The following is a 1,153,433-nucleotide window of genomic DNA, read 5'->3' on the forward strand; positions in this document are numbered from 1 at the left end:
AAATGAACAAGACAAAAAGGAATTAAGGAAATTATCTGCCAGTGGTTATTGATTTATATCAATGGGGCAAGTTGAAGATTTGGACTCGATCGTGATTTGAACTCTGGTGTCCTGTTTACTAGGCAGATGCACTGATCACTTCGCCATAGGAACACGGTGGTCACCACAATCGCACGAACCATCTTAGCGCGCCTCCTGTCAGATCCAAATTCTCAACTTAAACCTCGCGCTACTTATCTAGTGCCCCTGCCCATTATCCTCATTAATCGTGGCCTTTCACCGATTCCTGTAAGAGCTCAAGCGTGGTCTGCATCTGCACTGAAGTTCAAATCAAATGGCACTAAGCACTATGGGACTTAACATCTGAGGCCATCAGTCCCTTAGACTTAGAAATACACTCCTGGAAATGGAAAAAAGAACACATTGACACCGGTGTGTCAGACCCACCATACTTGCTCCGGACACTGCGAGAGGGCTGTACAAGCAATGATCACACGCACGGCACAGCGGACACACCAGGAACCGCGGTGTTGGCCGTCGAATGGCGCTAGCTGCGCAGCATTTGTGCACCGCCGCCGTCAGTGTCAGCCAGTTTGCCGTGGCATACGGAGCTCCATCGCAGTCTTTAACACTGGTAGCATGCCGCGACAGCGTGGACGTGAACCGTATGTGCAGTTGACGGACTTTGAGCGAGGGCGTATAGTGGGCATGCGGGAGGCCGGGTGGACGTACCGCCGAATCGCTCAACATGTGGGGCGTGAGGTCTCCACAGTACATCGATGTTGTCGCCAGTGGTCGGCGGAAGGTGCACGTGCCCGTCGACCTGGGACCGGACCGCAGCGACGCACGGATGCACGCCAAGACCGTAGGATCCTACACAGTGCCGTAGGGGACCGCACCGCCACTTCCCAGCAAATTAGGGACACTGTTGCTCCTGGGGTATCGGCGAGGACCATTCGCAACCGTCTCCATGAAGCTGGGCTACGGTCCCGCACACCGTTAGGCCGTCTTCCGCTCACGCCCCAACATCGTGCAGCCCGCCTCCAGTGGTGTCGCGACAGGCGTGAATGGAGGGACGAATGGAGACGTGTCGTCTTCAGCGATGAGAGTCGCTTCTGCCTTGGCGCCAATGATGGTCGTATGCGTGTTTGGCGCCGTGCAGGTGAGCGCCACAATCAGGACTGCATACGACCGAGGCACACAGGGCCAACACCCGGCATCATGGTGTGGGGAGCGATCTCCTACACTGGCCGTACACCACTGGTGATCGTCGAGGGGACACTGAATAGTGCACGGTACATCCAAACCGTCATCGAACCCATCGTTCTACCATTCCTAGACCGGCAAGGGAACTTGCTGTTCCAACAGGACAATGCACGTCCGCATGTATCCCGTGCCACCCAACGTGCTCTAGAAGGTGTAAGTCAACTACCCTGGCCAGCAAGATCTCCGTATCTGTCCCCCATTGAGCATGTTTGGGACTGGATGAAGCGTCGTCTCACGCGATCTGCACGTCCAGCACGAACGCTGGTCCAACTGAGGCGCCAGGTGGAAATGGCATGGCAAGCCGTTCCACAGGACTACATCCAGCATCTCTACGATCGTCTCCATGGGAGAATAGCAGCCTGCATTGCTGCGAAAGGTGGATATACACTGTACTAGTGCCGACATTGTGCATGCTCTGTTGCCTGTGTCTATGTGCCTGTGGTTCTGTCAGTGTGATCATGTGATGTATCTGACCCCAGGAATGTGTCAATAAAGTTTCCCCTTCCTGGGACAATGAATTCACGGTGTTCTTATTTCAATTTCCAGGAGTGTAGTTAAACCTAACTAACCTAAAGACATCACACACATTCATGCCCGAGGCAGAATTCGAACCTGTGACCGCAGTAGCAGCGCGGTTCCGGACTGAAGCGCCTAGAACCGCTCGGCCACAGCGGCCGGCTGCCCTGAAGTGATCATGTCCCAAGAACACATACCACGTATATAACAGGTGATGACGGACAATAATCCCTTCAGTACACATGCTTGCCAACCTCGAACTCTTACGGGAATCGGTAGATGCGGCGAGTAATGAGGCAACGAGTACGGAAACTGCATCAGTTGAGTATGGTGCAAGCTGAGAATTTGGCGTTGACAGGAGGCGTGCTAGGGCACTTGGCGTAGTGTTCAGCGCATCTGCCAAATAATCAGAACACCGGAGTACAAATCTTGGTCCAGCACAAATTATCATCGTGCCCCATTGATATACGTCAAATGCCCAATGGCAGATAATGTCTCTCATTCTTTTGTGTCTTGATTATACAGGGTATCCCATTTATCTTGACCACCCTAAGTAACTGTTTATCCAGATGTAAATTACAGAACGTTTCAAGCAAATGTTCTTTAGCCGTCAGGGGGACATCAATGAGCATGAGTGCCTTCGTTGTAGCTTTGTTTTTCACGAAGATATGAATAGCAGCATGACGTTTTATTCGGTAATTCATATCCTCTCCTAAAGACCTATTCAAAATGTATCACAGTGTAACATTCACTGAAATACAACGTTATTAATTACATAACACAACATTGACGTTGACGCGCCCAGAGCTTAGTACAAGTACTCGGGGTAATGGAACATATCCACGCGCTGACGTTGACAGAAGACAAATGTAAACATAAGTGGAATGCACACCCGTCATTCCGTCAACCATCGTTAGTTGAAGAGATGTGTGAGTAGAATGTACACCAACGAAGAGAGGGAAGAAGGGAGAAGGTACGTTAGCAGAACAGTAATTGCAATACTGTTTTCTTGTATACAGGCACATTTAGTACAGTAGTTTAGTACTTTTAAATACTGTTGGGTAGAGTAGGCATATGCCTACTCTACAGTAAAGGGTGTCCTTCCTACAAACTGCATCGACATAACGTTTCTTTTATTGTTGTTGTTGTTAAAGGTAGGCGAAATATTACGCAGGTAGCGGAACTGAACAGAGAGCGATCTCCTGACAACAACCCACCTTCCCGACGGATGTTTTCTCGTCTTGTTGCGACGCTTCAGGAAACGGGAAGTTTCAACAAATGACAATACAATCGTCGTAGCACTCGCCCAGACGAAGCTGCCGAAGTTACTGTTCTCGCTTCCGTTGCTATGAATCCACATGTGAGCACACGACATCTTGAACACGAGATTGGCATTCCTAAAACCAGTCTACATCGTATTCTTACACTTCGCCGGTTCCATTCTTAGCATGTACACCTACATCAAGAACTGCATGGCAATGATTTTCAGAATCGTGTACAGTTCTGTCAGTGGGCACAGCAGAAAATCCTCACCAACCCGAACTTCTTCTCCAATGTACTATTTCCCGATGAACGTTCCTTCTGAAGCAAAGGGCAGGTAATTATTTATTTCAAGTTTCTGCTACCAGTCACTTTTTATTTTATGCTTAATCTAACATAATACTACGAGTTTCGAACATGTTCTGTTCATATTCAGGCGTTTATACATACATGCATATAGAGAAACGTTACTTACAAATAAACAGTCTTAAACTACAATACTGGCCATCAAAATTGCTACACCACGAAGATGACGTGCTACAGACGCGAAATTTTAGGGAGGAGAAATGCGTACCATCACGTTTCCGACTTTGATAAAGGTCGGATTGTAGCCTATCGCGATTGCGGTTTATCGTATCGCGACATTGCTGCTCGCCTTGGTCGAGATCCAATGGCTGTTAGCAGAATATGAAATCGGTGGGTTCAGGAGAGTAATACGGAACGCCGTGCTGGATCCCAACGGCCTCGTATCACTAGCAGTCGAGAGGACAGGCATCTTATCCGCATGGCTGTAACGATCGTACAGCCACGTCTCGATCCCTGACTCAACAGATGGGGACGTTTGCAAGACGACAACCATCTGCACGAACAGTTCGACGAAGTTTGCAGCAGCATGGACTATCAGCTCAGAGACCATGGCTGCGGTTACCCTTGACGCTGCATCACAGACAGGAGCGCCTGCGATGGTGTACTGAACGACAAACCTGGGTGCACGAATGGCAAAACGTCTTTTTTTCTGATGAATGCAGGTTGTGTTTACAGCATCATGATGGTCGCATCCGTGTTTGGCGACCTCGCGGTGAACGCACATTGGAAGCGTGTATTCGTCATCGCCATACTGGCATATCACCCGGCGTGATGGTATGGGTGCCATTGGTTACACGTCTCGGTAACTTCTTGTTCGCATTGACGGCACTTTGAACAGTGGACGTTACATTTCAGATGTGTTACGACCTGTGGCTCCACCCTTCATTCGATCCCGGCGAAACCCTACATTTCAGCAGGATAATACACGATCGCATGTTGCAGGTCCTGCACGGGCCTTTCTGGATACAGAAAATGTTCGACTGCTGCCCTGACCGGCACATTCTCCAGATCTCTCACCAATTGGAAACGTCTGGTCAATGGTGGCCGAGCAACTGGTTCGTCACAATACGCCACTCACTACTCTTGATGAACTGTGGTATCGTGTTGAAACTGCATGGGCAGCTGTACCTGTACACGCCATCCAAGCTCTGATTGACTCAATGCCCAGGCGTATCAAGGTCGTTATTACGGGCAGAGGTGGTTGTTCTGGGTACTGATTTCTCAGAATCTATGCACCCAAACTGCGTGAAAATGTAATCACATGTCAGTTCTAGTATAATATATTTTTCCAAAGAATACCCGTTTATCATTTGCATTTCTTCTTGGTATAGCAATTTTAATGGGCAGTAGTGTAGATTAATCTAGAACTCTGTGTCCATTGTTTTTTACTGTAGCTGCTGGTGTGGCATTTGGAAGGAAGGAGGGGGGCAGTTTATGGCTAGAAATCGATATCAGTGGTTTCTTCTTCTGGTTTTCTTCCTTGTGGTTGACTATGTATATCACAGCCTGTATGGGATGCAGATAGATTTGCATCAGTTATGTATTACGAAAATAGTGTGAAAGGCTTTTATATGACTGTTGATCACTTATAATTTCATCATCTTGCTGCTTCACTTGCATCACTGGTGTAATGGCGGAGCTGTTGATTTACGTTACACTACTGCACAGGATATTTTCTCACTTAGTGACAAAATATAATGTGCGATAGTGTAATGTCAATCAACAGCTCCGTCATCACACCAGTGATGCAAGTGAAGCAGCAAGATGATGAAATTATAAGTGATCAACTGTCATATAAAAGCATTTCACACTATTTTCGTAACACATAACTGATGCAAATCTATCTGCATATACAGGCTGTGATATACATAGTCAACCACAAGGAAGAAAACCAGCAGAAGACATCACTGATTTCGATTTCTAGCCATACACTGCCCCCCTCCTTCCTCCCAAATGCCACACCAGCAGCTACAGTAAAAAACAATGGACAAAGAGGTCTAGATTAACCTAGTTTAAGACTGTTTATTTTTAAGTGACATTTTTCTATATGTATGTATGTATGTACGTATAAACGCCTGACGATGAACAGAACATGTTCGAAACGCGTTGTATTATGTTAGATTAAGCATAAAATAGAAAGTGACTGGTAGCAGACACTTGAAATAAATAATTGTCCCACACAGTGACGGTGCACAAACATAGCCATTATGGCTGAAAATAATTACAAAAGGACAGGTAAATACAAGTAACGTGCATTATTGGTCCAGTGACTACCCACGATGGCTTAGACAGGTAGAACATCAGCGTCAATGGAGAGTTAACGTCTGGTGTGGGATGCTTGGTCTACAATTATTGGCCCTTATTTCATCAATGGTAGTCTAAAGGGCACAGAGTATGCCAACTTCCTCAGACGAATTCTTCCTCCTCTTCTGGACGAAGTGCCGCTAAGCACCAGAATGCTTATGTGGTATCAACACGATGGGTGTCCAGCACATAATGCCTTGCATACACGTCGTGTTCTGAACCGAAGGTATCCTGTCAGATGGATTTGTCGAGGAGGAACAGTTACTTGGCCTGCTAGGTCTCCTGATTTAAATCCTCTGGACTTTTTTTCTTTGGGGATGCATTAAAGACGTTGTCTATCGCGATATTCTATCAACTTTCAAATGGTTCAAATGCCTCTGAGCACTATGGGACTTGATTTCTGAGGTCTTCAGTCCCCTAGAACTTAGAACTACTTAAACCTAACTAACCTAAGGACATCACACACACCCATGCCCGAGGCAGGATTCGAACCTGCGACCGTAGCTGTCGCGCGGTTCCAGACTGTAGCGCCTAGAACCGCTCGGCCACCCCGGCCGGCCCCAAAAACTCCAGACGACATACAGGAACATATCGTGCTTGCTTGTAATTCTCTTCAGCGGGCAACAATGGAAGCAGTAAATAATTCTTTCATTCAACGAGTGCACCAGTGTATCGGCGTCCAGGGTCACCACTTTGAGCACCTTTGATTATTCTACTCTTGGGCAGCGGTACAGGAGAGTCAAAGTCAGTTGTGCGTAATGTTTTTACTTGGTTTTCATTTGTTTTCTGACAACTCCAGCAAGTGGACGAGTTTATGATCCCGGGCTCGAAGTCAATGTTGTGTTATGTAATTAATAAAGTTGTGTTTCAGTGAATGGTACACTGTGATGCATTTTTAATAGGTCTTTAGGAGAGGAAATGAATTGCCGAATAAAAAATACAGGGTGCTATTTAAAAAAGTCATACTGCTGTTCATACCTTTGTAAAAAACAGAGCTACAACGAAGGCAATCATGCTACTGATGTCCCCCTGACGGCTAAAGAACCTTTTCATGAAACATTTTGTAATTTGCATCTGGACAAACAGTTATTTAGGGTGGTCAAGATAAATGGGACACCTGTATAGTGGCTACAAGATGAAATTAGTGACTGTTGCTTCGGACATGTCTGCAAGAACAAACTCAACAAAAAGAAATGATCACTTACATGATTCCGTATGAGCTCTGATTTCTTTTATTTTATTAGTATGGTCATTTCGCCCTGTGTTGGTTAGCGACAGTAAAATATTTTCACATTCAGAGGTGAAAGTAGGTGATGTAAATTTGGTCGAAAGATTTCGCAGCAACGAAAAATTCCTTTGTTTTAATGATTGGCATCTCAACTCGCTTTCACATCCGTGACACAACGTGTGTCATGTTGTCTATTATATTTACACAAATATGTGTCATCTTAATTGCTGACTAGCGTATTACTATACGAGTTGACCAGCTTACTAACTGTTATTTTACTGCAATTATTCCATTTTTATGGATTTCTTGGAGCTAAATGTGTTTTTTGTGTGAAAGAGTTCAATAAATGAAAAGCACCAGTTTGCTTTTGTTCTACAATATTGTAAAACAAAAGCAAACTGGTTCTTTTCATTTATTATAATGTTTTTCTACCAAGAACCGACGGAAGATTCTGTTATTATCAAAGAGTATATTTTATTTCTTTATTGTCCGGCATATCGATCACTTTTATGCAAAAGCGAGTCCAATGTGTTATTTTTGGTTTTATGTTTTTATTATTCAGAAAAGATTCCCAACACTTATATCCGTATTTGATGCCAAAAAATTTCTCTTCTTCAGAAACAGTTTTCTTGCCATTGCCAATCTACATTTTATATCCTCTATACTTCGGCCGTCATCAGTTATTTTGCTGCCCAAATAACAAAACTCGTCTACTGCTTTAAGTGTCTCGTTCCCTAATCTAATTTCCTCAACATCACCTGATTTAATTCGACTGCATTCCATTGTCCTTGTTTTGCTTTTGCTGATGTTCAACTTATAACCTCCTTTGTACATACTGCCCATTACAGTCAACCGATCTTTCAAATCTTTTGCTGTCTCCGACAGAATTACAGTTTCATGGTCAAACCTCAAAATTTTATTTTTTCTCCTTGGACTTAAATTCCTCCCACCAATTTTTCTTTGGTTTCTTTTACCGCTTGCTCAGGTATAGTTTGTATAAGTCAGTAATAATTTAAAAACTGCGAAACGCAGTTTCCCAACTCGCGTATAATAAGTTGGCAAGAATCTTGACTTATTAAAATGGTGAACTACGAGGGGACTTAAAAAAAAGTTACACATTATTATGCCAACCCAAGCTTCTTTTGTTGAACGCTGCACTGTACCTCAAAGCGACACAGATACATGACAACATTTTTCAACATTGTCACCGAGTCTCAATTAACGACTGTCAGCACGTTCTACAAATCGTTCATTTCGTCGACGAAGCCTTCAGAGATCCGCTGTGTGAACGTCGTCAACGTTGGAAAATCTCTTTCTCCCCAGACGTTCTTTCAGCTTGTCGAAAGGATGGAAATCGCGTGGTGCAAGATGTGGACTTCCCGAGCAGCATCATCCACGTCTGTGCCACCTTGGTCAAATCGTTGGCTTTGTTTCACTACGGCTGGACACGACATTGGTTTTGGTCCATCTACCGCCAGGATTTCACACTAATTGTGTGTGCATTTTAGATGATTTTTCCACAAAATTCTTACTGTCCCTCGTACTTCAACTTTGGCGTTCGTTTCCAGTTGCAGCGCCATTTCAGTCGTACACTGTAATGCACCTGTTATCAGTGCTGCAGCAGAACTACGCATCATGAAGGAATTATTCGAATGGGACGGAAGTCGGTAGATGTGACGTACACGTACCGACTAGCAAATGATTGTAGTTTCAGAAAAACGGTATGATTTATGCAAAAACTGGGCAAGTCAATAACTCAATAACGCTTTGCTCCACCTCTGGCCCTTACCCAAGCAGTTACTCAGCCTGGCATTGACTGAGAGTTGCTGGATGTCAACTAAGGGATTTGTGCCAAATTCTTTCCAGTTTGCGCATCAGATCGTCAAAATCCTGCCCTCGTTGAAGGGCCCTGTTTGTAGTGCCCAAACATTCTCGATTGGGGAGAGATTCGACGACCTTTCTGGCCAAGGCAGGGTTTGACAAGCACGGAGACAAGCCGTAGAAACTCTCACCATGTGTGGGCAGACATTATCTTGTTGAAATTTAAGCCATAGGATAGTTTGCCATTAAGGGAAACAAAACGGGGCGTCGAATATCGTAGACGTACCACTGTGCTCTCGGGGTTCCGCGGATGACAACCAAATGGATCCTGCTATGAAATGAAATGGCACCTCAGACCATCACTCCTTGTGATCAGACCTTATGGCAGGTGACTGGTTGGTATTCCACCGCTCTCCAGGGCGCCTCCAGACACATGTTTGCTGATAATCGGGGCCTGAAATCCCATTGACCGGAGCTGAATAGTCTTCATTGATGAATCTCGCTTCGAAGCGAGCCACAGAGGACAGCGAAGACGTGTCTGGAAACGCCCCACACAGCAGTGAAATACCAGCTTGACTGTCGCCCGCCATACGGGCTGACAACCAGGAGTGATGGACTTGGGTGCCATTTCATTTAATAGGAGGACCCCTTTGGTTGTCATCCGTGGCACCCTTACAGCACAGCGGTATGTCGACGATATTCTACGCCTCGTTTTGTTGCCCTTCATGGCAAGTCATCCTGGGCTTACATTTCAGTAAGACAACACCAGCATGTACGCGGCGAGAGTTACTACTGCTTAGCTTCGTGCTTGCCAGCAAAGTCACCGAATCTCTCCCCAATTGAGCATGTTTGCAGCATCCAACCAGCTCGGTATTTTGACTATCTAACGATCCAGAATTTGGTGCGATATCGCTCAGGAAGACATCGAACAACTGTATCAATCAATACCAAGCCGAATAACTGCTTGCATAAGGGGCAGGGGTGGACAAACGTGTTACTGACGTACTCAGTTTATGAAGGTCTTTCTCTTGAAAAAAACATCCATTTTTTTCTGAAATTGTAATCATTTCTTTGTCTGCACATGTACGACTTTCTTCCCATCCCGATAATTCCTTCGTGGTGCATCGTTTCTTAGTATATATTTGTCTTATGGTTGTCGCAAATACATCTGATGATAAACGAAGTGTTGCAGCCAAGAACGAATATCAATAGCAATATACCCATTAACATTCTGTTTCATTGTGTTACCCCAAAGCTTCAATTGGTGGACTTCTTTCAACTTAGTCGCTGTTGGATCTCTCTCCAGATGTATAAAGTGAACTAATGTTACATCTTGAATGGTCTTATTGTCGATAAGAGAAAAATGCAGGAATAGGATGTTAAACTTTAACTTTACGGCCGGCCGGAGTGGCCGAGCGGTTCTAGGCGCTACAGTCTGGAACCGCGCGACCGATGCGGTAGCAGGTTCGAATCCTGTCTCGGGAATGGATGTGTGTGATGTCCTTACGTTAGTCAGGTTTAAGTAGTTCTAAGTTCTAGGGGACTGATGACCTCAGCAGTTACGTCCCGTAGTGCTCAGAGCCATATTTTACCTTTCCGTCGAAGACATGGTCATTAGAGTCGCAGCTCAAATTCTAAATAGGGAAATAAATCGGTCGTGTCCTCTCCAGAGAAACCATCCTAACATTTACCTTAAGTGATTTTTATATATGCTGAGAATTTTTCCGTGTTGTAAGGCCGTGGTCCATGGAACTCTTCAATCCCTGACGTTTTGTCCAAGACTACGTTGGACATCTTCGGAGGTGCTCCTGGTTGTGCTGAGTCTTGCAGACAGCTGAAACATCCGGTCGTGAAAGCCTTCATTGTATGATTTTGATAAATGACGAAAACCCCAAATCAGGTTAGCTGGACTTGGATTTGAACAGCCATAATCTATAACGGGAGACTAGTATCTTACTGCTGCGCCACCAGCCTCGGTGATAAAAATGGAAATATTGACGCTCTCAGGTACCTTTACAAAACATCCATCTTGAACGAGCCTAGGAAAATTCAGCATCAGAACACACTGCTGATAGAGTGAACAAAAAGATGTGCTGCATTGGTTACATATTTCGCCTCGACGTTGAATGGTTTGTCACGGTTGGGGGAATGTGAATATCAGCGTATTTGTTAGTACCGTAGAAACTGAATTTCATAACAGTCGTCTGATTACTATCTACTAATCATATTGATTTCTGGTGCCTACGGTCTACATTTCCAGAAGGTAATACCTAGTACAATAGTAAACTGGATCAGCAATCAGCTTCACAGATCGGATATGGTTTAAATTCCTCTACAACTTTAGGATACGTACAATATTCTTCGCGTTAGTTCGATAACTACAGATACGAATTATTCACGAAGACTAGAAAGAAAAAGGACACTGTATGGTAACAGAGATTCTGTGGTATTGGAATGCCATCGAAATAACTCAGAACCTTCGTGCGATCTGTTAATACGAAAACCGGCGGGACATGGTATGGAAGCGATCCATACGCTGCCGGTTTAGATCAATTACACTAATTGTGGTTTTCGGTTCCTGTTTCAGACTCCGGACGAGTTTCAGAGGTGGTTTTGTTTTGTTTCTGCGGTAATGGACACGAAGCGTAAAATTCTTGTGGACAGTCTCCGGTTTCAGCCAACCACACAGCGGCAGTGCAGATTTCTCTGTACATGCCATCTTTTTGGAAGCCAGTTGTAGCTGTGAGGTCAATCAATGCTTTGTCAGTGGTCGGTCTAAACATGTTAAAGCAACTTAACAGTAGTTTTACAGTCACTTATGGCTAATAACATATTAATACTTCGTTGTCAAGTTTTAGTAGGGACACACACCTCTTTAACAGAAGTCTTAAAGCTTTTTTTTTTTAAGGAAAGAATGTTTTAAAGAATTGAACTGCAATCTGCACGAAGACACTGTGATTTTACTTAGACTTCAAAAGTTATCGTGGGTTTTAGATCATTTCCCACGCTCGTTTCAGCAAATGCTGATCTGGTATCCAAGGAGACTGTAGCGAAGGAAGATTATCTGGTCACACAGTTAAAATAAAAGAAATTTGCTAAATGATGATGCTAAATGATGGACTTCGTAGGGTGAATTGGACATTAAGTAAGAGAGAGTAATGTTTTGTCCCAAGAAATACAGCATGTGGTAGTGACCAAAACACGAAATTAAAAAATTGTCTAGCACATTATATATATTTTTAAAGAAAAAAAACTCTTCCACTAGTAGAAAACAACTAATATGGGCTTATACTCAACTGAGACCCATGCGTGATGGGGACATACCAAGCTCTCCACAGGTTTATGTAGAAGCTGTATCGGCAGTCGAAGTCTAGAAACTACCTCAGACTGTAATTTGTCTCCCATATGCATCACAGGCACGATCTATAACAGCCAATTTCGGAGACATCCCTGGCCAACCATTCAGCGGATATCTTCACCAATGAGAAATTACTCCATCTCAGTAGTTCGATGTGGATGTATCTTCCAGAAAAGGAACCGCGCACGGGTTGCTCCTGTGAGAAGTAGTGCCTCAGCTTCCAGCGAATCATTTCTCTACCTCTGGTCTTTAAAACTTTTCCTCCGACTTCCACCGGAAACTGCGTCACCACTGTGTTCCTCTGGCTGCACTGCACATCACATTCTCTGGATGAGAATGTGCGACTGGAATCATTCTTTAAGCGAAGCGTTATTCATCAGTGATAAAGATGCCCCTCCATGGACTAATCTCGATGTTCCAAAACTTCAGGACAAATGGCCCGATCTGTGCACTGCTTTAAGCAGGGCAAATGCTGTCGGACGTCTTGCATAAACGCCAACGCCACTGACCCTCCAATAGAAAGTTTAACGCTATATTACTTTTTCTGAGTAGATGTAAGAACGCTATATTACTTTTTCTGAGTAGATGTAAGCTGTGCTGTTTTCTTGCAGACATCTTAGGAATTTTTTGTGAAGTTAAGGCTACAGGTTGGCTCTGTTGGTGAGTCGCCATTCTTAGTAGACACGGTGCTGACTTATGAAGAACATTTCTTGTGTTCCGGAATCCTGACCAAATTCTTCAAATAATGATTTCTGGCGCTTTCATTGCTGTTCTGCACCGATCGTTCTACCCTGTAAGACTCGCTGCTCACAATGAACATACATACACGACAGAGACGTTATGGTCTTTTATTCACAAATATCTTGATCGCCTTTGGTAGATATACAGGGTGTCTGTTGTAGGTACAAATAAAAGGGGCGGGTAGAAGACAGTGAAGTAGGCAGATAATCCTAATCTACATACGTCCGGAAACCAGTGGTATCCCAAACACGATGTATGTACAAACTCTGTTGATATCAGAGCTACAACGCTGTAAATGTCTAAAGCTACATTAATGTTGCAGGTTACAGGGAAGTCATGCGTTTGTAATACATGCATCATGGTGCGTCGGCACGCTTTGATATGGCTCTTTGGGAAGACTTATCACGATTCTTCGTCAGGAAGTGTGTCGGTCGTGGCTCGCCAATGCTCGATCTTCCAGATCCCGACCTGAATCCCTTGGAATTATTTGTGTGAGGGTATTTCAAAGCTTTGGTGTATTACAGCCCTTTTAACAGTTTCTATGAACTCCGGGAATGCATTGTGGATGATTTTCAGCGCATACGGAAAACGCCTGAGGTTTTTGAACCTGTGCATGTGACGTGATGAAGCCTGTCTTCACATGAACGGTGGCCCTATGGAGCGCTTGTTGTAACATGTTTATGTTCAATGGCATGTCTGCAGTTCGGATTCTCGGGGACTCCGTTATAGAATTCTTATGTACTAGGTCGTAGCACGTCGTGCAAGGGAAACAGTTGGTTTCCGATCCTACATCTACCAAGGGGAAAACGCTCCTATCGGAGAACAAGAAATGCGGATATGTCCTTGTTTATTTCAAAGTAATAGCTGCCTCATTCTACCTTCATCAGAACCTTTAAAATTTTTCCAAAAAAATTTGGCATGCGAACTTATTGGTGTTTTTTTTTCTTTTTTTAATATGCAGCTCACCTCAAACTCCCACGAGCTCCCCTAACAGCAACTCACACCCACAAGTCCATCGCTGTAAGTCGTTCATTCCCATCCACTCCCAGTTGCCCTTTCTCACTCACTCATTCAGCGCAACTCACAGCCATCATCTCTTTGTGTCTCTCTGTCATTGTCTTCTGTGTCGCAGCCACAGTCCCCTTCGTTCTGTCCTACTACTACAGTCTGCTCTCACTGTCACTGTCTCCCTCCTGCTCCCTTTTGTTGCTAGTATCTCATTCCTACCTTCCTATTGCTGTTGTTTCTTCTCACTGTCTCTATTTCTCCCTTCCTCTTTGTCATTGTCATATACTCTGTGTCTCATTATCAATGGCCTTTGCCCACTTCCTCTTTCTCTTTATCTCTTCCCCTTCCCCTTCAAGCTCTGTCTCCTTCACTCTTTTCCTAACATTGTTCTGTCACTGTCAACTATTTTCCACTGCCACTGTGTCCCTCGCCTTCTCTCACACTGCCATTTTCACCTTCGCTCTTTCTATAACGTAACCACTTCACCAACTTCCAGTATTTATCACTTTTCCATCTCATTGCCACTGCAACTGTCTTCTCTCTCAGCATAAAAAAGCTCGAGTATGTTCGTACACCCATTTTCTGGGAAAATTTCTAAAGGAGCTGAGGAAGGTAGAATTAGGCAGCTAGTACCCCACTTTTCAGTCAGAGACTTTTAAATAAACAGTAGTATATTCGCATTTTTTGTGCTCCGATAAGAACATTTTTCCGACAGTTCTATTCTCTTCCCTGCTGGAGCATGGCGTGTAACTCATACCAGACGAAATATATTGGTCAGTAAAATTTAGAGAGTTTTCTTCTGTAAAACTAAGATAATTAAAATCTAATTTTACACTTCAGACTGCATTACAGTGAAAAAAATGCATTTGCTTTAGTGCTACAACAAGGAATTCCCAGATTATAACGGAGATACTTTACACAATATTTCTCTTTGCCGTGTCGCTTTATAAACTACGTTTTCACCTCACAGCTGATTTTACATGTACAATATGGGAAAATTTGAATCTCTGTTCCTCGAAAACGGTAAATATATTAAGAATATCTGAAGTTTGTTCGAGATCGGGATCTGAGGAATATGTCGTAAAACTTTCAACCATTTGCTGTGCATAGTCGTCTTGGAGTACTCGGTTGGGTTTTGGTCCGCTGGAGACGGCGAAAATATAGCATAAAAACATTTTTTGTTTGGTTTTCCGAGGAACCGCCCATGAACTAATGATGCTTCCTTAAGTCTCTTCAAGCCCTACGTGGATCACATCAAATGCAGAAAGAATCAACCGATTTACTCCATTTGCTTAAGCAAAAGCGAGCGTTTAGCTTTAAATTTGACCCTTTGCTGTAAGATACTGTCACTAAAACTATCCTTATGTTGGGTATACAAATGGCCCCTAGCACAAGGACTATCCAAAATACTTGGTACTATCTTTTTATTACCAATTGAACCGGAGGTATGAGAACCGGAAAATCTCGTTCTTATGCGCTTTGTTTTGGAACATACTGTCGCATGCATAGCGATTAGGATTATTTGCTTGTTTCGTTGTCCTCTACTCGCCCATTTCGTTTGCATCTATAAAATCAAACATCCAGCAGTACAGATGAATAGTGCACATAAAAGAACACTTCTGAGCGTATTGAAGGAACTAGATACTATCAACAGTGAAGAAAAAGACATCCAGGACGGCTGTTACATGAACAAAGCGAAAGCCGGCCGGTGTGGCCGTGCGGTTCTAGGCGCTTCAGTCTGAAACCGTGTGACCGCTACGGTCGCAGGTTCGAATCCTGCCTCGGGCATGGATGTGTGTAATGTCCTTAGGTTAGTTATGTTTAAGTAGTTCTAAGTTCTAGGGGACTGATGACCACAGAAGTTAAGTCCCATAGTGCTCAGAGCCATTTGAACAAAGCGAATTTAAGCGAAACTTTTATTTCAGTATTTTGGAATAGTTGATTTCCAGACGATGTCTCGAGCGCAATGTGTTCGCCGTATCATCTGTTGTAGCGCATCGTAAGACGATGGTTGCTGATATGTGCTTTCCATGGCGCACAGGAGGTGACTGTCCAGTTCCGCTCCGCTTGACCCATCGGCAAGTTGTAGTCCCAAAAGTAGGAATAACAAGGAAACAGGAGCCCACCTGCTGATCGCAAACTCTGGCAGTTACATCGAAAATTTGTCTTTCGACACAAAATTATCTTTCTGTTATCATTTACTGGGAAAATTCCGTTTCTTTAACAATTATGTTTTTACTTATGCTTGATACTTTTACATTTGTAAAAGTTTATATGGTCCCTCATTGCTGTAATTAAATAATATGTTCGACTCGAGTTCCCGGGCATGTGGGTCCCGTTTACCTACGTTTCTATCAGTACTCTTAATTTTGGTTGATTATACTGCGAAAAATTAAAAATTATTATTACGTTATAGTATTTTAAATATAAATATTTTTTACATTGTATTTCTCGCACATGCAACCCAGGCACATTTACGTGCTCTCTACGAATGTAACTGTTCTGTTCAAAAAGTAAGGCGCATGAGCAGGCATAGCAGGTGATATCAAGTGACCAGAATTCGTACTTGATGACGACATGACGTGTTACTTTTGTAACAAGGTACCGTATACAGCTTTATTTTTCCTCTTTGTTGTATATTTTATTATTTTCATGGCTGCTTATATTTAAGAATAATTTTGCATTTTTGTTTTTCTAGATTTTTAGTTCTGATAGTGACTCAATAGAAACCTAACCGCTTAACTGTGATGTACACTATGTGATCAAAGGTATACGCACACTCCTGTGTAATGTCGAATTGACCACTAGATGTCATCAGGGGCGGACCCACCAGTAGAAAAGGAGGCGATGAGTTTCTGCTGTCAGTAGATGTCATCTGAGTAACAAATCCATCAGGTACATTTGAACCCTTCTAAAGCTGTCCTAGAGGACTGTTGGTGATATTAAGGTGGAGCGGAAACACGTAGCAACAACCGCAGCTAAACCAAGACCAAATGCTGTCCGACAGATACCGCAGAGCGATGCGGAGCGTGGTTGTAAAAATTTGCATGAAATCAGCGGAAGAAATCACTTGCAAGTTCCAAAGCACTACCAGCAGTCTAACTAACACATTGACAGTGCGTAGAGAGTTAAAAATAATGAGACGAGCTGCTCCTCGTAAGCCACACATTTCAGAATTCATTGGTAAACGACGCTTGAGTTAGGGTAAAGAGCGACGTCACTTGACATTGGATCACTATACCGTGCGGAAATCAGATGGAAGGGTTTGGGTTTAGCGACTGCCCGGATAATATTATCTGACAGAATGTGTAGTGCCAACAGTGAGGTCTGGGACACCTTGCCACGGCTCGCGCGGATTCCCCAACGGAGTTTCCAGTCCTCCCTCGGTGTGTGTGTTGTCCTTAGTGTAAGTTACTTTTCGTTGGATTAAGTAGTGTGTAAGCCTAGGAACAGATGACCTCAGCACTTTGGAAATTTCCAAAATTTCCAACTGTGAGGTACGGAGGAGGTGGTGTTACGGTATAGAGGTGCTTTTTGTCGTTAGGGTCTTGCCCCCTTATTGGCCTTACTGCACCTCAGAAAATACTACATGCTGAAAAATCTGAACAGATTTTACAGCATTATGTACTGCGGACAGTAGTTCGGAGACGAGCACTGTGTCAGCATGACATTGCATCCTGTCATAAAGCAGCATCTGTGAGGAAATGATTTATGGACAATAAAATTTCTGAAATAGAATGATCTGCCCAGAGTTCCGTACTGAACTCAGTGGAATATTTTGGGATGAATTATAGCGTCGATTTGGCGCCGGACACCGAAGTACAACATCAGTCTTCTCTAGTTTCGGTTCTTGAGGAAGAATGGGCCACCAATTCTCCAGACACTTAAACATCTCACTGGAAGTGTCCCCAGCAGAGTTTAAGCTGCAAGAAGGCGACTGTAGGACACAACCAATTTTACTGTCCGCTAGTAAGTGTCCACACAATTTTGATCAGATAGTGTATCTACCAAATGCGCTCAAAGATAAATGACTATATTTCAGATAGAACGCGTGCTCCAGTTTGACGATGATAGTTCTCATTTGACACATTATGGGTGTAGCGCGATTATCATAAAGAGAGATAGAAGGTAGCGTCTCGAATGGCCAAAAATCATCAGAGCAATTGCAAATGCAATACACCAACATTGCGCTTACAGAAACACTGTTACCATGTGATAAAGTATGAGGAAGATAAACGTTAATCCACTATCGTGCAGCATATTTGTCATGTCTTTCTAGTATTGTTTTTGTGTATGTAATGTAGATGTAAAGAAACGGAAGCTGCCACTGTATAACGCCGGTCTCGAGAGGAGAAAGCATTTTCCAAGAAGTAACAGTCCGTTAAATATATTCCACTGACAAAGCGCTTGCTCCGCGTCTCTGTTAGAAGGTGAGGCTGTAAATCGGTCACATCCTTACTGTGGTACTCTGTAACAAAACAGTGATTATCTCGGTTACGACGCCAGAGCCACTCCTTAAGATTGCTATTAAGTATTAAACTTGCTAGAACATCAGGAGCATTCACATCTCAGATTGTTTTGGTATTAAAGCTCTGGAGCTAATGAAATATTTGAAATTTTGCGAAGAAAGGCTGAATGCTGAATATGCCACCGTACATGTAAACGGGCATTGAGTTTCTCCACCACAAGAGACGCTCCCACACAGAGCAGATGATGTGGCGTGTCAGGTGACGCAGCTGGCAGAGATACAAGTATATAAGCTACCGGAGAATAGGGGAAAGCGAACAAAATGTGGTTTCCACGGTGTCTGTTTGTAAGGCATTGTGGCGGCGCCCTGCGCCGGAAGGCGGGGGCGGAACGCGCTGTTTTCTGACTGTTAAAGGCCAAAGAAAATTCAGCAGGCAGCTGCGGGCGTTTCCGGCTGCAAACCGAGAGTTCGGAACGCCTCTCCCCTCACCCCAATCTTCATTTGCATCTTATTCTGTACTGTTATTTACTGGTGATACGTCATTGCTTGAAGACTAATAAATTCTTAGTTGAGTACAATTTAATTATATAGTGTTATTTTTCCGTTATCCGTCCCTTCTGCAAAGTACAAATATACGCAGTGTTCCAATAAACGTGTTTTGGTTTCATTGAGATACTCCATGCTGAAATACATGTAAAGAAGGACATTATTCCGCCACGCTGTGTTTTAAATTACTTTATTTGCACTACTAATTTCGGACACTGCCCATTCTCAGGTGCGTCTATGTTAACAGATGTGGATATATCGTCCTCGGTTCATCAAGGTCGTCAACGGCCCTCATTTAAAACATGTCGTGCATGACACGATAGTGCATATTGAACAATAGCATTACTACGTTATAAAAATGCCACATCCGGTTAGAAACACCAGGAAAATAAACCTAGTAACGTTTACTGCAAACCATTTTAGTAAACCAGAATGAGATTTTCACTCTGCAGCGGAGTGTGCGCTGATATGAAACTTCCTGGCAGATTAAAACTGTGTGCCGGGCCGAGACTCGAACTCGGGCCCTTTGCCTTTCGCGGGCAAGTGCTCTATCACTTGCCCACTTGCCCGCGAAAGTCAAAGGTCCCGAGTTCGAGTCTCGGTCCGGCACACAGTTTTAATCTGCCAGGAAGTTTCATTTTAGTAAACATTAGAAGGTTGTTAACCTGCTGTTACTTCACCCCTAACTACGAATTATCACCATGTAAAGAAATATCGCAGCTAAAGAGAAAAACAGAGCAAAGCAGAGCATTGTAGTAGGCCGGCCGACGTGGCCGTGCGGTTAAAGGCGCTGCAGTCTGGAACCGCAAGACCGCTACGGTCGCAGGTTCGAATCCTGCCTCGGGCATGGATGTTTGTGATGTCCTTAGGTTAGTTAGGTTTAACTAGTTCTAAGTTCTAGGGGACTAATGACCTCAGCAGTTGAGTCCCATAGTGCTCAGAGCCATCATCAGCATTGTAGTAAACATTAAAAGTTCTGTTTTCCTTGTGTTTCTGGCTGGATGTGGCACTTTTACAATGTAGTAATGCTGTTGTTCTCGTAAGCAGTATCGTGTCATGCACATTATATTTTGGATGAAAACAGTTGACATTGTGCTGTGCGCAAATACGCATAGCACTTTATTTTTTGATGAAACAAGAACGGTGTATCCACATTTGTTTCTATAGACACACTTGAAAATTAAGTAGAATAATATCGTTCGTCAAAGTTACTGAGGCTGTCGAGTCCACCCAGAAGAAATTGATTGAGGAGGACGAGGAGGAGGAGATTAGCATTTGACAAGTCGTTGACAATGAGATCATTAGACACGGAGCACAAGCTCGGATTAGGGAATGATGGAGAAGAAAAGCAGCCGTGCCCTTTCTAAGGAACCATGCCGGTATTTGGCTTAAGCGATTAAGGATAATCACTGGAAACCTAAATCAGGACAGCAGGACGCGGATTTCAACCGTCGTCCTCCCGAATGCGAGTCAGTTTGCTAACTACTGCGCTATCCCACTCGTTAGAATGTGCTATTAACGAGAAACTTAATTGGGAACTAATTGTATTTTCAGATAACCTGAAAAATTAACTTATAACTGTTAATGTATTTTCTCTTAGTTTACAAACGAATTGCATCATTATAGATTTAATTTCTAACCACACCACAATTCAGTCACAATTGTTGCTAAAAACGTATTTAGGAATTTAGGAATAAACGTACACAAACAAAAGATACCTTTTGTTTGTTTACCTGTCAACGACGAAACTTTTCTGCCTTTCGGTGAGTCGTCTCCTTTATTCCTAAATAATTTGTTGATATATATCTGTGTGTGTGTGCGTGTGTGTGTGTGTGTGTGTGTGATACGCTTTCGCAAACAGCAAAACAAATTCACACAGTGAAACGCAACACTTCTTAGCAAACAAAAAATACACAAACCCAGTGTCTCACGAAGATCTTAACGTATGTATAAATCAGTCACAGCAACAGAACAATAAAAGAAATCGTTAAGTTAGGTAGCATTTTTTTCGTAGACTCCAGCGCAGCAATAATCAGCTAACTGTTGTTAGATTAAAATATTTTTTTTATTTTAAAGATGAATACTGCATTAATAATGAAAGTTTAAGCAGGAGCCCGCATGTTTTAGGAACATAACCCAATGTATTATTACGCAACATTAAAACTTTAGTATCTGAAAAGACAGTCAACAAATGAGATACGAAACTTTTTGCTGACGGACATATGTAAATGATCAATATCTACCTGACAGGTGAAAATCAACACGTTGTAGACAAATTTCAGACAGAAATAGACACTAGAGGCAGTACTATACAACTCACAGTAGAAAAGGAGAAGCAGAATTAGCCAGATATTGTGGATGCACAATAACCACCCTGAAACCATTTTCCAACGAGAATGAAGTTTGCTTCTTGTGCACTATGCTTCGTATACTCACTGGATTATACACCTGTGAACAGATTACCTTGAGGGCAACTATGTCAGTTTCTGAGGTAGTCTCGTTTAGCTACGCCGAAGTTCAGCAGTAGTGAGATGATTGTAGATGAAACTTCCTGGCAGATTAAAACTGTGTGCCGGACCGAGACTCGAACTCGGCACCTTTGCCTTTCGCGGGCAAGGGCTCTACCAACTGAACTACCCGAGCACGACTCACGCCCCGTCCTCACAGCTTTACTTCCGCCAGTACCTCGTCTCCTACCTTCCACACTTTACAGAAGCTCTCCTGCGAAACTAGCACTCCTGAATAAAGGATACTGCGGAGACATGGCTTAGCCACAGCCTGGGGGATGTTTCCAGAGTAAGATTTTCACTCTGCAGCGGAGTGTGCGCCGATATGAAACTTCCTGGCAGATTAAAACTGTGTGCCGGACCTAGACTCGAACTCGGGACCTTTGCCTTTCGCAGGCAAGTGTTCTACCAACTGAGCTGCCCAAGCACGACTCACGCCCCGTCCTCACAGCTTTACTTCCGCCAGTACCTCGTCCCCTACCTTCCAAGATTTACAGAATCTCTCCTGCAAACCTTGCAGAACTAGCACTCCTGAAAGAAAGGATATTGCGGAGAGCTCCTGTAAAGGATTTGGAAGGTGGGAGACGCGGTACTGGCGGAAGTAAAGCTGTGAGGACGGGGCGTTAGTCGTGCTCGGGTAGCTCAGTTGGTAGAGCACTTGCCCGCGAAAGGCAAAGGTCCCGAGTTCGAGTCTCGGTCCGGCACAGTTTTAATCTGCCAGGAAGTTTCATATCAGCGCACACTCCGCTGCAGAGTGAAAATCTTATTCATGATTGTAGATGTTTGAAGATATCGTCTGGGAAAACATTGCTAGGCGTAACATTCAGCTTTTATGATAGGATGCTGCCAGCAGTATAAAAAAACAGTCGTGGTCGGCACAGTATTCTGTGTAGTTGTGAGTGCATTATGCCGTAGCTAAGTCAATTCGGATGTGGGGAAATGGTTGGTGCTTATATGGTTCGTATTTCGTAACCATGGTAGCCGAAGTGTTTGGTGTTTCAAGAGGCGCCAAATCGAAGATTTATACCTGATACGGGGAAGGCGGGAAAATATCATCGCTAAATCACAAAACGGACGGAAGTGTGTGACAGACAGTCATTAAAAAGGATTGTGACGAAAAATAAGAGGACAACAGCTGAAAGAGTCACTGCAGAACTAAATGTCCCTCTCACGAACCTTGTCAGCACAAAAATAATACGAAGGTCGCTTTATTAGCAGGGAATTGCAGGGCAAGCTGGAATTCCAAAACTACTGATCAGGTATTCAAATGCCCGTAACAGTAAAACGTGGTGCCCAAGGCATGAAACCCGAATTACGGAGCAATTGACGAAACTCATTTGGTCAGATGAGTCTTGTTTGCTACTGTTTCCAACTTCTGGCAGAGTTTACGTCCCGAGACTGCAACATGGCGGGGAATCGGTGATGATTTGGGCAGCCATATCGTGGTAATCTACGTGCGCCATGGTTGCTCTGCAAGTTCGCATTACAGCCAAGGACAATGTGACAATTTTGGCTGTTCAGGTCCATCCCATGGTACGATGTTTGTTCCCCAGTGGTGATACTATGTTCTAAGACGTAAAGGACGCTGTTCGCACAGCTCGCATCGTCCAGAACTGATTTCGTGAGTAGCAGGATAAATTGCCGCACGTCTCCTGCCCACCACAGTCAAAAGATCTCAATTTTATAGAGCCTTTATTGTTTACTTTGGAGAGAAGAGTGCATGATCGCTATCCTCCTCCGTCGTCGTTATCAGAACTTACAACTATTTTGCGCCGGCCTGGGTGGCCGAGCGGTTCTAGGCGCTTCAGTCTGGACCCGCGCGACCGCTACGGTCGCAGGTTCCAATTCTGCCTGGGGCATGGATGTGTGTGATGTCCTTAGGTTAGTTAGGTTTAAGTAGTTCTAAGTTCTAGGGCACTGATGACCTCAGAAGTTAAGTCCCATAGTGCTCAGAGCCATTTGAACCATTTTTGAACTATTTTGCAGGAATAATGATGTAAGATTCCATTAAAAATCATGCAGCATCCGTAATTTAGCACTTCGAGACAAGTGGAAGTTGTTTTGAAAGCCAACGGGTTTCCTAGACCGTACTAGGCAGTGTAATGTTCTGTGCTTTCGGTGTTTCCATATTTTTGTCCACCCCTCTACATCCTCCACACACTGTAGGTAAAACGCGTCATTTGGCTATCTGTGCGCCCAACGCTTTGCATCATTTGAAAAGAGGCACACTGCTGACAAGTCCGACGACACTGCATATCTCCAGTCAGCTACTTCCCCCTTCTGCCTTCTGCAGACTTGCAGCTTCATGTGCTTTTATGACCTATTGTGAGGTACACGACTCAAAATGTCCATTGTACGCAGTTTCCATCATAATGTTTGTTCGGAAAGTAGTTAAGATAGGCCTGCATTCACTGACAGCAGCAATTCCTGTCGGATTTAAAACTGAGTGTCTCTGACGAGCCGTGATCCTAACCGCTGGTCCTCGTCGCTTAGAATCTTTTTACGACCACTATTCTAACTTCGAGTCTGGCTGACAGTGGCACGCCATTCCTAGTAAACTCGTTGGACAGCCCGCGTTAATGCATCAACAAATCGATCCAACTTCATTCATGAATATAGTCATGGGCATGTACATACCCCATAGCTCCTTTCTCTTTTCCTGTCACGATTCCACGTAGACCCACGTTACTGAGCTAATTCCATACATCCGACTAGCACGTACACACCACATCAATGCGCCGGCCGAAGTGGCCGTGCGGTTAAAGGCGCTGCAGTCTGGAACCGCGAGACCGCTGCGGTCGCAGGTTCGAATCCTGCCTCGGGCATGGATGTTTGTGATGTCCTTAGGTTAGTTAGGTTTAACTAGTTCTAAGTTCTAGGGGACTAATGACCTCAGCAGTTGAGTCTCATAGTGCTCAGAGCCATTTGAACCATTTGAACCACATCAATGCCACAACTTCCATATGTGTTAAAGCGCTACATGATCACCTGATATCAGTTCTATACCATCTCCAGCTCTCCAAAGCGACCAATGTTCTCCTTTCATGGGGTGACCAATACTTTGCAGCCGGCCGTGTGACCGAGCGGTTCTAGGCGCTTCAGTCTGGAACCGCGCTGCTGCTACGGTCGCAGGTTCGAATACTGCCTCGGGCATGGTTGTGTGTGATGTCCGTAGGTTAGTTAGGTTTAAGTAGTTCTAAGTCTTAGGGGACTGATGACCTCAGATGTTAAGTCCCATAGTGCTTAGAGCCAATACTTTGTTCGGTTAGATTATTTTGAGGTTATACTATGAAGCTATGTGGAATAGGAATATAGTAGATAAGGCGTGGAAAACTTACACTTGTTGGAAAGGTCTACATCTACATTTATACTCCACAAGCCAACCAACGGTGTGTGGCCGAGAGCACTTTACGTGCCACTGCATTACCTCCCTTTCCTGTTCCAGTCACGTATGGTTCGCGGGAAGAAAGCCTCCGTGCGCGTTCGCTTCTCTCTAATTTTGCATTCCCTTCGTCAGGAAGGGAAATGTAAATGTCGTCTTCTTTGTTTTTTGGCCTCTTTCTTCCGCAGATGCAGTGAGTAACGATAAGTATTAACTGTTTACTTACTACTATAAAGCATGTGAACTGTTCATGACCCTAGCAAACAAAATTGTAAGTGAAATACCCAACTTTTACACTGACGACTGAAGATGCTTTAGAATAAAGCCAAACGCGTCTGGTCTTATTAAGACGTTCATTATAGTTGCAAAAGACGGCAATTCACCTATCAAAATTGTAGGGTAATGTAAATGAAAACATGTACAAGGTTCTAGTGAAATCAGTACTAGAGCCTTGCCGCGCAGCATTTGAAGTCATTATTAAGTACGCATGAGAATAGGGAACGAAGGAATTAAGAAGCGCGATGCTAGGATCGTAAGGGGCTGGTATAATCCTCACGAAACTGAAAGAGAAACGCTCTCGAGTCTTCAAAGAGAGGAGTCACAGTTCCTGCGGATTCCCGTTAGGTAAATTTTGGTAACCAGTATTCGAGGAAGAGTCTTGTGTAGGAACCGCGAGTACAAGATAACAGTGTGCGCCTACGGAGGCATACACATAGTCTTTTCCCTCACTCAATATGCGAATGGAAAAGAACAGAGAATCACTAGTATTGGCACAAAAAACCGTACGCTACGTATACAGGTGCTTGCCAAGCACACACGTAAACGTGGATTTCGAGCTGCGGTTTTGATGCGCCGTCGGAGGGGAATTACACTGCGAGGTGACATAAGAGGAAGACTGGTGACCGTCACGCTCGTTTCTCGGCCAACAACATGCAAACGCTTCTTGATGGTTCCAGCTCACGCTATATGGATGACATTGCTCCTACTTTGTGCTACACTCGTAACACGAAAAGCAACGGTTGCCCGTTTGATGTTACGAGTCAGCTACAAATTTGTACATCACTGCAGCTGGAAACACAACGAGGCTGTGCATCCTCCTCAAGCCGTCGGTACTAATAGTGATAATCAGCTGCCTCCAAATGTCAAAAAAATTGGGGAAATCTTCGAAAGGGCTCCAGGCTCCCTCTGGCGCACAATATGAAGCCGCTGAAATTCAGTCAGTTGCCCTAACTATGCCCATCCATTCTTTTCTGGAATGTTCACAAAGTTTACCCATTTAGTGTAATGCTCTAAACAACAGATTAGTCTCTCTAAAAGTGAAGGAAAGAGGAAGTAAGATAGGCGTTCCGCGTCTCGTCGACAAATGGGTTATTTAGATACGATACAACAGCTCAAATTGAATAGGGATGTTTCGGGTGTCGGCAGCATATTTCTCAAATTTATTATCTCTATATTTACCTCGAGCGTTTTAGGGAAACAATGGAAGGGCTAAATCTCAATGCCCGGACGGGACTTCGATCTCCAATGCTCCCAGATGTGTGCCGATGGCCTTCACAGATGCACATTTCGCTCGTACCTGCAAACCAGATGCAATTATGTTTTCTTCCTTAGAACGTGTTTCCTATTCCGGCCATAGCACAGTTTTGTGAAAAACTTCCTTCTCTGCCTCCTCTATCAGTGCTTCTCGTCTTTATGGGAATTCATTTTAATAACAAATGGAAAGAAACGAAAATTATGTCAAGATAAATAGCTTACCTAGAATCACTGTTTTTGGAGGATTTTATAGTGTCAGTCATCTCCGCAACCAAAACTTAGGCACTAAGGTGCTTGTTAAATTTATTCAAAAAACTGATGTCATGGTCGTATACAACACAAGTGGAAATAAGGAGCTGATTGTGTAGCTTAGTGTGCTAGCTCACAAGATAAAGAGATGAGCTTGACCTGAACACAATTCAAGACCATTGGGCTACAGAGCTGGCCAGTCTGAACGTGGCCCGCATCTCGTGGTCGTGCGGTAGCGTTCTCGCTTCCCACGCCCGGGTTCCCGTGTTCGATTCCCGGCGGGGTCAGGGATTTTCTCTGCCTCGTGATGGCTGGGTGTTGTGTGATGTCCTTAGGTTAGTTAGGTTTAAGTAGTTCTAAGTTCTAGGGGACTGATGACCATAGATTTTAAGTCCCATAGTGCTCAGAGCCATTTGAACCATTTGAGCCTGAACGTGGTTTTCGGAAGTTTTCTATTAGTGTCTAGCAAAATACCGTGCTGGCGTCCAAAACAACGAAGACATAAAACACAGAACCTCGTGGAGTAATTCAAATGTTTCACAGACAGGAAATATACGCCACTTTTTCTTCGATTTCAGGTTAAGTGAAAATATGTTTACGAAAACCCACTAAAAATGAATTCTGCACCAGCGCTTAAGAAAAATACACTTAAGCCAAAACATGTAAGCTGAAAAATAAGGCCTACACTTATTCCTTATAATGAAATACGCTCAGTGTTTTTCTAGAACATCTGTTGCTCAAAATATTGTAGCTACCCTACATTACGAGAGGACATTGCTACCAACATTTCACTTCTTATTTTCGTACTTATGTAATGTTTGTTTGGAATTAATTATACCGTAAAGTGAAGTATTCAAGAAACTAGAACTTATTACCGGAGGAAGAGAATTGATTTAACCACTGGAGAACATTTCATTTTTCGTGGGAATTTCTGTAAAAAATTCTCCCACTCACTCCATTAAGAAGCATATTTGCTGGCGTGTGTTATTATTAATCTGAGGACTGCTCAGTAAACCGAAGAGCACTATAAAAACAGTATAGGGAAAAATGAAAACTTGAAAATAAATATTGCGATGGCTTTCAGAACAAATATTTTCAGAGCAAGAAAGAAAACGAATTTATTACGCCACAGCACTGACGAAACATGCATTGGTGAGCATTAATAATCATACGTTCATACGTTTTGCATAAGACGGCTGCACGTCCAACATAATGTTATATGCAAATACGGATCACACTGTGGGTACAAGTACAGCTGCTCAGAATTGCCAATTAAAGTTGTTTAAATATCTGTCCTGGCAATCGGCCAATTAGTCACATTTATCACGGAAGCGACATACGCTTCGTGGTTGAAGACATTACAATATTTATCACTGAATATCTTCGTCCACTGGAAATTATCATCCAAACAAGTAACATTTCATAGTCCGCAGAGAGTTTCTCATTGTGAATGTGTTACTCAAGGCCTGAACAATTTGTTGGATCTGATTCCACTTCAAGGACTTGCATATTAGTTAATTAATTTTCTGTTCGAGCACCTTCCCTGTTTTCCTCCCAGGGACACCAAGCATAAGGCGTTGTAGTAACAAACGTAGAAGCAAATACGCTTCCACTAGACCACTGAGACGGTTTGTGCAATGAACAAATGATCAAACTGAACATTAAATTTAGTATTTCAGTACAGTTCCCTCAACATGCTATGCACACTGCCGAAAAAAAAAAAAAAATAAAACGCAACATACTCTAGAACTCTGTTCAACGGCACCATAGTATAATATGTGTATACTGATGGGTTGTTGTGTTAGTGATTCACGTGTCACGGTCATCGGTGATCAGAGGCTGTTCAGGAGAGCTGCCTGTGCACACTCTGTTTTGACTCTGTATGCAGTAACTGTGCTTAGTCTAGAGATGAACCGTGTTTGCAACATTTATTCTAGGGCACGGCCATGCCTCACCGACGATTATGTACTGCTGTTGAACAGTTGAAGCCGTTTGCGCTAGGTTACACTGTAGGTCTGCGGGAACATGGATAGATGTACAGACGCATTGCTGCACTTGTTGGACAGAGTGTGTCGGTGGTGGGTTGCTGTTTTCAACAGTGGTCTGTGGATCATTCACACACCTATAGGCCACGTTCTGGACGTCCGTGTAGCACAGACACCCGTAAAGATCGACGCATAGTGCGACCAGAGGTGGCCGACCGAACGTCAAGATCATTAGCATTAATTGAATGAAAATGAGATTGAAATTCTGCCACAAACTTTCTCTTTTTCTAAATTAATTGAGATGTGAAGCAGCTCAAATTGTTAGTGAAAATTTTTCCACGAGCATATTACCTGATGATTTCCTGATATTATGATGAAGAAGAGTATTCTACATTTACATGTACATCATACTCCGCGAGCCACCTAACGCTGTGTGGCGAAGGCTACATCTGGTATGACTAACCGAACGCCCCTTCGCCGGTCGGAGTGGCTGAGCGGTTCTAGGCGCTTCAGTCTGGAACCGCGCGACCGCTACGGACGCAGGTTCGAATCCTACCTCGAGCATGGATGTGTGTGATGTCCTTAGGTTGGTTAGGTTTAAATAGTTCTAAGTTCTAGGGGACTGATAACCTCAGATGTTAAGTCCCATAGTGCTCAGAGCCATTTGAACCATTTGAACGCACCTTCCCTGTTCCAGTAGAAAATGGCGTGTGGGAAAAATTTTTGTCGCTAAGCGTCTCTACTAGCTCTAATTTTTCGAATTTCCTCATCATGGTCATTTCGCGAAATGTATGTGGGAGGAAGTAAAATGTCGCGCGACTCTTCCCGGAAAGCGTTCTCTCGAAATTTCAGTAGTAAACTTCTCTGTGACGCACAACGCCTCTCCTGTAACGTCTCTCACTGGAGTTTGTTGAGCATCTCTGTAACGCTATCACACCGACTAAACGATCCCGTGAAGAAACGCTCCGCTCTTCGTTGGATATTCCCTATCTCTTCTATCAAACCTTCCTGGTAAGAGTCCCATATTGATGAACAACACTCAACAATCGGACGAACAAGCGCCTTATAAGTCGCTTCCTTCGTGGATGAGTTACCGCAGTCTGGCATCTGCTTTTCCTACTATTTGTGTTATGTGGTCATTCCACTTAAGGTCGCACTGTTATTTACTCCTCAATACTTTGCAGTGTGTACTGATTCCAGCAGCTTTTCATCAACTGCGTAGTTCTGTAGTAGTGGATTTCTTTTCCTATGTATGCGCAGTATGTTACATTTATTTACTTTCAGGCTCAACTGCCAGAGCCTGCACCATTCATCAATCCTTTGCAGATCGTTCTGCAAATCGATACTGTGTTCTGGCATTGCTGCTTTCCTATAGGCAACCACAGCATCTGTGAACAGTCTTAAAGATTTTCAGACGCTTTCAACTAAATCATTTATATACATTGTAAACAGTGTAGGCCCCACCACATTTCCTTGGGGTACCCCTGAAATTACCTTTAAATCTGTCGATTTTCTTCCGTTAAGGGTGACGTGTTGAGGTCTATCCACAACGGAGTCTTGAATCCAGTAACAAATCTGGTCCGATACTCGATAAGCTCGTATTGTTTTTCACTAACAGTCAGTGCAGTACGGTGGCAAATGCCTTCTCTGAGGCAAGGTACACGGCATCAATCATCGTCGTTGACTGCAGCCCTATGGATCTCATGGAGGAAAAGAGCGAGCTGAGTTTCGCAAGATCATTATCTGCGGGATCCATGTTGACTTTTATAGAGCAGATTTTTGTTCTGCAAAAATGTTGTAATTCTTGAACATAAAACATGTTCCATATTTCTAAAATAGACTGACGTCAACGATACAGGCCAGTAATCTGTCCTACGACCCTTCTTGAAATCGGGAATGACCTGTACTTTTTTCCAACAGCTAGGTACCCTTCGTTGCTCCAGCTGCCTACGATAAACTGCTGCTAGAAGGAAGGATTCTGATGTATTTTCACTACAAAGCGATTGTAGTGGCTTTTCTATTCCGCGATCTCAATATCTGCTACTTCGACTGTCCCTCGAAACGAGGGACTGTGTTACCATGTTCTGCAGTGAAATAGATTCGGAAGACCCAATTTTTCGGTCTCCTCTCTATTATCTGCTGTTTCGGTGCCAGTATGTGTTAAATACTGCCCATTCGTCGAATATGAGGTGTCTAGGAAACCTGCTTTCTTCGATCGCTAAACAACATTCAGACAAATCGTATTAATGAGTTTTATTACGAAAACGTAAATGACAATACTTAACTTTGAATATTACACAGATGTGTCGCAAGCAAAGAGCGACAGATAAAATAAACAAACTTCTTCAGTATAAACTATCCTAAGTCGCAGCTATACAAGTCACTAACCTTGATGCTACTCTTATGTCCTCTTCACATAGAGGTCGTTGCTGTTGCGTTGTCGTCCTGGAGAGCGGTCGGTCAGCGTGCAATTGGCTGACGTCGTCTCCCAGCCCTCTCGGCTCTATCGTTTCCGACTAACGTGCCGGCGCTTGACTTTGCGTCGTAACAGTATGGTCAATGAGTGAATGAACAGAGGGTTCCGAACTGCTTGCTGATTTTACGTAAGACCAAAATCTCTTAGGGTTTTTAGTCAGAATGTTTGAGTGAATTTTACTTTCAAAGTCATTTTTGTTTCGTGCTGATTTCGTTTGTCAGCTGGGTTTTGACTTCTCTTAAAGTTGTGATGAAGCTTTCTTTGTTTGCACAGCAGTTCTATGATATTGCTGGGACATGAATATATATATATATATATATATATATATATATATATATATATATATATTCCACGTCTTTGTCCCCAGCACCGATTATTTGATACTGATTACTCAGAAACTCCGTTGTTTGTAGAATGTCACTCTTGCTAAGCAAAAATATCTTTCTACCTTTCTTAACATTCCTTGTAAAACCTGTAGTCACAGTTACTATCACAGCCTTGTGATCACTGATACGTTCCTCTGCGTTAACTGATTCGATAAGATCAGGGCTCTTCATTGCTAGGAGGTCTAAGACGTTACATTCACGAGTTGGTTCTCTATCTGCTCGAAGTAATTTTCGGACAAGCCATTTATAGTAGTGTTACTCGAATCCCTAACTCGGGCACCAGTTTTGATTGCATGACTCTCCCAATCTATACCTGGAAGTCACCAACATTTCAACAGCATGATCAGTAACTTCTCTGTGATCCTGATCAGTGTAAAAGAGACAATCCCCATACTTCTATTCAGTATCCTCTCATTGCACAAGCACATCAGATTTCTGTTGCCTGATGCACAAAGTATGCATTTTGGTACCTAGAACGCTATCATTTTGTTTCAGTCCCAAAAATGCAGGTGACTAATGGTCTAACAGTGGGAAATAATGGCCATAGCTGTAATGGAACAAAGGCAGATACTTCGCGCGTCATTTCACGGAACTTCGAAATTTTAATATCATTTGGAAAACAAAAGGAATAAAATTGATTGTTAAAGATCTATTTAACTATTGGTACTGCTTGATTTTATTCAGCTTGATGATCATACATCACGAATTCGGCTTGTAAATCTAGTTGCTTTCATTAAAAGTCCTAACCTTGTCTGTTTATCTCCTCTCCCACCGAAGTAAAAACATCTAACATTATTTTCCGCAGAGTAGAAAGGTTTCCAGTGCCAGTTTTTGAGTCTGCTGATAGGAACTGGTTCTACACCGACCAACTGCGAACACTTTCTTTGTGCTGATATCCGCGATAATGCATATCTTCCTAATTGACCCTCGAAACACTCGACGGGCCAGAGTACAACTCGGTGACACATCCATTAGTAATCCCATACAAACTCGTTCCTGACGACACCCTACGCACTTTACTCGTATTTTAGTGACATCTGTATCTCGTCTTTAGTTCGGAAGTTAGAAAAGTCTTCTACTTTTTTTTCGATTTCTGTCTGTGTTAAACTTTTATTTACATTTTGTTTCTCTCACGTTTTTTATACTTTTCTCGCTTCATCGGCCGATGGCTACGCTGGACTTCTGTTCTGGATAATCCTGGTTCCAGCCGCAGTGGTTCGTTTTGTTCAACCTCTATTCTCTTAAATTAGTACAGGTGAATTCTGGAAGAATCCTGAAGCGATGTTACAAAGGACTTGCGCCGGATCTCACCATGCACTCTTACATCTAACATCTTCGACGTCGACGAGATGTTTAAATCCAGCAAAGAAAAAATGAATTTGGTGCAAACCGATTCCATCCTTAATTATGCTCTTCTCGACGAACGTTTCGCTGAGTTTGTACATTAAAGGTGTTGAGTTTTAGACAGCTTGAATTCTATACCGAATTATATTGTGCCACGACTTTACCCACATGGCACAATGATGCGTTGTTTGACTAAACTATTGCTGAAAAATCATCAGTCACAGCAGTCATACATTTAGGGGTTACAATACGGGGCTACTGAATGTTAACGGTTATATAAATTCCTGTTGTTAACTAGTGGTTAATTTGTGCTTTACTGTGGGAATTATTTGAAATTGTAATTACCTTATAATGGGGATGGTTTGCAAAATTCTCATTACCTTTTAACGGTCTCGAGTCCTTATCAACACAAGTTCAATGAAAGAGCAGACAAACCTCAAACAGGTTTAGTTCGTGATGCATGAATCATCCCTCCTCCGTTACTCCAGCTCCTCAAGGATCACAAACTGAACAATAATACTGAATTATCTGTTGTACTTGTGTTTTGTAAGCAATTTCGTTCGCGGATAAACAATGAGTGGAGGTCCATTGTCTTGCTAAATTGTCTCTTGCTTTTTAGTTCTCAAGCATGTTTTGCCACTGATATACTATGTTCCCTCCATCCTGAAAATGATATATGTCGTTCAAACCTATGACCTGAGACTCGTATAGAATAAACAATCTTCGCAGCCTATATTTATAACGTTCACATTATTATGAAAAATCTCAAACTTTGTTATACCATCTGTTTTATAATTGATTCGTACACTTAGTTTCTGTGGCAAATACAGGTCTGCAAAACAATAATGGTTTTTTTTGTTAGCTTGCTGGATTTAGGCAATAAATGCGCGTCAGGACAAGAAAGTTAACTCCTTTGTCATAGATCTTGTATTCTTTCTCTGAATTTAAACTGCCTTTCAGCCTGCGTCATGCAGAAAGTAACTGTTTGTATAGGTAGACACTTCGTTTAGCCGGCCGGAGAGGTCGAGCGGTTCTAGGCGCTACAGTCTGGAACCGCGCGACCGCCACGGTCGCAGGTTCGAATCCTGCCCCGGGCATGGATGTGCGTGATGTCCTTAGGTTAGTTAGGTTTAAGTAGTTCTAAGTTCTAGGGGACTGATGACATCAGAGGTTAAGTCCATAGTGCTCAGACCCAGCCACACTTCGTTTATTTTTACACAAACAGTCTAAGGAATGAAGATAAGAAGTTTTTTTGACATGAAAACGTCTATACACTCATTACAGTGGTGGTCGGTCAAACTTTCTAGTGTGGCAAAATACCGTCTAATTTGAATCACTAATAACTGAGAGACTAATAATACGTAAACACTGGTAGGCCTCGCAACGGATTGATCATATCCGTACATGGTTTATGGGCAGAACTTTTTTGCCTGTGACGTCATCATGCGCGGAATTTGTCGTTGCGAGTTAGCTTGATGAAAAGTTACAACTGATATAATGTGGACACGCGTTTAGCTAGGACATTGATATATGTATCATTGTGAAGAGCTTGGGGAACATTACTTGGACCCAAACTAAGGCAATAAAAATATTTGCCAGAATTTAATGAAAATCGGTATTAAAGTGAGTATTACAAATTAATGAAAGATGTCGCCTCATATGACTCGTAAGTGAGTTTGAAATTACAGAAACCTCAAATAAAAGGAAATCTAGCTTCGAAAGGAATACAAAAAGGCTAGAAAGTCCAGCGCCGAGTGAAAGCGAGAGCTACGGCAGCTTCGAAAAGGAAGTGAGAAACAGTGCAAAGAGTTTGTGTAGTTGACCCATCGGGTATACGGGGGCCAGCGATGGTCCAAACGTCTACGGATCACATGCAGGTGTCGTTGGAAGGCAATAGAGAAAACAGTGATAATCCGCGCATACAGGCTGGTCTATTGATCGTGACCGGGCCAAATATCTCACGAAATATGCGTCAAACGAAAAAACTACAAAGAACGAAACTTGTCTAGCTTGAAGGGGGAAACAAGATGGGCTGTGGTTGGCCCGCTAGATGGCGCTGCCATAGGTCAAACGGACATCAACTGCGTTTTTTTAAAGAGGAACCCCCAGTTTGTATTACATATTCGTGTAGTAAGTACAGAAATATGAATGTTTTAGTTGGACCACTTTTTTCGCTTTGTGATAGTCACAAAAATATGGCTCATAATTTTAGACGAGCAGTTGGTAAAAGGTAGGTTTTTTAAATTAAAATACAGAGAATAGGTACGTTTGAACATTTTATTTCGGTTGTTCCAATGTGATATATGTACCTTTGTGAACTTATCATTTCTGAGAACGCATGCTGTTACAGCGTGATTACCTATAAATACCACATTAATGCAATAAATGCTTAAAATAATTTCCGTCAACCTCAATGCGTTTGGCAATTCGTGTAACGACATTCCTCTCAACAGCGAATAGTTAGCCTTCCGTAATGTTCGCACATGCATTGACAATGCGCTGACGCATGTTGTCAGGCGTTGTCGGTGGATCACGATAGCAAATATCCTTCAACTTTCCCCACAGAAAGAAATCCGGGGACGTCAGATCCGGTGAACGTGCGGGCCATGGTATGGTGCTTCGACGACCAATCCACTTGTCATGAAATATGCTATTCAATACCGCTTCAACCGCACGCGAGCTATGTGCCGGACATCCATCATGTTGTTGGAAGTACATCGCCATTCTGTCATGCAGTGAAACATCTTGTAATAACATCGGTAAAACATTACGATCCCCCTCGATAAAATGGGGGCCAATAATTCTTCCTCCCATAATGCCGCACCATACATTAACCCACCAAGGTCACTGATGTTCCACTTGACGCAGCCATAGTGGATTTTCCGTTGCCCAGTAGGGCATATTATGCCGGTTTACGTTACCGCTGTTAGTGAATTACGCTTCGTCGCTAAATAGAACGCATGCAAAACATCTGTCATCGTCCAGTAATTTCTCTTGTGCCCAGTGGCAGAACTGTACACGACGTTCAAAGTCGTCGCCATGCAATTCCTGGTGCATAGAAATATGGTACGAGTGCAATCGATGTTGATGTAGCATTCTCATTACCGACGTTTTTGAGATTCCCGATTCTCGCGCAATTTGTCTGCTACTGATGTGCGGATTAGCCGCGACAGCAGCTAAAACACGTACTTGGGCATCATCATTTGTTGCAGATCGTGGTTGACGTTTCACATGTGTCTGAACACTTCCTGTTTCCTTAAATAACGTAATATCTAGCGAACGGTCCGGACATTTGGATGATGTCGTCCAGGATACCGAGCAGCCCGTTGGGCATTTTGAAGACAATAGCCGTACATCAACACGATTCCGCAATAGGTAAACGGTCTATTTTAACACGGGTAATGTATCACGAAGCAAATACTGTCCGCACTGGCGGAATGTTACGTGATACCACGTACTTATACGTTTGTGACTATTACAGCGCCATCTATCACAAAGCGAAAAAAGTGGTCCAACTAAAACATTCATATTTCTTTGCGTACTACACGAATATGTAATAAAAATGGGGGTTCCTATTTTTAAAAAAGGCAGTTGATATCCGTTTCACCTATGGCAGCGCTATCTAGCGGGCCAACCATAGCACCATCTGGCTTCCCCCTTCAAGCTAGAGGAGTTTCGTTCTTTGTAGTTTTTTCGTTTGATGCTTATTTCGTGAGATATTTCAAATGGTTCAAATGGCTCTGAGCACTATGGGACTTAACAGCCGTGGTCATCAGTCCCCTAGAACTTAGAACTACTTAAACCTAACTAACCTAAGGACATCACACACATCCATGCCCGAGGCAGGATTCGAACCTGCGACCGTAGCAGTCGCGCGGTTCCGGACTGCGCACCTAGAACCGCGAGACCACCGCGGCCGGCTCGTGAGATATTTGCCCCGGTCACTATCAAGGGACCACCCTGTATATGGCTGCGTGATACCGTTGTGTTGTCAACCGGTGCTATATTAGAGAAAATTATGGTTTATACAGGGTGAATATTAATAAAAAGTGACAAGCTGCAAGGACGGTTTCCAGACTGGAAGTGGAAGAAAAAAGGTCCCATGAGCATGTGTCCGGAAATGGACGGCGTGCGTGCAACAACAAATCGTTCTGGAACACAAGACAGAACTGCAGCCGGAAGGTGTGGCCGAGCGGTTCTAGGCGCTTCAGTCTGGAACCGCGCGACCGCTACGGTCGCAGGTTCAAATCCTGTCTCGGGCAAGGACGTGTGTGATGTCCTTAGGTTAGTTAGGTTTAAGTAGTTCTAAGTTCTAGGGAACTGATGACCTCAGATGTTAAGTCCCATAGTGCTCAGAGCCATTCTTGAGCAGAACTGCATCACATCCACGTCACAACAGATGTTCAAAGTGACCTCCTTGGGACTGCAGGTGACAGGAATAGTAGTGTTTGTCACACAGGACACACATTATCGTACTTTGGCTAATTAATTAAATCGACCAGTCAAATAAATCAACCCACAGGGAAAACCCCCCAGCCCCCCCTTCCCTCGCCCTTACGGAAATTGGCGGGAAAAAGACTCAGTTGATGGGTCATTTGGAGACAATTCGATTGCAATGTATGGAATATTGTTTAAACAATTTAGACAGTGTGAAGAATATTATTTACTTTAAGGATTTCCACGATTCAAGGCAGTGTTTGGAATATAGTTTAATTATTTAGTTAAAGAATTTGTTGGGAAATTAAATGCAGTGTACGAAATACTTTATATTAAACAATTTACAGGGTACAGGTATGGAATATAATTTATTTAAAGAATTCGTCACGAAATCGGTCGCAGCATTGAATATTTAAACAATTGCGTTGCTTTTTTATTCTGATAGCGCTTGGAAACGTCGAGTAGGCTTAGTTTATATCTGTTGCTGCAGTCAGTGATGTTAATGCTCTAATTTTCCTCACTTTTCGAAGCACACTGGTGACGAAGCACAGACAGCAAAATCGATACAATTACATATCTAAAAGTACATGACATATTTCGAAACCCATCGTCACATTCAGCAAACGGGCAAATTACTAGAATGTCAGCGGCAATCTATGTTGTGCAGATCGAGAAACATACAGCAGTCATATTGCACTGACAGTTAAACCCTTCACATGAGGCCTACAGATCATGAATGGACTGAAGTGCGGTATAGTAGCTGCCGTTGGGGTCTCCCGTGCGGGTCTCTATCGTCAAGGTACCGCAACGAAGGTCAAAACCACCCAATGTCCTAATTACAGATCACGTTACTAAATACCAGCGACCACGGACCACATATCGGCCTCCTCTGATTTTGCGGCTCCCAAAGAAAGCATCAAGTATAGCATTCCTGTTGATGGGGAAAGTCCAGACTCGCTTCCGGTCTCTGTCTTTCTCCAGAGGCCATTCCCTCATTGTCTGTGTGAACCACCGTCCCGAATCATGCAGACAGAGGTTTGCATTTCTCCTCAGAATACAGTGTTTCTATTACCTAATGCTAGAGGCCAAGGGATAGCTGATACAATTTCGATGTCAAAAATAGAGTGAAATAAGCCAATTGCACTACCCATTGTTTAAAAATTTACAGCTGTCATACAGAGCGCTCAAAACGCTCACCTCCACCTTACGATGATCTTTCTTCTTGATAAAACATGTTTTCAACTTTTGAGTATCACACACGCCAATTATGCAAATCAAGTAATGAAATTGCCTTCACAATTAGATCGTAGTGATAAATATATCCAAAGTCTCGTCTGAGCCCGCCTCCACCACACGTTTCACTAAGCATAACTGGTGAAAAAAAAGAATTCTACCGATCTCACAAACCAGCGATCGAGTGGCGCGAGCCGTTGCTGTCTATAGCATAGCTTCCATCCGCACCCACCAGGAGAGAGATCAATACGTGAACGCATGCGTGCACCGAATACAACTACCGGAAACGTGATGGGGTTTTGGAAAGTACTATAGGATTCCAAAATTGGTCCGTTGCGATATATTGTGACACACTAAACAAGACACACTTAAACCATGATCCAGTCCGTAGCTATAAGCTGTCAGGGCTAGATGTCGGAGACAGCTGGAAACACTCGCACTTCCCACGAACTCACCTTCCGGAAGTCTAAACGCCGCGCCCCCAGTCCCCATGTAGTCCGCCAGCGCCGCATAAAGAGGTCAGTGGAAATTACCGGCGCGCCCGCAGCCGCAGTCGTGGACTCGCGTGTATGCCAGAGTGCACCACCCCCGGCGATGGAGGGCATTCAGGGATGTTTGGGCTGGTAGGAATTCGGATGTTATCAATACCTCCAGCTAAAAACGTCCATCATTTTGAATATACTCTGATGTAACACACACACGTACGCTTCTGTGGCGCTCACCCAGCACACTGGTCACTTCGCCAGCCCTCGCTGCCGCGATCAAGATCAGACAGGTAGGCGCATTCTTTGTAATCGTCATAGGTTGACCTAATCTGTTAGTTTCGGTTGCCAACTCCTTGTGACCGTGCTTGCAGGCAGGCGCGGCGCACTGCGAAACAAGCAGCTGCAGTTTGAACGTACACAGCAGTTGTAAACAATTCCTCACCGACATAGAGCACCCAGTTTAAATAATCTACTTTACCAAATCTGAGGCAGTGATGTTGTTGATCATGCACCTCAAATTTATCATGTGAAGTGTAGATTCCTCCCGTTTATAGGAGCTATTTTCGATAATAGAAGAAATCGGATAATACTCTCCTGGAAATGGAAAAAAGAACACATTGACACCGGTGTGTCAGACCCACCATACTTGCTCCGGACACTGCGAGAGGGCTGTACAAGCAATGATCACACGCACGGCACAGCGGACACACCAGGAACCGCGGTGTTGGCCGTCGAATGGCGCTAGCTGCGCAGCATTTGTGCACCGCCGCCGTCAGTGTCAGCCAGTTTGCCGTGGCATACGGAGCTCCGTCGCAGTCTTTAACACTGGTAGCATGCCGCGACAGCGTGGACGTGAACCGTATGTGCAGTTGACGGACTTTGAGCGAGGGCGTATAGTGGGCATGCGGGAGGCCGGGTGGACGTACCGCCGAATTGCTCAACACGTGGGGCGTGAGGTCTCCACAGTACATCGATGTTGTCGCCAGTGGTCGGCGGAAGGTGCACGTGCCCGTCGACCTGGGACCGGACCGCAGCGACGCACGGATGCACGCCAAGACCGTAGGATCCTACGCAGTGCCGTAGGGGACCGCACCGCCACTTCCCAGCAAATTAGGGACACTGTTGCTCCTGGGGTATCGGCGAGGACCATTCGCAACCGTCTCCATGAAGCTGGGCTACGGTCCCGCACACCGTTAGGCCGTCTTCCGCTCACGCCCCAACATCGTGCAGCCCGCCTCCAGTGGTGTCGCGACAGGCGTGAATGGAGGGACGAATGGAGACGTGTCGTCTTCAGCGATGAGTGTCGCTTCTGCCTTGGTGCCAATGATGGTCGTATGCGTGTTTGGCGCCGTGCAGGTGAGCGCCACAATCAGGACTGCATACGACCGAGGCACACAGGGCCAACACCCGGCATCATGGTGTGGGGAGCGATCTCCTACACTGGCCGTACACCACTGGTGATCGTCGAGGGGACACTGAATAGTGCACGGTACATCCAAACCGTCATCGAACCCATCGTTCTACCATTCCTAGACCGGCAAGGGAACTTGCTGTTCCAACAGGACAATGCACGTCCGCATGTATCCCGTGCCACCCAACGTGCTCTAGAAGGTGTAAGTCAACTACCCTGGCCAGCAGGTTCTCCGGATCTGTCCCCCATTGAGCATGTTTGGGACTGGATGAAGCATCGTCTCACGCGGTCTGCACGTCCAGCACGAACGCTGGTCCAACTGAGGCGCCAGGTGGAAATGGCATGGCAAGCCGTTCCACAGGACTACATCCAGCATCTCTACGATCGTCTCCATGGGAGAATAGCAGCCTGCATTGCTGCGAAAGATGGATATACACTGTACTAGTGCCGACATTGTGCATGCTCTGTTGCCTGTGTCTATGTGCCTGTGGTTCTGTCAGTGTGATCATGTGATGTATCTGACCCCAGGAATGTGTCAATAAAGTTTCCCCTTCCTGGGACAATGAATTCACGGTGTTCTTATTTCCATTTCCAGGAGTGTACTTGCGCTTTCACGTCGCTGACGTATCGTAACGTGTGAAAATCATGCACAGGACGATGGCATAGGCATAGGCATAAGTATTCCTTCATCAAGTAGGAAAATATCTTTTCTTATCTGTCACGTCACAGGACTAGAATGTTAAACTTATTTTTGGCTTTTGATGGAGTGCTAAGAGCTACCAAAGCAATTTCTCTCGGCTTGGTGGACGAATTATACGACCTGAGACCGTCCCTCGCGTTCAAATCAGCGTCTGTAAATAAACTGTCATGCACATGGGGATTACAAACATTTCACACACGTGAAAATACATTAGAGAATACAATATTCACGCCATTGGCTCACATGTCATAAAAGAACAATCATTTTAGGTTCGACAACAACAAGCTATAATTCAAGAGGACGTAGCTGTTTTGTACAAAAAAATGGCTCTGAGTACTATGGGACTTAACATCTATGGTCATCAGTCCCATAGAACTTAGAACTACTTAAACCCAACTAACCTAAGGACATCACACACATCCGTGCCCGAGGCAAGATTCCAACCTGCGACCGCAGCGGTCACGCGGTTCCAGACTGAAGCGCCTAGAACCGCACGGCCACACCGGCCGGCTGTTTTGTACATTATGGCAGCTCTCGTTTTACCATTGTGGTGCTCTATCATACTGGCGTTTACGAAACAAATCGTGGGGGTCTGCCTTGTAACAGAAGCCCTATAAGATTTTACCACGTATCTATCTTCTGTTATATCTGGACAGTTACCATCTGCGTGCTTACATTTAACATTTTTGATGCATAACTCACCTCTACCAACATGTCTGTAAGGTTTCTGTCATACAGCAGCAGATTCTCGAGTTCTAGTTTTGTAAGCAGTTCGTCCATAACAACCTGTTTCGCGCAATCTACTCACATGTCGGAAAAAAACACTATGATTTCTAGATTCCTCAACGAGCCATTATTAAAGTGGTGTCTACTTTATAATCAGAGGTTATGAAGTATGAAATAACACAGGATGTGCGGTAACACCTAGTTTTTATACAACACACTCGTGACGATAATGATAAAAATAGTCATGATTCCACGAGAATAGATACAGTCGATTCCCATTAGTTTTATGAGCAAAATCGGTGTAGTTTTGAGAGAACTATCTGCATCCAAACTTTAAACAGTTATAGCACTCCTTGTAACAGAACATCCTTTAAGATTTTACAGCGTCTCTCTCTTCCGGTATATCGAAAAACAATTGCCGTCTGTGTGTTGTCATCGAGCATATTACATATACACGTATCGCTCCATTGGAGCTAGAGGCCAGTGTTCGAAGTCGTTTGCACATATCTGCACAAGTTTTTGTTGTCTGTACTGGACGAAGACCATATCCAACAGACTATCAATCACAGGAGAGGGTTCCTGTATTGTTCCTTTATAAGCAGTTCAATACATTGTTTTTTCGGTTGTAACACATTCAATCAGTGTACACCGCCATACACTTTATTTTTTCCACCATGACTTAGAGCTTCGTATCAGCTGCTGCCAAACTGACACTAGCACGTTTCAATCATTTGGCTGTCATTGAAAGTTGAACATCGCATGTTGTAAATTATACAGCTCCCACAACACAGAGGTTGATAGAAAGAAAACACAGGGGCGATGTTTCTCACTTACAAAAATGTGGAAGACATCGCAGCATACGGAAACTCAAAAAGTTTGCGGTATTATAGAGTGCTTCCAGCAGCTATCCGAAGGTAATGACCTGTTCGGATAATCTCATCTCCCCCAGCGACAGGATAAGCGGGTGTCTCGGTGTTCCATTTCGAAGAGCATTGCTCCTTCATTTTGCAGCCACGTACATGTTTACTGTTCCGTTGTTGACCATCGCCGGTAGGTGCTGTTCACAACACGCGCGAGGTAGTACAAATAAAAAGAGGTATTGTTATCTTATTCGTGAAAAAAAAATAGAAACATATGGAGGACATCGCAGCATATGGAAATAGGATGAGTCTGCAGCGTTGAGGAAAGCTTCCAAACAACTGTCTGAAGATGATGACCTTTACATTTAATCCCATGCTCCACAGCGACAAGTAGCAGATATCCAGTGTTCCACCAAGGCTCCGTCCATCTCAACCGAGTGGTGTCAATCAATCACTATGCTGCAATCAACACCGTACCCATTGGATGGACGGGTTGGGAAAGACAGCGCTGATGTGGGACTACGTACTGTAAAACACACCGCAGTTGATAGTGAGATCAATTTTAGCAATTTTACCTGTTGTTCCGTAATTTCAACGCCAGTCAGTGACACAGTGGAATGCTTCCCAATTTCTGCGTCATCACTAAAAGCAGCGTCCTATACCTATGCAGAGAGTTTATCTACTTATTTCCAGCGCATCAAACATAATGCAGAATTTACGATTACGATTTGCCATCTTTCCGTGTGTGGATGGGTGCCACACATTATTGTTGCATTAGTAGGACAAAGTGGGAGACTGACAGATCCCTTTCACATTGTCCTCGACCAATACTTCCTGTTACACTAATCTTACCCACGGCACTCATCCGAAAGGACAAGATCTCGCCAGATGCGTGCGTGTCGAGGAGGGTCTCACCTCTTGTCAGTGTACAGTACACATGAGCATGTTGCGGTGATGTGGTTTATACATAATGGAGGTCCAGACGTGTGCAGTTTGAAACATTTCTCGTAAATCAACCGTGCAATCAATTCCGAAGCATTATTCCACTGTCCGGTGTCAGTACCAGAAAGGTACCGGCATGAGAGAAATAACTGTAGAGCATAAACTAACGCTCTGATATTACACGTTTCTGCTCCTAAAAATGCTATATTGTTAAAGCCATACAGTTTCCGAAGTATTAGTCGTGCGGAATGCAACGCTCTTAATTAATGAAGGATATATTTATCCAACATCAGACATACAACCACTCCGTAAGTATATTACTCCAATCACTACGATGACAAATTTTAAAATGATAAAACTACTTGCTTCTACGCTATTCCGGTATCATAGGAAGGCATCGTCAGTGTGAATCCACCGCTCGAGCTGCTTATAAACCAACTAGCACGAAGTCTGGAGACTGTTGTTCTGTCTCTTAGGAAATTAATGGATTTTATACGTCTTTTTAAATCGGAAACGTACGTATTCTGAATCACACTTGTCATGTCAGCTGTGCATGTCATTAGTAATAGTAGTTGTATCAATTTGATGGATGCGGCTATGTCTGACTAGGAAACAGAGCGAAGAAAAACCGATTTGAATGTTTTCGATAGCTGACACATTGAGGTACCACACACACACACACACACACACACACACACACACACACACACTTCTTCAGGAAAGTGCCCACAAAGAAACAGCAACTTCTTACGAGGGAGTAAGCGCCACGATCAGTAGCCAAAGGAGATGTAAAAATGTTATTGCTGTTTACTGTAGCATTACCGCGGCTCTGGTAGTTACCTCTTGCTCAAAGAGGTCCTGGTCTCATGTTAGATAATTTCGATCATATGCAAGATAATATAGCAATTTCATCCTAACACCACATCTCTCGAATACACCCCCACTCCCCACACATTATTAAAGGTGCTATAAATGACATCGGTCCACTCTCCTACAGAACAATCTAGGAAATGGCTTAAGTCTTATGAACGAAAAGATTATCCTCTTTAGTACTTAAGGAATAACATTATTTGTGAGAACTAGCTGTAATATATATATATATATATATATATATATATATATATATATATATATATATATATACATAAAGAACACATTGACACCGGTGTGTCAGACCCACCATACTTGCTCCGGACACTGCGAGAGGGCTGTACAAGCAATGATCACACGCACGGCACAGCGGACACACCAGGAACCGCGGTGTTGGCCGTCGAATGGCGCTAGCTGCGCAGCATTTGTGCACCGCCGCCGTCAGTGTCAGCCAGTTTGCCGTGGCATACGGAGCTCCATCGCAGTCTTTAACACTGGTAGCATGCCGCGACAGCGTGGACGTGAACCGTATGTGCAGTTGACGGACTTTGAGCGAGGGCGTATAGTGGGCATGCGGGAGGCCGGGTGGACGTACCGCCGAATTGCTCAACACGTGGGGCGTGAGGTCTCCACAGTACATCGATGTTGTCGCCAGTGGTCGGCGGAAGGTGCACGTGCCCGTCGACCTGGGACCGGACCGCAGCGACGCACGGATGCACGCCAAGACCGTAGGATCCTACGCAGTGCCGTAGGGGACCGCACCGCCACTTCCCAGCAAATTAGGGACACTGTTGCTCCTGGGGTATCGGCGAGGACCATTCGCAACCGTCTCCATGAAGCTGGGCTACGGTCCCGCACACCGTTAGGCCGTCTTCCGCTCACGCCCCAACATCGTGCAGCCCGCCTCCAGTGGTGTCGCGACAGGCGTGAATGGAGGGACGAATGGAGACGTGTCGTCTTCAGCGATGAGTGTCGCTTCTGCCTTGGTGCCAATGATGGTCGTATGCGTGTTTGGCGCCGTGCAGGTGAGCGCCACAATCAGGACTGCATACGACCGAGGCACACAGGGCCAACACCCGGCATCATGGTGTGGGGAGCGATCTCCTACACTGGCCGTACACCACTGGTGATCGTCGAGGGGACACTGAATAGTGCACGGTACATCCAAACCGTCATCGAACCCATCGTTCTACCATTCCTAGACCGGCAAGGGAACTTGCTGTTCCAACAGGACAATGCACGTCCGCATGTATCCCGTGCCACCCAACGTGCTCTAGAAGGTGTAAGTCAACTACCCCGGCCAGCAAGATTTCCGGATCTGTCCCCCATTGAGCATGTTTGGGACTGGATGAAGCGTCGTCTCACGCGGTCTGCACGTCCAGCACGAACGCTGGTCCAACTGAGGCGCCAGGTGGAAATGGCATGGCAAGCCGTTCCACAGGACTACATCCAGCATCTCTACGATCGTCTCCATGGAAGAATAGCAGCCTGCATTGCTGCGAAAGGTGGATATACACTGTACTAGTGCCGACATTGTGCATGCTCTGTTGCCTGTGTCTATGTGCCTGTGGTTCTGTCAGTGTGATCGTGTGATGTATCTGACCCCAGGAATGTGTCAATAAAGTTTCCCCTTCCTGGGACAATGAATTCACGGTGTTCTTATTTCAATTTCCAGGAATATACCGCCAGACACCACACTTGCTAGGTGGTAGCCTTTAAATCGGCCGCGGTCCGCTAGTATACGTCGCCACTATCAGTGATTGCAGACCGAGCGCCGCCACACGGCAGGTCTAGAGAGACTTCCTAGCACTCGTCCCAGTTGTACAGCCGACTTTGCTAGAGATGGTTCACTGACAAGTTACGCTCTCATTTGCCGAGACGATAGTTAGCATACCTTCAGCTACGTCATTTGCTACGACCTAGCAAGGCGCCATTATTATTTGCTGTTTATCTTGTGATGCATGTACCGTCAGACCGATGTTTACCAATTATGGATTAAAGTTAAGTATTCCAGAAGCTACGTACTTTTTTTACTGGACTCAACTCCTTTAACTGTTCTAGACCTCACGCCAGCCTGCGTGAGCTTAAACGCGTGCCTTTCGGCTATCTCCTAGCGGCTTGGCTGTCTTGCCAAGTCACAATATATATATATATATATATATATATATATATATATATATATATATATATATATATATACTCCTGGAAATGGAAAAAAGAACACATTGACACCGGTGTGTCAGACCCACCATACTTGCTCCGGACACTGCGAGAGGGCTGTACAAGCAATGATCACACGCACGGCACAGCGGACACACCAGGAACCGCGGTGTTGGCCGTCGAATGGCGCTAGCTGCGCAGCATTTGTGCACCGCCGCCGTCAGTGTCAGCCAGTTTGCCGTGGCATACGGAGCTCCATCGCAGTCTTTAACACTGGTAGCATGCCGCGACAGCGTGGACGTGAACCGTATGTGCAGTTGACGGACTTTGAGCGAGGGCGTATAGTGGGCATGCGGGAGGCCGGGTGGACGTACCGCCGAATTGCTCAACACGTGGGGCGTGAGGTCTCCACAGTACATGGATGTTGTCGCCAGTGGTCGGCGGAAGGTGCACGTGCCCGTCGACCTGGGACCGGACCGCAGCGACGCACGGATGCACGCCAAGACCGTAGGATCCTACGCAGTGCCGTAGGGGACCGCACCGCCACTTCCCAGCAAATTAGGGACACTGTTGCTCCTGGGGTATCGGCGAGGACCATTCGCAACCGTCTCCATGAAGCTGGGCTACGGTCCCGCACACCGTTAGGCCGTCTTCCGCTCACGCCCCAACATCGTGCAGCCCGCCTCCAGTGGTGTCGCGACAGGCGTGAATGGAGGGACGAATGGAGACGTGTCGTCTTCAGCGATGAGTGTCGCTTCTGCCTTGGTGCCAATGATGGTCGTATGCGTGTTTGGCGCCGTGCAGGTGAGCGCCACAATCAGGACTGCATACGACCGAGGCACACAGGGCCAACACCCGGCATCATGGTGTGGGGAGCGATCTCCTACACTGGCCGTACACCACTGGTGATCGTCGAGGGGACACTGAATAGTGCACGGTACATCCAAACCGTCATCGAACCCATCGTTCTACCATTCCTAGACCGGCAAGGGAACTTGCTGTTCCAACAGGACAATGCACGTCCGCATGTATCCCGTGCCACCCAACGTGCTCTAGAAGGTGTAAGTCAACTACCCTGGCCAGCAAGATTTCCGGATCTGTCCCCCATTGAGCATGTTTGGGACTGGATGAAGCGTCGTCTCACGCGGTCTGCACGTCCAGCACGAACGCTGGTCCAACTGAGGCGCCAGGTGGAAATGGCATGGCAAGCCGTTCCACAGGACTACATCCAGCATCTCTACGATCGTCTCCATGGAAGAATAGCAGCCTGCATTGCTGCGAAAGGTGGATATACACTGTACTAGTGCCGACATTGTGCATGCTCTGTTGCCTGTGTCTATGTGCCTGTGGTTCTGTCAGTGTGATCATGTGATGTATCTGACCCCAGGAATGTGTCAATAAAGTTTCCCCTTCCTGGGACAATGAATTCACGGTGTTCTTATTTCAATTTCCAGGAATATATATATATATATATATATATATATATATATATATATATATATATATATATATTTTGTGGTGTCACCGCCAGACACCACACTTGCTAGGTGGTAGCCTTTAAATCGGCCGCGGTCCGCTAGTATACGTCGCCACTATCAGTGATTGCAGACCGAGCGCCGCCACACGGCAGGTCTAGAGAGACTTCCTAGCACTCGTCCCAGTTGTACAGCCGACTTTGCTAGAGATGGTTCACTGACAAGTTACGCTCTCATTTGCCGAGACGATAGTTAGCATACCTTCAGCTACGTCATTTGCTACGACCTAGCAAGGCGCCATTATTATTTGCTGTTTATCTTGTGATGCATGTACCGTCAGACCGATGTTTACCAATTATGGATTAAAGTTAAGTATTCCAGAAGCTACGTACTTTTTTTACTGGACTCAACTCCTTTAACTGTTCTAGACCTCACGCCAGCCTGCGTGAGCTTAAACGCGTGCCTTTCGGCTATCTCCTAGCGGCTTGGCTGTCTTGCCAAGTCACAATATATATATATATATATATATATATATATATATATATACTCCTGGAAATGGAAAAAAGAACACATTGACACCGGTGTGTCAGACCCACCATACTTGCTCCGGACACTGCGAGAGGGCTGTACAAGCAATGATCACACGCACGGCACAGCGGACACACCAGGAACCGCGGTGTTGGCCGTCGAATGGCGCTAGCTGCGCAGCATTTGTGCACCGCCGCCGTCAGTGTCAGCCAGTTTGCCGTGGCATACGGAGCTCCATCGCAGTCTTTAACACTGGTAGCATGCCGCGACAGCGTGGACGTGAACCGTATGTGCAGTTGACGGACTTTGAGCGAGGGCGTATAGTGGGCATGCGGGAGGCCGGGTGGACGTACCACCGAATTGCTCAACACGTGGGGCGTGAGGTCTCCACAGTACATCGATGTTGTCGCCAGTGGTCGGCGGAAGGTGCACGTGCCCGTCGACCTGGGACCGGACCGCAGCGACGCACGGATGCACGCCAAGACCGTAGGATCCTACGCAGTGCCGTAGGGGACCGCACCGCCACTTCCCAGCAAATTAGGGACACTGTTGCTCCTGGGGTATCGGCGAGGACCATTCGCAACCGTCTCCATGAAGCTGGGCTACGGTCCCGCACACCGTTAGGCCGTCTTCCGCTCACGCCCCAACATCGTGCAGCCCGCCTCCAGTGGTGCCGCGACAGGCGTGAATGGAGGGACGAATGGAGACGTGTCGTCTTCAGCGATGAGAGTCGCTTCTGCCTTGGTGCCAATGATGGTCGTATGCGTGTTTGGCGCCGTGCAGGTGAGCGCCACAATCAGGACTGCATACGACCGAGGCGCACAGGGCCAACACCCGGCATCATGGTGTGGGGAGCGATCTCCTACACTGGCCGTACACCACTGGTGATCGTCGAGGGGACACTGAATAGTGCACGGTACATCCAAACCGTCATCGAACCCATCGTTCTACCATTCCTAGACCGGCAAGGGAACTTGCTGTTCCAACAGGACAATGCACGTCCGCATGTATCCCGTGCCACCCAACGTGCTCTAGAAGGTGTAAGTCAACTACCCTGGCCAGCAAGATCTCCGGATCTGTCCCCCATTGAGCATGTTTGGGACTGGATGAAGCGTCGTCTCACGCGGTCTGCACGTCCAGCACGAACGCTGGTCCAACTGAGGCGCCAGGTGGAAATGGCATGGCAAGCCGTTCCACAGGACTACATCCAGCATCTCTACGATCGTCTCCATGGGAGAATAGCAGCCTGCATTGCTGCGAAAGGTGGATATACACTGTACTAGTGCCGACATTGTGCATGCTCTGTTGCCTGTGTCTATGTGCCTGTAGTTCTGTCAGTGTGATCATGTGATGTATCTGACCCCAGGAATGTGTCAATAAAGTTTCCCCTTCCTGGGACAATGAATTCACGGTGTTCTTATTTCAATTTCCAGGAGTGTATATATATTCGACTGCATGTGTGGGACTACAGTAATGGCTCGGGATGCAAATGTTTTGCCCGGTTTAATATGGTATCTCTGTGTAATACATTAATACATATATCGCCTTTGTTGGAGTGTGTGTTACGAAAAATCACGTACTTTACAGGGGGAGGGGGAGGGTTAACATTGAATGCAGCCAGAGCATAATTTTTAAGCTTTTCTCGGTCTTGAGTCACCGGGTACCCCCCAAACCCTCCTCAATCCACGAATTGTGTGATACCTTGTCTCTAATTTTATTTAGTCTCAGTCTATTTAAGCCATTTTGCCAGTTTTTTCTCATTTTTACATATTTCGTCGCGTTTTCCCCAATTTTACCTATTTCCCATCAGTTTTTCGTAATTATACCAGGTTTTCGTCGATTTTTATGGATTTTATGTCTTTTTTCATGTTTATTTGATATTTTACCGTAGGTATATGGTCATGCTGCAGCATTCCAATCCGCTGTTTGATCTTATAACAGGATATTTGCGTGTCCTATACACCTGCCTTTTAAAAAACCCTAATAATTCCCCTCTTCCTGATGATTTACATGCACGCCTTTTGGATAGAACGGTCATGAAAAGTATAGTAACACTCGCCTCATACCTAGATGAGACTCATCGAGTGGTGCATATTGGAAACTCGTAGTCTGCAAACAAATCCGTGTACTGCTACGGTACATCAGAGAGCCTGTCTGCAGACTCACGTAGTGACGCACTTGATGGAAACTCAAAGTCTGACACAGTTCTGCACGTTCGTCTGGCTTCCAGTCTACCGTGTAGAGATATGCAACATGCAGATGACATATGTACAGAGGTGATTTGTGCGCTGCTCTGAGAGTCTTTTTCCCCTGCGTATATGCTCTTATTGCTTACCATATGAGTTCGCTAATTTTGTTTACATCGACCAAGTCTGATACTCCTCCACAGTCACATCAGGACATGTGCAAACTTTAGATTTCGGGTATTTTTTTTATTCTAGTAATAAGTCATTCGTTAGTTGACAGTGTGTCGACTGCACATAGCATCCTGGACGGTGGGAGTTTCCCCTCCCCGTACCTACAGAGTGCGTAACCTCGGCAGCGTAATTTATAGATGAACAGTTAACATGTTATGCATTCGAGCCGCAACCGTCCACCGCTGTCAGCCCGACACACACACATGTAGAGACAATGCGTATTACCAATTGCAAACTCTCGACTTCAACCGCTTTTACGTTATTTTCGACAGTGCCAGAGCGCCGCAAATAGCGAAAAACTCTTCGCAAAGCGGTCCTGTGGGGGGATGTAAGCACTTTTGAACATCCTGCTAAAGAGCATAACATCTTTGACGCGTGGTATGCTACCGATATTTCGTAACAATATTGACGAGATATAACGACTAACCACTGCTTCCTCCTGTACCTATCACACCTACTTTTATACTCTTGGTCATATATGTCTTTTTCCTTCAGAAACTTGATGAACTGCATATTTCCGTAATTAATATCACACTTTCCCGACCTACACATCGAAAGAAGCATGCATTGCTAATGAAGTCCGAAATAACCATGCATTGCTAATAAAGTCCGTAATAACATTGACCGCGGCAGACTACATGTGTGTCTTCCGACACTGCCGAACCAGTTCTGATTAACACACTACGCATTGCTAACTAAGTCTTAACTGATACCGCGATGGACAACATGTCCGTTCTCCGAGACCACCGAACGAGCTCTGATCTTACAACCGAACCACTTCGCCTGCCATCCAAGAAAGGCGCGATCCGAATATCTCAGAAGTGCTTCGTCTGCCTTTTCGTTTCGCATTTGTTTATTATTCTGCTGGTTACTAATACTTGTGAAATCATGGAATGATAGCACGCTATTGAGAGATGCTCTAAATATGACATGAAAGTATATGCGCTGTGTAGTTTGTCTAATATTTATAATAGAGGATTATCATTTACGCTCGCTACTACCGATCGCAGCAGACAACCGCGGAGAAGCGCCGCAACTTAGGTGGTCTGTCTCACGATACCCGTACCAAACAAACCAGCTGTAATCAGTACCTCACACCACATTATGTCATCTTCCACCTTCTGCCTGCTCAACTGCTCGAAGAAGAGCTTCTAGTACCTGAAATGATGGCTGCAGAGCCAGAAACATTATAGTACGTCCAAGCTGCAGCTGCTTGTTTCACAGTGCACCGCGGCTGCCTGCAAGGGCGGTCGCGAGGAGTCGGCAAGTGAAACTAACGGATTAGTTAAAACTTTGACGGGTGCAAAGTATGTGCCTACTTGTCTGATCTTGCCCGCAGTAGCGAGGGCTGCTGAAGTGGCCAGTGTGATGGGTGAGCGCCACAGAAGCGTACGTGTCTGTGTTACATCAGAGAATATTCAAAATGATGGACGTTTGCGGTGGAGGTATTGATAACATCCGAATTCCTACCAGCCCAATCATCCCAGAATGCCCTCCATCGCTGGGGGTGGTGTACTCTGGCATACACGCGAGTCCACGACTGCGGCTGCAGCCGCGCCCGTGATTTCCACTGACCTCTTTACGCGGCGCTGGCGGAGTACATGGGGACTGGGGGCGCGGCGTTTAGACGTCCGGAAGGTGAGTATGTGGGATGTGCGAGTGTTCCCAGCTGTCTCCGACATCTAGTCCAGACAGCTTATTTCTACGGACTGGATCATGGTTAAGTGTGTCTTGTTTAGTGCCTCTCAATACATCGCAACGGACTCTGTGTTGCAGTCGTACTTGCTGTTGTCTCTATTCTATCACGCGGTAGAACCTTCCTCCCTCCTTCCGAATGCTGCGGAGAGAACCAGCTTAGGAATCCTATAGTACTTTCCAAAATCCCATCTCGCTTCCGATAGTTGTATTCCGCGCACGTATGCGTTCGCCTATTGGTCTCTCTCCTAATCGGTGCGGATGAAAGCTATGCCCATATGGTTAACGTCGATATGCAGCAGGATTTTAGAAGATATATTGTGTTCGAACATTATGAATTACCTCGAAGAAAACGGTCTATTGACACACAGTCAACATGGGTTTAGAAAACATCGTTCCTGTGAAACACGACTATCTCTTTATTCACATGAAGTGCTGAGTGCTATTGACAAGGGATTTCAGATCGATTCCGTATTTCTGGATTTCCGGAACGCTATTGACACTGTACCACACAAATGGCTCGTAGTGAAATTGCGTGCTTATAAAATATCGTCTCAGTTATGTGACTGGATTTGTGATTTCCTGTCAGAGAGGTCACATTTCGTAGTAATTGACGGCAAGTCATCGAGTGAAACAGAAGTGATTTCTGGCGTTCCCCAAGGTAGTGTTATAGGCCATTTGCTGTTCCTTATCTACACTCCTGGAAATGGAAAAAAGAACACATTGACACCGGTGTGTCAGACCCACCATACTTGCTCCGGACACTGCGAGAGGGCTGTACAAGCAATGATCACACGCACGGCACAGCGGACACACCAGGAACCGCGGTGTTGGCCGTCGAATGGCGCTAGCTGCGCAGCATTTGTGCACCGCCGCCGTCAGTGTCAGCCAGTTTGCCGTGGCATACGGAGCTCCGTCGCAGTCTTTAACACTGGTAGCATGCCGCGACAGCGTGGACGTGAACCGTATGTGCAGTTGACGGACTTTGAGCGAGGGCGTATAGTGGGCATGCGGGAGGCCGGGTGGACGTACCGCCGAATTGCTCAACACGTGGGGCGTGAGGTCTCCACAGTACATCGATGTTGTCGCCAGTGGTCGGCGGAAGGTGCACGTGCCCGTCGACCTGGGACCGGACCGCAGCGACGCACGGATGCACGCCAAGACCGTAGGATCCTACGCAGTGCCGTAGGGGACCGCACCGCCACTTCCCAGCAAATTAGGGACACTGTTGCTCCTGGGGTATCGGCGAGGACCATTCGCAACCGTCTCCATGAAGCTGGGCTACGGTCCCGCACACCGTTAGGCCGTCTTCCGCTCACGCCCCAACATCGTGCAGCCCGCCTCCAGTGGTGTCGCGACAGGCGTGAATGGAGGGACGAATGGAGACGTGTCGTCTTCAGCGATGAGAGTCGCTTCTGCCTTGGTGCCAATGATGGTCGTATGCGTGTTTGGCGCCGTGCAGGTGAGCGCCACAATCAGGACTGCATACGACCGAGGCACACAGGGCCAACACCCGGCATCATGGTGTGGGGAGCGATCTCCTACACTGGCCGTACACCACTGGTGATCGTCGAGGGGACACTGAATAGTGCACGGTACATCCAAACCGTCATCGAACCCATCGTTCTACCATTCCTAGACCGGCAAGGGAACTTGCTGTTCCAACAGGACAATGCACGTCCGCATGTATCCCGTGCCACCCAACGTGCTCTAGAAGGTGTAAGTCAACTACCCTGGCCAGCAAGATTTCCGGATCTGTCCCCCATTGAGCATGTTTGGGACTGGATGAAGCGTCGTCTCACGCGGTCTGCACGTCCAGCACGAACGCTGGTCCAACTGAGGCACCAGGTGGAAATGGCATGGCAAGCCGTTCCACAGGACTACATCCAGCATCTCTACGATCGTCTCCATGGGAGAATAGCAGCCTGCATTGCTGCGAAAGGTGGATATACACTGTACTAGTGCCGAAATTGTGCATGCTCTGTTGCCTGTGTCTATGTGCCTGTGGTTCTGTCAGTGTGATCATGTGATGTATCTGACCCCAGGAATGTGTCAATAAAGTTTCCCCTTCCTGGGACAATGAATTCACGGTGTTCTTATTTCAATTTCCAGGAGTGTATATTAACTATTTTGGAGAAAATCTAAGCAGCCGTCTTCGGTTGTTTGCAGATGACGCTGTCGTTTATCGACTAATAAAGTTATCAGACTGCAAAACGATTTAGAAAAGATATCTGAATGGTGCGAAAAGTGGCAGTTGACCCTAAATAACGAAAAGTGTGAAGTCAACAACATGAGTGCTAAAAGGAACTCGTTAAACTTCGGTTACACGGCAAATCAGTCTAATCTAAAAGCCGTAAATTCAACTAAATACCCAGGTATTACAATGACGAACAACTTAAATTGAAAGGAACACATAGAAAATGTTGTGGGAAGGCTAACCAAGACTGCGTTTTATTGGCAGGACACTTAGAAAATGTAATAGATCTACTAAGGAGAGTGCCTGCGCTACGCTTGTCCGTCCTCTTTTAGAATATTGCTGCGCGGTGTGGGATCCTTACCAGATAGGACTGACGGAGTACATCGCAAGAGTTCAAAGAAAGGCAGCACGTTTTGTATTATCGCGAAATAAGAGAGAGAGTGTCACAGAAATGATACAGGATTTGACCTGGACATCATTAAAAGAAAGGCGTTTTTCGTTGCGACGGAATGTTCTCACGAAATTCCAATCACCAACTTTCTCCTCCGAATGCGAAAATATTTTGTTGACACCGACCTACATAGGGAGGAACGATCAGCAAGATAAAATAAGGGAAATCAGAGCTCGTACGGAAAGATATAGGTGTTCATTCTTCCCGCGCGCTTTACGAGATTTTTTTTTTTTTTTCCCCTATCAGATATGTTTAGTGAAACGTTGTGGTGGAGGAGGGCGCGGACAAGACTTGGTATACATTTAGGGCTACGATCTAATTGTGGAGGCAATTTCATTACTTGATTTGCATAAAGTGTGTGTGTGTGTGTGCTACTCAAAAGATGAAAACATTTTTTATTACGAAGAAAGATCATCGTCAGGTGGAGGTGAGCGTTCTGAGCGATCTATTTGCTGTAAATTATTAAACAATGGGTAGTGCAAATGGCTCATTTCACTATTTTTGACATCGAAATTTTATCAGCTATCCTTTGGCCTCCAGCATTAGGCACTGTATTCTGAGTAGAGATGAAAAGCTCTGTCTGCATGTTTCGGAACATTGGTTCACACAGACAATGAGGGAATGGCCTCTGGAGAAAGACAGAGACCGGAAGCGAGTCTGGTATTTTCCGATCAACAGAATGCTGTACTTGATGCTTTGTTTGCGAGCCGCAAGATCGGAGGAGGCCGATATGTGGCCGGTGGTCAGTGGTATTTAGTAACGTGATCCGTAATTATCACATAGGGCGGTTTTGACCTTCGTTGCGATAGAGGCACTCACGGGAGACCCCAACAGCGACTACTATACCGCACTTCATTCCATTCATGATCTGTAGACCTAATCTGCAGGGTTTAACTGTCAGTGAAATATGACTGCGGTATGTTTCTCGATCTGTACAACATAGTTTGCCGCTGAGATTCTAGTAATTTGCCCGTCTGCAGAAAGTGAAGGTAGGTTTCGAAATATCTCATGAACTTTTAGATATGTAATTGTTCCGATTTTCCTGTCTGTGCTTCGACACCAGTGTGATTCGAAAAGTGAGGAAAATAAGAGCATTAACATCACTGATTGAAGCAGCATATATAAACTAATCCTACTCGGCGTTTCCAAGAGCGATCAGAATAAAAAAAAGCGCCGCAATTGTTTAAATATTCAATGCTGCGATCGATTTCGTGACGACTTCTTTAAGTAAACTATATTCCATACACCATCCTGCACCCTGTAAATTGTTTAATAAACAGTATTTCATACACTGCAGTTAATTTCCCAACAATTTCTTTAACTAAATAAATAAACTATGTTCCAAACAGTGCCTTGAATCGCGTAAATTGTTTAAATAAATAATATTCTGCACATTATCTAAATTGTTTAAACAATATTCCATACACTTCAATCGATTTCGTGACAAATTCTTTAACTAAATAGATAAACTATATTCCATACATTGCCATAAATGAATCAACATTATTCCACACATAGTCTAAATAGTTTAAATAATATTCCATACACTGCAATCAAACTGTCTCCAAATGACCGATCAACTGAGTCTTTTTTCCGCCAGTTTCCTGGAGGGGGTGGGAAGGGGGGACTGGGGGGTTTTAGTATGATTTATTTGACTGATCGAGTAAATTAATTAGTCAATCAGATTGGTATCAAAAGTGTGCTTGTATCGGCGAGGGGGAGTTTGGGAGGGTTGAAGATTTCCTGAGGGTTTGGGTGGAGGAGGGGGAGGAGGAAGAGAGAGGGGTGGAGGAACAATAGGTTAAGGACATGTCAGTCAAAAGGATGGATGACCCCCGGGAGTCCTAATCGTCTTAGCAGAACAATAGGTTAAGTAACTGTGAATCAAATGAGAAAAATAGGTTTGCCCCTGAGTGCATACTTTTCCCTGAATGTAGGCAACCTGCACTACCAAATAGACTGAAACGAAGTTTGTCCCCCTACTTAAGTATTCAAGATTGTTGAAATGTATTTAAGAGACAAAACATTATACATTATTATGGAGAAGAAAGTAGAATTTTATGATTCTGGTGCAGTGAGAGAGAGAGAGAGATGATAGAACAGATGAGATTAGAGAAAATTTGAGTTAATCGTTCTCTACCCTTGTAATACACGTCATTGCTTGCTGCTTTAGTCTACTTTCTGTAAATTAGTGTTCCCCTTCGAAACATCAGGTTTAGTTATTAACTTCAAGGTACTGGAAATAGGACTACCATTGCAGGTCCTTTGTTACACACTCCCTAATTTAGTATAAGCTTGATGTACATATCTTTTCTAATATCAATAAACAGATATATGTTTCACTGGCAATGAATATAAAAAAAAATAATTACAAAAATGTATTAGTCTATTCAGCACAGAGTTTGTACTGTACATCCATTATTCTGCATGATTTTCTGTATGTTAGTGAGAAGCTGCTGATGTGTCACTATTCTCCCTGTTTTCACTTCTTTCACTTTCTATATCAGTCAGATCATTCAAACATCTACCACAACTAGCGTTGTGGTAATCCATAAATAACCTGAGGCTGGATATTTCATGGTATCAGAAATGAAGAAGGGTTCATAGCTCTTAGCGTATGGATTGTAGAGCCCCAGTTTACTGGAGTTTTTTGCTTCGAATGATTTTTCCTGTCACATCACTGAATAATGGCCATCCTCATGGGACACACTGTATAATATACAATACATGGTGTCTTTTACGTTAAATTGAAGACCAAAGAAGGAGCTATACGGTTTCGAGATATACCTAATCTAAAGGCTATGGACCTTTACATTAATGAATCAATTACAATAAAAAGTATAAGTTTATTAATAGTTGTAGGCTCGAAAAAAGATTATTTTGGCAAATATGTCTTACATGAATGCATCTACACGGTCCAGTCACCTTAATGTGGCCGGCCGTGGTGGTCTAGCGGTTCTAGGCGCGCAGTCCGGAACCGTGCGGCTGCTACGGTCGCAGGTTCGAATCCTGCCTCGGGCATGGATGTGTGTGATGTCCTTAGGTTAGTTAGGTTTAAGTAGTTCTAAGTTCTAGGGGACTGATGACCACAGATGTTAAGTCCCATAGTGCTCAGAGCCATTTGAACCATTTGAACCTTAATGTGACCACCACCTGTGTCCTATGTCATCGTGCAATAATCACTCATAGATGGTAATTTGCAACACTAGCAGTGGGCGATATACAATGCTTGTCGGAGGGACGCGTAAAACAGTGCAGTCGTTGTTGTAATGGCATCTACCATTAGGACAATATAACGTGTCACACAGCTCACACTGTACGTACGTTGTTCGAAGAGCAGAGGGCTGAGTCTACAGTACTCCCACGGCCACCAAGCTTCACGAATATAGACCTAGTCGAGAATCTGCGGGATCTGTTTGATCGTACTGTTCGCACCATGGATCCTCAACCGAGAAACCTAGCGCAGCTGGCCACAGCACTGGAGTCGTCATAGCTCCACATCCATGCCAGTACCTTCCAGAATCTCACTGACTCTCTTCCCGCATGTATCGCAAGCGGTCCGCGCTGCATAAAATGGTTTTTCAGGCTTTGACAAATGATCACAATAATGTCACCAGGTAGTTCAGAATCTTATTTGCTGAGACTTACACAATTAATGCAGTTCTGGAACAGTCAGGATGGAACGTCAACAGTAATAAAACTTGGGGGAATTTCGACACGCAAAAAGCTGAATAAATTGAAAGCATTTGTAAGTCTGTGATACTAGAGATATGAATGTTGATAAGTTGAATGGGAAATCACGTATTATAAATTTTCTTTCAAGGGTAAGTTTAATAAGTTTTGTGTGTGTGTGTGTGTGTGTGTGTGTGTGTAAGCTGAGCAGTTTAAATACAGATTTGACGAATTGTAAATGTATATACAATATAATTCAGTGATCATGAAAATTATTAGCTAACTATGACCAAGTTTAAAATGCAGTTTGTTGACTTCATTGCAACAATGTCCACAGCTCTTAATGAAGACATCGTAACAGGAAGCCAACGCGGCAAAACAGTCTATGCAGAATGCCACTGAACTCACAGAACAGAACGTGGTACGGTTCGAAGAAGAGCCACCCAGTTAGTTACGCGAGTCAGCTGTGCGCTAGTAGCTGCTGCTGCTCCAAATTGAGTGCAAGTAAACAGTTTGCTGACGAGATTGGAGCGAGGAAGACTTCAAAGCAGGCTCTGGAGGGCGGGGGAGGGGGCGGCAGGGAGGTGCGAAGCGGTCGCTGTCGCCAAGTCGTTTCCGCCCTCACCCCAACCCCTCACCCCTTTCAGTGCGGCTGCCTTCTGCCGTCTCCCGGCTTGTTTTGCCGCTGCTCACAAAACACACTTCAAGTTGTCCTCGCCGCGCTCTAACTCCCCCCTTCTACAAAAAGGGCTCACAATACGTTTCTCGAACCGTGCCACCCTTCGGCCTCGAGGGCGGCGCACTTATAAAGGAATAAAACCCGAAAATATCCGAATCGAACGGCCAGTGATAAAAAGGACTCCTCGCAGATTCCGTGCGCGTATGCCACATAAAAACATGTTATCGTGAACACAGCACAGGAGAACTGGGGGAATTCGTCTAAGGTCTAATAAAGCAATCGAATGCCAGCCGTCTACGTATTGTATAGGAGGAGGAACTTTATGTTTTATGTGCCAACTCCCCCACCGCCAGGCGGATCGTGCTGCCAGATACGGCACAAATAACAGACGCACCCATATGGGCCGTAAACAAAGACCCATGTCCAGGCACAACGCACTTCTCCTTCACTTCTGAGAATGGAACACGGCCTGGACCTAAAACGCAGCGAACACATTAAGACAAATTATTATGTGTCTTCCAATACTGATAAAAATAAATATCCGATGGAAAGTGGTATAGCGTATGTGGAGCAAGTTATACTTTGTGACAGAAGGTGTTTGATTCACTGCCTATATTTACCTTAGCTATCGGTTTTTTTAAACATACATGAGCATTAAATCGTGTCTCTAGCTAAGGCGAAACCTATGTTTTTGAAATAAGTAATACTGTGGTAATAGGGAAGATTTCAGTTGTACGGCCGTGAACTGACACGTTAGACGTCTGTGATACGATACTCAGTCGTACATTCGTGAGATATTATACTAAACATTTTATCCTAATATTACGTTGAGTAGTTATACAGAGAATCAGCTGCTGGGCAGGTTAAGAGTTTAAGGAGACCAAACAACGGAGGTCATCAGCCCCCTAATCACCCTCGAGGAGAGAAGCGGTCTACCCAGTCCGTCTGATAAAGAGGAAATTCTGATAGCAAGTGTGAGGAAGTGTTCTAAATATTTGGGTAGCATGTATCTGAGTGGGGTAAGAGCGAGTGCACACACCAACTTTACGGGTAATATAGGAAAAAAAAATTTCCGTGGAAAATCGGCGGAAGTGTTTATTGAAATATAATTTAGTGAACAATGTTTAAAATGGCTCTGAGCACTATGGGACTTAACATCTGAGGTCATCAGTGCCCTATACTTAGAACTACTGAAACCTAACTAACCTAAGGACGTCACACACATCCATGCCCGAGGCAGGATTCGAACCTGCGACCGTATCAGTCGCGCGGTTCCGGACTGAAGCGCCTAGAACCGCTCGGCCACCTCGGCCGGCTTTATTGAACAATATTATTCAGAAAATTCACATGTAAAGTAACAATCATTGTCATCTGCCCCACTGCAACTTTCGTGGGCCCAGCAAAAGATATTTTCCGCATTGAATCCAATTTTCTCCTTCTTCTGAGTTTGAAAATACTGTGAGGTGACAAAAGTCATGGGATACCTCCTAATATCGTATCGAACCTCCGTTTTATAAGCGTAGAGCGGTAACTCGACGCGGCATTAACTCAACAAGTTCCCTGTAGAAATAATGAGCCATGATGCCTCTATAGCTGTCCATAACTGCGAAAGCGTTTCCGGTGCTAAATTATGCGCATGAACTGACCTCTCGATTATGTCCCATAGATGTTCTATGGCATTCATGTCAGGTGTTCTGAGTGGCCAAAACATTCGCTCGAATTGTCCAGAACGTTCTTCAAACCAACTGCGAACAGTTGTAGCCCGGTGCGATGACATCGTTGTTTGGGAACATGAAGTCCATCAATGGCTGCAAATTGTCTGAAAGCAGCCAACATAACCTTTTCCAATCGGTAAAATGGAAATAAGCGTGTGGCCTTGCTGGCCGGGAGGCCCCGTCCGGGGAAGTTCGGCCGCCGAGTGCAAGTCTTATTTCAGTCGACGCAACATTGGGCAACTTGCGTACCGGTGATAAGGATGAAATGATGATGAGGACAACACAACACCCAGTCCACGAGGAGAGAAAATCTCCAACCTGGCCGGGAATCGAACCCGTGCCCACTGCATGGGAGGCAAGCACGTAACCACCCAGCTAAGCAGGCGAACATTTCCAATCGGTCATCGCTTCGGTTGGACAAGAGGATCCAGTACATTCCGTATAAAGATAGCCCATACTATTAAAGAGACACCTAAAGCGTGCACAGTGCTTGTTGACAAATTAGGACCACGGTTTCGTGGGGTCTGCGCCACACTCGAGCCCTACCATCAGCTGTTATCAACTGAAATCGGGACTCATCTGACCAGGCCTCGGTTTTCCCGTCGTCTAGGATCCAACCAGTATGGTCACGAGCCCAGGAGAGGCTCTGCAGGCGATTTCGTGTCGTTAGCAAATGTATTCTTGTCGGTCGTCTGCTGCCATAGCCCATTAACGCCAGATTTCGTCGCACTGTCCTAACGGATATGTTTGTCACACGTCCAGTGTCGATTTTTGCGGTTATTTCATACAGTGTTACTTGTCTGTTAGTACTGACAACTGTACTCAAATGGTACTGCTCTCGGTCGTTAAGTGAAGGTCGTCGGGCATTGCGTTGCCCGTAGTGAGAGGTAATGCCTGAAATTTGGTATTCTGGACACACTCTTGACACTGTAGATCTCTGAATATTGAATTTCGTAACGATTTCGAAATGGAATGTCCCATGCTTCTAGCTCCAACTACCATTCCGCGTCCAAAGTCTGTTACCTCGCATCGTGTGGCCCTATCACGTCGGAGAAACCTTTTCACATGAACCAACTGAGTGTAAGTGACAGCTCCTCCAATGCACTGCCTTTTATATCTTGTATAAAATGACACTGCCGTCATATCTATATATGCATATCGCTCGCTATCCCATGACTTTTGTCACATCAGCATAAGTCGTCAAAATACAAGCAATTGACATTATTTTTTATGTTGGTTCATCATATGCGTTCATTTTTGGTTGATTTGCTTTGATGTCTTTTTTTTCTGCTTCTACAGAACAACTTTCTCTTCCTGTATACAATTATCTCGCATATTTTTTTATTTTCTTTTACTGGCATTCCATTTCATTTTTATATGGTGAGGATGTTAAAACGAGTTTCCTCTTCTTTTACCATTTGTTCTGCTTTCTTGTTTGCAATTTGAGGTGGTGGCATTATATCGTTGGGTGATATAGCAAACATAGACGACATAGTCAAGGTGTCAAGCACAAAAGATTGCGGTTCCAAACTTCTAGAGCAGCGGAGGTCATTCGTAAAGGATTCAATGTTCTTAATTTCTAAAAGAGACCGAGGCTTTGCAATTTCAGATTTATCCTTTGTTTGTTGTGTAGGTGAAAGCTATTTTCTCTGATTCGATCATTCGTTAGTTCATGAGCATAAAATGTTTTCCCGATTTTTACTCAAAACTGAATCTACTGTCACCTGTTTTAAAAAAGTTGAATTACTATTGCAAACAGCGCATCTCAGTTACATAAAGACAAAACTAATTGGCATTCACTGTGTAGGAAATTAAATCAAAACTGTTAGTATAAAAACCAGTACCACTACAAATCTGGAAACTGCCTAAAAAACTGGAACACTGAAATTACGAAGAAACACTATGAAACACACACTGTTCACTGGTCCATTAAAATCTGAATTACAAAGAAAATGCTTAGGATATGCGCAGTTGACTCGTGATATAACAAACGAAAGAACCAACAACATTTGAAAAGTATCTCACCTGAAAAATTACAGCATTATCAACGGCAACAGTACTCCTTTTTTTGTTATTACAAAAGTCTGAGAAGGCAGTGCTTTTACGATTATGCAAATTGAAATGAATTAAACTGAAATCACCTAAACCGAGGTGAGAAGGCGGACTGTTCTGTTGCAAGAACCACTAACATTATCAGAACGCACCAGCAAAAATTATTACCTTAAAAACATATCCATAACACAAATCCATTTTCTCTGTTCCATAAATGTTGCAACTGTAAGTCTTTTCATCAGGTTAATAATTCCAAACAATTTTCTTCAGCAAAATCCTCCTGCATTCTGCACTACGCTAAAAGTTCTGTCAGCTTACTCCATGTCCAACACTCGACTCTTCATGGCTATACAACTGAGACAAAGATATTCAAGTTCAGAGATACTACTGTCACTGCCGTAAGTCGACTATTCCACAGATGTCACAAGCGACTGCTTCGCTCTCGTAACATGAAATTTCCACTTATTCTGAAACTATCCGCAAGTAAATGTCCAGTCCACCTATATATGTTCACCATTTACAGGATTTTCTGTTGCAGTATGGTCCTCTTCAGAAACGATATTTGCCAGTGGACGAGAGTTCTCTTCTAGATCAGGTTTTCTTCTACACACAGGCTCTCTTCTGGAATGGTAGCTACCTTTAGAGGACCAGGTCTATCTCTGGTCACTGAAGGGGCAAACAAGTGGCCTGGAAAAATTTCTGTTGAGTGGATAATTTCCTTTTCTTGTACCCATTTACTGCAGTTTACATCTCTGCAACTTCTACAAAAGCAGCACCATACAGTTTTGTTACCTGATGAATGGCCACAGCCCTTCCGGGATGTGTTTCAAGGTATTAAAGAACTTCTTGTCGGAATAGATGCTCAAAGGAGCCCTAAAGGTCACGTCCAGGGGCTACATTCAGTGGAAACAATGTGGTGGCAAGCACAGCAAAATGACATTGTTTCCTCGAGCCAAGTTGATCAGATACAGACTCTTCCTACGTGTGCTATGCCCATCCAAAGTCAAGAGAATTCGTTACTCAGAACATGGCTTGCTTGTAGTGCAATACTCAACTTACCCAGTCTTCCCCGAGAGCAGAAGTTATAAAAAACGAAACATAAGCACCTTATTGTGGAACCAAATCCCCTAGTGTATAAATACTTACAAATCATCTAATATTTCTAAATAGAGTTTTCGTAAATGTAATAATTATGAAATGACCACAGTTTAAAAACAGAAGAATATTTATTAGCCAGTTCATACCGTGAAAAAAAAAAAAAAACTTATTATCTCAGACACAGTGAGCCGTACAGCAACAACACGTCAATATAGTCACTCTTTCTTCTTCATTAGTGGAGCAATTCTCTATCTCTCCACCAGCACCAGAGGAAATAAAAAGTGACATCAGAAACACGGTACCCGGATTCATCCCACTACCCGGTCTTACCCCACTTTTCTCTACTCCCGTAACCCACATCTTTCCACATAGATTCTTCTGGACGATTCTCTTAAACATTTGTCTGCTCTTCATCACTACTAAACTGCTACCAGAGATTATGTCTTTTCCTGGTCCGTCTTAAATTTCACTATCTGAATTCAGAATCTCTGTCTAACCACGAAGTAATTCAACTGGAATCGAAATCTACCCGTGTCTCTTGTGATTTTTGAACAGTGTGTTGGTTATTACTAATTTAAATTTACTGCATATCCCAGTCAGCCTTTCTCCTCTCTCATCCCTACTACGAAAACCATATTGTCACGTAAGTCTGTCTTCTGCCCTTCCCTAACACCGTTTTCCAGAATCCCGTGACCTCTAGACAAACATATTCCTATACGTACTGAATTACCCTTTCAATATTGACATTTTTTTCTATCTCTTCATCTTCTGCTTGTGACATCGGTATGCATACCTGAACAACTGTTGTTGTTACTGTCGATTCTGATGGGAACAATCCTGTATCTGAAATGTTCACAGAAAGTCATTCTCTGCCAAACATTTCTATTGATAAAGAACCCAAAGAACCCTGTAACTGAAATGCTCACAGGAAGTCATTCTGTGCCATGCCTTTCTATTGATAAAGAACCCAACTCCTGTAAGCCCATTTTCTGCTGCTGTTGATATTAACGTGTATTCATCTTACCAGAAATCCTTATATCCTGCCCATTTCATTTCATTGACACCAACAATACCTAGAGTGACTCTTAACGCATCAAGATGTAACGTCTGCTGCCCAAATTACCGGCAATGGGAACATGAGATGTTCGGATTGTCTACCCAATGGCACGCCATGCCATCACGCCAGGTGTTATGCTCGCATGAGCCTGATAAATGTAACAAATGGTTCAAATGGCTCTGAGCACTATGGGACTTCTGAGGTCATCAGTCCCCTAGAACTTAGAAAAACCTAACTAACCTAAGGGCATCACATACATCCATGCCCGAGGCAGGATTCGGGCCTGCTACCGTAGCGGTCACGCGTTTCCAGACTGTAGCGCCTAGAACCGCTCGGCCACCACGACCGGTCAAATGTAACATGACAACGTTTGTTCTCATCGGAGATGCACATACGGATACGTCTACTGCGATGCTGTAGGGAGAACCGGGACTCGCCTGAAAAGACGACGTGGAACCACTCCTGTGTTCATTGTTGTTGGGCGCACCACTGTATGCGCGGCTTTCAGTGGCACCATGTCAAAGAAAGCGGCAACAATGATAGCCGTGCTGACAGTACGTGGCACTCTAGACAGCCACGCAGTCGGGATGGATAATTGTCATACTGTTAACAAACTCACTTCCTGATGTAAGATATGTGACTTGGCTGTAAGATCCTGCATGGTTTAGTGAACATGTCTGTCCTCTCGACCGCTAGTCGCTTGGTATCGTTGAGATCCTGCACGGCACGTAGTATGGCGCTCTTGAACCCATCGAGCGCTAGTCGCTCGGTGTTGTTGAGATACTGCATGACACTGACTATTGGACTCCTGAGTCCACCGAACACTAGTTGCTTTGTGTTGCTGAGATCCTGCATGGCATACAGTATGGCACTCCTGAACCCAACGAGTGATAGCCGCTTGGTGTCATTGAAATCCTGTGTAGCACTCCTGAATCCATGAAGCGTTAGTCACTTGGTGTTGTTGAGATCCTGCATGTCACTTAGTATAACAGTCCTGAACCCATCAAGCGCTGTTCCTTGGTTTCACTGAGATCCTGCATGGCAATGAATATGGAACTCCTAAACGCATCGAGTGCTAGTGGCTTGGTGTTGTTGAATTCCTGCATGGCACTGTACGTGGCACTCCTGAACCCATCGAGCACTAGTCACTTGGTGTTGTTGAATTCCTGCATGGCACTGTACGTGGCACTCCTGAACCCATCGAGCACTAGTCACTTGGTGTTGTTGAATTCCTGCATGGCACTGTACGTGGCACTCCTGAACCCATCGAGCACTAGTCACTTGGTGTTGTTGAATTCCTGCATGGCACTGTACGTGGCACTCCTGAACCCATCGAGCACTAGTCACTTGGTGTTGTTGAATTCCTGCATGGCACTGTACGTGGCACTCCTGAACCCATCGAGCACTACTCACTTGGTGTTGTTGAATTCCTGCATGGCACTGTACGTGGCACTCCTGAACCCATCGAGCACTAGTCGCTTGGTGTTGTTTAATTCCTGCATGGCACTGTACGTGGCACTCCTGAACCCATCGAGCACTAGTCACTTGGTGTTGTTGAATTCCTGCATGGCACTGTACGTGGCACTCCTGAACCCATCGAGCACTAGTCACTTGGTGTTGTTGAATTCCTGCATGACACTGTACGTGGCACTCCTGAACCCATCGAGCACTAGTCACTTGGTGTTGTTGAATTCCTGCATGGCACTGTACGTGGCACTCCTGAACCCATCGAGCACTAGTTACTTGGTGTTGTTGAATTCCTGCATGGCACTGTACGTGGCACTCCTGAACCCATCGAGCACTAGTCACTTGGTGTTGTTGAATTCCTGCATGGCACTGTACGTGGCACTCCTGAACCCATCGAGCACTAGTCACTTGGTGTCGCTGAGATCCTGCGTGGCACTGAGTATGGCAGTGCTGAACCCATCAGTTCCAAGACAGTTTGCGAGACAGTTGTGAGATCGCTACCAACGCGAGCAGCAATATAGAAGAACCATGAACCGTAGTCTCGATTGACTACGATCCTCCTACTGTCGAATTCCAATATGTGAAGGTAGACGCTTCTTTTTCTTATATGAACCGTGATTTCTGAATGAGAAAACCGTTGCATAATCTTTCCTTGTATATACAGTGTAGATAGCTTTACTCCCACTTACTCCGAGAGGTTGCTCTCAAATATTAATGAGTTCCATGTGTAAGTATACACTTGAATTCGTGCTAATTCTGTCAGCTTAGTGGGAAGTAGAACTCGTATGCTTCTCGCACTGATATATTTTACAAGCGCCAAAATTAGTACATACTTTTGCCTGTCGACGTTTCCCCGTTGTTTCGTGAATCTAGAGTGCAACATTTTATCCAGATTCGCGTTTTCTGTGATTTTCCTAAATGGCTTAAAGCAAATACGGGGATGTTACTTCTCAAAGGGCATGGCCGTATTTTCTTCCCTATCTCGTCGTCAACGGGACATTGAACACTTATTTTCGTTCCTCTTCGACCACATCTCGGTTGCCTGGTGACAAAAAAAAAAAAAACAAAAAAAAAAATAGAAACACCAACAAGGAAATGTGCTAGACAAACGAAAGTTGGTAGGTGAGTTTCTAGAACTGAAAGATTATGTCTATTCAAATTTCGCACCTGACGCGTAAGACTGGTGCTGGTAGCGTCAATATGAGGATGCAAATCAGGTTTGCTTTAAATACTCGCTGTAACGGTCATGAGCGTTAGTTACCTTTGAGATTTGACGTTGCAAGTTGACGTTAGTCAAGAATGCCGGTTGATGGTGTCAGGGCATTAGACTGTTTGCCGATGATGCTGTAGTCTACAGGAAAATGGTACCACACGAAAGTTGTGAACGAATCAATGAGGATTTGCAGAAAATAAATGCGTGGTGTAATGGCTGGCAGTTATCTCTCAATATTAGTAACCTACTGCGTATAACAAGACGAAAATCCCCATTATTGTACAAGTACAAAATAAATGCCCAGTATCTAGGTGTGACTATTCCAAATAATCTCAAGTGGAATGATCAGATTACACAAGTAACGGGCAAGGCGAACTGTAGATTGTGGTTTATTGGTAGAATCCTGAAGCGATGCAATCCTTCAGCAAAGGAAATTGCTTACAATACGTTAGTTCGTCCAGTATTAGAGTATTGTTTGTCTGTTTGGGACCCTTACCAGTTGGGTCTGATTCAAGAGATTGAGAAGGTCCAAAGAAGAGCGACAAGATTCGTGACTGGTACATTTAGCCATCGCGATAGTGTTACAGATCTCATAGAAAGTTTGAAGTGGGACACACTTGCAGATAGATGACGCCCTACACGGAAGGGGCTGCTCACTAAATTCCGAAATCCGATCTCTGCCGAGGATGTAGAGCATATATTATTACCACAAACTTTCAGATCGCGCAATGCTCACCATTCAAACATAAGGGAAATTAGAGCTCGTACTGAGGCGTTCACACAATCGTTTTTCCCTCGCGCGATCAGCGAGTGGAACAGAGAGGGGGGGGGGGGGGGGGGGAGGGGGGAATTATGACTTTGGCGCGAATTGTGCCCTCCGCCACACAGCACTTGGTGGCTAGCGGAGTATGTATGTAGTTGAAGAATGCCTTTAAAGGCGGCAAAGACGCCATTATCAACAGCTCACTGAGTTTGAACGAGGTAGTGTAATATTGCTAATAGAAGCTGGATGGTCCTTTTGCATATTGCAGAAATATTGTGTAGGAATGTAGCCACTGTACATAACTGCTGGCAGCATATGTCACGGGTAGGTACGGTTGCAAGACCAGGAGCTCTCATTTCTTACTCAGAGCTACCACGCAAAGTTCCACTCGCAACTGCGCCCTGAATCCGCACGGTCTAGCTATGTGTGGGCACGCGGGACAAATTACCCGATGTATTATTTCACAGATTTGCTCGGAAAGACTTATTGAAGGACTCGTATCAGGTCAGTGAATCAAAAAGAGTCGCTAGCCTCGCTTCGAATTACTCCATGTTGTCCTCGTGATCTTCAGTCCGAAGACTGGTTTGATTCAACAGTACACGCTAGTCTATGCTGTGCAAGCCTCTTCATCTCCAAATAAGCACTGCAGCCTACATCTATTTGAATCTGCTTAATATATTCGAGAGTTGGTCTCCCTCTACAATTTTTACGTCACTCCATAACGATAGACCTCCATACATCTAAAACTTTTAGTGTCTCCTTTCCTGATCTAATTCCCTCAGCCTCGCCTGATTTAATGCGACTACGTTCCAACACCGTTGTTTTGGATTTAGTTATGTTCATCTTATGCCTCCGTTTCAAGGCACTGTCCATTCCGTTCGAATGTTCTTTCTATTTCATTGCTATCTCTGACAGAGTTACAATGTCATCGGCAGACCTTAAGACTTTTATTTCTTCTGTCTGAACTTTGATTAACTTTCCATTTTTTTCTTTGGTTTCCCTTACTGTTTGTACAATAGAAAGATTGAATAACATCTGGGATAGGGTATAATCCTGTTTCACTCTCTTCTCAACTACTGTTTCCCCTTCATGGCCTTATAACTGCCGTCTGACTTCTGAACGAGTTGTAAATAATATTTCCCGACCTTTATTTTACTCCTGACACCCTCAGAATTTTAAAGACTATACCCCAGTCAACACTTTCAAAGCTTTCTCTAAACCTGTGAATGCTATAATCGTAGGTTTCCTTTCCTTTAACCTATCTTCTACGCCAAGTCGCAGACTAAATATTGCTTCATGTGCTCCTACATTTTTTCAGAACCAAAAATGATCTTTCTCGAGGTCGGCCTGTACCAGTTTTCTAATCATTTTTAAATAATTCGTGTTATTATTTTGCAACCATGACTTATTAAACTGATAGTTCGGTAATATTCACACCTATCAGCACATTCTTTCTTTAGATTTGGAATCTTTTTTAAATTGTATTATTCTTGGAGTCTGAAGGAATTACCCTGTCCCGCACATCTTGTACACCTGGTGGAATAGTGTTGTCATTACTGGGTCTCCCAAGGACATCAGTAGTTCTGAGGGTATGTTGCCTACTCGACAGGTCTTCGTTCGATTCACGTGTCTCAGTGTTCTGTCAAATTCTTTTCGCAGTATCATATCTCCCATCTCATCTTCATGTACTTCATCGGCTCCCTTGTATTAGCCCCTCTATATATTCCTTCCACCTATCAACCTTCCATTCTTTCCTCGTTACTGACTTTCCATCTGAGCTCTTGAAATTTATACAGCTGTTTCTCTTTCGTCCTAAGGTCGCTTTAATTTTTCTATAAGCGGTATGTATCTTTCCTCTAGTTATACATGTTTCTATAGTCTTGCATTTGTTCTCTAGCCATTCCTGCTTAGCCGTTTTTCAATTTTTATCAATCTAATTTTTAGACATCTATATTTCCTTTAACTTGTTTCATTTCCTACATTTTGTATATTCTGCTTCTATCAGCTAAATTCAATATCTCCTGTGACATCCAAAGCATTCTAAAAAGTCTTCTCCTTTTACTTATTTGGTTCACTACTGACTATTTGACTCACTACAATGGGTTAAAACTCTCACTCCTCGAATGTCACTACTGAATGCTCTTCCAGTAATCCAATGACTTTCAGAAAATTCTCAAATCTGAACACTAATTTGGAACACGTATCCCTCGTACAGTTACTACACCGTCTCTAACTGGTTTCCAGCAACCACTGCCGACAATGTCCTCTGGAAACACAATAGGGTAACACCTGAAAGGTAAAAGGGGCTAAGTCAAACAAAAACACTAAACTTCGAGTTTCTGCGAAAGCAAATTTAAGTTATTGGTTCAGTTAGACCTCGGTAACTCCGTCACTTTTATGAACCATGACGTCCAGCTAGCCAATGGCAACATGTTCTGACGTGAGGACTCCGCCTAAGAAGAACGTATTCGCTGACCAAATCGCAACACTCAGCCGTAACACTGGAAAATGACTAACAGAAATTCCACGTCCACGGACGGAAACGCACTTTCAAGCTCCTGTAGACTTCCGTATCAGCAGAATAACGTTGCCAGTAACTGAGGATCAATCACTACTGAATTCATACGAGCAAAACTTAAAATATCTCCTCCACTCCACAGGGCCTACGACTACACTCCTGGAAATTGAAATAAGAACACCGTGAATTCATTGTCCCAGGAAGGGGAAACTTTATTGACACATTCCTGGGGTCAGATACAGCACATGATCACACTGACAGAACCACAGGCACATAGACACAGGCAACAGAGCATGCACAATGTCGGCACTAGTACAGTGTATATCCACCTTTCGCAGCAATGCAGGCTGCTATTCTCCCATGGAGACGATCGTAGAGATGCTGGATGTAGTCCTGTGGAACGGCTTGCCATGCCATTTCCACCTGGCGCCTCAGTTGGACCAGCGTTCGTGCTGGACGTGCAGACCGCGTGAGACGACGCTTCATCCAGTCCCAAACATGCTCAATGGGGGACAGATCCGGAGATCTTGCTGGCCAGGGTAGTTGACTTACACCTTCTAGAGCACGTTGGGTGGCACGGGATACATGCGGACGTGCATTGTCCTGTTGGAACAGCAAGTTCCCTTGCCGGTCTAGGAATGGTAGAACGATGGGTTCGATGACGGTTTGGATGTACCGTGCACTATTCAGTGTCCCCTCGACGATCACCAGTGGTGTACGGCCAGTGTAGGAGATCGCTCCCCACACCATGATGCCGCGTGTTGGCCCTGTGTGCCTCGGTCGTATGCAGTCCTGATTGTGGCGCTCACCTGCACGGCTCCAAACACGCATACGACCATCATTGGCACCAAGGCAGAAGCGACTCTCATCGCTGAAGACGACACGTCTCCATTCGTCCCTCCATTCACGCCTGTCGCGACACCACTGGAGGCGGGCTGCACGATGTTGGGGCGTGAGCGGAAGACGGCCTAACGGTGTGCGGGACCGTAGCCCAGCTTCATGGAGACGGTTGCGAATGGTCCTCGCCGATACCCCAGGAGCAACAGTGTCCCTAATTTGCTGGGAAGTGGCGGTGCGGTCCCCTACGGCACTGCGTAGGATCCTACGGTCTTGGCGTGCATCCGTGCGTCGCTGCGGTCCGGTCCCAGGTCGACGGGCACGTGCACCTTCCGCCGACCACTGGCGACAACATCCATGTACTGTGGAGACCTCACGCCCCACGTGTTGAGCAATTCGGCGGTACGTCCACCCGGCCTCCCGCATGCCCACTATACGCCCTCGCTCAAAGTCCGTCAACTGCACATACGGTTCACGTCCACGCTGTCGCGGCATGCTACCAGTGTTAAAGACTGCGATGGAGCTCCGTATGCCACGGCAAACTGGCTGACACTGACGGCGGCGGTGCACAAATGCTGCGCAGCTAGCGCCATTCGACGGCCAACACCGCGGTTCCTGGTGTGTCCGCTGTGCCGTGCGTGTGATCATTGCTTGTACAGCCCTCTCGCAGAGTCCGGAGCAAGTATGGTGGGTCTGACACACCGGTGTCAATGTGTTCTTTTTCCATTTCCAGGAGTGTATATTCCTTCCCCCCCACCCCCCCCCCCACCCCACCCCTCCTCCCTGCCAACCGACTTCAGAATTTTGCGAGCCCCTAGCAGTTGCACTAAATTGTTTTACCTCCAGGCTTTTTAACCAGTCAGATTCAAGAACTGCATGCACGTAATTTCATTGGCCATTTGCCACTACTCGCGCTAATAACACTCCGCGTCAAAATGCTGCTTCCTGCTATGGCTTTTCAACAGTTTATTTCTAACATGTGCTTGAAAACACTTGCTGACATGGGAACGTCACAAGCCCTTAAGCTAGCATAGTAGGCACCGAGCCCAACATAAAGACTACCTGATCAAAAGTATCCGAACACCTGTTAATGGGTGTGTCCTCCTTCGCCTTTATGACGGCTTGCACACTGCTGGGGACACTTTCAACGATATGTTTGAACGTTTATGGAGGAATATCAGCCGATTCTTCGACAAGAGCCGAAACCAGAGACGATAGTGATGCTGGAACGCTGGTGTCTGAAGCGAAGTCGACGTTCTGACTCATCCCAAAGGTGCACCACTAGGTTCAGGTTGGAACTTTTGGCAGGCTAGACCATTTCAAAAATGTTATTGTCTAAGAGCCATTACCTGACAGATGCTGCTTTGCGTTGGGGTCATACAGATACAAAAATCATCGTCCATTCCTCCATTGTACGCAGCACACGGTGCTGTCATCCGCTCCCGAGTGACGCCGGCACGGTAGCGTGTTTGATCAGAGAGCTGGCTGCTCTCTCTAATAAAAAGAACTGAGTAAAAGGATCAACAACAAACTTCAACGAATGTCATGTGACGTCCGCTACGAGCAAATGCAACGAACCATAACGAACAAAATGAAAAAAAAATGGTGAGCGAGACAGAGTGGCAGTCCTAAGGGCCCGGGTTCGATTCCCGGCTGGGTAGGAGATTTTCTCCGCTCAGGGACTGGGTGTTGTTTTGTCCTAATCATCATCATCATTTCATCCCCGTCGACGCGCAAGTCACCGAAGTGGCATCAGATCGAAACACTTGCACCCTGCGAACGGTCTACACGACAGGAGGCCCTAGTCCCACGACATTTATTTGCGGTGCTGTCATATTTGTTCATATCCTTCCACATTTGGCATTTTTAAGCGCAATAAGCAAACCACCCCCTAACAACGAAAAACATCCACAAACCGTAACACCACTTCCTCCGTACATCACAGTTGGCACTACACATGACAGCAGGTAACGTTCTCCATGCATTCACAACGCTCCACTGTTCAGTGGCGTCTTTCCTTACACCACCTTAAGCGGCGCTTAGCATTGATTACAGAAATATGTGCTTTGTGAGGAGCAGCTCGACTGTTGTATAATATTCTTTTTATCTCCCTAACCACAGTAATTGTGGTAGCTGGACTGCTAGTACCACTTCGGAACTCACGAATGGTTCCTTCCGTTGATTTCATGCGATATTTTACAGCTGCTCTCTGCAGTGCTCACAAGTCCCTGTCTGTCGGTATATGAGGTCTGTCTGGTCTCGATTTAGCTGTGGTTATTCCTTCCCGTTTCCACCTCACAATCACATCACCAACAGCTGACTTGAGCACCTTTAGACGGGTTGAAACGTCTGCAACTTTAGAAGAGTTGAAATGTTCCTGATGGATTTGTTACTCAGGTGATATTCGATGACGAGTCCACGTTTTTGAAGTCACTGGCCTCTCCTGACAGACGCATTCTACTATTACTGCTTATTAACTGACAAATATAGCTTACGCAGATGTAAACCACCTGTCGTTCTTGCGAAAATCATTCGAAATATTTGGAATATTGTAGAAAGACCAGACCAGTATCTACAGGCTGTCGAGCGCCCCCTTCCGCCAGAATAGCACGAACCTGCTCTGGCGTCCCTCACCGCCCAAAAGGACAACCCGACGTTTGCGGTCGGAAATCACATATTACAAGCTCTATCTCGGGGCCCCCTTTTCTCCGGCCGAGCCTCAAAAGCCATTCAACGATATTTATTCTTGCAATTCAATGAGACGACGTAGCGGATGAGGTACTAGATACGTATTTGGGAATACTGGGGCTCAGAACCCGTCTATCCATTCGAGTATAGTTGCCTCCTTACATACTTTAGGCAAATTCCCAGAGAAATCATTGCCCCGTCCTCCCCCAGCTGAACTGGTTCTCCGTTCATAATGATCTCAACGTCGACGTTTCTGGCTGTTCTGGACTCTATGAATATGTATTCCCAGTATTTCACAGTGTTAGGCGTATTTGAGTAATGGGAATTAAAATCATACTTTTACTGCCGTAGCTATCATCACATTAACATGTGCAGCCTGAAAATCTGATACCACACTACTGGAAGCATAAATATCAACTCAGTGAGCCACTTGTGTATTATCTAAGCTCACGGTAACTTTCTAGCAAAGCCGATATATTAATCAATTGTATTTTTTCCTTTAATTGCTAAGTTTTTGTTTCCTAGTTTCACCTATCAAACACAAAACAGTCTTTATGTCAATAAAATGGGAAAGTGAATTGTACCTTGACACTACGTGTGAAGATCACACGTCAAATGTCACATAGACAACTATGGTAAGAAACTGAACAGCCCTTGCTACACAAAATTATCCGATTATTCTGTGTCTTCTTTCTCTGTCTTGACTCAGCTATAATTCATGTGTAACACCAGTTCTCCGTAACGATGAGATTTCGTGCCGTGACTTCCACAGGATTTGAACTTTTGCCACCAGCTCATATTCTCAGGCATAGCGTGGGGCCCTTTAGTGCCAAGATGGGAAACAAGTTTCTGATCCACGAAAATCACAAACTAAGAGATGCCTTTCATTAATACTTTCGTGTCAGATTCTTCAGCAACGTGGGTGGATGGCTTTGTCTCGCTGCCTAGTCAGATACAAAGAAACGTAAACAAAAGAAATGACTTGATGCTGATGTAACAAGCTTTTACGAGGTCGCTAAATGTTTACGCAGTGCAAGTTACGTGCCTGTAGCTTGGCCAAGTAGGTCAAACTGTGCGGAATAAATGTTTTGTCAGGCTGTCGCTGCAGGCTACCGTGCCGCGGTTCACTGCTGTGTATTGGGTTGCCGGAGTATCAGGCGAATGCCTGTGACTTCCACGGACGCTCGTAGATACAGCAGAGCACATCCGCGGTGCACCCGTACTCCGCCCGCACACATTCGCTAAATCACAGCTGAATGCAGAGCTAAGGTCCAGCAGAGCACCATATGAGATGCTGCAATAACAACAAGTGGTTAGGTACCTAAAGAAGTACTCCCACTTCTCTAATATGACATACTTTTCGTTACTCGATGTCTTCTAATTTCAAATAATTAGCTGCTGCTTTAAAAACCACAGATCCTACGGCATAATTGCCAAAACGTATGGTATGCATTTCGGCTCTTTTGAACGGCTCTTAGAGTATTTCTGTTTGCTTTTTGACTACAGGTATGGCGTGCCTCGGTACCTATATTCATTAACGCGGTAACATAACTTCATACTATGCTACAATCATAAGGCAACACAGGCATATCTCAGAAATATCTCATAATGTAAACCAAGAAACGCTTTCGTACATGCAGCATTTACAGCTATACACGTGACTGAATACTTCTTCAGTATAAAATGAATTTATTGTAAAGTAAAGTATGGAATTCTTGGGCCTACGGCCAAGTTCAGCCGCATGTCTGGAAGAATGTTGTTCCACCACGTACATTGTCTCTTGTGTTTTCGGATATGTGAGAGGTGGTATGTGTATCTTTAGGCCGGCCGTGTGGCTGTGCGGTTCTAGGCGCTACAGTCTGGAACCGCGTGATTGCTGCCTCGGGCATGGATGTGTGTGATGTCCTTAGGTTAGTTAGGTTTAAGTAGTTCTAAGTTCTAGGGGACTGATGACCACAGATGTTAAGTCCCATAGTGCTCAGAGCCATTTGAACCTTTTTTTTTTTTTTTTTTTGAGAATGTATGTGCGTAGTGTAGTGTTGTATTTGTATTGAAACTGCGCTGATGTTTGGAATTTAATTCATCCCATTGGTGCAAACACTGGTGATTAGGAACTTTACGTCATCACCTCTCCTCTCCTTGACGGCCAAATACTGGCAATGAAAATTTCATCCACCACGAGGGTTCGAACCAGCTTATCTCCGAGTCGAACACCATCGCACAGGCGGGCTTTAGCGACGTCGGCCGCGGAGGCGGGTTTTTATAAAGTTGTTCTCTCCGATGAAATGAGATAACGGAGGGCGACGACACGTGCCTCTTGATGTTATCAGCGAGTATCAACTGCCCAGATATTTTTGTAGATTACTTCGTACGTGTGATACAGTAAGTACTACTGACAGAAAACTTCTGATAGTTCGATAAATTCTTTTACTTTACAATGCATCTCATTTATAAGCAGAGACATAAGTGCTGTTATACTGATTTGCTCCTTACAATATAATATCGAGGAAACATAACAACAAAGACTTGATGACAATCACAAGTCATTTGGTGAGTTAGCTGTGCACCGCAAACAGAACCGCAGCAGCTTAGTTCTGCCATACTAAAAATTATAACAGTGCATTAAACATTTCCTTCTCTGCAGCTGCTTGTGTTCCCATTAGCTAGTGGGATGCTGTTCGTTCTTAGAAGACTAATTAAAGTAACGGGCTATGCATAGAATAAGAATCAATATTTGTTGATCGAATTCTTTTACTTATCATTAGCATTCACTTTATTTTTAAGCATTAACTTGCTCTTTCAGTAACATCATACTATTTTCTTCTTATTGTGGTAGTTAGTTCAACGGTTATTTGAAAAGCTCCGCCGGCCGCGGTGGCTGCGGGGTTCTAGGCGCTTCCGTCCAGAACCGCGCGACTGCTACGGTCGCAGGCTCGAATCCTGCCTCGGGCATGGATGTGTGTGATGTCTTAGGTTAGTTAGGTTTAAGTAGTTCTAAGTTCTAGGGGACAGATGACCTCAGATGTTAAGTCCCATAGTGCTCAGAGCCATTTAAAAAGCTCCATAACAAACGGCTCTGGGTATCGATTACTGATCGTGTGTTTATAAGCTACTATTGTATCCAGTATGCCACAGTACGTCCCACTATAGAAAACCAGACGCTGGATCAAAACAAAATATAGCAATAAAATGAAAAATATAGAGTACAGTACTCGTCACTTTGTCAGCCTGCAACTTGGATCGTAAAGCAACAGCCTCAGCATAGTCTCAGTCATCATTTTATGGATGGAGACGATTAGGCCTACACGTAGTACGTCTACTGCGGAGTAAATTTTAACGTGATACTTAGTCATAAACGGAACACATCGCTCCTTATTTCATGTAATACCCGGATTTATACTTTCATAACGTTTGTCTAGGGCACCCTGATCTTGATAAATTACGTATGTCCTCTCAGATTGGAAGTGGATCACACTTGTGAAAACAAAAACACCTGAATACTCACTGACGAGTTACAATTTCCGTCTCTTCTACAGTGGCAAGTGGAAAGCTTCTTATCTACAGTTTTCTACAAGTAATTCAGACATTAAGCTATTAAATGTGCAATGACATATTATATCTTCAGTCTGTTCCCATTTTCCCTTTGAACGCATAATAAATGTATTTTGTCTAATATTCGTAAGCATCAGTAACATTTCGCTCATTAATCTGCACGCCGCCAACCGACAAGGAAGTTATATGTTGTCCTCTGCGAGTATGTCAACGCCACTCCATAATCGAAGTTGCTAACGAACTCCTGTGCGGTGGCGTACGAATTAGAAGTGCGCCGGAACGAATCCTGGTGGTGGAAAATCTTCACTACAAGTGTTTACTTGGCAAGGGCGGACAGATGGTGGCGTAAAAAGATTGCGACCTTGCCTAGATCGGCGATCATGGATTCCTACATCTGCACATCTACGCTCATTCCCTTAGTACGGGAGTAGTTTGATGAGTACACAGAACGAAGTCAGTGGTAGACTTCTTCTGACAGTCAGTGATGATAGATACAATAAACGCTATGTTCATGTGGGATGACTCGCATTCGGAAGGACGACGGTTCAATCCCGCGTCCGGCCATCCTGATTTAGGTTTTCCGTGATTTCCCTAAATCGCTCCAGGCAAATGTCAGGATGGTTCCTTTCAAAGGGCTCGGCCGAATTCCTTCCCCGTCCTTCCCTAATCCGATGAGACGGATGACCTCGCTGTCTGGTCTCCTTCCCCAAAACAACCAACCAACCATGTGGGATGACAAATTTTTATCCTTACTCCGAGGATACGTTTCACAGGTAATGTGTATCGTAATTGTATTCTGTGAGTTTAGGTAGCACATTTCAAATGCAATCATTACAACCCAGACTGGATCATAGATAATTCGACAAAAACTTGCAGCGGCCGTTGTGGCCGAGCGGTTCTAGGCGCTTCAGTCTGGAACCGCGCTGCTGCTACGGTCACAGGTCCGAATCCTGCCTCGGGCATGGATGTGTGTGATGTCCTTAAATTAGTTAGGTTTAAGTAGTTCTAAGTCTAGGGGACTGATGACTTCAGATGTCAAGTCCCATAGTGCTTGGGGCCATTTGATTTTTTTGAAAAACATGCAATGACTGTCAAAGCATACATACTAAACCAACTGTTTTCACAATTGTTGTGAGATCTCTCCCAACTAGAGCGTATGACTCTTCTTTCTCCGCTTTGTGAGGACAATCACTATAGGATGGTAGGGCTAATGAAACTGAAGTTGTTCTAAATGTGCATTCTACACAGCTTGCAGTGCGATGCTGGCAGTTTAGAACGCCAATGTAGGACTGGCTACCTGCGCCCCAAAGTTTCGTTAATGCCGCCTCCAAGCCACAGGACCATAATAAGTTTGATCCAAAGTGCGTACTGCTAAGTAATTCCACTGTTTTATTCAGGGGCTTAGCGATGCTAGGAGCCACCCTAACTCATGAGTTGGCTATCTCACTGTGGCATTGCTCATGCAGTATTCGTATGACTTACAATTATGTAATACTGTAAAAAAATTACAAACAATAAACTGTAAGCAGCCACTGCTTGACAAATCAGATTCCTACAGCGTGTCTCGAGGCTCAGTGCCGTATCATTAACAACTTTATTTGCTCAAGTGTCCACGGCACCGATATATTAATTTATACAGCACATAGCAGACAATGTTTTCTTTTGAAAAACCTTATTATATCGCGCAATAACATTTTATTACGATTACTATTTGTATCGGCCGGCCGCTGTGGACGAGTGGTTCTAGGCGCTTCAGTCCGGAACCGCGCTGCTGCTTCGGTCGCAGGTTCGACTCCTGCCTCGGGCATGGACGTGTGTGATGTCCTTAGGTTAGTTCGGTTTAAGTAGCTCTAAGTCTAGGGTGCTTAGATCCATTTGAACTATTTGCATCTTCTGGTATGACGTTCGCCTGAGCCAAGATTAAATGTCAGCAGCGATGTCTATGTGTATGCCTTCGGCTGCCAATGGAGATCAGTGTTGGGTCTCTAAATACCACAGATCGCGAGACGTGGAAGACATGCACCTTCTGATAAACTACAAGTATCATAACGTGTTGAATGAAGAGATTTTAACCCGCGAATTGTCACGGAGTACAGTTTGTGGCTTCTACGCTACAGTGTACCACAGTTAAGGTAGGCCAAAAATGAAAAGCTCTAGTTTCAACATCATTTTGTAAATCGTATCTAGAACGTTGGAACTACTTCTTAGCTAGTAACCCAATTTTCCGCTACGGAAGTGCCTTCCTGAAAGTTAGCAAAAGCTTTGTTTCGATAAACTTATTTTTGTCGGTGTGTTTCAAATGCCACATAACTGCAGCAAGTGCTTTCCTCTTCGGCGGTTCGCCATCATGGCAGTCACGACACTGACGGAGCAAAGACGATATGGCTTTAACGTCTCATTAATATAGAGGTCATTAGAAACGGTGCTCAAGATCGAGCTGTCTCAAGAATCGAGAGGGGAATCTGTCGTGCTCTTTCAAAGGAACCCTTACGGTAATTTGCGTGGAGCAATTTATAAAAACCACGGAAAACATAAATCTGGATGCCGGACGCGTATTTGAAGCGTCGTCCTCCCGAATGCGAGTCCAGTGTGCTAACTACTGGTACACCTCGCTCGGTCACGACAGTGGAAGCTACACACTGCAGAAAGTACAACTAACAGGAATTAGCCAAGCTTCTGCCAAGTAAAACCAAAAGCCAACGTCATAAAATGAAGCTAAACTGACCATTCTTCTCGTATGACTTCGAATATGAAAGACGTAATTGATATCGTGCACCGTTCCTGAGACCTAATTAACTGGATATGGACGCGAAAGCCAGCCTAAAGACGTCTTGAAAATGCTTTCCACATTCGTACATGCCAATTTGTTCCTGGTATACACTTTTCACGTCACCTTATGAAGCTCTTAGGATAACGGCTATGAAAATGCAAGCGGATGAATGCAGTCTTGTGATGGCAGCGCTTTGTATGTGGAAGTGGATGGTTGAAAGGTAACTTGATAAGATGAAGAATCCCCAGATATATCATGTGTGGGTGAGTGTCTACGGAGGAAGTTTTTAAACATTTTTGTCACTGCCAAATTCAAACGTTGCTTGAGCCACACACGAGGCACTGGCAGTTTGTATCGGCAGACTATTGTTCTTGAGTCGACATATCGCATTTGTATCACAGGATGATACGGTAACAAATCAAGAGCAAATATGTCAATTGTTGCAAGTGCCAAAACTCACATTTGTCAGGAGAACCGAAAAACAATGTATCGCTCTTTGTATATAGTTTATCTGTATCCAAAAAATTGAGAAGCTACTCTGATAGCACAGAATTAAGCTGCTCACCTCGTCACTGCAAAAAATAATAAGACAAATCAGAAATTAAATAATTTATTAAGAATGTTACCTGTCCATACAAGGGAATACTAATAAACTGGTTGGTTCTCAGTGGGAATAAGAAAGTTTTTGCTTCCATTGCCATTAATACTGAGGCAGCATTTTCTACTTGTGATAATAGGCTATAAATACTCAGCTCTATCCAAACAGGCCTCGGAAGGTCCAACGGTACAGACGGACTGCTGTGTGCTCCTCAGCTGATGGGATGATGCGCATACGGAGGAGCATATTGTCAGCACACCGCTCTCCTGGCCGTTGTCAGTTTCCGTGACCGGAGCCGCATCTTCTCAATCAAGTAGCTCCTCAGCTGGGGTCACAAGGGCTGAGTACGTCCTGCTTGCCAACAGCGCCCGGCGGACCCAGACGGTCACCCATCCAAGTCTTAACGAAGCCCGACACCGGTTAACTTCGGTGATCTGACGTGAACCAGTGTTGCAACTGCGGCAAGATCGTCAGCTCATTTGTGAAAATACAGCTACAGAAATACTGTAGTAATGTTTCAACTAGTAGAACTCTGGTCAACAACAACCAATTCCCATATATTTTATGTTTTTAGAAGAAAATAACAAAATGAAATTCAAGAAACATCTTTCGATTTGACTTCTGTTTCTTACACAACCCCATTCTTGGGATCAGATGTTAGAACGTTCACGGTAGAACTTCATGTGCTGTTGAGGAAGACATGGCACCATAGGCAAGAGGTCTTCCTGTTTTGTAGCCGGTAAACACGGCTGCTTTTTCAGATGACGTATGGCATAGCACGCTCAGTGTTTCCCCTTTTGAATACATTGACATTTTTCCATTCTTCTGTTTCAGAGTAAGAATTTTTAATAGATGTTTGAGGGGAATGAGTATAAGACACTTTGATCATAGACCTACTGTATTTGGAGCTCTTACACGCTTACAGTGACAACATTTCGGCAGTATCTTTAAAAGCGAAGAAGTCAGTTGCATGCATTAGAATTGCGTGATTCAAATGGCTCTGAGCACTATGAGACTCAACATCTGAGGTCATCAGACCCCTAGAACTTAGAACTACTTAAACCTAACTAACCTAAGGACATCACACACATCCATCCGAGGCAGGATTCGAACCTGCGACAGTAGCGGTCGCGCGGTTCCAGACTGCAGCGCCTAGAACCGATCGGCCACTTCGGCCGGCAGAGTTGCGTGGAATGGGTTCATAGATTCTAACTCAAGGATCTTACTCTTCTTTCCATGCACCCACTAGTGATAAACGTTTGAAACAATTTCTCGGAGATTTGGCTCTTGGTAAAAGTCTAGGGACACGCAACAGAGTACCGAGAACACAATAGTTTTGTGTTAGCAGAAGAGCCAACACCGTGTTACGGGTGGAGGTCGAAATGCACGCGTTTTAGCTCACGCAGGCTAGCGTGAGGAGGGAAGAACTACACTGACGTGAGGTCTGGAACATGACAAGGAGTGAGAATTCAGAAAGCGGACGTAATTAGTTTGATACTTAACTTTAATCCATTAATGATGAACGTCGCTCTTGACGGTACATAACTGACAGTATTATCTGTTCAGAATACATTCTGGAAGATAGTACTTATAGTAACTGAATATGTCGCCTTGCTAGGTCGTAGCAAATGACGTAGCTGAAGGTTTTAGTAAACTGTCGTCTCTGCAAATGAGAGCGTATGTAGACAGTGAACCATCGCTAGCAAAGTCGGCTGTACAACTGGGGCGAGTGCTAGGGAGTCTCTCTAGATTAGACCTGCCGTGTGGCGGCGCTCGGTCTGCAGTCACTGATAGTGGTGACACGCGGGTCCGACGTATACTAACGGACCGCGGCCGATTTAAAGGATACCACCTAGCAAGTGTGGTGTCAGGCGGTGACACCACAAATATCTCGCTTCCCACGCCCAGGTTCCCGGGTTCGATTCCCGGCGGGGTCAGGGATTTTCTCTGCCTCGTGATGGCTGGGTGTTGTGTGATGTCCTTAGGTTAGTTAGGTTTAAGTAGTTCTAAGTTCTAGGGGACTGATGACCATAGATGTTAAGTCCCATAGTGCTCAGAGCCATTTGAACACCACAAATAGCACTGAACTTGATGAAAAAATGACGCGTAGAGCGTTTGACATTTACACTCATAAATATAACTACGTCGGTTACACTTATCTGCTGCTGGGTGTGACTGTGCTCGGTAGATGTCTTCTTTTAACCCACATTATGCTCCGAGTAAGCTAAGAATGGTGTGAAACGATCTGTACGTGATCTGGACGAGCGAGTGTGTCCTTATCGGTTGCTAACTAGAGTCGGCTGTGGCGCCCGATAGCGCGAACAGTGGCGCTGCTAGCGAAGGCGCCGGCTGAGTGGCGCGTTATCTGCGAGGCGTGGGCCGAGGCGTCACAGCGTGCAGCCGTCATAGACGGCGAGGCATCCGCCGCTTTTCGCCAGCCGGCGAGTAAATGGGCCATGTGACCGAGGGTGGATTGTTGCGGCGGCGGTGGCGGCGGTGGCGGCTGCGCCGGCGGCGTGGAGGGGGCAGCCCGCGGCGGGGAGGCCGCAGGGGAGGGGGCGGGCGCCGCAGCCGGCGGCCGGCGGCCGGCGGCTGGCGTGTCAGTGCGCGCGCGACCGCCGTCGCATGCTGTAGTCGGTGGTGCGGCCGCCATGTGGTCCGGTGCGTGCGACCACACGTGAGCCATGGGCAGCGACTTCACCCGCTAAGCCGCCACCCAGTCATGGTTAGGGTGTTCCACCTGGGGCTGGTTGCTGCTGTTCTGAGTGCCCTGTCGTTGGCCAGACCCCTACAGCCGGATAGACTGGAGGCGCACGAGCTGATGGTGGCGCCCGAGCTGGCCGTGCGCAGTGAGCGCAGCGCCAACCTGTCGCACATCACGGGACCCGCGCGCAAGATTCAGATGTACATCAAGAACAGACACTTGCAGATCCTGCCTGACGGCACCGTCAACGGCACGAGTGACGATGTCAGCGACTACAGTGAGTAGGAACCGGTCCTAAGCCCTGACACTTCCGCCGGAAGTGTTCTGCGTCTTGTCTAGGCTAGTCTTCCAGAACGCTGTGTCTTGCTTTGTCCACTTGTCTCCCTGCCTCTGTGACGAAACGTGAAAGTAGATTCTCAGTATCCAGCAATTTCCTGGAAATATCGACGTGACCACCTCTACTGGTGACTCCTACAATTTCTAAAAAAAAGGAAAAATAAAAAAAAAAAATCGCAGACTTTACTTATATTTCCGAATTCGGGAGATGGACGAGGCTGATATTAAACTAGCTGAGTGAGAAAATTCGAGACGTGAAGAACGTGTTTTGACTCCGTTGTGAACACCTCAATATACAACAGAAAATGTTGCATCACTCCTGAAATGTTCATGTCTTGCTTAAAAACCGAAAAAATGTGTAAAAGTGCCTATTTCAAACTACTTCGTCTCGAAGTATCGTAGTCATCCTGTTACATCTTCCTTCGAGCTCGCCGGAAGCAGTTCCCCGCCGAAACTGCTAGTAAGTCCAAAATTTAGACAACAACAGAGGTCCTTCCGTTCCGCTGTCATCTTATGAGCAGTATCTTTGTTTTTAATTTTTTGTTAAATGCCCAGTGACGGGGGGAAGATACTTTCGTCGACCGTTCCATTTTTCGGGAGCGGCCGAGGTAATTTACTACGAGGCCGAGGCCCGGCCGCGTATTGTCAGCCGCTACTCTAGAACATGATTTACGGCCAAGTAAATCCTTCCTTTCGATTTAAGAGGCGGACGCATCTGTAGCGCAGCGGAGTCCCGCGGAAGCGGCCCTCGGGCCGTCTTCCGGGAGCGGACTGCAGGCTCCCACCACCGTTTGCCTTCGAATTAACGCGGATCTACTAACGGTAACGTGTTTGTGCAGCGGAACGTGTACGCTTCCAGTTGTCTCGTCCTTTCTTTCTTTGGCTCGAGTTTCCTCATTTGTCCACAGACTGCACGTAGTAACCGGTCGCTGTGAAATATTCCCTTCCTCAGAGGTCTTGCTTAAAACTGTCATTTTTCGCCTCAGCACACACACGTTTAGTGGTGATGCGCTTCCCCTGATGCAATTTAGCTGCAATGTAGTTGAGCAATCCGTGGTAACTGCTTTTATATTGCGCGTTTCTATTCGTATCGTTCTGTTACGTTTACTAAGACTAGAGAAACTTATTGTGTGATATCTCGTTTGCTTAGTCCTCTTCTCGAGCTCCACAGCTGTATTTCGCATTAACCTTGTACCCTGCAACAATTCCGATACATCCGTATGGTGTAATCGATTTGTAACTGTTTGATAATAGCTATCCATAGTGGAACCACCTATTACGTGCCTATCTCACTCACATTTAGCTTCTTTGATAATTAAACTTCCGACCCACTGCAGTGACCACAGATTTCATTTTAATAAAAATAAGAAACTGTTAAAGAACGCAGACATTACAATATACGATATACAGATCACACTTTCATGAATACAGTCAGTGAGACCACGGAAGAAAACTGAACACACGCTGGCTGCAGTCTTACTAACACGTTTTTGTGTCACCATATCGGGGTTCTTCAGTTTGTGCAAGCCGACGCGTAGTACGCAGCGACACCGTATTACGTATTTCATCGGTAATCTGGTGAAAACTAATGTTAGGGCAGTGTTTGAGTGCCGCTGCTCCGAGAGCGAGAGCCATTGGTCTCCAATTCCGGGTACTGGCGGCTTTTGGGTAGCCATCTGACAGCATCGTAGGAAGGCCCGAGGAACGTGCGGAAGGTGGAGGCGGCGTTGTTTGTGCGGGCAGTCGAGCCGAAAATTATAGGCGCAGGCGGGGGCGGGTCGGGGGTCGCGGCGCTCCACTTGTCGCGGGTATCGGCGTCGGCGTCTTCGTCGGCAGCGCGGGTACCCTTCCAAGGCCAGAGTGCTGCGCCAAAACCGGTTCGGTGCGCTGGCCGCGCCAAATCGCGATCCGCTTCCACCTGTGCCCGAGCCGGCACCACGAGCACCCACCTCCGCTGCTACTTACCCCGTCTAATCTCTCCTCTCGACACTTCCTTTTACTTCGCGCATTTCGGCTGAATAGGGCGGCCGGAGGCCGCATTAGTTCCTACAGAACACCACAGCAAACACTGAATCATATGAAGTCTAGTAGTATACTATTGATTGCTAGTAGAGCTCCCAATAACACGTAGCTGTAACTTACAAGTTCTACGTCTGTGTTCCGCAAGACACCGTGCAACCGATGGCACAGTCCGTCTGGACCTCCATCGTACTATCCCATCTTGAAGCTGACGCACTCAAGAATGTTAAAAGCAGGCGCACAGGTGACTCAGATCTGTCTTGTAGCGTATTGCACTGGAGATTACGTGCTATTTTGTGACGCCGCCAGTGTGTCAAAACAAAGTGCACATTTCCTCCTTGAATCTCCTCTGTTTAGATTATTTACTATTATGTGTCACAGTCGTCTAGAATCCTCTAAATGTTAATACTTTCACCATTTGACAGTTATTTTATTTCCTTCTGGATACACTATTACAACAATCTAAATAAATCTCTCATTTTTTACTGTAACATCCCATAATAAGTGGCTTTTACATTATGATACTACAGTAGTATGATCAAATAATTAATATTACCTTCTTGACATGTAGCACGACATGCAGTACAACTAATTTCGAAATGACAACAATGAATTACTTAAAATGACTGTAAAGCCGAAATTGCAATATCTGCTGCAGAAGTAAATAAACTAAGTCAAATGACGAAACCACTGTCATTTTAGATACTGCTCTCTTTCCTTCATTAACCAAAATCTCTAAGAAGGCCCATACTGACGGACATCACTTAAGATTCGATCGGATCTCTCTCGTACATGATATACATTTTCTTATCATTTTTCAAACGTTGTTGCTTCTACATTTATGTAATTCTTTCACCTCCAGACCGGTATTCCTAGATATTTTACTGCAGCATGAAACAATACTTGACTCGTTCCAGAGAGTAAATGGCGACGGGAAAAACAAGCGGTTTTCATTTGTTTCTACATTTTATTACAAAATTTTAATCTACTGTTTACTACCAAGTTCTCACTTTCCTTACCTTATATAGCTGGGAAGGCTTGCAGAATGTGCAGTAAAGTAATACTTGGCAACTATCCAAGTTGCCACCGGCCCTACACCAACAGCACATGTTGACCGTGGTCGAAACTACCACTGACTTCATCTCTATTGGAATGCCGTCTTCTCTTCAATATGTAAATCGTGTTCTCTGAACTTTCGTGTCAAATTATTGGCATAGCGAGAATCTGAGGCGCATATGAAGAAGCAACTTAACATTCTTCCTGCCGGTGTCTTGAAAATCACATGAAATTCCTGTGTGATAGTACAGCCCTGCTAATATTTATGTAGATTGCCGATTCTTCGTTTGTCTAGCCCATCAAGCTGCTGTTAACACCACCATTGTGCTTGATACTTAACACAAAAACCAAATAACTGTCGTTTAACGAAATCCCATTTTTCACATTTGCTATTAGTTCTGCTCATCTTAGTGTACATTGGAAGTGATCGAATTGTAGATAAGCTAATTAACGTTAACCACGCAAACTAGTTGGCTATCTCATACGATACCATTTGATTCGTGGAAAGTGAAAGACAACTGATAGTAATGAGATGATGTGTTCAATTATATCCTCGTCTTTCGCGTTTGAATTACATAACGTATAGAACTTATGTACAGTAATTAAAAGTAAATTTGAATGTTGCAAACTAAAGCGAGTTTGTCATATGGTAACGCTGTTTTCATATCGGCGGTAGATGGATAAATCGTTTTATTGGAAACCAATAATATTTATCCATTCTGTGGCAGAACTAGAGGTGCAATGGACGTACCTGCTGGCAGAAAGGAAGCCACACGGTGCCCGCCGGAAGTGCCTCAAGAAAACTTGTCACAGTTGCCCGAGGCTCGGCTCGCATCAGACAGTTTCTTTCCGGATGCAACCCGCAACTCAGGCGCCTTTGTGTAGGTCTCCGCTCAGTTCCTTTTCTTATTTTGCTGGAAGAGTAAACAGTATGTTATGGCTGGAATATCCGTGCGTGTACTCCAAGCTGTATGAAACTGGAAGAATAAAAGCTTTCTCCAACGCACATCCTCACTGTCAAAGTAAGATGTTCAGTAGTCGTGCAATGCAGATAGTAGAGAATTCAGCAACAATCACCCACCATCACTTGACATAGGTCAAACAGCGCATAACATACAGTTGGCGTACTTTCAGTTACAGTGTCATAGGAACATAGTACAAGAAAGAAACTGTTGAACGCTTTTAGACTCGTGCATCATGGATCTACTAAGACGTTGCTCCAATGTACCTCCGACACATGTAAAAAATATCGTTATTTTGAAAAGTAAAGGATGTTTCCGAGTGAGTTATCTAAAAAAATGTTAAACAAAAATGCTCACAGGTTTTCTGTTTGATCTCTCAGCGAAACTTGAAATTGGGAGAGGTTGTGGTAGGTCTCGAACCCACAACTCTCTTAAAACAGTCCATTCGTTTCGGAGAATACGAATAAGGGACACAACAGTGTTCAATAATATTACCAACAATGCAAAGAACGTTTTATCATAGGCACAGGTATGCACATTCATGGTGGTACTGCAATGCAGGCCAACATCTTTAAAATCTCACGACCGTTCACTACAGAATTTCTGGATTCACCCAGAATCGATGAAAAAAAATTATAGCGTATTTTTAATTTGGTGTCATTTAATTCTAGCTTATTTTGTTTCTAAAGAGAATGAAAAAATTCATTATCTCTAGCATACCGTATATATTTTTAAATTACTCCGCAAGAAGGTAAAGAGAGTGTAGATACAGTTGTGGGATCTACTGCCTTTACGGAGTAGACAGATCTGCGCTGGAGGTAAAAAGCATGTCAGTAGATTTCAATAGATGAAAATAAACCAAAAGTCCCTTAGTCCTACAGGTTAACGGTATTACTGAAATTTTTATTGTTTTTTCTGCACTGCAATATGTGAGAGGGGTTACAATATTCGGTTCGTAGGGACCGCAGAAATACCGATAAGGGAAAAATAGGCTGAATATGGTATATATCATCTACAAAATTCACTTTAACGGTTAAGTGCAGAATTTTTTTTTTTTCTGACTGTGGCGTTCATGATCCTTATCTTACCAAGGAGACGAGAAATGACTCAAGAGTGTTATTTTCTCTCGCATGAACTGAACACTGAAGTGGAAATGTATGTGTTAGGATGTTTGAGGGCCCTTCCTGTTGTGTATTTCGGCTACACACCGCTGTACCATGCTGAATTTGAGAGTTAACATGGATAACGAAAATGAAGGTTGAATTACGTGAACTGTCGGCGAAATCTTTAATGTCACTTGGTTCAAATGGTTCTGAGCACAATGGGACTTAACATCTATGGTTATTAGTCCCCTAGAACTTAGAACTACTTAAACCTAACTAACCTATGGACATCACACAACACCCAGTCATCACGAGGCAGAGAAAATCCCTGACCCCTCCGGGAATCGAACCCGGGAAGCCGGGCGCGGGAAGCGAGAACGCTACCGCACGACCACGAGCTGCGGACTTTTAATGTCACTATCAAATGCCGTAAGACAACTAATGTTCGTTAGCAAATTTACTACAGCCTGCACCTGTGTTCAGAACGAGGTGACGTAATGTTTCCTACTGTGGACTCGTATTCGGGAGTGACAGGTTTCAAATCCCTGTCCGAGATTCCTATTTTGATTTTACCGTGGTTTCCGCTACTTCGGCGTCAACGGGATCTAAAACTCTTTCTTCGCTTCTCAACAGCGACGCTTGTGGCTATATAGCAAGGTTTATTGTATATGTCGGCCACTTTTACAGTCTCATTCACGCCACAATGATGTGCTTCTGTGTTCACGCTCATATTCTATTGTGGCTCATCAGTGAAACGTTAATCTCTCTTCATAGGTATGCCGTTCTGATCCCGGAATGATATATTCCGTCTGTCAGTTTCCTGTTTCGCTAATCGCATGGGATGAATGCAAGATTTGTTTCTTGCTACTTGTCCAAGGCCTCAACCGGTTCCTTGCCCGGTGGCTATAAAATCGATGTCGTCTGTCAGCCACGACCTCGCTGTCGACGAGACGAGAAACCCCAGTCCCAGCCTCTTCCTATCTTCAGGAGCCAAAGTTCGTTGAAAAAGTTTAATGTGCAAGGAATTTTCATAATAGCGTACACTCTGCTGCAGAGTGAAAAATTCATTCTATTTAGCTGTTACCTAAATTAAGTGAATAAAAATACAATATGTACAGTCGAGTACTGTGAGTGATTGCAGATTGGTCCCAGGTATTATCACGGTGAGTTGTTGATTATCGTGTTCTTCATTTACGTACATTTTTGAGGTCGGTATAACGCAAAGTTTGTTCTTACACTTTCTATGTAATGCGGTTACAATTTGTTTAGTTATATGATCACATGTTCAGATGTTTATAGTAAGAGGAAAGGTAATAAGTTCAGAGGCGCACCAGCAGCCGTTCTAACCTCCCCCCCCCACCCGCCCCCCTAGGTGTTTGTGTTTGGTACCCTCCAGAACGCACCAGACAATGTGTCGTGTATTACAGACTCAGACTTGGATGTGCTTCGGGCTTGTGGCGACGAAGCTGCGCGCCAGGCTTCCCTTTCAGAATGCAACACCTTTCGACAAACAGAAATAGACGAGACAGAGGCCAGCTTGCCAAGAAAATGGACTAGCATGAGGTGTGTCATCTCCGGCCGTACGGCAAATATTGCTGCCAGCTGTGTGCAGCAGGCCTTTCACCCGCTCTTTGGACGCTCATTACGGTATAATGCGCGCCACCCGTGTGATCAACTTTTTTATTACTCGATTTTGTGGCCATTGCGAAAATGTGAAATTATTCATTAATTATGTATTTTCTTAGCGAACAAATAGATGTGCGACATTTGTAATGTCATTTCGTCGCGTTCACGTGCTTTTCAGTTGATCCTTAACTCGATATCAAGCTAGGTGGCGTAATGTTTGAGATATTGGATTCGTTCCCTAAAGGTGTTGTAATAAATTCCAGCGTGCCAGTTTATTTGGGCGCCAAACACATTACCGAAACAACTGCAAGCCGTGTTAATTTAATTAGCTACTCTATTGCCAGCACTGATCAATCGAAGTTAAACCTGAAAATCTTTGTTTCACAAGAGAAATCTGTATATTTATGCGTTTGGTATTTCTGAGACATCGGATGGGGTACTATTTAGTCAACACAGTCATGGTTCACATCCCGCTGCCACCCTACTGCGTCAAGTTTCTCGCAGTTTCTCTAAATCGCGAATTTCTTCTTAAGGCTTGGCTAAGGATAAGAGTACTTTCTTCCCTATATTATGTCCGACGAAACGTTTCGTTCTGCCTTCACAATCGAAACTGCCAGTTGTATTTCATTTGTTACATTATATTATACAGTGTGTCGAGGTGGCGAGGTTTGAAAAGTGTGCGGACTTGATTCTGCTGTGTCTTTAGTGATGAAACAAAAGACATAATGGCCGGAAAATGATCTGCAACCAGTTCCTCGGTAGCACGCGCTCAGTAATTTCGTCATTGTCTTACATTCCTCAATGCTTTCAAGTGAATCGCTGGTTTGTTTCTTACGCATGTGTGTCTTCTGTAGACCTTGTGAATTGTAACGTATCATTTCCTTCAGTGATATCGCTCGCAGTATGAAATTTAATTCGAAAAGAAAAAGTGATGGAAACACCTTCGAAACGTATTTACCTTGCTAAGTGGAACATCACAACGCATTTCGTCAACAGCAGATCAGTTGTGTTCTTTGTTTTCCCCTTTCCACAGCAATGAAACCAATGCATGGCCAGAAATGAAAAAATACTTTTTGTATCCAGTACTTCATATTCTTTTTGTGTGTGTATCCTATTAGTCAACTATGTGAGTGTCAGACTTTGCTCGGTTTATTTTGTGCTTTCTCGTGTTTTACTGTAGAAACTTAGAACGAACAAGCGACTGAGTAAACAGGTTCGCAAAACAGCTAAAAATCTCATTCAAATTTGTTGGCGAATTAGATACTTTGAAAAAAATATTTCCTCCTCGAAAAGAGAAATATAAGTCATTCTTCCTTTCTAGAATATGTCAAGCCATTTTTGCTGTCAATTTACAAGATTTTCATCTAGATTGTAATTGGAAGCTCGTAGTAGATATATATTGTAACGTTTGTTTCCAGGAGATAGGTTAATTGTACGATTGCATATCACAAATGTTGCTGAGTGAGATAGCGAAACGGTTAAGGTCACGGATTCGCGTTTTACGGAAGAGGCATTCAGATTCCTTTGTATCACCTTTGACTAATACACGCATGGTTCCTTTCTAACAGACCGGACGATTTTCTTCACCACTCTGAGCCTCTTCCATGTCTGTAACGACCTTATCGTCGAAGGGCCCTTACACACTTCGTTTTTCGTAAATATTATGGCGTTTAGTTGTTTTTACGGACTGATTTTTACGGAAACATTCCGAGACAGAACGTGTTTGTTCGGAAACCGCCGAGGGAGACTGCTGTGTGACAGTACGGTGCGGCGCCGTTGCTTGTAATTAACGCACTGCGCGCCAGCGCGGCCCAGCGCACTATCGTAACCGCCGGCTATCCGCCTATCGTGCATTGGCTCGACCTGCTGGGAAACGCTTATCGCTGGCGCCTTCGATAAAAGCGATGCTGTTTGTACAATGCCGAATATTGTTGTTGTGCAACTGCGTGTCTGGAATCTATTTCGTCCGCTTGGTTTCTCCGCCTACCGGCGCCTACCTATCCGCGTACCTCCGGCTGGTACACTGTTACCGCTATGTACGTGGTACTATAAATCCTAATCTGTCGTCTTCGTTGTTAAAACAATGATCTAAGTGAATTCCTTTCTTACAAATATTTTTTCCCGTTTCCTTCTCTCGCGTTCATTAAATCAAAAATGCAATTGTGCTGGAGGTAGGTTCAAATGGTTCAAATGGCTCTGAGCACTATGGGACTTAACATCTGTGGTCATTAGTCCCCTAGAACTTAGAACTACTTAAACCTAACTGATCTAAGGACATCACACACATCCATGCCCGAGGCAGGATTCGAACCTGCGACCGTAGCGGTCACGCGGTTCCAGACTGAAGCGCCTAGAACCGCACGGCCACACCGGCCGGCGTGCTGGAGGTAGCATGAAGATTTAGTGGTACTGAAGAAATATTGATCGCAGTAACTTTTTGATCTCCTTTAATAGAAAATAATGTCGTTTATCAAAGCTTGTACTGGACATTATTTAATATCTGACTTCCGTTAGAAGACTGGCATGGCACTTCGTTTACGAATATCACGGCTAGCCTTTCATTTCGCAATACCTGCCAACGTAGTTTTCTGACTGGCAAGCGAATGTCGTTTCTAGTGAACGATGTATTTTGGAGTTATGCTTAATTTTCCCAAAATTCTGTGCATTAATTTTGATGTACGATAAAACTGTAAACGGTGTGCGCCTTTGTTGGTTTGGAGTCAGCTGTTTGATTCGGGACAGCTTCCTTACTAGCACCCATAAGGCAGCCTTCCATTTCGAAGTATGCTGTATCTTGAAAAAATTTACTGCGTGTAATTCATTGTGACGAATGTTTGTCGAGTGAATGGTCACGTTTCTGCTGATGATGACGACGAGAAGTGACAATGAAGAGAGTGAGAGTGAAATCTCTACGCTTCCCAACCTTCGCCTAGGGACCGCCAACCGATGAATCGTCATCAGTAGCAGCATATACCAGAATGCCACGAGAAAGTACGGAGAGATTTCAGATTTGTTCTGGAACAAAGGCACATAGTGTAATGTTTTGCAACTTTGGCAAACACTTCCTCCCTCTCCCCCTAATAGCCAAATACTGGCGATGATAATTTCTTCCACCACTACGACATTAGGATCCTAGCTAACCGGATTTGGAACACGTGTCACAACAGAATTCATGGTGAGTGATCTCGAATATGAACACGTGATACGACCTGACCTAACCTAAGACAGCTATTTTTGACTGAAGAAAAGATGGTTTCGTCATTTATTTTTCATGGCTCTTAGTTCTTCCACGTATCAGTAGCTTCGTTAAATGTAAAGACGAGAAATCTTTCATAATTAGGGGTAAAACCATATAACTGTGCATCTTTTATAGTAAGTTGTTTAACTTCTTAGTCCTCGTTTAGTTTACATAACTACTGTCGGGCCGAAACTGACTATGGTCAAAACTGATAACTCTAGAGGTAAAATGAAATCAAATACTCTTGCACAAAAACATTATAATATTCCTCTTCCGATTGTTTATTTTAATTCCTTTTCGACATGGATGAAGTTAAATAACTTCGGTTTTAGTTAGTATTCGTAGGCTTCTACGTCCGTAGTTATATTCCGTGAATACATCATCACCCTAATGGAATCCACGTGCAGCAGGAGAACATTGCAACATAGCAATGTCAAACATACACAGCATTTTATAGAAGAAAGATTTCTTTCTGATTTAAAACTTGTCTTAGGTAAAACTTTCCAGTGTTTTTTGAATGTTTGTATTGTTTCAGTCTTCATTAGGTGACTTTGAATAGAAAACTGTGGCTTGCTCGAGCTCATCTTAGTTCATTGACTAATCGGAAATCGATGAATTTCAAATAGGTGACTCCGTGTATCGTAAATCCAAAACAAGACACGACTAGAGTACTGCCAGCTTAGATGACTCTTTCCTGGTAGAGATTTTCACTTAGAGTTAATTATTTACGAAGATCCTTCTATTACAGCCCTTCAGTTTTAAAGGCAATATCCGACGGTAAATTTCAAATAAAAACCAAGTGATTACATGATTTTATTCTTATTTATAATAGACGTTGTATTGTTTACACAATAATTTAATTCTGTCTAGTGAATCATTGGAGAAAAAATACATTTTACAGTAGAATAAAACCACTTATATAGTCTTAAGTCTAGTATATGCAGCATTTTGTAAGATTTAAAGGTAATAACGTTTTTATTTTAGTTCTAGATGTTTGGGCTATTATAGGGAATTTCGACGGCATGCTGTTAGTTATAATGTCAATACACGAAGGTTACCAGAGGATAGGAAAAAGATCTCTAAAACTTAAAACGAATTTTCCAGCAAAAAGGCTAAGATATTTTACGTTCTGAACATTCCGCGCACCTCGAAACTTTGCACTAAACGTTACATATCTCCTCTTTGTCCCAGAATGGATATCGAATTGTAGTGGGTTTGGTTTTTCACAGTAACCGTATCTGTTACAGGCCATTTTTATTCATTTCCGATCTACATGTTCGTTTTCCGAGAAAACTGCGGGCTTACAAGATATTGCTGCCAGATACCGACGGCTGGTTCTCGTTTAATGCAAAACGCCGAATTTAACGTGGCGTTTGCCGATAGCGCCCTCGGATTTTCGATAACTCGAAGGCAATTCGTGACCCAGTTACAGGAGGCGTGACCGCCGCGAAAGGTTTTCGTGAGCTTCGTTGCATTCCGCGTCATTCCCCGCCAAATGCGAGACAGGAAAAAGTGCCGACCGCTCTGCGCAACCGGGCTTAGACGGCACTCACCGCTGATCGCACTATGCAGTTGCCGTACCCGTTTGACGCTAGCAAAACCGAAGACGCTGCTTCAATTAAAATGTACCAATTGCAAGAACTAACTGGCTGGGGTGACAGCTTCAGAAAGCCGATCCGATTACCTCAGATACGCGAGTTCAATTAAGTAGGGAGCGCAGCGCGCGGAGAGCGTTGAATGTGGAGCGCAACATCCGGTGGCATCCATTCATAATGCAGCGAGAGCGAGTGTAGTATCGCGCTGCAGTCGCAGCCGGTTCTGTCGCTGCAGCGCTACGGCCGTGTGCATCACGTGTGTGCGCGAGCCGACCCGCGCAGAAAAACCATCCGACGGGGTTCGCTGGCACTATTCCGTAGAGTCGTTCGCTTGCTAACAGCTTGTGCGGCGAGACACGTAATAACAATGTGCATTGGCTCTCGGTGTCTTTTACGATCGCGCATGTCTTGAACCAGCGGGAAGATTCCGAACTGCGTTCTAGGCTCTCGCATTTACTCAGCGACAGATAGCGGTCCTTTCAAATTGACTTTCGTGAGGGCATATGACACTGCTGATAGTAATTCGTCCGTCGAATGGGAACGTTAATCTTGGCGGCCCACATGGTGCTATTCCAGAGGAGTAGGCTGTGTGCCGTCACTCTTAATCATCATCAAATGGCTCTGAGCAGTATGCGACTTAACTTCTGAGGTCATCAGTCGCCTAGAACTTAGAACTAATTAAACCTAACCAACCTAAGGACATCACACACATCCATGCCCGAGGCAGGATTCGAACCTGCGACCGTAGCGGTCGCTCGGCTCCAGACTGCAGCGCCTAGAACCGCTCGGCCACTCCGGCCGGCCATCATCATCACCGCCATACAATATAAACATAACAGTATACTATACATGTATCCATTACTCTCACCTACACTCCACAAATACACACACAGACACACACACACACACACACACACACACGACACAATTCTCACACATCCGCATGGAAAGGGGCCGATGTGCACGGAGGAAGACAGCCTTCCCGCAAGCTGCTGAACCCCACAACGTGGGATATCCCACCCCATAATGCCATAAGACGTATAATTTAATTAAAATTGTCGTTTCCATTCAGTTACCTTATTTCAGTAACGAATGGTACGCCACAGCAATTTTCAATCAGATTAAACTTACCCATTACGGATGATTTTCAGTATTCTGTCTTATGGTACTACAATATATTTGAACGAGTTTCTTGGTTTACATGAGGATTTTCTATGACGATAATTTTCCTGCAGGGAAGGAGACCAAGGAATGAATATAATAAGTGGGTTAAAGTGGACGTAGGTTATAGTACTTATTCCGGACATGAAGAGGCTTGCACAGGATGGAGTAGCGAGGAGAGCTGCATCACGGGATTAGCCGCGCGGTCTTAGGCGCTGCAGTCATGGTCTGTGCGGCTGGTCCCGGCGGAGGTTCGAGTCCTCCCTCGGGCATGGGTGTGTGTGTTTGTCCTTAGGACAATTTAGGTTAAGTAGTGTGTAAGCTTAGGGACTGATGACCTTAGCAGTTAAGTCCCATCAGATTTCACACATATTTGAACATTTTTGAGCTGCATCAAACCGGTCTTCGAACTAAGAACTACAGAAGCCAAAGACGAGTTGACCTGTTATAAGGTTCTCAGAATTCCGCAATTACGATACATGTTGCATTCTACCGTACCTAAAAGACAATTAACGTTTCTAATAATACAGTTTATACGAATTTTTTTCCTTTGTCACTCTCTTTCCCAGCGTTTATCCCGTTGTACTTCGTCCGCTCTTTTCCATAATTTGACAGATTTCTTTCATTAGTTTTGACTTTATGGCTGGATGCCTTTCGTGTCGCCAGTCTTCAATTAACGTAAGTGATGGAATTCGTGTGCGCCGTCTCTGTGAATAGCGCAGCTTCCTTTCCACGAGTGTTATCGTACTCCAGCAGTTTGTGTATCATGTTTTCTGAGGCGGGAATAGGAGTTCCGCCCATTATTTGCCTAAACGAGCGTGGAAAGTCGACCGAATGCCACTCTCGAATCCACCGCGCTGATTATATCTGAGGCTGGCTCACTTCCCTGCGTCCAAAGTACCGCGCTTCATCTTCAGCTACACGAGGAGGTTGAATTTTTTTCTTTTCACTCAAGATACAAAAATTCTATTTTGGTCGATATTACAGTTCTCACGTCGTAACCGGCGCTTTTGAGATGTTCCAGAACAGTCAGGTATCCACGACAATGAGAATAATTTTTCGTAATGCCTTATTTATTATTGCAATAATAATTATAATCGCAACAGAAGTTGTCCATACGAAGTCAATGAATGCACAGTCGGAATCCACCAACTATGATACTGTAATAGGCGGAATGTTAGATTCTATTTCAATTATTCTGGGTGATGCATTCACTTCTGAAAGTTACTAAGACACGTTACCATTCCGGCGGATGGTCTTCAGATGAATATTTTGATTAACCTGTAAGTTACTTCATTAGCAGACGTAAACTGACGAATCGTTTATTATACAGTATAACTTACAGCGGAGAAATAATCGATACTATGTTGAAATGGCAAAATGGTTCAAATGGCTCTGAGCACTATGGGACTTAACTTCTGAGGTCATCAGTCCCCTAGAACTTAGAACTACTTAAACCGAACTAACCTAAGGACATCACACACATCCATGCCCGAGGCAGGATTTGAACCTGCGACCGTAGCGGTAGCGCGGTTCCAGACTGTAGCGCCTAGAACCGCTGGGCCACCCGGGCCGGCCTTGAAATGGCAGTTCTTGTAAACATCCGAACACGAAAGCATTTGTTACCAAATAACAAACATTCGGTATATCATAATGCATAACAACAATCAGAGTTGACTCATTGTGTCCTTAAACTATTACCGGTTTTACCCCTATGTTTTTCATCTTCAATCCACAGACGTATCATTACAGGTAGTTAAATGTCTCTTCACTGAGCGAAGGTACACTCATTTCTTATTATGAAGCGTAGGAGCTCCTTGGGGTATTTTTGAAGGAATCGTTATTTCTTTCGCTATCAGTACTATCATAAAACCACGGAAAAAATAAATTAAGATGCTTCGAGATATCAAGGTTTTTCTAGCCAGCACAGTGCCTGCGTTCGCTCTGTGCCAGCTCGTTTGCTGGTCTCTGATTTTCTGAAGTTATGTTCACGGAAAGGTTAATGCGCTAAGGAAACCACTGATACATCAGAAGGTTACGGTTGCCTCCCTTTTTCTAACACTACAGAAGACACCATAAGAATTTAGTAAATTCGTCTGAACGCAGCACAGTAAGAGGCATATCACATAACAATCGCAAGCCGGAGCGGCCAAGCGGTTCTAGGCGCTACAGTGTGGAACCACGCGACCGCTACGGTCGCAGATTCGAATCCTGCCTCGGGCATGGATGTGTGTGATGTCCTTAGGTTAGTTAGGTTTAAGTAGTTCTAAGTTCTAGGGGACTGGTGACCTCAGAAGTTAAGTCCCATAGTGTTCAGGACCATTTGAATCATTTTTTGACCTTAACAATCAACTAAATGAACTCTTTAACAGGTAATTTTACAACGCGGCGGACAGGCTATTGTTTGATAAGATTTTTGTAAGTTATCTTTAATAAGTTTATACTGGGTGGTTATAGTTAAAGTACAGCTACTCACAGAGGTCCAGTGTGGATCTGTAATTATATTATCGTATGGTAGTGAAACTTGGTAGATATTCTAATGCGCTAATGCGGAACCGGAATACGCTGAAAAAAATAGAAAGGAAGAGAAACAAAAACTGTTCCAGTTTCGCCACCAGAGGCAGATCTGACGCTGCGAATGCTAGACATATGTAGATAAATGTTTCCATATGTAATGGATTAGGAAGGGGTGTTTGGCAAAAAAAGTCAAAGAACTGAGAAAGGAAACTTCCTGGCAGATTAAAACTGTGTGCCGGACCGAGACTCGAACTCGGGACCTTTGCCTTTCGCGGGCAAGTGCTCTACCAAAGGTCCCGAGTTCGAGTCTCGGTCCGGCACACAGTTTCAACCTGCCAGGAAGTTTCATATCAGCGCGCACACTCCGCTGTAGAGTGAAAATTTCATTCTTGAAACATCCCCTAGGCTGTGGCTAAGCCATGTCTCCGCAATATCCTTTCTTCCAGGAGTGCTAGTTCTGCAAGGTTCGCAGGAGAGCTTCTGTGAAATTTGGAAGGTGGGAGACGAGGTACTGGCGGAATTAAAGCTGTGAGGACGGGGCGTGAGTCGTGTTTGGGTAGCTCAGTTGGTAGAGCACTTGCCCGCGAAAGGCAAAGGTCCCGAGTTCGAGTCTCGGTCCGGCACATAGTTTTAATCTGCCAGGAAGTTTCATACCAGCGCACACTCCGCTGTAGAGTGAAAATTTCATTCTAGGAACTGAGAAAGTCATAATGTTGATTTTATCATTACCCGCCGGTTACCAGTTTGTTCGGTATGAGCACCGGAAACGTCGACGAGATGTTGTACAGCGACAGATTTGCACCTGGTGGCCAAAATAAACTATTTTTTTTCCAGCATAAATCGGTTCCACATTAACGCATTAGCGTATCTACCAAGTTTCGCTGCCATACGTTAATTGCAGTCGACACTGGACCTCCGTGGCTAGCTGCGCTTTAATTATAGCCACCCGGTACAAATAACTGAACTTATCGTATATAAAGAAGACTCCTCCCTTCGTATTTACTTCCAGAGCAGAAATGTTGTACCCTGATGGCAAGTAATATGAGGAAATGCAAAATGCGCTAAGTTACACCGCTGCTCTTCAGCTTACACGTTTACAAGATCCTGAGCCCACACTGAAAATAGCGAACTTCTCTACTTCTAAGATCTATGGCGCGATTGAGTGAAGACAGCTGCCTCGACAGCTGAGATAAGACTGGCCGCGGCACGGTAAGATCTGAGCAGACCGACCGATGCTGGAACATCGTGCACAGCTGCGCAGCGGAAGGATGCCGGCTCCTCACGCCTACACGCTCCTTAATTTACTACTTGGGCGTTTTCTCCGTGAATATTAATTACCGGAGATAAGCGGTCTTATATAAATATTTAGGTCGCTATTTTAAGCTCCTCTTATGTTTAAACAAGAAAAAGGAACAGGACTTTCCCGAGCGAATGGTGTCGTGGAGCTGCTTTAGAGTCCTTATGCGACAGATACACTTGTTTGGAAGGGCGAGTCGTTGTTACAAAATGATGGATTGGTTCGTTAGGAGGCTGTAGCTTCCCGTGGCTAGGTGGACAGGTTCGGGAGACGTGAAAGCCACGGCGGGACAGCTTCCGAGCGCGGGCCTCGACGCAGAGACCGTGCCCGCCTTCAGCCTTCGGCCGCAGGAGCGCGGCTGCGGTCGTTAACCACCCTCGTTCAGAGAAATGCGTTAAAATGGGAGCAGGCGAGGGACGCACACCCTTGTCATCCTCACCCTGGCGTTCCTCCTGAAACTCTGCTCTCACAGTGATAAGTTTTCCCAAGACTTTCCTACAGTAACCCCGAACGGACTGCTTAATTTAAGATTGTGTGCTCATCAGTTATTTTTAATTTATCTTAGAGATTGAAAACCCATGAAGTCAATGTCGCACATTCAATCTTCTTAATTTCGATGGATTACTAATTTCGGCTAACAATCTAGCCGTCCTCAGATCTAAGATATAAAACAGATTTTTTTCCTCATGCAACAGCTTAAAGAACTGCACATAATATTGTAGCAGGGTTTAAGAGTATATACACAAATTAATTACAGTATACATACGATAAAACGTTTTTAGTTAGTTTTGGGGTCATTACGGCTTCATAGATCGTTAAAATCTTTCTTACGATGAAAACATCTACACATAATATAATTAAAAACAGCTTTTCATCGTTCGTGACCAGTGTAATTGAACGGTGGTCATAAATATACATTATCGTAGAAACGAGGCAGTGAAAGTAAAACAATATTTGCATAAGGAACTACCCACTAAAGTGATTAAATGTTAAATATATCGCCTTACCAAAGGCGATATGCCATTACAACTTAGTAACTGACGCAATCAGAATTTACATCCTTTCGTAACAGAGATTACGTCTGACAATGGCTAGATTGTTAGCCGAAACTTGACTACATGGGTTTTCAGTACCTAAACTATATAAAAAAATTTACAACAGAGCTTGTGTCTCCTGATTAACAATGTTAACAAACTTGATCCCTCAGTTACGCTGTGACAGATCGTAAGCTCCTGTATCGTTTTCCGAAATTTCAGTTCTACGAGGGCGTGCAGAAAAGTAATGCCTCGGATTTTTTTATGTGAAGAAACTTAAGGCTTTTCAAGTAAAATAAACTTTATTAACATTCTACATCTGTATTCTTCATGTCTACGTATTTGTTTCTCAACACAGACTCGCTGGCGACCAGCACATTCCTCACAATGAGATAACAGTTCGTTGATACAGCCACATTAGAAAGTTTGACTTCGTTGACGGAGCTCCAACTTTAGCTCTGGTTGCACCACTTTATTACTATCAAAATGAAATGCTCGAAGGTGTTCTTCAACTTTTGGAAACACTCCGAGCTCTGTCACACGCGTTAGGGTTAGCATCGCCGTAGCCTTCATTACAAGCACCAACAAGCCAACGACGCACATTACTGATATCGATTCAATCGTCACCGTACACAGCTTTTATTCTTCTTTGGATTTTAATTAGAGGCACATTTTCTGTGGTTATAAACTTGACTGTCACACCCTGTTTCTCACGCATCGGCATAGTTACGTTACAGAACGCCATACTGAACGCTACAATTAGGGGGCCCTCTGGCGGCAGAGGGCTGCAACTTGAGTCAGCGAAGCGTGAAAGTCGACCGAGTAATATGCATGACTTTTAATACCTCTACCGATATTGACAACAGAATAAAAAATTCAGAGGCATTACTTTTCAGCAGGCCCTTGTATATTACATACAAATGTACAGGGTGTTTCAAAAATGACCGGTATATTTGAAACGGCAATAAAAACTAAACGAGCAGCGATAGAAATACACGGTTTGTTGCAATATGCTTGGGACAACAGTACATTTTCAGGCGGACAAACTTTCGAAATTACAGTAGTTACAATTTTCAACAACAGATGGCGCTGCAAGTGATGTGAAAGGTATAGAAGACAACGCAGTCTGTGGGTGCGCCATTCTGTACGTCGTCTTTCTGCTGTAAGCGTGTGCTGTTCATTCGTGCAAGTGTGCTGTAGACAACATGGTTTATTCCTTAGAACAGAGGATTTTTCTGGTGTTGGAATTCCACTGCCTCGAACACAGTGTTGTTGCAACAAGACGAAGTTTTCAACGGAGGTTTAATGTAACCAAAGGACCGAAAAGCGATACAATAAAGGATCTGTTTGAAAAATTTCAACGGACTGGGAACGTGACGGATGAACGTGCTGGAAAGGTAGGGCGACCGCGTACGGCAACCACAGAGGGCAACGCGCAGCTAGTGCAGCAGGTGATCCAACAGCGGCCTCGGGTTTCCGTTCGCCGTGTTGCAGCTGCGGTCCAAATGACGCCAACGTCCACGTATCGTCTCATGCGCCAGAGTTTACACCTCTATCCATACAAAATTCAAACGCGGCAACCCCTCAGCGCCGCTACCATTGCTGCACGAGAGACATTCGCTAACGATATAGTGCACAGGATTGATGACGGCGATATGCATGTGGGCAGCATTTGGTTTACTGACGAAGCTTATTTTTACCTGGACGGCTTCGTCAATAAACAGAACTGGCGCATATGGGGAACCGAAAAGCCCCATGTTGCAGTCCCATCGTCCCTGCATCCTCAAAAAGTACTGGTCTGGGCCGCCATTTCTTCCAAAGGAATCATTGGCCCATTTTTCAGATCCGAAACGATTACTGCATCACGCTATCTGGACATTCTTCGTGAATTTGTGGCGGTACAAACTGCCTTAGACGACACTGCGAACACCTCGTGGTTTATGCAAGATGGTGCCCGGCCACATCGCACGGCCGACGTCTTTAATTTCCTGAATGAATATTTCGATGATCGTGTGATTGCTTTGGGCTATCCGAAACATACAGGAGGCGGCGTGGATTGGCCTCCCTATTCGCCAGACATGACCCCTGTGACTTCTTTCTGAGGGGACACGTGAAAGACCAGGTGTACCGCCAGAATCCAGAAACAATTGAACAGCTGAAGCAGTACATCTCATCTGCATGTGAAGCCATTCCGCCAGACACGTTGTCAAAGGTTTCGGGTAATTTCATTCAGAGACTACGCCATATTATTGCTACGCATGGTGGATATGTGGAAAATATCGTACTATAGAGTTTCCCAGACCGCAGCGCCATCTGTTGTTGAAAATTGTAACTACTGTAATTTCGAAAGTTTGTCTGCCTGAAAATGTACTGTTGTCCCAAGCATATTGCAACAAACGGTGTATTTCTATCGCTGCTCGTTTAGTTTTTATTGTCGTTTCAAATATACCGGTCATTTTTGAAACACCCTGTATATCTACAGTTAGATACCATTATAATGTGCGTGGCAGACAGTATAGTTTAGTTCTTGATATGCCAAGGTTTCTTCCCGTTCCAATTACCCGCTGTAGTCGGAGGATGACTGCTTATATATCTCTGTGCATGCTCTGTTTTTCTACATGTGTATACCATTTCACAGATTCCTTGATTTATGTTGCGCTTTACAGTGATGTAAATAGCTATTTACGTGCTTAGCTTTACCTGCAGCTGAACCTAAGTAATCGTTCCACCTCATATCCCCACGAAATGGTAATACCCAGGTATCTGAATGACCTGTCTGGGTAACTGATAATCAACGCTACTACATGTTCGCCGGCCGCGGTGGTCTCGCGGTTCTAGGCGCGCAGTCCGGAACCGTGCGACTGCTACGGTCGCAGGTTCGAATCCTGCCTCGGGCATGGATGTGTGTGATGTCCTTAGGTTGGTTAGGTTTAAGTAGTTCTAAGTTCTAGGGGACTGATGACCACAGCAGTTGAGTCCCATAGTGCTCAGAGCCATTTAACTACACGTTCATGTTTTCTGAACGACGTTACATTTTTCCTCTACATTAAGGAAAATTTGTGAATTTTGTCAACACACTGATTTTTGCCAATATCTGACTGGCTATTAGCCTACACCAGGTTGTCTCTTTCATGTACAGGTATACTATTTCGTAAACAAGGTCGTTATCTGCGGAAAGGACGAGATCGCTTTCACCTGCTCTTCATTAATGCATAATACGAGCGGTAGCACTTCCTCGTGGCGCACCTGAAATTAGTATCACACCGCGTGTGCATGCTAAAATATTTGAGACATGTAAAGAGTCCAGAAATTCGATTTAGTTTGTAATAGAATTCCACGTTCTCACTGTGATCATGGGTCATTGCATGGAGCTATCCTACATTTTGACTTCATGTTACTGACACTTTACTTGCAGGGAGTTAATTGCGCATAGCGCACAGGTTACGAAAGCGGTTGAAACAGACGACCCTCGTGTGCAAGCTTTGCACAATCGACGTGACAACTGCTCCTGGTACATAACCAACTGTTTTTCTTATTTACGTTAAAACACACGATTTTGAAATGCGCACGTTTCTGAAGTAATTAAGGAGAAATTTCAGGGCGAATGTGTAAATGAAATTCAAATCTGCGTGCTGTAGTGTTTTAGACACTAAAGACAATGAAAATTACAAAACTGAAGGAATCGGTCATTTGTTTTGGAGGTGGCTTGATGTCAGGTTGGCGCGTAATTGATACTGGCTGCAGATTAGTTCGATGAATCACCCATCTCCCCCCCCCCTCCACCTCTCTATCACTCTCTCTCTCTCTCTCTCTCTCTCTCTCTCTCGCACACACGCACACACACACACACACACACACACACACGCAGGCCGACACAGTTCGACGCGAATAATCCTCCTGAATTTTAGAAAGCCTTGTACATGCTTGACATGGTGTTGGGAGCCAGGCCGACGAACGATAGAACATCATTTTCATATGTGAATCGCATTTCAGTCTTGGCCACAGTGTTAACAGCAGGGGATATGAGCCGAGTCGATTTTACAGTCAAAAAGCACATAGGGCCTGCCTCAGGCACTACGGTGTGTGGATCTATTGGCTTTGATGTGAAGTTGTCCTTAATGATGTATAAGGACTCGTAATTGCGTGAAAATTACTAGATTCTCAGTCAAGTCGCCGTCACACTGATGGCGAACGATGAAATATCCGAGACCGCTACGGTCGCAGGTTCGAATCCTGCCTCGGGCATGGATGTGTGTGATGTCCTTAGGTTAGTTAGGTTTAACTAGTTCTAAGTTCTAGGGGACTAATGACCTGAGAAGTTGAGTCCCATAGTGCTCAGAGCCATTTTTTTGATGAAATATCAACGAGAAAATACCAGAGTTCACAGTGTAGACATTTCCAGAGAACTCATCAAGACATTTGAAGAACGAGAAGGTTTATTGTTTAAGAAGCAGGACTCGCGTTTGGCAATAATGGTGTTCAAATCTCCGTCCAGACATTCTGATTTAGTTTCCCGTGGTTTCTGTGAATCGATTAAGACGTATACTGAGATAGTTTCATTGAATAGGACACGGCTGGTTTCCGTTCACATCATTGAGCTATCCGATCTGGTACTCCGTCTCTAATGACCTAGTCATCGAGGTGACGTTGAATCCTAATTTTATTCCCCACCCCCCACCCCCACCCCAACCCCCCCGCCCGACTCTTTTTGAATATACGGCAGGACTTCACCTCTATTGAAAATATGTGTGAAGTAATAGGTAAGTTAATAGGTAGATAACTGCACCACACCACTTCGGGGACTCATTCACTTAACACTTCTCGGAACAGAGAAATGTATTGCATCCCTTGATGCCGATACCTTGTACTGAAGTGGGTCCAAGTGTGCACGCTGAGAGGCTTGGAAATACTGCCATCTCTTCACTGATTTACACACATCCTCCAAGAGCACTTGGAGCCTTGCAACTTTCATAGTGCTGCGATTACCGTTCTGTTTAATAGTATTTGAAATATATTCTAGATTGAACTGCTTAAACAAAAATCTTTGGAGGAAAGTCGTGCAACGGTGACAGGTGGCGCTAGAGGGGAGGCGTGGGCCGACCCTCGGCATGCAGATCACGTCGCGGTAAACAGCGCGACAAATAGCCGACCGCCACAACGCAGATAAGCTTCCGACCGCTCCCGGCTTCTTGTCATGAAGCCAACTCTCGCTGCAGGAAGCTCTTCGTTTAACATTTAGGCGTACTGTGCATTTTGATTTACAAATATCCATCTGCTACCCTACTGCATACCAGCACAGACGTCTTAGTGCTATGAATCTACACATCAACAAAATGTTACACTTACGTGTGACGCCATGTAGACTACTTTTTGTTTAAAAATAACTATATCCTAAATAATTTTTCGATTCATCGGTATATGTAAAATAACAATTTTAAATCTGGAGAACATTGGTGAGTATGGCGATTGAGATACTTGGTTTGTAAATTACTTGGGAACCGATACCTAGAATAGTGTACGCAGTAAACTGTACGTTGGCAGTGCTATAAAAATGCTAAAAAAATGAAATCTCGTCTAGTAAATTACAGTAGTATTTCATATCACGTTCGAGTTGACAGTATACTTAAAATGGTGAATGTTTTTCAGTGTTGTTATTTCATCTAGTGTCAGCAGGGGAAAGCGAACTGCCCGAGTCGAAGGTGTCAGAGCCACAGTACTGTTAACAGGGTTGCAAATGGTGACTCTACTGACAAGGGAGGCGCAAGCCATTAATTAGATCTTAGGGTGGGTTACGAGAACCGATCACGTTACATCCTAACGTTGAGTCCAAACGCACATGCCATGTAGCTGTTAGTACGCATAGGGTAACAACTTTGGCAGACAACTTTACGGTAAACAAATAGGTGTGGGTTGCTCACCAACTGGCACTGCAGACTGCGTGATGAGGTCCGCAGTCCTCTAAAATTAAATGTATTGCGAGTGACTGACTGACTGATAAATGATGGCACATATTTGAATCTCCTTCCTTTTGCTGATGACACTGTACTGTATGCCTTTAATGTAAATGAACTGCAACAAAGAGCGGAAGCAATTAATACAGAAAGCTTGAAAGCAGGGCTGAAAATAAATTCTAACAAGACTAAAATAACGTATAATCAACGGATAAACATTAAAATAGAAGGGATTAACATAGAAGGCATAGAACTAGTTGTGAGTTTATTTATTTACGGCAGATGAAATTAAACAGTGGATTAAAAATAGTCTGGGGTGCTTTTGGTAAGTTAAACAGCATTTTCAAAACAAAGTTTCCGAGACATCTGAGAAAGAAATTTTACAATCAGTATGTATTACCTGTTTTGACCTACGGCAATGTAACGTCAACTTTTAATGGGAAAATCAATCAAAAATTGGAGGCTGCTCAATGAGCAGTGGAGAGAGACATGTAGACAATGCCTCGGATAGAGAGGCAAACAAGGAAAGGGATCAGACAACAGATTGTAGAGTAAGACGTTTTTATGGCTTTAATGAGGATGAAATGGAGGTGGGCGGGATAAGTAGTGGACAGTAGATGTACCTAGCAGCTACTTTTCCGGAGCCTAAGAGAGAATAAAAGGCTGAGACGACGGCCTGATGGAAGGTATGTAGATGAAAGAAAAAATGCAGGGGTACAATAGACCGTAATGCTTGGGAAAGCACTAGACCTTTATCTAACAGTTAATGTCAAGTGACTAAACTTGATGGGCATGTTGATACCTGTTTTGTTAGTCTTATTCAGCGCCTTATTATAAACGATTCTCTGTCCAAATATGTCATTATTCTGTTGATCATTCTCATAGCACCTACAGATCGTTTTTTCGATGTCTAATTAAGAACAGCAGGGGAGTGTCCCAATAGCGAACGCAACTACTTGGCCGTCAAAATCCCTTCCCTCTGATCATTTGAATTACTCATTTAGTGTCTCCAAAGGATAAAGAAATTGTTCCGAACATATAATGTTCAGCTGGAAGAATGTGTCGAGGTTTTGCTGAATAACGTGCCGCTACAACTTAGTAAACTTAACTGGCAGGAATATTAGTTTTGCGACGGACAAGTCCCAATTATAGATTTACTAGCGCTTTCTGTATCCTTTCTTGCATTTTCTTTACGATGTAATTGCTAACTGTTAGGTTCATACACTAGGATCAGAAGTAGTTTAAAGAAATGGGTCATCGGACTTTAGGAGAGTTCGGCTAACGCCTTTTTGATTGTGCAACTTTTTATTCTAGGTTGTTCCCAGCAAAACATCATATTAGGAAGCCAAATATAACAGACTGTCTTGTCTTGACGACTATGGGAATTGCAGCTTTTTTATCCATCAGTCCGGAGGGTGCAAGCGGCCTGTGCCACAAACTCATATTTCTCTTAAGTCAAGGACGTTGTTCATGGAGCACTGTGGAGCAGAGTGCGAAAAGGCGGCGATAGTCAATGTGATTTCTGGACTGCCCTTCACATTCACTAAACGAGAGGGGAAGTGGTCCTCAGGTTCCGCATCGCAGGTTCAGTTCGGGAACGCAGACAATGTGAACAAATCTTTCATGAGTCTTGAAACATGCCGCCACATTAAAGATAAGATAATATAATAAGATTAAGTTAGCTTTATGAATCTCCGATGACCTCAATGTCTACGGACATTGATCCCTGACAAAGCATCGTTAAGAAAGAGTCTAGAATTTACATGAAACAGTTTCAGAACACAAAAAATTGAAAAAAGGGGATGACTCTCTGAAGTTGAAAGTTATTAGCAAACTTTCGACTATTACTTCATGAGATTTCGAGTATCCAGTACATTCTAGTTATAAACTTGCCCTGGTACTTCGGCTGCGTGTCTTCTGAACATCTTCTGAGAGAATCTAAGGCTATTGCTGTTGAAGACTCTGCGACCACACAGAGTAGAACTCACATATGTTAATAAGGATCAGCGCAGATGTTGAAACTGCGACATACCATTACGGCCGGCCGGTGTGGCTGAGCTGTTCTAGGCGCTTCAGTCGGGAACCACGCGACCGCTACGGTCGCGGTTTCGAATCCTGCCTCGGGCATGGACGTGTGTGATGTCGTTAGGTTAGTTAGCTTTAAGTAGTTCTAAGTCTAGGGGACTGATGACCTCAGATGTTAAGTCCCATAGTGCTCAGAGCCATTTTAACCATTTTTACCATTACGAACGATATGGTGCCTTGAAACCAAATAATCTGTGTATTTGACGTCATACAATCGTGATAACCCTCGAAACACTCATAAGTGGATGCAGGCGAAACAGCAATATAAAAAATAATTACAATTGATTACATACATGAAATCGACAAGGAAACTTGAAAGTTACGTCCTAAGACTGTTCATTTATTCACTATTTACATGGAAATTTTGAAATATGAGCACTCACAGAGCCTGCACAATCCAAGTGCTAATACAAGAATGTGTTAACATATCTGCACGCAGACTGAATTTAGTCGGCGTGAGTATGATGCAGTTCATCGTCTTGTCTATTCTGAACGTACCATATTCTAATATTCTCGTCTAATAATGTACACCTTGGTAACTATGTTCTCAGATATGTCAGCAGACTTCTATTTATTTTTTATTCATTGCAACTTTTGTTTTAATGTCAATGTTCGATGTCCTTAAATAAATAAAAGTATTTTCGATTTCACGTGAGCAAAATTGATTAAGATAAAGAAGGAAAATGAGAAATAAGAGTTGCAGGCAACACATATGTCGAAACATCGACGTTATTTTAAGTTAAGATATTGTTTAACCGTTTCTCAATGATCGCTCTGTTGCAAAAGAAAAGGAGAGAGATTGTGGTTTAGTAGGCCATTACTGACGATGTCATTAGAGGAGGGCGTTCTACTGCAAGTAAACATTTTTCAGTGAATTCAACTAATGTCTGAAGCAGTGTTGCAGGGAACTGACACCATGAACCCTGCAGGGCTTTCCATAAATCCGTAAGAGTACGAGGGGATGGCATCTCTTCTGAACAGTACGTTGCAAGGCATACCAGATGTGCTCAATGATGTTCATGTCTGGGGAGTTCGGTGGCCAGCGGAAGTGTTTAAACTCATAAGAATGTTTCTGGAGCCCGCTCTGTAGCAATTCTGGAAGTGTGGGGTGCCGCATTGTCCTGCTGGAATTGCCCAAGTCCGTCGGAATACACACTGGACTCGAATAGAGGCAGAAAATGGTTCAAATGGCTCTGAGCACTATGGGACTCAACTGCTGAGGTCATTAGTCCCCTAGAACTTAGAACTAGTTAAACCTAACTAACCTAAAGACATCACAAACATCCATGCCCGAGGCAGGATTCGAACCTGCGACCGTAGCGGTCTTGCGGTTCCAGACTGCAGCGCCTTTAACCGCACGGCCACTTCGGCCGGCTGAATAGAGGCAGAATCAGACAGGATTCTTACGTACGTGTAACCTGTCACAGTCGTATCTAGACGTATCAGGGATCCCATATCACTCCAACTGGACACGGCCCACACCATTACAGAGGCTCCACCAGCTTAAACAGTCCCCTGCTGACATGCAGAGTTCATGGGTTCATGAGGTTGTCTCCATACACGTACACGTCCATCCGCTCGATACAATTTGAAACGAGGCTCGTCCGACCAGGGAACATGTTTCCAGTCATCAACAGCAATGTCGGTGTTTACGGGCTCAGGCGAGGCGTAAAGCTACGAGTCGTGCAGTCCTCAAGGGTAGACGAGTGGCCCTTCGGCTCCAAAAGCCCATATCGTTGAATGGTTCGCCCGCTGACACTTGTTGATGACCCAGCACTGTAATCTGCAGCAATTTGCGGAAGGGTTGCACTTCAGTCAAGCTGAATGATTCTCTTCAGTCGTCGTTGGTCCCGGATTTTTTTCAGGCCGCAGCAATGTCGGAGATTTGATGTTTTACCAGATTCTTGATATTCACGGTAAACTTGTGAAATTGTCCTACGGGAAAATCCCCACTTCATCGCCAACTCGGAGATGCTCTGTCCCATCGCTCGTGCGCCGACTATAACACCACGTTCAAATTCACTTAAATCTTGATAACCTCCCATTGTAGCAGCAGCAACCAATGTAACAAATGCGCTAGACATTTGTTGTCTTATACATGCGTTGCCGACCGCAGCGCCGTATTCTGCCTGCTTACATATTTCTGTACTTGAATAAGCATGCCCGTATCAGTTTCGTTGGCGCTTCAGTGCACGTGCAACTGTAACGTGAAAAGAACAAATTTTGTTTATTTTCTATTTGGTTGTGCCTGCGCATCTACACATTAAGATTCTAGGAATCCTGGAAAGGTAGCAAGCTTTAGGCAACACATCCAGGCACCTGAACTTTCCAAAAAAGTTCCAGCTCTAGGGAAGAACTGTGTAGTTACTGTTACTGCGAATAGGAGCATATGCAACGAACGCCAGAACATTACCATCGCATGCTTCGGAAGTCTATAGCTTTGGCAGTGTCAGGTTTCCTCGTGGGCCAGAGTGGTGAGAACAGAAGTGTGCCAGGCGTGTTTTGGCGGCTCGGCCCTCTGACCCTGTGACGTCGGCCTTGCTGCTGTCGCGCGCTCCGTGTCAATGAATCCTTCGTCATTACAATGTAAGCCACTATTGCCTTCTGGTGGCGCTTATCTGCCGGCCCAAAACAAGAGCGAGCCTTGTAATTAGCGCGTATCCCCAGAAGCCGTGACGTAACTATTTGTGTTACCGCGATAAGTAATCTGCGACAGCTGGCTGGAGTTTGGGGAGCAGGGACACGTGGTCCGGACGCCCACGCCTCCGGCTCCGCCTGCGCCGTCTGTCTCAGGACTGTCGCCTCGCTTCGGCCGCCTCAACTCAGACTGACGTCCATAAATCGCCACTATCGCGCAACAGATATTAGCGGGTAATTTACGCGTCCTAAACGAGCAATTGACAGCGCTGGCGAGCGGCGATGCATTTTGCAACATTGTCGTTCAAATTAATGACGGTAGCTGGAGTTTATCTTCCGGACTTAAGTCTTTGAATAGTGTAAACATGTGGTAGGCGTCGTGTATTTTACGGTCGTGACAACTAACAGCTCTGTATGTTGGCCGTGGACGTCAGGGTACTAGCAGTACCAGGACCGTTGGCTGCAATGCGAAATATGCCGATGACGAGGTAAAGGCTAAGTGTGTGATACCATATACGAAATTTAACTTGTTCAATGAACGTTTCATTATTCTCTCGGCTTTCTTCTCTTTCTCTAACAGATGCCTGTGTTAATAATAGAAATTTACTCTCATGCCGTCTTTTCTTCTTCTAAATATGTCTTGCCTTCGACTATTTTTCAAGAGTGCTCTCAACAAGTTACTGTGAAAGACTGACTCAGAGGTCAACTCATATATCGAGATCATTATAAGTGAAAAATCATAAAAACTCGAAGTCAGAAGTGACTTATTTAACTTCCGTGTTCTTGTAAATCAGTGGAAGTCAACCTGCTCCCCATCGCTCACTAGAGTACGTTACAGCTTTCACAGTCGGCATCAGATGGCGGGAGTTCTAAAAGCATTTTAAGGAGGCTATCTTAAAATTTTGATGTAAACTATTTGATAAGTAATTATTATTATATGATTTACCTTGCTGTAAATCTATAAATTTAATAAATTAAAGTTACTTTCCTACTTTATGCATTACCATTTCTGTGGAAATGGTGGGCGGTTAGAAAATCTTACTGCTAACAGGGATAGAAAAGTGAGTTGTGGGCGAAAAAGATTGACTACCGCTTTTGTAAACTATTATCGAGAATCATACGAAAAGCGTATGCTCTGACTGCTGTTTAAGTTGTGCTTCAAGCGCGATGTAGCGCTATACGTACGGCAAGCACCACAAGTCTTACTTATATAATATGATTGGAAGAAGGAATGAGTGGCTCCGACCTTAAGGATCACTCAGCTCGCCTGATAATTAAGCAACACTGCATCGCAATAATGGTATCAGTGTTATTATTTCTCGAAGTAAAATACCCCTGCAACTCCCGAAAATCTATGTATCTGAAGAATATGCAGACCTATACTGAAAGCGGAACACTCTAGATACCCGTCAATAGACTGATGACTCAAAATTATGAACTCTTATTTTAGAAAACACAACACCGAAAACACAGCTAGATTTTGTTATCTGTGGTGGAACTAAGTCATAAATCATGAAAGAAATTCACAGCATCGATGAATAAATGGAAACTTAAGGGTAGTGAAAACGTTACCGATTACACCGGAACTCGACCTATGAACTTAACAGTACAATGGTCATCAGTGACAAATTAAGACTATGTACCAGATTAGGACTCAGTCTAGGCACCTGAGTGCTCTTGATACTGAGACACCTAAGACTACTCACGTGCAGACTATAAGCCCGAACTTGCTCTTTGACATTGCGGCGTAGTTTTATTCCGCCACAATTGATCAACAGGTCGTGTTCTCGAACAACTATAAAGAAACACGTTTCCTGTTTAATTCATGTGCAACACAGCAGCTACCAGTGCATTCTGCTCTGAATGAGACTGAAGTACGTCACAAGATGTGACGGTCTCGGCTAGTAAGGACGGGAGTGTAGGAGTAACAAATAGAGAACGCTGATTATGTAGCGCCGTGTGTAACGAGCCATCCGTAGGAAAACTTGGAGTGGTGGGCAACAGCTCCCACAGCTTCAAACAGCTGCAAGGCGGGCTCCTAACCTCCACGTTGATGAATATCGGTCTCCAGCACACGGTCCATAATCTTTGTAAACTCATTAGCCATCAGTTATTAAACTACACAGATGGGCTCTGTCCCCACAGGAGCGGCGTAGAGTGCCGTTCCCAATCCGCTAGAGAAATGTCAAAAAATAGATCGTCGCGTTCCACTTATTAAAGTCCTTGTAACGTGGAGAAAAGCTGTCCTTGTTCCTTGCGTAATAATCTGAGCCCGGAATTAAAACGAGGACCACCCAAAGGTTCCGGCGGCACACGCGACCAACTCAATGACATGGCTCGCGTTGTAAAGCTAGTGAAACGTATTAAGGGAATCATAAAACAGTCTCGAGCTAAATTCCCGGTAACAGACCAGCGCCACCCAAGAGCTCTGTTTGTCTCCCTTTCTTATGGGCGATGCAGCGTTTCCTTTTCTTTGACGAGGATTCAATGTTCTACTATGGCACAACTCTAAATATTTCTCGGGTCAGGCTAGTAACATGAATTCAGCGATGAAACGAAGTACGGTGACTATGTACAATGTCGACAACGCCCCTCACAATATTTAAAATTTTCATAACCTGTTGTGCCTTAATTTTTTGCTTAACAACATGTTTCGCAAGGAGCTCAGTAGACACGCGTTAGGCTCTAGAGACGCTATTCATAACGGGGCATGTATTTACTGTATGGTGGTAGTTTTGTCCCACAAATTATTCACAAGTGGCTTTTACAAAACGCTTTGTGATGTAAAAGGAATGGGTTGTCAAAGTGAGAACGAACAGTGTTTATATTTTCATAAACATTTATTACTATCCTGTCCAATCGAGACTTACGGGGGACGCAATGTGTCAAGATGTAGGAAATGAATTACGACAACCGAAGATAAATTCTTTACGTGTTGTTATGGAGTTAGTTGATGCAGCAACTACATTATCTTTCCCAGAATACGTGCAAATATATCCTGTATAAAATACTGAAAAAGCCAAAGACACTGGAATATTTAGTAGCATGACTTCTTATTGTCCTCATAAGCAATTGTGTTTTAGAGACCATAGCGATTACCACAAAGAACTCAGAGACAACATTTATATTTTCAAACACGTTTATGAAGACACTGAAGTACATGACTGTACATTCAAATAAATTACGTAGTTTTACTATGTCTGAAAAAGTATTATAACTAAAACAACAACCACAACAACATTTTCATTCATCAGCAATAAACCTTCCTACTGAAGCCTAGAAATTGACATAAATTGTGGTTTGCCACCTAACGCCTTAACATGGACCGTAAAGTATCTTCTCGTTTAAAACCGTTTTAACAAGAACCGTCGTGGCATTTCTAAATCTTGTCAAGCCCGATTTGGTTGGTGGATCCGAAGTGCTAAACTTGTAAATGACCGTTTATATATCGCTGAAAATGTCAAAATATTGGCTTTATTAGCAGTTTATCTGTCCGAAAACGGACACAGTCCTTCATTTACAGCGAACTGTTTGGCCTATACTGACGATAAGAATATCTTAATGACCTATGACAGATAATTACGGGTCGAAGATACCACCACATCGGCCACTAGACGTGCATTTCGAATAATATTGGACACTTATTTTCGTTTTTTATGCCTAGATTATTCAAAACTCACCTGATAATTATATTCACAGCACCGTCAGTGTGTAAAGTCCAGTTTGGCAGAGCACTACAAAAACCAGAGATAATCTTAATGACAAATACGTTATAATCGAGCTCGTAAATGAATTTTTTACGTCTTTACATTGAAATACGTTAGCACTAATATCGTTCTAGCACATCATATTTTAGGCAGGGATTAGCTGGGTACTCGTCATTGCCCAGCCATGTATTTATTCCCCCTCTCTCTGTCCATTCCCTCATCTCCCCTCTCTCTGTCCAACTGCTCCTCTCCCCTTTCTCTTTCCACTTGCTCCTCCTCTCTCTGTCGATTTGCTCATTCCCCCTCTGCCCATTTCATTCCCTAGTGTTATCTCCGCATCCCTCTCAATCTCTTCCTCACCTGCTCTAAGTAATTCTCCTCCTTCCCCATCTCTCTATCCATCTGCTCCTTCCTCCTCACCCTGTCCATCTCTTCCTCCCCCTCTCCCTGCACATCTCCTCCTCCGCCTCTTCCGGTACATCTTCTCTCCGCCCTTCTCTCTGTCCATCTCCTCCTACCAATTCGCTGTCTGTCCATTTCCTCCTTCCCCTTCTATCTCCACATTATTACCCCCACCCCAACAGGAGGCTGCTCATTCTTACCCCCACAATATTTCTTCCCAGATAGTAAGTAATACGTGTACCAAGTTTGGCTGAAATAAATCCATGAGTTTAGGAGGAACTTTTAACTGAGACTTAGCTCGCGTACGCGTTTCCCACATATATTTAACATATTTCACTCATATCTGTACACATATTTCATCTGTATCCCTAGCAAAGTTCACCCTGCAGTTTCATTTCCACGCAGCTCTATGTTTAAGACGACATATCTCCTGGACTATGTCTCGAACGTTGATATAATACGGCAGGCTCATTCAGCGGTACCTGCGAAATGTGTTGCGAATAGAGTTAGTAACAAAGAGCAGCAATCTTAATTTTCAATATGACTTTTATTAGTCTTTATGAACTCGTGATCTAGACAAATAAAAGTCATATCATGAAGTATTAAATTTAAACGTCATGCATGGTGTGGCACTTTTTCACACATCTCAGTGTTTATGACGTCTTATGTCCTGAGATATTCCTCGTATAATGATATAATTTTACACGTATATTCAGTAGTATTTGTCTCCAAAATGTGTCATCAATACAACAATCAGTAAAGAAGTAATAAATTAAAACGTCATGCCCAACGCGGCAGTTTTACTGCATGAATAGCCAAAATGTAGTAAGGGTAAAGTTTCTTCCTTTCATCATTTTTTGCGGGTTTTCCGCGTGAAAGATTTTCCTAAGGGTTTAAAATTATGTGTAAAGTTTGTTGCAAGTCACTAAGAATGTGAAAATAAAAGTACACATGTTTCATCTGTATCCCTAGCAAATTTTATCCTGCAGTTTCATTTCCACGCAGCTCTATGTTTAAGACTGAGTACAGACTGAATTCTCAAATACTGGATGAATGAAATCTCAGTATTTGCGTTTCGTGGGCTACACTTCTTCTTCACCCCCAACTCAACCCCTTTAAAGATGGGTGGTTCTTACCCCCACAGCAATTCTTTACAGACAGTAAGTGATATGTTGAAATCGGTCCAGTGGTTTAGGAGGAGATGTGCAGGATACATACTTACATATGTACGTATAACCATTTTTAAAATATGAATCATACACACATCTATTTTTAAAATATGCATGGATTATTCACAACTGTTTTTGGATTAGAAAAAGAATCTGGAAGATTTGTACCTTCTTAGCATCGGCAGTCAATGTTCAGGGCCCATGTGCATATACAGTGCATGGCGAAGAATCTGTTTAGGCTAGTCGAGATTTAGTATCAAATGGTTCAAATGGCTCTGAGCACTATGGGACTTAACATCTATGGTCATCAGTCCCCTAGAACTTAGAACTACTTAAACCTAACTAACCTAAGGACATCACACAACACCCAGCCATCACGAGGCAGAGAAAACCCTGACCCCGCCGGGAATCGAACCCGGGAACCCGGGCGCGGGAAGCGAGAACGCTACCGCACGACGATTTAGTATCATTAGGGTAGTACTGATCTATGGTATTTGGTCGAATAATAAGGGGAAATATTCAGCAATCTATTTCGAGTTCAAATGATTCTTGTGGTCATAATGTGGCAGTTTTACTGCATGAACAGCTAAAATGTGGTCAGAGATAACATTTCTTCCTTTCATCATTTTTTGCGGGTTGTCCGCAAGAAAGAGTTTCGTAAGGGTGTGAAATCATGTGTAAAGTTTGTTGCAAGTAACTAAGTGTTCTCATTCTCAAATACTGGATAAATAAAATCTGGGTATTTGCGCGTCTTGGACAGAACGATCCTTTGACAGGACTAACCACTTGGCCTTTATTAGAGTTGCTAATCTATTTGTTCGATTTAGTGCTAAAGAGACCAAATGATCATGAGAGTCGTCGCAGTCAGTCTAAAGGAATGTTGATGGGTGTCTATTTCAGCAACCTGCCTCTGCTCGACTTTTTATTCGGTGTTTGCTCTTTTACTGGAAAAATTAATAATTTGTTTCAAATATCTGCCCCCATTACTTCGCCAGTTTTCACCCGACCAGAAATTGCAATTAGCGGTAGTTCCGTTTCGTCGGCTGGACGCCATTGGCAATCTTCACTACTCACTGGTTGCAGCCAAGCAACCTCAGCAATGAAAGCCAGATCAGTCACTATCGACATTCACAGAGCTTAAATGGATTGCCCATACTTCCCCCAGACATAGATGACACAATATTTAGCGTTTTTAAAAATCGACCATCCGGCACAGCATATCAGTGTACGTAATATACGTTGACTGACATCAATAATCTACAAGACAGCCATGCATACACCAGGGCATAAATGCTTCACGACTTTCTCACTTTCAGTACCATTAAGCGTTTTAAATTCTTAATATCAACGCTAAACTCACATTCAGTCTCCAGCCGTGACATGTCTTTATTGCTGTTCGTCCACACCAATCAAATCTGAATGAAGCAAGAGCCGACTAGCGTCCGCTTGAGCCAGAGTTCTTTTCGGCTAATCGGTGTGCTCCGCTGTAGACTAGGTTACTGCGTGTAGTTGTGTACAGCAGAGCGTCATCTACAGCTGGGTTCATCGCCCCATCCCTGTGGAGCCGTCACCAGCCGCAAGAATTGCGCGAATACAGATAAGAGACTGTGGAGACAACACGTGCTTCCTAGGCGCCGCTTGCCGCGTAACGCGCAGCCTGAAACAAGCTTAGGAAGTAAAACTACAGAAGTTTTGTACGTTCATTGAGGCTGGTTCGAAAGGTATTTATCGCCCATCATTGTTTAATTTTGAAATTTTGTTGAAGATTAAAACTGTGTGCTGGTCTGGAACTCAAGTCCAGGCTCTTGCCTGAGCTGGAGTTCCGGTCCGATTCACGGGTTTAACCAGTTCGAAAGTTTCCAAACCACACACACTCCGGTGTAGAGTGAATCATTCAGACTGTTTTGTTTTGTTTATCTGTACACCTACAAGCTGTAATTAATTATAACGTGCAATAGCTAACACTGATACTTTGATGATGATGATGATGATGATGATGATGATGATGATCGGAATGTGGGGCGCTCAACTGCGCGGTCATTAGCACCCTAGGAAGTCCCAATTTGTACACATCCAATCTAGCGACTGTCACGAATGATGATGATGATGATGAAATGATGAGGACAACATAAACACCCAGTCTCCGGGAATCGAACCCGGGACCCCGTGGTTCAGAGGTAGCCACTAGACTACGACCTGCGGACTGATACTTCGATGCCTTTACTGGTTTCACAATATCAACATCCATCGCGTGTACTAGTCTAGTGTGTGGAATCAGTACTAGCTATTATTTACACATAAATTGACTAAAGTCAAGGAGAAATAATTCAGTGCAGTTGGCAGACGAAGCAGTAAACTCATTGGTTTAGAAGTGCGCCACCCTTGTAATAAGTACTGTGACCTGTGCGATGGATATATTCGTCACATATGAATTTATCTCATGCCATGGAAGTGTCACTCTAGCGAAAAATCTACTAACTGTAATGGGATAAACGCCGAATATGATACAATAAGAAGAAGAACGATATTTGAAGTCTACGTAGTGTCACAAAAAAAGAAACTATTGACTGGTTTAACACTGTCAGATGTTGATCTGGTAATCGGCTAGAAACCTGTGCAGCTGCATGTTTACAGCACCCCATCTTATGGCAGCCAATCTGAACAAAGATTAGAGTATGAAAAAGAAAAGCAATATATCTGAAATGGCATTCACCCGGAATAATGAACACCACACTCATCCTGGCTGATGCAATGATGATTGCTCACGTACAAAGAATATACCATCAGAATCTCATTCACATGTACCAAAACCTGTAAGAAATTTTCACGCGGTCAACAGAGCATCTAGTGCTCAACTCGCAGCTTACAGACCTCGGTGGGTTTCTTATATTCTGTTCAGTGGTAGGCGTTTTTTACGCTGACTAGTAATTTTTGGGTTGAATGCCCTGAGTTAGTTATCATTATGATAAAATATCTCTTCCGAGATTTGATAAGATTAGGAGAAAGAAATCTGCGAAAGGATTAGGCAGAGCAGCAGACCTGTGACTTTCTTGAAATGAGTTGAGAAAGCAGGTAGTACAGTAATTCGCCAGAAAAATCGAAGACACATGTTCTTGGAACGAGGTATACATTATCGTTGTACGGTGTCTGCGAATTGGATCCGCAAGCAAGCACTTGCATGGTACGCAATATATCACTAGTGCTGGACACCTCATCGTAACGATTCCACGTCCGTTGTTAACGTGTCGTATTATTTGAATTACATTTTACTCTGGTAAAGAAACATAACTTTCAGTCTTAGTCGCAGTTGGTATCGTAAGATTATTTCTCTTGAAGTGCGCAGAGTTTTTCATTGATGCCTAGATCTCTGAACTAACATGCCTCCGAAGTGCTCCATGCTGCGACCTTGAAATACCAGCCAGTACGGTCTCGTGTGTGGGCAAAACGCACAAAAAACATTCTCCGTAGCGTAAGGCCTCTATAGTTGCAAACGGAAGATAAATGCGTAACACGACACATATACTATTGATTCTTACCTAAGTTGCAGCGAAATCTCCTTTATCTTTCGCGCACGATTTGTAAATAAAGAAGAGATGGGACTACGCCTACTCTTCATTCTTATCAGAAACTTGGATAGAAACATCAACTTTGCACACTATTTTAACACTTATTAAATAAAAATCGATAATTGTGGCAATGCGCATGGTAACCCACATCCGATATCGTTGCTCTCAAGTTGCCTCATGAAAAATTGTACTAAGTGGCATCATTCTCTCCGAATCTCATTAGATCATAGATCTTCTTCGATGACATAAAGTGACTTTTTATTCCTCTTATTCCTGCACCTCATCGCTTAGCGCTTCATGCTCGTCATTTCGTTTGAGATGTATACTGAGTTCTGGATCAGGATTCGAAACCTTCGTTTGCAAAACAGAGATACTGACATATTAGGCCTTTGGAGGAAGGAAGAGCAGAGGTTTCCGATCCGTCGACTTCCATGTTATGAGCTACGGAACGCAGTCTTACATTGTACAAGAATGATTATTGTTCATAAGAAATAGTCCTCGTATTAACCAAGGAGAATATAAGATGAACATCAACAAAAGCAAAACGAGGATAATGGAATGTAGTCGAATTAAGTCGGATGATGCTGAGGGAATTAGATTAGGAAATGAGACACTTAAAGTAGTAAAGGAGTTTTGCTATTTGGGGAGCAAAATAACTGATGATAGTCGAAGTAGAGAGGATATAAAATGTAGACTGGCAATTGCAAGGAAAGCCTTTCTGAAGAAGAGAAATTTGTTAACATCGAGTATAGATTTAAGTGTCAGGAAGTCGTTTCTGAAAGTATTTGTATGGAGCGTAGCTATGTATGGAAGTGAAACATGGACGATAACTAGTTTGGAGAAGAAGAGAATAGAAGCTTTCGAAATGTGGTGCTACAGAAGAATGCTGAAGATTAGATGGGTAGATCATATAACTAATGAGGAGGTATTGAATAGCACTGGGGAGAAGAGAAGTTTGTGGCACAACTTGACTAGAAGAAGGGATCGGTTGGTAGTACTGAGGCATCGAGGGATCACCAATTTAGTATTGGAGGGCAGCGTGGAGGGTAAAAATCGTAGAGGGAGACCAAGAGATGAATACACAAACAGATTCACAAGGATGTAGGTTGCAGTAGGTACTGGGAGATTAAGAAGCTTGCACAGGATAGAGTAGCATGGAGAGCTGCATCAAGCCAGTCTCAGGACTGAAGACCACAACAACAACAAAGTTAACCTCAAGTATACTAAGGAAACTATAAGAAACCTAAATTATGGTGGTCATATGGTTTTTCCAATTCCACATGCCTCTTTATAGGATGCGTCGATCTGCGTAGTTGAATGCTCAGTGTGGTGGACTGCCATGTGGAGGATTCGGGTTCGATGCCCAGTACTGCCAGGGATTTTTCCTTTGTGGGACGACTGGAACAGGGTGCACAGTTATCGTGATGCCAGTGGAGGATGTACTGGTTCGAGTGGTAACGGTACCAGGTCTGCTAACCTGACAACAGCCGGGAGTGAGGTGTGCTGACGCCCACCCTTCCCTAAGGCGTCTACATTATGCCCTCGGCTGATGGTTGATACGGCGGTCGGTCGGAACCGCTTGGCCCGTCTGTGCCTATAAAGGCGGTGCTCGTCTTGCTCGTCTTTTAGGACGTAAATGCTCAGTCATTGCGACTCCTCTGTCGCTCTGAAACTATGAGTCTGGCCTGGGTGTCTTCGGACTCCTCAGTTGGAACAGCAAAATGCGAAAAAGGCAAAAATTTGGTCATTAATATTTTCACTTGTATCAAATTGCCTGGAATAAGAGAAACGAAGCGAAGCGTAGCGCAATTCTCCACAGGGCGGCTCCCAGTGCGACCTGGACTCCTGCGCCGCGATCTGACCCGAGCGCAGAAATTGGGCAGGGGAGCCGCACCACGACATTCCGACGTGCATTTCTGGAGAGAGCCGCCAGAGAAAAAGCAGGATTCGCAGAAGGCGGCCGGCGTCACTCGTCAGCGCTGCGGGGGGTGGGGGCGGGGGAGGGGGGAGGTGGATTGGGGGGGGGGCAAAGTGGAGTATCGTGGTGCGCTGTGGTGCCGGTGGTGCTGGTGGATGCCGTTAGGCGCGCTGTGCTCGCCATCGGCATCGGCATCGGCAGCGGCACCGGCGGCGCTGGTGCGATGATGTAATACAAGTCTCGGCGCGGGCGCTGAAGGACGCAGGTGCATTGCCTCCTGCCAGCTGAGCGCAGCCAGCAAGGCCTCGCGTAGCGGGAAGCTGCCAGCCGCCGCCTCACGCCCTACCGACTGCACTTTATTGCAACGGGCTCGGCCATCGATCCTCTCGACTTCTGTCCACACCATACTTCCGCTCTGGAACGCTTCTTGCAGATTTTTGTCAAGTTTTCCACATTTTCTTTGCTGGATGTCAAGCTGTTCCTCTGCCTGCGGCTACGCTCTATGAAATAATTTAGTTTGGTTAAATTCCCTATTATTGCTAATTCTTTCTCGATCTCATCTTCTTCTAGCTGAAAACTTATTAATCTCCGTATCATTGACTGAAAATATGCTTTTTACACGTTTCTGGGTGGCATGATTTATTGTTGATTAATATGTCTGTAGTGGTTTTCGAAAAATTCCAGATGTATGCTCTGAATTTTCTTTCTTTAATGTGATATCTAGGAAGCTAATACAGTTGTTTATTTCAGTTTCATAGGTGAATTGGATTTTATCATGCATACTATTCAGTTGTGAATGCATGGTGGCTGTATCTTCTCTGCCATTTAATCGGATGAACGCTTGTAATAAACGGCTTTCTCTGCTGTTTCTTTAAATTCCTCAAAAAAATTTAATTCAATATTGTTAACGAATATGTTGGCTAAGGTTCCTGCCATGCTATTACCCATGACTAAACTGTCTAGTTGGGAATATGTATCATCTTGAAAGCAGAAGTACTAATATGAAAGAGTGAGTTGTAATAATTGAATGAAATAGTAGATTTCAGCTGGAATTAGTTCTTTGTATTTAATTAAATAATTTTCAGCTATATTCGCAGTTTCTTAATGGAGCTACTTTTGTAAACATTATTAATATCAAAAGAAATCTGTTATCTGCTATCAAAAATACATGTATTTTTGATTTGGTTAATTAATTCACGTGTATTTTTATCATGTATTTATTTTCATATGTGGAGAGCTTGTTGAGTAAACAATTAAGTTTACTGTATAAAAAATAAGTGGGACTGTCAATACTGTAAAAATCTGGCAGATAGGTACATTCGTTTTATGAATTTTTGGTTCTGTTCGAAATGTTGAGATTCTGGAGTTTGTAACTACACATTCTATTACTTCTTCATCAGTGAAGAGATAATTGCCATTTTATGGGCTTCTCTTATTCGTGTATGAAATTTTTTGCAAGGTCGTGTTTTAAATTAATTACACTGTTCTTTTCAAAAAATTGTGACAAAGTATACATCGGGCAAAATGGTGGACACTTTTGGATACATTTTAAAGAGCACGTAAAATATAATTATCACAGCACAAGACGCTTTGCACATCTCCTAAACAACAAACATACATCCAGAAACATTGACGAAAAGCCCCAAATACTGCATTATGCTAAGAAAGTGAAGCAAATTAATATCTTAGAAGAAATCGAAATTTTCATCAGTCATTTAAAAAGTCAACCTGACACACTTCCTAATCAGCAAAGAGTTTTTCAGAAAAAAATTCATCGATAACTTCAGTCACATTCTGCTAGTGTCCAATTAAAAATCATGTATGTAATAAAATGTAATTTAAAATTTAATCTCACCTCTACATTCTTTTCTAATATTTGACTTTATTTGACTTCATTTTATTTTACATACTATTTTATTTCTTAGTATATTTTAACTTTCCCTAACTTCACGCATAAATATACAGTCATAGTATTTGAAATTGTTATTCCACTTATCCCGTAGTTAACGTTAATCTTTGATCAATGTATTACGTCTGTTAATGTCAAACTTTTAACTAATAAGACAACCTTTGTGAACGAAAATGAACATAAAACAAAAATTTAAATACGTTGCCATTTCATTAAGTAATGCATAGTTTTCTATTGCAGGTAGATGTATTTAAAATACGTTTACATTCACATTACTCTATTTCTATTCGTGGAGGTAACATAGTGTATTCTATTTTGTACAAAACCACAAAATCACTTGAGAATCCCCTAGATGGCTGAAAATAATCGTGAACAAATGAAATTATTACAGCAAAACTGAAAAGTGCTACCTTCTTTTAAAAAATACAGTGCTGCGTTACTCGCTGTGAAAATATACTAGTGACAATCCTTACTTTGATGAGTATTTTAGTTTCCAAGTAGCCTACGTGCAAGTTAGTTTTGTTTGTTATTCAGTTTCGTACTAACCAAATATCCCGTTTCCCTTTTTTCTATAGATGATCGCTTCTCAACTTCCATAGTTTCCTATCTGTCCAGTCTTCTTCGTGAAGGCCCATTGAATTCATCGCATCATTAACATTTGCCTCTATCTTCTAGGTGGTCTTCCAGGTTTCCTTCGCTCAGTGGGTGTCCATTAATAAATTCCTTTTGGCCAGCGGTTACCATACATTCGTGGGAGGTGGCCATACCAAGTTAATATTTAGGTAACTGTAGCTTCGAGAATAGTATCTTTTCTCCTATAATTTCCCATATTCTTACGTTTTGATGTATTCCATCCTGGAGACGTAACAACTTCTTTTTGGTTGCCCCCCGTCTTTCAGTGTCACATGTGGTAATACTCTATACGATTGATTTGTACAGCAAGATCTTTGTCTTCTTCATAATTTTGTCACAACATAGCAAGGAGTTACGTTGGTCAATTACTTTTCTTGCCTTGCTCAGTTTTATTTGTGTCTTTTGCGCTTCTTCTATTTGTTGCAAAAACGACGTCCATGTATTGAAACGTGCAGACAGTTTTGATTTTACAGAATCCTACATTCAAGTCTTCTCTTTCATCTTCACCCACTACCATGTATTCCGTCTTTTTTGTGTTTATTATCAGACACCCTTCTGGGGTATTGTTCGTGCAGTGTCCTGAACATGCAACTGGAGTCATCTTTGTCTCCCGCTATCAGGACTTGGTTATCGGAAAAGAGTAAAGTTGTAGTATCCGACAGGATCCGGGTTCCCCGCACAGCCCGAGTATCAATATGGCAGACAGGTCAGAGATACTCGGGCTTCACACTCTGGCCGCAAATTGCTCCCGCGAGGGCACCACCACAGCCCAGCTCACTGGAGAGTGTGTGCCGGGAGATACCGTCGCACCACACTTGCCAGTCAGCCTCGCTATTTCCTCGAAGCCTTTGCTACTTGCTGTCTGTTAGTATAATAATTGACCTTGCCTGTATTACGTTTTGATTCGTATTGCTCCCTAGACCGTTTGTGTACGCTTACAACTACTTCGCTACTCTCTGGATATTGTTTTCGGCTAGCCGTCCACTTCGTTAGCTTTACCGTCGTCAACCTCAGGAGCTGCCTGTTAGTTTCAACGCTCTCTGCGTTGATTCCAGTGCGAGTGATTGTAAACTGTGTTCTACCTATGTGTTCTACCTACGCAGAGTAGTATCGAAAAAAATATTCGTAATTTCTTGCCCTACAGGAACAGTGTAAGTTCCTAAAAATATTTCGCTGATCATGTTTACGTGGATGTAGTCAGCGGTGCCAATAAGAGCGGCTTTGACAATATTCCTCTGGTGGGTACACAGAACTAGGGCTGCACTTTTGCCTGGGTGTGACACTATCAGCAGGTGGGCTCGGCTGGTGGCAGAGCGTAACCGCTAACGAGTGGCAACTGTGCCAGCGGGTCTTCGACCTTCGCGGCCGCACGCCGCACGCATCCCGCGTGTCGTCGCCGCCCCGCTCCTCCGCACTCGGCCACGCACCGCTTCCGCCCATTCTTTTCCGTACTACGCCTGCCGTGTGTTGCCTTTCGCGAGTACGCAGGCGAAACACTTGGGCACTGGCTCCAAACGAATGCAGTTGTATCTATTTTTCCAGGCCATTACTACTTCAGATCTTTAAAGCCGCAGTTTCTCACACGAAAGATACGTGTCGCCTGATTCTTAACTCTGGTCGGGAACCCTCATGGAACAACCACGGTCTGTTGTTTAGACAGTTTTCTGTAACATTTTACTCGAACGCTGACTTTGAACCTGAGACGTCTGTATGAGAAAACCACTATATCTACACTACTGGCCATTAAAATTGCTACACCAAGAAGAAATGCAGATGATAAACGGGTATTCATTGGACAAATATATTATACTAGAACTGACATGTGAACACATTTTCATTCAATTTGGGTGCATAGATCCTGAGAAATCAGTACCCAGAACAACCACCTCTGGGCGTAATAACGGCCTTGATACGCCTGGGCATTGAGTCAAACAGAGCTTGGATGACGTGTACAGGTACAGCTGACCATGCAGCTTCAACACGATACCACAGTTCATCAAGAGTAGTGACTGGCATATTGTGACGAGCCAGTTGCTCGGCCACCATTGACCAGACGTTGTCAATTGGTGAGAGATCTGGAGAATCTGCTAGCCAGGGCAGCAGTCGAACATTTCCTGTATCAACAAAGGCCCGTGCAGGACCTGCAACATGCGGTCGTGCATTATCCTGCTGAAATGTAAGGTTTCGCAGGGATCGGATGAAGGGTAGAGCCACGGGTCGTAACACATCTGAAATGTAACGTCCACTGTTTAAAGTGCCGTCAATGCGAACAAGAGGTGACCGACACTTGTAACCAATGGCATCCCATACCATCACGCCGGGTGATACGCCAGTATGGTGATGACGAATACACGCTTCCAATGTGCGTTCACCGCGAGTCGCCAAACACGGATGCGACCATCATGATGCTGTAAACAGAACCTGGATTCATCCGAAAAAATGACGTTTTGCCATTCGTGCACCCAGGTTCGTCGTTGAGTACACCATCGCCGGCGCTCCTGTCTGTGATGCAGCGTCAAGGGTAACCGCAGCCATGGTCTCCGAGCTGATAGTCCATGCTGCTGCAAACGTCGTCGAACTGTTCGTGCAGATGGTTGTTGTCTTGCAAACGTCCCCATCTGTTGACTCAGGGATCGAGACGTGGCTGCACGATCCGTTGCAGCCATGCGGATAAGATGACTGTCTTCTCGACTGCTAGTGATACGAGGCCATTGGGATCCAGCACGGCGTTCCGTATTACCCTCCTGAACCCACCGATTCCATACTCTGCTAACAGTCATTGGATCTCGACCAACCCGAGCAGCAATGTCGCATACGATAAACTGCAATCGCGGTAGGCTACAATCCGACGTATATCAAAGTCGGAAACGTGATGATACGCATTTCTCCTCCTTACTTGAGGCATCACAACAACGTTTCACCAAGCAACTCCGGTCAACTGCTGTTTGTGCATGAGAAATCGGTTGGAAACTTGGCTCATGTCAGCACGTTGCAGGTGTCGCCACCGGCGCCAACCTTGTGTGAATGCTCTGAAAAGCTAATAATTTGCATATCACAGCATCTTCTTCCTGTCGGTTAAATTTCGCGTCTGTAGCACGTCATCTTCGTGGTGTAGCAATTTTAATGGCCAGTAGTGTACATCTGTACTCTCGAAGCCATTGTGTAGTGCATGACGGAGGCTTCGCATTGTACCACTCACTACAGCTTCTTCCCATTCCAATCGAGGAAAGAGCGCGCGGATTTTGATTGCTTGAATTTCTCTGTGTGCACAGCAGTTAACCCAATCTTGCTTCGCGGTCTCTATCGGATCTATACGTAAGGAGTTGTAATAACCCGTCAGTCCAAAATGTTTCGAAACTAGTCTGCCCCACTTGACTACAACACACGGAGCGTTCACACGACCAATGAAACTGTCAGGAAAGTTCTTCTTCTGGTTGTTGGTCAACCCGTGCGTCACACTGGCTTGAATTTCAGTTCATCGTCAAAACATTGCCCCTTCGTGTTAATTTCTGCACTTTATCTTCTTGTGGGATCCCCGTATTGATAAAATAAAGTCTCGTCACCCGTGATGATTTTTCCGGACACAAACTGTTGGTCTTTTACATTTCAGTCATGTCCCGGCAGGTATGCACGCGTCGTTGTTTTTCTTCGGGAGTCAAGTTGTACGGGACAATCTTTGTACACATTTTTCTCTTCTTCTTTTCTGCAGGCGGTGGATATTATTACGAGGGCGCAAGGGAAAATAATTGAGACTCCCTGATATTGTAGACATTGTATACAATGTGTTCTTTTTTGAGGATTACACATGTTTTATCAATATCTGACTGAATATTTTAGAAATTTTTAAGCAGTACTTCATTATAGACAGCTGCATTATTTGCGAAAGCAACCATTGACGGTATCTAAGAAATGAGCACATCCGATGGGGTCAAGTCGGGACAGCTTGGAGGACGATCGATGACAGTAAATACAAGACCTCAGACTGCTGCAGACGTCGCAGCGCTTGCGTGCGGTCTGCCAGTGTCATGTTTAAGGAGATGGTGCTCTATGAGTGGACGAACTCTTCGCATTCGAAACTCGATTACAGCACGCTGTTCCTCACGCACCGACATAGTTACGTTACACACCGCCATGTCACAAGCTACAATTCAGAGACCTCTAGCGGCAGATGCAGGTATGAAGAAAGAAGATGTAGAATGTTAATCACGTTTGTTTTAATAAAAAGCTCCAAGAGATTTCACATAAAAAGATTCAGGGTAAACTGAAGAAGTAGCACATACATGAGACATCATTGACGCTATATCCAACAGAATCATTCTCTGTTTAGTCCGTTGAAGCCTTTAGGCCTACTCATTTTGTCTCGTCTGTTTTACATACAGAAAATATTCAACCTCAGCTTCACTTGAATGGCTTACTCGTTTCAGTAATGAATGGCACGAAATGCTCTCTACCCATACGACGTGAACCTAGGGAAAACCATCGTTAAGTCTCGCTATCGATATGACTTTTGATTTCGTACAAGAAGATAAAGGAATGTCATTTATCCGGGAAACGTGACTCATCAAGGTTTCGCCGAAGGAGGGGCAATGGCGGTTATCCAAGGTCTAACTGTGAATTATCTTGCATTATCCGAAATGTTTACCCCAATAACAAGAACGTTGGGTCATTTCTGTACCTAGTGTCTGAATAATTTTGTCACCAACCTATGAAGTTGACATGACGATTAGAATTGTTCTGTAACGAAGGGTCACAAGTCCTGAGACTGAAGTGGCTGTCTTCGTCTCACAACGAGTTCATCTGATGTGTTTTGCAGGTGGCTACATGGTTGGCTCTGAGCACTATGCGACTTAACTTCTGAGGTCATCAGTCGCCTAGAACTTAGAACTAATTAAACCTAACTGACCTAAGGACATCACACACATCCATGCCCAAGGCAGGATTCGAACCTGCGACCGTAGCTGTCGCTCAGTTCCAGACTGCAGCGCCTAGAACCGCACGGCCACTCCGGCCGGCCGTGGCTACATGCTCAGGTCCGTCACAGTAGTTGAAATACAGTTCGATTAAATTAAAGAAATGTAGTACTGAAGTTACCTTCTTTATACAAATAACTACACATCCATACAGTAATGTCATACTGATATCGAAACATTAGAATACAAAATGCTTCCCCCAAAGCTAGAAAGAATGTTTCTTGTCGAGCTGCCGACTTTCATACAAGACAATGAACTCTCTTCCAGGTACACGCGGTTTTGATTATCAGTCCGACGGTGCAGTTCTGCTTAACCTTGGTGTCCCTTCAAAATTCCAGCCAAATTATATTATGGTCCTTTGATCAGTTCCAAAGCTCACACTTTCTCTGTCGTACAATTAGGACAGCAAGTCTTGTTTGCGGCCAAGTGGAGATAACTGACGACTATTCGTTAAATAGACTGCTATTTTTCAAAACTGACTCAAATTGTTGGAGAATGAAACACACAAAATGACAGGTCACACAAGATGGTGCTATGGTTAAGATGCGCGACTCTAATCTTCGTTAGGATAGTGTATTTCCTGGATTCTCACAAAATCCGTTAGGTAGAATTTTACTTTCAGTGTCTCTTTGTACAAAGGTGCTACACTTTCATTTATAACAAGCTTTACTTCAATGAAACTATATCTCTTAACAAATACGAAACTTAAGATAATGAATACTCTGTCCTAATACGTGCACTTAGTTCAACGGCTCTGGAAAAGTGATAAGTGTTGCCGCAGCAGAACGCGGATGAACTAACAGCGTAAAAATATACACTGCATTTTTTTCATATACACACATCAAAAATGTTTTGCATCCCCTCGGTTCAGAGAGTTCCGGAACCTGTACAGAAAATTGGAATAGAGATCAATATAAACATCGTTTCCGACCTTTTTATTGCTCATGAAAACCAAACATTGCATGTTGTACCACCATACAGCGAGACCTTTAGACGTGGTGGTCCAGGTTGCTGTACACACCGGTACCTCTGATACGCAGTAACACCCCCTCATGCGTTGATGCATATCTGTATTTGTCGTGGCATACTATCCACAAATTCATCAAGGCACTGTTGGTCCAGATTGTCCCACTCCTCAACGGCGATTCCGCGTAGATCCCTCAGAGTGGTTGATGGGTCACGTCGTCCATAAACAGCCCTTTTCAATCTATCCCAGGCATGTTCGAAGGGTTCATGTCTGGAGAACGTGCTGGCCTCTCTAGACGAGCGATGTCGTTATCCTGAAAGAAGTCATTCGCAAGGCGTGCACGATGGGGGCGCGAACTGGCGTCCATCAAGATGAATATATGCTGCCGATATGGTTGCTCTATCAGTCGGAAGATGGATTCACGTATCGTACAGCCGTTACGGCGCCTTTCATGACCACCACCGGTGTAAGTCGGCCTCACATAATGCCATCCAAAAACAGCAGGGAATCTCCACCTTGCTGCACTCGCTGGACAGTGTGTCTAAGGCGTTCACCCTGACCGGGTTGCCTCCATACACGTTCTGACAATTGTCTGGTTGAAGGCATATGCGACACTCATCAGTGAAGAGAACGTGATGCCAATTCTGAGCGGTCCATTCGGCATGTTGTTGGGCTCATCTGTACCGCGCAGATATGGTGTCGTGGTTGCAAAGATCGACTTCGCTATGAACGTCGGTAGTGAAGTTGCGCATCATGCAGCCTATTGTGCACAGTTTTGAGTCATAACACGACGTCCTGTGGCTGCACGAAAAGCATTATTCAACATGGTGGCAATGCTGTCAGTGTTCCTCCAAGCCATAAGCTGTAGGTAGCGGTCATCCACTGCAGTAGTAGCCCTTGGGCGGCCTGAGCGAGGCATGTAGTCGACAGTTCCTGTCTCTCTGTATATCCACCATGTCCGGACAACATCGCTTTGATTCACTCCGAGACGCCTGGACACTTCCCTTGTTGAGAGCCCTACAATGCGGACGCGATCAAACCGCGGTATTGACCGTCTGGGCATGGTTGAACTATAAACAACAAGTGCTGTGTACCTCCTTCCTGGTGGATTGACTGAAACTGATCGGCTGTCAGACCCCTCCTTCTAACAGGCGCCGCTCGTGCATGGTTGCTTACATCTTTTAGCGGGTTTAGTGACATCTCTGAAGAGTCAACTTTTTTTGATGCGTTTATTTTGCGCGAAGAAGCATTTCACTGTACAACATTCAGAGCTTCGTTTTGCCTGTGCATTGTCATCGAAGCATCAGAATTAACATAAGCCTAGTCGGACAATCTTTCGCAAATGGTTACGTGTGACACATGTAGTTAGTTAGTTGTACCTTAATATCTGTCAGTAGCCAGTCGACTTGTAACAGAAGGGATGGCTCAGGGCAGTGGGAATCGTAATGGCGCAAACGACGTGTCACTTAGTTGTAGCTTTTTGTTTGCAAAATGTGTGTTAGTTTCCATGAAAAACGTAATTTAGTTACAAATTAATCATTATGCTTGAGCTGAAAAACAGCGAGGAATGATTTGCGAAGGTAATCGAGTGGATCAGCTCAGTTGCCTTTTTTGGTGATAAGTATGACCTGTCCTTTTTACAGTCCCATGAGATAGTTCTCTACTGGAGGTATCTGAAGTAAATTATGATGGAGAAAGACAATTCGTTCGCAAATTCTGTAAATAACCTGACAGAGATACCGTCGTTCCTAGAGATGCGAGTTCTACTAATTTTATCTGCTGCACAACAGAACTACAACCTTTGCCGCGGTATCTCGACTTAATAGAAGTAAATTTACTTGAGGGACCTTTGAAAAGAAACATTCCTTCAGTTCTCGGATATCTTGATTTGTTTACTAAATATTAGTTGTGTCCAAGTTATGTAAACCAAACTGAGAGTGGATTTACATGTGGCCAGCAGCAGTCTACATCTGTGATGTTAGCACAGGCTAGCTAACCTCTCACGATGTTTCAGACACTGACACGACGAAAGCCATGGGATACCTCCTAATGTCGTGTCGGACCTCCTTTTGCCCGGCTTAGTGCAGCTAATTCGACATGGCGTGGACTCAACAAGTCACTGAAAGTCCCCTGTAGAAATACTGAGCCATGCCTTTGTAGCCGACCATAATTGCGGAAGTGTTGCCAGTGCAGGATTTTGAGAACATGCTGACCTTTCGGTTATGTTCCATAAATGTTTGATTGGATTCCCGGCGGGTGATCTGGGTTGCCAAATCATTCGCTAGAAGTGTCCAGAATGTTCTTCATACCAATCGTATTGTGCCCCAGTGACGTGGCACATTGTCACGCATGAAAATTCCGTCGTCGTTTGGGAACATGAAGTCCGTGAATGGCTGGAAATTGTTTACAAGTAACCGAACATAGCCTTTTCCAGTCAATTACGGGTTCAGTTGTACCAGAGGACCCAGTCATTGTGTAAACAAATCCCAAACGATTATGGAGCTAGCACAGTGTCATGTTGACAACTTGGGTCAATTGCTTCGTGGTGTCTGTGCCACACTCTATCCCTACCATCAGCTCTTACCAACTGAAATGAGGTCTCATCTGTCCAGGTCACGCTTTTCCAGTCGTCTATGCTCCAAGCGATATGTGCATGAGCCCGGAAGAGGTACTGCAGGCGATATCATGCCGTTAGCAACGGCACTCACATTGGCCGTCTGCTGCGATAGTCCATTAACGCCAAATTTCGCCACACTGTCCTAAAGGATACGTTCGTCGTGCTTCCCACATTGATTTTTGCGGTAATTTCACGCAGTGTTGGTGGTCTGTTAGCACTGAGAACTGTACGCAAACGTCGCTGCTCTAGGTCATTACGTGAAGGCGGTCGGCCTCAGCGTTGTCCGTGGTCAGAGGTAATGCCTGACATTTGGTATTCTCGGCACAGTCTTGTCACTGTGGGTCACGGAATTTGGAATTCCGTAACGATTTTCGAAATGGATGTCCCACGTGTCTAGCTCCAACTACTAGACCGCGTTCAAAATCTGTTAACTCCCGTCTTGCGGCCATAATCACATTGGAAGCCTTTTCACATGAACTACCTGACTACTAGTGACAGCTCCGTCAACACACTGTCCTTTTATACCTTATGTATCTGCATATCGCTATCCCATGACTTTTGTCACATCAGTGTAAACGCATATTCGGGAAACAGAGAAAAATTGTCCCTAGTCTTTAATTTAAAGCGTGGCAATTTTTGATAGATTTTCAACTTCCCGTGCTCAGAGAGTATTTTCGGCAATCGCGGACATTTGAAGTGCCTATAAGATGACTTATCTCATCTAGAGGAAAAGACAGCCTGTGATCAGATCGCTAATTTCGCTTTTACAGTCCTTTACCCCATCACCAGACTTGTGACTGGATTGAAGGGTTTTAGCAAAGAAAACACAAGATGTCGTTTTTAACGAAGAGAAATTTTCAGAAATAAAAGCAACTTTGGGTATATCCCAAGGGACTATCTCATGGCCATTGGTGTTCACGACATGCATAATGCCGGCCGAAGTGGCCGTGCGGTTAAAGGCGCTGCAGTCTGGAACCGCAAGACCGCTACGGTCGCAGGTTCGAATCCTGCCTCGGGCATGGATGTTTGTGATGTCCTTAGGTTAGTTAGGTTTAACTAGTTCTAAGTTCTAGGGGACTAATGACCTCAGCAGTTGAGTCCCATAGTGCTCAGAGCCATTTGAACCATTTTTGACATGCATAATGTCGGATGCACCGTGATTCTGCTGTATATATGGGAGTCGGAGACTTAGAACACACTAGAGAAATGACCTACAGAGATAAAATGCTTGGAGCAGAGACTGGCAGTTGTCCATCAACATAAACAAATGTAGCGTATTGTGCTTACATAGGCAGATAGACCCGCTATTGTTCGATTATATGATTGCGGAACAATCATCGGAAATAGTCGCATGTATTAAAAATATTACGGAATATTTTAAGCAAGAACGAACTCACAAAACTGGGGTCCGCAGCTCGTGGTCGTGCGGTAGCGTTCTCGCTTCCCACGCCCGGGTTCCCGGGTTCGATTCCCGGCGGGGTCAGGGATTTTCTCTGCCTCGAGATGACTGGGTGTTGTGTCATGTCCTTAGGTTAGTTAGGTTTAAGTAGTTCTAAGTTCTAGGGGACTAATGACCATAGATGTTAAGTCCCATGGTGCTCAGGGCCATTTGAATAAAAGTGGTTAGAGGGAAAGCATATACCAGATAGTTTCATTGGAAGAATACCCTCTACCAAGCGGTTCTAGGCGCTACAGTCTAGAACTGCGCGACTGCTACGGTCGCAGGTTCGAATCCTGCCTCGGGCATGGAAGTGTGTGATGTCTTAGGTTAGTTAGGTTTAAGTAGTTCTAAGTTCTAGGGGACTGATGACCTCAGAAGTTAAGTCCCTTAGTGCTCAGAGACAACTGAGCCAATACCCTCTAAGGCTGACCGAACTCTCGTTCGATGAATACTCGAATACCGATTCTAGGTTTGGGGCCCTTACCGGTTATGTTTGATAGGGGAAACTGCCCTTTTACTAAGGGCGAAAGCGTCACGAATAAGCTCATCCAATTCCAGTGGCCGGCCGCGGTGGTCTAGCGGTTCTAGGCGCTCCGTCCGGAACCGCGCGACTGCTACGGTCGCAGGTTCGAATCCTGCCTTGGGCATGGATGTATGTGATGTCCTTAGGTTAGTTAGGTTTAACTAGTTCTAAGTTCTAGGAGACTAATGACCTCAGAAGTTGAGTCCCATAGTGCTCAGAGCCAGCCAATTCCAGTGGCAGACGCTACAAAGTAGGATCTGTGCTTCGCGGTGCTGTTTACTTTAAAAAAAAAAAAAAGTCCGAAAAAGTAGGATTCAAGGACAATCAACCAAAATATTGCCTCATCCCGCATACATCTCGCGAACAGGTAAAAACTGAGAGTTTCGATCTCGTATGCTGGCTTAACCATCAGTCGTTTTACCGTGGTGCATTAGCGACTGCAGCTAGATGGGGACGAAAGTGGCGGTGGTTCACACACCACTAAGTAGTCTGCCAAGTGTATATGGAGATCGTGAGTACCGTTTCCGTAGTGCCGTCCGTGCGCCGCTCCTGGAATTGGTGAAATGTTTTCAAAAGGGAGGTGTAACAATAGGAGCGCGCCGACCCCACGGACACCTGTTGGCGCGCAGTAAATTTGGTGCACACGCGTCCATTTATAGATTGGCGGCTCGCTACGCAGCCGCGGACGGCGGCGTCGTTAACGCCGTCGCTGCTAGATGGCGGAGGAAGGCTTGCGTCACGCGCCGGCAGACAACTTCATCTCCGAGCGGGCAACGAAGAAATAAACACAGGCTTACCGGCCAAGTCCGCAGCTGCTGCGCGGCGCGGCGCGGTCCCGGAGTCGAAACCGGCCCCGGGCCGAATGAGGCGCGGCCTGTCGGCCGGTTCTTTGTGGGGTGCGCCGAATACTGATGGACTGCCGCCCGGGACCTACCGACTCGGAATGCAACTGCAACTGCAACTGGCCGCTTTCGGTTTTTCACCGGCAGCCGCGCCAGCCGCAGCAGCCAGCCGTCTACCGCCTGCGGCCGCCGTCCCACAACGGTTTCGCATTGGCCGTGTTTTCCTTTTTCCTGCGTCTCGTCTGAACAGCCCAGAGCTCAGAACAAGGTGGCGCAGTGATAAGACACGACCCATATTCGGGAAGAAGGCAGCTCAAATCCGCGTCTAGCCATCCTGATTTATATTCTCCTAGTTTCTCTAAATCGCTTAAGGAAAATGCCGCGTTTATTCCTTTCAGAAGAACGCGGTCGATATCTGGTCCAATCCTTCCAGGAAGCAAGCTGATATTCCGTCTTCACTGACTTCGTAGTCGACGGAACGTTAAACACCAACAGAAAAACCAGTCAAATACCAAGAAGTTGGTCTTGGAATGTCAAAACTGCAAATCAGCGTATCTGGGAATGACAGGCAGAAATTTCAAAACTATGTACAGCGAAATATAAAGAAACACATAAGAAGCTGGAAATATGAAAATAGCGATTATATCTTTACTGAAAATCAAATAAAGTATCTAACATGGGACAGATTTTGAAAATTTAGAATGAACAATCGCAACAGAAAACTCCTATCATTGCAGGAAAACTTTCACATACAAAAGCACCCTTGCAATGAACAGGAAAGCAGTAAATGACCAAATCAATATAAGTATCAGGTCATTGATCATTTTGCCTACTGAAACAATAATAAAAAGAGATGTAGAACGTAACAGCACCAAATAATAACTTTATCTCCCCAAATAAACACACACACACACACACACACACACACATGCATGCATGCACGCACACACAAAACAAACAAAAAGCATTAAACTACGTACAGACACCACAGTACAAACGAAAGACGAACTCATAGCGACATTTGGCAACACTACATACAGTAAATTCACCAAACCAAAACGCAGTGATAGGTGAATCTGAGATGTTCAGTTAAAATGTGTCCAAAAACGCCAAAAATCGGATATCCTGTAGTACGTATACCAATTAAGCAACGAAGTACAGCTCCAGAACGGCACGTATAGTCTAATAACATAACAAAACGTAAGCAGAACCAAATAGTATTTTAACCTAACGAAACTTGTGCTACAAAAAGTTGTTTCCAACCTAATAACAAGAGAATAACAAAAACTGTTATGGAGTAACATATCTGTAATTATTATAGCAATTGTTACATACATAAAACAAACATGTATTACATGCCACTGAATATGCTTCACAAATAAAACGAAGCGAAATGCGTATGGCATAATACAAACAGTCTTTCAGTTAGCTGCACTAGATGAACCACATCTCCAAGGGGACTAATCTTCCTTCTAGCTCTCTTTGCCTTAACAGTATTTTTCGGTTAATGTCGAATGCCAGTTCAAACTTGTTGTGTCAGCAGAATTCTCTTATAACGAATAACTGTAAATCTAAGTAACATTGTAACACTTGTTTCAGCTGATGCAGTTATCTACAGTGAAGTATTATCTGAAAAAGGCTACATAAATATTCAGACAGATCTTGATAAGATTTAAAAGTGGTGCAAAGATTAGCAACTAGCTTTAAATGATCAAAATGAAACTACAAAATTGTTAAGGCTTTCGTGACCACTTGTTGATAAACTGCGTGTTATCTTCTGTCTCGGATTCTTCAGCCAACGTTTGTTTGATGATGTTTCTGACGTTCCACCAGCACAAATGGCTGGTATTGTCAAAGCTTCACCTCCATTCCACTAGCAATGGAGGGTGAAGCTTTGACGATGCCAGCAACTCGTGCTGGCGATACGTCAAAAAGATCATCAAACAAACGTCGGCCCAATAACCTGAGACACAAGCCAACAGGCAGTTCGTCAAAGTAGTCCCAAGCTCAGGATACGATAGCAGGGGAGCGGGTGCAGAAATCCTGCATTTCCGATATAGGCACGGTTCTGGTGGAGGTGGCTTGCCATTGCCTTCCTCCGACCCGTTCTGAACTGTCAAGAATCTGTATCATGAGGATGCCTCTGATATGTGCTTGTAACAGTGTAGCGTTGAGTTTGTGTTTTTATGGTGGAGGGAAGACAGAGGCTGAAACCCAACGCCGTTACATAGCCTACTCCTCTCAAATAGCTCGAAGTAGGCCGCCGCGCGGAGCTTAACGTCCTCTTCCGACGGACGGATATCCATCAGTAATGTTAAGTGCCATAATTCCATGAGACACTGCGGAGAAGTTTGGAATTTCATCCAGGATATTCGCGCAAAGACTAGGTATCAGGAAATTTGTGCCACCACCTCTCCTACCCTCCCAGGCCAAATACAAGTAGTGAAAATTTTCCGCTGTTTACTTCCTAGCCGACCGCCACCAACCAGGTGAGCGTTAGCGTCCTCTGTTACAGAGGTGGTATTTTAAATCGCCAGAAGTGTAGAATTGTGCACTTCATAAAACTGAAAAAGGCTTTATCCTATGACTACAACACAATGAGACACACTTGGAAACAGTCAAATCGCACAAGTGCCTGGGTTAGCATAGCCTCCTCTTCTCGAATATTAGCAATAGGGCAACTGACAATATCACCATCAACAATACGAAACATCCTCACTCTAAGAGACGCTGCTTAGATACATGGAGCCTAACATTTTCCATTCCAATATTATCGATGAGAGCCGGCCGGATGGAGGAGCGGTACTAGGCGCTACAAGCTGGAACCGTGCGACCGCTACGGTCGCAGGTTCGAATCCTGCCTCGGGCATGGATGTGTGTGATGTCCTTAGGTTGGTTAGGTTTAAGTAGTTCTAAGTTCTAGGGGACTGATGACCTTAGAAGTTAAGTCCCATAGTGCTCAGAGCCATTTGAGCCATTATCGATGACAGTTTCTGCCACTGCCATTACCATCCGCACAGATGGTCCTTCGTTGCTCTTTATGGACATTTGTTGGGGGGAGGGAGTGGGGGGGGGGGAGGGAAACCACTGGGCACACGCTTTTAAGTACCACAAATGGTGGACGAGTGTATCAGCACTACCAACAGAGACGTGTAGTTGTGCAGCGAGGTGTTTCATTGTGACCTGATGACCACCTCGACAGAGTGTCCGCATGTTCCAACAATGCAGTAGTCACAGGTGTGTGTGGCCAGCCAGCACGCGGGAGATCGGATACGTTTGCGCGACATTATTGCGGTGACGATAGACGCCTCGCTCATCGGCTCACCGTGCTTTTGTTCACTTCCAGGTCTTCGTAGACATTCTGCAGGCGTTTATGAATATATCTGATGCTCTGGTTTTCCACCAAAAGATATTCAGTGACAGCTCTCTGCTTGGAACGCACGTTCGTTACTGACTTCATTTTGAAGGCTAAGCATAGTGACGCCACATATCAGAACTTCATAAAGCTATATTAACTGAAGCCAGAATGTTCCACGATGCACCACAACAAACCGCGCACTTTTTCAGTCGAAACCGGCCAAGAAAAAAACGTGTTGCGTTACTTATTGAGTGCCTCTCGTACTAACAGGAAAGCGTATCATGAACGACAGACGAAAAGATTTCGGTTTGTTGACGCCTCACATAACCTCCGACAGTGAATTCAGTCTCCATCAGTTACCAGCCAAAGTGATGATAATGGACTGGGACAGGGGACTACTCTTGTTGGATAAACTAGAAGGCACCGGTAAATGAACTCCACAGGTATCTCATTAACCGAGTGACATAAGCCTTCCGCTGCGTCTTTAAATGTTTCGTACCTATGCGTACGTTCACCGTTTACCAGCCGTCCATTGCGCTAGTCATTATTCAACGAAAGATACGTGGGATTAAATTTCGTAACAAATGGGACAAACACTCGTTTCCTTTCCTTAGTCAGCCAGCGCAAACTCTGATGGTAATCTGGGTGTTGTAACGTTGTAATAGCTAGCCACTGCAGTCTCGCCCCGGCAAGAAATGTCTTAACCTGTTTACGAGACTCGGTGATCTCTAGTGGACACAACGCGGAATGATTCTGGAAAATCAAGTCCACCCACCTATACTGAACTGTACAAGGATACAGCAGCGCACAGTAATTTCGGCGTAAACAGGCATAAACGAGATGGGAGTGCGTGGCTGGCGGCTCCTACGCGCTACGCGCCGTGGGCGGCTGCGGCCGGGCAGCTGGCGCGATCAGCTGGCGCGTGGGCGACGCAGGCGCCACGCCGTCACCGTTAGGCGCCTTCGCCTTCGCTTTCGTTCAGTCAGCCCACTGCCGGCCGAGAGATGCGTCCGCTGCCTCGTGCCGATGGCGCGGAAATGCCCGTATCGCTTTCTCTCTACCCAGTCCACCTATTGAATAACGCAACTGCAACGCTAAGGTTACCTCAATTCCATATGATCCTCTCCGCTTTCTGTAACTTACGGTGTGCCTCGTGGACGTGTGATAAGACCAGAATCTCGGCTGTCAGCTGATTATGTGCCTATGTGATTGTAGTAACCGTTTGTTCCACGTATATTTAATTGTGGGCACTTCTTGGCCTCTGTGAGGGAAATGTACATCACGTCTTATATTCTTTTTTGCACCCGTATGTGATGAGACGAGATTGTCGATGAGGACATAGAGTTCTCGCGCCTTATCAGTCCTTTCGACGAGACAAAACCTGACGGACTGACGAACTTTTTATCTTTTTGGTAAGTAGCTGAGTCCTTCAGTTGGCGGATAAACTTGTCTAATTCTCGTGGTTCTTTGCCCCTCAGTGGCTCTTTAGCAGGAAGGAAGGAAAGAAGGAAGGATTCTGTTTGACGTTGTCTCAACGACAAGGTCCGTGATACCAATCACGAGCTTGAATTGGGCGACGATCTACATCTACATCAATATTTCACTAGCCACTTGACTATGTGTGGCGGAGGATACTTCTGATGGCCCTAACGGAGCCCTTCTTCCACGTTCCACTCGCGAATGGCGCGTGGGAAGAACGATTGTCGATAAGCCTCCTTACTACCTCTAATTTCTCGAATTTTCTTGTTGTGGTTATTTCGTGATTCACATCGACTCTCATGTAACGTCTGGCACAGGAGTTTGCTGAGGATCTCAATAACGCTCTCGCGCCGACTAAACGATCCCTTATCGATTCTCGCCGCTCTTCCTTGTATCTTCTCTCTCCCTCTTCTATTAATCCTGTGTGGTAAGGGTCCCCTAACATTAAGAAATACTCAAAAACCAGTCTTAAAAGACTTTTGTATGACACTTCCGTTCTCCTCATGAAACTCCGCCTGCATCAACTTTACTTACAATTTATTTCATGTGGTCCTCCACTTTGTCTCTCCGAATGGTTTTTCCTAGGCATTTTTCGGCAGTTACTGTTTACAGTAATTTGTCATCAATATTATAATCGCAGTAGTGTGTGACACGTTGTTATCATTAACTAACATGAGAATAACATTATAGTTCTTGTTGAAACTATTAAACCTTCAGTTCCTTTTTCGTAACATGTGTCTTAGTGTCTTTCACACTCAAAGATATTTCTCTCAACGCTTCGGTTCTCAATAACAGCTTCCTTTAAATTAGATATTCCACGGTGTCAACGAAAAATAACATTTTCGGTAACACTAGACCAAACTCTTGCTTCTTGCCCATTAAGTCTAAAGGGAAGATACAGAGCAGTGTTCCGCTTAGAAATGGCACTTTACTCCAGTTGGCAGAAGTTGTTTCATTGTCTGCAGTTGTTTTTCGTGCTTTTCAGAGCTCAACCTTGACCCTGAGGGAGACCGTTTCTCTCTCACTCCTCTTTCTCTGTGTTTGCGTCCCTCTTTAACGCTCTCTCTCCCTCCTTCCCTCCCATTCTTCCTCCCTCCCCCCCTCCCTCCCTCCCTCTATGTACTTACCGATATCCGCCTCCTTCAGAGTAATTTTAACGTCACTGTTATGCATTACAAAATTAGACTTTAGCAGATCGAAAAGTATCTGTAGTAAATTGGCAGACAAGAATAAACAAAGGATACCCATTCAAGATATTACGCTTGCTTCAACGCATAGTCATTGATAAAGATTCTGCTTTTAGTGTTTAGAAAACCGATATTTTGTTTCATGTATAAATGTCCTTCATTAGAGAACACAATTTTGGCAGTATCAAGCAAGGAGTTGAAATACGAAAACAGATTTTACCACGCACTGTTCGTGAAAGTTATGAGACGACATCTTACTCCGAAAAGTCTGATAGTCATCGTACTGTAATTGGTGTTAAAACTGTGGCTTTTGCGCGCATAATAGTATCCCCGTACAGCTATATATTTCTTTATCGATTTAAAACAGTTCGATCACATGAATTGGTAAGGTGCTCATCAGTTTGGAACCAAACACATACGTTAGCAACCAAATAAGCCTGTAGATTCATCGTAGACAGAACACCAGGTGTTCATTCGGCCTATGAGCACGCTCTGAAGCTAAATTACTGACGTTCGTCGTTGGAGCTGCATTCAGTGCACAGTGTTTCCTAAGGACTTAATAGCAGTTATTTAAGGAAATGGAGCTCCAGTCGCAGTTTTTTGCTGTATATTTTTGAAAGCCCGAACAGTGTTAACTCTAACTGCAGGTATTAATTTTGTACAAGACCTTAGGTGATGTTAATTTTTGGCTTTGCTTTATTTTCACCCAGACAAATCTTGATGACGCTAGATGATTTTCGTATTCAGCCCTCAATTCTCAAGACGTCAGGATACTTGTAGACTGGAAGACTCTCAATTTTAGGAAAGTTAGTGTTACGTCAAGACTGTACTGAGCCGCTGGACTGAGCTACATCTTGTCGACTGTGGAATAAGCCTTACAGCTCTTTTGAAGGAAAGCAAGGAAGGATATCTACAATTATTGTCCCGTTAAGATTACAATGATGAGAGACGTAGAAATATGGGAGAAAGAATCATTAGTGGTCTCTTGAAGGGAACGGTCTGGGATTTTATGGCGTAAAGTGATTTAGTAAAAAAAGCAACTAATCTGCCAAAAGGAAAGACCGTTAAATATCGGTCCAGATTATCCCGAGGTACCCAAGTCTTTGCGCTGCTATTTACCTGTCTTCCACAGAAGACTAACTGATGCAAAGTGTAACCTATTTAAAGAAATATCTAAAATCATACTTGCGTCACATGTAGTAGAAAGACCACGTGAAAAAGGAGAAAGTGAAAATCGCCTCGATCTGACAATTAATTACATTTGTATAATGACGCAGATTCGATTTTATTTTCTTTTGCAAAATTTGTGAAAGTGTTCGATGAGGATGATGGAACCTAGACTCGTAGATATTCTGTAGGACACAAGCAAAGTGATCTTGTTCTTTGAGAGGTTCCATCGAGTCACTATAGACTTTACGTAAGGGAATGACCGATTTAAAAAAAGCATTGTTCTTAAAAAAGTCAGGTAAACAATGATCTGGGTATATGACAAATAAATAAAAATAACAGACCCAAAAAGTGAGCTACCTGTCATAGCAGAACAATAACGGTATTAGTGTTAGAAAACGCAGCAGGAACATCATATTCAACCTAACGGATTTACAGTATATGAATATGACCTATCCAAACTGAGTTGTGGGCTGCTGTTGGCAAGCACGTCCACGAGTGATTGAAGTTGCCAGTAATTTTGGAAACAAAACCCCCGAGAAATCTGGCAGACGATGATCGCTGGAGTTCCGATACATACATTTAATACGAGTGATTTATTGCCACAGGAGGTCTGGAGAGAATGCCACGTGGTGCGACCACATCCGCGCGCTAACGCGCTCCATTACTGCAACAGGATAATAGGCGCCAGCGAGACGTCGAGTGGGGTTAGTGTGCCAACATGATAGCTCGCGGGCTCCTTGACCTTGACGCATTTAAATCTGGACGTAGAGGCTCCAGCGCGACCTTCCTGCGAACCATGCCATTTCGCACGTAGCTTATCTAACTGCCATTAGTCTCAGTTATGCCGATGTACGGTATATGAGGGATGCTCACGTTCTTTGTTACATGTTAACCTTCGGATCGCCTATTCCAGATCAGAAGCAGACAAGTAGTCATGAGTGAATAGATGAACTGGTTTCAGGCCCTTGTCTCTAAGCGGAGAGTGACTTGAATAATTGGCTTGGAGCAGATTTTGGCGTGATGCTGAACAATGGGATATTGCGTGGGATTTTAGACTTTCTCGACACTAGGCTTTAATATTTCTCCATAAATTACCTTTTTATTGTTATAACTGTCTGCAGAAGCAAAAAAAAAGTAAGAATGTTCATCATCACGTTGATTGTATATATCAGATGGTTTTTTAGATTGTAAAGTAACAGCTAAAAAAAATTACAACCTGCACATAGTCTGGATCATTTTCTTTCTTTTTTCTCGCTGCGTATTTTTTAAAATGGATTCCTATCATATTCATTGACGGATGACCGGTATAATAAAAGACTAAAAAAGATTTTTTCCAATTAAGGCACTCTTTAAATCAACAATTGTATTTCACGGATATGGTTACACGCTTCATTCGAAATAAGTGTATACAGTTGGTCTAATCAGAAGAAAATGATTTTAATTAACTTATCAGTAAAAGCACTTGGTGCTCAAGTAGGTTAAACAGTGTACAAGGTCTTATGGAACCAGACTGCTGAGGTCATCGATCCCTAAGTTTACGCACTACTTAACCTGACTTAAACTAACTTACGCTAGGGACAGCACACACACACACACACACACACACACACACACACGCACACACATGTCCGAGGGAGGACTCGAACCTCCGACGGAGGAAGCCGCGCGGACCGTGACAAGACCCCAGAGACCACGTGGCTACCCCGCGCGGCAGTTTCCAGAATAGTCTAATATTTTAGCGAAATGGTTGTTAAATCATTCATGTGACTTTTAATTACTACTAAATCATATAGCATCTGTTGAATAAAATTTTCTCATTGCTCTCTCACCAAAATGTATTTTGATTTAAAGGAACTGCACTTTGTAATTATATGCGTTTTCTCTGTACAGGTCCACTCAAACATATTGATATGAGTAAAACGCTTCGGCACATAGGCCTTCAAAAATGGTTCAAATGGCTCTGAGCACTATGGGACTCAACTGCTGAGGTCATTAGTCCACTAGAACTTAGAACTAGTTAAACCTAACTAACCTAAGGACATCACAAACGTCCATGCCCGAGGCAGGATTCGAACCTGCGACCGTAGCGGTCTTGCGGTTCCAGACTGCAGCGCCTTTAACCGCACGGCCACTTCGGCCGGCTACATAGGCCTTCCTCATCCCTATTTTAGAAATAAATCCACAGCAAAGAAAGATCTGCCAGCACAAGAAACAGCCGTGGGTAATATAACGGAGCTGGAAGCAACGTCTGTTAGCCTGTGACAGGTGAATTATCTACATTCAAGTAACGGGCTTATCGGAACCACTCTTTCAGAAACAACTTACAGCGAATGTCCTTCTTATTGACTAGTCTAGTAAATACGAGATATTCAGTGCTGTACACTGTTTAACCTACTTGAGCACCAAGTGCTTTTACTGATAAGTTAATTAAAATCATTTTCTTCTGATTAGACCAACTGTATACACTTATTTCGAATGAAGCGTGTAACCATATCCGTGAAATACAATTGTTGATTTAAAGAGTGCCTTAATTGGAAAAAATCTTTTTTAGTCTTTTATTATACCGGTCATCCGTCAATGAATATGATAGGAATCCATTTTAAAAAATACGCAGCGAGAAAAAAGAAAGAAAATGATCCAGACTATGTGCAGGTTGTAATTTTTTTTAGCTGTTACTTTACAATCTAAAAAACTAAAACTAAACTCCTCCCGAACAGGCCATGAAGGCCCAACGGTACCGACCGGCCGCCGTGTCATCCTGAGCTCAAAGGCGTCACTGGATGCGGATATATAGGGGCATGTGGTCAGCACACCGCTCTCCCGGCCGTATGCCAGTTTCTGAGACGGGAACTTTACGATCTACGCATCGTAAAAGCAAGAGATATCAGTAACGCATGCAATTGCAGTCAAGACCAACTGCGAAGTAAGAGACGAAATTCCGGCATTAGCCGCAATCGAACATCGAAATAAATTCACTGGCGACAAGTGAAAATTTGCGCCGGACCAGGACTCGAAGCCTGACTTCCTGCTTTACGCGAGCGGTCGCATTAATCGATCCGGTTACCCTAGCACGCGTCTCGACCAGCCTTCCGACCCAAATTCCCAACTTGTTGCACACTACATACGTGGCGTCCCCGTCCATTACCGTCATTGCTCGCAGCCTAACGTGGATTCCCGCAAGAGGTCGAGCAGAGAGTGCCGAAGAGTGTATGTGTACTGAATGATCATTAATTGCCGTCAAGGCACATACATTTATATGTGTAGTGTCTGTTCTTTCTTTCTGTCCAAAAAAGAAAAAAACAACAGACACTGTTCATATAAATATGTGAGACCTGACGACAATAATGATCAGTCAGTGCAGATGCACGCTTCGTCGTCCGACCTCTTGTGGGAATTTGCGTGAGGCTGCGAGCAAAGAGGGTAATGGGCAGGGACGCTACGTATGCAATGTGCGAAAAGTTGGAAATATGGGTTGGACGGGAAGCGTGCCAGGATAGCGGAAGCAGTTAAGGCGGGAAACACAGCTTCGAGTCCCGGTCCGGCACAAATTTGCACTTGTCGCCATTGAATTTATTTTAATGCCTGATTGTGGCTACTGTCGGACTTTCAGTTTATTCACCTATATATAAGGCTGCGCGATCAAAAACAAACTGTTTCTGTCCTTTCGGATATGTCCGAATAAATAGGGGACAGACGAAATTCGCATCCGTAGATTTGACCAACAAGGGAAGAAGGGTCCGACAGTCAGATTGTACCCTTACCTTGTTGGTTAACTGGTCGGTCTCAATTGTTGAAGGTATGTAGTGTTGCTGATGCTGAACCATTCGTCGGATGAATATGTTAAGCTTGGCTTGTTCACTAGTGTTGTTCTGAAGGTGTAAGTTATGTGTTGGTACAGATTTCCTTCCTCTCTCACTATTCCATTCCCTTAATCGTGAGGTCCACGATTGTTAAATCGTTGGATTGTTATCGGGAGAAGTGAATGCAGTTTCATATCGTACACCCGATTAAAATTTTCTGTTGTTTTCATGTATCATTTGGGGCGAAAATCTGAATGGCTGCTTCAGAAAGGCCACGGCTTATTTTTGGCTGCCCCTGCTCACCGTTCTTTCTTTCTTTCTTTTTATTTCTAGTCCGAACTAATGCAGCGGATCTGAGACGGAACATTAAAACGTAAGCTGCGCTCCTCACTGCGTAGCAAACAAATCTATGGCTCCTCCTCCTCTTCCTTCTTCTTCTTCTTCCTCTTCTTCTCCTTCCTTCTTACCTTTTACCGTTTTCTCTGCAGGGTCAACATTGTTATCTGTGTTATATGTGTTAGTGACATTGGTGGCCGGATGCCCTTCATAACGTTACAAAGCTCCCCAAACAGTATCTAGGTACCCCACCTGCCGGCGACTAAAGTTAATCTGATGTTTAAGTGTGAGAGGATTATGTGAATATTTGGGTAGCGTGTGTATGAGACGGGACGTGGATATCAGCCCGTATTCATCTAGTTGGATGTGGAAAGCCTCCTAGAAGCAATTTCCAGGAGAGAAGAGGGAAGCTGTGTAGCCACAAAAATTCATTATAGACTGGAAGTTAAAAAAAAAAATTGGACAAGGTACAACGAATGGACATCGTCGTTTGTATGGCAAATATGTTGCTGTCAAAAGGAACACGAAAATGAGCGTATCGCCTTATGATGGAAGCTGTCGACAAATATTTTGATGGTTTTCCAGTCGACTTTGTATTGTTAACTTACGATCAGCCAAATTCGGTATTCCTGAAGGAAATTACATTTCTTTAATTTCAGTTTGTTTTCTTTCGCTCGACCGAGTAGGCAGATCACTTTCTATGATACACATCAACGTGTAATTTTCGATAGTGACTTTTTGCTGAAGTTCAGATAATATATTTTTGGGACAGCAACGATGCTTTAGTGCAAGAATACCATAATTAAATCTGTACAACTAACGTACCGCTTCTTCATCCAACTGTTTTATTATTGTAATCTTCACCGCATGCATAACTTATAAAAGGGGTAGTATTACTTAAAGCCATTTCATAGACCGTAATGAGCAAAGTTTAGGACCGGGGGATGAGGGGTGGGGGGTGACGGGTGGAAAGTGAGGGTGAGGAACGAGCGCGATACGCTAAGTGACTAACTTTAAACACCATGTCAACCACACAACTACGTATTACTTACATTTGTCCTCCTTGTTATGAGCTAGTCACCTCTGTTAAGATTATGTAGGCCTTCGTTATGCAAGAAAACTTGCACCAGTGGAAAATGGACAGTGAAATTATCATTCGTTTGAGAGCGAACATTGTTCACATATTTTAGAAATAGGCTATTGCTTACAAGCCTCAGAACAATGTCTTTGATGAAGAGAAATATCACAGTCAGCAGCAGGCGGATCGGTGAATCCTTTGTGGAGTGCAACGCACTGTTACCGACTACTTTACGGAAGTGTTTATAAATAACTCGGCCGCAATGCAGCTGATTCTATAACTATCTGAGTAGTCACTGAACTGCCTAATAATATCACGTAAGGCTCCGGGCCAGGAATAGACTCTACAGTAGAAGAAACTGCCAAGACGCATTCGAAAACATAAAGGTTCACCTGTGACGTGAGGACTCTCTTCCCCTCCTCTCTCTTCCTCTCTCTCTCTATCTCTCTCTCTCTCTCTCTCTTTCTCACTCTCACTCTCTCTCTCTCTCACACACACACATACACACACACACACACACACACACACACACACACACATATATATATATATATATATATATATATATATATATATATATATATATATATATGTTCGAACAGTACAAGTGTGCATATATTTCTCAGAATGCGTTTTTATTAAGTGTTATTGACATGTGAGATATTTGGGTGAGATAAAGTAGAATACAAGAAGACATGAATATGGAATTTCACAATCAGTGAGTATTTGGGTTTCGTCGGAATAATGTTCACAATCTAGTGACAGACGAAACGTAGCGGTTGACTTTAGGATAAACGCCTCAAATCAGTAAAAAAACGGGCTGGAGCTGACATTCGTAAGACAAACATCCGCAAGGAAAGATTGCTAAGAATCCACCAGTTCCTCATTTCCACACATTACTCCTTCCTTTCGTCGCTCTTTGGCGTCCTCTTAGACGAATAACATCTGCTTGTAAAGAAAACTGACTGAAAGAAAGCTGACTGACAGTGTATATTTCACTGGCGTCTTAAAAGTAGCATCCTTAAGAAAGATTGTTTTCACAGGGTGTTATGCACTCAAAGGAATGGTCGGAAACAGAACGCAACTGGTAGTTTCATGGCTCGCAGTTCGAGTTGAGATTCTGACCATCTGGGAATTCCTTTACACATAAAGGAAACTGTACTCGAATATATTTTACAATCGCACACTTGTTACAAGGGTCCTTTAAAGAATCACAGAAACTAGACCCTTACAAGTATTTATTTGTATTCTGTGTGGAGAGTTACTGGAAATCTCATCACAATTCAAATTTCACTTTCCTAGACACCACTATAATTTTCTTCCTCTGGTTTTCGGCAACAGGTGACACGCGCGTTACCATAACAGTTACAAAGGTGACATCATACCTGACGTCTTGCATGCCAGAAGCTATCCTTTTTGCAGATATTCTTCTAGCTACATATTATGTGTACATACATGTAGACTAATCAAATACAACGCCATGTTCACCACTTTGCTGGTTCGTGTCTAGATCACGTGAATCGTACGAGTATTACAAAACCGGTCAGCATTATCATAAGCTACCTCCTTTAGCATCTGCTGAAGCAGAATGAATAGTGACGGCGTGACTTGTAGATGAAAAGGTTTTAGATATCCGTTCCTCAGTCAAATAGACAGTCACCGGTGTCATCGACCGTTCTGAAAAACAGAATAGATGACAGAATGTGGTGCATCTTACAGAATGCTGAGGAAGGCACAAGTTCTTCGTACCACAATTTACATCGCACATTGTTGCAGAGAACTTCCACGTGGGCAACTATTGTAGCATCGCTATCATCAGTTACTACTTTACAAGCCACAGGAACATCTTTACTTGATAATGAAAAGACGGAGAAGGACTTTCTCACGTCATTCGAAATAGAGTACATCCCATACACACTACATCGGTTTCACTACTAGCTCCAGGAGGAAATTTATTCAACAGTAATAACAATGGGTGAACGAGTTGCTTTATTTACCCGTATCTGTCAATAAAGAAGAGGAAGAAACGAATATGAGACCATTTGGGTGAATAGTGGTGTGTTGTGTGTTATTTTCAGATTGTATTCGTGCAAAAGTCATTTAATATTCTCAAACAAAGAAGTGTGTAATCAAAAACACCGCGACGGGTGGTATGGCATGTGGTCAGCACAATGGACTCCCATTCCAGTGGATGATGTGGAAATCTCTTGTCTGGCTGTTCAGATTTGTGTCTTCCCGCAATATTCTTAAATCGCTTAAGGCAGATGCTGGAATGGTTCCTGTGAAGGACGCGGCCCACTTCTCTCGCTGTCCTTCCGCAATCCACGCTAGAGTTGTGTTTTAAATGACTTTGCCGGTGAAGGAACGTTGAAACCTAATCTTCCTTTAAAAACATTACGTTTGTCCATATATAAACTACCGATAAAAATTTTTATAGTTTGGGCTGGTAGCCATTTTAGAGTAATGGAACACAAAGCTTATCTGATGTTACAGCCTTTCAAATCCCCGATGCAGCAATGGTTAACAATGTGAACATAAAACACTGAAGAAAGAAATAAGAGGGTAAATATTGATATTCACATAGAAGTAATAGTTACCCAGCATCCTCAGATTCGTACAATACGCAGCGTACTTGAACGGTTTTCTAACAAACGTGCGAGTGAAAAAGGGGGGGGGGGGGGAGTGGATGAGTCCTTGGATCCAGCTGTTGTGGAGACAACCATGTAACTCATCACACAGTGTGAAGCAAATGTGTCTCAGCCAGTTACAAACAGCCTTCTCGTATACCACAGCCCCGCAAGGACCACGACTAATGAACTGTGTGACGGGGTGGTGGTGGTGGTGGTTAGTGTTTAACATCCCGTCGACAACGAGGTCATTAGAGACGGAGCGCAAGCTCGGTTTTAGGGAAGGATTGGGAAGGAAATCGGCCGTGCCCTTTCAAAGGAACCATCCCGGCATTTGCCTGAAACGATTTAGGGAAATCACGGAAAACCTAAATCAGGATGGCTGGAGACGGGATTGAACCGTCGTCCTCCCGAATACGAGTCCAGTGTGCTAACCACTGCGCCACCTCGCTCGGTGTGTGTGACGGGGCCAGAAGTCGAATTGCACGTGAAATATGGTGCGGTATTCAAACTAAGAACAAGGTGAAAATGGCTAAACTGGTTCAAATGGCTCTGAGCACTATGGGACTCAACTGCTGAGGTCATAAGTCCCCTAGAACTTAGAACTACTTAAACCTAACTAACCTAAGGACAACACACACATCCATGCCCGAGGCAGGATTCGAACCTGCGACCGTAGCGGTCGCGCGGTTCCAGACTGTAGCGCCAGAACCGCTCGGCCACCAGCGGCCGGCTAAGAACAAGGTGACTTGTTGCTCATGTATGTTTGTGCAAATGTTAATGGAGATGAAGCAGAACATCAGTTTCGCCCCAGACAGTAATCATCGCAAAGGTCGAGCAACCTGTCACCTCATTTGTGCAACTATTCCAGTAAACCGTGGATAGTGAGATCCTCCATGGATCAGTATCTATCGTGGAGGCACGTGAATCGCAACTTACGAACAATAATCCAGGCGTGAGTATACAAGTGAATTGCCACATAGCCACATGTGACATGTTTTACGAAACTGTATCTGCAAAGTGTTTCGATTCAAGGAGAAAATTCTGCGGGTTGTTGTTTCGCATGGCCAACTAAAATACTGATGTCTGCACCGCGTATTTTAATCATCGACGAGGCCACACTTTGACAATATGGCATTATAAAATTATATAAAACTCACATGTGACCAATTGTCACGGCACGTTTGTCGCTCAGCGTCAATACCGGTTTCGATTCAATATATATTCTGGTTTTGCCCACGACCACTCTATGAGCCTGTGCATACTATTCCCACTTTGAACAATACATTTCCAATACCGTGGCTCGGGAATCGAGATCCAGTGCATTAGCCTTTCAGGTTTACTCGCCTAGTAAACAGCACCCTTGGTTGTGGAACATACGAAAATTGTGGTTTGCGCTACCTGGAACAGCGTATCCATATCGTCTCCGCAGCTGTACGGCAGAGCGCCGAGTATTACACTCCTCGAAATGGAAAAAAGAACACATTGACACCGGTGTGTCAGACCCACCATACTTGCTCCGGACACTGCGAGAGGGCTGTACAAGCAATGATCACACGCACGGCACAGCGGACACACCAGGAACCGCGGTGTCGGCCGTCGAATGGCGCTAGCTGCGCAGCATTTGTGCACCGCCGCCGTCAGTGTCAGCCAGTTTGCCGTGGCATACGGAGCTCCATCGCAGTCTTTAACACTGGTAGCATGCCACGACAGCGTGGACGTGAACCGTATGTGCAGTTGACGGACTTTGAGCGAGGGCGTATAGTGGGCATGCGGGAGGCCGGGTGGACGTACCGCCGAATTGCTCAACACGTGGGGCGTGAGGTCTCCACAGTACATCGATGTTGTCGCCAGTGGTCGGCGGAAGGTGCACGTGCCCGTCGACCTGGGACCGGACCGCAGCGACGCACGGATGCACGCCAAGACCGTAGGATCCTACGCAGTGCCGTAGGGGACCGCACCGCCACTTCCCAGCAAATTAGGGACACTGTTGCTCCTGGGGTATCGGCGAGGACCATTCGCAACCGTCTCCATGAAGCTGGGCTACGGTCCCGCACACCGTTAGGCCGTCTTCCGCTCACGCCCCAACATCGTGCAGCCCGCCTCCAGTGGTGTCGCGACAGGCGTGAATGGAGGGACGAATGGAGACGTGTCGTCTTCAGCGATGAGAGTCGCTTCTGCCTTGGTGCCAATGATGGTCGTATGCGTGTTTGGCGCCGTGCAGGTGAGCGCCACAATCAGGACTGCATACGACCGAGGCACACAGGGCCAACACCCGGCATCATGGTGTGGGGAGCGATCTCCTACACTGGCCGTACACCACTGGTGATCGTCGAGGGGACACTGAATAGTGCACGGTACATCCAAACCGTCATCGAACCCATCATTCTACCATTCCTAGACCGGCAAGGGAACTTGCTGTTCCAACAGGACAATGCACGTCCGCATGTATCCCGTGCCACCCAACGTGCTCTAGAAGGTGTAAGTCAACTACCCAGGCCAGCAAGATCTCCGGATTTGTCCCCCATTGAGCATGTTTGGGACTGGATGAAGCGTCGTCTCACGCGGTCTGCACGTCCAGCACGAACGCTGGTCCAACTGAGGCGCCAGGTGGAAATGGCATGGCAAGCCGTTCCACAGGACTACATCCAGCATCTCTACGATCGTCTCCATGGGAGAATAGCAGCCTGCATTGCTGCGAAAGGTGGATATACACTGTACTAGTGCCGACATTGTGCATGCTCTGTTGCCTGTGTCTATGTGCCTGTGGTTCTGTCAGTGTGATCATGTGATGTATCTGACCCCAGGAATGTGTCAACAAAGTTTCCCCTTCCTGGGACAATGAATTCACGGTGTTCTTATTTCAATTTCCAGGAGTGTATCTAGCGACAACAGTGAGGCGTTGCCACGCATGTCTCGTTGCTCATACCGGACTCGTCGAGCATCGTTATATTTCCTGTAACGTCTTAAGTGTAACTCAGCAACAACGTTTCCTGTGACATATGTTCATCAGACACTTTTTCTTATTTTATTCCTATGAATCGCCTCCAATTTTTGTTAAAATCGTTTATAATTACCCTGTAGCATTTCAGTCATATCAAAAAGTACCCTATGGTCTATAATCGTACATTCAGGAGTTATAAGCTCTACAGAGTGCCTTATAAACGAATTGTGGATAATGAAGCAAATATATGATCGTAGATTTGCAAATAAACATACGAATAGCTAGCGAGCTTTAGGCAGTTTAAATATAAAGTTTGCAACAATACCTAGAGTATCCCAGATTTTTTTTAAGTTGAGTATCCATGCACCGCAGCACGTTAAGAGCTCCCATAAACGTGTCCAGCGTTAATTGCCCGCGCATCGGATAATTTCTGCGTTCTCTTCTGTCTACTGGCCACCAGTTTGACAGTTAATATCGCTTCCAGAGCAAAAAATGACCACCGAAGTTTTCACAGAAAACGTAGAGTGTTTACTTTTTAAATGGCAGTCTCCTAGCCGAGCACGAACCTACTAGCTCCCTGACAAGACGGATCTGAAGGCAGCCGCCGCTACCACCCAAGTGAAAGCCGTACATCACAGCTCGCGGCGCAGCGTTATAAAATATACCGTTTGTTTAGGGACGACGCGGCCGTAATGAAGGCTGCCCTCCCACTGCGACTACTTGGGAAACCGCTGCGTTTCCACAACTCCTAATATATACGTAACCATTGATTACGGGGTAGCAACGAAATCGATGGGACAGGTATAGCTGAGGACTTGCTTCTTCCAGAGCTCCGGCTCCGCTTTTAGGATATTTCAGGGCTTTCCTCTCTACTCACTCCTTCTTTCGTCTTCTCCTACTTTTTACCCCTACTTCGTTTTCCCCGAGCTGACCTTTAGTTTATTATTCATGACGAAAGTCGGCTAACAAAAGACCCCCGAAGTTATACAGCCGAATTCGGACTATCGATTAACGCAAAAAGATACTTCGCCGAGGAATTTCCCGTCGGAGGGCTCCAGCGGCAGTCCGTAGCGCGGTGTCCCTGGAATTAAAATTCCGTGGCAGGAGTTAGCGCTGGCGCGTGCGCTTCCATCAAATCGCCAGGCCCGGGACTGCGTGATTGCGTGAGAAAGCTGCGGCAGCAGCTAAGCTCCTTCGCTGCATCTAGAGCTAGATAATACTCTAATATCGGACTATTTGGCACCATCACACGAGGAAGATTACTCCGCCGCGCCGCGCGGGCTGACCGTCAAAGTAAAGTGAAAATATTACCCGAGATTAGGCCCTCAAGCCGATTACCAGTTGACGTGGAACGTGCGGCTCTTCACGACGCCAGTTTTCACTTTCGAATTTCAAGGGGAAGGCACGGTTTGCCCGTAAAAATAGGCCGTGTCCCGCGGACACAAAGGGCGACCACTGGTCAGCTGGCCTGTGAATCGCCACCCGGCCACGCATTCACATACCGCTCCCGCTCGGGCCGTGATATATCGCTCCCTGCTAACGAATTTACACACAATCCGTTCCGAAGAGTAACATAAATCTGTTGACGTAGTGCGTTTCCAATACGAAATCACAGCTACAAAAGAATTTTTTTCCCCTTTACTCGCATTTTGCTCTTTTCGTTAGTGCCTGAGAAAGATGAAAGCAGTAGACCTTCAATAATTTGGAGTCCCGTCCATTGGTTGTTCGTCGAGAAAAACTAGACCACTACAACAGTTTCCAATAAACCAATCTCCATCAATGTATTCGAAGCTATCCATCTTTTATTAAAGAAATAGGTGTCTCTTTCTACCAGATTATTTGGACGTACCGTTCAAAACCAGGGTCTGTTTGAGATAAAGGATGCAACGTATTTTCCTGTATTACCTGGATTCTTACAATTCTAAGCAGTAATGAAGATGATGTCACTAGGGAGATACTAAACATTTTTCAGAGCAATTGTCAATACAAGGTAATCGTGGCGATGGATGGAGATTGAAGTTATTTACTTGTCTAAATATACAGGTTCTTTTCTCATTTGGACCGACATTTAATCTATCTAAATCTATTCTTCCTCTGCCTTACGTAATCCTGAGTTACTGGGTCAGAATCGATGACTCTTACTTCTTTCGCTGGATTCCTGAGAAAGGTGTTGTAGCATTAAGGTGCTGGACTCCTATCCGAGATGAGCTGGGTTCAAATTTTTGTTATTCCTGTACCTCAGCAGTTCTCTATCCTAATTACTGTTTTGCCGGCCGAAGTGGCCGTGCGGTTAAAGGCGCTGCAGTCTGGAACCGCAAGACCGCTACGGTCGCAGGTTCGAATCCTGCCTCGGGCATGGATGTTTGTGATGTCCTTAGGTTAGTTAGGTTTAACTAGTTCTAAGTTCTAGGGGACTAATGACCTCAGCAGTTGAGTCCCATAGTGCTCAGAGCCATTTTTGAGCCATAATTACTGTTTTTCCCGTTTTGAATTAATTGTCTTATCCATTCTCTCTACGTATTGCATGCAATCATCTCCTTCGTCAGTTGGTGCACTGATGACATTAGGTCGGAATTTTTCTCGTAATTTCCACTTACAAGTGGATATGATGGTCAACAACCCCATAATTCTTTTTGAGTGCTTCAGTTTCTCCAAATCCTTCACGAAGGAAGTTCTCGTACTATTGTTTCTAGGCCTGTATGATACATCATTTAAGCATACAGTCTGAATCTTTCACTAATGCATGTCTTCTCGGTATCTGTAGGAAAATCGATTTTCTAATTATTTCTCAAGATAAAACCTTGTTAACTAAAGACCATTTTGAAACAGTTGTTTTATGCCGTTACTAAGGCCAACAACATTACCTTTACAGTTCAACGGTAGATCTTCTATTACAGTTCTAAAATATATTTACTCATTACTATTGAAGCGTTTCTAAAATCATTATTAATAAATCAAGGACATATAGATATAACGCTAAATATTGTACTCTGCTCAGCATAGAATATTTTAGTCTCCATACTATTAATTTTCTGTGTGACTGTGCTCTCTACTGTGGCTGTATTACTTGTTAATGTGTTAATTTCTATGAAGTAGTCTCCACAGTACAAATATTTTTAACTATTTGAACTTGACAACTTGAATATATGAGGATTTTCAGTAAGTTCCCTAACTTCATTCCTGAATTTAAGATACTACCTAACAATATTTGCAGTTACTGAACCTAGCTTGATATCTACTTCACTCAGTTTCTCATAAAAACTTCTCCACATACTGAGTATTTTTCCCGGAAACATTCATTAGTTTACCTTTTTTGTTTACTTGATATTTTTTGTCATGTTAGTGTCCTGTTTAAGTTAGACTGTATTACCTTGTATTTCCCGCAATATCTGCATAATTAGACTTTCTTGAATATTCCCCATTACTGTCTACCCTGTTTTCACACACAGTCATAATTTTCTATCGTGAAATTATTTTAATTATCTACTCCTTCAACTTATCAAATTCAGAGTTTCACATAACGCTTACAATACTCTGTTTTTAAACTTACTATGGCTTTTTCGTCTCTCTTCTTACTGTCCGCATTGGATGAAGTCGCCAATTATTCCACATGAGACTAATACTTGTGATCAGCCACTTGCCATGGAAACATCAAAGTTCTCGTGGACTCATGTTGTTTCAGTCAGGTCACCCGACGTTTCTGCACACCTTCGCCACAAATTTGGTTCTGCTTATTGTTAGTGCAGCCCCCTATACAAAAGCCATGATACAAATAGCTGGTTGTATACATTACCTATAAATTATTGACTAACTCTCGTAACATACGGAAAAATAAAGGTTGCATTGATAGCCAACATAATTTATTAGAATCACACCTTGAGTTCCAATACATAAGGCCGTCACTCCGACCAAATAAGAATAGACCTCCCCTCTCACTGCTGGAAACTATATAGAGCAACGTAGGTATCTAATTTCAGGTCGAGTTCACGTGGAACTCACAATCACTCCCAAAGCTTCCCTTTTCTTGGTACTGAGCTAAACGTCACAATGTTGCTTCACATCGTTTTCAGTTGGAGCGTACTCATACACGCGGTTCCTTGGTACACAATGACTGGTGCATATACTCTTCCATCTGGTAATAAGTGTGAGGACAGAGAACTGATGTAAGATTTAACGTTAAAATAATTCTGTGGTTTTGCATTGGAGAAACCACTTTCTTCTATCCACTGTTGCTGTTGTTTTTGTTGTGGTCTTCAGTCCAGATACTGTTTTGGTGCAGCCCTCCACGGTAGTCCATCCTGTGGACGCCTCTGCATAACTACTGAAACCTATAGACCTGCTAAGCTTTAGTCACCATCTACAATTGTTACACTCACGTCTCCCTCCATTACCAAATCAACCATTTCTCGATGCCTCAGAATGTGTCCTATCAATAGATCACTGCTTTTAGTCATAAATTAATTTTCTCCACAATTTGATTCTGTACCTAATCATTAGTTATCTGATCTACCCACCTAATCATTAGTGTTCTTCTCTAGCATCACAAGGTCTATTCCCTTCCAGTCTGAAAAGCTTATCGTCCACGTTTCATATTCGTTTGGGGATATACTACAGACAAATAGCTTAAGAAAATACTTACTAATACTTAATTTATATTTGATGTTAAAAATTTTCTCTTTTTTGGGCGTTCTTTTCTCGCTATTGCTAGACTTCACTTCATGTCCTCTCTGCTTCGGCTATGGTCAGATATGTTGCAAAACTCATCTACATCTTTTAGTGTCCCTTTCCAAATGCAATTCCCTCAGCATCATCTGATTTTCCTAAGCTTCTCTGCATTCTGCACTTCCTTTCACTTTTGTTGCTATTCATCTTATAACGTCTTTTCAAGACATTAACCATTCTGTTCAATTTACCTTGCAAGTCCTTCGCCGTCATCGGCAACTCTCAAAGTTTACATTGCTCCTCCCTAATTTTCTACTGTATATCGAAGCAAGCCTAGGTTTACAGCAGGAAGTGGTCGAGCGGATTCTAAAACACACACAAAATATTAGTAACTTGAGCAAAACGCTTTGATCTATAATACTTAACTTACAGGCTATCCATGTCCACTTGAATCGTAGTATATGTTTATTACTGTCTCCGAGTACAAGCGTACTGTATATACTTGAAAATTACTACAGCATAGTCACATCTTAATGAATCTTTAATTTCAGTACACAGTTCTGACTAATAATATTCGCTCTGCCGGAGCTATGTTGATGCTGTTATCTTAATCGACGATCACAGCGTGGGGCGAGCGGCGCTGCGCTCTGACGTATGTAGTCTTCCGACAGTGGCGGCGTATGGAATCTACTGTGGGAGCTTCTTCGCCGACGATTCTCATTCGTTGCTGGGGCTGGCAGTGACTGCCGCTAGCTTGTGCTGCCGTTGTGAGGTACTGACTGTAGCCTGGGAACTCACTCTTCGGACGACACCACTTTCTTTTTGTCTAATACTACTAAAAATGGGATCCATCATTTCCGAACTGAGAAAACATGCAGATTAACTTTTGCTGTTCAAATAAGCGCATAGATCACGGGGATACCCGGCAGCCTCAGGCTGAGGAACCCAAGTACAAGTTGTACGTGTAGCTAGTGGGCTGGGAGGGTACGCCGCAGATGGAAAGGTCAACACTCGGAAGTGGGGGCGGAGGATCGCTGCGCGGACATTAACACGGACGCGGCACCTGGAGGCACATTGTCTGCGCCCGCCCTCACAGTGGGCGGCCGTGATTGCGTCAAACTAACGAGCCGCTTCCTGTCTCGCCGCTCTCCAATAATTAATTCCATTACGGACACCGAGTTCAAGGGAGGTGGTCCGTAGCTGAGTTACTCTGGCGGGCCCCGGGCTCACGTCCTCTTAAGCATCGGATCAGACAGAAAAGTCTACCGCCGTAGAAAACAAGCATTGTCCTGTTCGTCGGTACCTCACAGGGCTACGAAGCGCACTGTACGGCTTGGAAGTTACGTCTGATTAAGCTTTATAGCTGAATAACCGGACAATACTCAAATTCCACCAACCTGTTAACATTTGGTTTATGAGCTAGTGCCTCTGCTCGGAAAAGCTTTCAGCAGTCTTCGGGTTTCCGAACGAACTGTAGCGTTAGTTACTCGATTACTGTCTCGAGATCTATGTTCACACAGCTATAGTGCAGCTATAGTGCACCCGTAGCAATATTGTCAGTAGGATGTTAATGTACAGTCGATATATTCTCTGCCTCGTGATGACTGGGTGTTGTGTGATGTCCTTAGGTTAGTTAGGTTTAAGTAGTTCTAATTTCTAAGGGACTGATGACCATAGATGTTAAGTCCCATAGTGCTCAGAGCCATTTGAACCATTTGTACAGTCGATGTAACTCCTCACACAGACATATTTACTAAAAACCAAGCAATATGACTTCTAATTATGATGCTCAGTCTGCAAAACAATCGGGTGAGTTATCATACCCAAATGCACGAAAAATAATAACATTGTCACTCAGTTTAAGAACTGTCGGACTTGGTGGGCTAGTGGTAAAGCACGTGCCCGCAAATAGAGAGATCGCAGGATCCAACCCCGGTCGGCCCACGAAAATTTTCAGTCTCCCGTTAATCACTCCCTCATTTCTCAACGATGTGAACAGTCGTCAGGAATAACTCGTTGTTACGATTCCACGTTAAACTGTAGGTCCCCTTTCCCCCGATTGGATAACTGGGGTACATTAGGGACACCCAAGTCTCCGAAATGGTGTCCAATTGAAAGACTTGCACACGGTCGTCGAGCAACACGAAATTATTATTGTTAATTAAGGAAAAAGAGCTTAAGTATAAAGGCACCAAAAGCCGGATCTATTAATTTATTTCCGCGTAAGGCTTATTTTTCGTAATTTTTATGGAATTAAAAAAATTGTTATTCCTATAAAGTGAATGGCGACAGTGCGACAGTATAAGAGGCCATAAAACCTGGATCCTCGTTCAGAAACTGCTAACAATATCATTGTTGCCCTGAAGCTAAAGCAATATTTAGAATACTGCACTCGCAGAAAAGTAAAATCGGCATTAGGAATATGGGGCGGAAGTAAATTATGGAATTCCATACCGACGACACCCTGCTTACCGAAAATGTGATATATGAGGTTTATCGTATGATATCTGTAGCCCTATTCTATCATTAATGTCATCCAGGGCAAAGTACTGTTGTTTCCTGTCCGTTCTACGGCCAGGAATGTGTTGTAGAGTGGTTAGTGTTTGAGGAAAAGCATTTCTGGTAGACTAGAATAATAGTTTAGTTTCTCGTGCTTGGTGCTACCTTAACTCTCTTGTTTCCGTAATATTTTGCTCTAAATAATGCGCAGCGCTGTTTATCCCAAGGTAACACACGAGTAATGTTGGTGAAACATTTTCTTCATGGTCCTGCGGTGTTGTCGACGTCATGTCATACACACAGCGAAGTGGCTCAGTAATTAAAACAGAATTCTCATTAACGGTAACAGATTTTCTAATCCCGGTTCGGCCGTCCATATTTTTTCTTGTCTTTCCTAAATTATAAAAAAAGTATCTGCGGCGATGGTTCCTTTGAAACCCACGCGACCAATTTCCTTTCCCGTTTTTCTCATCCGTGGTCGACGGATTGTCAAACTTCAAGTAATAAGGCTGCGAATCTGTTTTGCCTCGCATAAATAAGTCTGATAGAAATTGTGCCTTCCATACCGGCACGATTAAGAGCTGTACTGGTTAATCCTTAGTTCCCTGTGTAGATTTTACAATACTATCGTTGTAAGACTTTCTGATAGCTCAAGGTCAGCACAGGGATTACTTATACTTTTTGATTATGACTCATTTGACACAACTATAAACTTGTCCTACTGTATGCGATGCTGGAATTCTTAATGAGCGCATATGTCATTAATGAGTAGGATCAAAGGGCATGACCCCCATAGCCTCGTAAGTACACGCGCTCGAGCACTTGTAACAGGAATGCGACTTAAGAAGCCCCGAGAAAGCTACACTGAACACGGGCTTGTACGTTTATCAGAACACCTGGCACGAACAAACGCAGCCATTCCAAGTCACATTTCTTGATTACGAAGAATGAAAGCAAAATATGCCCTTTGTTTATTTACCACCAGAATAATTCGTCGGCCATTAGCATAAGGAAGCCAGCCAGTTAGGAAAGTCACAGCTAGTTGTACTCTCGCGTCGTTAACGTCCGCTACTGCCGCATTATCCTTTCTGGGCGGGACGCGGATGTCTGTCTTTAATCACCCTAGAAAAGTAGGACTGTCGTACACCAAGACGCGAATCAGACTACTTCATTCCGTGTTCTGATTACAAAACTTTTGTATTATCAAACGACGTAGAAATTTTGTCCGTAGATTGACATTCTAGTAATTATAAAACTCGATTTAGGCGAATAGTTGAGAGGTTAAAATTAACGTCGCTGATTACCATCTGAAACTCACAATCAGTTACCCTCATTATTGGATTCAGTGTGATCTACCTGCTTTTTGTCTCGAATAAAAATTATTTGCGTAACATGGCATTCGTATTCATTATTTTATCGTAAAAATCTTATACTCTTGGCTCAACAGAGCACTTCTAGATTTCTGAAGTGAAATTCATTTCACTCAATACAATAAAAGCTTTCCTGCTTCACATGGTCAGCTACGTAGATTTCTTTCCTGAAATTAAAGTTTTGTAGAACGTTTAAAAATATGGTAGAGACGTGGAACCTGTTCGCACCAATCTTCTATGCACGTCTTTCCGTCGTATTGGAAAATGAACGCCGGCCGAAGTGGCCGTGCGGTTAAAGGCGCTGCAGTCTGGAACCGCAAGACCGCTACGGTTTCAGGTTCGAATCCTGCCTCGGGCATGGATGTTTGTGATGTCCTTAGGTTAGTTAGGTTTAACTAGTTCTAAGTTCTAGGGGACTAATGACCTCAGCAGTTGAGTCCCATAGTGCTCAGAGCCATTTGAACCATTTTTTGGAAAATGAACGATAAAGGAAAGGAAAAAAAAGAAAAATAGAACTTGTATGAAATGTACACTGTTGTAATAATAATCCACCAGAGCTGTTTTTATTTATTTATTTTTTTACCGCCAACAGTTTCGAGCGATCGTGGAAAATAAAGTATAAAAATACAGCTTTTATGGGTTATACTGTAACACTGTGTTTTTCACCCAATTTCTTAGAGCTACAGAACATCATACACAAGAAATATTTAAAAAATGGAACTTCGGCTTTTTACGCCGCCATTTAATTTTAGTCACCCTTTACTGCGGTTATTACTAAATTATGTCAGAATATACCACCAATATATTTATTGCTGTGTATCTGTGCGTGTATTATCATAAATAAAACGCAGTCCCGGCGGAGGTTCGAGTCCTCCCTCGGGCATGGGTGTGTGTGTTTGTCCTCAGAATAATTTAGGTTAAGTAGTGTGTAAGCTTAGGGACTGATGACCTTAGCAGTTAAGTCCCATAAGATTTCACACACATTTGAACATTTTTGAAAACGCAATGCCTCTGTGTTAATAGCACTTGAGACAAAAACTTTCTTATTGGCACTTATAACCAGTCAGCTTCCTATCATGGCACTTGGAACGTTCTTTACAAATTATTTATTTTTTTGTACTCGTATGTCTCATTATTTTTCGTAGTAATGAGATGGACAGCATAATTCTGTGGTGTCAGAATATCTTCTCAATTCCTTGGATACAAGTAATTTATGTACAAAAAGACATACACTGTTCTTGGATTCTCTTGACAGTATGAGATTTGAACGTTAGAACTTTTCCCAGTTCGACTCTTCAGACGTCGTCAGTGCTTCTCAAACTATCTGGCCATCTATCTTGCCATCATAATTTTACTGGGATACTTTCTTCAGGTAGTAAAGCCATATGATATTGTTGGGTGGAAGACGCGTAGAGGTGGTTCGGTAGACCAAACTATGTGAGTTGTTCGAGTAGTTACGGTGCTGGAACTTCATTCGGTAAGTCAAAGTTCCGACTGGCCATCCAAACGTAGGTTCTCCATGGTTCCCATCTATCGATAGGAGAATTCTAAGGTGGATCCTTCGAAAAGAACGCGTCCGATTTCCTTATCGTTCTATGTCTATTCAAATTCTGTAGTCGGTCTCTAATGACGTCGTCGTCGCCGGGACATTAAAATTTAATTTTCCGTTCCATTTCCTTCAGGCTCTCAATTGCCAAGCCGTTTTTATGATTACAGCTCACTACATGTTTCCTTCGCGAGGTGCGAATATTTTTCCAACTTTTCACCATTCCTAAGCGCACAAGAGTCGATTGTAAGACGAGAATTTGCGCCCGTTAGCATTGCTGCCTCAACACATACATGCTCCATCTGCAATACTTGTCTTACTTTGTTTAACCTTTAGCATAAGATTATACCTCTTAATGAATAGACTATGACAGCATTTCAATACTTTTTAATTCTGTCAATAATTATATGAAGTATGACAAATAAAATTATTGTTGCCATTGGAAGCTGTTAGATAAGCAGCCTGCAACTGGTGTTGTGCACCGTGCACCGGGTTAGCCGATTAGCGACATGGATTTGGAAGGGAAGCCTATTTACTAACCATTCGGGCAGTTTTTTGAAGTGGTTTGAGAAAACCTTACAGAGTCTAAACCAATGTTCTGAACAAGGATTTGAAATGTGCATCTCGGAAAAACGAGTTCGACGATTTGACTGTTCTCCCAAGTCACCACTTGCCTGACTGTCCTTGCGCTGAGACGCCGTTCCAGCGTAGCAGGTGCTACTGTGCGCAGGCGACAAGATCTCGGTGACTGCAGCGTTACTCGCGTGCGGGCCGGCCGAGCGCGGAAAGTAGTGGGCGTGTGTCCGCGTCCCGCAGTTGACGCCGGCCAGACGTAGAATAACAGGACAGGCATACCTGACGAGCGGCCGGCCGTCGTGTAACTCATTAGAATTTATTACGGAGCTGATGCCGGGATGGGGGCGCCTAACACGCAATTACGGGCCACGAGCTGACGGAACAATGCGCTCCCCGGTAATGAGCCGGCATTTGCCTAAAGAGCGCGTAGCCAGGCCACCTCTTCCGGAAATCTGAGAGGCAACGCAACCGGAAGACCACACTGCCCATAGAGATTTGGTTGTCGCTCTTTAGACTCTCCTGTTTTAGTCGTTACTTACGCTGAAATCATTTCCCGATGACCGAAAAAGTGTTCCATCTTTAATCACTTTCACTGGATGGTACTTTAAACCACAACAGTAAGAAGACCTCGCGTCATACGACATTAGAATCGTTATTTCAGAAACCTGCCAAGAGCACTTTGTGAAGATTTCGGGAAACCAAAGAAAACATTCTATTGTTGATAACAACACATTGTTTGGCTTCAAAACATCTGGAGTAGTAGTTAACATACTTCCGAAGTAGGTATGGCCTATAACTAAATCATAACAATTACGCCTTAATTTTTAAAAAAAATATGTATAATTATCTCAGTTAACCGTTTTCTGCAGTAAAAAATTGTTTTTCTGAAAAAAAAAATATTTTGAAAGCTGAATGACTTATTTAGTTATTGCATTCTGTTTTGATAAGAGAAACAAAATGTTATGAACAAACCTTAGAGGTTCTTTCATTTGAGAGTGAAGATTCAGCTGCAACGGCATCAAAGTGACCTTGGCCTTTGTATGTATTAACTCTACAATGTACTTCCTTTACTTCTATTAATGTTTGCAAATACGTATCTTGAGTGTTTTTGGTATCTAATCCATAAAAATAATCCCAAGCCTCATTTTTTGCTTCATAATTAATTGATAAACTGCATTTACGTGGGCAGTGGCAAGTAACAAATTTCATATAGGAACGAATTTCGTTGGCACCATTTTACCGTAACACTTCGTTTGTAATTGTCTTCATTAATAACACCATGTTTTCTTCTTAACTGAGGTTCGTCCACACAGTTACTGCTAGGCACTTTAACGAAAATTGTGAAACAGTATAAAATTAGAAGTTATTATAACAGAACTAGTGTAACATGCAGACAACAACTCCATGATGACTGCTGAGAAATGACGACAAAAGACATTGAGTGCAACTGGGAAAACAGTAACAACCAACGCTGCAGTGTTGACAACAGACGTGCAACTTTACTGCAGAAATGCGCTATGTGATATCTATCGCTTGAAGGGTTACTGTACTAAACTCAGTCTTTGGTTTATATAATAACCCAGAAGACGCAATGACAGCTGATGGGTGTGTGCAGTAAAATTTGTGTTTACAGAATGAAGTATCGATTCTGTAAAAATGCCATTTTGTGAAATAAATTCAGTTGACGGGTTCCTGAAATAAACGATTCACTTATCGTGAATACATGGTACCAATAAACTTAGAGGTCTTTGGTTATCCGTGATACGATGCAAAAGAACTCATTTGATTTGTTCCGGCAGTTCCCTCTGTGGCTGTATTGCAGAGAGAATACTTGCTGACCAGACCGTATACGTCTAGTAAGGAATGTGTGTCGTCTTCTACAGAGAAGTGTTCATTGATTTACTGTGCTCGCTCCTTTTTTATTGGCTTTCGGGACGCACGCATACAGCCATTCAACAATGGAGTGTCAATTAGAGCGATAGGAACATAACGACAACACCCAGTCCCCGAACAGAGAAATACTTCCAACCTGGCCTGAAATCAAATCCAGGCCTCTTCGCTTATCAATCCGTCACGGTGAGCACGCAGCTAGCGCGGCGGACACCCTCGGACTTCAGTGGTGTTGCTCTTCCAGCACATACCGTCACTTCACACACGAGGTACATATCGACCCACACTGCGTATGTAAATCCATCCGTACTCTGTCACTGCTTTCATTACAACTAGCATTGTTGGGAAAAACTTTGTGACAGGAGAGAAAAGCTCTCAGAAGAAGCCATACTGGAAAGTCGGCATTTCACTTTGTTGTTAAAAGGGAGTGTCGTGAGCCATTTAAATCATGTTTTTTTTATTTTTCTTTAATGGCGCCACAAGATATATATCTATTTAATCAGTTTAATAACTAATTTCAGCCTCACTTAACGTAAAACAGAACATCTTCCATTTACACAGATTTTCAGTTCCAGGAATTTCCACATGCCTGACACGACACATCTACATTAACAGTGTCAATATATTTGTTTGTTAACGCACACACACGAGAAATCGAAGTTTACTTTTGTACATGTTAGTAACGGGTAGAAGCTATTCTGTAGGAAGTGCTAAACATATTCGTCCATCATAAATTTCCCATATGGTTTTCAGATTGTCAAGAAACTACTATTCAAAGTATATAATCTTGAAGACCAGAACAATTTTAAAACTCGGATATATGCAGATACGAAACAGCGTTCCTAAGTGAAACATGTGCGTTTGTTGTCAAATTGTCAAGAAGACAGTAATTATTTCGTTTCCAGCCCATCACGGAAAAAGGTGATGAGAAGAATCTAGGCATGTGTTTGGGCCCAGCATATACCTAGTTACAGACCACCTGACAAGAGATTTGGAGAGCAGCAGACTATGCCTAGACCAGAGATCAACACATTATGTTAATGTATTGTCAAAGAGCTGACGTCAGTGCTACGCCAACTCACGTCCTACAATTACCGCGTTCCAAATGAACTCGTCAAATGCCGAATTTGTGACTTTATAGCAAGGCGTCGCATCGGTTCATTAGCGAGTGAAATCCGGACAGATTGTATCGCCCGTGTGCTATGCAGCATTCGGGCATCTGACATATATTGTCGACTACGGTTTCACGTAGCCAAAAGGTTATATCGCCTGTCTGCTGTGCTGCAATATGGTATCTGACATATACTATTGCCTACGATCGCACGTGGCCAAAAGGACTCTGTAGATGCAGTCATCATTTGTATCTTCGTTTCGTTCAGTTAAGCATATTTACGACTGGCTTATTTGTAAATAACATACGAGTATGCATAACTTAACTGACGATGAAATAGTAAAACGTAAACTGTATCTGAAAAATCACCCCCCCCCCTTTCCGAGCTGATTATTGTGCTATACATTACAACTGTTTTTCTAACATTTCTGCAGACAAATTATGATGTCATTCGCGAATTGGAAACTTCAGCTTTCTATAAAATCTGAGCACAAGTACTCAATCTACAATGACTAGCATTTCAATAAAAGTGACGTATAAATAAAGTAATAAACAATTTGCGGTGTTTACCAATTTCACTAATAGTTAAGGTATCATACTTGTACATCCATCTTCGTTCGGTCGCTATGGAGGCAAAGACCGGCGCTACATAATTGTATCTGAAATAAACCAGTTGCTGAAATGTCCTCACTCATCAGTTATCTTTATTCACACAGCTATAATCTGTCGTCACATTGTTCTAAAAATATGAAATTAATTGGTACTGAATGAGTCAAGTTCGAATCCACATCTTCTACATTAAACTTCCTGCGACTTTCCTAAGTCATCGTAAGTAATTTTGAGAGTACTTCCTTTAACAAGATGCGATAGAGCCCTTCACTCTATCCTCATTCAACAACAGAACAGCATTTTGTCTAGCGATCGCATTGTTATCGGATCAAACCAAATGTGTGCAGTAATCCTGTTTTTTATTGTTAGTTTTTTGGCAATGATTGACCAACACAGTTTCAAACGTACAGCAATGGTAATGAGAACTCTTAGTGTGAATACATAGTTGAAAACAATCAAAAATCGGGAGACCATTCGACGATGTCAAGTGTAGCAAGATAATAACCGAAAACCATTCTTTTGTTTTACTGTAGAAACGTATTTTTTAGAGGAAAAACTATACGTGAATAGACATTCAGTTGTTGCATCTACCTCTTACGAAAGCGTCGACTATAATTTTAAACCATCATCGACGGATAAGTAATACTCAGTCGATGGAAACTTGTCTAGTTGCCATGCTACATTTTCTTGCATGAAGAAGGGTGTTTAACCCAACTGCCCACCAATGAGTTAATTTCTTAATTGAATTTTAAAATAAGTCAGCAATAATAATCGCGAAAACGGTTGTGCGTGCACAAATTCCGTGTATTGATTGCAAAACTTTGTACGAGGTTTATTTATTCTGTTGTTAATTCTATACTCATAGTTGGGCAACATACAGTTTCATTGATATTTGTAAATTAGTTATGGCATTGTTTATGAACATCAGAAAGAAAGCCCGCATCTCGTGGTCGTGCGGTAGCGTTCTCGCTTCCCACGCCCGGGTTCCCGGGTTCGATTCCCGGCGGGGTCAGGGATTTTCTCTGCCTCGTGATGGCTGGGTGTTGTGTGCTGTCCTTAGGTTAGTTCGGTTTAAGTAGTTCTAAGTTCTAGGAGACTGATGACCATAGATGTTAAGTCTCATAGTGCTCAGAGCCATTTGAACCATTTTCAGAAAGAAAGTAGAATGTTAATATTCTTGTTTACAAAGTTTGACGCTGCAGCCAGGTGTTCCAGAAGTACCGTTGCTGTTCGAAACATATGCTTAATTTCTTATGTCATCTGGCCTTTGATAAAAGCACCGGGCCCTCTTTGTCACGAGTGGGATTCAGATACTATCCTGACGTGAGTTTTATTGCTGTTACTGTAAAATAAGACGAAGACTTGGAAGGTCCCATTTTCACGACCTTGTCCTATTGTTTTGGCTCTGAGCACTATGGGACTTAACATCTATGGTCATCAGTCTCCTAGAACTTAGAACTACTTAAACCTAACTAACCTAAGGACATCACACAACACCCAGCCATCACGAGGCAGAGAAAATCCCTGACCCCGCCGGGAATCGAACCCGTCCTATTGTTTCTTCCATTCACATCGAACCAGGAGACAGTTAAGTTAAGCTTAATGAAAGTGAATGAGAAGTAGTGTGGCGATCGTGAGAACTTGATGAAACATAAAGAGGTGCCAAAAATTTGATAACACATGTCCTACTGTTATGTTGTCGAATGAAAATGCTGCTGGGTGTACCAAGATTGCACTGCCGTCGCCACGTTTACTGTTACCAGATCAGTCTTTTGGGATGGATACAAGAGAACAGCTGCTAAGTTTATGGTTGGTTTGTGGGAGTAAAGGGACCAGACTGCTGCTAAGTTTATGGTTCATGTTAGTAGTCGAGAGGGAAACTTCAGACTAACCTTTTAGGCACGAATAATTATCATTCGCATCGGAATGTTTACATAAATCTGCATATAAATTTGGATTTTGCAATAAATATTCTGTTCACTTTCGAATGAAGAACTACTCTTAGAAGTAAGTTGGTAAGTTATTGCAATTCCTCTTATTCCGTATATTAAAAGAAGGAAAGCGGAACTGCTGCAATGACAGCACGCGCCTTTAACTGATTTTACAATTCAGCAATTCACGAACACCTTCCCAGACGGCTGTGCACGTTTCGGGACTAGTGGACAAAGTCCGACGTTATCTTCTCCCCTTTTAACCCGTATCTGCTCCCAGCCGCATACTTCTCTTTTTGTTATTATTGCAGCTTGCGCGACGCCACGGTTTATATCTCGACACGTACATTAAAGCAGGCCTAATTATTCAAATTAATTGCTAGAAAAAGTTGTATGAAAGATTCTTCCTCTTTTTGTTTGCGCGTTCGGTACTCGATGACCGGCGCTGCCATGTACCGCTGATAAACTAATGAAGACGCTTCTGATTTGGGACATATTTTGTCTTAACAATACAAACATATTAAACGGAAATGCCTTTCAGAAAGGGGAACGCGACTGTCAGGCCTCTTTTATCGGACATCTAATTGAAATCTTAATGGATTCTTTAACTCGGTTGATGTTCGAGGTCGCTGCCCACTCTCGCAGGGACAATTACCATAAATTCTAATGGGATGCATCTACGATGTTCACTGGAGCTTTGGCCGACATTGCCAATCATTGCTAGCCGTTGTACTTAGGCTCGTGCTGAAGATGTTCACTGAAGGATTTACTACGATCAGCTAGTATTAAATTTTACCGACGCCTGCTTGTCATGGAAACAGATCAAAAAAATACCATTTTTTTAAAAAGTAGTAAATTTGAAAACAAAAGATGTTTATAGGTAAGTTTTTGTGTAGAGCTTAATGTTTGGTTTACAGCGAGGTCATTAGGATTAAAAGAATAATTGAAACTTGCAAGAAAAGACAACTGAGCATTGGTCTTCCCTAAGGTGCCATTCAGTATTGCTGTATTTAATTTTCAAAGCCGGCCGCTGTGGCCGAGCGGTTCTAGGCGCTTCGGTCCGGAACCACGCTGCTGCTGCGGTCGCAGGTTCGAATCCTGCCTTGGGCATGGATGTGTGTGATGTCCTTCGGTTAGTTAGGTTTAAGTAGTTCTAAGTCTAGGGGACTGATGATGACCTCAGATATTAAGTCTCATAGTGCTTACAGCCATTTGAACCATCTGAATTTTCAGCAGTATCTAATATACAAAAACGATAAATAAAACTAAATTATCTAACCGATGATCGCGCCACCTTCTCATCAGTTCGCCTCTTCTACTTGAGCGAATGGTTATATCACTTCGTATTAAGCAATCGTTGCATCAGCCCTATGACACAACGTGAGCTCGATTGTGTATTCATGGTGAACATTAATAAAACCGACAAACTGAACTGACGGATTCCACATTGCAAATGGAGGAAAAAGGTCCTATGAACGTACGTCAGGAAATGGACGGTGTGTGTGCGACGACAAGAAATGGTCCTGGAACATAGTACTGAGCTACATCGCATCCACGTCACGACAGATGCTCAAAGTGGTCTCCATGGGTGATAGGGATAGTATCGGTGGTCATGTAGGACACATATAATCTACTTTGGCTTACACCAGGTTGGCGGGTCACTTGTCTGGAGCTTGTACTAGGGTTCGTCTCAATATCCTGTACAGCCCGGTCATCCAGTTCTGGTGTACGGACAGTCCGCCGCCTCCCTGCACGATCGTCTGTCTGAAACGACCCGTGATCACACAAACACCGAAAAAGAACCAGAAATGTCATGTGACGTGGTCAGTGTCTGTGAGGATGCATATTTTGGTATAGCCGTGCTGCCTCTCGAACATTTCCACCTGCTTGGCCGTAAACAATCACCAGCTCGGCTTGTTCCCGACGGGAATACCTGACCATCCTGCTGCTTACAGTACGCTGCGTCTATCACCCCGCCTGCAACACACAAGGAACACACGGCACGCGGTCAGAGGAACAGTCAATCGTCAGCGCGATCTACCGTGGCAACGGTACATTTCTGGACACATATTCGTAGAAATCCCTTCCTGCGGTTTGCGGTTTCATTAATGTTCACCCTGTATAGGCTTAGGCTTGCATACTCGTTGTAAGTTCCAATAAAGGTCTCGTGGGCCTAGAGGATGGATGACTGCTCCATAATGTAAACTGTTCCCACATTGCGCTCACTATTACGGAAAACGGTTATCAGAGTGGCTATGCACATTACTAGTGCAGTGGCATTATAGTTCTTCTATAGGGGCAGGGAGCCAATCAACTGGAAATAAAGACAGGGTAAAACGTCCCTTCGACGACGAAGTCATTGGAAAGGTGGAAGGACGATTAGGGTTTAACATTTTTTGCTGACAATAAAGTCATTACAGACGGAGCACAATATCGGATTGGGGAAGGGTGGGGAAGGAAACTGGCCGTGTGCTTTCAAAGAAACGGTCCCATCATTCACCTAAAGCGATTTACACGAATAAGGGAAAACCTAAACCTGGATGGTCGGAGGCGGATTTGAACGGTCGTCCTCCCAAATGTTTGAAAGGCCGCCCTCCCGAATGCGAGTCTAATGCGTAAACCACTGCTCCATCTCGTTCGATGACCTCGCCAGAGACTGAGCACAAGTTCGGACTGGATCTGGAAGGGGGGAAATATGGTAATGGCCATTAAAATGAACCACCTTGCTATTTATTATCTACGGAGAAAACGAACCATGAAACGCATAGTGAAAAAAAGCGAGAAACTGACAGAGTAAATTGTTGATAATTTAAATAAAACACTTCACTGCATTGCACGTAAAAGAGTAATGGAACGAATGAGGGAAATTTCCAGGTATAAACTTAAGTCACAGGAGATTTATTTGTATTCTAACACTTCATAAATAGCTCATGTAAACCTTTAAACAGCGAAAAGTTGTTTGTCTTTTGACAAGAATTTTTCATTTCTTAGTATGCGCATTTTCATAAATACATAAGTTCTTGCACAAGATGGATGAGACATAAGTGACGAAAACTGTATGGGGCACTAAATCAAAGAAAAAAATGTTTTGTGTTTTCTAAAAGCGGATACGATCACCTTAGTGAAACACTGTTTCGTGCCACCTTACGACGAATCAAAATTTCAGAAATTATCCTAGTATTAATTTAGCTGCGGCGGTTTGGTTACGTACAGGCGGCAGATACCGTCATTCCTGGTGTACGAATACGTGTTACAGGTGCAGATGGAGTAATTTTGTAGTTTGTAGCACATTTTATTTAATGAAAATCTAATCTCTGCTGTGACCATAAGAACGAAATATGATGTTTTATTCAGAGAGAATCATCGTGTTGATTATTACTCTTAGCTCATACAGTCTGTGTAGCGGATTCTTATTTATCTCATTATTAATGTATATATAATCCGTAACAGGGAAATAAATCCTATAGCGTTCGTGTTCGTTAAAAACGATTTTTAATAGACAGCAGACCACACGGCTCTAGAGAACGCGGAGAAGCAAGACGTAAAGTCGTCCACGGGGAACACGGAAGATTATTGCAGGGGCATAAAAGGCACCTGGCATGTAACGAGACAACACAGAGCTCGTTAAATTTTGCGTCACGCCCGCGGCGGGGGTCGACCACCTCGGCGTGTTTACGGAGCGGACGTCTCGTGTCTCGGCCCCGCTGGTGTGTATCGGCCTTGTTGTGTACACGTCGCCGTGCGCCCGCCAGATCCGCGCTTGCTTCAACAGATAGGACACTCATTGAGAAGGCACCCTGCGCTAAACAAACATCGCGCCGCAGTGAGAGCCGAATACCTCACTGCCCGCCGCTTCTAACAGTTGCGGCCGCGCCAGCTCCTTCTGTGTTCCCGCAGGCTTACTAAATTTCGTGTTTAGTTTGCTACGTTCTTTCAAGTTAATGCGTAAATATATGTCGAAGTTCTTTACACCTCACAGAATGGAACATCTGCTCAATATAGGTCAAAACCATAAAAAATTGAAAAGAAACGTGCAGATGCCAGTGCAACCACACACACACACACATATATATATATATATATATATATATATATATATATATATATATATATATATATATACTCCTGGAAATTGAAATAAGAACACCGTGAATTCATTGTCCCAGGAAGGGGAAACTTTATTGACACGACACATTCCTGGGGTCAGATACATCACACGATCACACTGACAGAACCACAGGCACATAGACACAGGCAACAGAGCATGCACAATGTCGGCACTAGTACAGTGTATATCCACCTTTCGCAGCAATGCAGGCTGCTATTCTCCCATGGAGACGATCGTAGAGATGCTGGATGTAGTCCTGTGGAACGGCTTGCCATGCCATTTCCACCTGGCGCCTCAGTTGGACCAGCGTTCGTGCTGGACGTGCAGACCGCGTGAGACGACGCTTCATCCAGTCCCAAACATGCTCAATGGGGGACAGATCCGGAGATCTTGCTGGCCAGGGTAGTTGACTTACACCTTCTAGAGCACGTTGGGTGGCACGGGATACATGCGGACGTGCATTGTCCTGTTGGAACAGCAAGTTCCCTTGCCGGTCTAGGAATGGTAGAACGATGGGTTCGATGACGGTTTGGATGTACCGTGCACTATTCAGTGTCCCCTCGACGATCACCAGTGGTGTACGGCCAGTGTAGGAGATCACTCCCCACACCATGAGGCCGGGTGTTGGCCCTGTGTGCCTCGGTCGTATGCAGTCCTGATTGTGGCGCTCACCTGCACGGCGCCAAACACGCATACGACCATCATTGGCACCAAGGCAGAAGCGACTCTCATCGCTGAAGACGACACGTCTCCATTCGTCCCTCCATTCACGCCTGTCGCGACACCACTGGAGGCGGGCTGCACGATGTTGGGGCGTGAGCGGAAGACGGCCTAACGGTGTGCGGGACCGTAGCCCAGCTTCATGGAGACGGTTGCGAATGGTCCTCGCCGATACCCCAGGAGCAACAGTGTCCCTAATTTGCTGGGAAGTGGCGGTGCGGTCCCCTACGGCACTGCGTAGGATCCTACGGTCTTGGCGTGCATCCGTGCGTCGCTGCGGTCCGGTCCCAGGTCGACGGGCACGCGCACCTTCCGCCGACCACTGGCGACAACATCGATGTACTGTGGAGACCTCACGCCCCACGTGTTGAGCAATTCGGCGGTACGTCCACCCGGCCTCCCGCATGCCCACTATACGCCCTCGCTCAGAGTCCGTCAACTGCACATACGGTTCACGTCCACGCTGTCGCGGCATGCTACCAGTGTTAAAGACTGCGATGGAGCTCCGTATGCCACGGCAAACTGGCTGACACTGACGGCGGCGGTGCACAAATGCTGCGCAGCTAGCGCCATTCGACGGCCAACACCGCGGTTCCTGGTGTGTCCGCTGTGCCGTGCGTGTGATCATTGCTTGTACAGCCCTCTCGCAGTGTCCGGAGCAAGTATGGTGGGTCTGACACACCGGTGTCAATGTTTTCTTTTTTCCATTTCCAGGAGTGTATATATATATCAGGCGGAATTTTTCGCGCCCAGTCGATAGAGCGGCCCCAAATTAATGTAGGACGATACCTATTCGTTATTCGTTTTATCGACATGAATTAATAGGGAGAGTAAACAACTCTATATGAATTAACAGGGAGGGTAAAACACGAAGAACAGCAAGTACTCCAGAGTCGACTTGATAGCGCTCTGTTGCATATCGGTAGCACTCAGTATGGGCCACGGCGTTAATTTTACTGATGGGTACTGGTTATTCTTCGCGTTTTATTGTCAATGTTAATTCATATCGATAAAACGAGCATCACACTACTCTAATTTGAGGCTACCCTGCCGAATGGAAATCTGCAGAAACACCAGTGAAAAATTGTCTGATGACTCTTGGGAGAGACGTATCAGTTAATACCATAATTTACAATTATAATTAATATATTAGTTACTGTTAACCGGTTATCTGAATAATATAACAAAAATAAATGCCCCTCTAGCTGTTGGGACCACTATGCTTACTGGTACACGTATGTTTGATATTAAATCCAAATGACTCAAAATTCAAATGGCTTTAAACACTATGGGACTTAACATCTGAGGTCATCAGTCCCCTAGACTTAGAACTACTTAAACCTAACTAACCTAAGGACATCACACACATCCATGCCCGAGGCATGATTCGAACCTGCGTCCGTAGCAGTAGCGCGGTTCCGTACTGAAGCACCTAGAACCGCTCGGCCACTCCAAATGACTGGCTATGCGTTGTGGATCACCTATGTCTTCTCCTATTGTAGACGAAGACTTTATAGCTCTGAACTTAAAAAGTTCTCGTGTTAAAGACTTAGAATGTTCGGCTCAACGCAATCTACTACTTCACCTGCTCCATTCATCAAAATGTAAAATTCGTTTTACAGTCATAACATGCTTAACGCATTTCTCAAATCTGATAAATGTGACCTTAGCGCTGGATTTGTCATTCAAGACTTGAAAGGATAGTTCTTTAGAGGAGAGTCTTTTAGATGTGTCAGAACACAGCTGCTGGGTTTGAGGGTAGCGGATACTTGATTGATCCGTGTTAGATATATGTGTCTGCAATATTAAATATGATAATATTTTCGGAGTGGATCACAGTTCATTGTTCTAAATTAGCCACTTGAATGTAGCAGGAATAAAAGTTAGTTATCAGTGCAGTCTAATTTTATTACTTGTGTATGCTGATGTTAAGGAAAAACTTACCGAACTGTTTTAGTCAGTTCCGTGTCTCGTGTGGGATGCACTTTACTGCACAACCCGTCTGTCTGACTGTACCACTGTTAACCGACATAAAGCAGTCAGGAAACAGACTTATAGCGTTCGAACATTTGCTACAGGTTGCTTCTCTGCGGCTGCTGTGCACTGTAACGTTGTCTTAAACACATAAAAGAACAGTTACACCACCCACGTAGAGAACAGCAGGGTTAATGCAAGACGGGAGCGTGACATTAGGTGAGGCAGCAGAAATGGAACTCCAGTCTGCACGAACGTGAAAGTAATACCAGCCAGAACCCTAACATAAATGCCACTCCTGTTTCCAGTGTACCCTCGGCGAGTAATGTGTGTTACTATACGTATGTGGCGGGAGAAACGTACTTCACGTATGTCATTGAGAGCATGTTCTAGTGTGGGTTGAAGAGTTTGTTAACTAATTAGAGCCACGCTTTTACATACCAAGCGACGTGCAGTACAGCAACAAGGTCGTGGACCAAATTTTCGCTAGTCGTTGTGGCATTGTGCTATGCTCTGTTGCGACATTTCGCTCTAAAGGATCAGACAAATATTTTGTGTCGTACTTTGTTTCATAAACTATTCCTTCGACTATTTTCGTTTTCCCCTTCCTTTTCAATCGGTGGACAATACCTGGACATATTATTGTGGTGTTATTATTAATACGCAGATATTGTAATGTCTCCTTGACAAAGCGGTGGTTATAGACAGACATAACTCAGCCTGACTTAAAGGAGAATCGTATCCACCATTCCCTTCGAAAATTCATAAATTTCGCGTACATGCCGATTGTGCTTTCTTTTGTTGGTGGTGGTGGTTAGTGTTTAACGTCCCGTCGACAACGAGGTCATTAGAGACGGAGCACAAGCTCGGGTTAGGGAAGGATTGGGAAGGAAATCGGCCGTGCCCTTTCAAAGGAACCATCCCGGCATTTGCCTGAAACGATTTAGGGAAATCACGGAAAACCTAAATCAGGATGGCTGGAGACGGGATTGAACCGTCGTCCTCCCGAATGCGAGTCCAGTGTGCTAACCACTGCGCCACCTCGCTCGGTTTTCTTTTGTTGTTTGGTAGGAGGATGTGTACTTCGAGAGCTTGCATACTATTTCCCTCGATGGAAAACAGCTAAAAAGTTGTCAGCATCCGGTATGCCTTTATTATTTGATCATCTCCCAGATGAGGTCGCTGTCTCACCCTGATACAGAAATACTCAAACGTAATGCGTGCAGCATAAGTTTTCCGGGTTAGATATTTCTAAAGATAAACGCGCACTCTAACTTACAACGCGTCTATGGCGCTGGAAGAATTACAGTAAGTTTATGCTTTCCAACTGACTACATACATTATCGGACCCCGCTGTTGTGGTGCAGCGCTGTTCTCGAAAGCTGCCGGCAGACTTGTCTGGTGAAAGCAGTGATTGGCCTGGAGGCGGGGAAAGTCTATGTCTGCTCTTGTTTGATTCGCATCGCGATTTTCGATAAAAACCCATAATTACTGATGGCCAACTCAGAGCACTTAACAGTTATTTTATTTTGACTGAGGGCGTTATTATTGTTTTTATTGATATGTGTCAATAAGCAATACCAGTCTACTGATATAAATCAGAACGTAGCGCACGAATCGGTGTACGTGCGTACAGTGAAAGAAATTGGCGAGTAGAAATTCTTAACCAGGCATGATGCTTAGTAGTTACTATTCTGTGATTGATTTTCGTCTTCGTTACATAGTTCAACTGTAGACAACGTGTTCTTTAGACACGGAATTTCTTTCTTGCTCGGTGGGTTTATCACAGGCGTGCTTGGTCTGTTAGTTGATTTGGGGGAGGTTCCAAACAGCGATGTCATCGGTATCGTATTAGAGAATGATGGGGAAGGAATTCGGCTGTGCCCTTTCAAAGGAACCATACCGGCATTTATCTAAAGCGATTTACGGAAATCATGGAAAATCTAAATGAGGATGGGCGGACGAGGGTTTGAACCTTCGCCCTCCCGAATGCGAGTGCAGTGTGTTAATCCTTGCTTCACCGGTGAGGAGTGCTTGTACGAAAAGAACGGTGTCATGACACCAACTGTGAAATCCTACTAGACTGTGATGCGATATGAAGGATTCTATAAGACAAAAAGAACTGGAAACTTTACAATGTAGCCTAATGAACTGAACACCGAGTTTTAAAATGAGTAATATTTTTGCAGAAAAAAATACGAAAATTTTGCTATCCTAAAGAGAAAAGATAAAATGAAGAAAATATGAGTGTATGTCAGACAGGGAGAGGCAAGTTTTAAGAGGAGGCATCACGAGATAGGCTCCCCTTGAGGACGCAGCTATTGTGCAGAATGGGAAGTTGTTTACGACAAACAGCGATCTCGCAACTAATTCTAAACCCTATATACATTATCTGCGCTGTCCAAAATGTCGTCCAGTGCCAGGAGGCGCTGCCATCTGAGAATGCTTTCATTTGTGGACGGTAAATGTATTCCCAGGCATTCTTAGGCGATTCTCGAGGCTCATAAAGACAGCCGTATAGGGTCGTGATGCCTCCTGCAGTAATATTCTGACGACGGCAACCACAGACGTTAAAAGCGCTCCCAAAGAGCTCGATACGCATTTTTATTAATCTGTACGGATCTCGAGAAGCGTTTTACGAGGAGAAACTGGACTGAATAGTCTCGCAATGCACATCCGTGTTTAATATACGACGTGTGGTGCCACGTGAAGCAGGCGCTAGACCTTCGTGTCGAAGAGCTTTTGTCCGCCGCAGTGTGTCAAAAACGCGTAGCTACATGTACTCACACTGAGCGAAGAGGCAATGTAGTTGTGGCACTGAACTCGCATTTGGGAGCACGTAAAATCCGTGTCCGACCAACCAGATTTAGGTTTTCCGTCATTCCTGTAATTCACTTGAGGCGAATGCTGGGATGGTTCCTTATAAATGGTACGGCCGGTTTCCCTCACCATCCTTTAAAAAAATCGGTATTTGTACTCTGTCTCTAATGACCTCGTTGTCGATGGGACGTAACTACTAATCTTCCTTCCTTCCTTCCTAAAATGTCCTTCACAGTTTTCTAGAATTTCGCTGCAAATCCTCTGCTAGGTCTTACAATCTACTAAATACCGTTTCCATCAATAAACTGTTAATCTGCCGTTATTTTGCATCATGTATCAATAATTAACCACGCCCTGCTGTAGTTATGCCATTATGGATAATACTCTGGCTTTTCAATCTATGACGAAACGAGCAGGTGAATAATTTCATGAACCGACAGAGGGGGTGGTGCAGTATTAAGACACTGTACTCGTATTCGGGAGAACGACAGTTCGAATCCCCGTCCACTCTTCCTTTCCCAGATATCACTAAATCGCTTAAGGTAAATGCTGGGAAAAAAATGGTTCAAATGGCTCTGAGCACTATGGGACTCAACATCTGTGGTCATAAGTCCCCTAGAACTTAGAACTACTTAAACCTAACTAACCTAAGGACATCACACACATCCATGCCCGAGGCAGGATTCGAACCTGCGACCGTAGCAGTCGCGCGGTTCCTGACTGAGCGCCTAGAACCGCTAGACCACCGCGGCCGGCTAAATGCTGGGAAAGTTCATTTGAAGAGGACACGGCCGATTTAGCTCCTCATTCTTCCCCACTCCGAGCTTATGCTTCGTCTCCAGTGATCTAGTGATCTTCCTTTTTCCTTTTGAGGGAAGGATGTGCAGCACTTAACGTGCCGACGATACAGAGGTCATCGAAGGAATCTTCTTCTTTTTCTTGTCCTTTATCCCGCATCGGCGCAGGGTCGGCGTGGTTACTGACGGAGATAGCAACGTTAATGCCAACTGTCTGCTTATAGTTTTATTTATGTGGAAGTGAGTGAAAGTTTTCTAAGTGTTGGAGGATCATGAAACTGAAGCGGGACTTGACTACCAGCTCGGTATTCACCTTGTGGTATGTAGGAAAATGCCTAAAACCCAAACCCAGGCTGTCCGACACACTGACTTTCATCGTTCATCCTACGGGGGGATTCAATGCGGGACCGGTGCACCTCCCCGTCTCGGACGGACGCAGTAGCACGCTCGGGTATCTGGGTGGGTAGATCATCGAAGAAATAGTGTGGTTGAACGTCCCTGCGCCGCCAAGATCATTAGAGACGGAGCTCAAGCTTGGAATGGACGAGCATGGAGACAACAATCGGCCGTGTCCAGGAAACCATCATGAAATTTTCCTTCAGTGGTTTAGGGTAACCGCAGATATTCTGAATCTGGATGACTCGACGGAGAGAGATCATTGAGTAGATGTGCTATCTGTAGCTCACCAGACCAGGTACAAGCAAGAAAATCGATTGCGATCTTTTCATAGATGTCGTAATGTCAATTGATTGAAGTGGTTTAGGATCTTCAGGAGAAAACCCAATTTTGGGTCGCATGACGGGGTTAGATATGGTAAAACAAATACGCATTTTTATTTGTTTCAAAGGTGGATTTGCCATACCGCTAGCAATTGTAAAGCAACTACGGACAATATGAACTCTAAATTTGTTGCACATTTGAGGCCTTTTACCCAATGGCGCCATGATTTGCTTCTTCCTCAGCGCTATTCTCATTCTCTCCGCCCTCTCTACAGATAATAGTTCCATGTTGTGGACCTAGACGGACAGATCGTTTCTGATAGATCGCCGTGTCATAATCCGCCAATGGCTTCACTGCATTTGGTATGGAGATCAATGTGGTCAGCAAAGCGCCCTCCCGGTCGTTATCGCGTTTTTTGAATTTGAAAGCGCTACTATTCGGTCAAGTAGCTCTTCAATTGGCCTGTCGAGGCTGAGTTCATTTCGTTCGAGTCGTCTCATCAAGGAAAAATTCCTAGCAATAGTGGAAATCGAACCCGGGTCCGCAGCGTGGCACTCAGCCGCGATTACCACTCAGCTCCGGAGGCGGACTCTACATGACGAGTTGTCAGAAATATTCTGGAAAGCTTATAATGGTGTTCCAGGGTAGGTTGTGCCGACAAGTAATTGTTAAAAAATTTGATACGTTGAATTGTTTTCGAGTTAATTAGTATTTAAGTTAGCCAGTCAGGCCGGTCCGCGTGCAAATTCAAGCGGCCAGCCAGAGACGGTGTCGCCAAACGTGTGCTTCGTTTGGTTTTCTAAAACCGAACAAGAGAGCGATACAAAAATTGGACATCGGTATTAAGGATCTAACCCGAGCAGTTTCGTCCGCTTCATTTACGGTGTGAGAACAACTGACACTAATTGTATCTCACGGGCTGCTTGGATTTGCGCGCGCCACGGCCTGATTGACTAACTTCAGTGCTAATTACCTCGGTAATGGCGCAACGCATGGAATTTTAACTTAACAATTATTTCTCAGCACAGCCTACCCTGAAACACCATTACAAGCACTTCAGACTGTTTCTAACCACACTGTACAAAACAGCTCTGTACTTGTTGCTACCGCTTGGTGGTATCCCTCGTAACCTTATTTGCAAACTGATGACCCTAAGAGCTCCAAAAATGTTCAAATTTGTGTGAAATCTTATGGGACTTAACTGCTAAGGTCATCAGTCCCTAAGCTTACACACTACTTAACCTAAATTATCCTAAGGACAAACACACACACAGGGAGGACTCGAACCTCCGCCGGGATAAGCCGAACAGTCCATGACTGCAGCGCCTTAGACCGTAAGAGTTCCAACGAGGTTATGTAAATGGCACTCGTCCCTATTCAGACCTAGACCTAGCTACGTCCAAAACTCAAGCAAAGTGATCACTATAAAATGAAAGATTTCCTGAGTGCCACACTGTACTCAAATTAGAGAAAAAAAAATGCCCCCTTCGCAATATGGTGCCGGAGAGAGGGATATATCACTTCCACTGAGGTTTGGAACACCTGAAAATTTGCAGATTCTCGCGCTCGTCTCGCTGGACACAGCAGCAGTCTCTCGCACTGCAATTAACGCACGTAAAATTCTTCTCCCGTTTCAAATCCGGATCGAATAGTGGTTCAAGTGGCTCTGAGCACTATGGGACTTAACATCTATGGTCATCAGTCCCCTAGAACTTAGAACTACTTAAACCTAACTAATCTAAGGACATCACACAACACCCAGTCATCACGAGGCAGAGAAAATCCCTGACCCCGCCGGGAATCGAACCCGGGAACCCGGGCGTGGGAAGCGAGAACGGTACCGCACGACCACGATCGAATAGTGAGTGCTGCGACAAACCACACCTGCCGGCTTGGGAAATGAACAGGATGGTTATAATTAAATTTTTGCTACTTGAGAGGGTCCCCGTAAATATGAGTAATCATAGGAGAATAAACTTTGTGGAAAAATTTGTAAGGACATGCGGAAGAGAAATAAGGTATAAACCATTGGAAGAAATGTATATTTTAGTTTCGTGATGAGAGGGTAACATTTATTAATTTCGTGCCATGTTTACGTTCGAGGCTCCAAGCGCTGCACAGTGTGACCACCATCTGCATCCTCGACAACGTAGAACCGCACTAGAGGTACGTTTTCACAACTGTTAGCAGCTCTTTTCGAACGGTGGATCATGGAACGTTCAGCTGTCATGACACAGCTTGTGCACCGCTTTAAAATCGAATATTGCATCCAGCATTCCCAGTCATGGCAACAACAATTTCTTTAACAATCTGTGGCGCAATTGGCTTTCGGTCTCTTCCAGGAACAATTCCCCAAATAGCCAGTTAACTCGAACTTCCGAATTATGTTCTTCAACCCCGGCACGGGAAGAGGACCTCTCCGTATTCCTTTAATGCGAACCGCATCAGCACTGTTGCTGTTGTTTTGATAAAACTGCTTTACGCGTAAAGCTGTGTTCACCTTGTCCAGACCCATGCTGACTGTCTACAGCTGTAATGGGTTTCAACTCTACGTCACCACGCCCGTACCGGGGCCAACGAGATAAGCGGGCCCTACAACGAACTTGTGACATTACGCTAGTCAGCTTGTCCGCCTCATTTCGCGAATGCTCGGCTCCTTGCAAGGTTCACGGGAAATCAATATTTAATTGAAAAGGTGCCCACTATAGGTTTAATTTTGTCGTGTGCTGTCGAGAACTTGCATGCGTTTAAACACACAATCAGGAATTATTAAACTCGTCTGAAATAGATACTCGATCCCCGTCAGAGACGGCTGCTTGCACTCGTAAGACCGTTAGTGTCACGTGCTGTGACGTACGCACCAGGGCGCCTCTTGCTCGTGGGCCTTTGCCAGTACCGATGCCTAACGGCAAGGCATGACACTAACACTACTAACAACGCAAATTCTACAGTGCACAGTTTGAACACCATTCGTTTGAATTTGGGTACCCATTCGCTAAACAGTTTCCGTCTATGCTGGCTCAAGTACCGAAAATTTAATTATAACCACCCTGAATGTTACAGCCACTAAACCATCTCGCTTGGCTCGTTATGGCTTCCGCCAAGACGAATGCGACAAAGCTCTCACCCGAGGAGTTATAATTCCGTTTTATTGTGGTAATAAGTACCTAGAGAAAAAAAAAAGAAAAATTAGGTTTTGTCGTCTGAGTGGCATTTTCGTAAAAGACACACTTGCGTTGAACAATTTAGGGAGCCACGGAAACCTTAAATCTAAATGCCCGGGTAGGAATTTGGTTTCTCAATGTGTAGTACGGAGATTCAAATCATAATTGAGTCCCTTTGCGCACTGAGAAGCGCCGAGCGACCATTAAGGATACCGTTTTTTGGAGTCCGTTGTAGTGATTCTTGTCACTGATGTAGCATTCTATAAAAAGAAGATTTAAGTTTTGTTTCACTATGTGAAATACAAAGAGCAACTTTGGGGAAGGACAATGTTTGAAAGTTAGAGTTCCTTTATTTGAAATGCGCCATATTAAACGCTACATCGTTTGGTAGTTCATCATGCTCTTGGGAGAGATTCTCAGCTTCATCCTCATACATGTACATACAATAGGGGAATCTTAAATGTTAAGAGTGTTATTTTAAAAAACTGCTAACTGTAGTATCATTTACAGGATTACGGTGATTTATACATCTTTTAAGCCATCTCGCTGTAGTATGCTGTGTTAATGACACCTTTAATTTTTTTTCAGTTTGAGATGAACGAAATCGATGACGATAGCTCAATATTTCTTACTGCTATGATAGCAGACCGGGGGATCCTTAGCGGCCAGGTTAGATAAATGAATGCAAAAAACGGATGGGAAGGTATATACTTTGAACGGCATAGGTGACTGAAACTAATTCTGTATTTAAGTATTAGGCTGTTGTGTTGTGCACACATGTCCTCAAAGAGTCTGTAATTTTTTCCGAATTCCCCAAACTTTTCGTAAGTCGAGGTAAAATTCGGCGAGAAGGCGAGAGTAAGCGTAGTTCGTTCATCAGCTGATTCACTTTATAACGAAAATTAGATACGAGCATCGTCTAACAATAAAGAAGTATATTAGCTTGTGAGAAGAGGAGGTCCCCCATTAACCCCAAATGAATAGAGCTCAGATGATTAGTGAGCTGGAGGCGTAGTGGTGGCCAGCGGACTAATGTGGCGATTAAAATTCAGCCCTCGTCGATAACAACGCCAGATGGTGTGTTCCGCGTTTCGTAACACAAAGAGTGCACAGCCGTGACTCTTTCGAAACATGAGCTTTTATCGAACTCAGCCAACTATTGCTGCACCAAGATACTGGGCCACGATTGTTGTAGTAGATTAATTATTTCGCTAAATTTATAATGCTCCGAGCAAGTGGAACCTGTAGGGAGCGGAACTGGCAGTCTATATTTACGAGGTTGCCGGCAGACCGCAGGCTCGCAGAATCGGATTAGAAGTTCGCGTGGGAGTGCTTCGGCAGTGGACGCTGAAGCACGCAGCACGCCTGGCCTCGCCCGGGGCTCGAACCGAGACTGGCTGTGTCAATGACCTCTACTGGCCCACGCCGCCAGATCACTCCACGCGTCTGCAGCACTCCGCCTGCGTCCCGTCGGGAAGCACAGACATGGGGAAAGCTTACAGCTCCAGATTTATGAAGTTGGCGAGGCTGAGCCACACATGCTGCCTTGCAGGAAGAAACTGTTAATAATCAGGGTTGCTCCCGAATGAATATTCAACTCTGTAACTCAGTGCTCGCCCCTTAGATGTTTCCTAAACGATGAATATTGTGCACTGAACCAAGACTGGAACCGAGACTTGTATAGCATATAGTATAATGAGTCAATAAGCTTCAAAGCACAGAAAGTGACCACGAATCTCCATATCAAATGTGAATTACCTGTTTAAGTGCTATTGTACACTGGCTTACTTACGTTTCTCATGACGGGACTTCAGAAAGTACGTTACAGATTATTACGGCAGATCAAGTAACTTTTATTGAATGCTGCATCAAACTTCAAAGTGACGCAGATATGTGACGCTATTTTTCAACATAGTCACCAAGTATCTGTAAACAACGGTCAGAACTTTCTATCAATCGTTCAATTCCTCGACGATAGAAATCCACTTCTTGGTCACGGTGCCATTCGAGAACCGCTTTATGAACGTCCTCATCGCCGGAAAAGCAGGGATTGCAGATAATCACTTCCTCGATTGGCTGGACATTGTCGGCTGTGGTCAATGTCGATGGCTATTTCCCGATCAACATCAGTCACGTCTATGAGGGCTTGGTCAAACTGTTGGCATCATTTCACTTTGGCTACAAGCGACATTGCGTTTGGTTCACATATCGTCAAAATTTCACGGTAAATATATATATATATGTAATTTAGGCGTTTCCCACAAGATTCGTATCGCCCCGTGTACTTCAGCTTTGAAGTACGTTTCAAGTTGCAGCGTCATTTCACTTCCACTCTTTGGTGCGGGTGTTACTTGTACGACAGCAGCTCTACGTCTGCGAGAAATCCAGAACATGTGCTCTCTTCTCACAATGCCCTACTCTTTTTGAGGAACGATCTTGGCGTGGGACGACATGTGTAACTTGATTTCTGAAGTCTCCACGTACTAAACATTCTAGCACATATTTAGAACGCGTCAGATTGAAATAGTGCAAAATAAAACGGTCATTTAATGAACCTCTGAAGAGCTATTCTAGTTATTACTAAAGTGGAGTTCCTATTATTAAGGCATCTTAAATGAGGAAAAACAAATCAAATCAGTTCTAACAATAAAACTGTAAAACCTTCGTATTTGTTCATCGAAAATATTTGCCAAGAACTGATTGCTGGTGGTTTAGGGGATGTAACAGAATACAATAAGACCATTTTCAAAAATTTTGTCTTTCTCTCTGTTTGTACACGCTAATTTCCAAAATTATTAGGCAAATTGTCATCGGGTTTTTGTAGGTACCTTGTGTGTAGCTTGGTGCAACTTTTAGGCTTCATTTAATTAACAATGGATTATGGAAAAAATATCTTTTAGGAGTCTGCTCGTCTTACAAGGGAATCTCATTTAATTAACAATGGATTATGGAAAAAAAATATGTTTTAGGAGTCTGCTCGTCTTACAAGGGAGTCTCCACGTCGCACCCCGTTCACATTTAGTGGTTCGGTGACCCGGTGGATAGCCCGTCAAAAACTGAATGCTGTTCAAGCGTGAAAACAGGAGGAAGATATACTAAACTATGAAAAAAAGCAAAATAGAAACAGTGAACGGTCCAAGCTTAACAACTGCAACATTGAGAAAAGCTTAAGAGTCATGGCGTCGTGGTTCAGTGGTCGCAGTGTTGGACTGCAAAGCGGACGAGCCTGTTTGTAAACCACCTTGAGGTAGCAGCGTACCCTCTGATGTTGATTTCAGTTTCATCAGTGCTTTTATATACCTTAAGGGTGATGCAAAATATTGTCGTCGCTTTGGTGCAATTCCGTCACTGAGACGAACGGGGTTATATACTGGATTATGAAAAGACGCATCCATATTGTATCTAGGTGCTATGCTCCCTTTACCAACAATACCTACTTTATGTGCTGCCCTTCCCTGAGTTGACCATTATACGATTCCGACAGTTTCTCAGTATTCTGAGAGTCCTCTTGCAAGAAATTCTGGGTTGGCCAAGCGTGCATGATAATTACGTACGAAAATTAAATAAGTGACATGGGAGAGCAGAAATGAATGGCAGCAACGTTGAAGCGATACTCTGTATTAACTTCACTGTGACCAAACAAGAACATAAGCCACGTGATAATCGCAGTACACTCGAACATCAATAGAATGTATAGTAATCACAGAGATATAATTTTTCTTATAATGGTTCTCCAGTAAGACATAGAATAATTCAAAGTGTAGAAAAGAATTTAAAAAAATTTGTGCATAGCGCAGCGGATTAAGTAATTACGGCTCTATCCTCTAATCAGCTTCCAACTTATTAAAAGCAAAGTGTCATTAAGTTGTCTGTAACACCTCGGGCCTAAATAACAGATAACTTTTGCAATTCATCACCGGTTCAGCAAGCGAAATGTAGCAAAGTGTACGAATACGAATACCACATGCCTAAAATGTCTTAATTACTGTCTGAAAATAAATAAAAATCTCCAGAACTGTGACCGTTACCACCGAACTGCTCCAACTACCTGTCCTCGACGTCCAGAACAGACTGTGAATTCAATCTCTCTCTGCAGCATGACCCTACTTGACCGCGGCTGCTCTGATTGGCTGGAAGCGTGAAGAATTCGCCAAAGGTGAAAACAAGCTGTGACAGCATTCCCATGGTCCACTTCCTGACTCGACATGGCTGTTACCCAATGCATTTACACCACATGCATCTTGGTGAAAGGTAAGAATGCGCTTGTGGGAAGAGAACTTTCCCAGAGAACGTCATAATACGCTGCACACGTCTGACGCAGGCTACACAAAGCGATTAGAGACGAAACAGCATGGAAAGAAGTCGACAGTACGGCAGACTGCACTTTCAGTATACAGGTTGTTACAAAAAGGTACGGCCAAACTTTCAGGAAACATTCCTCACACACAAATAAACAAAAGATGTTATGTGGACATGTGTCCGGAAACGCTTAATTTCCATGTTAGAGCTCATTTTAGTTTCGTCAGTATGTACTGTACTTCCTCGATTCACCGCCAGTTGGCCCAATTGAAGGAAGGTAATGTTGACTTCGGTGCTTGTGTTGACATGCGACTCATTGCTCTACACTACTAGCATCAAGCACATCAGTATGTAGCATCAACAGGTTAGTGTTCATCACGAACGTGATTTGCAGTCAGTGCAATGTTTACAAATGCGGAGTTGGCATATGCCCATTTGATGTATGGATTAGCACGGGGCAATAGCCGTGGCGCGGTACGTTTTTATCGAGACAGATTTCCAGAACGAAGGTGTCCCGACAGAAGACGTTCGAAGCAATTGATCGGCGTCTTAGGGAGCATGGAACATTCCAGCCTATGACTCGCGATTGGGGAACACCTAGAACGACGAGGACACCTGCAATGGACGAGGCAATTCTTCGTGCAGAATGTCAGCGTCAGAGAAGTTGCTGATGTACAAGGTAACGTTGACCACGTCACTGTATGGAGAGTGCTACGGGAGAACCAGTTGTTTCCGTACCATGTACAGCGTGTGCAGGCACTATCAGCAGCTGATTGCCCTCCACGGGTACACTTCTGCGAATGGTTCATCCAACAATGTGTCAATCCTCATTTCAGTGCAAATGTTCTCTTTACGGATGAGGCTTCATTCCAACGTGATCAAATTGTAGATTTTTCACAATCAACATGTGTAAGCTGACGATAATCCGCACCCAATTGTGCAATCACGTCATCAACACAGATTTTCTGTGAACGTTTGAGCAGGCATTTTTGGTGATGTCTTGATTGGGCCCCATGTTCTTCCACCTACGCTCAATGGAGCACGTTATCATGATTTCATACAGGATACTCTACCTGTGCTGCTAGAACATGTGCCTTTACAAGTACGACACAACATATGGTTCATGCACGATGGAGCTCCTGCACATTTCAGTGGAAGTGTTCGTACGCTTCTCAACAACAGATTCGGTGATCGATGGATTGGTAGAGGCGGACCAATTCCATGGCCTCCACGCTCTCCTGACCTCAACCCTCTTGACTTTCATTTATGGGGGCATTTGAAAGCTCTTGTCTACGCAACGCCGGTACCAAATGTAGAGACTCTTCGTGCTCGTATTGTGGACGGCTGTGATACAATACGCCATTCTCCAGGGCTGCATCAGCGCATCAGGGATTCCATGCGACGGAGGTTGGATGCATGTATCCTCGCTAACGGAGGACATTTTGAACATTTCCTGTAACAAAGTGTTTGAAGTGACGCTGGTACGTTCTGTTGCTGTGTGTTTCCATTCCATGATTAATCTGATTTGAAGAGAAGTATTAAAATGAGCTCTAACATGGAAAGTAAGCGTTTCCGGACACATGTCCACATAACATATTTTCTTTCTTTGTGTGTGAGGAATGTTTCCTGAAAGTTTGGCCGTACCTTTTTGTAACACCCTGTATAACAGAACGACAAAGTAAATTTCACACATGCCGGCCGTGGTGGCCAAGCGGTTAAAGGCGCTACAGTCTGGAACCGCGCGGCCGCTACGGTCGCAGGTTCGAATCCTGCCTCGGGCACCTCAAAAGAAGATGGCGAAACTGGCCTAAGCAATAACATAGACGATGATGAAAACTAGTACACAAGCCGTGACAGGTTACTGTACCCACGTAAAATCTGTACAGTAGATGCAGGCTCCTTGCTTAGTAACACGGATCAGCGGTGGGCGCATGGCTCACTATCTTTCCCTACAACTCATACTCCATATTTTCTGTCATTTTCAAACTTTCTTCAGTTTCAACAAATTACTAACGTTCTTACTTAACACCTTCTGGTTTCGTTAATCACTTTATTTTTCTTTGTAATCTGTTGTTGTTACTTCGATTTTTTGTTGCTGAAAACAGTGCAGGTATTTGCTTGGAATAAAGGACAATTTATGAAATCATATGAAAAATTGTAAAATGTACGACCTGTTTTAAAACACTGGACAAGAGGTATCTAAATCTGCAATCAATGAAATGAAATGGGAACGACCCACAAAGAGGGAATTCCGAGAGTCTACATCACCAGTCGATGCCGATTACAGGATATCTCTGCGAAAATTTTGCATAGACTATTTGGCAATTTAAAGAAACCAAATTGTAGCAGAAATGATAGTGCAATTAAATACGCATGTTCCATGATTTTTGTTTATAATTTATAATTACAGTAATGATGAGTGTGTCGTTATGTATTGTTATCTGTTCCATATTTCAATGGCGTTTGGAGAGACATCTCTTGACAATGATGGGGCGTACGAGATGATCAGCTACAAAAGAGGCGATGTATGGCAGGAAAAGCAATAAAGTACACAGCCACCGCAACTCCAGAGAGTAGCGAAGCTTTATCAGCGTTTTTCTGTCTCTGTGTGAAGACTAATGTACGAACTAGTGTAGGGATTTTGAAACGCTATTCACCAATAGCGAGACTGACTCCGAGGAAAGTTTGTACATATAATTTATTAACGCTACACCAGACAAGTAGTCCGGCCTTAGACACTTACCGCTCCCACTGCGAAGCTGGGTCAGGTTGTGCGTCGTACACTAAAGATATGCACTTCCTGATTTCATCGTGTAGTTGCCAAGCTCTTTTTTTAGTCATATATGCAAAACAAACTTGTTCGTGTAGAGAAGCGTGTGCGCTGGACGGCGTCTATGACTCGGAGAATATCGTTCCCTCCTAGATAACTGCGTAAAGGGGGCAGAGCGCGATAAGTGTGGGAGCGGCGGCGCTCGCGGGCCTAACTGTTCTCGTATCTGCTGCTAATGGTTCCAGCTCACCGTGGGCACACAAACCGCGCTTTGAGAAAGCCGAAACAGGTTGCGGGCCCGCTGCCGTTCCGCGGGGCGCATACCTCGCCCTCGCCACATGCCGGCCCGGCCTGATTAAACACGCCTCAACCTGGAACTGGAGGCAGTAGCCGCACTTCTATATTTACACGCTCCGCCATTCACTACCACCGTCAGAGGCCTCCTCCACACACATTTCTCTTACCATATTCCTATATTCTATTTCGCGCAAAAAAGGAAAACCGTTTCACAGTGTCTCGCCACTTTCTAACTTACCTGATAGACTTAAGAACCAAAAGTAGTTCTTCTCAGCAGGAGTGAATCCAGTGTAAGGGGGAAGAGGGTGAGTGTGGCAAGGGATAGTGTAGAGGGGTCGTGAGTTCTATTACTCCATCATCCCCCTCCACCCAGGTCACACACAAATGTTAGTAAAAGCTTAAACTTTTAAAGGTACCCATTTCCACATTTCGCAAGTTACTTTCAGAGAATAAGGTAGCATTAAACTAAACTTAAATAAACTAAATCCGAACAGTCCTCGGGAGACCCAGTAGTACCGACTAACCACCGTGTCATCCACAGCGCATAGGTGTCACTAGATGCGGATATGGAGGGCATGTAGTCAGCACACCGTTCTCCCGGCCGTCGTCACTTTTCGTGACCAGAGCCGCCACGTCTCAATGAAGTAACTCCTCAACTGGTCTCGCAAGGGCTGAGAGCACCCCACTTGCGAACAGCGCTTGGCAGACCCGGACGGTTAGCCATCCAACTGCTAGTCAATAACGACAGCCCTTAACTTCGGCGATGCGACGGGAACCGGTGTTACCACTGCGACAAGGCCGTTGGCTGCATTAAAACTAAGAGTCCCTAAAATGGCAAAGAGTTCTCGGAATTGCAAGCTATGTTTAACAGCGGATATTTTTCATTTGGTTGCGTAAGTAGTTCAAATGGTTCAAATGGCTCTGAGCACTATGGGATTTAACATCTGAGGTCATCAGTTCCCTAAAACTTAGAACTACTTAAACCTAACTAACATAAGGACATCACACACATCCATGCCCGAGGCAGGATTCGAACCTGCGATCGTAGCGGTCGCGCGTTTCCAGACTGAAGCGCCTAGAACCGAACGGCCACACCGGCCGGCTGCGTAAGAAGTACTGCCCTGGTTACCACACTGGACTCGCGCTGTGTATTTTCTGTGGAGGGGGGGGGGGGGAAGACAGCAAAAAATGTTCTCCGCCCCCCCCCCACCCTCCCAATTCCACCAGCAATGAACACTGCATCCTCTCCTGCCGCTCAGAATCTTTCTTTGAAGTTATTTTGCTTAAATAATAGAAGAGTGGAAATGTCAAACGTTCTAGGAGGAATTGTTCCACACAACGCGTTTTCATTACTGTTGTGTTCTCGGTACTCTGTTGCATGTCTCTTGACTTGTTCCAAGCATCAAACCACGGAGAAAATGTTTCAAATATTCATTACTAGATAGCGCATAATCCTTGTGCCAAGCAGTGTTTCCGCCTAGAGTTCCCTGCGTCATGCTCTACGTCTCCTCCAATTATCCTTGGATGGTTTAAAAAAATCCGTAAGTTTTTGGTCAGCGGACACAGTTTTTGAGCTACGACAGTGATTTTGCTAATATAAAGAAATGTAGGAACGTAAGCAAGGCCCTTGTTCCTCAAGATTTATTTAGTATTATTTACTCAGCTAAAGCTCTGAATCCCTTCCGTCCACTTCCAACGCATACAACTGACTTCTTTCATTCTAAATACGCTACTGAAACAGTGTTGTCAACGCACGCCTGTAAGGCCTCCAAATGCAGCATGATCAAAGTGTCTCACAGTCATCCATCTCAAAGAGTTATTAAAAATTATTGTTCTGAAAGAGAAGATTGGAAAAATGTTTGTGTCTTCGAAAGGCGAAAGGCCATGAGTGACGTATGCTACGCCGTACCTCATATGAAAGATCTGTCATGTTTATCAGTTGCAAAACAGAAACACCTGTTAACGATGTTGCCGTTTCTTCCTCAGTAGCGCAGAGAGTCCTGCAGTAAACTTTGCAACATCTGATCCCAAGAAGTCAAAGAAAAGGAAGTCAATGCTGAGATATTTCCTTCTTGAATTTAATTTTGTTATTCTCTTATACAGAAATTTAAAAGAGATGAGAAATGATTTTTGTTGCCTCCAGTTCTACTAGTAAAAACATTAAATCTATATTTATGAATTCGTATTATCACTAATACGACATAATACCTCAGTGTTAACGACACTTGAAATAAAAACTTTCTTATTGACTCTTAGAACCAGTCATTTCCCTAGTATAGCACTTATAAATTACTTATTTTCTAATTTGTTTCATTATTTTTTGCAGTAATGAGGGAAATAATATATTTATGTTTTATCAGAATACCTTCTCAGTCTTTTCGATAACAATAAGTTATGTACGAAAAGAGGTACGTTTTTTATTTTCCTGACAAATGTGAGGTTTGACGTTTAGAACGTTTGACATTTCCATTCTTCTGCTACGTATCCATTCAAGAATAAGTCAATTAATCTATAGCCTCTCAGTATTATCTGTTTTACCGATTACGTACTCAGAACAGTAATACGTGTGTCCTCTAGAACGTGAGATCGTTGGAGATGCGTAACGTTTACTTAATGAAGAAAGACTATCTGGCTGCCCTCCTGACAAATACCCGACTTATTTCTGAAACTTGTAGGTGAAGCGTAACTTGGCTGTTCGATGGTCTTTTTCAGATGTGAATACGGAAGATTTCTCCGAAACACTCACTGGTTGGCCAACACTGGATTTTGTTTTGTGTGTTTGCAGCAAATCTGTATTTACAAACTACAGAAACTGTTCCATATTTCTCCTCCCACCTATTTTGCATGACTGACATGACCCGATGTTAGGTGCCCACGAGATTTCCAGTTATCACTCGCACCTGGTTCGTACTGTTCTTTTATGGGAAAGTGGGGAAAGTATGTGCCACTAGACACGAGAAGACGCGCGCGCTTCATGCTGGCATCAGACCTGGTTAACTGTGTGTTAATAAATATGCTTGGTTTTCGTTTTTGTAGAGCGCGAAGCGGCGAGCGTTTTTCCAATCAGCTCGCTAATAGCGTGAAGCCTGAGCCGCGGGCCAATCAAGCGGCGTTTTCCTTTTTTATCTTATCCGCGGTGGTGTCAATCCGCCTGAGCCGACGCGTGTTACGGGAGCTGAGGTGTCCATATACAAAGCGGGCCTCCTTTGTCCAGAGGATCGCGATATCGCTACGCCTCGCTACGCACCTGGCTGCCTTTCACCAGCACAGGATGCGTAGCCGCGTGGTCCTTCCTCTTCAGGCCCGAAGAATCAGTTCGTGTGCGCGCCCAAGTCAGTACATACAGTCGAGGGTCTGTTTGAAACACCGATACCCGTTGGCTGAAGCAGAAGTGTGTTCAGGGTAAGCGTAACCCTCTGCCAGGCATATATGTGTGATGTGCAGAGTAGTCATGTAGATGTAGATAAATTATTTCCCCGATTACAAATATTTATTTCCAAAGGACTGTGCTAGATACAGCTATGCGGTTTGTTGCAAATAGTAGCTTGCCTCTTTTTTTTTGTGCTCCGTTTGTTACCCGTAAATAGCAAAGGCGGTATCCGATTTCTCTCCACGTCTTAACTAACATCTTCCATCACCGCCTGTGCAGTAGCTCGTATTCGTATCGTAAGAGTTTGCACTTCAGTAACTGATGAACTAAACACTTTATCCTTAGCGTAACCCCACAAAAAAGTCACGAGGGGTGACGGCCATGGTATTAGACCGTTCCTACGGATCGATCCGTCTCAAACAAATAAATCTCCCATCGCCCCTCCCCCCCCCCCCCCCCGCCACCCTTGGAACACTATCTTGTTCAAACACTAGCAGTGATTGAAATTCCAGTAACTGAGGTGCAACGTAAAATTCAAGCATTTGAAGGTAAACTGTTGCCGTAATGGTAGGCTCAGTGAAAAAGAATGGTCCGATAATTATGTAGTGCATTAGGTCATGCTATACATTCATTTTATGGCTGTCCCTTATCTGATACACCATGATGTGTGGGTTTTCCCACCCCAGAACCGTACGTTATACCTGTTAACTTTCCCGGTGATGTGAAAAGTCGCTTCATGGAAAAAAAGAAATCTTTATTAAGAAACACTTTGTTTGCGTAGATTCGTCTCAGCGATTTCCTAAAAACTTCAGCACGTTTGGGCCTATCGCCTGGCTGCAAAGATTGCAGGAATTGCACTTTGTATGCTTCGATATGCAGCCTTAAAAAAAAAAAGAAAAATCTTCACCTCTGTGCTCCGAGGTATGCCTGTTTTTCTGGAAACACGATGCATTGATTTGTGCGGACAGCGTTGAAATCCTATGCGCACGGTATCAATGATGCCGTCACTCACCGCTTTTTTACTTGTCTCCAACATTTGCCAACCTCTTTAAACTTCTCACACCATCCGTTGATGCTCTTCACACCCGGTGGGTCTCGACAGTAGGCATTTCGGAACTGTGGCTGAAGTGTAATGGGCGACCGTGTTTCATGAAGCCACACAACATTGTTCTTTCTCCTACATAGACGCCATCGTGACAGCAGTATACCTAAACTACGTTACCTGTAGCAAGAGGGAGAGAGGAAAAGAAAATCAGATGCTGCTTGAACTCACGTAGAAGTATATCCATAAAAACTTAATGAGTTAAGCTACCATATGCTACAAACCTCATAGCTGTATCCAGCATAGTGCCTTAGAAAGAAATTTTTGTAATAAGGAAAATAGTTTATGTTCACCCCGTACACTGTATCTGCTACTGAGATAACAATGTTCGTTCTCTTTTAGAGCCAACAGACGTGAATCGCATTACTGGAGAAAATGGTACTCTTGTAGACACAAAAGACGGCACCAGTATCTCTCGTAGTGGACTATTACTGAAGAACGATAAAACACTTGTTTCTTTACGTACTGACTTGATGATAAACATTGTGAGAATGTATGGAATGCAAAGCAAACGATCAACGCTTAACGCTCCTCAGTTGAGCGCTCTTACTAACTGGTGGCAGTAGTGATGGATAGAAAGTTCAATACTTATCGCTAGATAGTCACTAGATCACTGATTAGAGAACGTAGCAGTTACCCACACTTGTATTTTGGTATGCGTAATTTGTAAACCGTTTCCTACGCCTATCTAAACAAGGTTTGAGCCGTTTTCTACACCTACCTAAACAATGTTTAACCATAAATTCCATGCTAACATGTTTATTCGTAAGGGGGAGTAGAAATTATGAGTTCAAAGCCAGTGTTTCACGACAGAAAACAAACATAGTTATGTGTATATTACAGAAAGATAGCTACAGCACTAGATGTGTACAGCTATTAGAAAAGAGCAGCCGCTGTATTTGCTCGTCTACCTCATTGTAGTACGAGCCGGATAATGTAAGACTAATGTTAATTTAAATGACAGCTTCATGGGCCTTTTTATATTGGTGAAGTGGGTAACCATTGAGTTTTTCCATAAGTATACCAAATAAGTGAAAATAACACTGCCAGAATCAGAATTATGTGGAATATAACTTACGGTTCCGTGGGGTAACTTCGTAACGTTTACCATCGCCACATTAGTTTTATGGAATCTATCGCTTTCTGCAACTAGATTGCTACATTTAGTAACGATTCACTTTGCTGATTCTTGGCGGATTAATTGAAAAACGTGCCTTGTATAATATATCATATGATTACAGCAATCTGAGGTACACATGCGTATCTTCCGAAGTGATGTAAACCTCACGAAATCTTACATTCCAACGTGCGTGGAAATTTAAAATTGAATCGTAAGTTCGTCGAGCAGGGTGTAGTTGCTCGGTTGTGTGCAAAAATTTTCAACAAGACTTAATTGATGACAACAAATATTTAAGTATATATATAGTGTGTGTGTTAACAGGATAATGAATGATGAGTAGGAGTACGATATTCTCAAGAGTTTATTATTCGTAATCGTGTAACCAATCATAGATTTATACTAGCACATTTGGCACATTTGGAAGCAATGGACAGAGCGAAGAAAGGAAAATAACATCCGAAATCAGTAAGAAAGGAAGTAATTAGAAAGTTATTATTCTATTCAGGAATGGGAAATTTAAAGCAAAGATGTGGCCGTGCGTTAAAAAAAATAGCAGGAATTTTAGGCACGTATAAAGCCAAAAAGTCAAATGAGTTGGGCGTAAACATATAACAGGAGTGCATCGGAAGTAAATCAGAGCTAGTAACAGGTGTTCGTGGAAACTAAGTGATGAGGAATGAATCGCATGCTCAGTCACAGTAAATGCTACCCTGGCAGCGGTTCAGGTAACTGCAAGTGATCTCAAGGATTGCTTCTCAATGGAGGTCACTGCAAGGCAGCTCGTTAATTAATAGCTGCTGTAGCGACGAAAATGAACACGATACTTTTTCGGCTTTATCCTTATTTATTTATCAAAGTGAAATAAGAAACCTCCGTCTGTGAAGACTCGTTTTATCCCAGCTTGCCGGCCGGAGTGGCCGAGCGGATCTAGGCGCTACAGTCTGGAACTGCGCGACCGCTACGGTCGCAGGTTCGAATCCTGCCTAGGGCATGGATGTGTGTGATGTCCTTAGGTTAGTTAGGTTTAAGTAGTTCTAAGTTCTAGGGGACTAATGACCTAAGAAGTTAAGTCCCATAGTGCTCAGAGTCATTTGAACCATTTTTATCCCAGCTTGCTCGTTTGTGGATCAAACATAGCTTTTGCGTTATTTTGTCAATGATCTACTTAAGGAAGTGTTCCGATCACTACTCATCTGGTCTAACTACGAGTCATATATTAGAAAGTCTGGATTGGAAACCAGGCTTTTTTCCCCTGAAACAAGCAACAGCCTAAATATATTTTATCTTTTTCATGCCTGACAGATACCAAGGTTAATTCTAAAGTAAACTGAAAAAGTTCTTTCTCGAAAATCTCCTGCTGTTCCCTAGGAAAAAGTTTGTAGCTTATTAGGTGCGCCGGCCGAAGTGGCCGTGCGGTTAAAGGCGCTGCAGTCTGGAACCGCAAGACCGCTACGGTCGCAGGTTCGAATCCTGCCTCGGGCATGGATGTTTGTGATGTCCTTAGGTTAGTTAGGTTTAACTAGTTCTAAGTTCTAGGGGACTAATAACCTCAGCAGTTGAGTCCCATAGTGCTCAGAGCCATTTGAACCATTATTAGGTGCAAAAGAATTATATACTTATATGTATTACTGAATTATACATTCTTTATTTTTTGCAAACTCGTCTGTAAATGTCCAGCATGTAGCTGTATTTAAATACAAATAAGTTCATAGCGTGTAAATTGATTCTTTCCACCTTTAAGAAACAGCTTTCAAGTGATATGTGGAACACTAAATAAATAAGTTAAAGAGAAGCTGAACACACAGTAACCACTGAAATGTTCTTTAGTCTCGTCCCACGAGTCGCCGAGGCGTCTCGCATTCTGACGCGCGTCGCTGTAGGAATCTACGCTCTGGTCTCGATTTGTGACGCACCAGTTAATTATGCTATGTATTGCACTACTAAGTACCACGGAAACGTTTATCGGAAGGATTATTTCAATTCTTAATAAGGGTCGTAAGATTCACTAAGACCCGTGAGGCTAGGTTGAAATAATCATTAATACCAATGATAAATGCCGTGTTGCAATCTGACTGTTTCCAAACAGATTCCATACCCCGAGCACTGTGCTGAACACGTCCACCACCAACAATTAATACACCATTTCAGACCAGTTCCTTCCAAGTTCCGCAGAAATCTCCGCAACAAGGTGACAGTTCAAGGCTACGCTGACCGAGAGACACACCATAGTCAAAATACATCAAGTTTCCAAGGAGACAATTGCAGTTTAATAGCGTTAACTGAGTCTTAGCAAGTCCATTTCCTTCATCAAACAATACTTCCAGCTAGCTGCAAGTTTCGTGATCTAATACGAGGTCTTTGCCTAAAACCACGTGCGCACGCCCTAGCCACACACAACACGCGCCTACAAACACAAGAAAAATAGATGTGAAATCAACGTCCGCGATCGGAGAGCATTTAAAAATCCTTGCATGTTTTCTGTACTGCAAGAATAATTATGTTGATCACAAACATCCTACATCAGACGCTAGTAACATAATCAAACAGTACCTCCACTCCAGACGACTTCTGCGATACCCAGAAGGGCTGTAGACCGACTGCTAGAATTCTGACAGCTTCAAGCAACAATTCTCGAAATGTTTAAACGCGCACGCCTTTCAGAAAATCAGGCCTCATGACTAGAAAGTCACGAACTTCATTGATAACCCCAACTCCTCCCCCACCCCCTTTTTTCTGCAAGTAAGCCTCCATGGAAAGTTCTCCTTCCTGTCAGGGCTTCTCACGAAGTTGTTTCCAACTCATGTGTTACTGGGAAAATACACAACATCATGGGAAAGTTTCTGTTAAGCAAGCCTAACAGACGCTGTCTCTAGCACTCAGTCGCTGATGGTTTCCGGTTCAGGTCGCTTGAGGTGAGCTAGAGTCTTCCGTCGCTTCCAGATGGCAAACGAAGCCAAACTAGTAGACCAAGGAACTCGCGGAAACTCTGCTGGACAATAGTTCTTACGTCGCCCACACCCAAGATTATGGTCCCAACTCGATGTATGACAGTTAAGCCTGAAAACAGATAAAGTTCCTGCACCAATTAAAATCCGACTCGGGTAGTTGTACCTCCGATACATTGCCTCAACAGTTGCAGTTTTGTTATTGTTGCACCACGACATTCTCCATTTGCACCTTATCGTCGAGTGATAAAACGTTTATCTTCATAACAACTACATCTGAGGGTTCTGGAAAATTCGCTTCAAATAACGCTTCCTATAACAGCGTTCGGGTTCATCGAGTATTTCAGGAGAACTGCTCTGCAGGAAGATTTCAAAAAACGAAGACATTCACCAGATGCAACGCATACTTAAACATTTCTCATGACAACTGGTGTTAAGGATTGAGATTTTATGCCACAGGTTTCGCAAGGCCAGACACAAGTACGCCGCAGTATTTGTTAAGTAGCTTGCTTTATAGACGTGGAAGTATTTCCTGCACTCCTTGTTGCCACTGCCTTTTATTGTCCAACTGTTGCTCCGGCAAGAGGCAAAGTAAAGGAACAAGTCTTGAACACTAACTAATCAGAATAATTTTCACCAACCCGTCATGTTTAATCACATCACAGGCTACTCTTTATCGTGAGAGGCAAGAGAAGTTTCTCAAAAGCAGATTTAAACTACACTATTGAGGTTAATAAATTTTTAACAGCCTTCTGTTGTTCTTACAGAAATTGTGCTCTTTTTACTGATAGACGAGGTATATTTTACGTAGCGTCTGGTACAGTTTTTAGACTCTATGTAAACGCACACGGTCTTTTGTCAAACATGTGCACCGAAATGCAAAAACTGCACTGAAACTGCGATATTCCAGGCATCAGGTGAAATATAACTTTCAGTCAACGAGAAGACCTTTCGGTCCTCATTCTATTGCATCGGGAAGAAATGGGAGTCAGCGTTGTTGAACAGAAGAAAACCTTAATTACACCTTCTTATTCAAATAAATTAAGTTTAAGCGATGATTTTAATGAACAAAAGGAAATGTTATTCGAAAACAGCTATTGAATACACAGAAATATGTCGGTGTACACAGTCGAGCTCCAATAACCATTTACACGAAAGGCATGATACTTATATCGTTTAGTTCTCATCTGTGTCCCTTGCAATATGTTCGACACTTTTTTTAAACAACCCTTGTAACTAATTTCGTTACCCAATTACAACAATTGCAGAAAAATTAGGAGCGCAAAGTGGACAGTTGTTGTGAATCATCAGTGATTGCGTCTGTAGACGCATCAATTACAAAGAACCCCTTCAGAACTTCCTCTACGTTCGAAGTCACATCACAGATGCAGCCGTTGAGGACTCATTGGTAAATGCTGGTTTACATGAAAGTGGTTTCTTGAATCATACAGTTAAATGCAATTTTATTAGCTGAAATGTTCACTGCTTTGTTACTGGTCGTTTCTAGAATTTCATGTTTGGTGGTGCTTTAGATACGTAAATGGTAGACTCATAAAGTTAGATTACATACCATCAGTTAAGACGATAACCCATATACACTGAAGAGCCAAAGATACTGGTACACCTGCCTAATATCGTGTAGGGCCATCACGAGCACGCAGAAGTGCCGCAACACCATATGGCATGGATTCGACTAATGTCTGAAGTAGTGCTAGAGGGAACTGACACCATGAATCCTGCAGGGCTGTCCATAAATCTGTAAGGTTACGAGGGGGTGGAAATCTCTTCTGAACAGCACGTTGCCAGGCATCCCAGATTTACTCAATAATGTTCATGTCTGAGAAGTTTGGCGGCAAGCGGAAGTGTTCCAACTCAGAAGAATGTTCCTGGAGCCAATCTGTGGAAATTCTGGATGTGTGGGATGTCACATTGTCCTGCTGAAATTTCCCAAGTCTGTCGGAATGCACAATGGACATGAATGGATGCAGGTGATCAGACAGGATGCTTAAGTACATATCACCTGTCAGAGTCATATCTAGAACTATCAGGGGTCCCACATCACTCCAACTGCACACGCCCTGCACCATTAAAGAGTCTCCAGCAGCTTGAACAGTCCCCTGCTGACATGCAGGGTCCATGGATTCATGAGGCTGTCTCCATACCCATACACTTCCATCCGCTCGATACAATTTGAAACTATACTCGTCAAACCATGCAACATATTTTCCAGTCATTTATAGACCAATGTCGGGCCCAGGCGAGGCGTAAAGCTTTGTGTCGCGCAGTCATCAAGGGTACACGAGTGGGCCTTCGGCTCCGAAAGCCCAAATCGATGACGTTTCGTTGAATGGTTTGAACGCTGACCCTTGTTGATGGCCCAGCATTGAAACCTGCAGCAGTTTGCGGAAGGATTGCTCTTCTGTCACGCTAAACGATTCTCTTCAGTCGTCGTTGGTCCTATCCTTGCTGGATCTTTTTCCGGCCGTAGCGATGTCGGAGATTTGATGTTTTACTGGATTCCTGATACGTTACACTCGTGAAATGGTCGTACGGGTAAATCCCCACTTCATCGCTACCTCGGAGATGCTGTGTCCCATCGCTCGTGCGCCGACTGTAACACCACGTTCAAACTCACTTAAATCTAGATAACCTGCCATTGTAGCAGCAATAACCGCTCTAACAACTGCGCCAGACACTTGTCTTATATAGGCGTTGCCGACCGCAGCGCCGTATTCCACCTGTTCACATATCTCTGTATTTGAATACGCATACCTATACCAGTTTCTTTGGCGCTTCAGTGTAATATTGCTTTATTTATATCAGCTTCCTGGTGACTGAATGTTTACTTATTTTACTTACAAGTTTTTAACCTATGGTACCTTATAATATCAGTCCATCGCCGTAGCGAGTAGCCAGCGCGCCTGACTGCAACCTGGAAGTCGCGGGTTCAATTCCCGATACTGCCAGGAATATTTTCTTGGTGGAAAGATTGGAACGGGGTGCACTCAGCCTCGTAATGCCAGCTGAGGAGCTACCTGACCGACTATTAGCGGCGCCAGGTCACGAAAACTGACAACGGCGGGGAGTGCTCCCTCCCCCCCCCCCCTATACTCCACGCCCCTCCATACCCTACGCCCCTCCATAGCACATCCAAAGACACCATCTGAAAAATGGTAATTAAAACCAACAGCTGTATTATAACCCAACGTCGTTTATTCATAACGTGCTACCAGCTTCGACCCGAAAATCATCATCTTCAGTGTGTCAAGCGTAATCTGCCAGCACCGTACTAACCACAGTTACAAAGACCAATGGAGTCTTCAAATAGAAACAATAGAACGTATTCAGCATATTATTCGAGTACGTGCTACCAACGAAGTCGAGCTCAGCAGGACCAAAATCAACTGAATTCCGTAACTTCCAGTAACAAGATCACTAATGGTCAGGTGTCGTCTGTCTGCTGGTGGGCTTGTTACTGGAAGTTACGGAATCCAGTTGATTTTGGTCCTGCTACGCTCGACTTTGTTGGTTGCTCATGGTGGCATAACATGCTGAATATGTTGTACCGTTGACATTTGAAGACTCCTTTTGTCTTTGTCACTGTGGTTCGTACTTTGATAGCAGATTACGCTTGGGGCCTGAAGATGATGCTTTTCGGCATCGAAAGTGGTAGCACGTTCTGAATAAACGACGTTGGATTACAATACAGCTCTTGGTTTTAATTATCATTATTCATGTACTTCAATCCCGGATGTTATCCTACTGTCCTCGATGGATTATCAGAGAAAGACTCCATTGGGAGAGGATGACACGGCGGTCGGTCGGTACCCATTGACCAACCAGAATCTGTAGACGGAGTTTATGTTAACATTATAGTACGAAACAATCAGATCACATCGATTCTCGTGCAATAGCAATTTTCTTGATTTGTACATGAAGCCTTCCACATTCCCTGGAACTGGACTTGTATTTGAGGAGGGACGTTCCAACTGTGGTACTACCATTCAGATTTAGGTTGTGAAGTGAATTCCGTGATGGTTTCCCTTAAGAAAACGCGATGAATTTACTTCTCTCTGCTTTCGAAATAAGCTTTGCTGAGATTTCTTTAATGGCCTTGTTGTTAATAGGGGCCGGCCGCGATGGCCGTGCTGTTCTGGCGCTGCAGTCCGGAACCGCGGGACTGCTACGGTCGCAGTTTCGAATCCAGCCTCGGGCATGGCTCTCTGAGCACTATGGGACTTAACATCTATGGTCATAAGTCCTCTAGAACTTAGAACTACTTAAACCTAACTAACCTAAGGACATCACACAACACCCAGCCATCACGAGGTAGAGAAAATCCCTGACCCCGCCGGGAATCGAACCCGGGAACCCGGGCGTGGGAAGCGAGAACGCTACCGCACGACCACGAGCTGCGGACCCTCGGGCATGGGTGTGTGTGATGTCCTTAGGTTAGTTAGGTTTAAGTAGTTCTTAGGGGACTTATGACCAAAGAGTTGAGTCCCATAGTGCTCATAGCCATTTTTGTTAATAGGGCGTCAAACCTTCTTTTACACTGGATAGACTTTCGTGGAAACATTAAACCTGAGTCTCGAGTGGGTCACGAATGCCTAGAGCATACGGCACTCAAGATGATGATGATTAGTGGTTTACGACTCTCAGATAGGAGGTGAATTTAGAATATAACGAGATCAGTTGACACCGAGCACTAGCACATTTGAACAAGGCCTGGGGTGGAAATCGGCCAAGAACTTGCGTATTGAAGGAACCATCCCATTATTCAACTGAAATTATTTAGAGCGATCGCCGGGAAATTCAAATGATGATGACCAGAAGGGGATTGGAAACTCATTCATCCCCGACAGAAGTCTTTAGCACTGCACTAGCTCATTCAGTGACTAGTATGAAGCGCACTGCGAACCAGAGATGCGAAAGCGGGGTTGTGTTTGTGAAGTTGGTATAATCGGTGGCCACAGCTTCCCCGCCGTCCTTAGCGTAATAAACGTGTCGGCGTCGGTGTCGGCGTCGGCGTCGGCGTCGGCGTCGGCGGGGTGCGCGTGTGAGGTCCTGAAATGTCAACGAAGGTGACTCGGCTCCACAGTTGGCACGCCGACCGGCCCGCCTGCCAACATCCACAGCGGCACGGCGGCACAAATACCCCGGTTCTTCGCTTCCGCCGCTCGCCGATTCGTTTCCTCCCTCGACGCAGCGTGTAATCTGACTGCTTATTAGAACGTCCTCCCGCTCCCGACCAGCCGATCTCCGTTCTGATGAGAACCTCCGGGACAGGTGATTAACTCCAGAGCACGTGTCCGCTACAGCAATCCTCTGCTTGATGACAGAGCACATTCGACACAATCGCCTCACCTCTCACGATTTCTGCATCTGCGGCCGTGGGGCCGTGTCCTAATACTACCTTTGATTCACCAATCACAGTTTCTGTAACCCACGTCGGGGTCCAGTTAAAAGATTATTTCCTGTGTCGCGAAGAACATCGAGTTCGGTATTAATTGTCGGGCTGCAGTAGTGACTCTGTGTGAATAGTATTTTGTGCGTATGTATGTGCTCGTATCCATATATGCTGTATTACAAAAATGTATTTAATTACTTATGAGTGTATGTACGTATGTAAGCATGTATTTTCCAGATCTCCTCCTAAACCAATCGACAGACTTCAATCAGTCTTGATACACATATCACTTATAGTCTGGAAAGAATCGTTGAGGAGTAAGAACCACCTGCCTATCAAGGGGGCGAGGACGGCGTTGAAACATATGTGTTGGCCACGACGCTCCAATACCCAGACTTTATTCGTCCAGTATTTGAGAATGAGAGCCCTTAGTGATTTGCAACAAACTTTAGAAATAATATCAAACCTTTACGAAACGTTTTCTCGCTGACACTCCCCACAAATTGATGAAAGGGGAAATGTTTATGGCTTACTACATTTTCGCTGTCCGTGCAGTAAAACTAGCGCATCAGGCATGAAGTTTTAATGTATTACTTCTTTACTGCTAACTTTATTCGTGATACACTCAGCAGACAGCATTCACAAATATCACTGAACGGACCTGCAAAATCATAACATTGTACGACACATTGTTTAGGAGATATGACGTCATAAACTCTGATATTATGAAAAGGATAGATTGCTACTCACCATATAGAGGAGACGCTGAGTCACAGACAGGCACAACGAAAAGAATGCTCTACATTTTACCTTTCAGCCAGAAGGCCTCCTTGTGAAGTAGAAAACACACACACACACACACACACACACACACACACACGACGCTGTCTCTAGCCGCTGTGGTATCCCACTTAACGTGTCAAAGGCGGTCATGCTCTCAGAGATAGATTTCCCAGTACACAATATATCATTGTAGGATGTCTGAAATTTAAAATACGCAAAAGAAAGTCATCTCTGGAAGCCGTGATTGTGACAGACAACTTTCAAGCTCATACTTCTGAAGCAGTAGTGATTCCCGTATTGGTATTTTTTTTCTAAGATATATTTCGAAGCGATTATTGGATTAACAGCTCAACTCCCGCTGGAACATTTCCTAAGTATGATAATGTGTTTTAACGCTATTTTATTGAGACCTTTAATACACACTGAAGATTTTAAGTGCAGACCACACCAGTTCACGTATTCTGTTTGATGTGACCGCAATATGCTGTCACATTGATCTCTAAAGCAGTCAAGACATACCTCAGTAACTTAATATACTGCACGTTTGTCCGGAGCTATTATTTCCTCAATTACTAGTGATGGAAGAAAGGGGACTTTAGGCAGCCGTAGAATGTTCAGCTCTCAGTGCGTTGTATCTCTTTGATATATTTTCAGACAAGTTAAAACCTTTGCAGCCTTGAATAACGGGAATAACGACTTGCAAATGATTAGTGTGGTGGCACATGAATCAAATGAGCAGACAGGTCGAATTGTACCTAAAACAAATAATTTGGTCACAGGGTAACGGGAAAGGCATTTGCTTTATGAACGGAGCAATCAGCGACCATAGGGTATTGGGAAAATGCATTTGGTTTACGAACGGAACAATCAGTGACACAATTCAGATGTGCGCGATACATATCAGGTAGGGCTAACGGGGAACCCTGACCATATACAAAGAAGGACAGCTTGAATGGCTTCAACAAGTAGACACACAAAGAATGACGTCAAATACTTCGTGGAAACCTACCTAGAAAACTGCAAGGGCCGATTTTCGGAGTGTAATTTACGGATATACATAAAGTTTGTACGTGTCGTTTCCTTGGAGACTGTGAGGTAAAAGAAATAAAATGGTAACTGTACACACAGAATCAAATAAACAAACTTTTTAATATGCTCCGTCCATGAATGGGACGGAAAAATGAGCTCAGAATATTGTACAGTAAAAAGTTCTCTCTGCAATGCAAGTTTAGACTGATGTGACTATGCCTGGAAATTCAAACAAGCTGTTTGTGGGATTACGGAAGGATTAAGCGATGGAAAAATGTTTCTTAACCACTAGTTCCAATTGCGTAAAAAGAAAAAGAAAACAGCACGTCGTATAGTCTCCGCCGAGGAAGTCCGTTGTCTACGTAATATCCCACTCAGGATATAATTCGTGAATAATTTTGCAGCCGGCCGCGGTGGTCTAGCGGTTCTGGCGCTGCAGTCCGGAACCGCGGGACTGCTACGGTCGCAGGTTCGAATCCTGCCTCGGGCATGGGTGTGTGTGATGTCCTTAGGTTAGTTAGGTTTAAGTAGTTCTAAGTTCTATGGGACTTATGACCTAAGATGTTGAGTCCCATAGTGTAAAAAAAAGAAAAAAAATAATTTTGCAAGCGACAATAATTCCTAAACTCCAAGCAGAACAGATCGTACAAGGCGAACGACCTGTCAGTATCATAAATAAAGCACAACGCGTCAGTACTATTGGATGTACCTCTGCATGAATATAATTTCTGTTTGTGCTGTTCTGCACGTCAGTGTAATTGCCTTTCATACGCACAATTTAATGGGGAAAGATTGTTCAACTTTTCATACAGTGAGAGAGATTGTTCATGTGAGAGAAGTCCATACATAGGAAAGAAAGGATCGACCATACACACCTAAATACCCCACTGAGTAAATATATTCGAAGGTTCAAGATCGACACCCGTTACAGATACCTTTTCCTGTGAATGGTTATCTGCTGTTCTCGTATTACTTTACACACAGTACTGTGTCCGACACGTTTTTACGAGCAAATGATGAAGGACTGGTTTGAGCAAGCATTGCTTCTTCCAAGTCAGAAGTTCGTACAGTTTTTTGCTCTCCTTGACGGTTGTATTATGGTACTGCTTTGCTTCCCTTACCACGGGAAACATGGTGTGTGACAGATATCATACGTGGATAATTAGCTCCATACAAGCTGTCATCTTCCCTGAGTTATCAATATGCTTGTTGAAAATCATGGCCGGCCATTGTGGCCGAGCGTTTCTAGGCACTTCAGTCTGGAACCGCGCGACCGCTACGGTCGCAGGTTCGAGTCGTACCTCGGGCATGGATGTGTGTGATGTCGTTAGGTTTAAGTAGTTCTAAGTTCTAGGGGACTGATGACCTCGCGTGTTAAGTCTCATTGTGCTCAGAGCCATTTGAACCATTTTTAAAATCATGACTGCAAATTCCTTGATTGGTTTTAATGCCTGTTAACTAGGGCTGATATACCGAATATTTCAACCTGTGAACACAGATGTCAGTGTTCCAGTTTAACTTCAGAATTGACCATGTCACATCATTTGCAGCGCATTAGTGGAGTCTACTGTCCATACGCTTCACGATGTTGACCGTCAATGTTCGTTGCGTTTGCCTAACCTACAATGTTAGCAATTGTGTACATAATAAATCAGTTTATTACATCGTAAAAACAACGACTCGTTGATTGGGATATCTACATCAACATATATACTCAGCTAGCGGAGGGCACAATTCGCACCAAAGTCATATTTCTCCTCCTCTGTTCCACTCGCTGATCGCGAGAGGATAAAACGACTGTCTGAACGCCTCAGTACGAGCTCTAATTTCCCTTATCTTTGAATGATGATCATTGCGCGATTTCAAAGTTGGTGGTAATAATATATGCTCTACATCCTTGGCGAAGATCGGATTTCGGAATTTAGTGAGCAGCCTCTTCCGTTTAGCACGTCGTCTATCTGCAAGTGTGTCCCACTTCAAACTTTCTATGAGATTTGTAACGATCTCGCGATGGCTAAATGTACCAGTCACGAATCTTGCCGCTCTTCTTTGGACCTTCTCAATCTCTTCAATCAGACCCAATTGGTAAGGGTCCCAAACAGACGAACAATGCTATAAAACTAGACGAACTAACGTATTGTAAGCAATTTCCTTTGTTGTTTCTACCAATAAACCACAGTCTAGAGTTCACCTTGCCGTTACTTGAGACCATTTCGAATAGTCACACCCAGATACTTGACGAATGTTGCCGCTTTCAAAGACTGGGCATTTATTTTGTACTCGTACATTAATGGGGATTCTCGCCTTGTTATACGCAGTAGGTTGTACTTACTAATATTGAGAGATAACTACCAGTCATTACACCACGCATTTATTTTCTGCAAATCCTCATTGACTTGTTCTCAACTTTCGTGTGATACTACTTTCCTATAGACTACAGCATCATCGGCGAACAGTGTAATGCCGCTGTCAATACTATCAACCAGATCATTTATGTAAATCGTAAAAAGCAGCCGACCTATTACGCTGCCCTGGGGCACATCTGAAGCTACGCTGGTTTCTGTTGAAGTCACCACATTCAGGACGACATACTGCTCTCTGTCTGTTAGAAAACTTTCTATCCAACCGCATATGTCATCGGATAGACCGTAAGCGCGCATTTTTTGGAGCAAGCGACAGTGCGGGACTGAGTCGAACGCATTTCGAAAGTCGATAAATACGGCGTCAACCTGGGAGCCGGTATCTAGAGCCTGTTGTATATCATTCACGCATGACCGCTGTTTCCTAAAACCGTGCTGGTTTCTGCTGATGAGCTTCTCAGACTCTAGAAAGGTCATTATGTCTGAACACTAGTGGAGGCATCCTACATCACATTCTGCGTCGTAACATTCGATTCAGTCACCTACAGACCAGATTTCATTTCTTCATTCTGATATATTTTTCTCTTTCCCGCAATTCAAAAAATGGTTAAAATGGCTCCAAGCACTGTGGGACTTAACATCTGAGGTCATCAGTCCCCTAGACTTAGAACTACTTAAACCTAACTAACCTAAGGACTTCACACACATCCATGCCCGAGGCAGGATTCGAACCTGCAACCGTAGCAGCAGCGCGGTTCCGGACTGGAGCGCCTAAAGCCACTGGGCCACAGCGCCTGGCCTTCCGCAATTCCTTGAAGTTTATTTCATTGTTACATAAGCACCCTGTGTACTGGGCACGAATCTAAAAAGTTAAGTTTGGAAAGGTGCTTTGTAGGATGGGGTTCTAATTCCATTTCCTACGCTGTTTACAATTAATACATGCCTTAAAAGAAATTATGCCACTTTATGATGTGCGGTAACGGTACGTCTTAGGAGTGTAACTTAGCACTACGTGTCGGAAAGACGGAGAGAAATTGTGAGGAGAGCTTCCCGCGGTCCTCGCAGCAGCTCCTGTCGGGTCGATGCTAACCGAAGCCAAGGCCTACTCTGCACTAATCTCCGCTCGGCTCTAGGGTTCACTGCAACGGGCCGCGCAGCTCGAACAATGAGACGGTCGGTTTGCAGTTTTACGAGACCGTTTCCCTCTGACCTCAAACAGGCCGCCCGTTTTGTGAGATGAACGATGACATGGTACAAGTCATTCTACCGTCGGGGCGTCGTTGCTGTACTGCAGAAAACTGCGAAACCAAGTACCGTAAAACAAACGCATTGTGGAATGAGATGAGTGATCTTCAGACGGAACTAACACGAGTTTAATGCATTCTAATGAAGCGATGAATTGTTCTTGGCATCCTTATTTAGATAGGGGTTGTCTTTGGTTATCTGTAAACTTACTTTCGTCGTTCGAAATGACGTTTGGGGATGGGGGCCGGGGGTTGAGGAGATTTCAAAAAAATGGTTCAAATGGCTCTGAGCACTATGGGACTCAACTTCTGAGGTCATTAGTCCCCTAGAACATAGAACTAGTTAAACCTAACTAACCTAAGGACATCACAAACATCCATGCCCGAGGCAGGATTCGAACCTGCGACCGTAGCGGTCTTGCGATTCCAGACCGCAGCGCCTTTAACCGCACGGCCACTTCGGCCGGCTAGAGGAGATTTCAAAGTTCGCGTATGGACAGGGCAGGTAATCATCATATTAGACGAAATTCTCGTTTATTTGTACATGGTAAATTTTCAGCTATTCATAGAGTGTCATCACTGAACCTTTCAAAATGTAATAAACAATTCACGACTGACGTCAAGGCTAGATTACATTATTGGACTTTTTATTTACATATCGTTATGTTATTAGTACTTGCAGGAGACGATGCGGGTGCTGAAGTGTAGTTATGTCAAATAAACGACTGTCTCCCGTATACTTTTTATGCTTCGATAGTAAATTGGAAATTTGGAAATTTGTGGTAAGTTTCTATGGGACCAAACTGCTGAGGTCATCGGTCCCTAGGCTTACACATTACTTAAACTAACTTACGCTAACGACAACACACACACCCATGTCCGAGGGCGAACTCGAACCTGCAACTGAGGAAGCCGCGTGAATCGTAGCAAGGCGACCTAGACCGCGCGGCTACGCAGCGCGGCGACAGTAAATATATTGGTTTTTAATAAATGGGTGATAATCTCTTGTCGGGGGTGAGGTGATCTACGAATCACCACATCTGTCAAACCTTTCATCTATTTCCACCAATTTTTTCATCATGTAAACAGAGTGAGAGATTGAAGACATCGTTAAATTTAAAAACAAAATAAAAATGAGTCCACTCACATAAATTTTTATAATAAATTACAAAGAAATACGTTTTGTAAAGAAGGATTTTCAGCTAATATTGCGTGAGAGATGTGAGAAATTCAAGATACGCAGCAATTATAGTCGGGAGAACAATTTCCGAAGGCGTTGTGGCCTTCAGGTCAAAAGCCGAAAATTTAAAAAATAAAAAAGCTCTTTCTATGTTCCAAGTATTTTTATTTTTCTGGAATCACTTAAACGGTTCTTTACATCCAGTTAACAGAACAGGAATGTTCTATTTTAAACTAATTCTGCAGATTCGTGCGTTAATAACTACTGTTACTCATTTACACACCAGAAATTTGTTATTGGTGCACATACTTCAAGTAAAATTACATCATCTTATATTATATACAGGTGAAAGTATGTTCATTTTTAGGAAACGTTGCCGTGTGCAGTTGTACTTGGAGTTTCGATTGCTTCAGAAAGATGTGCGATATTTAGCACTTTTAGTTATTCGAGACTGTCATCTACTTCCTCTTTCATTTTAATTACATAAAAAGCTGTACTCACACCGCAAAAACACTACGAAACATGTAACAAATTCTAGCTTCGCGGCGTTTGAAAGAAGCCTCGCCTTTCCTATTGAATTTTAGCAGACTTAAACTTCAGCGTGTAGCACTTCAGACCACTGTCAAATTTTTCTTTAGCTGAAGATAGTTTAACTGATTGACTTATGTGTGTAACAAGCGGGCGTAGACCTTAGTGACTACACTGTAGACAGATCGCGACGCGCTCCCTTTCCGGCGGCCTATCGCCTCCGCGCGGCGGCTCTGTTGGCAAACAGCTTATCACACTAATCTCGGTCACATATATCTACAATAGCTTTGTTTGCTTTGTTTGCAGGTTTACTCGAAATGTGACCCGCAGCCACAAACACTGACGACAAAAAGCGCCATAGCACTGTTTACGCTCCTCTCGCTGCTCGCCACATTATGTAAGGACATCATCACTTTTTACGAAATTCGTGTAATGGTAATGCACTCTGCTTCATCTGGTGATGTAACCTGCGCTGCTCGAACAATTCGCATTAAGCCATAGAAAGCTGACACGGTGGTAATACGAAAGCCGATTTAAAAAAATGTTAAAAGACGAGAATGACGCAGGTTACTATTATCAGTTCATACATTATTTCATATGGAACAAACGGGTAGATGACGAATCTGCGAGAATTGACAGCAACCCAGTTTACACTACATGATCTGTCAGCTGCTGACATGTGTAGGCGCGTAACAAACGAACTACTCTTTTATTACGGAACTAGAGTCACAGCAGGGATCATAAATAAATACTGCCATGAATTCAGTCAAAATTGTTCACTTGATTGTTAGCATGTTGCGGAATTGTTTCCGCCTGTGACAGAGAATCCATGTTATAAAATGCCTTCTTGGTGTTTCTGACGCATCTGCAGTTCCCACAAGATCAGTTTAACGGGTTTAATTAATCAGAGGCAAAGAATTGGTATATCTGATTTCATGCGGGCTAGAGAGCAACAGAAACACTTTCTCAAAAATACAGATCTCATGACAGTTAATCATACACTGAAACGGTGTGGGTGAAACAGGAATTGCTACACATGGAAGAAGGGTGCGACAGTCACTGGCAGTGATACATTGATTGAGCGACTGAGATCTGAAAGAGTTCATAAGTTAGAAAACACTGGAGGAAGACTGCGAAAAAGCTACAGAAAAGCGACAAGTGAGGTTCAAAGCAGAGTAAATACACTAATATGGAAAATTAACTTTCCGTCTTGTGTTCTTAAGAGAAAGTATCCTTTGGCCTACAGCTCTAATGACGGGAAGTGAAGTCGCTTGTAAGATCTAATAACACCAATGCGTGTGTTTGTCTTTCTTCTCTAAATAAATATCTAGTAATATCTAGTAAAAGGGACTGAGTTCTCTTCCTGTTTAAATAGATGTATCTATCGCTCCATGTACAATTGTTTGGTGGTGGTTAATCTCCCATCCACATGAATTTATTGATAGATATGGCCAATTTAAACCATGTAATGTAGTAGTTAAGTGTGAGTAGCTATCTCGGTTGAAACTCCATTGTTGAATTCAACAGTTTCGTTAATTTACTATGACGATCATGATGTTCAAAACCATATGCTGGTACTTTTCTTTGTGATCAGTATGGAGGGTCTTGTTAACTGAGTTAGATTTCCATAAATGATTGACACTTTCACGGTAGTGGTTGATGTGTGGAGATTTGTAAGGTGAAATCCTTATCGTGAACTGGCCGGCTTGTGCATTTAAGGAGAATGCTGCCACTTGGTGATTTTAGTACCGTATGTGCATGTTTAAAGTGTATGTATTATTTTAAATGTATTGCATATTTATGATGTTGCACAGTGTAATTATAACAGTTTTTAGCTATGACGTGAGTGTCAGGAAATGAACCTTTATTTGGCAGTTAGATTGTTCTCATGCCCAGACACGTCTACACTTCGTCGCATTTGTCTGGAACACCGGAAAACCACAATGCCAACCAGTGACACTGTGACCTTTCGATTCACGAGATCTGTTGAAACTATAGGTTTTTGGGAACGCTTGCGTCGCGCTTAAGGGCTAACGCCGAACATCGCGTGCGGTTAATGATCGCAGTCGCTCTCATACGTTCTCGTATGCGAAAGTCCCGCTGCTTAACTACCAGTCTGGATTAAGGAGTCGTAAACATGCGTATCAGCTGAAGAGCCACGAGGAGTGGCCTCCTGTTCTTTTCTGCGAATGATGTTTGGCAGAGTGCTTAACCTTCGCGAGACTAGGAGACATAACAATGATGCATGTACTACAGTTAATTTTAACAGATAGCCATGTCAGTTACCACTTCAACAGTAAAATAAATAATATGTGTTCTACCAGAAATATGCTGCTATTAAACTACCAGTTATCTGAGACTTAGTAATTCTCCCTCACTGGGTGTTTGACCAGTGTTTCAGTTTCATCTGATGGATGTCTCTAGCAGTAGCCACCGAGCACCGTCAAAGTAGCAGCACGGAGGACTACTACAGGCCCCCCTTGCAATAGTGTATAACGTCCCGTCAGCGACGATTTCATTAATGACTGAGTGAAAGCTCGAATGCGAAAGAAAATCAGTCGTGTCCGTTTCAAACGAATCATACCAGCATTTGCCGGAATTGATACAGGGAATCCACGGAAAACTCAAACCTTGATGACCGAACAAGAAATAGAAGCAGATTTCTCCCAAATTCATGTCTTAAACATTGTTTCACCTTGCTCATTCCATGCAATAGGGAGGTTTGTCTGATGAAGAACGAAACACAAGAGCAGAGGCGGTCGCTTGTAAGTGCAGCCCGCTATTACGATTAGCACGCGCTGGATAGAGGTTGATGGCCAGTGTGAAAGTCCTGCTCGCTCACGGATTATCTGCCTTGAATCGGTGTCATATTGATAACTTTCCTATTCTTTGTGAGAAAGCCAGTCAGTAAGAAGAATGCGACTGCTGTTTGTCTGGATTCGGTATGCAAGGCCTTATCTTCGGGCTTCTTATCACATCCCGCGCCAGACGAGAACTTCGTAGCTGATCCGAATACAGAAAAATTAAGCGACCTGATTAAAGTCTAGAAATTTAACTCGCTTTATTCCTAAACGATTAGGAGTTAGGTGTTAGTTGACAGTTAGGCTTCATGACAAACTAACTGTAAGCACATGTTGCGCAATGCCTGTAAATGGTAGGTGTAAAATCTGTTTTTCTTACGCAAAAAAATTACAGAAAGAAGGAATACAGATTTCTACGGAAAAAATAGGTGTCTCCACGGTTTTTATTTAAGTGTCTTCTCTACGGCAATGGATGAACAGAAATTCCGAAAAGCTTCTCTAACTACCATAAAGTTGTCATTCAGCCGATGGTGGATGCAGAGGCCGAATTGAAGCACAGTGATTGGAACTTTCTGAGAAGTACGTGAGCCTAACAAATCCTTCACCTAACATTGTCAACGGTATTTCATAGTTCTACCTTCTGTAATCAGCTACGCTCATTACGCTAGCAGCCGAAATACTCATACATACTTCTTCTTGATTTCAGTCTCGAGTAATGGCTTCTCCTCTTTATTTCAAAGCAAAGACTTTCCTACACAGAAAAGCTGATAATTCTGCCGAGAAATAGGTTCGTAAGCTTGACACCGAACGCATATTGCTGTACTGTGTATTCTTAGAATGCGTTTTACATGTGATACACGGAAATTTCTCTCACTAGGTCCAGTGATGTCTAGTTAGTACGTCCCTCGTTCACGTTCACAACCAACACTTTGTATAACGCCTTATGGCTGAAGTTCGAGTATTACTGTTTCCCGAGGTTTATGTTTCAGTGAGTTTCTGTTTAGCCGCACGTCTGAAGTCAGTATAAATCCATAGTCATATCAAATGGTTGAAATGGCTCTGAGCACTATGGGACTCAACTGCTGTGGTCATCAGTCCCCTAGAACTTAGAACTACTTAAACCTAACTAACCTAAGGACATCACACACATCCATGCCCGAGGCAGGATTCGAACCTGCGACCGTAGCAGTCGCACATAGTCATATCATCAATTGGCATCCTTCCCATGGTGACTTTTGTTAAATGACATCATCACTATATAAAATGCGACACTTACAGTTAAAATATGCCTCTTTGTGCTCCATTCTTGAACCCGACGATACTTTTACACTCAGATTTCCTGTCCTTGTCAGCATCTAACAACTTTTGCCGAGGCAACGAACCGCTTATCCAGTCGGAAACTCTTTGAGTGTTCTTCCAGGAATGCTGTTCCATTATCGGACGGAGTTTTGTACTACGCCAGGACCTTTTAAACACGTATCTGAGACTCAGGCTGTCAGAATTCGTTCATCAGTATGCAAAAAATACAGCTGAAGGACAACTATCTTTTTTCGGGTTTAAAGCAATCTAGATTGATTGGTACACGCTAATTAAGCAAATGATAAAGGTGGTGTCATCGATCAACAGAGTTCTCCAAGGATTTACGTTACCCACAAATACACACACACACACACACACACACACACACACACACACACACACGCACACACGTGCGCGCGCGCGCGCACACAAATACTGAGAGGAAGAGATAGAGAAAACACAAAAACATCTAATGAGTTCATAATTTCTAACACTTGTTCTACCTCTTCCATACTACATTAACTATTACTTTTTTTTATCTTACGACTGCTCGAAAAAATTAAAATAATGACATTAACACAGGATGGACAAAAGGAACTAGTGTGGAAAATATTTATAAAACTGGCGCGAAACTGACCGTCGCTAATCAACAAGAGGATTGCCCACCACAAAAAAATGCTGGAAAACATCATTTAGATTCACCAATCGGTTGCTGCCACATGTTTGCACGTGTACATCGCCCGCGTGCTCTGTTCCGAGAACTTAGCTGTATGTTATTACGTTTGAGTGAGTGACAGGAGCGGACATGCTTAGTGACCAGTTCAGTGCAATACAGAATACATGTATTTATTGTCGAGTGTTGTGCGAAACACATTTCGTGGAAAAGTTGTGCGAAACAGTGTGCGCACGAATTTAAGACTGGACGTGTCTTTGTAGAACATCCAGCAAAGTCTGCAATCCAGAACATAGTGGCTAAACGGTCCAAAAGTGGTTCTAGGGCAAATAAAAACCGTAACTATCCGAAAAGAGATCGAACACCAGAAAATATTGCTCGAATGAAGGAAAGCCTGGATCAAAATCCGACGAAATCTCAACCTCGTTTATTTGTGCACGTGGGTGTTAAGAAATCGTCGTGTCGAAAAGTTATCAAAAAAGGCCTGTATCTGTATCCTGACGAATTTACTGTTGTGCGTGAGGTACAGCGTCCAGCGTGTGTTCGGACATGTCCGAAAGAACAGACACTATTTTTTATTCAGTGGATATATATATATATATATATATATATATATATATATATATATATACGACGTAAGAGAGACTCAGAACTCAGCCACACTCGGGATTTGTAACAAAACCGATGGCGACAAGTGAAAATTTTTGCCAGACCGGGACTCGGACCCGGATTTCCCGCTGTAAGCGAGCGCTCACCTTAAGGGTTTCGGCTATCCGAGCACACTTTCCGTCTAACGCAGATGCTCATCTTGTCGTGCGCTGTACATGCATCGTTCCACTGTCCATTATCCTCAATGCTCGCGGTTCCGTCTGATTCCTGTCGGACATAAGGTACACAGAAAGGTATCATTATTTGCCGCCAGATGCACACACACAAACACACAATATATACACAGGGTGGTCCATTGATAGTGACCGGGCCAAATATCTCATGAAATAAGCATCAAACGAAGAAACTACAAAGAACTAAGCTCCTCTAGCTTGTAGGGGGAAACCAGATGGCGCTATGGTTGGCCCGCTAGATGGCGCTGCCATAGGTCAAACGGATATCAACAGCATTTTTTAAAATATGAACCCCCATTTTTATTACATATTCGTGTAGAACGTAAAGAAATATGAATTTTGTAGTTTGACCACTTTTTTCGCTTTGTGATAGATGGCGCTGTAATAGTCACAAGCGTATAAGTACATGGTATCACGTAACATGCCGCCAGTGCGAACGGTATTTGCTTTGTGACACACATTACTCGTGTTAAAATGGACCGTTTACCAATTGCGGAAAAGGTCAATATCGTGTTGATGTATGCCTGTTGTGATCTAAATGCCTAATGGGCGTGTGCTATGTATGCTGTTCGGTATCCTGGACGACATCATCCAAGTGTCCGGACCGTTCGCCGGATAGTTACGTTATTTAAGGAAACAGGAAGTGTTCAGCCACATATGAAACGTCAACCACGACCTGCAACAAATGATGATGCCCAAGTAGGTGTTTTAGCTGCTGTCGCGGCTAATGCGCACATCAGTAGCAGACAAATTGAGCGAGAATCGGGAACCTCAAAAACGTCGGTGTTGAGAATGCTACATCAACATCGATTGCACCCGTACCATATTTCTATGCACCAGGAATTGCATGGCGACGAGTTTGAACGTCGTGTACTGTTCTGCCACTGGGCACAAGAGAAATTACGGGACGATGACATGTTTTACACGCGTTCTATTTAGCGTCGAAGGGTCATTCACCAACAGCGGTAACGTAAACTGGCATAATATGCACTATTGGGCAACGGAAAATCCACGATGGCTGCACAAGTGGAACATCAGTGACCTTGGCGAGTTAATGTATGGTGCGGCATTATGGCAGGAAGGATAATTGGCCCCCATTTTATCGATGGCAATCTAAATGGTGCAAGGTATGCTGATTTCCTACGTAATGTTATACCGATGTTACTACAAGATGTTTCATTGCATGACAGAATGGCGATGTACTTCCAACATGATGGATGTCCGGCACACAACTCGCGTGCGGTTGAAGCGGTATTGAATTGCATATTTCATGACAGATGGTTTGGTCGTCGAAGCACCATACCATGGCCCGCACGTTCACCGGATCTGTCGTCCCCGGATTTCTTTCTGTGGGGAAAGTTGAAGGATATTTGCTATCGTGACCCACCGACAATGCCTGACAACATGCGTCAACGCATTGTCAATGCATGTGCGAACATTACGGAAGGCGAACTACTCGCTGTTGAGAGGAATGTCGTTACACGTATTGCCAAATGCATTGAGGTTGACGGACATCATTTTGAGCATTTATTGCATTAATGTGGTATTTACAGGTAATTCTCAGAAATGATAAGTTCACAAAGGTACATGTATGACATTGGAACAACCGAAATAAAATGTTCAACCGTACCTACGTTCTATATTTTAATTTAAAAAACGTACCTGTTACTAACAGTTCGTCTAAAATTGTGAGCTATATATTTGTGACTATTACAGCGCCATCTATCACAAAGCGAAAAAAGTGGTCCAACTAAAACATTCATATTTCTTTACGTACTGCACGAATATGTAATAAAAAGTGTGGGTTCCTATTTAAAAAAACGCTGTTGATATCCGTTTGGGGGACTGATGACCACAGCAGTTACGTCCCATAGTGCTCAGAGCCATTTGAGCCATATCCGTTTGACCTATGGCAGTGCCATCTAGCGGGCCAAACATAGCGCCATCTTGTTTCCCCCTTCAAGCTGGACATGTTTCGTTCTTTGTAGTTTTTTCGTTTGACGCTTATTTCGTGAGATATTTGGCCCGATGACGATCAATGGACCACCTTGTATATATGTTTGTGTCCTTTCTTTCTGACATGTTCTGAACCTTTAGGGACAGAAAGCGGAGCTTGGCTTTTATAATCTTTTAGGATTTGTCTCAGCTGACGATGACTGTAGACTGGACCTGGTGATCACCAACTGTTGTTGGTGGTGAACAGGCCGAATATAGCTGTGAATCCACATATATCCGCGCCCGCATCTCGTGGTCGTGCGGTAGCGTTCTCGCTTCCCACGCCCGGGTTCCCGGGTTCGATTCCCGGCGGGGTCAGGGATTTTCTCTGCCTCGTGATGGCTGGGTGTTGTGTGCTGTCCTTAGGTTAGTTAGGTTTAAGTTCTAGGGGACTTATGACCACAGCAGTTGAGTCCCATAGTGCTCAGAGCCGTTTGAACCATTTTTTGAACCACATATATCCGCGAAGACGGAAGAATGTCCATCTGTGATCTATTTGGCCGAGTAAGAAAGTAGTTCCTCGTTTTAGCGCCCTCTTTGGCGAATGACATAACTGTTGGCGGATGTAGAAGGCTCACTGTGGTTTTTGTTGCGAAAGCGTGTCGAAAAGTTATCTTGTATAAGCACCATCTGTGTGGCGACTGTTCGAAACTTTGTGGCGCCACGGCTGGAGACAGCATGGCTGGTGACAGCCTCTGCAGTTATCGGTGTGCGGCACACACAGCAAAATAGAACACCAAACCAACCACACGTTTGCTACAGTTACTAATTTAAGATAAGAAATTAGATGTTAAGGAATTATATTTTCAGCCTACTAGGAAACGTGCCTGATTAGTTTTCCAGACGCTCCACCCCAGTCGTCAACAAACTGTACAATCTTGTCTTGCACGGGGGAGCGGAATTTCTTGACTTGTAATCAGCTCGACATCAACGGGTCGTTTAACAACAAAACGTTCTCCGGGACTCGGGTGGTCGCCGAGGAGGCCAGACAGCGCCGATGAATAGAGCGACGCAGTTTAAAGTTTCGGGGCGACAATCCATTTAGGGCGGCGTGACAAACCGATGTAGGCGGGGCCACGTGGGCGCCCAGCTACAGATTGCGTCCGGCGATGCGACGCACTTGTTGCCGTGTAAATACCGCGCCTGGCAGTCGACAAAGGCCCGGGACCGCGCTGCACTCTAGGAAAGAACAGGTTCTGCACGCCCTGAAATATTGTTCGTGACGATGGAGCAGAATCTGTTGTCAGCACGCGACGAGGCGCCGCCTGCTATCTGCCGGCCCCATCGCACCGCTGCGTAATGACCTGACAGCCACGAAATGTTTGCATTTCTTATAATCTGACGGCAGGACGCCGCCACCTACGCTCCACGAGAGCGGTGTGGGAGCCTGGCTCAAATGGCCCACCTTACGATGTTAAATCCTCCACCACCAGACCTGTATTCAGAAAATGCACCCGGAAAGGCAGGATTACTGCCACGACTGGGGGTGACAAGACTGATGTTTTTCGTTATGTTCACTTGTGTGTCACTGAAGAGAGAAAAGTCTTTAAGTGACAAAGATTACGCCTTCGCAATCAGCAGTTACTTCCCTTGGAAAGAAAAATAATAACTGAGAATAGCTGAAAAACTGGTTGCATGGTAGATATGTTTTTTTTTTTTTTTTTTTTTCAAATTAGTCTCTACATGACTGAGCAGCACTTTCTGTGGTGTCTCCCGCAGGTAACTGTTTATTGTCACACAGAAAATAAAAACGGTAGTGAACGACTGTTCACTTACAGCTTGCCAGAGTATTCGACATATCATCCTTAATTTTTGCTTATCAGATGGGAAGTGCACTGTTTCGGCGAGCTATAAGCACTAAAAACGTGTAGTTGAAAACTAGTGAAGGAGAACGCACATTTTCCTGTCTGCACATTTTCGTGCCTTTCTAGTACAATATTTCGACTCTGAATCGCTCGTGTACCTGCTATTCCAGCATTTCCGACTACACATGATACCGACAGGGCCGGTAAAACGTGGCGATCTCGATCGGGTTCCAAGGCTTGCTATTTTTCTTTTCAACTGGGCGTTTCAGTCTCTATGATGGTATTACGATAATATTCAGTCATCTTACAATGAAATATATGGGAATATTATCTTTTTCACGAAATGATGTTAAAGGAGTTTATTCATCGATTATTCGAAACAGATTGTACAAAGATTCTGCTGTTTGTATCGTATGTAGTACGTGGTGGCCGTGAGAAATCGATAAGGCTGATTAAGTCACATTCGGGGGCGTGAAGATATTCATTTTTCTCCAGTTCTATAGCACAAAATAATACCAGTCAAAGATGATATATTTACATTAAATTCAGATGCTTCAAATGGCTCTGAGCACTATGGGACTTAACATCTATGGTCATCGGTCCCGTAGAACTTAGAACTACTTAAACCTGACTAACCTAAGGTCATCACACAACACCCAGTCATCACGAGGCAGAGAAAATCCCTGACCCCACATTAAATTCTCCTTGCTATAAAGTAACAAAATACATATAGTATTCAGAAGATCTGTGGTAGTTCTTTTGCGCAATTAGAAGGAATTATAACAAAATGTATTTAAATCTAAATTAATTATTTCCTCCTGCAAAACCCTATCTTTCCACTAAAAATCTTACACGGACCCGCTTAAACTTGTGTTGCAGTGTGCAGAACTAAAACGAATAGTTGTAAAACACTGCCATACGGAGTTGATTTTACGACTTGTTACTCAGGTTTCTAAGAACAAGGCGCGGTATTTTCGGCGGCCCATAAATATTAATGTTCGAACAACCATATTTCAAAGAATACTGTTTGAGTGAATGTTAGGGAGAAACGATTTCGACGAAAATCTTGTCAAAAGGACTGTTCCGATCTCGGTAAACGTCTGTTCCGCAAAAGCAGCAAAAGCTCTATCGACGTTTGCCACAGAAATAAAAATTTTGTTTGTCGCTTGTATGATTTGCGCCGGCAGCTAACGGCAGTGGCTGTGCTGTTGGTCCCGCAGGGTCGTGGTTGGCTGCCACGTCGTTACTCACGGGGAGCCACGGGATTTTTATGAGACACAGCCCAGTATGAGCTCTACGCTCATTATCTCGCGCCAAGCACCGTTCGAGCAGCGGTCGGCTTTTGCGCACGTGGCGGTGGTCTCCGGGGTCAGGTTTTCCCCATACTCTCCGATTATTCGCTTGTCATTACAAGCGTGACACGGATAATCGGAGAATTATTGAAGAAAGAGCTTAGAGTTAGAACGACAGTCAAGATATTTCATAAAGATGTAATCTTCCTGGTGTGTGTGTGTGTAACCTTAATAAGCTGGTGACGCTGTTGGGGGGATGGTAAATGATTCATTACTATTATAAAAACAACTGAAAAATTAACGTTATTGTGATCCGAACAAGTAATCTGACCACTTCAGTGATAATCTCACACAAACTGAAAATATTCTGCAGTGGTTAAGATAATGAATAAGTATTCACCAAGAGCAAACCACCCTCTAGCACCGTGATTTACGTTTCCCGTAGTTTCTTTCAATCAGTAAAAGCGAGAGCCAACGTCAGTCCTTCACCGAGACCGATGTCGAACTCATTTTCCATTCATGTCCACAAGAGCCTGGTGCTCCATTTTTAATGACCTCAGTATCAACGGGAGTTAACTATATAGATTTGGCGCTCTGTTCATAGCAGAGGTGGTACATCCTATCGTATGTTTCATTGAACATATTTGATTTAAATAAATACTACAGTCCAGTTGTTGCATAATTATCCAAACATACCGTAATTTTTCGCTCCTCTGTAATACAGATTCTTTTCGATCTTAATTTGGCAAGTAATTAAAGTTTTCGACTAAATTCAGTAGAAGCATTAAAAAATTTGTAATTATAAGGGAAACATGAGTCCGAAAATTGAAACTTCTGTATACGGTTTGAAGAAGACATTTTTATTTTCCTTCATGCGCTATTAAATATAATGATTACACTTAGATTTTCTGGAGTTTCCCTAAATTGACCAAGGCGAATGCCGGAACGGTTCCTTTGAGACTGATACGGCTGGTTTCCTCTCTCCATACTTGTCCTACCCGGATTTGTGCCCCGTTTGTTGTATTAAATCGTCGTCGAAGAGGTGTTAAACCATGACCTTCCCTCCTCCTTCTACAACCCACAGTCACTCAGTTAGCTGGCATCCGATTAACTTTCATTAAGCAAAATGAGATGCGGTACTGCAATAACAGCTTTTTAACTTTTCCCAGTTGGGACCTAAGATTGCGCCAAATTCTATGACATAAAAATATTTTATTTTTCAGTAAAAATTTGTCCCTTAGAGTCATCTAGGCATTTTAAATGTTACCATTCTACGAAATCTAGACTCTCTAACACGCTAAAGAAGGTCGTTTGTATGTAAGGAAAAGAAAAAAAAGTACGTCTGTGGCACATCGACGCCATACTATTCTACTCAGGATACCACAGGACGCTCCGAAGCGCGGCAAATAAACATCCCATTAAGAAGTCGGAAATGGACCTCTTTACAAAGAAATACGCAACACGACTGTCTGCTTTTGGACGGCGAGTTTGGGAGGAAACAGGCCGTTGCCGAATTTCGTCTGAGTTTTTGGGAAGAACGTAAGCAGAAGCTGCGCGTCTCACCTAAGCAAACGGCTGAGAGCGCCAGCCTATACAAACGAGGCCCGGCTATAGTTAGTAGTCGCTGGAATTCCAAACAACGCCGGCTATTGTAGTGCGGACCGCTTCCAGGGCACTCATTCATGCATTGCCGTGGGCTCCGCGACCATACGTGGCTGGCAACAATAATGAAGGCACTCGCCGTGCGTAATGCAGCCACGAGAACAGATGCAGTCTTCACTTCTACCCACAAGGCTACTTCTGCCGAAAAATAAGATCAGCACTAAGAGTTCCAACTACACACTGTCGTCACTTGGTCACACTGTAAACTCTAGATCTGACGACAAAGACCAGTATCAGATTTTTCTGTCTATTATTTCCCAGGTATTCGGTTAATACTACTATTTTCGGTCGTTATATACGATTAGTAAGGTAAGACCTGTGTAACACGATTATTATATCTGTGGAATATTAAGTTGTCAATGTAAATATCTATATTCAGTTCCGATCGATTGGAGGCTTTATGTGGCATTCAGTGCAACACTTAATTCCGAATATGTGGAAAATATTAAGTCGGATTTCGCATCAGACTGAAGAGACCTCTAAATGTCAAGTTGAGCTGTTTCAACGATAACAGGCACAGACTAACTTCAGCAGAACAAGGTTCTGAAATCGACTCTTATAATATCTTCGCTTTCAACTAAGAAATCTAGAACTTTGAACACAAATGGCTTAAGTGAAAGGGAAACAATAATTTAGTGTTTTGTTGATGTCGAGGCTACTAGGGACGAATCAGTGACGAACTGATCAGTCAGATAAGTGCTATTGAAAGAACGCGCCAGTCATTTACCTTTAGTAATTTAAGGAGGTCACAGGAAACCTAACTGAATTTTTCCAGATTATATTTGGGTCCTACTCTTGCCAAATGCAGTTTTTGTCTCTTAACTGCCTCGACACTCCTATCGGTGCTTAAAAATTTAGAAATGTTGCTGTTCATATGAGTTTGGGCATGGTTCACTGAATCTCCCGATTTATAAATCGAAGATTAGAGCATGACATACCGTCAACAACGAGGTTACTGGAGACTGAGCAAAACTCAAATTTGACTAGGATGGGGAAAGAAATCAGCCTTGTTCTTTCCAAATCAACTATCCCAGCATTCGCCATAACCGTTTTAGGGAAACTGTGTAAGACTTAAATCAGTATGTCTGGACGGTGATTTGAAACTCGGGTCTGGAGTCTTAATCACTGCGTCACCTCGTTCGGTGGATATCCCAAAGTAGAATCGCTGTTCAAGAGAAAAAAATTTGACTTACATCGTAGTTTGTAGTACGTTATCGAGTAAACATTATGCCTTGTCGTAATAGTATTCGTGTCATTCAGAGAGATTAAAACGTTGCGTGGGTTATGAAGAAAGAATTGAAACTTCTGAACTTAGAACAAGATGTGTCAGAATAACCTAAGACCTGTTCGAGACAAAAATAGCTATAGAGCTTTGCTGAATCATCAGCCGTTGAGTTGACGATCCAACCCAATATAGCGCAAAAACGAAGGCGCGAAGACTGCGATGAATAGGTCTTACTGGTCTTAAGTAGCAACAAGGAAAGCTTTCGACCACACGTCATATAGTGACTCCAGTGAAATGTTGGAAGAATCATGTGCTGCAACTACGACGCATGTCGATACGTGAGGGCTAAATCCAAGCGCTGCAGCTGCAGATTCTAAAGGGCGGAACTCCATCTTCAGGCTTTCTGTTAGCTAGTGAGCACATTACTTAATATATTTTAAAACAGCAGCTGACCGGTCTAGTAAGTTGCTAGCGGTGGATTAAAATGTCTCCATAGTTGTAACAAAAGCCGCCATTTTTTTAGAATACTATTAATACAAAGTTCGTCTCAGGAAGTGGCTAATTTTCGACCGTGTAGACCCCTGGTGATTTTTGTAGCTGCTGCAGCCTTAACAATAATCGCTATGGACGCTCAGTATTTTCAAACGAATGTTCAAGATGGATGTGATTGAAACACGGAAATAATAATGACCAATAAACTTGATTTACAAAAGCGATGTATATCGATGCTTTCTGTGGCATATTTTCATTAAATTATTTGCTGTGGCTTCGTTTACTGCAATCCATTGCTTTTAATGCGAACTATGAAATAAATTCTGTTGATGTTCATCCACGGTTTGACAAAAACAGTGTAAGACAACCCCATGAATCCTAAATCTGGACTCTAGAGCGTTATCGAACTCGGTCCATCGATAATAGAAGTAAAGTGTTTTACTCCTGCATCTTTTTCTGTGCTAGTGTGCGATGAAGCCAGAAAGAGAACAAAATATTCCCGCATCGGTCAATTTACCACTTCAGTATTATAATAGCTTCATTAACTGAAATCTACAGTGAATTAAGAGCGCAGGAAACAAACACTGAGGCTGCAACGTGAGAAGCTTACCAGTAACGCCCACCAGAAGTTGTGCCGGCAGATACAATGGCTATCGTTGTCCGTTTCTTCTCATTTCCTTTGCTTCTGAGTGGCAAACTGAAAAGCGAAGAGGACGGCTGGCAGAACAAACAGAAAGCGACTAACGGCTGCTGGAAATAGCCCACGGATTTCCATTCTGCTATTTTAAGGGTGTTTGTTGTCGTTAGCCACAGGGCACTGTCTTAAGGGACCAAATGAAGACCAACCTGCCTTATGCCCCGCCTTATTGGCTACATTGCTCACTTGTGGACCAGTCATAGTGTATTTATTACGCATGTAGTACTTCGAATAATTCTGAACATTTTCATCATATCCATAGTACATAACGCAAAGTCCGGGCTCTTTCATTTACAACTTCACGTGACTTACAGAAAGTTCATATTTTAAGAAGAGTGAGGACAAATGCAAACAGGGAAAGTGATTTGCATAGCTTAAATTTCACTCCCGAAGGCACTGTCACGTAGTCGTTAAACTCTGGAATGCTGTAGACTGTGCACCTCACACAGATTACACGTGACATTTCCAATAAATATACTACTTTCGAAACAACTCTTTTTTATAAATCATGATCGATAAATTTAGACAGCTATTAATTCAAAGTCTTTATACGGTTATCGCCAATAAATTAATTGTCTTTAAGCTGAAGATCGTCATCTTCATTTCTATGACTTCTACAGCAGGATAAATATATTTTCAAAACTTATCCTTGAATTATAGTCTCATCTTGTCTACACATCAGTGTTGTTCATGCATGTTTTCTAATAACTACCACTAATGTTACATTACGTCATTACGATATTTTTATTTTTCTGGGAACTCAAAAGCTTTCTTGGTCCATCCACCACCTATTTTCTCTTGTCACCTGCTTCCATTTCCATTACTGTCGTAATCACATCTTCCATTACCGTCTGTTCTCCAATCCTAGTAATTTTCCCAACATGGCTCTCTCTATTGCTAATTCATAGTACAATTACATGTGTTTGGGACGAAGTTTTGTTATGAGTTTAAAGCAAGTTCAGTATTACACTATTCGCAAAAGAAATGAACACACGTTTTCTCATACTTTTTTTTTTTTTAACAAAAGGAGAATGACGCTACAAGTTACCGAAGTAGATGAAACCGAGATACGTTCAAAGTGTGTAATGAAATTCGAAAATATAAAGAGAATACCACTTACTGACGTAATTAAATGATTAGAACAATTGTCATAACCTGTAGTTTATAGTACTGGAGTTACAAGTTGAAACAACGAAATCGCTGCAAAAAGCTACAGATTATGCAATGAATATTTTACTGGTTATTGTAGTATTTCCAATTTTCTCAGACAAATTAGCGAATGATGAGACTATCTCTAATGCCTCCACTACAAACAAATCATGAAAGCACGCAGTAGTCTCTAACAAACGTGCAGATTCTAAGCAGTGAATGAAATAAGGCAGGATTATTAACAAGAGGCAAATTATACCTGGCGACATTTCTCTTTTCCTTTTGCAAAATTGTTTTACACGCCCATCATCATGTTAGTGCCCATTTGTTAGTTAAATTTGCATTCTTTAGTTTTGTCTTCTTGCTTCCTGCTTAGCCTCTAACGATCTGGTTCTAATTACTCCAACAGCAATGGGCAAAATATGAGTTTGTGTGTTTCTGGGAAGTTAAAGAGCGCAGAAGCCCACTGATGACGAAAAACCTCTTTAGGATACATACGGCAGCTATAAGATATACTATCCAGGCCGTACTAAGTGTGGGAACCATGTAGATAGCAATCTTAGCTGTGTTATTGTCTTGCATGAGCTCTACACGTGGCGCCAAGCAAATAAGAAATGGGTAAACTACAAATATAGAACGCAGGGAAATCAGCTTCTGAAGAGAAAGAAAAGCTACAAGAATCATGTGGTAGCAGTGGCAAAGTCGACAGAGTATATATACGATGCACTGCTTGAGCTTTCGGATTGAGAGAGTTCTTTGTCAGTAAGGAATGATAAATCGTATGACATAAGGAGAAATCAGGTAAGCAGCCTTCAAAGCTATAGCTATGAGTGGGGAGATATATATCCTAGGTTTATTTCTACCCCTGAATTTAATGTAGAATTACTCCGCCAACATTATTCATTTGAGTGTCCGTAATGTACGCAGCTACTTTAAGATTATCAAAGGTATTTAAAAGCCATTTATGCAACTACAAAAAAATGCGTATTTGTATCATCATACACTTTCGTTTTATCCGACGTTACTGACGCAGCTGATGACGAAGTAACCTGTGACTCTGGGACAGTTGACTGCAGTTTCTTATCTTGCTTCATTTCTTCATACAGTTGCCGTGATCCCTCTCGACGCCATTTCAGTCTAACGGTCAGCGTTACTTTTCTTCTCATTTGTGTTGAGACGGGCTAGCGGCAGTGGGTTGCAGAGCGGTGCTGTCCGGCGGCGCCACTCTGTGACGGACCTACTCGTAGCCGCTGGTAGCCGAGGTGAGAGTTAACGCACTCGTATTTCAGCAGCGGCGTGATTTAGGCGATAAGCGCGCGTTTTGTCACAGAGGGCCAGTAACAATGAGACGTGCTGCCTAATTGCAGCGGCATAACGAACGAGGCGAGCGTGTCGCCCTGCGCCTGCCCGCAACCATAATTTGTTGCCATGTGCGCTTCAAAACCCTATCTCCCATATATAGAACTTTCTTATTGTCTTCCTAATGAGACTTGAGCTGGAAACACTAATAAATCCGGTCGTGGCGCGCTTCCTAGCGGTACGGCCGTCTCTACTTGTTCCTTTTTTCTCTCTGTCCCATAAATTGATTAACACGTTGACAGGTGATTATTCCTGACGTCTTGTGATCTTGGATAAGTTTCAATTTCACCGAGCACGGATTAAATAAATAACGCAAGGAAGAAGTTGTCCCTCTGCCTTATCTTAGTTAAGAGAACGCCGGGAACAAACGTCTCGTCCGATGTCCAGTCATGCTTTAGTGCGATGTGTGGTTTATTTGACATCAATTTTCTGCGTGGGAATCGAGCCTCTCGAACCGGCATTAACTGATGTGAGATGTGTATCCCGCAAAAGGGTAGACGCCAGCTTAATAGCTTGTTTGTCCGTCTTTGGAATGACATATGTCACTGATTCTGGGATCAGGAATCCGACAGTTTGTTGGTAGGTTTTTGGAGATGTGGCATTAGATGCCTACGCACAGGTCACGTAATTCGCGCAAATAACGGGCCACTGATTTGCGTACGCAGTAATGGCGCTCGATAGCGTCCCAGATGGATTCCATAGGATTTACATCAGGCGAATTTGGCCGCCGAGACATCAACGAGAGTTCACTACAATGCTGCTGAAACCACTGTGGCACGGTTCTGGCTCCGAGACACGGACCATTATACTGCTGAAAGATGACATCGCTGTCGCGGGAGACATCAAGCATGAAGGGATGCGCTACGGTCGCAGGTTCGAATCCTGCCTCGGGCCTGGGTGTGTGTGATGTCCTTGGGTTAGTTAGGTTTAAGTAGTTCTAAGTTCTAGGGGACTGATGACCTCAGCAGTTGAGTCCCATAGTGCTCAGAGCCATTTGAACCATTTGAACCATGAAGGGATGCAGGTAGTTCGCAGCTGTCAGCGTGTCTTCGATTACTACCTGAGGTGCCACGCAAGTGCAGGAGAATGTCTTCCGTAGCATAATAATGCTCCTACCAGCCTGCGACCGTGGCGTTGCACGTTTCTAGCCGCCGTTCAGCTCGATCACTACGTTTGTGGATACGACCATCGACCTACTGTAGCAAATATGTGATTCACTCGAAGAGCCGACACGTTTCTATTGATCGACGGTCGAATCCGGATAAACCCGTGCCTAATGTAGTTGTAATTGATGAATTCGTTGGGTCAACATGTGAACACGCAGGGGTAGTATGCTGCGGAGCTCCACATTCAATAATGTACAATGAACGGTGAGCTCCGAAATACTTGTGTGTGCACCAGCATTGTACTCTTTTGGCAGAGATGCCTCATATCACCATTTATCCTACTTAACAGAGCAGACAAGCATCCGAACCCCACGTTCTCTGAAGAGTCCTGGACGTCCAACCACTTGGCGCCTAATGGTAGTTTCAGTGTCCTCCTACCTCTTCCATTGTGTATCAGTGTAAGTGACAGCTGGATGGCATTATAGTTCTCAGTGCTCAAGAAGAATATGCCGTACTCTCAGAGCGATGCAGGGAAAGCCACTGGCACATCAACGTGCTTCTCTTTTTGCTCAAACATTTCCTCGAAAAAATCTGTAGAGATTCCTGAATAATAACTAAACAGTTTTGTTTATCAGATTCTTAGTATTTATGGACTGGTAAAATTCATTTTTGCACTGAAGTATAAGATTCCCACTTATTTTAATTATTTTAATTTTCGCCCTTCTTCCGTTTCATCTGTGTTAATAAATACACATTTGTTTTGCTGCAATAGTACATGAGAACTATGTCCAAAAAACAGGTGGCAGTATTTTAGTATTCGAAAAAACTGTTGCTCTTAGACTAAATATCCAAAATCTATAAAGAGTGTCAAAACAGTTCAACGACACTTCTACTGATTATTAGCGCAAACGCTTCTTCTGTAACATTCCAGGTGGAAAGTCTTACTAACTCAGTTGTATCAGAACTCTCAAATTTTAACTCCTAAAATAAAGCGTCCTGTGTTAGTAAGAGCCTCTTATTCATAAAATGTAAAAATCGTCTTTTGCACATTTGCATCTAGTGACAAAAGGATACATTATAAAAAGCGTAGGCTGTATTCCTTATTAGTAGTTGCTCATGTTTATTTAATCGCTAAAGGTTATTTCATCTTAACTATTTAGACTACCTGACAAAGAAGTGAAGCCCCCAGAAGACAAGTTCGGATGTCAGTGTAACTTCGTATACGCACCTACCATCGGCGGGTATGTAGCTGTTTCACTGTGACAAGTAAAACGATCAGAAGACTGCATTAGTATGATTCGTATTTTGTGTTGTTACGAGGCCTCGTAGGGTATATAAAGGGTGTGTACAATGTCAGATGTTGAGTGATCCCTGTGAAGCACACGGAGATGCTGCGTACTCGTATAAGACAGCGTCATCAGCGCCTCACAGAGTTTGGAAACGGCTGTGTTGAGGGTCTCTAAAGACTCGCTGGTCGAATCCTGCCATATCCAGATTTGTGGGACATTCGGGTGTCGGGTGTGACAGTCACCCGACGTTGGACTGCGTGGAAACGTGAGGGCAGACATATTCGTTGTCAGTTTTCCGTTTGACCACGTCTGACCAACACAATGGAGGATCGCCTATTGTGCACCAGACACGTCATAACCGCTTCACATCTGCACTCACCGTCCGAGAAAAAGTAGCGAACTCTCAGCAACGTTGTGCATCATCCTACGCCATTGGTCGGAGACGCAGCAGCCGGGCTGAGATACGCAAGCTGTCGTTAACGCCACAACACAAACAGCTGCGTTTGGTATGGTGCCGTGACGGGGAACCATGGACTGCTGAGGAAGGGCGTCGCTTTGCGCTTAGCGATCAATTACCTTTCTGCAGTACCGCTGATGACCATAATCGCCGAGTGTGCAAACGACCTTTGAAGAGGTCCCATTCTTCCAATGTTCTGGAGAGACACAGCGATGTTACTGCTGGCGTCACGGTCTGGAGAGTCATCGGATATGACTTTAGGTCACCGTTGATAGTGACTGCGAGAGCTCTCGAGCCACAACGGAATGTCACGGACATCCCGCATCCTCATGTATTGCGTCTGCCATCACCAGGGCAATTTGTCCACATATGACACATGTCTTGATGAAGCGTCTGCCCGATTCTGAGGAACTGTACTCCCTTGACCAGCAAAATGCCCAGATCTGTTCCCGATGGAACATGTGTGGGTTCGCCGGCCAGAGTGGCCGAGCGGTTTTAGGCGCTACGGTCTGGAGCCGCGCGACCGCTACGGTCTCAGGTTCGAATACTGCCTCGGGCATGGATGTGTGTGATGTCCTTAGGTTAGTTAGGTTTAAGTAGTTCTCTAAGTTCTAGGAGACTGATGACCTCAGCAGTTAAGTCCCATAGTGCTCAGAGCCATGTGTGGGTTCAGCTCCCACGGTAGCTTCGTCCCAGAGCCCGTATCCAGAAAATCAAGGCCAGTTACCACAGTTGTGTGCCAGCTTTCTTCAGGAAACGATACAACGGTCTTACGACACCCTAACCAACCGAATCAGTGCATGCATCCAGGACAGAAGAAGCGCAACGTCGTTTTGATAGGTGAGCTCATATTGCCTTGTTCTTTGTAAATTTGACTCGATTCTCTGATCACTGTAATAACAGCACAACCTGTGCAATTTCACTTCGTTTCTTCCTCCCCTTCTGGTTGCTTCACTTTTTAGTCGGCATAAGCCGTTTCTTTATTATTTTCGTCAGTTTTTGCTTGATAATGACTTCTGAAATCGAAATTGGCTAACTGCAATTGGAATTATATTGAAATCCACAAATGTAATGCCGATTAAATTCAGCCCTTGCAGGAAACACGTTCCCTTTTCCAAAATAATTTAAAAACCGTTATATGTTATAGATGCACCTGTAACGCTATCTTCTGCTTCACGGTACATCTTCCTTCAATTGGCTTATAAAGATGCAAGAAATCTCCTATTTATACACTGAAGGTAGAATTTAAAGTATATGATTCTCCATACTCTTATTGAAGGCGATCGTATTTTGCAAGTCACGAACTACCATGTTTAATGTATTTCTTTACTGTCAGTTCTTCCTGTTCGTAGGTAAAGACTTACTTCAGCTACTTACATCGGTCTATATGTACGCAAAAATGATAAAAATTATAAGCAGTTATTGACTGTCTGATGTCGACATTTTTCTGATCTAAAATGTCCCTTAGGATTTGCGAGGCCAGTATTCAGTGTTGCTGTATCCCCATCGTCATTTTTACCTTTGCAACACAACTGAGCATCAGTTCAAATGGTTCAAATGGCTCTGAGCACTATGGGACTTAACAGCTCAGGTCATCAGTCCCCTAGAACTTAGAACTACTTAAACCTAACAAACCCAAGGAAATCACACACATCCATGCCCGAGGCAGGATTCTAACCTGCGACCGTAGCGGTCGCGCGGTTTCAAACTGAAGCGCCTAGAACCACTCGGCCACAAAGGCCGGCTGAGCATCAGTACTAACATGTTGTCTTTCATGGCATTGTTAAAGAAAGACATACGCAATGCCTGTACAGCATGCTCTGTTGGATGGTTTGGAAGAGGACTGTTACCTCTCTCCCTTTTTGTTTAGAGAGTAGTATTTGGGCACTGGTTCCAGTGATAAGTGACTCGTGAGTTCTTGTGCTTATACAACGTAACATAACCGAACTCTCCAGACAGAACGGCGTAGTCTGGTAACAGAAGGAGCGACCGCCCACAGGCGTAAATAATGACGTGTGGGCTCTGCTAGCAGCTCGCCGGGTTGAGAGCTGCATCAGCTGGCAGGCGTGAAACGGCGCCTGTCACCCAGACTAATTGGACACTGAGGTTGACACTGTGTTACCTGTTGGGCAATAAACATCTCATAGGCGTTCGAGGCTGGCAGATGGAGGGCGGCTATGCAGCGGGCAGCGGCGGCCGTTGGACATCCCTATGTTTGCTGGCGCTAACAACCCGCTCACGAGAGCGGCCGGTAGGAGGTGGAAGGTGGCGGGACTCCTCGCTAACACGCGCACAATGAGGGCAGCCGGGAATTCTCTCGCCTCCGTCAATCCAGGGGCATCATCCCTGCCTGGCTGCACTTCAGTAACGTGCATTGTGGCTCTTCCAGGCCTCGCGTGCAGTGCCAGCAATCGAGCTGAAATTAGTTCGGAGCCACAAATGTCACCGTCTATTGGCTTGCCCCCAGGAGATGATATTGCAGATGAGATAATACGACGATGTCAGTATTTCAACGAGAGGTTGCACATTCTGCTATAGTGCCTCTGACGAATTCAACAGGGCAAAAAATCTAGAGATTTAAAAGTAATTTCAGGAGTGCACTGAGGAGGTCCGATATGGCGGTTACTGTTTACAACATACAGGATGTAACATGTATAAGTTATATGTGGTACACAGATCAGTGTGTTGACTGCTTTTTCTCTGCATTAAACAGTCTTCCCGCAAAGACGCCACATGATTTACTACCTGATGTTCTCTGCATTGTCACAACTGCACCAGTAAGTAGGCTAACCCTGTCGGTATAGACTAACCATTTTGCGTCCATACAGTCACATTTCAACACCTGACCCACTGCCCAGGGGAAAATAAGCATTAATGGATTGCTCTTGCCACGTTTACTTGGAGGTACCAAACCCCTAAAAACATAGAACTTGAAATAGCTACAATTATTTATATGCAAATGACGTAAATACTGGTATAATGTTCATCTTGCGAATGTTGCGGGTTTTTTATGTCCGTACTTCCTAAGAAAAATGAAGAGGAATTACGCCTTAAGCAAGACACCTTTTTAATTTTGTTTTCACCCAGATATGTTTTAGCACTTTTGTGCTATCTCCAATGGGTTTATTTGTTTATTTTATTTCTGCAAATTCGTTTTTACATGTTAACCTTATAGAAACATTTAACTACTAACTAACTCCGTCTACAGGCCGCAAGCGACCCATCGGGACCATCCGACCGCCGTATCATCCTCAGGTGAGGATGCGGATAGGAGGGGCATGGGGTCAGCACACCGCTCTCCCGGTCGTTATGACGGTTTTCTTTGACCGGAGCCGCTACTATTCGGTCGAGTAGCTCCTCAATTGGCATCACGAGGCTGAGTGCACCCCGAAAAATGGCAACAGCACGTGGCGGCGGGATGGTGACCCATCCAAGCGCCGGCCACGCCCGACAGCGCTTAACTTCGGTGATCTCACGGGAACCGGTGGATCCACTGTGGCAAGGCCGTTGCCTTTATAGAAACATTTGGTAAAAAATATTTAAATTTATAAAATGAACGATTATTATCAAATGTTTTACATTGTTTTGCATACAGTAGAGAGCTGAGACATGTATCACTGTATTGAGGTATTCTGTTTTGGCTATTTTCGATGTGTGTGAAGATTCTAGTTTTGAAGTACTTTTGGAAATAAAGAGGATGTATGCATTTGCATACATACCTCACATGAAGCTATGGGATGTTTATGCTAGTAGCTATAGATTGCATAGCAGACCCAAAGCTATTAGCATAAACATCCAGTAGCTTCATGTGAGCTATGTGAACTTAAAAAGATGTGGTGCAGATGTTGATACTAAGTTAATGTTTAAGGAGTCCATATAGCTGAGGTTATCAGTCTCTTTTTCACCACCCAGGATAGAAGAGTGTAGCCAATCTGTCTGCGTGTAGAGGAAATTATGTGTGCAAATGTGAGAAAGTGTTTGCGCAGCATGTATCTGAAGCGGAACTTGGGAACCAGCCGGATATTCACCTAGTGGGATGTGAGAAACAGCCTGAAAACCACATCCAGACTGACCAGCACAGCGCCCCGTCCTTGTTAATCTGCCGGGCGGATTCGATCCAGTAGCACCAAACCTCCCAGTGCCGGCAGCGGTCGCGTTAACACACGCGGCTATCCGACAGGGTAAGGGGTACCACTTTCTAAAGTAAGGAGGAACGGCCACACATAGAATTCATGCGCATCACCTGTCATCGTACGTGAGGTGTTTTCATCAATGGTTTTGACACAATATCAGTCCTATTTAGGTGCCCAGATCCAACGCTCGTTTCAGAAACAAATTTTAAATATTGCGCCATTATTAAGAAACTGTTTTGTGCTATTAAAATTCCAAACCAGATAATGACAGTCGACAGATGTACACATGCTTAGCTTTGTCCTTTTTGAAAACTGTCCACTTCAATTAAATATAAGGGAGCAATATCCAGACTGAAGTTTTTCATCGCAACAAGAGTTTAAATCTACATGACTTTGAGGGTGTTTGCGAGAAAGGGCACAATTTAACTTCCATCCGACACCAAGGTCATTAGAGCCGGAGCACTAGCGCAAATGGACATGGATGGGTAATACAATCGGCCGTGGCTTTATTGAATGATTGAAGTTGATGTTTCCCAGACGTGATTTAGGGTAACGACAATGTTAGCGGCCAGACGATAATCTCAAACCGTTCTTTTCGCATACGACGTCAGTGCTTTAAATATTGCTTCACCTTGTTCTCTGCAGATTTTGCCTCTCATTTCCAGTGTCAGTTACATTCCTAGACTGATCTCTCAGTTTAATTCTATGATCAATAATTTAAAACACTTCTGACGGTAATAGAAACCTCCTCGATGATAGAAATCCACCTCTAGTCACGGATCCGTTCGAGAACGTCTGCGTTAACGTCCTCTTCATTGAAAATCTCTTTCCCGCAGATGTTGTTTCAGCTTGCCGAAAAGATGGAAATTACATGTTTCAAGAGCTGGACTTCCATTTCAGTATCATCCACGTCCGTGCGGTCTTGGTCAAATTGTTGGCACCATTTCACTTAGGCTGGACGCAACGTTATATCTGGTGCATATACAGCTAGAATTTCAAGGTAAATCTGTGTGCAATCCAGAGTTTTGCCCACAATGATCGTACTGTCCCGCGTATTTCAGCTTTGGAGAATATTTCCAGTTGTCGCGCCATTTCACCCCAACTCTTTGAAGCACCTGTTACCCGTGCAGAGATAGCGAAGATCCAAAGAAGAGCGGCGCGTTTCGTCACAGGGTTATTTGGTAAGCGTGATAACGTTACGGAGATGTTTAGCAAACTCAAGTGGCAGACTCTTCAAGAGAGGCGCTCTGCATCACGGTGTAGCGTGCTGTCCAGTTTTCGAGAGGGTGCGTTTCTGGATGAGATAACGAATATATTGCTTCCCCCTACTTATACCTCCCGAGGAGATCACGAATGTAAAAGTAGAGAGATTCGGGCGCGCACGGAGGCTTTTCGGCAGTCGTTCTTCCTGCGAACCATACGCGAGTGGAACAGGAAAGGGAGGTAATGACAGTGGCACGTAAAGTGCCCTCCGCCACACACCGTTGGGTGGCTTGCGGAGTATAAATGTAGATGTAGATGTACAGCAGCAGAATTATGTCTGCAGGAAACCTACAACACGTAATCTCTTCTCGTAACTCGTTGCTCCTGTTGCACAATGGTCTTTAGCGTGATGCGACATGTGTAAATAACTTCTGAAGACCCTACCCAATATTTGTGTAGCAAAGTAAATTCTTTCTATGAAATAAAAAGCCAAAGAGTGTATCAAAAGGACTTGGAACTAAATACAAAGAGTCCGTAGTATTGTCAGTGAACAGCCATTTCTTTCCCCTCACCGTTGAGATCCAAAAGAAAAGTTATCGTTGCACGAGCTTGCATTCAGGAGTTGGCCAGCAAAGCGAGATGCCCACAGTGCCGATAAATATCTGTGGCATTTTAATGACTGCGGCAGGGCGATGGCGATGGCAGTGCTCCTGGCACGCTTTAGGAATTAATGGGCCACCAGGGGTTGTCAGCACCGCCGAGAACACAGGACGTGACCCGTAACGCAAAGTTTTCGAACCACACAGAGTTCTCAGATAGACAATAGATTCTTACGGTCCTTTAGAATCTGTTGCTCCGTTTGTGTGTTGATGTGGGGCACACTGTCAATTAGTGATCTCCTTGTTAAAACAAAACAGAAAATGGAGCTGCAACCTATGTTCCTTCGTTTTCCTATTTTTTGTAGCCAGTTACGCCATCGTCAGCTACACGGGAAGGAAAGCATATTTATGTACTTATGCAGTGCACTGAACACTAAGTCGAGTGTAGTCTCACAGACGTGGCTGAGGATACCTACCACATGTAATTCACGACCTAGCGAGGTGGCGCAGTGGTTAGCACACTGGACTCGCATTCGAGAGGACGACGGTTCAATCCCGCGTCCGGCCATCCTGATTTAGGTTTTCCGTGATTTCCCTAAATCGCTCCAGGCAAATGCCGGGATGGTTCCTCTGAAGGGGCACGGCCGACTTCCTTCCCTAATCCGATGAGACCGATGACCTCGCTGTTTGGTCTCTTCCCCCAAAAAACCAACAACCAACCACATGTAATTCACGTATATTGCTGGCATTCGGGACTTGTGAAGGTATCGAAGCGCACGCAAAGGTGGAGAGGGTTCCTTGCAGATCAAACACAAAGTATTTATTTGTTTTTGATGATCCTCCATTGGCCACTACGCATTTCGCATTCACGTACTTAACAGCGAGCGTTCTGTTTATTTAATGTGCGTTCATTTTATGTAAGAGTGTATTTTGTGTCTGATAATTTGAGGGAAAACGTGCGACATTAGGCAGTAGCTACCAAATACATCAACCTTACCTGTATTAACACATTTCCTTGAGAACCGTAAACATTTAACGAAAAAAATTCCTTTCAGTAAAATGAAGGCGAAATACTCGGATTTTTATATCAATGTACAGATATGGATGTGCCATCCACCTGAAGTCACAATACCAAAAACTGGGGTCGGTGTCGTATCTAGACATTAAAAGTGTATCAAATCACTTACTCGTATGAAATAAGTTGTGAAGTAAGTAAACTGTCACAAAATTATTCACGCTATTGAAGTTTTTATCATAAAATCGTTTCAGAGAATTCTAACTTTAGTGAAACTGATAAAAATCAAAATGTATTTAATTTATCAGAAATTGCAAAGAATAGACCACGTAAAGTCTAGTTATTATAAATTATATGAATGATAAAGATGTTTATAAGTCCCATAGTGCTTAGAGCCATTTGAGCCATAAAGACGTTTAAAAAAGCCAATTTTCGGACTATACGGTTGGGAATTAATACATTGCATACAGAAATATTGTCATTTTTCAAAAAAATGGTTCAAATGGCTCTGGGCACAATGGGACTTAACTTCTGAGGTCATCAGTCCCCTAGAACTTAGAGCTACTTAAACCTAACTAACCTAAGGACATCACACACATCCATGCCCGAGGCAGGATTCGAACCTGCGACAGTAGCGGTCGCGCGGTTTCCAGACTGTAGCGCCTAGAACCGCTCGGCCACCCCGGCCGGCCTATTGATATTTTTGTTCCAGATAATTTACCTAAGCCTAGTCGTTCTTACAAAGATTGTCATGTTCCGTGCATACGGCTTTAAGTTTCGCAACTAAATATTTATAGTAATTGAGTGTGTCGAATGGAACATATGCTTTAAAGGCTAGTGATGAACCTACAGTTACGTACATAATGTGGCAAATAAAAAGCTTTACTTTTATAAATGTAAAATTTTTTTAACGAAACCTTTTAATAGTAAAAATCCCAATTATGTAAGTTTAACTGACTACTAGTTTCAGATGATTATCCAGCCATCTTGATATCTGAAGTGACAACAGAAAACTGCAGTAAGAAAGGGCACTGAAGGATTTAATTAAAACTTCGAAACAATAAACAAAGGTCAATTAGTTACCGCGCTTGTGTGCCGGCCGCGGTGGTCTCGCGGTTCTAGGCGCGCAGTCCGGAACCGTGCGACTGCTACGGTCGCAGGTTCGAATCCTGCCTCGGGCATGGATGTTTGTGATGTCCTTAGGTTAGTTAGGTTTAAGTAGTTCTCAGTTCTAGGGGACTTATGACCACAGCAGTTGAGTCCCATAGTGCTCAGAGCCATTTGAACCGCGCTTGTGTAGTGTCTGTTCGTAAAGTAAGACACACCAAAAAGTCTGATTAACAGTAATAACTCATACAACAGACGGAATACGGAATACAATAAAATAATGCCATATACCATGAAGTTAAGACATTAGGTGTGAAAGACCTAAAACGTATGAACAACGATGTGAATACAAGATAGAGTACATAATGGAATAACCCAGGCACGAATAAGTAAAGTACAAACTTTTCTTACAAGGCCACATTGATATACAATATTATGTACACAACCTCGTTACAAAAGTAACATGCAACAACATAAAGTATGCGGCCCTGTGTAAGGTAGCTCACAAGGAAAGGCAAACTGCCGATTGGTGACGCTCGAGTACACGTAGAAAGAAAAATACACTCATATAACGTAAGGAGTAACATACAATAAGAGAAGAAAATACAAGATATTTAATTAACTAATATATACCTAACATCATAAAATCATAAAATAGTTAAGAACAATATACACGAGAATGTATTTGATGAATGCGTAGAAAGTATGCAAGTTCTCCATGTGACACAAGTATATAAAAATAAGAAGGAAGAAAAAGGCGATTACATAACAGCCACGTGAAAAGAATGCAACTATGGCGTGGAAATAAAAGGAATACAAACGCTATATTCCGTAGGTGGCCAAGGTCGATGTACACCGTAGACCTGAAGAAGGCTGAATAATCAGCTGAATCTAGTAATCGCTTGAACTTGTGATTTCCATCATGACTATTAAAATATTTTGTTAATAAAATTCCTAGATAACTTGACTCCTCCTTGGCAATGTCGGGAATTAACAAAAAGTTTTACTTTAGTAGTTACTCACTGTGTTTGTTTTTTAATTTGAAAGATTCTGTTTATTCAGAAAGTTTAATCGTGTGCTAATTACATACAGTACCACTATATTCAGCCCAATGTTATTATTTTTCACTCATTTTATTTGCAAGAAATAAGTTATATTCTTTTGAAGAATAACAGCATCTTGCAGAGGCTGAGTTAACGCAAATTCTTCCATTATCGTCTCGATTATGACAAATTGATTTTTTTCATTAGTGTACTTACTGTTAGACGAACAAACATCCGAACTTTTTTCTGTGTTTTCAGTGACACACAAACGTGGACTGCTCTGATTATAACTGTGCTCATAAGACAGCTATGTCAGACATATGCTGTCTTTAGAATTTGTACAATAACTGAATGTTTCGTTCAATCTAAATCGGTAATTGTCACTAAAATGTGATTTAGCAAACTTCTGCAACAGTTCATTCGCTTTGGAAATTTTATGCAGGGATTTCTGAGCGCAAATAGATATTTGTCAAACGACGATTTGTTAAGAGTTACAGAACCGCACATTTCAATTGTTTAAATTACAATAGTGTATGTAAGCAAAAGTAATAAAGGTCAATAAAAGCAGCAAGGTAATGCTAGTCGATTAGACTTCTGAAAAACGGGTGTAACGTTAATTTTGTTTCTTATGTACAAATACACATGGCAAAAACTTCGGCTCATCTGTCTACTACGTACAGCTTCATTCATGCACTACGAAAATAAGTGTCTCATCCATATTTCGTCTAACAAGGCAAATATTGGGTGATTAACTTCGTCTCATTAATTAATAAAGATCTTGGTCGGTCTCTAGGTCTCCGAAAAGAGGTCTAAGTCCTTTTCAGCAAGTTGGGAATGAAGACAGATCAAAATATGTTACACTGAGAGAGCATATTATTCCTGGAGGAAGTATGAGAAAGGTAAGACATTGTCGATTTTGTTGAGGTCTTCCGTTACGAAGACAACGTGGGATGGGAAGGTATTCATGAATCACTGCGAACAACGGCTCTTCCTCTTTTACGGTCCTCAGTGATATTTCCTCCCTGGAGAAGCGTTTCACACTCACTTGTTTCAATTACTTGCCTGTCGGATGTTTCTCGAAAAAGCCGTAGCAAATCTCTGCTTTCTCTCCAGATGAGGGAGCACGTTACAGAAATTGAAACGAGCGACCGTTACAATGCGACTCGCATTCCACAGTCACATAAACATTACCACCGCAATGCCGCACGCTTTGAGAAAACATTTCGAACATCCAGGGACCTCTAAATAACGCCAGCCAACGCAACGCCGTATTTATGGACCCTGTGAGAGGAGAGCTTCTAGTTCGGCGAGAATATATAATTAACCAGGCACTAGCTTGCGAGCCTGGTACGGCCCGCTCACCTCGAATCCAAGCAAGCACTCCTTCGAAATTGCTCATAATGTACTCCGGCGCATCAAGAATCTGTGCGAAGCTCGGTACGCCTCGCGCTGGTTTCCAAAGCGGGAGCCTGGCGTAAGTGCAGAAGAAAACTTTTTACGTCCACGCCTGTTATCTTAAAGAGAGAAAGAAGAAGCAGTTCGCCTTGTAAAAATGTTGCGTGCTAATGTGATGGTTGAAACATTCCTTGATTGCGTGCATCGGGACCGTCCATAAGGAAGAGCGGCGTTTCGTGTGACTGGGAAAATGATAATTTCCAACAGAAATTTAATGTGAAATTGTATTGCGTGGTGGCAAAGTGTTCTGAAATCCACGAATTCATATGTGGAGATAAATGGTTTTCACTGTTTAGCAAAAAATTCCGGTCTATCCCCAGAAACTACTCCAAGCGGTATATTTTGTAAAATGGCGCCCGAAAGAATATTGTGATCCCGAGCGTCTTGCTGATGTGCCTATTGAACACTCACCCGACTTTCTCAGTCGAATTCTTATGTTGCAACGTCTAGATCTACATCTACATCCATACTCCGAAAACCACTATGAAGTACGTGGCAGTGGCACTTCACATTGTATCACATAAAAGGGTTTCTTTCTGTTCCATTCGTGTATGGAGTGTGAGAAGAAAGACTGCTGAAATATACACCTACATCCACACTGTACAAACCACTGTGAGGAGTTGCATGGATAGACGTAAACTGTAATATGTAAGTTTCTTTTCATTTTCAACGATATAACAACAAGTCCTGTTTTTGTTCCAGATGAGCCCACCTCATGTCATTTTGAAACAGGGCGAACTAAACACCGAATGTCAGGAAGCAAAAATTCATTCCAAAGTATAACAATAAGAGCCGCCGGATGGGCCCTTCACCGGGAAGATAATCCCATAAGCCATACCGCGCTGTACTTAAGGTTTAATAATCTTAGCAGCTCGTAACTAGGTTGACCTTCCAAATGGATACTGATATCACTTATTTATGAGTGATATGCTCCAGGCTAATGAGTGAACAGTGTCAAGACAAGCGGAAAACGTAAAGATGTTATATTCTCGACTTTTCCACCAGCCACTGCCCGGAGGTATACAACGGTAGAAGTAATGCCGCGCTCTACACATGATTCTCGAGGGCCGCGCGGTTTGAGGCGTCGTGTCACAGACTGCGTGGACCCTCCCGCCGGAGGTTCGAGTCCTCCCTCGGGCATGGGTGTCTGTGTTGTTCTTAGCATAAGTTACTTTAAGTAGTGTGTAAGTCTAGGGACCGATGACCTATGCAGTTTGGTCCCTTAGGAATTCACACACATTTGAACATTTTGAACATTCTCCAGGGATTCACCAGATCCAAACCAATTCATCGAATTGCCACAGGTCGCAGAGTAACTCGTCACTGCAAATCACTCGTTTGCCGTCATTCGTTGTCCATTGACGTCGCTCTTTGCACCCCCGCAAGCATCGTTCAGCATTCACTACAGAAATGTGTAGTTTATGAGGAGCCGCTTGACTTCCTCTGATTCATGCGATTTTTTACAACCACAATGCTCGACCGTCCCTGTCCATCAGTACAGAGGATTGCTCCGTCTTGATTTAGCTGAGAGTGTTCCTTCGAGACAGTTTTAGAAGGGATATAGTGTCCCTAATGGATTTGTTACTCAGGTGACAGCCACTGAGCTGCCCAGACTGACCAATCCTGTTGTTGCTGCTTGTATACTGAATACAATATTCCGCGCCTCCTTTTGTACCGGCCTCTCGTGACGTCTAGTGCTGAGTTCCTCATTACATAGGGATGTCCGGATACTTTTGATGAGATAGTGTACATCGCAGCTGTAAGTTGCGCTAGTCTGCAATTTATCCTACGCGTCCCCCGTTTACAAGCATAAAGCATACTCGCATACGCTTAGAGATAAGTAAGGGTGGCAACGTCATATGTAGCGAAAAACGCAAAAACCGTCGTATCATGCCAATGGAAGAAACACAGTTAATACTCTTATAATTTGTTAACTGTCGACGGTACAAAAATGTCTGAAATGGCTCTGATCACTATGGGACTAAACATCTGAGGTCATCAGTCCCCTATAACTTAGAACTACTTAAACCTAACTAACCTAAGGACATCACACACATCCATGCCCGAGGCAGGATTTGAACCTGCGACAGTAGCGGTAGCCCGGTTCCAGACTAAGTGCCTAGAACCGCCCGGCCACAACGGCCGGCTCGACGGCACATATTCTGGAGGATGACGGTACAAACACACGTCCGGCCATCTGGATTTAGGTTTTCCATGATTTCCATAAATCACTCCAGGCAAATTCTGTGCAAATGAAAGGGCACGGTCGATTTCCTTCCCCAACCTACACACAATTCGAGCTTCTGCTCCGTCTGTAACAACCTCGATGTCGACGGGATGTTAAATTAAATCTTTCTTTCTTCCTTCCTTCTTTCGACATACATAGAGATGTTAAATTAAATCTTTCTTTCTTCCTTCCTTCTTTCGACAGCACTTTTAAGAGCCGTCTCACATAAAAGCGCAATTTCAGTGTCTACTTCCTTACAACAGTTTCTTAGTTTCTCTGTTTCACCTACGTCAACATTTGTACTCCACAATCCCCATACGCCGGGATAAATGAGTGTATCAGAATTATTTTCCCTCCTTCCTATTCCACTCATAAGTTACGCGGGAAGACTGGTTGTCGATATTCTTGTGTATGAGCTCGAATTTCTCTAATTTTACCACCGTATTCAGTGCCCAAGCCGTATTTTGTAGGACGCAGTATGTTTCTTCACTTTATTTGGAACGTGAGGTTTCGGAATTTTGTGTAAAGGGCTCTGTGGGTTACACAATACCTTTCTTTAGTGTCTCGCAAAGCAGTTATTTGAGCAACTCTGATAATAAATAAGAAAAGACGTTATGAGTCGTGCTGCTCTACTTTGAATGTTTCCCGTGTCTCCCTTAAATTCAGTAGATACGAGTACCAGACAAACAGAACTAAAGAACTGATACAACTAAGTTATTGTAAGGCATCCCTTCTATGCATGATAAATATTTCTTCCAGTGCATCTGAGTCTGGCGTTTCCCTCCCTCGTTTCTCTTCATAGGGCTCGCGGTTTCTTGGTCCCCACAAGTCTTCAAGTTACTGGCTGCAGAGCGTCTTTCGCTCATCATTAAATTGTAAATTGCGTAGTTATTCCCATGGCTTCCATTGTTCCAATTTTTTAAATGACGATGGCCGAATTTATATAAAACGCACCAGTCTCAGTAGTCAGTATTATGATGTCACTCATGGCCGGTTCGAACCTTTGCGCGGAAAAAAAAAATATTAATCACCTGTATTTAAGTGGTGGACCGACTACAGATGATGTGGGTAGTGTTTCGCGGAGACATTCTTGAATAAATTCTTACGTTGCAACGTCTAGATCTACATCTACATCCATACTCCGAAAACTACTATGAAGTACGTGGCAGTGGCACTTCACATTGTATCACATAAAAGGGTTTCTTTCTGTTCCATTCGTGTACTGAGTGTATGGAGTAATTCGCACGAAGTTCTTGCCGCGTCAGCTTTTCCAGTCTCCAGCTTTCGACGATTTCCTCCTTCGTCATCTCAAGAGATATTTCAGTAGGCCATTAGGTGCTACAGTTGTCCTAATTGTCATGGCGACGTCACGGTGATTCCATCACAACCAATGTTCCTCAGTCATAGACTTCGACATTATCTCTAGTAGCATATGGAGGTTCATGATTTTGCAACGTCTGTATGATGTAATTCGGCCAACAGAAGTACCTAACGGCCTACTAGAATATCTCCTACCTATGACGACCGAGGAAGCGTCGAAACTGACAAATCTGACATGGAATGAAATCTGTGAAGTATTTATTCACGAGAGGCGGTGTCTTGTAGTTCATGATCGTCAGATGCTGCGCCAGTGTCTTGAGATAAATTTCACAATATCTCATGTCCTGCGGCCATGTGACACTGTTCGTTAGTCTTGCCTCCTTGGTGTCACCGAGCGAGGTGGCACACTGGACTCCCATTCGGGAGCACGACGGTTCAAAACCGCATCCGGGCATCTAGATTTAGGTTCAAATAGTTCAGAACACTATGGGACTTAACATCTGAGGTCATCAGTCCCCTAGAACTTAGAACTACTTAAACCTAACTAATCTAAGGACATCACACACATCCATGCCCCAGGCAGGCTTCGAACCTGCGACCGTAGCAGTCTCGCAGTTCCGGACTGAAGCGCCTAGATTTAGGCTTTCCGTAATTTCGTGAAGTCGTTCGAGACAAATCCAAGAATGGTTCCTTTTCAAGGACACGAGCGATACCCTTCTTCACGCTTGGCACAATCCGAGCTTGTGCTCCGTCTGCAACGAACTAGATATCGATGACACGTTAAACCCTAAACTTACTTCCCTTTTTTTTACTTTTTTGTGTAATTTGATCCGTGCAGGGCATTTTACAGCACAGGATTTTATCCGTTTCATTTCTTTCATATACATAATCATCGACAACAATAAAACTGCTAACATTTACGCCACAGTCCTCCAAATGACGCAGATACACACTAGATACGTGATGCTGTGAAAACAAGAGGGATCATGCCTCGTGATTTCTCTATATCGCAAGAGCACCACTGAAAACGGATCACAGAATGAGTCGGCACTGTGACAGAGAACGTGTACAGGTCCCTTTCGGAAAAATCGTCCTTTTACATTTCTGTCCTTTTCTGAAATGGTGTACATTAAGGTGACAAAAGTCATACAATAGCGCTGTGCACATACACAGATGGTGGAATTATCGTGTACACAAGGTGTAAAAGGGCAGTCCATTGGCGGAGCTGTCATTTGTACTAAGGTGATTCATGTGAGAAGGTTTCCGAGGTGATTAACGCCGCACGAAGGGAAGTAACAGACTTTAAACACGCATTGATAGTTGTATGTGAAATTCCATTTCGTAAATCGTTAGGGAATTCAATATTTCGAGGTCCACAGTGTCAAGAGTGTGCCGAGAATACCAAATTTGGGGATTTTTCCTCTCACCGCATACAACGCAGCGGCCGACGCCCTTCACTTAACGACCGAGAGCAGCGGCGTATGTGTACAATTGTCAGTGCTAAGAGATAGGCAAAACTGCGTGAAATAACCGTAGAAATCTATGTGGGACGTACAATGAACGTATCCGTTAGGACAGTGCGGCGAAATTTGGCGTCAATGGGCTATGGCAGCAAACGAGCGAAGAGAGTGGCTTTGCTAACAGCACGACATTGCCTGCACCACCTCTCCAGGGCTCGTGACCATATCGGTTGAACCCTAGACAACCGGGAACCGTGTATTTGTCAGATAAGTCCCGATTCTAGTTGGTAAGAGCTGATGATAGAATTTGAATGTGGTGCACACCCCACGAAGCCGTAGAACCAAGTTGTCAACAAGGCACTGTGCAAGCTGATGGTGGCTTCATAAGGGTGTGGTCTGTGTAGCGATTATTGACAGGAAAAGGTTATGTTCGGATACTTGGAGACCATTTGCAGCCATTCATGGACTTCATGTTTCCAAACAACGTCATGTCACCGGGCCGCAGTTGTTCGCGGTTGTTTTGAAGAACATTCTGGACAATTCGAGTGAATGATTTGGCCACCCAGATCGCCCGCAATGAATCACATTGAACATTTATGGGACATAGTCTAGAGGCCAGTTCGTGCACAAAAATCCTTCACCGACATTATTGCCGCGATTACGGCGGGCTGTAGGGGCAGCATTTCTCAGTTTTTCTGTAGGAGAATTTCAACGGCTTGTTGAGTCCAGTCCACGTCGAACTGCTGCACTACACCGGACAAAAGGAGACCCGACACGATATTGGGAGATATCCAATGACTTTTGTCACATCGGTGTATGAGAGCGTCGCTCGTAAATTTGCTTCTTCTTCAACAGAGGGTATTACTTAAAAATAGAACCTAGGTGGACGTTCTCTTGAGTCTTCTGCGGCCAAATTGCGGAAAGAGGCAGCTCTTGTGAAGCACGCCGTCAGAGACGCGCGCACATTCGCAGATTTGGCGAGCAGCAGGTGGGTCTGGCGGCGCGTATGATAGGCCAGAGACTTTATGTGAGCCACCCGCGTCCGCCGACGTGGACGTCGCGGTCCTGTGACCGATGTACAGATTGTATGGAAATGAAGCGGGCAGGCCGCGCGTGGCGCATTTTGGCGGACATTCCATCGCGGGGCAGACGGACAGCCGCCTCCGCCATATACGGAGCGCTGACACGCAGCCCTTGCCGCTCCTTTAGCGAAATGCCGCCCTCTCTCCGCCACTCCCGTACTTGTAGCATACGTACTGCAGCAGTGTAAGTCAGTAACTAGCATACGAAATGCATAACGATAATTCGTACGTACCCAGTCCAGTCACACTGTTGTATCTAAGTGCTAGTACACAGGGTAACCGTCGACTGCAGCATACACTTGCTGGTAGGTAGGACTCCTCCGGTATAAAGAGCAGTACTTCCCGTAGTTGTCTAAGGGCCCGGACTGGAATATTCACGACAATAGAGATGGTAGCACAGGTGTAAGATTGTATAAGATAAGAGGAATATGAGAGCCTACAAAATATTTTAGCCGGCCGCTGTGGCCGAGCGGTTCTAGGCGCTTCAGTCCGGAGCCGCGCTGCTGCTACGGTCGCAGGTTCGAATCGTGCCTAGGGCTTGGATGTGTGTGATGTCCTTAGGTTAGTTAGGTTTAAGTAGTTATAAGTCTAGGGGACTGATGACCTCAAATGTTAAGTCCCATAGTGCTAAGACCCATTTGAAACATTTTTTTAACAAAATATTTTGAAGTCTAAATCTTACTCTCTCACCTGGAAATTTCTAGTGCATTACCGTTCTCAAATATTCCGTCAACCTAAGGAGAGATATTCACTATGTAGGGTAAAAACCTCCGATTCAGGAGGAGCGGACCACAAATCCCCAAATGGATAGCGAGATTTAGTTCTCCACAAATTATTCAAGGCAATTGCGTTTGAAAAAGACACAGTTTAGTTCCTTTCCCCTTCATTGTTGAACTCGAGCGTCTGGTCAGTCCCTAAAAACGAGAGGTAAACGTCTTTGCTCTCCGATAACAGAATCGCAACCTCATCCTTCAAAACTCCTTTTTATTATAATTAAATGGTCATAAGTACAGGATGTTTCAAATTTGAAGAACACACAAACTAATCGCGAAACGAAGTTGGACATTTTACACAAGGTACAACATTTATTCAAATTTACTTATGAAATACTACATCGGATAATTGAGAACCTTATGCAGTTACGCCGTACTTGAGGCGTTTCACCCAGTTTTTGAACACATATTTCGTAACTGCTGGAGGAATTCATGAAAATTCGTCATGAACTCGATCTTTAAACTGTTACAAGTTTCTCGGCTGGGAGGGGTACACTCTCGCCTTCAAATAACCCCGTTGTTAAAAATCTGGCACGGTTAAATCAGGCGAACGAGAAGGCCATTCGAGACATAATTTGTACGGATGATAATGCAGATCACACCGGACTATGCGATGAGTGGATGCCAGCGAAATGTTCAGCGTTTGGGCACATTTTCATAACGAATGAGGAGGGCTTGCCGGTAAACTTCTACGTACACGTTCGATGTTCTCGAGGGTTCGGGCGGTTTTCTGAGGGCCGGTTGACCTCCGATTCGATGCACTGGCAGCTGCAAGGAAGTTTCTTACACAGTTCAATATTGTTGCGCGAGCAGGACTTGGATATCGCAGTTGAATCTTGAAATGCTTACGAAGAGCACGTTTCACGCTCACGACAGATTCGCGGTAGCGAATATAGCACTCTCCCGCGAACGCACTATGTCGCTTTGACCAGTACGACATTATTAGTGACCTGTATGTTTGATAACACTTGACACTCAGCGTTACTAATAGACGGCGAGACCGTCACTGTATCTTGTTTTTAGCGCGCGTTATTCAAATTCGAAATCGTCAAAACACTGCGAAACATCCTGTACATTACTGAAACATTCAAACTATCTCAACGTCTTGTGTTGACAATCGCAGAATATTTGCTCTGAGAAGTTTCTTTGTGCAGAGAAGCAGAAAACGTTTCAGTAACTGTTCATTTTCAGTACAGCCGAAGCGAATATTTTCCGTCGATGCACTTGTAGCGATGTGACGTAGTGTTTAAGACACTGGAGCGGTTCGGAAGAAACGGAGTTTAAGCAAAAAGAAGGAACAGACAGACTTCAGAAAGCAAGCTATACAAATCGTCCCACGGTAAGACAAGAGTGGCGCATTATCAGAAGAGAGTTTATGTTCTGAGTTTCCTGCAGACCCAGTTCTGCTGTGGCACGGGCAACAGGTGCATCATGGAGTGCGACTAAAGTGGCGCGGCAGCTGGAAACGTACTCGAAAGTTGAAGCACGGGGAACAGCAGGATTCTTGCGGGCAAAATGTCTACATTGCACGCAGATTCACGGCGAAGTTCTGGCTGTATATGAACCAAATGCAATGTCATGTCCAGCCCTAGTAAAATAGTATCAACATTTTTACCGATGCCCAGACGTAGGTGATGCTGATTGGGAAGACTATATTTTGAAGCGTACGACTTACGTCTTTCCGGCAAGCTGGAAGAACATCTGGGGAAAAAGTGATTTTTCAACGATGAGCAGATTTGGACAGACGTTCTCGAATGTCTCCATGGCCTTGGAGTGGATTTCTATTGTCGAGGAACTGAACGATTGTTACAACATTCCGACCGTTTGTTACAGAGACTTGATCACAATGGACGAGAACGGGGTCAGGTTAAAAATTAAAAAAAAAAAAAAGTTCAAATGGCTCTGAGCACTATGGGACTTAACATCTGAGGACATCAGTCCCCTAGAACTTAGAACTTACTTCAACCTAACTAACCTAAGGACATCACACACATCCATGCCCCAGGCAGGATTCGAACCTGGCGCGGTTCCGGACTGAAGTGTCTAGAACCTCTCGGCCACAACGGCCGCCACAGTGTCAGGTATGTGTGTCTCTGTGAAGTGTAGTACAGCATTCAATAAAAGTTATGTGGCCTGCCATAATAATGTGTAACTTATTTTTTGAATTCCTCTGGTACCTTTGGAAAGGATACAGCCCAACCCGAGTTCGCACTCACTCTCAAATGACGTCATCACAGGCCGGACGATAATTCCTCATCTTCTATCTTCCCGTTTATATACTGTCGTTGGCATGGGATATTAATCATTAGTCCCCTTAGAAATCGTATACTCAGCATAGGTAACTGAACTGTTGTGGTAAACAGGAGTCTGGTTGCACCGTAGTTTATCTGGCTGTAGTATGTCATTTTAACTGAACGCGCCTAATCGGCACTTACTTCGGACAGCAGTGCCACTCCCAATACACTTTCACCACGAAAGCATGATAACTCATCATCGTTTCAGAAAGTCTGCTCTCTCTTTCCTTGAACAGGAATCCTATGACAATCCCTTACTACCATTCACGTAAATCGCTTCCTTCACGCGTGTTTGCAAAGAGAAAATTGCGCATGGACTGCTTGTGAGTCGTCTTAGACACCTACATCGGCGCTGCGCTTCCCCTGAAATACATTGTGAGCTGCAAAAAAATGGTTCAAATGGCTCTGAGCACTATGGGACTTAACATCTATGGTCATCAGTCCCCTAGAACTTAGAACTACTTAAACCTAACTAACCTAAGGACATCACACAACACCCAGTCGTCACGAGGCAGAGAAAATCCCTGACCCCGCCAGGAATCGAACCCGGGAACCCGGGCGTGGGAAGCGAGAACGCTACCGCACGACTGTGAGCTGCAGACAGCACATGTAGGACAAGTTCGTAATAGTGCAACTTGACGCTGTGAACGAATGTTGCAGAATGCTCCCAAGGAGCACATCATTCTGGTACATGGCACTGATTGACATGGGAAAAACATTGACAAAAACAACATAGTTATACTGAATATTCATAAAAGACAGATCTACGTGGTCACATCGGCATACTGGCACTTGTTTACTAGCAACTTTCTTGCCGAGGTCGCCGTCATAGTAATGCGACATCAGCACAGAACTACACAAGAAAAATGATGAAGCATGAGACAGGGAAGAAAAGGTCGCTAACGCATGTCTGTGTGCTTCAGTCGACTCGGAAGAGGCCGGTTCGACTCCTGATATTACACGAAAATTTCGCCTTCGGCATTTGGCCATCAGGTGGAGTGGTGGTAACACAAAGATAATCCAGGGCGTAATTCTTTCCGTTTCCTGTTGTTTCGTAGTTGCTTCAAAATTCATGGAGGTATGTTCTGTCTTTTCAGCTAAATGAAAGGCAATTTCTTTTTTGCCTATACATTTCGCTTCTTTTATTTATGAAGCACATTCAGTGGCCTGCAATATATATATATATATATATATATATATATATATATATATATATATATATATATAAAACAAATGCATTATGTGGTAGTTACAAGTACGTTACTGTGTTAAGTTTTCTCATGTTTTTCTCTTACAAACAACTTGCGGAGGTTAAAAAATCGTTTGCTGTTAATTACGATTTACAACAAGCTGTTTCCAACCTAGTTCATGGACTAGCAACATGCAACACATTATTCTTGCACTTCATGAGAGAATGGTGACATAGTGCAGTAAGGAATAAACCTTTATCAATCTTTTTTGTACTGCATATGCTATTCCTTTAGCCAAAGTAAAGGGAAATTGTTTCACATGGGAACTGTACTAGCTTAATATATAATCCTAGTTCTTTCTTTAGAAGAGTGGAATAATTATTCACTGTCAGTGAGCTAATGTCTTTGGATGCACCATCCGTTTATTTATTTATATATATTTTTTTCCGAGCATTGTGGTCGAGGCGAATTCGAATCTCTAACCGACTTAAGAAGCGCAGTAGTTAAAGGCATTAGACTCGCATTCAGCATAAACGGGATTCCCTGTCCATTCATCCAGATTTAGGTTTCATTTGATTGCCCTGAATCGCATACGCGACTGCCTCAATTATTCCATTGGAAAAGACACAGCCATTTGACTTTCACATCCTTTCGCAATCTGAGCTGGTGTGCCGTCTCTAATGATCTCGCTGTCAACAAGACGTTAAATCTTTCTTTCTTTTTTCTTCCTAGTCTCAGTCCGAGAATGCTATTTAGATTTTCCTTGGACAAAAAAGAAAACAGTGGTCTTAATCAGTAAGGACGTCGGGTCCTTGCATTCTTCTTCAACTCATTAGGTATCTACCTCTAATGACTTCACTGTCGAAGGAGCCCTGAAGTCAAATAAAACTAGTATTAATGTCTTCCATGTAAGGCAATTTGAACGTACACTAGTATAGGCTTCAAGGTAATACAGTTTCGCCTGTAACTCTCTGAACTCTTCTTAACGTCCGCAAGTGCGTTGCCTTCGTCTTGTTTTGAGTTCCGTACGTACCGCAGTTTCACGGTGAACTCGGGAACAATGAGACTGTCCAGCCATTCCAGGGGACTCATATTGCCGGTAAGACGATATCGCCGCACAGAAGCTGAAACGAAGCGGTTTTCCGTGTTGGCAGCCGGCAAACTGGCAGCAAGCATGCACACAAAACTCACTTTCAGAACGCCGTACTATTCGTCGTCAGCAGAGCTACATCTATTTGACGACGCTTAGGTATAAGTGTCATCGTGATCGATAACACAGGCATCGTGGGTTCAAAAATGGTTCAAATGGCTCTGAGCACTATGGGACTCAACTGCTGTGGTCATCAGTCCCCTAGAACTTAGAACTACTTAAACCTAACTAACCTAAGGACATCACACACATCCATGCCCGAGGCAGGATTCGAACCTGCGACCGTAGCAGTCGCACGGTTCCGGACTGCGCGCCTAGAACCGCGAGACCACCGCGGCCGGCGGCATCGTGGGTTATCAGTTCTTCTTTCCTTTGCAGACCACCTTTATTTCTTAAATCTGATATTAGATGAAGCGTTAAAATCCACCTTAAAGTTGTAAAACTATTCTGTTTAACAACAAATGCAAAATCCACCCCCATTCAAACCGCACCAAACCTCATATCGATTCTGTTCATTAGAAGCTGCGGGTAAGATTATTGTACAATTTCGATGCGTTACTAAACGTTCCAGTAGTTAAAGTAATTTTTGCATGCCAATCAACTGACAGATAAAAATGAGAATGAAAGGCAAAAGTTTTATTTTATAGGTTTTCTTGATGGGTGGCACCTATGGTCCTTTTAATATTTTTCTCTGTGATTGCTATTAGTGCTGGATTCTTTCTGAACGTGAACGTTGCATCATGGTTCAGATTCCATATTTAACTGTGTCTTCACACAACTGGGTATGTTAGCAGTTCTACACTCTAGAGCAAGGCAGTAACTTTCCACTTGCAGTAGTATCACTCATAGCAAAGTTTAGTGGAGTTCGAACCATCCTTCGGACAGTCAAACATTTTTTTCTATGTCTGTTACTGAAAGTTAAAGCATGCTGTATTATTCTTCGAGTAAGAGGTACTACTCTTGCAGCATTCAAATCAAGATGTATGATGTGAGGTGGTGTCATGACCAGATGTTTGATTTGTCACGTCATGTGCCAGTACACAGTCACGTGATTGATGATTAAGTCATAGCAGCATTTTGTTTTGAAGCCTGTCTGTCACCGATACTTTTCTTCGTTCTATTTCGTTTAATTTAATGGCCTTAAAATTGTGAATGAGGTAATCTGGGACGGAATGCAAAATGGTCTTGTTGTGGTTTGTACCAACGTCTGAGAGCCTCATACGCTTTACGTGTTTCGTTGTTATCTTATGCTTCGATAACGACCTCTTGACTAAAAAGATTTTACTACACACTATTTCTTTGTTCTTTGTAGAGTTTTTACTTCGTACGACATTTGCGTGGACCAGCGAGTACAAATAAGTATAATGCGCACGTTTCCACGAGTTTATTGCCGAGCGACGGTCTCTGCTAGGCAGAATTATCTGCGTCTGCTGACGCTTGCTGCAAGCGCGAACGTTCTTTTAATTACTCAGTCTTAACGGTTTAAGAGATTTCCCTTACAAAAGCTTATTACTCGAATGGCACACAGCGTGGGAAGCACATGGACTCACGAACCGTAACTGTTTCCAGGATTTTCCGTACTGCTGTAATTAACACAGAGATTGTTCGTCTTACAGAGTCATAATTCGTTAGTTTATGTATCAGTTTCTTATGTCTACTCCACGATAAACAACAGCGTGAACTAAATTGGACACGAAAGTTGTAGTTCGTTTAGTATCTACTAAACCTCTCGAACATGGCAGTTCCACCTATAATCAAAAATTATAGTTTCTGAACAGTCATGAGTACTGTCAATAGTTAAATCATCGGAAGTGAATGAGAGAAAAATGGATTCAACATCCGCATCCGGACGTTCTGATTTAAATTTTTTATGGTGTCCTTAAATCATTTGCCCCGCGGGGTAGCCGATCGGTCTAGGGCGTTTTGTCACGGTCCGCGCGGCTTCCCCCGTCGGAGGTTCGAGTCCTCCGTCGGGCATGGGTGTGTGTGTCGTCCTTAGCGTAAATTAGTTTAAGATACGGTAGGTAGTGTGTCAGCTTAGGGACTGATGACCTCAGCAATTTGGTCCCATAAGACCTTACCACAACTTTCCAAAATGTTCCATAAATCATTTGATTTGAGTGGGAGACATTTTCTTCTACGTGCGACGACCTATTATTTCCTCCATTACTGTACAATTTGAACAAATGCTCCACCTATAATGACCTGGTTGTCGACGTAATGATATACTCTGACCACCCCTCCTTCCTTCGGCCCAGCCCTCATAATCTATGGTTAATTTCGCAGCCTTGTAAATCACATGTCACGGTTTGAAGTCCTACCTCAGACATGAGAGTGGGTGTTATACGTATTTGTACCCAACGCATCCCACACGTGCTTGACGGGATTTAAGTCGAGGGAAGTTGCTCGGCAGTTCATCTGTCGAATATCCTCTCGTTCCACTGTTCGAAGCGGTTGCGCATTGTCATCCATAAAAATCAAGTCGTGACCGAATGTAGCCCTGAAAAGACAAGCAAGGGGAAGAAGTACAGTATCTCAATAAACTCGACCAATGGGTGTACCGCATTCAAGTGGTCGGAGGTCAGTACGTCCATCCAACAATATTCCTCCCCACACCACAACACCTGCACCACCAAAACGACCATGTTCGACAATGTTCTTGGGTGCATTACGTGGTCCAGCCTGTCGCCTTGTGAAGGTACGTCTAGAAGTAACATTACATGTTAACAATTGGGTGGGAATGAATGAAAGTACAGGAGCATGTTGCCAGGGTCTCCCAGTCGTGCTCAGACTGAATCAGCTCTTATCCGAGAACACGCGACTCCACTCTTCGTTAGTCCGGTCCCTATGCTCTTGGCACCATCGTAAACGGTGCCACCGATATGCGGGTGTCAATGGTGCACAGTTCAAAAAATGGTTCAAATGGCTCTGAGCACTATGGGACTTAACTTCTAAGGTCATCAGTCCCCTAGAACTCAGAACTACTTAAACCTAACTAACATAAGGACATCACACACATCCATTCCCGATGCAGGATTCGAACCTGCGACCGTAGCAGTCGCGCGGTTCCAGACTGTAGCGCCTAGAACCGCTTGGCCACTCCGGCCGGCCAACGCTGCACAGTCTACTGGTCACCGGGCAGTAGCCGTGCCACTGTGGACTATGTAATTGCGCACTTCGCAGTCCTGTTAAATATGATTGCAACTGCACCCACTATTGGATCCTTTTTGCCTGTTGCACAATGTAGCGATCGTCTGCTGCTGTAGCTGGCCGTGGCCGATCACCTCTTCTCCTTCGGGCTGCAGTGACTGTGGCTCGAAACTCTCCCTAAGTATGTGAAATAATGCTGTGAGCAATAATAAATTCCTGGGCTACACTAGTCACAGTTCGTCCTTCTACCAGTTTCCCAATGATTCTTCTCCGTGTGAAATCATCCAGATGTTGTGTTCGAGCCATGTTGTAATGATGAACACCACTTCAGTGCACTCTAACTGCTCGCAAACTGACACACACCGTATTTTCCCGTTCCATCAACTGCCACGTGCTGCGGGGCCAACCCAGTTTGGCACTGTAGTCATGCTGAAGCCATGTCATTTCCAGCTTTCTTTACACGACTGGGAGACCCTGGCAACATGCTCCTGTACTTTCATTCATTCCCACCCAATTGTTAACATGTAATGTTACTTCATCAATCTCGTACTTAAATTTTGCGGAGCAGTGTATAATTTTTCAGTAACACCGTTACACAGCGTCTCTAATGACCTCGAGGACGACACATCTTTAGACAGTAACTTTTTCTTTTACTTCCTTCTTGGGACTGGGGTCACAGCTACAAATGAAAGGCATCGCTGACAGATACATTGAAGATGTGCGGTACTCCGAGCGAAATCTTTTGTCCTCTTCAGTTATACGAAGAAATGAATTGTTGTGAAACAGTGTGACACGTTCAGTTCACTGACTTACGTCTTCCCTTACCGGCGACTGTGACAAATATGTCTGTCGGAACACGCTCAAAGATATGTGCACGGACAGTTGGCAATAACATCTGCCTCTGTACCGTGTCTCAGTCATTCTTGTCCAAAATTTATTGCTCCGCTTTGTAGTCGCAGTGCATCATAATGTATAAAGGTAGCGGCGATGTATGATCCATGTGCTACAAGCGACTTTTTGCAATGCGCGGACACGTTTCCTTTTGCAGGTGCAGGCATGCCAAGCGGACATTTCAAATACTTTCCAAAACTCCCCGTCTCTGCTAACAAATTCAGTATGACCAAATTCAGCGACCTTCTTTTCTCGGCCAGTACCTCCACCGTTGTCAAGTGCCACAAAAAATGACGACTGTTACTCTACATGTACATTTAGACTCTGCAAACCATCACGGCGTGTGGTGGACGGAAGTAGGGTAAGGGTATGACCCTGCCCTTCCTATTGTATTCACGGAAGCTTCGCGTGAAGTACGAATGTTGACAGAGCGCTGCATGGTCGTAGTGTCTCCAATTTTACGCTTATAATATTACACGTCACCTTTGAGAGACTCGGCTTCGAAAGGGTGTCCTGGGAATTTTACGAGAAATCTTTTCAGTGACAAACGGCGCCATTTCCTTATCTGCTACTGGAGACATTTTTTTGTAGCACTGTAATGAAGTAAATCCACTTGTATGCGAATGTTTCATTTCCCTCGTGTTATCCAAATCTGTTACGGTTCGCGCTTGACAAAGTATGGTAAAGAATCGAAGGACGACAGTGCCTTAACCAAACTCTTTCGTGGATCAGTTTTACTCGTATATTTCTACGCGGACCTTCCAATGAATCTCAGTCTGGTAATTGCTTTCCTTACAATTAGATGTAGTAGCTGTTCCACCTATAAAGGCGCTGCAGTCTGGAACCGCAAGACCGCTACGGTCGCAGGTTCGAATCCTGCCTCGGGCATGGATGTTTGTGATGTCCTTAGGTTAGTTAGGTTTAACTAGTTCTAAGTTCTAGGGGACTAATGACCTCAGCAGTTGAGTCCCATAGTGCTCAGAGCCATTTTTTGTTCCACCTATAAGCGTTCCGCATAAACAGTGCTAGATGTTTGACGATTGTGAACGTTTCCAAGAAAATTTCATTGTTGATCTACGCTATTATTACCGCGTCTTTTCGTCTATTTACGTGCAGTACGTTACATTTATTAATACTGAGGTTCAGCTGCCAGTCTTTGCACCAAGGATCCAACGTCCACATTTTGCCTGAATAGTACTGCTTCACCCACGAACAACCTCAGAGAGCTACCGACGGTGTCTGTCATTCCACGAGTGCACATCATGGCTAGTGATTGTGCTATCACCCTTCCCTTGGACACTCTAGAGCAGGGCTACCCAACCTTTTCAGCGGGCGGACCCCTTCTTCAGTCCATGGCGGACCCCTAGTCAGTCAAGAGCGCAGTAACTTTAAATTTCAGAGCGAAACCCATGGGAACTGAAAGCTTCTTAATGCAAGTGCCATGTTCCCAATGAACCCCCCTCCCTCCTCCCCCCCCCCCCCCCCCCGACGTATCGATAGTCTTTGGGTTAGAGATGAATTTTCATGAAGGTCCAAAATCGACTTATGAAATAGGTAGTGCACTGACAAAGCAAGTTTAACATTTAATGATGCCTGGGGCCGCATACGTGCCAGCGAGCACTGTGATTGGTCGACAGAGCGTAAAAGGTTTCAGCGCATCTAGCGCCGTGAGCCGGCGCACAAACGACCCCCGTATTGTTGCGAAACAGTCGACCAGAGAAGCAGCATTCTCCGGCACTAAACTGTATATGCGTTCTCACTTAGGAACCGCAAAGGCTGCATGGGAATACGACCTGAAGTAAAAGTACACATGTTTTTCACACGAAAAAAAAATAGTGATGAATTTGATTTTCAAATTTTTACTCAATGTTCAATAATTTTACACATGATTTTACACGATTTGGTGAAAGGTGGCCGCGGACCCCCTAGAAACAGCCGGCGGACCCCTAAGGGGTCCGCGGACCACACGTTGGGAATCCCTGCTCTAGAGTCTTAGACACTACTTTCACTTCTGACTATATCTTGTCGGTGAGAACAATTTGTGGAAACATTTTTTATTATTTAACTGTGTGAATTGACAGGATCGTAGCTAACACGACTATTGGTGTACCATGTAAAAACTTTCTTGGTAATATCGAATGTGACTTTCGCTACGCGTGCATTATGCCGTAGTTTAATATTGGAGACATCCTGAGGGGCTATAAAGACGCACCTACTATCTTCAGAGTCAATTAATGTGTAAGAACCAAATAGTTCTGGGCCTAATGTCTACAGAACAGAAATCACCTATGATGTACAAGGGCTGTTCGGAAAGTAAGATCCGATCGGTCACGAAATGAAAACCACAGTGAATATCAATTTTTTTTTTATTCGCAACAGTTAGCCACACCTTCCAACTACCTCACTGAATAGTCGCTGAGCCGACTTAGACATTTGTCGTGACGTTGAAAACTTTCCAATACCGTCGTCACAGAAAGTAGTCGCCTATGGTTCCTGCTAATTCCTTACGCTGGTCTACCTTTCGTTGTCTGCGCCAAAATGTTGTCTTCGTAGCCATGTAAGCAGAGATGAACAATGGAGGGAGCCAGATAAGGGCTGTATTGTGAGTGATCAAACAATTCCCATCGAAAATTCTGCGGGAGCGTCTTCATTGCCCCTGCAGAATGCGGCTGAAAATTGTTCTGGAGAAAGAAACGCATGACGTTTATGTTATGTGGGCTGCGTAGTCTCAGGAGAAATCTCTCACCAGATCCACATACTTCGCGGGAGACACTGTTGTTTTAGGCACTTCTACGTGATCACTTTGTGCTCTGAACTGAAAAGAGTGACTTGAAGCGATCGACAGGCACACTAAAGACACTGCTCAAAACATATGTGCAAAGTTCGATCGAATTTTCACAGTGGTTTCCATTTCGTGCCTAACCGGACCTTGCTTTCGGAATACGCCTCGTAAATACCGGCTGTGGAAGCTTACATTCGTTGATAACGTCGACGCATCAAATATAGTGGCGAAAAAAAAAATGGCAACACCAAGATGGAGTTGTGCGACATAAACGAAAGTTGTAAGGCGTGTTTCTACATCTGAAAGATGGTGTCTGTTCGAATTACACAACAGTCGCATAAGAGTGGCGTAGTAGCAGCACTATGAGGGTGCAAATCAGGTTTACTTTAAGTATACGCTGTAACGGTCGTGAGCATTAGTTACCCTTGAGAATGGACGTGATGATTTGATAATACTCAAGAACGCCTTTAAGGCTACAAAGTCGCCATTATCAACACCTCACTGATTTTGAACGAGGTCGTGTTATAGGGCTACGAGACGCTGGATGTTCTTTTTGCGATATTGCAGAAAGACTTGGCAGGAATTTGGCCACTGTACACTGAGTACACTACAGTCACGAGAATGTTCACGTGGGACTACCGAGGGGGAAGACCATCGTGTTCGGCGTATGGTGTTAGCGCAGCGTACTGCATCTGCAGCAGCAATTCAAGCAGTAGATGGCACCACAGTGACACAATCAATGGTACAAAGCGGTTGCTTCAAGGTTAGCTCCGAGACAGACCTCCCTTGTAGCGTGCATTCCACCGACCACAAACCACAGCCATTTGCAACCTCAGTGATGTCAAGCGAGAGCCCATTGCAGGGCAGGTTGGAGGTCTGTTGTGTTCTCTGATGGAAGCTAGTCCTAACTTGGTGCCAGTGATGGCCTTGTGTTGGTTAGAAGAAAGCCAGTTGAGCGACTGCAACCAAGCTGCCTGCGTGCTAGACACATTGTTACTACACCTGGAGATTTGGTCAGGGGAGCGATTGCGTACGATAGCAGGAGCACTCTAGTGGTTATCCCACGCGCCCTGACTGCAAAACAGTACGACAGTCTGATGATTATACTTGTCGTGCTGCCATTCACGAGCAGCATTCCAGGGGGTGTTTACCAACAGGGCAACGCTCGCCCATATACCGCTGTTGTAACGCAACATGCTCTACACAGTGTCGACATGTTCCCTTGGTCAGCACCGGCCGCTGTGGCCGAGCGGTTCTAGGCGCTTCAGTCCGGAACCGCGCTGCTGCTACGGTTGCAGGTTCGAATCCTGCCTCGGGCATGGATGTGTGTGATGTTCTTAGGTCAGTTAGGTTTAAGTAGTTCTAAGTATAGGGGACTGATGACCTCAGACGTTAAGTCCCGTAGTGCTCAGAGTCATTTGAACCATCTCTGTATTGACCGACCAAATGCAACAGGCATGGACCTTCATCTCACAAACTGACATCCGACAGCTGTACAACACAGTGCATACACGTTTGCATGCCAACAATCTGGCGGTTACACCGGTTAATAATGTACAAGCATTTCACATTTGCAACAACTTATATCGTGCTTGTATAACCTGTGATCTTGCAGTGTTAATCACTTAAATCACAAGTCAACCTAGGCAAATGTATTCCCGAAATTGTTTAGTGGTGCAATCTTTTTCCGTCAGTGTACTGGTGCGTTTATTGCTGGGACTTAACCAAAATCAGTACATCTTGAGCTAAGATCGTTGTTTTTTAATACCACAAGCAAACTCGCCGTTTATGAGAGGTAGCTTCGTAGGGCTGTACAGTTTCCTACCTCACAGTGTTTTCGTCATAGCTTTTAACGCCATTTCTAGAAAGATTCCTATATTGTATGATAAATGAATACTGACAACACGTTCTATACTTTATAAACCAGAAGAAACTCATAGAATACTTCACCTGACGGCCCTATTCGTGCATAGTTTTAGGCAATATTATTCCTTTTTGTATGGCTGGCAAATAATGTTAATGCGTCATAGTGTACTGTTAAACTGCTAAATTTTGGTTTCCCTGTCTTACTAGTTCATTATTAAGTCGTTTGGTTGTATCACTCTCCTGTAAACAGGAGGTTGCGATGTATATTGTTCTTCTGTACCATGAATAACATAATTCATGGGGCATTTCCATTATTACAGGCCCAATAATTAAATCCCTGTTTATTTTAATAGATTTAATCACTGGATAATGCGAATAGCCGCGTGCGTTAGTATTCCACTGCCGGTATTCGGGGAGGCGTATTAACGATAACGTCCAGTGAGACAGCCAGCCTCGATGATATTATTTGGCGGTTTCCCACATCCGAGTAGGTGAATACCATCGTGGGGTAGGGGCAGGGGGGAGGGGGGGGGGCGGTAGGGGCATGGAGGTCATTCGGCCACCCACTACCACTGCCAAATCTACACTCCTGGAAATGGAAAAAAGAACACATTGACACCGGTGTGTCAGACCCACCATACTTGCTCCGGACATTGCGAGAGGGCTGTACAAGCAATGATCACACGCACGGCACAGCGGACACACCAGGAACCGCGGTGTTGGCCGTCGAATGGCGCTAGCTGCGCAGCATTTGTGCACCGCCGCCGTCAGTGTCAGCCAGTTTGCCGTGGCATACGGAGCTCCATCGCAGTCTTTAACACTGGTAGCATGCCGCGACAGCGTGGACGTGAACCGTATGTGCAGTTGACGGACTTTGAGCGAGAGCGTACAGTGGGCATGAGGGAGGCCGGGTGGACGTACCGCCGAATTGCTCAACACGTGGGGCGTGAGGTCTCCACAGTACATCGATGTTGTCGCCAGTGGTCGGCGGAAGGTGCACGTGCCCCTCGACCTGGGACCGGACCGCAGCGACGCACGGATGCACGCCAAGACCGTAGGATCCTACGCAGTGCCGTAGGGGACCGCACCGCCACTTCCCAGCAAATTAGGGACACTGTTGCTCCTGGGGTATCGGCGAGGACCATTCGCAACCGTCTCCATGAAGCTGGGCTACGGTCCCGCACACCGTTAGGCCGTCTTCCGCTCACGCCCCAACATCGTGCCGCCCACCTCCAGTGGTGCCGCGACAGGCGTGAATGGAGGGACGAATGGAGACGTGTCGTCTTCAGCGATGAGAGTCGCTTCTACCTTGGTGCCAATGATGGTCGTATGCGTGTTTGGCGCCGTGCAGGTGAGCGCCACAATCAGGACTGCATACGACCGAGGCACACAGGGCCAACACCCGGCATCATGGTGTGGGGAGCGATCTCCTACACTGGCCGTACACCACTGGTGATCGTCGAGGGGACACTGAATAGTGCACGGTACATCCAAACCGTCATCGAACCCATCGTTCTACCATTCCTAGACCGGCAAGGGAACTTGCTGTTCCAACAGGACAATGCACGTCCGCATGTATCCCGTGCCACCCAACGTGCTCTAGAAGGTGTAAGTCAACTACCCTGGCCAGCAAGATCTCCGGATCTGTCCCCCATTGAGCATGCTTGGGACTGGATGAAGCGTCGTCTCACGCGGTCTGCACGTCCAGCACGAACGCTGGTCCAACTGAGGCGCCAGGTGGAAATGGCATGGCAAGCCGTTCCACAGGACTACATCCAGCATCTCTACGATCGTCTCCATGGGAGAATAGCAGCCTGCATTGCTGCGAAAGGTGGATATACACTGTACTAGTGCCGACATTGTGCATGCTCTGTTGCCTGTGTCTATGTGCCTGTGGTTCTGTCAGTGTGATCATGTGATGTATCTGACCCCAGGAATGTGTCAATAAAGTTTCCCCTTCCTGGGACAATGAATTCACGGTGTTCTTATTTCAATTTCCAGGAGTGTAGATTGACACGCCGACCCCATGAAGATGTGGCATGGGGGCAGGAAAAAGAGGAAGAACCGTTGTAGTTTTGTTCCTGTCATCCCACGTGTCGTCTGCGGCTTTAATTGGTAAATCATATTTCTCATGCAGTCTGTTACTGGTTTCTCTCGGATGAAACTATTGATTTTGGAAGTATTTGTATTCGATACTTTTGTATCCAGTTGGTGCGTTAAGGATCACTGTCACAAGGAGCTGCACTTCATTGTATTTTTACCATTCCTCCCTGAAAAAAGGAGCACACAATTGTGGAAGGAATGAAGCTGCATGGATTTAGAGGAAATCAGAGAGTATGCGAAGGCCGCTGGATATAAAGTAGTCATTGCACGAACGAGAAAATGAGCACCCTGATTTACTGACTTCGGCGACACACATGAAAATGCTGTTTAAGAAGCTTTAAGTTATGTTGGCGGTTCCGATACGCGATAAGGGGACTTATCGCAGTGTACGAGGAGGAAAAACAATAAAAATACTGGTGTTGAATGCTTCTCGTGTGTAGGAAATAAAAGTATAATGAATTATATCAATGGAAGCAACATTAAATCAGCTGAAGGACTAGAGAAATTAAAATAATATCGAAATCAGTCTCCTCGGAGTTACGTGATCATGACGAGCTTTATTCTCCACATCATCATATACGATTGTATTATTTTTACTTCAGGTAGTTAGATTCCGTAAAATGGCATTGGTTTGCTTCGCTGTAGTATGTGACTTATAAAGTAGTGCAACCATCTTGATAGATCAGGGACGAATTTAATTGTTTTCTCGACTTTTCACATATTTTGCACAAATTTAATGTTGTGGAACTATTTGAAGGTCTGCCCCAAATCAATGTGTGCCTCACTGAACAAATTATGACAACTTTAGCCTTGTATCAACTTGTCGGATTTAGCAATATCGCAGTGTAATCAGCTGTAATCGGCTTGTGAAGATGTCGCAGCGGAAAGCGGTGGCGGTGCCTGTGAGGCGGAGTGATACCGTGTCTGCCGCTCGACTGCACTTCAGGGTTTTTGTCCAGCCAGGACCGAATACCGCGTGGTCGTCTGCTGCGACAGTCCATCTGGCCAGACCTCTTTGAATACACTGCTGTGTGGACTTTTTCTGTGCAGTAATGTTACACTGCTGTGTTACATGCTCCTTCGTATAAGGTGCTCTCCTTTGGGCACCGTTCCAGCGATTTGTGATGTTTTAAGAACACTAAACGCATTTCTTTGGCCCCAGACGTTGGCAAAAAGTGCAGCAGATGGCCGCACTGCCCATTTCCCCTAGTGGAAGTAACGTCACGTCACACTATAAGATCTATAGCGGAAGAATGTGCGGAGGCTTCATCCAATGTGCACGGGCTGTGAAGTGTGTTGGCGAATTCCTGTCATCATGCGTAGCGCCAACAGTGAAGTACGGAGATGGTTCAAATGGCTCTGAGCACTATGTGACTTAACATCTGAGGTCATCAATCCCCTAGAACATAGAACTACTTATACCTAACTAACCTAAGGACATCACACACACCCATGCCCGAGGCACGATTCGAACCTGCGACCGTACCAGCAGCGCGGTTCCAGACTGAAGCGCCTAGAACCGCTCGACCAAAACGGCCGGCGCAGTAGGTGTCTGAGTGCCTGTGGAGTGTGGAGCGCCGGCCGAAGTGGCCGTGCGGTTAAAGGCGCTGCAGTCTGGAACCGCAAGACCGCTACGGTCGCAGGTTCGAATCCTGCCTCGGGCATGGATGTTTGTGATGTCCTTAGGTTAGTTAGGTTTAGCTAGTTCTAAGTTCTAGGGGACTAATAACCTCAGCAGTTGAGTCCCATAGTGCTCAGAGCCTTTTTTGAGTGTGGAGCAATGGCAGCCCAGTCATCCTCCACAGCTGAAACCAGGAAGATAGTGATGTTGGGCGCTAGGGGCTGGAGCTAAGACTACGTTCTAACTCATCTAAAAGGTGTTCCAGCCCGCATCTCGTGGTCGTGCGGTAGCGTTCTCGCTTACCACGCCCGGGTTCCCGTGTTCGATTCCCGGCGGGGTCAGGGATTTTCTCTGCCTCGTGATGGCTGGGTGTTGTGTGCAGTCCTTAGGTTAGTTAGGTTTAAGTAGTTCTAAGTTCTAGGGGACTTATGACCACAGCAGTTGAGTCCCATAGTGCTCAGAGCCATTTGAACCATTTGAAAAGGTGTTCCATTGGGTTTAAGTTCGGGATTCTGGGCAGGCCAGTCCATCTGAGGAATGTTACTGTCCCCAAACCAAAATCTCACAGATGCTGTTTCATGAGAGGCTACATTGTCATGCTGATAAAAAACAATCATCGTCTCTGAACTGTTCCTCTACCGTACGCAGTATACAATGCTGTAAAATGTTGCATTTAACTTTTTCTTAAACGCAATAAGGGGACCTCACCGTAACCACGAAAACACCACCTTCGGTAGCACCAACTTCTCCGTACTTCGCCGGCCGGTGTGACCGAGCTGTTCTAGGGGCTGCAGTCTGGAACCGCGCGACCGCTACGGTCGGAGGTTCGAATCCTGCCTCGGGCATGCATGTCTGCGATGTCCTTAGGTTAGTTAGGTATAAGTAGTTCTAAGTTATAGCGGATTGATGACCTCAGATGTTAAGTCCCGTAGTGCTCAGAGCCATTTGAACCATCTCCGTACTTCACTGTTGGCGCTACGCATGATGACAGGAATTCGCCAAGCTCAAACCCTTGCATCGTACTACCCGTGGTATAATTTAATTCATTTCACCAAATCCCTCCATTCCACTGATCCACTGTCCGGTGGTGTCACTCTGTACATCACCTCAGCATTGACAACAGAAATTTGTGGCATATAAGGAGCTGCCTGGCCATTTACCCCACTGTTTTCAACTATCTACGCACAAGTTGTTACGCTAGCTGTACGGCTGGTAGCACTGTGGAACGCACTAGTGACTCCTTCTGCTGATTTCATGCAGTTTTTCACCATCACCCTCCGCAATGCTCTGTGGTCCCTGTCCATCAATACATGAGGTCCGCCTGGTCCTTGTTCAGCTGTTTTCGTTTCCACTTCACAGTCACATTACCAACGGTCGAATTGGTCAGCTTTAGAAGGTTGAAATATCCATGATGTGTTTGTTACTCAGGTGACATCCAGTGACAAGTCCACGTTCGAAGACAATGAGCTCTTATGACCACCCCATTCTGCTATTACTGCTTCTCTACTGACAACAGAATACATCTAGTGACAGATTCCTCTTTACGTGGGGGTGTCCGGATACTTTTGATCAAATAGTGAATATACAACATAGAAACGGTTAAAAAACGAAAATATCCACAAAATATTTGAACTATTTACAGGAGAAGTGGCGTACAAGACTGTCCCTCCGTTGTCAAGTGTGAATAACGAAGTAGATACACCATAGGATAGGCGTCTAGCAACAGAATAAAAATCTGTGTGAAATCATCGTTAAAAAGTTGGCAGTGTACCATCACTGTCTAGCTTTTGAAGAGGAGGAGGAAGAGAAAGAAGAAAAATCTATTTGCGTGTTGGAGCTCAACTTGTAACTTCGCAGTCAATAATCAGTTGCCCGAACGAATTGAGTTCCTTCGAAAGCTAAGGGAGGTTGTGTTTCTTCACGCTCCAGTTGCGCGATGGATGCGGCCCTAGCCGGGATCTCCTAGAGGCGAACTAAACAGTCGCTTTGCGGAGCTCCAGTGTGAACGTAATTGCCGCCGCTGGCTGGACGCGGTGTTTTGGCAGGCGGGGAGCTGCGGTAATTGGCTGCCGCCGTGGCGGCTGCCGCTCTTCTTGTTCTCTTTCCTCCTTTTCGTGGCCGCCTGGAAAGTCTTTTGTATTACCTTCCGCATTCTGGCTGCACTTCGCCCGCGACTAGCGCGCCGCTTCTCTGTCCTCGCCGTCTTCCTGTCTCCCCCTTCCTCTCGGCAGACTACCTTCCCTACTCTCTCGCTAGGAGAGGAACGCTTTTGTCGGAAGTTAATCGGACTGTTGTGAATTATTATTTCTAGCGTATAGTCCAAGGCGACAACACATGCCGGAAGTTAAATTCGAGCTAAACAGTATATAGGACATAGTGGCCTCGCCCAAGAGACGCGAATAATTTTTGTAATGATCTGCCGAAATGTGATAAGACTTCGAATACTTTCGACAAGCTGGAGCACGAAAACTCTAATATGTGCAAAGACTGTACACCATTCAAAGTCGTGCGGCCGTTAGATGCTGCTAACCGTGCGAAGCCTGAGCACCTTGCTAGTATTCTACTGGAAGAACTAGCAGAGGTATAAACTGAGAGTTTTGCAGTAAACTGACAAAGTACAAAAATGGAAGGAAAAGAAGGAAGAACAAAAAGGTACACACTTTACTGCAGTAAGTTAATAATACGAGTAAATATGTTATCTGACAGTTTTCTCTCTCTCACTCGCCCGCTCGTGTGTGTAAGAATCACACACATCTTCGGATACCTACGAAGAACGGTATACAGGGTGTTACAAAAAGGTACGGCCAAACTTTCAGGAAACATTCCTCACACACAAATAGAGAAAAGATGTTATGTGGACATGTGTCCGGAACCGCTTAATTTCCATGTTAGAGCTCATTTTAGATTCGTCAGTATGTACTGTACTTCCTCGATTCACCGCCAGTTGCCGGCCGGGGTGGCCAAGCGGGTAAAGGCGCTACAGTCTGGAACCGCGGGTCGAATCCTGCCTCGGGCATGGATGTGTGTGATGTCCTTAGGTTAGTTAGGTTTAAGTAGTTCTAAGTTCTAGGGGACTGATAACCTCAGAAGTTAAGTCCCATAGTGCTCAGAGCCATTTGAACCATCACCGCCAGTTGGCCCAATTGAAGGAAGGTAATGTTGACTTCGGTGCTTGTGTTGACATGCGACTCATTGCTCTATAGTACTAGCATCAAGCACATTAGTACGTAGCATCAACAGGTTAGTGTTCATCACGAACGTGGTTTTGCACTCAGCGCAATGTTTACAAATGCGGAGTTGGCAGATGCCCATTTGATGTATGGATTAGCACGGGGCAATAGCCGTGGCGCGGTACGTTTGTATCGAGACAGATTTCTAGAACGAAGGTGTCCCGACAGGAAGACGTTCGAAGCAACTGATCGGCGTCTTAGGGAGCACGGAACATTCCAGCCTATGACTCGCGACTGGGGAAACCTAGAACGACGAGGACACCTGCAATGGACGAGGCAATTCTTCGTGCAGTTGACGATAACCCTAATGTCAACGTCAGAGAAGTTGCTGCTGTGCAAGGTAACGTTGACCACGTCACTGTTTGGAGAGTGCTACGGGAGAACCAGTTGTTTCCGTACCATGTACAGCGTGTGCAGGCACTATCAGCAGCTGATTGGCCTCCACGGGTACACTTCAGCGAATGGTTCATCCAACAATGTGTCAATCCTCATTTCAGTGCAAATGTTCTCTTTACGGATGAGGCTTCATTCCAACATGATCAAATTGTAAATTTTCACAGTCAACATGTGTGGGCTGACGAGAATCCGCACGCAATTATGCAATCACGTCATCAACACAGATTTTCTGTGAATGTTTGGGCAGGCATTGTTGGTGATTTCTTGATTGGGCCCCATGTTCTTCCACCTACGCTCAATGGAGCACGTTATCATGATTTCATACGGGATACTCTACCTGTGCTGCTAGAACATGTGCCTTTACAAGTGCGACACAACATGTGGCTCAAGCACGATGGAGCTCCTGCACATTTCAGTCGAAGTGTTCGTACGCTTCTCAACAACAGATTCGGTGCCCGATGGATTGGTAGAGGCGGACCAATCCCATGGCCTCCACGCTCTCCTGACCTCAACCCTCTTGACTTTCATTTATGGGGGCATTTGAAAGCTCTTGTCTACGCAACCCCGGTGCCAAATGTATAGACTCTTCGTGCTCGTATTGTGAACGGCTGTGATACAATACGCCATTCTCCAGGGCTGCATCAGCGCATCAGGGATTCCATGCGACGGAGGGTGGATGCATGTATCCTCGCTAACGGAGGACATTTTGAACATTTCCGGTAACAACGTGTTTGAAGTCACGCTGGTATGTTCTGTTGCTGTGTGTTTCCATTCCATGATAAATGTGATTTGAAGAGAAGTAATAAAATGAGCTCTAACATGGAAAGTAAGCGTTTCCGGACACATGTCCACATAACACATTTTCTTTCTTTGTGTGTGAGGAATGTTTCCTGAAATTTTGGCCGTACCTTTTTGTAACACCCTGTATAGGATGGTCAGAAGCGGTCTGGAAAGCTTGTAAAGGTGTTGTAAGGTACGTTGTGCTGTGAAATAATCATTAAAAAAATCAATACCTTGCACCGTTTCCTAGTAAATTAGCTTCGAAGTTGGCTAATCAGGCCGTTGGAAGCGCAAATTGAAGCGGCCCGCCAGGGACTTGTATCTGGCGGGCCGATTGAATTTGCTCGCGCAACGGCCTGATTGACTAACTTCAGTGCTGATTAACTGCGAAACGATGCAACATATGGAATTTTTTACTTAACAATTATTTCTTAACACACTTGCCCTTGAACTCCCTTACAGGCTTTAGAGGCTGTTTCTGATCACCCTGTATAGTTTCTGTTGATAATTGGTATGATTTCTACACATGCAACTGAATAATCCAAAGGTGACACCTAGTCATGGTATTTTGCAAGGTCCTCTTGGAGGTGGCATGACTCTATCTTCCTCAGACCTCTTCAGACTGCCTCTCCCAGCCAGCTAGGTAAAGTGTTGCCTTTAAGTTAATGTTGACTCCGAATGACGTAGGAACCTGACAGTTTTCATATTAACAAATCATTACTGGAGGTGATAACTGACGGATAAAAGAATCTTACGATTGATTGAGGATAGAACCTCTAATCTTTGAATTTATCTATTTTCACTTTCATACTTAGCCACTAAATTATAAAATTACGTCGAACATTTTAACCCCTTTTTTGCGCTGCAATGAGCATGATAAAATTATGAAATGACGTGATATTCCTTACGTGCTAATTTACGCAGAAGTTGTAAATTTATTGCTTACCGATCACAGCAAAACAATTAACACAGATTTTGATACAAAAGAGAATGTCTGACATGGTCTGCATCATGATTCCACAACATCATCGAGCATTTCACACTAGGGGCACTGTGACAAGGTATGGGAGTTAAAGACGCTTGTCCGTCCTTTTTGGAGTACTGCTGCGCGGTGTGGGATCCTACCAGATAGGATTAATGGAGTACATCGAGTAAGTTGAAAGACGGGCAGCTCGTTCTGTATTATCGAGAAAGACAGTGTCGCGGACACGACACAGGATTTGGTGTGGACATCATTAAAACAAAGGCGTGTCTCGTTTTGGCGGGATCTTCTCACGAAATTTCAAACACCGACTTTCTCCTCCGAATGCGAAAATAATTTGTTGACGCCGAGCTACATAGGGAGAAACGATCATAACAATAAAATAAAGGAATCAGAGCGCGCATGGATTTTTCAACAACTGCTACATAGTGTGCGATTGTTCCGTACTATTTGTCGAACGGTGTACTATGTCGCATGAGAAAAACAATTTTTGGTATTTCATTTGTGAATATTGCACGTACGGTGGCCTCCAGGAAGATTTGTGAATATTGCACGTACGGTGGCCTCCAGGAAGGGCGCCTCATTCTAAGAGGGACGCTGGACCAGTAGCGGCCACCATGTCAGCAAGAAGCGGCCAGGCGCCTTTTCCGGTTACGACCGCATTCAAAACCCCTAGCAGGGTGAACGGCCGCAGGGCGGCGCGTGCTTCTACAAAGAAAATCAAAAAGTAATTGCACTCGCCGTTAATTGTGGATGTCGCGCAGGGCACGGACTCAGTAAATCACTTGCAGCTGATTGAGGATGACAGCTTCATGCGTCTGACGCTTTTATCAGTTTGCCGGGCCATCTCGCAAAAGGCGCCGTCACAAGGACTGGGTCAGCGCAAGTATCAAATTCATGGAACTCCACCTAGATAGTCTTTGCTGGTAGCTAGGTTGTTCGCTTCGTTTTGACTTCGAATTTGGGGACAAACCTTTGTATTTTATCTAAAGTCAATAAAATTGCAACATTTTTGAACTATCTGAAATTCTTGCGTACTAAAGGTGGTTGCGCTTGCTCCGCTTTCAACATACGCTACCCACGATGAAAACTTAAATAAATAGTCGAATTAAAAAATTGTTACCTGGGCTCGACGTAAGTTAACAAAATTGGTGAAACCTATGTCGCAACGTTACTGTATTTTGCCGGCCGAAGTGGCCGTGCGGTTAAAGGCGCTGCAGTCTGGAACCGCAAGACCGCTACGGTCGCAGGTTCGAATCCTGCCTCGGGCATGGATGTTTGTGATGTCCTTAGGTTAGTTAGGTTTAACTAGTTCTAAGTTCTAGGGGACTAATGACCTCAGCAGTTGAGTCCCATAGTGCTCAGAGCCATTTGAACCATTTTTTTGAACGTTACTGTATTTGTTTCCCAATTTTCACCTTATGCAAGTTCACTAACGGTTTTGTTTGCGTTCTGTTTCAAGTTGATGATGATCTCAATTACCACATTTATACGTACTGTCTGAAAGACGTTAACTTTGGAATCAAATTTGTTAATCAATATCGAGAGCACTGTTCTTCAAAAAAACAGAATATACCACTTTTCCTGTCAGAATGGCTGCAGTTTTCATTACACGTAGAATACTAGCAAAACTACATCAATTCATTCGAAGAAATTCGAAGTATGACATATCGGAGGTGGAAAGCTTCAATGCACAGAGTTTTACAGAAGAAAACAACGGGCAGATTGGTTCTCAGTTACGGTAAAATAGTTACGTCAGAAGAACCACAGAAGAACCCATATACTATGAAAAGAGTGAATAACAGAAAACGTTTTCTAACTCTCCGGTAGTATTCCGCAGTATTCAGCATTTATGAGACCATTTCTGTCTGCTAAATTTTCTCTGATCCTTTGTTGGAGTGTGGCAGTATAATAGATTCAGCTGCGTGTCACTTAGCTTTGTACCGAGCAATTGCCGCCCCATAAAGTCAGCGCGTCGCTTTGATCTAGCAGCGTTGTCGAGATGGGTCTCCGGTGGCAGCGCTGAGAGAACCTCGATGTCGGCTGCCACGTTTTTTTTTTCCGTCTGTAGCTTTGCTACGTGACTGCTACTTGTCTTTGCTATTACGAGGAATTCCGCAGGTTCATTCTCGATTACACTGTGATTCAAAGCCACGTATCAGATGCAAATCTTCGTTACTATTTTCACCTCTAATGTACAGAGGATTACAGTTTCGGTGAAGTAGTTACGTCACGAGAGGAGCGGCAGGGCTTATAGTCCGCTCAAACTTTGAAGAAGACACAGGGTGAGGTAAACACTTCATGCTTCTGCTCACATGTATATTCCGTTAACGTGAGAAAAACGACACAAACAAAGGAAAAAGCTATGTGACTGTCAGTTATATGCTAACTCCGACACCCCGTCGGTCTTGTTGCATTTAGCGTAACTTGTGACTGACTTGGCTGAAGGAAGTAAACAACTGCCAGACAAGTGACGGTTGGCAAATGTAGATGTCACAGTAATACAAGTGCTTTGCTGTGCCGACAAGTAACGCCACTGTTCCTCAGAAAATTCGAAATATTCAGACCGCCTAGGAATCTGTATGTGTAATGCATCTCAGGAGGGCGAAAGTAACATTTACCGCTTGTTCAGACGATATTTTTTCAATTGTTTCCTCGTACTACGAACCCAACTGGGCGCACACTGACTGCCTTAGACTTTTATGACCCACCACCCCTTGCACCATAAGCACCAAGTAAGAAATATACTACCGTATTACACTGCAAAACATTTAAGACTAAACTGATAATAAAAATAACAACTATAATAGCTGCTACGGCAAATATCCAACCAAATAAATTGAATGGCATGTGCTACTGCTCCTGTCTATGTTATTAGCACACAGTCACAACACTTTGCAGAAACAATGTGTTATTTGTTAAGAGTATCTTGAAGTTCTTGCCTGTCATACAGTCCTTTGCGTCACAAGACGAACATATGTACTGTCTACTGATCGAAGAACACCTGTAGGTCATACTTAAGGTCTCCAGATCCCGCGGGGTCTTGCATTTCACCGGAAAACGAAAATGAGATGACGGAATGCGGTGGTGTTCAAAAGATGGTGCGACAGTATTCTGGCTTAACTAAAACTTGTTGACTGAATTAGTAGCTGGCGATGTAGATGACAGTGTACTATTAACGGACGCAGATGCTAACCTACCGTCTTTGTTGATGCTTGTAAAGAGACATACGCTATGCACCAGCGACAAATTGCTCCTTCTCTTTTCCTTCATTTTCCATATTCATCTACAATTATAGAAAAATTAGCGATACTTACACGCACTCCTATCAGCTGCGCACGCTGAAAATCTGTCACATGGTGCAGTAACGTCGGAGACTGGCAATGACATTTTTTTATGCGTTAAGAATTCCCTCAGAAGGCAATGAGATTTCTGTATTGTCTTCTGGCTCGATATAGGTATCGAAAAATCAGGTTTAAGTGTATTCTTTATTTGGTTCCAATAAATGTGCTTAGGACAATAATTATTCCTATATGCTACTATTCGATTTCTTTTAATGGCCGTTAGATGGTAAAAAAGAGAGGTTATTCTATATGGTAGATGCATGTCCATACAGTCATTATAAGGTGTCTGAGAAAAGCCGAAACCATGCTCTCGATTTTGATCGCAATTTGTAGCAGAACTTTTGTCCTTGGTCTATATGTAATCTGAATTGCCGATACTGACTGATGGAGTAGTTACTTACATGAGACGCATGAAAACATCGTAACGTTATGTGAGTCCAGCAGAAACTGCCTCTTTTAGGAGCTCAAGAACCTACCTGGACTGTGGAAGTCAGGCCTTATTATACTCTTTAAATGCAGTTTTAGTTTGATGACTCTATCAGTAAACTAGAGATATCTGTTGACTTTTATAATAGCAGACAGGAAAGGCGTGAGATTAAACGATTAATCTTAATGTTCTTTAACGTCATTCTTATTTGAGCCCTTCCAATTAGCTAGTGAGTTGCCATGTGCTCCAGCTTATAGCTCCGATATTTCTTTTCTTGCCGACAACGTGCTCACTGGACACCGTGCGTGTCTGCTCCATCTGGGTAATAAGACATTCTAATAACGGATTAGATAATAAGCCATTCCAGTACTCACCTGTAATCTCGCGTACATCTCAGCTACTCGCCTCGTCCACCAAAACGAGAGAGCAGTGTCTCTGACGCTCGCTGGCGGCGCTCGCTTAGCGTTATCGTAAGATGAAATAAAATGAGCAGCGTCTGAATGGTACTGTCAATGAATAAAACATGGTTCATAGCTGAGGCAGGCGAGAGGCAGTCTCAATGAGCGGTAACACCCACGCCATTACGTAAGGCGCACTTTCTCTGGCGAATGCACGCAGCCCCGCAGCGCCGGCGCGGCTGCTGTGCGCCGCACCCCACGCCGTCTCTGTCGGACGCACATACTCATACGTTTTGTTTACCATACGCCATCCATGCATCACAAACCTACGAATAAGTTACGCAATTTCAGTATAAACAGTGCCATGTCAACGTCAAAAAGCGAATATAATTACGTATTGTAGTAATTTAGGCTGATTGTAACTAAGGCCTCATTTCACGTTAACAAACAAATATCTTTGAGGCGTTATACAATGTATAACTGGTGACTGAAGACTGTGTACTGAAAGAAATTACATCAGTTTGTACTTCATTTCCCGACTAATATACACTATGTGATCAAAAGTTTTTCATATTAGGTGCATTGTGCTGCCGCCTACTGTCAGGCACTCCATATCAGAGACCTCAGTAGTCATTAGACATCGTGAGAGAGCAGAATGGGGCGCTCCACGGAACTCGCGGATTTAGAACGTGGTCAGGTGACTGGGGGTCAATTGTGTCATACGTCTGTACGTGAGATTTCATCACTCCTAAACATCCCTAGGTCCACTGTTTCCGATGTGATAATGAAGTGGAAACATGAAGGGACACGTACAGCACAAAAGCATACAGGCCGACCTCGTCTGTTGACTGATAGAGACCGCCTACCGTTGAAGAGGGTCGTAATCTGTAATAGGCAGACATCTATCCAGACTAAAACACAGGAATTTCAAACTGCAAGTACTACAACAGGCGGGAGGTGAGAAAACTTGGATTTCATGGTCGAGCGGCTGCTAATAAGCCACACATCACGCAGGTAAATGTCAGACGACGCCTCGCTTAGTGTAAGGAGTGTAAACATTGGACGAATGAACAGTGGAAAAACATTGTGTGGAATGACGAATCACGGTACACAATGTGGCGATCCGAAATTAGGGTGTGGGTATGGCGAATGACCGTTGAACGTTATCTGCCAGCGTGTGTAGTGCCAACAGTAAAATTCAGAGGCGGTGGTAGCCTGGGATTCCCCGACGCGTAACCACGATTTTTGGCTGAAGTAACAGAAAAGCAGGGTTTCCTTCTGTTTTTGAAAGCAGTCATAAGACCCCACATTGACTTAGGTGTTGTTCATTTATCTTTAGCTTTAGACTGTAGAGCCGTACCCGCGCGGGATTAGCCGAGCAGTCTTAGGCGTTGCAGTCATGGACTGTGCGGTTGGTCCCGGCGGAGGTTCGAGTCCTCCCTCGGGCATGGGTGTGTGTGTTTGTCCTTAGGACAGTTTAGGTTAAGTAGTGTGTAAGCTTAGGGACTGATGACCTTAGCAGTTAAGTCCCAAAGATTTCACACACACATTTGAAAATTCGAACATTTGTAGAGCCGTAAGTGACTGCAGTCATTGTGTTCAACTTCTTCTGCTGTCGATCTGACGCTCCAAAAATGTTTTGGTTGTTAGCTAGGAGACGCTAAAGCAAACAAGAAGAAAAACACAGTTTCTGAACCTACAAGAAGTAAAACACTCTTCTTTCTCGCGACAGAAATAAGAAAGAATAAACTGACACAATACCTACCACAATTGCTCTAAGCGCTTGCCTGTTTGAATAACTCTGCAAGCTGTCCAATTTCTAATATGAAGTTACGTAAGAGACAGGGAATGATAGAAATATATTTCATAACGGGTGCGATTTCGGGTGTTAAGCAAAGTGGTCTGAGTCCAGGCAATGAGTATGCATAACAGTGCGGATTGCAGGACTTGTAGAAGGCGATTGGGTCGGACGTGGAAATACTGTGTATAATAATTGAATGAACACCCAAAACCACACCATTAAATAATGATGCTGGGAAAATCAGAGAGATCTCAAGTCGGTTTTACTGTCAGTCAATCACGTTTTCCTTCTGCCTGTATGGTTTACACTTTACAGCCTACCGGAGAAGATCGCTTGAGGCTACACGGCTTTACAAGCCATGTTCAATGCATCACACGATTAGTTCGTTAGCATATGTGTTGACGCACAATTTCTCGGCGTCGTTATTGGGATGTCAGAAGTTAATTAAAGCGAAAGAAATGACCTTCAGTAGTAATTTATCTGTTGGTATGGTATGAGAATGATCACTTTTATGCTTATGTATATGCTATATCAAAGACTTACACACAGAAACAATGTTTTTTGCCTAGTTACTTGTTAGTAAAATATATTCAGCTTATCGAATATCTTCAAGATAATAATTTTTCTAGTATCTGAAATAACTGTCTGTTTCGGTTCCATATCTGTCTGTTTCGGTTTAAGAACATGTGAGCTTCATTGCAGCTCGTAGTGGAATAAGATTGTGATAATTGAATAACTCCCTGTTGATGAAACCTGTATTCCAGTCTGAGATTCGAGGCTGTATCTTTTGGATTTCGCTGGCGTTGATACACAAACTAAGTTACCCGAACTCGTGTCTTGCTACGAAGTCAGTTTAAATGCTGCAGGGATTTTTCTGATGTCTAAAACATCCTCCATTTTTTTGCAAATGAATTATTCCTTTTCTGTACGAGCACATCTTCCACTTTTTTCGTAAAGGAACTGTTCTTTTCTGTTCGGGATGCTGTAGAATCGCAACAGACCATCAATTGTTATTCCACTACTGATTACAACGGCTAGATTATATCCAACTTTTTGGAAAATAAGCCGGGATAATGCGCATTATTTCATAACTAATGCCCATAAAATCGCTCCTGATCTTTGGCCTTCGGGTGATTGCAAGACCTATCTTTTTTAAATATGCAGACACCTGCTGGGAACAATTCTAGTGCTGCTGAATGAATATGATCACCAAAAATGGTTTCATAGAATTTACTAGTTACCTTTCCCTTCAGTGGTTTCACAGGGCGACCAAAACCCACAATATTACTACCCAAACTACTACGGAATATCCATCATGCTGTTCAGTTTCGAGAACATACTAAGGTAGTCTGCGTTTATGCTTCCCTTGTGTTATGAATACGTAAATAAGAAAATTAGACTCTTTTGACGTCACGACATATTTCCATTGTCCGTAATTTAGGTTTTGTACTCATTACTCTACGTAGTCTGTGCCGTACACACTCCTCTCCTTCTCAGTGATTTAAGAGGTGTTTGGAAATAGCAGCGTTACCGTGAATGTTTTGTTTATAAACTACAACTCTCTACGTTGCAATTACCGAGCGAGGTAGCGCAGTGGTTAACACACTGGACTCGCATTCAGGAGGACGACGGTTCAAACCCGCGTCCGACCATTCTGATTTAGGTTTCCCGAGATTTCCATAAATTACTTAATGCAAATACTGGGATCGTTCCCTTGACAAAGGCACGGCCGATTTCCTTCCCCATCCTTCCCTAATCCGAGCTTGTGTTCCATCTCTAACGACCTCGTTGTCGACGGAACTTTAAACACTGATCTCCTCCTCCTCCGTAGACATTGTTTTATCTAGTCATATATTAAACTTTCTGACCGTGAACATCTCATTAGAGGCACAAACCCTGCCTCGTCTTCCTATCTCTGTCAGTAGCTTAATTTTTCTTCCACTGCTGTATTCCGCAGATGGAAGTTCTTCACAGTCCGTTTACTGTCATCATACTAGATAAAGTACAAGGGGTGATCAAAAAAGTGCCATACATGTCTTTCTGGTGCGCGTGCGGTAAATGCGGAAACGGGAACTATGGCGACGTTACTACCAAATGCGTCCAAACAGGATCAACATGCTGTTATTCTTGTCTTGGGTGGGGAGGGATAGAAGCAGGTAGACATCCATCGGAAAATGAGGAATGTGTAGAGGGCAGTGTGTCTGTTGAAAACTACCGTTATGGAAAGGTGCGCCAAATTCCGTGATGGTCGCGATTCGATGTTAGACTCTGGTCGATCTGGGAGGCCAGTCTCATCCATTACCGACAACAACAAGTGGGCGTTGATGATACGATGGAGGGATGGTTTGGGGGAGGGGGCCAAACAGCAAGGTCATCGGCCCCATCGGATTAAGGAAGGATGGGGAAGGAAGTCAGCCGTGCCCTTTCAAAGGAACCATCCCGGCATTTGCCTGAAGCCATTTAGGGAAATCACAGAAAACCTAAATCAGGATGGCCGGACGCGGGTTTGAGTCGTCGTCCTCCAGAATGCGAGTCCAGTGTGCTAACCACTGCGCCATGTCGCTCGGTGATTATTCGATTAGGGTGGACTGCTGCACCACCGTTCGTGCGCTAACGAAAAAGTCACGAGATCAGCTTCGATAACATGCAACACATTATCCGACAGGAGTTGGGCTACCTAAGGTTTGCAGCCAGTGGATACCCCAAGTGTTGAATGCCGAACACAAATTGGATGGCTGTTTGCCTGACGCACCTACTATGTTTCAGCGTTGAAGGCATACGCTCCTTGAGTACATTGTCGCAGGCGACGAAAGCTGGTGCCGACGCTGGGAACCGGAATCGAAAGCGTCGACGATGCAGTGGTTCGTCCATCGTCCCCCTCCTCCCAAGAAGTTCAAGAGCCAGCCATCTGTTGGAAAGGTGATGCTCACGCTGTTATTTGATTACTAAGGCCTAAAGTCTGGGAAAACTGCAACAAAGGGTGCTGCTACTTCGTGATAACGACGTTCCCATATCGAAAATGTCGTAATGCAGAAGCATTTTGTGATTAGCATGAGTGGGAGACACTTTAGCACCCACCCTATAATGGTTTCCCGCCATGCTGTTGTCACGCTTTTGGGCCCTTAAAAAAAGCGTTGAATTGACGACGATTCCTTTCGGACGAGGGTGTGCAGCAGGTAGTTAAGGACTTATTCACGCAGCAGGACATCTTGTTTTAACAAACGGGTTTTTTCAAACTGGTGCGAAGGTGGGTTGATTGCCTCAATCCTCACGACGATTTTGCATATTGGCATACCGATTTTGGACTGCACAACCTTCGGACGGAAACTTTTTTATCGCCCCTTATTGTTTTGGATGACTCTAATACACATGTCCTCTTTAAATTTCTGTAAGATTCGATAAGTCGATAGACCAAAGCACTGAAACTGTCACAAACGTACTCACGGCTCAGAGTAGTGTTCAGAGACATTATAGTTGAATGAGGAAACAAAAGACCTCAATACGTTATAAACAAATTAGAGTACGAGTTTCGGAAGGATGTTCATATTTATCCCTCCAACCCTCGTGCATGAGGCGAACGGGAACGTTAACGGAACACAGTCTGGCCAGCGAAGAGCCTACCGAGGCCAATCCCGAAACACAAAAGCTGCCGGGACATCACTCTTTGTTAGACTGTAATTAAGATGTCGAGGGCCCTGAGGTCAGGCAACTGTGACAGTGATTGTGACCTTTTAATAGACGCGATTAGATCTCGACTTTTGGGCGTTAATAACTGAGCCGTCGCACGATCTGAGATTGAAGTGTCCCAACTGGAAATAGACGCAACTGTCAGAGTGAAAACTGTCTGCTTAGGCTCCCGGACGTGAGAGAGGCCCACGGGAGCGGTAAGGCGGACAAAGGCCGTAGCCGTCCGGAGACACGCGAGGTGGAAATCGAGCGTCCGTGTTGACACGGGCGGGGCGGCGCCTCATTACAGACAATAGACAGCGCAGCCAAATATCGAGAGCGGCGCATGTCCTGCGATCGCCGCGCCGATACGGCTGACGGACGCTCGTGTAATTGCCCTGCCCAGCCCGGGTGTCCTTATCCCCCAACACGGGAAACAGGTCGACAATGGCATACATTAGCATAAAAACTGCTGTTCAGTGTCCCCAGGCTACGCAGTTCTTGGCGTCGCACGTCAGCTTCCGGCCTCTGTCACCTGGTAGCGCGCAACCTCTAACACCTTTAATTTCTCTTAGAACAACCAGTGATGGGAATTCCTTTTCCCTCCAGTTATAGGTTACCTTAGGGCTGTGCTTGGAGCGACACCACACTGCTGTCTGAATCCGCGGAGGGTTAACATCGGGAATGGAGTAGTCAGTGTGGGCCTCAAAGATTAGGGAGGGTGGATCAAGCTTTCACGTCCCATCGATGACGAGATCATTACAGACGCTGCATAAGCTCCAATTGCACAGAGATGGGAAAGGAATTAGCCCGTGTTCCTTTAAAAGAAATCCCCCAGCATTTATTTTAAGCCCTGAACGGTAACGACAGAATTAGGGAAGCCACATAACTGAACCCAGGTCCTTAAGTTCTTAAGTTCATTTTATTGTTCATCTCGGCTGATTTTGAAGTATTATAACTTCACTCGCATCGGACTGGACATTTTATATTTTACACCGTAGAAATACGTACTTTTAAGTAATGACCTCTGAAAAAAGTGCAATACCAGACAGAGCGTGAATCAGTTCAGGAGAACTGCATTGCTGTCCTGAGCAAATTGGTGATTTACTGTTACCTTCCTCGGATCTCTTGTGCTATTTCAAGTGTGTATCAGTGTAGTGTGCATGACTGTGATGAGTGATTGTGCAGTGTGATGTTATGTATGTGTTGTCGTGGGTGAGTAAGCAGGAAGAACATAAAATCCAGTGGCAGCACGGAGTGTACTCCCCTCGAAGTACCCAGTGTCTCGGTACGTCAGACGGCTTAACGCTGTTTGAGGGCCCTTACAACAAGATTGTATTTTCAGCCACGACATTGCCACAGACTGGGGATGAGTTCCCCATGCCACCACCTCTGTCTTCTACTTGCCAACCACAGGATGCGCGTCAAAAGTCCTCTACAGCGTCCGCGTGCGTTTGCAACCTCGACAAATCGTTACCTCAACAACAGCAAATCAGAGTATCTTGGCGATTCACATTATAATGAACGCAATGAAAAATTAAACTTACGGCAAAAATCTTGTAAAAGAAAGGAAAGAGGGAAAACGAGAGACAGGGAGAGAAAGGAGGAGATAGTTTATACATGTCTACGATTTTTTAAAACGATGTATGCGAGGCGGTAGTTAACAGTATACAGGAAGTCAATGAGAAGAAACAATTAGTTTATTTTATAGTAAGATGAGATGTGCCTTTCTGTTGTCGATTTACAGACGACATACCTCCGTCAGTCCAATAAGTTTCGAGGTTGGGTTAAGAAAAATGGAGAAAATTTAAGACGGTAGTCTCAATGCTTCAGGTGTTCTACACTGTCTCTCCCTACTTCAGTACAACGCACAAAATGTTCATACAGTACGTGAAAGTTTCAGAAAATCCATCTTTGGGATGTTCAACTCGCACGCCACATGGGCTTGAATGTCGGTTATGTCATTAAAGTGTTGACTCTTCGTGTGAATTTCTGCATTTTGTTGTTTGTGGCAGATTCGTATCGATAATATCAAGTACCGTTAACCGTCATGATTTTTTTTCCAGAAAAGAACTGTCCTCGTTTTGCATCCATGCGATTTAAGGTGTGTGGGACAGACTTTTCACACAATTTTATCTTCTTCAAAACTTTCTGGAAAATGTCTTGTGAATATGCTTTAGACACGTTACTCCATTCTGATATGTGATATAACAACGTTGACACACTATGGTCGCACGCCCACTACCTAACACAACCTGCTCACAGCTGACTGTTCGAACGCATATCTGTTGTTAACAGTTGTTAGTTCAACATGCCACCGTACTTACTGCGCTAACGTTGCTTGTACGCCATGACATAAGTCAGTCCAGGACATTTTTGGACGGATGGCGTATTTAAGGACAGATTTGTGGTGTTTTTTCTTTAACTGGCTTTTGGCTATTTAGGCCAACCACTACCACATCTGTGCTGTATTCTCCGCTTTTTACTGGTTACTAACCATGCATATTCTATTTACACACATTGGATATATGTATCACAAACGATTTTGCTATTATTCCTCTGGTATTGTACATTTGCAGGATACTTACACAGCAACGACACATTTAAGACCCTCAGTCACGCCCGAAGCGGAGGAAGAATATGCCACCCTCGGTTTACGAGACAGTGACAGCAGCCTAGGATTACGTATCAAACAGCTGAGCAAACGTAGAGTGTGGTAATCACAATTTCCGCTATCGATTTTCCTGTCGGCTACAGTTTCCACAAGTGTATGTATCACGATTTAAACTTCCTAAATTGTACTCTGTATGTCTAACCAAAATGACATCTACAAATCTGACTGTCATTCACTGTGAGCCACTAGGTTGCTCAAGGTTTAGCCACTAACATGACTGACGATGCAGGGAATTCCTTCACAGATCACACAACGAGGTGTCACACACTGAACTCGTATTCATCACGAGCGTGGATCAGACGTACGTTGGGCCACCCTGATTCAAGTTCTTTGTTGTTTCCCTAAATTGCTTGAGACGAATTCTGGCAGAGCTCCACAACCTATTGTCGTTAGCATCCTTGCCTGTCTGAGCTACAGCTACGCACCTGATGACCTCGATGTTGACGGGAAATTAAACACTATCCTTTCTGTGAATCTTCAGGTTTTGGCGGCGCAAAGACTGTTCCATTAAGTTTCGGGTGTGCAGCCGCAACAATTCTCCTTCTTCTTCTAATATTTCGGCCGTATAACGTTTAGCCATCTTCAGAGTGAGCCGCAAGACTGCTGCTCCAGTGCTCGCTTCGTCCCTTTCCTTTTGCACTAGTATAAAGGGCACTGTCTGGAACAGATAGTTATACAAACTACTCGCTATGGAAATATTTTAGACCTGACTTATTGACGATTGTCAGTATAGAGACAGGTATTAGTGATTATGATGTCATCATAACGAAGATGGTTACTAAAGTTAATAAATCCATCAAGAAGGTTAGGAAAGCATTTTTGCTAAAAACAGCAGATCAGCAATTGTTAGCATCCAGCTTAGACATTGACATCATTCAGCTTCAGTATGACGGACGGAGAGGAATAATGGGCAAAGTTTAAACGGGTCATAAGTCGCGGCCGGCCGAAGTGGCCGCGCGGTTCTGGCGCTGCAGTCTGGAACCGCGAGACCGCTACGGTCGCAGGTTCGAATCCTGCCTCGGGCATGGATGTGTGTGATGTCCTTAGGTTAGTTAGGTTTAACTAGTTCTAAGTTCTAGGGGACTAATGACCTCAGCAGTTGAGTCCCATAGTGCTCAGAGCCATTTGAACCATTTTTTTCATAAGTCGCGCTCAGGTGAATTATGTGCCTAGTAAGTGGATTAAGGACGGGAAAGGCCCAGCGTTGGTTAATAACAAAAATCGGATAATCCTGAAGAAGCAGAGACTTGTTTCACTCCCGATTCAGAAGAGACTACCCCAATGACTATAGGCAGAAGTTAGCAGAAACTCGTACGTATGTAAAAAGATCGATCTGCAAAGCATACAGCAACTGTCATCGTCATACCTTATCAAAACATCTTGCTAAGAACACGAGAGAATTCTGGTCCTGCGTAAAATCGCTAAGCGGGTCGAAGGCTTCTCTCCAGTCACTCGTTGACCAGTCTAGTGTGGCAATAGTAGACAGGAAAACGAAAGCCCAACTTTAAGAAATCGTTCACGTAGGATGATCGTACAAACTCAGCTTGTTCTTTTCCCGCATGATATCGTGGAACCATGTATGAAGTGCAACGGGCAGATTCCATATTCCTAGATTTCCGAAAAGCGTTTGACATTGTGCCCCACTGCGGACTGCTAACGGTTATACGAGCATAGGGCGTAGGTTCCTAGATACGTGAGTGGCTCGACGACTTCTTAAGTAACTGAACCCAGTAGATGTCATCTATGGCGGGTATTGAACAGCGACAAGGGTGTCGTCAAGAGTGCCCCACTAAAGTTTGATAGGGTTGCTGTTATTCTTGGTACACATTAATGATCTGACGGACAGGATGAGCAGCAAAATGTGGCTGTTCGCTGATGGTGCTGTGATGTACAGGAAAGTGTCATCATTGAGTGACTGACGGAGGATACAAGATGACTTAGAGAACATTTCTAGTCATTGTGATAGTGGCAGCTAGCTCTAATTGTAGAGAAATGCAAGTCGTTGTAGATGAGTATGAGAAACCATCCCAAAACGTTCGAATACAGTATTATTAATATGCTGCTTGACACGGTCACCCACGCCCGGGTTCCCGGGTTCGATTCCCGGCGGGGTCAGGGATTTTCTCTGCCTCGTGATGACTGGGTGTTGTGTGATGTCCTTAGGTTAGTTAGGTTTAAGTACTTCTAAGTTCTAGGGGACTGATGACCATAGATGTTAAGTCCCATAGTGCTCAGAGCCTTTTTTTTTTTTTAACACGGTCACGTCGATTAAATATCTAGTTCTAACGTTGTAAAGCGATTTAAATGGAACGAGCAAGTAAGGATTGTAGTACAGAAGGCGAATGACCGACTTCGGTTTATTGGAAGAATTTTAGCAAACTGTGGGCCATCTGTAAATGAGATCGCGTATACGACACTAGAGTGACCCATTCATGAGTTGTATTCGATTATTTGGGATCCCTATCAGCCGGCCGGAGTGGCCGTGCGGTTCTAGGCGCTACAGTCTGGAACCGAGCGACCGCTACGGTCGCAGGTTCGAATCCTGCCTCGGGCATGGATGTGTGTGATGTCCTTAGGTTAGTTAGGTTTAATTAGTTCTAAGTTCTAGGCGACTCATGACCTCATAAGTTAAGTCGCATAGTGCTCAGAGCCAAGCCTTTTGATCCCTATCAGGTCGGATTCAAGGAAAAGGGGACATCAAATTAATTCAGAGGCGGACTGCTAAACGTGTTACCTGTAGGTTCGAGCAGCACGCAGATATTAAGGAGATGCTACAGGAACTCGAATGGGAAAACCTGGAGGGATTCTTTTTGAGGAACGCTGTTGGGAAAATTTAGAGAACCGGAATATGAAGGTGACTACCGCCAACGTCCATTTCGTGTAAGGACCACAAAGATACGGTAAGCGAAATTAGAGTACGGGGGCGTATAGACAGTTGGTTTTCCTTTGCACCATTTGTGAGTGGAACAGCAAAGGAAATGGCTAGTAGTGGTAAAAGGTAATCTCTGGGATGCACCATACTGTGGCTTGCGGAGTATGTATGTTGATATAGTTGTAGGTACGACCTTGCAGGTCTTAGCGAGGGTCGGAGTCGAGTGATTGGCAGTGAAGGACAGCCGACGGCGCAGGGTATCGAACCCGCAGCCGCTACGGCTGCTGGCTTGTGAATCCCACGGTACAAGTACTAATGAAACGCCGCCGACAGACAAGCGTAGGACGCTCAACAAACAATCATCTACTTTAGCAATTAGTTCTCGTGCTACGGGACACGGAAAGCCATATCAACAATTACTGATAAAGCCGCGATAATTGTCGATAAGATTATTTGGGCCTGATAATTACAAGCAGAAGTGAGGCGGAGCGAACGGAGTTATCTCGATTTTTCATCGAACGTGTTCTTGCTATGGTGCTGTTAAGACATTTATACCCGTGGAGTACGGCGTTGGAAGGTATTTGTGCTTTCTCCCTATCTGTTGATACGTGTTCCAAGCGCAGGAAAATGACGCTTCGACATCTAATCTACGCAAAAAGTGTCTCGAGAGTTCTTCAAATGGTTCTGAGCACTATGCTACTTAACTTCTGAGGTCATCAGTCGCCGAGAACTTAGAACTAATTAAACCTGACTCACCTAAGGACATCACACACATCCATGCCCGATGCAGGATTCTAACCTGCGACCGAATCGGTCGCTCGGCTCCAGACTGCAGCGCCTAGAACCGCACGGCCACTCCGGCCGGCCGAGAGTTCTTCCTTTCTGCTGTTCTAATGCTTATCCTTTATTATATCGTGCTGAGTAATTCTCTGCAACGAATAATATCTTTCAAAATACCGCGTATGACTCCAAGTCACTGCGACGAATTTGTTCTGCTATTGTCTGCGTCTACTCGTCGTCACCGACTTCGACCAAATTTATGGTATATGCAGGGCTTGGCCAAAAATGGAAGTGACAGTAGCGGGAGCCCCAGATGACCGAGTATTTAGAAAAAAATAGCATTTTTGGTGTTGGTCGGGCGAGTTTCCGCATAGGGACTCGACCACTCGACCCTCAGGTTACCGTTCTGTACTCTTTCCGCTAGACCAACAGCTGCCAGGAAATTGCCCTCACAGAAATGTCTCAGGCAGTATTTAGTAATTGCTTAGCCATCTGGAACTCACACTTCTGTTACTTTCATTTCTGGCCAGGCGCCAAGCCCTGTATATACCAGAAATTTGGACGAAATTGGCGACCACAGTGATTTTGTAGGCATGGTGCTATTGGATGCGGTTTGCCTTTGCCTTCCTCTGACCTTTAAACTGTCTTACTCGGCTAATTATTAGATGACGTAGACTTTAAGGTGGACTCTGGACAACCGTATAGCTTTTAATGTTTTATATAAACAGATCGTTTCCAGAGGTGAAAAGACGATAAACGACGGAAAAAAATCCTACGACCGACTGATGACAAAATCCCGAGTCTATCGACTTGATATCCGACGCCAACCTACTTAGCCACCGAGGCATATACTGCGCTGTCATGTGGTAGCAAATATATTTGAAAGCGAGAGTTTAAAACTAGAAAGATACCTCGTCCGCCAAAAAATTCTCATAAATAGGCACAGCAATGTTGTAAATTTGCGAAACTTTTACTCGCACGCAGTCCCATTCGTTCTCTGTGTCAGCCGCGTAGGGTTTGTGCTTTTACATGATTTCTCTAAAAAAACGAAAAAGCTTTCCACAAATACTGATGACACCTACAAGTTTATGTACATTACAAGTACAGAACTTGGTGTCCATGTGAACATAAAACCAAAATAATAGTCGTGGAGCTCGTCCGGGTACAGGTAAGGTAACACGCCATCAGGAAACGGCCCCGTCACGCAAACATGGGGCTATCCTTATGGTTTATTCATGGATGTAGAAAGTTATGAGGCCTAAGTCAATGCCCTCAGCCAATAATGGTGTCAGTACCTATACGACACTGATAAAGAAACAAATTTGGGAGCACATTACGTGGGCAGCTGTAGGTTAGATATAAGAAGCCTCTTCGACGAATACGTGATGAAATAATACAAGCTTTACCGAAATTTCCAAATAGGCTCTTATTTCGGCTGTCTTGTAGGAGCGTGTAACAGTTGATCGACTTAATAAGTGCACGCATTTGTTCGAGCTGGATTGCGCTTTTTTGCAGTTCCTACGACTGACGAACTGAGTAGCCATGTGAGTGCCCAGGTTTCCTATAGATATCCTATCCACAAACTTGTAATACTTACTGCTTTTGAGCTAAACTCACTAGTTTAATAATTATGAAAGAAACTGCTTTTGAGCTAGATTCACTAGTTTAATAATTACAGACGATGCTGAATGAACTCTTCATTAGAGGAAACAAAGGCAAAACTAATTCAGGAATCCTGCGACTCACTTCAGTCCCAATACTCCAGAATACTCGCCTGGTGCATTTATCACTTATTGTTAGATCCATAGCTGGCTCATATCGCTTCATATGACACTTGCCACCCTACGGTCTGGTAATCGGGGTTCTAGATAAGAAAAGACATAAGAAAACGAAAAGTACCTATCGTTCAACGCTATCTGTGTTGTTACCACGAGGTAAAAAAGCAAAGCTCCACCGTTTTGGCCACAGAAGAACCAATCGGGACGTACCGATCGCCGTGCCGTGCTAGCTAATGGCGTCATTGCGGTGTTAAGAGGCGTGGGTTGAGCACACCGCTCTCCCGGTCGTTGTCAGTTTTACACACCTGGAAGCCACTACTTCTCTTTCGAGTAGCTCCCACCAAGGAATAATCCTTGGTAATACCAAGAATTGAACCCCCGTCCTCGCACATGGCCGCCGGCCACGTTGACCGCTTAGCTGTGGAGGCGGACAAACCGCGAGGTAAATACTGACAATATGAGTAAAGTAATGCGTATACTGCTGTTGTCTTTCGTGTTAATTTCAATACTTTGGTAATTGTCACGAGGAAAACTGTTGAAGACTATTTCCAGGGGAAAACACAGAGCACGAGAAATGTAAACAATAACATTTCGTCAATGGTCCCACAGGATTATAACGCAAAGAAATGCAGCGCAACAATAAAAAGAATGAACCTGTGTACACCGTCAGATGGTACAGACGTTACTACTGCCACAGAGATTGTAAAGATTGGTTCAAAAATGGTTCAAATGGCTCTGAGCACTATGGGACTCAACTGCTGAGGTCATAAGTCCCCTAGAACCTAGAACTACTTAAACCTAACTAACCTAAGGACATCACACACATCCATGCCCGAGGCAGGATTCGAACCTGCGACCGTAGCGGTCGCGCGGTTCCGGACTGTAGCGCCTAGAACCGCTCGGCCACTCCGGCCGGCTTGTAAAGATTGTAGCGCCCAAGTAAATATAGTTATAATGAAAACAAACGTAAGAAATGGTTCACGCAGGAGAATCGTACAAACATACCGTCGTTTGACCATCGCACAGACTCCTGCATGGAGGACATAGTAACAGGCGTCCCTAGAGTAGAGAAACAACTGAAAGAATTGAAAACAAATAAGTCGTCAGTTCTGGATGGAATCTCATATCTATTTTACAAGGAATACTCTATGGTATTGGCCCCTTAACTAGGTTGCATTTATCGCGAATCTCTCGGACAGCGCAAAGTCCCAAGCGACTGGAAGAAACGCGCAGGCGACTCCTGTATTTATGAATGGTAAAAGAACGGACATGCAAAATTACAGACCAATATCCTTAACATCGGTTTGCTGCAGAATTCTTCAACATATTCTGAGATCGAAAAACTTATGTCCACGAATCATCACGGTTTTAGAAAGCATCGCTTGTGCAAAAGTGCGCTTGCCCTTTCCCCACAAGATATACTGCGAACTATGGATTAAGTGCAATAGGCAGATTCAATATTTCTAGATATCAGAAAAGTTTTTGACACGGTGCCCCGTTGTAGACAGTTAATGAAGGTACGAGCGTACGGAATAGGTTGTCAGATATTTGAGTGGCTCGAAGACTTCTTAAGTAACAGAACCCAGTACGTCGTCCTCGATGACGAGTGTTCATTATAGACAAGGATATCATCAGGAGTGCTCTTGGCTCTGAGCACTATGGGACTCAACTGCTGAGGTTATTAGTCCCCTAGGACTTAGAACTAGTTAAACCTAACTAACCTAAGGACATCACAAACATCCATGCCCGAGGCAGGATTCGAACCTGCGACCGTAGCGGTCTTGCGGTTCCAGACTGCAGCGCCTTTAACCGCACGGCCACTTCGGCCGGCTCAGGAGTGCTCCAGGAAAGTGTGATAGCATCGCTATTATTTTCTATACACATGGTGAGCAGCAATCTTCGGTTGTTTGCTGATGGAGCTGTGGTGTAAGAGAAAGTGTCATCGTTGTGTGACTGCAGGAGGATGCAAGATACTTAGACAAAATTTCTAGTTGGTGTAATGAATGACATCTAGCTTTAAATGTACACAAATGTACGCCTGCTTAGCTCGGTGGTTAAGTGCTCGCCTCCCATGCACTGGGCACGGGTTCGATTCCCGACCATGTTGGATATTTTCCCCGCTCGTGGACTAGCTGTTGTATTATCCTTATCATCGGCCGCAAGTCGCCAAATGTCGATCCGACTAACACAAAACTTACACTTGGCGGCCGCACCCGAACAGAATCTCCCGACCAACAATGTCATACGATCATTTTTTTGTGGAAAAATGCAAGTTAATGCGGATGAGTAGGCAAAACAAACCCATTATGTTCGGCTACAGCATGAGTGGTGTCCTGCTTGATACATTCACGTCCATTAAATATCTGGCCTTAATGTTGCAAAGCGATACGAAACGGAACGAGGATGTGACGATTATGGTAGGGAAATCGAATGGTCGACTTCGGTTTATTGGTAGAATTTTGGGAATGTGTGTCTCATCTGTGAAGCAGACCGCATATAGGACTCTAGTGCGACCTATTCTTGAGAATCGCTCGATTGTTTGGGATGCCTACCAGGTTGGATTAAAGGAAGACATCTAAGAAATTTAGAGGCGGGTTTCTAGCTTTGTTACCTTTAGGTTCGAACCACATGTAGCTATTACGGAGATGCTTCGGGAACTCCAGTAGCCGGCCAAGGTTCTAGGCGCTACAGTCTGGAACCGCGCGACCGCTACGGTCGCAGGTTCGAATCCTGCCTCGGGAATGGATGTGTGTGCTGTCCTTAGGTTAGTTAGGTTTAAGTAGTTCTAAGTTCTAGGGGACTGATGACCTCAGAAGTTAAGTCCCATAGTGCTCAGAGCCATTTGAACCATTTTTGAACTCCAGTGGGAATCCCCGGTGGAAAGGCAACGATCCTTTGAAGGTACGCTATTGAGAAAATTTAGAGAATCTGTATCTGAAGCTGATTGTAGAACGTTTCTACTACCACCAACATACAAATCGCCTAAGGACCACGAAGATAAGATTCGGGGAATTAGGGCTCGTACGGGGGCATATAGCAGTCGTTTTCCCCTCCCTCTATTTGCGAGTGATTCAGGAAAGGAAATGACCAGTAGTGGTACAGCGAATGTGGGCAGTAAGGACTCAGAGAAGTATTGATGAGGTAAAGATGACAAAGGATTGGAGAAAAGAAAAGAAGATTAAATTTGATGCAATAAGACAAAATTGAAGATTTCAGCAGACTACAGAAAAACTGCCTCAGAAACCTTTATATGTTTGAGGATCGTGTTCACAAATTATAATACATAATCCAATCACCATAATTTAGTTTCTTCACTTTTATGAATATTTTCTTAAACAGTACTGAAAGTACAAAGAGGAAACATTGCTAAAAGTTGAAATAGTATAGTTATATTCACCGTATCATTTTGGGTGGTGATTTGGATAAAGATAATATTTTAGAATTTTTAAAATTATTCGTGAGAAAACTACGAAGAGACAGCTAAGAAAACGTATTTAGATATTCTTCAATCAAATCTTAAAAGAAAGAGCAACTGTACCGTAAACCGCCATATTTTTATTTAAAATAAGTCTGGCACAGACATTCCTCATATTTTTTTGTATTGGCATGTGCAAAATAGTTCGTCTATTTCCCTTTGGGACCCTAACAATTTAGTCTACAAGCGAAGTTATTCCTTCGTAAAGACTTGGCTACCATCAATGTAACGTTACGTACTACACAAGACAGAAGAAATCAGTGGTTAGTAAAACTATAACTGATCCGGCTACTGCCTACTGAAACGGTAATTGGCAACATGTGGTTGCTAATCCCGCAGTTACACGTTACGTTCACTCTTATGAACATTTTAGCTGCGCGGGTGATTTTTTTCTTGTGCTTGCGGCTAGTGCGTTACAGCTTCTCCTCCTTGTAACACAACCTGACGTTGAGGCAACATGTTTTGCGCTTTACCACGTGACATATCATCCCCTCATGTATCGTGACAGCACAATGATGTTACTTAAAAGGCTTATAACGTCGTCCCCGGACATTGTAAGGGTTCATTTGTAAGAAAATAAGTATGTAACATCGTCGAAAAAACCGTTTATTAGTGTTCCCCTGGTGAACAGCTTGTTAAACATATTCTGGTGTGCTTACCTTTTGTTCTCAGCCGTAACCCACACAAATTTCTAACTGCTTCATCTTGCCGCTTTACGGAGTCTGACCGTCGCTGTTTCAGAGTACCGTCCGTAAACATAGTTTAGAGACGTCATTTGGGAGTGGCCGCTCTTGCGGTAGGTCCCTGCGTGGGGTGATTGGCCTGTTGGCGTCTCCCTCGCTCTTCCACCCACATATATTCCTGTCTGCCCCTCAGCTCTTCCAGCACTCCCGTTCCCATCGGTACCCGCGCATATCCTTACTCTGTTGACTCGCGGCGTTAACCCGGCTGTTTGTCTTCTCAATAGGACTGATGGCCGTGACGCAGAGCGAAGGATTCAGATTCGTATTCAGCGGCATCTGCATCTGATTCACAGTTTCATCTTCTCACTTATGTTTCTTAGCAGCTCCAAATTTCCTCTGCAGTTGTTCTTTTCCAATGTAAAATATATGAAACTTACCAACATGAGGGACAACAAGGTACATTAAGCGCTAATTCACAATTCCACCCTCTCTTTTTTCGAGTCTTTATCGTAGAACTCTTATTACATTGCATTATTATGTCTCTTACTGTGTAAATAATACATTGACAAGCCTGTTACTAGCAGCAGAAAACACACCGGCATTTTTATCATCAGAGGCATACATTTAGTTTAATTTATCGATGGTGCATCATAGTTTTCCAAACAACTTACCCGTATTTCCTACGATATAGCAAAAATGAAATTGTTCTAAACTGTTCCAGACACCCTACCGAGAAATACTCATTTGTACACTTATGTTCAAGATAACGTCGCAGGTATTTAGGTCTGCCTGTGTACATCAGATTGTAGAATGTTTACCTGGCGCCTGTGCCCAGTATCGGCTAGGAATAGTGAATAGCCGTTTCCTTAAACTTTCTTTAATAGACTGATTCTGTTGTCGCGGCTTATGATTGCATATCGTGGTAAGCGAATTATTACCCCAAGTTTCTCTTTTCGTTCATACGGAAGACACACTCTTGTGAAATTGGATGAAACACCACTTATATGCAAGAACTGCGTAGCGCTTCGTATAGTCCTTTGAATTAAATACAATTTTCCCTCCAATAGATCCATAGTGAGGGGATCCTCCAGGCTGTAGAAAATGTTACACAACAAGAATACACAATAAAAATTTAAAAAGAAAAAAAATGTGCTAATGTACCTACCACAGATACCAAATTTAATGGACCTCGTGGATGCGAAGCAAGTCAAAAAATTTAAACAGATTTTCATCTAAAAGGCAATAACAAACTTGTCACAAATCATGTAAATGTTCAATTGACAGAGGTGCATATGATCATTCTTACGCCACTGTAACCACTCGTCATCAAGTAGAAAAAATCGTTTTTCAATACTTATTAGTCACGTTACCGCACTGAATTTTTACAGTAATCAGACTGTACTATTTGATAGTAATAATAATATACACACAGCAGTCAGTTCCGCTAAGAAAATCACCAGTGGAGCAGAAGGTGTTGGCCACAAATAAATCGTTTAGGTCCTCTTAAAATGAACTTTATTGATCAGTTTCTTCTGGGTGGATCCCACAGTCACAATAAATTTGAAAAAGGATATTATTCCACCAGGCTGTGTTTTAAATTATTTTCTTTGCATTGCTAGTTTCGAGCACTGCTCATTCTCAAGTGCAACTATAGTAACATAGTAACAGATGTGGATACATCATCCTCGTTTCATCAAAAAAGTCACTTGTCATGCATATTGTGCACAGGACGGTCGTCGACAGTCCTCATCTTGTAATGTTTGCTACAGATCGCATTATACACACTTGTTCATGTACCTGACACAAGTGCATGTGAACTTTGTTACTAGTTAAACTTTCTATAGCTGCTGGCAACTTACTGAAAATGTGTTTCCCTGAATGATGGATACGTTTCTGGATCAAAGCTATCTTTGCAAAGATAATCTTATTTCTATTACCAGTTACATGTGGCGAGTTGTCGGTTTGAAAAAGAGATATTATAATGACAAATTTCATCAAGGAATAAATATATTGGGGAGCAATATTTATATTTCTGGTATTCATGACATACGTGTGATGGAAACTGCTTGTAACATACTTCTACTAGAATACTGCTCAAATGAGTGCACTTCTTGTCACATTGAAGTATGACAGAATATCGTGCGTAGTGAAATAATGGCACCGTTAATGCAAATAAATATTTTTATTCGCGGGGGAGTGACACAGAAATGTTGACGATTATGAACTGAGAGACATTGAAGGAATTAACCTAATAGATTTCCTGTGTAAAAATGTTTACAAAATTCCAGGGGTTTGTAATAAGACGAGAATTTAAGAACATTCTTCAGCCCTTAACATACTGCTTCAACATGGTCCATGAATATACGAGGTGAACCAGAACACCACCAACAGGCTTTATGAGGTGGTACTATGGACCAAAGCAATCAAAAATGTCTAATAAACATGGGTTCTTTAATGCATAGCTTAAGGGCTATGAGCACTTGTTCATCTTCGATTATGACACATATCTCTTTTACTGCACGATTTTTGCTTTCCATATTTTGGGAGGAGGTAGAATGGACAAAAATAAAAAAAAGGACCAGTAAAGATGAGCTCTAGAATGCGTACCGAAAGAGCTATGTGGATGTGTTCACTAGGAGAGATGTGTTTCAAAATAGTGAAGATACCATAAGTATGCAGTTTAGGACCCATGTTTACTGGACATTTTTTTCTGGTTTTGGTCCATACAACCACCTTTGAAAGTTTGTCGATGGAGTTGTGGCTCACCTTGTATAACGAGACTAATGCCATCTCATGTACAATCGTTGATGCGCTCCATACCCCTTCTATGGATGACAGAAACCTTCAAATATGGTGCGCTAAAGGGTGCTCCCTGCTACGTACAATAAAATGATATTTGTGAATAATTACTTGAAACTGTCCTCAGATTATCCTATGGTGACTGATGCGTTCACATCAGACAAAAACATTATTAGCGTGCTTGATTCTCATGCAGTGTGTCATCTTTCATTTTATCTGAACGGGGCTAGAAACAGTGAAAGTCGTTTCACGGAAGCACAACTGCTCTCCGGTAACTAATAATAAGTAGCATAGCATTATTTGACGCCCTGCACGCCAGACAAGTTACATTTATTAGAAAGTAGACTTCTCATTTGATTGCCAAGCTGCCTTTAGAGCTCTCTCCGCCAAAAGTGCCATTCTCAATTACACTGGAGAACGCGAGCGGAATACTGCCTAGTAGATGCACGCGAAAAGTTCATTATCACCTAACCCAACAAAAAGTCGCCATCGTCAAGAAGTTAGCAGTAACCGGTTACCAGATCTTTTCGCTCTTATTTTATTTATGGCTGTTTCTGAATGTATGTCACTTCAGAAAAATAAAAAGTGCTTCAGTATCTGCAAGTGAATTATTTCATTATGTAATCAACGGGATATATTTCATTTTTAGTTCACCGCTGAACAATGACGAAGATGCGGATATCGACGCTTAATTTCGTTCACACTTCATCCACATGCATAGATTCTTCTTATTATTCAAGTAGCTGCTTGGACAACTTCTCGTTTTATTTCTGACAAGTTACAAAATACATTCCATTTAAAAGGGGAATGACAACTTGGAATTAACATGTCAGTGAGTCTTGCAAGCCCTTCTAGTCTCGATAGAAAATATGGCGTACACTGCTGTTAACAAGTTGTAACAACTTACGACAGTCGTAGATCAGTTTAATTTTTAATTGTGGAATCAAAAATGGTTCAAATGGCTCTGAGCACTATGGGACTCAACTTCTGAGGTCATTAGTCCCCTAGAACTTAGAACTACTTAAACCTAACTAACCTAAGGACATCACAAACATCCATGCCCGAGGCAGGATTCGAACTTGCGACCGTAGCGGTCTTGTGGTTCCAGACTGCAGAGCCTTTAACCGCACGGCCACTTCGGCCGGCCATTGTGGAATCGTCGCACAGATATACAGACCTATATTTTTCGTGGTTTCTCTAAATCACATACGACAAATGTTGGGATGGTTCCTTTGATCGATTAGTTCCCAAATCATTGTAAGAGAGAGTTGCTCCATTCCTAATGATGCCGCTGTTGATAATACATTGAATTCCAACCTTCCTTCATTCTTTCTGAATTGTAGCATATATCGATGAAGCAATAGGGCTTCTGCTTCTCAAGACACGTTTCCTTTATCACTTTACAGTAGCTGTGTCAGTTCTCAGCACTTTTACACTGAGTCTCGCTGCGTTCCTTCTTCCGCAATGCTTCACTAAAAATACAGTCTACATTATAGCGATGTGTCTAGAGACCTTCAAACAATGAAACGCAGCTAATTACGCTGAAATGGTCTGAAAGGACATGGTACCTTGGGTCACGTGTTCTGATACACGTTTATTGATAATAGGTTTCTATCATTTAACATGTAAGCTCTTCATTTATATTTACAATGATTAATGGTTTGTGGCCTAGATCACTGCGACTAATGCGAGATCAGTTTTGGAAATGGAGCAGACGCAGCAAACGTATTTTATCGGAAACGGAGTTGCTTCTCCAAGCAAAAACATTCATTACATTACTTCATTTGTGTGTTCCTTTCTATCGTTAATCCGTAAGTGCTGAAGTATACTGGAGTCAGCCTACTCAACGCATGTCTGTCCTCATCTGGAGAGTTGGTGTTCGGTATGAAATCCTTACCAGATCTGACTGACGCAGAACATCGAAAAAGTTGAAAGAAGGGCAGCTCGTTTTGTGTTACCCCGAAATAGGGGAGTGAGTGTCACGGATTTGATAGGCAAGCTATGGTGGCAAACATTACAACAAAGGCGTATTTCGTTGCGGTGAGATCGTTTCGCGAAATTTCAGTCACCAACTTTCTCCTCTGAAAGCGAAAATGTTTTATTGACGACAGCCTACATACGAAGAAATGATTATTGTAATAAAATAAGAAATATCAGAGTTCGCACGGAAACATTTAAGTTTTCGTTTTTTTCATGCGCTGTTAGAGTAGAACGATAGCGAAATGGTGTGAAGGTGGCTCGATGAACCCTCTGCCAGGCGCCGAAATGTGAATTGCAGAGTATTCAAGTAGACGTGGGTGTAAGGGAACCACGGAACTATGGAAAATCTTTCTGTGTGCCATGAAAGGAACACGAGTATCAGATTCCTGGTTTTCACGAATGCGAATTCAACACTTCAATCACAAAAAAGGGATACACGTAACTTCTTTGTATTCTCTAAGACAGTCTCGTATGCTCAAGATACTAACCACTAGGGATGCGCTTTAACAGTCGGATCATCACAAATTGAAAATTTTAAGCACGCCGATTGAGAATGAATAGACATTTGTATCTACGTCTACATACTTACGCTGTGAACCACTGTTAAGTATTCAGCAAAGGGTACTTACAAGGGAAACTACTCAACGCGTCCCCGTCAGATTTAGTGGTAAGATGGCCCAATGGATATCCCGTCAAAAACTGAACACAGATCAAGCATGAAAACAGGAAGAAGGTGAAGTGAACTGTGAAAAAAGAAGCAAAATAGAAAAAATGTCCAAGCTTAAGGTGTCCAACATCGAGCGAACCTGACGAGCCACGGCGTCGTGGTTATGCGATCACGGTCTTGGACTGTTCCAATCTCCCTCGTGTTCCCTTTTTTTTAATCACAGAATTGTGAACTGTCCGTCTGGTCACTGACGTGTCTGTTCGCTGTCTTCAAATTTGTGTCTGTACCGCAGTGCAACGTCCTTTTGCAACAGCGACGTGCAACGAAAGGACCTCCCATTTGTTCTACACAAGTACCAAATGTTATGGCTCTTGTGTTACGTTTTGGAAGTATTGACCTTCGAATTCCTTTGTTGTAACGTGGTTCACAACCGTTTAGTTGTCGGTTTCATTTCCATGAGGGGTCTATACGGCATCTCGGCTCAAATGGCTCTGAGCACTATGCGACTTAACGTCTGAGGTCATCAGTCGCCTAGAACTTAGAACTAATTAAACCTAACTAACCTAAGGACATCACACACATCCATGCCCGAGGCAGGATTCGAACCTGCGACCGTAACGGTCGCTCGGCTCCAGACTGCAGCGCCTAGAACCGAACGGCCACTCCGGCCGGCTATAAGGCATCTCACCTGCTCTCACTATTCATCACATTTACTTGCGACGGTAATATATTCTTATCACATGACTCGTAATCTATAACCAATATATAGTATGACAACCGCCAAGTCTACAGAAGGAGAAAAGACGCGTCAACGACCGGACGGAAAGTTCATAATTTTGTGAAAAAAAAAAATGAGGCACGAGGGAGATTTGAAGACGGACCTTCCGTTTTGCAGTCCAACACCGTGACCACATAACCACTACTCCGCGATTCCAGCAGTACGCTCGATGTTGCACATCTTGAGCTTGGACCGTTCATTGGCAGCCTTCCACGATTCCAATGAAGAATATGTTACTTGACACAACAGTTCATGGTAATGAAAACTTCATCACTGTAAAATTACTGAAATGTACGTTGTTACCACGAAAATCACTTCTGGTTTAGTAGTGAGGTTGGTAACAAACTTAATGACTCTGAAATCCTCAGCGTCCATTTTACAGACTGGAATGCTGAAACTATGGAACGAGAGTTTATGGTGGAACATTCCTTCCACAGCTTCCAGATATTATGAAGACATGGGCGTCAGTGTAGGCAGTGATCGTTCCTACAGCAATGAAAATTTGTGCTTTGGGCCCTCGTTGAAGAGAATATCAGACAAATCGGTGCGAAATGTTTTCGCAAATATTCATATATACAACTTTGGGGTATAGCATTGAAGAAGCTGGTTCACCGTAAGATCAACAGGTCAGGAAGCATGCATACATGCTAACTGAAGTAAACTCCTTCTGAACAGGTCTTGGAAGGATCAAACTGTACTGACCGACTACCGTGTGATCCTCAGCCCAGGATATGGAGGGGGGTGGGGAGTGTGTGCAGTACACCGCTCTCCCGGCCATTGTTGTTAATTTTCGTGACCGGAGCCGCTACTTCTCAGTCAGGTAGCTCCCCAATTTGTCTCCCAGGGGCTGAGTGCACCACGCTTGCCAACAGCGCTCGGCAGACCGGACGGTCACCATCAAAAATGTTAGCCAAGTCTGTCAGCTGATCTGAGGGGAACTGATGTCACTACTGAAGCAAGGCCGTTAGCATGCGTACATGTGACAGCCTCAGGATCGATTACGGTGTATTTTAGGCCCTTATGGTTCTCGGGGCCTCATTTATAACTACAGCACGTAACATTTTGGTTGCAATCTTAGGTTCTCAGAGCTATCATCACACTGTGTCGGAGTACTGCGGTCGTTATTATGACATTTTGATCTCCAGAAGAGTGATCTTTCTTAAGGGTGGTACGATGAAAGCATTTAATGTGGATATTACGTAACGTCGTCATTGCTCAGGAGATTTGCGCTTCTTCCTGCAGCACCAAATGAACTCTCAGAAGTACAGCTGTGTTATACATTTCCTGTATAGAAAAAAGCAACGATACATCTGGAGCGAAATAGCGTAGAATAGTACCTTTCTGTAGTTCCAAATGTGTCGTAAACATGCCTTAGAAACTCATTGTTGAATCGGATGGCAACATGAGTCACACATGTAGTACACATATCTAGGTAGTTACGTATAAAGAGGGCAATAATACAGTTGGGTTTTTGGCCAAATGCACACATCAGTGCAACACTCATTTGTCAATATAAGATCATACTTTTGAAATTAAGCAAGATGAAATAACAGTAACACGGGAGTTGTACACAGATCAGCCAGAACATTATGAACACCTACCTAATAGCCGGTATGTCCACCTTTGGCACGGATAACGACAGCGACGCGTCGTGGCGTGGCAGCAGTGAGGCGTTGGTAGGTCGCTGGAGGGAGTTAGCACCAAATCACCGCACTCGATTCACCTAATTGCCATAAATTCCGGGGAGGGGGCAATGAGTTCTGACACAACGTTCAATCATATCCCAGATGTGTTCGATCGGGCCAGATCTAGAGAGTTGGGGAGGGGGGCAGCATATCAATTGTAACTCGCTACTGTGTCCCGCGAGCCGTTCCATTACACTCCTGGCCATGTGACATGGTGCATTATATTTTTGAATAATGTCACTGCTGTCGGAAAACAAGATCGTCATGAAAGGGTTACCTTGTCTGCAACCAGTGTTCGATACTCCTTGGCCACCATGGTGCCTTGCACAAGCCCCACTGGACCCATGAATGCCCCCGCGAATGTACCCCAGAGCACAATGGAGCCGCCGCCAGCTTCTCTCCGTCCCGCAGTACAGCTGTCAAGGAGCTGTTCGCCTGGAAGACGACGGATTCGTGCCCTTCCATCTGCATAATGAAGATGGTATCGGGATTCATCAGACCATGCAACGCTCTGCCACTGCGCCAACGTCTAGTGCCGATGGTCTCGTGCCCATTTCAGTCGCAGTTGTCGATGTCGTGGTTTTAACATTGGCACATACATGGGTCGTCGGCTGCGGAAGCCCATCGCTAGGAGTCTTCAGCGCACTGTTTGTTCAGACACACTACTATCTACCCAGCATTAAAGAATGATGTTAGTTCCGCCACAGTTCGCCGCCTGTCCTGTTTTACCAATGTACCCAGCCTACGACGTCCGACATGTGTAATGTGGGGTGTCCGCTCAACCCCACGACGTCTGGACGTGGTTTCACCTTGGTTTCGCCATGTGTTGAAAACATTCGCGACAGCAGTCCTCGAACACCCGACAAGTCGTGCAGTTTCCGTATGCTGGTGCTGAGCTTCCGGGCCATCGCAACCTGCCCTCGGTCAGAGTCAGATAATTTGCACGCCTAAACCATTCTACACATAGACAGCACGCTCACTGATACTACATGCAGCGGTGGCCGAGCTGTTCTAGGAGCTTCAGTCCGGAACCGCGCGACCGCTACGGTCGCAGGTTCGAATCCTGCCTCGGGCGTGGATGTGTGGGATGTCCTTAGGTTAGTTAAGTTTAAGTAGTTCTAAGTTCTAGGCGACTGATGACCTTCGATGTTAAGTCCCATAGTGCTCAGAGCCATTTGAGCCATACTACATGCAGCGTGCGTGTGTCTGACTAGCAGTCATTCCTTTCCAGGCGACGCTACTATCGCCTGGACTGGTTTATCTCGATAGTAAGTCGGTGGTCACAATGTTTTGGCTGATCAGTGTATATCAAGACGTTCACTATTTGGTCAACCTTAATTATCCCTGACAGTTCGAAAATTTCTCCAGGCTGTGTCATGAAGTTATCGAGTGGTGTTAGAGCACACCCGAAAATGTTGTCGTACGGTGTATCAGCTGGAAAGACCGAATGAACATTCTGACAAGTCTGCAGAATGAATTTGCCATGGAGTCATTGAAGGTCACCGTAGCAATCCTCCAGACGGGGCAGGGAACCTGGAGAAACCAGAATGAAGAAGGCCACACTGGGATTTAAATTGCGCAATTACGTTGTATCGTTTCTTGTCGCGTTCGCCATAAGTGAATGATACTGCAAGTCGAGTACTGGGAAAGGCAAGGCCGTAGTTGGTGGCGTGCCATCGCCTGCACTTGCACTTCCGATGGCGAGGCACGTTTGTCACCGGGAGCTGGCGCAGCGCCAGCCGATGCCGCCATATGGCGCAGCCTCTTTCTATTTCAGTGACCTTCACCCCACGCGAGGCGCCCTGGGCCGCAGGATGTGGTCTCTGCTGATCGGAAAACTTTACGATGCCACAGCCGTGTTGTTGTCGTTAACGCGCTCTCTTATTGCCCCCCAGTTGAGTTCCAGCCCAACGAACGGCTTAGGGTGTTAAAGCTACAAAATTAAACACGTCTGTAGTCCCGATGACTCAACAGCTGTTTCCAGTTTTGTAACTTGCGTGTAACCAGACAGTATACACAGGGTGAGTCACCTAAGCTGCAGACACCAAATACTTTCGGGGCTGTTAAAGATACCGAGACGAGATTCTCAATGGGTGATAGTATACTGAGAGAAGTGTGCCTTTCTCTATGGTTAATTATGTCTATTGGCATACTGAAATAACTATTCCTTTTTTAACTGAACTACTTGTTTATGCCACACGAGAGACATTGGAAAGAAAAGATTGATGACTGTTACTCGTTACGGTTTGCATTTAAATTTTCCTTAGAAAAGGATGGGGTATGCATTATATATGAAATCCAGAGTTCTGGCACAACACAGTTTCCCCCTTGTCTCATGTTAACATCTTGTGCCGGAATTCTTGACATTTATAAAAGGTGTTCGAAAATTCCCGTTACAAAGCTAGAGGGGAGTGAGTAAGCAATATTTTGAATAGTAACCCATGTCCGGAAACGTTATCCAACGACGCTACAGAGCGCCTGTAAATGTATGTATATGGAGAGTGATTCCATGACGATGTCACAGACTTTCAAGGATGATGGTGACGGATACAGGTATGAATTTGAAGTAGTAGTCCTCGATTCGAAAAAGGAACGAGTCGAAAGTTACAAGCGAAAATTATTCTGATACATTTGACACTGGAATACATATACCGGTGCTGTTGTTGCTTGTAGGGTATGCAGCTTTCAGAGGTGGTAGTACAGACCAAAACAAGAAAAAGTCTAGTAAAATGGACTCTAAAATGCACACCTGAGGAGCTATGAGCACTCACTCGTCCATCTTCGCTGGTATGAAAGCCACCTCCTCTCTTGACCAAGTGCTCATATGTATTCAAGTACGCATTTTAGAGGCCATGTTTACTAGACATTTTTTCTTGTTTTGGTCCACACTCCCACCTCTGCAAGTTGCCTACCCTACTATCTTAGCAGCAACAGTACGGGTATACGTATTCCACTGTCACAGGTATCAGAACAGGTTTCGTCTATAACTTTCTATTCTTTCGTTTCCGGCACAGGGAAACTTACCTCAAATTGATACTTTTACCCTTTTCCATCATCCTTGATAGTTTGTAATATCATGATGGTATCACCCTGTATAGATGTACATTTACAGAAGCCAGCACCTATCTGTAGCGTCACTGGATGACTTTTCCAGACATCGGTTTCCATTCAAAATATTATGTATTCACTCTTTCCTACAAGTTTAGAAATTTCTAACGGGAATTTTCGAGCACCCTGTATGTAGTTCATTACTCATCTCGATTTGTGGAAAGTTTCATTGGATACCAGGCAAGCAGCATACCATTATACTCTCCCTCTCGAGGCCTGGAATACTGATGATGATGGTTGGTTTGTGGGGCGCTCAACTGCGCGGTCATCAGCGTCCGTACGAAGTCCCAATTTTTTCACAGTCCAATTTTGTACACAGTCCAATCTATTCATTGTCACGAATGATGATAATGATGATGAAATGATGAGGACAACACAAACACCCAGTCCCCAGGCAGAGAAAATCCCCAACCCAGTCTGGAATCGAACCCGGGCCCCAGTGATTGAGAGCCTGGAATACTGTTAAAAAATTTGAAGTTTCATTTAAAGAGCAGCTGAGATTATTGAATACGTGGTAAAATACTCCTCCTGTTGTGTAATGTAATTTGCAGCTGAGGGAGGTGCTGCGATGCTTAAGGCAATGGTCTCGCGTTCGGGAAGAGCGGGGTTCGAATACCGGACATCCATATTTATGTTTAGCGCAATTCTCCAAAAAAGTGCCTGGTTGGTTTCTTTGAATAGGACTCATTCGATTTCCTTACCGGCCTTGCGCTAGCCGAACTTGTGGATCGCCTCTAACGTTCCCATCGTCGACATAACGTTAACTTCAAATGCCACTTTTTTACTTTGAAAATAATTATAACTGTCTAAATCGCAAGGCACATTTATTCAAAGGTGACCTGTTTCGATAATTACATGATCATCTTCAGACCTAGCCATTTTTCTGGACATCAAAATGGCTAGGTCTAAACATAATCATGTAATTATCGAAACCTGTCACCTTTGAATAAATTTGCCTTGCGGTCTAGATTGTCATAATTATTTTCAAAGATTATGACTGGATGGTTGGTATCTCCAATAATGTTTTCAAAAATAACTCTTTTATTTACCACTGTAGCTATCTGAGACTGTTCATGCACGGCACGTATTTATTGTGAAATGCGGTATCGCCAGAAAGCCAATGAAGCATTTGAGGAGTCTTGCGGACGACTAGTATTATGTGCAAAGATTGGTAGCTGACTGAAAATGTCAGTGTAGTAGCCGCAAATACCGTTTATTGGTTAAGAACGCCGTACGCAGTACACCGCTGTTGTCAGTCAACAGTGAAATACTTATGGATTATTTTTACTTCAGAAAACAGCCACAGGAACCTTGTTTTAGAAAAGCAGAGGCAAAGTTGAAAGTCGTTGGAGCAGTTCATAGACAATGTAACTCACTAAGAAGCAAGTTCCGTGCAAAACTCTTGCCCGACTCGTATTTTAATCGCTAACGGCAGGAACGAAACATGTCCAAAATTTTCAAAATTCGCTTTATTGCATCAGATACGTCCAACGCTGTAGGCACATCATTTACTGCAGATACATTTGTCCAAAGTCAATAAAGCGTCTCTGGCAATAGGTACAATTGATCATTTCCTGCAAAAACGGAGCATGTCCTGTACGTGTTCCGTTTCTGCTGTGAACAATATTTCCCATAGACATCATCAGGAGGAAAAAAAACACGAACGACATTACACTGTTAGTGAGATGATTGAACTCATATTGGAGTCTTAACAAGAGAGGCAAATTTACTGTTGTACTCATGAAAACAGAAGATTTTACAGATTACAGTACTTGGTGGTCAAAATTCTATAAAAACTAGCCTTAATAATGATTTTTGTGGAAAAGGTGATCCAAAAGACAAAAAGGTTTCTTTTGCCCTACCAAAGTATCATTTCAGCAAGGACACACCACACGTAGTAAAAGTAAAATAAACATCAGTGATCATCGAGCTTATAGTTATTATCTTAATACTCAGATAAGTGTAGAACTTTTCAGGGGACCTGCCTACAGAGCCAAACTATCCATAAACACGTTAAAACTGGATGATATTTTTAAAAAAAGTTTAATTTACATTCGGGAAGAAGAGATATAATTTTTGAGTGAAATTTTGACGTATCCGTCAGCAAATAGAAATGAAACTGAAGATAACGTGAACTCCGTGAACTTATTCTGATGTATTTAGTTTGAGGAAAATGTGTAAAACATATTTGTATACTCTAAAGGTAGGGCTTCTCCTTCATATTACATATTATTTGCTGCAAAAAGAGAACATGTTCAGTGGCAATAAAAAAAAAGCTATCGGTAACAGAAAGTTGGATAAAAATTACATACTCTAAGGCAGCGCACAACCAAATTTTCAGAGCTTTTGTGTAAAGCAGATTTTTGTCTCATCTGCAAAATGTGTAAAACTGGATTTGTTACTTCTCTGCGGTTAGCAGTTAATTTAATGACACTAACTCTGAAAAATTTGATTAACAGGAAACGGAGAATGTTACATGAAGAACTGTTAGTCATAGTTAGAGTGCCACAGAAGCGCACAACAAACTTCGATGCGATTAACTAACACAATTTACTTTTCTAGAGGAGATAAGCAACATGTTTTTACTATCCAGAAACGAATTATCCGGCTGACAAAATGAAACAAAAGTGTAATCGTCAAGCGGCTTGCAGTCAGTCGTCTCACCATGCAGCAGCTGCGGAAGCAATGAGGGGACTAGTGATGCAGATTAGAGATCAGAAATGGGTCAGTACGAGTCTAATGTTCGGGATTCATACTTCACATATCAAAGCGCCGTTGTTATATCAATGTTAAAGGGAGTTCTTCGTTCCTGGTGTATTTCTGTGAGTATGATGAGTCTGGGAACTGTGGGGCGTTCTCTCTGACTGAAGAATGCAGGAGTGTAAGGCTAGTCGTGACTTTCTCTTAGTACGGAAGATGAGTACACGATCTTGCTGCTGTAATGTAGCACTCACAAGGGGAAATGGCCGACTGGCGGGATCAGATGGTCTTTAACGAAGCATATGTGAAACTGTGGAAGGTGTAAGAGGAAAATTAATTGATGGAAAGCATACAACTGCAAAAGCGTCCATTAGAGGAGGAGTGATATCTGGCTTATGTTTCAAGCAGTAGTCCACGCTTCAGACGAAAAATATACAAATTTCGTCCATTGGAAACAAAATGATTGTATTCTTGTCTATTCCACCACCACCGTGAGAAAAGTTACGTGTTACGAAAACTGGGCACAGAGAAACATCACTGTTATATTCCCGCAATAAAAATGAGCACTATTTTTGTATTCATTTGTTCAGGTTTACTTGAGTTTATGAGCTAACAATGAGCTCTGAAGTTTGTCATTCATTTCTGTAATTTGTTTCAATAACTAATCACCATGTAGTGGTTGCACTTCATCATACTGTTATATTTTCTGGTACTGTCGGTACAGACTCGGTAACGCCTCGAAAATTTGTACATGTCAACGTATCCAGAATGAGATTTTCACTCTGCAGCGGAGTGTGCGCTGATATGAAACTTCAAGACAGATTAGAACTGTGTGCAGAACCGAGACTCGAACGCGGGACCTTTGCCTTTTGCGGGCAAGTGCTCTACCAATTGAGATACCCAGCACGACTCACGCCCCGTTTTCAAAGCTTTACTTCTGTCAATACCTCGTCTCCTACCTTCCAAACTTTACAGAAGGTAGGCCCGCATCTCGTGGTCGTGCGGTAGCGTTCTCGCTTCCCATACCCGGGTTCCCGGGTTCGCTTCCCGGCGGGGTCAGGGATTTTCTCTGCCTCGTGATGGCTGGGTGTTGTGTGATGTCCTTAGGTTAGTTAGGCTTAAATAGTTCTAAGTTCTAGGGGACTGATGACCATAGATGATCAGTCCCATAGTGCTCAGAGCCATTTGAACCATTTTGAACAGAAGATAGGAGACGAGGTTCTAGCAGAGGTAAAGCTGTGAGAACGGGGCGTCAGTCGTGCTTGGGTAGCTCAGTTGGTAATAGAGCACTTGCCCGCGAAATGCAAAGATCACGAGTTCGAGTCTCGGTCTGGAACACAGTTTTAATCTGCCAGGAAGTTGCATGTGAACGTAATTGCTAGACATTCTCTGAATAGGTATTAAATGTTAAAGTAAATTTACAAGTGTCTTCGAAAATGTTTTAGCTATATAAATGCATAAACAGACCAATATTCGGTTAGATAGAGCAGCAAAAATTGGCTCTGAGCACTATGGGACTTAATTTCTGAGGTTATCAGTCCCCTAGAATTTAGAACTACTTAAGCCTCACTAACCTAAGGACATCACACACATCCATGCCCGAGGCAGGATTCGAACCTGCGACCGTAGCGGTCACGCGGTTCCAAACTGAAGCGCTTAGAGCCGCACGGCCACACCGGTCGGCGATAGAGCAGCAATCAGTCATAGAATTAAGTTGCTTTAATATGACATTTATAGTCACAACACAGATCAGATTTCGACCTTTGTCAGGTCCTGACACAGGTCGAAATCTGATCTGCGTTGTGACTGTAAATGTCATATTAAAGCAACTTAATTCTACGGCTGATTGCTGCTCTATCTAACCCAATACAACCACAGTCGTTGCGTGCACCCGCCCCATGGAGGGCAACCTGAGAACAATATTCACTGCTAACTAATTATGATACATAACCCGCTTGTGTCATTTAGGGGTGGCCGAGTGGTTCTAGGCGCTACAGTCTGGAACCGCGCGACCGCTACGGTCGCAGGTTCGAATCCTGCCTCGGGCATGGATGTGTGTGATGTCCTTAGGTTAGTTAGGTTTAACTAGTTCTAAGTTCTAGGGGACTGATGACCTCAGAAGTCCCATAGTGCTCAGAGCCATTTGAACCATTTTTTCGTCATTTAGGCAGGTCGGACATTTTGTGACATTTCAAGCGGTTGCGTACGTAGCGGGAATGCCGCTTGTCCACCATTATACTCGCAACCTCGTGTAGTCGCTCTCCTTTATGAGTGAGTCTGTTCCTCTTGTACCCGACAACAGACTCACGTGAGGGGTGGGCTGCGGCGGAGATTCAGGGGTCGAGTCTACTAGGACACGGAGACGGCGAGGTCGGAGATGACGTCACAGATCTCGCTGGCGAGTTTAAAGCGAGTATACGGAGCCCATCTGTGATCTCTAATGCAGACAAGTCTCGTAGCCCCGGCACGCAGGGTACAAGTGTAGGCACGCAGCTGGGAGCAAGTCTAGGTGTGATAGGGGGCGCGCGCCCCGGATGACCACGGCGGCCAGCCCCAAAATAAACTTGACCCAGAGAGAACGCAGGCGCTGCGGAACAGCGACCGCGCCGGCACGCGGCGCCGTGTCACTGGCCCGACAAGTCGCCCAGCTCTGCCGCTAGTTTCGCTCTCGTTCATACGGTAAGCTCCGTGTAGCTCACAATATCTCCCCACACTCTAAGATTTAATTTCGCCATTTACACTGAGGTGACAATAATCGTGGGATAGGGATATGTACAGCGGTAATATCCCATACACAAGGTATAATCTGGCAGTGCATTGACGAGGCTGTCATTTGTACTCGGGTGATTCATGTGAGAAGGTTTCCGACGTGATTATGGCAGCACCACTGGAATTAACAGACTCTGGACGCGGAATGGTAGTTGGAGTAGACGCATGTGACATTCCAATTCGGAAATCGTTAGGGAATTCAATGTTCCGAGACTCACAGTGTCAGGATCGTGCCGAGGATACCAAATGTCGGACACACCTCTCACCACGCACAACACAGCAGCTGGCGGCCTTCACTTAACGACTGGGAGCAGCGGCGTTTGCGTAGCTTTGTCAGTACTAACAGACAAACAACACTGGACGATGTGGTGAAATTTTGCGTTTATGCGTTATGCCAACAGACGACCTACGCAAGTATCTTTGCTAATTGCCCGACATCAACTGCAGCTCGTCTCCTGGGCTCGTGATCAATCGATTGGACCCTAGAGGACTAAAAAACCGTTGCCTGGTCAGATGAGCTCCAATTTCAGTTGGTAACAGCTGATTGTAGGATTCGAGTGTAGCGCAGACCCCACGAAGCCACGGACCCAAGTTGTCGACTAGGCACTGGGCAAGCAGGTGGTGGCTCCATAATGACGTCGGCTGTGTTTACATGGGATGGACTGGGTCCTTTAGTCCAAGTGAACCGATCATTGACCATCTACAGCCATTAATGGACTTCATGATTCCAAACAACGATGGAATTCTTATGGATGACAATGCGCCATGACACTGGCCCACAATTGTTTACGATTGGTTAGAAGAACATCCTGCACAGTTCGAGCGAATGATTTGGTCATCCAGATCGCCCAACATAAATCCCATGGAATATTTATGAGACATCATCGAGAGGTCAGTCCTTGCACAATTTCCTGCACCGGCAATACTTACGCAGTTATGGACGGCTATAGAGACAGCATGGCTCAATATTTCTCCAAGGGACTTCCAACGACTTGTTGCGTCCATGTCACGCCTAGTTGCTGCACTACGTCGGGCAAAAGAATGTCTTACAAGATATTTGGAGATATCCCATGACTTATGCTACCCCAATGCATTTTTTCGAGCACTTTCTAATTTAGTCTTCTGAGGTCGCGTGGTACAGGAGGAGTTAGACTACAGGGGTTTAACGTTCCGTCGACGACATGGTCATTACTGATGGACTGTTTGTTCGCCATTCCGTATCTCTCCAATACTGAAAATCTGAGGTAGGTACTGGGAATTGAACTCGGGCCACTGTGTCAGTAGCAAGCTTACTATCTACTAGATCATAGACGTTGTCGGCTTTATTAGATCTGAATCTCGTACTGCAGGGGCTTCAGTCATTTTAAAATATGTAGCAAAGATGGGCATTCAGGTAACAGGCTAAAATTCTTTTCATTCTTTTCTTTGCGAGACCATTAAGGTGATATGTATCTGAAATAGAAAAGCGATAATTAACCGTTCAGACATGTTAATAAAAGTCACTAAAACTGTACTTTAGGCACGTTTACTATGCCTCGACCGGTTTCATTCTAAATCAACGTCTTCAAGTGATACCGAAAAATCACCAGCAGTCGTCGTAATTATTTCTCACAAAGTGGCAGAAATTTGTTGGTAATGGGGTAATGCACATTTCTACCTCAATGTGAGAATTACACAGCCAGACGAAAAAGGAGAGGACAGAAATGAAAGGAAGGAACGAAATGAAATTTCGCTTGTTGACAGGGTACGTGATATTATCTCAATGACTACAAAGTCTAGTCAAAGTTACAAAGAAGTTTTCAAATGAGCCTGCTTACCAGTATGACGTTGTGCCTCCTCTTGCCTAGATGCATGCACTGATTCGGTTGGAAAGAGTGTCATAAAGGCGATATATCCTCTCCTGAGGCAAGCTGGCCCACAGCTGTGTTGCGTCCAAGCCGGTCCAACACATAATTTATCGGGGACAGATATGGGTGTTTTTCCGGCCATAGTTGTACATCAGCATCATGTTGACAGTTCATAATGACGCGCTTCTTGAATGGACTTGCTGTATCCTGTTGGAAAATGGCGCCACAACACTGTCAAAATGGTTCAAATGGCTCTGAGCACTATGGGACTTAACTTCTAAGGTCATCAGTCCCCTAGAACTTAGAACTAATTAAACCTAACTAACCTAAGGACATCACACACATCCATGCCCGAGGCAGGATTCGAACCTGCGACCGTATCGGTCGCGCGGTTCCAGACTGTAGTGCCTAGAACCGCTCGGCCACCCCGGCCGGCCAACACTGTCATGCGAGAGGTAACACACGAGGACGCAGGACGTCCGTGGAGTACTGTTGTGCCTTCGTAGTTCCCTCAGTCTCTACCAGCTGTGTCCTGAAGCCATACCCACTGACTCCCCACACCACGTCGGCGGGAGTAACACATCGGTGCCTCTAAAAATATTGGAAGAATGGGACATCTCCCAAGGTCACTGCCATACACTCTGACAATGATCATCTGGAGTAGTGTACAACCCGCTTCATCGCCGAACCCAATGGGACGCCATTTCTCAGAATTCCATGCATCCGGGTGACGGCACCACTCCAAACGCAGCCGTCTGTGTAGTGGTGTTAAAGGCTGCTTAAGCGTGGGACGGTAATTCCCTATCCCGGCTGGTGGTGGTCACCGACACAGAATGTTGCAAGGAGGCCATTACTTGTTCTCTGATGGCAAGCGCAGATGTGAAGAGATTGCAACGTGCTTGGTGCACAGAAGGGGATCCTCCATTGTCGTGGTCAGAGAGGTCGACCGGTACCTTGACGACGCATATGCCTCATTTCACGTTCCCATATAGTCCAACATCGGGCCATTGTCATATCCGAATGCCTCAAAAATATTGACATTGCACAGTTCGATCAGTTGGATACCAAATGGAGACCATCAATTATGCCCCTTTCAAATTCAGTGAGGAGCTTTTAACGCTGTCTCATACGAGTACGCGGCATGTCCGTGTCCTTCACAGTGATCACTCAGAATCTGATGCTATTCACGCACTTCATAAACTCTACCAGGCCTGGTAACAACATTAAACACGAACAGCACTAATGCACTATGGCGGTCGTTCTACCTGTCACAGAGAATTGCAGCTTTAATCATTTTCCACCGATGGTATGTATGTGTAAGAAGTTACAATGGCGGCCTACGGAGGCGGGTGGGAAGATAATGCAGTATGAAACGAACGAATCGGTGCCCGCTGTACTACATGAGTAAGATCCATAAATTTTAGTCCGATGATACACGTTATCCTCACTGTGTTTAATATTTCCTATTTCCCAGCTCTCCTATTTTGTCAAACAGTAGGTTTGTACCGACGTGTCAACACGTACTTAGGTCCCTCGGCAGATCTGCTGATGAGCAAGTAGCACGGAATTTAGAAAGGAAAGAAAGAACGATCGGAGATAAATGTTGCATCGGTTCGAGTTCACGTCATTCTTCCCACGCGCCGTTCAGGAATGGAACAGGGAGGGAGGGGGGGGGGCGATCAGTTAGCGGTAGCAGAAGTACCTTCCGCCACACATTGTAAAGTGGCTTGCGGAGTATTGGTGTAGATGAAGATATGGGCCGGACAGAATTTAGATTCGAGGCAGTGAAAGAAAACGGAAATTTTCAAATATATGTCTTGGATATCGGAGAGAATGCTCAATCAAAGTTGCCACCCTTTGAGGCCGAGACCACTCTATACGAACGTAGGTATATAAGAAGATCATCGCCGGCCGGAGTGGCCGTGCGGTTCTGGGCGCTACAGTCTGGAGCCGAGCGACCGCTACGGTCGCAGGTTCGAATCCTGCCTCGGGCATGGATGTGTGTGATGTCCTTAGGTTAGTTGGGTTTGATTAGTTCTAAGTTCTAGGCGACTGATGACTCAGAAGTTAAGTCGCATAGTGCTCAAAGCCATTTGAACCATTTGAAAGAAGATCATCTTCACTTTTCACCTTTCACTCTAAGTCATCAATTGTGTTTTCATATTTAAAAGACACTTTGTTTTTCGACAATTGGTGTAACAACATCAGTAACTCTATCTCTGGTAAATGGATAACTCTTCCCTGTGATAAATCCTCCTGACATTCAGCAATATTTCTTCAGAAATAACACTGCCACTATGAGCATGGCAGACCTTATCCACCGCCTGTCAATTTTCATCTCTTGTCTTCAGATTACTGTAGAGTAGAATTTTTCAGTGTATTTTGCGTTCTAATGAGCGCGAAAAACGCTGAGAAACAGTTGAGGTAAGTTTTTGGCGTGATAAACCTCGGCAACAGATTCTTTTCTAACGCCATAACATGTCAGTGTATGGATTATAGCTTAAATACGGCAAGCGGCCACAAGTATGGTGTATTTGGGTATTGAGTATTTGTTAAATGTGAATAAACTTTTTATATCTTACTTATTGCTGGGCCGGCCGCGGTGGTCTCGCGGTTCTAGGCGCGCAGTCCGGAACCGCGCGGCTGCTACGGTCGCAGGTTCGAATCCTGCCTCGGGCATGGGTGTGTGTGATGTCCTTAGGTTAGTTAGGTTTAAGTAGTTCTAAGTTCTAGGGGACTGATGACCACAGATGTTAAGTAACATAGTGTTCAGAGCCATTTGAACCATTTGAACTTATTGCTGGTTGCTGCATTTCAATTATAATCCTTACAATACTACTACAGACACGTTTCTCATAATATCATTTCGACAAAATAGCATTGACATTGTACGTCCTTCGAAGCCTAAACATTTTGCGAATTAATGAAATCAGTTATTGAGCGAATATTGTTGCAATAATCACTATCAAAAACAGTTAACTCATCATCACTGTCCGATTCTAAACACCTTTTTCAGACGCGAAGCTAGTATCAGTCGGTCACATTTGATAAAAGACAAAGCTGATCAAGAACCTTTTCGTTTAATTACTCCTCCACCTCGTTTCTTTAGTCAGATTTAAATGTAAATTTCTACAAAAATCCTATGAAACATACATTTGTATTTTGTCTTATTTTAAGGTGCACGATATATTTGCTGTTTCATCATTCATTATCCTGACTCCAGCATACTAGTCCAAAGTAACACAATCAATACTCACAACACCATTCTACACCTGAAGAATGATTCGTCTGAAGAAAAAAAAAAGCAGTCGACGTTTTCTAATCGCAGTCGAACATCAGATTACAGTTGCTAGAGACGTTGTTTCAAAGCAACTACTAAAATTGAGGTACAAATTCATTTGCAAACGGTTTATCAGACAATGGACTAAAAGAGAACTGTCCAGCACGAATTCAAATTAGGAAGTAAAAACGTATTTCGTAACTGGCTTGTTATTGGATTCTACGAACTTTTTTTTAGGTAGGAACAAGATTTTAATTAGGAGTTGGGCTCGTGAATTAACAGGAGTGTATAACGAGCTTTCGGCTGTTGTGAAGATTTCGCCCGTCGCAGCTGCCCGTGGGAGATTTTCTTCTTATTATTCTTTTGTTTTCTTGTTTTTTAATCGATTATTTCTTTTTTCCAGCTTCGGCTAGTAGAATAGATTCCCTGCGATAGCTTCATTTACGCTGATGGTAGTGAGCTCCTTCACGCTAGTGCTGCGAAGCTGTTAAAGGCCCGTGAGCAGCTATTAGGATGCTTAATCTGGGTGAACCGACGCGTGCATCTGGGCCTAACGCATGCTGCCCAAGGCTGCCGCTTTTCTGGGTCACTGGGAAAGCTGCTTCTGCTTTCTGCCACAGCGGACATTTAGATGCAGTGCGGGTGCAGTATTCTTGGTTTTCTTATAATAGTGATTAACTGATTGAAAAGTAAAGTTATAAGACACATATTTCACGCGAAGAAAACCCATATCACTGCAATTCCTTATGTGGCTCCCTTCAAGATGCAGCAACGAACCAACGTTAGTGCTGAAACGAAGAAAAATTTTAGTTACTAATTTCGTGACACAATACCGATTTTTCTCTCTCCTGTGCACTGTTCTTAATACACCGAAACCATCTCCATCCGTACTGGATCCATTTTTCTACCATTCTTCTGACTTTTTTTGGGAAAATAACATGCTTCACAGTTTTACCAAGAATCGCTACGTTGAGAAAACTATAATTATGAATGTAATTAAAGTAGAAAACAGCTCTTCCCATATAAACTCGTTCCATTCATTGCGTGAAGGATATGAAGTTTGTCAATGAGAAATAATATATTAAATGTAGGGCTATACACTTGTACTTTTGTTTGTTAGTACACGTATTTAATCTTTTGCGATCTCTGAAATAAAATTAATCAAATGTATTAAATATCTAGTACATAAGCAATGTAGGTGCAACTGATCCGTTTACGTGGCTACAGGGCAGTAACCAAGGGACGCTCGGAATGGAAGCAGCCGGTTCGAATCTTGCAAGTGGGAAACAAAATTTTTTATATATTTACTACCAAGAACATGGGAATCACATCACCACATTTCTCATATTGTTAAACATGATAATTATTGCAGCAAATAACAATTATGGCAGGCATAGGAGGCAATGATCATGTTTAACAATACCTGACGACTGGATTTGTCACTCATCAAACTAATCTTCTCATAGCGAAAGGAAGGGCGAGTCATAAAGCTGACATAAAATTGACTTTATTTAAGCTTAGTTGGTGATATTTTTATTTAATTGTTGCAGTGACTAGACATGAATTACAGTATCTTAAGTGAATTTCTAACAAAATTTGCTAATAACTCTTCTTAGTTTACCACAGGCGCACAGAAACATAGTCTTGTGGAGGCGTACAGCATATCTGTCACACCGGTGAACTACTCCGCAAGGGTAGCAATAGCAGCAAAGTCTCAACCCCACGCACTTTATTTTCACTATAGGATGTCTTTAAAATGTAAAGGATTAAGAATTAAAGGAAAAAAATGAATCTTATTAATGGTTTACTGTTCGAACAACGGCAACTCTCTCTTTAGAATACGATCGCCGAAGTTATCGTTCTAGTCCCAAATGGCACTGGGACTACTTATGAAGAAAATACGCGACTGTTCAGTCGTTTTTGGTATTCTTTAGAATAGGTTTGGGTATTAAGGTATCACCCATATCCTGTGTGATTTTCGTGAGGCCAACATGAGATGCAGCATGGGACGTTAACATGCTGTCGAAGAGTCTGTGTCGATACATTTTACTCTAACAGCCTCTTTCTGATTCTTGAGAAAGACGTCAGTTCTTTTTCTCTTAAGGAGGACTGCCAGTCACATCTATACTGGATCTGCAGTTAATAGCTCTGAAAGCCACCGAACAAAGTAAAATGTGTGTAAATACGAAGTGCCGTTAAACATATTTATGTACTGTGTGTTTATCGCACCACATAACATTCACAGTTGTGTTTGGTCATTTCAAGAAGTCAAGCGATTGGTCAACGCACTGAGTTGTTGCTATCTACTCTGCACATTTCCCTTCTCTGTGGAAATTGTAACACTGAGCGGAAGGGAAGAGCACAAGATGTAGCACATTTATCCTACCAACTAGTACCATTGTAGCTCACATACTGTGGCATATTGGAGAAACTTCAAAGTTTCGGCATCCAGGAGTATGGTACAGGTAGGTAATTGTAAGCCACGAAATAAGAAAGAGTGCTAACAAGGAACACCTCCATTTCTCATCATCTGTTGTTTATTATCGGAGTTAATTACTCGCATTACAGCTCAATGGTAATATATCTGGCTGAGAATCGATAGTTGCTGTATTTGGGCCCATTATAGTAGGACTGGCGGTTTAGCGTCGAGGTCAGCAGAAAAGAGACACAAGCTGGAACGGACTACAGTGGGAAAGGATTTTGGATTCAAGAAACCACCGAGATCTTCACCTGACATGATTTAGTAAAACACAAAAAACCTAATTCAGGATGCCTGCAATGAGATTTGGAACTAACGCCCACCGAACACGAGTTGCGTGTCCGAAGAAAGTGGCTAGTTTGTTCGAAATCTTCCGCAGAGTAAAAGTTCAAGGACTATGTTACGTATTTGGCGAACGTTTTCTGGAGAAGTTGAGGGGTAAAGCACTAAAGAAGATTTGGTCATTTTAGTTGGAGCGCGTGTATCAATACGTGGGGAGTACCTATAATTTCATAAACGAGTTATAAGGGATCTCAAAATGTTTACCCTGATTTCAAGTGGCTTCAACTCCGCAATTAACATAGAAACAGGTAAAATATTTGGCACTTACATACATACAGTCCTAACGTTTTCAATGATATATAGTTTTATTTGATGTATTCAATGGAAGCACTGCTGGTGACACGCTAAATGCATAAACTGTACCCTACCACGCGCCATTTTGTGTAGCATTTGAGGGGTAACACTTTCAACAGGTTGAGTGTTGTGTTCACGCAGTGTGCGCATATCTGACACAGTTGTGGCTTACGCCCGGTCTTAACATATCCAAAAAAGGAAGAACACCCAGTGGGGTAACGTCTGGTGATACAGGTGGCCACGAGATTGGCCCTGTCTTCCAGTCCATCAGTACGGATATTCTTCATCCAAACACTGAAGTATACGTGTTACCCAACGAGGTGATGCTCCACCTAGTTGAAACACTGCATGTGTCTGCGTCTCCTGTGATTCTAAAACATATACCAGCAGCAGCTGTTTCATGGTAGAAGAATGAGCCAATAACTTCATCGTGTGTTAGTGAGCAGCACACATTGTTTTTCGGGTTATCCCTTATGTGCTCCGTCACAGGTCTTGGTTTTTGGTTTTCCCAACTAAGCACGTTATGTCTATTTACAACGCCACTTAAATGGAACGGAATCAATTGAAAATATTATTTGCTGTAATTGTTACTCTCGTCAACATGGAATAATATTTTCTTGGAAATTTTTCTCATTATTCATAGTCACGTGGTTTCAATTCGAGCAAAATATTTTGCGTAACACTGTATTCAGTGTGGTCATTGGTACCTGGAGCTGACGTGAAGCTCGTCTTACCATTATGGATGGTGATCGTGTAAACACTGACAGGACATTTTCGACAGTCTCTGCAAACGTCGAAGGTCGCCCACTGCTCCTGTTCTATTCAACTGTATCCGGTCTCAAAATTTCACATCCTTCCTTTAATCAACTCGACATCTGGTGGTGGTTTTCCGTAATCTATTCTCAACCTTCAGTTAGTTGGACAATTCCTCCACCGCGCGGGATTAGCCGCGCAGATTAGCCGAGCGGTCTAAGGCGCTGCAGGGTGTGTGTGTTCGTCCTTAGGATAAATTAGGTCAAGTCGTGTGTAAGCTTAGGGACTGATGACCTTAACAGTTAAGTCCCATAAGATTTCACACATATTTTGAACAATAATTCCTCTCAGCCAGCCACACAACACATTGTGGTTTTTCCTGCAATGATGCTGCCGATTTACGCTTTAATCGATAGTAGCGCTTCCAGTGACAGATTCATTAATTGAAACACATCGTCGTGGAAACTTAATGAGTGTGTCAACACACTAAAGCAGTATACCAAACGAATGCTAGGAAAAGCCAGCAAAGCCAGTTTAATTTGGGCTGCGGGACACTGGGAACCACGATCACTTGGCTGAGAAGGCGTGACCCGCACCCCTCATCTCGAGGCAATGCGCTTCCTCTTATTCCCGCAGGAAACAAAGGTGGGAAATGAATTTGTTGAGCCTACTCTTCACCACGCGATACTGGAAGAGAAATACTACTTCGAATACGATGTTATCTTGGGAGAAATACTACTGCAAAGCGTATTTTATTGAAGGGCTAGGGCAATCTCCTCAGCATCCATCGACACACTGTGGTGAGAATTTACTACAGTTATTTCTCCTGGAACTAATTTCATCAGCGTAAATGAAGCACAGTTATGACACTTAAATATGCTACTGCCATTACCGAAGTTTTTGAAATGCAGCCAGGGAGCTTCTTAGAGAGACGAAACGAGACTATCAACGTGGGTGCATTGCATAAGCGCCGACTCCACACATCCAACTGGGTATGTCGGAAGGTGTAGGCCCGCCGTAAGTAATGGTGGTCATTACGCAGTGATTGACGTTAAGTGTGGCGCGTAAGAGGGCCAGATAAATGGCGCGATGCGCCGCTACGTTCACGCCCTTCCATTTACGCACCCGGTGTATACTACGCACCGCTTACGAGAGCGTCAACAGGCCCGTTGGAAGAGCGATTCGCTAATTATAGTTTCACAGCGTGTTCTCCGGAACCAGCTGCTGCTTTTTCATCTACGGCCGTGATATCGGGACGAGTCCGTGTTACGGAGCCACGCTCGGAACAGACAAATGAATCTCGTTTATGTGTGCTTCAAAGGGCACTTCGTTCTCGGCTCAACACGGAGAACACCAGTTTGAGATTGATATGTCGCGTTACTGGATGCTCTGACGTTTCTTTCTGTTCCCTATACCAAATCCGGTCTCGAAGTGCAGCGTTTTAGGCGCAGAGTGGTCTGTGACTTCATTAAAATTGTCGTTAGCCAAGCAGTCTCGCTTGGCAGCCGTGGTAGCCGTCTCACGGCTTGGCGCAGTTAGCGCTCGACGCGGGCCTTTGTGCGCGTGTGCGCGTATTTTTACGCGGCGACGAGTTCGTGAATAGTTAACGGCGGCTCTCACGAGACTACTATTTTTAAGTTGGCGCTAAACCGGGGGTAATGCGCTGCAGTGGCCTTCGTCGTCCGATCGGTGCACCGCCAGGCGACGACACGGCGACGCTGTCTCTGCCTGCGCCCACGCGTTGCCAATTACGCCCCACAATTGCCCATTAACACTACAGGTACTACGTTCAGGGAGACACGTGTAGAAGTATGCAGTAGTTGCATCAATCTCGGGATGCCGTAGCTCTTCTCGAAGTGGCGCAGCTTGGGCGCTACTTCTCATGCGCCAGTAGAGACTAACAACGAAACTGTGGCCAAAATCTGGCGTTCCAGCCCCAATATAGAATTTTACAGCCACTATTTTTACATGAAACACGGAATGGAGAAAAACAGAACATAAATGAAATCTATAAATCGCACAATCAAATTATTTAGTAATATTTATTTAGCGTATGGAGGAACACATAATATAATTATATAGATACAAAACAACGGTACTAATGAAAAATAGATAAAACACTGTGTAAATGTGTCCTATATATACTGCACAGTAGTTTATAATGTTACATTTAGGCCGGCCGGTGTGGCCGAGCGGCTCTAGGCGCTTCAGTCTGGCACCACGCGACCGCTACGGTTGCAGGTTCGAATCCTGCCTCGGGCATGGATGTGTGTGACGTCCTTAGGTTAGTTAGGTTTAAGTAGTTCTACGTTCTAGGGGACTGATGACCTCAGTTGTTAAGTCCCATAGTGCTCAGAGCCATTTGAACCGTTTGTTACATTTAATTTCTCAGTCCAGTCAATAGCATCGAGGATCAGTGTCAGAAAAATCATTTGCATTTTCTGACTGTGGTACCAAATAACATTAGTGTTAGATGGTTCAGGGTATCTCTTCGCAACTGCAAAAGATGAGGGGCACTATTTTCCTCTTGAAACAATGTTCTTGGATACTCCATGAGTTTACTCGGATTCTTTTTGTTGATTTTTCCACGAACGCCAGGGAAAATCGAAGTCTACCGGTTTGATGAGGGTCTTTTATAATTCGAGTATGTTGGTGTGGATATCAAAACTGGTGCACTCTGTGGTGCAATTGGAAGGGATAAGATTATGATATAGCAGAGAGTTTCGGTCTCTACTTAATATTTTTGTATTCCTGCACAGCGAGATAAAAATGCTATTCTAGCTCTCTACGCTTCGCTCATTACAGTGATCAGCTCTATTTCATACAGTCACATATACCTCGTACAACGCATCAGACTCACCTTGGTGGAAGGGAATGGGTGATCCCATGTACGACGATTTATAACATAGATTTCAAAGACTCTTTCAATAGGAAAATGCCATGTGTTCATACCATGATCCAAAGGATTTCTACTGAACCCTGTTCAGCGACTTGCGACTCAATTTTCGCTGCCTGTTTGGTTCAACAGATTCTCGTTTCAGTACCCAACAAATACCGTCCCCGCCCCTTCCACCCCACCTTCCTCCCAAAAAATGAGTCGCGCCACGAAATGTCCGCTGTCAAAAGGGCGAGGGGCTCTGAAAGAGAGTAAAGTGTCCTGTGTGCAAGAGCAACACGGGTAGTGAAGTCCTTGCGGCAAACGTAAGCGTCTCATAGCTAAGTGGTAAATGGACCAATGTTGGCAGTTCACGCTATAGCATCGGCGCAAACTGACTTGCTTACAAGCTACTGAAACTAGTCTTTTGCCTCCGTCGACGAGACGTTAAGCTCTAATCTTCGTTCCTCCCTTCGACTTCCCTTGGCGCAGGGCTACATGTCAGCAGATAGTGACGTTAACCAGTGGCCAGCGAAGACTGATAACACTAGGGCTTTGCTTTAACACTGAAACGGCTTCTTTATAAAGAGGAACTAACATCCTGACATACTCGCAGCCTGGACAGAACCAGTGACCAACGTCCTGTTGTACTCCAAGCGTCTGCTCCATTGTTGGAGCACAGGATCCGAGAGTCTAAACTGGACATCGATCATGTACGGCCTTGAATACTGGCGACGGTGTTGGTCCGTCTCTGCATATTCACCCTTCAGTGCTATACAATTTGCCCAACGAAATATTACTTCGCAGAGATCTTGGTTGTTTATGTTTGTATTTTGTCTGTCCAGCAAAAGCACCTCGTAGATAATCACTTCGTCGTCATTTTGGAAATGGCTGAAGGCACTAAAGCCCATGAAAGAAGAGATTGGGGCGTGGCCGAGTGATTGAGAGGGGGGGGGGGGGGGGAAGGGGCAAATTTGAAAGCCCAAAGAAGTAGTTCGTGTGACTGCATCCCTTGCCGAATGAGCTTGTCCTTTGTCGTGGAGCAAAAATGCCTCACATGAAAGCTTCTCACGACACGTCGTCTCGTCAGCCCCCTGTAACTTCATCGTGAGATTTTGGTAGTGGGTGGACACGAACTCCACAACTGAGAAATGACTGAGAAGGTATTCGCCAGTCCCCCTACCCAGATTTCGCAGACTTACCTTTCACGTAGAAGAGGACCTACATATATTTGGACAGACCTCCGTGCTTTGGAGAACGACAAAACACGTGCAAGAATTTTCAGTTTAGTTTTACCTATTTGTCTGATCGGCTTACCCTAACATTTACATTTTTGTAACTTGAGAGGGATTAAACCCCTTACATTCGGCTAAACAGTATTGACTTCGGTTCTGTGCCAAAAACTGGGCGGAAAATCATCCCCAACTAAGGGGTGTGGAAGGAGTTGCCTGCCCTCAGCCGCTTGGCACCGCTCCGCTGAATGGGTGCCTAAGTCTCTGACAGGTGCTCAACAAAGGAGTGTGAACGGCACCGAGAGTGTTGCTTAACTGGGGAGGGGGTGGGACCTTTTACCGTTTTATTCACGCAAATTTCAATGTTGCACCCCTCCGTGATCACGCCACAGGAGGACACGAAACAAGAGGTCTGAGAAAGCACAGACCCCTCTGCTGCTTCGAATCACGTTCAAATTCCGTCGAATGATTTTCAAAGGTTACTGTTGCTTCCGACATGTACACATGAGCAAAACTGCGGTCACGATGCACTCCAAAGTCGTGCGATCACATTCAATGGGGATGCTGCCTCGCTATGTTCTTAGAGGGAGCATGAAGCGTCTGGAGGTGTCAGCAGCATTAAAAGTTATCAAGAACGCCGTCCTGTTGCTCGTCGCACCGAGAACTGTCGTTTTCGATCTCAAAATTAGCGGGAATCAACGCCCCAAGGGAAGGAATGATTTCATTGTCGTCCTTTATGACACCTGCTGAGGGCTTTTCGTGTCGATTCTGAGTGACGGAGTGTCTGAAATCTTTTCTTCTTCCACTCACACGAAAAACGCGTGATTTCAACTCTGAGTGTCGCGGTTTTGACCTCCGTCGCGGAGCCGCCAAAACAAGGGGTGAAATGTGGATAGGAGAGGATGTGACGTCCTTCCTATCGTGTGTCACGCCCACGATGGCGTCGGGCAGAATTGTGGTGAAATTTGGTACTATTGTGACATCATTAACCCACCTTACACCTCCCATGAATCTTAGCTGTGGCCTTTTCCTCGCTTGTGTCGGCACCTTGCAGCTTGAAACGTCGCCGAGCCCTATGATGTCGTCGCAGGGCGCCACGCTTTTCAACCGTTACAAAGGAATGTTGTAGGTACCTTTGAGCCAAATTTCAAACTTGCAATGGGAGACGACTGCGGCGTTTCGAAAAATTGATAATTTTTTTCACGCCATGTGGTTATTTTCCTATATTACCTCATTAACCCTTTCTCCTCTGTCATCAGTTCTATGTGTATTATAGGGCGTTGATCTTGCACTGACATCTGCTGATTTTAGTAATTTCTTATTTCTGGCGCAATGAGCTACATTTCTTATCGTATCTGTGTATGGTTCAATGAAGTGTGCATATTGAACGTACACTCACGACAGTACCCAGGTTTGTCCACTACTGTCTGCTTCAATTGTCAGAAGATACCTATAGCAGATCTGTGTAATCTTGATTGTCTTGATGTTCGTAGTTTACGTTTGCGACCCATAATGAGCACTACGTATTTTCAACACACCATGGGGGTGCCAAAAAAACACACAACATCACGTTGCTCGATGAAAGTTGGGTATTCGCCTTCTTCGGCAGTGGTCAATCTACACATTTCCAGTGACTACTCTGTTTCTTTTCCTGTGGGTCATTATGATACATCCAGCATTCGTCCATGGTGAATAGACGGCTAAAGAAGTCGTGCATATCGAATTGACACAGGTATAGCATTTTTGCTGTTGCCTCAGTTCGGCGGAAATTATGAGTGTGTGTGAGTAGTCCCGGAACGTTGCGGATAGCGACCTTTGGCATGTTCAGAATGTCGTGGAAGATGTTGAAAACCGATCAGCGATTGATTTTGACTGTCCTGCTATCGCCTCATTGTGATATTCCGGTCTTGGGGCAACAGGGCATCCCTTTCTCTTACGATTTCCATCTCTTCACAGAGAACTGGTCTCTCACTTCGTCTTTCGTTATTTAGACATGTTTGACCACACTGCAAGCGTCTTCCCCACCTAACCACCTCCGTTGGATGCACCAGAGGTGGGCGCCGAGCAGCAGGTGGGTGTTTAGACAGAAAGCAGAAATGGTTAGAAGCACATGAAATCTGAAGAGTACAGTGGCTTTACTTAACTTCAAACAGTGAATCTTAGAGAGTCTGTAACCAGAGCCTAGTCGTCATACATAATCACAATACAGAGAAACTACTGTAAACACAGCTGATGCTTCGTCTGATTCTGCTAGTTAACTCGGTAGGTCTCGTAGCGGCGTCTTTTTATGCCAGCTCGGTAAAGGGGCGACGTGCGTTTGCAGCAGAAGGTTTTTACTCAAGCAGGGCGCTGATAGGCGAGGCCGTCACATGATTTACTGTCAACCTCGGGATGCTTCTGCCTGATGCGGGATCGATGCTGTACGACACCACATATATGATGTTGAATTGTTAGCATACACCTCCATCAACATTGCATGGATTGTTGCTGCGTTGTTGTTTCCCTTCAAATACAGAAAATAAACTGCCGAACGACACTCGACTTCATCAGTGGGCTATGCCATTTTTCTTTGTCTCCTCTAACTGCGTGCTACGGTAGTACTGCGTGGGTATTTCATTGTATACCGGTCTGCAGACCTCTGCCTGTAAAATTAATTGCTTAACATTATTTTTTCGAAGCGATACTTAAATCCTTAAGATTACCCTCGTACAAATCTCCTTGTCAAGGGAACTACAGCCAACTATCCCTTATACTGCAGATTTCAGAGTAGTTGAACCGTTAAAATAGGTCACAGTAAATGGGAGCGACCACACGTGTAAGTGAGAGACTGTGGCGATAAGATACATGTCCTTCCCTATCACTCTCCATACTTTCCCAACGCGCCTCCCGCGAGCCTCGATCGGTGTCGCGGAGGCAGGCCCGGAAATATACGGTGGGCCTTCTCCCAGCGGATACATTGACAAATTCCGGTTAAACGTCTTAAACACCTAATTGGACGTGGCCTTACGGGAGGTGCTATCTGGCAGCGAGTGTGATGTATGCGGCGTCGCCAGCCAGCCGTCTGCGTGGCCCAATAAATACTTCAGCAGCGTATCGCCGGACGCCGAGAAATTAATCGGACCTGCGTGGGACTAGTTTCTTCAATTACGTCGTTAAGTAGTCCACGCTCGTAGCCCGACATTCCCGGCGTCGACCGACACGCCGGGCATTAACGCCAGAGATCGGAGAACTGTGCTTTCCCTACCATCACTTAGTAATTTGATTTCGTTTGTACAAAAGAGATATTACCGTAGTAAAAATTTTGCTAATAGGTATTAGCTGTTAAAACTGATTTACCTACTGTTTATACAGAGTATGAGGGAAGGACGCACGCCCGCATCTCGTGGTCGTGCGGTAGCGCTCTCGCTTCCCACGCCCGGGTTCCCGGGTTCGATTCCCGGCGGGGTCAGGGATTTTCTCTGCCTCGTGATGGCTGGGTGTTGTGTGCTGTCCTTAGGTTAGTTAGGTTTAAGTAGTTCTAAGTTCTAGGGGACTTATGACCACAGCAGTTGAGTCCCATAGTGCTCAGAGCCATTTGAACCATTTTGAACCAGGGAAGGACGCAAGGATACGAAGTACTCCTTCTTTATTATTCTTTCGCCTTCCCTGTATTCCTTATCCTCACGGAATCGGTATGTCATTTAATGGATATGGAAATTTAGTCGTAGGGGATGGCGTGTACTCCATTCGTCTGCGTCTTGTGTTATCCAATGTGAAAGTGTGCGATCTTTCTCTAAATGTTAGCGAATCGTGTTAACTGAGTCGGGACGTGGGTACCTCCCGATATTCACTTAGTCGGATGTGGGAAACCGCCTAAAAATGCTTCTATGCCGGCTGCCACACCAGCTCTCGTCGATCCTAGATTTGCACGCTTTGCCCAAGCCCGGAAGCGGCGTGCTAACGGGCGCGGCTATCCCGGTGGGCCAAAGGTGTGAAGTAACGAGCTTAATCCTAAGTGTTTCCCTCTTATTAATTAAATATGCATGGTGACCCCTATAGATAAAAATTTCAGGAGTGTTACTTCAGGATGCACAAAACTTAAACTGGACCACCTCATTCTCATTTGTCAATAAATAATTGTAACTTACTCGTAACGTGGCACTTCGTTCTGCAATAATTATAGAATTAAAATCTCGTAGCGGAGCAATCGTGGCACTTATCTCATTAATCAAACAAAAGTAGAACTATTTTCCGCTTCTGACCGATCAGGTCGCAATAGAATAACTTTAAACGCCACATCTGGCGTTCCGCTCGTACCTGAACTTATTAATGTCGTTAACTTTGATACATATCAGAGACTATTACCGTACGATACACAAATGATCGGACCAAGTGATTGTGCTGAACGAATATGAGAAAAAGAAACTGATAGCGAGAAGTACCACTGCGTTTCCAAAGTGAAAGCAAATAGCCCGTTTAGTCTCCAGCGCAGTTATAATGGGACCTTTATAAATCCTCTCTCAAAATATGCAATGCCCTGGGAACAAAAATACTTCGATACTTGCAGTAATAAACACCTCATCTTCTGAAAGAATGAATCATACAACAAGTGTGGGTAATGTATTTTCTATCGGGACCTCGTAAACTGGAATATTAGATTTTACAGCCTACGTGTATTATTACGCCAGTTCGACATTAAATAACAACGATCGCATGTGAGTAACTGCGTACTTTTATTATCGACTACCGATGTATTTTATATATCCGTCCGTATTTCACGGTACAGGCCTTCCTCTATGGCTGAGGTCGCTGTGCTATAATAACGTGGTGATATTCAGCCGGGGAATAATAAGTTCGAACCCTGGTAATGGAAGAATATTTTCAACAGTAGAATTTTTATTGACAGAGTGTGACATACAGTCATTGTTTATTCAGTTATGCACCATTGTCCTGCATTAAATTTCCAAAATCTCGATAATGTCATGGAATGCGGGAATTAGAAGTTTCAATCGTATTTTCATTCTTCGCAGGGGGATGGTGAAACTGGTGTCTGGCGTGATGTGTTTCGAGAGCGTCAGACTATGCGTCAGTGCCTGGTATAATCCTTTACTTGCTTTTGACACTCAGCACTGCAGAAAAACTGCAGAAGGGCTTACCACAACAATCTGAACCTTGAAGAGCGAGAGCAAGGTGGAAAGAAGGGGTATGCCACTTTCACTAAAACTTTAGAAAGGGAGCAAAGAAATAGATGTCGAATATACCACAGGTGAGGAAGTTTCAGCGGTTCGACATAAAATTTTACAGTGTTACTCTTTAAGAGGTGCGTTTTGTTGGCTTCTCAATGGTTAAACTCGAATGCTCAGTGCGATGCGTACTTTAACAATTATCACCTTAATGATGGAATGGGTTTGTCTCATCGAACTTATGATTCAGTTATCGTGAGCTCTAAGGATGAAAATGTGGACATGGCTGGCGTCAGCCGGATTAATACTGTCCAACTTGCGCGTTGTTACGTGTAATACCTGTAACAAATACTCATTTAATTTCCTATGTTATCCTTATAGGTAATATGAAGTAACCTTATCGTTTTTTGAAATTGTGTGTCGAGGCTGCATTTTTCTTGTTATTAATCGATGGTACAAAGTGATTTTATGTACTTACCTAGTTTTTCATCGTAGACTTAAACACGGATGTTGAAAAGAATTTCCGTCATTCTGATTAGGTGTAAATAAAATGGTCCATCTGAGGAGCTCGCCCTACTGCGTGCCACGTATCTCGTGTTCTGGTTACATTGCTCGATTTGGGATACAGTTGGAGTCTTCAAATTACCCTGCCATTCTTCGAGCAACGAACAGTACAGCGTTATCACGTTCTTCGAAGGCAGTTATTGGACGTCTTTAGGGTGGAATGTGTTACTGACTGCGCGTTTTATCTAAACCTGACTATTAGGACGCTACTCTCAAGGTAGCCAAACACAGATATTTTCCAGTGTTCTTCTCCAGATGAATTAATGCGTCGATTCAAACTTAATCAAGGCAGATCGTCAAACAAACAAAAATAGTACAGAACGTATAACCTATTTAGGTCGGATATGAAAGAGTGTTAAGCTTGACCGATGGAAGTGCTCCCATCAGAATATCAATATTTTGCGCTTAAATGTTTCCCAGGGCCATTATATACAGCTACTTTCGAAAAATTGTGTCAACCCCTATGCTACAACTCTAGAATCTCTGATTGCAAGGAAAGAAGGCGGCGAACAATCGTCGTAAAATAAGCATTTATCGGAGGATTCTCGTGTAGAGGGGAGGAAAAATGGGGAAAGTGGCAATTAGGCTGTCAGACATGATATCGCACTGATAAAGACCAATCAAAAAGGAGCTCTAAAAATAGACCCTACTACAGTTTCGATGGGCAATTAGGTCGTGTGCTGTGTTCTCAAATCAGAATATTAATAGGTGGAGCTTCCGACTTAATGGCTCGCTCGATTGCGCCTCTGCCGAAAGAGAAGTCGGCAGCGTAGGAGTAAAAACTAGGCTAGGCGCCAGCGGAATCGGCGCGGCACTTCTCATATATGTAAATAAATCCAGACACGCTGTTAATTGCGGGCGGCTGTATGGAGATGAGGCGCGCAGTAACTAACGAGCCACAATGAGGCGTATCATTAGCGGCTGCTGTCGGCCCGCGTTAGCCTCAAGACACGCGCTCTCCCGGAAATTTATTCGTGGCCCACAGCAGCTGTTAGGTGGTAGCGCCCCGCTCCTTATCAGCCTCGTCGACTCTCACCCGACGCCACCGCTCTCCTTTTGGGAATTCTTACCTCGGAAATAGGAAAAAAGCCTTGACCGCTACAAATCTGGGTCTGTCGTTCCGTGTTCATACGGCTCAGTCGCCAGGAAGCAAATATATAATTTCCTTTCGTTTTCTAACGTAGCGCCATTAGTTGTGACCCCAGTACTCACTCATTCTCTCTGTCTGTCTGTCTTTCTTTCTTTCTTAACTAACAGCTTACCCCAAGGAGTTGCTATACTGGGGATTACTATTTTACCATTACATGTTTCTACCAAATTAAAATTAAATATGGCATGCAGGAGTCCGGAACCAAAAGATGTTGAGCAATGTTGAAATCTAATTGTGTATGTTGTATCAGGACGATTCAAAAGTATTTCGGACCATTTTAGTTTAAATATTTCTTGCTTTTCTCGAGCTATTTAATGCGAATGCTCGAATGATTCCTTGTACAGGATCACGATTGGTGTCTTTAACCTATCGTGTCTAAGAGCCACTACAATAAATGAACAATTTAGGCTTTGGAAAGTAGAATAATATAAATATTTTAAACAAAAGCTGAAGTTATTGTTGAACTCTTGTGAATATAGTATGTGTACAATAATTTGAAGACCAGTCCAAAACAGGGATGCTATGATATAGTTTTATCTTCCTTGCCTGAGTGGTGAAGCAACAAGAACTTCATATGTAACGCTCATGTCAGACTCATTGAGTTACAAATATAACACCATTCACAATACGATGTTGCAATAGATTGCTTGTAACTGAGTTCCTTTGTAGCCTCAGAAAGAGCAGCTCTTAGTAAGAATAAAGAAAGGACAACGATGATGTAATTGTTTTTGAGAACAGGACGATGTACCGGGTGATCAAACAGTCAGTATAAATTTGAAAACTTAATAAACCACGGAATAATGTAGATAGAGAGGTAAAAATTGACACACATGCTTGAAATGACATGGGGTTTTATTAGAACCGAAAAAAAGTATTGCTAGACGCGTGATAGATCTCTTGCGCGCGTCGTTTGGTGATGATGGTGTGCTCAGCCGCCACTTTCGTCATGCTTGGCCTCCCAGGTCCGCAGACCTCAGTCCGTGCGATTATTGGCTTTGGGGTTACCTGAAGTCGCAAGTGTATCGTGATCGACCGACATCTCTAGGGATGCTGAAAGACGACATCCGACGCCAATGCCTCACCATAACTCCGGACATGCTTTTCAGTGCTGTTCACAACATTATTCCTCGACTACAGCTATTGTCGAGTAATCATGGTGGACATATTGAGCATTTCCTGTAAAGAACATCATCTTTGCTTTGTCTTATTTTGTTATGCTAATTATTGCTATTCTGATCAGATGAAACGCCATCTGACGGACATTTTTTGAACGTTTGTATTTTTGTGGTTCTAATAAAACTTCATGTCATTTCAAGCATGTGTGTCAATTTGTACCTCTCTATCTACATTATTCCGTGATTTATTCAGTTTTCAAATTTCTACTGACTTTTTGATCACCTGATACATTCATTCGGCATCCGTTGTGTAAGCAAACCTGAAATAACTTCTGAAACGAAGAAAAGACTGAATGATGGAAACTACCACTAAAATATGAGTCTAAGCAGTCTTCACAAACTGCAGCTCAACACATACACTATTTGATAAAAAGCATACAGAAACTCCAATGTACTGCAAAACTGAGCAGCAGTTATCACCGAGAGGCGGACTGACCAGTTCAAAAGGAGGCGGGGGGTACAGAAGTAGTAACAGCTGAATGTGTATGCCAGGAAAGATCAGTGACTTCGGAAGTGGACAAGGCACTGGATATCACCAGAGTACAAATAACTTAGCGACATTTAAACCCTGAAGCTGTCCAAGTCGACATTTGGTGATATGATTGTGAAGTGGAAACGCGAATGAAGAGCTGCAGTTAAGGCAACATCAGGCAGACCTCGTGTTTTGACGGTGACAGAGGATGGTTGTAAAAAATCGTATGGAATGAGTAGAAGGAATCACTCTCGAGTTCCAAAATGCTAGCAGTCCGGCTAGCATGTGACTGAGCGTAGGGAGATAAAAAGAAAAGGGGTACAGTGGTCGTGCAACTCCTCGTAAGCCACACATTTCTGTAGTCAGTGCTAAATGAAAACCAATGTATCGTGCAGTGGGCAGTGGATGACTGGAAACGAGTTGTTTGAAGTGATGAATCATTTTGTACCCCGTGGAAAGTCCAATGGACGGGTTTTGGTTTGGCAAGTGCCTCGGGAACGTTGGTTGCCATCATGAGTAGTACAAACAGTAAAGTACAAAATGGTTCAAATGGCTCTGAGCACTATGCGACAACTTCTGAGGTCATCAGTTGCCTAGAACTTAGAACTAATTAAACCTAACTAACCTAAGGACATCACACACGTCCATGGCCGAGGCAGGATTCTAACCTGCGACCGGAGCGGTCGCTCGGCTCCGGACTGTAGCGCCTAGAACCGCACGGCCAATCCGGCCGGCCAGTAAAGTACAGAGGAGGTGTTGTTACGAAATGGGTATGTTTCTCGTGGTCTGCTCACAGCGCTTAAGAGAATGCTAAATGCGGAAGAATACGGACACATTATGTACTGCGTACAACAGAGGAACAGTTCGGAGACAACGCTTGTTTGCATCAGCATGACAGTGCACCCCATCGTAAAGTAGCACCTGTGAGGTAATGATTTGTGCACAGTAACATTCCTGAAATGAACTGGCGGGTCAGAGTCCCGAAATGAAATAATTGTTATACCTTTGTGTGAGTTAGAATGTAGACTTCACTCCAGACCCCAACTTCCAACATCACTATCTTCTCTGGTTTCGGCTCTTGAGAAGGAATGGACTACCGTTCCACCACAGATATTCAGACTCCTTACGGAAAGTGTCCCCGACAGATTTAAAGCCATCATTAAATCACAGGGATGACATACCTCATACTAATGTCCACTAGTAGGCGTCCGGATACTTTTGATCAGACATTGTATTTAGAAACTAGTATTAGGTCTTTTACAATGACGCAAAGGAATATCACACTGTCGTTTTGTTCTGTGGTTGTATCTCCAACTCCAAGCTCTCTGCATACTGCAAGTTTCTGTTTCAGTCGCTGTCGTGGCAGGAAATGCGTTTTTAGATTAACAGTTATTTGCTTCGTACCTCATCAACCAGTACTGATTACAATAACATTAGATGAAGATGAAATTAAAACACCACGAAGATTCGAATGTGCTCCGTGTTCCAGTCGTCAGCAGGCGTACGACATGTACATGATCCAGACACGCCGGCAGTGTGGCCGAGCGGTTCTAGGCGCTTCAGTCTGGCACCGCGCGACCGCTACAGTCGCAGGTTCAAATCCTACCTCGGGCATGGATGTGTGTGATGTCCTTAGGTTAGTTAGGTTTAAGTAGTTCTAAGTTCTAGGGGACTGATGACCTCAAATGTAAAGTCCCATAGCGCTCAGAGCCATTTCAACCATTTGATCCAGTCACATTACCACCGCCTACGTACGACATCAACACGCAATAACCACTCGCAGACACAGGTGGCAGCATTAGCAGTGGAGGGTTTATATAGAGTGTCGGGGGGACGCGAAAAGCAGTGCAGTCGTTGTCGTAATGTGGAAATGGAGCGGTTTATCTGACGCCCACAAGACAAGGATGAAAGCATTTCTGAAATGGCTAAGTTTGTAAACTGTTCGCGTGCCGCCGTGGTTAAAGTATACCGTGCGAAGTAAAATGGTGCTATCTAAAACAGTTGTCGACGCAACTGTGTGCACCACAGACCATAGACGACAGGGGTGAACGACGGTCGCAGAGATGTGTACGCGTGAGTAGACGTGAAACTGGTGAGCAGCTGACCTCCCAGATGAACCAAGGGGCTACCAACAGCGTCCCCTCAACGACCGTTCGGCGAATGTTGCGTATGGCCAGCCCTGCAGGCGCCTGGTTCAAGAACCCATGATGACTGCTGTTCATCGGCGACGAAGGCTGGAATTTGCACCCCATAGCTCAGCTGGAGTCCAGTGAGTGCCATCAGGTGGCCCTTTCAGAGAAATAACGTTTCACGCTCCATCGGACATATCACCGTTGATGTGTATGGCGTGGAACGTCTGAAAGCAGACACCCTGCAACTAGGAGGGATCGTTATGTTTTGGGGAATGTTTTCGTGGCATTCGCTGCGTGATCTCGTCATTCTGAAAGACACAATTGTTCAACCCAAGCCTGCATGTGTCCTTGGGATCTATGTCGACCACTAGATGAACTTCGTTTCTCCTCGGCCCGATGGCATCTGCCAGCAGGATAATGCAACGTGTCAGATGGTTCAAATGGCTCTGAGCACTATGGGACATAACTTCTGAGCTCGTCAGTCCCATAGAACTTAGAACTACTTAAACCTAACCTAACCTAAGGACATCACACACATCCATGCCCGAGGCAGGATTCGAACCTGCGACCGTAGCCGTCGCGCGGTTCCAGATTGTAGCGCCTAGAACCGCTCGACCATTTCGGCCGGCCGCAACGTGTCACACAGCTTGCGGTGTACGTGCGTGGTTCGAAAAGGAACTCCCCTGGCCACCAAACTCACCAGATTTAATCCCAGTCGAGAATCTGTGGACCGATTCAATCGGGCTGTACGCACCATGGATTCTCAACCGAGACACCTAGCGCAGCTGGCCACGAGTACCTTCCAGATGCTCACTTACTCTCTTCCTGCATGTCTCCCTGCGATTCGCTTTGTGTATGATGGTTCTTCACCCTTTCAATACGCGATCAAATTAATGTTACTGGACAGTACAGGACTATCACATTACCTAAAACTAGAGCTTAACCTTTTCATTTGTCCACATGACAATGCATTGTTGGGGAGGGAGGCGGGTTAGTAGTTAAATATTTGCTGATAGAGCTATCAGCTCTTCATAGTAATCCTCATACGATGCAATCTTATCAACCTTTGTGGATGGTAGCGAAGTAGTAGTGTTAAGAAACCGTGTATGTCGATACACATGTTGGACGAACCTCAAGCAAAAACATTAAACATCGTAGTTTACACTTACCTGATAGTTGGATTTCTCATTTTTTGACGCTGCATTGCTTTTGTTGTTCTTCAGTATATGATAGGCTCTTGCTTTGGGTGATACAATACACCTGAAGAATACACATTATCCCAGATGAACAGATTTAAGTTTCTAACTAACGTCCAACGAAATAACAGATAAAGTGGATTCAAGCTGAACATTACAGACCAATTCAGCACACATATAAAGCAGCAAATCAAGTAATGGAAACAAATACTGGAAACATTGTAACTGTGTCTAAATTCCCAAAATTGTTGGTAAATTAAACAATGAATATGGGAACAATCTACACAGCAGGTAAAACTCTTTACAAGCTACGGCGTTGCAAATGTACAGGCCCAGTAACATAAACGATGAATATCATATGCAGTAGTTTCAAATAATGGGTTGAACAGCGCTAATACAATGATATTATTACACAGAAGAAGGAGGATGATAATGAATGTATGCAATAAATGTGTCCGGTTTTCTGTTGGAAGGAAGGAGGATTAGGGTATAACGTCCTGTCGACTTCGAGGTCATTAGAGACGGAGCACAAACTAGGATTTTTTCAAGGGTGAGGAAGGAAATCGTCCGTGCCTTTTCAAAGAAACCATCCCGGCATTTTCGTGGAGTGATGTAGAGAAATCACAGAAAACCTAAATCTGGGTGGCCGGAAGAGGATTGGAACTGTCACACTCCGCGATAGCAAAGCCAGTGTGCTAACCACTGCGTCACCTCGCTCGGTGGCTTTCTGCTAGACAGTGTTTCTTAGACATAACAAGGCTCGTCCAAGCCTCTAGAGCGTGTTGAGACTGCATTATTACACTCCGCGCCTCGCTCACCTCGAAATTCATCTATTTCTGGTATCGGGAACCAGCATCGTCGAATGCGGAATGCGGTTGTGTTGAAACTGTAGATTAGAGCGCTGGTACGTTTTCCGCCCACAGACTTGAGGAAACGTCGAGATAAACTAGGAATTCCTCGTGTTGTTTTATCGCCTCACCCACGACTTGCGTCTGTCCTGGAAAGTGACTCTGAATTCAAGCACGCTAGTACCTCTTATTGATTGGTGCTCCAACTGAGGTGCAGGTCGAACTGCCGTTTTCTGCTGAATAATCTTGGTTTTCCTACCTCGTCGATAACTAATCTTTCAACGTCTCGTCATTCGCGCTGAAAACAGTCGTTCGGAGTATAATGAATGGACACACTGTTTTTTTTAAAGCATATTGTTTAAGACAGTTCAACATCTTCGTATTGTCATAAACGTCTGTTACACATTATGCATCTTTCCCTTCTTCTTCTAGGTCCATGGGCCATTGCGACTATGTAAGAATCCCACACGTCCTGAATATACCCAAAAATACTCCAAATGAGGTTTGTGCGGTCGTATACCTCGTAGTCACATGCATTTCACCGTGTTCTACATTTGAATCTTCATTTGCACATTTACATTGCAAAACGCATAGTGGAGAGTACTTCGTATAAGTGGCAGTCAAATGGAAACGAGACAGATAAAGGAAAGGAAGTAAACTTTTTATTATTTCAAAAACAATCGCCATAACTGGTAATACATTTATCGCACAGTGAGACCAGACGGTCATTGCCTTCGTGGAAACATGATTTCAGTTGTCTACGGAACCATGATCTTTCTTCAGGGTTACAGAAATATGGAAATCGCGTGGGGAGAGATCGGAACTATATAGAGGATACGTGAGGGCTTCGCAGAGAAACGCCTGCAGCGTACTCGAAACAGTCTTGGCAACATGTGGGTGAGCCCAATTGAAGAAAAACATTCGAGGCCGTCGATTTGATTCGGACGCTGAGGTGCCCGCCTAGGTACAATCATGGTTCCGCAGGCAACCGAAAAATTTTCCCATGGAGACATTGACCGTCTCGTTTCACAGTGGCACAAATTTATTAACAGTTATGGCGATTACTGTTGAAATAATAAACAGTCTACTTACCTTTTCCTATCTGTTTCGTTTTCATTTGACTGCCCCTTATATAAGTAACACGTCTTTCCCTTTCTTTTACTTAGGGGCCATTTTTGTGGTTTCGTTGACACCTTAATGTCTCCTATCAAGTGAGATACAATCTGTTGTTCACCATTATATTAAAAATCAAACCAGATATATAAACCAAATTTTACTATTTGTCACCATACACATGATAAATAAAGGTGCTGACAAACATTATGCAAAATTTTCAAAACAAATCGAAATCATTTATGATTGACAACTCCGTACACCACGCAGATGAATTTTTGAATAACTGTGTGTGTGTGCGGGGGGGGGGGGGTCATATGTCATATATCTGTTAAAGGGATGGGGCGAGCGATAAAATTTCATGGGAACGCAAACACAAGTCGTTATTATTCTCAATGTATCAACTTCCCACGCGTAAATGGTGATTGTGGCTGAAATACATATGATTTTTCCTTCCGCTTGTAAACATTACGCTATAATTACTCGTTTTTATAATAAACAATCTGTTAAATAAATGAATTTCATATAGAATTTACTGCTCTTTTAACATATTGTTGGGCTATAATTGAATGTTAACATCTTAGGTTCGACTGGTAGCAGTTGGTTAATTTCTTTTCTATGAACAATGAAGCCGTCTGCGCACAATTGTAGGCGTTTAATGGGTACCAACTCATTTATATTTATTCACTACAGTCTGTGTTATGTGATGTGGAAGTCACGGTTGTGTCACGAAACAAATAATTCACAGTTTTGATGGGACTTGTCTAGAAAGTTATTAGATGTGAAACTCATAAGCATAAATACCCGACAACAACGCATTTCAGGAGCGGTGTAGAAAGTTACAAATTATTCTCGCTTTTTATCTTCCCACGGCGTTATTTTTTCGTAGTTGTACAAGAAATTATTGAAGATTATCGACTGACATCTCTCACAAAACTATCTCGTAAACAGTGTCAGAACTGTACCTCACTAAAAGCAGTAAGTAACGGTGTAGACCCACGCGACAGTTTTATAAACGTAACACCAAAGGGGAGAAAACAGCCTCTTAAAGCCACAGGCGCTAGAGATCCTATCGGGCTGTATGAAGTACTGCCCCGCTGGACATGTGATGTTGGCCGTCATATTGGCAATGGCTACCTTACACACACACATTCATGGCCTACTACACCAAAGCGCTAACGTCTCTTCCAGTTTTCGGATACAAAATGAAAGACGACAGGTTAATACCACAAAAAAGCTGCCTGGCGACTTATTCTCCGCCTCTCACAACTGACGGATTACCTTATTCAAAAATCTTGTGCATTCTCGCGTCTCAGCTTTCCTCTTTCCGCAACCTGTTGCAGACGTCGCCACGTAATGATTCCATGTGACTGCGGTGAGCCTCTACATAATATACTAGCAGCACAGCCGAACAGAGAAAGAAAGATTTATCACCGGAAGTCGCTTTAGTGCCGTACCAGCGCTGCTGTTCGTCCTGCCGTATAACGCGACAGTCAGTCTCTGCGTCGTCAGATTCTTATCATCGTCGCAGTTTTTATGTGGCTATTACCGTAAGGTTGCACAGCTTTTTATCCTAGCCATCGTATACTTCATTTCTAGAGAGCTGCATGTTATTTCAAAAGTAGCTTCTTTTGTTGAGCACTTTCTTACCTCTCGTCCCACAGTTTATTGTTTCCTAAGATCTTAATTCTCACACACAGACCAATTGAAATGTTTACCTACAAGGACAGTGGAGGCATACGCAATACGCTGAGTACATCTTTTTTCCTTAATCCTTCTCGAGAGTGAAGGTTTACAATTAACATCTCACTGTCAATCTAGCCAGTGTGCACAAAACTGCCATTTACCCCACCTAAAGGATAACGCTGCCACCATCACTAGGTTCTGCTTGGTGCGGTCAGAAACAACGACTCAGTTCGAACTGCTGACATAGTGTTTAAAATATCTTGATAAAGAATAAAGGGAACTTTGTGATCAGGTCACCAGGACAACTGTATTTTATCAACTTGGTTATTGTACATAATTTCGATACCATTCTTCCCCATTGCTATTACAGATGTCAACATGCGATAGGTGTTTGCTTATATTGTTTTTGTGCACATAATTTTGCGATACAAGGCATTGTTCGTACTTGCAATGTCCGTGTTACGCCTTGTAAGTGACAGAGTTGGTTAGCGCTCCTCTTTCATTACCTCTGCTCCTACTTCCATTATGTCCATCCACATTTGAGGGCAGAAGAACTTAGAACTACTTAAACCTAACTAACCTAAGGACATCACACACACCCATGCCCGAGGCAGGATTCGAACCTGCGACCGTAGCAGTCCCGCGGTTCCGGACTGCAGCGCCAGAACCGCTAGACCACCGCGGCCGGCGGCAGAAGAACTGGACGTCAATCTTCACATATATCCTATTTAGAGTTGCTGTTTTCTCGTTCTTTTTATACGAAAACAAATTTAAAATGATTGCTGTCAGTCAGCGAGGTCGGCTCTAAATTGAGTTTACATCGCTAATTCGCATCTTTAGATGTTGAAAGCGATCTTTATGTGAAACTTTTAAGTTCCCCAAACATGTTGACTTTTTATTATGAAGATGTATTCAATGCACAATGTTGTGTTTGGAAATCAGGCCAATATTTTCATACTAAAGGGGAAAACACTGAAACATCGCAATGAATCAAACTCAGTGCTCGGTACTCGCCGAAACATTGCACACTTCGGACTTCCTGTTGTGATAATTGGGCTTCCATCTAGTCTATTGCAACATGCGATTCTCCAGTGTTTGTTCTCTTAAGTAATTCTACATTCCGCAGACCACAACTTCACCGGGCTACCGTTACGTTCCACGTTTCTATGGACGCCAGTTAATGCCTATTCATATGCTTTCGAGTGAAATGTTGCTTGTGACAAAACAGGTGAGCAATGGTTGCGGACCACACGTTGGAAGAAGGCTGGTCGTCATCCTGCATGTCCGTCGTCTTGCTATCAGGCCGTGGTTTCTCTGGAAGGGAGAAAAATAACGTATAACTACAACTAATACGCCCTGCAGCAATCGCTTATTTCACACTACCATCATCCTGAAACGGGGGACTCAGATATACCCCACCTCTTTAAACAATTGTATGGTCGGTATACGTAGCACATATAGGGTTTACAAATGTTTTTCTCTAATACTGTCGTCTCAGAAAGATGTTTCGTTTGTCTGCATTTAATTTCGTTAATTATTCTGTTTACTTTTCTGTTCTTTTTCCAGCGACATAATTAAGAAGGATGAAGATAGCTTCAAAAATAACATATGAAATATTCGCAATCACCTTTAGTAATTAATTTCACCAGGGTGAAAATAAACGAAGAAAATCACAAATTAGATTATGAAGGAACGAATATAAGAATTTAACGTTCCGTCAGTGTCGGGGTTTGAGAGTTACAAAATGTTGTCACGTTATGCCAAAGTCTTAACGATAAAGTATTCGAACAGTGTTTGTAGTAATCAACATGTTACATCAAACGTAGAGGCGACATTTCATGACTGACGCGATATTTTGAAAATCGCACGAACGTTAGTGGGATTGCTTCCGTGTATTCCGCATATACATAAACGTCGTAAGGTGACGATATAAAATTCATACTTTTGCAACATTGTGTAAAGCTTGGCTATAAAAGAAATCCAACACATGGTGTAACACAAGATTCCAAAAAAGTGGTTGTGGTCGTACTCATTTCAAGTGAGTCTGTAACAACAGACAGAAAACTTATGAATCAGTGTAAGAGAGACTTCTGTTTCCCTTCTCCCGTCACAGAGGTACAGACAAATTCTCTTTATTTCAATGTTGAGAATAAATTTCAGGTTGATTGATAATGATCCAATTAGAATCTTAATTAAAAAATATAGATAAACTACGGCTAACTAGTGTGTAGTTAAATTTCCAAGGAATAAGGTTCAAATTTTATAACGTATGTATAAAGTTACCAGTTATCTCTAAGTAGTTCTGTATCCATACTTCATTGTAACGATGCAAAGGGCTGTGTCGTTTTAATCTCTTTTCTTTTCCTCTTTTGCAGGTAAGTTTCTTATTGAGACTTCTATAATGAATACTGCTAAAATGCCGATTCAAGTACAAGTGTGTGCTGACACTGCCCGGCGATCCACGTGAGTACTTTAACATACTCATGTAAATGGGGAAAATCATCTGTTTTCTGATAACGTAAATATGTTCTGCATTACTGAATTATGTAGGGTGCACCGAAAAATTTCTACATATAATTAGTTATTTCAAATGCCTGGAACATTACGAAATGCAGCAGTAGTAAACACTTCTGAGATAGTGGAAGTGCGTGCGTATTCAGCCTTCTGTACAATGGCATGACTCACAACTGGGCACAAAGCACAAGGTTATAAAATAAACAGACATTTTATGGAGGAAAAGGAAGTAACTGACCAGTTCATTGCTGAGTTAAGTAACGAGTAGTGCCACAACAAGAATACTTATCTCGTAACTGTTGTATATGCCCTTGTCAAGATGTACTAGTCTCAAACACGTGAATGACATCACTGCTTGCCTTCGCAGTAGGTGAGAAGTGTCTTATATTGGTCACGCAGTTTTTTGTGTAACGTTAACCGTATATACATTTACATATAGTGGGTAACAGGCAGTGAAAATCACCATCCTGGACTTCAACAGGCACACGCATGGACGTGTGTGGGGTCGATACCTTTGGTTATATCTGCTGTTTGGCGTCGGAGATGCAACGGCATTCTCCATGTGGATAAAAATCACATTCCCGAACGTAAAGCTTTGCACAGATGGAGTCACCCACAGAGGCACATTGAGCTACGAGACTGTACTTAGACTTAGATTTGATATGTGTGTTGAAAACGAGAACCAGTTTGTGTGTTATCACAATATGCAATATCATTATCGCCGTGAAAGGCTCAATCCACATTGTACGTGGATTTCTTATCGACTTAAGACTATGGAAGTCGTGTAATGCTCATGTTGTATACTGTTAAGATACGTGAAGTCTTCAAAGGGACATAGTACACCACAAAATGCTGGGTTCCCAGACAGAAGGTGATATACACCTGTAAACGATATCAGTAGAAAAACAGCTTAAGACCACATTGGTGAGTCAGTGAAACAGCTAAAACAGGAACAAAATGGTAGGCTGTAGCAATGGAACATCGAAGCGAAATGGAAGATCTGCCACAGTAAAGAAATTTGTATTCTGAGTTTGTCGCAAGTGCAGTTTAGGCTGTACAACAGAGTCTAGAAAAGAGCATAACAGCAACGGCTCGAAGCAGCCGGAACGCATGCTGAGAGACATTTATGGGCCAGTAATGGCGCCTGATGTGCCGGCTGTCGGAAATGAGCACTCCGTACACAGAACACCACTCAGACATCCTGTGGCTATCCATGTTATCGTTCCAACGCATAGAGCCCTGATATTAACTCTCGTCTAAGGAGTACATTTCGAAACGTTGCACCCAAGAAGGAGGTGGTCCGCTGAACCGGAACGGGACAGACGCCTAATCCCTTCGGCATGTGACAGCGGCGGTGACACTGGTGTGGCCTATCTGGGAAAAAAAGGAAAAAAGTAGAGGCGACAGTACCACAGGAAATTGATTGCCCTGTGTGCAACTCGTATTGTAGATGCTGGTAACATCTTAACCATCTACAGACTAAAATTGCTAATATGGATATTCAGTAATCTGTCAAGGCGATGTTGGTTTTGCAATCAAAAGCTAAATTCATCAACATCTGAAACAACCACACTATTTTCAATATACAATTAGCCGTCCTGAGCCACGGCTAGATTAATTTAGATTACGTACTCTTTTCGACCCATAGATAGACAATGAGAAGTAGTTCTTGGAACATATTATACGTGAAATATATACGTCATGTATATAAAAAGCGATATGAGAATGTTCCTTCCACAATTCCTAAGAGAAATGGTCGCATAGGTGTGGAATACGACAGAAATCTGAAACATACGAGATCGCGCTGAAAAGTAAGGTCCGAATTTTTTATGTAGAAACTTTTACAGCTATTTAAATAAAACAAACTTTATTAATATTTTGCATCTTTACTCTTCGTGTCTACATATTTATTTGTGAGCATAGTCACCCTGGCAACGAATACTTTTCTCCCAACGATAGACTAGTTTGTTGCCACTTTCACTGTATAATGTTTAACTTTGTTGACGAAGCCACAATCTTACATCTGCCTGCTGGTTGCATCACCACCAAAGTGAAGTCCTCGACGGTGTTCTTTATATTTTGAAACAGATGAAAATTTGAAGGGGAAAAGTCGGGACTGTGTGGAGAATGTTGAATGACAGTGAACCCAAGGCGTCGGATTGTAGTATATGTCACAACGTTCGTGTGTGGTCTGGCATTGTCACGGTGAACGATAGAGTGCTCCATGTGTGGGGACACTCTTCGAATTCGTGCTTTCACTTTTCTGAGGGTCTCTCACGCACGAAAACAGTTATGCTGCACACCGCCACAATACACGCTACAATTCGGAGCTCTCTAGCGGCAGAGGATTGCAACTTGAGCACCAGTAAAGCGAGAAAGTTGATCGAGTAATATCCTTGACATGTAATACCTCAACCGATATTGAGATCAAAATAAAAAACTCGGAGGCATTACTTTTCAGCACGCCCTGGTATTTTCATTTAAAGGTAAAGCCCAAACTTGTCTCAGAAATGTAAATGTTAGGGGTTGTTTGGGGGAAGAGACCAAACAGCGAGGTCATCGGTCTCATCAGATTAGGGAAGGATGGGGAAGGAAGTCGGCCGTGCCCTTTCAAAGGAACCATCCCAGCATTTGCCTGGAGAGATTTAGGGAAATCATGGAAAACCTACATCAGGATGGCCGGACGCGGGATTGAACCGTCGCCCTCCCGAATGCTAAAATGTAAATGTGTATGCACTTCTAATTCTTAGAGTACGGTAGCAACAAATCATGAAACACAAAGCTGTTCACTACACTTATTTACACTGATTACATAATTGCATACAAGATGTGAAGAATTCAGAATTTACATGTCAGTCGCGTCTTTGATATTGTTAATAAGCTACACATAAATTGGTTCTACTAAGCAGTTCGTCAGTGGGGCTGAAGGAGGTAGTCATCAACAAATGCTTTTCTATTTCGAAAGATTTCGCAACTTTTTGATATAATGGGTATGTTCATTTACAAAATAATTTCTTTTTAAGTACTTAAAGGAAAAAAATTGATAGATATTTCATAGACGTAATCTTCGGCATGGCAAATTTTTAACTCCGTGACCGTAACATACACTCTTGATAAGAGGAGTTCCCGTTAACAGTCGCAATCTCATCAATACTACACAATTTACGACATTCTGAAGCTATCCACATGATCGGTACGTCAGGCAGTTCGTTAATAGCCAGGGATGGTCTAAAAACCTTTGGAAACAAATTCCCACTATTCACTAACTCTAAGTCTCTGCTAACACATCTTGGTATATCATTTAGTCAACATCCACGTGACATACAGTGCAGCGAAGACTATGACTTCATGTCACATAGCTTTGTTGGATTCTGTTTTCACGGAGAAGTAAAGGGTGTGTTAGCTAAGAGTACACTCGAAGATGTCACAAGCGTTAGTTTGTGGTATTCAGTCCTTGAGAAGTGTAGCGATGAAAAAGGAAAATTGATCCTGCAAATCAGTCTCATCCTGTTGATACATGCTTCCGTGCACTATGAAGGAAAGAAAAGTGGTAGTAAGGATATAAAAACCTTATCTGGACGTTGTATATGTTTGAGCAGATTAATCATCTGACATTGTCATTGCTTCGATATAAATGCTGCTTATTCCACTTTCGACGAGTTATATATCTACTGTTTTCACCACAACGAACCACACACAGCTTGATTCTTGAATTACAGGCGTGGGCAAAATGATGAAATGAAACTTTTTCGTCAGTAATATATTCGACTACCTCTTATTTATGTTTAGCTTCATATGTCACTTCACAATTTCTCATAAAACGTGAGTAGTCTTCAGAGAAATTTGAGGTTTTTTCAGTGAAATATATCAAGCAGTTGCTGTAGTTATGCAATGGATCCTCTAATACATTTACACAGTTAGTTACAGCTAACTGAGCCTTTAAGAGTAAAAACTGCCAAAGTAATAACATGATAATGCTTCTCTAAGTAACACTGATCGGTCTCCATGTCATGTTGGGTTACGGGAGGTAAGAACGTAAGTTCTTTTGATAGTCTACACACGTAAATCATTTCCGTTGTCAAGAAAACGTGATAATCGAAGCTATGCACAGTATAATTTTTGTTTCAATTATCACCGGGCCATGGTCTATGCTTCAAACAGCATAAGAAGTGTATCCGGTAACGAGGTATTTCAGTTCTAATTTCAGTTTATGAAATTCACTTCAGTCTGTTTTTCTTACAGAAAATACGTTTTTCAGTGGCCTTAGAGGTCTATACTCTCATACACATGCTTGTCGATGAAGGTTGCTTTGCCAAATAAATCTTCATCTGTGTACTTCGACCAACCTCAATTGATTTATTTGTGAGAACAATATCTCTGATCTGAAGTGTGTCGCTTGCCTTTAGTTGACCGTCACAACCTTCCACATGGTGTCATTTGATATATTGGAGAACATGGCAGTGTATGTAATAGGTGCTCCGGCGTCTAAGTGGCCAGTCGTCTATAGTATCGAAACTTGATTTTTATTTTATTAATTCCACCATTTTGCGCGATCTGCATTGAAAGTGGTACACTTGGGACACCAAAATACTTTGCTTTCGAAACTAAATGGTGTACTACAACACACAGAAAACGGAAGACCGACGCAATCAGTTAGGATGTCTCTGTTACTCCCATTCGGTACGTTATGGCGACAAAATAACATATCTGTTTCACATAAAGGTGTGTGTTTATTTGTCAGACTGTTGTGATAAGCCAAGTAAAATCTCACTGAATCTAAACTTGCTTATTACAACATATTACTAGGGTATAACACATGTTAGGTCCGCCTCCGTAGCAGAGGATGACACAGCCGCCGACAGGCATCTGTAGGATCTTCACGACCTGGCGAGGTGCTCGCTATGACACGTGTTACGTTCAAGCGCACTAAAAACAGAATAGATTCACTAGTTGTCCTGCTCACCCTTTCCATAAAACCACTTATTCAAAATGCTCAGTACGCAGAAAAGACACCGTAAATCGATTTATTCTGAATCCATATTTTCCGCGTAGTCACAGCGAAGCACTCAGGGGACAGACGGTGCCGCATTATTATTGGACGTTACTCAGCGGAACTGCGACACAACTTTCGCGTGTCCTTACATCCTACTCAGCCCAGTAAAAAGACGGAAATAATTTTTTACTAGCACAAACATATAAAGAATGATTCAGCTTCGATTTTGTCCTTACGAATGCCGCTGAAAATGCAGTCAAACATGGAATTAAATCAATGATTAAAAATTATGTACCGTATCTAGTACAATCGCAGCCGACACCTGAGACGCTATCAAAGAATGTAGATTTGACGTCACTTGGAAGGCTAATTGGGAGCTGCACAAAAATATTAACTAATATATAAGAAACTATCAGCCTCGATTGCGGTAATGAAACCAACCTTTACCTAGGTTTCAGCCCATGTAATTGAGCCTTGAATTGGATAGGCGTAGTTTCAAGTGAGCTCCCGAGGCCCACCGCATGGCGTCCATGGAGACGAGGCGCTCGCCGGAGCTTAAGTCTTGGTGGTGACTTAGTACCTATGTACCGAATTTTTAAAATGTGACTACGCATATTCAGGCTGTTTTAGTTTTATTTCTAGACCATGCCCTCGTAGACAATTTATAGAATCAGGTTCATCTTCTGAAGAAGGCTCAATTACTTGGGCTGAAACCTAGGTAAAGTAGGTTTCATTACCGCAATCGAGGCTGACAGTTTCTTATATATTAGATTATCACGATTGCTGACTGGGCTGCAATGTTGAAAGTATTAGCTTCTTAACTCTTTCTGAATTCAGAAACAGTAACGAGAGCAAACTACATTGCTGAGCACGTGATCCACAAGCATTGCGTTCGGTACATTTACATGGTGTTCTAGCGTAAATCAGTTTGAGAGGGCGTATCACGTTAACCCCCGTCACTGACGGCAAAGGGATACGAATTACTATTCTAAACATTGTGCGTAAAGCAATGTAGGAAACTGCAAGCTAGTTCCTAGAATGAAATTTTCACTCTACAGCGGAGTGTGCGCTGATATGAAACTTCCTGGCAGATTAAAACTGTGTGCCGGACCGAGACTCGAACTCGGGACCTTTGCCTTTCGCGGGCAAGTGCTCTACCAACTGAGCTACCCAATCACGACTCACGCTCCGTCCTCACAGCTTTACTTTGCCAGTACCTCGTCACCTACCTTCCAAACTTTACAGAAGCTGTCCTGCGAACCTTGCAGAACTAACACTCCTGAAAGAAAGGATATTGCGGAGACATGGCTTAGCCACAGCCTGGGGGATGTTTCTAGAATGAAATTTTCACTCTGTAGTGTCTCCGCAATATCCAAAGCGATAAATCGAATATGGCATGTCTTTAAAAATTATTTTCTTTGTTAAGGGAAACAAACCAGCGCTTTGCCGGCCGGAGTGGCCAAGCGGTTCTAGGCGCTACAGTCCGGATCCGCGCGACCGCTACGGTCGCAGGTTCGAATCCTGCCTCGGGCATGGATGTGTGTGATGTCCTTAGGTTAGTTAGGTTTAAGTAGTTCTAAGTTCTAGGGGACTGATGACCACAGCAGTTAAGTCCCATAGTGCTCAGAGCCATTTGAGCCAAACCAGCGCTTTCCAACTACACTCGGCATCGCATGTACGACGTGACGAGCAGTGCTGTTTGGATGAATTAAGCTGCACATTGCAAGAAAGAAAATGCAGATACCTGCCGAAACACCAGAGGAAACGCGCCTGTCGACTCTTAGGAGAGAAACCACGTATACAGGGTGTCCCACTACGAATGTTCAATATTCAGGAATATGACACGTATGAGAATTAGAAGCAAAAAAGTCTAGCAAAGATGGGCTCTAAAATGCACACCTTAAGAGCTATGAGCACATATTGAGTAGCAGAGATGTGAATATGGCACACATATGCGACCACTTTATCATTGTTCCAGTAAATATGAGGACATAAACACAGTGACAGCTCATTTATAGCGAGGCGATAGTCGAAGTCAGTACGTCAGCGTCCGAACTCGGGGAATACAGAAGCCGGTCGACGAATTTCTTCGCGAGGTACGACGGAGAATTTCTCGAATACTGACAGCTTCCTGTCGTTACCATTTCGTTAGACATCTGCAGTATCGGACCTTCTCCAGAGGCTTTCTTCGTACCATCAGCGTAGTGTGATTGCCGAAATGAGTAGTTTTTACCTGAATATATCCCCATACATGTTCTTACTCTCAGAGCTAAGCGCTGTTGTTCTTTTGAAACGTATTTAAGACATCAAAATGACGGACATTCATGGGGAACTGCTGGTGAAATGAGTTTCTTTTTAAAACTCTGCTTTGCTTTCTAGACGCTATTTGACATTACTTGTAACTCTGAGAAATCTCATTTTGAATGTGAATCCGGAAGAAAACGCTGGTTAAGATTAATTGGCTGAAGGTAGACAATGTGTGGCGTTTTACTTTAAGAGCTTGGGCGGGACAGTAAGCTCAGAAGTGTTTCTCACGTTTCAGACTGTCCATTCAGGAACCGAACGACGGTGTTATCCCTGGCGAGTGGGTGGATGAGTGTGTGCGTGCGTGTACGTGTGTGTGTGTGTGTGTGTGTGTGTGTGTGTGTGTGTGTGTGTGTGTGTGCGTGGCGAAGGAGATGGGAAGAAAGAGGACCGCCGGTGTTAGGAGAAAACGTTTCTAACAGCCACTGCGGCTGCTAACAGAAACACTTTAACGGAGCTTTAAAGACTCAGAACTCTTTCCTCCGCCCAGCAGGTCGTAATTATGATAATTATAGTGGCGGTGGAATAAAAATTAATTCTGCCGGCATAATGAGACAAGAGATTTGCTTTGCGTGAGACATCCGACGGCCGTTAGAAGGAAATAGAAACGAGCGGGCGCGCACGACTTCACAGCGAGGGAGAACGTGTTTCGGGAAGGGGTGATATTTAGCCAAGGAGGCAGGCGCCTTTGTTACGAACAGCTGCCATAGCGCCACGCACCGTGATGAATCGATACAGGCTCTCTCGCGCTCGGCACACACAGATGCGGATGCCGTGTCCATAAGGCAAGCGCGTGGCCGACACCATCACATTTCATCGCTGCAAGCGCCCGCTGCACCTGGTGTGGCTACCAACGAAACGCTCATTTTCGGTTATGCCGATCGCGATCAGAAAACAGCTTCCAGAGAAAATATGTGTTAAGGAACTGATTTTGCTTTTTTTTTTTTGTACAGTTCTACATTATTCATGTCTCATTTGCCTGAGTGTGACACATACATTCAGGTGTGAATCACTGGTTATTCGTGATCCTTTATCACTTTTGCGCTGGAACAAGCATATTTCAGTTTATTACTACTTAGCTGCTCAAACAAGAAGAATAATTTCGCATTCCCAGAAATATCTCTTAACTCTTATTTAGTAGATAAATCATAATATGCATTCCTCGCTAAGAAATCTTGGATTCCGTTTCCAAATTCCTTTCCTTGCTCATACTGGTCGAGGTGCCAGGAACTCTGTAAATTACTTTCTATAGTAAACTCAGTCGTTCCGTGGAAAACACCAAGAATAAAACTGAGAAACGAATTATTGATTGGAACAGATTCAAAAAAATGGCGTCCTCCATTGAAGCGTGATCTTCATACGTTGTGGAGCAACCTGAAGATGGTGAATTGTATCATCTGAACCCGTCGTACGTAAATTAAAACTAATACGTACAACTTAACGTTTTGTCATTATTGATCATAAAAATACCAGCTCCCGTCCTAATAGCCGTCATAAGATGGATATACATAAAACATATTCAAACAATAGTCACAGTCTTATCTCGTGCTATGAAATCCTGTCCCTTAGTGTTTCTAGAAATAGTAGTTACATTTAGTCTGCTCTTTCGGGCTTTCTGAGACCATTATAATCCAAGGGTTACTTAAGATTCTGATGGGTGAGTGTTTCACTATCAAGTTAAATTTCTACTCTAGGAATATACAATGTAATAACAATATAACAACTTTCTTTGCTACGGTAACAATAGTAGCTGTACCATCTCATTAACTTCCTTGTTGACAGAAACGGACCGTCTCTACAACGTTTCAAAAATATTCTAAAACAGACACAGCAACATTAATTTAAAAAAAAAACATGTCAGCATTTCTCCGGAGCGATTTGGTGCTGCAATAAAAAGTCACTGAGAATAAAAAAATTCTCTTGTGGAGAGAACAGTTGTTGCCTGTGTCATTACATCTTGTTTCTCGTTTTGTTTGGAGAAATGAGCGACAAATGTTGCCTGGTGACAATAATGGTATAATTTGCTGTACTATCACACTCTTACTGCATCACTTTCAGCCTTCCGGACACGACAAACAGTGTTTTTCGTATCTACGCACCAGAAAAGAGCGCAAACTGTAATTTCAATTCTCGGAAAGTAGTCTCACCCACTCATTCGTGTGCTACGAAAGCTGATTTTATGTGCCACTTTACTGGCGCGACAGTTGGCACCCGTAAGCCACGCCGAAATGCAGCACAGCCTCTGACGTCAACATATCACTACTAACTACCGACTTCGCCCGTGAGATTTCTTTATTCCGAGACGGCTCTATTGTTTGGGAATTGATGTGATGCATAATTTGGCCATCGGACGAGGCGAGGTGTCGCGGTGGCTGGAATGTGATTACCGGCGGAATGCGGAGAGCAAGGGGCACGTATTAGGCCGTAATGGAGACGTTGCGCTATTCGCAATGGTGCGCCTTGTCATTACGCAGTGACAGCCCGCTATTACGAAGCCGGTCGGAGACGCGCTTACGCGTAATAGCACGAATTGGTCGCAGCGCCTTCCGCTTCTAGTTCACGCACCCGGCTCCCACTCGCCCGCCGCGGCTATTCTTTCACCGCCACGCGACTCACTCATTGCGTAAGGGCTGCAATAAAAAACTCGCACTCGGTGCCTTAATAAGCCGCGCTACGTGTTTGAACTCGATTAGGCGCAAATTAATTTCCGTCCGGTTGCATTATACGTGGACTGTTAATTTAGTCGCGGTGAGACAAATTGTAGGGCACGGCGGTTGAGTTAAAGGTAACCAAGTCGTCAGTTAGTTTGTGCTTCGATTGCCGTCAGTGATGACAGACTTTCCTTTCCGCCATATCGTCCGTGCCGATGCTAAATGACCCCTTGTTCAGTGTGGAAGGTATTAGCCCCTATGGAAGGATGGGTACTTTAGTACAGCGTGTTATGGACACTCTGTGGTGGAGGGTTACAGTACAACTTCGCCCTGTGTCCGCTCCCACGGCTTACAGTTAATGCTGAGTCAGAGAATAGCGGAAAATGAGTGGGAAATACAGCTGATAAGCTAACTCTGAAATTATTTTCTATTTGACGTCACATGAGACCGCTTAGGAGAGAAATGTAAGATTCATTTCGAAATCTCCCAGGAAAAAAAAACAGCAAATCTTGCTCGATGCTGCTCATCAAGAAATCAAAAATTATGAAACTCCACGTGCTGTTGTGAACAACTACTTCGGTTACGTTGAACGACACATAAATGAAATTAAAGAAAAGAAATTATTTTTTCTTATTGCTTCCCTCTGGCGTATAGTTCAAATCCCAGTCGAGTTTGATGTTAGCATCCACCAGAAAAAATTACATGTGATTACAGCAAGTCACCTGTACGCCTTTTTAAATCTGTGAATAAGTCTGTCTTACATCTAAAATACTCTGCTTTTGTGTAGACTACTCTGAAAAAAATAATCATTCTCCCGCCGAACGAGAAAGCGTCGCTTTAAGTGAGACACATGAGTTCCGACAGAAGCCGACGGATCATATTCGATGTATGATATTTCTGCAGGCATGGCAACCTGTCTTACAATTAAGCCCTGGTCATGCACGCCTATGAACTTCGTTTATCTCAAGAAGGAAATTCCGAAGTGTACTTAGCGATTTTAGCGCTATCCTCTCGTAAGGAGGGAACCCGGCCGTTGACGTGTCCTGTTAACAAGAAAAAAGTTGAACGCGTGAGCGAGAGAGGAAGGGTACCGGTGCATGTAAAACATTGGAGCGGCAGCTTGTTGACGAATCGTAGCTCAAGTAGAGTGCGGTTGTCATGTTGAGCGGCCATGTTTTATGTATGAGGCGGCTCCCCACTAGGTGCCGGCATAACTCATACAAAACCCGACGTCGCCTGCCCTTTCTTTCACTTGCCTCCCGTATTCCGTGCATACAGATCTGTACATTACTTCGCATTCCGCCTTTGCGAACAATTGCTAGCAATCTCATTCTTGTCTTAACATCAAACAAACATTTATTTACACACAAAGAAAAAGAGCCTCAGGGTATTTTGGTGTCGTAGCATGCTCCGGCAATATATTCTGCGGATTATTAAGATGATAATTTTTGTCCGGCAGATATATTGTTGAGCGTACATTTCTCGCACACCTTTTATGTTCGTTATCGTTACACACTGCTTCAGGACAAAAGCGTAGGGCACTGAAAAAGTCTGCTCACCCAGCCTGTGGATTAGAGTTAGTCGCCCATTAGGCTGGATGCTATAGCATTTATTTATAATCTTACGTTCAAGAAAGAACACAAAATGCAGGAAGGAAGAGGAGGGAATGTAGCTTTAATATTTCATTCACCTGGGATGGTTGAACGAAAGGTACCAAGCGTTTACTCTCGCGATTTCCCTGATTCGTGGAGCCATGAGTGATGCGGCTTAAATCGACAGCTTTTATGGAAAAAGTCCGGTCAGCTAATCCGTTACCAAAATTACCATAACTTAAGAATCAAAGTTAAATAGTTTATTTAGTGTCACAATCACGAGAAGATCGTGTATGTCCAAAATTATTATAATTTAGGAGAAAATGCTTGTAGGATAATAGAGAAGTAAGAACAAGAGATGGTGTCAGAACACAGAAAAACCATTGTCTCCTGATATGTGGGTGAAAAAAGGGCCTTCCATCATATTTCGCACTAAACATCTCCTTACAATGTCACGTGTATTGGACCAAAGGCAAATAGCAATTCACAACATTGCACCTTTTGATATACGCTGAGACACTCTGCTGCAAACCAATCAAGAGATTCCAGTCAACACAAAAAACATAACAGCTACGTAGTATATAGTGTGCGCCCCAGACTTACGTTTTACTGTACACCAATTACGTATTTACACGCAGGCCAATACAACATGAAGGGTGAAGAAAGAATTTCCACATAACTAAAACGCAAAATCTCGTTGAAGTATGTTCATATCTATTTGCCAAGAATGTTTGGCACTTCATGGAGCAAAATGCTTTCTACACTAACAAACACGAATGTCTAAGGTGTCACTAACTTCTTCTTCTCCTTCTTCTTCTTCTTCTTCTTCTCTACTGAGTGTGGTCTCTTTACAGAAGACTGGTGACCTTCATTATGTATTCTTCTTTGTTATCAGCTGTTACAAAGAATATGGTAATACCCAGATTATCGATTCATTCTCGGAGATTCTGTGACCATGTAGCACTTCTCCGACCAAGTCAACGATTTCCTTCTGTCTTTCCCTCAATGATGATTTCTTTGGAGCTGTTCTTTTCGTTTCAATGAATGTACCCAAAATATGATGATTTTCTGCGTTTATAGTGGCTCAAGATATTTACCAACACGGTAACGTACCTCATTATTGATCACTTGATCCAGCCAAGGAATCTTCAGCATGCGGCGGTACATTTACATTTGAAAGACCTTAGCCTGTTCATAGATGGGGTTTTAACTGTCCAAGATTATACTCCACACAACGATACCAATAACACGTAGCACTTAACAATTCGCTAATGTTTATTAAACTGAAGGTCAGTAATAAACGTTAGATGGTTCAGTTTTTGAAATTCTGACCGTGCAGTGGCAATTCTAGTTCTTATCTCATCAATCATGATCCCATTTTTCTTTAAATCAGTGTTTCATCTAATTAATTTTATCTACCCTTCCAAGTATGTGCCCATCCAAATTCGTAACCACGTTGAGTATTGTCTTCTTGCTAATAACCATAATGTTTTTTTTTTTTTTTGTACATTGATACTAAGACCACACTCTTTTCTAACGATGATAATTCTATTTAAAAGAAGCTGAATATCTTCTGTGTTATCAGTAAGAATCACTTCCAGTGAAATGCAGTTTGCGAATTCATTCAGACAAGTTCCTAACTGCTGTCACACCACTTGATTCACGATTAGACTCATCACTGATGCTCTAAAATTCTTGAGAGTATGGTGCTGTGCCGTATTATAAAATATAAACAGTATTTAGAGTATGCATATAAGGTTCTTCCTTGAAGAGACAATAATCCATATTCTTGGTTGCCTCAAAGAGACATCCCCTTATATCTTAGATACATGCATCAGATGTAAGACTAGGTGAATATCATCTGAGTATGCATTTTTCACTGGCAGAGAGCGAACGTTAATTTCCTAACTTACGGAAGTAGCCTTCCGTAAGATAACTTACATGACTTCTGCATCGATCGGCCGATATCCTTCTTACACAAGAAATAATTAAAAATGGAAATTACTCTTGGTCAGACTACTTTCTTTGTAAAGAAAGGATGGAGACGACAAAAAGTTGGACTCGAATTTCACGAGTTAGGATTAAATCTTATTATGAACACCTTCAGTTTGTGTCACGTGCCATCCGTAAATCACATTTGGCGAATAGCTATATTGTTCGACTGATATGATTACGATCAATTGTTTTCCATGTCAGCTCCCAGCTAAGGCAGTCTTCGTTCCTCGCTATTACATATTAAAATATATACGTATTACTACAGTAGGAAAGTACGAAAGGACACTCGTAATGATATCACTGTTGGTAAGACATTAACTTTCGTATAAAATATTTTACTACGTAACAATTCAGTTCATTAGAACTCGTTTCAGACAATATTGTTTATGCGCTGCTTGTGTCGGCCTAAGCCGCAATGTAGTGTCAGAGATCCAAACACATCTGGTCCATCAGATCGTCAATCAACATGTTTACACATTATTGTTTGCCAGTCCCCAAAATAGGTTTCAAATGGAATACTTAACAGAAATAAAATTTATTTATCCATCAGAGATAGGATATACTGGAAATGTGAGATATGATCCCTTTCATTATCGAAGTATACTGTGGCACATGTGTGTCATGTGGATGGCTGTGGTGAGTTTTGGTACAGTAAAATTTTCTGTTTGCGTTGTTACAAATGATAATGAGAACGAATGGAGTGTAAGAGTTTTGGCACGTGTCCTCCCCATCACACGCGCATATCAGTAAACAGTGTCGCACGACCTCACCGTATAAGACAATGAGAATGTTATCAGTACACAGCTGTACTCCAACACTTCCCCTATTCTTCCTGGGCGAACATGGTTATGGCATTTTCTTCCAAGGTTAGGATTCAACCAACCTCTCTCATAATCCAATGACACTAGCCTAGCATGCGATAGCAACCTCAGCTACGAAAGAGAGGCGTTGAATTCAAATGAAACAAATTATCTTCTTCCATATAAATCAGTATTACACTAGTCAACACAATAAAGTATACCATCCACGTCTGTCAATCTCTGAAACAAATTATCTTCTTCCATATAAATCAGTATTACACTAGTCAACACAATAAAGTATACCATCCACGTCTGTCGATCTCTGAAAGATAGTGAACGTATATAATGTCAAGACACGAAGGAATTAAAAACATTAGCTGCCAGTGGTCATCGATTTAAATCAATGGGGAAAGCTAAAAATTTGTGCTTGACCGGGACTCGAACCCGGTCCCTTCCTTACTAGGCAGGTGCGCTGACTACTGCGCCCTCCACACACTGTGTCATCACAACTGCACGGACTATCCTAGCACGCCTCTCGTTCAGACCCCAAATCCTCATCTTATCCACACACTGATAATGCAGTACCCCTTGCCCGTTATCCTCATAACTCGCGGCATTTCGCCGGTTCCCGTAAGAGTTCGAGCTTGTTGTGCATCTGTCCGAAAGAACAGACGCCACATGTATAATTAGGATAACGATGGCCAGTGATCCCTCCAGTGCAGAACAATACCATTCTCGAACTCTTACGGGAATCGGTGAAATACCGCAAATAATGAGGATAATGGGCAAGGGGATGTGTGGATAAGTTGAGAATTTGGGTCTGACGGGAGGCGTGCGAAGGTAATCCGTGCAGTTGCGATGACCATTGTGTCCGCATGGCGTAGTGGTCAGCGCATCTGCATAGTAAGCAGAAGACTCAAATACGAATCTCGGTCCGACACAAAGTTTCGACTTTCCCTATTGACTCAAATCAGTGCAAACTGGCAGTAAATGTCTTAAGTTCCTTTGTATCTTGATTCATAGTGGCTGCATGATCAAAATGGTGTCTGTTCTTTCGGGCATATATGTATATAACGTCGCTTCTGAAATAGGCAGTCGTCAGGAATTTCTGACTGCTGTAAATCGGAACAATACACCTATCCAAAGAGTCCAATAAACTCACATTCCTCATAAAGTGACCTTCATAATTTACAGTTCTTGTTTTTCTTTCAATAATCCTGTAAATAACGCAGCTGAGCAGTAAAGTGGTTACAGTTCATGAAAGAAAAATTTGGTTGAGTAACTTAATCACAGCAAACAATACAGTGACTTGAAAAATGACGACTACAAGAAAATCTCAGAAACTCGCTACAGCCGTGTTTGCTGGGAGCGTGGAACTGCAGTCCCGTACGCCTGACTTAGCATAGCGGTGCACAGCCCTGGGCGTAGGCCGCTGATTAATCCCGCCACCTCGCTGCCTTTGTTCTCCACCATCAATGAGCGAATGAGCCGCCTGTTCTTCCATTCATCACTCCGTCAAGGGCGACAGCTAATCCCTTAAGTCACGTTTGTGGAGCACCAGCCGCTAACCGTATATGTGACCTTGAAATGCAAGTGCTCCGTTTTCACCTATCAAAGATAATTCATATAGCAAGAAATCAGATGAAAGCCATGATAATCCATTACATAATGACGCTACAATTGCTCTTAGTTAATTTATAACCAAGCGACACAACTTTTTCTACATTTTGTGTACTTTGCAATATTACGGATTTGTTTATTCTAACTTCTTCTGTCTGGACACTTACAGGTAAATATTGCTCTTATACATCTTGATTTCAAATTACAACTTTTATTTTTCCTTGTTATTCTTTTGCCTTTTAAGTCCATCGCTGCAGATGAGTGTGACTAACACGTAGAAGATCCGGGGTTCGCCGTGAATACTGCCACGGTGTCCTTTCGGCGTCGTGTAGACAATTTAGTGTCCAGTCGAGTAGCAAGCACAGTCTCCGAATCCGAAAGCCGACGTTAAAGACAGAGATAGCAGTGTGTTAGCCACACTTACCTGTATACTGCTAACCAATTATGCCTTACGAAGAGGCTAAATTAACGATCGGTTATCATCTGGTCCCCTTGATCTGGTGGCAGACTCATTTTACTTATATTTGCTGTTTGGGTTTTAATTTTCCCTTAGGTGCCCGTGACGTCGTTGCACATTTCTTTCTTGACAGTTTCTCTTTTTCTCCACTCTCCAACGAGCATCTGTATGTATTATGTCATGTGAATCAGACTCCTCCTGTCTACTTCTGGATTACTCTGTTTATTTCGCTTTAGCGCCCTCTGGTTTGATTAGACACTAATCACATTTCGGCCATACGGTTACTTTATCCGTTTGATGTTACACAACCAAAGTCTTACTCTAAACTCAATCCCGTATGGTTTGAAGCATGTGACTTTTACGAAAGCTAACATCTATTCTTAATAACAATAGTTACTGAATATTTCTACATTTTAATCTCTGTTCCATTGGTTGCGCTATCTACACGGTATTCTTTCTCACAAAACGATATTTAGTGAATATTGTTTAAGGATGGTTTTCTTGCATATCTCTGCTGTTTTTTCATCTCTTTTTCACTAAAGAAATTAGTCTGCTTCTACTTCACAGCATTACGGCTATGGAATGCGACCATGACGTCGCCTCGGTCATCCATCACAGGTAACAGATAAGCCAAGGTGCCACTGGTTCTTTGTTCAAGCAGTTCCTGGGTCAGGCCGACAAACCTGAGCTGACCTCCTAAGGAATCAACGCCGGTTACTTGGCAGTGTATTCACTACTTTCACTAAAGAACAAGCAAGTGGCATCCAAGGGTGTCACAGTGCTGCTTCATATCGTCTAACACCTGGATGCCTTTCAAAAAGTAGTTGACAAACATGCCACTCGTGTTAGAGCCCATCTCCCTAAAAGTGGAAGCAACAAAATGTGAACGAAAGAAAAAACGAACCGGATCACCGGTTTTTTTCACTTTCAAATCACCAGTCTTTCATCACAGTTATCAAAACGATGTTACCACGAAAACCCAGTCCGTTATCATGCACGCCTTTTTCTGGCGCATCAGGCATACGTTTAGTTTGTTGGTTGAATGTTTTGCCTGTTAGCAACGTACTGAAGCGTCGATTTCAGAGTATTTATCAACTACTTACTCCTCCTCACGTGGTGATATGTGTCTCCTGAACGTTTTATGGTTAATAAAATTGCAGAATACATTTTCCATGAGAAGATGCCTATTACGTGCTATCCTACGCCACATGCGTTTATTAATGACAGTACTGCTTTCAGTACACGGAATTTCGTATAGAAAATAAATTAACTGACACGCATATTTACCACACATTTCACAGAAAAAGACAGAGCCTTATATTGTCAAGACAAGAGCTACGTCGTCAGTTCGTTGTGTTTAGTTCACAGTTTTTGATATAATTTATTTCATGTGTTATTTTAATGTCCGATTCTTTCCCGATGCGTCAGTGACACAGCGTATGTAAAAAATGGAAGAAATAATTATATTTTCATTTAAAATAATAAATTTCACTCTCAAGATTTTAATAATTTTGACGCTAACAAATATTCCTTCGTGTGTTTCAAATATTTTCATGGATATCTGAGCATTTTTTGTTGAACATTATGAGAGGTAAAAGAAAGTTAACTGGTTCTTCTACACGGTGGCTGAGCGATATAATATTTTCCATGGCACCACACATATTTAAACCCAAAGCACAAGCATGAAATTACGTCTTAACCCGACGGCACAAGTTTCCTTGCCGGCCGGAGTGGCCGAGCGGTTCTAGGCGCTACAGTCTGGAACCGCGTAACCGCTACGTTCGCAGGTTCGAATCCTGCCTCGGGCATGGATGTGTGTGATGTCCTTAGGTTAATGTTTAAGTAGTTCTAAGTTCTAGGGGACTGATGACCACAGAAGTTAAGTCCCATAGTGCTCAGAGCCGTTTGAACCATTTTTGAACAAGTGCGAAAATATCATTTGATACTGATGTACTTCAGGAGTGGATATTCTGCTCTATTACTGTCGAGGCGAGAGTAATATTTACTTGGTACTCCACTACTTCTTCATAAGATATTCTTCTGCTATTACTTTTTAAAGTTCTTAGACATAATTGTATTAAACCTGGAGAAAATATTCAGACAATCTTCTGGTGTCCAGATTTGCAGGATCTCTACTGGTTCTGGACTACTTTTAGAGGAAATGTGGTCTTCTTTTACTATCCACAAGCACAGGTACCTACGTAATAGTGGGATATTTTTTCAGGAAGATGTATTCCTCTGCTGTTACCGTTGAAATTAGCTGGGAATCTACCTAATACTAGCCTTCTTCGAGAAAATACCTTCCTTTTCTTTCAAAACTATCGTCGCCGAAAGTGCTAGGGTATATCTATTGCGTTTACTGCGAAAAGATACAGATCTCTATTTGCTTCTGGACTACAAATTGGGATAACGTTCTATTTTTTTACTAGATTGCTTGTTGTTTTGAGTCATCAGTCTTCTGAATGGTTTGATGCAGCCCGCCACTAACTCCTCTCCTATGCCAATCTTTTCATCTCAGAGTACCACTTACACCCTACGCCGTCAATTATTTGCTGGACGTATTACAACCTCTGTCTTTCTCTACATCTTTCACCCTCAACAGCTCTCTATAGTTCCATGGAAGTTATTCCCTTACGCCTTAACAGATGTCCTGTCAACCTGTCCCTTCTTTTTGTCAGTGTTTTCCATACGTTCGTTTCCCAGCCGCTTCTGCGGAGAACCTCCTCATTTCCTATCTAATCAGTCCACATAATTTTCAATATTCTTCTGTAGCACCACATCTCAAATGCTTCGATTCACTTCCGTTCCGGTTTTCGCACAGTCCATGTTTCACTACCATACAATGCAGTGCTCCAAACGTACGTACTCAGAAATTTCTTCCTCGTATTTAATACCCGTGATAGTAGCAGACTCCTCTTGGACAGGAATGTTGGACTACGTCTACTTTAATTTCATTGAACGTTCCGTCAATCTCTAATAGAGGATTTGTAGTCCACTGTCGGAAGATGGACACAAAGTATCGCTATTCAAATGGCTCTGAGCACTATATGACTTAACATCTGAGGTCATCAGTCCCCTAGACTAACCTAAGGACATCACACACATCCATGTCCGAGGCAGGATTCGAACCTGCGACCGTAGCGGTCGCGCGGTTCCAGACTGAAGAGTCTAGAACCGCTCGGCCACTCTGGCCGGCTAAATCGCTATTCAATCGTGTTATTAATATTGACTCTTTTCTACGGTGCCTAAAAGAGCAAAATTTCTTATGCTTACTTTCAAAAACTGTGTTAATTCTTTGATTACAAGTCGTCGTCTTTATCGAAGATAGTCTGTTGTAATCTGCTCAAAATTTTTAAGTCAAAACCAGTTTCGTAAAGTAACTAAGCGGTCACAGCTCACGCATATCTACACGTTTTTATTCCAAAATATAAGACTTGTTTTGGCAAAGAATATTACAGGATTTCGTTATCATGCAGAAATGTTCTTATCATATTCATGTTTTGTGTTAAGTCTTCGCCGCGCGGGATTAGCCGAGCGGTCTTAGGCGCTGCAGTCATGGACTGTGCGGCTGGTCCCGGCGGAGTTTCGAGTTCTCCCTCGGGCATGGGTGTGTGTGTTTGTCCTTAGGATAATTTAGGCTAGTAGTGTGTAAACTTAGGGACTGATGGCCTTAGCAGTTAAGTCCCATAAGATTTCACACACATTTGAACATTTTTGTTAGGCCTTCGCATTTTTTCTGTAGTATACGTCATCTACAATTAATGTGAAGATTATATATTTCTTTTCTCCAAACTGACGGCGTGCTACCGTACTGTATCTGATGTCTCAGCAGCTCTCCAGGTCTGTTGACAGGGCTATGTTATTGCCAACTGACCTGGGTTCTAATGGATCAGACGTTTACATTTATCTTCATCGGTCTATTCTAGGATTTAATGTCTCACCAGGAACAAGTTTCTAACGGCGAAAGCTACAATTCAGTTTGAGAAAAAATAAGGACGGGTGAGTGGTGTCGTTCGGGCGCTTCACCACAAATGAGTTCGTGAAACGATAAAAACGTTTATCAGACCGTAACTGCCGTTGCACGTTAATCAGTGCGCCTCCTCAGAGGGTGTAAATGGCAAAGTGTGCATCGGGAATTGGTATGACGACGCCTGTAATCTGCAGTGCGACTGGTGCCGAGAAAACACTTGCGGCGGAGGGTGCGTGATCGGGCGACGGTGGCGCGTGCTGCGGCTGAACAAGCGGCGCCTTGTGTGTGCTGGCGTGGCGTGGCGTGTGGCCGCATCGCCTCACACCACACCCCCCGCGCGTATTCAGCGCGCCCTCCGCTGGCTCCACGTCGCACTTCTCGGAAGACCGCACCCTCCCACTAGGTCCAGCACACAGATACCGTTTTTTTGTGTAATTTAAAATAGCGGAGGGGTTGTTTACTCTCCCTTTTCGGGCTTCACTCTCCTCTCAACAGAAGCTTTGTAGATGGATCGGCGTAATATCACTAGGCGAGCCAAGTCTGTGACCTTGTAAGGGGTTTTTCAAATAGTGGTCACACATAAACTTTCTTTCTTATATTTTCCGAGTTTGCAACCTCCGGACATCCAACCATCCAACCTCTGATATAGATAGTTCGAAACAATGTCATGTATAAACTAGATTCTGAAGCATATCACACGTGAAATATCTCTCTGTCTCTCTTTTCTCAACCGTACGGTTTGCCATTTTTGCTACTTACCCCATTATTAACACCGGTAAAGACGGACACCGCGTACGCGATGCGAAGACTTGTTGGGAACAAACAGAAAGACTTCCATCCACTTACAGATTTCGTGAGATTGTTCCTTTTTGAACTATAACATAATCAATAAATATATTTTTCAAAAACAATACCGAGAGCGTACTTTCTTGACGTAAGTACTTTCAAATTTTAGTACGTGTTAGATTATGAGGCAAATGTATTAGATGAAAATCTCTGAAGCACACAGTCAGATCTCATAGAAAAACATGTGATTACAACAATTTCTACAGAAATCTGAGCGAGAAACGAAAAGGCTTGAAACAGCTTCTAGAAGGTAAGGTCAGCTGCCGTAATGAGTGCAAAATGTGTGTCGAATCGTAAACTGTGTCAAGAATAAAACAGCAGAACAAAACTTTCATAGCGTATTTCTGAAGTGTTGGCAGAAGAGCCAACACCGTTTTGCTAGAGGAGGTCGAAATGCACGCGTTTAAGCTCACGCAGACTGGCGTGAGGTCTGGAACAGTTAAAGGAGCTGAGTCTACTAAATAAAGTACGGAGTTGCTTGAATACTTAACTTTAATCCATAATTGGAGAACATCGCTCTTGATGATACATTAATTATAATCTCAATATAAACTGGTAATTGCGCCTTGCTAGGTCGTAGCAAATGACGTAGCTGAAGGCTACGCTAACTATCGTCTCGGCAAATGAGAGCGTATTTGTCAGTGAACCATTCTTAGCAACGTCGGCTGTACAACTGGGGCGAGTGCTAGGAAGTCTCTCTAGACCTGCAGTGTGGCGGCGCTCGGTCTGCAATCACTGACAGTGGCGACACGCGGGTCCGACGTATACTAACGGACCGCGGCCGATTTAAAGGCTACCACCTAGCAAGTGTGGTGTCTGGCGGTGACACCACAATTTCAATAAAAAATCTGTTTCCGTTGCAACCTCGGCGTATTAACAGTTTACGGAAGTGAAGTCCTTTTCTTCGACTACCAACATTTCTTTGCCATAAGGATTTTTTCGTGCATATTAATGTTCACAGATATCGATTGACAGTTCACACTCACATAACGATATTAGTACTATGCCCAACTCTGTATTACATTGGGATAAGGTTTACTAAAGGTGAAAGTAAATGCCCTGGATAATGGTGATTAGGAAAGTGATATGGATAACTACATGCTGGCAGAGACTGAAGGCTCTGTCCAACCCACTGATGCAGTCGGATAGTCAAAGACTGAAAATATATGTGAAAAGCTGAATGAGCGGTTACAGAAGAAATCCTCAGTAAATGGCCAAACAACTCGGCCTGGAAAGGTACAGCAGACGGCCTTGCCACCCTAATTTAGTAGTAGGAATTGCAGCTCAAAGACGATCCACTACTAACCTATATTCACGCTTATCTGCGCCATCATCGGTACGCTACGGCGTATTAACTTCTCGATCTCCCATCTTTGATTGAGTTCGAGAGGAAGTTTACGAATCGTCGCTAGACGTTTTAGTGGGGGCGTGCGAGGCCTAGTAGTCCTATCTTCGGCAGTCATCTTCTACCCGCCGCTATGTTTTAATTGGTGCAATAAACACACGGCGCGATAGCCGGAGATCTAAAAGCAGCTTCGAGTTTGGGAGAGCACCGTACTCCGGACGTATGACTGCCACTTAGCAAGGTCGCTTCCTCCACGCGCTACCACGGAGACCTTCTAATAACGCCTTGTATCCTCCACTCAGACAACCTACGTAGTACCAAGAACTACCGACACATCACATTATACGATTAGACGTACTCCTGAAACACACAAGCTTAAACAATTATCTACGGGCTGTCGGCATAGTATCCTAATTCCATTAGATTTGTTTTCTGCTGTAGCACCCGGTGTGACACATATTTGACCAGAGTATTGCAGTAGAAGGGACTTGAGGTTTAAGACGAAACTTTGACGCCATGAACGTGTCAGCAAAAACACATCCAACATTAAAATAAAAACTTCCGGCGCAGGAAACAGCGACGTGCTCTACTCTGTAACGCAGAATTAATTCTGCTTGTCACAAAGAACAGAAGATCAATATAGTCAGTGGATGCCACCTAAGTAGCTCCATCTGGGACATTTCAACTCCTCTAAAGTTGCTCAAGTCGACTGCTGGTGATGTGATTGATGGGAACGCGAATGAACAACCACAGGTAAATTAAGACCGGGCCAATCTGATGTACTGACGAACAGGAACCTTCGAGCACTGCCAATGATGATTGTAGAAAATCGTATGAAAGCAGCGAAAGAAATCACTTGTGAGTTCTAAAGTGATACCAGCAGTCCAAGTAGCGCAATGACTGTGCGTAGCGAGTTAAAAAACGTGGGGAACAACAACTGAGCTACTCCTGATAAGGCACACATTTCTGCAGTTAATGCAAAGCGACACTTCAGATGGTGTTAAGAGCCACGTTACTGGGTGGTGGATGACTGTGAACGAGTGATTTGGAGAGATGAATCACATTGTATCATGTGGCAGTCCGATGGAAGAGTTTGGGTTTACCAAGTGCCTGGAGAACATTACATACCGTCGTTAGTAGTGTCAACAGCGAAGTACGGAGGAAGTTTTGCGATATGGACGTGTTTTTCGTGGTTAGGTTCAAATGGCTCTGAGCACTATGGGACTTAACATCTGTGGTCATCAGTCCCTTAGAACTATTTAAACCTAACTAACCCAAGGACATCACACACATCCATGCACGAGGCAGGATTGGAACCTGCGACCGTAGCGGTCGCGCGGATCCAGACTGTAGCGCCTAGAATCGCTCGGCCACCCCGGCCGGCTTCGTGGCTAGGGATGGTCTCCTTATTGCGCTTGAGAAAATGCTAAAAGCTGAAGGACAAGAACACATTTTATAGTATTGTATACTGTGTAGAGCAGTGGAACAGTTTAGAGGCGTTGACTGTACGTACCAGCATAAAAATGTACCCAGTCATCAAGCAGCATCCGAGCGGTATGAGGCGCCTTGCCACGGTTCGCGTGGCTACCCCCGTCTGAGGTTTGAGTCCTCCCTCGGGCATGGATGTGTGTGTGTGTGTTGTCCTTAGCGTATTTAGTTTAAGTTAGATTAAGTAGTGTGTAAGCTTAGGGACCGATGACCTTAGCAGTGTGGTCCCATAGGAACTTACCACAAATTTCCAAAGAAAAATTGTGAGGCAACGGTTTTTTCACAATAACATTCCTGAAATGAACTGGTGTGTTGAGAGTCCTGACCTGAATGGGTTAGAACGTAGATTTCGCTCCAGATCCCAGTGTCTACAACCGCCAATCTCTTTGGTTTCGGGTCTTGAGCAAGAATGGTTTGCCAAACTTCCACCGACATTCAGACACCTCATGGAATATGTCCCTAGCAAAACACATGCCGTCATGAAGGCACTCCTTATTAAAGTCCACCGACTGCTGTCCGAATGCTTTTGATCAGAGACGTTTACTTAAGAGAACTCCTCGACTGGCCTCACGAAGCTACATCTGCAGATTGTAATCCTCTTTACATTGGCAATGTACTATTTATGTGGCAATGTACTATTATGTGTTATGAAGGAACCTTGGTTCAAAGGAACATCTAATTTACTAAATAATGTGTTGATATGTGCCAGCAATTGCCTACTAGTGTAAAATCATTTGTTTTGGAGAGAGTCCGCTTTGATCGAAACAACATTTTTATTTTTATTTTTATTCCCCAGACAGGTTTCGCTGAAGTTTCAGCATCATCACGTTTTTTTTATTATCTTCTTGTTGCCAAATGCTGTAGATTTATTGGATTTCATGTTATTTAGTGCCCACTCTTCCATCTCTTCTATTGTGTTATGGTTTTGTATGTGTCTAACATTTCCCTCCGTGCCTATACTGCACTCTAGTCTGTCTAATTTTACCACTGTACGTATGGGGAATAACATGCTCTTTGAATCGTGTATCAAATACTGTCGAACATTTCAAAGTTATGTTTCATGTCGTCTCTTTCTCGTAGAAATTTCCAGTTCAGTTTTAGAGCTTCTCTTAGGTTCTCCCATGACGATTAGAGAGAGTCATCACGAATTATGCAACTGCGAAATTACTTCATTCATACTACATAAAGGTTCCAGATAGCTGTAAAAAATTTAAAGCTGAATCTCGCCAGTTTCCTCTAAATTACTTCTTTTGCAGGCCAACTTAACTACACAAAATCGCGCCCATGAACTACATTCTGATCTTTCTCGCTTTACAGGATTCATGTTTTAATATTTCTATTATGTAAAGGATTAGGATCGGGACTTGGGTAGAAAATGTCAAACAAATGAGAAAGGTATAATGTTAATTTTATTATTAACCGCCACTTACACAATTTGTTCAATACGAGTACCGAAGACTCGACGAGATCCTGCATAGTGCCAAATTTGCACCTGGTAGTCAAAATTGAAACTAATTTTTTCCGGCGCAAATCGGTTCAACATTAACGCATTAGCATATCTGGACCTCCGTGAGTAGTTGCACTTTAATTATAACTTCCCTGTACGTCTCATCCTATTAACATACACAATATTCCCTGCATATCAGTGACTAAAGAGGTACTCATCAAAGAACTTCGTGATTCGCATGACTCACGAAATATATTCGTAACTGGAAATACATACAGGGTATGCAAGTTCGCAGTTCATTAACGGAAATTCCACAATTTCTCGTACTGTCGTCCAGGAGAATCAAAATGAGTAAATTGTTATGCTGCGTAGCAGATGTCTTTGAGTTTCTTTAAAACATAATGATAAGGGCTACTCGTTAATATTCATCAGAAGAACGTCATTATATTTCAAGTTGGTCAAATAATCGCAAATACCGTTAGCCTTCCGTAGAACTGGCATCTCTTCCTGAAATCACATCTTTTTTTCGGGTCCACGGGAAATGTCGTCATACAAAGGGCGCTTTGTAACGGTGTTTGTTCTGTCTGTAGCGAAAGAATCTGTAGGTGCAACACTTCACCAAACATTTGCGTACACCAGCTGTTTAAGTACCTTCACCGTGCCTTCTTTATTTCTGTTTTAGCGGTAGTCGAAGTACAGGTTCGTTAACACCGTTCGGCACGGTGACATTTCACCGACACGAGAAATGTTTGCAATCACTTTGCTCCTTCTTCTCTCTGTACGCAAAATCTTCTTCTAAAGTTATCGATTTACTTCTCTTAATGAACGGCCTTTCATTCTGCAAATGGCCACTCTTTTGCATCGAAAAGTTCGGGCTTTAAAAAGTTCAACAACCCGACTAGAGCAGTTACTTTTTTCACTGTTTATTTTAACCAAACTTAAAGCTTCAGGAACCTGCAATGGAACTGTTACATATTCTTAGCCCAGTAAAGTTGGCCTCGGTTAGCACATAGAATTTGCGTTCGAAAAGAGTGAGGTAATGTTCTATTACTCCCGAGTCATTTAATATATGGAGGCTGGACAAGAAAAAGCATAAACACAACACAGTACGATAGTAGAAAAGACGTTGTCATTCAAACAGCTTCCAGTCGTCTCTGAGTGGCTAAATGCAGGTCTTGTATGGTGTTCAAGGAAATCTTATGGCAGTCTTCCTGCAAAGTAGTGGGAGGTGACAAGTTCACGTAACGATGACGAAGGTGGATAGTGATCAAGCAGCATTCTCTCAAAAGTAGGCAACAAAGTTTCGATAAAATTGAAATATGGTGACTATGGTGGCCAGGACAGTTCATCCTGGAGCTCACAAAACCAGTCCTGGACGCTGCGAGGTATATGAACAGCGGCCCTGTCGTCTTGAAACTCAGCTTCACCACCGGGGAACAAATATTGCACCATAGGAGGGACCTGATCAGCCAAAATTGTTACGTAATACTTAGCAGTAACGCGAACTTGCAGAGTAACCATGGGGCCCACGGAATATCACGATATGGCTGCCCAAATCATCACCGAATCCCCGGCAGGTTTCGCTCTTGGGACGCTAACTTATCCAGAAGTTGGAAACAGTGTCAACCGAGACTGTTCCGACAAAATGACTTTTTTCGACTGCTCAACAGTCCATGTTTATGCCTTCAGTACCACGTTTTCCTGTTACTGCGTAACTGATGAGTGGTTTTGGAATTACAGCTTCGACTACTGTTCCCTGCTTATGGAACTCCCTTCGTTTTGATGCTCATATTCAGTCCCGCAGTGACTTCTGCAGCTTTTGCCATCACCATCTTCAACGACCGTCCGTTATGATGACTCAGCTTACACTTTCGTGGGCCTTGTGACTTAGCGGATGAAGTTTTTTTCTGTTTTCGCTGTATGCGGTTTGTATCTTTGATACGGTGCCTCTCGAAACACCAAATACTCCAGCTACCTGGTTACGGAAGCACGCACCATACGAGCAACGACAATTTTCGCCACCTTCAGATTCACTTAGCTGCGACATACTGCATTGACAACTATGGAGAACACTGTTCTAACCACGACCGTGCTGCGTCGTGCTGAGGACATTGCACAGGTGCCGTTCGTGGTCAAACGCAACAGCGCAACTTGCAGGCTTTGCTGGGATCTGCGTTTATTTTCAAGCATGCATTTCTCGTGTTGTTTCTTTATTTTTGTCCTAACAAGTAAGTTTTCCGAGGCTTGTGCGAATACCATGATGTATCCTTTGAAAAAGACGCTGCGAATTTTCTTTGGCATCCTTGCTCTATCAGACCATAATCATTCTTGGAAATCGAGCTATCACAAGTTGTTGATGTATGTGGGATACCCATACACGTTTGTGGTAATTCTTTATTGAGTTAAATAAAGAAGTATCCTCACTCATTACGAGTAAAAACGTTATAAACATTTTGTAATGACTGAATCCTTGGTGCGTGTACTCGTAAATACTATTTTTCCATCGTATCTTCCTCATTTTTCACACCGTGACCAGAGTTTTTAAAAAATTATGTATAACCAATTGCACGCGAAATTCTATCGGTATCTTCCCATCACTCACATATTTATCTCCGTCTAGGTAATTATTTCGATTAAAGCAGTCGGGTGTAGGCCTTCCAGTTCCCTTTAAGAAACGTCATTCTTATATGGCTTGCATCGTAACGTACGGCAAAAGTAGTCGTACCGCCTTGTAAACAGAGACCAGAGATTTCGCTTCTGTTACTCAATTGTTGGCACAATTTCTGGTATTGTACAAGCATATCTTTCAAAATGTATCACTAGCGAGCATCTCACAATATTTGTTTAATTCGTTCAGGCAATAAAATTTGAACAATAAACTGCTTTGAAGCTGATTCGTGTAGCTTTAACGCTCTCCTACTAGCAGGTAGTAAGCAAAGGGCTGCAAATGGAACAGCTACTCTGAACAGTGTTACCTACGACGCAGACTTCGGCTGCGGCATGGAAGAGCATATTCATATTTGGCTGGCTCCGTCAAGAAAGAAGGAACTATCCTAGAATTTATTCGAAATGATCAACAGAATGTGCAAATTAGGTCGTCACCTTGCATCTCGAACACGTTCCTTCATAAAACATGTCCAAAATTTGTGCTTTGCGCTACAGGTTTCGAGCTCAAACATTGTTTCTGAATATTCTGGTACCTGTAATTAAATTCTGCTATAAACGTGTTTAAACTAATAGTAATGATTTTAATGTCAGTATTAAAGAATGTCTGTCCACCGAGAGAGTTGGCACAGAGCTTAAGAAACTGATACTATACTCGGGAGAAACGAGGTTGAAATTCATTTTAGACGACAGCCGCGTTGATTTGGTTTGAAAAGTTCACCGTCGATTTCTTCTCTCATTTCCGCCCAGTGACCACATCGTAAACGAATCGTCAACCTCTACTCATCCTTCCATAACGCTTTCGCCTTTTATGAACGTTTTTCAAATACTGCACAACTACAGGGATTTATGAAATATTCAGAACCGCTAACTCAGTCTCGATAGCGTTATTTCAAAGTGAGCACAGCAGAAGGAAAAGAAAGTGTTACATCACTAGCTTTAAGATTATAGTAAATGAACTCAAGGCTTGTTTATATTTTAATGGAAAATTTTGAGAAGAAATGGAGAGAGTTGCAGATAATTTTATTGTATTACATAAATAGTTCTCCAAGCTCATATTCTCGAATAAGACAGTAAATGTTGCGCACAGCAGACGTGGCTGATGGCTTGCCGAGCAGCTGTTTAAGTGGGACACGAACACAGTACCCTCTTTGCTGAAAGAAAACGCTGAAGTACTTTCACCGGCGATCAGCGCAGCGGAGACGTCTATTGTACTCCGGATTAGTCAGCGTTGTAGCCCTGGTATAGGCTTCGCCTCATTGACAGCTGAGAGGTACAAAAACCATTTTCGGCTGCGGAACTGAAACTCTGTCAGGCTCATATGGTTGTTAGCAACTGACACTCTTTCACTGCAGCTGAAACGAGCATTCCTGTGTATTTGTCTCATCACAGCTCTGTTTATATTAGTATCACTTATACATAGAGGGTTTAAGAGGTAGGAGTCAATGACAAAGTGTTTCATGTGCAACGATCGTCTTTGCTATTTTGAATGTGAGCATTTTTGGTTGATACAGCAACCGAAATACACAGGTATCTGTAATCAGACATTCTAATTATTCACTTCCACGAGGAGTGCCAAAGTATCATACCGCCATCCTGAGATAGGTACAGTCAAAATTAGAGTACCAAAGCCGGCCGCGGTGGCCGTGCGGTTCTAGGTACTGCAGCCCGGAACCGCGGGACTGCTACGGTCGCAGGTTCGAATCCTACCTCGGGCATGGATGTGTGTGATGTCCTTAGGTTAGTTAGGATTAAGTAGTTCTAAGTTCTAGGGGACTGATGACCTAAGATGTTAAGTCCCATAGTTCTCAGAGCCATTTGAACCAAGAGTACCAAAAATGATATTTTTGTATGTGTTCAGCCTGTGTAATTGAGTCACTGGCTGCTTTCCCAGATCTTATATCAATTACACTCGTCGCTTTCATATGAATGCGACTACTTACGATTAGTTGTGTGAGAGAGTTGATTATTGTCATTACTTTCGGCATGAGAGAGAGACGCATCAGCTAATAATAGAAAAACAGTTCGCTAACAACGTTGCAGAGCAGTAGGACAATATTGCTTGCCTTTTCGTAATATCATTGTTGGTATTAGATTTCATGCTTAACATACTTAGCGGATTGTATCATTTATCAATTTTAGTTTTGTACAAAGAACACCTTATTTGATTTCATCTGCATCTGCACAAAGCAGAATCGCCAGTGCCACTTCTAAGTGTAATATACTGACGTCATTCTCAGAAGTGATTCTGCACTTGATGGACGCAGAACAAATTCCGTCGACGGCGAACATACAGCAAGTAGATCAGTTAACCAACTAGGTTCTCTCACGGCAGCGTGAGGAAGTAATAAGAGTAAACTATCTGATGTTTATGGTTCTAGGTCTGAAAGGGTAGACAGATCTCATGCTCGAAAGTTAGAAAAATTGCGGGGAGGGGTTTCCACAATAGCCTAATCAAAAGGGCTGTCCATGTATTTGCCTGAAGTGATGCAGACAAAACACGGAAAAAGTAAATTTGAATTGAAGACGGGGTTTGAACCAACTCCTTTCGGACATCTTCCTAGTGTCTTAACCGCTGCACTACCTCCTTCAGACGTTTTATAGGTGTCTGACAATAAATAGGGAGATAGGAATCACTTCCCTACGCGCAGTTCTGCAGTTACAAACTAAAGCGGCGAAGGCAGCAGCTGACGAACTAGCCATAAAATAGAACACCAATGCTTTAACGACGTGACACATGCCTCGGAAGGTGTTGTGGCTATTTGTAGCTTTTAAAATAATTTATCAGATCGGAGTGTCTCTATAAATTCTTTTCTGAACGGGGCAGCTAAGGAACGACAGCAACGCTTGTAAGAGTGCCTCGGGCTCGTATCTTATAGAACGGGATAGTGTCACTGTCTCGACAGGCCTCCAAGTGGCTGAGAACGCAGCTGTAAATCGTTTCAGTACTCGGAGGCTATCTCGTACCAACGGAAGGAGGGAGACACATACATAATGAAAGTTTACTCTACCCAACGGTGGAATCTAAACGGTGACATAAATTTGTCCACAAGGCGCCGATACACGCTATGATAAATTCTATGAATATTAAACGCATTCCTCGGAATGGGATATTAGAGGAATGAAGCAGAATCAAATAGTTGTTTGTGCGCGTCTGGAGGAGCCTTGGCGCCGCCCAGTTAGCGACCACACGTGCGCCCAACACACGTGGGCTGGCGAGGGGTGCGGCCTACCGCCTACCCCGTCTCGTGCCTGCTAGCTCTCAGCATCATCCGATGTAGTTTCTTCATAACGAACAGTTTCGGCCTTTCGCTCCATTTGGGTAAAACTATTTACTATCTTTGTGAGTTCTTTCCCTTGTAGCAAGGTTTGTGGGCACTTCCACAATCCCCAAACAGAAGCAAAGCGCTTCAGCTACAGCAGACACTGGAAAATTTGTCTCCTTGTAAGCTACGAGTAGAGAATAAAATTCGTAGATTAACCACTTAATATCAGTCTCAATATCATAGCTGTCAGAAAACGTAATATGATGAAAAATTATGGGCTGCGACTAAGAATAAGATTTAATGCCCACTTTTCTTTTATAGCAAGCTTTCAGCATGAGCTTCTACCACCAGAAATATCCATCTGAATAGTCAAATAACACGTGAGGCAATACTGACCCTACGACTTATCTTAGAAAATAGATTAATGCAAGGGAAACCTACGTTTATAGCATTTGTAGACTTAGAGAAAGCTTTTGACAATGTTGACTGGAGTACTCTCTTTCAAATTCTGAAGGTGGCAGGGGTAAAGTACAGGGAGCGAAGGGTTATTTACAAATTGTACAGAAACCAGGTGGCAGTTATAAGAGTCGAGGGACATGAAAGGGAAGCAGTGGTTGGGAAGGGAGTGAGACAGGGTTCTAGCCTCTCTCCGATGTTATTCAATCTGCATATTGAGTAAGCAGTAAAGGAAACAAAAGAAAAATTCGGAGTGGGTATTAAAATCCATGGAGAAGAAATAAAAACTTTGAGGTTCGCCGATGACATTGTAATTCTGTCAGAGACATCAAAGGACTTAGAAGAGCAGTTGAACGGAATGGATAGTGTCTTGAAAGGAGGATATAAGATGAACATCAACAAAATCAAAACAAGGATAATGGAATGTAGTCGAATTAAGTCGGGTGATGTTGAGGGTATTAGATTAGGAAATGAGACACTTAAAGTAGTAAAGGAGTTTTGCTATTTGGGGAGCAAAATAACTGATGATGGTCGAAGTAGAGAGGATATAAAATGTAGACTGTCTCTTCTGAAGAAGAGAAATTTGTTAACATCGAGTATAGATTTAAGTGTCAGGAAGTCGTTTCTGAAAGTATTTGTATGGAGTGTAGCCGTGTATGGAAGTGAAACATGGACGATAAATAGTTTAGACAAGAAGAGAATAGAAGCTTTCGAAATGTGGTGCTACAGAAGACTGCTGAAGATTAGATGGGTAGATCACATAACTAATGAGGAGGTGTTGAATAGGATTGGGGAGAAGAGAAGTTTGTGGCACAACTTGACTAGAAGAAGGGATCGTTTGGTAGGACACGTTCTGAGGCATCAAGGGATCACCAATTTAGTATTGGAGGGCAGCGTGGAGGGAGACCAAGAGATGAATACACCAAGCAGATTCAGAAGGATATAGGTTGCAGTAGGTACGGGGAGATGAAGAAGCTTGTGCAGGATAGAGTAGCATGGAGAGCTGCATCAAACCAGTCTCAGGACTGAAGACAACAACAACAACAACGGTCAAATAACCGTAAATTTTGTTATTTTTTGCCAATATGCTATAGTACAAGGTCTAAAACTCTGCTTCTGCCGTTTTTTCTTGAAGTTCGAGACCTTATTGTGAAAAACTTACAAAAATTTACGATTCAAAAGTACTGGGCATCGTTGGACACAGCTTTCTCCTAGCTTTAGGGCAATATACGAATCCCGCAGTGTATAACCAGGGCGTCTTTTGAGGGGAACCATGAATCTATCCAATTTTGCACTTGTTCATATCACCGCAAGTGCAAGTCAGCTGGGCCATGTGCCATAGATCGAGAAAGGTGGCAGTGAGAGGGAGGAATATCTGGAGAACGCAGCAGGTGGGGTAAAACTTCCCATTTCAACGTTTCCAAGTGTGTTTTGACGGGATTTTTGACATGGGGTCGTGCACTGTAATGCTGCAAAATCATTTCTTCATGTCTATCGCTGTAGTGTGGCCGTTTGTCTTTTAGTGCTCGGCTCGAACACATCACTAGCTTTTGATAACGATCTGCTGTGATTTTTCCCGTCGGTTGCAGTAGCATCGAAAGCTTTCTCTCTTTCACAACGATGCCGGTTTTCAACGTCAAAATTACCATTCTTGATGGATGGAAACCATTTTCTGCGAAGTTTGTCACTAACAGGCGTCTCCTCATAGGTCTTACCCAGCTGTTTATGAGCCTCAGCCGCAGATTTCTTCATATCAAAGCAGAAAATTAAAACCCCACGCAGATGACGAGAATTGGGCTCATAATTTGACGTATTCAGTAGAGAATAACTTTATGATGCAATCAAAAATCGACTGATATTTTGATGGCGTTATGTTCTCAATTGCCTAAGCTTGCCGTATGACACTTACGACGAACGACTTGCACCACTACTTTCCACTGCTGCCGTCTATTGCAAAACGGTGGAAGCAAAGTTGTAGACCTTATATGACAGATCATTTATGAAGATTGAATGTGTCAAACGCTGTCCAAACCGACAGCTAGAACGTCGTATATAACGAGAGTTTTAAAATGTTTGATTTTAGATGTTTTTTCTGAACACCGCACTTTTCAACGTGTTTTCACACAAACATATTCCTTACTTCTGCAAATCGTCAGCATACATAATGTGCTGTGAAAAGCTTGACTCCCTTGCAATTCGTTTTTTAGCAAAAAATCGTAAGTGACCAGTTTCAGCCATTTTTCAATATTTTAAAATATTTCACTTGCTAAATTTTATTTGCTTTGTGTGTTTTAACTGTGATTTGATTGTTGATTCATCATCTCCGTATGCAATATACTCAGAAATTCGATAATGACAAAATAATATTTCTTAATTTTAAGGTACTGATAGTGAATTAAGAGTGGGTCCGCCATTTTGCAGGTGCACAAGTTAGTGTTTATTTTATCACCTAAACATATTTTGCCACAGTTCTGGCATCCTCAGTGGGTTTTGTATTATTTTCCTGAAATACATGCAGATAGGTTATTTTTAGGTTAAGGAATTAGATACCTCAGATTTTGTGGTCATTTACGTTGTATGTGCACTTTGCCTTTCATTTTGCATTGTGTTCTTCCTGCAGCTGCCAACCAAAATCAGCTATAAGTTTGAATTACTACACCATGTCATCTGCAAACACGGAGGATGTTAGAAAGTCGTCTGCATTGAATTTTTTATTGACCATCTAATCTTTAAAATGTATGTATCAAATGTGTTTTGTGTTGTTGAGCTGAACCTGTGAACATCGATAAAAGTTTTGTGAATCTTATGTATGGCGAACAATTTCGTGAAGTTTGTTATTCACAGATTCCGTTTCGTACTTTGACAGTGTCTACTCACGTTTTCTCCTGCATGTTTGCAAGTACTGCGTCCTGTTATGTTGCGTTTCACTGCATAAATTTATGTCTCTACGGACCCATCATTAATTCGTTATTACTTTTCTGTGAGCTCAAAACTCCAATACGACAGTTTAAGATACTGTTTTGTAAGATGAAAGCTCTTCCTATTACAGGGAGAACAGAGCGTTGTGAAACTAACGGCTCTTATACTATCACAAGTACTGTAAATTTTACTGTTTTGCGTTAATACAGTGTATAGATTAGTGATTATAATTTATTTAGTGAAAAATTGTATCAAATGCTCTGCCACTAACTTTTCAGGAGATGACCTCGTGCGGTCTCACAGAGGCGAGCAAACTGAAAATGGCCCACACTGTCCTACTGTGGTCTAGTTCAACGTTTTCGTTTACTGGTGTCAGTACTAAATGCCTGAATACTATTTGATAATCATTCTCGCGAGGATTTCTTAATAAGTATCCCAGTTACACATGCCCAGAATCATATCACTGATGTACATGACACGTATTCTTTAGCAGAAAAGGAGCTAATGCGACAATTCCAGAACTGCATGCCTTTGTACAAGGAACTTTTCTAGATGTGACTCACAGCTCCTTTAATAAAAGCCCATAATGTTCTTCCACTTAACTACAAGAACAGTCATTTTCTAACTTTTTCTCTAAGCTTCATCCTTATCAGTCCCCTTCGCTGATTACTTGTCTGAAGTAAACCTATGTTATAACATTCATTACTGCAGCCAATATCATCTGTTGAGTCACTAACGCAGAGTAAAGTGTAATCAATATTGCTACTGTGGCACACTTACGTGAATTCTCCTCCGTATTCGTTAACTCACAATGCTTGTATCTTACCTATTGACATGACCTTTTATTCACAGAAGCTACTGAAGAGTGCCGCTGGTTAGCTAATACTTGAAAGGCAACGCCAGTCAGAAGTCCAAGGGATTTTCATCTTCTTTAGACTGCATGACGTTCCAAAAGGACCAGTTACCTTGCTGTCATACTCGAGGACAGCGCGTGTCCAAGTTCCCAATGCAGCAGAGGAAAAGGAGGTCATTTTTTCGTTTCAAGGTCCCAATTGCGTTGCCACTAGGCCTTCTCCACGTGAGTCATTGCAAAATTCTAGTCCTTGATAGTGCGGAGTGCTAAATAGAAAGACAACATAGGCATTAATATTCTGGCACTTCCTGTAGGCAGATTGGTCGTATTCTAGCACTCGTCGGTGTAGGGCTATAGAGCACGTAAGTAGCGCTGGATATCGTAGTATTCAACAACATTTTGTAAATGTTTCGTCTTTAAGTCTTGTTTTTAGCGGTAAGTGTCTTCAGCTTTATATCGATTAGTTAACGTGGTATCATGGTATTTGATGATCGTCTCCAGATTAAACACTTCTGCGCTACCTTCACAGTTGAAATCTTTCTGCATATTATCCTGTATATTTGTAAGTTTCAGTACGGAAGACAGAGATGCAGTTTTCTGTTCTGCTGTCCTGTTTCTGTATAGTCCTGGCATTAAAAGACACTCTAAACAGCGGAACAGTTCGCTGTGAAATTAGTTTATTGATTCTATCTTCAACATGTATTCTCCAAAAGTCATACATAGTGAATGACGGAGGTTACTTTGTATTATTATTAGTGTCTCACTTTCCTTGTCGTGAATGAGTGAAACAAGGCAGTACGTCTCAGTACCAGCTGCAATAAGGTAATGTTTATTTTTAATATTTAACATAAGAGACGTGTTTCGGTTTATTGCCATTCTCAAGTGACGTCCTGTTGGAAGTGACGACCATCTACAGTAAAGTATTTCTGTCATATCTCAGTAAGTATGATAGTTCTTGTAGTTACGAAATGCAAAAATACGTTTTTGTCAGCTGTTTTAATAGTTCAGTTTTGACACTTCTTTACCATGAAGCTACTGTCAAAACTGAACTATCAAAATATCTAACAAAAACGTATTTTTACGTTTTGTGACAACACGAACTATTATACTCGCCAAGAGATGACAGAAAGTCTTTACTATAGATGCAGTATGGTCGTCTCTGCCAACTAGATATCACTTGATAACGGCAATAAGCCGAAACAGGCCTGTCGTTCAAAATATAAAAAAAAAAACGGAGTACCTTATTTCAGCTGGTTTTGAAGTATTTATTTCTATAATGTCTTATACCGACGTATACTATGCTCGGGGCCCAACAGAATGTATCTCAGTATCTCTATGTAAAGCATTAGTGTACTTGTCTTAAACGTTTGATTTCATAGAAACAGAATATTTATTTTTAAAAATCGTTGTACTTCTTCATTTATGAAAAGATTAACCTCCAGTAAAAAAGGAAAGATCCCGGTTTGATGTCCCATCGACAACGTGGTCATCAGGGGTGGAACACCAGTTCGGCCTGGAAGAAACCACCCCAGCATTCGCTTTACGTGATTTAGGGAAACCACGGAAAACCAAAATCAGGACGTCTGGAGGAGGATCTGAACCTCACTTCTTCCGAATGTGTGTCCAGTGGCTAACTATTGCACCATGTAACTAGTTTTATTTCTAGTGCAATATTGAAATGATAAAGAACCAGTCCGTTAGTACATGACAGTCTTCTAGATCATATGCACTTATTTTCTGTCTTCATTTGTGACTCTCGAAAAAAGTAAATTCCCAGATTTCTGTCGCAACTATATTCCCATCAATTTTTAATGCGGACGAGTATCATTTCTAGCATCTGCTCTGTTGACGAATACTAGCCTTCAGACTTGATTATACCGGTGTTGCAGTGCCGACCAGTAACTTTGACGCCTCACGTATCAATAGCTAACTCCTCTACATAAAAATGAAGCAGAACGCGAGAAAAGCAGTATTCGTGTCATGCACCTCGCCCCATTAGTTCCTGCCGAGTTTTCTGTGCGCATGAAAGCTTCTCTGGAAGGTTACCTCTGTCAGAACTCATACGAAATACAACGCTCAGACTTTTGTTGTGCTTGAAAACGCATGGCAGGTTCGTGAGGCCTCTGAAGCTAATCCCGAAAAAAATTGCCTTCTCTAACGTCAGCAAAGAAGCCACTGGGGCTTGTGGCTTGACCTTATTGTGGCCTGTATGACACTTGTTCCCAAAACTTGAACGTGCACATTCGAAGACTAAGCTCTACCTGTTTGATACCATAGAAAGTTGTCTGCAATTATAGACACACACGCCCTTGCTTCAGAAATACGGCTGATAATTCGTGTTCTGTATTTTATGACACAATATAAACGGGAATTATGTGTTTGTCATTGAATTAAGAGAATAGTGGCTCCTCAGTTTGCCATCGAATTTGCAAGTAAAGGAAGAAGATAAGGAGAAAAATTGGTTGAACTTGTAGTGAAAGAGCAGCTCCACTTCATTCATTTATGGAGCCGGAATTGCTTTGAAAATCAGTCTCTTCTCTCGATTACACTCAAAGACTTTTATTACGGCTACGTAAAATTTCATGCACTCACAACCGTTTTGCTTTCCAATGTCTCACGACAAGCTCTTACAGCGGAATAAGCTGATTGAAATTTTCCTACAGTATGGTGTCATTTACGTTGTTCATGGAACGTGGACAACTTAGAAAAAGAGGAGAAGGGAACAATTCTTCGGACACAGACCTTACAAGCACATCCCTGCTAACAGCGGAAAACTGCCACAGTGATAAACGTGAAGCTCGTTTTTTTTTTTTTTTTTTTAACGTGGTAATACATTTGAGACGATTTATGGAATGTAAAAAAAACAAACACCGTCCGAACAGGCTTTGAAGGCCCAACGGTACCGACCTGCAGCCGTGTCATCCTCAGCCCTTAGGCGTCACCGGATGTGGATACGGAGGGGCATGTCGTCAGCACACCGCTCTCCCGGCCGTTTTCTGACCGATGATTGGCCTCACAATGGCTTAGTGCACCCCATTTGCCAACAGCACTCGGCAGACCCAGCCGGTGAAGTATCCAAGAGCGAGACAAGTTGACACATGTCCAGTCTCCTCTGTTTCATGTCAGGAGTAAGCATTCGAGGCCCCATCGTTCACACAGTTTTATGTGTTTTCTGTAGCCCAGTCCTACAATGATGGCCTGTATACGCCCTTGTGATATGTCACACATACGTGAGGGCCGAGTCTGTGTTCTCCGACGACTTTCTCTGAAGAGTTCATCAGTTAGACCCCTATGAGTCTCATCGGTTGCCGTTCACGGTAGTCTGCTCCGAGCTGTTACCCACATTGAGATCATTGAGGTTAGCACTATCGTTTCCTCCATTACGAGCACGTCTGAGATTATTGATGTCGATACAGTACTCACTGTGCACAGCTTTCATTCTTCTATGGATTTCATGTGGATACATGTTTCTATTGTTCGAACCTCGACTAAAGCACGCTGTTTCTCACGCACCTACATACACTCCTGGAAATGGAAAAAAGAACACATTGACACCGGTGTGTCAGACCCACCATACTTGCTCCGGACACTGCGAGAGGGCTGTACAAGCAATGATCACACGCACGGCACAGCGGACACACCACGAACCGCGGTGTTGGCCGTCGAATGGCGCTAGCTGCGCAGCATTTGTGCACCGCCGCCGTCAGTGTCAGCCAGTTTGCCGTGGCATACGGAGCTCCATCGCAGTCTTTAACACTGGTAGCATGCCGCGACAGCTTGGACGTGAACCGTATGTGCAGTTGACGGACTTTGAGCGAGGGCGTATAGTGGGCATGCGGGAGGCCGGGTGGACGTACCGCCGAATTGCTCAACACGTGGGGCGTGAGGTCTCCACAGTACATCGATGTTGTCGCCAGTGGTCGGCGGAAGGTGCACGTGCCCGTCGACCTGGGACCGGACCGCAGCGACGCACGGATGCACGCCAAGACCGTAGGATCCTACGCAGTGCCGTAGGGGACCGCACCGCCACTTCCCAGCAAATTAGGGACACTGTTGCTCCTGGGGTATCGGCGAGGACCATTCGCAACCGTCTCCATGAAGCTGGGCTACGGTCCCGCACACCGTTAGGCCGTCTTCCGCTCACGCCCCAACATCGTGCAGCCCGCCTCCAGTGGTGTCGCGACAGGCGTGAATGGAGGGACGAATGGAGACGTGTCGTCTTCAGTGATGAGAGTCGCTTCTGCCTTGGTGCCAATGATGGTCGTATGCGTGTTTGGCGCCGTGCAGGTGAGCGCCACAATCAGGACTGCATACGACCGAGGCACACAGGGCCAACACCCGGCATCATGGTGTGGGGAGCGATCTCCTACACTGGCCGTACACCACTGGTGATCGTCGAGGGGACACTGAATAGTGCACGGTACATCCAAACCGTCATCGAACCCATCGTTCTACCATTCCTAGACCGGCAAGGGAACTTGCTGTTCCAACAGGACAATGCACGTCCGCATGTATCCCGTGCCACTCAACGTGCTCTAGAAGGTGTAAGTCAACTACCCTGGCCAGCAAGATCTCCGGATCTGTCCCCCATTGAGCATGTTTGGGACTGGATGAAGCGTCGTCTCACGCGGTCTGCACATCCAGCACGAACGCTGGTCCAACTGAGGTGCCAGGTGGAAATGGCATGGCAAGCCGTTCCACAGGACTACATCCAGCATCTCTACGATCGTCTCCATGGGAGAATAGCAGCCTGCATTGCTGCGAAAGGTGGATATACACTGTACTAGTGCCGACATTGTGCATGCTCTGTTGCCTGTGTCTATGTGCCTGTGGTTCTGTCAGTGTGATCATGTGATGTATCTGACCCCAGGAATGTGTCAATAAAGTTTCCCCTTCCTGGGACAATGAATTCACGGTGTTCTTATTTCAATTTTCAGGAGTGTAGTTGCGTTACACACCAGGGTACATGCTACAGTTCGGAGCCCTCCAGCGGCAGAGAATTGCAACTTGCGTCAGCAAAGCGGGAAAATCGGTCGAGTAATATTCATGACATATAACACCTCAACCGATCGTAAGAACACAATTAAAAATTCGTTAGCGTTACTTTTCAGCACGCCCTCGATAAAGAGTAGAATTTCCGTTTTGTATGTGTGTGTGTTATGTCTTTGCACTGGTCGGCAATGAAACAATGAGAAAGGAATCAAGTTACTGTTTTAAGCAATGTGGCTTTAGTCTGTGCGTTTTCGATGCTTTGAACTGTAGCATACAAACAAAAATTATTGAAACGTGTACCTTTTACTTCATTGCAAAGTTGTGTTGATCTCAGTACACGAATAAACACGTCAGGTAGAGATGATCAAACCAAAAATGGAATGATGTCGGCCAGATGCAATCTCGAAGATCGGTCTCAGCACCAAATACCCTAGTTACGTAGCGGCCTACAAGACGAAGATGGATAAGCGCCTACCGACTAGCCAGATGTGTACTACACACACTGTAACCAAGTTCCATCATGTAACAAACGCAGTTCAAGTTATTGTTTCTTCTGCATAGCTGATTTCTGGGAACGGGCACAGGGTGGCCAGAAACAATTTGAAAAGCTTGTAAGGTTGTTGCGGGGCAGGTTGTGCTGAGAAATAATTGTTAATACCATTAAAAAAATCCGATTAAGTAGCGCCGTTCCCGATTATCACTGATGTTAGCCAGTCAGGCTGTTGCGCACCCAAATTTAAGCAGCCCTCCAGTGACAGTGACGCAAACGTGTGCCTAGTTTGGTTTCGTAAAACCGAACAAGAGAGCGATACAAACATTGGAGGTGGGACCGTAGAAGGCTCGTACCTGAGACAAATGCTGAACAGTCTCGTGCGCTATCATCTACACTATGAGAACAAGTGACACTAATTGTATCCGACGGGTCGCTTGAATATGCACCCGCTACGGCCTGATTGGTTACTTTCATAGCTAATGAACCCGGAAATGGTGCAACATGTCGAATTTTTTCTTAAACGTTATTTCACAGAGATACCTACCCTGCAATACCTTTACAAGTTTTTCAGACTGTTCCTGACCACCTTGCATAATGGCGACATCGCTTTGTGATGCGGAGCAACTTGCGTGTTTTGTATACGATCAAAGAAACGGGCTTAATAATGAATCTTCACCCTGCATCGAAGTGTGCGCTGCTCTGAAACTTCCTGGCTAGATTAAAACTGTGTGCCGAGTCGGGACTCGAAGGAGAGTGCTCAATCGACGTTTTTCTACCGACCATTTTTTTTTAAATAAAAGAAACGGCGGGTGTTATGTTAGCAGAAGAGCCAACACCATGTTACGAGTGGAGGCCGAAATGCACGCGTTTTAGCTCACGCCGGCTGGCGTGAGGAGGGAAGAACTATACTGACGTGAGGTCTGAAACATGGCAAGGAATGAGAATTCAGAAAGCGGACGTAATTAGTATCATACTTAACTTTAATCCATTAATGATGAACGTCGCTCTTGATGGTACATGATTCACAATATTATCTGTTCAGAATACATTCTTGAAGTAATTATAGTAACTGAATATGGCGCCTTGCTAGGTCGTAGCAAATGACGTAGCTGAAGGCTATGCTAAACTGTCGTCTCTGTAAATGAGAGCGTATGTAGACAGTGAACCATCGCTAGCAAAGTCGGCTATACAACTGGGGCGAGTGCTAGGGAGTCTCTCTAGACTAGGCCTGCCGTGTGGCGGCGCTCGGTCTGCAATCACTGATAGTAGCGACACGCGGGTCCGACGTATACTAACGGACCGCGGCCGATTTAAAGGCTACCACCTAGCAAGTGTGGTGTCTGGCGGTGACACCGCAGCGGGTTTGGCTGGGAGGGGGAGGGGGGGGGGGTGGGCGAGGCCTGGCCTGGCCGCGATGTCCCCCTCACGGCTATCGAACCCGTTGGGTATAGGAAGTAAGAGGAATAGGAAACCTTATCATTCAAAAATCCCTAGTATGTGCTGATGAACCACTGAAGCACGACCAACGAGCCGCCCTTACAGCTTTACTTCAACCACTACATCTCATCCTTTCCAAAGTCCACAGACGTTCCTACATGCCTTTTAGGACTACCCCTAATGAAAGAAACGATAGTGCAGAGACATGACATAGCCACAGCCTGAGGGAATTGTTTCCACAATGAATTGTCACTCTGCAGCGAAGTGTGCGCTAATTTGAAACTGCTTGTCAGATTCAATAAAACGACCTGATTGGTTAAGAGAGGACAATGGCAACATGTAGCGTAAAGATGTTAATCGTGTCTGCCGATTGCACAGTTGTCGCGCTGGTCCGCCGAGAGTGGAATCTGGGGTCCCACACTCAATTAAAGCTGTAAACAGTTTGCGGCTCGTACGTCAACAGCGCTGTAGCTTCCGAGGTCGTTTTACAAAAGTAGTAGAAATTCCGGGCTGCCATCCGTTTTGAGGCTATTTCGAGACTATCTGTGGAGAGGCGATAGCGTGCCTTTGTGGGCGGTGATTTAGAGTCGCGGAGCCGAGGGCGGACAATGGCGGGCAGTAAATACGGCGCGACAAGCGTCCGTCGCCCGGGGCGTCCAGCGGCCGAGCCGCGCCGCGGCGCCGCCGTAACGAGCCTCCTTCTGCGAACGCCCGCCCGCCTCTCACGTGTTGAGTGCCGAGGCTCTGCTCTAGCTGTAGAACTCCGAACTGTTTTGTCATTATTATGTTATCATCGTACGGCGCTGCAGAACATAGACGTGCGCATTATCAATCACTTTACAGAATCACGTTTAAATTTGACAACGAGATCGCAGCAGTCGTTGGCACATCGTGCAAGTCTTTCAGACCAACTTTAAAACCGTGATTGGGGTGGTTCTTCACAGCATGTCTTTTTGTATGTTCCTCCGCACCACAGTCACACGAAATGCTTACACAATACCACCACGTCTTCAAGATGTGGCCACATCTTCCTTATCCCGATTGGATGCGATTGATTCTCGAGCGTTCACGACAGGAAAAATCAAACCCTGCAGCGTTTGTCGTCTTCGTGGTCTCATTCTGATGCACGTCTACACCATCTCATCAGAAGTGCCCGATCACATGTTACTGGACATTAATATTGGGTGTGTCCACCCTTCGGCCTTATGACAGCTTTCACTCTGCTGGGGACACTTCCCTCATGATGACCGAACATCTGTGGAGGTATGGTAGCCCATTCTTCTTCAAGAGCTGAAACCAGAGAAGGTAGTGATGGTGGAACTTGAGGTTTGCAGCGAAGTCGACCTTCTAATTCATCCAAAAAGTATTCCATTGGTTCATTCCAGGGCTCTGAGCAGGCTCGTCGGTTTCAGGATTATTGTTGCCCATAAAACATTCTAACACACATGCTGCTAAATTGTGATAGAGTGCATTGCCATGATGATACAAACATTGATCAAAATGGTTCTAATGGCTCTGAGCACTATGGGACTTTAGGGGGGCCGTCTTGGAGCAGGAGAGACACCACAGGACATTTTAATTTCCACTGTCTATACTTTTACGAATAAATTCATAAAACTTCGTCAGCATGACCGGGAAGGATTCAGGATTTACAATCATAGCAGTGGAAGTTCAAAAAAATAAGAAAATAATTTTTTTACATGTGTAAGTTCATCGTTTTTTAACTTCTATTGGCTGCGTTTGTTGCTATAGGTACACGCTTCTTCATAAGTAAGAGAGATTCTTCGATGAATTTTGACAGCATACAAACCATACTTACAGGTGTATGAAACTCTAGAAATTATTTAATTTATGAAAAAATGAATGTGCTGTTACATTTTAAACTTCATGTTTAGAAAAAATTCAAATTTTATAGTTAATTACCTCGATTTTTACCACAGTTTCTAATAGATTTGGAAAATTCTAGAGTTTCATACACCTGTAAGTATGGTTTGTATGCTGTGCAAAATTCATCGAAGAATCTCCCTTACTTATGAAGAAAAGTGTACCTATAGCAACAAATGTAGCCAATGGTAAGTGAAAAAAAGGTGAAATACAAACGTAAAAAAATAAATTATTTCCTTATATTTTTGATCTTCCACCACTATAAGTGTAAATCCTGAATTCTTTCTGGTCATTCTGACAAAGTTTTATGAATTTATTTTTAAAATTATAGAAAGTGGAAATTAAAAATTCCTGTGGTGTCTCTCCTGCTCCAAGTCGTCCCGTTTGACATCCTACCCCCCTTAACTTCTAAGGTCATCAGTCTCCTAGAACTTAGAACTACTTAAACCTAACTAACCTAAGGACATCACACACATCCATGCCCGGGGCAGGATTCGAACCTGCGACCGTAGCGGTCACGCAGTTCCAGACTGTAGTGCCTACAATCGCTCGGCCACCCCGGCCGGCCCAAACATTGATTGCCTCTGAACTGTTCCTCTACTGTAAACATACACAATACTGTACAAGCGTTCATATCCTTCCTCATTTAGCGTTTTCTTAAGCGCAGTAAGCGGATCACACCCTAATGTCGAAAAACACCCCCATACCGTAACAGCGCCTCCTCCGTACTTCAACGTTGGCACTATACATTATGGCAAGTAATGTTCTCAACCAGTAGACAAACCCAAACTCTTTCATCGGATTGCTACACGGTATAGCGTGATTCATCACTCCAAATCACTCATTCCCAGTGCCTTCGCTCTTTACAATAGCTCGAGTGTCACTCAGCACTGACTTCAGAAATGTGTGGCTTAAGAGGACCTACTCGACCATTATATCCCATTCTTTTTAACACAATCATTGCGCTAAGCCGGCCGGAGTGGCCGAGCGGTTCTAGGCGCTACAGTCTGGAGCCGCGCGACCGCTACGGTCGCAGGTTCGAATCCTGCTTCGGGCATGGATGTCTGTGATGGCCTTAGGTTAGTTAGGTTTAAGTAGTTCTAAGTTCTAGGGCACTGATGACCTCAGAAGTTAAGTCCCATAGTGCTCAGAGCCATTTGAACCATTTGAACCATTGCGCTAACTGGACTGCTGGTAGCACTAGAACTTACGAGTTCTTCCTTCCGCTCATTTTGTCCAATTTTTTACAACTACCTTCCGCAGTGCTCGACGGTCGCTGTCTGTCGATACGTGAGGTCTGCGTTGTCTTGGTTTAGCTGTGGTTGCCCCTTCACGTTTCCACTCCACAGTCACATCACCAGCAGTGGACTTGGGCAGTTTTACAAGGGTTGAAATGTCCGTGATGGATTTGTTACTTAATTGACGTCCAATGATTAGCTCACGTTCGAAGTCACTGAGCTCTTCTGATCGACCCATTCTTCTCTTACTGCTTCTCTACTGACAACGCAATACCCCCTGTCTCTTTTTATACCGACGCGTCCGCCTCTCAGTTTCGCATTACAGAAGGGTGTCTGAAGACATGGATAGTTGTGTGGCAGTAATTCCCTCGTACCGTAATGACATAGCTATGTTTTAGAATGACTGTTGATACTACCATTCATTCTCTAGCAGCGCCACAGTCGTCTCCTGCAGAGATGATACGAAGGGCACACTGTGAGTTCTCTTTAGTGCCATTTATTTATTATCCGATGAAAGCAGCGCATTAATTGACAACTTTGCCACCCTTAATATCCACATATTATTCTCAATAAATACAGGCCTTGCGGGTATTGTGTTTTTTCGACGATATACAAGTTTCTTTTGGAGCCACTGATTCCGATTTTCCGAAGCATTTATCTTGACGTTCCGTCAGTTTCCTGGCAATGAATCACAAGATATATTTGTATGTACGTAGAGAAATACTATATTCAAATGCGACTAACTATTCACCAGGGTAAAATCGTTGTTTGTACTTGCTGGATCGTGTAAGTAATCAGTATCTATCTTTCTGATGATACTATCCGCTTTGGGGATGTGGACACTGAACGCTCAGTTCGTGAAAAGAAGACAGAATTTTGTGTGCGCGAAAGAAACACATTGATACACATCGGTTAAAGAGCATGCGCTGATGAAACACACAGTGCATATTAGCTTGTTTAATAGTACAGCCAATATGTACCATTCATCATGAAAAGTATAGGCACTCACATAAGAGAGTGCTGTTGATAATCGTTACACGAATACACTTGTAAATCGTCGAAATTCACACTTTTCTAGTGTTAACAATGGCTGCAATAAAATAAGCCAGTAACACTTAAAAAAGACTAAAAAGTTCAAGAAAAAAACCGGTTAAAGTTGGCGAGGAGCATGGGATGCGTCTGCGTGAATTTCCAGGCTGACCTTATATTTACAAGGTAACAGGACCATCAACTTCCAAAATGACATTACTGTGTCACTGTTACACGTCGTACAATATTTCACGTCAATTTGTCAGGAACGTATTTTAAGCAGCTGTTTCCACTGACGCAGAAATTGCCCCGCAACGATCGGTAATTTTTGTCAGAGTGTAGATTAGAGGGCAAGGACAAAGTTAAAATATGGGAATACTTTTATTCGGGAAACCTGTCGCGGCATGTTTCAAGATGACGCCAGCGATAGCAGTGTGCCGCGGGAAGATGCTGCGCCTCTCGGCCACGATTCTTCAGTTTCTTGGCACATAACTCTTGCTGTAAGTTTTGCTGAAAATCCAGTTTTGTTTCTATCAGCCGATTGCCTTTTGATTCAGTCAGCGTCACTGATTAAATATGTTTCGGTTCAGAACCTTCACTGATATTCTTTGGTGTTTGTATAGTAACGAGCGCACAGAACAAAAGTGCTGAAATTTATGTTGAAACCTCTGTATAGGTCTAACAAAACTTGCACATCGCACTGTAAAGGGGAACAGAAATGGGTGAAAATTATGAATTACGGAACTCACGGAAAATGAAAAGCCTATTACAAATCCCCATTGTCGGTGAAGTCTCCCAGAACGTTTGATGAAATGTGAGCTGTGATTGTTAGTATTGTATTAATAATGCGCGATTCTGATGTGACTTCCAAACGCAGAGCGGTAGTTAACGCTAAGCTTCGCAGGAACATTTTATTCAACTGCCAATCAAAAGCAGAGAATGGAGCAGTAGCTGGGAGACGTGTTTCTCAATGCTTGTAATGAGATTTTGAGTGTGTGGTCGTAGTTTCTTGACTTCAAAACATGGGTGCTTACAACGCTATGTTGAAGGACTCGGAAGAGTATAACATGAAGGCATATAGCTTACCAAGTCCGAGCATGCCAGAATCTTCGTAAGACGTGATTGTGACAATGGAGGAAGCTCACGAGGCACAACGCTTTTTTGACTAGTGGAGGCAGAAAAGCCGGAAGGAGAGTGCTAAGATAGCTGATTGCACGGTTGCATCTTCATGCACAATACAAGAAGCGATATGCTAAAACCGTTGTTTAAAAACGTGAAACAGTTTATACGTGTCCACGGTGAAGCCTTGCGAATATTTTTCTGACGAACTCAAATGTTTCTTGACCGCAACACATGTTTCATTATAATACTGACTTCTTCACGAGCTCAAAAGTTCCACGACCACACTATGTGCTTCATTATAATACTGATTTTTATATTTTTATTTTTCATATTTGTCTTCTCTTTCAAGTAGGCTTCGGTTCGAAAATTTAGATACTGAATTGAAAATGAATTCCTTTGCACACTGTATGAGAAAGTTATGAATACTCTCACTAAAGTCTGATGCATTTGCTTCAAACCCCTTCCTTGAGGATTAAGCTTTTATTAATATTTAATATGCCTGAGTATTTATGAGGATTCCTTCCGCTGTATGGTACACCTTAGCTACATTATAATAATAGTTTTTAAGAATGTATCTTCTCTGTTTCATGTAACGAGTATTATTTAGAATTAATTCTAGTCTGAAGTACAAAATGGATTTTCTAAGTTTCAGTTGAAATCTCATAATCCGTTTTAGCACTACTTTCTCTCTTAAAAGAGTCGTATACATAACTTTGACCTTGGTAGCCTATGGTTCTCGTGCCTGTCGTTCATATCGTGGGTGCAATGATACTCCAGAGAAAACACACGTCTTTGCTCATGCTCAAAAGTCTTACGAGGAATTATCCATTTCGTGATTAAACTTAATTTCACATATATTTGAAAAATAAAAGCTAAAAAACTGTTTTCCTTTGTGATAAATAACACATTTTCACTACCAAAAAAAATTAGGCCAACCGGTTTTGAAAATCGTTGAAGTGGGACACATGTATAGCATGAACCTAACTAGATGCATGTTTTCATGTGAACCTAGGATTTTTCATAGTTACATTTTCAATTTTAGAATGAGTTAATCGGTATGGCGATTATGGAAATAAGTCTAACAAGTCCGTACCAAAACGCATTTATCCTCCTGATAGTGAAAAACGTGAAATATCGCACACAAATATTCAACATAATATTTGAAAATGGCTTTGATGTAATATACACCAATGTTTTCTATATTCCATGATGTTTTCTGGGGCATATGCGTCCCACTACCTACAAATTATGTGAAAGCCAGCAGAATTACTGAGGTGAGTTGTAATGTTTCATAACAATGTCTGTGATGTATAAGAAAACACAGTCAAACGTTCTTGGAGTGGAGAAGATGGTGATTCCATTTGATTTAAGTGAAACAAACGCACTGTGCCACTTATAAACACACGCTGCCCCATTTCATTGCTCCAGTTTCCGAAAGCATCTCTCTGCATCCTAGCACTAGATAGAAGAGATGTACACGTCCCAACGTTGAAAACTGCATGTTACTTTGATGGGACATATGTGTCCATCAACCACGAAAGGGTTAAGAAATTCTTTAATGAGGTGAAGCAATCATCAACCCAACAGCTGGTGTGAACATTACAGCGCTTTATCCGAAATTATCCTATTGGCCGTTGCATGACCTCGTGTTTCTGTAGCCCACACGCCTGCTCATCTATTTCAGTATGAGAGATTTTCTGTTTAAAGTGGAAACAGAATCGTGAGTTTTTAGAAGTACAAAGCTTTGGGAAGGAGGATCGTAACGTTAAGTAGTAGCTGACTAGAGATCCAAACACGAATAATTGAATTTCAACGTCTACACCTATAAAGTACCCCGCAAGCCACTTTCAATGCATGGTGGAGGGCGTTTTGAATCATTACCCACTCTTAGTTCTGTTCCATTCACTAACTGAACGATCGATAAACTCTGACTGTACGCCTCTGTACATATTCCAATCTCTCTTATCTGATTCTCATTATCCCTCCGCGAGATATTCGATCGAGGCAAAATCTCTCCCGAATAACGATTTTCTAAATTTACCAAAACGAGTTTCTCGAGAAAAACGTTGGCTTCCTTCAAAATATGTTCTTCTACGTTCCTTGAACACTTCTGATACACAATTTTGATGTATATGAAAAACTAGCAGATGTTCTTGTCCTTTATCGGCTTTCGCATATGAATAACCATCGACTCCGTACGGCGAACATGAAACTCCATTAACAGCACTTGTGTATGATCATGTCGTGGAAATATGATAAGTGTGTGCGAGGCAGTTTAGGGAGAAGCTTTGTAGTTAGTGCTGCACGAGGCGATACTATCTGGTAAGGCACCTGTGGCTCAGGCCACCCGAATCATCGCGAGATTTACTGCGCCGGCCGTGGGCAGAGGCGCTGCATAAACTGTCGCCGAGACAACAATTCGTCCCTGCGGAAGGACGAACCACATTACGCAACAGTTTGCGTGCCCATTTAGACTGCATAATAAAGCGAGATAGCCGCTCCATTCAGCGTGGAAATTTAGTGATCAGATCCCCTGCTCTGGGCACTTTCGTTAAATACGAGCTTGAGCTGCTGGCAAACATCTCCGCCAGGAAATTTATAGAATCCCGCACTTTCGGTTGCACTACTATGACAGAATGGCGGGTAAAGGTCACACGTTATCTTCCAGATCACGGTCCCCTACTACAATGATGAAATTATCCTACAGCCAGTAACACTCCTGGACTGCGGTACTGAAAGGACTTGTCACAAGCAAACAACTCTCCCTATCTTTGATGCTGGTTTTTGATATTGCCGAGGCTGCGTCCTCTACAAGTGGCTTCTTAGTTGTCAAAAAAATGTTCAAATGTGTGTGAAATCTTATGGGACTTAACTGCTAAGGTCATCAGGCCCTAAGCGTACACATTACTTCACCTGAATTATCCTAAGGACAAACACAGACACCCATGCCCGAGGGAGGACTCGAACCTCCGCCGGGACCAGCCACACAGTCCATGACTGCAGGGCCTCAGACCGCTCGGCTAATCCAGCGCGGCTCTTAGTTTTCCTTAAGAGGTATAGTTGAAGTGTTGCTATCTTCCCGTCAAAGAAAATGTGGGGTCCTGCCCACTCATCCCTTATAGGGTGCCTAAAGGATGCTACTTTCTCGGAAAGCTATACAACAATGCAAGCAAATCACATTAATGTTTTTTTATTACAATAAAGTAGATTGAAAATACTTAACTTTGGTTTACAACGTCGTGTCTCAAGCTATTGATGACATGCAAATAATCAATGTCTTTCGCTATAGAGAATATCCATGCAAGTAATGGATGTGGAGCATAAGTAACAGCTCTTCAAGTGCTCTCTTCTAGTCCGGCTCTACTAGTGTCCGTCTTCTACTGTCTCTGAGACTGGAGCGGCGCTTATATTCTCTTCGGCTAGAGGCCGCTGCTGTCGTGGTGCGGTCCTAGTCAGCGAACTATTATTGGCTGACGTCGTCTCACAGCCTTCTCTGCTCTTGCGTTCTTTAACTTCGTGCCGTCGTTTCTCGTTACGCCGGAACAGAAAACAATGACGGTACTGCGTATCGAGCCTTATTCCCCTGAATGGCAGCCACACACGTTGGATTCTCAGCTACGGTGGCGTAATTCACCACTGTCGTAAACAAATGTTTAAGGTGATTATGCTCAGTGGACTCGAATTGGAACTGTATAAAGACGGTCGTCTTCATAATATAGATATTTTCTGTACGATCAGAGCTATTATGTTTTAATAAGCTAGTTCTATTCATGTTGATCTTCTGTTGCTGTGTGTTATTTTCGTCAACACCTACCATAGTTTAAGTAGAGATAATCTATCGAATAACTTCAATTTTCAAACATAATTACTTATTAGCACACTGTTTATGGAATTAAGAGTTAAACATATTAGCCATCAACAAAAGTAATTGTAAGTGATTAGATGAATAAATAAAACTGCTGTTTCCGTTTATTGCCTTTGGTTTTGACTTAGAATATTATTTCGAGAATATTGGAAGGACTGTAGCCATTCTGCGTATTCGTCTGTCCAGAAGTATGTGTCAGCATGCCTCTTTGCCAATGATACATTTTAGCTTAAACAAATATTGCCTGGTTTCACCTATCACATGAGACTACATCCGTAGCTCACGATTTGCGTGACACTACTGGTATTTCATTAATCTTCAAATCGATAAGGACATCATAGTTCTAGATCAAAATAATTACCTACCTTTACACTAAAATGTACGCCACAGTAAAATGGGTACAGACTGAACGCAGGAAAGCCACATTGTATCTCCGAGGGGCAGATAATATTTTGCACTGCTAATGTCAGATATTTTAAAAAGAGCAACGTGCACATACGTACACTAGTTCAGGAAAAATTTCTATACGACTCGTCACAGTTCACGATGGGCTTCGTTACTATGATTGGCGTAAATTAAGACATTCAACTAAATCAACAGTATTGCCGTGCTTCCAGCTTTGGCGGTTGCTGTGATATCAACAAACTGTCAATATAATTCTTCTCACCCATCATCACCTCATTTGACTGGTAGAAACACGTAAGAAGCGCCTGGTTAGTAAAACGACCTGCATACGAGCCTTCGATTTTATTCACGTAGCTTGACGCGGTCGCCGTTAAGGGCCAAATTATAATCAACGCTCTTGGATTGAATGACTGTTGATTTCAGCATTTCTTTCTAACATTCGCCCTTACCAACACTTCGTTTGTCTGTAAAATGCCAACCTGTTCGCGGTTCGTATTTCCCATTAAACTGTAGATTCCCATATGATAAACTGGTATCGACTGTTACCAAGTTAGGAGATACCGCCTCCTATGTGTAGTAAAAGATTTATGTGCTGAAAACTGTATTTTTTTCATAGTCAGAAACGGGTTCCGTGCATATAAAATGGCAGGGTATTAATATAGTGTTTCTAATCGTTTTAGTTTACAAATTTAGCTGTTCTCGATGTTTTGGCAGTTATCTGGTGGACCAGAAGGAGAGGGCACGCCTTGACTTGGTAACCGTCGATACTGGCTTGTTATACGAAAATGTACTTAACTATTCTTGATGTTTCGAGAGTTAGTGCTGCACAAACTAACTAATGTGAATACGCTGCCATTTTTATACGTGTGGCATCATTTTCTACCTAACAGCTGGATATTGGCTTAAAAAACAAAAATTCATGTGAAATGAAGAAAAAGTTCAAATAAATAACAGCCTAAGGAGATTTTAATAAATTTATGGCTATGGTACCCACAATGAGGAATATGTATTTTATATTTATACTTCGAATCGCTGCAGGAATAATGCCGTTGCCGCTTTTACTTCAGAGACACACGGAGTTTGCACGGGTTGGGTCTATTGACACAAAATTTATACCGGTATAGAAATTTCTCTACTGGTTCTTCGCGGGACAATAACGTGTCGTTTCACTTCAGTCAGCAAGTTTCGTGACGCTCTGACAGAAGAAGAAAATCGGTCTTAGGCGGAGCTGTCCTCCTTGCAAAGCAGACTGGCCTCTACCTACTGTCCCATGTTGTAGGGACCTCACACGGCACGAGATAGCTCCGACGATAATCTCGTAAGCGATTTGCTTCGCATGTAAGCTACAAGTTCGCCGAGTGTTGACGCAGAAAGCGACCGTCGATTGGCCGATGCCGGGAAAGCTGCTCTGAAAGACGCGGATCCACTTTGGATTCCGCCGGCAGGCCTGGACAAAGGAAGAATGGCAGGCGGTATCTGCAGGCGCTTATCGGCGATCCTCGGGGATGGGCCGAGTGGGGCAGGGAAACACTCGAGTCGGGCCGGCCCACAAAGGCGGCGGAAGTGCGACTATTACCTCGCCACCTGTGCACCTGCGGCCGCCGCACTTCGCGCACACAGCTCGCCGATACACAGCAACGTTTCTGCCACTGTGCACTACACTTTTATGTACGTATATTACCTGGCGTGACGCATTCGGTTTGGTATTCAGTGCGCAGACTGGTTTCATGCAGCTCTCCAACACGCTCGTCTACACAGTGCAAGTCTCTTCATCTCTGTATAACTACTGTGACCTACATACACTTGAACCTGCTGGCTGCAAGTCAAGCTTTGGTCTCTCTCTACATTCCCATCACTCCCCCCCCCCCCAACTCTTCTTATTCCCCACACGCATACTTCCCTTCATTACCAAATTGGCTATTCTTCTATGAAGCCTCAAGATTTGTTCTATCAGTCGATCCCTTCCTTTAATGAAGTTGTGCCATAAACGTCTGTTCTCCTCACTTCAGTTTAGTACATCATCAGTCATGCGATCTATCTATTTAATATTCAGCACAACATCTAAAATTCTGTCTTCTTCTTGTTAAACTGCATGCCGTCCACTTTCACTGCCGTACAAGGCTACACTCCATACAGATATCTTCAGAGAATATTTTCTGACTCTCAAATTTATGTTAGATGTTAACACACTAAAGTACATTTTTCGGGAACACATTTCTTGTTATTATCAATAAGCATTTCATATTCTCTCTACTTCGGCATCGTCAGTTATTTCGCTACCATTACAGCAAAACTCCTACTTTTACTATTATAATCTAATTCCGTCGGCATCGCCTGATTTGATTGGACTACACGCCATTAGGCCTACCTTGATTTACCTTTGTTGGTGTTCTTCTTAAAATCTATATTACGACACTATAAGTTACGTTCAGTTGATCTTCCAAGTCCTTTGCCATCTCTGATAGATTTACAGGGTCATCGGCAAACGCCAAACTATTTATTTCATTTCCCTAAACTTCAACTCCCTTTCCAAATATCTCTTTGGTTTCTTGTGAAGCATTCATATGTCTATTAGTACAAATGTTAAGGAAAGGAAAAGTAGCAAACAATAATAACATTGAGACCAACGCTATGATTTAGGTGAAATTTAAATTTAGGTCCAGGAATATAAACAATTCTAGTATTAATAATAATAATAATAATAATAACAGTAATAACCTCTCGGCAAAACTTCTGAAACAATCGGAAACAACAGAATAAACAGATCACATCGAGTAGCTCATCAGAAAAAATGGAGTGAACACAGAATAACTTGGGGGAAAATTACGAAAAGCTCAAACAACCAGCTGATTTAGGGTTTCCGTGATTTCCCTAAATCACTCCAGGCAAATGCCGGGATGGTTCCTCTGAAAGGGCACGGCCGACTTCCTTCCCCATCCTTCCCTAATCCGATGAGACCGATGACCACGCTGTCTGGTCTCCTTCCCCAAAACCAACCAACCAACCAGCTGAACATTACGAAGGATCTACTGCCGAAATTTCCTCTCATGAAACGTAAAAAAACGCCATAATGAAATCATTCTGAAGGCAGTAGTCCTAGGCCTATATGCTTTTGCAGTCCCGTAAAGGACCGTCTGATGCTTTACAAAAAAAAGAGTACAAAGCAGTGCACAGTACACAACAGTCTTCGGCTTGGTGATCTATTCAGTTGAATGAACAGTGCAGGCAAATAGTAAAACTCGTAACTGAAGGCAAATAAACTGGAGGATATTCTGTTGCAAAGATTCCTTTATGAACTATCTGCCTATAAGGTATGTTACTGATGACTGAAAAAAATTTAAGACTTTGAAAATAATTTTATTTCACTTTGTCGGAATTCAAAAGTAGATCATTAGTTTCAGTTGTATTCAGATAGAAACTGAGGCATAGTGTTGCATGCTCTCATTTGTTTGCTGCTTCACTATACGTTAAAGCGATTTTCGTATAAAAAATTTAGCAGGCACACTCCGTACGTCTACTAGATAACCAAGAGAGTGGAGCAGTCACTGTGTGCTGGTAAAGCTCTAGCGAATTGGGTACTAAAACTTATTGTTTTTATTTGTTAACGGTCCTCCACCTCCATTAGTACAGTACGGAAATGCACATTCGTCTCATTCAAAATTCGGAAAGGATTCCATGTACGTCGACGGTCTGCAACATGCACACTTGGTAGGTAAATCATCTTCAGGAAACCTGAGCCATTGTTAACTGCAGAACTTTTATAGGAGGAAGCGGAATACAATGCCGTGATCGCATGCACTCCAGAGATCCGGTTATATAAGGGAAGAGTTGTTTCGAATGCCACGACGACACATAGTTTTGTAGCAGTTAGCATCAGCGCATTCATCTACGCAATTCGAATAACCAACTTCTCCTGAAGGAGAAGAGTACAATAGAAACTGCATAAACAGATATTTCAACGTTTCAAATAACATATATCCAGGTACGAATGACGTTATCAGGGTGCCGTTATCTGAATGTTCAGTGACTGTACACAGGTATTTTCTGAGGCGAACCATCGTTTGTCCTGCGGCACAGTCGCACGTCTCACGAGCTAACCCCATATTAGAAATAACCTTCACAAGCTTATAGATCCCACAGAGACGTAGATTACTGAAGGCCAAATTCATTTCTCAGCTTTACACACAATTAACTCCTAATGTTCTTTACATAATATATATACGGACACTACATTGTCAGACATACAAAGAAAAAGAAATTTAAACCGTGTCTGAATTAGATGCATATGCTAACCTAGCATTTTCCAGAAAGAGTTTAACGTCCTATCGACGTAGAAGTTATTAGTGTCAAAGCACAAGGTAATTTGGCCAAGGCTGAGAAGAAAATTGATCGCAGCGTCAAATGATTTGAGTCATCACGGAAAACCTAAATCAGGATGGCGGAATGGAGACGTTAACCCCGCCCCGTTGACCACAGTGGCAATTCGCTTGATCTCCACTTTGCGAACACGTAAGCCACCATATACAGTGAACTGCGCTAACAGCCAAAATTAGTTTTTCGCTTTTGTCTTCGAGGTAACGACGCTACATTCGCGTACAAATACGATGCAGAAGACGGCGATTCAAAGCACTGCAGTATCTCGCATCTGATGTGCACACCGAATATCTACGTCCATAAAAACTCTTTGATCTACTTGTAATCAATAATCACTTTTGGAACTTCAACTCCAGAAGCTGTCGTGTCGGTTCAGACTGTCGTAGAACACCAGTCGTGACAAAGATGGTACGACAAAACTTTTGTAAAATTACACCTGAAGTTCTCTCGTGCTTTGTTAGCCATTTTCTTTCTCTACCTGTCCGACCAGAAATGGGGACGTGGACTGCAGCCTCACGTAGAACATGAGTTCAGCGCCCCCTGTTCTGGGTGGGTTTAGAAATCTGTTTGCAAGCGCCGAAGGCTCTTCTCTGAAGTGGGCTTCCGTCTAGAGACTACGGGCCACGTGACAGCATTTCTGAATACTCTGCGATGTGTTCCCAGCAGCATTTCTTTCCTTTTACCGTCCTAGTCAAAATTCCGCGTGCCAATAAAAAGCGCAGCTTGTTGGGTCAGCACGATCTCGTTCCGGCAGTGATTGCCTAGCCAGAAAATAAAACAAAACATAAAATGGCTGCTCTGGACGCAAACCGTACGAGCATTTGTCGCTTCCTGGAGTATCCAACAGCCGATAGTCGTAGCTCGTCTGCAGAGCCCACCCGATTTTCGGCCGTTCAACCCACTTCCCTAAGCCGTCCTTAACCGTACTCTTTTTTTGTGACAAAAGCGGATTACACAGTCTTACCTTTTACGTGCGTATCGAAGTCATAAAGATCTCACATATAAGCAGTTCCTACTAGGTAGCACCAGACTGGCAGCTTGTGGAGCTGACCAAACATACATGGAGGACCGTCTTGTTTACATACACTCACCGACATCAAGCTAGACCAACAGATGGTTGTGTGTAAGAAGTTCAATATATTCCCTACGTTTTAAATCGTATTCTTTTGCGTTGGTTTTCAGAAGGGGGAAACAAATCGAGCTAGCGTAGGGTATTTCTAGTGTTCCGTTTTTAGTTTATCCTGAATACACAGATAAGTACGGTACGCAGGTTTTCTCGGAGCGATAACACGCTGCTGTTCTCATCACTGGCAGCACACTTCGTTTAGTCAAGTGAGCGAGGTAGCCCATTGTTAAAACACCAGAAGGGTGGCGGCTAAAATCGGCGTCCGGCCAACCAGACTTAGGTTTCCGTGATTTTCCTAAATCGCTTAACGTGAATGTCGGGATGGTTCCTTTGTAAGAGTGGGGTCGACTTTTTTCTCCACACTTTTCCAATCCGAGTTTGTGCTCCGTCTTTAATGAATTTGTCGTCGACGGTACATTAAATCCTACTCTTCCTTCCTTTCATGTGGTCAGGGTATATTTTGTAAGATTGCTGAGATTTACAAATTGTGTTGACCAAAGTGTATTGTTTGACTTCGGTGGAAATTACATGCGCGGATACTGACTATCACTAAAAGGCCATCTTCCGTCAAAGGGTAACCGATAAAAAGTAGTTAAACTAATGTTTGTGGGTAGAAATCACTACACTTCATATCTTTACACATTGAACAATTTTCGTTTTATTGTTCTGTCTCTGCGTGCACCTAAGCAAATTCATTGACATACGATATCAATTCCAAAATGATTTAGACAAGACATCTGTATGGTGAGCAAAATGGCAGTTGAGTCTACATAATGAAAAGTGTGGAATCATCTACATGAGTACTAAAAGGAATCGGCTATATTTCGGTTACATAATAAATCACACAAATCTAAAGGCTGTCATTTCAACTAAATCCTCAGGGATTACAATTACGAATAACTTAAATTGGAACGATCACATAGATAATATTGTGGGGGAACCGAACCAGAGACTCATATTTATTGGTAGAACACTGAGAAAGTGCCACAGGTGTACTAAAGAGGCTGCCCATACTAAGCTTGTTCGTCCTCTTCTGGAGTATTGCTACGCGGTGTGGGATCCGCATCAGATAGACTGATGGAGGCCACCGAAATAGTTCAAAGAAGGGCAGCAAGTTTTTTACTATCGCAAATTAGAGGAGAGTGTGCCACGGCTATGGTACGTGAATTGGGGTGGCAGTCATTAAAACAAAAGGCGTTTTTCGTTGCGGCAGGATCTTCTCATGAAATTTCAACCTTTCTCCTCCGAATGCGAAAGTATTTTGTTGGCTCGCATCTACATAGGAACAAATGATCATCATAATAAAATAAGAGTAATCAGAGCTCGCGAGGAAAGATTTAAGCTGTCGCGCACCCTGTTCGAGAGTGTAACGGTAGAGAAGTAGCTTGAAGGTGCTTCGAACAACCATCTGCCAGGCACTTAATTGTGAATTGTAGAGTAATGATGTACATGTAGATGGAACCCGCTTACTATAGAAAAGCGTTTGACAAACTTCGGGGAATAATGTTTATTACAAACACTGACAGGATCTAGCTAGTAATTTATGTATCATATGTTTCAACTAAAAAGTGGATAAGAGAAAATCAGATTAGAAGCTAAGGCAGCTCCTTCGAACAACTTCTATGAAAACTTTTACGCATCGTGCCTCACAACACATTCACAATATTGTTCTTTTATGATATTTCAGAAGATTAACGCATCACTTTTTTTATTTGAAGACAAGAACTTAATAGCATTGTGCAAGATTCGCTTCCACGATTTTTATCTGTCATTTATACCTTATATCATCTTTTGCTATGTCTGTTAATGTGAAAAACGCCGAGCTGCACTGTGGTCCGCTGTCCACGTTACATTGTAGGTCCACCTGTAATCGTAGTGCAGTGTATGAGACACTGCGTTGACGATCAGCAGCCGCATTCAATTAAAAATGAACTCGTAAATTGCAATTATAGTTCCGCATGGGCTGTGGAATATTTCAGAACAAATGAAAATTTGTGCCGGACTGGAACTCGAATCCAGATTTCATGCTTTCGCAAGCTGCCTTCTTAACTACTTCTGCTATCTGAGGACACTTTCAGGAGCGGCCCAAATCTCCGTTTGTCCTGGTGTGTGTACTCTCCCTTGTGCTCGCACAGCATTACCGTGATTCCAGAACAGGGTGAGACACGGGTTTCTCTCATCATTGCCTTGTTTCGGCATGAAATACTACAGTGCAATGTCTGAGACACTGCGTTGACGATCTCTACACTGCACTGCAATGTTTCATGTCATAGCAAAGGCAATGGCGAGAGAAAACAGTGTCTCACCCAGTGCGGAAGACACGGTTATGTAGTGCGAGCACAAGGGAGAATACACACCAGGACAGTAATGGAGATTTGGGCCGCTCCTGGAAGTGTGCTCGGACAGGCGAATTGGCGCAGGCGACCGCTTGCGACAAGCGGGAAATCAGTGTTCGACTCCGGTTCGCCACAAATTTTCATTTGTTCTGAGATATTCTACAGCTGAAGCGAAACAATACGCGCGGTTTGCGTGTTCATTCCGCCTGTAACTGCCGGAGTACGGCACTTTAAAGGTGGAAGGAAGGCAAGGGCATACAACCTTCTGCAGGACCAGGCCTAGTGAAGCACTGTGATTACCACGCCAACCTCCGGGTTGATGTAAGCTTTACTTTTTTACAAGGTACGTTATTCGACATCGAGGTTATTAAAGACAGAGTAAAAGTTCATTTTAACATGTAAAGCAAGATACTCCACTGTGGCTTTGTTGATGGAATCATCCAAGCATTCGCTTGATATTTCCTGCGGAAACAATAAGAAAGTTGAACTGGGATGTGCGCACGTCGATGTGAGCCACAATACTGCTCAATAAGAATCCAGTAATCTATGGATTCAAATTGGTTCAAATGGTTCTGAGCACTATGGGACTTAACATCTTAGGTCATCAGTCCCCTAGAACTTAGAACTACTTCAACCTAACTAACCTAAGCACATCACACACATCCATGCCCGAGGCAGGATTCGAACCTGCGACCGTAGCAGTCCCGCGGTTCCGGACTGAAGCGCCTAGAACCGCACGGCCACCGCGGCCGGCAATCTATGGATTCGAACAATGTGTCAGCTTTCTCTGTAACAGTTAAAGAGAGGATCTCCCTGAAAGTCATGCATCGCCTATGAATTAATAACAGAACGGCGTCAAGGTCTCCGCAGAACCTCGCAGCAAAAAGCGTCACTATCGTTCGAGTGATGCTGACGCACATGACTGCGATACAGAGTCAGCGCTGGACGTGATACATCGATTCCCACCTCCATTTAGCAGTGCGATGTTCCTTTTGCCTCGCGCTATTCAACAGAAACAGTATATATCGAATTCATTCCGCAGTTTCATCGCTTCACAGTGCGCTTTCTTTGAAATAGACCAAGAATCAACTGGTTTGATCAATTAGTTGTCTTGTTACCGTGGTGTTCAGCTCTATACCAATTTATTACTGTTATGACCACAATAAAAACGGGAATCTGTGTACAGACCATTAGTGACTCTGCCTGCCACCTTTCCGCATGCTACTCAAGGTAATTTTGAATTCATAAATCACTCCCACAACGTGAGGAAGAAACACGCTAGCTTGCTTTCGCATACTAACATCATAGACCTTGTTTTATTTTATTATCTAGAAGCATTGTACTGGAATTTGTTGTGGGGACTTTCCGGTGGCTCTAATTTGTCTTGTTGTCTTTTTCTTATTTTTGGACGAATTTACCGTGCGCCTCACGCCCTCGGGATCCCGGGACGACAATTATTTGGGTAGCTCTGGAGACAAATGTGTAGGTGGAGGTACGCAGCGTGTTCAAGCAGACAGCAAGACGAATTGAACGGTGCCGGTGGCTGGCGAAAGTAAACAAATCGGAATAGCTCGCAGTGAGAGCGGTGTGCGCCCCAGTGGGAAATCCAGCCCTCGGACACCTTGCTCGGAGGAACACCAAGAGGCGAGGCCACGTCCTTCTTACCGTCACACTCGCGATATGCTAAATAATGCTCTTTGTTATCCGCAAATGAGGCAACGTACAGCAGCACCAGACGCTATTTACAACCCCCGAGTACACAGAAAAAGGGCACAGCCGATTTGCTTCCGCAACCTTTTCGTAATCCGAGCTTGTGCTCCGTTTCTAATAAATTCACAGTTTCCGGGACGTTAAACTCTAATCCAATCGATATACACCATTCCATCCCCTGTGGAGCTATAATCGGCTATGTTTCCACTGAAGTTCAAAATATTCATTGCTTTGAGCAGTTGCATATATTCCAAGAAATCACATTCCACATGAATGAGACCTCTAGGCAAAAATAAAACGCATCCCCTCTTCTGTACTCCACTTCATATTCCTTTGTATAATCTCATTACCACTCAGCCCTATACAACGTTTCCCAAAGTGGAAAAAATACGGTGAAACGTCGTTCATATTTCGGTTTTTACTTTCATCGCGGTTGACAAACTGCATAGATTTGAAAGAGATCACCCGCTTACTATATCTATTTAATATCTAGATAATGCCTTGGAATGGACAGAATCATCTAGATACGTCTCAGCGAAATTCTCTTAAATAGATCACAAAGGAAAGAGACCAATCATAAACAAACTATAATGCAGACTTGGAATGACATTGGTTAAATTTAACCATGCGATTTATTCGAGTGTACCCGTGCGCTATGATACAGTGACAACCTTCAGTATGTATGTGGCAACTAAGGAAGGATAAGTTCGTTCGACACTTCTGTAGAAAGAATTTGTAGACCAAAATAAAGGCATTCTCTTTGTAAGTTTAAGAGGTTATACCTTAAAAAACATCATTCTGAATCTTAGGAGGAAACTAGTGATAACACTGGTCAATTATTTCTCCTTTTCGTAATCTCTGTAATTTCCCTCCTTTCTTTCGATCGAAGGAATTTTCTGCGCGCACTGGCGCTTCAGTATCTCCTTATCATAAACAGCGTACCAGCCGCAAGAAATATGCAATCCCTCACTCGATCACTTTCACTTTTTTCTTTACAGATTCATTTAAATTTTTTTATCCTCGGCATCTACAATTTCCTTTGAGTAATTGTGAAACTTGTTTCGCTTGCCTGCGAAAGTATACTAGCCCCTCAACGACAAATTTTCGAGGCGTAAGAACCTGACTGTCAATCAACAGTGTGAATCGAAAGCATCCGCGACATTATTTCAGAAAGGACGCTAACATCACCATCGAGTGCTTCGAGATATCATCAACAAGAGAACTCAGTATATCCACTGTGACACCCGCATATGCCCTCCATGTTCCGAGCTGCTTTCTTGTCAGATTAATAACCTTAAGACACGCCCATGTAGAGTAAACCTACATATGTAAGCCTTGTTATCTATAAAGCATGGCCTACTGTGTTTCAGTATCATTTACCAGAAGTTTTAGGCAACATCATTGGAAAGATATGGAACACCTAACACATCAGTTTTGGTTAATATATTTCATACTCCTGTTTCTTGAGAAATAGAAAACTTACTTCTACAGCAGTTCATAGAGAGGTAGTAGTGCGCAACTTCATATTGGGCGTTATGACCTGTAGAGGCACTGAACTCCTGTTGGGACTATGATGCGCCTGTCATCCGTACTGCAGCAGAACCGTTACTGCAGGAAACCGAGTACATATACTCTCTTCTGACAATGTGTAACACTTGTTGCGCAGTGTTCGTAATGTGGGACGACATGTGTAACTTACCTTTTGAAGCACCGCTATATCGAATTAAAAAAAAAAAAAAAAAAAGAATAGCAACTTGTTTCTATCACAGATCATCATCATGTCGACATAGTTATATAAATATAGCTTGAAACTAGACATACAGGCAACCACTATATTGAGCATCATGGCTCCTCAAACTGAAGTATTTGCATAGACGTGATGTTCAATACATTGGACTCTTATATTTTGCTCATATGTCTGTTGTCAGTAAACTGACCTTTCATACTATGTTTATAATATTACGTAGAGCTGATGATGATCTGTGATTGATATTAGTCGCGAATAAAAGAAATCATATAGCAACGTTTTGGGCTGTACAAAAATTATAACGTATTTCTCTTGTCCTAAGGCTAACAGTTAAAGTAAATGGGATATTAAGTCTATCGATACTTGGCATACCATCGTAATAATATGTAGCAGGTATTACTGCGCAGCACTATGTTAAAACGTGACTTTCATTACATTTTCCAAGGACTCTTTATGCTCACATTTTGGAGATAGCTTTACTCAGAGTAGGAAAAATAAATCGGCCTGTAGGGTGCAAGAGCAGCTGCTGCAGCCGCAGACAAGGTGAAAACGTGAAAGCCGCCTGCCGGCGACGAAGCCGACCCAGCGCCGCATTATCAGCATTGTGTTTTTGCAGCAGAGCTGTGTGTTTCGGTTTTTATTGTGACTCTCTTGTCCGCCCGACTGTGCAATTGTCTATGAGCTTCGGAGCTTTCTCTCCTCATTCTTGTTGTTTCTCTATCGTCGTCTCTTCGAGGAAAGTGACAGCAAAATTTCGTACAGTAATGGCGCATCATTAAATGAGACCTCATATTCGGTTCAAAATGGATCTAGGCACTATGGGATTTAACATCTGAGGTCATCAGTACCCTAGAACTTAGAACTACTTAAACCTAACTAACCTAAGGACATCACACACATCCATGCCCGAGGCAGGATTCGAACCTGCGACCGTAGCAGCAGCGCAGTTCCAGACTGAAGCGCCTAGAACCGCTCGGCCACAGCGGCCATCTCATATTCGGGAACCAGTCATAAAAACTCTAGCTCGACACTCTGGAAGCATTTACAAATACGATTTCAGGTGACGGGGGGGCGTCGTAGCGTAGCCAGAACATTACGGTGCTTGCCTTTCTGCTGAAAAACTTGACCACTGGTGGTTTGTGTTTGTGTCCTGAATCGTGAGCATACAGAAAAAATCGGTATTTTAATTCCTCTCTTTTAGCAACTCACTGCCACGGCTATTAGAACACCCATCAAGAATCTGACATTCACAATAAGAGTGTAGTGGCAACAGATAGAAACATCTCCGTTTCTCTACGTATTCAGTAAGGGCTATACATCTTCTTTTCAAAATTCCATCTTTTTTATTTGTATATTAGAATTTTTCTTAATCGACAGTTACTTGTCATCATGAATTAACCCAGCGTACATAAAGCTGTAGGTTCTCCCACGACCACGGCTAAAGGAAAAAAGGTTAGATTTTATCGTCTCGTCGATGTCGTGGGTCATTGGAGATGGAACTCACACATGGACTGGGGAAGGATGAGGCAAATATTAGCCGTGTTCTTTCCCAAAGAACATCTTGGCGCTTGGCTTAAGCGGTCTAGGGAACCATTGAAAAACCAAAATCAGGATATTCGAACGGGGGCTCAATCCGCTGCCCGCCCGATTGCGAGTCCAGCCCTGTGCCATCTCACTTGGTACCATGAGTAAAGAGAAATTACTTAATCCAAAGACTTCTTCAAATTATTCCGGAAAATAGTAACAGCAAAATATTGTATGTATTCAAAATTCGTTTGTTGTTGTGGTGTTGAGTCCGCAGTCTGGTTTGATGCAGCCCTCCATGCTAATCTAACCTGTACAAGCACCTCCATCTCGGTATAGCTATTGCAACCTACATCCGTTCGAATCTTGGTCTGCCTCTACGATTTTTATCCTCCACACTTACTTCTAATGCCAACTGACAATTCTTTGTTGCCTCAGGTTGTGTCCTATCAAGTGATCCATTCTTTTGGTCAAGTCGTGCTATAAATTTCTTTTTTCCCAGATTAGATTAAGTACCTCCTCTTTAATTACTCGGTCTAACCATGTAATCTTCATCATTCTTCTGTAGCACCACAATCCAAAAATGTGAACTGTTTATCGTTAGCGTTTCCTCTCCATACAAGGCTACACTCCAGATAAATAGCTTCAGGAAGGACATCCGAAAATTCTATCAAATTCTTCTCTCAGTATCATATCTCCCGTCACATCTTCACCCACGTACTCTTCACCTTCTAGAATATGCTGCTCAAGTTTGTGTCTAAAGCTCCCCCTGAAACTTTCAGCACCTCCTAATTCCTTCAATTTATCCAGGTCTCATCTCCTTAATTCCTTTTTGTTATTTCTTGACTTTTTATCTGCAGTTCATAAACAATTAATTACAGTCAGATTTCACACATGCACTGATTCCCAGTATATCTAACTTTAACATAATCATTTCCCTTTTCTAACTCTTAACCTACCAGATTAATGGATCTGGCATTCCATGCTTCAAACCTTCGAATACCAATTTTGTTTTCCCTGGCGGTGACGTCCTTCTGAGTAGTTCCTGCCTGTAGATCCGAACTGGGAGCTATTTCATCTTCAAAATATTTTACTCAAGAGCATACCACCATCATTCAACCATAAAGTACAGCTGCATCACCAGCAGAATAAAAAGGCTTTAATTTTCCCTTGCTTGCAGCCGTTCCCAGCACCAGCACAGCAGGACCATGGTGGCTAATTTTCCAGGACTATATCAGTCAATGATCCACACTGTTGGCCCTGCAAGCACTGAAAAGCTGCTGTCCCTCTTGAGGAACCAATGGTTAGCCTGCCCTCTCCATAGATACCCCTTCGTTATGGTTGCACCTATGGTACAGATATCTGTAATCGCTGAAGCATGCAAGCCATCCTACCTCGGCAAGGTTCATCGTTAAATCGTGTCACACACTCTCTGAAAGAAACCAAAGCAGCCATTAGTCGAAGGGTCGGTTTCAACCACAGTACTTAACTGGGCATGGTTCTATCGGAATTGATAACCCGTTGCCTGATAACTGATATAGTTAGCCAGTTACAAGGAGATATCCAGTTTAGAGTGGAATATAAACCTTTATGTGACTTGATATTATCAGCGTTTATAAACGATTTGCCGCACCTGAAATGACCTTCGATACTTCAAGGATTGGATTCCACATCTTTCATTCTAATCAACGGTGTAAAACTATACTCCGTTAGTGTTACATGTTCTGGAAACAACACGAATATGGTAAAAGCAACAATGATTTTACAAAAAAAAATCTTATCTTTTGTGTTAATAGTGAATACTCAGAACAGCTGTATAGTGCAGCCAACCTAAATAAACGGTTGAAACTCTCTTTTCTTCCTTCGCTATCTAATCGCTCTAAGTAGTTGCCTAAATGAAATTGTAACAAATTAAAACATCTACCGGATTGTGATTCAAATCCGAACTCTTACATTTCGTGGACAATGCTACTTCCAAGTGACTTATGTCAGCACGTTTCTCAGTCTGTCTGTACCTCTCTCCTAGTACTGTAAATATTTCACAGAGGCGATCCTCTAGTAACTACATTGATAGACGAACCACAGTCTATGAGTCGTCTTCAGAACAAGACTTTCACTCAGCAGCAAGTTTCTGTTCTAGTCAAACTTGCTAACGATTTAAAACAGTGTGCAAGACCGCAACGTGAACGCAGACCCCTGCCTTTTGTGGCTACGCTCGCACTAACTGAAATGTTAGAACACACGGCACGGCACGGTTCTTTGCCGACGATTACCGAAATGTCTTCATATGCTACTGATTTATTTTTAGAATGGAACCTTTACTCTGCTACGGAGTACGCTCTATTTGAAGTATATTCTCAGTATTGAACGATAGGTCTCTCTGATGGAAATTAAGCATTGATAAATAAACAGTCTTGTGAATGTATGCTTCAGCTGTATGGAACTTTTCGATAGCTGACCTCTCCTCTTTTACAACAAGCAAATTTGAAAGCGTCCATATTAATCGCTCGGAATAAGTGACCTATTGGTTTTGCCTGCTCACTGACATGACATCATAATGGATGGAAGTGATAAATCGAAGAGCTGTTTGTAGTCTGACTATGCGGTGGAGGCCGTCGTGCCAAGCACCAAGGGCACATGATGGGAGATGCTGAAAGGGGCAGTCTTGAACTGCGACCTGAAGGGTTGGAACATGATAGGAGCAATGAGAGCATCAGGTATTTCTTTGAGAAGACAGCCTTGAAGGATGTGTCCTGCAAGTGAGTTAAATGATGGACTTTTTATTCAACAAGAAATGCTTTTTGTTATTATGTAAAACTGAGTGGGATATTACACTAATATTGCTTCCTGGAAGTCAGAGTTAATCGAATGTTAAGCGACAGATACGTTTCTAAAAAGAACAAGAATATCATGACAGTCGGAAATATTTATCTTATTTTGCAGAATCTGTGAAGACTTATGCTTACTATGAGACAACTGTATCCTAGAACTCTGAATAGCCGGCCGTGGTGGCCGATCGGTTCTAGGCGCTTCAGTCCGGAACCGCGCGACTGCTACGGTCGCAGGTTCGAATCCTGCCTCGGGCATGGATGTGTGTGATGTCCTTAGGTTAGTTAGGTTTAAGTAGTTCTAAGTTCTAGGGGACTGATGACCTCAGATGTCAAGTCCCGTAGTGCTCAGAGCCATTTGAACTCTGAATAATTAAGTAGTAACTTATAGGCGCTGTAATACTCAGCAAATGTGAAATACGGAATTTTTGCTTGCATTTTATATGAAACTGCTGTTCCATATGCGACCACCAATAAGTTAGCGGAATTGCAGTTGTGGATTAGGGGAGGGAAGCCACGTTTACATTTTGAATATGATCGCTTTACTCCCATAACGAGATGTAAAAATTCATAAAAATGTATGTATAACTAAAATTAACCGAAGTTTCGCGTCTCAGTTTTACGTTAAGGATTAAAATTGTGCGCCAGCTAATCATTGACACGAAAATCTGTTATTACATACCACGTAAATGTTAACTACAAGTGACAAGCGTTGGTGTGATATGTATAGTTGGAAAACGAGATGGTATTTTCTGCAATGAGTAAATAGACCAGCGATAACCTTTTGGTGCATCTCGAACTTTTTGTTCTCCGCTGTAATGTTGTCTAGGCGTACAACATGCTGCAAGTTTCTTTCCGAACTGCCAGACTCTTTCTCGAAATCTAGTATGTGTTTCACTTATCTTGAATAGCAACGGGATGTACTCGTATAACTGATAGAATGATGACAGGGAAGCTCTCGAAAAATAACAGACGCGCTCCCATCTGCGCTCTGTAAGGGAACTTCTCGGAGGGTTCGCGAGCCCCAAGCGGCTTCTTTGCTTCCAGGACCAAACAAGCTTCAGTAAAAGCTCCTGTCTGCGTTCCTGCGCCGTCTCAGCTTAACCAGTGCTAATGTGCCAAACGTGCGGACCAACTTGCCGAACGTTCGCTCACTTATAATAGCTGCATACTTCGTCTCCCGCACAAAATCTCCTGAAATTTAACAAAACCACTATTCCGTCGTTTCAGCTTTGCTTCAACGTTGCTGAGTTATTAAATTCGGAAGGCTATGGAAGGATTACTTAGGATTTATTGCCTTATACACCAGTGAATTTCCTTTTGCTGCTTGCTGATTTCTCTGCTCCTACTGAATGAGTTACTTGAGAGGGACGTGGCAAGTGATAAATTGTTATGTTATGGAAGATGCATGTAGACATTGCATGAACTGTAATGATGCCGTTTCGACTGAATTTCCCAAGATTCCTGATAAGAAATTAACGATATATTTCATGTATTTGAGGGCACTAACCACTCACAAGCATCTCCAAACGGTCGAGACGTGGTGTTTTCCTGTTACATAGCAGTCGCGCCCACACTGCGTATAAACTAAACTCCGTCCGAACAGGCCTTGAAGGCCTAACCGTACCGACTGACCGCCGTGTCATCCTCATCCTATAGGCGTCACTGGATGTGGACATGGAGGGGAGTGTGATCAGTACACCGCTCCCCCGGCCGTTGTCAGTTTTCGTGACCGGAGCCTCTACTTCCCAATCAAGTAGCTCCTCAATTGTCCTCACATGGGCTGAGTGCACCCCGCTTGCCAACAGCGCTCGGCAGTTCGGACGATCACCCACCCAAGTGCTAGCCAAGCCCGACAGCGCGTAATTTCGGCGATCTGACGGGAACCGGTGTTACCACTGCCGCAAGTCCGTTGGCACATTGCGTACGACGCATGAAATTCTTCCTCATCCAGCCTAATCCCTTTGATTTTTGTGACCCATCCTTCCACGTGCATGTGTATCATGATATGGAAATGAGTTACACCACCGTTTAATGGCCTGTAAAGTAAACCGAGGTGCATCGTACAGTTAAGTCGCTTACTATGTAAAATCGTAGGAGAATAATCATTATAGTCCATCCGGCTGCTGATCTGAACTATTAGTTAATTACAGCTAGATATCATGCATGAAAATGGAAATACAATTATATGTTATAAATTCACACGCTTCTACAAATTCTTTGCCCAAAACCACGAACACCATAAAAAGTTAAAACAATCGAAACAGAAACCCTTCCTACATTTTTAATAGCAAATATCTTCGGCTCAATTTCATATATGAGATTTCAAAAAGGAGTCCAAAGTTTGTAGCACCTGCAAAATATTGCCACGGAAGCAACCCATGGACTGTAAACGCTTATGTGGACCGAATCATATTCAGCGTTCATGTTTCCTAGTAATTCGAAGATTCGTTAGATCCTAATTCAAAAGCAGTGAGTAATTTTAGATGAAAAACTTTATCAGAAAATAGCTACAACTTTTCCCTTATTGTTAGTAACTAACAACAATACTAAAGACTAATATAATGATAGCAAGCGGACGAAGTTCTGTCCGAAGGCGTGCTGCTCTTGTAAAAATAATAGACAAGCGTGGAATTCTGAGTTAGTAGAGAAGGCCTAAATTAACGTGATTTCTGTAGTTTTCACAACATGATTGGCAAAACATATGCCTTCCTGTGTTCTGCCGTGTTGACGATTCCATTTTATGTACAGAATAGGTGTAGAAAAGTCGAAACTTCCTCCAAGATGCACACCCGAAAGCGTATCATCAAAGCAAGTGAAGAAAAGACGACCTAGCACATAAAATAATTAAAAATGCTGATGAAATGTGCTATGTAGACACTTTGCATGAAGTAAGTCAGATATTCCTCTAGTAACGTGGCTGATGTATCGTAATCCTCGTCGAACTACGCGTCGGGAAGACAAAGTGCTTTCGATTTTGACAAGATATTACTTGCATGCAGTTTCATCGTTCGACTAGGAAAAAAAAAGAAATTGCGCATAAGTTCAACAAACGAGGTAAGGAATATGCCAAGTTGAAAGCGAAGCCATTGGATATGACGTTGTTCAGATTCGAATCCATCAGAAAGCTATTGCTGATTGGCGAGACAGGCTCGTATGGTGTGATTCAGCAGCTTCAGGTAGGTCTGGGCTGAGCTGTACCGTTGGCTCTGCCGCACAATAGCCTATTACTCAACGTTCCGGCCAACGGGATTGCCGGCTAGCTGCGCCGCTCTGGGCTATTAATCTCGCTTCGAAATTTTAAGCCACGCACCTGTTTCGGCCTTCACGAACGACTCGTAGAGGGAACTATTTCGGAGTAAGAGGCGCTAATTCCTATGGCTGGAGATCTGTTATCTTGCTCTCTCTCTCTCTCTCTCTCTCTCTCTCTCCCTCCCTCCCTCCCTCCCATCCTCCCTCCCTACCTCCCCCTTTCTCCAAACCCAGAAGCCGCACGTCGTCCGTCAGTAAACATCTTTAAGTGACATACTGAATGAGCGGCAGCAATTCTATTGACGGAAACTCAGTTGTCTAGACAATATATTCCTTGTAATGGGTTGTTTTTACTTCGTTAGATTCAGAATGTTTTATTTATTTATTTGTTTAATCACAGGCGCATGCCAGTTCATGCGGTGAGTGTGTTACATACTTATGTTAGTGCAAATTTTTATTCACCTTCGCATCGTTTAAATACTGATAATGCACCGTAAATGCCACTGGATGTGATTAACTAATTGAAATGGGATTAACTAATTTAAATTTGAAGAATCGTGTATTTACAAGGGCATCTTTGATACGAGACTTTTTTTATACTAAAGATCTATTTTCTTCATCATTTACATTTCCAGATCCTCGCTACAATACTTGCAGAAAATATGCAAATAGATAACAGGACACTGATACACAGTCATCAGGTACGTTTGTAGTAAACAAACTGCGTTACTCATTTCTAACGGTAATTAATTGATGGGGACGTAAGAGGATGTTTAGTATCCGTAGTAGGCCTACACTACAGATGGTTTTTAAAAATTTCGAGATCATCAAGACTTCTAAATTGTCAAAAGCTACATCCCCACAATCTCTAGTACGAAGATAACTTCGTGGGCCAACTAGTACTCTCGCATAGCTGAAAACGAGAAATTTTAGCAATGTTTTACGGAGAACGTGGAGAAGGTAGAACACTTAATATGAATCCATATTACTCAGACAAGTTTCATGCATACATTGAGACACTACTTAACTCACTGCTCACTCAACTTGTTGCGACCATAAAATCAATCAGATAATTTTGAACAAATAATTACAGCCGTGTCCATGCAAAAAATGAGCGCACTATAACAAGACTGCGATGGTTATGCAGAACGTTGCGTCTATTCGACCCGCCAATGTTTATTCTTCTGCCAGACTGACGCCGTCGGCGAGTAACAGACTGCTAATTGTCAAAATAGAAATTTGTATCAGAAAAAAGGTATACATGTTAAACTACAGCTATGTTCACCTTACTATATTCCATTTTAAGCATCTACTGGTAACAGTGCACTAATTGTCGCGGAGCTGCATTATTTATGAGCCAAGGTTATATCCAAATGCTATAGAGTGAATCGGGGCAAGATGGTTCTCGCGGTATGATGCCTATTTTCCCGTGTTACTTCACTGTGTTAATAGAGCGCAGCACCCAGCGTTCCACTGTTTCCTTAAATATAAGTCTCGACGGGGAAGCGGTAGATGGAGTTGTAACGGATATTTTCGTCTTTGGGACCCAAAAATCTATAATATGTATTAAAATTTACGCTGTAAAATAATCTCAGATATATTTAAAAACAATAATAGTGATTTCTATACATTTTACCAGTTATAACTGTGGGTTTATCATGTACTCTGTGTCTTGAACTATATGTACGTCCAGTTACGTCCCGTTTGCTGGTATAGTGGAACACGCATTTCAACTTGCACCTCACCCCGATACCTGGAAAAAACGCCATACTTTCTTTGGAATAAGATGAACACTCGTAATACCTTTCTTGTACTCTTATTTATTTTCAGACGATGCCTTAAAATTATAGAGAAGCGTCCTAATGGAACCAACATTCTTGGTGGATCTGACAACTCAGAACCCAATACTCCCTCTGAATCTGCAAGCGTAGAAACTGCGTGTAACGCAAATATTGTAGATAAAGCAAGGAGCTTTACGTCGTTTAAAAAAACTGGACCGATGCCTCTTCTGGAAACACCAAAGAAAAGGAGGAAGAAAACTGCATCGTTGTTGACAGATCAGAAAACCCTTCGAAGTCTGAAAGCACCGCAAAAGAAAAGTACTGACACCAAAAGAAAGTCCTCCAACCACCAAATGGGGAAGAAAAGTAAAGTCGATTGCTGCAGAAAATGACTGTATTGTGTGTAAAAGAAACTACTATGAAAAAAAAGACCGTAAGTGGACTGGATTGAGTACATTCACTGTAAAAATTGATTTTATGAAACATGAACAGGTGAAGTAGATATGTGAAACGACTGTGCTGTAAGACAGTAAATATCAGCAGTGAAATGGTTGGTAGTTGCAATGAAAACTCTATTTTGTCTACAGAATGAGATTTTCACTCTGCAGCGGAGTGTGCGCTGGTATGAAACTTCCAAGCAGATTAAAACTGTGTGCCAGACCGAGACTCGAACTCGGGAACTTTGAATTTTCGCGGGCAAGTGCTCTATCGAGTTCGAGCCTCGGTCTGGCACACAGTTTTAATCTGCCAGGAAGTTTCACTTGCCAAACGCGTTTGGAAAAAATTGAAAATTTCAAAATTCCCATCATAATTTCACATAGAAGCAGAACGATTGGCATCTTCCGCCGACACACTATAACAGTGCTTAGCTAGCATCTGGACGCCGACGTAAACAGTGTACTAAGTTTCTAACACACTTACTGGATCGAGAGAAAGGGCTGTAATTAAATTCCAAATGAGTTTATTTTCTCGCTGACTCATTTATGTCCAGATTTCATGTCTTTTGAATACTGAACGGGCATCGACAATATTCATCATCATATTTTCGTGTTTCAGTTGAAAGAAGTAATATTTCCTTATGACATTAGTGTTGAGAAAGTTGTCGTCTATATTTAATATTTAATTTTCGGATAAACGCTTCAGAAGAATGCAGGACCTCTGAATGCTAAACTGAGAGAAGATACGAAAGCCACTTCTGTGAGCAAACACGCGTCAGAAAACAGGGCACTGTGTCGAACTAAAAGAGAAAACAGGCCAGGGAGCACAAGGAAAGAGGTCGCCGAACAAGCTATGGCCACCATGTCCGTTCGGTAACTACGACGACAGCAAAAGACTTCGTAAAAACATAATATTACGATTACTGGCTCGAGCCGTAACGTGCAGAAGTGCTGACCGCGGCCGAAAGAAATGGCGAGCAGTAGTTTTCTCGGGGTCGTGTGGAAAGGGCGGCGCAGCGATCAGTGGATTGGCAGGCCTGCGATAACCTCGCGGCCGCTTCTCAAAGGTAGCCTCCAGTCGCTGACGTCTTTATCTGTCACGTCCGCTCGTCGCCATGTGGCGGCCAGCTATTGCAACAGGAGCGACCGCCCGTTTAGCGGCTGAATCGGGACAAGCACCTCGCAAGAAGACGCAACGGTCAAGATATTAAAAGGAGATTTTCGAGAAATAATTGTGCGTAAGTGATTTGCTTGACGAGATATTTCTATAAGTTTATTTGTGACCTATTGTTTGTTTTAGCAGTATTCAAAAGATACTGAAATTAATGTAGCGCTTGTTAATCTTTGAAGCAAAACTTTTCGCATAAGTAGCAGCAAAATGCGCTAAACGTGAAGGCTAAGCCTGCCGACACAGAACTACTTGACCACTATCGCGACACGCCCTTAAAATTTTCTTTGCCGACGGCCTTCCACTTCACGTACGGTACATTTCCGTCATATTTTAAGGAGCTCTCGAATGCATTAAGTACTTCACCTCTTTGAAAAACACTACCTTTAGTGCCTCGGTGGACAGGAAAAATTGCAAGTATCAGTATCATCGTCATCAACATCTTCATCGCCATCTTCATCACCAGCCATATGGCATTCACTTCTGGATAAAGACCTCATCTAAAATTTTTCTGTGTCTTACAGTCTTTTGCCCTACCCATCTCTGTAGCTACAGCTTGCTTTCTAATGGTATCTACATACCTTTCACTCTGCCGTTACCGACCGAGACGGCGCAGACGTTTCAAATCCACGTCTGGCCAACATGGTTTCCCTGATTTCCATAAGTCACTCTAAGCAAATGAAGGGATGGTTCTTCTCAAAAGGGCGACCGATTTCCTTCCCCATCTATTGTAAATCCGAGCCTGAGCTCCGTCTCTAATGACTGCAGTGTCGACGGGATAATAAACTTTAATATTTCTTCCTCTATTTCGTTACGGCGATGTCTAGATCTTTTCTTATATCTTGGAATTCAGAAAGAAACTTTCTTGATGCATCTTCCATCTCATCACCATCACTGCATTCACAGTTACATCTTCTTCAGCCTCTTGCCTGATCCATTTTTAATGTGTATCCTGGTAATTCCCATCATGCATCTGTAAATAACTCGTGTAGCAATCCTGAATGGTTCTGAGCACTGTGCGACTTAACATCTGAGGTCATCAGTCGCCTAGAACTTAGAACCAATTAAACCTAACTAACCTAAGGACATCACATACATCCATGCCCGAGGCAGGATTCGAACCTGCGACCGTAGCGGTCGCTCAGCTCCAGACTGTAGCGCCTAGAACCGGACGGTCACTTCGGCCGGCCAGCAATCCTGAGGTTTGGAATGCTTGTCACGCTACCAGTCCATGTATCACTACAATAAACCAAAACTGGCTATACATATTGACTGTACACTTTCCGTTTCAGACCCAATGAAATTTTAGACCTGAAAAATCTGGTTAATGTAGTAAAACTCCTCCAGATCATTTTACTGTTCTGTGTACTTATTTTCCTGCTCTTCCAGTCGTTGTCGCCTATTGCGCTAAATACAAAAACTCATTAGCTGGTCTATGACTTCGTTGCTAAATCCCACTTTTTTTAAATGTATTGATTACGCGTTATTCCAAAATCAAATTTTTACCACTCTTGTCATTCATTCACTTGTCGAGAGTCTTGTTTCAGTATGTTAAACAGTTTACAAAAACAGGTTGGCCACGGTATGTGGGGCACTCGGTGTTTCTAATTTTTTGTTCTAATTTTTCGCCAGCCGGAGTGGCCTAGCGGTTCTAGGCGCTACAGTCTGGGACCGCGCGACCGCTACGGTCGTAGGTTCGAATCTTGCCTCGGGTATGGACGTGTGTGATGTCCTTAGGTTAGTTCGGTTTAAGTAGTTCTAAGTTCTAGGGGACTGATGAGCTCAGAAGTTAAGTCCCATGGTGCTCAGAGCCATTTTTCTAATTCTTCTTAACGTTAAGAAAAGTGAAGGCAACAGACGACAAGCTATGCTTTCATAGTGTTAATATTTTCTCTATGAGTTCACCTACTTGCATATAGCTATGACGTAATAGTATGGTTTTAGTAAGAGCGTTGCATGTCACTCACTATATTACACCATCCTGGCTCCTTTGATCTATGTTACCCAGATTATAAAGGATTACCCGTTGCCACCTGAGCAGCGAAAGTGACAACCTGTAAAAGTAGGATACATAACGTCATTGATTTTTTAGCCAGCACCAGTGCTCTTGAGTCCACCTTCTGTGAGCCCGCAGTTGCACGGGAATGTGCGGGACGTAAGTTGCGGATGATCTAGCGTGGATACAGACTATGTCAGGACGTCACTAGAACTTTTCTTGCAGCACGTGCCTTATGTTTCTGCAACCTCTCATGTCAGTTGCCAGTAGTAACAGATAAAGATCCTGCAGACTGGTCTTCACCGTTGGCTGGTCTTTTTATGGGGCGACGTAGGACGTGTCGCGTAGTATAAGACCCAAGCCTGGAGATGGCACTTGCAGCGCTTGGGCAATCTCTGAGTGTACTCATTTCTGGTTTCCCCGTTATCCTAGTCTTCTAATAGGGTCCTAACAACATCCTTAATGTCAGTTCTCACCATCCAATTAAGCTGTTTAAACTACACACAATGCCTCTCCTGTTACTATGAGTAATATCTCGAATTAGAGGTGGCGCTCTGGCATCAGTTGCCCACACACGAATTTCTATGATGCTTCCATGGAATTAAACATGATATGACAGAATGTCAATCTGTTGCCGCGATTTTCGTGGCCTGTATTCATTAGCCGATTGAATTTCCTCATTGTGGTATATGTTTCGACACTGCTGCAGTATTATAAATTTGTCACTATTCACTACGTACCGTGTCAGTATAACATTTTAAAAAAATGGCTCTGAGCACTATGGGACTTAACATCTGAGGTCATCAGTCCCCTAGAACTTAGAACTACTTAAACCTAACTAACCTAAGGAAATCACACACATCCATGCCCGAGGCAGGATTCGAACCTGCGACCGTAGCAGTCGCGCGGTTCCAGACTGAAGCGCCTAGAACCGCTCGGCCACAGCGGCCGGCCACTAACATTTTATACAGTGACAGATGGAGAGTAGTAAACAGACGAGATACTGTCAGAAGATAACAGCAAATAAAGCCACGGTCTCGCTAAGAGTAGTGACGTTCGGTATCTAAGGAACACAATTCATCAGACGCTTTCCTCAGATGTCGGAGAGCCTGCACAACATGTAGCGACGGTTCTCGCCTCAAGTACTTCGTATTGCTTAATACTCGATGAAGGAGCTTCGCCCACACCTAATCGAAACGAGTATCAACTAAGCAAGGCGCGTTTGCTCTCTGGCTGTAATTCAAGCAGTGGCGTTTCTCTTCTTTTACGTATATAAGCAATGAATGTTTAGCATGAAGAGAAAAATGTCCTGTATACACCTAAGTGACTGAGAAATCTCCGAATAAATCATAGGGACTAATTTGCATTCCATAACTGCTGATTTGAAGCGAGTGTGACCCATCTCATCTCTCTGAATGGCCAAACTGCAATGACTGCAACTGACGTCTGACACTGACAGAACATCCACGTGAAGCCCATTTGTTAACTTTTTGTATTATAAAGTGAAGTAATTTAGATTAGTCATCATCGTTTACCTTTGAAATTGTAACAACACACGTGTTGGACAGACTAATTTATGGGAATTACAATCCGCCTACCATGCAAACTATTCTCTTTAACGCCAAAACATATCTCAGCATATTGGTGTTATTATCAGTGAGTACATCTATTCAGGTCTTTTTTTCTAGAATGTGAAGTTCTTTCGAACATCCATAACGCTGTAAAGAAGATCATACAGAACCTAACATTCCATAGAATAAGATATGAATAAAAGTACGCATTGGTGATAACATAAATGTGCTGAAACACGTCTGGATGTTAAAATGGTTAGCTGTTTATATACGGCGAACTTGTTGATTTAGATTAGATTTACAAACAAGGTTTGAAATATTAGATTTCCGTGAAAATACTATGCGTAGTCACACACGTCTTCCCAATCATCTGAGACATTTAACAGAGCAAGAGAAAACATTTTCCCATCTGTTACAGAAGTTGTATTGTAGCGGGAAATTTTCCCTTATTTTTCTCGGGGGAATGGTTATGACTGTTTTTTCAGCCTTGATGATATCACTGCTATTTTGGCCGGAATTGTTACCAGAAAAACAATCTAGACTCGTTACCTTCATCAATTACAGCAAATTCCGGGGTGGTTCCTTCGAAATGCATATGGCTAATATCCCTCCGTATCCCTCGCCAATCCGAGGTTGTGCTCCGTTTCGTACCCCTTTGTCGATGGGACGTTAAACTCTCCTCATACTTCTAAAAGTCTTTTGAAGCTAACAGATCGACAGTCAACTTATTTTTTACTTTTGTATCAGAACCTGCTTCATACTTTCCAACATTAAATAAAAACCTTCTTACACGTGTAGCTACCCACCGACGTGATTCTTTCGTGGTAACTATTATTGCTCCGAAATAACTTCTACACATCGGTGCAGAAGGTGCACAAAGCATGCCTTCAGTATTACGGCAAGTAATCCTCTCCGTGGTTTCGCGGTAACATCGTACTTGAGTGTGGAATACGATAATCAGTCATCAGATAAAATGATCTGTCGTGTAGTGCACTTTATCGGAATAGGAGTAATGAGTAATTCAAAGTCAGAGTAGTCCGATACTCAGTGAATAAGTGTAGGGCTGCCGGGAGCGGGGGGAGGAGGAGGCGGGGGGGGGGGGGTGAGGTGAGGGGAAGCAGATGCAGGAATACTACGTCGCAGTTCTAGACAAGCTCCTAGTGGAGCTGATTTGCCATTGTTGAGAAGCGTCATGTGTGTAACTGCGTCTTGTGTATGAGCGTGATGAGTGTTTTTACATTTACAGTGCAGTGTTGGGTTTGTGTTCGTGATGGGAAGAGATAAGGTGAAACCCAGCGCTAGCACATAGCCTACTCTTTTCGAATGGCACCAAAGGGGCTGTCGAGCTTAACATCCCCATCCGACGGCGGACCTCCTACAGCAGTGTCACATCCCCGCACTTCATGAGACACTGCAGAAAGGCTTGGAATTACTCCAGGACACTTGTGCGAAGACTGATGATCTGGAACTTCACGCCACCACTCCTCCTCCTCCTGTCGGCCACATAATGGCAGTGATAATTATCGAACACCAGGATTCGAACTGGCTTCCACCCGAGTCGAGCGCCACCGCAACAGGCGTGCGTTAGCGACCTCGGCTACGGAGGTAGATCAATGGGAGTAACAAAAGATTTTTGTTGAACCTAAAACTGGAAACAGAAGTTAAATCGCTCGAGCCAACTGTACCACTGACACTGTGTTTTGGTCGTTGATTTGGAGTGTACGTTGGGCAAATTTGGGAAACAATTCTTTAATAATAATTTTGTATAACTGCCTCCAACAGCAATTTTCTTAATAACTAGGGCAGTCTGGGCCTTAAACACAACCATTCATTGTCAGCTATATGTTCTCAGAATCCAAGTTTCGTTGGAAATAGATGTGATGTTCCACCTGCAACCTCCACACTACCGCATACATGCTCTCAGTTGGTATTTGTATGGCCCTTTTTTGTAGCTTGAAAATTGTGTTCATATTTCGTGCACTTGATCTACAAAAAGAAAAAGGAATGATACCATAGCCAAAGACTGATGTGTAACTGAAGGCACTAGCTGTTACGCACAGATAAAGTGACCATGGGCGTAACATGTTGATAACATTCCGTTTTTTGTGGTCATCAGTCTTCTGACTTCTTTGATGCCGCCGGGCACGATTTCCTATGCTGTGCCAACCTCTTCATTTCAGAGTAGCACTTGCACCAATCGTCCTCAGTTATTTGTTGCGTTTATTCCAGTCTCTCTTTTTCCCTACAGTTTTTACCCTCTACAGCTCCCTCTAGAACCATCTGAATTTAAATCTGTTTCTTACGCCTTAAATCTGATATTTGATTTAGGAATCTCTGTCTCACCATCATGTAATGTAGTTCGAACCTTCTCGTGCCTCCAGGCCATTTCCAAGTATATATCTCCTTCTCTTCTGCTTCCGGAACTGTGTATGCGCTGGAATTTGTTGCGGAACTCAATTAGTTTTTCTCGTCTCAAATTCCCACTGCCGAGCCCACATTTACCGGTAACTACTTTTTCTATTCCTTTCCCTTCTATAGCATTCCAATTCTCCATGATTATTAGATTTTCATCTCCCTTTAACTACTATATTACCCGTTTAATGTCCTGACTTACTTTCCCTTTCTCTCTCTTCATCTTCTGCTTGTGACGTCGGCATGTATATCTGTGCTATTCTAGTTGACGTTGGTTTGCTTTCGGTTCTAATGAGAACAATCCAATCACTGAACTGTTGATAGTAACTTACTCTTTGCCCTACCTTCCTATTCATAATGAATAGGACAATTTTTTGCTGCCGTTGATATTATCCTATATTCGTCTGACCATAAGTCCTTATATTCTTTCCTTTTCCCTTCACTGACTTGCATCATATCTAAATTGAGCCTTCCCATTTCCCTTTTCAGATTTTATAGCTTTCGTACCATATTCAAACTTCTCACACTCCATGCTGCGACTCGTAGAATGTTAGCATTTCGTTGGTTGTTAAGTCTTTATCTCATGGGTACGTCCCCATTGGAAGTCGCCCCCGGATTATCCGAATGGGGAATTAATCCAGAATCTTTTTCCAGTGGTCATCACGACATTTATCAATTATAGGGCAAATGTCCTGAGGATACAAATTATCTGTCTTTAATACAGTGATTCCCACTGCCTTCTGCATCCCAACGCCGTTGATCATTGCTGATTCTTGCTCCTTTTGGGGCAGTTTACCATCCCAACGGCAAGAGGGTGCCCCTGACCTCTGTCCTTTCCTCTGCCCTCTCTGAGAATGCCGTCCGCAGAACCTGGGTGACTCCTTATACCGGAAATCTTCGTATGATATTTATTCAAAGTTGACGCTACCCCTGGACCATGGTGAACTTCTCTTTACTGATATCATAATGTGATGATTCACTTCAGCTGTCAGTACTCATCTTTAAAAACATATTTGTCACACAGCCTATCTAATTTTCATCTATATTCAATTTACAGTATTATTTTCTCTCTTTAAATTAATACTCGTGATGTTTCTTTTTTCTTTGAGTTCAATGTTATTATCTTTCATACTGAATAGCAGTGAACTGCACTGATGTTGTCATTTTCTTTCTGTACCAGTAACGATTACAGCATTTCTGACATCAGAATAGTGACTTTCCCCATGTTTAATACTGCTTGGAACGTCATTAATGTACCGCTGCTTTGAGGATCTCCCTGTAGTAATTCATTTTCGATCTAGTAAATAAACAAACACCGTCAGAACAGACCATGAAGACCCAACAGTACCGACCTGCAGCCATGTCATCCTCAGCCCTTAGGCGTCACCGGATGTGGATACGGAGGGGCATGTGGTCATCACACCGCTCTCCCGGCCGGTGCAGCTACTTCTCAATTGGGTAGCTCCTCAATTGGCCTCACGAGGGCTGAGTGCACCCCGCTTGCCAACAGCGCTCGGCTGACCCGGACGGTGACCCATCCAAGTGCTAGCCAACCCTGACAGCGATTAACTTAAGCGATCTAACAGGAACCGGTGTTACCATTGCGCTAAGGCAATTGGCCGATCTGGTAAACATTTCACTAAAATTTCGGGTGTACGTAAAGTCCGGGAACACGTTTAATTATTTAATGCAAAAAACTAAACCTTGTACAGATGTCATACATATTGCATTTTGAAGAGAAACTCTGAAAACTTTTCTTACAAGCATTCTATATGCGAACCATGAGTGACTCGGCAGACGTCAATACGTAAATCGAAATCTTGGCATACCTGTCCCAGCATGGCATCGTCGACTGTGGCAGTCGCTTCCCGTATTCTCTCCCAGAGCTCTCGTACATCACGTGGTAGGGGCGGTACATACACCGGATCTTTAATGTGTCCTCACAGAAAAGAGTCACACGGAGTGAGGTCTGGTGATCGGGGAGGCCATTTCATGAAACAGTTGTCCCCTTCTGTAGCACGGCCGATCCATCGATGCGGCAGCTCTGTGTTCAGGTACCCGCGAACTTCACGATGGAAATGGGGTGGAGTCCTATCCTGCTGAAAGATGAACGGAGAGTCCTATTGCATTTGAGGCATCAAACATTGCTGCAACATGTCCAAGCAGGAATATCCAGTGACAGTGCTCTCGGTGAAGAAGAAGGGTCCATACAGTTTTCGACGTGACAAGGCACAAAAAAAAATTTACCTTTGTGGAATCATGGTCAAATTCAGTGCATTCGGGTAGCTGCTTTGTACCCCGGATTCGACAGTTATGCCTGTTCACTTTCCCATTTTGTCGAACTCCAACACACTCAAAGCTCGCTCCACACCTGAACTCGCCATGTTTGCGATTAACGCTGACTGTCGGCAAATTACCAAACTACGCTCTGGCGGTACACATTAAAAAAAAACTTTCAGGGTTTCTCTTCAAAATAACGTATGTGTGATATCTGTACAATGTTTGGTTCTTGTGCAGTAAATAATTGAAAGTGTTCCCGGAGTTTATGTATATAATTTCATTAGTTCTGAAGAATAACACGGTAGAAGAACTGACATACTGAGTAAGAGTAACTGTGGATGACAATTTATCTAAGCCTGCAGCCCTTTTTTAAAATAGTAATACTGTTTTACTGATGTCATACACAGCCGTAAGCAATACAGTTATTGTATTTCCTGTATAATACTTTGCAGAAACCACCATTCTTTTAGAACTTTTTTATAACTTCTCTTCTTTCGACAATATATTAACATATCACTGTACTTTGTATGTGAAAGATTTTATCACCTTCCAGGAAACTACGTTTTTGTTGTTAACGTTTAATATTAATTTCTGAGTTAATAACCTTATTGCAGCGAGAAATACTATATGGTACACCGTTTTGTAATTCCGATAAAACCTTGCGATTATGTTTCTATCGAACTGAGATATTTAAGGAAGTGGAAAGATTTTCTAAAACCGATTTGCATCCGTTTGATTAATTGACACTGCTACTTATATTGGTGCTTTTTGGCAAGACTGCGCAGTATTCAGTTTAAATAATGTAGGGAATGCAGAGCTTTTATTTGACAAAAAGTGATTCATACGTATATATCTTCGTGACTGCTCTGTAAAAAATAGCAAAGGTTTCTGAAGTATCCGAAAGATTACAAACGCGGAACTGAAACCATAAAGCAGCGATTTTGGGCGGGGTAGTCATTGCGGTACTCTGTCCGGCGGCTAAATCCTTATCCAGGACGCCCCTTTTAGTTAGGAAATGCACGCTTCGGAAACAATTTGGGTATCGCGCTTTGTTGATACAAAGGAAGAAGGCAGCGCCTATACGAATAATTGTGTGTTGCGGGCAACGTGCTTTTACGCCTTTTGAGCCGTGAGATGTGGAGATAGTCGGTAGACGGCGGGAGAAGTTTTGAGAGCCGCGAACGCCCGACTGCGGCCCTTCTGCGTCCGCATGACTGCTTCTCTTCTACTCTAGTGGGCGCACTACTTCCGACCACTACGTTTGGCACTATAGATCCTATAACGCCTGAAATAATGTGACACAAACAAATCAAATTTTTGTTCAGGAAACAAATTTCTCTCCAGTTTGACTGCCGTCTGTGCTTTAGACGCTATCGTTTGACGGTGGCCATATGTTTGGGAACTTGGTATTCTGGTACTGCAAGTTATTATTTCTGGTTTGTTCAACTAATTAGTTTTGTTCCTACGACGTCTGTCCAATGACAAGTTTTCCATATCATAAACGTACAGACTTTAAGAAGCTTTAGACGTAATGGAAACTATTAACTTCAGGATCTGTAACTAAATTGTTGATTTGTAAGGCTTTTTAATATATAACACATTAGAAGCATGTGCAACGTCTGTTTATTTCTTAGGAGAGTCGTCTACTTGACTTTGGAATCTCAGAAGAGTGCCAGTGACCTGAGTTGATTGTGGTGTCTGTCAATCGACAAAATCAAAGAAAATCGTCAATAATACGAGTTAGCTGTTTCGTTACTGCGTCATTTGACAATTTATGAAGTGATCCTACAGCTCGTAAAAATTTGTTCTGCTGTTGTAGCGATCAGACAACTTGCACGTGAAGCTGTTTAGATTTTGACAATGTATACGACAGTCGAAAATGAGGAACCGATTTTCGTTTATTGTGAAGTTTAGCGGTGCGATCACATCGTGAAGGGTAACCTGATCGTGCTAAGCACTCCCGATCTGTCAATGCACACATTATAAAAAATTGTAGCAACTGGATGTGTGAAATTTTTTTTTATACATCTAGTTATCAGCGCACTAAATGCTGTTAAATTTAGTTCTTTGTTCATTTGATTTAGAAAAATAAACGTTTCCATAGGCCCAAAGCATACATTTTGCTACATTCGTAGTTTCATATTCATGACATTACTCTGTCAGCGTAAGCAAAACTTGAACCTAGGAGATCGCATTTGCGAAATTTTCCAAATCGTTTATTGCTGTGGGTTTTGGGGGATGAGAATGCAAACCTGACCCCGTGTGAGATTGCAGAAATGCGATTTTGTCTCTGCTCACTCACAGCCAGCCATCTTATTATGACATTTTTCAAATTTTGGTAATAATCTATTCGGCAACCCACAGTCTATCTAGCTCTCGTTATTCTTATGGTACTATAGACGTAAAATTACCCAACAGAGGGATAGGACGTTTGTCGCAGCGTTACACTTCGCCTGCGGTGCATCTCACACTGTTTGGCCATTACAAGCCGGACATTTATTATTCCAACTCTGTCCACTAATTTCTTCCACTTCTGCGAAACAGTTGCTCTTCCCGTTAGGGTTAAGCACTGTGCTGCGAGGGATACTATAAGAACAGTTCTATTCTGAATGGAGAAAATTATTAACCGCGAAAATATCCTTATTTATGGTTTAATAGATACGAACATTTATATTTTCCTTATTAGGAAATAGCAGTTTTCAACATCTGTATTATTTCTGATTAGCAAATAGCAATTTTCAGTGACTCCATATTAACAAAAAAATCATGAAATGTAAGAAAAAGTCTTGCAGAAAACGAAATTATTCAGAGGATATACAGTACTGAGATCCTTCTAACACAAAAGTTGGAAGGGAGCACGCAGTAACCCAATGATTTACTAGGTATATGATTTTCAGTTGCCTCCTTCCAGTCCATTTCAGTGACAATCTATAAGATGTAGTCAAGCCGGTATAAGTTTTTTTAGTAAGGTGTCCGTCGCCAATCCGTAGAATATGCTTCGTAATCCAGACGTGAACGCACAACATGATACACGTTCACGCATGTGTAGTAGCCCGCTCTACGTGTTTACGTGTTACACCTTTTGTTGCTCTTAACAAGCTACTTTTTCTCGCATTTTGCTTCTAATTGATTTATATGTGTTATCCATAGTAGTTTACAGTCGATGTACAGACCAAGGGATTTCACCACTGGCTTCATAGGAGAACATACACTATGTGAGGAAAAGTATCCGGACACCTGGCTGAAAATGACTTACAGGTTCGTGGCGCCCTCCATCGGTAATGCTGGAATTCAATACGTAGTTGGCCCACCCTTAGCCTTGATGACAGCTTCCACTCTTGCAGGCATACGTTCAGTCAGGTGCTTGAAGGTTTCTTGGGGAATAGCAACCCATTCTTCACGGAGTGCTGCACTGAGGAGAGGTATCGATGTCGGTCGGTGAGGCTTGGCACGAAGTCGGTATTCCAAAACATCCCAAAGGTGTTCCATAGGATTCAGGTCAGGACTCTGTGCAGGGATGTTATTGTCGTGTAACCACTCCGCCACAGGCCGTGCATTATGAATAGGTACTCGATCGTGTTGAAAGATGCAGTCGTCATCCCCGAATTGCTCTTCAACCGTGGGAAGCAAGACATCAGTGTAGGCCTGTGCTGTGATAGTGCTACGCAAAACAATAAGGGGTGCAAGGCCCCTCCATTAAACACACAACCATACCATAACACCACTGCCTCCCAATTTTACTGTTGGCACTACACACGCTGGCAGACGACGTTCACCTGGCATTCGCCATACCCACACCCTGTCCTCGGATCGCCAAATTGTTTACCGTGATTCGTCACTGCACACAACGTATTTCCACTGTTCAATCGTCAAATACTTACGCTCCTTACACCAAGCGAGGCGTCGTTTGGCATTTACCGGCGTGATGTGTGGCTTATGAGCACTCGTTCGACCATGAAATCCAAATTTTCTCACCTCCCGCCTAACTGTCATAGTACTTGCAGTGGATCCTGATGCGGTTTGCTACTCCTGTCTGATGGTATGGATAGATGTCTGCCTATTACACGTAACGACCCTCTTCAACTGTTGGCGGGATCCGTCAGTCAACAGGCGAGGTCGGCCTGTACGCTTTTGTGCTGTACGTGTCCCTTCACGTTTCCACTTCACTATCACATCGGAAACAGTGTGGAAATCTCGCGTACTGACGTATGACGCAAGTGACACCCAATCACCTGGCAACGTTCAAAGTCCGTGAGTTCCGCGGAACGCCCCATTCTGCTCTCTCACGATGTCCAATGGCTACTGAGGTAGCTGATATGGAGTACCTGGCAATAGGTGGCAGCACAATGCACCTAATATAAAAACCGTATGTTTTTAGGGGTGTCCGGATACTTTTGATCACATAGTGTATGTTCCTAGCGTCATAGACGGGATATCTTGCTGCTGGTGTAGATACTCACAGCAGACTTGGTCTGTGAAATGGTCAGTCCGTATTCCTGCAGCCGTAGCCAAGGGATGTCATCGCTGCGTCCATTTTACGCTGTCCTTTGCCTAAACTGTCGCCTGTTGTGTATATGCTCAGATAATCAGCTTACTGTAGTATATTAATGTTGTTGTCGAAAATTATGTGCATATCTGAGACGAAGATATTAAAAAATTATCAGCGAGAAAGCTGATCCTTGTAGGATTCCCTTACTCGTCCTCCTTGGTACCACGCTGATCTTACCAACTGTCATACAAAGTTCTCTGTCTTTAAGTAGATCCCTATATCTTTGTCGTCCGTCTTCTGTCCGTAAACTGTCTCGACACGTATGACACTTGTGTTTTCTGAATGTCCATCGATATGACGAGTAATAATCAATAATTAACGTTACCAGCGTGTCAGTATGCTTTACACAGAATACGGCTCACGCTGGCGCCAGTACTAATGTTGGGAGTCCAGAGAAACATCACAAAGCACAAGAGCACGACGTCCGCTGTGCGTGCGTAGACTCGTTTTAACAGGGAGAGCTGCGGCCGTGTTCTCTTGACGTGTTTCGTGGAAGGTCATCAGAAACAACGCACCGTGAAGAGCCGAAGCCTTAATCCGGCGCGTTTCTAACGTTCGTAAAAAATTGGGATACACGAAAGTGCTCGTCGCTCAATGATTAATGCTTGAGATACGAAGCCTGACGCACAGGGCGTCCCATGCCGTTCCTAGTCCCACCAACTACTCGAGCAGAATAATTTGGCGCTCTTAGTAGTCACTTCAGTGCCCACAGTGGTGAACTAAGTTTGCCAAATGACGAGTGCTCATCCAGAACTACTCAAAGCGACTTTATAAATATGCGTTTCCTGGAAATGACTATTTTTCTACCTATGGCAGAGAGGATGTATAAATGGACGTGAAAGTGAAGGTACGATGGACCTCTTCATACAGGAAACTCTGCATATTATAGAATGCACATGACCTACAATCGTCATATGCCTTTCACTATCAATTTTTATCTGGATGGAAGACATTAATATATGGTTATTTTAATTAATGTAGTTATCAGAAGTAACAATACGAAAAAAATATTTCCCACTGTTTTATTTTCCAACCCGCGAACGAGTAGGACATGCAGTTTTATTTACAGATACCTCCACAGTTTCAGAAGACTACTGCGCAAAACTGCGAGCCATACAAGGGACAGACACACTCCAGTGGAGAAAGAATCTCTCCAAGTTTGTAACTCATATTAGAGGTGCTCAGAATGGCCATATTTTGTGAAACAGCAAACGTCAATACAGGCTTGCAGTTCATTGACGCAAACTCTGTGGGAAGTCGCTACGGCAACCTGCTTTGCAAATACGTTCATTGGGCTGCGTGTTTGAAGGCGCGAACTAATTCGAAGCCACAGTTCGGAGCAGAAGGTTAACAATGAAACCTGTAGACAGCACAGCTTACAGGTCCAGTCTCTAATTATAAGAATTCTGCAATCCATTAGCGGGCTTCCCTTTACCAGTGTAAAACATACATACCAATAACATGCAGCATATTCGCACTGCTTCTCTGGCAACCTACTGTGGGATACAGACGTCCTAATGGTTGTAAAAAGAGTTAAAACGCCAGATGCTACTAGCTCAACATAGAAATAATTTTCAGAGGTCCTAATATAAAATAAGTAAATGGGGAATAGGTGATGCAACTACGGAGAAAATCGTCTTACTGGAGTTCACCAAACAGCATTTTATCCTTTAAAATTTAATAGTGCCTTATCATGGGATTAAAATACTTCAGAAAGAAACGAGAGGGTTAAACAAGATCCAAATGAGAATCAAAGGAGGAAGGTCAAGTGTTAATTGGCTTGTGAGTTTGGTGTATGCTATGGCAACGTGAAAGAAATAAAATGAAGTAATATCCAGCCCTGAAAAACGTTTATGTAATTTTCACCAAAGACATTGGAGACAGATGGTATTTCGACTATGACGTCAATCAACCTTAAGGCTAGTAGCTGTTCAGATTCTCTAAGACCTCTTCTTCAATAACAATTGATGGCTTCAACTATTGGTTAACAAAAGCGAAAGAAACATTTAAACCCTCCTTAAAAGGCGCTAATGACGCTGTGCAATGGATGAAGCAGGATGGTGATAAACTCTGAGAATGGAACTTAAATTCTTAACTTGACTCAACCACATGTTCAAATGGTTCAAATGGCTCTGAGTACTATGGGATTAACATCAGAGGCCATCAGTCCCCTAGAACTTAGAACTACTTAAACCTAACTAACCTAAGGACATCACACACATGCATGCCCGAGGCGGGATTCGAACCTGCGACCGTGGCGGCCGTTCGGTTCCAGACTGAAGCACCTAGAACCGCTCGGCCACTCCGGCCGGCTCAACCACATGTAATTGATTCTGAACAAGAGCAGGAAGAAGGTGTATCATTCAGGAATAGGAACACAATCAGTTTTTGTACGCGAATTGGTGGTAGTCTAGACGAAGTCTTATAGAATGTAGTAGCAGGTATCGAAAAGCGGTCGATGACAGTTAAAGAACAGTGGTTAGCTTTTGGGTCATGAGCTGCAGTTGGATGCTGTAGATGACATGGTCATATATGACTCTAACACGACCCATTTCGTGCAACGAATGTGGTAAGTATTCTTTTCAGTCACAAATCTACTGATGTTGCACAATGGTTAATAAATGTCGTTCGTACTTTTGAGGATCATGGTTCATATTTTGGCTTATTCATTTTTACTTTCGTTTTCCGTCGTTTTCCTGAATTACACCAGGCGAATATGAGGATGGTTCCCTCAACAATGCAACAACCAATTTCTTCGTGTATATTTCTGTAGTAAAGCCATTTCTCCGTCTCTGATGACCTCGTTGTCAGAGGAACGCTGAACAGTAATGCACCACATGTTAAAAATTAAACGACACTTTCACGGATGCAGAACAACTTATTTCTGAAACTGTTTTTCCCGTAATACAAACCACAAACATATCGGCGAGAAATACGATTTAACTATTGTAAAGTCTAGATTCTACCTTTGCCTGGATTTACAGCCTTACCACAGGAAATTTTGGAAAGTTTTTGTCTTAACTTAGTAATCAATTACTGAGTCACTTCTTACAAATTAAGCCCTCCCACACGAACAATCAACAGACGCCAGCGTGATTTCGTTACCAGTCCATAGTTATAAGATGTGTACTTACCTTCGGTTAGCTTGCACAAAAGGAACACACTGTAAGGAGGGACAACAATTCGGTTCTATAAGTATTAGATGCACAGATTTACTTGACTTATTTCCTATTGCTCTTTAATCTTCAGTTCTGCAAATGTTTTCCCCTCCTTCTTGGACTCTCCCTGCACTGTCCCCCTTCATAATGTCTTTGGTCTTCCTCGTTTGCTTTTATCCTGTGGATTCCAGCAGACAGTTTGTCTCTCTACATCATCCTGGCCTTTTCGGAGGGTTTGTGCGATCCAGTTTTTTTTCTTGATTTGAAAGGCGATAGGTTCTTCTCCAGTTCTGTTCCAAAGCGCTTCGCTGGATATCACATTAGGATAAAAGATTTTAAGAGTTTTCCTAAGACATCTATTGAGGAAGAGTTGCAAATTCTTGGTGATTATAGAAGTAACTTTCCAAGTTCCTCATCTTTACTGCTTCACGTTTGTACTAAATATTCTTAGTTTAATTGTTACGGAAATCACTCTTGTCCTCAATGATGGAGCTCTTTGTTGGAAAATGACAGACTTATTACCAAAATTACCAACCCCATCTGTATTTGTAAACCGTGTGATATTTAATGAATGGCTGGAGGAGAAGAAGCAGCTAGCCGGAACGTCGGAGCGTGGCTGGCAGCGCAGCGTCTGGTGTTGGGTCGCCAATGAGCGCTAACGGCCTGCCGGGCGCCGCCGCACCTGCGCTAGCGCACGCTCTCTGCGCGGGAACACACGCGGCCTTTTCAAATCTGTTGCTCGCGGCTGTTGTGAGTTTTGGTTACAAATGGGAACCCTCGCTCCACATGTTCTTTATCAACTGATTCTGCTAAACTAATTCACAGTTGTTACTCTGTTTCTGTTCTCTCCTTTCCAAGTGTAATACAATGGAAAGGAGGTTAAAATTTGGTGTCTCGTCGACATTGAGGTCATTAGAGTCAGAGCATTGACTCATTAAAAGATGTAAGTGTGGTATGTTATTATTGGCTGGGATGGTCCAGCCGGCTCTCGGAAAGAAAGTTCTTCCTTCGGGCACGTTAGCCCCTTTTCTTGCACAAATGTGAGAGTTGTCTCGTATGTGCCCTTGTGGATTGCAGGTGAGAGTAATGGATGCATGTATAATGTAGTGCTATGTTTGTGCTGTCACATGCCCTCACTTCAAGAAAAACTGTTGAGGTGTCTGGCATTTCATTCATTACATGGCACAAAAACTGGTGATGATGGAACTTCACGCTACCACTTCTTGCCGTGCAAATACTGGCAGTGAAAATTTCATCCACCATCAGGATTCGAGCTGGCTTACCTCAGAGTTGAGGGCCACTGCACACGCCTGCGTTAGTGAATGAGGCTGCGGAGGTGGGTTGCAGATTCAATTACATATGGATAAGAAAGAAAATCCATAGCAACCGCATGCGATTCATGGAAACCAAGAGAGACAAAAATCAGACTGGACGAGGATTTTAAGGCCGATTCTCCAGAATGTAAGTGTAGTTCCGTAAACTCTTTGCCACCTCGTTCTCTAACAGGAATTTGAGCGCAGAGAAAATAATTCCATGCGTTTTTTACATACCGTAAGTCGTTCGACATGAACGTTCTTCCAGTGATGGGGTACCTTTTTTCGATAATTTCTTCATTCTTTTCCATTGATTATCGGTAACAGATCTTCTTCCCCATATAGAAGAGAATTTCTATCATCCACTTTCGTTTGCGAAGGCATTTTCCAGACTGACTTCCTACAAGGATGAGGTTAACGAAACCATCTACCAGTAAAGCAGTTAGAAACCTAATTACGCAGTTTAATATTTCATTCTTGAACTAAACTATAACAGTTTAAGGAACTCCTGAACATTCTTAAGAACATACTGTTATATGCACATCATACATTCAAGAGTCATGAGTCCCTCAATGTGTCGTTTAGCTTGAATTTTTTCTCAGCGCGAAACCTCTCGTCTAATAGATGATATGTCTGAAACGCTGCTCTGTGTAGCGGAGTGTGATTTGAATTTCTCCGCGGGACAAATTAAAACTATATAACTGACCGGGACTCGAATTCAGCATTTCAAGAGCAACACTGAATTACCTTAGCAAAAGAGTGCAATCAGGTACAGTTTTAATCGTCAATGAAGATTCAACAGATACGTAGTAGAAAAGCCTCGCATTGATATTCCGAAAACTTTGTCGTTATTTCTCAATATCAGGCGAATGAATTTGGTCTTCGTGTCTTGCGAAGAGTCATTGGGCCGGCCGAAGTGGTCGAGCGTTTAAAGGCGCTACAGTCTGGAACCGCACGACCGCTACGTTCGCAGGTTCGAATCCTGCCTCGGGCATGGATGTGTGTGATGTCCTTAGGTTAGTTAGGTTTAAGTAGTTCTAAGTTCTAGGGGACTTATGACCACAGCAGTTGAGTCCCATAGTGCTCAGAGCCATTTGAATCAAGAGTGACTGGTCCGTGATAGTAGTGGGAAATCAAAATACAGTTGACAGAAAATAAAATGCACAATGTTTTACGAGGTCGATAACTTCAACCATGTTTCTTAAAATATTCGAAGCACTCACCCAACACGACAGCAGGTGCGAAAGCTGTAGCACTTATAGGATTCTCAGACGGAAGATAGTCTTGCCTTCTTCCGAACAATCCCCATCCAGCCTGTCACAGTCAGAACAACAGTTTCACTTGTATAATGTTAAGGCTGAAATAAATAACCAATAAGAAAGACTACAGTAGATGTCATTCAGATTGAAAAGTGTCTAAACAGAAGCACATAAAAGCTATCAGTAAGTGATCTGGAACAACAGATGCATTGTTTCAAAGTGAGGAAGGACATTCATGAAAGTGTCTTTTGTTAAGTCTTCGTCACCCTGGAGCGGAGCTAGTCGTGTGGCAACTAAGGACTACGCCCTAGCCACCATTTTTGGAACATAGCAGATTAAGGTGGCCTGCTGAGGCACCATCTCTGTCAGTCGTAGGTTTGCCTTACGCCGTGTTGGTGATTACGTGTCCACGGTGGAGCCACGCCCTGCATCACTACTCTTTGCTGCTCGTTTCCAAATAAATCGTTCACCCTAAAGCAGACTCCATGTAACACCACGTGACATCTTAACTTCTCGCAAGTTCACATGTAGACGAACCGCTCGGGAACGCCCTGTCTTGGACGCTACATGTATTTTTCCCTCTGTGGCCGCTGCCATCTAATTGCCTTTTGAGACATCACTGGCTGAGTATCTGTTTATAGTAGGTTATAGTAAGGACTATCACAAGACTAGGGTATCCGTGAACATGGGATAAATAATATGATGGTACTGGATTATGTACATCCTGGCTATATGAAATGTAACAAACACTGGCGAAATAGCGCTATGTACGGTTGGAAGCGTTTGCAGAATTAGTAATCTGTTGGATAAACTCATAGCAGATTAAGGTATTTCCGATTATAAGGACGGCCGTGTCTTATTGTCCTGTGAGAGTGCATTCCTCTGCCAGGAAGACTCGCTACAGGAAAAGCTGTCGGAAGCTGCCCTGCATCCGACACCATCTTTGCATAGCTCACTATCAAGACGTATTGCCCAGAAGCTCGACTGCTCTGGGATGCCACTCCTCACACTGCTAGTGTGACGGTGGCTGGTATTAGCCTGCGACCAGTCGTTGACCTGACAGCACTTACTCCAGTCTTTCATTAAGTGCCTATGTAATAGTTTATCTGTATGACTTACGGCTGCTACCCAGCTTTCCAGTCAAGTTCAATACTATTAATAAAAAAATGGTAATGAGCGTTTGGCGTCATTGGCCGGGATGCCCCTTGCGGGGCAGGCCCGGCCGCCTTGGTGCAAGTCTTATTACATTCGACGCCACATTGGGCGACCTGCGCGCCGGATGGGGATGAAATGATGTTGAAGATAACACAACACCCAGTCCCTGAGCGGAGAAAATCCCCGACCTAGCCGGGAATCGAACCCGGGTCCGTAGGACGGCAATCTGTCATGCAGACCACTTTTTTTTAATCTCATTTTGTTCGTTTTCGTTCGTTGCATCTGCTCGCGGCGGACGTCATAAGACACCCGTTTAAGTTCGTCGTTGATCCATTAACTCAGTTTTTTTTTGTTACTGAGGGCAGCTAACCCTCTGACCGAACACGCTGAGCTACCGTTCCGGCTGACCACGCAGCCATCGGGGCGGACAATACTATAAACAATATGACTATCGAATAAGACAGTATTTCACTTCGGTCGTATCACGTACGTTTCGCAAGCAAGAAGCCATTGTGGTCAACGCTCCTACTAGGTCTACACATTTTGTTACACTCCCCGTTGATTTTATAGAAACTGTCGTAGTAAAGCGATACAGGGGATGGAAAAAAATCGAAACACAAAAAACGCAACAATTTACTGTGCTGAATACTGTGTACAAAACTCGTTGGCAATCAAAACAGCTTCAGCCGTCTCGGAATGGATAAATACAGGTCCTTTATGGTACTTAAGGGAACCTTATACTGATCTTACTGAAGAATAATGGCTAGTTCAGGTAACGACGATGGATGTGGATAACGATCACGCTTCCTTCTCTCCAAAGTGGATCACAGAGGATCAATAATATTGCAATCTGGTGGCTTTGGTGAACAGGAAAGATTCGACAAATCATCCTTCTGCTCATAAAACTTGTCCCGGACGATGCGAGCCATATAAACAGGAGCCCTGTCATCTTGGAACACAAGATCACCATTGGGAAACAAACATTGTACCGCGGGATGGACATCTCAAGCCAAAACAGTCACAGAATCTTTAGCAGTAATACGACCTTACAGAGTTATCATAGGACCCTTGGAATCCCACGACATAGCTGCCCAAATCATCACCGAAGCGCCGCCATAGTTTCATTATTAGGACGTAAACTTGGCCAGAAGTTGGAAACAGGATGAAGAAAAAGACTCATCCGACCAAATTTCTTTCTTCGATTGCTCCACAGTACTGGTTTCATGGCTTCGGTACCACGTTTTCCTGTTTCAAGTGTTTGCATCACTGATGAGTGATTTTGGAATTCCAGCAATCCGCCACTTATGGAGCTCCCTTTGCGTTGCTTTGGTGATGACAGAGATCGCGAGTGCGATATTCAGTTCAGTAGTGACTTTTGCAATTATTTTCGGTTATTTTTTGTCTCAATCCTCCCCAAGGGCCGTCTATCTCGATCACTTAACACACGCCTTAGTCTGCGTTGTGACTCAGCGGAGGATCTTTTTCTGTTTGCCTTGTATGCTTCATAAATCTTCTATATGATGGCTCTTGAAACACGAAACCCTTAGGGTTCCTTGTTTATGGAAGGATCACCATACGAGCACCAACAATTTTCTCACTTTCGAATCCACTTACCTCCGACATAGCGAACTCACAACTGCACACAACACTATTGTGATCATGACTGGCACTCGCAGCGTATTGAAGGCATAGCACATGTGTGGTTCACTGTCAAATACAACAGCTTGTCGTGCACGCTTGACTAGCATCTGCATTTATATTCAGGAATGCATTTCTAGCGGTGTTTCCATACTTTTGTCCAACTCCTGTATATTTCGTTGTCGAGCGAGAAGTTAAACGTAAGTACTTATGCCGGTGCTAATTACTATTTCCTGTACAGGTACATGGAATGTACCTTTTACTTTTTCTTTCCTGGGGTTTGACAGTGAACTCCACGAGAAAGAACCGAAGAACCTTATTGACATAGTTATCAATATATAAATGTTATTTGTGGTGTGAGAGTCTAAATGAATAATTCGAAAACAAAAAACAAAACAAAAAGTACTTTCAATTTCATAAATGTCTGTAGATTAAGCACTGCAGTTATGGATCAGACTCCACTTATAACCCATTAGGAAGCCAGTGTTTCCTACACGCCAGAGATGGAGTGAGATGGAAGACTAGTAACACAAGGGACTCGAATTCTAGAGGACGGTGCTTTAAATCCCCGTCCGGACAACCAGATTTATGTTAACCGTGCTACCCCTAAGTCGCCTAATGCAAACGCCGGGATGGAAAAGTACAGCCTACCTGTCGTATACGTGAACGGCGATAGTAACTTCCAGGAAATCGTATGTATGCGTGTGTCTATAGGGGCGCTCAACAGCGAGGTCATCAGCGAACCATTTATTTTCGGATATTATGTTTATAGGTATAATATAATTAATCTCCAATGTACTTTGAATAGTTATCACATGATGTGGCTTGATATACGTCGCGAGTTGCCTACTGTAAAAGTAAAATTAACATAGCATTTAATTGTACATCTTTTAGTGGGTTGTAGTACAACGGACCAAGTTAATAGTATGCTTCTTCTATCGACATTTCTTGTGGTCTCAGTGGAGCGAGGTAGCGCAGTAGTAATACAGTGGACTGGTGTTCGGGAGGACATGACTAAAATCTCCGTCCCGCCATACAGCTTAAGATTTTCGCTGCATTTCCTAAATATTTTAAGGCAAATGCTGAGATGGTCTTTTGAAATGGTGCTGTCGATTTCCTTAACATGTCTTCCCAAATCCTCACTTGTACTCCTTTTGTAATTATCTGGTCGTCGATGCGACGTTAAACTATGACCATCCTTTTCCCTTCGCCTCGTCTCAGTTCGCAGGTACAGTAAATGTGACTTTTAAAGAGTTGAAACGTTTGGAACAACATTACGTCATATTATTTTCATGAGCGAATCATCTTGCTACGTTGAAGCGTTTACCGAGTTCCTTAGGATCCTTAGGATGGATAGGATGTGTGACTGCTGTGCACGGACGCAGGAGGAGCTGGCCACTGTTCGCGAACAGCTGAGCGTGTTGATGGCCGCGGTCAGCCGTCTTCAGGCTGCTGCCTCGGAGTGTAACGGCAGTGGGGAGTTTGGTGCGTCGCAAGGTACACCCCAGGTGTTACATGCTTCACCCACTGTCCCTGATGTCGAGACATCTTCGCGGGTACCGGGCGTGGTTGGGCCACCCTCTCCCCAAGGGGAGTGGCGGGTTCAGCGGCGTTCGCGGCGCACGAGGCGGAGGGTAAATGTGGAGGCTGGCCGTGTGGCATCGCCCGCTCTGCCTGTGAGTGGACATGTGGCTGCTCCTTCAGCAAGGTCCGAGCAGGCCCACGGGGGGAGGGGTTTATTAGTTATTGGGTGCTCCAACGTTAGGCGGGTGATGGAGTCCCTTAGGGAAATAGCGGAAAGGTCGGGGAAGAAGGCCAGTGTTCACTCTGTCTGCTTGCCGGGGGGTCTCATCCGAGATGTGGAGGAGGCCCTACCGGCGGCGATAGAGAGCACTGGGTGCACCCGACTGCAAATTGTTGCTCATGTCGGCACCAATGACTCCTGCCGTCTGGGTTCAGAGGTCATCCTCAGTTCGTACAGGCGGTTGGCGTAATTGGTGAAGGCGGAAAGCCTCGCTCGCGGGGTGGAATCAGAGCTAACTATTTGTAGTATCGTTCCCAGAACCTATCGCGGTCCTCTGGTTTGGAGCCGAGTGGCTCAGACGATTCTGCGGAGATCTGGGGTGCAAATTTCTCGACCTCCGCTATCGCGTGGAGAAATGTAGGGTCCCCCTGAGTAGGTCAGGCGTGCATTACACGCAAGAAGCGGCTACAAGGGTAGCGGAGTACGTGTGGAGTGCACATGGGGGTTTTTTAGGTTAGAGAATTCCCTCCCTAGGCCCGACAAGACGCCTCCTGAGACGCGGCAAGGTAGGAGTAGGCAAAATGCAACAGGGAATAACAATATTAATGTGCTAATAGTAAACTGCAGGAGCGTCTATACAAAGGTCCCAGAACTGCTCTCATTAATAAACGGTCACAACGCTCATATAGTACTAGGGACAGAAAGTTGGCTGAAACCAGATGTAAACAGTAATGAAATTCTAAACTCAGATTGGAATGTATACCGCAGAGACAGGCTGGACAGTGAAGGGGGAGGCGTGTTTATAGCGATAAGAAGTGCAATAGTATCGAAGGAAATTGACGGAGATCCGAAATGTGAAATGATTTGGGTGAAGGTCACGGTGAAAGCAGGCTCAGACATGGTAATTGGATGTCTCTATAGGCCCCGTGGCTCAGCAGCTGTTGTGGCTGAGCACCTGAAGGATAATTTGGAAAATATTTCGAGTAGATTTCCCTACCATGTTATAGTTCTGGGCGGAGATTTTAATTTGCCGGATATAGACTGGGAGACTCAAACTTTCATAACGGGTGGCAGGGACAAAGAATCCAGTGAAATTTTTTAAAGTGCTTTATCTGAAAACTACCTTGAGCAGTTTAACAGAGAACCGACTCGTGGCGATAACATATAAGACCTTCTGGTGACAAACAGACCCGAACTATTTGAAACAGTTAACGCAGAACAGGGAATCAGCGATCATAAAGCGGTTACGGCATCGATGACTTCAGCCGTAAATAGAAATATTAAAAAAGGTAGGAAGATTTTTCTGTTTAGCAAAAGTGACAAAAAGCAGATTACAGAGTACCTGACGGCTCAACACAAAAGTTTTGTCTCAAGTACAGATAGTGTTGACGATCAGTGGACAAAGTTCAAAACCATCGTACAATATGCGTTAGATGAGTATGTGCCAAGCAAGATCGTAAGAGATGGAAAAGAGCCACCGTGGTACAACAACCGAGTTAGAAAACTGCTGCGGAAGCAAAGGGAACTTCACAGCAAACATAAACATAGCCAAAGCCTTGCAGACAAACAAAAATTACGCGAAGCGAAATGTAGTGTGAGGAGGGCTATGCGAGAGGCGTTCAATGAATTCGAAAGTAAAGTTCTATGTACTGACTTGGCAGAAAATCCTAAGAAATTTTGGTCTTATGTCAAAGCGGTAGGTGGATCAAAACAAAATGTCCAGACACTCTGTGACCAAAATGGTACTGAAACAGAGGATGACAGACTAAAGGCCGAAATACTAAATGTCTTTTTCCAAAGCTGTTTCACAGAGGAAGACTGCACTGTAGTTCCTTCTCTAGATTGTCGCACAGATGACAAAATGGTATATATCGAAATAGACGACAGAGGGATAGAGAAACAATTAAAATCGCTCAAATGAGGAAAGCCCGCTGGACCTGATGGGATACCAGTTCGATTTTACACAGAGTACGCGAAGGTTCTTGCCCCCCTTCTTGCAGCGGTGTACCGCACGTCTCTAGAAGAGCGTTTTCAAGAAGGGACGTCGAACAGATGTGCAGAACTATAGACCTATATCTCTAACGTCGATCAGTTGTAGAATTTTGGAACACGTATTATGTTCGAGTATAATGACTTTTCTGGAGACTAGAAATCTACTCTGTAGGAATCAGCATGGGTTTCGAAAAAGACGGTCGTGTGAAACCCCGCTCGCGCTATTCGTCCACGAGACTCAGAGGGTCATAGACACGGGTTCCCAGGCAGATGCCGTGTTTCTTGACTACCGCAAGGCGTTCGATACAGTTCCCCACAGTCGTTTAATGAACAAAGTAAGAGCATATGGACTATCAGAGCAATTGTGTGATTGGATTGAGGAGTTCCTAGATAACAGAACGCAGCATGTCATTCTCAATGGAGAGAAGTCTTCCGAAGTAAGAGTGATTTCAGGTGTGCCGCAGGGGAGTGTCATAGGACCGTTGCTATTCACAATATACATAAATGACCTGGTGGATGACATCGGAAGTTCACTGAGGCTTTTTGCAGATGATGCTGTGGTGTATCGAGAGGTTGTAACAATGGAAAATTGTACTGAAATGCAGGAGGATCTGCAGCGAATTGACGAATGGTGCAGGGAATGGCAATTGAATCTCAATGTAGACAAGTGTAATGTGCTGCGAATACATAGAAAGATAGATCCCTTATCATTTAGCTACAAAATAGCAGGTCAGCAACTGGAAGCACTTAATTCCATAAATTATCTGGGAGTACGCATTAGGAGTGATTTAAAATGGAATTATCATATAAAGTTGATCGTCGGTAAAGCAGATGCCAGACTGAGATTCATTGGAAGAATCCTAAGGAAATGCAACCCGAAAACAAAGGAAGCAGGTTACAGTACACTTGTTCGCCCACTGCTTGAATACTGCTCAGCAGTGTGGGTTCCGTACCAGATAGGGTTGATAGAAGAGATAGAGAAGATCCAACGAAGAGCAGCGCGCTTCGTTACAGGATCATTTAGTAATCGCGAAAGCGTTACGGAGATGATAGATAAGCTCCAGTGGAAGACTCTGCAGGAGAGACGCTCAGTAGCTCGGTACGGGCTTTTGTTATAGTTTCGAGAACATACCTTCACCGAAGAGTCAAGCAGTATATTGCTCCCTCCTACGTATATCTCGCGAAGAGACCATGAGGATAAAATCAGAGAGATTAGAGCCCACACAGAAGCATACCGACAATCCTTCTTTCCACGAACAATACGAGACTGGAATAGAAGGGAGAACCGATAGAGGTACTCAGGGTACCCTCCGCCACACACCGTCAGGTGGCTTGCGGAGTATGGATGTAGATGTAGATGTACTGTAACCTGGTGTCATTGCATGAAGGGTATAACCGTCCACAGCAAGATAGTTTTTCTACAGGTAACTAGCTTATTTATGTTTGTAGAAGTACATAATCAATGCTCCTGATTAGATTCAATTGAGCTCGATGTACTGACTTAGGCGTTCCTTTCCCTCTCCAGCAGTATTACGTATTACTAAAGAGGAGGATTCCTTATTCTGAGAACTCTGAGGTTCCGCTGGCAGAATACAGCCTACGTTTCTGCAACGGTGGTTGCTATATTCATCTCAGTCGGTGAGCATCCCTTAGGAAGGACGGTCAGACATAAATCGCTGCGGTTCGCGAGCGCCGCTGGACATCGGTAGTCAGCTCGTTTATCCCTCACTGCGTCCAAAGACGGCGCCCCCCCCCCCCTCCCCCACTCCACCAGTGTACACTTGCCAGCGCTCAGAAACAGGAATAAACAGGGGGAACCCACCGCGCTTACTTCACCACCACCGTACAACGACCAGTCCTTACCTCACTGCTTTGTTCTGTTAGAGAGGGCAGTGAAACAGACGATAAGTGTCACATGCCTTTCGCCATTTTCCTTACTGGTGACTGGACTGGTCTAGCAACTATACGTGCTTAAGACCAACGGTATGTGACTGGATACTCTCAAAAGCACATCTTCAACATCAAAACTGGAAGAAAATGAAAGAACCCTTAGCTGAATTTCTGTGATCGTTATTTCAAGAATTAATTACTCTGTTTATATATTGTAACACTTTGGTACTGGGACGAAAGAGAAATTACTGCAAATCCTGATCTATTGCGTAGTAGAAATCAACGAGTAATTTTTATTTTCATTTTTACAGTCATGCACCCATGTACGAAAAGCACAATTGTTTACTCACACACTGATAGTATCACATATTCAACCCACATGCATCATTTCATTCACAAACGCGCCCGACAGGTATGTCATTACTATCTTCAACAACACTGACTGCGCTCATAACATCCCGTACAAGCATGATGATAATTTTTTTGGGCCATCAGTCTTCTGGCTGGTTTGATGCTGCCCGCAACAAATTCTTCTTCTGTGCCAACGACTTCATCTGAGAGGAGCACTCGTACCCAACGTCTTCAGTCATTTGTTGGATATATTAAAATCTCTTTCTTCCCCTACAGTTTTTACCCTCTACAGTTCCCTCAAGTACCATGGAAGTCGTAACACACGTTCTCCTATCGTGTCCCTCCTTCTTGTCAGTGTTTTCCACATGTCCGTCTCATCGCCGATTGTGCGGATAATGGCCGGCCGGTGTGGCAGAGCGGTTCTAGGCGTTTAGGTCTGGAACCGTGTAACCGCTACGGTCGCAGGTTCGAATCCTGCCTCGGGCATGGATGTGTGTGATGTCCTTAGGTTAGTTAGGTTTAAGTAGTTCTAAGTTCTAGGGGACTGACGACCTCAGAAGTTAAGTCCCATAGTGCTCAGAGCCATTTGAACCATTTGAACCATCTGCGGATAATCTCCTCATTTCTTAACTGTCCATCTACTTTTCAGCACCCTTCCACAGCATAGCACCAGACCTCAAACGTTTTGCTTCTCTTCTTTTCCAGATTTCCCACAGTCCATGATTCACTGTCATATACTGCTGTGCTCCCAACGTACATTCTCACAAATTTCTTCCTCAAATTAAGGGAAGATGTTTGATACTAGTAGACTTGTTCTGACCAGGAATGCCCTCTTTGTCTGTGTTACTTTAATTTTTATGACCACACTTCGTTCGTCGTGTGTGATTCCATTTTAGCAGAATATAATACGTACAAGTTATAAAATCATACAATGTCACAAACACAAACCATAATTTGATGAAATTCTTGTAAGGTGTTTTCTCTTCGCTGTGCAAGAGCTGGGCAGTGTCACGAGGTAGTTTACACTTGAAAATTTGAAACTGTTGATACGTGCTGTAGCTAGAAGGGTTTTTATGCAAAATGATTGCGCATAGGTATTCAACACATTACAAGTACCATCCATTCAGGTAAGTATTGTTAGAAGCTACTTTTGAAAGCAACAATACTAACCTAAATTTATAAGCAATAAGGTCTGTTGTTAGCACATCTGAGTCCATTAAATATGTCTTAAGACTAGCCGAGTGAAAACAGATAACCACGCAAAGCATTGAAGTCGCACATAGCTTCATAAAGCAGATTTTTTCAGGCGTTACTGTCATGTACGTGGAACCAGCACGTTCGTTTGTCTGTTTATGCGCTTACAAGTGAGGCAACTCTTAACGTTCGTCCCATATTAGAAGTTTGGCCACAAAATGCAAAAGAATACGATGTTACTGGCTACGTAAGTGCATGAACACGGTGAAAAGGTCTACTCTCATGCGAAAAGGAATTCGATACCGTAACCGAGTTTCGATGAAAATCATGATACGATCCATTTTCGAGACTATTTGTTACTAAAGGAGGCCATTTTCAGCGAGCAGGATCATTACACCACCAGTACGACTTCTCCGAGAAGATTCAACGGCACACGTGTCTTAAAAACTTTGCCGTCCTGTATCAAAATAATATCTTTCAAGCTATGATTTCACATGAGGAATTGATTGAACTGCGTCTAAAATTAGTTGTGTGGTGCAAATAATCAATAATAGCTTAAAATTTCAATATTATATTATCAGAATTTATATCCAATTCAAGTATCTTCTTGTGCATTTCATTCAAGTTAGTGCCAACTTTACTTATCTTTGCGTCAAATATTTATTTAGTAAAGTAAGCGAGTGAGGTTGTAGAATACAGCGAGAGAGATTTCTCAACAAGCGAGAGACGAATTTATCAGTACATGTCATTTTTTTATGTCTAGTACATACATTTATTTTTTTCCCTGAAAACTTATTTCAATTTCGTGTTACGGAGGATAGTTTACTTTACGGAAATAGTACTTTAAGACTGCAAAACTAGAGACACGCTCCTTTCAACGACAGATGCAGGTGGCGTAGCGGAGCTTCCGATGACCGCCGTGATGCACACTAACGAACCGCCGCAGATCAAGAGCGCCTGGGCTTAGCCTATTTGACGCATTCATGCATACATGAATCAACGGCCGTTTTCAAAATCGTGGACCGGAACTATTTTTATAAGCACAGGAAGAAGGGCGAAAGCGATAGAACACTGAACAACGTACTGTTGCCCTTAGAACTCGACATATTCTTAGGAATTCACGAATGTGTTTAGCGATCTTAATAAATCGCTCTTGTCTCCCGGAAAGCACCTCCATTTCCTGTTCTAAGTGTCCTATGATGAAAGAACGTCGTAACAGCAAGTTTGCGTCGTTTCGTCTACTACCGTTTCATTCAATGATAAAATGATCGAAGGTTAGACTGCAGCGTATCGTCTACGTCTACGTCGCAGTAGACTATATATAGCTACATATATATCTTGGATTGGACAATTGTGGGTAAGGAAATAGATCTTTGTGGTGTTTAAGAATTCATCTCCTCGTTCTCATAGAGTGTTTTAAGAAAATTACAGAAAATCTATATCAAGATAGCCGGACGGATATTTGTATATCGCACCACCTCGCACGCTATTTTCTGTCATCTGGTGGACTCTTCTGTATGTACGAAAACACAGACCACATATTCTATCAATGTTGAAAACTTTGTCAATACTTGAATAAATCACAGCTCAAGACCGTCAAAACATGCAATTACATGAATTACATAAATATTAGTGGCGAAATAATTATTTACACACAATCATAGATATGATTCACATATATATTATTAATAGCTGTTGCGAATATGTTTAATACGATGAAAATATTAGAGAAACAATCCAACTTTTCATCCTATAGCGAGGCGCAAGGGAGTTTAACGCAGGTGAAAAAAGGCAGCGGGTAAAGTAAACCAGTTGTATTAGTAATAACTGGCGTCATTCTAAAAACTAATTCATTAAAAATTCATCCATTGCTGTCTTACATTCAACTTGTATTCGTGCTCGGATCTTCTTGTCTCAAAATAATGTTTCCTCTATTACTTTCAATGATTCTTTGCTAGTCTCATAAGGCAGGCAGCCGAGTTTAAGAAACAAATCATAGAAAAAACAGCGAAAAAAAGACGAGGATTTCCTAACAACAATACTGTGTTTTCTTCATATTTCGTTGTACATGCAACATATGTTGTCATAATTGCAGCGGGACGCGAATCAGAATAGGCGATAATCGCCAAATGAGGACTTAGATATATGTTAATCTACTCGTATTTCTGACCCTTAAAGGGTGTGAAGGGTGTACGGTGAGACTCTGGCATCCGAAACAAATATTACCCTTGTAAGTGTTCTGTCGTTTACAGAGAATGCATTACAGCCTACTAGAGGGCATGCACGAAGTCGCTAGCCTCGTTCCAAGAGTGGAGTTAAACAGTCGTAGATACAAATACATTTGTAGAGAACAGGTCAGCTTTAATAATCTGTTCCCTTTATTTTTTAGACTGTTTATTTTACCGGTGGCAAATGGGTTCGTTCTCTTTATTTATAAAAGTAATAAAATACATTCCAGCTGAGTAACAGATGATTTAAACTGTATAAAACACTGGATCTTAATCACCTGTCAGAATACTTACAATAACTCTATACTAGTACAGTTATGAGAACGTCCATCACTCAGAAATGAATGATTTACGCCCGATACCAGTCTGATGTGGCTGCTGGCTTATCGCAGGTGTGGCGTAATTATGTAGATGCAGCCGTCTGCGAGGCTAATTCGGCCACAAAGTAGGCAGCAGTAGGAACAACACGTCAGTCTCAGAAATTCCTGAAGCCTCAATTACTGACGGTAGATTTATTCATTCATCGGTAAAGGAAGGGAAAATTCTTATCAAGTGGCACGATTAACTAGCATTTGCTCAATAAAATAAAGGGACGAAAGGTTTGATAGCGTTTATAATGTATAAAAAGAATCCACAAGACGATAAGTTCCAAAGACTTCAGGGGAAAAATTCGAATTTTCTCCTTGTGCTTAATACTATGCTCCCATATGTGTTCTGTGGATGCAACTGTAATCGAAAAATCCAGCGTAACTGTACGTAGCTGTGACCAATTGAGACTATCATGATGTCTGACTTACCAGTGGCTTCTTTCTTCCATACAGGTATTAAAACCGAAATATGCAAAATGCACAGTTGATTGCTGACTTCACGCTTTCTGTTTTCTGTCTCTCCAAGTCCAGAAAGAAACAGTCACTGCAGTGCTGGCCTGTAGCTTTACGGATAGTTTTGTGCAGATTTAGAATATATATCACTCTTGAGAATGAGTCGTAATCCAGACGTGTTTCATGCACTCAGATGTATTTGTTCTGTTAGGGTTTGATCAAACAAACTATCACACAGTTGCATCGAAAACTGTATTAATCGCAACAATTGTCTAAATCGGACGGGAGTGTTAGAATCCTGCTTAGTCCCTACAAGCAGAAACTACGCTTCAGAAACTACGGTGCTCCACAAGACACCGTTCCGGTATGTCTATACATTCTGCAAACCATTGTACAGCGCGTGGCGCTGGGTACTTTTTACCACCGTTAACCCTTCCCTGTGCCAGCTAATTCAGTAATGGTGAAAGGAAAAACGATTGTTTGTAATCTTCCGTAGTAGACGTAATCTCTCTAATTTTCGTGGTCCTTATGCGTGATTTACAATGGAAGTAGAAGCCTTGTTGTACATTATGTTGCCATCTTCTTGTTTGTCAATGTAACAAAACCTTTCGTATCACCTTGAAAGAAATTTGCGTCTGAAGATGCGGTAGTAATTATTCCGTATAAATAATCCGTAGCGTGTCCGCCCCTCGTAGCTGAGTAGTCAGCGCGACGGAATGTCATACCTAAAGGCCCGGGTTCGATTCCCGTCTGGGTCGGAGATTTACTCCGCTCAGGGACTGGGTGTCGTGTTTTCCTTATCATCATCAAATAATCCCCATCGACACGCAAGTCGCCAAAATGGCATCAAAAATGGCTCTGAGCACTATGGGACTTACCTTCTGAGGTCATCAGTCCCCTAGAACTTAGAACTACTTAAACCTAACTAACCTAAGGACATCACACACATCCATGCCCGAGGCAGGATTCGAACCTGCGACCGTAGCAGTCGCGCGGTTCCAGACTGTAGCGCCTAGAACCACTCGGCCACTGAAGTGGCATCAACTCGAAAGACTTGCACCAGGCGAACGGTCTACCCGACGGGAGGACCTAGCCACACGGCATTTCCATTTACATCCGTAGGGAAAGAACAGAAAGATTTTTAACACTATCGCTAGATATTTCCAACAAGAAAAGAATCAAACATACGTATATCATTAATTTTGATTTCGCGTGAAACCCGTTTCGAAATCATTTGTTTCCATTTACGGTGTATCTACTTATCTGACGAGAAACTTCCCTGCAACTACAGTATTGTACTTATTCTGGAATTGCCAAAATGGCTCTCTGGGAAGGTTTGATAGCTATTGCAAGATATTACGGTATATGATGTAATTGTTTTACAAAAATAACCATTACTAATGCAATAGATTGGCAACGGCCTTGCCGCAGTGGATACGCCGGTTCCCGTCAGATCAGCGAAGTTAAGCGCTGTCGGGCGTGGCCGGCAGTTGGATGCGTGACCATCCGGGCCGCCATGCGCTGTTGCCATTTTTCGGGGTGCACTCAGCCTCGTGATGCCAATTGACGAGCTACTCGACCGAATAGTAGCGGCTCGGGTCAAAGAAAACCATCGTAACGACCAGGAGAGAAGTGCGCTGACCACACGCCCCTCCTACCCGCATCCTTAGTGAGGATGACACGGCGGTCGGATGGCCCCGATGGGCCACTTATGGCCTGAAGACGCATTTTTAATGCAAGATATATTGTATGAATAACTTAGGTTCGGTAACTATACTGTAAACTCGCACCCGTTGCGAGTGGTACTGCCTAATGCAAGGAAGTGTACTGACTGATCAAAGGCCAGTCTAACTAAGTGTCTTCTTCACTTCGCCTTTGATACATATCTATAAACGTAAGCATCGTCTTCTAATGCCGTCTTAAATACACAAGTTACCAAAGAGAACGAATCGATGAAACACTTTTATAAATTCATATTGTCATTTGGCTTTTCTCTGCTGCGGCACAATTCCGAGATGGTTCATTCACCAAATGTGTAGCCACTCGTTCTTTACTGGCATAGACGTTGACCGGAAATTAAAACTCTGGTCTTCCTGGGATCTTGTCAACAATTGACTTTACATTTCATAAGCCGTTCACAAACGACACAGGGTTTTTTACTTTGGTAGCACAAAAAGGTTTTAACTTGGCCACTGAAAAAGTGAGTTTTTGGGTACAGTACATCAGTAAAATTATGTACGGGGTGAACATTAATAAAACCGGCAAACTGCAGGGACGGATTCCTGACTGGAAATGGAGGAAATAAGGTCCTATGTACATATGTCCGGTAATGCATCTTTGCCACGGTAGATGGCGCTTACCGAGCGAGGTGGCGCAGTGGTTAGCACACTGGACTCGCATTCGGGAGGACGACGGTTCAATCCCGTCTCCAGCCATCCTGATTTAGGTTTTCCGTGATTTCCCTAAATCGTTTCAGGCAAATGCCGGGATGGTTCCTTTGAAAGGGCACGGCCGATTTCCTTCCCCATCCTTCCCTAACCCGAGCTTGCGCTCCGTCTCTAATGACTTCGTTGTCGATGGGACGTTAAACACCACTAACCTAACCTAACCTAGATGGCGCTTACGAATGAAAGTTGCTCTGACCACGTACCGTGTGTTCCTTGTGCGTTGCAGGCTGTGTGATTGAGGCAGCGTACTGTAAGCAGCAGAATGGTCCGGTATTCATGACGGCAGCAAGCCGAGATTGTGTTTGTGTACGGCCAAGCAGATGGAAACGGTCGAGAGGCAGCACGGCTATACCAAAACAAGTACCCTCACAACAGAGACTAACGACAGACACAACATTTCAAACCCTTTTTGGGCGTTTGGTTTATCATAGGTCCTTTCAGACAAACGAACGTACATGGAGGCGACGGACTGTGCGTACACCAGATCTGGAGCTCCCGGGTTCTACAGAATATTGAGACAAACTCTAGGCTCCAGGCAAGTGACCCACCAACATGGTGTGAACTGAAGTACGATTATGTGTATCGTGCATGACAACCGCTACCATCCTTATCATCCGCAACGAATGCAAGGATTATCAACAGCGGATTTCCCTCTACGAAAGGACTTTGTCGACGGTTTTTGCACCAGACCATCACAATTATGGGATTTCTGAAACCAGTCGTCTTTACCGACGAAGCAACCTTACCAGAACTGACATCATCATTCTGCATAATCGTGACCTGTGGGCTACAGACACGGCACCCGGTCAGAGGAACTTTCATTCGCCAGCGCTATCTACCGTGACAACGATGGATTTCCTGACACATGTTCAGAGGACTTTTTTTCCTCTATTTACAGTCAGGAATGAGTCCCTGTTGTTTGTCGATTTTATTAATGTTCACCCTGTATAATATATCCCTTCCTACAGGGCAGCATCACTTTAGAAATCTTAGATTACACCAAAAAATTGCTGACTCATTTAGACAGTGTCAAAGACGTAAAATAAGACTTATTCAGCAATTTGCAGGTGGATAATTAAGTTTGAAACGGTAACCGCTCTATGTAGAGTAAATACGCTGCCAGAAAAAATTAAACTCGTTCAAGGACAAGATCATTTTATTGAAAAGTGAGGTAACAAGAGTAGGAGTATATGATGATAAATACAGATCAAATGAAACAAACATATCAGAGTAAAGGGTGCCCAATTAGTCGCGTCAGTACACACTATACCCCCTCTAGCGGCAATGCAGACGTGTATTCTCGCATGCAAAAAACCGTAAAGGTGCCGAATGGCATGTTGCGATAGATTTTTTGTTTTTCAGCGTTTATTCATTGTGTTGTTGTGGTCTTCAGTCCATAAGTGGTTTGATGCTACTGTGCCCTCTGCAAGCCTCTTCGTCTCCGAATAACTATTGCAACCTATATCCTTCTGAATCTGCTTGGTGTATTCATCTCTTGGTCTCCCTCTACGAGTTTTACCCTCCACGCTTCCCTCCTATACCAAACTGGTGATCCCTTGATGCCTCAGAACGTGTCCTCCCTTCTTCTAGTCAAGTTGTGCCACAAATTCCTCTTCTCCCCAATTCTGTTCAGTGCCTCCTCATTAGTTACGTGATCTACCCATCTAATCTTCAGCATTCTTTTGTAGCACCACATTTCGAAAGCTTCTATTCTCTTCTGGTCTACACTGTTAATCGTCCATTTTTCACTTCCATACATCGCTACACTCCTTACGAGTACTATCAGAAAAGACTTCCTGACACTTAAATCTATACTCGATCTTAACAAATTTCTCTTCTTCAGAAACACTTTTCTCGCCACAGCCAGTCTACATTTTATACCATCTCTATACATTAGCTACTTCAATTTTTGTTTTCTTGCATTACTCATTTATTGCGACGTTTGATACTGCTTGATCTTGGACGTTGACGTATTACTACGTTTTTGTTTTATTCAACTTGTAGCTTCTGTATTTCCTTTTTGCAAAATTTAATACTGGTATTTGACGTTTAGGAACGGAAAGAAAGAAAGGAAAGAGAGAAGCACTAAAGGAGAGAGAAAGTTGGTTTGTTAGTTAGATACATGTTCCACCGATCATTTGAACGATAATTTTATCAAAGTGATGTCGAACGAGTCTGTGGACAGGATATGTATACATGATCAGAGTTAACATTAATCAACACATTATTATTTTAGTCCTACACATGCAATTACACTTAAAAAGGGTTTTTTGTGTCGTCTTTGCCAAACTTGAATGTACCAGAGAGATAAGGTAGTCTTATTGCTGCGCAGTAGCTTTGCTTATAAGATCCTCTATAAATATTCCTGTTTTCTGTGTTGAACCTGCTACACCATCTCGCTTTTTTTAGGATGTAATCTACGAAAATTTCTCAGTTTTCTACATGTTACATCTATAGAGACTGGTAAAATAAAATACAAGCCGCATAGAAGCATACAAGTAGAATTTTTTACCATAACCCAAGTATGAATGGAACAGAAACAAAACTTTATAAATGTAAAGAGAACAGATTTCTGTATAACACCCGGCAGAAATCAGTATGAGTTCTATGGAAAGATTTTGCCACAACGTCAGCTCGACCGATGTCTGAAGCCTTGAACGAGATCGCCAGATTGGCGAAGAATAACAGCGGAAAATGCGGAAGGCTGGGCAGTGGAGCGCGCCTGTGTTTAATTTACATATCACGCCGTCGCGAGCTGTTGCTGCTGTCGTCGCGGAGGATTCCAGAAGCATAAAGTTTGTCGCCGGTCGAAGAGGTGCGTAGGAAGATAACTGATGACCCGCTGGAGATAAGAAATTCGCTCGAGCTTGTTAGAAGGGATGTGACTTGTTCGCCGAAGTCTGCTGGCATGTTTAATGAGTCTCACGTTCCTGGCGACGGAGAATCAGGAAGCAACTCTAAGATATCAATCTGTAGTCGAGTAGGCCGCAAATCGTCTACCAATCACAAGTCACTCTGATTTTTGTTTTCCATAGTTCTCCATAACCTTGTTCACGCTCTTAGAGGCACAGTAAGGAATAATTCCATTACGGAATATTGTAGATCTTGAGCAAATATATACTCCTCAAGCAGACCCTTCCTGTTCCAAATTTTTTACCATTATGCGACGCTGCGAACGTTGAATGTGAGATACATACAAACGGAAACGGTGTGTATCAGGAGCCTAGTCATCTGCTAAGAGAGACTTGTCTTATTATGGATTCTTTATGTCGGAAGTTTCGTCGTCATTGATCCTGTGTTAATATAAGAATAAGATTAAGAATAAGTATTTCCTATACGACTAACCTTTCTTGAAATTTAAATTTATTTGTCCTTGCATTGAATATGCGCAAAATGTCAGTTTCTAACGAATCTGGAAGTGGCAAGGAATTTTTCGGTACTTTCGTTTTTAATATTTTCTGTTGCTACATGCGTCGTTATTCGTGTCCTTATTGCACATCGAAATTTTGGCTTTTCTGAAACACTTGGGTATGACGATTGTAGTCGTCTCACATTATGTGGCAGGTAACTCGTAGTCTAGGAACAGTTTTTAGATAATTAAACTGGAGAATCGTAATGAAGCTGACTGTTTAACTGTGTTTTGGTATGAGGGTTAATATTTTCGACGTTTTATACAAGTTAGCTAATTTATATCGGAAGCAGTTGCTTCAGAGTATTTGATCAAATTTTTTTAATAGAGAAAAAAATGTTAAATGTCAGTTAAATACCAGAAAAGCAACCGATACTGATCATGAGAGCAGTAGTCCTATAGATACGTTTCTTTGCAGCCGAACCATTTTTTTATTTTCTTCAGATCCACATTTGCGTCGTCTGTTATTTTTTGACACTAACATTTATTTAGCACCTCTCTTGACAATGTTTCTCGATTTTCTTAATGCAAGTAACTTTAATGTATGTTTAATAGTATTCGATTACCTATCAATTTTTCTATCATCATTTATTTCACACTAGTATTAGCCTTTTAAATATAAACAATTCCCTGTTTGCATGGAAGAATCTACGCTCTTTTTTTTCATGATAATCGCATAAAATTTCCTACCTATAACAACACCATGTCGCTGTAACTTCCTATTTAGGCATAACTAGAGCCTTCAGTATTTACTCCTCGCGCGGCGTGTCCCCTTCTCCATCCTCGTCCTAGCTTCTTTCTCAGGAGTAGCATATGAATGTATCAGGGAGAAGTGTAAGATTCGTTTGGGAGCTGTCGCCGATTGTGACTAGGTGCGGGATTGTGATTCACTGTGAGGTAATGGCGAGCTGTCGGCTTTTCGGCCGCCATCAGATACATGATTGTCGCCGTGTCTGACTGATTGACAATGAGTGCTTTGACAGATCGTGTTGTAGTGCTTTTTCTGTCAAGAACAATCGACAGTACTTTTATAAAGTTCATGGACAGTTGTATAAGGTTTATAGGCCACACGTCATAAGTGCCAGTAAAGTTTCCTACGTAGAAGGACGAATTAATGTTCCTGAGGAACAATGTGTCGCAGCTGATGTTTTAGGAGAATAAGTGTGAGTGGAAATTCCTTAAAAGTTTCGGCTTATGGATACGCGTTTTTGCTCACTTCCAACTTTCCGTTCTCTGTAAGTTACCATGTGGCGCCTCTGAAGCCTGAGGATAAGAAACTGTTTTACCAGGCGTGTAGGAAAATAATCAGTCTGTGCACATACGACTTTTTGGTCTTCATTGACATCAGACGTTTTTGCATCATTTTAACTATAGCTGTGGTTACCTTTCTAGAAACGACGCTAGGAGGCGAACTTAGATTTAGGATATCACTTTCGAGTCATGATTGTAGAATACCATCCTTATCTTTATCCTTAAATGTACAGAAACGTGGAGTTAGACTCAGACAGTCATTGCTTTTGTAATTAATTTAGTTTTTTGTTGTTTTACTGGCTTTTACACGGACAAATTTTGAATAATTACAATGGATAACATTGCCCCAGTGATTTCACTCCCGCACGTTTAGGAACCTGTGCAATTCATGGGTAAAAATATGTATTAATCTATTACGATTTCACCGAAGAATAAAGTGAACTCGTAAAATCGGTGTTGGAATAGGTTATTTATATCTTGTGGTACATAGATTGTGTTTAGTGGAAACAAAAATGTTTCTTTTTGTGGGTTGGAACACTGGTTATACGTGCTCTTCAGTGGCGTTTGTTATTGAAGAGGAGGAAGCTTCCCAGGAATGAAACAGATGATTTATTGTGTATTCATCCGAGATTTGGCAAAATATGGGTGAGACAAAGTGGAAAATCCTCTCAGGATGGAAGTTTGAAGGCGCTCGAGCTTCTGTTGCTAGAGTGTTGCTCACCACTAAGCATAATTTACAATATAATGACGTCAGAGCTCTAACAACAGGTTTCTGCTGTCACATTCTTGCGTAAATTGACCGAATCGAATATGTACTGCCGGGTTTCCCTCTACGAACTTATTACCACAAGTAAGGATGCGCTATCACGGCGCAGATGTTGTGGTGGCCACGCAACATGGTCCAGCGATTAATAACAGAATGTTATTTCTTTAGAGGAGATATGGATCATCTGATATCAGCTGGTCACATTTATAAATGGTAGGCACTCTTCCTTATTCTTGCCGCTACAAACACGCAGGTGACATAGGACAGACTGCGACTACTGTTTATGTAATCATGTGCATCCCTGTCGAGGGCTCTGACTGTTAAGGTGCCAGCGGGCCAGTTAACATTTTTGTCTCCCTATCTGTGTTCAGCTGTTGTTTGGCGAATACGAAGATGGACTTCAGCCTTTGGCCAGGGTAGAAGAGTGAGATGGCTAAACTACAGCACTCATATTCGAAAACTGAGTGAAGGGGATGAGAGTTAGCACATTGGTATCGCTCTCGCGGTTCAAATCCTCGTCCGGTCAGCCTCGTTTAGGAGCTATGTGGTTTCCCTACAATCGGTAAGAGGAATGGGGTTCCTCTGGAAAGTTAAAGTCGAATTCGTTTTCAGTCAGTGGCCTTCGTATTATTCGAAAGGAGCGCGGTTAAAATTCTTGTCCTTTCATTCGGATTTAGGTTGTCTCTGGTTCCTCTCGACCACCACTAACGCATGATGAGTAAAGCTACGGACTATTCCTTCTCTAATTTCCCTTCCACATATGACATTGCTCCGTTTCTAATATCATCGACATGTAAAAGACTTCGAACTGTGACCTTCCTCCCTTCCGGCTATGTATCTGACTCGCTCCTTGTCAAGAATCTGGAGTCAGTTTTAGGGTCAAGCCTGTGCGGAACCTTTCCTGCATTATCACTAACTGAAATAAGTATTGCACTGTGTGAAAAACACAGCAAACTTCGACTGTAAATGCTTCACATGTACATCGCAAATGGTTTTTATCATTCATTTCCGTTTAGTTTTCTATCACCCGAGACTGATTCGGTCTCAGCGGTTCCAGCAATGGTTCCTAAGGCAGCTACCTATCCTGGTGGGCCGGCCGGGGTGGCCGTGCGGTTCTAGGCGCTACAGTCCGGAACCGCGCAACCGATACGATCGTAGATTCGAATCCTGCCTCGGGCATGGATGTGTGTGATTTCCTTAGGTTAGTTAGGTTTAAGTAGTTCTAAGTTCTAGGGGACTGATGACCTTAGAAGTTAAGTCCCATAGTGGTCAGAGCCATTTGAGCCATTTTTAGCCTGGTGGTCGTGCGCTTAACTGTGTTAGCTGGGCTGATGGATCGTGAAAGCCGCCTTCGCCGTTAACACTGCGAACACCTCTCAACCATTTAGCTCTTCCGAGCGTCGTCTCCTCGTGCTGCATTCCGGAACGTCTCTCGCACCTGATTGTGTAACACGTGACGGCTTGTTTCTTTCCCCACACGCAGTATTTGGCATCTGATGAAGGACTGAACTGCGTACATCATAGGTGACCGACTGACTTAGAATTAGCTACTTGAACTTATTGCAGACTTCTTCCAAACAGCAGGAAATGTTGTTTAACTATATTCTACAAAAATGTGACTTTACGAAAGTGTTTCATTACCTCGTTCTCTTTGGTAAACTATGTATTGATGATGGCGTTGGAAGATGGTGCAGCGCATCTGGAGAAACTTACTCAAGGCGTAATGAAAACACGGAGACAATGGCCTTCAATTCGTTAATATCACTTTTCGCATTAGGAAACTATGCTTCACGTAAATAACTGCGTTACCATTTCGAGCAAACAGTCTTGTTACCAAATCTAAGGTATTTGTTAGAAGTTGTCTTGCGTTAGTAATGATTACTTTTTCAAAATAGTACCTTTATTTGACGTACTATCAGTACGAAACGCTTCTGATAGCCCATTTTCCAATTTCGGAACAAACATTTTATCAACAACGCAGGAAAATTACAGTTCGTGTGAAATATACCCGGAGTAGTTTGAGAAATGTTATTGAAAACGAGTTTCTGGTTTCAGTATGTATGACGATATTTCTCTCTTCTCTTGTTATTCTAAATGGGAAACATCTAGCGATAGTGCCTAACATCTGCTTGTTCTCTGACGTCGATTTTGTAACTGTGATATATGTATTGCCGAACAGTCAGTAGCTAAATTGTCTTTTGATTTTTAGTTTTAAATCTACTGGTGTTCTTGGTGAAACTATAATTGTCTTTCAAATGAAAAAGTAGTGTTTTTAATGCCTATTATTTTTTATTGGGTAGTCTCAATGAAAAACAGACGGAATAAATAAATAAATGTAAAACTAGCGAAGAAGAGCCTTTAAACTTGAAGAAAAGAGTGAATCTAGAAAGGGGAAGCTTTCGAATCGCAAAGAAGCTGCGAAATAGCAGCGAGCAACCTAAAATACGGCTCTGGCAACGCGTAGCTGCAAATCAGTTACCACGAAATTTATCTGAGAACGCAAACATAGCATGTTTCACACTTTCGCAAACATACCATGCGTCGCCGTACCTCACCGGCTGGAAAGCGATTCTCACGCAGCTTGTACGAAACTTTTCTGATAAGTTGGCTGCGCGGCTCTGAGCTAACACTGTATTTCCGTGGCAAACCATTTAACACCGTGATCACGATGGCACACTTTTGAGAACGAATCGCATATTTGGTTGATGGCCGTGAGAGAAACTGCAGCAGCGTTATTCACTGTAAACAACCGCAGTTATTTTTCGCTCATTCGTTCGTGGAAGGTGAAGATTAATTATATGTCGTGTGTACGTACGCCGCCAGCTGCTCGTTTCCGTTTCCATCGACGAAGAAAAAGTGCTAAGTCGACCGAACATGTCTGCTATCTTTCTGTACGCATTTATTTAAAAATACGTACCAATATTTTTCTGAGTAATTTTTTTATCTTTTTCATTTAAATGGATCTATTACCTAGGGAGAACTGGAACTGACTTATAATTTTCAGCTAATAAAGGTGTACAAACAGCAAAGTATTTAGTATCTTGCATCGGTGATAACACAATAATAATGTAAATAACACCTGTTAATTATGTTATATGTTAATAAATGTGCGTTATGGTTCCGTGTGTGCAAATACCTCTTACCTTGTCACTGTGCACAGTGTGGAAAATGTCCGAACATGATACGAGAACTGATAGAACGAAATTAGTAGATCTCTAAATTCTGCGTTTAGCGAAGAATGATGCTGTCTTTCCACCAACGATTTTCAGTTGAGTTACCCAATCATTTCTATACCAAACTGGCCAAATATCGCCTTAACTGTACTGCTCGACACTGCATCGTGCACTCTCTTATCTGTGATCTGTTCGCAGTTGTAGGATTCTAATTTGGGGAGATGTCTCACGTACATGCTTATTGCTATTGCAAACTCTAGTATTAAACTGCTTTTTGCAATTTCACTGTGGCGATGGTCTGCGGTGTCAATAGATATTTGAGACTGGTTCGTAGAAACTGCGGCTACTTGGTTAGCAATTCACAAATGCGCGTTAAGCAATTACATGAGACAATGTTAAAAACATACATATTAATGGTTCCTTAGTTGCAGAAAATTTCTCTGACAATTTGTGTATCTGGGTTTACGTACTACTGGAACTGATTACAGAATCAGAGAATTAGATACACTTACAAAAAATCACGACAGCAATGCTAATACAGATTATATACTGTGGTCCACGTTCCTAGCATATGGGAACACGCTTATCCAAAATCAACCGTAATGTAACAAATAACTGCCCTCCTCCATTATTAGACCTATTAAGGGAGAAATGCCTTCATTCACGTACGGTCTTCTTTCTGGGGGTATCACCAGTTGTCGACATTTGCTAACGTTCCATAATGACAAGACTTCTCAACGGCAGATGGTCCAGACCGACAAGATTCTAGTTACTTTCCTGTCGTGTAATAAGGAGCTGATGCAATTAGCCTTCTGCACAATATAGCTGCCAAATAAAGACATGTTTCATGACAGACGCATCACATATCAAATAAAAGATGAGGTAGTTTCCTTGCCGAGTGTGCCGACCCATTACATTATGCATGCCAAATACTAACTAATGGCCTGTAATGACATCGCTGTCGTCGCGCCGTTAAATCCTACAGGCAAAATAAATCATATGTGGAGAGGAATGTAAGCAACAAGAACCATCAACGTGAGGCAGAATATCTGTTCTGAGACGGATAAATGAAGCAAACAGCAGTGGACTCGTTGAAGACATCATGTTGATGGCAGATCACTCACAAGCCAAACCACTTTTAAAAGTCCCCTGTTACAACAGTTTAACCAATCCAGCGACTCTCTTAGGATCGTTGTGAGGAGTACGTAGAAGAGCGGAGTCATGTCGACACCCACGGTTCGTTTATTGTGATGCTACGGGCTGTAGCTATGCTTGAGTAATTTGTTTCCCTGGGTATACTGTACGATATTGCCCTCCGTCACATATACACATATAATCTATTCTAAATTCAATGTTAAGAAAACCAAGGACACAAAACAGGAAATTTTCAGTATCTTTCGAATAATTACACGAAAAGCAAAACCGTCCTTCGCGCGGATTTCTGTTTTCTCTGTACAGCTACACTTAAAGATTGAAATTTTCGGAACACGTATGTGGTATAAAATTGCAGTGTTGCTCGGCGAACAGCACTGATAACTTCTTTTCGGATCGTGACCCCATTAACAGCGTCACCCTGAAGCAATGTTTCAACGAATTTCCTACTCATCACCTTCAGGCAAAGAAAAAATTCCATCAAATGTGAGGTTTTTCGTAGAAAAAACTACAGTGCATTAATTAATCTGGAAAGCAGACTGTTTAAAGACACCCCTTGAACTGTGCAAAGAATTTTATGTGAAGCTTCAGTAGTAACATTCATCACAACGTGGTTTCCACACTGTTTCATAAACTGGAAATATGGGTTGCAGGTGAATAACAGAGTTTTAGCGGGACAAACGAATTTCTGCTTTTTATTCGTCGCAATGCCAGTTAGTGAAGTGTCTGTGGCGATATCGAGACAATATGAAACATTTAAAACAATTTTACAGTGTATTTAAGAAAGCAAGGTGAGCGGGGATGACAGTGCAGAAAACAAAATGAACCATTCACAATATTCGATTCGTTCCTAGCTCTGTTTCGACGGGATGTCGCCATTAAATCAAGGAGGCTGTAAATGCTTCGTTTCTTGCCGTCTGGTACGTACAAGTCTCTAAGTTAGAACACAACTGTGGGAGCTTTACGGTCAAATATTTCAAAGACGGCCGCTACGCTGTCCTGGGAAATTAAAGCGGCGCCGGCAGCGCGATGCGGTAGAGCGCGGCTCGCCCACGCAGGGATGGGCTCATTAATGGGTCGAGCCGGTGCCGGCCGCCTCAACATATCTCCCATGTTTATGTCCCGTTTGTAGCTGCGGTATAGGGCTGCCTCGGGATGCGAAACCGTCATTCAGCGCAACGGCTGCTTAACGACATTCCTACGATCCGCGACATTTTTTCCTTATCTACAAGAAGCTGATATTTTCGCTTTATAGTGAGTTACCTCAAGATTGAAATGTTACCTCTCGGATGTGACCTCACGGATGTGACCTCTGTCACATCAATTAAATGTTTACATAAAATGCAGCTATGATGGAACGTGTAGTATCAGCTGTACAGTGGATGTATGGTACACATGTTGATCTGAAGGAAGAGGACGATGGAATTTCGAGGCAACCTCAAACGAAACTCGTTGAAAAAAGGTGGCTTTGCTATTCACGACACGCAAAACTTAGAGATTTAGTAATTTGTGTCATATCAATTCTCGTTTCTTGTTCGTACATTGTCCATAATGTACACAGGGACAAGGTAAGAGAAATATGGCAAGAGTGGAAATGTAAATGTGTATTTACTAACATATAATGATGAGGTATTATTTATGTTATTATTATGTTAACAGCGATGCAAGGTACTAAAACAATTGACATTTGTACATCTTTAAGTAGCTGAAAATTACAGGTAAATTACAATTCTCTATACGTAATAGCTTCTTTTAAATGACAGAATAATATTTAGGAAAACATTTGCATGCATTTTTAATATATGCGCACAGAAATCTAAGAGACGAGTTCGACAGTAAGCATAGCATATCTGTGACATATCGGTTTGTTGTTGTAATATCTTTGGTGATCATATGTGTGACGCTCACAACTGTTCTCGTATTATTGTTGGTCGTTAGGCTCGCTGTAAGTGAAGTTACACAGTAAAACTTCGAAACAATTGCCCACAAACAAGTATCATATGTTTTCTTCTTTTCTTTTTTATATCGGTGCAGTCACATTATGTTCGCAATGGCTGAAATGTGAGAAGAAAGAATAACTTGGACAGTTCAGTGATGCCGGCCGGTGTGGCCGTGCGGTTCTAGGCGCTTCAGTATGGAACTGCGTGACCGCTACGGTCGCAGGTTCGAATCCTGCCTCGGGCATGGATGTGTGTGATGTCCTTAGGTTAGTTAGGTTTAAGTAGTTCTAAGTTCTAGGGGACTGATGACCACAGATGTTAAGTCCCATAGTGCTCAGAGCCATTTGAACCAAGTTCAGTGATGTATGTAGTATGTTTTGATTGCAATATATGACCAGTGCCTCAGATGATGATTATTAATTACAAAGGTCTTAAAAAAGTGTATAATGCCGCCTTTCCAGCGAGAGTACAGATGTTAACAGTTACCAAAACTGTGTTAGTGGGATGTAATATAAATGCTTATGCTTGCTTTTGTAAGGCAACTATGTTCAGAACATCGAAAATCAAAATTCTATAATAAATTTTGAGCAGTAAGTTCTTATTACATTATGATATACATTAAATGAATTTCTGTAATTAAAAAATACTATGCTTTGTTTTGTTCATAATTATCACGCGTCGGAAGATGGGCCGTAATAACCGAAACTGGCAGCAACTTAATGCATTTTTTACAGCAGCTGATAGTGTAGCTGCATATATACGTCAGAATTATCACCAAGCAGTGTGGCTCTGTTAAAGGCTGTGGGACCACTGATGCTATCCACGCGAATCGCTTGTTTATTGAGAAGCACTATGAGAATTTTAAATATCATCACTTCGAATTCCTCGACCCGGACAAGGCTTTTGAGTGAGTACTACGGGATAACATATGGCTTACCATCCGAGAGCATGAAGTACCCGAAGAACTAATTAAATGGATCCAGCTGTGCTACCACAACCTTTAGAAGTGAAGTGCATTCTACCGCTGGGGTGTTAGATGACTTTCCTGTTTCTGTTGGTGTCCATCAGAGATCTGCTTTCTTTTCCCTTCTGTTCGTTATAATAATGGACACGGCCATCAGATATCTTCCGAAATTAGCATCTTGGACCCTGCTGTATGCTGATGATGTTCTACTGGCTGTTGGCTACTTGTCCCCCAACGACAAGTTCAAGCATGGAAGAACCGGCTTGAAAACTCCAGACTACGCCTCAGTAACAAAAAGAGTGAGCAACTGTCAACAGATGCAAATATTGCGGACAAAATCAAGATTAACGATACAGTTCTGCTGCAGACAGACATCTTCAAAGTACCTTGGCTCCAAAATCGCTGCCGTCGGCTCACCCGTTCCTCGAATCACAAACTGCGTTAGCAAAGCTTGGCTTATATGGGAGACAATGACTGGTGTGCTTTGTGGTAAGAAGGTCCCGTACCGGCAAAAGTCGAAAACTGACCGCTGTGCAATCTGCCCAGTTGCCTTGTACGGTGCAGGATGAAAGGAGCAGAGCAACGACTTGCTCTAAGCTTTTTCTTTTTCTTGTGCCTTTGCCCTACATAGGCGCAGGCCCGGCATGATTATTAACGGATGTGGCATGGTTAATTTAAAGGATGGCTGGATGCCCTTACAGCCGCAGCACCGTCCCCTCTCCCCCCCCCCCCTCCCCCCTCATGGCGGAATATGTGTACCCCAGCTTCCCGCGTGTAGTGTTAGTCGTGTAAAAGTGAGCGAAAGTTCTCTAAACGTTTGAAAATCTTATAAATAAGGCGGTACTTGGATACGAGCGCGGTCATTCGCCTATGGGATGTGGGAAACCGCCTAAAAGTCATACTCAGGCTGGTCGGCACACCAATCCTCGTCGATAATGCGCTAGGCGAAGTCAATCCAGATCCGGCGCACTTCCCCGCCTCGGAAGCGGCGCTTCAACACGCACGGCTTTCTGGGCGGTTCATCGACTTGTTTTAATGGAAAGCAAAATGCATAAATGGACTTCTGACTTGACATTATATGCTTATGAGACCAATTATGAAATTAGTATGTAGTACGGAGTAGTAACTCGATGGGAAGACGAGCAGAAGCCTCTACGGTGATGTGGACTCATACTTCAAGCAGACAAAGATACAATGGCGAAACGTGGGTTTTTTTGAAAGTCGGTGGTAAACTACCTGTTTGGAAACCGAGGTAATGTTGGTTAAATGCCCTCCATACAGACTTCAATCTCGCGAGCGTTCGCCCTAACCAAGCACAAGATCGCATCTAGTGTAGACAGAGAGAGTGAGAGGACCACAGTACACTGCGGAAGAAACGCTGCAGAAGAAAAAGATTAAACATATTACAGTTGTGGAGCACCAACTTTCAAAAATATAAAAAAGTCATTTTTATGTTAAAGATGTTTATTTCGTGTAGGAACAGTTAGATACTTCAAAAGCTAGCTGAGAGGTGAAAGGTTGCGGTGAGCTTTGGAGGACCACAAACTCTTGCAGATAATGTCTGCGCTTGTAGCTTCAAAAAAGAAACGAGACTATTTCAGTATAATTCTTAACTTTAGATACGCTTCTGTTGCGATCATAGCTCACTACAGATGATGGAGTTAACGATCGTTTATTACACTAGTATGCCGCTGATCAGTCTTTGCTACATTTACTGTGGTATTAATAAGAATGGATGTTTCTAAAAGACTCAAATGCTCTACGATTGTAATGTTTATAGTATCCGACCTGTAAACTGGGCAATAAACGCTAAGTGTAGAACGAGTGCCAAGATCTGACTGCTAGCTAAATTTTCGTGCATCGTGAATTTGGGCTTATAGTGAAAACAGAGACTCTCCGAACATGACAGAATATTGAACTCAAACGATTTATCATGAAAAGAATGGAGATTATTTCATAATAAATAAGTATGATCGGTATTGACCGTAAAAGAAACAATGTAATACCCATTTTCATTTATTTATTTCTATCAAATGAAACGGTGTACTAGTCAAGACACTGGACATGCATTCACCTTGACCGGCGTTCCAGTCTCCGTCTGGCCATCTAGATTTAGGTTTTCATTGGTTGTCCTGACTGGCTTAAGGTAGAGAACAGGTAGTTTTTCTGGAAATGGGCGCGGGCAATTTCTAATTTCCATTCCCAAGTTGGGATCGTTCTCTAATGATCTCCTCGTCAAATGGATCTCAAATCCGTACCTTTCTTCTTTTTTTTATGCTTGATCTGGATCGGCACTAAGGGCCAAGTCTGATTTACGTCAGTATATACACTCCTGGAAATGGAAAAAAGAAGACATTGACACCGGTGTGTCAGACCCACCATACTTGCTCCGGACACTGCGAGAGGGCTGTACAAGCAATGATCACACGCACGGCACAGCGGACACACCAGGAACCGCGGTGATGGCCGTCGAATGGCGCTAGCTGCGCAGCATTTGTGCACCGCCGCCGTCAGTGTCAGCCAGTTTGCCGTGGCATACGGAGCTCCATCGCAGTCTTTAACACTGGTAGCATGCCGCGACAGCGTGGACGTGAACCGTATGTGCAGTTGACGGACTTTGAGCGAGGGCGTATAGTGGGCATGCGGGAGGCCGGGTGGACGTACCGCCGAATTGCTCAACACGTGGGGCGTGAGGTCTCCACAGTACATCGATGTTGTCGCCAGTGGTCGGCGCAAGGTGCACGTGCCCGTCGACCTGGGACCGGACCGCAGCGACGCACGGATGCACGCCAAGACCGTAGGATCCTACGCAGTGCCGTAGGGGACCGCACCGCCACTTCCCAGCAAATTAGGGACACTGTTGCTCCTGGGGTATCGGCGAGGACCATTCGCAACCGTCTCCATGAAGCTGGGCTACGGTCCCGCACACCGTTAGGCCGTCTTCCGCTCACGCCCCAACATCGTGCAGCCCGCCTCCAGTGGTGTCGCGACAGGCGTGAATGGAAGGACGAATGGAGACGTGTCGTCTTCAGCGATGAGAGTAGCTTCTGCCTTGGTGCCAATGATGGTCGTATGCGTGTTTGGCGCCGTGCAGGTGAGCGCCACAATCAGGACTGCATACGACCGAGGCACACAGGGCCAACACCCGGCATCATGGTGTGGGGAGCGATCTCCTACACTGGCCGTACACCACTGGTGATCGTCGAGGGGACACTGAATAGTGCACGGTACATCCAAACCGTCATCGAACCCATCGTTCTACCATTCCTAGACCGGCAAGGGAACTTGCTGTTCCAACAGGACAATGCACGTCCGCATGTATCCCGTGCCACCCAACGTGCTCTAGAAGGTGTAAGTCAACTACCCTGGCCAGCAAGATCTCCGGATCTGTCCCCCATTGAGCATGTTTGGGACTGGATGAAGCGTCGTCTCACGCGGTCTGCACGTCCAGCACGCACGCTGGTCCAACTGAGGCGCCAGGTGGAAATGGCATGGCAAGCCGTTCCACAGGACTACATCCAGCATCTCTACGATCGTCTCCATGGGAGAATAGCAGCCTGCATTGCTGCGAAAGGTGGATATACACTGTACTAGTGCCGACATTGTGCATGCTCTGTTGCCTGTGTCTATGTGCCTGTGGTTCTGTCAGTGTGATCATGTGATGTATCTGACCCCAGGAATGTGTCAATAAAGTTTCCCCTTCCTGGGACAATGAATTCATGGTGTTCTTATTTCAATTTCCAGGAGTGTAGTTGAAGTAGAGTATTTGTTCTAAACTACCGCGAATACAAATGATATTAAAAAAGACAACTCTGACTGAAGATGTTCACCTTTAGTTACATTTTCATAGAGGTTATTTGTAACATTACAATTGAATGTAATCGTAGATTTTCGCTATGATAGCTGCGTTTGAGATACACGCAGTGATCAATGTTTAAATTTCCAGCATTCTTGGAAGGTTCTACTCTTTACTCAGCATCATGTTGTGTTCGAGAGTGCTCAGAACGCCTCTGAAAAGCATCTTTGCAAACTTCCCTTTTCAAAATCATTTGTCCCGCGAAAGCAGACGAGAAAACGAGCTCAGTAGAGGAAGCAGCCTTGTAAATCGGGATTGAAATAAGTATGAGGATAGCGTTATGTACATAGAGTATCTGGAGTGCAGTACATGCAACGATATAGAAAGAATAGCTCAATGGAAGTATATCTTACTTACTCAAATAGTTCTTGGCAAAGCACTACAGATGGCTATAGGGCATTACTCATCTCAACTCGTGCCTTTACCTGGTCAGATCCGAGAAGACTAGAAAATCCTCATGAGGAACGTGGATTTAATACTGAAGAGCCAAGACCACCGATTCAGACTCTCTAGTAGCTGATTCGCTAGTCGATGGGAAAACCGCCTCTGACTCTGACGGATCAGCACAAAAATGCGGACACGTCTGCAGACGTGAAACAGCTGTTACCTGCACGGTGCTACGCCCAGTGTGACAAATAAGTCAATAATGAATAATAAACTACGATGGAGAAAGTGGGTTTACCCGAGGCCGCGATTGCTCTTTCGATAAGGACCGCGCTGTGTGGCAGCCTCATCAAAAATGATGTCGCGGATTTGTGAACGGAGCACGTGTGCAGATGTTATCTTTGGAGGTCAGTGTGGGGCGGCCGACTGCGCACGTTAATATTAAACTAATATATAACACGGCAACGCGAACAGGGCTAACAAATAGTCTAGATTGCTATCAGGTCACGTAGCTATTCTCGTCTGCGAGAATTCATTGTATTCCATTTAGCATTTCAAAATGAAGATGTTAACCGTAGTGGTGTGTTGCGCGCTTGGCTTCCCGCGTCGCGACGGCAGCTTGCCAAGCCCGGTGCGACCACGCCCCCTAATCCGGCATGTTCACATGCGTGAGCGTTCTACTACGTGAAATCAGAATAGCTGTCCTCGTAATTTCACAATGCCAGGCGTTTTTTGGGACGCTTATTTGTGTACGGTTTGCGACGTAGGCCGTACGATGACCTTGAGCCCCATGTTTAGGAAGACCGTATGCATAAGTTCCCATTGTTTGTCTATGTCCCAAAAACTGAGCGTATTAGTGAGGTGTCGTAGAGAAGCCGTTATCATCTGCACTGTTGTGTGTTACTGTCTTACAAGTATTCACAGTTTTCAGCCTTTCCCTAAGTAGCAGAAAGGTACAGCCGTGTGCAGGGAGATACATCGAACTCAGTGAAAGCTAATTTCTGAAATTAACCGAGTTCATTTCTACAGAGATACTACTATGTTACCATAATTTCTCTTATAAGATATTCAGGTACGCTAGACGCAATCGAACTACGTATTAAATGACGAAGGAAATGCTCTGATTTTCTCACTTCAACTTGAATTTTGGCCACGAGAATTCAAAAGTTTAATTTATAGCATTTTGATTTTCTACCGCCCCTCCCTCTTACCACCGGTTTACCAGCAGCTTTTTAGTCTGTCATGTTAAGAAGTCTCGTCTGTCATCGACCCAAAATGGTACGTCGTTTCTGGGGCTGCAGCAGAAAGCACTCAGTTGGAGAAGCTTGGGGAAGAACTCAACCGTCGCCTGGTGAAAGAAGCATTCCCACATTAGCCTCAAGTGGTTTTGTAACCTGCAGAATATTCACACTACAGGGTGGTTTTTTCCACCGTGTGCGAAATCTGGCGACTAATCGATTAGAGGACACGGAACAGAGAAGGTTTAATGAACTTATGTCCGGAAATGCATGGTTTCCATGCTAGAGACCACTTATTCAATCACACTTTGTTACAGAGACTGCGGTTTAATACACGCTGTACCTTGCAGTCACAGCTACAGTAGGCATGGTTTTCTCCTAAAGTGTGGTACTGTTCCTCATACGTCATGCCCTAGCGCCTTCTCCTGCCGTAGTAATTGGTAATGTTGAGTCTGAGTCACTGCTCTTGCTGACTCACCTTGTACAGAATGTGATAAAGCGTTGTATACAATGGCTCCGTATTCGAATCGAGAGCTTGCTAACAAGTTGTTTACTTACGGAAAGGCAAAAAATGTTCAAATGTGTGTGAAATCTTATGGGACTTAACTGCTAAGGTGATCAGTCCCTAAGCTTACACACTACTTAACCTAAATTATCCTAAGGACAAACACCCACACCCATGCCCGAGGGAGGACTCGAACCTCCGCCAGGACCAGCCGCACAGTCCGTGACTGCAGCGCCTTAGACCGACGGAAAGGCAAATGGCAACGGGCTGTGGACAACAAGGTTGTATCAGGAGATCTATCTCCGTTGGCAGCAACCACAGCATTCAATATCTGCAACAGTGTTTCACCGTTTGTATGAGTCAGGGTCGTTTCAGAAAATCACGAAGGACATACCTGACGTGGAGGAAAATGTGATTAACTCTGTGGAAGGTGACCGCCATGCCAGCACCAGGCAGTTGGCCCGCCAGCATAGGATAAGCCAGACGACCGTGTGGAACATTCTCCATAACACTTGTTACTACCCTTATCACTTACAGCGTGTGCAGGGCTTACTAGCGACAGACTTTTCACATTTGGAGCAGTCTGTCACTGGTTTCTTCACCAGGCAACCACGGTTCCGCGATTTGTGTCATTCATCCTATTCACATATGAGGGTGCCTTTAAGCGGATTGGTATCTCCAACTTTCGTGACAGTCATCTGTGGGATAGTATTCAGAACTCCTATGATATGGTGACAGCGAATCATCAGCATCGGTGCAGCCGGAATGTGTGGGCTGGGATAATTGGCGATCGTATTTTGGGACCAGTTTCCCTTCCACGTCGCCTAACAGGCCGGAACTATCGGCGTTTCTTGCGGGTGACTTACTTTGCTTCCCCTGCTAGAAGAAGTTCCATTGATGATTCGGAGGGTTATTTGGCTACTACATGATGATGCTCAAGCCCACTACGTCGCTAACGTCCGGACGCATCTCAGTCACGTCTACTCTGGTAGATGTATCGGACGAGGGGGTCCAGCTGCATGGCCTGCTCGTTTACCGGATCTCAACTCATGCGATTTCTGGTTATGACGTCATCTCAAAAGTACTGTGTATGCAGAGCCCATTCCAGATGTGGAGACACTGGAGCAGCGCATTCATACTGCCATTGACATTGTTCGGATGCAGCCTGGCCGACGTGAACGTGGTAGACAGAACATGCTACGGCGCGTACATGCATGCATTGAGGCACACGGAAACCATTTTCAACACATACTGTAACTGTGGCTGCATGGTACAGCGCGTATTAGACCATAGGCTCTGTAATAATGTATGGTTGAATAAACGTTCTCTAGCATGGAAACCATGCATTTCCGGACGTAATTTCATTAGACGTTTTTTGTTCCGTATCCTCTCACGGATCAATCCCTAGAGTTCGTACACGGTGGAAAAAAATACCCTATAGAATGAGCGACGGGGATTTGCCCTGCCCAATTACAAGTCCATTGTCTCGACTACTGCGCCAAATTTGTCAGTAACCTGGAATGTCGCTGGAGTTTAATAGACAAAGTTACGAAATCGTGATATCGCCAATATGCCTCAGTCAGAAGCCCCACAGTACATATCTCTGTATACACGATGGTGCATAACATGGAACGAGATTTCCGGCTGATGTAGAAACGTACAAGCATCAGAGTAATATGAACTATCTTGGTCTGGAAACGCTCCAATTAAAAGCTGGAAGCCAGAATATTTATCGACAGCCATCGTGAGGTAACAACACACTAAAGTTACAAGTGGACGAATAGTCAATCCACTAACGTATTGGCAAATGAAGAAGAACAAGTATCAACTCAACAACTCTATGACACACACCGCCTTGTAGTAGCAGTGGAAATGATGTTACGCTGTGACGCTGCGTCACCAATTAGGTGAGGACCCATTTGTATGTTTGATGAGGTGGAGAAATGCATAAATGTCCATGTTGTGTCACCGGTTGAGTACTGAGGCTGTTATATACCACCAAGAAGTGATGTATTCTACAACGTATTACCTGTTTCCTACTAGGTTCCTATTTTCTGTTTATCTGGGGTCATTTTCTTTCTGCCCATGATTCTCGTGAACTAAATAGGTAGAGACCCTCCATGTTACTTTTCTCTTTCAGAGAAGGAACTCGTTTTGAACTTCACCCACGATCCTGAAACCACGTTTCTACTATTTAGATTATAGTACTAAATACTTTAGATTGAGTCCATAGTGAATGTTTCTTTTGAGTGGCTTTAAGCACGACCACTTCGGTGTATTTATGAGGCCTGATTTGATACTCTCTAATCAGGCTACCTTTGTGATCGTAATTCGTGAATGCTTCTGCTACAACGCCATTCCAACTCAGTACGCTTCTCTGCAATACAGAAAACACAGTGACCCCTATTCAATGGTTAGAGCTACCCTTTATTAATTGTTACTCACAGCATTTACGCTTACTTGCTTAAATTTCTTCATGCTGATATCCAGGATACTAGGCAGTAAACACTACAAAATTATTGTATCTTTTTGCTTCGATAAATATTACCTCATTCTGACTGTTTTTTGGTATTCTACTTATGACTGGGTCTTTTCCAGTTGGAATTCCTCTATCTTATTTTGCTTCTTTGTAATTCTCCAGTATCACTAAAAGTCTGTATCAATACGGGAACATCTTGTACATTTGTGAATTGTGAACTAACCTTCGGTTTTTCTAGGTTATTTGCTGTAGTAGAATGATCCAAGCACTAATAACAGTTGTTGGGTACTATCGAATTTCTCTTTTAATTAACAGTAAGACTTCGTGTTTAACTTCATTTAGGCCTGGTTGTTCATTATTCTAGAAACTAATGCAATATCGTCCATGCATCGAGTAGGTCGAGTGATAATTAAATGCATGAGGAATAGGAAAACATAGTCGAAATGTGATACACAAGCTACCATCTCACACGAGTACTTTGCAAATCGCATGCCACAAGGCACTGAGATTGCTGTTGGTGCTGGAACACTGCCGTTATATTCTCGAACAATGTAAATCGATTGCGATGTATGAAGTTGCGCGGCAACAGCACATATGACAGCATCAAAAGTCTCATGGGCATTCGTTCCATCTTTGTCAACAGCGCACAATTAAGATCAGTGCTAGCATCGTTGTACGACGAATGTTTACTTTAGACGAAAGAGGATGAATAGAGTGAGTGCCGTTATTTCTAACAGCAACCCGCATACACTTTTGTTGACGCTGGATTCACAACCCGAGGGATCGGGCTCAAATCACTGCTCGCGCATCCTGACGTAGATTCTCCGTAGTTGCATTAAGTCACTTCAGGTGAATGTTGGAACGGTTCCTTAAAATGGACGCCGCCCATCTTCCATATAGTCGACCAAATGAGGTTGTACTTTATAACCATGTTACCCCGTAATCTCCCTTCTTCCTTACTGAAGGCAATACTCCATCACTCTGATTGGTGTTAGTGTGATTCGATGAACACATATGTGAAGATATTTGTTGCTACTCAAGGTTTGGTTACTTCAGTCCTATTGAGCACGTTTTTCAAGTGTGATGGCCGTTGGTCACGATGTGATGAGTCGTAATGAACTGTGATTAGCCGTCGGGCGGTCGTAGGTGACCATGGTTTCAAGTCACTACCTGTGTCTTTTGATGCTCATATTGCAATTAGCCACCGCCATCATGAGGTTGCAGTAGGAAACTACACACTGCTAGGATGATGTGTCTGATACAGTGGATCGTGACTGTACTTCAGCTGACAAGAATGCAACATAGTCAAGAACTGCTCCTAAGCTCACTTAGCGAGCAATTCCAATATTCTTTGACCTTTCTGCGTGCTTCAAAGACATTCTCTGAGTCCGGTTTGCTTTTCTAAAACCACCCTCAGTCAGCCAACTGGTCGCCGATCAGTAAAAGGCTTCTGTTGTATTTATGACTGCAAAGACTCCGCTTAGAAGGCAGTACTTGGAACATGCCACAACTGGTTTTGTGTAGTTACTGCGTCAGATAGGCATCAGGCGGCTTCTCACAACGATGACGATGCGATTCGGCTGGCAGTTCCGGACTCTTGTCAGCTCTTTCAGCCGTAGCGACATTTGTGACAAAACTAGAGGGGTTGCATAAAAAATCAGTGTCACACAGGACTGTTAAAACGTCTGTAATTGATATTAGTGTGGTCTGACAATTTGTAAGGACAAAGCGCACCTATTAAACTTTCATTTGTTCATCCACTTTTACTTCAACAGTCCGTGCACTAGAAAATGACACAGACTTCAGCGATTTATTCTGTTTTCGGGTTCTCAAGTTTCTCATGCTCTAAAAGCAGAAGGCTGTACGTTTTTACTTACTCTAAAAAGACTTAAGACTTCTTCGTGCGAGGGGGTGTGAACAACGACTGGTCTGTCGCCCTGCTGAATATCTTTATATTGTTTTCAAATAGGGAATTCGCTTTTTTATTCTAGCACAATTCTGCACACGCAAGTATGGTGTTCTGTAAAAAATATCTAAGCAGAACGAGAAAGAAAATAGTGTTATTTGCTTTGGCCGCAGCTCGTGGTCGTGCGGTAGCGTGCTCGCTTCCCGCGCCCGGGTTCCCGGGTTCGATTCCCGGCGGGGTCAGGGATTTTCTCTGCCTCGTGATGACTGGGTGTTGTGTGATGTCCTTAGGTTAGTTAGGTTTAAGTAGTTCTAAGTTCTGGGGACTGATGACCATAGATGTTGAGTCCCATAGTGCTCAGAGCCATTTGAACCATTTTTTGTTATTTGTTTTACTTGCGCATTATCTTGCAATTTCTGTCGAGAATTTGTAGAAGATTTGCTGTTCCACATCTTCGGCGATTCGTTATTTTTTTTATTCAACAATTACGTTAACAAGACTTCATGCAACAACGGAACTCCCTTCTTAGCGTCGTTATTCTTATTGTTTCGTTTTCTTTAGCTGCTACAGCGCTTCCCTGTGACTAACGTGCTCATAGCCTCTTTGAATGTTTCCACTGACTGTTCATAGAGTTGAAATAAGATATAAACATAAAATATCTTAGGGTTTCTTCCGAATCTCTGAATATAAAGGTCATGCGGGAAACAAGTGTCTTTTAATATTCGTGCGAGGAGGACACATTGCAATTTAACTGACAAGACGAGCACTGTTTCTGCCTGACATTTGAAATAAATCATGTTCATGCGAGTATTAAAAAAGCCTTACCGAAAGCTCCAGAAGTGATAGGAGATGATTAAAGTAGAAGCGTTATGATGTAATGCTAAAGGAGACGTATCAAATATTATTCTTGTGTAACAGCAGGTCGTCGAAGAGTTCTCTCTAGGAATGTTTAATATCACATTTAAGTGGATGCTTGTCTATATTTAATAAGATTTAATAAGGAGATTTTATGTTGGGTGATCTGTGACGTATAGAAAATACACGGCGTGCAAAGTGAAACTGACCCGGAAAATATTTACCATCAGCTTGACCAGGTATTGACCCTTGTATAAGGACATCACAGAAGATGTTGGAAATGGCCACTTTTGACGTCGATGAAGCGCTGTGATCTATTTATCGGACTATGAGACATGAGTACCAGCTCTCCCTGAGGGATAGCAACAATACAGTTTATTCAGTGTTGTGCTGTTGCTCTTCCAGTGTGTGAGGATAATATGAGTACGCATGATCTTCCTATTTGCTCCACAGGCAAAAACAAAAGAGAGACAGAGAGAGACATCAGTCGATCGAGCAGGCGAGGAGACTTCATCGCCGCTGCTGATTGTGTCTCTTCACCGAAAACTTCATGCCCTCGTGTGAAGGTTTTCAAGGCGGTGTGTGCTATTCCTCCGTCTTACTGTAATTATCCATACAGTCATCTTCTGTGAGTTGACACACATATGGATACCGTGTCATGATGCGGACCCCAGACATTGCGCACCAATCACCCATCTCGAGATTATGCAACATCTCTTCGGAGTACCGATAGCGATTTTCTGATGCACAGTGGCGCATGTTCTGGGAGTTCACATACTCTGAAAGACTAAACCAGACTTCTTCCGAAGTAATGGAAAACCGAGGATCGAGAAGTCCTCATTCCACTTCACTCCGGCGGAATTCAACACGCGAAATTTCGTCTGGACGCGTTCACTCTTGCACAACACTAAATTTGTAAAGATACAGATGGAACTCCTTTTTGATCATGTTTCGCTAAAATGATCTCTTAATTCCTACTGTCACAAATAAATAGCATTGAGATTTAATGGGACTTTTATTCGAGTCGTTTCTTGTTTTCTCGTGTTCGAACTCCGTCCCGGTAGTTAAGGTTATCATTCACTGAAGATTCCGTCTCTCAGCACTTTTCCACCAAGCTTTTCACTGCAGATTAACTGGAGGTTTTTTCCTAAACACTTATATTCTGAAACTCCTGCGCAAGGAGTTCCACACAAGTTTTCCAAGATGTCTGCTTCGTGTAACATTCGGCAATGGACATGTGCTGTTTCATTGTGAGCACCATTTTGTGTGCATTCAGTCTGTCACCAAACACATTTGTTCCTCTTACTCACACGTAATGACAGCGTATGCAGCAGATGGGCATGTGCAGACGTGTGATAACAATCGATTGGTACATTGAAACCCCGGTTCCCTGTATTTTATTTTGTGAGTAGTTCTCCTGTTTATTAACAAAGGTCAATTCCGCGTCAGTCTTATATTTTCCGAGCCAGCTATTTTTCTCACTCTGTCCGATTTTTTTAAGTTTATGTATTTTCCCGACCAGTATCTGTGCACATAGCCCACCATCAGTGGAATCTGATGGAGGGTAAACAAACAAATTTATGGATATAGATGCCGATAGCACCGAACATTTTGTAAACGCTAAAGTAGAAATATAACATTACTTAAATATGGAGCACGTCTCCATGAACCGACTTTTCTTCCACGTATCAATCACTTGTGGTGAGTAGACATCGCACAATTACGCATTAGGGAAAATTTGTAAAAAATAAAACAAAACCGAATGTCTTATTTTCCGTTAATGACAGCTGAATTTTAATTTTGCAGCTAACCCGCTAGATTCTTTAAGAAGTGTTCAAATGAAAAGGTACGAAACGTCGTAGCAACCAAACCCGTTGAAAGCTGCACATGCCGCTTTGGGATGACGTAATGAGACGTGCGTGCAATGGAAGCGTGCGTCGTCACTTCCCCCCTGAAAAATGCAAAGCAGTGCACTCTACAGCAAGGTGATGCTCAGCGTCTTTTTCGACGTCCGAGGTCCGGTACTCATCCAATTCCTCGAGCACGGGAAAACCATTAATATTTACTTGTACTGAGAGACACTCCGTAGACTGCAACAGTCCATCAAGAGTAAACGGCCTGGACTGCTGACGATCGGAGTTATTCTGCTCCACGATAACGCCCATCCACACTTCTGCAAGGTCACACAAATTGTAATGGTCAGATTCAAGTGGCTTCAACTCGGACAACGGACTGAAGGGCCAGTGGGGGACTGGCTGCTGTCACAGCAATGGGAATTCTGGCAACAAGGGATCTTTCTGCTCGTGAAACAGTGGGATAGTTGGGTGCAAGGCGTCTAGTGATAACTTTTCAATAAAGACTTCAGTTATACCTACAGTGCTGTTTCGTTCCTTTTCTTTCGAACATCGCTCATATTAATCGTCGTATCGTATTATTTCAGTTAATTCGTAAACACAGATTCCTCTTCTTCCTTATTCTGTTGGTTTTATAATTGTTTTCAATGTACATATACCATAATCAATAACTTTCTCTTATTTATTGCCACTGTTAAGCAAAAAGTACGTACGTACACTTCCTTCTAAAATATATTGAATCTGGTTAAATGTAATGCCTGGAGTTTCCAGTCAGGTCACGGTAAATATCTCACTAAGAATAATGATGAAACAAAACACGTCTGACACATGTTGAAACCACGAGAAATCTGTAAAGAATCAGGAACCTTATCGCTTTTGTAGGTGCTTAGGTTTATCATTTACATCCTATAATTACGATATGTCTACAAGAAAAGTCAATAAATTACGTAAATTACTCATTGAAATAAGAAAAACTGCTCACTGTAGGTATATGCAAAAGTTCCAGTCTTCTGTTGCTGAGTAATGGCTGTAAGCAGACTTATCCACCACCAGTTTGTTCCAGCACCCGGCTTACTTCATTGTTTGTACACACTCGCACTTCACCATAACATGACTATGACTTCATCACAATATTATTCTGACGCATTTGTAAATACTTCCTGTGAATTAGGGGTGCGTAGATCTTGCAGATGGTGTAAAGCGTTGTAATTAAAGATTCTGTGAAATCAGGACAGCTGGAAATTATGCATGCAGTTTACCGGCTCATACTTGCCAAGTTCAGTAACCATCAGTTGGACCGAAACAAATTTCCTAGAGTTCAAAATAATACAGAGTAAAATTTCACTGGAATGAAATCGAAATTCAATTACGTTGCTGAGACAACAGCTGGCTTTCTTCGCCGGAGTAATAATGAAAGACTTACTGGTACATATACCACGTATAACCGACGTTATGCAGTGATTTGTACGATGTACGTCTGTCACCAAGGAAGTTGTAGCGCTTGGTAAGGTCATTCTTTAAATCACGGTTTCGCAACGACCTAGAAAATCTGTAGCGACAACCCAATCACGTTGTTCATATTTATCGAGTGGTTCTTTTCCAGTCTGAGTCCTCGTACTGTGAAACATAGAAGTCATAAAGTGTCAAATGGTGGCACTAACAGCGCGCGACGTAATTGTCGCTAGCAATCTCAGCGAGCCCTATCTGTTGACAGCTAAGTGCCTAATATATTCGTATCATGCACGTTTGAGACGTTAGTGGCGTTTCGCTAAGGATGCTTATGCGGCGTATTACTGTCCCTGAGCGCTGAGTGCGTTAAAATAGATGGTTCGTGTATTCATTGAGCGGATCTTTTATTTGCAAAGTGGCGAGGCCAGCTAGTACCGTCCTTGTCTTAATTTCGTATGTTAATCTCTTTATTTACTCCCTGCGTGACTGAGCCCCAAAGCCCATATCCTCGCCGCGTTAGTCAGCTGCGAAATTGTTCGAGCGTCGTGCCAAACTTTCTCTATTTCTCTGTCCTCCAGCTGGGTTACTTCTTTTCATAGGCATAACCTGCTTTTTTTAATACTATTTTAGTGCTGGAGCCCAGGCCGTCTTCTGTTTCCTACTATCGTACGTTTTCACGATTTATATTCTACCTAATTTTTCTTTTTACTCTACTGCCCAACGCCGCCCGCAATTAGCTTCAGAAACATGAAAATGTGAAAAGATAATATTATTTGCAGTCGCTGCTAGAATCCTACCACATACCAAAATTAGACAAAATTTACTGCAATATCTGGATCATGCCAACGGCCTTTACACTGTGGTAACACCGGTTCCCATCACATCACCAAAGTTAAGCGCTGGCGGATTTGGCTAGCACTTGGATGGGTGACCGTCCGGTCTGCAGAGTACTGTTGGCAAGCAGGGTACACTCAGGCCTTTTGAGGCCAGTTGAGAAGTTGCTTGATTGGGAAGTAGCGGCTTCGGTCACGGAAGCTGACAACGGCCGGGAGAGCGGTGTACTGACCACATGCCGCTCCATATCCGCACCCAGTGACGCCTGTGGGCCGAGGATGACACGATGGTCGGTCGGTACCGGTGAGCCTTCAAGGCCTGTTCAGACGAAGTTTATTTGGATCATAGGTACCTCAGTTTTTAGTCTGTTATACAAACCTTTGTGATAATTAAGTCTAATAATATAATTATTCAGAATGAATTTTTCACTCTGCAGCGGAGTGTGTGCTGATATGAAACTTCCTGGAGGACAGAAACTGTGTGCCGGATTCAGGCTCGTACTCGGGACCGTCGCTTTCCGCGGTTCAGGTGCTCTACCATCTAATTTCCCCCAGTACAACTCACGACCCGTCCTCACAGCTTTACTGCGGAGGCAGTAGCTAAGCCATATCTCCGCAATATCCTTTCTTCTAGGAGTGCTATTCTCGTAATTTTCGCAGAAGAACTTCTGTGAAGTTTGGGAGGTAGGAGATGAGGCACTGGCAGAAGAATAGCTCTGAGGACGGGTCGTGATTCGTACTTGGGTATTTTAACTTATAGATCACATGCCGGCGAAAGGCAAAGGCCCGAGTTCGAGCCTCAGTCCAGCACACAGTTTTAATCTTCGAAGAAGTTTAACATAATTATTATTTGCTCAAAAACCCAAATTTCGGACGGTAGGGTGTTAAGTCGAGTTAATATGCACACTCCCAGGAGAAACATCTTGTAACACCGCCTCTAGCGTTGATAATGGCATCAATTCAACGAGAAAGAGAATCTTCAAGTAGATTCAGGTACGTTACATGCAGATAGAGCCATTCAGTGATGATCATATCACGTAGAACTGCCGACATGTGGAGATTATATTGCTTCGTTTCACTCAGTGTTCCAAACAGTACCACACACTTTCTGTGGGTTTTAGGTCGGGTGATTTAGCGCACCAGTCAAGATGTGATAGCGCGGCTAGGTGTTCGTCAAAGTAGGAACATTTGCGTTCACCCCTGTGAAATACGGATGTTGTCATCAAGGAAGACGGGATTGTCTACAACATACTCATCACAAATATGTACGAGGAAGGACAGCACTTGATCGTCGAGAATGTTGAAGTAAATATCCTGGTTCGTGCCATTTCCTGTCAGAGAGGTCATAGTTCGTAGTAACCAACGGAAAGTCATCGAGTAAAGTAGATGTAAAACCTAACGTTCCCCAAGGAAGTGTTGTAGGCGTTCTACCGTTCCTGATGCACGTAAACGATTTAGGAGACAATCAGGGCAGCTCTCATAGACTTTATTGCTGGTGATGCGTCATTTACCGTCTTGTAAGGTCATCAGATGATCAAAACCAATTATAAAATGGTTTAAACAAGATACCTGCTTGGTGCGAAATGTGACAATTGACTCTAAATAATGAAAAGTCTGAAGTCGTTCACATGAGTACCACAAGGAAACCACTAAATCTCGGTTACACGATAAATCACATAAATCTAAAGACTGCACCGAGCGAGGTGGCGCAGTGGTTAGCACACTGGACTCGCATTCGGGAGGACGACGGTTCAATCCCGTCTCCGGCCATCCTGATTTAGGTTTTCCGTGATTTCCCTAAATCGCTTCAGGCAAATGCCGGGATGGATCCTTTGAAAGGGCACGGCCGATTTCCTTTACCATCCTTCCCTAACCCGAGCTTGCGCTCCGTCTCTAATGACCTCGTTGTCGACGGGACGATAAACACTAAATCTCCTCCTCCTCTAAAGACTGTAAATTCATCTAAATACTTAGGGGTTACAATTACGAAGGACTTAAATTGGAACCGTAACAGAGATAATATTGTGGAGAAAGCAAACCAAAGACTGCGATTTATTGGCAGAACACTTAGAAAATGTAACAGGTTTACCAAACGGACTGCTTACACTACGCTCGTCTGTTTTATTCTGGAGTACTGCTGTACGGTGTGGGATCTACATCAGATAGGATTGACGGAGGACATCGAAAAAGTTCAAAGAAGTGTAGCTTGTTTCGTATTATCGCTAAATAAGGAAGAGAGTGCTATGGATATGACATGCGAATTGGGGTGGCAATCAATAAAGCGACGACATTTTTCGTTGAGTCATGAAAGTTCAATCAGCAACGTTCTCCTTCGAATGTGACAATATTTTGCTGGAGTCGATCTACACAGGAAGAAATGATTATCACAATAAAATAAGAAAAATCAGAGCTCGCCCAGGAAGATATAACTGTTCGTATTTCCTACGCGGCGTTCGTGAGTGGAACGGTAGAGAAGTAGCTTGAAAGTGTTTCGATGAATCCTCTGTCAGGCACTTAATTGTGAATTGCAGAGTAATCATGTAAATGTAAATGTAGATGTTCACAGTAACCTAGGGCAGTGCGTCCAGTCATAGTACGAAAAACACTTCAAAACCACTTCCCATCTGAACTGCACCCTTCACACACAGCGGGTTAAACCTCTCATTGGGCTGTCGGTGCTCTCGACATCTTGCAGCACTTCACAACAGGCAAACTCGCGACTTGTCGGACCAAACTACACGCCTCCAGTCCATTACTGTCCAGTTTCTGTGTTTTTTGGACCACTGATGACGTGGGGCTTTATGTACTATTTCCAGATACTCGATTCCAAATGTCCACTGTATGCAGTTCGCTTCGCTACGCTTGCTCGGAAACTGGTTGAAATGGACCAGCATTTACCGACAATAGCAGTTCAGGTCCGGTTTGGAACCAATTTTCATTGACAAGGCGTCTCTCGTTTCCAGTCCCTGTCGGATAGGTTGTTTTTTACAACCACTCATCGTATGTCGTGTTACATGGCAGGGCTGGTACCTTATTCCTTGCAGACACGTTAAGCAGTCTCCGTTGACACACCAACGAAGTCGAGTAACTTCATTCTAGGTGTGGTCATGGACACGTCCAAACACGGTAGCTCCATTCTCCCATTCCGTCACCAATCTTAATGCACTAATTCGATACAAACTAACCAGCACATACACCACTTCACTGCCTCAAATCAGTGCAGCAGTGGACTGTCAAATACCTGCTAAAGAGCGGAAATTTCAAACTTTCTAAGTACCATTTTTTTTCACAGAACGCGTTTTGAGTGCTATTGTGTTCTCGGTACTCTGTTGGATGTTCCTAGATATGTTCCAAATACCAAATCAAAGAGAAAATGTTTCAAACATTCATTACAAGATGGCGTAAGGTTTTTACGCCAAGTAGTGCTTCCCTCTAGAGTTGTAAGTGCCGTGTGTCAACGTCTCCTCCATTTATTTCGCGCATAGTTTGTGTGATAAGCGAAGTGCATGTAAGAAGTCTTGTATCTCTAAAGTACCACTGTAACTAAAATAAATGTCGTGTGAGTAGGGCCTTCCGTCGGGTAGACCGTTCGCTGGGTGCAAGTCTTTCTATTTGACTCCACTGCAGCGACTTGCGCGTCGATGGGGATGAAATGACGATGAGGACAACACAACACCCAGTCCCTGAGTGGAGAAAATCTCCTGACCCAGCCGGAAATCGAACCCGGGTCCTTAGGATTGACATGCTGTCGCGCTGACCCCTCAGCTACTTGGGGCGGATATAGTAACTGAAGGAAATAACTTAGGTTTAAAAAATAGATTTACACAAGACTGCACAGTCAGCTAAAGCTATGAACCCATTCCACGTAATTCCAACGCATACCACTCAGTTATTTGTTCTTAAAGATGCTCCTGAAATATAGTTGTCAAAGCAGGCGTGTAAGATCTCCAAATGCTGATCAAAGTGTCTCACACTCACCCATCTCGAATGGTTATTAAAAATCATTACTCTGAAACAAAAGAATGGAAAAATGTCAGTGCCTTGGAGAGCTGGAAGACCGTGGCTGACGTATGCCACGCCGTACGTCATCTGAAAGACCGGCCACGTTTATCAGTTGCAAACCAGAAATATCTGTTGACGATGTTGCCATTTCTTCCTCAACAGCACAAGGAGCTCTATAGCTAACTTTGCAGTAACTGATACTAGAGTCGGGGGTGTGTGAGAAACAAATGCCGGGACTGAAATGTTCTTTTTCTTCTGCCATTGTCCCTCATCTGTGTAAGGTCGCCAAGATTATTAGCGGATTTGGCATGGCTCAGGTAAGAGGAGGCCCAATACCCTTCCTGTCGCCACTTCGTTATTCCCCGGGACAGAACATGTCCACCTCAACTGTCTGTGTGTAGCATTACTCATGCGAAAGTGAGCAAACGTTTCTAACTTTTTGCGAATCGTGTAACTGAGACAGGGCTTGGGTACTAGCCCAATATTCACCCAGTGGGGTGTGGGAAACCGCCTAAAAACTACACCCAGGCTTGCCGGCACACCACTCGTCGTCGTTAATACGCCGGGCAGTTTAGATACGGGGCCTGCGAATCTCTTAGTACCGGAAGCGTCGCTTTAATACGCACAACTATCCGGGTGGGTTATTTTTGTTCTTATGCTACCACAAATAAAACGTAGTCGTTTAGTATTAATGGATCTTGATATAAAAGCTTTCTTATCGGCACTTAGAACCAGTCAGTTCGCTGACATGATATCCAGAACGTTTTTCACAAATTGTTTATTTTCTTATTTGTCTCATTTTTTTTTTTCAGTGATGAGGTGAGCAGCAGAATTCTGCTGTATCAGAAAACCTTCTCAGTTTTTTGGATACAAATTAGTTGTGTAGAAAAAGAGATACATTGTTTATTATTATTACTATTATTATTATGTCCGCCCCGGTAGCTGAGTGGTCAGCGCGACAGAATGTCAATCCTAAGCGCCCGGGTTCGATTCCCGGCTGGGTCGGAGATTTTCTCCGCTCAGGGACTAGTTGTTGTGTTGTCATCATCATCATTTCATCCCCATCGACGCCCAAGTCGCCGAAGTGGCGTCACATTGAAATACTTGCACCCAGCGAACGGTCTACCTGACGGGAGGCCCTAGTCACGCGACATTATTATTATTATTTTATTTTTATTATTAGTCTCCTGAAAAGCGTGAGCTTCAACACATACAACGCTTGACCTTTTCACTCTACAGTTCTACGCCACCTACAGCTTCAAAGCGGCTAGTGGGCTTTTTCGAGGGAGTGACTAATACTTTGTCCCGTGAGTCAGGCACTTTAGTTGGCTGGGGTACCTCTTAATTTGGAGCAAATACGGAAGGACAGCGGCATGCGTGGTGAGATAACGTGGGTGTATGAGTAGGACGGCCGGGCTTTGCTCTTGAAATCGGAGAGACGCGGCGCGCGCTAGCGGAGCGTTATAAGCTAATGGGATGGAGCGGCCGCGTCAGCTGTTGCTCGGGCCGGCCGCCGCCGCCGGCGCCGCCCTCGGCCGCGCATGCGCCGTCCTTGACCCACAGCCCGTGACCTGGCCGCCGCGCGCGCCGCGCACAGCCGCCGAGCCACACGCCTCGCACTCGCCGTGCCCGGGGGCTGCACTTGCACCTCTGCCGCCAAGCGTCTATTATAAAACTTGGAACGTACCTTCTCTGGTCTTCTGACACGTGGGTTCCGAGGTACAATTATCCGATTCGGATTTTAGTTGAGAAATATATTTTATTGAAACCTATTGAGAGATCAAAACCGGGACACGAACCAAGAACCTTGCCTTTCGCGAGAAAATGCTCTTACCGACTAAGCTATCCGTCCATTGGTGTACCAGACCGGACTAGAACCCGAAATTGGAACTGGGTTTGTAGCCCGCTGCAGCAATGAATTTTAGTCTGTCAGAATGTTTCCAAACAGCATAAACTTCGTTGCAGAATGAAACATTCATTCTAGAGTGTTTATTCCTTTTTATTTTGACCCGGCAGACGGCCGCGCGCGTAGTAACTTCCTTTTGGCTGTTGGGGACGCGGTGCAATTGAGCTGATTTTTCCCTATCAGCATATGTGTGGTATGGTCAGAGTTTCCTAGGCTGGCTTAATGACTTATACTTTACGACGACGTCGGGTTTTTCCCAACATTTACTAAGGTGGAACTAAACCTGCGAGAAGTCCCGGCAGGAAGCAACATTTTCCAGACAAGTGTTAGAAGGCTAACTGGCTAGAAGACCTCAATCTATAAACGGTTTCAGGAGGTCTTGGTGGTCGCGAAATCGAAGAGTCGATCGGCAATCGCAGATGTAAGTGTAAGTACCAAGGAATTAGAATTACGAACAACTTAAATTGGACAGAACACACACAAAATGTTGTTGGGAAGCGAAACAAAGATTGCGTTTTATTTACAGAACACTTGGAAGATGAACACATCTACTAAAGAGACTGGTTACACTATGCTTGTCCGTCCTCTTCTGGAGTACTGCCGCGCTGTGTGGGGTCCTTGCCAGATAGGATTAACGGAGTACATCGAGAAAGTTCAAAGAAGAGCAGTACGTTCTGTATTATCGAGAAATGGGGGAGAGAGTGATACGGAAATGATACACGATTTGAGGTGGACATCATGAAAACAGACACGTTTCTCGTTGCGGCGGGACCTTCTCACGAAATCCCAGTCACCAACTTTCTCCTCCGAATGCGAAAAATATTTTGTTGTCGCCGACCTACGTAGGAAGAAACGATCATCATAATAAAATAGAGGAAATCAGAGCTCGTACGGAAAGGTATAGGTGTTTGTTCTTTCCTCGCGCTGTTCGAGAATAATAGAGAATTATTGTGAATTTGGTTCGATGAACCTTCTGCCAGGCACTTAAGCGTGATTTGCAGCGTATCTATGTAGATGCAAATGTAGACGTGGATGTAGGCCCCTGCGGTGGAAATATTTCTTTAATGTGTTGCATGCCTCATGTCGGGAGTAGTGATCGTCATTGGCACATCAAATTACTCGGCCAGTATGGAAACTTTAAAGTTACAGTTCTGACTAGGCATTTCCGATTATATAGGCGAGTGTTACAGCACAGCTTATTCGCTCATGATTTGTCGGAACCAGGTTTGCAGCCAACAGTGAAGCTATTACAAAGGTGAAGGTGCTGTTCGATGGACGAGACGGACGTAACCACATTGTGTGATATATGTGCAGATTGAAATGGCTCTGAGCACTATGGGACTTAACATCTGAGGTCATCAGTCCCCTAGAACTTAGAACTACTTAAACCTAACCAACCTAAGGACAGCACAAACATCCATGCCCGAGGCTGGATTCGAACCTGCGACCGTAGCGGTCACGCGGTTCCAGACTGAAGCGCCTAGAACCGCTCGGCCACATAGGCCGGCTATGTGCAGGTAACATATGGTTAGTGCACTATAGGGAGTGACAGAGAGCTCCATCAAATCATTGGAAGGACAATAAACATGGAAGAAAGTGATCTGCCCTGTATTACGTTCTGGATTATTACATGACGGTCATGCTAATTCAACACTAAAGGAGTGAGACTACTTGCAGTGCTGAGAAAATATTTGCCGTGGTCGGTTAATGTGCACTGTGACTGGTGTCATCGAAAAAACTCAGCATCAGTCAACAAGCAACTTATTGCAGACTTTTTCTAGTGCTCCGTGGAAAATGTTGCATACGCAAAAGAAACGCGTCTGATGCTGCAAATATCCGTATTTGTCAGATGCGTTTAGTTTGTGTGGGCGCCTTCAAAGTAGGACACATTTGAATCCACAAACGTCTGCTTTCTCTCCTACTAGTGCAGAAAACGTTTCTATACGTCTTTTTTTCCTTGAGTCCTCTGTTTCTTCTTTCTAGTGGATTTCAAGAACGCTAATCGAAAATCAAAATAGTGCCACACTCAGGAAAAGAACGTGTGGAAGGCAGACACAAAAATCCTGCATCGCAGTTCTAGGCAAGGTCCTAGTGGAAGTGGCTTGTCGTCGCCTTCTTCCGACCTCTTGCGAAGCGTCAAGTGCGTGTGTGTGGAATACTGTGATGAGTGGTTGTACAGTGTAGAGTTGGGACTATGTTGTGTTATGGATGATGGGAAGGGAGAGAGGAACACACTGGCAGTGAAAAGCTCCCACAACCAGGAGTCGAACAGGTTTACCTCAGAGTCGAGAGCCACCAAACCGTCGTGCCTTAGAGACCTCGGCTACAGAGGCACGTCAAGAATACTAGTAGCTCGACTTTAAACATATCACAGCGTAACGACAAAGTTCGAAGTCGGACAAAGAGTCGAGCATTTGTACTACACTACACATAGTGTCACAGAAATGCGAAGAGGTTTTTTTTGTATTATGGTAATACACGAGGCCTTAGTATTGGTATATGTGAAAAACTTAGTATTCCTGAAAAGAGCACTCCACCATGGTCAGTGCGATACGATCCAGTCGGGAATACGTCATGTTAAATGAAATTCTGACGTAGGCCTAAACAAGATTTCGGCGGATGAGACTAGGCAAACTGTTCTTGTTCCACTGGCACCAGAACGCTGCAACAACACTGCTAGAAGAACGACTGGTCCTAAGTAAATGTCAATACGAATACGTGTAGAATATTATTGACACAGCTTAGCGCCTATGTCACAGGATCTGCGGGAATATATTACACAATATTTCAGTTACTTCCTTGCTGATACATCATAGTAATCACGTGACGGATTATTTAACTTTTTTAAAAAAGTTACGTCGCCACCATTTTTCAGCACCGTGTGCCGGTGACCTAGAAGTGTGCCTTATGACCACAGAGCGTGGATGACAGCGTCGCTTATGACTCCCGCTGATTTCAACTTTTTTTTTTAACCGCAACACAGAAGGCCAGGCAAGCAAGCAAACACATAAATTTTACCGGACACTCCCCCCAGGAAGAAATTATAGCTCGCGCGACGTGCTGAAAGAGAGCGGGACGTCCAGTCATTATCTCTATTCCAGCTCGCTCCGGCGAGAGGCGAGGTCGCATTTTTCTCGCGCCTAGAAAAATCACCAGCATCTGCGACGTTACATGAAGGCAGCGGCGGCCTAATCCCGGAGACGGGGCGCGGCTCTGCCACTGTCACCGCACACTTAGCGCTGACCACTCAGTGCGAAACATGAAACATTTGTCAAACATAAGGCTTACACGCTCCAAGTTACACACTAGCCGTAGCCACTACTCAGCATTCAAAATTTGTCTTCCGTGTACTCTCATTATTACCATACAGATCGTTAGTTATCCTTGCATTGTATTATCTCCATACCAATTACATATAAAACGGGTAAGAAACCTGTGCTTCTCTTCATAAACTGAGTGTTGACTTTTATATTGGAATAGATCATTTATGCACAAAATTTAATTTATACTTGTCGGTGCAGCACTTCACTTTAAAAAGATTCGTAATCTGCCTGTCACTGCCGTACTTTCGTTACAGTTTTCGGTTTAAGCCACTGTTTCCCTTAACATGAATGCAAAGCTTCATGACACTGGTACAATTCTACAGGGCGTCCGGGCTAGAGGTATACAAAAACATTTATTTATGTTATTAAGGTTTATAACTTTATTTGTCCAAAATTGTACATAGGAGCTCAAACATTTTTATGCATGTTGGTACAGCTTATGTGGACACACTCTGTAGCTTGAAGAGATATCGAAACGATACTCTGCTTCTCGCCACAAGTTCATAAGAGCCGCACGCAGTGGCCGTGCGATTTGAGGCGCCATGTCACGGATTTCGCGGCCCCTCCCACCGGAGGTTGGAGTCCTCCCTCGGGCATGGGTATGTGTGTTGTTCTCAGCATAAGTTAGTTTAAGTAGTGTGTAAGTCTAGGGACCGATGACCTTAGCAGTTTGGTCCCTTTAGAATTCACACACGGTTCAAATGGTTCAAATGGCACTGAGCACTATGGGACTCAACTGCTGTTGTCATAAGTCCCCTAGAACTTAGAACTACTTAAACCTAACTAACCTAAGGACATCACACACATCCATGCCCGAGGCAGGATTCGAACCTGCGACCGTAGCAGTCCCACGGTTCCGGACTGCGCGCCTAGAGAATGCACACACATTTGAACATTTGTTCACAAGAATGACAGGTGTTATGACCTCTACTGCAGCTTATATCTGTTGTCTCAAATATGCCAGAATTTGAACCCATATTCTCTTAACCATATCCTTGATAAATCCCCAAGCACTGAAATCCAGCGGAGTCAGAGCGGGAGACCGAGGGACCAGCCAATGGGACTCCCCATTTCTACCCAATGGCTCAGGAAACGTTTCATGCAGAAACGTGGTATCATCCCCATGATAGTGTGGAAGGGGGTACCATTCTGATGGAAAATGACGTCGGAACTGCATAGTTCGCCAACATGTCGAGATAGCTGTGCCCTGTCACTGGCGTGCAGGCGCCATGCGAGTCAGCGCAGCTCATCAAATGGTGAGGATCATATCTTAGAGAGTGTCTCTATGGATTTCGTTTTTACCCAACAACATAAAATAAAATAAAATGTCGCGTTCTTTCGCTATAAGGATTTTTCTGTGTATACATCTAGCTCGGACAGCCTGTATCTTTTGCAAACACACACAATTTACCATCATAGTGTGGCTTCTTCATCGGTCGATGTACAGATTAACTAATCTATGACAGTGTGAACATCAGAAACTGTAAACCTCCACGTCAGATCCCCAACACACTTATCCTACCTACTGATACGAAGTTATTCCCTCTCGGGACAAAACGCTAGTAGGCGGTTCTCTTTTAGTATTTGTGTGCAGTCAATTTGAAGATATTAAGTTTGTAAATGAGTCCGCAATCATATGGTCGCACTTCGTTTGTAAATGTCCGTCTTTATCACATTTTTTTATATTTTTTATTTACAATCCCCTGTTACCGGTTTCTGCTACTGCCATATTCAGATCCGTTACAAATAAAAAACAGTGGCGTAACCAACTAAGTACGACTAGCTGATGCAAAATCCATAAAGGCTTGCTGATACATAAGAAAAATAATATATCTAAATGATTAACAGCCATGTATACTAGCCATACATACCTTAATATATTGTGATGTAGGTATTAGCATCAAAATCTACACATGTGGGTACAAATTAAGCGCTGGTGACGGCCGTGATGCATGTCGTATTTATACAAATAACTGAGGCCAGCAGATGGCACTATAGCTAGGGAACATGACTGGCCAGTGTCGTAAATATAATAGTTACAGTACAGTATGCGTAGTCATTAACTAAAATTTCTTCACATGGCAACATATGCGTCTGACAATAAACCATGAACTAACATACAATATGTGGAATGAGATTCATACTTCAAATCCACATAAAAAGTGTAAAGAGAAATAATGGGAAGCTCCTAGCTGGAAACGTCAATAACACACGATTGTGTAAAAGGCAGAGTGAAAAGTTTGAAACTGATACCATATCTATAAATCAAGATCTTCCAGCGTGAAAAAACAATTGAACCGTAACCGTAAGTCTGAGGTAATAAAACAGTGACTATTAATTAAAAACTCGATAGTGGGACCTCTATGGCGCCGCCTCGTGGCTTCTCTGTATGAAGTTCTAGTTTTCTTGTGGCGGAGCTTGCGGAAGAAGGCCCAGTGTGGTCAAGACGGACCTTGACAAGTAAATTTGTGACTCTCGTCAGTAGGATTTATTTGGGTACAAGTATGGTCGAACACACTGGAATTGGAGAATTATCCAGCTGTAGGCTCCTCCCCGTTTCCTTAATCCTCTTCTGAAAACAGACAAATGACAAATATATTTTCATCAGCGCTACGTGCTACTCCTATTTCAAAACCTTCCTCTAGGATATTTCTTAGAGCGTTTTGTTTCAAATCGCTCTGAGCACTATGCGAATTAACTTCTGAGGTCATAGTCGCCTAGAACTTAGAACTACTTAAACCTAACTAACCTAAGGAGATCACACACATCCATGCCCGAGGCAGGATTCGAACCTGCGACCGTAGTGGTCACTCGGCTCCAGACTGTAGCGCCTAGAACCGCACGGCCACTCCAGAGCGATTTGCCTTTCTAGTTGAATGGAGTGGGCAAAATTCACCAGAAGCGGTTTTGAGCTTCGTGTGTCTAGCGGCACCACTGGGTTCAAAAAGCAGCAATGCATGTCATTGTCTGGTCCGTTAAGGTGGCTAACTACAAGGTAGACATGACACAAGCAAGTAAGCCAGAGCATGTATCTTACGAAAGTTTCTGTTTTCATTAAGCTGAATGTTAGACCATTTCCTGTTTCCAGCATCGAGTAAGGTTGAAAGAACAGAAGTTCGTAGAATATAGGTTATCTGATAAAAATATCCGGACACTTCGATGATAGGCGTAATTGACCGTTAGATGACACGAGAGGCGGTCCGGCCGGGATACAGGAGGCAGGGAGTATTGTGTTGTCAGCAGAGATGCAGTTCACCACAATGTGTTCAAATGTGTGTGAAATCTTATGGGACTTAACTGCTAAGGTCATCAGTCCCTAAGCTTACACACTAGTTAACCTAAATTATCCTAAGAACAAACACACACACTCATGCCCGACGCAGGACTCGAACCTCCGCCGGGACCAGCCACACAGTGCATGACTCTAGCGCCTTAGACCGCTCACGAGAATGGATCGGTCGGGAGAGGTCAAGGATTTCGGACGTGGACTTGTCACTGGATGTCTACTAAGTAACAAATCCATATGAGACATTTCATCCCTTCTAAAATTGCCGAGTCGACTGCTGGAGACGTGACTGTGAAGTGGAAACGCGGAGGAACAACTACGGCTAAAACGAGACCAGGCAGACCTTACGAACTGACGGGAAGACACTGTCGAGCATTGTGGAGGATGGTTGTAAAAGATCGCATGATATCGCGGAAGAGATCACTCGTCAGTTCCAAAGTGCTACCAGACGGCCAGCCAGCCCAGTGACTGTGGCTAGGGAGTTACAAATAATGGGGTACAATGATCGAGCAAATCCTCATAAGCCACACTGTTCTGTAGTCAGTAATAGGCAACGCCTGAGGGGGTGTAGAGAGCGAAGCCACTGGACAGTGGATGGCTGGGAACGAGTGAATCAGAGTGATGAATGGTTCAAATGGCTCTGAGCACTATGGAACTTAACATCTGAGGTCATCAGTCCTCTAGAACTTAGAACTACTTAAACCTAACTAACCTAAGGACAGCACACACATCCATGTCCGCGGCAGGATTCGAACCTGCGACCGTAGCAGTCGCGCGGTTCCAGACTGAAGCGCCTAGAACCGCTCGGCCACAACGGCCGGCACACTGGTCTCCCAGGCGAGAGAATCCAGGATTCTATTTCCCCATACATGCATCCATTTCAGGCTTTCGGTGGATGCCCTGAATGGCTTAATACAAAGACCGAGATGATTCCTTTACAAAGTACACGGATGACTTGTCTCACTGTCCTTGTTCATCCTCGTCATCGACGGGGCGTTACATCCCAAATGTCCTTCCCTGTTCCCACATGCTATTTGGACAACTTGATTTAGGTTTGCCATTTCTACCGTCGGTCACTTCAGGCAAATACACGGACGGTCCCTCCTATAGTATTAAGGTTCTTTTCTTCCTCATTTTCAACAAAGAAGCAACTGGTATTGCTGTAATTTTATGTAGGAGGGAGGACGTGTAAACAACAAAATCTTTAAAAAATGAACGCAATTTGGTTCGAGCTCCTGCGCTAACTGCTTTCTGTCGTTTGCAATGACGACTGCTTTCATTGAAGAACTGTGTACACGCAGCGACTTCCGTTTGTATTCAGCAGAGCTGCTGTGAATGGAGAACGGGTGCTAAAGGGAACAGCGGCTCTGTTCGCAGGCTGCTGGAGGGAGACGCTGCAAAATAAACGACAGCCGAAGCCGCGGTCGTTGCGCCCCGTATCGAGCGCCATCGGAACGAGCTGGCTGGCCGGTTTGCATAATTACTCCTTTTCGCTTCGCTTGCAGTTTTACAGGTAACGAAAAATCGAACGAAAAGCTATTCGCAGCCGGCCAGTAAGCTTAAAGGAAATGAAAACAGCGGGATGGAGACTGCTGCGCGTGTTGCCGATCTGCAGGCACGGCCACGTATCATGGACGAGGACTAGGCCGACAGACACAGCTTCTCCCCGTGCGTTGCAAGTAAGCGCTGTGGACAGTCGCTCGGTCACTGTCGCAAATGTTGTTTCTAGTGGAGCGCCATCAGTAGAAAATTGCTACTAAGCGTTCCAGATGAACAGCGTGTGATATAAACGCTGGCTGACAGCTGTTAAACAAAAAACGTAATTTACTGAATCTAAGAATGAGAAAATTAAACTTTTTTATAGTAATCAAGTGTTAAGCGTTCACCACCCAATTAGTACTTTTGGTAAATATGGTTAGCGTTTAACGTCAAGTCAATGTCGATCTTATTAGAAATAAAGCACTAACTTAATTGGCGAAGAAGGGGAAACTAAGTCGCCTTAGCGGAGGGACGATCGGGTCAATACGAGCTCCTCACCAGGCCGCGAAGGCCCAAGGGATGTCTAACGTCTGCCATGCGGCGTCATGCGGATGCGGCATGGAGGATCATATGGTTAGCAGATCGCTCTCCTGCCCGTTTTGCAGACTTTCAAGTCCTGCGAGCCGCTAGTATTGGTCAACTAGCTCCTCAATTACCAGCGCCACTCTGAGTGCATCCCCTACCAAGGAAACATCCTTGGCAGTATCGAGAATCGAACCCGGGTCCTATGTGTGGCACCTATCTTCGCTGACCACTCAGTTACGGAGACGGACGATCGGGTCCAAAGGCTTAGGTGATTTAAGTTACTCATCATCATCATTATCATCATCATCATCACCATCATCCATTTCAGTCACTTCGTGATGAGGCCTCTTTGAACGGCTTGCAACATAGAATCCCAGCAAGTTCTTCCATCTCCGACAGTCTTGGGCTTCCCGCTGCTAGTTGAAACCAATTTTCTTACGAAACTCATTATCATTTCAAGGTATTTACTCCTTCCACTATGTCAAATGGTTCAAATGGCTCTTAGCACTTTGGGACATAAAATCTGAGGTCATCAGTCCCCTAGATTTAGAACTACTTAAACCTAACTAACCTAAGGACTGCACACACATCCATGCCCGAGGCAGGATTCGAACCTGCCACCGTAGCAGAAGCACGGGTCCGAACGGAAGCGCCAAGAATCGCTCGGTCATAGCGGCCGGCCCACTATGTCGCTGACTGTTGTTTCTCTGATACCTACTGCTGTCGTTCTATCTTTCTGTACCCCAGCATTGATCTTTCCATTGCTCTTTGAGCTACTATGACTTTACTAACAATGATCTCATTTAATGACCATGTCCCACAACCATAAATTGTTCCTGGTAGGACGCGTCGGTCAAAAAGTTTTTTTTTTCAGCTCAGCAGCCATCTTAAACTTTAAAACTGGAGAGTATCTTTCGTAAGTTTGCGAGTTCAATTTAATACGTCGAATTATTTCTGTTTTTAAGTCTCCTTTCATATTTACACGTTGACCCAGATAGACATATTCTGTAATCCTATGGTTGGCTTGTTGGTTGATTTGGGGGAGGGGACCAAACAGCGAGGTCAGTCTGTCCCATAGGATCAGGGAAGGATGGGGAGTGTGAGTCCAGTGCCTTAATCACAGTGCAGTCTTGTCTATCATTACCGGCACCGGCCAATTATTCCAGCGCGTGTGTTTCACCGCATGCCTGCTCACGTCTCACTGACAACTAAGAACACGTCCCACTTTGCGGTGACCATTCCGCCAAACTCGATGTACGTAAAACCACAGCTCAACTTAAAAACTGGAGCCGTTAAGTTACTATTATGACAACCTGTAGCTACAGGCAAGGTTTACTAGGCGCTGTCGGCGAGTAAGTTGGTAGGGAACGTTACAGACCAAGTCCCGTCTAGTTTGTAAAATTTGGTAATGAAGCTGAAACGAGAATTAACGGTATCTGAGTTCTGAAAAGTTCATGCTGTCCAATCGACGATTGTCCATAAACACCTCCAAAGAAATACATATTATAACATGGATCTTCGTCATGCAGATCCTATACTTTGTTTCCATTTCGAAAAAATTCTTATTGGCTTCGCTTGGCAAGTAGACAGTATAATATTTTTTTTAACTAGTTGAACGCACGTCAGCTGTTTGTAAAATCCGTTTTATTGAACTAATACTTTTAAACGAAAGCTCTATCTTCAACATTCACATTGTTATCTGAGGTGCTCAGTCGTGGACTGATGATGCATTTGTATTAATAAGGGGTTATGGGGGAAATATTAGGTGGTATTAAACAGTGTTGTAGCTTGCTTTATATTGATTTTTGTATGACGCTTTCATTTATTTATTAGCACAATCTTCGTCGACTGCGCCTTTATGCTATTGAAGAGGAGTATACTTTGGCACCATAGATGCTCTCTCTCTCTCTCTCTCTCTCTCTCTCTCATCATGAACAATTCAAACAGAACACTATGCTCGACGTGCCATCGACACATACGTACAGTTATCTATTCTGAAAAGTAAGTAGCTGAAATGCAGTCAGCTGGAAACGCTTGCACTAGACTTTGAGCTACAGCAATAGATAACTTCCTACTCGAAACTGAAATATCCCCGCTTTATGGAAAAAATATAAAATTCACTAGTAACCCGAATGTTCTGAAATTAAGGTAATTTGGCAAGTCTTCTTACTTTTGTTTGTTTATCTCAACTTCTTTAATTTACGCAAGACTATTAATGTAAATGGATGTCCTGTCCCTGTAGTAGCCATGGTTAAGAGAATGCGTAGAAATCACCTTTATAAGAGGACCTCATTGTATTGGAGCCTTGCATGTGTTGTATGGGTCACATGTTATGTTGAGAAGAAAGTTAAAAGAGCACTCATCTTGCTTGCTGATGGCCAAGCCTATTACGAGTGGAATTTTTCAAGAAGAATGGCGTCGGTCCTATAGCGCCTCTGGAATAAACGCGTTATAGCTCACTCTTTATGAGAGAGCATTCAGACGTGCTAGTCCGACTAATCAGAAGAATTTCCCCGCCGTTTTATTTGGGGCCGCGCGCACGTGTGTACGAACCAATCGAGGCTGCCCCTGCCGTCACGTGGCAGCGGTTCCCACAGAAGCGCCCCACACGTTTTATCTCTGTCCGCTCCGGGGAATAATCCCGCCTAATGTATGGATGATTATTAACATCGCGATCGCTGTTTAAGAGACTGGCCGGAGAGAAAGTGGGAGTTCTTTGTGCGCGGACGGCTGTCGCAGTGCAGTCATTAGGCCTGACGGCTCTCTCGTAGCTACAAGTGGGTTACGGCCGCTGCCAGTTACACCTCACTAAGTACTTGGCTGCTCTTTCTCTGGAGATCTTACGGACGGCGCGCCAGCGTCACATGTTTCCGCCCAAGCGGGTCGTGAGCACGTCAGGACGTAGTCCCCGCGTTTCCTTCGACGTTATGGCGTTCGATGTTAGACATTTCGCTGATCACATGAAAGCTGACGTTATCTGGGCTGTGGAGCCACCTAAGAAATGTAACATTGCTCACAGCGTGTCCGAGAAATCCTCGTATCCTTCGGTCAAAACAGTGTATTGTATATCAGACTACTTGCACATAAAAACTATAATGCCTGACAAAAAAGCGAAGCACCCATAAGACATGGTCGGGCGTCACTGTAACTTCGTACACGTATATCCCATTGGTGGGTATATAAACCAGAGTTTCAGTTATCGGTAACAGGTGTTTAGTATTGTCACCATGCCTGGCAAGGGGTATAAGGTACTTGAATAGCATCAGATACTGAGTCATCACTGTGAAGAACACAGATTTGCCGCGCGCTCGTAAGCTCCAAAGGACTTTCGGCGCACTCGTGTGAGACAGCGTTATCAGCACCTGATAAGAGTTTGAAATGGGCCTCACTGTGGGTCCCCATTTGGCCGGTTGGTCGAATTGTGCAACGTCCAGATTTGTGATGCATTCGGTTGTGAGAGTAGCCCAATGTTGGGTAGCACGGGAACGTGATGACAAGCATACTCATCAAGTTTCTGGCCGACCACATCTCACCACCACGTTGGAGGATCTCCGTTTGTGCGTCAGGCACATCGTAACCCATTCACGTCACCTGCCATGTGAGAACAAGTAATGGAGGTCCTGCAACATTATGTACCGTTCCGCATCACTGTTAGGTAACTAGTAGGAGACAGACTAGGGAGTTAACGTCCCATGCGTAGGGTTCCATCAACACCATAACACAAACTGTTACTTTTGGTGTGTTGCTGTGGCCGAGAAGCGTGGCTTACAGATGAATGGCCTCACATGGTGTTCAGCGACTAATCGTTATTCTGCATACCCCGTATGACCATCGTCTCCGATTATGGCGGCGATGTGGGGATGTGGAGAGAGTTCCTATCCTTCTAATGCTTTAGAGAAGCCACAATGTTGTTACTCTTGTCATCGTGGTGTGGAAAGCCATCGGGTATATCTTCAGGTCATGGCTAGTAGTGATTGAGGGAACCCAAACGGTACACCGGTACATCACGGACGTTCTGCGTCCTCGTGTGTTATCTTGCATTCGACAGTATCGTGATGCCATTTTTTAACACCACAATGCTCATCCACACTTTGCTCGTGTCTCTATGAACTGTCTGCATGATGTTACGATACTTGCGTGGCCAGAAAGTTCCTAGATATGTCCCCGATAGAACATGTGTGGGACCCTCTTGTACGTCAATTCTCTCCCAATGACAGAATCCAGGATATCAAAGACCAGTTTCAACAGTTGTGGGCCGGCTTGCCTCTGGAGAGAATAAGACGACTTCATTACACCCTTCCGAACGAATCAGCGCATCCAGGCCAGAAAGAGGGGTGCAATGTCTTACTGGTAAGTGTCTCATAGTGTCTATTTCTTTGTAGATTTGACCAGATTTTGTAATCATTGCAAGAACATCACACATCCTCTCAATCCGTGACGTTTCATCTTGTATTCTCCTCCCTTTCTGGGTGCTTCACTTTTATGTCAGGCAGCTTGTGTACTCGGCGGCTCTGTATGTGTTCCAGTGTGCGATACACAGAGATCTATGCCTTTCTATTTCCTCCTTGACTTCTTACAGAACAGCTCAAGGGTTATGCTTCCAAATGCTCCTTAAACACTTCCGTGCAATTCTTCCTTTCTCTTGTACCGACTTGGTTATTCCCCATAATGATTCATACAGCGTGGTAAGGCATCAGCTTCATGGTATCCGTTTCAAGGCGATTGGAGGTATTAATCGCGGTTCTAAAATGTCCAAATAATATTTTCGATTCACGTGCAATTAAAAAAATATGGCCATAACAGTTATCCTTGTGTCGGCCCACATCACAGCATCAGGCTACTTCCTTTCCAACTCTTGCAACATAATACGTATTTTTCTTGGATCAGGAAACAACACTCCTCCAGTGTAAACAGCTGTATGTCGCATATTCATCAGAAAACAACCCTGTTTAGTGAGACACGACATCTGGAATCTGTGCGAATTAAGCACAATAGGCTGCCAGCCGCTGTCCCATATCGTTGTCACAAAATTCATTCACAAACATCTGTCCAAACGCCTCATACTGAAACATCTTTTTTTGAAACGTAGTCAAGTAATGTTGACAGCTGTATTTGTAGTTCATGTGCTCTTTTGCGAATAAATTTCATTCGAGACTGTTGTATTGACTGAGCGACAGCGGCACACGTATCCTCTCGCGTTTTCTTACGTCCGCTACGTGACCTGTCTCTGACACTGTTTGAAACAAAAGCATGTGTCTCGCAATCAAGCAGGGTTGCATTACGAGCTCTGGACTTGCCAAAGCGATCTGCGCACTCATTATCTTTGATACTGTATGCGCTGCCTGTATACGTTAGAGCACCCACACACACGCTCTAAACGTTGCTCAACACAGTAACTGTGTCCACTCTCATCAGACACGGCTTCACAGTTGAAGCAATGCAATACTGATACAAAACAACACATTACTGAAAACAATGTTTTCGTCAGCTTGAAAGCTGGAATACCACAAAAATAACTATTTATTTCCTCAGTTGCTCAGAGTGAAAAAGGTATGGGGACTTCTCGGACAGCCGGCCGCGGTGGTCTAGCGGTTCTAGGTGCTCAGTCAGGAACCGCGCGACTGCTACGGTCGCAGGTTCAAATCCTGCCTCGGGCATGGATGTGTGTGATGTCCTTCGGTTAGTTAGGCTTAAGTAGTTCTAAGTTCTAGGGGACTGATGAGCACAGATGTTAAGTCCCACAGTGCTCAGAGCCATTTGAACCATTTTTGAACTTCTCGGACACACTGTAGACTTAGGGAACTACTTAAGTTGCAGAAATTTGGTTTTTAAAGTGTCGTGAATCATATTTACACTGATAATATTGCTTTTTGCGTATGAAGTGTCAGTCATATACCACACACCAAAAGAGCGAGATGATACAAGCGAAAAATTTGCTATTGATATAAGAAATCTATTAGGGGAACACGCACTGACTAATTCTGCCCGGTGTTGTGATACACAATATCACCATCTCTCAATAGTCAGACCAAAACTCCATTGTTCTTTTTAAGCCTGACAAATGGTTCAGTTGACACGGTCGTATAAAGTAATGCACACAATGTTAGCCTGCGAGACAGGAAGGTAATCCAGGCACGTACCGAACGTAGTCTACATATCGACCTGACAATACTGATCTCGATCGAGCAAGTGGAGCAATCGTTAATCTGCTAGATTTGTATTCGGCTATCCTAATTCAGGTTTCGCCTGGTTTCATAAATCAGTGTATGTGAATACCAGGAAAACTACTTTCGTCCACCCCTGCCCATCACGTCTACGACTCCACCTTTGATGACTAAGGAGCTTCATTCCCTCTGTTCGTCTCGTTACAGCGGACAGCCTACATGTAAATTTTGTGCCGTTTGCATTCGCTTCTTTAGGCGAATTCCGTGCGATATCTTCGTTTGATTCACTGTTAAAAGCAATATGCCCTATCAGCAGCTGCTATTCTGGAAGCTACCCACGAGCCTATTATCTTATATCATTTATAGATTAGTATCAGCGAAGCTCCAGACGGAAATTTCCCTGAGAGACCAGGTCGACCTGTCAGTTCACGCGCAAGAAGGTTAACTTACTTGAGAGGAAAACCTGTAGAAATTTATCGTGCTATCATGTCAAGTTATCTGGCAATATCTGCACTCTACATTCATTTCTAAGCTGATAAATAGGTGTTTGGAAGAACGATACGTAGATGGATATTCTGAAATCACTATCATTTTTTGAGAGTATTTAGACACCGAAAACTTGTTTGCCTAGATTCGCTTCTTCGTTAGTTGTTTTGGAGTACATGAAGAAGATTCAGTTACGGTTTCATCGGATGAGTTTGTGTGCTGGAGCTCAAAGTATCTGAACTGCAAGAGGAGGAGAGGTGGTGGCGTATAGTTCCTGATAACCAGACTCTACCTCAATTCTGGGGCTAAATTCCGAACCTCTCCGTACTGCCTCGTGGAATGAGAGTACGTGACACTGTTGATGGCAGTCCTTCCTCCGGATGGGCACGTTACTCTACCGACGCCCTTGGTGTTATTCGAGATGAGTAGGCTATGTGCCGGAAACAGATTACACACTCTCCTTTCTCTCTCAACAATATCGAAAAATACAGAAACTCGACATTACGCGGCATACACACTTCCTGGTGACCGCGGTGGTCTAGCGGGTAGAGCACTACGCTCTTGCCCTGGAAATACTGGATTCAACCTCAGATACGAGTCGGGATGGCCGAGCGGTTCTAGGAGCTTCAGTCTAGAACCGCACGACCGCTACGATCGCAGGTTCGAATCCTGCTTCGGGCATGGATGTGTGTGATGTCCTTAAGTTAGTTAGAGTTTAAGTAGTTCTAAGTTCTAGGGGATTGATGTCCTCAGATGTTAAGTCCCATAGTGCTCAGAGCCATTTTCGAGTGGGGATTTTTCCTCGTTCCTGGTCCTCCAGGATGGCCCCAGATCCACAAATCCAGCTATCAAATGAGTATGAGGGATATTTCCAGGGGGTCCCCCTTCATTCCAGTGACGGACTTGGCCACATACTTTGCCATTACACAATCATTACACTCAGATACTCAGAACAATTAAACTTACGAGCCCCCACTTGCAAGACGCTCAAGTGATGCCAATTAGAAAGATTTGCAACACGCTGTGGGTTCTTTTCCATTCAGCTTCTCAGTTCAAAATTCTTGGCGCGATTTCCTAATATCAGACGCTTTAAATTATCGAAAGGGAGTTTTTGTATATTATATAGTATCCTTACCCTCTTAGTATCTCTGTTTCCTCTGCCCCACCCATTTCCCAGTCCCTCTATTTCTCTCTTCCTCTCTTTTTGTTCTTGCTCCCCCTCTTCCTCCTCGTAAAGGTGCGTCTAGCTCACTACGTTTAATTATTAGGATAACAGTTCGATATGACTAAGCTGACACAGTCGCAGTGCTTATCTTTCATGCGTAATGGCAGTTTCGTATCTTTGACACCACTGTGTAGGCAGCACTAGCCTTGACTACCGCAAGTATCGCAGAAGGCAAATGTAGTTCTTGCAGTGGCACATAAATCTGAGTGAGTAACAGAGCAGCGCGTGGCCTCCACGTCTGCAGCGAGGGCCATTACACCGTTAATGGGATGCACGAGACCACACGCAGCCGCAGATAAGGTTTTGCGTCTCGACCCCAGGTGCGGGGCGACTTGTCGCTCGCTCCTCGTCCGCTCGGCGCAGCGGAAGGCTTACAGCTACAAAGCCCCAGTTCTGGAATTCGGTATTAGTAGTAGCTGCTTGCCCTTACTCTCCCTCCCTACTCACCTCTTGCTCCTTTATCCATTTCCAGTGCTGAAAGAAAAACCTGTTTGCTGTCAAATTGCTGCATTACTCCACAGGGTGTAAACGACAATCTTACAACGGTTTTATTTTTTTACTATGGTGCAGAGGAAGTCGAGACGAATGGTTTGATATAGGACAGTTGTGGTCCACGAAGTTGGGACATTGCCACAAATTGGCAGACATAAACCACCTAAGCTATAGTGCGTGCATATCACGCCAGATATTCACTTTCTTCTCACTTTCCTCGCGCAAACCATTAGACTCAGGGGAAAAAAAAAATCGAGTAGGATCTTTTTCGTACGAAATTTAATACAGTGTGGCTTTGTACTGTGGCTGCAGTTTTCGAGTTAGTCAAGAAAAACGTACAAAAGTGTTCTTCAAACGCAACCCCACCGTTATTGGGTGGAGAACTGTAGGGCCCCCCTAGACAGGTCAGGCGTGCACTACACACCGGAAGCAGCTACTATGGTAGCAGAGTACGTGTGGCGTGCACACGGGGGTTTTTTAGGTTAGAGGGACCCCCCCTTGGGCGAAACGATAAAATACCTGACGGCTTACCAGAGAGAACATCAGCATCGTTGATAAAGAACGTCCGTCCTCAGAGACCAAAAACAGGAAAAGTTAACGTAATATTGGTAAACTGCAGGAGTATCCAGGGCAAGGTTCCTAAATTAGTATCGCTTATTGAAGGAAATAGTGCGCATATAGTATTAGGAACGGAAAGTTGGTTAAAACCGGAAGTGAACAGTAACGAAATCCTAGACACAGAATGGAATATATACCGCAAGGATAGGATAAACGCCAATGGTGGAGGAGTATTTATAGCAGTAAAGAATTCAATAATATCCAGTGAAATTATTAGCGAATGCGAATGTGAAATAATCTGGGTTAAGTTAAGTATCAAAGGTGGGTCAGATATGATAGTCGGATGCTTCTATAGACCACCTGCATCAGCAACCGTAGTAGTTGAGCGCCTCAGAGAGAACCTGCAGAACGTCGTGAAGAAGTTTCGTGATCATACTATTGTAATAGGGGGAGACTTCAATCTACCAGGTATAGAATGGGATAGTCACACAATCAGAACTGGAGCCAGGGACAGAGACTCTTGTGACATTATCCTGACTGCCTTGTCCGAGAATTACTTCGAGCAGATAGTTAGAGAACCAACTCGTGAAGCTAACGTTTTAGACCTCATAGCAACAAATAGACCGGAACTTTTCGACTCCGTGAATGTAGAAGAGGGTATCAGTGATCATAAGTCAGTGGTTGCATCAATGACTACAAGTGTAATAAGAAATGCCAAGAAAGGAAGGAAAATATATTTGCTTAACAAGAGTGATAGGACACAAATCGCAGAATATCTGAGTGACCACCATCAAACGTTCATTTCTGTGGAAGAGGATGTGGAACAAAAATGGAAAAAATTCAGAAACATCGTCCAGTACGCCTTAGATAAGTTCGTACCGACTAAGGTCCAAAGCGAGGGGAAAGATCCACCGTGGTATAACAATCATGTACGAAAGGTACTACGGAAACAAAGAAAGCTTCATCATAGGTTTAAGAGTAGTCGAATCATAGCTGATAAGGAAAAGCTGAACGAAGCGAAAAAGAGCGTAAAGAGAGCAATGAGAGAAGCATTCAACGAATTCGAACATAAAACATTGGCAAACAATCTAAACAAGAACCCTAAAAAGTTTTGGTCATATGTAAAATCGGTAAGCGGATCTAAATCCCCTATTCAGTCACTCGTTGACCACGATGGCACCGAAACAGAGGACGACCGAAGAAAGGCAGAAATACTGAATTCAGTGTTCCGAAACTGTTTCACTGCGGAAAATCGTAACACGGTCCCTGACTTCAGCCGTCGCACGGACGCCAAAATGGAAAATATTGAAATAAACGATATCGGAATTGAAAAACAACTGCTATCACTTAGTAGCGGAAAAGCATCCGGACCAGACGAGATACCCGTAAGATTCTACAGTGATTATGCTAAAGAACTTGCCCCCTTTCTATCAGCAATTTATCGTAGATCTCTGGAAGAACGTAAAGTACCTAGCGACTGGAAGAAAGCGCAGGTCGTTCCCATTTTCAAGAAGGGTCATAAATCAGATGCGAATAATTATAGGCCTATTTCGCTTACGTCAATCTGTTGTAGAATAATGGAACATGTTTTATGTTCTCGTATTATGACGTTCTTAGATAATACAAATCTCCTTCATCATAACCAACATGGATTCCGCAAACAGAGATCATGTGAAACTCAGCTCGCCCTATTTGTCCAAGAAATTCACAGTGCCGTAGACACTGGCGAGCAGATTGATGCCGTATTCCTGGACTCCAGGAAGGCATTTGATACGGTTCCGCACTTACGTTTAGTGAAAAAAATACGAGCTTACGGAATATCGGACCAGGTTTGTGATTGGATTCAGGATTTCCTAGAAGAAAGAACACAACATGTCATTCTTAACGGTTCAAAATCTGCAGATGTAGAGGTAATTTCGGGAGTACCGCAAGGAAGCGTGATAGGACCTTTATTGTTTACAATATACATAAATGACTTAGTTGACAACATCGGTAGCTCCGTGAGGCTATTTGCAGATGACACGGTTGTCTACAAGAAAGTAGCAACATCAGAAGACTCGTACGTACTCCAGGAAGACCTGCAGAGGATTAATGAATGGTGCGACAGCTGGCAGCTTTCCCTAAACGTAGATAAATGTAATATAATGCGCATACATAGGGGCAGAAATCCATTCCAGTACGATTATGCCATAGGTGGTAAATCATTGGAAGCGGTAACGACCGTAAAATACTTAGGAGTTACTATCCGGAGCGATCTGAAGTGGAATGATCACATAAAACAAATAGTGGGAAAAGCAGGCGCCAGGTTGAGATTCATAGGAAGAATTCTAAGAAAATGTGACTCATCGACGAAAGAAGTAGCTTACAAAACGCTTGTTCGTCCGATTCTTGAGTATTGCTCATCAGTATGGGACCCTTACCAGGTTGGATTAATAGAAGAGATAGACATGATCCAGCGAAAAGCAGCGCGATTCGTCATGGGGACATTTAGTCAGCGCGAGAGCGTTACGGAGATGCTGAACAAGCTCCAGTGGCGGACACTTCAAGAAAGGCGTTACGCAATACGGAGAGGTTTATTATCGAAATTACGAGAGAGCACATTCCGGGAAGAGATGGGCAACATATTACTACCGCCCACATATATCTCGCGTAATGATCACAACGAAAAGATCCGAGAAATTAGAGCAAATACGGAGACTTACAAGCAGTCGTTCTTCCCACGCACAATTCGTGAATGGAACAGGGAAGGGGGGATCAGATAGTGGTACAATAAGTACCCTCCGCCACACACCGTAAGGTGGCTCGCGGAGTATAGATGTAGATGTAGATGTAGATGTAGATCACATTCACCCCCTCCCCCGGTCGGGATTGTTAGTATGTTGTTCGTGGCACTCCCTCCTACCACTGTACGGAAAATGAGCGACTGCACTAATTATTTCCGATATTCTACAGTGTATATGGTCTTCATTGCCTGGACTATGACGCCACTGGCTTAGACGAGTACACCCTTAACATTATTAATTTAAACTTTCCCTTGAGGATAAGGAAACACAGACTACTTTTGTAAACTCTACGCAAAATTAATTACGTTTACAATTCGATCTCAACTTGACCCATACGAGCACAGTTTTTTCGTAGTAAGAAAGCCAGACAAACACAACAATTGTTAATTGAATGACATTAAAAATCACAAACTGGGAAGCAACAATTACAAAAAGTCAAATCTACAATTTGTATGTGCACGTCCAAGCCGGTATCGTAATAGCCCAGTCACCATATAAGGCCGGACATGGGAAATAATTCGTGTAGTTGCAAATTTTTGTACAGTGATAGGAGGGAGAGCCATTAAGAACATAGTAAAATTTGTGAAATGCGCGGGGTGAGTGTGGGGGAGGTGGGGGGGTGTTTGGTGGTCACTTTTGTGCGTTTTTTCTGAATAACTCGAAACTGCGGCTTGTAGTGACAACGTATCCTGTGCAAAGCTAAACTAATATAAATTTCCTACAAGAAAGGTCGTATTAATTTTTTCTCCGGGACTAATAGTTTGCAGGGAGAGAGCAAAAGGTAATTGAAAACACTCGCACCACACTAATGCGCTGTATCTTAGGTGGTTCTTGCAGTCCAATTTGTGGTAGTTTCCCGAAATGATGGACTATAACTGTCCTATGTCAAATTGTTTGTCTCGTCTTCGTCTGTTCCACTGTTGTAGGCTGTGAACTATTATGCAGGAGAAAGCATGTTTATTGGGCAAGATTTACCTTTCGGAATGTAAAGGCTTTCATTCAGTAGCGACACCTCCGGCCATCTCTTCGGATGAACCGAATTTAGATTAAGGAATATAGACTGGGCCACTGTGCTCCTGCACGTTTCGTTGCACAAGGCAGCGCGTATAAATGTAACATCGAGCGAGGTGGCGCAGTGGTTAGCACACTGGACTCGCATTCGGGAGGACGACTGTTTAAACCCGCGTCTGGCCATTCTGGTTTAGGTTTTCCGTGATTTCCCTAAATCGCTTCAGGCAAATGCCGGGATGGTTCCTTTGAAAGGACACGACCGATTTCCTTCCCCATCCTCCCTTAAACCGAGCTTGCGCTCCGTCTCTAACGACCTCGTTGTCGACGGGACGTTAAACACTAATCTCCTCCTCCTCTAGAAGTAACGTTGATGAGATTTTCCGTTTTGCAGAAAACTTTGTGAATTTTGAATGTTACACCCTAACTAACTGCTAACAACTGGCTTTCGACAAGAACACAGACGTGATAAGCTCGTATGTTGAATTTATTTCAGATATGGTGATAAGGAATTAGTAGGAGAAAGGTACTGTCTAAGGGGTCTTCCTAGTTTTATTTTGAAGTGTGCATAATGTAGGAAATGAGTAGCACTTGCAATTTTCGGAGACCAACTCTTATGCTATTGGGCCACGCCGCTAATTAGATAGTGGGGTATTTTCCTGATAGTCACTGGAAACGATAGACATTAACAAACCCAATATCTGGCCGATCTTTTATTCTTTCGACGTTAAAATTCACGCCACACTCGTTGACCTCGTTTAAAGAGTAGTTCCAGATCGTTCCCTCCAATCCTCCAGTTGCTTCCCAATGGCTCTTATCCGACTCCAACATGAATATGCTAAATTTCTCACTCGATCACTGCTGCTTCGAGCGATTTAGGTCCAGTCAAAATATTGTGTACACTCCCACATTCAAGGCTCACTTGGCAATTTGCGTCAGTGCTAAATTGCAAGCGCCGCATAAAACTTTCAGCAGCACCGCCTTCTCGCGACTCTTACCGCCCCAAAAGGCTTGTAAAGTCTTGTAACTGCTTTACTCGTATCTAGCAATTTATCCTCTGCGAAGGTGTGACAACGGCCTCGACATATATCCTCCCAAGGTTTCGCAACATCGTGATCTCGGCTCCAACTTCGCAAATGCTTGCGAGTCCTCTTTAACCTTTCGTCAAAGTGGTCGTCCTGAGGTTTCGGTGGAGCCTGCTTGCTGGATAATGTCTGATATTGACCAGACTATTAACTTAAAAGAGAATTTTCTGCACGATATCGGCGTCCAAAACAAAGAAAAACGTACAGGCAGCTATTTAGTTCTGGTTCCGTTTTGGTATGAAACAGAACATTACAATCATGCGAAATCACTTGGAAATTCCGTAAGTGTTGTTCGCTAGAGGCCCAGGGCAGCCGGCCAATGTATTGGTCACGACATCATCGCTTCGTTGTCCAGACCTCAGCGTCACTGATTATATATACAATCTACAACAATATTCCCTAAGCCACCTGACAGTGTGTGGCGGAGGGTACTTTTGGTACAGCTATATGATCCTCCACTACCCGTTCCAGTCGCGAATGGCGCGTAGGAGAATGATTGTCGGTAAAACTCTTTATTAGCTCTAATTTCTCGAATTTTCTCATTCTGGTCATTTCGCGAGCCCTACGTGGGAGGAAGTAATATGTTATCTGAGTCTTTCCCAAAAATACTCTCCCAAAATTTCATTAGAAATCTACTCTGTGATGCACAACGCCCCTCTTGTAGCATCTTCCACTGGAATTTGTTGAGCATCTCTGTAACGCTCTCGCGCGTATTAAACGATCCCACGATGAAATTCGCCGCTCTTCGTTGGATCTTCTCCGCCTCCTCTATCAATCCTACCTGATAAGGGTCCCAGGTTTATCAACAATACTCAAGAATCGGTTGAACAAGCGCCTTATAAACCACTTCCTTTAGTGGATGAATTACATATCCTCATGAATCTGCTTTTATTACTGTTTGTTTTATGTGGTTATTCAAAAATGGTTCAAATGGCTCTGAGCACTATGGGACTCAACTGCTGAGGTCATTAGTCCCCTAGAACTTAGAACTACTTAAACCTAACTAACCTAAGGACATCACAAACATCCATGCCCGAGGCAGGATTCGAACCTGCGACCGTAGCGGTCCTGCGGTTCCAGACTGCAGCGCCTTTAACCGCACGGCCACTTCGGCCGGCTGTGGTTATTCCACTTAACGTTACTCTGGATATATACTCCTAGATATTTTACAGCAGATACCGTTTCCAGCAATGTCATCAATAGTGTAGTTGTATAGTAGTGGTTTATTTTTCTGTGTATGCGAAATATATTACATTTATTGACATTCAGGGTCAACTGCCAGAGTCTGCACTATTCATCAATCATCTGCAGATCCTTCTGCAAAACTTTACTGTCTTCTAGCACTGTTACGTTTTATAGACAGCCACATCATCTACGAACAGCCTTTAAAAGCTTCCGATGCATTCTACTATATCATTTGTTACATTGTAAACAGTAACTGTCCTATCGTACTTCCTTGGGGTACTCCCTAAATTACCTTTACAGCTAAGGCGCTGCAGTCATGGATTGTGCTGCTGGTCCCGGCGGAGGTTCGAGTCCTCCCTGGGGCATGGATGTGTGTGTTTGTCCTTAGGATAATTTAGGTTAAGTAGTGTGTAAGCTTAGGGACTGATGATCTTAGCACTTAAGTCCCATAAGATTTCACACACATTTGACGTGTTGAGTTGTATCTGCATTTAAGTCTTGAATCCAGTCGCAAATCTGGTCTACACGGTTGTGCGGGACAGTGTAAAATACCTCCCTGAAGTCGAGGAACAAGGCATCAACCTGCGCGCCGATGTCTGCAGCCCCATGGTTCTCGTAGGGGAACAGAACTTCGGAACGTCCCTCCGGAATCCGTGTTGATTATTATAGAGGATACTTTAGTTCTCCAAAAACGTCACAATTCTCGAGCATAAAACATGTTCCATAATTCCATAACAGATTGAGGTCGGCGATATAGGCCTGCAGTTATTTTCGTCTGTCCTAAGATCCTTCTTGAAAACGGGGATGATGTGAAATTTTTCCGGTCGCCAGGTATCCTTCGTTGCTTCAGCGGTCTTCGATAAATTGCTGCTAGAAGAGGAGCAAGTTCAAGGGGAACCTCAGCTTTTGCCTTTCTGAATAGAGTAGCATACTTTGGCAGTCACCTTCAGTGAAGGGGAAAAATTCTCAGTAGCTTGATATTGTAGTAAACATAAATTACCTGGAATAATATGAAGCTGTTTTTGATTGCTGAGTCAGTAAGCTACCACAGACTTTACAGGACGGATTAAACCGATTAATACCGGATCTTGGCCTTGAACCGTAACGTAATGATGATACTGCGTGTAGCGTCATCCTGCGCAGTGATAGAATAGAACACCAACAATGTTTATTACGGTTTTATATTATTTTCTGCAATATAAGCTGTGATGACAGACTGACCACTAGCGTAGTGCGAGTTCTAGGCTAGGTTGGAAAGTGACAATTTGGTAGGAGTTGACAAAGCCATCGAATGTGAGTTCATGAGAACAGCTATGATTTTTTTACGCATTTTGAATGTCGATGAGTAGCTTATGGCCATCATTTTTTATGACGTCATAGGTCAAGGTAACGGGTGGTATCGGCAGATTCAGTATTCTAGACCACACCGTAAAGATAATGATATGATGTACAACAGCCTCTTGGTTACATAACATCATGAGAAAATCATGAGTACGAGAATGGCACGACTAATTACGTAACACAGGAGCTGCAGCTCATTATTGACGAGTTAAGAAATTGTATAGTTCAGAAATTTTACGCCGTTCCTCGGAGGGCAGGCGTGTACGAGAACAAGCCGTGAGCTCCAGAATTCTTTTATCGCAGTTGACACAGAAACTACTCCCGAGCTGCCAATTCGCTGCTTCAACAAAGAGAAGCTATCGTGCCGTATCAGAGGCACGAAAGCCTGAGCCGAGCCTATGCTCAACCAAGTGGGCCCGGTGAAAGCCCGTCTACTACACACACTCTTATCTGCTGTACGTAATCGCCTGGCTATAAAATGTCACCTTGATGCCCAATTCTGTCATCATTTCCAATGATTCTCTGGCTTTCGAATGTTCATTGCCGGTGCCTATCAGACTACGGTCCACAATGTAACCAATCAGCATAAAAGCCACGCAACTTGTTTTGCTCTGTATTGAGATTGTGTTTATCAGATATTTGGTCGACAAATTATACCTAGGTTTTTATGAATGTTACGTGCAGTGGTATTAATTATATCGTTTGTACCAAAATTCCTCGATTCTGTGAAAACGTACTACTGTGAAAACAAAGATAAATTTCTTAAAGGTTTTTTGTAATGCAGTAATGAAACCTATTCAGATCGAATTTTTGGCAGTGAGATTTAAAATTTTCATATTTCTTATATTACTGTAATCCAGGCATGTAAGATGTTCGAGGTATTTTCTTAAAAGGTGATTTCATTAGATGAAATCTCGAGTACATTTCGCGTTTCTACCACGGTGTCACGTCCTCCTTTTCCCAAATTCATACTGAAATAGCTTGTGTACGACAAAACATATTTTCATATTTTGATCACATACTTTTGCACAGCATAACGTCTCACTAAATTAACAGATACCACTTTAGTTCATCTGCAAGGGTCAGTAATACAAATTTCATTCCAGATCCTTCACATTTAGTTTGCTGCTTACAGTTGTTTAGTTAAGCGAAATTTTCCACATGCTTTGAAATATGTTAAGGATATGTTGTCGTGGTTAAGACACCATTTGTATGAGAGAGCGACGCCCTAGACAGCTGACGATTGGAATCATGCTATACCCTGTGGTGATCTGATGAAATGGTTGGGTTTGGCGAATGCCTGGAGAAAATTTCCTGCCACATTGCGTAGTGCCAACAGTGAAGTACACACATCAAAAAAATTTTGCATCACACCGGTTCTCAGTTCACCTGAAGATAGACGTTGACTGTAGGTATTGTATCACAGACACAGTCCCTTTGAATGTTCAGAGATGTCACTAAACACACCCAATGATGTAAATAACCATGCATAAGCATCGCCTATTAGATGGAGGGGGTCCGACAGTCAATCATTTCCAGACATTCCACCAAGAAGGAGATACACGGCTCTTGTTGTCTGTAACTCAACCATGCCTAGACGGTCAATACCGCGGTTCGATCGCGTCCGCATTGTTACTTTGTGCCAGGAAGGCTCTCAACAAGGCAAGTGTCCAGGGCTCTCGGAGTGAACCAAAGCGTTGTTGTTCGGACATGGAGGAGACACAGAGAGACAGGAACTGTCGATGACATACCTCGCTCAGGCCACCAAAAGGCTACTACTGCAGTGGATGACTGCTACCTACGGATTATGGCTCGAAGGAACCCCGACAGCAACGCCCACCATGTTGAACAATACTTTTCGTGCAGCCACAGGACGTCGTGTTACGACTCAAACTGTGCGCAATAGCCTTAGGCGTCCTGTCACGGTCCGCGCAGCTCCCCCCGTCGGAGGTTCGAGTCCTCCCTCGGGTATGGGTATGTGTGTCGCCCTTAGCGTAAGTTAGTTTAAGCTAAATTAAATAGTGCGTAAGATTAGGGACCGATGACCTGAGCAGTTTGGTCCCATAAGACCTTACCACAAATTTGCAATTTCACTACCGACGTCAGTAGCGAGGTCCATCTTTGCAACCACACCATGCAGCGCGGTATAGATGGGCCCAACAACATGCCGAATTGACCGCTCAGGACTGACATCACGTTCTCTTCACCGATGAGTACCACATATGCCTTCAACCAGACAATCGTCGGATACGTGTTTGGAGGCAACCCAGTCAGGCTGAACGCCTTAAACACACTGTCCAGCAAGTGCAGCAAGGTGGAGGTTCCTTGCTGTTTGGAGTTGGCATTATGTGGGGCCGACGTACGCCGCTGGTGGTCATGGAAGGCGTCGTAACGACTGTACGATACGTGAATGCCATCCTCCGACCGATAGTACAATCATATTGGCAGCATATTGGCGAGGCATTCGTCTTCATGTACGACAATTCGCGGCCCCATAGCGCACCTCTTGCGAATGACTTCCTTCAGGATAACGACATCGCTCGACTAGAATAGCCAGCATGTTCTCCAGATATGAACCCTATCGAACATGCCTGGTATAGATTGAAAAGGGCTGTTTATGGACGACGTGACCTACCAACCACTTTGAGGGATCTACGCCGAATCGCCGTTGAGGACTGGAACAATCTGGACCAACAGTGTCTTGATGACCTTGTAGATAGCATGCCACGACAAATACAGGCAAGCATCAATGCAAGAGGTCGTGCTACTCGGTATCAGAGGTACCGGTATGTACAGAAATCTGGACCACCACCTCAGAAGTTCTCGCTGTATTGTGGTACAACATGCAATGTGTGGTTTTCATGAGCAATAAAAAGGGCGGAAATGATGTCTATGTTGATCTCTATTCCAATTTTCTTTACAGGTTCCGGAACTCTTGGAAGCGAGGTGATGCAAAACTTTGATGTGTGTACAAAGCATGCGGTGTTACCATATGGAAGCGTTTTACCTGGTTAGGATGTGGTCCACTTATTGCGCTTAAGAAAACGCTAAACGCGGAAAGATAAAGTCACATTTTACAGCATTGCGTACTGCGTACAGTAAGGGCACAGTCTGGACGCTATAACTGTTTTATCAGCATGACAAAGCACCGTCTCATAAAGCAGCTTCTCTGAGGCAATGGTTTGTGGGCAATAACGTTCCTGAAATGAATTGGCCTGTCTAGTGTCCCGACCTGAACTCAGCGGAGCACCTTTGGGATGAATTAGAACGCTGGTCAGCATAATAGTAGTATTATTCTGGAATTAATGTCCAAACAGTGGCTAAGCCATTCTGCAGGAAATCTTTTCTCTCAGTTGACCATATTAAACAAGGAAAGACCAACTAGCAAAGCGAAGATTTGAGAACATCCGTGAATAGTTCTCAAACGGCTCTGTTAGAGAAGCGTCGCTTCGGACAGGACAAATACGAGGTTTGAGACTTAGTCAGCATGCAGGTTTAATCTGTCAAAGATACTCACTATGATGCAACCATGGGACAGTATGAAAGTTTCATTCGTGTCTGCAGTATTTGAAAATGCTTCACTGATTTCTCGTCGCTTCAGATTTGTATGTAATATCAAGCTTTCGACAACTACCTCTGTCGTCATCTTAAGGTTCAAAAATGGTTCAAATGGCTCTGAACATTATGGGACTTAACATCTGAGGTCATCAGTCCCCTAGAACTTAGAACTATTTAAACCTAACTTACCAAAGGACATCACACACATCCATGTCCGAGGCAAGATTCGAACCTGCGACTGTAGCGGTCGCGCGGTTCCAGACTGAAGTGCCTAGAACCGCTCGGCCACACCGGCCGGCTCATCTTACGGGACTACCTGTATGCCGCGTTATAATTTTGTTATTGCAGTATCACATGGCCTACAGATAACTCCAGCCGATGACGAAAGAGGTAGTCCTTGAATGCTTGAGATTCCGTCTAAATCTGACACGGCAAGAAATCCGTGAAACATTTATCCAAGAATATCGCCGCAAAAATACGTTCTCATGTTTCCAGTATGTTTACCACTACATCACCTATCTTGAGTTTTCGTAAAGAGGTCCCTCATTTTCGTACTGTTTCTACAAGAGATACCTGTATAACATACCAGTAACTTTTAGCAGATCAAAACTGTGTAGCAGTCAGTAAAGATGAAGTCTAGGCCGCTGACTACGTTTCCAATCAGAGAAGGAGTCTCTGGTGACACCCACACATTACTGGCATCAGCCTGGGGTCACAAATTGTCACTCCGATCAACAATAGCGTTGCACAAAATTCAGCTGGGAAAATTGTCTTGGGTGTAGTTTGCGACGCTGTGTGAAAGTAATTTCGATACACCTCAGTAATGCTTCCCTTTTTATTACGGTTAACAGCTGAAATGGTCGGATAAGATTCTCACTTACGTTAGCTGACTAATAAAGTCTAGATCACAACTTTATTTATTCTCGATGACTTTTTTCAGTCATTATACACCAATTACAGAGCTACAAATTGATGTGAAAAAACTAAAATGAGCTACATGCTACATAAAATAAATATATCGATCAACAAAGTAAATGAAACAAACCGGAAGTGAAGGTATCTGGTTACCCGAAAACTCGTCACAGCATCTGTCGCTCATCGTCAGATGAACTATTAACGATAATTGAATGACTATATAAACTTGATAGTGCGACAAGGTGACACTCGCGTTGCGGAATAAGTCAATTAAATGAAAATATCGCATGACATTATTAGTTGTGGTTGTTCGAAAGTCTGGTGCAAGTCTTTCTATTTGAGGCCATTTTGGTGATTTTCGCGTCGTTGAAGATGAGGTGAAATGATCAGGACAATACACACACCCAGTCCCCGAGAGAATAAATCTTCAACACAGCCGGGAATCGAAGCCGGGATCCCACGATCTAGAAGCAGTCATGCTAACCACAAGGCGATTTCTGTACTGAACTGTTCTTCTTTGTCCCACGTACATTCATTACGATATGGAAAATAAGACAAATACGATTTAAATTACAAAAAGTTTGTATATAAATAAAACTAGGAGTAGATACAATACTTGTACTTTACATGGTATGTAGCACTGACTACCATCTTCAAATTATTGTAAGCTCAGTTATAGGAAAGATTCCGAAGTCATACGATAAAACAAAAGAAAAAGGAAGAAAGCAATGTAAAATGTAAATATATGTCATATTACAGAAAAACTAATGACATAATTAACGTTGTAATAGTTGTGTGGTTGTAAGTTTGACGACTTCAGAGAGTACGAAGCTTCACCTACTTCTGTTTTCGTTTACTTCGGTGGATACAAGCAATGACTGAAACAGCACAGATGTACAATAGAGACACAGTTTCGCATCCACTTTTTCCGCGATTCACGTGTCATCTTGACGCACACCACAGACTAGATGATTGCCAGAAAGCTTCTCCACTAGAAACCAGACTCTTTTTTGCGGATGAGGATGCTACATGTGTGAGGGAAAACTAATAAAGTTCTAAAACAACGACATCGTGAACCGAGGCTAGTCTGTGATGTTGCATGCATATCTCACTAACAGGTGACTTTGACGAAAACAGCGTGTCCCGAGTAAATGATCTCACTACTTCTACGTCTTGTTTTAATTAGCAATAGTCCCATCTAGTACAAGATCCGCTGTATTCAAGATTTTGCGAATTGATTTTTGACTGTGCGGCCGGATTCCCATCTTGTCACCGCAGTCGTCAGGGAGGGAAGTCGCTTGCGCCACCTGTCTGTGAATTATGCAAACTTTGTTATGTGTGTGATTGTATGTTCTGAGGAGGAAATAGGAGAGCAAGCCAGCATGTACCTAAAGAAACACGCCTAAAAGCAACGCTCAGGCTTGCCGGTGCAGCAGCTACGGTAGTCAATTCGCCGCAGGGATTCGATTCAGGTGTGGCTCATCCCGTCACGCAAATTAATACACTGCGTGCTACGCTGTACGAGATGGCAGTGAATGATCTCACCGTTGAAAATAATTGATACGAGAATTATTAACTGCTCGTAGCTTATTTACTGCTGCGGGTTCGTTTATTTATGTGTCCGGTTACGGTAGGTGATGCCACTGCAACGTCTTCAACATTTCCATCTTTTCTTTGAGAGAAAGATAATTTAAGCTTTAATGAATGAAAAGCTTTCAGTCCTCTCCCTCGACGAGCACCTTACATCTGAGCGCTGTCTGTCAGTTTCATATGACCGCAATAAGAAAATAGCTGGCGGTTCAGTACAAAATACTCCAGCTGGGAAGATCCCGCGTCTGTGAGAAAGCACACGGCATTCGTTAGGAAATGGTGTACTCCATAGTGGCGTGTAGGGCCGGTCTGCTAGACCGCCCCCGACGTTAATGTGTCGTGACAGGGGGCGCCAGCACGTCGCCGACGGGGCAACAAGAAACAGCCGCCCTCCTCTGTGCACCACCGGACATAATCCAGCAAATACACTTCTCGTGACAGCAAGTGACCTCGGGAATCGTGGAAGCACCAGGGACTATCCCACAATTACGTCGCGGCCGCTAGATGCAGACTTACTCAGTGCTCTCAGACTTCCGTCACTACATTGACTGAATGATGAAATGAATTCTCCAGTCTGTTCCCACCTAAGAAGTACTCAAGACAGAATTTCTATTAGAATACTACTCCACTGCTGTGCGCTGGAGACGTAGTTCGTTCTTTATTCCTGGTGACCCCCTGGTAATAGGCGTGTAATTAATTGCCACCGCTATATTACGGTATTTTTTCCACTCTACCTACTATAGAACTGTGTCAAGATACAGAATGGATAGTTACGTTAATCGTGTATTTGTACTGTACAGACCTTGGATCTAGTAACTGGAAATATAGGGTGGTGTCTATAGTGGAAATAAAAATTACTTTTTCTGGCGTGTAGACAGCATAGCATTGCACAAGTTCTACGAGATGTTGACCGTTATGACGATAATTATTGAGAAGATGATCTACAAGCTTCTCCGCTCCCGAATTTTCCGATAAAAATTTGACTTTCTGTCTCTTCAGTCTTTCACGATAATGATACATGACAGCAGCACATTCATTCGTGCTTATACCCCGACAAAGATGTCCATACCCCGCAAATAACATGTATCTCTACTAAAGAAAACTTTATCAGGGACGTGGAAGCCTTTCACGGTATTATATTTTTGTTTTATGGGAAGAAGTGCTCAAATTTGTTTCTCTTTAATGTTTTTGCTAATGTTTTATTAGGTAACACTTAGGCATTCTATTTAAAAATTAATTGATACTAACAGTTTCGTAAACATAGTGCAAGGAATCACTCGGAGTGTTCATTTTTCTTTTGTTTTCTGTTAATTTTCTTCCGGTAGTATGGTCATTTCACAGCATCACCACTGGCGGAAACCTCAAAATCTGTTAATCCAAAATATCCAGTGTTTTGTGACTGGATTAACTATCCTGTATTTCTAGAACATATTTGCCAGATGACTAGCTTTTGCTGATCTATGAAAGTGTTTCTCTCCCGAGGCACATTCAAATTCATATAAAATGCCATTTATATAAGAACATTTTCCTCACATTAATGACAAATCTTGTGAAAATTGTACTATATTTCTTGTTCATATCTTCACTCATTATACATTATGCAGACTGTGTCACAGGGCATGCAAACTGCCCATGTGTGTGCGACGCTCTGAGATCTGTGATACAGTATAATGTTATCCAAAACAAAGATGTCGCATTAGACGGAAAACTTCCGTTTGCGTTTTCCCGAAGTGTATTGCACCTTTCTTGATTTTTGTGTAGTTTAAAAACAAAAGTATGTGTGCAGAGTTTACTGTATATATGGTAAACACTAGTACCAAATCATACGCTTTCTGCTTCGAAACTGGAAGTTCTGTGTTAGTGAGAGCATCAGGTTTGAAATAATACTGACTTGTTGGTAACGTCTGCCCGAAGCTCGGTTTGCTTTCATAAATACTGCAGGATTTTCTCTTAAACAAGTAGGCTAGGAAAAAAGGGCAAATACAAGGTCGCCTCTGCCACACCCGTAGGTGAAAAATTCAATGGGCGTAACTTTCGTGCATCTGCTGCCAAGTAATATAGCGTGAACTGGGACGAGGGCGACACGATGCTCAGTCTCGGTGACAAGTGGCGTTTGGCTCCTGTTCCGAGCACTGCATATGCCCAGATATTTAATTTCACTTAACGACGCACGGAAAATTTCTAGTTTTCGCCTCTTAACTAGTGCACCTTGTATTTTCATGCCAAACGTAACACTATTCGAAGAAAGATGTTAACTTTTTTATAGAGCCGTGAACACAAGAATAACTATTCGAAAACTGCTTTTCTCTCAGCTACATCGTATCCCTCCTACAACAGCATCGCTCACATTAGTAATCGTTCATAAGATCTACGGAAGTTGACTGGTCGAACTGAGAAAGCTGGACGATGTTGTACTGAGCTCTCCAGGATACGTACAAAATTTATTTGAAAATTCTTCGATAAGATCAAATACATATAAACGCCAGCTAAAAGTCATCAGAATCATGAAATAGCTGGACGATGTTGTACTGAGCTCTCCAGGATACGTACAAAATTTATTTGAAAATTCTTCGATAAGAGCAAATACATATAAACGCCAGCTAAAAGTCATCAGAATCATGAAATAGCTATACAAAACAAATAATCGTACATACGTCACATATAGACTCTCATTAGTTTACAAAACTACGAACAGTACATAATAACATTGTATAAAATTGTCTCTGCATGTGATAAGTGGTTGTAGTGCTGCAAGCAGATGAACAGCTTGAAACGATGCAGTGGTACCGCTCCATAAGCAGCAGGTTTCGTTGCTCGCTCACACCGGGAATAGAAACTGAGGCGGCTCCGCCGCCAATTTATTGCACGATGCGGCCGGCCGTGGGTGCAGCGGAACCCCATGTGGACGAATGGAGAGTGTGTTAGGTTTCATTATACATATTTATATATGTCGGCTATCATGTTTTACTTATACTTGAATGCAAATCATACACGTGAACATTCCTAATCCTCCTCCCATCTTTCTATAAAGCGTGGCCAAATACTAGCTGGGAAACAGTAGAAGTAGTTCTGTAGTATAGTACTGCCAGCTTTATTTCTGGATAGGGGATCAGAGATACAGCACAGACAGGTCGAAGTCAAAGACGTTCCCGTATCATAAGATTTGGGGTGGAGAGGTTGGTCACGGCCAAGTGGTTCGACCATCCCCTCCACCCGGGCCCGGGAAGACCTCCGGGTGCTCGCCGTATTCTAGGAGTTCTGCAGAAGATGGGTATGTGAGCAGACGTGCCCTCAGTGCGTCTGTCTCTACGTTCACAGAAAGAAAGGTATTTGGATATTTGAATTTATTTCCAGCTTCAGATTTTGTAAGGAAATGAACGTACGTAATCATTGCTTTCTCGTTTATTTCGGAAATTTTGTGTGGAAACAGAGTAGGCTCCCATCCTTTGTACAAAGGCACTGGTGTTGTGTGCTACAAAATCTCATCAATAGTTCCAATGCATAAATTCTATCGTGCAAATCGAGTGCAACGAAGTATATTCAAACGCGAGTGATTTATTTTGGTCGAAAAATTTAACTGTAAACATGTTTATTTGTGTGAAGGGGGTTTTAGAACACGTGGTCTGCCCCATGCTAGTAATAGTGAACGTGGTTGATCATTGGGTAGCCAAATTATAACATCGAACGATCACATCGTAATGCCTCACGGCATAGTTAAAATAATTGTCGTTTTCACTCCCTTTGTAGTTGGATGTACTGTAATTCCACGTGGTCGAGCATTCGTTGCCGGAGGGCACGAGTTTCAAATAGTGACAAAACAGACATCGGTCCGCTAAACTCCTTCGAGCCCCTGTGTTAATGTGTCTGGTCCCCAGCCTGTCCGTTATCCCTATCGCACATAGTCGATGTTCTATGTACAGTAATGGTGGAATTTGGTGGTACATATTTGGGCAAACGCAGTTTCGTCTTGCCCGTCAAACAGTAATGTGCGTGCCGATTATCGTACAAGATAGCCAAGCTATAAGTTGTAAAAGATGTAAATTCTGTAAAGTGGAATAATTTCTGTAATTAAGGTAAAGTCGAATGACTGTGTTTAAAATAAATAGGTTATGAATGATCATCTTTAACATACCCTGAAATCACAATGAAGTCAATTTAAGAGAATTCATTTATAGAAGGAAACGAGTTTTAAAAATAACAAAAAGATATAGAACGCAGGGACCCACACATCAGCGTGTGAGCCCTTCAGCCCCTAGCTTAGTAACGTGCAAAATAGGACACGCTCTGTTCTCTAGGTAACGCTCTCATGTAACCCTCCTCCAATTACCCGTTGCGCCATTTCCATTCAGGGCTAGTTACAATGACTACCTCTTTTATTAACGCCGATGTCAGGCGTCGGTTTCCGCCTGGTTGCGGACCAGTACAGAAACAAGAAAATCCACAAAAAAAATCATGAGGGCTGCGTAAACCAGAAATACGAGCGTTGCCAGAGGGTTTTAAGAAAGCGCAGGCAAAAGCATAGTTTTCTCTCCTCGTCAACAATTCCCACAGGACGGTAATCTTTCAAGCTTCTTCAGCCGGCCGCGGTGGTCTCGCGGTTCTAGGCGCGCAGTCCAGAACCGTGCGACTGCTACGGTCGCAGGTTCGAATCCTGCCTCGGGCATGGATGTGTGTGATGTTCTTAGGTTAGTTAGGTTTAAGTAGTTCTAAGTTCTAGGGGACTGATGACCACAGCAGTTGAGTCCCATAGTGCTCAGAGCCATTTGAACCATTTTTTCAAGCGTCTTCAACACAAAAGCAAACAGACACGCAGTCCGACATCAACACACACAGTAGAAAACAGATCACACAATCAGCTAGGACTCTCTATAATCTAAAACTGCAGTGTCAGAAACTGTAAACATAAATTGTAGTTTTTAAGTCAATTTGTATATATATCTAGGCCACCGAAGAGTACTAATAAAAGGTGAATCGCGTATGGCGAAAAATAAATTACATTTATTTAACTGCTCTCAGACGTAACCTCAATATCATAAATATAACAATTATTTAGACTTCCATGTCAGTTGTTCGACATTTATTTTGTACATCTTTATTACATAAAGAAAATTTCGTAAATTGTTAGATAGTCTGGCATTAACGTATTTGTATGAGACTAAGGATGTTGTCGTCTTCGGAAAACAGTGTTTCATGTAAATGTCACAAGGAATTTAATAATTATTTGTAACACAACTGGTGAAACTTAAATTTCCATCGTTTAATAAGAAAAAGTTCCACTTCCGCAGCTGAGTGGTCAGCGTAGATGGCTGCCATGCGGAGGACGTGGGTTCGGTTCTCGGTACTGCCAGGGATTTTCCTTTGTGGTAGGACTGGTACGGGGTGCACTCAGCCTCGCAATCGAAACTGAGGAGCTACTTGACTGAACAGTTGCGGCTTGACGGTCTGGAAAGTCTGCAAAACGGCCGGGACAGTGGTTTGTTCACCACATGCCCATCCATACTACGTCCCCATGACGCCGCAGGGCAGAAGATTACATGGCGGTCGCTAGGCATCCCTTGTGCCTTCACAGCCTGGACGAAAAGAAAAACAATGCAACATTTAAAGAAGAATGTCCCCCACTGGATGCCACAACCGGTAATGAATTACGAGGAAGCCTTCTGAACGATACTTCAGAGGGTTCTACGTGACAATCCCACTGAGTATTTCTTTCTCTCGTAAAGTGAAATATTACTACGCTTCCCACTGCGACGCAACCAGTAACGCAGGGAAAGCCAGACGGCAAACTTTCTGCAACTCCTCTCACCGAAAGAGCAGCCAGTTCTTTGTCGGCGAAACGCAGTCCAATCGGTGTCAAGAGACGGCGCCGTTCGCAGAGATAAGACGTTATACATTGTCGGCAATCGCACTGCAAATTGTATCACAAATATTTGTCCACCTCTATTTCTGAAGTACCACACGGGAAAGAACTCTTTGTTTGTAGAGGGGAAAAAAAGATGTCGTTCACCTCGGTGTGATATAATCTAACGATTTCTTCAACCCACATATCACAGCTTCTCGGTAGCTACTGCAGCCAAACTGCAGCTAATTTTGTTGCATAGCTGATAAAACGAGCTGTTTATTTTGTATTTATGTGAGGTCAAGTAGCGTTACGCTATCTCAGACTGTCACAGAATCCCGCCAACTTCTTGCATTTATCTGAGACTCCGAGGAGAGCGAACAGCGCAATTCTCACGCGTGGTTTCAAGGGTGAAACATCTTCTAACACCTGTGCTGATAACATACTAAGACCAGGGTTTTCCAATTAGAAAACAATGTGTTGCATTTAACAGTCGTATACTTTGCGACAGGAAGCCTACAAAATGGCAACTGAGACCGTATTAAGAAAAGTAAAATTCCTACTTTAAATAAAAAATTTAAACATCATTATCGTAGCAAAGGCTGGATAAATTAGAGTGGTGCATGGAGGCTTCTCTTGGGGAATTCCTTAAAGACATCTCTGTTTCACACCACATTCATCTTTTTTCTCTAGATGGTTTCTTTACTGAACTTAACAGACATCATATTATTTTAGTCGTAGACCAGTGACACTCGAATGCTATTACAACGTTTATATTTACTCTTATACCACGAAAGTTGCTTCATTGTCTCGGAAGAATTAATTAATAACGAGAATTACACATGCAATACAGACTGCTCGCTCGTTTTTGTATTACCAGTTGCTACAAATTGCAATTCAGTAACTTCAACAATTCATGAAATAATTAACATTAATTTAAAGGTAATTTTATTTATAGTCAGCGACTAATCGAAGTTAACACTTAAAACATCAAAAATGATAGATTTACTGTGCTGACTGATAAAAAATTTTAGAAGAATGTTAAACTTTAGTCAAAACCTAGCTGTATCTAAGGAATACTCTAAGTACCTCTTACAAGCCAGTAACACTAGTATTTGGGTGGAAATATGCTACAGAAGAGAAAATAATTTTGTTTCTTAAAAAAATTTAGATACTGTTAATTTTTTAATCTCAGTTGCGCATTTTCTACAGTATCACTAATTTCGATCTCACTGGAACATCTTCAGAAACGACAGTTTGCTTACGCAACTACATATATCTGAAGATGGTCCAGCAAGACCGAAACTAGTGATACTATAAAAAAAAAATGTACAATGAGACTGAAAAATGAACGATATGTAATTTTTTTAAGCTATCGACACAGTTGGTGATATCTCCTGCGAAAAATGTGTTAGCTATAGTTAAAACAATTTTCCTATTAGTGGAAGATTAACTTTTCATTTAATTAATATGTGCCTATTTATTACTTCTGCTCTGTCCTGTATTGTTAAGTTTTCATTTCTTCATTAGTTATCCTCTGTAATAAAGTCTGTTCTCTTTGTTCAAAGTTATGAAGAATTGGAAGTAAAGTTACTTTTGTCTGTTTCAGGTAAGTATCCGCCTCTTAAACAAATGGGATGAATAGTAAGTCACTGTCCTTTCACACTAATCTGGTTAAAATGACGCAAAGCGTTATGGAAAGTGCTACCCTGATATACTACGCCGCATGAAGCTTAACTGTGCTGTCTTCTAACATTCTTGTGCACATACTCTTCCACAAGTTTCTGTACAGGCAACACAGTGAAGCATGTAAGTAACATTTATTGTGAAACCTGCTTTTGTCCGTCTGTTCATTGCTTCTTCTTCTTCTGCAAGATCATCTTCTGTGGGACACACATTTCAAAATTAAAACCAGCAGCTTATCTGGCCACAAGATAATTTTATTTTCCTTTCTGCTTTAACGGCAACATTCGACACACTGTATGAGACTTAATACGGCGCTCTTACTAGTAACGGAAGTTATTGTTGCCTAGCTCGTTATAATAATTTTTCTTTTTTATCCTGTTATTCTCATAATTAAATAAAGGAAATATTTAGATTTTATACATGCATAATTTTTAAAGTAAATGACATAGAAACTAATTTCATCGGCTTAGAAACATGCAACGATTAGTTTGCGCCTTGAACGGGCACGAGTGTATTTCAGCCCTGCTCACTTTTCTCTATGTAGCTTTTATGCTGGATATGCTTCAAGTAAACAGGAATCATACAATGGCTTTAATCACGAGCAAGCGGCGCACTCTGAGTATTCCGCATGGAAAATACTTGGGGGGGGGGGGGGGGGAGAGGGAAGTGGGGAGTTATAAGTCTCTTATCCTTGATCTCAGTTCTTCAAATGTGCTCGATACGGGGAAGTGAGGCTTCATGGGAGGTGAACACTACCGCCGGGTAAGCGTGTGTCAATATTTGCCGTCCCAATCGGCAAGCCTACAAACTAGCCAGCGTGCCGGGCCCGATTTCTTGCACACCTGGGACAGCGTGCATCAGATATACATACACATTGCATATAACGTGCATCATAGAAATAGTTATGCAGCACTTATAATTTGGAACCATATTCTTGGAGAGACACACGCTGGCTAATTGTTTTTCCAGTTCTTCTATTACCCCAGTGAGATAACATTTAAAATTATAGTTCCACTGCGTCTCTGTTTAGTCTACTATCAAGTTGGTAACCGGAAGCAATACAGGGTGCAAAAGAGAATATTCTGGGAGGCTGGGCTGAAAATGGTGAGCTGGAATGAGAAAACAGGTTCCCTATGGCACAGACGACAAACGTCAATAACAAGAACAACAGTAATAACAACATCCAATTCTTAAGTCTTATAAAGTTTATTTTCTGTCTGCACTACTTTATTACTTAGAATTCGGTCACAACGTTTACAGCTATAAATGATGTGGAAGTATTTTGGGACATAAATTGGTATCTCTTAAATTTATTTTTAATTAATTGTGAAGTCATGAAGCCCGCCCGCAGAAGAAAAGCCCGCCCGCAGAAGAGACAAATAAAAAAAATCTAATAAATGTATATGTGTTTTTCCTGGCACTTCTGTATCGAAACAATCTTTCATTTCAAGAATAAAGCCTGACGTATCAGCTTGATTTGTAAAATGAATCTTAGCTTAGAAAACATTTTAATTTCGTTCAAATGAATAAAACCTGAGAGAAAACAATCACCTTAATTTTAAATTACACATAACAGATTTATACAGCACAATATAACGGAGAAAAAGAGGCTTGTCGACCATAGCTTCTCAATATTTCTAGTAACAAAATGGTATACCACCTAAAACTTTAGATTTACGACTTAAATGCAACCCACAGATATAGTTTAGCGTAATCACCGTTCACGTCAGAATGCTTTTGTACTGTATTCTAAAGATTTCAGCTTGCAACTATACATCCACCAATCTAACATATTTAATGTTAAACTACTTTCTACGAAGTTACAACAGGGCTTCATTTTTCCTACTCCCGTTTGTCTTTCCCAGCTGATCTGGAGTCCCCCGCAGGAAATAATATTACTGTCCTAATACAAAGGTTCTTGGCGTTATCCCACTTTTTAGGGATGACACTTGATTTCTCCAATAGCAGAAATGATTACGTTTGCTGTTCTGAGCTCGACATGGGAAAGCAGCAGAGCACACACCTAAGACTTGTGACAAGCTGCTTTAAGAAACCACGCCCACCATGACGCGCACGTCCCGTCTCACTTGCTGTCGCGTAATCTACGTTTGAAAACGTTGTGCTGCCCGAGCTTGTCATAATGAAACAGCGTGTTAAACGCCGAAGATAGATAATTTTCCGCAGCCTATTAGAGGCAACTGCAGTATTCCAGACAAGGGTAAAAATAACGTTGAATAGATAATGAAAGTTAACACGACTAAAAAAGGTCCGCTGCACACTTTGCATGGATTGATTCTTACGGCGTAAAATAATAAACTTGACAAGAGGCAAAGAAAACAATAAGAACTCTAGCGCGAGATGCAATTAGGTGGAGTGGAAGATGGTACAAGCGAGTGTTTAAAGAGGACCGCACTGTACAAAGCGATATAGCGTTTATCAGCAAGCGGTGTTAGTGACACGGGTCCTCACGCCGGCAGATACCCGGAGACGATACAATATGTGACAACCGTTTCTATCGTCAGTCGCCCATTTGTCTGAAAGGGTAGAGAGTGCGCCATACAAATATCCTATAACAAGCTTGTGTGACCTGTCCTCGAACTTCAGATCCCAGTCTAATGGCGATGCTCAAAAGCGTTGGAAAAGAGGAAAAAAATGCGCGTTTCGTGACTGGCCTTAACAAGCGCAGCAAAAGTGGCGTGAGAATGCTGTGAAGTCGAGAGCCACAACAAACAGGGATTCCACGTTATGTTCTTTTGGTGCAAACGATGCCGCCTGGAAGTACTTGAGCTGACGTGTGGGCACGTCTTCCCTTTCCACAGACTAGTAAAACGTAATACAGTAGCTGGATAATCTTGTAACGTATCTGAGTAATACATTCTCTCCTTACGAGACTCAGGGCAAGCAACGAGCGTAAAAGTAGCCTTGGCCGTACGAAGCGGTGGCGCAAGCGTTAAATAATAATCTGCATAATTCCTGTATGGTTATAAGATATTATCGGTACAAGTAAAACGACTCGTTTCTTCTCGCTCACGTATTTGATCCATTCGAATTACCTAATACCATCATATGAACTAGAGCAATTGAAAAATGTCACTCCTAGTCACCACAAAACGCTTTGCGTATCACCTGTGTTTATTGGTACAGACTGTTTGACATTCTTTTTACTATAAATCTTTTTATGTCTCTAATTCTTCCTGCTCGGGTGTTCTCGAAAAAACAGTCAATTAACTTGAAAATAATATATTACGAGTTTTGCAGTTCTAATAGTAGCAACTATTTACTTACAACTTATACAAAATAGGTAGATGTTTCAAAGTTTTAGTGTTCTTCAAAGTAGTCATCCGTATTGTGTATAATCCGTCGCCAGCGACGTGGAAGTCGTAGAATACCCTTAGCAGCGCCAGTTGTTAATAGTTCAAGTGGAGCGGTTTAGAGCCCCACGAATAATAGTTCTGAAGCGAATGCAATGAAGTGCTTCCTTCATCTTAGGAATCAAGTTGAAGTCACAAGAGCTTAAGTCCTGGCGGTACGGTGGGTGGTACAGCATTACCCAGCCACATCGATCGAACAAATCTGTCACAACTTGCGCCCTATGCACCCGAGCATTGCCTTGGAAATTGATGACCGTGTGCTGCACAACGTGCCGCCGCTTCTTTCTTTAAGCTGTTCATTTTTGGAACACAGCCTGCGACCAGCTTAGAGAAAGAAGCGGCGACACGTTCTGCAAGACCCGGCCATCACCTAGACCGTCACAGCGTCTCGCTCACTATGAAGTTTTACCAAACTTTGAGCCAGTTAGATTAACTAACGAGAAATCTTCAACAAGCCGAACATTTTCGAAGAAGTCTAGGGAAGAATAGCAGATGAGCAGCCCGCAATGTAAACAGCGCTAAGCTGTTCTGTGTCTCTGTCTGTCTCTCTCTCTCTCTCTCTCTCTTTCTTTCTCCCTCCCTCCCTCCCCAAGCAGCTGGTATGCAGGACGGCCTGTGTCTTATTTGGAAGTTGATTGAAGCAGTGAGACTCTCGGCGAACTGTACCCTGACTAGCAGCAGTGTCAAGTAAAGCTTGTAGTATTAATCTGACAATTTGAAAGCCGTAGGTAATTCAGCATTCTTTAGAATACCATTAACTGCGGTTCCATTAAATAATATTACGATTATTTTCAACTGCTGTAAACCATGCGAAAGGGACAAGCCGAGCCTTAAATTCTGGATGATCTAAGCGCTTACCTCTACATCTATGTCTACACAACTGCTCTCCAATTAACATTTGAATGTCTGGCAAAAGGTGCATAGTACCACGTTCAGACTACCTCTGTATCGTTTCCCTCTCGAATAGCTCATTGGAAAAATGAACACGTTAATCTTTCCGCATTATCTCTAATTTCTATTATTTTATCACGATGGTCATTTCTCTCTATATAGATGTGGGTCAACAATTTTTTTTTTTTTTTTTTTTTTTTGTATTCAGGGGAGAAGTTTGATGAGTGTAAGTTCGTGAAAAAGATCTCGCCTCATCGAGAAACGCCTTTTTTTAACGATTGTCGTCCCAACTCGCTTATCGCATCCATGAAATCTCTTCTCTTTTTCTTGATACTGCGAAACGAGCTGCCATCTTTTCGTTTTTTCGAAAGCCTGTGCCAGTCTTATTTGGCAAGCGTCCCATATAGCGTAGCAGTACTACGGAAGAGGGTGGACAAGAGTAGTGTAGGTAGCCTCTTTAGCAGATTTGCTGCATTTTTTGAGTGTTCTGCTAATAAAAGGCAGTCTTTGGTTCACGTTCCCCCAAAACATATTCTGCATGATGGCTCCAATTTAAGTTGTTCGTAATTATAACCGCTAGGTATTAAGTGAAACCGAAAACCCTTAAATTCATGCTATTATGTCAAATAAAGAACGAGTAGAGACCGTGGCTTTAATGCGAAACTGATTGTTGATGGTGTATGGCAGTAACCAGCCACAAATTACAACATCTGGAAACAAATACAGAAGTGTTTTTCATGTGTTGTAAGAGACTCAAACTACATGGTGCGCACTGGTAATTTGTTTTGTGCCTCGAGGAGTGTCTCTAATAACAAAAATCAAAGTGTGTGACTGAAAATACACACAATAATATGAACACGATCCGTTGGAGTGAAACTGTAAAGCCGGCCGTGGTGGCCGTGCGGTTCTAGGCGCTACAGTCTGGAACCGCAGGACCGCTACAGTCGCAGGTTCGAATCCTGCCTCGGGCATGGATGTGTGTGATGTCCTTGGGTTAGTTAGGTTTAAGTAGTTCTAAGTTCTAGGGGACTGATGACCTTAGAAGTTAAGTCCCATAGTGCTCAGAGCCATTTGAACCATTTTTGAAACTGTAAAAACAAATAATCCTGGTGGACATTTCAAGGCAACTCTGTGTTTTAATAAAATCATGAAAGCTGTCTGATGATGAATTGTATTATAATTCAAAAGTGATAACGATACTTTTTGAAAAAAGTAACTAAAAACCAATACGTGGTTGGTTGCTGCTATACACGAACAGCTTTTAAATTTGTGTGATTTATCGTGTAACTTCACTTGTTTAGTACAAATGTGGAGGACTTCACAATTTTTGTTGTTCATTGACTCTTATTGGTAAAACCAGTGAAATGTAAAAAAGAATACCACGGCGGCCAGCTGGAGCATTTCTTGAGTGTCGTCTGTGCTGCATTCAGTCCAACGGCTCCAGCATTTGTGGATAGCTTCACTTATTGTCAATTCGATGTTCATCGCATCACAGGAAACGACATCGCAAAAAGTGGTCACATCTCACGCCTGGCGTAAGCGGTTTGGAATCGGGAGAGGGGGGTTAGCGGCGTGCCGAGTGCCGGCTAATTGCAGCCATTGTGTTAGTCGGCCCCGTGATTTATGCGATGCCCCCGACATTATGAAGGCGCCCCACATTTTATTGGCTTGTAAATAATGGGCCCTCGCGCCGGGGGAGAGGGACACTTGGTGATGCAGCCGCCTGACCTCTGCTACTTCCTCGTGTGAGCGCTTTTCGTGGGTCTAACAGTGAACCCCCACCTAACAATGCCTCGTTTCTTTAGCCGTCCTCCCCATTCTCTTCCACTAGTGTCGGTGAAGAACCGGACCAGGGACAGGGACCTGTTCCCAACTTGCTCGGTTCATATTGTCTTCCCACTAAAGGCTACCGCGAATCAGACGAGGGGACAGGAAGATCACTAACCTAGTACAGCCGCTCGAACGCTGGTGTGATCGTCGTATGACTGCCAACACTATTTTGAGTTTTGTCAGTGCTCGGCTCCTCGACGAGCTGGTAGTTTGCTAAGTTTGAGGAAGGACCTGAAAAAGAGGATATTCAGATTGATAATTAATTGCCTATTATCACTCACTTCGTGTTGACTGTACTATCATTTTAAAGCTCGCACCAATCTTCAGGTATACAGTTCATACTGAAAATTGCAACTTCTGCGCCTGTTTGTTTTGAATGTAAGTGGATAGCAAAACTAGAAATTCCCGTTAATTCATTTTCATTTCAGGAGAGATGTCTTGCTGTTTCCCGGTATAAGTAGCTGCTACGGCTGTTTGCTATAGGCCTCCGACCGTTGCGTATCTTCAAGCAATAAGGAGCCCACCAATCCACTCCGCGCTAACAGACTGACTGACAACAATATTCACAGGTTACAATACAGTTGCGAATTTCGTGGCGACATCCATGCAGCAGTACAAAGGAATCAGACAAGCATTAAAATTTCGTGAAAACTATTATGTCCGTTCAGTGTTCAAGTATCTTTGTAAGCCTAGCGTCTCTTTCCATTATAGCTATTAGTGCATGTTGGAAATAACTCGCTAACGATGTGAAACTAAAGACGAAATATTAATCACTCGAGACAGATAATAGTTTCCCCCACATTGTTTTTCCACTATAGTCATTCAGTGTTCACTATGGAAGCGTTAAGGATTTTTTTGCACGCGTATATTTTTGAGTTCATCGACTGTGATGGCGCTTGGTGGTATGGCTGAATGCATGAACTGCTGGCTTATTCTATGATGGCCGTTCCCTGGAAAATGCCAAACATTCGATATGCGGTTGTTATTTTCACACAGTTTTCTACACACATTTAGACTGCTGCAATAAAAATTATGTATTTTGCGAGAAGTAATAGCTTTTCAGAAAATAATTCGTCGTTAAGCATAAATGAAATGCTCGCGCAGCTACAAGAAATGCGATGATTGTACCTCCACGTCATCAGCTCAACACCAACTAAGCTCTAGATTGCTTACTTACTCCGGACACTATCCAAGGCTACGTATACTTGCTTGCATTCCAGTCAGATAGCCCCTGCAGTCATAATCGTTATTTTATAATTATTTTTCAAATTTGTACAAAAAACCAGCCGATTAACATGAATGAGTAAAGAATGATTTTACCTATCTTAAGTAAAGAGATATGTTCAAACTACTATGTACTTTCATGATGCATAGCAGTTCCGATATACAAACACTTTTTTTCCATTAAGTGTATTCTATAAATAGCAGCAAGACAGAAATCAACCTGTCTACTCTTTTTATTTCTGCAAGGCCGGACTGCAGACCTCCTTCTGGCCATACACATTCAGTTTTTTTGTAGGTTCCCTAAATCGTTCGATGTGAATGCCAGAATTGTTGTTTTAAAAAGATAACGGTCAGTTTCATAGACCTTTCACTTTCCTACTGTGTTAGAGCAATTAACTCAAATGTATAGTGTGTAACAAAGTATGCAGTCTAGATGACACGAGTGGCTCCATGAGGATGGCCAACTGCCTACTCAAGAAAATGCTTTTCGGAATTTAAGTTTTATGAGAAAATTACATATTTGAAAGTAGCCATTTCAGTGGTAGGTCACCAGCGAATAACAAAGTGTTTAGTTCTACAGAAAGTCTTCTGAATTCTTTTAGAATAGGAAGAAGGAAGAAACGTTCTGTCGACGACAAAGTAATTAGAGATGGAGCACAAGTTCTTTTAGGGTAAGAACAGGCAAGAAAATCGACCACGCCTTTCTAAAATTACCATCCCAGCACTCATCTTAATCGATTTAGGAAAATCACGAAAAACCAAAATCTGGATGGCCAGATGTATCGTTGTCCTCTGAATTATGTCCTCTGAATTATGGGTCCTGTGTATTACCACAGCGCCATCTTACTCTTTACCTTCAGATAAGATTCTTCAGAATTCTTGAATGCAGCACCTAGATTTCAGGGACTCAAGACAACTAGCAAAAGCATTAATCGGAAGGATCTGATTTCGCAGTTATGAAGTCAGCGTTTTAGCAGTACAAACTTCCCTACTGTATTCACGTTGCCGCAGTGTAGGCTCTGCGCTGTGGAGAAAAGACTGGAGCTCCACAGAACTGACTTCAGGTGTTTTATTTCCTAGATGTTGTCACTCATACCGAAGCCTGTTAACTGTATTAAAGTTCACTCGTAAAACCGTTATGACGGTCGCTGTCGGCAAGAAAGACAGTTAAAGATATCTAATACAGGGTGTCACGGGTATAAGTGCAGGTATTTTTATATGTGGTACCTTAATATTTACCACATTAGTGTGTTGGTTGTTTTTCCTTTCTCTCGAACGTTCTTCCCACTGAAACATCACAAACTTTACCACCTGATGTTTTCTGTAGAGTTGTAACTGCATCACTAAGTGGGCTTCGCCTGTCAGTATAGACTAACAGTTTTGCGTCCACGCGTCCACACTTCAACACGTCACTCGCTGTCCAGGGGAAATTTGGCATTAACAGTTTGCTCTTGCCACATGTACGTGGAGGTACTACCAAACCTAAAAACGTATGACTTGTAATAGCCATTATTATTAGTCTGCAGATGAAGCGAATATGACTTAATCCTTTTCGGTACACTGTTCTCAGTCACCAAGTTCCTCAGTCGGCACTTACATCCATGGTGACAGGTTACGACATCATCCAACCCTACATTGCCACTTTGGTTAAATTCTCTCTTAAAACTTTTCCTTTTTACAACGTTAAAAATTTCGTAGTTTCATTTCGGATCGATGGCTTTTCCCATACAATAAAGAACGAGTAGAGACCGTGGCTTTAATGCGAAACTGATTGTTGATGGTGTATGGCAGTAACCAGCCACAAATTACAACATCTGGCCGAGCGGTTCTAGGCGCTACAGTCTGGAACCGCGCGACCGCTACGGTCGCAGGTTCGAATCCTGCCTCGGGCATGGATGTGTGTGATGTCCTTAGGTTAGTTAGGTTTAAGTAGTTCTAAGTTCTAGGGGACTGATGACCTCAGATGTTGTCCCATAGCGCTCAGTGCCATTTGAACCATTTTTTTCTATATAAACAGAGACGCGCACATTTCTGCCACTGCATGCGTTTACCAGTCGTGTATATATGAAGACAGTTTTCTCCAATGTATGCGGGGCGCAGATTCTCCCGAATCTGTTTATGCTGTGGGTTTGCTCGACGGTGATCCACACGGTAAATTCTCACCAGCAATTAAATACACCTACACAAACAGTTTGAATCAGCGTTCCTTGGCGTGGGAACCTCATTGGCTAAGTAATCATCAGCTAGCGCAAATCCGAACTAGTCGAAGCTTGTTACATAAATCTGTGGGGGAAGAATGGAGCAGAGAGAGGAGACTGTTAATGATCAGCTGTTTCCCAGGAAAAAAATCGCGAACTGAGTCTCCTGCTAACGACCAGCGAAGCACGCGAACTGTACGTTCGGGGGAATGGCGTATAAGGAAGTTAAAGGTTTGAGATTCCGATTGACGCCGTCCGTATCTTGTGTGACCGGCATCCACAACGATTTTCCTGTAGTGGCTGTACGTTTCCAGTTGCTGTACCTGCAATTAACAGTTAATGACTGCCACATCTTGGAGGCTGTCTGGTAGAACGCTCGAGTGATCACTTTATTTTAAAGCCGCGACTCCGTGTAAAGCAAATGAAAAGGAGGCCAATTTGTTAGCGCAAATGTCGAGATTTGCTAAGTACAATGATTGAAGCGAAATTGCCCGCATTAAGGCAGGTTTGCCGCCAGCAAAACACGGTAAGCGCTCGAGGGAGCCGCTAGGTCGCGCCGTACGAGCAAAAACGCGCGTGAGAAAGCAGCCGGGCTTCGGCACAAGTTCCAAAATAGAAGGCGCTGTTGCATTCGAAAGGACGAGGTCAAGGCTACCGACATCAATTTGGTTGCACGCACTGCGCTGGGCGCACTTGATTACGTGCGTGATTTGACACTTTCGTGCAGTCGAGGCCGATTATTGACGACGTCGTCCGTCAGCAGTGACAAGCCCTTCGCCGTCTGCACGTCTCTTCGTTTTCTATCGATTCGTCCGCTAATACTGTTACCGTTGATAAGAATCCGATGGTTTTAAGTAGCGTACCGTGAGGACACTACCGAGTCGATACTGACAGGTCCGACTAGTACGAATGTGGCTCAGTAAGGTTTCTCAGCCACGCCGGTCGACAATTCGTTGATACACGTCACCTACTCCGCGTTCGAAGCCCAGAAGCTGCAAAACGGCAATCTTTTCTAAAGCAACAACGAGTTTTAATTATCGCTCGCACAATCTCTGTGTATGTTCTCCACGACTAATCTAAATCATACGAGTGACGGTATGGTCACTGAACAAGGCCACGACAAATTACTCGTACATTCCCTAAACGAATATAGCACTGAAATATATCGTCGATATCCTGGTCATTAGAGACGTAGCACAATCCCAGCTGAAGAACGAGAGGATGACGAACTATCTCGTAATTCTGCTGAAATGATTTAAGGAAGCCACGCTAAATCAGAATGTCCATACAGGAATTTGAAACCCTCTCTTCCAGAATAAGAGGCGTTCATTGTAAGCACGATGCCATCATCCCATCTTACACTAACACTCTGCCAGTGTATGTTCTGTAAGAATTTCTCCGGGCTTGCTGTCGATGGCGTATTAAGCGGTAATAAAAAGTGTGTATGAGAACTACGGTTATTTCTTGCCTCCTTCGTAGACGCGCTCCAGGCAACATTCCGCGGAGAGTCCGTTCACAAATAAGGAGCTTCACGCAGAATACGACACTCTAAGTAGACTGATATTCAGCAATGCAAAGAAAAATGTGAACGATGCAGCGAGCGTGCTAAAGACACTTGGAAATTCGACACATTGCTCTCTGCGAAAGAAAATTGAGTTTTTAATTATCTGTTGACGTCGATGTCATTACAGACGAGGCATAAACTCAGTTGCACTACTAAGATGCGGTAAGAAATCGGTCACGACCTTTTTTGAAGGAACACTACTAGTTTAGATATGAAGAGACTTAGGGACACTGCAGGAAACCTCAAACTGCGGTTTGAGACTTTCTCCCCCCGAAAGTGCGAACAATATCCTGACCACTGCACCATCTCGATTGGCCGCTTATGCGAGATGAGATCATGTACAATACGCGTGCACCCCACAATCAGATATCACTCATCTTCCTGCCTCATAAATTACAGTTTTTTTTTTTTTTTGTGAGAGAAAACTCGGACGACTACAAACATTTAAATTAGTCGCTTTGTTCCTGTAGTTTCTTTTATTTCTTCTTTTATTTCTTGCGTAATGCACAGCGTTACGATACCTTCCATAAATTATAAATCTACATAAAAATCAATTATTTTCCCGTGCTTTCATCTTGCTTCATTATATCCCTATTGTCTGATATAGTGATAATCAGAATATGTCTTTTGTATGGATGGATTTGAGCTTTGGTTTTCAGAGAAAAAAAGGTAACATTTGAGGAAGGTTCTTTACTTGCTCCTTTGCTCCTTCAGAACTGTATATCGTGGCTACGCTTACTGCTTAGAAATGGTGAAAGATAAGGCCATAGGTTCTTGTAGTCACAGTAAGAACTCCGAGAGCTGCACATCAGGTAAGGACGGCGACAGTTTAAATTCGTTATTTCATACGATTCTCATTCATAAAACGCGTTTACAGTCACTGAGTTAATGAAATGGACCGTGATTGAGTTAAAAAGAAATAGGTTAAGGCGCAGCGTGCTAGCTTGTTAGCCAGGGAGATAAAAGAGACCCGGATCGAGTCCATTCGGTGGATTAACGTCCGTTGCTGTGGTAAATCGGCCAGCCCGAGAAAAGCTTTTAGTCGGCTTTCCACGCTCGTTGAGGCAAATGCTGGGTGCCCAATCACCACCTCAGACAAATACGTCAGACGAGCACAGAACAAAGTTTAGGGTGGATCCAAGGTTCTGACAAGGGGAGGGGGTGGGGCGGGAGGCAAAGCCACAGCTTCTTACTAACAGTCTTCCTCTCCCCTACACATCAAAAATATAACTCTAAGTCACACTCTCTTTTAACGAAGCACATATGCCTAAGATTTTAAACTTAATAACAGTAGGTATTAAAAGATGTTACATATTTTGTTTACAGCAGTGCTTGGTGTACAATCCAAAAAGAATTCATCTAAAAATTGAAAAGTACCTCTGTCATCCAGTGGTTCCAAGAACAGCAACAAATGTTCACAGCTTTCTAAACTTCATAATTTATACGATATAAAAACGAATTCTTCACTCAGCGTTATGAGCTTTCTTTTACCGCTATGACCGTGAACATAGGCCTGCCGACTACGTCTATGGGAGAGTGTAAATGAGGGGAACGCTGCATCTTTATCTTGTTCCCACTTACGACCAGGAAAGTGAGTCTTTCTGTTGTTTTTTCTTATTTTTTCTGTCTTGCCTTTCCCCGATTTCTGAGGTTATCCAGTCCCACCTGTGGACACATGAACCGTGATATAACTGTTGTTGGTCTTTGAACAGCCTCCTTTTCCTGACTGGAATGCTTCCTACTGCTAGTTAGATCACAAAACAATCCACGTGGGCTAACACTCAGGAACGGAACTGGAAAATTCCCTGTGTTAAAGGAAGCTTATAATTACTTAAGAATTCTTGCTATTTTAAATACTCTTGAGTTCTCGTGACACAGTATTCTCCAAAAGTTAGCTGACACATTTGGAAATTTATATACGCGAAAACACACCGTGTTAGGGGTATAAGTGCAGATTTTGTGATCATTGGTACCTTACTATGTGCCCCCTTCAGTGTGTTCGTTGTTGTTTCTCTGCGTCTAACAGTCTTCCCACGAACATTTCACATAATTTACTACCTGCTGATTTATGCACGATAGTAGCTCCACCATTAAGTTGACTACGACTGTCAGTATAGATTGACCGTTTTGCGTCCACGCGTCCACACGTCAACACTACTTGCTACCCACAGGAAAATAAGTAATAATGGCTTCCTTGAGCCACATGTACTTGGAGATCCTAACCAATCTAAAAACATACTACTACTAATAGCGACAATTATTAGTCTACAAATGGAGTAAATACTGTTGTGTTGTTCAGTACACTGTTCTCAGTCAACAATAAAAATATCTGCACTTATACCCCGCATAATCGTTTTCAGATAAATGTTGGTGGAGGGGTCACGACCCGGTGACCTCGTGGATCCGCACTTGTCACAAACAAATGACGCGCAAGACTTGCATCCCTTACGTTAACTGACGGATGTGACCACAGGGACGGCATCTGGACCCCGCACGACGCTAGGAGAGAGGCGCACCTGCGGCGTGCCGGCCTCAGCTTTCTGCGGTTTGTGTAAGGCTACACTGGCCCGCTCCGACAGCTGCCGCAAACGAATAACAAACTGTATAGCGAACGAGCCCTGCCATTATCAGAGCAGGCCGCATTCAGGCGGCACAATGGCCAGCGCGTCATTCAGGGGCCGTCCCCGCGTCTTCTGCTGACAGCCGCTGCTCCCCGCGCTACGCTCAGTTAACCCACTTCCTGAGTCACACCAAATGTGAAACTTTCGCATGCAGAAACCACCTTGATGACACTGTAGTGTGTCACCGACGTCGGTGCCCTCAAACGACACGTTAAGTGAAAACGTGGACAGACACTATCTGATCAAAAGTGTCCGGACACGTTTCGGTGGACATTAATTCGAGCTCTGTCCGCCCTTCGCTTTTATGGGCTCTTGAACTGTCCTACAGACGCTTTCAATGGGGTGTCTGAATGTCTGTTGAGCAATGGCAGTTCGTTCTTCCACAAGACCCGAAACCAGAGAAGATACCGACGTTAACTGTAGGGATCCTGAGCGAAGTCGATATTCTAAATCATTACAAAGGTGTTCCACTGGGTTCCGATCGGGACTCTGAGCAGACCAATCCATTTCATGAATGTTACTGGCCACAAACAACTGCCTTACAGATGCTGCTTTATGACAAGTTGCGCCGGCCGGTGTGGCCGAGCGGTTCTAGGCGCTTCAGTCTGGAACCGCGCGACCGCTACCGTCGCAGTTTCGAATCCTGCCTCGGGCATGGATGTATGTGATGTCCTTAGGTTAGTTAGGTTTAAGTAGTTCCAAGTTCTAGGGGACTGATGACCTCAGAAGTCCCATAGTGCTCAGAGCCATTTGAACCATTTGACAAGTTGCATTGTCACGATGATACAGATAATGGTCACCATACTGTTTCTCTATGATACTCGTATTAGCGTTTTCTTAAGAGCAATGAGGGGGCCATACCCTAAACACGAAAAACACCCCTATACCATACCATCAGCTCCTACATTCTTCATTTTGGCACTAAATAGGATGGCAAGTAACATTTTCCACGCATTTGCCAAACCCAAACCCTTCCATCGGATTGACACAGGGTATAGCGTGATTCATCACTCCATATCACTCGTTTCTAGTCATCCACTGCACAGCGGCGTCGCTCCTTACATCAGCTCAAACGTCGCTTAACGTTGACTCCAGAAATGAGTGGCTTACGAGGAAAATGGTTCAAATTTCTCTGAGCACTATGGGACTTAACTTCGGAGGTCATCAGTCCCCTAGAACTTAGAACTACTTAAACCTAACTAGCCTAAGGACATCATACACATCCATGCCCGAGGCAGGATTCGAACCTGCAACCGTAGCAGGTCGCGCGGTTCTAGACTGTAGCGCCTAGAACCGCTCGGCCACCTCGGCCGGCGCTTACAAGGAGCAGCTCGACCATAGTACCGCATTATTTTTAACTCCCTGCTCACAGTAATTGTTGTAGCTGGACAGCTGGTAGCACTGTAGAACCCACGAGTGATTCCTTCCGCTTATTTCTTGTTATTTTTTACAAACACCCTACGCAGTGCTCGACCGTTGCTGTCCGTCAGAACATGAGATCTGCGTGGTCTTGATTTAGCTGTGGCTGTTCCTCCGCATTTCCACTTCACAATCACATCACCAACAGCGTATATGGGCAGCTTTAGAAGGGCTGAAATGTACCTGAAGGATTTCTTACTCGGTTGACAGCCAATGACGAGTCCGCGTTTGCAATCACTGAGCTCTCCTAACCTACCTATTCTGGTGTTACTGCTTCTCTATTGACAATAGTCCCCATCTCCTTCTATGTTGGCGAGTCCGCCTCTCGTGATATCTAACCTATTAGTTTTTTTTAACTGTTCATTATCGTGGTATTTCTTTTGATCTGTTGTTTGCTGTTGTACTGACCCTCCAGGTTAGCCGAGGGCGCTCAGGCGCTGCTTCCTGAACTCGGGTAGGCGCGCCAGCCCAGGATCGCATCTGCCCGGCAGATTGACGACGAGGGCTGGTGTGCCAGCAGCCTGGATGTGGTTTTTAGGCGGTTTCCCTCGTCCCACTAGGTGAATACCGGGCTGGTCCCCACGTCCCACCTCAGTTACACGACTCACAGACATATGAAAGACGCTCGCACTATTTCATGGCTTACACTAGACACAGACCGCTGGGGTACCTTAACTCCGTCCCGGGGGTACGGGGTGGCGACAGGAAGGGCATCTGGCCACCCTCTGGCACTAACATCGCCAAATCCATAGTAACTCGGCCAACCCCGCGTTGAAGTGGGACAAAGGCCCAAAGAAAATGATGTCTGCTGTTGTACTGATATGGCATAGGACTATTTGTAAACAGTATTTCTGGACAAGTTACAACCGAGGTACACGTATCACTGTAATAGCGTCCATAACTGTGTGCTACGTTACACATGTCTTCTCATTCTGCCACTGCCGCTCTTCAATATGACTGGCTCAGCGTTTATATTATGAAGAAAAGAGATCGTGAAATCAAACAGCTTATGATTAACACCGTCTTATTATGCCTTGAGTTCATGAAGAGGTCCATACGTCGATATTAAGTCCGATAAGAGTGCATGAACAGACAATATTCACTATTCGCTCCAACGGGGCCGCGACTTAACTCACAGTTCTTCATTCCATGGGCGAATCGCGCAGACTAACTGCTCACGCGCATTTTCTGCTCGCGCCTCAGGCTCACCGCCTCCATAACCGACAGGGCATCACCAAACCACCTTTGATATTCGATCTAGCAAAGACACGTAAGGGTAAAAATCGATGTGTTGTAGCGGTATCGATATCTGTACCCTTAAAACGGTGTGACGTCGTCACCTGCTTACCTACCTACCTACCTCTGGCAAGTCATAGGTACCTACAAGACTGGAGCTGCTTCGGTCAGTTACTGAAAGAAGTGCAATATTAACTGTACTGTTCTCGGCTTACTCTTCTGGACTTACTAGGCACCAGCGGAATATCGTAGCGAACGTCGCATCTCGTAACAGTTAAAAATAGCGAAAGAAGATAGTCCACACAAGGTACCGTGCGAACATTCATTTATTTGATATAGTTAAAAAGTTGTGGCCATTTAGGTACAGTAACCTAGTGTACACCATCACAGCGAGTTTTAGACTGACAGGTTCTGGTATAATAGTTGCCGAAATAAGAGCTCACGTCACCATGGCAACAAAATAGATAATTATTATTTAGCGGCTGCTACTAGGATTTAGTCAACTTCATCAAAAACGAAAAACGTAGGAAATGTAGGCTTGGCTAGAATGTATACGCTTACCAACGCAATTCTGTGCTATTCTCGGCCATCAAGACATTACTGAGAGCGTGATCGTTACGAAGAACGGGCGCAAACTCAGCTTCTTACTCGCAAGTAGTGAAGTCCATAACAGGACCATCTCAGCTTTTTGCTGTGCCCGTCCCATCTGTAGGTGGAAGGCTTAGGATTGCGACAGCGGAGACGTGACACGGGCGACTTCATTCGCCAACGCTTAGGATCGTTCTCCTCACTGTGTGTCGGGTGGGGCCTTAAATAGACTTTCTGGTCCCTTACCACTTTCATAGCCATTTCTGTCTTACATTTTTGAAAATTTCATAGTGTGTGTTCGTCCGCCTCCGTAGCTGAGAAGTGAGCATTGTTGAATGCCATTAAAAGGACACGTGTTCGATTCCCGGTAACGTCAGAGATTTTTCGTGGTGGGAGGACTCGAAGGAGTTGCACCAAACCTCGCGATGTCGAATGAGAAGATACTTAACCGTGTAGTAGCGGCACGCGGTCTGCTAACGAAACAACCCGCCGGGAGGTCAATGTGATGATTCCTGCACCTCCACGCCCAATCCACATGACGCCATTGGCTCTTGGATGACGAGGCGGTCAGTTGGATCCGACTGACCCCATCTTTGGCCCGAATGATGCTGCTTGATAGTTTATCCAAGGTCTTCTGCTAACTGAGTCGACCTTCACCAGCTCTAGAAATTTGTCGTTTTCCATAACGATCGTATCGTAGTTAAGACAAAGAGACGGCACTATTTCGTAACACAAGGCGGCGGCGGCTTCCCATGGGCTGTCTCAGCAGAGAAACTACGCAGTATGGTTCTCTCCAGTTATATCCCTCTGCCAGGGAACCCAGGAAAAGAGTCCGCCACACGCTTGCCAAGTTGATCCTTCGTGTTCTCGGCCTGACCTACCATTTTGAAGAATGACACCTTGTTACTAAATAAATGTCTAAAGGTCTCCACTTTTCCCACCAAAACGTTTTTCTTCACGAGACTACTAATTTAAAACTACAACAGACCTCAAATTTGAATTGATCTACTTGCAAATTGCGTACAGTATATTAGAAGTTTGATGAAAATACTGGTAAGTGCTATGTTATATGGTAATTACGCGCTACAGTTTGACACAACTAGTCTTAAATAGGGCAAGGTGGTGCTTAAAATCCCCTTTGAGGCAAACATATTTAGATCCTCTGGGGTTTCCCTCAACCACCCTAGGCAAATACCGAGATGATTCCCCTACGCAGGATAAGCAGCATCTAATGATCGTCGTTGACTGGATGTTAAACACTAATCTTTCTTCCTTCCCTTCGTGAGCGAAATGTAAAAAAAAAGAAGCTTTGCTGCCTGGCTGGGCGCATCGTGGGACGGATGCGTGCATCGTAGAATTGCAAGGCCGGGAGTTGCAGATTAAGGGAGTCAACAGGCGCAGCGGTGTTTGCGCGCACACGCAACGACGCGTGTGTACGCAGGCGCGGGCCCAAGGGTTCGCACGGTGTATGTGCCTCGCACTCAAAGGCAGCCGCTCAAGAATTACAACCGTAGTACGACGCGAGGATAACCCAATTTTACCCGCTTCGCCGCGCGCCAGCTTCCACCGGAACTCGAGCAATGTGGGCAATAGCTGGAGCTTCATAGTCATCAAAGATACTGTCAGAAGGAATGGTCCGAAGTTGGAATTTAGCGGCTCCTGTACGTCGATGTTTTCAGAGACAAAGCACTTGCCCGGGCCATACAACGAGGAATCGGCTGTGCACTTCTTCAAGGTAGCGTCTCGGAATTCTCTTGGTGATTTAGGAAAGAAAAATCCGTAATATAGATTTGTAGGACGTAAATTTGAATTGCGACTTACAGAATACTTCCTAATTATTTTAACCAGTGAGTCATTTAGCTAGGTAATCAAGACAGAAATTCAATGAGAAACAGTTATTTTATGTAGTCACTTGACAAAACGTTTTTCTCGTTGGTACCTGAGTGACCCGGTACGTAAAACTGATCATTTTCTTCATTCACGTTGAAGAATATCAGTTACAACGTGATTACTCTTTGTAAGCATTGTGGCATTTCAGGAAACTTATGCAGTATGCCGGGGCATCAGTAGTTGCACTGCAGATCAGAACCTGGAGAAAATAACTATTTCGCGGCAGAAGAAAAACTGGTGTGTAATTATGTCGATACATAACGAACTTTACGTAAATATGCGCACGCTTCTTAAACCTTAACAATTTGACCAGCTTCTTACATCACTCTCGCCGCATTCTCCATGACATGTAACTTTCACCGGGTTGTAATTTTGCATAAAAAGTTAATATGTGAACTTGCTGTGAATTTCTCTAATTGTTCTGGTGATATCTCATCGTAGAATAGACTACAAACTTGTCATAGAACCCTTCATAAATGTAGTGTGCATTGGCTGCGGGAACAAATTCCCATCTATGCCAGCACTGCTAGACTATTCCTTTTAAACAACGGCTGAAGCATATGACCAATTTCACAAAATTGTGACACTTCCGTGCTATTGGCAAAAAGGAGTCGCGAAAAATTAATTCCTTAACAATTTTAGGCAGCACGTATGAATGAAGAGAGAGGAAAATATGGTAATGAGCTTGTTTATTCAATGTCGAAATGTGTGTTAGAAATTTCAAGAGCTAGATAACTACCTAATAGTTACTGCGATCAACCTGTAATCATCCATACATCAGGATGTTTAGAGGACCGTACCAATCTCCTGATACAACGGGACGACTAAAATTTCCTGTCTCCGGAACTGGGCCAGTTTCTGTTAAAGTGTAAACTCGGGACGGACTGCTGTATGTCAGCTCAGTTCTATAATTATCGAAGGCAATATGACCATTTAATAACGCCGGAAACGTAAATCCATATCCCAAAAAAATATGACTAGCAAGAAATCAGACGGATCTAGATTTCAATTGCAGAATTGTCAAATTAGGCTGCCAAATGTCATAGGCATTCTTCCATTTAATCGTGGGAAAGGAAATCTGTAATACGTGCGATATGATGAGATATTTCTTCATATATTCCTCTATCTAAAAACTGAGCGTTTAGTTCTGTTTGGGACACATCTTATAAGGACGCGGAGTTGGGAAGTTAACGATATTCGGACAGTCGCTTCCAGCATGACAAAGATATATCGAGACTTCCTATTTTGTTTTATTGCTGTGTAGTTTGGGACATACGGCTATTCAGTTTCATCCGGTAGAATGAACAATTCTCTAGGATCAGGTCAAAGAGTGACAGCAAAACATGGCAGTTATCCAAAGTTTTGACTGCCGTACGCAGCCAAGCACCGCGAAAACATGGCGTAGCTTGTCAGACGGCCACTTGAGCGATCAACCTAGATCTGAGTCAACGTTTCACGCCCCGTCGCTTTCGAGATCGTTACGAACAGAGCTTCTACTCGCCTCTGACAAGTTTCGGTGAAGGAACCGGCCGTGGTCTTTTTAAGGAATTATTTGGAGTTCACCTCGACCGTTCACAACAGCGCAAGAAAGCCAAAGTAGTTCGTTCGGACAGCTGATTGAAATCGGCCACTACTGAACGCGAGTCCGCGGTCTGAACGGAGAACATTACCGCTGGCCTGTTACGTAATTTTCGGCGTTTAATGGTCTTGACGACCGAGCTTTAAGCGCGCTTGTGATTGCTGTGATGTAGCGCTACGCCATCCAGGAGGCGTTAGGTATCTTTCAATGTTTCTTTATGCTCAAGTCTTGGCTGTATTCATGAATTTGTTGTAATCGTTAATCCGTAACCTGTATATAATGTAGACTAGAGGGTCGTGCCATTCCGTCAGGATATTTGAGTTTAACGTCCAACGGCAGTTCTTTGTCGCTTTCTATACACAACGAACCCGTAAATGAGACCGATGTTTATGATGCGCTAACGGTGACACATTTCATATAGAGAGAAAAGTTTCGCGTTCGTGAGTGAGAGGAACTAAACTTTGTGCCAACTACATAACCAACATTCAATATGAAAGCACTGTTGATAAGACGAAGACTGGCCTCCAGACACAGATTGTGGAATGAAAAGAACTGATTAACTCTGTAGTTCCATTTGTAAAAGTGCGACAGACATGCCCGCATGTAATTTTCCGATTTTTACTTCCCTTAACCGCTAATGAAATGATACAATTATGTTGTAATAGTGTGAACGAAGAATTTTCTGTTTCGAATATCACAACTGACCCAGAGAGTAAAAAATGAGGGCATCAAAGTCAGCCGATAGGGTCATTTGATAAGCGAACCGCGACTATACAAGGAATTCGCCTTTCGCTACACTTTCCTCCGTCATCTAATACTTGATTTATACTTGTCTTCCAATCAATAATCTTACTGCGCTAATTTCTAGATGAGTACACCTTTATTTTCAGTCAAACACTACGTTACCGACACCTGTACTTCTGCCTCATTAACTGCCATAATCCATGCAAATACTTCGAGCAGCGGGTATTAGATATCATTGTTGAGGACGCAGATATTGAAAATATCTCCTATAAAGGCAGCAGAGTGGGAAATTCGTAGCATTAGCGCTAAGAGTCCTAGAATTACTATAATACAGTAGATTTGATCAAAGAAGGTTTCAGACTGTTTATGGACCGCCTTAATTATCGTCCGAAAAAGACTAATTGTCTAATTTATGTTCATCTATGACTTTCATGGAATATAGGCCTCATTGTTAACCTAAGGAAAAGCTCATCCATAAAACGTATTCAGGAAGGGAGTAAAAACAAATGATGGAACACAATTATTTATTGTTGCACGTTGACATACACATGCATAGGACATCACTATAGTAAAATAATTTCCCCTGAAGAATACGAAGCAGGAGCTTTTTGCTTTTAAACTGTATGCCACGTAATAATTTTCAATGTACTATAGCAACTGCAATACTGAATTTACGAATAAGTCACTACACACCGAGAAGACGTTTTAAATGGTGGGACAACCACACGTCATCCATCGTGTAGCAAATGTGTTGAAAGCTCCAGTGCCCGGATTTTTCTTTTTTGAAATCGTGTGACACTGACCTCGTAAATGAAGCTGGTTACCATACTTGCTCGCATACACACCAAACCAGGTTAAGGAAATATCACTTAAACTATGTACTGTTAATTAGTATATACAGGGTGTTACAAAAAGGTACGGCCAAACTTTCAGGAAACATTCCTCACACACAAAGAAAGAAAATATGTTATGTGGACATGTGTCCGGAATCGCTTCCTTTCAATGTTAGAGCTCATTTTATTACTTCTCTTCAAATCACATTAATCATGGAATGGAAACACACAGCAACAGAACGTACCAGCGTGACTTCAAACACTTTGTTACAGGAAATGTTCAAAATGTCCTCCGTTAGCGAGGATTCATGCATCCACCCTCCGTCGCATGGAATCCCTGATGCGCTGATGCAGTCCTGGAGAATGGCGTATTGTATCACAGCCGTCCACAATACGAGCACGAAGAGTCTCTACATTTGGTACCGGGGTTGCGTAGACAAGAGCTTTCAAATGCCCCCATAAATGAAAGTCAAGAGGGTTGAGGTCAGGAGAGCCTGGAGGCCATGGAATTGGTCCGCCTGTACCAATCCATCGGTCACCGAATCTGTTGTTGAGAAGCGTACGAACACTTCGACTGAAATGTGCAGGAGCTCCATCGTGCATGAACCACATGTTGTGTCGTACTTGTAAAGGCACATGTTCTAGCAGCACAGGTAGAGTATCCCGTATGAAATCATGATAACGTGCTCCATTGAACGTAGGTGGAAGAACGAAACTAAAATGATTTCTAACATGGAAATTAAGCGTTTCCGGACACATGTCCACATAACATTTTTTCTTTATTTGTGTGTTAGGAATGTTTCCTGAAAGTCTGGCCATACCTTTTTGTAACACCCTGTATAGAATATTCCGACGGTTGTTGGAGGAACATAGAAATATTAAAAACTTGAATACACAGTATTGTTGTGGAACATATATACTGTGTATTCAAGTTTTAACAGCGAATATTACTCACATTATTTTCATTTTACTTCTCTATTGGTTACATTGGTATTGCTGTAAAATTCATATATATGTGCATGCGATTACACACATTTACTTACACGTGTAATTATACTCACGTCATTGTCAACCTTGTGTTTACAATGTACTTTATTGTTCTTACCGACCAACGTTGTAGAGTGATTAAAGTTCGGGAAAGACTTTCGGGAACAGTCTGGCCAGTCATACTGAGGTTTTCCGAGATTTCCGTAACCGATCAAGATGGACGCCAGGCAAGATTCTTCTAAACGGACAGGACCTACTCCATCCTTGCCCAATTCAAGCTTCCTCTCCATTTCTAATGAACCAGTAGTCGACTGCACTTTAAACTATTACATTCCAGCTCTTCTGTTTCTTTCCTTGAGAGACACTGCTTAATAGAACGGCCATCCTTTCAAATATCCCTGGCATATTTAGAACCTCATCACAGATGAAATCTTGGCAGTAAATTTCTTGTTCTTACCCACTAGGGTTCCATGAGCAAGAGATTTTGGATATCCAACCAGAAAACAATTGGGTTATACTGATAACGGTAAACTTGAGGACTTTGCAGTCTAGAGAGCACTAAATGTAAGAATGCTTTTATGGGTATGGGTCTGGGTCTGGGTCTTGCTGGAACCACGTTTTCTGTCAAGGCAGAACCGTCCAACAACTTTATCAAAGGAGTTTACAGGATTCTAAAGTATGCAAAGTGAAAGATTTAACTACCTTGCGGACGACGAATCAAGAAAGCTGATAGGTCTGCCTAACTTGGTGAAAGTGCGCTGTCCCAACAGATACGTCTCAAATGTGACCTCGATGAATCAGTGGTCCCTATTTCCAAGTGTTCAGTAGGCAAAACACTACAACCCGTCACAACCTCGTCAAATGAACGATTTATGTAACCTGACTATCTTGTTCCTCAGTCCATTTTGAGGGTGCGACACGTATGTTTTTCTGGAAATGAAATATTTATACTGTGTAGTGAACGAATAAGGGTGCTTGTAACATACTTAAACGCACATGAACATACTTTTTTCTCGAAAGAGTGTGGTAAGTACATGCAGAAGTAGTTTAATTTTTTCTGTAGTATAATAAACAGCGCGCCATTCTCCGTGTATCAAGTTGACTTGAGATGCACATTGCTTACAGTAATAGATACAAAGCATGATAGACATATATCCGGCCGGGGTGGCCGAGCGGCTCTAGGTGCTACAGTCTAGAACTGCGTGATCACTACGGTCGCAGGTTCGAATCCTGTCTCGGGCACGGATGTGTGTGATGTCCTTAGGTTAGTTAGGTTTAAGTAGTTCTAAGTTCTAGGGGACTGATGACCTCAGAAGATAAGTCCCATAGTGCTCAGAGCCATTTGAACCATAATAATTGCAGAGTATTTTGAAAATGAGCATTTTCTCAGCGTGTTAGCACTAGAGCCTTTCAATAACTTCAACGTATGTTAATGTGTATCATCAGGAACCTTAATTTATGTGTAATACTGGAGGCAGAAGCAACTTGATGAAGATATACCGGAGACTGATAACGTAAAGGAGTCGAAACTAAGGTAAATAGTTGATATGATGAAATTTTACCTGTTTACAGTATTTTTCTCATTATTATGAAATCCGTGGAGCTATCCATAGCTCCAGTTACGTTCCGTGCAATTTTGAAAATTACGATATTGTCTTTCTTTTATATAAATAACATGTAATCGCACTACTTCATTCTAGTAGTATTCCATTTATGCTTAAAAAACCTGGCTCAGCTTCTACGCTCGTTTCATTTCATGCCTCGAGACAAACGCTCAGGTTTTCGCACGTTACTCATGTCTTCCCCACATTTTGCTAGTCCGAGCAGGAACGCTCCGCGTCCGTCGAACGGACGCCGATGAAATGTTAAAGAAGAACCACAAACACTTGTGGAACCTGCTCGTAGCCCGCACTCGCTGAACGGCCGGGGACTGCTCGGAGGGGCGAGTAATGGAGTGGGCCGGGTTTCAGGCAGGTATTAACGTCCCAACTGCGCAGCGGAGACAATGGCTCTCCGTAAGTACTCGCTCCCTGTCAGTCAAATTGCCGTCGGGCGGAGTTAACTGCCGGAAAGCGGCTATCATTGCTCGCGCAGTGTAGTGCGAAGACGCAGCAGCGCACCTCGACGTGCGACGTGCAGGCCGTCGTGAATTTGAATTAACGGCGGGAAGCTAGCGGGGCCCCTCAGCACGCAGCACGGATGCGCCAATCATCGGCCACTGCCCCCGCACGCCGCTGCATTCTCTGTACTCCGTCACTCTTACTCACACATCGTACGGCCTCTCAGGTGTCGTCCTAACTCCTCTCACACAGCATTTACTGCCCAGCACAGAATGCAGCTGTGGAACTAGAGAAGAAACACCTGAACATGCGACGTTCGCTTGTCCAACGTCTCATTGGACCGGCAAATAGTTACAACCAATAACATTCGTAAATTACTAAGAAATCCTGAACTAGAATTAATATTTACTAAAATACTGGACAGTATACAAACATAAGCTTACGAGGAGACCTCAAGAACTTCTACCACAAATTTTGTTCATACTGACAGAAGGTGTAGGGCACGACTAGGACTTCAACATATGTAAACAGCAAGACGTAACCCTCAATAGTTTTCAAGAAAATCGAGTTCGAATATTTTAGGGCTTTCACTGAGTCCGCAGTTGAGCGAGTAAGCATTTTGTTTCACAATCGTGAAGTCTCTGACCGAGCCGGCCGGAGTGGCCGTGCGGTTCTAGGGGCTACAGTCTGGAGCCGAGCGACCGCTACGGTCGCAGGTTCGAATCCTGCCTCGGGCATGGATGTGTGTGATGTCCTTAGGTTAGTTAGGTTTAATTAGTTCTAAGTTCTAGGCGACTGATGACCTCAGAAGTGAAGTCGCATAGTGCTCAGAGCCATTTGAACCATTTTTCTCTGACCGAATCTGGCTACCAGTACGTTTCTTGATTCCCGAGCTATTCGGCCAACATGCAGTATTAGAGTAATTCCTTCCAAATGTACTCCGCTGGGCAGCCTTCCGACGGTTATTTTTTACATGCAGTCGAAGAACCTTATAAAACGACTACAAAATTGCGCATACATCGTCGAACAGAATAGAGAGATAGCTTCTAGAGAAGATGACATAAAAATTCAATCAGTCGTACACCATCAGTCGTCTGTACCAATATTCGTCGATATGTATTGTGCGCCGCTAAATTGTATGATGACCGAGAACCAATCACGGACCCAAACTAAGAGTGTTTTGCAATAGACACATTGAAAATGATGCACATATGTCCATCACACGTGCCTATATGTCGCAATAATTATTGTCTCCCATGTTTCTACGATCAGTCTCATTCTGATTGGTGCAGCGCTCCGTAGATTACATATCATGCTTGCCACAAATGTAGAGACTATAATATAAATGGAATGTCTATAGTTTGTCTACGTTTGATTGAAAGTTCTTATGTATCCTTTTTTTATTTCCAATCTTCTTACGAAAATAGGTTTCCTCTTCTGTTTCGTGTTAAATGCTATATATAAATAATAAATGAATATTGATAAGTTGCAAAGTTACAATAAAACTGTTGGCAGAATATCGTGGCAATAAAAAAAAAGCATCAGTAGCTACATGGGCTCTGGTAACTCGCGCTTCTGAAATCATGCGCTTACACGCTCGGCTGCGTGTTACGTGAATACTTGCAACTACACAAAGTATACAAGCACGCCTAAAATTTCCAAACTCTGTATTCTCGAAAACGATTGACAATTGCGTCTTCCTGTTTACATATCTCTAAGTTCTAATCGTGCCTTGCACATACTGTCTGTATGAATTCCTTGTCAGTAAGAATTTACTCTCGCACCAAACTAGTATGACAAGATGGGAAAGGAAAACCTGCTCTATCAGAAACTGGTGCGGTTTATCCAAATTTCCGTAATATTGACAACAACTGGTAAACAGGCAGTGAGAACTTGGCTGTCAGCAGTAGCTTGCCAGACACGGGGAATAACGTCAAGCCTCTACATGCTCCGAGAAGCTACGAATGATAGTAACGGAGATTCGACTACCTATGCCAAAATAGATAAAGTCACAGAATGTAAACAGAAAGTGGTTGCCTCTCCATCTTCCACAACTAAGAAAGACATAGACGTGTATATATGGCGCTCCTAGAGGCAAGGTTCTTTTCTTTAAGTAGTACCAGCAGCTCTATGATGGAGAATTTTGTTTTGGTTGCAAAGCACCAGATCGTTAGGATTAGTGATAATATAAAGAATAAGACTTGGCTCTTTTTGTTTGCGATCAGGCAACGATTATTCACCATTTAAACTACATGCATAGTGGCAAAATATACCTATTTAATAGTACTGTATTACTAAAATTAAATGCAACCTAGTTACCATGTAGTCAATAGTATGATCCTTCTTCGCCTCTCGATTAAGGGCCTTATTGTATAATTAAAAATTTAAAAATAATGTAAAGTTGGTACATATTTCTATTTGCATGCGTGACCAAGCCTAAATAGTCGCCCATGTACGCAGTGGCTACCGTCCTCCAGGTTCAAGTTACAATACGGGCAATACGAGAAGAAATGATCACGTATGTATTTAGGTCTTCATCAGTACGCTGCAAGAAACGATGTGGTGAATACCAAAGCGTACCAAGTGCTCAACAAACACCACCTGGTTTTCCTATTCTGTTCGTAAATGTTATGCAGAGCGAATGTAGGTATGCTGCCCCGTAAGCACCAATTCCTCTAGTTTCACTTTCGTAGCAATCACAAGGGAGATGTAATGTGTCTCTCGAGACTCGTTGGAACGTACGCTCTCGGAGTTTTGAGAGTAAAGCTTATTGTTGAGAGTTTCTGTGACGCTCTCGCGCTGACCAAACGCGATTTTTTTCTGTTGCATCCATTTACCTACCTTTGTAGGAGTTCCACGCAGACCAAAAATATTCAACAGTCGTTTCGGTTCTGTAAGCAGCCTCTTCCTTTGCCACTACTTAGACTTCTTCTGATGGGTCTGTCAGTCAAATGTCTTCCTCAGATAGATTTATATGGTGTTTCGATGTTAAATCCCTACGGATGGATGCCTCTATTTATTTAAATCCAGGAAGTAGTGTAAATCCGTAGTAAAACAATAACAAGACTCTTCACCTGTTCAAGCGCATTGCTATTTGATGAAATCACACACGAGGACATTAAGCTACCGGCCACGTTAGCACTCACGTAAAATGATTCAGGGAAATCATGGGAAACCTTTTTCAGGACATTCGGATAGGAATTTTAATTCCAGTTCTTTATAATACCAGACTAATGGCTTAGCAAACATGCTCACTAGCTACTTTCAGCATTCCTCACGGCATGACACAGATGTTTCGATGACTGAGACAAACAACCGAGACTACGAAATCTGATCATAAGTGTAAGTACAACAGAGGAGTTTTTAAACAATCGTCTACTATTTACAAAAATATTTCTTCATATTCTACAACTGTCCTGTTAGTCACTGTAGTAATCCTTCTTCAGAAGAGTAATTAAAATCCACGTAAGTCGTTTGTATCGAATCAGTCAATTACAGACAGTTCACACGATTAGTCACATGTCTGGATTTCAAGAAAGCAACAAGATTTAGCCGCAGGTATATTTGCGTACGCGTGGCTTGGGGGCTGTGAAGAAAAGTGCCAGACTGCAGATCCAGAGCTTTAGGGCTTAGCCTCTGTTTTGTTATTTTTTCTCGCAGATAAAATGACTTCCACATCTGGAAATGCTTGTTGTGGGATAAAAAATCTAATCGTATCAATTTTCATATTCCATATTAAACTAATATTTTCCCTGCGACGGGGTGTGTGGGTCGATTTGCAGGATGGAGAAAGGCAAGAGCGAACGAATTTCAATAGGGCTATGCCTAGTAGAGCGCAGCGAGGATCAAGCCAACATTTGCGTCCACAGATGCTTTAATTTGTTTTACATGGAAGCCTAAAGGATGCAATACATTCTTTTTCTTGTCATTTAGTTAACACATACACCGTTCATCCAAAAAGTTACGAGACTAATTTTGTTCCTGGAGTGTAAGCGACGGTGGCAGCTTGTATTAACAACTGTAAACAGCACCTGTTCATTCGACCAATCAGGCAGTGTTAAGTACTGGACGTGCGACGATAGTGTGTCAAGGTTGTTGTCACAAATCTCAATGGAGCAGCATTCCTAAATCAAGTGTTGAAGACATTCTTCAGAATGTATTGAAGAAGAGAAAACCGTGTGCATTGGTGGCCCAGCACACCTTAACACCCGAAAAAAATAATAAAAAACGACTCGTGGACGCCTTACACGACTTAACTGAAATGCAATGCACGAACAGTCCTTTTCTGGAAAAAAATGGTCACAGGTGACGAGACTTTGTGTTATCAATATGAACTTAGCACAAGACTATAAAATGCACAAACTCTGGTGAAAGATCAACCCTCTGGTGACGTAACCGACATTCAAGCCACTATGACGCGGCTAGCTGAACAACATACCGAACATTCCCAAGAAGGACTTTTCTGACAGTTTCACGTATCTATGTGAGCGTTCTGTGCGTTTTATTCAAGAGGGGAGACACAAATGGAACATCTGAAGCATTAAAACTACCATATTAACGTCTCCATATCATTTATTAATCCAATCTCTAAACATTTTGGACTGACGGAGTACTTGTTCCGTGAGTCCTGTTTAGAAGTTTGTTGGCCCAGTCTAAAATCTTTGTCTTCGTGCAGCTTCAGAATCTGAATTTCAGACCGTTTCACAACCTTATCAAAATGCAAAAAAATTGGGCTATATAAGCGTCCTTTTTAGACGTGTCTCGCGAATATACAAAAACATACCAAATAATTACGTGATGTTTTGCACTTCACCAGCAGTTAACCGCACCAACATTTTAATAATTATAACGTCACAGTCGACCGGAAGTTAGAGGCTAATGAAACTTACGCTAATAATTGACTTTGCTGCTCGTCTACTGTAGCGAACCTTTGTCTGCACGAACATTTCATCTCAAATTTCTTTTCAGTTCTCGTGTCCTTCGTCCTTTGACTGGAATGTCGATGGCTACATGGCTGAAAACGAAAGCTGTGCTCTACGTAAAGTTACGCATGTGGAGTCTGATTTGTAAGCTATTTCGAGAAAACGTGCGTTATCGTAATGCGGTCATTCGCTCAAAACGTACTCGGTCTACTGCAAAGAGACTGCAACGTCACCCGGCGAAAGATAACGCCTCAGTGATATTTGCGAGTAGGAGACTGCAAGCTCTAATCCTTGCAGAGGTCAGACGGCAGCAGGAAACGTGATTTATATTTCCGTTGACTGGTAGGTCAGTACTCTCCATGTGTGGGCGTTTTTCCGCTTTTGTGATGCTGCGGCCCTTTGACCTGGAGAAACAGCCTCGATACGTCGCGGCTTCGGTGTGCTTTTTGCTTCGGTAAACAGCCTCTCGCAGGAGACACTCACTTTCGAGGAGATCAAATGAATAGTACTTCTGAGACAGGGAGCATTAGCGCTTCCACTCCCCACAAGACGGAATCTCTGTATCCCTATCTGTCTGCGTCTAGAATAAACCGCATGTTGAAGTGTGAGGACGTTTTACGACTGTTTGGCTAACATTTATCGCATTTATCTGATGGGGGACCAGTCCGTTATTTACCTTGTTGGATGTTGGAAATTGCCTAAAAACCACATCCAGGCTGACTAGCTCACCAGCACTCGTCGTTGATCCACGAGGCGGATTCGGTCCAAGGCTACTTCATCTCCCTGAATCCCGAAAATATTACGTTAACGCTCTCGGCTCTCCAGGCGGGTCGTCTGCAGAAGGCACTTACATAACATATTTATGAAAAAAGTCAAATTAGTCATGTAGTCTGAATAACATAAGCCCTCAATATGAGGATATTTCCCGTTTTGTCGAGATTAATGGAAAACCTTAAAGATGTGTTATTGGGGAAAAGAATGATACTCGAAAAATCGCCCAGTATTTTTATGACAATAATACGATTATTTTCTCTCAACTGCGAAGAGTCAGTAAAAATTTGATAGCTTGCTTTCTTACGTAGCTCATCATTTTTTCATCGCCCTACTTTGTATAACCTGGTAGCATATTTTAAAAAGAAGTTATTCTTAAGAATTATACAACGATCTATTTCCATTGTATTGAGCACTTATGAACTTAGCTGACTCGAAGGAGACTTCTTCTATAAAATTTTAACTATCTCCAGCTGTCCTTTCTGTGTATAAAAAATTCATAAACACAAACGGGATGTTGCTCTCTGTGTGTTCCGTGCAGACACTGTTGTCGCCAAATATCGTATCACATCCAAATCATCCAGAAATAAAGTTAACTAAACATTAACCTTTACTACCAGGAACTATTGTACATTACAGTCCAGTTATATGGCAATGACTGGTAGTGAAATTTTGAATCAAATACTAAAGTATTTATGCTTATTCTCTCTGCAAGCAGCACAGACAGTATGGCTAGAATATAAAATCAAATTTCTGTACTAAAAAAAGGAAACTTTATCTCGAAAGCTCTATAAAACTCATATACAGCTTGCTTTTTTAAATCTATAACATGTGAAACGCAAAAAAATCGTGTAATATTTCAGGACACTCAATTAAGATGTCTTGTAACTAAGGTGAAATGTGTTTGTCTGCAAAATTTAAATAAAAAACTTAACGCGCACCAAGAAAAAGATTTTTCTTTTTAACTACTGCAGTTTAAATTCACTAATGTTTTACCATCATGAACTGTGACATGCGTAATGAGAATTACGTAATATTGCTAATTTCTAGGGCCTGTGCAGTGTGGTACTTAGGACAAATGTCCTTTATTTACCAGTTCCCGTACGCTCATGATGGTTCTGCCTCTAGTGATCGTCATTATAAATCTATTGCAGTTCACTGCATACATTTTAATGCGTAAAATTTTCATACTTCGTCTCAGATATTTCGCAGACAAACGGTGTATACATGGTCGCACTCTAACCATCTCGACATCCACTAAACACTCAAACCCACACATCACTCTTGGTGGCAGTACGTTGTTGACTTTTTTGAATTTCTTCTACGGACGGGTATTGTGAATGAAGAGTTAGGTATCGCGATGTAGTAGCACTGTAGGAACTCTTGTGAATTTAGCTGTGGAGAAGAGTAGTGGTCCCATTATCAAAGGCAGACGAAGGTCTGTTTAGACAAGAGTCGATAAGGAGACTTGTCTGACGAGAGGAACGATCTTGCAGACCACGGGTAACGGTGGGGTAACCACGGGCAATTTAAACGACTGCAACCGAGTATGAAAATCGAGAAGGGGATTGGAACGGTGTTAGCACTGGGCGGGTGTTTTTATAATTGTGAAGAAGGTAACATGGCCTACGCCACATCGCACTGTATTAAGTTATGCAGCTGTGGCTTCTCCCCTACCCGTGCGACGCGTAACTAATCTTGTGAGACATGAGGCCGTTCACACTGACAATACCTAAGTAATTATCACCCTCACAGCGCAGGAGGCCCGTCTGCTCGTAAATCCGATACACAGCGCTCCTTTTTTGCTGGACGATTCTGTAAGTTACGACACTATTACCACCGTTTGTAGGCCTTGTCTGCTTATCTGTGCTTGCCCGTTTTGGGTGGCACCAACTCTGGTGGTTAACCACACCATTTCGCTTAAGAAATGTATATTTTTTGAATTATTCAGTGAAAGATTGGGGACTCTAGTTACCTAGACTGGACAAAAATAGGCAACTAGATTAGTAAGTGAAAAAAATTGTTCTTGTACTGACTCTAATTTGGTGTATGTAAGAATAGAAAATGCAGTTGTAAATATATTTTAGTCGCTTAAGAGCTAAAAGTCACATAATTTGTTTCATTACCTCCGTTAATCACACGGACACTGCCTTTGCCAATATTGCGGTCCAACTGGACGTAGAATTCTTGCTTAATAGGCGGAAAGATCTCTGAATATTTTATTATGTCCACAGTGATTTCGTTTGTATTATTGTCGTAGTGACCATAGACGGTGTCATTGTTGAGGGTAGCTGTTCATTTATGCAATGATCACTACTCATGTGGATCCGCGCAACAAGTAGCGGGGCTTGAAGTGGCTTATTCTCTTTATATTAAAAATACTAACACGGTCCACAATACATGCAGCACTGTCCACCAACAAATACGTCACGCGCACAACTTACAGAACTGACCCTCAGTTGCCCCCATCAATATATTGAGACTGATAATATCGACTCATTGCTTTACAGCGTCTAGTTATAAACGTACTTTGTTGCAACTAACAGAAATACAAGAGAATGCGAGCTGTTAAACATTTACTGCACAGTTAAATGTTTTTAACCCTGCATAACGCATATCGTTAGTGCACTTGAAATTGTATTAGCGAAGGCATGTAATACAGCGAATTGTACTCCAAATTAATTTTTTTACACGATTGCTGCGTATTATATTCCTCCGCCTCCACTTGTATTTGTTTACGTTAAATAACTGACAGCGTGCTTTTTTTTTAAGTCCCTGTTGTTTTACTGTGATATAGCTCTTTTTGTTTGGGTCTGACAAGAAACTATGGAGTAAAAATACATTGAACACAGAGAATTTTTTTTTTTTCAGCCGTTTGAATGGCACGTTATTCTGGAAGTTTACGCCACTCTCCATAGAAACCAGTGGCGCGGGGGCAACCGGTACGTAATGTTTATGCCACTCTAGACGGAGAGTGGAGGAGGCTTTCGGGCGGAGCGCCATTCAAAAGACCTCTGCAGCTTAAAACGCCCAATAATTAGTGTACTTTTCCCGGTTACTTCTAATCGTACCCACAAAGGAGCTATATCACTGAATTTGTATCACACAGATCTACTATTCCGACGCTAACATACCCTAATTATATTAAAAATAATTGGCGCCTCTGCCTCTATGACTAATGAAGTGGCGAAAATACGTTGGTCTATGTTTCATGAACCTCTCAAGTACCTGACAACAGAGTACAAATATCTTTGATGTGTCAAGACTTATAAGAGGTGAAAAACTTCTGCACCCCTCCCTGTATACAGGATGATTCCGTGATGATGTTACAAACTTTCAGGGATGATGGAGGAGAGTAAACGTATCAGTCTGATATAAGGGACGCTGGTCCGGAAACGACCTTAAGATCTACGAGAATTTGTTCATCTGCGGTACTGTGAAACACATCGCTTCTGCTGCAAGTTCTTATGTTTTCATATTTCTAAATGAGGTAATCTGGATGAACAGAAAGAAAGGCCCTGTAAATATGAGCTCTAAAATGCGTAGCTTAAGAGCTATGATCACTTTTTCAGTAGAAGGCATAGGCTGAGAATCCCATGTTTACTGCATATTTTTTTTCTTGATTCAAAATGGTTCAAATGGCTCTGAGCACTATGGGACTTAGCTTCTGAGGTCATCAGTCCCCTAGAACTTAGAACTAGTTAAACCTAACTAACCTAAGGGCATCACACACATCCATGCCCGAGGCAGGATTCGAACCTGCGACCGTAGCGGTCGCGCGGTTCCAGACTGCAGCGCCTAGAACCGCTCGGCCACACCGGCCGGCTTTTTTCTTTCTTGTTTTGGTCCGTATTACCACCTCTGAAAGCTACCTACCCTACAATCTTAGCAACAACAGTACCAGAATATGTGTTCCACTGTCACTTCTTTTGCGTGCAACACATCTTCCGAAAGCCGAAAACCGAATTTCGGAACCGTTTTTCATTGTAGTGTTTACAAGCAAAGTTCTGAAGCGGATTTTCTAGCCCAGTTAAATATCGCGTCTGGAAAACAGTTGTTCCAGTTTCTGATTTAGTCAACATAATCGCTATTTCTCTTCATTTAAATATTAGTGATAGACAGTTTCATGCTCACTCCAACATTTATGCTTCTCCTTCACTGCACAATAAGCAACCCAGTCCATATTAGTCGAATATTTAGAAACCAAGATGTAACCTGGTAATCCAAGCACGTTTCAAAAACGGTTGTACATTTACATGGGAGCGAAAATCGATTGTGAAATTAGAAAACAGGCAGCTGGAAACAGATTTCCAGAATCGATTTTTGAGTGTTTACGTGACCAACCAGAAACGGTACTGTGAAGTCGGTTTACGAAATTCTGTTTTGGGAGTCCCATGTAAACACAGTGTGGCAGAGGTATCAGAACGATTGTCGCTTATAACATCCATCTCGGTGGCTTCCGGACCAGGGTCCCTTACCTCAAATTCATATATTTACCATTCTCCATCAGTCCGGAAAGTTTATGACATCATCACGGAATCACCCTATATTTCATCTGATGTGGACGAGAGACTGATTTGTTAACTTTATCTAGATTACAAAAATATATTAGTTTGGCCACAGCGCTAGTCCACTTCGATTCCCGGCGGGGTCAGGGATTTTCTCTGCCTCGTGATGACTGGGTGTTGTGTGATGTCCTTAGGTTAGTTAGATTTAAGTAGTTCTAAGTTCTAGGGGACTGATGACCATAGATGTTAAGTCCCATAGGGCTCAGAGCCATTTTTTTAGTCCACTTCACAATCGCCTGTTGACAGCTAGTAGCGTCTGCCCATGTCGAGCTCCTTTTAATAACAGCTGCGTATGTCATTGTTTCTCCGTCCGTCTTCGATACTGTAATTATTTACTCGTTATTGTTTTTTTTTCATGTGCTAGAAAAACGAATCTTCCTTTTCGTTTGTAGAGTGAATGTAGAGTCGATTATAATGGTAAACAGAAAAAACTTAACATTAGATTATCTAGAGCTGCGGTTGTAGTAGTACTACTACCGTAGGCATCCTTTCTTAAGGTTTCGGTATTCTAAACTGTAAAAAATGATTATAAAATGCATTTAATTATTCCGTTCCTGTGCTTTGCCGTATAAACACACAAACTCAATTAAGAGAATTGTAGCACAATTTTTTCTGAAGATGCCCTGAGTTTCTGTGCGACTCCCAAAAAGTCCATGCTGATGAAGATGAATATACACGTTGTTCAGCGACCTCTGGACACACTGGCGACTGGTTCTCCTGCTGTTGTTCCCATTTTCTCGCCTTCACCGTACGTCAGCGTGGCTGCCTGCGCACAACCTGAACGCAGACTTCTCGGTTTACGTATGTCATAGTCGTAAAATAAGCTTGTTTACGCTGCACATGGTAATTAACTTGCACTCTAGTGAGTGTAAACGATAAAGCGGATCCAACAGATGGTCGTGTCGACTCGTAGGTCAGATTTTCACATCTTTTCGATATCGAGTTCATTAGAGACTGATTAAAAGCAGGAATTCGTCAGCGATACAGAATAAACGCGCTCGTTGACTTATTTGCATTTGAAGTTTCCTCAAGTGATCCAAACTTCGCTCCTATTCCCTCATACGATTCGCATCTCAGCCGCTGGGCTACCTGGAGTGATCTAAAGCAGTGTTTCTCAACATTTGAGTGCCTCATTTGTGACCATACGCTCCCTCCGTACCGGTACCTCTGACAACAGAAATCAGTACAGCATATTCTGAGGTGTGGAAAAAGATATTGAGTCGCCTGCAGTTCTCTTTCAGCTGAATAAACGAGATACTATTGAAGCATTCCGTGAGTATCTTTTTGACGATTGTGAAAACTTTGGTGGAAATTGTGAAAACAAAAGAAAGTATCCGACAAATTTGCTTCCGTTGACATCTACCATCAAGACAATTCCATTGTCATCTAGTGAATCTGATCATTCCTGGCGGAAGCGCCTCTTTGTTAACAAGGACTGTTTCTTTTCTATTTTTTATGAACTTGAATGGCCCATCACTGACTCGCCTTACCCTTCAAAGTACGTAGAATCCGGGCTGTTTCACGGACGGCACTCTACTGTGGACACCTACAGCAAGAAAAGAGAAAGAGGAAGGACGCACAACGAAAACCTTTCAAAGCTTTGGACAGTTTTATGAGCTGTAAGTTAAAACGTTTAAGCTTTTTTCTTCATTTTTCAGTACCTTATAGTTCAAATTTACGTGTGTTCACCTTATTGTAATTTAATTTGGTGCGTAATTTTATGGGTCCGATCTTTTACCTTTCTTACATAGTGGAGTCACCTGCGCTTTTTTTCCAGTAGCTTGGGACTTCGCGCTGGGCGAGAGATTCACGATAAATGCAATCAAGGTAAGCGGCCAATGCCGTAGATTACTGTTTGTAAAATCGAACTGGGATTCCATCCGGACCTGGTGATTTATTTTCTTTCAAATCCTTCAGTTGTTTCTCTACGCCAGGTATGCTTATTACTATATCGTCCATACGGGAGTCTGTTCGATGGTCGAATGACGGTATGGTTGTACGATTCTCCTAGGTGAACCAAGCATTGCAATACGAACTAGAACTTAAGCAAACATTTGTAGTAAGATATCTGACAGTGAACGTAAGAAACTGACTTTCTCAACCACAGCAGCGTCTCTGCACACTAGCCCACGCACACCGACGGCATCGAGGTAGCGTCATACATACACCAATCTACCGAACGACAGATCTGATCTGTGTAGGTCATTTGGTCATTTGGTCAACCCACAGACCGATTTTTCTTGTCGTTCGGTGAGTTGAGGATGACTAGCCGACAGCTGACCGCTTACCTCCCCCCCCCCCTTTTCTCTTCACAGCCACATCATCCGACAAATTGTGCGGTATGTAGCACTGTCCTGCGAAACGCCTGACAAAACTCCGTCTTCTGTCACTGCACGCCCACGGGAATAAACGCTGTTCAAATACGGCTAACACGATAGAGTGTGAAGCGGACGAAACTTTGATGACAGAGTTTCAGGAGAAGTTTGAAGACTGCAGCTGTTTTTGTGACACGTTTTACGTGATGAATTGTACAGTAATAGAGATGCAAGACATAAAGCGTTTGTTTCATTTTTTAACCAATCGGAAATAAATCCTAAAAAGCGAAGTACGTAGCATCGACTGATTTTTATTCATGAAATATACGTGCTTCGTTGTTAGAAGAAAATGAAGAAAAAAAGGAGAGTCCATCAGTGGAACGTGGTGCTTCGCAAGCGTCTAGTCATAATAACAGTTCGTGTTGAGGTTTCCTGTCTGTTAAGGAAGTTGGAGGAAAGCAGTGATAATAGATGTGCAGCGGGAAGTTGAACGTGAGAAATTTTCGTAGCGAGCGGACAGCTGAAAAATAAGGAGGCCCCCCGCGGCAGACAGAAGGAGACTTGTATCGGTCTGGCGGCGGACCGCCCGGGATCGGGTTGCAGAGGCGGCGGTCCGGCGGCCCTTTGTCGGTTATTACACGGGGTCGCATTGTGCTTGTCCTGCCTGGCTTCTGACGCCCCTTATTCACGCCGCCACCAGGTGAATGGGAAGGCGAGGCGCCGACGGATAGGCTCGCTGCGTAACTGGCCGATAGCCCCATTCCCTGCCGTGCACCAGGGGTGAATCAGCAGCAACTCTCTCTCACACAAATAAAGAAACATCGGAATGCACTTTAGTACATGCCAAAATGTCCTCTCTTCTTCCATTGGTCAACACCTTCTCCCCTTGAACTTTTACAAGTTACTCCCTGCTAGCACTTTTTAAAGCAATGACGGCAATGGTAAGCTTACGCCGTGAACATCTTTAGTGATTGCTACCAGTCTGGTGTTCCAGTATTTCCATGCCTATGGGATATGTTGACCAGCGAAAAAATGCTACTCTCGGAGCGCAAAACGGTGAATATGGTCCTGTTTAAAGGACTGACAGTAAAATGAGGTATCAGCTGCCTCATTCCACCTTCCTCAACACCATTAAAAACTTTTCCCAAAAATTTTGGCGTGGGAACATGTTCGCGCTATTTTAACATGCAGCTCACCTCTCGCTCCCACAAGCTCACTTAACTGTAACTCGCTCGCTCCCACTAGTCCATCGCTGTAAGTCGCTCATACGCATCCATTCCCACTTGCCCATTCTCACTCACCCATTCAGCCCAGCTCACTATCATTAGCTTTCTGTGGCGCTCTGACTGTCACCCTCTCCTTTGCCACAGCCACATTCTCCTTCGTTCTGTTTTACTACTACTGTCACGTCTCATTGTCACTCCCCCCCCCCCCCCCCCTCTTGCCTTGTCTTCTCACTCTCACTATCTCTCTCTTCCTCGATGTCATTGTCATACATTCTGTCCCGCTTGCACCATCTCCTTCACTCTTTTCCTATCACTGTTCTATCCCTGTCAACTATGCTCCACTGTCACTCTATACCTCTCTTTCTCTCACACTGCCATTGTCTCCTTCGCTCCTTGTATACCACAACCACTGTCTACAATCTTCCAGTATTTATTACTTTTCCGACTCTTTCGCACTGCCAATATCTCCTTCTCTCTCGCCATAAGAAACTGCTCATATGATAGCACGCCAAACTTTTTGAGAAAAATTTTAATGGTGCTGAGCAAAGTAGAATCAGCCAGTTGGTTTTCAACTTTTCAGTGAGAGTCTTTTAAACAGCTGCATATTTGCCTCTTCTGTGCTCCGGTAGGCGCATTTTCCCGATGGTTTCCTTCTTTTCACTGCCACAGCAGGGCATGTCACTCACATGGAAAGAGCTTTATGTCTCAGAAAACTGATTGCTGGAAGTTGATTTGAGATATCGAGTTGCCATGCGTTGCTTACCGCCATCATCATACCGCAGACAACAAGCACTTGAATTGCGCAGAATCAGATTAAGTTGAGATATTGTGTGGCATTCAGAGGTGAGCCTCACTTCTGTTTGTGGCCGTCAGATCTATGCTACCATATCCATGGGTGACCTGGTGGATTCTTGTGAGCCTTATCTCTCTAACACTTGGAATCTCGGTGTTCCCGAACTATTGGATGTGGCGGAAGGACTGGTTCGGTAATGGTTGATGGGAGGCTGAATGAAGAAAGAATGGTGAAAGAATGAAGACAGAATGGTGAACCCTGTTGCCATAGTCGTCATGACCGGGATACCAAATGACATATTTCAACTGGCTTTTGCAATATCCCACACTGAAGTTCGACACCTCAAACGCCTTGATGAATGTATGAATAATTGACTAGCCTGCGCAGTCCGAAGATTTGTCATCAACAGAGCCTGTCTGTGATGTGACGGGAACATGTACACTCTCATACCAGCCTCCATCCAATAATCGTTATGAATTAATATAGGGCGTGTTTCAGGTATGCCAAGAAATTTCTGAAGATGACATTCTGAGGCAGTTTGCTTTCATACTAGAACATCTCCACGTAAAAATCGAACTGGTGCTTCATGATGTGGCACTTTCCATCAGTGTATATTCCGACGGAAAGAAGGCCATTAATAGTGTAACGTCACGTCGAGAGCGAGGTCATTGGGGACAAAGCACTCGCCCATACAGACGTCGATAAATGACGGAATAGGCAGTGGTCTAATTCATGGAACCATCATATCATTGGCCTCAGTGATTTCTGGGAATAACAGCAAATCTAATTCAGATTTTGCGGTCAGTGATTTGAATCCTGAATATCGCAAATGAGAGTTCATTATGTTGACCATTGCTCCCATCCATCAGATCTAGATATCTTGAGACATTTGTGGTCTAACTACCGCCATACACAGAAAAATGTTCTACACATATGCTTCATTAATTGTCACATGACGTAACCAGGCGATATTTGAAAGTAGTGGAGGTCTTACCACTCATCTTTGGACAAGAACAGGTATTCAGATGGACGCCACCCGAACGGACTGTTCTGCAAAAATTTTCCATTTTGGATGCTGCAGTCATATCGTAAGTAATAGAAGCCATATCGCGCAAGGTTAATACCGCCTTGGCTGTTATGAATATTTCTTTATTCATAGCAGCAGAGGCGGTGTTTACCTCGTGCGATTTTGCTTCGATTATAGTGTGCTAAAATCGTTACCGTTAATGACTGTGTTCGGGCACTGATAATATCTTAAGTTGTCAAATATTTTCATTGCTTCATCTGTCATTCTGAGGAATCTGAAATACATCCGGCAACAGTTTCTTCGGAAGAGCTTCCCAAATAAAATTGTTGGTTATTTCGTCAGCATTTTAACTACGCTCGTTCCAAATACGGCTCCAATGTCTCACTCGGTGCAATTAAAGCGATAAAAGTAACAGATCAGCCACTTCATCTCATACACTATAACTGTAGTAATACTAAGAGTTATATCGCTAAAATGCTACATATCTTTTCTGCCTATGTCATTCGCAAAATTTTTACTGTCGTATCTAACCAAAAAAATTTTAAGACAGATGTTATCAATATCTAAATAAAATGCTTAATCAGAAACAGAATAATTTCTAAAAAAATTACAGGTTTTACATGAATCATATTGATAGAACTCCGCACAGTTTCTCAAACGAGTGCTCAGAACACAAGAATATTCAGAGACCTGCTGTGGGTGTTGTACTTCGTGGAAAGCCCGCGCAGGGCCAACAGACGCGAGAAACGCCGTCCGTGCTTCTGCAGTTGGCTTCAATCACGAATTCGTGTCACGAAATAATCAAAAGCCGCGTCGAATGCGCTGTGGCGCTCCACACAGATTAATATCGTAAAGTAATCCGGGCTGGCGCTCTGAATTCCTCCAGGAAGCGAGATTACTGCCGAAGACACAAGCGCCCAATGATTCGTTTATGTCTGCGGTAACTTCTACGCATTAATTTCTTCCATTTGTTAACGACGTGAGGCGGCTCATATACAGATGGAAACTAATAGGACTCCTTCTGGGCCAGTTCATTTCAGCACCGCACGATCAAATCGCTGTAACGGCTTCCGCATCGTTTTCACAATATGCCCTTTCGTTTGCACGCGTTATGGAAAAGTATAAGCCAATAGAGTCATAAATATAATGAAATATCGGCTGTTCGGCATTGAAGTTCAAGTTCGAACTGTTACCTGTGAAAGGGGGCTAAACCACTTCTTTTGGGTGCTGAGACGTTAATTTCCTCGACATGCACGATAGCTACACAGGCGTGAGTTTCGGTGCATACGCTCCCACGTGTTTTGAGACTCAATATGTGCATTTTATGACAATGTACTAATCGAGTTGCTTTGACTGCTGTTCCTGCAATAGTGAAATTAATGTGTGAAAATCTCTGAATATCAGATAATATTCTGTACATCTTAAGAAATAAGTTTCAGAACCCGCTAGAAAAGATAAGTGTTGCAAGAAACACTTCATTATCAGCAGTCGATAGTTTTGAGGGCTTCATCTGTGGAAGACCAGACCAGACCAGAAATTCATGCTCAGTAAAGTATTTACAGTGCCAATGTCTCCCGTTATTTATGTTTTTGGACGGCATAATTTCTGTGTGCTACTACACTGCTAGTAATACGAAATACGGCCAGCCAAAATATTTTAGTGAGACGTAATGTTTTCAGGAATGTCCGACATTTTTTGTATTAAAAACACTGGTTTCCATGAATCACGTAAAACATTTGGAAAATAAATGTAACTCAAGAAGTTGTGAGTGGAAAGCAGCAGAATACACAAAGCGGCATCAAATAAATTGGAAAAAAACACGATTCCAATAAAAAAAGCCATATTTGAAATGAAAGAAAGAACAGGCACCACATATATAAATACATGCGCCTTGATAGGCAAATAACGATACCTTCAGCGCGGATGCACACTTCGTTCGACATATTGCGGGAATCAGATGAGGCTGCGAGTAATGAGGGTAACGGACAGGGGACACTACGTATGTAGAGTGCGACGAATGGCGATTTGGGAAGGACGGGAAGCGTTCTCGGATAGCCAAAGTGGTTAAGGCGACCGCTGGCAATAAGCGGGTAATCCGGGATTGAGGAGCGGTCGGGAACGAATTTTCACTTGTCGTCATTGGAATTACTTCAATTCCCGACTGAATCCGATGTCGGAATTTCTCTTTCGTCATATTCACTCTGTTCTGGCATATCGAATTAGGTGGCACCTGCACACAGGCAACCCAGTGAACAAACACCCAAAGCGGGCTGTTGCTGTTGCACACGCACTGGCGTCACCCGTATGCATTGACGTTTGCAGTGTCAGAAGCAGTGTCCATATTCAGCATCTGTAACGTGAGCTACGCACTTGTAGACATTCTCTATCCGCTGTCATGTCTTTATTCCCTGTGTGTCTAGTAGTTTTCCCGCAGCCGTTTTCTGAAACCCCGGAGGTTCTAAAGAACAATCATGTATAATAGAGGTACAGAAATTCTTACACATTTTTCCGTTTGCGTGGAAGGGATTTCGTACCGTTTGGATCACAGTGAATGATTTAATCGGCATCATAATTAAAATGTAGCTACCCACGGAGGTCCAGTGTGAACTTTGATTATCGTATGGCAGCGAAACTTGGTAGATATGCTATCGTCGATATCTCCGGTGTTCATATTGAAAAAATTGTGCAAGCGGTGGTTAATATCAACATTCACAGCGCTAGATTGGCGCCTGGTGGCCAAAATTGGTACTAATATTTTTCCAGCGTAAATCGGTCCCTCGTTAACGCATTAAAATATCTACTAAGTTTCGCTGCCATACGATAATTATAGCCCATATCAGATCTTTGTGAGCAAATGAACCTTAATTATAACCACCCAGTATAAAGACACATCGTTTTGTCTTGTTAATTATGTCATATTTCTCAATTGGGCTTGATATTCATTATGAAAAACAAGGTAACCCCTAGTAGACGTTCATGGGTAATCTTACTACTAGCATACCACTCAGCTGCCGGCTCTGCAGCAGTTTACTGCAGTGTGGGTCAGTCGTCAAGCCTCCGCCAATGAGCGTTGAGCATTCGTTGCCGCGCCTCCCAGAGGCAGACGGCTGGACTGCCACGCGGTGCATCCAGCCAGTGATCTCATTCCCGGCGAATTCCGTGTGCAATTCTGTGGAAGCGGCTGGCCGACGCAACGTTGCACCGCACATCCGCACGCCGCGTCCGGGCGGGCGCGGAAATGCGCCGGCGCGCTCTCGCTGGACATTCCCACAGCGCTGAGTGGCGTTTCCTGCTGTCTGCAGGCGCGCGGACGCCAACGACCGGCTCGGCATGCGGTCTGCATTCCTGCACAACTGCGCCGCTGCCCAAAACAGCTGGACCTCCTCTCATTGCTGCTGCTCAATGCACGTAGTCGCGCCACTGGGTCTCATACTTGTTACATTGCCCCAGCTTATCTTCAAAGGCAACGGGCAGGGTAATTGCTTCGTGATAACCCTCAGTCATCATGACCAGTCGTAGTGAATCCACTCGAGACATTTCACTGCCGATTTAAAATACGTGGAAAAATGCTGCAGAATGTTGCCTCTCCTTCTTTGGTCTCTCCCGTGCAGAACAAGTAGCTCAAGGGGACCAGGCCTGTTGTTAAAAGAATTCGTGATCAATTAAAACCTCTATTATTGAACCCCAAATATGTTTCAATGTTGGTGTTATATATCCAGTATGATAATTTCACGCTGATATCGTAATATTTATGCAGATATCGTGGCAAAATAAATTACACTGGTTTTATGTCTAAGAATACATCCATTTAGAAAGCCAACACCCTAAATTGTCCGCCTCCGTAGCTTCGTGGGTAGCGGCTGAATGTTATGTGAAGGAACCGGGGTTCGAGTCCCGGTACTGCCAAGGACTTTTCCTTGGTGGAGGGACTGATATGAGGTGCCCTCGGCCTCGTCAGACCGACTGATTACCTACTCGACCGATAAGTAGCCGTCTCAATGTTAAGAAACCCGACAACGGCCGGGAGAGCAGTGTATTGACCACATGTCCCTCCCTACCCCATCTGATGACGCCATTGGCGAAGGATGACACGGCGGTCGGCCGGTCGCTACTGACCCGTCATGGCCAGAACGTGGAACTTTACCTTTTACCAGATCCTAAGCTATATGCTGCATATTTTGATTCTGTTGTTGTCGGTCTCTGATCAAAATCGAACTCAGCTACTCAACAACTTTACACCGTGAGTATAAGCATAAAAGGCGGCATAAGTCAGAAAAGACACAGGGGTTAAAGGGAATTAAAAACAAACAAAAAATAAACATTAATATGGTTAGAGGATTTATAGCTTCTGTTGTGTGAGTACTATTTAATCGTTTATTATGATTTGTTTGTTTATGTTTTCTGAATCAGGTTGTTGAAGCCATAGAAAACATTGCGGAGGATGGCAAGTGGAAGGCTAGTAACAAGTTTCTGGAACGACTACTAAACCAATGAGAGAAATTAATTAACTACCTGGTCTTTATATACTATAGGATCCGAATTTGGCCTTCTGCACACCATTTCAACATACATTGACACCCATCGTGTTAAGATATGAGTACCAGCAATTTGGCTTTGGGGAAGGTCGCATATACTTCTGTTCGAACTGCTGGATTATCTACACGTCGCTAATTTTCATCATTCTAATGTGCGGCGAGGTTTCTATTCATTATAGTAAACAGCGTATTCTTTGCTGCGCGGGGTAGCCGCGCAGTCTGAGGCGTATTGTCGTGGTCCGCGTGGTTTCCCCCGTCGGAGGTTCGAGTCCTCCCTCGGCCATGGCTGTATGTCGTCCTTGGCGTAAGTTAGTTTAAATTAGATTAAGTAGTGTGTCAGCTTAGGGAACCGATAACCTCAGCAGTATGATCCCATAAGACCTTACCACAAATTTCCAAAAATTTTCGGTATTCTTTACCTCATTTAGGATAGTTGTTTATATAATTTTATAGAATTACATCCTGAACTTTATTCGAGATCCAAAATAGCTCTCAACACTCAAGAATTCATCTGTATAACTCTTCTTTAGCCTCCACTTACCTAAAACGGGCACAAAATCACCTGATGTCAAGTGCCCAAGGATCCTATCATAATCGTAAGTCATCTGAAAAATAAATATTAACGGCGGACATTGCCTACCGTGAAGATCCGGCTATTTCAGTGGAACTTCTCACTAGATTCTCTAATCTACTAGAAACGCTTATTTACTGTCATACATAGTTTTCTTCTTTTGTTTATGTTAGTCAGTGCATAATGAGAACCTAATCAGTACACAAGTACGGTGAAAAATTTGGGAGATATTCGGAGCAGATGATAATGTAACGTAACGTTTTATAAATTTTGTAGGCCTCTGAATATTTGCAGGGATATCGAGAGGCATGTTTTATGAGTCTCTGACATTAGTATGCATTTTGTGGTTGACAAAATGGAATAATGAACGTGAAATGTATGTAATATAGATTTAATCCATGCATACTAGAAAAAATGGATGTACGTAAGTATGTATTATGTATGTTGCATATCTCCTCCTAAACCACTGGACCTATTTCAACTAAATTTGGTACACAAAATACTTACTGTCTGGAAAGATTCTCTGTCGTGGTAAGAAGAATCTACCTATCACATGTGTGCGGGTGGGGTGAAAAACCAGTGTAGCCTAAGACTCGAGGGTATCCATTCTTTATTCACCCATTATTTGAGAATGAGAGCGCAAACTATACACATAATTTCAAATTTTATAAAACGTTCTTTACGCAATGATGAAAGGAAAGAAAGTTTGTCGCTTACTACATTTTCGCTGAGCGTGCATTAAAACTGCCGCATAAAGCATGACGTTGTAAACACTGAGATGCGTGAAAAACTGATGCATCATCTGTGACTTTTAAATTTACTACTTCGTTGCTACTAATTCTATTCGCAACATTTTTCACAGACGTTATCCGCATATGCAGCTGAATGTACCCACAAAAATATGTCATTGCATGACACATAGGTCAGGAGATATGACCTCAAATGCGTGAAAAACTGCCGCGTAATGTATGACGTTTTAATTTGTTACTTCCTTTCTACTGTTCTATTCACAACACATTTCGCAACTAGTAACCACACGTACCACTGGACGTACCTGTAGAATTAAATAACTGCGCAGCGCATATACATTAAGCTACGTGAAAATGAAATTACAGGGCGAAACCCACCATAAATGTAGATGAAATAAGAAATATGTCAGAAAAATGTTAAATATGCGTGAAATATGTTTGACAAGCGTGTACGCGGAAAAACTCACGTATAAAAAGGTCATCCCATACCCCTGGAAGGATTTCGACCACATTTGGTATACTTATTAGTTACGATCTGGAAATAAATAATGTTGGGGTAATAACCACCCACTAGCCTCCTACTGGGGTGCGGGTGACATCATGAAGAGGGAAGGGGGTAGGAGGAGATAGACAGACAAAGAGGGGAAGGGGAAAATGGACACAGATAGGGGGAGATGTAGGAGATGGGCAGGGGGGGGGGGATAGGAGGAGATGGTCAGAGAGAGGAGCAGGAGGAGGCAGACAGAGTTATTTATTTATGAGTCTTTACACAAAAAATGGACAGAGAGTGGGGTATGGAGGAGGTGGACAGAAAGAAAGTAATAGAGGGACTAATAGAAGGTTGGAATAGATACATACTCTGGCAGCGCTGGATAATCAGCTCGTCATTAAATAATTCTGTAGTACACCAATGCAAATACGATTACTAATGTGGAATGAAAATCATTATTCACTATTCGGTAATTGGTAAATGTAAACAAAAGGTACAGTGCGATTATACAAGACTGTCCATAGTGTTCACAGCTACTCGAGATATCTTAAGGCCCTCGGGACGAGATATAACCAAAAAAAGAACTCAAACGCAAATGACAGGCAGGTTGCCGAATAGTCAGTCTTTTAGACTCTGCTTACCGAATCTCGGATAGCAATGATAGAGATAGTATTGTTAGAGACGGAGGAGCTTAGGCTGGCCACCACGCAGCGCATAGCAGGCGACGCTCGTCTCTGGCCTTGCCAGCGCGGACGCCTCTTCTGTGCCCCGGCATTAAATCAGATCGAGTTCCGGCAATCATTTCGTAGCGCACACGGTCACTCATAAAATCCCGTTACGCAACTTGCTGCGACTTATCTGATTAAGTTAGTTATTTATGCACGTCCGGGGCGGCGCTCAAGTATTTACCGTTGTTGGTGTGTTTAGTAGAGGGATTTTGTGCATACCAGCGACAAAGCCGCGTCAGGAGCGACTGCGCCGGAACACAAGGCTCAGACCTGTTCCCCACTATTGAGGGACGTCCGAGATGAAGTAGCCAAGCAGTAAACGAGATACTTACCTAGTGCCCATCAGAAAGTCAAACACCGAAGCTTTCCAAAAGAGAAGCCTTAGAAATATTATATTTTTTCGGGGAATATTACTGTTGTACGTGCCTTCAAAATACACGCCACTACTATAAATTTCAACATATAGTGGGTGGTTATGATTAAAGTGCAGCTACACACAGAGGTCCAGTATGGGCTGTGATTATCGTATGGTAGCGAAATTTGGTAGCTATTCTAAAGCCGATTCCAATTTTGGCCACCAGGTACAAATCTGACGTTATGAATTAAAAAGGAAATGTAGAAATGTTTCTGTGTGTAATGAATTAGGATCGTTACATAGGCAGAAAATGTCAAACAACTGAAAATGCATAATGTTGATTTTATTATTAACTGCCGCTTTCACAGTTAATCCATCTAAGCACCGGAGACGTCGACGAGATGCTGTATAGCGCCAGATTTCCACCTGGTAACCAAAATTGGAACTATTTTTTTTCTATCGTAAATCGGTTCCGCATTAACGCGTTAGCATATCTATCAAGTTTCGTTGCCATACGATAATTACAGCCCACACTGAACCTACATGAGTAGCTGCACTTCATTATACGGTTTTACGTCTTGAGTCGGAATAAACGGAATTTTCTTTGGTGGTTTCCCATTTAGTAGCATGCTAAAAGCTATAGGCTATGTTGCTATAAGGTATTAAATAAACCAACGTGCGTGTAAGCCGCAACATCAAGACAGATACGTGTGACTAGAAAGAGATCTATATCTCTGATTAGGTACATGGTAACTTACAAATAATTGGGATTACAGAAATGTAGATGACCTCTGACTTCGAGAATTCAGTATGGTGCGAAACCACTACACATTACCGTTAGAACCACGAAACGTCGCAGTATAGAATCAAAGATTTCTCATATCTCTTGGAGACTGCGAAGCACCGATATTGGTTTCAGATGCACTATAAGTAACAAGGTGCGACTCACTACATTCCAGACGTGCTCGACTGGTAATGAGCCAGGAAAACATGAGAGAAGGAAGGTGAAGGTTTAATGTCCCGCCGACAAGATTTTTAGAGATACGGTACTAGCTCGGTATACGACGTGTGTCGGCCGTGTACTTTTCTACATCTAAATCTACATCTGCGTACTTACTCCGCAAGGCACCGTATGGTGCATAGTCGAGGGTACTTTGTACGACTACGAAAAGGAATCATCCCGGAATGTGCTTTAAATGATTTAGGGAAACTACACAAAGCTTAAAACTGGATTTTCGGATGGGTTTTTGAACCGCCAATCCCCTGAGACATTAATTGGCTGTCGTTGAAATTAGATTAGTAATTTCACTTACACCGAAAACAGTAAGCAACTTGTTTCTATTTAAATACGAGAATGTAAATACAAATGTACAGCTTGCGATAATACCGAACTTGCAGCTGATGAAGGTAATGTAGTGAAGAACATTTGGAAGTAAAGCTATCTCAGTCGCTTGAACAATCATTGAAAGAAATTCAGTATCACAGAGGCAAGTAAAAGCTGCCTGTCAGGCTTACAGAAGAGGGACGTCTGAGGTCGAGGGCAGTTCTCTCTATTACTTTCTGTTCCTAAACATCTTTACGAGAAAGTTCGTGTGTCTCTCCTGTGTCCGATCAGCGATACAGGGCAGCAGGTAAATGTTATAAAATTTGCTTCAGTAACTCATCAGAGACCACACGTTCACAATGAGGTCGTTGTTAAAACTACAAACTCTGACATGTTATCTCGTCGTAAAGAACTTCTTTCACGGCATAGTTTCAAACAATAAATAGACGTATAGAGCTAGAATGCTTTATAAAGGCACGTAGGAAATATGTTATGTCTTTCCAATTTGCCTGTGTACTTTAAATCAACCCGTAAAGTCTCGGCTCAATGGGCACCCGGCTGCGTGCTACCCAGGACATAGTGTAAATGAGACGCGAAATACGACTAGCTATATTTCGACGCCCTTATTCGGCTGGCGGCCTTGGATGCAGCAGCGGACAGGCAAATCGCGAGCTCTGACTTACGGTCCCCCCCCCCGTGGCAGGACCAGATCAACTGTCACATCTCGGGACGCCGCTTATGACCCTATTAATTTTTATTTCTTTTCAGGCTGACGCAACATTTTTATGAGCAGAGCAGTATCTCTTCTGAACCTTACGTGTCCGTGTATCAGACAATGGCGTGCCACATAAGTGTTATTCATAGACAGCTATAGCCGTAGTGGCTTGCTATACGATACCTTTTCACGCAATTCTTCTGTGCCCAAAATCGCAAAGACTAATAAAAGTGCCTCGATTGCGGTAATCGGTGCTTTAATTAACAAGCTGATACTACACCTTGGGATAAGATTACCCTCTAAATTTTGATGCAGCAAGAAGTGTTTTTGTGCAGATTTTATCGGTTTTACATAGGAAGTTGCAGCGTTGCAGTGATTTATTTCTGGAGATATTTATTTTCCAAAAGTTTAATTGGAATTTCTTCGAATCCAGCATCAGATAAAAATGGTCCATCTCCAAGTGTTCCACGAGCCAGTGGCATGACAGCTTATGAACCTCCTCAAGCTTTCACGCCTACGAGTAAATGGAACTGTCTTGCATTTCCTACCTGTGACCTGTATGTGGAAGTCTGTTGCAAAATTTCTGAAGTGCATTAATTTTAAAATAAAGGAAATGGGGAAGGTGGTGAGCAATGTCAGCAGATGGCGTAACTCTAGAAATGCTCTAAGATATTTATTTTGATCCCAAGTTTACAGCCGGATGGAGTTGCAGCAATATTTCGCCATAACCTTTTTGACTTAAACAGGTGCAGCAGATTTGTTACGCAGAACTTGTGGTTGAAGTTTCAAGAATGGCTCACAAGACTTCACTAGGAACGACAGTTACCTTTATAGTAAATTATATTTACAGAACAAAGATATTACGTGCATCGCAAAGTTTCACGATTTAAAGAAAAGAAGCACCATTAAACTAGTTTATGAAGATACCGTAAATATAACTCAGGTAAGAGGTAATGATACTGGAAGTGTTTAAAAGACTAGATTCTTATTCGGGTGGAGCTAGTTTCAGATTCCCCTTAGACCATTTTGATTTAAGATTTTAATGAGTTATTTTAATCATTTCAGGTAAATACCTACATAAGTGGAATTAAATGGAGGCGTCATTTCCTTTCACATCAAAGTCAGGGCATGAGTTGCTTTTAATCTATAATTAATACGTTGAAAAACAAAAATGCGTAACATTTCAAGATACAGTACGGAAGAGGTCTTTAACATAAAATGCGAAACGCATCTAGGAAAATAAGTATCAACAATATAGTACACAAAAGACACTGAAAAAAGAATATTTTGTAAGGCATTTTGTGATAAGCACCTGCTTAACAAAAGGAAAAGACGTATCAAAATCTCACACTCACTTTTCTTTGCGGGGACGCGGCGCGTGGTTGAGTAGTCATTAACTGATGAACAGCGATTAAGTGCGTGGTTACGACAGTTAGTTCCGCTAAATCCGGTCTCTGTGGTCACGTAACTTACAAAACATCAAATACCAAAAGATTAGGAACGTAATCAAAGAAATGAAAACTGTTTCTTACCTCAAATACGATATTTAAGCGATCTGCTGATTTTTGTACAGACCACCAGACCAATCAGAAGTTTATAGCACCAAACCGGACAGCATGGTGACCGTTTTGCTGTTTATTAACATGCGGGAAAGCCACTTAATGTAAAGATGTCGTGTTTAAGTCGCCAGACTTCTACTTAGAACTTATTTCCAAAAGTAATCTCCCTGAGACGTGTTTGGAAGCTGGTCTGGCTCTTAAAGAGCCTGTCGAATTGCTTTTACGGAGGTAGTTAGCAGCTCCAGGTTCACAGTCGTAATTTTAGCGGCGCTCTGCAAAAGCATGGCTAGAGTGACAGTAATTTCAGCAGCTCGCACACCGAATAAGAGATACACGGTCAGACAAGTCACTAGGTCATGAAACGGAGCCGTGTTTGCTCAATGAACGAGTTTGTCTGCCTAGACAGCCGTATATAAGATGTTTCCAGACAACCTTCTGCTAGCCAACCCCAGAATGGATTTTATGTGCGTTTTTGCATCGATATCAGAGAATGATAAGTAATTTCCCGAGATCACTTGGTTGTTTCTCCTCGTAAGCCGTATACATCTTGGTCTGAATGTTGAAATCGCTTCAAAATTTAATAATAAAAGCCATCATTTCTTGTTATCACATTACTCCAAATGAAATGCTTCTCTCTCAACAAAACAATATATTGAAACCAAAGGACGAAAACAGGGCCCTTTAGATAGGTCACCTGAAAGTAGAACTTTTTACAAGACCTTAGTTTGTCAACAGCTTCACTTCTGCTGAGAAAACGATGTACTGCTGTCGTCGTAACTCTGAAAAATTATAGAGTCCTTACCACTTGTGGGATGGATCGATATAGGTTGTTTTGATGCACTCGTTGGCAGCAAAATACCTAAGCTTGGTATTTCAGGATGCTCATAAAAAAGGAAACGGTATTAATTGGATTTTTAATAAGACTTTTACTTTCAGCAACTCTCAGTGTTTATGAAAACTGCCGTCATACTATGTTTTGCATTCCACACTACATAAAGGGTCTCCCCATAGCCGCGACTGATCATAAAGTACTCCATGACTTCTTGTGTTGAAATGCGTGAAGGTCTGTGATTGTAAGCATATTTGTTGACGTCGTACGTCATAAAATTATCCCGATTAGGCACTAGGTGCGGCTACTTTTATATAGCTTGAGATATTAAGGCTACAACGGCTCTGTTAGCACAGCCAGGCTGCATCTGCCTGCGTTCACGACTTTAGGAAGAGCTACGCGGCGAATTTGCATCCAAATCAGATATAACCTTTAACTTTAGGGACCATAAGCACGCTAAAAGTCAAAACACCTTTATGCTGATGCTAAAACCGAGGTTTATGAGTGGATTTTCCAGTCTGAACAAGGACAAATGTCTATCCAAAATGATACGCGATGTGATACCGAGCATAAACAGATGTAAAAGCAGTGAGAGGGCAGAAAAGGAACCGCTCCCAGTAAAATCGTTTGCTTCGTGAACGTACATGCGTCAATTTTAGTGCTTCCCATTCTGCTTATTACAGAAAATATTCGTGAAGTCTTACATTCAAGACTCTGTTTTGCTGTGTGCATCATATATAAATGCGCTACCCTGGAGATAAAGGCGTTTACAGTTATCTCAATTTTAACGGCTACCATACTTCCCTATTATTTTTAAATTTTTCGTGAATTAAAAAAGATATTAAATAGTTATCATCCACAATAAAGGTAGATGCAGATAATCTATTGGTGAGATAGCGTAGCTATGCTAAACCCTTTCGCCATGTTTTGGATCTTATCTGTGTTTCTTATGCCCTTAAGACGAGACTTACGATGCTCTCGTAACAAAAGTCATTATTTCCACTGCACGGAAAACGCAGTGCTTCAAGAAGCACAGAGACAACAACACTACTACGTTCGTCAGTTCTGTTCCATTGTAGGTCTACCTTTCTAATTTATAATGCACTTTGCAACTAATCTCTTGCCTCTTATGTACACTGGCTACGGAATAACATCCATCAAATAAAATGTACGTTGACTGAGCACTATATTGAGAAGCAATAATCGTCTCAATGAAAAATATTTTCAGACATACGTACCTCCATAAAATTCTTTTAGATGTGTCTGTCATAAATCCGAAGGGTGGACACAACCCATATTAATGTCCACTAATAAGTGTCCCCATACTTTCGATCGGATAGTCTATTAATGTCTTAGGAGACGTTATTAGTTCCACTTTCATACATTGCGTAGAAGACTTATTGATTTATGATAATATCAAGTTATATCTTAACAAAATATGAATCTGTTCAAGGACTGGCAACTATCTCCTGAGGTAGTGAAACGTAAAGTTGTGGTATTTACGGAACGTAAAAATGTAACAGCCTTTGACTCCATGGTTAATGAATCGCAACTGGAATCATTAATACCCTAAAAATCCCTGCTAGTCACAATATGCAGAGGCGTGATGATGTAAGAGTTCATAAACTCAGCTGTGGGTCAAGTGAAGGGCTGTATTCGTATCTTCGGTGAGATGCTGAATAAATGTCACTTGCTAAGAAACATTTGACAAGATATTTTTACGCTCCATGATGGTATTATGTTCATCTGTGTGGAATTCACATCGGTTTAGATTAATAGGAAACATTGAATGTAGGCTCATATAAAGAAGGGTACCAGTAGTCACGGACTTGTTTCACTGACGAGAAACCGTAATCGAAATATTGAAAAACTCCACCCGGTAGTTAATGGCGGAAAAGCACCGTACATCTCGGGATAAATTGCTTCGAAAATTCCAAGAACCGGATCTCAAAGCGGAATCTACGAATTCTCTACAGCCTCCAACTTACCGCAGTATGTACGAGAATTCCGTGGAACTAGGTTGATAGGGGTTCCAACTAAAGCTCGATTTACTTTCTGTTCCACTTCGAAATTGAAATTTTACTTAATATTCACAGTCTCGGAGTTGAGAAAATCTCACTGAGAGAGCTGTGACAGATCTACCAAAGACAAATTCGTTTACTACACCATAATTCTACTAGAGAGCAGAAGTCTTCTGTGGAAGAGCTTTCCAGTGTAGGTACTTTGAATGCTATAATGATGGTTTTTTAATAAGACTTTATTTAAAACAAGCAGCTCCAGAGTTTTTTGAACTAAACGTATGATTTGTTTGGCACATACCGCTGTTCATAAAATACCTTATAATACGTGACCATAAAGTGTGTTCCATAATTCTTCCTACACACCATTCGCGAATGGAATAGGTGAGGGGGCAACTGGCATTGGTATCCGAAATAGCCCCGGTCAAACACCGTAAGATCCCAGACGGAGGGTAAATGTAGGTTTAAACATCTCAACAAAATCATTGAGGATTTGCTACTACAGCATCAACTACGATATCCATAATAACATCAAATTTGAATGCCTACAATGAGATAAAAGAAAGAAGTAGCGCCTGTCAAACAGCGTAAGATTCCTAACGGAGTATATTTGTAGATGTAAGCCCGTCGATTGTAGCGTAGACTTACTCTTATATCCCCAGCTACAACGTCCATCAGAACACGTAGTTTATATGCATAGAATGAGATACAAGACGGTATTGAACTTATGTAAAATTATATTTTAATTAGGATATTACAGGATGCTCACTGGCGATATAACTACTCTCTCTGCAAGGTCCGTGCGTATTTAGAGATGTAAGGTAGCTCGTCTTAGAGTGGAACAGTTTCATCATATTTCGCCAAAGCGTTTGCTAATCTATATAAAAGGCTACATTCACAAAGGTCAGTTTCCCTTCTTTACATGTTTACGGGAACGGACTTTATATGATGAAGAGATTAGCGAATATAGGACAGGATTTGTTTGGACACCTGTTAAAAAGAACCAGAATACATCACGAGGCCATTCTGGCAGTTAATGCATGTTACAAAGCAAACGTGTGGGCTCATACGCTGCAACTGGTCAAACCAGCACAAGTGCTGTTGCGTGTGCAACGAAGAGTGATTTTGCATTTTACAGGTGCGTACTTGATTGAACCTGTTGGGGCTGTATTGGTTTTTGTGGGACTCTAGCCAACATACCTGGGAGTTCTTACTGTCTGAAGAAGGCGGACGTACAAAGCGCGAAGAATATCATGGGACGAGAAGAAATCAAAACTCAGCTACTGCATAAACGTCAGCATTCCTGGGACACAGCAACAAAAATATGATATATTTACAGTTATTTAGTAAACGTGAAGAAGCAGTTTAGCTTAAAATACATGGAAGCCTAAAAGAAAAGGATCTGCTATCTGAGTGAAAAAGACCGTGCCCGAACTATTTGAAAAGGATTACCCGAAGGCCGAATAATAATGTGAGTATGTGGCTCCGTAGCATGTGAGCGATTTCGGATCATGTGATATGGCTGTGTAAAAGACAGCTAGTGATAACGGATGGCAACAGGAATTTCTTTCAGAATCAAAAATTACAAATAATAATGAGAGAAGGAAGGCTATCAATATTAATAAGAACCACCACAGCTGTATTAATGTACATTTATTATGTGACGACCTGTTTCCTTCACACAGCATGCCATCATGCCTACACTCACCGCTCGTTATTTTTCTGCCAGGCAGTCGGTGTAGCGTCTGCGTGCTCGTCATGTATCAGAACGTGTCTTTCACATTACGTTAGACAGATTTCTTGAGGCATGATATTGGGACAATTTTGTGAGAATTCGTTATAAAGACTGTCGGCACTGTCACCTGATGATGCTCATTGAACGAAAATGGTCGTGACGTAATAAATGCACACTAAAACAGTCGTGAAGGTTCCTGTTAATATTAATAAGAATCACCAGTGGAGCTCAAGATAATCAGAATTAAGCAAGGCTATAGCAAACACTGAACTAAATGACGACTGAGGTTTTCTTGAAGGAATTAGAAACACACCAGCGGGAAATCAAAGCCACAGCTGGAAACCAGGCAGCTACATCTCAGCATCTGACTGCCTGCAGGGACTGGAAAGGTCTCGTACGAAACGTTTAGGTCTGCAGTGCAAGGTATCCCGAGTGGCCTCGGCAGATACAGGCACGAGACACACCAACCACATATGTGTAACATGAAGAATATTTGGTTATTATGAGATGGCTGTCTGTTTAAAATCCCCAGAAACGATTAATATCCATGGCGGAGTCGCTCACAGCAAAGGGATCAAGCAGGAAGCCGTGATTCAGTCTAGTACAATCCGTTGCGTGAGCTACTATTAATCATGCTGTTCTGTTACTTGGATTTGGACTCCGCATTGTACCTGGACTTCCTTGTCCTCATTGTTGGCTTACATTAATGTTCTACTTTTTACTAACTTGGCTTTGTTTACAGATTACGCATATAGCGTGTCACCTCACATGTTGAGTTTAAGCTAGATTGAATCGTTCTGGGCCTAGGAGAGTATTCCTAAAACCGGACAGAAATTTTTTTGAATAATCAGAGACAGTTATGGAGCCAAATTAGAATAGTCACCTTCTTTGACAAATGTAATTACACATTTAGACATGCACAGTCTGCAATAGCATCAAGGGTGCAACCTACACAGCTAATATCGTGCTGATCCTTCTTTTGCCCAGGTTAGTGCAGCAACTCGACGTGGCATGCACTCAACAAGTTGTTGGAAGTCCCCTACAGAAATAATGTACCATGCTCCCTCCGTAGCCGCCATAACTGCGAAAGTGTTGCAGGTTCAAGATTTAGTGCACGAACTGACTTCTCGATTATGTCCCATAAATGTTTAACGGAATTCATGCTGCGCGATCTGGGTGGCCAAGTCATTCGCTCAAATTGTCCAGAATATTCTTTGAACCAATCGCGAAAAACTGTGTCCGGTGACATGGGCATTGTCATCCATAAAAATTCCGTCGTTGTTTGGGAACAAATGGCCTCCAAGTAGCCGAATACAATCATTTTCAGTCAATGATTGGCTCAGCCGGCTGGAGTGGCCGAGCGGTTCTAGGCGCTACAGTCCGGAGCCGCGCGACCGCTACGGTCGCAGGTTCGAATCCTGCCTCGGACAGGGATGTTTGTGATGTCCTTAGGTTAGTTAGGTTTAACTAGTTCTAAGTTCTAGGGGACTAATGACCTCAGCAGTTGAGTCCCATAGTGCTCAGAGCCATTTGAACCATTTTGACATGGATGTGTGTGATGTCCTTTGGTTAGTTAGGTTTAAGTAGTTTAAGTTCTAGGGGACTGATGACCTCAGCAGTTAAGTCCCATAGTGCTCAGAGCCATTTGAACCATTTTTTGATCGGCTGAGTTGGACCAGAGAACCAATCCATTCCATGTAAACACAGCTCACACCATTATGGAGGCATCACGACCTTGCACAGTGTCTTGTTGACAACTTGGCTCCATGGCTTCGAGGGGTCCGCGGCACGCGCGAACCTTATCTTCAGCTCTTACCATCAGAAATCGGGATTAATCTGACCAGGCCGTGGTTTTCCTGTCGTCTGGCGTCCAACATAAATGTTCACGAACCCAGGAGAGGCACTGCAAGCGATGTCGTTCTGTTAGCGAAGGCATTGGCGTCGGCCTCCTGCTATAGACCATCAACGCCAAATTTCGCCGCTCTGTCCTAACGGATACCTTTATCGTACGTCCCACATTGATATCTGCAGTTATTTCATGCAGTGTTGCTTGTCTGTTAGCATTGATTACCCTACGCAAGCGCCATTGCTCTCGGTCGTTAAGTGAAGGCCGTCGGCCACTGTGCTGTCCGTGGTGAAGGTAATGTATGAAATTTGGTATTCCTGCCATAGTCTTGAAGCTGTGGATCTCGGAATACTTAATTGCCTGACGATTTCTGAAATGGAATGTCCCATGCGTATAACACCAACTATCAACTCGCGTTCAAGGTCTGTTAATTCCCGTCGTGCGGCCATAGTCGCATCGGAAACCTTTTCACATGAATCACCTGAGTGCAAATGACATCTCCGTGAATGCTCTGCTCTTTCATATCTTGTTTACGCGATACTACCGCCATCTGTATATGTGCATATCGTAATCCCATGACTTTTGTCACCTCATTGTATTTGAAGCTATACTACATTACCAATCTGCTCCATTACATATGAAACTGCAATAAATAACTGAATAAAAAGTTTAAATAAACAGTTGTCATTTTCTACACTGATACCGCAAATAATCTAACATACAAGCCGCCAACTTAGATTGGCTTTATTGTTGCCCATTCTTCTTAATTACTTTTCCACGGTGCTAGCGGGTACTTCTGCGCCTTGAAACTCTGCAGCAGAGCTGTAGAGGTACAGAGGAACTGACATACGTTCTTGCGGGGAGAATACGTTTCTGGGAGCAGAACTGACGCACAGTAAATGGCAGGCGGAGTAGGCTCCGCGGCAGGCGGACGGCGACCTCCGCGGAAACCCGACGCCGCGCTGCCAGCAGACCGCAGACTCGGGTCGCAGTTCGCTCCCGTTCCGCTCTGCGTGGACACAGTTATGTTGACTCGTCTCTGTTTGGCACATTTATTACAATTCAAACAAAGTAAACACTCTCACTGCTAGTGGTCATCATTTTTAAGTCCGTCAATTACCACCGAATCACCATAGGATTCGTATGTCTGCTTTCATTCAGAATAGTGCCAGCTCCTCTTTCTTTTTGTTCTTTATACGAGGAAGTTTTACTTTTACCATTACATTTTTGTACTTCTGAAAGATATGAAATAATCTTTTACGTTTAGTGCATAGTAATTTATTATCGCTACGGTGATAACTGTCCGCTAAAATACTCCATGCCTTTTACTTTTCCAGTATTCAGAATGATACACTCCTTATCTTTACATACAACTATGTCATTCTGCGGCGAGGGCACTCATCATAATCGTGAGATGGCATTTGCAGACCAGCTCATTTACTTAGACATATTGTCATATACACGCAAAACACGAAAACCGAAGAGCAGTGTCAACAATTATCTGCCTGTTTTATTGACCTGCGTGCTGAGCATAATCTATTTTAAAAAAAGTCGATGCGCCATTTTTGAGAATACTTCTATGAGTACTAATTATTTTATTGTATTTGTTTCGCACAGACCTGCTCGGACAACCGCTTGTGTTAGCACGCCGATTCCGGGATTCGGGAGGAACGCTCGGAGGGTTACAGACACGGGACAGCGTGCCGGCCAACCTGGATATGGTTTTTAGGCGGTTTCCCACATTCAACTAAGTGAATAACGGGCTGGTATCCACGTTACGCCTCAGTTACGCGGTCCGCAAATATTTCGAAAACGTTTGCACACTCTCACATAGGTTAACACTAGACGCAAACTGACTGAGCACACAATTCCATACCGGGCAGCGGGGGTGTAGAGAGGGTGGCGGGGGTGGGGTAGGGGGGCAGAGATGTGGCAGGAAAGGCATCCAGCCACCCTTTTTCAACTAACATTGCCACATTCAATAATTAACAAGCCGACCCCGTGAAGATAGGCGGTAAAGACCAGGAAAATGAAGGAGACTTGTTTAGCATACTTACAGTCTTACAGTCGTGTGCTACGTTTATACGGCTGCGGATATAGTGACACTAACACTTTATTTTTGTTTCACATGAGTAGCTTTTTAGCCGATATTTGACTCCTATGTACTGTGGCTAAGGAAGAGGAAGAATTATTTCACCAAATTATTCCTGACTTAAAACATAAATTCCGCTGTACTACTGGTACATCTTCCTCTCCTACTTTTTGGTAATAAAACCCAATTATGAGGGACAAATTTTGCTGAACTGTATCAGAGTAAAGAGCAGCAACGGCTGTGGAACAAGATCAAACTGCAAATTATACATAGTCTCTCTGTAAACACGCACGAATCAATCAAAGAGTTAAGAACAATTAATGCCTACACCAACTAACGTTATAAAGAAAGAAGACATCGAATTGAACTGCGACTTAAAATTAAAGGATGGTCATCTGCATTATTGTCTACGGAAAAAGAACATAAGGCAGAAAAACTCATCGACAAGGCGAAGGTACACAGCCGTGACTGGCTTTCCGGACATGCTTAATGTATAGACAACGAAAGCCCTGTTATCTTTGTAGACTCTGCGACATCTTGTCGCTCTGTAACTGTGCGGTAGCATTTCGCACTCATTCACTGGAAACCAACTGGTAGGTTCCTGTAGACTGGAAAGACTAACCCTAGTGGATGTTGTGTGTACCAGGTACTTAGTTCCACCTCATACGCTGTTGACCAATTTTGTGGGCATTGATAGCATATACTACAAAAGTGAGGTAAGGTACCCCTTCTTTCCGGATAATAGGGTACCTGTGTCGTGTGGACGACTGTGGCAATTATTTTTGCAGTGCAGCGTTGTGTTTGTGTTGTTATAGAAGTTCGTGGAAGTGAAAGAATGGAAGAGGCTGAATCCTACCCTCCTAGAATAGCATCGACAATCTCGACGTGTCCTCATTCCGTGTGACATCGACATGGACTTTGACTTTTTTTTAAATTTCGCTTTGGCTTGTTGAATCACAGTGCAACATGTCGGTAAAGATATAAAATGTATATACGCAGGGAAATGACAATATAAAAAGTATGAACAATCATTTAAAGTTATTGTAAATGTTTACATAGGTACAATACTTATGCCTAACGAAACTTGACTCAGTAATTAGAGACAAAATAGGAAATAAAACAAATTCAACAGAGATTGGGAAGCATATACCTGAAGACTAGAGAGTTAATGCAAACACAGATGAAGGAAACAATTTCCTATAGTGAAGTTATGATATTCGAGAAAACAAATAATGGCTTAGTGTAGTTGATGATCGGCGTCACATAATATAACAGGTCTACGTGTTGGAAGGGGCTCCTTCAGTTTCACAAGGTTTTGCCATAAACTGTTCCGCTCTCCTTCAAAGAAACTATAGGGAAACTGCAAAAGATTGCCATCTTCGTACGAAAGATTATCCTTGATGCCTATGCAGTGTATGTGAGAAGTGGTTGAATCACGGTTGGTACGCATCCTTACCAAGGTACTTATTAGATTCCTGCCCACGATGTTTCAAATATCGCATAAGACTCTGGCGAACAATCTGGTAATCGGAAATTGCAAGTGACAACAATTTCTTTCCTTGCTAACCAAAATTCCACTGATAGTATTTTCCTATACCATTAGAACTGGAATCTCAACAGCCTTGCCGTAGTGGTAATACCGGTTCCCGTCAGATTACCGAAATAAAACACTGTAGGTCTTGGCTAGCTCTTAGATGGCTGACCGTCAGGGTCTGCAGAGCGCTGTTGGCAAGTGGGGTGCACTCAGCCATTGTGAGGCCAATTCGGTCACGAAAACTGACAACGGCCGGGTGAGCGGTGTGCTGACCACACGCCGCTCCATATCCGCATCGAGTGACGCCAGTCGGCTGAGGATAACACGGAGGCCGGTCGGTACCGTTGGGCCTTCCGAGGCCTGTTGGGACGGAATGTAGTTTTGTTAGGCCTGGAATCGGCTTCGTTCTACTTGAGCGCGACTAGCCTATGGATTATTTGTTCAACTGTTACAGACTCACAGGGAAAAGTGCATCTGTATTCCGATACAGGACACACACACGTCACGCTGTCACTGCTGCGAGTGTTGGAACGCCGGGTCTGGCCTACAAGCATGTGTTTGTGCTGTAGGCACACACGTCGCGGTCAGCGACTCCTTCCATCGCCTCTAAATTCCCGGAACTGTTTCCAAACAGACCGCGCGTTCAACGAAAGCACCGCACAGCACTCAGCCGAATTCCCCGCGATTCGTCCGAGCTTCTTTTCCAGATAATACATTTTACTCTCGTAGGCTGCAAGATCAGGATCCTGGTACAAAATCATCCATTCGCTATTAGGTACTAGTGTTTAATTCTCCTGTGGAAAGCTGATCGAAGAATTAATCTGCTTAAAGTTATTCATACTACATGAAATTGGTTGAGGTCAGCGACTGTGTTATAAATTTATGAAATAATTTTTATTGCTACAGTCACTTTTTACTAATATTTATTATCAAGACATGTTTCAGTAGTAATCTGCCATCATCAGTTGCATTACAGTTACGTGTACATTAATCTGGAGTGTGATGATGATTATTTAGTGGGTTTACCAGTGAGGCTATGTACTGAAATTTAACCCAATACAGGAAATTCGTTTATTTTAGTGTTTACCTTAAGTGAGTTGTATGTTTAAGTCATTTTGTTAATGTCTTTACTTACATTTATACTGGACATTTGTTTGTCTGGCACACAGAGCGCAGTAATAAACACAAAATCATCCCTTTCACGTTCATATGTTCACATTCCATAGACTTAACGGCTAAGATAAACTTATTTCAATTGCTGTGATAGTACAAACAATGAAAATGCGTTTTTTTTATACAAGGTGAACATTAATAAAACCGACAAACTACAGGAATGGATTCCTCTGAAAATGGATCAAAAAAGTTCCTATGAGCATGTGTCCGGAAATACACGGTGTGCATACGACGACAGATCGTCGCGGAACTTATTACAGAGTTGCATCGCATCCGCGTCACAACAGATGTAGAAAGCGGCATCAATGGGATTGCAGGTGACAGGGACGGTAGCGGTTGTCATGCAGAGTAGACATAATCGTATTTTGGCTTACACTATGTTAGCAGGCCACTTTCCTGGAGCTTGTACTGGGGTTCGTGTATGTGTGAATTCCTAAGGGACCTAACTGCTGAGGTCATCGGTCCATAGTCTTACACTCTACCTAAACTAACTTATGCTAAGAACAACACACACACCCATGCCCGAGGGATGAGCGGGAGTACTTGGGTTCGTCTCAATAGCCTGTAGAGCCCGGTCCACCAAATCTAGTGCATGCACAGTCCACCGCCTCCCTGCACGTCCGCCTGTCTGAAAGGACCCATGATCACACAAACGCCCAAAAAGGGCTTGAAGTGTTGTATCATGTGGTTGTGTCTGTGAGAATACTTGTTTTGGTATAGCCGTGCTGGCTCTCGACTCTCGACCGTTTCCATCTGCTTGGCCGCGAACGAACACCATCTCGGCTTGTTCCCGACACGAATACCGGACCATTCTGCTGTTTACAGTAGGCTGCATAAATCATAATCTGCAACGCATAAGGAATACGTGACACGTGGTCAGGGGAACTGTCAGTCGTCGGCGCCATCTGCCGCGGCAGCGATGCATTTTCAGAGCCATGTTGATATGATCTGTTTTCCTCCATTTCCAGTCAGGAATCCGTCCTGCAGTTTGTCGGTTTCATTAATGTTCACCCTGTGCAAGTATATTCAGGTCATGGCACATTTTAATTAGTGTGATTATTTTCTGTTTCTTATTTATTCAATAAGGTTAAGACAATAATATTTTCCAGTTAACTCCTTGTATTAGAAAACAAGCATTCCACAATGGAGAAATTTTTGGAGAAATTTACATTGTTTCCTTCCAGCATATAATTTAGTTATCTTTTACCATGTACTGTATATGAATGAAAACTTATAGTTCTACATACAAGTCCATTTGGTGTCCCTTCTGGATTTTCTGTAATATAGGATGATCATTCGTGGTATCCTGGAATGAGTGGCTAGTATCCTTAACGTGAATAAATGTTGCTGAATTTATGAAAGGGTTTTAACACTTACAATAAATGATTCTTTCTGTACAGGATTAAATTTCGTTACATAACTTTATTGTTACAGCAAGCAGATAATCATTATCACACTTGAGATTAATGTAATGGACATGTAACTTTAATGTACCTGATGGTAGCAATGTGCTTCCGAAACGCGTCGTGCTAATAAATATTACAACTAGTCCATGTTACAATTTCGAGTTGTACCCTTTGCAGACTTGTGGAAATGATACATCACTATGCACATTATGTAGTGTGGAGTTACTGCACATAGAGTCGAACAACTACATTTCCATACAATATTGAAGGTATTTATTTACATTTCATAACGTTTTTCTCTATCGATCGTATGTTAATGATAACCGTAGTATCTATACCAATCCACACCAACGGCTTATGTATCCACCTGCTCATAGATTAAAACGAACTGAATCAGTAATATCTGAATACGTTCTTAATTGTCCAGCCTACCAGCTGCTCCGCTTTCTTTACTTGTCAGACCTCCTGATAGAGCCTAACTTGGGAGCTACATTGTTCTGTGCTCAGTGTATGAGGACGCTATAATCTGGAGCGAAGTCGACGACCTGACTCATCCCAAATGGATTCCACTGTATTCTGTTCCGCCCTGTAGGAAGACCAACCCATTTTAGTAAAGCTACCAACCACAAACTAATGCCGCACGGATATTGCTTTATGGCAGGGTGTGTAGTCATGCTGATACGAACAATCATCGTCTCTGAACTGTTTCTCTATTGTAAAAAATACGCAATCCTGTAAGAGTGTTCACGTCTTCCTGAATTTAGCATTTTCTTAAGCGCAATAAGGGGACCATACTCAATCAACGGAAAACAAGCCCATATCGTAACAATACCTACTCTAAAATTATGTGTGGGTTATGAGTAGCTGATAGACCACTGTTGCCCATTCTTTTTAACTCCCTACACACAGTCGCTGTGTTAACTGGACTGCTATAGCAGTTTTGAACTCACAAGTGATTCATTCCCCTGATTTCATGCGACTTTTTACAACCACTCTCCACAATGCTCGACGATTCCTGTCCTTCAGTACATGAGGACTATCTGGTCTTGGTTTAGCGCTGTGTTATCAGTCACATCACCAACAGTTGACTTGAATTTCTTTAGAAGGGTTGAAATGTCCTTGACGGATATGCTACTCAAGTGATGTCCAACTAGTCTACTTTCGATATCCCTAAGATCTCCTGACCGACCAATTCCGCTATTACTGCCTCTGTGCTATCAACACAATACTAGCCGCCTCGTTTTATGTTGGTGGGTCCGCCTCAAGTGACATCTAATGGTAAATTCCACAGTACATAGGGGTGTCCAGATACTTTTGATGAGGTAGTGTATTCACTCAGGTTGACCGCGGGTAGGTCCGTTGGTGAGTGGAGAGGGAAGTACACCGCCTAGAAAAGATCTGTGGATCTAGCCGCTGTGCCATTACGACAGCGCTTACAGAGAGTAATCAGAACCAGTTAGGAATGGCAACAAGCCATTTTGCTAAATGATTCATAATCTGTATGACGTGATACCATCTTCCTAAACAGCAGCGAGAAGTTCGAATCTTTCAAACCACTTCTACCGAATGTGACTTCAGTATGTCAACTATCGTATCTCACTCAGTCATCATCCCAGTGCTCTTTTGAGTGTCTGATTCTGTCTGTAAGTGAATTTAAATTTCGGCATAAAGACCAAACCAAGTAAAATATTTATCAAATACAAGGACGTGAATACTGTCACGAGCAACTGTAATCTTTCGAATCACTCATTTTCTTCAGTGCTGAAGTCTGTAAAAAAACCTTTATTAATGTTTCATCATAAACAATGTATGCTACACCGCATAAACCACGGGCATGACACTATGTAGGTAGACTGTTATAGGTTACATGGATAAGACAGTAATTTATCTTAGGGAGTGTTGTGAAAGAAGTTTCTTGAATAACTGTAGAGAAGTATACGTTTTCAACGCGCTGCTTAATGATCACGAGGACAGGAACTACGTAACTGCACACACTAAAATAAGGAAATACTACATTTCACTGTCACTTTAACGTTATGTTCCTGTTTGTCGTCAGCAATGCTGCACACCTATTTAGTTTCTTACTATATGTCACCTTCTAGCCATTTTTTGTGTTTATTTTATGACCAGGATACATTAGCTGTGAGGAAAATGCGAAATTCTATGACGATGGAGAACGGGAGTTTCAAACACAAAGACTAGTTAGAGTGCCATGTTGTCACTTGGGCCGACATTGTGACCACACAATTTCAACGAGCGCTTAGTTCTAACTGCTGGCTGCCGGGTAATCTGAAACGTATGGAAATCCTTGAAACTGCTTTACGCAAATCATCTTGTCACAGTGAAACACTCTCCAGTATTACTTGTATTTCACTGTGACAGAATCTCGCAGTAGGTTAGTGGGAACCATAATATATTCTTTTTCCTCCCGTGCGCTACCTACTCATAAAAACTATGCCACTCCGTCACAAGGAACGGTTTTGCGACGCCTGTGACTTGAGATTTGAACATTAAGACTACAGCGATGCTGTTACAGGCGAGGAGCTCCTGCTACGCTGACAGGAAACGCAGAATGAATCTGCAGTTTCATGTCTTACTTTACTTCCACATTATTCGTCTGCGGGGTTCCACGGAGGTCACAGAGGGGATGAATAAAATTTCCATATCTGGGATGAGGACTGGCAGTAAGACATCGCGGAACGCTGCTGGAGCGGAGATTAAACTCGCCTGCTTACTGCTCGTTCGCGAGAACATCATTCATTCCGCGTCCCTCCTCCTGCGCAACTAGCAACAAGCTGCTGCTATGTCTTAGCTTGTGAAGACGATCCTCTATTCAAATAGTAATATACGTTTAGGTATTATTTCAGATACAACAGCGCATACAAATTGTACATTGACCTAGTTAGTTTCGTATGTCTTCATCATGTTTCGTGATGAATACACGCAGGCTAATCTACCAGGTTGATCAAAGGAAGAAATGTTTATTAGTGGTCACACAAATGAGAAGAAAAGCAGCTGACAACGTAGAAAGATCTGTGCCGTCGATATTTTTAAGACGGTTATGTGCTGCGTACAATGTCGAACGTACTGCTCTGCCTCTTAAATATTTATGATGATTGGTACGTGATAACAAATTTGCAAAGAGAGTAAGTGTTTACAGCGCAAAAAGTCAGTTACGTATGTAGAAATCGGGAGTGGGTAATAGCATTTCACTTATGGAAAATTAACGCTCAGTTTAATGAGAGTCTTTTGTTTCTATTAACATTTTGCAGGGCTGGCCCAAAAACACTATAAATTCTTTTAATGACGTCGTTTTCTGATTTTTGCTGTACCGGTTTTTATTGAGCTACTGCAGTTTTGGCTTATCTGCCATTGTCATGCATCTACAAATATGTTACAAAAGCACCGAGAAAAAACATAGTAACCGAACTAATTTGCAGTCTGTTAACATTCACGTGCTTACTAGATTCGATGTCATATTAGGGCATAGAAAAAAATTAAAAATAACAACGTCCTTTTTGGACATTGTCGCCTTCGATAGTCTGCAAATAAATCATAGATATATACGTCAGATATATATAATTTATTTACAATCAAGCTTGGTGCAGTCCAAGGACGTTATTATTTTAAAACTGTTTCTGTGTGGTAGTGAAACCGAATCCTGTAAGCATGTGAATATTAACAGACTCTTCTACATACTGTGGTTCTCCTGTTATGCTTTTCTTGGTGCATTTTACTATACATTATCTCGTGAAAAGTATCCCGACACACCTAACAAATCTGGAATTGACCGCCCCTCTGGACTGAGAGGATGACACGGCGGTCGGTCGGTACCGTTGGGGATTCGAAGGCCTGTTTCGGACGGAGTTTAGTTTCTATGTCGTAATGAATTAGAATCTTGTAGCTTTGTGAATGCTAATAGATTGCCAATTTGTTGTACATACTTTTGTTCTCCTATTACGTTGTTCTTATAACACTGTGTTACATTTTTGTATATGTCACCAATGGCATATAAGCTGAAATCGCAGTTTCTCAATAAAAATAGTTACAGCCAGTAGCGAACGTCGGGCCTGGTTAAGCGCTTACGTGGAAACAGAGAGGTTGCGGGATCGAATCCCGGGCGGACCACGGATATTTTCAGTCTGCTTCGTCTAGAATTCACCTCTCAACGATGTGAGGAGTCGCCAGAGACGACACGTGGTTCAGATTCCACGGTAAACTGTGGCTCTCTTCCCCCGGGTGGATAGCCGGCCGCTGTGGCCGAGCGGTTCTAGGCGCTTCAGTCCAGAACCGCGCGACTGCTACGGTCGCAGGTTCGAATCCTGCCTGGGGCATGGATGTGTGTGATGTCCTTAGGTTAGTTAGGTTTAAGTAGTTCTAAGTTCTAGGGGACTGATGACCTCAGATGTTAAGTCCCATAGTGCTCAGAGCCATTTGAACCCCCGGGTGGATAACTGAGCTGGATAAGGGACACGCAAGTTGCGAAAGTGGTGTTCGATTGAAAGACTTGCACCTGGCTGTTGAGCCACAGGAAATTAATCTTAGCCAAAGTCGGAAATTTACGTCATTTTAAGCGTTCACTCCTAGTATCGTGTATTTTGAACCGTTTCAACTTGCGACTTTACTTATGATACGTCCTGCACATACACACAAGAAAGGAAGGTAAGCTATCAGTCAATCACAATATAGCGTTTGGAGGATCGGTTGGTAGTCAGCTGATTGCATTTCTGTTATCCTCTTGTTTTAATAGCATTTGTTAGCGTCTAGGTTAACTGACGTGTTACATTTGGTTGTCAATAGTAATACTTATGAAATATAATCATCCTGGTGTCAGTGAACATGTAGAAATGACGTGAGATGAAAGAGATGAGAATTGGAGTCTATGGGGAACCAAATAGACTTTAAGGGAAAAATTTTATATAAAAATGAAATTGATGTAAAGTTCTATAAAAAAAAACCCAGAGCAACGATGTTATTACGTAATGAAAGAACACGGGACGAACTGGACTTATAAATAGCTCTATAGTGGACCAAAGACAGTCCCAATCGAAAAGGAAAGAAAGAAGCAAAGTGTTTATGGCGTTAATGATTGAAAGACGTTGAAGCAAACTCATGTGTTAAATCAGACATACTTCCGTTAACTCCTGTACATTTACACCTACTGTTTACGCACGAGATGTTACCTGTTTGATTTTACCTTCAAAGTAGCTACAGGAGGGCTACATAGGGAACTGGAAGAATATCTACAGATTCTGTGCAGAAGATCGATTCTTGGAAATATGCAGGTAGATTTCCCTAAAATATTACGTGCACATTTTCTTTTTTGTATTTCTATAACACTCTGCCGCAAGTCGAAACCATCCTAAAATGTCAATGAGGTTTTTAGCTGCACTGACTGGGTAGTTCGTTGAAAACTACTGTGGCATATACACTCTAAGACATGAAAAAACGACTCACAACGAACGAATTATCCGTATTTGACGGAAATCAATAGATATGATTCAAATGTAGGGACAAAACAAATGACTACTATTTCTGAAAAATTGAATGATTTATTCAAGAATAAGAGCTTCACAAATTTAGCAAGTCAATAACGCGTTGATCCACGTCTGGCCCCTATGCAAGCAGTTATTCGACTTAGCACTGATTGACAGTGCTGCTGGACGCCCTCCTGAGAGACATCGTGCCAATTCTGTCCACCTGTCACGTTAGATCGTCAAAACCCACAGCTGGTTGAAGGACCTTGCCCATACTGCTCCTAACTTTCTCAGTTGGGGAGAGATCCGGAGACGTTGCGGTAGGGTTTAGCGAGCACGAAGACAAGCAGTACAAACTCTCGCCGTGTGCGGGCGGGCATTATCTTGCTAAAATGTAAACTCAGGACGACTTGCCATGATGGGGAAAAATCGGGGCGTAGAATATAATCGACGTACCGCTGTGCTGCACATGAGAACCAAATTGGTCCTACTATGAACTGAAATGGCACCTCAGACCATCTCTCCCGGTTGTCGGGCCGCATGTAGGGAGACAGGATGGTATCCCACTGTTGTCCTGGGCGTCACCAAACAAGTCATTACTAGTATTCGGGGAATTGATTGGAGCAGAATTGTGATGAGTCTCACTTCGAAATGAGCCACGATGACCAGCAAAGACGTGTCTGGGGCACCCATTGCAGTGGTGGGATACCAACCTGACTGACAGATATGGTGCGATAACCAGGAATGATAGTATGAGGTGATATTTCGTAACAGGACCCCTTTGGTCGTCATCTGTAGCATCCTTACAGCCCAGTGGTCCTGGGCGTCACCAAACAAGTCATTACTAGTATTCGGGGAATTGATTGGAGTAGAATTGTGATGAGTCTCACTGCGAAATGAGCCACGATGACCAGCAAAGACGTGTCTGGGGCACCCATTGCAGTGGTGGGATACCAACCTGACTGACAGATATGGCGCGATAACCAGGAATGATAGTATGAGGTGATATTTCGTAACAGGACCCCTTTGGTCGTCATCTGTAGCATCCTTACAGCCCAGTGGTCCTGGGCGTCACCAAACAAGTCATTACTAGTATTCGGGGAATTGATTGGAGTAGAATTGTGATGAGTCTCACTGCGAAATGAGCCACGATGACCAGCAAAGACGTGTCTGGGTCACCCATTGCAGTGGTGGGATACCAACCTGACTGACAGATATGGTGCGATAACCAGGAATGATAGTATGAGGTGATATTTCGTAACAGGACCCCTTTGGTCGTCATCTGTAGCATCCTTACAGCCCAGTGGTCCTGGGCGTCACCAAACAAGTCATTACTAGTATTCGGGGAATTGATTGGAGTAGAATTGTGATGAGTCTCACTGCGAAATGAGCCACGATGACCAGCAAAGACGTGTCTGGGGCACCCATTGCAGTGGTGGGATACCAACCTGACTGACAGATATGGTGCGATAACCAGGAATGATAGTATGAGGTGATATTTCGTAACAGGACCCCTTTGGTCGTCATCTGTAGCATCCTTACAGCCCAGTGGTCCTGGGCGTCACCAAACAAGTCATTACTAGTATTCGGGGAATTGATTGGAGTAGAATTGTGATGAGTCTCACTTCGAAATGAGCCACGATGACCAGCAAAGACGTGTCTGGGGCACCCATTGCAGTGGTGGGATACCAACCTGACTGACAGATATGGTGCGATAACCAGGAATGATAGTATGAGGTGATATTTCGTAACAGGACCCCTTTGGTCGTCATCTGTAGCATCCTTACAGCCCAGTGGTCCTGGGCGTCACCAAACAAGTCATTACTAGTATTCGGGGAATTGATTGGAGTAGAATTGTGATGAGTCTCACTTCGAAATGAGCCACGATGACCAGCAAAGACGTGTCTGGGGCACCCATTGCAGTGGTGGGATACCAACCTGACTGACAGATATGGTGCGATAACCAGGAATGATAGTATGAGGTGATATTTCGTAACAGGACCCCTTTGGTCGTCATCTGTAGCATCCTTACAGCCCAGTGGTACCTCGATGATATCCTACACCCCGTTTTGATATCCTGCTTGACAAGTCATCGTGGGCTTACATTTCAGCAAGATAATGGCCGCCCGCACACGGCGAGAGTTTCTACTACTAGTCTTAGTGCTTGTCAAGCCATACCTTGTCCAGCAAGGTCTGCAGATCTCTCCCCAACTGAGAACGTTTGGAGCAGTACGCACAGGGCACTGCGACCATCTCGGGATTTTGACTATCTGCCACGCTAGTTGGACAGAATTTGGCACGATATCCCGCAGGAGGACATCCAACAACTGTATCAATCAATGCCAAACTGAATGACTGCCTGCATAAGAGCCACAGGCGGAACGACACGTTATTGACTTGCCCAATTTGTGAAGCCCTTTGTCTTGAATAAATCATCTATTTTTTCCGATATTGTAATCATATTTTTTTCTGTATATGTGCATCACGTCGAGCGATTTCCATCTCATTCGGATAATTCCTTCGTGGTGCATCCCATTTTATCTTAGAGTATATTTTGGTAATAATGGCGAACGTATCTTGTAAATTCCCTACGTACAATTGGAGAGAGGATGTGAGCACTTAAGAATGACATGACAGGGAGTAATTCATTTTTCTCTACCGAGCAAGGTAGCCCAGTGGTAAGACACTAGTCTCGCATTCGGCAGGTCAGCGGTTCAAATCCCTGACCGGCCACTCATGTTAAGTTTTTTCATAATTTCCCTAAACGCTTACGCCAAATGCAGAGATGATTTCTTGAAAAGTACAGGGTTGATTTCCATCCCCAATTAGAGCTAGTGCTTCGTTTCTAATCATCTTGTAGTCGAAAGGACATTAAAGCCTGATTCGTTAGATTTCGATTACAGGATAAATAGCACAAATTTAAAAGTTGTAGTTTCAATTAAACACCTAGGGATTACAACTACAAACAACATAAATTGGACTTATCTCAAAGAAAATGCGGGTAACACGGACCCAAGACTCACTTCACGTGACACTGCGAAAATGTTTGGAAGTTAATCCAGAACATTGAAGTACAGACTGGTCATCAGAAAAATTTTAACCGCCACCAAGATTCGAACAGTCCTACCTCCAGGCCGAGTGCCACCACATAGACGAGCGTTAGCGACCTCGTCTACGAGGACGTTTAAAATGCATATGTAAATGTGTTTCCTTCTTCCTTCATTTTCTCTGTCGATCCATGCATGTAACTCAAGCTGGTAACTAACTGTTACTACATCTCTTCTGGCATCGTAGTCGCTGTTATTGCTATTAGCATCCGTGGTGGAGCAGTGGTCGAGTCGTTAGACCGTGAAAGGGCGTGGTCCATATCCGCATCAAATCACACAGATTTAAGATTTTCGTAGTTTCCGTAAATAACTTAAGGGGAATGTTCGGACAGTCTTCATTTTTTTCAGGTAGATAACAACCGATTTTCTGTACTATATTTGCAGAATTGTTGCAGTCCTCGGTCTGTAACGATTCCAAACAAGACGAAATCCCAAAATGTTGTCGAGGTGGTGTCAGGTTCGCCTGAGATGACTTGCAGTCACCGCGAGACGGTCGCTAGCTGGTGCCAATCTTACGCAATAAGCAGAGCAGAGAGGCGGAAGCGCGGGGCAGATCGCGTGTGCGGCGCCTACGTGCCGTTGTCGGCGAGTACGCGCGCAGCGGCACGTCTGCGGCCTTGGCGCCTCCCACACGTTCGCGCACCTGATTCCGCGACATCCCCCCTCTTCCCCCTCCTACCCCTCCCAGCCTCCAGTGACGCGTCGCGCGACGAGCTGTGACACGCCGCTTCGTCAGTCTGGTAAACACCGCTCGTTACGGCGGACGGATTTGCTCGCGACGTTTCGGACAGGCCAGGGTCGCCACCTGTGATTAGTCATCCGCGGAGTAGCGGGGATACCGGCACCCGTCCGCAGTCCTTACGACAGGAGCTCGGCGGGCCGAATCCCGACTCGTCCTCAACCGCGAGGACGCACTCGCTCGTTTATCATCTACTATCGCCACCGTGATCTGCGCGAAGGCCGAGCGCACTCTCTAGCTGGATTTTTCTCGAGTAGAAATTCACCAGACACATTTACAAAAGCTTTCATCGTGTGTCACACCGAGGCCGCCAGTCTTAGCACGATGCCTAAGCTGTCGGAATGGCTTAGTGTCATCTACGAAACGCAGCACCCCAACCTGCACTTTTTTTCCCGTTTTGTATACAAAAATATCTTACATCCCGTCGACACGGAGGCGGTTACAAATGCAGCCGTTTGCTTCAGAAGGCTCAGGAACAAATTCTGTGATGGGTTTTCTAAATGGCGTATGGCATCATCAGCTGAAATATCTCCTAGGTATACATGAGTATTTGAGGACAATGGTCTAATGAGCAAACGATACAGAATGAGAGTAAACCGAAGAAAGGTGCAGGTAACGAGGAGTTGCAGAAATGAGATCAGCGACAAACTTAACGTCATAACTGGGGACCGCGAGGTAGACGAAACATAGGAATTCTGCTGCCTCGAAAGCAAAATAACACATTGTAAGCATCCCTCTAGGTTTTTAGAAAATAATGTGAAAGTAAATCCGGATATGCCCTGATTTGAGAAAACTGACCACTCATACGAAGTTTCTGTCCACGAATCAAATTTAGTAACGCGCTTACTTTATTAGCTGCTAGAATGGGGAAGATGTTCTTTTTTTTGCACCCACTGGGGATCTTTCATTTGCAAAGCATAAGCAAGTGACTGTGATGAATGCGTATAGATTTGAATTATTGTTGTTGATGACGATGAAAGAGGAGCGAATAGATGAAATTCGGTGCCGTCACGTTCCTCTACTCTCTCGGATAGAACCGCTGGGGCTCCTGAATTTGACGCTCCCATCCGATGGACATATCACCATCAGAAGTTTACACGCTCACACTCCGTGAGACACTATGGAGAAGTTTCGAGTTTAGCCGAGCATAGTGCTGCGGACTCTGGTGAACAGGAACTTGCCGCTGTCGGTTCTCCTCTCTTTATTGACCCGAAACCGGTGGTGAATATTTCCTCTACGATTAGGATTCGAACCGGTTATTGCTAGAGTCAAGCGCTACCGGGCGTAAGCGAGCTAGAGCCCTGGGTCACGACGACGGGTACATATTGTTAGTACTAAAATAGTACCAGCGTACGATTCGATCGATTCGGGGAAATAAATGAAAGCAGAGAAATCCTTCTGTCCGTCGCATAGCTCCAGGGTCACTAAAACCGGAGACTGTCACGCGGCCGGCACGGGTGGCCGAGCGGTTCTAGGCGCTACAGTCTGGAACCGCGCGACCGGTACGGTCGAAGGCTCGAATCCTACCTCGGGCATGGATGTGTGTGATGTCCTTAGGTTAGTTAGTTTTAAGTAGTTCTAAGTTCCAGGGGACTGATGGCCTCATAAGTTAAGTCCCATAGTGCTCAGAGCCATTTGAACCATTTTGAACTGTCACGCGAAACATTACTCGTCAGATCATTTTATTTGAGTCCTCTGCTCAGACGTAAGTTTCTTTTTACTCACGTGGAATGATTTAGGAAAACTTTTTCCTCGCTTTAGAGATATGATTCAAAGAACTATGGTGATATTAACCGAAAAGCGATTTTCTCGACAGTAAAAATGTCCACTCTATTTGCCGTTTCTGTTCACGGTCACTGAACAGTGACGTAGTAGATAGTATATTGTGCGCAATTATAGCAGCAAATCTCTCCGCTTCCCAGATTATCGGGCTCTATCAGCAAAGCAGAACAGCAGAGTAAAAGTACGTAAGGAGCTAACCGGCGCTACGTGTAAGAAGACACCTTTTTCAGTCTCGAAACCTCTACACTTCACTATTTGCTCATGTAATTCTCTTCGCTGTCTCTCTGTCAGATAGCGTCTCCAGGAAATTCATTAAAGCTTTTATAATTCTATTCCTATGCGCGGATTCCGAGAAACGTAGCACAGGAGGGAAATTGCATTGCTTTTCTTGGCATGCCACCAATGGAGTCGGAGTGGTTAGTTTCCTCTTACATCAGTAGCACTTTTCCGAACAATTATGAGCATCTACAGATTTAATCAGCGCATCAACCATGATACGCATTCGGATTACTCACATTCATAAAGCTGTCTGGAGCTAAAGCCCGAAATTTAATGTGCCAGTACTCGCCGCTGTTCTACCACACGATCTTCACACAAAGCTGTTGAATACTTGCATATCTGACTGTGCACACCAATCTCTAAGACACCGACACATAGTTTTATGCACTTTTTCTGAATTTACCTTGTACTCAAAAGCTGTTACGGATATCAGACCTTATTATCAATAAGGCGTGTTATTTATCCTTAAACAACCAGTGTTAAAACCCAGAGTGTTATTAGTAATTTTCTTCAAGATGAAAACGTAAGACAGTAAAATACAGGCAATTGGATTCTGCAGAGGCTATACGACATATATGAGTAATGAAGGTCATTAAAACCGATGCACGATTTCTTTGAACATCTGTCATTCCCGCTAAGATCGTGACGTAATGTTCAGAGGAATGTTCTCACTGGAATCAATGAGCAATCGAACATACAGCATACTTCCAACTTAAAATGTAATATTAAAGGTGTAACTTAAATATAAGGAAACCAATGAGAAATGGTAATCTTCCCTTTTACCACTCGTATGTTGTTACTGTTGAAATCCCAGAACACGTTTGTTGCGTCTGATAAGCGTCTTGTGCCATAGACGTAGTGAATACACGCTTGTGACAGAGAGATCACTGGTTCTAAGTCCATGTACTTTTTTGCTGCCTCATATTTTTATTTATATTTTGTCAGCTTGAGGCTAAAGAATACTGGAGGTACCTTAATTCAGCAGGAAACCAGCAAACGTAGGAAATAATACTGACGAAGGGAACATGAAAATCACTATTATCAAAATGCGATGAACGTCATGACATGCTGACGACAGTATTCAAAAAAGTGTTTGTAATAGTTGTAAAGAAAAATATTAGACTAACTCGTATGTCTCATTGGTCCGTCAATAAACTGCGATGCAACTTCATTGGGCCTGATTTCGATTGTTCCTAACAGACAATATTTTATACACTGTGATGACAAAAGTCATGGAATACATCCTCATAGCGTTTAGAACCTCCTCTTGGCCGACGTAGTGAAGCAACTCGACGTGGCATGGACCCAACAAATCGTTGGAGGTACATCGCAGAAACATTCACGCATGCTGATTCCATAGCCGTCTGTAATTGCTAAAGTGTTGCCGGTGCAGTATTTTGTGCACGAACTGAGCTTTCGATTATGTTCCACAATTTTTGATGGGAATCATGTCGGGCGATCTGGGATGCCAAATCATTCGCTCGAATTGTCCACAATGTTCTTCAAACCAATCGCGACCAACTGTGGCCCAGTAACATGGCGCATTGTCACCCATAAAAAACACCATCGTTGATTGGGAACAAATGGTCTCCAAATTAACCGAATATAATCATTTTCCGGAAATCATCGGTTCAAATGGACCAGAGGATCCAGTCCATTCCACGTAAACGCAGCCCACACCATTATGGAACCATCACCACCAGCTTGCACACTGCCTTGTTGATGACGTCAATCCATGGCTTCGAGAGGTCTGCGGCACACTCGTACCCTACCTTCAGGTCTTATCAACTGAAATCTGGACTTATCTACATCTACGCCTACATCCATACTCCGCAAGCCACCTGACGGTGTGCGGCGGAGGGTACTTTGAGTACATTTATCTGTTCTTCCTTCTATTCCAGTCTCGTATTGTTCGTGGAAAAAAGGATTGTCGGTATGCCTCTGTGTGGGCTCTAATCCCCCTTATTTTATCCTCATGGTCTCTTCGCGAGATATACATAGGAGGGAGCAATATGCTGCTTGACTCCTCGGTGAAGGTATGTTCTCGAAATTTCAACAAAAGCCCGTACCGAGCTACTGAGCGTCTCTCCTGCAGAGTCTTCCACTGGAGTTTATCTATTATCTCCGTAACGCTTTCGCGATTACTAAATGATCCTGTAACGAAGCGCGCTGCTCTCCGTCGGATCTTCTCTATCTCTTCTACCAACCCTATCTGGTAAGGATCCCACATTGGTGAGCAATATTCAAGCAGTGGGCGAACAAGTGTACTGTAACCTACTTCCTTTGTTTTCTGACTGCATTTCCTAGGATTCTTCCAGTGAATCTGCTTTACCGACTATCAACTTTATATGATCATTCCATTTTAAATCACTCCTAATGCCTACTCCCAGATAATTTATGTAATTAACTGCTTCCAGTTGCTGACCTGCTATATTGTAGCTAAATGATAAAGGATCTGACCAGGCCGCGGTTTTCCTGTCGTTTAGGGTCCAACTGATATGGTCACGAGCCTGGGAGAGGCGCTGCAGGCGATGTTCTGTTAGCAAAGGCATTGGCGGCGGCCGCCTACTGGTATAGCCCATTAAAGCCAAATTTTACCGCACTGCCCAAACGGATGCTTTCATCGTACGTCCCACAGTCCTACAGTTATTTCATGCAGTGTTGCTTGTCTGTTAGTATTGATAACTCTACCCAAACGCCATTGCTTTCGGTCGTTAAGAGGAGGCCGTAGAACACTGCGTTGTCCGTGGTGAAGGGTAATGCCTGAAATTTGGTATTCTCGTCACAGTCTTGAAGCGGTGGATCTCGGAATCCGAAATTCCCTAACGATTTCTGGAGTGGAATGTTCCATGTGTCTAACTCCAACAACCAATCCATGTTCAAGGTGTGTTAATTGCCGTTGTGCGGCCATAATCAGATCGTAAACTTTTTCACATAGACCACCTGAGTACAAATGACATCTCCGCGAATGCGTTGCCCTTTTATACCTTGTGTACGCGATACTACCGCCAATTGTATCTGTGCATATCGCAATCCCGTAACTTTTGCCACCCCACTGAACAGTAGCTGAAGGTGTACACAGGGTGATTTTGCTAAATAAGGACAAACTACAAGGAAAGATTCCCGAGAGGATAGGGGGCAAAAAAGGGTCATATATACATTTGACGAGAAATTAATTCCAAGGTACACCCGCTTGAAGGAGTAAGAAAAATATGTCTGACAATGACTGTGGTATTGCTACCAGGCAAGTGGCCCGGCAACGTGGGGTAAGCCAGATGACCGTGTGAAACATTCCCTACGACAGCTGCAACTATCCATATGACTTACAATTCACACAGGCCTTATTACCTACGGACTTGCTTCCACGGTAGCAGTTTCGTCGCTGGTTGGTCATAAAGGCCACCACGATGCTGGGATTTGTGTCATCTGTGCTATTCACAGATGTAGCTACCTTTAAGAGGGTTAGTACTTTCAAAAGCAGCGCGGGATTAGCCGAGCGGTCTAAGACGCTGCAGTCATGGACTGTGCGGCTGGTCCCGGCGGAGGTTCGAGTCCTCCCTCGGGCATGGGTGTGTGTGTGTGTGTGTGTGTGTGTTTGTCCTTAGGGTAACTTAGGTTAACGTAGTGTGTAAGCTTAGGGACTGATGACCTTAGCAGTTAAGTCCCATAAGATTTCACACACATTTGAACATTTCAGTACTTTCAATCTTCACACCACTACGTGACGATGCTCCAGCTCATTACCCTCTTGAGTGTGGAGCTGAAACACAAGAACATACAGAACATTCCCACATGTCGGTCTGTTCTCCTGTGCGCTTTCAATACCTGACACCAACACTGCCACAGATCTTTTATGTCCACTTTCAACTGGGTGAACTTCGCAGAAACGCGTTTCCGGCCATTTGTCCTTATGACATATCAATATGCTCCTTATTCTCTCAGGGACTGTTTCATGCAGTTCGTCTCTGTTTAGGAAAATCACCCGGTATAAACATTTCTGTCAATGTTGTTGTTGTGGTCTTTTGTCCGAAGACTGGTTTGATGCAGCTGTCCGAGCTACTCTATGCCGTGCAAGCTACTTCATCTCCACATAACTACTGCAACCTACATCCTTTTGAACCTGCTCAATGTATGCATCTCTTGGTCTTCCTCTATAGTTTCTACCCCCAACACTTCCCTCCAATACTAAATTTGTGATCTCTTGATGTCTCAGTATGTGTCCTATCACTCGATCTCTTTTTTTTTTAAGTGAAGTTATGCCACAAATTTCTTCTCTCCCCAGTTCTATTAAGTGCCTCCTAATTGGTCACATGATCTATCCATCTAATATTTAGCATTCTTTTGTAGCGCCAAATTTCAAAAGCATCTATTCTCTTCCTGACTAAGCTGTTTATCGTCCACTTCTAACTTCCATACAAGGCTACACTCCAGACAAATACCTTCAGAAAAGGCTTGCAAATACTAAAATATATATATTCGATGTTATCAAATTTCTCTCTTTCACAAACATTTTTCTTGCCATTGCAAATCTAAATTTCATATCCCCTCTATTTTGGATGTCATCAGTTATTTCACTGCCCAAATACAGTAGTAAAACTCATCTGCTGCTTTCAGTGTCTCGTTTGTTAATCTAATTTCCTCTGCAGACAATTCTTCTGAGTTCAAGAACATGAGTTTTTATCTGAACCTTTTCAGTATACCTAGCTGCGGGTACTTCGAGGAACACTGTTGTAATTACATTGGCATAAACTTCTCTGTAGTCTGTATTTCACAAAACTGACATTTTTGTTCGTCACAAGTTTCGAGTCGTTAGCCAGATTTCTGGGAAGATTATACTAAAAAAAAAAAAAAAAAAAAAAAGGTCTTAATCTGGATCATAAGTCATGCGTATATAAATTTGTGGAACACAGGTCGCGGAAAGCACTACGTACATAAATAACGAAATAAAAGTAATTCTAAAGGATATCCAATGTTGCAGGCTTTTTAAAATTAACTGAATTTTTTTATAGGCCTACACTTTTAATTTCTAAATATTGCGTGGGTCATAATAAACTTCGGTGACTTACGTAATTTCTGTCAAGAGGGTTCGGAGACTATCGCCGAACTATCGTCTTGTCAAGCAGGTTAGGTGCGAAGCTCAGTAAAAGGAAGCACTATCTGTAACCGTGAATTACAAATGTGTGTCGCAGCGAAGCGTTACTAGGTCAAACGATCCGCCACTGTGAGAAGAGGGCAGACCTTATGATGGATGGCAATAACTGTGAAAAACGAGAAGTGGTGAGGTCGTGCACTGAGAAGCCAATTTGTTATGCAGTGGAGCAATTGTCCGTGGCAGTTTCAGCCCGCCGCTGCAGTCAACTGCGAGACGAGCAGCCGTGACCCGCGACACGCTACCAGTCTCCTCTGCGGCCGTTGCCACACCAATTTCGTCACAGGTATCGCGTCATGTCGTATTTTTACCAAAAAAACTGGACGGGGTTTAGTGCCGCTAGTTACAGTAGTTTCGTGCTACTTTCCACAGCAGTGATGTTTTGAAACTGGCTATGAAATGCTGTGCTGTCAACTGGTGAACTCGATGTGCAGGCTCAGAGAGGTACAGATTCTTGCTAAAATTTGCTCTTGCAGAAGTCCAGCTTCCATTACTGTCTCACAGAACTATCAGCCGCGAAAAAGTTATCGATTCTGTAGTATCTCCAATCTGATAGATGCTCCAAGTGATAACTTCCGAGATAAGTTCTCAGGTACCAAATAAAAAGTTGATAAGACTTTAGTTGTGAATTCACTTTGTAATTTGAGAGTGCTGTTATTCAATGTGCTCATATAATATAAAGCGATTTTATACCTGAGTACTGTAAAATAAACAAACATACTTCACTGAACATATTTTGCGTAATGTAGTCTGCTTGGGACTAGGGTAAGTGTAAGAGGCAGTCAAACGAAAACCACCCATCACAAAGTGACTATGAAATGGTTCCATTCGAAGGTAATCATCACACACCTCAAGATATTTCTCCCACTGGGAGGCGAGACGATCAATTCCTGTTTCGTAGAACGCGATCGGCCGCTGACGGATCCGCAGCCGCACGTACTCCTGTGGCCTTTTCGGTCGGGCTACCGGAATGGTGCCGGACAGAACCATCCTGTTGCACGATAAGGCTCTCCCTCACACTGCTAATCTGACGAAGAATACGCTTCAGCGATTTGTTTGGGAAACACTGCAGCATTCGCTGTAGAGCCTGGATCTTTCGTCGTGTGATTTTCACATCATTGGTGACCTGAAGAACAGCATGCGTGCACGTCCGTTTCAGTAGGACGAGGAAGTGCAAGAGTGGCTGTGGTTGTGGTTTGAACGGAACCACTTCTTCGTGACGTTGTGGCGGGTGTTCGGTTTTCATTTGACTGCCCCTCATATTTTCAACTTTTTTTTTATTTTTATTTTTTAATACGTTCCTTGCGGATGCATAGGTGAGTGGTTCTGAATGTAACGCTGAATTAGTGTTCTTAAATATGGCCTTTCACTGGTCCTCGCCACATACCCCGACCCTTGTGGCCTCGCTGTAGACTGACTCTTATTAAGGGGCTCCGGAACGCCCTATACTTGCAATGTTAAAATAACGCTTATAAATTACATCTTTCCTCACAAAGTATTTGAGGTAGGAAGTTGAACTTTTTACAGATTATTTATTGGAATATGGGCTACAACTTAACACAGGGATTTTACAAAATTTTAGTTCAGTTATTAAAGATGATTTTTTTTCAATTGTAATGAAAATTCACAACATTTTTTTGCAATTTTTTATTTATATATTCAAAAATATACAGTTTTTTGGAAAAAGGCTGTGTTAAATTATGCAGAAGGTACTGTGTAACATTTACTGAAAGTTTGAAACGAATATGTTTGGAAGATCCTTAGAAAACATGTAATTAGTATGAGAAAATAAAAGTTTTTGGAATCGAGCGACAAAAATTGGATTAACTTTTTAGTGCATTCCAGGTCCATAGGATGGATTATCTTCATCCTCTGCAAACTCCTCCTCCAGCTTCCTCTTGTTCCTCCTCCTGTTTACTCTTGATTGTATTTCTAGACTCTTTACAGCCCTGTCTGCAGCCCGAAGGCGTTCCTTGTCTAAAGCAAGCATCGCTCGTTGGTGTGTTCGTAGAGTTTGCTACCATTTTCTTCAGTTGCAGTTACTGCAACACTGTTCCAAAAGGTGGTCATGTATGAACACTTATCACATTTCAGTTGTATTTCACTAGCAAGTCCTACGTGCTTTATTATGGAGAGTTCCAGACCAACTTCACTACAATGAATACATCTTACACAGTTTGAAAAAATTCCTTTGAGAACCGACATATCAAATATTTCATTCACATCCGATTCGCCCATAAAACATTCATAGTTTTCACTCATTGAACCAAGCTTCTTCTGTGAAGTATTTTCTTTCCCACTTTGACTGCTATGGGCAGGTGTACTTGAGAGGTTAGGTTCACTCACTTGGTTATCGTCTTTATTGTTTACAGTAATAACACATACCTTTGGCTTTCCAACATTTCTCCTTTTCTTAAAAGCCTTCAGAGGATTTCTAATAACTTTACTTTTACTCATTATTATACTCCAACAAAACAGAGACTCTAGAAACAGAATTAATTACGAATATTTTCGAGATAACGACAGAGTAAATAAACATGAAACAATCGACAATCACACCAGCGATATATATTGAACCATCACAGGTTATTCGCAACACATACTTTATCTCACATCACTAAAATGTACCTGATGAACACGGACGTTAATAATAACACCATTTGGCAGCAGTTTAACAGCGCCACAGTGGGTCACGCCCATGTAGAACACATTTCAAAAAAAATTTAAAAATAGTTGTAGTCTTCGGAATTGAATAAATTATATATCTATTAAAAGGTAATAGTCTGCAGATTTAGAAAACGCAAAAAAGTAAAAATTGAACTTTTCATGATTTTGAGCCTTTCCGGAGCCCCTTAACGAGGAAAAGCTGTCAGCTGGAAATGATAGTGAGCTAAATGTACAATTCTAACCAGTGTCTGGGGTAAGACCGAAAACAGCCAGCTTTGTGGAATTTCTGCCGCTAGGTGTACAAACGTAAATAGCGATCAACTGTGCGATGTCTGCTGAGGTCGTGAGTCGTGGATGGCAGTGTAGACACGATTAATACTCGTAAACATAGTGCAAACAGCACAAGTTAGAAGCAAACGGCCATGCCGCGTTGGAAACACCGATTCCGCCAGATCACAAAAGTAAAGAAACGTCGGGACCGTGCCGGACAAGCAGACCGCCGAAGTGGTGCCCAATTGAAAGACCAGTACCACGCCGTACGCCATTCTTATACTCACGGATTAGGCTCTAGGCCTGTTCCGACCGGCCGACTGCTGCCAACAGGGCAGAATGACGAGTGATCTACGTGTTAGTAGGGAATCCTGGCGAAGCTGCTGCTTCTTTCTTCGAGAAACTCCTCATTAAGCCTCACAAAGCTGAGTGGACCCTGTTCCAGACCTTCCTTTCTCAGGAAAAGGCGAGGAGGTGCGTGGATCGAACCCAGGTTCTTCCGCAGCGGCGCTAACCATTCGGTTATGGACTCTGAATCTTATAAACATTCTCTCTTACGATCCACGTTTCTCTTTTGGTATCTCCGACTGAAGCTTATTCAGCATCTCCATAGCGCTTTACCGCTGGCTGAAAATAACCATTCAGGAATAGCAGGATTCTAAACAACGTAAACAATGCAGATCAATTCGCACAGAGACAAAACATCGCAGTGATGTGAGAAAATGGTGTCGGGCTGCCCGAAATGCGTCTAACAGGCGGAGGGCGCTGATACAATGGGCTGTAACGTCACGAGAGCGGAGCCTGCCTCCTTATCGGGCACGTCTGCACGCTGATAAGCACACCTATCTGCGCACGGCTTTGTTGCAGGCCCAATTTCGTCACCGAACAGCGGGCTAGCAAAATCACTTCCGCATTGTCGTCTGTGATTGCTTGTAAGAATCCTGCATTGTGATGAGTCATTGCTGCAGACAACTTCAGGAGATCTGCGGGCAGCCGAGCCGTTGGCTCGCTACGTGCAGTCTCGGTTAAGCTACACCGCATTAAGTACATGACGCACTGTGAGAGAAATGATTGTTTCTACTGAAACGTCCTCACATGAACTAGTCGCTATTTATTGTTGCTCGGTGTAATTATGGACTACCATATCAATCGAAAAATGCTGATTTGTTACTCGGTTTCAATGAAAAGATCTGTTAGCGTAGCAGGTTCATTTTAGGGAGCAGCTGTGTCGCGTAACTCTCCAGTGACTACTTCTCTGCTTACGTATACATTGTAAATTAAAGTTCCCCACTGTGTCTTTCTGTCTGCGTGTTATGACCAATCCCAGGAACTACTGTAAGGCTTTTGGTACTGTTTTAACTAATAGATAGACTGAGTCACGGGAAAGTATGTGTATACACTCGTAATTTACTGTTTATAGTAATGATGAGTGTGCTATATACGTATTTAATTGGCGTTTGGAGTAACATCTCGTGGCAGTGATAGGAGCTGCAAGCCGGTCATCTGCAGAGCAGGAGGTATCTGGCGGGAAATACAGAAAAGTAAACAGCAGCCAGAATTGTAGACAGTACCGAAACCTGATATAATATATGCTAGGCCTGTTGGTAGAATGGTAAGTCACATGCCTGGAAGCAGAAATGTCGCCGGATCGTATCTTGATCGGTGCACGGATCTCTCAGTTTACCTTTTAACCTGGTAATCACTTTTCAGTGATTCGTGACAACAGACAGCTGGTTCGGATTCCACGTTAAACTGTAGGCCTTTTCTCCGGTTGACTAACTGGGGTAGGTTATGGACACGCAAGTCGCCGTAGTGGTATCCAGTTTCAAGATTTGCTCTCGGCCATTGAGCCATACGAAGTTATTGTTACTAAGCTCCAATTCCTCTGCCACACATATTACAAACTGAAATCATCCTTCTTTACGGCTGTAAAAATGCATGAAATGAGCGGAGGGATTCACTCGTGAGTTCCAAAGAGCTACCAGCAGTCGAGCAAGTGCAGTCACTGTGAGTATGGAGTTACACAGATTGGTTTACGATGGTAAGTCACACATTTCTGTAAGCAGTGCTAAGCGAAATTTGAGGTAGCGTAAAGAGCGATGCCACTAGACAGTGGGTGACTGAAAGGGGGTGACTGGGAGTGATTAAATCGCGCTACATCCAGTGGCAATCAGATAGAAAGGTTTGGGTTTGATGAATGCCTAGAGAACTTACCTGCCATCATGTGTAGAGTACGGAGGAGGTCGTGTTACGGTATAGCGGTGTTTTTCGTGATTAGGGTGTGGTAAATTTATGCGCTTAATAAAACATTAAATGTTGCATGATATGAACACATTTTACAATGTTGTATATTGCGTACATTAGAGGAACACTTCGGAGAAGATGACTGTTTGTATCATCATCACAATCCACGCTGTCATAAAGCAGAATCTGTGAGACGACGGTTTGTGGACGCACTGGCCTGCCCAGGGCCGCGTCCTGAACCCAATGGAACACCTTTGGGACATATTAGTACGTCGACATAGCTCCAGACCTCAGCGTCCAACATCAGTACCTTCTCTTGTTTCGCTTCTTGAGGAAGAAAGAGCTCTAATTGCTCCACAGACATGAAGACTCCATACTGAATGTGTCCCAGGCACAGTGCAAGCCATCACAAAGGCAAATGGTGGACACAGCTATATTAATGTCCACTAATGGGAATCCGGATACTTCTGATCACATAGTCTAAAGGGAAATGAAATGCGTTGTCCCAACTAAGACTTTTTACAGTCGAAAAAGAAGGAATAACTCCTACATTAAATGTAAAACTACAGCTGCAGAGGAGAGGCCTCAAAAACAGAAAGAAAACACATACTGAATCAGTTAAGAGTTTTCCTGTTTTTCTGTAGGGTAAGTGGAAAGACTTTTCTCAGTTAAGAGATGCTTCGAGCCTTTCGTCCAGTCTCGTCAAAGCTGGATTAGTTATCGAGCTTTGACAACCCCGCCAAGGATGCATTGAACTACGATTACCGTAAATGTTGCTATCATTTAACTATGGAATAGGGACGTGTCCGAAAACACATTTTACCCCGACAACGGCATTAATGTTCCGATTGCAGCCTTAGGCTCTCATGATTTCAGGACGATGGGAAAACACAAAGTTGCATGCGTGGTAACGGTCTAACCTACAGCAGACTGGGTATAATTGTGACTGGAGACAGATCTCTTTGCTGCTCCGTTCCTAACAGCGAGCATCCCGAACTGGGGTTGCGGGGCGCGGTTCAGGACCCTCTCCTACCTGCTGACAACTTCTTTTGCGTCCACTGTTTCTACACACGCGACTCTATCGCTCCAGCACGTCCTGCGGAACAGAAATGTCACGGTATAGTAATCAGTTTCGAGGAGGACTCGAACTCACGTGTTGATACTGCAATCTTTGACGTTGACACGGGATTTTCTTTTACATTTAGACTTCGTTTTACGGTCCGTTATTTGCTGAACTTGGTGTAACACAGGTATATGTCCGGCCACAAAAGAGAGTATGCCAGTGTGTCGGTGTAATGCAATATCTCTGAAACCCTTACGACGTATTGCTGGTACACGGGTAGACACATTCTCCAATTTTAGGATCGGTTGAACTATTCGTTATGAATGTTACAATGTTCGCAAACTTAAGAATAAAAATTAGTGAATAGCAATGTAGGCGGATAGTCCTTTACTGAACGAGAAACAATTAAAAATTCTAATTTAACAAAAGGGCGTATCGTGAATGTATAAATCCTTTAGGTGAGTGTATATATCACTTGATCTCTGCGCTGTTAAATGCAAGGTTTCTCAGATGCTGACTGTACGATAAAAAAGTGTATCTCTGATCCAAATGAAGAAATATTCTGTCATTCACCCCTAGACATTAATATTTTTACAACATTTCAGAAATTTCAACTCAGTTCGTTGCCTTGATTATTCCAACGGTATTCATGTAATGTACTTTACCCCCCGGTGTTAAGGAACACTTCTTAGTTTTTTAATCATCCAGGCTATCTAAACAGCTAGCACAGTCTCAAGCAGTGTCCTCCAGTGTCTGTATCAATGTGTCCGGTCTTCATTATAAACAATAAAGTGTTTGTTTGCGGTTACAATGCATTCTGCACTACCACCGACGCCCTGCCTGACCTGGTGGGCTAAGGTAAAGTGCGTGCCTGGAAACGCAGGGGTTGCGGGATCGAATCCCGGCCGGGTCACAAAAATTGTCAGTCTGCCTTCACCTCTCAACGATGTGACCAGTCGCCACAAGTGACAAGTGGTTCGGATTCCATAATGAACTGTTGGCCCCTCTCCCCGGTTGTATAACTGGGGTGGATTAGGAACAGGCAAGTAGTCGAAGTGAAAGTCTTTTACACGATCCCTGAGCCACACGAAGTTGTTATACTGAACCACTGAATACTACTCTTGCTTTTATTTATTTTACTAAACTGTTTATGCAGATTTAGCTTATCAGTCTTACACTTTTGTCCATATAGTTCCAATATTATTTTAAAACAAACAAAACTACAGTGGAGATAATACTTTTATTTCACAAGAATCACCAACGTGAAGGAAATATCATTCTCTCGAGTAAGGAGGCTAAGTTTTCGTTCAACTTAGAGGTACCTTCAGACGGCACGTGAACAGACTTGAAGAAGAAAGAAGCAGTGTGTGCTATAATATTTACGATTTAGGTCCTCAGATTACACGCACAATAAGCTTCTCGGATTAGGTTCGACATTCGATATAAATATTCACTTGTTATCGAAGACAGAAGCAGTGACAACTTTCAAACCGTACTTTGGACTGAAAACAGAATCAAATAGTGTGATCACATAATTTTTCACCTGGAACTATCTGTAAAATCTGGAGTGCACTCTGTGTATGAATAAACCGTAAATCTCATTTTTTCCGAAAACAATTGTCGTCAAGCTTAACAGATAACTATACAGGCACAGAGCTGACAAGTAAACTGAAAAATTTTAATTCGTAAGGCCAACAAAAGAATATTTGAATCAATTGGAGCCGTAACCTCTAAAAATGTTTCTCACAGAGGGGAGAAGGAGATTATTTTATGCTGCAGTTACAAATACGAGTCTACTTTCCTTAGGGACGGTCTTCAACACCACAACGTGTATAGACTTATTAAAAGCGGAACGTTTTAGTTTATTCTGTTACTTGTATTCATTCTTCTGCTGTTTTCTTGTATATTATACTTTCCCGTACTAACCGTTACCAAAGCTTGGTTGGGAATTTCACGTTAAAATACCCGACAGATGATTTTTCCATCTGTGTGTCCGTATTTCGCCAACGACGATTCGTATTTCATCTGTGGGAGGCACGCCGTCTTGGCTGGCTGCCTGTTTAGCAGCAGAGGACGTTGGGTTGCCTATCCGTAAGGAACGTGTTTGCTAAAGTAAATCCAATCTAACTGTGCACAGCATTGACAAATATTGAATTGGTTGCTCTGAAACCTGATGCCTTTTTTGAAAGTGGACTACTCGACGTGCAGTGGTATATGACAGCGTAACTCGAGTTTCATATTTGACTCGTCATTTCAGTTTCTGGAAGAATCTGATTTACTTTCTGAAAAGTAACTTATTGCTCTGAATTGTAGATGTCTTATTACTTTGGAGGGCAGCTGTTGTTGCTATTGTTCCTTGTCACAGTTTACTAACGCTCTCAGTGCCCTGATACTACATAGAGTAATTGCTAGGTCCCTGATTAACAATCGACTAAGAAGTCATAATGAAGAAACTTAGCCACACTTTCTGATGTTTCTTTTCTATTTTTACGAAAATTCGTCATCCGCAAACTCAACATTCTTTGTAGGAATAAGGTTCGTTCTGTACGAACAAGCAAGGTGTTCCAATGGCTAAGAAATTCAGGTCACATTCGGAAGAACTGAGTTTCAAATCCCCGTCCGAAGATACAATTTTACGTTTTCGTAGTTTTCCAAACTCAGTGTGTGTGCCGGTGAGATGCTTTTGAAATTATATGGCCATTTCCTTCACCATCCTTGTCCAATCCGCGTTTGGGGTCCGTCTGTAATGATCTAGTCGTCGACGAGACATTAAACCGTAATCGTTCTTACTTTCCTTTCGCTATGTAAGGATTTATAGTTCGACTTTCCACGTGTGTGTGTGTGTGTGTGTGTGTGTGTGTGTGTGTGTGTGTGTGTGTGTGTGTGTGTTTCTACGATCCATGGGGGTACTATGAAAGCTCCTCCCCACCCCCCTGCACTTAGCAATAAGTAATAGTCATTAACATTTATTCCGATTGTAACAGAACTGCAGTACGTCCGCCCAATAAAAGGCTTATGTCGGGCTATGAAAGCTTCCTTATTAATTCCAGGTACAATTGTTGTAGAAATTCATAAGTTAATCTAAACACAGAAACTTAGGACTATCCACATTGTGGCAAATTATAGTAACTCGCCTGTTAAGCTGGTCCCGTATTATTGACAGAGAAATAGCAGCTCTTCTCGGCTGATATGACGAAGGCCAGCTCGAAATTACCAACTCTTATCTGAATTGGTCAATAAACTGTCCCGTAAAAAAGAAGAAGACACGCTCGAGTGTGAGTATATTTTATGCTCCATAAAAACGGCAATTTATGCGTCCGCTGACATACTGACGGCCGTATGCTTACAATCAACGTGGCAGGCAATTATGCCATTCTAGCGCTCTCTGATACTCTGTGTCATTAACGAACTTTTTTCATCTTCACGCAGTTCCTTTGGTGTCTGTGATTCGGCACCCGCCCTTGTGTTGTTGAAACTTCTAGGTCAGTATGGACAAAACACTAAAGCAACTAATAAAATCAGTGACCCAAAGACACTCACGTCTACGTTCTAGTTTATTAAAAACAATGTCTCTTCCGTGGTGCATTACGTTATCTACTCTGCCTACCGGACAAATACAGTGTCGTTGAAAGCAGACCCAGATATAAAAATGAGTATTCCAGTGTAGTAAATGACAGTTCAAGAAAACCCACATGATTACCGTTCCAGTTAACACGTCCGCAGATATTTTAGCAGTGATGTCACCAGAATGACTTACCAGTAATTGCTGTCAGTTTTTGTAAACACACTGCTCCAACAACATTTCCTGAAATTGTTTTTATTGACTCATTTTGTTTTCGAACCGAGAAATATCCCATGATACTGAATTTTTAAATAGTAGAAACTTTCCCAATCATTGTATATATTTAAAATACATTTAAATTCGTAATCAAGAAAAAGCTGTGGTGACACGATAAAAATGCCTTTCTACTCCTGGATATTTTGAATACCAAATATTCATCTCAGCATTTGCTGTCGAACTCGTCAGACTAACTGAGGTTGCGCAGTGATTAAGACTGGACGCACATTCAGGAGGACTATGGTTCAAATCCAAGTCGATCCACCCAGACCTAGATTTCATGTGGTTTTTCTTAAAACGCTGGAGGTAAACTAAGATTATTCATTAGATAAGAACATGTACAATTTTCTTCGCCATCCTTCTGGAATTTGCCCGCCCGGACGGCCATGCATGTTAAAGCGCCACTTCCAGGACGGATCGTATCCGGCCGGCGGATTAACGACGAGGGTCAGTGTGTCAGTGCACCTGGATTTGGTTTTTAGGCGGTTTCCTACACCCCCCAATGTGAATACCGGGCTGGTATCCAAGTCCGATCTCGGTTATGCGACCTGCAAATGCTTCAAATGGCTCTGAGCACTATGGGACTCAACTGCTGTGGTCATCAGTCCCCTAGAACTTAGAACTACTTAAACCTAACTAACCTAAGGACATCACACACATCCATGCGCGAGGCAGGATTCGAACCTGCGACCGTAGCAGTCGCACGGTTCCGAACTGCGCGCCTAGAACCGCGAGACCACCGCGGCCGGCGCGACGTGCAAACATTTAGAAAGCTATCGTTTACTTTCACATTAATAGCACTACACGTAGACAGTCGGGGTACACATATTCCGTTCTGGGGGAAGAGGATGGCGACAGCAAGGGCATCCGGCCACCCCTTAAATTAACCATGCCGGGTCCCTTAATAACCACCGTGACCGGCCGCTGTGGCCGAGCGGTTCTAGGCGCTTCAGCCCGGAACCACGTGGCTGCTACAGTCGCTGGTTCGAATCCTGCCTCGGGCATCGATGTGTGTGATGTCCTTAGGTTAGTTAGGTTTAAGTAGTTCTAAGTCTAGGGGACTGATGACCTCAGATGTTAAGTCCCATAGTGCTTGGAGCCATTTGAACCATTTTAACCACGCTGACGCTGCGCCGATGCGGGACAAAGGCACAAGAAAAAGACGAAGACCCTTCTCGAATCCGACCTTTCACTCTATGTCTAATGACACCGTTGTCGACGGGAGTTTAAATCTAAGTCTTTTTTTCTTTCTTCTTTCCATCCACTCGTCCTTCCTGCCTTCCAATCCTTCCATCCTTTTCAAACCCAGAGATTTCTAGGTCAGAAGAATCCAGCAAATTACGCTCTAATCGTGTAGAAGGGATTTACTAGGCCGTAAATCCACGATGTTGGTTTTAAGGTTTCATGGTCTAAAATATTTTAAGAAATAATACCGATTTCTTCTAAATTTAAGACATAGGATCCTTAGTTTGACGAAAAGAAGAGTCTGAAAATAACAGTTTTATTTACCAATCCAGGATCGCTAATTTTTCGCATATGACCGGTTTCAGATTCACAGAAAATCCATCCCCAGACCAGTTTGACAAATGGACGTATGGAAGTTGTACTGCGTGGTTTTTCTAAATTGGGAAAAACTGCAGGAACAGTCCCTGAGAGGACAATAAACTTAAAAGGTCTTGCGGACATTCGGCCAGAAATGCGTTCCAATGGAGGCACACCAACTTGAAGATGAAGATAGAAGATATTTGACAATGTAGGTTTCAGTTCAGATCCACAATCAAGAGTGTAGTTTCACCTGCGGGAAGTGTAGATGTGGTTCCTCACCTGTTTTGGAAGGATGGCTGATTCACGCATCGCTCGAGAATAATCCCCACCGTCCACCTCCTTAGCTGAATGTTCAGCGCGTCTGATGCGACGCAGTGGGCCCAGGTTCGATTCCCGGTCGGATCGGAGCTTTCCTCTTCTCGGGGACTGAGTGTTGTGTTGTCCTCATTATCATTTCATCATCACCGACATGGAAGTCGCCCAACGTGGCGCCAACTGAAAAGACTTGCACCTCGGTTGTCGAGCTTTCCCAGGTGGAGACTCCCGGCCACCAGTGCCATACGATGATTTCATTTCATGATCCACGCCTATACCGGTGATGATGCTTCGCTGTTAACATAACGCGGGAGGTTGTTGTGAAGAGTGACAATAACTCCCGTCGTAAAGGTAGCCTTGTCTATGAATAGTACCATGACAAAAACTCTATCTCCATTGTGACCAGTGAGACACAATAGTCACCGTGCAGGATATTACGTAGGTAATAAAGCCTGCATACATTGTAAGTGATTCGGATAGTGGCCATTGTCGTGGAGAATGTTCCACATGGTCGACTGGCTTGCCCCACTATGCCTGGTATTAATACCGCGGTCACTGTCAAAGATCTGTCATCTCCACCTTCAAGTGGGTGTACCTCGCTTGGAAGGCGTTTCAGGCCATACATCCATATGACCGTTTGTCCCCATTTAGCAAAATCACCATCTATAACTGCTGAACTGACGAGTTACTTTGTAACAAGGACTGCCTTTGTGAATTGTATGTTAAGGAAACTTATTAGGCTTTTCTTCCTTGCCTCAAACAGATCTTAAGATGAACTGTTTGTAACTATTGGACAGGTCATATATAAAAAATAATGACATTTCCAGTCTGGTAAATAACTACCGTTATTGACACAGTCATGAAGGTTCTCATTTTGAGAAAAAAATGTCTAACTACTGAAAACAGCTTATCTCACTTCTGACCACACGTTAACGCGTGTACCGCATAAAAATCGAATCTGAAAGGATGAGTTACTCACTCTTGTCATCACCGCTAATATCGCGTCTATGGCGTCCGGTGGTTTTTTTCTGTCTAGTCACAGGAATTTCCCTTTCTCCCGTTAATCTTTTGCTCTACTGAGAAAAAACCTCCGTAGAAAATCTATTTACGCTGTTTACAGACGCCGAGGAAACAGTTCCGCCCTATTGCCTCAGATTTTCCTGGTCGATTTCGTGACAGCAAATCATTTAATGACCTGACTTAAATGTTTTCATCTATGATACAGCTCGGAGGTAATGCATAAAGCGGATGTTTTAGCTTTTGTGCTTCACAATGGAGGTGCTACCGGTGCGCCTTTGAACACGGGAACGCAAGAACGAAACCTTCTCGTGGACAACCATGAATCACCGGGGTGATACCAGTGGAGATAAATCGTGAGATTATCATAACTCATAGACACGGCATCTCAAAGAGGCCGACTGGAAGGCACAAAGCAGCGGCCAGCGCTAAAGGACCGGCCCTCCCGCACGTGCGTGAGCCCAGAATACTGGCGACAGATTTACTGCGACCGCTAACAAAATCGCACACAAAGCCTCGCTACACTTCTGTCATTGTCTCGCTCTATCTCCTTTCCTGGAGGACTGCGATAAACGTACTTCACAGGACTCGCCTTGAGACCAGCAAACTAAATTTACATTACGAAACTATGAAGTATACCTAACTCTAAATCGCTCTCTGGAAGTACAACGGCGTAATTTTCTGAACAGCCTTCAGCTAAAATGATCGATATACTACAGTGAGATACGGGGAAGTCTCTTATTGTCATGCAACATGTTTTCCAATCTGTTTTCTTGTATTTGAGCATGAATAAATAAAATTAAGAAAGATGGAAAACAGGACGTAGCCTAAATTGGTTCAAATGGCTCTGAGCACTATGCGACTTAACATCTATGGTCATCAATTCCCTAGAACTTAGAACTACTTAAACCTAACTAACCTAAGGACATCACACACAGCCATGCCCGAGGCAGGATACGAACCTGCGACCGTAGCGGTCGCGCGGTTCCAGAATGAAGGGCCTAGAACCGCTCGGCCACAACGGCCGGCGTAGCCTAAATAACTTCCTACATGGAACAGTTGAAACACATGTGCTTAGAAACTCATTTGTTCAAATGTTTGAGTCGAGCGAAAACAAGACTCCTGGTAAATTACACAATGGGTTTTTGTCCGAATTCTCGTAGCCTAACGAAGAACAGAAAATGGACTGATGGGGTATCAAACTGATCAGCGTGAGGTCTGATTTTGCAAAAAAAAAAAAGAGTTTATTTGATTGAAAGTAATCAGGGTAATCAACAAAAAGTTATTTAATTATTTGAGGAAAAACTGTTGTCCAAATTTTCATAGCCAAACTTAGAGTGGGAAATGGGCAAATAAGGTATACAACTGATCACCGTGAGGTCTAGTTTTTCAAGAAAGCATTTCGTTTCTGGAAAGTAATTACAATAATTAAGAAAAAGTTAATTAATTATTAGAGGGCAAATGAAATTTTTACAAATTTTTTTGAAAAGTTCATCTCTTCAAGGTCTACATATTTTACACAAAAAAGTTACATTGGTGTGATATTTAACGATCAAAAAGGGCTTCCTTCTAATCAAACACAAAAGTTAGGATATTTCGAGAACAGACGAAGCTAGGAAGATAACTGAAGTCTCAAAAAGTTCATACGTTCAAACCGTACTTACTTTGCGTAAAAAAGTTTCATTAGTGTGTTATCTCATTCTTAAAATCGTTTCATTAGAATCAAGAACTTAGTTTAGGATATTTCTGGGTAAGCTAATTCTAGTTACATTGGTGTTATGTTTAACTGTCAAAATGCTTTCCTTCGAACAAAGTACTAAATTCAGGACATTTCGAGAGCAGAAGACGATAGGAAAGCAAATGAGGAGTCAATAAGATTATGCTTTATGAACAAACCCGGAAAATAAAAAAATGGAAAAATTTTGTCAAATATTAGATGAAATGGTTTGACTAAAAGAAAAAAAGAAAATAAACTAGAGAAACATCTGACGCGCCTTCGAATGATGCTCGAAAGCATATACAGCAAATGAGGTGCGTCAAAAATTTTTCATACGTTTTACTACTTACTTTTAGACAAATAATTTTAAAAAAATCTGTCGAGCTTTGCTTACAAAAACCTTTTCTTAGGTTATTTCGGTGGCAGCATTTACTTCTAAAATGTGAAACAAAGGTACATATTTACCGAACAAACTCAAATGATTCATGTGCGTATGAAAACAGAATGATGGATACAAATGGCAAATTTTTCCGTTGATGAATTTCTTTTGTTTGCCTTTGTGTCTATGAGCGAAGTTAGACAAGGTGTCGTAAGTATGAGAAGTCTATGAGTAAAGCCAAGTATCCTGTTCTTTAGACATCAATGAGAATTTAAAACTGCGTGCAGGACTGAGACTCGAACCTGGGTACGTGTTGTTAGCTGGCGTGAATGTACGCATCTTTCTCAGTTGGAATCGAACATATAATGGAGTACATTTTCCATACTAGCTATGTAAAACGCAACGTATGCGCACCCACTTTTACAACGTAAGCCGTAGTATGGTTGGACTGCTCAACATACTCCTTCTCACCGTCAGTTACCCTCCTTCCAGTTCCATTCGTGGATGCTCCACGGGAATAGGACAGTGATTTTCTTTTTTATTATTTTGCTGTTTATTTAAAGACTGTATCGCCAGACGCAAAAGTTCCTGAAATATTGATAATATTCAACGTTGTCAGCACTTTCTATATTTCCTTATTGTGCAAGTCTCGGTTTCTGAATCGGTACGCCGAATGTAACGTACTTGCACCCGCTTTCTCGTAAGTTCCCTAGAAGAAGCGAATCGCTATTTTATTCTCTTTTTCTGCACAGGCACATGCACGCCACTGCTCATGCAAGTTTTCCGTAGCGCTCGTATCTCATTAGAATTCAATAGACCTAAATCAGCAAACTCCGCTTACTGATATTGCAAGGCGGTTATAAGTTACATTAAGAGTAGGACTTAGAAAGGGGTTTTGCTGATCTTTTTCTGCCAGCGATCTTTCGTCCAGTTTCCGGAGTGTTTAAGGTGTTTTTACTATTTTTTGTATCCATGGAGTTTGCTTTCATTCATATCCTGTTCTTGAGAATTTTAGGTCGTTTTGCTCTCTGTGCTAGATGAGTTTGTGCTGTGTTCATTCTGTAGTACCTCTTCAGCCTTTTCATTTAAAGGAACTTGCTGACAATATCGCCATTTTAAATATGTCTGCGTATCTAACATGTTTGTCAATAATTCCGAGTTCAGTAGTACGTCTGAGTGCACATATCAACTATTTAATCTGTCGAGTGTCGTTTACAATTTTTCTTTTGTTGCATCTATAATTTTTATACGTTCGTCTTCCACATGGTTTCATGCGTAGATCCAATAATATGACAAATAAATCGTCTAATTCGTTTTCTTGTTCAGATAGTTAAGGATGTGTAGTGAGGTCCAATTGTGTAACATTTCAAAAATTTTATCGGTTTTCATTCACTATACAGAGTGTAAATTAGTTTTCAATCAAGTATGATGCTTAGTGTTTTCTTATTACCCTTCCAGTGTCTTTCAGTTACCACCTGTAACGCTCATCATAACAGGCATATTTATTCCATTTAGTTTTTTGAGACAATATTTGCAATGCATTTGGTTTTTAATAGTATACTGCATTCTTACATTTACCAAAACAGTTAGACCATCGGAGAATTGAGCTACAGTGATGTTCAGTCATACAATTTATCATTTTAATGTTTTATTCCTTCGCTTTTTGGTAGGACCATTTCAAGCAGTCTCGTTTTGTTCCACTAATATTTGCTTATTCCCCAGCGGTTTTCTGCTTATTAGGTAAAAACCGACTAACTTCCACTAATACACCACTGGGCAAGAAACTAAACCTTGAAAATTAGAGATAGTAAAACTTGCACAGTATCCTCGGTCCCGAAATTAGGAAGACTGTCAAATATAGTGCTCATCTTTCGTCTTCTGTGTCAAATACGCTGCAATGGTTACTGACTTTTACGTACTACAGCGTGTTACCCTACGCCGTGCTCCGTACAGTGACTTGCGGTGTGTAAGATGTTCAATCGGTACGCATGCGACAGCATGCGCCACCAATACGTTCCAAAACACCGCACATAAAAACGGGATTTCTCCGGGGCTCATACCTCGGATTCTATTGGTAACATGAAGGTGGGGTCAAGAGCTGTGGACAGCCCTTGGGCTAGGTACCATTTGCATACCCAACAGAAGGATCGCGTTACTGTAACTATCCTACAATAAAAGGTCAGAGTTTGAATATTACACACTTACTTGAGATTCGGTAAATGTGGCATATCGGTTGGTTCTTTTTGAGTCGGATATGGTCTAAGGGACGCCTGAAGGGCTTATGGAGGCACCATTTAGTTCATGGGCGGTTCCTGAGAAAACCCGAAAAGAGCGTTTTTCACCATTTCCTCGCCACCAGCAGCGGATATCTAAATAACTAATAGAAGAAAATTGTTCAAAATTGTACGCTGTATTCTCTAGGCGTTTATCTACAAATACTATCTTCCCGTTTTGAAAAATCTTTACTCGTTATCGAAAAACAGCCCAAAAACTTGGTTTTTGGGCAACAAGATCGAGCCACGGGTTCCAAGACAGCTATACACAGAAAATGTCTGATATTTTTACGATATATTCCTAGGATCCCGATCTCAGACAGGCTTGAAACTTTTCTTCATATCTTTATCCGTTTCCAAGATACGGGGTTCAAAGTTACCCGACTTGTATACCTAAAAATAAGTGCATAAAATCGGGTTTTACGTTATTTCAATTGCACATAAGTAAACTATCAAAATTTTACTGACCCGTTAAGTTCTTTTCATATGAGTGACATGCCGTGCTGTAGCAGGGAATAGAAGGGAACCAGTGGAAAGATGTTCCTAGTGGAGCACAAAAAAGGGGAATATGCTCCTGTTTAAAAGACTCTCACTGAAACGTAGGGTACAAGCTGAGTAATCCTACCTTCCTCAGCACCTTTAAAAATTTTTCCAAAAACTTTAGCATGCGAACATATCCACGGTTTCTTGTGGTTAGAGAGGAGAAGGCAGCGGGGAAGAGTCGGAAAAGTAATCAACGCTAGAAGACAGCGGACAGTGGTTATGGAATAGAAAGAGAGAAGGAGACAACGACAGTGTGAGAGAAAGACAGGAGCACAGTGTCAGTGGAACATAGTTGACAGTGACAGAACAGTACTAGGAAAAGAGTGAAGTGAAGGAGACAGAGCTAGTGGAACAGGAATGAAGAGAAGGAGAAAGTGGGATTGGGTGAGAGCTAGTGATAATGAGAGACAGAGTCTATGACAATGACAGCGAAAAAAAGAGAAAGATAGTGACAGTGAGAAGAGACAGTAGCAGTAAGGGACAGCAATAGGGAGACGGTGACAGGTGACGGTAATAGCAGGGCAGAACGAAGGGGACTGTGTCGCTCTGTCACTGCTTCTTGCCTCACAGCTACAAAGAAATAATGACAATGAGTTGGGCTGAATGAGTGAGACTGGACGAAAAATAACTCTGAGCACTATGGGACTTAACATCAATGGTCATCAGTCCCATAGAATTTAGAACTACTTAAACCTAACTAACCTAAGGACAGCACACAACACCCAGTCATCACGAGGCAGCGAAAATCCCTGACCCCGCCGGGAATCGAACCCGGGAACCCGGGCGTGGGAAGCGAGAACGCTACCGCACGACCACGAGCTGCGGACGGAGACTGGACGAGTGGGAGGGGATGAGCACGAGCCACTTACAGCGATGGACTAGAGGGTGTGAGCGTGTAGCAGTTAGTGGAGCTTGTGGGAGCGAGAAGTCAGTTGCATGTTAAAAAGAGCGCGAATATGTCGGCATGGCAAAATTTTTTAGAAAATTTCTAGATGTATTGAAAAAGGTAGAATGAGGCGGCTAGTACCCAAGTTTTCACTCATAGTCATTTGAACAGGAGCATATTCGTCCATTTTTCGCACTTCGATCCCGGCCGGAGTGGCCGAGCGGTTCTAGGCGCTACAGTCTGGAGCTGCGCGACCGCTACGGTCGCAGGTTCCAATCCTGACTCAGGCATGGGTGTGTGTGATGTCCTTAGGTTAGTTAGGTTCAAGTAGTTCTAATTTCTAGGCGACTGATGACCTCAGAAGTTAAGTCCCATAGTGCTCAGAGCCATTTTTTTGCACTTAGTTAAGAGAATTTTTCCGCTGATACAGATATCACATGGGCTCTAATATCCAGCACATTATAGTAACACAGAATTACAATACGTGATCAAAAGCATCCGTATACATGGCTGGAAATGACTTACAAGTTCGTGGCGTCCTCCATCGGTAATGGTGGAATTCAATTTGGTGTTGGCTCACCCTTAGTCTTGATGACTGCTTCCACCTTCGCAGGCATACGTTCAATCAGGTGTTGGAAGGTTTCTTGGGAAATGGCAGCCCATTCCTCACTGAGTGCTGCACTGAGGAGTGATATCGATGTCGGTCGGTGAGGCCTGGCACGAAATCGGCGTTCCAAAACGTCCCATAGGTGTTCTATAGGATTAAAGTCAGGAATCTGTGCAGGCCAGTCCATTACAGGGACGTTATTGTCGTGTAACCACTCCGCCACAGGCCGTGCATTATGAACAGGTGCTCGATCGTGTTGAAAGATGAAATCGCCATCTCCGAATTGCTCTTCAACAGTGGGAACCGAGACGGTGCATAAAACATCAATGTAGGCCTGTGCTCTGATAATGCCATGCAAAACAATAAGAGGTGCAAGCCCCCTCCATGAGAAACACGACCGCCGGCCGGAATGGCCTTTACGGTTCTAGGCGCTACAGTCTGGAGCCGAGCGACCGCTACGGTCGCAGGTTCGAATCCTGCCTCGGGCATGGATGTGTGTGATGTCCTTAGGTTAGTTAGGTTTAATTAGTTCTAAGTTCTAGGTGACTTATGACCTCAGAAGTTAAGTCGCATAGTGCTCAGAGCCATTTGAGCTAAAAACACGACCACATCATAACACCACTGCCTCCGAATTTTATTGTTGGCAGTACACACGCTGGCAGATGACGTTCACCGGGCATTCGCCATACCCACTCCCTGCTATCGGATCACCACACTGTATACCGTGATTCGTCCCTCCACACAACGTTTTTCCACTGTTCAGTCGTCCAACGTTTACGCTCCTTACACCAAGGGAGGCGTCATTTGGCATTTACTGGCGTGATGTGTGGCTTATGAGCAGCTTCTCGACAATGAAATCCAAGTTTTATCACCTCCCGCCTAACTGTCATAGTACTTGCAGTGGATCCTGATGCAATTTGGAATTCCTATCTGATGGTCTGGACAGATGTCTGCCTATTTCACACATTACGACTCTTTTCAACTGTCGGCACTCTCTGTCAGTCAACAGACGAGGTCGGCCTGTACGCTTTTGTGCTGTACGTATCCCTTCACGTTCACTTCACCATCACATCGGGTTGGTTGGTTTGTGGGATTAAAGGGACCAGATTGCAACGGCCATCGGTCCCAGCCATCACATCGGAATCAGTGAAAAGAGTGTGGAAATCTCATGTACAGACGTATGACACAAGTGACACCCTGTCACCTGACCACGTTCGAAGTCCGGGAGTTCAGTGGAACGAATTAGCCGAGCGGTCTAGAGGCGCTGCAGTCATGGACTGTGCGGCTGGTACCGGCGGAGGTTTGAGTCCTCCCTCGGGCATGGGTGTGTGTGTTTGTCCTTAGGATTATTTAGGTTAAGTAGTGTGTACACGTAGGGACTGATGACCATAGCAGTTAAGTCCCATAAGATTTCACACATATTTGAACATTTTTTTCTAATGACTAGTGAGGTCGCTGATATGGAGTACCTGGCAATAGGAGGCAGCACAACGCAGCTAATATGAAAAACGTATGTTTTGGGGGGTATCCGGGTATTTTTGATCATATAGTGTATTCTTGTTGGTTTTCTTGCATTAGGCAGACACAAATTACTACAGCTCAGGCAAGAGGAGAACGATCTAATGACAGTGTAAGTATGGAACGCTCGTTAGGTACGACACTATAGCCAGCACAAACCTCCAACTATATTGCAACATACTTGTCAAGTAGCAAATACTGTTCACCTCTTTTGCTAGTATTGTAACTGTCACTCGCTCCGTCGCTCACCTACGGTTGCACGGTTCTTCTCCTGGAACGACCTTTCGTTCCGACTCCTCTGCTCTGTGCTGTTTCTTTAGCCATACAGGATCGTCGACGGCGAAACGTTGATGCTGCTGTCGATTACTGCGAAAGGACGTGCGGCGCTGGCTGTATGATGTTGGTCTGGCCGCTGTCTTTCAGTGGGCGCCAAAGCGCGTGTGGCTGACACTAGCGGTCCGTCGGCAGCTGCTCTGGGTCGCGCTATTTATTGATACGCGGCGACAGTCGGAGGCGCAGGTTAACGACCGCGCCGGGGACGGTAAATATTTTGCGACGGCGCGCGGCGGCGTGGCTTTTGTCGCCGCAGTCTGCGCTGACCGCCTTGATCGGCAGCGCCCGCGTTGACAGACGGCGGCGGCGCGTCTCCCACCGCCTGCACTGTGCACACAGCTTCCACATTATTATTAGCAGACGTACGAGATGGACAAGCGAGATGCCCCTTCAACTACTGAGGACTTTCTTGGCCCAGAAATTCGTACTTATTACAGTAGCGCAAAGAGTTCATCGTCTCCTTCGTAATCTTAACTGCTTCATTGAGGGCAACGGGTACATCGATTCGATTCGAAGGACGACGACGTCTCTGCTAATTCAAAGTTTCTGATAGAAAAAATATGTGATGCCCCTCTTTCTGAAAGACTCTCTGCCTCCTGAATTCAACTTGGAATACGAAGTACTGAACTACCGGCCCACAGTCTTCTATCATCCCGGAGGGTCGGATCCGCTATTCACTTCTTCTACTGGCGTCTACCTGCTGATTGCGTCAACGTGGTTGTCATCTGCCAAAATTTTCAATTACGACTCCTATACAAATGACGGCGTAAAGCCACTATCCTGCGGTAAGATTAGGCTTCTGACGGAAACCAACACCTACACTGGTGAAGTTATTGTAGTCAAGGAAGCCCTTCAATATGCGCCCTATCAATTCGACGACATATTTACTGCCAGGAGTGCACTGGAAGACTTAGAAAAGCAGAAAAATGGTTCAAATGGCTCTGAGCGCTATGGGACTTAACTTCTGAGGTCATCAGTCCCCTAGAACTTAGAACTACTTAAACCTAACCAACCTAAGTACATCACACACATCCATGTCCGAGGCAGGATTCGAACCTGCGACCGGAGCGGTCGCGCGGTTCCAGACTGTAGCGCCTAGAACCGCCCGGCCACACCGGCCGGCTAGAATAGCAGCAATGGGACTTCAATACTAACCACCATGTGCTCGATGTAATTAAGTTAATCTACCAGTGTGTAAGCCAAGGGACAGTTTGGTATCTCATACAACGAGTTGACGGACCACCTGGGGAAATAAAGTGTAATTAATTTCCAACCTTACTACACTTGCCATCCACACACAGGTTTCGTTCCTGATGTAAAGAAACAAGTCCTTCAAGAATGGTCACAGACGTGACAAATCTCACAACAGTTCGAAGGAAATCATTACGCCGAAATACAACCGAGCATTCGGATAAAAACCTGGTTTTTCCATTTCAAGCTATCTAGACATCATACCACTACTATAACGAGCATGAGGCTAGGTCACGACTTTTACTCTTCGCATCTTCCGCATCTTCATAGGATGAATGTTCAGCAGTCTACATACTGCGAATTCCACACAACTGACATTACAGATCTCAACCATGGGATACTAAGGTGCTGACGCTACACCAGACAAAGCCACAAGGAGAAATTCCCCAGCCTACAATTGTGATGGACAATTTTCGGCAGCTGTCGACAGAGTTGTTGGATGTCCTTGTGAGAGATATCGTGCCAAACTCTGTCCAATTGGCACGTTAGATCGTCAACATCCCGAAATGGTTTGAGGGTCACGCTCATAATGCTCCGAATGTTCTTAACTGGAGAGAGATCCGGCGCCTTTACTGGCCAAGACAGGGTTTGGCAAGGACGAAGACAAGCAAGAGGACATTATCTTGCTGAATTGTAAGCCCAGGACGGCTTTCCATGAAGGGCAACAAAGCGGGGAGTGGAATACCGCCGACGCTGTGCTGTAAGGGTACCGTGGATAACTACCAGAGGGGTACTGCTAAGAAAAGGAATGGACCACAGACCATCACTGTTTATTGTTGAGCCGTATTGGCGGGCGACATTCAGACTGGTATCCCACCGCTTTCCGGGGCGTCTCCAGACACTCTTCGCTGGTCGTCGGTGCTCAGTCCGAAACGGGATTCGTCACTGAAGACAATTTTAGTCTATTCAATAAGATTCCAGACCATAGCCGTCCAACCAGCTCAGAAATTTTGTGATCTCACGTACCGATTGGACAGAATTTGGCACTATATCGTTTAGGAGGACATCCAACAACTCTGTCAAACAATTCCGAGTTGAATAAATGCTTGCGTAAGAGCCAGAGGTGGACCAACGCTTTATTGACGTGCTCAATTTCTGAGGCTCTTCCTCTTGAATAAATCACCGAGTATTTCTGAAAGGGTGAACATTTGTTTGCCTGTAAATGTACATCACATCTACCGATTTCCACCCGATTCGGATAATTTCCTCGAAGTACGTCCCTTTTTTTTTTTTTTTTTTTTTGTTAGGAGTGTCAATTGTATAACAAGTCTGTAATTACTCACTTCTATGGCTAAATGGTTAACGCCAAAGACCAATAAACAAATACATACATACGGGATTCACCTGTTGTATTGTTATCCACAAATACTTCCGATGCTGCTTAAAATAAACTAACCTGGCAAAACATTAGTCATTGCCTTAAAAGAAAAATAGCTGATCGCTTTCGAGCGCTGTAAATAGCGTTGGTGGACTAATAAGGTAAGAAATAAATATGTTCTCCACGGAAGCGGATGTGAGTGTTGAGACAAAAAAAAATTGTAACTGGTACCAGGTGGTCATGTGACTCACCTTCGCTGAATTAAGTTATGACAATGAAGTGGTGTGCATTAAGCTTATGTATCAATCGGTCGTATTGTATCAGTGCACTAAGAAGAGTCGACGTGGTGACGCGACAGAATGGTAGAAAGGAGCTATCGTGTTTGAACGGTCCCATGATCACAATGCGAATGAAGTTGCCCAATTTGTTAGTGTATCAGTGCGGACTGTCCGAAGTGCCTACGAGGAGTGGTGCATCACTTACAGTCATGTGACATGGCGTAAGAAGGGTGATGGTCAAAATATCCCAACAAGGAACAGACCTCTCCGTAATGCACGCTGTCTTGCTTACAGTGTCTGCCATCGGTGTTTGATAAGGATTTCTGTAATGCTCTCGCGATCACTAAATGAACCACAGAGAAACGCTCAGCTCTTCTTTGTATCTTGCCTATCTGCTGTATTAATCCTACCTGGTAAGCGTTTAGGACGATTAGCTGTATTCAAATACCGCCGCAAGAAATGTTCTGTGAGCCACTTCATTCGTTGATGGTTTACATTTCCTTACGAAGCTTCCAATGTATCTCATTCTGGCGAGTGGTTTCCCTGCAACTATCTTTATATGATCGTTCCGCATACATATTCCTAGATATTTAAAAGTTGTTTCCAGTAATTTTTCGCCAAAAGCGTAGTCGAACAGAAAGGAGTACGTTCGCCTAAAGCGTTAAATTTATTTACGTTTTGTAAAATTACTTTAAGATTTTTAAAATCAATCATTCAGTTGTATAATTATAATTCCAAGTACAATGTGAAGTTTGGTTACTTTTATTTTTACAATATGTCTATTTCAGCTGAATTACCATCTTCAACTCATATGTAAGTAAATGGTTCATAATTTTGGTACATCATTTCCAATTTTATAGTTAATTATTATTATTTGTAATTTTATAGGTAATTATTTAATGGACTTCATTATTATATATTTTTACCTACGTCTGTCACTGTCTATTTACTTGTTAATTACGTTCCTTTCGTCTCACTGGAGTAATCATAATTGAGTATCACCTTACATGACTTATTATTTTATGAAGGTGTCAGATTATATTCGTTATATCAGTCATTTAGTGAGATCTTATTTGAGACATAATCCAACGATATTGTATGGTTGCAAGCAGTCCTGTTTATCAAGTGCTAATGTAGGTATTGATTTATGATACTGTTATACTTTTTTTTCTATGTGTTATGTCTATATCTACATATTTTTTTTCAACGTTCGGTACTATTTATAAATTTTTGTAGTCCTAATTTCTTACATCTTATTTTACCTATTATTTGCAAATAATAATTAATATAGGAAGTAAGAAATTGGATATTTGCATATCCATATATGGACATTCAAATAATATGTAAAATAAGAACCAAGAAATTAGGACTACAGAGCTATCTGAGATGTCGATGTAATCTCAAATAGACGATTCTCATGAGAGAAACCTCGACTGCCGGCCGCGGTGGTCTCGCGGTTCTAGGCGCGCAGTCCGGAACCGTGCGACTGCTACGGTCGCAGGTTCGAATCCTGCCTCGGGCATGGATGTGTGTGATGTCCTTAGGTTAGTTAGGTTTAAGTAGTTCTAAGTTCTAGGGGACTAATGGCCACAGCAGTTGAGTCCCATAGTGCTCAGAGCCATTTGAACCATTTTTTTTTGAAACCTCGACTAGTGTCAACTGTATCCTGCTGCGAAGAGAGATCAGATAGCCCATGAACTCATACCTTCTTTTATACTACAACATTCCGTTCGTTCGTGCGTCGGAGCTTGTGTAGCATCAGGCGAAAACAAACTCGTGGGGACGCCATGAAGCCATGTATTCTTGCCAATGTGTTGCGCGCGACACAAATTACGCCGTATACTGCTCGGAAGATTTATTTAGAAACGTTTATTAGCAGACGCGGATTAATTGCCTGCACTGTTATACGACCAAATCAATATAAAAAAGGGTCATCAGACTCTCTTTAACCCTCGAGGCAGGATTATACTTCACTACTCAAAAGACAATAATGAAACAACCTGTGCCTACCTGACTACTTTCAGGAAAGAGCCAAGGTACGAGCACTGGCTGGAATATGTTCACCGCTAACAGTTCAATATACCACCCATAACTGGCTGTTAGCAGTTGCCATGATAATTATCATAACAACACACAAGGACACAGTTCAAAGCCAATAGGGACAGACTCTCACCAAAACATCACTCTCCAGTTTCTCTACTGTAAGAAACAAAATTTATTGACATGAGCTAACCCTAGCCAACTCGGTTACTTTTATCTTACACCACCTCTAGCCAGTTAATGGCTCAACGCTCTGCTCTAGGGTCTCTCTCTTTACCGAACAAGTCCACATTCACTAATACACATCTATCGCCTGCCGAGAAAGACAGGGATGTGCCTCATCAGAATTCCACACCCATGCCTGGGAACGCACTTCGTATTCTCTCAGTCTTCGCCATCGACCAGGTTACTTAGCGCAGAATCGAAGGAGCACCTATTCGCAAATTTTTATATACACAATGGAAACAAAAACACCACCTAATACAATAACATAGAACTATGAAAGGCGGGTCAAGAAACGTAGTATATCAAACCACATATACAGTGTGCACGGGTATAATTGGTGAATGATGACACAGTATCGGACAACATTACATCAGTATTTACGTCATCCACAGACTAATAATCATAGCTATTAGGTGTAAAATGTTTTTAGGTTGGTTGTTACCTCCAATTACATGTGGAAAGTGCGAGCCATTAATGCTAAATTTCCCCTGGGCAGCAGGGCAGACGTTGAATGTGTGACTCGTCGACGCGTAACGGTTGGTCCACGTCGACAGGCGTAGTGCAATTAGTGGTGCAGTTACGACCGTGCGGAAAACATCACGTAGTAAATTATGAGACGTTTTTGTGGGAAGACTTTTCGACACACAGAGAAAACAACCATCACACTCATATGTGTGCAGTTCCCGCAGATAAAAAAAAAATATCTCCAGTTACACTCGTTACACCTTATATCTCGCGTAATGAACATAACGTAAAAATTATAGAACCTCATGTTTAAACTGAGGAGTACCGACGTACCGACAGTCGTTCTTCCGAATGGAGTCCTCAAATACAGTAGCAATGAGGCAAAATGGAGCTGATAAACTACGAACACTGTGTGGCACTAAACGAAATATAGACGTAGGTGTGAATATGTAAACGTGATATTTTGGGTGGACCATGTTGTGGTCTTATGAGTGATCCACTGCGCCACTAATTGCGAAAGACAGTAACAAAATAAACGGTCGCATTAAACTAATCGATAACGAGTGGATGTTTAAGACGTAGTGTCGCTTTCCAGCCAACTGGAGGGAATTATCCCGTATACGGCAGCAGAAGGCGCTGCTGGAATGAGATCATAGCCGTCACTTGCGCAAATATCCCGTAACTGGAGCGAATAGAATGTGGCGTGATATACAGTCGCATTAGCATATGTCACGTGCCTAAAATGCCAGCCGACGAGTGTGAAAGTGCCACTTCCCTCTCGTTGATATTCATAGCTTAATGCTGTTACTTAGCGCCGCAATTATTAACTAAATCTGCTAATTATCGCGCTTGTGAATGACGGTGTGTCTCGAAATGGAATGGTCCAAGGGGGTGATGCAATTCCACTTAAATCACACCGTTGAGATCATGCTCCTGTTCAGCAATTTGTCTCCTCGCACCGCAGTCGGTGAGCTCCTTCTTTTCCTTCCATTACACAACATCAAGTCCTGAATAGCGTCACTGTAGTGCAGTAACAAGTTTCGTACCCTCTCTTATTGCAATTACACAGACCTCCACAATAATAAAAATATAATACAGCTTTGCGTAGTCATTTATCACAATGATCTACACACGCGGTATATTACGATGAGGGAAAAAGGGACAATGCCTGAACACTTCGGTGTGTCCCAAAAATAACGAAGAAAATCAGTCATGAAATACGGTTTCGAAGTAATAACTAGACGGTATTTGCTGGTTCAAATGGCTCTGAGCACTATTGGGACTTAACAGCTATGGTCATCAGTCCCCTAGAACTTAGAACTACTTAAACCTAACTAACCTAAGGACATCACACAACACCCAGTCATCACGGGGCAGAGAAAATCCCTGACCCCGCCGGGAATCGAACCTGGGAACCCGGGCGTGGGAAGCGAGAACGCTACCGCACGACCACGAGCTGCGGACGGTATTTGCTTGGTGAAGTCATTAACAAGGTAAGGCTATCAAAGAGCTGTTCACTCTCCACATTCAGATGATGAAAGTTCCTGAAAGTGACAAGGAAAGGACGGCATGTAGCTGCAGTCCGATGATTTCTGTCTAACGATAGGTTGAAATGCACCATCAAATCCGCGCATATGTAGGGGAAGGCGGGGCAAGATGGGGAAGCTAACTTTAAACCCTTAAAAAAGGGACAAAAACAAACAAATTCAAGTAGGTTTGATTATCATTTGTTTATTTAACCGTTGAATTACAATAGCATGCAAAGAAACCTGCAAACTTGTTACATTTAGTTAGAAATATCTCGATTTGAAACATAAACTACCAATTCCCCATCTTGCCCCATATGCGGGGTAAGATGGGGAACTAGCATGAATTCATCTATAAAGCTTAAATAAGGACTGGAATAACGAAATCATGTGACGATAAGGTTTCGAAACATGGTTCTGCGAATTGTAGAATCAGGTATTACGTTTTATTTAGGCATCTTACTTTCACACAGTACACAAGTGTGGACAGCCTCGTCGTCATCACTTTCTGTCCCTGCACAAGTGTCATGGGCACCCCGACGCTGAAACACGTATTTCTGTGGCACGTTGAACTGTCGAGCAGCCCTGAAAGAAGCCATATGACCTTCCATAACAGCATTTACAGCGCCTTCCATTGACTCCAATGACCAATCTTGCCTAGACGTTTGTCGCCGATACTTGCGAACCATCTGAAATAAAACACGTGGAACGTACTATTGAGTCATATCATTCCTGGTAATCTATATTATACAGTAAATACCATATTTCCAATAGTCAGTCGTTAAAGCATGGCAAGAATACTGACTTTGCACGTTTTGTGTATTTTTATTCACCATATAGCCTAAGGCATACTTTGTAATTAATTAGGAAAGTTTTGGAATAACGAATACCATTCTATTTACAATTGTATTCAACGTATAATGGACATGTTCAAAACCCGCGGCGAGGTAAACACATGAGACGATAAGAACGTGATGGCTGGACAAATAGTAGGGGCAAGACGGGGAAGCTCCTCATCTTGCCCCACCCCGTTTTGCCCCCTACCATTCTGTCAGGTTATATTACGCCTACATGAACACTATATAGTGAACATTGACTACTGACACAGCAGTTTACTGTTAATAAGACGTACTATTCAGTGCTATATATACAGTCTGGACAAATGTTCACGAAACACATGTTTTAGGACCTCGAAAGGTGTAAAACATTGCAAATCAGTATAACAAGTGTACGTACCTTGAAAAGCTCACAGAAACCGCCGCGAAACTAAGGTTCAGCAATGCCAACACACTGGGACCTGTGTATTGGTGATGTTGACGTAGCTATCCACAGATGGCAGCACACTAACTGTAGCTTATAGCCCTTCCCCGTCTTACCCCACCTCCCCGTCTTGCTCCGCCATCCCCTATAAAGATCATAATTTAGGATACCTGTTGGTGACGAAATTAAATCTTCCATTCCGTATGTATGTTGCACTGAAAAGAGCATTTGTGTCAGAGTAGAACTGAGCTGTTATGTGGTGTTTCTGCGTAGACAGTAATTCCTGTCCACCACAGATTATTCTCCCGTGAAATTATATACGATCCAGTCACACCAGTACGACCACCTGTCCAAAGCTTTAATAACCACCTTCTGCAGCGCGGACGTGCAGGAAGGATGTCAGTGATATTCTGGAAATTACTGACAGAGATGTGGAGTCGTGCCCATTCCAGAGCCGTGGCCATCTGCGTTAGGTTTCTCGGTTGAATATCCGTGGTGCGAACAGCCCGATCGAGGTGGTCCTACAGATTCTCGATTTGATTTTAATCTGGGGAGTTTGTTGGCCGGGGCGGTATGGTAAACTCATCCTGGTGTTCTTTGAACCACAAACGAGCACTGCGAGCTGTGTAACACATTTCATCCTCCTGCTGGTAGATGCCGCCCTGCAGAGTAAAAACAAACTGCATGTAGGGGTGGACATGGTCCCAAAGGTCGGTTCATACATGTGTTGATCCATTTTGCCTTCCAGAATGACGAAATCGCCCAGGAAACTCCCCATAAATATTCCACAGGCCATAACGCTCCCTCCTCCGTCCTGGATCCTTTGCTTTCAGACGTGTCACGCCGTACACGACAACTGCCACCTATCCGACGGAGCATAGCCGTGAGTCATCTGAAAAGACCACGTACCGCCAATCAGTGGACGTCCAGTTGCGGCAATGGCGTGGAAATTGCAGCCTTCGTCACCGATGAACAGCAGTGGACATGGGTGCACAAACCAGTAACCTGTTGCACACGCCCATAAGTAGCGACGTTCGCTGAACGCTCGTTGAGGAGATACTGCTGGTAGACCGTCTGTCTGTGGGTAGTCACTTGCTTAACAGCTGACGTCTATTAGCCCGTACGCATCTCGGCAGCCGTCGTTCTCCCCTGTCATGTACGGACCATGGTGCACCACAGATGCCTCGGCGCCGTATTTGCCACACACGGTATAGTTTAACCACTGCGGCACAAACTTATCCGTTCCGGAAATGCTTCCACCCTTGGCCCGAAAGCCAACGATCACGTCCTTCTGGACGTCAGATGAATCACTCAGTTTCTGCACAACGACAATGACTGCTCGGTTTTCAGCGTCCACCCGACACACGTTATATACCCTTCAATGCTAGTGCTGCCACCATCCTTCTGTTCAAATGCTTCAAATGGCTCTGAGCACTATGGGACTTAACTTCTGAGGTCATCAGTCCCCTAGAACTTAGAACTAATTAAACATAACTAACGCACATTCATGCCCGAGGCAGGATTCGAACCTGCGACCGTAGCGGTCGCGCAGTTCCAGACTGTACCGCCTAGAACCACTCGGCCACCCCGGCCGGTATCCTTCTGTGAGTGGTTACTGCACGCTGAAGTCCAACATGTCGTTTCATATTGTTCATAGCAACAAAATGTAATTTTTGAGTACATGGACTTTATATAGTGCATAACATTTTAAAATAAATTCCTAGTTTATTATATTATTATCTTTGTTTTCCGCGTAAGTTCTAAACGTGACAGGAACATCCGCATTCAGAAAAAAATTTGCATGCAGAAGTAAAGCAGGAAGAATATCAGCGACTACTTAAATATGTGCCAACGGCCTTGCCGCAGTGGTGACACCGGTTCCCGTCAGATCACCGAAGTTAAGAGCTGTCGGGCTGGCCTAGCACTTGGATGGGTGACCATCCGGTCTGCCGAGCGCTGTTGGCAATCGGGGTGCCCTCAGCCCTTGTGAGGCAAACTGAGGAGCTACTTGCTTGAGAGCCGGCCGAAGTGGCCGTGCGGTTAAAGGCGCTGCAGTCTGGAACCGCAAGACCACTACGGTCGCAGGTTCGAATCCTGCCTCGGGCCTGGATGTTTGTGATGTCCTTAGGTTAGTTAGGTTTAAGTAGTTCTAAGTTCTAGGGAACTAATGACCTCAGCAGTTGAGTCCCATAGTGCTCAGAGCCAGCCACTTGCTTGAGAAGTAGCGGCTCCGGTCTGGGAAACTGACATACGGCCGGGAGAGCGGTGTGCTGACCACTTGCCCCTCCATATCCGCATCCAGTGACGCCTGTGGGCTGAGGATGACACGGTGGCCAGTCGGTACCTTTGGGCCCTCATGGCCTGTGCGGGAGGGGGAGAGACTTAAATATGCAGTTATTGATTTCGGGAAGGAACTGATTACTCTTTTCTGCACGAAATTGAATTTACATTTTCACTGATACTTTGAAAGCAACTGAGAATTGCATGCCAGGGGTACATCTCATTGTACCGCATATATAGGATTTGTCTCGTTTCATTCGCGTTTGGAGCGCGTGAAGAATGATCCCTTAAATGTGTGCTGTGTGCGCAGTTGCATTTACTTTCAACCGTCTGCCAGTTCAGGAATGTCAGCAGATCTGTAAAGCCCCCCCCCCCCCCCCCCCACACACACACACCAAAGGGTCACACAAATCTGTGATCATTCACGCTGCCCTATACTATACGTTCAGTATCTCCCGTCAGTACTATGTGGTATGGATCCCACGCATTTAATCAATATTCTAGAATGGATCGCACGATAGTTTTGCAGGCAATCTCTTGGAAAATAGGTTGCATTTCTCCTCTATCGTAGCAATGAATCGAAGTCTGCTACCTGTTTTATTTAAGACTGATTCTCTGTTATCATTCTGTTTCTTATCCCCGCAAATTGTTTCAACCAGGTGTTTACATCAGTAGACTGATTCCACTAGCGATTCATAATTCAATTACATGACAACTCAACAACAACAAATCTGCTTTCTGGGACGATACAGTGCAGAAGCTGACATCGAAGCGACTCTCTGAAACATATCTCGCGTGAGGGTGCTCTTTCTCGGTTGAATGTGTTATGAGGTATTTCTGAGCAACACCTGTACCACGTTATTAATAAAATTTCAGAATTCTGGTCCATATTACGCAATCGTGACACGGGACTGTGAAAAGTGGCAGGAAGTCGTTCAGAGTTAGTTGACAAACTGCCGAGTCTTCCCTATACCTCTTCTGGCAATCCTCGGATGTGGGTCATCTTCACAACACACGAGGAAGTGTGACCATTAAGACGGTGGCTGTGGACACACTTTGAATCTGCTGCCAAAAGCAACAGCCGGCGGGTAATTTATGTCGCGGTTCGCTGACTGATATACGCATCCTTTACACTCTAAGCGGGATTGGTTCAATTTGCGGAGCCAGTCAGCTAGACTGGGCAATTAATTCGCCTGACATAGTAGGGCCCAGTAACTCACCGCCGCCCCCGGCGCGCCTGAATTATGGAGTTGTACCCCGGCTGATAGCGTCGGAAGTGCGTACATCATCCGCGCCGCCTGGCACGCAAACTGGACTCGGCTTTTAAAGCGATTAATGCTCCATTAAAAGCAGTTTACAAGTGCCCAGTGTCACTGTGGCCGCGAGAGACAGATTTCCCGCCTTCGAAATGCGAAGGACGATTCGTGCCTCATTAAAGCTACGCAGTCTGCACGGTAACCGCTCCCCTCGGATCCGAACTTTCCGCTTGGCCTACATACTCCTACATGTAAACAGAGGCTGCACACTGATATGGAAGTTCCGTCCTCCTTTTTAAACCTCCGTTTCCTATTAAAAAAATTCCACCCTGCGTTCCTGGCCGTGACGTGAAGGGTACGAGCTCAAATCTGAGCTTGGAAACTAATTATTTTTACAGACATTTTAAAGTGCACATCCCATCTTCAACTTATATGCATCTTCGTTGGGTACCACAATAGAGATGGCGGAGTGAGGGTGAGACTTACGTAAGATTTTTTATATGATAACATTGGTGTTAGTTCATTCGAGGCAACGATCTACGTGTACATTCATACTCCGCAAGCTACCATACAGTGCGTGGCGGAGGGTACATTGTACCACCACAACTCGTTTCCCCTCCTGTTCCATTCACAAATATAGCGAGGGAAAAATGACCACCTGTATGCCTCCGAACAAGCCCTAATTTCTGCTATCTTACTTCGTGGTGTTTACGCGACATTTACGTTGACGACAGTAGAATCATGCAACAGTCAGCTTCAAATGTCGGTTTTCTAAATTTTCGGAATAGTGTTAATCTAAGAGAGCGATGCCATCCTTCCAGGGATTCCCATTTGATTTCCCGAAGCATATACGTAATACTTGTGTGTCGTTCGAATCTACCACTAACAAATCTAGCAGCCCGCCTTTGAATTCATTCGATGTTTCCATTTAATCCGACCTGATGAAGAACCCAAACCTCGAACAGTACTGAAGAATGTGTCGCACTAGTGTTCTACATGCGGTGCTTTACAAATTAACCACACTTTCCTAAAACACTCAAAATAAACCGAAGTCGACCATTCGCCTTCCCCACCACAATCTTCGCATGTTCGTTCAATTTCATACATCTTTGCAACGTTACGCTTAAATAAACTGATTATGTCAAGAGTCACGCTATTAATATTGTATTCGAACATTACGAGATTTTTTTTCCTACTCATCTGCATTAGCTCACATTTTTCTACATTTAGAGTTATCTGCCATTCACCACACCAATTGCACATTTAGTCTAAGTCATCTGCATCGCGCTACACTCACTCAACGAGTACCCCTTTCCGTACACCACAGCCTCATCATCAAACAGCCGGACTGCTGCTCATCCCGTCCGTCAGATCCTTTATGTATGTATGGAATAATAGCGGTCCTATGACACTGTCTCGGGCAATCCTGACGAAACCCTTGTCTAGGGCAACGTACTGGGTTCTGTTACTTAAAGAAGCCTGCGAGCCACTCACATATCTGAGAACCTATTCCGTTAGCTCTTAACTTTGTTAACAGTGTTCTGTGGAGCACCGAGTCAAACGCCTACATCTACATCTACATACATACTCTGCAGTCCACCATATTGTGTGTGGCGGAGGGTACCTCGTACCACAACTAGCATCTTCTCTTCCTGTTCCACTTCCAAACAGAACGAGGGAAAAATAATGACTGCCTATATGCCTCTGTACGAGTCCTAATCTCTCTTATCTTATCTTTGTGGTCTTTCCGCGAAATGTAAGTTGGCGGCAGTAAAATGGTACTGCAGTCAGCCTCAAATTCTGGTTCTCTAAATTTCCTCAGTAGCGATTCACAAAAAGAACGCCTCCTTTCCTCTACAGACTCCCACCCGAGTTCCTGAAGCATTTCCGTAACACTCGCGTGATGATCAAACCTACCAGTATCAGATCTAGCAGCCCGCCTCTGAATTGCTTCTATGTCCTCCCTCAATCCGAACTGATAGGGATCCCAAACGCTCGAGCAGTACTCAAGAATAGGTAGTATTAGTGTTTTATAAGGGGTCTCCTTTACAGATGAACCACATCTTCCCAAAATTCTACCAATGAACGGAACACGACAATCCGCCTTCCCGACAACTGCCATTACATACTTGTCCCACCTCATATCTCTCTGCAATGTTACGCCCAAATATTTAATCGACGTGACTGTGTCAAGCGCTACACTACTAATGGAGTATTCAAACATTACAGGATTCTTTTTCCTATTCATCTGCATTAATTTACATTTATCTATATTTAGAGTTAGCTGCCATTCTTTACACCAATCGCAAATCCTGTCCAAGTCATCTTGTATCCTCCTACAGTCACTCAACGACGATACCTTTCCGTACACCACAGCATCATCAGCAAACAGCCGCACATTGCTATCCACCCTATCTAAAAGATCGTTTATGTAGATAGAAAACAACAGCGGACCTACCACACTTCCCTGGGGCACTCCAGATGATACCCTCACCTCCGATGAACACATTTCAAACGTTTTTCGCAAATCTTCACTGCACAATAGAATTAAAGGATCACTTTTTCGAAACCATGTAACTGTCTTCCGTTGCGACGCATAAGTAGGGAATTTGGCTCAAAAGTGCCTACAACCTTTCTCTCCAAGGGTGCAAAAGCAGGTCATCTTGCGACGGAACAATAGGGCTCGACGACGCTTCAAAGAGCAACGTATCGACGCACTCGGAAAAAAAGATCACAGCTCATAAGCGCAACTGAAGTTCAAGGTGGGTTAGTGGTGTCACATTGTCACCAAACTGCATCACATTTCTACCCAACGCCACCGTGGACGTGTCGCACTATTGGAAGGTCGTCACACTCCCTTTTATCCACATTTCACCTCTTCCTTTGACACCACTACGATGAAGGTATGAAAAGCGTCACCCAGCACTGAAATCGCGCTGTTTTCTTATGGGTGCCGCGGAACAGATTTCAGACAACCCGCCGCTCAGTATCGACACGTAAAGGCCTCAGAGGGTGGCATCAATAAAACCACCCCTTTCCTTGGGGCGTTGATTCCCATACATTTCACGATAGAAAACGATAGTTCTCAGTACGATGCGCGACAGGACGACGTTCTGGACAACCTTTGACACTGCTGACACTTCCGGACGTTTCAGCCCGTCGCTGAGGACACTATGGGGCTGCATCCCCATTGAAAGAGATGGTACCACTGTGGAGTGCAGCGCAACCGCAGATTTTGCTCTCGTGCGCTGGTTGGAACCACAAGGAACCATTCACAACCATTCGACGAAATTTGAACGTGATCTGAAGTACAAAAGGGTGCTTATGCTTTTTCAACAGTCCTGTTCCACTCCCTAGTGTAGCATGATCACGGAGGGGTGCGACATTGACACAGGCGTAAATACAACGGCAAAGGTTTCCCCTAAGACCCCTTCCCCCCCCCCCCACCACCACCACCAATAACAACAACAGTTGGGCAATACCCTCGGTGGTACCAACCCACATTTATTTAGAAATTTATTAAGAAATTTAAAAATATGTCTTTACAGAGAAAATCTGTGAAGTATTCCTAGACACCTGCAGGCAGGCAACTACTTGACTCCCCTCTGATGTCAGTTTCTGTCGCCAGTTTGGATCTGGAGGTAAATGTGGGGAACAGAGTTCGTAGAGGAAGACCAATGCCTAACTATAGTAAGCAGGTTCAAATAGATGTAGTTTTCCATATTTATGTAAAGATGAAGATACACGCACAGGATAGATTACCATGTTGTTCAGAGATGAAGAGGCCTGTAAAGGATAGAATAGCGTGGAGAGCTGAAGGAAATTAGTTTTCCCACTGAAGCCCACAACAACAGCAATTTTGGGCAATCTGTTCAAAACAGAAACTGGCCAGAAGTCGAAATGTTTCTTCTCTGTGACATCTCGGCACATATTGGGAAGAAAATAAAAGAAATGTGCAAACGAAATAATAATCATCAGAAATCAAACCTCGTGCGCATCTGGACCATACACGGGTTGACTCAGGGGTATCGCCCGACGTCAGAGCAGTTATTCTCAATCCACGAGACAGTCGATTAGCCTTTGAGCTTTGATTTCGATCTGGAAGATCGCCAGAGGCATTTACATAGTCCTTCATTGTAATTCACAGGAGCTGGCTGTAGGCGGGACGGTGGTAGGCGAGTCTGCTGGAACCAGGTCAGCTCTCAGAGATGTAATGTAATATATACATGACACCAAGCTTCTGGCCTCTAAACAGCCCCCTCCACACTCCCCAACCTGTAGCTGGAGGCGGCTGAGCTGACGAAGGAGATAAATACTCCCATCGCTGTCGCACCAGACTTGCCAATCTTTAGCTAAGTAACAGTAATTGCGATGTTGATAGATGAGAATTATTTAAATCGTCGCCGCTATCAGACTTTATTGATACCTCAGACGTGTTTCCCTTCATGCACCTGGGTGGCCGTCCGTTAAGTCGCCAAATATAGCGCCCAAGAGTTTTCCCGCGCAGACACTTAACGAACACTTAGCGACAGATTTCCTTTAGACGCCCAGCCCGAATTGCCTTTTAATTTGAATAATTCGCTCACTAATGAATCGTCACGGATTTTTATCGATGCTCGCTTTTTGGTCACCTTTTTTCATTCTATACACAATTCCATATGTTCAGAATACATATTATGTATAACCATGTAACTTACCATGAATCAGATAGAGAATTGTTACTTTTTCGAATGTTCCAGTGAATTTAAGATACGCATTTTAGCTTCCCCGTAATTTCTCTTGAACCACCGTGTTAGCGATCCATTTTGTATATTTTTCCTTGTAAAATGTCTGAGTCAGACAGAATATTTCGTTCCGATTATAGTCCATTAGATTTCTGGCACTGAGGCGTAGAAACTATTTATTTTACTGATATTTTGGCTGTACCTTCCTGTCTATTTAGAGTGAACGACTGCCTCACTCGGTAGGTGGCCAGAAGGTATACGGTCGAAATATAAATAAAAGAAAAGAGTTTGTACGCTGTCCGCATGAAATTTAATGGACTTTCAACGCGCTGGGAAAACATGAAGACGCACTTTCATTTCGATATTTCCGCAATAAAACTTTGTGGCTCTTTCTTACCGAAGCCAAATTTACGAGGCAGTTTGTCTTACTTTAGATACAGATCTGCCTCCGTTGTCGAAGTCGCTAACTCACGCTTGTGCGATTGCACTCGACTCGGAGGTGGCCCGTTCGAAACCTGGTGGCGGAAGGAATTTGCATAATAGGTACCAGGCCGCCAATAGCAGAAATGGTAGCTTGCAGTTCCTGAACATCACACTTAGCGTCAGTGTCCTGGATTTAATTCCAGACCTCTCCTCTAAGTTCCTTGAAGTAAGGGTTCGTGACACTATTGATAGTGATCCATATATAGGGTGGGAATGTTAATCTCGACGGCTCTATTGGCACGAGGTTCCGTGTTGTTATCAGGTTTCACGGATCTGTGTCTCTCATTGTCATGTAGCACAAACACTGCACAACATTGTACACACAATCATTACAGCCACCGTCATATACACTTGCAACACACCATTCACGTACAACCGCAATAGGAAACAGATAACTTCTCCAATTAGGTGACTGAACCTACCCCTCGGTGCCAGCTAGTCAACCATGCTATAAGACTTTACTTTAGACACTTCCCGACTGTGCTGGCCGGAGTGGCCGTGCGGTTCTAGGCGCTACAGTCTGGAACCGAGCGGCCGCTACGGTCGCAGGTTCGAATCCTGCCTCGGGCATGGATGTGTGTGATGTCCTTAGGTTAGTTAGGTTTAATTAGTTCTAAGTTCTAGGCGACTGATGACCTCAGAAATTAAGTCGCATAGTGCTCAGAGCCATCTGAACTTCCCGACTGTTTTGGGATACACATTTGAAAGGTTTGGTCGTTTGGTAGACAACATTTAAAACTAACATCTTCTATAGGTACATAGTTTTACTGATTTGTGCGTCTCGCGCTTGTGTAGCTTCTGTACACAGAACAATGCTCTCTAACTGGCCGCGACTGGAGATCTCAGGTCTACAACAGTGTCGTCTGTGATACTGTGTAAACAATCTCACTCCACATTGTTAACATTGTCTATAAACCCAAATTAGACGGTGCGCAGTTGCCTGTTAAGCACGAACCTAACTACGGATGAAGGAGTACACTAGCGATCAATAACCGTTACTACGTGTTATTCCAAGAAGCTAAACTGACCAATAAACATGCAGGCTCTGCTACATATTCCAGGATTTACCGATTTCATTCTCGCTTGATCATTTACTGACTTGCGTCCAAATTCTTTTTTTACAGTGTTCAAAACAACGATGTGTGTCTCTCCCTACAGACCATACTAGTAAAATTAGAGACAGTCGAGCTCATAGGAGGGCTTACGAACAGTAGGTCTTCCTGCAAACCGTTCCAGACTGCAACGGGAGGGGAAGTAAATGCCAGTGGTACACGAAGAACCCTCCGCCACACACCGTGTCACTGGGAGGATAGACGTAAATTTAGCTCTAAGCTCTTTTTCCCAATCTGGTGACTGATTACGTGAGACAGACTTAGGGCAGGCTGGTGTGACGCTTTCACAATAATTATCAACTGAAATAGGAAATACACTGATCAGCCGGAACATTATGACCACCGACCTACTATCGATATAAACCCGGCCAGACGATAGCAGCGTCATCTGGCGAGGAATGACTCATAGTCACACACACACACACACATGGTGCATGTAGTATCAGTGAGCGTGCTGACCGCGTGTAGAATGGGGAAGACGCGCTATCTGCCCGAGTTTGACAGAGGGCAGGTAATGATAGCCCAGAGGCTCGGCACGAGCATTTTGGAAACCGCTCGGCTTGTCGGGTATTCGAGGAGGTCTGTGGTGAACGTCTTCAAAACGTGGCGAAACCAAGGTGAAACCACGTCCAGACTTCGTGGGGTTGGGAGGCCACCTCTCACTACAGATGTAGGACATCGTAGGCTAGGCAGACAGGTAAAAGGACACGGGCGAACTGTTGCAGAACTAACATCAGACTTTAATCTGGGCAGAGTACAAGTGTCTCTGAACACACAGTGCACCGAACACTCCTAACGACGGGCCTGCGCAGCCATCAACTCATGCGTGTGCCAATGTTAACACCACGACATCGGCAACTGCGACTGAAGTGGACACGTAACCATCGGCACTGGACGCTGGCGCAGTGGCAGAGCGTTTTATGGTATGATGAATCACGATACGTTCTTCATCATGTCGATGAGAGGGAGCGAATCCGTCGTCTTCCAGAGGAACGGCTCCTTGACACCTGTATTACGGGACGGTGACAAGCTAGCAGCGGCTCCTTTACGCTCTGGGGAACATTGGCAACCATGGGTCCAGTGGAGCTCGTGCAGGGCGTCATGACGGCCAAGGAGTGTCGTACACTGGTTGAAGACCACGTACCGCTTCTTGACGATCACGTTTCCCGACGGCAGTGACATTTTTCAATAAGATAATGCTCCATGTCTCAAGGCCAGGAGTGCGATGGAGTGGTTCGAGGAACACACTGGCTAGCTCCAATTGACGTGCTGACCCCAGATCTGACACGCGAGATCTGAACCCGATCGAACAAATCTGGGATGTGGTTGAACGTGGTTTCGAATCTCATCACTTACTCTCCCAAAATTTGCGGGAATCAGGTGAGTTGTGTGTGCTGGTGTGGTGCCAACTCCCTCCAGCGACCTAGCAAGGCCTCATTGCATCCATGCTTCAGTTATTTTGGACACTTACGTTGATGGAAGATAGAATTTAATATTATGCCGACCTTTTTGAAGGAATCATTCCGGTATTCATGACCAGTGTTAGAGTTTATAAGACCTCCCCTACCGCATCATCCAGATCCTTACCACGAGGTGATCCATTTAGTAGTCTGTAACTCCTGTTAGTGCGTCCATACCTGTGCTGAAGGTCGCCAGTTAGGATACCAGTACTGAAAAAGGAAGAACATAATGGAGTCGGAAAAGAGAATAATGGTGACGGCTTAAGTTCTTGTTGCCATAATGTTTCATTGTCCTATGTTAAATTGTAGTCTTCCCCACAGTATCTTATGAAGTAGGAGCATGTCATAGATGTTGACGGCAATTCCTTCGTCGAACATCAGCAGCTAGGTTTGCGCTTTCAGGAAGTAATATACTGCTTTCAAGAGAATTTTACTATTTTCTCTCTATCGTCAGCTAGATCACAAGCACAGTTCCACACTCTACACACCGTTATAACAGATGCCTGCAAGATACGGCGACACATCATCCTCAGATCGGAGGCAGACAGTGAGGAAGTTCTTCAACTACGACCTGCTTAAAACGCAGTATGCGTTGTACCACATTTTTCGTACAGTCAGAGTGCAGCACAAGGACTCAGTCAATTGACAGTTACGAGTAGCAGTCTTGTAAACAAGCTGATAATCCTACGACGCACTCTTATGAACCATGAGGAGTAGTCGCTACTCTTTACTGATATCGATATTCAAGCAGAATGTTCCCCATTAGGAACACTCCATTTGGTTCCTCTTTGTCTCTTGGTAAATTCTCTGACTAGTAGGCCAGTTAAAAAGTCGCAAGCCTCAATTTAATACGAAGTAAATTAAATTAATTTGAAAGAATCTGTGTGATTAGTTGGAGTAACCCAGTATTCAAGTATTGGTGTCGTTCGACTTCTTATTATTGATTACTTCACTGGAGTGCCTCGTCTACAACGTACTCTGCAAGCCGCATAACGGTGTGTGATGTAGGATACTTCTGGTACCACTGATACCCCCTAACCTGTTCCACTCGCTACTGTCGCGTGGGAACAATGATTGGTACTTCTGGTACCACTAACCGATACCCCCTCCCCCCCCCCCCCTACCCTGTTGCACTCGGCACTGGCAAGTGTGAAGAATGATTATCGATAAGCCTCTGTATTAGATCTAATTTCTCGAATTTCCTAGTCGTGGTCATTTCGCGAGATGTACCGGGTGATCAAAAAGTCAGTATAAATTTGAAAATAAACCACAGAATAATGTAGATAGAGCGGTAAAAATTTATACACATGCTTGGAATGACATGGGGTTTTATTAGAACAAATAAAAATTCACAAAATGTCCGACAGATGGCGCTGGACAGCAAACCTGCTACCGTGACGGGTGAGAGGTACGCCGGTATGTTACAGAATCGCACCGTCCACAGCCTGGCTGATAAACACCTACTGGAACGTACGATGTTTATGCACGATAGCGCTCCACCCCATATTGCTAGACGCGTGAAAGATCTCTTGAGCGCGTTGTTTGGTGATGATCGTGTGCTCAGCCGCCACTTTCGTCATGCTTGGCCCCCAGATCCCCAGACCTCAGTCCGTGCGATTATTGGCTTCGGGGTTACCTGAAGTCGCAAGTGTATCGTGATCGACCGACATCTCTAGGGATGCTGAAAGACAACACCCGACGCCAATGCCTCACCATAACTCCGAACATGCTTTACAGTGCTGTTTGTTCACAACATTGTTCCTCGACTTCAGCTATTGTTGAGGAATGATGGTGGACATATTGAGCATTTCCTATAAAGAACATCATCTTTGCTTTGTCTTACTTTGTTATGCTAATTATTGCTATTCTGATCAGATGAAGCGCCATCTGTCGGACATTTTTTGAACGTTTGTATTTTTTCGCTTCTAATAAAACCCCATGTCATTCCAAGCATGTGTGTCAATTTGTACCTCTGCATCTACATTATTCTGTGATTTATTCAGTTTTCAAATTTATACTGACTTTTTGATCACCAGGTATGCCGGAGGACGTAATACGTTGCCCGACTCTTCTTGGAAAGTCATCCATGGAAATTTCAATAGTAAGCCTCTCCATGATGCACAACGGCTCTCTTGTAACGTCTGCCACTGGAGCTGGTTGAGCATCTCTGTAACGCTCTCGAGTCGACTAAACGATCCCGTGACGAAAAGCGCCGCTCCTCGTTACATCTTCTCTGTCTCTTACCTGATAAGGTCAGAAAACTTCCGCCCACTGCCTGTTCATCATCAGTCGACACTGGTGCGAAGTTGCTCGGAAGCGTTTTCCGAGTGTTGAGAAAGTCGAGCTGCTGGAGGGTGGCACTAATTTGGGCGTCGGAGGCGTCGGCGTTGTAGTCGGCGTCGCTCGGTCGAGAGCGCCGACCGGCGTGGCCGCTGGTAACGATGTCAGCGCTGTTTAAGCAGCCAATTACGGCGCCGTCTGGGCCCTGGTGACGGTCTCATGCATATTTCATTAGGGTGGGACACCCGGCAACGTGTTGACCTTAAGTTCCGCTGGCGAAACGCATTGCGCGCGATAACCAATTAGGTTACATCTGATTTTTATTCCGTTTCGAAGGTACGGGTGAGTGAGGCTGCGCTCTTTTCTTTGTGCGGCGAGGTGCGAGAATGGCGTTAAACGTTTCCGAGAAAAGGAAGACACGTCCGCAGGTTTCATTGAGCGCGGCCAGCAAGCAGGCTCCTGGAATTCGAGCGGACAGCTCGCCGCGCCGGCAGTTACGCGCGCACGCTGGCAACAATGGCTTGCCTCGCCGTGTGTCTCCTGTGGTAGCCTTCCTGTTACGTCCACTTCTGGCCCAACTGCTACTTTTCTCTTCCACTGTGTCACAACCCGCGGGTAGTGACGCCAGGTATGCTTGCCAGCGGTTTCCAGCATTTTATTGCTGACTACGATGGGTGCTCGGCGTTAGTCGGCATTTTGTCGGCCAGCAGGTAAAAGGCAGCCGTCCCCGGCCCCCTCGTTGTCTGACTGCATTTACTCGTGTCATCGAGCTCTGCTAGGCACCGATGGAAGTGTCTTTATGCGCTGCAAAACCAAATCCGAGAGAACGTTCGAGTTTTCTGTGGCAGAATGTTAGTCCTGTTCTCTCAGACTTGGACTTTAGGGAGTTGATTTCAGGTATGTCGCCAAATCATTATCGATAACAGTTTTGGCAAAGATAGGAGGACGAACTGACCATAGCATTTTGGTAGGACAGGGCGAAGTATCCTACTGTTGTAATTCGGTACAATTACGAAAACCTCATTGGTAATAACAGGTTCAACCAGATTTATTGTTCCCGAGTGCGATCTTTATATTTGTTCATACAACGCATGTTTTCATTGCTAGTCTTTACACCTTTGGTGAAACCACTTTTTCGGGAATGGAGCCGTAGTCTAAGAAAAATCGAATGTTGCACTGTTACGAATAAAGAGTTAGGAAATTTCGCCTAGCTGAGCAAATGCAGTGTACATTGATTCGCTTTTTAAAGCAATTTGGGTTGGAGAGTTAACTGCCTACATCTTCATTGCCTTTGAGGATACCTCCTGCAGTAAGGAACGAAACTTCAGGCACAAAAATACGTCTTAGACCACAGCCTAATTACCACAAAACCGATGTCACCAGTCATCTTAACATTTCTGCCACGATGGTTGGAAAGCCTCAATAAACCATGTTTCCTCGATACCTTCGTTCAGAGCTCTTGTAGATTTCTTTGTGATTTTACAGAAACATCGCATTTGAATCTTTACAATTTGTCTGTGATTGAATAGTCTACAACTTCGTGTCACCGGAAGCGAAAAAAAGCCGTATTCCGTTGCCTCCATTTAGGTACAGAAGACTTATTATAACCCATTGCTATATACAAATCAAACACAAACACGGAACGTAGGCTAACACGTCCAACAATCTATGTCCAAGACATCAGTCAGACAGAAGCTAACGACTATGGTAATTCACCAACTTTGACAGTGTTGGCTAGTGGAATCAGTGAAACGCTAGGCAATTAATGAAATACACGAACCCCTCGCCCTACCCACTACTGCCACTGTCCAAAGTAAAACAATATTTATCTGCATAATAATTCATTCAGCGACAGTCAAAATCTGAACTATAACTTTACAAGAGCCGAACTGTTGAGGTTCTCATGTAGCCCGAAAACCACAATACGGAGCGTGGCTGATGGTGCGGATAAAATTTTCTTCCCTTCCAGCTATATTCATAGGTACGATTTTCACTGTGTTTACCGTCGAGGTCGTGACGAAAGTTGTATTTGAGAGGACGTATGTTTCTAGGCTGGTCTTGGAACATTCGCTGTCGGAATGTTAAGAGTAAATCTATCCATGATGCACTTCTTTATAGTGTCTCCCACCAGAGTTTGGCCGGCCGGTGTGGTCGAGCGGTTCTAGGCACTTCAGTCTGGAACCGCGCGACCGCTACGGTCGCAGGTTCGAATCCTGCCTCGGCCATGGGTGTGTGTGATGTCGTTAGGTTAGTTAGGTTTAAGTGGTTCTAAGTTCTAGGGGACTGATGACCTTAGAAGTTAAGTCCCATAGTGCTCAGAGCCATTTGAACCCACCAGAGTTTGTTGATAATTTCTTTCATGCTGTCATGCTAACGAAACTGATCTGAGGGGTATCGTATAGCTCTTCTCTGAATCTTCCCTATATCTTCCGTCAGTTAAGCTTTGTAATGGTCCCATACTAATGAACAATAGTCAACAATTAACTACATTAGAGTTTTGTAAGAAACGCCTCTTATGAATGTATTACACTTCTTTAGGATACATCTGATAATTCTCTGCCTAGCAACTGCCTTCCAGTAAATAGATTTACGTGATATTTCAATCTTAAAGAGCTGCAGGTAAAACCTCTCGATATTAAAAGGTTGTGAATAACTCCACTATCGGGATTTGCTAGAAACTTTAATTATCTGCAGTTTTCCCACATTTCGCATTAATTTTTTGATGATACAGCCACCTGCATACTTTCTTCTGATGCCGCGTCGCTAAAGCTTTTTACTTACATAGGTTTGTTACAATGACAGCGAGGTTTCTGTCTTTTGTACACAGGTATATTACTAAATATCACAAAATTGGCAGGGAAGAGGAAGAAATTCACAAGGAATACATCGTCGTCAAATGTGTGTCGTGTTCTATTTTATCTCATATTAATGTAACAATTCTTGCACACTTTGGCCCATGACAAATATGTGAGAAACATTAAAAGACTTAATTAGTTCACTCCTTCAGTGTAGATTCTCTCCTTAACCCATTGAGTACCATCGGGACGTATGTGTGCCACGATGGGCTATTAGACAATTACAGCATGTTATTGCTATGTATCAGTGTCACACTGGCAACGGGAAACCTACTAATGATTGAAAAAATTCTTATAATTACAGATTGCACCAGTAGGTTGTACTGTCATCGAGTTTCATTGTTAACTCTCGCCTCCGTACTGTCACACTGAATTAGTTCAGGCAACTCAGTTACAAGGGGTAAGCTGCCTTAGCGCCTTCCCGGACACAACGGGTCAGCGACTTGCAGCCACGAATTCACGCTTTCCACTTCACAAACGAATCCCATATTGAACACTTGAAGTGTGAGAGATGCTCTGTCCTTTGATGTGTGTCTGTTTTCAGTGTGTCTTATAGTTTTTGCGCAATTATCTTCTGAAACTCTGGAGGTACTTATAAATAATACTGTGTATGCTACACCCATCCCCAACCCCCTTGGAAAACCAAACAGCGGGAAACACTCTTTTGATATTGTTAGTTGTGATTAAGACATTAATTAAAATATCCATGTGTTAATGTTTTTGGAATCAAAGTGGTAGTCAGGAGGTTAATCGTCGATTCTCTGCTTAGATTCTGAGGGATGCAGCTCAAAATTCTCTGCTAGCTAACTAAAATATCTTACAGTGAAACAACATTCAGCAGAGAAACGATTGCAACATAAATGACTTATAACTAAACACTGGTGCGGCGTTGTTTGTTGAGTGCGAGGGGTGTGCGTGCTGAGATGCAGGCCACGCGAGCGCAGACTTGTGTCGGCGGGACTCGTTTATAATTCCAACATTGTCGACCGTTCGCCAACTGATTTAAATGGGCGTTCGTTCGCAAAGCGGGTCACTGTGACATTTTTCAATGAGTGCCGCCGATCGTGTGTCTGCCAATTCACTTTAAGTGACCCACACCGCTCTTAAATTCGAGTCCAGCTTTCGACACCTGCTCGGTGTTCCCGCACGCTAGTGATAAATTAGGCGCAGCGCGGGGACAGAGATATATACGAAATGTCGGTCGCCTGGAAAGCACATATATTCCGCAAAGGTCACCCAAGAGTGGTGCTCGCAGCATAATGCATGTAGCAGCTCGTCGTGCCAAAAGCACAGCTAGTAAATCAGATCATCCCGCGTGGCAGCACTTATTATCACGCTTTGCCGCTCCTCTATAGACGACACGATTAAGTGTGGAACACTTCTGAAGGCCGAGAGAGCTAAGGTGTAAAAGCGACGGTACTCCTGTGACCTCTGCCAGCGAGGAAACTCCGATTCCTGAGCCGCTCGCGTAATATTATTAGAATCGGCGGTTCACAGAAGATTGCTACTGAAGTGAAGTGCTACCGAAGTGTTGCGTTAGGAGGTTCCCGACATGAAAAAACGACAAGGAGACCAGTTCGATTTGTTAATACAAAGATGTCCAGAGATATCAGTGTGAATTTTCAGTGCCATGAACAGCTGGTGGCGGTAAGTTACGGCAATTCGCTTATGCGCTACAAATAAGTAGATATCGGAAAGGGGAAACTTTCCTAGCCGTCTAAACATTACTGTAGAGTCCACAAAGTCCTAAATTGAATGATACTGGCTGTTTCGAGACTCAAAAACAGTTTTCTTTAGGTAGTCCTCCCTTCCTCTGGACACCAGTATTGAGTGTGATTGTGGTGAACTGAAAACAACGGATCATATTCCGGAATGTCTTATAGTATCAGCATTACAATTAACAGACTGTCACTGCAGTTGGCGTACTGAATGAAACCAAATGGGTTGAGGGAGTGAATTATATCCTTGTAATCGGAAAGAGCGAAAAATAAATGCCCGCTCGTTCGTAATTGTTTATGTATTTGTGAGTTTCTCATATCGCTCCAGGTGAATTCTCTTTTCCGTAATTACACAAGTCTGTAAGAGCTCCGCCTCTAATGACGTTGTTATCGACGGTACACCAATATTTAACCTTCTTTTATATTTTTGTAAGTATAATATTTATTATTACTCGTTCGTGTCTCTGTCTCTTTTTTGTGTGTCTAACAAGAAGCTTATCGGTGTAGATCTTCAGCTAGAAGATGCGAATACAGAGGAGACACTGAAGATCTCAGAGTCAGTTTTCACGAGAATTCTAGTACTTTTGATGCACACCAAAGAGGCTAGGAAAGGTAGATTAGCGCATACGTAGAGTCATTTGAGTGTCTAGATTTTCGAGGTCCAAATTTATGGCAAAAGGAAGCTGATGAGCGGTACTGCCATTTACCAAATTGTAGCCGTTAGAACATGAATTCTAGGGCAGATTCTCTGTCACGAACTTGAGTTACAAGACTGTCCTAAGTAAGCCAGACTTAATATTAACAAGTGGCAACTTCCTCTTATGCACAGGCGCTTGGAATACAGCTACGAGGAGACTTCAGAAAGTAAGGTACACATTTTTGTGGCAGGCCTAATAACGTTTCTTGAATGCTGCATTATACCTCAAAGTAACGTGGATGCATAACATTATTTTGCAGCATAGCCATCAAGTTTCCGTAAACATCGGTCGGAGCATTCAACCAATCGTTCAATTCCTCGACGATAGAAATCCCCTTTCCCGACATTCTTTCAGCTTACGGAAAAGATAGAACTCGCATGGCGCAAGATTTGGATTCTCCGATCAGCATCAGCCACGTCTGTGCGCCATACTGTCCCACGTCTTTTAAGTTTTGGAGTTCGTTTCCAGTTGCTGCGCCGTTGGACTACCACAGAGTGATGCATACTACCTGTACCATAGCATAGCTGTGTGTGCATGAAATCCTGAACGCGTACCCTCTTCTGATAATGCGCCAATATTTTGTTGCACAATGGTCTTAGCTTGGGACCGCATGTATAATTTACTTTCCGAAGCTCCTGCATATAAGACTGTGCGGGCGGGGTAGCCGTCCGATCTGAGGCGTCTTGTCACGGTTGCCCCCTCCCCCCTGTTCGAGTCCTCCCTCGGGCATGGGTGTGTGTGTTGGCCTTAGCGTAAGGTAGTTTAAGTTAGATTAAGTATTGCGTAAGCATAGGGGCCGATGACCTCAGTAGTTTGGTCCCATAGTTCTTACCACAAATTTCAATGTGAATATACGACTGTGAGTCGTATAAAGTGTACGACCGAGATCACTTTCGCTTAAGATGTAGTTCTGATTTTAAAAAAAAGGCATAAGGGCACAGATACGGCCAGGAACCGTGTTAATAATAGCTGACAACCTTCATTCATGAGTGATTTTGTCCGTGAAGGGCTTCATCTACATCGTGAAGAATCTAGACTTCGATTATGATCCTGCGCTAAAAGCTCTCTCTCTCTCTCTCTCTCTCTCTCTCTCTCTCTCTCTCTCTCTCTCTCTCTCTCTCTTTCCTACGGAAAAATTGGTTAGCCAAGTGCCAGGTAGCGTGGACATTGTCTCTTTTCATGGGAATATTTCTTAATAAATGTAGGCCGGGAATAAGCAGGAGACACCATAGCGACCTGAGACATGACGAACATATTCCATTCTGACGTTGTTCTCAATACGGTATATGTTTCCCAGGAAGATTGAGTCCAAGGCGCTGTACTCCAATTTTTTATCCTACTTTTGTGGAAGGGACCATTTCATATGTCCCTTTCAAAGGGGAGGTAAGACAAGGAATTAAAGATTTTAACTGTGACTGAGAGTTACACAAATACTTGAAGGTTTAAGTTCTTCTTCAACAGGAACCACCCCAATTCAACCCGTTTTTATGTACGAAGGATGGAACTTTAATAGTGGCAAATATTTATTTGCAGCTCGTACAAAATAGATACGTGTTTCAAAGTTTTACTGACGTTCAAAGTAGTCACCAGCATTGTGTATAACCCTTTGCCAACGATGTGGGAGTCGTAGGATACTCTCAGCAATGCCAGTTGTGTTGACTGTTCGAGCGGCACGGTCTATTACCCGACGAATTTGTAGCAGTTCTGAAGCGAATGCCGTGAAGTGTTTCCTTCATTTAGAAATCGAGTTGAACTCATAAGGGCTTAAGTCAGGGGAGTGCAGTAGGTGGTATAGCACTTAGCAGCCCCATCAGTCAAATAAATCAGTAACAGCTTGCACTGTACATGCTTGAGCATTGTCCTGGGAAATGATGGTCAGGTGCCGGCCGAAGTGGCCGTGCGGTTAAAGGCGCTGCAGCCTGGAACCGCGAGACCGCTACGGTCGCAGGTTCGAATCCTGCCTCGGGCATGGATGTTTGTGATGTCATTAGGTTAGTTAGGTTTAACTAGTTCTAAGTTCTAGGGGACTAATGACCTCAGCAGTTGAGTCCCATAGTGCTCAGAACCATTTGAACCATTTTGATGGTCAGGTCCTGCAGAAAGTGCCATCACTTCTGTCTATATGCTGTTCATTTTTAGAACACAACCTATGACCAGCTTAGACCTGGTTCTGGATATAGCATCACGATGGACATACGTGTTTGGAGTGTCCGAGGAAACTGAACATTGCCAGAGTACTTTCGTCATAATGCGGGCTCTTCACGTGGTGAGGTGATATGGGGTGCCACTGGATATGTACCACGATAGCCTCTGGTTCCTATAAGCGTTGATTCGGAAAGCAGACGCTACGTTTCTAGCGTTTTAACGACGGTAGTTGTCCTCTATTTTCTAAGTCTCCGTAAGGCTCTCTTTCAACGAGATATCGCAAGATCGCATGTTGCTCGTGCTGTCCTGATGTATCTAGATACCGATGGTACTGCCCTGGCCAGCACGTTCTACAGACCTTTCGCCCACTGAAAATATTTGTTCATGCGTGGCCGAGAGACTAGCACGCAATCACTCAGCAGCCACTTCGATTACTTCACTATTGCATGCAGCTGAAGCAGCATGGAATGACGTACCGCATCTGCCATCCAAGTTCGGTTCGATTCGTTTCCCAGCCGGGATAGAGCCATTGTGGATGCGACAGGTGACAGCATTATGTAAGAGGACCGTTCAGTAAGTAATGTAATATTTTTTTTCTGAAAGAAGGTTGGTTTTATTCAGGACTCCAGTACACCGCATTATTCCTCTTTCTTTTGGCTACAAAACCATATTTTTTATATAATTTCCGCTCAGTTCGACGGCCTTACCCCATATTACTGGAAGAGTCCGTATGCCCGCATTGTACCACTCTACTGGTCGACGTCGGAGTCAACGTCTTGCTCCATCAATAACCTTCTCATCACCCGTGACTTTACTGGCTGAGGGTTCGGCCCTGAACTTTTTCTTCGGAGGAGAGGTGGTGTGGCGACACTCCATGGACTGTCGTTTTGTTTCTTGTTCGAAGCGATGAACCCATGTTATGTCGCCCGTGACGATGTTCGACAAAAAAACTGTCACGATCAGCCTCGTAACGTGCAAGCAATTCCGCACAGATGGTCCTTCGTCGCTCTTTATGATATTTTGATAGGCGGCGAGGCATACATCTTTAAGAACCCAAACTAGTGGACGAGTGTGTCAGCACTACCAACAGAGACGTCCCGTTGTGCAGCGAGGTGTTTGATTGTGATCCGTCGATGACCTCGAATGAGAAAGTCCGCACGTTCCAACACTGCAGGAGGTGCAGCTGTATACGGCCGGTCAGCACGCGGGAGATCGGACAGGTTTGCGCGACCTTGTTGCGATGAAAACAGACACCTCGCCCAACGACTCACCGTGCTTTTGTTGACTTACAGGTCTCCGTAGACATTCTGCAAGCGCCTATGAATATCTGCGCTGCTATGATTTTCCATCAAAAGAAACTTAATGACAGCTCTCTGCTTGGAACGCATCTCCGTCATAGACGCCATTTTGAAGGATATTCATAGCACCGCCGCCTATAGGAACTTCTTGAAAATATAGTGGCTGTAGCTGGAATATTCCTCAATGTCCTGCAACAAATCCCGCAGTTTTTCAACCAAACCTGGCCAAGAAAAAACTGTGATTTAACCATCTATCCCTCCTAAAAAGTTCTGTAATTGCTGCCGTGCCTGGTATGGCAATTTTAATGAGTAGCAGCGTATGTGAAAGTCATCCTAAAGACAGAGCTCACCGTAATTTTCTTCTTTCTCGGTGCAGGGGAAAGGGCTGAGGAGGCGAGGACACAATTGTTCTCCTGCCAGTTAAGTGATTGGAGGCTGCTAGTACGGAACGTATCCGGAAGTCGGTTCTGGTGACGTACTCCGGTGCAGAGTGAGTCAGAGGAAATGCAAAGCCGCGAAAGTGAGCCCGCGCGGCGGCCGTTTTGCTCTTGTTCGTGTTGCGGAATACGAGAGCAGCCGCACTTCGTGGGGTCGCGCACGTACGCCAGCCGCAGGGCTCTCACTGCTCTTTTTATCAATCTGTTCTGTCGCAGCACGATCCCACGTCTGCTTGGGGGGTGTGGCGTGTGAACTCCCTTTTCCTGTTTTATTCCTCACGTACGGACTGAATCATCCATCATCTGACGACATGTTTTCGCTAGGTTAGAGTGCCGCGGAAATTATGGTCACGAGTGACAAAGCTAGAAGAGGGAAAAGGAACTTTTTGATAACTAGGTAGCTCGCGTAGTAATAAGACACTGAACTCGTATTCTGATTCGTAGGGTCAAATCACTGTGTGCATGTACTGAATTGTGTTCCCCGTGGACCCCTTTAAACCATTTCAGGTAAATTACGGTGAAACCGGAAGTCGACAACACGCTAGACATTGTTTCCACATTCAGGATCGAGGATGTCGGAAGCTTGTCCATTGTGAAAATTACTGTTTCAGAAAGGTTCATCCCATTTGCAAGATAAAGTTTTCTACATCACTGAAGACAGAAATTTGGGGTAAATAAATTGTAACGTACGCACTGATCTACAAAGTTTTTGCACGACTCTTCAGTTACGTCTATACAATAGCTTGTCCTCTGAATGGACTTTCGTCATTATTTTGAAGAAAATGTCATTGAAGGGAATGGTCACTTTAACAAAGTCAAACTTTTTACTTAGCTGATTGTCTTATAGTTGGTCCCGTTTTCTTATCATGAGTATGACTATGGCGAGAGGTCTTATTTGTGCGAAAAATATGTACTAATTTCAGCATTATAAAGTTTCGATGAATCACAGACTATAAAATAAAATGTCTCAATTTATATCTTGCCTATTTTCATCTCTTCATGTCAAAAATTAACATCAGCTGGCTCCCATGAGCTAAAAATTTCCATCAAACATGTCTCTTACGTACAGCTTCACAAACATGACACGATTCCATCGCACAACAACTTCCCACGAAGTGCCAATAATAAGAAGTACAGAGATTATGCTTGAGGTGACGAGGTGTAGATAGTTTACATAGTTGTCAAAGACATCGTTTCGTTTAACTTATCTATAACTTAGCAAAACTTATAAAAAATTAAATTTATAGATTTTTATGTGAAAGCTTCAAAATTATCATCATCATTTGCTTTGGGCCCTTGCCCCACTTCAAAGTGGGGTCGTCTTTGTTACTATGGATTTGGCGATGTTAGTGTCAGAGGGTGGCTGGATGCCCTTCCTGTCGCCGTCCCGTACCCTCCAGGACACAATTAGTGTACCCTAGCTGTCTGCATCTAGTGTAAGCCTGGAAACAGTGCGAACGTTTTTCAAATGTTTGCGAGTCGTGTAACTAAGGCGGGACGTGGGGACCAGCCTGGTATTCACCTAGTGGGATGTGGAAAACCGCCTAAAACCACATCCAGGCTGGCCGCCACACCAGCCCTCGCCGTTAATCCGCTGGGCGGATTCAATCCGGGGCCAGCGCTTCTACCCGAGTCCAGGAAGCAGCGCATTAGCGCCCTCGGCTAACCTGGAGGGTGAAGCTTCAAAATTATCATAATTACATAAAACATAAAGAGTTAGGCATTATATAATTAATTTTAGAGAACATACTTTCACACAAACTTCTCTACTTATAAATGAAATTACCAGTGCGCATTGGTATAGAAGGTTTCAGAACGTGTATCAGGCTTGATCACATCACAGTGCACATACAACCTTGGAGTACTTTTTACAACTACATTTCGCTTGAAAACTTTCATTTACGTTCCACAAACGTTCAATGTGCCCTCAAACGTGCACGACAAATATGCGAACGATAGTCAAATTCTTCCCGTACTTCCGTTAGCTTCTCTGAAGTTCCTGCATTCATTGCTGTTGCTATGTGGCATCGTGGTTCACTAAACGTTTTTGAAAGGAAAGCCACACAGATAGAGTCCTTTTCAAACCTCCACAGAAAAATTACGTACCGTGAGACCAGGCGACCTTGGCGGCCAGTAGTGGAACGCGACATCGGTACACCGTTTACGGATGATCGATCGTTGTGGCAGTTCAGTTGTTAATTAATGACTTTGCTTGTAGGTGAACTGAATTGTACCTGCTGAAATGGAGAACGTCAAACGCCTTTTCTTTTCTTGCTGTATTATCGCCTTCACGATTCGCTGCGCTTTGGGGAATGAATGGGTGCGTGAGCAAGTGAATTAGCTTCAATAAGGCCACCACTACCGGCTACGACATCAGGTAGCAGCTTACAGCTGGTGCCAAGGTGAACTTCTAGTTTTGATTCGTAAGTTCATGCTCATTATACATTGTCTGTACATATGTCTGGCTTGTACATATCAGGTGTTTTATCAAGATTTAGCCCCCTGCTTGTAAAGCAGGGCTTATGAAACCATCCTCTAAAGTCGGGTGCCATGCACCTCCATCCATGTACGAAGTATTTGTAGAATGCACGCTTCACGAAATTAGAGCAGTTCTTTTTCAAAGGTATAGCATAACACTGTTAAATGTTTGGTCATATATTTTCAGGTAATGATTTATAACAAAATTTAAGAACCAAAAATTGGCGTAGAAATGTGAAGATCTTAAAAAGAAGCGCTGCACACTCACTGAAAGTTTTAGGACCTGCGTTGGGAAGTACTAGTTACGACAGGGAAGTTCAGATATTCTGTAGGATAATATGGTGTGGGTATTGTCCGAATAGTATCATCGATTACATCTACATCTACATCCATACTCCGCAAGCCACCCAACGGTGTGTGGCGGAGGGCACCTTACGTGCCACTGTCATTACCTCCCTTTCCTGTTCCAGTCGCGTATGGTTCGCGGGAAGAACGACTGTCTGAAAGCCTCCGTGCGCTATGCTATGCTATGCTATGCTATTGCTATGGTGTGGCATCACCACGATTTTGTCACTGAACGAAGAAAATAGGGTGCGTGGTCAAATGAATCGCGCTTATTATTTCACGGCGATGATCGTGTTAATACATACCAAGTGCGGTTCGTGCATAAGCCAGTGGCGGCCGTGTGCTACACATACATGGGATCCCTGGGACTTCTGGTTGTTACAGAAGGCACGGCGAGAGCTCTGAACTACGTCTATATTATTGCTAACCTCTTGTATCCCTCCTTGACTCATGTCTTTTCCTCCCAGGTTTATTTCTAGCAATATATGTCAGAAGCACATAATCGTACTACTGTAGTTTGAGGCTGCGTGATGATGTGATGGAGGTATTGTTCTATACCGAAGAGGCCCTGAAATAGTACAAAATGAATCATATCAGGTGTGTTATCAAGATTTAGCCCCCTGCTCGTAAAGCAGGGCTTATGAAACCATCCTCTAAAGTCGGGTGCCATCCACCTCCATCCATGTACGAAGTATTTGTAGAATGCACGCTTCACGAAATTAGAGCAGTTCTTTTTCAAAGGTATAGCAAAACACTGTTAAATGTTTGGTCATATATTTTCAGGTAATGATTTATAACAAAATTTAAGAACCAAAAATTGGCGTAGAAATGTGAAGATCTTAAAAAGAAGCGCTGCACACTCATTGAAAGTTTTAGGACCTGCGTTGGGAAGTACTAGTTACGACAGGGAAGTTCAGATATTCTGTAGGATAATATGGTGTGGGTATTAAAAAAGGGGCCCAGGAGCAGGTAGAGGTGGAGAAGGTGGTGGGGAGCTGTGATGTGGGGTAGGATAGGGAGGGAAAAGCTAGAGCTAGTAGATTGGATAAATACTGGAGCCGATTTCATTGTCTAGAAGAGGATAATGGTTGAAGTTTGGTTGGGATAGTTAGTGGAGTGTTTGTAGGTATAGGATTGGTGATTTGTGTTGGCAGAAGCGCGTCAGCACATATGCATTAGAAATTAAGTGGGAAACAATATGGCTGTTGTCGTTGGATCGGATTATATTTTAGGCTGTACCGAAGTGGTCAGTGTGAACGAGGACGTGTGAGAATTCGATGGCATGGTAAAGTATCATTGAGAGGGAGGGTAAACAGTTTCGGATTATAATTCAGACTGCATGCTGTTCGAAGATTTGGGGAGAGTGATAGAACTTTGGTAGAGAATTGTTCGAATGAAAGTTTGGTAGATCTGGAGGAAAGTGAAGAGCTGCAATCTCTTTGTATAGCACATTAGTAACTTTAGGGTTTTTGTTGAATGATGGGCTTATCATGTTAGGTTTCTGTCGAGTGTAGTCAAAGTTATTTTAGGTTGTTAGTTCGTAGGATAGGATAGTCACAAATGGTTATGTAGTTGTTAATGGGACGGAAACTGTGGGTAGTTCGTCTCGTAATAGCTGCCTGACTTTTTGGAAGGAATTATGTTCAGAAGCCAACGGTTAACCCATGAGGGAAACTGGTTAACGTGGAGTTGGAAGGATCTTTGGGATTTCTGGAATGCCGGCCGCGGTGGCCGAGCGGTTCTAGGTGCTTCTGTCCGGAACCGCGCGACTGCTACGGTCGCAGGTTCGAATCCTGCCTCACGCATGGATGTGTGTGATGTCCTTACGTAAGTTAGGTTTAAGTAGTTCTAAGTTCTAGGGGACTGATGACCTCCGATGTTAAGTCCCACAGTGCTCAAAGCCATTTGAACTATTTGATTTGATTTCTGGAATGTAGGGTAAAAGCTAGAAAAGTGATGCCATCAGTTTACGAAATAAGGTAACCAGGAGAGGGTTGTTTCTGATATTGAGTGTGAAGGATAAACAGATAAGAAGGGGGACAGAGCTTCTGGGCACAGCTGCGGACTGCCAAGTTCGGCGAGTAAGTAGGTGATATAGCTCGTAGTATCCAGTACAGATGTGGATAAGGTGCTTCAGAATCTAGTAACAAAGGAATGTCATAATAAACTACCAAATTGAAACAACAAGATTTACTGAACAGAATTCACTACATGCTGAGTGTTTCATTCAACACGAAGGAAGTAACGTGGTTAATGTCCTTTTATATGGCCTCTGCTCCGAACAAAATGACTGTCATTACGGAAGGAACGACACGGGAAACAAGTAGAATTAGTGCCACAGAGGATAGCAGTCTGAGTCGTTGATTTATGATTTCTAAGTATTCCTAGGATCACTTCAGGTTGATTTCAGGGCGGCTGTTCAGTAGCATTGTCCTGTACGTATGCTAGATCTTTTGTAAATTCTGAAGAATGCCAAACTTCTTATTGTCAGTTGCTGATAGAACCTTGGCCGGCAGTAAGATACATAGCTTGGTACACTGTAAGAACTAAGCGCTGTTAAAAACGCGCTTCCAATTTCCATCTACGATTATAGTTGCATGGTAGAAAATTCAAAATAATACTGGAGAAAAACAGTACATTAAAAACATGTAAAGTGCTCCTCATTCAGGTTGATCTCCGAGATTACGGTTTTAGTTTAAGTAACTTACCTTGCGGAAAAAGGCCCGGTGACGAGGTTACGCCATGTGACATCCGGTTTATCTCCTTGAGATTGTAGCTGTGCGAGCCACATGCACGCAGCGCAAACATAAAAATAATTAACCAGCGATGTAACGGAAAGGTGTGAGGCCGGCCTCGAAGATTTGTTGTCTTGTTTTCGTTCATTTCTCCCTGAGATTCGTATTATTCATGGCCAGTGGAGAATGGGCAATGTGCCCACAACGGAGCATAACACTGACGTTCTATCTGTGTGAACAGAAAGATAACAGAGGGTTTTTGAGCGCAGATTCACTGCTCTGTCACTCATATACATACGTTGCTTAACTCGAACTTATTCTCGATGAAACAAGCATTTCTGAATTACTTCACGATTATGTAGTGGTGGTCATAAACGTATTGTATAAGTGGTAAGCCACTGATTCAGCAGTTTGATGGTTTCCTTTGTAAATTCGTATCATTGGAGGATCCAACTAGGAAATTTGTTTTTTTTATCTCCCGAAATGCAAGTGGTATCTGTGTGATGTAATAGACGTTTATAATCAGCTGCCTGCTGAGCCTGAAAGGACTGCATTCTTTCGTAAGAGTGGTATTTTTAAGGAGGCCAGAAAAGTTACCAAAGATGAACGTCTCATGGAGAATAGCTGTCACACCTCAGTATAAAATCTTACTTGCTTAGTCACCTGGCTACTAATGGCACATAATTGGAATATTACGGAGAGGGAAGCAGAAATAAGAAGAGAACTTTAATTAATCGCGATTCTCATATGAGGAAGCAACGTTCCAATACCACAGTTGCCAGCTGATTGGGTACTGGGGCATCCAGCAACCACTGTCGCAGCGTCCATCACTCGAAGCCGACCCACTGATATAATTATTCGACGATTAAAGTATGCAGTCCCGGCACTTTCAAAATCATCGATCATAGCTTAATTTGAATTTCCACTTATACAAGCGGCACGTTTTATAAACTCGTTCCGAAGGAAACCTTGGAGCAGATAGGACAGGGCAGCGCTAATTGAGACTGACTGTTCCGCGTGGGCTTGGCAACAGCTTCAAGCCTGCTATTTACTTTATGCATCTTCCGTGCTGTCAACGGCGGTAACGCCCTTGCAAAAAGTTTGGCGCCTGAAAACGTGCAAAATCGATCAGACTAATTCCTGGTATACTCGTGTGACACTAATAAAACATAAAAATATGGAGCAGCCTGTTATTTAACTGAGTATCAACGACTCTCGCGTCATAACAAGAAAGTTATCATTATAACCCAAATTGGGGGTCGTCTATAATTGACACAGTTTCATAGCCCGCAAACAGTAGTTTATGCAAATTAGTCTTGGCAAGGTGCCTGAAAAGCGTATCGTTTCTGATGATTTCTAACAAACTATATTTCCACACCGATGTTGTTAGAGGCGAACAAATATAATATATTTACGATTATTTTACACCAGAAGGCGGACAAAGAGTATAAGTTATTTTAAAATATTACATTTCCAAATACATTGCGTAAGGCGTAAACTGGAGGCTGGTAAATGGCTTAGAAGCCGTCTGACCAGTTGGAACGTCGGTAATCTGTGCATTCAGAAAGTCTTGCTTCCAAAAATGGTCGAGAGCTGTGGCCAGTTAGTGGGACACCAAAATATTTTTGGAAAATTTGTGCTAAGGTCTTATGGGATCAAACTGCTGAGGTCATCGGGCTCTAAGCTTACACACTACTTAATCTAACTTAAACTAACTTACGCTTACCCTGCCTGAGGGAGGATTCGAACCTCCGACGGGGGAAGCCACGCGGACCGTGACAAGACGCCTAAGACCGCTCGGCTACCCCGCGCGGCCAAAATATTTTCTACACCTTCTGTAAATATACAGGGTGCTCTAAATTTCCCCTTACAAACTTCTGGGACTTGTAGAGAGGACTGAATAGACAATATTTTGAATTGGACCCACGTCCTACAGCCGTTTGAAAACATGTTTGGCCTCATGCGGTAGCCGCGAGGTCTAAGGCGCCGTGTCACGGCCCGTGCGGCTTCCCCCGTCGGAGGTTCGAGTCCTCCCTCGGGCATGGATGTGTGTGTTGTCCTTAGCCTAAGTTAGTTCAAGTTAGATTAAGTAGTGTGTAAAGTTAGGGAGCGATGACCTCAACAGTTTGATCCCATAAAACCTTACCACAAATTTCCAGGTTTCAAAAATATGTTTGGCAACAGAGTAGTCATGGCGGGGAACGCTTACATCTGATCGCCTGATGTCATTTGACGTCTATCCTACCTCCCTGACCTGGTTAGAGCCTCATTCATGTGACTGTGGGTTTTAGAGCAACATGGCTGAATACACGTTTGCGCTATACTCCGACATGATCCTTCTGTATGGTGGCGAAACTCATGGCAACGCACGAGCTGATCATTGCCTTTTATCATTATCCACAACATCCAACTCCATCGCATACCCCTTACGTCACAATTACGCAACGATTTCTAGGAAGGTATACCTTCACCGACAGCAGGAGTGACACTGGTGCTCCAAGGAGACGCCGCACACATGGATTGGGAAAGAGGTCGTACAGCACCACGTACAAGAGAACCCCTCAGTGCGTACGCCAGCAGTTACGCATACAATGGATGTTGCTCCCAGCATCGCTGGTATGTTCTGCATGACCAACAACAACATCCATACCACCTCAAAAGGACATTTCAAATGGTTGTAGCACGGAAATGGTACGTTTCCAGACATGAGCTCCAGTTCAAAATTTTGTCTACTCAGTCCACTCTACAAGTCCTATAAGTTCGTAAGGGGAATTTTAGAGCACCCTGTATACTCAGAAAGTCGCTGTGCAGTGCTTGGGGGAGGGGGGGGGGGCGGGAGGTACGTCAAACCAATGAGCAAATTTCTACCTTCTACCCTGTTCCATTCGCGGAATGAGCAAGCGAAAAATAACTATCTATATGCCCCAGGACGCGGCCCAGCCTCTCTTCCCTTATTCTTGTGATCTCCGCGCGAGATGTACGTTGGTGGCAGCAGAACTTCATCACGTTCTACTTTGAGTACTGGTTCTCTGTATTTCCTCAACAGGAATTGGCAGCAACAACGTCGCCTTCTTCAAAAAAATGGTTCAAATGGCTCTGAGCACTATGGGACTCAACTGCTGAGGTCATAAGTCCCCTAGAACTTAGAACTACTTAAACCTAACTAACCTAAGGACAACACACACATCCATGCCCGAGGCAGGATTCGAACCTGCGACCGTAGTGGTCGCGCGGTTCCAGACTGTAGCGCCAGAACCGCTCGGCCACCAGCTGCCGGCTCGCCTTCTTCCACAGATTCGCATTGAAGTTCTCCGAAAGTCTCCGTTACACTTTCTTACGGGTTATACTGAGCTGTTACGATCCTTGTAGTACGTCTTTGAATGCGTTCAGTTTCTACTGCCATGCCACTGAAACAGTTGCAACACTCCGCTCCTTCCATAAAAAGTCGCTGTGCTTTCCAGAGTCTCAAAAATAAAAACCCTTCATTTCTACATAATGGTTCATTACAAATGCTCTATCGATGTCTGCCTTGTATACTGCAGATCTCCACCTTCCATTCAAAATTAGAAGACTCACACACTATAAGGTGCAGTCAAATGAAAACAAAACAGATAGAAAAAACTAAGTAAACTGTTTGTTATTTCAAAGTATTATTTTAAATCGCACTAACTGTTAAATCATTTATCCCATTGTGACACAAATGTTTGCCGTTGTCTACGGACCCATAATTGTATCCAGGCGTGCACCTCTTTGTCAGAAGCAAATCGACGACTACGAATGCTTTTCTTCAGAGCTCCAAACATATGGAAATCGCACAGGGAGAAATCGGGACTGTATAGATAAATGGAAATGCCGTGTGGCTAGGGTATCCCGTCAGGTAGACCGTTTGCCTGGTGCAAGTCTTTCGAGTTGACGCCACTTTGGCGACTTGCGTGGCGATAGGGATGAAATGATGATGATAAGGACAACACAACACCCAGCCCCTAAGCGGAGAAAATCTCCGACCCAGCCGGGAATCGAACCCGGGCCGTTATGTATGACATTGCGTCGCGCTGACCACTCAGCTACCAGGGTCGGACACTGTATAGATGATGTGTAAGGGCTGCTAAGCGAAATGTCAGCAGCTTCCTCGAAACAACCATGGGAGCATGCCAGAGGTCATTATCCAGCAACAGACTGATACTGCCCGTCAGCATTCCTGGGCGTCTGAAGTTGATGGTGCGTTTCTATTATTGTGAGGTGTCCACGCTAGGAAATGGTGTCAGAGGGCATCATTCTGTTGCAGGATAATGCCCGCCCTCATATTGCAAGGTTGTTTCGAGTACGCTGCAGAAATTTCATTGGGAAGGCCTTACACATCCTCCATACAGTGTCTATCTGTCTTTATGCAATCCCCAGATTTTTGGGGCCCTTAAGAAAGACATTCGTGGTCGTCGATTTGCTCCGGATGAACAGGTACACGCCTAGGTACAATCATGGTTCCGTACGCAACCGCAAATATTTTTCCATGAAGTTGTCTACCGTCTTGTCTCACACTGGAATAAATGTATTAAGCCAACAGCTTTGCGTCCGCAATTTTGTAATGTATGGCAGCAACGGCGAGTGATTGGGCAGGTTCAAATGGTTCAAATGGCTCTGAGCACTATGGGACTCAACTGCTGTGGTTATCAGTCCCCTAGAACTTAGAACTACTTAAACCTAACTAACCTAAGGACATCACACACATCCATGCCCGAGGCAGGATTCGAACCTGCGACCGTAGCAGTGGCACGGTTCCGGACTGCGCGCCTAGAACCGCGAGACAACCGCGGCCGGCGATTGTGCAGGTGGTAGGTCGTAAGTGTCATACAGTAAACTTAGGAATTTGTAATCATAATGACGTTAAAATATTAGTCGCTCTGTAATTGCATCATAAAGTTATTCTCTATTGAATATGTCGAATTACGAGCCCCGTTCTCGTCAGTTGCGGGAAAATGAAATCTGCGGCTGAGGCTCATAAAATGCTGGATAAGGCCTATGATGAGGCAACTATAAGTGAAACAACGTGCAGAGAACGGTTTCAACGCTTCAATAACGGCGATTTTGACGTCGAAGTCCGGCGTGACGGTGGAAGAGAGAAAGTTTTCGAAGGTGCAAAATTGTAGACATTGCTTGACTACGACGACTAAAACAATCACAGGGGATGGAAAACAACTGATGTGATTGAGCCGAGCTGTGAAAGACAAACAGCCACAATACAGTGATAGACATGAAAAAGGTGATTTCGTTACATGACAATGCTCGATCTCATTTCGCAAAATCCGTCAAAACACACTTGGAAACGTTGGAATGGGAAGTCCTACCCCACCCGCCGTATTCTCCAGACATTGCCCCCGCTGACTACCACCTTTTTCAAAAATGGTTCAAATGGCTCTGAGCACTATGGGACTTAACATCTATGGTCATCAGTCCCCTAGAACTTAGAACTACTTAAACCTAACTAACCTAAGGACAGCACACGAGGCAGAGAAAATCCCTGACCCCGCCGGGAATCGAACCCGGGAACCCGGGCGTGGAAAGCGAGAACGCTACCGCACGACCACGAGATGCGGGCCCACCTTTTTCAATCAATGCCACACAGCCTGGCTAGCCAGCCCTAGCGGTCATGTGAACAAGTGCAAAACTGAATCGATTCATGGCTCTCCACAAAGGACGTTCAGTTCTTCCGCCAGAGGATTTGTATGCTACCCAAAACGCAGGAGAAAGTGGCGGTCAACAATGGCCAAGACTTTGAATCGTAAAGTTTGTGTAAGTTTTTCACAATATAACCTCGAACTTCGAGAAAAAATGTCAGAAGCAAAGTTGTAGACCTAATATTAAGAGTCATAGCGATTACTTTTGAAGTGATAAACAGTTTACTCACTTTTTTCCGTCTGCCTCGTTCTCATTTGACTGTCCCTAATGTGTCCAAATCCTTCCCTGTATTGTCTGTTGTGGGCGACAGCTCTTCGCTAATTTTAGTGTAACATCTAACGAAACTAAAGTACTGGTACTGAGTTCTGTGGGTACAATGAACGAAGATGAGCTCATGAGCATCACAGTTTTCCATTCTTTTGTATTAGCGCCAGTGTAAAAGCAACGCTTATTTGGGCGTTATGTCGATATCTAGTCCTCTTTGAGTTGTGAATTCCAATAGAATCGCGGCGCGCCTCCGTGGTATAAGAAACTCCTGCATCAATACATACAGATTAATCGGTGGACAATAGGTGTACTGTGCGACTAAATACATTCTGGAAATTTCATATGATACAATGCAACGCATATTTTAAGGAAGTGACGTCCCACAGCTCATAAGTATTTGAAAAACATCATGATCACCGCCTCGAGCTGCTGATGAAATTCTTTCTCTAAAAAACCATTCTCTGTCTACAGACCAGCATCTGGTCCTTAAAAGCATTTACAGCATCATATTAGAATTATATAAAGTAATCGACGTCGGATAATAAAACCACGAGTTTTTCACTGTTTTTTACTTCATAATAAATTACATCCTCAATATATAAACTGTGCTAGGCAGTGCACTCTTTCATGTTTATCAGCAATTGGCGTTAACACTACGAACGGCCGCGCACCACATACAGCAGACTGTATAGCTGATCACTGTTTAGCACAGTTTATTTATTAACTGTGTAATTTCTATTACGATGTGACAATACTGACAAATTCATGGCTTTATTATCTGACGTCAGTGATTTTATATTCGCCTAAAATGATGCTGTTTATGCTTTTAAAAACTAGATGACAGTCTGTCGACCGAAGCTGGTTGTTTACAAAAGAATTTTATCAGCAGCTCGAGGAGGTAATCGTGACGTTTCTCAAATGCAACACACATTTGGTCAGCTACCTCTCGCCCTACCACATAATTCGAATTGTACGTTTTGCCTTACTGCTCTCCAGATTTTCGTTGTTGTTCTGTGTCATGGTTCTATAATGAATCCTGCGAGGAATTTAGGATGTAGACTACTGCAACGCATCCCATTAGTTCTGTACATTTAGTTTTATTGTTCCAGAGGCTGGTGTTGAGCTGTCTTCTGTGACGTCACTGCGTCATTGGTTGTTGGCGTCGGTAAGTGTTTACGGTTGGTAATTGAAAGGCGTCAGGCGGATAAGGAACCGGAGCGTGCTGGTTATGTAATTTAATGAGACCGGGTTAACATGATGATGGTTATTGGCAGTTTCATTACTGCAGATTTTCTCAAGTTCCGGCGGATGTCGGCAGTCACTCATAGTGGACCAAAACAGTGTTACTTATGCAAATTAAATTCGTCACTGTGTTCTTGTACCTAGTTGTGTTCAAGTGTAGAATGAGCCTGTCAGGAAAGTCAAGGTGTAGGAATTTTTATTGAGTTTTCAGTTAAAATATTTAGTTTTCCATGCACCAAAAGGAAGTTTATTCGTCTTACTAGGTACAGCTGGATCCACCAAGAGTGGTTTGCAAGGTCGCTAGCCAGTCTTGAGGGGGCCGAGAGGTGATCACGTCAGAAATGCACGTTTGTTATTTCGGGCTTAGGCCCACAGATGAGTTAGGAAGGAAACACGCCCTAGTTAGGTGGATTCCAGTGCAATACAAAACTTGTGGCTTGCAGCCGAGGCTATTCGGAAGCGGCCAGCAACCAACATTCATTTAGTCCGGGAACAAACAGCCTCTGCTGAGGGGACGACTTTACTTAGCTCGTAGGCCACACTAATTTATACAATAAACTAATATGACCAGTGCACTTGAGTCGTGACCATAGCTAATACTGACTGATACTGCAATTGGGAACATATATTGAGCCACAATGAACTATCTTACCAGTGACATGAGTACGAAACAAAAATATTTCCAACAGCTAAAGAATTACTCATTATATATCGTAAGGTTCGATGTTACAGACGCTAGCTACCTTATATGACTCTGTGTGATATCAGAACTGAAGAATGCATAGCCTGTAAATCAGAGTTTTTGATGAGAATTTTATCGTAAAATTTGAAATTTTCCCGGCGAATCAACTGTTCAAAAAGATTTCGGGCATGCAGCCGGTCGTCGTAAACTTCATTGCACGATATTTCGGCTGGACAACTGCCAGCCATCTTCAGGTGAGCCGAACGAGGACTGACGAAGACGTTCTCCGCTCCGTCGTACGAGGGCTATTCCGAAAGTAAGGTCCGATCGGTCACGAAATGGAAACGACTATGAAAATCCGATAAAGCTTTGCACAGATGTGTTGGGTAGTGTCTCTAGTATAACCCCAGTTAGCATCACGTCGCTCTTCTCATTTCTGAGCTCGCAGTGAGTGCGTAAAGATGTCTAGAAAATAGTGTCTGCCGCCAAGTACGGGGGCCTGGTGAGAAATTTCCCCTGAAGCTATGCAGCTAACATTACATAACTGTCGTGCTGTTTCGTCTTCAAGACAATTGTCAGCCGCATTCTGCAGGGGCAATGAAGATGCTCCTGCATCGTTTTCAAATGGAAATGTGAGAGTACCCACAATACAGCCCGTAATTGTCTCCCTCTGAGTTTCAGCTCTGGTCACATGAACCGCTGGTTATGAAGACAACATTTCGGCACAAGACAACGAGCCGTAGGCCAGCGTAGAGAATTGGCGGAGAGCACTGGCGGCTGCCTTCTATAGCGAGGGTATGGGAAAGTTGGTACAACGCTACGATACACGTCTAAGTCGGGTCGGCGACTATGGAGATAAGTAGCTGCAAGGTGTATCTAACTGTTGCAAATAAAACATTTTTGATTTTTACCGTGGTTTCCATTTCGCGACCTATCGGACCTTACTTTCGGAATAGCCCTCGTATATAGTGCGCTGGTAGTACTGCCTCGCATGCGTTGCAGTCGCGGAGACGGAAGGTAGACCCAATGCACGTCAACGTGGATCCGTATGCAGTGCTGTCATGGTATCATGTCCAATTACATCGAAATATAACGACATACCAAACCCATTTTTAGCTCTGTTCGAACTCACTCATATGTTTATATGGGTCCTTTCACGTCGATAACGGGCTTTCTCGTTTGCACTTGGTTTGACTGTTGTTTTCTGTCTGAGCTTCGAGTAACGCTCACGTTCTCATAGAGGATGCTGATAGAGCTGCATGTGCTCAGTATCTGCACACTCTAAGTAGTGCTTATCTGGTAGGCTATTCTGGATAACTCTCGTGTTCGAATTCGTTTGGGACCTTTTTCTGGGATAAAAACCTTCAAGAATTTTATTTATGAGGATGTATATATCTCAGAGAATTGCATATGGTATAACCTCTTGCTACTGGAAGAGTGACACAAAGATTTTTACAGCAACTTTTTAAGTGCTTAAAACATTGCACTGAACTGCAAACGTAGAAATTCAGTCGCTAGCGAGCATCAAGTGTTGCGGTTGGAGACATCAAAGGACTTATTTCGTCAGAAACTGAGCCATTTTACTTCTGACAGGTAGAGAATTTCTGCCACTTGGAACAAATAAAGAACTGGAAAAGATTACGATCTTGGATTTACTGCAGAAACTTTGTGTTTCCTGGTGAAATAAAATATAAAGATTAGCATGCGTGTGTACCAGTTGAAACGGTGATAGTCAACAAAATTGTTTCTTTAACACGTCTAATATAGTGGTAAACAATACGACAGCACCTGAAACTATGGTCCGCTGTACAAGATATGGTTCATAAAATAGCTGATAGCTTTCTGTATGGCAGAATAATAGGGAAAAAACCTTTGAAGATAAGACATAAAGTGCTGAAACATGTATGGCTTCAAGAAAACCAAATGAGTTGTGTCTTGCATAAGGCGGAAAGTTTCTCCAATTACAGAAGATTATCTGAGGACCATGTCTTCTGCTAATAATTTATACGGTTCAAAGAGCCACGAAGACACTCTGCCATGTACCTTTACGCAAGTGAAACAGCACTGTAATTAAATTCTCCACAGTAAGCGAGATAAGAAAAGAATCATCACCTTGAAGTCAGATACGTAGCTACAAACATCTGTGACCTGTCTGATAAAAATTAGTCGTTGTGTGGTAAAAGATACGTCCTGTTAGCCTTAATGAAGGGAATGTGCCATCTAAGTTACCCTCAGGCTACAATTTTACGCAGTCCAAGCTGAAAATTACACCAGATTCCTCTTAAGTGGCTTTATCCGAAAAAGAATCCCGCACAAATAAACCTAACGCCATAAATGTCAGTGTAAGTAATTTGTAAGGAGTACGGACAAACCTGAAATTCACTTCCAATTTGTGACGACTACCACATCGAGCTGTGCAGGAATGCGTACGACTCTTGCGGCAAAATATCTACAGCCTGCATCTGTGTCACTACAAATTGCTGTCCCAACCTTTTCCAGTGTTGCTGGATTCTCGCTATTGTGTAACAATATCTACATATATAACAGGAAACAAGATATACGTGTCTTAAAAGTGCTCAATTTTCAGTCAGTACCGACATCATTGCAAATCAATTTAGCTCGAACAGCATTTAGTAACGGTTTTGTGCTTGTTTTTCAGCATTACACATATACAATTATCAAACGAAACGTTAACCATTTTCTTAACGCGTATAAATGGCGAATAAGCTAAAGCAGTAGTTAAATAAATCTTGAGCTCAAACTGGCTGAAGGATTTGTGGTATCGTGTTACACTTAGATGCTCAATTATGTAAATGAATTCTTGAAATAATTCTTATTAACTTTATTTGAGAATATTTTTGACACAACGTATTCGTAATATCGACTTGACTTTCAAATTGTGATAGTTTCCTATGATAAACACGTATGTTGGAACGTAATGGTCCACAGTATTTCCTATAGGGCTTAAAAATGCCGTTGATTGATTTTATGATTCGATAACAGACATGATTGCTCCGTATTTATACAATGTTGAAGACAGGTTTAAATAATGGAAATAACAGTATGATTAGGAATTAATCTTTTCTGGACCACTAAACACTTCAGTTTATCATGTGCGTAATCAGAACTTGTTCCACGTTGGACAGACTATCTAGCTGTTCCCGACGAAACGACAGGATTGTTGTTTGGCGCCTCCATTTTCTTCTCGTCACTTCTTGTGATTATTTTAAGGTTCACGACGATCACGTCTGTTGTTCCTCAAATCGATTTAGAACTGGGAAACAGTAGAGTGAAATGTGCATTGCAACTTTAGTTGGTACAAAACATCTGCACAGAAGTAAGAGAAATCAGTGAAGCTGAAGTCCGGTTTTACAGTCGTGTTGCGCACTTTGGAATTAAAAAATAACAAAGAAAGTATGCCGAAGAATCAGTTGCAGATTAAAACCGGTGTTGCGACGTCAAGCGCAATAATTTTAAAGTTCAGTGAGCACCAATTCCTGGTCGAGAATCTCATTTAGATACCAATACTACAATAATAACATGATAAACATTCGTAAGCTTGTTAATACGTGCTTGACTGATTCGGTAAAAGCGGGTAATTTGAATTGTATATCCTGCTTAAGAAGCTTGTAGCTTCATAAACTTCGCGGCAATTTTCACAGCAGATTGCGCGCCAAATGCTTGTCATCAGTACGATATATTGTGAGCCACCACGACCGTTACGTGACGCAAAACGCTGTGACCTTAATACCTGCTTCGGCTCAACCTACGTCTTATTCCACGTTATATACAGAGATGGATGGGATCTAGATCAAGGTGCGGTTTGTGTAGAGCCCGCTTCGCCTCCATGTGAACAGGTTACAGCAAAGGTACACCACTCTTACATTAGCTGGTCTAACGTACTTCGGCTGTGGTATTTGCATTGAGTACGACCCAGAACGATCTTGAAGTATAAATTGATTGTACTTCGCTGTAACTGAAATAACATCACTCGTAATTACACATTAGTCGCCTGAGATTTATCTTCGAGCGAGAGAGTGGGTATTTACGCAAGTGTGTCCTAGTTCACAGTGAAACACACATGTTCCTAATTTATTGCTGCGCATGTAGTGCGGCACATATAACTCACAGACACCCGTAGTGCAGAAATCTAGCAGCCAGCTGCTGATGCCGAAGCGTCTTCTTGACTGAAATTAATATTCCGTTGTTTTCGCTGAAATTTACTGTTCTGATGTGAAATGAAAGGCGATATATTGAAGGATAACTGTGCTTGAACTTCTATGATACGAGACTACCTAAAACCACGAACTGAAGTTTTGCACCTTTATTACTTGCTTGAAGAAGTAAACCAGTGAATTGAAGGCCCTTCATTCCGATACTTCCTGTCTTGGGATGTTGATGATACAGTTTTTTGTTTTGGAGTTTCACACTATTCATAGCAGAATATAGGTTTTATTTTATTTACACTCCACATTAGCATCTACACACAATGGAGAATCATCGTAACTTCGTAATTGCACAAGGGAGGGAATGGAATGAGAATCATTGGGAGATCCGCATTGTGTGTTTACTTGTTGCGTATCAGTAACTGTAGTGCAAAACGAGTTTTAGACCATGACATGACTGTTTGTAAGTACCAAGTTATTTGTGAATGCTAATTTTTCCGACACAATTCTCCGAGTCATATAAGATGTTGCAATCTTTCTCCACGTCGTTTTAAGATATTTGGTAGAATATTCCTTGAATAATAAAAGAAACATGCCATCTTTGATACCAAGTCAACGGATCTACCTGCATATAAGTGGAACTGGGCCCACTGTGTTTACGGTGTGTCATGTCGGTAAGGAGTAAGCAAGGTGATATGTACAACCTAACAAGCTCCTGTGTGATCTGCTCAGCTAAAATTTCGGTTCTCGTCGGCTGTCGTCATCTTCTTCTTTATTTTTGCCCCTGGAGTAACTGAGGTCTTTCTACTGAGAAGCCGACTTGATTTGCTGACTTTGGACCACCGCCTGTCAGAATGATGCCCACCGATTCTCATCAGTTCCATTCTACACGACCGCCGCTCCAGGTTGCGAGGGATTCGGGCAGAATGTTATTGCACTGTGCCTGGGAACGTGCATCTCAGAAAGGATGAAGCTAGCCAGCTGTTCGCGTGCTACTCTGGTGAGCATTCCTGGGAAGCGGTCGATAGACGATAAAACAAAGAGTAAGCGACGAGGTGTTGGATGTACACACCTAATCATACAGGGTGCTTCAAAAATGACCGGTATATTTGAAACGGCAATAAAAACTAAACGAGCAGCGATAGAAATACACCGTTTGTTGCAATATGCTTGGGACAACAGTACATTTTCAGGCAGACAAACTTTCGAAATTACAGTAGTTACAATTTTCAACAACAGATGGCGCTGCGGTCTGGGAAACTCTATAGTACGATATTTTCCACATATCCACCATGCGTAGCAATAATATGGCGTAGTCTCTGAATGAAATTACCCGAAACCTTTGACAACGTGTCTGGCGGAATGGCTTCACATGCAGATGAGATGTACTGCTTCAGCTGTTCAATTGTTTCTGGATTCTGGCGGTACACCTGGTCTTTCAAGTGTCCCCACAGAAAGAAGTCACAGGGGTTCATGTCTGGCGAATAGGGAGGCCAATCCACGCCGCCTCCTGTATGTTTCGGATAGCCCAAAGCAATCACACGATCATCGAAATATTCATTCAGGAAATTAAAGACGTCGGCCGTGCGATGTGGCCGGGCACCATCTTGCATAAACCACGAGGTGTTCGCAGTGTCGTCTAAGGCAGTTTGTACCGCCACAAATTCACGAAGAATGTCCAGATAGCGTGATGCAGTAATCGTTTCGGATCTGAAAAATGGGCCAATGATTCCTTTGGAAGAAATGGCGGCCCAGACCAGTACTTTTTGAGAATGCAGGGACGATGGGACTGCAACATGGGGCTTTTCGGTTCCCCATATCCGCCAGTTCTGTTTATTGACGAAGCCGTCCAGGTAAAAATAAGCTTCGTCAGTAAACCAAATGCTGCCCACATGCATATCGCCGTCATCAATCCTGTGCACTATATCGTTAGCGAATGTCTCTCGTGCAGCAATGGTAGCGGCGCTGAGGGGTTGCCGCGTTTGAATTTTGTATGGATAGAGGTGTAAACTCTGGCGCATGAGACGATACGTGGACGTTGGCGTCAATTGGACCGCAGCTGCAACACGGCGAACGGAAACCCGAGGCCGCTGTTGGATCACCTGCTGCACTAGCTGCGCGTTGCCCTCTGTGGTTGCCGTACGCGGTCGCCCTACCTATCCAGCACGTTCATCCGTCACGTTCCCAGTCCGTTGAAATTTTTCAAACAGATCCTTTATTGTATCGCTTTTCGGTCCTTTGGTTACATTAAACCTCCGTTGAAAACTTCGTCTTGTTGCAACAACACTGTGTTCGAGGCGGTGGAATTCCAACACCAGAAAAATCCTCTGTTCTAAGGAATAAACCATGTTGTCTACAGCACACTTGCACGTTGTGAACAGCACACGCTTACAGCAGAAAGACGATGTACAGAATGGCGCACCCACAGACTGCGTTGTCTTCTATATCTTTCACATCACTTGCAGCGCCATCTGTTGTTGAAAATTGTAACTACTGTAATTTCGAAAGTTTGTCTGCCTGAAAATGTACTGTTGTCCCAAGCATATTGCAACAAACGGTGTATTTCTATCGCTGCTCGTTTAGTTTTTATTGCCGTTTCAAATATACCGGTCATTTTTGAAACACCCTGTAGCAAGTGAAAGTCGGAGGCTTACCAGCTCTGTAATGAGGGACAGGCAGAATTGGCGCCAGAGTACACTGCTGTCGCAGGCGCCAGTATTTCGAAGGACACCGTTCAGAGCACATTGCAAAACATGTGGCGCCGCAGCTGACGTCCCCGAAGCGTTACCGTGTTGACCCAACGACACCGTCAATCGCGATTGCGGTGGGCTCGGGATCATCGAGAAGCGTAGATCAATGAAAACGTGTCACCTTGTCAGATGAGTCGTGTTACACTAGATCGATGGTCCTTTCCAAATACGCCGTCATCTATCCAAACGGCTGCTCGATACATCCGCCGGCCGCGGTGGCCGAGCGGTTCTAGGCGCTTCAGTCTGGAACCGCGCGACTGCTACGGTCGCAGGTTCGAATCCTGCCTCGGGCTTGGATGTGTGTGATGTCTTTAGGTTAGTTAGGTTTAAGTAGTTCTAAGTTCTAGGGGACTGATGACCTCAGATGTTAAGTCCCATAGTGCTCAGAGCCATTTGAACCATTTGATACATCCACCGGCCTACAGACGCCAGCCGGTGGGAGCAGTATTATGTTAGGGACTGGGGGTGATATACGCCTGGGCTTCCACGTGACCAGTGGTAGTAGTGGAAGGCACTATGACAGCTGTGGATTACCTGAACGTTACTGTGGGCCACCTGCATCACTTTATACTTCATGTCTTCCCTGACGGCAGTGGCATCTTCCATCAGAATAACGGCCAGTGGCAAAACGCCAGAATCGAGCTTCAGTGGTCTGAGCATGATAGTGAACTGACGTTGCTGTCTTGGCCACCAAATTCGCCGGATCTGGACCCAAATGAACGCATCTAAGACGGTATTGGGTGCCAGCTCCGCGCCGACAAACAACCGGCCCGTAATTTACGGGAATTTCGTGATCTGTGCGTAGGTATATGGCGCCACATTCCTCCGGAGACATACCAAAGACATTTTCAATACACGTTACGCACAATCACTGCTGTATTGTGTACCAAAGGTGGATCAATACGCTATGAAGCACATGGCCATAATGCTCGGCAGTGTATGTCATACAGACAGCGTATGCGTCTTTCCACCGCAGTAACGAAAAAAAGAGTGATTTTATAACGTGAGAAATAGTGTCAGACATCAGAAAATGCTCCAGATTAAACAATACATGAAGCATAGCGACAATTTATTGAAAACATCGTTGTTTAACCGCCGAAAATATCGATAATTGTGTGAGAAAGTGCTGCTAAAATCGTCAAGTCCATTTCAGTGTTATAGGAAGATTTGCCTTTTCCCGATGTTTTTCTCTGACAAAATCCTTTGTTCATATTGCCGATATCTACTCAAATTAATCTGTTATTCATTATATTGCTTATGAGATGAGCCTAATGTATCTGTAAGAGAGGTATTTCGGAGGTGCAAGCGGTTTTTTGAAAATAGTCTCATCGAAAAAATATAACAGTTTTGTGTTTAAAGCTGAGAGGGTGCGGCACATCAACAGGAAAGCTAAAGTTTAACTTTTCATTGCCAAAGGTTTATCACCACTTGAGTTGGCAGAAGATGGGAAGGGAATTGACCACGGCATTTTTTAACGAACAATTATTTCCCCCGCCCCCCCCCTCCACCCCTTTTAATGAGTTTAGAGTATCTTTCTACGTCATTTTTGCTCCGTTATTTAGAAATTTATATGGCATAAAAACACATCAACGACACGTTTCGAGGACAGGCACTTACACTTCCTGGTGCATGCCGTTGCTTCCTATACAGCTTCCCATGCTCGATTCTAAAGGGTGTGATACTTATGCCGTCATTTTGTTTTATAATATGAGGTAAACCACGGAAAACATAAATATTGGTATTGAACAGAAGTTGAAACTCCACTACGCCACAGCATGAATCCAGCGCTATAACAATGACGCCATCTCGCTTGCCGATCTCTTTAAACAGGAAAATTACATAGTTTTAGAGACATTTGGGTAAATAATGCCTGACATTATTCAATAAGTTATGCTGGCTCTTGCTTAGAAAAATTAAAACAAACTTGATTTACGATATGTAGACGCCACTTTAAATTCACCTGCTTACAATTTGAGGATACAACACCTTCTCGCAGACTGCGGAGAGCCTAATGAATTTTAACAGAATTGGTTGGTTCTGGGCAAATGAAATTATGCTGGAAGAGAGAAGGTAAACAGCACGACTCATCTTAGAGCGGGGAGCACACAGACAATAAAGGAGAGAATGTTTCGAACTCCCCACGGAGGAGCAAATGAAACATTGTTTTTGAGGATGGGCAACCGGTGCACTGTAACAGATACAGTCTGCAGGGCGCCAAGCTGCAAAGATAAAGTTTATTTGTGGCTATGCAAAACAAAGCTCTTGTTACGTATTTTGGTACGCATAACCTGCAATCTTTAATAAGCACTGGTCATTCTGCTGTTTTCCATAACTAGAACAAAGCAGTGACGGCGTGCGTGTAATGTAGGTACGAGCAAACAGTAAGAGGAGATTGGTTATTTCGTAAGGCACGCGGCAGGGGCTGTTGTAATTACCACGGTGGATACGGTAACAAATGCGTGTACAGGGAGTACACGACGCGGAACAGCGGGCGGCGTGGCCTGAGATGAATTGCGAGAGCCTCGCAAAGCGGGCCGTTCGCATATTGCCGACTTCGTTATTTCCAATCATGCGTTGTTACAGCGTGTTTTGTTCTTGTTGTGACACGCATTATGAATATTCAGTATCTCGAACGAAACCCCGTGGTTCCTGATTACATTATCCCGCTTTTAGCGTTTGCATTTCAAATCCGCTTTTGGGCGGTTCCGGAGTGACATGATGGCGATGTTTCGAGAAGCAATCCCCCGTGCCCTCGCTGCCACCTCGTCTGTACAAAACGGCTCCAGATTAACGGACTCCGACTGAAAATCCTTCTCCGAAATATCAGATGGTTTTCACACCACTAAGCAAACACAGAAAAATCCCGTCATTAAGTATTCGGTGCTAATTGCATTTAATATCACTAATAAAGTTCTTCTGTCACAGTCTTTCTAATGTTACGGCTACATGAAGCGTTTCGCTGACATAAAGGAATAACCGTTTTTCAGTTAAAGAAAGTTCGTGATACATTCCAGAAGCTCTTCATCCCTCATTATAAATAATAACACGTAATTATTTACCTGAAAAACAGTTTGTGCCTGAATGATAACATTTTGCTGCACTGGATGACAGCCAGTTGCAACCGGAATAACAGTTGTTGCATTACGTTCAGACACGTCCATAGGAGACATCTCATCATGTTTTACTAGAATTTACTGAGATTTATTTGCCCACGTCAACTCAACTCATATATTTTGCTGTTAAATTTGAATCGCCTGATAAACTGCAGGTATCAACAGCAAATTCTGGTACCAGTGTCAAGATCGTTGTTTCCTGGGAGGGCAATGATAAGCTAACGTACATAATGATATTGTATGAATGAAACAAGATATATTTCCGCGTGATGCATTGTCTGTCTCCTGACGTGTGTAAGGACTTCAGAAAATACTCTCACAGTAAGACCATTTCGCAACAAGAGTAGCGCATTTTTGGAAAAGAGTACATGTTCCAGGCTTCCTGCAGACATGATTCTGCCGCCATACGAATAAGAGGGATCATCACATTGCGCAATTGAAATGACACTGCAACTGGAAATGTACATCAAAATTGAAGCAGGCAGGACAGTACAACTCTTGTGGACAAAACTTCTAAATTGCACACAGCTTCACCATGAAATCCTGGCAGTGTATGGGCCAAATGCAGTGTCGTAGCCGCAGTGAACTGGTGCCAACAATCAGCCGAAGTCCGCACAGCTGTGTGTGGTGCTGATCGTGAAGGAAGGAAGGTCTTCCACCACGCGATTTCCATCTTTTCGGCCAGCTGAAAGAACGGAAGCGAGGAAGGAAAATTTTCAACGATGAAGAAAGACGTTCATATAGCGGTTCTCGAATGATTCCTTGACCAACAAGCCGATTTCTGTTGTCCAGGAACTGAGCTATTGGTAGGACGTCCCGACCGTTCTTTACAGAGACTTGGCGGCTACAATGAAAAATAGTGTCATAGGCCTAAAACCGTGTCACTTTGAACTGTAGTACAGCAGTCGATAAAAGTTAGTTGGCCTGTCATAATAACGTATATGTTACTTTCTGAAGTCTCTTCATACACATTAAATCTTTCTTGATTTGAGGCACAGTAACGACATTTTTGCTCCCATATAACTTCATAATTTTCCGGCGAAAGCAAGTTGATGCTAACTTGTACAGAAGACTGCGTCGGTCCTTAATCAGATTGCTGTTGAATCGTAGTAATAATGCGACAAAACGCTCTAGAATGTGATGTACGAGGACGTGCTGAAAAGTAATTCCCCTGAATTGTTTATGTGAAAACTCTTAAAGCTTTTTAAGTAAAACTAACGTCATTAACATTCTACATGTTTATTCACGTCTACGTATTTTATATGTCAACATCCTGACGATGATCACATTTATTTCAACGGGAGACCAGTCTTTTGATAGCGTCACTGTGGAATGTTTGACTTTTTTGACGAAGTCACAACGTCACCTTCACTTGCACCGCTTCATCACTATCAAAGTGAAGTTCTCGAAGGTGTTCTTTAAGTTTCGTTAACAGATTAAAATCGGCCGGGGCCAAGTCGGACTGTATGGAGGATAATAGATGACAGTGAACCCGAGGTGTCCGATTATTGGAAATGTCGCAACGCTCGTGTGTAGTCTGGCTTTGTCATGCTAAAGTATAGGGTGCTTCGCGAGTGGACGAACTCTTCGAATTTGTAAGTCGATTGCAGTAGGCTATTTCTCACGAAACGACGTAGTTATGTTACACTCCCCATGTTACGCGCTACAGTTCTGAGCCCTGCCGTGGCTCTCTCTCTCTCTGGCTCTGGCTCTGAGCACTATGGGACAACATCCATGGTCATCAGTCCCCTAGAACTTAGAACTACTTAAACCTAACTAACCTAAGGACATCACACAACACCCAGTCATCACGAGGCAGAGAAAATCCCTGACCCCGCCGGGAATCGAACCCGGGAACCCGGGCGCGGGAAGCGAGAACGCTACCGCACGACCACAAGCTGCGGACCTCTGCCGTAGCAGAGGGCTGCAAATATGTAGACACGGAGAATAAAAATGTAGAATGTTAATAATGTCTTTTTTTTTAAATAAAAAAAAGCGGCAACGGCCTTGCCGCAGTGGACACACCGGTTCCCGTGAGATCACCGAAGTTAAGCGCTGTCGGGCGTGGTCGGCACTTGGATGGGTGACCATCCAGGCCGCCATGTACTGTTGCCATTTTTCGGGGTGCACTCAGCCTCGTGATGCCAATTGAGGAGCTACTTGACCGAATAGTAGCGGCTTCGGTCAAGTATACCATCCTAACGACCGGGAGAGTGGTGTGCTGACCCTATGCCCCTCCTATCCGCATCCTCCCATGAGGATGACACGGCGGTCGGATGGTCCCGATGGGCTACTTGTGGCCTGTAGACGGAGTGGCTTTTTTTTTTTTTTAACTGTAAGAAATTTTCATATCGAATATTCGGAGGCGTTATTTTTCAGCACACTCTCGTACTACTTCCCAGCAAGTTACTCTTTGAGAATAATCGACTAACCGTTAATGGATATCTACGTAGCGTGATTCGTTTCTTCACCTGTAAACTTAAGCTACAAATGTGGAGCCGTCGTCTATTTGTAGACGAGGGATGAGATTTACGGCCACGAGGCCAGCTCACAACAGACGCTTTCTAGACGTCTGTGTCGTCTAGAGAAGCCGCTGTCCCGAGAGGACTTGCCTGCTGGCTCAGCTAGTAACGGGAGCGATTTTGGGCGAGAAGGCACGCGAGAGAAAGGTGCCGACTCGAGAAGCGACGAGCGGGAAGCGCTCCGTGATTTATGGCAGTGTTGCCCGTGGAGCGGAAATCGGTTGAGCAGGCGGGCCCGTTTTAGTTGAGCGATGGCCGTCCGGGCCGCGGACGTAATTGGTGTGGGAGCGGGTATCAGCGTTACACGCGACAATGCCGGTTTTCTCCGCCGCAGTAAACGTCAGAGCGGCGGACGGGTCGCTCGTAAAGACGCGGACGCGCCGCAGACACGCGATATGCTCACCGCCCAGCGCCCCCCCCCCCCCCTCTTTCCCTCGCACTCACGTCTCGACCGATCCAGATGTGCCCGCCCGATTGCCGTCGCCACTTTTGTCGACGACACCCACCTTTAACAGTTTGACAGCCCTTACGTTCGCACGCATCATTCATCTTCTCGCGGACGGGACCCACCTGTCTGCACAGCAGAGACTACGGGCTAGTGAACAACTGATTCAGAAATAACTGTCGTGTTGGCGTGGTACCGTTACTGTCACATCGGCGGATGAAATAGTTTTCAGTGGCACGGGGGCGACTGTGACGCAACCGTAACGAAGTGTCATGTTTTTTCTGCAGACAGAAAAGTTGTCCGGCAGTAGCGACGATTTTTATGGACTGTTCATTTGCTTAAACCGTTGTTTGCTGTCTTATTGATTTCTCATCGGATTATTTGTAAAGAGTATTTCAAGACAACTTACTCCCGGGGGGTACATACCATAGTAACAACTTCCACAACCGTGTGCCCATATCGCCTGCACAAAAAGTTCCGATACTGATTTGATTTTCTGGCGTATCTACGACTTCAGTGCAGCAACTAAGTTGACAGCTTGAAGTAACAGCTGTAAACAACAGACATGCATTCGACAGGTCAGTTGCGAGTAGGCAGTGTTGAGTAGTGGGCGTGCGGCCATGCTGTGTCAACGTTGTTGTGTCACAAATGGTGAAACGTCCCCTTAGAAAAATTTATGAATTACTGTGCTGGAAAACCTCTTACGTTATTTGTTTTTCAAACAGCTGAGCAAAATTGAACGTACTCAGACATTACTCCCTTTACTTATTCTGATCATAACTAAACTGACACAATATTTTTAGCGCAACGCAATCTGACTTTTAATAATCCCTACAAAAGAATGGCCCTGACTAACAATAACCTATACCTTTCATGAATCACTTACCTCACAAAAATCTTCGTTACTCGAACTACTGCAATACAGCGAGCGCCAATACTGCCAGCTAAATAAAAGATTCTAACTACTGAAGGCACTAACTACTGACAGGCATAGTTAGCAAATGAAACATTTTTATAGAGAACAAACCATGTATTTACCTTAATAGTGTTCAAAAGTCATAATATATATATCAGTTCATGACATCCAGTCTTACAAATTTACTGTCTCTGATGGACACACATCCAGATCATCCGCTCTCAAACTCCGCCCTCTCTCTACCCACATCCACCACTGCTGGCGGCTCACCTCCAACTGTGCAACGCTACGCGCTGTTCACATCCAGCTGCCCAACACTACAATAGCAAACAACAATGCAAACAAGCCACAGACTGCACACAGCACAGTCAGTGATTTTCATACAGAGCGCTTCGTGGCGTTACCAATAAAAAAAACCTAAACAGCATACTTACATCTAAACAGCCTACTTACAATGGCATCTCTAAATCATGCGTTCCAGATATTCTCCAGAATATTTCGAAGACGAGAAAAGAGTGTGCAAGTTTCTCCCGCACACCTTGACTCCTGAACAAAAACGACGACGCCTGGTTGGCTGCAGCGACTTGATTGAAATACAAATGATTCAAATGGCTCTGAGCACTATGGGACTTAACTTCTGAGGTCATCATTCCCCTAGAACTTAGAACTACTTAAACCTAACTAACCTAAGGACATCACACAACACCCAGTCATCACGAGGCAGAGAAAATCCCTGACCCCGCCGGGAATCGAACCCGGGAACCCGGGCAACTCAAAGATAGTTTCATATCGTTGCACGAACTTTCTGTGCATTTTACTCAAGTGAGGGGGGGGGGGGAGGGGAGACCACGCAGAACACCCAAATTATTAAACCCACCATCTTACCCTTTCTATATTATTTTATTAATCCAGTCTCAAAACTTTTCGGACTGACAATTGTTCTCTCGATTTGCTACTTCCACTTTCAGTATGTCTGACTCAAATAAACATACTATGATGGAAAACGATCTTGAAATTAAACAGCTTACGAATAACATTCGGCTTGTTACATCTTGAATTCATGAAAGAGGTACCTACGTCGATCTTAAGTCAATTCTGCTTACATACACACACACGCTATTCACATTTTTCACTTTAATTTGCCAGTGTTCATTACGATTCCGTTCGGACACCGTAAGAAAATGTACAGCTTCATATCGCACAATATTAAAACATAACGTTAATAGTTACTTCGCCACGAATAGCACCAACATTGACGCGCCCCAGTTCATGGTTCAAAATGGCTCTGAGCACTATGGGACTCAACTGCTGTGGTCATTAGTCCCCTAGAACTTAGAACTACTTAAACCTAACTAACCTAAGGACATCACACACACCCATGCCCGAGACAGGACTCGAACCTGCGACCGTAGCAGCAGCGCGGCTCCGGACTGGAGCGCCTAGAACCGCACGGCCACCACGGCCGGCGCGCCCCAGTTCATACTTCTTCACTCTATGAGCCGATCCCGCAAATTAAATATCTACACACTTTTTCGTGTAGGCGCCAAATGCTCGACCCACAACCTGGGTAATAGGCATCCCCGCACCACTGTGATCTTGGGTCCAGCAGTAATGGTTAAGGGTATGTTTCTAATCATCGTAACGATGTCAACATCTATACTCTTAAAACGCCAGAAAAAGTATGAATTTTTCGCCCTGCAGTGAAGTGTGTGCTGTTATGAATTTTCTTGGCAGATATATGTGAATGTAATTTTTTCCGTTCGTATACTGCTGACGAAATCTTCTCGGGCTTCCATCAGGGTGACTGCGTTGAATTTCACGATGTTCTGATGGGTGTCGCTCACAACATCTTCTGGTGAAGTGTGGACACTGCGCTGGCGTCACATACATATACTTCAGTAGCGGCGACTCTCCCCTCCCCCAACCCCATCCGCCTTGCACGGGATCGGCGTCCCGTGGTAGGGGTAGAGATGGGGGATCCGCTCATGAATTGTTTTATAGAGTAGAATCTTTCAAAGGAGTGAACAATCAGTGATTCAGAAAAAAAGAACGGTAGCTCCAAACGTTTCACACAGCAGAGAGAGAGAGAGAGAGAGAGAGAGAGAGAGAGAGAGAGAGAGAGACGGACGGAGCATATCAGGGGGGCCTCTGCTGGTCAGAGCACACTGCACGCCACACAACACAGCCGGCGCCGGCCTCTGCCCTGCTTCTGCCCTGGCTGCCTGCATTGTGCAGTGCCCCATTGGATTTTGTGTTTCACATATGCCGTGCCGTCTCTGTGCTTCCCTTGCCGCGTGCAGTGTCTGGCCGCTGGCGCACCTTAACTTAGCATCGCACTCCGTCGGCGATCGTTTCAGTCGCACGTCCTGCCCTCTGGGCGGTTGATGCGAGCAACAGGACAGAGAGCCTCCTAGCGGAGAACATAAGAACTACTTGCAACAACCTGCTCGCAAGGGAATGGACGATTTGGCTCAGAGCGGGTGAGTGGTGGCCGCTCACCGCTTCCCCCACCCTCGGAACTCGCCCGCTCAACGCTCACCCCACCGTCCTCGACTCGAGCCAGAGCGTTGAGCAAAGCAACTCAGGTATCACTCTGGTCTCTGCGGTCTTAGCTCGCGCAGCAATACAGCTCGCGGCTCGACCAGCTTGACTAAGCGCCCCTGCATCGGAGTTCGTCTATTCTGGATATTGTTTTTCGTACTAATACCGATATGTATATTACATAATTATGTTATGTATACATCATTTGTTTTTATTTTATTTTTATTTGTTTAAACTGATCAGATGAGGTTCCTGACGACTCCTCTTACTATAGGATTTTTTATTATGGACACTCGAATTTACACTTTAATTACGAGCGAACCAATAAACATATCGCAAAATGTGATACACCAATATTTTCCTTGTTTTATTCTGCATAAGGCTATATGCATCACTTTGGTCTTACAGTCAAATTTATATTTTTTTTCTAATTGTAGTACGGATTTTGCGATTTTGGGCGTCTTCGGAAGGAAATGTTCACTTTAAAAATATATGGCTTGGGATGTATTTGTACGAGGTTAATGAAATTTTAATACATTATAGTCAAATACATTGTTAATGTAAATCTCAAGTTACAACATTTTCCGATCACCCAAAAAACCACGATAGTGCAAAATAAATCGATAATCAAAAACTTTGTCATATCGTGGAAATTTCAATAAACAATACAAAATTCTTACTCATTATCTGTGTTACTTCAAAATAGGATCAAATAAGATCAAAATACAGGTATAGTACTGGAATAAACCAAGTTTAAAGGGCAATGTGCTCAAAAAAAAAATGGTTCAAATGGCTCTGAGCACTATGGGACTTAACATCTATGGTCATCAGTCCCCTAGAACTTAGAACTACTTAAACCTAACTAACCTAAGGACAGCACACAACACCCAGCCATCACGAGGCAGAGAAAATACCTGACCCCGCCGGGAATGGGCAATGTGCCTTCCATTTATTTTCTATTGTGAATGAGTGGTGAGTCATGAAAAAGACCTAGTTCATTTCAGGGAGTGAACAGTTCGGATCCGATCTATGAAAAGAACAGTTTTGCCCATCTCTAGGTAGGGGGGCGGACCGCCGTCCAGCTCTCGGTGCATTCAGTGTTGCCAAGACTCGCGAAGCGTCAGCTGCTGGGCAGGGACACGCGTATTTCTGTTAGTGCAGGGTTTCGTGCCGAATTTGGCTGGTAACCCTCGTCCCTGTTGACTAGATTTCCATGGAGCCTCATTTCAAATGATTATTAAATAGTGTCCTCCCTAAAGCCACTAGCTCTGCACAACATTTCCTGACAGATTAAAGCTTTGTACCAGCTTGTGTGTTTAGCCGTGAACCTTTCTGTAAGCCGTCATTGCGGCTCGATGTGTAAAATGTACAAGTTGTGTGTGATGTTAAGTGTGTGTGAGACTCTACACAAATGGACCATTAGAAAACTTAAAAGTCAACAAAATGAAGCAGACTCACACACACTGACAACATCAAAAGAAATGGCTTAACACACATCATCATAAAAACGCAATTGAAAATGGGAATTATTTCTCGAAACGCGTCGTGCGAATAGTAAAATAAAGAAAAATCGTGACTGGTAGCAGAAGATTTATTTATTTATAAACAAATCTATTGTATCTACAGTCGCAGGCTTTCAAAAAACCATTTATAATGGATCAAATCAGACAAAAGCAAGAAATAATGCGTCAATGAGACGGTTGGTAACTTTTATTTACAACACTCTTTTTAATATTCGGTTTGGTTTCAGGCAGTGCACATAAGACAAAAATCCACTTTCACACCTTCGAGTTTTGGCGAACGGGATCAGAATTTGTAAGGATAACAATGGATACTCGCCACTACCTTTCAGAAAAATGCTGCCTGTTGATTTTAATCAATGCCTACTTTTAATAGGCAGTAGAACATATTTCTAGTGATAAATGCTACTTTAAATTGCCTGTGAATGAGCATTTTCTGCTGCTCGTGTCGCGCAATATTGTAAATACTATAAACATCGAAACGATCACAATTTTAACTCTTTGTCAGCAAAGCTCGAGTTTTCGAAGAAACTGGCTACACTAATATTCACCATATTCGCTTGAAAGCCGAGAGTGGGCATAATAATTCACCAAAGAAATTTACATGGTAAACCAATTTGGAGATAAATGAGTCTGCTCTTTAGGTTCGAACGGAGTTGTGGACAACTGACTAGCGAAACAGTGGGCGATATGGCAGGCGAAAACACTCTCGAGCCATTGGACGCGATGTGCCATAGACATATGAAAGTGAGTAGTTGAGGTAAATTGTGCTCATTCCTGACTGCTTACCAAATTCAAATATTGTCTTTCACACATTCAGTACAGAAGCTGTGACTCCGCCGCATAACATTACGCGCTAAAGATTATATTTTGCAATTTTAGGCAATAATCGCTTACGTATTTAATAATTTTTGGAATCTGACGGGATAGTTATAATAAATACGAATTTTTAAAAATAACTTAGTTCAATGCGGACTGAACCCTCGCAGCACGATAAACATGGAGTGACAGTTTTTCCTACTGTGGTCATCAGAAACTAGCTGTTGTCCGCATAGCCTTGGCAGAGGCATCCTTGACAATATAATACTACAGTCAAGCAAACGGGTCACATACTCAGCGAAGGACGCAACTTGTCAGGTAGGAGACGCGTCGACCTTGAAGTAATTATGCCTCACATTTTTCGCCACCTCTTTTGTGCCTCCACGACGGTTGTCATCTCTGTTATTAACGAACATCGGATTAGCGAGGCGACATTTGTCTGGCCTTCTTGAACAGATTTGCTCCACAGCCTTGGAAGTAGCCACTATCGTCCACCAGAGGACGAAAAAAAGTTAAGTACGCTAATTATAGCTGCTATTCAAGACGTGTATAAAGTTCGAATGAAAGGATTTAGAATGAACTATCTGGCTTTATATTACAGATGAGCTTGTCAGATTTGTGTTTGTTTATTTCAGTTGTTTGGTCCAACATGTACTTGCGTCAGTGTAAGCAAGTACTGTGCATGTCACACTAGGGAAGCTGTGTGAGGAGTCGATGGTAGATTCTTTCTGGTGGAATACAACTGACAGACTTGCTGCAACACCAGCCTTACGAAAACATGTATTTCGGCTAGTGGTGCTCTGAATAAATACGTTAAGTAAATTTCCCCTGAACATTAACCGTTTTGATCGTACCTCAGGAAAGTTCTCGTTTTAGTATACTGTATCTAAAAAAAATCTGAATAATCTCCGTATGAAGGAAGCATTCTTACAGAAGCACGAAAGGTAGTAATGATCTTAAAGCTCGTCTAACCGACTAGATCATTATTGCACTCTTTGTAAATTTAGCAGCTTCTCACGGAACACTTCCCAAGAAACAATCAGAGTGCCTCACTGTTTAATGAGTCCATAATTGCCTGTGTAGATTTGTATGTAAGTATAAAATATTTTGAGACACTTCATCAAAAGTGTCCCCAGCAGACTTCTAACCGTAAAAAGGTGAAGTGCGGACAAACCTCAAATTAATGTGTACTAATAGATGTCCGAATACTTTTGATCTGATAGGTTATGTTTCTGACAATTGGTATAAAAGGCAAAGGTTTTGGATTTACTGTAAGAATTGTTCCTCTCCTTTATTCTCTTCAAGTGAACATAATTGCTTCTGTGCGTACCAGTGGTTACTTCGTATATATACACACATCAAAAAAAAGTTTTGCATCACACCGGTTCCTAGAACTCCTGAAGACAGACGTTCCCAGTGGATATTGTATCTCAGTCCCTTTGACTGTTCAGAGATGTCACTAAACCCGCCGTAACATGTAAACAACCATGCATGAGCAGCGCCTATTAGATGGAGGGGGTTCGACAGCCGATCAGTTCGTCAGTCCACCAAGAAGGAGGTACACGGCTCGTGTTGTCTGTAGTTCAACCATGCCTAGACGGTCAATACCGCGGTTCGATCGTGTCCGCATTGTTACTTTCTGCCAGGAAGGGCTCTTAACAAGGGAAGTGTCCAGGCGTCTCGGAGTGAACCAAAGCGATGTTATCCGGACATGGGAGGAGCAGGGAAACAGGAACTGTCGATAACATGCCTCGCTCAGGCCTCCCAAGGGCTACTCCTGCAGTGGATGACCGCTACCTAGGGATTATGGCTCGGAGGAATCCTGACAGCAACGCCACCATGTTGAATAATGCTTTTCGTGCAGCCACAGGACGTCGTGTTACGACTAAAACTGTGCGCAATAGGCTGCATGATGCGCAACTGCACTCCCTACGTCCATGGCGAGGTTCTTCTTTGCAACCACGACACCATGCAGCACGGTACAGATGGGCCCAACAACATGCCGAATGCACCGCTCAGGATTGGCGTCACTTTCTCTTCACCTATGAGTGTCGCATATGCCTTCAACCAGACAATCGTCGTAGACCTGCTTGGAGGCAACCCGGTCAGGCTGATCGCCTTAGACACACTGTCTAGCAAGTGCAGCAAGGTGGAGGTTCCCTGATGTTTAGGGGTGGCATTATGTGGGGCCGATGTACGCCGCTGGTGGTCGTGGAAGGTGCCGTAACGGCTGTACGATACTTGAATGCCATCCTCTGACCGATAGTGCAACCATATCGGCAGCATATTGCCAAGGCATTCGTCTTCATGGACAACAATTCGCACCCCCATCGGCACACATCTTGTGAATGACTTCCTTCAGGATAACGACATCGCTCGACTAGATTAGCCAGCATGTTCTCCAGACATGAACCCTATCGCACATGTCTGGGATAGACTGAAATGGGCTGTTTATGGACGACGTGATCCATCAACCACTCTGAGGGCTCTACACCAAATAGCCGTTGAGGAGTGGACCAACAGTGCCTTGATGAACTTGTGGATAGTATACCACGACGAATACAGGCATGCGCCAATGCAAGAGGACGTGCTACTGGATATTAGAGGTACCGGTGTGTACAGCAGTCTGAACTACCACCTCTGAAGGTCTCGCTGTATGGTAGCACAACATGCAATGTGTGGTTTTCATGAGCCATAAAAAGGGCGGAAATGATGTTTATGTTGATCTCTATTCCAGTTTTCTGTACAGGTTCCGGAACTCTCAGAACCGAGATGATGCAAAACAATTTTTGATGTGTGTATTAGCGATTTTCTGTCCTCTTCCTTTCAGATATTGAGTGAGGAAAACATTAGTGTCTGTATTCCTCTATGTGCTCTGTAATATGATTCTTATAATCCCTGCGTGAGATATCCGAAGGTGATAGCAGAATCTTCGCATCTTCATCCACTAAAGCCTCTCTAAATTTACCCTGCAGGGTTTCACGGGAATAATCGTTTTTTCCAAAGGTGTCCATTTAAGTTCTCCGAGCATCATCTCTACCACACGCGCTTTGTGGGGTATACCGAGCTGACAGGGTCATAGTGACAAGTCTCTTAATTCGTGTGACGTCTTTTGTCATGACTATTTCATTAGGATCCCAGACAGTGGAACAATACTGTAAGGTTTGTTACACTAGCATCTTATATCTAATTTTCTTGCCAGATGCACAGCACTTTCTCAGAACCGTTCCAATAAATATAAGTCTTCCATTCACCTTCTGTGTTATTGATTTTACGTATTCATTCCATTTCTTACCTCTTGTTAGTATTATTCCTAAGTATCTGAACGATGTGACGTGCACTAGGTTTTCGTGATCAGTCTTACAATCGGATTCTATAGGATTCTTCCTCTGATACAGGTACTGCCTTATCTATGTTTCAAATAACCTGCCGCTCATTACACCAAGTAGAAATTTTGTCTTTGTCTTTCTGCAATTCCTTATGATCGTCCAACGATGATGCTTTCCTATAGATAACGAGAATGTCAACAACCAATGTGACTGTCATACTAATCATATCTGGTAAACCGTTGACATATAATGAGAACATTAGTAGTCCTACCACTCCTCTTTGGGACACACCGACATTACTTTCATTTCTGTTGAACATTCATCGTCCAGTAAAATGTAGTGGGTACTGCACTTCTTTCATTTTAGACACACGTTTATAACATGATAACAGTCGCTACCAATTTTGCCACACGTTGGTCATATTCAAATTCTACTTGATAAGAAATAATCTACATTACAAACTTAAATTCCGTAAAATTGTTTTATCTGCAATTAATGTGAAGCAAAACACAAAGTACATGCGGTTCATTCCTGTAACGTATAGACGGAATCCCTAGTGCTTGATGTGATGTGTCTAAAATGAAAAGAAACGTATAATTCCGAGACTTCCGTCCGGAACCTTGCGTTTTGTGGTCAGTGTTCTTACCAGAAATTTGAAAAGTGCATAGGGATTTCCGAAAGTAACTTGGACGTGTCGTCTTACGCTAAGACCGTTGTGCTACATGAGTGGCACATTGTTAGAAGAGAGGACATGTTGCGGGTTTTCGGCATACAGTTCTGCTGTGGTACGAGCAACAAGATGCATCACAGTATACGGTTAAGATGGCGCGGCAACTGGAAACGTACCCCAAAAGTTGAAGTACGTGGGACAGGGAGGTTATTGTGGGCAAAACGTCTAAATTGCGCACAGATTCACCTTGAATTCTTGTGATATAGTGATCAGATACAATGTCTCGTCCAGCCGTAGTGAAATGGTGCCAGCAATTAGACCAAGTGTAAATTGCCCGCATGTCGTGGTCGTGCGGTAGCGTTCTCGCTTCCCACGCCCGGGTTCCCGGGTTCGATTCCCGGCGGGGTCAGGGATTTTCTCTGCCTCGTGATGGCTGGGTGTTGTGTGCTGTCCTTAGGTTAGTTAGGTTTAAGTAGTTCTAAGTTCTAGGGGACTGATGACCATAGATGTTAAGTCCCATAGTGCTCAGAGCCGAGAGCCAAGTGTAAATTGAATTGGGATGACTGCTATCAACTGCAGCGGGACATTAATCGGAATCAGCGGCGTCCAGAGGATAGTGTGTACCTGTCTGGGATTCGAAGGCAGAATCTCCTGCTTACTAGGCAGGTGCGGTAACAACTCTGCGCCATCCGTGACATAGCGTTATCGCAACTGCACGCACAATCTCGGTACACCTCACGGCCGATCCACATTCCCACCGAGGGCCACCTATCCGCAATCCCTGTTCACAGCTGCGGGATATGCATGGTGTCTGTTCTTTCGAAGGAACGGACGCGATACATTCAAATAATTTGACCAAGGCCGCACAGACGTCGGTGATACCGATCGGCACGTCCAAATCTTGCACCATGCGATTTTCATCGCTTCAGCGATATGAAATGACATCGGTGAGGAGGGATGGGGCGGTGGGAGAGTTTTTCAGCGACGAGGACGTTCACACAGCGGTTCTCTAATGACACCGTGGTCATGGAGCAGACTTCTGTCGTCGAGGAATTGAGCGACTGGTAGAAAATTCCAACTGTTGTTTACAGAGGCTCGGTGTCGTGTATCTGTGTCACTTTGAATTGCAGCGCTGCATTCAATAAAAGTTACTTGGTCTGCCTTGTCAGTAGACAGATACTGGAGGAAATCATGGTGAGGGGAGGGGGATTGATACTTTAAACAATCCGCTGAAGGCAATGATCCAGATCGAGTCCCATTCCGACTCACAGTTTTAATCTGTCAGGAAGTTTCACACCAGCGCACATTCCTTTACAGAGTGAAAGATTCATTCTGGAAACTTATATTAAATGAACTACTCTTCTCCTTAGACAGAGTTTCGCCTTTGTCAAAGGTATAGGGTTCCGTTAGTCAGATATTCATTAGGCCACTCGCATATCTTCGAGTAGATTTACTATCGAAAACTCTAGTTTACTTCGTAAAACTGTGCTAGATTTCTTTAGTCTGAGCGCATTTTTAATATCCTATGTTTCCCAACTGGACGCTGTGGACAACTATGGCGAAGATCGCAGACTCTGTACCAGCTTAATCATTTACGTCAGCTGCTTAGACACGAGTCTGCGAGACACGTAGACAAAGTATATTAGGCAGGCGGTAAATTCCCGCGTGATGGTCCTCCTGGGAGGATTTCAGGGCCGGATGGTGCCCAAAGAAAGGTGTCCGTATTGGCAGCGGCGCCGACCGGCCCGGCCCGACCTTGCGCTTGGTTAGGCGTCATTAGGAGGCGCCCCGCCGTTACGTCAGAGAATCCCGCTCCCCAGCCCATTGTCTGCGCCGAAACCACGTGGCCCTACAGCTTCACGGGTCTGACACACGCATTTCTTGATAAACTTTACCTGCCTGATATTTCTGATTTCCCGTCAACAGTACAACGATTCTCTGGCATACTGGACTGTTCTCGGGTCATATTCAGTGATCAACCAAAATAATGTAATCGAAGGAATACTGTTCACCCGCTTGAAATAGTATACTGGTTGCTTTGGAGCGCTTTATCTGGCGAAGAAGTGATATTCGGCGAACATGTGACCGTCCACCTCCAACGTATGTCAAGGCAGTGAAGTGGTGCGTAAGTGCTAGTGTGTCTTATAGAATCATGCAGTAAGATGGATAGAAGTGGAGACGCGACAGAGTTGCAGGAATGAGCCATTGTGTTTTAACGTGTCCATGTCTACACCAAGAATGAAGTTACTCGATTTGTTAGTGCTTCAACGCGGACTATATATATATATACTCCTGGAAATGGAAAAAAGAACACATTGACACCGGTGTGTCAGACCCACCATACTTGCTCCGGACACTGCGAGAGGGCTGTACAAGCAATGATCACACGCACGGCACAGCGGACACACCAGGAACCGCGGTGTTGGCCGTCGAATGGCGCTAGCTGCGCAGCATTTGTGCACCGCCGCCGTCAGTGTCAGCCAGTTTGCCGTGGCGTACGGAGCTCCATCGCAGTCTTTAACACTGGTAGCATGCCGCGACAGCGTGGACGTGAACCGTATGTGCAGTTGACGGACTTTAAGCGAGGGCGTATAGTGGGCATGCGGGAGGCCGGGTGGACATACCGCCGAATTGCTCAACACGTGGGGCGTGAGGTGTCCACAGTACATCGATGTTGTCGCCAGTGGTCGGCGGAAGGTGCACGTGCCCGTGGACCTGGGACCGGACCGCAGCGACGCACGGATGCACGCCAAGACCGTAGGATCCTACGCAGTGCCGTAGGGGACCGCACCGCCACTTCCCAGCAAATTAGGGACACTGTTGCTCCTGGGGTATCGGCGAGGACCATTCGCAACCGTCTCCATGAAGCTGGGCTACGGTCCCGCACACCGTTAGGCCGTCTTCCGCTCACGCCCCAACATCGTGCAGCCCGCCTCCAGTGGTGTCGCGACAGGCGTGAATGGACGAATGGAGACGTGTCGTCTTCAGCGATGAGAGTCGCTTCTGCCTTGGTGCCAATGATGGTCGTATGCGTGTTTGGCGCCGTGCAGGTGAGCGCCACAATCAGGACTGCATACGACCGAGGCACACAGGGCCAACACCCGGCATCATGGTGTGGGGAGCGATCTCCTACACTGGCCGTACACCACTGGTGATCGTCGAGGGGACACTGAATAGTGCACGGTACATCCAAACCGTCATCGAACCCATCGTTCTACCATTCCTAGACCGGCAAGGGAACTTGCTGTTCCAACAGGACAATGCACGTCCGCATGTATCCCGTGCCACCCAACGTGCTCTAGAAGGTGTAAGTCAACTACCCTGGCCAGCAAGATCTCCGGATCTGTCCCCCATTGAGCATGTTTGGGACTGGATGAAGCGTCGTCTCACGTGGTCTGCACGTCCAGCACGAACGCTGGTCCAACTGAGGCGCCAGGTGGAAATGGCATGGCAAGCCGTTCCACAGGACTACATCCAGCTTCTCTACGATCGTCTCCATGGGAGAATAGCAGCCTGCATTGCTGCGAAAGGTGGATATACACTGTACTAGTGCCGACATTGTGCATGCTCTGTTGCCTGTGTCTATGTGCCTGTGGTTCTGTCAGTGTGATCATGTGATGTATCTGACCCCAGGAATGTGTCAATAAAGTTTCCCCTTCCTGGAACAATGAATTCACGGTGTTCTTATTTCAATTTCCAGGAGTATATATATATATATATATATATATATATATATATATATATATATATATATATATATATATATATAGTCCGCAAGCCATTGTACGGTGCGTGGCGAAGAGTAAGCTGTACCACTATTAGTAATCCCCCGTCCTGTTCCACTCGCAAATAGAGAGAGGGGAAAACGACTGCCTATATGCATGCGTTCGAGCCCTAATTCCTCTTATTTCGTGTTCCTTATGCGAAATATCCGTTGGAAGCAGTAGCATCGTTCTGCAGTCAGATTCAGATGTCGGTTCTCCAAATTTTCTCATTAGCGTTCCTTGAAACAAAAACAAAAAAAAGGCCTCCTTCCCTCCAGGAACTCTCATTTCAGATTTGAGTTTCCAAAGCATCCCCGTGATACATGCGTGTTGGTCGGACCTGCCAGCTACAAATCTAGCAGTCCGCCTCTGAATTGCTTCGGTGTCTTCCTTTAATCCGATCTGGTGCGGATCCCAAGCACTCGAGCAGTATTCAAGAAAGGATCTCATTGGTATTCTATATACGGTCTCCTTTACAGATGAACTACACTTTCCTAACACTTTCCCCATGAGCCGAAGTCGACCAGTCGCCTTCCCCACTACAACCCTTACACACTCGTTCCATTTAGTATCGCTTTGCAGCGTTGCACCTAGATATTTAATCGACGTGACTGTATTCGAACATTACGCGTTAGTTTTTTCTACTCATCTTCACTGACTTCTATTTTTCTACATTTACAGCTAGCTGCCATTCATCTCACCAACTAGAAATTTTGTGTAAATCACTTTGTACCCTCCCACTCATAGTGACACTTTCCCATATCTCACAACTGTGGACAGAAGCTCATGCGTCTCAAGGAACTTTATTATATTAGAACTTACGTTATGTCCAATAATTCTGCAGCAAATGAATGTTAATGATATTCGTTTGTAATTTTGTGAGTCAGTTCTTTAACCCTTCTTATATATAGGAGTCACTGAGTTTTTTCCCTGTCGCTTGGGACTTCGCGCTGGGCAAGAAATACGTGATAAATTCAAGCTAAGTAATTGCCGTAGAGTACTCTTTGCAAAACCGAATTGTGATTCCATCCGGACCTGGTGACTTATTTGTTTTCAACTCTTTCAGTTGCTACTCTGCTCCATGGATGCCTATTAAGGTCTTCCATACGGGTGAGTGTAATGTTCAAACGACCGTATGTTTGTATGAACCTACTGAGTGAACGATTTCTTAAATGCGAAATTTAAAACTTGAGCTTTCCCTTTGCTATCTTGTACTGCGACACCAGGCTGGTGTACGAGTGATTGGAAGTATAACTTTGGCAGTCATGTAACATATCGTAAGAACAGTGGTAGTAAAAAGGTCCTAACTGACGGGGACCGAAGGGGAATATCACGTCTTGTCAATGACAGTCAGCTGCAGACTCGACGGGAGCTCCTGCTGTTAGTAAATGCAGATCCATCTCAACAAAAACTGCTAAGGGAACTACGTGGAATGGGCATTTGGAATCGGGTATCTCGCAGAAGCCCATTGCTCGTAACGAACTATTAAGCTGCACGTCTTTGGTGGGCCATACACCATAGGAACTGCCCAGTGGGTGGCTGGAGGGATGTTGTATGGTCCGACTAGTGGCGATTTTGCTTCTTTCCACAAAATGCAAGGCGACGATTTCGCGTATGGTCCAGCGAGGCATCTACACCGCAATGTATGGAGAGTGTAGTCCAAGCCAGTGGTCGTTCTCTAATGTGTTGGCTAATTTTTCCGTTCCATTACTTAGGCCCACTCGTTGAGGTTACCGTGATTATGAACCAGGATTTTTGTTTTTCTACGTTCTCCGTAATCAGTTGGTGCCCTTCCTTCTGCATATTCATGATGGTGTGCTCTCCTGTCATCCAGGATGACAACAGCCTTGTTCACAGGGCTGTACGTATAATCCCTGGTTTGACGAAAACTAAGGTTCCCTTTTGCAATCCAACTCCCCCCTCCCCTTCAAAAATACTCGATATTAATCCCATAGTAAATGACAGGCTTCTTTAAAGCAGTGGGTGATAAGACGCAATCAGCTTCCCCGCAGTTTGGTAGCTTTTCGGGTTATAAAACTCAATGAGTAGCTTCAGCTGCATATGGTTCACCCGAAGAAACATATGAACACTCTCCCTCGTCGAACTGAACCCTTTATCAAGACTGGAGATGGTCTTACATGGCATTATCTCGATGTCTTATGGGGGTAACTGATTCTCTGATGGGGGTGCTTCTTAGGGCCACGCACCTAACCACGGGTCTGTAGTTGTCGAACAAGACTAATTTGATAGACCAGAGATTCCATACTTCATCAACAGGTGCCTGATGATAGAGAGGTCCCTACGCCCACGTGTGCGTTTTCTGAGTATTATAGGGCTATGTACCGAAAAAAGACGCGACCATTTTGCTTCCCCAATATGAGCTTGTGTTCTGTGTCTAATGACGTCGTCATCGACGAGCCGTTAAATCCTAATCTTCTTTCTCTCTTTCTCAGGAGTTTCCTCGAGCTTTGCATTAGTTTCTCATTGACCACAAAAGCAGTAGAAGTCCTGGCGCATTTCTATATTCTTTGGAAGGAGAAATGGTTAGTGTTTAATGAACCTTCGACATCTTCAGTACAGGCGAGGCCCTGATTCAGTTTGTCGAGAGTAGGGAGCGCAATCGATCATGTCCCTCTCTAAAAAAAACCACTCCAGCAATAACGAAAAACTTAAAAAAGAGTGCCCGAACGGGGATTCAAGGCTACTCCTCCAGAATAAAAGTTCTGTTTCTTAAGAACTGCCGGAGCTTCCGCGGTACATTTTTCGGAACTGTGGCATGATATTTTCGCTTGCCACTAAACTACATCGTGTATAATCTCACAAACTAAGTTGCTTTGTCCTTCGAAATAGAATAGAAAGTGATGCTGCCTCCACTATTTTTCTGTGGGCTTCAAATTAGTCAGCGACGTTCAGAATCGTTTCGATGAGTCTTTAAAACAGTTAAGTTAGAAAGTAGCGACCAGAGGAAATTATCCCGCCAGTTACATAACTTTTGCCTTTAGCCTAAATCTGGTCCGTGAACAGAATGCTACGTGATTGCTGTTGCCGCAGAGTGCGGAGCAGTATGTTCTGAGTAGACAAACTGGCTGTTCTGTAGAGAGAAACCTAGAAATTAATTAACATATAAATCAGTAACACCCGTCGCGAACATCAACCAAAGCAGTCCCTAATGCAAGCCTGTCACGGCATATCACTCGACGAGGGAAGGTGCGTGAAGCAGCAAGGCACTCAGATGCGGTCTGCATTCTTTGTTGTTTTTGCTGCTAGAGAATGCAGATGCACCTTACATAAGCAATAAGTTTATAATTTTTCCTTTCAAAGTCGTTACAGCCGAGATAACTCTCTCACAGTTATTTTGTATTTGGTGCCCCCACACCTTACTCATACAACAACGAAAATCGTCTGCGCTTGAATATAACTTATAACAGCAAAAAACCTCATTTCTCATTTATGTTTACTTGTAAACAACATATCGATCAATCCTATCTTACAAGGACTGTATGTTTACATAAAAATAAAGTCCTGAAACTAGCAGCCGCAATTCTATCGGGATGAACTGGCTTATTTATCTCTCTCGTTTTGTCTCTGGCCCCCTGGGTCATATTCACGGTAACCTCAATGAGTGGGCCCAGATCGTGGTACGAAAACATCCCAACACAACACAGAACGACCTTCGGCCTGAAGTATAGTATCCACACACTGTGTATTAAACGCCACATTGGGCTGTCATAGCACTCGACGTCTTCCGTCATTTAAAAAGAAATGTTTGTACTGCAGTTTAAGGCACATACTCTTCCTTACACTGAAATTCTTTTCTGCGGTGGCGACATAATTTATTTCCCTCAAGCCATTTTGTAAGTCTGGCATACCAAAGTATGTCAGTGTTGCTGCATGTGTATTATTTATATTTTTGGCCGCGATAAGAATTTTGAACAAATCTCTCTGTCTTATAAAATAGCTAGGAACTGATAAATAACCAACCCTCACATTTAGTTGTGTGATATAGCAATAACGTGAATAATTCACAGCCCGTCTGGAATCTCATTAAGCACTTCGACATATTTGTTGGGAGCACTGACTGTGTACCTTTGACACATAACTATGCAAATACTTGCTTATAATTTTGCCGTGACCATTTCCATTTTTAGGGAGGAGGAGGCACAAGAGGAGAATATAATTTTATAATTTTGATCGAGGTTTCTCAAAGATTCAACGAATCTCTTCAGGCTAATGTAGATTTGAGCCTCCAACAAGGCAATACATACTTTTCTTCCACGGTTAAGTTTCACTGAGCTAGAGCCCGTTTCTACTGACCTCCAAGTTGACAAAAAGCTGTTCTCTGAAATAATATTTTCAGTCCTTGCGCGCCTGCAGCGTTATATATGTCCTGCAAGGATATTACACGTATAGTAAGCCAAAACACAGCTATATTCAAAGACTTTTTATTAAGATATTATTTCCTGGTGCTAAAAGCTTATTTCGGTTCCATGATCATTATCATGCTATTTACATAACACATCATTAACGCTGTCGCTGTCTAATACCTTCTATTGCAGCGTATGGTACGTGCAGCACAAACGAAATTGTTTCTCTCTAGATACGTAATGTCTCAACAGTGGAATTTGTTGCTGATAAATATTCGCTAAGACCCATTTAATCTTTTCCGTAAGTTTGACAGCTTCAATTGACAGCTAAGTCAACATCGTTCACAATGTCAACGATGTTACGTAACATGGTTGACTTAGCTGTCAATTGGAGCTGTCAAATTTATGGAAAATATTAAATGAGTCTTAGAGAATACTGCTCAGCAACAAATCCCACTGCTGAGACATTAATATGCAGAGAATAATAATTTCGTTTGCGCTACACTTACGATACGCAGCAGCGCAAGGTATTCTCGTCGTTAAAGCTAATAATCACAATATATCATTATAAATTAAAATTATTGTTAATGAAGAGTGAGTATTGTGTCACTATACGTACGTGTAAGATATTACAGGCGAATCACTGTTCGAATCGTTTCATGTTCAGGGTTCCCGGGCTTCTCTGCGGCAAATTTCGTTGCGAGTGTCAATTATTTCTGTTAGGGAGGCGCGCTGACGTGTGTGATGGGTAACGGTGCTCCAAGAAGGCGACGTTGTTACCACGAACCTCTCACACCCGAACCTGAGCTGCCTGCTCCACCGGCGGTTCTGTCTCGGTTGCGTCAGCGCAGCATCTCGTAGCCAACAAATATTTTGCAATTGATGTGAGCCGCGTTCCTGTCTGCTGCCCTTCGATTGACGTAGGCCATGTTCGGTGCTAAACAGCCTTACCAGTGGGAACTTGACCTGGACCTCACACGTTTCCTTCGGAATATTCTTCAACAATGTTTTCGCTTCTACAGCGTTACTAGCCACTGATGTAGTGCGCCATTTCTTATAGTAGTTCTTTGTCACTCCAGTAATTTCTGCAATGGCGTGTTTGGCTGACGTTTATCCATTTGTCGCATGATGAAAGCAAACACAGATATACAACATTTGTGAACAAATGTGCACAACCACAAACTCGTACGGTCTTACATCACCAGATCTAATTTCTTGATCTATTCAATCGCTGCGTCCGATGCGTGATGAAAGTCAGTTATCGTTCCTTTGTAAGCTAGAAGAGACAGTCAGTTATACGGTAGACTGACTGGAAGGAGACAACAGAGTCGCTATGTGCAGAGCTAGCCCATCCTCAGTTGTGCATTAGGCTTTGTCTGGTTGGAATCCCGTTCATGATCCTCTGTTGACATCTGCGGAGCTCGAATCCGTATTCACATTATATGGTTCTCACCAGGATGTTTGTAGACCACTGATGTCTGCTCCCACTGAATTTTCCGTGAATGGTTGATACCGAAAGAGGCCCCAACAAGCTTGTAGGGTGTGGGCTAAGACGGTTTTCTTGTTTTCAAGCATTGGAGTTCTGCTCGTGCAATATCTCGATGAATGGGTTGTTGAAGATTCCTGTGAATGTTGTTGCAGGCTACAGAAGACCTTCTGATCCCCTTAGAGAAATTGCTGAGCACATGAAGCCATAGGTTGTTTGTACTCGGAATATATTCCGTAATTATTCGCATCGCCTGACGGAGTTGCACGTGTATCTTACTAGTGTGAGCACTATTGACACAGGTCGAACAGTAGTATTCAGCAACACAAGACTTATTAACACAAGTCTGTGGTTCTCAAAACTGAAGTATTAGCCCCATGAGACACCACAAAGTTTTTGAAGAATTTTGTTTCCCGTCTTGACCTTCATAACTATATTTGAAAGATGCTGATAATAAGTCAGAGTTCTATTTAGTGTTATTCCCAGGTATTTTGGTGTGCTACAGTATGGCAAGACTTAAGCTCTGAATCTGTCTTCTGGTTTGTAATATACCTGTCAGTTGTGTAGCTGAAATGTAGACATAACAGTTTTCTTTTGATTTGAGTGGAGGCACCATTTCTTGAAATTTACATCGAATACTTCCATATCTGTGGATAAGGTGCTTTCAGCATCAGAAAAACTGGAGCTCTGGAGCACCAAATAAATGTCACTCGTATAAATGTAAAAATGCAAATGTCGTGTGACTAGGGCCTCCCATCGGGTAGATCGATCGACAGGTGCAAGTCTTTCGATTTGATGCCACTTCGGCGTCTTGCGCGTCTATAGGGATGAAATGATAATGATTAGGACAACACAACACCCAGTCCCTGAGCGGAGAAAATCTCCGACCCAGCCGGGAATCGAACCTGGGCCCTTAGGATTGACCTTCTGTCGCGCTGACCACGCAGCTTCTTTTTTAAAAATCTCATTTTGTTCTATATTGTTCGTTGAATTTGTTCGTGGCGGACCCGTTCAGGTTGTTAGTTGATCCGTTCAATCAGTTTTTTTATTACAGACGGCATGTAAACCCTCTGACCGAACACGCTGAGCTACCGTGCCGGCTAACTACCGGGGGGCGGACACTAGTATAGATGAATTTTCTTGATGACTATGGGGCGATCTTTCGTTCTCCCTCCCAATTTAATTTTTTTTTTGTTAGAAATAGTGTCACTATCTGCCTGCTCATTTTGTCGTGTTGTTTTACTATAAAACTGCTTACACGCTCTAACGGCGAGAAACATAGTGTCACCTAATTTATGTGGACCTCCGCGGAAGAAGATCACTCTGCGAACTCTATGGTAGGCGACTGTGCTCGCAATTTTCGGGCTCGAACAGAGCCGACGCAATGTCTCAGACTCATGGCCGTCGGTTGGTTGTTTCTGCTCACGCCAACTGGAGAGAACGGACCATACAAGCCAGAATTAACAAAATGGCTACATAGACAGCAAATATGTTTAACCCTGTGTGTTAGACGTGTGCTGGAAAAAAGTGTAAAGTGCTGTAGAAAGTGCAGTGCCAATTAATGTGTAAACACACGAAAACGTGAGAACCGCTGGCACAGCGACTGCACTGTCCGCGCACGAAAGAACAGCAGGGTGTCGGAACTTCTGCGATATATTTAATGCAAAAAGCACTGTGCCATAACAACCGTTTCCTTTCTCACAGTGTCCGTAAAGCAGGTGTTAAGAACGAAGTACCGGTACCTTAAATCTAAAATTTGATGCATTTCTCTGACGATGAATTTACAATGATGAAAGACATATAAATTGTTGAAGTTGCGAAGCGTACTCTTTTGCATAGTAACGTAACACATGGCACGTACCTGAAGTGTCTGGCTAACCATCATCGAAAGGCGATTAAAAGTTTTAGTGATAGGCTGACACTTATTTTGCATTCTGGTAGTTTTACTCTCCGACACAGTTTTGGGCCTGTTCGAATATCATAACAAGTGGAGCGTTACAATGCAGGATACGGAAGCGTTCACCATCAGGTTACAGTTCAGAATCTGGATACAGAAACGACAGTGTAGTACACTGGCAACGCTGGGTGTGAGTCTCATACGATTCCTCTAGGCAGATACCATATTGGTTATCCGTCTTCGCAACAGAAAAACAACACATCATATCATAACTGAAATGAGAGGCAAACGCTGACTGAATAAACCCATCACTTGTGGATCCCGAGAAGACGGTAATAGCGAAATGGTAAATGAAAAAAACCATGTAGTGCCCAAAAATTCAGTCTGTGTACTACCAAAGTGTAAGAAAATAAAGACACAATAGTCTAGTCAAATACAGTGGGAACTGAAATCCAAAATTTCGATGGTAGACTCTATCTTACTGAACGCTGTTGATCCTGTTGTACTGGCCTGCACAATATCTATAACTGCTTCCACATAGATACTACGCAACCCACCGTACGATGCGTGGAGGAGGGTAGGTACCATGTAACATTACTCGTCATTTCCTTTCCTGTTCCACTCGCAAATAAAGCGAGGGAGAAACGACTGCCTATATTCCTCCGTATGAGACCTAATTTCTCGTATCTTATCTTAGTGGTCTTACGCGAAATGTATGTTGACTGCAGTAGACTCATTCGGCAGTCAGCTTCAGACACCGGTTCTCTAAATTTTCTCAATAGTGTTCCTCGGAAAAAACGTCGCCTTCCCTTCAGTAATTCCCATTTGAGTTTCTGAAGCATGTCCGTAACAATTACGTGTTGTACGAACCTTCCGGTAACAAATCTAGTAGCCTGCTTCTGAATTGCTTCGATGTCCTCCTTCAATTCGACCTGGTACGGATTCCAAACACACCAGCAGTATTTAAAAATAGGTCTTACCAGCGCCTTATATGCGGTCTCCTTTATAGGTGAACCACACTTTCCTAAAATTCTCCAAATAAACCGAAGTCGACCATTCGTCTTCCCTACCTCAGTCCTCAAATGCTCGTTCCATTTCATATCGCTTTGCAATGGTTACGCCCAGATATCTAAACGACCTGACTCTGTCAAGCAGTACACTACTAATGCTGTAACCGAACACTGCAGATTTTCTTTTCCTAGTCATCCGCATTAACTTACATTTTTCCACATTTAGAGCTACTTGCCATTCATCACACCAACTGGAAATTTTGTCTAAGTTATCTTCTATCTTCCTATAGTAATTTAAATTCGACATATTATCGTACACCTCAGGATTATCAGCAACAACTGCAGATCGCTGCCCATCACGTCCGCCAAATCGGTGATGTACGTGGAGAACCACAGCTGTCCTGTCATACTTTCCTGTGGCACTCCTGACGATACCCTCGTCTCTGATGAACACTCGCCTTTGGGGACAACGTTCTGGATTCTATTACTTAAGAAGTCTACCAGCGATTCAGATATCTGGGAAACTATTCCGTATAATCAGACCTACAGTGGGACACCATGTGTAACGCTCTGCGGAAAACTAGGAATATGGATTCTGCCTGTTGCCCTTCATCCATTGTTCGCAGTATATCATGCGAGAGAAGGACAAGCTGAGTTTCTCACGAGCGATGCTTTCTAAAACCATGCTGATTCGTGGACATACAGTTCTCAGTCTCAAGAAAATTTATTACGTTCGAACTGAGAATATGTTCAAGGATTCTGCAGCAAGCTGAAGTTAGTGATATTGGTCTGTAATTTTGTGGGTCCGTTCTTTTACCCTTCTTACATACAGAGTCGCACGCCCTTTTTTCCAGTTGCTTGGGACTTTGTACTGCGCCAGAGATTCGCGATAAATGTAAGCTAGATGGGGGACAATGCCGTAGAGTATTCTATGTAAAATCGAATTAGGGTTACAACGAGACCTGGTGACTTATTTGATTTCACATTTTTCAATTGTTTCTCTACGCCAGGGATGCTTATTACTCTGTAGTCCATAAGGGAGTTTGTCCGACGGCCAAATGACAGTATGTTTCTATGAGTCAACAGCTTGAACGATTTCTTGAACGCAAAATTTAAAACTTCGGCATTTGTTTCGTTATGTTCAATTGCCACACCAGACTGGTCAACAAGGGACTGAATGTAAGCGTTAGACCCGCTTAGCTAGTTCTTTTGCTAAGGTATGACGGTGACAGATGTTGCAGGGTTCGCGCATACCTCTTTTCGCAGACGCACGAAGCTATACGAACCATTCATTGTCGTCAGTTGTTCGTTTTCTTTTGAACCGAGCCTGCGACAGCCTCTGCTTCCTCAGCGTCTTCCGAATTTCGTTATTAAACCATAGTGGACTTTCCCATCCTTTATCCACTTACTAGGGACATAACTTTCCAGACCACGGTTTACAATCTGCTTGAACTTCATCCATAATCCGTCTACGTCCATCTTACTGGAACTAACTGACATCAGTTCACTCTCTAAGTGAGATGGTAACAACTGTTTCTTGTTCTGTCCAGCAGAAACGCTCTCCTAGCCATCCACACTGCTTTCAAATGGCTCAAATGGCTCTAAGCACTATGGGACTTAACAGCTGAGGTCATCAGTCCCCTTAACTTAGAACTACTTAAACCTTAAACCTAACTAACCTAAGAACATCACAAACATCCATGCCCGAGGCAGGATTCGAACCTGCCACCGTAGCAGCCGCGTGGTTGTGGACTGAAGTGCCTCCAATATGCTGTGGCAATGGAAGTTCACTTAAACTGTATGAATAATCCTATCATACAGCAAAAGTGACTATGCCTTTCTTCTATAACTCACATCGAGATAATTTTAGAGAAATATCCATAAGAAGAAGGAAGATTACTGATAATATTTTTGCCGGTCCCGCAGCCCGGTCATACACTCAACGCAGATTGTTTGGCTACGTCCCACTGATGAGGAGCGGATACATATTAGTGTTGTTGAGGGTGGTAAGACAACATAAAAACTCTGTCTTTAACATATTCATCATCCGCATTTGAAGCTCTAGCAGTAATCGTGTTTGCAGAAAAAATAACTTTTTCGCTTCGCAAAACACATTGTTTATATTGCTGAGCAGGATATAAACACTGTGTTTTGCGAAGTGAAAAACTTGAGAGTGAATCTCCGCAAAACTATGTTTGCGTTTGTGTATGCGTTTCCACGACATATGAGACTGCAGATAAGAACGGATATTTGAAACTGTCCAATATACAGCAATGTCATCAGATGCTCAAAACGAATTGCAACTGTGTACGGTATGGTGCAAAAAGTGGCAATTGACTCTGACTCATGAAAAGTGTGAGTTCATCAACACGAGCGCTAGAAAGAATCCGCTAAATTTCAGTTACACGATGGACCATACAAATATAAAGGCTGTAAACTCAAGTAAATACTTAGGGATTACAATTACTAAGAACTTAAATTGGAATGATCACATAGATAATGTTGTGGAGAAAGAAAAACAAAGACTACGATTTACTGGCAGAAAACTTAGAAGGTGCAACAGGTCTACTGAAGAGACTGCTTACACCAGGCTTGTCCGCCCTATTCTGGAGTATTGCTGTGCGATGTGGGATCCACATCAGGTGGGACTGACGGATGACATCGAAAAAGTACAAATAAGGACAGCTCGTTTTGTATTATCGCGAAATATGGGATATAGTGTCACAGACATGTAACAGGTCTATCAAAGAAACTGCTTACACTACGTTTGTCCGCTCTCTTCTGGAGTATTACTTTGCGGTGTGGGACCTGCATCAGATAAGATTGACAGAGAACATCGAAAAAGTTCAAAGACTGGCGAAATATGGGAGAAAGTACCACGGATATGATACACACATTCGGGTAGCAGTCATTAAAACAAAAGCATTTTTCGCTGCAGCAAGGCCTTCTTATGAAACTTCAGTCAGAGTATGAAAATATTTTTTGTTGCCCACCTACATAGGGAGAAATGATCATCATAATAACATAAGAGAAATCAGAGCTCACACTGAAAGATATAAGTGTTCGTTTTTGCCGTGCGCTGTTCGAGAGTGGAACGATGGAGAAGTTGCTTAAAGGTGATTCGATGAACTCTCTGCCACGTACTTAAATGTGAATTGTGGAATAATCATGTAGATGTAAGTGTAGGCGTAGATGAATCCAAACAGAGTCCTACATAACACAACAACGTATAAAAAATTTAAGATATGAGTTAAAGTACTCACTGATGGTGACACAAAAGTGCTGAAGCATGTTTGGGTATAAATAAAAAAAACAGTTGTTTGCATAATAAGCGGACCTGACATCCAGTAATTCTTTCTTTAACATTCACTCATCGAATTGGAATAGGTACTACAGCTGATGTGCCGCCTGCCTTCTTAAATTTCATAGGAATTCGATACTACCAGTGGAGGAGAGAAACAGGATCGCTACAGAGACATGGCTTGTGTAAGGATTAGCACACACATTATAAGCTACAGAGAACGAAAGGCGTAGACGGGAAACGTGGGACCCAACATTTAATTACACAGCTCCAGTCAAGGTGAAACTGCGTTAGTACTCCAGATGAGTAGCGTTCAGATTCCAGTCTCGTTATGGCAATTTCAGTGCTACGCAGTTCCTCCGTAAATCACTTCAAATTTAACCCACAATGGTTTCGGCGACGAGGTTACGGCCAATTCTTCTGCGCACGCCCCTCTCCCTCTCAGGTGCTCCTTCTTTTATTCGACCGGATGTTAAAAACCAACAACTGAACAAATGAAAAGCAGCTATCTTCAGAACAGCTCTGTCTACAGCGTCGATCACGGCTGTGCAAGCAACAATGTTTTTGGATACCGAGTTGATGAATGTATGAGTAATTTACGGAAATTGGAAGACCAAAATTAAAAAGGGGCTGAGAGGGACCTGACCCTACGTCCTTCACAAGCGTCTCGACTGCAGTTTCGAATACCTTGGATCGAACTGACCACAGAGTACGTATCAGAGCACACACTAACTACGATTGGGCGCCATATTTTACAATAATAGCAAAATACATGTTTCCATATCAGGTATGCAGTCAATTGCCAAAATTAAAATAGCTTTGTACGTACTCGCTTCTGCATATTTCCTGTGTTCTCTTTTGGTGACCATGCACAGTACTGAACATTTTGTCGGAGAGTCCCTTCAATAAATGTGTCTAATGTGGTCAACAAGGCTGCTGGTATACCTGGCTTGTAACAATAAAGTAAAAGATACACCGCAGTTGTATGGTAATACTAAAATTATATTTCAGTGATGAAGACTCGAGAGTTGGTTTCGTGGCCTCATTCTGGCACTAGCTTGTGTCTGTGATACCGTGCCCTAGAGACAAATCGAAACGTGGAGGTCGCGCGTTTATTTGGAGAACCTTGTACAGCCGCAGACGCCTAAACATGTGCATGTGCTTTATATTAGGCATTTGCTCGCTCTTTGGAGAGAAAAATGTTTGTGGACGAGAAATGTCAGTGGTGGCCGGCCGGCAAGGCGGCACCTATCGCTCTTCGCTGACGGCCGCGCAGAGAAAGTCCGCCGACGCACAAACAAACGCTCTCCCTGTAACAACCTAATCCCTACGTACAGTTTATGAAACACCGGCTACAAAGTGTATATTTTGAGCCGTCGAAATGAGCTGTAGGCGGTCGGAGCGTGTGCGAACAGTCTGTCAACGGTTGTAATGCAAACACTCCAAACACCGCAACGGGTTCAATGTTCCGAGCCTGGCCTTTGAAAAACACCAGTTGAACAAGTAGTAATCCTTTCTTTTTATCACTTTCACGGGCCTGTTGCTTTCTGTCTGCCCGCCTTTCCTCCACTTCTTCGAGCTTACTCTCGACCCTCTTTCTTCGTCTCATCTGAAACTGTTGTGACAGCTAACAAGTACCGGACAAACATTTATGTATTCAGTCTTCATCCAATCAAAGCCAGAGAAGTTTCTCTCGCTCGTAGTACTAGAGTGACGTGAGTGACATACCCAATTTTCTTTCGCGCATCCTTTTTTCTGACTTACGGAGATAATAGGACTCTTTGTTACGACCTCTTAGCACTTTGATTTTCTGGAATATGAAATTTATTGTGTCGTGTGCCATTCGCTACACTAGTACGAAGCTTTATTCCACGAATGCCATGGATTTTCTGTCCTGTTGACGATTACCGTACATATTAAACAGCAACCATTTTTGTGCTATTAATCAATTTTTTCGACTGTTATCAATCCTTTTATGCATTTGTTCATTTTGGGATTTTGTTTCATGTCAGAGAAAAATCTAGATTTTCAGGTGTTTAGGGTTTTTATTTCTGAAAGTGGTACATGAAAAATCAGGACCACTCTATCACAAAAATGCACTGCCTGACAAAAAAATTAAGCACCCAGAAGTCATGATCGGATGTCTGCATCTACATCTACGTATATACTCCGCTAGCCACCAAGCGGTGTGTGGCGGAGGATACAATTCGCGCCAAAGTCATATTCTCCCGTCTGTTTCACTCGCGGATCGCCCGAGGGAAAACGACTGTCTGAACGCCTCAGTACAAGCTCTAATTTCCCTTATCTTTGAATGGTGATCATTGCGCGATCTGAAAGTTGGTGGTAATAATACATGCTCTACATCCTCGGAGAAGATCAGATTTCGGAATTTAGTGAGCAGCCCCTTCCGCTTAGCGCGCCGTCTATCTGCAAGTGTGTCCCACTTCAAACTTTGTATGAGGTTTGTAACGCTCTCGCGATGGCTAAATGTATCAGTCACGAATCTTGCCGGTCTTCTTCGGACCTTCTCAATCTCTTGAATCAGACCCAACTGGTTAGGGTCCCATACAGACGAATAATACTCTAAGACTGGACGAACTAACGTATTGTAAGCTATTTCCTTTGTTGAAGGACTGCATCGCTTCAGGATCCTACCAGTAAATCGCAATCTAGAGTTCGCCTTTCCCGTTACTTGTGTAATCTGATCATTCCATTTGAGATCATTTCGAATGGTCACACTCAGATACTTGACGGATGTTACCGCTTCCAAAGACTAGGCATTTATTTTGTACTCGTACATTAATGGACTTGTTATACGCAGTAGGTTATACTTACTAATACTGAGAGATAACTGACAGTCATTACACCAGGCATTTATTTTCTGCAAATCCTCAATGATTTGTTCACAACTTTCGTATGATACTACTTTCCTGTAGGCTACAGCATCATCGGCAAACAGTCTAATGCCGCTGTCAATACCATCAACCAGATCGTTTATGTAAATCGTAAAAAGCAGCTGACCTATTACACTGCCCTGGGGCACACCTGAAGTTACGCTTGTTTCTGTTGAAGTCACCCCGTTCAGGACGACATACTGCTCCCTGTCTGTTAGAAACCGATCTATCCAACCGCATATGTCATCTGATAGGCCGTAAGGGCGCACTTTTTGGAGCAAGCGACAGTGCGGAACTGAGTCGAGTGCCTTTCTAAAGTCGAGAAATATGGCATGAACCTGGGAGCCGGTATCTAGAGCCTGTTGTATATAATGCACAAAGAGGGCCAGCTGTGTCTCGCATGACCGCTGTTTCCTAAACCCGTGCTGGTTTCTGGAGATGAGCTTGTCAGAGTCTAGAAAGGTCATTATGTCTGAACACAAAATATGTTCCATGATTCTAAGACAAATCGATGTCAGTGAAACTGGCCGGTAATTATGTCCATCCGATTTTCTACCCTTTTTATAGATTGCTATGACCTGGGCCTTCTTTTAGTCCTGTGGAACTATCCGCTGTCAATGTAACTTCGTACATGTACACACCATCGCCGTGTATGTAAATGATTAGAGTTGCAGTTCTCTGTGATAAATAGAACGACCACCAGATTGAATTAGTTTTGTTCGTGTTTAGTGTTGTTACAAGATCTGGTAGGGTACATAACGGGCACATACAGCGTCAGACGTTGAGTGACCACTGTGAGAGACATGGAGATGCCACCTGCGCATGTGCGACGGCGTTGTCAGCATCTGCCAGGGTTTGAAAAGGGGCTCGTTTTGCGCTTGCAAACTGGCTGGCTTGCCAGATCGTGCAACATTCAGATTCGTGGGAAATTCAGATGTCGCAGTGGCCTGATAGTGGACTGCATGGGGACTTAAGGGCAGGCATATTCGTCAAAAAAAAATGGTTCAAATGGCTCTGAGCACTATGGGACTCAACTGCTGAGGTCATAAGTCCCCTAGACCTTAGAACTACTTAAACCTAACTAACCTAAGGACAACACACACATCCATGCCCGAGGGCATATTCGTCGTCAAGGTTCCAGTCGTCTGCGTCTGACAACCACAAGGGACCATCGCCGTACTGTGTTATACGCACATGGTAACCCCTTCACATCTGTGTGTGGCCCTGCAACGTTCTGTGTCCTCCCACACCAATGTTCGGAGACTAGCAGCAATTATACTAGGGCCCGCATCTCGTGGTCGTGCGGTAGCGTTCTCGCTTCCCACGCCCGGGTTCCCGGGTTCGATTCCCGGCGGGGTCAGGGAATTTCTCTGCCTCGTGATGGCTGGGTGTTGTGTGCTGTCCTTAGGTTAGTTAGGTTTAAGTAGTTCTAAGTTCTAGGGGACTGATGACCATAGATGTTAAGTCCCATGGTGCTCAGAGCCATTTGAACCATTTGAATTATACTAGGGAATTACCACCGCCCCAAGCGTAGGCTGCCGTTGACACTACAAATCAGACCGTTGCTTTTGGAGTAGTGCCGTGATCGGAGAATACAGACTGATGATGAATGGCATATCATGCATCCAGCGATGAATCTCAGTTCTGCACTATCCCTGATGACCATCGTCGGCGGGTATGGTGGCGACCTGGGAAGACGTACCTGTCTTCCAGTATTACGGATAGACGCAATGATGTTACTGCTGGAGTCATGGTGTGGGAACCTTCGGGTACATCAGGTCACGGCTAGTGGTGTTTGAGGGAACTCTGGCGGCACAGCTGTACGTTACGGGCATCCTGCGTCCTCATGTGTTACCTCTCATATGACAGTATTGTTGTGCCATTTTTCAACAGGACAATGCTCGTCCACACGCGAAACGTGTCTCTATGAACTGTCTGCGTGATGCTGAGGTACTCCCACGGCCATCATGGTCCCCAGATCTGTCCGAGATGGACATACGTGAGACCAGCTCGGATGTTGAGTTCGACCCAACGCCAGCATCGAGGATATCAATGGCCAGTTACAACAGTTGTGGATCAACTTGCCTCAGGAGATACAGCGGCTTTTCCACCATTACCAGCCGAATTAGTGCATGTATCCAGGCCAGAGCTGGTGCAACGTCATACTAATAAGTGGGCTCATACTGCGAAGTTTTTTCCTCGATTTTGTAATTACCGAAAAAACATCTCACACCCTCTCAACCGATGTGCTTCACTCTTTTGTGTCAGGCAGTGTAGTTATCGTTCTTATCTTTTTCAATAAGAAATGAATGCGTCATTATCTACTAGTAGGTCGATTATGTGATTGGCTAAATATTTTCTTACATTTGTTTGCGAGAATACTCACAAAAGCATTTCAGAATGCACCATAATTTGGCAGCGCAACGAGAATCTTGTGTTACTGTTTGCAGCGTGTGCGTTAAGCAGTCTGATAATGAGCACTGACTTGTCAAAACCTCCACCAAAGTATCAAAGTTGCGGTTTTGCAGAAGGCATTGTTACAAACATCATATTTATTTCGTAAATATGGTAAAAGCGATAACTAGATTTCAAATTTTGGTAAGATGATTATTATTTTAGGGTTACGGTGTAGTCTGCAGCCTGAAATGCGATTACAGTGTCTGTTAAAGACAAAAGAGAATAGGATGTTATTTAATAGCGCTCCTAATTCACAAATATTACAGGCAGAGAGGAAACAGGGACTGGAGAAGAAATCGGACACGATTTCGTTCAAGGAATACGCCGAGTATTCACTTCATTGATTTAGTAAAACAACGGAAAATCTAAATCATATGGGTGGGACGGAGGTTTGAAATGTTCTCTGCCTGAAGGCAAGTGTTATATCGTAAAACGAGTTACTTTAGTTCACTTCTGCGAGACAAACAATGTTCAAAAACTTTAGGTAGGAAGCTACAGCTTCCAACAGTATTTTTTATATCTGTCTGAAGGGATGAAAGAGATAAATATTCTTCAGAAATACTCTGTGCAGCATGCAAATTTTATTCAAGGGAACAAATGTATGCAAATCAATTGAGCAGTGGAACGTATGTCTCACAAGAGCCATTTACGAAGAAGGACATTCGAAAGTGGTGAGGTATACATGTGGATGATGTAGTGTGACAGGCGAATGACGTAATGTGTCGTAGTCCAAAATTTGTGTCTGAGTTAGTATCGTGCCTGACGAGAATCACAGAGTTGAATCGAAAAGTTATTTTTTGAATTGTCTGTTTTTAAATAGCTTTTATTCGCAGAGCACAATTTCTTTTTGTTGTTGTGAATAATGGAAAATCTAAATAGTTCAGAAAGTTTGAACTCAGTTTACTTTATGATGGGATGATAAAATACGGAAACAGAGTGGAGAAATACCGCGAGATTTTATTAATTAAGAAAATAGGTCTTCGCTTTCATAACTACACGTAACTCACACCGACTAGACACTTATACGTCTCTACAAGTTCGGCTACGTGCCTTTTTAGTTCAACGTTGTTCAGTTTGCGATCAAAACAGAAGTGTATGTCTGTAAATGTCTCTTCCAATAAAGATAAACGTACATCGTGGATTCTACACAAATTGAAGTATGAAGCTCCATGCATATTATACTACATTTAAGAATTTACTAGTGTCATTTACTAATTTAATAATTAGTATGCGAAGCGATCATACACTGACGTAAAAAAATCACAGCAACAAGAAGGAGCTGTGCGATATAAATTAAACTTGGTAAGCGTGTTTCTACCTCTGAAAGATGATGTCTATTGAAATGACGCGCCAGTCGCAAAAGAGTGGTGCTAGTAGCGCCACTATCAGGATGTAAATCAGGTTTACTTTGAATACATGCTGTACCGGTCGTGAGCATTAGCTACCTTTGAGATTGGACATGGTGAGTTGATGTTAATCATGAATGCCTTTAAGGTGCCAAAGGCGCAATTGTCAACACCTCACTGAGTCAGAACAAGGACGTGTAAAAGAGCTACGAGAAGCTGGATGTTCCTTCTGCAATATTGCAGAAAGGCTAGGCAGGAATGTAGCCACTGTACATGACTGCTGGCAGCGATGGTCACGTGCCACTACCGAGAGGGAAGACCATCGTGTTCGGCGTATGGCTCTGGCACATCGTACTGCATCTGCAGCAGCAATCTTAGCAGCAGGAGGCACCACAGTGACACAAAGAACTTTTACAAATCGGTTCCTTCAAGGACAGTTCAGAGCCAGACGCCCTGTAGCGTGCATTCCACTGACCCTCAATCACCGCCATTTGCGGCTTCAGTGGGGTCAAGCGGGAGCTCAATGGAGGACAGGGTAGAGGTCTGTCGTGCTTTCTGATGTAAGCTGGTTCGGCTTCGGTGCTGGTGATGGCCGTGTCTCGTTTACAAGGAGACCAGTTGAGGACCTGCAACCAACCCGTCTACGGTCCGGACACAGTAGACCAACACCCAGACTTACGGTCTGGCGTGCGATTTCATATGACAGCAGAACCACTCTCGTAGATATCCCACTCACCCTGACTGCAAATATGTACATAAATCTGGTGATTCGGTCTGCTGTGCTGTCATTCATGAGCAGCATTCCAGAGGACGTTTTCCAATAGGATAACACTCGCCCACATGCCACTGTTGTAACCCAACATGCTCTACAGAGTGTCGGCATGTTGAGTTAACCTGCTCGATCACCTGATATGTCTCCATCATCGGACGACAACTCCAGCGTCGTTCACGACCAGCATTGACCGTCCCTATATTGACTGACCGACTGCAACCTGCATACAAAACCATCCCACAAACTGAGATTCGGCACCTATGTAACACAACGCATTCAAGTTTTCATACTTGCATTCAACGTTCTGAAAGTGACACAGGTTATTAATGTACCAGCACGTAACATTTGGAATGGATTACGTCACGTAGTGTTAATCGCTTAAACATGTTACCTAGAGAAACGTCTTCCCGAAATTTCGTTACTCCACATTAATTATTTTTTGATGTTGCGATTTTTTCCTTTAGTGTACATGAGAAGTTTCTAGAACTTTTTGTTTTAGAAACGAGAATATAAATAAGAGACTGATAATCAGAAAGCTTTGTCGTCGGTGAACTATGACTTCGTCTTCATTGATGATCGTAACTCGTTTACTCAGTTGGAAATTTTTTCTTTCGTATTAAGCTGTTATTTATTTTGTGACAAGTCCAGGCTAATTTGTTAGTCGGAATAAACCTTTTACTCTAAACACATCAGGTCATCTGTTGAAACTTCCTGGCAGATTAAAACTGTGTGCCGGACCGAGACTCGAACTCGGGACCTTTACCTTTCGCGGGCAAGTGCTCTACCAACTGAGCTACCCAAGCACGACTCACGCCCCGTCCTCACAGCTTTGCTTCTGCCAGTACCTCTTCTCCTACCTTCCAAACTCACATCAGCGCACACTCCGCTGCAGAGTGAAAATCTCATTCAGGTCATCTGTTAGTTGCCACATCGCCCTTTACCGAGTGAAATCTATACCACATAGATGTTTCCGATAACATCAACCTTTCGGATAATTTAAATACATCATTCCGTTCTTTTTCTCCTCAGCCAGCTGCTCCACAGAGGTGTATTCGGCGCTTATACTTTTCACTGTCTTCCACACTGAAAAACTGGCTATCAGCACTTAAAACCATACTCAGTGTTTTGTGTCTTCTTTGGCTGATGTTTCTCAGGCCTCATATTGTTTCCCGTTTTATCTCGGGCAATGAAACTGTTCATTACACGACAAAGAAAAATTTGATGTCTGGGCAATCAGTAAGTTAACTTCGCATCAGCGAGAGAGAGACGATTTTGAAACTCTTGTAGCGTTAGTGGTGAAATTCAAAGCTGACCCCACGCCCACAGAGAGTGACCTGCAAGTGACCAATAAGAGTAAGACTGCTTGCGCCACTGTGTTCGGTAAAGTAAAGGTCAACAAGGCTGCTCTGCGTGCAAAGACGTTATCGTCTTAGAGAGTGACTTGTCTGCTTCTTGTAGGCTGCTAGAAAAGTCTCTGGCCACTTCGGTTGCAGCTCTGGAGTCAGTGGTGTACGGAGGAAGAGTACGCAGCTGCGCCTGTTTTCCTAAGCAATACTCGGAGGTGACCCAAGGCACACTGCCGACGCGAACACGATCCGGAGCCATCGTCATCAGTTGTAACGACTCGAGAGCAGGAAGCGGCGACAGCAGCCGAGCACAGATGTACTTGATACCAGCCTAATTTAGGCTTGTGACGGAAGCCACAGGCAGCCACGTGCTGGACGACCAGGCAGAGATGAGGCTATTTCCCGGGACACTCATCTACCCCTTCTTCCATACGACCTCACAGGATAGCAATGGCGTCCGCGAGCAGTAACGGTCAAGTATCCAGCAAGCACAAAAGGAGCTGCAACATTCCAGTTAAAACCGCACATATAGTTACAAATAACCGGACGAGTGTGAGCAGGGCTCACGCTCTGAGGGTTCGATACAACCTTAATTACGTATATAGATAATGATGATAATTTCGTGTGGCTCAATGGCCTGGTGCAAGTCTTTCTAGTGGACGCCATTTCAGTGACCTGCGCGTCCCTAACCTACCCCAGTTATCTAAGTGGGCAAAAGGGGTGCTCCAGTTTAATGTGCAATGCGAACCACGTGTTGTTTCTGGCGACCCTTCACATCGTTGACAGGTGAAGGGTAGGTTAAAACGAAGTTCGTAAACTCCATGGTCCCACCTAGACTCGATCCCGCCACCTCTCGGTTTCCAGGCACGCACTTTACCGATGAACCCCCAAGCCCGCCATCTACATAAATAGTTCGTACGTAGGTTTGTATGAGTAGGTTTGAGAGTGTTGAAATGTGACGTAAATGGTCGTGTCTTCTGATTGCATTGACTTCTAAGCCTAATTTTTTTGCTCCGCCCACACAGCAAAAGCTCGACGTCCATAACTTACCACATTACATCGCTGCAAATACTGCAGCAATCCTACAGTCGTGACTGGGATTTAACTCTACTTCCATGAACAAAAGAATTGGTTTCACATCAATCGCAGCCACCTAAAACGCTTAACTAATAAATCCTTATTCCTGCTCCAGAACCTATATAATTTTACGTGCTTTACAATCTCATGATAAAAAAGTCGTGGTGCCTCAGAGGTTTTTTATCAGTACTTTGAAAACATCCTATACACATAAATAAGACACACAATGACACAAATAAAGCAGTAGAACAATCTTAGATGTTCATTACGGAAATTTAACCGTCAAAATATTTGCATTATTGTACTCGGATTTCGCAGAGAAAATAGATAAAAACTGTGATTATATTGTGTGTGTGTCGTTTCGCCCTCTAAGGGCAAGTGGAACCATTACTTAGCACTGGCTTCCTGTTCTGCTTATCAACCCAAAACTTCCTCATCCTTTCACTTTGAGCCTGTCATCTTTGCGTTTCGAAGTTAAACATTCATTCTTGTTGGATTCTTGGGTATAAAGTTACGTGTATTGATTTTCTGCCTGTATGTAGTCCGTGTAGTTGCCAGTCACTCTGGTCGTCTCCCAGCCAGTGTATTTCGGATTGTCGGATTCCGTTGACGGTGGGATATTTTCTTGGTCAAGCGAGAGTTGTCCATTCTTGCTATACGACCGTAGAATTTCGTAAGTTTTTTCCGTGGAAGTGAGATGAACTGTTTAGTCAGCAAATGCAGTTCTCAACTTTTGCACGTCCCGATATTGTCTTGAATTTTGAGTCCAAATATTTTTCTCAGTGTTTGTCGTTCTGTTTCCTCAGTGTCTTTGACGTTGGTAGTTAATAAATGACGTTTCCGCTGCTTTGATGGACAGCGATTTATTGATGTACATATTCCAAGTAATTGTGTAAGCTTTAAGCAGTTGTTCTGCACGTGTTTTGTTAGGTACTCCACAGTTGACAGTGTTTCCAGTAACTTCACCTAGGTATTCTAAATGCTTAACTTATGTGATGTTGTCATTCTTGGTTGCAAGTGAGGCTAGGTTTCGGCTCTTGGAGTCTATTTATTGTGTTTTTTCGTAAGAGTCCGATGCTGATGGCGGCCTCATGAAAGATCTCACTGGCGTGGCCGGCTTCCTCGGAAGTCCGAGTAATTATCGGTAGGTCGTCAGCAAAAGCATTTAATGTTCATTCGTTTATCTTCTGTTCCCACACTTATCCCGGGTATTTCTTTCTCCAAAGTTTTGATGATCTTATCGAGTACGAGGATGAACAGGAATGGGGACAGTCCATCACCCTGTCTTACTCCAGTTCCAGTTTTAAGAGGTTCGAAGATTTCGCCCATGAATTTTACCTTAGATAATGTGTCTGTCGAGGTCTGTTCAATTAACATAGTTGTTTTGCTATCCACGCCGTGTTCGCGAAGTATATTAAACAGGATGATGCGGTCGATCGAGTAGTAGGGTTTTTTGAAGTCTACAAAAGTGATAAATCTGCGTTTTCGACTTCCGGTGTTGCAGCATCGTTTTGAGTTTTCAGATCGGTTCTGCTCACGGTCCGCACAGTCGGAAGCCTGCTCAGTTTGTTGCTCTAGTCTGGTAAGCAGGACACGGCAGAAAACTTTGTAAGCAGTTGGTTGAAGTGAAATACCTTGATAATTGTTTGGACCCGTGTTCTCTTCCTTTTTGTGTAATAGGTGGATCAAAACAATTTCCAGTCTCCTGCTATGCTGCCATTTTCCCATATATTGGCAATGATGGCATGTAGTCTGTCAATGAAGACTTCACATTCGATGTTGAGCATTTTTGCGATTTTACCATTTTCCCACGGCGCTTTGTTGATTTTGAGATGTGAAATCACATGTCGTATTTCTTCATGTGTAGGTGGAACAGAGTTTTGATTTGGTGAAGTTATTATTTAAAATGTGCTTTTCACAGACTGGTTGTTTTATAAGCGTTCATCCAGTCTAAATTTGTTTGGCACAGCGACAGACGGCTTTACCAGTTCGCTGGATGAACGATATCTATAAAATTTTAATAGCACATGAATATCGAATACGAAAGTTTTACAAAGTGCTGATTCAGTCGTGCGTTCAACGCTCAGCACGTTCTATTGAAAAAAGTGATAAAATATTTGGCACTGCAAACCAACCAGTACTATAATTTAGGAGGCGAATGTAGTGCCCATATTAAAAACAAACTCCGGTATAAATATTTTACTATTGACTGTCTTGACGTCGAGGAATACAAAGCGAACCCGGCAGGGCGCTCTTCTCTTAATCTGCATTAGCGCTGTCGAACAGACAGACGCTCTCAAGATATTCGGAACCGCCATTTCATTTCGTAGTCTGCCTCTAAGTATACCAATAACACTAAATGGCTTCGTTGAGGGCCTAAAACCTATAAAAAGGGTTAAGTGCTGAGGGCAGACACTGCGAGAAAGGGGAAGAAGCCGCGACGGCACAACTCGTCATAAACGTCAGCCGGCCCTATCGTGCAGCCGCAGCCGCAGCCGCGAGCCGCGCCCTGTCCATCATTCGAGTTTCACTCGTGAAAACGATAATTGGTTTCATAATTGGAATATAATTTGGTGAGATTACACGTCCTCCTGCCGGGAGACGGCGGCGGCCTTGGCGCGTTTGACTGGAGCTGTATTTCAAGTGAGCCTTCTCCGCGCGCTCAATTCATCAAACTTCGCTTATTAGCATGCTCCTCTCTGGTCCTTCCTTCCGAATCTTTTAACGGGACATCTTACACAGTGGTTCGATATACCGCCTTGACAGATATCCGTAACGTTCTACAGTAGTACTGTCAAAATAGTCATCAGCGTCTTTATGCTCTCAGCAACTACTACGGTTTGAAGATGCGTTTTTGCGACTTTTCTAAATATGACTGGAGAATCTCACATACTGTTCCTGTGAATATACTGGATGAACCCGAACTCAGGGATGTTTCCTGAGTATTTTGGTGTAACAAACCTGTGTTCTCCGGTGACTCGTTGGGAGTAATAATGATTTATTCAGTTTGTTACCCCAACTACCTTTGTCTCTGTGAAATAAAACCTTCAGAACATCAAAAGAGCCTGTTATGTGCAATCACCAAAACCTACGACACAAAAAAGGCGGTATTCACTACTGGCCATTAAAATTGCTACAACACGAAGATGACGTGCTACAGAGGCGAAATTTAACCGACGGGAAGAAGATGCTGTGATATGCAAATGATTAGCTTTTCAGAGCATTCACACAAAGTTGGCGCCGGTGGCGAGTCCTACAACGTGCTGGCATGAGGACAGTTTCCAACCGATTTCTCATACACAACAGAAGTTGACCAGCGTTGCCTGGTGAAACGTTGTTGTGATGCCTCGTGTGAGGAGGAGAAATGCGTAGCATCACGTTTCCGACTTTGATAAAGGTCGGATTGTAGCCTATCGCGATTGCGGTTTATCGTATCACGACATTGCTACTAGCATTGGTCGGGATCCAATGACTGTTATCAGAATATGGAATCGGTGGGTTTATGAGGGTAATACGGAACGCCGTGCTGGATCCAAAGTGCCTCGTATCACTAGCAGTCGAGAAGACAGGCATCTTATCCGCATGGCTGGAACGGATCGTGCAGCCACGTCTCGATCCCTGAGTCAACAGATGGGGACGTTTGCAAGACAACAACCATTTGCACGAACAGTTCGACGACGTTTGCAGCAGCATGGACTATCAGCTCGGAGACCATGGCTGCGGTTACCCTTGACGCTGCATCACAGACAGGAGCGCCTGCGATGGTGTACTCAACGACGAACCTGGCTGCACGAATGGCAAAACGTCATTTTTTCGGATGAATCAAGGTTCTGTTTACAGCATCATGATGGGCGCACCCGTGTTTGGCGACATCGCAGTGAACGCACATTGGTAGCGTGTATTTTTCATCGCCATACTGGCGTATCACCCGGCGTGATGGTATGGGGTGCCATTGGTTACACGTCTCGGTCACCTCTTGTTCGCATTGACGGCACTTTGAACAGTGGACGTTACATTTCAAATGTGTGACGACCCGTGGCTCTACCCTTCATTCGATCCCTGCGAAACCCTACATTTCAGAAGGATAACGCACGACCGCGTGTTGTAGGTCCTTTACGGGCCTTTCTGGATACAGAAAATGTTCGACTGCTGCCCTGGCCAGCACATACTCCAGATCTCTCACCAATTGAAAACCTCTGGTCAATAGTGGCCGAGCAACTGGCTCGTCACAATACGCCAGTCACTACTCTTGATGAACTGTGGTATCGTGTTGAAGCTGCATGTGTAGCTGTACCTGTACACGCCATCCAATCTCTGTTTGACTCAATGCCCAGCCGTATCAAGGCCGTTATTACGGCCAGAGGTACTGATTTCTCAGGATGTATGCACCCAAATTGCGTGAAAATGTAATAACATGTCAGTTCTAGTATAATATATTTGTCCAATGAATACCCGTTTATCATCTTCATTTCTTCTTGGTGTAGCAATTTTAAAGGCCAGTAGTGTACTACGAGGTGCGGCAAATAACTAAAGCAACACTTTTTTTTTAAGTGGGTATGTTTTATTCGGGATTACAATACACCTTATTATATTCCATTCTTTTAGCTGCGAAACCCTATGTTTCAATATGATCTCCGTTCAATGTTACGGCCTTACGCCACCTTCCTAGGAGGGCCTGTATACCAGCAAGATACCGCATAACTGGCCTACGTCGGAGCCAACGTCTTGCTGCATCAATAACCTCCCTATCATCCACGTACTGCTTCCCGCTGAGTTGGGCCAAACTGTTGGAAGTGGAAGGTGTGAGATCCGGATGTGGGGTGGGTGAGGAAGGACAGCCCAATGACGTTTTGTGAGCTCCTCTCGGGTGCACAGACTTGTGAGGGGCCTTGTGTTGTCGTGGCGAAGGAGAAGTTAGTTTGCATATCTGTGGCACCTCAAATGAGAGTGTGTGCCCTTTCCAACATTGCAGGAGTCACAGCTGTTTACGGCCGGCCTGCACGGGAGTGATCGGACAGGTTTCGCGCGACCTTGTTGAGATGATGACAGACGCCTGGCCCAATGACTCGCCGTACTTTTCTTCGCTGCTGGGTCTCCGTAGACGTTCTGTAAGAGCCTATGACTATCTGCGATGCTTTGGTTTTCCACCAATAGACAGTGAATGAGAGCTATCTGCTTGGAATACACCTCCGTTACAGAAGCCATTTTGAAGGCTGCCATCCATCGGAACTTTATGAAACCATAGGGTCGGAAGCGGGAATATCTCACGATGTCCCACAACAAATTCTGTATTTTTTTCATCCGAAACTGCCCGAGGAAAAGATTTGTTGTACTACACTCCTACAATCTTCAGATGTAAATGTACGGTGATTCGATTGCTATCGCGGCGGGAATAGTGTTGCTGTACTGCTCTTCCATTGCATTTAGTGAACTCGGACAAGAGGTGTATATAGGCCAACTCTCCAGCCATACTGCTGTGTATCATTATTGGCAAACCCAAGACAGAACCGAGCAGTACTGAATTCGAGCTTTAGGGTGAAAAGTAAAGTTGGCATTACTGTCATCGACAGGAAGTACTGCTAGAGAATGTAATAAGTTTGCTTCCAAACAAGAGACAAAGTGCGTTTTCACTGCTGTGCGGATGTTTGCACTGCAGTACAGAGACAAAGATAAATGGGGTAAGAAACCAACGAAATACAAATAGTATGATTGAGCCACCGAAAACTACGTGTACACCATACCAAAACACAAAATGTCCATGAAAAAAACCCGAAATTTTGTCAGTGGAGTTAGGGTTCACCCTACATACACTGGGTGTTAAATCGGAGCTGTTGTGGACTCACGCCTTTCTCCCGGATGACATGCAAACTCTTTTCACCTATGGTATGCAGTTCAAATTTATGTATTCACCCAAAATCACTTCACGTGGTCTGGTTAGCAATTCTGTGATGTTGCATCCAAACACTGCGGTTCACGAACACCGCACTTTGTTCATTTTCCCCGTCAGAATCGCACTAATGTTTGGTAAGTCTGAGTGCAACCTTTGCAACAATTCCACTTGCACCCATTATTTAAGTTTCTAACATTGCCCAAAGAAGGAAAACTTAACCACTTCACGTGGATTACATCTGTCACTATGTGCTTGAATTGTCTCTTTTACATGGAAATGGTAACGTATTTAATAAACCATTATCACTTTGGCAATTGGCCTACGGAAATAAGAGAAGTGCTATTCACACCAACAAGTCTTTGAGCCGTATCCGCATTTATTTGATGTTGAAACTTTCTTAACACTTTAACCAGTTAGATATACCGGAACTTTGGTATGACATGCAAACTCTTTTCACCTATGGTATGCAGTTCAAATTTATGTATTCACCCAAAATCACTTCACGTGGTCTGGTTAGCAGTTCTGTGATGTTTCATCCAAACATTGCGGTTCACGAACACCGCACTTTGTTCATTTTCCCCGTCAGAATCGCACTAATGTTTGGTAAGTCTGAGTGCAACCTTTGCAACAATTCCACTTGCACCCATTATTTAAGTTTCTAACATTGCCCAAAGAAGGAAAACTTAACCACTTCACGTGGATTACATCTGTCACTATGTGCTTGAATTGTCTCTTTTACATGGAAATGGTAACGTATTTAATAAACCATTATCACTTTGGCAATTGGCCTACGGAAATAAGAGAAGTGCTATTCACACCAACAAGTCTTTGAGCCGTATCCGCATTTATTTGATGTTGAAACTTTCTTAACACTTTAACCAGTTAGATATACCGGAACTTTGGTATGACATGCAAACTCTTTTCACCTATGGTATGCAGTTCAAATTTATGTATTCACCCAAAATCACTTCACGTGGTCTGGTTAGCAGTTCTGTGATGTTTCATCCAAACATTGCGGTTCACGAACACCGCACTTTGTTCATTTTCCCCGTCAGAATCGCACTAATGTTTGGTAAGTCTGAGTGCAACCTTTGCAACAATTCTACTTGCACCCATTATTTAAGTTTCTAACATTGCCCAAAGAAGGAAAACTTAACCACTTCACGTGGATTACATCTGTCACTATGTGCTTGAATTGTCTCTTTTACATGGAAATGGTAACGTATTTAATAAACCATTATCACTTTGGCAATTAGCCTACGGAAATAAGAGAAGTGCTATTCACACCAACAAGTCTTTGAGCCGTATCCGCATTTATTTGATGTTGAAACTTTATTAACACTTTAACCAGTTAGATATACCGGAACTTTGGTATGATCTAAATTGTTTTCGTCATCTGAAATCCTCATTCTCGTCTCTGGAATTTCTCTTATTATTAAAAAAAAAACTAGTTGTACTCTTGTCGAGACTCGCACTTCTCGTTTTAACCGATCTGAAGTACCAGATTTGCGTCTTATGTGAGATTCCAATTTCTTACACGGAAAAGAAGCTACTTTATTTTCGATTTTCTCTTTACCACCAAAAACAACCTAACATTGTCAAATGATCGTTTTCAGTTTAGTTCCCCATTGAGTTCAAAGTCTCCATGCTTCGTTTGACTCCGAATTTTATGAGCATTGTTAAGTTTAATCACCCACTGACAATGTTAACTACTGTGCTCTCTCCAGATGATCACTCAAGGAGCAAAAAGCGTTTACTGAGGATGACAGGAAGCCGAAAGCTCATCACCGCAGGGAGGTAGCCGCCAGGGATATCTGCGCGCACATACTTCACTGACAGTATTAAAAAATGAGACGTCAACATAATGTCAGTAAAGGCAAGTCAAGCGGTTGTGGTCAGAAAGAAACAAATTTTCGTTCCAAGAATAGGTGCACACTTCAATATTTCCCACGCCCAAATTTCCGGCACGCAGTGCCACTTCGTGTAATCGTATATGAATGTCAGAACACTCGTAATAACTGTCTTCAACATTTAACGATACGTTGGTTTTTATTGTGTATATTCGTAAACACAAAGTGAATATATGCTATTGTCTGGGAATTAGACCCACAATAATGCCGATTATCTTAAAAACAAAAGACTGCGACACACTACTGATGATTTACCCGAGCGCGTAGTTGGCACTAAGAAAATTAAGGAGAATTCCCTGATGATGGAAAGTAGAACATTTGTTACGTGCTTACGAATTACTAGTTTCGCTGACGTAGTGTGCAGTAATAAGCATTATTTGAACAAACACACAAAAAATTATGCTTTGCTGTTGCTACGAGTGCATAAACAGAACTTCATGTGAAAAACTAGTACTTAAGGGCAGTCAAGGCTGTAAGAACGAATCAGGTGACAATATTTATTTCACAATTTAAATATAACAACATAGCATATCTGATCTCTAAAGATAGTTTGTGACTTCATACATATAAATCTGTGTCATACGTTAACGGAACAGCCAGGTAGCAATACTCACGAGCCGCTGTCCTGAGATGGAGGCAAGAGCAGTAACTGCGACCTGAGCAGCCTGACGCTAGCAGCCCAGCACACCTCTCACGAAATGGAAGAAAAAGTTATTCAGGTAGCTAATGCTTCAGTGACCCGATTAATTTTTCCAGCAAGCAACTGATTCGTACACCGAGTAAGAGACGTAAACTGACCCCGCCAAACGCTGTTTGCAACTTGTTGCTTGAAGATAGAACCCACTCCACGCATGCGTGCCAAAACTGTTGCCTAACTGCAGGTGCCAGCTGCTGAAATTGCATACTCGCAGCAGTTCCAAAGGTACGACGACGAAATGAATGCAAGGACGAGTGTCACAAACAGGTCTTTACAGTTGTGACAAATCTGAAAGGACCCGTTAAGCATATGTTCCGCCATTCCTAATATGGATCTCAAAAGACAGGTTCAGTATTATTCACTGGCTTCAGTAAGAAGGCTATTATGTCATTACTATAGATGCCAAACGCGCAGGCGAGAGAAGAAAGCCGGGCATGAGGGCAAGATTTCTTTTTCTTCGTTGCAGCTGTTCGCCTCCCCATTATGTGCCGCTTGTTATGGAAACATTCCATTTGGGTCGATCTAGAGATCACGCGATCCCCGCTCCTTACTCTCCATCCGTAAATTGATTCAGTACGTGCTAAGTATGGACCACCAGAGATGACGATGCTGTGCAGGATAACTAAGAGCGTCTCTATGAAAAACTTCTATAATTTCAAAAAGTAACTTTTTAGGTAATCACAAAGAAAACATTCAAAGTAAGATGATATTTCATTATCTTTTGACACAATTCAGCTGACTCATTGTGCACTTCGATGTGGTTCGGAAAAGAGTTCTAGAAAAACTGACATGCTTCTGCACCCCAATATATTTACTACACCATGTTGTGTTGAATCTACTAACAAACAGTGAAGTTTTGTAATTTCGAAACCAGCAGATTGTATTAGTCTATATGACCACATAGTCATTTCTTATTTTGGAAACCTAATAAAAAATCGTTCATACATTAATAGTTTCCAACTACTTCTCGAGTCTGTTAAATTAAAAACAATATTACCAAATGTGTAAAACTGATCTCTAAAATGAAAGACAATAAGCTGAGGAAATTATATGATACGTTATAAATTTATGTCCCTGGAAAACATCATTCACTACCTCGTATTGCCCAAACAGCGAGGTCTATGTGACTAAACGAACACAAATTAAAATTCCATTAAGGCGGCAGGGGAATAAAAAGTTCGTTGTAATGTAGTTACTTGTCAATCCTTTGTTGTTCGTAAGCAAGACAACTTTTAGAGAGGTAATTACTAACACAGAAATAGCCAGTATCATTTATTTACTGTTTTCTTTACATACATAAATAAAGTGAAAGCAGAGGTTAGACAGCTTCGCAATAGAACCATTGAACTTTGGCGTTTCGCCTTCCATCACGAGTTTCGTTATTAAAAATTCTTTACTACTTCTTAAATATTCTTGAAGTACGATGGATTGAAAAACCAACAAACTCCACAATAATTTTAAAACTTTCAGCACTTGCCAGTCCAAAAACATTCGGGACTGGATCAATAAAACCTAAAGGAATGAGGCGATTTTAGTGCTTCAGGTGTTCCACACAGTCTCCTCCCGCTTGAGTAAAACACGCAGAACACTCGGACAGCTACGTGGAATTGTCAGAAAAGTCCTTCTTTGGGATGCTTTTCAACTCTAGCGTCACATTGGCTTCAACGTTGGTTATGTCGTCAAAGCGTTGGCCCTTTACGTGAATTTCTGTGCTTTGTAGTTTTGTGCTATATTTGTATTGATAAAACCAAATCTCATCATCTGTGATTATTTTTGCCAGAAAAGGATTGTCCGCGTTTTCCATTTCTGTCAAGTCGTGACAAGTATCCACGTGTCTTTGCTTCATACAGGAGTCAAGGTGTGCTGGACTAACATTGCACGCACTTTTCTCTTCTTTAGAACACTCCACTACTTAACACTGCCTGCACACAACTGACTATTCGAATGAACATCTGTTGTTTACAGTTGTTAGTTCAAGGTGCCACCGTAGTTATTGGCTGTCATCACTTATTCGCCAAGGATAAAATCAGTCTCGGAACGTTTTGGACGGTCGCTGTAAACTGTGTTACGTGGATGTATGAGTATTTCGACTGGAGACGCTTGCTGTGAATCGGACAGAAACTCAGTATCGAAAGCTCTGCATTTGCTTCTTTTGTTCATGCCCTGTTGTCAACGGAAAAATCGCTTGCATTAGTTAATTGCATTAACTGACACATCATGAATGGCTGTTTGGATGACTAGTTCGTTAGCACAGTGTATCGCAGTGATGTGGAACAAGTAAAATTACTATCAATTTCATGTAACTCACTTGCATTTATACACGTGTGCTACCCATTTAGAGACAGAAATGAACAATAATGCGAAATTCAATCTAGTTAATCGTTAAGCTCAGTTTTTTTGCATGCATCCTGGCAGCACAGCCACGCAACTATCAATTCGTGCACACACTTCCCAAAAGAGTTGTTTCAGCTAGAAATTTCACACTATTTGGAATTTGTTCGGGGCTGTAGGAAAGTGACGCCTGGCGTTTATTCAAAATCAAAGTAAGTGAAACTTATGGTGAGGCAAAGGCAGTGACTCATTTCTAAAGATGAGAAATACTGATTCAGCAGCCATCCATACACTAATCCGAAAGGATTACGAGGACGAAGGAAGGAATGAACAAATGATTCATATGCAGGTGTGAATGTCCATTTCAGAGCTGAAAACGGCATCTATAAAGATGTGGTAATTAACGGAGAATATACATTTAACGATGCTTACACTTTAGCACTCATGAAGATGAGGTAGTGAGAAAAACTTACCAGGCAGTCACCATCGCTGGTAGCAAAACCTTACACCGTAAGAAACTCAGACATTTTTGTCAACGCAAGTTAAGTGTCTCAAAATGGAAAAGAAGTATAGAAATGTATTGAAAGCTACGTATTTGCAGTAATCAGCATTCCTATTAAAAAGAACTCACGATAATGGCCACGGACCTACCAAAGGCAATTTAATCCTCTGATTGTGGCGTCAATGGATGACAATGTTCGAGGGAGTAGTGGTCAGCACAATACTCCCTGCGGTTAATGTCGGCTCTCAAAACTGAGATCGGTAATTCTCCTTCAAACTGTTCCTCAGTTGTTCTAAACGACACTAAAGAGACTCGTTCCGCACGCTGAAACCATGGAAAAATATTAGGTGATTATTTGGAATTAAACCCGAAACCTACTTGCCAACGCCCAGCGCCGTCATACATTAGGTCATGGAAACGGCCTTGCAGCAGTGCTATTATTATTTTTTAGCAAATAAAATTTGAACACATTTCTTGAATAACGTTATTCGTTAGTTTGACAAAGTTTGCGTTAAACTGAATATATTACGTTTATTTAAACAAAGTTTTATACCCGCCAGGGTGCCAAGAGCACTAATGCGCTGCTTCTTGGACTCCGGTAGGCGCGCCGGCGCCGGATCGAAGCCGCCCGGCGGTGTAACGACGAGGGCCGGTTTGTTGGTCAGCCTGTATGTAGTTTTTAGGCGGTTTTCCACATCCCACTAAGTGAATACCGGGATGGTCCCCGCGTTCCGCCTCAGTTACACGATTTGCAGGCACTTGAACAAGTTCTTGCTATTTCATGACTTACACTAGACGCAGACAGCTGGGGTACACTAATTCCATCCTGGCGGGTTCGGGGTGGCGACAGGAAGGGCATCCCGCCACCCTCTGCAACTAACACCGCCAAATCCATAGTAACAAGGCCGACCCAGCGTTGAAGCGGGACAAAGGCCCACAGACAATGATGAATGATGTAAACAAAGTTTTATACCCTAGGAGGGGTTGTCAAGAAGAAACATTTGCCGTTAACAATAAAAGTAAATTTTGTGTCAGTAGGTTACTTTCATTCGTTTGGTAGGTACTCAAATAATCCTTGGTAGGTCTTTCTTACCTCTCTATGCACGTCTACAGGGGTATTTACAGTTTCCACTTGACGCGCGAACGTATAATACACTATAAGACACAAAAAAACCTCACCACTAAGGAATTGCTCGAATGAGAAATTGGTAGATGTGGTATACATTTACAGACAACCAAATTGTTACAGTTTCAGAAAAATTGGATGATTTACTCAGGAGATAGAACTTCACAAAATGAATAAGTCAGTAACGCACTGGTCCACCTCTGGTCCTTACACAAGCAGTTATTCGGCTTTGCATTGACTGATAGAGCTGTCAGGTGTCTCTGAGGAATATTGTACCACATTCTGTTCAGCTGTTAAGTTAAATAGCAAAATCGCGAGGTGGCTAGAGGACCCTGCCCGTAATGCACAAACGTTCTCAATCGGGGAGAGATCCGGCGACCTTGTTGGCCAAGATAGTTTTTGGCAAGCCGTGAACGGGCGGGCATTATCTTACTGAAATGCAAGTCGAGGATGGCTCGCCATGTAAGGCAACAAAATTGGGAATAGAATATCGCCGACGTACCGCTGTGTTGAAAGGGTGCCGACGATGACAACAAAAGGAATCCTACTAGTAAATGAAATGGCACCCCAGACCATAACTCCTGGTTATCGGGCTGTATGGCGGGCGACAGTCTTGTTGACATCCCACCGCGTATCGGTGCGTCTCCAGACACATCTTCGGCGTGGAGTCTCATTGACTGGCGCAGAACTGTCAGCTGTGAAGAGTCCCGCTTCGAAATGAGCCTCGACGGCCAGCGTAGATATGTCTCGAGACGCCTCGGACAGCGATGGGCTACCAATCTGACTGTCGCCCACTATACGCCCCGACAACCAAGAGTAGCGGTCTGGGTTGCAGTTTCATTTCATTCCACAACACTACCTCTTTCGTTTGTCATCCGCGGGGGGACCCTTACAGCACAGTGGTACGTCGATGATATCCTATGCCCTGTTTTGCTGTCCTTCATTGCAACCCTTCCTGGGATTACATTTCAGCAAGGTAATGCCCCCCCCCCCCACGTGGCAAGAGTTTCTACTGCTTTTCTTCGTGCTTGCCCAACCATAGCTTGACCAACAAGGTCGCGGAATGGAGAAAGTTTGGAGCATCATGGGCAGGATCCTCTAGCCGACACGATATTTTGACGATCTAACGGGCCAGTTGGATAGTATTTGGCACGATCTCTCTCAGGAGGATATCCAACAATTCTATCAATCTGTGGCAAGCAGAATAACTACCTGTATAAGGGCCATAGGTGAACCAATGCGTTATTGCCTTGCTCAATCTTTGAAGCTCTTTCTCTTGAATTAATCATCCAGTTTTTCTGAAATTTTAATCATTGCATTGTCTGCACATGTACATGACATCTTTCGATTTCCGTCCCATTGGCGTAATTCCTTCGTTGTGCGCCCTTCTTTTTTCTTAGAGTGTAATACCGTACAATGTCGATAGAAAATTTCATAACGTCGTAATGAGCTCTTTCAATTCTGCAAACCATAGTTTAGTTTACGGCATCTAACTCTGTCACCTGGTGGCCCAACAACGAAAACAAATTTTCTCTTACCCCGAAGACTCATTATCTCTAGTAAATGCGGTGTCTTCAATTTCCAGTACGTGACTGTTGTATAATTAGCTCTGGTACCAGGAATATTGAAATTGCAATTCTCCGGTAACATATTACACACCCATATCTTGAGTTGAGAAATCCCTCACGCATTGTTAGAGACATTTGTGGAAGTATGTGCTGTAAGTCACTTGGAGCCTAGAATACGAGTTCGACTGTTGTAAATTACGCTTTGTAACCAGATGATCCTTTAGCAGTTTCCTTCAAATGTGCATGATCTCTTTGCTTACACGTAAGAAATATTGAGCATCTGGGAAATATGAAAATGGGTTATAACTTGATTTATAGAATTTTGAACAATTAATGTCTGGTAGAGAAAGATACTGTCCATTAACACGTTTCTCTGTCTGTTACAGCGATACTGCAGAGGACGTCGGTCAATAAGGGTCAACTGAAGATCCAAGGAGTGGCAACGTGCCTGTACTTGTGTATGGACAGTTGCGGGCTGTTATACGGCTCGGTAAGGCGCCGAAACTTCTCACACAGTCGCTGTAACGTCACTTTCTCTTATTTGTAACGGAAGTTAGTGAATATTACGATGAAATAAAATTAAAATCGCCAAAACTTCCCAAGTGGTCACCAACGGCTGCAAAACACTTTGCAGAGGTAGGAACACACACGAGTACACATGAATAGTGGTCACAAAGAACTGGTGATAAATGTGTGCAACGGTTGAAGTGCGTCCATAGAATTTTTTACGCGGTCTGATCTATGTTTCAGACTAACTTACCACGTAAAAACATTAAGTTGAAAAAAACAACAATATAATAATAATAATTATAATAATTATTAATATAATTATAATAATAAGTTACATACCAAGAAGGAGTAGTTAGCATCACCTGAATGTTTGTGAAGAGCATATTACCGCGAAGTGATTGGGTAACATCGTGGTAAACGAACGGTTATTTGTGGAACACTTGCACACCTTAAGTGCAGTGGTAGTATCATTCTGAGGCATTACATCGTTGGGTACAGGATACACGATCCAGGCACATTAATGTGACCACCTGTCAAAAACCTGAATAACCATCTTTTGCAGAGCGGAAGTGCAGGGAGAGGGTCAGTGACGTTCTGGAAGGTACCGACAGCGATGTGGAGCAACGCCGACTCCACTGCCGTGAACAGCTCTGCTGGATTGCTCGATTGAGGATTCATGGAGTTAACAACCCGAACGTGATAGTTCCACGGATTCTCGATTGGGTTCAAACCGGCGGATGTCATCTGCTGCCTGTGACACACCATAGTTGCTCGGCGCCGGTTTAAGATAACGCCATTTTGTCAAATACGATATAATTTAACCACCGCGGTACGCGAAACGTTTACATACTGAGGTGTTTAGGAAATGCTTCCACCTTTAGCCCGAAAGCGAAAGCCAATGAACATTCCCTTTTGGACGTCAGATAAATCACTCTGTTTCCTCATTACGATAACGACTGCACAGTTTTCCACACTGCCGTGAACAGCTCTGCTGGATTGCTCGATTGAGGATTCATGGAGTTAACAACCCGAACGTGATAGTTCCACGGATTCTCGATTGGGTTCAAACCGGCGGATGTCATCTGCTGCCTGTGACACACCATAGTTGCTCGGCGCCGGTTTAAGATAACGCCATTTTGTCAAATACGATATAATTTAACCACCGCGGTACGCGAAACGTTTACATACTGAGGTGTTTAGGAAATGCTTCCACCTTTAGCCCGAAAGCGAAAGCCAATGAACATTCCCTTTTGGACGTCAGATAAATCACTCTGTTTCCTCATTACGATAACGACTGCACAGTTTTCCACAGTTTTCCACGTATGCCCGCCCCCCCCCCCACCCCCCGAGCGCAACATGCTTTATATACCCTCCACTGTCAGTGCTGCCACCCGGCGTCTGTGACTAGTTATTCAACTCACATTAATATGACGGGGCCGTGTAGTTCCAGATATTTTCTGTGGAGCTAAGACCGAGTATTTTAGCTGGCCAATCGAGATCCGATAGAATGCCTAAGTTTTCGTCAGACCAGTAAAGTAAGCATGCAGCGCCGTGATAACGGATGTTGTCGTCTTAGCAGATGGGAGTGTCTGGAGCATACCCATGATGAAGATGTATATGAAAGGTCAATAATTAGTCGCCGAGAACCTTGAAACAAACACCCTGCTTCATGTACATGGTTACGTGATTGAGCGGGCGCAAGTCGTGGTATTTCGAAAACTTAACTACACCCTACACATACGCTGCGGGCGACACACACCATTGAGCTGTCAGAGCACTCGACACCTTGTATCATTTGCAAAAGAGTCACAATACGACTCGGCAGACCACACTACATCACTAAAGTCAGCTACTGTCCAGTTTCTGTGTTCTCTGGCGCACTGAAGACGTGCATCTCTAATGTGCCACTGTGTGCAATGGCTATTCGCGAGGTACCAGATTCCAAATGTTCGCTGCATACAGTTCAGTTCGCAATTTGCGCTCAGAAACTGTTTTAAATTGACCTGCATTCACTGACGACAGTAATTCCTGTCGAGTTTCTAATAGATTGCCTTTGACAAAGCGTGATCCTCGTCTCCGGTGTCTGGCGCTGGAAGTCTTTTTACGATCGTTGTACATACACCGTGTTACATGGCCACGAATGGTATAGTTCTTTATCGACACGTTGAACATCCCGCGTTGATACACAAGCAACTAAAAGGACTTTATTTACGGTGTGGTCATGATAACGTCGACGCACTATAGTTCCTTTCTGGCATTGTGTCACGCCTCTACGTCGACATACCTTACTGTGTTGATTTCATAAAACCGACTGGCCCGTATACACAACTTCATTGGCATGATTTACGTAAGTGGTGGAAGATTAAATGACCAGTGGTACCAGTTCTACAACATCAACAGCACTTTAAAGCTAGCAGTGGGCTCTTTTAAGACAATAGTGACTAATACGTTGGCGGGGGGAGGGGGGGGGGGGAGGGGGGCGTTCAGTAAGTAATGCAAGGTTTGGTTTCATTCAGGATTCCTATATTCTCCGTTTTAAATACACTCGTCATCATCCACGTGCTACTTCCGGCAGAGTGCATCCACTATCGGGCCAGACAGATGGAAGTCGGAAGATGCGAGACCCAGGCTGTAGAGTGAAGATGCAGAAGAACAGTCAAATGAAGTTTTGTGACAATGATCGAAATAATTGTCACGATCAGTTTCACGCTAACAATTCCGCACAAATGTTCCTTCGCTGCTCTTTATGATCTTCTGTTAGGCGGCGAGGAACCCAGCGAATACACACTCTTTGAGGACCCTAACTGCTGTGCGAGCGTGTCAACACGACCAACTGAGACGCCCAGCTGAGCAGTGAAGTGTTCTACTGTGATCCTTCGATCACCTCGAATGAGAGTGTCCGCACGTTCCAACATCACGAATCAAAGCTGTGTACTGCCAGTTGGCACACGGGAGAACCTTATTGCGATGATGACAGACGCCTCGCCCAGCGACTCACCTGCTTTTTTTCACTGCCACGACTCCGTAGACTTTCTACAAGCGCCTATGAATATCTGCGATGCTCTGGTTTTCCACCAATAGAAAGTCAGCGACAGCTCTCTACTTGGAACGCACATCTGATACAGACAAAATTTCGAAGGCTAGGTATTGCGCCGCCACCTATCGGAACTTCTTGAAACTATAGGGGCTGAAGCGGGAATATTCCACGATGACCCCCAACAAATTCCGTATTTTTGAACCGAAAATGACCGAGAAAGAAAATGTGTTGCATTACTTATTGAATGACCTCGTATTTTATCCGGTGAGCTTATTTGATGCTCTAGTGATGTACACTACGAGGTTTCTCTAGGTAACGTACCAGTTGCCGTAATACATGTTGTGTGATTGAAATATCAGACAATGTGTTAGTTCACGGGGCTGTAAAAAGGCGACCTATGTATAACAGTGCATTGTGTAGCTATATGTGGTGGGAGGATGTCCCAGCAGCACTTCTACCGCCACTATCACACGTGACCTCGTGTCGTAGGTGACGGGCACACATGTAGTTGTCCTAGATTGTTGCACCGCAACGAAAATGTGATTGAGGTGATCATTATATCTGCACAGACGCACAGAGCAGGCATCTGTGGCCAAACGAAACCTGGGTTTGCCGCCAGGGTCAACCTGGTCCGTCGTAGTCCAGCGTAGCTTTTCGCGACTCCTCTGGAAACGGAGGCAATGTGATTTGGTTGTGAATGCCTGGATATCGGGAAACAATGCTCTTCTGCCAAGAGACAGTGCGCGCTCTCAGGGCGCGCTGACAGTTATGGTCGGAATAGCTCAAATGGCTCTGAGTACCAAAGGACTTAACTTCTAAGGTCATCAGTCCCCTAGAAGGTAGAACTACTTAAACCTAGCTAACCTAAGGACATCACTCACATCCATGCCCGAGGCAGGATTCGAACCTGCTACCGTAGCGGTCGCGCGGTTCCAGACTGTAGCGCCTAGAACCGCTCGGCCACCACGGCCGGCGGTCGGAATAGCACCTGCCCGTAGCAGGTACCAGACATTAGACTTCCCGAACTGGCACTGTGCAAAAATATGTCCACTCAAATTTATTTTGCCTGTTAGATGCTCCTCTGCTGCAACGTACACGTATGTCACGTTGTTCAACCAAGTGAGAAGAGCTCTGCTATGAACCAGTCGCCAGTCTTCCTTATTGGTGACATGTTCACTGCTCTTAAGACATTTTGGGATGTAGCTTCCTGCCGATACTGGTAGCAAATCAGACTCTCCTTCTTGGTGCGTAATTTTCGTTGTCGCAATTGTAACACAGACTGGTTCAGGTGCAAGCATATTCGGCTCGACAAGTAGCGTCAGTAATTCAGTGTTAAGGAAAGGACCAAAGGACCCATAATTTTCAAACGTTACAAATTTAAGATGTGAGAACGTGTGCATTTTTTTTTTACTAGAAAAGTATCGATTGCTGCAAATCATGAGTTCCATAATGTAAGTATATAAAATAAGAATTATCGCTATTTTAAGGAAGCATTGTACCTTTCTGAATACAGACGCATGTTCCTATGTTGCAGCTTTCTTAAATCAACTGCGTTTTTATGGTGCACGTGCAGTTACAGAGGGGTTTCTTGTTTGAAACTCTAAAGGAATACATTGTTCTTTACAGAGAAATAACCAATATGCTTTATACTACTCTAAATATTTTCATCGTTAATATTATATAACCGAACAGTATTGATAATCAATAATCATGATATCCTGATTTGCACAGAACAGTTTCTAGTGTAAGTGTAACACTTTACTAATAAGTTATATCTTAAACGTCAGCCTAGATACACTTTCCAGTACATCTTCTATGTCACGACTTATCTAATTTGAAGCTAACTTATTAAATAAACTTAAACACAATAATCAATAATGAAACCGACAGCGATGTGTACACACCTCAGAGTCAACATCATTTAAATTAACTATGTCAAATTACTATCAAGTCTACTTTACTTAACAGTTTTTTACCGTTAGCTTCGATGGGTTGGACATTTCAGTTTTGAAGAATGAACATTTCTCTGAAATTATTAGCTAATTTTTAAACTTACAAGACAAAATATCAAATAATGGATTGAAGCTGCACAGTTTCCCAGAAATCTAACCATCCCAGGGCAAAATCGTATAGCCTGAATGTTTTGGTTAAACGACCGCCGTTTCGGTTAAGTGACCAATATATCATATTTCATCTTTTTAAAATTATGTAAATATCTACGTATTTGGAGAAGAACGGTATCGCGAAGGAGTGAACATGATATGAGTCTGGAGAGAAGATGTGGATAATACGCTTAGGTATTTAAATGCATGTATTGACGGAATAAACGTAGCTAGGTCAGACTTCATGAATGGTCAGCAGCCTGCAATTTTACGACGTGTAGTTTGCTTCACTTAATGCTCGGCTAGCATAATAACAAAAGAGAACTGGATATTTCTGATATACATTCGACGAGTTTGGGATTTGACCTCTCTGTTATAGATAATTTCCATCTAAGACTGCATTGGTATGATAATGAATTTCTGTAGGATATTCATTGAGTAATGGTACGGATGCCGAAAACCATTGAAAATTTGCAGATTGTGTTGAGCGTGCAGTTTGACTTGTTGATGAGGCGAACATACTTTCTTACAGTTGACGCAATCTATGTACTGATTCTTATCGCCGGCACGGTAGCTCTCCGTGTTCGGTCAGAGGGTTGGCTGCCCTCTGTAATAAAAACACTGAGTTCACCGATCAACAACGAACCAAAACGGGTGTCTTACGACGTCCACCCCGAGCAGATACAACGAACGAAAGAGAACAAAAATGAGATTAAAATAAATAAATAAATAAATAAATAAATCTTATCTGTCCAACAAGTTCAATGGATTATTTATTTCTCTGCGTTCTATATACGTTAGTAATATGGAGGAAAGTACGTGGAATATGCTCATCAGCACATTGCTAGTTCACTCAAACAGAGGATCAAGTGGACAGCAAATAACTACGCTACTTCAAAGTGCATGGTAAACAATCAATTCCAGTCGATTTGTCTGTTTGACGCTCTCATGTGGCACACGTTATCCCACTCTCTCGTTCATACGCAGCTTACTAAAGCGTTATCACAGTGCAAACAGACGTGTTTTCTTATACGATAGTACGGCACACTAAGCAAAGCATCGTATCATCTCATGCGCCATAACTTTTATCGATATACTAACGTTTTGCGGCGTAACGTCTGATATTTGGCAACTGGGACGTAATTTGTAAGAAATCTTTCGACAAAATTAGTAGTTCAGCTGCTGTGAGAGCGATTAAACAAATATCGTATCTCAAACTGTAGCTTATTTAGCAGTTCAAAAGTTTTAATGATTTTAGCCGCATTTAGGCACTGAAATGTGTCAGTGATAACAAGTGAAAATTTGTGCCGGACCGGGAATATAATCCGAATTTCTCGCTTTACACATAAATACATATGCAAATTATTTATAGCTTCCTTATTTTCTGTTCGCCTACGACGGATAGCCTTAGTATTTTCTTTAAAAACTTTGAGATGTATTTAATCTAATACTCATAGCTTAATTCATCACTCCCCTTTCTATCTTTCGGCGCTAATACTGTCTTTAATGGTTCTCTTTCGGTTCTTAGAAACTAAATTTTTATAAACAAGAAACTTACCTATACATATGAGCGGAAACTCGAACAGGAAGATGATTTCAGTTCTTGAACATAAATTTGCGGCTAAATCCCAACAGTCTCAAAATGGTTCAAATGGCTCTGAGCACTATGGGACTCAACTGCTGAGGTCATTAGTCCCCTAGAACTTAGAACTAGTTAAACCTAACTAACCTAAGGACATCACAAACATCCATGCCCGAGGCAGGTTTCGAACCTGCGACCGTAGCGGTCTTGCGGTTCCAGACTGCAGCGCCTTTAACCGCACGGCCACTTCGGCCGGCCCAACAGTCTCAATCATCCCTCATTGACTGACCACATATTTACACCTACATCTAAAATATCCTCCGGAAGCCACCAGACCGTGGATGGCAGAGGGTACCTTGTACCGCAAAATGAGCGAGAGAAATTGATTGTCTATATGCCTCCGTAAGAACCTTAATTTGTCTCATTTTGTCTTCGCTGTCGTTTGCGAAATGTGCGCTGGTGGCAGTAGAACCCTTCTGCAATCATGCCCAAATGCTGTTTCTCTAAATTTCTCTATAGTGTTTCGCGAAAAGAACGTCGTCTTCTTTCCATGGATTCCCGTCTGAGCTCATGAAGCACCCCTATAATACTCGCGTGTTCGTCGAACCTAGCAGCAGTCTTCTGAATTGCTTCAGCGTCTTTCTGCGACCTGACCTGATGAGGCTCCAAAACAGTGGGATTGCACTGGTATTCTACACACGATCTCCTTTATGAGTGAGCTAAACTTTCCTAAAGTTTTCCCAATAAACCGAAGTCTACCACTTGCATTCCCTACTACCGGTCTTATGCGATTGTTCCATTTCCTATAGCTTTGTAACGTTATGCCTAGATATTTAATCGGCATGACTGTGTAATGCAGCAGACCACTAATGCTGTACACAAACATTATAGCATTGTTTTTCCTACTCATCTGCATTAGTTTACATTTTTCTACATTTAGAGCAAACTGCCATTCATCATACAATATAGAAATTATGTCCTCCAACAGCCACAGCCACAAAACGACGACACTTTCTCTTACTCTGCAGTGTCGTCAGCAAACAGTCCCAGATTGATGCTCCCCCTATCCGTCAGATCATTTATGAATATAGAAAACAAGAGCGGTCCTATTACTGTTCCCTAGGACGGTCTTGACGATGGTGATGATGTTTGGTTTAGCGGGCGCTCAACTGCACGGTCGTCAGCGCCCGTACAAAGTCGCAATTTTTACTCAGTCCAAGCTAGCCACTGTAACGAATGATGATTATGATGATGATAATGATGAAATGATGAGTACAACACAAACTCCCAGTACCCTGGAAGAGAAAAATCCCCAACCATGCCGGGAATCGAAACCGGTACCCAGACACCAGAGGCAAACACTCTTGACAATGAGTACTCGCCGCCCAGGCCAACGTGCTGGGTTCTATTACTTAAGAAGCCTTCGAGCCACTCACATACCTGAGAACCTATCCCGTATGCTCGGGCCTTCGTTAACAGTCTGCAGCATAAACTAATGATAAAAGAAAACAAAATGTTTACTCGTTAAATACTAAATATTGATTCGAGATCCGCAATATGTCTTAATTGCTTTTCAACAGTGTTCAGTCCTCTCACTAGTCTAAGCAACAAAGCTTAGACGGTAAATTTCTCAACGTTGTAAATATAACACTCTTCACGGCTGTGCCAATATTAATCTCAGTGAATCGCTTGGATTCGACTATCGGCTAAATTCACGTTTCATTTTGTCTCACTACGGAAGCGTGAGTACGATGCTGTACTGCACAATGACTCGTCCTAGTCGAAGGAGCTTAGCAAAAGAATTTCGGATATGGCGTTATGGCCTCCTCCTTGTGTCGCGCCAGTAAGCAATGGATCACATGTAATCAGAAGTTCCTCTAGGCACAGAAGAGAGTAATGGCTAGGCCGAGGCCGGCAGTGCGGCGATCCGGCAGTGCCGGCGCGCCGCCGCAGGTGCATGCGTGGCCCGCTGCTGGACGTGCCATTACCATACTGACAGACCGGCTGCTCAGCTCGTCGTTATGCAACCGGCTAAGCGCGGCTAAAATTACTGCAGACACCGCGCTCCAAACCCACTGCTTCCCACCACTCGCTGGAAAACAATCACTTATCATTATTAGCCGACAGCATCCATCCTGCTTATAATGGCAGTGATTGAATCCGTTATAACGACAAAACTTGTGGCGTTGAGAAATGTGCCGTCTAAGCTTTGATGCTTATTTCTTAGTAGCTACTAATGAGAGGATTGAGCACTGTGGAAAAGTAAATATGACAGACTGGGGATTTTGAACCCTAATTTAGTGTTTGACGACTAGAAGTTTTGTTTTCTTTTATCTTTAATTTGTAGTTCGTGCCCATCTCTTCGCGAAGTCCTATTAGCAAACGCTGTCGGCTACAGCAGGAGTAGGACTCATTGATAGAGTGGGTGCAGATATCAGCCGTATTATTCAGTTATGTATTATGTATAACCAAAAAGTCCGTAAACTGCAATTTATTCACGGGTATATGTAATTCCTGGTGAAAGATCCGCCATCGAGATTGAACAGTTTTACGAAGAAAGACAATCCATCATGGAGGGTAATTAGCTGTACAGATTTATTTGAGGAACTTACCTGGATATGATAACACATTTGCCTTTCTCGTAGTATTTGCAAGAAAAGCCTCAATGACTCTCCTTTAGGTTTCATTTTTTAAACAAACGTCATAACAAAGGGCCAAACGAAAAAAATGTTGTATTGAATGCCGTGGAACTAATGAAAATGTTAGAAGTTAATATCGGGAAAGGATAAATAAGAGCCGAGCGGAGTGGCCGCGCGGTTTGAGGCGCCGTGTCACGGACTGCACGGCCCCTTCCGCCGGAGGTTCGACTCCTCCCTCGGGTAGGGATGTGTGTGTTGTTCTTAGCAGGGTTGCAACCCTTGTTCACAGTACGAGCAGCCCTTAGCGGCTCGCCATCTAACAAGTGTTCATGACGTCGCCTTTCCGGCTTAGATCTTTTTTAATGTGACTTGTAAGTACTGCATCTTTTCGCGTCAGTACAAACTTTAATTTTATTAATCTACTATATACCTAATGTTTTAGTACAGTTAGTCTAATTCTGAAGACGACGCTCATAGTACCGTCGAAACCAGGTCAATTTTGACTTAATATTTGTGACCGAGGGCTTATTTGTTACAATATAATTCTGACACGGTCACTGCACCTTAGCAGCTATGTTCAAAATAAATTATCTGTTAGCATATTGATGATCTTTATACTTAAAGGAAGTAGGTATTCGAACTGAATGAAAAAAAAGAAGAAAATAATAACCGAAACGAGGCTCGAACCAGCGATTACCTATCTCGAGTGCTATTTTTTTACCATTTTTATATATTTTAAGCTTCACGGAAACGCTAGTAGTACAGGCACCTTTGTTTAAAAATTTGCATCACCCGGGAATCGAACCTAAAGCTCGGACGTTGTACGCTATCATTCTAACACATAATCTGCCAGGAAGTTTCAAAATGGCTCTGAGCACTATGGGACTTAACTTCTAAGGTCATCAGTCCCCTATAACTTAGAACTACTTAAACCTAACTAACCTAAGGACATCACACACATCCATGCCCGAGGCAGGATTCGAACCTGCGACCGTTGCGGTCGCGCGGTTCCAGACTGTAGCGCCTAGAACCCAGGAAGTTTCATTATAACACATAGCCACACGGCCTTCGAAGAAAAATCTACCTAGATTATTAAAGACGGTTGGAAAACTTCCAAGCCGATTTCCTGGAGAATTTTTTAGATTTGCATCGAACTATTTTGGTGGATTAATATTGGAGTTCTGAACTTCAGGTACCACAGATATAAGGAACTACAAAAATCAGATTGCCATATGGTTCTCTTGTTAGACTAGAACCCGTAGCCCGAAAAGTATCTAGGATTTTAAAATGTCGACAAAGGCAGTAGTTACCTTTGAATTTTCCCAGCAGAGGCGTTGGTCATAGTCGCACAACACATACACTGATATCCGCTAGGAATGCGAAGTGTTGCAAGGAAATGCTCGAACATCGCCTGGGAAAGAGTATTCTGTCGCTTCACAAATACGGAAAGCAATTGTTCGGTGAGAGGAGGAGGTTGTAGTGGGGCCTGTGGCCAGCAAGAGAAGCAGCTGCCAGGAGCGTCGCAGCTTTGGAACCCGGTACGTCTCCCGGCGGACAGCGACCCGCCGGTTTAAATCACTGGGTGGAGGGAGTGTATCCTTATTACACGGCACGCCGTACGGTAGGCACGTGATGGATGGCGCGCTGCGTTTGTCATACGTCGCTGCCACCGCTCCATTTATCAAGCATAACCTCCGCGCCGCGACCAATTTTCTCGACACTTCTTGGTGGCCGTGGGAACTGCCTAGTTAAGGCGCCCCGCGTGCTCAGTTCCGCAATCCTTCTCGCTACTGACGATGGCTGGAGGCGCAGCAGTTTTCATTTTTACACCAGCAGTGTTGCTTTCCGATGGAGGCGACAGCGAAGAAAGAATAGGAGTTCATGTTCTGATGGAGCTGTATCGTAAATGAACGTTGTTAAACCTCAACAGCAACGTATGAAATACAAGGGCTATGAGGAAAGTAAGTTCCGATCGCTCGCGAAATGGAAACCACAGTGAAAATCAGAAATGTTTTATTTGGAATAGTTGACTACACTACATATCTACATAGTCTCCGCTCCGACCTAGACCTTTGTAGTAGCGTTGTACCAACTTTCCAATACGCTCGTCATCGAAGGCAGTCGCCTGTGCATTCCGCCAATTCTCTACGCTCGCCTACAGCTCGTTGTCTGTGCAAAAATGAAATGTGTTCATAGCCTGCGGTTCATGTGAGCAGAGATGAAAATTACGGGTTGTGTTATGGGTGATCAGACACATCTCATAGAAAACGCTGCAGGAGTATCTTCATTGCCCCTGCAGAGTGCGGCTGAGAATTGTCATGATGAACGAAACGCATAACTGTTATGTTATGTGGGCTGCATGAAATCAGGCGAAATCTCTCACCAGGCCCTCATACTTGATGGGAGACATTATTTTCTAGGCATCTTTATGTGCTCACTGTGCGTTCAGAATTCAAAAGGACGCCGTGCCGCGATCGATAGGCATACTGGAGACGCTACCCAACACATCTGTGCAAAACTTCATCATATTTTTACAGTGGTTTCCATTTCGCGACAGATCGGAACTTACTTCCAGGATAGCCCTCATATCTCAGAAATAGTACTTTGGCTGGTGGCTAAAAATTTGAGGAATGTTTAAGAAACCGTCGACTATGTTTGCATTAGGTCTTCTTCCTTTTTCTTTACAGTGTGTATGACAATTGCAGCAGTGATCTTCCCCACGTCTCATGAAGTCTATGGCTGATCGTACTATCAGATTACCTGTTAAGCGCACTTTTCACATTAATGAGAAAGACGCCAGTCTTATTAAGTAAAGCTGTCACTGAACATCATGGTCAAGTAGTGTGCATGGTCCTATTCGAAACTGTATGCCCTTGCCTTCCTTCGTCCTTTGAAATGACTTGCCCTGATGACTATAATGGACCTGTAATCTGACGCGGACTACAAGCTACGGTGCGTCTTGACATTGCTAGAGGCAAAAGGAGCGATAAGTGACAGGTGAAAAAAAAATGGCTCTGAGCACTATGGGACTCAACTGCTGAGGTCATTAGTCCCCTAGAACTTAGAACTAGTTAAACCTAACTAACCTAAGGACATCACAAACATCCATGCCCGAGGCAGGATTCGAACCTGCGACCGTAGCGGTCTCGCGGTTCCAGACTGCAGCGCCTTTAACCGCACGGCCACTTCGGCCGGCGACAGGTGAAAATCCTAAGACTCACCGGCAATTGAACCCAGGACCTTTGGAAGAGCAGTCTGGCCCATTAATTTCTTCTTCTTCTTCTTCTTCTTCTTCTTCTTCTTATTGTTATTATTTATAGTCCCTCAGATACTGCTGGTATCGGTGTCATCATAAGCGACGCACTTTTTATGAAGTATTATATTCCCTCATAGATTAGGTTAGGCCAACTCTAGCGCAGTGGCAGTGTCAGCAGTAAGGTTTCTGCTGAGCAGGAAGAGGAGAACTCTGTATGGTACACACTAAATTTGAATTAAGATCATTACCACATCCGATACATGGCGTGGCCTGGGTATTAAATAATCTTCCACTCTCATTTAGACGTATGACTGACCGACCTCCAGTTTCCGCCTCGTTTAGTTTGTCCGGGCATATATAATACGATTTGCATCTCAGCCCAGTTAAAGACCTAATTTAGGAAAAGGACGGTATCTCTGCCCATTAGATACGCTTTCTATAAGCCGTTACTAATCATATCGCTGTCGACAGAACGTTAATTCACAAACAAATAGTAATAAAAGAAATCGCGGATTTTGAGTTGAATGTTCTACGGCGACTCGTTCTTCTTAATTGTTGAAAATGTTTGAGAATGATGACACCTACATTAAACATTACTGCAGGTTACTACAGTGATTTCTTGTAATAAGGATCCACAGCCTCTATAAATTTTTTAAATCGCATTATGTTAGTTTTCAGCTTTAACTCTTTTATTGGGCTATTGCAGTTTCCGCTTTTGAGCCATTTTAAACAGTAGGATCCGACTTGTATGATATCGAAATAGGTTAAAAATAACGTAGCGTTGTTTCACTCTTGATAGTAATCCAGCCAATGGCTATTATCAATAACATGAGTAAATAACAAATCTGTTCATGTTATTGATAAACGCCATTGACTATATTACAATCAAGAATGCCACAGCCCTACAAGAAAATTATTTTAACCTATTTCTGTGCCGTAATATAACATCGAACCGTATGCTTGAAAGTGGCAGAAAAGCCCAAACTTTAACAGCGCAAGAAAACAGTGATAGCTAAAAGTGAACATAACGTCGTTTAAATACACTCCTGGAAATGGAAAAAAGAACACATTGACACCGGTGTGTCAGACCCACCATACTTGCTCCGGACACTGCGAGAGGGCTGTACAAGCAATGATCACACGCACGGCACAGCGGACACACCAGGAACCGCGGTGTTGGCCGTCGAATGGCGCTAGCTGCGCAGCATTTGTGCACCGCCGCCGTCAGTGTCAGCCAGTTTGCCGTGGCATACGGAGCTCCATCGCAGTCTTTAACACTGGTAGCATGCCGCGACAGCGTGGACGTGAACCGTATGTGCAGTTGACGGACTTTGAGCGAGGGCGTATAGTGGGCATGCGGGAGGCCGGGTGGACGTACCGCCGAATTGCTCAACACGTGGGGCGTGAGGTCTCCACAGTACATCGATGTTGTCGCCAGTGGTCGGCGGAAGGTGCACGTGCCCGTCGACCTGGGACCGGACCGCAGCGACGCACGGATGCACGCCAAGACCGTAGGATCCTACGCAGTGCCGTAGGGGACCGCACCGCCACTTCCCAGCAAATTAGGGACACTGTTGCTCCTGGGGTATCGGCGAGGACCATTCGCAACCGTCTCCATGAAGCTGGGCTACGGTCCCGCACACCGTTAGGCCGTCTTCCGCTCACGCCCCAACATCGTGCAGCCCGCCTCCAGTGGTGTCGCGACAGGCGTGAATGGAGGGACGAATGGAGACGTGTCGTCTTCAGCGATGAGAGTCGCTTCTGCCTTGGTGCCAATGATGGTCGTATGCGTGTTTGGAGCCGTGCAGGTGAGCGCCACAATCAGGACTGCATACGACCGAGGCACACAGGGCCAACACCCGGCATCATGGTGTGGGGAGCGATCTCCTACACTGGCCGTACAACACTGGTGATCGTCGAGGGGACACTGAATAGTGCACGGTACATCCAAACCGTCATCGAACCCATCGTTCTACCATTCCTAGACCGGCAAGGGAACTTGCTGTTCCAACAGGACAATACACGTCCGCATGTATCCCGTGCCACCCAACATGCTCTAGAAGGTGTAAGTCAACTACCCTGGCCAGCAAGATCTCCGGATCTGTCCCCCATTGAGCATGTTTGGGACTAGATGAAGCGTCGTCTCACGCGGTCTGCACGTCCAGCACGAACGCTGGTCCAACTGAGGCGCCAGGTGGAAATGGCATGGCAAGCCGTTCCACAGGACTACATCCAGCATCTCTACGATCGTCTCCATGGGAGAATAGCAGCCCGCATTGCTGCGAAAGGTGGATATACACTGTACTAGTGCCGACATTGTGCATGCTCTGTTGCCTGTGTCTATGTGCCTGTGGTTCTGTCAGTGTGATCATGTGATGTATCTGACCCCAGGAATGTGTCAATAAAGTTTCCCCTTCCTGGGACAATGAATTCACGGTGTTCTTATTTCAATTTCCAGGAGTGTAGTTTTGTGTATTTTGTCGTTTAAAACTTATTTGCTGAGACTTATTTTTTGTGAAAATGTGTACCACGTTCGCAAGCAAGCAAAAATACGGATTAGAGTCCGATGAACGCTAGAGAATCGCTGATACAACGAGAGAATCATTCTATCGTTAACTATGGCAACTACTCTGAGTATGACCAACAACAATAGCTTCTGTAAAGACCTTTCGTGAATGTGGATTCTGCCTGCAGAAGAAGAATGGTTCCGTTTTTCGAGTACATAGAGACGAAGCACTATCCCAGATGGGGAAGGCTGGGAAGAGTAGCACAGCCCATAGACTTATTTTAGGCATTCGTTTGACAATGTATGGTGAAATCGTGGAAAAGCGACGAGACGGCGATTTGCTCCCCCCCCCCCCCCCCCCCCCCCGAGTACGATGCTGTAGCTGATCTGCTCATCTGCTCCTAGCTACAAAGCGGTCATGAATAGTCGACAGAGGGATGCCTCTTGTACGTCTCACTACACCTGTAGAGGGGTTTACTGGTAATCCTTGGGATATGTCCAACGAATATCTTGGTACGTCACACGGCAGCTCTGTTTTGGTTTGGGCGTTAGTAATATGACCGTGTGTACGAGTTCACAGGAATTATTACTGTTAAAAGAAATTTTTCGAGCCTGGAAGTTAGGTGAATGGCAGTCTGACTGAGACACTAGGAGCACTGCAAGGAGAGTTTGCAGCAAATTCCCAAGCATCAGGAGGAGGCTCAAACTGTGTGACATTGCCCCTGCTCGAGGTATAGTGCACCTACTAACAGGTCACGGTCCATATCCCAAACATCTGCATCGAGTGTGATATAGTCACACAACAATCTGTGAGTGTGGAGAGGAAGATTCCGCTGATCATATCGATCTCAAATGCTCCATTTACCAGGTAGAGAGAGACTGTAGACAATTATACTGCGATCTGCAAACAATTGTGAGTACCAAAACTAGAGAACGAAAGTCAGTATGATAGCACATCGGATATCTAAAAGGCAACTGCTTCACGTTCAGTCCATAAGATCAACTGGACGCTCTGAATATCAAAATAATGTCAACAGGTCACAAGAAGCGTTTCCTCAATTATAGACAATGATATGCACATATAAATTTAATTAAGAGGACCTTTAGAAAATAAAAAGGACAGAAAGAATGCTACGGTCAACAACAAAGGTACGCGTAAACTCGGCAATTCAAATGGCTCTGAGCACTATGGGACTCAACTGCTGAGGTCATTAGTCCCCTAGAACTTAGAACTAGTTAAACCTAACTAACCTAAGGACATCACAAACATCCATGCCCGAGGCAGGATTCGAACCTGCGACCGTAGCGGTCTTGCGCTTCCAGACTGCAGCGCCTTTAACCGCACGGCCACTTCGGCCGGCTAAACTCGGCAATTGCCGAGGGATGCACATACCAGTATGGATGATATAAAATAGTGTAGCAACCATAGATTCAGAAGTAGATGTAGTTTTAGTTAGTCGGCAAAGCTCGAGTTCTTCCGAGGCTGCCAGTAACATACGTAGTAATGTAAGATGGGAGTTATTTACTTGGAACTTGCGTTGTTTCCCTTTATTTATTATTTTTTATCTGATTTTTATTTTTCAAATGTTCTGTTTTATTTATACATTATTATAGCCAATGGTTGCTGTTTACATGGTTTACTACTACATACGTATTATAAAACATGGTATGTCATCATCATGTACGACCTGTTCAGAGTTTCCAGATAACAGGTCAAAAACTTGTAGCAATGAACTGAACTGAATTGAATTGTCCCTAGTAAGCCGGTAGTAGTTGTGGTACATTCGCAGAACTGCGACACAGTTCTTTGTGTACGTGGTGTCAAGATGTTTGCCGTTAGTGAGATGATGGTGGTGCAATGTTTCCGAAAAAAATGTCTCAGTACTGGGGAGAGCGTGGGTGTCTACATACATACATACAAGCCGCTGTACTACGCGTGGCAGAGGACACAAGTATTATCTTTATTTGTCTTATAACATTCACATATGAAACGGCAGTACACGGACGGTCTGTATGCTTGCGTATGCACCCGTAACCTCTTACTTAATTCTAATGATCCGTCACGAGATACATAAAGCAGGCTGCAAATTTTGCACGACCCAATTCGAATGCCGGATCTAAAAATGTACGCTACATGGTTTATGAGAACAACTTTCTTCCAACTGTTCCCGTTTTGGTTCCTAGCATATGTGTTGCATATTCGTATAGGCTATACCCAACTGCCGCGATTGCAGTCTATGAATTCCATCGATGTATTCTGGCAGGTCAGGTTAATAAAAACTCCTACCACTGTATCAGCAGCATTCCAGAAAAGGTCGCCGGCCGAAGTGGCCGTGCGGTTAAAGACGCTGCAGTCTGGAACCGCAGGACCGCTACGGTCGCAGGTTCGAATCCTGCCTCGGGCATGGATGTTTGTGATGTCCTTAGGTTAGTTAGGTTTAACTAGTTCTAACTTCTAGGGGACTAATGACCTCAGAAGTTGAGTCCCATAGTGCTCAGAGCCATTTGAACCATTTGAACCAGAAAAGGTCGCGTTACTGTTTTCTATTCGGCTTCCTTAACGGATTCACTGTAAGTGCACATACTCAGCCCAACAAAATGGTTCAGATGGCTCTGAGCACTATGCGACTTAACTTCTGAGGTCATCAGTCACCTAGAACTTAGAACTAATTAAACCTAACTAACCTAAGGACATCACACACATCCATGCCCGAGGCAGGATTCGAACCTGCGACCGTAGCGGTCGCTCGGCTCCAGACTGTAGCGCCCAGAACCGCACGGCCACTCCGGCCGGCTCAGCCCAACAAATCACCGTCTTCCTTAACCTGGCTTACAGTAGTTAGGTTACGCAGATTCGGTTCAGATGAAGATGTCACTCCTGATGATGACGATTCGTATTACACAAATTAATTAAGAAGTGTGGGACATTAGAAATTGACGTGAAATTAATGAATTCAAAAATGACGTGCAACTTCACTTACACAAGCACTGCTGTGAACCGGCCAACTGGCAAATGACGAGAATTCAAATTTCATCTCTTTCTCTCAAGTATCAGCAAGTGTACTGGGAGAATCGGATTAAAAATCACTGCAGGTTCGAGTCTCGGACATGGAAGTTTTGTATTAAACGATTGAAATTTAAAAAAAAATTATTTTAATGACTTTTCTCTTGCAGACAGTGGCTTCAGGATTAATTATATATTTTCTACCTTTCTCTCCCACGCCTAATGGCGATGAGGAGATCACGTCTTTCTTTACTTCCTCTCTCATGTGTACTCGAGAAAGAAATTATCATGTATTTACTTTCTCTACTCTGTCTTTGTAATTCCTTCTCATCAAACGTCATAAGATAACTGTAACTGGTGGTTTTTTAAGCAAATACAGAGAAAGAATTTTATTTCACATGGAAATGAAGTCCCATGCTTCTGGACAGAGCGTAGGGGAACTATGCGGGAAACCCGCCCTGCCGTACTAGGCAAGGTCCTAATGGAGGTGGTATGCAATTGCCTTCCTCCGACCGTAATGAAGATGAATGATGACGATGAAGACGACAAAACAACACCCAGTAATCTCGGGGTAGGTGAAAATTCCTGACCCCGCGAGGAATCGAACCTGGGACCCCGTGCTCGGGAAGCGAGACGCTACCGCGAGACCACGAGCGGTGGACATTTCACATATAAACCAAAATTATTTTTCAAAAATATACACACAATGAATTTATCGGGAAAACAGTTGCCTTTAGTACTTCCTGAATTCTGCCATCAAGAGATTTGAGTCTATATCGGTTTCACAAGATTCTCTGCATGCAGCACGTATATAGACCGCAGTGGACTGGTCTATGCTGGTTAGAAAGGGTATACAATGCTTGGGATTCGCAGTATAATGTCGTCTTACTTTCTGCACAACATCGAACATAGTCGGTAAAATGCTGGAAGGCCTTCAACGAGTTTAGTGTGATTCAGCCTTTCGTTAGTCATATCGTTATTATGTCAATCGACACGAATGACATATAGCAGGAACTACGGTGAAAGACACTAAACCATAATGTGAGTGACAATCGGTCTAGACTATGTCATTTGTCAACAGCTCTGACACATAAGACGTTTTTCTTCCCTATAGACCTGCTGTGCACATCAAGGCACTGAAGTTAAGCGGTCAGTGATCCTAAGGACGGCGCGTTTCTCGTCAGGGTGTACTGAATGCTGCAGTGCGTAAGGTCAGCTTCTCAACTGGGCCGCTCTTGCAAAACCAAATGCGGCAAGAGCGGCGCTGTTTGCGCTCGCGATAACAAAGTGCGCTGTGTTTTGCATGTGGCGAGGGCTGATACGCATAGCGCTGATAAGACCGCTGCGTAGCGAGTCGGCAGTGAAGTATAGTTAGAAAGTGGTTGGCAGGCGCAACGCCCGATGCGGCTGTGCTTCTTCTGAATTACTCGCGAGGGCAGCCCGCTGTTCCTCTCTAATGCGCATGATTTACGGTGAACACTGTCCTCCTTCAGTGATCTTTTATTTACTTATTTATAGACACGGGCTTAGAGCCGGTGACAGTTTCATTCAGGTGCAATACATATTCATGCACCAGAATTTTGTCACGGCTATCTGACATCTTTATAGTAAAACTCGTTTTTAAAGCGATGTGACGTGGCTCGTATGAGGCGACCGGAATCGTATTTTGATCTCCAGGGGCTGCTCGACAGCTGGAACTGCGTCCGTAAAATCCACAACGAAAATGATAATAAGACCTATACGAGGAACATCACAGGCGGCCCAGATTGGTAGTTGATGTCCGCTGCCGGGTACACACAGGGGAATGATTCATTCTCCAGTCCTCTACTCTTCCGGTACTCTGTGTCGAGGCAATCTTAACCGAGCGCTATCGTAACCATCAGTCTCTCGTACCACACACTTCTCATCCTTATAAGACAACAATGAAAATCTTCAATCAGAAATTGAACATTGTGGCTTCTTAATTTTTTGATGTGATAATTAATACAATGAAATCGATCATCTCGATGAAAGCAGCAACGTGGACGTACCGCTGAGTCATGATAACGTCCATTAACGGTAAATTTTACAATCTGTTAACATCAGACGAGGCACAGTCACATGGAAAAGCGGTATTTCAACTTTATTTAGACTGTCAGATGGCAAACGGACTATTTTTCTTTCGGATTTCGATAGTTTGCTGATTCGTTTTTCATTATTCGTCGATAGTAAGTTTCGATAGGAATCTGTAATATGGGAGAGTGTTACGCATTGCGGAGAGTGCACCGAGGAATACATACTGTTTCCCTGGCCTAGGTTTCAATCTATCGAACCATTTTAGAATCACATGAAGGAAAGCACAGTAGACAGCGCCATAACGGCATTTTCTACTGTTTTTTGTGACACATGACGTTGTGTATTACACAGAATTTTGTAAAATTTTGAGTGCACATCTGCATCATATGGTGTGTGGCGGAGGGTACTTTCGGTATCACTACCCAATCAACCCAACCCTGTTCCACTCGCGAATAGTGCGTGGGAAGAATGATTATCGGTAAGCCTCTGTATTGGCTCTATTTCTCGAATATTCTCCTCGTGGTCAATACGCGAGATGTATGTGGAAGGAAGTAATATGTTTCCGACTCCTCCTGAAAAGTGTTGTCCCCAAATTTCAGTAGTAAATATCTCCGTGATGCACAACGCCTCTCTTGTAACGCCTGCCAGTGGAGTTTGTGTAGCCTTCCCCCAACGCTCTCTCGACAGCTAAACGATCCCGTGACAAAACGCGCCACTCTTCGTTGGATCTTCTGTGTCTCCTCTATCAGTCCTATCTTATAGGGATCCCAGATAGAGAACAATACTCAAGAATCGGCGAACAAGCGGGTTATAAGCCACTTCTTTCGTGGATGAGTTACTTTTCCTTAAGATTCTTCCGATGAAACTGAGTTCTACGCATTTAATTTTTGCATAATATATTAAAATTAGTTGGAAGGTGTTGTTAATCCTTCAGCTAACAGAATTTTATGGCGAGTAAACAGAATTAAAGAGGGTTTCTTTATTGCCTAAACAATTTTCCCTGTCTTAAAAATGGAAATTTGTGTTACTTTGCATTGGCTTCTATTTTAAAATATGTTTAACTTGTAACTGAATTTCGATAATACTTATACTTCATTTGATTTACTTCCTGATTATTGGTGGTTAGTGAAGTAATACTTCATCTATGGCTATAGATAGATTCACTTTCAAGACAGTCGGCCGCTTCAAGTTCTTAGGGAGTCTTTTTAGTACCTACAATAGAACGGATATAAGAATAGATACCCGTCTAACAGCAGTGAACAAAGCTCATTTTAGACTGATCAAAATCTTAAGAAAAATATGAATTAGTACTAACTTCAAAATCCGCTTGTGTCAGTCGACTACCATACCAGTAACATTACACAGATGTGAAGCATTAATATTGTGGAAGAAAGACGAAGAAAAACCGTAACTTTTCGAAAGGAAAACACTAAGGAAAATTTTCGGACCTCTATATGATGAAAATAACAAGGAAGAAAAGAGCGGTAGCGTTCTCGCTTCCCACGCCCGGGTTCCCGGGTTCGATTCCCGGCGGGGTCAGGGATTTTCTCTGCCTCGTGATGGCTGGGTGTTGTGTGCTGTCCTTAGGTTAGTTAGGTTTAAGTAGTTCTAAGTTCTAGGGGACTGATGACCATAGATGTTAAGTCCCATAGTGCTCAGAGCCATTTGAACCATTGAAGAAAAGAGAAGAGGAAATGAAAAATTACGAGAGCATTGCAGACACGAAGTGCTAAACAACTAAAAATTGGACTGGGCAGGCCATGAGAATAGAATACATAGAACAGCATTCTGCAGAACAATAGATGGAACGCGATGAAGAGGAATATCTAGAGTGAGTTGGCGAGACAACATCAGGGAGGTCACAGAGGATGAGCATCAACACTAAATAGATAAACGATGCACTCAACCGAAAGAAATGGAGGAGTGTCGTAGGGCAGTCGTGTGGTCGATAAGGCCCTTACTATATTTAAAGCAATTACATATAAATACAGTATTGACAAGAGCGTCTCTATTGCAACACTTTTAAATTTCAATCGAATATTTTTTCGTAGGTACATGACCGTGTTGTGTGTGGAATACTCTTGCGCATTTGGAAAACCTTACTTTTCCGGAGCAATTTTTGTAATTCCAGTAAAAGATTGCACCAAACCAAATTGCATGCTATCATCCAGAAATGAAATAAGAAAATACAATCAACTTCTATTACAGAGCGAAAGTCTGACAATTGTTCCACGGTTCAACACTCTCCCCTACTGTAGAGGAAAATAGGTTAGAAAATGAGTTTTCTGCTAATATCACTTCTTAGTTAGTTGAACTGTACGCCTCACTCCGACACTCAGTGAAGAAACAGCTTCCAGGTTATAAATTGACAAGTAATGAATGACATAAATATTAGATAAAGTGGAGGATAGAGAGAAAGAGAGAGAAATTAGAGTGAGAGGGAGAGAGAGGGGTCATTAATTTAAATAATACAGTACAGAATCACATGAACAAATAAAAGGACGAGAGTTTCTTAACCTTTCATTTCCTTATTCGCACCATCTATGAGCGACGCACCGGCTTCGTCATCTGCTTATAATTACGTCCTATGTCTCTTAACTTATCGCCCTCTCACAACAGAGTGAAGTGAAGGAAGTCCAGTGTTTCTGAAACACGCATCGCAATAGGTTTCTTTCCTGCCATTCATCTCTCGTGCTAAGAAGGTAAAATTGGACTTGCACTGTGTGAACATGAGGATTTATGAATCTAATCAGCATACATGTTTTTGTGGAATTATTGTCGGCCTGCATTTAGCAGAGGCCGTCCTGCGTTAATTGCCGCTACTTATGCGTGCCTAAGGGGCGTATTTCAGCCTCGGTGAAGGGACTCCAACCACGCGCCCCCGCTGTTTACGTAATTCCCTTTGTTTCACACCGAGCGCATTTTATTTATTTGTTACGGAGGGGTTATTTAGAAGTGCTTCTGCGCTTAGCCTGACGTCAGTTCCCCAACGTTGCATGTCGCGTGTCATCATGAACCAAAAAGCCTGAAGAAGGGCTGCCTCTAAAATCCGAGCTTTGTCTCGCTTCGCTACGTTACCCGTATTTAAGGTCACTGAGTATCGTGAGAAAGTGTACTTTAAGTTAACAGCTGGTGGTCCTCAGCGAGAGGGAAAAGTCGGTTTGGTTTTTTTTATTTGGTTTTCATTTTAAGTCATGCGGGGTGAGTACAAGGACCCATATACTTTGCCACTGCAATGAATAAAAACAGTGGCTACAGTAACAGCGGCATTGTAGCAGCTTTTCAAGACACATGCGGCGCCGTGGATGGAGAGTAGTCGTCAAAGGCGTACAATTTAACACGACCTTTAAAGTGTCGCTGCTCGTGCTTCTGGTAGTCCACGCACTTAGCGCTCCAGCAGCACCGGAGAGAGCGCAGCGTCGGACAGCAAACAAGTCTCGGGCCTAGTCGAACTGTCGGGAAAAATGTCACAGACCTCAAGTAGCGTGCACTGCGATGTGTGAGGTGACCGTCCCAAACGAACGTGCAGTTTCTACGTATTCGTCGTTACATAGGAGAGTCTTTCTTTCCTGGTGTGATACACTATGTGATCAAAAGTATCCGGACACCTGGCTGAAAATGACTTACAGGTACGTGGCGCCCTCCATCGGTAATACTGGAATTCAATACGGTGTTGGCCACCCTTAGCCTTGATGACAGCTTCCATTCTCGCAGGCATACGTCCAATCACGTGCTGGGAGATTTCTTGGGGAAAAGCACTCCATTCTTTAGGGTGTGCAGCACTGAAGAGAGCTATCGATGTCGGTCGCTGAGGCCTGGAACGAAGTCGGCGTTCCAAAACATCCCAAAGGTGTTCTATAGGATTCAGGTGCAGGCCAGTCTATTACAAGGTTGTTACTGTCGTGTACCACTCCGCCGCAGGCCGTGCATTATGAAAAGGCGCTTGATCATATTGGAATATGCAATCGCCATTCCCGAATTGCTCTTCAACTGTGGGAAGCAAGAAGGTACTTAAAACATCAATGTAGGCCTGTGCTGTAATAGTGCCGCGAAAACAACAAGGGGAGCAAGCCCCTCCATGACATCAAGCGAGGCGCCGTTTGGCATTTACCGGCGTGATGTGAGGCTTATGAGCAGCCGCTCGACCATGAAATCCAAGTTTTCTCACCTCCCGCCTAAGTGTCATAGTACTTACAGTGAATCTTGATACAGTTTGGAATTCCTGTACGATGATCTGGATAGATGTCTGCCTATTAGACATTACAACCCTCTTCAACTGTCGGCGGTCTCTGTCAGTCATCAAACGAGGTTGGCCTGTACGGTTTTGTGCTGTACGTGTCCCTTCAGGTTTCCACTTCACTATCACATTGGGAATGTTTAGGAGTGTGGAAATCTCACGTACAGACGTATGACACAAGTGACACTCAGTCACTTGACCTCGTTCGAAGTCCGTGAGTTCCGCGGAGCGTCCCATTCTGCTCTCTCACGATGTCTAATGACTATTGAGGTAGCTGATATGGAGTACCTGGCATAGGTGGCAGCACAATGTACGTAATATGAAAAACGTATGTTTTTGGGGGGTGTCCGGATACTTTTGATCACATAGTGTATCTGTACAGTTTTCATAAAAAGAGCTTGTTCTCCTTTTAACAACAGCTTAACGTGGTTCACTGGACGAACGTGGCGTTACAGGAGATTGGAATTAGAAGGTAGGAAGGAAAATTGGGTGCAACGACCCGTCGACATCGAGGTCGACGGAGCACAAGCTCGGATTGTGTCAAGGATGGAGAAGGAAATCTGCCCTGCCCTTTCAAAGGAATCATCCCGGAATTTGCCTGGAGCAACCTAGGGAAATAACGGAAAACCTAAATCTGGATTGGCGGACGCGGGTTTGAACCGTCCTCCTCCCGAATGTGAGTCCAAGAGTGGAAACAGATATGATATTTATCACTTCTGTTTTTATGAAATGCCGACAGACAGCTGTGCGTAGCTATAGACAAACATATCCCTAACGTCAGCTTATTTTATGACTATGGAACACGTTTTATACAAACATTCTTAGCAGACCGAAATATCTCCTTTGTCATAATCGGAAGACAATAGATTCCTGTGCTCCGATTCATGCTCTATTACATGACGTCCTGGAGGTATTCGATATAGTTCCACATTGTTGTCAAGTAAAGAAAATATCAATTGTGCTATAGGATTGAAGACTCCCTAAAAAATGCCACGCATTATGCTTTTCTTAACGAGAAGAAACTGTCAGATTTGAAATTAGTATTGGATGTGCCTAAAGGGACTGTTATGGAACCATTACCGTAAACTTTGTAATAAACAATCTGTAACATCTGAAACTCCATGAGGCTTTTAGACGATGACGCTTTGTACACTTTCTGATCAAAAGTATCCGGACATGAACGCCAGTAAAAACGAGGGGGAGGGTATTGCGTTGCCACGAGAGAAACGTTGACAGTGGAATGGGTCGGTCAGGAGATGTCAGTGACTTGGAACATGGACTGGTCATTAGATGTCACCTGAGTAATAAATCCATCAGACATTTAATTCCTTCTAAAGCTGCCCGAGTCGACTGCTGGTGACTTGAGCGTAAAGTGGAAATGCGAAGGAACACTCACAGCTGAACCAACACCAGGGTGGACTCACGCATTTCGTCACTGGCTCGTTTGGTAAACGATAGATCGTCAAAAAGATGCTTACCAAGGTCCAGGTGTGGACGCTACAAGACACGCATTGTGCGTTACGGAGTTGTTTGCTGATAAAATTAGGAGAGTGCATTTTTCAAGAGTACTCAAGCAATATATTACTTCCTCGCATACGTATCTCGCGAAATAACTATGGCGGTAAAATGAGGGAAATTCGAGCTGTAATGGAGAATTGCCGATAGTCTTTCTGCGTATCGTTTAAGAACTGGAAATGGAAGTGGTAAAAGAAGTACCCTTCGCCATACGTCGTGTGATGGCTTGCGAAGTAGATTGTAAACTTGGCGGAGAGTATGGATTTGGATAGGGAGACTAATATCGTTGACGCTTCGCACGCAAGAGCGTCAGAATGTTATTTTCACTTTTTGTGAATAATTGCTCTGACTTATGACTATTTACTTAAAATTTCTTCATGTTATTCTTCTCGTTTGAATTAGTAATGTTTTACGCTTCTACTTCGAGGACTAATGAATATTTCGTGATGTCGGTAACCGTTGGCTGTGTTACGTCCGTGCACTACCCTTTGCTATTAGTAGTTACTAGGAATAGCTCTGTGTTACATAGTACGAGAGGGTTGTCATTTGAAGGCCAGACGAGTCATCGCCGTGCAGATTCCCGCGCTTCTAGCTGACTGCGGCGACCCACAACCTCTGGTCCCATTCGTTGACACAGGTGAATTCCTTCCCACAATAGTGACTGACTGTTTTAACCTGTTGGACTAATATAAATGGTAGCCAAAGCTCCAATCCCAGTCATACGAGGGTTATATTTTCGACTACCGATTGGTTGCGAAATGGAGAACACAGTGAAAATCAGAAATCTTTTGTTTTTGAAAGAGTCAGCTACACCTTTCAGCTACTTTTCTGCATAATAGGCGCCCCTGCATATACATTAGTCGTAGTGTGATACTAAGTATCCAACACCCTAGTCATAGGAGGCAGCCACCTGTGCTTTCCGCCAATATCCCACACTGGTCTGTAGCTCGCTGTGTGTGCCAAAATGTTGTCCTCATAGCCGGCGGTTCACATTAGCGAAGAGATGAAACTCAGAGGGAGCCAAGTCCGAGATGTGTGGTCGGTTATCAAACATTTCCCATCGAAAACGCTGCACGAGCGTTGTTGTTGAACCTGAAGTATGCGGCCGAGCACTTTAATGAAGAAGGAAACGCATGACAGCTACGTTATGTGGGCTGCCTGAAATCCGGTGGAATCCCTAGCAGGCACTTCACAGTTGGCGGGAGACTCTGTTGTTGTAAGCATCTTCACGTGCTCACTGTGATCTCGGAACTGAAAACTGCAACGTGATGAGATCGACAAGCATATTAGAAACAAGCTTCACTGGATTTCCACTGCAGTTTTAATTTCAGAACCAATCGGAGGATGAAAAAAATAATCCTCGTATAGATGCGATTTCCTTGGATTACTTCTGCTGATTCCTTAGAAGCACGTTCAAGATTTTTGTCTAATTTATATCCTTTTCTTATTACCTCTTTGACTAAGAGAGACGAATTATGGTTTTAAGTAAACAGAAATACAGTCTCAAAGCACGTAGTTTCCTAAGAATTAACAGGGAGGACAGTAACATATATCTGTACGGTTCACTATTAATTCATTAGGTGTATTATGGTTTAATCTAATGGAAAAGGGTTTACTGACAAAAATTTAGAAGAACGTGCTGAAATGGGCAGCGACGGCAGACTTTTTTGTTTTATGAACTTATCACTTGTTTACTAAACGTGTTTTCATTGTCAAATTACACGGATAGAAATGAGGGGATTATCGCAGACAGCACAAGACGCATTCCTGCTTTACAGTGAAAGGAAGCAACAAGTTAAATAGGATCTGCAATGAAAATGCGTAATGGCAAAGAATAGTTTTTTTTCACGTGCTTAATTATGAGTCAGTAATGGGCGACTGTACGAGGACCACGAAGAGTTTCACTATTAGCGGATAATCTTGTCTGTATGTTTGACTGAATGTTATTCAACTCCTTAGACCAGCAAGAAATCTTCTGTTCAGTGTCTCGTAGAAGGACGTTACGTAAAATAAACCATCGTTTCACCGTACGCCCGTTAACGTCCGTTTAAACTATCTGCCGGGATTAATGTCTGTTCCAAAAGAATGCTCCAAACATAGTCGACCTGATACTGAGTCTCTCAACTAACGGTTCCACATTCTCACTCATCTGGATGCCCACGGTTTTCACGAAGACGCGTCACGTGCCTACACACATTCAGACAAAACTACGAAGTACGTTCATCCTGTTTTTACAGCGTAATCTCTAGAATTCGACTTCACTGTAATGCAGTAGCGCAATGCTGATTCCGTGGAGGCAGATATATTGCGAACTGTGAAGAAAACGCAAAGAGGCGTATGTTATATTACCCTCTCACTCGTATTCTGAATGGCCGGAAATGTTATTTTTTCGATACATTAACTTTTTTAAGGAAACTCAATTGAAGGTTTTATCTTACAAACATGCTATAGGAATTGTTGTGAAGAGAGGGAGAGGGGACGGGTGAAGAGCGCAATGACTCTCGACACAGAGATACACACTTCGAGTCCTCGTGATGTAGGAAATTATCATAAACAGTATTTCCCCGATAAAGGGAGAAAGCGTCGTGCTGTACTGTTTCTGGTCGTCTGAATGTGCTCCTATGCCCTACGTATGAGCGTCGTCTCACAGAGTGAGGTTGCATGTCACTGTTCACCGTAACCCGACCGTAGGTTGTGAACGCCAAGCTCGACAGCCTCTTCGGTGCTAGTCGAGACGAGTATGCCGCCAGCTGGTACTACGACCCACTGTCTTCCTTTTGTCTCCACGTGTCCGTAACAACTGTACCGCAACACTTCATCGGTTACGCACTCGTCACAGTCGTCCACGAGGTACAGATAATCACTTGACACACTACGCTAAACGGAGAGTGAGACAACCTCCGAGCTTCACTGTACCTTGTGAACATCCATGAAAACGCGGCACATCGCTCGAGCTCTAATTTATGACTCAGCCCACGGTCCTCTACAAATACGTGTTTGACTCGTCGCACGTGACCTTCCCCAGGACACTGGGCAGGGCTGGGGACGCTGGTTGCTGGCTGGAGAGGAGCGAGTCGGCGGGCCGTGATCCGTGTCCAGGCAGGAGGTGCGGCGCGGCGCGGCGCGCTTCCCGTTAGGAGGGCACGCCTTTCATTCCGGCCGACCGCAACTCGCTCGAGGCGCGTCTCGGCACCTATCTACTAAGAAAGTGACAATGCTAACGAGCTCTCGCTCGCTGGTGGGGCCAGCAGTTTAGCTCGTTTGGCTGTACCGTTTATGTTCCAAAACAATAGTCGTCTGTAAAACCGTAGGTCAAAGTTTAGACCCTGTATCGAACTTCGTGATCAACTTTTATCTGCGGCACCTCTGTGCACGTCGCGTAATAATGTGTGACAGCTAGTATCTGTGTTTTCGATCCTACACTGAACTGAACAATCTCGGGACCAAAAAGTAGCCACGAAGACACACTGTATGATCAAAAGTATCCGAACACATATTGGTGGACATTATGATAAGATGTGTCCACCATTCGCCTTTACGATAGCTTGAACTCTGCTGGAAGCACTTTCAGTGGAGTGTATGAATGTCTGTGGAAGAATGGCAGACCATTTCTCCTCAACACCCAAAGCTAGAGAAGGTAGCGATGTTTTACACTGGGGTCTGCAGCGTCGCCATCGTTCCAACTCATTCCAGAGGTGTGCCATTGCGTTCAGGACGGGACTTCACGTAGGCCAGTCCATTTAAAGAATATTACTGTCCATAAACTGACGCCTCAAAGATCCTGTTTTATGACAGGGTGCATTGTAATAGTGGTAAAATCATAGTCTCTGAACTGCTCTTTTGTTTTACGCAGTACACAACTCTGTAGAAATTGTGCACATTCTTCCAAATTTATCGTTCCCGTAACCACAGTAAGGGGATCACAGTCTAACCACGAAAAACACCCCCACACCGTAACACCACCTCCTCCGTGCTTCACTGTTGGCACTACACATGATGGCAAGTAACGCCCTAGGCATCTGCCAAACCCAAACCCTTCTATCGGATTGTCACGGGGTATAGCGTGATTTATCGCTCCAAATCACTCATTTCCAGTCATTCACTGTCCAGTGGCGTCGCTGTTTGCGCCACCTCAAGCATCACTTAGCACTGCCTACATAACTATGGGGCTTATGAGGAGCTGATGGACCATTGTACCCCATTCTTTCTAACTCCCTACGCACAATCATTATGCTAGCTGGATTTCTGGTAGCACTTTCGAACTCACGAATGATTTCTTTCACTAATTTCATGCGGTTATTTTCCAACCATCCATCGCAATGCTCGATGGTCCCTAGGTCTGTCTGGTGTTGGCCTTCTTGTTGTTGTTACCTCGCATTTCCACTTCACAATCACATCTCCTACTGTCGACTTGAGCAGTTGTAGAAGGTTTTAGATGTACCTGATTGATTTGTTATTCAGGTGATATCCAATGAATAGTCCACGTTCGAAGTCACAAAGCTTTCCTGACAAACCTATTCTGCTGCTACTGCTTCCATGCTGACTTGCAGTACTCCCCGTCTTCTTTTATATTGGCGGGTATACCACTCGTGACATTTAGTAATCGATGCCTTGTTACCTAGGGGCGTCAGGATTAATCAATTTCCGCGTGAGCCTGCGCACACGAATAGGCGAGGTCGCGTATTAGGTTACAATTGAATCGTATTCCGGAGGTATGGTGTTTCTATATCAGTCCCTTCATCCAGGTATACGTTTCTCATAATTTTCCTTCAAAAAATGTTTCGTCGATTTCCTTCCGCGTCTTTATCCGTACCTGCTTGCTTTCTATGATCAGACTGCCGACTAGACATTGAACCCCGATCGACCTTCCTTCCATATTTCCACAATATTTCCAACAGACTCAGAGTGCAGTGCAGTGTCCATGCCTCCTTCTCAGAACAGAGGATAATATTGTAGAACTCACTATATAAGTCATGTATACCATAGAAACTAGTACGAAGTAAGAAGTAACTAAGACGCAAAGCGTTCTTCGTCAATCGGACGACATGATTAATGGTAAAGAATAAACGGAAAAAGCTGTAGTTCGTCTGCTCATACTGGTATAGGTTCCCCACTGGTCCCGTGAACGGATCCCGAAGAATGTATACTTAACGCTGGAAGAGAACGTACCTATTTATTGATAGGACTGCAGATATGCTCTCACATATTTATGAAATTTATTAAACCTTTAGTTTCTACAAAATATTGTAATGGGTTACAATCTAAGCGGGGGTGGGGGGGGGGGGATAATTTCACTGACTTTTAATGTCTGTGTAACTATTTTTCAATTAACTAAAATCAGACACCAAAATAGATCTCGTCATGTTGCATGTAAATAGCTGCTCTAAGAGTTCGAGTACGACAGCTACGCGGTACCCTAGGCACACGCAGAAAGCTGATTTGCAGAGTATTACAGTACCCTATAATTCCACTTCTGGGTAAATTAAAACGCTGTTCCAGATGGACCTCGGACGCTCCATTTCGGTTTCCGTCTTATCCAAGAAAGGTTCGAGTTCATTTACAGCTCCCGAACAGCATTTTAACCTGTTAGTAAGTTTCGTTGCCAAAATACTTTCCGCCAGATTCTAAGCAGAATCCATTACCTTTCCGAGTTATACGTCTGACACAGGAAAGCTAACGTTGAGAAAATGTTCCATGACACTGCTAGATTCCATTCCATTGTAAACTATCTCACTCGAAAATTTGGAGTTTTTCTAATAAATAGCTAGATTTGCATAATAACATTCTGATATAACTGCCCACGTAATTCTGGCTGGAGAAATACATAAGCATTCGGAAGATTGTTTTATTTCATTAACTGTTCATGTTGGTATTAATGAGAAGTGCAGTCATTCAAACGTATAGCCTTGTAACGCCATGACTGCTTACATTAATTCTTCAGGAAAGAAAGCTTGAGTAGTGGAAACAGAAGATATGTAGCTAATGTTACCACTGTTGTTATATTAGAAAGCAATAAGAAACTTTGATTGTACACGAAATTTCCGAAAAAATGAGAAATTATTGGTCTCTTGTTTACCCTGTGAGGATTTAATTTGGACCTGCTCCGTCATAAAGAGACGTCACACGCAGCTTTCAGATTATGGTAGAGCATCTTCGACTCTTCGAGTCACACACTGTTCGTTCCGAGTACTAAACTAGCAGGCTCTTTGAGTTCCGAGGGAGACAGTGGTAAGAAATATAAAGAGAAGATTAAGCTGTCAGGGAGATCGAGAATCGCTTGCGACATCAGGCTGCAGACTGCCGTACAACGGCGCTCAACCTCCCATATATCGCCGGCGTGCGGCAACTGATTCGGACGGATAGTACGTAGAAAAATAGACCATTGTGGCCAAAGCTACCTGCAACAGTGAAATATGCTCGAAATTCCGGTGTAATATATTACGCTAGGTAAGCGAGCGGCGAGCTCCTCCGTGGGCGTGTCTCCGTGAGCGAGGAGTACACGTGGCCTCGTGCGGACAATGTAGAGCGGCCAACGGCCAGAGTAGTCGCCTGGGGGGCGCGGCGGGGGCGGGCGTGGGGGGCCGCGGATTTCTCCGGACCAACGCCCTCGCAGCCGCAGCCGCAGCATCCGGGTTCACAACTCGCTCGCTGCACGCGCACCTGCCCTCAAACCGCTGCCGCCTTCCTCACATGTCCGCTGATCGGGCAGACATCACATATCATCTGCGGTCACAGTGACACCACCGTTGGGGGATTCCAACAACGACCGACATCGGCCGAAGACGACCGACGTCGGCCGAAGTTGACTGATCTTTTCAAATCAATACGCGATTACGTGCGCGGTCACAATGCAGCCGTTCTCGTCACCCTAAGTGCGGACTTCGGACGACAATCAGTTAAATATAAATCATTTTGCTTTCTTCAGCCGAATCGATCGATGCTCCAACACATGAAATATGGACTGTGAGAAACTGATAAGTTTATTCGACGAAAGAAAGAGTTTGTGGCATCCTGGTGGAGAAAAATATCATAATTGGGATACAGCTCGAAATCTATGGACTGAAATCATTATTCCCAAATTTACTGTAGTGGATCTTTTTTGGGTTATGGTAGGTGGGCATTAGCTGTCTGCGAATCATTATTACTGCTTACTTGCGTTTTTATGCCAGCAGGGTGGTGATTCTCGTATTTGAGGTAGTTTGCAAACGTTGTGTATGTATATCCACGTTTCAGTGCTTTAGATGGTCAGAGTATCTTATTCTGAAATCTATTTTTGCATGTCACATGAGTGCTGAATGGCAGTCAAATCTGAAGTAGTGCAGAGTGTTTGTAATCTTGCTTTTCAATGTCACCACGAATCGCCTCGAATATGTATCAGAAAGATTCTCTCTTCATCTCATATAGTCGTAACACTTGTTTGGATATTCCAATAACTGAGGAAAGAGTGAGTGGTACTCGCCATGCTGTTTTCGAGACAGATACAGATCATTCACGTGCATTCGGCGTTATTTTAGTAGAAAAAGGCGCAGTGCAGCACTCGTTTCCAGGCACAGAAGCGTCGTGTCACAAACCCTCCCACAGAGGTTAAAATAGATCCCAACCTCCTTGATAGAAAAGAGTCTTATCTAACCTCCTTCATCCCTCCAAAACCTGACGAAGGGGATCGGATGCACTGCGACGAATCTGTCGGCCGATATTATCGGGCAGCCTCTAGTGACAGCGTCGGTAGACCGTTCTCGGTGCCACTCTGCGCAAGCAGGGAGCTGGAATGGCAGTCGTCAGTCACTCTCAAGCACGAAAGCCTTTTTGTTAAGCAGAGGTATATTCCTTCCTTTCTTAACGTTCCTACGAAAGATATTAACCTCCTCAGTCCTGAGCTCATATTTTATGATTGAAGAGTTTATATTGGTGGTCAATGCGTGGTTATGGGACAAAGAAGATTAAAATACCAAATTTAAAAAATTAGTCTCATTCAACAAAATTTTTAAGACAAGTTCAAAGTGAATGCTATTTGCGTTAGAATATAACTGAAATATATGCATTACTCGGAAATCTCAGTATTAAACACTAAAATTAAGAGAACAATGCAACTGGAATGTGAAAGTATAGGTCGTTGCCGATTGTACTCCCAGTGCTACATGGAGCAAAAAAATATATCACTATATTCTAGTTCAAAATTACTAAAAACAAATAAGGTTCCCGGACATGCTGACATTGAGATAAACAGTTTTCTTCAAGCAGGTACTGCGACCTGCTGGGAGCATGCAGGAAAGAAAACAAATGATGCACAGTGAGCATATAGTGTAAAGTAAATGCTGCACTCAGACACAGATACTTTAGTTTATTCTCTGGAGCAGAACAAAATAAAAGTTGTAAGTAGCTTATGTGCTGCACAACGACGGAGGAGGCTAAGCACGAGACCTGCCATATGCATAACGGCCCAAGTAGAGTGCACGCTAGCTACAGGGCACATCATACGACGGACCGCTGAAAGCTTGCTCACGCTATGAGACGAAACAAAATGTTTAAGCTATTATAAAACTTAACCCAGCCAATGAAAGTTTGTTCCTTCCTTTTTTTTTACTTTTTTCATTTTCTGACGAAGGGTTTTGAGTGAAGTAATGTACAGGGTGATCAGAAACAGCCTGAAAAGCTTGTAAGGGTGTTGCAGGGTAAGTTGTACTGAGAAATAATTGTTAAGAAAAAATGCGATACCCTTGGGCTGTTCAAGAGTTAATTAGCATTGAAGTTAGCCAATCAGTCCGTTGCGTACGCAAATTCAAGCGGCCGTCCAGTGACGGTATCGCCAAACGTGTGCTTCGTTTGGTTTCCTAAAAACAAACAAGAGAGCAATACAAAAATTGGACATGGGACGGTGGTAAGGATCGGACCAGAGCCAAGGGCCGTGGAGTCTGGCGCGCTACCATCTACACTATCAGAACAAGTGACACTAATTGTACATAGAGGGCCGCTTAAACCTGGGAGCGCAACGGCCTGATTGGCCAACTTCAATGCTAATTAACTCGGAAACGGCGCAAAGTATCGACATTTTTCTTAACAATTATTCTTAGCACAACCTATGCTCCAACACTCCTACAAGCTTTTCAGAATGTTTCTGACCACCCTGCATAGACTCACATTTATCGACTTGACCAATTCCGATAATATTTCTGTTAATTTTGCTTCTGCTTCTGGACTCTCGAATGAGTGTGAAACGAAACGAAAAATAATAGTCACAATAGATCGTACAATAGGGTAATGATATACACAGTGAAACTGTGTACAAATAATAATGAAAAAAATAGTGACTCGTCCACACATCACATAATATGGAAAATAATTTTTTATTTTGTTTTTGGGCATAAGTGGATGCTCCTTTTCATAACGGAAATGTAGTGACATACACTCGCCTTTGCTACACAAAATTAATTCTACATTTCATGTGAAATGTATTGATATGAAATAATTTATAAGTTAAAGCGTAACAATCAACTAAAATAAGTATATACAGTGTGAACCAAAAATCAAATACTTTCTGAGATGGTAGTATGGACCAAAACAAGATAAAGTCCAGTAAACATAGGCTCTAATGTGCATAACTTAAGAGCTATGAGCATTTATTCGTCTTAAATACTGTGAAACACATCTCTTCTACTGAAAAAGTGCTTACAGCTCTTAAGATATGCACGTCATAGCCTATGTTAACTAGACGTTTCTCTCCTCTTTTAGTCCATACTACCACCTCTGAAAGATACTCCGTAGAGTTCTGGTTCACCCTATGCTGGGTATAACGGGTGTAAGTGCAGATGAAGGTGGTTTATTGAACAACATTACATCCGTATCTACATGATTTGCAGACTAATAATTATAGCTGTTAGGAGTAGTATGGTTTTCTCTTGGTTAGTGCTTCCAATTACATGCGGCAGAAGTAACCCATTAATGCTTATTCCCCGTGGACAACAGATCGGCTATTGACGTGTGGAAGCTAAAGGGATATTCCACGAGGGACATTCGGAAAGTAAGTTGCGATCGGTCAAGAAATGGAAACCACTGTGTAAGTCTGTTCCACAGTGTCTCTAGTATGCCTGTCGATTGCATCACTTCGCTCTTTTCAGTTCTGAGCACATTAAGATGCGTAGAAAATAGTGTCTACCGCCAAGTATGAGGTCCTGGTGAGAGATTTCGCCTGATGTTATGCAGCCCACATTACAGATCTGTCATACGATTCCTACTTTGTGACAATTCTCTGTCGCAATCCGCAGGGGCAATGAAAATGCTCCTGCAGCGTTTTCGATGGGAAGTGTTTGATCACCCGCACTACAGCCCGTAACTGGCTCCCTCTGTGTTTCATCTCTGCTCATATTAACTACTGGCTATGGGATTCTGAGCAAAGATTGCGGCGCGTGACACTAGAAAGTGGCCGAGCGGTTCTAGGCACTTCAGTCTGAAAAAGCGCGACCGCTACGGTCGCAGGTTCGAATCCTGCCTAGGGCATAGGTGTGTGTGATGTCCTTAGGTTAATTAGGTTTAAGTAGTTCTAAGTCTAGGGGACTGATGACCCCAGATGTTAAGTCCCATAGTGCTCAGAGCCATTTGAACCATTTTTGAACATAATAAAAAACAATTTATTGAAGATAGTAATGACCGATTTCTTCCCCAATCCTCGCCCAGCTAGTATAGTGCTCCGTATCTAATGATCTCAGTGACAACGAGACGTTAAGTTCTAACCTCCCGTCCACCCTTCGCCAAAATTCCAAAGAAAATATCTTCCAACAAACCCTTTTGTTTATTTATCAAATGTGCGCAGCTGCTTCTTCCATGTCGATGAAGCTGAATATGCTTGATATCTATGTGGCATCTATTTATGAATGTGCAAAATTTTTACGGTCTCTTACCATGCGCGGCGAGTCATTTCTGTAACTTTTCAGACAAACCAGTTAGGTAAGGAGTAGGAACATCTATTTATGGAAATGGGATTAAAGTTGCACATAAATTAATTGTTGGTTAGGCGGGCGCCAGGTTGAGATTCATTGGGAGAGTCCTTAGAAAATGTAGTCCATCAACATAGGAGGTGGCTTACAAAACACTCGTTCGACCTATACTTGAGTATTGCTCATCAGTGTGGGATCCGTACCAGGTAGGGTTGACAGAGGAGATAGAGAATATCCAAAGAAGAGCGGCGCGTTTCGTCACAGGGTTATTTGGTAAGCGTGATAGCGTTACGGAGATGTTTAGCAAACTCAAGTGGCAAATTCTGCAAGAGAGGCGCTCTGCATCGCGGTGTAGCTTGCTGTCCAGGTTTCGAGAGGGTGCGTTTCTGGATGAGGTATCGAATATATTGATTTCCCCTACTTATACCTCCCGAGGAGACCACGAATGTAAAATTAGAGAGATTCGAGCGCGAACGGAGGATTTCCGGCAGTCGTTCTTCCCGCGAATCATACGCGACTGGAACAGGAAATGGAGGTAATGACAGTGGCATGTAATGTGCCCTCCGCCACACACCGTTGGGTGGCTTGCGGAGTATAAATGTAGATGTAGATAAATGCCGCTGAAGAACGGAAGACGTTATATAAGTGAAAGCAGGGCCCACGGAAAATACGCGCCCCACAACGAACTTGTGACGTTGCGCTAGTTGCCTTGCCCGACATTCCTCGTCAACGTTTGGCTAAGTCCGCAGCAGGAGGGAAAACAGTATTTGAATGAAATTGCACCCACTAACTTCTTTAACTCTGCTATGCGTTATCGAGAACTAGACTGTATTTAAACGCGCAGCTACAAGTATAAATTGGTGTGAAGTAGTAACTCACTCCCCGCTGGAGACGATCGCTGGAACTCTTGAGACCTGTAGTGTTACGTGCTGTGATGCACGCTACACGTCCCGTATATCTCGTTGGCACCGGATGAAAGAGAGAGATTAAAAATGCATACATGACATACGTCTGCTGCGAAACTCGAACCAGCCGGGTTTGGCCGAGGACTGGACTCACATATCAGAATAACGAGATTCAAGTCACTTTCCAATACCGAGGTAAAGCTTTTGCTTTTCCATAAATCACTTCAGTCGAGACCCGGAATGGTACGTCTGAGTAGTCCCCTTCACCACGGTTTTTGAACTCCGTATCCAGCGACATCGTTTTTTGTTGGTGTTAACTTCTAAAAGTCCTCCCCCCTTTGGTTATTGACCTTATTCACTTCTCCTTCGCATTAATACTGTCTCGTGAAGGTTCCACGGTACTCAAGATTTGGATTTGGCCAATATATTTAACTTTGTGTCCTGATGCCCTTCCTACCGCCGTCATCGTTAGCTACTTAAGGGAGGGAAGCTGTGAGTACCACCTGCCAGTGGACTGTGTAATTTTTGTTCCGTGTGATCGTATTTTAACTGTGTATTGTGCCTGGTGAGGCAGAAATTGGGGACCATCGAAATATTTGCTTAAATGAGCGTGGGAAAGAGCCTAAATACCACAGTCAGGATAGGCGGTGCACCAGCCACCGTCGTTAATCCGCCGTTCGGATACGATCCGCGAGGGGGGGGGGGGGGGGGAGGATGGTAGCGCTCCCCTGCCTGTCGCCGAGGCTAGCGAGCTGCGCTTTAGGCTATACGAGAAGGTGCCCCAAAGAACACAGCTAACCTAACACTGTAAGACGTTAAAAACAGAAAATTTCACTTGGTTTACTGATGCCACAAGTTGTAACATATGACTCAGGCATGTATTCCATTGCGTGCACTTGCTTGTACAGGAAAACATAATTAATTGTAATTGATTTATTCCAGAATTATTTCTCCCAAAACCGAGGGCGTCTCTGTAGCCGTGTGTACAATAACTTGTATAAATATTACTGTAAAGAAAATTACAATATGCCTAATACCACACCTCTCTTGATGCTTTAGTGAATGCAAGAAGTAGGTGACGTTTAGCTTTCCTTCCTGTAAATGAATGACAATACAGATACTGTTGTGCGAGGTTCGGTTTTCCTTGAGCCTAGAGTGAAGCCTCCGGCAGGGAATGCAAGCAGCTGCCATCCGAGTACTGGGCAGAGGCGCGTCGCAGTGCATGACACCGGAGTCCCGGCTAGCCGAATGGGCCAACTTATTATTGTTGTCTCCTCGGGGTGAAAGGCGCGCGCAGCCAGACGCCGGGCTGGGTTTTTAGTTACTGTTATGTCACGCTGATCCATTCATTCTCCGCCTGAGTAATGTCCTAGCGCGACAACAGTAATAAATATAATCGGATGAGAAGGATTCAATCTTGACATTGTCTCGTGCGCGGCTTAATACATATCATACTGTCACCGGGGAAACTAATACGAAACCGTGAACACGGCTCTCCAATTATTTATGATTTGTCGTTTGTTTTCCAATCTTATTAAGGTAGATATTAAATGTTACTCGAGTATAATTTAGTCACAATATTTAAGCTATCATTTTATTTGTAACTTGTTGCAATTGCAGAGTCGAGAATAGTTTTAATTGCATATCTGTGTACTTACTAGCGTCGGAATTTAATCCACCTTCTTCTTGTAGCATCTGACTGAGCAAGGCGATATGACATTTTCTCCTGTTTCTTAACGAAGGAGCCGGCCGAAGTGGCCGTGCGGTTAAAGGCGCTGCAGTCTGGAACCGCAAGACCGCTACGGTCGCAGGTTCGAATCCTGCCTCGGGCATGGATGTTTGTGATGTCCTTAGGTTAGTTAGGTTTAACTAGTTCTAAGTTCTAGGGGACTAATGACCTCAGCAGTTGAGTCCCATAGTGCTCAGAGCCATTTGAACCATTCTTAACGAAGGACTTTCTGGTTCGTCTGATTCCAAAACAACTCCATAAAGCACTGATCAGGCAGAACATTATGAACACTGACCTACTATGGATATAAACCCGTCCTGGCATAGCAGGGTCACCTGGCAAGTAATGACTGCTAGTCAAACACACGCACGGTGCACGAAGTATCAGTGGGCGTACTGTCCGTGTGTAGAATGGCGAAGGCGCGCGGTCTGTCTGAGTCTGACAAAGGGCAGATTGTGATGGCCCGGAGGCTCGGCGTGAGCATTTCGAAAACTGCGCGATTTGTTGGGTGTTCGAGGAGTGCTATGGTGAGTGTCTTCAACACGTGGGGAAGCCAAGATGAAACTATTTCCAAACGTTGTCGGCTGAGCAGACTTGTAGAAAAGACAGGTAGCGAACTGTGGCGAAAATAACATCATGCTTTAATGCTGGGCAACGTACAAGTGTGTCTGAACGCACAGTGCACCGTACACTCCTAACTACGGGCGTCCGCAGCCGACGGGCCACGCACATGCATATGCCAATGTTAACACCACGACATCGGCAGCTACGAATGAAATGGGAACGTGACTATCGGCACAGTACGTTGGCGCAATGGCAGAGCGTTGCATGGTCTGTGGGATCCCGATACCTTCTTCATCATGCCGATAGCAGGATCCGAATCCGTCGTCTTGCAGGGAAATGGCTCCTTGACACATGTACGGCGGGACGGAGGCAAGCTGGCGGCGGCTCAGTTATATTCTGGGGAACACACACGTGGTCATCCGTGGGTGCAGTGGAGCTCGTGCAAGGCACCATGACGGTCAAGGAGTATCGTACACTGGTAGCAGCCCAGGTACACCCCTTCATGACGATCATGTTTCCCGACGGCAGTGGCATGCTTCAACAAGATAATGTGCCATGTCAAAAGACCAGCAGTGTGGCGGAGTGGTTCGAGGAACACAGTGGAGAGCTCCAGTTCATATGCTTAACCCCAACTCGCCAGATCTGAACCCGATAGAACACACCTGGGATGTGATCGAACATGGCGTCAGAGCTCATCGCCCCCTCCCCCGAATTTACGGAAATTAGGTGAGTTGGGTGTCCTGATGTGGTGCCAATTCCTTCCAGCGACCTACATACGCCACATTGCTTCTATGCCACGACCCGTCGCTGTTGTTACCCGTGCTGAAGGTGGACATTACGGCTATTACGTAGGTGGTCATAATGTTCTGGCTGATCAGTGTAACCAGACTTGTAATCTGAATTCATTTTTCATTGGTTCAAACGGAGAAATAGAAGTATAGTGTAAGTCAATGCAGAAATCGTTGTTCAACATCTAGCTGCAAGAAAATTTAAGAGATTGGTATTGACAAAAGCAACTACTGCCTACGCTTCAACGTTTTCGATTGAGAAAAAAGGAAATAAAACAAAACTGGAAAAGAGATGCACCGATAGGGGGAGGGAGATAATCAATATGAGAAATATGAAGAAAAAATGTGATTGACTCAGGATCTTATAAAATTAAAAGGAGATTAGTTTTTACATCCAAAGAAATACCACAGTGCTACAGCTGTTATTGGCAGTGGCTTTGAATTTAGTCTTCGTACAGTCAAAGAGTGTGTCGACATCAGTGATACATGATTCGCTAAGATTAATCCACCGCCGGCCGAAGTGGCCGTGCGGTTAAAGGCGCTGCAGTCTGGAACCGCAAGACCGCTACGGTCGCAGGTTCGAATCCTGCCTCGGGCGTGGATGTTTGTGATGTCCTTAGGTTAGTTAGGTTTAACTAGTTCTAAGTTCTAGGGGACTAATGACCTCAGCAGTTGAGTCCCATAGTGCTCAGAGCCATTTGAACCATTAATCCACCACAAAATATGCAGGAGTTCTCACAGGTGACGTCTAACGGAAGTTGGACATTGTCCTCTCACTGTTGAGATAAATCCTAACAACACAGTAGAAAAATAGCTCAGGGTACGGAATGTTTATTAGCATTTGCGTCCAATCATCAAATATAGTCATTAGGCTAGTAGCAAAGACGCTGAAGTCCTTATTATTATTATTATTATTTTACAAAATGCTTGACACTGTGCTGTCTGTGATAACGATATTTATTCTGCCGGTTTCGGTCTTAAGCCATCTTCAACGCGGCAGAAAACTTATCGTAGATTTAATACATGTTATACACCACTTTTTGAAAACCATAATTGCCAATATAAATGGAAAATCCTAACAAGATTACAATACGATGGCTCACTCACAAAAGGACAATATATAATGTATAGCAATACAAGCTTTTGTGAGGAAGTCATCGTATTGTAATCTTGCTACGTTTTTCCATTTATATTGGCAATTACGGTTTTCAGAAGTAACGTATAACATGTATTAAATCTGCGATAAGTTTTCTGCCGTTGAAGATGGTTTAAGACAGAAGCCGGCTGCAGAATAAATATCATTATCACAGACAGCATAGTGTAATGAAGTTTTTAATATTCGTACATGCTGCTGACCAGCGTCTAAACAGGATGTTCAGTCTTTACTAGAGTCATTAGAGTAACACCGTGACTTCATATTGTGTTCGCAATGCAAGTAGGATGCAGTAAAGGTAATGATTAACGAGAATGGCTGAGACCTTAAGAGAACGAATTGCTAGAGTTCGGAATCGTAATTTTCATCATCATGGTGACAGTTTTCATTATATCACATGGAATATCCTCAGCTTTTGTTTTCTCCCGGAGGAATTGCTACAAGACTTAGTGGTACATATATTCGAAAAAACTGGCTCAGGCGAACCTCAGAACTTTGTGCTCTGAAATCTCTCAGGCTGACACTGTCAGTTGTTAATGAAGTGACCTGCTTGTAACGAATTCGGCTGAGGAGCAGCGGAAGTATTGAAGCAACAGAATCATCTACATATTCCATCAAACACCACACAGTGTACATAGTTCGCCCAGACACGCTTCATCGGCGGATCTGGAAGTCGGTGTACAAGGATAAAGAGCACTGTTTGCATAGTTGTGCATAAATGGGTCGTGAATAAGTTTGAGGCTGTGGTCTGGAAGAAATTATGATGGGGTTGGTCGTTCAGCCTGGGAACAGAGGGAATAAACATCATTTACAGGATCTTCCTCATTGACTCTGATGAGTATTAGTTTGGTTCTAATTTACACTTTTCCGGATTTCACAGCTACTACTGTATTTAGCTGTGGACTAATGACCTTCGCGTCATGTATCTTAACCCTATAGCATACAAAGTTTATGGAGTAACAGTATCTTAGGTGAGTAACTAATAGTTGATCCGCTAGTTACCTTTAGTTAAATTTGTCTTCAATAGCTTCCCTATCTCCTCTTTCACAAAGACTGATGATGGCCTTTAAAGCGAAAACAGGTTAATGAAATGTATTAATACTGTACAACAAGCATAATTTTGTGAGTTTCATTTACAATCATGAGAAAATAGTACAACTGAAATAAATGTGAAAATAAATTAAAAAGAAAACGCTCGCCATTCATTATCTCTTCCGTCCGACATACTTCAGGAGAGTCAGTTCCATGTTAACCACATTTTTATTTGGTTGTGAGCACTAACTGTTGAGTAGTTAACGCACTGTGATGATTGTAGCATGGTGTTTAGTAACACTCACATTTTATAATCATTAGACACAGAATAATTTTGCTCTCTTCTCTTCGCCAGGTCGATCTGGAGAAATGCACGTAAACTAAAACTTCGGTGACAAGCTTAATGTTCTACTAACAGCACAATGAGCTGCTTCCAATGCTTCCTTTCCTTTTAGTCCTACTTTTATTTCCGGCAATGTACCTTTATCGCTTATGTAACTACGCAACAAATAACGCCACTTATGTAAATCAAACGACAGTAATAATCGTAATGAAACAGATAATGACCCAGTCATGAGGTCAGTACTGGCGCGTTTATGTATTCCTCTGAAAAATATGTCATCGTCCAGCCTCTTGCTTGGTACTGAGCGGCCGTAGTATTGCGTTTGAGGTACGATTTGATGCACGCACCGCATCGCGATCCTTATCATAGCAGCACGCCTGGGTATTGGACATTCCCCACACAGCTCTCCCATTCCTTGGAGCTGTCCTACAACACGCTGAAAAGCCGACGAGTTACTGCAACGTTGTTCTGAAAAAAGTTGTTAATTGTTCTAGTCTTACAGTCATCGTTGTCTCCTGTTCCTGGAGCTCTCAAATATTCCCCTTATTTGACTCCAAAGCTGCAATTCCGCGACTGCATTAGGTAACATGATAATTTCACTTAAGGTAACATCTTATAGGTTCTACCATTGCGCCGGCCGGTGTGGCCGTGTGGTTCTAGGCGCTTCAGTCTCGAACCGCGTGACCGCTATGGTCACAGGTTCGAATACTGCCTCGGGGATGGATGTGTGTGATGTCGTTAGGTTAGGTTTAAGTAGTTCTAACAAGGAAACCTCCCCATCGCACCCCCCTCAGATTTAGTTATAAGTTGGCACAGTGGATAGGCCTTGAAACAATGAACACAGATCAATCGAGAAAACAGGAAGAAGTTGTGTGGAACTATGAAAAAAATAAGCAAAATATACAAACTGAGTAGTCTAAGCGCAACATATGCATTATCATGGATAAGGCGCTGACAGGAGCACCGTGGTTAGCGTGAGCAACTGCGGCACGAGAGGTCCTTGGTTCAAGTCTTCCCTTAGGTGAAAAGTTTAATTTTTTATTTTCGCAAAGTTATGATCTGTTAGTTCGTTCATTGACGTCTCTGTCCACTGAAATAAGTTTAGTGTCTGTGTTTTGCGATCGCACCGCAAAACCGTGCGATTAGTAGACGAAAGGACGTGCCTCTCCAATGGGAACCGAAAACATTTAATCGCAAGGTCTTACGATTCCTCCACAGGAAAACACGTCTGATATATTCTATAAGACACTGGTGACGGCATGTGCGTCACATGACGCGAATATGTTGTCGACCCGCCTAACTTGTACACTTGGCGAATGGGTAAAAAGATTCTTCTACCTTGCCCGATTCAGGTTTTCTTGTGGATGTGATAATCACTCCCAAAAAAGTGATGAAAACATGAGAGTTTGCCGCATAAACTGCAACAAATGAATGCAACAGTTTCACAGTCGCACAGTTTTCCCTGTGCTCTGTAAAAACATGTTTTTAACGTTTTCAAATTTTTCCCCGTGTGTAGACCGTCAAATCCTGCATATGTCCAAGCAAATCTGAACTTGTCCTGGAATTTTGGAGAGCGAAGTTGATTATGTGTAAGTGCCTGAACTTTCATAATTGTCTGAAAATAAAAAATTAAAGTTTTCACTCGAGGGAAGACTTGAACCAAGGACCTCCCAGGCCTCTCGTTCCGTTCCGCAGCTGCTCACGCTAACCACGGGACCACAGTGCTCCTGCCAGCGCCTTATCAATGATAATGCATATGTTGCGCTTGGATTACTCAGTTTGTATATTTTGCTTATTTTTTTCATAGTTCCACACAACTTCTTCCTGTTTTCTCAATTGATCTGTGTTCAGTGTTTCAAGGCCTACCCACTGTGCTAACTTATAACTAAATCTGAGGGGGGTGCGATGGGGAGGTTCCCTTGTAAGTTCTAGGTGACTGATGACCACAGATGTAAGTCCCATAGTGCTCGGAGCCATTGGAACCATTTTTTTTTCTACCATTGCCTTCCTCATCATGTCGTTCAGTCAGGCTCTTGTTTTTCTAGCGAACAATTCATGCAATCAGAAAGGTGAAAGTTTAGAACAAAACGTGAAAAACGAGAACTCGGAACCAGGACAGAGAGAAACGACACTCTCGACACTACTAGCAAATTTTTAAAATTTGAAATTAAAAACACCTACAGCCATCTATATTTTGAATGTAATTTATTTAAACGACCACTTTCGGGGTTTCACTACTACATCTTCATGCCCCCTGACCAACATGTAGGAGAAATGCAATCTCATGTGCAGTCGAAGTAGGGGCCAGCCTTAAGTAACTGGTATCCGTAGACTTCCACTTACAACAAGGCCATCCCGTCGTTCATCAGCTGAAGACTGCTAAATAAACATTCAAAACGAACAGGTCAAAAATCCTCCTACGCTTAGGTCAGGGGGCCTGAAGGTGGCATAGTGAAACGACGAAGCTGGTCGCATAAATAAATTACATTCAAAACACACGGCGGCTGAAGATATGTTTAATTTTACATTTTATACTGAAGAACCGAAGTCCCTCAACCATCTTGTACAAAGATAGGCTTGCTGCGAAATTTTGTGTTGTAACGTGCTAACAAAATGTGCGTGTGGCATATTTGGCCTGCAGCCCCTGTGTGTGGAGTTCGACTGCCTGGTGCAAATCTTTTTTTATTTCATCCCACTTCGACGACTTGAGCGTGATGATGATGAAATGATCATGTGGGAAGCCCACATACCCTGTAACGAGAAAAGAAAATGCCCAACCCGCCCGAGAATCGAACCCGGGGCTCTGTGATCGAGAGTCAGCAACATTAACCATTATATCTTGAGCGACTTTTTTTTTCTTTGTTGATCTCATTTTGTTCTATTTTGTTCGTTGTACATGATCGGGGCGGACGTCTCATGACACCCGTTCAGGTTGTTCGTTGAACCATTCACTCAGTTTTCTTTTATTACAGAGGGTAGCTAAACCCTCTGACCGAACACGCTGAGCTACCGTGCCGGCTGCGACTGGCTGGTGTGTATCCTTAGGCTGTGAAAAGCGTCAGCTTGTTGGGTCGGCGCAGTAGCAATGGACGAGCAGTTTACTGTTTACTGTGTTCATGTGCTCTGCTAGAAGGAGAGAAATGGTTCAAATGGCTCTGAGAACTATGGGACTTAACATCTATGGTCATCAGTCCCCTAGAACTTAGAACTACTTAAACCTAACTAACCTAAGGACAGCACACAACACCCAGCCATCACGAGGCAGAGAAAATCCCTGACCCCGCCGGGAATCGAACCCGGGAACCCGGGCGTGGGAAGCGAGAACGCTACCGCACGACCACGAGATGCGGGCGAAGGAGAGAACGGCGAAGCTCCCGCGCACCCTTGTGCTGAACGACATGCAGGAGTGTTTGCGGCGGTTGAAGGAATGAATGCAGATGTGTGCAGTACGGCAGGAACGATTACTAGTTATTTGGTAATTACACATATCTGCAGTATCAGTCTCGTGTCAGACCACGGTATACATTTACTGGCGGAGCGCAAGAAGAAGATCGTAGCAAACCGAGTTTCCTCTACCACTGAATTGATCGAGGAAGATGAAATATGGCACAGAGCAAGGACGTTGTTTTAAGTTCATTAGTAATGACGATAGTATCATTTCTGTACTGTGAGAGTTCGTATATAATGTATATAAGCCACTGATAGTGAAAAATGCCTCCATAGCTGAGATATCTAATGCAGGCTAGTGCTTTAGAGGTAGACACACAAACAGATAGTTGGCCGTTAAGAACAGGAAAAGTGGTGGTGTACAGTTTCTGATCACCAGGCAGCATGCGAATCGGCTCCGAACTTCCACGATATCTCATGAAGTGGGGCATCTTGTATTGTTGATAGTAATCTGTCCATCGTCTGGAAACATTAATTCTCCTAACACTGAATATTTTTTTTACGCTGGGTACCACTCTCGTCTCTAATGAGTCCACTAGAATCTATTTTTTACTAAGTAAAATTTCACTAATTGTTGAATATAATCACATTCCTTTCATTTTTCACGCTCTAAAACTTAATGGTAGTGGTATGATCATAAATGAAACTGCAAGATACGATACTGACGAAACTACAAATATTTTTGATCAAATTCCAAGGCGACAATTGTGAGGCATTGCATGTAAGATGAGAAAATGCCAAGTGGGTTTTACAACATCCACATTTTTAGCACTTGTCAGTGTATTTTCTACGAACAGTTCTTTCATAAAATGAACGCCGTCCTCTTTTTTTCGTCTGTGGTTTGATAAAAGTACTGGGGAACTAATAATACCTATTTTTCTACCAATGAGTTACTCTCCTAGTTCTACGAGGAATGTCTGCTTCTGACCAGCCTGGTGGAAGATGTAGCCACATTATAAGTTCTCTCACCTCACTAATCTATATCATGTTGTAAAATAATATCGTTGGCCACTTTCTGCTCATTCTCTTTGTAGTGTACGTTCACGTGATTCATTTTCTTGTCGACAGTGCAAACTTGCAGATTGAGAAATTAACATGTTACACTCTCACATACTGCCTGTAGCTGCAGACCATATTTACCTGGTTTCGAAGGAATATGTTACTGAAATGGACATCTAACACAAAGTGTAACAAGTTACTCAACGATAGTTACATTGCTGCGAGGAGCATAAGTGTCCTGAAATGTCTTTACCCACATTTCAGATATTTCTCTGATGGGAGCCACATTGTCAGGAGCACACTTGCGACGTCTCGCATGCGCGTCGTCAAATCGGATGCATCTTTAAATCTGAGCAAAACGATTTCTAGCCATTGTTTCACTAAAAATGTATCTACCAAGCACTTTATCCACAGACATGTAATTGCTTCATTATAGGCCTTGTAAGCACCTTCCAGTATCAAGAAACCGATAAAGTACTTAATTTCAGCGGATTAAATATAGTACTGTAAACAAGATTTCCCTTTTCGTTAATCCACTTTAGTATTTCATCAACTGTGTTCATCTAAGAAACAATTGAAAACCTGATTCTGTGGTGTCCACATTTTATACTGTGAATTTTTTTGGGCGTAGCTTTACCTGCATTATGTTACATCTGTCCTCTTCTCCACAAGTTTGCCAACTCGTATTTGTTTCTTTACTTACACCAAAAAGATAAAAATATATATCTTGGCACTAGATGCTACCGCACATTTATTGTAACTTATAATATATAATAACTATAAAAGTTAGAGATATGTGTCATTCTCTTTACAAGCTGGAAATTTGCCCTGGCCATATCTTCTTTCGAACTCCAATCTGACTCAGGAATATTCTCTACTAAGACTTATATTTCTACTTCACTATATCAAACATCAGAAATTATGTCACTGATATCACTACTGTATTCTCCAGCGAGAGGATTATCTTGCAGTAGTGTTCCGAGCACTCCTTTCTCGGTAAGGTGACGAGCCATTTTCAGCTAAAGCCACAGACACACAACTAGTCTCCACAAGCATAAAATCAAAAACTAACAGCATATGAAATCCTGACAACAACGCACATTCCAAAAATATTTCCAAGAATGTAACAAAGCAAATGCAACAGTAATTATAGACTGTAAAACAGCGTTAATGTATTATAAAACCCCAAGAGGGAAGGGGGGCTGCATATGACCCCAGTGGTATTCAGTGGGTCTATCACGATTTTCTGCAAAACTGGACATACTCAAAAAGTTATGTTAATGCATTATGAAACTATTATTTATTCCAGGGAAAGTTCGACTTTTTTCATTATTTTGAGGAATATGAACTCTGAACGTGCAGGATGGCAGAATACCTTATTAATTAGACTACTAGGTAACTCGTTAAAATTTGCTAGAGAAAAACTTCATATCAGTCTCCATCGAACTTTGTTTTCTGTATATAGGAATTAATCCTCACATTTCTTCGTCGGAATCTAAGTTAGACATAATTCGAAGTTTTTTTCCTTTTTATTTGTCCTTCGACGTTTGACAGATTCTGGCACATCCTCTTGTATATGTGTTTAATAATATCAAGGAGCTTACGTGGTGGTAAATGAGCACACAGACGAAATTTGCACGCTTGTAGGCCATGGTCCAAAATTTTTATGATCCCTGACGCGAATAAGTAGGATGGAACGAATGGAAATGTAGTCACCATGCCATCATTAGATATGGACTATTTGACAGCACTCCAATTCCCTTCCCGAAGGTCACGTTCTATCCTAAAACTTCCAGGCCACACTGCTTCGGTTACATCTGACACGTATACATAACTGAAACCATTCATGCTGTCTTCTTCCACTATGAAAGAGCCAGCTTCGATGCAAGGAACTAACTCTTTACTGTTTGAATAACGATTAGTAAATAGTAAATCACAGAAAAGAAGTCCTGAGTTACTTTAGAGAAGATAATCAAAATAGCCACTAACTGTGAATAAAACCTGCCGTCAGGGTTCAATATGCGAATACCGAGAGAAATGACATGGTGGTTAAAGTACTCGACAAGCATTCGGGAGTAGCGTGGTTCAAATCCCATACGGGCCATCCATATTTAGACTTCGTATACTTTACCTAAATCAGTACAAACGTATGTCGGTATGTTACCTTTGGAAAGGCTACAGCCGATTTCCACCCACGTCCTTAAAAAGCTGAGCTTGAACTGCGTTCCTAGCGGCGAAGTCCTAGAGGTCAGCCTTAAATTTTCTGTCTTTCGTTGTGTCGATTTAAATTACGGGTCCTAACGGTAGTCGCCATCTTGGAATTTTATATTGGGCGAATGCGATTGATTGTGCAGTGCTGTAGGCTGATGTCAACCTGATGCTGGTATGTGGAAATTCCAAAATGCATGTGGAATACATAGCCTATGACCAGCTAATAAACTATCCGTAAACATCGCAGCACAACATCTGCCTTAATAAAGGTAACAGATGACTTGAAACTTGCCATGGATGCACAAGAGGCGACTATCATGTGCTTCTTAGAGTTCAAAAAAGCCTGTGACACTGTCGAATTCGCCATTTTACTTGCCAAATTAACAGAATAAATTTCTTACCAAGTGCAGTACAATGGTTTCGCTTATATCTGCTAATACCAATGCGCCGTGTCCGACGCCATAAAGTCACTGAACAACAGTCATAGGCGCCTGGAGGCAGGGAACCCCTTGACACCCTTCAGATTTCAGTTGCCTGCCTGCAAGCGCCTAGGACTACTTCAGAGGTTGTTTCTGTGCAGGTTCATTTTTAAAATTCTCAGTAAAGTGGGCAGGTACCACCAATGGTTCTGTCCACTTAAGGAGTCATAGAAGGACCCTTTGCCGCTTTATTAATGCACCCATCAACCTTACACCCCCTTCCCCCCTTGATCGCGCCACAGAAGGACGCGAAAAAGGAGGACTGGAAAAATATAAACACCATTTGCTTCTCTCTGGATCACGTTGAAATTTCTCGAAGAGTTATGAACAGTCTCTAATCGTTCCAGTCTGTACAAGAGGGAAATATTGCAGTCGCCCTGCACTCCAAAGATGCGAGATCATATTGATTGGGACTGCAGTGCCGTTGTGTCCATCGATAGGGATGATATCGATTGAATCGCCCAGATGGTGTCAAAGGTAGTCAAGATCATCGTTGTGTTGCTCATCGCACTGCGATCTATTGTTTTCGACTGCAAAACGTGTGGGAATCAATTTCCCTAGAAAAAGGGTAGTTTCATTGATACCCTTAATGCCAACTCATGACGCCTTTTTCTGTCGATTCTGAGCTGCGGTGTGTCTGAAATGTTTTCCTCGGCCACTCATAAGAACACCGCGTGATTTCAACTCTGGACGTTGCAGTTCTGACCTACAGCACAAAGGCGTCAAAACAAAGCGTGCAATGTGAATAAAAGGGGCTGTGACGTCCTTCCCATTGTATTATACGACCACAGTGGTATTGGGCAAAATTATGGTGAAATTTGGTGCAAATGTGACATCAGTGACACACCGCACACGTCACATGAACTTCTGAGCTCTGGCCTTTCCTCGCCTGTATCAACGCCTTGCTGTTTCAAGCGCCATCGAGCCAGAGGGTAACGTCGCAGGGCGCCACGCTTTTGCAGCATTACAGAGAAAGCTTTTAGGCACTTGTGAGCCAAATTTCAAATTTCTACGTCGCAATGGGAGACAATTAAAGGATTTCTAAAAAGCTGTCCTTTACTTCTGTTGCGCAGTATGTACTCCAGACGTTCTGAGGTCAGATTTATCTTTGTGGCTATCCTTTGGATTACTTTTCTTATTATAGTATGGCTTCTCGCATTCTGCTTAGCATACGCTCTAAGGCTAGGGAACAAAAGTTACGGCTGAGAGCAGACAGAGAGGACGATCTGTGATGGGATTGACCTTACTCCGTCGTGCAAGGCGTCGACGAATTGGCTGTTAACGGTGGCCACACGGGACATAATGCCTTCTGTGCGTACAGAGCAGTTACTCGGAGAAGAGTAGGCAGTTAAAATTCTTGCTAAATGAAGTGATCGAATATAGCCAGTTGAGAATATGGATAGCGGAAGCGTAACAGGACCTCTGATACTTTCAATATGCATAAACGATTTATCAAACAGGATTAGCAGCACTACAGGTTAGTTCGCTGACGAGGGTGTTGTGCACAAAAATTATCGTCACTGGACAATCGTTGCGTATTACAGAAAGACTTAGACAACATTTCCGCTTGGTGTAATGAATGGCAGCTCTCTTTAAATGTGAATAACTGCAACATGGTGCCTATAACAAAGGACGACTTTGTAGCATCTGATTACAAAGTTATTAGTAAAAGTCTTGAGCACCTCACATGGTATTGACATATACGAGTAATGTTACCTTCTGGTAGAATTACCGGCTAATTTGTTTATGCTTTCACTTTCTACTACTGAAGTTACTTATAGTATATTCATAGATTAGTTATCTTGAAATAACACTTTCAATACTTAGCGAAGCCGGAATTTGCCGCTAAAACGTCCACGGCGGTCATCTGTCCTTGCTATAACTTCATTCGTATCAGCTATCCTCTGACAAATAAACCCATTCAAAATAATCACGTCCACTTAAGGTAAGGTTACAAGGGGGCCCACATCAAGGTTTTGAAAGAAAGATATTATATCTTGTTTTATAAATATTTTTCAGTCCTATACATAGGATATATGAATAATAATGCCTTTAGTCACAAATTCCATGTCTTGTTAAATCACACAACGCACTTCGGACCCTGTGGGTCCATCATCCACCTGATGATTGTAGCACCTACGGACGCATATACAAGATGATACTGTGACGATGTTATAAATTTTCAGGGATGATGGAGAAGGATAAATGTATCAATTTCAGGTAAGGTACCCTGGTCCAGAGACGCCCGAGTCCAAAGTTATAAGTGAAAATCTTTCTGATACCTCGGGCAATAGAATACATGTACCGGTACAGTTGTTGCTAAAACACTATGGTAGGAAACTTTCAGTGGTGGTAGTACATATCAAAGTGACAAAAAAAATTTAGTAAAAATGGGCTCTGAAACGCATACCTTACGAGCTGTAAGCACTTGTTCATCTTCGCTAGTGTGAACCACCCCTCTTCTATTGAATAAGTGCCCAAACTCTTAAGGTATACATTTTAGAGCGCATATTTACTGTACCTTTTTTCTTGTTTTGATTCGCACTATCTCATACACAAATGTGCAAACCAAAGAGCTTCGTCGGCCGGAGTCTGGAGTCTGGAACCGCGCGATCGCTACGGTCGCAGGTTCGAATCCTGCTAAGGGCATGGATGTGTGTGATGTCCTTAGGTTAGTTAGGTTTAAGTAGTTCTAAGTTCTAAGGGACTGATGACCCCAGTAGTTAAGTCTCATAGTGCTCAGAGCCATTTGAACCAAAGAGCTTCCAGTACAAGATGAGTGTTTCACAATGTGGAAGACGATGAATTGATCATAGGTCTTAATGTATGCCTTTCAGAGGCGATGTTTGCAGAATATTTTTTCCTTGTTTTGGCCTACGCTGCCACCACTGACAGTTACCTACAGTCTTAGTAACAACAGTACTGGTACATGTATTCTACTGTAATAGGTGTCAGAACTATTTTCGCTTACAACTTTCGACTTTTATTGGCTATCAGTTCGTGCTCATGCGACCATCTCAGTGGAAAGGCGATACGATAGTGTACTCGACATGATTTTCATGTCAGTAATGACGATACGAATGTAAGGGCAACACAACACGCAGTCCCTGAGCAGAGGAAGTCTCAGACCCTGCCAGAAGTCGAACCCGCACCCCTTCTTGCATTGTAGTTAGCCAATCAGGCCGTCGCGTGCAAATTCAAGCGGCCCGCCACAGACGATGTTGCCAAACGTATTTTTCTTTTGGTTTCCTAAAACCAAACAAGAGAGCGGTACAAAAATTGGACATGAGGCGGAAGTAAGGATCGAGCCCGAGCCCAAGTCTGTACAGTCTCGAGCGCCATCATTTACGTTATGAGAGCAACTGATACTAATTGTATCTCGTGGGCTGCTTGAATTTGCGCCCGCAGCAGCCTGATGGTCGAACTTCAATGCTAATTAACTCGGAAACGGCACAACGTCTCGATTTTTTTCCTTAACACTTATTTCTGACCACAAACTATCCAGAAACGCCCTTTCAAGATTTTCAGACTGTTTCTGACCACCCTTTATATGTAGATATAGATGTAGAGTGGGAGAAATATTAGAAAAAAGAGCTTGTCAACATGCATCTAACGTAACGAGTTCGTAATATTTCTCGGCTGAGAAAAGAGGAAAGAAAAATAAAATATGCGAACAAGGAGGCTGTTGGAGGAGCCGTGACGTATGGTATCGGTGGAGTGTACCAGCTGACGGGAGGCAGCGGCGCGCATTATGCGTCGCGTCGCTAACCCAGTGGTCGAGATGCCGGGCCGAGATAGCGCCTCCGTTTGTGGACGCGCGATTTATGGAGCTCTCTGTCACCATCCGTCAGCCGGGAACAAACCTCAAGCTCGGAATTCCAAGCGTATCCCCCGAGAACTAAATTATTCGCAATTATTTCCCCGCGCGCCTTTATTAAGAGACAGCACAGCTCCAGCGGCGATAACTGCCACAGTTTATGGGTCGAGCCAGTAGACGCAAATAGGGCGCGTGTTGCACGCCGCCTCCACAACACCTGTGCTCCCTGCTGTCAACAGGCCGCTAGTCCTACACACAACGACGAGGGCGTTTTTACGTTTCCATTCTCCCATCAATGCATAGGTTATCTCCGTACAATTCTTAAACCACCCAAGACGAATACTATTTTGGTTCGTTACATCGAAATTCTTACTTAATTCTTCCCGCCTCCGTAGCCGAGATTTAAGCCATTCATGCCACAGGATGTTACTTACTTGCAGATCTGCAGAGAAGCTCCGTTTCTGTCGATCTCTCACTGGAACGAAAATGTATCCTAGCAAGAACACGAAAAGGATGAAAAGGCATTGTCAGTCCTCACTGGAATATATACTGCTTGACATAAAAAATGGAGTACCCAAAAGAGATGCTCTGTAAGTGTAACATTGTACACGTGCACACCATCGGTGGGTATTTTAATAAGTAGAGTTCTATTCTCTGGTAAAGGCAGAACGGCCACCAGTGTGCGTTAGTATTGTTCGTGTTCAGTGCTCGTTATCAGGGCTTATAAGGCATGTAAGAGGCATGAAAAGAGTAAGACTTTGTGTCATTACTGTGGAGGATACGGAGATACCGTGTACGCGTGTGAGACAGCGCTATCAGCTTCTCATAAAGTTAGAAAGAGGCCCCTTAGTCGTTCTCCATTTGACGGTCGACTTCGTCTTACCAGAGCAAGGGAGGATAGTCGAACTGGACACGAAGCTCATCGTAACTGCTTCACACCCACGACTGCCATCAGACAACAAGTAATGGACTCCCATGAAAATTCTGTGTCATCTGTCGGAGTCTAGCAGCAGCCGGACAATGGAATTACCAGTCGCACGCGTAGGCTGCCGTTAATACTATCACACAAACGGCTGCGTTTGGAGCGGTGACGTGTCCGGGAAGCACGAACTGCTGATAAATAGCGTCGCATTGTGCTCTGCGATGCATCGCGAGTCTGCATCGTCTCGAACGGCTATTGTTGGCTAGGAACGCGACGACTTGAAGACAGGTCGTATTTTTGCAATGTTTAGCAAAGGTACAGTGGTGTCATGGTGTGCGAAGCTATCGGGTATGACTTCATGTCATAACTGGTAGTGATTGAAGGAACTCTGACGGAACGACGATACATCACGGACATCCTGCTTCCTTATGTGCTACCTCTCGTGCGGCAATATCCTCGTGCCATTTTTCAACAGGACGATACTCGTCCAAGCATGGCGCATGACTCTATGAACTACTTTTGTGATGTCGAGGTATTCCCGTGGCCAGCAAGCTCTCCAGATCTTTTCACGACAGAACATGTAAGGGCCCAGCTCGGACATTAACTCCGTTTCAGTACCAGCATCCAGAATATCAATGCTCATTTAAACAATTGCGGGTCACGTTGCCTCAGGAGAGGACAATACTTCTATTGTAATCACTGAAATAACATCACATGCCCTCTCAACCGATAAAGTTTCATTTAGTTTACCTCTCGCCTTCTGGATGCTTCAATTTGTTGCCTGTCATGTCATGGACAAGTAAATATGTCGAAATTGCAAGGTTCGACGTATTCTCAGTGAACGACAGAACGATCGGATATGTTCGAAGAAAGAACGTGGTCAATCTCCTTCCGCCTACTTCTCCAACATGAGGTTAAGCCACGTCTCTAATCACCTGTTCGTCGATGGGACGTTAAGCACCTGGTCTTCCTTTCCTCAATGAACAGCATGATAATTCAGTAACTGTCTTCCTAGTTCCATAAATTAAGTTCACATATTGCTGACTTTTAACACATACTTCACGTTAGATTGCTAAAAGGCATTAAAACTCGTGTCTTCTATGTTAGCAAGTCATTTCCACAACTTAAAAACTACCCTCGTCATCTTTATAAAATGGCCTGGGTACGATGCGAAAGAAGAATTAAAACGGTTCTTACTACGGTCTTGGATTCCAAACGGAATAATAACCTAAGCAGTTTTTCGGAACCCACATTTTAATTTCTGGCGTCTCCTCACTGCTTCTTAAGCTCTAGCATCAATACAGTTAACTGCTAAGCGGAGAAACAGTTATGACTACTAAATTTATTGTCGTATTTCAACATTTTAAACGTAAATCCTTGCCTTAGCCTTTGTGATTAGAGAAGACGAGAGAGGACGCGTAGGCCAGCACAGCATTCGACGATTTGTATTTTGGAAATCACTTTCAGACTGGACAGAAAATCCATGGTATTTCCCAGACTAAACAAACGACTTCTTTTCACAGTAGTCTAAAACTTACGTAATGGGCAAGAATGTATTAGCAGAAAAGTACGGTAACTCCAACGGGAACAGCCGAACGGGAATCAAACTCGGCTCATTACAAGAGGTGACAAGTCATGGGATAGCGACATGCACTTATACAGGTGGAGATAGTATCACGTAACCAAGGTGTAAGAGTACAGTGCATTGGCGGAGCTGTCATTTGTACTCAAGAGATTCATGTGAAAATGTTTCCGACGTGATTATGGCAGCACGACGGGAATTAAGACTTTGAACGCGGAATGTTAGTTGGAACTAGATGCATGCGACATTCCATTTCGGAAATCGTTAGGGAATTCAATGTTCAAAGAACCACAGTGTCAAGAGCGTGCCGAGAACACGAAGTTTCAGGCGTTACCTCTCACCACGAATAACGCAGTGGCTGACGGCCTTTACTTAACGACTGAGGGCAGCAGCGTTAGCGCAGAGTTGCAACTCCTAACAAACAAGAAAAACTGCGTAAAATAACCACAGAAATCAATGTGGGAGATACGATGAACGTATCCGTTAAGATAGTGCGGCAAAATTTGCCGTTAATGGACTATGGTAGCAGAGGACCGACGGGAGTGCCTTTGCCAACAGCACGACATTGGCTGCAGCACCTTACCTGAGCTCGAGACCGTGTCGGTTGGACCCTAGACCACTGAAAAACCTTGGCCTGGTCAGATGAGTCCCAATTTCAGTTGGTAAGAGCTGATGATAGGGTTCGAGTGTGGCGAAGAACCCACGAAGCCACGGACACAAGTTGCTAACAAGGCACTGTACAAGCTGTTGGTGTCTTCGTAATGGTGTGGGCTGTGTTTACATGGAATAGACCGGTCATCTGGGCCAACTGGACCGATCACTGACAGGAAATGGTTATGTTCGGCAACTTGAGTCCATTTGCAGCCATTCATGGACATCAAAGTCCCCAAACAACTATGGAATTTTTATGAATGACAATGAGGCGCCATGTCACAATTGTTCACAACCGGTTTGAAGAACATTCCGGTCAGTTCGAGTGAATGATTTGGCCACGAAAATCGCGTGGCATGAATCCCATCGAACATTTATAGCCGGCCGAGGTGGCCGAGCGGTTCTAGGCGCTACTGTCTGGAACCGCGCTACCGCTACGGTCACAGGTTCGAATCCTGCCTCGGGCATGGATGTGTGTGATGTCCTTAGGTTAGTTAGATTTAAGTAGTTCTAAGTTCTAGGGGACTGATGACCTTAGAAGTTAAGTCCCATAGTGCTCAGAGCCATTTGAACCATTTTTTGAACATTTATAGGACATAATCGAGAGGTCAGTTCGTGCACAAAATCCTGTACCGGCAACACTCTTGCAATTATGGACAACTTTAGAGGTAGCATGGCTCATTATTTCTGCAGGGGACTTCCTTCGACTTGTTGAGTCTATGCCACGTCGAGCTGCTACACAATGCCGAGCAAAAGAAGGCCCGACTCGATATTTGGGGGTATCCCATGACTTGTCGCCTCAGTGTATTACTGCCATGGCGCCACATGATGGCACAGGACCCGCAATCTGGAGGACCCGGGTTCAACTTCCCGCTCGACCATCCAGATTTTTCATTCTCCGTGGTTTCCTTCAATTGCTTATGGCAAATGCCGGGCTGGATCCTTCGAACGTGGCGTATTTGCTTCCCCTTCCTTCCCCTGTGTGAGCATTTTCTCCGTCTCTAATAACCTCGTCGTCGACAGTACGTCACGCCCTATCTCCCTTCCACATAATCGAGCAAAAAGTTCGGGCTAGTGGTTGATTTTCATCCCTACGTGTGTACACGAATAGTGAGTCTCACGAGGATAACGACGATAACTGTCAATTAAAGTAATTAATTGAAAAAGTAGGTTCGAGGCAGCTGAAGGTCGGTAGCTTTTGGCGCCCATCCCGCGGGAGGGTCGGGCTAACGAAGCGGGCCGGTAGCGCCCCAGAGGCCGCCGGCGCGTAATTGCTCGTACGATGCGGGGCTGCGGCTGCGCCGGACGCTGCTTTACGAGTGTCGGAGGCCGCCGCAGGCAGCCGCCTCCATAGTCGCGCGTCGCCACAGACGGCCGGCCGGCGAGCTGCAACCGCGTAACTAGCGGCTGCTGTAGGAATACCAGCAGTCTCTGGCCTGCGGCGATCGCAGGCTGCGGAACGCGCCGTAAACCAAATCCACCGGAGTGAGAGCACGCACAGCTCTCTCCGAAACTAGTTCTATAAGTTGACCACAATATTGTTGCACCTGGCGTTCAGGGAACTTCGGTCGGCACATCGTGACTCATGGCGTAATCGCGGCTTATAGTACCTACGCAATTGACCTGAAAGCATTGACAATGCGACGCGTTTTCCTTAGTCACCACTATACTGTAACGTCACCGCGTGTTTCTGATAACGGCCAGCTGCAATAACATCGTGGTTAACTACTGCATCTCTACTTCTCGGTGTGTAGTGGAGGGTACTTCGTGTAACACTTGTCACTTCCCCCTTTCGTGTTCTAGAAGCCAATTGCGAAAGGTGCACAGGTAGAATGGCTATTAGCAACCCTCTGCATGACCTCGAATCTGTCTAACTTTACTATCGCGGTCCTTCGCGAGATATATGTAAGAGGAATCAACGTGTTAGTTGCCTCTTTTAGGAATGTACTCTCTCAGGATTTTAACACCAAACCTCTACGTAATGCCCAATACCTCTCTTTTAACGCCTGTCACTGAAGGTGAACTAGCGTCTCCGTTACGCTTTCGCACTTACTAAAGGTACCCGTGATGAAACGTACTGCCCTTCTGTGGACCTTCCCTGTATCCTCTATCGATCCCATCTGGCAAGGATCCCAGATTGGTAAGCGATACTCAAGTATCAGTCGAGCGACTGCTCTCTAAGCTACCTGTTTCGTAAGTGAATCACACTTTTTCATGATTCTTCCACCTAATCTCAGTCTGGTATATGCCTTCTCTAAGATTACTTTCATGTGCTCGTCCCACTTTAAATTGCTTTGTATTAGAGTAGCGCTCTACCAAAACTACGGTTCGGTATTTTTGGTACAGAACATAAATAACGTAGTAAATTGTAGGATCACCGGTAGTACTGGTAGGATTGGTAGGAAAGAAACATAAATAAATGTTGAAGATGGTGTTTGGTTTGTGGGGTGCCCAGCTGCGCGGTCATCAGCGCCCGTACAAAGTCCCAATTTACACACAGTCCAATTTTTTTTTCAGGGTCCAATCAGGCCACTGTCACGAATAACAATGAAGATGAAATTATGAAAACAACACAAACACCCAGTCCCCGTGCTGAGAAGATTGCCAACCGAGCAGGGAATCGAACCCAGGATCCCGTGATCCAGAGGCAGCAATGCTAGCCACTAGAATAAATAAATGTGTGAGAAACGAACTGGGACTGGCGACTTCTCTTTTAGCTGCTCTTTCATGTAACCGAAACAATTACTTTTGACGCAAGATACATTCTCAAACACAAAAAATCTGTATAAATGTTGTTGTTAGTTTGTACTCAATAGGGCGTTCTTCGCCACATTATTGGCAAGAGTTTTCTGTTATAGATAAGAGCTATAGCTCTTTAGCAGCAACAGAAACATGTTTTTTATAAGCTGGACGAAGTATTGAAACGATCTTTGATAAGTGTGTGTTTAGCATTTTTTAAATGTTATCTTTCTTTGAGGAAATTGCATTTTCTAACGCATATGATAAATCTGTATTTCCTTTATTTTATTATTATTATTGTTATCATTATTGTTATTACAAAGTCCCTCTGTTTCACGTTACAAATCAGCCATTTTCGAATAGGACCTGGATTAAACAATCACAGTTTCAATTTTGCTACAAATACGCTTAGTTTTAAGTAACAGACATGAGAATAACTATGTAGAGCAAAAATGTTCCGCAGATTACGCTGCCCCTTACACATGCTCACTCAGTTTCTAGGTGGTCCACCACTTCCGGTTTCTAGGAGAATCTTGTAAGACACTGATCTCATACGCAAACAAACCGATTGAAATGAAGTAACGCCCGACAATACGCAACACACCTAACGTACAACTAACGCTGTTACGATCTTAGCTGACCAAAGCTACTAAGAAAACCCCTACGCTTATTAACGTCCGTCTGCGGGGGCCTACGGTAGTTTTACAAGTTGACGAATGACATTCTTATCACCCCCTCCCCCCCCCCCCCCCACTCCCCGTAATACGAAATTTTTGTACCCTATTTGCCTACGTCTAGTGTCATCTCATGTGAAAGTGTTCGAACGTTTTTGTAAATGTTTGCGAATCGTGTAATAGATGCGGGAAGTGGGTAGCAGACCGGAATTTACCTAGTCGAACGCAGAAAACTGCCTAAAAATCACATCCGGCACGATGACCCTCGCCGTTAATTCACCGGGCGGGGCGGGCTCTATCCGGGGCTGGCGCGGTTCACCGAATCCCACAAGGTGCATGCTAGCTTATCCCTCACTCATGTGCGATACATTACATTGATTTATGCTAGAAATCAGCTGAAAATCACTGGAGAGAACCTCGATCGCCTGTAGGTCTTCCTACATTGCTCCACAGATTCCTAGCGTTGCGTCATCTCTTTACACAACAGTATCATCCGTGAACAGCCTCGTGGAACTCCCAGCATGATCTGGACCTACAGCACTCTCTTGGGATAATGCCGACGCTACTATTCCGTTCGACGATTTCACCCCGTTAAGGACGACACGGTGTGTTCTATTTGCTAAGAACTGTTCAGTTCATTTACAAACCTCGTCTGATACGCCGCGCCTTCGTATTTTGCTCATTAGACGATAGCGAGGAACAGTATCAAATCCCTTCCGGACTTCAACGAACGAGTCGGATTGGTTGCCCGTGTCTGCTCCCTTCTGGGTCTCGTGGCCAAGCGAGATCGGTTTCACATTATGGTTGTTTGAGGAATTCATGTTGATTTCTATAGAGAATATCTGTAGTCTACAGAAAGTACATAATATGCGAGAATAAAACGTGTTTCTAATTTCTACAGTGCATTGATGCCAACAATACCATATAGGGTTATAGCTTTGCAAACGAATTTCAGCCGTTCATTTGTCCAGAATGATCGGAAACCCCTCATGCCAATAACAGTTCTCTCTGCCAATAATAGTTTTCGCAGTGAAGGATTTTTCGGTTTGACAGCACAATGACTTCGTTCTGTTTTTGAATTTAAAATTTCCTGGAATGTTTACTTTACCTAACTGCGGCACCTCATTAGCTTCTGTTATATACTATATACTATGAACTATATACTATACTATATACTATAATACTAGTATAATATTCATCCATATTTATTATTTGTTTCACGAACCGGTTTTCGCCTGTTACACTATCATCAGGAAGAAAGATATGTTATTGGTGCAGTGAAATTTTGTTGGATCAAAGATTTTAAACTAGTACATCTGTAGAGTATCTCCATTTCCAGAGACGAAAAATGTTAATGTTAGAATTATGAATAAGACAAGGGGGATTATTTGAGTGTAAATGCGATGTAAGATTATTTAACAAAGACGCAATATGTGACACATTAACTAATTAACTATAGACAAATTATAGTAATTGTTCATAGAAGAAAACAATTGAACAATAAGCTTTGATGAGACATTCCAGAGTTGTGGCTGAACTTCCAGTTTCATTTAAGGACAAGAGCATATGTGGGCACAATTCCTGCTAAGTTCATTCTCCTGGAGAGTGTGGCAGGGTGTCGTAACACTAGTACTCACTTCCGAATCCAGATCGCAGATGAACGTCAGTGAAATAGCCCTTAACCCGGAGGTAGTTGAACTGAATTCTAGCGGGGAAAGGAATTTTCATACCGTATACTGCTGGGAAGAGGTGGCGGCGTACATTTCCTGATCTCCAGACTAGTGTAGGTTCACTCCTAAATTTAGCTACAGTCTTTCAGGATTGTGACACTGTTGGCGATCGTTTATTGTGAAAACTGGGTGCATTTGTATATGAATTGCTTATTGGAAACAGCTAGCTCTTCAGTTCTTCCTTAAAACTTTCTGACGAACAATGTATAGTTCGGTTATGCTAAACTGGTCAGTTCTTTCAAAGACCTGTCGGAGATCCTCGGCAGATTTTAACAGCACAATATTGACTAAAACATTGGCAGCCAGTGTAATCTAATTTCTTCTTTGAAACAAGAACAGTCCTGTGAGAATGGTTTCACGATACGTTTTTTGTTGATAAATTTCGAGGGATATAACGTTACTGAACAAATAATTACGCGTCGAAACAAGCACGTCTTCGCGTTCTAACACAGCTACCGTTTTCTTAGTTCTTCATAAAGTATTTTCGTTGTACCTTGGTCAGTTATTCTAGTATTCTGATGGTAACTACAAACGCTTTCCCAGATGTGTAGGCAACACTTGTATGCACAATCAGTGCTGCCAGGTCGACGTAGATGTCCGAATCCACATGTGCTGCCACATTATGGCCTTACTCCTGGTTTCAACATCAAAGGTAGTTACTGACGATTATAATAGAGCCATGTTGAAGTGCGATGCACTTGAGCCAGTCGAAGGAACCTCGATTGCTCTTCTTATGCCTGCAGGATACCGGCTCAGATTATCCAACCTTTTATAACGACGAAATTACTCGGAGTTCGTATAAAGATGATGACGGGTAGAGCGACATTATTTTTAGGCCAGCGTGGGAAACTTCTTCTTGTTCATAAATATTCGTATAGCACTAATTCGCTGTAACGATAAATACCGTTTAAGATTCACATTTTACATACGCACATGCACTCTTCCACATTTCTCGATGACTGATAGAAAAAACTGAAAGTTTTGTAAAGGCAAATGAACGTAAGTGCCTACATTTGATTCCACGGGTATACTGGTCAAGCTGGTGGACATGCTATTAAAGAGACTCTTGACCTGTTGGAGAAAAAATTACTGGCACTTCGTTAGAGCGAGCAATCCCAGACGTTAAAAACAAAAGGCAGCAACGCAACGGCGAAGACGGCACCGGAAGGAAAAGAGTTATCAGGGCCCGCGAGGATGCTCCTCAACAGACGCACTAATTCACTTTTACGACGCCGAGCGCCGGCGTAATGGTCTGTAATACATTGAATACGATATTATTTGTGTGAGCGCGTTTCGGGAATTATCTCCATGCCATCGGGCACGGCCTCCCACCGCTCCAACTCCACTGCGGGCGACCGGCTTCCAAATACACAAGACTGTCTCACTAGCCTAACAATTAGCACATAAGGAGCGTGTGGACTCTGTCAACAATACGGTAGTCTACAGTAAGAGCGTCGAAGAGCCTTTTTCATTAAGATCCTGTCTGTCTGGTTGCGCGACATAACGTAATGGCTAAGATGCCGCACATGTATATTCTGGATGAGAAGAGTTCAGATCTCCGTCTGCCCATATTGAATTAGACACTCCGTGATTTCCATAAAATAAGGCTCGTGCGCTTACTTTCCTTGCGACGTGGGTGTTAGTACAACTGAAGAAGACAGTGCAGAGTTGACAGAAACCGAATTGACTAGCTTGTAGACACACGTCTTTACAGCATCATACATGCTGCAAACAACAAATAAAGTGACTGACCTGAAATTTGTTCGCGTAATAATATCAGATCTGAATAGTTGCTAGGAATATATTATTAAAGTCCTTCACCGTGATGGGGCACGTCTACCTTTATGAGGTTGCTTAGAGACTCTGATGATTTACCACTAAAAAATAAAAAGTGCCGTAGTAAGAAACGTTTTGTATAATGACGCAACAACTGATATTACTAAATACTAAGCTGTACTTCTCTCATAGTCAACAGAACAGATTTTTGCAGCGTAGTGTAGTAGCTTGGCGTGCGAGGAGATTAGTGATCGCTTGATTTATTCATTATTGCAACAAATACTGTGTGTGTGTGTGTGTGTGTGTGTGTGTGTGTGAGAGAGAGAGAGAGAGAGAGAGAGAGAGGAGGGTTGGAGAGGAAACTGCGTGTGAGACACAGAGGGAGGTAGAGACTATTGTCTGTTGAAGTCCGTGAAACAAAACTGGCGTTCTACGGATCGGAGCGTGGAATGTCAGATCCCTTAATCGGGCAGTTAGGTTAGAAAATTTAAAAAGGGGAATGGATAGGTTAAAATTAGATATAGTGGGAATTAGTGAAGTTCGGTGGCAGGAGGAACAGGACTTCTGGTCGGGTGGATACCAGGCTATAAATACAGAATGAAATAGGGGTAATGCAGGAATGGGTTTAATAATGGGTAAAAAAATAGGAACGCGGATAAGCTACTATGAACAACATAGTGAACGCATTATGGTAACCGATAAAGACACAAAGTTCACACCTACCACGGCAGTACAAATTTATATGCCAACTAGCTCCGTAAATGAGGAGGAGATTGAGGAAATGTATGATGAGGTAAAAGAAATTATTCAGATAGTTACGGTAGGTGAAAATTTAATAGTCATGGGGGACTGGCATTCGGAAGCAGGAAAAAGAAGAGAAGGAAAACCAGTAAGTGGCCATGGACTGAGGAAACGAATGAAAAGGGAAGCTGTCTGGTAGAATTTTGCACAGATTATAATTAAATCATAGCTGACACTTGGTTTAAGAATCACGGAAGAAGGTTGTATACATAGGAGAGGCCTGGAGACACCGGAAGGCTTCAGACTGATTATATAATGGTAAGACGGAGATTTCGGAACCAGGATTTAAATTGTTATTGGTTATGAACTGCCGATTAAAACTGAATAAACTGCAAAAATATGGGAATTTAAGGCCATGCGACCTGGATAAGCTGAAACAACCAGAGGTTGTAGAGAGTTTCAGGGAGAGCGTTAGGGAGTGATTGACAAGAACAGGAGCAAGGAATGCATTAGAAGAAAAATTGCTAGATTTGAGAGACGACATAGCGATGGCAGCAGAGGATCGAGTATGTAAAAAGACGAGGGGTAGTAGAAATCCTTGTGTAACAAAAGGGATACTGACTTTCATCGATGAAAGGAGAAAATATAAAAATGCAGTAAATGAAGCAGGTGAAAGGGAATACAAACGTCTCAAAAATGAGATCGACAGGAAATGCGAAATGGCTAAGCAGGAATAGCTAGAGGACAAATGTAAGGATGTAGAAGCATATATCACTAGGGAGAGATAGATGATACCTACAGGAAAGTTTAAGAGAACCACCTGTATGAATATCAAGAGCCCAGATGGAAAACCAGCCCTAAGCAAAGACGGCGAAGCAGAAAGGTGGAAGGAGTATAGAGAGGGTGTATACAAGAGAGATGTACTTGAGGTCAATATTATGGAAATGGAAGAGGACGCAGATAAATATGATAAGGGCGATATGATGCTGCGTGAAGAATTTGACAAAACACTGAAAGACTTAATTCTAAACAAGACCCCGGGAGTAGACAACATTCCGGTAGAGCTACTGTTTGCCTTTGGAGAGCCAGCCATGACAAAACTTTTTCATCTGGTGAAAAGATGTATGAGACAGGCGAAACATCCTCGGATTCCAAGAAGAATATAATAATTCCAATTCCAAAGAATGCAGGTGCCGACATGTGTGAAAATTACCGAACTATCAGTTTATTAAGTCACGGCTGCAAAATCCTTTAGAGAAGAATGGAAAAACTGGTAGAAGCCGACACCGGGGAAGATCAGTTTGGATTCCGCAGAAATGCAGGAACACGCGAGGCAATGCCGACCCTACGACATCACACAGAAGATAGTTTAAGGACAGGGAAACCTATGTTTATAGCAATTGTAAACTTAGAGAAAACTTTTGACAATGTTCATTGGAATACTGTCTTTCAAATTCTAAAGGTGGCAGGGGTAAAATACAGGGAGCGAAAGGCTATTTGCAATTTTTACAGAAACCAGATGGCATGTATACGAGCAAGAGTCGAGGGGCACGAAAGGGGAGCAGTGGTTGAGAAGGGAGTGAGACAGGGTTGTAGCCTATCCCCGATTTTATACAATCTGTATATTGAGCAAGCAATAATGGAAACAAAAGAAAAATTTGGAGTAGGAATTAAAGCCCAGGAAGAAGAAATAAAAATTTCGATGTTTGGCGATAAGATGGTAATTCTGTCAGAGACAGCAAGGGACTTGGAAGAGCAGTTGAACGGAAGGGACAGTGTCTTGAAAGGAGGATGTTAGATGAACATCAACAAAATCAAAACGAGAATAATGGCATGTAGTCGAATTAAATCAGGTGATGCTGAGGAAATTAGATTACGAAATGAGACATTTAAAGTAGTAGATGAGTTTTGCTATTTGTGAATCAAAGTAACTGATGATGGTCGAAGTAGGGAGGACATAAAATGTAGACTGGCAATGGCAAGAAAAGCGTTTCTGAAGAAGAGAAATTTGTTAACATCGAATACAGATTTAAGTGTCAGGAAGTCCTTTCTGAAAGTATTCGTATGGAGTGTCGCCATGTATGGAAGTGAAACATGGACGATAAACAGTTTAGACAAGAAGAGAATAGAAGCTTTTGAAATGTGGTGCTAACGGAGAATGCTGAAGATTAGATGGGTAGATCACATAACAAATGAGGAAGTACTGAATATAATCGGGGACAAGATAAATTTATGGTACAACCTGACTAGAAGAAGAGATCGGTTGGTAGAACACATTTGAGGTATCAAGGGATCATGAATTTAGTATTGGAGGGAAGCGTGGGGGGGGGGGGGGGGGTAAAACTTGGAGAGGGAGGACAAGAGATGAATACAGTAAGCAGATTCAGAAGGATGTAGGTTGCAGTAGTTACTCGGAGATGAACCGGCTTGCACAGGATAAAGTAGCATGGAGAGCTGCATCAAACCAGTCTTTGGACTGAAGGCCACAACAACAACAAGTCCAACCTTAATTAATTTTATTTAAATGTCAGTACGAATCTCTCGCATAAGTCGACTGACATAATGGGCCCTATACCGAGATATCGTGAATATGATATCTGGAGCACGTCTGTAGCTAAAGGCTAGTTTAAAACAAACTACGTTTTCAGTGGCAATTTAATTGACTTAGTCTTCCATTGTATAGATGGACTGTGTCGTTCTGCTCTTTCTTATTGAATCTAAATACTGCGAAAGTCAATGCCTACTTTCCTTTATTCTGTTTTTCTTAACGCTAGCGCAGTTATTAAGACGTATCGTAAGATCTGAAATTTAAAATTTATTCACTGTGACAATATTTAATAAATAAGAATGAAAAAGGAAATTTCACACACACACACACACACACACATACACTAAATCGATATCCACATTCGGCTCATAATCCCTCTGACTACGACTTACTCTTAGTCGTTGTTGAAGGAAACCTCTCGGATTAGAATTAAGTAATTTACATAACGGTCAAGTACGTCCACTGAACCTAATAATTTTGTTTAAGTGTATGGCAGTTTTAAACTGTTCCAAAGGAAGTCGCAAGAGAAAAAGGAACGATATCCTCAGTGAATGTTTTATGAAGCACAGTAATTTTAGGAAACTCTACAATGGTGGAAAATAATTTTTTTAAGTTTGTTCCATACTCTTGATATACCCCAGGCATAAGTAATGCAAGAACATACGGATCCGATAAACCAGTAAAGTGCTGAACATTTAATTATTCCCATTCTAATCCGGCCGTACTGATTTAGCTTGTCTCTAGTATTTTTAAATCATTATCGGAAGCTAATTTAACCCTGTCTAATTTGATTGTTCTATCTCAAAAATTATAAAATTCTAGTAAGTAGAGTTTGTCTTTACCATTTCGTGATCAAGACTCCGGTATCCTATCCTCCCTTCCTACAGTTAACCACTTATCCAAAGCAAGACTTTCTATGTGCCCAACCCATTACTATCAACGCTAATCCTTGGAATTCCTAGCACGTACGTATTCCCAGCTAACATGCCCGTTGCCGGCCAGGGCGGCCGAGCGGTTCTAGGCGCTACTGTCTGGAACCGCGCGACCGCTGCGGTCGCAGGTTCGAATCCTGCCTCGGGTATGGATGTGTGTGATGTCCTTAAGTTAGTTAGGTTTAAGTAGTTCTAAGTTCTAGGGGACTGATGACCTCAGAAGTTAAGTCCCATAGTGCTCAGAGCCATTTGAACCATGCCCGTTGCTAATATTTGGAGCTGGCCAACGCGTACCATCCTCGACACCAGGGTCATCCAGGAGCAGCCGAGGGCCGCACCATCTACTGCAACAGCTCCACACAACGCCAACGACAGAACTCCACATCATCATCATATGGTTTAAGTAACTTGCATTAAACAGCACAATTGTAGTCCTATTTTATGTGGACATATTTGTGATTGTAAAGATTTTGTATTTTTTTAAATATACACCGATCATGCAAAAGCTTGCCACGCTAATGACCGCGCCTAGGTCCACGCAGATGTTGTGTGACGAGTAGCTAAAGGGATATGACTGATATTGAATATAGAGGCGAATAACCCAACCATCTCAGAGTACAGAGAATAGATAAACTGCGACTATAAGGGACTTGAGAAACGGTATTTTGTGATCGTTCAACAGATGGAGATGGGTGTCATGGAAACGAGGCACACCAGCCGTTGACGGACAACCTATTTTAACATCTAGGCTTGCCTGCTCTCCAATTCTGTAAAGAGCAGGTGGTAATCCGAGAGGCAAGTACAGTAGAGTCCAGTGGTGGGGCAAGTGAAGTGGAGGAGACAATCTTAACTGAGTTTAATGGGAGTTAGAGCTCCGTCCCAAATAACGGTAGCGAAATAGAGAGTAGACATCAGCTTCCCCCTGAAATTTTATGAATATCTGTTGTTCATTGTTGGTTATCGAAACATCCGCGTCTCTACTGCCATTTTTCGTGCTTACGAAGTATTAACTGCATATGTATGGAACTGATGATATGTCGGTGTAAAAACTTTATTACTGACGATCCGTCTTCTTACAACATCATTTTTGTTGTTTTATACCTAATTTCAGCGTAGATATGACATCGTCTATGTGTGCCTCTACATTCTTGTATTTCATGCTGTAATCAAATGAATACTTCATTCTTGCACAAGCGTATGACCACGAGTGGCAACATTTCCGTGATAAAAATTATCTTAGTATTTTGTCTATATTCGTGACTGCTTCTTTCAAAAGGTCATATAGCTTCATATTACAGATACTGAGTAAATTTATTACCTGCTTACATTTTCTCATATAGCTTCCACACAAAAAAGTAATATACTATTTGGAGGTTGTAGTTCTTTTAATTTCCGTGCTTGTAAAGAAAAATTGATTAAACTTTTATCGAAAGCCCGTCTTATTCAAGCCCCCATACATGTTTCAGCGCATTGTCTGCTACCTTCAGTAATTTGGCAATTTATTCTTGAAGGTTACACAAAATTCTCGTGCGACAGGAGATTCAGTTTTGCAGACTGTCACAGTTAGTGCTCTTTTCTGTTTGTTTACACAAGTAATTGTCGTATTGGAAAAGATAGTCAGTTGACTGTGGTGGCTGTTCATCAGAACACTTGCGGGGTAATGCGAGATCGCATAGGCAGAAGAATGTAAATAACCAAGCCACTGACGATAACCACGCAATGTGCTGAAACACCTGGAGGGAAACTAAATCAATAGTGTATTGCTTTAGGCGTAATTTCGACACATTTCTCCAATAAATACTCTCTACTCCTTTTAAAACATAATGTTCTCAAAAATAAATTTTAATGTAAGGGGGTCAAGAGGAGGTTCACTTAAAACTTATCATTTTCGTATGAAATAACTTTATAGTGTCTCACTCGTATCCCATTTCAGTCACAAGTAGACCTTTCAACGTTATGCGCACTGATTCAACGCTGTGTGCTCTGATTCAACGTTGTATGTTCTGACTAGCGTTCCCCTCGAGTGTTTGTCATCCCACACACCAGGTAGCACTCTTTCGAACTATATATCCGTATATTTTTCCACTATGATAATTAAAAGCTCAGCTGTTCCCAGTCTTGAATATTTTTGACGAAAGGACACCACAAAATTTTCCGGTCTCATTTATTCCGTATCTGATACCTTTTGCCTAAATTTTGTACTTTTCCATTTAACAACAACATAAAATTTGTTACAATTTTTAATCATTGCAACTCAGGAAACAATAATACAACATTTGGGTCAGATATATTTTGTGCCTTATAACTGAATGTGTTGGTTATTATAGTGCAGTTAGTTACTAACTCCATTTTATAAACTTACTGCCGGCCGGTGTGGCCGTGCGGTTCTAGGCGCTTCAGTCTGGAATCGCATGACCGCTACGGTCGCAGGTTCGAATCCTGCCTCGGGCATGGATGTTAAGTAGTTCTAAGTTCTAGGGGACTGATGACCACAGATGTTAAGTCCCATAGTGCTCAGAGCCATTTGAACCATAAACTTACTTCGCAGAATTCCTCATGATCTTGATCACGTATAACCAGTAAAAACTCTGTGTGTGTGTGTGTGTGTGTGTGTGTGTGTGTGTGTGTGTGTGTAAGAGGGTTGAGAGAGGGAGAGGGAGAGAGAGAGAGAGAGAGAGAGACAGACAGACAGGGACAGAGAGGGAACTAACTATGAAACTCATGTCCGAAAGGAATAGTCTCTGAGAACTTACAGCTGCTGCCAATGACGGTGAAAAGTATTTAATACTGCACAACCTTCTCGCCTTCTCGGAAGATAGTTAACATAATTCGATTTACTGTTTTACGGTGTCGTTTTTCCGAAGCGAGGAGCTAATTACTCACGATTCCTGCACCTGTAACGACCGTTCCTTAAAATTAACAAGAATCTGCGCAGCCATAAAGTCGTTCTAGTAACGTTCAGTAGTTCCGAAGGTCGGAGGCTGACGGCAACATTCGACCGTTAAAGAAGAAAATGAATCTGTATGGAAGCGGCAGTGGGAGAAGTTTGCCTAACAAGGCGCCGCCGGTAAGTCAGACAAGCATCAAACGCCGGCGGTCCGTAATTGCCAGCCCCGAGACGCGAACGCGGGGGAAAAAAATTCACCTCCAAATCAAATCTCCTCTGTCCCCAAAAAGACTTCAGATGTGGTTAAGTGTTAAAACTCGGAATGCAACAAATTGCTGAGGGCTACTCCATAAGTATGTGGGAAGCGCTGAGTTGGAGCGGGGTGGTGTGAGGATTAAAGAGCAAAAAATACACCCCCTAGCTGGATCGTAAAATACAGCCATTCCCCGGGATGGCGGCGGGGGCGTAACATTTGTATTATCGCGCGGCAGGCGCGGCGAGCTCAGGAATGTAGCGACAGCTGCAACCTGCAACCTGCTCTGCCATGCGGCTCGCCTCTACACTTCCGATAACAATGTATTCCCCTGTCTATCATATCATTTTGTCACGCCTGGAGCGACACAAAGCGTTCAGGGATACAAACAATGCCGAGCGAGGTGATGCAGAGGTAAGCAACATGACTTCGAATAAGCGGGGACCTAGACACGGTCCCTTAAGTGTGAATTTCATTTTCCTTAGGTTCTCTTAGTTACTTCTTCCTAAAGTCGGCGAGGTTCTACTATCCAGGCTGCGATCGACTCCTTCCCTCGTCCTTCTTCACCCGAATAAGCTACCACAATCTCGACGAGATGTTGGATATCATCTTGTTAACTCCGCTAGTAAAAGGCACACCTGATTTCTGTAATGTAGATTTTTACTTCTTTAGCTGAACTTAGATAGAAGACTGTGCAGTGGTAAAACACTGGACACACGTTCGGGAGGATAACTGTTCAAATTCCCGTCAGATCAACCAGAGCTACGTTGTCCATGATTTCTCTACTCAATTAACTTCTTCACTCCTGAAATAAAAAAAGCAGCAAATTTTTCTTTTGATATTTTCCAGCAAACTAATGAACAAGCATGATACAAATGCAAATGAAATTTTTTATTGATGATTCACTAAGGCATAAATGGACGTCCACATATGTAGATCTCAAGTCACACTTATCATGAAAACGTACTAGTCTTTGCTTTGCATTTTCTTTCACCTTTCTTCAATAAAACTATTTTTCACTATTGTACATATTTGTTTAAAACAGCAAACTATAACTGCTAATGTACACAGAAAATAGGATTCTTAATGTTAATATTTTAGAAATATACGAATTGCATTATAGATTTTTGTTGATGATCCAAAACAACTTCATAAATGCAAGAAAATAATAATCATACAGTAATTTTTGGTAAGTAATAATTTGCTACTGCCAGTAAATAAATCTTGACGGTACGTTTTACGATAAGCTTCGAAACAATAATTTTGACAATACATAAATACATTCCACATTTGACACACAAGTCTCTTACCTTGGAACTGCAGCTAAGTTTGCTGCCTTTGGAGCCTCGACAAATTTTGATAGCTGACCAAGATTGTAAAAACTTACCTCTGAAATATGTTGCAACACAGCTCTTCTTAGCCTTTTTTCTCATATTTCCCATATCATCCACATCTTCGCCCTCAGATGAATTCACTGTCCAGGGACTCCTCCTAGCAACTGTCACAACACCTTAACTTTCTTATTCTTTACCAGTTATTTTCATCAAGCTCGGCAGGACACTCGAATGAAAACGAGAACTCGTCATCTTCCCAAGCAGATAATTCCGCATTGCTATCATTAAGACGAGTTTCCAATTACTCACCAGTTAATATTTCATGCATTGCTGTAGAGTGTAGAAATAACGGTTATGTCAATATTCCACTTTCGAGGACCAAATTGAAACTAGCAGAGATGCATTACGACCTGAGGTCCACTTCCGAGGAGCTTCAGAAAATTGGTTGTTTCACACTAACGAATAAAATTTATACGAATCCGAATTAGTTCTCAATATCTAGAATAGTTAGCGAAAGTTAGTTATAAAACGCAGGTAGAGGTCTTCATTTACGCATAATAATTATTTATACACCTTTTCGATTTTTAGCAGTAACCATTTTCTGCCTACCACCAGCTGTAAACTAACACACTAATCGTTCCTTGCAAAAAGATACCGTGCCCTAGTTTCAAAACTAAGAACTAGAATGCCTGTACTCGCTGACCATCGGTCTTCTAGCGGAAAAATACACTTATTTATGGAGAAAAAATGAACGAAGGTCCACAAGTATGGACCGAAGGAACGAAGAGGTTAAGGCGAATGTCGGGACATTATCACCAGATATCGATATCGGCACTAGGTTCCCCGCAGCAGCCGTTGTTGACAAAAGTTGGGAAAAAACAAAAATAAAACACATTAACGTGCCTGATACGGTGTAGGAAACACGTTGGCATTCAAAACACCTTCCAGGCGTCTCAGAATGGATAAAAATTGAACTTGTATGGTTTTCAAGGGGAAACTTATACCGTTCACTCTGCAAAATAGTGGCTAGTTTCAGGTAACGATGATGGAGGTGAACAGCGACCATGCATCCTTCTCTCCAAAGTAGACCACAAACGTTCAATAGTATTGAGATCTGATGACTGCGGTGGCCAGGTTGGATGCGATAATTCATCCTCGCGCTCATAAAATCAGTACTGGACGATTCTAGCGGAATGAACAGCGGCCTTGTCGTCTTAGAACTCAGCGTCACCATTGGAAAACATATAGTATACCGTGGGATGGACTTGATCAGCCAAAACGGTCGCATAATCCTTGGCAGTAACGCGATCTTACAAAGTAACGATGGGGCTCATGAAATACCACGAGCCGGCCGCGGTGGTCGAGCGGTTCTAGGCGCTTCAGTCTGGAACCGCGCGACTGCTACGGTCGCAGGTTCGAATCCTGCCTCGGGCATGGGTGTGTGTGATGTCCTTAGGTTAGTTAGGTTTAAGTAGTTCTAAGTCTAGGGGACTGATGACCTCAGATGTTAAGTCCTATAGTGCTCAACTTCGTGGTAGCTGAGGAGAGCTCCGCCTACCATCCTCCAAGGAAGCCATGGGTCTGAAGATGGTTATATAAATATAACCGAAACCGGTCACCTATGTTATTGAGACATAAGTGTTGTGATCAAGACTGAACTTAAGTTAAAATATAATACTCTATTGATCACTGTTTCCAAAAATGTTTACCAAAATTAAACATTGATTGTGTCTGTCATTATGACACTGTCGTATGTTGATGATTTGTGAATATCTTTATGAAGAGCAGGAAATTCGTCGTAAAGCCGCAGTGAGGTGACGTTGTTAGTTGACTGACAGAACAATTTGCCAGAGAAATTTATTCAAAGAGCTATTAAAAGAATAATGGAGAACAGTGCGGAATCAAAATTAGAAAAAGGGTAAAGCAAGTATGCTCCTTCTTCCCTTATATGCTTAACTTTTCGTTGGTGAGGCTAGGAGGTTCTTCAAAGGTAAAATATTTGGAGTTAAAATAAAAGAAATTACCTTTCACTGCACAAGATTTGCAGATGATATTGCCTTAACAGTTGAAATTGAAGAATTTATGCACAATATATTTTCTAAATTTTCAGACATTATGAAAAGTTTGAGCTTAAAATCGAAAGTCATAAAACCAAAATACAAATACAAATGAAAATGGGGACATCTGACATACACACTGAATGAAACAAAATAAAAAATTGATAAATTTTGTTATTTAGACATCGACATTACAGAAGACATATGCAGCATAGAAATCAGAAAGCGAGTTACAACAGCTAAAGATGATTTAATTAACGAAGAAAGTTACTAGTGAACACGTAGTTTGGTATAGAAAGAAAAAAAAACAGAAAGCGTTCATTTGGAGTGTACTCGTATACGTCGGTGAAAGCTGGACACAGTTGAATATGGACAGAAAGCTCTTAGAAGTGATTGAAGTGTGGCTAACAAGAAACAGCTGGACAGCAGCCAAAATCCACGAAGATGTTCTGAAAGCAGTGAAACCTAATAAGAACTATCCAAAAAAGAAAAACAGAACTTTCTGACATTTATTGAGATAAAATTAGTATTAACAGACGTATAGGAAGGAGACATTTTCGAAAAGATAGCGATGGAGAAGCCAAGAAAGAACACAGTTGAAGATATATTAAAGTAACGAAGTACCAAAGCAATCAAGAAATGAAGAGAACAGCACAAAATAGGGGAGAATGCTTGTTAAGGCACAGCCTTGTGAAGAAGAGGACGAATAAGTAGATGGTGACGACGAAAAGATGTATTGTTTGTCATTCGAGAGACATTATTTCGAGATGTTTAACTGAAGCTGAAATATCAATTTCCTTTTCTATCGATAAGGATCTACTTTACTCTGCTGTGTGATTATATGTACCGGGGAATGTGTGAGAACATTTTAGCACCCTCTCGCTTGGCTGCACACATTTGTAACAGACAGCGAGGAAAGATGCCCCTTGGAACTCAAAAGCTGCTGATTCCAACTGCACGCGACTGTACTTCGGAGATAACCCGTCTCAAGACTCAATTGGAAGTACAATTGGCCTTTACCTTTCAAGAGATACGGAAATTCACTTATCCGTCGACTTTATTGACAATTTCTTCTACAAGTGCTACAAAGGCTCCTTAAGAGCGCCTTAAACTTGACGCGGACGATCCTTGTCGCTTTACCGGGAAGGGCATTCCTGTTTGTCGACCGGCCGGGCGACTGTCCCGTACGTATGGTGTGCTCGCTGTTAGTGTGGAATATCCCCTCAGCGTAAACATTTAAACGAGCTGTGCGCACACATTTTGTCGTGTCGACGTCGGGATCTGTGAGCGTCTCGCACTTACCATAGCAAGCCACTTCTCTCACACAACACGGCTCTCAGGTGTCCGCCTGCTATTCACCAAACTGGGAATGTGAGTCGATAAAAGTTATGTTCTTTCGACAAAGGACGCCGGAGAGGAATCGTATAAAACAAAATCGATTTAAATCTATACCTGTTACCTGAGATCGAGGCACCGAGCTCACACGTTTACGAATGTGTGGAAGTGTTGAAGCGAGCACAGACGGGCGGACTGTGGCCCCGAAAAGTGTTTTTCGAGCGACCGAGAGATATAGCAGCGGCCCGCTGGCCGCCATATATAGATCATCTGACCTGTCTGTAGAGCAGATACCAATCTCTGGTGTGGTAGTTTTCAGGAAGCGCGCACCCTCTTCCCCAGATAAGAAATACACGTTATTGAAACGTGTCATAAATAACGATTATTATCTGGCGTCACCCACGGACGCCGCTTCAAGTTTACTTCAGAAAAAGGGAGGGAAAACTCCCGGACGAGCCCTTGCTGGAACAAAGAGAGGACTAAACAAATTCTCAGGAAGAGCAATTTTCTACGGTAAAGCACACAATCTCCAGCCGATATACCAGTGATAACAGCACAGCTAGCGTTTCAGACTGGTCCGCAGATCCCTGTATTAAAAACCATTAACAACTTAGTGCATAAATTATTTTTGCCTAAACAAAACAAATTACTTACGGAACTCGATAACAAGAATTCTGTCTGTATTCATCTTCTGTTACATTAGTATCTATTTGGTATTTTCTTAACATAACGGCAACTTTATTTTTGTGTTTTCCTTGAAAATCCATACTCCTCAAATCGCAAAATATTTTTTTCTTATGTTCTCTCCAATATTTTTGCATGTCATTGTGACTCTATTGATTATTAAATCTAATCAACAAGTAACCTGAGCACTTGACACGTTTTTTATAGTATTAATTTGCGCGTGTAAAGTCTGCGGTTTGTGAAAACTGTTCCACTACGGTTTTTTTAATTTAGTGATGGCACTTGTATCGTAAGAATACGCCAGTAAACGAGTTCTACCCACTATTCATGATATTTATGAAAAAATGGAATACTGCAAGTTCTTACAGACTGCCTAAAAAATTCCATTTTGTAAGTTAAATCGTTGATGTCATAAACTAAGAATTATGTAACTAGACACGCCGGCCGGCGTGGCCGAGCGGTTCTAGGCGCTACAGTCTGGAACCGCGAGACCGCTACGGTCGCAGGTTCGAATCCTGCCTCGGGCATGGATGTGTGTGAAGTCCTTAGGTTAGTTAGGTTTAAGTAGTTCTAAGTTCTAGGGGACTGATGACCTCAGAAGTTAAGTCCCACAGTGCTCAGAGACATTTTTTTAACTAGACACCTACATAAAGTGATTCATAGCTGCTGAAATCAGCCAGGGTAACAAAAGCCAAGAAAGTGTTTTGTATTTCGAAGAAGGTACAGTTTCTTCAAATTAAATTTATTTCTCAAATATGAATACAAGAAAGAGCTACAGAACTTATTGCAATGACTTTACTATTAATCTTTGTTGCAGGCGTGGTATCTAGCAAAATTATGAGTAACGTTTGGTTGGTAATTAAGTTATTTAGGAATGTATTAGTATGTGTGATAAAATGACTGCATTGTTGTCATTAATATGATGTTATGACGTTAAAAGGATATTGCAGGCTGTGTTTCATCGTGAACTTGTTTCAGGGAACTAGTTAACGTGCTTATTTTAAACTCATATAATTTTTCTTCATTAAGCGTCATTTGGTTTTAAATCTCAAGAATAGCATTCGAAAGAAAGTTAATAAAAGAAAACTTCAGAACTCGGTAACTACAAGATTTATTAAATCATAATTCGTGGTCACGAGGAGCGCAGTTTAAATACTGGTCGAATACTCGCGATTCGCATTGCTCGAGGTTTTTCTTGGAATTGTTTTGTGAACACCGTAGTAGTTTTCACTAAGTACTACAGACAATTAATTCTAGTACACTAAAGGACGGGAAATTTTACAATGCTGTTAAACCATCGTAAAGCTTACTACTCCACATTTTATTCAAAGAAAGTCATAATTTATAGGTTATGCATTAGTTAGTTACAATTATTAGATCTCCAATGGTATGTCACATGCCGAATTAATTACAAAATGTCCTGTTTTATAACCTACTGAAATCGTAAATCTTACGAGGATTTAGTAATCTAAGGTTAATTTCCAGATCATTGTGTGGCGAGAACAAACGTTCCTTCGGTGGTAAACCCTGTTGCACGACGAATGCTAATCGTTAGTAAAGAATAGGAAACCGCAAAGCTGGAAGTGCAGGAAGCTGTATCCACCAAAATGCAGCCTGAGAGCTGCAGTGTTATATCTTGAAATATATTGTTTCCTTTTCATTTTTTTTATTCAAGGGAAAAGATGAAGGATTATTCATTTGAGAACTTTTCTGATTCCCGATTGATATGATGTATGATCCTCCTTAGAAGATGTTTCCAACTACTTATTAAAGTAAACTTCCGATCCAATCGTTTGCGGTCACTGCGTAATAACATTTCCTTTACTTCACTTAGAATCTGTCACGGATATGAGAGTATGCCCTGATGCTCATGGAGTGATCTGGTCCGTATTTATACATCTCGGTGACATGGCGATACGATCTGACGGCTACCGGGAAGACAGATGACCAAAAAACGAAGGAGCGTCCGAAGCTAGCCACATAATAGCAACGGAGCGTACAGTTAGAGGGGGACCAATGTAGCGAGCAGCCGTTTCTCTTGCTGTCAATCCCGGTGTGAGCCCACGAGGAATCCAGTGCTTCCGTCTGGCGTGCTGCTCATGCCTCGCAAAAAACGACAGCCGCAGGCCTCGCTCATCTAACAGCCTGCACCAGTGCTTTACTTCGCTCTCTCTCATAGCTTCTCCTGTAAGCAATAAAAGTGCTGTCAACCGTGATGAAGTCTCAACTATATTTTCTCTGTCCCATCTCTGGAGGCGACTGTAGATCGGATATTTTGCTGGCCATGTGGATAGAAAAATTACAGCATGTCGTATATATAGGGGAGATCGTTGTACCGTAGAACACTTTTCAGACGCCCTCTAGACAGCCTTGTATTAGAAGTGTGACATATTTTCTTATTCCATTGTTAAATGATACGGTACACTATTTGTGTGCAGCAGTCTTTTTCTGAACTTACAAAAACTACTCCTGAAAACTAAGGTTTTTCCAAACGTGAAAAAATGCTACAAGGTAGAACATTGTCATGTTCCTAGGAACAAATATTCTATTGAAATTTAAAAGCGCTGCAATCTAGAAAATTGTGTCAATACTGTATTTAACAGTCCATGTGTTACAGTATTACTCCACTATACACCAGCAAACAGTAAATGAAATCAAATTAAGTAGAAGTATTTTCTAAAACCAGTTAAAAGTCAAATCCATAGACATAGAAGCTATGGGAAACTAACACATATTTTCATGTTCAAGACAGTCATAATTGTTAAGATGTTAGAGGACCACAGTATATTTGCATGCATCAGGCATTTCATAGTAGAAGTCCTTCCATTTCAGAGCACAAGATGGTGCACGCTCGAATAAGTATGGCTTATCCGTCCACACGTTATATAACTATTTAAAAAAAAAAAATAGAACTACACTCACCATAAAATTCTGTAACTGAAGAATTAACTATGTCTGTCAAACAGCTTTAATATACTATACAGCACTCAGATGTGTAGAACAAACAATATTTCCAAAAGCTGCACAAAACACAATCTCATGTCTCACAGCAAAACAGTAGAAAACGCCGAAAACTGTTTATGGCGGTCACCGTGAGATTTCCTTCACGTGGCCAGAAATCGGTCACTAGATTGAAACACTGAGCAGGAAATATCACGAGTTTTTACACGTTGTCATATTTGCTTTTATGTGTTACTGTTTTCAATTTACTTTTGGAATTTCAGCATTTGTGCCATTTTCAAGCATCGGATTTTTGACACGCCAATTGACCAGCTTCTTTATAGCAGTTCACAGCGATTCGCTTACGCCAACTGCCAAGTCCATAGCGCAGTTATAACAGCCCCTTTCAACCCATTCGTAACAGCTTTCTACAACACTGATAGATCACTGTAGGCGACTTCATGACACATTTGAAATCAGTTACTTTTATTTTGATAACAAGAACGACGATAGCTGTAGGAAATAATGCGGAGTACAATGATTGATCAACAGAAGAGTTTTGCAAAGAAGAAATATATATTCTGACAGTGGATAGGTACCGTTATAAACGAACTAGACAATGCACTTACGAGTAACCTATGCACACCAGTCGCAGTCATGGGATTGACGCGGTCCTACAGATTCAGGATTCTGAACTAATGTTCGAAAATAAGAAGCGAGTATGCTGATTTACGTTTTCTGTGATTTTCATCCCAGGTGAAAAGTGGGATAGTAAAGCATTAAATGAAATAATGGAATCAGTCAGGTGGTGTGATTTATGTCTCTCGTTTAATGGTTGTGATGCCGAAGGAATATGATGCATCATGATAACACTCTCAACACTAAAAGAACGACATTTTGAAATAATCCACGAAGGCTGCCAATTATGTGATACGTTAACATCGATCTAGTATCGGCCGGGGGTCCATCTTCAGCGGTATATCGTTCCACACAAAACATGGTGACGTATGCCAGCCACTGTATAACTAAAAACAACTTCATTTGGTATGAAATTCCACCAGAAACCCACTGCACAGGAGGACGTAATATAAACTTAACTAAAGTCTGCACTGAGGCTGTCATAAAGTAACTGCAGTAGAAGTATTCGTAATGACAAACGGCACAGCCATTACTAGTGTTTAGTGTAAGTCTGTGAAAAGCGTGATAAACGAAGATATTTACTGCGTTTTTCGTATAGGTCCTCTTAGCACTGGGGCCAGATATGGTCAAAATAACTATGGGATAGAGCAAGACATGTAGGAATGATGATCCTTTTGTTAAAATTTGCAACATTATTGCTTATCAGAGAGGTATCATATTTTGGGTAACAAGAGTTAGTTTGCTGATCCTGATATTGCCCTATTATACACGGTCCAATCACATTAATGTGACCACCTGTCAAAAGCCTGAATAGGCACCTTTTGTAGGGCTGACGTGGAGGAAGGGAGTCGGTTTGATTCTGGAAGGTACCGATAGGGATGTGCAGCCATGCCGACTCTAGTGCCGTGGCCAGCCGCAGTAGGTTTCTCCGTTGATGATCCATCACGCGAAAAGCTGGCTCGTGGTGGTCCTACAGATTCTCGATTGAGCTTAAATCCGGGGTGTTTGGGGGCCATAGGTGTACGGTCAACTCATCCTGTTGCTCTTCGAAACACACATCAGTTGCGTCACACGTTGCATTGTCGTACAGGTAGATACCATCGTTCCAAGGAAAGAACAAACTACGTGTATGTGTGGACATGGTCCCCAACGATAGATGCATAGTTGTGTTGGTCAGTTGTGCCTTCCAAAACGACGAGATCACCCAGGGAACGCCACGAAAATATTCACCGGACCATAACGCTCCCTCCTCCGGCCCGGTCCCTTTCGATGATTGTTGCAGGGCCGTACCCGCCAAAGGCCATCTGTCCGATGGAGCATAAAACGTGATTCATCGGAAAAGTCCGCCTGTCGCCACTCAGTGGACGTCCAGTTGCGGTAATGGCGTGCAAATTCCAGCTTTTGTCGCCGATGAACAGTAGTCAGCGTGGGTGCATGAACCAGGTGCCTGCTGCGGAGGCCCTTACACCGCAACGTTCGCTGTAGGGGCGTTGAGGAGATGCTGTTGGTAGACCCTTGGTTCAGCTGTGCGACCAGCTGCTCAACAGTTGCACTTCTGTTGGCCCCTACATATCCCCGCAGCCATCGTTCACACCTGTCATCTATGGCCAATGGTGCACCACAGGAGCCCTGGCGCTGGTTTTGGATAGGGCGGTTTTACGTACGGTATACTGTAAGCACGACGACAAATGAAGAGTTTAAAAAGTTATCCGAATCGGAAATGCTTCCACTCTTGGTCTGAAAGCCAATGAACAAGACCATTTGGACCTCAGATAAATTGCTCTGTATCCGCATTGCGACAACGACTGCACTGTTGTCTGTGTTTATCCTACACATTTCATGCACCCTCCACTACTAGTGCCGCCACCGCCGTCTGTGAGTGGTTATTGCATACTCGGTGGTCACATTAATATGATTGGGTTGGGTTCTTTGGCGGAGGAGACCACACAGCGAGGTCATCGGTCTCATCGGATTAGGTAAGGATGTCGGCCGTGCCCTTTCAAAGGAACCATCCCGGCATTTACCTGGAGCGATTTAGGGAAATCACGGAAAACCTAAATCAGGATGGCCGGCCGCGGGATTGAACCGTCGTCCTCCCGAATGCGAGTCCAGTGTGCTAACCACTGCGCCACCTCGCTCGGTTTAATGTGATTGGATCTGTACAATGATGTGATGAAACATTATGACCACCTGATTAATAGCATACTGGTCCACCTATACAACGAAATACAGACAGTTCTGCGTGACATGGATTCCACAATTCTTTCTTGGTAGGTTGCAGGAGGTACGTAGCACCAGATGTTTCGTTCAGGTCACACAATGCCCGTAAATTACGGACTTCTGCTTTGTAGTCGTGGAGCTGGTGAGCAGTAGCGGCACAGATGTGATCTATCAGGTTCATGTCAGGCGAATCTGGTGGTCAGAACATCAACGTGAGTTCACTAACATGGCCCTCAAAATGCTGCAGCACGATCCTGACGTTGTAACACGGACAGTTATCCTGGTGGTAGATGTCATTGCTGTCGAAAAAGACATCAAACATGAAGGGACAAAGGTCGCCCGCAACAAAGTTCACATAGTCCACAGCCGTCTGGTGGCTTCGATCACTGCCACACGACTCGCAGAAGCCCAGGTGTGCCTCATGGCACAATATCGCAAAAACCGGCATGTGTCTGTTGTGAGATGAATGTTACGGCAAGCCGCGCGGGATTAGCCGAGCCGTCTAAGGCGCTCCAGTCATGGACTGTGCGGCTGGTCCCGACGGAGGTTCGAGTCCTCCCTCGGGCATGGGTGTGTGTGTTTGTCCTTAGGATAATTTAGGTTAAATAGTGTGTAAGCTTAGGGAGTGATGACTTTAGCAGTTAAGTCTCATAAGATTTCACACATTTTTTTGTTACGGCAAGCTGTTCGCTGTTCGCTTGGATGATGGTGTATCTATTCACTATGTCGAACTATTGAAAAGAAATTTGATTCAACCGACCAAACGACACATTTCCACTGGGTCAACAGTCATCTGTTTGGTCCCCTGCCTTCAGCAGTAATAATTGATGATCCCGTTGGCTCAACATGGGGACACGTAGTGGTGATCTGCTGTGGAGACTCGAGGTCAACAGTGCGTGCTAAATGGCGTGCTCCGGAGCATTTGTGCATATACCAGCATTGTACTCTCTCGTTAGACTTGCCACAGATCGCACACTACGCTCCTTTACAGAGCGAGCAAGATTCCGACCTCCATTTTCTGTGAACGGGCGTGACATCCAGCATATTGTAGCCTATTCGTAGATACACCATGCTGCTCATGACAGCAGCACCGAACAGCCGACCTGCTTGTCGTTTCTGAGATGCTGGGCCACAGCGAACTGTCCTTTGTCAAAGTCGTTTTCTCTATTTGCGGCCTACATCGTCGCTAGAATGACTCCCCTTCGTTTCTGCTCTGTATAATGGAAGATGTCTGTTACAGGAAGGGATGAGGTGGCGAAAGTAGTCAGGCTTCCTTATTGGGAGACTTTTGTAATTGGAATCATATTCTGAGCAGAATTACTGAGAGTTCTTCTGAAGCAAACATAGAGCATACGAACTGTAGACCATAGTCTGGCCATGTGTGCAAGTTTATCTCGTATACACTCACTTGGGTAGGCCGGTAAGAAGTACAACGATAAGCGGCAAAAGAGGTTTCGCCGGTATATTTTTCGTCTCGAGGAGTAAGCATTAGGAATTAACCGAATGATTCGTGAACGACGACTTGTTCTATTTCACCGTCAGTTGTGGGACTGAGCCTCCTAATAAACTCAGTCGTTGAAACCTCCTATGAAAATAGGGATGTACAGACTGGAATACGCCACACTCTGTATTACCATTACCAACACGAGTGGCGCATATACGACTGCATTCAAATTTTAATCAATACATTTCTACAGAACTGGATGCAATATGGTAAACCAACAGCCGATAACTAAGTTTGGATTATTGTAACTATATTCTCCACCCCTGTGATACCTGTGCGTACAATCCACAATCAAAGCTACGGGCCATCTCCTCTGATATGTCGCGACTGGCGGCATCTGTCCAGTAACTACAACCGGAAGGCTACATGGAGAGGGTTTGAGTTCTTGATGTCGGCAAGAGAAAAGAGAGTGCAGGACCCTATGACGGTACATAGCCTATTCCGCTAGAATACCAATAAATGCGTAGCGTAAAAAATTTTCAAATGTGTGTGAAATCTTGTGGGACTATACTTCTAAGGTCATCAGTCCCTAAGCTTACACACTACTTAACCTAAATTATCCTAAGGACAAACACACACACCCATGCCCGAGGGAGGACTCGAACCTCCGCCGGGACCAGCCGCACAGTCTATGACTGCAGTGCCTCAGACCGCTCGGCTAATCCCGAGCGTCGCGTCGCGTAAATTAAAGTCCCCATCCGACATTGGGATCCCCATTAAAAGGACATTATGCCCTCACCTTAAGACATTGCAGAAAGGCTGCGAAAGTAACCCAGCGCATTGGTGCACACTGTTTATCACTAACTGTGCACCGTTATCTTTTTTGTTATAAACTGATCTTGATACAGCTAAAGCTGCTATTTTTTGTCACAAGTAGTTATTTTACATCGCTGATGGCACCTAGTATACCGTGGTACTTCATCAGTGCTGCCTACGCTGCCACCTCATTATGGACATCTTTGAAGATGGTTTAATCGAAACCGGTCACCAGGAATTAAAAATGCGACATCGGTTGCATCAATAATGGTTTTTGATAATCAGTCGCTGTGGTTCCATGAGCGCTATGTCTAAATTTATCGTTTTGTCTTGCTGTATTAAATTTCTCTTCCCCATAAAGGTTCGAACTGTCCATCTTCAAGTCGAGAACAGCTGTGATATCGCACGCTACCTGTTTCATCCAGGAACGTGAGTGGTTACTGTCCAATAAAGGTCTGGCACTATATCTAAAGACCATGCCAATAGGGAGTGAAGCTCTGACAAACAACAAAAAGTCTACTTCTGCTGCAAGCTCAGGTGTCGTTTGTATATCTGCGGTAGTCGACATAGAAAGCATTATGAAATGAGCACCCTGGATCAAGGCGTAACATCCCATCAGCGATGTCATCATCGACGGAGAACAAGATCATGATGGGAAAGGATAGGGAAAGAATTTAGCAATGTCCTTTACAAAGATATTATATTGGCATGTGCCTTATGCAGTTTAGAGAAGCCATGGAAAACCTAAATTTGGATGGTTGAACATCCGTCGTGGAGCATTCTTTAACTGCATCCGCCGCCATAGCTGAGCGGTCAACGTGGTGGAATGCCATACGAGGTTCGATTCCTGGCTGGAGGGGATATTTTCTCCGTTTGGACATTGCATGTTGTGTTGTCTTCATCATCAATTCATCCTCATCAACACGGAAGTCGCAGAAGTGGCGTCAACTCGAAAGACCAGCACCAGGCTCCTGGGCTCTCCGCAGGCCTAGCCTGACACATTATCACTATCGTTATTACCATTACTCTATTGACACTGTAGACCGACTTAACTGTCAGCGTGTTCATAATAATGGTTGCTCCACCGTAATGAATACGAACAGTACCAAATGTAATATCTTCGCTCGACGGAGGATATTGCGAGGTGCCGGGGCTAGTAGTGTATTTATCACTAAATTCTACTAGAATCCACATGTGTAAATCATGCTCTAAGCCCCCCCTATTCTAACTCCGACTTTTGCTGTTGCACAAGGATAAAACAAATACGCGAACTGACTCTAATCAACCCTGCTAGTGGAGTAGAAGAGAGTTTGGCACCTGCAATAATTTAATTTGATAAATAAGTTAAATAAACAAAGGTTTCATTAGCATAGTGAGGAATGATAGGGTTGCTCTATTGATTAACAGAAAGAAAGTTCTGTCCAAAATAACAATATGATTTATTAAGATTAAACACAGATTAGTAAAAGAGACACAGGAAATATAAAACATCAAATTGGCTAAAATTGGAGATTCATACAAACACAGTAAAGGTGAAGTTGTCCCTAACTTAGATCGTGAGGTTTAAGACGAAGTGGTATGTGGAGCCAATTCCTTTCCACTCAAATCTCAAGAGAGACACACAGCTAACCCAATAGTAATTGCTGCTACTCGAAACTGAACAAAGTTAGAAAAGGATGAACAGGCGCGCTCTGCTGAGCTCTGATTATCACCTAGGAAAATCCCTATCTGCCGGTGCTGCGGACGTACATTACCAACAGTCTTCTTATCTCCCAGAACACGATCTGGCGTACCGCAGGCGAGGGCTGGTTGCTCCGACGTCCTCGACCGAAAGGCCACTGCCGACTACTCAGAGCACCCGCACAGGCCGAACACCGAACATTCCCGCCCCCACGACAGTGGCCGTGGTTACGTTCCAATCAGCAACTCGAAAACCGGCGGAAATTCCACTCCATTGCCGGAGCACTACCATTCCACCAATGGAGATTCTTGGCGCCAATTTCTGTGCTGATTTTGCAGAAAGTGCGGGAATTTTCCCGCCACAACTGCGTGGGTACACAAGTCATTCCCACGCCTCGCTGGTAGCCCGCCAGAAAGTGTTTTCGCAAAGTTTCTCTGAAGTAACGGAACCTCTAGCCCAGCCGCTACTTCACACCCCAGCGGGCGTGTCTCTTGACAATGTCGGCGTCTGAAAAGCATTCACTCGACTGCCTCACACACGTCGGCTTAACTCTCTCCAGTTCCACTGCGGCAGGGCCGTTGCCCGCCTGTCACCGGCCCACCCGGGTGACGAGAGACGCTGCGTGGGAAGTACGCGTGTTAAGGAAAAGCAACCCTCCACCGCATCCAACTAGAGAGGAGAATCGTAAGATAGAAATATGAGAGGGGGCTCATGCCACCTCTCATTGCCCCTACGCCATTTTAGATTGTAATTGGTGAGCGGTTGGCTCACTTAGGAGCAAGGTAGTGAGTCAATCGCCCAAGAACAATCTTACAAAGTGACTCCACATACCGCACTCTATAAAAAAGATCATTGCAACTGAAAAATGCAACTCATAGAGGGAGGATTATTTATGATGTAGCCAACTTCACCTTCTTAATATGGAACACTAACACTCACATCACACATCCATACCCAGGGAGCCCCTTCCAAACACCGATTCACGCAGACATTCACGCTCTAAACATGGCCCGGGCATCTGAGCCAAATATGGAGCAGTTTATTCTTTACTATCAGAGTTGGAGTGCTCCGCAATTAAATGCCCAAGATGTTACAACAATTTTAATCATTAAACTAACCTGACCTCACTCACACATGATAATATTTAAGTTAACAATCTCTTTGTGAGTTTTCAGAATCTAGTTACAACCTCCGATTCATTCTGTCTCCCTGCAGCAAGAATAACCTTTACAAAATGTTCCCTGAACTGATGGTCCATTCACAATGACAGTGGTGGTATCTGCTTCAGTTTATGGGGACTTCAGGCACACTGTTAGCATACACACAACAATAAACACAAAATACAAAAAAAACATGATGTGGAGAACAATACAGTAATCTGTAATAAGAATTACAGTGTAAAACACAAACGCATACAAGGTATAACATACATTACAGAAACAACATAAGAGAAAGAAATTTAAGAAAAACAAAAAAAACAAGGTTCATGGGGCATCAAATTGTGCGTGCACATTGCACAAAGTTTACGACTGTGCTGAGAATGAGGCACTAAATCACATTGTTAGAAATATCCGTGGCACTTCACTGATTCCACTGTACTGACATCACATAAGGCTAAACGTCGGTTGTAGTTGCTACGTTGTGGCAACAGCAATAGGGAGTTCTGGAGTGTCTGCAGTACGCTGTTGAGATTGTAGTCAGACCCACGCATATGATCACGGCCGTATGGTAGGAAGACACAGTGATAGGCTCTCCTCACGTCGATTAATTGTCTCTGAGGTCTACTCGTTGGGATACATCACTAGTCTAGGTCTCTTCTCTCGCTGGACAGAACTTTATGTTTCCCAATATTGCAGTTCGACGAGGGATGATGGCACGTGGAGTGACTCCACAAGTGTGTGAGGTCATCCATACAGGATCGAACTAGGAGCGACTATTGTTAAAAACTGCTCTCTAATAGAGAGGAGAAGTAAGACATGAGACCATACATTTGTTAGTGTGGCACGATACTGCTTTGTGTATGCAGATCGGCCAATGCTAGTGAGTTGTAAAAACCCAAACAGGTGAGTATAGAGCGTCCCTTTCTGTCCTGAGGCACATGAGGCGCAGGTTCTGACACGATATGTGATGTTCTTCGTGTACTCACGACAACGTGGTCTGCCGCAGGGAATCCCTCCAAGCGGCTGCCGCGTCCGGAGAGCTAGCAGGCTGTCGCGTGTCAGGGTCAACGGCCAGCCCCACTTTCGCTTGTGGCGGGGCGAGGGTCCCGTGTAATCCCTCAGGTAGGCAGCCGGGTGACTGTCAGCGTGTAGGACGGGACGCTCGCCCTCTAGCAGGTAGCCGAAGACCTCTTGTTTTTGCGCTGGCTGGCCTCTGCATTGCCACGTTCCTCGTCATCTGTACAATTCTTACAAAAGTCTTATGCCTAACTTTTTCCCATGACCTTCTATGTTATAATAAATTTACATAATGAAACATTGATGGTCTGTCATTTCAGACACTCTTATTTTACTTTTATAGTTATTAATCTATGGCAATCATTATAACATCTAATCTAGACATGGAAATAATTTATTTTGATATATGTGTAGAGACCGATCTCAGTATGTACATGGTGTGTGATAACTGATGCTTTGTAATGGATGAACAACTAAATGTGCGGGCCCGCACTAATATTACTATTAATTATATAGATCGACAGTAGACATGCTTCAAGAATTAACTACCATATCCCAACGATCTACATTCTACGTCTTTTAATTAAATTATGTTGTTATGCAGGTCTAAGTTTTACTGTGCTATAAAGAACATGCAACTACGCTACTTTCGCTCGCCCGTCGTCCCTCCATCTCGGGTCTGTGGTTTGGTGACCTGAAAAATAGCAACTCAACAGGCGCGCGCCACACTTGTGGTAGAAAACCCCCACAATATTAATCTAGTTATTGTTAAATCCTACAGTTTAACTTATCCTAGTATCGTACTTTCCCTTTTATTTATTTATTTATTTATTTTATTTTATTTATTTATTTATTTATTTATTTATTTATTTATTTATTTTTTTTTACCTTATACAATACCCTTACATAGTTCCTGTTACGCTGAGGTGTCTTGCTGCTCGCCGCTATTGACGACAGTGATGTGCGCGCCGTACGACATGACCTCCGAGTTTTCATTACGCCTCACTGAAACTCCAGAGACTGGGTTAGCCATGGCTATACACGACAATAAATTTATAGTTGCAACTTCCTTCTCTATGTGATGCGGTTTTCGCGATCAAAGCACACCTTTCCAGAAGCAATGTAATATGACCAAGCCAGGACTGGTTCCTGTTGTGGATTCAGACACCCAACACACGCCAGCTACACAGTATGTCACGAATATCCAAGTACAATTCCTTGGTGATTCATCTGTGACAAAAACGAGCAGCACGCTAAATCCCCAACCAGCACATTAGCATGGTAGGCTTTTATGCCCTCATTTCTCTCGTCTAGGGCACCATTAGAGTCAAATGCTCACAGGTTCACCCCGACTTGCAAGACAACGATACCGGCGCAGCTCTGCAAAAACTATACTGCCCATATTCACCCTCGAAATCGCGCAATATACCACAATCGTGCAGTGCACTGACGCGTGCCTGCAAGCATTGGTATGAACGTCTCACGAACTGGTTGTGGCCGCTATGGAGCGTATCACGACCTCTCAGAACGCTTCTAAGAGCACGTTCTTGTATGCGCCCGTTTGTGCGACGTCTCATCACTCATCCTTATCCCTTAACATGGACACCAGATAGGAAAGGACAAAAACATTGCTCATGAAAAGGTAGTGTCTCCTACTCCATCGACATTGGAGATCGCAAACATAAACAAAAAGAGGATAGCAGCAGTAAATTCTTATGCAAGACAACGCAGCGTGTTAATACTTTAGCAATCTTAATCTATTAATGTAACGATTATTGTTCCCCGAACAAAGGTTCATATATTTGCCTATTCTACTATGTACATTTCTTACACTACTACTATTCTACGAACTCCTTTATGTGAGAGAAGTGGTGGAGTCCTATGGACTAGCGTCAATCCCTTCTTAGACTCCCCCTCCTCTGACGTGCATTAGGATTTGGAGGTCTAATTTCAATCTCCTGGTTCTCCTGTTGTCCTTGATTTCGCTCCCTCCAATTACGGTCGCTTTGCCGTTCGTCATTCCTCCTGTCCCAGATTGCTTGTCTGGATTGACCCTGTTCCCTGACGTTCTGGTTTCCGTGTCTCTGGTTTCCATAACCTTGAATAGCGTAACCTTGATCTCGGTAACCCTGGTTTCCTAACTGACCAGTGCGATTATGCGATCTGTTGTCGTCTTCCCTTGCTGGCCCGTGGTATTTGTTATTTTGCGCCTTCTTCCTGTCCTTTGCGTCTTGTTTATCGAAGACTACTTCGAGTTCGCGCAGTAGACTCTTGAATGCATCTATGTCAGATCCACACTTCCCGACAAGTGTCTGTTGATACCTAACTGGCAATTTCGAAAAGCAAAATTTAATAATTTCTCCGTTGCTGTATGGACTATCTAAAAACTGATTCTTCTTGAGTAAATCATCAAAAAATTTGGTTGCGCTCTTATGCCCGGACACTTCCAGTTCAGGACAAAATATTATTTCCTCTTTAATCCTGTCTTGCGTTTCCTTTGACCAGTAGGTCCGCAGGAATGCACCAAAAAATTCCTGATAAGTCCGACACGTCGCTGCCACGCCCCGCATCTTTTCCGCGGCTTGGCCTTCGATGTGTCCACACATGAATTCTAATTTGGCCTGGGTTGGCCATGACGACGGTAATGAATTAGTAAATTGCATCACCCAGCTCTTCGGATGCATCGACCCTCCATTATCTTTGAACTTCTGGAATTTGAGTATCGACAGGAAGTGATTGTGATCAAAATTCTGTCCGATCCTCGCACTGGTGTTGTCAGACGTTTCCGATACTTGCACGTCTGCGGAGTGTCCTGATCTATCTTGCTGATAACTGTGATGTGCTACGTCTGTATCACAGTGGAAGTGGCATTCAGCATTCACTCTTCTAAGTGGGCTGCAATTATTGGAGCTATTACTCGCTGTTTCTGCGTGTGCATTGTTTGTTCCGCACGCTGTCACTGGGCTAGAGCACGGCGGGCTTTTCCTCGGAGACACAATCCTGTGTGCTCCATCATTGGTATCCGAACGCGCAGTGCTCGTGTGCCCATTTCGCTCTAGTTTTGCTATCCGACTCTCTACTTCTTTCATTCGTTTCGTGATGTTCGTAACCGCAATATTACCTTGAGTCTTTAAGGCCGCTAGGGATTTCGAGTGGACTTGTGTCGCACGTCGCAAGCGCCCTGCGAGTTTAAGAGTTACTCTTGCGATTTTCATTGCCCCTGTTGCTGCAGTTTTGGCTAGGCCTGCTACTTTTTGTGCTACCATTGACATTTGTTTTGCTTCTCCACATTCTTTCTTTATTGTTAATAATTCCCCACGAATTGCCCCTATATGCGAGATTATTGCCTCAGTGTCCCTCTTACGCTGTTCGTCAGCTTCTTCCTTCTCCTTCTTACGTTGTTTCTCCTCTTCTTCCTTCTCCTTCTTACGTTGTTTCTCCTCTTCTTCCTTCTCCTTCTTACGTTGTTTCTCCTCTTCTTCCTTCTCCCTCTTACGCTGTTCGTCAGCTTCTTCCTGCTTCTTACGCTGTTCGTCAGCTTCTTCTTTCATTGATCGTAGGAAGCTCAGTATTGGGTTTACGTCATCTTCTTGATCCTCTTCAAACATGGGCGATGTAACTCTGGACACCTGGGCGCTAGAGCTCTGACGTGACCGAGCTGGCCTCTGTCTGCACTCGTTCGTTTGACTATAAACTTCTGCTACCGTCTCGACCTGTGTGCCTGTCTCTGTTTCATCCTCTACTTCACTATCATAATCACGGCCGCAACGCTGCTCTGAGATCGCGTCCAAATCACCTTCCTCATCAATGCCCCTGGCGTCCTGTCCTGCTAGAAATGTGCCCATCTCATCTCCGAACCTATTCCCGTCAGTAAACTGCCCCTTATCCATTATGCTATCCTCTTTTGTTTTAGCTTCGCCCGATAATAGTCGTGCCTTACTTCTCGTTATCATTCATAAAAACAAATTCATCTAAAATGCACAATAAAATTAATCTACTCCATATATTTTTTACACATAAACATAAAATTTCAACAACGCTGTTCCAACGCTGTAATCACAAACACAATTTGGTGTGGTACAGAAACCGCACACAAATCCGACAAAGTGCGATGCGGTACAGACACCACATCAGCGAAACACAAAAAAAACAATGAACAAAAAATATATACACTGAAAACAAAAACTGTAGTCATGCGCCGCTACTTAAAACTAAACGCGGAACTACAAAAAAAACTTGGGTATTAATCATTAAAAAAAAATAGAGAGAAAAAAAATTGAATGTTCCTACTAAGAATCCTGTTTGTTTATCAGAGATTCACAGGAAAGATCCGAGGCCAAGGGTCGCCATATTATGCGAGGTGCCGGGGCTAGTAGTGTATTTATCACTAAATTCTACTAGAATCCACATGTGTAAATCATGCTCTAAGCCCCCCCTATTCTAACTCCGACTTTTGCTGTTGCACAAGGATAAAACAAATACGCGAACTGACTCTAATCAACCCTGCTAGTGGAGTAGAAGAGAGTTTGGCACCTGCAATAATTTAATTTGATAAATAAGTTAAATAAACAAAGGTTTCATTAGCATAGTGAGGAATGATAGGGTTGCTCTATTGATTAACAGAAAGAAAGTTCTGTCCAAAATAACAATATGATTTATTAAGATTAAACGCAGATTAGTAAAAGAGACACAGGAAATATAAAACATCAAATTGGCTAAAATTGGAGATTCATACAAACACAGTAAAGGTGAAGTTGTCCCTAACTTAGATCGTGAGGTTTAAGACGAAGTGGTATGTGGAGCCAATTCCTTTCCACTCAAATCTCAAGAGAGACACACAGCTAACCCAATAGTAATTGCTGCTACTCGAAACTGAACAAAGTTAGAAAAGGATGAACAGGCGCGCTCTGCTGAGCTCTGATTATCACCTAGGAAAATCCCTATCTGCCGGTGCTGCGGACGTACATTACCAACAGTCTTCTTATCTCCCAGAACACGATCTGGCGTACCGCAGGCGAGGGCTGGTTGCTCCGACGTCCTCGACCGAAAGGCCACTGCCGACTACTCAGAGCACCCGCACAGGCTGAACACCGAACATTCCCGCCCCCACGACAGTGGCCGTGGTTACGTTCCAATCAGCAACTCGAAAACCGGCGGAAATTCCACTCCATTGCCGGAGCACTACCATTCCACCAATGGAGATTCTTGGCGCCAATTTCTGTGCTGATTTTGCAGAAAGTGCGGGAATTTTCCCGCCACAACTGCGTGGGTACACAAGTCATTCCCACGCCTCGCTGGTAGCCCGCCAGAAAGTGTTTTCGCAAAGTTTCTCTGAAGTAACGGAACCTCTAGCCCAGCCGCTACTTCACACCCCAGCGGGCGTGTCTCTTGACAATGTCGGCGTCTGAAAAGCATTCACTCGACTGCCTCACACACGTCGGCTTAACTCTCTCCAGTTCCACTGCGGCAGGGCCGTTGCCCGCCTGTCACCGGCCCACCCGGGTGACGAGAGACGCTGCGTGGGAAGTACGCGTGTTAAGGAAAAGCAACCCTCCACCGCATCCAACTAGAGAGGAGAATCGTAAGATAGAAATATGAGAGGGGGCTCATGCCACCTCTCAATATTACAAAACTTAAAATAATGGCAGCTCGTTTTTTATGATCTCGAAAAAGGTAAGAGAATGTCACGGATATGATATACAAATTGTGGTGGTAATCATTAAAACACAGGCGATTTTCATTAAATTTCAATCACCAATTTTCTCCTTCGGGTGCGAACATACTTTGTTGACTCCCTCCTGTACAGCAAGAAATGTTCATCGTAATAAAATAAATCAGAACACACACGGAAAGATTCAAGTGTTCGTTTCTCCCACGTGCTGTTCGAGAGTGGAACGGTAGAGAAATAGTCTGAAAGTGGCTCGATGAACACTCTGCCAACCACTTTGGTGTGAGTCGCAGAGTAGTCACGTAGATGTAGATCTCCAGTGAAGGCGTTCATCCTAGGAAGAGTTACAGGATCAGACAAGACCAATTACTGCTCGGTTACACGAATGCTGAGCATTTATTGGAAAAAGACTCGTCTATTAAATAGCTGAGAGTATGTGTACGAAGCGAAGGACGACCATATAAAACTAATAGTAAGTACCTGCTGATTCACTGGAAGAAAACTCAGTAAGTGTAATCCAACAGCCGGCCGAAGTGGCCGTGCGGTTAAAGGCGCTGCAGTCTGGAACCGCAAGACCGCTACGGTCGCAGGTTCGAATCCTGCCTCGGGCATGGATGTTTGTGATGTCCTTAGGTTAGTTAGGTTTAACTAGTTCTAAGTTCTAGGGGACTAATGACCTCAGCAGTTGAGTCCCATAGTGCTCAGAGCCATTTGAACCATTTTTGTAATCCAACAACGAAGGAGGTAGATTACAAAATCCTCACAGTACTGCTTCTCAGTTAAGGACTCTTATAAGGTAAGACTGAAAGATGAAACTGAGATGACCCAAAGGAGATCAGCATGGTCCATCATGGCAAAAGCGTTGGACACGGCAGTGTGATTTACTGTTAAAATTCCGAGCGCCTGCATTTGTAGAAGAATCAACAAAAAGTTGCTCGCTCCTACATGTATCTCTCGGAAAGGCCACGAAGGCAAACAAAATTAGAGAGATTCGAGTTCGTACAGAGGCTTCCCAACAGTCGTCCTTCCAGCCTGCCACTTGCGAATGGATCAGGGAAGGGGAGTGACAGTGGTACACCACACACCGTGAGGTGTCGTGTGGAGTGTAGATGTCGCCGTGGTGGGCTGGAGCAGGGTGGGGGCGGGGGAGGCTCGGGCTGAGGGCTGCGTCTGGGTGAGTGCAGCGCGTGGCAGCTGGTGTGGGCTGGCGGGCCGCCAGCCGCGGCGAGACAGAGCCGCAGCCGGCGACGTCGGGTCGCTGACCACTTCACCCGCGCTAAGAATACCGGCCCAGCCCATTTACTACACCGCTGCAAATCGCTCTTATTAACTGCATTTTGTCTGCACCTCAGGTGACAACTTTCTTGTGGCGCAAGTCACACGAAAAGTAGTTACTGCAGATGAATCCAGCCAGTGATACGAGGGAGGTACCTTTTGTGCATCTGTCGAAGAGATTTTGTTATAGGTAGAAATATATACAATTTGCATTTAGCTGTGTACGGCGTACGAGTGCTGTCTGATACATTATTTTAGTACCCAAGAGATTATGAGGTAGGCCTATGTGTGGCAGTAAGTAGTGTACTATACTATCAGTCTCCCACCTTCCTTTTCCATATGCAACTGGTACTCGGAAAAAGCGATTTTCTATACTCATCTGTATAACATAGATTTTATTTGATTTTCCAATCGTTGTTATTACCCGAGATACACACTAACTAATCAGAAGGTCAGGACAGCCCTACCTAATGCGGTCTTTACCACTAGACGTCACGAGAGCCAGCATAAAAGGATGAGGGAGGCATTGCACTGTCAGAATGGGAGTAACTGCGGGATGGGTCGGTCAGCGACTTCGAGCGTTAACTAGTCATTTTATGTCACCTGAGTAACAAATCTATCGCGGACATTTCAACCCTTCTAAAGCTGCTCAGGCTGACTGTTTGTGATGTAACTGTGAAGTGGAAGCGCGAAGGAACAGCGACAGCCAAACCGAGACCAGACAGACCCCATGTCGGACGCACAGGTTTCAAATGGTTCAAATTGCTCTGAGCACAATGGGACTTAACGTCTGAGGTCATCAGTCCCCTAGAACTTAGAACTACTTAAACCTAACTAACCTAAGGACATCACACACATCCATGCCCGAGGCAGGATTCGAACCTGCGACCGTAGCGGTCGCGCGGTTCCAGACTGGAGCGCCTAGAATCGCTCGGCCACCAGCGGCCGGCGACACACAGGGACCGTCGTGCATTGCAGAGTGTGACTGTAAAAAAATCGCATTAAATCAGCGGAGGAGATCACTCGCTACTTACAGAGTGCTACCGGCAGTCCAGCTAGTACAATGACTGCGTAGGGAGTAAAAAACAATAGGGAACAATGGTCGAGCAGCTCCTCATAAGTCACACATTTCTGTCGTCAGTGCTAAGCGACGCTCGAGGTGCTGTAAAGAGTGACGCCAGTGAACTGTGGAATACTTGGAACGAGTGATTTGGAGTGATGAATACCCTGTGGCAATCCAGTGGAACGGTTTTGATGTGGCTAATGCCTGGAGAACGTTACCTGCTATCATTTCTAGTGCCAATAGTGAAGTGCGGAGAAGCTGATGTTACGATATAGGTGTGTTTTTCGTGGGTAGGGTGTAGTCACCTTATTGGACTTAAGAATGCTCTAAATGTGGAAGGATATGAATACGTTTTACACCACTGTGTACTGCGTACAGTGCAGGAACAGTTCGGAGACAGTAATTGTTTGTGTCTTCATGATAGTACGTTATGTCGTAAAGCAGCGTATCTGAGTCAGTGGTTTGTGAACAATAACATTCCTAAGATGGACTGGCGTGCCCGGAGTCAAGACCTGAACCCAAAAGAACATCTTTGGAATTATTTAGAACTTCAACTTCGCTCCAGACCCAGCGTCCAATATCAGTACCTTCTCTGATTTCGGCTCTCCAGGAAGAATGGGCTGCCATTGCTACACAGACGTAATGACGTCTCACTGATACTGTCCCCATCAGAATTCAAGCCGTCATAAAGGCTAATTAATCTTCACTAATAGGTGTCCTGATTCTTTTGATTAGCTAATGTACGTATCCGTACGTGCACTGTAGTAATTTTGAGAGTACAGCTCCCCGTGATACGAAATATCTTCGTGGAAACGTCTTCCATTGGAATTTGTTGAGCTCTAGTACTAATTAGTCCATCCAGTGACGATCGCGCAGTTCTCGAATCTTCTCCACCTCTTCACTTAACCCTAGATCCCAGCCCGACGAATAATACTCAAGAACTGATCGAACAATTGTTCTGCTTCGTGTATAAACCAGTTTGGACTCCGTCCTGGGTTTATGTCGTCGTTCCACCTCCAGATAGGTACTCTATGATATTTAACGATTGTAAATCTATCCAACGACTGATGATGCAGTCAAATGATATCTGGCCTTTTTGCCTGTTTACCCACATTAAATCACATTTAATTACGTCGACAGTAAACCGCCGTGCTGTCCATCAAACACCGATCGTCTTCAGGTTTCCCCGCATTTAGTGACAATTTTCTAACGATGTTCCCTGCCTGCACACAAATGCATCGTCTGCGTCAGTCCCAGAGAGCTACAGATGTTACCGGATCGTTGAAATATATCGTGAACAGTAATGATCCTATCACACTTTCTTGAGACACTCCGGAGGCTACTTTCACTTCTGAAAATATTCTCTCATTAAGAACGACGCACTCACTTCTGTTTCCTAGAATGTATCCAATCCAGTCGCATTCCTATTTCAGTATACCAAAAGCAGTTATTTTATTTAAACAGCACCAGAGATGAAATTCATCGGTAATCAAGGCGACAGGCATCAATCTACGTCCCGCTATCTGCAGCCATCTGGGTGTCGTGAACCAGCGGAATGAGATGGCTGTCAGATGCTCTCTGATTTGATCCCTAACCAAAATTTGTTGGCCCTCCAAAAAATTCATAGTAGCCTAGAAAAAAATGTTATTTTATTAAACCGCAAACTAACATCGTTGACGTAAATATGCCCCAACAATCCACGATAGATGGTTACCATTTCTTCCGCATATTAGACATTGAACGTAATCGGTACTCCATCGGGTCCCATGGGTTTCCTTTATCGAACGTATTTAGCTGGTTTTCAGTTTTATACTCAGATATGTCTGTGTCTTTCATATTCTCATTCGTGCGACGACACGATGTAATAGCGTGTTGTGATCTTCTTTGAAGAATCGATTTTGAAATACAGAATTTAACCATTGAACGTTCAGTTTACGTTCTTTCGTTTCTGTGCCAATGTGATGAATGAGTATCCGAATAAATGATGTTAATCCATTAAATAATTTTACATCGGATCAAAACGTTTTATGATAACTGGACTGATAAAACCCTTCATTTCAAATTCACTGAACGCTTTTCCCAAAGCCGTACTTACGTTTGTTTTGTCTTTGAGCAGCATCTGTTTGCCAACAGGAATTCGGCGCTTCTTGTATCTTCTATGAGCTCACCCTGCATTCGCAATAATTTCATAACATTGTTATTGTGCCATCATGACTCCCGTGATTCGTTCCTTAAACAGCAAACATTCATCGTCAAATCTTCGAGGTCCTGGCAGTGAGGTAAATGCTGGTTCGCCGGCTGATGGACACGTACGTCTGGAATGACATTAACAATGAGATGCCGTTACAGTCACTGTCTTTTATACAACGATTCTGGTGAAAATAATTTTCAGATGATCCTTGCGTTTCGTGAGAAATAAAGGCAGCGGGCCAAATTACCCCCATCCCTTTCCGTGGGGAGTTATACCTCGGAGAATAAAAGACATTATCTCATTGAGAACATGTATTCATACTTTTAAGTAAATACAAAATTTGATTACTGCCGTACTGAATGATTCATGTTTTTGAAAAAATCGCCCACGTGAACTACCTAATAAAAATATTGTTTAGAGCATTCGTTAGAGCGAATTTTGTCTTAACAAGTAATACTGGTAATAATGTACAATACATCAACAACAGACGACATTATGGCCTGCCATTGTGGAGACTTAAATATAGTCGCAGAAGTGGCTCACTGGGCTTAGAGATGCAGCGATTACTCGCAAGCTGCCGAGGAAACAAATGAAATTGTAATTCATAGGGTGTTTCGATTCCTAGAACACTACACGTGAATGGCAGAATGTCTCGGGAAACAGGTCTCCGCTCTTTTGCTTTTCTCAATCATTCCCAGACCTGTGCAACGAAGAGTTACGTTTATGACGATTAAGCCCCAACTGAAAATAAACGTGTAAACAATTTCATACTATGTCAATTAAAAACATTTCATCGGATAAGAGCAGTATCGGGAGAATCTCGGTAACATTAACGATAGTACTCATTAACAGCGCAGTTATCTGATTAATAACCGGTAATATAGAGAAAAGAGAAGTTTTATCAAGAGAAATAACTTGCTTGCAATTTAAAATATTCTCACTATTTAATCCGTTACAAAAGAAAACCTATAATTTCTAGACAAAACTTTCTGTAACATCGTGTGTCAAGTGTGATTAGTACTGACAGACATGCCATGCATCATATAACTCTTCTCACATAACTCTAGAAATGTTACAATAACGGTTTAGGCAGATACAAAATTACATTTGCAGAACTTATGAAGAAGACAACTACCGTAGTTTTTTTAAATTATTATTTATCTGACAATGGTGAAATTAACTACGGAAGAAATTGATATTGCTTCATCTTCTACCGTAATATGTCCTCTTACTTTACAAAGCTTTTAGCACTTGAGACAGGATGACCGACAGGCACGAAGAAACCGTCGCTCTGTGGCATCCGATGCAGAAATACGCAGGCCCTAGTTTCGTTTAGGAGCCATTAGCCACAGCGTTCCACTTCCTCGGCGACAGCCTGTCCTTATAAGCGCAAGAGCCGCAAGAATGCTTTTGCTGTGGCGGCATTCCAGTCCGGTGTCCTCTTCTTATGAACTTCACAGATTCCCTTCTTAAAATATCACGTTTCCTCGCCTTGTCGCGACATTATTCGAGATTCTAAGTGATCACTGCATTCGGAGATGAATACAGGTCCACGTAATTGCTCAAAGCCATTTATTATCGGGCAGTGACTGTCGCAGAAATTGACGTTTTTAGTTAGGGCACGTACTGCCAGGAATAATAAGGCAATAAAAAGATTGACTCACCCATTGGGAAAGAGTGAAGGTTTGCACCTGTATTTGAGGCAGGTGATGTGGAATGTGAGAGGCTGCCAATACAATGGTGGGCAACCAGACGAGTCTCCAACAGAAATAGCGCCAGCAGGCAGCGCGTGTTGCTGTTCACACCGACTCCACAAGACAGCTCGCAAAATACATCCTCTCCCTGACTGCCTCGTGAGCAGAATGAGCCAGCAAGTCCGCAGTGCTTTAACGAGTATAGCCCCGTGATGTTTCGTCACTGTGCAGTACTTTAGAGAAAAACGTACTCTGTCTGACAAAAAACTTGAGGCAAGAAGAAGAGGAAACGAAATTAAACTTCACAGTTTGAGAGAATATGTGATGTTATTTGAGTGATTACAATATCGGATAGATTTTACAAAGAACTTCGCAGTTTGAGATCACTTATCAGTGTGATTCGCTTGGGAAGAGTGTTATAAAGTCGTTGCATCGTTTCCTGGAGCAAACTGACCTCCAACTGTTTTGATTGGTCTCTGATATCTTGGATACTGCCACTGGGAAGGAACTGACGTCCGAGCTCGTTCCATCGGGGAGAGACCCTGAGATCTGGATATCTTGCTGGCCACAAGAGTACCTCTGCGATGCACCGACATCTCATAGAGACATGCGCCAGTTGTGGACAACTACTGTCTTGCTGAAAAATGACATTCCCTCAGTCACTACCAGTCGTACCATGACACCAGGAGTAGCACCGCAGAAACGTTGGAAGAATGGGTCCTGTCCCCAGGTCGCCGCCGAACTCGGAGACGACAGCCATCCAGGGTGGTGCAGAACAGCGATTCATTAGTGAACACAGTGCGACGCCATTTATCAGTAGTCCATGCTTCCCCATCACGAGACCACTTGAAACGCAGGCGTTTGTGTTGTGGTGTTAACGGCAGCCTACCCATGGGACAGTAATTCCTTAGTCTGACTGCTGCTATTCTCCGGCCAGTGGTGTGGGATGACTCTGGAGCCCTTTACTTGTTCTCGAATGGCAAGTGCAGATGTGAAGTGGTTACGATGTGTAAGGTGCACAATACGGTGACCCTCCCTTGAGGTTATCAGACGTGATCGGCCGGAACCTTGACAGCAACTATGCCTGCCCTCACGTTCCCGTGCAGTCCAATATCGGGATTACCCCACATATGTGGATACTTAACGTGCCCGTGGCAACCCACAAAGAGACTCTGACTCTGTCAGGTGGTGATAGCGCTGTCTCATATGAGATTATGGCACTCCGTGTCCTTGACAGGGAGCACTCAACATCAGCTGCCCCCACTAGGCATGGTTACAAAACTAAACACGAAGAACACTAACGCACTCTGGTTGCCGTTCTGTCCGTCACTGATAATTTTCATATCTACCGATGGTATGTACCAATACGAACTTACAGTGGCACTGGCTTCCGACCATGTCTTGGAGGTGCTTCACCTTTTTTGTCTGGCAGTGTATTTGAACGAGATGACAACAAAAGAAAAGAAATCCACTACTTTACAGCTACACAACAGCAGGAGACAGCGTCTACCGTAAAATATCAGGGCGTAACTATCCAGAGCGATCTTAAGTGGAATGACCATATAGAACAGAGTGGGAAAGCAGATACCGGACTCAGATTCATCGGAAGAATCTTAAAGAAATGTAACTCACCCATAGATACAGCGAAGAGCGGCGCGTTTCGTCAAGAGATCGTTTAGTCGGCACGAGAGCGTTACGGAGATGCTCAACAAACTCCACTGGCAGACGTTACAACAGAGGCGTTGTGCATCACGGAGAGATTTGCTGTTGAAATTTCGGGACAGCACTTTTCAGGAGGAACCGGACAACATATTACTTGATTCCATGTCACTGGCTGAATGATCAAAGTACTGGAAACATTTGAATGAGCATGATTAAGTAGGCGTTGGACCATCTGTAGACCCTGGTACAGTTTCATGTGTATGTATATAGCTCTGGAATTGCCTTCAGAGAAATTTTGTGTTATTTCTCCTATAGTGAAGCACTTCTCCCGTCAGCGACGATGTGAAAGAACATCTGCAATACATCCTCTGACCTGAAACCGAACGAGGTGGTGCAATGGTTAGCACAATGGACTCGCATTGGGGAGAACGACGGCTGAAATCCCCGTCCGACCAACGAGATTTAGGTTTTCCGTGACTTCCCTAAATCTGTTAAGGCAAATACCGGAATGGTTCTTTTGAATGGATACGACCGATTTCCTTTCCCTTCCTTCCCTAATCCAAGTTGGTGCTGCATCCCTAATGACCTCGATGTCGGCAGGACGTTAACCTGGAATATTCCTTGCTTCCTTCTGATCTGATACGAACCATTAGATAATGTCTCTCCGTCACCGGCCAAAGTGTTGAAATTCATCCACTTCTGAACAGTGTTGCAAAATATGCCAGTGCTATGTCAGATTGGTGCCCACAGTCATAGCTGAAGGGTCTTTCGCACCATAGAATGCAATTACTGACCAAAAATATCAATATGCTTTCTGGCAGTAATTTGTTTTTGAAGAGTAATAAACTGACCCACGAAATGCGACTCAAGATAACACAAATATACTTTCATGTTTATCTGTTTGTAAGTATCTAGTCCACTGCACAAACTTCTTCGAGATTCTGTCACATATGGATCCAACCTGATATTGGAAACAAAGTTAAATGTAAAGCGTTGCACCATATCTGTCTCTCTCCTACGACCACTGCTGTTCCATGGAGCATGGACCCTATACCATTTTCTCCTAATAGTTCATTTTCGATGGAAGATGCCAGACGAGACCATGCTCTAGCAGTGAATCTGAAGTGACAGATGATGGTGAAATTTACACGTTGACAACAAGCCAGGGTTTTACAGTTTACGCACATCTAGCCGGATTTTGATTTCAGAAATAAGCTGTTCGGTATACCGATTATTACATGATATCTCATCTGTTAGACAGCTTATCAGTCTCTTGCGACAACCCGTTTCAGTGTTAGGTAGTCGTTTCTGATCAAACCTTTTCATGCATCCCGAATACTGTCTTGGTTTGGGTACAATTTCTTTCGATATACCTAACGCAACGGCAGATGTGGACATGGCTGATCCAGCTAACGAAGCCGCAGCGATCTGTCCTCTATGCCGGACGGTGTGGCCGAGCGGTTCTAGGCGCTTCAGTCCGGAACCGCGCAACTGTTACGGTCGCAGGTTCGAATCCTGCCTCGGGCATGGATGTGTTTGATGTCCTTAGGTTAGTTAAGTTTAAGTAGTTCTAAGTTCTAGGGGACTGATGACCTCAGATGTTAAGTTCCATAGAGCTCAGAGCCATTTTCTTTTTGTCCTCTATGAAAAGACTTCAACTTTTTCTTATTCACTTGATCTGCTTGAAATTTTCTTTCATCAACAAAGCAAGGTTTCAAAAGAAAAGAAAAAAATGTTTCTTACAACATTCTGTCTTGTCCTGTTCTTGAAAGGTGAAATGGTAGTCAACTTCCAAGCCATTAACGACATAAATTTCTTGGTTGATAGTCGTAATTCCGGCTAACTATATAAACTACAGACTACAGAGTAAGACTCAAGATAACACAGGCTCTGAGCACTATGGGACTTAACATCTATGGTCATCAGTCCCCTAGACCTTAGAACTACTTAAACCTAACTAACCTAAGGACAGCACACAACACCCAGTCATCACGAGGCAGAGAAAATCACTGACCCGCCGGGAATCGAACCCGGGAACCCGGGCGTGGGACGTGAGAACGCTACCGCACGACCACGAGCTGCGGACAAGATAACACAGATATACTTTCATGTTTACCTGTTTGGAAGTATCTAGTCCATTGCAAAACTTCTTCGAGATTCTGTCACATATGGATCCATCATTCAAAGGTAAGGGAACTTAAGAGCTCGTACTGAGGCGTTCAGACAGTCGTTTTTCCCACGCGCGAGTGGAACAGAGGGGGGGGGGGGGGGGGGATATGACTTTGGCGTGAATTGTGCCCTCCGCCACACACCGCTTGGTGGCTAGCGGAGTATATATGTAGATGTAGACGCAGATGAACCACAATCGAAATTTTAGCAGAGAAATAACATCAGGGTTATTGGAGGCAAAGGACTCTGCAGTTATCTGAAAATCACACTTTTTCACTTTTTTTTTTAATGGCGTCGTCTGTTAAAGTCAACTAGATACTGCCGCACTGGAAGTTTAAAAATTTAATGGAGATAAAATGTTATGAGAGGAAACACAACGGATTTTGTTGAAATATGCTGGTTCTTACTGCCCGCTCCATATGCCTTGCGTCAAGCTCGCCGTCTGTGATGGGCTTTTGAAGTAAAAAAGATTACCAATTGTTGAGATAAACAATAAAAATGTTCTTCTACAAATTCTTTGAGATAACTGAGATAAAGCCTCGTTCATCTTCCCCACTCGATCGTTGAGTTGGCGCCTTCAACTGTTACTCTACACCACTCCAAGAATAAACGTCACAGATTTTTTCTTTGAGATCTATTCTTCGCGTAAATCGCTCCAGACATATTAACAGGTTGTCTTTGGTGTTATTGTTGCCAGACATAGTTTGTTAGCAGCAATCCGAATTTTATTTTGTTATAAGTGTTCCACACGTGCTGAAGATCCCGTTTTAAATCACACCTCCTTGACCTTCCTAGCGTCCATTCAAGTCAACGGACAAGGCACATTTCTTTGAAGTTTACCTGAAATAACCTCTCGTTTCCCGTAGTGCCACGTGCCAGAGAATTCAGAACAGTGGGTCAGTGTACCTAACAGAGTATTTAGCTACTGAAGCCAGCTCTTCGGTTTCGCAGACCAGGGAGCGCCGAAATAGACTTGCGCTGCTGTAGTGGGCGTCGCCGCTGTGAACCGCTGCGGGAGCAGCGATTAATAACGCCGAAACGGCAGCGCGAGAGCAAAACGAAACAAAGAGTGCGCAAACGTGCTGATGAAAACATGTCTCCTCTTTATTTGTGGCCGGCGCGCTGCACGGGGGAATTAATGGCGCAGCGCTCGTGCAGAACTCTTTTCTAATTTGTGAGTTTCTTTATCCCGTGCGACCGACGCCCCACTGACACAATAATCACTAAGGATGTTCTGACCTCCGCCGGCGTAATCGCTGCTTCTTCTAATCGAAAGAATAATATCCACGTCGGTCAGTATAAACGAGCATCCTTGAGAACCAGTACAAAATTCTTCGAGCCACGTTACTGTTTTCCAAAAGCTGGCTGACAAATTAACGGGCTCGCAGTACTAGTCTAACAGTTGACTCTAACATCAATTTATTAGAAACGCTTGTTAGAAAGCATATTTCTGTTGCATTCTCCTTGAATCCACAAGAGAAAAACAATATGAGAAACAGATAGGTGTTGTTTACCTGATACAGGTGATTAAAAAATATTTCTGTTTGCTGATGACACTAGCTTGGTAGTGAAGGATCTTGTGTGTAATATTGAAACATTATCAAATAATGTAGTTCATGAAATAAGTTCGTGGCTTGTAGAAAATAATTTGATGCTAAATCACAGTAAGAATCAGTTTTTACAGTTTCTAACTCACAATTCAACAAGAACTGGTATTTTGATCAGACAGAATGTGCATATTATAAGCGAGACGGAACAGTTCAAGTTCCTAAGCGTTCGGATAGATAGTAAGCTGTTGTGGAATGCCCATGTTCAGGATCTTGTTTAGAAACTAAATGCTGCTTTATTTACCATTAGAACAGTATCTGAAATAAGTGACAGTTCAACACGAAAAGTAGTCTACTTCGCATATTTTCATACGCTTATGTCATATGGTATTATTTTTTGGGGTAATTCTTCTGATTCAAAAAGGGTATTATTGGCTCAAAAACGGGCTGTTCGAGTTATATGTGGTGTAAGTTCGAGAACCTCTTGTCGACCCCTATTCAATAGACTGGGAATTCTGACATTTCCCTCACAGTATATATTTTCTTTAATGTCGTTTGTTGTTAGCAATATTAGCTTATTCCCAAGAGTTAGCAGCTTTCACTCAGTTAATACTAGGCAGAAATCAAATCTGCATGTGGAATGCACTTCCTTGACTCTTGTGCAGAAAGGAGTGCACTACTCTGCTGCATCCATTTTCAATAAGCTACCACAAGAACTCAAAAATCTTAGCAGTAGCCCAAACGCTTTTAAGTCTAAACTGAAGAGTTTCCTCATGGCTCACTCCTTCTATTCTGTCGAGGAGCTCCTGGAATAACTGAAAGATTAAGCAAATTCCTGTGTTACGTTGTCGATTTTCTTTATTTAAACTTACGAATTTTCGCCTGAGTACGTTTCTTGTATTTCATTTTATCTGTTTCTACTATCGTGTTATAATTTCATGTATTGACTCGTTCCATGGTCTTGGAGACTTCTCTTTAATTTGGCCCCACGGAACAATAAATAAATAAATAAATAAATAAACCTAGCGGTGTCATCAGCATATCAACGTCCAAAAGATGTGGAGTTCCTCAAAATGCTTCCTTGCAATATAACATGCAGGAGACCTTTCTCGTTGGAGACAACATATTAGAGAATGACGGAGATACAACCATTCTCTGTAATTTGTTTAAGTGACAACTTTTATATTATGATCTGACGTCTACGCAGCTATACGTCGCAAAGAATCTTACTGTATTCCATTCAGACTTAACGGGAGAATAGATTAACCTGCCAGGTTAAAAAAAAAAAAAGTCTGGAAGGAAATTACTTGTTATTGGCTATCTTTTTGCGTTGCCGACTGGTATAAACATGAGTGTCTAAGAAGTTAAAGTACTTTCAGAAATCAGGTACTAGCCATTCAGAGTGAAAACATTGTTACTATTCAATATTCTCTAACACTACCGGATGGACATCAGAACCCGCCGGAGGGACATTAAATCTTCCGCCGGAACGGCAGTGTCTCTTTTATGGCTTTATTTGCCTCTTCTCCGTGCCTTCTCCACCATTTGATGTATTCATGTCGTCTCGGCTAACTGAATGTTACAAGTCGACTCGTCCAAAAGATGAGAAACGCTGTAGTGCTTTTCACTTACCTGCCATGAGAGCCCGACAGCAACATTACAAAGTTTGAGTCTACTCATTTCCATGTAACGGTGCTGTGCACTGTTTTCCCACCTCTGCTTGTTTAGATAATTCAATACCAGAACAGCCCAGCCTGAGATCTCTATCGACGTAGAAGTGCGGAAGTCATACCTAGTAAACATCTGCGGGAACACATTTGTAAACTTACAAAAACAAATGACTCAGCTGCAGATCTCTTATGAATATAAACCCTCTTGCAATAGCCTTCATATTAAAAAAGAACACGCTTCGTACGCTGCGATCACAGTGTAGACATTTTCATTGTTCCAAGATGACCGGTCTTATGCTGCCATCATCTGATCTTTTGGACCTTTTTATAAAATTTGCCTTGTTACATTACATGAAGTCAAAGCATAAAAGGCACTCCCCACGTATACATAAATTCAATTGATAAAATGCACACAGTTGATAAAATGCACGCAGATGATAAAATCGACACAGCTGATAAAGTCGTCGTATCGTCCATGCATGTTGGTGGTTGGTGGCGAAAATTATTCTCACAAACTTGCCGTGTAGCACTACGCTACAGAATCATGTTCGCCAACAACAGGCATGGACGATACGACGATTTTATCAGACGCGTGCATTTTATCAACTCTGTGCATTTTATCAATTGGATTTTTATCAAGTCATGTATACGTGGGAGTGCCTTTTATGCTTTGACTTCGTGTAATGTAACATGGCAAATTTTATAAAAAGTTGCATAAGATTAGAAAGTGGCAGCATGAGACTACTGAAACCGGTCATCTTGGAGCAATGAAAATGTCTACACTGCGATCGCGGCTTGCGAACTGTGTTCATCGATTGCCCCACAGCACATTACCTTGCAAAAAGAGTGTTCATATTATGACGTTTCATTTACATAACCAAAGTCTCTAATATTTATAAAAACTACATTGCTCTGCAGAAATTACACAGATGCAAAATAGCGCTAAACAAGATACACTGAAGCGCCAAAGGAACTGGTACATGCGTATTCAAATACAGGCAATACAATAAGCAGGCAGAATAGGGAGCTGCGGCTGGAAACGCCTATGTAAGACAACAAATGTCTGGCGCAGTTGTTAGATCGGTTACTGCTGCTACAATAGCAGGTTATCAAGATATACGTGAATTTTAACATAGTGTTATAGTCGGCGCACCAGCGATGGGACACAGCATCTCCGAGGTAGCAATGACGCAGGGATTTTCCCGTACGACCATTTCACGAGTGTACCGTGAATATCATGAATCCGGTAAAACATCAAATCTCCGACATCGCTGCGGTCGGACAAAGATCGTAGAAGAACAGAACCAACGACGACTGAAGAGAATCGTTCAACGTGATAAAAATTGGTGCTGATTTCAATGCTGGGCCATCAACAAGTATCAACCTGCGAACCATTCAGCGAAAAATCATCGATATGGGCTTTCGGAGCCGAAGGTCCACTGGTGTACCCTGGATGACTGCACGACACAAAGCTTTACGCCTCGCCTGGGCCCGTCAACACCGGCATTGGACTGTTGATGACTGGAAACATGTTGCTTGATCGGCCGAGTCTCGTTTCAAATTGTATCGAGCGGATGGACGTTTATGGGTATGGAGACAGCTTCATGAATCCATGGACCCTGCGTGTCAGCAGGGGTTCTTCAAGCTGGTGGAGGCTCTGTAATGGTGTGGGGCGTGTGCAGCTGGAGTGATATGAGACACCTGATACTTCTAGACACGAGTGTGATAGGTGACACGTGCGTGAGCATCCTGTCTGATCACCTGCATAAATTCATGTCCATTGTGCATTCCGACAGACTTGGGCAATTCCAGCAGGATAATACTGCACTCCAAACGACAAAAATTGCTACAGAGTGGCTGCAAGAAAACTTTTCTAAGTTTGAACACTTCCGCTGGCCACCAAAATCCCCAGACATGAACATTATTGAGCATATCTGGGATGCCTTGCAACGTGCTGTTCAGAAATGACCCCCAACCCCTCGTACTCTTACGGATTAATGGACAACCCTGCAGGATTCATGGTGTCAGTTCCCTCCAGCACGACTTCAGACATTAGCCGAGTCCATGCCACGTCGTGTTCTGGCACTTCTGCGTGCTCGCGGAGGCCCTACACGACATTAGGCAGGTGTACCAGTTTCTTTGGCTCTTCAGTGTATATAACAGTGAGATCAATAAGCGGCTGTCGTTTCAGACGACTACAAACGTACTGTTAATATAAAGATAGTATTTCGTGAAGCCGCCGAAATTTCAATAAAAGTATTTCGATTCTTTGACAGTGTATGCGGCCTGGGACGTGGTTCTGAGATACATTCTGACATGATACTGCAATCCTTGTCTAAAATTCCCTGTATGTGGTGGAGGATAGTGACGTGTCACGTGTCTGTCTCATAAATCGAGAGTGACAGTACTGGCGACAGGTTAACTATAAAACTGACACCAAGGAATCCCTGGCATACTAGAGTAAAGCTTGGTTGGCCGTCTTCTTGAACGCAGAGTTAATAATTTTGTAGTATTTGTGTCTCGTCGAGGAGTCCTGTTGCGGACGTCTGGTGTGGAATTTTTTTAATTCTGCTGCGGTCAGCACACGTTTCGGTGAATGGTCCAGCATTATCTTCTGTCACGGCACTGTGCTGGTGCTCGCTGGCGTCAGTAGCGCTTTATGACTGGCTATTTGGAGGCGTGTGAGACGGGGCAGACATGTGCAACTTAAATAATCCGATGCACCAGACGAATTCTGTTAATGCCTGTTTAAAAGCAGCAACTTTCCCTGCTTGCAGTATGCGCTGTTTACAGTGTAATCGATAACCCTGTGTGTCCCTATTACAACGTAAGACAGTGGTCATTATACAAAGTGATAAATTTCCTCAAAGCCAAGAAGGATCCAAGGATATTTCGCATCTTTCGCGTAATAATGTCTTGGAAGGAATTTACGGTTATGACCGCCATTTCTTTGCTAAGAAAGCTTTTGGCATTCTCTGTACCGGTCGTTACTAGTTAAGAATATCCGGCGACGGCCCAATTCGCCAAGCTTGTCACTCGTCCACTGTGATATTCATAAATTCTTACTGGAACACAGTCTAACGTAATCAAGTTAACTCTTCGTCCATTTCGACGCTCAAAAATTCATACTACAACAATACCTTCACTTTACTGTTGTCTCATTGTGGCTCACGCCAAACCGCAGGTCCTCCGAAAACCGATGTGGCTATAGTTCAGAGCATGGGTGGTCAACCTTTTTTACCTACCTCCCCTTTTGTATCTCTGTTAGTAGTAAAATTTTCTAACCACCCACCATTTCCACAGTAACAATGATTTATAAAGTAGGGAAGTAACGTTACGTTATAAAGTTTATAAAGCAGAGTTGAAGCAAGTTAAAGCATATAACAATAATTACTTACCAAATACTTTATGTCAAAACTTATGGAAACCTAATCAAAATATCCGTAACCCCCAACCGCCCACCGCCCACCACGAATGCTGCAACGGCCACTAGTGGGTGGTAAGGACTGTCACTGGTTTAGCGCCAAATTAGTCCTCAGTAAAGGCATAATTAAATAAAGTCCTATGCCCAGCACACTCTACTGAATTCTAAATAACTTTCTGAGATCAGTAGTCTAGCGTCACGTTACACGCTATTATTCAATTATAAAAATTTTATTTCATCTCTTTCTGCTTTTCAGTGTGGTTTGCAGACTAGACTTGCATTCGGGATGACAGCGGTTCATCCCCCTCGGGCTATCCAGATTTAGGTTTTCCGTATTTCCCTAAATCGCTCCTTGCAAATCCCGGGATGGTTCCTTTGAAAAGTTACGGCCGATTTCCTTTCCCAGCCTAAACAAAAATATTCCGAAACTCTGCACTGTCTCCAATGACCCGCTGTCGACGGGACGTTAAACCCCGGTCTTCCTTCCTTGTTTTTTCTTTCTTCTTTCAATAAGACAGTATCGTCTTAGTTAGCACACTGGACTCGCATTCGGGAGGACGACGGTTCAATCCCGCGTCCGGCCATCCTGATTTAGGTTTTCCGTGATTTCCCTAAATCGCTTCAGGCAAATGCCGGGATGGTTCCTTAGAAAGGGCAAGGCCGATTTCCTTCCCCATCCTTACCTAATCCGAGCTTGTACTCCGTCTCTAACGACCTTGTTGTCGATGGGACGATAAACAGTAATCTCCTCCTCCTGTGTCGTCTTACTGTTTCACCCTCTGAAAATTCAGATCCAGTAATTCATAAAATCTGCTTCGTTGCTGTTGTATTGTACCCTTTCGAACGCTCAGTGTCCCAGACTGGGTGGCTGAATAGCGTTCGCATGTGTGTGTGTATGTATGTGTGTGTGTGTGTGTGTGTGTGTGTGTTTGGATCGTTACCTTATCTTAGATGCCTGAAGACATACGCTCTGGCTAGAGACCCGACGCTAGCCTCGATTTCAAATATCTACCGGCAGACAATACATCACCGGTTTCCACAGATTTGCTTTATACTGTCGGCAACCCAACACCAGTGACCGTATTACACAAAGTTACCACAATGCCTTGGCGAATAAAATGTCTTTCCCACTATGAGTAGACAAGGATTATGACGTAATTTCTTGTTCGCGAGTAAGTCGCTGTTTAGCCTCGATAGTAATTCTACTGGCTGTCGCACTTCGAGGACACGTTTAACCGTGCTAAAATTTGGAAAAGGTGATTCCAGTATTCTATGCAGAAGTGGCATGAATTTAGGAGCACGTATGACACTGTAGGAGTTTCCTGGGGCTACAGAGGTACAGGATGTCGTTTTAATAAGGCACATGAACTTTTTTCGTGGTGGATGTGGTCTTGTGTCCTATCTGATGGTTTATACACACAGAGTGTATTACTACATGCAGCAGATGACACCACGCAACCTATTCGTTCACCAGACTTCAATTGGATGGAATACACACGGGACGCTTTAGGCCGAAGGACTGCAGCTCAAACATCTCACCAAATGAAGTCCCACTGTTGTTACAGCATTGGACTTGCATTTGGATTAAATACGTTTCACATATCCGCATACCTGTCCACATGCTTGGATGGTTTCGCGCGGTATTAGCCGAGCGGTCTTAAGCGCTGCTGTCATGGACTGTGCGGCTGGTCCCGGCGGAGGTTCGAGTCCTCCCTCGGACATGGGTGTGTGTGTGTTTGTCCTTAGGATAATTTAAGTTAAGTAGTGTGTAAGCTTAGGTACTGATGACCTTAGCAGTTAAGTCTCATCAGATTTCACACATTTTTTGGGTGGTTTCTTTGAAAAGAGCACTACTCCGCCTCTGATAACCTCGTTCTTGACAGAATGCTAAAACCTAATGTTCCTAACACCGCCTACATGGACGGTTGCTTGTCTCCGAAGGGTGCTTGTCTGTCAATGAGAGGCTACCACGAGGCATGCTGGAGGGCCTGATGCAGAAGCGGGCAGTGATTGTGCATCCTACACTGCATGCGCGGGCATCAAACCCTGTATTCACATTCTAAATGCCATCGATGGAGGACCTATCAAGTAGTCGGGTATCTGGTACACTTTGCATGCGAATCATTGTGACATACGTCATAATGTTGAGAGAACACATTTTGGGAAACACCTAATTGTGGTGTTTCTTGTTGTTTGGTGCAACTAGAAGATCCTTTAAGTTATGGACATGACTGTACTTAGTCATTATGTGCAGATGTCAGTACTGAACCGAAGAGGAAAGACATATAATTCCTCAATAACGCTGAGCGCAGTAACAAATTTGTCAGCGCTATGCTGTAATTCATCTGATATATATTGCAGTAACAATATTGTCAAGAAAAACTGCAGCTTGTATTTCATTGTGTTGTTCCAAGAGTGAAATGCAAAATGAGAGAATAAAATAATTACATTAGACATCAATCAAATATCAACATCTATATTTCTCCAGTTATCTATACCTTTTTCAAATCACATTAAAGCAATAATAATTGCATTTGAACACTTAGACGTTAATTTTTCAGTTGAACAGTGATACACCCACGACCTTAAAAATTCGAGTATGATATGGGTACATCGACAGTCAATATGCAAGCAACAAGCATCGATAGAATGTTTATCTAGAAACTAAAACAGTTACAGTTTTAACTTCAAGTGAAGAGGCATATCTAGAAAATGAACTGATACGAGGTCTGTTTAAAAAATTGATGCCTTCTATCTGGTTCCACTCCCCGACCTCCTTAATAACTTTACTATTTCATATCTCGTTTAGTTTCCAAGCTGATGTTGTCCAAACGAAAGACAGAATATTATAGATAGTTCTTTTGCAATAATGGTTGTTCATTAAAGTTTGTAATTACCTTATTTGAGACTTAATTTATGAGATTATGGATGCAACAGCTGCTAACCCTAAGCAAAATTGTCATTAATACACAATACTAAACATTTCAAAAAATCAAAATATCCACGGGTGTGCTGCCGGTCTATAGTGTCCAACGGGCACAATATTTCGGCGATCATACATGTCGCCATCATCAGGTGAACTGACGGACTGAGCTCCTGTGAACGTGCCGGCACGGAGATCCGTACGCTATGGCTGCTCAGAGGGAACTGGGTTCGGTCGTGGCGGCGGCCGATTTAAATACCCTCCGCCCGCGGCGCGCTCCCTCCGCCGTCCGCGCCCCGCGCCACGGTCGCGCGGTGGAACAGATTGCGACGGCGTCTGAGATGACGTCGGTGTGATGGCTCTGTCCGCCGTGGTCGTCACAACTATACGTTTGCTCGATTTACTCTTGATTAACCCAATCGCTGGTTCCCAAGCCGTGCTAAGATTATAGCCACAGTCACGGTTTATGAGGTCGTCATTGGTGCGAATTTCGATGGCCTCTCTAACAACGCTGTCCCAGTATCTCGACGTCTGTACCAGAATCCTCGTGCGGTCATACTCCATGGCGTGATTTTCCGACAAACAATGTTCAGCGACCGCCGACTTGTTCGGATACATCAGTCGAGTGTGCCTCTGGTGTTCACGGCATCGATCCTCGACGGTACGCATCGTCTGACCAATATACGACTTGCCACATTGACACGTAATCTGGTACACGCCGGCCTTCTTCAAACCGAGGTCATCTTTGGCGCTCCCCACCAGTGCACGAGTTTTATTCGGAGAACAAACCACAGTTCCGACCCGGTGTTTCTTCAGAATGCGGGCGATTTTCCCCGAGAGTGCGCCTGTGTATGGAATAAATGCAGTGCCTACCTCCTCCCTCGTGACTTCATCCATCTCAACAGGTTGTGCTGCAGTGGTTGGGCGGAGAGCACGTTGAATCTGCCACTCTGAGTACCCATTTTTTCGAAATACAGTTCTCAGATGTTCCAATTCCTGGGGTAGACTCTCTGCGTCGGAGATAGTGCGCGCCCTATGTACTAGAGTTTTAAGTACCCCATTCCTCTGTGAAGGGTGGTGGCAGCTGTCTGCGTGCAAATACAGATCAGTGTGCGTTGTCTTCCGATACACCCCATGACCTAGGGTGCCGTCAGCCCTTCTCTTGACCGAGACGTCAAGGAAAGGTAATTTACCCTCCGTTTCAGTCTCCATAGTGAATTTGATGTTGGGGTGAATGGAGTTTAGATGTGTAAGGAGGTCAAGGAGTTTATCCATACCATGTGGCCAGATGACGAACGTGTCGTCCACGTAACGGAAAAAGCAAGTAGGTTTCCATACGGATGACGACAGGGCTTCCTCCTCGAAGTTCTCCATGTACAAATTCGCTACCACCGGTGAGAGTGGGCTACCCATGGCGACTCCCTCCGTTTGTTCGTAGTATTCTCCATTAAAAAGAAAATACGTGGAAGTCAAGACATGCCTAAAAAGATCAGTGGTCTACTCGTCAAACTTCTGACTAATCAATTCTAGTGACTCTCGCAGGGGTACCCTCGTAAACAAGGAAACGACGTCAAAACTCACCATGATATCTGACTCATCCAACCTGAAGCTATCAAGGTGTTTAACAAAATCCACGGAATTACGGATGTGATGAGGGCATTTACCCACATAAGGACTTAATATTCCCGTCAGGTATTTGGCCAACAAATATGTAGGTGCCCTGATGTTGCTGACAATGGGGCGTAATGGTACCCCCTCTTTGTGAACCTTCGGGAGTCCATATAGTCTAGGCGGTACCGGACCTTGGGGTAACAATTTCTTAGCGTCACCCTCCGGTAAATCTGCGTCCTTGAGAAGCGCCCTCGTCTTGTTGTCCACCTTCTTTGTAGGGTCAACGCTGATCTTCCGGTAGGAATCGTCATTTAGCAGGCTCTGCATCTTATCAGTGTAGTCCTTATGGGAGACAACAACTGTAGCATTGCCTTTGTCAGCCGGTAAGACAACAATTTCAGAGCGCTCCCTCAGATCACGAATGGCCGCCCTCTCTTTACTAGTGATATTTGACTTCATCGGCTTGGATTTCGTCAACGCACGACAAGTTTCACGACGTATTTCCTCAGCTGATTCAGGCGGAAGTCGAGCTGCAACCTGTTCAACAGCACTAACAATTTCTGCTACCGGAGTGAACTTGGGGGTGGGAACGAAGTTGAGACCTTTCTGCAAAACCGAGACCGCATCATCACTTAACACCATGCCACTCAAATTGATGACAGTCTTGCACGGACACAGGAGCTCAGTCCGTCAGTTCACCTGATGATGGCGACATGTATGATCGCCGAAATATTGTGCCCGTTGGACACTATAGACCGGCAGCACACCCCTGGATATTTGGATTATCAAATACGCCGGGAGAAACTCAAGAATCACATTTCAAAAAATATTTACATAAAACCTTTTTATCATTAGAGAACATCGTATCATGCAAAATTAAGACAGGCCATGTTCCAACACATTCGTAATACACTACGAAACGCTGGAAGCTCAGCCACAGTTTTCTTCCCTTGCCGTTTATAGCAGACGTCGTAACAGCGCAGACTTATCCTTAAATACATCTCACAGTATGAGAATTGAACATCGATATCGATTCGGCGGCAGCTCTATTGGTTTTTAAGAAGCCTCTGAAATTTTCCAGTTATTTTCTGCAGAGAATTGTGATGGAGTGTGCCCACCTGCACGTGACAACGCCCTGCTCCTGGGAAACCTGTTCGACTACAGCTTCCTAGATTTTAAGGTCCGTGTCTTTGTAAAATAGTTGACAGTATCACACACGTGCGCCCACATAAAGGGCGCGTTCGTAGAAACGACACGACCCGAACCTGCGGAGTTCGCAATGGGTGGCACAGCCAACCACGCATCCAGACGTTGTAACAACGAACTGTCAGACTTATTTGTTAGGCAATGATTTCGTTACTGTCGAATCTGAAGGGAGGAATTAATTCCCTTATAAATCGAAGTCTTAATTTGTAGACTGCCGTATTTCTTTGCGAAAAAATGCTACCATTGTAATATGCTTTTCACAGAATCGTTTCAAAATTCCACTCGATGTTGCTTTGGAACGCTTTAAAATTTATGACGGTCGTATAACTCCAACAAAGAAATAAAGTTGGAAGGCACTGATTGTCATCCCAGAGAAGGTCTAGTAGTCGTCACACAAGAGCGCAATAAATACTGCGTGAAATGGACTCAGCTGCAGGTGGAGTTAAAAGCGTGACTGCTACTTTAATAATTTTCAGGTTGTATTGTCCCGGGGTTGTTAAAAATAACCCTTTAATAATATTTGTTGTATTTGTTTCCTTCGAAGCACACCACACTCTGTTTACGCATTTACTCTCGCGGTGTCTTATTCACCTCACTAAGTCGCCCTCGAAAGCTTCTTTTTAATGTACTTCACTGACCGTGGCGAATTTTTCTTAATGTCAGCAGTAGTGTCAAGAAAAGTGCACTTACAGCACTGATTTTAATTTTGGCAACAAGAGAAAGTCTCTTAGCGGGAGATCTGGAGAGCATCGCCAGGGAACGAGAGTAATCGGAATTTTATACACAAAAATCGTAAACAGACAAAGCTGAGTGGGGAAGCTCATTGTCATTCTGAAAGCACCATTAATTGTCTTGCTACAACTGTGGTCTCTTTTTATTTCATTTGTCGCTTGAAATACCTTGCAGTGTAATGCGGTTGGATGTTTGACCCAGACGTAAAAATTCTAAATGTACAGTTCCATTGACATAGGAAAAACTTATAAGCTACTGTTTGACATTAGATCAGAACAATCTTGCTTTTTTGGAGTGCTAATATTCTGTTGTGACTGGACTTTTATCTCAGCGACGTAGCCGTATATCACTCTTTTCTTGTGATGATACGTTGCATGAATATTTCGTCATTGTTATTTTGATTAAGAAATTCGTTACAAACGTTCACTCGGTGTTCCTTCTGTTCTTCAGTCATAAAACAAAGTATAAACTTTGCAGAAATTCAACTAGGGTTCAGTTGAAATTCTAACCTCGTCTTCGAATTCTCTGCAGCTGAACAACGGTTGATGTGCACCAGATCATCGATTAGCTGAAAGTGAGGTCTTCACAGTTGAATTCGAAGACCTTCCGGGCCGACGGTCACCTTGAATTGATTGGCGACCAATCTGAACACGAAAAACCATACGGGACAGTGCACTCATCCTGCAGCAAGAGCTCTGCAAACTTTCTTCAAAGGTGGAAATGTTCCCGCAAATGTTTTCTCAGCTTTCTCTTGAAATTTCACATTGCATCGTTGCTCTCGCATGCTAAATATTGAAATAATAGTCACGATCATTGGCTCAAATGGCTCTGATCATTATGGGACTTAACATCTATGGTCATCAGTCCCCTAGAACTTAGAACTACTTAAACGTAACTAACCTAAGGACCATCACTCAACACCCAGTCATCACGAGGCAGAGAAAATCCCTGACCCCGCCGGGAATCGAACCCGGGCGCGGGAAGCGAGAACGCTACCGCACGACCACGAGCTGCGGACAGTCACGATCATTACTCTGTCTTTCGTTTGGATAACATCAGCTCGGAAACTAAACGAGATATGAAATAGTAAAGTTATTAAGGATGTCGGGGAGTGGTACCAGCTAGAAGGCAACAATTTTTTAAACAGTTCTCGTATGAGTTCATTTTCGGGATACGTCTCTTCACATTAAGTTAAAGCTGAAACTATTTTAGGTTCTAGATTACATTTAATCGAACTTGTTGCTTGCATATTGACTGTGGATGTACTCATATCCTACGCGGATTTTTAAGGTCGTGGGAGTATCACTGTTCAACTTTTATGTATGCATGTAGTTCTCTCTTCCGATTGTACTTATTTGACTTTGAGAGCCACATAACGCCGATAGACATTTCTTATAATTAACCATACACTGGCCAGCCACAACATTATGACCACCGACCTACTATCGTCCAGACGGTAGCAGCGTTACCTGGCGAGGAATGACTGCTAGTCAGACACACGCACAGTGCATGTAGTATCAGTGAGCGTGATATCCGTGTGTAGAATGTGGAAGACGTGATACCCGTCTGAGTTTGACCGAGGGCAGATTGTGACGACCCGGAAGCTCGACAAGAGCATTTCGGAAACTCCCCGACTTGTCGGGTATTCAAGGAGTGCTGTTGTGAGCAGCTGACGACCCATGGATGTGCCAAAGTTACATCACGACATCGGCAACTACGACTGAAATGGGCATGTGGCCATCCTGCACTGGACGTTGGCGCAGTGGCAGGGCGTTGTATGGTCTGATGATTCCTGATACCTTCATGATGCCGATGGGAGGTCGCGAATCCGTCGTAGCTCCTTGACACCTGCACGGCGGGACGGAGACAAGCTGGTGGCGTCTCCATTATGCAACATTCACGTGGGCGTCCATGGGAACACTGGAGCTCGTGCAAGGCACCATTACAGCCAAGAGGTATCGTACACTGGTTGCAGACCACGTACACCCCTTCATGACGATTATGTTTCCCGGCGGCAGTGACATTTTTCATCAAGATAATGCGCCATGTCTCGAGGCCAGGAGTGTGATGGAGTGGTTCGAGGAACACAGTGTCGAGTTCCAGTTGCTGTGCTGGCCCCCAACTCGCCAGACATGAACGCGATCGAACACATCTGGAATGTCATTGAACACGGCGTCACAGTTTATCGTCCCCTTCCCCGGACTTAACGGGGATTAGGTGAGTTGTGTGTGCAGATGTGGTCTCAACTCCCTCCAGCGACCTACCAAGACCTCATTGCTTCCATGCCACGACGCGTCACCGCTGTCATTCGTGCCAAAGGTGAACATAACGGCTATTAGGTACGTGGTCATAATGTTCTGGTTGATCAGTATATATGAGGTGTGTAGTTTAAGAGTAAATCGATCCAGCACTCGTGTACTGGCCAGCGTTTGCGATAAATTCCCTAGTAATGCCTACGGTGAGCAAGGATTTCCTTTCGGTTGACACCGTTACTGAACACTCGTGGGGACGTTGCAGCACTAGGGGAAATGCCCTATTATCGCGTACCGTTTTAAAATTTAAGATTGCCGGTGAATTAACAGTCCTTAAAAATTGAAAACGTGCTGTACTATGGAATATTTGAATATTACCCTTGCAAAAAATCTTCCGAATGTTTTCTTATTCTGTAATAGCAGGACAAAGAATTAAAATGTGTAATTTTTACCTCCAGAAAATATGGTTCATAATTTCTGGTTTCCTAATTACGGATTGTAGATAAACACCAACATTTAGTGAGTTAGTTACACAGCCTTTGTTCGCACCAAGGGTTTGTTTCAAAATTAAAGAGTAGTGTATAATTGTCGGTAACCATGCAAATGTTCCTGCCATTACACGGATAAAGTTATCTTTGTGCTTTCTGATACAGAAGTCACATTTAAAATCTTTCAAAGTATTATCGTCGACATCTGAACAAAGTATTATCGTCGACATCTGAACAAAGCTCATTACACCAGCGAAAGCAACCGATGCAGTATAGGAGTATCAGTTGACGACAGTTGTTGCAGTGAAAGCACTCCTCGTCCTCTTCATATTCAGCTAATGAGTCTTACGATATGTTTTCATCAAGGCTTGAATCGGAGTCTTCGTCACCATGATGCTGCCGTTTCTTGGCGCTTTGCTTCTTTCTTGCGAACAGCTTTCTTTTGGTAGCTCCAGGTGTTGGAGGTCTATTAGACGCATCAAACGGAGCTACTGGAGCAGGTTTTGTTGAAGGTGGTGGCTTTCCTGTAGTCTTGGCACTTGCTTTCTTTTTTCCTTGAGGCAGAGGCTGCACCAAAGCCTATTTCAAGGGAGATGATGTCAACACTGCTGCTTTATTTGCTCTTGGTGCTGGGTTTGCTGTTGGAAGTAGAGGAGGCGAGCTGACTTCAAAAATAGAAACCGCTGTTTCTTCCATTACAGTAACTGCAGTCGACAATGTGGTGCTGCTGTAGCTTCTGAGGCCTTATCAGCATTTGGTGCTGGTTACTCAGGAGTAAAATCCATAGATGAAGAAATCAGGGGGTCACAAGAATAGATCCCACATTTTTTTTTACCATTTGCAGCCACTTCCATTGTTGTGGCTACCTATCAGTGGACCAACGTCTCTCACACACTGGAAAGATGGCATCTGGAATAAAATCAGAACATTTGTTTGTATTAATTTCGGGTACCCGAAATAGTGCAAACTATTACAACCCAGCATGAAAGACCATCCCTTACTTCTGTTAATGTACAATCTAATCATTAAGTGAACGATGGACGACAGTTTTATCAATTAGGTAAGAAAGAGCATGCTTCGAACTCCTGCCTCAAATGAAATACTTTGAAAGTACTTTGAAAGGAAAGACCTCCAACTGAACTCTGTAGAAAATGGTTATACTGACTACAGTGCAAAAAAAGTTCTGGAGAATGGAACGTTTAACAGCACCGGCACCAAACTCACAATGGCCTATCAGAATTGCCCTTGCTATTGGTTGTCGGAGCGAGCTGCACAGTGCAGCATCACTCGAGGAAGATATTCAGCTATCTGGAATTAGGCAACCACCCGAATTGTGGGCACTTTATCCTATGCTCTTTCTTTGATCAAAGTCTCAATGGAAATGGCTTGCCACTGACGTCCAAAGACTTTCATGTATTGTACTTCGTCTGTACGTGGCTCGGTGGCAAAGGGGATAGGTGTTAGTCAAAACCTCAGATGGTGCAAACGTTTCCTTATGATACTGATCGCTTCTTTCATCTTTGGCAATGGCTTGTTATTGTGAGAAATACTACGATGCACCGTGGTTGATAATCCATGTGATTCTGTACGTCTCCTTGTAACTGCCTGGTTGAATTAGTTCAGAAGTCGGAAGATGGCAAGGACATACCACATTCTTTAGACCATACCTATTAAAACGATGAGGTGTTCAAACCAGCCGGGTCGAGGGCAGCCTTACCTTTATGTGGAAATTACTCCAATATTGATTTCTAATGAATACGTGTGACATTTATTTGTTGCTGTTGCTGAGAACAGAAGTGAAGTTTCAAAGGCGACTCCTGTCGACAGCGTGTGTTGTTCCATAAATCACCATTAGGGCCGGCATCAGACGGTCGATACTTTACTATTCTCTCGTTTTACGAGATACTGCACAGATTTTTAAGAATTGATCAGTGCGCGGGAATTCAGTCTGGTATACGAAATTATATGGTACAGTTTGAACTACGCTGTCAAGCGAAAATGTTTGGTACAACAGTAAAAATAATTCCTTCAGCTGGATTAGAACTAGCAACGTTCACTACTAATGTGAGCACGAGGACGAATCGTTAAGATGGGAAATCATAAACCCTCTTGACAAGAGTAACATCCAGAGGTTTACATTACTTTGAGAAAGCAATTTTCGTTCATAAATTATATAACAGGAACCTGTTCAGCTGGTTCATGTGTTTAACAGTAACATATTCCATATCCAGGAAACTGATCGAAATGGTGTAGTGTCTGGCATCCGTGGAGCAAACCGTATTCCGATAAATTAAATATTTTAGCTATCCTAAGAGACAGAAAGCTAAAGGAAAGGGAATCAAGAATTTAAGATTAGAGCTTTACATTTTGTCGACGTCGAGACGGAGAAACAGTACGAAATGGACTGGTATGCGAAACCGTTAGTTGTGTCTCTTTTTTTCGCCATAATATATTTAGTGAAACCATGTGAAAATTAATGCAGAGTCCAGAAATATTTCAGTATCGTTGTTACACTTTCTAACAAAGCTGTACTTTCAGCGATTTCAATAGAAAGGAAAGTCGATATATATTTTTTTTTATTTGACCAACTCAGGAGTCGATTCAAGGAGTGCATGAAATTTTGATCCAGCAGTACCAGTAGACATCAGATAATACTTGAAGCAGTACCAACGTGTTAGGAAATTGAGACATTATTACAAGCCAGAGTTATGGGCCCGGAGAAAGCCTATAAACTGAATGGCCCGAGGAGCAGCGCCGCGTTTCCCAAATAACACACTGGCCTCTAGCTTGAGGTTACGCATTGGTTACGCTCGATGAAAGGATCTCCTCGGAGATGGAGCATTACACCTCTGCTGTGTATAAAAGTGTTTCACCTGCGGGCACTGATCACATTCCTCGTAAGAGTATACGGGTTTATATGAAGTCCTGTCAAGCTCAAAACTGGTAGAGTACACGTGCGGTGGCTGTGCAAGCGGCATGATTTACATATTAATACACAATGAAACCCACTTAAAAACTTTTTGCTGTTCATTTCGTATAAAATTTAATCTGCGCACTTCCTCGCTCGAGTACGGTAGTAAGATAGCCAAAAACAGTTCCGTACGTCAAGAATGTGCATACAAAGCGGTTTTTAAAAAGACTGTAGGAATATCTACATCCACATCTATATACATACTCCGCAGGCCACCGCACGGTCTCTCTTCACGTGACACAATAAGTACTTTGCTTCCACCTAAGTATATCTCTTGAAAAGACCATGACGGTAAAAAAAGAGAGATATTCGAGCTCAAACGTAGGCTGACCACCAATCGTTCTTCCCGCGGACCATTCGTCACTGAAATAGGAAAAGTGGGAAATGGCAGTGGTACACAACGTACCCTCCGCCACACACGAGACAAGAAAGCTAGTTAATACTGCATTGCCATCCAGTTCTGAGCTATGGTGAAGGTTTCAAATCTCTAGCTCATATGGAAATCCCATATTGCATGGTCATCCATTTACGTTTCTAGCTCATAAAGTAAAATTTATACCGAACAGACAGACAAGAAAGCGACATACCAAAAACATGGTAAAAAATAGAGAAACTTTAGGATGGTAGTGTTAATGCTTCAGACGTTGTCCAAAGTCTCTTTCCCCCCTCCCCCTTCCACTTGAATAGATCGTACAGAACATTCTTACAACCCTGTGTATTTGTCAGATAAGTCCTTCTTTGGATTGAATGCCGGTGCTGACCCTTCGCGTGAATTTCTGCACTTTGTCGTTTTGTGGTATCTTCGTAGTGATAGCACCAAGTCTCATCACCTGTGATGATTTTTACCAAAAAATAATTGTCCGCGTTTTGCATTTCGATCAATTCGCGCCTGACGTCCGTGCGTCGTTGCTTTTGTTCGGGAGTCAAGGTGTACGTGACAAAAGTTGCTAACATTTTTCTCTTCTTCGAAACATTCTAGAGAATGTCTTTATCGTTGTGATTTGTGACATAACAACGTCGACACACTACGTCCGCTCGTCCACTGCTTACAATTGACTGTTCGAAAGCACATCTGTTGTTTACAGTTCAGGGTGCTATTGTAGCTACTGTGCTGACGTCGCTTATACGCCAGGAATAAAATCAATCTCGTAACTTGGAAGAACGGCATACATTTAGCATTCAATGATCTTGGTTACATGTATATTTCTGATTACTATACGCCTTTGCTCCATTCAAGGAATACTTTCCTGACATCGTAACAAATAGCAGACCAGATTCTCATAGCCAACTAAAACCGAAAATATTTGTTCAGTGTCGACAAGTATTTGACTGATGAACTAATTTTTTACAATAAAGTGACCATACACATACTCTCTAATATCCTGGAGAGCCACAACAATGACAAACTCTCGTGTCTTGGAAGTTAACTGCTACCCACAGTAAAAATGACTCCGCTGCAGTGATGACTAACGGTTGAATGTTCGTTCAGTTTATGTTAATTTTGCGCTAATGAAGAACAGTCTTATTTTTAAACACCAGTACAGAATCAAGTGAAGTCTTGAGTCTCGCTGATGGTAATAAAATTTACTGCTTCCCACATTTACTGTGATGGAAAAAGTACACAACTTTTAACAATGTGTTGTGGAGAAACGGCATCTTTGGTAAGCAAAATGGAACAGCCTTTCTCATAAAATCTAAACCTCCAGTACACACTGAGTTTCGAACGAAATCTGCCATTCGGACAACGCATTGTGAGACTGAGATAGGATCATACAGTGGGCCATACCGAGAGTGTTTCACTTGCATCTATCTGCAACTAGTTGAGTCCCATAGTGCTCAGAGCCATTTGAACCATTTTATCTGCAACTTGAGCTGACCCGGTGCTCGTCATTCCAAGGGAAATACCACTAAATCGAGTGCTCTACAAAGAAATACCATCTTAGAACTGCTTCCTAATAGCTAGCTGAAAAGCCTCCGTAGGATAGGTAGACAGGCTCAGTACCTGACAGGTTGATGTTTTGCGTAAGTCTCTAAGGCGTGCAGGAATACTTCATGTGTAAAAAAATACCAACAGTGGGTTGAAATTGAGCTTTAAATCCGTTGTAGTACGCAGTTTCAATATCTCACAAAACTATTCTCACGCATCCGGGGGCCAGAATTTCACTGCACTGCCTTGTTAACAGCATGAGCCCGTGGCTGCGCCACACTCAACCCTACCATCATCTCTTACCAATTGAACCTGGAACTCTTCTGGCCAGGCCACGGCTTCCAGTCGTCTAGGGTCCAACCGATATGGTATCGAGCCCAGGAGAGGCGCTGCATCAGATGTCACGTTGTTAGCAAAAGCACTCGTGTAGGTCGTTCTGCTGCCATAGCCCATTAACGCCATAGTTCGCCGCACTGTCTTAGCAGATACGTTCGCCGTACGTCCCATATTAATTTCTGCGGTTACTTCATACAGTGTTGCTTGTCTGTTAGCATTTACGACTCTGCGCTAACACCGCTGCTGTCCATCGTTAAGTGAAGGCCGTGGTGAGAGGTAATGCGTGAAATTTGGTGTTCCCGGCACACTCTTGATACTGTGGATCTCGGCATATTGAATTCCCTGATGATTTCCGAAATGGAATGTGCCGTGCATCTAGTTCCAACTACCATTCCGCGTTCGAAGTCTGTTACTTCCCGTCTTCATAATGACGTCGGAAACCTTTTTGCATAACTCATTTGAGTACAAATGATAGCACCACCAATGCATTGCACGATTTATCGTGCAAAATGCTCCATGGCACATGAGAGTAACTAACTAACTATACATTGTGTACACGATACTACCGTCATTTGTATATATGCATGTCACTATCCTCTGACTTTAGTCACCTCACTGTAGCTGTAACATAAATTCAGTTGTGTAATAAAAATATGTACTGCAAATTCGTTGGATTGAAGGAAAGATTTCTTATCCTGACAACTATTCCAGCTCTGAAAGCGTCGAGTGGATACATCTAGTAATATTATTCCGATGTGAAGAAGCCGATCGCACAATACGTCACCTTAACTTACTGCGTATGGTATTGATTCCAAAGTACCTAATGCATTATAAGGACAACAATTCTGTGGTTCACCAGATGATACAGAAACAATTAGTAAACACGGTGGTATAAAGAACCAGTTTATACAACCCACACGTACTGGAGAAGAGACTGTATCGGGCTCGAACTGGATTCCCTTGTTCACCGGACCAGCCGGATAATCGGAAAACACGTGCCGCTGTCGGCCCCTTTGTTCTTTTACCATTTCAGAACGACTCGCTTTCTGATGGCAAAATTCGAACACTAAGAAGTCGTCTGCTTCTCTCTGACGTCGTTGGATGGCCAGACGAAGATTATTCGTCCCGCGAAAAAAGAATCCGGTGGTCAGATGCGGAACAATGTGCCGAACACATGAATCATTGCTAAACTGATCAGCTCTCGAATTGATTTATCTCCATCAGCGGCCACAACGCGCTCAGAATTCACAATGACTGGAGGCAGACAATGGGAATACTCGAGTCGCTATCTTCCTAAATTAAAATGTGAACTCTGTGGCACGTGACATTTGCCGAAAACAATCGCTTCTTTGGCTTTGGTACTTTCCCCACCTTCCAGCGGTGGTTGTAGTCGGCGGTATGAGAGTTATCAAGTGTACCCACAACTTCATATAAGCTTTCAAACCTTTTTTCATTTTGTAGAGATTTCTATGGTGAGACGGTATCACTGTGAAATATTGTAATGTTGGGACTTACTGCTCTCGAGATTCTCGTACGTAAAAGAAACGTGCGCTGAGTGAATCTAGACTTTATTATCTTTGGGTATTTCAGTTGATGGAAATAGACTAAACTAATCGAGTACATAAACATGAGTATTTGTTTTTTCTTCTCCTACACGTTCCTATACTATGCACCTGAGAACGACGAAATTTTGGCGAATTGTTGTGCGCACCCCCACGAAGGTTTCTGTGGGGTAAGAACCAACTACAACGTATAGGAGTCGGGATGAAGTGGAGATGACATAGAAGCTAATATCAGGAACACCTGGAGCAATGTCTATCAAGTTTTGTATTTATATGACTCATCATTTTTATAATTATTTGTAAAAAATTTTGTGGGCTAGTGTACCTCAACAACCCAGAGGGGTAAGGGTGGAGGCGAGAAGACGTGACATGAAAAAATATTCGATATCGACCGCTACTGACATCAGATGCATAATTTTCGGAGTCAATATGCAAAGACAGAGAGAGAACGTCTCTGTAACGCCTGAAGGGATTTTTACCCATAGTGGTACATATACTATATGCGAAAATTGACTGTGACTGCAAGAGATCCCTAGTAACCATATGGCTGAGGCTTTGGGGTGAAAAAGGACGACAGAAAAGCATAAACAACGCCTGGATACATTTCAGCCAAATTGGTATATAATTGACTCATTAATCGTATAAAAATACTGTGGGTGGAAGATATTCCAACTATCGCTAAGAGTGGGGTAGACGATGAGAAAGGGTGACATTTGGAAACGTCTGAAAACGATCTGTTAATATTTCTTTCCTGTAAGTAGTTGACTTGGAGTACTTTAAAAATATGAAGCGCTGTTCAGTGCATCGACCACATCGTGCAAATAAACATTGCAGCGAGCCAATAATATTGCCAGCGTGTTTCGGGACCGAAGACTATGCCACACGGGTCAATAGCACAGATACATTTAATGTCCTCTTTAGAGTCGCATGGTGTAAAACGGCGGTGAATCACACAATTTCCAGTGACAGTTCTTTTCCTCGAAACGACAATTAGCTACTCGTAAAAGTACAAGTTTTCTTAGAATTCATATGAAATTGCAGGGTGAAATTTGCTAGAGGTACGGATGAAATACGTGTAAAATATGTGCGATGAATGTTAAATGTATGTCAGATATAAATGCGTATGAAATATATATAACACATGCATACACTTTGTCTGCGTTTACCTACTTAGAAAGAAAAAGAAGCACTGCAACGCATCCCGGGCATTTAGAACCAAAACTAACTAATGGCCCGATCATTCTTACCACCAAAATATACATATCTTGCTTTCATAGTTTATCATATGTATTTTCCAGCATCTTCAAACAGTATAATCCAAAGAAGTACTTGCATTCACAAATAAGACTTTATTATTTCACGTATTTTGTCTATACCCCGAAACCTATCATAGAAACGTCATATCGGCATCACCTTTGTAGACTACATTCAATTACTCCACGTCACGCTAAGGAATAGAACTTTTGGCGTTTCGTCAACTATACAGTAACACGTGTGCACTCTGAGTGATATTATTTCATGACTTTGACGTAATTACAGTCTATCCACTCCATAATCGTAGTTCACTTTTTTGCATTAATACAAGGAAAATAAACCTGCACCATTCAACCGGAACTGATAGAGCATTACTTGTGGCGAAACTCACTCTCTGCACTGAATTCCAGAAGTTATACGTTCGCATTGTTATTATACCGTACCATAAAAGTATAAAATCAGTGGCGAATGACATTCTTAACTAGGAGGCAGACGGAATAAAATGGTTTTAAGGTACCGTGTCGCGTTGAATTCAGTGACACTACAGACGGAGCACAAGCTCCAATCGAACATGCGCGAGACTGGATATCAACCTCATCTGTTTTTAAGGAACTGTCAGCGGAAGCCCGAAGTTATTTAGTGAAGCCACAAGTTTTATAAATAAGAAACACTGGATAAGGTTCTGAACACCACTCCTCTCGATAATGAGTACATTGTTGTAAGCACTGCACCACTGCCCACACTAAAAACTGTTAGATACATCACCGAGTTGTTTATTTATCTGTTATTGCACATTCGCACATTCAATTCGCTAAGTATTGTGTTACGTGTAAATATTCAGTATTGATAACTGTTGAGTGCTTGTAGGGTGTGGTATTTTTGAAGATGATGACAGTACGTCAAACGTGAGACCTAGTGCCTGTAGATAGTGCTCTACTCTCGAACAGGTCAGCCGAGCTTGAAGTCTACCAGGCAAAAAGATAATCATCAACATCACCTTAAGTGCTCACAGCATAAGACTCTCAGAGAGAATTGAAATTTAACACACAAATCGACACACGAAGTATGCGCCATCAACTTTTCACCCCTTGTCCGTTAAATTGGTGAGATGAAATTTTCTTCCACCATCAGGTTTCGAACCGGCACGCTTCGGATCGGGCGCCAATCCCCCTTACGACTGCGACCACGCAGAGATACTTTCCATCAGCGAATGGAAAGGCAAAGAAGTCACCATCAGCTACAAACTGCAAGTGATTCGCAGACTGTAGCTGTGGATGCAGAAGTAAGTGCGACGGCGACGACACAAATTCTAATTCACTTAGACTGTAACGAAAAAATTTGGCGCACTCGCTTCGTTGCCAGAGATTGCATAATGCCGCGTTTGGTGACTGGCGCGGTCCGATGGCTCCGCCTCATTACACAGTGCGGTCCAGATGTATGGTCGGCATTACGTCGATCTGAGCCCTGTAAGCAGTCGTGGACATAAGAACAGCCTGTCCAATCAGCGTGTTGGAATCGTGTAAACCTGGTGAGACAAACGACGTGGTCGTGCGGGCCCTCCCACGCCAGTCTCCCCTTAACAGCTTCCTAAATCAACGGCCACCTAACTAGGACAATGCCGACCAACGTGCATGGAGGCATTCCATTCTTATCCGATACATACTGTCTGCCGACGCCGACGCAGGCGCCAGGTCTGGCGACCTCCAACTCAGTTTCCACTATCTGTGTTGTGCCGCTTGTTCTGCTGTTCTGCCCAACCCGTTCCGAACTGCAAGTCCTTTTCCGTTTCTCCGTAATCACTGAGGTGGGGGAAGGTGCAACTCATCAGTCTTCTGACTGGTTTGATGCCATCCGCGACGATTGCCTGCCTTGTGCCTCTCAAAGTGGCACCTACAATTTGTGCCTTGTACGGTTCCCTGTAATATTATATTACTATTTCTTCTTTCTTAGACTGTCCATATATTTTTCTCTCGTCGTTTCTACGGAGAATTTATCAATAGTTAAACTGAATGTGAAATGTACAGGGTGATTCAAAAAGAATACCACAACTTTAAAAATGTGTATTTAATGAAAGAAACATAATATAACCTTCTGTTATACATCATTACAAAGAGTATTTAAAAAGGTTTTTTTTCACTCAAAAACAAGTTCAGAGATGTTCAATATGGCCCCCTCCAGACACACGAGCAATATCAACCCGATACTCCAACTCGTTCCACACTCTCTGTAGCATATCAGGCGTAACAGTTTGGATAGCTGCTGTTATTTCTCGTTTCAAATCATCAATGGTTAGTGTGGAAAGTTGCTTCATTACTAAACACAATCTTTGAAACGAAAGATTCATCTGTTTCCATTTGAGCAAGGATAAAATCACAGAAATCGATTCTTTTAATCTTATCAGCTGCAGACAGTGCTTGAACCAATTTCAGACGATAAGGTTTCATAACTAACCTTTTTCGTAGGACTCTCCATACAGTCGATTGTGGAATTTGCAGCTCTCTGCTAGCTCTGCGAGTCGATTTTCCTGGGCTGCGAACAAATGCTTGCTGGATGCGTGCTACATTTTCATCACTCGTTCTCGGCCGTCCAGAACTTTTCCCTTTGCACAAACACCCATTCTCTGTAAACTGTTTATACCAACGTTTAATACACCACCTATCAGCTCCCTTAATTCGCCGACAGATAGTGCTTAGCTCTGCCTTTTGTCGTTGCAGAGTTTTAAATTCCTAAAGTTGTGGTATTCTTTTTGAATCACCCTGTATTTTACATTTAAATTTACTCCGATCATATTTTCAACGCAGTCATCGTAACAAATCTATAGGCCAACATTGGATATTTTTCGAAAATCGTCAGTTTTTTAGCTTACATTTACTTTCGTTTACTCTTCATAAGATTATCCGTACACAAAAAATTAGATACTTCTACGAGTATTGAACACATTTGGTAATACTACATGTTGTGTCGTATCGATGAAGATGCCGCCGAAGATTACAATGTAGTTGGTATAATTGCTGTTTCTTAACATAGAAAAAACATCATCTGTCTTAACTGCATTTTGTATAGATTCCACCTTATTTTACTGTTCTAAATGACACACAGAATTTTTGTCTACCTCGGAGGTATCACATTTCATTTTACAATTTTCCTTTTTCTCCTCACGTGTTCCTCTTTTATAAGTACTTCATGGTGGCGTCGCCGAAAAGTGCTGTAAAAAATACTATAAGATAAAATAGGATAACTGCAATCTCGACGAAAATGTTGTTTGTATGAGTTAATAGTGATCACCGTCCTATTTGCGGGTTTTATGTCCTGTATCGTAATCTCAGCGAACTGTAATATGTGTTTACGCATTTACTGGGCACTCGGTGACCCTCTGTAATTAGTATCGAGTTTATTCAACTGGCATCGCATGCAGGGTGAAGACTAAGCTATCTGTTTCTAGCATCATACCCAAGGTTGATCGCGGTCCTCTGGTTTGGAACAGAGTGGAAAGTCTAAACCACAGGCTCAGACGACTTTGCGACGGTATCTGATGTGAATTTCTCGACCTCCGGTGTCAGGTAGAGAATTGTAGGTTTCCCCTTAATAGGTCAGGCTTACACCACACGCAGGAAGCAGCTACTGGGGTAGCAGAGTACGCGTGGCATGCGCACGGGGCTTTTTTAGGCTACAGAAATTCTCCCTTATGATCAAAGACGAATTGCCTCATAAATTAGCCACAATCTCCTCAGAGAACGCTCGTCGTCGCAGATCAGAGATACGAAAAGTTTATATGATTTCAGTAAACTGCAGGAGCATCCAAGGAAAGGCCCCAGAATTAGTATCGCTTACTGAAGGTTATAACGTACAGACAGTATTAAAAAGTCTGAGTGGTCAGCGCGACAGAATGTCAATGTTCGATTCCCGGCTGGGTCGGAGATTTTCTCCGCTCAGGGATTGGGTGTTGTGTTGTCCTAATCATCATCATTTCATGCCCATCGACGCGCAAGTCGCCGAAGCGGCGTCAAATAGAAAGACTTGCACCCGTCGAACGGTCTACTCGACGGGAGGCCCTCGTCACACGACATTTATTTTTAGTATTAGGAACAGAAAGTTAATTGAAACCAGACGTGAATGACAATGAATCCCTAAGTTCAGATTGGAATATTTATCGTAAGGATAGGTCAGTCGCCAGTGGTGGCGGCGTGTTTATTGCAATAAAGAATTCGATAAAATCTAGCGAGGTTGTCACGGATTCCGAATGTGAATTAATCTGGATGAAGTTAAGTGTCAAAGATCGGTCAAAAATGGTAATCGAATGCTTTTATAGACCGCCTGGGTCAGTAGCTCCATGAAGAAATGGCTTATAAGGCGCTTGGTCGACCGATTCTTGAGTTTGTTCATCTGTCTGGGACCCCTACCAGATAGTGCTAACAGAAGACACAGAGAAGATACAGCGAAGGGCGGCGCGTTTCGTCAAGAGATCGTTTAGTCGATACAAAAGCGTTACGGAGATGCTCAACAAACTCCATTGGCAAAGTGACAAGAGTGGCGTTGTGCATCACGGAGAGATTTACTGTTGAAATTTCGAGAAAGCAATTTCCAGGAAGAGTCAGACAGCATATTACTTCCCCCAACATACGTCTCGCGTAATGGTCATGAGGAGAAAATTCGAGACATTAGAACCAATACAACCATTCTTACCACGTGCTATTTGCGAGTGGAACAGGGCTGGAGTGTTCAATTAGAGGTTCAAATGGCTCTGAGCACTTTGGGACTCAACTGCTGAGGTCATTAGTCCCCTAGAACTTAGAACTAGTTAAACCTAACTAACCTAAGGACATCACAAACATCCATGCCCGAGGCAGGATTCGAACCTGCGACCGTAGCGGTCACGCGGTTCCAGACTGCAGCGCCTTTAACCGCACGGCCACTTCGGCCGGCCTCAATTAGAGGTACAAAAAGTACTCTCCATTACACACCATTCGGTGACTTGCGGAGTATGCTGTAGATGTAGATTGAGATCGAATCCATCAATCCCTTGCAAGATTGAATCGACTCCTGCGGAGATATCATGAGTTAAGAGAAGTCGAGGGATTAGCATTGAAATGTCTTTTTTAAATGGCTCTGAGCACTATGGGACTCAACATCTTAGGTCATAAGTCCCCTAGAACTTAGAACTACTTAAACCTAACTAACCTAAGGACATCACACACACCCATGCCCGAGGCAGGATTCGAACCTGCGACCGTAGCAGCCCCGCGGTTCCGGACTGCAGCGCCAGAACCGCACGGCCACCGCGGCCGGCTGTCTTTTTTTTAAAAATGGTTCAAATGGCTCTGAGCTCTACAGGACTTAACTTCTAAAGGTCATCAGTCCGCTAGAACTTAGAACTACTTAAACCTAACTAACCTAAGGACATCACACACATCCATGCCCGAGGCAGGATTCGAACCTGCGAGCGTAGCGGTCGCGCGGTTCCAGACTGTAGCGCCTAGAACCGCTCGGCCACTCCGGCGGGCATGCCTTTTTTACTCGGCCAATGCTTTGATCTACACTCGCGCTCCCCAACCAACGATTTTTACAGGAAATATTATAAAAAAGCATGCAAAAATAAATGAAAAATATTTATGACGTAAATACAATGTGAAAATCAGATTTCATTTGATTCTGTTCTGATAGTTGTCTGCAAAATTTGTCTTATTAGGAATAATGCTTTGGAAGTGCCAAATTTTCCATTCGGTTTCAGTAGGAGGTCGTATATTATGTCGGTGTATAGCAATGAGTAATAAAATACGTGCGTCCACGGATTTTAGAAATACTGCTATGAAAACTGAAACTGTTAGAAACATACTTCACTATGGAGGTGTAAAGGGGACATTTTTTTTGTTACGAAAAAGAAGCTTCAGTATTTGTAATAATGTATGTAAAGTCTTCCAGCTGTCTTTAGTTTTCGGAAACGCTTTTTAGCTCAACATTGCATCTGAGGAACTTTTATGCAGGGTTTCCGATAAGTGACGGAAAAACAGGATAAGACGTTCCGTTAATAGAGTGACGTCTTAAACTAAGAGTCTCAGTTTCAGAAATTTACTTTGTTTCAGGGAATTGGCTTTCAGTGTTTAAAGACACTGAGAAAATTCATTTCAGTTTCTCGAATCGCCATTTGGACGTTACTTGTCTGTGTAGTTCGTTACCCGAAAATATTACTGAAATGTGGAGAATGCAGTATTTCAGATTTATTTTCAGCATAACTAATAGGTAAAATAAGTGAGTAAGAAGAAAGAAAATGACGTGATGGTAGGAATGAGCTGGATATGTTCGGTTAGCGACAAGAATAACTTGGGTGGTTTGCCTTTTTTTAGCAGCAAGAACTGGTGTGCTGTTTCAGGAGAAACTCTTATTTTAGTGCTGTATGTGAAACTATATCGCAACGGAAATGAGTGCGTGCTAGCCCTTAAAGTGCTGGTACAGCTTCTGAAAAATGTTCAGAAGCTCCAGTCTGATTTTGTACAACGTGAACCGTTGAGCAATGATGATATCGTTTTAAAAGTCAGTGCCATATACACATATTAACAACAAGGGAATCTTTTAAAAATAGTAGAAATATTTTTACTGTTACTCTCCTTCACAAGGACACATCCCTTTTGATTATGAAGTGAGTACCGTGGCATATTGTAAAGGCATTTGGCTCTCATTGCAGATTTAGGTTTTTCATGATTTCCTAAATCACTTCAGAGGGATCTCGACGAGGTTACTAGATGAATCGATTGTCAATGTCGTACTCCATCTTTGTGCAGCACTGGCCCCATTGACCTCGACATCGACGTGATGCTGAAGCATAATTTAGTTTCATTTTATATTTTTCTTTTATGTAGGTAAAACTGTAGTACAACTGGGCACCAACACATGACTATCTTGTGGGACACAAAAAATTAATGAGGTATAAAAGTGGCTTCTGTGTCCTCGCTGTCATTAACGAAGGAAGTCTATTGTTTAAAATCCTGTCTACATCGAGGTCATTTGAGACTGATCTTGGCAAAAACACATGAAAAAGTTCGGGAAACAGGACAGGGGTTTGAACCGGGCTCCTCATGAAAACGAGTTCACTGTGTTACACTTCACTCAGTCATCACTCTCGGGCTGAATGTTGACCAAATATTGGTTCATACCACCCGTGTGGCTAATGTTTCCATCGAGATAACGTACATATTCACTTGATGCTTTCTTTTGGATACTCTACTATTCGCAGCGGAAACAGTATATAAAGCATCCGCGCGTGCGCCGAAGTCAAAAACGAAACTTGGCTGGAATGATGCTGGTGAGACACAGGGTGGGTGCTGGACCGCATGAAACAAGACGTCCTTGCAACGCCGTGCACCAGATTTAGTGCGCGATGGCATTGTAGCCGTGTGTGGGTGTGGCCTTTCGACTATCATCTCGTTAGAAAGTTAACATCTTTAATAGAGGCATTCATTACGGTGCGTGCGCTGCGCCAAACGTTTCCGGATGAATCATAACTCTCCAGGCAGCCGGCGCGCGTGCTAGCCGCGAGGCGCAGCAGATGTCATTATTACACGTCCTACGCCAGAAACGCCCCTCGTTCCGCTATCGCGAGAGACTGATAGCTTGTCTACGAAAAGCAGCAGAGCGAAATAAGGGGAGGGAAAGAAGCTGCCGAGAAAAAGTGCAACCGAACTTATTTTCGGCTGGTTAAGAACCCACTCTGCTTTGGCGCATCGCTCAGAACCTTTCCTCATCTTGCTGTAATGGAACTTGTAACTCATCGTGACCAAACGACTTTGCGCAACGGTTGACACACTGGACTCGTTTTCGGGGGAAGCAGCCACACTGATATAAGTTGCTGGCGATTTCGTTTAAAACATTTAACGCAAATAGCAAGACGGTTCTGCTGCACCGAGGTACAGTCTCAACTTGTACTCTGTCTCTAATGATTACGAAGTCAACAAGATATTAAATCCTAAAATTCCTTATATTTTCGAACAGTTGCAGACTATTCATATTAGGCAAAGGATAGGAGCTAATAGTTGTTGCTATGCGTAACTATGGATGGGAGAAATAGATAGCGTGTGAAACGTAATATCTACAAATAGCTACTTGCTATCGATAAGCACGATGCACCAATCTTAAGAGCGAAGCACCGGAGGAGAAAGTGAACACTGGTAGGACGTCGGCGTGACCTAAGAGAGGAGTGTGGCTCGTCTAAAACGATGCTGCAACCGAACCGCAAGATCAGATAAACGAGTACCATGGATCGGCAAGATACAGTTCCACAACTCGCTTGAATTAATTTAGATGATACACGAAAGCCTAATTCAGGTTAACCGGAAGGGGATTTGAGCTTCACTTTCTTTCTTTCTTTGTCTGAGCCTTTTCCCACAGTTACGCAGGGTCGGCCATGGTTAATTGGATGTGGCACGGTAAGTTTATGGAGTGGCCAGATGCCCTTCCTGCCGCCACCCCGTACCCCCCCGGGAAGGAATTAGTGTACCCCAGCTGTCTGTGTATAATGTAAGCCATGGAATAGTGTGAATGTGTTTCAGATGTCTGCGAGTCGTGTAACTGAGGCGTAACGTGGGGACCAGCCCGTTATTCACCTAGGGGGATGTTGAAAACCGTCTAAAATCCACATCCAGGCTGGCCGGCACACCGGCCCTTCGTCGTTAATCCGCTGGGCAGATTCGATCCGGGGCCGGCGCGCCTACCGGAGTCCAGGAAGCAGCGCGTTAGCGTTCTCGGCTACCCTGGCGGGTCGGATTTGAGCTTCACTCTGGAATGCAAATATACTGGCTTATTAATAGTTGCGTCACCGCACTCAGTAACGTAATGAGGCGTTTAATGATTAGCACATTGCGTTCCAGAATTCTTAATTAGGGAGAAACGCAACCGCAATGTCTGTGCAGTAAGAAAATTCCTCTGCTAGTGATAAGGAGCAAAGAGAATTAACTGTTACGTAATTCTGAGAAAATATTCTAAAGGAGAAAAGCCACAGAAATCATTATAGGTATAAGAAACAAAATATTTGAATTTTAAATCTTATCCTGCCTAAAGCTGTACTCAAAGGACATTGGGGAAACATTTTCAATAGCGAAGTCTGGTATATCATTAGAATAAAACTTTAGAAATATCTAACAGGTCATAAATGACAAGCGTAAGACGTTTAGGCTCCTAAACAAAAAAAAATGAAAATTATTGCCTTTTCGTTTGTTGCCGTGAAGGGAACTCCGAAATAACACATTCCCGTCGCCGCGCGAAAACGGAGCAAATTTCTGACGTCTGTTTTATCGCCGTCGATTACTAATACAGTCGCCGCGAACGTGTGGGGAATCCATCACGAGCGCAGTTTGGTCGCACAAGCACGCGGCGCACAAATTGTTCGGCAAATTTTGGGCGGTCTTCTTGTCTCATCTGCAGATGCCTCACAAATAGTTCATGCAGAGAGGGCGGCAAAAAGTCGCGGCAAATAAATACCGCTTTGACATGGTCGGAGGCGGCGGCATTCCTCATTGACGTATGAAGAACAGAGAACAAAGAAACAGAGGCCGGCGCGGAGCGCAAAAACGAGCAAAAGGTCTGCAGCTCCCGTCTGGCCATCTCTCGGGCAGTGCGTCGCGGACCTGCTTGCTACGCAGCGCTTCCAGAGGACCAGCAGGTTGTCACTCCAGGTAAACAGCGCTCCTCAGACCGTCAATTTTAAACTTAGTGCACCGTTGGCTTACTATGTCATCGCCCGATACGAGACGACGGGAGAAAGGAACATTAGGGATTAACACCCGACGATTGCGACGTCGTTAGAGACAGATTGCGGGCTATTTTTTGGACAAGGGTGGGAAGGAAATGGCCCGTTATTAGAGTTGTAAGACTACCGTATGCTACCGTAGACTATCATAAGTAGTTTTCCAGGTAGCTTTAGTCAGCTAAGGTCATACCTGCGGTACATGCAAGTTAGGTGTGTTGCATACCTCTTGGACGTTAACCCATAACGACCGCTTTCTTTACGTACGCGAACAGTGTCTTAATAGATTGCCCTAAAAACTGGAAGATTTGAACCGTCTAGAAACTAAGTGAGGACATAGAAAGGGTTGGGTAACGTACGGAACATTTTTTGTTTGCGTTATTGTGGATGATTACGAGATGAAAGGAAGAAGAAAATGACAAACACTGTTGGCACACAGTGTATTTCTACTCCACTTCATGTTGAGGGAGCGAAGTGGAACAACGGATAAGACACTGGACTCGCATTCAGGATGACCGTGGATTAATTCCCCGTCCGGTCATTCAGGTTTTGATTTTCCGTGGTTTCCATAAATCACTAAGGACGATCCTCGGTCGGTTCCAAAGAAAAGTACACACTCAATTACCTTCTCAGTCCGACGAAATTCGAGGTTGTGTTCCTTCTCTAGTGACATCGTCGTTGAAGGGCTTTTAAACCTGAGTTTCCTTCCTCTCCTCTGCATGAGACAATGAGGAGATGCCTGAGAATTGACTCAGGACGCTGGCACAAGGTTTTGTGATGAGGCATTTTACGTCGGCAACTCTTCTCCTCATAAAGAGCCAATATCCGGCCAGTATCCGGCCGGTTACCTCCGGGCCGGAAGCCACTACACTATCGTTCATTAACGTTCCCGGCTGTCACACGTTTGAAGCAACTAACTTAAATAAACTCACCCATTCTCTAGTACAAATTTTAAATTAATTTCCTGCAATAAAAATATAGATGAAATTAGAGCAAAGTATATCTTACAAAGTAGATGAATTTACAGCAAATTATATCTTACAAATTACAAATGGACTCCAAGAAAAAAGAGAAAACTCATTAGAAGCGATCTTTGCATCACCACAGTTGATTGTGGTTAGCGGAGGCACGCCAGGTTACGTAACAAAATCGCGAAACAGTCTGATGTAATTTTTATTATTCTGGAGAATATATATTCAGTTTACGAAGAAGAGTCAGTACTGCTGTCAGTTGATCGTTGCGAAATATTACTTAACAACATTTGTTTCGATAACGTTATCGAAATTACTAAGCAACAATTTTCCAAATGAGTAATTTTCTGAATTTAAAAGCACTACATATTTCGGCGAGACATGATCCCATTATTAAGTCATTAAAAGTATTATGTCACTAAGCACAGTCAAAAATATCTACACAGAGCTCTAAGAGCATGCTAAGAGCCACCAGTAATTGCGAACGCTGTACCATGATGACTTATATGTCTGATAACGAATTCTTGCTGTTTGTTTATTTTTGACTGCAGCTAAGGACATAACAGTTTTAAGAACTTAATACGCTGATCACGTCAACCCTCCCAGAAAGCCGAGCGTTTTAGCACACCGCCTCTGGGATTCGGGGAGGTGCTCGGACCCCGAATCGAATACGCCCGGCTGATTAACGACGAAGACCGGTGCGTGGGGCAGCGTAAATGTGGTTTTTAGGCGGTTCCTCTTGTAAATCATCGTCGCCAGTTTTGTAAAGGTCTCGTCGCTACTGCTGTGGAGACCGAGTTGCCACTGTTGTTACGGTAGGCCGAGTCTGTGAGTTGGTGAAACGGCTTCTGGTGCAGCAGCACACCGCTGAGACAATTTCTCCCTGCCACTATTACACAGCTATGCCCCTGAGTCGGGTAACAGGATAGGAGAAGGAAGGCTCTACAACACGCTAGCAAATTAGTAGCAATGAGTTAGATAAGTAAAAAGGGTTTACTTATCTTTATGACTAGTTGAATAATGAAAGTCTTCAATGGCTAAGTACAAATAATCGTAGGCAAACATCACAGACATATCAAATGCAATTCACTACAACTGTCTGTTCACTCCTAAGACTTCACTAAATGACGCTTCCTGTCTAAGTCAGCCCTGGACGGTGGTCTGTAACCAAGTGGGCGAGAGCTGCTCTTCTATCTTCCGAGTAGGCTTCTGTCCGTTGTCATCCGGTCATTGGCAGATTGTACTCGGCCGGCAACTGGCCGAGGTGAAGTCGATATCTTCATCTTCAGAGCCGCCCGTGGCGCTGGTGGAACTCGCTCAAGTGAGAAGTCTCTACAGCAGTGGCACCTGCTGGCATCTTTGCGTCTGTGGTGCTTTTGCCCCGGCTGTGTCTTTTTCGGACCACACAGCAATTCCCCACATACGATGACGTGAATACTGTGCTAGCACCCACGTCTCGCCTCAACTACAATATACGCAAACATTTCGAATACGTTCTCACTGTTTCAGATTGGATAACACTAGACGCAACAGACAGGCTATGCTATTCTATAGGAATTCTGTAGGGAGGCATGGCGACAGGAAGGGCATCTGGTCACCTCTACCACTAATATTACCAAATCCGGATTAACATGTCGACTCCGTGATGGTACGGAATAAATCCAGGAAAAAGAAGGAGAAAGATACTGGGATAATGTTTGCCCGATACATGATGTGTTTTTAAATTAAATAAATCACACATCTGGATAGCTGGTGGATCTTTATATCTGTACTGGTGTCGTGATATACTTGCAGTAATATTTCGTAACAGATAACTTCGTTTCGGTAAAGAAAAGTGACTGTTATGGGGCTTTGTTATATATACGAATCACAGGTCCTCTGCGTCCATATGTAACAGATTTATCCCCTACGACTGTATCTCGTAAGAATCTACAGAGCGTATCAGCACGGCCGTGGCATCGCAACAATTATCCTGTCATATTGAAACAATGGATTGTACTTACTGGTAGAATAAGGGAGCTACGGTTATTAACATATCAAACGGGGATCTGATATGTGATACTGATGGCACACAAGGAATATTCCATTTGAGGAAAGCAGCTTTAATCGGTAAACCGTTCAGTTATTTCAACGCAGACGCGTACCGACGAGTACAGCGTACTACTGCTGGCTGCCGTCAGCCCTGTATCTCATGCGGACGGTGTAGTCGGACTCACGCCAGCGGAGAGCTGGGAGCAGACTGTGCAGAGGCGCGCTCATCCCAGCCGAGCCGCACTCTTTTTGTGCGTCAGCCTCTCGTTCCGACGAGGACGCTCGGTCTTAAATGTTTCCGTTCGTAAACGGAATGGCAAGGGGAAAAAAGAGGCAAACATCTCATAGTTACACGTACAAAACTTTTTCTCGGCATTCATTTTTGGTGCCTCTGCTCTTTGAAGAGGTTCCGAAAAATCTGAGAAACTCTGGACAGGCGAGCTGTTGCCCCGAGTGACAGTGTCCAAGGCCCCAGCACTCGCGTTCTCCAGACACTTGGCAACTGTAAAGACAGTCGCTCATCTAACGGTATTCTGAGCTGGAGTCTTAGCAGCGAGGACTAACCGCTTGAAACATAGCTAGAAATCGCGATTTAAGCTCTTCTGGATTCCTAATAACAGCTTACGGTGAACACAAGAAAGTTTGTTTCTAGTGATCACTTTATGTCCCACACCAGATTCTTGCTATCATCTCCTAATTTATAAAAATATTCCTATTAAGTGTCCTAAGCGGACAACCCAAATACTTCCGCAACCGCTAAATATGTTGGGACAAGGTTTCGGAAAATGATAGTACGCTATGGGGTGATTATTTTACTTTATGGCCACGATCATAATTTTGTATCTATCGAACCATTTAAGTGAATGATTTTAGTATAAACGTCCATTATCTAAACGGTATTCGAGTGACATTTAGAAATGGAGAACATTAATATAAACGCCTGTTATGGTTTGCGGGAACGATGTAAAAAGAAGGTCGAGGCTACACCCCATTATTCGACTTTTACGTGAAAACGTACTTAAAAATGCCACTGTACCGACGGTGGCAGCCTCGTTACATAGCATCTTATTGAAAGATATTCCGTGACATTCGCTGCAAGTGTCTTATCACTATTCTCCTCTTTCCAAGTACCAAGAGAGGTGACAATCTTTCACAGCAAATGGGTTCACTGAAGAAGCATGGTCGATTTCCTTCGCCATCTCTTCGTAACCCGTGCCTGTGCTCCGTCTCTAATGACCACTCTGCCGACTGGACAATCTTCATTCCGAATGCCGAAGAGGGAGCATACAGTTTGCTTAAGAAAATAAAATTGCAGTGTTTCAGCAGATTAGGAAGTTAATAGCACGGAATATACAGGAAAATATTGGATCACTGGGGCACTATCTATCGCTGAAACACTTATTTCATTGTCCATTACGGTTCCGAAAATATTGAGGTTAAGAACTTAGGTGGCTCATCCAGTAAAAATGAGGTCAATACGTCTGCGGATAAATCATTCTTTAGCATACTCCTCTGTACTTAGGCACACTGCTGTGCAGAAGGAATACTTGCGCTGGGAATGTGTGAACGGGCATTTAAAGAATATTTTATTATTTAAATTTTACAGTCTTAAAGATTTTAACGATATTCGTCATGCAGTATTTTAGGAACGGCTTAATAACCGTGTGATTGAACGCCTTAAACCCAGTAACAACAACTATTCCTTATGGGAATTAAGCTTTCCAAAAAGACATTTTAGCATAAAATATTCTGGCTAATCTTGCATTTAAATTAAAATGTGAGCTTTTGACGACCTCCATCCCGTCATTATCAGGATCAGCTACAGAACAACTACGTAGTTCTATATCGTTTTCATTCTAGTAGATTAGAAACTCTCACGTAATATAAATTCACTCGAAGATGTTAATGTTCGTTAAAAATATTCAAAATATTCTGAGCTGATCTAGGTCTGGGTGACACGTGACCTACACTCACTAGAAACTTCTGTTGAAAACGTGATGCTATTGAATATTTCTGAGTCTAGGACAGATTATTCCGAGCTATGATCACTGTTCTTTGGAAAGAACTTTCTCTCTAATAGAGATTGGTGATCCTTTTTCTCGTTTCTGTAGCGGTGTAGGAAATACGCAGTAGCGTCCAGAGCTAAGAACCTATGAAACTTTCCTCGTGTTGTCTCTTTTCTCTTACGTTAAACGTGGGTTTAGACGTTATATAGCTTGTAACTTATCTGACGGCGAGCTTCGAAGCCGAACCGAGATCATAAATAAATATCTGGGCACAATGGAACTCACCTACCGAAATATTTGTATAATAATATACATAATATCGTGTCAAGAACCGAATGATAAATTCATTAACATACGTGAAGTTACACAGTGTAACAGACACGCCCTGGCCTGGCAGTGACGGGAGATAGCCGCCTGATCTATAGGTGGGCGTGGCGGCCGTCTTCTCGTTATGGTCCAGACCACTATGGCACCTAATTTAGGAACACAGCGAGTTGGGCAGCCGCTTCCCACCACCCTGTCACGCCTTGGAGGCCGCCTCCGCTATATACAGCAAGAACTACAAATGTTGCCTTATTTCATATATGACTTGAGAACTCGGTGGCTATATAGGAATTAGCAACGACGAAATAAATCAATCAGCCACAATTTAGTCGAATTCACAACTCATTCTCTCGCAACTAATTTTTTGTCTAAGCCCACGTTCTGACCGTAGCATACATTTCGTATGATATTTTCCATGTTTCTCATAAAGAGAAAGTGCTTTTATTTACCTGAAATAACACCGAGTAAAAATTGTTTCATTAGATTATTTTTATTCTAGATTTTAACGAATCTAGAACTACATTTCACACTGGCGTTTCTAGACTGTATTTATTTCACCGAAGGAGGAACAACATTCTTATGATTTACTAGCTGCAGTGCCCGTCATTACCCGGGATGTTTAATGTCTGCTCCATGGATTAAAATATCTTCTAGGGTATATTTCACATGTAACAACGACAACACATTAATAAATAACACTTTTCAATCATTTTTCTGTCAAATTCTTGAGCTTTCACTCGTCCCGCGATCTGGTTATGTCTACTCCAAGACGGGTATTGCCGCTGTGATTTATTCTCGTGACAGGAATTAGTTTACCACGATATATTTCGTTTGTGAGGCATTTAGGTTTTCATTAATTTTCTTCATTGTTTCATCTGAATTTAGAAATTAGAAGTAAATCGGTGAAGAACTTTGGAATAAAACGGTAGAGTACTTTTCGCGATGTTTGCTAACAACATTCCTCCTATATATCTATATTAAAAATATACATAGCCTACATCCGCCCAAATGTTCACTATGGAATCGTGTAGAAATCTGAAGTAAATCGGCCAAGAACTTTTGGAGATTTTTGAGAGCCACTTTTCCGCTTTATATACTGCATACATATACGTTTCAAGTCAGATTATGAAATCTTATGTAGACAGTGATCTTCCTCTTTTCTTGAAAGTAAAGTGCGAAAAATTTCGTCAAGACTGGAATAAAATTGTATATTTCCATTAGTTACAAACGAATGGAGAGAGAGAGAGAGAGAGAGAGAGAGAGAGAGAGAGAGATAGAGAGAGAGAGAAGGTTGACAATAGGACTTTCCAATCAAGAACAACTGCCAAGATGAGAAACATAGAAGTAGATATCCTTGGTGCGCAAAGCAGCTTAAATCACTTAATAAAGGTAAGCCTTCCTGTCCAAATTGTATACCAGTCAGGTTCCTCTCAGAGTATGCTGATACAATAGCATCACATTTAGCAATTGTATACAACCGTTCGCTCACAGAAAGATCCGTACCTAAAGATTGGGAAATTGCTCAAGTCACACCAATACCCAAAAACGGAAGTAGGAGTAATATGTTGAATTACAGGCACATATAACTAACGTCGATTTGCAGTAGACTTTCGGAACGTATACTGTATTCGAATATTATGAATTACCTCGAAGAAAACGTTTATTGACACACAGCCAGCAGGGATTCAGAAAATATCGTTCTTGCGAAAGACAACTAGCTCTTTATACTCGTGCATTTTTAGATTTCCAGAAGGCTTTCGACACCGTTTCTCACAAGCTTCTTCTAACCAAACTGCTTGCCTGTGGAATAGCTCCTTAGTTGTGCGACTCGTTTCGTGATTTCCTGCCAGAAAGGTCACAGTTCGTAGTAACAGACTGAAAGTCATCGAGTAAAACAGAAGTAATATCCGGCGTTCCCCAAGGAAGTGTTGCAGGCCGTCTATTGTTCCTGATCTGTATTAACGATATAGGAGACAATCTGAGTAGTCGTCTTAGATTGTTTACAGATGATGCTGTCATTTACCGTCTTGTAAAGTCTTCAGATGACCAAAACGTATTGCAAAATGTTTTAGATAAGATATCTGTAAGGCGAGAAAAGTGGCAATTGACCCTGAATAAAGAAAAGTGTGGAATTATTCACATGAGTACTACAAGAAGTCAGCTAAATTTCGATTACGCGATAAGACACACAAATCTGAAGGGCGTAAATTCAACTAAATACTTAGGGATTACAATTACAAATAACCTGAATTGGAACGATCACATATATAAAGTTGTGTGTAGAGCAAACCAAAGACTGCGATTCATTGGCAGAACACTTAGAAGGTGCAACAGGTCTACTAAAGTGACTGCTTACACCACTCTTGTCCGCCCTATTCTGGAGTATTGTTGTGCCGTGTGGGAACCGCATCAGGTGGGACTGACGGATGACATCGAAACAGTACAAAGAAGGGCTGCTCGTTTTGTATTATCGCGAAATAGGTGAGACAGTGCCACAGACATGATACGTGAATTGGAGTGGCAATCATTAAAACAAAGTCGTTTTTCGTCGCGATGGGATCTTCTCATGAAATTTCAATCACCAGTTTTCTCCTCCGATTGCGAAAACATTCTGTTGACACCCACCTACATAGGGAGAAATGATCATCACGATAAAATAAGAGAAATCAGAGCTCGCACAGAAAAATTTAAGTGCTCGTTTTTCGTGCGCCGTTGGAGAGTGGAACGGTAGAGAGACAACTAGAAGGTGGTTCATTGAACCCTCTGCCAGACACTTTATTGTGAATAGCACAGTAATCATGTAGATGTAGACGTAGAAGCAAAGCTGATGCGTGCAGCGTTGAGCTCTCACCACGGATATTCAGAGCTGACAGAGAGCGCTTTGTTTCAGTTTTCCAAGCCATACCACACTCAAGATCACCGTCACATTTTGGCAGATGCATTCCTACATACAGATTTGCTGTAAAGCGATGTTGGTAGCCTGCATCTGCTTTGCTTCAGCAGTCGTCCTTCTGGAGACATTGGCCCTGAATGAAAAACGCAGCACAAGACAAGTGTTCCTTTTACTTTCTGTCTGAGCAAGGTGGCTCACATTACTCGGGATAAAGAACACGTCTTTTCGATGCTTATGTTTAAGAATTTTGATCGTTAAACTCTGAGTCTTTGTTCGTAAAACCAATGAGATGGCACCAAAACCCGTGTTAAGTGCGCATTTTCCTTATCGCATGAAGTTGCAACAGTAGGCTGAACGAATAATTCTGGCATTTGCAAATACAGGGTTATTACAAATGATTGAAGCGATTTCACAGCTCTACAATAACTTTATTATTTGAGAAATTTTCACAATGCATTGCACACACATACAAAAACTCAAAAAGTCTTTTTAGGCATTCACAAATGTTCGATATGTGCCCCCTTAGTGATTCGGCAAACATCAAGCCGATAATCAAGTTCCTCCCACAAGCGTTTGACTTTGTCATCGGGTGTCAGGGCTTGTAGCAATTGTAAACGGTAAGGCTTCTGCTTTAGCCTTTTCCGTAAGATTTTCCAAACCGTCGGCTGTGGTACGTTTAGCTCCCTGCTTGCTTTATTCGTCGACTTCCGCGGGCTACACGTGAAACTTGCCAGCACGCGTTCAACCGTTTCTTCGCTCACTGCAGGCCGACCCTCACAGAGGCATCCAGAAGCTTTAAACTGCGCATACAATCACCGAATGGAGTTAGCAGTTGGTGGATCTTTGTTGAACTTCGTCCTGAAGTGTCGTTGCACTGTTATGACTGACTGATGTGAGTGCATTTCAAGCACGACATACGCTTTCTCGGCTCATGTCGCCATTTTGTCTCACTGCGCTCTCGAGCGCTCTGGCGGCAGAAACCTGAAGTGCGGCTTCAGCCGAACAAAACTTTATGAGTTTTTCTACGTATCTGTAGCGTGTCGTGACCATATGTCAATGAATGGAGCTACAGTGAATTTATGAAATCGCTTCAATCATTTGTAATAGCCCTGTACATTTTCAAATTCATCTCACCAAGGGTAATATACACACACCGAAGGCTGGCCGGAGTGGCCGTGCGGTTCTAGGCGCTACAATCTGGAACCGAGCGACCGCTACGGTCGCAGGTTCGAATCCTGTCTCGGGCATGGATGTGTGTGATGTCCTTAGGTTAGTTAGGTTTAATTTGTTCTAAGTTCTAGGCGACTGATGACCTCATAAGTTAAGTCCCATAGTGCTCAGAGCCAGCCACCACAGGCCGAAGAGCACTGCATCAAATATTACACCAACAGTTAGAGAATGACGCTGTCCAATTTTCCCGACCGTAAATTAGCGATTTTCTAGGCGAGAAGGTTAACAGTGACAGCCGTGATTGATGAGCCTACTCACATGGAATACGGCTTCATCTGATCAGCGAATGTGTATCTAAATATTGACTGTTCTTTTAACACTATATTCATGAACTGGATAAGGTCCATACTGATGCCACAGTCTTTCGACACCAATGATGGCACGAAGTTCGTAGTCATAGTTTCCGTCATTATGATCTGTGCCGAACCAAACTGCATTTCAGCTGATTTTGCCTCACGTGTATCGTGGTACTCTTGACATATGATGCGGATGGGACAGCTTTAACCTCTTCCTTGAGAACTATGCAGGACTGACTACTCTGATCCAACTAACGTGATGTGCTCTCCTGTTATCGTTCCGCGTCATTTCTATCACGTTACTATAGATATTTTTGTCTGAATAAAAAAGCACAGGTCGTTGCAGCTTTCAAGAAAGATCGTAGAACAGATTCTCATGATTAGATGCCTATATCGTTGACATCAGTTTGTTTGAGATTTATGGAACACGTTTTATGCTCAAGAATTATGCCGTTTTTCCAGAATGAAAATCCCCTCTGTAAAAATCAACTGGGATTCCACAGACAGAGATCTTACGAAACTCAGCTCGTTCCGTTCCTCCTTGAGACCCATAGCGCTACAGAGTATAGACAATAGCGCTCAAGTTGATGCCGTGTGCCTTGACTTCGGGAAGACATTTGACACCGTCGCTTACTACCAGTTAGTGAAAAAAACAAGATATTACTGAGTATCTGACCAGATTTGTGACTGGATTAAAGACTACCTTGCAGACAGAATTCAACAAGTCGCTCTTAACGGAACAAAATCGACAGTTGTATAGGTATTCTCCGCAATACCCCAAGGAACGTGATAGGAGCGTTTAGTAAGCGTGAGAGCGTTACAGATATGCTCAACAAATTCCAGTGGAAGACGCTAAGAAGGAGGCGTTGTGATCACGGAGAGGTTTACTATTGAAATTATGAGAGAGTATTTTCCGGGAAGAGTAGACCATCACATTATCTCTCCCCTCATACATATCATGAAATGCCGCGATGAGAAAATTCGAGAAATTAGAGTTAATACAGAGGCTTACCGACGACCATTCTTGCCGCGCGCTATTCGCGAGTGTAACAGGGAAGGGGACGTCAGTTACTGGTAGCAGAAGTACCCTCCCCCACACACTGTCCAATGGATTGCGAAGTACTGAGGTAGATGTAGATCTTGTTTTCTCACTTTATTCGTTGTTTTGTTGTTTACAGCTGCATTTGGAAGAAGGTGATACTGACATTTATTTCACCCCAATGGATATCTAGTCTCGTTGTGTAGTTCAACTACTTGACTCGAAAATTAGAAACTGTAGCGATGGGCACTTTTCATCATAAATTTTATCTGAGAGTAATAACAGTACAATTTAAGTACTGAGGCCACAATTAATTGGAAAAAGAAATAGCATATGAATATGTAAACTGAGAAGGGCTGTACGATATTTTATAGACTCTAGTAAGTGATATGTGTATGTTGTAATGTAATTAAGTAAAAATTTAAAACATACATGTTTTTTGATTACCTAGTAATACGGAAAAGTGTGACTTATGGTAGGTTTAACAATAGTATTGTGATAAAGTACTCAGATAAAAAGTAGGGCTATTTTTTCATACGGCAGATCAGGATTTAGAAAAGCTAGTTTTTGTAGTAGTATTAACATTGGTGTGTTAAGTGTAACCGTTTGGTGAATTTTATCGCTGGTTGCAGCTTTTGTGTGTGAGGTTTAACGTACCTGTAAGCATTCCGAACACAAAGTTAGTCATCCCACCGCGCTATTACCGCCTCCAGCCTTCATAATGACGGGCGAGGAAGAGAGCCCGCAGGTTTCTCCTAGTATGCCACATCCAGCTGATCATGGTTAGATCCCTCACAACTACTACATTGCGAGGATGAAGAATTCTGTGTTTCAGCTCCTGTTCCAAGTAGTTCCAGATCTTCTCCGTGTGTTTAAGATCGGCTGATTTAAAGGACAGTCGAGATACGGTAGGGCGCCTGAGCTTTCGTCAAACGAGGATGGTACGCGTTCAGCCCAGTCGACATAGCTGTTGTCATCTAGGACGGCAAGAGTGTCCACAACATATTCTTCATGAAAACGTAGAAGAAAGGGCAACACTTTCTTACTGAGAATTGAGAATGTTGAAACAAGCATCCTGGTTCATATTATTGTCGACCTGTATGAGGCGCTCAAGTAATGGCACGAAAGACACCCTCAGAACACCACGGAACCACCCCTAGCCCTCAATTACACACTTCACGGATGCGTCCTGAACATCTCACTGGGTCGTTGCCGCCCTCGACACCTAGCATCATTTGAAAAGAGGCGAACTTGCAGCTCGTCGGACCACACCAGGTGCCTCCATTTCGTTTCTGTCCAGTATCTGTACTGACACATTGAACACGTGCATCCTTATACAGGGTGAATCAAGAAGAAAGGTACAAACTTTAAGGGGTGATAGTATTAGTTATTATGAACAAAAAACCACATACTAATATATTTCCTGCTCTTAATATTTTCCGAGGAAACTAATGAAAACAATGGGGAACAAGACAAATGTGGGTGATGTAAAATTAAACAGTGTAATCTAATGTTTTGTTTAACTGCGTCCATTTTCTCGCAAAGGTGCTTAAAAAGTTCACCGTCAACTGCAGTGCATTTTACAGCTATTGTAAACAGCTGCTGGGTTACTGACCTGAGCTCATTCTTACGGTCCTTTACTTGAGCACAAGCATGTAAAATACGAGCGAGAAATTCCATGTAGTGAAGGATGCTTTGGCTGGTTTTTTACGTTGAAATGTCCCTGTTTGGAGTAGCATCAGCCCAACTGGTGTACAAATCAATTACCGTGAAGACATATCGGAACCCTACCGTTGGAAGCAGCGGGCGCGCTTAGTCAATGTGTGTGTGGAAAAAAAAGTATGGCTTCAGAAAAATGACCTATGGTCAGTAAAGGCAACACTATGTAGCCTAATGTCGCTTTGGCTATGTTCGCATGTGAATGCTGGTGAAGAAGGACATGCGACTGACGCCTGTGATTTTCAGACAGCTGTATTTCGGATACGGTTAAGAGGGCATATGTTGATTGTTGATTCGAAGTTTTTTTTTTTTTTTTTTTTTTTTGTTCAGTGTCACCAGTACTATCAAGCCTCAATGCATACACCTTTCCTCCTCACTCACCATGCATGCTGCTGTGAGCAATGGTCCTTTACGAGGTACGCGATTCCAGCTGTCCACTGCACGAAGTTCGCTTCGCGGTGTTCACTCGCAGAGTGGTTGAGATGGACCTGAGTTCACTGACGGCAGCAATTCCTATAGCGCTTGAAACCGATTTTCATTGACAAAGCGCTAGAATCGGTTCGGATCGCTTTGCATCCATCGTTCGCCGTTTAACATGGCTGCGAGCGGTACACCTCTACTTGTAGACACGTTGCAACGTCCGCGTTGATGCACCAACAAATCGCTCCACTTCACTCACAGTGCGGTGATGGGCACATTCACACACGGTAGCTGTTTTCTGCCATTGTGTCGCGTTTCCACGTCAACTCATCTAACTACACTGGTCCCATGCAATCGACTGGCACATACACGCTCCTTCACTGTCACGATTTGTGTCAGCGTTGGATGATTACTTGACCGCCTGGTACCAGTTCTACACTTTTACATCGTTTAGAACCTTTTCAGGCTCATCTACAGATAGGCTCGAGGAAGCTACGTGTTCAATTCCTTAGCGTGGTGCTCTTTTAGGGAGGTGACTAACATTTTGTTCGGCTCGCTTAGCTGTGTCAAATAGATATATTACTGTACCCGCGCCACGAGATATCCTCTGTCATAGGGGCGAGGGGTACGGTAAGAGGAAAGTGGCCTTTGCGCATGAGCAAAGCGAGTAATGATGTACTGCATGCAAATATCAGCAGCCTCGTTGTTAGTGTTCAAGTGGGACAATGCTGGCAGTTCAGGATGTATTGTTTGCGCTAAATGACATACCTACAAGTTGCTACGACTTCTCCTGGTGTGAGGATAGTGGTTTTGCGCCAAGCTGTAAACTAACATCTATAAAATTTAAGCTCATCCATTACGGATATTCTAGAACACGTGACTGTGTTTTGAATACAAATACTGAAAACTGCAACCAGTAGCTTTTTATAAATATTCATGTATTGCCATAAACTAGTTTTCGAACCTTTTCAGGCTCATCTTCAGATGGGACACGTGGAAGCTACATGTTTGTTTCCAAAGCGTGATGCTGGGTACTGGATCTTTGACAGTATGGGCGGTTTTGTAATTGGTATCCATTTTGAAATTTCCATTATGATTGCCAAATGGTCACAGATTACTCAATTTCCACTATGAATATAAATATACACCGATTGTCACGATAAATATATTTACAGATTTATCGTAACAGTCGATATTTATTTGCAAATAACTTACAGGATTGAAGCCAGGTGACTTCGTCGACAACTTCCTATATTCAAAAGGTGCACACCCTGCCATTTACATAAAAATTTTGTCTTGAAACCGACAGGGTGTGTAGTCTCAAAAATCGGCTGTTGTCGATAACGTCACCCGGTTGCATTCTCGTAAGTTATTTGAACACTGTATACCCTGGGAGGAACTGTGGTCTCTCGATATGTTTTAACATTCACTTACTAACTTTTCACTTTCAATTTAAATGTACATTGATTGTTACGATTAATATATTTATAGTGATAATAAGTTTTTATTTATATTAATATTAAAAAGTGAGTAATCTCTGGCCAATTGGTAACCACAAACGAAGGTGCCAGGTTGATACCAACTACAAAGTGATCAGTAGTGTTGCAAGCGAGTACCCAGTATCACACTGCAAGTAAACATATAACGTCCATGTATACCACCTGAAGATCAGCATGAAAAGGTTCGAAAACTAGTATATGGGTATAGCCAAATAGTTTTAAAAAATGAAAAAAGGTCAAATGATTTGTGAAATTATTTGGAATATTATGTAGTACTGTTTACAATAATAGAATACTAAGGTAAACATTGGACTTGAAATTCTCAATTGGTACCTCATTCGCTGTACATGACTTCGAGCATAATTCAAACGTGCCTCAAATGTTTCCATTTCGTTTCTTACTATTAGACAAATCATTTCACGAAAGTTTGACCTTTTTCTTTTGAATGTTTTTACTTTTACTACTTTCGTTCAGAAAGTATGAGGTATAATATACACAAATCAAAAAAATTTCAAATAACTTCCGGGAATTCAGCCAGGTAACACTTTCAGCGACCGCCGATATTTCGGCGGGAGAACACCCCGCCATTTTCAAGGCAAACTGCAACGGACAGGCGGCGTACATGCAAATTTAATACCTCGGTTCTCGGATAGAAGCAGGAAAGATAACACACACACACACACACACACACACACACACTGAACACTAGTGCCACCAAAGATGACCAAAGTCAGAGCTATCGATAGTGAGACTATGAATTCGCAGGTGAGGCAGCATTGACTCTGTTCCTCTGTTTTTTGACAAGGGAGAGAGCCGGATTCCAAACAGAGTTTAAACAGAAACCTCCATCCCTGTTAACGAGGTTGCTCGCTAATTTAATCTCAACTGCCTCCCTAATGACACTGTCCCAATAGCTGGACGTGCATGCCAATATCTCGGTGTTAGGGGTGAACAGTATCCAAGCAATGTTCGGCAATAGCAGGTCTATTTGGCTGCTGTAATCGTGTGTACCGTTTATGCTCAGTACATCTGTCCTCCACGGTCCTGATAGTTTGACCAATATATGCCATGCCGCAGCTACAAGGAATACGATATACACCCGCCTTACGCAGTCCAAGATCATCCTTAACGGAACTCAAAAGTGGTCTAATTTTAGATGGAGGTCGGAAAACACATTTCACATCGTATTTCCGTAAAATACGACCGATCTTATTGGACGTGTTTCCTACGTAAGGCAAAAAGGCAGTAGACTTAGGTGTTACTCAGAATTATCATCAATCACCCGATGTACAGTTGGTCGAAGAGCGCAACGCACGTTCAATCTGTCTATCACTATAACCATTTTGACGAAATGTAACTTCAAGATGGGACAGCTCAGCTGGCAAAGTCTCAGCGTCAGAAACGACATGTGCCCTGTGTACCAAGGTACGAAGTACCCCTTCACGCTGAGCCGAATGGTGACAACTATTAGCTTGTAAGTACAAGTCGGTGTGAGTACGTTTCCTGTAGACTGCATGTCCCAATGATCCATCATCCTTCCTCCGAACCAACACGTCGAGAAAGGGAAGGCAACCATCCTCTTCCACCTCCATCGTAAAACGAATGTTCGGGTGGATCGAGTTCAGATGTTCTAGAAAGACATTCAAATTCTCCCTACCGTGAGGCCAAACAACGAAGGTATCGTCAACGTATCTAAAGAAACAGGCGGGTTTTAAAGGCGCCGGCTCCAATGCACGTTCCTCGAAGTCTTCCATAAACAAATTTGCGATCACAGGAGACAACGGACTACCCATCGCAACTCCATCTGTCTGCTCGTAATACTGGTCATTAAATAAAAAGTAAGTGGATGTCAACACATGCCTAAAGAGATTAGTTAAATCAGCACCAAACCTGGCTTCAATTAACCGCAACGAATCAGACAGAGGAACACGAGTGAAGAGAGAGACCACATCGAAACTCACTAAAATATCAGAGTCATTCAGCCTCAGTCCCTCCAAACGACGTAAAAAATCAGCTGAGTTCCTGATATGATGTTCACACCGTCCTACTTGTGGACTCAACAGAGAAGCAAGATGCTTGGATACACGATATGTCGGAGCGCCGATGTTACTCACTATAGAACGGCAAGGAACCCCTTCCTTATGAACCTTTGGAGATTAAATTAGCGAGCAACCTCGTTAACAGGGATGGAGGTTTCTGTTTAAACTCTGTTTGGAATCCGGCTCTCTCCCTTGTCAAAAAACAGAGGAACAGAGTCAATGCTGCCTCACCTGCGAATTCATAGTCTCACTATCGATAGCTCTGACTTTGGTCATCTTTGGTGGCACTAGTGTTCAGTGTGTGTGTGTGTGTGTGTGTGTGTGTTATCTTTCCTGCTTCTGTCCGAGAACCGAGGTATTAAATTTGCATGTACGCCGCCTGTCCGTTGTAGTTTGCCTTGAAAATGGCGGGGTGTTCTCCCGCCGAAATATCGGCGGTCGCTGAAAGTGTTACCTGGCTGAATTCCCGGAAGTTATTTGAAAGTTGTATACGCCAGGAGAAACTCAGGTCTCAAATCAAAAAAAGTTTTGCATCACCTCGGTTCCGAGAGTTCCGGAACCTATACAGAAAATGGGAATAGAGATCAACATAAACACCATTTCCGCCCTTTTTATTGCCCATGAAAACCACACATTGCATGTTGTACCACCATACAGCGAGATCTTCAGAGGTGGTGGTCCAGATTGCTGTACACAACGGTACCTCTAATACCCAGTAGCACCTCCTCTTGCATTGATGCATGCTTGTATTCGTCGTGGCATACTATCCACAAGTTCAAGGCACTATTGCTCCAGATTGTCCCACTCCTCAACGGTGATTCGTCGTAGATCCCTCACAGTGGTAGGTATGTCACGTCGTCTATAAACAGCACTTTTCTATCTGTCCCAGGCATGTTCGATAGCGTTCACATCTGGAGAACATGCTGGCCACTCTAGTCGAGCGATGTCGTTATCCTGAAGAAAGTTATTCACAAAATGTGCACTATGGGGGCGCGAATTGTCGTCCATGAATATGGTGGCCTCGCCAATATGCTGCCTATATGGTTGCACCATCGGTCGGAGGATGGCATTCACGTATCGTACAGCCGTTACGGCGCCTTCCATGACTACCAATGGCGTACGTTGGCCCCACATAATGCCATACCAAAACAGCAGGGAACGTCCACCTTGCTGCACTCGCTGGACAGTATGTCTAAGGCGCTCAGTCTGGCTGGGTTGCCTCCAAACACGTCTCCGAAGATTATCAGGGTGAAAGCATATGCGACACTCAACGGTGAAGAGAACATGATGCCAATCCTGGGCGGTCCCTTCGGCATGTTGTTGGGCCCGTCTGTACTGCGCTGTATGGTGTCGGGGTTGCAAACATGGACCTCGACATGGACATCGGGAGTGAAGTTGCGCATCATGCAGCCTATTGCGCACAGTTTGAGTCGTAATACGACGTCCTGTGGCTGCACGAAAAGCATTATTAAACATGGTGACGTTACTGTTAGGGTTCCTCCGAGCCATAATCTGTAGGTAGCGGCCGTCCACTGCAGTAGTAGCCCTTGGACGGCCTGAGTGAGGCTTGTGATCGACAGTTCCTGTCTCTCTGTATCTCCTCCATGTCCGAACAACATCGCTTTGGTTCACTCCGAGACGCCTGGACACTTGAGAGCCCTTCTTGGCGCAAAGTAACAATGCGGAGGCGATCGAACCGCGGCATTGATCATCTGGGCATGATTGAACTACAGACAACACGAGCCGTGTACCTCCTTCCTGGTGGAATTACTGGAACTGATCGGTTGTCGGACCCCCTCCGTCTAATAGACGCTGCCCATGCATTGTTGTTTACATGTTTGGGCGGGTTTAGTGACATCTCTGAACAGTCAAAGGGACAGTGTCTGTGATACAATATCCACAGTCAACGTCTATCGTCAGGAGGTTTGGGAACCGGGGTGATGCAAAACTTTTTTTCGATGTGTGTATTTTTAATAGGGATCGGCCCATACTGTTTCTATTAAGAGTATACAGATCAAGAGAAAGCAGAGAATTTTCAATTTGCGCTGTGATTTTACATTTTTTTAAACTATCTCTACAATACTAGCAGCAGCTGTTCGTGAGATATTTCGTTTTCTTGAAATCACTAATCAAGTTTTCCTTAAATAGCCTGATTATTGTCAAGAAATTTAATCTATTTTTGCAAAACTATCCCTCAAGCTGGTCAATTTGATATCTCGTTTGTCCATTTCCCATTCTTCGTTCGGCCATGAAAATTCGACAAATATCCATTGTGTAATAACTAGGGAATATTTTTTTCGTTCCCTGAAACATTTAGTCAGAAAAGTAATTTCCACTTCATCCATCCTTGCTATGAAGGACGATAGGACAACTGACGATATATTCAGCAATAAACAAATAAATCAACAGCTGCATTTTCATCTCTGATTCATTTCAGAGCCAACCGGTCTCGGCATGCCATTATGCCATCGTCAGGCCCTATGAACAACACAGTAACAGCATTACAGCTCCTGAGGTGGGGATAGTGGCGGATACATACGGGGGATGCGCGGGGCGCCATCCCCCTCCCCCCCGCCCCCCCCCTTGCGCGTCCAACCTCATTGCCACCCACGCCGCCCCCGCCAGTCAGCTATTCGTTCGTTTCTTTCGTCTGTCGACTCGACTGAAGCGAGTTATTGAGTAGTTGTACTTTCCTATGTCGACAGTGAATGAGTATTAACTTAATGGCTTAGCTCTGTTGAACACTCACCCTCTATGTCCTATTAACGATATAATTAACCAATTTGCCAAGAGCAATGGGAGCATAGAATTCAAAAATGGTTCAAATGGCTCTGAGCACTATGGGACTTAACAGCTGAGGTCATCAGTCCCCTAGAACTGAGAACTACTTAAACCTAACTAACCTAAGCACATCACACACATCCATGCCCGAGGCAGGATTCGAACCTTCGACCGTAGCGGTCGCGCGGTTCCAGACTGAAGCGCCTAGAACCGCTCGGCCACCCCGGCCGGCAGCATAGAATTCATCATTTAAGAAAGAGAACCACACATGTAACCTTTTGTATCATAAGATGGCATTGTCTTGTAAGGTGTACCGGTATGAAATGAGCGTTTTTTGTGTGAATGAAACACTAATTTTTAATTGAAAAGTAAAAACATTTTATTCAAAGTACTGACCATTGCTTTCTATACATTTTAACCACCTTTCTGACAGTTTGTGGACACCACGCCAACATAAATGTTTGTCTTTTGAAGCAAACCAATGAGACACCCAATTTTCGACTTCTTCGTAGGAATCGAAGTGTTCCTCAGCCAATGCGTGTCCGATTGATGAAAGCAAATGGTAGTCGGAAGGTGACAAGTCTGGTGAATACGTCGGGTGGGGTAGCAGCTCCCAGCCAAGTGTTTTGATTGTATCCTGAACCAGTTTTGCTTTGTGTGCAGGTGCATTGCCGCGCAAAAAAATTACTTTGCCATGTCTTCTGGCTCATGCTGGTCTTTTTTCGATCAATGCATAGTTCAAATTGATCATTTCTGTCTGTAGCGATTAGTATTCATAGTTTCACCGGGTTTTAGAAGCTCATGATACACCACACCTTTGTGATCCCACCAAACACAGAGGATTGTCTTCTTGCCGAATCGATCTGGTTTTGCAGTCGATGTTGATGGTTGTCACGGATTAACCCACGATTTTTCCCGTTTAGGATTCTTAAAATAAGTCCATTTTTCATCTCGAGTAACAATTCGATGCAAAATTGATTTTCTGTCATGTCTTTGAAGCAAAATGTGACAAATGGTTTTTCGGTTTTCCATCTGTCTTTCATTCAATTCATGTGGCACCCATTTTCCACACTTTTGGATCTTTCCCATAGCTTTCAAACGGTCAGAAATTGTTTGTTGCGCAACATTTAGCATTACTGCCATTTGCTTCTGACGCAAAGTATCGTCTTCATCCAATATTGCTTGCAATTCGGCGTCTTCGAAGTTTTTTGGTGGTTTTCCACGTTCTTCATTTCTTACATCAAAATCATTATTTCTGAACCGTTGAAACCATCTTTTGGATGTTGCTTCTGATAGAGCATGATCACCGTATGCCTCGACAAGCATTCGATGCGACTCCGCAGCACTTTTTTTCAAACGAAAACAAAAAATTAATGCTTTCAGCAAATCATCACTTTCTGGTACAGAATTCGACATTGTTAACACGATGAAAACATATGATGTTCTTTGTTCCATGACTTGATGTATACTAAATATCTTTGACAGATTTCATACCAACCAAAAAAAAAATTAAGGCTCGTTCACAACAAATGTTCCCTATCGACACATTTGTATCTTAACGCCCATTTCATACCGGTACACCTGGGTGTATAATCAGTTTAAATAAAATTTTCTTAAACTTTGCATGTGACTTGATTATTATTTATAACGGTAAAAGTGAAGGTAATGCAATACATCTTTAGCGCTCCCTCTTTGAGGTTTTTCTGTACCTATCACTGGGTAGGGGTTGTTGTTGTTGTTGTGGTCTTCAGTCCTGAGACTGGTTTGATGCAGCTCTCCATGCTACTCTATCCTGTGCAAGCTTCTTCATCTCCCAGTACGTACTGCAGCCTACATTCTTCTGAATCTGCTTAGTGTATTCATTCATCTCTTGGTCTCCCTCTACGATTTTTACCCTCCACGCTGCCCTCCAATACTAAATTGGTGATCCCTTGATGCCTCAGAACGTGTCCTACCAAACGATCCCTTCTTCTAGTCAAGTTGTGCCACAAATACCTCTTCTCCCCAATACTATTCAATACCTCCTCATTAGTTATGTGATCTACCCATTTAATCTTCAGCATTCTTCTGTAGCACCACATTTCAAAAGCTTCTATTCTCTTCTTGTCCAAACTGTTTATCGTCCATGTTTCACTTCCATACATGGCTACACTCCATACAAATACTTTCAGAAACGACTTCCTGACACTTAAATTTATACTCGATGTTAACAAATTTCTCTTCTTCAGAAACGCTTTCCTTGCCATTGCCAGTCCACATTTTATATCCTCTCTACTTCGACCATCATCAGTTATTTTGCTCCCATAATAGCGAAACTCCTTTACTACTGTAAGTGTCTCATTTCCTAATCTAATTCCTTGAGCATCACACGACTGAATTCGACTACATTCCATTATCCTCGTTTTGCTTTTGATGATGTTCATCTTATATCCTCCCTTCAAGACACTGTCCATTCCGTTCAACTGCTCTTCCAAGTCCTTTGCTGTCTCTGAGAGAATTACAATGTCATCGGCGAACCTCAAAGTTTTTATTTCTTCTCCATAGATTTTAATACCTACTCCGAACTTTTCTTTTGTTTCCTTTATTGCTTGCTCAATATACAGATTGAATAACATCGGGGATAGGCTACAACCCTGCCTCACTCCATTCCCAACCACTACTTCCCTTTCGTGCGCCTCGACTCTTATAACTGCCATCTGGTTTCTGTACAAATTGTAAATAGCCTTTCGCTCCCTGTATTTTACCCCTGCCACCTTCAGAATTTGAAAGAGAGTATTCCAGTCAACATTGTCAAAAGCTTTCTCTAAGTCTACAAATGCTAGAAACGTAGGTTTGCCATTTCTTAGTCTAGCTTCTAAGACAAGTCGTAGGGTCAGTATTGCCTCACGTGTTCCCATATTTCTACGGTATCCAAACTGATCTTCCCCGAGGTCGGCTTCTACCAGTTTTTCCATTCGTCCGTAAAGAATTCGCGTTAGTATTTTGCAGCCGTGACTTATTAAACTGATAGTTCGGTAATTTTCACATCTGTCAACGCCTGCATTCTTTGGGATTGGAATTATTATATTCTTCTTGAAATCTGAGGGTATTTCGCCTGTCTCATACATTTTGCTCACCAGATGGTAGAGTTGTGTCAGGACTAGCTCTCCCAAGGCCGTCACTAGTTCTAATGGAATGTTGTCTACTCCCGGAGCCTTGCTTCGACTCAGGTCTTTGAGTACTCTGTCAAACTCTTCACGCCGTATCGTACCTCTAATTTCATCTTCATCTACCAGGTGATCAAAAAGTCAGTATAAATTTGAGAACTGAATAAATCACGGAATAATGTAGATAGAGAGGTACAAATTGACACAAATGCTTGGAATGACATGGGATTTTTTTAGAAACAAAAAAATACAAATGTTCACAATACGTCCGACAGGTGGCGATTCACCTGATCAGAATAGCAATAATTAGCATAACAAACTAAGACAAAGCAAAGATGATGTTCTTTACAGGAAATGCTCAATATGTCCACCATCATTCCTCAACAATAGCTGTAGTCGAGGAATAATGTTGTGAACAGCACTGTAAAGCATGTCCAGAGTTACGGTGAGGCATTGGCATCGGATGTTGTCTTTCAGCATCCCTAGAGATGTCGGTCGATCACGATACACTTGCGACTTCAGGTAAACCCAAAGCCAATAACCGGAAGGACTGAGGTCTGGGGACCTGGGAGGCCAAGCATGACGAAAGTGGCGGCTGAGCACACGATCATCACCAAACGACGCGCGCAAGAGATCTTTCACGGGTCTAGCAATACTTTGTGTGTGTGTGTTTTTTTTTCTAATAAAACCCCATGTCATTCCAAGCATGTGTGTCATTTTTTATCTCTCTATCTACATTATTCCGTGGTTTATTATGTTTTCAAATTTATACTGACTTTTTTATCACCCGGTACATTCTCTTCCCTTAACCTAATACGAATTATACAAAGTTACGTTAAGGAAGCTGTTGCATTATTTATTGCTCGTTATAAGAGAAGTGACCGGTTGCAGATTTCCGTATTTGTATAGAAAATTTATGTCAGAAGTAGTGACGAGCGTTCACTTTGATGTTTCAGAAAGAATTCACGAAAGACTGTATCTTCAACGAAATCTTCGAGCAGCACCACTACAACACGTACACGTCGGCGCGCTACTCGGACGGCCGGCGCACGCTGTACGTGGCGCTGAACAAGCGCGGGCTGCCGCGCAAGGTGCAGGTGCGGGCGGGCGCGCCGCTGCGCCGCCTCAGCACGTACACGCGCACGCTCACCAAGCCGGCGCCGCAGGCCGCCGTCGACCGCCTGCTGGCCGCCGCCGCCGCCGCCGCCGCCGCCGGCTCCGAGCCGCAGCCCACGGCGCACCCGCTGCGCCACCACGCGCACCATCAGCTGTGCCCCGTGTCGCGGGCGCCCGCGCCGCCGCCCGACGACGCGGCCGCCGACGGCGACGCCGACGGCCGCGACAAGACGCGCTGCCGGCGCCGGCGCAAGCGCAAGAAGAGGAAGCGGCGCTGCCGCGAGGGCGAGCCGGAGGGAGAAGACTGCCAGGGCCGGGGCAAGGGGCAGGCGCGGCGGCCCGCCAAGGGCGGCAAGGCCCGCCGCCGCTGCAAGGACGCGGCCGACCGCGAGCTGTGCCGGCGGCAGCGGCAGCGCCAACGCCAGCGGCGGAGGGGCCGCGACCGCAGCCGCGGCCGCGCCAGGCGCCGCAAGCAGGCCGCCGCCGACTCTAGTTTTAAGGACCGGACGAACCAAAGAGATCTGGAAGGCAGCGGCAGCGCGGAGCCCGCGGAAAGACTGACGGCGGAGGCGGCGGCGGCCGCGGCGGAGGCGACGACGGTCCGCACGCAATGACTCACCGCACCCCTGTGGCTCGCCGCGGCCAGCGTTCTCCACTCGACTCGCGACACCCTGCGTGCTCACACTCTCTCGACACACAGACTCTTTTATAAATAGATTTACAAGGTAGATTACTCTTCGATTGTATTATTTGCAGTAAAAGTGTACGTCATTGTTGTATATAGTGTATATATTTTATTTACGTCTAAGGCCTTTCCGTTTTTCCTTTTTTTCTCTCTCGTCTGTTAGCCGACAGTTTCTCTCTCCCGCAGTAGGCTTTTTAGTAGATTTTTCCTCGTACGTCCTGGCTGGATTGTGGGAAGACTGTGGCAAAATTTACTAGCCGAGTCGTCTGGGATTGCCGGTGAAGTAAAGACATCGAAACGTCGCGCATTTAGATGGCTCTGCTACATAGGCTGCCCGAGACGGTGTCAGCTGAAATCGGCGGACGAGCGATCTCTCTCCGTCTGTCCCTCCTTCTTTGTATCCGTCAAAAGTTAGTCGTGTCTTCCCGCCCTCGTGTATGAGACGTTCTAACGTATCCGCAAACAGAGCTACGTCTTCGGGTACGTTCGGCGAAATTCGGTGGCTCGTTTGTTATTCGACACGTGCGGAGGCATCCTGTGCTCCTCTCGCACTATTCGCTCTGTCGCACAGTCGTAGCGAGAGTGAATTCCGTCTGGTACGACAAAAGAGCCAGTTGCCACTTTTGTATATTAAATACGATCACGAGAACGTGTTCTAAAGACAGGCCCAAAAGGTTTGGAACGGCAGCATTCGCGGTTTGGGTTGCGCGACTTCCAATTCCTTTACTTTTGTGCGCTCAGTGGACTACTTAGAGTAACTTCTCTCTCCTGTACATCTGTCACACACTGTTCTGTACAGTAAGCTCGATTACGGAAACACTTCAGTATTCACGGTCTGAAAAATATGTTACCGCTGTACAATAATCTCCCCGCGATACGTCGGCCAAAATGGAGTTTTTTGTATACCAGAATTGGTTCCCAATGAGCGCAGTGCAACCTTATGTATATTTTCGTCGATCCCCGAGATCTAAAATGTTGTGCTCGCTCCCGAAGTATATTGTGTCACAGTATTTGTTTCAGCCGTGTGTGTGAAAATTTACTATCGTCGTATTTAATTAAGTTTTACGTTACCATACATTCATATGCTGCGTGTAAGTTTTATCAGTATTATGTACCTAACAAAATCAAGTATTGCTTAAATATTGGCCCGCCAGCGACCCACCCAGTAGCTAAGAATTTGAGCTGCCACCAAACGTGTACTGAACATACCCGAATGAACACTGCATTAATGTACTACTGTATGTGCTCCATTCACGGATTAGTTGAAACAGTTTATTCGCATCGTTTAGAAATTGTCGATTTTTTGTAAAATTTTTTAGTCATCGCAAGAAGAAGTTCTGTTTTTAATGCAGTTCAGGCCACACAGTGCCACTATTGATTTCCAGTTTAGTTCGGTAAAACAAGAAAAATTTGAAATACTCTAGGGTGCGTAAGCAGTGAGTACTGAATGTCTGAATGCGAATGAATGTAATTTATATGTGAAATTGCCTCTAAAGTCCAAATATCTTTTCAGAGAAACTGTGCTGTAGCGAAGATCGAAGAAAGGAACGAAATACATGAAAGACGTCAATGTTCACTATTGTGGTTTCACGTTTCACTCAAGAGCAAGACGGAACTACTCAGGGACATTGTAACGATAGAAATGAAACGTGCGGATGACACAGACCATACGCGAGGCATTTTTGTGTTGGAGTAGGTCAAAATACTTTTGCCAGAGCCCGAGTTTTAAATTGTGGAAAGCAATTAACATCCAGAGGATCAACGACAAATATTTCCTAGAAGATTGAAAAAATATTTGGAGCTAATGTTCCTGGGCCGTAGGTGCATCATAAAAAAATAAAATAAAAGAGAGAGAGAGAGAGAGAGACAGTGCCATAATTGCTTCTGCAGTAACGGCTTTTCCACGTCTCATAAGAGACGCCCAAAGCGAAAAAGCTCATTGTATGGGTTTCAGTTTCCCTGTTGATTTTGTCATGCAGTATGTAATTATTTTTAGTATATCAAATACCTTAAAATTATGGCAAACGAAAATATCAATTAAATTCGTTCAGCATAATTATTTGTACATACAATATTGTAATAATGAGCATGGAAAAATCATTTGAGTGTGCCGTAGAAAAAACAGACAACTAACTTTTATGTAATAGGTGTTAAAACACCTTGCTTACAGTAACAGCTGTGTCGGTGGAAGGGGCGTATCTTCTGCAATTTTTCTGAAAACTAATTATGACACAATGGCACTAGAATAAAAAATATTTTTGTCATGTATGTTAGTGAGTATTGTATGAAGAACAGTAAACATATTTAAGAATTTATCACACTATGAAATTAAGGTGTGTTTTAGTATTACCTACTGTGAAATTGGATGTCAGTAAACTGATAATTTTAAAGGTCAAAAAGTAACTTAAAATAGTGTACAATTTTCGTACTAACTTTCTAACATTTATGTACAACAAAATAACTATTCTTCAAGATTATTGAACTGGAAAAAAAAACAAAAAATGAAATCATCTTCATGAAATGCAGTCGATTCAGCAGTTGCTGACATTCCCGCCACCGAATGCTGAAATCATCTAACGGTAATAACATAATATAGATGACAATGGTGATGCAGTATTATTAGTTTTAAATGAGCACCTCAATAAAATGTAACTGCTTAACTTTAAAATGTATTCATTACAAAATATCATCATAATCCTACATGAACTTTAGTCAAATCACTGAATATGTATGTAGACAAAATGCCAAAGACAATTCAGTATCCTACTAATATTCAAAGCTAATTACCTGTAACCTCAATAGAATAAATGAATCTTTCACAAAAAAATGACTGACTAAGGCTGAAGAAGCAAGTTTCTCTGAAATACCGTACACCTATTTAACCAGCCGTTCTGCGTGCATAGCACGTTTAATGTCACAGTGCCAAGAACTTAATTTCTCAAGTACAGAAAGTATATATGTTAATTAGAAATTGCTTATTAATTCTCGTGTTAGTGGGATACATTCCCTTTCGTCAGCACTAAAGACATTTTTGAATCTCATCACTGTTGAAGAAGTACTATATTCAACACAGAACAGTGATTTTGTTTTTTCATTTATTTTTTGTGTTTTACCATTACACTACTAAAAAGTGGTCGTAAAAATATGTAAGTGCCTTGCAAAGAATTCCTTGTATGATGAGATGGATCATAGCTCTAAATCATTTCATAGAGGCTGTACTACTATGTATGCAAGAAAATTTCACTGCCATTACAACATTAAAATTAATTTGTCTCTAAGACCTTGATATTTACAGATATAATTTATTTGACAAGTATTTAAAACTTATATGAGGCAATTTGTAATGTGTTTAAATGTTTGTTTGTATTTGATAAGTATGAATCTTTTGTACGCCGTAAAATGTGTCAACAGTAATGTATGTTTATTGTGTAATAAGAGAATCGTAAGCAGAAGAAAATAATGAATATGTCCCTCCGAAATGTTCTAACAGATGTATATTTCTTACCGCTGTAGGAATCAACTGATGTTGCATTTAGAAAGACACGTGTAATGCATGTAGAGTTAAATTTTCAGGAAACAAAATAATATTAATAAATTAATAAATAAAAATAAATTCATTGATTAACAATATAGTATTTTCCACTGTGAGAAACACCAGCCAAATTACACTTCCATTCCATTAACACCTCCCTTCACAATCCTTACTCAATTGCTGTTGCCAGCATTTGATTTCAAAAACTATTACATGTCAATACCCTAATCAACATAACATCGCTATGTCTCTCTTCTCTCTGTCAAATGCAACATCAGGTCTATTTCAAAGTCAACCTCGAGAAAACAATGGCAGATTGCAGGGCATAGAGATGAAAATATTCAAATGGCTCTAAGAACTATGGGACTTAACATCTGAGGTCATCAGTCCCCTAGACTTAGAACTACTTAAACCTAACTAACCTAAGGTCATCACACACATCCATACCCGAGGCAGGATTTGAACCTGCGACCGTAGCAGCAGCGCGGGTCCGTATTGAAGAGCCTAGAACTGCTCGGCCACAGCGGCCGACGACAGAGAGATAAGCTAGACTCATTGGCATGAAGCTAGACTCATTTCATGTTCACGTAATTGGCTACTATTAATGCCGTTTTGTTGGATTATTTCAGTCACCTCACACAACAAATACACAAACAGTGAAGATGCGAAACACTCAGAGGAGACTGCACACAAATCACTGACATTTTACGTACGCAGCGTTGCTTCTAATAAGTTGTGATAAAGTCGAGATCCCAGGATGAAAAACTGACCTCATAAATATCCAAGATGATAAAGCATTTCATATTCTGACCTAGCGCTGAAAGCGTTGCAATACTAGAAACCAGAAAAAAATTTGGAATTGTTTTGTCGATATCAACGTCTCTTGAGACGTTTTATATGGAGTGCCATATGTCTAAAGAAAACCAGCAGAGTGTAACATTTGTTTGAGAGTCATACACAATCTGTCTAAATTATATTCCATATAGTGAGTATGAAGTGGACATGCCGTAGAGTTATCCCAGAAACGTCTAGCCTAAAAACGTCTAGCCTAAAAACGTCTAACCGTAACAAGCAAGAGCGCTATTTCTCGAAGGGAGATTCAGAAGTAGAAACACTGCATTCATGAGGAGCATACCTTAGCGTTACCATTTACCTTGTGAGAGAACAGCTGGAGCGTTTATTCTGGGACAGAGATAGAAACCAAAAAGGCGACGAAGTCAAATATCCTCCGCCTCTCTCTGCGCAGAAAGCATAATTCAACCACTTTGTTACTTACACATCACTCTCTTACTGCTTTGGTACACTACAGGTGGCTGGAGAAACAGTGCGTCTTATGTGGCTAAAAGATTTCACAAGGAACTTTCTTTTTAATAAGGGTCGTAAGACTGACCTCTTATTAATGTGGAATTCTAGCCGCAATTTTGGCTCAAATAACGTTACTTTCGTCAGAGCCTCTCACCTCCTCTGTCTAAACCGACACGAATTCTTAGAAGCCACCTGTCTTTAGAGCTCAAATGTTTGAAAGCTACCCTCTTTTCCATAGCAAATTGTTCGATTTGTGAAGTACCTCGTTTCTCGCAATTGTTTGTGTACTATTCTGTTACATTCGGCCACTCCACACATTTCATGCATAGCTGACATTTAACTGTTCCGATAAAATTACGGCACGCACAGCTGTACCGAGGAGCCTAGTTACAAGAAGTAACTGGGACAACCCACGCGCAAATCTAGTCCACAGTCCCAGTGATGGGAAGTATGGTGTGGCAAGACGTGCCCTCCCGTCGGTAAAAATCAAAGCAGTAGCCGGCGGCATGTCGCCCTACGGGGATCGCAGGGGGAGAGGCCAAGATAGGGTGTGGTCCACATTTATTCAGCGTCCTATTCGCTGCTGCGCTCTCCAAAATCTTGTTCACCCAAAAGCTAGAATACAGATAAATCAGGACGGAAATTTTCTTTGTTTTTTCGTATCATCCAGAATAAACATTTTCGTAAGCAGTAGCATTATCTCTCTAAAATTGTCATAAACGACAGTGTCGTTTGTACCACGGTAGTTTCCTAAGAGTATTGTGTTGGCTGCAGCGACTACCAACTGATCGAAAGAGTAACGTAAAACAGCTTTCAACGTGAAGGTTTGCTTGAAAACCACAGTGTTTTACCATGACTCAAAAGAGCCCACCCGGTTAGCCGTGAGGTCTAACGCACGGCTTTCCGGAATGGGAAGGAGCGCCTGGTCCCCGGCACGAATCCGCCCGGCGCACCTGTGTCGAGGTCCGGTGAGCCGGCCAGTAAGTGGATGGTTTTTAGGCGGTTTTCCATCTGCCTCGGCGAATGCGGGCTGGTTCCCATTATTCCGCCTCAGCTACACTATGTCGGCGATTGCTGCGCAAACAAGTTCTCCATGTATGCGTACACCACCATTACTCTACCACGCAAACATAGGGGTTACACTCGTCAGGTGTGAGACGGTCCCTGGGGGGGTGGGGGGGCTAGATTTGCGCGCGGGTTGTCCCAGTTACTTCTTTTAACTAGGCTCCTCGGTACAGCTGTGAGTGCCGTAATTTCGCACAATAGCCCTGAAAGAGTGGTTCGGTATGGGGCGGCGGAGGGGACTGCGGTAGTCGTCGAGGGGTTGTGGACCACTGCGGCTGCGGCGGGGACGGAGCCTCTCCGTCGTTTCTAAGCCCCCGGTTAACATACAATACAATACAACACAATACAATGACTCAAAAAATGTACTTCACACATTACGTAAAGTACTACTATTGAAATCCAGAGAATGTATCTTCATGGGGGATTACAGGAACTGAACGCAGCAAATAACATTGGCATAAACACTGACTCTTGTAGTACATAAGCATAGACGTTGACATAGGCCTTTAACTACTTCATTGAAATCGAATAACGCACTGATTGTCAAAGCAGAGACAGTACATCTCCATGCCACACCAATCCTTGCGGATCAAAACTAAAAAGAAATATGGTTTTTCATTTAATTCCCTAAATAAAGACATGTAAGTATCAACAAAATTTGAAAGACAAGAGCATCACTCGCTAATCTTCTCGTTGTTGGCAACGCACAAATAATCATTCTGGAAAGACAACACATAGAAGTAAACAACACAGTTATACATGTTTCTCTGGAGATGATACAGTGAATTCCAACTGGGCACACAAAATATTGCAGAAAGTAAGACCGAAATGCAATAAAAAAAACTTTTTCCTCTAGATACAGCGTGTAACAGATACAATTGCACATATTCCTATTGGTGGCTGAGGACAGTGGGGTAAACGACAGTGCATTAGTATTTACGTCATCTACAGACTAATAATTATTGCTATTAAAAGCAGTGTGTTTCAAGGTTGGGTAGCATCTCCAAGTATACGTGGCAAGAGCAAACCATTAATGTTTGTTTTCCTCTGTGCAGCAGGTGAGGTGTTAAAGAATGGACGCGTAGCAAACCATTAATGTTTGTTTTCCTCTGTGCAGCAGGTGAGGTGTTAAAGAATGGACGCGTGGACGCAAAATGATTAGTCTATACTGACAGGTGCAGTCTACGTAGTGGTGGAGTTACGACCGTGCAGGAAACATCTCGTCGTGAAGTTTGTGAGACGACTGTTCGACTCAGGGAAAAAGTATCCAACACACTAATGTGAATACATATTAAGGTACCACACGTAAAAATATCTGCACTCAAACGCGTTGCACCCAGTATATTAAATTCAGGACACAGACGTCTGGTGAGAGATTAAATTATTGTTATTAGCAGTTCGAGATTTCAAAATATGTTAAGGTTTGTCATAAATAACATACCACAAAGAAGTTAGTCAGGTGAATATGAAAGCTAATATTACACGATACCCCATGTAATGCAGGAGTCACGTTGAGGCAAATAGTAGTATCTTAAAAATTAACACTTGGCTAGGCCAGTACTATACGCTACATCAAAGAAGCAGGAATGTGTCTGGTAGTAGGACGTTGCCTTTTCAATCGAACGTGTTCAAATCATAGTTTCGCTATAGAGGAATTGCACACAAATCAGAAGAGCAAAATGAGAAGACAAGTATCTATGTGGTATGACAGAGAGACACTAGTCATTTCGACATCGTATTGTGTTCTTAGCCGAGGGGCAGAAAACAACGCTTCTGCGCAGTGATTAGTATAAATATTGGTTCGAGAATTGGTAGGCATCCAGTGTGATAGATCTGGCTCATCCAGGAAGCTACGTGTATCCCTGTCGAAAAGTTAATTCAGTAGACACGTAGAGTTGAGACCACTCAGCTTTTGCACTACAGTTTGAATTCGATTGCGATCATCTGACATTCCACTCCCCTTACAGTTGTTTCGCCCTCACACAGAACAAAATCCGTAATCTCTTACTTAAGTCCAATACAGTTTTTTTACAGAACTCAGTATTATGAATTTAGACTTTCTATTGTCATGTGTTCAAAAGAAATCCAATAAATATAAACACTTCTATTCTTTTCATTTCAAATTCCCCTGAAGCACACATAAGAACTCTAAAATTTATTAATATTTTTGCACGCAAATGTATCAAATGCTTCTTACGGAAACAGAAGACAGTGGACTAGATCTATCTATTTCAAATTCTCTCACTTCTTACTCAACTGGAATACTTCGTAAACTCTAATTGAAATGGCACCAAGCCTTCGATTCTGGCAACTAATGCGTTAGCAGCACTGAGTTCTCTTAACGTGAACAGAAGAAAAGGAGGTCACACAACGTCGAGCCGACGTCTTGATCACTAGGAACTAATGAGGTGAGTAGTGAAACAATAGTGGCTCGGCGTTGTTGAAAGTTACCAATAAGAACAACAGGTATGAAAGTAACACATTCTATCAGAAGAAAACAAACAGAAAATTGACTTGGAAAGGACCTAATGGTTTTAAAAACGTAATTGATAGTATTTTACGAAACAGTGAAGAAAATCTACAAAATATTATAGCACTACAGTAGCTCAGAATTTCAAGTGATAATAGACTGAGAAGACAGACTGAAAATAGATATTAAACTAGAAAGAAACAAACTCATTACACAGGAAATCACAAATGTTGCTTATGAGAATTTATTAAAGAATGGATATTAAATTAAGCACCTTAGAAAATTAAGGTTATACAAACACAGATGAAGAAGCAATTATTGAACACAGCTATTTACACAAACAACAAAAGATTTTTTTTTTTTCAAATCTTGACATATCTGTCAATAACGAGTAATACACGATCCAAACCACTCATACGAAACACAAAACTGGTATCCTGCCCCTTCTGAATTTTAACACAAAGGAAAGCATACAAGTCTGAAGTTTAATATAAATCACACTGAAACTGGTAATGTTTCTGTAAAACTAGTTAATATCTAACTACAAATTATATGAAAATGTGTGACAGTGTCCACAAACGGTAATCAAAAGATAAAAAGAACAGCTGTCAACAGACAAAAAAATAAATCTATTTTCAAGAAAAAATCTATCCTTACATCTATCTTCATGAGCACTCGGCAGTTCACACTTAAACACTTCGCAAAGGGTTCATACAACCATTCTCAAGCTATTTCTCGACCGTGACACTCTCTAATAGCATGTGAGAAAATTGAACACCCAAATCTTTTCATGGAATCTCTGATTTCACTCATTTTATTACGATGATCATTTCTCCCGTCTAGAAGGGAGTGAAAAAATATTTTCGCTTTCGGAGGAGGTTGATTGCTCTTTCAAGGATCTAATGATTTTTCTAATAACTGATGCCCGAAACGAATAATACATTCATGACACCCTCTCCCATATTTCGCGATAATGCAAAATAGCTGCTCTTCTTTGAACTGCGGTAGGTAAAAGGAAAACAAAGGGAAGGGAAGTCTTTAACGGAACAAGGTCACTATTAAAGAAAAGGTTAAGTTTCCAGTAAAAATTGTTAGAGACATGCTAGAAAATCAAATAAAACTGTTCTCATATTTCTTCAAGGGAATATGGAAGTTTCAATAGAAATTTTATAGAAGAAACGACTGATTACAGTAAAAGTGTGGAGAAAATAAACCGTTACCTTCATCATTTAAAATGACAAATGACACCGTAACTAACAATGATACAAATTTTTAAAAGCATTCCAATAATTCCTTAAATTCTTGGTTTGTATAGCTCTAGAGATGAAACATAAACAGAAATCGTTAAGTATATAAATAATTTCATTCTGGAAGTAGTGCCAGATGACAAGAATCAAGCCACTGAACGTGTGAGGAAACTAAGGGCACGTCGGTATAATAGTGTTTCAATAGAAATGGTGAAATATAGAGTCAAGGTAATCCAAAAGGAGCTAGCATAACTGTTTACGAAATGTCTACAAAGGAAGACAATGGACAAAATTGGAACAATGTTGTAATTACTCTGTTCCACAATAAAGGAGAAAAATAAATCATAAAAATTACAGAATTATTATCCTCCTCAGTGAAATGTATATTGTCACGTAAAAGAAGGTGTAATTAGATGAATGACGAACACTAACTTCACTTAACGAAGGTTTATTCAGCACTTGTACATACAAAGCGCGGAGCGAATTGCCTCCGGCCAGAACTCATACGGATATATACAGCTACCGAACATTCCAGTACAATGTTTCTTGCCACTTGTGGATACTTCTGGAATGTACTCGAACCGAATACAGAAATTAAAATTTTACAGTTCAGGTGAGTTTTGAAGTCACGACCCTCCATGTAACAGTCTAGCGTGATAACCACTACACTATTTTCTTTATCTCAACTTGTTCCGTTTTGTTAGTTGAATTTGTTCGTGGCGCACGTCCGATGACACTTGTTCAGGTTGTTCGTTGTTCCTTTCACTCAGTTCTTTTATTACAGAGGGTAGCTTAACCCTCTGACAGAACACGCTGAGCTACCGTTCCGGCATTACAGCTGTGTTACTCAGCTTCTTCTACTCCATTACTTCCTCCTTAAGAGAACACCTTCTCGTTGTTACGTCGTCCTAGTTCGGGAACGAGTCACCGGTCCTGCGTACTCCGACTCCCGATGACTGATTCTAGCCCTGGCGGTGATCTTCTTAGAACTTCCCTTGCCGCTACATTCTTAGTCACCTTTCCGCTTGTTGCCTGTCTCTGGAGCTTCGAATTTACCCTGGGTTGCAGGATCCTTATAGGGCTTCATTCGAAAGATGTGGACCGTATTTTTGATCTTTCGTCGTCTTGTGTCGGGGTCTAAATCTTCAACTTCATAAGTAACATCAGACAATTGTCTTACAACCGTATAAGGTCCAGAGTAGCGCCTGAGGGGCTTCTCAGAGAGATCCAGACGAGGTCACCAGGCTGCTAAATAACAGGGCGGTGGCTCGCGTCATACCTTCGGCGATCGCTTTCTTGAGCCTGCAGCGTGCGGAGTCGAACTACTTGCCGGGCTTCCTCAGCTCTGGTTAACGCCTGGCCGATGTAGCCGTCGTCCACGTCATCAGGATGTAACGGAAACACAGTGTCCATCATCGTCGTCGCCTCACGCCCATGCACCAGGAAAAATGGCGTAAATCCTGTGGTGTCTTGTTTGGCGGTGTTGTAGGCAAACGTCACGAAAGTTAGCACCTCATCCCAGTTGCTCGGCTCACATTGACGAACATTGATAGCATGTCTTAGTAAGATGTTCAGTAAGCCCCTTAGTTTGCGGATGGTAGGCAGTCGTCATGTGATGAGTAATGTTGCACCGACGGTTTATCTCTGTCACAAGATTCGAATGAAAAACTTGCCCTCGATCCGTAATTAACGACCTTGGGGCACCATGTTTTAATATAATGTCTTCTACGATGAATTTGGCTACCTCGAATGCTTCGGCTGTTTGTACGGATTTTGTAATGGCATAGCGTGTCAGATAATACGTGCAAACAATAATCCATCTATTGCCACTAGCAGACGTTGGAAATCGTCCGAGGAGGTCAATCCCAGCACGCTGGAAAGGCGTTTTGGCTGGTGGAATTGGTATGAGTCGGCCAGGTGGTTTCTGAGGAACTGCCTTTCTCCTCTGGTACACTAGATAGTGCGACACATAGTGGCGGGCACTCCTAAATAAACCTGGCCAGAAAAATCTCTTACGGATTCTATTATATGTCTTAATAAATGCTAAATATCCGGCCTCTTGTGTGTCATGGAATTTCTGTAGAACATTCAAGCGCATATGTTTAGGAATCACTGATAGCCACCTCTTTCCAAGCGGATCAAAGTTTTTCTGGCGACGTAATCCATTAACTACCTTAAATTGTCCTTTCACATTCTCTGGCCGATTTAAGGCAAGCATAATTTGGGATATCTTGGCGTCCTTCTTCTGCTCAGCAGAGAGATCTTGGAGTGCAGTGAGACAGTCACTATCTTAATCAAAGTCTTGATGGTCTTGCGCAGGGTTTCTTGAGAGACAGTCCGCATCTTGGTGTTTTCTTCCACTTTTGTACACTATGGTAATGTCGTAATCTTGAAGACGTAGTGCCCACCTGGCGAGTCGTTTTATTGGATCCTTAAGACCTATCAACCAACAAAGTGAATGATGGTCTGTAACAACTGTGAATGGCCTTCTATAGAGATACTGTCGAAATTTACACATGGCCCAGATCACAGCAAGACATTCTCTTTCTGAAGTTGAGTAGTTTCTCTCGGCTTTTGTAAGTGTCCTAGAAGCATAGGCTATAACCTTCTTTTACATTCCACTAAAAGATCCATGAGTTGATGCATGACATGACACGTGATAGTTACCTTTCTAGAGCTGACTGCAGGAATGATCACTTCATCCAGCACACATAGTCTCCATACACTCGGATGCGCATCTTCCTGTCCACAGTATCTCATCTCGTCTAGCATAATCTTCGAGTGACCACAATTTATAATTGCCCGAGAAGCTTTCAAAAAGTCCCATCCGTGAATGACGTCATGATTACACTCTTGTAAGACAATGACTGCTAAGGGTTGTGTATGGCCACTAATACCCACACGAATGGTACATCTTCCTGTAGGTTTTACATATTTCCCATTAGCTACCTTCAGCAGAGATGTTTTGCTGTCGACGAATACTGTTTTCTGCAACTGGCGACGGTACTTCTCCGAAATACTTGAATATGATACTCCAGAGTCCACAACAGCTTCGGCTGGTCGGCCATCCATGAGGATATCGACATAGTTTCCTATCATTTTTGTAGTGATCGACGGCGGAGGATTTTTCTCTTCGGCGGCCTCACCTCCAAAGAAGGTCGCACCCTCTAGTTTTCCAGGTTGTGGCGGCTAGGTGATTGGCTGGAGCTTCTAAACGGCGATGGAGACTTGATCGGCGTGTTGGGGAGCGTCCTGACCAGCGGCCAGCTTGCGGCGATGGTGACCTACGTCGTCCTGCGCGCACATCTTCTTGTTCATCTTCGTCGTCCCGGAGTTGGCGTCGGCTAAGATCGGTCTGCTGTCTTCTGGCGCGGGCGTCTTTCTTGACAATAGCGCACCACATGTACCGGTCGTCCGCAGTGGAAACATACTGATTGGTTAGCCTGGGTCCTCCAGACGTCAATCTTCTTTGGTGCCCAAACAGGTTCCTCACGTGGCATTGTAAGAACGTAACTCCGTCTGGGTCTCGACTTTTTTCACCGTTTTAAAGGGAAATGAAGGACGAGAGATTAGGTTCAATGTCTGCTCCAATTCCTCACTTATGACCTTTTGAAGTGTCTCGGTTTTTTGCTCGCCGTGCAATCCAAGTGCCTTCTGAACTTCCTCTCCACTATCTGACGAAGAGCACTTGTGAAATCAGTTTCTTCCTCTATAACAGACATCGATACGACGTTTGGAAGCCGTTCAAACTTCTTGCGCGTAATTCTTTTTTGATGCATTGTCTCGATATACTGGCACCATTTTATGAAGTCGTCTGCTGTCGAAACCTCCTTCAGGAGTAGGGCTTGATACATGTCCTCAGCAACACCCTTCATGAGACGTGCAACCTTATCTTCCTCCTTCATTCGAGGATCCACTATTTTACACAGCTCCAAGACGTCTTGAATGTAGGATGCTGTAGTTTCTCCTGGACGCTGTGTCCTGCACTTTAATTTATCTTCAGCCCTGCACTTCTGTCGTTGTGTGTCGCCGAAATACTTACGCAGTTCCGCCTGGAATACTTCCCAGTTTGTGAACTTCTCCTCGTTGTTCTCATACCATTGCTTGGCAGTGCCCTCCAAGTAGAAAAATACGTTAGCCAAACACACGGTGTCATCTCATTTGTTAAATCTGGCTATACGCTCATATACTTTCAGCCACTTGTTTGGATCTTGGCCATCGTCACCAGAGAACCCGGAAGGATGTCTCATGTGGTGGCACACAGCTGCTGTCATCGTAACTTCCGCTTCTTCTGTCTCCGATAGATGCTATCTGTTGAACATGACTCTAACTCGGGTTTCTCGCTACGTAAACGGCGGTTCTGTCGTGGCCTGATGGGAAATGAATGTCGAGAGTCTTCATGGTTCAACTCCTGGCCCTGCCACATCGCTTTCAGTTGCCTGTATGCGTCTTTGTTTCTAATCTGGAAGGCACACACCTGAGTTTTATAGGGATTTAGCTTGAGGAAGTTTTCTCTGTAGTAGACAGCTAAGTGTTCGAGAGTCCGCATCAGTTCCCCTTCCACTTCGTTGTGCGTCCACGGCAGTATTATCGGCAAATATAAACTGTTTCGCCTCGGCGTTTATTGGTTGGTCATTTGTATAGATGTTAAACAAAACTGGCGACGTTAAAATTTAACGAGCAGCCGTTGGTGGTTGGGTAAGTGAGTATTTGGCCACAACATATTTGGCCAGGAATAAATCCTGATTTTCTGGTATGGTTTTGGTCTCCATTGTGCCAAAAAGTCTGTCAAGAAACATTCTTTCAAGTGTCTTGTATACATAATACGGAAGTGACAGAGGCCTGAATTTTTGTGGATCTGTAGGTTCTTTCTCTGATTTTAGAAGTGCCACCACCTTGGCTTTTCTTCAGAATGATACAACTGTTCATTAAGTGTACAATCCAGTTTAGGACTGCGGGCCCAAGATGCTTTATTTGTTCAGTGCGGATACCATCCAAGCCAGCAGCTTTGTGTTTCTTCATTTGGTGGATCGTTCTTCTTAACTCTTGAATACTTAATGGCGAGGCGAGGGCGTGGACTTCATTACTTATATCACGTTCCATTTTCAGTCTTCTCACTTTAGATGGTATTTTACCACTTAACAGAAGGCGGTGAGCGGTGAGCTATCATGTCAGAAGGTACTCCAGTTAGATTAGGTGTTGGAGTTGTAGGATCGTTCCAGAGACTTTTTCCTACCATCCACGCTCGCCGGCTGTTTGGCTTCATATCGAGATCCGTTACCAGTTTGGACTACCTTTCTGTTCGCACTGTTAATATTGATTGTAGGACCTCTTCACCTGCTCGAAAAGTGTTTTCTGAGAAATAATCGTCGTACATCGATTGTTACTGCTCTACAAATTCTTTAGGTCCTCCTTCCATGTCTACAATATCTTCAGCCCTACAGTCCCTCTGTATACACTTCCTGGATTTTTTTACCAGCAAAAAAAAGCCGTTATAAGGACCAGTACGTGGTACCAGTTGTATGATTTCTCGGTCCAGTTCTTCTGTGAAACACTTCGACTTTGCTTTATCAAAATTAAAGTGTCTTAAAGAGAACTACTATGGGGTCTGAGAGTCGCACTGAATATGCGGGTTATTAGTCTGTGTTACGACTGTGGTATCGGGTTTCCCACAATTTTTGATGTCTAGCCACTGATTCTGTCACTAACAAAGATATTGCCTGGGTTGTATCCTCTGTTTCATCTTCCACTGTTGAAGGACGTCGGCTGTTTCACATCACGTATTACTTTTACATTCACCTTTTTTGCCAATTATTAGAGTCTCTCCCTATGTATGTCTGTTTCAGAGTAGCTGCTCACCGTGCTATGGCAGTTAAAATCACCAATAACAAATTTTAAGGTCTGATTTCGGAAAATTTTTGGTCCTTGAAGGTGAAGTCTACGAGTGGTGGTTTGTAGAAGGAAGTTACCGTGCATGAGTTGCCCTCGAAGATAAGAATATCGACGTCTTTTTTACAGTTAGAGCTGCCGACGCGAACTTAATGTTTCTTTTAGCAAATACTGCACTTCCATGTTGTTCGTGAGTCTCTGTAGTATTTGCTTCATACCTTGAACAAGAGGTCATCTGCTTTCGGTTCCTCAGTGTGTCCCCGGGAGTAGGAGGAAATTAGTTTGTATCCTTGGGTAGAGTAGATAGAAATAAGTCCTTATATACAGAAAGGCCTTCGATACTTATTGCGGTTGTCACTAATGCTGCCTTTAACCAAACCCTTTTTAGTAGAACAGGCTCAGGTTGGTTTTTTTTTTTTTTTTTTTTTTTTTTTTTTTTTTTTTTTTAAATATCAGTTCGTGCCATGGTGTTGGAAGGAGTAGCCGACATTGTCATTAGCGGAAGTTCCTTACTGGGGCACAAGATATACGAGAAGTCTTTAAAATTGACCTCATGGAATATGGGTGAATGATATTAAAAACTTGCAAGGGCAATATGAATACCTATTGTTCATCTCATTAATGTATGGATTCTGCAGGAGATCAATATGCAGCAATGGATGCCAAATAGGTGATGATAATGAAGTGAGTAGAGAGAAGAAAATTATTACGTGCAGGTCTACAAAATATTCTTTTGATTCAGTTTCTACTCTGCATCGATCAAATTCCTGTGTGCAGTTTTACAGAATTTATAGCATCTTGTCAGCTTGAGCTGGTATCTGCCAATTTGTATGTGCACAGCGTACTGAAGTACCAGAACACGCAAATGGAAGTCCTATACTCAATATAGGCCATCAGTTCTAAGGAATGAAAAAAATGTTTTAATTTTAAATGATTTCTCCAGTTATGGGATGTTTCTGTAAAATCTGTATACTTTTCTTGCCATTTCAGACATAAAAGTACTTGCATCTACTTTCTAAGAAATTTCAATCATCTGAAGATAGTGACCGTATTTCATACTCAGATACTGTAAATCAAAAACAGAAATGAATCATTGTACTATGGGTATCATATCTGCTTTTTCATCAAAAAAATGGAGGAAACAACGTTAGTGCTACCTCGTATGTAAAGAACAAGGTGAATTAAAAACTCAAGCTTGACTAAATTCTGAAAGAAAATACATCATTGGAAACTCAGATCGAAACCACAAATGCAAGCTGAAAGCAGGAACAGATAAACAAAACATAATTTGTAAGAGCTTATGTAGACAATAAAGACTACCAAATAAAAGAATTTTTTTATAGCTGAGAAGGAGAGTAAACAGAAAAGCCGGCCGGTGTGGCCGTGCGGTTCTAGGCGCTTCAGTCTGGAACCGCGTGACCGCTACGGTCGCAGGTTCGAATCCTGCCTCGGGCATGGATGTGTGTGCTGTCCTTAGGTTAGTTAGGTTTAAGTAGTTCTAAGTTCTAGGGGACTGATGACCACAGATGTTAAGTCCCATAGTGCTCAGAGCCATTTAAACAGAAAAAAATATTTTGTATAGATTTAATACAAAATAATAAATCAAGTATTGAGGGTTAAATGGTAAATGTGTTGGTCTCTCATATAAAATGTTGGTGAATGAGATACAAAGGGCCAATACGTAACATAACGAACCTTATATGATAAAACAATTTCTTAAGACCAAAAATACAAATAGATATAACAGCCGAAAATGATAATTTCTGATAACAACTACCCTTTTAATAAAATTATAGACAATATTCAAACAACCAAACATTTTTATCTAATGAATAAGTTTGGTTTAGGAAAAATATTTTTAAAATTGGCTTATGAAGGAATTTAATACTTTTAAAAATATGCATTGAAAACTATTTGTTTTCATTCAACATAACACTACAGATTTACTGAAATAAGACGTAACTGCAGAATAAGGTAGATAATCATTTTAATAATTAAACTTGTTGATTAACTGTAGACAAAATTCTGTCATCTGTTGATGCCCAGTTCAAATCGATCCTGCACAATCTATTGAAGGTATTTACATAGATAACGTAAATACTGTTACTGATAAATGATTCACTGAGAAGAATGCATTGCAAAGGAACTATTCCAAAACTAAAAATTTGAATTTAAAAGAATATTCACATTTTTTTCATTAGTAAACAAAAATTAAATCATAATTCCTTTCCTGAATAAATTCCAATACACATTTGAAGCCTATAAATCTTGGCTAATCACTGTATTGTGACTTCATTCAGTCTAGGTCTCAAAAACTGGTGTACACAACCTAAGTGGGAAAATGTGTATATGAACAGGACTCTCATATCACCTAAGGAGTTGTAAAAACACTCAGTAGAAACCTTACTGAACCAGCCAGGCATATCTGTTATCAGCAAGTAGTTTCTGATATATGAATGTGGATGAAAAATGTGACAGTGAACAGATATGCACAGAGTTGAGCTCCTGGTGCAGCAATGTTATGGAACATATTGAACTTAGAGTGTCAAATAACTTGACAAACATTGACAGCAGCTTGAACTGAAATAAATATGGGAACGTACTGAGGACTTGATAACATTAGCTCTGTCTCAATGAAAATATACTGATGGAATACATACATTATGAATCTTCGCTGCTGGTGATGGAAAATGAATATGAGAATGAGACATGTAGTTGGCCTGAACATTTTCTGAAAGTCGTAAAAATAGCTATTCTTAGACATCAAGTAAATATGTAAGTCAAAAATGGTTCTGCTACGGTCGCAGGTTCGAATCCTGCCTCGGGCATGGATGTGTGTGATGTCCTTAGGTTAGGTAGGTTTAAGTAGTTCTAAGTTCTAGGGGACTGATGACCACAGATGTTAAGTCCCATAGTGCTCAGAGCCATTTGAACAGCCAAAAATGGTTCAAATGGCTCTGAGCACTATGGGACATAACATCTGAGGTCATCAGTCCCCTAGAACTTAGAACTACTTAAACCTAACCAACCTAAGGACATCACACAATCCATACCCGAGGCAGGATTCGAACCTGCGACCGTAGGGGTCGCGCGGTTCCAGACTGAAGCGCCTAGAACCGTTCGGCCACTCCGGCCGGCCATATGTAAGTCACAAGTGAATGGTCACAGTACAGGGACGGTGTTTGAAAATAATAAAAGAGCCTTTAGCTTTCCATGACACAATGGCCTGCTATATAATCTCTGTCTACATTTTTCGTCACAGTAAATTATTAAGATCTTGTAATCTGTCTCCATAAACAGAACTGTTGCTACTTTATGTAGGTGTAGAAGTCATTTTACGAATAAGGAATAAGGATTTTCCTAACTTTCTTAAACGATCTCTCAGTCAAAAATTATGGAAGAGAGATACCCAAATAAGTCCTTAGAACCCTCAGGTTCGGAACATTTCATCTTCAATTTAAGTTTATCAACTGACCATCGAAGGCATAAGCAGAGCAAAGAGTGAATGTTTATCGAAGGTACTGAAAGCACATCAAATGGACGTCTTCCTATTTCAGGGAAGCTACACGGAAGTAGAGTGAAACAGCACTAACAGTAACAACACAGACGTAAAAAGACTTTGAGAAGCAAAAGTTAAGCACGTGGGTGTTTTTCGACCTAACTGTAGCCTATGATACCGTCTCTCGTAACAGACTACTCAGACTACTGCTCGAATTTATCAGTAACTCTCCGTATTTGAAATCAACCATTATAATTGGCAACATGCTCAACAATAGATACATCCAGGCGTTCTCAGAGTATTCAAAAACGAGAGTTGATAAAATGAATTATGTTATCCCACAAGGTTCTGTTTTGGTTACACTCTGTTTTAACTTGTGTAAATATGACCTAACAAAATCGAAGTCCGGGAAATTTATTTACGCTGACGATATAGCTTTGATGTCTCAGCATCAAATCTTTAGGGAAGCTGAACCAATACAACGTCAGACCAGAAGATATATGAAACTTCAAATATAATTCTTTCCAACCAAATCAACTTTTCATCTGCGGAATAAACAAGCAACCTACAAATCTTATATCACATTTAGAGATCAGAATTTCCAATATTACAACCCTCCAAGAAAACAAGGAAAGACCCTATATGGGTAACAGACATAGAAAATCCATCTCCGGAATAGGGCAGCTAAAATCAAAATTCGGAACAATATATTCCAAAAGTAAACAGGAACCTCCCATTGCAACGGTTCTCTACTAATCACCTTCGGCTGTTTCATAATCAGTCGCAGAATACTGCTGTTCCACCAGCCTAAACAGTGCTCATACTAAAATAATTGAAACACAGCTCATTCAAACAATGCACCTCATCAGTAGATATATTCGACCACAAACACGCACTAGCTACCGGCTCTTAGAAATATTCCTATACAATTCATCCGAAGAATACAGGTATTGCTGGACGTGTGGACAAGAATCTCAGAGTTACCAGTTAATTCAGAATTTTCACTTTCATAACCCCAGCGGTTGGAGTCTAGGACACAATTGTGATGCACAGCAATCAGTCTGCAGAACTGCCATTTTAACATGCAAGATGCCTGGGACACTCATTGGCAGGAGCAAACTTCCTTGACTAATTAAAACTTCCGACCAGTAGGCTTTTCTCTCCCTCGACACTACTGCATGCTGAATAGGATCAGAACTGACCAGGGTAGTTGAGGCGCATTGCTGCACCAGTAGGAATGGAAGTCCTCTTCTTAGTGTGACTGCGACGAAGAGCAGCAAACTGTACATCATATAACGTTTGAATGTTCCCTCAGAGCATTCAGAGGAACAACGGAAGATATTCAGAATTTGTCTGCTGAAGCCGCTGACAGGATTTCAAACCTGGACTGATGGCTATGAACTTCACGCTGTGTGTATCTGTATGGGAATGTATGTATTTGATGTAAATAGTGGTCTTGTATTTTTTCCTGTCATCATATGATAAATTAATTAATAAATATGTCCAGAAAAACCTGTCTACTGCATAATGATGTTACAAACAGGACAAATATCAAGCTTCCACAGTCAGCGGAGAATACAGATGTTTATCAGAGTTATGAAAATCTCACAATTCCGTGCTACTTGTAGATGGTGAAGACTTCTGAAAATTTAAAATTAATCCAGTGAATATAGTACAATTATGTTCATTTCCAGGGGGATAATCCTGAATCGTTAAGTCGCAATAAAGGGTGAAACATCCCCAGAAATGATTCAATAAAGTATCCTGGCCAAATAATTGATTATTTCCTAGTGTCCAATTGGTGTTATGCTCGTAAATGAGCCAAAATATTTCATTCGTAGCCTTAATTCAACAGTAATTTTCTGACTGCTACAGTAAACTGTTTATTTAGACGATGGTGATACTTCTAGTAGTCTTTGGTAATTTTGGTAACTAGACTGACTACAAGAACTCAAGACCTAGTTGTTCTGAAGCTAAAAGACAAGGCTGTCTTATTGATTATATGTTATCATAAAAGTTCCCAAACATTATGCCACAAAAGTACCACTAATTTACGTTCGTTGTTCAGAATAGAAATCCGTCAGATAACGTTGTTAAAATATGAACTGTGAACTTTGAATGATACTCAGAAATACACCTTCTATCAAACGTGCGGCAGAGCTTAAGTAACTGTAGAACTCAAACATTTTTAAAAATTATAAAAATTGGCTTTTATTTCAGTCACTATTGTAGTCGGATGTATTGAAGAGTCTGGGTGGTTGAGAGCTGAATGACATAAAGTGATCACAAAATCATGTACATTAATTTCAATGGAAGGGAAACCCAAGGCAGCACAGAAAAGGTGTGCATAAGGGCAACATGCAACATCAGGAAGATTGACTGAGAAAACGTGAGAGGAGTGTTTCAGTGTCTGGGAAGTCATTCATTGGGTGGTGATGTGGATTTTAAAGTACAAGAACTGACAATGTAGGCCTTGATACCTATCATGAGAGGCTCTTCTAGAGGGGTACCTTGCTCCTGGATTGACGTGATAAAGAAATTAAGATACGAAAATAGGAGATCCAGCATCACCAAAGAAGAAAAAATCCGACGGCTGCATGTACACAGGTATGTTAAACAACGCGTTAAGAAAGAATTACGAAACACAAAAATGGAACGATGGAGACCTTTAGTGGAAACTAACTTAAAAAGCGATCCCTGGAAAAACATACAAAATAGTCTGCGAGAAAATACGAATATTAACAATTTTGTCCACGGACTAAAGAATTGATGGGACAGTAACAGAAAGGTTCACAGTTTGCAGCCCTGCTAATGGGAGAACTACTTCCTGACGATAAAGAAGTACATGAGACAGATGATCAGCGTAGGTTGCTATGTTGTGGGAAGAATATAGAAACAATAAGCTTGTGTACTCCTTTGCACAAGAAGAAATTAGGCAAATAATTTTAAGACTGAGAAACAGAAAATCTCCAGGACCGGATAGGATACCTGCTGTAGTAAAGCAAGCCTTATGTGACTATCTGGATATCTACCTGTGTGAACTGTATAACGAGTGTATCTTCCGGGGACGGGTTCCCGCACGGAGGAAGAGTGCTGAGATGGTGATAATTAATTAAAGGCAAGACAAGGAACCGATGATACGAAATCCTACGCAACAATTTGTCTTCCGAACGTTCTCGAAATTTTTTTTTTCAAAACCATTATGCAAAAAAGTTACAATATCATAGACTTTTACATTCGATAAGCCCTTACCATTAAGTATTTAGAAGAGGCAAGTCAATTAATAAAGCGATCTTGCTAGCAATAGACACTCATTCTGTGTATCCTCTAGCGATAAAGATCGACAGTCCTGACGCCGTCGATATCTTACGATGATCACTGAAATTTCTTACCGTTTGTTTGTGCTGCGATCAGCCTCCCAATGATAAGTTAAGTCGAAGTTGTGCAGGGGCTCGGCAGTTGACTGTGCACAAATTGTTGCGTAGGATTTGGTATCATCGGATCCTTGTCTTGCCTTTAACTAGTTATCACCATCTCAGCATTCTTCCTCCGTACGGGAACCCGTCCACACATACGACTCCAACATCAAAATGCTATGCAAGCGAATGCAATGCTCATTATACATTGCTTAAAAAATTAACACTGATTTCCGAAACATGGGCACCTTGTTTGTAACGAAAACAGCTTCACAATGAGACAACAAATTAGATATGCAAATAGCTGACTATATTAATTACTTGAGCGCCGCATAGTCAGAATTAGTTATAGGACAGTCGCGGTTATTATTGCAAAGCAAGCGTGCATTGGACAATATCGATTTATTTTAATCAAAGTCTACGTCAATCAATGAAAATTACTATTAAGCAGTTACTATAGTATGACATCTGTTTACTAGTATTAACAGCAAACACTAGCTCATTTGAAGCTTAATTGCATCTGGATATACCGCTAACACACTGGAGTACACCTCGAATCTAAATGCAAAACTGCCTGGGAAGAGCTACAAGCTTTCGTAATCTGCACAGCTTGCAAATGCAAAGCAAACGATTGCGAGACTCACGAATTAACTCAGTTAATCAAGCAACCCAAGTCGCTCAGCAAATCCTACCAATTGTGTGCTGAGCAGCTAACGGACAGCGTTAATTGCGAAACGCGCAACTTACTTAGAGCTCAGCGAATATCCGCCATAATGTACAAGTCAGATCTGAATCAAAACGACGTAGATGGCGGCAAGGAAAGGCTACGACCGCTTTCTTTTGGATCAGGAGAGATCCAAATGGTTTTCCCATAGCAAGTCCCAGAGCAGAATGTCCTCTCAAACTAACTCCCTACTTCCTTATTGGTCGATCCCTTCGCGCCACAGCACTGTGTCAGACATGATTCATACGACTGAATGGGTGCCAAGGTTTTGGAGTGAAGGCAACTAATTTTTCCACGATGGGCTAGCGGTCAAGCCAGAACTGGTAAACAGCCACTTGGCTCATTCGCTTCACACCAAGCCAAACAGAAATCTTTCTGCAGAGGTAGCCAGCCTTGTGCTTTCCTTAAATATAGCCAAAAATAAGGTAATAAATTGATTAAACATTGCGTAGCGATATGTGACTGTAACGACACGTCACCCCACCACTTGTCCTTATGAAAAGAATAAAACTCCTATGATTACTGTCCTCGATAGTCACGAGGACAATCATCTACTTCAATAGAACTCATATGACAGTCTTTCATCAAATTAGAAAAGAAATACAGCACTGTATCATTGCCTCTTTGGTTAAAATCACAATAGAAAGGGAAAGATAACTGTGGTATCTCCATATTAGTTTGTATAAAGATGCGTTATCAAATTTTAACCAGAAAACAGGTACTTCTGGCCCCCTCGATACCAATAAGATGATTATAACGTTGAAAATGATTCATGTGTAATTACACAAAATATATTGATTAATACTAAAAAGATGTCACTAGGATCTCTTCGTGTACAAAAAATTGCAACGAAATAATTATAAAGGAAAAATTATAAAAATAGCTTAAACGGTGAATGCCTTATTTGGCAAGGCATAACTTCATGTGTTAAATGAAAATCTTACTTGCCAAAACTTAACATGAGTATTTGCAGATTCATTGAAAAGTTAGGTATTCCTTTATTTTTCTCATGCATCACGTTTCAAATGTGTATAGCGTGTTATTTATGTCAAAAGGTCATTGTACTTGCATGACTGCATGTGTGGGTTTACAAAATGAAGTTCTGAGGCACAGCTCAGACATTAGTGACGTCCTTCTCTGAAGGGGAAAATGTCGCAGCAACACTCGGTTTGCTGTCAGGCTAGAGAAATGTCTATTGTGAGAGGCCTGTGCTTGCACCAAGATGCGACTGACGCTGAAACAGTCGAAAGATTCCAAGACTCACAAATTAACACAATGACTCAAGCAACCCAAGTTGCGCAGCAAATCCTCAAAATTGTGAGTTGCTAAGATAACGAACAGCGCTAGCTGCAAAATGCGAAACTTATTTACCAGTCTGCGAACGTGCTCCACAATGCACATCTCAGCACTGAATGAAAACGAGAGAGACGGCGGCAAAGGAAGATTTCCATCATGGTCTTCTGGATCAGGAGAGATCCAGACAGCTTGCCACACCAAGTCTACATCTACATCTACATCCATACTCCGCAAGCCACCTGACGGTATGTGGTGGAGCGTACTTTGAGTACCTCTATCGGTTCTGCCTTCTATTCCAGTCTCGTATTGTTCGTGGAAAGAAACATTGTCGGTATGCCTCTGCGTGGGATCTAATCTCTCTGATTTTATCCTCATGGTCTCTTCGCGAGATTACGTAGGAGGGAGCAATATACTGCTTGAGTCCTCGGTGAAGGTATGTTCTCGAAACTTCAACAAAAGCCCGTACCGAGCTACTGAGGGTCTCTCCTGCAGAGTCTTCCACTGGAGTTTATCTATCATCTCCGTAACGCTTTCGCGATTACTAAATGATCCTGTAACGAAGGGCGCTGCTCTCCGTTGGATCTTCTCTATCTCTTCTATCAACCCTATCTGGTACGGAACCCACACTGCTGAGCAGTATTCAAGCAGTGGGTGAACAAGTGTACTGTAACCTACTTCCTTTGTTTTCGGGTTGCATTTCCTTAGGATTCTTCCAATGAATCTCAGTCTGGCATCTGCTTTACCGACGATCAACTTTATATGATCATTCCATTTTAAATCACTCCTAATAACCTACTCCCAGAAAATTTATGGAATTAACTGCTTCTAGTTGCTGACCTGCTATATTGTAGCTAAATGATAGAGGATCTTTCTTCCTATATATTCGCAGCACATTACACTTGTCTACATTGAGATTCAATTGCCATGCCCTGCACCATGTGTCAATTCGTTGCAGATCCTCCTGCATTTCAGTACAATTGTCCATTGTTACAACCTCTCGATATACTACAGCATCATCTGCAAAAAGCCTCAGTGAACTTCCGGTGTTATCCATAAGGTCATTTACGTATATTGTGAATAGCAACGGTCTTACGACACTCCCCTGCGGCACACCTGAAATCGCTCTTATTTCGGAAGACTTGTCTCCATTGAGAATGACATGCTGCGTTCTGTTATCGAAGAACTCTTCAATCCAATCACACAATTGATCTGATAGTCCACATGCTCTTACTTTGTTCATTAAACGACCGTGGGGAACTGTATCGAACGCCTTGCGGAAGTCAAGAAACACGGCATCTACCTGGGAAACCGTGCCTATGACCCTCTGAGTCTCGTGGACGAATAGCGCGAGCTGGGTTTCACTCGATCGTCGTTTTCGAAACCCATGCTGATTCCTACAGAGTAGATTTCTAGTCTCCAGAAAAGTCATTATACTCGAACATAATACGTGTTCCAAAATTCTACAATTGATCGATGTTAGAGATATAGGTCTACAGTTCTGCACATCTGATCGACGTCCCGTCTTGAAAACGGGGATGACCTCTGCCCTTTTCCAATCCTTTGGAACGCTACGCTCTTCTAGAGACCTACGGTACACCGCTGCAAGAAGGGGGGCAAGTTTCTTCGCGTACTCACTGTAAAATCGAACTAGTATCCTATCAGGTACATCGGCCTTTCCTCTTCTGAGAGATATTTAATTGTTTTTCTATCCCTCTGTCATCTATTTAGATATCTACCATTTTGTCATCTGTGCGACAATCTAGAGAAGGAATTACAGTGCAGTCTTCCTCTGTGAATCAGCTTTGGAAAAGGACATTTAGTATTTCGGCCTTTAGTCTACGATCCTCTGTTTCAGTACCATTTTGGTTACAGTGTGTCTGGACTTTTTTTTTTTTTTTTTTTGATCCACCTACCGCTTTGACATAAGACCAAAATTTCTTAGGATTTTTGCCAAGTCAGTACATAGAACTTTACTTTCGAATTCATTGAACGCCTCTCGCATAGCACTCCTCACACTACATTTCGCTTCGTGTAATTTTTGTTTGTCTGCAAGGCTTTGGCTATGTTTATGTTTGCTGTGAAGTTCCCTTTGCTTCCGCAGCAGTTTAGCAGTTTTCTAACTCGGTTGTTGTACCACGGTGGCTCTTTTCCATCTCTTACGATCTTGCTTGCCTCATACTCATCTAATGCATATTGTACGATGGTTTTGAACTTTGTCCACTGATCCTCAACACTATCTGTACTTGAGACAGAACATTTGTGTTGAGCCATCAGGTACTCTGAAATCTGCTTTTTGTCACTTTTGCTAAACAGAAAAATCTTCCTAAGTTTTTTAATATTTCTATATACGGCTGAAATCATCGTTGCAGTAACCGCTTTATGATCGCTGATTCCCTGTTCTGCGTTAACTGTTTCAAATAGTTCGGGTCTGTTTGTCACCAGAAGGTCTAATATGTTATCGCCACGAGTCGGTTCTCTGTTTAACTGCTCAAGGTAGTTTTCAGATAAAGCACTTTAAAAAATTTCACTGGATTCCTTGTCCCTGCCACCCGTTGTGAACGTTTGAGTCTCCCAGACTATATCTGGCGAATTAAAATCTCCACCCAGAACTATAACATGGTGGGGAAATCTACTCGAAATATTTTCCAAATTATCCTTCAGGTGCTCAGCCACAACAGCTGCTGAGCCAGGGGGCCTATGTGTGAAGTGAAGTGAAGTCCCATGCTTCTTTACAGAGCGTAGGGGAATGATGCGGGAGACCCGCACCGCCTTACTAGGCAAGGTCCTAATGGAGGTGGTTTGCCGTTGCCTTCCTCCGACCGTAATGGGGATGAATGATGATGATGATGAAGACGACACAACAACACCCAGTCCTCTCGAGGCAGGAAAAATCCCTGACCCCGCCGGGAATCGAACCCGGGACCCCGTGCTCAGGAAGCAAGAACGCTACCGCGAGACCACGAGGGGCGGACAGGGGGCCTATAGAGACATCCAATTACCATGTCTGAGCTTGCTTTATCCGTGACCTTCACCCAGATTATTTCACATTTCGGATCTCCGTCAATTTCCTTCGATACTATTGCACTTCTTATCGCTATAAACACGTCTCCCCCTTCACTGTCCAGCCTGTCTCTGCGTTATACATTCCAATCTGAGTTTAGAATTTCATTACTGTTTACATCTCGTTTCAGCCAACTTTCTGTCCCTAGTACTATGTGGGCATTGTGACCGTTTATTAATGAGAGCAGTTCTGGGACCTTTCTATAGACGCTCCTGCAGTTTACTATAAGCAGATTAATATTGTTATTCCCTGTTGCATTTTGCCTATTCCTACCTTGCCGCGTCTCAGGAGGCGTCTTGTCGGGCCTAGGGAGGGAATTCTCAAACCTAAAAAACGCACATGTGCACTCCACACGTACTCCGCTACCCTTGAAGCCGCTTCGTGCGTGTAGTGCACGCCTGACCTATTCAGGGGGACCCTACATTTCTCCACCCGATAGAGGAGGTCGAGAAATTTGCACCCCAGATCTCCGCAGAATCGTCTGAGCCTCTGGTTTAAGCCTTCCACTCGGCTCCAAACCCGCCGGGAATCGAACCCGGGACCCCGTGCTCAGGAAGCAAGAACGCTACCGCGAGACCACGAGGGGCGGACAGGGGGCCTATAGAGACATCCAATTACCATGTCTGAGCTTGCTTTAACCGTGACCTTTACCCAGATTATTTCACATTTCGGATCTCCGTCAATTTCCTTCGATACTATTGCACTTCTTATCGCTATAAACACGTCTCCCCCTTCACTGTCCAGCCTGTCTCTGCGTTATACATTCCAATCTGAGTTTAGAATTTCATTACTGTTTACATCTCGTTTCAGCCAACTTTCTGTCCCTAGTACTATGTGGGCATTGTGACCGTTTATTAATGAGAGCAGTTCTGGGACCTTTCTATAGACGCTCCTGCAGTTTACTATAAGCAGATTAATATTGTTATTCCCTGTTGCATTTTGCCTATTCCTACCTTGCCGCGTCTCAGGAGGCGTCTTGTCGGGCCTAGGGAGGGAATTCTCAAACCTAAAAAACGCACATGTGCACTCCACACGTACTCCGCTACCCTTGAAGCCGCTTCGTGCGTGTAGTGCACGCCTGACCTATTCAGGGGGACCCTACATTTCTCCACCCGATAGAGGAGGTCGAGAAATTTGCACCCCAGATCTCCGCAGAATCGTCTGAGCCTCTGGTTTAAGCCTTCCACTCGGCTCCAAACCCGCCGGGAATCGAACCCGGGACCCCGTGCTCAGGAAGCAAGAACGCTACCGCGAGACCACGAGGGGCGGACAGGGGGCCTATAGAGACATCCAATTACCATGTCTGAGCTTGCTTTAACCGTGACCTTTACCCAGATTATTTCACATTTCGGATCTCCGTCAATTTCCTTCGATACTATTGCACTTCTTATCGCTATAAACACGTCTCCCCCTTCACTGTCCAGCCTGTCTCTGCGTTATACATTCCAATCTGAGTTTAGAATTTCATTACTGTTTACATCTCGTTTCAGCCAACTTTCTGTCCCTAGTACTATGTGGGCATTGTGACCGTTTATTAATGAGAGCAGTTCTGGGACCTTTCTATAGACGCTCCTGCAGTTTACTATAAGCAGATTAATATTGTTATTCCCTGTTGCATTTTGCCTATTCCTACCTTGCCGCGTCTCAGGAGGCGTCTTGTCGGGCCTAGGGAGGGAATTCTCAAACCTAAAAAACGCACATGTGCACTCCACACGTACTCCGCTACCCTTGAAGCCGCTTCGTGCGTGTAGTGCACGCCTGACCTATTCAGGGGGACCCTACATTTCTCCACCCGATAGAGGAGGTCGAGAAATTTGCACCCCAGATCTCCGCAGAATCGTCTGAGCCTCTGGTTTAAGCCTTCCACTCGGCTCCAAACCAGAGGACCGCGATCGGTTCTGGGAACGATACTACAAACAGTTAGCTCAGATTCCACCCCGCGAGCGAGGCTTTCCGCCTTCACCAACTCCGCCAACGGGCTGTATGAACTGAGGATGACCTCTGAACCCAGACGGCAGGAGTCATTGGTGCCGACATGAGCAACAATTTGCAGTCGGGTGCACCCAGTGCTCTCTATCGCCAACGGCAGGGCCTCCTCCACATCTCGGATGAGACCCCCCGGCAAGCAGACAGAGTGAACACTGGCCTTCTTCCACGACCTTTCCGCTATTTCCCTAAGGGGCTCCATCACCCGCCTAACGTTGGAGCTCCCAATCACTAATAAACCCCTCCCCCTATGTGCCGGCTCGGACCTTGCTGAAGGAGCGGCCACATGTCCACTCACAGGCAGAGCGGGCGATGCCACACGGCCAGCCTCCACATTGACCCTCCGCCTCGTGCCCCGCGAACGCCGCTGAACCCGCCACTCCCCTTGGGGAGAGGGTGGCCCAACCGCGCCCGGTACCCACGAAGATGTCTCGACAGCAGGGACAGTAGGTGAAGCATGTAACACCTGGGGTGTACCATGCGACGCATCGGACTCCCCACTGCCGCTACACTCCGTGGCAGCAGCCTGAAGACGGCTGACCGCGGCCATCAACACGCTCAGCTGTTCGCGAACAGTGGCCAGCTCCTCCTGCGTCCGTACACAGCAGTCACACATTCTATCCATCCTCCCAAGGCAGAATGTCCTCTGAGCCTAATTCTCTGCTTCTCGAAAAACACAACATACAGTTGTGCACCCCAGCCATTGACACAGTGACCAGCGAGAATTTCGCTTAGTTTTCTAGAATACAATGAAACCCTGCACAAATTACCCATTCTTGGCTCACTGAATGCATTTTAACATGTAAAGGATTGGTTTCGGCTCCTAGCATAGATCTACTCAATGCTCGAGCCCTTGGCGCCAAAGCACAGTGACAAACAAGATTCTTATGATTGCATAATAAGATTATGGGGCAAACTCAACAAATTTTCCCACGGTGGCCTACGGTGCCCTGTTGGTCTCTTATGCGATCTAAATACAGGAAGATGAATTCGTCACGCACAGCTATCCTCTGTGGACTCATCGACAGCTCCTTTCAAAGGAGACACTGCATACACAGCCGAAATGGATGGGTAGGGGCTTACTGCACGTGCTTCTGCAAAAAGTAGTGCCGTGAGACCTACTTCCTTTCACCAGAGCCTTTCTGGTCAAGCCAAAACCGCTAGCCAGCAACTTCGGCCATTCGCTTACCACTGAAACAAACTGAAACCTTTCTGCAGAGCTAGCCAGCTTGGTGTTTCCTTCAAATAGAGCCAAATATGAGCAAATAAAATGATTAAACATCGCATAGTGTCATGTGACTGCAACGTCACACCTTTTTTTATTTGGTCGCCTTAGATAGAGTGTACAGAGACACTGTAGAACTTCCCGAGAGACTACTGCTGTGAGATACATACTTCTTTAATACACTCAAAAGGCTGTCCGCATGCATCAGTGTGGTCCAGAGTTGTGGGATATACCATTGGATCCCATACTAGAGAAGTTACCCTACAGTGACAACGTAAGCAGATTGATAGTGTTTGCATATGAAGTATTCTTCAGCATGAGTGGTGAGAACAGTTAAGAAGACAAATGTAATACTGTGCTCCATGAACTTGTAAGGTGGGTTCGAAGTGTCAAATTGTCACTAGTATCTCATAAAACTACGGTACCGCAAAGGTATAGCTCTAGAGAGCTTATATAAATAGTTTTTACCTTTATTCTTTTGTTTTAGTTCTTATATTTAGTAGTAAATGTCAACACTTACAAAAATTGCATCTAGATGAACATAAGAAAATCTGTTTTTTTTTTTTTTTTCTATCAAGACTGAGATATCGTGTGGTAGGGCGGTAACGAGTAAGAACACATCGTTGGCACGACGGCGTGGCTGTTGTGCTGATTTCCGTACATGCGGACACGGATTAAACATTTAAATTAATATATGTAACGTATCGTGTGAGCTGCAGAAAGACAGTCATTAATACTGAGTAAAATGTGTGAACTGTGCGCTTCGCCTTTATCCGTGAATGAACCAAGAGAGTTCCTTCGTGTGCAATGGACGTAAATCAGTCGACCACAGGCGAAACAATGTGTCTCCTTGATATCAGGTTTGAACACTTTGAGGACGATGCTTTGATGTGATTAAGTCTTGAACTGTGTCGCGTAAATCATTGAACCGAAATGTTTCGTGGGTGCCATGAAGTAGGACACTGTATAGAGGAATATACACTGACCAGCCAGAACATTATGACAACCGACCTGCTATCGATATAAACGCGTCCAAGCGTTAGCAGCGTCATATGGCGACGAATAACTGCTAATCATACACACGCACGGTGCATATAGTATCAGTGAGCATGCTGTCCTTGGGTAGAATGGGGAAGGAACGCGATCTATCTGAGTTTGACCGAGGGCAAACTGTGGTGGCCCGGAGGCTCGGCACATGCATTTTGGAAACTGAACGACTTGTCGGGTGTTAGAGAAGTGCTGTGATGAGTGTCTTCAACATGCGGAGAAATCAAGGTGAAACCACGTCCAGAAGTCGTAGGCCGGGCAGCCTAGTAAAACAGGACATGCGGCGAACCGTGGCGAAACTAACATCAGACGTTAATGTTGGGCAGAGTAAAAGTGTGTCTGAACACACAGTGCACCAAACACTGCTAAAGATGGGCCTCCGCAGCCGACGACTCATACATGTGTTAATGTTAACACCACGACATCGGCAATTACGCCTGAAATGGGCGCTGGACGTTGGCTCAGTGGCAGAGAGCTGCTGGGTCTGATGAATCGCGATACCTTCTTCATCATGCCGATATAAGGCACTAATCCATCATCTTCCAGGCGATTAGCTCCTTGACACATCTACTGAGAGACGGAGACAAGCTGGCTGCGGCTCCATTATGCTCTGGGGAACACTCATATGGGTACCCATGGGTCTGGTGAAGTTCGTGCAAGGCACCATGACGGCCAAGGAGTATCGTACACTGGTTGCAGATCACGTACGTCTCTTCATAACGATGTGTTTCCCGACGACAGTGGCATTTATCAACAACATAATGCGCCATGTCTCAAGGCCAAGAGGGTGGTGGAACACGGTGGGGAGTTCCAATTGATATGCTGGCCCCTCAAATCGCCATACCTGAAACCGATCGAACACATCTGCGTTGTGACTGAAAGTGGCGTCAGAGCGCATCGCGCTACTCCCCGGTAATTACGGACATTAGGTGAGTTGTGTGTGCAGATGTGATGCCAACTCCCTCCAGCAACAAACCAAGGCCTCGTTGCTTCCATGCCACGACGCCTCGCTCTGTTATCCGTGACAAAGGTGGACATACCGCCTATTATGTAGGTGGTCATAATGTTCTAGCAGACCAGTGTATACTCCGTAAATACATCAGTTTTATTTAAGGTCATGGACCGTGTCAGTACATGAAATTACAACATAAATGTAATAACAGATAAAAATAAATGTTTATGAACCCGAAAAAAGTCAATCCATAAGTTTAAGTAAACGTAATCAACAATATAACAAAAATCAGCTTAATTTTTCGAGGAACTCCTCGACAGAACAGAAGGAGTGATCCATGAGGAAACTCGAATAAGGAGGTCCGATCCAAATGCAGGTTTGATTTCTGCCGAGTATATACTGAGAGAAAGCTGCTTATTCTTGGGAATAAACTAACATTGTTAACAAGAAATGACAGTAATGAATATATATATTGACAGACCAATGTCAAAATACACAGAGTAGTGAACAGGGGTCGATAACAGGTTCGTGAACTTACACCACTTATTGCCGAACCGCCAGTTTCTTAACCAAAAATGTTCTTTTAGAATGGTAAAAGTTGCCCCAAAATATAATACCATACGACATAAGCGAATGAAAATAAAGAAAGTAGACTAATTTTCGTGTCGAATGATCACTCACTTCAGATAGCATTCCAATAGTAAAAATGGCAGCATTAAGTCTTTGAACAAGATCCTGAATGTGGGCTTTCCATGACCTATCTGAACACCTAGAAATTTGAACTGTTTAGTTTAACTAATCATATGCCCATGCTGTGAAATTAAAACGTCAGGTTTTGTTGAATTGTGTGTTAGAAAATGTAAAAATTGAGTCTTCCTGTAATTTAGCGTTAGTTTATTTTCTACAGGCCATGAACTTAGGTCATGAACTACACTATTTGATACCTAGCCAATGTTGCTCCCAACATCCTTTACTACCAGAGAGAAATATTTTAGAGTTACCCATAATACTAGAGGGCATATCATTTATACTAATAAGGAGCAGAGTGGCCCCAACACTGATCCCTAGGGCACCCCCACCTGACTGTACCGCACTCAGGCCACACATCACAGCCATTCTCAACATTGTGAATAATGACCTTTTGCTGTGTGTTGCTAAAGTAAGAAGTGAACCAATTGTGAGCTACTCCCCATATTCCATAATGGTCCAACTTCTGGAGCAATATTTTGTGATCAACAAAATCAAATGCTTTAGTTAAATCAAAAAATATACCTAGCGCTGAAAACCTTTTGTTTAACCCATCCAGTACCCCACAGAGAAAAGAGAATATAGCATTTTCAGTCGTTAAACGACTTCTAAGGCCGAACTGTACATTTGATAGCAAATCGTGTGATACAAAATGATCCATTATCCTTACATACACAGCCTTTTCAATAACTTTAGCAAATACTGATGGCATAGAAATAGGTCTAAAATTATCTACGTTATCCCTTTTTCCCTTTTTATAAAGCAGCTTTACTAGCGAGTACTTTAACCGCTCAGTAAACTGACCATTTGTAAAGAAAAAATTACAAATATGGCTAAATACAGGGATAACATATGCAGCACAGTACTTTAATAGTCTGCTAGGCACTCCATCATAACCATGAGAGTCCTTAGTCTTCAGTGATTTAATTACTGACTCACTCTCTCTCTTGTCTGTGTCGTAGAGGACTATTTAAGACATCAATCTCGGAAAGGCATTTGCCAAGAAAGTTATATGATTCCCTGTTGAAACTAAATTTTTATTTAATTCACCAGAAATCCTCAGAAAAAGATTGTTAAATACTGTACATACAACTGATTTATCAGTAACAGAAATAATTTTACTGCGAACTGCCAATATACCATCGAACTTGTGCTGCTGATGAGGCACTTCCTTCACAATGGACCATATGATTTTAATTTTATCCTGAGAATTAGGTATTCTATTTGCATACTACATACTCTTTGCCTTCCTAATAACATTTTAAGCACCTTACAATACTGTTTGTAATGGGCTACTGTAGCTTGGTTGTGACTACTTCTAACATTTTGATATGATTCCTGCTTTGTTCACCATGATATCCTTATTCTACTTGTCAGCCACCCAGTATACCTATTACTGCTAGTACCACGTTTAGAACGTTGTAATACAAAGCAACTCTCAAAGAGCATGAGAAATATGTTAAGGAAAGCGTTATATTTATCATCTATGCTATCGGCACTATAAACATCCTGCCACTTTTGTTACTTGACAAGGTTTAAAAAAACTCTCTATTGCTGTTGGATTAACTATCCTAGATTGTTTGTAATTAAAGGTGCCATTTTTTCCAGTAATAAAGCCTTAAAGTGTTAAAATTTGTGCATCATGGTCTGAAAGGTCATTCACCATTTTAATAATAGAATGCACATCTAGCAATGAAGAATGAACAAAAATATTGTCTATGACTGTGCTACTGTTGCCCTTCGTCATAGTTGGAAAAAATACTGTCTGCATCAGATCATATGAGTTTATGAGATCTACCAACATCCTTTTCCTTGCACCTTCATATACAAAAGTTATATTGAACTCACCACATATAACTAATTTCTGGTACTTCCTACAACGTGAGTCAAGAACCCTCTCTAGCTTGAACAGAAACGCTCTGAAGTCAGAGTTATGGGACCTATAAACAGTTAGAAGTTTAGTTTCACTAAATTCAGCTGCCCCTGCATGCACTCAAATATCTGTTCAGTGCAGTGCTGTGATACGTCTATGGACTCAAATGGAATAGAGTTTTTTACATACATAGACACTCCCCCATCCCGCAAGGAACTCCCTGAAAAACAGCCAGCTAATCTGTATCCAGGTAAACGTGGCCTCTGAATTTTCAAATTACTTAAGTGGTGCTCTGATATACCAATAATTTCAGAGTCAACATCTATAAGCAGTTCACTAACTTTATCCCTAATACCTCTTATATTTTGATGAAATATGCTAATGCCTTCTCTTCTTGGAAATATTACATCCTCTGAAGGTGAGCCCTTAGTTAGAGGGACGTCGTTTAAGCAGGTATACCTATCAGCTGAGTTCAGTCTAATAAAGGTGCCTCTCTAACACCAACTACTGCAGGAATTTTTCCATGAGTGATCACACCGCCACCCACTGCACTGTTACCTATATGCTTTGCCAGCCTCCCCTTCCCATACCTATTGAGGTGGAGGCCATGCCCAGTGAAACCTGATCTACTGATAGACCCAAATGGTACCAATGAGATGTGATCCATGCCCTCTGCCATCAGTGCCTCCCCCCTCCCCAGCCTCAAGTTAACGCACCTAACAGCCACATTAAGATGAGACCGATCATGGCACTGAAATAGTTGCACGAAGTGCACATTAGTGCCACCAGTTTGAGTAGCTATCTTTACCAGTTCACCACCTACATCATATTCCCCGTCCCTATCAAGACTGTTCCCTGCTCCACTCACAATCACTACCTGATCCTCCTTTATAAAACTCCTACATAACTCCCTTATACTGTCAGTCACCTGAGCCAACCATGCACTAAGTTTTCATAATGCTAATAGCCTGATACTCATTCCCCTACACTTTCTGCAACTGCTGGCCCACACTTCTACCATGAGAACCTTCTTCTTTCTGTTTGACTTTGCAACTAACCTAGGCCTCCTAACTTGTGAGGGCTGCTGCATGTTCCCTACATCTACAGCTACATGAGGCTCATCTCCACTCAACTCTGTCAGTTGATCAAATACATTTGCATATACTTTGCGTATATGAAATAGATATTCTATTTCTCATTGTGCACGCTATGGAGCTGCAATCCCACGACATCAAGCTCAAGAGGACAGCTGCGACTGCGCAGGTGTCTTATCGTTATGAGAAGCATATGTATATATGTCTGGAGACATTATTTTCAGCAAAGAGTCGTTAAATACTATTATCGCACGTCATTGTCACCACACTATCTCAGAATTCTGAAACATGGTGATGTATGGCTAAAGAAAAGATTTAAAAAAAACTGCTAATCACAATTGGGCTGCCAGTTGCAAAAGTGATGCGTTACCTATTTTATCTTTAAAATAAACTATTGCTCCAGTCGTAATATTATAAGTAGCCAATCTGTGATAACATTGTCATTGAAGCAGTACCTTCACGTTGATGCAGTGTTTGCTTCACATCCCTTCCTACAATTTTTCTGCTCTTTAGTAAAGTGATAGTCACAGCAGCTTCCATTCATTCAGTGCATTTGTCATGTTTTGCAGCTTCTGATTTCTCATGTGATAAATAAATAACTGTGACAACTGAACATGTTTGCAACCCGCCATTTTATGGCGTCTGTGCAAACCTATCATAAGCGTGCTTCATTCTGACTGGCTGAGAACCAGTATTCGAATTTGACATCTGCTTTACAAATTTTTGAGACTAGTTTGTTTCCAGTACTACGTGCATTACATGGGCTGGGCGTCTCAGTGTACTTCGAGTAACTGAGTAAATGCATGGCTGTTTGAATACTTATTATTCCACATGATGGGCACTATATACTTGCGGTAAATATATTTAATTCCAAATATTTATGATTGTTTAATTTTCTTGATCATGGTTTCTGCATGTTTAAGTAAAGATGCCACACCAGTATATAAGTACAGTTCCTTCTATTGCTTTTGAGTTATACAGTAAATTTAATTTCATTCTTTTGGCACAGAATTCTGCACTTGGAATCCATCACAGTTAACTAGCACACTTATGTTTATTCAGTGCCACATACGAGGTTAAGTCCCGGCTTGATTACACAGTCATTTGCAATATATAAATTTAGATCAACCATTCTCACTGTGCCATACGTGGTGCTATGTGTGACAGGACTTGAGAATTTTATATTGAAGAGATCTGAACCTGCAATTCAAAGGGAGAAGTAAGGTATTGTGTAGTGAATTACAAATACTTATTGATTGTTCAAAACGACTATCGATGAAGAAGACAGGACACATATTTTTTAAAGTTGTGGGGAATAAAGCAGCAAAGAATGACAAGGAAACTAGTAGCAAAGGAATAGAAAAGAGATCAGGTACCAATACAAACCATGATAATAAAATTGATATGGATGATACATTATGCAATATAAAAGGCAGTTCATGGGGTCACAGATAAAGTGAAAGGTGTTGAGTCTATATAAAATAAATGGTGTTGAACCTAAATTCAATGGTACTGAATCTGAAATTCATGAGATCAAAGGAATGAAATGGAAGCACAAGAAAAATCTTTGAAGAGCTTAAGAAAGCAGTTGATAATGCTAAATAACAACAGGGAATGTTTAAATTGGAGATAATAAATATGTTGGAGATAAGATAAAAGTAGTACCGAAAGGATTTAAAGAGGAGATAGTAGAATCTGAAAACGAAATGAGAGAAATAGGTTCAGAAGCTGCACAGGATATATAGAGCCAACAAAGAAAATTTGAACTGAGAGCAGATACATACAATTAAGATCAGAATATAGTTACTGGACCGATGGAAATGTTATAGGACGTAATGGTGAGACTGAGATGAAATTATGTGCAATAAAAAAAGTTTATATAAGAGATTGGGATGAAAATCAAAATAAGAGTACTCAGGAAACGGATCAGGAAGGCCTATTACAATAAAAATAGAGCATGAGTTATGTGAGTAACTTGCAACCTATAGGGGAAATAATGGCAGACAAAGTAAAGGAGGAGAACAATGGAACTATCATTGTAGCTGACATTGACAACAATACGAGTAACAAAGAGAAGTACCTGGATGAAGTGGAAAAATAAGAGAGTGAGCTACTTGACATGGAGGCAGAAAAATGTTGAAGAGTATAAAAGCAGACATGAGTGAATACAAGAAAGAGATTGTTTAAAGTGTGGAGATTAGGATGAAGTTAATAATTTTTGTTACAGTGGTGAGGCAGATGGAATATCAGGTAGTACTTTGTAATTCAGATCAAGGTTCAAGTGAACATGAGAAGGAAGTATCATGTATGAGGACATGCCATGACAAATGCGAAGTGTTAGTTGACGAAACAGCAGTGAGAAAGAATGTGTTCAACTCTAGTGATAGGATACTCTCTGAAAAATATTGTTGATATCAAACCTTACAGACCTATGGAACACTATGCTAAGAACCATAACCATAATGATTGTAACAAGGGAAAACAAAGTGTAGGATCTGAGACCTCATGGAAACGAATGACAACACAGAGATCTAAATAAGTGAACTCTCAAAAATAGGTAATGACTCTGAGTGAATTACAGATATTTGAAAATGTAGTTAGTAAATGATTTTGCTGAAATATAGCTAAATTAGTAAAGATATAAAAGATATATTTCAATGAAAATTTTTCAAGTAAATCAAAGCACATGTCCACCAGAGGATTCATTATTAGTTAGGTAATAATAATAATAATAATAACATTAATAATAACAAAACATAGTATTATTAGTATAGCAGAGGATCATAAAACTGACACACTGAGTGACAGAATGAGAAACAGCCAAGAATATAAATAAATAAAATACATAGTTTTTTCTTTCATATTTTTGTTTGATTTACAGGTAATCATAATTGTCAATTTTGAATTATATATAAAATACCAAATATTGCAAAGTAACACATATAGTTTTAATTATGCTGTGAAAGTAGGATAAGTACTATTAATATAAAATGGACATTAAGAACTTCATGAAAGTGTATTGTACAAGAATGTAAGCAAAAGCAATTAGGACACAGCAGAACTGTACAACTTTGATTTGATGATTTTTTCTTTTATCTTAATGATTTTCTGTTTTCAGATGTAGGATGTTGATAAGATTACTGGCTAGGAATAAGCACTGCATCAGATTTTTTATTAAAAAAGCATGTAACAAAATTGAGGGAAAATTTAAATGCACTACTTTAGCGAGCATATACAGGGTGATCAAAAACGATCTGAAAAGCTTGTAAGGGTGTTTCAGGGTAGGTTGTGCTGAAAAATAATTGTTAAGGAAAAAAATATTTCTGAGTCGATTAGCATTGAAGTTAGGATGACAGGCACACAAATCCAAGCTGCCTGCCAGAGATGGTGCTGACAAACATACCCTTTGTTTGGTTTACTAGAACCTAACAAGGCAGCAATACAAAAACTGGACATGGGGCGACAGTAAGGATGGAACCTGAGGCAAAGGCTCATTAGCCTTGGGCACTATTACCTATGCTAAGAGAACAACTGACACTAATTGTTTCTGAAGGGCTACTTGCATTTGAGTGCACAACAGCCTCATCGGCTAACTTTAATGCTAATTAACGCGAAAACTGCGCAAAGTGTCAATTTCTTACTTAACAATTGTCTCTTAGTACAAACTACCCTGCAAAACCATTACAAGCTTTTTGGACTGTTTTTAAGCACCATGTATGAATATTTTTTGTTTTGTTTTTGTTGTTACAGTCTTCAGTCCAAAGAATGGTTTGATGCAGCTCTCCACACTAGTCTATCCTGTGCAAGTATCTTCATCTCCAAGTAACTATTGCAGCCTCCTTTCATTTTAATCTGTTCACTTGCACTCCCTGTAGTAATTTTAACCCTCACGCTTTCATCCAGTACCAAATTAACAATTACTTGATTCTTCAGAAAGTGGCCTACCAGCATATCCATTACTTTGGTGAGGTTGTGCAATAAATTTCTTTACTCCCCAATTAATTTTTGTATCTCCTCATTAGGAACATGATACTCACATCTTATCTTCAGCATTCTTCTACAGCACCACATATCCAAAGCATCTACTTTCATCTTGTCTGAACAACTTATCTCCACTTTTCACTTCCATACAAGACTACACTCCAGACAAATACTTCTAGAAAAAACATTTTCAAAATTTCGTTTTGGAGACTGGAACAACAGTCGTTGATGAACCACTAAAGAGACTGTCACAATGACACTGAGCTGGGGTATGAACTGCTCTAACATCACAGCCTCCAATCCACCACTGGTTTGCTGAAGGGTGGGTTAGGATCAGCAAACAGAATGGCATCATGACAACACAGTCACCAGATGAGCAGTAGTGTCAGTCATCATGACGACCAACAAAATGGCAAAATACAGTGCCTGGTAAGGCAATAGCGTTGGGCATCACAGCATCCAGCAAATCCACCGTGTGATGTGGAAAAGTAAGAGAGAGCTGTGGGAGGGACTGAGCACTCCATCGTTCTGTCAGAGATCCAGTCAGAGGACCACAGCAGCAGACGGACGTTGGAATCTGCCCCCACGACTTGGCAGAAAACGTAAGACGTTGCCTGGATTGTAACATTACTGAATAAACATCTCTTACAATTGACTCTATTGTTACTGCATCTGACATCGCATCCAGGAACATACCATAACCATACTGAACAAAGCAGGATCACCAGCAAGGTGCGATGGTCACCTAAATAACTGTGAAACTCGTCTCTTCTCCTCAATGTTCTTTCACGTTATGAACGTCAGTAGTATATTTATGAGAGTTCTGGAACAAAGAGCATACTTTTTTTTAAATACTCAGATTTAAAACCAAGATTTTAGTGTTGCTGCTTCCCCCATTTAAAAATTATCTATATCCATGAACAAAATTTTCATCTGATTAAAAAGGAAAGAAAAAATCTAAAATTTATTCAGATTCAATAACATGAACTCATTTATCTATATTTTGTTTCTTACCTCGAGAAATAAATTTTGATCTGACAATTTTCTCTAATTTATCATCATCTTCTGAAAAGATTTTAGTATAAATTTACGTTTACCATCTGAGAGTAAGACAACTTTTTTGCCATATTTAACTATTAAAATTTCAGTTTTTTAAATATTGTAAGAATAACTGTTTTAAATTCTGATAATCTAATTAACACTTTTGCACAACTACTACTATAACTGTTAAGTTAGCTTGCATGATTTTCAACACTACAATTTATGTTTCTTTTGTTTTGCATTTATTCATACAGAAATATTTAGCTTTTCAAAAATTAAAACGTTTATCAAAGTTTTAATTTTTGAAAATTGATGAAGATGAAATTTTAATGTATAGCAGCTGATGAAGAAATAAATCAATGTTCTATCCTAGCTAACATATTGTGCCCTTTTTGACTGTAGTAACATCAACAAAATTTAAGACATAATTATCAACTAATTTAATATTCGATTTACCATTGTATGCTGAAAAATTTGTTCTATCTGTGTGAATTATGTCAAATTGTATATAAATCTGTGCACAATGAGGATGCTTCCATCCATTTCCAGTATCAATATTAATTTGTAATTATTAGGAAGATGTTGTTGTTGTTGTTGTGGTCTTCAGTCCTGAGACTGGTTTGATGCAGCTCTCCATGCTACTCTATCCTGCACAAGCTTCTTCATCTCCCTGTACCTACTGCAACCTATATCCTTCTGAATCTGCTTGGTGTATTCATCTCTTGGTCTCCCTCTGTGATTTTTACCCTCCACGCTGCCCTCCAATACTAAATTGGTGATCCCTTGATGCCTCAGAATGTGTCCTACCAAACGATCCCTTCTTCTAGTCAAGTTGTGCCACAAACTTCTCTTCTCCCCAATCCTATTCAACACCTCCTCATTAGTTATGTGATCTACCCATCTAATCTTCAGCATTCTTCTGTAGCACCACATTTCGAAAGCTTCTATTCTCTTCTTGTCTAAACTATTTATCGTCCATGTTTCACTTCCATACACGGCTACACTCCATACAAATACTTTCAGAAACGACTTCCTGACACTTAAATCTATACTCGATGTTAACAAATTTCTCTTCTTAAGAAACGATTTCCTTGCCATTGCAAGTCTTCATTTCATATCCTCTCTACTTCGAACATCATCAGTTATTTTACTCCCCAAATAGCAAAACTCCTTTACTACTTTAAGTGTCTCATTTCCTAATCTAATTCCCTCAACATCACCCGACTTAATTCGACTACATTCCATTATCCTTGTTTTGCTTTTGTTGATGTTCATCTTATATCCTCCCATCAAGACACTGTCCATTCCGTTCAACTGCTCTTCCAAGTCCTTTGCCGTCTCTGACAGAATTATAATGTCATCAGCGAACCTCAAAGTTTTTATTTCTTCTCCATGGATTTTATTACCTACTCCGAAATTTTCTTTTATTTCCTTCACTGCTTGCTCAATATATAGATTGAGTAACATCGGGGAGAGGCTACAACCCTGTCTCACTCCCTTCCCAACCACTGCTTCCCTTTCATACCCCTCGACTCTTATAACTGCCATTTCGTTTCTATACAAATTGTAAATAGCCTTTCGCTCCTTGTATTTTACCACTGTCACCTTCAGAATTGAAAAGAGAGCATTCCATTCAACATTGTCAAAAGCTTCCTCAAGGTCTATGAATGCTTGAAACGTAGGTTTACCTTTCCTTAATCTAGCTTCTAAGATAAGCCGTAGGGTCAGTATTGCCTCACGTGTTCCAGTATTTCTACGGAATCCAAACTAATGTTCCCCAAGGTCGGCTTCTACTAGTTTTTCCATTCATCTGTAAAGAATTCACGTTAGTATTTTGGGGCCGTGACTTATTAAACTGATAGTTCGGTAATTTTCACATCTGTCAACACCTGCTTTCTTTGGGATTGGAATTATTATATTCTTCTTTAAATCTGAGGGTATTTCGCCTGTCTCGTACATCTTGCTCACCAGATGGTAGAGTTTTGTCAGGACTGGCTCTCCCAAGGCCGTCAGTAATTCTAATGGAATGTTGTCTACTCGCGGGGCCTTGTTTCGACTCAGGTCTTTCAGTGCTCTGTCAAATTCTTCACGCAGTATCGTATCTCCCATTTCATCTTCATCTACATCCTCTTCCATTTCCATAATATTGTCCTCAAGTACATCGCCCTTGTATAAACCCTCTATATACTCCTTCCACCTTTCTGCTTTCCCTTCTTTGCTTAGGACTGGGTTTCCATCTGAGCTCTTGATATTCATACAAGTGGTTCTCTTATCTCCAAAGGTCTCTTTAATTTTCCTGTAGGCAGTATCTATCTTACCCCTAGTGAGATAAGCCTCTACATCCTTACATTTATCCTCTAGCCATCCCTGCTTAGCCATTTTGCACTTCCTGTCAATCTCATTTTTGAGACGTTTGTATTCCTTTTTGCCTGCTTCATTTACTGCATTGTTATATTTTCTCCTTTCATCAATTAAATTTAATATTTCTTCTGTTACCCAAGGATTTCTACTAGCCCTCGTCTTTTTACCTACTTGATCCTCTGCTACCTTCACTACTTCATCTCTCAAGGAAGATATAAACTATTTTTGTTTTCTCATTAACTAGAAATCAGTAAAATTGATACTCTCAATTTCATTAATGATTTGTTACGGAAAAAAAGGTATTAATTCATTACTGTTACACAAGCACCATTGTAGTCAATCAAATTATTAATTTAATCAGTAATAGTAATTATTGAATTTTGAATCCTATCAAAAATTGGGATATTTAAAGGATAATTTGGTTCATAAACTATTGGTCCTCCAAATTCGGCATTTGGTTTAAATGAATTTAAATGAATATTAGGTCCTTTACGAAAATTATCATTATGTTTAACAAACATTCCATATGTAAAATAATTAATTATGTCTATTAATTCAAATGGTATAACTTCAGAATATTATTAGCATTTGTTTTTCATTAGTATTTGTCAGGAACCACCTGAAGATGGCAGCGTGTACGTGTGCCGAAATATTGTGGGGAAATTATGACGATACCCGAGAATTGTTCAAATTGGAAATACGCCAGGAAAACTTCAGATTGCACTGCTACTTTTATTGAAAATAATGATGAAATTATTCTATTAGGTGAATGATAAATTAATTTAGTTATATTTTTTCATGATTTCATTCTTCAATATCACGTTTCAGTTAGAGAGTATTTTACTAGTGGTAGATATAAAGGAATAGATCGTTTTTACTTAGCTTAAGCCCATTCAAAAATTCCAAAACAATTAGTTAGAGATAATCTAAATTAAATCATATTCGTCATGAATTTGTTGGTACCGTTTTAAAACTTGATGATTTAAAGAAATATGTAGTAAATGTTGGAATAAAGGTGAATTGTTACAATAGCTAAGACAAGAAAAACTAATAGTGGTAAAACAGACAAAAGAGATTTTTAAACGTTATACACTAAGCATAAAAATGTTAAACATGAAAACATTGAAGATTCATATAAAAAATAAAAACGCTGATTGTAAATGATGAATATAAAATATACACATATTTACTGCGTTTTTATCCTTAATAAATGTTTTCAAAATGAGGCTCAGAAGTTGTAAAAAAGTTAAACAAAACACAGGATTGAAAGAACAATTCAATGAAGTGTTTTAAAATGGAAAAAACGACCAAGAATAGATTATAAGTTTAAAAACAGAAGATCAACCAGTTATCAAAGCAACTGGAAAAGTTAGAGAAGAAATTGAAGGATTATGTGATAACATGTTGAAAGCAATTGAAGAAAACAGAGTTGAAAAACAAATGGTTCCTGATAATCAGCATAGTTTAGAAGGATTTAACGATATTTTAACAGTTAAACAATATGACAGTCATAACAGAGATTATACATTAAGTGAATCTGAAAACATGATTTATTGTGTAAATATGAAGAAGTTAAAATAGAAAAAAGTCAAAAGACAAAAATGTTAAAAAATATAAGTGAAAGAAGGTTAAAATTTATCAATCATAGAGAAGATACTACTTTTGACTTAAGATCTGTTGGTACTTTTTAATATGTTGTTAAGTATCCAGCAGAATTTAATGATAATAAATTAAATACTGGTGAAAAACAATATGAAGATACTGATGGATTCATGAATCTTTCAACCAAATAACAATTACAATGATTTCGGTAAAGAATTTCATTCTTTTGATTTACCAAATTATGCTAGAATGCCATTCGACTCAAATGCAGTAATTTCTACATCTACACATCTACATCTACATGGATACTCTGCAAATCACATAAAAGTGACTGGCAGAGGGTTCATCGAACTACCTTCACAATTCTCTACTATTCCAATCTCGTATAACGCACGGAAAGACTGAGCACCTATATCTTTCCGCGTGAGCTCTGATTTCCTTTATTTTATCGTGGTGATCGTTCCTCTCTATCTAATTCAGTGCCAACAAAAGATTTTCGCTTTCAGAGGAAAGAGTTGGTGTTTGGAATTTCGTGAGAAAATTCCATTGCAATGAAAAACGCCTTTCTTTTAAAGATTTCCAGCCCAAATCCTGTATCATTTCTGTGACACTCTCTCCTATATTCTGCGATAATAGAAAATGTGCTGCCTTTCTTTGAACTTTTTCGATGTGCTCCATCAGTTGTATCTGGTAAGGATCCCACACCATGCAGCAATATTCTAAAAGAGGACGGACAAGTGTAGTGTAGGCAGTCTCCTTAGACTAAGTGTCCCGCCAATAAAATGCAGTCTGTGGTTAGCCTTCCCCACAGCATTTTGTATGTGTTCCTCCCAATTTAAGTTGTTCGTAACAGTATGTAGTTTTATTTACAGCTTTTATATTAGACTGATTTATCGTGTAACCGAAGTTTAACGAATTGCTTTTAGCACTCATGTGGATGACCTCACAAGGGTCAATTGTCACTTTTCACACCATAATGATATCTTTTCTACATCGTTTTGCAGCTTGTTTTGATCTTCTGATGACTTCATTAGTCGATGAAAGACACTGTCATGTACAAACAACCAAAGACAGCTGCTCAGATTGCCTCAAAAACCGTTTATGTAGATAAGGAACAGCAAAGGACCTATAACACTACCTTGCAGAATGCCAAAAATGACTTCTGTTTTACTTGATGACTTGACAACAGTTACTACAAACTCTGACCCCTCTGACAGGAAATTACAAATCCAGTCACATAAATGAGACGATATTTCATTAGCATGCAATTTCACTATGAGCCACTTGTGTGGTACAGAAATCCAGAAGTTCGGAATCGATCTGAAATCCCTTGTCAATAGCACTCAACACTTCATATGAATAAAGAGCTAGTTGTGTTTCACAGGAAGGTTTTTTTCTAAACCCATGTTGACTGTGTGTCAATAGACCATTTTCTTTGAGGTAATTCATAATGTTCGAACACAATATAAGTTCTAAAACCCTGCTCCATATCGATGTTAACGATATGGGCAACTGTAATGTCTAAATAAGAAATCTAAAAAATAATCTAAATAAAATTAAGTCAAGGAAACGAATTAATTATAATTAATTGATAAAAACAACTGTTGAAGAATATTTGGCTTGTTTCTCAGAAAGATATCTTTATCTACATCTACATCTACATCTATACTCCGCGAGCCACCTTACGGTGTGTGGCGGAGGGTACTTATTGTACCACTATCTGATCCCCCCTTCCCTGTTCCATTCACGAATTGTGCGTGGGAAGAACGACTGCTTGTAAGTCTCCGTATTTGCTCTAATTTCTCGGATCTTTTCGTTGTGATCATTACGCGAGATATATGTGGGCGGTAGTAATATGTTGCCCATCTCTTCCCGGAATGTGCTCTCTCGTAATTTCGATAATAAACCTCTCCGTATTGCGTAACGCCTTTCTTGAAGTGTCCGCCACTGGAGCTTGTTCAGCATCTCCGTAACGCTCTCGCGCTGACTAAATGTCCCCATGACGAATCGCGCTGCTTTTCGCTGGATCATGTCTATCTCTTCTATTAATCCAACCTGGTAAGGGTCCCATACTGATGAGCAATACTCAAGAATCGGACGAATAAGCGTTTTGTAAGCTACTTCTTTCGTCGATGAGTCACATTTTCTTAGAATTCTTCCTATGAATCTCAACCTGGCGCCTGCTTTTCCCACTATTTGTTTTATGTGATCATTCCACTTCAGATCGCTCCGGATAGTAACTCCTAAGTATTTTACGGTCGTTACCGCTTCCAATGATTTACCACCTATGGCATAATCGTACTGGAATGGATTTCTGCCCCTATGTATGCGCATTATATTACATTTATCTACGTTTAGGGAAAGCTGCCAGCTGTCGCACCATTCATTAATCCTCTGCAGGTCTTCCTGGAGTACGTACGAGTCTTCTGATGTTGCTACTTTCTTGTAGACAACCGTGTCATCTGCAAATAGCCTCACGGAGCTACCGATGTTGTCAACTAAGTCATTTATGTATATTGTAAACAATAAAGGTCCTATCACGCTTCCTTGCGGTACTCCCGAAATTACCTCTACATCTGCAGATTTTGAACCGTTAAGAATGACATGTTGTGTTCTTTCTTCTAGGAAATCCTGAATCCAATCACAAACCTGGTCCGATATTCCGTAAGCACGTATTTTTTTCACTAAACGTAAGTGCGGAACCGTATCAAATGCCTTCCTGAAGTCCAGGAATACGGCATCAATCTGCTCGCCAGTGTCTACGGCACTGTGAATTTCTTGGGCAAATAGGGCGAGCTGGGTTTCACATGATCTCTGTTTGCGGAATCCATGTTGGTTATGATGAAGGAGATTTGTATTATCTAAGAACGTCATAATACGAGAACACAAAACATGTTCCATTATTCTACAACAGATTGACGTAAGTGAAATAGGCCTATAATTATTCGCATCTGATTTATGACCCTTCTTGAAAATGGGAACGACCTGTGCTTTCTTCCAGTCGCTAGGTACTTTACGTTCTTCCAGAGATCTACGATAAATTGCTGATAGAAAGGGGGCAAGTTCTTTAGCATAATCACTGTAGAATCTTAAGGGTATCTCGTCTGGTCCGGATGCTTTTCCGCTACTAAGTGATAGCAGTTGTTTTTCAATTCCGATATCGTTTATTTCAATATTTTCCATTTTGGCGTCCGTGCGACGGCTGAAGTCAGGGACCGTGTTACGATTTTTCGCAGTGAAACAGTTTCGGAACACTGAATTCAGTATTTCTGCCTTTCTTCGGTCGTCCTCTGTTTCGGTGCCATCGTGGTCAACGAGTGACTGAATAGGGGATTTAGATCCGCTTACCGATTTTACATATGACCAAAACTTTTTAGGGTTCTTGTTTAGATTGTTTGCCAATGTTTTATGTTCGAATTCGTTGAATGCTTCTCTCATTGCTCTCTTTACGCTCTTTTTCGCTTCGTTCAGCTTTTCCTTATCAGCTATGATTCGACTACTCTTAAACCTATGGTGAAGCTTTCTTTGTTTCCGTAGTACCTTTCGTACATGATTGTTATACCACGGTGGATCTTTCCCCTCGCTTTGGACCTTAGTCGGTACGAACTTATCTAAGGCGTACTGGACGATGTTTCTGAATTTTTTCCATTTTTGTTCCACATCCTCTTCCTCAGAAATGAACGTTTGATGGTGGTCACTCAGATATTCTGCGATTTGTGCCCTATCACTCTTGTTAAGCAAATAGATTTTCCTTCCTTTCTTGGCATTTCTTATTACACTTGTAGTCATTGATGCAACCACTGACTTATGATCACTGATACCCTCTTCTACATTCACGGAGTCGAAAAGTTCCGGTCTATTTGTTGCTATGAGGTCTAAAACGTTAGCTTCACGAGTTGGTTCTCTAACTATCTGCTCGAAGTAATTCTCGGACAAGGCAGTCAGGATAATGTCACAAGAGTCTCTGTCCCTGGCTCCAGTTCTGATTGTGTGACTATCCCATTCTATACCTGGTAGATTGAAGTCTCCCCCTATTACAATAGTATGATCACGAAACTTCTTCACGACGTTCTGCAGGTTCTCTCTGAGGCGCTCAACTACTACGGTTGCTGATGCAGGTGGCCTATAGAAGCATCCGACTATCATATCTGACCCACCTTTGATACTTAACTTAACCCAGATTATTTCACATTCGCATTCGCTAATAACTTCACTGGATATTATTGAATTCTTTACTGCTATAAATACTCCTCCACCATTGGCGTTTATCCTATCCTTGCGGTATATATTCCATTCTGTGTCTAGGATTTCGTTACTGTTCACTTCCGGTTTTAACCAACTTTCCGTTCCTAATACTATATGCGCACTATTTCCTTCAATAAGAGATATTCATGTCAAAATGTTTGCCAAGATTTAGTTAAAAAATATTCAGAAAAATCAGTTGAATATACTTTTATGTATGATATTCATCAGTTAATTGATAGGTGAACAGTAATCTATGCAGAAGAATCATCTGGAAACAAAAATTATCATAATGAAAAGTTGGAATAACAGAAATGTTCACAAATAAACTTACTGATTTTATAATTAGCAATCCAAAAGGAATTCCATATTTTATTAGAGTTTTGAATAGCTTACACATACATTTTGGCAAAGTGAAAATGCCAGGCGCTTAGTTAATGATGCAATTAATAATTAACGATTTGAAATGCATCTAAATTATTATAATTGGTGTGACAATGGGACTAAAGTATATTAAAGACTAATATGTGCAGATACAGGAATAAATCTATTGATGACACATGTAAAAAACACGATATTATTATAGGGATAATAAAAATTAAGAAAGAGACATGATGAAAAACTTCAGTTAGCTGCAAAAGAAAGAATGTATGCTTCAGATTCTTCAATTGGTGAAAAATGGATGCCACTGCAGTTGAAGGAGTAATTAGGTCTTGGATTAAATGTAGATGAAAATGGATGGGGACTGTAAAGCAATTCTTTATTAATTTTTAATCTATACAGGGTGAGTCACCTAACGTTACCGTTGGATATATTTCGTAAACCACATCAAATACTGACGAACCGATTCCACAGACCGAAGGTGAGGAGATTGGCTAGTGTAATTGGTTAATACAAACCATACAAAAATGCACGGAAGTATGTTTTTTAACACAAACTTCGTTTTTTTTAATGGAACCACGTTAGTTTTGTTAGCGCATCTGAACATATAAACAAATACGTAATCAGTGCCGTTTGTTGCATTGTAAAATGTTAATTACATCCGGAGATATTGTAACCTAAAGTTGACGCTTGAAACGTCTGACGTTTAGTTGCGTGTTGTAACAAACATGGGCCACGGTCGGCGAGCAGCATCTGCAGGGACATGTTTACGATGACGACCGTGTTTACGAGTGTGGTTGTAGTGCACTTTTGTGGTTTGGTCTAGCTGTAGCAGTGTCCGCGTGTAGCGCTTGCTGCTATTGTTATTTTGCATTCGTCTCCGCACGCAGACCAACTGTGGTACACCGTGTTACCAGACGTCTGTGATAGTGTAGTGTTGTAGGAACTTTGACCATGGTGTATTCGAACTCTAAAAAGGCGGAGATGATACTCATCTATGGCGAGTGTCGACGAAATGCAGCTGAAGCCTGCAGGGTGTATGCAGAACGGTACCCGGACAGAGAGCATCCAACGTGCCGCACATTGCAAAACATCTACCGCCAACTGTATGCAACAGGTATGGTTGTAGCACGCAAACGGGTCCGTAAAAGGCCCGTCACAGGAGAAGCGGGTGCAGTTGGTGTGTTAGCTGCTGTTGCCATGAACCCACACATGAGTACACAGGACATTGCGAGAGCCGGTGCACTGAGTCAAAGTAGTGTCATGTGCATACTGCATCGTCACCGCTTTCACGCGTTTCATGTGTCGCTACATCAGCAATTACATGGTGATGACTTTAATCATCGAGTGCCATTCTGTCAATGGGCATTAACAGAGAATGCGTTGCAGTTCTACCTGTTTACCGATGAAGCGGGTTTCACAAACCATGGGGCAGTGAATCTACGGAACATGCATTACTGGTCCGGGGACAATCCTCGCTAGCTCAGACAGGTAGAGCGACAGCGACCGTGGACTGTAAATGTATGGTGCGGAATCATTGGCGACCACCTCATTGGTCCTCACTTCATTGCAGGGGCCCAAACAGCTGCAACATACATCGCGTTTCTACAGAATGATCTGCCAACGTTGCTCGAAAATGTCCCACTGGAAACGCGTCGATGTATGTGGTATCACCATGATGGTGCACCTGCCCATTCCGCAATTAACACTAGGCTGACCCTTGACAGGATGTTCGACGGGCGTTTCATAGGACGTGGAGGACGCATAAATTGGCCAGCCCGTTCTCCTGATCTTACACCTCTGGACTTCATTCTGTGGGGTACGTTAAAGGAGAATGTGTACCGTGATGTGCCTACAACCACAGAGGATATGAAACGACGTATTGTGGCAGCCTGCGGCGATATTACACCAGATGTACTGCAGCGTGTACGACATTCATTACGCCAGAGATTGCAATTGTGTGCAGCAAATGATGGCCACCACATTGAACATCTATTGGCCTGACATGTCGGGACACACTCTATTCCACTCAGTAATTGAAAATGGAAACCACGTGTGTACGTGTACCTCACCCCTCATGGTAATGTACATGTGCATCAGTGAAAAAGACCAATAAAAAGGTGTTAGCATGTGGATGTAATGTGCTGGTCCAGTCTCTTCTGTACCTAAGGTCCATCACCATTCCCTTTCGATCCCTATGTAATTCGGTGCTCTACGATACATATGATCGAACAGCGGAGGAGTGGTACTCAAGCGTCAATTTTAGGTTACAATATCTCCGGATGTAATGAACATTTTACAATGCAACAAATGGCACTGATTACGTATTTGTTTATATGTTCAGATGTGCTAACAAAACTAACGGGGTTCCAGTTTAAAAAAACGTAGGTTTCTGTTAAAAAACATACTTCTGTGCCTTTTTGTATGGTTTGTGTTAACCAATTACACTAGCCCTTCTCCTCACGTTCGGTTTGTGGAATCGATTCGTCAGTATTTGATGTGGTTTACGAAATATTTCCAGCGGTAATGTTAGGTGACTCACCCTGTATATATGAATAACTATAGTACTGATTATACTACACTTCCAAATAGCAAAATAAATCAAAGCGATAAAATTTGAATTGAATAATGAGGCATTAAACTGTACTGATAAGTTTTTAACTGATGCACAAAAAAGAAAAAGAGATAAAACATTGGTGGAAATTTAATTATTACATCAGGTTTGCCTGTTGTGGAAATAATTATTGAATACTTAATAATCAAAAAAGAAACAAAGCACGAATTTAAATTTTTACCATTATTATCAGCTGCATCACCATATCTAGCAAATATTGGTTCACTTGCTGGTGGAACTGCAGCAATTGCAAACGCAGTTATAATCAAGAAAAAAGTTGGTAAAGAATCAGAAGAACGAAAAAGACTATCTATCAAGGGAAAATGAAGGAAACATTTTGGATAAAGTAAAAATAATCAAAGATATAATAACAAATTTTAATAATCCTTTATCTAATTTTGACGTATATGATGTAGTTAAACAATTAAGAAATAAATACTTTCGTAGGATTTTAGGATTGATATGTTACCAGATAAACCAAAAAAATTAGAATGTGGAAGCATAAATTAAGATACATTTGATCATTTTGGTAGCCACTGGATTTGTTATTATGAGAATAAAAATATGAAATTGTTTTTCATTCATTTGGGAGGAAATTTACCAAAACAACTGGTGAATTATTTGTGAAAAATAAGATTTATATTCTAACTTAGGAAAAACACAAAATGTTAACGAATTTATTTGTCGTCATTTGTGCTTATTTGATTTAAAGCTATTATGTAAAAATGATAAGTTTAATGATATTTTCAATTTAATAAATGTAACTTTTTGGAAATAAGTTACATGCTAAACTCAATACCAATTGAGAAAAAATAAGACAATTTTAATCATTAGAACCAAAAACTAATGATGAATTAATATCAGAATTGCAAGACTTTCAAACAAAATATACAGATTTTCAATCAAAATTAAAAATATTCAGTCAACATTGCATCCCAGAGTACAGGAAGAGTTAGCATGAGATTAAAATAATAAAATCATCATTAGAGTCATTAAGAACCAAATTGTAAAATATTAAATCATCAGTTGACTCAGAAATAGATATTGTAATTAAACAATTCCAGAAAAGATTAAATGCTGTTTTTAAATTAACTAGAGTTTCCATTAGTTTTAAAGGTAGAGAAATTTTAAAAAAATGATACAACTGATGCAAACAACGCACTGAGCAGACAATATTCAGCTAATGAATTAAAGAATATCATTACTAAAGCTGAATATACAAGTATTTTAACTTGACTGCATGATTTTATCACTAAAACGGATTTTAATCAACATTACATAACTAATCTAACTACTTTACAAAAAACGAAATAGAAAAGGGTTTTCCAGATTATGCACCAAAAACAGATTTAACTCCATATTAAAATAAGTATTCTTAAAGATAAAGAATAATAATTGAATTTACTTTTATGATAGATGGCAAACAAAAAATGCACAATTTCAAAAATTGTGATTTTATTCTTAATAAGTTTATGTTGGTAAAAATTTTAACAGCACATTAACTATTACTGACTGATCTTTTGATGAGTGTTTTTGAAAAAATTTACAAAATAACTGCTGACACACAATCAATTAAGGTTTGAACTGTAAAATTTTTACTGAAATTCATAATCCTCAAAAACTAACAACTTCAGATGTAAAACACAGAAAGGAGTGAATCTGTTCAATCTGTAAAATTTAAAAAAGCAATAAGTTAAAAAAATTGAAGGTAATTGATTAAATACTCATGAACAAATTACCAATGAATTGCATAAACCAAAGAGAATAGAAAAAATTTAATTTCTTTTTAAATTAATGAATATGACAGGTTGTATGAGTCAAAATGGACTCTGGAAAATTCTAATGAATTTCGAAAATAAATAAAAGATATTAACATTTATTAACTGTTACAGACTCTTTCCAAAATTTGCTTGGGCTAAACCAGTTAAAGGTAAAACAGGTAAAAATTTAATTCATTCTTCTCAAAAATATTCGAAACAAAAGAATTTACAAACAGATACTGGTAAAAACGCTTATAACAGAGAATTTAAAGAACTTATGAAAAGTTTAATATTAATCATTAATCCAACAGTTCCTTCATAATTTTTCACCAACTTTAAATTGATCACCACTAAATTCAACAGAATATTTACCAATATATTTAAAAGTACCTACAGGTCTTAATCCAAAAATAGTATTTACAGTATGATTGATATATTTAAACATTTGTTCACTTATTTTTATTTAATATCTTTGTTTATGATTTTCTTCTTTTTTTAAGTCCTTCTACATATTTATACAAGCAACCTTGTTTTTCTGGTTCACTTAATGTATAATCGCTTATATCAGTATCATATTGTTTAATGTTAGGAATATAATTAAATTCTTCTAAATAATGCAGATTATGAGGAATCATATGTTTTTCAACTTCTCTGTTTTCTTTATTTGCTTTTAACACGTTATCACATAATCCTTAAATTCCTTGTTAAACTTGATCAATTGCACCGATAACTGGTTAATCTTCTTTCTGTAATTTTCCATAATCTATTCTTGGTTTTTTCATTTTTAAACTCTTCTTTTAATTGTTCTTTTACTTTTCCATTTGGTTTAGTTTTTTTGACAATGTTGTTGTTGTTGTTGTGGTCTTCAGTCCTGAGACTGGTTTGATGCAGCTCTCCATGCTACTCTATCCTGTGCAAGCTTCTTCATCTCCCAGTACCTACTGCAACCTACATCCTTCTGAATCTGCTTAGTGTATTGATCTCTTGGTCTCCCTCTACGATTTTTACCCTCCATGCTGCCCTCCAATGCTAAATTTGTGATCCCTTGATGCCTCAAAACATGTCCTACCAACCGATCCCTTCTTCTAGTCAAGTTGTGCCACAAACTTCTCTTCTCCCCAATCCTATTCAATACCTCCTCATTAGTTACGTGATCTACCCACCTTATCTACAGCATTCTTCGGTAGCACCACATTTCGAAAGCTTCTATTATCTTCTTGTCGAAACTGGTTATCGTCCATGTTTCACTTCCATACATGGCTACACTCCATACAAATACTTTCAGAAATGACTTCCTGACACTTAAATCTATACTCGATGTTAACAAATTTCTCTTATTCAGAAACGCTTTCCTTGCCATTGCCAGTCTACATTTTATATCCTCTCTACTTCGACCATCATCAGTTATTTTACTCCCTAAATAGCAAAACTCCTTTACTACTTTAAGTGTCTCATTTCCTAATCTAATCCCCTCAGCATCACCCGATTTAATTTGACTACATTCCATTATCCTCGTTTTGCTGTTGTTGATGTTCATCTTATATCCTCCTTTCAAGACACTGTCCATTCCGTTCAACTGCTCTTCCAAGTCCTTTGCTGTCTCTGACAGAATTAACAATGTCATCAGCGAACCTCAAAGTTTTTACTTCTTCTCCATGAATTTTAATACCTACTCCGAATAATTCTTTTGTTTCCTTTACTGCTTGCTCAATATACAGATTGAATAACATCGGGGAGAGGCTACAACCCTGTCTCACTCCTTTCCCAACCACTGCTTCCCTTTCATGCCCCTCGACTCTTATAACTGCCATCTGGTTTCTGTACAAATTGTAAATAGCCTTTCGCTCCCTGTATTTTACCCCTGCCACCTTCAGAATTTGAAAGAGAGTATTCCAGTTAACGTTGTCAAAAGCTTTCTCTAAGTCTACAAATGCTAGAAACGTAGGTTTGCCTTTTCTTAATCTTTCTTCTAAGATAAGTCGTAAGGTTAGTATTGCCTCACGTGTTCCAACATTTCTACGGAATCCAAACTGATCTTCCCCAAGGTCCGCTTCTACCAGTTTTGCCATTCGTCTGTAAAGAATTCGTGTTAGTATTTTGCAGCTGTGACTTATTAAACTGATAGTTCGGTAATTTTCACATCTGTCAACACCTGCTTTCTTTCGTATTGGAATTATTATATTCTTCTTGAAGTCTGTGGGTATTTCGCCTGTCTCATACATCTTGCTCACCAGATGGTAGAGTTTTGTCAGGACTGGCTCTCCCAAGGCCATCAGTAGTTCTAATGGAATGTTGTCTACATCCTCTTGAGTAGTCCCCGCCCGGAGATCCGAATGGGGGACTATTTTACCTCCGGAATATTTTACCCAAGAGGACGCCATCATCATTTAATCATACAGTAAAGCTGCGTGTCCTCGGGAAAAATTACGGCTGTAGTTTCCCATTGCTTTCAGCCGTTTGCAGTACCAGCACAGCAAGGCCGTTTTGGTTAATATTACGAGGCCAGATCAGTCAATCATCCAGACTGTTGCCCCTGCAACTACTGAAAAGGCTGCTGCCCCTCGTCACGAACCACATGTTTGTCTGGCCTCTCAACAGATACCCCTCCGTTGTGGTTGCACCTATGGTACAGCCATCTGTATCGCTGAGGCATGCAAGCCTCCCCACCAACGGCAAGGTCCATGGTTCATGGGGGAAATTTTTTTGACAATATGGGGATAAAGATACAACAATCATTTTTTTGTATTATGTTCATCACTTTTATTCAACATTTTCATGTTCAGCGTTTTTATATTTAATTTATGTTCAGTGCTCTTATGTTCAACATGTTTATGTTTAACATCTTTATGTTTAATATTTGATATTTCAAAAATTCATAATCTGTTCTTTGTATTTACCATCTTGTCATATCTATTGTAATAGAACCAAATTCATCTTTATTCCAATATTTACCACACATTTCTTCAAATCGTCAAATTTTAAATCACCATCAACAAATTCATGATAAATATGACTGAAATTTTTGCCATCTTCTCTGAAATATATAAAAAATTTATATTTTCTCTAACTAATTGCTATCGTACTTGTGAATAAGTCTGAGCTAAGTAAAAACAATCTATTCCTTTCTATCTACCTCTAGTAAAATATTCTCGAACTATATCTTGATTTTCAATAATGACATCCTCAAACAAAGCAACTGAATTATTTTCACACTTATATAATGGAATAATTTCATCATTACTTTCAATAAAAGTAGGCATTAATTCAGTAAATGTATCTTCAATTTTGTAACATCTTTTAATATAGCCTTGATTTGTGGATGATATTCTTCCAATATAACCATCCTGGAGCTGGAGTATAAGTACAATTGTTTTTCTGCAGCCACTTGGTCCCATTACAGAACATCAAATAGGATTTAGTAAAAATTTACTGTATTTATTTATCAATTTTTGTGAATTCTTATTTTTGGTTCCAAATCTGGTATTTGTTTACATTTTTAGTATCATAAATGAGTATACTACTTCCACTGAGTGATAATTCATCCGTTTTGAACAAAAGAAACTAATAAAAATGTTTCACTAGTTGGTTTTTATTAAACTATTTTAACTCCAAATATTACTTAAAAACAATAAATTATTTACTAACAAAGAGATGAGAGATATACCTGTAGGCAATACAGTTAGAAAATTTTATAAAAATTTATTCAATCGAGAATACCTACTATAGACATTTTAGGAAGAATTTTTTTTAATAGAGTTGTTATTGAAAGTGATATTAAATTATTTATGGATAAAGAAGCATGTATTGGCCAAATTGTAGGATTTGACAATCAAATTATTGAAGCTAATCAAGAAATGGCAGCTACTAATGTTTCTCATATTATTCTATTTGAATTAGTAAAAATATAAATTTTAATGTAATTCATGGAATGTTTGTTATACATTTTACTTAGAGACACTAATATACATTTAAATTCATTTAAACCAAATCTGAGTTTAGAGAAGCAATAATTTATGAACCAAATAATCCTATAAATTTTCTGTCTATTGATACTATTCAAAATTTAATAATTAATATCACTGATGAAAATGATAATTTTATTGACTTCAATGGTGCTTGTCCAACAGCAATTTTAAACACAAATTAATAAAAATTTTAGTTGATAAATCGTTAATATTGTTGTGAGTTAACAGTTTTACTCATTTCTTGTTCATTATTATGAATTATGGAATCTTGATTCCCCAAATAACTTTGTAAAAGCTTACATTGTGTTTAGAGATTTCAAATGAATAACACAAGTAAATAACAGTGTAAACGTACATTCATTCAATTTTTTTCCAAATTATCCCATGTATGTCAGATATGAGTACAAGAATGGATCTTTTAGCTACTCAAAAAAAACAATTAAATTATGTTCATTTTAATGAAAATATATCTAATTATACAATTATATATATATAATTATGTATTGTAAAAAGAGTTTAACTTATGATTCACAAAATGGAATATTCATTAAACATTTTTAATTGCATATAGGAACAAAATATTTTAAAATATGTAAAACACCTTTATTTTTCCATTTCCTTTTGAAGTACTTTCAGAAATACAGAGAAGATAAAAACTGATAAAGTTTGCTTTTCATTAACTCCTTAATTTTTCAAAACCTAAATATTTTCTGTAAAAGCAAAAGTAAAACAAAACGAACATGAATGGTAGTGTTGAAAATCTAGTAAGTGAACCTAACATTTGTAGTAATTGGTGTGCAGAAGCACTCACTAAAATATCAGAACTTAAAATAAGAAAATCTTACAATAATCCAATAGCTGAAATTTTAATAACTAAATATAGTGAAAAAGTTTTATTACTCTTAGAAGACATATATAAAATGACTGTTCCAGATCGTTATGCTAAAATCTTTGCAGAAGATGGTGATAAATTAGAGAAATTGAGGGATTAAAATTTATTTATTGAGGTAAAAAACAGAATAAAGATAAATCAATTCATGTCACTGGATTTTAATAAATTTTACATTTTTGTTTTTCTAATTGAATGAATATTTTCTTCATGGATATAGATAAATTTTTAAATGGGGAAAACAGCAAAACTAAAATGTGGGTGATAAATCTGAGAACTTTTAAAGATATGCTCTTTGTGCCAGAACTCGCATAGATATATTACTTAATGTCCCACAGAATGCAGTAAAGGAATGAGGAAACATTATTCTTTTACTCTGAAATTGCTGTTACATACAACCCGTACTTGCAAGCTGTGCCTAGAGGAGGTACTCAATTTGGAGTTCATTCATTTGTAAACATGACATCTGATATCTGTGAAAAAACTCCAGGCTGGTCACTGATATCCTGACATGCATTGATGACACATTTGTGTAATGCTTGTTCATCACTAATAGGTCTTGCGATCACCAAAGTTTTCAAATGTCCCAACAACCAAAAATTGAAGATAATAGCAGAACGAGCTGGCCAACATACTGACCCTTCCTTACCAATCCACTGCATGGTAAATGCATGTGGGAGGTGCTCTTGGACATTTCAGAGGAAGCAGGCTAGTGCTCTGTCATGCATGAAGCATGTCTCTAGCACTTATTGGATGGTTCCTCCTGTAGCAGGACAGGCAATTCTTTTCGTAGGAACTGATATTTCCTTGCACCAGTCATTTGTTTGGCAGTATGCTAGATTCTATTAGTCTACTGACAATAAGTCCTGCGCATACATCAGTTGAAAATGGGCGCTGATACTTTCCTTCTTCAACTGCTTGTTGATTTTCATTTGCCCACAATTGTTGGTTATGAAAATTGACACTCCCATTTCATGTGAATCAGTTTTGTCTGTGAACATTATCTTTGCTGTGAATAGTGAATTTTCACTACATCTTCACAACAGCCATTGGTATAAATATGTTCTGACAGGCTGATCTAGTGCCCAAAGAGCTTTAACACGCTGTACATGATAAGTGTGTGGCAACTGCTGATGCAGAATTGTCCAGACTACAGGCCTTGATTAATACTGAAATTCTACACATGCTAATTCCATGACTTTCTTGTAGTCATTGTAACACTCTGTCCTCCACAACAAGAGTGCAACTGGTCGAAGGTCTGTCATGATCTGCCATTGTTGAAGCTACAGAACCAGATTCTGCAAGACAACTTAATATTTGTACATATCGTACCCTTCCCATGTGGAATAACTCGCTTCTATTATACTGGTAAATTAAAAGATAAATCTACAATGTAAACACATTTCACAAACTCACCAAAACACAAACTTGTTCCATAGAAGTCGTGTATGCGCTACACCTATACAGAACTGACAATACAATTTACAGTAACAACTCTAACAGATGTTTACAGCGTATTGTATGCATACACAACAACAGAGGAATGTGTTGTCAGTTGTTTACTGTATTGTGTGCATCGTTCGTAATAGCAAAGAGCTTGCATTAGAAGAGATGAGTTTCACACCAGCAAAGTTGAACTAATGCTCATAGCTCCTAAGGTATACACTTTAGAGCCCATGTATATTAGGCGTTCTTCTCTTATTTTGGTCCATACTACCACCTCCAAAAATATGGAAAACCCTTATTTTAACAGCCTGTATATTCTATCCACATTTCAGTTCTACCTTCTTTGCTTAGTATTGGCCTGCCTTCTGAGTTTTTGATGTTCATGATGTTGCTTCTCTTACGTGCAAAAGGTGTCACTAATTTTTCTGTAGATGGTATCTACTTTTCCATAGGTTTACATGTTTCTATAGCCTGCTCTTTAGCCATTCCTGCTTATCTATTTTATAGGCTACTTGGTGCCAGTCTGTGTTCTAGATTTCTGTACTCTCTTTCGCCTGCTTTGATTTCAATGCATTTTTATATTTACTTCTTCGGTCAGTTAAATTCAGTATCACCTGTGTTATCCATGGATTTCTAGTAGGCATTATATTTTTACTGTTTGTTCCTCCACTGCCTTCACAGCTTCCTCTCTGAAAGCTACCCATTCGTTTTCTACTGTATTCCCTTCTTCTGCATCAGCCAAATGTACATAAAACTCTCTCTGAATCTTTTAATAATCTCTGAGTCTTTCAACTTATCCAGACCCATTTCCTACCATTTTATAATTTCTTAACTTTTAATTTACAGTTCATAACGAATAAATTATGGTGAGTGTCCATATCCACCTCCGGAAATATCTCACAGATTAAAATTTGGTTTTGGGATCCTCACCTTACCATTATGTAAACAGTTTGAAACCTTCCACTGTCTACAGGTCTCTTCCATGTGAAACATTCCCTGTCTCCAAGCCTTTCCCACCTATACAACCTTCTTCATGCGTCTTAAGCCAATTTCTTAGGAATTGTGGGGCGGTGGCTAACATTGAGGAGTTTGGAAGTTGTGTTTTGGTTTTATTGTTGTTGAAAGTTTGTGCGAATTTTTTTAAAATTCCACTACCTCTTACAAGATTCTGAAAATTGTTTGTGCAGACAGCCAGAAAGTGATGGTGAACGTGCTGTCCATAATATTCAGTCTCCAAGGGTACAGCTCAGCATGCAGAAACTTAAATGAAATGTTCTTACACCCGATACATAATTCACGTCAGTCAGGACAATAAATGAAAGTCTATGGCTGTTAACAAATCAGTATATGCAATAAAAATTCACACACACAAAGTAATAGTTTTTGAATTCATTAAAGTTTTTCCATTGTGATGAGCACTCGACATAGACTGAAGTGCCAAAGAAGCTGGTATAGGCATGCATTTTCAAATTCAGAGATATGTAAACAGGCTGAATACATCGAAATTTTCTCTATTACAAGTGTGCACACGTTTCCCCACCCCACCCCCCACCCCCACTTCCTTCCTCCCCCTTCACACACTACGGTTATGTTTACAATGTTAATTCCACATGTAAAGTGTATGTCAGATATTTGTATGTCATATGTGTATGACATATTTGATTTGAGGAGTTCATTATTTTCTAAGATACACTTACATCTGACATGTCAGAGGAAAATCGTGTCTAATGTTAACATTGAAAAATCTGTGTCAAAGATATATACTTCTACCACCAATTATAGGCATCAGCACATCAATATGAATAGATGTAAATATTGATTATTTGCAATTTCAAACTCATTAGGCAGATATTGCACAAGCTGGCGGCTCCTTTACCTTTCTGACAGTAAACGTAAGCTATATAGAGCTACATGTAAAATTTATAGACGCAGAGTGAAGAAACATAATGCTTTAACTGAAATGTCGGAAGAATTTTGTATGACCGTAGAAGAAATTCAAGTAAAACTTCATAGCTTAGGAAGTCAGTCTAACACTGAATTTAAAAAAAAATCACAAAGACAAAATTTGGCCAGGGCACTGAAGAAATGTATCTATCAAAGTACCTATATTAAAGTTTGCAGTTGTTTCTGGAAAAAAATTCAGAGTTAAAATGACAATGGGAAGTTTACCAAAGGTAAGTGAAAATGCAAATTGTTTTGTTCATTTGATCCAGTTAATTTCTTTATATTAATGTGTATTGTCAAGGAACTTCCACGTGGCTGCGTACAAAATATCCCTTATACTCTCTGTGCACTTCGTTAGCATTCTTTGAGTAGTTTCTACTAGGGCCAGATTTTAAGGTTTAAATCTTATAGAACCTAAAAAGTGTTAAATTGTGCATAAAGGTCTAATAGGGAGTACCAAGGACTTTCACAGAAAAAGTAGGAGCTAAAGAGGACTTTTGAAGAAAAACGCCGTTTTTAAATAGATCTTCTGAATTCATACTAAGGAAAATCAATAATGTGAGTTAACGCATTTTGAAGAAAACACATAGTAAATACGTTTACAGATTGTACTGAAATCAGTAATATGTATGGCGCAATGTTGCTTGTCTTTATCAACTCGATAGTGTGTCGGCACGCTGTTGCATTGGTGACACTTGAGACTTGAGTCCACCTTCTTTATAATTCGGAAAGTATAAGAAATATAGCCCAGACCTTCGTGGAAACTCCCACAACAAAGTTCATCGACGAATTCCATTATTTCCACGGATACTGGCATTATTTGGATCTATTAGCGTCAGGAAATGTTAGTAATGATATAAAACACAAGCTTCTCACGGCTCCAAGGAAACCTTAAAAAGGTTATATCTTTCCTACTTCCGAGCACAACAAGAGGGGATGGGTTGAATGCAGAGAAGTGCACGATAATCACTTTGAACAGTATCCATGCCTGGTTTCTCACAAGTTAAAAAGTGACTTCTTTGCATTTATTGTTCAATTTTCTTGAATAATAAAATGGTTGGAGAAAAGGGATCCATTATCGCCAAGAAACTTGTGACTGAACCACTAACAAAACCTTGAGACGCACTCTCAGTTCAAGTACCACGTAGAAGCGTCAACAGATGCAAAATTATTTTTGGCGAGACGAGACAACCGCGAACTTGAGGTCATAAATCAATTGTCAAGACAGAGAATGGAAAGCATTATGGAGAACAGAGACCGTCTTGTACCTATAATAAAAACAATCATATTTCATGAAAAGTAAAATATTCCTCTGCAGGGGCATAGAGACGGTGGAAGTCTATTAGAAAATGAAAATGATAGTGAAAGTATAGTGAGTAACGAGGGAACTTTTAGAGCTCTTCTAAGATTTGGAATTGACGTTGGAGACATGCAACTAAAACTTCACCTTGAGAGCACTAAAGCGAACGCCACTTACATAAGTAATACAACGTGTGACGAACTTATTTCATGTTGTGAAACAGTGATGTTATCGAGAATACTGGAGGAGATCAAAGATTCTCGTTATTACAGCATAATCTTCGATGAGACTACGGGCACAGCGCACATCTCCCAACTGAGTTAGCTGCAAGATATGTTAATGGTGACGTCAAATTACTCGAAAGATTTTTGGCTTTCGTTGACATCCATAAAGAAATGATTGTAGTGGAGACATTGACGATGAACCTTAAGAGAGTCAAGATGAAGAGCGTAGTGTTACTGGTGAAGTACTAGGTACTACGATTCTATCGAGAATGGAAAGCCTTTCTCTGTCACTGGAGAACTGTGATGGTTGCTGAGTTAATACGTCAGAATTGAAGCAAGCTGTGGGTACAATAAAAAAGAAACCTCTCAACGCGCAGCTAGCACCGTGTTGAAGTCATCAGCTCAATCTAGCTGTCTCTAGCAGTTGCAAAGTTACAAGTGTGAGAAACTCATTTTGTACTATTGAGGACGTAGTATCGTTCCTTACAGCGTCTATTAAACGGTTCACAACATTGAAGAGTCACCTAAAACACTCGGTGCACTCACATTGTCAAACAAGATGGGTTGAGCGACATGATACTGTTATTCAATTCGCAGCTAATCTCGGAAATGTTTGCAAAGTTCTTAAAAAAATATAGTGTTGGAGGAATAGAACAACTGCTGCCAAAGCCAATATTATCCTTCGAGCTCTCTCTAATTGCGAGTCTATAATCATTCTGTTTACACTGAGTGACATTATGAGCATACCACATCCAGTCAGCAAAATCTTGCAAGATCCAAGCTTGGACGTCGCGATGGCAAAAGCAAAATTAGATTCGACGCTCAAGGTGTACGACGGCATGAGAGCTAATGTTGATAGCCACTTTGCTCGTATTGTTGAAGAGGCGAAGCAGTTGTAGAAGAGTTACACGTGGGGATGAGTGTTTATAGGCCTTACAGGCAGACAAAAACACAGGGAAAACTGCGATCATAATGATGATGCTGTGACATATTGGAAAAGAACTGTTTTTATTCCAGCACTGGTCCATATTACGACTGACATGAGACAAAGTTTTGCTGAAGAAAAAATTTGTCATTTAAAATTCAACATGCTTTTGCCCTCACAACTTCTGAAACATGACGGTAATGATCTAGCACATAAATTAAATCAGTGCTTAATTGAACTACCGTGTTTGAAGAAGAATCACTCTTTGTGCCTAAAAAGAGATTAATGGGAGAGATTCTTCAATACAAGCAAACGAGCATAAACGCCCTTAATGATCGTGGTTCTGTTATGCATGCGTTGTCTGTTTGTCCTAGATCTAACTATCCTACTTTGCACGGGCTGTACAAAAATCTGTTTGTCTACTGCATTGCCGCACGGAGTGGCCGCGCGGTTAGAGGCGCCATGTCACGAATTGCGCGGCCCCTCCCGCCGGAAGTTCCAGTCCTTCCTAGGGCATGAGTGTGTGTGTGTTGTCCTTAGTGAAGTTAGTTTAAGTAGTGTGTAAGTCTAGGGACCCATCATCTCAGCAGTTTGGTCCCTTAGGAATCCATACGCAATTGAACATTTTCTACCTGCATCTATTGCTACAGTGGAAAAAAGTTTTTCAACATTGCGGCGTACAAAGACATGGATGAGGTCGACAATGAAGGAGGATATACTTAATGGCTTAGCTCTGTAGCACACTCACCCTGACATTAATTGTCCTATTGACGATGTAATTAACCAATTTGCTAGGAAGAATTGGCGCAGAGAATTCATCATTTAAGAAAGAGAACCACAATTGTAACTTTTTTATACGATAAGATGGCATTGTCTTGTACATGTGTATAATCAGTTTAAATAAAACTTTCTTAAACTTTGCATGTGGCTTGATTATTTTTTATGATAGTAAAAGATATCTTTAGCGCCCTCTCCTGAAGGTTTTTCTGTATCCGCCACTGGCTTTAGGGCTAGGATAATGATCATAAATAGGTATACAACTCAAGTGTGTTTTTATTGAGTGACGCATGAAAAGAATTTTTCAGTGAAAGACTTTTGCTTAAAATATAATGAAGAGAGAAACTAATTACAGCTTTGGCAAATACTCAGTTGCATATGTATTTCTTCGAGCGTCGGTGTAAGGAAGAGTTAATTGTTTATTTACCACAAATAACTAGAATAACTGTGCCAAAATTATAGGAAAAAATTGTGTTGATAATAGTTTTCATTACATTTTTCAGTAAGACTTCAAAAAGGCTGAAATAATTTGTTTGAACCTGAAATGGGTTATTCCCAGAAAAAAGGGCTGAAATCCATTTTGTAACAAGCTAAACATCTGGGTCCTAGTTATCACTGCCCTATCGTGACGTCGGTAGCAGACTACCAAGTGCCAGATCTTCGTTTCGCCGGCTTTCATATTTTATTCCGCCTGTTTCTAAATTTTCTCAGTTGAATTGCCTTCGGCAGCGTATACATTTGTACCATACTTTTCAGACAATAATCAATTGCAATTGTCGAAAAATAAAGAGTCCACACGTTTTGGAGCAAGAAGGAGCTACTTCGTTAACACTTAAAATACGCTAGACATAATACCAAAGGTGTTTTCCACTATGCTCCTTGCTCTAGAGTGTCCATAGTCGTAAACTCTGAAGGAACGTTGCCTCTTAAATGGGTATGGTTACATAGTTTGAAGTTGTAAAGGATAAACATCATCAGTTACCAAAACATGTGGAACACATTGATCTTGATCTTCGTGTAAGAGGAGTCTTTCCGAGACCTACTGCTGCAGTTTTAAAGAAACGTGTACCTTCATTGTCTTTGTACCCCCCCATCTGATACTCTTTCATTGCTGCCAACTATGACGATAACGTGTTTGTGGGCAACATCAACAACTTTCATTAAGACAGCACTATGCAACCGTTTAGAGTTAAAATAACAACTGCCACTATTCTTGGAACTTGGGTAAGAAAATGTTTACCGTCAGTAGTACCCAAACGTTTGGGAAAGTTGCACTTCAGCTCGATATTTGTTGGCAATATTTTCCCAGTCTTGTGATATAGACAGTGCCTGTAACAAAACTGAAAAAATAATGATATTTGTTACAAGTTATACCTAACTTAGTTTTTATTATGAATTGCTTTGGACGCTGAAGTGAAGGAGGCCACAGATCAAAACAAGATACCACCTGACAACCATCTGCAATTTACATAACTGGTTGTTGTTGTTGTGATCTTGAGTCCGAAAACTGCTTTGATGCGGCTCTCCATGCTACTCTATCTTCTGCAAACCTCTTCATCTGTGAATAACTACTGCAACCAACGTTCTTCTGAATCTGCTTACTGTACTGACCACTTGGTCCCCTCTACGATTTTTACCCCTTACACTTCCCTCCAGTACTAAAAGAGCGCTCCTTTGATGGCACAGAATGTGGCCTACCAACCGACCCCTTCTTCCAGTAAGGTTGTGCCACAAATTTCTTTTCTCCACAATTCTCTTAAGTACCTCCTCATTAGCTACGTGATCTATCCATCTAACCTTCAGCATTCTTCGGCAGCACCACATTTCAAAAGCTTCTATTCTCGTCTTCTCTAAACTGCTTATCGTCCATGTTTCACTTCCACACAAATACTTTCAGAAAAGGCTTCCTGACACTTTTCGTCACAGGGTTATTTGGTTTTCGTCACAGGGTTATTTGGTAACCGTGATAGCGTTACGGAGATGTTTAGCAAACTCAAGTGGCAGACTCTGCAAGAGAGGCGCTCTGCATCGCGGTGTAGCTTGCTCGCCAGGTTTCGAGAGGGTGCGTTTCTGGATGAGGTATCGAATATATTGCTTCCCCTTACTTATACCTCCCGAGGAGATCACGAATGTAAAATTAGAGAGATTAGAGCGCGCACGGAGGCTTTCAGACAGTCGTTCTTCCCGCGAACCATACGCGACTGGAACAGAAAAGGGAGGTAATGACAGTGGCACGTAAAGTGCCCTCCGCCACACACCGTTGGGTGGCTTGTATAAATGTAGATGTAGATGTAGAAATGTATATTCAATGTTAACGAATTTCTCTTCTCTCTACTTCAATCATGATCAGTTATTTTGCTACACAAATAGCAAAACTCATCTACTACTTTAAGTGTCTCCTTTCCTAATCTAATACCCTCAGAATCATCTAACGTAATTTGACAACACTTGATTATCTCTGTTTCCTTTTGTTGATGCTCATCTTATATCCTCCTTTCAAGATACTGTCCATTCCGTTCAACAGCTCTCCCAAGTCCCGTGCTGTCTCTGATAGAATTACCATGTCACTGCCAAACCTCAAAGGTATTATTTCTTCTGCCTGGACTGTAACTCTTGATCAAAATTTTCCTTTGGTTTCCTTTACTAATTGCCCAATGTACAGATTGAATATCATCGGGGATAAGCTATAACCCCGTCTCACTCCCTTCTCAACCACTGCTTCCCTTTCATGTAGGTCTGCCTTTCCTTAACCCATATTCTAAGAAAAGTCGCAGGGTCAGTGTTGCCTCGCGTGTTCCTACATTTCCCCGGAATCAAAACTGATCATCCTCGAGATCAGCTTCAACCAGTTTTTCCACTCTTCCGTAAAGAATTCCTTTTACTATTTTTTTGCGATGACTTATTAAACTGATAGTTCGATAATATTTGCACGTGACAGCACTTGCTTTCTTTGGAACCGGAATCATTACATTCCTCTTGGAGTCTGAGGGAATATCGCCTGTCTCATACATCTTGCACACCAGTTGGAAGAGTTTTGTTATGGCTGGCTCTCCCAAGGCTTCAGTATTTCTGACAGAATTTCGACTACTACCGGGGCCTTGTTCCGACTTCGGTCTTTCGGTGAGTACTCTGTCAAATTCTTTTCGCAGTATCATGTCTTCAATCTCATCTTCATCTACGTCCTCTTCCCTTTTTATAATACTGCTTTCAAGTTCGTATCCCTGGTACAGATCCTCCGTGTACTCTTCCCACCTTTCAGCTCTCCCTTCTTTGTTTAGGACTGGTTTTCCATCTGAGTTCTTGATATTCATACAGCTGCATCTCTTTCTCCAAAAGACCTCTTTACATCTACATCTACATTTATACTCCGCAAGCCACCCAACGGTGTGTGGCGGAGGGCACTTTACGTGCCACTGTCATTAGCTCCCTTTCCTGTTCCAGTCGCATATGGTTCGCGGGAAGAACGACTGTCTGAAAGCCTCCGTGCGCGCTCTAATCTCTCTAATTTTACATTCGTGATCTCCTCGGGAGGTATAAGTAGGGGTAAGCAATATATTCGATACCTCATCCAGAAACGCACCCTCTCGAAACCTGGCGAGCAAGCTACAAGGCGATGCGGAGTACCTCTCTTGCAGAGTCTGCCACTTGAGTTTATTAAACATCTCCGTAACGCTATCACGGTTACCAAATAACCCTGTGACGTAACGCGCCGCTCTTCTTTGGATCTTCTCTATCTCCTCCGTCAACCCGATCTGGTACGAATCCCACACTGATGAGCAATACTCAAGTATAGGTCGAACGAGTGTTTTGTAAGCCACCTCCTTTGTTGATGGACTACATTTTCTAAGCACTCTCCCAATGAATCTCAACCTGGCACCCGCCTTACCAACAATTAATTTTATATGATCATTCCACTTCAAATCGTTCCGCACGCATACTCCCAGATATTTTGCAGAAGTAACTGCTACCAGTGTTTGTTCCGCTATCATATAATCATACAATAAAGGATCCTTCTTTCTATGTATTCGCAATACATTACATTTGTCAATGTTAAGGGACAGTTGCCACTCCCTGCACCAAGTGCCTATCCGCTGCAGATCTTCCTGCATTTCGCTACAACTTTCTAATGCTGCAACTTCTCTGTATACTACAGCATCATCCGCGAAAAGCCGCGTGGAACTTCCGACACTATTTACTACGTCATTTATATATATTGTGAAAAGCAATGCCGGCCGCGGTGGTCTCGCGGTTCTAGGCGCTCAGTCCGGAGCCGCGCAACTGCTACGGTCGCAGGTTCGAATCCTGCCTCGGGCATGGATGTGTGTGATGTCCTTAGGTTAGTTAGGTTTAAGTAGTTCTAAGTTCTAGGGGACTGATGACCTCAGATGTTAAGTCCCATAGTGCTCAGAGCCATTTGAACCATTTTTGAAAAGCAATGGTCCCATAACACTCCCCTGTGGCACGCCAGAGGTTACTTTAACGTCTGTAGACGTCTCTCCATTGATAACAACATGCTGTGTTCTGTTTGCTAAAAACTCTTCAATCCAGCCACACAGCTGGTCTGATATTCCGTAGGCTCTTACTTTGTTTACCAGGCGACAGTGCGGAACTGTATCGAACGCCTTCCGGAAGTCAAGAAAAATAGCATCTACCTGGGAACCTGTATCTAATATTTTCTGGGTCTCTCATAAAGCGAGTTGGGTCTCACACGATCGCTGTTTCCGGAATCCATGTTGATTCCTACATAGTAGATTCTGGGTTTCCAAAAACGACATGATACTCGAGCAAAAAACATCTTCTAAAATTCTACAACAGATCGACGTCAGAGATATAGGTCTATAGTTTTGCGCATCTACTCGACGACCCTTCTTGAAGACTGGGACTACCTGTGCTCTTTTCCAATCATTTGGAACCCTCCGTTCCTCTAGAGACTTGCGGTACACGGCTGTTAGAAGGGGGGCAAGTTCTTTCGCGTACTGTGTGTAGAACCGAATTGGTATCCCGTCAGGTCCAGTGGACTTTCCTCTGTTGAGTGATTCCAATTGCTTTTCTATTCCTTGGACACTTATTTCGATGTCAACCATTTTTTCGTTTGTGCGAGGATTTAGAGAAGGAACTGCAGTGCGGTCTTCCTCTGTGAAACAGCTTTGGAAAAAGGTGTTTAGTATTTCAGCTTTACGCGTGTCATCCTCTGTTTCAATGCCATCATCATCCCGGAGTGTCTGGATATGCTGTTTCGAGCCACTTACTGATTTAACGTAAGACCAGAACTTCTTAGGATTTTCTGTCAAGTCGGTACATAGAATTTTACTTTCGAATTCACTGAACGCTTCACGCATAGCCCTCCTTACGCTAACTTTGACATCGTTTAGCTTCTGTTTGTCTGAGAGGTTTTGGCTGCGTTTAAACGTGGAGTGAAGCTCTCTTTGCTTTCGCAGTAGTTTCCTAACTTTGTTGTTGTACCACGGTGGGTTTTTCCCGTCCCTCACAGTTTTACTCGGCACGTACCTGTCTAAAACGCATTTTACGATTGCCTTGAACTTTTTCCATAAACACTCAACATTGTCAGTGTCGGAACAGAAGCTTTCGTTTTGATCTGTTAGGTAGTCTGAAATCTGCCTTCTATTACTCTTGCTAAACAGATAAACCTTCCTCCCTTTTTTTGCATTCCTATTAACTTCCATATTCAGGGATGCTGCAACGGCCTTATGATGCACTGATTCCCTGTTCTGCACATACAGAGTCGAAAAGTTCGGGTCTGTTTGTTATCAGTAGGTCCAAGATGTTATCTCCACGAGTCGTTCTCTGTTTAATTGCTCGAGGTAATTTTCGGATAGTGCACTCAGTATAATGTCACTCGATGCTCTGTCCCTACCACCCGTCCTAAACATCTGAGTGTCCCAGTCTATATCTGGTAAATTGAAATCTCCACCTAAGACTATAACATGCTGAGAAAATTTATGTGAAATGTATTCCAAATTTTCTCTCAGTTGTTCTGCCACTAATGCTGCTGAGTCGGGAGGTCGGTAAAAGGAGCCAATTATTAACCTAGCTCGGTTGTTGAGTGTAACCTCCACCCATAATAATTCACAGGAACTATCCACTTCTACTTCACTACAGGATAAACTACTACTAACAGCGACGAACACTCCACCACCGGTTGCATGCAATCTATCCTTTCTAAACACCGTCTGTACCTTTGTAAAAATGTCGGCAGAATTTATCTCTGGCTTCAGCCAGCTTTCTGTACCTATAACGATTTCAGCTTCGGTGCTTTCTATCAGCGCTTGAAGTTCCGGTACTTTGCCAACGCAGCTTCGACAGTTGACAATTACAATACCGATTGCTGCTTGGTCCCCGCATGTCCTGACTTTGCCCCGCACCCGTTGAGGCTGTTGCCCTTTCTGTACTTGCCCAAGGCCATCTAACCTAAAAAACCGCCCAGCCCACGCCACACAACCCCTGCTACCCGTGTAGCCGCTTGTTGCGTGTAGTGGACTCCTGACCTATCCAGCGGAACCCGAAACCCCACCACCCTATGGCGCAAGTCGAGGAATCTGCAGCCCACATGGTCGCAGAACCGTCTCAGCCTCTGATTCAGACCCTCCACTCGGCTCTGTACCAAAGGTCCGCAGTCAGTCCTGTCGACGACGCTGCAGATGGTGAGCTCTGCTTTCATCCCGCTAGCGAGACTGGCAGTCTTCACCAAATCAGATAGCCGCCGGAAGCCAGAGAGGATTTCCTCCGATCCATAGCGACACACGTCATTGGTGCCGACATGAGCGACCACCTGCAGATGGGTGCACCCTGTACCCTTCATGGCATCCGGAAGGACCCTTTCCACATCTGGAATGACTCCCCCCGGTATGCACACGGAGTGCACATTGGTTTTCTTCCCCTCTCTTGCTGCCGTTTCCCTAAGGGGCCCCATTACGCGCCTGGCGTTGGAGCTCCCAACTATCAGTAAGCCCACCCTCTGCGACCGCCCGGATCTTGCAGACTGAGGGGCAACCTCTGGAACAGGACAAGCAGCCATGTCAGGCCGAAGGTCAGTATCAGCCTGAGACAGAGCCTGAAACCGGTTCGTCAGACAAACTGGAGAGGCCTTCCGTTCAGCCCTCTGGAATGTCTTTCGCCCCCTGCCACACCTTGAGATGACCTCCCACTCTACCACAGGTGAGGGATCAGCCTCAATGCGGGCAGTATCCCGGGCAACCACAGTCGTAGTCCGATCGGGGGATGCGTGGGACGAGCTGGCCGTCCCCGACAAACCCCCATCCGGACCCCCACAGTGATGCCCATTGGCAGCAGCCTCAAGCTGTGTGACCGAAGCCAACACTGCCTGAAGCTGGGAGCGAAGGGATGCCAACTCAGCCTGCATCCGAACACAGCAGTTGCAGTCCCTATCCATGCTAAAAACTGTTGTGCAAAGAACGTCTGAACTAATCTACAGAGAGCGCAAACAAATCGACAAAATTTAAACGGTTATTAAAATACAAGATTGCCTAGTAAATGCAGTAATGCTGCTACTTGCGCACTGATGACACACTGCTCGGCGGCGGAAGGAGACTACGCGATTTTACACTATTCAGGTACTAAAACGCGTTGCTACAACTCTCAAATACTATAATACGCCCGAAATTTATGAATTAAACAATTCAAGTACCAAAAACACGCAAAGAAATTAAGAATTAAACTATGTAACAAATGAGTGAGCTAGGAGTATACGACTTGCTGCTGCAGCTGCTTATCCAGCTGTAGGTGGTATCTGTCTTTCCCCTAGTGATTTATGCCTTTAAATCCTTACAACTGTCCTCTTGCCGTTCCTGCTTAGCTATTTTGCACTTCCTTTCAATCTCATTTTTTAGACAGTGGTATTTCTTTTTGCCTGCTTCATTTGCTTCACTTTTGTATTTTCTCCTTTCCTTAATTAAGTTCAGTATTTTATGTTGTGTCCACGGATTTCTTCTCGGTCCCTTCTTTTTGCCTATTTGATCCTCTGCTGCCTTCACTATTTCATCTCTCAAAGCCACCCAATCTTCTTCTACTGTATTCCTTTCCCCTGTTCTTGTCAACCGTTTCCTAATGCTCCCTCTGAAACTCTCAACAACCTCTGGTTCTTGTAACTTATCCAAGTCTGATTCATAACCAACAAATTGTGATTAAAAAGTCCCCATCTGTCCCAGGAAATGTCTTATAATTTAGAATCTGGTTCCGAAATCTCTGTCTTACCATTATATAATCAAACGCAAGCCATCCAGTGTCTCCAGGTCTCTTACACACGTACAACCTTCTTCCATGACTCTCAAACCAGGTTTTAGTGATGGTAATTGATTATTGTCTTTTGTTAATGTGTGAACAATATTGTACAAATGTATAAGCTCAGAAGGTACACTCGACCGAGAAAACTTAGAAACAGGTGAAATAACACACGGAAGGTGGCGAAATGAATGTCTGGCTCCTGGTAGTTTGGTACCACTTCCACAACTAGCCAGTAATACTTTGGGCTGGGATATTTAGGTTCTTATAAAGAGAAGAGATCGGGGTCTCGCTGCTGAAAATAATCTCAAGATGCGCTGACCGTACGAAACGCGTTATTATTAATAAACCACTTGCAATAGAGACTGTTTTCTATTTTTGGCACAGTAATCCCATTTCGGATACTTCGGGTAGTGGATTTTCCAATCGCCAGGCACTTCTGGACAATACGTAAATATACAGCCACCACAGACCTTAGCATCTCACATACTGACTAAACTAATAGTACCTTTCCACCTATCAAACAACAGTTACATTAATATAAACTCATTTTAATGACATTGCTCTGCACACTTCAGGCACAATTAGACTTTATGTACATTTTTCTGTTCTGAATAAATAACTTGGCCTTGCATAAGAATCTCCTGTAGACAAATAAGGTTTAATTTCAAAAACTACACTTCTGATGAATATGTCATAAAATAAAATACCGTTTCATCAAGTATTGTACGTACCTACTTACCTGATGCAAAATATCGCAGAGTTACAGAACGTCTTTCTGTTAAGTTAATAGCTTTTCTCAAACTGATATTTTGATTTAATATAAGTAGACCATATTACAATCAAGCTTTCGAAATCTGGTTTTATTCTTAAAAATCCAAAAACTGCATTGGATCTTCAGCACAGGCCTCAGACATTAATCGACTGTAGGTACCGAAATTTTCATGTCTTAAAACCCACCGTCGAACTCACACAGGACGCGTTTTTCTTCTTTCTTGACATCATTATAATAATTAAACAGGCCCTGATTATGTGTTTCGGTGCTTTCAACTTAGCAGGCAGAGCTAAAGTTATGTACAGTATAGGACACATTCGTATATATCATGCAATAACAGTTAGGTGTAAATGTATCTATGCGGATGGTACATTTATTACAAATTTTAGGATTTGGGGAATTGTCACACATAAATTTCTGATCTTTTTGTCAGTATGTAAACAGTCAAAGCAATTTTCAGTCCCACACTCGAGATATATAAAAGTAACAGATTTCACTAACATACCTTTACAGCACGTGTGGTACAGGGATCTAACCAAGAACGTTGACAATTATTGGTTAACCTGTGAGTTACATCACTAATGCCAAGTTACACGAGTAGAAAACGATAAACGGCACAAAATTCAGATCGTTCAGATACTTTTCAACATGACAATATGGTGCCTCTGGGACAGCATTTTGATTGGCCGTTTACTTTTAATGGCTAGTAAAATACTGGTGTATGACTGGCTGTTTCCTTTTAATGCATGCCACCGTTCCAAGGGAAAAGGTGTAATTTCGTGGACGGTGACGTCATGAAAAGGGGTAGTGGCTTGTGACATCGTGATGATGACGTCATAGATACGGTAGGCGTGGCTTGTGATGTCATAGGTAAAGCATTGATATTTATACGAAGTGGACCAGGTTGTACATTGCTATACTACTTACGAAAGTGAAACATGAATGACATGTAGTGCAGATAAGAGGAGAATAGGTTTTGGAATGTGGTGTTACAGAAGAATTCAGAACCTAGGTTGGTAGATTGAGTAACTAATGAAGAGATACTGAATGGAACCCGGGGAAAAATAAATATATGACATACCCTGAGACATCAACGAATCATCAGCTTAGTAATGGAGAAATACGTGAAAGGGGGAGGGAGGATGTAAAAACTGTGAAAAGAAGTCAAGAAATGAATACAGTAAGCAGGTTCAAATAGATGTAGATTGCAGTAGTTATTCGGAGGTGAAGGTGCTTGCACAAGACTGACTGTTGAGGAGGGCTGCATGAAATTGGTCTTCGGACAGAAGAGAGCAACAACTAAAACGTTAACACATTTCTCTTTTTCAGAAAACCTTACTTTCTATTTTCTATTTCATCTGTCACCAGTTATTTTGCTTCAGGTTAGGTTAGTGTTTTTTTTAAACGTCCCGTCGACAACGAGGTCATTAGAGACGGAGCGCAAGCTCGGGTTAGGGAAGAATGGGGAAGGAAATCGGCCGTGCCCTTTCAAAGGAACCATCCCGGCATTTGCCTGAAACGATTTAGGGAAACCACGGAAAACCTAAATCAGGATGGCTGGAGACGGAATTGAACCGTCGTCCTCCCGAATGCGAGTCCAGTGTGCTAACCACTGCGCCACCTCGCTCGGTGCTATTTTGCTTCACATGTAACAAAATTCATCTACTTATTTCACTGTATCATTTCCGGATCTAATTCCCTCAGCGTCGCCTGATTTAATTCGACTACATTCCATTACCCTTGTTTTACTTTTGTCAATGTTAGTCTTGTATCCTATTCACAAGATACCATCCATCTCGTTCAACTAATCTTCCAAGATCTTTGTCTCTCTTACAGAATTATGGTATCAAGGGCAAACTACTATGTCTTTAGTGCTCCTACCTGAACTTTGACTCCCTTCGCAAATTTCCCCTTTGTTTTATTATTGTTATTTCTCTCGCCTTGTGCAGATTGAATAACGTGAGGATAGGCTGTTACTCTGTCTTACTCCATTCTTAATTTCAATACATGATGTAGGTCACCTTGCTTGGGTTCTAGGTTAAGTTGAAAGGTGATAGTTCGGTTGCGAATTGGAGAAGAATCATAAGAACTTGCTAACTATTCGTACAGCGCCAGTTAAGTTCTTCGGCTAACACATCAGCCAACACATTGACGTTTTAATGAGATTGCTCATGTCAGATGTAACCCTGCGTATACTGACAAAGTAATAAATTTGAGACTGACACGCTGTCTGTATTTATTCTGGTCACTGTCAGTATTAACGTGAACTTTATCTGAATTGCGACTACCACCGGCTTTCGGAGCAGCAAAGACAGTATTTAAAAAACGGGTATGTATATAAATTGATCAAGTGCGTGTCTGCTGGAGGTTTATCGTAAGTGAGCTAACGGCAACACTTCAGATAGCCGACGTGGAACTGTCTAGCTCCATCTGTCGTTAATACCTGAGATAAACACCTGTACCACCGTGATTGAAGTCCAACTGAATTGCTACAGTAGAATATCTCACCGTTCAATAAAAAGCAACATAACTGAGGTATACAGGGTTGGTTTGTTGATTTGGGGGAGGAGACAAAACTGCGAGGTCATGGGTCTCACCGGATTCAGGAAGGATGGGGAGGGAAGTCTCGGCCGTGTCCTCTCAAAGGAACCATCCCGGCATTTGCCTGAAGCGATTAAGGGAAATCACAGAAAACCTAAACCAGGATGGCCGGACGCGGGATTGAACCGTCGTCCTCCCGAATGCGAGTCCAGTGTGCTAACCACTGCGCCACCTCGCTCGGTGCTATTTTGCTTCACATGTAACAAAATTCATCTACTTATTTCACTGTATCATTTCCGGATCTAATTCCCTCAGCGTCGCCTGATTTAATTCGACTACATTCCATTACCCTTGTTTTACTTTTGTCAATGTTAGTCTTGTATCCTATTCACAAGATACCATCCATCTCGTTCAACTAATCTTCCAAGATCTTTGTCTCTCTTACAGAATTATGGTATCAAGGGCAAACTACTATGTCTTTAGTGCTCCTACCTGAACTTTGACTCCCTTCGCAAATTTCCCCTTTGTTTTATTATTGTTATTTCTCTCGCCTTGTGCAGATTGAATAACGTGAGGATAGGCTGTTACTCTGTCTTACTCCATTCTTAATTTCAATACATGATGTAGGTCACCTTGCTTGGGTTCTAGGTTAAGTTGAAAGGTGATAGTTCGGTTGCGAATTGGAGAAGAATCATAAGAACTTGCTAACTATTCGTACAGCGCCAGTTAAGTTCTTCGGCTAACACATCAGCCAACACATTGACGTTTTAATGAGATTGCTCATGTCAGATGTAACCCTGCGTATACTGACAAAGTAATAAATTTGAGACTGACACGCTGTCTGTATTTATTCTGGTCACTGTCAGTATTAACGTGAACTTTATCTGAATTGCGACTACCACCGGCTTTCGGAGCAGCAAAGACAGTATTTAAAAAACGGGTATGTATATAAATTGATCAAGTGCGTGTCTGCTGGAGGTTTATCGTAAGTGAGCTAACGGCAACACTTCAGATAGCCGACGTGGAACTGTCTAGCTCCATCTGTCGTTAATACCTGAGATAAACACCTGTACCACCGTGATTGAAGTCCAACTGAATTGCTACAGTAGAATATCTCACCGTTCAATAAAAAGCAACATAACTGAGGTATACAGGGTTGGTTTGTTGATTTGGGGGAGGAGACAAAACTGCGAGGTCATGGGTCTCACCGGATTCAGGAAGGATGGGGAGGGAAGTCTCGGCCGTGTCCTTTCAAAGAAACCATCCCGGCATTTGCCTGAAGCGATTAAGGGAAATCACAGAAAACCTAAACCAGGATGGCCGGACGCGGGATTGAACCGTCGTCCTCCCGAATGCGAGTCCAGTGTGCTAACCACTGCGCCACCTCGCTCGGTCCGAGATATACAGGGTTCAGAAGGAAATCCAATGTGCTTGTACTTATTCAAATGATGTTATACCGACGTAAAAGATTTATTTGCTATCCAGTGCCAAAACTAGACTGCTATTAATTAGGAACGGATAGCTGTCTCCACTGAGCCGCGCTTTCTGTTTCTTACGGCAGCTGGACGTAGGTGTTCGCCGCGCGAAACTCTGAGGAGCAAAGTCTGCATCTATGCTCTGGACATCTATTAGCATCTGATAGAGTTACAGTGGGATATCAGCTTCATGGTTCGGCACATGACTGGTTTAGCTGTTATTTAAGAAACAGGAGGCAGTAAGCTACACTACTAAGACAAATAGGAAAGCCAAACCATCTGATTGGTGGAAGGTGACAAAGAGCGTTCCGCAGGGGTCAGTGATGGGTCCATTGCTGATATTTTCCTCTATGGTAATATTCCACCATATTATTTGAATTGCTAGGCGTAACCAGTCCTATTTGCAGGTTATACAAACATTATTGGCAATATGAGCAAAGGAACATTAACAGGGTAAATAGTAAATGACGTTTATGTTAAAGATATTAACAGACCCTGCACAAATTAATTCTCTTAAAACTTTGAAAAAACACAGCTCATATAGTTTTGTACAGCCTAGAATACCCTCTCTCACAGTAAGGTATTATACCAACATAAAATGAGAAACAAGGTTGAAGGTTCCAAGTTTGTGGATATGTATCACTAACCACAGCCTCAGAATACATTTATTGATCGCCGGCCGAAGTGGCCGCGCGGTTCTGGCGCTGCAGTCTGGAACCGCGAGACCGCTACGGTCGCAGGTTCGAATCCTGCCTCGGGCATGGATGTGTGTGATGTCCTTAGGTTAGTTAGGTTTAACTAGTTCTAAGTTCTAGGGGACTAATAACCTCAGCAGTTGAGTCCCATAGTGCTCAGAGCCATTTGAACCATTTTACATTTATTGATCGAAGATATTTGTTGTCAACTCACTTCCTTGAAAGAGCATACTGATCGTATTGGAGTCCTGCAGACGGTGTGGAACTGGTACAAGGCGATAAGCTTACTCTCACCATTAAGTCTAGTCAGTAAAGCTATGTGTATTCACCATTCGGTCGTATACAATCAGATCCGTAAAATGGGTAGAAATGAAGACGTGAGAGAATGGCAGAATGAATCTATCGTGATGCTCATAAGTTTCACGATTTGTAGTGTATCAGCGCGGTCTATGCAACATTTCTACTAGGAATGATATACAACTCCCAGTAAGAATAGCGGTCGTAAAAATATTCTACCAGAAAGAGAGCGGAGACGAGTGTCTTGCCATGTTAAAGACAATCGGTTAAAGTTCAACAGAAGTTGCTGTTATCAGTGAATGTTGGTCCATCTCAACTCATTTCCGAGCTAACACTGAGAAGCAAATTCCATTCGATGGACGTTACGAGATTGTACGTAGTGGCACATAGAGCTGATTGGAGGACTGTAGTGTAGCCCTAAAGGTCGAGATTTTATATCTTTTCGAATCGAGTCCACAGACAGCCTAATGACGGATTTGAGCAGCAGTGTGTGGAGGGTTTGGTTAGAGTCACAGGTGGTTTCGTGATGTTTCGGGAATGTTTTCGTGCCATTCCTCCTACATCTTCATGATGACTATGCAGTGGACACTGCCACGTTCCCAGAAAACAACTGCCGTGTTCACAGCAGAGATCAGAAATGAGCTCTGTATATTTGCATTAAGTTCGCCCGCGGGTCCTATGACGTCATCCCCGAACTCGCTGCCTTCTTACGTTCAGAGAGGCGACTCGCGAGTCTCGGTCGCTGCCAGTCAACCGAAAACTCCTCACTTGCGTCTGATGTAAAGTACAAGTGGACTCCACCAGCGTAGAAAGGAGAGCGAGTGTACGAGTTCGCGAGTACAGCCGTCGACTCGCGCTAATGCTGCTACATACGCAGCCAATGGGCGTGATGATTTTTTAGTACCAGTACAATGGCTGATCAGTTGACAGTGAATATGTATATTACACTCGTGTGTATGTATATGTGTGTATGTATGTACAGTGTACGTATGTATATGAGTGTGCGTATATCTACGAGGGTGTGCTGAAAAGTAATGCCTCCGATCATTTTACGCGAAAACTCTTAAAGCTTTTCAAATAAAACAAATGTTATTAACATTCTAAATCTGTGTTCTTCAGGTCTACATATTTGCAGCCCTCTACCGGTAGAGGGCTCCAAACTGTAACGTGTAACACGATGGTATCTAACGTAACTATTCGGTGCGTGAGAAACAGCGTGCTGTAATCGAGTTTCGAATTCGAAGAATTCGTCCACACAAGGAGCACCCTCTCCTTCAGTATGACAATGCCATATCACATACATTTGCAACAGTCGGACGCCTTGGGTTCACTGACATTCATCATCTCCCATACAGTCCCGACTTGGCCCCAACCGATTTTCGCATGTTCCCAAAATTTAAAATACACATTCGAGAACTTCACTTTCACAGTGATCAAGCGGTGTGAACAGTGGTGAGGCTGTCGCTCCGTTAACAGACTCAAGTGAGGCGTTTTCCGTTGACTGGCAGTCAAGTGACGGTATCAAGAAACTGGTCAATCGTTGGAATAAATGTGTTCGTCGCCACTATGTTGGGGAATAAATGTGTAGACCTGAAGAACAAAGATGTAAGACATTAATAACATTTATTTTACGTAGAAAGCTTGAGGAGTGTTCACACAAAAAATCGGAAGAATTCCTCTTCAGGACGCCCTCATGAATATGTATTTACGCAGGGTGGTCAGAATCAGTGCAGTGGAGGTTGTGCTGAGAAATAATTGTTAAGAAAAAATTTCTGAATTATTTATCATTGAAATTAGCCAATTACGTTGCTTCGCGTGCCGCTAAGATGCGATGGAGCACAGACATCTGTGGGTCCGTGTGTTATCCTTTGTTGAAATGGTGATTATCAGGTAAAATATGCCTTTTTCTAAAATAATAAATTTGAACTAGGTAAGTAAAAGGTACGCTTATTCGGTTTCAGGAAACCAAACGAAGTACACGCTTAGGGACACCGTCCCTGGCAAGATACTGTACTTCGCTCGCTTCGACCTTGTTGGCTAACTTCAGTGCTAATTGTCTCGGAACCGGTGCAATAGAATCTTTTTCTTAACATTACTTCTCAGCACACTTTCCATGTATTACCATTACAAGCTTATCATATATATATATATAAACGGGCGTCAAAAAAGTTTTGCATCACCTCGGTTCCGAGACTTCTGGAACCTGTGCAGAAAATTGGAATAGAAATCAACATAAACATCATTTCCGCTCTTTTTATTGCTCATGAAAACCACACATTGCATGTTGTACCTCCATACAGCGAGACCTTCAGAGGTAGTGGTCCAGACTGCTGAACACAGCGGTACCTCTAATACTCAGTAGCACGTCGTCTTGCATTGATGCATGCCTGTATTCGTCGTGGCATAGTATCCATAAGTTCAAGGCACAATTGGTGCAGACTGTCTCACTCCTCAACGGTGATTCGTCGTAGATCCCTCACAGTGGTTGGTGGGTCGCGTCGTCCATAAACAGTCCTTTTAAATCTATCCAAGGCATGGTCGATAGCGTTCATGTCTGCAGAGCATGCTGGCCACTCTAGTCGAGTGATGTCGTTATCCTGAAGGAAGTCATTCACAAGATGTGTACGATGGTGACGCGAATTGTCGTCCATGAAGACGAATGCCTCGCCAATATGCTGCCGATATGGTTGCACTATCGGTCGAACGATGGCATTCACGTATCGTACAGCCGTTACGGCACCTTCCATGACCATCAGCGGCGTACGTCGGTCCCACATAATGCCACCCCAAAACAGCAGAGAACCTCCACCTTGCTGCACCCGCTGGACAGTGTCTCTATGGCGTTCAGCCTGACCGAGTTGCCTCCAAACACGTCTCCGTCGATTGTCTGGTTGAACGCATATGCGACACATATCGGTGAAGAGAACGTGACACCAATCTTGAGCGACCCATTCGGCATGCTGTTGGGCGCATCTGTACCGTGCTGCAAGGTGTCGTGGTTGCAAAGATGGACCTGGCCATGGACGTCAGGAGTGAAGTTGCGCATCAAGCTGCCTATTGCGCATTCTTTGAGTCGTAACATGACGGCCTGTGGCTGCACGAAAAGCATTATTCAACATGGTGACATCGCTGTCAGGGTTCCTCCGAGCCATAATCCGTAGGTAGTGGTCATCCACTGCAGTAGCCATTGGGCGGCCTGAGCGAGGCATGTCATCGATAGTTCGTGCCTCTCTGTATCTCCTCCATGTCCGAACAACATCGCTTTGGTTCACTCCGAGACGCCTGGACACTTCCCTTGTTGAGAGCCCTTCCTGGCACAAAGTAACAATCCGGACGCGATCGAATCGCGGTATTGACCGTCTAGACATAGCTAAACTACATAAAACACAAGCCGTGTACCTCTTTCCTCGTCGAATGACTGAAACTGATCGGCTGTCGGACCCCCTCCGTCTAATAGGCGCTGCTCATGCATGGTTGTTTACTTGTCTGAGCGGGTTTAGTGACATCTCTGAACAGTCAAAGGGACTTTGACTGTGATACAATATCCACAGTCAACGTCTATCTTCAGGCGTTCTGGGGACCGGGGTGATGCAAAACTTTTTCTGATATATCACGATTAACCGTACACCCACACTCCTGCATGTTTCAGTAAGAGAGAACGAGTAGAAAGCGACAACTGAGCCACTGTTCTGAAACTTTTTCCTTGACGAGTTGAGGCGGTGTTATACGCTGTTAGCATGATTTCTCCTGAAGGTGACTAATTTGCTGTCCGATGTGCTTGTAACACTAGAAGGAAAAATGAATTGTACCTTCATCAAAACTAGACATGATTGTCTTAAATAGCGATCAAAGACTGAAATGCCATATTTTCATTTCATTGTACCTTCCTTTAGTGAATCTAGCTTTCAAACAAAAAGGAGTGATATACATAGAAAGAAATAGGCTGAAAGACAGCAGATGTGTTTCCAAATGTAGGTCACAATTGTTTACCCATTAACACCTCTTTCTGTGACACAGAGGAAATGTTGAATATAAATAAGCAGTCAGTAACTAACCTGTAAACGGCCACCGGCGTGCAGCCATATGACTTTACTTGCTTTTTAATGGTCCTGAAATTTTCTGCTCACTTGACATTTATCGTAAATATGATTTACAGCACATTGAATAACACATACTGCTCGTATGTCTGCAGTGGTTGCTGCAAACGGCGGTTACTCTACATAGCAACAGATTATCGTCGCGACGTTGTAAGCTCCCTATCCAGTTTTTAAGTCGGGTGCATAAGCAAGCCCGAAATAAGCTCTGAATATAAATCTCCTCTCATATACAGGGTTTTGTCCTACGAAGTACGCGATCTGACAAGAAAATATGACCTAGAATAGGAAAGGTATACTTTGTGCAACATATTTATAACGGACGTAGCAAGTAGTCAACTGATCTGCGTGAAGCGGACTAGTCGTAACTAACGTCTGAATTTGCGTGAGAAACGTGCGAGGCACGGTTTTTGCAGTTCCGTTGTGTGCAAAGGGAAAGCGGTTCCCAGTCTTAGCAGAACTCACAAATGCAAGACGTAACGTAGTCACACTTTATACATTGCCCTAAAGAATTAGGGGAACATGAATTTGGGCGTCTGCCAACCTTCACTGTGCAATGAATGAGGATCGGTTATGTTACCAAATTATAACTTTACCTGTCACAAATTAAGTACACAACGCAAGATCATAACATCCTCGTTCATGTACATTACAAGAACAGAAATGTCTGATAGGTGTCGAAAACAAAGTGGAAACAATCAATCATCCCGTTATCCTGGATGTTTCTTATTAGACTTTGAGAGCTTCTGTAACATGTATACCCTTTGTGTTCGTGAATCACCGCCTGACGAATAAGTCTACGGAGGTCACCTTGTGGTATCCGTTCCCATTCTTTAATGAGAGCCTTAGAGAAATTTTGGAGAATTTGTGATGAAACAGGCCTCCAAGCCTGTCCCACACATGGTTGATGGAGTTTAGGTCGGGACTCACCGCTGGCCATTTCATTACTCCGTTGCCCTGGCGTCTCAAAACATCCGTGGTGACGCCCACTACATAGGCCCCATCATTATCGTGCATAAGAAGGAATTCGGCCACCAACTTCTGCAGCAGCCACCACATGGTCCAACAGGATCTGTGCGATGTACTGCCTGGCGATAAGTCAACTGTGGACAACGACAAGATCCGCACCGCTGTCAACTCTGATGTCTCCCCACACAGTCACACAACCTTGGTCGAATCCATGGATTTCCTGAACAACATTTGGGAGGTACCGCTCACCACGGAACCTCCACACACGAATCCGGCCATCATCTTACGTTAGGGAAAATCTGGACTCGTCTGTGAATAACACGTTTCGCTGGTTTCGAAGTTGCCAGTTGACGTGGAAACGACAGAACTGAAGGCCAGCTGCTAGATGTTCTCGTGCCAAGTGAGGTTCTCGAACAGGACGTCTGGATCGTAAGGTCATTTCTCGTAACCTGTTCCTTACAATCTGATCATGCACAGCGGCTCTGAGATCGTCTTGCAGTGCTTTGGCGGTATCCGTACGATGCGGCTACTCAGAGTTGGGCAGATATCGGCCTTCACGTGGGATTCTAATGCGTGAGCGACGTTGTCCAACTCGCCTTGTGTACTGACCTGTCTCCCTGTAGCGTGTCCGCAACCTATGGATGACAGCAAGGGGAAGTCCATCCTTCTTGTATCAAACACTCTGTCATCGTAACTCGCACTGCATTAAGATGTCGAATTGCATATGCTTGGTGGAATGCAACGTCCGCAAATGGTAACTGTCGTCTGTGTACCTGATAATAGAACTTTGGGACACCGCTACTCACGTCCGGAACCGCGCGACTGCTACGGTCGCAGGTTCGAATCCTGCCTCGGGCATGGATGTGTGTGATGTCCTTAGGTTAGTTAGGTTTAAGTAGTTCTAGGTTCTAGGGGACTGATGACCCCAGATGTTAAGTCCCATAGTGCTCAGAGCCATTTGAACCATTTACTCACGTCCACGGTAATGCATAACACAGCCTGTAGATAGTGAAAAACTTTGGTTGTTGCATGCATTGAAAGGGAAAATATCAGGCTATGCAGTAAGACCTCCGGTACAGCCTGTATTAAACCAGATTTAGCATACGAGACTTGATACAGGTGCTTCCCAAATTATTTTGAGCAGTATATAAAAGCATGAACTGCATCTCCGTCAGATACGTGAGCGCCTGACTTACCTTCCGTTCTAAAAAGCGTGCATAGGAAGACGGTGAGTTTAGTTCACTGCAGATGCTCCATAATTTGATTCTGACCGTAGAAATAATTCAAGAATGTAGCTACCTTTGCTGATGGCAAAATGCACTCTATGTACAGTGGTTTAGTACTGATCTCAGGGTGCAATTCAGCATAAATTCGTCGTAATAGGGAAATGATAGCAAGGAATCTCTAATGATTTCGAATTGAAAAGCATACAGTTACTTCCAAAATATACTTAACCGCAATGGTACACACAGTATTCGTGCACAAAAAGAAGATCATTGGTGGGGGACGTTATGGGTTTAAATTCCTATTACTTGAATCGATTAATAGAAAATCGATTCCGTACAGTGCAGCGAAGACTACTCTCTTCTCAACTCCACAGGGGTAACATCTCCACATGGGAAAGAAGGAAGAAAAATTACGGTTTAACATCCCGTCGACATCGAGATTGTTAGAGACGGAGCGCAAGCTCGGAATGTTTCATGGATGGAGAAGGAAATCGGCAGTGCCGTTTCAAACAATTCAGAGAAATAACGGAAAATCAAAACCCGTGCGGTCGTCGTCCTCCCAAATTCGAGTCCAGTGTGCTAATCACTGCGCCACATCCTTAGGTCTCAACAGGAAAAATACGCTCTAAGGTCCTGAAAGATTCCGCCAATATTTCCAACTTATACGAACCATAAAAATAGGCACTCATTAAGTGCAGTATATCTGCGAGTCAGCAGCAAACTGATTGTACTCAAATGCTACACAACCATATTTCATCTTATCATACCGCAGCACCCTATTCAAGGTCACCGACCGACTCATGCAGACAGGCCAGACTGGATCGTACTCACTTTGTCCGTTTCAAATACGTAGTCTATCTTTCGCCACGAGGCGCGCTCATATCTGAATGGCCTGAGGAACTTGCAACTCATTGTCTTCCGACTACCTAAATGAACGTGTCAAAGGCAGTTACGCTCGTAGAAATAATAGCTCGAAACAGGAAAAAAGGAAGATTAGAATTTAACGTCCCGTCGACAGCGCGGTCATTAGTGACAGCCAATAAAGAATCTACATCTACATGGCTACTCTGCAAGTTACAATTAAGTGCCTGATAGAGGGTTCATCGAACCACCTTCATGCTATTTCTGTACCGTTACACTATCGAACAGTGCGCAGGAAAAACGAACGCTCAAATCTTTCCGTGCGAGTTCTGATTTCTCCTATTTTATTATGATGATCATTTCTCCCTATGTAGGTGAGAGCCAAGAAAGTACTTTCGCATTCGGAGGAGAAAGTTGGGGATTGGAATTTCATGATAAGATGCTACCGAAAAGAAAAACGCCTCAGTTTTAATTATTAACGTCAAAATTCGCGGTTCGTATCAGTTACGCTCTCTCCAATATTTCGTGATAATACAAAACGAGCTGCCCTTCTTTGAAGTTTTACGAAGTCCTCCGTCAGTCCTATCTGACGCAGATCGCATACCGCGCAGAAGTACTGCAGCAGAGGACGGACAAACGTACTGTAGGCAGTCTCTTTAGTAGACCTGTTCAGTTTTCATCTTTGGTTCGCTTTCCCCACAACATTATCCATTTGATAGTTTCAGTTTAAGTTATTCGTAACTGTAATCCCTCAGCATTTAGATTTGTGAGATTTATCATGTAACGGAAATTTTGTGGATTCCTTGTAGTGCTCATGTGAATGACTTTAAACTTTTTATTATTCTACGTCAGTTGCCACTTTTCGCACCACACAGATATCTTGTCTAAATCATTTTTCAATTGGTTTTGATCATCTGATGACTTTACAGGACGATAAATGAGAGCATCATCTACAGATAATCTAACACCGCTTCTTCTCCCGCGCCCGGGTTCCCGGGTTCGATTCCCGGCGGGGTCAGGGATTTTCTCTGCCTCGTGATGACTGGGTGTTGTGTGCTGTCCTTAGGTTAGTTAGGTTTAAGTAGTTCTAAGTTCTAGGGGACTGATTACCATAGATGTTAAGTCCCATAGTGCTCAGAGCCATTTGAACCATTTAACAGCGCTTCTCAGATTGTCTCCTAAATCATTTGTATGAATGAGGAACAGCTGGGGGCCTGTAACAAATGGTTCAAATAGCTCTGAGCACTATGGGACTTAACATCTAAGGTCGTCAGTACCCTAGAACTTAGAACTACTTAAACATAACTAACCTAAGGATATCACACACATTCATACCCGAGGCAGGATTCGAACCTGCGACCGTAGCGGTCGCCTAGGACCGCTCGGCCACACCGGCCGGCCGGGGCCTATAACACTGCCTTGGGGAACGCCAGATATTACTTCTGTTTCACTCGATAACTTTTCGCAGTTACTACGAACTGTGACCTTCCCAACATGAAATCGTGAATCTAGCCGCACAACTGCGGCGATACTCCGTAGGCACGCAATTTGATTGTAGCTTGTGAGGAACGATGTGAAATGGGCTCTGGAAATCAAAAACTATGGAATTAATTTGAGATCCCCTGTGAGAATAAAGAGCTAGCTGTGTTTCACAAGGAGGATATTTTCTGAATCCATGTTGGCGATTTGTCAATAAGTCGTTTTCTCCTAAGTAATTCACGATGTTCGAACACAATATATGTTTCATTGTACCTTGCAGTGCACCTGCGAGTTAACAACACGCGAAATAATTCAGTAGCGAAAGTTAAAAATGTGACAGACAACTTGCAACGCAATACGGGTATTTATAAGTCCGTGTAGCTCGACGATATTGTTCCGCCCGCGTTGCACTTGGCTGCGCTGTGCGGAGTCACGGTCTCGAAAGCGAAAGGCGAGCACTGGCGGTAGTTCGCACGTGGCTAGTTGCAGTCTGGGCTAGACGGTGGCCTCGCAAGGCCGGCTGTGCTGACGCGAGCCTGGCTCCGGCTACGTGCTTCTCGGCATGCGCCGCTCGCCAATTGCTGATTCGCGCGCCGGCCGCCGTCTGCTGACAGCCTTCCTGGGATATTAATAGCCGCCGGACCCCTGAGAACCGTTCGCTGACACACCTCTTCCCAGCGATACCGCTCACGCACCCTACTGTTGTCGGTACGTAACGCTGTTGAAAGCGAGTTAAATATGCCGTCTTACGCCGGTGGCTGCAGGAAAGCTGAATTTCTGCGAATTAAAGTGAACTGCTCTTGGAGTTTCCCGGAGACGGAAAGTCCACGTTCTTCTCGTCGCTCTTTCAAACCGGCTACTTGAAAAAATACGGATAACATTTCCGGTCAGTCGAGACATACTTACTTCGTACTTTTATTCGTTGGTACGTTTATTAGTTATATTTTCCACAAATTATTTGCACAATACGTAAGGGGTGGTAAAAAGGTTTCCATTCGAATGCCGTACAGTCCAGGTTCGGTATTTCAAGCAGGGAAAATCGCCATAAGTTCAAATGGTTCAAATGGCTCTGAGCACTATGGGACTTAACTTCTGAGCCGGCCGCGGTGGCCGTGCGGTTCTAGGCGCTGCAGTCCGGAACCGCGGGACTGCTACGGTCGCAGGTTCGAATCCTGCCTCGGGCATGGATGTGTGTGACGTCCTTAGGTTGGTTAGGTTTAAGTAGTTCTAAGTCTAGGGGACTGATGACCTAAGACGTTAAGTCCCATAGTGCTCAGAGCCATTTGAACCCTTTTTTGAACTTAACTTCTGAGGTCATCAGTCCCCTATAACTTAGAACTACTTAAACCTAACTAACCTAAGGGCATCACACACATCCATGCCACACATCCAGCCCCGCGGTTCCGGTCTGAAGCGCCTAGAACCGCTCGGCCACCGCGGCCGGCTTGCCATAAGTATTGACACACTCATCCCGCCGGCGCACAGCGGTTGAAGATACCCTTTCGATAAATCACTGTGTCCTGCTGTGTGAACAAGTCCGTAACTGCCTGCTGCAAACCTTCGTCCGACAAAAATCGTCGGCCCCTCCAGGCTTTTTTGAGGGACCGAAGGCGTGATAATCGTATGGGGAGAGTGTCCCCCACTTAACTTGGCGTAACTCCTGCGTTACGATATTCGCGATATGGGGACGTGCGTTATCACAAAGCAGCAGCATACTTTGGCGCGGTTTTTCGTTTTTCGATAGACATGCTGCACCATCCACATTTTTTTTGTTCTCCGTTAGATGTCTGCTGGTATTTGTCCTTTGGCAGTCAAGAAAGAAATCACAGCACTTTGGTCCTGTTCGGATGCATTTGGTAATAACGTCGCAATAGTTCACGCTTGTGCTCCATCTCTAATGACCTCTATGTCGACGGAATGTTAAACCCAATCTTCCTTTTGCGTTTTCAAGTGATTCTGTATTATCCTATGGCAGTTACTCACACTTAATACCGTATCACATATCAAGAACATCTTATTCAACATTTAACCATGCAGCTAACATAATGTCAAGGCCACTTATATGATTTTTCAAACTTCCAAATACCACGGAAGTTGTGTTGATATACACTCCTGGAAATTGAAATAAGAACACCGTGAATTCATTGTCCCAGGAAGGGGAAACTTTATTGACACATTCCTGGGGTCAGATACATCACATGATCACACTGACAGAACCACAGGCACATAGACACAGGCAACAGAGCATGCACAATGTCGGCACTAGTACAGTGTATATCCACCTTTCGCAGCAATGCAGGCTGCTATTCTCCCATGGAGACGATCGTAGAGATGCTGGATGTAGTCCTGTGGAACGGCTTGCCATGCCATTTCCACCTGGCGCCTCAGTTGGACCAGCGTTCGTGCTGGACGTGCAGACCGCGTGAGACGACGCTTCATCCAGTCCCAAACATGCTCAATGGGGGACAGATCCGGAGATCTTGCTGGCCAGGGTAGTTGACTTACACCTTCTAGAGCACGTTGGGTGGCACGGGATACATGCGGACGTGCATTGTCCTGTTGGAACAGCAAGTTCCCTTGCCGGTCTAGGAATGGTAGAACGATGGGTTCGATGACGGTTTGGATGTACCGTGCACTATTCAGTGTCCCCTCGACGATCACCAGTGGTGTACGGCCAGTGTAGGAGATCGCTCCCCACACCATGATGCCGGGTGTTGGCCCTGTGTGCCTCGGTCGTATGCAGTCCTGATTGTGGCGCTCACCTGCACGGCGCCAAACACGCATACGACCATCATTGGCACCAAGGCAGAAGCGACTCTCATCGCTGAAGACGACACGTCTCCATTCGTCCCTCCATTCACGCCTGTCGCGACACCACTGGAGGTGGGCTGCACGATGTTGGGGCGTGAGCGGAAGACGGCCTAACGGTGTGCGGGACCGTAGCCCAGCTTCATGGAGACGGTTGCGAATGGTCCTCGCCGATACCCCAGGAGCAACAGTGTCCCTAATTTGCTGGGAAGTGGCGGTGCGGTCCCCTACGGCACTGCGTAGGATCCTACGGTCTTGGCGTGCATCCGTGCGTCGCTGCGGTCCGGTCCCAGGTCGACGGGCACGTGCACCTTCCGCCGACCACTGGCGACAACATCGATGTACTGTGTGAGACCTCACGCCCCACGTGTTGAGCAATTCGGCGGTACGTCCACCCGGCCTCCCGCATGCCCACTATACGCCCTCGCTCAAAGTCCGTCAACTGCACATACGGTTCACGTCCACGCTGTCGCGGCATGCTACCAGTGTTAAAGACTGCGATGGAGCTCCGTATGCCACGGCAAACTGGCTGACACTGACGGCGGCGGTGCACAAATGCTGCGCAGCTAGCGCCATTCGACGGCCAACACCGCGGTTCCTGGTGTGTCCGCTGTGCCGTGCGTGTGATCATTGCTTGTACAGCCCTCTCGCAGTGTCCGGAGCAAGTATGGTGGGTCTGACACACCGGTGTCAATGTGTTCTTTTTTCCATTTCCAGGAGTGTACCTACCTCCGTTGCAGGTAAAAAAGAAAAAAAAGTAGTCGACATTGCTGCAATGCCACTCTACTCAGAGGTTAGCCGTTTCGAATACCGGTGGTGGAACTATTCACTTAGTCTTTGGCAGGCAAGGGTATGAGTTTTTCTGACAGCGTTCCTGTCAACAGTCTTTGTGCCAATGTTCCGCATTAAATTCCTAATCTCCCCGCAGCGTTTCATCGACTGGAAGCCTGGGACACTGTTGACAGTCATCCGTCCGTCGGACGGGGATGTTTAAGTTCGACGGCCCCCTTGGGACTATCCCAGAGGAGTAGGCTAAGGGCCGAGGTTGGAATTAACCCCTTTTCCTTCTCTCATCATCATCATCATCATCATACGACGCATAACACTACACCATACACTCAAAAACTACACATACGTCACACATCTTATATATCCGCAAAGCCCACTAGTGTAGAGGACGCACAACCCTTCCAGCAGGCGGCTCAACCCACCCATTGGGATTTCCCAACTAACAATGCGCTACGACATTTGATTTCATTCATTCTACATCTGCGTGATTACTCTGCAAGTCACACATTAAGTGTTTAGCAGAAGGTTCGTGGAATCACTTTCAGCATATTTCTCGCTCCACTTTCGAATAGCACGTGGAAAAATTGAACACCTAAATATTTCCTCGCGAGCTCTGATTTGTCTATTTTGTTAGGATGATCGTTTCACCCTATTTACGAAGGCGTTAAATAAATATTTTTGCCTGCGAAGGAGAAAAACTTTTATTGAAGTTCCGTGACAATGTCTCATCACAATCAAAAACGCCATTGGATTAATTATTCCAAAAATGGTTCAAATGGCTCTAAGCACTTTGGGACTTAACATCTGAGGTCATCAGTCCCATAGACTTAGAACTACTTAAACCTAACTAACCTAAGGACATCACACACATCCATGCCCGAGGCAGGATTCGAACCTGCGACTGTAGCAGCAGCGCGGTTCCGTACTGAAGCGCCTAGAACCGCTCGGCGACACCGGCCGGCGTTTAATTATTGCCACGCCACTCGCGTATCATATTCGTGATACTCTCTCCCCTATTTGGCGATAATACAAAACGATATGCCCTTCTTTGAATTTTTTCGATCTCCTCCGTCAATTTTTTCTGTTAAGAAGAAACTGGACAAGCGTAGTGTAAGCAGTTTCTTTAGTAGATCTGTTACATCCGCTAAGTGTTCTGACAACATAACGCAGTCTTTGGTAAGCTCTCCTCACAACATTTTCTATGTGGCCTTTCCAGTTTCAGTTGTTCGTTATTGTAGTCCAAAGGTTTTTAGTTGAATTAACAGCATTTAAGTTTGAGTGATTTATCGTGTAACCGAAATTTAACGGATTCCTTTCAGTAGTCATGTGGATTACTTCACACATCTCACTATTTAGAGACAACTGCCACCTTTCTCACTATACAGATATCTTGTCTCAGTCATTTTGCAACTGGATTTGATCGGCGAATGACTTTACTGGACGGTAAACGATAGCGTCATCTGTAAATAATCTATGACGGTGCTCATATTGTTTCCTGAATCGTTTATACAAATTAAGAATAGCAGTGGGCCTATAGCACTCCTTGGGGAACGCCAGATATCACTTTAGGCTTTCTCGATGACTCTCCGTCAGTTACTACGAACTGTGACCTTTCTCATGGGAAATTACGAATCCAGTCGCGCAGCTCAGACGCTACTTGATAGACGCGCAGTTTGATTAGAATCCGTTTGTGAGGAACCGTGTCAAAAGCCTTCTGGAAATCTAGAGATATGGAATCAATTTAAGATCCCTGTCGATAGTATACGTTACTTCATGAGAATAAAGAACTAGTTGTGTTTCACAAGAACGATATTTTCTGAACCTATGCTGACTATGTGTCAATAGATCATTTTCTTCGAGGTAATTCGTAATGTTCGAACAAAGTATATGTCCGAAAATGCTACTGCAAATCGACGTCCGTGATACGAATGTGTAATTCAGTAAATTATTTCAATTTCCTTTTTTATATATTGATGTGAGCTGTGAAACTTTTCAGTCTTTAGGTACGGATCATTCGTCCAGTAAACAAACCTTTATTAAGTGATTCAAGTTGCTTCGCTTGACCCTGAAGATATCGACTTCAAAATTTCTTATGTTTGCAGCTGTTCTTGATTCGAATTCTGGACTATTTACTTCGTCTTCTTTGGTGAAAGAATTCCGGAAAATCGTGTTCAGTAGCTCTGCTTCAGTGGCACTGTCATCGATAACATTACCATTAGTATCGAGCAATGGTTGTAGTGACTGTGTCTTCCCGCTGGTGTACTTTACACACGACCATTATCGCTTTAAATTTTCTTCCAGGTATCGAGATAAAGTTTCGTTGTGGAAACTGTTAAAAGCTTCTCTCACTGAAGTCCAGACTAAATTTCGAGCCTCAGTAAAGCGTCGTCAATCCTGAAGATTTTGCGTTCATTTAAATTTCCTACGCGTTTTTCGTTGCTTCTGCAACAGTGTTATGGCCCGTGCACCATGGGGAATGTATTCCATTCCCTAATAATTTATTTGGTTTAAATCTCTCAGACTCGAACTCGGGACCTTTGCCTTTCGTGGGCAAGTGCTCTACCATCTGAGCTACCGAAGCACGACTCACGCCCGGTCTCACAGCTTTACTTCTGCCAGTATCTCGTCTCCTACCTTCCAAACTTTACAGAAGCTCTCCTGCGAATCTTGCAGAACTAGCACTCCTGAAAGAAAGGATACTGCGGAGACATGGCTTAGCCACAGCCTGCGGGATGTTTCCAGAATGAGATTTTCACTCTGCCAGGAAGTTTCATATCAGCGCACACTCCGCTGCAGAGTGAAAATCTCATTCTGGATAAATCTCTCAACTTTCGTCGACACTGTTTCTTTGAATTTAAGCCCCGTCTGGTCTGTGCTTACATAGTTAGTTTTGAAGAAATGGAAACTGACTCTTAGGATGGCGTCAAGTGAATTTTTATCTGTTTTTTTTTTAGTAGACACATATTGCGTCTATTTTTGGACATTGATGTTACAATATTCAGTCTCACTACAGCGACTTTGTGGACACTTATCCTCTTACCTGCCGTGATTCCCGCTATTTTCTCAGGATTATATGTTGCTAAGAGGTCCAGTGGGTTTTCACAAACATTTACACTTCGAATGGAATCCTAAACTAATTGCTCAAAATAACTTTTGGAGAAAGCATTTAGTACAATTTCTGGCGATGTTTTATGCCTACTACCGACTTTAAACATGTATTCTCGCCAAGCCTAAGGCGCTGCAGTCATGGACTGTGCGGCTGGTCCTGACGGAGGTTCGAATCCTCCCTCGGGCATGGGTGTGTGTGTGTTTGTCCTTAGGATAATTTAGGTTAAGTAGTGTATAAGCTTAGGGACTGATGACCTTAGTAGTTAAGTCCTATAAGATTTCACACACATTTGAACATTTCTGAACATTCTCGCCAACATATCGAGGGTACAATGGAGTAATCCCCAACTGTAATTGTAGGAGTAGTGTATCCAATTGATACTGAACTCAAGTATCCTTTGAATTTTTAAGCAACAACATCATCTAAGTCGGGGGGTCGGTAAAAGAAACCAATTTATTTCGGTTCTCAAGTATAACATCTACCCATACTAACTTACAGCAACTACCCGCTTCAGTTTCTCTACAAGAGAAATCACTTTTAGTAACTGTATCCTTTCTGAACACCGTTAGGTGCTTTCTAAAATTTTCGGTCGAACTTATCTCCGGCTTTAGCCAGCTTTCGGTACCTATAAATACTTGAGCTTCAGTAGTTTCTATTTGCGCATTATGGTTCTTTCCCAACACAGCTACGACAGTTTACGAATATAATAGCGATTTTTCCTAGATGTATCCTCGTCCTATGTTTGATTGATACCCTTTGAGACTGTAGCCCTCTTTGTATTTTTCTGAGACTCTGTAACCTAAAAAGCCACCCATCCCACTCCACACAGCCACACCCCTGTAGTCGCCTCCTGTGTTTCATAAACAACGTGTCCAAGCAAACTGCCCAAATTATGATTAATTCAGAGTCCAGTTCTGTCATCGGATTTTGTAGTAATGCATTCAGTGAGACACAGTTAGTACTATGAACAGTTAATTTGGCCCTAAGTTGTTGCTGCAAGATGTAAATCGTATAAGTCAATAAAAACTGCATATTCCTTAGTGACCATTAGTTCCCCATCATAAAGTATTAAGGTTAAGATACTGTACCATCTGTATGTTTTTAACCCTCAAGGTTTGGCAATACTTGTAAGTAAAAATTGGAAATTTGTGGTAAGTTCTATGGGACTAAACTGCTGAGGTCATCGATTCCTAGGCCTACACACTACTTAATCTAACTGAAACTAACTTATGCTAAGGGCAACACACACACACCCATGCCCAAGGGAGGACACGAAATTCCGACGGGGACAGCTGCACGAACCGTGGCAAGGCGCTTGAAACCGCAGGCTACCCCGCTCAGCATACTTTTAAGTAAGGGGTGTTGGGAAAGATAACAAAGAGTGTGTGACATTTCGCACGACGAGTTCGCAAACAAGTTGCATTCAAAAGCAGAGTATTTGGTTTAGCGATATGTGGCTGCAAGTTGCCATGTAGTGGCCGTGGCAGGTGAGTCAGCGGGCTCTGAACAGCGTAGCCAAGTTACCGCAGCGAGCTGTGAACGGAGGAGAGGATCCGCTCGGCCGACAGCAGCGCCCTAGCGACTTGCACAATCCCTTAGTGAGAGGGGGGCGTGTTCCACCGAATGCTTCAGGAAGCGAAGCAAAATGCACAGGCACTGAATATGTTAAAATTTAAACTTAGAATATTATTGAAAACCTAAAACTGCTTCTAGACAAGCTATGAAAACTCCAGAGAAAGAACTACCGATAGTGTTACGAGCTAACTAAAATTATTACCAGGTGTAGAAAGTCATCATCATCAAGGTTATTAACATTTGTACTAAATATAGTTTATAAAATCAATAAAAAAATATACAAACATGCAATGTATGCTTACGATACTCAGTTGGATAGTTCTTGAAGTCAGCAAAGGAATGCCCATATTTCCATTATTGTTAAACAAATTAAAAATTTTTTATAAACAATTTATTCTAAATCATAGAATGATGTCGAAACAAAGGTTTCTCCACACCTACAATAGCGATTATCGCTAGCATGAATGGTTCGTCCCATTGTACCATTTTCATTATTTTTATTTAATGGGAAATTTAGTAACTTTGAAACGTCCCCATTGAAAAATTATAAATTACTGTGCTGGTAAATCCCATAGGTTATTTGATTTTCAAACAGCTGAGCAAAACTGAACTTACTCAGACATTTCTCTCTTTACTTATTCTGATCATCACTAAACTGACACACAATATTTTTAGCGCAATGCAATCTGACTTTCAATAATCCCTACAAAGGAATGGCCCTGACTAGCAATATCCTATACCTTTCATGAATCACTTAGCTCATAAAAATCTTCGTTACTCGAACTACTGCAATACAACGAGCGCCAATACTGCCAGCTAAATAAAAGATTCTAACTACTGAAGGCACTAACTACTGATAGGCATAGTTAGCAAATGAAAGATTTTGATAGAGAACAAACAATGTATTTACCTTAATAATATTCACAAGTCATCATACATATATATCAGTTCATGATAGACAGTATTACAAAATTACTCTTTCTGATGGACACACGTCCAGATCGTCCACTCTCAAAATTCTGCCATCTCTCTCCCCACATCCACCACTGCTGGCGGCTCACCTCCAACTGCGCAACGCTACGCGCTGTTCACATCCAACTGCCCAACACAATAATAGCGAACATTCCAACCAGCCACAGACTGCACACAGCACAGCCAGTGATTTTCATACAGAGCGCTACGTGACGTTACCAACATAAAAACCTAAACAACCTATTTGCAACTTGACCTTTTTAAAACTGTCATTTAAATAATGTGGGACTGCAGTGCCAAAGTGAATAGGGTTGCCAACTTGACTTGGTTCCCCCAAATCTGTTCGTGGTAAATAAAATTTCAATAAAGCCAGTTATTTAGCTATGTTTAATCTGGATATCTGATGGTTAATCAACCAAGAGTATGTGTCATATATGTTTGAAGTGCATAAAAGTTTTTGTAAGTATAATCTTACGACTGGTAGTCTAGTTGTAAATTGGTGCATTGGCTCAAGCAGTGGGTCACATGACCACGTTTTTAAACGGACAGGCAGAGCAATGTCTGTGATCTTTAGGATTTCACCTCTCGGTCGGTGTGATTGGTTTTGGTAGGATTTGCGTGGCCAAAGAGTTGAATGAAACATAATAAGTTAACAAACATATGCTTCCCACATATAGCTCGTTCAAGATCTCATACCGCCTGAAACATTCATTTACGAAAATTAGTTTCTTCACTCAACACTTCTACATTTTGTATAATTATTATATAGGGATGGAACACCTTTTATACCAGGCGAATTAGTAAACTTCTTGAAAATCCTTTGAATGTATGTCGTTGCTTTCAGGCTAATGATATATCTATACTACTACATAAAGGCAAGTTGTTGTTTTACATTGTTACTACAAATCTCGAAAATTACTTGACCGACTTTCTTCAGATTTTTACACGATACTCTAACAAAAATTTGGACGGTCATAGACTTGTCCCTCCTAAGAGTTGTCAGGCGCATTTTCTCCGGTGTTTGGGCAGATATTTGCCAATTGTTTTTTGCAATGTGTAGCTAGAATCACCCCCAAAAATACTGCTCATCACATCTTTCAAGCGACGCACAGTATCCACGGAAAGCGTCGGTTTGTTTCCCGTTACGAACAAAACGATTTTTAAAGCGGAATGTTAAGTGCCCATTCGATAAAGCGGAATGTTAAGTGCCCATTCGATAAAGCGGATCCAAATTAGCCTAGCGTCATACGCCATTTATCGATATGTACACTGCTGGCCACCGTAATGAGGTAGCACAACAAGATTTATTTTGTAGATAACATGTTGACCAAGTATCAAATGATTACGTTTACAGACGTCTGTGACATGTGGTTCCTGTGAGAATCAGTAGCCAGAGTAGCCGTCATTGTTGGAGATCACCGCTGCCACACGTCTCGGCATTGAGTCAAAGAGACGTTGGATGTGTTCCTGGGGTACAGCAGCCCAAGCAGCTTCCACACTTTGCCAAAGATCATCTGGTGTGGCAGCTGGGGATGTAATCTGGGTCACTCGTTGAGCAACCATGGACCACATGTTTTCTATCGGCGAAAGATCCGGAGAGCGAGCCGGCCATGGAAGCAATTCAATCTGGTTATTGACGAAGAACCTTTGGACAATGTGTGCCACGTGTGGTCGCGCATTATCCTGTTGAAATATGGCTGTGGCCGAGTCCTGAAGGTAAGGAAGGACAACTGGCTCCAGCACCTCGGATATGTAGCGCCGGCTATTTAAAGTACCGGCAATGCGTACTAGAGGCGTGCGAGAGTAATATCCAATACCGCCCCATACCATAATACCCGGTGCAAGACCAGTGTGGCGGTGCATAATGAAGCTGTCCAGCATCCTCTCTCCACGGTGTCTCCACACTCGAATCCGACCATCGTGGTGCTGCAGACAGAAGCGTGCCTCGTCAGTAAAGACAACGTCATTCCATTCTGCCGTCCACATCAGTCTGTCATCACACCATTGGCGACGGAGACGTCTGTGGTTCTGCGTCAATGGTAGACGAAGCAATGGACGTCTTGCGGACAGACCACTCTGCTGTAAACGGCGTCGAATGGTACACGCAGACACTGGATGATGCGTTACAGACGCAATGTGCTGTGCTATGGTTCGGGATGTCACTGAGCGATCCGTCACTGCCATGCGCACTATTTGCCTATCAGCACGTGCAGTGGTGCACCGAGGTGACTGCGATCGACCACATCGGTCCGTCGTACCGTCCTGCATCCAACGGTCACATATCCGCATTACAGTTGTTTGGTTTCGTCCAAAACGACTAGCGATTTCTCTGTATGATAATCCACAATCTCGGTAAGCCACTATCCTTCCTCTGTCGAACTCGGATACTTGATCAAACGATGTTCGCTGTTGTCTACGAGGCATAACTGATCGTCTTGTGAAACAACCACAAGGTAAACACACCTGCCGAACGTACACTCGTCGAAATCGCCAAGCCTTAAATGGCGCTATGAGGTGGCGCCACAGGCGCGCGTGATGTGCGTCTGCGCTGAAATTCTAATCAGTTGCATATCTCATCGCTGCAAACCCATGGTGTAAATTTCACTTGATTCGGATGCTTCCTTCAAGGTGTTGCATTTACGGTGGCCAGCAGTGTATTAACAGGGACAGTAAAACATGAAGAATAATAAGTACACCAGCACCGCTGCTGCATGGCGGAAGCAGTCAGCGCCGGCGAAGCCACTGGTCTGTCGCCACTGAAATACTTGTGATTCTTCGTGTTTTACTCTTCCTGCCAATACACTTCGATAAAACTAATGTCGCCCTAGACTAATTTTAGACCGCTCAATCGAATAGGCACGTGAAATTCCGCTGTAAAAATCATTTTGATTGTAATGGGAAACAAACCGACACTTTCCGTCGATACTGGGCGTCGGATGAAAGACATGATGAGCGATATTTGTTTGGGATGACTCCAGGTACACGCTGCAAAAAATAAATTGCAAATATCTACGGAAATGCCGAAGATAATGCGCCTCTTAGGAGAGACAATATACAGGGTGGTCCATTAATAGTGACTGGGCCAAATATCTCACGAAATAAAATCAAACAAAAAAACTACAAAGAACGAAACTCGTCTAGCTTGAAGGGGGAAGCCAGATGGCGCTATGGTTGGCCCGCTAGATGGCGCTGCCATAGGTCCAACGGATATCAACTGCATTTTTTAAAAAGGAACCCCCATTTTTATTACATATTCGTGTAGTACTTAAAGAAATATGAATGTTTTAGTTGGACCACTTTTTTCGCTTTTTGATTGATGAAGCTGTAATAGTCACAAACGTATAAGTACGTGGTATCACGTAACATTCCGCCAGTGCGGACGGTATTTGCTTCGTGATACATTACCCGTGTTAAAATGGACCGTTTAGCAATTGCGGAATCATGGACTGTGCGGCTGGTCCCGGCTGAGGTTCGAGTCCTCCTTCAGGCATGGGTGTGTGTGTTTGTCCTTAGGACAATTTAGGTCAAGTATTGTGTAAGCTTAGGGACTGATGACCTTAGCAGTTAAGTCCCATAAGATTTCACACCCAACCAATTGCGGGAAAGGTGATATCGTGTTGACGTACGGCTATTGTGATCAAAATGCCCAACTGGCGTGTGCTATGTATACTGCTCGGTATCCTGGACGACATCAGCCAAGTGTCCGGGCCGTTCGCCGGATAGTTACGTTATTCAAGGAAACAGGAAGTGTTCAGTCACATGTGAAGCGTCAGCCACGACCTGCAACAAATGATGATGCACAATAGGTGTTTTAGCTGCTGTCGCGGCTAATCCGCATATCAGTAGCAGACAAATTGCGCGAGAATCGGGAATCTCAAAAATGTCGGTGTTGAGAATGCTACATCAACATCGTTTGCACACCTACAATATTTCTATGCACCAGGAATTACATGGCGACGACTTTGAACGTCATGTACAGTTCTGCCACTGTGCACAAGAGAAATTACGGAATGATGACAGATTTTTTGCACCCGTTCTATTTAGCGACGAAGCGTCATTCACCAACAGCGGTAACGTAAACCAGCATAATATGCACTACTGGGCAACGGAAAATCCACGATGGCTGCGACAAGTGGAACATCAGCGACCTTGGCGGGTTAATGTATGGTGAGGCATTATGGGAGGAAGGATAATTTATCGATGGCAATCTAAATAGTACAATGTATGCTGATTTCCTAAGTAATGTTCTACCGATGTTACTACAAGATGTTTCACTGCATAACAGAATGGCGATGTACTTCCAACATGATGGATGTCCGGCACATAGCTCGCGTGCGATTGAAGTTGTATTGAATAGCATATTTCACGAAAGGTGGATTGGTCGTCGAAGCACCGTACCATGGCCCTCACATTCACTGGATCTGATGTCCCCGGATTTCTTTCTGTGGGGAATGTTGAAGGATATTTGCTATCGTGATCCATTGACAACGCCTGACAACATGCGTCAGCGCATTTTCAATGCATGTGCGAATATTACGGAAGGCGAACTACTCGCTGTTGAGAGGAATGTCGTTACACGTATTGCCACATGTATTGAGGTTGACGGACATCATTTTGAGCATTTATTGCATTAATGTGGTATTTACAGGTAATCACGCTGTAACAGCATGCGTTCTCAGAAATTATAAGTTCACAAAGGTACATGTGTCACATTGGAACAACCGAAATAAATGTTCAAACGTACCTACGTTCTGTATTTTAATTTAAAAAAACCTACCTGTTACCAACTGTTCGTCTAAAATTGTGTGCCATATGTTTGTGACTATAACAGCGCCATCTATCAAAAAGCGAAAAAAGTGGTCCAACTAAAACATTCATATTTCTTTACGTACTACACGAATATGTTATAAAAATGGGGTTTTGTATTTAAAAAAACGCAGTTGATATCCGTTTGACCCATGGCAGCGCCATCTAGCGGGCCAACCATAGCGCCGTCTGGTTTCCCCCTTCAAGCTAGACAAGTTTCGTTCTTTGTAGTTTTTTAGTTTGACGCTTATTTCGTGAGATATAGAGCCCGGTCACGATCAATGGACTACCCTATAAAAGTTTTGCATCACCTCCGTTCCGAGACTTCCGGAATCTGTACAGAAAACTAGAATAGAGATAAACATAAACATCATTTCTGCCCTTTTTATTGCTCATGAAAACCACACATTGCATGTTGTACCACCATACTGCGAGACCTTCAGAGGTGGTGGTCCAGATTGCTGTACACACATGTACCTCTATACCCAGTAGCACGTCGTCTTGCACTGATGCATGCCTGTATTCCTCGTGACATACTGTCCACAACTTCAAGGCACTATTGGTCCAGATTGTTCCATTCCTCAACGGTGACTCGTCGTAGATCCCTCACAGTGGTAGGTATGTCACGTCGTCCATAAACAGCCCTTTTCAATCTATCTCAGGCATGTTCGATAGGGTTCATGTCTGGAGAACATGCAGATCACTCTAGTCGAGCGATGTCGTTATCCTGAAGGAAGTCATTCACAAGATGTGCACGATAGGGGCGCCAACTGCCGTCCATGAAGATGAATGCCTCGTCAATATGCTGCCGATATGGTTGCACTATCAGTCGGACGATGGCATTCACGTACGTACAGCCGTTACGGCGCCTTTCATGACCACCAGGGGCGTACATCGCTTCCACATAATGCCACCCCTAATCAGCAGGGAAGCTCAACCTTGCTTCACTCGCTGGACAGTGTGCCTAAGGCGTTCAGCCTCACCAGGTTGTCTCCAAACAAGTCTCAGACGATTGTCTGGTTGAAGGCACATGCGACACTCATCGGTGAAGAGAACGTGATGCCAATCCTGACATGTTGTTGGGCCCTTCTGTACCGCGCTGCATGGTGTCGTGGTTGCAAAGATGGATCTCGCCATTGACGTCGGGAGTCAAGTTGCGCCTCATGCAACCTATTGCGCACAGTTTGTGTCGTAACCCGACGACCTGTGGCTGCACAAAAAGCATTATTCAACATGGTGGCGTTGCTGTCATGGTTTCTCCGAGCCATAATCCGTAGGTAGCGATCATCCACTGCAGTAGAAGCCCTTGGGCAGCCTGAGCGAGGCATGTCATCGACAGATACTGTCTCTTTGTATCTGCTTCATGTCCGAACAACATCGCTTTGGTTCACTCCGCGACTCCTGGACACTTCGATTGTTGAGAGCCCTCCCTGGCACAAAGTAACAATGCGGACACGGTCGAACTGCGGTATTGACCTTCTACGGTTGGTTGAACTACAGACAACACGGGCCGTGTACCTCCTTCCTCGTGTAATGACTGGAACTGATCGGCTGTCGGACCCCCTCCGTCTAATAGGCGCTGCTCATGCATGGTTTGTTACATGCTTGAGCGGGTTTAGTGACATCTGTGAACAGTTCAAAATGGTTCAAATGGCTCTGAGCACTATGGGACTTAACTTCTGAGGTCATCAGTCCCCTAGAACTTAGAACTACTTAAACCTAACTAACCTAAGGACATCACCCACATTCAAGCTCGAGGCAGGACTCGAACCTACGACCGTAGCGGTCGCGCGTTTCCAGACTGTAGCGCCTAGAATCGCTTGGCCCCCCCTGCCGGCTCTCTGAGAACAGTCAAAGGGTCTGTGTCAGTGATACAATACCCACAGTTAACGTCTGTCTTTATGAGTTCTGGGAACCGTGGTGATGCAAAACGTTTTTTGACATATGACGGCATATAGCACCTGGGGGATAGTAGAAGTACTGATAACGGTTTCACCGTCGTCCCCCAACAGATAGCATAGTGGCATTGGTACGAGGGCGCCGTCTGTGTCTACCCTTCAATGGGGAATGCTCATAGCCAGAAGGCTCAGGGTGGAGCAAACGTGTGAAGCAAGCAGCCAACCGTGCTATGGAGACGCACTCGTGCCCTCCTGCAGCCAAGTGAAAGAGCTGGAAAAGCGTAGAATTGTGGCCTTCCGAATGGTGGGATGGTCCTTGCGGAGAACTGCCACACACCTTGGACATGTTGCGTCATTTGTACAACGATGCTGGTATCAATGGTCACGTGAACATTCTTACAAACGCAAACGTTGTTCAGGGCGTCCACGCAATACAGACTCCTACCAACATCATCGTATTGTAAGGGAAGCAATGGTAGATCAGTCAAGTACCACATCGCAGATAAGAGGACACGTGAGCCCAGACGTGCCAACACGAACTGTTGCAAACTTGTTATTAGCAGTGGGACTACAAGCAAACACACCTCTAGCCCGTCTTCCACTGACGCCACATCATCGACGTGCACGACTCGGCCGGTGCCGTCAGAGATCACTTGGAAGATGGAATGGCACGTCGTGGTCTTCAGCGATGAAAGCAGATTCTGCCTGCAAGCAAGTGATGGCCGTTTGGGCGTACGATATAGAAATGGTGAGCGCTGTCTCGTAGAGTGCATTCGTCCAAGACACACTGGGCCCACCACAGGCCTTATGATCTGGGGTACCACAAGCTACAACTCTCGTTCCCTTGGTGTTTCTGGAGGGGCGCTAATCAGCACTCGGTAAGTGCGGAATGTGGTTAGACCCGTTCTTTTTCCGTTCTTGCCACAGGAAGGCGATGTGTTGTTCTAACAGGAACTGCTCGCCCACCCACTGCCCATGTAACTCAACGTGCTCTGCAAGACGTGCAGTAGCTACTCTGGCCAGCTCGATCTCCGGGCTTGTATCCAACCGAGCACGTGTAGGATATGATAGGACTCTTCGACCGATCAACTCTTACAGAACTACGTGAACAGATAGAGCAGGTGCGGCATGATGTATCCCAGGACAGTGTTTGCCATGAGTACGATCGACTGTATGCCAGAGTCAGCACCTGCATTTCCACCTGTAGAGACTACATCACGTTCTAATATGGATGGCTGGGTGTTGTGTGATGTCCTTAGGTTAGTTAGGTTTAAGTAGTTCTAAGTTCTAGGGGACTGATGACCATAGATGTTAAGTCCCATAGTGCTCAGAGCCATTTGAACCATTTTTTCTAATATGGACATTTCAGCAAACGGCAATACCTGGTCCATCAGATCCACTACTGCTATTGATCTGTACATTTCATGTACTCCATATGCACTTTTCTTCTTTTGGATCTGCAGCTCTTGTCTTTCTTTCCGTGTCTTCAGTTAAATTATTGGATATAGGTTCCGCCTTTAACGCAAAACACTCATTTTTCTTGTTACTCAAACAAGTTTCGGCATCTACGTGCCATCATCAGTGGGTTTTGTTTACTAAAAACTGTAACAAGTGCACATATTTTAGGATGTAACTGATCTGACACAGTGAGGCCTAAAGAAAGTTTTTGAACGTTTTTGTTCTTAGCGTGATTTTACATTATATGATTTTGCAGAACCATCTGTATGGTGTCCTGTACTGATAGCTTGTCATCTGCAAACGAAACGATGTAAATGTGAATTTCGTCGGAGAGTTAACACATCCCTTGACTTTTAAAAAACATGATTTTGGTGTGGCAATGTTTTGCGTATATGTTTGTCATTTTCGTTGTGACTGATCCTTCTTCTTTTGCGTCCTGAGTGCACTGCACATACATGTTAAGGGACTTTGTGTAATTTCGTTTTTACGAACGCCTTTCTACTTCGCAAAAAGCGGTGAGCACTATATTTTTTCCAGAGAAAGTTTGGCTTCAAATTTGAATTTTGTTTACTTTTTCTCTCTACTTGTGTGCGTGCGCGCTCGAGCGCTTGTGTGTAAGTTCCTTTAACTTTTTATGTTGCCTTTTCTGTAAAGTTCGTTTAATGTGTTAAATAATATGCCTTTACAGAGTGTAGTGTTTTCATTTAACACTTGTTTGCTTTCTGCTATTGCCTTACGTATGTGGAAGTTCTCTACTATTGTCAGTTTGTGGTATAGGCTGTGGCCGCTGGCATTCGTAGGCGCTTGCATACTGTCATCATCGCAACAAGATCGTGCGAAGTTGTACGATCTGCGAGTGCCTCCCGGCCGAACACAGCTGCAATGCTGGAACATGCGGACAGTTTCACTCGAGGTGATCTACACATCACAATAAAGCACCTCTCTGGACAACTGAACGTCTCTGTTGGTAGTGCTGACATACCTGTCCACCAGTTGGGATACTCGAAGGTTTGTGCCCGCTGCGCTCCTTGCCTCCTAACAGAAGACTGTAGGGAGCAACGATGGACCATCTGTGTGGAACTGCTTGCGTGTTACGAGGCCGATCGTAACAATATTTCGTCGAACATCGTCACAGATGATGAAATACGGCTTCATCACTTCGAACCAGCAACAAAAGCCGGCCGGAGTAGCCGTGCGGTTCTAGGCGCTACAGTCTGGAACCGCGAGACCGCTACGGTCGCAGGTTCGAATCCTGCTTCGGGCATGGATGTGTGTGATGTCCTTAGGTTAGTTAGGAGTAAGTAGTTCTAAGTTCTAGGGGACTGATGACCTCAGAAGTTGAGTCCCATAGTGCTCAGAGCCATTTGAACCATTTGAACCAGCAACAAAACGGCAATCCATAGAGCGGCGCCACACCACCTCTCCTCCGAAGAAGAAGCTCAAAGCCGCACCCTCAGACGGTAAAGTTATACGGACGGTCCTGCGGGACTCTGAAGGGCTTATTCTGTCCGATGTCATCCCTTATGGTCCAACGATCATCTCAGAAGTGTACTATGCTGTCCGCAGGAAACTTATGAAACGACTTCAGCGTGTTCGTGGCCACAAAAATGCAAACGATCTTCTCCTTCTACATGACAACACAAGGTGTCACACAAGTCTGCTCACAAACCTTCACTGGACTGTCTCCCTCATCGATACTACGGGCCGGATCTCGCACCTTCCGACTTCCAACTGTTTGGCACAATGAAAGATGCACTCCGCGGGAAGCAGTACGTGGGTGATGGGGAAGTTATTATACAGCTAGACGTTGGCTCACGTCGACCAGTAGAGTGGTACCACACCGGCATACAAGTCCTCTCACTAAGGTGCTGTAACGCCGTCGCATTGAACGGAGATTATGTCGAAAAATAGGGGCTTGTAGCCAAAAGAGTGAGGAATAATATGGTGTATTGTAATCCTGAATAAAACCAACCTGCTTTCAGAAAAAAAAGTATTGCGTTACTTATTGAACGGCCCTCGTATTTACGTCCAAACAAAGTTTCGACAGTTTATTAATACGCATTAATATTTTCCTCACCTTTATCTGACCTGTGAAGATAAGAGGTATTTGGTTTAGAAGATGCGGAACTGTTACATTGTTCAAAAGTAAATAACTAATTAAATTCATACCAACAAATATGTTGTATGTTTTACTTAAAACAAAGGAGCTCAGCTACTCTGTGATCAAGAAAATCATAGCTAATACTCAGTAAGAATCTTAGAGAGTCTCAGATAACGCCGCCCTGCCACGCAGAGTTTGTGTTCTGAAGGAAATCAAGAAACAACAGCAAAAGTCTGACCTTAGAACAAATAGAAATTGTATTATTTAACGAACGTTATATATTGCTTGTAATGTTTATGTGTGCTACACATATAAACTGCCAAAACAGTGCATATTAGAGACAATTATTACATTCTCTCAAGCCTTACATCTCAAGCTTTCCGGAATTTCAGAATCTTGTTCTCAGCTTAGATGATCTTACTGCAAAACACGATGGGTGGTAAATGACAAAAATGATATGAACTAGTGACTTTAATCTCATTTCAGTCTCGCTCACCATCGAAAACAATGCGATTGAACTGCTATGGTCATTTAATATGCATCCCAACATTTTCATTAATCAGCTAGATTTTTTTCTGTCTTTCTGTGTCTCTTTCTTTCACTTCTTTTGTCTGACTGCAGTGCACTGGCTGGAAGCCCTGTTCAACGATTCACGATTCACCCTTACTTCTTAATAAATCACTACACAACTGCAGCTAGCTGCTAACTCTACCTTTCAGACTGATGAATCACATAGCTCATACAGGGTGTTTCAAAAATGACCGGTATATTTGAAACGGCAATAAAAACTAAACGAGCAGCGATAGAAATACACCGTTTGTTGCAATATGCTTGGGACAACAGTACATTTTCAGGCGGACAAACTTTCGAAATTACAGTAGTTACAATTTTCAACAACAGATGGCGCTGCAAGTGATGTGAAAGATATAGAAGACAACGCAGTCTGTGGGTGCGCCATTCTGTACGTCGTCTTTCTGCTGTAAGCGTGTGCTGTTCACAACGTGCAAGTGTGCTGTAGACAACATGGTTTATTCCTTAGAACAGAGGATTTTTCTGGTGTTGGAATTCCACCGCCTAGAACACAGTGTTGTTGCAACAAGACGAAGTTTTCAACGGAGGTTTAATGTAACCAAAGGACCGAAAAGCGATACAATAAAGGATCTGTTTGAAAAATTTCAACGGACTGGGAACGTGACGGATGAACGTGCTGGAAAGGTAGGGCGACCGCGTACGGCAACCACAGAGGGCAACGCGCAGCTAGTGCAGCAGGTGATCCAACAGCGGCCTCGGGTTTCCGTTCGCCGTGTTGCATCTGCGGTCCAAATGACGCCAACGTCCACGTATCGTCTCATGCGCCAGAGTTTACACCTCTATCCATACAAAATTCAAACGCGGCAACCCCTCAGCGCCGCTACCATTGCTGCACGAGAGACATTCGCTAACTATATAGTGCACAGGATTGATGACGGCGATATGCATGTGGGCAGCATTTGGTTTACTGACGAAGCTTATTTTTACCTGGACGGCTTCGTCAATAAACAGAACTGGCGCATATGGGGAACCGAAAAGCCCCATGTTGCAGTCCCATCGTCCCTGCATCCTCAAAAAGTACTGGTCTGGGCCGCCATTTCTTCCAAAGGAATCATTGGCCCATTTTTCAGATCCGAAACGATTACTGCATCACGCTATCTGGACATTCTTCGTGAATTTGTGGCGGTACAAACTGCCTTAGACGACACTGCGAACACCTCGTGGTTTATGCAAGATGGTGCCCGGCCACATCGCACGGCCGACGTCTTTAATTTCCTGAATGAATATTTCGATGATCGTGTGATTGCTTTGGGCTATCCGAAACATACAGGAGGCGGCGTGGATTGGCCTCCCTATTCGCCAGACATGAACCCCTGTGACTTCTTTCTGTGGGGACACTTGAAAGACCAGGTGTACCGCCAGAATCCTGAAACAATTGAACAGCTGAAGCAGTACATCTCATCTGCATGTGAAGCCATTCCGCCAGACACGTTGTCAAAGGTTTCGGGTAATTTCATTCAGAGACTACGCCATATTATTGCTACGCATGGTGGATATGTGGAAAATATCGTACTATAGAGTTTCCCAGACCGCAGCGCCATCTGTTGTTGAAAATTGTAATTACTGTAATTTAGAAAGTTTGTCTGCCTGCAAATGTACTGTTGTCCCAAGCATATTGCAACAAACGGTGTATTTCTATCGCTGCTCGTTTAGTTTTTATTGCCGTTTCAAATATACCGGTCATTTTTGAAACACCCTGTATGTACCATGCGTGTAACTAGAATGGTAAACTGTGACAACATTGTTCGAGGCAGCACGTGATTACGGGAGTGATCGCTACAGCAAGCTACACTACTTGTTTCACTTCATCGCCCTACTTTCGCCGAGAATTTATAGCACTCTTTCAGAATTACTAAGTTCCTCTTAATATTCAAACATTAACAAGTTAATAGATGTAAACTTTTATATATCTTTCACCAGGCACCTGTCTGAATTTATTGCCTACTTAAATCACGTTTCCTCTACATGATGGGCCTAAATGGCTGCGAATTTTAATTAATAATTGAATAACCGGCTGTATGGGCCCCTGCTTCCACCTCATAATTCCTAAGATCGTTACTGACTAATGGTAACATGGTTTCCAGGAAACGTATGAATTTACAGGGCAAAAATATAATGTAATATAAAGGCAGCGTAATCAGTTGTTGGTGTCGAAAGTCCTTTCCAGTGTAGAATGAAGTCTTTTAATGTAGGTCTTGCATCATTCCAGACTTTTAAACAATGACCAGTAAACTTAAGATATTGCATTACTACTGTAGTCAGTGAGCAGTTCAGATATATTAACGGGCTTCTTGTAGTGACAGCACACAGTAAACCGTTAATCAGAGTCTTAATGGTATTTATCTCTACTTGTTTTTCATATATCATTATCTTTCACTTTATTAAGAGTATTCTGCAAAAAATAGTTTTTATTAGTGACCACAGAATCACACTAGTTTTGTAAAAGTTTTCAGATGTGTATGGTGCAGATTCCTGGAAAAAATTAATTCCGATCAAAAAAAAAAAAGTGGTTCAAATGGCACTGAGCACTATGGGATTTAACATCTGAGGTCATCAGTCCCCTAGAACTTAGAACTACTTAAACCTAACTAACCTAAGGACATCACACACATCCATGCCCGAGGCGGGATTCGAGCCTGCGACCGTAGCAGTCGCGCGGTTCCGGACTCAAGCGCCTAGAACCGCTCGGTCAAATTTCCGATCATTCTAATTTTTGTTTTGAAAATCTTCATTGCTAGCTCATTCTTTTGCGATTACAATTTCCGAAAAAAATTGGTGATTTATGCAAGAGAATGAGCTTCACAAGCTGAGCAAGTAAATAACACGATGGTCCACCTCCGGCCTTATGCAAGCAGTTATTCGGCATCTTGTTGATGTCTAGGCTTGTTGAATGTCCTCCTGAGGGGTATCGTGCCGAATTCCGTCCAACTGGCGTGTTATATCGTCAGAATTCCGAGCTGATTGGAGTGTCCTGCCCTGCTCTTATTGGGAAGAGATCTGCCGACCTTTCTGGGTTCTTCGCTAATCGTTGGGGCCCAGTTCGAAGCAAAACTCATCACCGAAGACAATTATATTCCTGTCAATGAGTTTCCAGGTGGAGAACGTGTGTGGAGACACCCTAGATAGCGGTGCGAGACCAACCATACTGACGTCCGCCATACCGCCCGACGAGGTCTGGAGTGCCGGTTCTTTCTATTGTCATTCGCGACACCCTTACAGCAAAGCGGTACGGTGACTATACTCTACGCCCCGTTTTGTTGGTCTTCATGACAAGCCCTCCTGGGCTTACATTTCAGCAAGATAATGTCCGTCCGCGCACGGTGAAAGCTTCTGCTGCCCGTTTTCATGATTGAAAAACCCAGTCGTGGCCAGTAAGGGCCCCAGATCTCTCCGCAACTGAGAACTTTTGGGCCATTACGGGCAGGGCCCTCCAATCATTTCGGGATTTTGACGGTCTAAAGCGCCAACTGGACAAAATTTATACACTTTGGAGCGCTACTCTTTTATAGTTTCTTATACGAGTTTTCATCTATTTTGAGGCCATTGTCGCGTCACCAATTTTTGTCTATGCCTGCTCAATATTGCCAACTGCTTGATCTTAAGAATAAATACACTCCTGGAAATTGAAATAAGAACACCGTGAATTCATTGTCCCAGGAAGGGGAAACTTTATTGACACATTCCTGGGGTCAGATACATCACACGATCACACTGACAGAACCACAGGCACATAGACACAGGCAACAGAGCATGCACAATGTCGGCACTAGTACAGTGTATATCCACCTTTCGCAGCAATGCAGGCTGCTATTCTCCCATGGAGACGATCGTAGAGATGCTGGATGTAGTCCTGTGGAACGGCTTGCCATGCCATTTCCACCTGGCGCCTCAGTTGGACCAGCGTTCGTGCTGGACGTGCAGACCGCGTGAGACGACGCTTCATCCAGTCCCAAACATGCTCAATGGGAGACAGATCCGGAGATCTTGCTGGCCAGGGTAGTTGACTTACACCTTCTAGAGCACGTTGGGTGGCACGGGATACATGCGGACGTGCATTGTCCTGTTGGAACAGCAAGTTCCCTTGCCGGTTTAGGAATGGTAGAACGATGGGTTCGATGACGGTTTGGATGTACCGTGCACTATTCAGTGTCCCCTCGACGATCACCAGTGGTGTACGGCCAGTGTAGGAGATCGCTCCCCACACCATGATGCCGGGTGTTGGCCCTGTGTGCCTCGGTCGTATGCAGTCCTGATTGTGGCGCTCACCTGCACGGCGCCAAACACGCATACGACCATCATTGGCACCAAGGCAGAAGCGACTCTCATCGCTGAAGACGACACGTCTCCATTCGTCCCTCCATTCACGCCTGTCGCGACACCACTGGAGGCGGGCTGCACGGTGTTGGGGCGTGAGCGGAAGACGGCCTAACGGTGTGCGGGACCGTAGCCCAGCTTCATGGAGACGGTTGCGAATAGTCCTCGCCGATACCCCAGGAGCAACAGTGTCCCTAATTTGCTGGGAAGTGGCGGTGCGGTCCCCTACGGCACTGCGTAGGATCCTACGGTCTTGGCGTGCATCCGTGCGTCGCTGCGGTCCGGTCCCAGGTCGACGGGCACGTGCACCTTCCGCCGACCACTGGCGACAACATCGATGTACTGTGGAGACCTCACGCCCCACGTGTTGAGCAATTCGGCGGTACGTCCACCCGGCCTCCCGCATGCCCACTATACGCCCTCGCTCGAAGTCCGTCAACTGCACATACGGTTCACGTCCACGCTGTCGCGGCATGCTACCAGTGTTAAAGACTGCGATGGAGCTCCGTATGCCACGGCAAACTGGCTGACACTGACGGCGGCGGTGCACAAATGCTGCGCAGCTAGCGCCATTCGACGGCCAACACCGCGGTTCCTGGTGTGTCCGCTGTGCCGTGCGTGTGATCATTGCTTGTACAGCCCTCTCGCAGTGTCCGCAGCAAGTATGGTGGGTCTGACACACCGGTGTCAATGTGTTCTTTTTTCCATTTCCAGGAGTGTACATTCGATACTTTTTCAACGACGCTTCCGAAGTGTCATGGAAAGTCCATATACTTGACTTACTCCCGCTTTGAATGCGGAAGTTTCTGACATTTTTTTCTATATCTCTACGTTTTTTGTGCCCATTTCAAGGATAAATATCAGTGTTTGACGTCCCATCGACGACGACGCCGTTAGAGACAGAGCACAAGCTTGGATTTGGGAGGAGGAGGAAGTAAATTGTCGGTGTCCTGTTCGCAGAAACCATCTCGGTATCCGCCTTAAGCGACGTAGACTAACCGTGAAAAACCTAAATATCGAAGGATGGAAGGGAATTTGAACAAGAGTCCTCTCCAATGCGAGTCCATCGATTGATCATTGCGCCATCTAGCTCGGTGAGCGTCCATCTAAATTTATACAATGCCTGGGAAGCTGCTGAGGTGTAAGTATAATATTTCCACACCTTCAAAGATGATATACGAGTTACTGAGTAGTCGGCCGTTCTGAAGTCAAAGCATGTGTTATTTCTAGTACCTTTCTGATGTTACACGGGTAGTCTTAGGAGTAACAGTTCCTCTCGGTATTTCAGAATATAGGCTAATTTTTTCCGTTATAGTCGCCCTCAACTAAAAAGACATTAGGTAAAAATGTTTCTCCGAAATGATGGTTCTGACGCTTTTCTGTTACAATTTACATTTATTGTCCGTGCAGTTTTATTACTTTATAGTATTATTATCATTATTACTATCAAGGAATTTTCCTTGCATAGTTTATCATATTTTTGTTCGAACAAACTGATTTTTTTTCTTTTTTTGCAGTACCCTGCGCTAGCGTAATCGAAACTGCGGAACCTAGCGAGTTAGCAAGCCATACTGATTTTTCTAAATCGCGCCAGGCAAATGTCGGGATGGTGCGTTTGAAAGGGTATGGCCGATTTCCTTCCCCATCCCTGAAGAGTTCCGAGTTTGTAGGCCGTCTCCCATTACCCCGATGGAGATGGGACATCAAACTCTAATCTTTCTTCCTTTCTTTTTCAAACTTGAGGATCCTTCTCATGTGATTAGCAAATCTTATTTACTTTATGAAATAATTTTTTCCAGTAACTATTGCTTTTATATGATTTAGACGGTATTTGTCTTCTAGTCTATATTTACGGAATAAGTTATACTGAAATGCAATTCCATATTCTGTATAGAATTTGTATAGTTATTTAAACTACGACTCAAGTGTTCGTGTCGTTTTGAGCCGTGATCAATACGAACACAAGTGAAAATAGTATCGGAGTAATGAAATGCTCTCGGGTTTACAGCTGGTTAACAACGTTAAGATACCGCGGCGAGTGCCATACGCATCAACTTCTGGCAAAGTGTCGAGATATTGGTAACAGTAAAGCACTTTCTCCACTTAACTGCGCACAACTACGTACTGAGTGGCCGGCGTGGAGGTAGAGGTGGGGGATGGGTGTGCAGTGTTGTGAGTGTGTGTGTGTGTGTGTGCCGGAGACTGAGCGCGGATCTCTGCATGGACATTCCGGGTGCATCTCGAGTTTTAGACGACGCTGAGTCCAACTAAGTTGGTTACTTTCGTCCCTATTCACAAGATTCTCGTGGGTCTTTATCTCTATGAATTCCTTTGTATAATAAGGGTAAAGGAACGAACCCACAAAAGTACAGACTCATATTCTTAACATCAATGAGCTTCAGAGTAACTGAACATATTTTAAGTTCTAATCCAATAAATTTTCTTGAGACAGAAAATCTCCTAATTACAAAACACCACGGATTTGGAAGCATTCTTCGTGCGAAACTCAGCTTGCCCTATTGTCACACAATATCCTGAGAATCATGGATGAAGTGCCACAGGCCGTTCTTAGTTATCTGAAAAGCGTTTGACACGATAATCAGTAGGGCTATGGGGACACGAGCACAATTTGTTAGTGTGGGTTACCTACTTCGGACACAAGTATACATTCATGGGCAAACCTATCATTCTCTTTTGACTGACAGGTCCTTATCTATTGTTCTGCCAAGTGGATTATGACCCCCTGAGGATAATTAATCCTTCCAAAAAGCCCCCATCTCCTCCTCCCCCCCCCCCCCCCAAGGGAACTCCCTCACTGATACAAACACACTTTTGATATCAGTTTGATTCAAATGGCTCTGAGCACTATGGGACTCAACTGCTGAGGTCATTAGTCCCCTAGAACTTAGAACTAGTTAAACCTAACTAACCTAAGGATATCACAAACATCCATGCCCGAGGCAGGATTCGAACCTGCGACCGTAGCGGTCTTGCGGTTCCAGACTGCAGCGCCTTTAACCGCATGGCCACTTCGGCCGGCTCAGTTTGATTCACCAATTAATTAAATCGCTCAATTAATTAACGCCTCCCCTCCTGGGAAACTACCCACCACTCCCACCTCCCCGCCCCCACCTGGAAATTGGCGGGAAAAAGACTCAGTTGACCAGACATTTTTCAGGAAACCGAATGCAGTGCATGGAAAATTGTTTACTTAAGCAGTTTACGGGACACAAGCCGGTGTTTGGAAAATAGTTTATTTATGAACTTAAAGAATTTCTCAGAAAACTGGTTCCAGTTTATGGAATAACGTTTATTTAACAAATTTACGTGATACAAGGTAGTGTATGGAATATAGTTCATTTAAAGAATTTGTCTGGAAATCGATTGCAGTGTATGGAATATTGAAACAATCGCAGCGCTTTTTTCACTCTGATCGCATAAGGAAACATGTAATTAAACTGTCACAAACCGCTGAAACGTATCTGAAAAACTTTCTCCCGCTCGCTCCACGCACCAGAGTTGCACCAGCTGGAAGAATCCATGCGCCGTTCTCACAGCGCCGGCTGCCGCGGCCGCGCAACGCAGGATCCGCGATGGCTGTTAGCTGCCTCACCGTGCAGGCCTGTGCATCTAAATCTACATCTACATCATACTCCGCAACGCACCTAATGGTGTGTGGTGGAGGGTACTTTCGGTACCACTATCTGATCCCTCCAACCCTGTCCCACTCGCGAGTAGTGCGTGGGAAGAATGATTCTCGGTAAGCCTCTGTACTGCCTCTAATTTCTCGAATTTTCTCCTCGTGGTCAATACGCGAGATAATGTAGGGGGAAGAAATATGTTGTCTGACTCCTCCTGAAAAGTGCTGTCCCGAAATTTCAGTAGTAAATCTCTCCGTGATGCACAACGTCTCTCTTGTAACGTCTGCCAGTGGAGTTTGTTTAGCATCTCCGTAACGCTCTCTCACCAGATAAACGATCCCGTGACGAAACGCGCCGCTCTTCGTAGGATCTTCTCTATCTCCTCTATCAGTCCTACCTTATAGGGATCCCAGCTAGATGAGCAATACTCAACAATCGGGCGAACAAGCGCCTTATAAGCCACTTCTTTCATAGATGAGTTACATTTCCTTAAGATTCTTCCGATGAATCTGAATCTGGTGTAGCCGGCCGGAGTGGCCGTGCGGTTCTAGGCGCTACAGTCTGGAACCGAGCGACCGCTACGGTCGCAGGTTCGAATCCTGCCTCGGGCATGGATGTGTGTGATGTCCTTAGGTTAGTTAGGTTTAATTAGTTCTAAGTTCTAGGCGACTGATGACCTCAGAAGTTAAGTCGCATAGTGCTCAGAGCCATTTGAGTCTGGTGGCTGCTTTACCCACTATTTGTTTTATATGGTCATTCCACTTAAGGTCGCTCTGGATAGTTACGCCTAGATACTTTACAGCAGACGCTATCTCCAACTGTTTGTCATCAATAGTGTAGCTGTACAGTAGAGGATTTCTTTTCCTATGTATACGCAGTATGTTACATTTATTTACGTTCAGGGTCAACTGCCAGAGTCTGCACTATTCATCAGTTCTCTGCATTTCGTTTTGCAAATTCTTACTATCTTCTGGCGTTGGTACTTTGGTGTAAACAACTGCATCATCTGCGAATATTCTTAAAGAGCATCCCACGCTTTCTACTACATTATTTATACACTACTGGCCATTAAAATTGCTACACCAAGAAGAAATGCAGATGATAAACGAGTATTCATTGGACAAATATATTATACTACAACTGACATGTGATTACATTTTCACGCAATTTGGGTGCATAGATCCTGAGAAATCAGTACCCAGAACAACCACCTCTGGCCGTAATAACGACCTTGATACGCCTGGGCATTGAGTTAGACAGAACTTGGATGGCGTGTACAGGTACAGCTGCCCATTCAGCTTCAACACGATACCAGCAGTGACTGGCGAATTGTGAGGAGCCAGTTGCTCGGCCACCATTGACCAGACGTTTTCAGTTGGTGACAGATCTGGAGAATGTGCTGGCAAGTGCAGCAGTCGAACATTTTCTGTATCCAGAAAGGCCCATGCAGGACCTGCAACATGCGGTCGTGCATTATACTGCTGAAATGTAGGGTTTCGCAGGGATCGAAAGAAGGGTAGAGCCACGGGTCGTAACACATCTGAAATGTAATGGCCACTGTTCAAAGTGCCGTCAATGCGAACAAGAGGTGACCGAGACTTGTAACCAATGGCACCCCATACCAACACGCTGGGTGATACGCCAGTATGGCGATGACGAATACACGCTACCAATGTGCGTTTACCGCGATGTCACGAAACACGGATGCGACCATCATGATGCTGTAAACAGAACCTGTATTCATCCAAAAAAATGACGTTTTGCCATTCGTGCACCCAGGTTCGTCGTCGAGTACACCATCGCAGGCACTCCTGTCTGTGATGCAGCGTCAAGGGTAACCGCAGCCATGGTCTCCGAGCTGATAGTCCATGCTGCTGCAAACGTCGTCGAGCTGTTCGTGCAGATGGTTGTTGTCTTGCAAACATCCCCATCTGTTGACTCAGGGATAGAGGCGTGGCTGCACGATCCGTTACAGCCATGCGGATAAGATGCCTGTCATCTCGAATGCTAGTGATACGAGGCCGTTGGGATCCAGCGCGGCGTTCCGTATTACCCTCCTGAACCCGCCGATCCCAATTCTGCTGACAGTCATTGGATCCCGACCAATGCGAGCAGCAATGTCGCGATACGATAAACCGCAATCGCGATAGGCTACAATCCGACCTTTATAAAAGTCGGAAACCTGATGGTACACATTTCTCCTCCTTACACGAGGCATCACAACAACGTTTCACCAGACGACGCCGGTGAACTGCTGTTTGTGTATGAGAAATCGGTTGGAAACTGTCCTCATGTCAGCACGTTTTAGGTGTCGCCACCGGCGCCAACCTTGTGTGAATGCTCTGAAAAGCTAATCATTTGCATATCACAGCACCTTCTTCCTGTCGGTTAAATTTCGCGCCTGTAGCACGTCATCTTCGTGGTGTAGCAATTTTAATGGCCAGTAGTATATATATTGCCAACAACAACGGTGATATCACACTTCCCTGAGGTACTCCGGGTATTACCTTTACATCTGTCGAATTAGTTCCCTTAAGAGCGTCTTGTTGAGTTCTATGTGCAAGAAAGTCTTGAATCCACTCGCAGGAGCCGGCCATTGTAGCCGAGCGGTTCTAGACGCTTCAGTCTGGAACCGCGCGACCGCTACGGTCGCAGGTTCGAATCCTGGCTCGGGCATGGATGTGTGTGATGTATTTAGGTTATATAGGTTTAAGTAGTTCTAAGTTCTAGAGGACTGATGACCTCAGATCTTACGTCCCATAGTGCTCAGAGCCATTTAAACCCTCCACTCGCTGGTATGCTCTGATACTCCATAAGCTCGTATTTTTTTCGTTAAGCGCCAATGCGGGTCGGTGTCAAATGCCTTACTGAAATCAAGGAACACGGCATCAACCTGAGCGCTGTTGTCCACTGCGCTGTGGATCTGATGGAGGAACAGAGTGAGCTGAGGTTCGCAGGATCTCCGTCCGCGGAATCCATGTTGTTTTTTATAGAGGAGATGTTCATTGTCCAAGGACGTCATAATTCTTGAGCATAAAACATGTTCCATAATTCTACAACAGATGCGCGCTCTGGTTTACGCACCGGGGTACATGGAACCGCCGGTGTCCGTGCCGGCGGCTGCAAGTAGCAGCGAGCTAATCCCCATGAAAAAAAGCTTCAGGTGGCGGCAACGCTTTGATATTTGATATCTGAGAAATTCCTGTCGGCGACCTTTGTCGTCTCTAGTGGTCTGTATGCCGGAACCAACCTGTCGGATACTGGCGCACACGAGACACGCCTCCCTTACAAATCAAATGCCTGACTGGGGATCGATCCAGAAATACTGCTGAAGTTAATAAATAATTAATTTTCTGTCACATGATCGTTATGTAGGGGATATAAGGAGGTCGTGGTAGCTATTTCATACACACACAAACTGATGATGTTACAAAACAAGCAGCAGGCTGACTCGAAATACACTTTAAAGAAAAGATCGTTTCATACAAAGAGAGAGAGAGAGAGAGGCTGTAGTTTGCTTTGCAGATGACGTAGAACTAGCATGGCATATTTCATTTCGCTGTGGACTCTAAACTGCCCCAGGCCTCCAGGCGCAATTTCTTCACAAACTGCTTCAGGAGCTATCAAATCTGGTGCCGAATATCACATCTTTAAGATGTCACAAATGTTGCTTCAGAAGATGTGTCACAGGAAATGTTGATTAAATCCTAAATGTAGGCGTATAAACAAATAACTTAAACAGGCTCACACAAACACACACACACACACACACACACACACACACACACACACACATTGTTTAAAACTACTCGAAATAAAAAAGATTTACACTGCACAGTAGTTTACATCCATAAACTACAGTGTCATGTTTTTGACGAGAAATTTCATTAAACAATCCAAACCTATTATTATTTGACATCGTGATTGGAAGCGGTGACGTTTGTAATGATAGTTGGAATTTCAGATTTCGACGTGAATTTATACCGTCACGGCTATGGTGTCCCCCACCACTACAGGCCTGCTAAGTGTATTTTGTTTTTTAAAAATACTACAGAATTCCTAAGTTGACTGGTTCTCTCAACTACATGAGGACGAAGAAGGTGGGAGGAAATGGTCTGCCACGTGATAGGACAGTAACAACAAATACTTTTGCTATGTATTGAGAAACATGATCCATTCACGGCTAGATGCATGACATCACCGAAAAAACTCTTACATCACACGTACTTACCTTCCGGATGCCCACATGCAGCACACCGTGCTCTAGTACAGCGCCAATGCTCAGAGACCGGAGAAAACTACCGCCATAAAGGCAGACCATGGCCGCAGCCGTGGAACCGCGTGTCAGCCAGAGAGAGGCCCGCCAGCAGTGGAGGGTTCTCCCCAGGAGGATACGAGTGGTAGGAATTCGAATGCTATCAATACTCCCAGTGCCAACACTCGCCATACTGAACCTTTTCAAATTTCCACGGAGTATACTTGCAACACACACAGTCCTGAAGGCGGCTCACTGCAAACTGGATATTGGTTCACTATTCATCAGTCCATTGGGAGTCGCGAGCCAAATCGTCTTAAGCAGCGGCAGACCAGAAGCTTTCTCGGACACTCCGAACTGGTGTAGAAGGGCTGAGCCACACCCAGCCTGGAACACGGCGTCCGCTGAGATAGTGTTTCCGGCCCCGACCTGCCTGCTTGGTGCTATGCTGTCTACGGCCATCTCCAGACTCATAAGAATACTGGGAACCAGGCACATATTTATCAGTGTAATTACAGTTAAATACTATGACTGTTGCAGCAGTCAGAGAACGAGCGATGTGTTGGAAATGGCCTCCCCTTAACGACTGTGGTTCTGGAACGAATCTCAATACCTATAGCGCCCATAATTTTACACGGATCGTCTCTCTCATACCCTTAAGGCTATCGATGTGTCGAGCCTATACATCCCTTACGAACAGATAAAGCCACTTGCTTTGCACATGCCGGAACATAAACCACAATAATTTTAAGCTGCAACATATACACATTTCGGCCAAGCAGTACAGTTATCGTTTATATGTCTGCAGCACCCAAAAAACGTATTGCATGTCCACACTCACACTGGCTAGGTTTCTCGATTCTCCTCAGTTATAGGAAATTATTTGACGTTTAAGCCTTCCAGTCAGCGCTTCCGTTGCCGTTGTGGCCGAGCGGTTCGAGGCGCTTTAGTCTGGAACCACGCGACCGCTACGGTCGCAGGTTCGAATCCTGCCTCGGGCATGGATGTGTGTGATGTCCTTAGGTTAGTTAGGTTTAAGTAGTTCTACGTTCTAGGGGACTGGTGACGTCAGATGTTAAGTCCAATAGTCCTCAGAGCCATTTGAACCATGTTCAGCGCTTCCAGAAGGTACTGCATCCTGCCAAGACTCTCTCAAACAGGCGCCCAACACTATTGATAATCAACAGCGGTCCCGCGGACGCAAGGGTTGGAAAGACATCACCGACATGGGTTGGTGTGCTGTAATCAACATCGCAGTCAATAGTGCACCAAAGAAATCGCGAGGATCTCCTTAGGGGAGCCGATGAGGATGCGTTCTGCGTAACCATTTTGTTACAGCCGTATTGCCGTCCTATTTGTACACTATAGCAGAGGCAGTTGAACCCTCGCATTGCTATATTGTGCAGCTGTTTACAAAATGAATCTATCGACCCTTCTGTTTGGATATACTCCTAAATGCGTTGAAATCACAATTCACCAAGTCAAATCTATCCTTCTCTTACGACTAACATACGTAATTGTTTTACACGAATAGTTGTGTGATTACTTCTCACAAACGTCGGGTGATATGTCGGAACATGAGACACAGTGCCTTTACGTTCAAGCAACAGCATAACGTTCCTAACTGTCATTTATAGGTGTATAAAAAAAATGATACGTCTACACTCGCATCAGCTGCGTATCGTTTTCGTACTGCCCACTGGCAAAAAAGCCGCCCGCCATCACATATTTGACGATGAATAAACGGTGTAATTACAATTTTAAAAATCCCGAGCATCTTTCTTTTATTTTATGGAGTTCACCACTTCCACGAAACCTTTTCGTATTTTTGATACTTCTAAATCCGGCCAACACACAGTGGCGTCTCATATATTTTCAGACCACCAAGTCAGGGTTTGAGTCAGTGGATTCCATGGATAGCTACCGTAGACATACCTACCACCACCCAGTTCAAAAATGGTTCAAATGGCTCTGAGCACTATGGGACTCAACTGCTGTGGTCATCAGTCCCCTAGAACTTAGAACTACTTAAACCTAACTAACCTAAGGACATCACACACATCCATGCCCGAGGCAGGATTCGAACCTGCGACCGTAGCAGTCGCACGGTTCTGGACTGCGCGCCTAGAACCGCGAGACCACCGCGGCCGGCCCACCCAGATCATACAAATTTCCGCTGACTAAGAAATCATTGCAGTGCAATATGTACTAGGGTACGTCCATTCGGAGTTAATATTCAGGGGCCAAACAAATGGGTGGAGAACCCGCAAAACTATGCTGCATCGAGTCTAAGCACATTTTAAGTTCCTCTTGCTAAGCACCGTACCTCTTTAACACTTTAGAGCAGGAGAAGGATCACCGTGAGACTGATCTGTTGCAGCTGGCAAAACTGAGTTTGTTACGAAAAAACAAGAGTCTCTTAGAGCGTCATACAAAGATTTTGTTTGTTACATGTTCGAGAAACTGGGACTTAATGATACATACGTATTTAGATCCTATAACATGTGTGTGCGGGAGCTGAATTTTCAGAAAGGAATACCACGTTATGTAGAAACATCCTATAGGCTTTAAGGCAAAAAATGCTTTATTCCAATCGTACAAATAGACTTCTGTTTATTCCTTTCAGCGCACCACCTGTATGTAACTGAATAACCAGTATGAATCTATCGTCATTTAGTTATTCATCTTCAACTTTGTGCAGGATGTCTATAAATAAGGTAATGCCGTAATTCTAAGAGTGAATATGAGGAATGGTAGTGAGTGTATTGTGCAAAGTATGGTTATACTTTAGTTATCGCTATTAAAGGGGGATAGTGACTGCACAGCTCTGTTTATTCCAGAACGGAGCCGTATCCACACATTAGAAAAAATACAGGGTGATTCAAAAAGAATACCACAACTTTAGGAATTTAAAACTCTGCAACGACAAAAGGCAGAGCTAAGCACTATCTGTCGGCGAATTAAGGGAGCTATAAAGTTTCATTTAGTTGTGCATTTGTTCGCTTGAGGCGCTGTTGACTAGACGTCAGCGTCAGTTGATGCTAAAATGGCGACCGCTCAACAGAAAGCTTTTTGTGTTATTGAGTACGGCAGAAGTGAATCGACGACAGTTGTTCAGCGGGCATTTCGAACGAAGTATGGTGTTAAACCTCCTGATAGGTGGTGTATTAAACGTTGGTATAAACAGTTTACAGAGCATGGGTGTTTGTGCAAAGGGAAAATTTCTGGACGGCCGAGAACGAGTGATGAAAATGTAGCACGCATCCAGCAAGCATTTGTTCGCAGCCCAGGAAAATCGACTCGCAGAGCTAGCAGAGAGCTGCAAATTCCACAATCAACTGTATGGAGAGTCCTACGAAAAAGGTTAGTTATGAAACCTGAACGTCAACTACCCGAGGCGATGGATCGGCCGCCAGGCAGCCCGTGACAGAGCACTTCATCACTGGCCTCCAAGAAGCCCTGATCTTACCCCCTGCGATTTTTTCTTATGGGGGTATGTTAAGGATATGGTGTTTCGGCCACCTCTCCCAGCCACCATTGATGATTTGAAACGAGAAATAACAGCAGCTATCCAAACTGTTACGCCTGATATGCTACAGAGAGTGTGGAACGAGTTGGAGTATCGGGTTGATATTGCTCGTGTGTCTGGAGGGGGCCATATTGAACATCTCTGAACTTGTTTTTGAGTGAAAAAAAAACTTTTTAAATACTCTTTGTAATGATGTATAACAGAAGGTTATATTATGTTTCTTTCATTAATACACATTTTTAAAGTTGTGGTATTCTTTTTTAATCACCCTGTATACTAGAGCTCTTACTTCTTCGATATATTACAGCACTTAGCCTTGAAGAGTACGGATTCACTAGAAAAAGAGAATGTTACTGCTTACATCGTGTTTGAGCGGGTGAAACCAAGAAATGTGTGTAACGTGTTCTCTGATATTTATATGAAACTGCTTAAGAGTCGTCGCTATGACAACGCTTTTGATTACTATAAATTCCCTAGACAACTTGTACCATTACTATGTGATATACACTCCTGGAAATGGAAAAAAGAACACATTGACACCGGTGTGTCAGACCCACCATACTTGCTCCGGACACTGCGAGACGGCTGTACAAGCAATGATCACACGCACGGCACAGCGGACACACCAGGAACCGCGGTGTTGGCCGTCGAATGGCGCTAGCTGCGCAGCATTTGTGCACCGCCGCCGTCAGTGTCAGCCAGTTTGCCGTGGCATACGGAGCTCCATCGCAGTCTTTAACACTGGTGGCATGCCGCGACAGCGTGGACGTGAACCGTATGTGCAGTTGACGGACTTTGAGCGAGGGCGTATAGTGGGCATGCGGGAGGCCGGGTGGACGTACCGCCGAATTGCTCAACACGTGGAGCGTGAGGTCTCCACAGTACATCGATGTTGTCGCCAGTGGTCGGCGGAAGGTGCACGTGCCCGTCGACCTGGGACCGGACCGCAGCGACGCACGGATGCACGCCAAGACCGTAGGATCCTACGCAGTGCCGTAGGGGACCGCACCGCCACTTCCCAGCAAATTAGGGACACTGTTGCTCCTGGGGTATCGGCAAGGACCATTCGCAACCGTCTCCATGAAGCTGGGCTATGGTCCCGCACACCGTTAGGCCGTCTTCCGCTCACGCCCCAACATCGTGCAGCCCGCCTCCAGTGGTGTCGCGACAGGCGTGAATGGAGGGACGAATGGAGACGTGTCGTCTTCAGCGATGAGAGTCGCTTCTGCCTTGGTGCCAATGATGGTCGTATGCGTGTTTGGCGCCGTGCAGGTGAGCGCCACAATCAGGACTGCATACGACCGAGGCACACAGGGCCAACACCCGGCATCATGGTGTGGGGAGCGATCTCCTACACTGGCCATACACCACTGGTGATCGTCGAGGGGACACTGAATAGTGCACGGTACATCCAAACCGTCATCGAACCCATCGTTCTACCATTCCTAGACCGGCAAGGGAACTTGCTGTTCCAACAGGACAATGCACGTCCGCATGTATCCCGTGCCACCCAACGTGCTCTAGAAGGTGTAAGTCAACTACCCTGGCCAGCAAGATCTCCGGATCTGTCCCCCATTGAGCATGTTTGGGACTGGATGAAGCGTCGTCTCACGCGGTCTGCACGTCCAGCACGAACGCTGGTCCAACTGAGGCGCCAGGTGGAAATGGCATGGCAAGCCGTTCCACAGGACTACATCCAGCATCTCTACGATCGTCTCCATGGGAGAATAGCAGCCTGCATTGCTGCGAAAGGTGGATATACACTGTACTAGTGCCGACATTGTGCATGCTCTGTTGCCTGTGTCTATGTGCCTGTGGTTCTGTCAGTGTGATCATGTGATGTATCTGACCCCAGGAATGTGTCAATAAAGTTTCCCCTTCCTGGGACAATGAATTCACGGTGTTCTTATTTCAATTTCCAGGAGTGTATATCGCACAGATTTTATTTGCTACCTGACATGTTTGAAAGGAAAGAACTCATTTCAAAGTATGAATCCTGCTTTACGCACTATGACTTGAATGCGTAATGCCAGACTGATGGGTAATTATCAACGTTCCTTATCTCATTGTAGCCGCACGGTCTAGGGCGCCTTGCCACGGTTCTCGCGCCTTCCCTCGTCGGAGGTTCGGGTCCTCCCCCGGGCCTGGGCGTGTGTGTTGTCCTTAGCGTAAGTTAGTTTAAGCCTAGGGACTGATGACCTTAGAAGTTTGGTCCCATAGGAACTTACCACCAAAAAATCTCACTTTACTTTTAATCTTGTCAGCAACGTATCTCTCTGTTTCTCTGAGTCGAATCGCGGTTAACTTGTTATTACGGTGTTTTATTGTTTCAAGTGAACTCAAAATGCTGAAGAGGAAGTGTTCATTCCAAGAAAAATATTCAGATGAATGCTTCATAAAACTAGGGAGGCGTGACTCTGAAGCAGAATGTGTAATTTGTAAGTGTTATGAAATTATTGCGGATAGGGAAGAGCAGATATTAAGGATCATTTAGCTAATCATATAGCAAACGTAAAGCACAAATCGAAAGTGCACTCTGGAAGCACTTAAAGAAATGGACAGTTACTTTGTTTCAAATGCAATCGAACAGGGTTAGTTAGTAACAGCAGCGAAATTAGCAATGTGCTGTCATACCGTTAAAGATCATTATATGTTTGAAATCATTGAACTACACGTTCACTCCAAGCTCCGAACTTTTTAACGTTTCCCAAGCTGCAAAAAAAAGTGACTTTGTACATAATAAAATCAACAGCAATTGTGAAATCATTGTTAGCGCCCAACACCGTCAAACAAAACGTAGTGATCTTTCAAAGTTCCGTTGTTTTTGGCATAGCTGCAGCTGTTCACAACTAAAAGAGGCATTTGTGTGCTTATGGACAAATAAATATACAAATTTTTTTGTTTATGGTTTTAAATTGTTTTAACATTTTTCGTACATATGGTGTGATATATATACACATAAATATACATTTTTTCTTTTTTTCAACGCGTGGTGTGTATATATTGACGTGTACATGTACACATGAATAAAAAATATTTACACGACACACAAACACACATACAAAATTACTAACGGTAAATGTACCATAGAGTGCGCAGTCCCAAAGAGAGCGCAGCTTGTGTTGCTGACAGTTGACTAAACCGATCAGCTTGCCACTGACGTAGTTGTGTTCAGAGTGGTATCAGTAACACCTCGTAGAAGTTGTGTTAAGAAATCCTGTGTTTCCAAAGTGGAACAGGCTAGAATCACTTTTCTACATTCTTAAAGTAGTTCTGGTTCTCTGATGCATAAGTTATACACAGACTACGTGAGCAATAGCCTTTAATTCTTGGTTGCATTTTGAAATGCTGGCTTAACTTCGCTTGAAATAATTGTTTCTGTACGAAAGAGAGCGCATATAACGTCTCCAAAGATTGCGTGCATTCTATTTAGGGTTGGTTGGTTGATTTTGGGGAGGGGACCAAACAACGAGGTCATCGGTCCCATCGGATTAAGGAAGAATGGGGAAGGAAGTCGGCCGTGCCCTTTCAAAAAAAAATGTTCAAATGTGTGTGAAATATTATGGGACTTAACTGCTAAGGTCATCAGTCCCTAAGCTTACACACTACTTAACCTAAATCATCCTAAGGACAAACACACACACCCATGCCCGAGGGAGGACTCGAACCTCCGCCGGTACCAGCCGCACACTCCACGACTACAGCGCATGAGACCGCTCGGCTAATACCGCGCGGCGTGCCCTTTCAAAGGAGCCATCCCGGAATTTGCCTTAAGCGATTTAGGGAAATCATGGAAAAACCTTGGTGTCTTATATAGGTGTTGCCGCCCGCAGCGCCTTATTCTGCCTGTTCACATATCTCTGTCTTTGAATACGCATGCCTATACCAGTTTCATTGGCGCTTCAATATATATATATATATAAGAAACTGGTATAGGCATGCGTATTCAAACACAGAGAAATGTAAACAGGCAGAATACGGCGCTGCGGGTGGCAACGCCTATATAAGACACCACGTGACTGGCGCAGTTGTTAAATTGTTTACTGCTGCTACAAAGGCGGGTTCAAAATGGCTCCAAACACTATGGGACTCAACATCTGAGGTCATCAGTCCCCTAGACTTAGGACTACTTAAACCCAACAAACCTAAGGACATCACACACATCCATGCCCGAGGCAGGATTCGAACTTGTGACCGTAGCTGCACTGCGGTTCCGGACTGAAGCGCCTAGAACCGCTCGGCCACAGAGGCCGGCTACAAAGGCAGGTTATCAAGATATAAGTGAGTTTTAACATAGTGTTATAGTCGGCGCACGAGCGATGGGACACAACATCCCCGAGGTAGCAAAGAAGTAGGGATTTTCCCGTATGACCATTTCACGAGTGTACCTAGAACATCAGGAATCCGGCAAATCATCAGCTCTCGCTGCGGCCGGTAAAAGATCGTGGAAGAACGGGAACAACGACGACTGAAGAGAATCGTTCAACGTGACAGAAGTGCAGCCCTTCCGCAAATTGCAGCAGATTTCAACGCTGGGTCATCAAGAGTCAGCGTGCGAAACATTCAACGAAACATCATCGATATGGGCTTTCGGAGCCGACGGCCCACTCCTGTACCATTGATGACTGCAAGACACAAAGCTTTACGCCACGCCTGGGCCCGTCAACGCCGACACTAGGTGGCTGATGACTTGTAACATGTTGCCTGGTCGGACGAGAGTCGTTTCAAATTTTATCGAGATGGTGGACGTGTCGGATAAGGAGACAACCTCAGGTAATCCATGGACCCTGCATGTCAGCAGGGGACTGTTCGAGCTCGTCTAGATAGACTCTGATAGCTGACACGTACTTAAGCATCCTGTCTGAGCACCTGCATCCATTCATGTCCATGGTGCATTCCGACGGACTTGGACAATTCCAACAGGACAATGCGACACCCCATACGTTCAGAATTACTACAGAGTGGCTCCAGTAACACTCTTCTGGTTTTAAACACTTCCACTGGCCACCAAACTCCCCAGACATGAACATTCTTGAACATATCTAGGATGCCTTGCCAACGGGCTGTTCAGAAGAGATCTCCACCCCCTCGTGCTCTTACGGATAAACAGACAGCCCTGCAGGATTGATGGTGTCAGTTACCTCGAGCACTACTTCAGACATTAGTCGAAACCATGCCGCGTCATGTTGCGGCACTTCTGCTTGCTCGTGGGGGCCCTACACGATATTAGGCAGGTGTACCAGTTTCAAAAAATGGTTCAAATGGCTCTGAGCACTATGGGACTTAACATCTATGGTCATCAGTCCCCTAGAACTTAGAACTACTTAAACCTAACTAACCTAAAGACAGCACACAACACCCAGCCATCACGAGGCAGAGAAAATCCCTGACCCCGCCGGGAATCGAACCCGGGAACCCGGGCGTGGGAAGCGAGAACGCTACCGCACGACCACGAGATGCGGGCGGTGTACCAGTTTCATTGGCTTTCAGTGTATATGCCTACTATATTTATTAAGAGATGGTACTGTTCCCCCATGTTACACAAAAAACATCAGGACATTCTTGCAGAAGAAAAGAGAAACCCATGCTAAATTTAATAGAACGTAAAATCTCCAAGATAAGTGATGTTTCACCGAAGCTCGTAATTTAGCGCGCACTTGGTGCGCGATGCATTTAAGAGTTTACACAACGAAACTCTCTCTCAATATTTGACAGAATCAAGAACAGCTGCCAACATGAACAACTTAGATGTAGATATCATCGGTGTAGGTAAGCGGCTTAAATCACTTAACAACGGCAAATCCTCCGGTCCAGATTTATACGAATTAGGTTCCTTTCAGAATATTCCGGTGTAACAGTTCCATACATATAAACCATATACAACCGCTCACTCGACGATAGGGCCGTTTCTAAAGACTGTAAAATTACAAAGATCACACCAAAACCGCCGGCCGTTGTGGCCGAACGGTTCTAGGCGCTTCAGTCTGTAACCGCGTGACCGCTACGGTCGCAGGTTCCAATCCTGCCTTGGGCATGGATGTGTGTGATGTCCTTAGGTTAGTTATGTTTAAGTAGTTCTAAGTTCTAGGGGACTGATGACCTCACATATTAAGTCCCATAGTGCTCAGAGCCATTTGAACTATTTTTAGTTATGAATTACCTCGAAGAAAACGATCTACTGACAAATATTCAGCGCGGATTCAGAAAATATCGTTCTTCTGAAACACAACTAGTTGTTTATCCCCATATGTAGTGAGGTCTAGGTCTTTCGAAAGGGGATTTCAATTCGATTCTATCTTTCTGCATTTACAGAAGACTTTTGATACTGTTGCTCACAAGTGACTTTTAACCAGTTTGAAAGGCTATGGAATATCGTCTCAGTTGTGCGACTGCATTCGTGATTTACTGTCATAGATGTCACAGCTGGTAGTAACTGACAGAAAGCCATGGTATAAAACAGATGTTATATCTGGCGTTCTGCAAGGAAGTACCATAATCCCTCTGCTGTTCTTAATCTGTACAAACGATTTAGGAGTAAATTTGAGTAGCCTTATTAGGTTGTTTGCAGATAATGGTCTCCTTTCGTCCCTTAAAGTCAACAGAAAATCAAAACCAATTGAAAAATGATTTAGGCAAGATATCTGCGTGGTGTGAAAAGCGGCAATTGACTTTAAACAATAAAAAGTATTAAGTCATCTACATGGGTACTAAAAGGTATCTGCAAAATTCCGGTTATACAATAAATCACACTAATCTAAAGGCTGTCTATTCAGCTAAATACTTAGGGATAAAAATTACGAATAAATTAAACTGGAAAGGAAACATAGATCATGTTGTGGGGAAGGTGAACCAAAGACTGCAACACATCCACTAAACATGCAACAAATCCACTTAAGAGGTTGCTTACACAACGCTTGTCCTTCCTTTCTGGCGTACTGCTGCATGGTATGGAACCCTTACGAGACAGGATTAACGGAGGACATCTAAAATTTCAAAGAAGGGCAGCTCGTTTTGTATTACCGCGAAACGGGGGAGAGCTTCACGGATATGATTCGCGAGTTGGGTGGCAGTCATTAAAACAAAGGCGTGTTTCGGTGCGGCCGGGTCTTTTCACGAAATTTCGGTAACCAACTTTCTCCTCTGTGTCGAAAATATTTTCTTGGCGCACACTTACGTAGGGAGAAACGATCATGGCAGTAAAATAAGAGAAATCAGAGCTCGCACGGAAATATTTAAGTGTTCGTTTTTCCCGCGAGCTGTTCGAGAGTGGGGCGGTAGAGAAATAGCTTGAAGTTAGTTCTATTAACCCTCTGCCAGACACTTTATTACGAATTGCAGAGTAGTCGTGTAGATGTATATGTAGTTAACTGGAGGAACGAAGCGTTCCAAGTGTTTGGAAGTAGTCTGAGAGGCATTCTCGTTTCCAAGAAGATTGTAACTGCATGCTGTATTGCTGACGTCAGTCTGTTCTAGAATTATCGAACACGTTTTTGCGCTCGTGTATTATTATTTTTTGAGGACGAAAATCTCCTCTGTAACAAACAACATAGATTTTTAAAATAGGAATCTTTTGGGGATCTACTCTCTCTTTCCGTCGATGTAAACAAGAGGGCAGCACATAACGGTGACCAGATTGATGCTGTGTTGTTCAACTTCCGAGAGGCATTCGATACAGTTCCACACTGCAGACATCTGAACAAAGTGTGAGCTTACGATATACCACACAAGATTTATGACTTGATTCATGGCTTACTTCCACATAGAATGCAACACCTGGTTTTTGGCGGGGCGAAATCGTCGCATCTAAGTAAAAAATAGCGTCTATGAAAAAGCAAATAATGTTCAGCTTGCACAAAAAAAAAAAACTTTGCGTTCTGCCTTACGGCAGGTCTTGTCATGGGGGAATCCACTCGGTGAGCCAGCTCACTCCTTCTCTACACATCAAAATTTCTGTCGTCCATAATGTTACATCAGCGGAAAACAATGCATAGCAATTCGAGATCTAAACCCAGCGAACTGTTCGCGACCGTTGGCGGTGACCCTTTGTCTCTAACCTCTGCCTGGATTTCAGCCATTGTCGTATGTCTGTTCGTCAGAACCGATCTAACAATGTCCAAAAGCCTACTATCTTAACGTGGTGTAGCCCTTCTTGCCAGACTGTTGCCCTGATTCCATCTCGTTATCAATCGTTCTGCAGTCGCTACACTACAACCACCTGTCTACGCATTCTGTACTTAACGTTAGTCACTCCCAATAGCCATAACCTACTCATACTATTCTTCATACCTATAGATGATAACCGTCATGGGATATTCCCAACATCATGTCGCACCTCGTTTTGCCACCGTAGTGCAGCAATTCGGCGTGGCATGGACTCAACAAGTCTCTGAAAGTCTCCTGCAAAAATTTTGAAATGGCTCAAATGGCTCTGAGCACTATGGGACTTAACATCTGAGGTCATCAGTCCCCTAGAACTTAGAATTACTTAAACCCAACTAACCGAAGGACATCACACACATCCATACCCGAGGCGGGATTCGAACCTGCGACAGCAGCGGTAGCGCGGTTCCAGACTGACGCACCTAGAACCGCTCGGCCACTCCGGACGGCAAAAATTTTGAACCATGCTGTTTCTTTAGCCGTCCATAATTGCGAAAGTGTTGCCGCTGTTTGATTTTAGCACGAACTGACCTCTCCGTTATGTCCCATAAATGTTCGAGGGATTCACGTCGGTATATCTCAGTAGCCAAATCATTCGCACGAATTGTCCAGAATGTTCTTCAAACGAATCGCGTACAATTGTGGCCCAGTGACAAAGTGTATTGCCATCCAAAGATATTCCATCTTTGTTTGGGAACATCAAGTACATGAATGGCTGCAAATGGTCTCCAAGCAGCCGAACATAACCATTTCCGGCCAATGAACGGTTCAATCGGACTAGAGAACCCAGTTAATTCCATGTAAATACAGTTCACATCATTACGGCGTCACCGCCATCTTGCACCGTGCCTTATTGACAACTTGGGTCCATGGCAACGTGGGGTCTGGGGTCTGCGCCACACTCCAACCCTACCATCAGCTTTTACCAACTAAAATACAGACTCATCTGACCACGCCACGGTTTTGCAGTCGTCTAGGATCCAACCGACATGGTCAGGAGCTCAGGAGAGATGCTGCACGCGATATCGTGTTGTTAGTAATGACACTCGCGTCGATCGTCTGCTGCCATAGCCCATTAACGACAGATTTTGCCGCACTGTCGTAACGGACACGTATGCCGTACGTCCCACACATATTTGTGCCGTTATGTCACGCAGCGTTGCTTGTCTGCTAGCACTTACAAATCTACGTAAAAGGCACTGCTCTCGGTCGTTAAGCGAAGGCCGTCGGACACAGTGTTGTCCGTCTTGAGAGTTAATACCTGAAATTTGGTACTGTCGACACGTTCTTGACACTGTGTATCTCGGAATATTGAATTCCCTAACGATTTTCGAAATGGAATGCCCACGTATATAGCTCCAAGTACCATTCCGCGTTCAGGGTCTGTTAACTTCCGTCGTGCGGCTATAATCACACCGGACACCTTTTCACATGAAACAGCTGAGTGCAAATGACAGCTCCACCAATGCACTGCCCTTTTATACCATCTATACGCGATACTACCACATCTGTATACGTACATATCGCTATGCCATGACTTTTGTCTCCTCAATGTAGGTAGGAATGGGTTTTTCTCTACCGAAACCACAGAAAATAAGCGCTTCTGAAGATCAAATTTTAATCAACATACTTCACAGGCGAGGAAATGCTAGAATATCAGTTAGGTAGCATTCGGTAAAGGTTTTCATGTCCTTTAGTGAATACAGGTTGTTTGTTTTAACTTGAGTCAACTAAATATCTCGAAAAAGGTGCATCGTATAAAAAAAATGTTCTAGGTGAGAAAATAATATTAGCAAAGAGGACATCCATCTGTGCTGCAACTGGCCGCCTCCTACCCACCCCTCCTGCGTGGGCGGAGTCAACTTTTTACTTTCAGATGGGAACCACCCATTTAATTGCATTTTCGTATGGTACGCCAAAAAATACGTTCGGCTTCCTCAAACCAGTGTTTTCCATTCGAGATAGAAGGCGCTGTAATCGACATATATCAAGTATGACTGTTTTGCAATTAAGAACCGACGCATTTGATTCTAAATTTCATTTGCGGTGTAAATGTAAACATGTGTCTTATAACGGGTCATTTTGATGTTCGAAAATCACCTTAATCTTACAAATTTAATTGTATAACATGGTTGCCCGTTTCACTGTCTCGTTAAAAACTACGCTTAGCGTAATTCAGGAAAAACGACATGGATGTAATAGTTTTCTGTTCCCATCAGAATGATTGATACCGGGGAGTCCTCTTGCCTCTAGTATTGAGGTGCTTGATTTCGAGTGTTCCCTTGCCTCTCACTATTGGAATGCTTGATTTCGGTTTGCATAGCAGGTCTGCCTGCCACTGTCACTTGATGGACATTTTACCTTATTGCAGGATTGTGGTTTGTATTCCGCCGGTAGCCGCGTAGCGGCCAGAACGAAAGTCAGGGCGGTTGGATGGAAAAACACACCGATATCAGTCACCCAGATTGCGCGGTCCGAGGACGGTCACCAAACTAAAGCATTTCGATGGTTTAGGGAACAGAAAACTATTGCCAAAAATGTCATTGTCTAGGCGTATTGTTTGTACTGTACAATCACATTTACAACACTCAAGTAACGTTTGAATATCAGTATCAAAATATCAGTATCAACCGTTAGAACACAATGTTTACATTTACATCGTAAATGAAATTAAGAGTCAAGTGCGTCAGTTCTTAGCTGCAAAGACAGGCACAAATGATATTCGTCGATTACAGCGCCATTTACCACGAATGGGAAAGCATGATGGGTAGAATCCAATTATGCAATAAAATGAGAGGGGGGGGGGGGGGGCATGGTTCCCATTTGGAAATACAAAGTTGATCCCGTGCACGCAGGAGGGGTGGTTAGGAGACGACCAGCTGGAGCATAGACAGATGTCACCTTTACTAATATTAACTTTTCACAGAAAACATTTTTTGTGCGATAATTCGTATTCGATGTAAGTTGCCTCAAGTAAAACAAACAGCCTGTATACAGGGTGTCCCAGGAGGAATGGTCAGCATTCAGGAATATGACAGGAACGATCATTCAAAGCAAAAATGTCTAGTAAATATAGATCCTAAACTGCATACCTTAAGAGCTATGAGGACTTGTTCAGTAGGAGAGATGCATTTCATAGTACGGAGAAGAGTAAGTGCGCATAGCTCTTAAGGTATGCGTTTTAGAGCCCATGTTTACTCAACTTTTTGCTTCGAATAATCGTTATTGTCATTCCCTGAGTACTGACCATTCCTCCTGGAACAGTCTGTAAAGGGCTGCTCCACTGCGCTACTTCAGTCTTTAGATTCGATTATTCTAAGGAGCTTTACTTACAATGTCATTTTTGTTGACTCTAAATTTACCATTTGGTCTCATAAATGTTCCACTATATGTGTTACATTCTTTGCTTAACTTATCCATTCGCATCAAAGTCGGCACTATATTGTTAACAGAAAGTTATTAGATAAGCTTAAAATAGTTTAGCGATGGATATGTCTTCATGTCATCGAAATTCAGCGTATTAATTTATGTTCTGTCTTTTAATGGACGAAGAAAGCGAGAACGTAATGTATACAAAAATGTCGGACGCCTTACAGAAGAGGATTACCCTTGCGTCAATATATATTTGTGATACATTGCCCTAAAATGTAAATTGTACCTGCATGCTTCGGCATAATGTTATGTACGGCGCGTCGTGGTCGCACCATTAAGGCAACAGTAATGCCGCGGGAAGGACATGGACGTTGGAATATCCGATCAGCCTTGAGGCACACCTTTTAACCTGCATAATGAGCAATAGCTTTGGACATTACAGCAACGCAGCCAAAGTATTTTACCTCAGCTGCACTACTGATTTTAAGTGCTGTTCTTCATTTTTAAAGAAATGTTTATCTCGAATAAACGATTATTTCTCTGTCCAGCGTAAATTGTTTTTCTATTACTGTTATTTGTGAACGCGAACATTTTATGTTAAGTGTAATAGTGACTGGTTACAGACTGCAGTGTAGGATACAAACAACAGCAGTAACCTGTCATAGATAATCATCACCTCTAATTCGTGGATACGCTATGTCAATGTGGTTGTGAACTAACTTCATGTAGCTGGATGTCCTCAGGTATCAAACAAAACAAAACGTCTGTGGGTGCCTCAGTTCGGCCAAGGGCAAACGAGGCCCACTTAAAGGGTATGGAAGATGCCACGTACACCTGTTGAACGATATCTTGACGATGGCTGAGAGATCGGTCAATGTCGGAGTCACGGGGCGTAAGCGACGTTGCAGCTTGGAAGAAAGGATTCACGCAGTGAAATTCAGCACACGTTCGTCCAACTCCGTAGAAGAATTACGAATATTGTTCATTTAGAGATACAAAAAAATATATGTGTAATAGTTGTTCAAAAAAAGTTCAGAAGCTGACAGGGCACAGGTTCCCCTATTACGGCGTTGTTTTGATAAAATATTTAAGGGTAAATTGTACAAGCAATAACCGAGAGAAGTTTCCAGGAGAATGAAAGTACTACAACCACCAACCGGTGCGGGCACAATTCCAGTCCGACTCCAACAACGGATTCTCACTATGTCATAAGTGAAGCGCATTGGTTATGGTATATAGTGCACTGTAGCCACTACGTAGTTAAGTGGTAGCCTGCTTCTAATCGTTCAGTGTACCTTGCCAGTTTATTGTTTACCTATGAACTTGTGGATACAGTATGCACTACAAACTGCTTGAAATCATTAACAGGGGTATGGTTTACTATGAAGCGAGACGCAATGGGGGAAGAAGCCCTTCGTATGTAAGAGCATAGGTTTCCTAACAGAAGACAGACGCCTTTGCTGCAGTTTCACGATAAAGGAACAAGGCGCCTTCCTACTGATAAGGCTGGCGCTGTAAAGCGTGATGTGAGAATATCGTATTTACTATGCGTCATGTGATAGAGGTTTGTTGGTACAATTTCAGTTAGTTCAGTCGCGTGTTATGTGCAGAAGTCGCCTAACTGCAGGCAGCCACCGCTGCAATACAGTATGAACGAGTACCACCCTCAGAAGGCGCAAGCACCAGAACCACCTGATTTCGCACCACCTATGGAGTCTAAGAGTTGGTTTCTTTTACAAAAGTCTAACATGGCCGCCTTTAACAGAGACGTGCTATGCTTGATTATCGTCTTCTATGACGTGTATCTCATCAGTTTCTTCACACAGAATTTATTAGTCAGCTAGACATAGTAACATTTGCTGTGAATGGCAAGCCCTGGTCGGAGCATGGTGGACCACCAGCACACCGAAGTTTTGATATGTCGAAGGGGACCAGTGGCGTGACTTACCTACTTCAACTCCTTCAATGTTTCTCTTCGAGAGCAGGTACAGAGGGTGTTGCACGTAACTTCAATTGTCATCAGAGCTGACGTGATTCTCCAAACCACTGACGCGTTTCACTACATAAAACAGAGTATTACCATGCTCTACATGGCTTATTGTCATTGTCGAGACAGTGTCAAACATGTAGCAAGGATCAGGAAAGACTATTTCAGTAAAATATCTAAAGCGACTGCGGCACACGTTGTTTACGTTTCCGACGTCATATGACCCCAGTCAGTGCCATACCCATGATACCACAAATCAGACCCACTTATTTATGATGTTATTACGATCACATGACAAACAAGCCCTCCCTTGGATGTGGTTCACATCCAAGAGACCACACCACATTTCTTGGAGCGGTGGTGGCCATTGAAGAAACAGCTCATTACATCCCAGTGCACTGGTTGTGCTCAAAAGTATGTGAATGATGTGAATTATTTGTGCTGTGCTCAGAACTATTTATCCAAAAAATTCCATAAACGGTATAATTTTCAGCATTGCCACATCTAAAATACATCAGGAACACAAACACGCACACACGTATGCATGTGCGTCCACCGCCCCGCCCCCCTCTCCCACACACACACAGGTTGCTTACCACAGTTTGCAAGTATAATTACATACCTCAGATTCTCAGATTGCAAACAATTCAGAGTTCACAGCAAAATAAAACTGTGTTATTTCTTATAATTTCGAAGACGTCCAGCACAAAACAAGTATGGCACTACTGTCATAATTTAATTGTTCTATGACACTAAAAAAATTTAAAAAATACATATGGCTTGCATATTGGCACTACTGAGAAGAACTTGTAGACTAAGCAGCACTGGTTAAGAATTGTTGCATGAGACTTTGCAAGATAATGTACCTTCAAATTAAATATGTCTACATCTAAATTATCTTTAATTCATATTAAAATTCAATTGTTATGCCACATTTTGTAATCAAAATGGACCTCCAGTTTAAATATTTCCACATCTAATTATCTGTATTACATATTAAAATTCATGTAGCTTGCTTATTGCCACTACTGAAATAAATTATAGCATAGTAGATAAGCGTAGTTTAATATCTGTACCATGCATTAAATTCATCTAAATACATAAAATTGGTTGTATAACATTCAAACCACCCATGGACGCCACTGGTGATTCAACTTACGGCTAAAGTCTATTTATCAATGATAATTACCAAAGTAGACAATGTTATGTATTGATAACGTCTTATACTCAAAGAAAGCAGTTTCAACTAGTTCACCATTTATCCATACATCTTCCAATGGTTGGAGTGTATTTAGCATAGCAATATGATCAGAATACCTAACACCAGCAAATGCTTTTTATTTATACGCTAAACGGGGACTGTCCAGCAACAACCTCTGGGAAAATGGAGTTACTGATATGTTTTCCCACTGAAAATCATCTTACTTGCACTTGCTTCCACCAACAACTTAACAAGTATGTGGCTCAATGGAGTAAGTTCACCATCGTTCATCTAAGCTCTTCATTTCTTTAAGTAAGACTTGATGTTCTTATACGGAACATACCATTCTGCAACTAAGCGTTTCACTCTATTTTCCACAGTCATTGGAAACTTCAAGCAATAATCGATACTTCTTACAGTTCCTCTACAATAGCCATTATTTCATTATCATGTAAATTATTGCCTATCACTTTTGAAGCTAGCAAGAAAACTAATCGTTCTACCAGTTTATTAGAGTTATTCCAGTAGACATTGTTGATATCTCCTAGCCATTCACTGAAGATGATCTTGCAGTTGTAAATATCACCTGCCCATCACAGACATCCTCTTATTCTTCTTGTCATCATCATCAGCAGCAACAAAATCGTCATCTTCCTTGTCATAATCATGCTGTACTTCGTCATCATATTCCTAATTGCAATCATCGTCCTCTCCTTGTTCTTCTTCTTCTCCTCCCTCCAATGCCTCCACCTTCTGCTTTCAAAAATACATTGTCTTCTTTGGCTTCAACGTCATTGTCTGCTTTTTCTTGGTATCTTTTCTTCTTCTTCTTCTTCTTCTTCTTCTTCTTCTTCTTCTTCGTGTTCTTCTTCTTCTCCATTCGCAACAGCTAAACCGATCTCTGTAGCAGTTCGTAAACGGGTGAAAATGATTTACTCCTGCACAGGCTCAGCTTCAGTTTGCCTTCTTTGCACTAATGATTGTTTCTTGCAGATATTTCATCGAGATTCCAAAAAAATCTTGCGAGATTTTTTTGTATCCAACATAAGGCAAAGTTCCATTTGGGTCTGAAATAGATAATAATACAATATCTCCATTAATTAATGATAAGACACTACATGAAAATTATATTTAACGTTCTTCTACACATTAATTCACTATGTTTGTTGTGGATGATAGCAATAAATTTGAAAATTAACTCATGTTAAAATATTCACTCAATTCTTGTACACAAAGTAATAGTTTCTTAACTAATTTAACTGCAGAATTAGGAGACCTGTGTGTGTGTGTGTGTGTGTGTGTGTGTGTGTGAACATGTGTTAAGTCTCTGCTTCACTAGCGTTCGAATATGCAATTCGCTGGACTCATAATATACCATTGCAAACACTAAAAATTTTGTGCTTAAGAAACTTTCCCTTGCTGGACAAACAATGGGACCTGACTATTACCTTTTGTCTCACAGATAGCTCCTTTTGACTCACTTGCAAATGCTGCAGCCCCTTACGTTCCTCTGTCGTCTTCTTGATGTTTGTTAGTGCCAGATCGACAAATTCATGATGCTGTAGACATTTCTGTGCTGGAAGGGTGCAGCCTGTCTCGTGACTGTTTATTTTTTAAGACAAGGAGAGCCGGCCGGAGTGGCCGAGCGGTTAAAGGCGCTACAGTCTGGAACCGCACGACCGCTACGGTCGCAGGTTCGAATCCTGCCTCGGGCATGGATGTGTGTGATGTCCTTAGGTTAGTTAGGTTTAGGTAGTTCTAAGTTCTAGGGGACTTATGACCACAGCAGTTGAGTCCCATAGTGCTCAGAGCCATTTGAACCATTTGAACCAAGGCAAGGAGATGTGGCATGTGTGTGGAATCGTTGAGTAGCTCGTTGAAGACATCCTGAGAAATACTTAAATATCTGTTCCCAGTTTTGTGTCGCGAGTGACAGTATCACTTAAAAAGCTTACCTAGTTCCTAAATCACACGCTCTGATGTCTGTGAGGCAGGATGGTAGCTGGTAATAAAATGTAGTCTTACCTTTTGGGGTTGTAGGGTTCGTGTCCAGTGATGTAAATGAAGCTGAGGTCCACTATGAGATATTGCCTTGTCCACTTGATCGAATTCTCATAAGAAATACTTTACAATTATCGCAGACACACCTTAGCAGAAGCCTCCCATAACAAGGTACATCTACATCTACATGACTACTCTGCAATTCACATTTAAGTGCTTGGCAGAGGGTTCATCGAACCACAATCTACCATTCCACTCCCGAACAGCGCGCGGGAAAAACGAACACCTAAACCTTTCTGTTCGAGCTCTGATTTCTCTTATTTTATTTTGATGATCATTCCTACCTATGTAGGTTGGGCTCAACAAAATATTTTCGCATTCGGAAGAGAAAGTTGGTGACTGAAATTTCGTAAATAGATCTCGCCGCGACGAATAACGTCTTTGCTTTAATGACTTCCATCCCAATTCGCGTATCATATCTGCCACACTCTCTCCCCTACTACGTGATAATACAAAACGAGCTGCCCTTTTCTGCACCCTTTCGATGTCCTCCGTCGATCCCACCTGGTAAGGATCCCACACCGCGCAGCAATATTCTAACAGAGGACGAACGAGTGTAGTGTAAGCAGTCTCTTTAGTGGACTTGTTGCATCTTCTAAGTGTCCTGCCAATGAAACGCAACCTTTGGCTCACCTTCCCCACAATATTATCTATGTGGTCTTTCCAACTGAAGTTGTTCGTAATTTTAACACCCAGGTACTTAGTTGAATTGACAGCCTTGAGAATTGTACTATTTATCGAGTAATCGAATTCCAACGGATTTCTTTTGGAACTCATGTGGATCACATCACACTTTTCGTTATTTAGCGTCAACTGCCACCTGCCACACCATACAGCAATCTTTTCTAAATCGCTTTGCAACTGATATTGGTCTTCGGATGACCTTACTAGACGGTAAATTACAGCATCATCTGCGAACAACCTAAGAGAACTGCTCAGATTGTCACCCAGGTCATTTATATAGACCAGGAACAGCAGAGGTCCCAGGACGCTTCCCTGGGGAACACCTGATATCACTTCAGTTTTACTCGATGATTTGCCGTCTATTACTACGAACTGCGACCTTCCTGACAGGAAATCACGAATCCAGTCGCACAACTGAGACGATACCCTATAGGCCCGCAGCTTGATTAGAAGTCGCTTGTGAGGAACGGTGTCAAAAGCTTTCCGGAAATCTAGAAATACGGAATCAACTTGAGATCCCCTGTCGATAGCGGCCATTACTTCGTGCGAATAAAGAGCTAGCTGCGTTGCACAAGAACGATGTTTTATGAAGCCATGCTGATTACGTATCAATAGATCGTTCCCTTCGAGGTGATTCATAATGTGTGAATACAGTATGTGCTCCAAAACTCTACTGCAAACCGATGTCAATGATATAGGTCTGTAGTTCGATGGATTACTCCTACTACCCTTCTTAAACACTGGTGCGACCTGCGCAATTTTCCAATCTGTAGGTACAGATTTATCGGTGAGCGAGCGATTGTATATGATTGCTAAGTAGGGAGCTATTGTATCAGCATAATGTGAAACGAATCTAATCGGTATACAATCTGGATCTGAAGACTTGTCCGTATCAAGCGATTTGAGTTGCTTCGCAACCCCTAAGGTATCTACTTCTAAGAAACTCATGCTAGTAGCTGTTCGTGTTTCAAATTCTGGAATATTCCATTCGTCTTCCCTGGTGAAGGAATTTCGGAAAACTGCGTTCAATAACTCCGCTTTAGCGGCACAGTCGTCGGTAACAGTACCATCGGCACTGCGCAGCGAAGGTATTGACTGCGTCTCGCCGCTTGTGTACTTTACATACGACCAGAATTTCTTCCGATTTTCTACCAAATCTCGAGACAATGTTTCGTTGTGGAACCTATTAAAGGCATCTCGCATTGAAGTCCGTGCCATATTTCGCGCGTCTGTAACTTTTACCCAATCTTCGGGATTTTGCTTTCTTCTGAACTTCGCATGCTTTTTCCGTTGCCTCTGCAACAGCGTTCGGACCTGTTTTGTGTACCACGGGGTATCAGTTCCATCTCTTACCAATTTATGAGGTATGAATCTCTCAATTGCTGCTGCTACTATATCTTTGAATTTGAGCCACATCTCGTCTACATTTGCATAGTCAGTTCGGAAGGAATGGAGATTGTCTCTTAGGAAGGCTTCTAGTGACACTTTAACCGCTTTTTTAAATAAAATTATTTTGCGTTTGTTTCTGGTGGATTTGAAAGAAACGGTATTGAGCCTAGCTACAACGACCTTGTGATCACTATTCCCTGTATCAGTCATGATGCTCTCTATCAGCTCTGGATTGTTTGTGGCTAAGAGGTAAAGTGTGTTTTCGCAACTATTTACAATTCGCATGGGTTCGTGGACTAACTGCTCGAAATAATTTTCGGAGAAAGCATTTAGGACAATCTCGGAAGATGTTTTCTGCCTACCACCGGTTTTGAACAAGTATTTTTGCCAACATATCGAGGGAAGGTTGAAGTCCCCACCAACCATAACCGTATGAGTGGGGTATTTATTTGTTACGAGACTAAAATTTTCTCTGAACTGTTCAGCAACTATATCATCGAAGTCTGGGGGTCGGTAGAAGGAGCCAATTATTAACTTAATTCGGCTGTTAAGTATAACCTCCACCCATACCAATTCGCACGGAGTATCTACTTCGACTTCACTACAAGATAAACCACTACTGACAGACACAGACACTCCACCACCAATTCTGCCTAAACTATCTTTCCTGAACGCCGTCTGAAACTTTGTAAAAATTTCTGCAGAACTTATTTCAGGCTTTAGCCAGCTTTCTGTACCTATAGCGATTTCAGCTTCTGTGCTTTCTATTAGCGCTTGAAGCTCAGGGACTTTCCCAGCACAACTACAACTATTTACAACTACAATTCCGACTGTTCCTTGATACAAGCACGTCCTGTATTTGCCATACACCCTTTGAGATTGTAGCCCAATCCGTACTTTCCCGAGGCCTTCTAACCTAAAAAACCGCCCAGTCCACGCCACGCAGCCTCCGCTACCCGTGTAGCCGCCAGCTGAGTGTAGTGAACTCCTGACCTATTCAGCGGAACCCGAAACCCCACCACCCTATGACGCAAATCAAAGAATCTGCAGCCAACACGGTCGCAAAACCGTCTGAGCCTCTGATTCAGACCCTCCACCCGGCTCTGCACCGAAGGTCCACAGTCAGTTCTGTCAACGATGCTGCAGATGGTGAAAACACAAAGGATGGGGCCCCTCCACGCCCACACCAACATGGTGACCAAACCAAAAGTTCTACTGTCACCTCCGTAAACATGTTATTTTTTGAATCAGGCGTCACAGGATACGGGCTGTGATATTGTCCATGCGTCTGGGTAAGATTACTCATTAACATGGTCCATCAGGAGATAGAAGTGGTCGAAAACGATTGAAGGGTAGCGGTTGTAAGGGCAGAGGAAAAAAAGTGCCAAGGCAAGAGCCAAGGGAAAAAAACCTCTGCGACAGTAGGATGGGTAGTAACGGCAGTAGCAGCTTCCTATCTGCGACAGTGCATGCAAGGTGTGGTTGTGTTAGTTCGAGGTATCGTGCATCGTTACCTTTGTCGTTGCTGGAGCTTGTTGCGGCGCTTGCTGCAGTTGCTGCGTCCCTGCAACAGTTCAAGGTCGTTGTGGATTAGTGGGCGATCGGTCATAGATCGGCTCACAGACGGTGTAGGGGGTGTGTGTGGCTGGTTTGCGTGCTGTGTACAGTACGGTTTCCCTGCGGTTGCCTGTTTTTCGGCTAGTCGCACATCTGGGTTTCCAGTAATAACTGTGTTGCAGGGGCTCACCAGTACTGTCGTGTTAGCGTTCTATAGACCATAGATGTTCAGTTCCTAGCCAGTAGCCGGCCGCGGTGGTCTCGCGGTTCTAGGCGCACAGTCCGGAACCGAGCGACTGCTACGGTCGCCGGTTCGAATCCTGCCTCGGGCATGGATGTGTGTGATGTCGTTAGGTTTAAGTAGTTCTAAGTTCTAGGGGACTGATAACCACAGCAGTTGAGTCCCATAGTGCTCAGAGCCATTTGAACCATTTTTTGAGCCTAGCCAGTAATGTCTTTGGTCTGTTATGCTTCCATCTATGGTTGTGGTCGTAGTTACCCAGAGAATGGATAAACGGGTTGCGCGAGTGTCTCGTGTTATTGTACAGTCGTGTGGAAAGTTTTTGGAATACCTGCAAGATAGTATCTAGCCGGTATTCCCGGTGAAGGTCCGCGATGCGTGTGTAGCGCGGAGCGTTGCTTATGATTTTGAGTACTTTGTTCTGTATGAGCTGCAGACAGCGCAGGCGAGTTGGCGCAGCGTATCCCCAGACAGGGGCTGCGTACGTCATCAGGGGTCTAATAAGTGTCATGTACATGGACCTAGACACCCTCCTGTTCAGTGTGCTACGCCTGTTAAGCATAGGGTAGAGTTGTTTGAGCCTCGCGTTAGGTTTGTTGGTCACGTGTTGAATGTGGTCCCCCTAGAGTATTTTCCTGTCCTGCCAGACACCGAGGTATTTGACCTTCTCGCGGAAACGTATTGGGCGTGTGTATAGTGTTATCGGGTTGCAGTGCTGATGTTTGCGCAGTTGCTTCGGTCTTCTAGTGAACAGAACAGCCTCGCACTTGTCGACGTTTACTCTAACACGCCATTTCACCAGCCAAGGCTCCGCCGTTCTGAGTGCGGTCTGTAGTCGTGAGTTAATGTTAGACGGCTTCCAATCTTGCGCAAGGATGGCAGTGTCATCCGCGTAGATTGCTACCGTCGTGCTATGTGTAGCTGGGAGGTCGTTAATGTAGAGGTTAAACAGTAAGGCCCTAGGATACTTCCTTGGGGTACTCCTGCCTGTATACCATGTCGTGTCGATTGTTTGCCCTGCACGTCAGTGTTGAAACTCCTGTCCGTGAGATATGAGTGTATGAGACGTACGAGCCCGTCGGGGAACCCTGCGTCACTAAGTTTGCGTATTAGGCCGTTGTGCCATAGACGATCGAAAGCCTTTTCGATGTCCAGGAACACCGCCCCAGTTGCCTTGCTTGTGTTGTATCCGTGTGTTATGTATTCAACGACGCGGAGGAGTTGTTGTGTTGTTGAGTGGTGATTCCTGAAACCGAATTGCTCCGGTCTCAGGGTGTCGTTTGTGATGCAGTGCCTGGTGAGTCGTTTTAATATTACCTTCTCAACGATCTTGCTGAGCGCGCTCAGCAGACTGATGGGTCGGTAATTTTGTGGGAGGGAGTGGTCTTTCCCCGGCTTCCTGAACATCAGGACCTTGGCCGTCTTCCAAAAGGCGGGGAAGTGTTGGTGTTTGAGTATGGCATTCGTAATGTGTGCTAGGTAGTCTACAGCTTTGTCCGTGAACTCCTGGAGGACACGGTTTTGAATGGCATCGTGACCAGGGGCCTTCCTAGCGGTGGTATGCATGATGGCCCATTTGACTTCTGCTGTACTAGCTTGCCGGATGTTGTTGCGCGCTGGTTGGGCCAAGACGCGTGTGACCTCCTGGTCCGTAGCAAGTGTGAACGCTGGGTCTGAGGGATCCAGGTTCGGTGTGAATGACGCTGCGAGTGTGAGGGCCATCAGTTCCGCTTTTTCTTCCGCAGAATATGCTGGTCCGTCGGGCCCTTGCAACGTGGGGGTGTACAGTTTCTCCCTGGTGAAGTGTCGGGCTAGCTGCCACACGCCAGGTCGCGTGGCGTCCAGCCCTTCGAGTTTCTGGTCCCACTGTTGTGTCTTGAATTTTTGTATTTTTTCCCGGATTATACCCTGGAGCCTGTTAATGTGCCGTTTGAAGTGCTGGCGCCTGGTACGTTGCCAGTGTCTCCTGAGGCGGTTCCTCATTGAGATTAGGCCCAGGATTTCCTGGGGCAGGGCAGCACTGTGTTGTTGTGGCGTGCGGATTGGTATGGTGTCGGCTATTGCGTCCTGGACGGCGCCGGTGAGGGTTTCGACTGCCTCGTCAATTTGGGCTGTCTCGTTAATCGCGTGGGTTGGTGGGATGCGACTGTCAAGCGTTTCCTTGAACTGGGTCCAATTCGCGCGCCCCTAGTCTAACATCCTGCGTTGTTCCATGTGCTGCAGTGTTTCTTCAATGTACAGTATAACGGGTTGGTGATTTGAGGGCAGATCGTTTCCAACGGCAACGTTGAGTGTCGTTGTTATGCCCTTGATGAGGGCCATGTCTAACACGTCTGGCCTGTGTCCCCTCCGGTAGGGAATTTGCGTCGGTTCGGTCGGCGCTACTGTGATGTAGTTTCGTCCTAGTGCGTGTTCGTATAGTTTATTGCCGTTGGAGTTTCGTATTCGTGAGTTCCAGTCCGGGTGTTTTGCGTTAAGATCTCCAGCGGCTATTACGCGCGGTGATATGTTGAGTATTGTGCTGATGTCGCGTGTTTTGATGTTTTTAGGGCTGTTGTATACTGACACCAGTGTAGTGTAGGCTCCATTGAACATGACCCTGACGGCGGTTGCCTCTAGTTTTTCAAGTTCAGGGAGCACTATGTTTATGTGTTCTATGTCTTTGTGTATGATGATGGCTGTTCCGCCGTGACCGGAGCCGTCCGGTCGGTCGGTACGATAGACGCAGTAGCCGGTGAAGTTTAGTTGGTTGCGTGGTTTGAGCTTAGTTTCGCTCAACAGTGCGATAAGGATACCCTTACGCTCCATGAGCGCGGCAAATTCCGCCCTTTTTTTATTGATCCCGTCTGCATTCCAGAACAGGATCTGTGTCAGTGTCTGGTTGTTTGCGATGGGGGCGGGGTGTGGCGTGTTATCCATGTATGGGTGTAATCAGTGTGGTGAGCGCTGTTTGTATGGCAGCCCAGTGCTGCCCGGGTTGAGCAGTCGTGAGCTGTGTGAAGAGTGTGGCGACGACCGCCATGATCTTGTGAAGGATCTGGGTGGTCGTGTGACGGGGGAATATTGTTTCCAATAAACCCTCAGATGTTGTGTTGGCGTTGTGTGTGTCTGCCTGTGGCTCGGTTGTGGTGTTGGCGGCCGCTGGTGCGGGTGTTGGCGTTATGTGTGGGTTGGCGCTTGTGACGTTGTTATGTGGAACATTTTGTGGTGCCTGTGTGTCATACGTGGTGGGGGTTGGGGTAGTGTGTGTGCTGGTGTCGCTGGCTTGCTGACTGTGTGTCTGTGTGTAAGTGTTTTGTTGTTGCTGGGTACGTTGTTGTGGTGCGCGTGTGTTCCCACTCCTGTTTCCGCGTGTTCGCCTACGCCTTCTCTGGGTTTTTGGTTCTGGGTTCCTTGTGTAAGTATGTTTTCCTGTGTGTCGTGTGTAGGTTCGCAGGCAGTGGCTTCAGGGGGCGGGGTCGTGTTGTTTTTGGGGGCTGGTGTTGGTACCGGTGTGGTTGCAGTGTCGTGTGTTGGCTGAGACGATTGTGTTGCTGTCGCAGCGGTTGTGTTAGGTGCGTGTGCTGGGCGCAGAGGTTCCGCGGCCTGCTCCGCTCCTCCAGGGCGTGTAGCCATGGCGAACGACACTCCGTTCCTGACAGGGTTTGGTGCGGGCCTTGGTCGTGTTATGACGTTGGGTGGCTTCGACTGTTGGTTTTTGCGCCTCTGCGCCTCTCTGTATACGTTGCAGCCCCTGTAGTTGGCCGCATGGCCTTGGCCACAGTTGGCGCAACGGCGTGGAAGCCTGTCATCCTGGAAGCACTTTTGCAGTCGAATCCAAGGAAGTTAAGCGCCGCTTGTACTGTGTTTTTGGGGTACTGGGGTCCACTCCCTTTACCACGTACTGCTGTGTCCGTTCTTCGGCGGTCCTGTACGTATAGTGTTCGATCTCCTTTTCTTTGAGGAAGATAAGGAGATCTTTATATTCACTGTTAGTTGATACGTACAGTGAGGCCCCATCCCCAGAGTACTTCGTGTGTAGCGTGCAAGGTGAGTGCCTTTCCGCGAATGCTGTGTTGAGGACGCTGAGGTCCCCGTAGTTCTGTATTACGACTGGGGGAAAACCAGTCTTTTGTTGTGCGGGTGTAGCTGCGGTTGGTACTTGTGTGGTGTTGCTGACCGCACGTCGGGTCGTGTTTGTTGTTGTGTTGGTGTTCCTAACCGGAAGTGCGGGTTTTTGTGTAGGTAGCAGCGCCTTTCGGCTACCTTGCGAGTGTGGTTGCTCGCTTGTTTGCGTGGTGTTTCTCTGTTTGCGACGTGGGCCCTCCATCTGCCAGGGCCCAGTGTAGTGTTGTTCTGTGTCCGCATCTGCGGCTGCTGGTTCCGCCGTTGGAGTCAGCTGCCAGAGTGGGACAGTGGTGCATGAGTCACCAGATGCAGGTGAATGTAGTGTTATGTGCAGTGTACTTGTCCGCGTGGGGGACTCACTTGGGCCGCAGAGGTCGGTTATCAATCGACGCTGGCTCAGCAGTTCCTGCGCTTGCGCAGCGATCTGCCGGTCCTTGTCGGCCAACACCTCCCCAACGGCGGCAAGCGGGACGCTGACGTCGACGGGAACAAACGACTCTCGCGCCTCTTTAGCTGCAGCTTTGCTGCGGGTTAGGGCGGGGGAAACACCGGCGGAATCTGCCATCATAGTGTTTACAGGAGCTTTATTTGGTGTGGGTGGGCACGACAATTATGCTTTTTCTGAAAAGAAGGCTAACAAGTAGGTCCTACAGAAGAGGGGGAATGCCCTACGGCCTAGCGTGCGCCGTTGGTGCAGTGGCGCGGCACCTAAAGGAGGTGCGGAGGAAGAGAAGTGGCCTACAGTACGCGGGGTGGTCCGACGTGAACGGGCCCCTGGCACTGATCAACCCTAACACAGAACGAGATACTCTCGCTAAGTTTGTAACCGAAGTTACGGGTTACTGTGAGTCAGTGACTCTTACGACAGTTGAGCTTCTCCGCGAGCTACGCGGCTTTTCGATGAAAGGGAGCAAGCTCAACCTTCCGCCGATCCACCGAGCGCTACTGGCGCCTCGAAAGGAACTCTCTGTAGAGTAGAGCGGTCAGCGAGGCCTAAACCCCAATAGCTACCGTTGCACCGGCCATCACCGGCTGAGAGCTCCTTCCGCTGCGACGGCAGGAGCGCGTCTGCGCTGCAGATGGTGAGCTCTGCCTTCATCTCGTAAGCTAGACCGGCAGCCTTCACCAAATCAGATAGCCGCTGGAATCCAGAGAGAATTTCCTCAGATCCAAAGCGACACACGTCATTAGTACCGACATGTGCCACCACCTGCGGTTGGCTGCACCCTGTGCTCTTCATGGCATCCGGTAAGTGAGACAAATTTTGAAGTCAGTTCTACTGCCACAAGGACAAAATAAAAACCACGATTCATCCTTGGTATTGGACCGAAGAGATCAAGAGCCGCTAGCCCCCTCAGTCTTATGGATACTGTAGGGAACAATTGGGCTTTGTGTGAAACAGTCTGAGGTTTCCTCTTGTGACATGGTTTGCATACATCACGAACGTGACAGATTCTCATTTCCATATTATCAAAATAATAGGTTTCACATAGCTTGTGAAAACATTTACGAAGGTCAAAATGTATACAACTGAAATGTATATAATAGATTAATTTATTGACAAGGATGATGGGTATACATACGGCCCATTGAGTGTTATCTGGATTCTTATTACCAAATAACATCCGTATCTCGTTCCTTTGAAATATCTATAAGAGAGGTAGGGACACAGTTCTCAAATGTAACTTTCTTAATATGCAAAACACTGAAATGATTCCCACGACAGTTTTCCTCAGTTACTTTGACTAAACCAACAGATGCCCATGACAAGGCGACGGCAATGATATTCTGTGTCCCAGAAACATACACAACAGTAAAAGAGACTGCTGCATATACAGAACCCAGTGAACTGAGCGCCTATGGGTTTATTTGGTGGACATGAGAGACTGGAGGGCACAGTGATCAGCGTACGTATTTGTATTTATATCAAAACTAAAAATGAAACTTCATTGAGCCCCAAACTATTGAGAGTGTCTCCATATCCAAGACAAAGTAGCTGTACTTAAACTTTGACAACACTCTACTAGCACACGCTAGCGTTCTCTAAAGTACTGCACCACTTTCTTTTATTTCATGATATAGGAGTACGCCCAAACCAGCTTTTGAACCCAGTAGAGATACATTTATTTAGCGTATGGCTAATACAGACATATCATGAAATTAAATTACATATACATATTATGTACATATTGACACACAAGAAACATAAGTTTGTCTTTACAACTGAATATCCAGTCCTTCAATCCAGCGCACTGCATCTGGAGTTACTAGCAGGAAGTCCTCTTTGGTGCCGTGATAGGCTCGAATCCTGCATTCACTGACAATGTGGTGAACAATCTAGCGTGTGCTAGTGGTATGGAGCCCCGCAGTCACAGCCTGGATCAGGCAGCTTCTTCCACTTAAAGAGAGCATCCCTGCATCGACTATGGCCGGTACGGATTCTGTTGAGAGTAGTCCAGGTCTTGGGTGGTAGGTCGAATCCACTTGGAAGTTTAGCACCTGAGAAGATGTTATGCAAGTGCACATCTGTCACTGATTCCCACCGACCTTTCCATTCTTCAAGAGGTTTGAAATCCTTAGCAACCATGTCAGCTGCATCGCACAGAGTTGGATGGCGTGAGTTCAGTCTCTTGCGATTTAAAAGTGGCAGGTCGCTATGCACGGGTAGGTTAGAATTCCTGGAGATCTTGTGGAATTCTGTCATAAGGGCAGTACATCTGCGTAGATCATGAGGAATTATACGGGTTAACAGTGGAAGCCAATAAACTGGAGTAGATCTGATTGCGCCAGATATTATGCGCATTGTCGTATTCAGCTGGGTATCAACAAGCCTTGTATGATGACTGTTCATCCAAACAGGTGCACAATACTAAGCACTTGAGTACATCAAGCCCAGAGCTGAAGATCACAGGGTGGTTGCTGAAGATCCCCAGGTAGTTCCGCATAGCTTATGGAGGATGTTGTTTCGAGTCCTCAACTTTTGAGCTAAGTTAAAAAGGTGTTGTTTGAAGCATAGTGTACGATCCAGGATGACACCAAGATATTTTGGGTTCCAATTATGACGAAGAATTCTGCCTCTGAAACTTACTTCCAGTTTTACGTTCGCCAGCCGGTTATTTAGATGGAAGCAACACCCTTCTGTTTTATTCACACTGGGTTGGAGTCTCCAGATTTTGAAGTAATTATCTAATGCAGACAGGTCATTGGCTAGAATCTCTTCTGTTGTCTTCATTTCCTGGTGTTTTACGGCTAGAGCCAGGTCATCGGCATACCAGTATTTTCTGGACGAAGTGTCAGGTAGATCAGATAGATATAGGTTGAACAGTAAGGGTGAGAGGACTGATCCTTGAGGCAATCCGTTGTTCAGCTTCCTTTCCTTACTTATGTTGCTTCCAGTGATTACCTGGAACTTCCGATCACTTAGCATGCTGTTAATCAGTCGAGCCATTGTTCTGCAGGGTATGATGCGGAGAAATTTGTATATAAGGCCTTCCGTCCACACAGTGTCGAAGGCGGCAGTTAGATCAATAAATGCCACAGATGTTTTCTGCTTCATTTGATATGCTGACTCTATGAAGGATGTGAGAGGCAGTACTTAGTCGCAGCAGCTACGCCCTGGTCTGAAGCCTGCCTGATCAACTGGAACGTCCTCTAGGATAGCGCTACTTATACTGTTATATATTAGCCTTTCAAAAAGCTTGTAGTAGCAGCTAAGTAGGGCAACGGGACGATAGTTTTCTACCTTTTTGCTGGGTTTGCCAGGTTTCAGAACAGATATTATCTTCCCCTTTTTAAACTCCAATGGAAGTTGACCAGTCAGCAGGATGTCAGTGAAGAATTCTGCCAGCCATTTCTTAGCTTTTCCTCCCATACGGATCAGGAATTCTGGATGGATACCATCGAATCCAGGCGACTTAAGAGGTTTGAAGTCCTTCAGTCCAGAGTCAATGTCTGAAACTGTGAAGGGATAGGTATACTCAGATGAGGGAGATATCTTCTTTTTCAGGTCTCGAAGCTGTCGTCTGATATGTCTTGTATGTTTCTTGTCAGGAGGTATTCTTGAGGTAGTAACGATGTGGGAAGCAATCTGCTCTGGCGTTACTTCGGAATTTTTTCTGCATGCTGGTGCACTTCCTCCGAGTTTTCTCAGAAGACTCCATGATTTCCTGCTCGAGTGGTTAAAGCCCATATTTTCGACTGTTTCTGCCCATTTCTGCCTCCGAGACATGTCCAAGCTGGACAATAGTTCCGTAGCTATTTCTGGGTCACCACTTTGCTGTAAGTGTTGGTACAGTGTTTTACTTTCATCATTCCATCCTGGAACATATTCTTTTCGGTATCCTCTTGGCATACACTTTTTAGCTGTTGCTGTTACTGCACCAACGACGCGTTGATAGTTATTATGTGATGGAGGTATCCATCGAATGTTCTTATCTAGTTCCGTTGAAAACTTCATCCAGTCAGCTTTCTAGAAATTCCATCGAGCATGCGGAGTTGATCGTATGACAGGAACCGTGCAGCCAATTTGTATTATTACAGGTCTGTGTTGGCTGTGAGGAAAGGCATCTATCACTTTCCTTGTGGTGTTGATGGGAAAGCCAGTTTCGTTGCAGCTAACAAAGCATAAGTCTGGATTTGAATCCTTGTCCCAAGCAGCTGACCTGAAAGTGCCTTGATCTTTGGCATCAAACACTAGATGAAGATTATTCTCCTCGACCCATTCTGCAAGCATGCTCCCATTTTCATCATTCTGTCAGTACTTCCAAAGTTCGTGGTGACTATTGAAATCTCCTATGTAAATTTCAGGATGTTCTGCTGTGTGTAGGACAAAATCGGGCCATGTTGTCTTGGGTGGTTTGTAAACGTTTGTAATAGTAATGCCGTGCAATTGTATGACAACTGTATGTATATCTGCCTCCACACTTACAGAAATCAGTGAAGCTTCGTTTATGTTGTTACGGACATACGTAGCAATTCCATACGCCTCGTGGTAACTTAAACCAAGTGCAGAATATCCAGGAATTCGATCTCGGCTTCGGAATATTTCTTCACTGGAAACACAAGTTTCCTGAATGGCGACGACATCGATATTGTTGTTCAGCAAAAATTTTGACAGGTAGTCACACTTTGCCCTGCTAATGCTTTCGATATTCAGTTGAAGGAGTCTGATAGTTGGTCCAGTGTTTCTTGTTAATGAGCTCTGAAAAGAACTGTTTCTGCTATTTAGTTGATATGTCATTGCCAGGAGATCCTATGGATAGTCTGTCTGCCTGTAATCACTGTTGCTCAATTAGCACCACCCAGGAGGCATGTGTAGGGTATTTTAAGGTTAAACCTACGGACGTGAGCAACGCTACCTCCCAGTAGAGATACAGAAATTAAGCGACAAATTGGAATGTGATGCAGTGGATCAGCAAAGGGAGAGTTCTTAACACTCTGAAATACGGCTTCTGCCAGTTTCAAGTTCATATTAGATTATTCCTGTCAACTCACATAGCCTATAAGTAGATATGACAGTAAGATTGACAAATCGCCAGTAGAAACTAGTAAATCCTAAGAATATTCTAACTTGGCGTTTGTTCGTGGGAATAGCAAACTCTTTGATTGCTTTTACCTTTTCCAAATTATGTGGAATACCTACAGTGGACACAAAATGTCCAAGAAATTTAATATTTGATTTGCCAGATTAATTTATCAAAAAAAAAATGTTCAGATGGATCTGAGCACTATGGGACTTAACATCTGAGGTCATCAGTCCCCTATAACTTAGAACTACTTAAACATAACTAACCTAAGGACATCAAAAACATCCATGCCCAGGGCAGGATTCGAACCTACGACCGTAGCGGTCGCGCGGTTCCAGACTGAAGTGCCTAGAACCGCTCGACCACACCATCCGGCTTAATTTATCCAGGTTTACAATAACAACAGAATTAAAAAACGCATGCAGTAGATTGCTTACTACATTATTATGAACAACAATTAAGGCATCATCGACACAGAGTGAGTAAACACCAATTCCAAGAATAAAGGCGTCGAACAAAACATTCAATCTGAATTAGAGTCTGAAAAACTGGTAACACATTCTGAAGCAAAAGAAAGCCGTATACTGCCGACATACAGGGTGTATCTCTATTGGTCCGTAGCTAGCTCATCGTTAGGTCTATCGGTCTCTGGCATTATATTAGTGTTTATCTGTCTCGTATCAAGTACCAGTCTTACTTCTTCTGAACTATTAGCACGGTACTATTACAAGAACTCATTGTAGGTTCAATTATTCGTTGGTTCAACACTAACAGAGTTCTAGTTCTACATTTTCCATTTGCACCAATAGAATTGGATAATTATCCATTAAAAATAAATAAGCCATAGATAAATAAGGGAATTAAAATAAGAGGAAGAGAGAATTTTTTTAAAGGCAGAATAAGTCAAGAGTCGACATTACTTGCAAACTACAAAAAATACTGTTATTTTAAGGCAAATCATTAGAACGTCCAGAAGTATGAATGTCCTGACAGAAAGTAATAATGCAGGTAATAAGATTAAAACTATATGGGATATTGCCAAACAAGAAGCACGACAGACAGACTGTAAACAATATAAGAGCAATTGAACTAGATGACTATGTTATGACCAATAATTCATAAGTTACGAGTACTTTTAAAAATTTATTTCTAAATGTAACAGGAAAAGTAGGATTAAATGGTTCAGTTGAAGTAGCAAGAGGAGGATATATAAAAATGTCCTTACATAAAACTTTAAGCAACTAAAATTAGCACTAACATCATGCGCTGCAATTAATACAATTGCAAACATTCTAAAAAAACAAATGCTCATGTAGTACTCATGAAAGTTCAGACAGAATTCTCAGAAGTTATTCTAACTTAATAATTAATGTCCTTAGTAAAATATGTAATGCATCACTAGCACACATAAGTTTGCAGTTGTTAAGCCTCCTTAAGAGGAAGGTGACAAGAAAGAAATAATTATAGCTCAGATTCCTTACTGACATCTTTTTGGAAACTATTCGAAAAAGTAATGTACTCAAGAGTAGCCTCACATTTAAGTAGAAACAAGTTACTTAACATTTCACAGTTTGGATTCCAGAAGGGTTGCTCAACTGTGATTGCTGTTTACGTATGCACTCACCAAACCATAAATAATAAAACTGATTTTGTAGATCAGTGATTCCCAAAGTAATGCCCAGTAGTCGACAGCAACCTGCAAGGAGTCACTGCCAGCGAAAAATACGACGGGCGTTCAATAAGTAATCCAACACATTTTTTCATCTCTACCAATTTCAGTAAAACTGGGGAATTTGTTGTGGAACATCGAGGAATATTTCCGCTTCAGCCCCTACAAGTTCATGAAGTTCCAGTTTGTGGCGACGCTATACGTACCCTTCAAAATGGCGTCTGTAACGGAGGTGTGTTCCAAGCAGAGAGCTGTCATCGAGTTACCTTTCGTCAAAAACCAGAGCATCGCAGATATTCATAGACGCTTTTAGAATGTCGAGAGAGAGAGAGAGAGAGAGAGAGAGAGAGAGAGAGAGAGAGATAGCAGTGAACAAAAGCATGACGAGTCGTTGGGCGAGGCGTCTGTCATCGTCGCACCGAATTCGCACAAACCTGTCCGATCTCCTGGGTGTCTGCTGGCCGCACAAAGCTGACAATTCTGGAACTTGCGGACACTTTCATTCACGGCAAAAATGCAAACGAACTTCTCCTTCCTCATGACAACACAAGGTCTGCGCACACGAAAGGAACCACAAAACTTCACTAGACTGTCCATCCTCATCCACACTACAGCTCGGATCGCGCACCTTCCGACTTCCAACTGTTTGGCGCAGAGAAGGATGCACTCCGCGGGAAACAGCACGTCGATGATGATGATGAGGTTATTGATGCAGCAAGACGTTGGCTCCGACGTGGACCAGTAGAGTGGTACCACGCGGGCATACAGGCATTCCCAATAAGGTAGCGTAAGGCAGTCACATTGAACGGAGATTGTGTTGAAAAATTGGTTTTGTAGCCAAAAGAGTGGGGAATAATATGAGGTAATGGAATCTTCAATAAAACCAACCTTCTTTCCGAAAAATAAATGTGTTGCATTACTTACTGAACGCCCTTCGTAAAACTGAGGCTGCATTAGATTTATCTGGGGATCCACGAGAGTGGATCCCATTTAGTCAGGTCGTAACCCCAATTCCAAATTCTACTCACTTAGCTCAAACTTTTCCCTCTATACGTCATCGTTCGTCTATTTCGGTGAGAGTGGGGACGGAGCAACTCACTCTCCTGCTCACAACATGCAGCTAAATTATTATTTATAATTTGCTCCATAAAGTATTATCCCTTGCCCTTCTCCGAGGAATGGAAAGACTGTGTGGCGGTGACCGTGATGGGCCAGGAACGGCTTTGTCACTCATCGAGAGAGGATTAATATGCCACACAACACAACACAACAGAACGATCACTTCAAAATGGCTACATTGCAATGTTCGGGTTGTTACATCAGTGATATTTGCAGCAACTGGGCACAAAACATGAGCGTGCAAAAGTCGGGTGACTTCTACCGATCCAAAACTAGAGGCCCTCGTTCATCTATTTGAGAACGAAACAGTTAGGTACTATACGAATTAAAGTAGGTCGATCACATGTTGTCAGGTTGTGCCACAGAAAAATAAGTAAATCATTATTTTTATCACATTTTCTTTTTGTAGTTCCTTCGATTGCATAGTCTTATGACTAGGGACAGAGAAAGTTGATTGTGATTGCTATGTCTTATCATATCTAACTAAACAGCTTAACTTTTACCCACAGATAACTGATACTAAATATGGCTAAATCTACATACATCAAAAAGTTTTGCATCACGCTGGTTCCCAGAACTCCTGAAGATAGACGTTGACTGTGACATTGTATCACAGACACAGTCACTTCGACTGTTCAGAGACGTCACAAAACCCGCCCAAACATGTAAACAACCATGCGTGAGCAGCACCTATTAGGCGGAGGGGTCCGACAGCCGTTCAGTTCCAGTTATTCCACCAGGAAGGAGGTACACGGCTCGTGTTGTCTGTAGCTCAACCATGCCTAGACGGTTAATACCGCGGTTCGATCGCGTCCGCATTGTTACTTTGTGCTAGGAAGGGCTCTTGACAAGGGAAGCGTCCAGGCGTCTCGGAGTGAACCAAAGCGATGTTGTTCGGAATGGAGGAGATCCAGATAGCCAGGAACTGTCGATGACATAGGCTGCATGATGCGCAACTTCACTCCCGACGTACATGGCGAGGTCCATCTTTGCAGCCACGACACCATGCAGTGGGATACAGATGGGCCCAACAACATGCCGAATGGACAGCTCAGGATTGGCATCACGTTCTCTTCACCGATGAGTGTCTCATATGCCTTCAACCAGGAGACGTGTTTTGGGGCAACTCGGCCAGCCTGAACGCCTTAGACACACTATCCAGCGAGTGCAGCTAGGTGGAGGTTCCCTGATGTTTTGGGGTTGCATTATGTAGGGCCGACGTACGCCGCTGGTGGTCATGTAAGGCGCCGTAACGGCTGTACGATACGTGAATGCCATCCTCGGAGCCATATTGCAGCCATATCGGCAGCATATTGGCGAGGCATTCGTCTTCATGGGCGACAGTTGGCGCCCCCATCGTGCACATCTTGTGAATGACTTTCTTCAGGATAACGACATCGCTCGACTAGAGTGACCAGCATGTTCTATAGACATGAACCCTATTGAACACGTCTGGGATAGATTGAAAAGGGCTGTTCATGGACGACGTGACCCACCAACCACTCTGAGGGATCTACGCCGAATCGCTGTTGAGGAGTAGGACAATCTGGTCCAACAGTGCCTTGATGAACTTGTGGATAGTATGCCACGATGAATACAGCCATGCATCAATGCAAAAGGACGTGCTACTGGGTATTAGTGGTACCGGTGTGTACAGAAATCAAGGCCACCATCTCTGAGGGTCTCGCTATATGGTGGTACAACATGCAGCATGTGGTTTTGATAAGCAATAAAAAGGGCAGAAATGATGTTTATGTTGATCTCTATTCCAGTCTTCTGCACCGAGGTTATGCAGACCTTTTTTTGATGCGTGTGTAAATAAATGTAGGAAGTGCAGTGTTGATCATTTGAAGTTGAGTTTCATTCCATCATTGTCGGACAAACCATTACCTGTGTGACTTCTATGCAACAGAGTGTTCAGCTATGACACTATGAAACCATCTAAGCTGGAGAATCATCTAAGAAGGTGTCATCTTGCTAAAACAGACAAAGGTTTGAAATGTTTTCAAATATTTACAGAAAAACTGTAAAGGAAACCCTCGGTAGGCGGTATGCTCGCTTCGAGGTCATCAGGGGGTCCTAATGGTTTGTGGGGTTTTTAAAATATCTCACTTTATAAAGCGAATCTGAAAAACCGCATAATACTAACGGGAACAGTTAATTGTGCAAGCCGTTGCAGACATTTTAAAAACTTTTGATATACTGAAAACGATTCCTTTGAGGAACAACACAGTTCAAAGACGTATTGACGAAATGAGGTATTGTATTGTATTGAACTAGGGACCTAGAAACGACGGAGAGGCTTCGTCCCCGCCGTAGCCTCAGTGGTACAGGACCCCACAACAGGCTACAGCAGTTCACTCACCCCACCACCGCCCCACACCAAACCAAATGTTCAAATGTGCGTGAATTCCTAAGGGACCCAACTGCTAAGGTCATCGGTCCCAAGACATACACGCTACTTAACCTAACTTACGCTAAGGACAACACACACACCCATGCCCCGAGGGAGGACTCGAACCACCGACAGGAGGGGCCAGCCCGTATTCGCCGAGGCAGATGGGAAACCGCCTTAAAAACCATCCACAGACTGGCCGGCACACCGGACCTCGACACTAATCCGCCGGGCGGATTCGCGCCGGCGACAGCGACGCCTTCCCGCACAGAAAATGAGGTATAATATTGAAAGCATCTTGCAAAATTATCTGCAAACGGCTCATTCCTCCACACAACTGGAAGAGTCAGTTTTGCCCGTTAATGAAGCATTATTACTGGCATATGTTCATTTTTATTGGACCGAGAAATCCATGCAGATCAGCTGTTAGAGAGAACCATGACAACAGACACTAGAGGTGAACCATTATTTAATGTTTTGAAAGATTATTCCATGGAGAAAGTGATCCCTTTATCGAATATGACATCAGCAGCTATCGTCGACCTACAGTATAATCCATTTAAAACAAAATATACCCTCTGTGTTTGGAGTACACTGTGTCATTCACAGACAACATTTAGTTATTAAAAATCTGAGAGGTAGACTGCATCAACTTCTCCAATTTGTCATTAAAGCAATAAACAAAATTCGATTCAATGCGTTAAATTCTAGGGCATATGAGCTGTTATGTGAAGAAAATGATGCGAACTTTGCTCGATTATTCCTTCACTCTGAAGCACACTGTTAGACAATACTGTTTTGTTTTTTTAGACTGTTTTCGATATTCTGTATGCGTAAGATAGAAATTTTAAAAAAAATGTAATCAAGTAGAAACCACACATTCCTTATTTAACAGATTTGTTCACTAAATTTGATGAACTTGACTTGCAGTTGAAAAGTGACAGTCTAAATCTGACAAAAGTGAAGTCCATCATTACAGATTTTTTTGCCAGAATTAAATTATTGAAGCTAAACAATGGACGGAACAAATTTTGCTAGTTTTCCAAGTTGACACAGCCGCATTGCCAGGATAATGACGTTTCAATGTACGGTCAACATTTAAACGTCCTTCACACATACTTGCAACTAGGTCTGGGGATGTTTTGCCAATCCATATAGTGATATTGAAGAAACGGATGTCACATTAAAGGAAGAAATAATCGAGCAAGCACTAACGAAGAACTTAAAGCAGTTTAGAAAGGGATATCAGCAATTCCCTATTCAGAGAAATATACCTGTTACTTAAACTGTCTTATAGACTACCGAGACAAAGTTTTTGTTAGTTTTTCCATCTTTCTACCTGGTGGAAAAGGGCTTCAACCAAACTTGGCACACATATTATTTACTGAATAAAAATCTCTCGGTGTACATGCCGCGTCAATTCAGGATAAAACTCCAAGCTTTCGACCACTACCTCCATGGTCGTCGTCAGGGCTAAAACTGACTGTCGTGAACTAGCGAGGTTCCCACTTTTATATGCCAAGGACGGCTAGTTCACGACGGTCAGTTTTAGCCCTGACGACGACCATGGAGGTAGTGGTCGAAAGCTTGGAGTTTTATCCTGAATTGACGCGGCATGTACACCGAGAGATTTTTATTCAAGAAATACGTCGCGAAAGACTTCGTAGCCATATTATTTACTGTCTGGAAACAATCGCTGTGAGGATAGGAACACGTGCCTATTGAAGGGATGGGGTGGGGACAACATGTAATGTTGTTCACGACGTGCAAATAGCGAGACTATATTCAACCAGTATTTGAGAATGATAGCACTTAGTGACTTGGAACAAACTTTTCACATATTTTCAAACCATTACGAAACATTTTCTCCATGACAACCCTAACAAAGTGATGCAAGGAAAAACTTTATCGCTTACTACATTCTCGCTGTTCATGCTGTAAAACTGTCGCATCAGGCATGCCGTTTTAATTTATTACGTCTCTATTACTAACTGTATTCACGACACATTTTGCTGAATGTACCAGCAGAATTATACCATTGTGCGGTACATAGCTCAGGAGATACGACGTCATAAACAATTAGATGCGGGAAAAACTGCAGCATCGTAGATGTTTAAATTTATTACCTATTTGCTAACAACTCTATTAGCAACACATTTCGCAGACGGTATCCACATATACTGCTGAACGTGATTAGAATTATGTATCATTGTATGAGACATAGTCCGGGAGATATGATGTTAAATACGAGTACTGAGATTGCGAGAAACTGCTGCATCATGCATGGCGTTTTAATTATTTACTTCTTTACTACTGACTGCATTCGCAACATATTTCGCCGATAATATCTTCATATACCGCTGAACGTATCTACGAAAACATATATTTATAAAGAAAAGAATGTGGTACTTCATTCTGTCGCTGACGTAAACTTCCGAAAATACATCTGTCACTGAGTTAAAAAGAAACTAACAGCACTATCAATTGGTTTTTGGATGTACTTCAAAACTAACAGCGTCATCTAGTGGTTCTTTGGCGTACTACGCTGTGATGATTAAACATGCGAACTACTAAGCTGAGCACCCGATTTTAGGTAAAACTTCAAATCACAATATCTTATTTTATCAACCGATTTTGATGAAATAAAGCCTATACGTTGACCCAAGATACGCTCAAGCTGCCTGTGAAAAGACCATGAAAATTAGTCTAGTAAATAGACTATCGTGTTCAAACAAACAGAGATCACAATTTTAGACAACATTGTCTGTGGAGTGCAGCGATCTGGCGCTATATTTAGGTTAAAATCAACAATAACAGTGTACGATCGTGGTACCACGAGAAATCAAGGAGCCGCCAGCACCGGCCACAGGGGGCCAAAATTTATGAGGATGGCTTTAACATTATCAGAAACCGGTAAATAAACAAATATTATTGCTATCTCGACTGTTGATTTTTACTTGAACAAATAGACAGGATGATTTTACCGTTTTATTATCAGTACAGAGGAAAGCTATTCTTACTATAGCGTTAAAACGTAGCCCTGAAATCCTAAAATGAATCTGTGGTGTCACCGCCAGACACCACACTTGCTAGGTGGTAGCCTTTAAATCGGCCGCGGTCCGTTTGTATACGTCGGACCCGCGTGTCGCCACTGTCAGTGACTGCAGACCGAGCGCCGCCACACGGCAGGTCTAGAGAGACGTCCTAGCACTCGTCCCAGTTGTACAGCAGACTTTGCCAGAGATGGATCAATGACAAATACGCTCTCATTTGCCGAGACGATAGTCAGCGTAGCCTTCAGCTACGTCATTTGCTACGACCTAGCAAGGCGCCATTACCAGTTTATATTGAGATTGTAATTAATGTATCATCAAGAGCGATGTTCTCCAATTATGGATTAAAGTTAAGTATTCAATCAACTACGTTCTTTTCTTCATAGGATAATTACTTTACCTTGTTCCAGACCTCACGCCAGTCTGCGTGAGTTTAAACGCGTGCATTTCGGCCTCCTCTAGCAACACGGTGTTGGCTCTTCTGCCAACACATCAGAATCGACAGTTAATTTGTGAACAGACTCTCTCTGTGCACCTGTCCCATATCTCACAGACTATTGCAATGACCGAGCTAGGTGGCGCAGTGGTTAGCACACTGGACTCCCATTCGGGAGAACGACTGTTCAAACCCGCCTCCGGCTATCCTGATTTAGATTTTCCATGATTTCCCTAAATCGCTTCAGGAAAATGCCGGGATGTTCCCTTTGAAAGGGAACAGCCGATTTCCTTCCCCATCCTTCCCTCATCCGATGGGACCGATGACCTCGCTGTTCGGTCCCTTTCCGCAAATCAACCAATGCAATGACAGAATACCTCTTATGCAGAAAAAAAGAATATTTATGGTTGGTTGGTTTAGGGATGAAAGGGACCAAACTGCAGAGGTCATCGGTCCCGAATATTTATGAATCAGGTGTGTGCAGTGGTACGTGTCAGACTCTACTATGAAAAGGCGAAGTCGTGATCGTAGGAATAGGTAGTCCTAAGATTTCGGGATTATGACGTGCGTGTGTGAAGTCAGTAACAACAATTTCAAATTAATGTATATTGAAACGAACATAAACGCAGTTTGGTTTAACACTTAACTTCCACTTGTGCCCTACCCTCAGACCAAACACTCAGTCACACTTTGCTTGCTAATGTTTTGGGAGCAATGATTTTGTTAGTGCAGTGCTGTTATTAGTGTGTCTGGTGGCAAGCAGTAGATTTTTATTTTGTTTATCCTTTCCTGCAAAATGCTGAAGGGAGACTGTTTATCTAGAATAGATACATCTACAAACCGTGCTAAATTACTTAGACATGGAAGGCTGTAAGATGCAGACAAGAGGCTGAGTGGGCAAGCAAGCCTTGTAGCTGCAAATCGACGTGTTTTGACAATATTCAGTCGCGAGAAAGATTTAAGATAATTAAAGACTTCAATATTATTTTAACTGTTTTTTTTATTTTTGTGGGGTCCACAGCCTCAACGTGTTTTGTGAGTGAAAACAAGATTCAGGTAGGCGGTATTATTTTTTTACTATCTATACGATGGTCAGTTTCAGTCTTTGGTCATTTTCAAACATGTATCTGAAGCTTCCAACTCCATCTTACGTTATAATACATGGCTAGTACATGTCGACAGGAGTAGATCTTACTTCTGTGCGTATGTTGCACAAAAACAATATAGTATTGTACGCCGTTACGTCTATTAGCCGACACAAACAGAAAGATGTCATCCTTATATTATCAGATTATCGCTCCCACGAAGATCAAGTCTGCTAATTATCACTGTCACATGGGACATGTATTACGAATTGTTAAATAATATTACGCGGTATGCAATAACCAATAAAATAAATTATTGTCATGTGCTCGTAAACATACAAAATCTCACAATGAAATAAATACGTTTGTGTACGTATAATTTGGTATTGTCTCTTTTATCCGTCAACAGATTCGTGTCACACTGTCATCCTTTCTGATATTAATAAATTAAAAATGGTTGTATAACAAGTAATACACCACTCAGTCACACTAGTGTAACCACCGCCTATGTTCGCCGTCAGCGTGCAATAACCGCTAACAGACAGCAGGTGGCAGCACTAGCAGTGGAGGATATACGCACATCGAAAAAAGTTTTCCATCGCTTTGATTCCGAGAGTTCAGGAACCTGTACAGAAAATTGGAATAGAGATCAACATAAACATCATTTCCTCCCTTTTTATTGCTCATCAAAGCCACACATTGCATGTAGTACCACCATACAGCGAGACCTTCAGAGGTGGTGGTCCAGATTGCTGTACATACCGGTACCTCTAATACCCAGTAGCACATCCTCTTGCGTTGATGCATACCTGTATTCGTCATGGCAAACTATCCAGAAGTTCATCAAGGCACTGTTGGTCCAGATTGTCCCACTCCTCAACAGCGATTCGTCGTAGATCCCTCAGAGTGGTTGGTGGGTCACGTCGGCCATAAACAGCCCTTTTCAAACTATCCCAGGCATGTTCGATAGTGTTCATGTCTATAGAACATGCTGGTCACTCTAGTCGAACGATGTCGTTATCCTGAAGGAAGTCATTCACAAGAACTGTCGTTCATGAAGGCGAACGCCTCGTCAATCGCTGCCAATATGGTTGCACTATCGGTCGGAGGATGGCATTCAGGTATCGTACAGCCGTTACGGCGTCTTCCATGACCACCAGTGGCGTACGTTGGCCCCCACATAACGCCACCCCAAAACAGCAGGGAACCTCCACGTTGCTGCACTCGCTGGACAGTGTGCCTAGGGCGTTCTGCCTGACCGGGTTGCCTCCAAACACATCTCCGACGATTGTCTGGTTGAAGGCTATGCGACACTCATCGGTGAAGAGAACGTGATGTCAATCCTGAGCGGTCCATTCGGCATGTTGTGCGGCCCATCTGTACCGTGCTGCAAGGTGTCGTGGTTGCTAAGATGGACCTCGCCATGGACGTTGGGAGTAATGCTGCGCATGATGCAGCCTATTGCGCACAGTTTGAGTCGTAACATGACGTCCTATGGCTGCACGAGAAGCATTATTCAACATGGTGTCGTTGCTGTCAGGGTTCCTCCGAGCCATAATACGTAGGTAGCGGTCATCCACTGCTGCAGTAGCCCTTGAGCGGCCTGAGCGAGGCATGTCATCGACAGTCCCTGTCTCTGTATCTCCTCCGAACAACATCACTTTGGTACGCTCCGAGACGCATGGACACTTCCCTTGTACAGTGAGCATGGCCAAATGGCGCTATCCGAAACCGGTGCCAAGGCAACTGTTGTGTACTATAGGCCATAGATGGTAGAGGTGACAGTGGCTGCGCCGGACGTGTACGGGCGAATAGACACGCAACTGTTAAGCAGCTGACCGCCCAGATGAACCAAGGGCCTACCAACAGTCTACTCAACGACCATTGAGCGTACGTTACTGTGCACGGGCCACTGCAGCAGTCGCCTGGTTTATGTACTCATGCTGACTACTGTTCATCAGTGACAAATGCTGGAATGTGCTACCCAGTACCACAATTGGATGTCCACTGAGTGGCGACAGGTGATCTTTTTTCAGATGAATCGCGTTTCATGATCCATCGGACATTTCGCGTGTATGGCATGAAACGTTTGAAAACAAACACCCTGCAACAATCGTCCGAAGGGTCTAGGCTGGAGGAGAGAGCGTCATGGTCTATGCACCTGCATCTTTCCTTGAAGACCATGCCCACATGAGCATGAAATTTATTTTTCCTCGGCAGTATTACATCCACCAGCAGGACAATGGAATGTGTCACACAACATTAACTTAGAGAACTGCCTGAACACCAAAAGAAAGGTATCAGCAGGAAATAACATCGTACGGAAACTAGCTGGTACAACTTTGGAGACACAGCCTCGTGAGAACACCAGCCCTAGACCTCTGTTACTCTAAAGCAGAATTTGACTGTCCTATCTGGTACAGCTCCATGCACTCCAGAGAGGTTGACGTTGCCCTAAACGAGACGCTCAGAATCATCACAGGCCCCATGAGATCAACTCCACTCCAAAACGTCTACTATCTAGCAGTTATCCTACCCCCGGATATTCACCATGAATCTACTGCCCGACTAGAAACCAATGAAACAATAAATTTAGAGATCCACTCTGCATTGGTAATCACCAGCAACTGTCCTATTCAAGTCAAAGCGAAGCTTCCTCTATACTACAGAAACTCTCATTGAACTACCTTCAGCATTCGAGCTAAATTCCTGGTGTAACTGAGACTGCAACATCACAGAATGGATGGTCCCATGTGAGAAAGTACCTTCTGGCCATGAAGAAATCGTGCCGACGTGGAAAACGCTCAACAGGCTAAGATCTGGAGTCGGCAGGTACAGAACCAACTTGAAGAAGTGGGGATTTTCTTGAGACTCGACACTGTGCGCATGCGGGGAAGAGCAAATCATAGACCATATCCTCATCTGCAAGCTGTGTCTGGCTACATGCTTGCTAAATGAACTGATGGCACTACCCATGAGCCCCGTGAGATCGCTAAATATTGGTCACACAGCATTTGAAATGTGTGTTACTATGTACCATCTGTTTGTAGAAAACTAGTAATGCTTGTAGTATCAGACATTTCGCATGTATGGTATGACACGTCTGAAAACAAACACCCTGTAACAATCGTCCGAAGGGTCTAGGCTGGAGGAGAGAGCGTTGTGGTCTGTGGAATGTTTTCGTGGCTCTACCTGGGTGATCTCGTCGTTATGGAAGACACAATGGATCAACACAAGTATGCACCTGCATCTTTCCTTTATTTTGATTATATGATGAATGTTTTCTGTCACGATTAAGTAAATTAGTAAATACAAGGGACCTTTGATAAGTAATGCAACTCTTTTTTTAAAAAATCAGATTGGTTTTATTCGACATTCCAGTACGCCTTATTATTCCCCACCCTTTGAGTACAAAACGCTATGTTTCAGCACAATCTGGATTCAATGTGACGGCCTTACCTACCTAACTGGGAGAAACTGTATTCCCCCATGTTATCACTCTGCTGGTGGACGTCGGAGCCAACGTCTTGCTGCATCAATAACAGCCACATGATCCATGTACTGCTTTCCGTGGAGTGAATTCGTCATTGTGCCAAACAGATGGAAATTGAAAGGTGTGAGAGTCAGGCTGTGGGGCGGATGAGGAAGAACTGTCCAATAAAGTTTGTGAGCTCCTTTGCGGTGCACAAACTTGTGTAAGGGCTTCCGTTACCATAGTGAAGGAGAAGTTCGTTTGCATCTTTGTGGCGACGAACACCCTGACGTTTCGTAAATTTCCTGAGGGTAGCACAACACATCCCAGTGTTGATCGCTGCACCATGAGGGAGGAAATCGAGCAGAATAATCCCTTCAGAGTTCCAGAATACCATCGACTTGACTTCACTGGCTGTGCACTTTTTCTTATGAGGAGAGATGGTGTGGCGCCACTTCATGGTTTGCCGTTTTGTTTCAGGTTCGAAGTGATGATCCCACGTTTCATCTCCTGTGACGATGTTCGACAAAAACTGTTATAATCAGCCTCGCAAGGCGCAAGCAAAATGGCTCTGAGCACTATGGGACTTAACATCTGAGGTCATCAGTCGCCTAGAACTTAGAACTAATTAAACCTAACTAACCTAAGGACATCATACACATCCATGCCCGAGGCAGGATTCGAACCTGCGACCGTAGCGGGCGCTCGGTTCCAGACTGTAGCGCCTAGAACCGCACGGCCACTCCGGCCGGCAAGGCGCAAGCAGTTGGGCACGTATGCTCTTTCGGTTCTCTTTATGGTCATCTGTTCGGTGGCAAGGAATTCAGGGGCACACATCTTTGAGTACCCCAAGTGGTGGTCGAGTGCTTCAGCACTACCAACAGAGACGTCCAGCTCTGCGGCGATGTGTTTGATTGTGATCCGTCGATCACCTCAAATGAGAGTGTCCGCACGCTGCAACACTATAGGAGTCCCACCTGTGTGGGGGATCGAACAGATCTGCCCGACCATACTACGATGATGACAGACGCCTCACCCAACGACTCACCGTGCTTTTGTTCACTGCCAGCACTCCGTAGACATTCTGCAAGCGCCTATGAATATCTGAGATGCTCTGGTTTTCCGTCAAGAAAAGCTCAATGACAGCTTTCTGCTTGGAACACTCTTCCGATATAGACGCCATTTTGAAAGCTACTTATAGTGCCCCCACCTATCGGAACTTCATTAAAACTGCAGGGTCTGAAGCAGTAACATTCCACGATGTCTCACAACAAATTCCGCATTTTTTTCAAGCGAAAATGGGCCAGAAAAAAATGTGGTGCATGACTTGTTGAACGCGCCTCGTAGGTGTATAGTTTCCAGCACTATTTTTAGGACACGCGCTGTTGTGTTTTTAGACACAAGTTCCGTTTCTCCGCGAGGAATTGGGAATTTACAAGGTGTGTCTGTCATGTAACGCACGGGTGTATGTGCTTTAGATTTCCGAGGGTAGTTTGGCGTTAATTGTGCGTGGCAGGCGGCTGCGGCAGTGGCGGCGGCGCAGATAAAGCATCGCGGCAGCGCTGACGGTGCGCCGGGCGCCAAGCGGACGCATACCAATCTCCCGGGCGCGGCTATCGGCGCATCTCGGCAGTACATCTGCTGCGGCAGCGCCAGCGCCCGCGGGGAGGGTCGCCCCGGCCTGAAATCACGTGTCGGTAATAGTGCCGGCCGCGCCGCGCCGCGCCGCGCCGCACCGGGCCACGGTCTCGGCGCTGTTAGCACGCCGCTCCTTCACGCCGCGCGTATCTGTCGTTTTATCGCTACTTACGTGTGTCACAATGTGCTTTACACAAAATACCGGCATCAGCACTAGTAGCGCGACAAATATTTAGAGTAAAGTGAGCTTAAGGAGCAAGCCGATTCGGGCTTCTTCTCGTTCCTTTCCTCTCAGACATCAACGTGCAAAGCGCTTTATATAAGAGGGGCGTTCAATAAATATCGCAACACATAAAAATGCGAAATTTGTTGCGTGTCATCGTGGAATATTCCCGCTTCGGCCCCTATAGTTTCAAGACGTTCCGATAGGTGGCGGCGCTATACGTGTCCTTCGAAATGGCATCTGTAACAGAGGTGTGTTCCAAGCAAAGGGCTGCCATTGGTTTTCTTTTGGTAGAAAACCAGAGCATCGCAGACATTCATAGGCGCTTGCAGAATGTCTACGGAGACCTGGCAGTGAAAAAAAAAGCAATGACTCGTTGGACAACGCTTCTGTCATCATCGCAACAAGGTCGCACAAACCTGTCCGATCTCCTGTGTGCCGGCAGGCCGCAAACAGATATGACTCCAGCAATGCTGGAGCGTGCGGACAGTCTCGTTCGAAGTGATCGATGGATCACAATCAGACACATCGCTGCACAATAGAATGTCTCCGTTGGTAGTGCTGATACACTCTTCCACCGATCGGGGCATTCAAAGGTGTGTGCCCGGTGTGTTCCTTGCCGCCTAACAGAAGACCATAAAGAGTAACGAAGGAGCTTGCGTGCGGAATTGTTTGCGCATTACGATACTGACTGTGACAATTTTTTATCGAACATAGTCACAAGAGGGGGTGGTTACTCTATTTGATGTTCTCCCTCAGGGAGTAACGATCAACTCTGAAGTATATTGTGCAATCGTCAAAAAATTGAAGAAAAGACTTCAATGTGTTCGTCGCCACAAAAATGCAAACGAACTTCTCTTTCTCCATGACAACGCATAGCCTCAAACAAGTCTGCACACTCTGGACGAGATCATAAAATCTTAATCTGACTGTTCTTGCTCATTCGCCCTACAGCCCTGATCTCGCACCTTCCGACTTCCATCTGTTTGGCACAGTGAAGGTCGCACTCCACGGGAAGCAGTACATAGATGTTACGGAGGTCAGTGTTGCAGCAAGACGTTGGCTCCGACCTTGACTAGTATAGTGGTACCATGCGGGCATACAGGTCTTCCCAGTAAGCTGGTGTGAGAGCGTCGCACTGACGCAGATTATGTTGAAAAATAGTGTCTTGTATTCAGGAGAGTAGGAACAGTATGGTATATTGGAATCCTGAATAAATCCAACCCACTTTCATAAAAAATATTTTACATTACTTACTGAATACCTCGCGTAAATCTTAAGTTCTAGGGGGACTGATGACCACAGCAGTTGAGTCCCATAGTGCTCAGAGCCATTTGAACCATTTGAAGCCATCTTAAGTGTGGAGAAAAACTTGCTGTTAATTAAGTCAGAGAAGGGTTGGGATCGTTGACTGGAGCAAAATATTCCATGTAACGATAGTTCGAAATTGCACCACTGTGGGCCGGCCACGGTGGCGCTTCAGTCGGGAACCACGCGACTGCTACGGTCGCAGGTTCGAATCCTGCCTCGGGCATGGATTGTGTGATGTCCTTAGGTTACTTAGGTTTAAGTAGTTCTAATTTCTAAGGGAATGATGACCTCAGATGTCAAGTCCCATAGTGCTCAGAGCCATTTGAACCATTGCACCACTGTGGAGCCACGCGTAGCTTCCGATTCACTATATACTCAGCTGCCTCATATATTTCCAAAATGAAAAAAAGTAAAACGTAATTTTGTGTTGAAAGTGATGTTTGTTTCTATTTATGGATTGTGTATTCCTGTCCGTTGTGTGAACCACTGACATAGGCACATCCACAGCCAATTGTATTTTTCACATTTTGTTTCATTTCGGAAATATATGAGGTGGCAAAATTAGATGGGACACCCTGTATAGCGGGAGAAGAAAAAACACCACGCTTGGAGATCGGCATGCGACCCTTCAAATGGTTAAAATGGCTCTGAGCACTATGGGACTCAACTGCTGAGGTCATTAGTCCCCTAGAACTTAGAACTAGTTAAACCTAACTAACCTAAGGACATCACAAACATCCATGCCCGAGGCAGGATTCGAACCTGCGACCGTAGCGGTCTTGCGGTTCCAGACTGCAGCGCCTTTAACCGCACGGCCACTTCGGCCGGCTGCGACCCTTCATCCCAGTTCAAGACAAAAGTGTATGTAGCAAAACCTAGTTCCGCGTATAGCTTTAAGAGAAATGCGATTCAAAAAACAAAGCTCTGGCAGTGCTGTAACTGCGTGCAGCGTGGCTAAGAACAGGCAGCATAAACTCTACGCCCTGCCACAGCTGTCCCAATTAGCTATGTGAGAGGAGGCAATGCCGTGGGAAATGAATATGAAGACTCGCCGATGTTTGAGTAGCGTTCACCCCAACCATTTTTGTTTTTCTTCATTTAAAGGATCAAACTATATGCAATTTCAACCTCCAAAATGCGGTATCTTGTGTATTTCTTTTTATTACTGTTAACTTCATTTAAACATTAAGACATAATATGAAATACTTAGAGACATAAACGAACACTTTTCTTCGTATATGACACAGATAAACCCAATAGAAAATAACAATAGTTACAATAACATCATCTGTATCCAATAGGGTACAAAAAACACAATAGGTAGGCTGGAATAGATTGCACATTATGCTCCGCATAACAATTCCATTCTGTACTTGTAACGTCCAGTCTTATCTTCACAGAGTCGGTAAGTACATGTATGAGCAACGTTCACTTTAGAGAAGACGATCAAAGCAACCACCTTGCATTTGTAAACACTTCACCACTTGATGGATCATACTTCGCTGGACCCTACACAACACACCGGCGGCCACCATTGTCGAAGCAGCATTATCGCGGTCTATTACGTGGTGTACATCCATGAGTGGACTGCTACAAACCTGACCCTTTAAATGACCGCACCAAATAAAAATCTAGTGGATTAAGGCCTGCGGAATGTGGAGGCCATAACACTGGACTGCCACGACCAGTCCATTTCCCTCCAAACGCTTCATTTAAATAGGTACCCACATTCATTCCAAAGATGCATCACGTTGAAGCCATAACTATCGCAAAACACCAATTGAAACAGATGCCTAAAAAAATATAATAAAGGAACCTGACGAGGATTCGAACCATGGCTCCGTGATAGATGTGATGACTCAGCAGTCAATTCAGTGTGCTACGAGAGCTGGTACGGTAGCGTAGGGTGATACACGTTCCCCTGTACATTTCGATGCACAGCACAGTGCGACAGTGCTGCCAGCTCCTCATTTGCATAGATTTGTTTTCAAAATGCACCCGAACTCATTTTGCCGGATAAACTTCAGTCTTCAATTTGGGTGAGGGGTCTCATACCGACCTCCAGGTGTGGCATTTTTTCTTCACCGTGTATACACTGCCGGGAAAAAAATGCAAAACCAAGGACAAGTTCATTTGATTGACAAGTGGGGTGACAGGTATTTCGTCATCGAATCAAGTACAGAACAACAAATTCAGATAAAATGAAACATACATGTCACAGGAAATGGTACCCAAACAGTCGCATCAATACACAGTGACACGCTCCCCCCTTTCTAGTAGCAACGCAGGCATGTATTCTCGCGTGTAAATGATTATAAAGGTGCTGAATGTCATCCTGCGACAGATTGTCTCAAACCTATTGCCCGTTTTGTTGCAATTCGGCAATGGTACTTGGAGAGCCTGGAGAACCATTAATTTCTCGCTTCGTTCTGTCCCATACCTGTTCAGTTGGCGAGTGTTCAGATAGTCTTGCGAACCAGGGCAGTAGTTGTACACCACGAAGAGCACGTTGCGCCTCAGCAGCCGTATGTGAACGTCCATTGCCCTGCTGATAAAGAGCATCCATCACCTTACTGTCGAAGAAATAACAGTAGAACGGGGATAACGACCTAAGCAATGTAGCGGGCCCTGGTTACTTTACTCTGCAGAAACACCAAATGTGACCGCGTGTTTTAACCAATGGCTCCCCACACCATGAGATCTGCGGTGGAACCTGTGTGTCGTGGGCGAATGCACTCCAATATAGCCCGTTCACCAGGTCTAAGCCGTACACGTGTACGTCCATCACCCGCATACAGCCAAAACTTACTCTCATCACTGAACACTATAGAGAGCATTTCCACAGTCCAGTCGACTCTTTCACGACACCAGAGTAATTGGAAATATGTGGTAAGGTCTTATGGGACCAAACTGCTGAAGTCATCGGTCCCTAAGCCTACACACCAATTAATCTAACTTAAACTAACTTACCCTATGGACAACACACACATCGATGACCGAGGGGGGGGGGGGGGGGACTAGATCCTCCGACGGGGGGTGCCGCACGGACCGTGACAAGGCGCACCAGACCGCGCGGCTATCCCGCGCGCCATCACACCAGAGTAACCGTGCTTGGTAGTGTCGTGGTGTCAATGGCAGCGCGGACAGTGGCTCACGTGGTTCTAACGCTACTGCAATTAAATGGTTCCCGATGGTCCAATGACACAGCAGGTGCTATTTGAGCTCAGATTTCGTCCATGGACAGCGTTTAGTCGGCCACCGCCGTTCTCAAAAATGGTTCAAATGGTTCTGAGCACTATGGGACTCAACTGCTGTGGTCATAAGTCCCCTAGAACTTAGAACTACTTAAACCTAACTAACCTAAGGACAGCACACAACACCCAGCCATCACGAGGCAGAGAAAATCCCTGACCCCGCCGGGAATCGAACCCGGGAACCCGGGCGTGGGAAGCGAGAACGCTACCGCACGACCACGAGATGCGGGCCCGCCGTTCTCATAATGTATCGATCTTGATGTGCTTCTATAGTACGCGGATATCCAGAACCTGGTCTGCAGCTGCGGGAATGTTCTACAGACCATTACTGAAAGCAGCGACACACCACCGATATATTGTGCCCAACACGTGCAGCAATACGTCGATACGTACATCCCACTTCCCGCAGGACCCCAATACGATACCGTTCAAATGGCTGAAGGTGTTCAACAGAAGTATGTACTCGTAGGTGGGGCATAGTTGTTTCCTAGGTGAATATTGCAAAACTTGTTCACTTCTAAACTAAGCACAGTTACTGCCTGAAGAGTCAAAACAAACGGTCATAGACCGGCCGCCTAAGCGCCATGTTCAGATGTGTGTGAATTCCTAAGGGACCAAACTGCTGAAGTCATCGGTCCCTAGACTTACACATTACTTAGACTAACTTATGCTAAGAACAACACACACACCCATGCCCGAGGGAGGACTCGGACCACCGGCAGAAGGGGCCGCGAAATCCGTGACATGGCGCCTCTAACCGCGCACCCACTCCGAGCATCTCAGCGCCATCTGATTACCGACGACCGTGACAAAAGAATCACTAACACTACAACTTTTAAGTATGCACATATTATCGATATTTGCTGTTTCGTTTTTTTCCTGTCGTAGCTGGTCAGCCCACGTAAATACTGCTCATCACGTCTTTCATGCGATGCTCGGTCTCAATGAACAACGTGGTTTGCTTTCCATTACAAACAAAATGATTTTAAAGAAGAATTTTACGGTAGAGTGGTCCCTAGTACGTCACGTGCGATATTCGCTTTATCGACATGTATCAACTGCGACAGCTGAACAGAAATAATCTCCAGATGTAGAACAGCAACTCAAGTGCCGCCCTGACCCGCGCTGTCTGCTACCACGATGCAGCAGCACTATACGGTCGCTTCTGGATTACTGGTTATTCTTCCTGTTTTACTGTCCCTGTTAATACGTATCGATAAAACAAATATCCCTCTAGACTGATTTGGGACCACTCTGTCGAATAAGCACGTAAAATTTCGCTTTAAAAACAAACCGACACTTTCCGTTAGCACTGAGCATTGCATGAAACACGTGATGAGCAGTATTTGTTTGGGACGACTTGTAACGTAGCAAATTATTATGAGCTTTCATCTTGCATTGAAAGCGTCGCTTGCCGTGGAGCCGGGAGGAGAGCCGATTTTGCTTCTCACGCTCGTGCCGCTAATGCCGGCTACTGGTTCAAATGGTTCAAATGGCTCTGAGCACTATGAGACTTAACATCTAAGGTCATCAGTCCCCTAGAACTCAGAACTACCTAAACCTAACTAACCTAAGGACATCATACACATCCATGCCCGAGGCAGGATTCGAACCCGCGACCGTAGCGGTCGTGCGGTTCCAGAGTGAAGCGCATAGAACCTCTCGGTCACAGTGGCCGGCCCGGCTACTAGACCGGGCGAGCCGTCTAGTACATTAACTCCACTTGGCGTGTTTCGTGCAAATTACGAGACGTTATGGCGAACACTTCTGTACAAGTAGCCTACTGAATGACTGAATGTGTTAACTCGCAATTAGTTGTGGATCAGTGACTATTCAAGATGTTTAAAATATCGGGTGGGACTAAACATTATCAGGCTGCTTTTGGGCTTGAACTTGTTACTGAGACAGTAACATTGCATAACTAGAGTCTGGATATTAAATAAGGACTTGATAGCCATTTTTTGTGTTTTAAAGACAATAAACTAGCTTACAGGAAATTTTAGGCGTTTTTCAAAAGAGTCATGCAAGAATCCTGAACGCCCGATAGTTTAACTAATTTTTACATACTGCCCATAGACTGGAGTTATGTCGCCTTTGCGCGGTAGGTATTTAGTCGAATTTTTGTGAACCCTGCTTTTTTCGTCTAAACCAGTGTCTATCATCGCATAATATAGGAGCAGACAACCTGAAGCCTATCCAGGTAGGTGGACATTTTGAGGATAGTGAGAGCGTGACTCGCCGCGCCGCAGACTCCATCAACACATTGCAAAATCGAAACTGCAAAAATCTGCCAGAACATCACTGAACATGCGGCTGACAATTCTTACGATAGGCACAATATCCTATATACACACATCAAAAAATGTTTTGTATCACGCCGGTTCCCACAACTCCTGAAGATAGACGTTGACTGTGGATATTGTATCACAGACGCAGTCCCTTTGACACTTCAGAGATGTCACTAAACCCATCCAAACATGTACACAACCATGCATGAGCAGCACCTATTAGACGGAGGAGGTACGACAGCCGATCAGATCCAGTCATTTCACCAAGAAGGAGATACACAGCTCGTGTTGTCTGTAGTTCAACCATGCCTAGACGGTCAATACCGCGGTTCAATCGCGTCCCCATTTTTACTTTGTGCCAGGAAGGGTTCTCAACAGGGAAAGTGTCCAGGCGTCTCGGACTGAACCAAAGCGATGTTGTTCGGAGAAGGAGGAGATACAGAGAGGCGGGAACTGTCGATGACATGCCTCACTCAGGCCGTTCAAGGGCTACTACTGCAGTGGATGACCGCTACCTACGGATTATGGCTCGAAGGAGCCCTGACAACAACGTCACCATGTTGAATAATACTTTTCGTGCAGCCACAGGACGTCGTGTTACGACTCAAACTGTGTGCAATAGGCTGCATGATACGGAAGTTCACTCCGTCCATGGAAAGGTCCATCTTTGCAGCCACGACACCAAGCGGTACAGATGGGCCCAACAACATCCCGAATGGTCCGCTCAGGATTGGCATCACGTTCTCTTCTCCGATGAGTGTCACATATGCCTTCAACCAGACAATCGTCGGAGAATTGTTTGGAGGCAAGCCGGTCAGGATGAACGCCTTAGATACACTGTCCAGCGAATGCAGCAAGATGGAGGTGCCCTGCTGTTTTGAGGTGGCATTAAGTAGGGCCGATGTACGCTGCTGGTGGTCATGGAAGGAGCCGTAACGGCTCTACGATACGTGAATGCCATCCTCCGACCGATAGTGCAACCATATCGGCAGCACATTGGCGAGGCATTCGTCTTCATGAACGACAATTCACGCCCCCATCGTGCACATCTTGTGAATGACTTCCTTCAAGATAACGAAATCGCTCTACTAGAGTGGTCAGCATGTTCTCCTGACATGAACCCTATCCAACATGCCTGGGATAGATTGAAAAGGGCTGGTTATGGACGACGTGACCTACCAACCACTCTGAGGGATCTACGCCGAATGGCCTTTGAGGTGTGGGACAGTCTGGACCAACAGTGCCTTGATGAACTTGTGGATAGTATGCCACGACGAATATAGTCATGCATCAATGCAAGAGGACGTGCTACTGGGTATTAGACGTACCAGTGTGTGCAGCAGTCGGGACCACCACCTCTGAAGGTCTCGCTGTATTGTGGTACAACATGCAATGTGTGGTTATGATGAGCAATAAAAAGGGCGGAAATGATGTTTATGTTGATCTCTATTCTAATTTTCAGTACAGGTTCCGGAACTCTCGGAACCGAGATGATGCAAAACCTTTTTTGATGTGTGTATAACAGAATTTGAAAATGGACTCACTGCGAATCTCCATTTAGCCGGCTGGTCGAATTGTGCAATACCCAGCCTTGAGGGACATTCGTATCTGACAGTGGCTCCTTTGCATGAGAACGTCAGTGCAAGCATACCCGTCGTCAACGTTCCGGTCGACCACGTCTGATCCCCACAAGGGAGTACCGCCGTATTCTGCACCAAGCACATCGTAACCCCGTCGTGACTGTGCATGCCACCCGAGAACAAGTAACGGACACCGTGCAACACTTTGTGTCATCGCACATTATTGATCGGAGACTAGCAGCACTAGACTAAGAAAATACAGTCTCACGCTGTCATTAACACCACAACATAAACGGCCGAGTTGGAAGTGGTGCAATGACTACGAGGCATGGAGTGCTGATGCATGGAGTCGCATTGTGATCAGTATTGACGGCAGCGACTTCACGTTAGGCCCCATTCTTCCAATGCTTTGTAGAGACGCAGCGGTGTTTCTCCTGGGATCATGATGTGTCGAACCATCGGATACGACTTCAGATTACGGCTGGTAGTGATTAAGGAAACTCTGATGGCGCTACAGTCCGTCGCGGATAATATGCGTCCACATGTGTTACGTCTCATGCGACAGTATTGCGGTGCCAGTCTTCAACAGGACAATGCACGTCCACACATGCAACCTGTCTCTAGGACCTGTTCGCATGATTTTGAGGTATTTCTGTGGCAAACATGGTCTTCAGAACTGTCCCCGATAGAACATGTATCGGATCAGCACAGACATAAACTCCGTCCTGGTGCAAGTATCCACGTACAACAGCTGTGTGTCAGCTTGCCTCAAGAGGGGATAGAACGCCTTGATGACACCCTTCCAAATCGAATCAGTAAATGTTTCCGGGCCAGAGGAGGTGCAACGTCTTTGCTCGTAAGTGGGCTCATACAGCCAAGTTCTTTCTTAATTTGACTGGATTTTGTAATCACTAGAATAACAACAAATGCCCTCTCAACCCATGAAGGTTCATTTAGTTTCCTCTTGTGCTTCCGGCAGCTTCATTTTTTTATCTTTTGGTCGTGTGACTAGGGCCTCCCGTCGGGTTGACCGTTCGCCGGGTGCAAGTCTTTCGATTTGACGCTATTTCGGCGACTTGCGCGTCGATGGGGATGAAATGATGATGATTAGGACAACACGACACCCAGTCACTAAGCGGAGCAAATCTCCGACCCAGCAGGGAATCGAACCCGGACCCTTAGGATTGACATTCTGTCGCGCTGACCACTCAGCTACCGGGGGCTGACATCTTGTGGTTTGTACTGGTAATACTGATATTTATTAACTCAAATGACAGTTGCTGGTGTAAGTTCTTTCGGCACAATTTCGATACTGCAATGTGATATACTCCATAATTACAGACGGGGATATATAATTTCTATTTTTTGTCGTAATGTAGATAATTACTTTCAGCATAGACTAACAAAATATCTGTGTTGTAAGAGAAAAGTTCTCAAATGCTAGACGGTTGATGCTGGCCCCCGCGTTTTATAGCCGTCGTGGACAGCGTAACTGACGATGGAGAGCGCGAGTTCTCGTTTAGAAGCCTAGTGAGGCAATCCTTTTTTAAATGTCTAGTTCTAACATCTGACGATGTATTCTTATTGCAGTATTCTGAACTTCAATAGAACTGAGGGTTACATAGATGGTGTTATTGTATTATTTGAAAAAGTATCAAAGCTTCGTTTAACGAGAAAATGGATCTGATTTAATAATAACTAATCCGATGATAAACTTATATTCTGGGAGCGTATTCTGGGTAACGTTCGGGAAACTATTTTTGGCGTCCGATAATTCATCTTTCGCTGAATAGCAACTGTAGAATCGTTTCTGATTTACGTTTACTATCTGGAGTACGGACATGAAACATCCCAACTGGAAGTCTAAAATAGATCAGCTGCATACTGCAAGTAGTTGCCTTAACCAATGAGGCCGTCCGACCACGCATCCATGTCAGACCCAAATATTCATTTTCAGTTACGTTATGTTATTATTTTTTGTCATACAAGCGTAGGTTATCACCTAAGGTACAGCATCGCCAGAGGCACAGACATGTCGGAAGACAGTAATTTTTACCGCTGTGGAACTATACATCAATTGATTTATATTCACTGATATGAAACGAATGAAATCCAGATTCGAAGCTGGGTCTGACGAAAACTGCAGGTCGAACATTTTAATACGGCTTTCAGTGCTATGATTTGTAAGCTCTGTACTTTTTTGTAGATGAGTTAAATACATGTGTCTTCAGTAAAACGTGCCGTACATACGCCCCTTTTATACAAAGTTTTGACCCAAGAAATAACCTACAACTCCCAATTTCATAAATATATTCAAGAGTAGGGGATGCTTATATTGGGGAACAGGAAGAAACGTGGATCTGGACGAATATTTAAATAAATTTAATATCGCAGTTACTTCTCAGAGTTTCATAACCCGATTCGTTGAACATATACTTGATCTTAATTATAGGTGGACCAAGTACTACGATGACGCTAGCCTCAGTCTGTTAGTCTAACATCCATCCAAACAAAAACGAGAAACATATAATCATCTCGAACATAATATTGTGAACAGAAAGCAATGGCGGAGTCTCAGCAGAACAATTTACCTTCTCGACTGTAAAAGCATGTAATGAATTGAAAAAGAACTCTGGTTGTGACAGTTTGATGCTGAATGTAGCTTTCACAATAAAGTTAGTGGTCAAATTAAATGCAGATTCAAGGGCCAATATAGAAGCACGTGTAAAATCGAATTTTTAGTATGGGTTTCATTACGTGACTGCAGAAGGAAAACAAGCCGTAGATATTTTAGTTAAATTCCTGATTCCTGAGACTCAATCCAAAAGCAGTAACAAATAAAAGATTACACTTGTCCTGTGGTGAACCACGTAGTATACAGGGCGACGGCTATAAAAAATTGAACAAAAAAAATTCTAGTCACATCAGTAAATCCTGAACATGTTTAAATTAACCGGAATGTGATGTATTCAGTACGTCTACCGTATGAATGAACAAGTGGTAACTAGATACGGTACCGTGTTCATGGACCACGAGCTACCTCCTCGAACAAAGGAAGTTAAGTTTGAACACAAGTGAAGGGACATTTGAAGACTTGAAAATGCTGCAAACAAAATATTACGCCCAGCTGTAGGCTCAAGCTGTCACCTCGCCGTCACTCTTATCCCTCGTTGCATGAGAATGGCAATCAGAAAGTAACCTCATCGCAAATACTCAACATCCACAAGCAAGCTGCCACACCAACCAAAACGTGGAGGCGTTGAGACGAGCCAAAATAAGAATCAGAATGCTTTGTGCGCTGTTCAACGGCGCTCACAAACACGTGAACGAACATCGCAGGCCTGTGATTTGGCATTCCACACGGCCACCAAGGTATAAGATAGCAAGCATGCCTTCACACCATTAGCCAAAGACTTTAATACATTAAATGATCGATAACCTGGTACAAAACGTTGTTGAAACCGATTTACAGCTCAGATCTCGTGTAAGAATGAATAACTCCAATTCATTCCATTAATTTCTTATGAGCACCTTTAATTTACCTGAAGATATCTTGAAGACGAATAGCAGAGAGATCAGTTCATCCTATGACAGTTCCAGATCTGTATGGCGCAGGACTCATTCCTCCCGCAGTCAGAAAAATGGGACCCGTTCCTCCAAAGCCCGCAAGAGTCCGGAAAAGGATGGGACCCATTCCTCCCGTTTAAAGCGTGTACACGTATCTTTCACAGCTGATGACCGCCCTTCAGCGCATCGGGCGATGACGCTGGAGTATGTGGCCAGCCTACGGAACCGTTAGCGTTCTCGAGCGGGATTTTCCTGCGCAGAAAACGGCGCTCATCCCGGACCACTCGTCAGTCTAAACTTTGTGAATACTACAGGCAAGCAAAGCTTTCTAGCGTATGTACTTGTTGCAGAAGCTGTAAAGCGTTATCGCGATTATCATGAATATTGTTAAATGTGACATGGAGATTTTATTTCTTACTCGTAAAGTTCCGTTACACCGTAAAATGTCCATAAAACGGCTGGATATAAACTAGCACAATAGCAATGAGACACAGAAGTTGGCTGGAATTTTCCCTAGGAACTACAAGACATAAGATAACGAGTGTGGTTTGAGGATATTCTTCAGTTTAGATTGTAAGGTGCGAGGATTGCCGCTAAGAGCTTTGACATCTCGTAGTTGCTTATTGAAAGGGGATGCAGGAGAATAATATAAACCTTTCTGCACAAGACTCAGCGAGATGTGATCCAAATGCAGACTGAATTTCTATCTAGTATTAATTGAATGAAAGCTGCTGATTCGTTGGAATAAGCTCATGCTTTTAAAACAAATATCATCAAAGAAAATGCATCTTGAGAATACCAGTTAGCTTAGCGTTACCTAGAGTGCACCATGAGGAGGCGAACTGTTTCACACTCCAAAAATATTAACATATTTATTTTTTTGTATTTTAAATATATTTACAAAAGTTCTTCATCTATATCCTGATGCATTTATGTACATTTATAATATTTTTTTTATTTTAGTGTGTAATTCCTAGTTTGATAGACGGCCGCGGTGGCCGAGCGGTCCTAGGCGCTTCAGTCCGGAAACGCGTGACTGCTACGGCCGCAGGTTCGAATCCTGCCTCGGGCATGGATGTGTGTGATGTCCTTAGGTTAGTTAGGTTTAAGTAGTTCTACGTCTAGGGGACTGATGACCTCAGATGTTAAGTCCCATAGTGCTCAGAGCCATTTGAACCATTTTCTGTCTATTACAGCTAAGTTCTGCCCACATACACGGAGGAAAGAGTGCATTTTCTTCTATATAAGTTTCCATTAAGTAATCGCAAAACGTTTGCAATTTTTCCAATGCAGGCATCGCTGATACTAAATACTCAAAAAACCAGTCGCCAACCGTATCAGGATCCAGCATAGTGAAACCAAATATATCTCACAGAAACCTTCCAATTCCACTTCTTTCATAGTAGTCATGTGAAAGTCCCAGTGTTTGTATTTTTCGCCACTAGCTCTGAGTTAAATGAAATTTGCAAGCTTGGATTCCTATATCAGTCCAGACTTCATTTCCAGCTTTCATTATACTGTCTTCAAAGTTGTAACGCTACGCGTATTTAGGCGATCTAATCGGCCACCCAGTACTGTTAGGAGGCTGGGGCTCAGGTCGCGGTGTGACAGCCCCAGTCGTGGCGCTTTGGCTTGGCGAGCCGCAGCAAATGGTACAGGACAGCCAGGTACAAACACAAGCAGCGCCGCTAGAAATGAGAAAATCCCAAAGCTGGGACGGACAGCTGTTGCTCGTATGGCTTTTCTGCAGGAGACAACGCTCCAAATATGACGAAGTGTCAGACAAACTGAAAGATGGCTTCTGACAACTCTTTGCGTGTCTGTAATAATTTGCAATCTGATACTAATGCAAATCTGAATTTATCGGCAAGCCCCAAAAAATGAGTAGCATCCAGTGGCACAACAATAATTCCCGTATATTTAAAACAACAAAAGTTAATAATTTAAGGTGACTAAATATTTTCAAAATGTAGCTCTGAATTGATAACTTTTAAACACTTCATGCGATTTCAGCATACGATATACCAGAGCCGGCCGGAGTGGCCGTGCGGTTCTAGGCGCTACAGTCTGGAGCCGAGCGACCGCTATGGTCGCAGGTTCGAATCCTGCCTCGGGTATGGCTGTGTGTGATGTCCTTAGGTTAGTTAGGTGTAATTAGTTCTAAGTTCTAGGCGACTGATGACCTCAGAAGTTAAGTCGCATAGTGCTCAGAGCCATTTGAACCATTGATAAACCAGATGAGAGCATTGCTCTGCAGCTATCATCGCTGAGAGCTATGTATCTGTACATATTTTATTTCTCGATTCATTACATTTTTTGTATCTTTTCATAATGCAGATGTTTGTCAGACCATCATATCCTCCACAGTTACACAGCAAATAAATACTGTCTGAATACATCATATTTTGTCATACTTGTGTATTTATTTTATGAACAGTTTATTATTTTGCTAGTGACTTTATTTAAATATTAACTACTACTGATAATACACAATCATGGTAATTTAAGAGGTAGTCAGTCACATGTGTTAGCTGACACCACCGTCGTAAAAGAGTGCCCAAAGACGCTTCTGACAAGCAGGCTTAAATAATTGTTTAAACAATATTAAAGACAATCTGTTGTCATTTATCATGATCATACTTGCACAAGAATACTGGCTTATTTATTTATGGACAAACTTATATTTATTGTGAATGGTTTGAGTGTGACAATAATTATAACATTTATTTATTTCAATATTGTTGTAATATATTAGTTTAGTCCAGGAAGTGGTCATGTTGAGTCAAATCATCTGTAGAGCTCAAGAACGATGTATTTTTGGTGGTGGCGTCTTTCAGCCAATGTAAAAGCAGGCAATAGTGGAACACAATGGGAGTCAACTGGAGACTGGGACTTTTTGAATGAAGAGCTCAAGGGAGCGATCTCTGACACTTGGATGTTCGTTCTGGAAGAAGGCAGACCTGCCTATAGTATCAAGTGCTTTTTGATGGAGTGGGTGATAGATTCCGGGCCGCGCGGGATTAGCCGAGCGGTCTTAGGCGCTACAGTCATGGACTGTGCGGCTGGTCCCGGCGTAGGTTCGAGTCCTCCCTCGGGCATGGGTGTGCGTGTTTGTCCTTCGGATAATTTAGGTTAAGTAGAGTGTAAGCTTAGGGACTGATGACCTTAGCAGTTAAGTCCCATAAGATTTCACACACATTTGGACATTTTTGAAAGATTCTGGCCAGTGAACAGCTGCTGCCATACTGTAATTTCTCAAGGGATTTTATATTTCGAGAGGTCTGAATATGCCCTAGAATAGGACTCTTAACTTTTTCTGCTTGCATTACGGAACTGATGATAGACGGAGTAGGGGTTGCCATTCTTTGTATCACGTATGACATTTGTAAAGCATCATGATGATCTCTGAATTGTTTTGTATTTCTGTGTATTTTGTTAACTCGCAATTCTATCCAATGCAGGATCACAGCTACAGGTGATTACTTGCAGCATATTATCTGTAGGGCATGAAAGCAGGCGTTCACAGTTTAACCCTGTGGCTATATCGAGCTATTCTTTTTAGACAGACCTGTGCATAGCCCAGGAACCTAAAGTACAAGTAACCACACGTGAAGACGCAACTGGTTTGCTCGTATGGGATGCTGTTTGGAAGAGTAACTAACTACTCAGCAGTAACCGTTAAGTACTGTCGCAGTTGGGGGTTCATCCGGGATATGAGTCTAATCCCTTTCGATATGGAATTGTAATTCTAACATTTTACAACAATCTGTGATCCAGGTCGAAATCTACTGCGTTATAGGCAGTTTGCGTAGGGGCTCAGAGCATAGGATTTGCAACCGTTGCGTGCATGAGGATCGGTAGCAAAAGATACACTCCTGGAAATGGAAAAAAGAACACATTGACACCGGTGTGTCAGACCCACCATACTTGCTCCGGACACTGCGAGAGGGCTTTACAAGCAATGATCACACGCACGGCACAGCGGACACACCAGGAACCGCGGTGTTGGCCGTCGAATGGCGCTAGCTGCGCAGCATTTGTGCACCGCCGCCGTCAGTGTCAGCCAGTTTGCCGTGGCATACGGAGCTCCATCGCAGTCTTTAACACTGGTAGCATGCCGCGACAGCGTGGACGTGAACCGTATGTGCAGTTGACGGACTTTGAGCGAGGGCGTATAGTGGGCATGCGGGAGGCCGGGTGGACGTACTGCCGAATTGCCCAACACGTGGGGCGTGAGGTCTCCACAGTACATCGATGTTGTCGCCAGTGGTCGGCGGAAGGTGCACGTGCCCGTCGACCTGGGACCGGACCGCAGCGACGCACGGATGCACGCCAAGATCGTAGGATCCTACGCAGTGCCGTAGGGGACCGCACCGCCACTTCCCAGCAAATTAGGGACACTGTTGCTCCTGGGGTATCGACGAGGACCATTCGCAACCGTCTCCATGAAGCTGGGCTACGGTCCCGCACACCGTTAGGCCGTCTTCCGCTCACGCCCCAACATCGTGCAGCCCGCCTCCAGTGGTGTCGCGACAGGCGTGAATGGAGGGACGAATGGAGACGTGTCGTCTTCAGCGATGAGAGTCGCTTCTGCCTTGGTGCCAATGATGGTCGTATGCGTGTTTGGCGCTGTGCGGGTGAGCGCCACAATCAGGACTGCATACGACCGAGGCACACAGGGCCAACACCCGGCATCATGGTGTGGGGAGCGATCTCCTACACTGGCCGTACACCACTGGTGATCGTCGAGGGGACACTGAATAGTGCACGGTACATCCAAACCGTCATCGAACCCATCGTTCTACCATTCCTAGACCGGCAAGGGAACTTGCTGTTCCAACAGGACAATGCACGTCCGCATGTATCCCGTGCCACCCAACGTGCTCTAGAAGGTGTAAGTCAACTACCCTGGCCAGCAAGATCTCCGGATCTGTCCCCCATTGAGCATGTTTGGGACTGGATGAGGCGTCGTCTCACGCGGTCTGCACGTCCAGCACGAACGCTGGTCCAACTGAGGCGCCAGGTGGAAATGGCATGGCAAGCCGTTCCACAGGACTACATCCAGCATCTCTACGATCGTCTCCATGGGAGAATAGCAGCCTGCATTGCTGCGAAAGGTGGATATACACTGTACTAGTGCCGACATTGTGCATGCTCTGTTGCCTGTGTCTATGTGCCTGTGGTTCTGTCAGTGTGATCATGTGATGTATCTGACCCCAGGAATGTGTCAATAAAGTTTCCCCTTCCTGGGACAATGAATTCACGGTGTTCTTATTTCAATTTCCAGGAGTGTAGTTATGGGGAGGTGATAAATGGAACTTCAAGAAATGCAGAGGCGTGTTGATTTCGAGTCTGCATCGAGCAGCAACAGCGGAGACTTCTACTGCATACGAGCAGCAGCAGCGGCCATAGCAATGCGGACCACCGGTAGCGATTTTACCAGCGTCAGCAATGGCATCATACTCGGCAGCAACAGTACAGCAGAAGCAGTCAGCATCACCGAAAAGTTAAGTACTTTCGCCGATAGCGTTAGCACGTGTGTGTGTGTGTGTGTGTGTGTGTGTGTGTGTTTGTGTGTGTGCGAGTAGTGCCAGCAATAAAATACAGAGGAAGTGGTGTCACAATACACTACTGGCCATTAAAATTGCTACACCAAGAAGAAATGCAGATGATAAACGGGTATTCATTGGACAAATATATTATACTAGAACTGACATGTGATTACAGTTTCACTAAATTTGGGTGCATAGATCCTGAGAAATCAGTACCCAGAACAACCACCTCTGGCCATAATAACGGCCTTATACGCCTGGGCAATAAGTCAAACAGAACTTGAACGGCGTGTACAGATACAGCTGCCGTTGCAGCTTCAACACGATACCACAGTTCATCAAGAGTAGTGACTGGTGTATTGTGACGAGCCAGTTGCTTGGCCACCATTGACCAGTCATTTTCAATTGGTGAGAGATCTGGAGAATGTGCTGGCCAGGACAGCAGTCGAACATTTTCTGTATCCAGAAAGGCCCGTACAGGACCTGCAACATGCGGTCGTGCATTATCCTGCTGAAATGTAGGGTTTCGCAGGGATCGAATGAAGGGTAGAGCCACGGGTCGTAACACATCTGAAATGTAACGGCCACTGTTCAAAGTGCCGTCAATGCGAACAAGAGGTGACCGAGACGTGTAACCAATGGCACCCCATACCATCACGCTGGGTGATACGCCAGTATGGCGATGACGAATCCACACTTCAAATGTGCGTTCACCGCGATGTCGCCAAACACGGATGCGACCATCATGATGCTGTAAACAGAACCTAGATTGATCCGAAAAAATGACGTTTTGCCATTCGTGCACGCAGGTTCGCCGTTGAGTACACCATTGCAGGCGCTCCTTTGTCTGATGCAGCGTCAAGGGTAACCGCAGGCATGGTATCCGAGCTGATAGTCAATGCTGCTGCAAACGTCATCGAACTGTTCGTGCAGATGGTTGTTGTCTTGCAAACGTCCCCATCTGTTGACTCAAGGATTGAGACGTGGCTGCACGATCCGTTACAGCCATGCGGATAAGATGCCTGTCATCTCGACTGCTAGTGATACGAGGCCGTTGGGATCCAGCACGGCGTTCCGTTTTACCCTCTTGAACCAACCGATTCCATATTCTGCCAACAGTCATTGGATCTCGACCAACGCGAGCAGCAATGTCGCGATACGATAAACCGCAATCGCGATAGGCTACAATCCGACCTTTATCAAAGTCGGAAACGTGATGTTACGCATTTGTCCTCCTTACACGAGGCATCGCAACAACGTTTCACCAGGCAACGCCGGTCAACTGCTGTTTGTGTATGAGAAATCGGTTGGCAACTTTCCTCATGTCAACACGTTGTAGGTGTCGCCACCGACGCCAACCTTGTGTGAATGCTGTGAAAAGCTAATCATTTGCATATCACAGCATCTTCTTCCTGTCGGTTAAATTTCGCGTCTGTAGCACGTCATCTTCGTGGTGTAGCAATATTAATGGCCTGTAGTGTATCTTTCGTGGTTAGGGAGTGGTCCCCTCATTACACTTAAGAAAACGCTGAACATGGAAGGATATGAACACATTTCACAAAATTGTTTGCTGCGTACAATAGGAGAACAGCTTGGAGACGATGATAGTTTCTGTCTGCATGAGATTGCACCATGTCATAAAGCAGCATCTCTAAAGCAATGGCTTGTGGACAGTGACATTCATGAAATGGACTGGGCTGCTCACAGTCAAGACCTGAATCCAATGGAGCATCTTTGCGAAGAGTTAGAACATCAACCTCGCTCCAGACCCCAGCGTCCAACATCACCACAGTCTCTGGCTTCGGCTTTTGAAGACGAATGGGCTGCTATTGTTCCATAGCCATGCAGACACTTCACTGGAATTATCCCTAGCGGAATTCATGGCGTCACGAAGGCGAAAGATGAAGATGACACATATTAACGTCCACTAATATCTGTACATGTACTTTTGATCAGATAGTGCATATGATTGCATACATGAAATCGCACCGCATTGGGCGCGTTAAATTGTCAGGAGGAATAACTGCCATCAGGCCCTGAAGATCACGCGACAGTCGTTCCATCTCGGCGTCGTTCTCAGTCATGCGTTATCGGAGGCGATATGGAGGGGCATGGGGCCAGCGTAGCGCACTCCCGGCCGTTGTCGGCGTCCCGACCTTAGGGAGGTGGCTGAATTTTGCCGAGTGCCATTTAGTGTAAAAGAGGATACGAGTCAGACGGGGAAAGCTATTGCGTTGTACATCTACAGTTACATACATGCTCCGGAAGCCATCACACGGTGCAGTGCCGGAGGAAACCTTGTATCACCCTCTCCTATTCCGCTCGCAACTATAGCAAGGGCAAATCGGCCGTAAATGCTTCCGTACAAGCCCTAATTTCTCTTGTCTTGCCTTTGCGTCCTTAGGCGCGATGTGCGTTGGTTTCAGTAGAATAGCTCTGCAGTCATCTTCAGATTCCCGTTCTCTAAATTTTCGCAACAGCGTTCCTCGAAAAGAACGTCGACTTCCCTCCCTCTCATATGAGTTCAAGAATCATCTCCGTAAAACTTGCGTGTTGATCTTAACGTACCAGTAACAAATCTAGCAGCACACCTCTGAGTTGCTTCGGTTTCTTCCTAAACCTGGTAGGGATCCCAAACACTCGAGCAGCACTCAAGAATTGCTCGCACACAAGGATTCTGTTTGCAGTATTTTTTATAGATGAGCTACATTTTCCTACAGTTCTCCCAATAAACCGAAGTCAGCCATTCGCCTTCCCTACAAACCAAGTCCGCCTCCATAGCTTAGCGGTAGCGTTTCCGCTTATCACGCAGGGGACCCGTAGCTCAGCGTGTTCGGTCAGAGGGCCGATTGTCCTCTGTAATAAAAAAAACTGAGTAAAGGAATCAACGACCAACTTGAACGGATGCCATGTGACGTCCGCCCAGAACAAACACAACGAACTATACTGAACAAAAGAAAAGAAAAAGAAAAAAAAACATGTTACGTGATCGTTCCATTTCACTTCGCTTTGCAGAGCTACGTTTAGATATTCAGTCGACGTGGCAGTACTGAGCAGCACACCGCTAACGCCGCATTCAAACATCACAGGATTGATTTCCCTACTCATCTGCATTTTTTCCACATTTAGAGCAATCTGCCACTCATTACTCCAAATAAAAATTCTGTTCAAGTCTTCTTGTATTTTCCTACAATCACTCAAAGAGACACCTTCCCGTACACTACAGCGTCATCAACAAACAACCGCAGATTGCTGCTCACTTACTTACGCCGATAAATTGGCTTAAGATCTGTTGTGTATCTCATTTTCCCGTTATCTCGAATGCGATTTGTGACTGGACTGAGACTTTTTCGGTAGAAAGCACCCAGAAAGATACCTTGGATGGAGAGCCACCGACAGTTGGAGTAGTAACTTCGGGTGTGCCTCCTAAAACTGCGTTTGTATCATTGCTGTTCATGTTATACAGTATATTAACGACCTTGCGGACAATATTAATAGTAGACTCAAAGGTTTCGCAGGGGAAACAGTTATCTATAATTAAGTTCTCTCTGAAAGAAACAATACAAATATTCAGTCAGATCTTGATAAAATTACAAAATAGTGCGAAGATTGGGAACTTGCTTCAGATGGCTTAATGGCTCTGAGCACTATGGGACTCAACATCTGAGGTCATCAGTCCCCTAGAACTTAGAACTACTTAAACCTAACTAACCTAAAGACATCACACACATCCATACCCGAGGCAGGATTCGAACCTGCGACCGTAACGGTCGCGCGGTTCCAGACTGAAGCGCCTAGAACCGCTCGGCCACACTGGCCGGCCTTGCTTCAGATGTTTAGAAACGTTAAATTATGCTCTTCACAAAACGAAAAACGTAGTATTCTATGACTATTACATCAGTGATCTAAAGCTGGAATAATTCCAATTCCAAATAATCGGCTCATACAAATATCTGGCTGTAGCACTTAGTAGGGTTTTCAGATTGAACACTCACACTTGTGGGTAAAATAGGTGGGAGATTTCGTTTCATTGATAGAGTACTAGGGACATGCAGTTAGTCTACAAAGGATATTGCTTACAAATCACCTGTTCGACACATTCTAGAATGTTCCCTATGGGACCGTACCAAATAGGACCAACTGCGGACATTGAACATGTGCAGAGAAGGGCTGTACAAATGGCCACAGGTGTGTTTGACTCATGGGAGTGTGTCACAGAGATGCTGAAGAAACTGAAGTGGCAGATTCTTGACAGAAGTAAATTATCCCGAGACAGCCTTCTTACAAAATTTCAAAAATCGTCTTTAAGGAGAGATTGTACCTTCGTAGGGGGTACAAAATAAAAAAAAATTGTTTTGCTCATAAACATTCCTTGAAGGGTATTTTACTAGAGAAATACGTTTCCTAAGGGAATTTTAGTCATTAAAGGCTTCAAATATTCACTTACTTTAAGGGCAGCACATGTTGCCACGCCCCGCATTTGCCTTGTGTCATCTTCTTGAACTTCAAGAACCTAATTTGCTGATTTGTGAAAATTTTTCGTGCTCACAGTTGGCTGTTCTGTTCGTGCGTTACATTCGCTTATTCCTTGTCCTTCCAGAATCCAAATTAATCATTTAACAGTGTCATAGGGTCTAGAATTCCTAAAACAGTATTTGTAGGTAAAGATACATTGAACTTTGGTGTTTATGATGCAGTTCTTTCATTTAATTATTGCAATGTGGGGAGAGTTAGGCTGCTTCAAAAGTTAGGCATACAACCTGGGGAAAATATGGTGATGGCATGTTCCGAATTGGATGCTGTCCGTGTGAAGAAGTGAGCATGATAGCTAGGAAGGCAACAAACGCACTCAAGGAATGCTAGGAGATCCAGGGAGGATGATGAAAATACAGATGACCCAGGATATGGTGCAGGGATGTTCTAAGGTCAGTAGCAAATGATGTTCATATTTAAAGTCAGATTCCTGAGAGTTTATTTTTTTAATGATTAGGTACATTTTTTCAGGAACTTACCATCATAGAACGGTGAAACTTACACAACTTACAGAAACTGGACTGAACATCAATGATGCATTTTTAAAAGAAGTTCAGTTAAATATTGTAGAAATTATGAGTTAATAAAGCTGAAATATGTGGAAAAATTGACAACTTGCAAAAATTCTCTAAAAAATAAATTATCCAAGCGACTTACCTACAAAAATAGGTGCATGGAGAGAGACTCTTCCACCTCCAGCCTTCAAAATTTTATATCTTTATCATGAACCGTTCACGAGATAAATGTACCTAAAATTGACAAATTTAACATTGTAAGTATATAAAGTACAATCTCCCCTTAAATGATGAGTATAGGAATATACGGAAATTCCCTACTTATCGCTCCCGCAGGGATTGTGAGGACGAGAGTAGATTAATTACAACGAGCACAGAGAATGTAAACAGTCATTCTTCCAAACGCGAAAGGAACAATGGGACATACGTCTGGCATGTACTTCACAGTGATTTGCAGAGTATAGATGTAGATGTGAATGTAGATGTAAAGCTATCTGCCTGCCAACAAGGGGTGTAACGCTGTATTACGAAGCGTTGAGCAGAGCACTTCTCGACCGGTGACCCTTCGAATGCGTTACCGCTTTCCGAACTGGGACACCCGCGGTGCGAGACTAATGAGCGAGCCAGCTACGGTCGCTGGTGTAAATTGTTGGCATAAATCACATTTGGGCCTCAGATAACAGCTCCTCTGTTACCCCTTACGACAAATTGATTACGAGTATTGTCTAAGAGGCTAATACCCCGTGGCCTGCGCGTTCACCACTTACCTATTAGAACCAATTACGGACAAAAGGCGAAAGTAAATCTATATCTATATTTAAAATGATTTTGTCTAAGGGATAGATCGCCGGTGGACGGTCCTAGCACAATGCATCACGCATTGCGCCATTGTATGCAAATCGGTAAACGGCCGGGGCGGAGGGGCTCGGCAAGTGGTGTACACGTGAAGGGCTTCGATTTCTTTCGGTGGGCGGTGCGGAGGAGTTACAAATGAGGCGCCCGCCCGAACAATGGGGCCACAAAAACGACGCGGGCGCCGCCGAAGCCGCAGCCACGGGCGACGCCGCGCGCGTGCGAAAACAGCCCGCGGGACCCGCCGCCGGATTAGCGTGCGCCGATTCCGTGACTCGGCGGCGAGAGTTGTTACGTTACGCGTACGCTGCATAACCAGCGAGTGCGGAAGACAACTTAATTTATCTCCGGTGTGCGCCATACGATGGAGTACTTGACAGAGTACTGACGTAAGCGTGGCACAGTACTGATCGCCGCAGGAGTCGCTTCGGAGCTAGTGCTGGTAGCCGCTGATGGGCAATGGGATTTTCTTCGGGACTGTTTGAGGACCGTATTTGGCTCACAAGATCGAGAAAGACAGAGGTCGCACAGTTTAGATCGGTGCTGGTTGGACGAAAATATGGAAACACCGCGGGAAATGCATACTTGAACACAAACACAGGTGCTAGCCAAACCTGCATGTGGCGCTCTTGTACCTGGCCACTAACGGCCCATGTGCAATTCTCTCTATACATTGCATGTGTCAGTCGTGGTCAGAACAATATTCTGTGTAGCTGTGAGTGCGTTATGTCGGAGCTAAGTGAATTCGAACTTTGGCGAACTGTTGGTGCTCGTGTGGTTGGTGCTGCCGTAAAGAAGACAGCCGAAGTGTTTGATGTTTAAAGATGCACCGTATCGAAGATTTATACCGCGTACACAGAAGCGGAAAAACATGATCTGCCAAGTCACAGCCGGCCGCCGTGGCCGAGCGGTTCTAGGCGCTTCAGTCCGGAACCGCGCGACTGCTACGGTCGCAAGTTCGAATCCTGCCTTGGGAATGGATGTGTGTGATGTCCTTAGGTTAGTTAGGTTTAAGTAGTTCTAAGTTCTAGGGGACTGATGACCTCAGCTGTTAAGTCCCATAGTGCTCAGAGCTATTTGAACCATTGCTAAGTCACAACGCGGAAGAAAATGTGTTGTGTGATTGTGGCAGACTGTCATTGAAGAGGTTCAAAATGGCTCTAAGCACTATGGGACTTAACAGCTGAGCTCATCAGTCCCCTAGACTTAGAAACTACTTAAACCTAACTAACCTAAGGACATCACACACATCCATGCCCGAGGCAGGATTCGAACCTGCGACCGTAGCAGTATCGCGGTTCCAGACTGAAGCGCCTAGAACCGCTCGGCCATAGCGGCCGACCATTGAAGAGGATTGTGACGAAATACTTGAGGGGCAGTCAAATAAAAATCGAACACTCACCATAACTGGACCACGGAATGGTGTCATTCAAACATAATCATCACACGCATTAAGATCTTTATCCCACTGGGAGACAAGGCGATCAATTCCTGTTTCGTAGACGCGCTGACTGACCAACAACCTTATCCACTTTTGACCTCATCCAACTAAAACCGATGTCCATGTACGTCTTTCTTCAGGTAGCCAAAGATGTGAAAATCACTCAGTGAAAGATCCGGGCTGTACGGAGGATGCTGCAGTGTTTCCCAACCAAATCGCTGAGTCGTAGCCTTTATCCGATTGGTGGTATAGGGGTGGACGTTATCATTCAAGACGATGATTCCATCCACGAGGGCAAACGGCAAAGCCAGCAGCGGAAACAGCGCACATCTCCCTCTCCAAAGAAATCCCAAACTGTTCACACTAGTTCCGATAGGGTCATGATGATCTTCTTCGACTGCGGAGGCGTTCTGCTCCTCTGGATCCTCGAGCATGGAACCACAATCAGTGCGCAGAGCTATGAAGTCACTTTGCAGATATTGCGACTCGCCGTAAAGTCAAAACACTTGGGAATGCTGCCGGACGGAATCATCCTGTTGCCGATAACGCCCGCCCGCACACTGCCAATCGGACGAAGCCTATACGTCACCGATTTGGTTGGGAAACACTGCAGTATCATCCGTAAAGCCAGAATCTTTGATCATGTTATTTTCACAACTTTGGCGACCCGAAGGAAGACATGCGTGGACGGAGGTTCCAGTCGGACCAGGAAGTGCAACAATGAGTGTGGATCCGTCAGCGGCAGACCGCGTTCTATGACACAGTAATTAATCGTCTCATCTCCCAACGGGATAAATGTCTTAACGAGTGTGGTGATCACTTTCGAATGGAACCATTCCGTGGTCCCTTTGTGGCTGGTGTTCGGTTTTCATATGACTGCCCCTTATAAAGGGACGACAGTTGCAAAGTCACTGCAGAACTGAATGTCGTGCTCGCGAACCCTATCAGCAACCAAACAACACGAAGGGAGCTTCGTAAGCTGGGAATGGCAGGGCGACTGGAATTCCAAAACCACACATCAGTGATTAAAATGCTCATAACACGAAATCGCGGTGCCGAAGTCATAAAACCTGGACTATAAGTATGTGACCATTTTGGTTGATTAGGTCCTTCCCGTGGTAAAATGTTTGTTCCCAGTGGTTATTCTGTGTTTCAAGACGGCAGGGGGCCTGTTCACACAGCGCACATTGTCCAGGGCCATTCTTGTGAGCACCAGGATGAATATTCACATCTCTCCTGGCTAACACAGTTACGAGATCTCAATATTATTGGGCCTTTATGGTCTGCTTTGGAGAGAAGGCTGTGTGATCGCTGTCCACTTCCATCATCGTTACCTGAACTTGCTGGTATTTTGCAGGAATAATGGTATCATATTCCCTGGAAAACAGTGCAGGACCTGTATTTATTCATTCCGAGACGTCTAGAAGCATGGTAAAGTGTTAGGAATTTGGTGTTTCCGTATTTTTGTCCATCCCCTATATACACGAAAGTGAGGACACAGTTGGGGAGTAGAGTCGATGCTTTGCCCCAACGACTGATGTAAAGAGGCAATCATTCTTTTCAAATCGATTACATAGGGTATGTCCAATACAGAACTCGCTGAATTTAAAATTAAATATGACGAAAACAAAGAGCAGTAGAAGAATGTAACTGCGAAAGCTGTAAGAAATTTATACAGAGGTTTTTAAATACGAGGGGACTTCAAAAAGTAAGTTACATTTCTACATCTACATGTCTACTCTGCAAATCATACTTAAGTGCCTGACAGAGGGTTCATCGAACCACCTTCACAATAATTTTCTGTTATTCCCCTCTCGAACAGCGCGCGGGAAAAACGAACACGAGCTCTGACTTCCCGTATTTTATTATGATGAGCGTTTCTACCTATGTAGGTCGGTGTCAATAAAATATTTACCCATTCGGAGAAGGAAGTTGGTGGTTGAAATTTCGTGAGAAGATGCCGCCGCAACGAGAAACGCCTTTGTTTTAATGCTGTCCACCCCAACTCCTGTATCACATCCGCGACACTCTCTCCTCTATTTCTCGATAATATAGGACGCACTGCCCTTCTTTGAACTTTCTCGACGTACTCCGCTAATCCTATCTGGTAAGGATCCCACACCGCGCAGCAGTACTCCAAAGGAGGACGGACACCCCTAGTGTAGGCAGTCTCTTTAGTAGATCTGTTGCATCTTCTAAGTGTTCGTTCAATAAAACACAGTGTTTGGTTTGTCTTCCCCACAAGATTTTCTATGTGTTCTTTCCAGTTTAAGTTGTTCGTTATTGTAATTCCTAGACATTTAGTTGAATTTACGGCCATAATATTTGATTGATTTATCTTGTAGCCGAAGTTTTACGGATTCCTTTTAGTACTCAAGTGAATGACCTCACACTTCCATTAGGGTCAATTGCAGTTTTCACAACATACAGATATCTTATCTAATTCGTTTTGCTATTGGTTTTGATCTTCTGGTGACCTTACTGCAAACAACATAAGACGGCTTGCTCATATTGTCTCCTAAATCGTTTATATAGATAAGAAACAACAGAGGCCTCACAAACTACCTTGGGGAACTCCAGAGATCACTTCTGTTTTACTCGATGACTTTCCGTCATTTACTACGAACTGTGAGCTTACTGACAGGAAATCACGAATTAAGTTGCATAACTGAGACGATATTACAAGCTGCTTGTGAAGTACGGTGTCAAAAGTCTTCTGGAAATCTGTAAATACGGAATGAATTTGAAATACTTTCTCAGTAGCATTCAACACTTCTTATGAGTAAAGAGCTAGTTGTGTTTCACAAGTCCATGTTGATTGTGAGTCAATATACCGTTCTCTTAAAGGAATTTATAATGTTCGAACACAATACATGTTGCAAAATCCTGCTGCAATCGACTTTAACGATATGGGCCTGTAATTTAGCGGTTTACTCCTATTAACCTTTCTTGAATATTGGTGTGACCTGTGCAACTTTCCAGTCTTTGGGTACGGATCTTTCGTCGAGCTAGCGGTTGTATATGGTTGTTAGTTATGGAGCTATTGCATCAGCATACTCTGAGAGGAACGTAATTGGTAGTTGTTAAGTGATTTGCGTTGCTTCACGACTCCGAGGATATCTGCCTCCAAGTTACTCAAGTTCGCTGCTGTTTTTGATTCGAATTCTGGAATATTTACTTCTTGTTTCCCGAAGGAATTTCGGAAGGCTGTATTTAATAACTTTGCTTTATCAGCACAGTCATCGATAGTATTTCCATTGCTATCGCGCAGAGAAGGCATTGTTTGTGTCTTACCGCTAGCAAACTTTACGTACGACCAGAATCTCTTTGGATTTTCTGCCAGGTTTCGATACGAAGTTTCATTGTGGAAACTATTATAAACATCTCGCATTGAAGTCAGCGCTTCAGAAGGAGATCGCCAATCTTATTACGGCACGCCAAGTAAATTTTATTGTATGCTGTACTACACTTCGAAGTGATACAGATAGAAGACACTATTCTTTTATTTATTTTATTTATTTACACGTCAAGTTCCGTAGGACCAAATTGAGGAGCAAATCTCCAAGGTCATGGAACGTGTCAGTACATGTACTTACAACATAAAAGTAATACAGATAAAAATAAATGTTCATGAACCTGCAAGAAAATCAGTCGATAAGTTTAACCAAACGCTATCAGCTATACAATGAGAATCAGCTTAATTTTTCAAGGAACTCCTCGACAGAATAGAAGGAGTGACCCATGAGGAATCTCTTCAGTTTCGATTTGAAAGCGCGTGGATTACTGCTTAGATTTTTGAATTCAAGTGGCAGCTTATTGAAAATGGATGCAGCAGTATACTGCACAACTTTTTGCACAAGAGTTAAGGAAGTCCGATCCAAATGGACGTTTGATTTCTGCCGAGTTCAAATGGTTCAAATGGCTCTGAGCACTATGGGACTCAACATCTTAGGTCATAAGTCCCCTAGAACTTAGAACTACTTAAACCTAACTAACCTAAGGACATTACTCACACCCATGCCCGAGGCAGGATTCGAACCTGCGACCGTAGCAGTCCCGCGGTTCCGGACTGCAGCGCCAGAACCGCTAGACCACCGCGGCCGGCTTTCTGCCGAGTATTAACCGAGTGAAAGCTGCTTATTGTTGGAAATAAACTAATATTGGTAACAAGAAACGACAATAAGGAATATGCATATTGAGAGGCCAATGTCAAAATACCCAGACTCGTGAACAGAGGTCGACAAGAGGTTCGTGAACTCACACCACTTATTGCCCGAACCGCCCGTTTCTAAGCCAAAAATATCCTTCTAGAATGGGAAGAGTTACCCCAAAACATAATACTATACGATATAAGTGAATGAAAATAAGCAAAGTAGACTAATTTACGTGTCGAAGGATCACTCACTTTCGATACCGTTCGAATAGTGAAAATGGCAGTATTAAGTCTTTGAACAAGATCCTGAACGTGGGCTTTCCACGACAGCTTACTATCTATCTGAACACCTAGGAATTCTAACTGCTCAGTTTCACTAATCATATGCCCGTTCTGTGAGATTAAAACGTCAGGTTTTGTTGAATTGTTTGTTAGAAACTGTAAAAACTGAGTCTTACTGTGATTTAACGTTAGTTTATTTTCTACAAGCCATGAACTGAAGTCATGTACTGCACTACTTGAAACCGAGTCAATGTTGCACACAACATCCTTTACTACTAAGCTAGCGTCATCAGCAAGCAGAAATATTTTAGAGTTACCCATAATACTAGAGGGCATATCATTTACATAAATAAGGAACAGGAGCGGCCCCAACACTGATCCCTGGGGCACCCCCCACTTGACAGTACCCCACTCAGATCCCACATCACAGCCGTTATCAACATTGTGAATAATGACCTTTTGCTGCCTGTTGCTAAAGTAAGAGGTGAACCAATTGTGAGCTACTCCCCTTATTCCGTAATGGTCCAACTTCTGGGGCAATATTGTGAGATCAACAAAGTCAAATGCCTTTGTTAAATCAAAAAATACGCCAAGCGTTCGAAACTTTTTGTTTAGCCCATCCAGTACCTCACAGAGAAAAGAGAATATAGCATTTTCAGTTGTCAAACGACTTCTAAAGCCGAACTGTACATTTGATAGCAAATCGTGTGATATAAAATGATTAATTTACCTTACATACACAGCCTTTTCGATAACTTTTGCAAACATTTATGGCATAGAAATAGGTCTAAAATTATCTACATTATCCCTTTCTCCCTTTTTATAAAGCGGCTTTACTACTGAGTACTTCAATCGCTCAGGAAACTGACTATTCCTAAAGGAAAAATTACAGATATGTCTAAATACAGGGCTAACATGTGCAGCACAGTGCTTTAATATTCTACTAGACACTCCATCATAACCATGAGAGTCCTTAGTCTTCAGTGATTTAATTATTGACTCAATCTCCCTCTTGTCTGTATCACAGAGAAGTATTTCAGACGTCAATCTCGGAAAGGCATTTGCTAAGAAATTTATATGATTTCCTGTAGAAACTAAATTGTTATTTAATTCACCAGCAATGCTCAGAAAATGGTTGTTAAATACTGTACATATATCTGATTTATCAGTAACAGAAATATTATTACTGCGAACTGACTTTATATCATCGACCTTGTGCTGCTGACCAGACACTTCCTTCACAACTGACCAAATGGCTTTAATTTTATCCTGTGAATTAGCTATTCTATTTGCATACCACATACTTTTTGCCTTGCTAATAACATTTTTAAGCACCTTACAATACTGTTTGTAATGGGCTACTGTAGCTTGATTGTGACTACTTCTAACATTTTGATATAATTCCCGCTTTGTTCTACATGATATCCTTATCCCATTAGTCAGCCAACCGGGTTGTCCATTACTGCTAGTACCCCGTTTAGAATGTTCTAATGGAAAGCAACTCTCAAAGAGCATGAGAAATTTGTTATGGAAAGCATTGTATTTATCATCTATATTATCGGCACTATAAACATCTTGCCACGCTTGTTCCTTGACAAGTTTTGAAAAACTCTCTATTGCTGTTGGATTAACTTTCCTACGTAGTTTATAATGAAATACGACATTGGTTTGAGTACAAAAACCTTTTAGTGTTAAAATTTGTGCATCATGGTCTGAAAGGCCATTCACCCTTTTATTAACAGAATGCCCATCTAGTAATGAAGAATGAATAAAAATATTGTCTATGACTGTGCTACTATTCCCCTGCACCCTAGTTGGAAAAAACACAGTTTGCATCAGCTCATATGAATTTAGGAGATCTACCAACATCCTTTTTCTTACACAGTCATGTACAAAATTAATATTGAAGTCACCACATATAACTACTTTCTGGTACTTCCTACAAAGTGAATCAAGAACCCTCTCTAGCTTAAGCAAAAATGCTCTGACGTCGGAGTTAGGGGACCTATGAACAACAGCAATTAGAAGTTTAGTTTCACTAAATTCAACTAATGCTGCACAACTTTCAAATATCTGTTCAGTGCAGTGTCGTGATACGTCTATGGACTCAAATGAAATACTGTTTTTTACGTACAGAGCCACTCCCCCACCCCGCAAGGAACTCCTTGAGAAACAGCCAGCTAATCTGTAGCCTCGTAAAGGAAGCCTCTGAATTATCAAATTAGTTAAGTGGTGCTCCGATATACCAATAATTTCAGAGTTAACATCTATTAGCAGTTCACTAACTTTATCTCTAATACTTATTATATTTTGATGAAATATGCTAAATCCTTCTCTACTTGGAAGCATTACATCTTCTGGAGGTGAGCCCTTAGTTAGAGGCACTTCCTTTGAGCAGGTATACCTATCAGCTGACTTCAGTCTAAAAAAGGTGCAGCTCTAACACCAACTACTATAGGAATTTTTCCATGAGTGATACCACTACCACCACCACCACCCACTACACTGTCACCTATAAGCTTAGCCAGCCTCCCCTTCCCATACCTATTGAGGTACAGGCCATGCCTAGTGAAACCCCATCTACTGATAGACCCAACTGGCACCACTGAGATGTGATCCATGCCCTCCGCCATCAGTGCCCTCCCCAGCCCCTCATTAACGCGCCTAACAGCCGCATTAAGGTGAGGCCGATCATGACGCTGAAACAGTTGCACGAAATGCACATTACTGCCACCAGTTTGAGTAGCTATCTTAACCAAGTCACCACTGATATCATATTCCCCGTCCCTATCGAGACTGTTCCTGCTCCACCCACTATCACTACCTGATCCTCTTTCGTAAAATTCTTACATAACTCCCCTATGCTTTCAGTCACCTGAGCCAACCCTGCACTAGGCTTCACAATGCTGGTGACCTGGTACTCACTCCCAAGCACTTCCTGCAACTGTTGGCCTACACCTCTACCGCGGGAACTACCTACCAGCAGAACCTTCTTTCTGCTAGACTTTGCAACTAACCTATGCCTCCTAATTGCTGAGGACTGCTGCAAGTTACCTACATCTACGGCTACACGAGGCTCCTCTCCACTCAACTCTGACAGTTGGTCGTATCTATTGCATCTATGCAAAGTAAAACTGTCTGAATACCTCCTCTTCCTAGCTACCTTCTTGCCAACTGCCAGTTCCCATTCCGCACCACCCTTCACCCTCCTCAACCTATCTAGTTCCTCCTTTGCGCATTGTAACTGCACCTGAAGGGCACAGATCTTACGCTCCTGCTCCTCTATTAACTTGTTTCTACTACAGATTCTACATTCCCAGGAGAGGATCTCTCTAAAATGACCACTGGCTTCCCCACTGCAGTCCCCCCCAATGAAAATACTTTGAACAAATCCCACACCGTAATCCACTACTCACTACTCCACTACTACGACAGAGCCCACACTTTTCACTCATGGTAAAATTTTACAGTACTGATAAAAACTATACGTCTACGTTACCAAAGTTCAGTTACACCAGTAGAACTATTTAAGAACTAACAATAATGGTCTCGAAATTCTCTGCCTACTAAGAAAGCAGCTACTTGTATTAATACTACTACAACACTGCCGATACCAATACCAATAAAACTTCACAAATTTATTAGCTAAAACCAAAAACGTAAAACGACCACTGTAACACTAAGCGAAGTTAAAACACTGAATGAAAATTTTACTGAAATATAGTCACATAGTCTCTGTAAGCCGCAGTCGGAACTTTCTACCAATTGTTCACTTCCTCGAAGATAGAAATGCGCTCATTGGTCACGAAGTCATTAGAGAGTAACTGTGAGAAAGTCGTCATTGGAATCTCTTCTACCCAGATGTTCTTTGGTCTTACCGGAGAAATGGAAATCGCATGGTGCAAGACTTGATCTTCCCGATCAGTATCTCCCATGTCCTTGCGGCTTTGCTCAAACTGTTGGCTCCATTTCCCTACGGATATACGCGACATTGGATTTAGTCCATATTTAGCCCAACATTCACGGCAAAACTGTGTGCAGTTTAGAGATTTTGCCCACAAGAAACGTACTATCCCGTATACTTTGACTTTATAGAGTGCGTTTCCAGTTGCCGCGCCATTTCATTCGCACACTGTGATTCATGTATTATCCGTACCACAGAAAATCTGTGTCTGCAAGAAACCTGTAACATGTGCTCTCTTCTGGCAATATGCCACTCTTGTTGTGCAATGATCCTAGCTTGGGACGACATGTGTAGCTCCCGCTCAACTAAAACATCCAAGAACGGAGGCTTGCCATCCCTCTCCAACACGACATTAAATTCGCCGTTCATGTGGTCAACGAACTGGTGCAGTGCATTTTCACTATGAAGCCATGTCAAGAAAGTGTCGCCAACGTACCGTAAGAAGTAAGATGGACGCAACTTCGTAGAGTTCAGAGATTGCCCCTTAAAGTGCTCCGTGAAAAAGTTCTCGACGTTTGGAGATGATGGGGGTACCATGGCTGTGCCATCCGTCATTTCAACATTAAATTTACTTTCGAGTTGGAGAGAGATGGCAAGCTTCCGATTTTGAATGTTTTAACTGAGCGGGAGGCAGGAGGCCGGCTTGGTCATTCGCTGTACAGGAAATCCACGCACAATGACCGGCACTTGAGCGCCAACAGTTCTCACCACGCTGTACACAAGAAAACGGTCCTGAACGCGTTAGTACACAGGGCAAAGATCGCCCACTATGAAATAGAAACAATGCTGCTTGGTCCTCTACTCGTGATCAAATCGGGCGGCGCTCGTCGAGCTCCACAGCGTCGGCTAGAGGGCGCTGTGGTCGGCGTTGTTCGTCCGCTCTCGTAGTGCCAACCTACGAGAGCGCACCTACGTTGTGGCATCGTAGCTGTCGATACCACAGTATATGTAGATTTATATGTAGAAGGGAAGATAAGAAAATACTTACTCGTTGTCACATTAGTAAATGAGCAATTCCGCCATTTGTCTGGCATGATTTAGCTGAACCATGGAAAACAGCAATCAAGATGGTGGGTATGAGATTTGAAACCTGCTCCTGTGAAATACGAAACTGCAGTCCTTCACTGCGCCGCTTATCCCTGAGACGAAAGCTTATCGTCTAAAATAATCTGAACGTATCTGTATTCCTGCACGTTCAGTCAGGAATAAATCAGCGCTCATCACTCATTTCTCTTTACTTATTTATCTTTTGTGCCACGCAGGTATCGTTCAGCTGTCGTAAGAGCCTACCGTTCAGATGTCGAGCTTTCTTCATTGCATCGCATACTTTAGGGTTTCAATTAAGTCAGGCCAAGTTTCTTCAGTCGGCTTTCTTAAAAATTAACCTGAGGCAGCACAAAATAAAACAGAGAATTCGTATTTGAGAAGTAATTGAAACACTCATGAACTTCATGTTTGTTTAAGAACACTGAGCTGCATTAGGCACGATTCTGTCAGAGGTGGTATAGCTTTGCCTTCGTCTGAACAACGAACTGACTCACCCAGCCAGTTATAAATGGACCTATTTTTAAATAAGGTATCTGAACCACAGAGAATAAGCAAACCACTGACTGATATCGAGTCCACCCATTACATAAACTGCAAGGAAATAAAAATCTTAGAAACAACCAGGGATTCGAACAGCTGGCATTAGGACCTTTTTAATTTCATTTATTCATCTTTATTCATTGATCATCACCTAGGTTACTAATACGGGCCGTTCATCCAGATATTGTGAACAAACTGTACAGAGCGCACATAAACTATCGATTTTATTTCTTAAAGCAGTTGTAGATAGAATCTCGTCCCCTGCCAGCGGATTGCGGTTGCGATTGCGTGCTGTTCTCCATATGTTCCTCTTAGGAAAGTTGAAACGACCCTTTCGTCCGCGCTTCGGAGCTTCCGTGGCGACACACTCGCGGCCACAGCCACAATTCACTCACTGCTGTCGCGCGAGACAAATTATGTGGCGTACTGCTCCACGGACGAAATCGGAAAGTTTACTAGCGGACCCCGATTACTTCTCTGGACGGTCACACTATCCACTCACTACAATAAGGGTCGCCAGCCGTGCTTTAACACGCGAGACAGGGTTAAACACCTCATTTCTCAAAAATCAATAATCGCAATTATTAAGTAATCCAACTACTTTCACAAAGATTCCGAGATGTCAAAAAAGGAAAAATCTCACAAAATACCACCTTCGAATTACCATGGAAACAAATGAGATTTGTTGGTCACTTTCCCTGTGCAGGAATCGCGAAAACAGAGAGCGTAATGGTCGTGGGTTCCGTGACATATGGAAGTTTCGATCGGTTCTGGAGGCGCACGGATAGCCGAAGTGGTTAAGGCGACCGCTCGTGATAAGCGAGAATTTCTGGTTCGAATCCCGGTCCGGCACAGATTTTCATGTGCCATAAACAGTCAGTGTCACTCCAGATTCGCAAAATGCGAATCAATTTTTTAAAAGCTGTCACTTCTATGCGACACCACCTTCAGCTAGCTAATGGCTGCTCGCTCTGCTTTGAGACTTCTTTTTACCGAACAAGTCGACGCTCACTGATCCGCAGCACTCGCCGAGGAACACAGGACGCTTACAGCGCACCGAGCGAGGTGGCGCAGTGGTTAGCACACTGGACTCGCATTCGGGAGGACGACGGTTCAATCCCGTCTCCGGCCATCCTGATTTAGGTTTTCCGTGATTTCCCTAAATCGCTTCAGGCAAATGCCGGGATGGTTCCTTTGAAAGGGCACGGCCGATTTCCCTCCCCATCCTTCCCTCACCCGAGCTTGCGCTCCGTCTCTAATGACCTCGTTGTCGACGGGACGTTAAACACTAATCCCCCCCCCCCCCCCTTACAGCGCTTCTGTAAGGTGCCGCCTTCTGGCAGGACTTTAAAAACATTTTCTGCAATGAATGTTGGGAACACTGGCCGTCACATCTATATCTGCACCTACCTTCCTCAAGCCACCTTGAGGTTTGTGGCAGAGGGTACTTTGTCCACAGGTGTCACCTCCCCCATTTCTTGTTCTAGTCGCGAATGGTTCGGGGAGAACGATTGCCGGTAAGCCTCCATGTAGGCTCGAATCTCTCACATACGCAGGTAAAAACAATATATTCGTTGATTCTTCTAGGAAAGTACACTCGCGGTAACAGTCAACTATACCCTGATGCAGAACACCTCTCTTGCAGCGTCTGTCATTGGTGTCAGTTGGTCGCTTCCGTGACGCTTTCGTGCTTATTAAATGAGGCAGGAAAACCACCTCTTCAGTTGTAAGGCTTTTACTTTTAATTATCACGACCGGTTTCGGGCTAACAAATGCCAATCATCAGGTACAATTAGTCGCGTGCCGCGGAGTGCTCTGCACTCGCTTGCGGTGGTCGCCTCCTCTCTACCCATTCTCGCGGCACGCGGGTTCGCAGCACACGACTAATTGCACCTGATGATGGGCATTTGTTAACACGAAACCGGTCATGACATTTAAAAATTAAAAGCCTTAGAACTGAAGCGGTGATTTTCATGTCTATTACAGTGCTCAGTTACGGATGTTCCCCCAAAAGGATTGAGCACTTACTAAATAAGCCTGTAACGAAATGTTCTGCTCGTCTTTTGATCCTCTATTCTATTTCATCTATCAATTCTATCTGGTATGGTCCCATGCTGACAAAGAACATTCAAGTGTTGGTCGAGCGAGGGTTTTGTAAGATAGCAGAGCGGTCCTACCTCCGTTGCTGGCGGATTACATTTCCTGGGGATCTTCCAATGAGTCTCAATCTGGCATCTGCCGCTCCTGCCATCAGTCTTACGTGGTTTTTCCACTTTAAATCGCTCCATAAGCATATTCTTAGATATTTTATGGAAGCAACTGCTTCCAGTGATTGTTCTACAGTCGCGTAATCATAAGTAATGGATTTTCCTGTCTATGTATACGCGGTACGTCATATTTATTTATGTTTAGGGTCAATTGGCATTCCCTGCATCACGCGCTGATCGTCTGCAGGCCTCCCCGAATTTCGTTGCAATTTTCTAGTGTTGCGACTTCTCTGTATATAACATCATCTTCTGCAGAAAAGTCTCATGGAACTTCCGAAGTTATCTGCTAGATCATTTCTATATACTGTGGAAAGTAATGGACTTATAGCACTTCCTTGGTGTACGCCAAAGTTGCTTTTACGTCTGAAGACTCTCCATTGAGAATGAAATGCTGTGTTCTGTTTGCTAGTTACTGTTCTGTCTAACCACACAGTTGGTCTGATGTTCCATACACTCGTACTTTCTTCATTGGGCGGCTGTGTAGAATTGAATCGAACGCCTTACGGAAGTCAAAGAACACGACATCTACACGGGGTGATCAAAAAGTTTCCGTTCGAAGGGCGTACATGAATCGGTATGCCAATCAGGCAAAATCGCGGTGAGCATTGAGACTACCATCCCACTGCCGAGCGGTCTATGGCGCTGCAGTCATGGACTGTGCGGCTGGTCCCGGCGGATGTTCGAGTCCTCCCTCGGGCATGGGTGTGTGTGTTTGTCCTTAGGATAATTTAGGTTAAGTAGTGTGTAAGCTTAGGGACTGATGACCTTGGCAGTTAAGTCCCATAAGATTTCACACACATTTGAACATTTGAACACATCAGATTGAAGATACCTGTTTGGTAAAACACCGTGTTTTGTTACCTGAAGGAGTCAGTAATTGCCTGCTGCACATCCTCGTCCGACAGGAATCGTCGACCCCTGAAGGCCATTTTTAAGGGACCGAAGGCGTGATGATCGCATGGTGAGAGATCAGGACTATAGGGCGCATGCTCAAGTTCCGTCACTTGAGTTGGCGTAACTTCTCCGTGACTGTATTTGCGACATGAGGGGTGTTATCATTAGATTAGATTAGATTAGTTTACGTTCCATAGATCCCTGCTGAGGAGATCCTCGTGGATGTGGAACATGTCAAATTTTTTTTTTTAAGCTGAAATAACAATACTAATAGTATGAATATATACAATACATCATTTGTTTCTATTAAAAAATTCGTCAATGGAGTAGAAGGAGTTGGCCACTAGTAAGTCTTTCAGGCTCCTTTTAAACTGATCTTTATTTGTAACTAAATTTTTGATGTTTACTGGCAAATTATTGAAGATGAGTGTTCCTGAGTAGTGGACCCCTTTTTGAACTAAAGTAAGTGCTTTTAAGTCCTTGTGCAGATCATTTTTGTTCCTGGTATTGTATGTATGAACTGAGCTGTTTGTTGGAAAAAGAGATATATTATTTAGGACAAATTTCATTAATGAGTAAATATACTGAGAGGCAGTAGTTAGTATACCCAGTTCTTTGAAGAGGTTTCTACAGGACGTCCGTGAATTTACTCCACAAATAATACGTATTACACGCTTTTGGACTCTGAAAACTTTTGTTTGACTTGAAGAGTTACCCCAAAATATTATACCATATGACATTATGGAATGAAAGTAGGCAAAGTATGCAAGCTTTTTCATTTTTATGTCGCCTATGTCTGCTAACACTCGAATTGCAAATACAGATTTGTTAAGGCGTTTCTGCAGTCCTGTGGCGTGCTCTTCCCAACTGAATTTATTATCAAGTTGTAATCCCAGGAATTTAAGACTGTCAACCTCTTCTATCTGCTCTTCTTCGTATTTTATGCATATCCTGGGTGGAAACCTCTTACAGGTTCTAAATTGCATATAGTGAGTCTTTTCGAAGTTTAATGTCAGTGAGTTGGCTTTAGACCATTTATTAATATCCATGAAAATATCATTATCAGATCTTTCTAGAACTACACTTGACATACTATTTTTTGCAATACTTGTGTCATCTGCAAACAAAACGAACTCTGCTTCTGGCAGTGTAACTGATGTACACAAGAAAAAGCAATGGCCCTAAGATGGATCCTTGTGGGACACCTCATGTAATTTCTTCCCATTCTGATGATGACTGATGACTTAATTCACTAGTCCCTTGCAGTGACACCCTTTTTTTCCTGTTAGAGAGGTATGACTTGAACCATTTTGCAGCACTGCCCGTGACACCATAGAATTCTAATTTACTTAAAAGGATGTTGTGGTTCACACAATCAAATGCCTTTGACAAATCACAGAAAATACCTGCTGCTTGTAATTTGTTATTTAATGAATTAAGTACATTTTCACTGTAGGTGTAAATAGCCTTCTCGATATCAGAACCCTTCAGAAATCCAAACTGAGTTCTTGATAATATGTTATTTGTGGTCAGATGGTTGAGCAGCTGCCTGTACATTACTTTTTCTAAAATTTTTGAGAATGCTGGCAAAAGTGAAATCGGTCTGTAGTTTGATGGTATCTCTTTATCCCCTTTCTTGAATAGAGGCTTAACGTCTCCATATTTTAGCCAGTCAGGAAATGTCCCAGTTATAATTGACTGGTTACACAAGTAACTTAGAATTGTACTAAACTCACAAGAACATGCCTTAATTAACTTTGTTGATATTTCATCGTACCCACTAGAATGCTTTGTTTTTAAAGATTTTATTATGGACGTTATTTCTTTTGGTGAAGTGAGTGATATATTCATGTACTTGAAGCTATTTGTGAAGGCTAGTTTCAGATATTCAAGGGCATTATTTACTGATCCTGAAAGTCCCATTCTATCAGTAACGGATATAAAGTACTTGTTAAATAGATTTGCCACACTATGCCCATCAGTTGCTAATGTGTCATCTACACTTAGTGCTATTTGCTCCTGTTCCTTTCTGGTTCTACCAGTCTGCTCTTTCACTATATCCCATATTGTTTTTATTTTGTTCCCTGACATTGCTATCTTCTTCTCGTAGTGCATTTGTTTAGACATCTGAATTACTTTTTTTAATGTTTTACAGTATTCCTTGTATTTAGCTAAATCATCAGCATTGGAGCTATTCTTGGTCGACAGATACATTTTCCTTTTTGTCTTACAGGAAATCTTTATTCTTTGTGTAATCCATGGTTTTATTATAAACTTCTGTTTAATTTGAGTAACTTTTAGAGGAAAACAGTTTTCAAACATGGTACTGACATTGTTCATGAATGTGTTATATTTTTCATTCATGTCATGAGCACTATAAACATCTTTCCAGTGCATATCTTTGAGCAGTTTTCTAAAACACTCAATTTTTGGTTGATTGACTACTCTCCTGTACTCAGATTTAGCAGTCTTGATAATCTGCTTAGAATTTACATCTAAAACAAGGAGCTGCATGTCATGATCTGGTAGTCCATTTACAACAGGTTTTATGATATGATTTTGTTCCTTTGATTTGTCTATAAAAATGTTATCAATGGCTGTCCTTGAGGATTTAGTGATCCTAGTTGGAAAGTTTACAGTGTGAGTTAGATTGAAAGACAACATTACTAACTGCAGTGAATGTTTACTGGAAGATTGCATTAGAAAATCTGTATTAAAGTCACCAGCAATCAAAATTTCTTTGTTTCTTCCTGTTAAATAACCCAAAAGAGCTTCTAGGTGATCTAAAAATAGATTATAATTTCCTGCAGGTGCTCGGTAAATAGTTGTTATTATATAGGATCTGTTATGGGACTCTAATTCTGTTGCACATGCTTCTAGATGCTGCTCTAAACAGAATTTATTAATGTCAATGTTCTTGAATTTATGGCAGTTTTTGATAAATGTGGCAACTCCTCCTCCATCCATATCTACTCTGCAGAAGTAGGAAGCTAGCTTAAATCCTGAAATGTCTAACATATCTATATCAGTGGTCACTTGATGTTCAGAGAGGCAGATTATGTGAATTTGGTTAGATGAATTCATTTCATCGATACAAATGAGTAGTTCATCAACTTTCTTTCTAAGTCCCGGAATGTCCTGGTGTAATAAAGATAACTGATAATGCATACTAATGGGATGTAACTGCTTTGGCGAAGATGAACTGGCAGTTTCTGATTACTTTCTGTTAAAAACTGTTTAAATGGACGCTGTATGATAAAATCTGACTCCTGTTCATCTGTTTTCTCGAACTGAGTGTGTCTGCCAATCTCTCTTAAAACTCGTTTTCTTTCCCCCTTCCCTATCCTAAAAAAGGCATCCCTCTGACACCTGTGACCACTGGTATTTTACCACTTGTGCCAGTGTCCCCCCTTACGTTTTCTGCAATCAACCCAGACAGTTTTCCCTTCCCTTTCCTATTGAGGTGAAGGCCATGAGGTGAAGCAGCAGCATCCCTTGGTGCACCATTCAACAACGGTGGTTTTCGAGAGACATTCTGCCCCATACACATTCTTCATTCTGCGATGGATGTCTACCGGTGTTCGTGTTTCGGCAGTCAAGAAAAGAATTAGAGTACGTTGGCCCTGTTTGGTCGCATTTGGCAATAACGTCTTCATAGTTCACGTTTCCGCATTTACCGCGCGCACTCCGGAAAGACACGAATGCCACACTAATCCCGTGTCTACATGTCGTGCTTTTATAGCCGCATCGGAGTCGAGCTGCGTTGCATATACGCTGCAGCAACACTCTCAAACGGAAACTTTTTGAGCGCCCCTTATACATTTAAGTCGGCGAAGATATCTTTTAATACGAGTCGTCAAGGGACAATAAAACACAAGCAACGTCCTGTTTATTTACTAGTATCTGCTACGAAACCATTCCCGATAGTTTCAAATAGCTGTACCTCGGTAACCATTTATAGCAGAGCAAGTGTTTCATATTCCCGCTGCAGGGTGGTCCATACGAGGAATTATCATGAAGTGTTGATTATTACCTCGAAAAATTTAACTTGCGACCATGAAACATGGTCAAAGTGTTAAGAATTCTCTAGACTCTTAGTTCAATGTAACACATTTTTGACTGCGATAGATAACTTGGTAGAGACCTTGATTGTGAAAGTCTACATTTCAGCTGGTCAGAAAACGTTCCACGTGGAATTCTTGAACATATTCACAGTTCGAATATAATAAATTTCCTTGAGACGGAGAAGCTTCTGTCCACGAATCATCACGGTTTTAGGAAGTATCGGCTGTTCGAAACTCAGCTTGCCTTTTCTCACATGATATCCTGCAAGCTATAGATGAAGAGCAACAAACATATTCCGTATTCATAGATTTCCGAAAAGTATTTGACAGAGAGCCCCATTGCAGACTCCTGACGAAGGTACGAGCATACAGAATAGGTTCACAGATTTACGAGTGGCTCGAATGTTTCTTAAGTAACAAAATCCAGTACCTGTTTCTTGACGGTGACTGTTTATTAGAGGCAAGAGTATTGTCAGGAGTGCCCCACGGAATTGTGACAGGACCGCTATCATCCCCTACATTCACAAATGATCTGACGGACAGGGTGAGCAGCAGCATACGGCTATTTGCTGATTATCCTGTGGTGTACGAGAAGGTGTTGTCGTTGAGTGATTGTAGGAGAACACAGGATGAATTAAACAAAATTTCTTGTTAGTGTGATGAATGGTAACTCGCTCTAAATATAGAAAAATGTAAGATAATGCAAATGAATACGAAAAACAAACTCGTAATGTTCGAATACAGCACTAGTAGTGCCCAGTTGACACAGTTACGCCGATTAAATATCTCGGCGTAACGGCATGAAATGGAATGAGCATGTAGGAATTGTAGTAGGGAAGGCGAATGCTCGACTTCGGTTCATTAGGAGGCTTTTAGCAAAGTGTGGTTTATCTATAAAGGAGACCACATATAGGACGCTAGTGTAACCTTCCTTGAGTATTCCTTGAGTATTCGGATCCCCACCAGGTCGGATTAAAGGAAGACATGGAAGAAATTCAGAGGATGGCTGCTAAATTGGTTACCGGTAGGCTCGAACAACTAACAGCTATTACGGAGGTGCTTCGGGAACTCAAATGGGGATCCCTGGAGGGAAGACGAGGTCCTTTTAGAGGATCGCTATTGAAGAAATTTAGAGAACCGTAGTTGACTGTAGAACGATTCTGCTACCGTCAACGTACATTTCGAGTAAGGACCACGAAGATAAGATAAGAGACACAAGGGCTCGTGTGGAGGTACATAGACAGTCGCTTTTCCTTCTCTCTGTTTGGAACAGAAAAGCAAATGACGAGTAGTGTTACAGGGTACCCTACGCTACGCACCATACGGTGACTTGCGGAGTGTGTATGTAGACGTAGATGTAGACGTAAAATCACGTCATCATTTTAGATGAGTGCAACGCAGTAGTTCCTAGTTCCGAGGAAAGAGAAAGAAATCACTAGGTGCCATTTCAGCAGAATACGAGGGGGGGAAGGAGGCAAGGGAGGCTGAGTCAATATCTCATAGCCCAAAGAAGCATCATGTGCCACCGTGTCCTGAGAAGAATGAACTGTGGTGTCGTTGTGGAGCAAAAACATCCCATTGAACAACTTACGTCGACACTTCGTCTTGATCTATCTACCTTGGTCTTGAGACCCTCCCGTAGATGTTGTCAAAATATTTCAGAATCATACTATTGTGACAATCTGACCCTACCGAGCGAGGTGGCGCAGTGGTTAGACACTGGACTCGCATTCTGGAGGACGACGGTTCAATCCCGCGTCCGGCCATCCTGATTTAGGTTTTCCGTGATTTCCCTAAATCGCTCCAGGCAAATGCCGGGATGGTTCCTTTCAAAGGGCACGGCCGACTTCCTTCCCCATCCTTCCCTAATCCGATGAGACCGATGACCTCGCTGTCTGGTCTCCTTCCCCAAACCAACCAACCAACCAACAATCTGACCCTAACGAACACAGTCTGTTGGCATCATACCATGGTAGTCCCAAAAGATATTCTGCATCAGCTTGCCCAACAATTGTTGGGTCTGCGTCTTTATCGGCGGTGCTGAATCCACATGTTTCCACTGCTTGCTTTCCTCCTTTGTCTCGGTATCATAGCGATACACCTAGGACTCACCCGTCGTGATAAGTAGGATGACCTAGCTACAACATTTACGCTGCTGCCTAGGTTTGTCGGAGTTTTTGAAACGGTATGAGAATCGTCGAACCCACTGGAAGACAAACTTTGACGTGTTGAAAATGTCTTGCAAGATGTTGATATGTGATCCATGACGTGTTTTCGTTTTTTAGACTACCGGCTCTATCGTGATGCGCTTCTCTTAGAGCATCAGGACACTCACTTCTCTTGCGATTACCGGTTCTTCACAGGGAGATGGTATGTCTACATTCACATCTACATCTATATACATACTTCGCAAGCCATCATATGAGGTGCTGAAGAGGGTACCCAGTACCACTACTAGTCTTTTACTTCCCGGTTCCACTTGCAAATAGAACGAGCGAAAAACGACTGTCTATATGCCTCTGTACGAGCGCTTATTTCTATTATTTGCAAGGTCCTTACACGAAAAGTATGTTATCGGCTGTAGAGTCGTTCCGCAGTCAGCTTCAAATGCCGGGTCTCTAAATTTTCTCAGTAGTGTTACTCGGGAAGGACGTCTCCTTCCCTCCTGGGATTCCCATTCTAGTTCTCGAAACATCTCCATAATATTTGCGTGTTGTTCGAACCTACCTGTAACAAATCTAGTTGCCCGCTTCTGAACTGCTTCGATGTCTTCCTTGAACACGAGGTGGTGTGTGTGAATCCCAGACTCTCGAGCGATACTTATGATGGATCGTAATAGCGTCCTATATGCGGTCTCCTTTACAGATGAACCACACTTTCCTAAAATTCTTCGCCAGTCAGGTTTTTTTACCGCTGTAGAAGCGTCTGCACCACCTGACCACTGTGTCCTTGGTACATTACTGCCGTACACCTGCATCATCTTGACGTGTATTGTTGCAGCGTTGATCCCCTTCAAATGCAGAAAACGAGTCACTGCATGATACTTAACTTAATCGTCCCTCTCCGTAGCTGAGTGGTCGGCGCGGCTGGCTGCCACGTGAAGGAGACGTTTCTTATTCCCGACACTACAGTATCAAGGATTTTTCCTTGGTCGTAGGACTAGAACAGGGTGCACCCAGCCTCGTGATGCCAGCTGAGGAGCTGCTTGACCGAGCAGTAGCGGCTCCTAGTCATGAAAACTGATAACGGCCGGGAGAGCGCCGTGCTCACCCCACGCCTCTCCATATCACATCCAATGCTGTCGTTGGTCAAGGACGACACGGCGGTCGGCCGGTCCACGACCTGCGGACTGAGTTTATGATACGTTTACTTTACTTTACCAATGGGCTGCGCCATTTTGTTTTGGGTCCTCCAGCAGCGGCCTATGGTACTACAACATGGGAATTCCAGTGTGTACCAGGCCTGCTGAGATGTACCTGCAAATAAACAAAAAATTATTTACTTAACATATTTTTTCGATATAATAATGAAAACTTTATGACTATATCTCGCACTATCTCCTCTTAAAGTATGCTATATTCCTCCTGGAACAGTCCAAAAGGTAAAAATGTTATGAGTTGGCTACAACAGGTTATTTATCGAGTTTCACATAACCAGTTTGCTTGTACTTTAAAGCAGATCGCAGAAATTTTGGAAGAGGGACTAGGGGGCGACGGCCTGGTGTTGCAATGCACGATGCAAGCGTTACATCGCAAAATATCGTCGAGAAAATTACGTTAGTATCTCGGGATCTCACTCAGCGCCATCACGTTCTGTTCGCTGGACTCTCGATCTGATATAACGGCACAGGGCTCAGTGTCCGTCATCCCCGAAATGGCTCGCCAACACCTAGGAGCCCGAAAGAAAACCAGTATAACTTCAAATCAGTCACGCGTAGCGCACGTTCGACGTCGGATTTTAGTTCCACGAACGAAAGACTAACACGTTGGTAATACTTATGATGTGGCGTTCGATGTTTATCCGATGAAAGTGTTATAATGCCTGCCTTGATAAAACGTCGTTTTTAATTCCAACTAGTTCTTCCCAAGTACATTTTCTTTTTACTCACGTCTGGAAGAATGTGGAAGGGAGTAACAAGTTGTTCTTATTGGCAGATTCTTCTAACGTAAGACCTCTGATATTCCTGGTATCATATCTGAGGTTTTCGTTTGAGTAATGATTTCTTAGTTTGTGTCCTACTATTGCACTAAAATCTAAAAACACTTCAGAATTGCAAGTGTTCACAGACTCTTACCATGCAAAATAAAAAGAGATGCACAACTACAAAATACAGGCTCGTCAGTAAGAAAGACAGAAATGGAGATTATTAGAAATTGTTTAAGATTCTGATGGTATACCAGATTAAATTAAGCAACAAGTTGAGCATCTTACAATCTATATATTATATGATTGTAGACGGAAGGGGTGATTATTTATCAAGCATCTTACAATCGATAGTTTATCTGCACATGGATGGAAGGATGGTTATTTAACAAAGGCACCTCCCGCCGGAGGTTCGAGTCCTTCCTCGGGCATGGGTGTGTGTGCTGTCTTTAGCGTAAGTTAGTTTAAGTTACTTTCAGTAGTGTGTAAGTCTAGGGACCGATGACCTTAGCAGTCTGGTCCCTTAGAAAATCACACACATTTGAACACGTTAACAAAGGCACATGCAAACAGTAACAGGTGTATCAGGTGCAAAGAAAGAAGAAAATATCAAATGAAACGAAGCGGCTGTTAAGCAAAAGACGCAAGGTCCAAGCACTCAATAACAGATGCGTGACAGAACGTAGAGTATTAAACAGAACTAGTTGTAAATTTCCTCGAAAGGATGTGCGAACATGTAAAGAAAATATGGTGAAAGAAGTAACTGAAACCAACAAAATTATGAAGACGAAAAACAAAAGATTTGCTGGGTGGGTGCCATATTTCATCGGCCAGGATGGCAGCAAGCGCAGTAAAAAGCCACAGAGAAAGCTTTACAACAATTTCAAAGTTTTTAAATACTTGTGTAGTTTAAGGGATTTATCATGAAAACAAATACATTATATTAAAAATGATGACATTCTAAAGTAATTCCAAATGGGTTCTATCAAGTCATTCCGGATGTGAAGAAACAGGCTACAACAGATGCCAGTGTTTCGCTTGGAACGATTAAAGGTACACGAAATGTTTTTAGAAATGAACTTGCAAAATTAGTTACAGTATCCAGAATGAGATTTTCACTCTGCAGTATGTTTGCGAAACGAGACAATTTCTTCAAACCTGGACTGGACCAACGTCATAATAATTTTCATTCATAAGAGACAGACAAATCGTAAAAAATTGTAGACACAACGGTCCGTAATTTATAAGATATTCGCCGAAATAGTTTCCAAACACATAAAAACATTATATTTGAATTAGAAAAACGATAACGCAAGCTTTAGTCTGGATATAGCACAATAGACCATCCTCAATTCGTTAAACTATAGATATGATCAGTGAATGAAAATTATCACATAGATTCATTGATCTGAAATATATTTTGACTCAGTTTCAGCAATGTTTGCCAACAGCATTTGAGAAACAAGGCATGATTCAACTCATATTAGTGTACTGAAAAATATATTCGTCAAAGTTACAGCTTTGATTAGTCTTCAAAGGGACAGTGAGAAATTTAGAGTTGAAAGGTTAGTCAGACAGGAACATTCCATAACACTAAAACTGTTCTCAGTAGTCCTAGAGGTAGTTTTCGGATTCTTAAACTAGGAAGATGAAGGATAAATATATTTCGCTTTTCGTTGTCCGCCACTGTGACGTGCTGTTGTGTTCCGTTAGGTAGTGCTCATACGGCAGCTTGGGCTTTTCATTTTGTGACGTTTTGTCTGTAGTATCGCCTTCAGCGCCGTCTGGAAGACAACACAATTAGTTCTTATTTTTCTTGTTTATATTTTATGAGTATCTTAGTTTTAGTAGTGTATATTTAAGAATGGAAACCAAGAAGGATGTTCTCAGATTAGAAAGGGTATAAGTCAGGTACATAACCTTTCGCCCCTATTATTCAATTTATAGATCGAAGAAGCAATGACGGAAATAAAAGAAAGATTCAGGAGTGGAACTGAAGTTCAGGTTGAAATGATTCCTGTAAAAGGATTCACGGATGATAGTGAAAGGAAGAAAGAATTGCAGGACCTATTAAATGGAATAAACCGTGCAACGCGCACACGCTACGGAATCAGAGTAAACCGAAAGAAAACAAAAGTAATGTGGAGTAGCAGAAATGAGGTTCTCGATAAACTTAACATCAAAATTAGTGACCACGGAGTAGACGAAGTAAAGGAATTCTACTATCTTCGAAGCAAAATAACGCGTGACTGACCAAGCAAATAGGACTTAAAACACAGACTAGCAAGGCAAAGAAAGCTTTCCTGGTCAAAATTAGGCTATTAGTATCAAAGATCGGCCTTAATTTGAGGAAGAAATTTCTCAGGATGTACGTTTGGAGCGTTGTATGGAAATGAATGATTTACTGTGGGAAAACCGGAAAAGAAGAGAATCGAAGAGTTTGAGATGGGCTCCCATAGAAGGGTGTTGGATATTAAGTGGACTGATATGACAAGAAACGGGGTGGTTCTCCACACAGTTCTCGAGGAAAGCAAAATGTGGAAAACATTGGCAAGAAAAAAGAGCAAGGTGATATCAAACGTATTAAGATATCAAAGAATACCTTCCATGGTGCTTGAGGGACCTGTGGAGGGCAAACACTGCAGCGGAAGACAGTGAATTGAACCAACAAATAATCCAGGATGTTAGGTGCAAGGACTACTCTGAGATGAAGAAGTTGGGACAGGAGAGGAATTCATGACTGGGTGCATCAAACAAGGCAGAAGACTGGTGAGAAAAAAATTACGCCGACTGCCGCGCACATTCGGTAGTTCGAACTTGTAGAACAGCCATTCAGTGTTCGCATTTTGTTGAAGAAGGAAAAGGAAGATTGCGTTTAACGTCCCGCCGACACTGAGGTCATTAGAGACGGAGTACAAGCTCGGATTAAGTCAAGGATGGGGAAAGAAATCGGCCGTGATCTTTAAAAGGAATCATTCCAGCAGTTTCCTGGTGATATTTAGGGAAATCACGGATAACCTAAATCTGGATCGCCGGACGGGGGTTTGAACCGTCGTCCTCCCGAATGCGAATCCAGTGAGCTAACCACTGCGCCACCTCACTCGGTCTGCTTGTGTGATGTGCACTCGTGTTCAGTGAGGAGTGTTTACGTAACGGCTTGTGCTTTTTATTTTGTGATATTGTTTAGTAGTATGGCCTTCAGTGCCGTCTAAAAGACACCACTGTTAGTTTTTGTTTTTACTTTGTAGCTGTTAGAAATGGATAGAGACTGTTGTTTCTTGTTCACAAGGTGAATTGGCCGGAAATAGCTAGAAGCTGCACTGGTCACGGTCGACAGGCTTCAGACGGCTGGTCTAAGACGCAGCGACGTTGGGGCACCACTAGCGAAACCTGCGACTCCTTGTTACCGTTGGAAGTCCCTGGCAACACCGATTGCACTGAGTTTTCAGGTGCGTAACATCTGACTGGTTTGTGCTCACTGGAGGATCAGTAGCAAACGGTGGTGGGTTCGCTTGTCTCTAGCCGGATAGCAAATGTGGGCTCTGGCCGAACAGCTGTCCGCTTACGCGTTACAAACAGGTATCAGATGCTGTCCTTTGTTTATAACCTAGCTGAGCTAGCAGGGGATGCCTCATTTTTGGGCCAGTGACCGATATCCGTGATAAGTCCGGACAATCACAGAGGATGAGTTTGTTGGTCAGGTAATGGAGGGCCTCAGTGAAGAAGCGGACACGTCGGGAAAGAAAGGCAAAGTGCTTTCGGTACGCTTGTCGGGAGGTCTCGCTCAAGATGTGACGGAAGCTCTGCCAACGGCTATTGAACGCAGTGGCTGTAACCGGCTTCAAATAGTAGGTCATGCCAGCACGAATGACGCTTGATGCATAGGTTCTGAGGCAATCCTCAGTTCCTTTAGAGTTTACACAGTTGGCTGATTTTATGAACACAGCTAGACTCGGCCGCTGGGTGGAATCACGGCTCTCTCCTTTCAGCATCGTACACTTCATCAGTCGCGGTGTCTTGGTTTGATTCGTATGATGTTTTTTTGAATACCTTATCTAAAAGTTACTTCGAGCAGATAGAGAACAGAGTCGTGAGGGGAATGTTTTACACTTTTATACCGTCCAGCAACTAAAAGACCCGAGCTTTTCGATATACACTCCTGGAAATTGAAATAAGAACACCGTGAATTCATTGTCCCAGGAAGGGGAAACTTTATTGACACATTCCTGGGGTCAGATACATCACATGATCACACTGACAGAACCACAGGCACATAGACACAGGCAACACAGCATGCACAATGTCGGCACTAGTACAGTGTATATCCACCTTTCGCAGCAATGCAGGCTGCTATTCTCCCATGGAGACGATCGTAGAGATGCTGGATGTAGTCATGTGGAACGGCTTGCCATGCCATTTCCACCTGGCGCCTCAGTTGGACCAGCGTTCGTGCTGGACGTGCAGACCGCGTGAGACGGCGCTTCATCCAGTCCCAAACATGCTCAATGGGGGACAGATCCGGAGATCTTGCTGGCCAGGGTAGTTGACTTACACCTTCTAGAGCACGTTGGGTGGCACGGGATACATGCGGACGTGCATTGTCCTGTTGGAACAGCAAGTTCCCTTGCCGGTCTAGGAATGATAGAACGATGGGTTCGATGACGGTTTGGATGTACCGTGCACTATTCAGTGTCCCCTCGACGATCACCAGTGGTGTACGGCCAGTGTAGGAGATCGCTCCCCACACCATGATGCCGGGTGTTGGCCCTGTGTGCCTCGGTCGTATGCAGTCCTGATTGTGGCGCTCACCTGCACGGCGCCAAACACGCATACGACCATCATTGGCACCAAGGCAGAAGCGACTCTCATCGCTGAAGACGACACGTCTCCATTCGTCCCTCCATTCACGCCTGTCGCGACACCACTGGAGGCGGGCTGCACGATGTTGGGGCGTGAGCGGAAGACAGCCTAACGGTGTGCGGGACCGTAGCCCAGCTTCATGGAGACGGTTGCGAATGGTCCTCGCCGATACCCCAGGAGCAACAGTGTCCCTAATTTGCTGGGAAGTGGCGGTGCGGTCCCCTACGGCACTGCGTAGGATCCTACGGTCTTGGCGTGCATCCGTGCGTCGCTGCGGTCCGGTCCCAGGTCGACGGGCACGTGCACCTTCCGCCGACCACTGGCGACAACATCCATGTACTGTGGAGACCTCACGCCCCACGTGTTGAGCAATTCGGCGGTACGTCCACCCGGCCTCCCGCATGCCCACTATACGCCCTCGCTCAAAGTCCGTCAACTGCACATACGGTTCACGTCCACGCTGTCGCGGCATGCTACCAGTGTTAAAGACTGCGATGGAGCTCCGTATGCCACGGCAAACTGGCTGACACTGACGGCGGCGGTGCACAAATGCTGCGCAGCTAGCGCCATTCGACGGCCAACACCGCGGGTCCTGGTGTGTCCGCTGTGCCGTGCGTGTGATCATTGCTTGTGCAGCCCTCTCGCAGTGTCCGGAGCAAGTATGGTGGGTCTGACACACCGGTGTCAATGTGTTCTTTTTTCCATTTCCAGGAGTATAGTTGATGGAGAGGAGGATACTAGTAACCACAGGACTGTTTTACCATCATTGACCAAAGGTGTTACAAGAAATGTTAAGAAGGGTATGAAAATATTTTGGCTTAGCAAGTGTGGTAGGGAACAAACTGCTAGGTACCTGAGTAGTCAACATTAAATATTAAGTTGTGAGGACGAATATGTAGGCGAAAATGGACAAAATTCAGAAGAATTGCACATTACACCTTGTGTTAATCAAGGTTTTGAGAGGTGTAAAGACCCACTGTGGTACAAGTACGGCAGCCGTGCGAGGAAGTTCCTACGAAAACGAAGAGACGTTCATCACAGGTTTAAGCCAAGTCAAAGTTTAGTTAGCAAAAAAAAAGCTGGACGAAGTCAAAGTGAGCATATGGAGAGTTATACGAGCAGTGTTCGATGAATTCGAAAGTAAAATTTAGTAGCCAATCTGATTAAAACTCCTAGGAAGTTTTGGTGTGACATAAATTCAGTAAGCGGATCGGAATCAAGTATTCAGTCGCTCAATCTCCATAATGGCATCTAAACCGAAGATGACAAAGAGAAAGTCGAAGTACTGAATTCAGTATTCAGAAATTGTTTGACCACAGAGGATCGAAATACCGTTCTGCCTTTGAAGAAGGATCCAAGTAAATTTTACAAGTCAAATCAGACTGTGGACATACTTCCCATCAGCACAATCCGAGTCGAGTGTAACACTTTCGGAGCTAGAGACACCTAGATTAATCTCACTTGCTTTTCAGACTGATAGAAGAGGCAATATAGCAAATGATTCCACCGTGTTCGACATTCGACAATAGACTGATTCATACTATTTACGGCTTCTTCCCCTCAGTTGCAACGGGGTATAAGATTGTTGAGACCCCTGCCAATGCAGTATACCTTCCAGTGACAGCTCACACATTGGATTATTTGGAACTGCGTATAGTGGACTAGAATAACCAACTTGTCGACTTTCGTGGCGAGGAAATCATTGTACGATTACATCTAAGGCAGGATGGGCGTACGGTATAAAACAAGTGCACGCAATCCACACCATGTCACGTCACTACCGAATAGCAAAGTGATAAGACGTGCGAACTACGAGTTTCTTAAATCAGTTGGCTTGAAACCGCGCAATGACGTCCTCACTCAGTATAACCAGTCCGAGAGAGTATGAATTGAGAATTATACGTTAGGAATACTTCTCTCATAAACCTTACGCTTGAAATAAGAATTGTCATCCAGCACCAAGACGCACTCACGCTTCCATGCAAGAGTTTCATATATCTAGATGGGTCATTCAAGAAAGCCAATGGCAGCGATACAGTGGGATCCAAGCTTACACGTAACGCTTTAGCATTCCTGTTCCAAGAGATACGCTGTGAACTCAATGGGTCTGAGACCGACCGTACACGCAATGTCGGCATAACATCAACCCTTAAAACGTACGTCTCTGCGTCACCCGCGGATTTGCATAGTTTAGAAAATGCGGGATGGTTCATAAAAGATCCAGAGGATAGAACAGTTGCAAAGTACAAGCGATTTACTGCATGCATACCTCTAAAAATGCTTATGGGGTACTTTGAGGACATGAGGCAGATTATTATGAACGCTACATAGGAACTCATTCCGGTGCGAAGTGCGACGGACAATACCCCATACATTCAAGGAGCTCAAGAGAAGAATATGATCACAATCAGTAAGATAATATGGTAAATGACTCACATCAGTGTATCCGACGAGGAGCGTTTGAAACTTTCAAAAGTCCTGAATTCCGGTACATTTCTGTCACTGACATTTCGCTCGTGGGAGGTTTTCGAATACCCAGTGTTACCGACTGTGAGCAGACAAATATAGGCTATGAAAACCTCTTCGGAGCTAGAGACACCTAGATTAATCTCACTTGCTTTTCAGACTGATAGAAGAGGTAATATAGCAAATGATTCCACCGTGTTCGACATCTGCAAGTCAACTAATGCCAAAGTCTACCTCAATTCAGAATTCTACCCATATGACAGTTTACATCTGCAGTGGAATCAAAATGTATACAGTCTAGCTTATGACATGTACGCAAGGTTTCGTACTTCTTACTATGAAACAGCCGAAGGAGAGAGAGGAGGGTGTCTACTCAGTCCACGTAAGTTCAAGGAGCTTTCGCTGATCGTCGTAATAGACTGCTCAAAACAGAACAAGATAATTAAGTCTGGACCTATAGATGTGCGAATTGAATTTAAATCTTTGACAAATTTCCCAGAACACACTGCTGTGTATGCTCTAGTTCTACATGACTGTGTGATCAACTACTGCCCACTCACCGGTGTTGTGCAACGAGCTGTATAAATTAATAAGTGCTGCAACATACCTAGAGCATTTCACAATGACGTCTCAAGGTGTGAGCACCATTGCGGATGCTCAGGGTTTCTGTGCTGGTGAACGTAGACAGTTCACATTCAAAGATGTTGCATTTGTAGAGTACACACAAGATGCTGGAATAATAGGGACATTCTCAGCAAACATTGCGTCACCAAGGTCTTTCAGGTATGTGATGTGTGCTAAGACATGGAAGAGTGCAAAGTGGTTAACACATTTCTACCATGGAATTCACTGGGATGATCCTGGCATACCCTATAAAGATATGACGACGGCGCTTAAATTATTCGATCACGTGGGTACTATCATCTACGTAAACGGGAAGGAGAAGATCTTATGGATGCGCCTAACATTTAAGTTTGCTGCTATTCAAGACCTGGAATTCTACGGGTGCCCTTCTCTCAATCGACTCAAGAACATGGATGAAAAAAGTGTTGCTGTGTCTTCATATGAAATGTAAAATTACTTTTAAGTTGGATGAAAAATAAATGAATTTTTGCCTCACAACTTCTGTGTTCTTCTTTCTCAACCCTGTTCCCGCTGTGACAGGGTACAGTTTTTTAACCACGTGCTGTGTCTGTGGTTTTCTTCAATCACAGGAGATATAATTTTAGACATTCCTGCTATAAATCTTAGGAAGCGGACACTGTCACATGCCTCCTGCTCCCATAACCCAATTTGTGCTGCACGATAGGCGTAATTCCATGTAACCATTCTACAGATTTTGTTACCTCCCATCTTAAACTTCACCTCCTTAATAGCACTCATCTTCAGCAAAAGTAATGTCATTTGAGTCATGCACAGCTTTTTATATATATAAACATATATAATGCTATAGGTATATGGTTTTTTGTAAATAACAACAAAGATGTATGGTGTCTAATTTTTTCTTGGTTTATTCAGTTCACACAAATACAGTATAGTTATTGAGGTACAATATAATTCTTGAGGTACAATATAGTATTCTTGAGGTACAAATTGACTCTGCTATTCAAATGCAGAAATATTTTTAACTTACACGCTACGCCTGTAACACTGGTACGAAATTTTTTTATATAAATGTATGCTAAGAACTAATGCGGAGATACTTTCTTTACTACAATAACTAAATTCCACAGCCCCCCAGTAGCAGGGCTTTTACAATAATTTTGATGGACTGCGCACGTTTAGAATCTAATTTCAACAGTCCACAATAGCAAAGGTTTTTAAAATAACAATTCTGATGGACTGTGAGCTATATGCACTTACAAACTATTCTGACTTGAATGGCTAACAAGAGGTGAAAAACTTAAAAGCTATTCTATTTACAACACGCACATGGTGCATAAATATATAATTTTTTTTCTATTTCTTGTTTTCTTATATTTTTTTTATTTCTTTCACACACATGATGTGTATATATAAACATGAATTTTGTTTTATATATATATATACGCACAAAGTTACACTATGATGAAACGGTCATTCTACTACTCTGCAGACTTTCTCTCTCTCGCTCTCTTGTGGGGCGGTGGTTGGAAATTAATGTTGTTATTTAAATGAATTGTAATGTAGATGCAATTCCCGGCCGATGCACCATATGTGGGGCGGCTGGTGGAATTTATGTTGTTTAAAATGTTCCTATTATTTACGCTGTCTTTTGCCATTCTCAACACTGGCTCTCTAACTACAATATTGGCAACCAGAAAGTGATTAGCAGAATGTGAAGCCTGTAATTAGATTTCCTAGTGCCCACTTCATCTGAGAAATACACTTATAGCTGCAGCTTATAGCTCTGAGAAATTAGGAGATTGTCTGGGATTCATAATCAAAAAAACCATTTTCTAAAAATTGTTCAGTATATTCTGAAAGTCACAGATCAAAAATAGGAATCCACACAATCCAACTACCAGAGCAGTTCAGAGTCTAATGCGCTGATGCAACTATAACTGTCCAAATTAAATGTTTAAGTGAATGCTCGCCATAATTTGATGATAATCTTCATCAAACGCCACGCTAAATAATGGTAGAATGTCTGTCCCGCGACGGCACGTGAAAAAACGACATACGCAAACTGAAGATAGATAATTGAAGTCATCCCAGAATTAACACTTCACTCAAAAATGATTTCATGGTTACGCATATCCCGAGTAACTTAATACGGCATCCGAGGCTGTTTATAGCAATGATACCGACGCGACGCGACTCCCGACGCAGATGGTGTGCTATTCAGCGTCTGGAGAGAACTGGGGCCTTTCTTCCTCGCGCAGCGTTCTTATATATAAAGCCGCGGTGCGGACGGCTAAGGGAACGGCTGATCAAATCGGCTCTCCCGACTAGCCGCTGGGCTAGTAATGCACCACATTAAGTTATTGAATAAATCATCGCTTCCTTTGCTGATGGCCGATGAAGCTGTCAATTTAACTGTGCAATCAGCACACAGGTAAGTAATCATAATAAAAGTCTGACGTGGCTAAGTAAAATATTTTGGGCGAGAGAATTAATTTAATTACACTACACGCAGTAGACGAGCTCTGAACTTGCCCTTTGGAGATACGCTATCGCTATAGTTTTATAGTTATTCAAATGAAACTTCTCACATCTTTATGGTTATAGCGGATCACCATTCTACTTAAATATAAAACATCCTAGCCTTATTTAATAGCCTACTTAATCTATCTTGCTTCCTTAATTTTTAAGACAAAAAACAGAAAATTATGAATTTCAACAAAAATTTTAATTTGTGAGATCCAAAGTACTGTTTCTATTAAATTATTATGGAAAAGGAATCTAAATATAAATTTTTAAGCCTCTAGCTCTTTTTTGTTGCGCCGTTGATTTTTACAGAATAACGTCCCAGTTTCGAAACTGGTTAAAGTTATTGAACTGATATTTAACACATATTGATTTAGTATTACTCCTGACATGCTAGAACCGTTTCAGGTTATTTACTTGATTTTAAAAGTATTGCGCAACATTTGTGACGTCAGAGCTAGTTACAGCGGACTGGCTGGCACACAATGAAAAGACTGATGTGAATTTACTACGGCGTGAGTAGGCTGCTTCCCTACACTCTCTCCACTATCACTCAATCAGAGTCCCCTACCCTTTCCCTCGCTACAAGTGAGTGGTCTGAGTACGGGCGAATTTCAGTCCCGTCATCACAAATTACCCTTTTACAGTCATGAGGCAACAGACCGATTTTAGACTGTAGTACACTGTACACCTCATGTCTTCTCGATCGAATACTGGTCTGCCGTACCATATTCGGTGGTTGCGGTGCAGAACCACGAACACCACTGTACAGGCATCACAAATAGTCTTCGGTGGAGAGGGCTCTCGATGCCATGCAACGCACACCCTTAGCCCGCCTCTGGGTGGCACCTTCCAATGTGCGATACACATACATTTTTGAGCGTAGACCTACAAACTCCACAATCGGCAATCCATTCGACTCGTCCTTTATAAGACCGATAACCTTCTTGTTCTGTGGAACAATTATTATCGGCCGTGTATGAGGACATGACGAATTCATTACCATGGCACCTAATTACTTCGTATGGATCGCAGTTCTTCACCCAATAGATGAAGCTATCTGTATCCATATAAAGTAATTTAGGATCTGCGAAATGAGTTTTCGCAAACTCATAATGAAAGTGGTACATGTGGCGTTTGGATAGATCTAGTATCCACGTCCCCACATAAATAGGTTTCGTAAACTCTACTGCAGTCTCCCCCATCTCCACAGCAACAAAGTTCTAATATGGTGACCCGCTTAAAATTTGGTCTGGAAATGCATTTCCTTACACCATAACGCCCATCCCATTCGGTTTCTAATCAAAATCTCTCGTCGTTTCCTCAAATTCTCCATTGTTTTACCGAAAATTGAATTATTCATCAATTTATAAAAATCTTTCTCAAAGTCTCAAACCACGGAAGCTCTCTGTCTCGTATTCAAATCAATACACTCCTTCAACCAGGGGGACTGCTTGAAGGAGATAGCCCAGGTGATTCTAACCAGCTCCATACCCAAGCTGAGGCATTGCTAGAGGTTACGATGGGACTGCAACTGCTGTGTTCGGATGCAGGGTGAGTTGGCATCCCTTCGCTCCCAGCTTAGGCAGTGTTGGCTTCGGTCACACAGCTTGAGGCTGTTGCCAATGGGCATCACTGTGGGGGTCCGGATGGGGGTTTGCCGGGGACGGCCAGCTCGTCCCACGCATCCTCCGATCGGACTACGACTATGGTTGCCCGGGATACTGCCCGCATTGAGGCTGATCCCTCACCTGTGGTAGAGTGGGAGGTCGTCTCAAGGTGTGGCAGGGGGCGAAAGACATTCCGGAGGGCTGAACGGAAGGCCTCTCCAGTTTGTCTGACGAACCGGTTTCAGGCTCTGTCTCAGGCTGATACTGACCTTCGGCCTGACATGGCTGCTTGTCCTGTTCCAGAGGTTGCCCCTCAGTCTGCAAGATCCGGGCGGTTGCAGAGGGTGGGCTTACTGATAGTTGGGAGCTCCAACGTCAGGCGCGTAATGGGGCCCCTTAGGGAAATGGCAGCAAGAGAGGGGAAGAAAACCAATGTGCACTCCGTGTGCATACCGGGGGGAGTCATTCCAGATGTGGAAAGGGTCATTCCGGATGCCATGAAGGATACAGGGTGCACCCATCTGCAGGTGGTCGCTCATGTCGGCACCAATGATGTGTATGGCTATGGATCGGAGGAAATCCTCTCTGGCTTCCAGCGACTATCTGATTTGGTGAAGACTGCCCGTCTCGCTAGCGGGATGAAAGCAGAGCTCACCATCTGCAGCATCGTCGACAGGACTGACTGCGGACCTTTGGTACAGAGCCGAGTGGAGGGTCTGAATCAGAGGCTGAGACGGTTCTGCGACCGTGTGGGCTGCAGATTCCTCGACTTGCGCCATAGGGTGGTGGGGTTTCGGGTTCCGCTGGATAGGTCAGGAGTCCACTACACGCAACAAGCGGCTACACGGGTAGCAGGGGTTGTGTGGCGTGGGCTGGGCGGTTTTTTAGGTTAGATGGCCTTGGCAAGTACAGAAAGGGCAACAGCCTCAACGGGTGCGGGGCAAAGTCAGGACATGCGGGGACCAAGCAGCAATCGGTATTGTAATTGTCAACTGTCGAAGCTGCGTTGGTAAAGTACCGGAACTTCAAGCGCTGATAGAAAGCACCGAAGCTGAAATCGTTATAGGTACAGAAAGCTGGCTGAAGCCAGAGATAAATTCTGCCGAAATTTTTACGAAGGTACAGACGGTGTTTAGAAAGGATAGATTGCATGCAACCGGTGGTGGAGTGTTCGTCGCTGTTAGTAGTAGTTTATCCTGTAGTGAAGTAGAAGTGGATAGTTCCTGTGAATTATTATGGGTGGAGGTTACACTCAACAACCGAGCTAGGTTAATAATTGGCTCCTTTTACCGACCTCCCGACTCAGCAGCATTAGTGGCAGAACAACTGAGAGAAAATTTGGAATACATTTCACATAAATTTTCTCAGCATGTTATAGTCTTAGGTGGAGATTTCAATTTACCAGATATAGACTGGGACACTCAGATGTTTAGGACGGGTGGTAGGGACAGAGCATCGAGTGACATTATACTGAGTGCACTATCCGAAAATTACCTCGAGCAATTAAACAGAGAACCGACTCGTGGAGATAACATCTTGGACCTACTGATAACAAACAGACCCGAACTTTTCGACTCTGTATGTGCAGAACAGGGAATCAGTGATCATAAGGCCGTTGCAGCATCCCTGAATATGGAAGTTAATACACTCCTGGAAATTGAAATAAGAACACCGTGAATTCATTGTCCCAGGAAGGGGAAACTTTATTGACACATTCCTGGGGTCAGATACATCACATGATCACACTGACAGAACCACAGGCACATAGACACAGGCAACACAGCATGCACAATGTCGGCACTAGGACAGTGTATATCCACCTTTCGCAGCAATGCAGGCTGCTATTCTCCCATGGAGACGATCGTAGAGATGCTGGATGTAGTCCTGTGGAACGGCTTGCCATGCCATTTCCACCTGGCGCCTCAGTTGGACCAGCGTTCGTGCTGGACGTGCAGACCGCGTGAGACGACGCTTCATCCAGTCCCAAACATGCTCAATGGGGGACAGATCCGGAGATCTTGCTGGCCAGGGTAGTTGACTTACACCTTCTAGAGCACGTTGGGTGGCACGGGATACATGCGGACGTGCATTGTCCTGTTGGAACAGCAAGTTCCCTTGCCGGTCTAGGAATGGTAGAACGATGGGTTCGATGACGGTTTGGATGTACCGTGCACTATTCAGTGTCCCCTCGACGATCACCAGTGGTGTACGGCCAGTGTAGGAGATCGCTCCCCACACCATGATGCCGGGTGTTGGCCCTGTGTGCCTCGGTCGTATGCAGTCCTGATTGTGGCGCTCACCTGCACGGCGCCAAACACGCATACGACCATCATTGGCACCAAGGCAGAAGCGACTCTCATCGCTGAAGACGACACGTCTCCATTCGTCCCTCCATTCACGCCTGTCGCGACACCACTGGAGGCGGGCTGCACGATGTTGGGGCGTGAGCGGAAGACGGCCTAACGGTGTGCGGGACCGTAGCCCAGCTTCATGGAGACGGTTGCGAATGGTCCTCGCCGATACCCCAGGAGCAACAGTGTCCCTAATTTGCTGGGAAGTGGCGGTGCGGTCCCCTACGGCACTGCGTAGGATCCTACGGTCTTGGCGTGCATCCGTGCGTCGCTGCGGTCCGGTCCCAGGTCGACGGGCACGTGCACCTTCCGCCGACCACTGGCGACAACATCCATGTACTGTGGAGACCTCACGCCCCACGTGTTGAGCAATTCGGCGGTACGTCCACCCGGCCTCCCGCATGCCCACTATACGCCCTCGCTCAAAGTCCGTCAACTGCACATACGGTTCACGTCCACGCTGTCGCGGCATGCTACCAGTGTTAAAGACTGCGATGGAGCTCCGTATGCCACGGCAAACTGGCTGACACTGACGGCGGCGGTGCACAAATGCTGCGCAGCTAGCGCCATTCGACGGCCAACACCGCGGTTCCTGGTGTGTCCGCTGTGCCGTGCGTGTGATCATTGCTTGTACAGCCCTCTCGCAGTGTCCGGAGCAAGTATGGTGGGTCTGATACACCGGTGTCAATGTGTTCTTTTTTCCATTTCCAGGAGTGTAGGAATATAAAAAAAGGAAGGAAGGTTTATCTGTTTAGCAAGAGTAATAGAAGGCAGATTTCAGACTACCTAACAGATCAAAACGAAAATTTCTGTTCCGACACTGACAATGTTGAGTGTTTATGGAAAAAGTTCAAGGCAATCGTAAAATGCGTTTTAGACAGGTACGTGCCGAGTAAAACTGTGAGGGACGGGAAAAACCCACCGTGGTACAACAACAAAGTTAGGAAACTACGGCGAAAGCAAAGAGAGCTTCACTCCACGTTTAAACGCAGCCAAAACCTCTCAGACAAACAGAAGCTAAACGATGTCAAAGTTAGCGTAAGGAGGGCTATGCGTGAAGCGTTCAGTGAATTCGAAAGTAAAATTCTATGTGCCGACTTGACAGAAAATCCTAGGAAGTTCTGGTCTTACGTTAAATCAGTAAGTGGCTCGAAACAGCATATCCAGACACTCCGGGATGATGATGGCATTGAAACAGAGGATGACACGCGTAAAGCTGAAATACTAAACACCTTTTCCAAAGCTGTTTCACAGAGGAAGGCCGTACTGCAGTTCCTTCTCTAAATCCTCGCACAAACGAAAAAATGGCTGACATCGAAATAAGTGTCCAAGGAATAGAAAAGCAACTGGAATCACTCAACAGAGGAAAGTCCACTGGACCTGACGGGATACCAATTCGATTCTACACAGAGTACGCGAAAGAGCTTGCCCCCCTTCTAACAGCCGTGTACCGCAAGTCTCTAGAGGAACGGAGGGTTCCAAATGATTGGAAAAGAGCACCCAAAGATAATGAAGGCTCGTTTCTTCAACACCAGACTCAACTTTGGGGGGGGGGGGGCATAATTCAATGCAAAGCACCGCATTGCATTATATGGCGGGATACCGCGGATCATTGACTACCTCGAGGAGCTCTGTTTCCACGACAGGAAGGCACGCGCTTAGAAATCCAACAGTTCGCGGTACCCTCCTGCCGGGTTGTCGATTCTGGTGAACGACATTCGCTCCTCAAAGGCGTCAGCAATCAGCGAGTACTCTAACTGCGGTGTGGTATCACTGACCTGATGTCCTTCACTAAAAGGACGGGGGAGGGAACTGCCTCTAGGCAAATGACCTTCTCTATTACTAATACTGTAACTGGAACGAGTCGATGGAGTTGGCGAGGTAGACATGGGTGCACGCTGTACCTCATGTGACGGCACAGCAGGAGACGCTGCTGAATCGAGCCGCTGCCTGAGGGAGGCCCATGGACGCCAGAGCGACGCTGTGGCAGCCGCGGAGCCGGGGCAGGGTCGGGGCCCGGGGCAGCGGCGGCGGCGGACGATTCCCGAGCGGTGCCCTTATAAGCGAGGCGTGCCTTTCCGGACGCCGCTTTGATGAGGAGGACGGTTTAGTCACCACCGGTATGCGCCCCACACCGTGTTGAGACGCGGCCGCTGTACAAGGAGAAGAAGATATAAAATAAATAAAAGTTAAGTACACTGTTTCCCGCTGCTGGAACGGTGAAAGAAAGAATTCTGAAGATCACATGGTTATAAGCTGCGTGAGTAATTACCTTTTTCGCTCTGGCTCCAGGGCATAAGCAATTGATGAGGCGACTCCACTGCACCCTCAAAAAAACATTGCAATTATCGTGCAGCAGAGCGAGATATGAGCGCCTTTGTAGGTCCTCGCCTACAACAACAAGAAACAAGATATACAAATCGATTTGTTAGGGAAAAAAATTATATACTACTACTAAACTTACAATTATGCTGCTTGGACTTCCCATTATTTGCTGGAGGCTGTTCCTGCATTTGCTGATGAACAGCCTCCAGTTGCCTGTCCAGCAAATCCAAGTCCTGTAGAGTTGTTCCTGTAACAGGATGAGACATAATTTTTTTTTTTTTTTTTTGAATGTAAAGTTACTCTGAAAGATCAAACATGGATATTTTTGCCTATACTTACGTGGTTGCTGTTGTCGGTAATCCACAGCTGGGGCTGAAAACAATTACAATGAAATGAACACCCTGAGCTGCTTACAGGCGTTGACATACGTCAACGGGGACAGATGAAAATGTGTGCCCCGCCCGGGACTCGAACCCGGGATCTCCTGCTTACATGGCAGACGCTCTATCCATTTTTTTTCTCCTTCCTCCCCTTCAACCCATCCTTACGCTCGCCAATTTCTGCCTTCTCAGCCTGGCTTCTATGCCGTTAAAAGAGCGTTTAATACAAAGGATGGTTCTTCTGCATCAAGAAAAGAAACTGTTGTCACTGCTGTGGAAATTGCAAGATGCCGTTGCTTCCGCAGCAAAGGAAACGTTTCATTCCTGTCGATGACTCTTGCCTGCCACACTTTTATTTTCATCTTGTTAAGTTGTTTTTTCTTTTTTAACTTTTTTTAATTATACAAAAAGTTTTTTAATTTTTTTAATTTTTTATTTTTAATTTTTTCTATTTTTTTAAAAAATATTGTTCGTTTCCACTGTTCTTTGCGTGGGATATCTCGGCTTATTGACGGCACTCAACGCTCGTCTTCTCGAGGGTTGCCTATTATGGTATACCCCAAGCATATAGCTTGGTCTCGTTTCTTTTTCCCCATTTGTATGTTATCTCCTATGACAGCAGCTGTCTTCTCTTAGCACTGAGTTCCCAATTGCCGGACGCCACACGCTGGTTGTGATGTGGAATATATGGACGTGAAAAATAAAAAAATAAAAAAGTAAATAAATAAAAAATACGTAACACACTGCCATCAACGTTATTAACAGTCGGACGCAGTGCATACATCTACTTCGTCGTTCCTTGTTCGTTTTTTTCTTTTTTTTTTTCATCGTCTTTGTCGTTCATAGTGTCGTTATTCTCAATGCTGGTATATAATTCGCGAACTTTTGTCTGTATTTGTTATCCTTCGTGAGCAGTTGTGCTTGTGTGGCTAGATATACTCTGTAGCCCCGGTAAGATGGCGCATCTTCGGCTTGAATTAGGTAATGCAGAGTATGTCCTGTCAGCCATGTCCATATATTTTTCTTCGAGATGGGATAGTAAGTGCCATCAGGTTGCAACACCGATGTGATGGAGATTGTCTGTCTAGCTGTCCTGCAGATAGAGGCAAGGTTCATTCTGCACCATTCCCAGACCAATTTATTTTCTCCGCAGACACATCTGTGTTCTAAGTTGTATATGAGGGCACACTCCACACATCTGTCAGTTGCCGACAATCGTATTATGTGTAATTTTTCTTTCGTAGGTATGGTTTCATTAACTACTTTATACCAGGTTGATCTGATATTTCTTCCGAGCACTTTGTTGTGGATGATCTTCCAGATTTGAGCCCAATCCCGTAGGGGATATTTAGTTTCCATGCGGTTTACTCTTCCACCATATCCATCTGAGCCACCGAGGACACAAAGGATAGCGCGACTGCAGGGATTTATCTCTGGCACGCCTCCCGCGAAACTCACATTCTCAACGCATTGTCCCGTACTACATTCGTAGTGCCCCCACCCATTATACTCACTACTCGCTGCGCGTTGCCGATTCCCGTAAGAGTTCGGGCACTGTTTGTGCATTCGCACAGAAGAAGAAGCTAAGGGTGTTCATTTCATTGTAATTTCATTCTGATGAGCTGCCTGGTCACCGATGGTATCTGTTCTTTCGGACATGTCTGAAAGAACAGATACCATCTTAGTAACTATATAGTTAAGGCTCCCCGGCCACTTGACCATCTTCTTCTTCTATGCGAATGCACAAACAGTGCCCGAACTCTTACGGGAATCGGCAACGCGCCGCGAGTAGTGAGTATAATTGGCGGGGGCACTACGTTGAGAATGTGGGTTTCGAGGGAGGCGTGCCAGAGATAAATCCCTGCAGTCGCGCTATCCTCTGTGTCCTCGGTGGCTCAGATTGATAGAGAGTCTGCCATGTAAGCAGGAGATCCCGGTCGGGGCACATATTTTCATCCGTCCCCGTTTACGTATGTCAACGCCTGTAAGCAGCTAAGGGTGTTCATTTCATTGTAATTTCATTCTGACGAGCTGCTAGGTCACCGGACATGTCCGAAAGAACAGATACCATCTTAGTAACTATACTGAAAACAATTATCTACTACAGCAGTAGCAACGCAACGTGGAACAGCCCCAGCTCTGCCTCCAACTGAATTTGCATTTGTTTCAGGTGATCTAGAAAAAGAAAAAAGAAGTATGAAATAAGAAAATTTTGAATGACTACTACAGAAGAAGAAGAAACTAAAATGAAAATTATACTTACAAGGCAATTCTCACTCTGCACCCAACGGAGGCTGGACTTCCAGGGTCTGTTGCGGTCCAGCCCCCTCCTCTCTCTCCTCACACTCGCGGACAAAATCCGCGAGTTGTTCTATAACAAGGAGACAGAATTAATAAGGCGAATTTAACATAAACTCGAAAATTCACACTCAAAATAGAAATTATGTACTCACTAGGTAATCATGTATCCTGAACTCTACGTCTCTTCCCACTACACTCTGAGGTGTTGCTGGAGTTACCTCTCTTCACCTTATGGCGATAAAAGAACTAGTGAACACACACACACACACACACACACACACACACACACACACACACACACACAGCCGAGCGGTCTAGGGCGCTGCAGTCATGGACTGTGCGGCTGATCCCGGCGGAGGTTCGAGTCCTCCCCCAAGCATGGGTGTGTGTGTTTGTCCTTAGGATAATTTAGGTTAAGTAGTGTGTAAGCTTAGGGACTGATGACCTTAGCAGTTAAGTCCCATAAGATTTCACACACATTTGAACATTTCAACACACACACACACGAACGAATGAAGCTGGGACGAACTAAGGACGATTGAGAAAGATTGTTGGAGACCTGAGTCTATGATAATTTATGGATTTACAGCGAGAGAATTCATACTATGAGTGAGGCGGTATTTGGAATACTTGATGGATGATATTGAATTCAGCCTCTGAATCTGAAGTCGTTATGTGTATATTATGAGCTCATCTGAGGAGAATGCAATTAGATGTATTATTGATGAAGGGAGGGATGTATTTTTATTGCATCTCGCTCAAAGTCTGCGAGCTTAGTGATTTTCGAAGGTGAATGCTATATACAGATAATTTTAGGTTGCTGGTATTAAGACTAGTGTTTCTTACATTTAGCTTAGATTGGCAAACGCTGAAGCAAATCATTTAGAAAGTCTTGAGATTATAAAATGGAGAAACTTTTTTTTAGTATTTAGGAATGGTATACAGTGGAAAAGATGAAATTCTAGGCTATTTTGGTAAACAGCTCATGTTAGGGCAAGAATTTTTCTATGCAGACAAGCTGAGACATCAAGAAAGCGGACCTTAAGTATTTCTGGGACACTATACAATTTCCGAGAGTTTGACTTGGTTCTTATTTTTACATAGCAATGTGACTTTAGTATAACATTGAGAAACTTGTTAGATACGCGCTTTTCGTGGTGATGCATGTCCCATTAGAATCGCGAGCAGTCGAACACATTTCTACTGCACAATCTGTGACGTCAGTATGCATGTGCAGGTTAGATGCTGTGATGTCAGTATGTGCGCACACAGGCTAGACACATCACACATGTCCCATTAGGATCGTGAGCGGTGAAACAGATTTCTTGGGCATGATCTGTGATGTCAGTATGCTCGAACAGGCTAGATGTGTCATGCATGTCTTGTTAGGATCGAGAGAGAGAAAGCAGTTGAAGAGATGGGAGGGATGACAGTGCTCTCTGGTGGCAGTACTGTGTACTAGGTCAGTTGGACTCCGGACCTCGTGGCGACACACTGGATGGTGGTACCGCATCTAACTGTTTAAATAAAGACTGCATGCAAAATAAAGACTTACATCCAGCACAGGCCGAGTCCTTTTCCCACCAATTCCTAGGAAGAGGGGGTGATTGGATGACTTAGGTTAGTGGAGATAGCCCAAATGACCTATCTTCCTGCAATTTTCTTAGGTTAGCAGTATGTTGCACTGTCCTGATGGAATTCGAACTTCCCACCATTTTCTGGGGGAGGAGAAAGGGAAGGTTAGGTTAGAGGAGGTAGCTTAATTGATCTATCTTCCTGCCAAAATTCGAACTTCCCGCCAGAAGCTGCCATCTTGGATTATGTCAGCAGATGAAGTCACGGCCGCCATCTTGGATGACGTCATCGACGCGATCTTCGGTATAGGTACTTTGGGGCGACGCTGGCCTAGTCCCCCTACCCGAGGTTTGTTTCTCAGCTGGGTCAAAGATTTTCTCAGCTCAGACTAGTGTTGTGTTGTCCTTTCATTCACATCGTCATAACTGACAATCCACTATTGCGATGGCTGTATGAGCACGCCCCGAAAACCAGGAAAAAAACAGGAATAGAAAGCAACTGTAGAGACTAAAGTGATGCATAATTAACATGCATAGAAAACAGAACGAGTTAGCAACACTGTTATTGATCTGGTGGATGCGTTTTTATGTTTACGGCAACTGAAGACAACGATAGGAGGGGCAGGAAAAGAAATTAACAGAAAAGTAAAGTGTATTTGATAAACTAATGAGGTTTTTCGAAAATAAATTTACAATGTGACTGAAAAGGAACGTTTACAATCAGTGTACGCTGCTAGATTTGACTTGGCATTGAGAGATAGACTTTAATTACGAAAACCATTGAGAAACTGAGGTTTCCTCAACAAACAGTGGAGGAATGCATATTGGGAATTGGAAACCGGAAAAACAGGAAACAGATTGGGATTGAACACGTAATTCGGAGCATAATGAAAATGAGAGGAAGGTGGGTGGAACATGTAGCAAGGCGAATGGGTGGCAGATGAACCAAGGAACTTCTTTGCTGCATTCCAGAAGGTGATAAAATACCGAGAAGACGACGTAATCGAAGGTGAGTGGATTAAATTAGAAAACAAGAAGGAGTGACATGGATGCATTATCCTGGAAACGTCTAGAGGAAGCCTTTATTCAGCAATAGGTGCCAAACAGCAGAGACAGTGGTGTATGCCTGTATTTAAGTATAAACACAAATTATGGATGAGAAAATATTTCAGCAACTAATCACGAAGATTTCACGGTGCGAAAGATTAGCTACAGGTCACTGTGTGATCTTAAATTTGTCTAACTTTGGTTTAGTGGCTACAACGCGATGTGTGTGTGTGTGTGAGGAGAGGTCACTGAGCGGTTTGCGTGATGTTCTGGCTCCATCTAAACGAACTAGAAAAGACTGGAGTAACTCTTTTGTGAATTTTCTCTGTTACTTCTGTCTTCTGTTAATCCTATCTACTAAGCAACCCAGGAAGAGAAACAATCATAAAAATAACGTTTGACTTACTTCGTATATGAATTACATCTTCCCATAGTCTTCAAGTTAATTTCAATGTGGTACATGCTGTTTCCATTTGTGTGATCGCTCCGAAGTAAATCACAACCTAGCGTATTTCATCACTGTGTCTCGCTCCAGTGATGCGTTGGGGGCGGTTTAGTGAAACAGTATCGTTTTATAACTTTGCAGAGACATTGCTGACAGACTTTTCCCCAGCTTGTGTGATTTGTGCCACTTTTTAACTAGAGACTAAGACACGGATTTGTACTTGGAAGTAGTGGTGCTCAAATCCGCAGCCGATTGTAGATATTAAGATTATCCGTGCTTTCGCCAAATCACTAAAAGTAAATGCTGGGATGTTTCCTTTGAAATTGGCTTGGCCAAATATCTTCTCTGTCCTTGTCTAATCTGGGTCTGTCCTCCACCTGTAATAAACTCGTCGTCGACGACACATTAAAGTGTAATCGTACTCTCTCCCGTCCATCTCGTAACTATTTCTGACATTTGCAAGAATTTTGCATGTGCACTATTGTCTTCGGTAACATGTAGTTACATGTTTGTGTCTCCAAAGCATCATTACGTCATTATATCGAAACAGCGAAACAATACAAAAAGTTACATACTCAGTGTTATCACTGCTGAACGCATTACACGTTAAAATGCGATTATACCAGTGAACGTTATGCAACAAAAGTTGAGGTCACTAACTAATGCTAGCGTCGTGGAGCTGGAAACCGAGTTAGTTAGGCGGAAGAAATTTTTTCAACACTACTTGGTCACACGGGGATGAGAAAAAAAAATGGCTCTGAGCACTATGGGACTTACCATCTATGGTCATCAGTCCCCTAGAACTTAGAACTACTTAAACCTAACTAACCTACGGACAGCACACAACACCCAGCCATCACGAGGCAGAGAAAATCCCTGACCCCGCCGGGAATCGAACCCGGGAACCCGGGCGTGGGAAGCGAGAACGCTACCGCACGACCACGAGACGCGGGCGGGGGGGGATGAGAAAAGACGGTGTACAATTTCTGATAACACCACTATGTGCCAGCTTACTTACCGATCCGCAGTCTCCATTCGGAAGGACGAATATGACTCTACCTATGATGATCATTCCGTAGGATGGCGACTTATAGCAAAGCGGGTCCAATATGTAAAGTTAGTAAGCTGCGTACCGGCACCATATGTCACCTTCCTTTCTTTCAATCCATATTTGTCTGTAGCGACACGACTACGGTATAAGAATATATGAGATCCAGATACTAAGCTGACGCTTCTTAACAGAAAGGAAGAACGCAATAGCAAACTATCTGCACTAGGACATTGCCCGCGAAAGTACCAATGGGTTTTTCATTGCACCTAAAAATCTATGACGAGAATGAGATCGTACAAACCAGAAGAATAGATTAATAGTTTTGTACAGCGCACATGTTTCTTGGAAATGGTATACACGTGTCCCTCTGTTTATACGTTATAGAATAAAGACAGATCAGTTTACACTAATACGTGTATGAGGTTGGAAAGTATGGACGAAATTCTCGTCAAGTACGTGAGACACGAACTACTATAAGGCAAACAAAAGATAATATCGTAACTAAGTGACTTTCTTCCTCTAATATGTTTAGGAACGTCAAACAAGAATGAGATCACTTCGTGGCATCGTATGAAATACAGTGCTAGGAAAATACACAGGGACTTCCATCGCATTAAATATGATTTTTTCTGGGATTTCGCGACCGCTACAATCTTTGTTTTTAAGCCCACTGTTGTGCTGTACATACAGTAACGGCCATTAAAATTGCTACACCAAGAAGAAATGCAGATGATAAACGGGTATTCATTGGACAAATATACTAGAACTGACATGTGATTACATTTACACGCAATTTGGGTGCATAGATCCTGAGAAATCAGTACCCAGAACAACCACCTCTGGCCGTAATAACGGCCTTGATACGCCTGGGCATTGAATCAAACAGAGCTTGGATGGCGTGTACAGGTACAGCTGCCCATGCAGCTTCAACATGATACCACAGTTAATCAAGAGTAGTGACTGGCGTATTGTGACGAGCCAGTTGCTCGGCCACCTTTGACCAGACTTTTCAATTGGTGAGAGATCTGGAGAATGTGCTGGCCAGGCAGTAGTCGAACATTTTCTGTATCCAGAAAGGCCCGTACAGGACGTGCAACATGCGGTCGTGCATTATCCGCTGAAATGTAGGGTTTCGCAGGGATCGAATGAAGGGTAGAGCCACGGGTCGTAACACATCTGAAATGTAACGTCCACTGTTCAAAGTGCCGTCAATGCGAACAAGAGGTGACCGAGACGTGGCACCCCATACCATCACGCCGGGTGATGCGCCAGTATGGCGATGACGAATACACGCTTCCAATGTGCGTTCACCGCGATGTCGCCAAACACGGATGCGACCATCATGATGCTGTAAACAGAACCTGGATTCATACGAAAAAATGAAGTATTGCCATTCGTGCACCAAGGATGGTCAGTCCGCAGCTCGTGGTCGTGCGGTAGCGTTCTCGCTTCCCGCGCCCGGGTTCCCGAGTTCGATTCCCGGCGGGGTCAGCGATTTTCTCCGCCTCCTGATGACTGGGTGTTGTTTGATGTCCTTAGGTTAGTTAGGTTTAAGTAGCTCTAAGTTCTAGGGGACTGATGACCATAGATGTTAAGCCCCATAGTGCTCAGAGCCATTTGAACCATTCTGAACCAGGATCGTCGTTGAGTACACCATCGCAGGCGCTCCTGTCTGTGATGCAGCATGAAGGGTAGCCGCAGCCATGGTCTCCGAGTTGATAGTCTATGCTACTGCAAACGTCGTCGAACTGTTAGTGTAGATGGTTGTTGTCTTGCAAACGTCCCCATCGAGACGGGGCTGCACGATCCGTTACAGCCATGCGGATAAGATGCCTGTCATCTCGACTGCTAGTGATACGAGGCCGTTGGGATCCAGCACGGCGTTCCGTATTACCCTCCTGAACCCACTGATTCCATATTCTGCTAACAGTCATTGGATCTCGACCAACACGAGCACCAATGTCGCGATACGATAAACCGCAATCGCGATAGGCTACAATCCGACCTTTATCAAAGTCGGAAACGGGATGGTACGCATTTCTCCTCCTTACACGAGGTATCACAACAACGTTTCACCAGGCAACGTCGGTCAACTGCTGTTTGTGTATGAGAAATCGGTTGGAAACTTTCCTCGTGTCAGCACGTTGTAGGTGTCGCCACCGGCGCCAACCTTGTGTGAATGCTCTGAAAAGCTAATCATTTGCATATCACAGCATCTTCTTCCTGTCGGTTAAATTTCGCGTCTGTAGCACGTCATCGTCGTGGTGTAGCAATTTTAATGGCCAGTAGTGTAACTACAGAACATTTGTGTCAACGTTCGACTGTTACTTTACTTATAGGGTCACAGACTCGTCGCGCTAATGAACGAACTCTCTAAAACACAATGCTGCTTTTGAACCACAGTAATTTTAACTTGCGTTGTTGTTAACGAGAACAAAATTGCGTTACATTTAAAGGCCAGAGTACGCTCTGCAAACAACCTTTTGCAGAAGCCGTCGTAAATAATGGGTGGCCCACCATCTGTACATCGAAAATCACTGTATGTTGCGTGGCAAGTGCTTCTTTTTGTAATATACTGACTGTGTAGGAACCGAATGGTACAATTCGGGAATGGATTGCTCAGAAAGAGAAAAACAGAAAGGGCTGTTACAACATGGATCCAGAAACGAGTTATTAGAGAGTTCTCCGAACATGTATATTATGGAATGCACACAGATACCCTCAAGACTGTTGACGAGCCAGCGATCTCTGATCGGGCACCAGAGGAAATTTTCAAAAATGACCTTTCCCACACTCAATAAAGACATCTCTGCGTCTCCTCACTGCTCCATCAAATGGCCAAAAATGTCCAGAGTACCGCTTGCTTCATAATCTGTCACAAAGAACAGGCGAAGAGTTAGTTCAGTAGCAAACTTAGTCGAATACGTGTCAGACTTCTGTATCGCCTCAGGAAAAAAGTAACGAGGGATCCGTTCAGGTTAGCGTGGTGGCCGAGCCGTGAATTCGCTTCCACCTACCTACCGACCAGGATACTATCAACCGAGATGCCTTCGAAGAGATAGTTGGAAATGTACTAGAGTACCGTCATGCACTCAGCAGAGTTGTCATGCCAGTGGCATATCTTCCAAGTAATCAATCAGTCTATGTCGTTTGTTTTCCTAACCGTATCCAAAGAAGGTAGAGTCCTGACGAACTGTCACCACCACTGTCCCCCCAAATATTAAGGAAGAACCTCTGTTGGAGAAATGACTGAATAAGCTGCACGTTGCTTTGCATTATATTTATTAGTTTACCAACTCAGAAAAGCCCATTTCAGCGAAGACTGAGACAATGTGCTTTGCCAGGCAATAGGACACGATGCTTATTTATTGAAAGCCAGTTTACCTGAGGAAAATGACAATAGCAACACCATGCTGACAGAGAGTGAAAGCTTTTAAAGCCGGACGCTGTGAACTATATGACTTCACACTTTACAAGATTTACGGTAGGATGCTGATCATATAAAATTATTTTTGTGAACTGGAATGTTACTTAGAACGAATTTAGAAGGGAATATTTGCTTTAGTGAGTATGGAGTGAGAGGTTGCGAGGTGCCGGTGTTACGAAGTGTTTCGTGGGCACTTTAATTAGAAGGAATCTGCGTGTGGCTTGATCAAGCTGCGGCGGTACCTACCGTTTAATGCTGCTGGGTAGTTGCTCTTCTAAACAGCGTCCCATACGAGCTAACCATTTGCGTCTTTACCTGTGGTAACTCGTACTTAAGATAATGGAGCTACGCATGGCTCCGTTTAAAACGAATAGTTCGATGTAGTCATAGAGCTGAGCCGCGCATGTCTGCTCTCATGTCCAGCAGCTAATTTGTTGCAAATAATAACCTGTAACTGTGATCCTACAGCCAAACAGTCTAGGCATTGGGTGGAATTGAAAATTAATAAAGTACAGTACACAGAAATATGAAATAAAGATAAATGAATAATTTCATAAAAAGAGTTTTATTCTAACGTCTGTAACTGATGTAGACGACAGAGAAGTGTGTTGAAATTGAAATCAAATCTGAAATAAACGGAAAATGGTATTACAATATTCAGTTAGAAAACAAACAGTAAATACCCTTATCAAATGCAATAACGTTACGCAGAGGGCTTTACAAGAATGGTAGTGAAATCACCAAAGTGAATAGTGATCAATGACTCACGAAAACTAAGTCCATTTCGTAATCACAGTACACGAAATATTCACCAGCTCAGAACAGTTCAGAGTTCAAGATGATGATTCACAAATTAACACACGTGATACCAGGAATAGTAACTCATACTCTGTCTATCTTCAGTTCCTTAATACTGGAAAAAATTAGAGTCCTATTCTGGAGCACATTCAAACCTCTCGAAACAGATAGTCCCTTCAGAAGTTAAGTATAGTAGCAGCCTTTCACTGCCTAGAATCAAACATCTCCACGATCGAATACCGCTCATTACCACGGGTAAGTCTGCCTCCTTCCAGAACTCGTGTAAAAGTGGACAGAAACACTCCCTTGAGCTCTTCACTCGAAAAGTTCCAGTCTCCACTTGACTCTCGTAGTGTTCCGCCACTGTTTGCTTCTTCATTGGCTGAAGGCCATCCCCACCAAAATGCATCGTCCTTAAGCTATACAGACATGATCTGATTCAAGTTGACCAGTTTCCTGCTGTAAGCTGATATAATACGACAATATTTAAACAAAGAAATGTTATAAACACTCTGCCACACTTAGATAATTTACAATAATTATAAATAAAAGTACACTATGTGATCAAAAGTATCTGGACACTCCCTAAAACATACGTTTTTCATATTAGGTGCATTGTGCTGCCACTTACTGCCAGGTACTCCATATCAGCGACCTCAGTAGTCATTAGACACCGTGAGAGAGCAGAATGGGGCGTTCCGCGGAACTCAAGGACTTCGAACGTGGTCAGGTGATTGGGGGTCACTTGTGACATACGCCGGTACGCGAGATTTCCACACTCCTAAACATCCCTAGGTCCACTGTTTCCGATGTGATAGTGAAGTGGAAACATGAAGGAACACGTACAGCACAAAAAGGTACAGGCCGACCTCGTCTGTTGACTGACAGAGACCGCCGACAGTTGAAGAGGGTCGTACTGTGTAATAGATAGACATCTATACAGACCATAACACAGGAAATCCAAACTGCATCAGGATCCACTGCAAGTACTATGACTGTTAGGTGGGAGGTGAGAAAACTCGGATTTCATGGTAGAGCGGCTGCTCATAAGCCACACATCACGCCAGTAAATGCCAAACGACGCCTCGCTTGGTGTAAGCATTGGACGATTGAACGGTGGAAAAACGTTGTGTGGGGTGACGAATCACGCTACACAGTGTGGCGATCCGATGGCTGGCTGTGGGTATGGCCAATGCCCAGTGAACGTCATCTGCCAGAGTGTGTAGTGCCAACAGTAAAATTCGGAGGCGGTGGTGTTATGATGTGGTCGTGTATTTCAATGAGGGGGCTTGCACCCCTTGTTATTTTGCGTAGCTCTATCACAGCACAGGCCTACAATGATGTTTTAAGCACCTTCTTGCTTCCAACTACTGAAGAGCTATTGGCGATTGCATCTTTCAACACGAACGAGCACCTTCTCATAATACACGGCCTGTGGCGTAGTGGTTACACGACAATAATATCACTGTAATGGACTGGCCTGCACAGAGTCCTGACCTGAATCCTATAGAACACCTTTGGGATGTTTTGGAACGCCGACTTCGTGCCAGGCCTCATCGACCGACATCGATACCTCCCCTCATTTCCGTGAAGAAAAGGCTGCCATTCCCCAAGAAACCTTCCAGCACCTGATTGAAGGTATGCCTGCAAGAGTGGAAGCTGTCATCAAGGCTAAGGGTGGGCCAACACCATATTGGATTCCAGCATTTCCGATGGAGGGCGTCACGAACTTGTAAGTCATTTTCAGCCAAGTATCCAGATACTTTTGATCACATAGTGTATGTGCATAAATAAGCCAATGCTGTAATTAACCTAATCTTTTCCTCACTAGTCTGTGGGAATGACGTTTTAGGGGGAGGAGGGGGAGGTTGGAGAATATTCCTAGAGTCATGATTTACAGCTGGTTCTTGAAATTTTCTTAGTAGACTTCTTGCAGACAGTTTCTGTCTGTCTTCAAGAGTCTTGCTGATCTTCTCCGTACATGGTCAATATATGCTGATAGTCCTATTTGGTACAGGTCCAATACACTTGAGCAATATTCTAGGATGGAGCCCACGAGTAATTTGTAAGCAATCTCCTTTGTAGACTGATTGCACTTTCGTAGTAGTCTACCAATAAACCGAAGTCCTCTACCTGCTTTACACACGACAGAACATCTGTGATCTTTCCGCTTCATGCGCCAACTAAACGTTACAGACAAGTATTTGTATGAGACTACAAATTCCAACTGTCACTCACTGATGTTATATTCATAGAATACAATGTGTTTTCGTTTTGTGAAGTGAACAAATTTACGTTCTTCAACATTTAAAGCAAGTTGAGAGTCATTGTACAACTTTGAAATCTCATCAAGGTCTGATTGAATATTTGTACAGCTTCTTTCGAACTGTACTTAGTTGTAGATAAGTACATCACCTGCAAAAAGTCTGAGGATACTATTAATAATGTCCGCAGGGTCATTAATATACAACATGAACAGAAATGGATCCAATACACTTCCTGAAGTCACTTCTATATCTGTCGATGATTTTCCATCCGAGATATCATGCTGAGACCTCCCTACCAAGAAATGTTCAATCCAGTCACATATTTCTTTTCAACCCCCATACATATAACTTTTGATAATAAGTGTAGGTGTGGTACTGAGTCAAATGCTTTTCAGAAATCGAGAACTACTTCATCTGTCTGACTACCTTGGCCTAGGGCTGACAGGATGTCATCTCAGGGAAGTGCGATTTGGGTTTCACATGACCTATGATTTCAAAATTCATGCTGGTTGGCATGGAAGTGGTCGTTCTGTTCGAGATACCTCATTATGTTTGAGCTCATAATATGTTCTAAGATTCAACAACAAATAGATGTCAAGAATATTGCACGGTAGTTTTGTGGATCTCTTCTACTGTCCTTGTTGCACAAGGGTGTGACCTGTGATTTCTTCCAGATACTGGCCACCGTTTTTTTCGAGAGATCTACGGTAGATTATAGCTAAGAGAGGGCTAACTCTGGCGTGAACTGGGTATAAAATCTAATAGGAATTCCGTCTGGCCCTGGAGCTTTGTTCAAGTTTGACTATTTCAGCTGTTTCTCAACGCCACTGACACTCATATCTATTTTACTGATCTTTACAGTCATACGAGGATTAAACTGGGGCAGTACCCTTGGGTTTTCCTTTTTAAAGGAACATTTGAAAACAGAGTTAAGCATCTCTACTTTTGCTTTGCTACTCTCAGTTTCAGTTCCTGCCTTGTCCATGTGTGACTGGACGCTAACTTTGGTGCCACTAGCAGCATTTACATACGAACAGAATTTCTTTAGGTACTGTCAAATATCTTTCGACAACATTCTGCTACAGCAGTCACTGAAGGCTTCATGAATTGCTCTCTTGACTGCCAAACGCGTTTCATTCAGCATCTCTCTATCTATAGCCCTATGTTTTGTTTTATACCTTTTATGCAGCAATCTCTGATTCTTTAAAAGTTTCTTTTCAATGACTGTATACGATGGAGGCTCTCTCCCATTACGAACTGTTCTACTGGGTACATATCTATCCAGTGCATTATCAGCTCCTGTACTGAGCTAAAAGTTTCAAGTTGATAAGACACTACTGCGTCTCTGTCTCGTTTGCTGAATATATAAATTTTCCTGTTTGTTGTAGCTACCCTTTGTATTTTGGTATTCATTTTTGTTATAACTGCCTATGGCCACTGATACGAAGGGATACCAGTAGCATTCACTTTGCAACCTCACATTTTGGAACGTAAATATGGAGCTACTACTAAAACTCTTGCACCAGAAAGGTTCATCGACCGAAATGACAACTTATTAAAGCAGCAATGATCTTTACTAGAAGAGGAAAGTACGAAGGGATAGGGCCAGATAACAGGAATGTCATTACAGCTTTCATGGCGGCGTACAGACAATACAATTTGAGTTACAGAAACAAAAATAGTTCCTCAACAAAATGCCACGAAGAAATCTTGGTGACTGAGTGATATGCGGTTGTACATAAGTGTGTTCTCCTACAACATGGCAGTAACACTGTCGATACGCACTGTTCAAGAACAGCGAAGACTCATCGTTATTTGTGATCAGAGGTCCTGAAGATTCCGAATGAATAAAATTGTTTATGTTTAAGGAAAATCTGTGAAATCGTGAAAAGACATGTTGTCAGCAACGAACAACATGGTGGAAGAGCAATGCATATGCGAACTGAGACAACGACACAGCAGATTGCGACACTAGGTGCATTATTTTTTATAAATTTAACGTGAGTCACGGATCTGTACACAATACGATCCAGGATTACCCGCCGGCCGGTGTGGCCCAGCGGTTCTAGGCCCTACAGTTTGGAACCGTACGACCGCTACGGTCGCAGGTTCGAATCCTGCCTCGGGCATGGATGTGTGTGATGTCCTTAGGTTAGTTAGGTTTAAGTAGTTCTAAGTTCTAGGGGACTGATGACCTCAGAAGTTAAGTCCCATAGTGCTCAGAGCCATTTGAACCATTTTTGAACCAGGACTACCCTGTCTATGGGGAAGTGCGTAATCAGTGGTTACCAAGGTGGCTACCCTATTATGGCAGATGTACGCTGCATACATTGTCTCACAAGCACCGGGACTGTTATGCGCGTGAAGGAGCCCCTGGTCTCGATCGAACTGTGACAGATAGTAAGACATAAACGATGGACTTGAAGACAGCTCGAGAAGTAATTGAGGACACCACTGTTCATTACCAAGGTGTTGGTGTCGATCTCCCGGCACTCTGTACAGATGTGCCGCCAGCAGAAGGATCAAACTGGGACTAGCACACGCTACAGTCGTATGCTACATTAGAAAACCGTCGTATGTCTAAAGTACCAGGGAGCATATGGACAGGTGAATCAAACGGCTTGCAGATCATGGTGGCATGCTGAAACTAGGGCTAGAACCATCTCCAAAAATATATATGTAAAAAACCTTAATTATAAAAGTTTCTTACGTAATTAATGAACCTTGGAAAAAAGAAACTGAAACAAAGTCAAGCGCAGTAACAAGAAGATTTTGCTGCTTGCAGTCAAACATTAATAAATTTTATTTTCGTAATATTTAGTGGGATGCACTACGTGCGCGGAAATAAAGAATAAGGCAGACAGAAGAGGAGAATCGCGTACTGGTGCAAACCAACCACAAGGTTGAACACGAAAGAGAGAGAAGTTAATTGAATACGGTAGTAGATAAATCCACGAGGGTGGACTATCAGAGTAAATGAAGTAGCAATTAGAGTAGTAGTAGTAGTAGTAGTAGAGGGGTTTTGTGGGCGCACGACAGCAAGGTCTTCAGCGCCCGTTCAGTATCCTAGTGAGACGGGTGTCAAGAAAAAAAGTTCAGAACATTTACATGAAACGGAACATAAAACACGGGGAACAATCATTGGAAAATATGTGCTCACCCACACCGAAGCGTGGGATGAAGCAGGGCGTCAGCAGTAAAACATGGACAACACAGGAAGAAATTGAGAGAGGGAGCTAAAACAATGTAGCAGATGGAAGTGGCTGGCTGACCGCAAGGAAAAAAAGGGAGGAGTCAGCCACTCTGCAATACACTAAAACCTCCAGCCTAAAAGTTTAGGCCAGAGTCCAGACAAATCACAAAACTTAAAAACCCTAGACACACACGTCTCATCGTTTGCTAAAACACAAGGCAGATCCCCATCAACTTGTGCTTCTGCCCTTGCATCACGATATAAAATGCAGTCCGTTAAAATGTGCCGGACAGAGATGTGCACACCACAGGCAGCACAAAACGGAGGAGCCTCCCGCCGTAATAAATAGCTATGCGTCAGAGGACAGTGCCCGATCCGAAGACGTGTGAGGGCCACCTCTTCCCGCCTGAGCAACCGGCAGGAGGAACGCCACGGCCGAGTGGTTGACTTTACCGACCGCAGTTTATTGGCCGTCACCGCCAGCCATTCGTCCTCCCACAACTCCATGCACTGCCTGTGGAGTGCAGCGATGACTGACTGCAAGGGGATAGGACACTGGACCACATCCTGCTCTCTGCAGGCCTCCTTGGCAGCCCGATCAGCCTGTTCATTGCCCCATATGCCGACATGACCAGGCACCCAGCAGAAGGATACATCTTTACCCCGCCGTTGGAGCAAGTACAGTTGGTCATGTATCAACTGGACCATCTCCTCAGTCGGGTATAGGTTCTGCAGCGATTGTAAGGCACTAAGAGAATCGGAGCAAAGAAGAAATCGATCGCCCCGAACACGATTCATCTACTCCAGTGCCGTTAGGATCGCGTGGAGCTCCGCTGCGAAAACGGTATATTCAGCAGGGAGGCGAATCCGGGTAACATGAATAGGGAACACCACAGAACAGCCAAGGGAAGTCTCCTGTTTGGAGCCATCAGTGTAAACGACAGTGAAACCGTGATGCACATCTAAAATGTTAAAAAACAGTGACTGGAATGTAAAATCTGGCGTGCCATCCTTCTTAAAACGAGTCAAATCTAAAATAAGTTTGGGTCTTCGGAGGAGCCAAGGTGGAGATCTGCTCCAACCGCGACGTAAAACACGAAGACCAGCCATAGACATTGCAGCGAGGCAATCCTGTGCGCGAATCCCATAGGGCTGCGTCGCACGTTGCCGGTTATGAAATAACCGTGCCAGAGGAGGCTGAGCAACGGTATGGTATGCAGGGGTGTATGGTGTGGACAAAGTTTTATACGCCTGGCGGACCGTAAGTAGCTGTCGCCGCATATGAAGTGGCGGTTCACCAGCCTCTGCACAGAGGCTTGGTATGGGGCTAGTTCGGAATGCCCCAGTGGCCAACCGAAGCCCTTCATGGTGCACAACGTCCAACATCTTTAAGTACGAAGGCCTCGCGGACCCATACACCGTGCACCCATAATCGAGCCGAGATCGCACAAACGCCCTGTAAAACTGGAGCAGACAAGTCCTGTCAGCTCCCCATGTACTGTGGCTAAGACATTTTAAAATACTTAAAGCCTGAAGCGACCGCCGTTTCAGGTCTTTAAGATGAGGTAACCACGTGAGCCTCGAGTCAAAAATGAGCCCCAGAAATCTCACCGTGTCTTTAAAAGACAGAATAGTGTCCCTCAAGCGCAACTCAGGAAAGGTGAAAATCGAACGAGAACGGTTAAAAAGAACACATACAGACTTCTCGGTGGAAAACTTAAATCCACTCTTCAGCGCCCAGTCATCCAAACGCCTAATCGTAAGTTGCAACTGACGAGTTGTCGTTGCAAGGCTTGAAGAAGAGCAGAACCAAGAGAAATCATCCACAAACAAAGAACACTGGACAGGACTTTTCACTATGGACGTAATGCTATTAATAGCGATGGCAAAGAGAGTCACACTTAAAACGCTACCCTGAGGGACACCATTCTCCTGCTCAAAGCGATCAGACAGGACGTCACCAATTCGGTATCTAAAATATCGTGGCGAGAGGAAAGACTGAATAAAAAGAGGAAGACAACCACGAAAACCCCATTCGTGAAGCTGCTCCAGGATGAGACGCCTCCAAGTGGTATCGTAGGCCTTCTCGATGTCGAAAAATACACCTATAAGGTGATGACGGCGTAGGAAAGCTTGTTGTATAGCCGCCTCCAGGAGGGCAAGGTTATCGAAGGTGGAACGAAACCTCCTGAACCCACACTGAAAGCGACTAAGGAGTTGCCGGGATTCTAACATCCAGACAAGGCGGCGGTTGACCATCCGCTCCAAGGTCTTCCCTATGCAACTAGTGAGGGCAATACTACGGTAGCTACTTGGGCTCGTGCGGTCTTTCCCAGGTTTTAAAAAAGGGATTAAAACTGCCTCACGCCACGCATCAGGAAAGTGACCCGACGCCCAAATGGCATTAAAAAGTGCGAGGAGGATTTCTTTGTTGCGCATTGTGAGGTGCCATAGCATACTGTAATGGATCCTGTCGTGACCAGGGGAATTGTCACGAGCTCCAGACAATGCAGAATCCAGTTCCCACATAGAAAAAGGGCAGTTGTAAACTGCATGAGAGGTGGGCTGGAAGTTCAGACTACACCTCTCAGCAACCGCTCTATGGCGCCGGAAACCTGGATCCTGACTGGTTGTGGCAGTAACTGTCGCAAAATATGCTGCCATAGTCTGGGCAATGTCTCGCGGATCTGTGTGGAGAGTGCCGTTATTCATTACAGCAGCTATGGGGCACCTCCCTCCTCTGCCAGAAATTCTCCTAATGGTCTCCCACACAATGGAACTTTTGGTGGAACGAGTAATGGTGTTCAGGAACTTTTGCCACGACCTCTTCTTGCTCTCACGAATAATGCGGCGACATCTCGCCCTCGCCACCCGAAAGGCTGCAAGATTCTCAGCAGTCGGCCGACACTTGAACCGCCGCAGGGCCGCACGCCTGGTCCTGATTGCAGAGCGGCATTCGTCACTCCACCAAGGCACAGGTGGCCTTTTCCGGTGGCCTGTGGACTGTGGAATGGATGCTGCAGCGGCGTGGTGGACCGTTTTGGTAATATGATCCACCCACACCTCAACATTTGCACAGTGTTCGAATTGGGCCAACTGGCTATAAAGTGTCCAGTCAGCTCCACTGAGCACCCATCGTGGTGGTCTCCTTTCGGGGCCCACGCCATCTGGCAGGTGAATCCAGATTGGGAAATGATCACTGCCGTGCAAGTCAGCGACCACTTCCCAGTGAGCACTAGCGGCAAGAGCTGGAGAGCAAAACGAGAGATCTATGGCAGAGAACGACCCAGTCGCCGTGCAGAAATGAGTACTCTGTCCTCCATTGAGCAAGTAGGCACAGGATGACAGGAGAAGCCTCTCAATTGCTCTACCCCTGGGGCAGGTAATTGCAGAGCCCCAAAGCACATTGTGGGCATTAAAATCACCACAAATAATGAATGGCTGGGGGAGCTGTGTAAGAAGGTCGGTGAGGGCCGCTTCATCAAGAGCATCATGTGGGGGCAAGTAAAGTGAGCATACAGTCAATGGATGACGCACGTGCACGGACACAGCGACGGCCTGTAGAGTCGTCGTAAGTGAGAGAGGCGAGGAATGGTAGTCCGTCCTGACGAAAATACCTACGCCTCCTCTAGCTCTCTCTCCACTCAGGTCGTCCTTTTTATGGAGTGTATAGCCTCGTATCTCATGGGAGTATGAGGGATGGAAATACGTCTCCTGGAGACACAGACACAGTGGTCTACCCTGAGAAAGTAGACGAAGTTCCTCCACATGCGTCCTGAACCCTTGCAAGTTCCACTGGAGTATGGGAGCCATCTATGTTGGGGGTAGCACCTTCATCCTGTCTCTCCGACGGGGTGGGGAGACCGCAGCAGGTGGAGGGGCAGGCGTGGGACGAGATGATTGCCCCACACATACATCGTACTCCATCAACTCTGGGGAAGAGTCAGATGAAGCCTCGCGTAAAACAACATCCGCATGGTCGGATGGTTTACCACGGGATTTGACCCGCTGTTGCTGCTGCACAGTAGCTTTCTGTGGCTTGGTGGACTTTGGGGGAGCGGATGTGGGAGTGGTAATTGGCGCACTGGGCTTGGGGACAACCTCAGCTGTTGGAGGCGCGAGGGGCTGGACCAAGTCCGCCACTGTACCTTTGTCTGCCGTGCGAGGAGGGGCTACTGGCTCTGGAACACTGGCTGCGTTGCAAGTGCACTGACAGCTACAGGTGTTAGTGCCAACACTCACCACCTCAGTCTGCGTTGAGGCATCGACTTTTGGAGTAGGCTTCTGTACCAGGGATGCAAAAGATGTAGCAAATGTGGGAGGTTGCATCGACTTATAAATCTTCTTGGCCTCACCATAGGGGATACGCTTGGTTGTTTTTATTTCCTGGACCTTGCGTTCCTCTAAAAATATGCGGCAGTCCCTACTCCAAACAGGGTGGTTCCCAGAGCAATTAATACACTTAGCCGGAGACGAGCAACCAACTCCTTCATGAGCAGCCTGACCACAGTTTCCACAAGTCGCTTCGCCTTTACAGCCTAAGGTGGTATGCCCAAAACGCTGGCATTTGAAACAGCGCATTGGGGCCGGGAAATAAGGCCGCACACTAAGGCGAAGGAAGCCAGCTTTAACATGTTCGGGAAGTTTTGTGCTACTGAAGGTCAGAATAAAGGAGTCGGATTTGACAAGAGTGCCATCAACCCTCTTCATGATGTGTTGGACATCAACGATACCTTCCGGAGCCCACTCACGTTGCAGTTCTTCCTTGGGAATATCAGCTAGATCCCGGCATGTCACAACACCTTTGCTATAGTTCAAGGTGCTGTGCAGTTCAGTGTCTATGGCATACTCTCCAAGGTATTTAGCAGATTGGAGGTTAGTTGCTTGCTGAGAAGTGGAAGTTTCCACTAGCAAGGTCCCATTACGTAAGCGCTTCACCGATTTTAAGGAGCCACAGATTCCCTCCAATCCCTTTTGAATATAGAAGGGCGAAACCTTCTCGAAACTACCCTCCTTCCGTTTCACAATGAGAAACACATTCGGATTACCAGAATGCATTCTGTTACCTAAGACTGGACTTTGCAAAGAAGCGCCGGAGTCAGGGGGACTGACTGCACGGGCCCTCTTAAGAGACTGGGTGTGAGAACCTTCCAGCGGCCCACCCTTTCCGCTGGGAGGAAGAAAAGAGGATTTCGAAGGATCCATCTCGGTCCCACGAGCAGCTAGGGAACTAGAAGTCCACCTAGACAGAGCCCCGCGTGCCTAGGTAAGCCTTATACAACTGAGGTGCGGCAGGTTCCCCAGAGGTTGCCCGCTAGCGACTGTTCCACCTCAACAGCCATGCATCTCATCGGCGCGCAGCACACCTTGAGATTGAGGGGTTTTTGATAGAGGTTAATTCCATCCTCGCGATCCGGGCGGTCAAGCCAAGATCCCCATTCCCTGAGACACACAACGTTCCACCGCCGCGCCGCACGGTGGTCGTTGAAGTATGCCCAGAGGTTACGGTGACAGGGGACTGGCGGCGCTTACCAGTCCCCAGCTCAGGAACCCCGGGGTCGCCAAGCCCGTACCCAGCAAATGAATGCTGAGCCCCTGGGGGCATAGCAATTAGAAGACAAAACATGCCGTACTAGTGGAATCCGTTTCAATGAGCTATGAAGTTTCACGGCTCACTTCTCTGAAGTGAACATGTTTATACTTAAAGTTCTCAACAAATAAGATAATGAAGATTTCTGTCTAATTTGCTCAGATAAAATCACCTTAGCGGTTTCGACTCTAGCGTCTGCGAGCATGGACTTACCCTAGAAAAGAGAAAGAACCTCCGAAATGTGCAGCGGGAGCTCTTGTTATGGAGCGCAAGCGCCTCCAGAACATTTCCGAATGATGCGTTGCCAGCTATAGAGGGAGTTGGCCTCGTAGGTAACGTTATAAGGCAACAAACTGCAAGTTACAGGATGAGAAAACAAATGTGTGATGAGCTAGAGTATTTAATGGAAGAACATGCTTTTGATCAAGCACATATCAGGACTATGATCGCCAATACCTGGCGTACGTGGTGGGATGACTACGAAACTGGTGGGCGAAAGTACAATGTATATTCTCCTCGGTGGTTACGGACCTTATGCTGAATATTTACGCGAAATAAGTGAAAGGTCGTCACAGGAGTATGACTGTTTTGTCGTGTTAGAAACGTCTGAAGACCTAATAGCTGAAAGCCCTAACTTTGTGCCTGTAGCGCGCCGGTATGGAAGGGAGTTGTTACTCAATTCATTACACGACTTTGTTAGGAAGTTGGTATAATTAGCGTAACTAAATATTCTGACAGGTATAATATCGACAGGATATCTGATAGACCTCGCCGGATAACGACAGTACAAAAGTACAGGGTGATCCACAGGTACGAAACTACCCTATTAAAACAAAATCGTCGCGCGGGGTAGCCGAGCGATCTAAGGCGCCTTCACGGTTGACGCAGCTCCCCCCGACGGAGGTGCGAGTCCTCCCTCGGGCATGGATGTGTGTGTTGTCCTTAGAGTAAATTACTATAAGTTAGGTTAAGTAGTGTGTAGGCTTAGGGACCGATGACAGC

General features: G+C 43.5%; 1 protein-coding gene and 2 pseudogenes across 1 annotated transcript; all 3 read left to right on the forward strand.

The window, feature by feature from the left end:
- Positions 1-84,629: 84,629 nt before the first annotated feature.
- LOC126249378 (uncharacterized) lies at positions 84,630-897,276 on the forward strand (the record flags this gene model as incomplete). The annotated part of the gene is made up of 4 exons (XM_049951032.1): positions 84,630-84,991; positions 215,215-215,305; positions 734,830-734,933; positions 896,755-897,276. Coding segments are annotated over exons 1-4 (732 nt in total), but the record flags the coding sequence as incomplete, so codon positions are not given.
- Positions 637,594-637,711, forward strand: LOC126250376 (5S ribosomal RNA; annotated as a pseudogene).
- Positions 683,941-684,058, forward strand: LOC126250091 (5S ribosomal RNA; annotated as a pseudogene).
- Positions 897,277-1,153,433: the final 256,157 nt, after the last annotated feature.

Source organism: Schistocerca nitens, chromosome 3, assembly GCF_023898315.1.
Source record: "Schistocerca nitens isolate TAMUIC-IGC-003100 chromosome 3, iqSchNite1.1, whole genome shotgun sequence".
NCBI classification, from domain to species: Eukaryota; Metazoa; Arthropoda; class Insecta; order Orthoptera; family Acrididae; genus Schistocerca; species Schistocerca nitens.